Source organism: Xyrauchen texanus, chromosome 21 (assembly GCF_025860055.1).
Source record: "Xyrauchen texanus isolate HMW12.3.18 chromosome 21, RBS_HiC_50CHRs, whole genome shotgun sequence".
NCBI classification, from domain to species: Eukaryota; Metazoa; Chordata; class Actinopteri; order Cypriniformes; family Catostomidae; genus Xyrauchen; species Xyrauchen texanus.
Window position 1 is genome coordinate 27,332,389 of NC_068296.1, and position 1,153,433 is coordinate 28,485,821.

The following is a 1,153,433-nucleotide window of genomic DNA, read 5'->3' on the forward strand; positions in this document are numbered from 1 at the left end:
TGAGAGAAAGAACCTGACCCTGGAAGACTTTGCCCCCAGAAGTGAACCTCAGGAACTTTCCATGTTGTGGCAGAACTTCTAAATGAAGCATAGAAGTGCGTCATAAGATCGATGGTGACCAGCCAAACGAGTTGTAGGGCTTGAGACACGACTGTCTTAACAGGCGTCATCTTGGACTTGAACACCCACGGGTAGTTCAAGCTTTAAGATCTAAGCCAGACGCTACCCCTCACCCTCCATGGGAAACGGGAAGTATTTAGTGTAATAGCCTAACTCTCTCTCTGGAAGGGGAACACACACCATGGCCCCTTTAACCAGGAGATTGATTTTTCTTTTTACATAAAAAAGAAATCCGGTTCACAGTAGTGAGAACATACTGTTGAAGCACGGAAAAAACGGCGAGTGAATTAAATCCTGACGCCCTTATAAGACCCACAGAATATAATTCATCCGGCAGAAGTTTCCACGCTGCCGGGATCTATGAGGTGGGTATTATATTTTAACACTTCCTGTTGAGGGTTAGTCGGGTGTTTCAGGTCCTGAATAACATACAGGAACAGCGAAAACACCCAATTTTGACGGAAGCCTCTGCAACCCGAAACACCAAGAGGTTGCGGGAATGGAGGGGCTTCGAGGGCGGCAGACTGTCACCAATCCCTGGGAGGAGCAGCATAGCGTGCAGAGCAGCATAGTGTGCAGAGCAGCACCAGCCTGACCTGCTGCTTAATAAGCCCTTCCCACTAAAGTGGAGGTTGTCCTACAAGGCTTTGAGGGGAAAGAGGGCTTCTAAGTGACGATGCCGAGCCCGGCAGAGATAGCCCGCAAGCATCTCTTCGAAGCATCACTGAATACTGCCGTGCCTCAGCACCCACGATAGTCGAATATAATGACGCCGAGGGTATGTGAACACGGGAAGAAAATATATATATATATATATATATATATATATATATATATATATTTTTTTAGGGGTTCTCCATGAGCGAAAAAGCTCTTCATGGAGGTTATCAAAAAGGGAAGGAACCCATGAGGCGTTCCCTTTCTTAGACTGGAAGATAAAATCTATCCCCTAATTTGGAGCGTTTGGGGGGTCTCTTTTTCGCGTGGCCATATCGTAACAACATCGAGCAATTCCTCCGTAGATTTTTTATCGCAGACGGAAAGCTCGGAGGTGGGAAGAAAATCGCGATCCACCTCATGATCTGAAGAAGCGTCGAGATCATGTGAAGGAACAGCTGGGTTTGGGGAGAGAGTGAGAGAAAGGGATCAACCCGTCTCTTGCTCCTCAACCAAATCCATTCGAGAGTGCTGACTCCCGGAAGCAAGCGAGGCGAGCCCGACGCACTCTGCCTGTTAAAGCAAATCACAGTGCTCGCACCCACCCTGCTGCAACGCGGGAGCAGCGTGCTCTTACCCCCAAACAAACAGCAAAAACTGATGTGTGTCGTCTTCAGCTATGAGCGAGAAGAGGGAACACGCACCGCTTGCTTTCAGTCATTCTCTCTTTTTAGAAATATATATATATATAATATTTTCCAAACAGAAGAGAAAAGAACAACGCTCACTGCACACTGTCTGATTATATCTCCTAACAGAGGAAAGAAAGTTTTGACAGCGTGTGTGAAACACACAGAAACAGAATCGCTCTGAAAAAAGAGTTTTTGACGACACCTGGTGACGTGTCCATTTATAGCCTGGCCGCAGGTGCATCTAATAATTACATCAGCCGAGGCTATAAATTCTGGTCAATGTTCATTGACGTGTTTCACACATTATTTCAGCTTGGCTCACAGCAAGAGCTGTTCCCCGTAGCGCTTAGCAGCGCAACATCGTAGTGAAGCCTTTTGTAAAGGGAACAGGTAAGCAAGTATCTATATCTACAGTAAAACAAGTCCTATATGAACATTGCCTGAAAGGCTGTTCACCAAGGAAGACACCATTGCTCCAAAACCACCATAAAAACCCAGACTACAGTTTAAAAGTGCACACGGGGACAAAGATCTTACTTTTTGGAGAAATGTCCTCTGGTCTGATGAAACAAAATTTGAACTGTTTGGCCATAATGACCCTCGTTATGTTTGGAGGAAAAAGGGTTAGGCTTACAAGGAATGTGATGAAAGAAATAAAAAATAAAATCTGAAATAAATAATTCTCTCTATTATTCTGACATTTCACATTCTTAAATTAAAGTATTGCTCCTAACTGACATAAGACATGGAATGTTTTCTATGATTAAATGTCAGGAATTGTGAAAAACTGAGCTTAAATGTATTTGGCTAAGGTCTATGTAACTCTCTGACTTCAAATGTGTGTGTGTGTGTGTATATATATATATATATATATATATATATATATATATATATGTATATATATATATATATTTGTGCTATCCTTTGTGTTTTTGATTTAGGCTTAAAAAAAATCCTGCATCCGAAAGGAATTTCATTACTGTACTGAAATAAAGAACATGAGATTTTTTTTTCGACAGCCCAGGCAAATTTATCCTTTAGGAATTTGTTGTTAATTTTATCGAATAGCAACTTCATGTTCTTACACCTAAAAACAGAAGACAATTGTTTAAAAAAAAAACACTGTTAAAGAGAGTTTGGATATGAAATGTGTTAATTAATCTTTTGTTTTGCACAAATATATCAACTAGTGTGTTTGAGTATGTCTTCACCAGGCCACACTGATGTGTTGATCCAGGTAGTGGAGGTGCTCAGGAAGATCTGTTTGTTCTCTTCTTTGTCCGAAGCCTGAACCTCCATCCTAAGCAGCAGTTCTTCACATCTTTACACCACTTTCTTCTTCCTCTCCACCAAACTGAACAACAGAAACACACGCTTCAACATGTGTACTAAACCATGTTCACATTTCTGCATGAGGATTCCAAGGGCTGGAGGCACAAATAAATGGTCCTTTGTAGGGAGATATACTGACCTGAGCAGCTTGTTGTCTGAGCTCCCTTTGGCTTCTTTCTTGACCTGCTTCAGCTCTTTCTTAACCTGGGCCAGCTGCTCCTTCCTACAAGCAATCTAAAGGAGCAAAAGAAGATAGAAATACCTTGAATATCTCCACAACCAACCCAATAAATTATTTAGACTTTTATCTCCATACCTTTGTCTGCAGATTAGCCATGGATTTTTTTTAAGGTCTTTGGCGGTGCCTGCTGATGGTTACATAGAATTGCAACTGAATGGTTTGCCATGTTGTAATAGAGCAACTTTTACACCACATTATCAAGTACTGTAGAAAGAATGACACATAAAAACATGCACAGAGAAGAGATGGAGGTAGAGAAAAAGTGAGTAGTGAAGAGAGAATCTATGGTAATATATAAGTGTGAACTTGAAAACTAACAACTATTATGCCTCCTGCATCTCAGAGGTCACAAAACTTAAAACCCTATACATAAGCTAAATAAAATTAAAACACTTCTATTTTTGTACTCAAACAGTTACAGTGTCAGTAGTAGTACTTCTTTCTTAACCACTAGGCTACCATCTCCTCTGTATGACTGACCTGATATACAGAACAGTAGCTTGTTACTGTCCTAAATGCTATTAATCAAGATCATTACAATTAAGAAATGATATGTTTACTTCTAGAATTACTATGAATGTCATGCAAAAAGTGGTACTTTATTGTGCAGGACTGTTTTATGGATGAAATATGACGTCTCGGCCATATTTCCCCCCAAATAAAAACATTTAAAATATACAGTATATATAAGTGAAAATGATTTGTATTACTGGAAAATAAGAATCCTCCTATCCAGTCATATTATTATTATTTTTATTATTATTATTATTATTATTATTATTATTATTATTATTATTATTATTTTAATTAAAATCAGTATCACAGACAGCATAACAAATACTACCATAATGTTTAAATATTTTACAATATAATATTATATGCCATATTACATTGTAATAAAAATTGGGGGATCGTTGCCACAATGCAACAACAAAAACATTTTTTTTTTTTAAATATAATTATCTTTAATTATCTTTTACTTATGCAGAATACTTAATTTCTAAAAAAATATAAAAATAAATCTTATTTCTTTTTATTTTGGTGTGAAATATGATCTGGACATGTTTTTGACAGGCTTTGTAAGATTCACCTATATCATTTATAATACAATTAAATGAATAATTATCTTAAAATTGGGGGTGGGATAGCCTACTATGATTGTCACAATTTGGTTCAATGTACAATATGAAGTTTATGATTCTATATAATAGCGATTTGATTTAACAACACAATGATAAAGTATAACAGAAAATTGTTTGTTTTATGCCTGTGAATGTACACGTCATCTGCTGCTGTTTATGAATGATGCCAGTGAATTTACGAGGCATCTGCCGCTGTTTATGAATGATGCCAGTGAATGTTCACGGCATCTGCCACTGTATATAAATGATGGCAGTGAATTTACGAGGCATCTGCCACAGTTTATGAATGATGCCAGTGAATTTACACGTCATCTGCCGCAGTTTATGAATGATGCCAATGAATTTATGAGGCATCTGCTGCTGTTTATGAATTATGCCTGTGAATTTACACATCATCTGCTGCTGTATACGAATGATGTCAGTGAATTTATGAGGCATCTGCTGCTGTTTATGAATGATGCCAGTGAATTTACACGTCATCTGCCACTGTTTATGAATGATGCCAGTGAATTTATGAGGTATCTGCCGCTGTATATGAATGATGTCAGTGAATTTATGAGGTATCTGCTGCTGTATATGAATGATGTCAGTGAATTTATGAGGTATCTGCTGCTGTATACGAATGATGTCAGTGAATTTATGAGGTATCTGCTGCTGTATACGAATGATGTCAGTGAATTTATGAGGTATCTGCCGCTGTATATGAATGATGGCATTGAATTTACACATCATCTGCTGCTGTTTACGAATGATGACAGTGAATTTATGAGTTATCTGCCGCTGTATATGAATGATGGCAGTGAATTCTGCTGCTGTTTACGAATGATGTCAGTGAATTTATGAGGTATCTGCCGCTGTATATGAATGATGGCAGTGAATTCTGCTGCTGTTTACGAATGATGTCAGTGAATTTATGAGGCATCTGCTGCTGTTTATGAATTATGCCTGTGAATTTACACATCATCTGCCACTGTTTATGAATGATGCCAGTGAATTTATGAGGCATCTGCTGCTGTATATGAATGATGCCAGTGAATTTATGAGGCATCTGCCGCTGTTTATGAATGATGCCAGTGAATTTACACGTCATCTGCCACTGTATATGAATGATGGCAGTGAATTTATGAGGCATCTGCTGCTGTATATGAATGATGCCAGTGAATTTATGAGGTATCTGCCGCTGTTTATGAATGATGCCAGTGAATTTATGAGGTATCTGCCGCTGTATATGAATGATGCCAGTGAATTTACACATCATCTGCCACTGTATATGAATGATGGCAGAGAATTTATGAGGCATCTGCTGCTGTATATGAATGATGCCAGTGAATTTATGAGGTATCTGCCGCTGTTTATGAATGATGCCAGTGAATTTATGAGGTATCTGCCGCTGTTTATGAATGATGCCAGTGAATTTACACATCATCTGCCGCTGTATATGAATGATGCCACTGAATTTATGAGGTATCTGCTGCTGTTTATGAATGATGCCAGTGAATTTACACATCATCTGCCGCTGTTTATGAATGATGCCAGTGAATTTACACGTCATCTGCCACTGTTTATGAATGATGCCAGTGAATTTATGAGGCATCTGCTGCTGTATATGAATGATGCCAGTGAATTTATGAGGTATCTGCCGCTGTTTATGAATGATTGCAGTGAATTTACACATCATCTGCCGCTGTATACGAATGATGCCAGTCAATTTACGAGGCATCTGCTGTGGTATATGAATGATGGCAGTGAATTTACATATCATCTGCCGCTGTATACGAAATTATGTCAGTGAATTTATGAGGTATCTGCCACTGTATATGAATGATGGCAGTGAATTTACATATCATCTGCCGCTGTATACAAATGATGTCAGTACATTTATGAGGTATCTGCCACTGTATATGAATGATGGCAGTGAATTTACACATCATCTGCCGCTGTATATGAATGATGGCAGTGAATTTACACATCATCTGCCGCTGTATACGAATGATGTCAGTGAATTTATGAGGTATCTGCCGCTGTATATGAATGATGACAGTGAATTTATGAGTTATCTGCCGCTGTATATGAATGATGGCAGTGAATTTACACATCATCTGCCGCTGTATACGAATGATGCCAGTGAATTTACGAGACATCTGCTGCGGTATATGAATGATGCCACTGAATTTATGAGGTATCTGCCGCTGTATATGAATGATGGCAGTGAATTTACACATCATCTGACGCTGTATACAAATTATGTCAGTGAATTTACGAGACATCTGCTGCGGTATATGAATGATGCCACTGAATTTATGAGGTATCTGCCGCTGTTTATGAATGATGCCACTGAATTTATGAGGTATCTGCCGCTGTATATGAATGATGACAGTGAATTTATGAGTTATCTGCCGCTGTATATGAATGATGGCAGTGAATTTACACATCATCTGCCGCTGTATACTGAATGATGCCAGTGAATTTACTGAGACATCTGCTGCGGTATATGAATGATGCCACTGAATTTATGAGGTATCTGCCGCTGTTTATGAATGATGCCACTGAATTTATGAGGTATCTGCCGCTGTATATGAATGATGGCAGTGAATTTACACATCATCTGCCGCTGTATATGAATGATGGCAGTGAATTTACACATCATCTGCCGCTGTATACTGAATGATGTCAGTGAATTTATGAGGTATCTGCCGCTGTATATGAATGATGACAGTGAATTTATGAGTTATCTGCCGCTGTATATGAATGATGGCAGTGAATTTACACATCATCTGCCGCTGTATACTGAATGATGCTAGTGAATTTACTGAGACATCTGCTGCGGTATATGAATGATGCCACTGAATTTATGAGGTATCTGCCGCTGTTTATGAATGATGCCACTGAATTTATGAGGTATCTGCCGCTGTATATGAATGATGCCAGTGAATGTTCACGGCATCTGCCACTGTATATAAATGATGGCAGTGAATTTACGAGGCATCTGCCACAGTTTATGAATGATGCCAATGAATTTATGAGGCATCTGCTGCTGTATATGAATGATGCCAGTGAATTTATGAGACATCTGCTGCTGTATATGAATGATGTCAGTGAATTTATGAGGCATCTGCTGCTGTATATGAATGATGCCAGTGAATTTATGAGGCATCTGCTGCTGTATATGAATGATGCCAGTGAATTTATGAGGTATCTGCCACTGTATACGAATGATGCCAGTGAATTTATGAGGTATCTGCCGCTGTATATAAATGATGGCAGTGAATTTACACATCATCTGCCGCTGTATACGAATGATGTCAGTGAATTTATGAGACATCTGCTGCTGTATATGAATGATGCCAGTGAATTTATGAGGTATCTGTCACTGTTTATGAATGATGCCAGTGAATTTATGAGGCATCTGCTGCTGTATATGAATGATGGCAGTGAATTTATGAGGTATCTGCCGCTGTTTATGAATGATGGCAGTGAATTTACACATCATCTGCCGCTGTATACGAATGATGCCAGTGAATTTACGAGGCATCTGCTGCGGTATATGAATGATGGCAGTGAAGTTACACATCATCTGCCGCTGTATACTGAATGATGTCAGTGAATTTATGAGGTATCTGCCACTGTATATGAATGATGGCAGTGAATTTACACATCATCTGCCGCTGTATACTGAATGATGCCAGTGAATTTATGAGGCATCTGCTGCTGTATATGAATGATGCCAGTGAATTTATGAGGCATCTGCTGCTGTATATGAATGATGGCAGTGAATTTACACATCATCTGCCGCTGTTTATGAATGATGGCAGTGAATTTACGAGTCATCTGCTGCTGTATATGAATGATGCCAGTGAATTTATGAGGTATCTACCGCTGTTTATGAATGATGGCAGTGAATTTACACAACATCTGCCGCTGTATACGAATGATGCCAGTGAATTTACGAGGCATCTGCTGCGGTATATGAATGATGGCAGTGAATTTACACATCATCTGCCGCTGTATACAAATGATGTCAGTGAATTTATGAGGTATCTGCCACTGTATATGAATGATGGCAGTGAATTTACACATCATCTGCCGCTGTATATGAATGATGGCAGTGAATTTACACATCATCTGCCGCTGTATACAAATGATGTCAGTGAATTTATGAGGTATCTGCCACTGTATATGAATGATGGCAGTGAATTTACACATCATCTGCCGCTGTATATGAATGATGCCACTGAATTTATGAGGTATCTGCCGCTGTTTATGAATGATGCCAGTGAATTTACACATCATCTGCCGCTGTTTATGAATGATGCCAGTGAATTTATGAGGCATCTGCTGCTGTATATGAATGATGCCAGTGAATTTATGAGGTATCTGCCGCTGTTTATGAATGATGCCAGTGAATTTATGAGGTATCTGCCGCTGTTTATGAATGATGCCAGTGAATTTACACATCATCTGCCGCTGTATATGAATGATGCCACTGAATTTATGAGGTATCTGCTGCTGTTTATGAATGATGCCAGTGAATTTACACATCATCTGCCGCTGTTTATGAATGATGCCAGTGAATTTACACGTCATCTGCCACTGTTTATGAATGATGCCAGTGAATTTATGAGGCATCTGCTGCTGTATATGAATGATGCCAGTGAATTTATGAGGTATCTGCTGCTGTTTATGAATGATTGCAGTGAATTTACACATCATCTGCCGCTGTATACGAATGATGACAGTCAATTTACGAGGCATCTGCTGTGGTATATGAATGATGGCAGTGAATTTACATATCATCTGCCGCTGTATACGAAATTATGTCAGTGAATTTATGAGGTATCTGCCACTGTATATGAATGATGGCAGTGAATTTACATATCATCTGCCGCTGTATACAAATGATGTCAGTACATTTATGAGGTATCTGCCACTGTATATGAATGATGGCAGTGAATTTACACATCATCTGCCGCTGTATATGAATGATGGCAGTGAATTTACACATCATCTGCCGCTGTATACGAATGATGTCAGTGAATTTATGAGGTATCTGCCGCTGTATATGAATGATGACAGTGAATTTATGAGTTATCTGCCGCTGTATATGAATGATGGCAGTGAATTTACACATCATCTGCCGCTGTATACGAATGATGCCAGTGAATTTACGAGACATCTGCTGCGGTATATGAATGATGCCACTGAATTTATGAGGTATCTGCCGCTGTATATGAATGATGACAGTGAATTTACACATCATCTGACGCTGTATACAAATTATGTCAGTGAATTTACGAGACATCTGCTGCGGTATATGAATGATGCCACTGAATTTATGAGGTATCTGCCGCTGTTTATGAATGATGCCACTGAATTTATGAGGTATCTGCCGCTGTATATGAATGATGACAGTGAATTTATGAGTTATCTGCCGCTGTATATGAATGATGGCAGTGAATTTACACATCATCTGCCGCTGTATACTGAATGATGCCAGTGAATTTACTGAGACATCTGCTGCGGTATATGAATGATGCCACTGAATTTATGAGGTATCTGCCGCTGTTTATGAATGATGCCACTGAATTTATGAGGTATCTGCCGCTGTATATGAATGATGGCAGTGAATTTACACATCATCTGCCGCTGTATATGAATGATGGCAGTGAATTTACACATCATCTGCCGCTGTATACGAATGATGTCAGTGAATTTATGAGGTATCTGCCGCTGTATATGAATGATGACAGTGAATTTATGAGTTATCTGCCGCTGTATATGAATGATGGCAGTGAATTTACACATCATCTGCCGCTGTATACGAATGATGCTAGTGAATTTACGAGACATCTGCTGCGGTATATGAATGATGCCACTGAATTTATGAGGTATCTGCCGCTGTTTATGAATGATGCCACTGAATTTATGAGGTATCTGCCGCTGTATATGAATGATGCCAGTGAATGTTCACGGCATCTGCCACTGTATATAAATGATGGCAGTGAATTTACGAGGCATCTGCCACAGTTTATGAATGATGCCAATGAATTTATGAGGCATCTGCTGCTGTATATGAATGATGCCAGTGAATTTATGAGACATCTGCTGCTGTATATGAATGATGTCAGTGAATTTATGAGGCATCTGCTGCTGTATATGAATGATGCCAGTGAATTTATGAGGCATCTGCTGCTGTATATGAATGATGCCAGTGAATTTATGAGGTATCTGCCACTGTATACTGAATGATGCCAGTGAATTTATGAGGTATCTGCCGCTGTATATAAATGATGGCAGTGAATTTACACATCATCTGCCGCTGTATACTGAATGATGTCAGTGAATTTATGAGACATCTGCTGCTGTATATGAATGATGCCAGTGAATTTATGAGGTATCTGTCACTGTTTATGAATGATGCCAGTGAATTTATGAGGCATCTGCTGCTGTATATGAATGATGGCAGTGAATTTATGAGGTATCTGCCGCTGTTTATGAATGATGGCAGTGAATTTACACATCATCTGCCGCTGTATACGAATGATGCCAGTGAATTTACGAGGCATCTGCTGCGGTATATGAATGATGGCAGTGAAGTTACACATCATCTGCCGCTGTATACTGAATGATGTCAGTGAATTTATGAGGTATCTGCCACTGTATATGAATGATGGCAGTGAATTTACACATCATCTGCCGCTGTATACGAATGATGCCAGTGAATTTACGAGGCATCTGCTGCGGTATATGAATGATGCCAGTGAATTTACGAGGCATCTGCTGCGGTATATGAATGATGGCAGTGAATTTACACATCATCTGCCGCTGTTTATGAATGATGGCAGTGAATTTACACATCATCTGCTGCTGTATATGAATGATGCCAGCGAATTTATGAGGTATCTACCGCTGTTTATGAATGATGGCAGTGAATTTACACAACATCTGCCGCTGTATACGAATGATGCCAGTGAATTTACGAGGCATCTGCTGCGGTATATGAATGATGGCAGTGAATTTACACATCATCTGCCGCTGTATACAAATGATGTCAGTGAATTTATGAGGTATCTGCCACTGTATATGAATGATGGCAGTGAATTTACACATCATCTGCCGCTGTATATGAATGATGGCAGTGAATTTACACATCATCTGCCGCTGTATACTGAATGATGTCAGTGAATTTATGAGGCATCTGCTGCTGTATGTGAATGATGCCAGTGAATTTATGAGGTATCTGCCGCTGTTTATGAATGATGTCAGTGAATTTACACATCATCTGCCACTGTTTATGAATAATGGCAGTGAATTTATGAGGCATCTGCTGCTGTATATGAATGATGCCAGTGAATTTATGAGGTATCTGTCGCTGTTTATGAATGATGCCAGTGAATTTACACATCATCTGCCGCTGTATACTGAATGATGCCAGTGAATTTATGAGGTATCTGCTGCGGTATATGAATGATGGCAGTGAATTTACACATCATCTGCCGCTGTATACGAATGATGTCAGTGAATTTATGAGGTATCTGCCACGGTATATGAATGATGGCAGTGAATTTACACATCATCTGCCGCTGTATATGAATGATGGCAGTGAATTTACACATCATCTGCCGCTGTATACGAATGATGTCAGTGAATTTATGAGGTATCTGCCGCTGTTTATGAATGATGCCAGTGAATTTACACATCATCTGCCGCTGTTTATGAATGATGCCAGTGAATTTACACGTCATCTGCCACTGTTTATGAATGATGCCAGTGAATTTATGAGGCATCTGCTGCTGTATATGAATGATGCCAGTGAATTTATGAGGTATCTGCCGCTGTTTATGAATGATTGCAGTGAATTTACACATCATCTGCCGCTGTATACGAATGATGCCAGTGAATTTATGAGGCATCTGCTGCGGTATATGAATGATGGCAGTGAATTTACATATCATCTGCCGCTGTATACTAAATGATGTCAGTGAATTTATGAGGTATCTGCCACTGTATATGAATGATGGCAGTGAATTTACATATCATCTGCCGCTGTATACAAATGATGTCAGTGACATTTATGAGGTATCTGCCACTGTATATGAATGATGGCAGTGAATTTACACATCATCTGCCGCTGTATATGAATGATGGCAGTGAATTTACACATCATCTGCCGCTGTATACGAATGATGTCAGTGAATTTATGAGGTATCTGCCGCTGTATATGAATGATGACAGTGAATTTATGAGTTATCTGCCGCTGTATATGAATGATGGCAGTGAATTTACACATCATCTGCCGCTGTATACTGAATGATGCCAGTGAATTTATGAGACATCTGCTGCTGTATATGAATGATGCCAGTGAATTTATGAGGTATCTGCCGCTGTATATGAATGATGGCAGTGAATTTACACATCATCTGACGCTGTATACAAATTATGTCAGTGAATTTACTGAGACATCTGCTGCGGTATATGAATGATGCCACTGAATTTATGAGGTATCTGCCGCTGTTTATGAATGATGCCACTGAATTTATGAGGTATCTGCCGCTGTATATGAATGATGACAGTGAATTTATGAGTTATCTGCCGCTGTATATGAATGATGGCAGTGAATTTACACATCATCTGCCGCTGTATACTGAATGATGCCAGTGAATTTACGAGACATCTGCTGCGGTATATGAATGATGCCACTGAATTTATGAGGTATCTGCCGCTGTTTATGAATGATGCCACTGAATTTATGAGGTATCTGCCGCTGTATATGAATGATGGCAGTGAATTTACACATCATCTGCCGCTGTATATGAATGATGGCAGTGAATTTACACATCATCTGCCGCTGTATACGAATGATGTCAGTGAATTTATGAGGTATCTGCCGCTGTATATGAATGATGACAGTGAATTTATGAGTTATCTGCCGCTGTATATGAATGATGGCAGTGAATTTACACATCATCTGCCGCTGTATACTGAATGATGCCAGTGAATTTACGAGACATCTGCTGCGGTATATGAATGATGCCACTGAATTTATGAGGTATCTGCCGCTGTTTATGAATGATGCCACTGAATTTATGAGGTATCTGCCGCTGTATATGAATGATGCCAGTGAATGTTCACGGCATCTGCCACTGTATATAAATGATGGCAGTGAATTTACGAGGCATCTGCCACAGTTTATGAATGATGCCAATGAATTTATGAGGCATCTGCTGCTGTATATGAATGATGCCAGTGAATTTATGAGACATCTGCTGCTGTATATGAATGATGTCAGTGAATTTATGAGGCATCTGCTGCTGTATATGAATGATGCCAGTGAATTTATGAGGCATCTGCTGCTGTATATGAATGATGCCAGTGAATTTATGAGGTATCTGCCACTGTATACGAATGATGCCAGTGAATTTATGAGGTATCTGCCGCTGTATATAAATGATGGCAGTGAATTTACACATCATCTGCCGCTGTATACTGAATGATGTCAGTGAATTTATGAGACATCTGCTGCTGTATATGAATGATGCCAGTGAATTTATGAGGTATCTGTCACTGTTTATGAATGATGCCAGTGAATTTATGAGGCATCTGCTGCTGTATATGAATGATGGCAGTGAATTTATGAGGTATCTGCCGCTGTTTATGAATGATGGCAGTGAATTTACACATCATCTGCCGCTGTATACTGAATGATGCCAGTGAATTTACGAGGCATCTGCTGCTGTATATGAATGATGGCAGTGAAGTTACACATCATCTGCCGCTGTATACGAATGATGTCAGTGAATTTATGAGGTATCTGCCACTGTATATGAATGATGGCAGTGAATTTACACATCATCTGCCGCTGTATACGAATGATGCCAGTGAATTTACGAGGCATCTGCTGCGGTATATGAATGATGCCAGTGAATTTACGAGGCATCTGCTGCGGTATATGAATGATGGCAGTGAATTTACACATCATCTGCCGCTGTTTATGAATGATGGCAGTGAATTTACACATCATCTGCTGCTGTATATGAATGATGCCAGCGAATTTATGAGGTATCTACCGCTGTTTATGAATGATGGCAGTGAATTTACACAACATCTGCCGCTGTATATGAATGATGCCAGTGAATTTATGAGGCATCTGCTGCGGTATATGAATGATGGCAGTGAATTTACACATCATCTGCCGCTGTATACAAATGATGTCAGTGAATTTATGAGGTATCTGCCACTGTATATGAATGATGGCAGTGAATTTACACATCATCTGCCGCTGTATATGAATGATGGCAGTGAATTTACACATCATCTGCCGCTGTATACGAATGATGTCAGTGAATTTATGAGGCATCTGCTGCTGTATGTGAATGATGCCAGTGAATTTATGAGGTATCTGCCGCTGTTTATGAATGATGTCAGTGAATTTACACATAATCTGCCACTGTTTATGAATAATGGCAGTGAATTTATGAGGCATCTGCTGCTGTATATGAATGATGCCAGTGAATTTATGAGGTATCTGTCGCTGTTTATGAATGATGCCAGTGAATTTACACATCATCTGCCGCTGTATACGAATGATGCCAGTGAATTTATGAGGTATCTGCTGCGGTATATGAATGATGGCAGTGAATTTACACATCATCTGCCGCTGTATACTGAATGATGTCAGTGAATTTATGAGGTATCTGCCACTGTATATGAATGATGGCAGTGAATTTACACATCATCTGCCGCTGTATATGAATGATGGCAGTGAATTTACACATCATCTGCCGCTGTATACTGAATGATGTCAGTGAATTTATGAGGTATCTGCCGCTGTTTATGAATGATGCCAGTGAATTTACACATCATCTGCCACTGTTTATGAATAATGGCAGTGAATTTATGAGACATCTGCTGCTGTATATGAATGATGCCAGTGAATTTATGAGGTATCTGTCACTGTTTATGAATGATGCCAGTGAATTTATGAGGCATCTGCTGCTGTATATGAATGATGCCAGTGAATTTATGAGGTATCTGCCGCTCTTTATGAATGATGGCAGTGAATTTACACGTCATCTGCCGCTGTATACGAATGATGCCAGTGAATTTACGAGGCATCTGCTGCTGTATATGAATGATGGCAGTGAATTTACACATCATCTGCCACTGTATACAAAAGATGTCAGTGAATTTATGAGGTATCTGCCACTGTATATGAATGATGGCAGTGAATTTACACATCATCTGCCGCTGTATATGAATGATGGCAGTGAATTTACACATCATCTGCCGCTGTATACCGAATGATGTCAGTGAATTTATGAGGTATCTGCTGCTGTATATGAATGATGACAGTGAATTTATGAGTTATCTGCCGCTGTATATGAATGATGGCAGTGAATTTACACATCATCTGCAGCTGTATACTGAATGATGTCAGTGAATTTATGAGGCATCTGCTGCTGAATATGAATGATGCCAGCTGAATTTATGAGGTATCTACCGCTGTTTATGAATGATGGCAGTGAATTTACACATCATCTGCCGCTGTATACTGAATGATGCCAGTGAATTTACGAGGCATCTGCTGCGTATATGAATGATGGCAGTGAATTTACACATCATCTGCCGCTGTATACTGAATGATGTCAGTGAATTTATGAGGTATCTGCCACTGTATATGAATGATGGCAGTGAATTTACACATCATCTGCCGCTGTATATGAATGATGGCAGTGAATTTACACATCATCTGCCGCTGTATACGAATGATGTCAGTGAATTTATGAGGCATCTGCTGCTGTATGTGAATAATGCCAGTGAATTTATGAGGTATCTGCCGCTGTTTATGAATGATGCCAGTGAATTTACACATCATCTGCCACTGTTTATGAATAATGGCAGTGAATTTATTAGGCATCTGCTGCTGTATATGAATGATGCCAGTGAATTTATGAGGTATCTGTCGCTGTTTATGAATGATGCCAGTGAATTTATGAGGCATCTGCTGCTGTATATGAATGATGGCAGTGAATTTATGAGGTATCTGCCGCTGTTTATGAATGATGGCAGTGAATTTACACATCATCTGCCGCTGTATACGAATGATGCCAGTGAATTTCCGAGGCATCTGCTGCGGTATATGAATGATGGCAGTGAAGTTACACATCATCTGCCGCTGTATACGAATGATGTCAGTGAATTTATGAGGTATCTGCCACTGTATATGAATGATGGCAGTGAATTTACACATCATCTGCCGCTGTATAGGAATGATGCCAGTGAATTTACGAGGCATCTGCTGCGGTATATGAATGATGCCAGTGAATTTACGAGGCATCTGCTGCGGTATATGAATGATGGCAGTGAATTTACACATCATCTGCCGCTGTTTATGAATGATGGCAGTGAATTTACACATCATCTGTCGCTGTTTATGAATGCTGCCAGTGAATTGATGAGGCATCTGCTGCTGTATATGAATGATGGCAGTGAATTTATGAGGTATCTGCCGCTGTATATGAATGATGGCAGTGAATTTACACATCATCTGCCGCTGTATACGAATGATGTCAGTGAATTTATGAGGCATCTGCTGCTGTATATGAATGATGCCAGTGAATTTATGAGGTATCTGCCGCTGTATATGAATGATGGCAGTGAATTTACACATCATCTGCCGCTGTATACTGAATGATGTCAGTGAATTTATGAGGCATCTGCTGCGGTATATGAATGATGCCACTGAATTTATGAGGTATCTGCCGCTGTTTATGAATGATGCCACTGAATTTATGAGGTATCTGCCGCTGTATATGAATGATGACAGTGAATTTATGAGTTATCTGCCGCTGTATATGAATGATGGCAGTGAATTTACACATCATCTGCCGCTGTATACTGAATGATGCCAGTGAATTTACTGAGACATCTGCTGCGGTATATGAATGATGCCACTGAATTTATGAGGTATCTGCCGCTGTTTATGAATGATGCCACTGAATTTATGAGGTATCTGCCGCTGTATATGAATGATGGCAGTGAATTTACACATCATCTGCCGCTGTATATGAATGATGGCAGTGAATTTACACATCATCTGCCGCTGTATACGAATGATGTCAGTGAATTTATGAGGTATCTGCCGCTGTATATGAATGATGACAGTGAATTTATGAGTTATCTGCCGCTGTATATGAATGATGGCAGTGAATTTACACATCATCTGCCGCTGTATACTGAATGATGCCAGTGAATTTACTGAGACATCTGCTGCGGTATATGAATGATGCCACTGAATTTATGAGGTATCTGCCGCTGTTTATGAATGATGCCACTGAATTTATGAGGTATCTGCCGCTGTATATGAATGATGCCAGTGAATGTTCACGGCATCTGCCACTGTATATAAATGATGGCAGTGAATTTACGAGGCATCTGCCACAGTTTATGAATGATGCCAATGAATTTATGAGGCATCTGCTGCTGTTTATGAATTATGCCTGTGAATTTACACATCATCTGCTGCTGTATACGAATGATGTCAGTGAATTTATGAGACATCTGCTGCTGTATATGAATGATGCCAGTGAATTTATGAGGTATCTGTCACTGTTTATGAATGATGCCAGTGAATTTATGAGGCATCTGCTGCTGTATATGAATGATGCCAGTGAATTTATGAGGTATCTGTCACTGTTTATGAATGATGTCAGTGAATTTATGAGGCATCTGCTGCTGTATATGAATGATGCCAGTGAATTTATGAGGCATCTGCTGCTGTATATGAATGATGCCAGTGAATTTATGAGGTATCTGCCACTGTATACTGAATGATGCCAGTGAATTTATGAGGTATCTGCCGCTGTATATAAATGATGGCAGTGAATTTACACATCATCTGCCGCTGTATACTGAATGATGTCAGTGAATTTATGAGACATCTGCTGCTGTATATGAATGATGCCAGTGAATTTATGAGGTATCTGTCACTGTTTATGAATGATGCCAGTGAATTTATGAGGCATCTCCTGCTGTATATGAATGATGCCAGTGAATTTATGAGGTATCTGCCGCTCTTTATGAATGATGGCAGTGAATTTACACGTCATCTGCCGCTGTATACGAATGATGCCAGTGAATTTACGAGGCATCTGCTGCGGTATATGAATGATGGCAGTGAATTTACACATCATCTGCCACTGTATACAAAAGATGTCAGTGAATTTTTGAGGTATCTGCCACTGTATATGAATGATGGCAGTGAATTTACACATCATCTGCCGCTGTATATGAATGATGGCAGTGAATTTACACATCATCTGCCGCTGTATACGAATGATGTCAGTGAATTTATGAGGCATCTGCTGCTGTATGTGAATGATGCCAGTGAATTTATGAGGTATCTGCCGCTGTTTATGAATGATGTCAGTGAATTTACACATAATCTGCCACTGTTTATGAATAATGGCAGTGAATTTATGAGGCATCTGCTGCTGTATATGAATGATGCCAGTGAATTTATGAGGTATCTGTCGCTGTTTATGAATGATGCCAGTGAATTTACACATCATCTGCCGCTGTATACGAATGATGCCAGTGAATTTATGAGGTATCTGCTGCGGTATATGAATGATGGCAGTGAATTTACACATCATCTGCCGCTGTATACGAATGATGTCAGTGAATTTATGAGGTATCTGCCACGGTATATGAATGATGGCAGTGAATTTACACATCATCTGCCGCTGTATATGAATGATGGCAGTGAATTTACACATCATCTGCCGCTGTATACGAATGATGTCAGTGAATTTATGAGGTATCTGCCGCTGTTTATGAATGATGCCAGTGAATTTACACATCATCTGCCACTGTTTATGAATAATGGCAGTGAATTTATGAGACATCTGCTGCTGTATATGAATGATGCCAGTGAATTTATGAGGTATCTGTCACTGTTTATGAATGATGCCAGTGAATTTATGAGGCATCTGATGCTGTATATGAATGATGCCAGTGAATTTATGAGGTATCTGCCGCTCTTTATGAATGATGGCAGTGAATTTACACGTCATCTGCCGCTGTATACGAATGATGCCAGTGAATTTACGAGGCATCTGCTGCGGTATATGAATGATGGCAGTGAATTTACACATCATCTGCCACTGTATACAAAAGATGTCAGTGAATTTATGAGGTATCTGCCACTGTATATGAATGATGGCAGTGAATTTACACATCATCTGCCGCTGTATATGAATGATGGCAGTGAATTTACACATCATCTGCCGCTGTATACGAATGATGTCAGTGAATTTATGAGGTATCTGCTGCTGTATATGAATGATGACAGTGAATTTATGAGTTATCTGCCGCTGTATATGAATGATGGCAGTGAATTTACACATCATCTGCAGCTGTATACGAATGATGTCAGTGAATTTATGAGGCATCTGCTGCTGAATATGAATGATGCCAGCGAATTTATGAGGTATCTACCGCTGTTTATGAATGATGGCAGTGAATTTACACATCATCTGCCGCTGTATACGAATGATGCCAGTGAATTTACGAGGCATCTGCTGCGGTATATGAATGATGGCAGTGAATTTACACATCATCTGCCGCTGTATACGAATGATGTCAGTGAATTTATGAGGTATCTGCCACTGTATATGAATGATGGCAGTGAATTTACACATCATCTGCCGCTGTATATGAATGATGGCAGTGAATTTACACATCATCTGCCGCTGTATACGAATGATGTCAGTGAATTTATGAGGCATCTGCTGCTGTATGTGAATAATGCCAGTGAATTTATGAGGTATCTGCCGCTGTTTATGAATGATGCCAGTGAATTTACACATCATCTGCCACTGTTTATGAATAATGGCAGTGAATTTATTAGGCATCTGCTGCTGTATATGAATGATGCCAGTGAATTTATGAGGTATCTGTCGCTGTTTATGAATGATGCCAGTGAATTTATGAGGCATCTGCTGCTGTATATGAATGATGGCAGTGAATTTATGAGGTATCTGCCGCTGTTTATGAATGATGGCAGTGAATTTACACATCATCTGCCGCTGTATACGAATGATGCCAGTGAATTTACGAGGCATCTGCTGCGGTATATGAATGATGGCAGTGAAGTTACACATCATCTGCCGCTGTATACGAATGATGTCAGTGAATTTATGAGGTATCTGCCACTGTATATGAATGATGGCAGTGAATTTACACATCATCTGCCGCTGTATATGAATGATGCCAGTGAATTTACGAGGCATCTGCTGCGGTATATGAATGATGCCAGTGAATTTACGAGGCATCTGCTGCGGTATATGAATGATGGCAGTGAATTTACACATCATCTGCCGCTGTTTATGAATGATGGCAGTGAATTTACACATCATCTGTCAGCTGTTTATGAATGCTGCCAGTGAATTGATGAGGCATCTGCTGCTGTATATGAATGATGGCAGTGAATTTATGAGGTATCTGCCGCTGTATATGAATGATGGCAGTGAATTTACACATCATCTGCCGCTGTATACGAATGATGTCAGTGAATTTATGAGGCATCTGCTGCTGTATATGAATGATGCCAGTGAATTTATGAGGTATCTGCCGCTGTATATGAATGATGGCAGTGAATTTACACATCATCTGCCGCTGTATACGAATGATGTCAGTGAATTTATGAGGCATCTGCTGCGGTATATGAATGATGCCACTGAATTTATGAGGTATCTGCCGCTGTTTATGAATGATGCCACTGAATTTATGAGGTATCTGCCGCTGTATATGAATGATGACAGTGAATTTATGAGTTATCTGCCGCTGTATATGAATGATGGCAGTGAATTTACACATCATCTGCCGCTGTATACGAATGATGCCAGTGAATTTACGAGACATCTGCTGCGGTATATGAATGATGCCACTGAATTTATGAGGTATCTGCCGCTGTTTATGAATGATGCCACTGAATTTATGAGGTATCTGCCGCTGTATATGAATGATGGCAGTGAATTTACACATCATCTGCCGCTGTATATGAATGATGGCAGTGAATTTACACATCATCTGCCGCTGTATACGAATGATGTCAGTGAATTTATGAGGTATCTGCCGCTGTATATGAATGATGACAGTGAATTTATGAGTTATCTGCCGCTGTATATGAATGATGGCAGTGAATTTACACATCATCTGCCGCTGTATACTGAATGATGCCAGTGAATTTACTGAGACATCTGCTGCGGTATATGAATGATGCCACTGAATTTATGAGGTATCTGCCGCTGTTTATGAATGATGCCACTGAATTTATGAGGTATCTGCCGCTGTATATGAATGATGCCAGTGAATGTTCACGGCATCTGCCACTGTATATAAATGATGGCAGTGAATTTACGAGGCATCTGCCACAGTTTATGAATGATGCCAATGAATTTATGAGGCATCTGCTGCTGTTTATGAATTATGCCTGTGAATTTACACATCATCTGCTGCTGTATCACGAATGATGTCAGTGAATTTATGAGACATCTGCTGCTGTATATGAATGATGCCAGTGAATTTATGAGGTATCTGTCACTGTTTATGAATGATGCCAGTGAATTTATGAGGCATCTGCTGCTGTATATGAATGATGCCAGTGAATTTATGAGGTATCTGTCACTGTTTATGAATGATGTCAGTGAATTTATGAGGCATCTGCTGCTGTATATGAATGATGCCAGTGAATTTATGAGGCATCTGCTGCTGTATATGAATGATGCCAGTGAATTTATGAGGTATCTGCCACTGTATACTGAATGATGCCAGTGAATTTATGAGGTATCTGCCGCTGTATATAAATGATGGCAGTGAATTTACACATCATCTGCCGCTGTATACTGAATGATGTCAGTGAATTTATGAGACATCTGCTGCTGTATATGAATGATGCCAGTGAATTTATGAGGTATCTGTCACTGTTTATGAATGATGCCAGTGAATTTATGAGGCATCTCCTGCTGTATATGAATGATGCCAGTGAATTTATGAGGTATCTGCCGCTCTTTATGAATGATGGCAGTGAATTTACACGTCATCTGCCGCTGTATACGAATGATGCCAGTGAATTTACGAGGCATCTGCTGCGGTATATGAATGATGGCAGTGAATTTACACATCATCTGCCACTGTATACAAAAGATGTCAGTGAATTTATGAGGTATCTGCCACTGTATATGAATGATGGCAGTGAATTTACACATCATCTGCCGCTGTATATGAATGGTGGCAGTGAATTTACACATCATCTGCCGCTGTATACGAATGATGTCAGTGAATTTATGAGGTATCTGCTGCTGTATATGAATGATGACAGTGAATTTATGAGTTATCTGCCGCTGTATATGAATGATGGCAGTGAATTTACACATCATCTGCCGCTGTATACGAATGATGGCAGTGAATTTACGAGGCATCTGCTGCTGTATATGAATGATGCCAGCGAATTTATGAGGTATCTACCGCTGTTTATGAATGATGGCAGTGAATTTACACATCATCTGCCGCTGTATACTGAATGATGCCAGTGAATTTACGAGGCATCTGCTGCGGTATATGAATGATGGCAGTGAATTTACACATCATCTGCCGCTGTATACAAATGATGTCAGTGAATTTATGAGGTATCTGCCACTGTATATGAATGATGGCAGTGAATTTACACATCATCTGCCGCTGTATATGAATGATGGCAGTGAATTTACACATCATCTGCCGCTGTATACGAATGATGTCAGTGAATTTATGAGGCATCTGCTGCTGTATGTGAATGATGCCAGTGAATTAATGAGGTATCTGCCGCTGTTTATGAATGATGCCAGTGAATTTACACATCATCTGCCACTGTTTATGAATAATGGCAGTGAATTTATGAGGCATCTGCTGCTGTATATGAATGATGCCACTGAATTTATGAGGTATCTGTCGCTGTTTATGAATGATGCCAGTGAATTTACACATCATCTGCCGCTGTATACTGAATGATGCCAGTGAATTTACGAGGCATCTGCTGCTGTATATGAATGATGGCAGTGAATTTACACATCATCTGCCGCTGTATACGAATGATGTCAGTGAATTTATGAGGTATCTGCCACTGTATATGAATGATGGCAGTGAATTTACACATCATCTGCCGCTGTATACGAATGATGTCAGTGAATTTATGAGGCATCTGCTGCTGTATGTGAATGATGCCAGTGAATTTATGAGGTATCTGCCGCTGTTTATGAATGATGCCAGTGAATTTACACATCATCTGCCACTGTTTATGAATAATGGCAGTGAATTTATGAGACATCTGCTGCTGTATATGAATGATGCCAGTGAATTTATGAGGTATCTGTCACTGTTTATGAATGATGCCAGTGAATTTATGAGGCATCTGCTGCTGTATATGAATGATGCCAGTGAATTTATGAGGTATCTGCCGCTCTTTATGAATGATGGCAGTGAATTTACACGTCATCTGCCGCTGTATACTGAATGATGTCAGTGAATTTATGAGGTATCTGCCACTGTATATGAATGATGGCAGTGAATTTACACATCATCTGCCACTGTATACAAAAGATGTCAGTGAATTTATGAGGTATCTGCCACTGTATATGAATGATGGCAGTGAATTTACACATCATCTGCCGCTCTTTATGAATGATGGCAGTGAATTTACACGTCATCTGCCGCTGTATACGAATGATGCCAGTGAATTTACTGAGGCATCTGCTGCGGTATATGAATGATGGCAGTGAATTTACACATCATCTGCCACTGTATACAAAAGATGTCAGTGAATTTATGAGGTATCTGCCACTGTATATGAATGATGGCAGTGAATTTACACATCATCTGCCGCTGTATATGAATGATGGCAGTGAATTTACACATCATCTGCCGCTGTATACTGAATGATGTCAGTGAATTTATGAGGCATCTGCTGCTGTATATGAATGATGCCAGTGAATTTATGAGGTATCTGCCGCTGTATATGAATGATGGCAGTGAATTTACACATCATCTGACGCTGTATACAAATTATGTCAGTGAATTTACGAGACATCTGCTGCGGTATATGAATGATGCCACTGAATTTATGAGGTATCTGCCGCTGTTTATGAATGATGCCACTGAATTTATGAGGTATCTGCAGCTGTATATGAATGATGACAGTGAATTTATGAGTTATCTGCCGCTGTATATGAATGATGGCAGTGAATTTACACATCATCTGCCGCTGTATACGAATGATGCCAGTGAATTTACGAGACATCTGCTGCGGTATATGAATGATGCCACTGAATTTATGAGGTATCTGCCGCTGTTTATGAATGATGCCACTGAATTTATGAGGTATCTGCCGCTGTATATGAATGATGGCAGTGAATTTACACATCATCTGCCGCTGTATATGAATGATGGCAGTGAATTTACACATCATCTGCCGCTGTATCACGAATGATGTCAGTGAATTTATGAGGTATCTGCCGCTGTATATGAATGATGACAGTGAATTTATGAGTTATCTGCCGCTGTATATGAATGATGGCAGTGAATTTACACATCATCTGCCGCTGTATACGAATGATGCCAGTGAATTTACGAGACATCTGCTGCGGTATATGAATGATGCCACTGAATTTATGAGGTATCTGCCGCTGTTTATGAATGATGCCACTGAATTTATGAGGTATCTGCCGCTGTATATGAATGATGCCAGTGAATGTTCACGGCATCTGCCACTGTATATAAATGATGGCAGTGAATTTACGAGGCATCTGCCACAGTTTATGAATGATGCCAATGAATTTATGAGGCATCTGCTGCTGTTTATGAATTATGCCTGTGAATTTACACATCATCTGCTGCTGTATACGAATGATGTCAGTGAATTTATGAGACATCTGCTGCTGTATATGAATGATGCCAGTGAATTTATGAGGTATCTGTCACTGTTTATGAATGATGTCAGTGAATTTATGAGGCATCTGCTGCTGTATATGAATGATGCCAGTGAATTTATGAGGCATCTGCTGCTGTATATGAATGATGCCAGTGAATTTATGAGGTATCTGCCACTGTATACGAATGATGCCAGTGAATTTATGAGGTATCTGCCGCTGTATATAAATGATGGCAGTGAATTTACACATCATCTGCCGCTGTATACGAATGATGTCAGTGAATTTATGAGACATCTGCTGCTGTATATGAATGATGCCAGTGAATTTATGAGGTATCTGTCACTGTTTATGAATGATGCCAGTGAATTTATGAGGCATCTCCTGCTGTATATGAATGATGCCAGTGAATTTATGAGGTATCTGCCGCTCTTTATGAATGATGGCAGTGAATTTACACGTCATCTGCCGCTGTATACGAATGATGCCAGTGAATTTACGAGGCATCTGCTGCGGTATATGAATGATGGCAGTGAATTTACACATCATCTGCCACTGTATACAAAAGATGTCAGTGAATTTTTGAGGTATCTGCCACTGTATATGAATGATGGCAGTGAATTTACACATCATCTGCCGCTGTATATGAATGGTGGCAGTGAATTTACACATCATCTGCCGCTGTATACGAATGATGTCAGTGAATTTATGAGGTATCTGCTGCTGTATATGAATGATGACAGTGAATTTATGAGTTATCTGCCGCTGTATATGAATGATGGCAGTGAATTTACACATCATCTGCCGCTGTATACGAATGATGGCAGTGAATTTACGAGGCATCTGCTGCTGTATATGAATGATGCCAGCGAATTTATGAGGTATCTACCGCTGTTTATGAATGATGGCAGTGAATTTACACATCATCTGCCGCTGTATACGAATGATGCCAGTGAATTTACGAGGCATCTGCTGCGGTATATGAATGATGGCAGTGAATTTACACATCATCTGCCGCTGTATACAAATGATGTCAGTGAATTTATGAGGTATCTGCCACTGTATATGAATGATGGCAGTGAATTTACACATCATCTGCCGCTGTATATGAATGATGGCAGTGAATTTACACATCATCTGCCGCTGTATACTGAATGATGTCAGTGAATTTATGAGGCATCTGCTGCTGTATGTGAATGATGCCAGTGAATTAATGAGGTATCTGCCGCTGTTTATGAATGATGCCAGTGAATTTACACATCATCTGCCACTGTTTATGAATAATGGCAGTGAATTTATGAGGCATCTGCTGCTGTATATGAATGATGCCACTGAATTTATGAGGTATCTGTACGCTGTTTATGAATGATGCCAGTGAATTTACACATCATCTGCCGCTGTATCACGAATGATGCCAGTGAATTTATGAGGCATCTGCTGCGGTATATGAATGATGGCAGTGAATTTACACATCATCTGCCGCTGTATACGAATGATGTCAGTGAATTTATGAGGTATCTGCCACTGTATATGAATGATGGCAGTGAATTTACACATCATCTGCCGCTGTATACGAATGATGTCAGTGAATTTATGAGGCATCTGCTGCTGTATGTGAATGATGCCAGTGAATTTATGAGGTATCTGCCGCTGTTTATGAATGATGCCAGTGAATTTACACATCATCTGCCACTGTTTATGAATAATGGCAGTGAATTTATGAGACATCTGCTGCTGTATATGAATGATGCCAGTGAATTTATGAGGTATCTGTCACTGTTTATGAATGATGCCAGTGAATTTATGAGGCATCTGCTGCTGTATATGAATGATGCCAGTGAATTTATGAGGTATCTGCCGCTCTTTATGAATGATGGCAGTGAATTTACACGTCATCTGCCGCTGTATACGAATGATGTCAGTGAATTTATGAGGTATCTGCCACTGTATATGAATGATGGCAGTGAATTTACACATCATCTGCCACTGTATACAAAAGATGTCAGTGAATTTATGAGGTATCTGCCACTGTATATGAATGATGGCAGTGAATTTACACATCATCTGCCGCTCTTTATGAATGATGGCAGTGAATTTACACGTCATCTGCCGCTGTATACGAATGATGCCAGTGAATTTACGAGGCATCTGCTGCGGTATATGAATGATGGCAGTGAATTTACACATCATCTGCCACTGTATACAAAAGATGTCAGTGAATTTATGAGGTATCTGCCACTGTATATGAATGATGGCAGTGAATTTACACATCATCTGCCGCTGTATATGAATGATGGCAGTGAATTTACACATCATCTGCCGCTGTATACGAATGATGTCAGTGAATTTATGAGGCATCTGCTGCTGTATATGAATGATGCCAGTGAATTTATGAGGTATCTGCCGCTGTATATGAATGATGGCAGTGAATTTACACATCATCTGACGCTGTATACAAATTATGTCAGTGAATTTACGAGACATCTGCTGCGGTATATGAATGATGCCACTGAATTTATGAGGTATCTGCCGCTGTTTATGAATGATGCCACTGAATTTATGAGGTATCTGCCGCTGTATATGAATGATGACAGTGAATTTATGAGTTATCTGCCGCTGTATATGAATGATGGCAGTGAATTTACACATCATCTGCCGCTGTATACGAATGATGCCAGTGAATTTACGAGACATCTGCTGCGGTATATGAATGATGCCACTGAATTTATGAGGTATCTGCCGCTGTTTATGAATGATGCCACTGAATTTATGAGGTATCTGCCGCTGTATATGAATGATGGCAGTGAATTTACACATCATCTGCCGCTGTATATGAATGATGGCAGTGAATTTACACATCATCTGCCGCTGTATACGAATGATGTCAGTGAATTTATGAGGTATCTGCCGCTGTATATGAATGATGACAGTGAATTTATGAGTTATCTGCCGCTGTATATGAATGATGGCAGTGAATTTACACATCATCTGCCGCTGTATACGAATGATGCCAGTGAATTTACTGAGACATCTGCTGCGGTATATGAATGATGCCACTGAATTTATGAGGTATCTGCCGCTGTTTATGAATGATGCCACTGAATTTATGAGGTATCTGCCGCTGTATATGAATGATGCCAGTGAATGTTCACGGCATCTGCCACTGTATATAAATGATGGCAGTGAATTTACGAGGCATCTGCCACAGTTTATGAATGATGCCAATGAATTTATGAGGCATCTGCTGCTGTTTATGAATTATGCCTGTGAATTTACACATCATCTGCTGCTGTATACGAATGATGTCAGTGAATTTATGAGACATCTGCTGCTGTATATGAATGATGCCAGTGAATTTATGAGGTATCTGTCACTGTTTATGAATGATGCCAGTGAATTTATGAGGCATCTGCTGCTGTATATGAATGATGCCAGTGAATTTATGAGGTATCTGTCACTGTTTATGAATGATGTCAGTGAATTTATGAGGTATCTGCCACTGTATATGAATGATGGCAGTGAATTTACACATCATCTGCCGCTGTATACGAATGATGTCAGTGAATTTATGAGGCATCTGCTGCTGTATGTGAATGATGCCAGTGAATTTATGAGGTATCTGCCGCTGTTTATGAATGATGCCAGTGAATTTACACATCATCTGCCACTGTTTATGAATAATGGCAGTGAATTTATGAGGCATCTGCTGCTGTATATGAATGATGCCAGTGAATTTATGAGGTATCTGTCGCTGTTTATGAATGATGCCAGTGAATTTATGAGGCATCTGCTGCTGTATATGAATGATGGCAGTGAATTTATGAGGTATCTGCCGCTGTTTTTGAATGATGGCAGTGAATTTACACATCATCTGCCGCTGTATACGAATGATGCCAGTGAATTTACGAGGCATCTGCTGCGGTATATGAATGATGGCAGTGAAGTTACACATCATCTGCCGCTGTATACGAATGATGTCAGTGAATTTATGAGGTATCTGCCACTGTATATGAATGATGGCAGTGAATTTACACATCATCTGCCGCTGTATATGAATGATGGCAGTGAATTAACACATCATCTGCCGCTGTATACGAATGATGTCAGTGAATTTATGAGGTATCTGCTGCTGTATATGAATGATGACAGTGAATTTATGAGTTATCTGCCGCTGTATATGAATGATGGCAGTGAATTTACACATCATCTGCCGCTGTATACGAATGATGGCAGTGAATTTACGAGGCATCTGCTGCTGTATATGAATGATGCCAGCGAATTTATGAGGTATCTACCGCTGTTTATGAATGATGGCAGTGAATTTACACATCATCTGCCGCTGTATACGAATGATGCCAGTGAATTTACGAGGCATCTGCTGCGGTATATGAATGATGGCAGTGAATTTACACATCATCTGCCGCTGTATACAAATGATGTCAGTGAATTTATGAGGTATCTGCCACTGTATATGAATGATGGCAGTGAATTTACACATCATCTGCCGCTGTATATGAATGATGGCAGTGAATTTACACATCATCTGCCGCTGTATACGAATGATGTCAGTGAATTTATGAGGCATCTGCTGCTGTATGTGAATGATGCCAGTGAATTAATGAGGTATCTGCCGCTGTTTATGAATGATGCCAGTGAATTTACACATCATCTGCCACTGTTTATGAATAATGGCAGTGAATTTATGAGGCATCTGCTGCTGTATATGAATGATGCCAGTGAATTTATGAGGTATCTGTCGCTGTTTATGAATGATGCCAGTGAATTTACACATCATCTGCCGCTGTATACGAATGATGCCAGTGAATTTACGAGGCATCTGCTGCGGTATATGAATGATGGCAGTGAATTTACACATCATCTGCCGCTGTATACGAATGATGTCAGTGAATTTATGAGGTATCTGCCACTGTATATGAATGATGGCAGTGAATTTACACATCATCTGCCGCTGTATACGAATGATGTCAGTGAATTTATGAGGCATCTGCTGCTGTATGTGAATGATGCCAGTGAATTTATGAGGTATCTGCCGCTGTTTATGAATGATGCCAGTGAATTTACACATCATCTGCCACTGTTTATGAATAATGGCAGTGAATTTATGAGACATCTGCTGCTGTATATGAATGATGCCAGTGAATTTATGAGGTATCTGTCACTGTTTATGAATGATGCCAGTGAATTTATGAGGCATCTGCTGCTGTATATGAATGATGCCAGTGAATTTATGAGGTATCTGCCGCTGTTTATGAATGATGGCAGTGAATTTACACGTCATCTGCCGCTGTATACTGAATGATGTCAGTGAATTTATGAGGTATCTGCCACTGTATATGAATGATGGCAGTGAATTTACACATCATCTGCCGCTGTATACAAATGATGTCAGTGAATTTATGAGCATCTGCTGTATACGAATGATGCAGTGAATTACACATCTCTGCTATATGAATGATGGCAGTGAATTTATGAGGCATCTGCTGCTGTATATGAATGATGCCAGTGAATTTATGAGGCATCTGCTGCTGTATATGAATGATGGCAGTGAATTTACAGTCATCTGCCGCTGTATATGAATGATGCCAGTGAATTTATGAGGCATCTGCTGCTGTATATGAATGATGCCAGTGAATTTACAGGTCATCTGCCACTGTATACGAATGATGCCAGTGAATTTATGAGGTATCTGCCGCTGTATATGAATGATGCCAGTGAATTTATGAGGTCATCTGCCGCTGTATATGAATGATGGCAGTGAATTTACACATCATCTGCCGCTGTATATGAATGATGTCAGTGAATTTATGAGGCATCTGCTGCTGTATATGAATGATGCCAGTGAATTTATGAGGTATCTGCCGCTGTATATGAATGATGCCAGTGAATTTATACAGTCATCTGCCGCTGTATACTGAATGATGCCAGTGAATTTATGAGGCATCTGCTGCTGTATATGAATGATGCCAGTGAATTTATGCAGGTCATCTGCCGCTGTATATGAATGATGCCAGTGAATTTATGAGGTATCTGCCACTGTATATGAATGATGGCAGTGAATTTACACATCATCTGCCGCTGTATATGAATGATGGCAGTGAATTTACACATCATCTGCCGCTGTATACGAATGATGTCAGTGAATTTATGAGGTATCTGCTGCTGTATATGAATGATGACAGTGAATTTATGAGTTATCTGCCGCTGTATATGAATGATGGCAGTGAATTTACACATCATCTGCCGCTGTATACGAATGATGCCAGTGAATTTACGAGACATCTGCTGCGGTATATGAATGATGCCACTGAATTTATGAGGTATCTGCCGCTGTTTATGAATGATGCCAGTGAATTTATGAGGTATCTGCCGCTGTATATGAATGATGCCAGTGAATTTACACGGCATCTGCCACTGTATATGAATGATGGCAGTGAATTTACGAGGCATCTGCCACAGTTTATGAATGATGCCAATGAATTTATGAGGCATCTGCTGCTGTTTATGAATTATGCCTGTGAATTTACACATCATCTGCTGCTGTATACTGAATGATGTCAGTGAATTTATGAGACATCTGCTGCTGTATATGAATGATGCCAGTGAATTTATGAGGTATCTGCCGCTGTTTATGAATGATGCCAGTGAATTTATGAGGCATCTGCTGCTGTATATGAATGATGCCAGTGAATTTATGAGGTATCTGCCGCTGTATACTGAATGATGCCAGTGAATTTATGAGGTATCTGCTGCTGTATATGAATGATGGCAGTGAATTTACACATCATCTGCCGCTGTATACAAATGATGTCAGTGAATTTATGAGGTATCTGCCACTGTATATGAATGATGGCAGTGAATTTACACATCATCTGCCGCTGTATATGAATGATGTCAGTGAATTTATGAGGTATCTGCCACTGTTTATGAATGATGGCAGTGAATTTACACATCATCTGCCGCTGTATACAAATGATGTCAGTGAATTTATGAGGTATCTGCCACTGTTTATGAATGATGGCAGTGAATTTACACATCATCTGCCGCTGTATACAAATGATGTCAGTGAATTTATGAGGTATCTGCCACTGTATATGAATGATGGCAGTGAATTTACACATCATCTGCCGCTGTATATGAATGATGGCAGTGAATTTACACATCATCTGCCGCTGTATACGAATGATGTCAGTGAATTTATGAGGCATCTGCTGCTGTATGTGAATGATGCCAGTGAATTTATGAGGTATCTGCCGCTGTTTATGAATGATGCCAGTGAATTTACACATCATCTGCCACTGTTTATGAATAATGGCAGTGAATTTATGAGGCATCTGCTGCTGTATATGAATGATGCCAGTGAATTTATGAGGTATCTGTCGCTGTTTATGAATGATGCCAGTGAATTTACACATCATCTGCCGCTGTATACGAATGATGCCAGTGAATTTACGAGGCATCTGCTGCGGTATATGAATGATGGCAGTGAATTTACACATCATCTGCCGCTGTATACGAATGATGTCAGTGAATTTATGAGGTATCTGCCACTGTATATGAATGATGGCAGTGAATTTACACATCATCTGCCGCTGTATATGAATGATGGCAGTGAATTTACACATCATCTGCCGCTGTATACGAATGATGTCAGTGAATTTATGAGGCATCTGCTGCTGTATGTGAATGATGCCAGTGAATTTATGAGGTATCTGCCGCTGTTTATGAATGATGCCAGTGAATTTACACATCATCTGCCACTGTTTATGAATAATGGCAGTGAATTTATGAGGCATCTGCTGCTGTATATGAATGATGCCAGTGAATTTATGAGGTATCTGTCGCTGTTTATGAATGATGCCAGTGAATTTATGAGGCATCTGCTGCTGTATATGAATGATGGCAGTGAATTTATGAGGTATCTGCCGCTGTTTTTGAATGATGGCAGTGAATTTACACATCATCTGCCGCTGTATACGAATGATGCCAGTGAATTTACGAGGCATCTGCTGCGGTATATGAATGATGGCAGTGAAGTTACACATCATCTGCTGCTGTATACGAATGATGTCAGTGAATTTATGAGGTATCTGCCACTGTATATGAATGATGGCAGTGAATTTACACATCATCTGCCGCTGTATACGAATGATGCCAGTGAATTTATGAGGCATCTGCTGCGGTATATGAATGATGCCAGTGAATTTACGAGGTATCTGCCGCTGTTTATGAATGATGCCAGTGAATTTACACATCATCTGCCACTGTTTATGAATAATGGCAGTGAATTTATGAGACATCTGCTGCTGTATATGAATGATGCCAGTGAATTTATGAGGTATCTGTCACTGTTTATGAATGATGCCAGTGAATTTATGAGGCATCTGCTGCTGTATATGAATGATGCCAGTGAATTTATGAGGTATCTGCCGCTCTTTATGAATGATGGCAGTGAATTTACACGTCATCTGCCGCTGTATACGAATGATGCCAGTGAATTTACGAGGCATCTGCTGCGGTATATGAATGATGGCAGTGAATTTACACATCATCTGCCACTGTATACAAAAGATGTCAGTGAATTTATGAGGTATCTGCCACTGTATATGAATGATGGCAGTGAATTTACACATCATCTGCCGCTGTATACGAATGATGCCAGTGAATTTACGAGGCATCTGCTGCGGTATATGAATGATGGCAGTGAATTTACACATCATCTGCCGCTGTATACAAATGATGTCAGTGAATTTATGAGGTATCTGCCACTGTATATGAATGATGGCAGTGAATTTACACATCATCTGCCGCTGTATATGAATGATGTCAGTGAATTTATGAGGTATCTGCCACTGTTTATGAATGATGGCAGTGAATTTACACATCATCTGCCTCTGTATACAAATGATGTCAGTGAATTTATGAGGTATCTGCCACTGTTTATGAATGATGGCAGTGAATTTACACATCATCTGCCGCTGTATACAAATGATGTCAGTGAATTTATGAGGTATCTGCCACTGTATATGAATGATGGCAGTGAATTTACACATCATCTGCCGCTGTATATGAATGATGGCAGTGAATTTACACATCATCTGCCGCTGTATACGAATGATGTCAGTGAATTTATGAGGCATCTGCTGCTGTATGTGAATGATGCCAGTGAATTTATGAGGTATCTGCCGCTGTTTATGAATGATGCCAGTGAATTTACACATCATCTGCCACTGTTTATGAATAATGGCAGTGAATTTATGAGGCATCTGCTGCTGTATATGAATGATGCCAGTGAATTTATGAGGTATCTGTCAGCTGTTTATGAATGATGCCAGTGAATTTATGAGGCATCTGCTGCTGATGCAGTGAATTTATGAGGTATCTGCACTGTATATGAATGATGGCAGTGAATTTACACATCATCTGCCGCTGTATAGAATGATGCGTGATTATGAGGTATCTGCCACTGTTATGAATGATGGCAGTGAATTTACATCATCTGCTCTGTATACAAATGATGTCAGTGAATTTATGAGGTATCTGCCACTGTTTATGAATGATGGCAGTGAATTTACACATCATCTGCCGCTGTATACAAATGATGTCAGTGAATTTATGAGGTATCTGCCACTGTATATGAATGATGGCAGTGAATTTACACATCATCTGCCGCTGTATATGAATGATGGCAGTGAATTTACACATCATCTGCCGCTGTATACCGAATGATGTCAGTGAATTTATGAGGCATCTGCTGCTGTATGTGAATGATGCCAGTGAATTTATGAGGTATCTGCCGCTGTTTATGAATGATGCCAGTGAATTTACACATCATCTGCCACTGTTTATGAATAATGGCAGTGAATTTATGAGGCATCTGCTGCTGTATATGAATGATGCCAGTGAATTTATGAGGTATCTGTCGCTGTTTATGAATGATGCCAGTGAATTTATGAGGCATCTGCTGCTGTATATGAATGATGGCAGTGAAATTATGAGGTATCTGCCGCTGTTTATGAATGATGGCAGTGAATTTACACATCATCTGCCGCTGTATACGAATGATGCCAGTGAATTTACGAGGCATCTGCTGCGGTATATGAATGATGGCAGTGAAGTTACACATCATCTGCCGCTGTATACTGAATGATGTCAGTGAATTTATGAGGTATCTGCCACTGTATATGAATGATGGCAGTGAATTTACACATCATCTGCCGCTGTATACGAATGATGCCAGTGAATTTACGAGGCATCTGCTGCGGTATATGAATGATGCCAGTGAATTTACGAGGCATCTGCTGCGGTATATGAATGATGGCAGTGAATTTACACATCATCTGCCGCTGTTTATGAATGATGGCAGTGAATTTACACATCATCTGTCGCTGTTTATGAATGATGCCAGTGAATTGATGAGGCATCTGCTGCTGTATATGAATGATGACAGTGAATTTATGAGTTATCTGCCGCTGTATATGAATGATGGCAGTGAATTTACACATCATCTGCCGCTGTATACGAATGATGTCAGTGAATTTATGAGGCATCTGCTGCTGTATATGAATGATGCCAGTGAATTTATGAGGTATATGCCGCTGTATATGAATGATGGCAGTGAATTTACACATCATCTGACGCTGTATACAAATTATGTCAGTGAATTTATGAGGTATCTGCCGCTGTATATGAATGATGCCAGTGAATTTATGAGGTATCTGCCGCTGTATATGAATGATGGCAGTGAATTTACCCATCATCTGCCGCTGTATATGAATGTTGGCAGTGAATTTACACATCATCTGCCGCTGAATATGAATGATGGCAGTGAATTTACACATCATCTGCCACTGTATACGAATGATGTCAGTGAATTTATGAGGTATCTGCCACTGTATATGAATGATGGCAGTGAATTAACACATCATCTGCCACTGTATACGAATGATGCCAGTGAATTTATGAGGTATCTGCCGCTGTATACGAATGATGTCAGTGAATTTATGAGGTATCTGCTGCTGTATACGAATGATGTCAGTGAATTTATGAGGTATCTGCTGCTGTATACGAATGATGTCAGTGAATTTATGAGGTATCTGCCGCTGTATATGAATGATGGCAGTGAATTTACACATCATCTGCTGCAGTTTACGAATGATGTCAGTGAATTTATGAGGCATCTGCTGCTGTTTATGAATTATGCCTGTGAATTTATGAGGTATCTGCCGCTGTATATGAATGATGGCAGTGAATTTACCCATCATCTGCCGCTGTATATGAATGTTGGCAGTGAATTTACACATCATCTGCCGCTGAATATGAATGATGGCAGTGAATTTACACATCATCTGCCACTGTATACGAATGATGTCAGTGAATTTATGAGGTATCTGCCACTGTATATGAATGATGGCAGTGAATTAACACATCATCTGCCACTGTATACGAATGATGCCAGTGAATTTATGAGGTATCTGCCGCTGTATACGAATGATGTCAGTGAATTTATGAGGTATCTGCTGCTGTATACGAATGACGTCAGTGAATTTATGAGGTATCTGCTGCTGTATACGAATGATGTCAGTGAATTTATGAGGTATCTGCCGCTGTATATGAATGATGGCAGTGAATTTACACATCATCTGCTGCTGTTTATGAATGATGTCAGTGAATTTATGAGGCATCTGCTGCTGTTTATGAATTATGCCTGTGAATTTACACATCATCTGCTGCTGTATACAAATGATGCCAGTGAATTTATGAGGCATCTGCTGCTGTTTATGAATTATGCCTGTGAATTTACACATCATCTGCTGCTGTATACGAATGATGTCAGTGAATTTATGAGGCATCTGCTGCTGTATATGAATTATGCCTGTGAATTTACACATCATCTGCTGCTGCATACGAATGATGTCAGTGAATTTATGAGGCATCTGCCGCTGTTTATGAATGATGCCAGTGAATTTACACGTCATCTGCCACTGTTTATGAATGATGCCAGTGAATTTATGAGGCATCTGCTGCTGTGTATGAATGATGCCAGTGAATTTATGAGGTATCTGCCACTGTATATGAATGATGCCAGTGAATTTACACATCATCTGCCACTGTATATGAATGATGGCAGTGAATTTATGAGGCATCTGCTGCTGTATATGAATGATGCCAGTGAATTTATGAGGTATGTGCCGCTGTTTATGAATGATGCCAGTGAATTTATGAGGTATCTGCCGCTGTTTATGAATGATGCCAGTGAATTTACACATCATCTGCCGCTGTATATGAATGATGCCACTGAATTTATGAGGTATCTGCCACTGTATATGAATGATGGCAGTGAATTTACACATCATCTGCCGCTGTATATGAATGATGGCAGTGAATTTACACATCATCTGCCGCTGTATACGAATGATGTCAGTGAATTTATGAGGTATCTGCTGCTGTATATGAATGATGACAGTGAATTTATGAGTTATCTGCCGCTGTATATGAATGATGGCAGTGAATTTACACATCATCTGCCGCTGTTTATGAATGATGCCAGTGAATTTACACGTCATCTGCCACTGTTTATGAATGATGCCAGTGAATTTATGAGGCATCTGCTGCTGTATATGAATGATGCCAGTGAATTTATGAGGTATCTGCCGCTGTTTATGAATGATTGCAGTGAATTTACACATCATCTGCCGCTGTATACGAATGATGCCAGTGAATTTACGAGGCATCTGCTGCGGTATATGAATGATGGCAGTGAATTTACATATCATCTGCCGCTGTATACGAAATTATGTCAGTGAATTTATGAGGTATCTGCCACTGTATATGAATGATGGCAGTGAATTTACACATCATCTGCCGCTGTATATGAATGATGGCAGTGAATTTACACATCATCTGCCGCTGTATACGAATGATGTCAGTGAATTTATGAGGTATCTGCTGCTGTATATGAATGATGACAGTGAATTTATGAGTTATCTGCCGCTGTATATGAATGATGGCAGTGAATTTACACATCATCTGCCGCTGTATACGAATGATGCCAGTGAATTTACGAGACATCTGCTGCGGTATATGAATGATGCCACTGAATTTATGAGGTATCTGCCGCTGTTTATGAATGATGCCAGTGAATGTTCACGGCATCTGCCACTGTATATAAATGATGGCAGTGAATTTACGAGGCATCTGCCACAGTTTATGAATGATGCCAGTGAATTTACACGTCATCTGCCGCAGTTTATGAATGATGCCAATGAATTTATGAGGCATCTGCTGCTGTTTATGAATTATGCCTGTGAATTTACACATCATCTGCTGCTGTATACGAATGATGTCAGTGAATTTATGAGGCATCTGCTGCTGTATATGAATGATGCCACTGAATTTATGAGGTATATGCCACTGTTTATGAATGATGCCAGTGAATTTATGAGGCATCTGCTGCTGTATATGAATGATGGCAGTGAATTTACACATCATCTGCCGCTGAATACGAATGATGTCAGTGAATTTATGAGGTATCTGCCGCTGTATATGAATGATGGCATTGAATTTACACATCATCTGCTGCTGTATACGAATGATGTCAGTGAATTTATGAGGCATCTGCTGCTGTTTATGAATTATGCCTGTGAATTTACACATCATCTGCCACTGTTTATGAATGATGCCAGTGAATTTATGAGGCATCTGCTGCTGTATATGAATGATGCCACTGAATTTATGAGGTATCTGCCGCTGTTTATGAATGATGCCAGTGAATTTACACATCATCTGCCACTGTTTATGAATGATGCCAGTGAATTTATGAGGCATCTGCTGCTGTATATGAATGACGCCAGTGAATTTATGAGGTATCTGCCGCTGTATATGAATGATGCCAGTGAATTTATGAGGTATCTGCTGCTGTATATGAATGATGCCAGTGAATTTATGAGGCATCTGCTGCTGTATATGAATGATGCCAGTGAATTTATGAGGTATCTGCCACTGTATACGAATGATGCCAGTGAATTTATGAGGTATCTGCCGCTGTATATAAATGATGGCAGTGAATTTACACATCATCTGCCGCTGTATACGAATGATGTCAGTGAATTTATGAGACATCTGCTGCTGTATATGAATGATGCCAGTGAATTTATGAGGTATCTGTCGCTGTTTATGAATGATGGCAGTGAATTTACACATCATCTGCCGCTGTATACGAATGATGTCAGTGAATTTATGAGGCATCTGCTGCTGTTTATGAATTATGCCTGTGATTTTACACATCATCTGCCACTGTTTATGAATGATGCCAGTGAATTTATGAGGCATCTGCTGCTGTATATGAATGATGCCACTGAATTTATGAGGTATCTGCCGCTGTTTATGAATGATGCCAGTGAATTTACACATCATCTGCCACTGTATACGAATGATGTCAGTGAATTTATGAGGCATCTGCTGCTGTATATGAATGATGCCAGTGAATTTATGAGGCATCTGCTGCTGTATATGAATGATGCCAGTGAATTTATGAGGTATCTGCCACTGTATACGAATGATGCCAGTGAATTTATGAGGTATCTGCCGCTGTATATAAATGATGGCAGTGAATTTACACATCATCTGCCGCTGTATACAAATGATGTCAGTACATTTATGAGGTATCTGCCACTGTATATGAATGATGGCAGTGAATTTACACATCATCTGCCGCTGTATATGAATGATGGCAGTGAATTTACACATCATCTGCCGCTGTATACGAATGATGTCAGTGAATTTATGAGGTATCTGCTGCTGTATATGAATGATGACAGTGAATTTATGAGTTATCTGCCGCTGTATATGAATGATGGCAGTGAATTTACACATCATCTGCCGCTGTATACGAATGATGCCAGTGAATTTACGAGACATCTGCTGCGGTATATGAATGATGCCACTGAATTTATGAGGTATCTGCCGCTGTTTATGAATGATGCCAGTGAATGTTCACGGCATCTGCCACTGTATATAAATGATGGCAGTGAATTTACGAGGCATCCGCCACAGTTTATGAATGATGCCAGTGAATTTACACGTCATCTGCCGCAGTTTATGAATGATGCCAATGAATTTATGAGGCATCTGCTGCTGTTTATGAATTATGCCTGTGAATTTACACATCATCTGCTGCTGTATACGAATGATGTCAGTGAATTTATGAGGTATCTGCCACTGTTTATGAATGATGCCAGTGAATTTATGAGGCATCTGCTGCTGTATATGAATGACGCCAGTGAATTTATGAGGTATCTGCCGCTGTATACGAATGATATCAGTGAATTTATGAGGTATCTGCTGCTGTATATGAATGATGGCAGTGAATTTACACATCATGTGCCGCTGTATACAAATGATGTCAGTGAATTTATGAGGTATCTGCTGCTGTATACGAATGATGTCAGTGAATTTATGAGGTATCTGCCGCTGTATATGAATGATGGCATTGAATTTACACATCATCTGCTGCTGTATACGAATGATGTCAGTGAATTTATGAGGCATCTGCTGCTGTTTATGAATTATGCCTGTGAATTTACACATCATCTGCCACTGTTTATGAATGATGCCAGTGAATTTATGAGGCATCTGCTGCTGTATATGAATGACGCCAGTGAATTTATGAGGTATCTGCCGCTGTATATGAATGATGCCAGTGAATTTATGAGGCATCTGCTGCTGTATATGAATGATGCCAGTGAATTTATGAGGCATCTGCTGCTGTATATGAATGATGCCAGTGAATTTATGAGGTATCTGCCACTGTATACGAATGATGCCAGTGAATTTATGAGGTATCTGCCGCTGTATATAAATGATGGCAGTGAATTTACACATCATCTGCCGCTGTATACGAATGATGTCAGTGAATTTATGAGACATCTGCTGCTGTATATGAATGACGCCAGTGAATTTATGAGGTATCTGTCGCTGTTTATGAATGATGGCAGTGAATTTACACATCATCTGCCACTGTATACAAATGATGTCAGTGAATTTATGAGGTATCTGCTGCTGTATACGAATGATGTCAGTGAATTTATGAGGTATCTACCGCTGTTTATGAATGATGCCAGTGAATTTATGAGGCATCTGCTGCTGTATATGAATGACGCCAGTGAATTTATGAGGTATCTGCCGCTGTATATGAATGATGCCAGTGAATTTATGAGGCATCTGCTGCTGTATATGAATGATGCCAGTGAATTTATGAGGCATCTGCTGCTGTATATGAATGATGCCAGTGAATTTATGAGGTATCTGCCACTGTATACGAATGATGCCAGTGAATTTATGAGGTATCTGCCGCTGTATATAAATGATGGCAGTGAATTTACACATCATCTGCCGCTGTATACGAATGATGTCAGTGAATTTATGAGGCATCTGCTGCTGTATATGAATGATGCCAGTGAATTTATGAGGTATCTGCCGCTGTATATGAATGATGCCAGTGAATTTATGAGGCATCTGCTGCTGTATATGAATGATGCCAGTGAATTTATGAGGCATCTGCTGCTGTATATGAATGATGCCAGTGAATTTATGAGGTATCTGCCACTGTATACGAATGATGCCAGTGAATTTATGAGGTATCTGCCGCTGTATATAAATGATGGCAGTGAATTTACACATCATCTGCCGCTGTATACAAATGATGTCAGTACATTTATGAGGTATCTGCCACTGTATATGAATGATGGCAGTGAATTTACACATCATCTGCCGCTGTATATGAATGATGGCAGTGAATTTACACATCATCTGCCGCTGTATACGAATGATGTCAGTGAATTTATGAGGTATCTGCTGCTGTATATGAATGATGACAGTGAATTTATGAGTTATCTGCCGCTGTATATGAATGATGGCAGTGAATTTACACATCATCTGCCGCTGTATACTGAATGATGCCAGTGAATTCTACGAGACATCTGCTGCGGTATATGAATGATGCCACTGAATTTATGAGGTATCTGCCGCTGTTTATGAATGATGCCAGTGAATGTTCACGGCATCTGCCACTGTATATAAATGATGGCAGTGAATTTACGAGGCATCTGCCACAGTTTATGAATGATGCCAGTGAATTTACACGTCATCTGCCGCAGTTTATGAATGATGCCAATGAATTTATGAGGCATCTGCTGCTGTTTATGAATTATGCCTGTGAATTTACACATCATCTGCTGCTGTATACGAATGATGTCAGTGAATTTATGAGGCATCTGCTGCTGTATATGAATGATGCCACTGAATTTATGAGGTATATGCCGCTGTTTATGAATGATGCCAGTGAATTTATGAGGCATCTGCTGCTGTATATGAATGACGCCAGTGAATTTATGAGGTATCTGCCGCTGTATACGAATGATATCAGTGAATTTATGAGGTATCTGCTGCTGTATATGAATGATGGCAGTGAATTTACACATCATGTGCCACTGTATACAAATGATGTCAGTGAATTTATGAGACATCTGCTGCATATGAATGGCCAGTGAATTTATGAGGTATCTGCCGCTGTATATGAATGATGGCAGTGAATTTACACATCATCTGCTGCTGTATACAAATGATGTCAGTGAATTTATGAGGCATCTGCTGCTGTTTACTGAATGATGCCAGTGAATTTACGAGGTCATCTGCCGCTGTTTATGAATGATGCCAGTGAATTTATGAGGCATCTGCTGCTGTATATGAATGACGCCAGTGAATTTATGAGGTATCTGCCGCTGTATATGAATGATGCCAGTGAATTTATGAGGCATCTGCTGCTGTATATGAATGATGCCAGTGAATTTATGAGGCATCTGCTGCTGTATATGAATGATGCCAGTGAATTTATGAGGTATCTGCCACTGTATACGAATGATGCCAGTGAATTTATGAGGTATCTGCCGCTGTATATAAATGATGGCAGTGAATTTACACATCATCTGCCGCTGTATACGAATGATGTCAGTGAATTTATGAGGCATCTGCTGCTGTATATGAATGACGCCAGTGAATTTATGAGGTATCTGCCGCTGTATATGAATGATGCCAGTGAATTTATGAGGCATCTGCTGCTGTATATGAATGATGCCAGTGAATTTATGAGGCATCTGCTGCTGTATATGAATGATGCCAGTGAATTTATGAGGTATCTGCCACTGTATACGAATGATGCCAGTGAATTTATGAGGTATCTGCCGCGGTATATAAATGATGGCAGTGAATTTACACATCATCTGCCGCTGTATAGGAATGATGTCAGTGAATTTATGAGACATCTGCTGCTGTATATGAATGACGCCAGTGAATTTATGAGGTATCTGTCGCTGTTTATGAATGATGGCAGTGAATTTACACATCATCTGCCGCTGTATACAAATGATGTCAGTGAATTTATGAGGTATCTGCTGCTGTATACGAATGATGTCAGTGAATTTATGAGGTATCTGCCGCTGTATATGAATGATGGCATTGAATTTACACATCATCTGCTGCTGTATACGAATGATGTCAGTGAATTTATGAGGCATCTGCTGCTGTTTATGAATTATGCCTGTGAATTTACACATCATCTGCCACTGTTTATGAATGATGCCAGTGAATTTATGAGGCATCTGCTGCTGTATATGAATGATGCCACTGAATTTATGAGGTATCTGCCGCTGTTTATGAATGATGCCAGTGAATTTAAACATCATCTGCCACTGTTTATGAATGATGCCAGTGAATTTATGAGGCATCTGCTGCTGTATATGAATGAAGCCAGTGAATTTATGAGGTATCTGCCGCTGTATATGAATGATGCCACTGAATTTACACATCATCTGCCACTGTATACGAATGATGTCAGTGAATTTATGAGGCATCTGCTGCTGTATATGAATGATGCCAGTGAATTTATGAGGCATCTGCTGCTGTATATGAATGATGCCAGTGAATTTATGAGGTATCTGCCACTGTATACGAATGATGCCAGTGAATTTATGAGGTATCTGCCGCTGTATATAAATGATGGCAGTGAATTTACACATCATCTGCCGCTGTATACGAATGATGTCAGTGAATTTATGAGACATCTGCTGCTGTATATGAATGATGCCAGTGAATTTATGAGGTATCTGTCGCTGTTTATGAATGATGCCAGTGAATTTATGAGGCATCTGCTGCTGTATATGAATGATGCCAGTGAATTTATGAGGTATCTGCCGCTCTTTATGAATGATGGCAGTGAATTTACACATCATCTGCCGCTGTATACGAATGATGCCAGTGAATTTACGAGGCATCTGCTGCGGTATATGAATGATGGCAGTGAATTTACACATCATCTGCCGCTGTATACAAATGATGTCAGTGAATTTATGAGGCATCTGCTGCTGTATATGAATGATGCCAGTGAATTTATGAGGCATCTGCTGCTGTATATAAATGATGCCAGTGAATTTATGCGGTATCTGCCACTGTATACGAATGATGCCAGTGAATTTATGAGGTATCTGCCGCTGTATATAAATGATGGCAGTGAATTTACACATCATCTGCCGCTGTATACGAATGATGTCAGTGAATTTATGAGACATCTGCTGCTGTATATGAATGACGCCAGTGAATTTATGAGGTATCTGTCGCTGTTTATGAATGATGGCAGTGAATTTACACATCATCTGCCGCTGTATACAAATGATGTCAGTGAATTTATGAGGTATCTGCTGCTGTATACGAATGATGTCAGTGAATTTATGAGGTATCTACCGCTGTTTATGAATGATGCCAGTGAATTTATGAGGCATCTGCTGCTGTATATGAATGACGCCAGTGAATTTATGAGGTATCTGCCGCTGTATATGAATGATGCCAGTGAATTTATGAGGCATCTGCTGCTGTATATGAATGATGCCAGTGAATTTATTAGGCATCTGCTGCTGTATATGAATGATGCCAGTGAATTTATGAGGTATCTGCCACTGTATACGAATGATGCCAGTGAATTTATGAGGTATCTGCCGCTGTATATAAATGATGGCAGTGAATTTACACATCATCTGCCGCTGTATACGAATGATGTCAGTGAATTTATGAGGCATCTGCTGCTGTATATGAATGACGCCAGTGAATTTACACATCATCTGCCGCTGTATATGAATGATGCCAGTGAATTTATGAGGCATCTGCTGCTGTATATGAATGATGCCAGTGAATTTATGAGGCATCTGCTGCTGTATATGAATGATGCCAGTGAATTTATGAGGTATCTGCCACTGTATACAAATGATGCCAGTGAATTTATGAGGTATCTGCCGCGGTATATAAATGATGGCAGTGAATTTACACATCATCTGCCGCTGTATAGGAATGATGTCAGTGAATTTATGAGACATCTGCTGCTGTATACGAATGATGTCAGTGAATTTATGAGGTATCTGCCGCTGTATATGAATGATGGCATTGAATTTACACATCATCTGCTGCTGTATACGAATGATGTCAGTGAATTTATGAGGCATCTGCTGCTGTTTATGAATTATGCCTGTGAATTTACACATCATCTGCCACTGTTTATGAATGATGCCAGTGAATTTATGAGGCATCTGCTGCTGTATATGAATGATGCCACTGAATTTATGAGGTATCTGCCGCTGTTTATGAATGATGCCAGTGAATTTACACATCATCTGCCACTGTTTATGAATGATGCCAGTGAATTTATGAGGCATCTGCTGCTGTATATGAATGAAGCCAGTGAATTTATGAGGTATCTGCCGCTGTATATGAATGATGCCACTGAATTTACACATCATCTGCCACTGTATACTGAATGATGTCAGTGAATTTATGAGGCATCTGCTGCTGTATATGAATGATGCCAGTGAATTTATGAGGCATCTGCTGCTGTATATGAATGATGCCAGTGAATTTATGAGGAATCTGCCACTGTATACGAATGATGCCAGTGAATTTATGAGGTATCTGCCGCTGTATATAAATGATGGCAGTGAATTTACACATCATCTGCCGCTGTATACGAATGATGTCAGTGAATTTATGAGACATCTGCTGCTGTATATGAATGATGCCAGTGAATTTATGAGGTATCTGCTGCTGTATATGAATGATGCCAGTGAATTTATGAGGTATCTGCCGCTCTTTATGAATGATGGCAGTGAATTTACACATCATCTGCCGCTGTATACGAATGATGCCAGTGAATTTACGAGGCATCTGCTGCGGTATATGAATGATGGCAGTGAATTTACACATCATCTGCCGCTGTATACAAATGATGTCAGTGAATTTATGAGGTATCTGCCACTGTATATGAATGATGGCAGTGAATTTACACATCATCTGCCGCTGTATATGAATGATGGCAGTGAATTTACACATCATCTGCCGCTGTATACGAATGATGTCAGTGAATTTATGAGGTATCTGCTGCTGTATATGAATGATGACAGTGAATTTATGAGTTATCTGCCGCTGTATATGAATGATGGCAGTGAATTTACACATCATCTGCCGCTGTATACGAATGATGTCAGTGAATTTATGAGGCATCTGCTGCTGTATATGATTGATGCCAGCGAATTTATGAGGTATCTACCGCTGTTTATGAATGATGGCAGTGAATTTACACATCATCTGCCGCTGTAAACGAATGATGTCAGTGAATTTATGAGGTATCTGCCACTGTATATGAATGATGGCAGTGAATTTACACATCATCTGCCGCTGTATATGAATGATGGCAGTGAATTTACACATCATCTGCCGCTGCATACGAATGATGTCAGTGAATTTATGAGGCATCTGCTGCTGTATGTGAATGATGCCAGTGAATTTATGAGGTATCTGCCGCTGTTTATGAATGATGCCAGTGAATTTACACATCATCTGCCACTGTTTATGAATAATGGCAGTGAATTTATGAGGCATCTGCTGCTGTATATGAATGATGCCAGTGAATTTATGAGGTATCTGTCGCTGTTTATGAATGATGCCAGTGAATTTATGAGGCATCTGCTGCTGTATATGAATGATGGCAGTGAATTTATGAGGTATCTGCCACTGTTTATGAATGATGGCAGTGAATTTACACATCATCTGCCGCTGTATACGAATGATGCCAGTGAATTTATGAGGCATCTGCTGCTGTATATGAATGATGGCAGTGAATTTATGAGGTATCTGCCGCTGTTTATGAATGATGGCAGTGAATTTACACATCATCTGCCGCTGTATACGAATGATGCCAGTGAATTTATGAGGCATCTGCTGCTGTATATGAATGATGCCAGTGAATTTATGAGGCATCTGCTGCTGTATATGAATGATGGCAGTGAATTTATGAGGTATCTGCCGCTGTTTATGAATGATGGCAGTGAATTTACACGTCATATGCCGCTGTATACGAATGATGCCAGTGAATTTACGAGGCATCTGCTGCGGTATATGAATGATGGCAGTGAAGTTACACATCATCTGCTGCTGTATACGAATGATGTCAGTGAATTTATGAGGTATCTGCCACTGTATATGAATGATGGCAGTGAATTTACGAGGCATCTGCTGCGGTATATGAATGATGCCAGTGAATTTATGAGGCATCTGCTGCGGTATATGAATGATGGCAGTGAATTTACACATCATCTGCCGCTGTTTATGAATGATGGCAGTGAATTTACACATCATCTGCCACTGTATACGAATGATGCCAGTGAATTTATGAGGTATCTGTCGCTGTTTATGAATGATGCCAGTGAATTGATGAGGCATCTGCTGCTGTATATGAATGATGCCAGTGAATTTACGAGGCATCTGCTGCGGTATATGAATGATGCCAGTGAATTTACGAGGCATCTGCTGCGGTATATGAATGATGGCAGTGAATTTACACATCATCTGCCGCTGTTTATGAATGATGGCAGTGAATTTACACATCATCTGCCACTGTATACGAATGATGCCAGTGAATTTATGAGGTATCTGCTGCTGTATATGAATGATGCCAGTGAATTTATGAGGTATCTGCCGCTGTATATGTATGATGGCAGTGAATTTACACATCATCTGCCGCTGTATACGAATGATGTCAGTGAATTTATGAGGCATCTGCTGCTGTATATGAATGATGCCAGTGAATTTATGAGGTATCTGCCGCTGTATATGAATGATGGCAGTGAATTTTCACATCATCTGCCGCTGTATACGAATTATGTCAGTGAATTTATGAGGTATCTGCCGCTGTATATGAATGATGCCAGTGAATTTATGAGGTATCTGCCGCTGTATATGAATGATGGCAGTGAATTTACCCATCATGTGCCGCTGTATATGAATGTTGGCAGTGAATTTACACATAATCTGCCACTGTATACGAATGATGCCAGTGAATTTATGAGGTATCTGCAGCTGTATACGAATGATGCCAGTGAATTTATGAGGTATCTGCCGCTGTATACGAATGATGCCAGTGAATTTATGAGGTATCTGCCGCTGTATATAAATGATGGCAGTGAATTTACACATCATCTGCCGCTGTATACGAATGATGTCAGTGAATTTATGAGACATCTGCTGCTGTATATGAATGATGCCAGTGAATTTATGAGGTATCTGCCGCTGTTTATGAATGATGCCAGTGAATTTATGAGGCATCTGCTGCTGTATATGAATGATGCCAGTGAATTTATGAGGTATCTGCCGCTGTTTATGAATGATGCCAGTGAATTTATGAGGCATCTGCTGCTGTATATGAATGATGCCAGTGAATTTATGAGGCATCTGCTGCTGTATATGAATGATGCCAGTGAATTTATGAGGTATCTGCCACTGTATACGAATGATGCCAGTGAATTTATGAGGTATCTGTCGCTGTTTATGAATGATGGCAGTGAATTTACACATCATCTGCCGCTGTATACAAATGATGTCAGTGAATTTATGAGGTATCTGTTGCTGTATACGAATGATGTCAGTGAATTTATGAGGTATCTGCCGCTGTATATGAATGATGGCATTGAATTTACACATCATCTGCTGCTGTATACGAATGATGTCAGTGAATTTATGAGGCATCTGCTGCTGTTTATGAATTATGCCTGTGAATTTACACATCATCTGCCACTGTTTATGAATGATGCCAGTGAATTTATGAGGCATCTGCTGCTGTATATGAATGATGCCACTGAATTTATGAGGTATCTGCCGCTGTTTATGAATGATGCCAGTGAATTTACACATCATCTGCCACTGTTTATGAATGATGCCAGTGAATTTATGAGGCATCTGCTGCTGTATATGAATGAAGCCAGTGAATTTATGAGGTATCTGCCGCTGTATATGAATGATGCCACTGAATTTACACATCATCTGCCACTGTATACTGAATGATGTCAGTGAATTTATGAGGCATCTGCTGCTGTATATGAATGATGCCAGTGAATTTATGAGGCATCTGCTGCTGTATATGAATGATGCCAGTGAATTTATGAGGAATCTGCCACTGTATACTGAATGATGCCAGTGAATTTATGAGGTATCTGCCGCTGTATATAAATGATGGCAGTGAATTTACACATCATCTGCCGCTGTATACTGAATGATGTCAGTGAATTTATGAGACATCTGCTGCTGTATATGAATGATGCCAGTGAATTTATGAGGTATCTGCTGCTGTATATGAATGATGCCAGTGAATTTATGAGGTATCTGCCGCTCTTTATGAATGATGGCAGTGAATTTACACATCATCTGCCGCTGTATACGAATGATGCCAGTGAATTTATGAGGCATCTGCTGCTGTATATGAATGATGGCAGTGAATTTACACATCATCTGCCGCTGTATACAAATGATGTCAGTGAATTTATGAGGTATCTGCCACTGTATATGAATGATGGCAGTGAATTTACACATCATCTGCCGCTGTATATGAATGATGGCAGTGAATTTACACATCATCTGCCGCTGTATACTGAATGATGTCAGTGAATTTATGAGGCATCTGCTGCTGTATGTGAATGATGCCAGTGAATTTATGAGGTATCTGCCGCTGTTTATGAATGATGCCAGTGAATTTACACATCATCTGCCACTGTTTATGAATAATGGCAGTGAATTTATGAGGCATCTGCTGCTGTATATGAATGATGCCAGTGAATTTATGAGGTATCTGCGCTGTTTATGAATGATGCCAGTGAATTTATGAGGCATCTGCTGCTGTATATGAATGATGGCAGTGAATTTATGAGGTATCTGCCACTGTTTATGAATGATGGCAGTGAATTTACACATCATCTGCCGCTGTATACGAATGATGCCAGTGAATTTATGAGGCATCTGCTGCTGTATATGAATGATGGCAGTGAATTTATGAGGCATCTGCTGCTGTATATGAATGATGCCAGTGAATTTATGAGGCATCTGCTGCTGTATATGAATGATGGCAGTGAATTTATGAGGTATCTGCCGCTGTTTATGAATGATGGCAGTGAATTTACACGTCATATGCCGCTGTATACGAATGATGCCAGTGAATTTACGAGGCATCTGCTGCGGTATATGAATGATGGCAGTGAAGTTACACATCATCTGCTGCTGTATACGAATGATGTCAGTGAATTTATGAGGTATCTGCCACTGTATATGAATGATGGCAGTGAATTTACGAGGAATCTGCTGCGGTATATGAATGATGCCAGTGAATTTATGAGGTATCTGCCACTGTATATGAATGATGGCAGTGAATTTACACATCATCTGCCGCTGTATATGAATGATGGCAGTGAATTTACACATCATCTGCCGCTGTATACGAATGATGTCAGTGAATTTATGAGGTATCTGCTGCTGTATATGAATGATGACAGTGAATTTATGAGGTATCTACCGCTGTTTATGAATGATGGCAGTGAATTTACACATCATCTGCCGCTGTAAACGAATGATGTCAGTGAATTTATGAGGTATCTGCCACTGTATATGAATGATGGCAGTGAATTTACACATCATCTGCCGCTGTATATGAATGATGGCAGTGAATTTACACATCATCTGCCGCTGCATACGAATGATGTCAGTGAATTTATGAGGCATCTGCTGCTGTATGTGAATGATGCCAGTGAATTTATGAGGTATCTGCCGCTGTTTATGAATGATGCCAGTGAATTTACACATCATCTGCCACTGTTTATGAATAATGGCAGTGAATTTATGAGGCATCTGTTGCTGTATATGAATGATGCCAGTGAATTTATGAGGTATCTCTCGCTGTTTATGAATGATGCCAGTGAATTTATGAGGCATCTGCTGCTGTATATGAATGATGGCAGTGAATTTATGAGGTATCTGCCACTGTTTATGAATGATGGCAGTGAATTTACACATCATCTGCCGCTGTATACGAATGATGCCAGTGAATTTATGAGGCATCTGCTGCTGTATATGAATGATGGCAGTGAATTTATGAGGCATCTGCTGCTGTATATGAATGATGCCAGTGAATTTATGAGGCATCTGCTGCTGTATATGAATGATGGCAGTGAATTTATGAGGTATCTGCCGCTGTTTATGAATGATGGCAGTGAATTTACCGCATATGCGCTGTATACAATGATGCCAGTGAATTTACGAGGCATCTGCTGCGTATATGAATGATGGCAGTGAAGTTACACATCATCTGCTGCTGTATACGAATGATGTCAGTGAATTTATGAGGTATCTGCCACTGTATATGAATGATGCGCAGTGAATTCTATGAGGCATCTGCTGCGGTATATGAATGATGGCAGTGAATTTACACATCATCTGCCGCTGTTTATGAATGATGGCAGTGAATTTACACATCATCTGCCACTGTATACGAATGATGCCAGTGAATTTATGAGGTATCTGTCGCTGTTTATGAATGATGCCAGTGAATTGATGAGGCATCTGCTGCTGTATATGAATGATGCCAGTGAATTTACGAGGCATCTGCTGCGGTATATGAATGATGCCAGTGAATTTACGAGGCATCTGCTGCGGTATATGAATGATGGCAGTGAATTTACACATCATCTGCCGCTGTTTATGAATGATGGCAGTGAATTTACACATCATCTGCCACTGTATACGAATGATGCCAGTGAATTTATGAGGTATCTGTCGCTGTTTATGAATGATGCCAGTGAATTGATGAGGCATCTGCTGCTGTATATGAATGATGCCAGTGAATTTATGAGGTATCTGCCGCTGTATATGTATGATGGCAGTGAATTTACACATCATCTGCCGCTGTATACGAATGATGTCAGTGAATTTATGAGGCATCTGCTGCTGTATATGAATGATGCCAGTGAATTTATGAGGTATCTGCCGCTGTATATGAATGATGGCAGTGAATTTACACATCATCTGCCGCTGTATACGAATTATGTCAGTGAATTTATGAGGTATCTGCCGCTGTATATGAATGATGCCAGTGAATTTGTGAGGTATCTGCCGCTGTATATGAATGATGGCAGTGAATTTACCCATCATGTGCCGCTGTATATGAATGTTGGCAGTGAATTTACACATAATCTGCCACTGTATACGAATGATGCCAGTGAATTTATGAGGTATCTGCCGCTGTATACGAATGATGCCAGTGAATTTATGAGGTATCTGCCGCTGTATACGAATGATGCCAGTGAATTTATGAGGTATCTGCCGCTGTATATAAATGATGGCAGTGAATTTACACATCATCTGCCGCTGTATACGAATGATGTCAGTGAATTTATGAGACATCTGCTGCTGTATATGAATGATGCCAGTGAATTTATGAGGTATCTGCCGCTGTTTATGAATGATGCCAGTGAATTTATGAGGCATCTGCTGCTGTATATGAATGATGCCAGTGAATTTATGAGGTATCTGCCGCTGTTTATGAATGATGCCAGTGAATTTATGAGGTATCTGCCGCTGTTTATGAATGATGGCAGTGAATTTACACATCATCTGCCGCTGTATACGAATGATGCCAGTGAATTTACGAGGCATCTGCTGCGGTATATGAATGATGGCAGTGAATTTACACATCATCTGCCGCTGTATACAAATGATGTCAGTGAATTTATGAGGTATCTGCCACTGTATATGAATGATGACAGTGAATTTACACATCATCTGCCGCTGTATATGAATGATGGCAGTGAATTTACACATCATCTGCCGCTGTATATGAATGATGACAGTGAATTTACACATCATCTGCCGCTGTATATGAATGATGGCAGTGAATTTACATATCATCTGCCGCTGTATACGAATGATGTCAGTGAATTTATGAGGCATCTGCTGCTGTATATGAATGATGGCAGTGAATTTACACATCATCTGTCGCTGTATACGAATGATGCCAGTGAATTTACGAGGCATCTGCTGCGGTATATGAATGATGGCAGTGAATTTACACATCATCTGCCGCTGTATACGAATGATGTCAGTGAATTTATGAGGTATCTGCCACTGTATATGAATGATGGCAGTGAATTTACACATCATCTGCCGCTGTATATGAATGATGGCAGTGAATTTACACATCATCTGCCGCTGTATACGAATGATGGCAGTGAATTTATGAGGCATCTGCTGCTGTATGTGAATGATGCCAGTGAATTTATGAGGTATCTGCCGCTGTTTATGAATGATGCCAGTGAATTTACACATCATCTGCCACTGTTTATGAATAATGGCAGTGAATTTATGAGGCATCTGCTGCTGTATATGAATGATGCCAGTGAATTTATGAGGTATCTGTCGCTGTTTATGAATGATGCCAATGAATTTATGAGGCATCTGCTGCTGTATATGAATGATGGCAGTGAATTTATGAGGTATCTGTCGCTGTATATGAATGATGTCAGTGAATTTACACATCATCTGCCGCTGTATACTGAATGATGCCAGTGAATTTATGAGGCATCTGCTGCTGTATATGAATGATGGCAGTGAATTTATGAGGTATCTGCTGCTGTATATGAATGATGGCAGTGAATTTATGAGGTATCTGCTGCTGTATATGAATGATGCCAGTTAATTTCTGAGGCATCTGCTGCTGTATATGAATGATGGCAGTGAATTTATGAGGTATCTGCCGCTGTTTATGAATGATGGCAGTGAATTTACACATCATCTGCCACTGTTTATGAATGATGGCAGTGAATTTATGAGGTATCTGCTGCTGTATATGAATGATGCCAGTGAATTTACACATCATCTGCCGCTGTATATGAATGATGCCAGTGAATTTACACATCATCTGCCGCTGTATATGAATGATGCCAGTGAATTTACACATCATCTGCCGCTGTATATGAATGATGCCAGTGAATTTACACATCATCTGCCGCTGTATACTGAATGATGCCAGTGAATTTGAGGCATCTGCTGCTGTATATGAATGATGGCAGTGAATTTATGAGGTATCTGCTGCTGTATATGAATGATGGCAGTGAATTTATGAGGTATCTGCTGCTGTATATGAATGATGGCAGTGAATTTACACATCATCTGCCGCTGTATACAAATGATGCCAGTGAATTTATGAGGCATCTGCTGCTGTATATGAATGATGCCAGTGAATTTATGAGGCATCTGCTGCTGTATATGAATGATGGCAGTGAATTTATGAGGTATCTGCCGCTGTTTATGAATGATGGCAGTGAATTTACACATCATCTGCCGCTGTATACGAATGATGCCAGTGAATTTACGAGGCATCTGCTGCGGTATATGAATGATGGCAGTGAAGTTACACATCATCTGCCGCTGTATACGAATGATGTCAGTGAATTTATGAGGTATCTGCCACTGTATATGAATGATGGCAGTGAATTTACACATCATCTGCCGCTGTATACGAATGATGCCAGTGAATTTACGAGGCATCTGCTGCGGTATATGAATGATGCCAGTGAATTTACGAGGCATCTGCTGCGGTATATGAATGATGGCAGTGAATTTACACATCATCTGCCGCTGTTTATGAATGATGGCAGTGAATTTACACATCATCTGCCACTGTATACGAATGATGCCAGTGAATTTATGAGGTATCTGTCGCTGTTTATGAATGATGCCAGTGAATTGATGAGGCATCTGCTGCTGTATATGAATGATGCCAGTGAATTTACACATCATCTGCCGCTGTATACGAATGATGTCAGTGAATTTATGAGGCACTGCTGCTGTATATGAATTATGTCAGTAAATTTATGAGGTATCTGCCGCTGTATATGAATGATGCCAGTGAATTTATGAGGCACTGCTGCTGTATATGAATTATGTCAGTGAATTTATGAGGTATCTGCCGCTGTATATGAATGATGCCAGTGAATTTATGAGGTATCTGCCGCTGTATATGAATGATGGCAGTGAATTTACCCATCATGTGCCGCTGTATATGAATGTTGGCAGTGAATTTACACATAATCTGCCACTGTATACGAATGATGCCAGTGAATTTATGAGGTATCTGCCGCTGTATACGAATGATGCCAGTGAATTTATGAGGTATCTGCCGCTGTATACGAATGATGCCAGTGAATTTATGAGGTATCTGCGTAGCAATGATGCCAGTGAATTATGAGGCATCTGCGCTGTATATGAATGATGCCAGTGAATTATAGCATCTGCGCTGTATATAAATGATGGCAGTGAATTTACATCATCTGCCGCTGTATACTGAATGATGTCAGTGAATTTATGAGACATCTGCTGCTGTATATGAATGATGCCAGTGAATTTATGAGGTATCTGCCGCTGTTTATGAATGATGCCAGTGAATTTATGAGGCATCTGCTGCTGTATATGAATGATGCCAGTGAATTTATGAGGTATCTGCCGCTGTTTATGAATGATGCCAGTGAATTTATGAGGTATCTGCCGCTGTTTATGAATGATGGCAGTGAATTTACACATCATCTGCCGCTGTATACTGAATGATGCCAGTGAATTCTACGAGGCATCTGCTGCGATATATGAATGATGGCAGTGAATTTACACATCATCTGCCGCTGTATACAAATGATGTCAGTGAATTTATGAGGTATCTGCCACTGTATATGAATGATGACAGTGAATTTACACATCATCTGCCGCTGTATATGAATGATGGCAGTGAATTTACACATCATCTGCCGCTGTATATGAATGATGACAGTGAATTTACACATCATCTGCCGCTGTATATGAATGATGGCAGTGAATTTACATATCATCTGCCGCTGTATACTGAATGATGTCAGTGAATTTATGAGGCATCTGCTGCTGTATATGAATGATGGCAGTGAATTTACACATCATCTGTCGCTGTATACTGAATGATGCCAGTGAATTTACGAGGCATCTGCTGCGGTATATGAATGATGGCAGTGAATTTACACATCATCTGCCGCTGTATACTGAATGATGTCAGTGAATTTATGAGGTATCTGCCACTGTATATGAATGATGGCAGTGAATTTACACATCATCTGCCGCTGTATATTAATGATGGCAGTGAATTTACACATCATCTGCCGCTGTATACGAATGATGGCAGTGAATTTATGAGGCATCTGCTGCTGTATGTGAATGATGCCAGTGAATTTATGAGGTATCTGCCGCTGTTTATGAATGATGCCAGTGAATTTACACATCATCTGCCACTGTTTATGAATAATGGCAGTGAATTTATGAGGCATCTGCTGCTGTATATGAATGATGCCAGTGAATTTATGAGGTATCTGTCGCTGTTTATGAATGATGCCAATGAATTTATGAGGCATCTGCTGCTGTATATGAATGATGGCAGTGAATTTATGAGGTATCTGTCGCTGTATATGAATGATGTCAGTGAATTTACACATCATCTGCCGCTGTATACTGAATGATGCCAGTGAATTTATGAGGCATCTGCTGCTGTATATGAATGATGGCAGTGAATTTATGAGGTATCTGCTGCTGTATATGAATGATGGCAGTGAATTTATGAGGTATCTGCTGCTGTATATGAATGATGCCAGTTAATTTCTGAGGCATCTGCTGCTGTATATGAATGATGGCAGTGAATTTATGAGGTATCTGCCGCTGTTTATGAATGATGGCAGTGAATTTACACATCATCTGCCACTGTTTATGAATGATGGCAGTGAATTTATGAGGTATCTGCTGCTGTATATGAATGATGCCAGTGAATTTACACATCATCTGCCGCTGTATATGAATGATGCCAGTGAATTTACACATCATCTGCCGCTGTATATGAATGATGCCAGTGAATTTACACATCATCTGCCGCTGTATATGAATGATGCCAGTGAATTTACACATCATCTGCCGCTGTATACCGAATGATGCCAGTGAATTTGAGGCATCTGCTGCTGTATATGAATGATGGCAGTGAATTTATGAGGTATCTGCTGCTGTATATGAATGATGGCAGTGAATTTATGAGGTATCTGCTGCTGTATATGAATGATGGCAGTGAATTTACACATCATCTGCCGCTGTATACAAATGATGCCAGTGAATTTATGAGGCATCTGCTGCTGTATATGAATGATGCCAGTGAATTTATGAGGCATCTGCTGCTGTATATGAATGATGGCAGTGAATTTATGAGGTATCTGCCGCTGTTTATGAATGATGGCAGTGAATTTACACATCATCTGCCGCTGTATACGAATGATGCCAGTGAATTTACGAGGCATCTGCTGCGGTATATGAATGATGGCAGTGAAGTTACACATCATCTGCCGCTGTATACGAATGATGTCAGTGAATTTATGAGGTATCTGCCACTGTATATGAATGATGGCAGTGAATTTACACATCATCTGCCGCTGTATACGAATGATGCCAGTGAATTTACGAGGCATCTGCTGTGGTATATGAATGATGCCAGTGAATTTACGAGGCATCTGCTGCGGTATATGAATGATGGCAGTGAATTTACACATCATCTGCCGCTGTTTATGAATGATGGCAGTGAATTTACACATCATCTGCCACTGTATACGAATGATGCCAGTGAATTTATGAGGTATCTGTCGCTGTTTATGAATGATGCCAGTGAATTGATGAGGCATCTGCTGCTGTATATGAATGATGCCAGTGAATTTACACATCATCTGCCGCTGTATACGAATGATGTCAGTGAATTTATGAGGCACTGCTGCTGTATATGAATTATGTCAGTAAATTTATGAGGTATCTGCCGCTGTATATGAATGATGCCAGTGAATTTATGAGGTATCTGCCGCTGTATATGAATGATGGCAGTGAATTTACCCATCATCTGCCGCTGTATATGAATGTTGGCAGTGAATTTACACATCATCTGCCACTGTATACGAATGATGCCAGTGAATTTACACATCATCTGCCGCTGTATACGAATGATGCCAGTGAATTTATGAGGTATCTGCCGCTGTATATGAATGATGCCAGTGAATTTATGAGGTATCTGCCGCTGTATATGAATTATGCCAGTGAATTTATGAGGTATCTGCCGCTGTATATGAATGATGGCAGTGAATTTACACATCATCTGTCGCTGTATATGAATGTTGGCAGTGAATTTACACATCATCTGCCGCTGTATATGAATGATGGCAGTGAATTTACACATCATCTGCCACTGTATACGAATGATGTCAGTGAATTTATGAGGTATCTGCTGCTGTATATGAATGATGCCAGTGAATTTATGAGGTATCTGCCGCTGTATATGAATGATGGCAGTGAATTTACACATCATCTGCCTCTGTATACGAATGTTGTCAGTGAATTTATGAGGCATCAGCTGCTGTATATGAATGATGCCAGTGAATTTATGAGGTATCTGCCACTGTTTATGAATGATGCCAGTGAATTTATGAGGTATCTGCCGCTGTATATGAATGATGCCAGTGAATTTACACATCATCTGCCGCTGTATACGAAATGATGTCAGTGAATTTACGAGGTATCTGCCGCTGTATATGAATGATGCCAGTGAATTTACACATCATCTGCTGCTGTATATGAATGATGTCAGTGAATTTATGAGGCATCTGCTGCTGTATATGAATGATGCCAGTGAATTTATGAGGTATCTGCCGCTGTATATGAAGGATGCCAGTGAATTTACACATCATCTGCCGCTGTATATGAATGATGGCAGTGAATTTACACATCATCTGCCGCTGTATACGAATGATGTCAGTGAATTTATGAGGCATCTGCTGCTGTATATGAATGATGCCAGTGAATTTATGAGGTATCTGCCGCTGTATATGAACGATGGCAGTGAATTTACACATCATCTGCCGCTGTATACGAATGATGCCAGTGAATTTATGAGGCATCTGCTGCTGTATATGAATGATGGCAGTGAATTTACACATCATCTGCCGCTGTATACGAATGATGCCAGTGAATTTATGAGGTATCTGCCGCTGTATACGAATGACGGCAGTGAATTTATGAGGCATCTGCTGCTGTATATGAATGATGCCAGTGAATTTACACATCATCTGCCGCTGTATTCGAATGATGTCAGTGAATTTTTGAGGCATCTGCTGCTGTATATGAATGATGGCAGTGAATTTACACATCATCTGCCGCTGTATACGAATGATGCCAGTGAATTTATGAGGTATCTGCCGCTGTATATGAATGATGCCAGTGAATTTATGAGGTATCTGCCGCTGTATATGAATGATGCCAGTGAATTTATGAGGTATCTGCCGCTGTATATGAATGATGGCAGTGAATTTACACATCATCTGTCGCTGTATATGAATGTTGGCAGTGAATTTACACCTCATCTGCCGCTGTATATGAATGATGGCAGTGAATTTACACATCATCTGCCACTGTATACGAATGATGTCAGTGAATTTATGAGGTATTGTCATGTTCATTGGTGTCTTTTGTCTTCGTGCTCTTATTTTGAAGTTCAGTTTAGTCCTTGTTTCCTGTTTCCTGTTTGGTTTCTGTCATGTTCATTGGTTTCATTTGTTGTTGTGCTCTTATGTTGAAGTTTAGTTTAGCCCCTGTTTCCTGGTTCCTGTTTCCTGTTTGGTTTTTTGTAGTCCTTTGTAGTTTGTTATTATGATTGGTGTTCCCTTGATTATTTCTTCCAGGTGTCCCTCATTCCCTTGTTAATTTGCCTTTGGTTTCTGTTAATCACCTTGTTATCTTGTTTGAGTTCTGTTCTTTCATTGGCCCCTTTTCCCATGTTTGTGTATTTAAACCCTGGTTTTTTGTTCAGTCCTTGTCGATCGTTGTTTGATGTTAACCCGGTGTATCTTTCCCTCCCGAGTTCTCTGTTCGTGTCTACCTTGGTCAGCTTACTCAGTTTATGTTTCTTTTCCCCATCGTGGGTTGTTACTTTGTGTTTTTCCTTTGTTGTTCATTTAATAAAGTTCAACTGCGTTTGGATCCGCATCTCCTTGTCTGCTTCGTTACTCAAGCATAACAGGTATCTGCTGCTGTATATGAATGATGGCAGTGAATTTACACATCAGCTGCCTCTGTATACGAATGTTGTCAGTGAATTTATGAGGTATCTGCCACTGTTTATGAATGATGCCAGTGAATTTGAGGCATCTGCTGCTGTATATGAATGATGCCAGTGAATTTACGAGGCATCTGGCGCTGTTTATGAATGATGGCAGTGAATTTACACATCATCTGCCGCTGTATATGAATGATGCCAGTGAATTTACACATCATCTAACGCTGTATTCGAATGATGTCAGTGAATTTTTGAGGCATCTGCTGCTGTATATGAATGATGGCAGTGAATTTACACATCATCTGCCGCTGTATATGAATGATGCCAGTGAATTTATGAGGCATCTGCCACTGTATATGAATGATGCCAGTGAATTTGAGGCATCTGCTGCTGTATATGAATGATGGCAGTGAATTTACACATCATCTGTCGCTGTATATGAATGTTGGCAGTGAATTTACACATCATCTGCCGCTGTATATGAATGATGGCAGTGAATTTACACATCATCTGCCGCTGTATATGAATGATGGCAGTGAATTTACACATCATCTGCCGCTGTATACGAATGATGTCAGTGAATTTATGAGGTATCTGCTGCTGTATATGAATGATGCCAGTGAATTTATGAGGTATCTGCTGCTGTATATGAATGATGCCAGTGAATTTATGAGGTATCTGCCGCTGTATACGAATGATGTCAGTGAATTTATGAGGTATCTGCTGCTGTATATGAATGATGCCAGTGAATTTATGAGGTATCTGCCACTGTTTATGAATGATGTCAGTGAATTTACGAGTCATCTGCCGCTGTTTAAGAATGATGCCAGTGAATTTTGCTGGCATCTACTCTTGGTCTATTTAAAGGGTTGTTCATTTCTGGCCACTGTCCTTTTAATTAACAGAAACATCTTTGCTCATAATAAGGGACTATCCTACTGATTTAATGAATGGTTAGCATTTTTTCCAATAAGAGCAGGTGGTAATACAGAAAGGACGTTTGTTTAGCTATATTTTGTTACTCAATAGCCTGTTAAGACTTTGTTTGCTTTGAAGCAGATTTTGGATCAATTGGATCATTTAATTTCAATGCAGTATTCCCAGTGATGAGAGAATAATGTCTGTGAAATTAAGAACACACTGTAAGGGACTATCAAGCAATTATGATAAATATATTAGGCCTAAAAGTACTATTTTGATTGTATCATACCTATAATACAATATGATCATGTAAAAAAGGTATTTTTCTATTGGCATACTTAGTATTTGTGACGGGGCAGAGGGCGGGGCCAGGTCGTGATTCTACACACCCGGTCCCTAATCAGGCTATTGAAGCCTCCGAGAGGGATAAAGGCCGACTTCGGACAGTGGTGCGACAGCTGTCCGTCCTATGTGTGTGTTTGTGTCTTTTGGTTTATTTCTTCATTAAACTATTATTTATATTGTCAAGCCGGTTCTCGCCGCCTCCTTTCCATTGTTCCCTTTACAGTATTATTTAATAAGAAGTTTTTATTGCTATTATTTACAGGATGAGGTTCCTACATGCAGGTACAAAATATTACTATGTTCTTCATTCGAGGAGAGCTACTTTTTTTTTTTACAAGAATATTTGTCCTAAAATTTGATTTGCTGTTCATAGGTTACATTATGATTCAAATCCATTCAAAATTCACCAGAATGCAGGAAGTATCTCTGATACTCACATTTTCTTGGGAAAAAGTAAAAAAGTAAAAATATACAGCTATAAAAGCGAAGTCCATTGTACTTGTGTTTCTGGACATCAGTTAATATTCTGCCCTTGGTTTGAGCCTTATTGTGATGACTGTCAGCCACTGACAAAGCACAATGCTGCCACTGACCTGGCTCTGTTTGGGGCAGCTGCCAATAAATTGTGCATTCTATGAATAGGCTGATACCATTTTTTTTTTTTTTTAAATATGCAGTGTTGTATTACTGTCTTTGAAATGCTATTACTCCTCAGTGTTTAAAACAATATCATATTAGGGGATCTACATTAATGCTATGCCATTTACTTTTTCAATATTGACATTATTATTATTATTTTTATTTTCAGACCCTGATCAGCACAACACCAGCAGGTCCAGGGCCACAACATGCAACACCCTCTACAGGTACGTTAGAGAAAGAGTGCAAAATGACAAGGTGTCAGAGGCTTTAGGCCTAGCTGTTATGTGTATTTCAGTTAGGATAAAACAGGAAAAGAACACACATCAGTTCTGTATGATTTTATTGCTTTGGCTTCCAGTTATTCTGAGTATATAGCATATTTTAAGATCTTAATATCTGTCTTTAAGTCATGTTCTTTCCCCCAGGATTAACAATTTGTTTCTTGTAGAACCCTTGGATCCACAGACTTGATGATCACAGTGACAACACATCAGACCAATGTGAACCCACCTTCTGCATTTTTGTGCAGACTCTTTAATACAGTCTACTTTTGCATAAACCGTAATAAACATTATTCACACTGTATAAAGAAATTTCAGTAAAATGTTTCCAAAATCTTCTTTTAATGTTTTTATACTTTCACTGTCCACTTTCTATTTATTATTTTCTTATATTTTACTGTAAATTACTATAAATTTCAATGAGCACTGGATACGTGTTACTTTGTATTTCAATCAGCACCGATTGGCTCACATTTTCTCATGTCAATGTGTCTGCTGTTGTAAATAAAATATTCTGAATTTCTGAAGTGTTTCTATCCTTCTATCTGTTTCCATCCTAACCTATGAACAGCAAATACAATTTTAGGACAAATATTCTTGGAAAATAATATTATTAGGCCTAATATTTTTTCATCATAATTGCTTGATAGTCCCTTATAGTGTGTTCTTAAAATTTCACAGACGTAATCCTCTCATCACTGGGAATACTGCATTGAAATTGACTGATCCAATTGAATAAAACCTGCTTCAAAGCAAACAAAGTCTAAATAGGCTGTTGAGTAACAAAATATAGCTAAACAAACATCCTTTCTGTATTACCACCTGCTCATTTTGATAAAAATGTTAACCAGTCATTAAATCATTAGGATAGTCCCTTATTGTGAGCAAAGATGTTTCTGTTATGGACATGAATTAGTTAAAAGGACAGTGGCCAGAGGTGAACGACCCTTTAAATAGTCCAAGAGAAGATGCCAGCGAAATTCACTGGCATCATTCATCGATTCAATCATCACACTATTAACGCACAGTCCAGCACACATATTCAAACCTACAGCAAGCTCATTAGAGTAAACACACAATTCAGTCACTGATAATGTGTAACACTACACCTACACTGCAAGCAAAGTGACAAACTCGAATACATCCACTGCATCCTATCCAGACATGACACAAAGTGACAATCAGAACATGTTGCTAAAAATATGAAAGAACTGCAGACTCAAACAGTTGCATGAAAAATAAAGTGGGCTACGCAAGTAGTCATGTTGCTCGCACAGTGTAGACAGTTTTGTTGTTTATACACTCACTCACAGTGAAGAAGACACGTTGTCATGCTAACGATATCCATATGTTTTTGTGGACTCGCAGTTGTCAAAATGTACTAATAACATTTAGAATTTTATGACAGCAATCCATATTGGCATCATATTCCAAAGACATTTTAACAAATGTCTCAACACATATCCATATACTAACAGCATGACTGAACAGCTGGACGTTGTACTAGTTGTCATGATATTAAATTATTGAACTTTGATATAGAACTGTAGGAAAGGGGGAGAGACAAAGAGAGAGAGAGGGAAAGGCAGAAAACAGGACGCTCACAGAGTTCTTTTAGCTGTTGCTGCATGGTTATGGAGGCGTTGTATGTACTAAAAATCTTTGCAGTCAGTCCTGGCATGAAAGAAGGGGTTTATTGAACAATTGAGTCTGTGAAGACAATAACAAGACTTTAAATTAAGAATTTCCACACAAACACAAATAAATAATCATATTTTATTCTCTAGCTACACTGCTGGTCACTAGATGGCGATATTGCCTTTATTGTCATGAAATAAATAGACCAAACATACACAAGAAGTTTTATTTTTTTTCAACACATCAAACATTTGTTCCAACTGGATTTGTGAGTGCAGGAGTATGGGCTGTTTGTTCCAGACAAAGAAAATATATCCATTAAATCTGCCTCTAACGCTAGGTCTACAAGAGAAGATGCGTGTCTTAATGAAGCTTGCAGACAAGCTATGAAAACAAGAGGTACATGCAGACCACATCAGACTCCTTCAAAAACTTCAAAACTGTAAATTCCTTCTAAACATTTTGCTAAAGTAGATAATAAACAAGTAAAATATATAAAAATAAATGCCTTTTATTCCCTTAGACACAGTGAGCTTCAGTGACCCAGGAAAAGCTATAAAAGTATGGTTACACACATCTGCATACTAATTGATGCTAAATTTGATATCTTTTAAAATACGAAATGTTAATGTCGCTAGTTGTATACTTGCAGGTCATCTGCTGCTAATGTTCATCGTACATGCTGCCACCTGATGACTCACACAAGCACTTGAAGCATGTGGACCATGTTGTTCTGGATTCACGTGGTAACATGGTGACATTTGGGCTAGGACACCCAGTGACTCATAGGAACTCAATACAGAGTTTATGTATGTGTGTTTCTAATCTTGCTATACACTGATGTGCCAAAATATATGACCACTCATATGATGAAGTGAATAACGTTGATCATCTTCTAACAAGGCCACATGTTAAGGTCTGGGTAGATTAGATGGTAATCAGTTCTCATAGTCAACATGTTGAATGCTGGAGAAATGAGTAGGAGTAAAGACCTGAGCGACTTTGACAAGGGACAGATTGTTATGGCTAGATGACTGGGTCAGAGCATCTCTGAAATGGCAAAGCTTGTGCGGTGCTCCCAGTCGGCAGTGGCGAATACCTACCGACAGTGATCCGAGGAGATACAAACCACAAACCACCGGCAACAGGGTCTTGGGCGCCCAAGGCTCATCGATGTTTGAGGGCAATGAAGGCTATCCCGTCTGGTCCAAACTGACAGAAGGTCTACTTTGGCACAAGTCACAGAATGATGGTTATGGGAAGAATGCGTCACAACACACAGTGCATTGCAACCTGCTGCTTATGGGGCTGCGTAGCCGCAGACCGTTCATAGTGCCCATGATTTCCCCTGTCCACCGTCGAAAGAGCCTACGATGGGCATGTGAGCATCGGAACTGGACCTTGTAGCAGTAGAAGAAGGTCGTCTGGTCCGATGAGTCCCGTCATGTGGACGTACGTGCATGCCGTTTACCTGGGGAAGTGATGGCACCAGGATGCACTTTGGGAAGATGACAAGCCAGTGGAGGGAGTTTGATGCTCTGGGCAATGTTCTGCTGGTAAACCATGGGTCCGGCCATTCATGTGAATGTCAATTTGCCACTTGCCACCTACCTAAACAATGTTGCAGACCAATTACACCCCTTCATGGCAGCGGTATTCCCTCAAGGTAGTGACCTCTTTCAGCAAGATAATGCACCCTGCCACACTGCATACATTTCAGGAATAGTTTGAGGAACATGATAAAGAGTTCAAGGTGTTGTGCTGGCCTCCAAATTCCCCAGATCTTAATTCGATTGATCATCTGTAGGATGTGCCAACAAGTCCGATCCATGGCAGTTCCACCTCGCAACAAACTGGACTTTAAGGATCTGCTGCTAATGTCTTGGTGCCAGATACACATTCAGGGGTCTTGTAGAGTCCAAGTCTCGGTGGGTCGGCACTGTTTTAAATACAAAAACAGCTTCTGGTAGGCTGAGGGTTTGGCCAAGTTCAAGACATTTTATTTTTCCAAACCGCATATGCACCCTCGCATCACCACAGTGGCTTGTAATATGATTTACAGCACTTTGTGGAATTGGCCAGTATTAGTTTCTGCCACATACTTCCTCTTTCACCCCTTCACTTGGTCTTTCACCATGTCAATCGAAAGAGCCCACAGCAGCGATTAACATTCCCCCTCCAAAACAGCCCACCATTATCAACCTGACCCCAGAGAGGGGACACATCTCTCTTGGTCACTGTCTCTCTCACACATATGTAACAGGGTTCATTTGTAGGGTAAAGGAGGAAACGGGAAGTGTGACTTTCAGTTTTTAATAACAACTCAAAATAGCTTCCAGCATTTAACACCTCCTTATATTGGTTCCTCCTTATATTGCTCTACCCATTGCTCACTGCGATCAGAAACAGGTGTTAGACATATAGCGCTTAGATGTGTGCACCTTACCGCTTTCTCTCCAGACAAACGCTCCACCACGCCCCCACCTCCACAACATACAAACAGTTTTCTTTCTCTCTCTCCTTCATTGAACTTTCCATGAGTCAGAATCCTTCTACTGCTAAAATTAAGGTTGAAAATGTAAAAAGAGTCTTTTAGAACAACTACCATCTTTTAGAACAAGCTTTTATGATGCAAGTCTCTTGAGAACCGTATTGCTCAGAATGAAAAATCTATGTCTGTCTGCCTCAGTCTCAGAACATTACACTCACATTTAGTCGATCAAAGAGGTTGTCTGCTCCTTGTTTGTTGTCCATGAAAAGCTTGAGGTTTTTGAAAAACTAAAAGAGAGAAAACACATGTTAGCTTGTTTATCATATTCATAGAATGGAGGTTGAGAGAAAGAGGAAGAAACAGATTCTCAATTAAATTTGACATTTCAGAGAAGTCCTTTTTTCCTTCACTCCTACTTAATAAACCAGCTAAGATATGCATGGAACTAATTAATGGTAGCAGATGTGATGCTTTTAAATTAGTCTCATTTGAATAACAATTTATCCTTGAGCTAAATGCCTGCACAAGAAAGTAAACAGCGCTCGCCAAGCAATGACAGACTTTATATTTTTTTGAGTATTTTCCCTAGTTTACCAGGGTCATGTGAAAGGAATGATTGACTCGTATGGTGACCTTTCTGTCTAATAATTACATAATGTTTAGTTCTCTCAACCTCGACCATCTGTCAACACTTAACATGATCACATATTCAACATTCACACTATTATGTCCAGAGAGTTGCCTGATATTACTCTCAAACACACAATACATAAGGAGAGGATTTGATTACCTTATTTTAGGTGGGTTATTTATAACAGTGACTTCCAATCAGGGGCACTTAAGTATGTTACTTGAAACGATTTGGTTGTGCTATGTTAAACCTGTAAAACAAAATTACGACTACAAAAATGTTGACAGATTAACTAATGATTCATTTCATGATGTTTTCAGTTTCTCCAAAACAAAATAATAATTATAATTATTTTGGATGTCACTGAACATATGTGCTACATGGGGAGTTTGATAAGGCTAAATTATATCAAAGTTTTTAAGGTAAGACAGTCCACTTTGCAGCTGTTTTGGGAACGCTCCCGTTCAGCTACTTACTATGGATACAAGTGGGATAAAAGTACAGAATTTGGAACACAGAAATCTCAAATATGGTTGGTAAAGATTACGACCAAAGTACGTATTTCAAATTAGTAATAAAATCTGACAACAATGGTATTATAAACTGTGCTTTTTAAGCTCAGATCAGATCATGCTAAAAATGCTATTTTTCCGGCTGTTCCAACCAATGCACAGGTGTGTTCTAGAGTTGACTGACAGCGATGTCTGTATCTAAAATGTTATTGGCTCTTTTACCTGTTTAGGAGCCAAATGTAATGATTGTTCAAACCACTAGATGGCAGTGTGCACCAGTGGTGTGGGTGTGGTCACCTGTTAATTTAACATGGTATTTAAACATCCCGTGGGTTGTATCAGGGCACAGGTGGCGGGAAAATATGGTTCTTACCATAGAGCAACATGCGTTACACTCTGTAAGATATAAATTTCATTAAATAGACAACAAAGCAGTTGAAATGGATATCGATGTGTGGACATTGTTTATTCCATACTATGCGTAACATCGACAATACTTATTTTTCTGCATCCACTACATTGGGGGTTCCAATTTCTCCCATTCATTTTACATAAATATTTAAAATATTTTTTAATATACAGTTGGTCCATCTTGGGCTAAACAGTCTTTGATAATTTCCAATAGAATATGCATTTAAAGGAACTTATTTCTGGTTTGGTGTTGATGAAGGGGTACTTGCACCTTACTGATAAGGCTGTGAAGATTGGGAAAATGAATCCCAGTGTAGTGTATTGATGGCAACCAAATCACATTTGATTGGATGGCTTGGGATAATGTGACCTGAAGCTCCTAAGGCTTTAATTGTTATGCATTATGCCTGTAATGATGAGAGAGTGAGGGTTGGATTTCACGATACCAGCAATTATATCTGACATTTCCACGAAGGCTGTCTGTCACCAAATAAACTTGCTAAATATTCAGAAACTAATTAATTTTCACTTGATTAACTTTTTAATTTTTTAATTTCTAATTTCCATTGTGAAATCTATGCAAGCAAACAAGATCTACTGGATGTAAGCAGCATTCATTTCACACACACCCTCTAGTCTAGCGTGACCGACTTTATGAGTCTTTATGAGTCTTGCTAAACTAACAATAACCCACATGTTATAGATTAATCTTACTCATAAATAAAGAATCTATTGTCACTTAAGATTATATGTTAATGAGGTAACTGATCAACATGCTCAATTCAGGGCAGTGTCTTCTTGTTAATATCACCTTATATATGTGGTAATGAAAGGCAGAAACTGATTCTAGATCAGCATTTTACCTTTGCTTGATACATATTCCACATCACATAAACAAAATCTGCATGTGTGTGTGTCATTCCATCATGCTTTGGACTATGTATGTGTGTTATTTTTTTATTTTTTTTACTCAATTCAGCTTGGACTGCTTGATTGCTTGGATAATACGATCCAAGCGTTGCAAAGGAACTGTAATTGAAGGATGGGGCAGTTAAAAACACTTGAACCCAATCAAAAACTTAAGTAACCAGTTTCATTCGTTAATATTTCAAATGTCATGACTTTTGATTGTTTATATTGCTGCTGTGCTTGACTTAACATTTTAATATATTTGGATGCAATGTGTTGGATGTGCGTTATAAACCCTGAAATGTAGTTTTATAATGTTGTGGAGATTGTTCATTCTCTTCTGATTGAGTTTAAAAAAATAAAATATGTCTGTATTCAAAGGACTGCACAACATTAACCAATCATGACAGTGGGTGTTAACGTTGAAGTTTAAAAGAGACACTGAGGCCAAAAACAAGCGTTTCAGACTGAGGGCAAGAGACAGGTTGGAACTAAATTCTAAACAAAAAATAAATAAATAATAAAAAACTTTACTTATATTATCAGTGGATCTCAGGGAAGATAATACAATTGTATATATATAAAAAAGCATATCATGACCCTTTAAGGCTTTGGTTCTGAGTAAATGAAATGCCTCAGAGCCACATTAGACTGCCGTTTGTCATGACACTCAGTCAGTATGAGACATTTTTTCTGTCTTCTTTGAACACACATCGCAACACTAACACAATGCGATATTTCAATGTCTTTGCAGCACTGATAAATGTAAGACACAAATGAAGGTGCAGTATGTACTCAGAAACCCTTGTTGTTAATGACACCTGTGGCCATTAAGTGAACTGCAGCTACCTGTTACTCGTGCTCATGCGCACACTCCATAGGGACGCATGCATCGACCAAAACAATGGCGTAATGTACAAAGAGGCTGAACCTGATTCACTGACATCATGCTAACCAATGAGGTAGCATAATTAAAATGCTCTATTGTTTTATAATAATAGTTTGTATATATTTTCTGTATAACCAAGTTACGTTACACTAATGAATGGAGCATTTTGCATGATCTAGCATTGTCTAGCATTCATTTAATGTGTTATTGTAGTTTATCTTGCAGAATAATTACAGATTAACAGTGACATTAACCTAACTTTTTGAAATTATTTGAAAGTTATGAAGCAAGGTAGCTTGCAATTTGTCAGAGTGGCAGGAAAGATCAAGTTAGCTAAAATGACTCCTTATGTTATTAATCCTTATGGCACCATATTTCACATGCTTCACAGTAATGTAAGCTTACCTGTCCAATAAGAATGCCAATTCAGGGTCGGTTTTGATCCCCAAAACCGAACGAAGGTCCCTCCAGGAATCAAATGCCCTGCCGATGTTCACTCTAGTTTTTGCTCGACCACAATCATGTTTCCGCTTAGAGTCGGTGTTGTGCTTGGTGCCGGCCGTTTGCTGGATTCCATCTCTAAGATAATGTTACCTGTTGCAGACATTTGTCATTGTAGAATAGCGGAAGAGTAGCACTGAGGCAAGGCTCTCGGGAGCACGCATAAACGTCACATCCTATGGATTTTCCCGGCAAAAGCAACCCGCTCCCTTCACATGAAAATCGGTCTACGGGCTTTAATAGGCAACCTAGGAAGTCTGCGAAGGGCTGATTTTTTAAGTAGCATTACAAGCTGTTAACATATTGGTAAAAAAAAGCTGAATATTACATGAAAGATGTTTCAAATTGCACCTTTAACAATCACAACTAAATAAGCAAATACATGCACAAAAGATGATCAATTATCATATGTGCATATATTACAAATGACAATGTAATTGTATTTAATGTTAAGTCTGCACCATCAAACAAACATGACATAATAACATTGACGTAATGGAGTTCATATAGGACAGGACTATCCATTTGTTAGAGCAATGGCTCAAGAGGGACTGTTTGAAACTTGTTAACTTGCTGCAGACATGACACTTAAAGACAGCTAAACTCACAATCTCTCCTTTTAACTGGTCTACAACCCAGGGTGTATGCCGTATCACCCTCTTCCTTTTCATTATCAGCCCTCAGAGCCAGCTGTAACACACACACACACACACACACACACACACACACACACACACACACACACACACACACACACACACACACACACACAAACAAAGCCACTGCATCTCCAGAACATCTTACAGAAAATGCTTAGCTTTCAGCTATTTGTGAATGTATCTGGATGTGCCAGTGGACTTGGACGTTGTCCCAGATACCAGAGTGTGATGAGCCGCAACTTGAACCTCAAAAGTTTTCTGAAAAGATTTTCTTTTTTTGGAAAGAGCAAAAAGTATATGTGTTTTTAGAAACCAAGAAATATATGCTACCTGACTAAATGATCATTTTCTTCATGATTAAACCAAATTATAATTAAAAATCATAATCCGTTTATCTGAACGTCCTTCATACACTTCCATTCTGCATTCTTTTCTAATTAAATACAACATATTTCATTACATAATATATTATCAGCATAGAAACTGAGAAAAGAGTGAACATTTTACATAGAGTAAGAATTTCTTAGTATTTAGTATACCCTTATTTTGCTTTAGTGGCCGCATACACTTGAGCTGGCATGGAGTCTACAAGCTTCTGCTAAACCTGATGATCCATGTTATACCAGTACGATTTGATAATATCCAAATAGTACATTTTTTGCTTCAGTGGAAGCAAGGAAATCTGGCCTTTTGTAAAGGAATTAACATGGTCAATGTCACGTTACATATATATATTACATTTTTTACTTATTTTATGTCATATCAGTTCTGTTTAAAATAGTTAAAAATTCCCTTTTCCCCAATAATAATAATAATAATAATAATAAAATCTCAAATGTTCAATGTAGTCTAAGACTTTTGGATCCAAATGTATATAAATAGCTTTTAATCAGAAATAAATATGATATAATATGCTTAACAACATACAGTACGTAGCACATTTCTGCAGCTCCTTTACAATTCATTCAGAAAAAAGCAACATGCTGTCCTCTGCGATTTCCTCTTTCTGCAGTATTCATTCTCAACAGGAAGCTTAATTGACATGAATTGATTGGTGGTAAACTCTAGTTGTCATTTTGGTTGAAAGCCCACTAATTCACTGACAGTAAACAAATTATGTCTGTTCAGCGTGAGGCCTGACCTTGTCAATAAAGTAAAGGGCTATATCTCTCTGGCGTGTGCCAATCTGTTTGGACTTGAGGTCCTCCTGCAGTACTGGATCGGATGGCATCTACGCAGGTCTTCAGTCTGTGCCACCTCATGCTGTTCTCAATCCTTCTCACCTTGCGTGGTGCAAACAAAACAACAAACTTACTACATTTACATGGACACCAGAAAGCATCTTATTGCAAGAAAATTCCGTTCCCGTTTACATGCACTGTAAAAGCGTGCGCTTTAAGGCCTTTGCACACCAAACGCGAATGTTCAGTGCGATTTCTCGCCGCGATCAGCATTTTGAATGAAAACAATAGATTCCTAATGAGCCATTCGCACCTGGAGCCAACATTCATAGCAAACTTTTTTTTTACGCCATTTAACGGAGACTGGCCAAGAGCATGAAAGAGAGTTGCTAAAGTCTTTAGTTTCATTCAGAACATTGTTGTTTCTGGCGTAATACTGAATTAAAATTTTTGTAGAATCGTACTACATTTTTGGAGTCATCTATGTACCGTGTCTTAGATCATGATACGTTGTTTTTGCCGTGAATCGCTTTAGTGCACTTGTAAGTGCGCTAGACCGAGAGTGATTTTTCTCTCTTTCTGAGTATTTTTGGCATTTAGAAGAGTCTGACAATTGAAAATGATCAAGTGTTGCTTTCAAGAAGTATTTTTCTTGTTTTTGTGGATCGACCCTATTCAAGTGGGCCACATGCGTGCTGTGACTGAGCCACACCATTTTGTTCCAGAAAGAGTTTTCCCATGCCGCGCTGAAGCTTCTCTGGTGTTTTTTTGTGTTTATTACCCTGTCAACCAGATGACATCTCCTCATTGTCCTGTCTCAGATGTTTTGATTCATTGTTACAAGTCATAAGTCGTCGCAAGTCGACACATCAAAGTCATCGTTGATACAATCTGGTTGAAAATGTTCTTTACATACACCTATATGAACATTTTACTGAGTTAGATTGAACTGAACTGAGTAATTATTTGAATTCTGAACTTGAACTGTGATTTTGAACTATCTGATGTGAATCTAAGTCAAATGGAAACTGAATTGTAAAGTTGAAGTTAAGAGATGAAGTTAAGAGTCATCAGAGTTATTTTAAGTGAATAATTTGAATTGTACTTACAGACTCTTTGATTTGATTAAGAGATTTGTTTAATTACATCAAGTGAATTTAGTGAGTTAATTTACATGTCCAGGCATTGAAATTCATTTTGAAGAATGTATATCTGAGGGGTATTATATAAAGTGTTTGAAGTTGTTAAGTCTTGTAGATTTATAAAGATTGTAAGACAAATTCAGAGAAACTGTTATTTGTTTTATTATTTTATTTCATTATTTCATTTAATTGAAACTTCTTGAATTTTGAATTTCCAGTTTCCTAAAAAAGAGAAAATAGATTATTAATTGTTAAAAGTAATACAGTTGATAATTATTTATGGAACTTACCTTGGAGTAGGGGTGTCTCACTTACACTATTAGGTTTAGGGGGGTGGGAACATGAGCTTGAGTTATTACTTTGCATCACTTTTTATTCTTCAGGAATGCACCATGTTGACACTTAAATGCCTGAAGCCCACACTTCTTATTCCTGCAGTATATTATACAATAGGTAAGCTAAAACATATACACACTTACTTAAAACACCGGGGGTGGGGACTAAGATCCTGTCACTTCTAGATCTTCCAGGGTAACATTGTAATATTCCCCTACTAGGCGGGACCTAAGAGCCCATTACACACAGAAGTTGTTTTGACAACCAACATTAAACTGTGAAGGAACTTGAGAAAGAAACCGTGAACCAGCTGTGAGGATGTGTTTTTGTTTGCATCAAATGCCTTAAAAACGTAAAAAATTTATATATATATATATATATATATATATATATATATATATATATATATATATATATATATATATATATATATATATATATATATCATATGGGTTCTCTTAACATGTAAATGATATTGCTGCTTCACTGCCTTTAAAAATGATCTTCTCTCGTGGATTGTCTTCATAATTTATTCCATATTGCTGCATTGTTTGGCCTTTGTATTAAAAATTACATGAGTTTTCTTATAACTCTCAAATAATATATATTGTGGCATATTTGCCTTTGTATTACTTTTTAATAAACAACTTTGGGGATCTTGAGTGTTTTTCTTCGCCAAATCTTAATAATATTAATATTATTGCTGTAACTTGCAGTGTACTTTCTGTGCATTTGAATACCAAAAACAAAATCGTTATTGCTGTATTTTTAATAGTCATTAATAGCCTCATCTGTCGGGGGTGTATTAAATAATGGGTCAAACTGAAGATAGGTTTTGTTGTGTTAGATCACCTGCTTGCTCACTGGGGATCTAAATACAAATATAATTAATTAACCACACAAATATGACTCTCAGATATTACAGACATTTCAGATATTACAGCCTTTTCTGTTAAATTATATTTTTCTGTAAAGCTGCTTTGAAATTATGTGTGTTGCGAATGGCACTATACAAATAAAAATGACTTGACGTATTGCTTGCACTCTGGAGCGTTTACATTTCATCACTTTTAATTAGTAACATGCAGGGTTTTGAGAAAATATTACACAAGTAGTTGTACATGGCAATAAGATATAGTCAAACATTTGTTTTAAATATGCAACATCAAATATCATCTATTATTAAGTAAGAGAGACAGGTGGCCGTGAAGTGATGAGGATGTGAAGATGGATTGAAAACAAAGAGGTCTGGAATACCTGGGGTGAGCTGTCCATTAGCATCTCAGTTGTAGTTGCTAGGCTGGCAAATGTCGCATCAGAATTACGGGACCGGCATAATGCCATCTTTGCTCATGGAAACTCAGTTCCGGAAACATTTGTAATGTGACTAATTGCTCTGGAGCCCCAGGACAATGACGTCCTGATACTGTATGCCGATAGAGTTGATTGGCTAATGGCACTAGAACTGACCCACACTTAATGTTCATAAAATTAAACAAAAAACCTTAGCTAGCGACTATCCTGAACTATGAGGTCAAAGTCAGTAGGGATACAAAATAAAGTCCTTTTTATGCTTTTAAGACTCCTCAAAAACAATCAGGCATTAGTAAAACGCCTACTATAATGTAATTAAATATTTATGTGCATTTATATGTTGCTTGCAAAAAACATGGCCGTCAATGGAGAAAGATGCGTTTTGGTAGCATTTTGATAACCAGTCAAACCCTGACCCTTTGTTTGGAAACGAGTCAGAAATATAGAGACTCATTTTTTGTCTATAAAACACATTATGTAACAAAATGGACAAACTGCTTCTGCTCACTCAAACAAAAAAGGACATTTCTAACTCCGCTCCTCTGTGTTTCATGGAAACCTGGCTGAATGAAGCCATCTCGGACAGTGCGTTTTATCTGATAGGCTTCCAGCTATTCAAAGCTGATCGCACTGCAGAATCATCTTGGAAAATGAGAGGTGATGAAACATGCTTTTACATCAACAAATGTTGGTGTACAGATGTTACAGCATTGAAGAAAATGTGCTGTCCTAATTTAGAAGCACTCTTCATCAACCGTAAGCCTTTCTACTCAACGTGGGATTTTTCTTCATTCATTCTGGTGACAAGCATGCAACAGCTGGCTGATCACATCACAGACATGGAGCAACAACACCCGGACTGACTTATTATTATTCGGGGAGATATTAATAAAGCTAACCTATCCAGTGAACTCCCTAAATACAAACAACACATCACATGCCAGAATAGAGACAGAAATATACTGTGCTACTGCTACACCACTGTAAAGGATGCACATCGCTCTGTCCCACATGCAGCTTTAGGACTTTCTGATCACTGTCTGGTTCAACCTCTCCCATCCTACAAGCAGAAACTAAAATCAGCTAAACCTGTTGTAAGGACTGTAAATAGATGAACTAATGAAGCAGAGCTGGAATTACAAGCCTGTTTTGACTGCACTGATTGGAATGTTTTTGACAGACTTGGATGAGCTCACAGATACTGTGACATCATATATCAGTTTCTGTGAGGATATGTGCATATTTCCATAGGACATGACCTGATTATGGCAACGAGCAAAAGAGGCCAATACAGCCAAAATCAGAGGACACTAAAGATACTCCAAACAACCCTAGTGGATGGAAACCTCACCTGTAATGATTCCTGCGTTCCCCACAGTACAGGAAAGGAGGAGGACCAAAATAGAGAGAAAAGGAAAGTAAGTATTGGATGGAGAGGTCATAGCACTGAAGACTGTCGAACACACTTCTCCTTTGTCGGCTTTTGATTTATTCTTACACTTCTGCGGTGCTAAATGTCAAACTAACACTGATTCATTCTAATCTCTCCTCCTGGGGCTGGTAAAGAGAATCAGCACTGTGGGACCTCAAATAAGCAATTTCATCTGACCTGCCCCCCTCCATCTCCCTATTCTGTCACAAATGTACACACACTCGACCATGAATGGCACCCCTGGGCCATTAGCCAGGAAGCAGAGCCCAGCGCAGAGGGGAGAATGAGAGTACAAGAGAGGAACTGAGAGAAAGGACAAAAAAAACGGCACATGAGCATAAATTCTCCAGTCAGACCGCAAACCTCACAGGCCCACAAATCAATTACATCAAACACGAGCGCAGCACGATCTGTGAGTCTGTACTGCTGAACAAATCAAATTTACTAATGACAATCACAAAGAACTGTCATTCTGCAGCAACTCTGTCACAAATGTGTAATTGCTTTGCCAGTAGCTATACCATGAAAATATCTAGATTTTTACATTTTCAGAAGAAAATGTGAGTGCTGCTTGTACATGCAAAACTTGCTGCTATTACGCTAGAGTATTACGGGTGGTTGCCAGTAGGGACCCGTCAATCGATCTGCAACCGATTGCGATCTGTGATCAGCCTAGATTCAGGGCCTATCTTTTTAAATTGCAGAATGTATTAAATCACACAAACACTGCAACTCTAATAAATGAGCGTCTGCTCAGCTCTTGAAGCATGTCATTGAAGCCACTGAACAGTGAATTATTTGCATTTCAAGCATTCAAAGTTTACAGTTTCAGACATGCTGTAATTCAGATGAAAATGCTGGTTTGTTTTAAATAATGTGTATGAATTACATCTGTATAAATATTATGGTCCCCATTTTCAGGAGTCTTTATGGTAGTAATCCTCACTCACTGTGCAATTAGAGACTGAGAGGACATTTTACAGATGTAAAAATGAATTAAACAACAAATAAAGATGCAAACAACAAATAAAGATGCAAATACATAATGAGGATACATAATATAAACATGAGTTACAGCAACCAGACCATATGCATGCTTTCAATGTTACAAACGTGTGCTTTACAGGTGCTCTCAATCTCTCATCAGTCACTAATCCCAACACTACTTTGTAAGAACCCTGATGTAGATCAGAAATTTATGTTTGTCACAGTACGACTATACAATAACAGTTTAACCTTCAATAATGGCACTGCGTCTTCACGCAATTGCTTAAAGGAATAGTTCACACAAAAATTTTAATTCTCAAATAATTTACTCACCTTCATGCCATCCCAGATGTGTATGACTTAATTTCTTCTGCAGAACACAAACGGCAGCTAATATATAATTATCTCAGCTATGTAGGTCCATACAATGCAAGTGAATGGTGACCAAAACTTTGAAGTTCCAAAAAGAACATAAAGGCAGCATAAAATTAATTCATACAAATCCATGTTTTCAGAAGCGATCTAATTGGTTTTGGGTGAGAACACACCAAAATGTAACTCTTCTTCACTGTATATTTTGCTATTGCAGTCTCTAGGTACGATCATGATTTCAAGCTCAATTACACTTCCTAGTGCTTGATGAATGCACAGAGCGCTAGGAAGAGTTATCAAGTTTAAAATCATGATCACCAAGTAGACTGCTGATGTCAAGGTTTATAGTAAGAAAGGAGTAACATTTTGTTCTGTTTTCACAAAAAACAATTAGATCGCATCCAGGGTTGCTGCATAGTTTTTAAAATCAAATTTAAGACTTTTTGAGACCTTTTTCTAGATCTGGACAAATAAAATTTATACGTATCCCCATACCAAAAGCAAAAAATAAAACAAATCTCAAAATAAATCATGTATCACAAAATCTTACTCACTCATGCATTCAACATGGCCTTAACATTGTTTATCAGTAAAACGGTAGGATATATGCAAGTTTAAAATACTCAAGACATGTTTTACACTCACACACACACACGCACGCATGCACGCACGCACGCATGCACGCACACACACACACACACACACACACACACACACATGTTTGGTTTCCATGTTTTATGGGGACTTTCCATAGACATAATGGTTTTTATACTGTACAAACTTTATATTCTATCCCCTAAACCTAACCCTACCCTTAAACCTAACCCTCACAGAAAACTTTCTGCATTTTTACATTTTCAAAAAACATAATTTAGTATGATTTATAAGCTGTTTTCCTCATGGGGACCGACAAAATGTCCCCACAAGGTCAAAAATTTCGGGTTTTACTATCCTTATGGGGACATTTGGTCCCCACAAAGTGATAAATACACGCTCACACATACACACACACACACACACACACACTGTATTTATATACACTGGCAGCCAAAAGTTTGGAATAATGTACAGATTTTGCTGTTTCTGAAGGAAATTGATACTTTACTGACGTAAAAAACAGCACCATTATTATAATTTTTTTTTAGGATGAAATCTAGAAGGCCAGATGTACAACTAAACAAGATTATAAGTACATCAGAGTCTCTAGTTCGAGAAATAGATGCCTCACGTGTCCTCAGGTGACAGCTTCATTGAATTCTACCCACTCAACACCAGTTTCATGTACAACAGTAAAGAGAAGACTTAAGGTGCGTACACACTGCCAGCGACATCGCGCGTGACAGCGACTCCATACCATTCATTTTCAATGAGAGCACAGCGACTTCCGGCGACATGAGCTGTCGTGATCGTTGGCGACTAGATGTGGGCGTGTCCAGCGACGCAACTTACGGAAGCGACAGCCAATAGGAGAGAAGACGGGAGAGCTCACGTGATCCTTCTCTCTCTCTCTCTCTCTCTCAGCTCCTGCAGTAACGGAAAGATGGATGAAAGGCTAATTCTTGCTGTTAGAAATTTTCCAGTGCTCTATGATATGTCTCTTCCCACGTACAAGGACATTTTTAAGAAAAATACTGCGTGGAAAGGTGTATATGAGATCGCGGGGATTTTATGGACCCAGACAGGCCGGCATTTGCATTTTCGCCGCAGATAAACAGCCGCTATGGCAAACAGCGCGCCTTGTTTCTATTTCATCTTTGATATAAAGCATTTTATGTACTGATTCCATTTATATTTAGTCTTTTCCCTCCAAAATGTTTGTTTTTAGTGGCAAGAAAAGAGATTCGCTGTCAACAGCAATGGAATGACATCCGTGAATGTCATTTATAAACGTTACTATGCAACCAGTAGTGGGAACACCCACTAGCGACTTCACCGCCAGCCACTGGCGACCTGGAGCGACAAAGTCGCTGGCAGTGTGTACACACCTTTAGGGGTGCAGGCCTTATGGGAAGAATTGCAAAGAAAAGTGAAAAAAGCCACTTTTGAAACAGAAAAACAGACATTGGACAACAGATAATTGGAAAAGAGTGTTATGGATCTTAACCCCATTGAACTTTTGTGGGATCAGCTAGACTGTAAGGTGCATGAGAAGTGCCCGACAAGACACATCTATGGCAAGTGCTACAGGAAGTGTGGGGTGAAATGTCACCTGAGTATCTGGACAAATTGACTGCTAGAATACAAAGGATCTGCAAAGCTGTCATTGCTGCACGTGGAGGATTTTTTATGAGAAATCTTTGAAGTAGTTTAAATTCTTTCATATTATAATAGTACGTTTTCACTTTATTAATGTCCTGACTATTAATTGTGATCAGTTGAATGCCACTTTGGTGAATAAAAGTACCAATTCCTTTCCATAAGAGCAAAATCTGTACATTATTCCAAACTTTATGCTTCACTTCTTCCAGCTGCTCATTCAATCAGATAAGGGACATAAAATGTGCAGTCCTACAAAAATCTACAACATATTACAGTATAAACAGTTAAAAGTAAACATTGTCATATTTCATCAACACTACATCATCAACAGTTGATCTTTAGTAATAGTTTGTCATAAATACCCGATATAGCTTAATGATTGTGAACTGCTCTGCAAAAGCTGAAAGCTCTTGTTCTTGGAGAAAATACAACAGTGCTCTGAAGGATGGAACGTATGCATTTATTTAAGTAAATCATATTCTTTTGAAGTTTGATAATCACAATAAGTCATATCTCAATTCCTGTCTTTCCACCCCCAAATGTAAGACCTATTTGAATAAAAATTATGACTTTTGTTTTATCATTTAAGATATTTAAGACTTTTTATGACCTTAAATTTTGGAAAACTGAACCCTGGCTTCAGAAGACGTGGATTAAACCACTGCAGTCACGTGGATTACCTTTACGTAGCCTTTGTGCTTTATGGAGCTTCAAAGTTTTGGTCACCATTCACTTGCGTTTTATGGACCTGCAGAGCTGAAATATTCTTCTAAAACTCTTTGTGTTCTGCTAAAGAAAGTAAGTCATATACATCTGGGATGGAATGAGGGTGAGTAAATTAGATAATTTTAATATTTGGGTGAACTATTCCTTTAATAATTAGTGATTGTGCTACAACAAAACACTAAAGACAGTTGTCAAATCATAGATACTAATGATTTATCATTGGGGCAGGTTTTGAGCTTGTAGTGGATATATCGGTGTTATTTGTATAATATCTCTGCAGTGGGAAGCTCTCTTGGTGTTTACTGGTTGCCAGTATGTCACAATGATCTTTGATATTGACAACAGAACTATTCATAACTATTCATCATTTTCAATTCAAATAAATGTCAGCATTTCACAATTAATGTACAATTTGTATAACATATACAAAAGTGTGGTAAATGGCACTTTCAAAATGGATCGATATCTGCAGATCACAGTGTTAAAATGTCTGTGATCGGTTTCGTCATAACATTTAATCAGTGCACAACTAGCTCCCATACATTTGCTATGCAGTTGTTAAGGTGTTCTGGGTGGCTATCAGGGCATTGCCACGTGGTTGCTAGGGTGTTACATACTGGCTTAAGTCAAAAGCCCACCCCAAGTCTCTATGAAATACCGGTGAAACATCAGTATTGGCCATAAAAGCATTAACCAGCAGATTGTTTAAAAACAGAAAATGTTCAGGCTCAGTTACTTCCTGTCAAAAGGGGTGAAAAAATGCATCAGACAATACAACTCGTGCCATGTAAAAGAAAATGTATCTTGGGATTTCTTTGAATTTCGTTACAGTCAGGACTGAACCAAATTCATTTGACTGGCTACATTTGTTAGGGGAATGAAGATTATTCTCTCTTTTCTCCACTAAATAGCCTACAAAAGATTTGTGGGTTCCGCACATACAGTAAATGTGTGGGATCTTCTGCGTCTGTGGTTGCGCAATGTTGACAATGTGAGTGGCCAGAAGCCCAGAACCCTTTCACAGATCAACAGATGCACACAGAAATCCATGGGCAACCGATCCACACACTCAATTTAAGAATCCACCCACCAGACGTATACACAAGTATACGTTTTTCATTGCTCACAATACAATCCACAAGTACATAAGTGTGTAATTTAATGCACAAATAAATTCTGAGTCATTTGTATTGGTATTCTTCTTTGAGTGTTTGTTCTGCATTCTTGACACATACAAGCACAATGATGGTGGCATGGTTTAGCATGGCTGACAGAAAATGCCCATTCATTAAAATAAAATATCCAGTAGATTTGGCCATTAAAATGTAAAAAAAAAAAAAAAGAAAAAGAAACATACATTTTCAGAATGTTCAGTTTAGACCAAGAATTTTCATTTCTCAAGTATAATAATGTTATAGAATACAGAGATTTCTATAATCTGAAAGTGTTATATATATATATATATATATATATATATATATATATATATATATATATATATATGTATGTATGAACAGAAAGTTTGAAGAATACATAATTTATTTTGAAAGAAATATTCAATTGTAACATTGTAAATGCCCTTTTGTCATTTTTCAATTATTTTTAATCAATTTAATGCATCCTCGGTGAACAAATTACTGTGGCCAGAACTGCAGCCAACCATATACTGAAATGCATGGAATTCATTATCTATTGAAACCTTAGTGGCATTTAGAAGATTAGTCTCTTTATTAAGGTACTAAATGGTTCAAATGGTTAAGAAAGGTCAAAATGCACATATATAAAAACAGAAAGTAAACAATACGATGACAAACACATCTGTCAAAAAAAAAAAATCCTTTTAATAGCGCTGGTGTCTCTTCATTTGGATTTCTCTCTCTCTTGCTCATCTCATGATTGATAGTTGGGCATGGGGTGGAGACTGTGCTCAGTGAAGCGAGAAAGGGCTTCCGTGTTATAATAAAACTGTTAAATTGGATTTGTTCATATGCGAGAAGCACGTTGTCTGGATTAGCATATCAATGCCTTTACACAAATCGTATTTTCAAGAGCATTGAGCACTAAACAGCACAAAATTAATTCTGCATTATACGCCCTGAGGCATGTTGGGATGCTGTAAGCAGAGACCTCTCTTCATAACTATTTCATACTTATAACCTGACACTCATCTTTCCAAGAGCAGACACAAATATGTGACCCATAACTGCTAAACCATAGCTATGGTCTAATCATTAGTGTCGAGTTATCTGGGATTTTTATTCCAACTTCTGCACCTAATGTGAAAAACAGCTTCAATCAACCACAAGGGACACAGGGAACAAATCCAAACGCTTTCAATTTCTTTTTCCCAATATTTATTGAAGATTTTAGGTTTGATTTTAGGGTTGAGACTATGTTTGATTCCTTTGTCAACATAATCAGACTTTTGTTCATTTGATTGACATGTTGTTTTTTTGTCAGTCAGTCAGGAAGACAAATAGTTCATTTGGGTTTGATAGGTTTGACAATTAGGTTGATAATCTTAAAGAAAGCAAAAATTGACAATAATTTATAATGATGTTTACTTTTGTTTAAATGTAAACACCAAGAACAATTTGACTAAATAAAGAGACATATTTTATACACACTTTTTCATCATTCAGTCAGTTTCTATATCTGGTCTTATTTGTTTCTTTCACTTAAACACCTCATTAACATTGCACATCAAACTGCTTACATAAACAAACAATCCATTTTCTTCTTATCTAAAACATGTATCATTTTTGCATGATTTAAATAATTGCAATATATGTATTATATCCCTCTCAAATTATTCACTAGTTTAAAGTAACATTAAATCATCAGTCCAAACAGAAAATTAATTTGCATACCATCAGCGTCCTTGGGAATGACCGTAAGTTGATGCACATCCCTTTTCACTCCATGCTCCACTTTTTAGTGTTCAAACTTTGTTTGAGCTGGCTTCTTACACAGATTAACTGTGCTTTGAGATGAACTGTGATGTTAATCCACTGATCTGGTCACACTTTCTCATTCACTGCACTCTCTTTGTGTGTGTGTGTGTTTGCCTCATGAACTTGACACGCAATTAACCACCTGCTCCCTTTTCTCTCCACTCTTCGTTTTTTTCCGGTACTCTCGGCTTTTTCCGTCAGTCAGCTCCATCCGCTTTAATAACCTTGCACATTATTTCCATAAAGACTTCTTTGTAGTTACCAGCATTTTAAACAAAGACATTCGAGTCCATGCTTTAACTTCACACCTCTCACTCAAGCTCAATGTTACTGAACCATAGGAGGTCACACTTCTTTTCATCTTTGCAACTATTATCATTTCTGTTCTTCTACAGGAATAAAGATGACTAGATGCCTGACATTTCTATGAAGAACTGTGGCTGGGATTCTATTTAGTTTCTTGGTAGTTTTACTGCTTTTGCTTGTGACTCCTGCTTGGCTAGGTTTGACGACTGGAATTGGATAGCTTGTAAAGATTCTGACATTTCTATCTCTGACAGTTCCTCTATGATCAGCATTGACTTTGATTACTCTAGCCAATTTATACTGACCTTTCAAAGCATTCTGGTCAGCCAACCAGACCACATCCCCTACAGCAACATTGTACTGCTTTGTATGCCATTTGCTTCTCACAAATAAATTGGGGCCTGCCAACTGACACCACTTCCAAAAGGTATTTACCTTTCCTTGGATGACTCTCAATCTTTTGTAGGGGTACCCTTTGAACTCAAAGTCACCTGGGTCTCCTTTTGATTCTGATCTACCCAATAAAGGGAGTTGGGAGTAATATAATCTACACAATCCTCTGTGTTTTTGCATCTATAGGCCAATCATTCACCAAGTTAGCAGCCATGTAGAAGAAGGTTTGGAATTCCCCCAACATAAAAACACTGTCGCCTCGCATGTTTTACTATACGGACAGCGGATTCTACAACTACATTCCTGTGAGGAGAGTCTGCAGGGTGAATTTTCCAAATCCACTCTTTGCCATGTCTAGCAGCTTCATCTTCTAGTTCAAATTTTTCCAATCCATCCAGAAATGTATAGTGCTCCCCTAAAGCAGGTTTTGCTCCTATGAAGTTTAAGCCCAGATCAGACCACAACATTCTCGGGTGTCTCCTAAAGGCTGTGAATCTCTGATAGGCTAGCAGAAAACCTTCTGCTGACTGGTTGCTTACTACATCAGTGCGTATAACTCTTGATGACATACAACAGTGGACAATTACCCATACTTTGAGTCTAACTCTTTTTCTCACTTTGTCTTTCAATTTTTTAGGGTAAAAAAGGTCCACTGTCGTAAACTCAAATGGTGCTGCTGGTCTTGCCTGCTCAGGTGGAAGGTCACCCATAATTTGCTGGCACTGTTTTGCTCTTGCCTTCCTACAGATTATGGAGTTGTCTACAATTTTGTAGCTAGTCCCTGACCTTTTATTACCCAAACTTTCTTTCTCATTCTTAGAAGGGTTAGTGCTACTTCCTCATGATTTACATTGTGGGCTTCTTGGGTCAGCATTGTAGACACTCATGCATTATATGGTAATACTGGACCTGCGGTTTTCTCTTCATTAAAGATCTGAATTCTGCCAACACAAACTAAAAGCCCAGAATCTTCATCTCTGTACACAGCCAGCCTACAAAGTGTTGTGTGAGGAAAGTTCATGTCTGCCTGTGCTGCAAGGAAGAGTCCTCTCAGAGCATTTTCTTGCTCTTTTACTGTCAACACAGTAAAAGCTTGTTTGGCTCCAATTCTTAAGATTGCCTCCAACTTTGCCTTCTTTGAGCTTTTGCCCTTCATCTCCAGCCACCTTCTTGAAGCACACCACACCCAGCCAATGACTCTTACTAGTCTGGTCAAGCTGCTAAACTTCTCCACATCCACCAATTTCTTGCTTAATAGGTCAGCAGGAATTCTCACTTGTGAAGTCTTTCCCACCTTTGCCCCTCTCACATTCCTATGGGTACCAGTGTCAAGAACAATGCTAGTTCCCTCAGAGTCCATTTTCTTGGGACTTTTAATCACAGTGTTCCTTATATGTTTCTTTGCCTGAGCTCTCTTTAGCACTGCTGAGATGGCCTTCCTCTGGAGCTTGATGACCTTTTCTCTAGCATCAGAAGCCACGTCAATAGCTTATTTCGTTTGTCACTCCTCTAATTGTGGCCTTTTTGCCATGCAGAATCTTTATTAAGATTTTCAGGAATGGCTCCTCTTGTGATGATGGTCCAAACTTCTGGATCTCCCTGATTCTGTTTGCAAAAAAGGTTTGATATCCATATTCATCATGCTGGATGGTCCCCAACACTGTCTGAATATTTACTGAGTGGAACCATTGGTAAACCTTAATCCGTCCATGCCTCACAAAATACTTTCTGAGTCGAACTGTGAAGACTACGCCACAGATTTCTGCCTTCACTGCTTCTCTTTTTTGGACTAATTGTGTCAATTTGGCTTTAGACTCTACTAATCTGATGTCAATCCCTTAGTCTGTGTTCCACCTAAGGTATATGTAGGGTATGCAGGTCAGGTTTGGGGAAATGTATAATTAATTTCAATGATCGTAATCAATGATTAATCAGACGATTTGACCCGGATACCCAAACACATTGTAAAAACGCCCCAAACAGGGCTTATAGTAGTCTGCTTCAAATATATATAGATAATTAAACACCACGAATTATAATTAATTAGGAATATACATTATATGCAGACAGGCTATATTAATTTAATTAGACCCTCAATGGAATTGACCGTGAGGCTACACGCAACCAGTCAGTTAGGTCCAGCTGAGCGGCTTTGCTAAATATTCCTGATCAATTCCCTTGAAGGTCCATTCTTAGTTATAAGCATACTCATCAAAGCACGTTAACTTACTTTGATAATATCAGCTCGTAGTTTAAAATCGCACATTAAAGAGGCTTTGTTTTATGATCAACACACAGACAATCAAGCATATAATTGGGTTTAATACAAGGAACTAGAATATATCACTACACTTGACAAACAGACACTTAACATGTAACATAAAATAAACATAAAATAAACATAAAATAAACATAAAATAAACAGAGTAGAAGCAATAAGGAAAATAAAGAGATTAAGGATAGCAACTTATTACAACAATTAACCCTTTGAAGCCAGCAAGGAAATTACACACTCTAACGCGTTTGAATTTCAGGTGAAATAATACTTGCATAAAGGAACTCTGTGTGTCGCTGAGCAAGTCTGCATGTATGTCGGGTCCTCGTGAGCGTCCTTTGAGGCGGAGGATTTCGGTTCGGTGTTTCCAGAGCGTGGAGTTGAAACTCACTTGTTGAGAGAGAGTTGAAGGGTTGTTCCGAGAAGTTGCAATGTTCAGCAGAAGAGAAGAGAAAAATGTAAGATGGCTTGAAGAGATCCGGGAGAAGTCCAAGGGAGGTCCAGAAGTGAAGTAAGAGGAGAGGAGTTGAAAAGGAAGAGAGAGGAAGAAGATAAGAGCTAAGAGGAAGAACTAAGCTGTAAGGAGATGAGGGAAGTAAGAGAGCGAAGGTCCGTTGTTGGTGCAATTTATGCCCTTAGAAAGCGTGTCCCACCTCTCACTGGCTCGACCAATGAGAAGGGTTTGGGTTCCAGGCGGAATTTGGTTTATTGCTCTTTTGTTCTCACATTTCTCATTGCATGTGCAAGAAAGAAAACTAGGAAATATACTTGTAATACTAATATGTTGTTGTTATCGACATATCATGTACACAGTCATTTCAATCTTCGAAATACCAAGTTATAGAGACCAAATATGCCACACATATGATTTCGGGTAACCATGGTATGCAAAGTCTGAAACATTAACCCATTAGAGTTTGCAAGAAACATAGACCAAACAACATTTAGGAAAATTATGAGATGGAACATAAGATACATGTCAATATTTTTATCACATGGATTATATATATATATATAGGATTAAAAGGGGTCATTTCTCCTTCTCAGTACGAATTTGGTGAGAATCAGCCCTGACTGAGCCTTCCTTTGGGGGTCGTAAAATTCTCCTTCCTTTGGGCAGGAGAATGATTCCTTTGTCCCGTCAGGCTCATTTGCATGTTTATGACTGTGTTTATGACGGTAAGAGATTTTGGGCTGAATGACTCAAAAGATGGTAAACATAGCCGAAATACCATTCTAAGGTGACCTTATATTTATTTTCGGCTAGGACAAATCGTAAGGTTTAATTTGATACCAAGAAAGATGTACTTGGTTCACTTAGACGTGGATATACACTGTTAGGCTATTAAATATAAGATCACCTTATTAACTATAACAGGTTTTACTACACTACTAAACTAATTTCAACTAGTTTTGATCTATCATCAGACAAATAAACACACAGGGATTAAAACATATTTCATTAGACATACATTTCTAAGTTTAAAACTGAAAAACACACACATCCTCTGTTGCCAACTTTTCACGTGCCCTTTTCTCACGTGGTGAAACACAGAGTATCACATGTGCGGGGGTTTTTAGAAAGCACCACGAGGATCCTCTGTCAATAGTTCATTGTCTCTTTGTCAATACATTTATTGTGCTCGTGGAGACTAGTTGGAACAGTAAGTTCTTGTTTTCATGAACCTGCTGAGTTAATGATTATACTTCATTGATTCCTCCAGACACTACATATAGCATAGCTTTTTTTTTCAATATTTCTTGGTCATTGTGGGACATAAGTATATCATCCAAATAGGTGTCTTCTTCTAGGGCTCTACGTTCCTCTTCCAAATGTGCAAACTTTGTCAGTCTTGCTGTCTCTCGCATTGCTAACTGTGCAATGCATCCAGCAGGATGGTCCCCAATGTTGACTCCACACCCTGAGTATCTCTCCAGAGGAATCTATGCAGGTGTACTTTGCGCTCCTCCAGACATACTGAATTATACATCTTCTTTATATCTCCCAAAACTGCAAACTCTCCTCTTCTGAATTGGTGCAGAACAGCACTTATAGGGTTCAGTACATCTGGTCCTTATAGTACAATATCATTCATGCTCAATCCCTTGAATTTCTGGCTGCTATTCCATACAAGACACACTGGAGTAGTAGCTAAGTGGGGGGTTAGGTGACACAAAATGACTCGCGTACCAAACTGGTCCATTCCAGTTACTAATTATTACCTTAGTGAGCTTCACTGGTGTTTTCCTCGCCACCATGTCATGAACTTCCCACTCTGCTTATGCTTTTTAGATGTCTTTCAGATCTCAGAAAGTAGTTTCCTCTCCACTTCTGTTGTAGGGAAGGGATGCCGGAACTTGAATCCACGGATATTTTGTAACCCAGTTCGGGAACTTACAGTGAGCATTTTTTTGACATACAGTAGGTAAGACCCTCTCCTATGATCACACGTTCTTTCTCCTCCACCAGGGTAATTTCATTCTCTTTTGGTTGGCAATTTCCACAACAACACCCTCTGCATTTTGGTTTACAGGCTGCCCCAATGCTGTCCTATCTACACCATTACAGGAACTCTCTGTTACTTGCAAGTGAACTCTTGGTCTCAGCAGATGTCTCTATGTGCAATCGAACCATCTAAGTATCTGATGTAGTTTCAGAAGTATTTCCTCGTACTTAACTGCAGCTGTTCTCATAGAACAGGCAAAATGTGTCTTGGACTCGTACGCCATCATCTCTACTCCCTCAAACAGATTTACCAATGGGATTTGCCACAAAACAATGTCTCCTACAATTCTCACTCTTTGTTGGGCTACTCTCCCTTCCCGTTGACAGATAAAAAGCTCAATCTGCTCAGGTCTCTTTAGTTCATCAAGTTCAACCTCTGGGAATAATTTCTTTAGCTGCTCTGGACACACACTTCTATACCATTTCCTGTAAGCCATAACAGAACAATTATTTAGCTCATTCTGTACCTTTGGGAGTCTTGCCTCTAACACTGAGGTGATACAAAAAGGTAACTGTCATCTTTTCTACCCCATGCTCGACTAGAGTGGTTTTTTTCACCCCTAAGCTTAAGCTGATCAACAGCCTCATGAGTGATGCAATTGGTGACTGATTCTAGGTCCACCAGAGTGCCAATCTTCTGCCCTGCATTAGTAGTGTCCATCATAATCACAGGAAGCTCTTACAGTCCACTTTCCTCCAAAAGCCCTATCTGGACTTTTCCAGAGCAGTGCACCATCCTAGTTTTGTTGGTAAATGCCTTCTTGCACATTTCATCTAGCTTTGCGGAAAGTTCAGCCAGGAATTCCTCTTGCTCATCTGTTAATCTGTTATTCTGTTTACTTTCTCTGACAGCTCTCTCTTCAATTCCAGCTTTAAATTCAATTCTTGGACAAAGAAAGTAATGATGGTCTGAGGAGACTCCCTTTCTGCACTCTTTGTTCCTGAAAAGACTCCTGGCTTTTTCAAAACAGCTCTCTTCTGAGCTAGCTTTAGCTCCTTAAACTTCCTACAGAAGAAAATTCCGTACTTGTGTTTCTCAACTCCACAGGAGCCCTTCTTTGTAGTTTTGGTTAATGTTTCTCTGCTTTCTCTGTGATTTTGAGCTGAAGAATATCTTCCTCTTTCTTTAGTAATTTTAACAATTCATCAAAGTGTGATGGCATTTGCAGGATAAACCATAAAGACAAGCCAGTCTCTCTTCATGAATTCAGGTAGTTTGCTTTCGATGGACTTAATTACAAGTGGGTCTTTATTGCACCGGTAATTCCAAGATCTGTAAGATCTGCCAATGCTTTTGCTACCATCTGGATTACATCTGTCACCTTTCTCGGCTGACTTAACTTCACAGCTTGCATCTTCTCCAGCTCTTCTATGATCTCCATGGCAATTGTAGCTTGATTACCATACTGGTTCTCCAGCACTCTAAACATGTCAACAGCAGTGTTAAATGTAGACAACCTAAGGTCCTTAATGATTTTCAGCTGTCTCTCTCTCTGCTCTCTAGATCCCCTCTCACAGTGGTTGGAATCCATCACTCCAAGTTTTAAAAGTCTTCTAATTTGCCTCTTTGATGAGCTTCACCAGGAAAATCAGTTGAACTTCATAACTTTCGCAGCTAACACAATCCACAAGCATGGTGGCTGTGTGATCACAGGCTTTTTCTGCTGTGAGGACTGCAGCGACAAGCTTCTGCCATATCTTGTCCAGAGGACAGTTTTAACAATCTCTCTGATTTCCTCAAATCTTATATCACAATCCATCACAGTTCTCTCAAACTCAGCCTCTTGCTGCTTTGTCTCAATATTGTCATTTCACTTTCCTGTTGTTTGGCTTCAATCTCTGTCAATAATCCAGCCTTTTAATCAGTGTTGGCTTAAATGAATTTCCTTGCATTAGAAGATAACTTTTTGAACTTTCTGACAGTATTAAGCTTTTCACCTCTCTACTAAGAAAGTTGGCTTGCTTGGTGAAGTTGCTTTTTGTGGAGGTCCTTTTTCTTGTAAGTTGGTCAGTTGCTTTGCCCAATGCCTGTTCTGCCATCTTGCTATGAATAATATTTTCTTGTCTCTTTGCATCAACAGCTTTATTCTTGGACTATACAAAGCCATTAATCTTCTTGTCCTTGCTGCCACGTGTTGGTTATCAACTATAGAGTTATTTGTTATTTTTACTGCCTCTAACTTGAAAAAGATCTTCAATCAACCACAGGAGCTACAGGGAACAAATCCAAATGCTTTCAATTTCTTTTTCCCAATATTTATTGAAGATTTTCAGGATTTTAGTTTCCAGGTTTCATTCCTTCGTCAACATAACATAATTAGACTTTTGTTCATTTGATTGACATAATGTTTGTTTGTCAGCCAGGTAGACAAATAGTTCATTTGGGTTTGATATGTTTGACAATTAGGTTAATCCAATGATCTGGTCATAATTTCTCATTCACTGCACTCTCTTTATATGTGTGTGTTTGCCTCATGAACTTGACTCGCAGTCAAGCACCTGCTCCCTTTTCTTTCCGCTCTTTGTTCTTTTCCACTTCTCTCTGCTTTTTCCATCACTCTCAGCCAACTTTTTCCATCAGTTGGCTTATTCCATATAGCATATAACTTTGTTTTTTAAGGATGGACAGATGAGTGAGGTGTTGGAGAGAAAAAGATACATGGGGTTCCCACAAGTTTTAACCAATTCACTTCTATGACTTTTCTAGAGTTCGGTTGACTGCTAATAGATTTTGCTAATAACCAATACCTAAGGTGGGGGGAAATAAACAGATTTCTGAAAGATCTATGCTCATGACTACAGGTAATAACATGTATACTAGGGTTGTCACATTACCAAAATTCAGTAGTCGATACCAATCCCAGTGAAACAATTCTCAATACCAATCGTTGTAGTCAAACTCTAGAATCCTCCAGAGCCATCCTCGGGATAAGACTATCAACTGTCAATGCTATTTTTTTTTGTCCGATAGTTCCAAAAGCTGTTAACTGTGGTGACTAATTGCCAAAACTGATAAATCACTTGACATTGTGACTCACCTATAAATCACAACTTATTCATTCCCTAATTAGATCTGTCAGAATTAAGACATTAACGCATGCGAATAATGAACGTTTAACATATACATTTTTCTTGATCAAGATTAACGCATTATATTGTTATACATTTTTTTGTTTTTCTTTCCTAAAATGGAAATAAATACATTTTGACAGGAAAAGACTCCTGGCTTTTTCAAAACAGCTCTCTTCTGAGCTAGCTTTATATATGGTCTCAAATTTCTGTATTTTCAAAACCTGTGATTACTTGTACAACTACAAAAAAATCATGCAATTAATCCCAATAAAAATCCCTAATATTTCCTGATTTTCTATGACTGTGGGGATCCTGGACCCAATAAACTGCTGCAAACTCATCAAAGGCGGTGAACAGAAGATCTGTCTCAAAGTCGGTGACATTTTTTTGTGTTTACTACAAGCAGAGCTGGTTAAAGATGGGCTGACAACTATAGGCGCTGTTTACCTTCCTCCTGTCCCTAAAGGAATATGGTCCTTTATGTTCTAGAAATTTCCATTTAATTCCATCCTCGTACGTCTCCTTTTCCCACCTGTAAAAGTGTCAGAAAGTCAAGCAAAGTAGAAGTCAAACTTCTGGGCTGTAAGGGACTTGCTTCCTAAAAGGCAGTAAGACATATACAGAGAGCTCACCATCTCCACCTTTGTTTCTCCTCTTCCTCTTTCTTTTTTTATCTTGCTATGGCTGCCTCAATCTCCTCCTTGGTTTTTTCTTCTTGCTGGAGACAGGATGCAATATGCTATGAGAGACATTTTAGTAATTTTACCATGGGTAAGAGGTGTTCTAAGGCATGACATGGCGGCAGAGGCAAAAGAAATATGATAAAATTCACCCATGTTTACTAAATGTAATATTTGTATTATATGTTTATATATGTTATATTTGTTCATTACCCTAAAGCCGATACACCAAATTCCATTAAATTCCATTGGTGTATTAACACTCTCTTGGATTTGCCTTTCTACAAGTCTTTTATTTAAAACATATAAAAGCATTTTGTATCTTTAAACCGGTTTTAAAGTGACAAATGGCATTTTTCAAATGGCACAGAATGTACACAGGAGACAGTGTCCTGAAATAAAATTTCTTGGAACAACAAGGCTTAACATCTGCCCTGAGAGAACCTCTGGGAGACTATGGACATCGTCTTTTCACAGTAAGCTGAAAACAAAACCTGTAATGGTTTCTCCTGGGAATGTCAAGATTTCAAACTCTGCATGAGAAAATTTTGCCAAAAACTGCTCTCTGCAGCACTAAAATTACTATCGAGGGAAGGAAGCAACAATTGTTCAACAAAATGACACTTTTCAGCACAGGCAATCACTTTCGTGACGGGTATTTTCATCCATCATTTTGGAGGGTAATTGCAAAGCAAAAGTTTATATTGACCTGAAGATGCCAGTTTAGATGAATAGTAAAATATAAATGAATGACAAAAAAAAAAAAAGGTTAATTCCAAAAATGTCTACTTACAGTGCTGTGAAAAAGTATTTGCCCCATCCTGCTTCTGTTTTTGTGTATACTGTATCTCATGCTAAATTGTTATTACAAATTAAAACAAAATCTGACATAAAACAAAGGAAATCTGAGTAAACACAAAATATGGTTTTTAAATTATAAAGATATTTATTGAAGCAAAAAAGTTATTCAATACCAACTGGGCCTGTGTGAAACATTATTTAACACCCTTAGTTACTAAGTCCCCAAATCTATGAAACCGCATTCATAATGGGGTTCAACTGGACTAGACACACCCAGGTTTGATTACTGCCTCCCATGTTCAATCAAATCAACACCTAAATATAACTTTTTCAGCAGCACAAAGTTTGCTAAAAGGTCTCACCCAGTAGCACACTATGACAAGGTTAAAATAAATTCCAGAAATTATGAGGGGAAAAAAAGGTGATTTGAAATACATCAGTCTGTTACAAAGATGTTTCAAAGGATTGGGGACTCCAAAGAACCACAGAAAGAGCCATTATCTCCAAATGAAGAAAACTTGGAACAGTAGTGAATCTTCACAGAAGTAAGTAAGTAAGTAAGTAAAGTAAAAGTTTATTTATATAGCACCTTTCACAGGTATAAGGCCACAAAGTGCTTCACAACTAAAACATTTATATCACAAAATACACACAATAAAAGCATATACAGTACATGATCATATCAACCCACAAGCAGCTAATTAAAAGCCTGAACAAATAAATGGGTCTTTAGTCTGCATTTGAAGGCATCAACAGAGTCAAGAGAGCGCATAGACGGTGGGATGTCATTCCACAACCTAGAGGCAACAGCCTGAAAAGATCGGTCACCTCTAGTACGGTAGCGAGTGCGTGGAACCATCAACAGGTTCTGATCCACAGACCTCAAAGCACGCACAGGAGTATAACGCTGAATCAAGTCACTAATATAGGGAGGTGCCTGACCATGCAAAGCTCTGAATACTAAAACCAAAATTTTAAAATGTATCCTATAAGACACTGGTAGCCAGTGAAGTTCTTTTAGGATAGGGGATATATGAGACCTCCTATTTGTACGTGTTAAAATTCTGGCTGCAGAATTTTGCAGTAATTGCAGTCGAGAGAGCTCCTTCTGGTTTAGGCATGAAAATAAACTATTGCAATAGTCTAAACGCGAAGACACAAAGGCATGAATGATAAGTTCCAAATCATTTTGTGAAACCATATTTCTAAGTTTCGATATTTTCCTTAATTGAAAGAAGCAGTTTCTCGTCAGCTGCTTGCAGTGATGCACTAATGACATGTCTTTGTCAAGGATAACTCCCAAATTTCTAAGTCTTGGCTTAGCAGACTGGCCTAGATCACCCAAGTATTGTTTAATCCCAGGGATTGCAACCTCCGGGGCAATGATCAGTGTTCCTGTTTTGTCTGCATTTATCTGCAGGGAGTTATCACTTAGCCATTTTTTTATTTCCACAAGACAAAGGAGCAAGGAGTTTAACTTACAGATATCTGACGGCTTAAAGCAGCAGTAAAGTTGGATATCATCAGCAAACAAGTGAAAAGAAACATCACTGAACCTTTGTATGATCTTTCCCAACGGGATCAAATACAACAAAAATAAAACAGGACCCAGTACGGAGCCTTGAGGCACTCCACAGAGCAAGGCCGCAGACTCAGACCTAATTTGGTTAGCTGTAACACTGAAACTACGCCCAGATAAATATGAAGTGAACCACTGCAGAACTGACCCTGACAGCCCTACTTGGTCCCTTAATCTTTTCAGCAAATCCTGGTGGTCGATGGTATCAAAGGCTGAGGACAGATCCAAGAGAACCAGAACAGTGTGTTTTCCAGAATCAGCAGACATCATAATGTCATTTGACACTTTCAGTAAAGCCGTTTCTGTAGAGTGTTGTTTACGAAAACCTGACTGAAATGGCTCATGGATGTTACTTTTGTCCAGGAAAAATGTCAACTGTTCGCAGACTACCTTCTCAATGATCTTGGATAAAAATCTGAGCTTAGAAATAGGCCTAAAACTATTAAAATCCGACGGATCCAAACCTGCCTTCTTTAGTAACGGTTTCACTATAGCATGCTTAAAAGCATCTGGAAAAACGCCAGTAGACAGCGAGAGGTTAACCATTTTAGTTAAACAAGGGCCAATTTCTTCAAACACTTTTTGGAATAATCTAAAAGGGATGACGTCCGTTGAACAGGAAGATGGCTTCATCCTGGTCACCAATTTGGAAATATCAGCAATCGTCACGGTCCTAAAAGTGGACCACTTGCTGGAGACTGGTTTAAAGACAGCAGCGGTACCCCACGAATGGGACGGGATTTTATCTTTAATCATTTTGATTTTATTTGTAAAAAATCCCAAAAAAGCATTGCTGTCAGCTTCACAAAAAACAGGGATAACTGGGGCAGCAGGGCAAACAAGTGTATTGATCGTGTCAAACAACACTTTAGGATTTTTTTTGTTTAATGTTACTAGATGACGGATATAGTCAGATCTGGCTTTTCCAACCGTCTCATTATAGGACAACACAAGATCCCTGAGATACAACCTGTGCACCTCAAGGCTAGTGGATTTCCACAGGCGTTCAGTCTTTCGACACAGTCTCTTAAGATTTAAAATCTCTTCATTAATCCAAGGCCACATTTTTTCCCGAGTAGACAAGTTTGATTTAACAGGGGCCACCTGATCCAGAATTTTTACACAGTGATTGTTTAAACAGTGAACGAAATCATCCACATCAAGGCAGTCCATAACTAAAGCAGGATCAAACAAATCAGAAAATGTATCTGCAGTATTTGCCGTGATAACGCGTCTCTGAGACCTAACTACTGAAGGGTTTGGGACAGAACTGAAGTGAAGATCAAACAGAACAATATTATGATCGCTCATATAGACATCACTTACAGATACGTTTAATATATCTAGGCCAAGTGTAAAAACTAAGTCTAAAATATGGCCTTTTTGGTGAGTAGGCCCAGATACATGCTCCTTAAAATTAAAAGTTTCAGTCAATGTTAAAAATTCCATTGCGGGGCAAGATGAGCTGTCATCAACATGCAGGTTAAAGTCCCCAAGGATTAAGACAGATTCCAGCTTAATTATAGAAGATAAGAAATCACTAAAATCCCTAAGAAAAACAGCAGCAGGGCCAGGTGGTCGATAAACCAAAATACAGTAGAAGGAGGATGAAAAACCCACCTTGACCATCTGCAATTCAAAAGAAGAGAATTTTTGGGGCAAGAAGTGGCCGTCCTTCCAAAATTCCTAATGATCACAGCAATGACTTATCCAGGAAGTCACAAAAAAGCCAAGGACAACAGTCAAGGAACTACAGACCTCTCTCGCATCAATAAAGTTCATGACTCCACTATCAGAAAGACACTGGCCAAATATAGCATCCATGGAAGAGTGGCGATGTGAAAACCATTGCTAACCCTGAAAAACATTAAGACTTGTCTGAATTTTGCTAAAGCACACCTTGATGATCCTCAAAGATTTTGGGAGAATGATCTGAGGACTGATGAGTCGAAAGTGGAACTGTTTGGAAGACAGGGGTCCCGTTACATCTGTCGTAAATCAAACACAGAATTCCACAAAAAGAACATCATACCTACGGTCAAGCATGGTGGTGGTAGTGTGATTATGTGGGTATATTTTGCTGCTTCAGGTCCAGGGCGACTTGCAGTAATTGAGGGAAACATGAATACTGCTCTCTACCAGAATATTCTAAAGGAGAACTTCATCAGTCCATGACTTGAAGCTCAAGCACAACTGGATTATGCAGCAAGACAATGAACCAAACCATAGGAGTAAGTCTACCTCTTAATGGCTCAAAAGAAGCTAAATTAAAGTTTTGGAGAGGCCTAGTCAAAGTCCTGACTTGAACCTGACTGAGATGCTGTGGCAGGACTATAAAAGGGCAGTTCATTCTCGAAAATCCTCCAATGTGGCTGAACTAAAGCAGTTCTGCAAAGAAGAGTGGGCCAAAATTACACCACAGCGCTGTGAATGTCTGATCTCCAGTTATCGGATGCCTTTGCTTGCAGTTGTTGCTGCAATAGGTGGCACAATCAGCTATTACTGTAAGTTTAAGGGGGCAGTTAGTTTTTCACATGGGAAATATAGGTGTTGAATAATTTATTACTCTTCAATAAAAGAAAATATATAACTGAAAACTGTATTTTTGGTTTACTTAGGTTGCCTTTGTTTAATGTTATATCTTGTTTGAAGATCTAAATCAATTTAGTCTGAAAAATACACAAAAATAGAAGAAATCAGGAATCTTGCTTAACATCACTGTATCATCCGTACTTCACATTAAAAGTTTATTTAAAGCTACCATAATTTTACAAAACAAAAAAAACCTGCTAAACATTAATATAAAATCAACCCTGAATGGTTCATAAATCACCCACAATGCAAAATGTATTGACGTGTGATCCATTGTGCTATTAAATAGCTTTCCTCAGTCATTGTTTTTAAAAGTATTTTGGTTATAAAATACCCAAATGACCAGCATTTTAGCTCTCTGTCACTCAAATGTTCCTCTCTATAACCAATATTCCACTAATGGCCCATCCTTTCCTTTCCTTCCTCCTTTTTTCTTTTCTGTTGCAGTTTCCCTGCCCCTCTTCTGCAAGTTTCTTCTTTTTCTGCCTTTCAGAGATGTAAGCAGACAACAAAGGTAAAGCGTCCATATTGCATTTTCTAGTAAAACTATATATACATAATTCTCAACAGGGGCAGGTAAAAATATAGATGTTCCGATGCATCACAATCTTTGTTTGAATGAACTCTATTCTTAGATCCCAAGATCCATCTTTTACTCTTAGTGCAACCCTTTACTACAATGACAGAAAATCGATCGCATTAGTAAACAAATTTCAGGCTATGCGACTAAAATGTATATGTCAACTGGCTGGTAAATGTTTAGATTTATAGAATTATGTAGTGTAGTGGTTGAGTATTCATCTACGAGATTCTTTTACTGCCTATTGAGAGTCAAAGTTGTTTTTTGTAATGTGTGTCCAAAGACGAGATACTCTACACATTTGTCATTGAATAATATCTCTTTTAATACCTTTTCTGTTCTTTACAGTGTGTTATTGACCAAAAACAACAAAAAAATAAACAATTAATTGTAATCACCCGGACAGATAAAACATACTGTAGCCAAGAGTCAGTACCGGTTTTTAACACCTGTTCAACAAATCAATGTAAATACCTAAATGGAACAATTTATGTTATTAAACAATAAACATAAAAACAAAAAACATGATATGCAATATATTACCATATTTATTAATTGAATACATGGATGTTCATTTTTAAAATCTAAAATGTGACCAAAATGATGAGAAACTACTACAATATTAGTCAAATTAATATTTTCATAATGTACCTAGTTAGAAGGTCCCTTGAATAATTAATAGCATTAGTTAGGAGATAATTTATTTAATATGCAAGGCAAAGGGACAACTGAAATATACCAACATTAATCGTTATCGAATCGGAATCAGAAATGAAAGCTTGTGAATCAGAAACAAAGTAAACTTTTTAACATGATAAATTTACTTGAAAATCAAAGTTGTGGTAGAAAATAAGATTTCAATTAAGTTATTAAATAATTTTTCTTACCCACTTTGCTCTTTCTTTCTTTCTTAAAACAATTAAAAAAAATAATAATAATTCCAATGGGGTAAGAAAAATAAGATTTTTTTTTTTTTTTTTTTTATAATATATGAGATCTAATAAATGTGGTTCAAATGAATATAATTATTTTTAAAGATGTTTATACTCATGGGCAAAAAAAAAAAAAAAAAAAAGAACAAAAATGGCCAAGCCCAAAATGGCACAACATTAAGCTTTTAATGGTCTCCACAACAAATTATTGGTCAGGAAATTAGCATGAATTAAATAAATGCACTCCTGGTACACTCCTGTGCCACCATTTGCTCATTATCTTTTGCTACAGTGAACTGTTTGGGGAAAAGCTGGAAACAGGGAAATTCACTTCATTTGTTTTCTTGTATGCAAAGGTAAAATCGTGATAATGATTAAAAAAAATAATTTAATCATTTCTGGGCATACAAAATTGTTCCAAAATTATCTTTTGAGATGTTTTTTTTTTCAAAAGTCATTAGTTGGTGATCTGCCATACCCAATGCAGCCCATCAAAGGCCTGATAACAAGATCATAAATGGAACCAGGAGTGATATGCAGAGTTGTGAGTCCCAAGGTAAAGGAGTGAGGGAAATTTGCTCCAAAAAAAGCTAAATATCATGCAGGGGTTGCTGTCAGAAATCGCATAGCTGGTCAGCGCCAGGCCAACTGTATTCTAAAGTTTACAAGACCCAAGAGGCATAGAAGATCCCTATTTCTATATCAGCTATTCATGTTTTGCCATTTTGGGCTTGGCCAACTTTTTATTTATTTTTTTCTACAGGGAAAAATAAAAATAAAAATGTTGATTAAGAAAATGCAGTGAAATACACACAAATTATGAGTTCAGGTTTTGAACTCTCTTTTACATCTCTAGTTGCATCTGATTCACATTGTATTGCAGAAATATTTTAACAAAACTACTATTCAAAGCACTTACAAAGGATCTTCTGAGTTAGAAGACAGACCAACAGTGATATCTGCCTTTTATTTCCTCTTTTTTCACTTCCCCCTCTGCTATAAAGTCTGGATCTTCCTCAGGCTCTTTCTTCACATTCAGCTGTGGCCTAAACGAGACAAAGAACAACAAAAAACATTTAAAAGCTGTGAGGTTTTTTAAACTTCAGCCAAGAAAATCTCAAAGGACAAACATTCATTGATCAATGACATTGGCTTAATTATGGGGATTACACAATATTGCTTAATGGCCACTGATGATAATTATATAATTACAGTAATTACACACAAGCATAATTGCGTAGAGATGCAAGCTTCAATTTCCATAAAGAATGATTCAGATAGGGTGGGAGGTGAGCGGACCGAATCAATTAGTTACAAGCATAAAAAACTTTTAAATTCAGATTCAGACTTTCTTGAACAGATTCCAGGTAAAAGTTCCACACTTGGACACCTTTAGCAGTCTTTAAGTCTGACCTCTGTTGTGTGAATCAACCTCCCTCCAGCAATCACCAGCAGGACTTGATTTACAAAGCGTCTGATTGTCATAGTTCCTGATTAGAGACGCACTGTCCTTCTTATGAGAAAGACACCGACCCGGAGTCACAGAGAGATTAAGTGGTGAAGTGTGTGTGTGTGTGTGTGTGTGTGTGTGTGTGTGTGTGTGTGTGTGTGGTGGTGGGGGTGTTTCAATTCTGTGTAGTGTCACTAGAGATAAATATATTACCTCGCAGACGTTAAGATGGCCCAACTTTTACAAAGACAATTAGGGGAGACTTCCATAATTTTACATTAAATGTTTGCATCCTTAGGTTTATGGCCAAAGTCTCAGTTTCCAGTCTACGTTCCAAAGAACCCAACACCCCCCATACATTTCCTGAAAGACAGCCGATGTAGAGAGAAAATCAGAATGGATATTGTCCAGAATTACACACACCCAAATCATCTAAATTAATTTTCATCAACTCCAAAGGCAAGAGAAAAAAAGGTGTAATTGCATTTGAATCATAAATGGATTCAAACACATTTCCAAAGGCAGCTGCTGGCTGCAGATGTCATTTCACTAAATTAGAGCTGCAATACTGCATGTGAAGTACTAGCTACTAAAAATAACATCACATGGGACGGAGCATTCTCAATGTACCTTCTGTCGCTGCTTTCTTCAGTGTTCATTCTCTCTTTTTTAGGTGTTTTAATCTGAATGTTAAGGAATCTTTTTTTTTTTGCAACAAGTTGAGTTGCAAGAAATTTTGTTCTGGTTCTGAAAAAAAAGATATACAGTGTGTATATCAAATTAGTTTATTGACTTCAAACTAAGTGTATGTAAACTTCTGACTTGAACTGTATACAGTTCAAGTCAGAAGTTTACATACACTATTTTTGAAGTCATTAAAACTAATTTTTTAACCACTCCACAGATTTAATATTAGCAAACTAAAGTTTTGGCAAGTCATTTAGGACATCATCTACTTTGTGCATTACACAAGTAATTTTTCCAATAGTTAACTGTGCCTTTAAGCAGCTTGGAAAATTCCAGAAAATTATGTCAAGCCTTTAGACAATTAGCCAATTAGCTTCTGATAGGAGGTGTACTGAATTGGAAGTGTACCTAAGGATGTATTTTAAGGCCTACCTTCAAACTTAGTGCCTCTATGATTGACATCCTGGGAAAAAACTAAAGAAATCAGCCAAGACCTCAGGGAAAATATTTTTGGATGCCCACAAGTCTGGCTCATCCTTGGGAGCAATTTCCAAATACCTGAAGGTACATCTGTACAAACAATAGTACCAAGTATAAACACCATGGGACAATGCAGCCATCATACTGCTCAGGAAGGAGATGCATTGTGTCTCGTAGAGACGAAAGTAGTTTGGTGCAAAAAGTGCAAATCAATCCCATTTGTTTTTCAAATGTAATAGTGCACTTTTTCTTTTTCTATTTGTGGCGAACAGGGTGGGGCTGAGCAGCGTCTGGGCAGTGCGAGGCCGGGAAGATAAGTCGCGAATGAGTTCCACCTGTGCGCCACACCGATCTCGCAAAATTGTATGGGTTATAAATATTAAATAATTGCATAAACATGTATGCGAATAAAAACCATCAAACCGTACAAAAATAAACTGGCTTTGGCAACAGTTAAAGTAAACCATTTCCACAATAAAATTGTAGACTTTGCAACTTTGGTAGGAATATTTTAAACTTTAGTAAGAACTCAAAGAACTAAATTAAAATATAAAAAATTAGGGCAAAGTAACCTGTTAAAGAGTATTACAAGCATTTTCTGACTTGACAGAGACACAAGCAAGTACTAGTAAAGTGCTGCACTAAAGTGAGTGGTTTCAAATAAAGCAGAGGCAGTACATGGACATAACAACTACAGTTAGCTGCATTATGCTTATGTAAAAGTGCAGAGGGGAAGAAGGGCTATTCAAATGTCTTAAACAGCGCAGGGAAAACCAGTCTAATCAATGGCTTACAACCTGCTATCAGGCAAAGCCATGTAGACCACATGAGGCCAAACCAGTGCCCGGTGCTGTCAAGGAGAATCATATTCCACTATAAATATATATACATGGCAGGGAGTACGTTGCATAAAAGATCAGGCTTACAAAATGGCAAACTACTATTACTATCGTTCGTAGGTAATGAGTGCTTCTGAGGCCTCTGACAACTGCCCATAATAGGGAAGATTCCACTGCAAAAATTAAAGGAATGGTTCACCTAAAAATGGAAATTCTCTCAGCATTTACTCCCCTCATGCCATCCCAGATGTGTATGACTTTCTTTTTCATTTGCTGAACACAAACAAAGATTTCTATAAAAATATCTCAGCAATTTGGTCCATACAATGCAAGTGATTGTGACTAGAACATATAAAGGCAGCATACATGTAATCCATATGACTCCAGTGGTTAAATTCATATCTGCAGAAGCAATATGTTAAGTGTGGGTGAGAAACAGATTATTTGTATAAATCTCCACTTCCACATTTTTCTTTTGTTTTTGGCGATTCATATTCCACATGCATATCGCCACCTACTGTGCACAGTATAATTTTTTTTATTAAAAAGCATATTAAAAGCATGATAGGTGTGGGTGAGAAACAGATCAATATTTAAGTATGTTTTTACTATATATTCTCCTCCCTGCCCAATAAGGGGTGATATAAACGAAGAATGCAAATCCCCATAAACAAAAGAAGAAGAATGTGAAAGTGAATGTGAATGTGGAGATCTATAGTAAAAAAGGACTAAACTATTGATCAGTTTCTCACCCACACCTATCATATTGCTTCTGAAGATATGGATTTACCACTGGAGTCATATGGATTACTTTCATGCTGCCTTTATGTGCTTTTTGGAGATTAAAAGTTCTAGCCACCATTCACTTGCATTGTGTTCACAAACAGAGCTGAGATATTCTTCTAAAAATCTTTGTGTTTGTGTTCAACAGAAGAAAGGCATAAACATCTGTGATGACTTGAGGGTGAGTAAAATATTTTTGGGCAAACTATTCATTTAAGGCCAAATTTGACTTCCTGATCAATTACTTTCTTACAATCAGTAGAGCCCTTAGGATTTAATGCCAAAGAGTGGCTGTAGGAACTGTAGTCAGATAGTATTTTAATACTGTGATAATGTTAAAAAGAAGGTTGGAATTGTCTGACAGAGTAAATGCGAGCATTTGTCAGTTGGCATATTGAATGCTGCTTTGAGATCTTCAACTGCATTTATTTCTGTCCTGTATTTTGCTTACTGGCTGTAAATAAATAATTGTTTAGATTAGAAAGTTTCAGTAGTATTGAAGTTAGACTAAAACTAAAGCAAAGTGAAACGGACATTTGCAAGATTTCATGATGCTTCAGAGCGGATCGCACTCTGGCTAAATGCTTTTAGGTTTTGCTTAGGTTAACAGTCTTTTCTTGTTATATCAGGGTTTCTGTAACCACAAAATTTTACATACCGATCAAAGAATCCATTGCCGACTAACTAAATACATTCAGGATATGCTCGGATTATGTATTAGTTCATTCGCGTTATATCTAGGTTTCTATAACCTATGAATGTCACATCCCGATAAAGGAATTTGACATTGCGATTAAGGACTTAATTGCTCACTGACTAAATGCTTTTAGGTTACGCTCTGTGTAACAGCCTATTCTTGTTATATCTTGGTCTGTTCACCATATGGAACAAGCTGAAAGCTCTGAAAGACATGACTGCATAAATATCCCTTATACCGAAGCTAACAGGGCCTCTTAAGTCAGACTTGAAGTGAGAATCCCAGTGGCACGACAGAAGTAAATTTATTTGTGGACTTTACACTGAAGAGGGACAAAGAGAAAACAAAATCATACATAAAAAGCATTCCTTTTGATACATTCAGTAAATGTATATGCCTCCCTTTTAATTTTTTGTAAAAATTTAAATAACTTTACAGATCTTTATTGTAAAGGGTTTAAACAATATTTTCCATGCTTGTTCAGTGAACCATAAACAATTAATGAACATACACCTGTGGAACAGCAATTAAGGTCACAGTTATAAGACGTTAGGACACTAAAAAGACCTTTCTACTGACTGAAAAACACCCAAAGAAAGATGCTCAGGGTCTCTGCTCATCTGCGTCAACGTGCCTTAGGCATGCTGCTTGGAGGCATGATAAATTGCAATGTCCATACTGTGAGAAGCCAAAGACAGCGCTACAGGGAGACAGGAAGGATAGCTGATCGTCCTTGCAGTGGCAGACCATGTGTAGGATCAGAGGGTGAGGGCTAGGGCCATTCCACCCAGAAATGTCCGGGAACTTGCAAATGCCTTGGTGGAAGAGTGGGGTAGCATCTCACAGCAAGAACTGGTAAATCTGGTGCATTCCATGGGGAGGAGATGCACTGCAGTTCTTAATGCAGCTGGTGGCCACACCATATACTGATTGTTACTTTTGATTTTGACCCCCACTTTTTCAGAGACACATTATTCCATTTCTGTTAGTCACATGTATATAAAAAAGAACTATTTAAATATTAAAACAAATATTAGTACTCAAGAGTTCTGAATTTATATTATGTTTTTCCAAACCTTATTTCCAAACACTCCCTTAACTGGAGTGCGTGACAGCCTGCCAGCCGGCTTCGTCATAACAGGCTGCTGTCAGCAACAGTTACAGGTATCTTTACATCTTTCATCAGATTAATTAATGGAAGTCCCCATAGCTTTACTGTACCCATATAATGCATTAGAAATCAAAGTCACGTAATGTATTCATAAAGAAGATGAAGTACAACTCTGTGAATAATGAATGCAAGCTCTCTCACACTCACTTCACACTCGGATAGATGTACAATTGTGTGTGTGTGTGTGGGGGGGGGGCTCCTCAATATGTCTCCATTTTTGCAGTAACATGAAAGGCGTTCCTTACTGCAAAGTGCATAATAATGCACAGCTGTTGTTTGTGTTGCCATTAAATTGTGCTTATTCTCAGTTGAATAACAAATATTTAGCTGACTTGTACACTTGTGCATAGAATTCATAGCGGCATTCAGATGTGATGCATGCATTGAATGCAATGTGTGCCAGCAAGAGCACAATTACAGGGTGGCAGTATGTCAAGATTGAGAGCTTCTCTTACCTATAGCATATTTGGACAAGTGTTAGGGGATGTGATTGGAGATGGAATGCAACATTTGTGAAGTATAACTCTCTGAGGGCCTAAATTTGACTTACAGCTACTCAAGTGCGTCATCTCTCAGCTCTATTTCCATAGATTAAACAGAGTAGGAGATTCCTGCCATCTCAGCAAGTTGATGCAAAAAAAAGCACTAAGATTGATTTAATGACATATTATTTGGTCTGGCCAGCCTTGAACAAATACAAATCAAATGAATACAAACAAATTGATTTTTGCAACTTTTATCACCCCCACTTGGTTCTTAATCATGCATATGCCATGCTTCTTGTTTTATTCAATGAAATTGAGCATTTGATGGAAAGGCTAAACTAATTATATTGATTAATAATAAAATAAAAGTGATATAAACTAAGCTGATGATTGCACGTGTATTTGCATTCACAGATTCACTCACTTACAGTCGATCAGCCTCCAAATGAACATACAGTCATATGATCCACAGTCTCCAATTTATTAGTTTTGGTGTCACGTATTATAAATTTAGTTTGTGTTGTATTTACAGTACCTATGCCTTGTTGATGAGAGATGTCAACAGAGAGTGACCAGACTGGTCTGAACAGACAAAGTCTACAGTAACTCAGATAACCGCTCTGTACAACTGAAGGTTCTCTAAATAATTGTTAAAAATTTAATGTGAACTCAAACCTCAATAATTTACAGTTGCTGTAACCGATTTCGACGCCACAAACGTGACCTCAAAATAAATGGCTGTCTCCAAACAGATTCCAAACACTCCCCTTGGTGCCCAAACATGTAGCCCCAACCCACCCACCTGTTGGTTGAGAGTGGCAAAGAGCCTATCTGAGATTCCTGATTGGCTAAGATTTGCGTTCTGTGGTCATATTTTTCTCTGGTCAGTTTTCTGTCCGGTGGTAGAGACAACAACAAATGCCTACACCAGCTTTAAATATGGAATTGTGAAAAGCATGGATCATGCAGGATGTAATAATGTTTGTTAAGTGGTATTATTTCCTTGGAAATCTTCACTGAATGTTTCTGTATGGCCATATCTATTGCACATAAATCTTGTTTCAATAATAAACAATTATAAACACTAAGCTGTGCCTTTATTTAATTAACCTTGAGGTACACAGATATGTATGCTTATTATAAAAGTTTTTAAACATTTGCTTGGGTTTAGTACTATAATTTACCTTGCTATATTAAGCTTAACGTATACATTTTATGTGAATGCTTAGTGTCTGTGTACATTCGAACACTCAGCATGTCAAGGCAAAAACGGCCCTGCTCAACACGCTCAGAGCGAGATTTGAACCGGTACCAGCCAGCATGGGTCAGTCACTTGTGCGCCTCTTGAGACCAGTGGAGTGCCAGGGGAGTGAGGTTTACACATACCGCACAGCTATTTTTTTTTTTTTTTTACGGCACAGCTATCACATACCAGCTGCCTCCCATTACACTCACTCCTAAATCTCACTCCCATCCGGGTCCCAGCACCACTGTCTGCTCGACACGCTCCGAGCAGGATTCGAACCGGAATCAGCTGACATGGGAGGCTTGTGTGCTAACGAGGAGGCTAAAGGCTACAGCCTCTAGCGTCAGTTGCTAGTGCACCTCTTGAAGTCAGGAGAGTGAGGTTTATACATATTGCATAGCTATCTATTATCTGGCTCCCATTACATGGGCCTTGAGTATACTTCAGTTGTCCGCCTTGTTGATCGGTCCGCACACAGTATACGTGACACAAATTTCGTCATCAGCACAGTCAGCACGTGGCCAAGATTTCCTTGACATGCGGACAGTCCTTGTATGAGTGCATCATCTGCGCATGTGCCTGCTGTTGACTGTACTAAAGAAGTATCACAAAACAGCTGTAGTGATGATGTGTCAAATTCATTTGTATTTGCACAAGGTCAAAAGAGTATACTTTGAAAGGCAACGCGGTCGACCGGGCGAGGTCTGATCAGGAAAGCAGAAACATTGTATATACATTTTTTCTTTCTTATAAAAGTATAATTTTGGGGGGTTTTTGCACGGACAACAAAAGTATACTTTGGCTTTTAGGAAATTCGGGCCGCACCCATTCAGTGCAAGAGCTCAACGCTGATAACTATACATTTACTACAGTGTCATACAGTGTGACAATACTTCATCTAAAATTCTTTAAAAATATTCTGCAATGTTTGTTTAATTATTATACATGCAGCTTTTATTACCTCATATCCATGTAGAGACTTCATGGAACATTTATATAATTTAATACTTTATAAAACTTAAAAAGAGAGAAAAAAGTTGCCACACTGCAGGACTAATTAAATGAATTGTAAAAAGCTCATAACAAATTATGAAATATTTGAGAAATGGTGACTAGTCAGAGCACTCATATAAATTTTACCTAAAATCTTGATTTCCAGGTTATTAGTCAACTTTGTAGGCCTACTATTTTATTTATTTTATATAAATTCTTTTTAACCTAATTGACATTTATGAGCTTCCAAAATCAAAATTTTCCTTATCATCAAGCACTACTGTATCCTGTGTTGTGCATTTGACAAATAAAACTTTGAAGGCGGGAACCTAAACAGAAGGAAAAATAACCGGTGCGCTGTTACTTTAAGAGACCCCGGAAGTGGATGTAAATTGCAATATTGTATACAAGGGTTATTTTGGTGCGCGTTTGTCCCGTGCGTAGTGACACCATTCCACTTATCTACACCCCTGCGAGCTTTACTAAAGTCTTATCAACTCCGGGCTGTCTGCAAAACGCTTCAGGGGCTCAGGGTATGTGAATTTAGAAACATTTCTCCATGCAACTCTATCGCAGGTTACAGTAGCATGGAAGAGATCCTCAAAAAGACAGTGGTCCCATTGCCCACCTATGAGATGAGAGACAAATCTCCACCACCACCTGAATCTAACAGTATGGAGTTTATACACTTTTACAAGAGTCTCGAAAAAGAGCAGAGGCTAAAGTTTTTGGAAAAGCTGGCGCACGATTTCGGGGTGGATCACAGAGGGGTTACAGATCTGGCTGGGAAACTTCTGCACACTCAGGTGCGAGATGTGGCCACCATCCTGCAGGTGGAGGACAGGTTACGGTACAGTTTGGCACCCCGGTACAGACAGCTGCTGACGCACATCAGCAAGGTTCATGGCGGGGTGAAGTTTCTGGTGGACCTTCGGGCAAATCTTATTGACTTTGCGTCCTCCAAAATTTGTGACAGCCCACACATGAGGGTAAATATGGATAATTTAATTGTTCGATGGTCTGGTGGTGTCAAGTGTAATGGTTGTGGCTTTTCTAAGACTGTCTGTCACTTTGGCTTTGACTGTGTGATAAGATCTTGTGACGTGTCCAGTGCCCTTTCCCCTACTTTATATTCTGGTCTCTGGTTTCACAGCGCTGGTAGTGTTTGGGGCCAGATGAACTTTGTCCCACATTGGTAAACATCACAGGTTCCATTTGTAACACAGTTTGTTATGCTTTGGTGTCAGACATTCTTTAAATAAATTTGAGCTGTCATGTCATTTGTATTTAAGTCATGGCATCATGGAAACATGTTTAATATGCACAGGTGATAAAGCCTGCAGTGCCTAACATTTAGTTTCTTTAACACCTCCAGGTTTTACTAGATTTAAATAAGTAACCCTTCAATCTAACAAATGATATACAACATATCAGCCACAACATAAACACCTACCTAATATTGTGTAGGTCCAGACGGGCTGCTTTAGTATTTCTGTAACTGCTGATCTCCTGGGATTTTCACGCACAACAGTCTCTAGAATTTACTCAGAATGGTACCAAAAACAAAAACATCCAGTGAGAGGCAGTTCTGTGGACGGAAATGCCTTGTTGATGAGAGAGAGGTCAACAGAGAATGGCCAGACTGGTCTGAACTGACAAAGTCTACAATAACTCAGATAACTGCTCTGTACAACTGTGGTGAGAAGAATATCAGCTCAGAATGTTATTCTGAGATGCGGGTTGATGCTGTTTTGGTGGCACGAGTGGGACCTACACAATATGTTGTGGCTGATCGTATATATTTAGTAATCAAGATGTCGAATTAAATTTAAATTTATATTATTAGATTTGTATCATACCTGTTTTTTTTTTGTTTGTTTTGAGATTTGCACATTAAGAAAATGTATGACCATTCATTAAAATGCAGCTCTGCAACATTAAATGGAGAGCATCAGTGTATAACAATTTTCAGGTCATACAAAGCCTGAACTAGAGGTTGACTGACTGTAATTAGCCTCTAACAATAACTAAGGTGGTGGAAAAGGCAGTTAAGTGTCCAAAATGAATGAAATCCCAGAAACAGGTTATTGTTAAACCAAAATCCCAATAATGACCAAAAAATAAATAAATAAATAAAATGAAAAAATGTTGCTTAATTTGGACTTTTAACTGTAAACAAGCTCAGAACACACAAAGGAGTCTTATTTTGAAATGATAAGACTACCAGCGTCACTGGATTTGCGACACGGGACAACCCACTGGTTTTAAAGTTAGCGATAGCAGTATCATTTGTTCACGCAACTTTCGAATTGTAAAAAGAAATGGCTGTGTACAAAACCACGCTGTGGTCAATAAACGAGGTGCAGCCATCCTCTCGTTAGTGACGAGCGAAACAAAACGTCTTTCAGGAAGTGTCTCACTATTGGCTGCACACGGCTACCACCGGACCTATCAACAATGTAGGGAAAAGTAAAAAAAAAAACGTAAAGGTGACTACAGAACCATTAAAGAAAAGTGGAAGTGGTCTGACCAAATGGATGCTATCTAGACCGGCGAGCAATGGGAGGGAGAGTGCCCTGGACTCCGCAACAGCTGGAGTCCATGATGGAGGATGGTACGTTAACTCTATACTCTGCTTGAAAACTTTTTGTTGACCAGCTACTGAAAAGCTTGCTTCTAAAACACTTGTGTAAAATCACCATGCAACAACTGCTTTATGCAGCACAATTAGCTAGTAGCTATCAGCTAGCGGTCATGTTATTGTTTATTGTTTTTTTTGTTTAAGATGATGTCACGGCAGTAGAGACGGCGCAACTATGTTGATCAGCCTATAATTCCACCCACGTTGAGGCGGCACTAAACCGCAGTGGAAAAGAAAGCTCAGAAAAGTAAAGTGAGTAGAGTCGAGTCGAACCGTAACGTGCAGTGGAAAAGTGTCATAAGTCCTTGTGGTGGCATGGTGACTCGCCTCAATCTGGGTGGCAGAGGACAATTCTCAGTTGCCTCCAAGTCTGAGACCATCAATCTGCGCATCTTATCACATGGCTTGTTTAGTGCGTTACCGCAGATACATAGCGCATGTGGAGGCTTCGCACTATTCTCTGCGGCATCCAAGCACAACTCGCCACATGCTCCACCAAGAGCGAACCACATTATAGCGATCACGAGGAGGTTAACCCAACGTGACTCTACCCTCCCTATTAACCGGGCCAATTTGGTTGCTTAGGAGACCTGGCTGGAGTCACTCAGCACGCCCTGGATTCGAACTTGCGACTCCAGTGGTGGTAGTCGGCATCTTTACTCACTGAGCTACCCAGGCACCTGAGGGACATCGTATTAAAAACACAAGATATGTAATAAATATTTATCTTCAGACATATTTTTTTAAAGCCATGATGTAAAAACAGCTAAACTCTTTAGCATTGAGCCCTGGCCATTTCAGAATTCAAACATTGTTTTTTGTTTTCAAGCCATTCATACTTTTTAATGCCCACTTTGGGGCATTGTTTTTGGGTCAACAATTTTCCATCCCAAGAACAAATCTTGGTCAGGCTGACACAATTTCTCCTTGAAGTTTTGCCTGTATATCTATTTATCCCATGATGGCAACAACCTTTTCACTTTCTCTTGCTGAAAATCATGCCCGGAACATGAAGCTTGTGCACTATACAGGAGGGATTTCTGCATGTTGTCATTTATTTGACACTGTTGGCTTTTCTCCAAACTGTGCTTCATTTGTGCCTCTAACTCTTTCAGAGAGGCTAAATCTGTGAAGTGCTGAAGAGATTCAGGGCAGTTTCTGCCTTTTTAGCCATATAGCTGTGTAGTTCTGCAAGTTCTGTAGCTACAGCACTTTTTGTATGCTAATTTTGGCATGACAGTCCAATCTTAGTACCTGGGTTGTGCCATGTTTTTTTCCATTTTGTAACAAATACTCCTAAGGAATTTTGAAGCCCTGCTGATCTTTTCATAGCCTTCTCCAGGTTTTTTTTTAACAGTGTATATAGTAAGGTTCCACAGGCAGCAGTTTGGTCTTCATAACAGCAGGACTAATTTGCTGTTTTTGATATGAGAACTCACAAAGAGACATTTTTGTGCCATCTATCAATTATCAGTTGGATGGATTAAAAATAAACACCAGTGTAACATGATTATAAAATACATGAAGTTAATACATATCTATTAGGTAATTTTAAAATTTTATCTCTAAACACATGAAGACACTGGAATGAAGGTCTGTCTTGAATAAAGTACTAGTGTCTTACATAATGCTTACTGCGCATACTGCCTATACTCTCCTTTAAAAATAGTATGTATGTGGAACAGAATGTTTGAAATGTCTAGCTCTAAATAATCCAATAATGATTCAGTAAAGAGATGGTGGTATGGATATTCCATGCTTAAAAAAAGGTGCATAAATTACTGCTGGAGTAATAAGTGTAGCATGGTATTATGCTGTTTTGAACATAAAATCCTATTTAAATATGCTTTCATTTGACTTGGTTGGACAGCAGAGTGAGAAAATAATCCATGAATCCTGAATAGTTTCGCAAAAGTAGCATAGATGTCAAGCTGATATGGCATTAAGCAATTAATTGGTCATGTGATCAATGTGTATTTCACATTGGCACAGATCCCTGGGGTGGCTTTTTATTATTTGCTTCCTCCATGATCGTATGGTATTATAGCACATCCAAAAGGAATGCTTCAGAAAGATCGCTTGGCACACCTCCAGTCCACTCTGCCCCATCAGTTAAGGTTAGGTGTCCTCTATATCATTGAGTTTGTGACAGTGGTTGAAATAGCAGCAGACTCTTTTTAAGGTTTTATCATAGTTCCCCTAGAAGCCACCTGTGTAGTAGTTAAAATGTTCAGATTGTGGTCAATTATATTATAATTTTAATTATTAATTTTAAAGAAAATACAAAATAAATATGAAAGTCTTTTCATAAGAAAATGTAATTTGGATTTGTTTCCCAATTCTGGATTTGGCCAGACAATATTAGAGCTGCACAATTAATCTAATACAGTATATAATTTAAATTACAATTACTACTGAAAGAACGAACTAATAGGATCCCGACAATACAATTATCAGGATCCTAAAGAAACGTCAGTTCAATTCTCTGGCAAGGGATATCTCTAGATATATAATAGATAAGCATACAAAAACAGAGGGCAAAGTCCGCATTGTATTGGACAGTAAGCCAACTCCTTGCAATGGTTTCCACAGAGCAATTTAGGATGAATGCACTGGCCAACCCCTGCAATATTAAAGTGATTAAAAGTTAGGTGCCTTGTCGGTAGGTCAAAATTACATTTCCTCAGTCCATTAGTTGTGATATTTACATAAGAGCTTTATACTGAAAAAAATGTCAGGTTCAAAACAAGTTAAAGCTACACTATGGAGCTTTGTTATTATTCAAAACTATCCAAACCATGTCCAAATACACTACTAAAAAACCTATACACAGCTGTCAGGACAGAATTCACAGGAACATTCATCTTTCACCCGTGCGTGTCACGTCATATCATACACCGAGAAAATAAGCTCCGGTTAGTGCAATGCGTGCATGTAATGATCTTGTAGAGATGAGATTAGAGATGATGGATCTACACGCAGGCTTTTTAATGAAGACGATGAAGGTTATGCGAAACAATGTGGAGTAATGCAAAGAACCAAAAAACATATCAACCACAATCACAGGAATATACTAGGCAACATAAGAACTGACCATGAGTGAGAGAAACTAGAGGGTATATACAAACTGATAATTGATGAGGGGACAGGGAACAGATGGCTGTGATGAGGGCAGTGCAACATGGGAAATGTAGTATGGGGCAAACTAATAACAGAAGACAATAACCATATCAAAATAAGAGTCTTTATAAACAGAAAGGTGACTAACTGTGACAGAACACAGAATCTTAGAATGCCAAAAGTCCAATTTCAGGTTCCATTGAAGCAAAGTCAATGACACATCCTTGACATTTTTGCTGCTTTTGTGCAATTAAGTTTTGCACTTTCTTACCGCAGAGCAAATTTTCTGCCCATTTAAGTTTCAGCATGGCAAAGTTTTTTCTGGACATTTCATGTAGGATTAATCATTTGTGATCTCTGTATTTTCCTTGATACTCGTTGTGAGTTAGATATATTCTCCTCACAGTGCGGCGCTTTTGAAAGTTATGGCCTGGGGTGCAGTGCCACATATCAAAGTTGGTTTCCACGTACGTGTGTTTGGCCTCTGAGTAAATTCAACCGTGTAAGCGAATTTAAAACTATGTTCAGCAAAGAATTATAAATGCTTTCGGCTGCCCGGAATGTTAAGATAAAACATTTAACAAATGCTTAGAAATAATTTCCCAGTCCAGAGAGGACTTGATGAGTTTAAATTTAAGTGGAACTGTGACTGCTGAGGTGGCCACGGGCTGTGGATTGCACTCTGGGTAAAGCTGAGATTGACAGAAAGGCAAAATGCTGTAGACTACATCTCCACCTCAGTCCCTGATGGCATGCTTTTCTTGAACAACAATCCTGTTCACAGGTTACACTACAATTCCAACTTTGTTTAGTTGATGTTGCCGCAATTGAGCTGTGGAAACTTTAGTCTTTTATAGCCAGACCCTTAAATAAATGGCATGTCCGTATTGCAGCTTTTTCTTGCCAAGAACTGCCAACTTAGACTGGGAGAGACAGTATGACTGGTATATAAAGTAACCAACTGCTCTTGTTTGTTTTTACACGCCATTAAGGGATGGGTTATCTGACAAATTATACAACAATAATAGACGGGTGTGGATTATTTTGTATTTTGTTTTAATAATGGTGCAGCAGTCTCCACAAACAATTGAACAAAAATACTGAAAAAAGTGGGAAATGATGGAGTATGATTTTATGCTCATCCAAATCAGGGTTAGGCATTTTGTAGTTGGGCAATCTTAACCCACAAAAAATGTGGTATTGATTACTCGTAAATAAAAATGTCAGTAAAAAAATTCAAATATGACACTCATGTGATTTTTATGCATTTATTATTCACACATTGGCACAAAATCACCACATTGTGTGCTCTTCTCTCGTCGAACACCTCGACAACACACATCCACAGCTGGACTCAATTGTAACTGCGAGATCTGGTGAGAGATCCAGAGGGAAAGTACACTGCTATTTGCGCTGTTCGAGTAGTGTTTTTAATACTCGAGTAGCTGGTGTAGTGTATTATATATATAATTTAGAGATGTGGACGGGATCAGTTAAAATGCCCACATTCTCACAACATATTATGTAGGGTATTACATATATAATTTAGAGATGTGAATGGGATCAGTTATGTAGGGTATTTTGCACGCATTCTACCACCATTATATGTAAGGATATTTGGTATGCTAACTTTAGAAGGGAATTTAGGGTGTTGAAATATTTGAGCTATGAACTAAATTAAACTGTCCTTATTGTACCTTATTAGGTAATGAAATGTATGACAGAATTAGTCGCGTTCGACAACCATTATAAATTAGATAAATGACAAATAACTAGATTATTTGTCTTAATAGATTCTCCACCATTGAAAATTGTAATGCGACGTCTAGTTGTATCAGCTCACAATTTCTACTGTAAGTAATTAGCTTTAATAAGTGAATTACGATTAATTCACTTATTTGAGTGATATTATTCTCATGGCTTAATGAAAATAATATCACATGTATTTAGGTACAGCTTTGAAGTGAAATCAGAAATAGGGATGAGATTATTTATCAAAATATACCACAGTCACGTCGTCTTTGAACACAGAACAACTTTATTACTATTCTAAACATAAATTTAATCTAACACATATATACATAAGACAGGTTGGTGAAAAGTGAATTGGTGGAGAATGTGAAATAAAATGACCAGTACAGTGAAAATGAACTTTATGGAGTCTGTTGACGAAACCTTAAGAACCGTTTATCCTTCTTTGAGTCTATCAAATTACCCAAATTATTTAATTAATACACCAGCACTTTGAGCACAATATTGGAGATGTACTTGCGTGTCTTTATGGTGTTTCCTTGCATTCTTTGTGTTGCTTGGTTCTTGGCCAAAAGCTCGTTCCATCGATGTTTTGATCTTCTGTATGATCGAATTTATTGTCTGTATGAATGAGGATTTTAGCTGTGAAGTGAGGCCTTCTCATGGGTTTGTGAACCGTAGAGAGTGATGAGCTTTCTCGGGACTTTGAGTCACGAGCTCCCTTGGACATCACATGGCATGGACCTGGTTCCGACGAGATCCGGAGGAGTCAGAGTGAAGTCTGAGCAGTCAGGAGAGCCCGGACGAGAGACGAAGACAGAAGAGCAGAGAAGGAAGAGAGCGTGTTCTTCCTGTTTGGAAATAATTGAACTGAAATTGTCCGCATCCCCAAAGGTGTCCTGCGCCAATCAGAAGTGACTTTTCAGAGTCACATGGTCAACTGGGCTGTCTTTTCCGACAGTTGAGTTATGGTCCTTTGTTTCAGAATCTTAATAAACCTCCCGCTCAAAACCAGTGCATATTCATTGTCATCAGCTTTCTCTGCATATGCCAGCGAACGCTTACATACTAAACATGACATTTTTTTCATGGATGTTATACATGTATGTAACAAAACATGAAAATCCCTGGTTACAAAATAATACTGTTTAATTAGTTGGTTATACAACATGGACGAAACATTACACACATTTTTAAAGCGGTATATCAGGCTATACTCATTAGTTTGTCAGTTATACAAGTTACCAGAGTTCCAAGCGATTTCAGAATTACCTAGCAAGACTAGGTCTTGTATAAATCGTGGATTTAAATGCATTTTGTACATTATAGAGGGCTATATCTGTAAAGTATTGTGACTGTGTAAAATGTTCTTGGATTAAGATGAAATGCCTTGGTATTTGAGTCGTGCAAATCTGATGGTCTTTTGGAAGCTTTTCAAAGAGAAGTCTGCTTTTACTCTGTGTGAAAGATCAGGAGGTCAGGCTGCGGAGGGGCCTTTCTGACTAATGAGGATGCCTGTGCCATTTGATTTATGACTGTGAAGAATTAAAAGATTTCAAAGGTTGAAAATCCTGGATTCAAGTCATATTGTTTCAATTCTTCTGCATGTATAACACTACACTGATGCAGAATGAGTACTCTATTACTCGTGCACATCCTTAATCCAAATGTAAGTAGTACAGGCTATTTTACTGACATAACTTGGAATACATTAGAGAATACACAATTCTGGTCTGGACTAGTCCTGGATATCTAGTTTACTTGCTACTATGTGCCTCGAACAAAACCCTGAATATCCTTGACCAATTTTATTTTATAATCTTGAAAATTTGGCCAATGGCTAATCCAGAGATTATTTCATCCTCAAATGTGGTCATTGTTTCCACCAAATATCTTTGTTTGCCAACAATTTTTTCCAGGCGGATTGCCGAATTCATCAAAAAACCCTGTCTGCCCTTACAACCAGAAGTAAAGTCAGTCAATCAGATCCCTGATAGCACACGTACATCACCCTGGCATCTATTAGATGTGTGTGTTTACAACTGGAAGATATATTTGTTACATTGTTTACTCATCTGCAATATGTCAATAGGCATGTCTCAGATGTCAATGAGACATTAATCAAATGTCCTTGGGACATTTATGGTTTAGAATGTTTGCAAATCTAATAATTTTAAGACATTTAGCAGATGTTCATTTGATTTTGAAGCTTTCTAGATGAAAAGTTCTAAAACAGACATATCGGAGATGTACGTGTGCTACCTGGGATCAGAGCTTGCCAGATCGAGAAAATACTTTCCAGTTTTGTGTTTAGTATACATTCTGAGGCACCCAATATGCCATCTGAGTGCATATATGCGATATATATGCATGTATTGCAGTATGTGCTGATGCAATACAATAAGGTTTTAATGCATCACCAATAGATGAAAAGCATGCACAGATGGCTGTTGTGGCGGTTTGATTGACAGGCAAACAATTATTTTAAGCACGTGCATCTCTAGGACAGGCTAGCATGGGCACAGGTAGAATTTTTATAAAGCAGCTTTGTGTGAGTACGCCAGCAACTATATACCCCTATTTGTATGCACGTTGTATTGCTCATCACCATTATGAAATAAATCTGACCCTCCAGGGAGGTTTCAGTACCATATCTCATATGGAGAGAAACAGCGCTTTGATGAAATGGAACTATGTTTACCACATAAATCTTTCACCATCCTCGTATGTATGCTAACACTGATCCTGTCGCTCTAATCAGAGCACCACCAGTGCAAATAAACAGATGCTATGATCTACAGAGGGATGCAAGACTTCTCTAAATGTGTTGTGTGCTCTATAGAAGAAATGGCAGAAGCTGCGAGTTGGTAAATTTGGTTCACAGGGTTTGTGAAAGTGCCTGTATTAATTCTCTCGATGGAAGTTACACACTTTGTAATTGGGCACCATTACGAGCACAGCTGTACTGAGAATGTTTCTCGAAATTGTTGTGTATTGCACATAAATTATAATAAATATGCCATGTTGTGCACTTTTATAGCATTTTATTTTTTACCCTGAAGTTTCTTACATCAAAAACAGTCATTTTCCAGCCTCAGTCTGACAATTAGCATTAAACAGTTTTTTTGTAAATTACATTTTTATTATTGGCTAACCTATTTGAATGCTCTCAATACTGTGGCTATTACCCACTTTTGCTGCTAAGTGTCCATAAATGGTGTTGTTGGCTAGGGAGGGAGATTTGCATTGTAAATGTAAGTGTGCACCTGAGTACAATGAAGTACATAGTATACAGAAGTCTGCTACAAACTGATGGGCTGGTTTTGGTCAGTTTTTCATGTATAACTTTGTTTGTGTCAGGTTCGGGTTTGTGATGAGAAAATGACATATTCCATTAAAATTAAAACATTAAATATTTATTTTTAGCACATTCATATTCATATTTCATTATCCCATGCTTCTTTGTTTGTTGGTGTATACGTGTCAGGATCTGAACAGCACTTTGAAGAGTCTTCTATCAGAATGGTTCTCAGTTGGATTGCTCCGGCTGGAGAGGATCACGTGGCAGTCACCATGCGAGGTCCTTCAGAAGATCAGCCAGTAAGAGCTCTCTCACACGAATACATAATTCATCATCCCAGTAGAGCAGTTTTTCACTGTCTGATCCCCTCAGGTATGAGGCAGTGCACCCTGTTCGGAACTGGACGGACATCAAACGCAGAGTCGGGCCTTACAGGAGATGCTACACTTTCATCCACGCCTCCATGCCTGGAGAACCACTGGTGGTGCTGCATGTTGCACTCATTGAGGACATAGCAAACAATATCCACGTAAATGCTGATTTAAGCTAAATTTGTATTATTCTTTAAAGGAAAGATAGTAGCCACAAAGGATGGGTTTAAAGCAATAATTACAGTTACAGTGATTTTAGCATGAGAAATTGGTATTTTTAGTGGATAACCTTCTTAAATGGATAGTTCACCCAAAAATGAATCTGAATGACTTTCTATCTTCCGTGGAACACAAAAGGAGATGTTAGGCAGATGGACAGATGGGACAGACTGTTGATACCTGAGGTGAAATTCAGGTGCACAAAGCATCAACATCATGCATAAAGTGCACAGAAACACAGCACTATACACACACTTAGTGCAATCAGATGAGATCAGGAGAGAGTGTGACAGATCAAAGAGTCCAGTAGTGTTACATACACAGTGTATGCATTATTGGGTCCATGAATAGAAGAAAGTGTCCTTGTGGAATGTCACAGCAGTTGCTAGGAGTAAAGAATAGGCATGCGCATGAGGAGGAGACCGTATTAATGATAGCAGGCAGGTTGAATCCCCAAAAGGCCCTTAAAACACCATGGTAAAGTGAGACTGGGAATATCCTACAAAACAGCACACTGTAACAAGAATGTTAAGAATTGTTCATTAAGGAGTCATATTCAGCGACTGCGCCACTGCCTTTAGTAAATACAGGGTGGATCTGTTCATTTACTGTGATTCTCTTATTTTCTCAGAGCATTGTGAGAGAGTTTGCCAGTTTGGATGCCAATGAAGATGTGAACAAGATCAATGCAGCCATCTTCTATTCCATATCGTCCACTCAGTCTGGACTACAGGGGGTGGATCTTGGCAATTACCTCATAAAGAGGGTCGTCTGTGAGCTGCAGGTGGGCACACCCAAAATTATGAAAATGTAACAATTATAGGTCTTTATGAAATATGATTTATTTTTTCTGTTTTATTTTCTCTGAATTTCAGGTTTTAAATGTTTAATTGCATTTTATTAAAAAAACTGTCTAATCAAATGATTTAATCTAGTGTCTATACTGATCCTCATGGCACAATCCAAAACCCCAAAAACTTTTTGAGAGTTTTTATTTGTATTTTGTATAATTATAATTATTTATTATAATTTTTTTGTCAAATACAGTGCCTGCACATCAGAGCATTACAGTATTATTGAAAGCAGTGATGAAAGTCTTGCTTAAGTTATAATTAAATATAATGTAGTTATTATTGATATATTATTATTATCATTAATATTATTACTACTACTACTACTACTACTACATTGAATATAAAATGTTACTATACAGAAGTAATATATTTTTTCAATTTCATGCATCTAGTTAAATGGAGCTTATATTTTGGCATTTTGGCAGAAAACCTTATGTCACACAGGGCACATGATGTTAATGATGCGGTTGGTGTATATGCAGTGGCTTGGCTTCTCATATTAACATACTTTTGAAAGCTCATGCAGACCATAAAGGCCATTTGTTTAATTAATTCTCAGCCTGTAAAGAGAACAATGGAAAGGAGGAGGTGAGAACTGGCTTGACAATATAAATAATAGTTTAATGAAGAAATAAACCAAAAGACACAAACAAACATGACGGTCAGCTGACTGTAAATGATCTCTCTCTCGTTGCACCACCTTCCACAGTCGGCCTTTATCCCTCTTGGAGGCTTTATTAGCCTGATAAGGGACCGGGTGTGTATAATCACATCCCAGCCCCGCCCTCCACCCTGTCACATTCTTCCCTCGTTCTCTCAGGCTGGGGAGCCCCTGGCATGACGTACACCCCCCCCCCTCTTTCTCTCTTTCGTCTGCTGGCAGGTCACCCCCCATCTTCCTGGATGAGGGAGGGGACAAGGGGAGGGAAACAGATTAAAAAATTTAGGGGGGGGTACTACTTGTAACAGTGTAGTACCCCCCCAAAAAAACACTGTCAAATTTAAAAGAGAGGGAAAAGGCCAACATGGAGTGGCAGTGAGAGACAGAGAGAGGAGAGAGAGATGAAATGGATTACATTCGCGCCTCCCCGGGCAGATCGGAGGCAGTCCTCAAGCACCTTGGAATGACCTGCTGCGTTCTTGGGGAACAGAAGGGGTCTCCCGCTCCAGGCAGTCGGCAGCGAGCCCCTCCAAATATAAATTGAAATGGCATACTGAGTTTAAAGTTACAAAGTACCTTGTTTACATTCTATAGACAATAGAAAAAATAATGCCTTTAATCTCTTTGCCACTGTGATGAGGACGAGGGCAGAGGCACCAGTTCGTGAAAGAGGGAAAGACACACGGCCACTGTGTGTGTGTCTGTGTTTACATTGATTTAAGTTGATTTATGTCATTCAAAGTTTAGTTGACTAATCAGCCGGTTCCTGCCTCCTCCTTGCCCATCCTTACCCGTTACATTGGTGCCGAAACCTGGGAAGGAGGAGGGATGCGCTTTTATGTAGTCCTCACCGTGGCCATCTGCCAGGGGACAGAGGAGTCACTGCCGGCCGCCGGGATTCAGAGGAACCACTGCCATCCACCAGGAAGGGGAGAAGCCATTCAGTCCACTAGGGGTCGGAGGACCTGCTGCCTTCATGTACATCTGCAATGTACATCAGAACATATTTCTGTCTCGAAAGGAGAAAAGAAGGGAAAAAAAGTGGGAAAACTAATAACATTTCTGCTGTCATCCACAATAACATAGAGAGGTAGTGACATATAGCATGTCACAGAGCTCTCACCTCTTCACTAGATGAAGGCAGAACTGAATTGGGGGGTGGTAGGGGACAAGAGGCTCTCAGGTTTATAGATTTAGATAAGTTTTACTTCTGCTAGAATGTTGGTGAAACAAAGTGCTGGCTAGCTGTTTGTATAATGGAGGTTAACCCTGGTAAAGAGCTCTCAGTTGAGGGCTCTCCAAATGCTGATTTACCCAGATGAGAGATTTAAGGCTTCATTGAGTGGAAGTGGGTATGAGGTGGGAATGGATAGCTGATGGATTTTATTCATGCAAATTGTGCAAGTTGATACTAAATTAATAGTAATGCTTATTTTATTAAACATCTATAAAAAATAACAATAACTGTAGTAACTATGGTTACAAAAGTACATTTTGGTGAAAAGTTTGAAGCATCTTGTAGTAAATCTGAAGAAATTCCTAATGACTCAGAAAGCCGAATCCTCCAGTGGGCCGTATAAAATGTACAAAATGTGTACACTTGATTCATTACACTAGAAACATTTACACTAGAAACTTTTGTTGAAATCTACTTATTCCAACGATTCATATCTGAGATTCAAATCAAAATCTGCAACTGCAGTCATTATAAATATATTTTTTTAAATCCTCCAGTCTTCATAAATTACTGTGATTGATCTATCTTGACCTGCATATAGAAAAGAAACCGAAAACATGGATATGTTTGAGTAATAAAGTTGGTCTATGCAGTCTTTAATACCTGTGAGAGCTGGTGATCATCCTAGTGCAGACAGAAAAGTGAAGGTGACTCGCAATGCCACGGGGGACAATCTGTGTGATGGATGGAATATAGAGGAGAGAAAGAGAGAGTTGGAGAAAGGTCACTCTGTGATTTAGAAGAAGAGGAGGGGGGTTTGGTTGTCTTTCAGCACAATTCTCTTGGGACTCCTTTGCACTCACTTTCTTTCTTCCATTCACTCTGTTCTCATTTTTACTTTTCATTTAAAGCTCTCCATAGCTTTAAACCTGCTGACCAATGTTTTACAGTAAATTGACTTGATGAATGAAAAGTGACCCTTGGACATGCTTATCTTCCTTCACTTCTGCCTGTCTGAAAGAGTAATGCATGGCAAAGAGAATGAATGAGAGAGAGAGGGAAGTGTGATGGACTTTAAATGTTGAAGACTTGAAATCTCTTGTCCACTGAGGCCAGCCTGACACATTTGGTTTGTTCAGTGCCTCCTCCTTGTTGAATGTGAAGAGAAGAGGGAGAAAATGAGCGTGTCCATGTCTTTGTTGGGGGAGAGAAAGAGGCACACTGGAGTTGTTGAACATGGATTTTAAATTGGTACAAATGTAGTGTGTGGGACATGGAATAAAGAGAGAAAAGAGAGAAAGTGTGTGTATGTGTAATTCTAAGGGTTATTTTATATAAATGTGGTTTATGTGGACATTTGTTGTGTCCCCATTATTGAAATTGCTTAAAAAAACATACTAAAAATACTAAAGTTTTTTTGTGAGGGTTAGGTTTAGGGATAGAGTTAGTGGACAGAATCTATAGTTCGTACAGTATCATTATGTTTATGGAGAGTCCTCATAAGGATAGCTGCACCAATGTGTGTCGTGCGTGCGCACACATATGATAAAGATATTTACATACAAAACCACAGCCCAGGCTTTCCAATTCAGCTGCAGCATTTCCTAAATGGGCCATTCTAATGTCCTGTTACTTTCAAGAAATATTCACATTTTTAGACTAATATTCTATTTTTGATGACTAAATTATAGCGCTGATGAATTGGACACAAATGAAATACCATTGAGGGGATAAGTTATGTTACATGTGAGTAAAGGCAAAAACTTTTACCAAGTTGTTGGTGATCGTTGGAACGCTCTCGGGAGGCTATTTCCAGTCATTACAGTGAGCTCCTATCTACTAGAATGGGGAAAGTCCGTAATTTCATAAATGGTTTCTTAAGATTAAGATCAAAGAATATATTTCAAATCATCAGTAAAATCTGACAACACTGTACTCATACATTATTTTTCCTTACCTCAGATATCGCTAAAAAAAAAACATTTTCCCAGCTTTTATAGCTATTCCGCATGCTCGTTCTCAAGTTGATTGTCAGGCGATGTCTGTATCTAAAGGCGGGACTTTCTTTCTACATCCATTGATCATTTAAATTTCTCCCATTCCTTTTAATAGAAGTGTCCTGTCTCTGGTAAATAGTCTGTAGTAAAGGTGACTAAATTCACTTGAGTTTTGACGTTTGAACACTCTTCACAATCTTCAAAGTCATGGAAATTGTTGTAATAAATATACATTTTTTTCTAAAGAATTTCTAAAGTTGTGATATGTTAGTGATGCTCTGATCAGGATTTTTACAGTGATACCAATTAATAATCTAATAAACAAACATATAGATTTTTTTTAAATGAAAGCTTTTTTTTTTTAATTAATAGTCCTTAAAAACAAGTAGGCTTACACAAAATAGTATCTATATTAGGATATATAGGCCTAAAGGGAATGGGGCTTGGTGTCAAACTTGATAACCCATAGGTGTAATTATACTTAATGTGACAGTTTTCTTTTTTTATTCATTGTCACTATTTCATTTATTAGTATTCATTATTTATATATTATTTACCAAGGCATTATATTATCTAAATTTTGTATATTCCATTTTGTTTCATTTTTTTATTTTTTATATAATAACGTTCCCTGTAGGATTGCCAACTTTCCATATTAGCCAGGACATACTGTATTTTGGCCGGAATTGAAGGAATGTTCTGGGTTCAATACAAGTTAAGCTGAATCGATAGCATTTCTGGCATTATGTTGAGGGATGCATCAGCACCACATGTCATGAGCACAGCCCGCTAGGCTGCACACATCTGGGTTACAGTGAGACACTTATAATGGAAGTGAATGAGGCCAATTTGTAAACATTTAAATGCTCACTATTTCAAAATTATAGCCAGAAGACATAAATAATATGTTAACATGCTTTTAGTGTGATAGCATCACTTAGTAACCTTTTCTGTGTAAAATGATGGCCAATTTCACAACTTTGTTAACATGACGATGTATTGTCAGCCAACCCCATAAATAACTATATAAATGTTGATTGAAACAACTTTACAGCTCAAATAACACATGAGTTTTAACTAAAGAATTAATTTGTGCTTTTAAAAATTATAAACTTAAACCCCTTGTACAAGTGCCCATTGAAACATGTTTATTTTGTTTATTATTTCTTGTGGTAATCAACATTATGCCACAAATGCTGTCAATTGAGCTTAACTTGTAATGAACCCAGAATATTCCTTTAAGATGTCCTGTATGAAACCCCTGTTGTCCAGTATTTAAGCTGTGGTATCCTACAACCATTTCACAGGACATTACAAGTGTTGAAATTATCGCATACTTTCCCTTTGCTGTGTGAAACACATTCACTCAAGCTTTTCATATTCACCCATATTTGTCACATTAAATCGTCCTGAACTGCTAATGTTTTTTGTCACACAACATTCGGTCAATGTTCCTCTCACACCCGTAAAGATATGATAGTGATGCTAAAGTCTTTGAAGAGGCTTTGTGTCTTTTGTGTTTTATGTGATTGGCCATTGATCACCGATTGTTTATAGGAAGTGAATTTTGGCCGATACCGATCCGTTGCCAACCTATCGGATAATCCCTTAAAATATATATATATATATATATATATATATATATATATATATAGGGTTAACTGTCTATGTTTACCTTTCTGTGCAGAGTGAGTTTCCCCATATGGCCCAGTTCTCCAGCCTGTCTCCTATCCCCGGCTTCTCCGTATGGCTTCAGGGAGCTCTGGCCCTGTACAAGAAGGAGGGCTGTGCCATAGAGCTCCTCTCTGAGGAGGAGTGGAGGGATGTGGAGGAAGTGACAGGAGCCACCCCCGGGACCCCAGCTCTGGACGCACTCCGAAGGCTCATCAGCACCAGTGAGTGGATTCGATCCAGTCGTCTGGTCTGCACTCTTGAGCCCATCCTCATGCGATTCTGTGCCTGGTACCTGTACGGAGAGAAGCGACGGGGCTATGCACTAAACCCTGTAGCCAACTTCCACCTTCAGAATGGCGCCACCATGTGGAGACTTAACTGGCAAGCGGACACCAGCCCAAGAGGTATTGCCAACTCCTGTGGCATTATGGTTAATTACAGGTACTTCCTGCAAGAGACAAGTGCTAACAGTGCTGCCTACCTGCAGAACAAAGTTGTCAAAGCTTCGGAGCAGGTGATAGGCCTGGTGTCGCAATTTCAAAAGAACAGCAAACTCTGAGAACTTTAGACTTGAAATCCACTGCTATCATTTTTGACAGCTCTGAAGTGAACGGAGACGACAAAGTGAATCCAGGTTAAAGTGGGCTAATGCAGGAGCACAGAATCAGCCTTATACAAATGCCTTGGGCTCTACGACTGAGACCAGTATATCAATACACTGTTATACACAAATGAACAGTTCTATTCTGCCTTTCTAAAAAATAGTACTTGCAAAGTTCAATGTTGATCTGATTTATTTTCATTATTCAGCTTGCCACTTTGGGAATTTCATACAGAGATTTTGTGGTAAAATGTAACCTGGACTTATTTTTGGTGATATTCACCCCCATAGAGTAGCAGCAGCACTTCAGCATGCCTCAGTTTGATTAGCTGGTTTTGATGTGGACTTGAATCACACTTTGAAAGACTGGAGGTAATGAAGCGAGGAGAATCTATCAGACCCTGTCATGTCTTTGCCTTCTCAGCGTGTGTATATAAGAGTGCATGTCTGAGAGTGAGTGAGTGAGTGGAAACTGCTGTAATAAATGTTTTGATTCCTTCATTAGTGTGATCTGATTCGCTGTAAAACAGTTATCTGTCAGTTCACACATGTCTGAGAAAATATGTCTGTGTGCATACATTTTTAGAATGTGCCAGCCAAAGATAATTTTATTTTATATTTATTGGGGTGACTTTTTGAATTAAAATTTGAATTAACTTCCAAAATGGATTCCATCTTTTTGTTTCTATTTTAACATCTCCAGGGTCCCTAGTCACAGAAAACCTAGAAATTTTAGGTAATTAAAAAATGTTTGTCTGCCAGGCCTGGAAAACTCATGGAAATTAGTAAAATCTCAAAAGTCACTCTACATTTCTTTAGTCACTGTAATTAGTTCTAGACTAGATATGCTCTGCTGTAAAATATTTTATTTGTTAAATATTGCTTGTGCGAGTATAACTTGCCAAAATGAAGTCTAATTTGTGAGCAAATTGAGTCGGTTCTTATCAGAACTGGTTTACAAATGTGTCTGAATGATTAGCAAATTGGTCTAAAATGTAATTATTTTTAAATTAGATATTAGATATATTACATCATATTATATTATTTTTGCAATGGTTTCAGCCTGATTTCATGAAAATTACATGACTGTGGTGACATTTTTGCAATTAATATAACTTGGTTTATTATACCCAGTGTTGGGAGTATCTGATTACAAAGTAATTAGCTACTGTAATCTGTAATGTTACTTTTTTACTTTACCTTTATTGGCAAAAAGTCAACTACAGGTATTACTTGTATTATCCACCTTTACGGTCCGGCTACAATAGACATCCAGAAATGCAGCGCAATTAATTACATAAACGATAGCATTATTGTGTACAGGTGTGTGTGCATGTGCTGAAAATTCAAATTTTGAGAGGCCTGGGTAGCTCAGTGGTAAAGACTCTGGCTACCACCCCTAGAGTTCGCTAGTTTGAATCCCAGGGCATGCTGAGTGACTCCAGCCAGGTCTCTTAAGCAACCAAATTGGCCCAGTTGCTAGGGAGGGTAGAGTCACATGGGGTAACCACCTCGTGATAGCTATAATGTGGTTTGTTCTGTGTGGGGCGCATGGTGAGTTGAGTGTGGATGGCGTGAAGCCTCCACACACGCTATGTCTCCGTGGCAGCGCGCTCAACAAGACACGTGATAAGATGTGTGGGTTGACGGTCTCAGACATGGAGGCAGCTGGGATTTGTCCTCTGCCACCTGGATTGAGGCGAATCACAATGCAACCACGAGGGCTTAAAAAGAACATTAGTAATTGGGCATTCCAAATTGGGAGAAAAAAAAAATTGAGAGTTTGTTCATTTCTATTAAGCATTGGTCTTTGTGAATGCTTCACGTGTTTTTATTTGGCATTATTACTGAGTATAAAAAGGAACTGTCTGTGAGATGTGACCATATTTTCAACTGTTTTCATGCTGTGATGCTAAATTGATAAATTCTACAGTGAACCTATAATTATTAGATGAAACATTTATGAAAGTCTCATTGCCTGTGTCCCGTAATACACGAGCATCCTGCTGTCTGGGCCTCCCCTGTATCTGCAGTAAGTATATCATCTTGGTACAACAAACTCTTCAGGTTCTGACAATACTCACTATATGCTTTAAAATAAAACATAATAATGTACAGTTCTCAAAAAATGTCCAACTTTATTGCTGTGAAGGCGCTTATAGTCTACACAGCTTTTCAGGTTAGTCTGCTCAGGTTCTTCGCATCGATGGACTCAACAAAATTACTGAAATGTAAATATAGGCTGTAAACCAAGGACATAACCACATATTCAGGATTGGGGGGACCATTTGTAATTATTTAATAATCAACCATGGAAAACCCCCATATCAGTAGACCACTTTTATGACTATTGGGTTGGACAGGTCCCCCTCAATGTCTATGGTGGTTACAGCCCTACTGAAAACAAATAAACAGATTAGAGTCTGTGAGTAAAACAGTATGTCTGTTGCATTCTATTAATTTCTTTATGTAAGAGACATATAGCAAACTTTGCACTAACTATCAGTTTCACAGAAGGATATAGCTGCAGGCATTGCTCCAAAAAGGGGCAGGAGCTCCAAACTGCCATTAAAGATACAGGGAGCCCCTTACCTAACACTTTCCCTAACCTTAACCGTGAGTGGCAGTGACGCCCCCTTTCGGAGTTGGCGAAACCTACTTTTGGGGTAACTTCTGATGGATTCCACTCCATTTGGAGGTCTCTGGCCTGCAGATTGGGGCTCACTAACTGATCTTTTACTATTCTAATTTTAACTTTTTAGAACAAGTGTGATGAAACATAATTTCGTGGGCTTGTGAGGAGTTGTGTTTGACAGCAATCTAGATTTTGTTAGAACAATAATGTTGATGGAACAGAATATTTAACATGGTTGCATAAAATACTCAATCATTAATTGGTCCCTTTAAATCACTACTACTGTCTCTTTGACTGATTTTGTGTGTAAGCATATGTATTTTTGTGTGTGAACGGCCAACATTAATTAGGTATATATTATGTATATAAATTACTTCGGATTATAAATCTTATATTCCGTAAAATACGGTAAGCATTTATGAACTGATAATCTGCCATTTCGCTCATGATTTATTAGAAAGTGAATAAAAGTCATTGTTGTTGATTTTTATGTATCTTATGTAGTGATCACAAATGACTGGAAAGGTCATGTAAATTAATTGGTCAAAAAGTAAGGGAGCCTTGCATCTGTACTGCTTACTAAAATTTTGGCCCAAGCGGTTTGATATATTTTGGGCAATGGAGAGTGTTCGCTATCATGCTGGGCCAGATCCTTGTAGGTTTGCCCAGATCTGTTTCATGGCATTTTTATTGGCAGAGTTTAAAAAGATTTAGCACTCTTCAGCAAGCACTTATTTCTCTATGACTCCCGCGCCTCTAGTGTCTGGTAACAGACTGCGATGCCTAAGTAGGCTTCCTATCCTTTTTTTTTTTTTTTCACTCTATTGTTGTGTGAAATTTCTCAGTGTAAGTTGACTGTGAAATTGCATTTTTACTCTCTGAGGAGCAACACATCTTCTACCCTCCTCACAGTGCCCGAGAAACTAATGAAGTGAGAAATAAAGTTAAAATAAATTGATTATAAATTTACGATATTCACTTAGAGCATGGTGTGGAAACAGAACAAAACACACAATGTTTAAAGGATGCCCTTGAGAAACTTCTACCATAGTGAGAAAGGAAGTGAGGAAAAACCCTGTGGTCACAGGCCCAAGGCTGGACCGCCATAAATTGCAACATCAAGGGTTTTACTATGAGGCAATGAGGTTACCATGGCAACTGCTGGGGCACTTGAACTATGGTTTAAACACAGTTCATTTGTCCTCTCCAGATTAGTTTTGCCCGAATCTGAGGCTTATTCAGTAGAAAATATCTCAGTCCGTTTTGTATTATTCATTGGTTTTAGGATATTTAAAATGAGGCTTAGTTCAGTAAAGTGTAAAAAGTCTTGATATTATTTGCCATTCAGAAAAGGACTATTATGTACAGGTAAAATGAATGCATTGTTGTTTGGCACAGAATGGTAGCACACAAGAATTCATTTAGAGATCATGGCCTAATAAATTTGTTTACTGTGCTGGTACCACTACTTGTTGAGAGAGATGCACTTTAAGTACTTATGAGTTGACTCTCAGAGATTAATAGCAGTTGCTCATCAAAGATACATTTGTATTGGATCTTTACAAACAAGTCTGAGACACATTCAGATCATGCAGCTGTGTGTCAAATACAAACTCACTGAGTTGATGAATAGCAGAATTGTATTCACATAAGCTGTTGAAAACAGGACCATCAGCAAAAGTCTCTATAAAAATACTCTATGAAATCACAGATTAATGTAGCAATATAGCGATTAATGTGCCATCAATAAGAATTATAGTAGAAGTTGTATTAGGAAGCCCACTTCACAGCCACAAATCTTTAAATTCAACAGATCATATGAACAAAGAAGTAGAATTGGTAAGACTTTATGACCCTAATCTCTAAGTTATTAACAAACTCATAATGTCAGCAAAACACAGCCTTTGCAACCTGTTTCACTTCCGTGATATGACAAATTTCAGAGTAAAACATGATTTTGAAAAAAATGTAGGGTGGGACCTGATGATTCCAGCCGAAAAGGAAAGTCTATTCAGAGGTGGCGCAACTTGCACAAAAAGACCAGGATGGTGTGCTATGAAAATAAATGGTTTTGATTTCTTATTGACTTTAAAGGAATAGTTCACCCAAAAATGAAAATTCTCTCATCATTTACTCACCCTCATGCCATCACAGATGTATGAATTTTTTCTTCCTGCAGAACACAAACAAATAATTTAGAAGAATATCTCAACTCTTTAGGTCCATACAATGCAAGTGAAGAGTGACCAGACCTTTCAAGCTCCAAAAATCACATAAACGTAGCATAAAGTATTCCATATGACTCTAGTGGTTTAATAAATTGGGTGAGAAACTTTGAAGTTCTTTTTTTAACTATAAATCTCCACTTTCACTTTCAGAATGTGAAAGTAAAGGTGGAGATTTACACTATAAAAATATTTAAATATTGATCAGTTTCTCACCCACACCTATCATATCACTGATGAAGGCATGTATTTAATCACTGGCTTCTAGAGGATTACTTTTATGCTGCCTTTATGTGATTTTTGGAGCTTCAAAATTCTGGTCACCATTCACTTGCATTGTAGGAATCTACAGAGATGTTCTTCTAAAAATCTTTGTGTTAAGCAGAAGAAAGTAAGTCATGCACATCTGGGATGGCATGAGGGTGAGAAAACAATGAGAGAATTTTCATTTTTGTGTGAACTATCCCTTCAACAGATCACAAGTTCATATACAATTAAATTGTCAATATACTGTATATGAAAATGGCAACACTTTACAATAAGGTTGTATTTGTTATCATTAGTAAACCTAATAGTTAAAAACGTACAATGACTAATACACTTTTACTAATTTATTAATATGTGTTAATATTCATTTTCATGTGACCTAACACATTATTTACATTAAAAGTTACATACATTAACATTAGTTAATGCATTATGAACTAACAATTAACAGTAGTATTTTGATAAATTAACCTATTCCAAGATTAATAAACACTATAAATTATTGTTTATTGTAAGTTCCTGATACTTAGCAGCAACTAATGTAAAAGAATAGAAACTTATTGTAAAATGTTGCCATGAAAATATATGAATCAAAGTTTCATGACATATTTAATCTATTCAGCATGTTCATTTACATTATTAATGGATTTTAAAGACACCTAATCATTAATCTTACCATTTTAAAAATGTCTTACTAAAACATTGCATCACTTAATCTACTGAATTAATACATTATTTGTATTACACTTTATATATAGCTAACCAATATTTGCATATGTTCAGGAGGAGTATGGGTAAGTTACAAATAGATTATAATAAACCACTACAATTACTAATTATTTCTCTAAAATTGTAATCAAATGAATTTATTAAGTACTTCAATGGAAAATGAATTACATACATCACAAAAGTATACTTTACTTTTAAGTTACATTCTAAAGCAATTTTCCACTTGACAAATAAAATAATGTCTCTTTCTTTCTTGTTCATAGTTACACATATCATACACTCAGCACCTCACATTTCTCCTTCACAATGACTCGTTACAGGGCCATTATTTATGTATTCTACATAAAAAATATATATTAGAAATCAGCATAATCCTATATGGTACTTTAAAGTAATTCAATTAATTGAAAGTCAGTAAATGTAATCTGATTACAAGAATTTAAAATGTAATGAATTACACTACTTTGTTTTTTTTTTTAAAAGTAATTACAGGAATTAATTACTTTGAAATTGGATTTCACCCAACACTTGTGCTCCCGCAGCTAAGTCTGGTTCCTTTTAACATCTTATATAGAGTTTTTTCCTTGCCACAGTCGCCTTTGGCTTGCTCTCTTGTGGCTTAAAGTCAAGGACATTACAGTATAATTTTCTGTAAAGCTACTTTGAAATGATGTGTATTCTTTAAAGCTCTATACAAATAAAAAATGACTTGACTTCAATTAAAGTTATTACAACCTCTTACCAGATCAATGACAAAAAATAAAAACACTTCAAAGAGCACCTTAGTGATCTACCTGAACCAAAAAAGCAATACTGGTTCAAAACGAGAGGCCCTTCCGACCTGAAAGAGCATCACACAGCGAAAAGGAAGATACAGCACAACATGTAAATCAGCACACCCCCAGCTGCTGGCCAACCACACATAACCATTTTAGGGCCCATTTTTTTAATCGCATTTCCAGGCCTGATGGATTAGAAGGCACTTTAAACCCTTTCTACTGGCTCTGATCTCACCATAACTGTTAACTCAAGCACATGCTGAACAATGTTCTATTGCCTTATCGCACATTTTCCAACAGCACATTAATCATATTACTCTCTGATTGCCATTCTTATAGGTTCCACACCCCGGAAATATGGGAATTCTCATTTTCACATATTGATGTGCTACCTGAGGTGTTTTTGGAAACCATTTTTAATTGAGATACAGTGGTTTATATTGTAAGCACTGGAAGCATGCTGGACACTCATAAAAATGCATGTAAAACAATGAATATGAGAATGGTTTGAAATGAGCAAATAAGCAGTATAACAGTTCACTGAATTCATACAATATTTCATTGAGGCTGAGGATTTCACCAAAAAGGTTACTTTGGAAGACAGTCTACTCTGAAAAAGAAGGGGGCAGAGAGAGGGGAAAAGTGATTTTACTTTCTTTTAAAAAAATGTACTATCTTTTGATAAGACAATGGAATTGCTCATGTGTATAAAGGAAACAAAAGGAGGGGTGGGAGCGGCTTTTCGTTCATTTAAACATCCAGAAAAATTCATGAAATTGTACAATGTGGCATGTGAAATTTTCAGTAACCACAGACTCCGTTTTAAAACTTTAATTTTAATACCTAAGGTCTGCACCTCAATGCAATATATTTGAAAGGTTATAAAAGGAAATTAACAAAGCCTTTTAACCCTTTCATAAGTTACATCACACAAATGTGAAGGTTATTATCTGGGCCCGCAGAGTAGCATCACACATATGTGTTTCTGGAACGGCCAGTTACGTTACAAGCTGCCAGATTGTAATCGGCTTTTGCACTGACACAGTGGGTCAAGCGTCTGTGATTTATATTAGTTCAAACAGTTACTCATATAGTCTTTTAAACCACACAATCATTTTATTTTATATACATACATCCAACTTGTCACCAAAGTACCACGATAAAAAGTATATAACTCTTTGTAACGACCCTTACGGGAAGGAGGACATGAAACGAGTCTTCAACCAAAGGTAAGGCTTTAATTGCCGTCTTTCTTATAACAATACACTACAACACAATACAATACAATATAATATAATACAAGTGCACTGAGTTGGCTTGTCGGGGCTCTCCCCCACTGGAGGCTCTGTGTCTGTTTTTATGCCGCTCTCCTCGTGCTCACTGGAATTAGAGACAGGTGTTAGGCATAATTTAGCTCAGGTGTAAGCCCTTACCGCTTTCCTCTCCGGACGGGCGCTTGACCACGCCCCCGCTGCCATATACCCCCACCGCCCGACTCAGGCCGGGGCGCCATCCGGCCTGTCTACCACTCCCCCCCCATTTCTGGAGAGAAAGTCGGCGACAGCCATCTGCACCCCCGGTCTGTGGACCACCTTGAACTTAAAGGGCTGGAGAGCCAGGTACCAACGGGTGATCCGGGCGTTAGTATCTTTCATGCGGTGGAGCCACTGGAGTGGGGTGTGATCCGAGCAGAGGGTGAAGGCCCGCCCCAGCAGGTAATACCGGAGGGTGAGGACCGCCCACTTGATGGCCAAATACTCCTTCTCCACGGTGCTGTATTTAGTCTCCCTCAAAGAGAGCTTCCGGCTAATGTACAGCACTGGGCGCTCTTCCCCCTCCACCACCTGCGAGAGTATGGCCCCCAGCCCTCTGTCTGAAGCGTCCGTCTGCAAAATAAAAGGGAGAGAGAAGTCAGGTGCATGAAGAAGCGCCCCCCCCACAAAGTGCGGCTTTAATCTGCATAAACGCCTGTTGGCACTGCTCCGACCATTGAACCGGATCTGGAGCCCCCTTTTTAGTGAGGTCAGTCAGCGGGCTGGTGACGTCCGAATAATTAGGCACAAACCTTCTATAATAGCCAGCCAGCCCCAGGAACTGCCTCACCCCCTTTTTGGTCTTAGGTCTAGGGCAAGTCGCAACCGCCGCGGTCTTATCAATTTGGGGACGCACCTGGCCATGACCCAAGTGGAACCCCACATACCGTACCTCCACACGCCCAATCGCAAGACTTCTTAGGGTTTGCTGTGAGCCTCGCCGCCGCAGCGATCTCAGGACGGCCCTCAGATGTTGCATGTGCCGCTGCCAGTCATTGCTATAAATGATAATATCATCTAAATAGGCAGCGGCGTAAGCGTGTGAGGTCTGAGGATCCGATCCATGAGTCGCTGAAACGTGGCTGGTGCCCCAAACAAACCGAAAGGAAGCGTCACAAATTGGTGTAATCCAAACGGCGTCGTGAAGGCTGTTTTCTCACGGGACATTGGTGTCAAGGGGATCTGCCAATAACCCTTTGTTAGATCCAAGGTCGAATAAAATCGAGCAGTACCTAACCGATCGAGCAGTTCATCAACACGGGGCATTGGGTACGCGTCAAATTTAGACACCGCGTTGACTTTTCTGTAATCCACACAGAATCGAACAGACCCATCACTCTTAGGAACAAGAACAACCGGGCTGGACCAATCACTGTGGGATTCCTCTATTACGCCCATATCAAGCATCGCATCTAATTCCTCCCGAACTATTTTCTTTTTATGTTCGGGTAAACGATAGGGGCGGCAACGCACCACCATGCCCGGCTCGGTCTCGATGTGGTGCTGTATGATGTTTGTACGGCCCGGTAGAGGGGAAAACACATCTGCAAATTCCTTTTGTAAATCGGAAACCTCTGTGAGTTGACGCGGTGAGAGGTGGTCTCCACAAGCAACCGGGGTATTGAGATTGCGGACTTTGTTTACCTCCGCCCTCTCCGGAACTACCGTGGCCAACGTCACAGAGGCCGCCTCTTCTCTCCACAATTTCAGGAGGTTGAGGTGATAAATTTGGCGTGCGCCCCCTCTATCGGTACGTTTAACTTCATAATCGAGATCCCCTACTCGTCATGTGACCTCAAAGGGTCCTTGCCACTTGGCGAGTAATTTAGAGCTCGATGTCGGGAGTAATACGAGTACCTTATCTCCCAGTGCAAATTCCCGTAGCCGAGCACCCCTGTCATACAGCCGGCGTTGGCGTTCTTGAGCCTGGAGCAAATTCTCCTGTGTTAGTCAGCCCCAGAGTGTGGAGTTTTGCTCTAAGATCGAGAACGAACTGAATTTCATTTTTGCTATTAGAAGGTCCCTCCTCCCAAGCTTCGCGGATGACGCCAAGGACTCCGCGTGGCGTCGCCCATACAGCAGCTCAAACGGGAGAACCCTGTGGAGGCTTGCGGGACCTCCCGTACTGCGTAACAACAGGGGTCTAACCACTTATCCCAATTTCTAGCGTCATCGTGTACGCAATTTACTGAATCATGTTCTTGAGCTGCTTTATTAAATCGTTCCACTAGGCCATCTGTCTGGGGATGGTAAATGCTAGTGCTGAATCGACTTAATGCCCAAGAGCTCGTAAAGTTCACGGAGTGTTCGTGACATGAAAGTCGTGCCTTGATCGGGTGAGGATTTCTTTCGGAATCCCCACCCGGAGATTATCTTGAAGAGTGCCCCTGCAACACTACGTGCGGAGATGTTGCTCAGAGGCACTGCTTCCGGATATCGCGTCGCGTAATCCACTAGGACTAACACGGCTGATGTCCGCGTGCTGACCGCTCTAATGGCCCAATGAGGTCCATACCAATTCTTTCGAAGGGGACCTCGATCAATGGTAGAGGGCGTAATGGCGCTTTTGGGGTGGCCGGTGGGTTTACCAGCTGACATTCACGGCATGCCGCGACACCACCTGCGGACGCCACCACCAATGCCCGCCAATAGAAACGGGCTATTAGATGGAGAAGTGTTTTTCGTTCCCCTAGGTGACCGGCCATAGGATTATAGTGAGCCGCCTGGAAAACCATTTCCGGCGGCTCCGTGGAATCAATAATTGTGTCACTTCCTCCTTTGTTTGAGCGCCCTGCGTCACTCTATATAGCCGATCTTTAATCATGGCAAAATACGGGTATGAAATGGCGATGCCCGGCTGGAGCTGTTGACCATCGATTACTCTCACTTGGTCAAGAGCATGTTTAAGGGTTTCGTCCCGCGACTGCTCTAGAGGGAAGTCCCCCCCCCAGGGAATTCCCTGAGAGGAGGGGTGGCCACCTCGCTCCTTCCCTCATCATTCAGAGCAGCCGAGGACGGCCCCGGCTCCGCCTCCCCTGCCAAAGTATCGCACACCGCACACCTCTTTATGCAGGACTCATCCGCGCATATACCCTCCAAAATGTCTCTAAAATTAGGCCAATCAGTACCCAAGATTAGCGGATGAGTGAGGCGGGAACTAACCGCTGCCTCCACACTATGGTTTCTTCCCCTGAATTGTATCGCCAAAGTCACCATGGGATACTTGTGAACATCCCCATGCACACACCTCACCCTCACCAGTTTAGTTAAACCCAAAGCCCCGGGCTGAACCAAGCGTTGGTGGATGGTGGTCTGATTGCAGCCGGTATCCAGCAAAGTTTGGTAAATACCCCCCCTGATCCTTACCGGAATCCGGTATGCTCCAGCCCGATCGGGGGCAGCCTGCGGGACGTCGGAGACCCGCACCACCGTCCCCACCTCCATCAGCGGACATTGATCCCGGGAAGTGGTCCGGGTCCCCGCACCTCCAACAGGCCGGCCCAGGCGTTACGCCCACACTTGTGCTGGCGGACACCCCCACCTGAGGAGGAGAGCGGCTGAAGGACGGGGAAGGAACATTCTCCCAAGGCCGGGAAGCTGGTCGCACATACACTCCACGCCTGCACAGGGCAGGAACGGGCCCTGGGTAGAGAACAGAGCGAGAGAACACAGGGGAGGGGGAGGAGGGGGATGCAGACACAGGGGAAGGGGAGAGAGAAGAAGAGGGCTCGTCCGCCCTCAGGATCACCGCCAAATGGTCCTCCGCCAGACGAACAGCCTCCTCCAGCGATGCCGGGCGGTGGCACTGGACCCACTCCGCCGTCTTCCGGGGCAGCCGTTGGACGAATTGCTCCAGTACCACCTGGTCGATCACTCCCTCGATGTCGCGGTCCCCCGCGAGCAGCCACCTCCGACAGGTGTCCCGGAGCCATTGCGCAAACGCAAACGGGCGATCAGACATTTCTATCTTCATGCCGCGGAAGAGCTGGCGATTCTCTTCCGGGCTCCGACCGACCTGTTGCCGAATGGCTTTCTTCAGATCTGGATAGGCCAGGAGGTTCGTCGCCGGCAGTTGTTGTGCCGCAAGTTGAGCTTCCCCGGACAGGAGGGGGATTAGGCAGGCTGCCCACTGTTCGAGCGGCCAGCCCCAGATTTCTGCCGTGCGCTCGAACAAATCGAGGAAGGCCTCAGGATCATCTGCTGCCCCCATCTTCTGTAATGTGGGCGGGGGCAGCGTAGCACGGGTGTCCGGGGTCGCGGTTGTGGCCGACGCGGTCTCCTGGCTGAGGAGGCTCCGGATGGCATGCCGGTCCTCTGCCTGAGCCCGCATGACTTCAAAAAAACGGCGATCTTGGTCCTGCCGGAGCTCAAGCAGGGATTGCTGGTGGCTTTGATGTAGCGTTGCGAGGGACTGGAGGACCTCCGCCAGCTGGGAGGACTCTATGGAGCGACCTTTCTCCATGCTTGGAATTTTATTTTATTTTTTTTAAATTCCCGGGTTTCGGCACCAGTGTAACGACCCTTACGGGAAGGAGGACATGAAACGAGTCTTCAACCAAAGGTAAGGCTTTAATTGCCGTCTTTCTTATAACAATACACTACAACACAATACAATACAATATAATATAATACAAGTGCACTGAGTTGGCTTGTCGGGGCTCTCCCCCACTGGAGGCTCTGTGTCTGTTTTTATGCCGCTCTCCTCGTGCTCACTGGAATTAGAGACAGGTGTTAGGCATAATTTAGCTCAGGTGTAAGCGCCCTTACCGCTTTCCTCTCCCGGACGGGCGCTTGACCACGCCCCCGCTGCCACACTCTTATACGCATAGTCAATACATCAAAGGTGATTTTCCTCCGATGTGTGCCGCCATTTGTTTACATTAGTAGCAGTTGTCATTCATCAAACAAACAGCTACTCAAATAATCTTTTCAAGCACATAATATGTTTATTTTATGTAACAATCAGCAAAATTGTCACCAAAGTACCACGATAACAGTACACAACTTGTATATGCTCAGCCATCATATATAAACACGATCTTCCCATATACACAGCCATGTCTGCTGATTAGGTGCAGATGTGGTTTTCAAGTCAAACAATCTTTTCAGGCATATAATATGTTTGTTTTCTGAAACAGAACAGTCAAACTATCCCAAAATCACTACGATAACAGTTTAAAACTTGTATACTCACAGTGAAAAAACTCTGATTGAGCGTGATTATCTCATGCACGCAGCAAAGTCTATTTACATTAGCGCTCGACACACACACACACACACACACACACACACAAAATGTCTGATAATTCATACAGTGCATAGGCAAACCAGACAGCTGATGTAATTTGTTCATTTATTTTTTACAGTTACAAAAAATTAAATAAATAAAACAAAAAATGTACAGCAGACATAACCCATTTGTTCACATATTTACTATATTATATAATTTTTTTTAATAAGAATTAAAAAATAAAAACACTCATCTACACCCTGCGCCCTCTCCCGGCTGTGCAGTGTCACGTGCAAAAATACCTCACTCCAGGAGGCACTGCAGAGGAATTTATACCCTACACATGAAAAGTATCTATTTATCCATTCATGATATTATACTGTATGCATTGTCCACAATGTATCTAGTTAGTTGACAAATAATTTGCCCATGAGATTTTTTTTTAATTTTTTTTAGGTCAAATATTACGTATCTCTATAAGGTTTAAGCTTGTATACTCTTCACTTAAATAGTTCTACAGTGTGACTGGTTGTCACTGATCCTTCTGGCAAGAATGAGTCCGCTCTACTGACCACCTATCGCCCTGGACTCAATCCCAAGTTGCGGCTGCATCTCTCATCCAGGGTTTCCGTTGTCCGGTAATTACCGGACATTGGCCGGTAAAAAAATTAAATGTCCGACAAAATTAAATCTCTTCGGTCAAATTGTCCGATTAAAATTGCCTAATAATCCCGTCCCCCTAACACAATCTGAATTTGAGAATAAGCCTAAAATGTATAAAGCAAAAATACACCGATCTCTTGCTATGTTATAAAGGAACAGGCTCTATCGTTTGAAAGTTATGAAACAACATTGCATGCTGCATTTCAAATAAAGCGCACGCTTAAAACGGCTGCAATATAGACCTAAACAACGAACGATTGAGTGAGACGTTTCAAATATGGCCAGGCCCAGGCAGACTAGCTTTAAAAGCTTTTTTCAGAGGCCAGACGATGGTGAATCAGGAACATCTCATTATAGATAGATCAGTGCTTCTAATCCGCGCGATTCGTGCAGTTTTTTTTCTCTATCATCAAAACTGAATAGCCTATGTTCATCAGTGCATGGTTACAGTCTATATCAAGCAGGGACACGTTTGTGTGCATTTTATTTTGTGATTTCACCGAATTAATAGAGAGTCTCCGCGAACGGCGATAGATTGAAACGCCGCCCTAGTTAAGATTGCGCAACTCACGCAGCGCGTCGTCCATGCAACTGATAGCAGCGGACACGAAGCGCCAGCTTGATTTCAAAAACAACAGATTTTAGCGCTAGATCTCTTATTTAATAACGGACTAAATGAATGATCTGCTAGTTAACTGGAGATGTTTTATTTATTTGTATTAGGTACATCCGTGCCTCAATGTTTCAAAAAGTGAATGTGTGTGAAACCACAGTAAAAAACAATTGGCGTTGATTGACGCCAATCGGACGCTCATGTTTTTTTTTCGCCTATTTGAAAGTTAAGCTAATAATAATATGTTGCATTCTGTACGGCCTGATTATGTCATTTTTTAAGTTACATAGACTGCCTCCAGTTTTCCTCAACTTGACTAATTAAGAGGCAATATATTTGACCGGCATATCATCAAAATGTCCGTAAAACGAAACCGTGACCGGCACCATTTTTTACTAGCGGAAACTCTGCTCTCATCATATGACAACACCATGGGGCTGGAGTGCTTCATTATACTCTCCATCAGAGTAGCCAACCTGATGAAGAGCTGCCTCAACGAATTGCCCACCTTTCAGTCCTCGAATTTCCCTTCACTGAGGTCCCCTCTCCACTCTCCAGAACCTAACAGTGAGCCCATTCAGCTTGATGCTTTTCGTCTCTCCACGGCAGAGCGCCAATACCGGCTGAACCAGGGTCTTTGCCTGTACTTTGGTGGTAAGGGACACGTAATCTCTGCATGTCCCATTGACTATGGTTAGTACTTCTCCTTTAGTAAACAGTGTATTGCTCACAACTCCTGGTATCTCTCTTTCAGTACCAGCACTACTCGACTCTGGCTCAGCTGGCTTTCTGACGGACATGCTCTGTCACCAACTCCAGATCCAAAAACGACCCTGTGAACACAAGCTTCAATTCCACTCCATTATTGGCAAGCCCTTAAGAAGAGGTATTATTCGTCACTGCGTGGGCCCTGTAAAACTCCAAGTGGGATGGCTGCATAACGAACATATCACCCTACTGGTTCTGGAGAATTCCACTGCAGACATCATATTAGGGTGTCCCTGGCTTATATAACATCCTCCAGTCATCTCCTAGGCTTCTGGCGACATCCTGAATTGGGGGCCTCAGTGTTTCCCTGCCTGTTTCCCTAACCGACTCACTCTCAGACCCTGCATGTCCATCAGAAATTCTTCCCCTCTAAATATCAACACTACCACCATCGAGAGCCCTGCCAGTTCTACCCCTCCAGAGATCCCATCCTGTAATTCACACTTCCATGATGTCTTCTGTTCTTTTACGTGCCTCTAAACTACCACCTCATCAACCATGGGACTGTGCGATAGACCTCATTCCAGGTGAGCCAGTGCCCCATGGCAAAGTCTACCCACTTTCCATTCCTGAACAGAAGGCTATGGAGGATTATATCAATTAGGCTGTCAGTCAAGGGTATATCCAACCATCTACTTCCCCTGCTGCTTTGAGTTTTCTCTTTGTGGCTAAGAAGAACTGAGGCCTATGCCCTTGTATCGATTACCGCTCCCTCAACAGGATTACGTTTAAGTTCCGGTATCCACTTCCCCTCGTCAAAGCTGCCTTGGAACTGTTGTGAGGAGCCACAGTTTTCACCAAGATGGACATTTGCAGTGCGTATATCGACATCATTCGAATATGGAGGGGAGACTAGTGGAAGACAGCCTTTGTGACTCCTACAGGCCACTACGATTACCGGGTAATTCCGTATGGCCTGGTAAATGACCCCTCCGTGTTCTAAGGCTTCCTGAATGAGGTGTTCAGTGAGTATCTCCAGCGATTCGGCCTCATTTGCATTGACAACATAGTGGTGTAGTCTCAGAACAAGTCCGACCATCTCCATCATGTAGCGCTCGTGTTGGAAAAGCTGAAGGAATACCACCTGTACCTCAAGGCTGAGAAGTGTTTTTTCCATCAGACATCCCTCCAGTTCCTTGGCTACATAATCAGCTCGGAAGGCATTTGGATGGAAGAGGGGAAGGTAACAGCAGTAAAATCCTAGCCCACTCCAACCACCATCAAGGAGCTCCAGCAATTCCTATGATTTGCCAACTTCTACCACTCTCTTCTCCGATCCAAACTCAAATCTCTCTCCTGGAACTCCGAAGCCTCACATGCCTTCCAACTCCTGAAGGACGCCTTCATCTCTGCTCCACTCCTTGTACACCCTGATCCGAATAAACCATTTATCGTTGAGGTAGATGCCTCCACCTGCGGTGTAGGAGCAGTCATGTCTCAGCAGCAAGGGAAACCACCTCTACTTCACCCATGTGCCTTCTTCTCCAGGAAACTTTCCTGGTGGAGCAGAACTATGACATTGGGAACTGAGAGCTTTTGGTAATTAAACTGGCCTTGGAGGGGTGGCGGCATTGGCTGGAGGGAGCTCAACATCCATTCCTGGTGCTGACAGACCATAAGAACCTTGAGTACCTCCGAGAGGCTTGTCGCTTAAACCCCTGCAAGGCAAGATTGGCCCTTCACTCGCTTTAACTTTACCATCTCCTATCCTACAGGTTACAAGAACTCCAAGGCAGATGCCCTTTCCCGCCTCTTTGCTCCAGAGGAAGGCTCTGAGGAACCGCATACCATTCTACCCCCACATGTCATAGTAAGTCCTATTCTATTGTCCCTGGACGATAGCATCCAGGAAGCCACCGCCACTGAATCAGCTCCATTGGGATTCCCTACCAACAAGACCTATGTACCCACCTCTCAACGTCATACACTCATTGACTCCGTACACTCCTCCTTGTGCACTGGCCACTCCGGGACCATTAGAACCCTCTCACTGATTGGACCATTCCTGGTGGCCCCACAGAGATCAAGATGTCAGAAGGTTCCTCCAAGGATGCCAGAAGAGACCGCAGAGTCCATCTTCAACCATGTGTTTCGGAACTTTGGGATCCCTTAAGACATAATTTCCGACTGTGGACCCCAATTCTGGAAAGCCTACTTCTCTCTCTTGGGGGTGTTCATCAGCCTCTCATCTGGTTAACACCAGCAGAGTAATGGGCAGACAGAGAGAAAGATTCAGGTGGTAAGCAGTTTCCTTTGAAGCTTCTGTCATCGCTGCCAGAACAGCTGGAGTCACTTCCTGTCCTGGGCCGAGTATGCACAAAACTCCCTTTGTCAACCCTCCACCAACCTCACACCCTTCCAATGCATACTCAGTTACCAACCTCCTGTCTTCCCATGGTCTGGCAAACTGTCAGACATCCCAGCAGTCGACTATTGGTTCAGAAAAAGCAAGAGGGTCTGGGACTTAGCTCACCACCACCTGCAATGGGAAGTGCGCTGCAAGAGATTCCATGGCCGAAGACCTCCACCTCCCATCTACCAGCCAGGGCAGAAGCTGTTGCTCTCCGTAAGGGACAGCAGGCTGCATCTCCCCTGCAAAAAGCTAAGTCCCCGTTACTCTGGTCCCTTCACAATAACCAGACAGATCATCCCAGTCACTTACCAGCTCCAACTCCATCCTCAGTATCGCATACATCACACCTTCCACGTTTCACTGTTAAAACCTTACCAACCATCTCTCACTCCTCACTCCTCAGAACCTGATCAAGTTGACGACCCCCCCATCACTTGTCTTGGAAGATGGACCGATCTACGCAGTCCTAGACATTCTGGACTCCCCATGCCGTCTTGAATACTTTATAGATCGGGAAGTTTATGGTCCTTAGGATAGATCTTGGATTCCTTGAGACGACATCCTGGAACCGTCCCTACTCTCCAACTTCCACGATGCACATCCTGAGTGTCCAGCTCCGTGTGGATGGGGTCGGCCATGGCGTCAGAAGCACATCCTGCTGGAGCAGTCCATGGAGGGGGGTAATGTCATGGATCCTTCTGACCCACCCACCACTTTCACTCAACCCTCTCACTCTCCTGAGTACTGATCATCCACACCTGCCTCAAATCATTGTGTCAATCAGCTCCTCTATTTAAACCTCACTCCTTCCATTCTGTGTCTGGTCTCAACTTCGTGTACAGACTCCCTTTCCTGTATCTCCAGCGTTTACGCCATTACGATTCCTCTCTAGCGACTCCTCTACTTCAAATGATTCCTCTCCAGCGACTCCAGTGTCCCTTCTCCTCAATGTGATCATCATTGTTATGTACCCTCCACCTTAAGGAAAGTCATCACCTCTGTCAGTATCAGTATTCATCACATAATCTATCTCCACTTCTGCCCAGTACTGTCATGTCATCTTTTACCTGCTGTCTCTGTTTGTGTTTGTGTCTTGTGTGTCAAACACCTACTTGGGTTCAAACATCATCCTCGAGACTGAGTATATGTTACACTGGTATTATAAAAAAAAAAAAAAAAAAAAAAAATAGAAATATTCCATCCATCCATCCATCCATCCATCGTCAACCGCTTATCCTGTGTACAGGGTCGCGGTAGAAATATTCCATGTAGTCTAATTAGAGAGGTCATACATGCATATAAAAGAAATTGCAATAATAAAAAAACAACAACATTTTAAAATAGTTTTAGAAGTACTTGCATGTCACATTGCACATGTTAAGTATACCAAATATATGCTATTTTTATGAAATGAATAGTTCATAAATGCATCTGAAAGTGAATAACATTATTTTTAGAAACTTTACTAAACTTTTAATATTTTTTCTCCATCTCTCAGGGCCGGATCATTAGGACTTGTAGTAGAAATAATCAGTGTGTAACAAGTGTAGTAAGTGTAATAATCCACTAAAAATGACTAATTATTTATCACTTATATGCTCAACAAATTCAAATTAATGTCTATATTTCTTTCTTGTTCATTGTTACACAAAAGTCATACACTCAGCAACTCATATTTCTCCTTCACAATGACTTATGGTGCCATAATTCATGTATTCGACATAAAAAATATTTTAGAAATCAGCATAACCCTATAATGCACTTAAAATTAATCAAATTAATTGAAAGTCAGTAACTGTAATCTGATTACAACAATTTAAAATGTAGTACATTACAATACTTTTTATTGCTAAAAGTAATTACAGTAACTAATTAATTTGTACTTGTATTTCACCCAACACTGGAAATAATTAACAATGTTTGCATTGTTTCTCTATATGAGCAAACTTCAACAAAAATGAAATACTGTAGCTTTCTTTTCAGAAGGCCTTTTAAAGATGGAGGTCCATATCAATATTATTAGGAGCAGAAGTTAGAAAATTGAGGGTGCTGGATGGAGATATCCCATACTCTGCTGTGTTTCCTGGGTGAAGAACTAATAAATTAATCGGTCTTAAAAGATACAATTAACAGTCTACCAGTCAACTGATCATAAAATTGCAGTTATTGAGAAAATAACCAGAGAGAAATGATTTCAGAAATTCCACCTTTAAAAGGTCTTTTGTGGTTTGCTGAAAAGGAATATGGCCAAAAGGAATCGGCCATATTGAAGGTGATTGTGAGTGATACAGTTTTTGGGGTAATTTGAAGCTAAATGTGGCTGGATTGTCCTCCATCAATAGCATCTGCCACCCCAGAGCGGGTCAGGTGTCATTTCTCTCTAAATCTCATCTGCATAGGCTAATGGAGGCAAATGGTTTGGTAATTTTTTCCATTCCTAAGGCTGATTAAGGTTATACTGTGTCAAAGCTCTTCGAAACTGTAAATGGACTGTAGGATTCCAGTTTCTGTGAATTGTTCTGGGTTTATGATGGTGACAAATTAAGGAAAAGTAATTTGTCACCATCATAAACCCAGATTTTTTTTTTAGATTTCATATTAGTGTTCTACATACTTCAAAAAATTAAATGTATTAATTGTGGATAAATGAATATCCAAGAGGATGAAAACTAGAAATTCTTTAAAGATCTAGTTTTAAATGTAAGGGCCAAGGTCTTAGAAATGTAATATTTTACTTACTGTTGATATCAAAATAATAATAAACAAATAAAAACAAAATCTTACATTTAATGACTCTAAAAAAGTGGTGGTAACCACTCTCATCTGCCTTTCCGCCCCTGTGTTGTTCCTGGATGTGGTCGATTTCTCTCCAAGAACGACGGCCACAGACGCTGCCTCATGTGCCTGGGTAGCGATCACACTGAGGCGCCGTTCGTGGATGGTTCATGTTCTCACTGCGAGAACATGACCATGGCAACGTTGCTGTCGCAGCTCTCCTTCCTGAAGGAGAATGCCACTTCAGCCGCTCCCCCTCTTTGCTCAGTCAGAGGCGGACGCGCAGATGGCCGGCATGCTTTCCCGTGCTGCCGTGAGCATGGGCTTGGACCGGAACTCCCCGTCCTCCCCACAGCCTTCGCGGCTTGAGGACTGGTACCCCGGCGCCACTCACAGCCCCACTCACAGTGCCTTATGAGCAGAGATCTCCACCCTGCTCCTCAAAGATGCGATAGAGCCCGTCCCTCCAGCCAAGATGAAGAAGGGTTTCTACAGCACTTCATCGTACCCAAGAAAAGAGGCTGGTTGCGACCAATCTTGGACCTGCGAGTTCTCAACTGGGCTTTGTACAGACTCCCGTTCAAAATGCTCACACAGATACAGATTCTCACCTGCGTTCGACAGCTTGATTGGTTTGCGGCGGGAGACCTGAAGGACGCGTACTTCCACGTCTCCATTCTGCCACGACACCGACTATTCTTACGGTTCGCGTTTGATGGCCAGGCGTATCAGTACAACAGACTCCTACAGCTTCAAACCCGGCACAGCGGTTCTTCTAAAACAATTCTAGAGGCTCCTGGGGCATATGGCATCCTCAGCCGCACCGCTCGGGTTGATGCATATGAGACCGCTACAGCACTGGCTATATACTCGAGTCCAGAGATGGGCATGGCGCCACGGCACACAACGTGTGCTGATCACCCCTTCCTGCCATCAGACTTTCAACCCTTGGACATACCTTTGCTTTCTGCGTACCGGAGTCCCCCTGCAGCAGGTGTCCAGACGTGTTGTGGTAACTACAGATGCCTCTAGACAGGGTTGGGGCGTCGTGTGCAACGGGCGCGCTGCCTCTGTCCTGGGAAAGGACCCCGGAAACGTTGGCACATCAATTGCCTAGAGTTGATGACTGTAAATCTTGCCCTATGGAAGTTTCTCCCACTAATCCGAGGCAAGCACGTCTTGATCCGTTCAGACAGCACCGCGACGGTAGCGTACATAAATCACCAGGGTGTTGTGCGCTCTTGTCATATGTCACAACTCGCCTGCCATCTCCTCCCTTGGAGCCAGCCGGACTCAAGTCGCTCCTCTCCACTCTCATCCCTGGCAACCACAACACAATGGCGGACATGCTGTTGCGACAGGTTTGGCCAAGCGGAGAGTGGAGGCTCCACCCCCAGACCTCTGGAACCTCCACGTCTGGCCCCTAGACAGAGGTGGAAGATCTAGTGTATCTACCACCTGCTGTCGTAGACATGATCAACCAAGCCAGAGCTCCCTCCACCAGGCACCTCTACGCCCTAAAGTGGCGCTTGTTTGCAAATTGGTGTTATTCCCGAGCCGAAGACACGCAGAGATGCACTGTTTGGTCAGTGCTTCTATTCCTGCAGGAGAGGCTGGAGGAGAGGCTGTCCCCCTCCTCCTTGAAGGTGTATGTAGCTGTTATCGCAGCCCACCATGATGCAGTAGATGACAAGTCCCTTGGTAAGCACGACTTGATTATCAGGTTCCTGAATGGTGCCCAGAAACTGAATCCTCACCGGCCTAGAATGTTCCCCTCTTGGGATCTCTTAGTGGTCCTCTCGGGTCTTCAGAGACCCCACTTTGAGCCGCTTGATTCAGTCGAGCTCAAGGCCCTCTCCCTGAAGACGGCCCTCCTGATTGCGTTAGCCTCCATCAAGAGGGTTGGAGACCTGCAAGCGTTCTCTGTCAGCGACACCTGCCTGGAGTTCGGTCTGGCGCTTTCTCACGTTATCCTGAGACCCCGACCAGGCTACGTGCCCAAGGTTCCTACGACCCCTTTCAGGGACCAAGTCATGAACCTGCAAGTGCTGCCTCGGGAGGAGGCAAACCCAGCCCTTTCATTGCTGTGTCCGGTGCATGCTTTGCATACCTATTTGGACCGCACGCAGAGTTTTAGATGTTCTGAGCAGCTCTTTGTCTGCTTTGGTGGACGGCGGAATGGGAACAACGTCTCCAAACAGAGGTTAGCCCACTGGGTTGTTGATGGTATTGCCTTAGCCTATCACACCATGCTCTGTATTGTGGTCGGGCTCCACGGGCATAGTTCCCTCTTCAGGCTAACTCCCCTTGATGTATTTTCCACGGTACGGTCTCCCTTGTCGGCGGACCCGCATTTCCCATGGGCAGCCCAGCTGCCCCGGCCGCCATGCTTGTAGAGTCCCCCCTCATTAGGCTGGACCTACCTGCGTGCCATATCCCACGTCCGGCTTTAACAACCCTCGTGGTGTATTTGCCACGCAGTACCTCCCACTAAAACTGGGCAGGGCGTGGCCTCCGCAGGGTCTTTCCCTCCTGAAAGAATAGGATATTTGCAGACCAGACTTCGAGTCTTCTCTCAGCCCTAGCCTCGGGACATCCTCCTGCTCCCGACATGCTATCTCCTGCTCCCCCCGGGGAAAGACTGCCTTCCCCGACTTAAGATGTCCTATGTGAGAGACATAGTGAGAGAGAAGGCCATGGCTGCTGGGCTTGCTCCCATGCTAGGCAAGTAACACCTTTTTCCCCCCTCAGGGGTGCGGGAAACCTAAGGTTTGTATGCAAAAAAAAAAAAGAAGGAGTTGGGGTCGTTGGGGAGGGCTATGTGCAGTGGGAACAGACGCCTCTAGCACGCAATAGCCTGCTGTGCATCTGTTTCGACAGTCACGTTACCCGGTCAGTGCGTGGTGCTTTTCTATGGATCCCTTGTGTCACTTCATTCGACACAACGTTGAGTGAGTGACAGAAGGGGAACGTCATGGTTACTGTCGTAACCTCCATTCCCCGAGGGAGGGAACGAGACATTGTGTCCCTCCTGCCACAGCACTAGACCTAGCAGTGTAAATCACCCAGTGCAAAATCCTTACTGGCATTCAATGCCCCGCTTCCCTTTATACCCGTATGTCCGGGGCGGGGCATGCAAATTCTGTCTGCCATCTTAACATTGGACTTTTCTCAAGAGGTACGTTCAGAGGTACGATTCGGCGTCCAAGTGTCACTTCATTCGACACAACGTCTCGTTACCTCCCTCGGTGAATGGAGGTTACGACAGTAACCATGACGATATACTGTATATCGTTTTCAAACATGTTTCAACATATTTTTACAATTATGAATTTATTTTATTTTAAATTTGAAAACCTGAACTAACCTTGTCATTACAAATGTCATAAAGTTTTTTCTTTCAGCTGTGTTCTGCTAGATCAGGGGTCAGCGATTGCAAGGCTTGAAGTCAATGACACTGTTTTGATTTCCTTTCTCAAGAATTTTACAACCTACTTCTGGTGAACAAGGTTTGAAATGAATACCGAGTATTTTAATTATGTACCAGCCACTGTGGAAGGCATCCTGTAAGACTTCTCTGAGAGAGATAACAAGAAATTAGACACAAAGACACGCGTTTGACGATACATGATTATATTTTTGAAGAACAAACTAAAGAAAAGCCACTGATGCGCGTCTGATTTGATGTGTGCGCAGTGAGCTCTGAGTGCAATGAAAGCGCTTCTCCAACACACAAACATTCATAGAGTTCTGGGACTCGTTTCCCAATAACTATTGATCTTAGCTTTTAAGAGCATTTTCTACGAGCGATTTTACGAACGTTCGTAATTTTTTATGTGCAACCAGGGTGTGATATAGCACCCGCAAAATGCGACGAGACGCAATCTAGTTTGTGAGCTCCTCTCCAAATGGATTTCATGCACGAGTAATTTTGCTCATCTACCTGCAAAAGATGGGCGAACTATAAGATGTCTCGGAGTGACACATGACAAGAAATGCTGATGTGTTTGAAGAAACACACTTTATTATAATTTTAAGAACAGGCAAAAGAAAAGCCGTCAGTGCTCGTGTCTGATTAACTGTTCAGAGGCGTGCAACAGAGCCCTGTGAAACAAGCGCATGTAAAGAGTTATCACTCCTTTTTCTCAGTTTCATTCAACCGAAAACTGTTTGCAAAAATAATGTCATCTATGAGAATGCTGCAAATGATCTCCGATCATCTCGTGAGGTACTGTGAGTTTAGTTTGCTCTTACATATTGTGAACGCAACTCTGCAGGTTCAGTAATACAGGTGAAACTCGAAAAATTAGAATATCGTGCAAAAGTTCATTAATTTCAGTAATTCAACTTAAAAGGTGAAACTAATATATTATATAGACTCATTACAAGCAAAGTAAGATATTTCAAGCCTTTATTTGATATAATTTTGATGATTATGGCTTACAGCTTATGAAAACCCCAAATTCAGAATCTCAGAAAATTAGAATATTACATGAAATCAATAAAAAAAGGATTTTAAATACAGAAATGTCAGCCCTCTGAAAAGTATAATCATGCATATGTACTCAGTACTTGGTTTGGGCCCCTTTTGCATTAATTACTGCCTCAATGCGGCGTGGCATGGATGCTATCAGCCTGTGGCACTGCTGAGGTGTTATGGAAGACCAAGATGCTTCAATAGCGGCCTTCAGCTCTTCTGCATTGTTTGGTCTCATGTCTCTCATCTTTCTCTTGGCAATGCCCCATAGATTCTCTATGGGGTTCAGGTCAGGCGAGTTTGCTGGCCAATCAAGCACAGTAATACCATGGTCATTGAACCAGGTTTTGGTACTTTTGGCAGTGTGGGCAGGTGCCAAGTCCTGCTGGAAAATGAAGTCAGCATCTCCATAAAGCTTGTCTGCTGAAGGAAGCATGAAGTGCTCTAAAATGTCCCGGTAGACGGCTGCGTTGACTCTGGACTTAATAAAGCACAGTGGACCAACACCAGCCGATGACATGGCTCCCCAAACCAACACAGACTGTGGAAACTTCACACTGGACTTCAAGCATCTTGGATTGTGTGCCTCTCCATTCTTCCTCCAGACTCTGGGACCTTGGTTTCCAAATGAGATGCAAAATTTGCTCTCATCAGAAAAGAGGACTTTGGACCACTAAGCAACAGACCAGTTCTTTTTTCTTTAGCCCAGGTAAGACGTTTGACATTTGAAGCCCATGTCCAGGACCCGTCTGTGTGTGGTGGCTCTTGATGCAGTAACTCCAGCCTCAGTCCACTCCTTGTGAAGCTCCCCCACACATTTGAATGGCCTTTTCCTGACACTCCTCTCCAGGCTACGGTCATCCCTGCTGCTTGTGCACCTTTTTCTTCCACACTTTTCCCTTCCACTTAACTTTCTATTAATGTGCTTTGATACAGCACTTTGAGAACATCCAACTTCTTTTGCAATTACCTTTTGAGGCTTTCCCTCCTTGTGGAGGGTGTCAATGATGGTTTTCTGCACAACTGTCAGGTCAGCAGTCTTCCCCATGATTGTGAATTCAACTGAACCAGACTGAGAGACCATTTAAAGGCTCAGGAACCCTTTGCAGGTTTTTAGCTGATTAGAGTGTGACACTTTGAGCCTACAATACTGAACCTTTTCACAATATTCTAATTTTCTGAGATTCTGAATTTGGGGTTTTCATAAGCTGTAAGCCATAATCATCAAAATTATATCAAATAAAGGCTTGAAATATCTTACTTTGCTTGTAATGAGTCTATATAATATATTAGTTTCACCTTTTAAGTTGAATTACTGAAATTAATGAACTTTTGCACGATATTCTAATTTTTCGAGTTTCACCTGTATATACAGGTATCTTTGTATTAAATAAACAAAGACGAAAGTGATTAAATCATAAGGTAATACAAGACACGTTCATCTTGAACCAAAAATGTAGTTCTATTTATTTTTCTTTAGGTAGCCTAAATATGACCAAAACGGAATAAAAACCACATTTGATAAGAACATACATTTGGCACCATTTTTTGGGAACACAAGACTTTTGTAGGCTTATTTATTATGATGATTATTAGAATTATCTTTACGTTTATAATTGTCTTTATTTCATAAGTTGTATGCTAGTAATTTCACCTGTTTCCGAATACTGATACTTACGTGATGGCAAATGGAGCCATTGGAGATGCAAATGTTTGGATTTGGGGAGGTGGTTATATCTAAGATTTTTTTATCACTTCGTTATTTAGAAATGTTTTTTGTTCAAGTTTTTCGTGTTTCAATAAATTAATTTAATTTTTAAAGCAAAATCAATAAAGCAAAAATATTCACTGATGTTTGGGATTGACCAAGGTCATTGAGGTCATATTTTAAATGTGATTATCATTAAAATGTTTTTTACATATCGCCCAGCCCAAAAGGGAAGTAAAATATTTCATGAAGTAAAATTAAGTAATTGTATGACCTGCACAAACACGTGTACTCAATTCCATATTGCAACATGTTACCTATTAACATTTACATATTTGTTTATTTTTGAGTAGTCTATGGGCAATATAAATATTTTATTTTATTGAAAAACTTTAGTAAATAGTAAATTATTCGTTTGTGGTATGGCTCTTTCGAAAAAATACATCAACCAAAAATTTTTAAATGGTCTCCTTAGTGAAAAAAGGTTCCCGACCCTGTGCTAGATAATGCAATCCTGAATGCAGAGATATAACATCTAAAGTTGTTACCCATCCTACCAACCACCAGAGGGAGCCCTCTCCCAGTACTGATCTTCACCCATTTCTTCCCTGCTCATTTCCTGTTTACCACATGTGTGTATATAGCCATGCAGTTCCATTGTTCATTGCGAAGTATTGCTAGTTTACTCTGACTGATTGAGCGTTTTCCATTGCTTCTTGATTAATGTAATGACCATTGCCTGTTTTTCTGGATATACTGCTTTTTGTATTACCCTGTGTTTTGTTTGCCTGGTTGGACTGTCTATTTGGTTTATTGGATTTATCTGCCAGCTTTACGACTACGTCTCTCTGCCAGCTGTTTTGGATTGTTTGTTTGTGTCTCTTTTAATAAACTTCCTGTATATGGATCCTAACACCATCACCATGGCCAGTTTGTTACAGAATACTTTGCCATGGATCCAGCTGAAGACTCAAAGCTCCATGCTGCAATTTGCACACTAGTGCAAGGTTTTAAAGGGTTATCAAGACCTACGAGCCACCAATTAATATTTACATTTACATTTATGCATTTGGCAGACGCTTTTATCCAAAGCAACTTACAGAGCCCTTATTACAGGGACAATCCCCCTGGAGCAACCTGGAGTTAAGTGCCTTGCTCAAGGACACAATGGTGGTGGCTGTGGGGCTTGAACCAGCGTCCTTCTGATTACCAGATTACCAGTTATGTGCTTAGACCACTACACCACCAGTCCAAAGTTATTTGACTCACTACATTCACTCACTGCCAGCTCCCCATGCTCAACCGATAAGCTTTGCTCTTCCTGACAAGTTTGAGGATTCTGCTGAGAAATGCCGAGGTGTTTTACAACAGTATAAAATATATTTCTCTAACCAACCTGATTAATTTTATCAAGATGCCAAGAAATGTGCCTTTTATGATGTCTTTGCTTACTGGTAAAGCACTTGATTGGGCCGCTGCTTTTTGGGACAAAGATCCTCAAATCCAGACCTCGTTTGACTTTTTCGTTCAACAGATCCACGAAGTCTTCGAGTATCCAGTGGATGGTCAAAATATCCCTGTTCAGCTGCTTCATTTACACCAAGGCCATCTATCTGCAGCAGACTAAGCAATTCTGTTCAGGACACTAGCTGCTCAAAGTGGGTGGAATGATGTCGCTCTAAAAACTGTTTTCCACGAGGGACTTCACCAAGATCTCAAGGCGGAACTGACATGCAAGGGTGAGGGTTCTACTCTGTCAGAATTCATTACCATGGCTATCAATAGGGATAACCTGCTTCGTAATGCTCCACAGCCCCAGTTTCACTTCGCTTCTAAGTCTATAGTCTCAGTACAGGCGCAGGCATCCACTGAAGCATCCGAATCTATGTAGGTTGTTTATGCCAGTGTTTCTATGGAGGAACGACAATGTCAACGTAACGAAAATTTTTGCTATTACTGTGGTGAACCAGGTCATCTCAATGGCCAGGATTCTGTCATGAACATTGTCTCCATGTTGCTGTTTCATGCCTTGTCTTACCACCAGCATTGAAAGCCCTGAATTCCAAATAGTAATCATGATTCCAGAGGAGTATGCAGAATTCAATGAAGTTTTTAGTAAAGTCAAAGCTACTCAACTTCTTCCTCACTGTCCATGGGACTGCACCATTGAGCTTCTGTCTAATAAAGCTCCACTGAGAAGCAAGGCTTATCATGTGTCACACCCCGAGAACCTAGCTATGGAAACTTGCATTGAGGAAGCCCTTGCCTCCGGTTACATCCGTCCCTCCACCTCTCCAGCTGCTACAGGTTTTTTTCTTTGTGGAGAAAAAGGATTGAGGTCTACGTCAATGTATCGACTATCGAGGCCTGAACTGTCACCTTGAAATACCGTTACCCACTGCCACTTATTCCCTCAGCCCTTGAACAACTCTGTGAGGCTAAGATTTATACTAAGCTCGATCTCAAAAGGGCTTATAGTCTTTCAGAATTAGCTTTATTGCCAAGTATGCTCTGTATAAAGTGGAGATGTATCATAATTACACATTTTTAATTGATCATGTTTAAATGCTACATAATGTAAAGAAAAGTTTGTTTTTTAATGTACAAAACATATAGTGCTTTGGGAAATTTTTTTCCCTATGATCTGTCGCTGAAAATGACAGCACATACTGTAGGACATGCTTACACACATGCAAGGAATTTGTCACGGTGACAGAACCTTCATGTGCAAGAGAATGCAAGTCTATACATACATACAAACATATACATTTAAACATATATACATATAGTGACATAAAAAAATTATATAAGAGATAAAGTTATGTGCAAGTGATGTAATGTATTGAAGAAGAGGTAGAATATGTACAGGTGAAACTCGAAAAATTAGAATATCGTGCAAAAGTTCATTAATTTCAGTAATTCAACTTAAAAGGTGAAACTAATATATTATATAGACTCATTACAAGCAAAGTAAGATATTTCAAGCCTATGATATAATTTTGATGATTATGGCTTACAGCTTATGTAAACCCCAAATTCAGAATCTCAGAAAATTAGAATATTGTGAAAAGGTTCAGTATTGTAGGCTCAAAGTGTCACACTCTAATCAGCTAAAAACCTGCAAAGGGTTCCTGAGCCTTTAAATGGTCTCTCAGTCTGGTTCAGTTGAATTCACAATCATGGGGAAGACTGCTGACCTGACAGTTGTGCAGAAAACCATCATTGACACCCTCCACAAGGAGGGAAAGCCTCAAAAGGTAATTGCAAAAGAAGTTGGATGTTCTCAAAGTGCTGTATCAAAGCACATTAATAGAAAGTTAAGTGGAAGGGAAAAGTGTGGAAGAAAAAGGTGCACAAGCAGCAGGGATGACCGTAGCCTGGAGAGGAGTGTCAGGAAAAGGCCATTCAAATGTGTGGGGGAGCTTCACATGGAGTGGACTGAGGCTGGAGTTACTGCATCAAGAGCCACCACACACAGACGGGTCCTGAACATGGGCTTCAAATGTCAAACGTCTTACCTGGGCTAAAGAAAAAAAGAACTGGTCTGTTGCTTAGTGGTCCAAAGTCCTCTTTTCTGATGAGAGCAAATTTTGCATCTCATTTGGAAACCAAGGTCCCAGAGTCTGGAGGAAGAATGGAGAGGCACACAATCCAAGATGCTTGAAGTCCAGTGTGAAGTTTCCACAGTCTGTGTTGGTTTGGGGAGCCATGTCATCGGCTGGTGTTGGTCCACTGTGCTTTATTAAGTCCAGAGTCAACGCAGCCGTCTACCGGGACATTTTAGAGCACTTCATGCTTCCTTCAGCAGACAAGCTTTATGGAGATGCTGACTTCATTTTCCAGCAGGACTTGGCACCTGCCCACACTGCCAAAAGTACCAAAACCTGGTTCAATGACCATGGTATTACTGTGCTTGATTGGCCAGCAAACTCGCCTGACCTGAACCCCATAGAGAATCTATGGGGCATTGCCAAGAGAAAGATGAGAGACATGAGACCAAACAATGCAGAAGAGCTGAAGGCCGCTATTGAAGCATCTTGGTCTTCCATAACACCTCAGCAGTGCCACAGGCTGATAGCATCCATGCCACGCCGCATTGAGGCAGTAATTAATGCAAAAGGGGCCCAAACCAAGTACTGAGTACATATGCATGATTATACTTTTCAGAGGGCTGACATTTCTGTATTTAAAATCCTTTTTTTATTGATTTCATGTAATATTCTAATTTTCTGAGATTCTGAATTTGGGGTTTTCATAAGCTGTAAGCCATAATCATCAAAATTATATCAAATAAAGGCTTGAAATATCTTACTTTGCTTGTAATGAGTCTATATAATATATTAGTTTCACCTTTTAAGTTGAATTACTGAAATTAATGAACTTTTGCACGATATTCTAATTTTTCGAGTTTCACCTGTACATATGCACCCTCAATTGCAGACCAGGGCAAACTACTGACCACGGGTCGATTAATCATAAACATTTTTATTAGATCTTACATTTTATCTGGTTTTTGGACATATCGTGCATCCACAAGCTTTTAATATGCTCAGGGTTACCAGATAATATTTGCAACACCCCAATCAGAGATTTATTCCAGCAGAAATTGGAAATTGCAAAAACTAACAAACAACAATTTAGCACTCAATAGTGCATGGAGCGGACACATGAGTAAAACCAAGTGAGAGAGGAATATATTAATTCTCTGTGTTATTTGTAAAATGCTGAAGTCCCTCACACATGTATGTGAATGTTACTCTGGCAGTAATTATTTATCAGTGTCATGTAGCCTGTTTTATTAATTGATGTGCTGAATGAGGTGCCAAACATTGACAATAACCATGCCATGACCCACGAGCATGTACACAGGTTGATAATGTTCTGAGAATAAAACAAGTAAATGGGTCAAATATTGTATTTTACTTTTAAACCAGACTTCTGGTATAGGGTATTAAATTGAATACAAATTTATCATTGCATTGAAGTATGGTAAAATAATCAATTCATAATTGTATTCAGCCTTTATTCAGTTTTACTCACACATGATAGAAAATATAACAGCAAAACTTCAAGCAATCACAGAATGGTCCCATCAGTATACACTTCAGAAAAGTGTGCATCATTCATTGAGTGCATGTCTGGGCTTAAAAGATAAAACTATGCAGAACTTTTTATCTTTAATGTTCTACTTAATAGCTGATGTGGCCGCAGTACCAAAATAATTACACACCCCTGCTCAATTTAATATGTAAGCCCAATACTGTAAATTGGCTGGCAGATTTTTTTTGAATACCAGCAAACACAAAAAAATCCATGCATTTTGTGAATGCACAAAATGCTGCATCAAAACTTATAAATGTATAAATGCAAGGCCCTTGAACCTATCTGCTCCAAGGGCTGACCCTGCACTCTGACACTTTTTTTTTTTTTTAAGTATGTAATGTAGTCCCATATTGACTGCATCATCCACAGACCTGTTTGCTCTATAAGCAAACTGAAGGAGATCCAGATAGGGTTCAGTGATATCCTTCAGGTGGGCCAACATCAGGCTCTCAAATGACTTCATGACCATAGACGATAGAGCAACAGGTCTGTTGTCATAAAGTCCTTTGATCTTGGGTTTATTTGGGATGGGATGATTGTGGACCATTTGAAGCAGCAGGGAACTACACATTGCTCCAGTAATCTGTTGAAGGCCTGTGTAAAGGTGGGGCCCAGCTGGTTAGCACAGGATTTCAGACAAGTGGATGAAACACCATCCTGGGCCCTGTGCTATTCTTGTCTTCTGTTTCTGGAAGACCCGGCACACGTCATCTTCACAGATCTTAAGTGCATGTTGAGTAGCAGGAGATTGGAGGAGGGTGGTGGCAGGAGGTGTAAATATTTGTGTGCTGTGAAGGCTGGAGCGGGAGTGGGTTGTGTGACTGGGCTTTTCAAATCTACAGTAAAATACAGTCAGGTCATTAGCCAGTTGTTGATTCCCTACAGTGTTGGGGGATGGTGTCTTGTAGTTGGTAAATTGTTTCAGGCCTCTCCACACTGATTGATGCAGGGACATTAGCTGGAAACTGTTTTTTTTTTCAGCTTTTCAGAATAGTTGCTTTTAGCCACTCTAATCTCCATTTTCAGTCTGTATTTGGCCTGATTGTACAAGATTTTATCCCCACTTCTGTAAGCATCCTCTCTGGCCTGACAAAGCTGCCTGAATTTTGCTGTAAACCATGGTTTGTCATTGTTGTATGTTAAATAAGCCCTAAATAAGTAAATAAGTAGGAATGCACATGTCTTACAGCAACTGATATATGATGTAACATTATCTGTGAGCTCGTCCAGGTCTGTGGCTGCAGCTTCAAAAACACTCCAAGCAGTGCAGTCAAAGCAGGCTTGTAGTTCCAGCTCTGCTTCAATGGTCTATCTTTATACAGTCTTATAGGTTTAGCTGATTTTAGTTTCTGCCTGTAGGTCTGAAGAAGATGAACCAGACAGTGATCAGAGAGTCATAAAGCTGCATGTGGGACAGAGTGATATACATCCTTTATTGTTGTGTAGCAATGAATGTTGCGCAGCAACTTCTGCAGCAAGTAGAAAGGCTTACAGTTTATGAAGAGCACCTCTAAATTAGGACAGCACATCTTAAATGTTGTTACATCTGTACACCAACATTTGTTGATGTTAAAACATGTTCCACCACCTCTTGTATTCCCTGTTATCTCTGCGGCCTGATCCTCTCTGAACAGCTGGAAGCCCGGCAGATGTAATGTGCTATCCAGAATAGTTTCACACATCCAGGTTTCCATTAAGCACCATGCAACAGCATTTGCAAGTCCTTATTTTTGTGGGTGGGGAAAAGTAATTAGTCAATTTTGTTAGGAAGAGAGTGGAGATTCGCTAGATGGATGCTTGGCTGTGCGGTTCGAAAGCTGTGCTGATGGAGCTTGACCAGTGTGCTGGCTTGCTTCCCATGTTTGCATCTTTTAGCATGCTTGTACAGTACCGCTGCTCCTCCATCTAAAATGTCCAACAGAACGCTTGAATAATCAAAAACCGGTAAAAGATTGTCTGGCATGTGCTGCCGAATATTCAGCAGCTCGTCTGTAGTAAAACTGATTGGAAATAAATGACTAAACACAGGACAAGCCAACAAAAACAGCAAAAGAACTGGAGAGCTCCAAACCGAGGTGGCCATCAGCAGTAACATCTTAGATTAAAAAAAAAATTATAATAAAAACTTTGTACAACTAAGCAATGGTACATCTCTCTGGGTTTTTTTCCCCCTCTTTTTTTCATTCACTTTCAGTTCAGCTTCACTTACAAAATAGTGGGGTCCAAAAAGTCTGAGACCACATTTATTTTTTATTTATTTTCATTTAAACCTGAAGCGCACAAGATGCTCTTTGGAACATTGTCAAAGCCTGCTGGATAAAATGGATCATAAGGTTATGCACAAACTACTGTGTCTTTGCCAGCTTGGGTGCATGCTGTCATTAAATTAAAAGAGAAATATACAATAGGTATTCAACCAGAATAGGCTTTCTACGGCAAAAAACACTGTGTGAATTAGTCATTTGCAGCTCTAAACCTCTAAGGGCCATAGCAAAGCTCTTTTTCCCAACATCATGACCTCTCAGCTCATGGCGGTAATGCATGTTAATCTTATTTTGCCAACCACCATAATAGAGAAGAAGAAGAAGAAACAGAAGAAGATCAAAAACAAGTTCACCACCACAACAATTATTTGCTAGCTGGATGTTACAATGGAGTCGCATCATAAGCACTTTCCTCTATCATTCAGCATTCAAGAGGACATGCACGCATTGGAGGCTTATTTGTTTGTATTTTATTTATTCACATTTCATTAAAGACAATTATCATTTATAAGTATGTTTATACATATATACAGACGTTATGAGCGAGCATCTTTAGGCACCATATTCAAACAATTGTTACTTCCAAAAACTGTGCTTTTTTCATGTGCATATAGGCTAGCCCATATTCAGTTATCCCATTATCAAATGTGAATTAATTTATTTAAATGTGGATCATTGTGCCATGTGTTATATTCTCCTGGTAATAAAACCAAAAGAAACATTTTACAGAATTATTCTTCATGGAGGCAGAATAAATATCAATTGAAATATTGTCAAATATTTTAATAAGATTAGTAATTTTCCATTATTTGAATAAGGCAGGAAGTATTGTGACCATATTATTTGTTTAATATTTGTCTGAATACATGTGTTGAGTTTTACGCTACATGTAACAACCAGAAACGCTACGCAGTTCAAAACTGTAGGTTACATGCTTTGTTATTTGTTATCTGTCTAGTATTTTATTAGTATTTCATATTTGCTATTCACCAATGCTGAATCAAATACTAAGAAATTCTGAAATTTATGAATATCTTTCTATTCAACTTTTGCTCAAATTGTGATGACAATATACAGTAGTTTGTAAAAAAAAAAAACAGAATTCAAATAGAAAAGTAAAACATATATGCTTTTTACTGGTGGTCTCAGAATTTTGGACCCCATTGTATTTATTTTTCATTTTAATATAAAATGTGCCCGTGTTTGTTATCAGCCTGATCAATTTAATCCCTTCCTAAGTAGTAACTGTCATATTTGTATGAGTACATAAATAGTGTAAGAGTACATATTTGACTAGAGGACATGCCTGATGTTTTCGCTCAGTAATTTGGCATTATAAACTGATGGATGCATAATGTTGCACTGTAATGATACAATCTGCAGCCTTGCAGAGGACAGAGGCTGTGCTCACTGATTGCCAAGTGTAAATATTGCACTGTGCATCATGGAGTGTAGAACGGAATGGGCGTGTGGCTCTTTGACAGTCAAAATTAATGCTGGGGCTTAACATGCACGATTGAAATTGACAAAAGAAAGAGAACAAGTGAAAGAAAAGGGGATTATGATGGCAGAAGAGAGAGAGAGTGCATCTGTGTATGTGTGATCATTAAATTACACAGTCGAGATGGCATTAGTAAAGTGCTTGGGGATTCATTAGACAATATGTCACTCTTCTGCTGTAGAATGGAGGCTAGGGAAGGGTGGGGTGAAAAGAGAGAGCTTGGCTTTGTGATTGAAAGAGAGTGATATGGTCCGAGAAGAGAGCAAGAAAAAAATAAAGAGGGTGAATTGTTTTGACAGATGGGTTTGGATCAGCTGCTTGCCACACTGGGTTTGGTGTCACATATCTCTCTTAATTACAGGCTCTCTCAGAGCCGCCCTGTTTGTTTTTCTGCCTAATGAGTTAGATGGGGATTAAGCACTTTGCTCAGGGCCAATTAGCTCACCCATTCCCCAACGCCCACTGCTCTCCACCCAGCAAGATAGAGCAAACCTATCTAAACAGACCAAATGTATTGCTCGATAGTGAGAAAAAAGCATTAGAATGAGCACTTGTCTTAACATTGATTCTACAAAAACAAGATGCAGTACAACATTTCTTCAGAACAGGGCAAGACAAGCAAGTGTTCGAGCCTTCTGAGAGACAGCCAGGAAAGTTGTGATGCTGAGGGGTGATAAGATTTATAAAAACTAACATGACGCATCAATGGTGTGTTCTAATAGAACACCACCTGTGAAAAAGGACAATTAAATAAAAAAATTAAAACTATGTGTGAACTGTAAGACAGTCAGAATACCTGATTCCATAATGTAATACGTTGGCTGGATTACACAATGCATCTTTTAGTATCATACTTTTAAGTATCATGCTTGGTATTAAAATCATTTAGAGTCATCCAACCTTAAATGAGCTGTTCTTAAAATAATCTGTAGGGTTCAATAAGAAATTAAAGGTGAGGTGAAATTTCTTCTACCATTAGTCAAAAAATAGATAATCTGACCCAAATGCACACCATTGGTTGGGCTAACATTTTAATGTCAGTCTGGTCAGATGCTAAAACAAACAGAGCAATGTTTTATTAGTGCCACAGGCAATTGTTTTTGTTTAGTCCACTAATTTGTTAAAACAAAAGCAAAATTTGAAGTCTACATAGCAAGGCCTTCCAGAGAGGTTCAGAGCAGAAAACTGAAGCTTGTTTTTTTTTAAGTCTTCCATTAAAAATGGGTGTTATTTTAGCTGTAAAGTTGTAAAAATTGTAGTTTTAGAGGTGGCACTACTTTTCTGTGGCGAATGAAATTTCTTTCCTTCCCATCGTAATTCCTGTTGGTGAATGTGGTGCGCAGGGTGGACCCGAGCGGCGTCTGGGCAGAGCGAGGTTAGGAGGATTAATGGCAAATAACTTTCACCAGCATTCAACACCGGTCTCGCTTTCCAGCGAGGGGTGGCGGTAGTACTTAAGGAGAAGAGATAGTGGCAGACTGAAGAGAGAGATGGGCTCGCAGGCCACAGATACGCCATCAAGTGGTCCTCGGCCTGCTGTCCTGCTTCCGTCCGCGACGCCAGATGATGGCACAGGATATTATGATTATCACATGTTTATCTGTACATGATCATGATAGGAGTTGAAAGATTGGATATAAAAGAAAAGGTTAGCGATTCTATTACACTTATGTTATGTTAACACTAAGGCTGTCAATTTAACATGTTCATTTAGGGAGATTAATTTTATAAATTTTTCTAAAAACGTAAACATAACATACTATGAGATAGTGTTCTATGCACATAGCAGTTATTGAGGTAGCAGACAGTTATAAAGTGAAAGTAATTAAAGTGCAACTCAGGACATAGTGTGTGTGTGTGTGTGTGTGTGTGTGTGTGTGTGTGTGTGTGTGTGTGTGTGTGTGTGTGTGTGTCAAACCAGTCTCTGAGTACTGAGGAGTCTGATGGCTTGGGGGAAGAAGCTGTTACACAGTCTGGCCGTGAGGGCCCGAATGCTTCGGTACCTCTTGCCAGATGGCAGGAGGGTAAAGAGTTTGTGTGAGGAGTGTGTGGGGTCATCCACAATGCTGGCTGCTTTGCGGACACAGTGTTTTTTGTAAATGTCTTTGATGGAGGGAAGAGAGACCCCGATGATCATCTCAGCTGTCCGCACTATCCTCTGCAGGGATTTGCGGTCTGAAACGGTGCAAGTCCCAAACCAGGCAGTGATGCAGCTGCTCAGGATGCTCTCAATAGTCCCTCTATATGATGTAGTGAGGATGGGGGGTGGGAGATGTGCTTTCCTCAGCCTTTGAAGAAAGTAGAGACGCTGTTGGGCTTTCTTGGTGATAGAGCTGGTGTTGAGGGACCAGGTGAGGTTCTCCGCCAGGTGAACACCAAGGAATTTGGTGCTCTTGACGATCTCTACAGAGGAGCCGTCGATGTTCAGTGGAGAATGTTCACCTTGTGCTCTCCTAAAGTCAACAACCATCTCTTTTGTTTTGTCGACATTCAGGGACAGGTTGTTGGCTCCACACCAGTCCGTTAGCAGGTGCACCTCCTCTCTGTATGCTGACTCGTCGTTCTTGCTGATGAGACCCACCACGGTCGTGTCATCTGCGATCTTGACGATGTGGTTCGAGCTGTGCATTGCTGCACAGTCGTGAGTCAGCAGAGTGAACAGCAGTGGACTGAGCACACAGCCCTGGGGGTCCCAGTGCTCAGTGTGGTGGTGGTGGAGATGCTGTTCCCGATCCGGACTGAGGTCTCCCAGTCAGGAAGTCCAGGATCCAGTTGCAGAGGGAGGTGTCCAGGCCCAGCAGGTTCAGCTTTCCAATCAGGTGCTGAGGAATTATTGTGTTGAATGCTGAGCTGAAATCTATGAACAGCATTCGAACGTATGAGTCCTTTTTGTCTATTTCTATTTCTGCCTTATCGCCTGCTCTGAAGGCGGAGTCTCGGGTCCTCAGCAGCGTGCGCACCTCCGCAGTCATCTTCTGGTTGGAGCATGTGGTGATGGTCTTCAAAGTGACATCATCAATGCACTTGCTGATGTAGCTGGTCACTGATGCTGTGTATTCCTCCAAGTTGGTAGAATCGCCATATGTTGCAGACTCCCTGAACATGTGCCAGTCAGTACACTCAAAACAGTCCTGAAGAGCAGAGATGGCTCCTGCTGGCTAGGTTTTCCCCTGCTTCTGAAGCGGTTTTGTGGGTCTGATGAGCGGTCTGTATGCTGGAATTAACATAACAGAGATGTGGTCTGAGTAGCCGAGGTGGGGGTGGGGCTCCGCCCGGTACGCGCCTGGGATGTTTGTGTAAACAAGATCAAGCGCGTTCGCTCCTCTAGTTGCAAAGTCCACATACTGATGGAATTTAGGGAGCACTGTCTTGAGATTCGCATGGTTGAAATCTCCGGCGACAATAAACAGTCCGTCGGGGTGAACGTTGTGCAGTTCGCTCATAGCTCCATGCAGTTCACAGAGCGCTTCCTTAGCGTTAGCGCTGGGAGGAATGTAAACTCCGGTTATGCAAATGTAGCACACGTGTCAATAATATTAACCATAGGCCAGTAGGTTCGACTATGGAGGTGTAATAAAGACAACACTGTTAAATAATAAAGTAAATCTTTATATTTAAATGAATGATTGGAGTAATCGTTGATATTCAAAAGGGAAAAAAAATTAAATAACAAATTGTCAGTTCTTTTTGTTCAATATCAAACCACAGTTATAGGGATTCACTTCAATTCACAATAAGTGAACAATTTTACCTGACGCTGCTGTTTGTTCAATCAGTTGGGTGCACCCTCTAGGCTATAAAGATTCCTAGAATACAACACCTTCAATATAAAATACAACCCCATAAACATTGATAAATGTTCACAATTGTATTTTTGGACAGTTCACTAAATCACATTCAAAACATAAAGAAAAGAACAAAATGCAAAAACTGTTCAGAAGAAACAATTCACATAGTCAGTTCAAAAGAATCGTTTGAACTGTTCAGTTCAAAAGGCTGAGTTTGAAAAGTTCACTTCAAACTCGTTTGGAAGAATTTGATTCAAAAGATTTGATTCACAGATTCAGTTCAAAGTTCCTCAGAATCGTAAAAAAAAATGATTCTGCAGTTCCAAAGAATATCTGTTTGCGCAGGAAACAAAATACTAGGAGCAGTCTTTACAAAATAAAGCTCAGTCCCATTTAGAAAAAAAACTAGCAGGCAGGCAATCAGAACTTTCCTACCCAATTCCACAGGTGTTGGTTCAAACTTAAATCAGGCATCAATCAACGTTCATCTCGCTGGGAAGGCTCGCCATCTTAGATCATAACGCTGAAATGAACGCTGTTCCAGCGTAGGACAAAAACCTGACCTTCATGTGCAACAGGCAGCATTTAGTTTACAGCACATTAAATTCACAGCTTTTAGTTTAACACACAGTAAATAGTAACTCTTGTTATCCTGTTCAGCATATATATCCAGCTACATATCCATCGAAATTCAACAGCTTAGATAACATTATAATAATAATTCCTTGCATTTATATAGCACTTTTCTAGGCACTCAAAGCACTTTACATAGTATAGGGGGAATCTCCTCAACCACCACCAGTGTGCAGCATCCACCTGGATGATGCGACAGCAGCCATAGTGCTGCCAGAACGCCCACCACACACCAGCTATTGGTGGAGAGGAGAGAGTATAGTTATGTAGCCAATTCAGGGATGGAGATTAATACAATGCCATGGTAGATAGGGGGGCCAATGGGGATATTTGGCCAGGACACCAGGGTTACACCCTACTCTTTACAAGAAGTGTCCTGGGATTTTTAATGACCACAGAGAGTCAGGACTTCAGTTTAACATCTCATCCGAAGGATGGTGCCTTTTTTTTTACAGTATAGTGTCCCTGTCACTATACTGGGGCATTAGGACCCACACAGACCATAGGGTGAGCACCCCCTGCTGGCCTCCCTAATACCACTTCCAGCAGCAACCTTGGTTTTCCCCAGGAGGTCTCCCATCCAGGTACTGGCCAGGCTCAACCCTACTTAGCTTTAGTGGGCAACCGGGAAAGAGATGCAGGGTGATATGGCTGCTGGTTATGCAACTTAAACATCATAAAATCACTGGTTCAATATGATCAAAAACTAAATATGAACATCGCAAACTCATATACACATTTAAACCATTACATCACTGTTTGCTCGTTAAACATCGGATCTTATCAGTATTTCATACTGACAAAGAAATACGTTTTCACACTCTCAATTTAACACATCAGTACACAATTAATCACATTTATGAAAGTTTACACATTCCAAAATATGTACTCACCAAATCCAAAGAAAATAGATCATATAAATGTCTCTTATCCAATCCTCTCTGACGATCTTAACTTTTACACAAAGTTATGCTGCTGCTCGTCTCAGTCACGCAGAGAAACTAAAATGGCTTTCCCCATACAGCAACTAACGTGGTGGGGCGGGACTTCAACATATACCTCTCGTAATTGGACAAATCAATAAAATGTCAATCATCACACTGACATGCATTTCTTTTTGATTTTATATTTTTTCCTACACTCTTCACCCATTTCTGAATAGGTTATTATTTTAACAACTAATTAATTCCTTTTTATAATTAATTCTTCAAATTATACAGGGTTACACAAACAGTGGTGAATTCCCGTGGTAAATAAAAAGGTCTGCATCTAACAGTCACAAGCTCCAACAGCGATGAACAGTAACTAGAGACTAGCATCAACACATTCCGTGTTGATGTAAACACACAAGCCACCACCGCATGTCCTACCCCAGAGAGCTGAATTTCTGTCGGTACGAAACAAGGCGAGACCGTCTAGCTGAATGGTGGCGTCCGGAACTCTGTCGCTGAGTCACGTCTCTGTAAAAACAAAGACGCAGCAGTCTCTAAACTCTAGCTGCGTAGCCTGCTGGAGTCGGATGTAGTCCAGTTTAATGTCTAGGGAGCAAACATTTGAGAGCAGGATAGACGGGAGAGCCGGCCGGCTAGGGTTTGTTTTTAGCCTAGCATACGCGTAGCACCTCCTGCAGATCATCATGCAGCTTGGTTTTTGCATGAGTCTTATATTTCAGTAGTGTCTGGCGATGGAAGACACGAACACCGGTTGCTCCGATGTCCACGTGCCACAAAAGTCTGGCTTTTTTAACAAAAATAGCACCATTTTGGATCTGGAGTGGCCGCTGCGTGCTACTGCGCCGCCATATTGGACCAAATTTCTTTTGGTATTGTGTAAATGCTTTACTTTCTGCTGCCACAATATAACTATAGTGTGTACTGTATATGATGTAAATTATTTCAATCATCGGAAGTATAATATTGTGTTTTATATTATATGTATAAATATTTTAGCAATTGCTACATAAAATGTTCAAAATTATTTTTATTTGGGGCCTTTATCAGTAAATAGTGATATATGCAATTAATTGTGATAAATTAATTGGCACATCATGTAATTAATCTGATAAAAACTTTTAATCGAATGATAACCCTAGTGAACACATTTAATGCTTTGAGGCTATATATTTGAAACTGTGTAAAAATCCCAATGTAAATCTGTAATTTTTTCAACAATGGTTGCCTATATTTTCCTCAGCTATTTAAAATGCATTTCAAAGGAGCTTCTTGCTCCTGTGCACCACCAGATCAAAAAAGTTATCTTATTAATCAGAACAAATTTGTCATTGCAGTTAGAATATCTGTGAGCTTCATCATCATCAGCGAAAAATCAACACAAAGGAATGTTACAAAAATGCTTCACTCTGAACATTTATTCACATAATTGCTGCAGGCCTCTGGGAATGAATGCATAAAATCTGTCTATGTTCAAACTGTGTGCAAAAGAGAGAACAAAAAGCTCAGAAACAATTAAAACTACACATCTCACTGCTTTGAAATATAAATTAATAAGTGGGTAAAAGGATTAATCAATTTATCAATATATGCCTTTTGGAGAAGTGGCTTGTCGAGCATATGCTTGTGCTTGTTAATGTTGGCTGCATGAAGTGTTTAGTTTAGCATTCTCTGTGTGTCTCTCTTCACGCTGTTTTGCCTTCAGTGCTACTGTGCCGGCTCTGGCCTCCTTGCTTGTCTAATTGGATCTGGTGATTCCCGGGTTTTGTCACACAAAGGGCTGATCTGCACAATTTACAGGCCAGAGTGTCAGAGCACAGCACCCAGTGTCACAGCTAAATTTCATCAGAGCCGAGTGAAAGCTAACAGAGCTTCAGGAGTATCCGTCTCTCTATTTTCGCCATTCAACCCTGACTATCTGCATTTAAAGGAATAGTTCAACCAAAAGTTTAACTTGTGTCATTATTTTCCTCATGTGTTGTTCCAAACCTGTACTGTATGCTGTTATTTTTCTATGGAAGACAAAATACATTTTAAATATTTTTTAAGATTTAATCACTTTTCCATACAATGACATTTCAAAGTGAAAATGTCTATTAAGCTTCAGAAAAGTTAGGATTAGTGGGTTTATTTGTGTTCCAAGAAAAAAAAAAAACAGCACTGGAACAACATTGGGGTGGATTATTAATTATATAATATGTGTTTTTGGGAAGCATCACGATTACTACTGCCTAAACTTTAGTTAGGGATTTAAAAAAACAAACTATGTATTAAATTTTGTCACTTAACTCATCCTGCATCATTTGTTCTATGGACATTAATTACACTTTACTTGTGCAGCTTGTTGAGTAGTGGTGTGCTAATACTTTTCTAAGTTATCAAACTTACAATTTTAGAAAGGCAGATGATAAAACTGTTTATAGTAAAATATACTATAAACTTTACAATACATTGAAGGAGTGACTATACAGGGACCAGAATTTCACAGATACTCAGAAAATATCTTCAGAAATAGCAATTCTTCGTCATATAGAGAATGAAATCTCACACACAAGAAACACACAGACATTAATGACTAGCAGCTACACTCACTGAACACTTTAACACATGTACACAAACTTATTCATGCAATTATCTAATCAGCCAATCTTGTGGCAGCACTGCAATGCAAAAAAACAGGTACAGGTCAGGAGCTTCAGTTAATGTTCACATTAAAAATCAGAATGAAGAAAAATTTGATCTCAGTGATTTTGACAGTGGCATGTTTGTTGACGGGCTGGTTTGAGTATTTCTGTAGCTGCTGATCTGCTGGGATTTTCATGCACAACAGTCACAACAGAGTTTACTCAGAATGGTGCCAAAAACAAAAAACATCTAGTGAGCGGAAGTTCTGTGGATGGAAATGCATTGTAGTAGTAGTAGTAGTAGTAGTCCTTTATTGTCACATAGTAAACCAGTGAAATTGGCCATCGACCTGTCCATACAAACATACATATGACAAGGGGGTATACAGGACAGGAAGACAGGGAATTAGAAAGAAATACAGCATGACATGAGGAGAGGAGAGGAGAAAAAAGGCAGCCCCCAGACTATGCTCCTTAAGAAGTACAGTGTGGGAACAGGAAAAAAACACCTCAGCAACATTAGCACATAATCAGTACACTCTACAACATGAACAAGACTTGCAACAGGGGAGGGATTGGGGGTGGAGGTGGCCCAGCACAGGCAAGCAGCCATCCGGACCTGCAGCCATGTTCGGCGCTGGTCACAGACCCGCCTGTCAGACTGGGGGTACAAAGCGGCGAAGGCGAGGGATAGGGTTTCGGGCGGATGATTGCATATCTGTATATATGTGTAAGAGTTCATGTGTGTGTAGGCCTGGAGAGTCGCTATGCCAGCATCTAATCTAGGTGCCTCAGTCCGCAGGGTTGTCATAGCGATACACAGCAAGTTGCCATGGAGACAACCTTGATCAGGTCCCAGACATAGACAGCAATCACCAGGTGTCTGGGGAGTCGGGGAAGGAACGCGAGAGTGGCTCACTGCAGTGCTCTTCCGGGGGAGTTGTTGTTCCAACAGCGGCCTTGGCCAAGGCCAGTGCTGGTTGAGGGCGGCCGAAACAGACAAGATTGGGATTGTTTGGTCTTAAGGAGAGTAGCTGCATTCTAATTTACACGGCTATTCTACTGGTCCATTTTGGTCTCTGAAACGATCCATTTGCCTTTGCAAAGCTGTGAGCTTCTCCATGATGTTATCCGTATTTTGGTTCATAGACCCAGTCTGAGTGCAGACAGCTCTGCCCACTGTTTCAATCATGACAGGCAGCCTTGTGGGGCTTTGGACAGCTGTCACCATCTTCTTAACTCCTCGATAAACCAGGGAAATGCCTAATCCAATCAGCAGAAGACCTGTTATCATGGTACCGAATAGGTAGATATCTTCAACGTCCTCCACGGAAAGAGCCGCCAGACACACGACCCGCCACCACTCCCACGCGTCCATCGTGTAGCCAGCTGCGAACGTTCCATCAGGGCAGACAGGTTCCCCCGAGCCCAAGCTTCTCATCGAGAAGATGGTGTCAATTGCGTTGAGAGACCAGTTGATCAAATCCATGATGTCTTAGTTCGAAGAGCTGTGCTGAGAGAGTCTCTCAAGTACAAGACAGTAGACTAGATATGACGAGAGGAGCAAAGCAGGGAAGATAAGTGTAGGGAGAGGGTGAGAAAATGCGACCGCCTTCGTTGAGAGCCAAGAGAGATGTGATGAGAGAGGTCAACGAAGATTGGCCAGACTGGTTCAAGATGACAGAAAGGCTACGGTTTCTCAGATAACCACTCTGTACAATTGTAGTGAGCAGAATAGTATCTCAGAATGCACAACACATCAAAGCTTGAGGCTGATGGGCTACAACAGCATGAGACCACATCGGGCACTATATTAGGACCATAGTGTTCAGTGAGTGTAGGTACAGTATGTGTTTCCATGATTTATAGATTCTCTTTGTAATTATTCTGACTGAGGGTATTATTCTGTTATGAAGTAAACACAAACACAATTCACCATTAATAAATAAAGATGTTGAATTTTTTAAATCCTGCACAGGGACAGCCAGAAAGGTATTCTTTTGTTCTTCTTCAAACATCCACTACTCAAAATACAGGGGTCAATATCAATATATCTTGAAATGACTTAATGGTCATGTTTGATATAGAGGTCTGTTTAATAATGATTGTTTGACATGTTAAACTTCTATAAACCAATTCACTGTTTACACTATGAAAAAATTGTATGAGAGGGCTTTTGTACAAGGAGCACATTCTCTATAATTACTATAGGTCTATAATTACAGCCAGTTAACTAGATTTATAGAAAGACATTGACTCATTGACATTTATTAAAGATGATGTGTCTGTGATTATTTTGATGTTAAAATACTTTCTCCTTTTCAGGCATAGTAAGTAAGCCATCTAGAAGCTAATATCCCCCAAAAAGTATAAACAATGTGACTTTGTGGCCTTTTCAAAAAATTGCTCAGTTTATGTGAGCATTCTGAACAGTCTGACATGGCAACTGTCATTGACTAAACCAATAGCAAGATGAGGAGAGTGTTCTGGATGCCTGTTTGAAATATTAATTTAATTACTTAGAATTTTTATTTAGCAACAAGGGTGGTGTCAAACTAAATTATGTATTGTGTTTGATAGGTGGAAATAAAAGTAAAATATATTTTATACATTTTTGTAATAAAATGTCAGACTCCTTTTTCTTGCTGAAGTACAGTACATTTATTTTTTTATGTACCGTTAAAACACAAATACTTTTTTCCAAATTCTTTGTATAATTTGACCAAGTTACAGTTTTATCGGAAATGATGCACAATATTTTCACTTATACTTTGGTCTACTTGATAACCAAGTACAGTAACTTGTGATAAAACTTTTTTAGACTCAAAATTGTGGGTTATGGTAAATTGTATGTGTGTATATATATATATATGATCCTGTGGACAGAATGCTTGAGCTGACACCTGCTCATGTCAACAAACAGGGAGGAGGAATATGCAAGCATATTCTGTGGGCACATTTCTCCCCCCCTCTAAGATTACAAATCCTCTGGAATTCTATTAACGGCAGTTTCACGCTCTCCTTCCTTTAACTTTGATGTTGTGCTGACCTGCTGGATAAATTAAAGGCATTTAAAGATGTCTAATGTGCTTGTCTGGGTCCTCCTCCATCTGCCTGGAGAAAAGGGGGCACTCTGTCTGCAGCTCTTTTTAAATTACATTTCAGTTCCACACACACAGTGGCCAGAATTAGAGGAATTAATTAATTGTGAGTGCTCAAGGTGAGTTTGGCTGAGTAACACCCCAAAAGATCTCAATAATTAACCACAGCGAGATGAGAGATAGAGACTGACATTCCATCAGACTGAAATTTTAAGTGAGCGAAAGGCTGTCTCAATTTGCATACTATATACTATACACTAAAATGATGTACCTTACCAAGGAAGTTTTGATGGTTAAGCTAGTTAAGCAGTCTGGTGGGTACACCAGTTCGGGTTGGCTAATACTGTAACTGTGGTCTACGAGAAACTATGGTGTCTTCCACTAGGGAGCGTGTAACCTGAAAAGCCAAAACCTTCCTTTATGAGGCATTCAAATTTCTTTTCGTTTTTTTTTTTATTTTACTGGGGAAATCTGTACATGAAAAAAGTATGCTTGTTTACATTTAAAATTCCAATTCAAATGGACATCCACCCTTGTGATCTCTAGAAAATTATTAAATAAAATACTTGTTTACCAAATGCCATTCTTCAGAAATGTATTTCCATGGGACATCAGCATGTCTCGGGTTACTTAACTGTAACCCCTGTTCCCTGATAAAAGTGGAATGAGATGCTGAGCTGATTTAGCACTTTGGGAACAAATTTAGGTGTGACCAGCTGTGAATATGTGTGCAACACGTCAATGAAATTCACCAGAATGTATAGCCTCTGCTGGTGACATCATTGGATGCACCTGTAGCAGGGCTATAAATAGATGCGTCACAGGTGCATCGTCAGGTATTTTGTCTGAAGAGCAGTCCTGGGGAATCCCAGTGCGGCAATGAAGCGCAGCATCTCGCTCCACTTTTATCAGGGAACAGGGTTTACAGTTAAGTAACCCGAGACGTTCCCTGTCAAAAAGCTACACTTTGATGCTGCGCTGATTTAGCGCTTTGGGAACGAGAATACCCACGCCGCCGCACTGTGGATATCCGGACCCCTTACGGTTGTGTAGTTGTGCTCACAAGAGCGCGAGAGATCTCAGACATGAGCTTGTGATGTTGACTCAAGGACATAAGAGCCCGGAGTGGCATGAACATCCAAACTATAAAATCTTATGAATGTGTGCGGAGAGGACCAGCCTGCCGCATCACAAACATGCTGCAGAGGAACACCTCTAGCCAAGGCTTTAGAGGAGGTGACCCTTCTGGTAGCATGAGAGTCAGAAGTTTATCAGATGCTGACTCTAGAGGTTTGAAGGAGGTCTCAACCAGACCCTCAAAGACTATTGTTAAGTCCCTTGAAGGGATCCTGGTCCTAGCAGGAGGTCTCAGTAGCATGGCTCCAGGAACGAACCGAGCGAGAACGGCACCCTGTCAATCAAGGCGTGGCAAGAAGATAGAGCGGTCACTTAAACCCTGAGAGTGGCAAAATCATGTGCCTGCTGACAATTTTTCCTGCAGAAAGTCCAGAACTGAAGCAATCTGGCAGTTAACTGGATCTGCATTATGTGCACTGCACCATCTTTCAAAGACACCCCATTTATTGGAATACCTTCTTCCTGTAGAGGGAGCCCTAGCACTTAGAATGGCCTCTATGACTTCAGGTGAAAACCCAATGTCGCTCAGTTGGTACCCTTCAGGGGCCAAACATGAAGTTTCCACAGCTCGGGCCGGGGATTAAATATTGTCCCCTGCACCTGGGTCAGAAGGTCCCTCCTGTCCGGAATCGCCCAAGGCGAGCTGTCGAGGAGAGACATTATCTCCGAGATCCATACCCTGTTCGGCCAACGCTATCAGTAAGAGGCAGGATCCTTGCTGTCGAACTCTGACCAAGCATTCTGGGCCATGTATGTGCCATCGCATCCAGGGGGGCTGGGTTACTCAGAGAGAAGTAGAAGGGACATTGTGCTGTCTGTTGGGAGTCGAAGAGGTCCACTTCCGCCCTGTAAAATCTCACCCAGATTTGTTCCACTACCTAGGGGTGGAGTTTCCACTCCCTTGTCTGTATTTTCTACAAATATGAACAAGAAGGCTCGTCATGGAGGTCATCAAAGAAAGGAAGGGACTGATATAACATTCCCTTCCTTTTTTTTGGCCACCAGACAGAAATCTGTCTTCCTTTTTGGAGAGTTAAGGGGGGGGGGGTCTCTTCTTTGTGTGACCAGTCTAACTGTTGCCTGGCCACAGCCCGAGTAACCACCTCGAGTAAATCCTCAGCCGCTTTATTATTGTGCATGGAATGTTCAGAGGTTCAGCGTCCCCCTCGTGAACCGAAGAGGCGCCGAAGTGCGCTTCAGGCTTACGAGAAGGATCAGCTGGATCTGGGGAGAGAACGAGCGATAGGGATGGACCCGTCTCTCGCTCCTCAGCCAGATCTATGAGAGAGCCCCACAATGAAAGAGTGGGCGCTGGCTCTTGGAAGTAAGCGAGAAGAGTGGAAAGCATTTTGACTGTAAACAGATTGCAATGCTCGCACCCTCCCACCCCAATGCAAGAGCAGCTTTCTCTTCCCCCAAACACACAAAACAAAACGTGTGTGTCCGTTTCAGCCATAAAGTGTAAACTTGGGAACACAGACCACTTGCTTTGTTTATCAGTCATGCTTTTTGTTTTTCATTCTTCTTTTTGTTTCAAAGAAAAGAGAAATAGAAAGGTTTCTGCGCTCTGCCTGACAATTATAACTCCTAAAAGAGGAAAGCAGAAAGTTCTGACAGTCAAGAAGCACAACACACACAGAATGATCTGAAGACAAAATATCTGGCGATGCACCTGTGCATCCAATGATGTCACCAGCAGAGGCTATAAATTCTGGTCAATTTAATTGACGTGTTGCACACATATTCACAGCTGGTCACACCTAAAGTTGTTCCTAAAGCGCAGCATCAAAGTGTAGCTTTTTGACAGGGAACGCAACATATGTTGTTTTTCAGCAGAGCAGACATATGTTTTTGACCATCTTGCACAATTATTTTTAAGAATCTAGTGGCATGATTGATGTATTATTACGATGTCATGACAAGTTAAAAATAGTTCAACTTTAAAAAATAGTTCAAAATATCTCAAAATGGTTCCAGAAACCCATGTGTCCTGTTTCATCTTGCTGCGCTCCATCTTGCTGTTTTTTTGCACGGCCCTCTAAAGAGCATGAAATATTAGAGTAGAAGTGGGTGTGGAACATTTTCAGGCTTAGCAGTTAAAATAGAGTGCACCGGATGCCGATATGACGAGGTAGTGTAAAACACTAGGAAAAGCAGAGAGTAGTAAGCATTCTGTAAAGCAACTTTTGACTACCTCTCCCTCTGGTCGCCTGCTGCAGAAATTGAGGTGGAGTTTCCATGTGAAAAATGAGAGTGAAAAAAGGCAGTGACCTGCATCCTGACCCTTTGGCTAAAACCTCTCTCTTCTATTGCCATATATAACCATAGAAGCACGGATTCAGTGACTTTACATCCACACCTATTCAGTTCATCCAGTGGTAAAAAGGGACAGCGATGTCATGTGAAAAGTAATGAGGAAGAAACAGGTGAGAAATCTCTTCATTGGACTCACGAACGAGTTTGCTCTAAGAGCCAGCTCTTGTAGGTGAACGTTGGGCACCAGCTCGCAAATAAGAAGAGCCGAATCTATTTATAAAAATATTAAAACATTAAGATAAGAATAATCAACAGATTTAAATGAATAGAATTAACTAATTCAAAGAACGAAATTTCTTTTTTAATAATGTAGGCTTAAATGCTCAACCGCACACACATTCTTTCTGACCGTCTGCTCAGACTAACAGCCTCAACTGTTGTTCCTGTCAATCAGATACGCAGTGTCAACCAACAAACCAAAGATGCATGAGGGAGGGCGGAGCAAACTTATTATGTTGTTCAGATTGTATTCATTTGAATTGTTACATTTACAAGTATATTGTGGTTAAGCTAGAGTATGATTTCATTTAATTATTTAATTATTGTTTAACACCAATTATAGTCAAACTATTGCAAACTGTTTGACTTGAAAAAATGGAAAACATCTTTTTATAAAGAGCCGTTTGGGAGCCAAAATAACTGGCTCTTTTTGGTGAGCTGAGCCGAAGGAGCCAGCTCACTGAAAAGAGCCGGGATGCCCATCACTACAGTACAGGTCCACAGCTCTTAGTTTTTCAGCTAGTGTACCAGTAATGTAACTCTGTAATGTTGTGTTGCAGGCAGAGACTAAGAGACTTCCATAATGATTTATGAGTCTACAAAACCATGTGCTTTTAGCCTGGAGCAAATATTTTGTTGTGTTTTTTTTATTACACTTCATGAGATAATTTAATTTTCTGCTAAGTGAAATATTAAGATAAAATACACTTTATTGTCCCAAAAGGGAAATTTGTCTTGGACTCATGTTGTGTACACATACACATTGACTTGACATTTAAATCCAATCATAAATAAGACACAATAAATAAATTAACATTAATACAACCTAAACCATCTCACAATATAAATAACTATAATAAATTCAAATGCATCCTAAAAAAAAAAAACTTACCCATCCATATCAGGTAAGTGTGTGTGTATTACATTCACTTGTTATTTAACATTTTAATTCAAGTAGGCATAAACGATTTCTTAAAATAGTTATTACCTACTCACTGGTAACCTGTACTGCCTACCAGGGCAACAACTCATACTCTGATTATAATGTGTGTGATGGATCAGATAATATCTTATGTGCTTCCCTAAGAACAGACTGCTAATATAATAAATCAATGGAGTGGTATATCCTTTTCCCTATAATCTTTATAGCCATTTTTACTAGCAATTTGTAAGTGCATAGACGGAAATACAGGGTCATAAACACAAAAGTGTGCAAAGATGTTAGCTTAATATATTCTCAGTCATCTTGCTCAATCAAGGACATGAAAACCAGAGCGAGAAACTCTCTGATCATCACAAGTTAAAAAGTTATGGACCTCTTTTAACCAAATTTATGAAAGTCTCCTATAATGCATGGGGATATGTGTGTGTTAAACAAACGTTCAAACATTTTAATGACTTCCATATATGATGATCCATTTGCAAGGGACCCCATTCCTAAAATGGAAAGGCACAATACATTTTCTTATACAGTAAAAAGACCCATTTACTTTATAATGTGGGAGAAAAATACTAATCACGATATTCAAGGTTTAACCAAATGTTCAATATTGCATGACAACAAATACAAATGTGTAAAAAAAGTAAAAATTCAATATGTACTTGTATTTGCACTAAAGGCAAAACAAACAATTAGAGGAAAATATGGGAAAATATTACATTTGTATTATGTTAATTGCATATATCTTGCCCCCAGAGCCATGTTTAGATGTACAAATCTGAAATAAAAATTTTACATGAAAAAATATAAAAAAAATACATTTATTTTTATAGTGCTTTTTATAATAAAAATAATTAGCCAGCAGCAACAATGGAAAGGAAAATTATAATCAATATCTTTATTTTTGTTTTTGGTGTGTTATCAAAGAAATATAAATAAAATCTAAATGAGTTGGGTTCTGCAATGTGTGGCCCCTGTGCTAACAGCATTAAACGTATTTAATTAGTCTATTAAGGTTACGTGTTGCAGTTGGCGGACCCCAGTTTGAAAACCCCTGTGATAAACCATTTTGTTTCGGGCAAAACATATTTTTGGCCAGTTCTACTGGTGTCTAGTTTTTTAAATAAAGGCAATTCAACGTTGTTGACATTCCTAGATGGAGGGACAGCGTCTACCATTCTCCTAGCCTCGGGGTAACTGATCTTCTTTGTGCATCTGATTCTCTGTTTTTCCTTCTCCTTAATCCATGAAGGACATTCGTTTGATGCAGCCGAATGGTCTCCTGTACTATTACATCATTTGGGTGGTTTTTGACAGCTCTCCATGTTGTGTTCTACTTCACCACACTTGCAACAGATGTCCATATGTTTGACATTTACAAAATCGCACTGGGTTGGGGACGAATAAATCCACTGTGACACTCAAATATCTGATTTGGATTCTTTCTGGGGGAAGGGGCTTATTAAAAGTGACGATGTATGTACCAGTTTTGATAAATCAATCCTCTCTTTTGATTATTATCCTTTTCACATTTACTACTCCTTGGTATTTGAGGTCACAGGTTATTTTATCTTCATCTACATCATCCAATTCTTTAGTGCGGATCAGTCCTTTGCTGTAGTTTAATGTTGGATGAGGTTATGTCTGTATATGAACTCCAGCGAGTAGTGTGGCTCGTAGTAAATTCTCTGTATTTGCCTTTTTACTACAGTCCACTAGAATTTGTCCAGATCATAATTTTTTCACTTCTTTCACTGTTCCTGCTATTCCTGTAATACCCTTATTATAGCAAATGGAGAAATTTTTGTGATTGGCATATCTGGTGATACTGCTTCGATGATTATAAACCTTGTCCACTCTTCACTATTTGGCATGAATAAACACTTATTCTCTGAGATGCAATCTGTTTCCAAATCTAGGTTACTGTTTATTGTTTCATCATCCTTATTCCCCACCCACCTTTGAGCCCCAAAAAAACCAGGGATGCACAGTGCCATGGAATTCCAGCAGATTATAAGGATCAGCATCAGGGCTATAAGAATGATATACTCGAGAAGGTAAAGCAGATTATAACCCTCTCTATCCACTCGATTGAAACTTAGCCTTCACTTACTGGGAATTCTGGAAAGTTAGCAGTTGTTAAGCTATCACAGAACCCTTAGAGCATGTCTTGACCAGCCGACTGATTGTGGTGAGACATTCCAACCTCCCGTCCAGGTGAAGTATGAGCCAAAGTACAGTGTTGAAACAGTGGCAGCCAAAGCAAACCATATTTCTCAGGCACCAGGATATTTTCCTCCATCGGCACGGGTCGCAACTTACGTCAAACAAGTTGTCCCATTTATCACTCATTGAAAACAGTAATGGCATACTGATGATCTATTTTACTCTGGATCCTTGCAGAGAGATGAAGGATGGTATTAGCACATGTAGATGGAAAAGGCGTGTGCAAAAGTTATAATTGAGAAAATTGTAACCCTCGTAAGGGGGGCTCAATGGTTATACTCTCTTGCCCAAGGAGAAGACCCTAGCACTACAGAGGGAAGGAGCATGCCACTGTACCTTTCACATGCTACCACCAAGAAGATGGGTCTTGTGCCGTAACCGGCGCATCTCACTGCAACACAGAATGGCTGTTAGTAAAATTGCCCTTAGGTGTAACTCCTTACCGCTCTCATCTCCCAGCCTTGCTCTCCATTCACAAATTGCCGCTCGACCACGCCCCCATCTCCACAATCATGCTGCCTGATCTTGTCAAGGATAAGTAATACCTCCAACCCAAAATGCTCATTTGATGGAACATTAACAGAACTAATTACGTTCTATTAATCCACCCAGGGGCACCTATTTACCTTCCTGTGACACCAATCAGAACCTATTTGTGTCTTTTCAGCAAGACTTCTGTCCTTACATATCTATGGCCACACTTGGGGACAGACAATTTCATTGCAGGATTTAAATTATATTAAATCCAAAAGCAACCATCTTAAAATCCACGATCCCGGATCCGGGATTTAAAATTACGTCAGTAATAATGTACTTCCAATTTTAAATGTATGCGGAGGAGTTATGAGCTCATATCTGGTACCATTTGAAAGCTTAGAATGTCTACTTTCTTGAGATATGCATCACTTTGGCATTTGTTTTACACTAAGTAACTTATTTACAATAAATTACATAGTTCCACCCATCAAAAGTCGTGTCATAATTATGTGCGTTTTTGAATACGCATATTTCTCATATCGCTCAAATATGACGCACATGTACAAACCATGTATCAAATGAAAGCTCTCATTGCCAGTAAGAAGTTCCAATAAGTCTTTTTATTGAGGTATAATCACATATCTAATACACTTTGAATGAATCATGAAGTATACAATCAACATTTGTAAACATACAAGTGAAATTATTGAATATTTGCCGTGCTACTCGCACTAGACAGCACAGTTAGCCACGAATGCTACATAATCTTTTACCTTAGGTTATTCTCTGCAAAATGAGCCGTTTTTCAGTGTTTTCTGTGGTTGTGTGCCCAAGTAATCCCTCGAGTGCAGAAACACCACAAAGTAATGTTATATGATATTCAACAATCCAGGAAAATATGTAAACATCCGATCCGGATAAAGCATATATTGCCGTAAAGCTTAGACCCTCCGCTTTCCGGCAATGTCTCTCAAGATCAAATAGACCAATCAGGGGCTGTGATATTGCATCCAGACTGTGAAGTGATCACTAGGTAGGTTAGGTCGCTAAAACACACAGACGCGTCTCACCAGACACCAGAGCGCATATTTACCACTTTCAACAGTGTTTTATGTAATGACAAAGGGTTTTCTGTAAAATTACACTGGGATTTTGCATTTATAGCACTGTATATGGGTATGGGGAGACTTTAGATTTGGGTAGGCGGAAAGTACACCAAAAAAGGTAATATTCCTCCCTTCAAATAAATTGAAATAGATATTAAATAAAACATGATACAGACAAAATTCCTTTTTCAGGTATTTGCTGACATCTAGTGGAAACAGCCAAAACTGTCTGCTTGCTGCTAGGGTTTACAGGGCTTGAGTTATACACTTTCAAAAATGAATTTATATAAAAAAATCAAAAAGCGCCTCTTTTTTTAGGAGGGTTATTACTGTTCAGACAACATATATTTAATTTTTTTAAATTTTTAGCAGTGTTTTATGCAACTTCAAAGGGTTTCCTGTAAAATGACACCAAAACTGTGTATTTAGGCCAAAGTATGTGGGAATGGGAAGCTTTTTAATTTGGGTAGGCCAAATCCAGGCGGAAATCCCCAAAAATGGCAAGGATCTTAAGAGGATAGTTGACGTCAACCTTGGTAGGGGTCTGACAGAACTTTTGGTCTGTTTTTAAACAGTCTGGACATTGTCTCAAGATGCCAATATACCTCAAGTGAAATTGAAGAAAGAAAAGGTGTGATGTCATTTCAAACAATATCTGGCCAAATATATAAAAAAAATTTTCCCCAGTTTGTTGTTGTGGTTTAAAACAGCATGCTAACACAAACTTATGTTAAACACCTTCTCGCTCTCATTGTTAACATAATCGCTGGTTGCCCTGAACCTATAGACATTATTCACAGTATCACCATCTTTGATTTTTGATGGGAATGAAAATGAAGCTTACTGTCTCTTCAATGACATGAATGACGATGACATAAAGCTATTAAAAAGCTCATTGATCATATGCAATTTTACACAAGTCATGTTGTTTGGGCTTTTTTGTCTACTGAAAGTTATTGAAAATACTTTTTTTAAATGTTTCATCACATTAAATTGCATATTTTTTATAAAAACACATGGTGGCTTAAAAATTCATATTTGATATATGAAAGTGTATAATTTATGTTGTAGGACAAAATATCCATGTATCAAATTTATGATTAAAAGGAAGATACTTATGAAACTTCTATAATTCGCATTTTTTTTATTTTTATTTGAACTTTTAAAATAGAAACATCTCACTTTATTTGCTGAGTACAATAGTACAATTGTACACTTACAGCTGTTTACAACTACTTAAATGGATCGGTACCTGTTCAGTACCTGCCTTGTTCACTTTTGGGAAATTGCATAATTGGACAACAATTATATTAATAATATATATTATTAATATATATATTAATAAACAGTTAAGTGTAGCACACAGATTGCATCATATAAAGTTCAGTTTTTGACACATTTGAACACGGTGTTGTGCCAAAATGTTACTCCCTGCCAGATTCTGACTCCCTGCTACCCGATTGGCCTTTATCCCTAAAGCCCACCCATAATGCTAACAGTCATTTTTGCTTCCGCTAAAGCCAATCCCTACACCTACCTCTAAACAGGGTTGGGGAGTAACGGAATACATGTAACAGGATTACGTATTTAAAATACAAAATATAAGTAACTGTATTCCAGTACAGTTACAATTTTAATAATTGGAAATTAGAATACAGTTACATTCAAAAACTAGTTTGATTGCTGAAGAGATTACTTTGCATTTATTGTTATTTGTTAGTCCTGTCAGTTGGAAAACATTTATCCATATAAATGATGTGATCCAAAGTGCATTTGAACAGCGGTGAAACACTTTCTTATGATGTGTTACATTCATACGAGCAGACAGAGAAGGAAGTTTGAAGTTTGGAGCAGAAGAAATAGAAATAAACCTTGTGTAAATCGTCAGCTATCTACAAAGCCTTAAAACAAGATCAATTTGATTTATCTTGTTTTAGAAACAACACTGCATAAGATATTTAGGTTTTTCAGAGGATGTATTTTCAACACGTGTATTTTGTCTTACTGTACTGACAGAGTTTTTATTGTCAAAACAAGTGAAAAAATCTACCAGTGCTGAGGAAGTAATCCAAAGTATTTAGAATATGTTACGGACCTTGAGTAATCTAATGGAATACGTTACAAATTACATTTTACAGCATGTATTCTGTAATCTGTAGTGGAATAAATTTTGAAAGTAACCCTCCCAACCCTGCCCCTAAACATAAGGATATAGGGAGTCAAAATTCGGCATGACACTGGTCAAGTGTAAAGCACTGGAACCACTCAGGACCCCTCTCCCCACTCTACCCGTCGCTCCTGATCTGTTGCCCTGTGAAAAAGAGATGCAACGCAGCAGCCAAAGGCGGCTGTCTAGCGTAGGTTTAAATCAACAATACAACAAATTACACAAACACATTGTGCCATTCATCATATACAGTATAAATCATATGGGAGTCCTTGTACAAAGGGTGAATAGACAGCACAGGACATGTCCTCCGTGTATAATCACATAAAGCTCTCTGCTAAACTAACTATGTTGCACATGTTCTTTTGCTGGTCCCCCTTTTGTGTATGCATGGTGCCACATTGATTACTGCACATTTCAAAGACAAATGGCACCTGCTTGCAGCATGATCGCTGAGAGCCCTTTACAAAGGAGCTGATTAACTGGCAGAGCCAAGCAGACACCATTGCTTATGCTTAGCCATGTTTTCATTTACTCCTATTTTGGCAATGACGCTCTCAAACAGTCCTTCTCTCACATGCCTTGCACACTCTCACAAACAAAACAAAATAAAAATCACACCCTTGAAAAATTATTGCTTAGGAGCATTCTTTATGGCATAACCCACTTCCCACGTAACTGTTTAGCCTACAGTGAGCATGTGATGATGAGTTTTTACATGCAAGCTCAGTAAGATCACACCTGCATGGATTTGCGTGTGCATGGCTTCTTGCAAAGAGCATGGCGTTGGTGTATTTCACACTAGAAACCCTCTTTGGTCTCGTTTCCAGGGGTCCCACAGGAACCACTGGCACTCAAACACCCCCAGCACACTCAGAAAAGATGAGCTGCTCACCGGGGGACCAGTTTTTCCTCTGTTTGCTTCATGCTCCCTTTGATATAAGATGCGTGTTTTGCATTCCACTCAACTTCATGTGTAACCACAGGGGTCAAAATGATTTTTCATTGCCCGATTCAGTTATCGCCCACTTGGGGAAAGCTCTTAAAGTGAACATAGCAAATAAAACATGAATGTTGTGATGCTTATTGATGTTGAAATGAGAACATGTTACAGTATCTCTAAACCAAAAACACACATGAATAAATGCAGAGTAAAACATTTATAAAGATGTTCCCTAACATGTTCATTGTGTAACATGTGTTCTGTGATTAATCTAGTGCTCAATATAGTAACATCTGCAATAATTAGGCCAAGATGGAATCTGCAGATTTTTCACATTTTCTGAAGTGGTTTTGAGGGAAAGTCAGCAGAATGCATTGGAATGGATTTAAGCATGATAAAATATGTTCAAAGGAGCTGAGAGTACTAAACATTTATTAAGAGCTGAACGCATTATTGAAATAGATTTGAAATTAAACAAGCATGCAGGGGATGAAAGATTTGTAGATTATTCTATATATTCGGTATGGACCTGGGGCTTAAAGGAATATTCTGGGTTCAATACAAATTAATCTCAATCGACAGCATTTTTACAGCATAGGTGTTATGAATCTAACATTGGCCTTCTAGTAATTCTAGTTCAATTGTTTCCTGAATTGATTACAAATTTTATATCTAATATTTAAAATATAAATGTACACTGGTGGCCAAAAGTTTGGAATAATATACATATATTTCTGTCTCGGAAGGAAATTGGTACTTTAATTCACCAAAGTGGCATTCAATTGAGCACAAAGTCTAGTCAGGACATTACTGATGTAAAAAATGGCACCATTACTTTTTTATTTATTTATTTAATCAAATCTAGACAGGCCCATTTCCAACAGCCATCACGTCAACACCTTATCCTTGAGTAATCATGCTAAATTGCTAATTTAGTAGAAAATACTAGAAAATCACTTGCCATTATATCATACTCAGTTGAAAGACATTTGGTTTGTTAAATTAAGCTTTACATTGTCTTTGTGTTTGTTTTTGAGTTGCCACATTATGCACTAGACTGTAATGTCTTAAGGTCAATAATAGGTCAAAAATGGCAAAAACGAAACAGCTTTCTCTAGAAACTCATCAGTCAATCATTGTTTTTAGGAATGAAGATAGAATTCTATAGAATTCTTGAAATTGCCAAAAAATTGTATTCCATACAAATGTGTACACTACAGTCTTCAAAGACAAAGGACAACTGGCTCTAACAAGGACAGAAAATGATTTGTAAGGTCAGATGTACAACTAAACAAGAGGATAAGTACATCAGAGTCTCTAGTTTGAGAAATTGGAAAAAAGTGTTATGGATCTTAACCCCATTGAGCTTTTGTGTATCAGCTAGACTGTAAGGTGCATGAAAAGTGCCCGACAAGACACATCCATGGCAAGTTCTACAGGAAGTGTGGGGTGAAATCTCACCTGAGTATCTGGACAAACTGACAGCTAAAACGCCAATGATCTGCATTGCTGCACATGGAGGACTTTTTCATGAGAACTCTTTGAAGTAAGTTCTGAGCATTTTTTTAATAATAGTAAGTGTTATTACTTTCCTGACTATACATTGTGATCAGTTGAATGCCACTTTGGTAAATAAAAGTACCAATTTTCTTTCCATAAGAGCAAAATCTGTACATTATTCCAAACATTTGGCCACCATTGTATATATAATCACTTAGAACTTTATAAGAAACACTATGGCTATCATAGGAGTTCAGCAGCTATAGAAATACTCAAACAAGTCTGTCTGGCACCAACAAACATGCAACGGTCAAAATCAATGAGATCACATTTGACATTTGATGTGAAAATGAACTGAAGCTGCTGACCTGTAACTTTTGTAAGATTTTATGCATTGCACTGCTGCCATACGATTGGCTGATTAGATAATTGCATGAATAGGTAAGTGTACAGGTGTTTCTAATAAAGTGCTTAGTAATCTGAAAATATATCTACTTGATATGGGTAATGACTGTTGCGCATCAAATGCGTTTGAGGCTAAAAAGTTTTACTCTAAACTTTTTAAACATGTAAAGGATTACAATTATCCCTGCATTCCCTCATTTGTTTTATATTCCTTTCAAAATCCTAGAGCAGACCATTATTTTTGTTATTTTATAGATAAACTATCATTTGTTTGAGACAGAAATCTGTCAAAATAGGCTAACCAAGCAATCTCCTGATAAACAGTGTATCAGTTATTCATGTCCCTGAATTATTCTCTGCCTCCATCTTGCTAAAAACGAATAAGGACAATTTATGTCAGTGTCAAGTACATATGCATGCAGTTGGAAGCATAATTTATCATAGAATTAGAGCATTTACTGATGATTTAGTGTCATTTCCTATAGGAATAAGATGAATTTGCCATAGGATTAAACAAATCCACTTTGAAATAAGACCACACTGGTGCAGGAAAAGGAAGTGGCATTTTCAATAATATTTACTCACTTAATATGGCAATAGATAATTCACAGATGGAATTTATTCATGAGTGGTGAGTGGTTACAGAATATTTCTGAAATTTGAGGCCAAGTATCTTCAGAATGGTGCTGTAACCCCAGCATTAAACCCATCACTTAGCCTCTGAAGGCTGCCTATTTTTCAGTTGAGTCCATTAAACCAGGCGTAATTTACTCAGCATGTTCTCGGACTAAAGGACAGATGGTGAAGGGAGGTCGGTGTGTTCTCTTGGAGAGGAAGTGATCTTAAGAGTCCCATTATGTCCAGGAGCTCTGCTCACTGTCTCAAAGCCTAGAATGTCTGCCTTATTAGCCACAGTAGCAAAGTCAGTTAAAACAGTGAAGTCAGCCCCTCTGTTCCTCTCTTTTATAGCAGTTATGAACTCTCTGAGTGTCTTTCTCTCTCATTTCTGTCCCAGATGATAATAGAGTGAAAAAAGTTGGGTTCTTTGAGAACCAAGCTGTTATTATTGTCAGGGTTGTGCACCATTGAGACCTGAATTGTGAAAACATGAATTCAAATTTGAGAACTAGAATTTTAATTGAGGTAACAAACATATTAAATTTATATAGCGTACACATCAGTGTCTTGTTTTTATAAGACATTTCATTTTTCACAAAGAATTACCCATAAACATGTTATTATACAGTATTGAGTATTTCCAGGAATGTGTAGAATATTAATAATCAATGAAATGGATCCTATAGACATTTGTGGTTAATTTATATATATTTAATAATGTAAATGTAAGAAAAACTACTACTCTATAGATGTCCAGTTTGAAGGCATTAAATCACTACTCTGTAAACCCTAATCTTGTCTTTATGAAAAAAAAAAAAATCAAGTTTACTTGAAATGTAATGTTTTGCACACATAACTTCAATTCAAGTTCCTTGAAAATATTTTTTCTTAAAAATCTGTATACATAGATTTTAAGCGTTAATAACTCAAACTACTGAGTACAAAATGGAGGCTATAGGGAATACCCACAATGTCTTGCACATTTAATTATATAATTATGCTTCCTTGGTAAGAGGGAATATATGGGTGCATTTAAATAGTTGCTATTATGAATTCATAGAGGTTTTAACTTTTTTGTTGTATTATTTATGTAGTTTTGTTGCAAGTAGTTGTTTTGTGTGATGTCACCATAGGGTGATCTGTGTCAACCTTTGGTTAAGTTTGGACCTTGTTAACGCATCTCAGTTCTGTTGTGCAGGTAAGTGAGGAACCAAAACCGATATAACAAAAATAGAGTCTTTAATGACAGTTCAATGCAGCAATAATGAAGAACACAAATCTTCTCCTTGAGAGGTAAATGGCAAACACAAACTACCCGCAGAGAGGGCGAAAAATAACGGAAACAACTTCTGTTAACTTTCAGTGAGAGTCCTTAGGCAGCAGTCGGGGGTAGCAGTGAAGCGGCGACAGGCTGCATGTTCTCCGAGGGTAGGCAAGGGTCGAGGCGAGACTGTAGTAACCAGACCACTCGCTGGGTAGGACGAACTGGACAGAATACAAATATCGAGACGGTTAGCAGTGAACAGGTAGTGTGGTAAGGCGGATGCCAACAGGACAGGACTGGACAGTGACAAACGAGACAGTGGTTTGCTTCTTGCATGTGAAACTCTAGTGAGACTCAGACAACGAAAGCAGCAAGAGCAGGGAGAGAAGTAGAAACCTAATCAGCGGGGAACAGGAACAGGTGGGAAGAGAATTTAATGAGGAATTAAGGGGAGATGAGGAACAGCTGGAGGAGGAGAGGAAGGAGAGGATAAGTAACCTATAAAGGCCAGCAGAGGGTGACAGAGTAAAGGGAAAGAACAGAAACAAGACATACCATGACGAGACAAGACATGACAGTAACCCCCCCCCCCCAACGAGCACCCCCTGGCGCTCCTGAGGAGGAAGCCTGGCTGCTCTGGAGGAAATCATCGATTAGCGAACGGTCCAGCACGTCCCGAGAGGGAACCCAACTTCTCTCCTCGGGTCCGTATCCCTCCCAATCCACCAGAAACTGATGACCACGACCCCAAGAGCGCATGTCCAGAATCTTGCGTACCCTGTAGATGGGCGCGCCTTCAACACGAATGGGGAGGGAAGGGGGACGAGTGGGAGCGCAAAAAGCGGGCTTGACACAAGAGACGTGGAAGACGGGGTGGACACGGCGAAGGTAGCGGGGGAGAAGAAGTCGCACCGCAACGGGACTAATGACCTGAGAAATACGGAACTGGCCGATGAAGCGCGGGGTAAACTTGCGAGAGGCAGACTTAAGGGGGAGGTTGAGGGTGGAGAGCCATATCCTCTGGCCGCGACAATATTTAGGGCTCTTAGTTCTACACTTGTTAGCAGCTCTCACAGTCTGGTCCCTATAACGGAAAGGGCTGACCGGACACCCCTCCAGGTGCGCTCAAAACGTTGGACAAAAGCCTGCGCGGAGGGGACGCAGGAATCGGCGAGCTGAGACGTGAACAGCGGAGGTTGGTACCGAGGCTACACTGAAAAGGAGACAGACCGGTGGCAGACGAAGGAAGCGAGTTATGGGCGTATTCTGCCCAGGGAAGGTGTTCGGACCAGGACGCGGAGTTACGGAAAGACAGGCTGCGCAAGATGCGACCAACAGTCTGATTGGCCCGTTCGGCTTGACCGTTAGACTTGACCGTTAGGCTGAGGGTGAAAGCCGGACGAGAGACTGACGGAAGCCCCAATCAAACGACAAAACTCCCTCCAAAATTGAGACGTGAACTGCGGACCTCTGTCTGAAATGATGTCGGACGGAAGGCCATGAATTCTGAAAACGTTTTCGATGATAATTTGTGCCATCTCCTTAGCAGAGGGGAGCTTAGCGAGGGGAATAAAATGGGCCGCCTTAGAGAATCGATCGATAACCGTGAGAATAACTGTCTTGCCTGCCGATGAAGGAAGTCCGGTGATAAAGTCTAGGGTGATGTGTGACCACGGTCGAGAGGGAATAGGAAGAGGTCTGAGAAGTCCGGCAGGAGGGGAGTTCCCAGACTTAGTCTGCGCAAGCCGCCACGAAACGACGCATTTCACGTTCCCGAATGAGCCACCAAAAACGCTGGCGAATGGAAGCGAGCATACCCCGAACGCCGGGGTGGCCAGCCAACTTGGCCGAGTGAGCCCACTGAAGGACGGCCAGGCAAGTGGGGGCGGGGACGAAAAGAAGGTGTTTAGGACAGGAGCGCGGCGAAGGAGTGTGAGCGAGCGCTCGTCTAACCTGCCTCTCAATTCCCCAGACAGTCAAGCCGATGACACGTCCCTCAGGGAGTATCCCCTCGGGGTTCGCGGAGACTTCTGAGGAATTAAAGAGACGCGATAAGGCATCAGGCTTGGTGTTCTTGGAGCCTGGACGGTAGGAAATAACAAAATCAAATCGAGCGAAAAATAGAGCCCAACGAGCCTGACGCGAGTTAAGTCGTTTAGCAGAACGAATGTACTCAAGATTCCTATGGTCCGTCCAAACGACAAAAGGAACGATCGCCCCCTCCAACCACTGTCGCCATTCGCCTAGAGCTAGGTGGATGGCGAGCAGCTCGTGGTTACCCACATCATAGTTATGTTCAGACGGCGACAGGCGATGAGAGAAGTACGCGCAAGGGTGGACCTTGTTGTCAGAGAGAGAGCGCTGGGAAAGGATGGCTCCCACGCCCACCTCTGACGCGTCAACCTCGACAATGAACTGTCTAGATAAATCAGGAGTAACAAGGATGGGCGTGGACGTAAAGCGATTCTTGAGAAGATCAAAAGCTCCCTGGGCGGAAACGGACCATTTAAAGCACGTCTTGACAGACGTAAGGGCGGTCAGGGGAGAAGCCACCTGACTGAAATTACGGATGAAGCGTCGATAAAAATTAGCGAAGCCGAGAAAGCGCTGCAGCTCGACGCGTGACTTAGGTACGGGCCAATCTATAACGGCTTGGACCTTAGCGGAATCCATCCTAATACCCTCTGCAGAAATGACAGAGCCGAGAAAAACTACGGAGGAGGCATGGAAAGTGCATTTCTCAGCCTTCACGTAAAGATGGTTCTCTAATAGGCGTTGAAGGACGCAACGAACATGCTGGACATGAATATGGAGTGACGGCGAGAAAATCAGGATATCGTCGAGGTAAATGAAAACAAAGATGTTCAGCATGTCTCTCAGGACATCATTTATCAGTGCCTGAAAGACCGCTGGGGCGTTAACGAGACCGAAAGGAAGAACCTGATATTCAAAGTGCCCTAACGGAGTGTTAAATGCCGTCTTCCACTCGTCCCCCTCCCTAATGCGAACGAGATGGTAAGCGTTACGCAGGTCCAACTTAGTAAAAAACTTGGCTCCCTGCAAGATCTCAAAAGCTGATGACATAAGAGGGAGCAGGTAACGATTCTTAACTGTTATGTCATTCAGCCCTCGATAATCTATGCAGGGGCGCAAGGACCCGTCCTTCTTTTGAACAAAAAAAAACCCTGCCCCGGCGGGAGAGGAGGGGACAATAGTACCGGCATCGAGAGCAACAGATAAATAATCTTCGAGAGCCTGACGTTCGGGAGCCGACAGCGAGTAAAGTCTTCCCCGGGGGGGAGTAGTTCCCGGAAGAAGCTCGATATTGCAATCATACGAACGATGCGGAGGGAGAGAAGTGGCCCGGGACCGACAGAACACCGTCCGCAGATCGTGATACTCCTCCGGCACCCCCGTCAAATCACCAGGCTCCTCCTGTGAGAAAGAGACAGAGGAAATGGGGGGAATGGCAGACATTAAACATTTCACATGACAAGAGACGTTCCAAGAAAGGATAGTATTCTTAGACCAATTAATAGAGGGATTATGTCGAACTAGCCAGGGATGGCATAAAACAATAGGAGCGAAAGGTGACTGAAAAATAAAAAAAGGAAATGGTCTCGCTATGATTACCAGAGACAGTGAGGGTTAAAGGTAACGTCTCACGCTGAACCCTGAATCCCCCCCTAAAGAGGGATACCATGTTCCCGAGCCCAGGTCTCATCCATGAAACAGCCCTCCGCCCCAGTGTCAATCAAAGCACTGCAAGTGGCCGAAGAACCGGTCCAGCGTAGATGGACAGGAAAGGTAGTGCAAGACCTTGAAGGAGAGGCCAGATTTGTCGCGCTCACCAGTAGCTCTCCCCTTACTGGCGAGCTCTGAGTTTTACCAGACAGGAGGTAACAAAGTGCGTGGCAGAACCGCAATAGAGACAGAGACGGTTGATGATTCTTCGCTCCTTCTCCTTAGCCGAAATGCGGATGCCCCCCAGCTGCATGGGCTACGAAACCAAGGTGGCGGAGGAAGATGGTAGTGCTGCGGAGAGGGGAGCAACGGAGAAAGCGGACTCTCCTCCACGAGCTCGGCGTTGAAGGTCGAACTGTCTCTCGATGCGAATGGCGAGTTCAATCGCGGAATCCACACGGGAAGGCACCTCTCGGGAGAGAATCTCATCCTTTACCTCCGCGCAGAGACCCTCCAGAAAGCGGCGAGTAATGCCGGCTCGTTCCAGTCGCAGGAGGCAGCAAGAGTCTGAAACTCAATGGAGTAGTCAGTGACGGATCACTTACCCTGACGTAAAGAAGACAGGACCCGGGAAGCCTCTTTGCCAAAAACAGAATGGTCAAAAACCTGTATCATTTCCTCCTTAAAGTCCTGATATTGGTTAATACAATCAGCCTCTGACTCCCAGATGGTCGTTCCCCACTCTCGAGCCCATCCAGAAAGGAGAGATAATACGTAGGCGATACGAGCTCTGCTCTGGGAGTAAGTGGTGGGCTGGAGAGAAAAAACCACATCACACTGGATGAGAAATGCGCGGCATTCTGTGGGCTCACCAGCATAGCACGGCGGGTTATTGATCCTGGGTTCAGGAGGCATGGGAGTCCTGGAGGCGGCCGATGAATCAAGGCAGAAGGTGTATCTGTCCTGTGAGATCAGCGACTTGAGCAGCTAGGGTCTCGATGGCATGTCGTGCAGCAGATAACTCCACTTCGTGTCTGCCTAACATCGCGCCCTGGATCTCGACAGCAGACTGAAAAGGATCCGGAGTCGCTGGGTCCATCCTGGTCTGAGTCTACTGTTGTGCAGGTAAGTGAGGACCCAAAAGCGATATAACAAAAATAGAGTCTTTAATGACAGTTCAACGCAGCAATAATGAAGAACACAAATCTTCTCCTTGAGAGGTAAATGGCAAACACAAACTACCCGCAGACAGGGTGAAAAATAACGGAAACTTCTTCTGTTAACTTTCAGTGAGAGTCCTTAGGCAGCAGTCGGGGGTAGCAGTGAAGCGGCGACAGGCTGCATGTTCTCCGAGGGTAGGCAAGGGTTGAGGCGAGACTGTAGTAACCAGACCACTCGCTGCGTAGGACGAACTGGACAGAATACAAATATCGAGACGGTTAGCAGTGAACAGGTAGTGTGGTAAGGCGGATGCCAACAGGACAGGACTGGACAGTGACAAACGAGACAGTGGTTTGCTTCTTGCGTGTGAAACTCTAGTGAGACTCAGACAACGAAAGTAGCAAGAGCAGGGAGAGAAGTAGAGACCTAATCAGCGGGGAACGGGAACAGGTGGGAAGAGAATTTAACGAGGAATTAAGGGGAGATGAGGAACAGCTGGAGAAGGAGAGGAAGGAGAGGAAAAGTAACCTATAAAGGCCAGCAGAGGGCGACAGAGTAAAGGGAAAGAACAGAAACAAGACATACCATGACAAGACGAGACAAGACATGACAAGTTCACCTTGTGCAAGTGCAACTGAAAGGGCCCAGTTGCAAGAAACCCCTTAAGTTAAGAAAATGCTTAGTTATATCTGTAAGTCTATTGGCACCAATGGTTTTCTTAGCTTAAGGGGTTTCTTGCAACCGTTTTTAGGTGTCTATGCATTTCTGTGGAGAAATAAGGTCAAGTTATTATTTTCTATTTTTTTAGGCAGTGCTAATATATTAACAAAATGTGAGTCCATTCTATTAAAATTAATAGGTTAATACAACAAAATGTAAATAGCAAATCTGAGTTCAGTTTACTTGCATCTAGTTACCTTAACTTATATAGTGAAGTTAAATGTAACAGGGTAAACAAGGAGGAGGCGAGAACCAGCTTGACAATATAAATAATCATATCTTAAATCAAAATACATATAACACACACATACAGGACAGCTGCCTGTTGCTCTCTCTCGCTCTCCTGAACTGCCGCCTCTGGCCAACTTTATCCCTCTTGTGGGCTTCATTAGCCTGATTAGTGAGACCCTCCTCCTTGCCCCACTCCTCCCTCCTTTGCTTCAGTACACCCCCCCCCCCTTTCCGGCAGGTCTTCCCCACCTTCTCAACCAGGGAGGGAGACAAGGGGATGGGAAAAACAACAAAAAAAGAGAAGGAAAGGCCAACACGGAGAGAGAGAAAAAAAAACGTACTCACCGGTTTTCTGATATGCCGTAGCCTGGTCCTCGGTCACTCCTCCACCCTCTTGTGGATGACAGGCACTCCACCCCAGGTGGATCGTAGGCAGTCCTCCAGTCCCTGGTGGACGGAACACCCCACCGGGTTTGGTGGATGGTAGGGGTCCCCTCTGCCCTTGGCAGCGGTTCTCCCACTCCAGGCGGTCGGCACTGAGCCCCTCCATGCTCTTATCTTTGACCCCGCTGTGTTTTAGTGGCCGGTAGGGGTCTCCTCCGCCCCTGGCAGCGGCCGGCTCCTCAGTCCCCTGGCGGATGGCCGCGGCTGCTCCTTTGGGGTGGATGGTAGTGGCGAAGACTCTACTACAGCACATTCCTCCTTCATCCTGGGTTTCGGCACCAATGTAATGGGGTAAAAGGGAAAGTTAGAGGCGAGAACCGGCTTGACAACATACATATTCATTTAACGATTAACTTACAAGAAAAGACATATAACACACACACACACACACACACACACACACATACAGAGCAGCTGCCTGTAGCTCTCTCTCTTCTGAACTGCCACTTCCAGCCACCTTTATTCCTCTCGTGGGTTTGATTAGCCTGATTAGGGGCCGGGCGTGCATCATCACGGCCCAGCGCGCCCTCCTCCTTGCCACATTCATTCTATATAAACACAGAAGTAAGTGTACTTTATTGTACTTTATTACGTTTCAGAGACACCATTAATCAATTCATTTGAGGGAACGAGTTTACTCAATCAAATGAGTAGTCAACTAATTAGGGTTTTGAGTGAACAAAATGATCTTAGAAAAGGTTTCCTCAACAGACACAGATACACAGTCATCAACATTATTCAGCAGTAGTGCTGTACTGTCACCCACCCATTTGCCCTGTAAGAACCACTTGAGCAAAATGTTCAGATAACCTTTCTCTAATCTGTGAGAATCCATCAGCTGTGTCCTTGGCTGAGAACTCTGCAGAGGCTATGCAGAGAGATGGTGGGAGGATACGGAGCTCCAGAGAGACAGGGCCTTTAGACAGAGCGCTGCCGCAGGGACTGGTGTAATCTCACGCTCCCTACAACCCCGAACACTGGATCATTATCTCACCCAACTGAAAGCCAATGTCCAGCCATGCCAGCTTTGGGGGAATATGACACTAGAGCAGAACTGATCCCTTCTTCAATAAACAGCTACATGTCTCTTAAAGCAACAGCTGTTCTGTGAGGATGTTTGCGTGACTGTGTGACATTGGCAGAGAAGTGGATGGTGAGATGGACACTTGGCATCTTGATGTCTGAACTGTTCTGTTTGACAATGCCCTTGAATTTATTTGTACATGCAGCTGACAGCTCAAAAAAGTCTATTGAACATGGAAAAACACTGTTTGGTAATTATTCTGCTTTTGTTATTATCCATGGGGGTATGTCGCTTTATGATGAACCGCTTTTGCTGTTTTCCTCATTTGTAAGACGTATTGTATGAAAGCCAGTCTGCTAAATGAATAAATGTAAATGGGTCAATGTGCACATAGAGAGATACAGATAATGTCACACTCATTTGGCACTTCTACATAGTAAACCTAATCTCTATATGTTTTTGTATGCACTTTTATGTCCCAAGGGTTGATTCTTTTTAAAACTAATTGATTTAAGTTTATTTTCTATGGTTATATGAGGGTCATAATAAAACGGACTTGCAAACTTTGCACAAAAAAAAAAAAAATATGATTCCTTAAATATTTATTTTAAGCTGCTTTTCAAATGTCTCTCATGCAAATCTTTTATTGTTTTACCCTTGTCCCAGGCCCAGCCTTTCAATATTAAATTAGGAAATACCATTATAAAATATGAACTATTACACGTTTAAAGCTACAATAATCAAAACAAATAGTAAAACATGCATAAATCATTACAATATTTCCCACATTATTTGCTGATCTTGTTTGACTGTACTTTTGTCAAGTAGGACACGTTTTGAATCAAAATATTTTGTTGGTCCAATAACAACACTAAATGGATAGTTCACCAAAATAAATGATCATTTACTCACCCTTATGCCATGACAGATGTTTATTACTTTCTTTCTTCTGTTGAACACAATAGTAGGTCCTCCCAATGCAAGTGAATGGGTACCTACATGTTTAACCCTCCTATTATCTTTGGGGTCAATTTGACACCATTCAATGTTTAACGTATGTAAAAACATGTTTTTTTTTTGTTTGTTTTTTGCTTCAGATTTAATGACTTTTCCTAATTTAATGGGGACAACTCTGTAAACATCAAATTAACCTGCTGATATTTTTTCAATGTCCTGTACACATTTTGTAGTGTCGGTGTTCCTTGGGGTCAATTTGACCCCAGGCTCTTTTAGCTGTATAAAACCACTAGTAGTTCACATGACATGGGACATAATTCTCATGAGAACTTTGATGTTTCCCGTGCCATGGGGGAGGGGAAAACATAATTTTTGCGAGAACTTTGATATTTCCCATGCCATGGGGGAGGGGAAAACATAATTTTTGCGAGAACTTTGATATTTCCCGTGTCGTGGGGGAGGGGAAAACATAATTTTTGCGAGAAATTTGATATTTCCCATGCCGTGGGGGAGGGGAAAACATAATTCTCATGGTTTACCAAACAAAGGGGAGGAGCAAACATTATAAAAGCATGAACAGAAGCCTTCTAAACCATTTCTCTTTGTGCTCTGTGTGCTCTCTATGTTCTCCATCTCTCTCATTTGAAAATGACATCTAAGCAAAGATTTTCTGTCTATGAGATTTTGTCACAGTTTTTTGACAGTGAAAGTGACATAGAGGAGAATGTGTCTGAGACCGATGATAATATTGAGGAGGACCCTGATTATGAGGCATACTCCTCAGATGAGAATGATACTCCTAATGTTGACCCTCCTGTTGTCTCTCAACCACCCACAAACCCATTACCTTCCAAAAATGGAACGTTATCATGGTCCCGCTCACCACCTGAACGACAGGGTAGACTTAGTGCTGCTAATGTCATCAAAATGGTTCCAGGGCCCACTAGATATGCTGTCAGCCATGTCCAAGATATAAAATCAGCATTTGATCTTTTCATCACACCATCAATTGAAAAGGATGTACTTGAAATGACAAACTTAGAGGGTAGGCGTGTGTATGGGGAAGGTTGGAAAGACTTTGATGTGACTGACTTGCAAGCCTACATTGGGTTGCTCATTTTGGCAGGAGTCTACAAGTCAAAAGGAGAAGCAACAGCAAGCCTTTGGAATGCTGACACTGGAAGGGCAATATTTCCAGCCACCATGTCTCTAAAGACATTTCATGTTTTCTCCTGTGTCATACGCTTTGATGACAAAGAAACAAGACAGGCAGACGAGTGCTTGACAAACTCGCAGCAATACGGGTTGTATGGGACAAGTGGGTCCAGCGATTACCCTTTCTTTACAATCCAGGCCCCCACATCACGGTGGATGAATGTCTGGTTCCATTTCGTGGGCGCTGTCCTTTCAGACAATACATACCAAGCAAACCAGCCAAATATGGCATAAAAATATGGGCCTCATGTGATGCACAGTCCAGCTATGCCTGGAATATGCAGGTGTACACGGGTAAATCCCCTAGAGAAGCACCTGAAAAAAATCAAGGCATGAGGGTGGTACTAGACATGGCTGAGGGACTGAATGGTCATAACATTACATGCGATAATTTTTTCACATCGTACGCCCTGGGTGAAGAACTGCTAAAAAGGAAGGTTACAATGTTGGGGACAGTGAGAAAAAATAAGCCAGAACTTCCCTCTGAGCTTCTTGCGATGAAGAACAGGAAGGTAACATCTTCAATGCTTGCCTTCACTGAAAAGGCCACTGTCGTCTCCTATTGCCCCAAGAAAGGGAAAAATGTCCTGCTAATGAGCACTATGCACAAAGATGCTGTTCTGAGCACTAGAGAAGACCGAAAACCACAAATGGTGCTGGATTACAATGAGACAAAGGGAGGGGTTGATAATTTGGACAAGGTTACAGCCACCTACAGCTGCCGACGCATGACCGCCCGTTGGCCACTTGTCATTTTCTTCAACATCATTGATGTGAGCGCCTACAATGCCTTTGTGTTATGGAGTGAAATAAACAAGGACTGGAACAGCGGAAACTGAGTCGAAGGAGAAATTTCTTGGAGCAGCTGGGTTACGAGCTAGTGAAACCTCACATCAAGAGAAGACGGTGCCTTCCAAGAGCATCAACAGCTGCTGCAACTGTTGTGAAGGACATCCAAATGGAGACGCACACTCCATTGGTTCAAACTGCAAGCAGGAAACGTGGCAGGTGCCAGGTCTGTTCCAACAGAAATGACACCAAGACCAGCAACACTTGTGTGAAATGCAAAAAATACATCTGCAAGGAGCACACACACACTTCCTGCACATCATGTGCAAAGTAGTGCAGACAAAAGGCTGGAATGTACCTTATGGAGATCTGTAGGAAAAAAAACAATATGCTGTTCATATTCTGTCTATGCTGTTTGTATTCTAACTCATAGTTTTTGCATGAAGCACTTACAGTCTCATAAAACAATTCCTGACAAAATGCTCAAATTTACTTTTTAGAGGTGGTTTTGTAAATCCATCTTTTTCTTTCTTTCTCTCTTTCTCTCTCTTTCTCTCTTTCTTTCTCTGTTATGTGTTCCTTACTGTTGTTCTGATGGCAATGATGTTCTGTTTTAGAAATAAAATCCTTCTGAATGTTTGAAATTGTGTTTGTTTTCTTGGGGTCAAATTGACCCCACACATTATGTATGTTGCAATCCTTGATAACAAAAAGGACTGTTATGTGTTCCTTACTGATGTTTTGATTGTAATGATGTTCTGTTTAAAAATAAAATCCTTCTAAATGTTTGAAATTGTGTTTGTTTTTCCCGGGGTCAAAGTGACCCCAAACATAACTCGTGTTACTATCCTTGATAAAATAAATAGTTTTTCTTTCCAAATGTTATAGATTACAAAAATCTATACTTATTAAGAAATATTATAAAACAAATAAAACACCAAAAATATATATACTTATCTAATTTTAGGTCAATCAGTAAGATTTTATGGTGATTTGTAAATTTGTCCATATACGTGCAATTGGTATTCTGGATGTATAAGCGGTGGGGGAGGGGGGTGGTGGGTGGATGTCAATTTAAAAGGTTACTTAAGAAGTCAACAAAGACATAAATTACTTGAGACACAAACCTTTGTAAAAAAAAAAATCATATTCTGGAGGTTTAAATTACTGGGGTCAAATTGATCAGATTTTTAAAAATTTTTATCAGATTTGAGGGTAACAGGAGGGTTAAGCTCCAAAAGAACATAAAGGCAGCATAAAAGTAATCCATAAGTCTCCAGAGGTTAAATCCATATTTCTGAAATTATATGATAGGTGTGTGTGAGAAGCAGATCAATATTTAAGTCCTTTTTTACAATACATCTCCACTTTCTCATTCTTCTTCTTTTGTTTTTGGTGATTTGCATCCTTTGTGCACATCTTATAGGCAGGGAGGAGTAATTATAGTAAAAAATTACTTTAATATTTATCTGTTTCTCACCCACATATTGCTTCTGAAGACATTGTTTGAACCACTGGGTAATATGGATTTCTTTAATGGTGTGTTTATATGCTTTTTGGAACTTCTAGCCATCATTCACTTGCATTGTATGGACCTACATAGCTGAGATATTCTTCTAAAAATCTTTGTTCAGCAGAAGAAAGAAAGTCATAAATATCTGGGATGGCATGAGGGTGAGTAAATGATAATAAACCCTAACCATTAACTGCCCCTGTAATCAGAAGGAAATGATAGGTCGAGAAACATGCTATCCAAGCCCAAACCCCAGGTTTAAGCCTAAGTCTAACCTTAAACCTAAAACCTTAACTTAACATAATTTTATAGGAATGTTGTTCCAGGACCAACATGGATGATGATGAGAGTTCCTGTATCTCAACTGGTTGAGCATGGTGCAAGCAATGCCAAGATCATTGGTTTGATTTCCAGGGAACACAAGATCAAATGCACTGATACAATATACCATAAGTGCCCTGTAAGCTGCTTTGAATTAAAGCCTCTTCCAAATTAATAAATGTACATCATTCAAAAACACATATCTCTTTGAAAATCAGTCACCTTGCACTTTCATTGCCAATAAAACGGCAATTATAAAATACTTCTGTATTAAAGACTACATTAATACCATAGCATCATATAGTATAATGCTTTTTAGGTTGCCCCGGTGTTTATGGGCAATGTGTACAAGAGAATTAATGTGATTAGTATTATTCAGCAGTCAAGGAGAAATAACTATCAAATATGAAGCCAGCCCTTGGGATCACACAGTGTAACAAGGTAAATAAACAACTGTACTTCAGTGAAAATGTCAAGGTGTTTGTGTGTGTTTATGTAAGAAAGGGAGAGGATGTGTTTTGCGAGAAATACTGCAATGATGAGGATGTATCAGAGTCAAGTAAATGTGTCTGGAGGGCACCTCTTTCTCTGTGTTATAAAGAGAGCTCTATTTAAACTTAATTAACTGCGGATTAGCCAGAGCTTTCAGTGGCTTACATCCAGAGTAGAAAAGAGAGCAATTAGGCATTGGCCGAGAGACTTGAGCTGCAACCTGCACCGTCTCCAAGATGCAATGAGCTTGCGGATCGCACACAATTCATATCACCATGCAGTGAACAAAAGCCAGCCTGTAATAACAGCGTGAGAATCAGCACCGCAATTTCACAGAGGATAATTTCCTCAAAGGAAGTTGATTTGTTTACCTTTGCCCATTGAAGCGAAATAAACAAAAGGTAAATGCATGCTAAGCTAAAGAAAAGCTACGTCACCGATGTGAACGTTTTTGTGTACCTTTTGTTTTTTCATGGGCCATTACACACAATAAAATGTTCATAGTAATTGCTTTCTGAGACTTCATTTTATCTTTTCACTGCAATCTCTATCTGTCTGTTTACGATCTTTAAACAAACAGTTGCGGGTAATCTAATTACACAATTAGACTTATTATCTGATGCATCTTACTAATAGGCCTTAATAAAATGTTCTTATCTTATTTAATGTTTGACTCATTAGTATTAATGGGTATCAAAATTGAACAAAGATTGTCATGCACACACATAAACACACACACATGTAGAGGAGGGTGAACGGGGGCCGTTGTCGTACACATGGCACATGGTGTCCCTGGGGTGTATGTGACTGATGTGAAGTGACATCTAGTTAACTCCAGGTTGGCCTCAATCAGCGACTCCCTAAGTCTCCCCAAAGGAGGTCTATAATTCCTGGAGAGAGATATCTGTTAGCTTTCCCATTCATCTCAATGACAGTTGCTCAGCTGGCTCAAACAACCCCCCCAGAAGTCAGTAACCTATTTGCTGCCATTTTGCTCATGTGTACTTTTAGAGCCAATCACTTAAGCCATAAATGCCATGTGATTAATCATCGTGGAGCCGTAGGAAAATGACATAACAATGCTAATTGGCTGATGGCACCACAAAAACAATACAAAGCCACTAGGTGTGTTCAACTTCATGCACGCTGCACAGATCGATCAGTGCCGAACTTGAAGCAGTGCACTTCGGTTCGAAATTTTGGCCAACTTTAGATGGCACCACCACTGCGCAACCCATGCCATCAAATTACCGCAAGAGCAATTTGAGAGCAGCTGGCTGGCTCAGCCGGTGCAGTTGCTCCAATGCAGCTGCACAAGCTCTGATGATGACACAGCTTATTCTTGATAGACCAGACTCACAGATGACAACGATGTTGTGTTTTTCATGGGCTGAGTTTATAATGGCATACTACACTTACTAATCGTACTACCTCAGCTATATCATTCTATGGCAGAAATAAGTGTAGTATAGTAGTATGCCATTTCAAGGAGTTTAATCTGACACTTATTCTGCAAAATTCTCACAAATCCATGTTTTTATATGTTTATATTGTATTGTGTTATATTATGTTTCTCATAGTCAATATCATGTTTATTCATAAAAAAACTATTCAAAATTATTAAAAATACTGACTCCTTTATTGGTGTAATTTATAAATACATTTACATAGACATTAAAATGTTATAATTCTTTTTTTTTTTTACTGCTTTTTATACCATGGTCTGTGCGAATCCTTGATTCTGATTGGCTGGAATACGTGCGGTTCAAACCGCTGAATGCACAGGTAGTTCCAATCAGTTTTAATCACCGTTCGATATAAATGCGCTGTTTGTAACTCTAGCAACATAACATTTCAAAGCAAGCAGAGTGTGCTATAGCAATAGAATAAAAAGTAAATAATACATTTTCTCTGGAGTGCCAACCCCTCTACGTTCTGCAGATATTATTATTTCTGGATTGTGCATTTAAATTCTCAGTTTTGACCAAGTGTGTGGTCGCACTCATTTTTCGCTATGTCTGAATAGGCAGAGTTGTAGATCTAATGACCCTTAGATAAAATTGACTTTTATTTTTTGTTCTTCCAGTCAAAATTTGTGCTGCAAAAAATGTATGACTGCTGTAACTAATCAAATCTTGTAAGTGACCATGGTATAAGCGGGATAATCCACAGCTAGGTGTGCATTACGGAGGCTCTCAACTCCGTTTCGTGCTTGGAGGTTCTTTGCATCCACATCGTGCAATTAAAATCATTTAATGCATACCTAGCCATGGATTATCCCTTACTTAAATTTTCCAAACTACTGTGTCAATATTTGTTCAAAAATGTCTGGTTTTAATTACACAATTGTTTTTGACTCACCGTGGCATTCAACTTGAACTCTTTTACCACTTAGTCATTGAAAACATGATCATCACATAGAGGTGTATTCAAGTAATTATTTTGTGTGAATTACATTTTTTATAATTGTTTTATTAATTTTATAGATCCAGAAAAAAAAAGAGTCACAAGCACATTAGCTCAAAGAAACAGACTCCGGGAACTTTAAAGAAAATGCCTACGGTGAGGTACACCTTTATTGTGAGGATCAGTGTCAGAGAAACAAAGGGCAACGAAAAGAAAAAGCACCTACAGAGAATTAAAGAGTGTGAGAGAGGAGGGAGGAGGTATGTAGGAAAGACTTTAGCTACTTATTATGGTTAAAGGGAAGCTTATAGCAGCTGTTGGGAGATAGCAGCCATGCATGGTGTGAATAATTTAGCAGAGAGGATAATGAGATTGAATGTTTTCCTCTATGTTGTCTGTCTTTTTCGATGCCTGGGCTTTAAAGATAGCAAGAGCTCTCGCTGAAATGTGTGTTTATCAGCATGCTGACTGACAGCACTAACACAAGTCTTCTCAGAGCCAGGCAAACCTGACATGCAACAGAACACGTGCTCCAGCAGACACTCAAGGAGAGAAGCCCATCAAAGTTATTACAGCTTAAACGGTGAAGCAGTTAAAACACCAGAAGAGACCTCGAAATTAGTTTTTCTTTCTTGCATATCTACAGACTACACACAAAGGGGAAATACACTCCTCAACCTGTACAAAACCTTAAAAGACATTAAAAGTTAGGCATATGATAGAACATATCAATGAAGTCCTCAACTACTTAACAATCTGAAGTGTGAAATGAAATACATTTATAATTTGTTATAAACAGATATTTTTTATTTTATTTGTTATTTTATATGGTTCAGTGTTACCTAGCACTAGTACCAGGAGCAGACTTGCTTCTTTTTGGACTGACCACTCAGTGTCCATGCTTCGTCCATGCCTCAGGCACGTGAACATCTCGTTTCTTACTCTACTAATGCTATTGCTGGGCACAGTAAGGAGCACTTAAAGGACTAAAGGACACACACACACTTTGTCACCAAGCAGATTACAGAGTGTCAACACTTTATATGGTAAGGCAGGAGATAGAACAGACAGAGACAAAACAAAGTACCCAGAAGAGAAACTCTAATACAAAGTCTTAATAATTTTCCATAACAATTTTCAAATGAATCACATATTTGCAAACATAAATATTTATTGAGAAAGGCCCTCAAATAATGATAATTCAATATATAATTGTGACCGATCACGGAAAGTAGGGACACAAGTCGGTTTTGGGGCATTTTGAGTTATTCACAGATTCTGAAAGTGTAGTCTCCAAGCTTTCCAACGATTTGTAACACATGGAAATCTGACAATATTTGGAGAAGTTGTGGCCATTTGAAGGTAGGCACTCAAAAAAGCTAAAAGGGGAGAAAACGGCCTCAAAAGATTGTGCAGTTCTCACCTCTCTCTGCTGCTGGGAGTGACAATAGGGCTCATTTACATCTCATTTAGATAAGCCATACCCCTGTAAAGCTCCCCCTGTAAACATGGACTAAACATGAGATAACGTGTATGCGTGTTCTTAGAATGAACAAAAAAGCGACAAACTTTGATGTTTATGGAAACTCACCCCATAAGAAACAGAAAAGTATTCTTGCAGATCTCGTTGCCTCCAATGAAATAAGTCGTTCGGGCACACTTTCTCTTTGTCGGGGTCTTCTTTGTGGATGTAACCATCTCCGAAGTTTGCACTGTGCGCCTGTTTGCCTCTAAATGTCCAATAATTCGCATGACGCCAGTCCGATACATTCTTCCTCGCCTTCATCTTCGCTCAGTTGTAGATTAGGATATTATTCAGTCTTATCATGCCACTTTCATCGCCGCTCAGATCGTCTTCAGAATCAGTGAACGCTTGTTCATAAGCATCCGCTTGTCGAAGAAGTACTTCAAAACATTTTCGCTGTAACGCCACGGTTCAGCTCGCTCTGCGACATTCTTTGCGGCGCCCATCTTCATTGAATTTTGATATCAGATAGAGCCGGCTAGAGCGCTGCATAATAAGTAGCCACGCTGTTAGGGGCGGGGCAAAAGCGCCGGCGGCTATTCAGTACGGAAATACACACAGACAATGACACGCTCCTACTGCATGCTAGAATCTCCGAAAAACAAGTCGATTTCAACCTCAAAATGTACGCTTTTAAATATACCAATACTGTTATCTCAAACATGGAGAGGCTTCTTCATGATCTCAACTAACAGATTCTGCAAAAAGCGGAAATCACCAATTTTGGAAAAAAACACTTGTTTCTCATTTTGCTCACAAGTTGTGCTGCCGACTTGTGTCACTGGTTTCCGTGACGGGTCACAATTATTAAATAATTACTAAAATGCATAACATTATTAATGACGATTAAAGAATTGATAAGACAAAAAATGACAGTAGAAGGCAATATTTTGTTTATTTACATATTTTTTAACAAGCCTAATATTGGCTTACAGTCATCAGCACCAAATTTTGCAATTGAATTCATCAGACTATTCAAGACTTATGAAAGTACACATTCATCAGATGGACACTTTTGGAGTGTCTCCCTTTGGTTGTGTTGTGTCATAAACAAAGCATTTTAGGTCGCCGTGTCAGGTGTAGAGTATCCAGGTCAGGTTTGGGGAATGTACAATTAATTTTAAATGATCGTAATCAATGATTAATCATACGGTGTGAACCAGATAACAATACATACAAAAACGCCCCAAAAAGGGCTTATATAGTCCAAGAGTCTGCTTCAAATATATATAGATAATTAAACACAACAAATTATAATTAATTAGGAATATACATTATATGCAGACAGGCTATATTAATTTTAATAACACCTTAATGGAATTGACCCTTTGGGCTACCGCAATCAGTCAGTTCGTCCAGCAAACTGCTTTGCTAAATACTCCTGATCAATTCTCTTGAAGGTTTATTCTTAGTTATAAGCTGACTCATCAAAGCACGTTAACTTACTTTGATAATATCAGCTCGTAGCTTTAGATTGCACATTAAAGAGGCTTTGTTTTATGACCAACACACACAGACAACCAAGTGTATAATTGGGTTTAATACAAAGAACTAGGATATATCACAAACTTAACAAACATTTAACATATAATAAACATAAAATAAACAAAATAAACACAGTAAAAGCAATAAGGAAAATAGGTGGATTATTATAAGGATAGCCAACTTATTACAACAATTAACCCTTTAAGAGCCAGCAAATGGAATTACACACTTTAACGCGTTTGAATTTCAGATGAAATAATACTTGCAAAATGGACCTTAGTGTGGCTGAGCAAGACTGCGTGTATGTCGTGTCCTCGTGGCGTTCTTGAGATGGAGGATTTCGGTTCGGTGTTTCCAGAGCGTGGAGTTGAGACTCACTTGAAGAGAGAGCTGAAGGGTTGTTCCGAGAAGTTGCAATGTTCAGCAGAAGAGAAGAGAGAGGGGTGCCGGGGGGGGGGAGTCCAAGGGGAAGGGAGGAGAGATGAAGTAAGTTGGGAGTTGGGAGCAGCCAAGAAGAAGGAAGAGATAAGAGAGCGAAGGGCCAGTGTGGATGCAATTTATAACCTTAGAAAACGTGTCCCACCTCTCATTGGCTCGACCAATAAGAAGGGTGGAAGTTCCAGGCGGGAATTTGGTTTATTGCTCTTTGTTCTAAGGGTGCTCCTTGGTGTGCACCCTGGAGGGGTGGTAGCCAATGAAGAAATTAGGACATATTCTTGTAATACTAATATGTTGTTGTTATCGACATATCATGTACACAGTCATTTCGATCTTCAAAATACCAAGTTATAGAGACCAAATGTGCCACACATATTATTTCGGTTAACCATAGTATGCAAAGTCTGAAACATTAACCCATTAGAGTTTGCAAGAAAACATAGACCAAACAACATAAAGGGAAATCATGAGATGGAACATTAGATACATGTCAATACATTTATCACATGGATATATATATATATAGAATATATAGGATTAAAAGGGTTCATTTCTCCTTCTCAGTAAGAATTAAGTGAGAATCAGCAATCTCTGCACATTCCTTTGGAGGTCGTAAAAGTCTCCCTTATTTTGGGCATGAGATGCCCTTTGTCCCGTCAAGGCTCATTTGCATGACCGGGTCCGGCTTTGGCTTGAATAACTCAAAAGATGGTAAAACATAGCAGAATACAATTCTAAGGTAATCTTATATTTATATTCAGCTAGGACAAGTCGTAAGGTTTAATTTGATACCAAGAAACGTGTATTTGGTACACTTAAAAGTGGATATACACTCTTAGGCTATTAAATATACGGCCTCAGAGTTTTACTACACAACTAAACAAATTTCAACTAGTTTTGATCTATCATCAGAAATACACAACGTACAGGGATTACGCATATTTCCTTAAGAATAAACATTTCTAGGTTTTAACTGAAAGACACACACACACACATTTTTACGTTCAAAGTCTCACATGGCTTTTCTCACATGGTAAAGCATGCGGTGTGAGGCGAGTGACATGGGAAAGGGGCTTGTCAATAGCTGGAGTGTCTCTTTGTCAATAGCGCATTGTGCTGTGGAGACTAGTTGGCGTTATTTCAGTGATTAGGGGAGTTTTAACAGTGGGTTCTTTGTTATTCAGAATGATTAGTCCATTGATTCCTCCAGACGCTACAGTCCCCCTTTTCGTCAGGTGATGTCCAGTTGGAGACATCATCGGATGACAATCATCACAATGGCGGATGACAGGTGAATCATGAGGGTTTTGTAGCAGGTGGTTATTCGGACGGAGGGCTCAATTCGATGAGGTTCAAAGTGGTCTCTGGCGTGGTCCCCTCTTTCCGGGGGTTCCATCGGAAACACCCAGACATGGCTTTCGTGAGCTTGGCTGTGGATGTTTGCATCTCGTTGAGCCTCCTGTACAGGATGAAGGCCAGGCCTAGTGTCAGGAGGTGGCTGATTCCCATAGAGATACACAGCGCAGTGTCCGCTGCGGTCCAGGCTTGGACAACAGGTGAGGTGGTCAAGATGGGCAGTCGAGACAAGGCTTGGCTGTGTCGATAGGAGCAGTGTCAATTAACTGGGAGCCCCCTCTTTCGATCCACAGTTCCAGTTCTGGATCTAGGGTGAGGTTTTGATTCTGGGAAAAAGATGGGATTTCCAGTTCTGTTTCGTACTCTTCGCCTGGGAGATGGTAAAGTGCCAGGTCATCGAGGTGGAGGATGGCACCTTTCGGGACTTGAATCCACATGCTCTGGTTGGGCAAGGTGAGACGGGTGGCGGTGTCATGCTGGTCATAGGTGAGTGTAGCTGTGCGCATAGGAGTGTTAACGAGCCACCTGTCAGCCTACGATCTCGGCTTGTGTCTCGGTGACTTGAGTGCGAGGCTTGGCATCGGCGGGCAGCGGGTATCGCTGCCCAGGTGTTGCAGCCCACAGATTCCGTCAGTGTTGTCTCTGAGGAAGGGTTTACTGGGGCAGAGGTAGTGAATGTCTTTGGTCAACATGCACATGTGCAGATTTGGGACCAGGTACAGCCGTGGGTCGCTGTCGTGGTAGGCCACCACGTCTGGGGTGTGGATCTTGATGTGCGTGTTACTTTTCCAAAACCCGATATTGACGATGTCCTTGAGCCGGTAGATTTGGCTTGACTCTATGATGGGTAGGTTCAGGAGAAAACCCACTTCCCTCTGCTCGGGGTCAACGTAGAGTGGGATGGCGCTACCCAAAGAGTAGGCAAGGTGTAGTTGTAACAGGTCAGTTGTCGTGGTGATGGCGGAAGCCAGCACGATCTGTACAAGGCTTAAGGGTATCAGGTACGGTGGAATTCTACCCATGGCTAGGCTGTCAATGGAGGAGCTCACCTCCCGCAGCATGTCTGTCATCAGGGCTGTGACCAGCTGCGTTTGAGCAAAGTCGTTCTGGAAGACAGTAAACAGCTGTTTCATGGAGTTCACTGTCTGGTTCAGTAGAACGCTGTGAGTGTTGAGGATTACCACCGTTCCTCTCAAGGTCTTGCCGATGGTCTGCAGGGATGCACTTTGTGTGGTGAGTTGCTCTTTTAGCTGTTGTTGGGCAAAAGCAAATGTTGCTTTCAGGTGCCGGTGTAGCTCGTCGAGGTACTGGTGAGTGGTGCAGGCTGTGACGAGGCTGGAGTCTCCTGGCTGATACAGCAGATGCAGTGGCAGTGTCATCTGCCGCCCAGTCATTAGTTCGAAGGGAGACACGCGAGTCGAGTCCTGCGGGGTGGCTCTGAGAGCCATTAGCACCAGCGGAGTTTTACATCCCAGTCCTTCTGATTGGCAGACACGTACTTTTTCAACATACTGACCACGGTTCGATTCGATCGTTCCACTTGGCCAGATGAGATTGGATGATGACTGACGTGTAGTTGAACTTGGACCCCCAGGAGTCTCCAGATCTGTTGCATAATCTCAGCCGTAAAGTGAGTGCCTCTGTCTGAGTTGACTCTCAGGGGCAGTCCGAACCTGGAGAAGATGTGGTTCATCAGGAGGTATGCCGTGGTCTGGGCAGTGTCGTTGGGTGCTGGAAGACACTCTACCCACTTTGTGAACTGGCACACGACTGTGAGGGAGTATTTGTTGCCCCTCGTCGACCTGGGCAGAGGTCCTACCCAGTCGATTTGGAGGTCTGACCATGGGAATGTGACTCTCCTGCGTTGCAGTGGAGCTATGTGGTTTGGGTTTGCCGGTTGAAACTGGCAGCAAACCAGGCATTCTCTGACATATTCTGCCACATGTTCCTGCATGCGGGGCCAGTATACTACTTGCTTCAGTGTCTCATAAGTGGCTCTGGCACCGTGGTGTCCGGCACATGGTGCGTCGTGGGCATAACTTAGCATGACCCCCCTTAGGCACTGTGGCACCACAAGCCTTGGCGCTGTGATGTCATCAGGTGCATACCTCAAAATGTTGTTTATCACATGCAGCATGTGCTTTACGTCGTGCAGTCATCTGAGACACAGGTTGTCAGTGAGGTCAGACGGCGGTAGAGGGTGGTTGGTGGGGTCAGAGAGGTGGTTCAGGAAAGTCTGTATGGATGTGTCAGAGGCTTGCATGTCCGCTATGTCGTTGTTTGACATCTGCAGAGCCAGCGTTAGAGGCTGTGAGGGTGGCACTGTTGCAGGACAAGTTCTTTTGCTACGGGTTATAAATGCAACGTTCAATGTGGGTGGGAGGGTTGGAGGTGACCATAGAGTACCGTGCAGTGTGCCAGTCTTGGCAAGGGCATCGGTTTGGTCATTCAAGTCTTTGTCAAGGCCTGGTTGCCTTGAGTGTCCTTTCACCTTCTTCCAGTAGACAATCATGTTGTGATTTCTTGTGATGTCATCACATTCTTGGAACAGGTGTTGGTGTTTGATAGGCTTGCCGTTCGAAGTTTTAAAGCCATTTTGTTTCCAGTTTGGAAGGTGGCATATGAAACTGAGTCTGGCATAGTTGGAGTCTGTGCAGATCAGGAGTTCTCTGATGTTATGGGTCGATCGCGATTTGCAGAGTTATGAGAATGGCTGCAACCTCTGCATACTGTGATGACTGCGGGCCCAGCTTGAAGTGTTGTGGTGGGCACGGCAGGTCATTTACCCATAATACACCTGCTCCTGCTTGACGAATGCCCTCTTGGTTGTAGGAACATCCATCGGCGTAGGCTGTGGGCATACCTTGGCACGCATTTTCTTCAAAGTACCTGTGACAGGTTAGTTGTTGTTGTTGGGGTTCTTCCACATCCACCGTTGCAGCTGGTGTGTTATCAGAGCAGTTCTGGCAGGCAGCCAGGCCGTTGCCTAGCGTCGACTTGTGATTCTGCGCATATCGTGCCTCAACATTGCACCCCTGGAGGGCTATTAACCACGTAGCTATGCGTGAATTTGGTGACCACGCCATCTCGGATACGCTGGCTGTTGAGGAACATGACAGGCTGGTGGCAAGTCTCTATGATAACTTTCTGGGCTCCAATGTAGTTGGAGAATCTCTGGATGGCCCATACAGTGCAGAGCAGAGCTTTTTCACAGTCTGAGAATTTACTTTCGGGTGGAAGAAGTGTCTTGCTGGCATATGCGATTACTCTTTTGTCTTGGTCATGCCGTTGGTACAGGCCAGCACTGAGACAGTGGCTGGAGAATCTAGCTTCTAAGTAGAACTGTTTTTGTGGGTCCAGGTAGGCCAGGCACGGAGCGGTGCATAGGTGTCGTTTCAGCTCGTCCATGGCATGTTCTTGGACCTCTGTCCATACAAATGGGCAGTTTTTTTTTCAGAAGGGCAGTTAGAGGTTTTGCAATGTCTGAGTAGCTCTCGATGAACTGCCGTGAGTAATTGCACACCCCTAGAAAACTTCGCAGCTCTGAGATGTTGGTGGGTGGCTTGATGTTTTGAACGGCTTGAATACGGCTGGACTGTGGTTCGATGCCCTGTGATCCTATGAGTAGGCCCACATAGTTGACCTTGGTTTGGCACCACAGTCCTTTGTGGAGGGCGATCTTGGCGCCGGCAGTTGACAATTGGTTCAAAACATAGTCTATTTCTTTCATGTGGTCAGCTACTGTTGTGCTTTTCATGAGAATATCGTCTACGTAGATAAGATTGCCTCTTGTTCTGGCATCTGGGCATGCTTTGTTCAGGAAAATGTTGAACTCAGCAGGTGAGTTGCCATAGCCGAACGTGCACCTGTTGAAAGTGAACTGTCTGTTGTTGAACGTGAAAGCTAGCTTGTGCTGATCTTCTGGATGCACTGGTATGGTCCAAAATCCAGAGGCCACATCGAGTGTAGAGAAGATGGTGGCTCCTCTGATTCAGGTATTTCCTGCTCCAGCTGAGTAATGGGCCATCGTGACAGCTGTCGCCTACGATCTCGGCTTGTGTCTCGGTGACTTGAGTGCGAGGCTTGGCATCGGCGGGGCAGCGGGTATTGCTGCCCAGGTGTTGCAGCCCGCAGATTCCGTCAGTGTTGTCTCTGAGGAAGGGTTTACTGGGGCAGAGGTAGTGAATGTCTTTGGTCAACGTGCACATGTGCCGTGGGTCACTGTCGTGGTAGGCCACCACGTCTGGGGTGTGGATCTTGATGTGCGTGTTAGTTTTCCAAAACCCGATATTGACGATGTCCTTGAATGAATGAAAAACTTTATTAATCCCGATAGGGAAACTAGTTTGCCACCAACCATACAGCCATCAAACAAACACAATACACAACTAACAAATAGACAATTCTGGATTAACAGACTAATAATAATAGGCCCTGATTAGGAAACACAATGTGAATAGAATTCAATTTCACAGTTCAAATTAACGATGTTCATTAAAAAATCTAACCGCTGAAGGAACAAAATATCTTCTCATGCGCTCACTAGAGCACCGGGGCATTATCAGTCGCTCACTGAAAGAGCTTCTGAGTCCTTTAAACAGATTGTGAAGTGGATGGCCTTCAAAGAACAGGACAAGTTTTAGTTTTGAACTTGTTCTCTTCTCCACAGTAACCTCCAATACATCTGGGTTAAGACCAATTACTGAACCAGCTCTCTTAATCAGCTTATTTATCCTATTCTTATCTTCAACAGATATACTACCCCCCCAACAAAGTACAGCATAAAAAAGAACACTAGCTAAAATCCCTTGATAAAAAACATTTAAGAGCTTTGTGCTGATATCGAATGATCTAAGTTTTCTCAAAAGAACAGTCTCGTCTGAGCCTTCTTTATTAGAACATTAGTGTTCTCTTTCCAATTTAATTTTTCATCCAGATGAACACCTAAAAATTTATATGACTGAACAATTTCGATCACCTGACCATTAATTGTAACTGGGAGGACCTTTTCTTTTTTCTTTCTAAAATCAATCACAAGTTCTTTAGTCTTCCCTGTGTTCAGTTTCAAAAAATTAGACTCACACCAACTGCAAAAAGACTGGTTCTCCCTTCTATAAACAAGATCATCCCCCTGATTTAGTAGACCCACTAATGCAGTATCATCAGAAAATTTTTGGGCCCAACCAGATAGCTGACTATACCTATAGTGAGCAGTATATAATGAAAACAAAAAGGGAGATAAAACTGTACCCTGAGGTGCACCGGTATTGGTTAAAATGGTATCAGAATGTTTGTTACCAATCCTAACAAACTGTGGTCGTGCTAAAAGGTACTCTAAAATCCAAGCAATGGTTGTATTATGCAATTTAAAATCAATTAATTTATTAGCTAAAATATGTGGCTGTATAGTATTAAAAGCACTCGAAAAATCAAAAAACAAGATCATAACGGAACTGGCAGTAGTTTCAAGGTGACTATAAATATTGTGAACCATAAATAGTAGTGCATCATCTACCCCTACACCCTTCCTATAAGCAAACTGCAAAGGATCCTGAAAAGCAGACACGTGCCTAGTCAGATGTTCCAAGACTACCCTCTCAAAACACTTCATGATCTCTGAAGTCAAAGCTATAGGCCTCAATTCAGAAAGATTATTAGACACCTTAGCTTTTTTGGGGATAGGGACAAGACATGATGTTTTCCACATAGCCGGGATTTTGGCAGTGGACAGGGACAAAGAAAACAATAAATGAAGGACGTAGCACAGCTGGTCAGCACACACTTTTAGGGTACGTGGAAGAACACCATCAGGGCCTGCTGCCTTATTTGATTTAATACGCCTTAACTGCTGACGAACCTCTTCAGTATTAAGAATAATGGCTGGACTACAGTCCTCAGAGCTGCTCTGCCTAAGATTAGAGAGAACACTCTCATGAAGTGAAGAGAAATCTAATTCATCGAACCTCGCAAAAAAGGTATTGGCATCGTTGGCCTGTAAACCCAGGTTACATAGACTGAGCTTACTGGTCCCATATCCAGTGATAGACTTCATACCATTCCATAACCCTCTTGTGTTGCTAGAGGACATGTTTCCTTCAACCTTTTCCTTATACTTTAATTTCCCTTGTCTGATAATGACCTTCAATTCTCTTTGAGCATTTTTAATTCTTTCTTTATAGCCACTGTAAAAAGCAGCTTTCTTCTTATTTATAGCAGCCTTAACTTCTCTGGTGACCCATGGTTTGTTATTTGGGAATATTTTAATTAATTTACAAGGGATTAGATGAGCCGGTAGATTTGGCTTGACTCTATGATGGGTAGGTTCAGGAGAAAACCCACTTCCCTCTGCTCGGGGTCGACGTAGAGTGGGATGGCGCTACCCAAAGAGTAGGCAAGGTGTAGTTGTAACGGGTCAGTTGTCGTGGTGATGGCGGAAGCCAGCACGGTCTGTACAAGGCTTAAGGGTATCAGGTATGGTGGAATTCTACCCATGGCAAGGCTGTCAATGGAGGAGCTGTGTAAAACTGTGAAACTGAGTTTCACATGTGCACGTTGACCAAAGACATTCACTACCTCTGCCCCAGTAAACCCTTCCTCAGAGACAACACTGACGGAATCTGCGGGCTGCAACACCTGGAAAACTCATGTGAAACTGAGTCTGGCATAGTTGGAGTCTGTGCAGATCAGGAGTTTTCTGATGTTATGGGTCGATGCGATTTGCAGAGTTATGAGAATGGCTGCAACCTCCGCATACTGTGATGACTGCGGACCCATCTTGAAGTGTTGTGGTGGGCACGGCAGGTCATTTACCCATAATACACCTGCTCCTGCTTGACGAATGCCCTCTTGGTTGTAGGAACATCCATCGACGTAGGCTGTGGGCATACCTTGGCACGCATTTTCTTCAAAGTACCTGTGACAGGTTAGTTGTTGTTGTTGGGGTTCTTCCACATCCACCGTTGCAGCTGGTGTGTTATCAGAGCAGTTCTGGCAGGCAGCCAGGCCGTTGCCTAGCGTCGACTTGTGATTCTGCGCATATCGTGCCTCAACATTGTGCCCCTGGAGGGCTATTAACCACGTAGCGTGAATTGGTGACCACGCCATCTCGGATACGCTGGCTGTTGAGGAACATGACAGGCTGGTGGCAAGGCTCTATGATAACTTTCTGGGCTCCAATGTATTTGGAGAATCTCTGGATGGCCCATACAGTGCAGAGCAGAGCTTTTTCACAGTCTGAGAATTTACTTTCAGGTGGAAGATGTGTCTTGCTGGCATATGCGATTACTCTTTTGTCTTGGTCATGCCGTTGGTACAGGCCAGCACTGAGACAGTGGCTGGAGAATCCAGCTTCTAAGTAGAACTCTTTTTGTGGGTCCGGGTAGGCCAGGCACGGAGCGGTGCATAGGTGTCGTTTCAGCTCGTCCATGGCATGTTCTTGGACCTCTGTCCATACAAATGGGCAGTTTTTTTTCAGAAGGGCAGTTAGAGGTTTTGCAATGTCTGAGTAGCTCTCGATGAACTGCCGCGAGTAATTGCACACCCCTTCGCAGCTCTGAGATGTTGGTGGGTGGCTTGATGTTTTGAACGGCTTGAATACGGCTGGACTGTGGTTCGATGCCCTGTGATCCTATGAGTAGGCCTACATAGTTGACCTTGGTTTGGCACCACAGTCCTTTGTGGAGGGCGATCTTGGCGCCGGCAGTTGACAATTGGTTCAAAACATAGTCTATTTCTTTCATGTGGTCAGCTACTGTTGTGCTTTTCATGAGAATATCGTCTACGTAGATAAGATTGCCTCTTGTTCTGGCATCTGGGCATGCTTTGTTCAGGAAAATGTTGAACTCAGCAGGTGAGTTGGCATAGCCGAACGTGCACCTGTTGAAAGTGAATTGTCTGTTGCTGAACGTGAAAGCTAGCTTGTGCTGATCTTCTGGATGCACTGGTATGGTCCAGAATCCAGAGGCCACATCGAGTGTAGAGAAGATGGTGGCTCCTCTGATTCTGGGTATTTCCTGCTCCAGCTGAGTCATGGGCCATCGTGACAGTGGCACCTGTTGATTCAGTTTCCTGTAGTCAATGGTGGGTCGCCACTTGCCGTTTGGTTTGAGGACGGGCCAGATGGGGGCAGAATAGGTGCTGTTGCATGGACGGATGACACCTTTTTCAAGCATGGATTCGATGATCTCTTGCACCAGTTTGTGTGACGCAATGGGGATCTTGTACTGCCTGACAAAAGTGGGAGGAGCATTTGGGTGCGTTGGGATGCGCACGGTGTGGAGCTTGGTGAGACCACAATCTAAAGAGTCTTTGGCAAATGATGCTTTGAACTTGTAAAGGACTCGTCTGAGTTCTTGTCGATCTGCATCATTATTAATTGCGTCAGCGTCTTTTAGAATTTGCTGAACTTGAGACTCAAACCCTGGATACGGCTCCTCTGTCGGTGTGTCGTCTGTCGTGTTGGCAGGCAGAGGTGCGGCAGTGTCCTCAATCTCGCAGGAAGGCTGTTTGGAGACTGTGTATACTGCAAGGTGTTGGTCCTTTGTCAGTTCTGTTCTGCATACCTGGTCTTTGTCCACTGGCATGACTGAAGTTATGGAGATGATCTTGAAGGGGGTTGTGAGTACTGTGTTGTCTTGTGTGCCCTTCGGGTATCATTGAAGCTGGGATGGGCCCAATGATTGGCAATGTTAGTTCAAAGTCATGAAAATCGTGGCTCACTAGCCATCCTGCCCGGTAGGCTTTTGGAATTGTGATGTCCATTGCCATGCAGTTGTTGAAGAGGATGTAAACAGCACGGGATGACACTTCAGTGAGGGGCGTGGCTTCCAGCGTGAGTCCAAGTTCAACGCATTCGGGTGAAGGTTGAAAGAAACCCAGCGTGTGGTTTAGGGTTTGACCACAGCGCATGTTGAGCCAAACAGCGACCCCTTTGGTGTAGGCTGGTACTACAGTTTCCTGTTTGTTGACCAAGGTGCAGACCTCTGGAATGGTCTGGCCTAACCGGAGGTTCGCAGTGTTGGTTGGAATCACAGGAGGCTGTAAAGTCAGTGGGGCCCACACGACCTCATTAATAATGTCTACATGAGCGTTGAGGTGAATCAGAATGTCTGCTCCTATGTAGACATCATGGGGCAGTTCTGGAAGGACCAGGAAGTAGTGGGTCAGACATCGGTAGTTCCACTTCAAGTTCAAAGCGCAGATCCTTTTGGCAGTCACCATTGTTGATGGGCATGAGTTCAAAGGAAAGTGGGTGCGCTTGCTGGCAGATGGAAGGTTCGGTGTGTCTTCAATGAGAGCATTGTATAGTGAGAGGCTGATGGCTGAGTTGTCTGCCCATAGTGCAAGTATGATGTCAGTGGCAGTTACACCATTCACGTGCAGGTCAGCTGTGACCTTGGGGCAGAAGGAATCAAAGTCTTGGGTGAGCTGAAATGTGCAGAGTAGCAAACTTGAATCTCGCTCTGGTGCTGATGCTGTGTCCCTGTGGCTGGCTGTGAGAGTTCCCGTGACCTCTGTGACCTGACAGTCTGGTTCAGGTGTTCGGGGTGGCTGAAGGGGGAGAGGTTCTCGCACTTGAGCCCAAATCTTCAGCTGTCTGAAGTCCAGCAGGGGCTCGAAGCGGTCTAGCAGATCTTTGCCGATGAGGAGGGGATATGTGTCCATTGGTGAGATGTACACAGGGTGTACCAGGCTCATGGGACCAATCGTTAGGTGAATGGGAGCTACCTGTTCAAGCCGGATGTCATTTTGGCTGTATGACTGGACATTTAGCACGCAATTCTGAGATTTTAGAGTTCAATTTTGTCTCTTAGCTTCAAATTTGAGTCTTTCAAAAAGTTCAGCTGATATCAAAGTGAGGTCTGCTCCAGTGTCTACCAGGGCTTCGAGTCTCACCTCATGTTCCACAGTGATGGCGAGATAGAGTTTTCGTGCTACCCCCTTTTCGATCAGATTCCCCAGGAGTTTTGGTGTTGGGGCTTGTGTGGTGATCGATAAGCAGTTAGGGTCGGTCTCGGGTGACTCGGTGCAGAGACACACAACCAAAACAGCACTTTCTGGTATCTTAGGGGCTTGGTCACTGGTGTGACGTATTGGGTTGTCCGCTGCAGGATGTGTGGTTGTCAACTGCAGTGAGTGGGTGTCGCTGTCACTTGGTGATGTGATAGCTGGTTCGGTAGTCTGTGTCTGAAGAGCGGTGCTCTGGGTGCTTGGTTCAGTAGGAGGGCAGTCAGGAAGGGTGTTGGTTTCAGGCCTTACACTTAGTCATGAGGAGTCTGACCTGTCCTCTTTGTCTTCCTTGTGAGGTTTCTTATGGAGAAGCTCTTTCAGGATTTTCAAGAGCTCTGCGGTCTCTGACGTGGCCTCACTGTTTTTCTTTGAGGGAGGTTCAGACTTGGACTTGGCTGGGGCATGCCGGAAGGGTTTCCGATGCGGGCTGTCTGGGCTGGATGTTCTAGTCGATGGGGTTCGGCTCTTTCTGGGCCGTCGGCTGGCTTCCCATGTGGCTCCACCCTTTTGGTTGTGGGGGGGCCGTGGGCTGCCGTAGGATCTTTCAAAGCGCCCGCTCTGGTGCTTAGGACGAGCACCATCATGGCTGCGCTGCCCTCTGCCGGCTTGCAACGGTCTTGACTCGTTGTTAAAAGTTCTGTTTCTGTTACTGTGGTGCTGTTGGGTGCCCTCTAGTGCCAGCTCTGAGCGCTGATCAGTGACAGACAGAATTTTTACAGTCTTTTCAGAAGCAATTTTCTGCTTGATGAAAGCTTTATGGGCCAAGTCTCGCAGTTGTTGGGTAGTCATGGTGTGAGGACAGGCCAGGACCCCTAAGTGATGGCTCACTGTGGGATGCAGATTTCGGAGAACCAAGGTTCTGAAGTTGACATCTTCCATGCCCGGTTCATTTCGTGCTCCGAAGTAGGCTCGTCGGATTCGGCCGTAGTAGGCCTGTGGCGTTTCCCGCCGAGCCTGCTTGAGGTTCATGGCGGCGATGAGTCCTTGATCAGTTTCTGGATCAGAGAATTCTCTGATGAAAGCCTGCTGTAGCTGTAGGTAGTCTGATTTGACAGTCTCTGGTTGCCGATCCAGGAAGCTGCGCACGTCGCAACTAGACGTAATTCTTAGCAGGTACACTCTGTCCTGCATGGTCACGTTGGGAACAGTGTGCAAGTGAAAGTCTATGTCTTGCAGGTGGGCGTGCACGTCGTGGCCTCCTGCAGGATTTGGGGTGAAAGTAGGGATGTTTCTGGCCAGCTTGTCAAGTTCTTTGGGAGCCATGCCGTGGTTAGTGACCAGGTTTTTGTGGGCGGGCTCCCACCCTTTTGTTACTGACGGGGGTTCTTGGAGGCTGGCTGGTGACATGTTGAACAGTGAGCTTTCACCCCCCTTTTCAGTTCTGAGCTCTTGGCTGAAAAGCTTGGGCCCACTGGTCAGGGGAAACTCTGTGGTGTGCGTTTCCCTTTTCTGTTCACTTTGCAGTCTATAAGAATGTTTCAGTTCTCTGTAAACAGTGTCAAGTTCATATTTGAGATGGTCTCTGTGCTGAATAAGTTCATGGATTTCAGCTCGGGCCGTGTTCAGGTGCTTTTCACAGGCTCTGACTTTAGCATCTCTGTCCTTTAGTTCAATCTCTGCTCTTGCAAGGAGAGACTCGCCTTGTCACAGCTTTTCGTCGAGTTCTTCTCTGGCTTTTCTCTCTGACCGTTCTCTTTGGTCTGTATCTAGGAGAAGTTTTTCCAGGGCATTTCGAAGTCTCTCTACTTCCTTTTTCTGTTCTGGGTCCGTTTCATCCTCTTCCTTTCGCTGTTCCTCGGTCTCGAGGCGTAGCTGATCTAGTTGACTCTGAGTTTTGGCTTGGTTCCTACGGGCCTCCTCAGCTTGGAGTTTTAGTGCTGCGGCCTCCTGCTCCAGGTCGAGGTTGCTTTTCTCATTTATCCGTGCCTGGGCGACGAGATTGTGGGCAAGACTTCCGATGATCTTGGTCCATTCTTTGTGGCTGTAGCTCTGTGTTGGATCGTGGGCCATCAGGCTGTCCAATTCGGCGTCCAGTTGCTCTCGACCTAGGGGCTGTAGGTCCCTGTCGTCCTTGGGTAGGACGGTGTCCGTCATTGCGCTCAGCCAGGTCTCGAGGTGATCCCAGTGGGCTGTGGGACTGGACGAACGGGACATACTGGCTTACTGTAGGCGAGAGAAAAGAACAGCACACACAAAGAGGCCAATGCAAGTACGCGTAGGGTTAGCGAGCTACAATGAGGTGGCTATTATAAGCCGTAATTTTGACTAACTGGGGTAGACAGTTAGGTGGGCCGAATTTTGCGGGTCAGTGCAGGTCTAAATAAAGAATTTGACAAGGCGGCAGCCCACAAGGGTCATCTGATGATGCGGGCTGCCTGTTTGTCTCTTTATTCAGTTTTCCTTGATGGCTCTTGTAGGCTCTGTCTTAATGTGAACTGGAAGTACACACTATGACAGAACAGAACAGCAGAATAAAGTAGAACACAATTAATGTTAGGAATAGATAGGCAGGAGGAAAAGGGCCTAAGTCTACCACCACTGCTAGGGTTTATGATAGGACCAACAGGGTGGGGCGCTATCGAGGTATAAACCCTAGGGAGATGGTGTGGCTTAGGGGAGAGAAAGACAAGAAATGGGCCAAACGCTTAAATGACCGGGGGAATGTCTACTATTATGTGGCCTATACTGGTGGATGGATTTTACCTTCTTTTAGTTTGCCTGGGGTGAATCGATGTCACTCTGCTGGGGACCAGCGCGTGGTCAATCTTTCCAACGGTCCCAAACACTTGACCGCAGTGTCCCCGGGCCCTCTGCCACTATCACGGTGCGCCCTCTCAAACAACTTGACTTTAAACACAACCGGCAACACCAAGGTGTCAACTGTCAGACGGCACAATAACATTTGGATTTTCCCTAGAACCCTCGTAAGAGTGGCCCCTCTTGAGGCCCTGGTTTAGGTCATTATTCCAAACTTGCCGTGTGTGTCGACTGACGGGGTTGACTTTCCTTTGGAGTGCCAAATTGCTGATGTTGTTGCGTGCCGCACCAATGAAAAGAGACAGAAGAGTCCGAGATTCAAATACGGCCAGCGTCGGTAACGCCGGTTGGATAAACCAGCTTGCTGGGAACCAACCAGAGATGACTGTCGAATCACCACAGCACACTAGGGAATTCTACATGCAAAGACAGAACAGGATTTAGCAAGTGAAAGTCTTGAAGTGAATTAAGGCTTTCTTGTTTAAACCAAATTGTTTAATTATGTGTGTAGAAATAACAGGCGAAAGCTTTACCAAATGATGATAAGTAAAGAAGTTTGATAATGATGTTAATTATCAAAACAATCTAACCACAAGAAAAGACAGAAGTAAACAAGGCGGGATGAACAGACAAACTTAATTTAAATTAAATTTAAACTTGTTAAACTCAATTTAAGTAAGTGTGAAAGGAGATGTCAAGTAACATCTAAGATAGTAAGGATACAGTCGTAATAAAGTATCAAAGAGGGAAAAAATAAAATAAAAATAATATTAATAATAATTAATAATAATTAATAACATTAATTAATAATAATTGAAATGAGAAACTTAATTCAAATTTACATTCGAAATTCGTTTGTTTCAAACCAAATTTGAATAAGTGTAAGAAAAGTTAGAGATCAGAATTATATCCGATGATAATCACGATTGCTGTAAGATATCAGTGATAGCATCTGAAACAAACCCAACTGGAAATTAACCACTTCAAAACAGAACGCAAGGAGGAAGGAAGTGCTAAACCGACTTAGCAGGGGAGGCCCCAAAGGCGTGCTCCCCCCCAAGTGGGATATCAGCAGCTGTACTGAGACACTTAATTAAATTTTAAGTTCAGAAATGATTTTTTTTTTCAACCAAAATTCAACCAAGTGTATTCAGTCAGAGGCAGGAAACTTTGGCTAAAACCAAATACTTGTAGTAACAAATTCAACGAATGAAAATGTTTATAACAGTAAACAAAACAAAAACCATAGCCAACAGAGGGAATGAAAGTAGCTGTTCAGATAATTCAGCAAAGGAAAATAAATGGAGACCTATTTCGAGAATGTCCACACGATGGCGTACTTGTGCTTAGCATAAAATGACGTCATGGGGTGGGAGTAATTTATGAAAGAAAATTAAATAAATATATATGACCTGTCTGCTAATGTCCACACGATGGCGTACTTAGCGCAGCGCAAGATGACGTCATGGGGTGGGAGTAACTTGAGAACTAATCAAGCACTTACAGGCTGCCCTCTAGTGTTTGTCAGCGGTATTACACCCTATATTTCAGTGTGATTTCAAATCCGAGAGAGAGTTCTCACGCTTGGATTTTCTGCAAAATCACAATTATTGAATTGAAACCTCGGCGGGTCTGTTTTTTCTCTTTTTTTTTTGGTGCTATGCTTCACATAAATGGAGTGGCAGATTTTTTTCCTGCACTACGAGTTAATGTGGACAACAGGAATTGTACGTCTGTTATTCGGCTCCCATACACATCAGGAATATAGCACTTATTCAAAATGTATTAGGTTTTCGATTGATTAGCTACGTCAATGTAAACCAGGAGTTAATTTTATAACGATTATAATCTCAGGCCTTACTAAGATGAGAAAAGGAGCATCGCTAACCCAATCTTTTTTTATCGCCCTGAAAGAAGAACGTCGTTCTGACAGGGGATTTTGTAATATTAAAATATAGTGTGTCTTTACAGAAGCAATTTTAATATTATGAACTGCAGTTTACTTTATCACTCAACAGTGGCAACAAATGTTTAGACATTATTTAGCAACTTGTTAATCGTGCTGAACTGGGACGGGCTCTTTTTTTTTGCCTTTCAGTTCGGCGCGCTCGCGTACAATATTAACAACAAAAATACACAAAATTGACAATGCATTAGCTCACAAAACAAAGCTTAAAATGTGCCCGCATTCTCCACCATTACTGTACAGTATCCAGGTCAGGTTTGGGCCAGGTCAATCCAATGTACAATTAATTTTAAATGATCGTAATCAATGATTAATCATACGGTGTGAACCAGATAACAATACATACAAAAACGCCCCAAAAAGGGCTTATATAGTCCAAGAGTCTGCTTCAAATATATATAGATAATTAAACACAACAAATTATAATTAATTAGGAATATACATTATATGCAGACAGGCTATATTAATTTTAATAACACCTTAATGGAATTGACCCGTGGGCTACCGCAATCAGTCAGTTCGTCCAGCGAACTGCTTTGCTAAATACTCCTGATCAATTCTCTTGAAGGTTTATTCTTAGTTATAAGCTGACTCATCAAAGCACGTTAACTTACTTTGATAATATCAGCTCGTAGCTTTAGATCGCACATTAAAGAGGCTTTGTTTTATGACCAACACACACAGACAACCAAGCGTATAATTGGGTTTAATACAAAGAACTAGGATATATCACAAACTTAACAAACATTTAACATATAATAAACATAAAATAAACAAAATAAACACAGTAAAAGCAATAAGGAAAATAGGTGGATTATTATAAGGATAGCCAACTTATTACAACAATTAACCCTTTAAGAGCCAGCAAATGGAATTACACACGTTTGGATTTCAGATGAAATAATACTTGCAAAATGGACCTTAGTGTGGCTGAGCAAGACTGCGTGTATGTCGTGTCCTCGTGGCGTTCTTGAGATGGAGGATTTCGGTTTGGTGTTTCCAGAGCGTGGAGTTGAGACTCACTTGAAGAGAGAGCTGAAGGGTTGTTCCGAGAAGTTGCAATGTTCAGCAGAAGAGAAGAGAGAGGGGTGCCGGGGAGTCCAAGGGAAGGGAGGAGAGATGAAGTAAGTTGTTAGTTGGGAGCAGCCAAGAAGAAGGAAGAGATAAGAGAGCGAAGGGCCAGTGTGGATGCAATTTATAACCTTAGAAAGCGTGTCCCACCTCTCATTGGCTTCGACCAATAAGAAGAGTGGAAGTTCCAGGCGAGAATTTGGTTTATTGCTCTTTGTTCTAAGGGTGCTCCTTGGTGTGCACCCTGGAGGGTGGTAGCCAATGAAGAAACTAGGACATATTCTTGTAATATTAATATGTTGTTGTTATCGACATATCATGTACACAGTCATTTCGATCTTCAAAATACCAAGTTATAGAGACCAAATGTGCCACACATATGATTTCGGTTAACCATAGTATGCAAAGTCTGAAACATTAACCCATTAGAGTTTGCAAGAAAACATAGACCAAACAACATAAAGGGAAATCATGAGATGGAATATTAGATACATGTCAATACATTTATCACATGGATATATATATAGAATATATAGCATTAAAAGGGTTCATTTCTCCTTCTCAGTAAGAATTAAGTGAGAATCAGCAATCTCTGCACATTCCTTTGGAGGTCGTAAAAGTCTCCCTTATGTTGGGCATGAGATGGTCCCTTTGTCCCGTCAAGGCTCATTTGCATGACCGGGTCCGGCTTTGGCTTGAATAAATCAAAAGATGGTAAAACATAGCAGAAAACAATTCTAAGGTAATCTTATATTTATATTCAGCTAGGACAAGTCGTAAGGTTTAATATGATACCAAGAAACGTGTATTTGGTACACTTAAAAGTGGATATACACTCTTAGGCTATTAAATATATGGCCTCAGAGTTTTACTACACAACTAAACAAATTTCAACTAGTTTTGATCTATCATCAGAAATACACAACGTACAGGGATTATGCATATTTCCTTAAGAATAAACATTTCTAGGTTTTAACTGAAAGACACACACACACACACACACATTTTTACGTTCAAAGTCTCACATGGCTTTTCTCACATGGTAAAGCACGTGTGTGAGGCTGAGTCACATGGGAAAGGGGCTTGTCAATAGCTGGAGTGTCTCTTTGTCAATAGCGCATTGTGCTGTGGAGACTAGTTGGCGCTATTTCAGTGATTAGGGGAGTTTTAACAGTGGGTTCTTTGTTATTCAGAATGATTAGTCCATTGATTCCTCCAGACGCTACACAGGTAAATATAGTTTGAAATTTAGAAAAACACTTCTCGAGATCCCTGCATTGGGAAATGAATTTAGGTAACTTGGAGGTTACCTTCTAAACACAACCAAGCCTGAGTGTGGATGGTTGTCTGTACAGCTGCTTGTTGGTTGTGTCTACAAGGTAACTCCCCAGAAGACTAAGTTTCAAGAGAGTTTCATTTGCAGTTACTAAGGTTAATTTTAGGGTTAGATTTAGAATCAGAATCAGCTTTATTGCCAAGTATACTTTCACATGCAAGGAATTTGTCTTGGTGACAGGAGCTTCCAGTCCACAACAATACAAAAACAATACAAAAACAGCAGCAAGACAGATAATTAAAAACAAATATATATATATATATATATATATATATATATATATATATATATATATATATATATATATATATATATATTAAAGAAAAATTATTATACATATACGTACATACACTCAGACACACCTACATATATACCCACATACACACACGTAGTGCAAATATAAGTATATTATGAACAGTGCAATGTATTTAATGGCAGAAGTGGATATTTTGGATAATATAAATATACTTAAACTGTGTATTGCACATAATTATTGCTCAATGGGGCAATTTTAACTGTTCATGAGATGGATCGCCTGAGGGAAAAAAAAACAATAATCCTCTCAGCAGTCCGAACTGTCCTTTGTAGGCTTCTGATGTCCGATTTCGTAGCTGTACCAAACCAGACAGTTATTGAAGTGCAGAGGACAGACTCAATGACTGCTGAGTAGAATGGTTTCAGCAGCACCTGTGGCAGGTTGAACTTCCTAAGCTGGCGAAGGAAGTACAATCTCTGCTGGGCCTTTTTCACAATGGTGTCAATGTGTGTCTCCCACTTCAGGTCCTGTGAGATGGTAGTGCCCAGGATCCTGAATGACTCCACTGCTGCCACAGTGCTTTTTAGAATGGTGAGGGGGGACAATGTTGGGTTGTTCCTCCTAAAGTCCACAATCATCTCCACCGTTTTGAGCGTGTTCAGCTCCAGATTGTTATGTTTTCACCAGTGAGCCAGCCGTTCAACCTCTTTTCTGTATAGAGGCTCATCATCATCTCAGATGAGGCAGATGACAACGGTGTCCTCTGCAAACTCAGGAGCTTGACAGAAAGATCCTTGGTGGTGGGTTGGGGGGCACCAGTGCTGATTGTACAGGTGCTGGAAGTCTCACAAGCTGCTGCCTGTCCGTCAGAAAGCTGGTAATCCACTGACAGATAGACATGGGAACAAGGAGTTGATTTAACTTGAAGTCCACAAAAAGGATCCTTGCGTATGTCCCCGGTCTGTCCAGATGTTGCAGGACATGATGCAATCCCATGTTGACTGCATCATCCACAGACCTGTTTGCTCGATAAGCAAATTGAAGGGGATCTATTTAGTGGTAGGGTTAAGGGTAGGGGTAGATGTAGGGTTTCTGTAGGACTCACCTGTAGGAAAAAAACAGTGTGCGAACATTCACTGCGGCTCTTGCAAGACTTTAGGTAACAGTGGGGTTACCTTCTAGACACAACCCTGTGCTTTGCATATACAGTGCTTACTGCCCCCTGATGAAAACAGGTGGTACTTCAAGCTTGAATTTTTCCGATTGTAGGAATATTCATTACGGTCCAGGGACATGATTAATTGCATTCATATTTTAAACAGTAACACTGAATTAATGTAATAAATCGACATCCCTATAGATTATATTATTATAAAACCTGCTAACGGACCAGTCTGAACAGTCTGATTGATAAGCTAAGACCAGCAAACTAAATTTGACTGGTTTAAGAGTTTTTCTTTCAGCACAGATGTGTATGCTTCTATGTGTTCTAATAGGATGGCATAAGCACTGAAATGTGAAAAGTATGGATTTGCATTAAAGCTGCTCTTATGGCAGTTATCTTCTTATGTGACAGGGTTGAGCTACAGATCAGGGATCCCCAGTGTTGTCACAGTTTAATTCTAATCAGGTATCCAAGAAACACACATACACTCTCTTTTATTGCTTGTCTTGGTGTGTGTCTTGGTCTCATGATGGATTGCGTGTCCTGCTAGAATTCTGATGCTTTGCAGGCCAGTGCAGTGTGGGGAGGGCAAGTGGGCATGTATCTGTTGATCGATCTGTACTTCACGCTAACCTCTGTCACAGTCATTGAAATACTTGCCTAAACATACAATAGTACAGCTATACTAGAATACAAACACACACACACACACACACACACACACACACACACACACACACACACACACACACACACACACACAGCATTTGACCATATAAATATGCAGTGGAACATTTTATTACTCACAGGTTGCCCTTTCATTTCTCAGGAGACATAATGGAGTTTTCAGTTACATTTAATTATACTGCAAAAACATATCTGTATATTTGTGATGTTTTCTTGTAAAATATTTAAACATCCTTAAAGCAAGACACATTTACTTGAGAAGCAAAATTACATAAGTCTTGTTTTCAGAGAGATTTCACTAATTACGTGATATTCAGGCTTACAACAACAAAAATCTAATTGCCAATAAGTTGAGAAAGATAAACTTGCTTTATATTTAATCTCCTGAGACCTGTGCATGGCTGCTGTGTGCATTTCTATTTTTGATTTTTACTAGCACTTAAAAAACAAGAAAAGAACCAATACCAATATCTATAGAAAGTCTATATAGATTTTTTTAAATCTATAGATTTTTTTTTTCATCAAATTGTTTATTATGTTTCCAGGAGTGTTGGTTATTAATGTTTTTGAGACATTACAGACATTACATCACAAATTAGCATAATTAATTATTATTCACTGTAATGGCCATCATCATCCAGTCAACCATGTTAAAATAAAACTATACATTATAAATTCTGAATCTATGTACTGATTACCATTGTCCCATATCTAACAAACATGTTGAGTGGTGCAAACATCTGCGGCCTGAAACTGAACTTTTGGTTGGAATTTTATGAGTGAATGCACTTAGCTGCTTAGAAAGCTAAAGTATGTCCCCTTGCTACCTATTTAGTGAATGACTTAACCACCAGTGTGCTGTCTGTCAGCACTGGTCTCAGAACAGTTCAAAATGCACCATATTTTCATCTTAACTCTATATAAAGACTCTGAAAGAAAATTTGTTTCAGTGTTTAGATGAACCCATTGTTAATGTTAAAAGTTATTCAAAATGAGTAACATGACTTTTCAAGTTTTCTGGGAATAATGTTCCAAAATCCATGTATGTGGATATCAGGTTTATCAGCGCGCTGACACACGAAACATTAATTAATGTTTTAAAGAAGCATATCAAATGAAACAAGAGAAGATACTTTTTACACCCAAATTGGTTTCATTTAAAAAAAAAAATAACAGAGGGGACTGGTTAGCTCAGCAAGTTCTGATGCTGCCTACCACCCCTGGAGTCGCAAGTTCAAATCCAGGGCGCAGCTGAGTGACTCCAGCCAGGTCTCTTAAGCAACCAAATTGGCCTGGTTGCTAAGGAGGGTAGAGTCACATGGGGTAACCTCCTATAATGTGTGGTTCTCACTCTCGGTGGGGCGTGTGGTTAGTTGTGTTTGGTGAGTTGTGCATGGATGCCGTGGAGAATACGTCTCTGGGGTAACGAGTTCAACGAGCCAAGTGATAAGATGTGGTGGTATGGAGGACGAATCTCAGTTGCCTCTGCATCATCGGATTGAGGCGAATCACTAAGCCACCACTAGGGCTTAGTGCGCACTGGGAATTGGGCATTCCAAATTGGGGAGAAATGGGAGAAAATAATAATTAAAAAAAAAAAGTTAAAGAGGGATTACCAGAGGCATTTTTGTTGGCTCTGCGCCCGTAGAAGCGCTTCATGGAACTCAATGTCATGTTGTTGTGTCACATGAGTTTAACACTTAAATGTCAGTCTCGAGTCTTGTGAGATGTATTCAGTCGATTTAAAGGGGTCATGAACTGAGAAATAAAAATGTCCTTGATCTTTTGACATATAAGAAGTCATAGTACTATAAAAACATTCAGAACACAAAACTTATTTGTTAAACCAATATTTTGAAACCAATATTCCAAGACTCAGTTTGACACAGGCTTTCAGACAGACTTAAATTAAAAGCTGATGCAGCACCTACTATATTGGACCTGACAGTAATGTCGCAACAGACAAATGTGAGTATCCATGTTAATTCTATTGCTTCTAATGTTACAGACTGTTAAATATGTACTGAGTATGTAATTGTTTTAACTAAAATGTCCAAGCTTGATTTTAGAACTATTCATGAGAAACTATTAGCTGAATTTATGTTGTTTTGTTTTCTTTTGATTTGATCCTAGTGATTTCAGTTGAACATGTGTATTAGTTTTAATGCATGCTTCGCGTATCTTGTCGCATCCAGCTTTCAATAATAATTGCCCATAGCATTAGCATGTTGTCAATATTTTACTTGAATATTGCATTCAAAGTGCATCACTTCAGCAATCCTTTTAACAACCTACAGAGAAGATATAGGTCAAACTTTAATTTGTCAATTAAGATTTATTTCTGGGATACGTGTAAGTAAACCGAGACATTCTGCACTGTGTACCTATCACAGGTATCTCTAAGAAGCATATATTTTCTAGTTCTGTGGGCATGATGGCACAATCACCACAGATGCAACTATAGAGTATTGATAGCAATCTATTTAGACAATTCTTTCCTTTTTAATGAAAACATGACTCATTGTAATGAACAACATATGCGTTTTTCACTACACTGAATATATGCTGAACGATTAATATATGAACAATGACAGTGCGACAAACATAGGTAAGTTTTATCCTGTATAAGTTTACAAGTATATCCTTACATACATTTGCTAAATTATATAAATGTGCTAGCACCAAGTATTTAAAATTTTGTTGGCACTATCATGCGTTACAAAGCATTTGTCAAACACGGAAATGTTTCAACGTTGGAAAATGCCCCAACTATGTAACAATATAAAAACCGCTATGTCGCATCTTTATTTAAATGAGAATAAAAAGTAATAACTCTTACACAAATAGACAAGGAATAGATATAAATTAGAGTGATTACTTACCATGCTGTCACAGACTGCAGGATCCGTGGTGTTTGTGGAGGGGGGTTCATTTTCTTTAGATTCAGGATAAGACTATGGCTAAAACATGTATGGCTGAATTCCTTCGGTTGACATTTTTTAGGTCAAGGTCAATTTATTTATATAGAACATTTAAGAACAACTAGTGTATACCAAAGTGCTGTACATAATGCAAATTAAACAATAACAGGATCAAAAGATTAATAAGAAAAATAACTCAAAGGCAAGAAATTACCCACAAAATCTACAATAAACATTCACGTAAAATCCAAGGAATACAGATTAATCTTCTGGCATGATGAGGTATACTGTTCCATAATCTAGGGCCAGCAACAGAAAAAGCACGATCCCCTTTAAACTTTAGGCAAGAGCGAGGTATTTGAAGGAGAAATTTCTCAGAGGATCTGAGGGTTCTAGGGGATTGTTGATAGCTCAGAAGTTCTGACAGATAAGAAAGGGCCACACCATTTTAAGCTTTAAAAACAAATAACAAGATCTTAAAATGGATCCTATATTGCACTGATAACCAGTGGAGAGAAGCTAAAACTGGTGAAAGGTTTTCCCTCTTCATGGCACGAGTAAGCACCCTAGCAGCAGCATTTTGAACCAACTGCAGGCGATACAGAGATGAGTGATTTAGACCCATATACAGTGCATTGGAATAGTCAAGTCTAGATGAGATGAAGGCATGGATAACTATCGCCAGATCCTTAAACGAGAGCAGAGGTTTTAATTTGGCTATTTTCCTTATTTGAAAAAAGCTACTCCTCACCACAGCATTTATCTGTTTTCTAAAATGTAGCTCCGAGTCAAAAATGACACCTAGGTTTTTTGCAAAAGGATGAAAATTTGAAGAAAGAGTATCTAGGTTCCTAGTGATATCAGAGACAGCACCAGGGAGACCAAAAACAACAACCTCAGTTTTTCTCTCATTTAATTGGAGAAAGTTTTTTTGCAGTCCAGCAGTTAATGTCCTTTAAGCATTTTAGAAGCACAGAGCATGAGTAATCAGAACTAAGAGGAATATATAGCTGAGTATCGTCAGAGTAGCAATGATATGAAATATTATATTTCCTCATGATAGAACCCAAAGGGAGCATATAAAGAGAAAATAAAATAGGTCCCAATAAGGACCCTAGGGGTACCCCAAAAGTGAGCAATGCAGAGGAAGAGGAAGAACCCTCCACTCTTAACCCTCACAGTCCTATCTGAGTGGTATGATCTAAACCAATCTAAAACAGTGGACTACTGAATCGAATTTAGCTTTGAGATCTAGTAACATTAGAACTGCAGATCTACCGGAATCCAGAGGGATCAATAAATAATTTGACACCTTGAGAAGTGTAGACTCAGTGCTATGTGGTGACCTGATTGAAAATTTGTCTAGAATAGTGTTACTTGTGACAAATAGGGAAAGTTGATTAATGAAAATTCTTTCCATGATTTTTTATAAAAAAGGCAGTTTAGATATGGGTCTAAAATGTTTAAGATCGGTCGTATTTAAATTAGGCTTCTTGAGAAGTGGTCTGATTCCAGGGTGGTGCCCCGGCGATATTAACCCTTATTAATATTCTGTTGATTTTGATAATTGACAATTATCTTTGATTATTGTTGAATTTTAAGGATTAATAAGCTAGTGTTAATTCTAATACATTTTCCATTAATGTTAATAATTGAAGATTATCTTTGACAATAATTAATATTCTATTGAATTTGATAATTGACGGTTGTCTTTGATGATTGTTGATTTAAAGGATTATAAAGCTAACATTGATTCTAATCAATGTTCTATTGATTTTTATAATTGATAATTATCTATGATAATTATTAATTATTGCTAATAACCAAACCCGCTCCTAAACAGAGCCCTACAGAAAATGTGTCAAGTTTTAAGGATGATTATATATTTTTATTGGAAGACAAGACAAAAAAAACTGAGAAAAAAAAAAAAAAATTATATATATATAATTATTATTATTTTTTTTTATATACAATATATTCTATATATATTGTTACGATCCCTCATTATCTGCCCGTGTTTTCTGTTTCACTCATCACTGATCACGTTCCATGTCACGTTTTCCTTGTTGTCCGCCCTTGTTTCACTGTCCTTGTATGAACTACACTTCCCGTCTTTCCCGGCCCTCATCACCGCTGTCACAGTGTTATTGTCCGCACCTGTTCGTTATTTTGTTATCACCGTGTCTGTCTATTTAAACCCCGCGGTTTTCCCTTTCCCCTGTCGATCGTTATCATTTCATGTTCGCTGGTCTCGTTCCCTGATGTTCATTCTAGTTCTGCTGATTCACCTGATGTTTGTTGATGTTTGCCCTGGATGTTTATTCGTGTTCGTTCAAGGTTTTCTTGCCCTTTGTGGATGTTCCCTACCCGTATTCTCCTGAGTGTTATTCCGTGCTTTAGTTTAATTTTCCCATCGTGGACTTTTCTTTTGTTCCTGTGTTTGTTTATTTATCACGGCTTGTTAATAAAAAAACGCATTTGGATCCGAACCTCCCGTCTGCCTTCTCCTGCTTCCCACACCCATAACATATATATATATATATATATATATATATATATATATATATATATATATATGTAGTATGTTAATGTTGTCTTCACATGGTTCTCTTAAAATTCCTTAGAAAAAATGTAAAAGACATATGAGAAAGAAATGTTAAATATCTCATTTGTTTTTTTTTTCCCCAATGAGAGTATAAACCACATAAATGAAGATGTTGCCTTTACTAGCTAACTTTTAGATTTTTACAGCATTTTACAGGCCTAAGAGAAGCTTATATTTTGATGTCGGAGTGCGCTAGTGTGACGATTAATTAGAAATCTCGTTTATTCAGAGGTGGATGGACTATTCCATGTCAATCCATTTAAAAAAGATTGTGCCATTCCAAGAATCCAAGTGTGTTTTGTGGTTGAGATGTTGTGTTCCTTGAAGCACAAAGTCACCACATGATCCATACCCAGTTCAATTTACCAGCGTGTGTGCAAAAGTTGAACACGCATATGACACCGCTGGTAAATGCTGCGGTTGTCTGTGAAGGAGAGTGCCGCACATCTGACGTCTTTGATAGAATCACACATTTCCATTACTTTACAGGCAGGAGCGTGTAATGTCCTAGGAAGCAAGGCATAGCGCTGCAGTTATCAACCACTTTCCCAGCAATCACTCAACATTAAGAGAGACGTCACGCTGCAATTACGCCAAAATTACACCGGTAACAGGCTCCAAGACTGCGTGCTCATAACAAATAATCTACACTTTTATTCTCCTATCTTTTCTTATTTATTTTCTTCTGAGAACTGATATCTTCTAACACAGGAAAAGCTAATGGTTTTGGCAAGGCGAGTAAAAGCCAATCACAGCACTGAAATGAACCATACATATAGCACAATCAAAAAATATAAATTTATAAGAATCAAATAAAATAAAAAAGAAGATTAAAACAAATTTGTAACACTGGAGGAAGCCAGCCCGAACAATAGTCAAGGTCAGGATTTGACAAAGGATACAGTTTTAGAATCATGGCATTTATTTTTTCCTTCACACTTTTCTTATAAACAGAGACTAAAGTCAAGCTGAAGCAAACCTACCTTAAAGGGATAGTTCACCCAAAAATTGTATTATGTCATCATTTACTCACCATTGTTTCAAAACCCCTATGACTTTCACTTTTCTGTAGAACACAAAAGGAGATATTAGGCAGAATGACTACAGCTACAGTCACTATTCACTTGTATGGCAAAAAAGATGCAATGAAAGTGAATAGTGACAAAGGACATCATTCTGCCTAATATATCCATGCTACGTGATCAAAGACTACCAATTTTGCCCTATGAAATAAATCTATTAGGATTCCCTTATATTTGTCTTGGCCTGCTAAATGCTTTAAAAACTGTTCATTTGCCAAATGAAAGAAACTGAAAATGTCACCAAAAGGCCAAATACATTTTACCTCAACCATCTTCCTGAGATCTGTGGGGGCCTACTTTACTGAACATAATTTGTCCACCAAGTTTGGTGGCATTGAAGGATTTGACACATTTTTGCCTGCAGTGATCAAGTTTTGACAATGGTGGTCAAAGAGAGGGTGAAAAAACAAAGACGTTTCAAATAGAATCAACACTTCCTGCTAACTTGGCAGAATTTAACTAAATACACAAAATTGCATAAGCTAAAGCATCTGCCTGCACATGGCATGTGTTTGTAAAAATTAAGAAGAATTCAAAGAGAACTGGGATCATTACGGCAAAAATATGGCTGTTTATATTACGAAACCCCTAATGAGCCCCATTAAGTAACATAACTCTGTAAATTTGATCTGAAATGTTTGTGAGTTTGATATATTTCATACACAAAAGCAACTGCAAAGGCCCAAGGCATCCTGCTATCCCATTTCTAATTCTCAACCCATGACAAATCCCCCCAAAGCATATCAAGGTTTATTCTAACAGAGTGTCACTGCATGGGGGCAAAATACTGATATCACATATTGTCTATGCATGTCCCTGCATGGGTTTCAAACAAATCTATCACTGCCAGCAATTAAATATTGCAACAGAATTTTGAGAGTCTCTAAGCAAGAATGCCTGAGAGCTTCTGCTAAAGGATCTTGGAAACATCTATCAAAGAGCAATTTTGATAGGCATTTAAGCAGTTGAGTATACTTTTGAAATCCCATGATGGTCCTTTCCCAAGAACAGACAACAATACATCACAGGGCTTCTCTAGTTTATTTAAGAGTTCACAAGTTCTTCTTTCAAAAACTCCTATAGGTTTTGCTGGTTTGGGGGTTTGGAAAGACACTTTCTCTGAATAGAGCAGTCCCAAAATCCCACCTCAGTAAAACATTCTAACTTTTACCAGCATGAAACTAGAAGAAATATATCTATATTCTCTATCCATTTATACCTCTATATCTCATTGGATTTGTTTCTACCAGTTCAGGACGAAATACCTGAATCCCTCTGCAGCTTCACTGTTCTGTGAAACAAATTCCTCCATTCTGTGCTTGAATGTCAATGCCTATAGGCCAAACACAATCAAATCAACGTTGTCCTGTTGTTAAACCACTAACCTTTAAAAATGTGTAGTCTTACAAATAAATAGTATGAAGTATACATAAGCACATTTGATCAGGTCAGCAATGGTGACTTTCTATTTGAATTAAAATGTGTTGATGTCAGTGATTGTGTGTTGACATTTTTGAATAATGTAAAACTCACAGCCACAGTGCATTGGATGGTTGACAGGGAGTTACTATGCTGCCCAAGTCAAAAGAGCCCACCCAAAAGTCTGCATGATATTATGGTCCCTAGATATGGCTTGGGTTCCTTCTCCAATGTAAGCCTAAGGGACATTTTCACACATTTATCTTCCACTAGGTAAAAATCTTAAGTCTGAATGCACACCTCTAAAAAAGTAATTGCACACCTCTCAACAACAAACCGGGCATTTTGATGCAGAACAAGTGATGTGCTGAAATGTATTACTTAAAGTGATAGTTCACCCAAAAATGAAAATTCTTTCATAATTTTCTTACTGTGACAAAGGTTCTTAACTCTCTCCAAAGGAGGAGGTGGGAGCAGGATAACAATCCAATGTAAGTCTCTTTATTTTCACAAAAACATGTTGCAAAACACACACACATAGCTTTGTGCATCTCTCTCACTCCCTCCTTCATACGATGAAGCCACTGGAGTTGGGTGTGGTCTGAACAGAGAGTGAAAGTACATTCCAACATATAGTAACGGAGGGTAAGGACCACCCACTTGATGGCCTGTCCAATGTGTAGGGTATTACATATATAATGCATTCTACCACCATTATATGTAAGGATATTTGGTATGATAAATTTAGAAGGGAATTTATGGTCTTGAACTATGTGAGCTATGAACTAAATTAAAATGTCCTTATTAGGTAATGAAATATATAGTGGAATTAGTCATGTTCGAAAACCATTATAAATTAGATAAATGATTCTCCACCATTGAAAATTGTAATGCGACGTCAAGTTGTATCAGCTCACAATTTCTACTGTAAGGAATTAACTTTAATAAGTGAATTATGATTAATTAATTGAAAATAATATAACATGTATTTAGGTACAGCTTTGAAGCTAAATCTTATAGAAACAGGGATGAGATTTTTTATCAAAATATACCATAGTCAAGTCGTTTTTGAACACAGACAAACTTTATTACTATTCTAAACATAAATCTAATCTAACAATATATACGTAAGACAGGTTGGTGAAAAGTGACAGAATGTAAAATAACTGATCAGTACAGTGAAAATGAACTTTACAGAGTCTGTTGACAATACCTTAAGAACCATTTATTCTTCTTTGAGTCTACATCGATTTGCTATCGGATTACCCAAATTATTTAATTAATACACCAGCACTTTGAGCGCAATATTGAAGATGTACTTGCTTATTTTTGTGGTGTTTACTTGCATTCTTTGTGTAGCTTGATTCTTTGTTGAAAGATCGTTCCGTTGATGTTCTGATCTCTGTATGATCGAAGTTTATTGTCTGTATGAATTATTATTTTGAAGCGAGTCCATAGAGACATCGTTTTCTCAGGACGTCGTGGATCTCACATGGGGAAGAGTTAGCGTGTAGTCTGAGCAGTCAGCGGAGCAGAAGATGAAGCAGAAGATAAGAGACTGGAAAAGAGAAGAATGTGTTCTTCCTGTTTAGACTATTTTAACTGAAATTAGACGCATTCCCCAAAGGTGTACTGTGCCAATCAGAAGTGAATTTTCTGAGTCAAATGGTCAACTGGGCTGTCTTTTCCGACAGTTGAGTTATGGTCCTTTGTTTCAGACTCTAAAAAAATCTCCTGCTCAAAACCAGTGCATATTTAATCATGAACTTTTATATCTTGAGAATGCTACAAAAGACATGATATTCATTGTCATCAGCTTTCTCTGCATACGACAGCAAATGCTTATGTAGGGCTCACAGGTTTTGGAGCAGGTGTGTTTATTAGCAATAATTAATAATTATCATAGATGACCATCAATTATTAATTAATAGAACACTGATTAGAATCAATGTTACATGGGTACCAATTTATGTAGGCTCACAGGTTGGTTAGATCAGTTTTGCTATAAGATATAAATTAATAATGAATGTTTATTAATTATTAATTAATAATTAAATTAAATAATAGAATTTAGTTCGTTAAATTCTATCCTCGGGGCACCACTCTTTGACAAGAGAAAAATGATAGTAAGTGACTGATCAAGTCTCATAAAATTCTACCCTGCAGATTGAGCATTTTGATTGAGAATCAAAATAATCAAAAGGGGAAGAAGTTAGTCAAAATGTTGTCATATGAACCCAACAGAAATCTGGTTACAGTTGGCTTCTAACAACAACAATTTAACAACACTGAAGTAATGCAGGAGTTCTTGACGTGGCAGAGGCTGGCTTCAACACAATATTTAAACAAACAAACCAGGAATACTTATTATAATATAACAAGATTTATTATAATCAAACAGTAATGAACACTGCCTATACTAAATGAATATAACACAAAAACATAAGATGGAAATCCTAACTAAATGGTGGAGCTATATGCTAGTGTATGTGTGTGTGTGTCTCGAGTCGGTAACCAAGACACAAAATGGCGGACTGAACTCCTCGTGAGGAACTAGTAAAATTGGAAGGCTAGGCCGGAAAGGGCGGAGCCAACGATTATGTGAAGGTAAAGCAAGATGGCTGGATAAGATCCAGCACAACAGAGCTAATACCACGTGTGGGTGGTAATGAGCAGACACACAAAGGAACTGAACAAAACAGGTGGGAGAATTTGAAAAACACCAGCCTGATTCACACATAAACTGCGGTGCTGCTCGCTCCGTGAATTTCCGTGTGTGGGTGTGAGAGAGGGAGAGGGAGAGAGCGAACAAACAGGGGTTCATGCAATTTAACAGAGGAGACACGCTGGTAACAGCGCGATTGAATAGTTGATTCAGATCACTCAATAAATTAACATTTCCCCAAAAATGACGATCTCATAACTCCAAACAGCAATCAGCGATCGTAGTTAAATGTACAGTTGTAAACAAAACATTAAACATTCAGCGATCGTAGTTAACATACAAATGAAAACAAAACATCAAACATTCAGCAATCAAATATATATGATTTAGGTTTATAAGAAAAGTCACAGTTTCTAAATTAAATCTGCCCAGATATCAAGCCTTACTTGTGAAATCCTGTGTGATTTCAGCAGGGTTGTCTGTTGGATTCCTGTTGCATTGAGCGGTCAGGAGGAAACAATCTGGATTAGGTCCTTGGTCTCAAAGCTTGTCAGCGAAAAGACGCGTCTCTGCGTTGTTTCTCGGGTCCAGTGATCACGAGAAATGCGAGAGGTAGTCAACGTTGAGGGAAAACGATTGAGAAGGGAAGCTGGTCGCCTTTTCCGTTTTCTATATCAATTCACTGTTGTTTCACAGTGAAGATGAAATGAACCGGTTGTACACTACACGACTGGAACAAAGCAAGGTTAATCTTACTCTACCGTGGCCAAATGGTGAGGTTTAGAAAAACGTGGTCTTTCTTTGTCCAGAAGGAGGGAAATTCCTTGGTGTAGATATGTCTCTTTAGAGCACAGCGAAGCTGTAGGTGTAACGGTCAGGCTGGATGCAGAGAGAGAGATCTCAAATGAGCGCGCTAGTTTTGTTAAGACGATGACGTCATCGGTCATAGGCCGCTTTTGACCGATGACGTCTGAGATTGAGTCCATGGGCGGGTCCTCCGTCCGGCTGCGATGCATTCTGGGAAATCGAGTTCAATGTCTCACCTTTGATCATAGAACAAAGGGCCATGCTGTCTCTGCTGCCATTTTCAGTGGGGCAAGGCCCTATATTTACATAATAAACATGACATTTTTTCATGGCTGTTATACATGTAGGTAACAAAACGTGAAAATCCCTGGTTACAAAATCATATTGGTTTTACACATCATTGCATTTGATCAAGTTAAGCCTTATAGTTACCCTTCTTAGTAGAATGAGATGAGTCATACAAAATTAAAGATTATATTTATCAATTATAGGTGATTGCACATCACTACACACATTTTAAAGAGGTGCATCAGTCTATAATCATTAATTTGTCAGTTACAAACGTTACCACAGTTCAAAGCGATTTTTAGCATTAAGGCTAGATTAAGATGAAATGTCTTAGAGTTGTGCAAATCTGATGGTCCTTGTAACCTTACACAGAACAGCTTGGTTTAAGAGCCTATGATTGGATCATTATTGCAGTGATTAATATGTTTCAGCTGACAACCATTCTTATAACCCTAACTGATGCTGTGTGTAGCTCCTTATTTCTTAAACAACCATGTTGGAAGATATATCCCATGGTTGAGGAAAAGATGTTACTGTGTTTTAGAAGGGCCAAATTTTGGCCTGCATCAAGCAAAGAGATCAACTAAGATTACTCCTTAAAACTCTTATATTTCTGGTTAAGAACTGTCCAACGCATTATTAAAACCTGGAAGGAAAGTGGTGAATGTCTTGTTAACTGATGTAACCTCTGCTCCCTGATGGAGGGAACGAGACGTTGTGTCGATGTAGTGACACTAGGGGTTAACTCTTGATAGCCCCAATAAACTTTGCTTTATTTAGGCGAATGAAAATTGGCGAGTGGAATTTGCAAGCCGCTCTCCACTCCGGACATATGGGTATAAAAGGAGATGTGTGCACCACTCATTCAGAAGGTATGGGGTGTAGACCAACCTGCTGTTCTGCATATATCTGTTAGAGAGGTGCCCCTCACCAGTGCCCAGGAGGACTCAACACCTCTAGTGGAGTGCGCACGGATACCCAAGGGGCACGGCAGGTCTCGTGATTGGTAACCAAAGAAATGGCATCCACAATCCAAAGGGCCAGCCTCTGTGTGGAGACAGCTTTTCCCTTCTGCTGCCCTCCAAAAGAGACAAAGAACTGCTCCGAACTTCTAAACAACTTCAGGGCATGAACTGGATACAGCAATGTCAAGGCTGGGTCTACCTCGTCTGTAGGGAATGCTTGCAGATTCACCAGCTGATCCCGAAAGGGAGTGGTGGGAACTTTGAGCACATAACCGGGTCAGGGTCTCAAGATCACATAAGAGTGTGCCGGCCCGAACTCCAGGCATTCGCTGGTGACAGAGAATTCATCAGGTTCAAATGCTTGAGGCCTGCTGAGCTCGTTACAAATTCCGGTAGAGTGAACACTGGCATGTTAGACTGCTGCTGTTCTCCAGGTTTTAAAATGTTTTTTTCAGTGGAGAGCCCCCTGTTTGTTTGTAAGTCCATGCAATCATCTTTCTTCTGGTTTGGTTTTATTCTACTCATCTGTCTGTCAGACGGAGTATACAACTATTGCATGACACTTGTAATTGCGCTCCGCCCCCGGTATGTCCATCAAGGGTCATGATGACATTCCTGAAGATTATTGGCCGATTACCCTGACAACCACCACATACCGGCCATCTGGTCTTCACGCAATTTCCCTCTGACTGGTGCAAGTGATGTGAAGTGGGGAGTCAATTTTGATAATCTCAGTTTGCTGAAATGCACATCATTTATTTCACCACAAAACACAGATGTCGCAACTATTAAGATTACCTTCATTAATGCATGTTCAATATCAAACAAGTCTTTTATTCTGAATGACATTTGTATATCATGATCATTGGACTTTTTTTTTATTAATCACTGACACCTGGCTGAATCCTGGCGAACAAATGGCCCTGGGAAACCTAACTCTGCCTATGGACATGTATTCCAGTTATGAGGTCCAAATATTAAAGATTGACATCTTGGGTCCTGCTTTCTGTGCACTGGTGTACAGACCTTCCAGATTTAATAAGGACTTCATCGAACAATTTTTGGAATTTTTCTCTGGACTGGTGCCTCGTGGTGATGGACAGCATACATGAATATTAAAATCCTCAAGAATCAGGAGTCTATCAACACCTCTGGTAAATTAATTTATCTCCCTCACTGTGTCTTTACATTTTGTCACTGGTCACTGGTCCTACTCACAATGTGGGTTAAACATTAGATCTTGTGTTGTCTTATGGTCTTTCTGTATCCAACTGAGAGGTCTTAGCTATTGGCATTTCTGACCATAATTCAATAATGTTTGAGTCTGTGTCTACCTGTCCTCTCCCTACTTTTTCTCAGCCCTTACATCACTCCCGGTCAATTCACTCAGAGCTGAGCTGACATAGAAGAAAAATAATCGAAAATTACAAAGAATGTTCTTTCTTTTAGATAGGATGAAAACCAGTGGAGGGCAAACCTGGATGCCAACCATACATTTTAGATGTTTGAGGAGAATATTTTGGTCGATAGTGTAGAATGCGGCACTGTAAAATGACAGGTGAACCTGAATCCATGGAGAGAAAAATATAATTAATGACATTCAACAATGCAGATTCAGTGCTGTGCAAGGGTCTGAAACCAGACTGAAATGTACTGTATCTAAAATGTTAAATGTATTTAGATAGGAGTAGAGCTGGAAATAAACAACTCTCTCCAAAATCTTGGAAATATAAGGCAGTTGGAGATTGGTCTGTAATTGTTATGTATTTCCGGATCCAAAAAAGTTTTTTTTTAACAAAGGATGTAGAATTGCACGTCCACTTGCTAGTGAGCTGTTAATTATAGATATCACACTGGAACTAATAGTCATGAAAATTTCTTTAAGAAGGCACGGAGAAAGAACTATTGCAACTCATTGTACATTGTTCTGCCCCAAACTGAGTTATCCTGTCTACAGCTAGTTCAAATCATGGCAGCTAGGCTTGTAAAAGGGTCAAGAAAGAGGGATCACATTTCCCCATTTTTAGCATCTCTACACTGGCTTCCAGTGAATTTCAGGAATTTAAAAATTCGGATTTATGTCTACAAAGCACTATCTGGTCTTGCGCCCCAGTATATCAGTGAACTTCTACACCCTTTCTTCCCCACCAGAGCGCTCAGGTTTTGTGATAAACTTTTATTAACCTGTTGATATGCAATTTCACTGCACTCAGGAGTGACGTCACTCTGCTTACATTTACAATATAATTTACTGTCTATAAATGTAATTAATGTTAACAAATTGTACATCTTTTCAAAGGTCTAAGGGTTCAACATTGATATCTGATCTCTTTTTCATGATAGCAATGCTCCAGAAACAGCAATTTACTTATATTGCCTAACCAGCGCACCTCACACCACGCCTGCCCGCCGAGGGCATCCCACTGCGGCTAAACAACAGGCAGCTCTGCTTCAACCCGGGCCCAGCTTTCAGCCCCAGCGTCGAGCACCTCGCAGATGGCGTGCCCCCCCCCCCGTCTCCAGGACCCCTTCCAAGACCAGGAAAGCTACTAAGCGCTCCTGAGATGGGCGACCCAGGCAGACATATGTTCACTCTCAGGACTTCTGTCAGAGAGTACCTGAGTGGTCAGTGAGTGTTGTCCTGGGAGGAAAAGAGATCTGATACGCCTGGCCGTCAAACGCGAACCGTAGAAAGGGTCGGTGTCGAGGCAAGATGGAGACGTGGAAGTACGCATCCTTCAGGTCTACCGCTGCAAAGCAATCTAGCTGTCGAACGCAGGTTAGAATCTGTCTCTGTGTAAGTATTTTGAACGGGCTTTTGTGTAAGGCCCGGTTGAGAACGAAGCGTTGGCAAACAGCTGGCCCCGGGGGCTCCGCAATTACGCATTTCCCCCAGTGAGCCTTCTTGCACTGGTGCTGTGCAAGATCAGAGAGGACAAGGAACAGGTCAACTTGGTGGCTCCTTATTGGCCCACCCAGACCTGATTCCCGGATCTAACGCTCCTCGAAACAGCACCTCCCTGGAAAATCCCCCTGAGGAAGGACCTTCTTTCTCAGGGACGGTACACCCTCTGGCACCAGCACCCAGACCTCTTGAACCTCCATGTCTGGCCCCTGAACAAGACGCAGAAGATCTGAGTGATCTACCACCTGCAGTCGTAGACACGATCAACCAAGCCAGAGCTCCCTCCACCAGGCAACTTTATGCAATGAAGTCACGTTTGTTCACAAATTGGTGTTCTTCCCTAGCCGAAGACCCACAGAGCAGTTTGGTCAGTGTTTTCATTCCTGCAGTAGAGGCTGGAGGGGAGGCTGTCCCCTTCACATTGAAGGAGTCTGTAGCCGCTATCACGGCCCACCAAGACGCAATGGACAACAAGTCCTTGGGTAAGCACGACTTGATTATCAGGTTCCTTAGAAGACTGAAAGAGACTGAACCCTCCCCGGCCAAGCCTGTTCCCCTCCTGGGATCTCTCAGTGGTCCCCTCAGGCCTTCAGAAACCCCCCTTCAAGCCATTTGACTCAGTTGAGCTCAAGGCCCTCTCCCTGAAGACAGCCCTCCTGATAGCGCTAGCCTCCATCAAGAGGGTTGGGGAACAGCAAGTGTTCTCTGTCAGCGACACCTGCCTGGATTTCGGTCTGGCACATACATTATCCTGAGGCCACGACCGGGCTACATGCCCAAGGTTCATACGACCCCCTTCAGGGATCAGGTCGTGAACCTGCAACCTGCTTTGTCTGCTTTGGTGGATGGCGGAAAGGGAACGCCATCACCAAACAGAGGTTAGCTCACTGGATAGTTGATGCAATCTTGCTAGCTTAGCAGACCCAGGCCATGCCTGCCCCCTTGCAGGTTTGAGCACACTTGACGAGAAGTGTGGAATCCTCGTGGGCACTCGCCAATGGCACCTCCCTAGCAGACATTTGCAGAGCAGCGGGCTGGGCAACACCCAATACATTTGTGAGATTTTACAATCTCAGGGTTGAGTCTGTCTCGTCCCGTGTTTTGTCAGGTCCGAGCCAGTAGAACTCGGTAATGCGGAAACAACTGACCGGGTGTTCCGCTAGCACCCAGCACCCTTCACTAAGTTGATCACACTTAATGTGCTTTCTCTCCCAGGTTAGCCACTAAGCGTTGCTTCCTCGATGTTCTTCCTCCCTAGCTTTCTGGCCTGTGAATTCAGTGGAGCAATTTGCGACCAGACCCACTATGAGCCACAATTGTTCTGTACTGGGTTAGGGCACCATAGGCTTAATTCCCTCTTCAGGCAACTCCCTGTGATGTTTTCCCCTGTCAGCGGACCTTGTCCTTGGTCGCCGTGCTTGTAGAGCTCCTCCCTCATTAGGCAGGACCTACCACTGCACTGCTACCACGTAAGGTTTCTCAACCCTCATGGTGTATTTGCCATATGTCACCTCCCCCTAGTCTGGGCAGGATGTGGCCTCAACAGGGTCTTTTCCCCCTGAAAGAATAGGATCGGGAAAGACCGCCTTCCCTGACGCATTTCAGAGCGCTAAGATAGAGTGTGAAGCGGCTGGGGCTAAGCAAGTGACATAGAGAGAGAAAAGGCCATGGCTACTGGGCTTGCTCCCATGTTAGTCATGTAGCACCTGTTCCCCCCTCAGGGGTACTGGGAACCTAAGGTCTGTACACGACATGACGATTTCTGGGTTGTCTTGGCACTTTTATTATAGTTTTTTTAGATTATAAAAACATGTTCAGCACAAAATATTACCATTACTATAAACTTGAGCTTCTCTAACTTTAAGAAAATAACAACATATATTAATTCTGAAACTTGGGAAATAAAGCCCAAATCCCAAAGGGTCCAGTAAATACAACCATTTAAGTTCAGGTATGTAATTTTCATGGTTTGTGCTGAAAAAATGGGGTGTGTATAAACAGGTTAAGGGTTCCTCTTTGTCACTATAGATCTAGACGATGCCTTTTCTGTGAAAGGTCCAAATCTCTGGAACAGTCTCCCTTTCCATGTGAGGTCAGCTTCATCATTAGACATTTTTAAATCTTCTTTAAAAACATATTTTAATTCTGTTACTTTTGAATAGATCATTGAATAGTTTGAAATGGATAAATGCATGATGTTGTATTTGAAATGTTTTTATTTATTTTATTATGTTTTATATTTAACTTTAAATCAATCTGTTTTATATCACTCTGTCATTTTGTTTGTATGATCTTTGAGGCACTTTGTGTCAACTTCTGTTGTTTTTAAATGTTCTCTCTATAAATAAATAAAGGTTGACTCAACTTGTGAAAGAGAGGTTTAGGGAGCATGAAGAATAATTTTCACACATGAATTGGCCACCACAAAGTCCTGACCTTAACCGCATTTAAAGTATTTAAGATGTGCTGGAGAAGACTTTACTGAGTGGTTCAACTCTCCCGTCATCAATACAAGATCTTGGCCAAAAATTAATGCATCTCTGGATGGAAATAAATGTTGTGATGTTAAATAAGATTGTGGAAACAATGCCACGACGAATACGTGTCATAATCAAAGCTAAAGGCTGTCCATTTAAATATTAGAGTATTCAAATTTGTTGGCCAGGCAGTGTATTTCACTTTTAATTAACTTTATAAATCAGTTTTCCAAAAAAAATTTTTCCACTTAAATTAAAAATGTCTATTTTCCTCCACATTCACTGTCACACACCCTTCAGCTGTCACAGAAACAATAACAGTCCTACAAATGAATTCATATTTTAAATGTACATATTACTTTAGTGCAAGTAATGAACTTAAAAGTAATTAACTGTAAGTAACTGTAATCTGTTTAAAATGCAATACATTACATTACTTATTTGATCTAAAATATATTAGATTATACTAACTAATTACTTTGTAATCAGATACACACAACACCGATCACAATTTAATTTCATTGCATGGAAAAAAGATGTAATGCAAGAAAATATTGACAGAGGCTAAGACCTATTTTGTCCAATAAAAGTTTGTGTTCCACAGAAAAAATAAAGACATTTATTTGTGAACTTTCCCTTAAAACAACAATACAAGAAAATGTGTTTATATGCACTAAATATAAAACAGACATGTTTATGTTTTTTCTGTAACTAAAGGTTTGATTTATAACCTTTATGTTTTTAAATGAAATGTTTGACAATTGAATAAATAAATAAAAAAGGTTTTGCATGCAATTTAATAGATTCTTTTTTTATATACCATGCATACAGAGGACAAGCTACTGCCACTAAAACTAATCGGTTACCTTACGTAACCTCGGTTCTCTCTAGAAGAGGGAACGAGTATTGCGTAAGCTAGCTTACGCTACGGGAAAGATTCATTGAAAACCAGGGTTCCAGCCTACGAACTTACGCTTATATGCACTCTAGCCACGCCCATTTTGGCGGGCTTTGATACAGTGACGGCGCGGGCGCCTGTCATTGGACGCAAGTTCACTCAAGTTCGTCTATAGGCTGCAGCAGTTGCCGCAGAGCAACCTATGAGCTCGCTAGCTAGCCCGCTCAAGGTATGCAGTTGCTGCACTGCGTTGACAATGGATACAAAATTAAGGATAATTTTTTGGCTTCAATATCTCAGAAAAGATGAATCTTTCCCATAGCGTAAGCTAGCTTACGCAATACAAGAGAACCTCTCGTAAGAGAACTGTAGTTTTCCCACATGTGGTGCAAAATGAACTGTCTCTTACTGTGCAAAAAGAATGCAACAAAACTAAAAAGATGCTGGGTGATCATTCAGAAAACAGCGGAGGAAGAGATTTGATTACCCTGATTTGATTAGAAACTCACAAGGGAGCAAGAAGAGAAGGCCTAATTAAAACTCATCTTGATTTAAAGTGCAAGGGAAAATGTCATTTGTTAGAGGCCATGGTGCAGTCGCTAGACACATAATCTAGGCATGGCAGGAAAACTTAGAAGGCTCCATAACCAACTGCCTAATGTAAATTGAAAAATGATAACAATTAGTCTGCGATGTCCACTTGGGTCAGGCCCAGACACAAACATTATAAGGTCTTTACAAACATCTCTCTCTCTCTCTCTCTCTCTCTCTCTCTCTCTGATCACCTCCTCTAAAATAAGAGACCACTGATAAACGTAAACAAATGAAAACATTCTGAGGAGGAACTGCTGCTGTTCGCCAGGAATCCAGTGCCATCGCCCGGCATCACGGAGGATCGCTGGACAGCTGGCTGTGGACCAAATGGCGGCGTGGTCGGGAACTGCAGTTTATCTGTCTCTGTCTCCCTCTCTGTCTCTCCCACTATCTTTCTCATCGTACCCAGGAGGTGGGGAAGACCAGCTGGCGATGGAATTGCCAAAGGGGCAACTCCTCCCCTCCAGGAAGGGGGTAGTAAGTCAGACCGGTGGTTTCCCCGTCCTTAATCAGGCAGTGGTGGTATGTGAGGAGGAGGAGGAGGAGGAGGTGATGCCTGGCCAAGAGTAAGAGAGAGAGAGAGAGAGAGAGAGAGAGAGACGCATGCAGCAGTGTTCTGTGTGTACACGTTTGTTAATCCAGTTTCTGGACCAATATTAAAGAGAAAGGCCACAGTATTCTGTTGAATTAGACCCATTTTCCCTGGCAACATGAACATTTCCGTTTTAAGCCCACGGTATGGCTGGCTAGCTAAATGACAGCACGTCGCTGGAATGCTGCGATTTTAAATCCCCATTAAATATGATGAGGCAACTATTTTTCTGGCCATTAGTTGAAAACAATCTATATATCAACAAGAGCTTGCACACTGAGCTCCATTAAAGACAACAATAGCAGAAAGAAATGTATATAACAACCTCTTGTTGTCCTTTGCTCGGAAGCATTCTACTCGCTTTAAGCACAGGAGCTCTCCAGACAATTTTGTGGAACATATTGATGTGCTTTAAGCGAACACCTGCAATTTGTGAGCCACATTAAGAGAGCACAATAAGAATACAATACAATGCAAATATAAGATGGACCATAATAGATGGAGAACTGGAATGAGACAAGTAACTTGAGTAAATGAAAACTCACACAGACTACACTAGAGTTAACAACACTTTTGGGTACACCTATATTGAGAAACCCACCTTCTTTATCAATAGATTATCCATGCATGGCACATAATCACAAGCAATGCAAATGTACTATGATATATTTATTAGTTTGCTAGTTTAGAGATTGATGCTGCCTTAAAAACACTGTAATGAAGATTATTTTAAAAGGCACAAGTGGTCAAGAAATTCTAAGAAAAACAATTCTTAGGAAAAAATTTAATAAAACATATAGAGATGGACCCATGTGGCACAGAAACAATTTCCTTTCTGTGCAAATATATATTATCAACTCTAAGTTTGTCTGGTTTCTCTGGTGTTAACAATAAATTACATTCATTACACAGATTTTACAGCACATTCATTACATTATAATGATGATTATGATAACTATTCTTCCACATTATCTAATTCTCAAATATAAAAACATTGTCTTAAATAAAGGAGATCTGTAATATCTGAAAAGAGCTTTCCGTTCCTGCCACTGCTATGAGCTGTGATGTCAAACGCAGCAGAGATGGAAAAGTCAACTTCTTGCTTTCAGGATATGTTCACACAGACCGTTTAGGTTTTTGTAGTCTGAACGGTACAAAAACAGATTTTTACAAACCTGATCCAAACCACATTCGTAGATGGTTAGAAATCTGATTAAAATCAGATTTTTGCTTAATGAGTCTCAGTCTGAATGGTCAGATTGGATTTCATGTGTTCATTCATTCAATTCATGAATTTCATTCTGTCATTCGTTATTTTGTTACGTTTTGACATGTACTGCATTAAAAACGGCATAAACGATACCTTCACAGGACATTTTGCAGGAAAAACAATGATAATGCCATGCTGTAGGATTGTTACAAGATCATTTTCAATAAAAATAACTTAAAAACAGAATGACAGTTATACCTTTCAGCCCTCCGATAGTGGAAGGTGAAGTATGATAATCTCTTCTGATTGGAATGCACATATTACAGGGCAGCAAAGCAGTGCAAACCTCTTTTAAAATATTTCAGACATTGGCTTTACACACCCAAAGAGATGTGCTAAGGTGTGGTAACACACCGGCTGTGAGCTTCCACAGAGCGATGAATTTGAATGTCTCACTCGAATACGGGACGCTTGAGCTTTGTGAGCACTTTAATACAGGATGGGGGTCCTTTTCAAAAGTCTCACTGTCTGACCCTTTTATGCTTCAAGGCCATTAATTCAGGACAGGGGTCCTCATCAAAAGTCTCTCTGTCTGACCCTTTTATGCTTCAAAGCCTTTAATAAAGGATGTTTCTCTGCCTGCTAAAATAATAAGCATAACCCATATGGGATAAAATCCAGAACATCTGGCGAAAACAGGACAGTGTAAACCCTAGCAGCAATCAACATTGCATATGCCACCTCTCCCATTTTTAAGCAATTTTCTGTAAAGAATGTGTTAATATTTGGATGCCCTCATGAAATCATCCATCGATAAACACTCAAGCATTGTGAACATATGCAAGTTTGCATCTTTGCTATGACAACTAATGTAGATGTGCTAGCAAAAGCGACTACAGTCTGAACAACAAAACATTTTATCTGCCACATCAGAGACGGGGACTCGAGTTAGAGACTCGGGCTTGAGTTGCACTAAAGTCACATTTGAACCTTTTCACACGTACGTTCCATTTTTTCTGACCGTCACTCCCTGCAGCATTACTCAAATTTACATTTGCAAACAGTCATCAGGGTCAACTTTACATATACACTGATTTACTCAACATTTGTATTTGAACATTTGCAGATCAATTATCAACTTAGTATAGCTGTACTCTATGTTGATATGGGATTTTATTACTTTAAATCCCTTTAGTACTGAAATAACATCAGTTGATCCCTTTTCACTCAGTTTACTTTTTCTTGACAACCATATAGCCATCTTTGTTTGCCCAAATAAATAGTTTAATAAAACATGACTCTCCATTCTACTTCTGCTATACTTGGGCCCATAAATAAACCTTGCAGGTGTAAAAACGTCCCCCAGGGTTTGACACCATTCTTCAAATTTATAAAATAATGGTTGTAATCTAGCACAATTAAAAAATAAGTGAAAGACAGTTTCTTGTACTCCACAAAAAGGACAACCCTCGGGGACCTGTGGATCAAGGTGTGCTCTGTATCTGTTTGTGGCTATTATGCAATGCACAATCCTCCATTGCTGGTCTCCAGTTCTTTTTTCAATAGGAGGTTTGTACAAGGTCCTCCAGCAGCCTTTAGGGGAAGCACTTGACCCAAAGATGTCCTGCCATTTAGACTCTCTCACACTCTGAAGCTGAAGAAGATGTGACACCTTTACACGCATTACATAAATAGCTTTCTTTCCAGCATTTCTAAAAAAATCCCAGCTGAAGTGTCTTTAAAGAAAGCAAACCATTCCATTTCTTGCCAATTTCTAATATCAGAAATTCAGATCTGGGAAGACAGAAGCCTCTTCCTCTGCAATAGGTGTCTCTAAAGACAGTATACTGTCTTTAGAGACACTGGTGGTAAAAACTAATACATTTGAGTCAACAGTCTCTGCCAACCAAAACTGATCTTATGTCCAGTTTTGAGGCAAATTCTCAGCAGAAATCCATCCTTCCTCAGAAACAAAATGTCCAATTTTGGTAATATTTGCTTTTCTGAGGGATACTGAATTAAAAAGATCTAAATCCAGTGCAGAATTAAAAAACAGTGGTTCTTCTCTCAGCCATAGTCCCTTCACACCATTTTTCTCATGAGAGAAACTGAAAAATGTCCATGATTTTAACATTGATCTATAGAAACATGTCAGTCCTGACAGATCTAGTTTTTCGGAAACCATAAGAAACAAGTGGTGGTCAAATTCCATGTTGTCCGCTCTCTTCAGGATGGCACAGGCTATCCCAGCCCAGCTTACATTCTCCCCATATAGGAGTCTCTGAGCCGCATGGAGTCTAAAAGCTCTGACTCTGGATCTGATGTTGACTAGTCCCTGTCCTCCTTCCTGTATTGGCAGATAGAGCACTGGTGCCTTCAACCAGTGTTGACCAGACCAGAAGAAGTCCACCAGGTGCTGTTGAAATCTTCTTACTAGGTCCTCTGGAGGCTCTAGATCCATCATTTTGGGCCACAGAAATGATGCAACCAGATTGTTACAAAACAGGATTCTCCCCCTGTAGGACAGCTGGGGTAGCAGCCATTTCCAGTGAGACAACCGAGCACACACTTTTTCCACTAGACCCTCACATTTTTTTTTTATATATATTCATCTGTCCCTAAAAATGCCCCTAGATATTTAAAACCTGCTCTCCCCCACTGCAAACCACCAGATAGTGAAGTCTTGACCACACCAAAGAGCATCACATTTTGCCAATTAACTTTAGCTGAAGATGCTTTCCCATAACATTCCAAAGCCTTTTTTAAACATTGAACATCACTATGATTTCTAATTAAAACTGTGACATCGTCTGCATATGCAGAGATCTTTATGAGGCACTTAAAAATCCAATGTATTGAGCTGTAAATCTGTTAGCTGTCTGCTTGTTCTAAAAAAGGACAATCTTGTCTAATGCCTCTGTTGACTGCTACAGGAATACTGAGGCCACCAGCTATTTCAATCATACATGTGGCCCCAGCATACAACAGTTTTATTTTGGAAATAAAATTGTCCCCAAAACCAAAAGCCTTTAAGGTTTCAAAAAGAAAAGTATGATCAACTCTGTCAAAAGCCTTTTCCTGGTCTAATGACAGAAAACCTATACTGGTATTGTTATAAGAAGCAAAATCATAAATGTCTCGTACCAAATGTAAATTATTAGGAATCTATTTTTTTTTTTTAATATGACTGATTTTTATGTATAATGTTATGCAATACACCATTTACCCTATTTTCCAGATATTTAGAACACATTTTGTAATCAGAGCCTAAAATTGCTACAGGTCTCCAGTTCTTCAAGAGAGTTAGGTAACCTTTTTTTGGGAGTAGCGTTGAAACTGCCAGCTGACAACTCAAAGGAAGAATTCCTTCACTGATGCATTTTTGGAGTCCCTCAAAATAATCATGTCCAATAACATTCCAAAAACTCTTTTAGAATTCAGCCGATAATCCATCCAATCCTGGTGTACGTCCTGAGGAGAGTCCCATAACAACAGCAGTAAACTCTTCAAAGGTGAGTTCAGTCTTTAAAGATTGCTTGTGTTCTACTGTTAACTCTGGAAGTTCTTGTAGCAGTTGATTGCTTCACTGTTCATCTGAGTTGACAGCAGCATGTAAACTAGAATAGAAATCCACAGCAAGTTTGCGCATCACTACTGGGTCTGAAGTGTTATCTCCATTGTTATCTTTTAAAATGAGCATCTGTTTTTCTTGTCCTGCTTTTCGCTCCAAATTAAAGAAATAAGAAGGTCCATCCATGTCTCTTATTGTTAAAAAACAACTTCTTACAAGAGCTCCTTTAACTTTTTCTTTTAAAAATGAGCTCAGCTTATTTTTTCTTCAGTCCACAGTTCTTGTAGATTCCCAGCAACAATTTCATTCATGTTCTTTTCAATATCCAAGATCTCTTTTTCCAACCACTGGTTTTTCCAAACGACTTTTTCAAGACTAAAGAGGAATGAGATGTATATTGTTGACAGAAACCTCTTATGTGCACTTTACCAACTTCCCACCACTGAATAATACTTTCTTAAAGACACTTTTTCCAGGTTTCCCAAAAAAGTTTAAAATTCTCACAAAAATGTTTGTCTTCCAAAAGTTTAAAATTAAAATGCCAGTAATAACTCTTTAGCCAGTAATAACTTTCTTTCAGTCAAAGCCACACTCAATAGTGATAAGTTTATGATCAGAAAGAGTTGTTAGAATGATTAACAATCTTATTTCTTAAATTGTGTGATATATAAAACCTGTCCAAATGTGCTCCAGAAATGCTGCCATTGCTAACTTTCATCCATGTATATTGCCGAGCCGATAAATTATGCTCTCTCCAAACATCTGAGAAATTAAGATTTTTTTATTATATTAGCTAACCAAATATCTGACTGTGCATTAGGTTCTTCTCCATTCCTATCTTGTAAAGAGTCTCGAGTGCAGTTCCAATCTCCTCCTAATACAGTAACATCACCATACTGCTGTTGTTTTAAAATGTGCTCTAGTTTGGTAAAAAGCTGTAATCTGTCTGCTCCTATATTAGGGGCATAAATGTTCACAAACAGAAAAATAAGATTCCGAATTTCTGCCAGGTACCAAATAAAATATTTGTTTTAAGAACAGGGGAAAAAAGCACAGCTACTCCAGCACTTAAGTTAGTCGCATGACAAAGAATGCCCTTTCCTTCCCACCACAAGCCCTAATCAATCTCATTGTTTTGATTGTTATGGGTTTCTTGCAAAAAAACAACACCCAGATCTTTCAATCTTATAATTTCTGATAATAAAACAAATTTTCTCCCATCCCTCATTTAATTTACATTAATTGATCCCACCTGCAAGATCTCCATAAGAAATGGGAAAAGGAAGAAAAAAACAGAAAGAAAAGAAAAGTTGTAAGCCATTAAGATTATTTAGTTTTTCCCCTCACTTTCCCTGTCTTTTTACCTTGTCTGAGAACTGTGATATGCTTTTTAAGACAAAAACAGCTTCGGATTTGAGAGCTCTTCATAGCTACTTACATTCCTAACCCATATCACAGAAGAAATAATCTTCTCAGGGAAGTAATTACCTATTTCAACACCAACTTTTCCTTTAGTTTTATCAAGAAATGTATTAATTTCATCAACAGTATACAGATCTTTATCAGTTCCTCTTTAGCCATCTGACCACTGATCATCATCTCTTAATCCATCATCAGTAAACTGGGATAAACTATCCATCTCATCATCTATATTTTCCTCTAAGACTTCAGCCTGCGCCACATCATTAACTTCACACACATTTTCAACACCACTCTGTGTCTCACTCTTATCAACATCGTCTTTTAAATTCCCAGGTTTATCAGATACAGAACTGCATCCAACTTGCTCCACACTCCATTGCTTAGTTAGAGACAAATGTGAATTCAGTGTTATTATCATATAGCATTGCTTTGTTAGAGACATATGTCAATTCAGTGTTATTATCATATAGCATTGCTTTGGTAGAGACATATGTCAATTCAGTGTTATTATCATATAGCATTGCTTTGTTAGAGACATATGTCAATTCAGTGTTGTTATCATATAGCATTGCTTTGTTAGAGACATATGTCAATTCAGTGTTATTATCATATAGCATTGCTTTGTTAGAGACATATGTCAATTCAGTGTTATCATCATATAGCATTGCTTTGTTAGAGACATATGTCAATTCAGTGTTATTATCATATTGCATTGCTTTGTTAGAGACATATGTCAATTCAGTGTTATTATCATATAGCATTGCTTTGTTAGAGACATATGTCAATTCAGTGTTATCATCATATAGCATTGCTTTGTTAGAGACATATGTCAATTCAGTGTTATCATCATATAGCATTGCTTTGTTAGAGACATATGTCAATTCAGTGTTATCATCATATAGCATTGCTTTGTTAGAGACATATGTCAATTCAGTGTTATCATCATATAGCATTGCTTTGTTAGAGACATATGTCAATTCAGTGTTATCATCATATAGCATTGCTTTGTTAGAGACATATGTCAATTCAGTGTTATCATCATATAGCATTGCTTTGTTAGAGACATATGTCAATTCAGTGTTATCATCATATAGCATTGCTTTGTTAGAGACATATGTCAATTCAGTGTTATCATCATATAGCATTGCTTTGTTAGAGACATATGTCAATTCAGTGTTATCATCATATAGCATTGCTTTGTTAGAGACATATGTCAATTCAGTGTTATCATCATATAGCATTGCTTTGTTAGAGACATATGTCAATTCAGTGTTATCATCATATAGCATTGCTTTGTTAGAGACATATGTCAATTCAGTGTTATCATCATATAGCATTGCTTTGTTAGAGACATATGTCAATTCAGTGTTATCATCATATAGCATTGCTTTGTTAGAGACATATGTCAATTCAGTGTTATCATCATATAGCATTGCTTTGTTAGAGACATATGTCAATTCAGTGTTATCATCATATAGCATTGCTTTGTTAGAGACATATGTCAATTCAGTGTTATCATCATATAGCATTGCTTTGTTAGAGACATATTTCAATTCAGTGTTATCATCATATAGCATTGCTTTGTTAGAGACATATGTCAATTCAGTGTTATTATCATATAGCATTGCTTTGTTAGAGACATATGTCAATTCAATGTTCTTAAAGATAATGGTAAATAATATTCATAAACTATTTCAGTAAATTAAATAAGACAGTTTTTAATTGAAATGTATAAATAACAGTAAAAAAATATGATGGTAAGTAAATAATATGAATAAATAATAACATCGCCTTCTCTTTTGTCTCAATAAGGCTTCAGGATGTGGTAATCCACAAAAACATGGGCTAACACAAAAGGGAGTGCTGCCTTACTACTTTACTACCTTATTACTTTACTACATTTTGCAGGTGATCATGGCCATTCTCATCCTATTTACACTCACAGTACCACAGACCCTGTAATATTTCTGTGAGAATGTGGAACTGGTATACCAGTATCCTTTCTCACATAAGGCAGCAGTAAGGTCATTTCAACAGACATAGAGATCCCAAGCCCCTCATAATGGTTAATGTCTGTTGTGGATCCAATGTTTTGCTAATACTCATGTCATGCAATACTCACCTGCAAAATGTCACACACACAAAAATATAATGTGAAATCTGTTTCTTTTTGCAGATATAAACTGATGAAATGCCAGCCTACCCTTCCACATCATCAATGATTCATCCATGGAGAGATATTTTTATGGAACAAAAACACGCTGAAAGGAGACTTATTCACTTGTAAGTTGTAAATGTCTGAGTCTGCATGATGTGAAGTACTATGTTACTTGGCACTGCTTTATCAAGAGGCATAATTAATGACTGTGACAGGGTGGAGGGCGGGGCCGGGTCATGCTTATACACACCAGGTCCCTTATCAGGAGTTTAAAGGGAACAATGGAAAGGAGGCGAGAACCGACTTGACAATATAAATAAATAAAATAATAGTTTAATGAAAAACTTAAACAAAAGACACAAACACACAAATGATGGTCAGCTTCCGTAAACAATCGCTCTCTCCTTGCACCACCATCTGCAGTCGGTCTTTATCCCTCTCGGAGGCTTTATTAGCCTGTTAAGGGACCGGGTGTGTATAATCATGATCCGGTCCACCCTCCGCCCTGTCACAATGACATTGAATAATGATGAAATGTTAAAAGTTTTATTACAGTTATGGTTAAACAAAAAAAAAAAAACACATTTTATAGACCATAGTAATTTCAAATAAGAACTTCTTACAAATTTCATAATGAAAAACAATATCCATACAATAATATTTACAAAGCAGTATGAAATAACATTAAATATTAACTATAAAGAACATTTAAACAACCTCTTATAGAATCAGTAATGTTTGAGTGTGTGGTACTCCTCAAAGCATAAAGTAACACACAAGGGAGTGTTGCACGGCACACACATGTATTTAGTAAGGCACCTGTCACGATTCCTTGTTGTCTGCCCTGTGTTTTCTGTTTCACCCTTCACTGATCACATTCCATGTAATGTTTTCCTTGTTGTCCGCCCCGAGTCTCACTGTCCTTGTAGAAAACTACAATTCCCACAATTCCCGGCCTCCCTCACTGCCTGCACTCATCATTGTTCTCACCTGTGTCTCGTTTAGTCTTTATTGTGTCCTTGTGTATTTAAACCCTGTTTGTTCCTCAATTCCCTTGTCGGTCGTTGTTTGTGAATATCGTTGCATGTTATGTTGCTTGCTCATGCCTTTGTTCTCTCGCTGTTCCCCTGGTTCGTTCGAGGTTTACCCTGCCCTTCGTTTATGTTCACTGTCTGTTCTACCCGCTGTGTGTTCTTTTGGTGTTTGAGTTAACTTTTTCCCATCGTGGACTTTTCCTTTGTTCCTGTGTTTGTATTTTTATTATTTGTTTGTTAATAAAACCGCGTTTGGATCCGCACCCCCCGTCTGCCTTCTCCTGCTTCCCACACACTTCGTAACAGCACCTCTCCTATGTCTTCTGTGTGCTGGAGAGACAGACCTTGCAGTGCCGTCTGGTCCTGCTGCCCTGGGAAGTGATTTGAGGAACTTCAGAGGGGAAATGCCTGGCTGTTAGATGCAGGGGATTGTCTGAGGCAGGACGACCCCCACTGCACTGATACCGCGGTGAACTGTGCTCCTCAAGCAGCACTCTCATCAGGTTGATCCTGAATTGCAGGTAATCAGTGGTGTGTCCTAATGATAGTAAGTACAGTTGAAGTCAAAAGTTTACATACACTTAGGTTGAATAATTTTTTAACCACTCCACAGATTTAATATTAGTAATCTATAGTGTTGGCAAGTCTTTTAGTACATCTACTTTTTGCATAACACAAGTAATTTTTCCAACAATTGTTTACAGACAGATTGTTTCACTTTTAATTAACTATATCACAATTCCAGTGGGTCAGAAGTTAACATATACTTAGTTAACTGTGCCTTTAAGCAGCTTGGAAAATTCCAGAAAATTATGTCAATCCTTTAGACAATTAGCTTCTGATAGGATGTGTATTGAATTGGAGGTGTATATGTGGATGTATTTTAAGGGCTACCTTCAAACTCAGAGCCTCTTTGCTTGACATCATGAGAAAATCTAAAGAAATCATCCAAGAATCAGCCTCAGAAAAAAAGACTGTGGACTTCCACAAGTCTGGTTCATCCTTGTGAGAAATTTCAAAATGTCTGATGGTACCACATTCATCAAACAATAGTACGCAAGTATAAACACCATGGGACCATGCAGCCATCAAACTGCTCAGGAAGGAGACACATTCTGTCTCCTAGAGACGAACGTAGTTTGGTGCAAAACATGCAAATCAACCCCAGAACAACAGCAAAGGATCTTGTGAAGATGCCGGAGGAAACAGGTAGACAGTATCTATATCCACAGTAAAAGGAGTCCTATGTTCACATAACCTGAAAGGCTGCTCAGCCTACTGCCAGATTACAGTTTGCAAGTGCACATGGGGATAAAGATTTTTACATTTTGGAGAAATGTCCTCTGGTCTAATAAAACAAATATTTAACTGTTTGGCCATAATGACCATTGTTATGTTTGGAGGAAAAAGTGTGAGGCTTGCAAGTCGAAGAACACCATCCCAACCATAAAGCATGGCGGTGGCAGCATCATGTTGTGTGGATGCCTTGCTGCAGGAGGGACTGGTGTACTTCACAAAATAGATGGCATCATGAGGAAGGAAAATTATGTGGCTATATTGAAGCAACATCTCAAGACAAATGGGTGTTCCAAATGGACAACGACCCCAAGTATACCTCCAAAAGTTGTGGCAAAATGGCTTAAGGACAACAAAGTCAAGGTATTGGAGTGGCCATCACAAAGCCCTGACCTCAATCCGATAGAACATTTTAGAGTAGAACAGAAAACTGTGTGCATGCAAGGAGGCTTACAAATCTGACTCAGTTACATAATTCCAGGAATTAATTGTGAGAAGCTCGTAGAAGGCTACACAACATTTTTGACTCAAGTTAAACAATTAAAGGCAATGCTACCAAATACTAACAAATTGTATGTAAACAAAAGACCCACTGGGAATGTGATGAAAGTAATAAAAGCTGAAATAAATTATTCTCTCTACTATTATTCTGATATTTCACATTCTTAAAATAGAGCAGTGATCCTAACTGACCTAATTCAGGGCATTGTTTCTACAATTAAATGTCAGGAATTGTGAAAAACTGAGTTTAAATGTATTTGGCTAAGGTGTATGTAAACTTCTGACTTAAACTGTACATTCACAACACATTAGTTTGCATTGAATGAGATAAAAAGTGCTGGAAATATTTTTACCTTGATGTACATATTTCTCACCTGCAAGTTGGAGGTGGATAATGTGGCTTTTGAGAATCACAGTGTTGAATAGGTAAAAGAAAATATTCTTTATAACATTTTTTAGTCTACTGCACACTCAACAAAGCTTTTCATCATGTCAGCTTTGTCAACATCTCCCATCTTTTTGTTGTACTCTCCCATGAGATGTGGTCCATCTTCTCTGTGGCAGACATTGTGGAATTGTGGACAGTGGTAAGCATTTAGACATCCCTCTTGTAAAGGCTGGCATCCCTTTTCTGTTGGCATGCACAGTCCCACAGGCGCCTGTGCCAAGAGACAAGAGGTGCTAGAACAGGGTGTGACTGCTGTAACATTTAACGAGGAAGAGGGCGAGGAGGAGGGTGCTGAGTTGCCTAATCAGCCAGAGGGAGATAAGGGAAGAGCCAGGTATGCCACAGGGAGAGAGAGAGATGCACACAAAGCGAAGTGTGTGTGCATCAGTGTTTTATGTTGTGTTGTATTGAAGTTCGTTGAATGTGGATTTGGTCCCGCATCTTCCTCACCCAGATGAACAGATATCTGTTGCATACCAGTTGTCCACATAAAGAACATGCCCCTTCCCTAAGGAAGGGGCAATAAGAACATGACGACGGACCCAGAAATCCCAAGCCCCTCATAGTGGTGGATGTCAGTGGTGGATCCTGTGTAGACGATCATGTCCTGCATGTAACCAGTGAGTACTTCACACAAAAAAACAACTTGACATCAAATCTATGCCTCTTTGCTGGTATGAACTGTCAGAATGCCAGCCCACCCTTCGACTTCATTAGTGACTCATTCACACAGAGATCCTTTAATGGCACAAATATGTTACGAAATGAGGAAGTGACTACTGTAAATATTTTTCTTATTTGATGCAAGGGATCGCAGGCACAGCACTGCTGCTAAAGTGCAGGTAACGGAGGAGGAGGAGGAAGAGGTCTTGGGAGAACAAGGACCCAAAGAAATATTAGTTGGAACCCACTTTTCCAACTTTTCTTTCACTCTAGGTGGTGTTCTCTCCGGCTGATCTGAAGCATAGTTGTTTGTTTCCTGCACAATCTTCTCCTCAGTCACAAACACTGGACCTCTGTGGGGGATGCAGGTGGGGTCTGAACTCCTGACTCCTGCAGGATAAAAAAAAAAAACCTGATGTCCAGGAGGGGTAAAATTAATTACTCCAGCAGGAAGAGCTTACCTCCTCTACCTCATTTGGTGTTGTGTGTAAAGGCGTAGGAGCAGTGGCTGATACATCTTCATACTCAGCGTCAAGGGCTTGAAGGTTGGGGGGCATCTCCTCATCTGTGTCACTTCTCTCATTGTCAAAATCTCCCTCCTCATCAGTATTTAAAAAAATTATCCGATCTCCTCATCTTTAAATTGTTTCTTTTTAAAATAGACATCTTTTTCTGTGAGAATTGTATATACAAAACTGTAAATAAATCAAATGAACTCAAGTTGTGTGTGTAAAATAGATGACTAGTTCTGATACGAGTCTCAGGTAAAAGTGACATGCCGTGAAGTCACTTGTTACAGACTGTTTTTTGCAGTGCAGACTTCAGAGTCCAGAGCCTGTCTGATAATATTTATTTATACACAGATTCACAATTAAAAATAATTAACAACATAATGTTTCATGTGAATAAAACATTGTGTTTGAAATGTGATTGGTTTTCTTACTGTTGTCATAGACACAAGAGAGTAGATATGTGCTGGAAACTTGTATTCTAATACTACTGTGTTTATTTGAATACAATAAACATATCCTGTGGTTGAAAAGACTGTTCAAGCAGCTGTTTTAGACATAAATGACAAGCGCTTCACCAGTGCCTCTCTCTATAGCAACGGCAGTTATATAACAATGCAAAAGCAGATTTGATGATGTTATGCCACTGTTATGCACCGTGTGTGGATATGAACAGTAAACTTGTATTCTTCTGTTTGTTTGAATGCATGTAACATAAAATAAACAGATCCTGTTGTAGAAAAGACTGTTTGAGCAGTGGTTTTATACATATAAATGACAATAGCTAAGCCAGTCACTCTCTGTGACAGTGGCAGCTTCGCAGTGCGAAAACACATTTGAATTTTAAATGTTGCAGGTCGATGACGTCAGACAAAACATTTCTAATCCCACAGGTGTGATCGTACGCCCCAGGGACCACTCTGGAATGATCACACCATGTCAAAGGGATAACAGACTTTAGACTCAACTCCAGAGTCGACATAAAATGACTTTAGACTTGACTTGACTCAACAAACAGGATTTGTGAATGTTTCAAAAACAATATAAAATATCTCAAACAAACAATGTGTGTTTTATTTGTATGGTTTAATTACATCTGCTTCACATTTCCCCATGTGTCATGATCGATCAGACCCTTATCATAGAATTCGATGATGTATTTTCACGTAAACCCTGACATGTGATCCCATTAAACATGATGGCACCAGCTGAGCCATTTTTGCTCACATTTGGTTGTGCCCACAGAAGCTGAAACTTCAGGAAGAACACATTTTCAAAGGTTAATCACATTAATTAACACACATAGCTAGCTAATAATGTACTGTTGTGAACATTGGTTAGTGCTGCATAGCTCATTAGGATCGCAGACACCAACCAGAGGTTTAAACCTAAATCTTTTATTAATGTTTTCGTAGCATATACTGTATGCTGCCTCTCTCCTCCCCTATCTTTCTCTCTCTGTGTGTGTGTGTGTGTGTGTGTGTGTGTGTGTGTGTGTGTGTGTGTGTGTGTGTGTGTGTGTGTGAGAGAGAGAGTGTCATGTCTAGATTTGATTTTGGTCATGTTTTGTTTTCTGGTCTTTTATTTTGAAAAGTTTTGTTCCCGTTTTCTAGTCATGTGATGTCCTGTTTTTTTTTTTTTTTTATTTCGAATTTATGCAAAAGAACATCTGACAAGAAAATAAAATCAAGCAAACAAATCAAAATGATTCCAATAACACAATAAAACAAATTAATTACAATGGTTACAGTCAAAGACTTTTTTTTTTTTTTTTCTTTTCTTACTCTTGTCAATGTCCATTACATATTCGAAAAGGAGTGGGAAGAAGAAAAAAAACTTATTTAATCCCACCCCTATCCATAATTCAAAAGCTTACCATGAGTCGACCCATGTTCCATGTATTCATAAATCTACTTTATTATACCCCAAAGCAAAGAAAAATAATTCAAGAAAAAAAAAAAAGAGAGAAAAAAAAAATAATAATATTAATAAAATTACCAATTACTTAAACAAGGAAAATAATAATTAAATAAATAATATAGAAGAATAACTTAGAAATATCAGTAGCTCAGAAAAAGAAATGACATAATAATAATAACACAAAAAAAAACGGAAAATAATTACTAGCCCCAAAACACTCATTGATTATTCACCCCATTCTTCATCCCTGTATCTCTTGAAGACAATATCTTTATACCTATTTTTAAACTGATTTATGTTTGGACATTGTTTTAGTTCATCATTGAGACTATTCCATAGCTTTACTCCAGAGCTTGAGATACAAAAACCTTTTCTAGTTGTCCGAATTCTGTTAACTTTGAAGTTATGTGTCCCCCTTAAATTATAACCTCCCTCTCTTACCCTGAATAATATTTGAATATTTCTTGGCAATATATTATTTTTAGCTTTAAACATTATTTGGGCTGATTGATACTTCACAAGATCTGTGAATTTTAATAATTTTGACTGTATGAATAATGCATGAGTGTGTTCCCTATACTCAGCATTGTGAATAATTCTTATTGCTCTTTTTGGAGAACAGAAAGTGAATGTAATGAACTTTTGTAGTTGTGTCCCCAAATCTCAACACAGTAAATCAAATATGGTAAAACCAGTGAACAATACAACATGTGGAGTGATCTCCGATCCAGGACCTGCTTTGCCTTATTTATTACTGCAATTGATCTTGATAGTTTAGATTGTACATGATTAATGTGTGATTTCCAACTGATTATGTCATCTATAATTACCCCAAGAAACTTATTTTCATGAACTCTATCAATTATAACCCCGTCTATTTGTATGTTCACCTGAATATTCATATTACAATTCCCAAATAACATTATTTTAGTTTTATTTAAATTTAATGATAATTTATTACTATCAAACCATATTTTTAATTTATTCATTTCTTTAGTGACATCCTTCACCAGTTGCTGTAAGTTTTCACCTGAACAAAATATATTGGTATCGTCTGCAAATAAAACCATCTTCAACAACTTAGATACAGAACATATGTCATTAATATACAAAATAAATAATTTTGGTCCCAACACTGACCCCTGGGGATACCACAAGCAATGTCCAAACATACTGACCTGGAGCTTCCCAACTTCACAAACTGCTGTCTCTTACTTAGATAACTCCTCACCCAGTCTAATACTATCCCCTGATACCATACCTTTCCAGTTTTTTATTAGTATGTCATGGTCGATTGTATCAAAAGCTTTTTAAGGTCAACAAATACCCCCATTACATAATTTTTATGATCCAGGGCACTTGTGATTTCCTCTATTGATTCTATTATTGCCATTGATGTAGATCTATTTAGTCTGAATCCATACTGACCGTCAGTGAGTAACTGATGTATATCCAAGAATGTATCTAATCTATTGTTAAAGACTTTTTCAAGAATTTTGGAAAATTGTGGAAGTAAGGAGACAGGTCTGTAGTTTGTGAAGTGGTATTTGCTCCCATTTTTATACAGAGGTATGACTTTGGCTGTTTTCATTTTGATTTGAAATGAACCTGTTTGAAATGATAAGTTACAAATATATGTCAATGGTTTTGAGATCTCCTCAATGACATTTCTCACTATAGTCATGTCAATGTCATTGTAATCAGTAGACTTTTTGTTCTTACAATTGCTCACAATTTCCAATATTTCTTTCTCATCCACTGGCCTGAGAAACATTGAGCTTTGATTTCTCTCTATTAATTTATTACAATGACCTTCCGATGACCCAGGATCAGGGATTTTTATGGCTAGATCAGGTCCCACATTTACAAAGAACTGATTGAAACTGTTGGCCACATTCTCCATATCATAATTTTCCTTATCCTTGTCAATAAAGTACTTAGGATAACCTATCTGTCTAGGACTATTTCTTATAATACTATTCAATGTATCCCATATTCCTTTAATATTGTTTATATTATTATTTATTTTGTTCTTATAATACTCCTTCTTGCAAGCCCTTATAATTTGAGTTAACTTATTTTTATATTTTTTATACTTGTTTTCTGTCTCTATGGTTCCCCGTCTTATGAATTCTCTATACAGTGTATTTTTCTTTTTACATGCGTTCTGTATTCCCTTAGTGATCCATGGGCAATTAGTATACCTTAATTTTCTGCTATATTCTTTTATTGGACAATTGTTGTCATATGCATTCTTAAAAAGTTCTAAGAATATGTCATATGCATTGTTAATATCTTTTTCCTGATATATTATATCCCAGTTCTGTGCCAGCAGATCTTTTTTCAGATTGTTAATAGATTCCTCTGACCTCACCCTTCTAAATTCTGTTTGCATATTGGGCTTTTTAATCCTATATTCGCAATCATATACAGTAAAAACTGGTAGATGGTCACTAATATCAATAATTAATAAACCATTCACTGTGTTGTTCTCGATATTATTAGTAAAAATATTGTCAATTAGGGTGGCACAATAAGATGTAATTCTACTTGGTCTGGTTATTATCGGAAATAGACTCATACTATGCATTGTATTAATAAATTCATCAGTAATTTTATGTTTATTAGGATTCAACAGGTCAATATTGAAATCCCCACATATAAAAAATGTTTTTATAGCTTATTTTTGTAAACATACACTCCATCCAGTCCTTAAATTGTTCTATATTTGAACCCGGTGATCTATATACACAACTCATGATGACATTTTTTGATTTTTCCATATATAATTCTATTGTAATACATTCTAATAAATTATCAACCACAGCTGTCATATTTTCCAGCACCTTAAAGTTCAGAGTCTTATCCACATATATTGCTACTCCTCCTCCAACCTTATTTTGTCTATTGTTATATGTAAATTCATAACCATCCATCTCAAAGTCCATCCGTTTTTCCGAGTTAATCCATGTTTCAGATATAGCTATAATTTTAAATGGTTGTGAAAATCTATGTAAATAATCCTTAATGTTATTAAAGTTGGCATACAGGCTTCTGCTATTGAAGTGGATAATTGATAATTTGCCATTTGATTTAATCATTTTGTTGTACTGATCATCAGTGTAGTAGCTGCAGTTATTGTTGATGGTGTAGAAGAAATTATTGTCAGGATCTAAATCTTTTTCCAAATCTTGTAAGTTGTAGTCAATGTATTCAAATGTTTTCAGCTCCTGCTGGTCTTGATCATTGTTCACCACAGTTCTTAGGTTATCATCTTCAGATGTAAAAGAATATGTTCTTTCAGCTTGTGTCATATAATTGTGTGTAGCTGTTTGTTACCTTACGTCCAGATCTTGTTCATCACTGATACTTATCCAGTTCCTCCATGCTCCTGATGACAAGTACTTTGGCTTCCTCGGGTATTCCATTTAGTTTAATGAATATTTTGCAGTTTGTAGTCCAAGTATTTTGAATTTTCCTCTGTTTCTTTAAGTAGCGTGCTTTTCTGGCTATGTCGGCGTTGTATTTTGTGAGGTTCTCATTGATGAAGACATCTGAGCCTTTAAGTTTTCTACCCTGTTTTAACAATGCGATCTTATCTTTTCGGTTAACAAACCTCATAATGACCGCTGATTTATCACTTGCGATTTTCCTTGTTAGAGGGTGGCAAGCCTCAATGGAGTTACAGTCAAACTGAATCCCTTTGGCCTTTAAGAAGGCAGCCACCTGTTGTTCCGTGGAATTAGCTTCCATCTCACCGGGTTCTCCCCCGTTGTCAGCGGTCACCGCCCGAGCGTATGACCGGGGTTTTAAGTGGAGCCCGGTGACAATCACATCATTCATTCTGGAATACTGTTCCAAGTACGCCACTCTGCTCTCAAGGTATGTGATTCTCTTTTCTTTCTCGGCATTCTGAGTCCGCAAAGCCTTCACCTCCTCGACCAGATCCAGGATACTTTTCTGCTGCAGCCTAACGGCAGAAATTTCCTCTGTTAGGAAGTCGAGCGCTTTTTTGATCTCATCGAATTCATCAGTCTGCTGGTTTTTCTTTGGTCCCATCGTGAACATCAACTGAAGGTTGCTTTTGCTTTTTACTCATTGATGGCATATGCTTCTGAGATGCAAGTTTACTCTCAAGGACTGATGTTTAAAGAATTTTATTCCCAGAAACACCGTAAGAGCTTGTGCCCTTCATCATCAGTTTTCCCTCCATGTTGTGTCTTGTTATTGGTTCTTTCATGTAATGGGTTTATGCTTATTGTCTTGTTTAGAATTATGTTTGTTCATTGGCTTATGTTTTCCCATGTCTATGTATTTAAGCCCTCATGTTTGCTATTGTCCTTTGTCGAGTATTGTTTAGTGTAACTTTATCATGCTATATCAAGTGAAATTAAGTCAATTCCATGTTCATGTATCATATTATGTCAAGTCAAGTACAGTCAGGTACAGTCAAGATATGTTTATGTTTTGGTTTTGTTCCATTTCACGTTGGATTTTACAACTGTAAATAAACTGCACCTGGGTTTCTACACTTCGTCATCATCGTCTGCTTCTGTGTTATTGCCTGCCAGCTACGTTACAGAGAGAGAGAGATTTGTCCTGGATTGTAGCATCTTGCAATCAAAATGCATATTTTTGTAGATTTAAAACAGTTGGCAAGTTTTGTCAAAATTATTCCTAATGATATGGCTAGGCAATATCAATATTAATTAAAAAACTATATAATTTTTGATATCAATGATTAAAATTCTGAGTAATTATATAAATTTATCCTATGTTCCACATCTAGTGTAGGCAATCGAAACAGGTACGTGGTGCTAAAAACGCAAGCAGTTTGGCAAAGTAATACACACATCTGATTTACAGAAATCTGCCTGTAAGGAAGTATTAACAGGAAGCCCTGCTGTCATGGAAACCAATCAGGCTCAGTAGCCACTAGCCATTAGCTAGCTGGCTAATTAAATATTGTTGTGTACCGAACAACAATGAACACATCAACAACTCTGATATATCACAATTACAGTTTATTTATGTACTATTAGTTAAATGTTTTTTCATGATCCATAGCTCATGAAATTTCCACAGATTGGCACCAAAACAAATAGTACATTTAGCTGTAATTATGTCATACATTCAACAGGAATACATATTTTATTCACTGTAGCTCCAAACCCATACCCCAACCTTCAGTGCAGTAAAAGTGTAATTTCTGAGCAAAAATGCAACCTAAGGATAATGCTCACCATAGTTAATGTGAACGTGATTATTTCTTGTATGGTATATTAATAATTTAGTATGTAACTATATGAAGTGATTATAGTGTGTTTTATGCATATCATTTGAAATAGTTATGCTTTTGCAAGTGTGAAAGTAAATATAATGGTAAATATAATATAAATATACTTTGCAGCAAGAAAAAACATTATGTTTATGGTATTGTGACCATGAGTTAAAATGGAACATACTGTTTTTGAACATACTGACAAATGTCTCTATGTTAAAAAGAGCATGCCTCTTATTATCTGATCATATGACAAACTTGGATTAATATAGAATTTATTCAAATGCATTCTAAAAGATATTTTGCTGATATCACATGAAAATCTGCTGAGGAGAAAATCACATGTAACATATTAATAAACAAAGGAACTATACATAAGTGCATCCTACTGTCATAAAGTAAGGGGGACAGAAAAAAGGAACTTCTTTTTTCTGTCCCCCTACCCCAACTCAGCAGGGTGGTACGAATAAAAAGTTTTGGAATCAGAAATTTGTGTCTCCAGAAACAGCACTTTGATTGCTGTTTTGAAGAAATCTACCACAACACGTGTTTCCCATGGGGCCAGAACCTGTGTCTCAGGAGAGCTAGATGGAAATGTGTATACTCTTGAATTGATGCAAAAAATGTCTGATTGGGAATGCCGTTTGTCAGTAATCTGGCTGTGTGGTTAATTTTAGGGAACATGAACTTATGGAAGCAACATTTCAGTGTGATCATGTTGACTGTTGACAGTTGCAAGATAAATTATGCCAACAATTTCTTAAAAGATAAAAAGATTGGTAACTGGAATTATGCAATTTAAAAAAGAAAAAAAATCAATCCATGTCCTCTGAGGTCTAGATTGCAGATCATCAAGAATGCATGGTTTACTTTGCCCACCTTACTGCACTTTCCACATGTAAATAAAAAACAATAATCTCCACTCTGCTTTTTGGCTGGAAGATCATGTTTACAAAAGGGTGATTGGGGTGGCATATTAGAACATGAAGCAGCATTCCATGTGCACTTTGCTTAACCGAGCATTACATTAACAGACCTCTGGTTGGCTGGTGCTTCACCACACAGAACGCTCACCAGCTGCCACTGTGAAAAGGCCATTTTAAATGATTCCTCAACAGCATTATCAATCAAGCATAAAAGCGTGGTCACTTGTTAGATACCATGGAATGACAATTATATATTCACCCCTAAAGATCACAAATAAGAGCCTTGATTTCATGCAAATTAAGTCAATATCATTAATAAGTATCTAATGCTAATATTATGCAACCAAACTCTGCAGCATGGATTTAGGACCAAAAAAGAGGCAGAAATAGTTACAAATATAGCAACAATTAAGAGCACATTGTTTTTAAAGCTAAAACACTTTAAGCTAGAAAACTATTTGAATTCAAGGGGTCATTAGTTGCAATGAGTGAATTTGCTTTGCCATTGCGGTTGTGAATTATATGTATTCTCAGTTCAATATGAACAAAACTTCATTTTGTCGTTTATATTGATTTTTAGCTAATAACCTTAAAAAGGTCAACAACACTTAGCCTGAGGTCTTCTTTTAAATTCCAAATCTCCTGTTCATTGTCCATTTGGTCATCATGACCAAGTAATGGTGTGTACATGCTCCTTTAATACTACAGACAATTAAAGCCTGAGGTCTTCTTTTAAATTCCAAATCTTCTGTTCATTGTCCATATGGTCATCATGACCAAGTAATGGTGTGTACATGCTCCTTTAATACTACAGACAATTGGAAAGGTTACCCATCCTGTTTAACTTTATTATTCTCTGGTCTTTTTGTCTCTTGGAGATGAAACAGTTATGAAATTGGTTTAGAGATGCTACTAGATTACAACTTTGGCAGTCAAGTACTGATTACTATTGTCCCATGTCTGCCAACATGTTGAGTGGTTCATACATCATCAGTTGCCTGAAACTGATCTTTTGATAGGATGTTTGAATTGAATGCACTTGGATTCATAGGAAAGACATAGGATGCTCCCTTTCTCCCTGTTTAGTAAATTACTTAACCTCCAGTGTGCTGTCTGAACTGGTCTCAGAACATTTTGAAATGCACCTACCTCAAAATGAAACCTCTGACAGCAAGTTTTTTTTTCTCAATGTGAAAACTGTGCTGTCTGTCTGAACTGGTCTCAGAACAGTTCGAAATGCACCTAACTCCATAGAAAGTCTCTGACAGCAATTTTTTTTATTCTCAATGTCAAAATGCACAGTAAATTTAGAATTTCTAATGAAAACCTAGTGTTTTGTCCACTATAGTGTACGTTATGTTTAGCAGCATGAGGTTTTGCAATAAACCGAAAAACGGCATATCAGAAGAAACTAGAGACTAATCTTTTGACTCAAACAGGATTTAATGTAAAAACGTAATTATTTTTCTTACCAGATGTAGATTTGTTTATGTTTCTCCAAAAGATAAAGTACACTGTGAACGTCACCATGTTGTTTTGTCACATGACTCCAAAAACGTAACCCTTTACTGACGGCCCAGACTCTACTGAACTGATATTAGTCGGTTTTAATTAAATAAATTGTACATTGAAAATAGGAAAGCCAAAATACAAGATGCAGGGTCTCACCAGGATATATATATATATATATATATATATATATATATATATATATATATATATATATATATATATATATATATACACTACCGGTCAAAGTTTTGAAACACTCATTCTATTTTAGAATAATAATAACGACATAAAAACTATGGAATAATATAAATGGAACTATGGGAATTATGTTGTGACTATTCAAAATCCAAAATAAATAAAATTGTGTTATATTTTAGCATCTTCAAAGTGGCCAACCTTTGCCTAGAGTTTGCAGACATGTACTTTTGACATTTTCTCAACCAAATTCTTGAGGTATCACCCTGGGAAGCTTTTAAACAGTATTGAAGGAGTTCCCATCTACGTTGGGCAATTATTGGCTGCTTTTTATTATTTGGTCCAAGTCATCAATTTCAAAAACTGTTTATTTTATTAAATTTGACTTTTGTAATGAAATAAATTAATATGTTGGCACAATTATATTTATGTCTATTAAACTCATTTCAAACATTTAAGCATATGCCTTCAGATCAAAAGATTTTTAAGATTGTGAGAAACATTTCAGTCAAGCGTTTCAAAACTATTGACTGGTAGTGTATATATTTAAGCAATATCACACGAGCAAGAGTGTTATATGGCCCTACATCAGCACTGCTGTGATTCTGAAGATCAGCTTTCTCAGTGGAAAAATAGTGTCCAAGCGGGGGTTTTTCTCCCTATTTCGCGGTAGCCGGTACGCAAGTGTCAATCACTATAGAAACCGCAATGTCCTCCGCCATTTTAAACAGCAGCCATTGTGTAATTAATCAGTCTGTTGTGTCTCTAAGCTGTGATGAGCCATAATGCTGAAGTTGTTAATTTAAAGCAGTTTAAAGCTATTTCCTAGCTTTTGTAGTAGAAATACAAGTGATCACGATGAGCTGTTTTATGTAAACGGCTGACAAGGATTCACTTCACATCACCTAACTGGCTAATATTACACACAAAAATTATATTTTGCCACCACCTGCTGGCTAACATATGTTATGTAAAAAAACAAAAAGACAAACAGAAGCTCTGAACACATATGCACTGCTCTTACACTTTAGTTTAGAACGGCACGAAGGGAGTGATACACACACAGTTAAGTGTCAGAGTGCTGATGGTGTCAGACCATCAGTGCTCATGGAACGTCTCTCGACCAATCAGATTTGAGGACCAGAACTAACTGTTTTATATATATATATATATATATATATATATATATATATATATATATATATATATATATATATATGAGAATGATAATTTTTGTATACATTATATTAAGGTTCCCTTTACAAAAAGCTTCACTACGATGTTGCGCTGCTAAGCGCTACGGGGAACAGCTTTAGCTGTGAGCCGAGCTGAATAATGTGTGGAACACGTCAATGAACATTGACCGGAATTTATAGCCTCGGCTGATGTAATCATTAGATGCACCTGAGGCCAGGCTATAAATGGATACGTCACCAGATGTCGTCAGAAACTCTTTTTTCAGAGCGATTCTGTTTCTGTATGTTTCACAAACCCTGTCAAAACTTTCTTTCCTCTGTTAGAAGTTAGAATCAGTTAGGCAGTGTGCAGTGAACGTTGTTCTCTTCTGTTTAGAAAAAGAGAGAATGACTGAAAGCCGCAAACGGTGCGTGTTCCCCTCTTCCGCTCTATAGCTGAAGATGACACACATCAGTTTTTGCTCTGTTTGTTTGGGGGTAAGAGCACGCTGCTCTTGCGTTGCAGCAGGGCGGGTGCGAGCACTGCGATTTGCTTTAACAGGCAGAGTGCGTCGTGCTCGCCTCGCTTGCTTCCGGGAGTCAGCACTCACGAAAAACAAAAATAAAAAATCGTTCGTGGGGCTCTTGCATGGATGTGGCTGAGGAGCAAGAGACGGGTTGATCCCTTTCTCTCACTCTCTCCCCAAACCCAGCTGGTCCTTCACACATGATCTCGACGCTTCTTCGGGTCATGAGGTGGATCGCGATTCTCTTCCCGCCTCCGAGCTTTCCGTCCGCGATAAAAAAATCTACGGAGGAAATTGCTCGATGTTGTTACTCGTGCGGTTACCAGATTGGACTGGCCACGTGAAAAAGAGACCCCCAAATGCTCCGAACGCTCCAAATTAGGGGATATATTTTATCTTCCAGTCTAAGAAAGGGAACGCCTCATGGGTCCCTTCCCTTCTTTGATAACCTCCATGAAGAGCTTTTTCGCTCATGGAGAACCCCAAAAAAAAAAAAATATTATATATATTTCCTTCCCGTGTTCGCATACCCTCGACGTCATTATATTCGACTATCGTGGGTGCTGAGGCACGGCGGTATTCGGTGATGCCGCCAGTCGAAGAGACGCTTGCGGGCTATCTCTCGCCGGGCTCGGCATCGTCACTTAAGAAGCCCTCTCTCCCCTCAAAGCCTTGTAGGACAACCTCCACTTTAGTGGGAAGGGCTTATCAAGCAGCAGGTCAGGCTGGTGCTGCTCTGCACACTATGCTGTTTTACAGGCGTACCAGGCTGACCCCCTGGACGACCTGAGTGTGGGTTCTGCGCTTGACGAGCAAGCCGCAGACCTGCCTCGGTCCTGACTGAAGGTAGGCTCAAAAACAAAGCGTGGCGAGTCGTGCTCCTCCTCCCAGGGATTGGGGACAGTCTCGCCACCCTCGCCAGCCCCAAAGCAAGACCCAAGAGAAAACCCTGACGGTCTTGCACCTAGATTAGGGGGTAGCTCCCCTCGGGACGGGGCGCGTGTTTCACTTCACCCCTCCCGGTACCCCCTCGAAGCCCCCCATTCCCGCCACCTCTTGGTGTTTCGGGTTGCAGAGGCTTCCATCAAAATTGGGTGTTTTCGCTGTTCCTGCATCTTATTCAGGACGCGAAACACCTGACAACCCCTCAACAGGAAGTGTTAAAATATAATACCCATCTCAGAGATCCTGGCAGCGTGGAAACTCCTGCCGTATATATTCTTTTCTGTGGGTCTTATAAGGGCGTCAGGATTTAATTCACTCGCCGCTTTTCCGTGTTTCAACGGCGTGTTCTCTCTACCGTAAACCGGATTTCTTTCTTTTTTGTAAAAACAAAAACTCAATCTCCTGATTAAAGGGGCCATGGTATGTGTTCCCCTTCCAGAGAGAGAGTTAGGTTATTACACTAAATACTTCCCGTTACCCATGGAGGGTGAGGGGTGGCGTCTGGCTTAGATCTTAAAGCTTGAACTACCCGTGGGTGTTCAAGTCCAAGATGATGCCTGTCAAGACAGTCGTGTCTCAAGCCCTACAACTCATTTGGCTGGTCACCATCGATCTTATGACGCACTTCTATACTTCATTTAGAAGTTCTGCCACAACATGGAAAGTTCCTGAGGTTCACTTCCGGGGGCGAAGTCTTCCAGGGTCAGGTTCTTTCACTCAGCCTAGCACTTTTTACCCGCACATTCACAATGCATGATGTAGCGCTGGCTCCTTGCGACTCCAGGGCATCTGCATTCTGAATTATGTAGACGACTGGCTGATCCTAGCGCAGTTCCAGGAACTGGCAGTTCAGCACAGGGGCATCGTCTTAGCTCATCTGTTTCTCTGGGGTTGAGGCTCAACGCCAAGAAAAGCGTCCTCTCTCCCACTCAGAACACTGTCTATCGGGGCATCGTATGGAGTTCAATCTCAATGCGGGCACAACTGTCTCCCGCTAGGATTGAGTCCATTTAGATCACCCTGAGCAAAGTCAGGCTAGGTCAAGGTTGCACTGTTATCAGTATCAATGATTTCCAGGTCTCAGGGCGAATGCGTCCACAGTGATCCCTCTGGACCTTCTGCTCATGAGACTGTTTTTGTTGTGGCCAAAAACCAGGGGATTCTTCCAAGGGCCAAAACCCCTAGGCTATATAGGGTTACTTGCCTCAGGCTTCGTTCCCTTTCTGTGTGGTTCAGACCCCGGTTTTCTGCCTTGGGTCCCACTCTAGGTGCGTCTTGTTGTCGCTGGCTGCTAACGACAGACACCTCCCTGACCGCCTTAAGTGGTCGTCCAGCTTAAGGGGATAGGAGGGTCGTCAGCTCGGTTGTCCCAGTCACTGTCTCGGGTTGATGGCTGTATTTCTGGCCCTGAAATACCTCCTCCTGAGGCTGCCTTGTCTTGGTGCGGGTGGACAATGCAGCGGTAGCCTCTTACATAAATCATCAAGGAGACCCACGTTCTTGTCAGTTGTATTTCTGACACGTTGGGTTCTCCTTAGGGCCCAGGGCAAGCTCCTGTCACTCAGGTCAGTTATATCCCTGGATGCCCGTATATGGGAGCAGATTTACGGTCCAGACAGAAAATACCAACGGGGGAGTTAAGAACTCCACCCTAAGGTAGTAGTTGCCCAGAGTTCGCCAGCAAGGGTTTTTGCCTCTTACTGATAGCATTGCGCTGGCCGAACAGGGCTTGGTTCTCGGAGCTAATGTCTTCCCTTGACAGCTCGCCTTTGGCGATGCCGAACAGGAAGGATCTTCTGTCTCAGGCACAGGGCAATATTTCATCCCTGCCCCAAATTGTGGAATCTTTCATGTTTGGCCCCTAAGGGTATCAACTGAGGAACACAGGGCTCTCTCCTGAGGTTATCGAGACCTTTTTAAATGCCGGGCTTTTTCCACTTGGAACAAGTTTGGGTGAGATCTTAGGGCAGAAGAGGACCTCTTCGCCTCTATGAATAGCGCAATGTCTCCTCTACTTCTCCCTGAAATCACCCAGCCCCCCTTAGGTCTGGACGTTAAGACACATACATGACCCAGAATGCGTCTGTATGCGTTTCTTTCCCCGGTTTCTCTGCTCCCGGGAGTCTTGGCAATGTTCACCAGCAAGGGTCTTGCCTCCTATTAATGGCGCTGCGCTGGCTGAACAGGATATGGTTCTCGGAGTTAATATCTCTCCTCGACGGCTCACCTTGGGCGATTCCGAACAGGTAGGACCTTCTTTCTCAGGCTCAGGGGACATATTCATCCCCGGCCCGAATTGTGAAACCTTTCATGCTTGGCCCCTGTAGGGTACCAACTGAGGTTCACAGGGCTTTCTCCTGAAGTTATCAAGACCATTGCAAGTGCTAGGGCTCCCTCACTTGGAACTGATCTGGGTAGATTTTACAGGGCAGAAGAGGACCTCTTCGCCTCTGTTGATAGCGCAATGTCTCCTCTACTTCTCCCCAAGTCACCCAGTCCCCCCCCTCGGGGGTGCTGATCGTGGTGGCGCATACATGGCACAAATGCGCCTGCATGCGTTTCCTTCTAATAAGTTCAATTACAGAACCAGCTAACTGCCAGTTTGCTTCAGTTCTGGATTTTCGGTGGAAAGAACTGTCAGCGGGCACTTGCCTCGCCACTGCCAGGTTCTATGTGGCTTCCACTTCGGTTTGCCACGCCTTGGTGGGCGGGGTGCCCTCTAAGAGGCATCCTTGCTAGGACCTCTTCATAGGGTAAGACCCCCCCTTTTTAAAACCTCTAGAGTCAGCGTTTGGTAGACTTCTGACTCTCAAGATGGTTTTTCTTATGGCAATTACGTCTCTGAGGAGACTTGGGTACCTACAGGCTCTGTCTGTCTTGCCGGCCTGTTTTGAGTTGCCCCAGGTAGGACCAAAAGCATTCTTTGCACCCTCACCCTGACTACCTGCCCAAGGTGCCTTTCGCGACCCTTGGCCGGTTATTCTCTAAGCCTTCTGCTCCCTGCCATTTGTAACGCCGGAGCAGCTAAGACTTCTCAGACTTTGTCCAGTCTGTACCCGTCAGACTATGTCACTTTGGGTGAGGGACATTACTGCCCGGGCCTACGAGGCGCGTGATCAAGCTTCGCCAGTAGGTTTTAGGGCGCACTCTACCAGAGGGCTCTCCTCCTCTAAAGCCTTGGCTAGAGGTCCCCCTCTGCAGTAAGTTTGTGGTGCGGCAGGTTGGTCCTCTCCGCTCACATTCATCAGTTTTTATGACAAGTTTGTGTTGCGATAGGGTTCTCTTCGCACACATTCATCGAACTTTATGGGTTAGATGCTTTGCTACTCCAGGCTCTTATGCCCTTGAGTCGACATCTCAGCTCATGCCTGAACAAGTTTGTGATGTGGCAGGCTGGTCCTCTCCGCTCACATTCATCAGTTTTTATGACAGGTTTGTGTTGCGATAGGGTTCTCTTCGCACACATTCATCGAACTTTATGGGTTAGATGCTTTGCTACTCCGGGCTCTTATGCCCTTGAGTCGACATCTGAAGCTCATGTCTGAGACCTCTCACGTTTTTGTGAGTACACTGCACAACCGTAGGGGTCCAGACAGCCCCAAGTGCAGCAGCGTGGGTATTGCGTTCCCCGTAGCGCTTAGCAGCGCAACATCGTAGTGAAGCTTTTTGTAAAGGGAACGTCTCGGGTTATATGTGTAACCCTTGTTCCCTGAAAAAAGCGGAACGAGATGTTGCGCTGCTTTGCCGCACTGGGACGTCCCAGGACTGCTCTGCAAAAAGAAGTATCTGACAACACCTGGTGACGTATCCATTTATAGCCTGGCCTCAGGTGCATCTAATGATTACATCAGCCGAGGCTATAAATTCCGGTCAGTGTTCATTGACGTGTTCCACACATTATTCAGCTCGGCTCACAGCTAAAGCTGTTCCCCGTAGCGCTTAGCAGCGCAACATCTCGTTCCGCTTTTTTCAGGGAACAAGGGTTACACATGTAACCCGAGACGTTATATTATATACATTAAGTATCAATAATTACAAATGTGTGTTCACTAATTATCGTACATGTGAGGACAATTGTGAAATTAGGAGAGACTGGATTAGTCTCAATGAGACTAATTGGCTAGTTAGAATTCTCTGTTAATAAAATAACAATTAAAAGTTAACAATGTATTTTATGTACAACAGTCTTATCATTGTTTGAAACACCAAACAAAATGTAAAAAGACAGTGCTAATAACAGGTCATCCAGCAAACAACATTTGGTGGTTGACCTTTAAAATGAAATATTCAAACAAGAAATACAGCTTTGGTAACGTCATTAACATTTGAAGTCTGTAAGAACTAAGATTTCACCTGCTCTTCTCTTACACGCACAGTATAAGTGTTTACAGTTGTAATTGTGATGAATTATGGATGCTACACCAGATGGAATAAGTCATGTCTCATTCCTGGTGGAACATCCAGATCTAAATTATGCAAGGTAGATGCACAATATGAAGTAGGACATATTCTTAGATTATCTTACTTTGTTGGTCCTGAAGCAACATTCCTATCAAATAATCATAGGCTCTAACCATACAAGTGACCTCTTAAATCAGAGGGAAATGATACATTGATAAGAATGTTGATCAAGCACATAAATGGTCTATATTTTCTTTCACTCTCTCTCTCTCTCTCTCTCTCTCTCTCTCTCTCTCTCTCTCTCTCTCTCTCTCTCTCTCTCTCTCTCTCTCTCTCTCTCTCTCTCTCTCACTCAATATCTGCAGTGGGTGACAGTATTTCCTTTTTTATAAATGAGATGATTCAATAAATTATTATTACTTTGAAACAAATAGCAGATTACCTTGACATGTGACTGAGCCCTGATCACCTCCCCCCTACCACCCCCGATATCACCGTGTAAACTTTAATCCTGAGCTGATGAGTATTGATGAGCTGATAGTTTAAGATTAGTTTATGAAGTTTGTGTTAAGTTTGTGTTAAGTGTGTGTGTGCTGATATCTTTGTGTGTGTGTGTGTGTGTGTGTGTGTGTGTGTTTAGACTACCCAACCTGATACCCCCATTAAAAGGGTGGTATTGATTACGGAGTAGGGCATCCTTGGCAAGGCGATGATTGTGTGTGTGAATGCTTGTGTCAGATTGAAAACTCAGTATAGATCACATACTTTTATACTGTCTTTCATGCATGAGAGTCAGTAAATGCATGAATATTGCCTTTCTGTATATGTAAAGCTTGTGTATTTGTGTGTGTGTGTGTGTGTGTGTGACTCTTTTGGATTGCTGGTAATTGCAGTGGAGATGTGACAGCCACACTACTGTTGGCTCAATGATTGGCTGCTGTCTTCTCCTCGAGTGAGTCGATAATGAGATAATTCATGAGTCAACATTGCTACACACTACCATTCCCCCACTCTGCAAAACACTATGAAACAAAGGTGAAAGAAACACATATTCCTCCTCCTCTGCCCGCAGTGTTATTAATAATAACACAATCTAAGAAGGAAACTAAATTAAATAAAAAAAAAAAAAATTTAACCTGAAACTAAGACCACGTTTTTGTTTGAAAACACATCTTTTTCTCTATGTTTTGGCCTCCATCCAACAGGGAAGACAGAGATATCTGAAAACGATGAGGCATTTGTTATCATGTGACACATTGTGATCCATTCAACCCAAAGAAAACAAGATGGCAGCCTACATTGTAGCTGCGTTATTGTGCCTGTTATTCACTTTGAGAGCATTGTTGAAAATAAATGTTACTTTGTATAAATGTTAAATGTTTTTGGAAAATGCTTGAAAATGGCAGTGTGGATGGAGAGCATTTCAAACACGAAAACGCTGTTTTCAAATGTATCCAGATGAATGTGGATGTAGCCTAAACTAAAATATATTTGTATAACTCCCAAACTAAAATAAAATGAATTAAAAAAATTTATAAACCTTTTCAACCCACCTTAATTAAAATATGCTACTAGATAGAGATAACACTAGAGGGCACTGAGAAATTTAACTTTAAACATGTTTAAATTATATCAGTTAAAAGTGTGTAATTTCTGGCTACCATAGCACTTCTGGATGGAATTTCAAAAATTATAATTGTTGCAATCAGCCTTCCGAATACTCAACCAATCTTCCATTGATTAAAGAAACAGACAGACCTGCCCCAAACTCAAGCCATTGGTTGAGTCACTGTGTCAGACAAAACAAACATCATTTTTATAGTGCCACAGAGACACAACCTGCATCCAAAATCCTATACTGTCAGAGCTAGTCCTGTATTTCATGAAGGACACACTTCTCGGCCAGTAAAACTGTAAGTTATTTAGGTATGCCAATAGTATGAATCAATTCCGAGCAGACAGTACTTCATCCAGGGATGTGGTTATTGACTCTTGACCTGAATAAATGAGGTAATAACAACAACCATGTAAATAATCTACTCTGGTGTTGTTAAACATGCACCATTTAAGTGCCAGGAACAATGTTTTTGGGGTATATATAGCACTTACAGATACACTTACAGAAAAGAGCTGTCCGACTTGCGGTTCTTCTCAGTTTTTTTCTTGAAATCCATATTTTTGAATGTGATGCCTCCTGTACATAGGCAGTGTTTAGAGATTTCGAAAAAATTAAAAGACGAATGTCTTGCTCATAGTGATGTCTGCATATTAAGGTAGAAGATGGAAGAAAGTATTTTAACTATGGATGCAATGATCCGATACATGGATCGTATCGGCTCCCATGCTGACGTTTTTAAATGGATTATGTATTGGTCCGACGAGTCTGATCCAAATCCGATACTGTCTATTAGTCATGTGCGTTTCTGTCAAGCTAAAAAATTACATAAAAGAACCATAAAAACACAGTTAAAGTAATTCATATGACTCTTGCATTTTATTCAAAGCCACTTGAAGACGTGCGATAGCTCTGTGAATCACAAAAGGCTGTGTTTAATAAGTAAATATATAAAATGCATGCGCAGCTCCAGCGAGTCATTGAATGTTGCTGCTCTATATACACACAAACTAGTGGCAATTTTTTGACTTCACACGGTGCGCAATATTTGAGTGCTACTCACGAACAACATCTCAGATGTAAATGCTTAATAGTTCGGTTCACTTATAATATGCATTTAGAACGGCACCGGATCTACAGTTGAGCAGAATTTGAATAAGAAGCGAATTAAACTACTGTGAACTTGCCTGAAAACAGACACACTTACAGGACTTCCTGAAGAGTTCAGAATGTCAAAATAAAAGCATGAGGGTTAAAAAGTTAAAAGTGCACGTTTGAGATATATTACTATATATATATATATATATTACTATTATAATATATTATTATTATTATCATTTGTGAATGACAAGTGGACTGATGTCTTACAACTAAATTGAAAAAAAAGAGATCTGAATCCTTTGAAGTTCAGATGCAAGTTGAAAAGATTTTGCAAAAAAAAAAAATAAAAATGCTTCTTTTCTACTGATGATTTATACTGGAATTACTGTTCATTTTGCTGCTACATTATCCAGTAAACTAGTTAACATTGAAGTTTTTCTTAATAAGCTATACATTTATATTGAAATTGTTATGATCCCTGGTTGTCTGCCCCGTGTTTTCCGTGTCGCCGTGACCATGATTCCCGTCCTTCATCACTGTGTCATTGTTCGCACCTGATTGTCGTTTGTTATCATCATGTGTCTGTGTACTTAAACTCCGCTGTTCCTCCATTCCCTTGTCATTCGTTGTTTTGAGGTCCTGACTGTTTTGATGTTCTGACTGTTTTGCCCATGTCCTAATGTCTTGCCGAGTTCATCCTGCCGTGTTTTCCCAGTTCGTGTGCCCTTGAATGATTTTGTGTTTATTTTCTGTTTTCCCATCGTGGTTGTTTCCTTTGTTCCTGTCTGTTTATTCTCCCCTTTGTTCAATAAACCCGCTTGTAGATCCTCACTCCCCGTCTGCCTCCGCCGTCTTGTCATTACAGAAATAATGTGTGGTTAGAGGTTTGCGTTTCTTTACATATTAAAGAGTACACCCAATTAGTTCCACACGTTAATGTAAAGATATTCTAAACTGATTATGCAAAAAACAACATTGGTATTGGATCGTGATCGATATTGGCCGATACTGAGATTTCAGATATCGGAATCTGATCTGAAGAGAAAAAGTATCGATGCATCCCTAATTTTAACACCAAAAAAGTTGCACACTTCAGCTGGAAAATGGCAGCCCTAAAATATTAAAACAAACAAAAAATCTAACTCCTAAAAGAAATAAAATACTAAATTCAAGATGCAAACCCATAAGAAGCCTACTCCCCCCTCACCTTCAGCAGTACACAGGTAAAATGCCACTGGATGTCTGTTCTCATTTCAGCTTTCGCATGGAGTGGTCATGTCAATGCTGCATTTGTTTTTATGGCTGTGAATCAAACCCAGTGCTGATTTTTTACACCTTCAGTGGTGAAAATGGAATCCCTGCAGGCTATTACAATATGCTAGCAAGAGCTCTGCTGCTTTCCATTTCATATTTCCACTTTTCAAAATATTCTACAGACTATACAAGGATGGCGTATTTGAATAATGGTGGTGTTTCCAAGGAAGATTGACAAGAAAACAGGGTCATTTTGGAGCCATATTGCAGTGTTATTGTATGATAGAAAATGCCTGAAAATTTCTGAAATAACTGTACATTTAATAAATAAACAAAGATAATGCAATTTGGGATTCAAAAGTATTTATTAAATTATTGAAGCATTAAAATTGAGTTCATCAAAGTATGTAGAATTTAGGTACATGTTATTTATCATACATGTTGCCTGCCATGAGGAGAGAGAGTAAATCAGGAGAGTAAATCATAGACTGTATGCTTTCTTTTGAGTATCTTACAAAATAATATATACATTTTGTGGCATACTTCGATGCTCCGTGCTGGGAAAAAAAAACAAATAAATTCATAAATAACTGCTTGCTTGTCCAACATAAAATTGGTGTAGTTTTAAAGCTTAAAATCTTTACTATACATTTAGGCAAAATAACCGTGAACCAGTGCATTTTAAGTGTTCCGCTTTCAAAACTTATGAAATATTAATTTCTGTACACCATACTGTCAACATATGGTCAAAACATCATACAGATCAGAAAGGTCTCGAGTAAAATACGACAAGTATTTTTTCACTCACATGCCAGATATAAACTGAGTCAAAGCCCAAAGAAAAAAGCTCAGAGTTTATAAGTTGTAAAAGATGTGTTTTTTGTTGCATTTTCATTTGTTCATGTGGTTACATACAATGCATAGATCAAATAATCTCTGAGAAAATGTGAATCTACCTCAAATAATTTCATGTCATGTTGGGGGCGGTCTCTGGTAACACAGCAAACCAATCACAGCTCTTGTAATGACGCGATGCGCAGTAACATTTTTGAGAGGTGCATATCAGGTAACTGCTGAAGCTATGCGTGGCCTAAGCCGTAGGTTAGACGCAAAAACAAAAATCAGCTTTTACACATTAAGCTGTGGTGCTCCTGTGGGTGATGCAGGTATGAGTATGGTCTGCAACATGACCCTAGCCTGTTTCTGTCTCCTGAATAATTAGTAGTACTTGCTTATATTGTACCTACTATATTAAAGGAGGGACCGAGTTTTATCAAGATGGGTTCTGGGGGAGACTTGGGGGTGGGTTCTTATAACTTGGTCCTGCAATCCACCTTGCAACACCCTAGCATCCACATAGCAATGCACTAAACCACTCAGTCAAATGTTCAAAAATAACATTGAATGTGTTAAAATGTATGAAATTTAGGGATGTCATAAAATATATAGATATATAGATTATTGATCGGCACGTTATTTTATCTATATATTTTTGCGACATTGATACATTAAAATTAGCCGAGTGCTTTCCAATTCACTCAATTGCCTCTGTTTAACAGTCTGGTATATTAGCATTGGGGGCTATAACATTTACTGAAGACGGTTGTGGTATCACACACACACACACACACACACACACACACACACACACACACACACACACACACACACACACACACACACACACACACACACAGGACAAGTTAATGCAATGCAGCAGATGGCAGTCCAAAGTTACAAAGGTTTTTGTACTTCTTCAAGAACGAACAAAGAGATGTCGATGAGTTTGCAGGTTAGTATATGAAAGTGGTGTAACTGCGCAAACTAAATGTTTCAATGTTCACTATGCAATTTCTCTGTATATAGCATTAAATAGGTCTTTAATTCAAAATGTCAAACCACAAATCAGCATCTTCCAGTAATGACTAGAGTAAATAATCTGTATGTCCTTTGATAATAATTTGGGTCTAATGTAATGGAAAAATATGCAAGTTGCGCTCCGTGACATTGCAGAATTCTGATGCTGAGAGTTGGCGGTGTGTTTGAACCTTTGTAGAATGTAGTTGTTTCTAATTTTAAAATGCGTCATGTTATCCACCAGACACGTCCAGTGTGTGACCCCTTTAATTGACTCTGCTGCTTACTCTTTACCAAAGTTGTGTTCAGAAAAATATTTGAAAAGTCGAGCAGCCTAATTTATATCTGAAAAAAATCCATATTATATATATATATATATATATATATCAATAATCATTGGGAAAGTCTTCCAATTATCGATATGTTAAAAAGGCATCGATCCCAAGTCTAATGATCTTACACCAATTATGCTAAATAAACTGGTCTTTTTCCTTTATTGAAGTATGGTCGTAAAGGGCTTATGCAAAAACCGTTTGGCATACGAAGATTTTTGCCCATTACCCTGATTTCACGTTGCATGTAAGCACCTTTACCAGTGTTCTTACTGGCTTATCAATGTACAGTATTGTGTGCATACCTGTTTACTTTTTCACGTCAAAAGCAGACAATAACCTGAAGATTTCAAATCTTCAAATTTTCTAATTTCAAAATGCATTTTCAGATTTTTTTAAATAAGTAGATTTTTGGTAGTTATCAGAGTAATGGAGTGCATGTAAACATGATCAATGAAAGAAAAAGAGGCCATGGAACCTTCTAAACCTGGAGATAGAGGTGTCATACATAAGTGCTTCAGTCAGAGGCAGCCTCATATACTGAGCTCAACTCGGAGCAAAAACAATCCTGAGGGCAAAAAACAGGATGAATAGACAACTGCACTTAGAAAGAAGGTGATGTCTACACAACAAACACGGGTCAAGACTGCTAGACCTTAGTGCTCCCCTGCACAAACTCTAGAAATAACCGTCACACGTGTATTGACAGACACACACACACATGCAGTACACACAAGGGTTTCAGTGTGTTGATATATTGCACTCTTATTTCCAGCAGGCAGACTTGAGGCTCACTCTGTTTTCTGTTTTATCCAATCAAGAGCTCTGAGGGACAATTAGGTCTCTGACAGCTCACTTTCTCTTCTGCAGTGAGGTGGAATATGCCCACAGGGCTCTTACCTGCCACATTCATCACACACACACATCTACCTACAAGTACACACCATTCTGAGCACAAAAAACAGAGACTGTATAAGGAAGAAGAGATGGACCACTCCAAAAAAAATTAATGGGAGATATTGTAATGCTTAATATGGCAGCAGTAGGAATGGAAGTCCCAGTTTCAGTTAAAAGAGCCAATCACCATTTTAATAGAGGTATTGTGTGTTTACACTAGAATGTTTGTATGGTAGTATGCTTGATTTTATGTCATTGTTAGTAACAAGTTTAGCTGAAATGGCTGAACCTTTTAATTAGAAGGGCTGTCCACATACATTTGTCCATGCAATGTACATTAATGGAATATAATCTTGACAAGCTTTGGAAGTAATGTCAAAATAGTTGCCCTGGGGAGTTTCCAAGATTGATGCAAAGTAAGCAGAGCTGATTTGCCTTCAAATTTTGGCTGCTAGGCACACATTAACACTACATACTACTACATACACCCTACCAGCGGCATAGCTAGACACTGGCTTATAGGGCTGAAGCCCCGGTTCTTTTGTTAATAGCCCAAATGTTTTTGTTTTCTTTTTTTGTGATAAGAGAAAAAAAGAAGAAGAAAAAAGTAACACTTAATGTTAATTACATCAGGGTACAAAAGCAACGAGGTAGGCTTCAATTCTGGTTTCAAACACTCTCTTACTGTTTATCAAGTGTTGAAACTTTGTTTTGTTTAAAACAACCTTGAATCATGTTTAATTGCCTAACAGTAATAAAACCCAACGCAGGTGTTTCGAGATTCATTTATAAAAATGTAAGTTATTTTTAACTTTACTCTGTGATCTCATGATGTTGTTTTATTGCCCCATATAATAAAAAAATTAAAAAATTCAATTGTGATAGTAAAGTCATAGTATTTTGCGAATAATTTAAATTCATGAGAATGAAGTTGTAATAGTTTGAGAATAAAGTCGCAGCATTATGATATTACATTTCGTATGAGTACAAAGTAAAAATTATTAGAATAAAGTTGTAGCATTTTGAGATTATAGTCATCATATTTTGAGAATAAAGTGGACGCATGGCTCTCACTTCCCAACCAGTCAAGCTGGCTGGCAAGGACCATCCGAATCGGCTACGCGATTCAGTTCGCCAGGCCCCCGCCCTTAACTCGGTGCATGGCGAAGACGCCAACACCCTGCGTGCGGAGATCACGACCCTTTTACTCAAAGATGTGATAGATCCTGTCCCTCCAGCCGAGATGAAGAAGGGTTTCTACAGCCCTTACTTCATCGTAACCAAGAAAGATCGGTACGACCAATCTTGGACTTGCGAAATTTCAACCGGGCCTTGCACAAACTCCCGTTCAAAATGCTCACGCTAAGACACATTCTAACTTGCGTCCGGCATCAATATTGGTTTGCAGCGATAGACCTGAAGGACGTGTACTTCCACGTCTCTATCTTGCCTCGACAAAGACCCTTACTATGGTTCGACGGCCAGGCATATCAGTACAAGGTCCTCCACTTCGGCGTGTCCCTGTCCCCTCGCATCTTCACGAAGGTCGCAGAGGCAGCCCTTGCCCCGCTAAGGGAAGTGGGCATCGACATACTCAATTACCTCGACACACTAACCTACAGTTTGGCTGCAGAAGGCTATATTGTGTATGGGGGAGGGAGGTAGTCACTCACATTACCCTTAGTGACACATTGAAAGGTTGTGAAAGCAGTACACAGTCTGGAAAGTCTCACTAAAGTGAACAGAGATTGAGAGGGTTTTTCTGTCATTACGCTCTCTGCTGTTTCAAAGGTAGAGCACTCTTTAGAAGTCATCTAAATTAGAGGAGACAAATCCTTCAAGTCACCTGCCACAAAAGCTGCTTCTATACTGCAAATAAATGGAGTAAGTTTGGAATACTGTAAATTGAGATCATGAGGACCTACCATAGACCCTCAGCCTGTGGCTTCATGTGGCATTTTTTTAAAACACATTTGAATGATGAATACAAAGGGAAGTTGATACAGCTCAAATTTCTGTTTTAAACATGATTCTAAAATCCTTATAGGATATAAGCATTTTAATTGTCCATAATGCAGACTTCCCACACTTTATACATTTTAATACATTTTCAAGACTTTTCTGATTATTTTTCCAATTGTTTGTGATCACTGTACTAATGAAATATATTTTTTACTATTTAAGAGAAACTGAATATAGAACAATTTCTAGTCTATTAAATATTTTAGAGCCCAGCACTGATTTAAAAAAAAAAAATTAAGAAGAAATTTCACAACTTTTTAAGATGTTTTTTATTTCCTTTGGAGTTTTCCAGGCTTGGAAATGACAATAGTTAAATTTCCTAATATTTACAGGTTTTAGTTTAAGTCACAGCCAAGTAAAACCTTAAATTGTTACTTGGTATTGGTGGTCAGTGACAACATTTAATTGGACAAACATTTGTATACCCCCATGTGAACAAAATAATTTGTTAATATTTTTGGTCATTCAAAATGTTTGTATCTGATAAAAATGTATTCACTAACAAATAGATCAGTGGTACTCAATTTATTTAGCTTTTTATTATATTAAATTATACAAATTATACATTGGGCATCAAGTATTGAATCAACACAATACTAAAATAATTCATTATACAATGCCCATAAAATCAAACATCAAATTTTATAAAAAATATGGAAAACATTTTCTCTTTGCTTTATAGTGGATACGTGCTATCCTAAATTTACATGACTATGTTTATTTTCATTATATTATTTACAGTTTGCATTGTTTTCCCCTGCTGAGTACCACTGATAGATGGCCTCAAAGCTAATGCAATTGACCAAAATCCACAAAACTCAGTTTTTATTTCATGGGGTCTTTAAATTTCTGCTCAGACAATGAGGCTAGAAGCTAATCTTAGAAATCTTAATGACAGCCCCAGTAGCTGCACTTAAACTTCACCATTTCATATCATTCCTGTGCTCACTCATCAAATCAAAGCTATGTTCCAATTACATTTCATTACCAAAATCAGAATGGCCAAGCATGATCGTTTATTGATTTCAACCCATTCCACTGGGTCTCGCACATTTGTTCTTTCACAAAGAGTTATTTTTTTAGACAAGCTAGTGACTTTATTTAACCAACTTCTGCCAGGACGGTGGCTCTAGTATTTGTTTAGGGTGATTAAGAACTGATGTGGTCCAAACACACAGTATGAAATCACAATAAGTTTGTGATACATTCAGCAGGGCTGATTACAAAGCTGGTCCTCCATTATTCTTTTATACAGCAGTAACAATACAATTTAAATAAAGCAAAATCAAGTCTTTTTGCTTTTCAGACTTCAAATTGGGTAATTCACTTAAAAGCTTAGCTGCAAAAGTTTTATAAACAAATGTCCTGTTCTTTTGTAACCATTACTCAAAGGGTTATTTCACCCTAAATTGAAACTTCTGTCATTATTTACACTCCCTATTATAATTCATATACATCTCTCTATGTGTTACACAAAAGGAAATATTTACTGAGGCTAACAGTCTGCCTAACATGAGTGTTAGGTGGCGTAGTGGCTAAAGCACATGGCTGTTAATCAGAAGGTCACAGGTTCTAACCTCACGGCCACCACCATTGTGTCCTTGAGCAAGGCACTTAACTCCAGGTTGCTCCGGGGGGATTGTCCCTGTAATAATTGCACTGTAAGTCGCTTTGGATAAAAGCATCTGCCAAATGCATAAATGTAAATGTAACTTCTCCTTTTGTGTTCCATGGAAGAAGTAAGTCATGCTTGTTTGGAAAGTCATGAGGCTGGGTAAATAATGAAATGACAAATTACACTTTTGTATGAAATATACTTTTATAGGATTTATGGGTTAATTTCAGGATTATGTATAATGTCATGAGCCAGTTTGGAAGAATTTACACAGGTATTTCTTGGGAATTGTTTATTGGTGGTTCATGAGCTTATTATTTCAGTTAATCAAATCAGCTGATTTATTTAATTATCATGTATGATATTTTTATCCTGAAATTAGTGCAAATGCTAGTTAAATGTTAAGATTCATTAAATCACAATTAAATAATAAAAACATCAAAGTTCATTAAATCATAATTAACATGCAAGTGTAACTTGACCTTCAAACCATGACACTTCCATTTTAAGCAGTTACAGTGGACAAGTCAGGAAAGTAATTATTTTAAACCCCTGTGACATTTTTATGGTGAGCCTAAAAAAATATGTGACAAAGCGGATATCTGAATATATGCTGCATTTTTCTGTACTGTACATATGCAGTCACATACATAAAGCTATACTATATTTGTATACATTGGGGTTCTGCATTTTTCTAAATTAATAGAGTACAGTTTGTATCATTACAATTTATATTATCATCATACAATTTTAAGTGAAAAGTTTAATTGAAAAAATATGGATGCATTTCTAATTTTCTTAGAACCTAAATATCAATGCTAACCCGCATGCTTTTAGAATGTTCCAAAGAGCATCTTGTGTGCCTTAATGGAAGCAAGGAAATCTGACCTTTTGTACAAAGAAGTTAACATGCTCAATTTCACAAATTTGCCTTTTTGATTAGTGACTGAGAAATAGTAAGAATCTTAAAAATCTCTTCTTCTTTCTTTTTTTGTTAACCCCACATTTTGTGTATAGTCTAGGGCTGGCATTTAGAGGACAATGGTCTTTAACTGTGTAAGGTCACTTGGTCTTTCTGTACCCCTGAAATGCCAATGATCTTGTTGTGCATTGTGTAGTGCATTTACTATGAAAGCCTTATCCCCATTAGAATCCATTTGGACCCCTATACAGCTGCAAGAGTGTAATCATATTTCATGATGTTTCTCCATAAAGGAATTAAGCTACTCCTAAGAGTGCTTTTGACTGCATACTGGCCTTAAAAAATGACCAAAGTTAAAGTTGTGGGAAGTAACAGCTTTATTAAATTAGTGCAAAAGACAGACATAACTCATTCACCATGTCATCTTTTTCTTTGCATTTTCAGACCTTATGGGGTCATTCACACAAACCAACAAACACATTCTGCTTTTGCTATGTTTTCACCTGTATTTATCCTTTTTTGTCTCTTTTTTGTGTTCTTACAAGCGCAAAAAGTAAAAAGAATTAAAATAAAATAAAGATACACTAAATCAATAGCCTTCCTTTGCTTTTTGACCGATTTAAGGGGAAGGGGAAAAAACAAAAAAACAAATCATTTAGGGCGTACCATCAAAAACAAGGATCCCAAGACTGATTCGGTTCTGTCTTTGAATCTGTTTCAAGATTCAAGTGAACTGCACACAAAATCTGGAGCTTATAAATGAAAAAATGGAAAAACCATCAACAGCATTAGAAATAGTCCCTAAAATTTGCAAAAACATACAGTTCTATGAGGGGTCAATAAAGAATATGCGGTCAAAGTAAATAAGTTAATTAATATATTTGTACATTGGTAAAAAATAAAATATATTTAGTGTACACCCCCCATACCCCCCACCCCCCACCCCACACCATTTCACACATTGCTATAAAGATATATCGTGTTCCACACCATAACAACTATGCAATCGGACCAAAAACTAATAGAGACTCAAGAGACATTTTTTAGAATTTAAAGGCTTCTGGATACTACCCTTTCCTAAGAAAACACAACCACTGCAGACTAAACAGGCCTCCTGTCCTTCCCTTACATTAGTAAACAAGATCAAATACAGTTGTCTTGAACCAGAGGAAACTTAAGTACATCAAAATGTCCAATCGCTTTGTCCCCATCCAATATATCCATATCCAGTGAGAGAGAGCATCGAGGTGGTGGCATCCATGACATAATCCAGAAGAATGAGAGGACAGGAAGTGCAGTGCAAGTGAGGAGAGGACAGAGGGGCAGAGTTCCCGGTGAAAAGGTTGGGGGAGTGGTGGAGACAGAGAGAGGGCCAAAAGAGGAGAGCAAAATTTAGAAACAGAGGAGAACAGGGTGCAATGTGTATTGAGGGGAGAGCTCTTCTCTCTCTTCAGACTTGTTCACATGTGGAGAAGAGAAGGTTTTCTTCAGTGTTGCAAAAGGACTACAGAAAGAATTTACAAGCCTGAGAAAGAGAAATAGAGAAAAGAAGAATGAGAAAACAAATGGACTATTCCAGCATTTGAATATCATACGACAGCCTCATAGAACATCTGTAGTCATAAACTAGAATTAATAAACACATTAAGCAAGCATTTTTAGGGCAAAATGAAATATTTGAACAGCCAAAAACCGGGACGTTCCCGGGAAATCATGGGCGGGTGCAACTTGACAATTGCGCTCTTTACAGCAGACGTAGGCATAAGAACACATCATGTGAGAGTTTGAAAGCAGAACCTACAGTCATTATTCCACAGCATTAGAAGAGCATTCTCAATTGTTTCAGTGTTCCTCATATTCTGTTGCTTTATACAGAGGTGAATACATTTAGACCATAAGGTTTGTAAACAACTAGGGTAATTTGCATCATATCTGTGCATTTGGAACCACATTTAGTCTTATTTAAGTTTAGACATTTGCTAAAGTTCTTCATAAATGCATGCCTCGCTGGTCTGACACAGAATCTATGAGTGCATGCGCTGAATGTCTGTATCTGTACAGCTGCACTCTTATTGCAAATAATGGAAAAACTTGTTTTAATCCAGGTAACGTGTAACGAGAGGCTCTTAATCAGAGTTAAAAGAATTTATTTTGCTAAATAAATTATCAAATTAAAAGTTACAACAAATTTAAATACCCAAGAAAGTATATATTTGGAAAAAAAGCTACTTAAGTGCAGTAACGAAGTACACCACTGTTTAAAGCAATGGTGCAGCACAGCTCTGGTGTTAATGGTGTAATGTTTAATGAGAGTACTTAAAGGGATTGTTCATCCCAAAAAATACAAATACTGACTGTGGCAACATTTTTGATAAATTATCTTATGATGATCCTTATCCGTATCACGGTTCTGAGGTATAATGTACACTGTGTGGAGCAAACAGCAAGTTCAATTTTCTCCCAAACAGATAAGGTTTTTAAGGTAATCCTCTATCGAGTTTTAAATAAACAAAACCTACCTACCTCCCTAAACTATCATTTTTACCTAAACCTTACCAAAAGTGTCATAAAAAGCAAATGAGACATGAAAAATGCAATTGCTGAAGCAACAACGTAATTTTAAGGTGCTTCTATGACTCTTCCATCTCACATGATGACTCGTGTGACATGCAGGCAAGTGAAATGCCCTATCAGTTCCGAACAAACTGGTAAATGTAGTTGGTTATGATATCCAAATGTAAAAATGTCATACAAGTCATGCACTATGGTAAAGTGCAAAAAAAGTGATTGTTGCTGTAGCGTCTCTAGCCACATAAAAATTAGTTTGAAAAATGTAGGTATTGTAACGTGATTCTATGAGACCAGGCTGTCTAAGCCCGTATGACTTTATTTCTTCCATGGAACACAAAAGGTAATTTAAAGCAGTAGTTCATTTTTACAGTAGCAGAAGGATTTTTACAGTCCTTAAAGATTGTTACTTGTCAGACTGTATATATGATGTGAACACATTGAGATCGCCATGGCACACTGTGCAACATCATGTAAGACTGTACGATACACATCGGTGGTCCCAATCATCCCGATCAGTGAACGTGATCGTTAATATAATAGAACTATCTTCTTCTTTCGGCAGCTCCCGTTAGGGGTCGCCACAGCGGACCATCCTTGATCTACATATTTGACTTGGCACAAGTTTTGCACCGGATGCCCTTCCTGACGCAACCCCCAGTGGATTGGGGACTCTCTAATATAATAGAAGAATATAAATCGTTAATAATTAATAGAAGCGAAACGGCGAGATTTGCCCGGAGGAGCATTTTTTCATTCTTTCTGAAAGTCAGAGCATCAGCATTTCCGTTGCTCCAATACCACTCCATCACCTGCCAACTAGGCTTTTAATAAAACATCCTGATCATAAATACACAAAATTACAGATGTTGAGAATGAACGTTAGTGGGGGAGGTAGCCTACATTAATAATTAGCTACCACAAGCAAAGATTAATTGTGGAAAAAAGATGAGGGCATTGCCAGGCCTTAACGATGGACGGCCGGCGCTGAATCAGCCCAATCAGATGGGTAAGGGATAAAGAGGAGCCAGAGATGCCTTATGTTGTGTTTTGTTCATTTGTTTATTAAAAGTTTACATTGACTGCTCAGTCGGTTCCCACCTCCTCCTTGCATCAGTTCTAAAGCCCCATAAAGCCTTAGAGAATCTTGTTCATGCATTCATCACCATTAGGGTGTACTACTGCAATGGACTCCTCACCAGCCATCCCAAAAAGACCATTAGACACCTGCAGCTCATTCAGAAAGCCCCTGCCAGGATTCTCACCCAAACCAAAAAATCAGAGCATATTACTCCAGTCCTAAGGTCTTTACACTGGCTCCCAAATACATTTAGAATTGATTTTAAAGTACTATTACTCGTTTATAAATCGGTCAATAGCCTAGGACCTAAATACATTTAAGATATGCTTGTTGAATATGAACCTACAGACCTCTCAGATCATTAGGATCAAGTCAGTAAGACATACAGAGGGTTTACACAAAACAAGGTGAGACAGCATTTAGATATTATGCCACCCGCAGCTGGAACCAGCTTCCAGAGGGTGGGGCAGGGCAGATGTGGCTCAGGTGGTAGAGCAGGTTGTCCACTAATCGCAGGGTTGGCGGTTTGATTCCCGGCCCACATGACTCCACATAACAAAGTGTCCTTGGGCAAGACACTGAACACCAAGTTGCTCCCAATGGCAGTCTAGCGCCTTGCATGGCAGCTCTGTCATCATTGGTGTGTGAGTGTGCATGTGAATGGGTGAATGAGATGCAGTGTAAAGCGCTTTGAATACCGCCAATGTCAAAAAGGTGCTATATAAGTGCAGACCAATTTACCAGAAGAGGTTAGATGTGCTCCAACAGATGCCACATTCAAATCCAGACTGAAAACTCATCTGTTTAACTGTCCATTTACTGACTGAACATTGTGCTTCACTTACTGATTGCACTGAATCATTTTATTTCTGTATTCTTTTTCTTTTTTATTCATTTGAATCATTTTTACTTATTTTTAAATTCATGTTATTACTTTTTAATCTCATTTCTTGTTCTTAATGGGTTTTTAAAATGAATTGTATCTTATATTTCCTTTATCATTTATATTTAAAGCACTTTGAATTGCCATTGTGTATGAAATGTGCTAAATAAATAAACTTGCCTTGCCTTCAAATCAAATCATACCAAATCACTTTATTGTCACACTACTATGTACACAAGTGCAACAGTAGGTGAAAGTCTTGTGTGCAGTTCCGAGCAACATAGCAGTCATGACAGTGACGAGACATATACCAATTTACAATAAACAACATATTTACAGAACACAATTTACATATCAAACGTACATCTACTTACACAACACAATACTAATATTCCTTTCCATATGGAATGATATTAAGCTTAGTAAATGATTACAGAATTTTCTTTTTTGGGGGAGCTTTTACTTTAAAAACAAGAGTGAATGCCCTAATTTATTATCTTCTAAAATAATTATCTTTAAAGCCCCAGTCCCAATACCCACACTTGCGGTCTTGTTAATTCAGTGTGCATGCAAGCGGCACAGATTAATAGTTGAAGACTGTCCCAAGTCTGAAACATGCCAAAGCTCAGTGCACTTAACCCACACTGAATCCACACTGGCCCAAAAACCGCTTTGGAGCAGTCTTTCAGGCTAAGCGTATCCTAGAGTTCATCACATTCAGCAGCCGACACCCAGCCTACACGAGTGATCAAGTCAAGTCAAGTGGTTTTTATTGTCGTTTCAACCATATGCAGTTAGTACAGTAAACAGCAAAACGAGACAACGTTCCTCCAGGACCATGGTGCTACATAAAAACAACAAAGGACCAACACAGGACCACATGAGACTACACAACGAAATAAAATACCTATATAAAATACCTATATATACCTATATATAGTGCACGTGCAAACATGTGCAAAAAGTACGGGACAGTACAACAAATTTCTGACAATGAACAGGACAATAGACACAGTGCAGCGCCGACCAGTACTCAGTAGTGCAAAAAGATGACAGTTTCTAAAAATGTAAACATAACATATGAGATAGTGTTCTATGCACATAGCAGTTATTGGGGTAGCAGACAGTTATAAAGTGACAAAATTAAAGTGCACCTCAGGACACGTGTGTGTGTGTCAAACCAGTCTCTGAGTATTGAGGAGTCTGATGGCTTGGGGGAAGAAGCTGTTACACAGTCTGGCCGTGAGGGCCCGAATGCTTCGGTACCTCTTGCCAGACGGCAGGAGGGTAAAGAGTTTGTATGAGGGGTGTGTGGGGTCGTCCACAATGCTGGTTGCTTTGCGGATACAGTGTTTTTTGTAAATGTCTTTGATGGAGGGAAGAGAGACCCCAATGATCTTCTCAGCTGTCCTCACTATCCTCTGCAGGGCTTTGCGGTCCGAAACGGTGCAAGTCCCAAACCAGGCAGTGATGCAGCTGCTCAGGATGCTCTCAATAGTCCCTCTATATAATGTAGTGAGGATGGGGGTTGGGAGATGTGCTTTCCTCAGCCTTCGAAGAAAGTAGAGACGCTGCTGGGCTTTCTTGGTGATAGAGCTGGTGTTGAGGGACCAGGTGAGGTTCTCCGCCAGGTGAACACCAAGGAATTTGGTGCTCTTGGCGATCTCCACAGAGGAGCCGTCGATGTTCAGCGGAGTGTGTTCACCTTGTGCTCTCCTAAAGTCAACAACCATCTCTTTTGTTTTGTCGAAATTCAGGGACAGGTTGTTGGCTCTACACCAGTTCGTCAGCCGCTGCACCTCCTCTCTGTATGCTGACTCGTCGTTCTTGCTGATGAGACCCACCACGGTCGTGTCATCGGCGAACTTGATGATGTGGTTCGAGCTGTGCATTGCTGCACAGTCGTGAGTCAGCAGAGTGAACAGCAGTGGACTGAGCACACAGCCCTGGGGGGCCCCAGTGCTCAGTGTGGTGTTGGTGGAGATGCTGTTCCCGATCCGGACTGACTGAGGTCTCCCAGTCAGGAAGTCCAGGATCCAGTTGCAGATGGAGGTGTCCAGGCCCAGCAGGTTCAGCTTTCCAATCAGGTGCTGGGGAATGATGGTGTTGAATGCTGAGCTGAAATCTATGAACAGCATTCGAACCTATGAGTCCTTATTGTCTAGGTGGGTGAGGGCCAGATGGAGGGTTGTGGCGATGGCATCGATCCGTTGAGCGGTTTGAGCGATACGCAAACTGCAGTGGGTCTAGTGAGGGGGGCAGCTGGGTCTTAATGTGCCTCATGACGAGCCTCTCGAAGCACTTCATGATGATGGGTGTAAGTGCGACGGGACGGTAGTCGTTGAGGCAGTACACTGAAGACTTCTTTGGCATGGGGATGATGGTGGTGGCCTTGAAGCACGTTGGAACGACGGCGCTGCTCAGAGAGATGTTGAAGATGTCGGTAAGAACATCTGCTAGCTGGTCTGCACATCCTCTGAGCACTCTGCCAGGAATGTTGTCTGGTCCAGCAGCCTTCCGTGTGTTGACTCTACGTAGAGTTTTCCTCACATCTGCCGTGGTAAGACAGAGCACCTGGTCATTGGGAGGAGGGGTGGTCTTCCTCGCCATCACGTCGTTCTGCACTTCAAACCGAGCGTAGAAGTCGTTCAGTGCATCTGGAAGGGAGGCATCTTTGTCACAGGCAACTGATGTTGTCCTGTAGTTGGTGATGGCCTGGATGCCCTGCCACATGCGCCGCGTGTCACCGCTGTCCTGGAAGTAACTGTGGATTCTCTGGGCGTGTGCGCGCTTTGCCTCTCTGATTGCCCGTGACAGTTTGGCCCTAGCTGTTCTTAGGGCTGCCTTATCGCCTGCTCTGAAGGCGGAGTCTCGGACCTCAGCAGCGTCGCACCTCCGCAGTCATCCTTGGCTTCTGGTTGGGCGTGTGGTGATGGTCTTGGAGAAAGTGACATCATCAATGCACTTGCTGATGTAGCTGGTCACTGATGCTGTGTATTCCTCCAAGTTGGTAGAATCGCCATATGCTGCAGCCTCCCTGAACATGTGCCAGTCAGTACACTCAATACAGTCCTGAAGAGCAGAGATGGCTCCACATAGTTGCAAAGAATATGTTTCAGGCCTTAAAATTAGTTAACAAAAAGGTGACGTTTTATCTGCTAGAAGCAATGTGGATGGCATTTAGAAACAAGTAGATTTGAGAGTAAAAAAAAAAGAGGTGAAATGCTGTGGAAATTTCTCTTCCCCTCGAGACATGCCACATCAGAACCCAGAGTGGATTAGAGAGCAAAAGCGCCCATCTTGGCATAAAAGGGGATTTAAACTTCAGTAGGAAGGCTGATGGATCTGTGGATTAATTATATTTCTTCCTTTTGGGTATCTTTTATCAGATTAAATAGAGGTTTAGGGATCTATTGACAAATACATCATTTAGGAACATGCAACACTCTTGTCTCATATGTCATTTTCAAGCAAAACCATTAATTACAACTATGATTGGCGATTTGATTGGTACTGTATGCTCACAGTTTGTCATATTACTGTAATAATAATAAATAAATAAAATCACTAATAATTAAGGTTAAGGATTTTTTGTGTGTGTGTTGCGCAACTATCAGTGTTGGGTAAATTAGTTCTGAAATGTAATTTGGTACTTATTACAAATTACATGACTAAAATTGTAATCAGTAACACTCTTTTAGATTTCACTTTTACGTAATCTAATCTGATAATTTTTGATTACTTTTAGATTGCTTGTTGTTATGTTCACATGTCAGGTTTTGATGAAAATCTAATCATTAATAAATGTATTGTAAAACTAAACATTATTAAATATGAAATCAAATAGCAACTTGCTACTTGTCAGAGTAAAACAAAGGAGCTAAGAGCAACAAGTGAAGCCTTTCCTCATTCAAAAGTTGAATCAGAACTCCCTATCCAGCAAATGTCCTTATTTGATAATCATTACACTTACTAAAATGCAGATATTATGCTGGGAGTATTCCCAAATCTGCAGTTTGCAGCCAAACCTACAGGGGGCTGTATGGTCATCCTGGCATCATTTGGACATCTCTGTGTAACTTTGAACTGTTAAACATCAGTATCTAAGATACTTCTCTATGCCCTGGTCTTATCTGTAATTGCTATATCAAAAGCCATTTTTGTCAATGTAAGAGATAATTTAGTTTCAGCTTTTAGAATCCTGCCTTTTCTCGTGTTGAAAATTCTGCTTTCACTTACTGGCCTCCTTCTTGTGTAGCTGATTAACATTGCCAATTTAATCAGATGCCACGTTATCTGTGGACAAACAAAATCAATGTTCTCAAAGGGCAAATCAGCACAGAAGGTCAAGTTGGCAAACTGTGATCAGTAATGGCACCATTGGCTCCTGTGGGATTGAAAACGTGTGTCGAGAGTTTGTGCCAAACGTGATACCTGCCATGGTGATGTTTGAGAGAGAGAGAGAGAGAGAGAGAGAGAGAGAGGCACGGGCAGGTAGGCAGCAGGATTTTTAAATGGGGTCTAAAGAGAAATGAACTTGTGTAGCTTAACAGAGGAACCGTTTGTGTTTTCCAAGAGGCTCCCATACATTATTTAAGGGGCCACAAAAGGAGTCCTTTATCATACTGAATGGAGAAGGAACAGAGTATGGATTTTTCTGTCTCAGGAGCAGAAAGTTAGAGACATGAAAGCTAAAAATATACATCTTCCAACCAGGGCTGGACTGGGAAGAGAAATCAGCCCAGGATTTTACATGGTAAATAAAAGTTGTTGACCGAGGATGGGGTGGGGGGTGCGCGGTACGCGGTACGTGCTGTCCTTTTCTGCATATCACGGCGCTGTTTTGTGGTCCGTTCTGCATAAGTTGCTTCAAACCCATTTAACTTTCTTTCCTCCGTGGAAAACAAAAGAAGATTATGCAGAAGGACAGCCTCAGTCACCATTCACTTTTATTGTATGAAAAATAAAGATGCCCGGAAAGTGAATGGTGACTGAAACTAACATACCTTCTCACATCTCCTTTTGTGTTCAATGGAAAATAGAAAGTCATGTGGGTTTGGAACAAAATACTGGTGAGTAAATGCTGAAATTATTTTCATTTTGGGGTGAACTATCCCTTTATAGTCACTGTGTTTTAAAGGTACTGGTCTTATATTTCTGTTCTCACACAGTCTCTCTCAGCAGGGGTCAGGGTTCATCAATGTGATAAGGAGACTGAAGTCAGACACTGTCTACATTCCACTCGATCAGTGCACAACATCCTTGGCTCCTTGGCTGTGTCTTCCTGTGCAACAGTAAATTAGGGATGGCACCGATCCGATACTGACGTTTTGAGACGGATCGGATATTGGTCCAACGAGCCCGATAAAGAGAGAAAATAAAGTAACAGCCATGAGATAAATGTAAGTGCAGGGTAGTTCTACCGGGAAGACTAGCAGCTGTACATCATCGTACCATTAGCTAGGTAACGCCTAGCCCAGTGGTCGGGAACCTGTGGCTCTTTGTTAAAAAATCAAGTGACTCGCAGGGCGTCTCACCGTTCACCAACACATGAACGTTTACAACTTTCTAGAAATAATTTTCCAGCAGAAAGTGGTGCGATTACAAAGCTTGAAGTTAATGACAGTTTTGATTTCCTTGCTTCCAAATTTGTATATATTTGTATCATACAGCTGCTCCTAGTGAACAGGGTTTGAAATGAACACCCACCAAATGCAGATCTTTCATGCATAATATTTTCCTGATGTACCAGCCACTGTGGAATGCGACCTGTAAGACTTCTCTGAGTGATAAATTACAAGAAATTAGACACAAAGATGCGCGTTTGCCAAAAGTTATTATATTTTGAAGAACAGATGAAAGAAAAGCTTCCAATACGTGTCTAATTTGATGTGTGTATGTGCAGTGAGCTCTGCTGTTCATGAGCGCTATGAAAGCACTTCTCCAAAACACACACATACATAGAGTTCTGGGCCTCATTTCCCAATAACTATTGATATTAGCTGTTAAGAGCATTTTCTACAAGTTACTTTCTGAATGTTCGTTATTATATAGTCAAAAAGACACGCGCTTGAAGGAACACACTTTATTATATTTTTGAGAACAGACAAAAGATAAGCCGTCAATGCTCGTGTCTGATTCACTGTCTGTTCAGAGACATGCAACGGGACCCTGTCTCGTGGAGCAAGCACATGTAAAAAGTTATCACTCCTTTTTGTCTGTTTCATTCAACTGAAAACTGTTTGGAAGAATAATGTAATCTATGAGAGTACATCAAATGATCTCCGAACATCTCGTGACGTGCTGTGATGGAGCAATTCACCCTTTCACCTTTTTTTTTTAAGGAGCATAAACTGTATTAACAATTGCATTACAAACACATTGGATAAGAACACACATTTGGCAGCATTTTTTGGGAACAAAAGGGAACTTATTAGGCTTATTTATTATGATGATTATTATAAGTATATTTACATTTATAATTGTCTTTAGTTCTTAATTTGGACTTGTTGCCGCATACTGATATTTGAGTGATGGCAAATGGGTTCGTTGGAGACTGTACATTTTTGTATTTGTGGAGGTGGTTCTATATAAGATTCTTTAACCACTTTAATCAATTATTAAAATGTTTTTTTCTTTCGTTTAAAATGCAATTTGAATTTAGAAATGTCTTTTGTTTAAGTTTTTCGTGTTTTGATAAATTTATGTGATTTTCAAAGCAAAATCAAGTAAAAAAAAAAAAAAAAAGTAATTTTTTGGAGACCCACACAAACGCGTGTACTCAATTCCATTTAGCAACATGTTACCTATTAATATTTGTATATTTGTTTGTTTTTGAGTAGTCTATGGTCAATATAAACATTTTATTTTATTGAAAAACTTATTATTCATTTGTGGTATGGCTCTTTTGAAAAAATGCTTCAACCAAATTTTTTTTTATTGGCTCCTTAGTGAAAAAAGGTTCCTGACCCCTGGCCTAGCCAATCACATGTAAGCTATTGCTTTATAAGTCTGCTCACAATATCACATTGCTATTTCAGTGTGCTAACACGGCAACCTCCACCACCACCAGTTGAGTCCCGTTCTGCACAGGGGTAGGCTCCTCACCCCTGCCTCCTATCTCTGGCAGGATATGATGGTTCAGAGTACAAATTCTTCGGTCCGCCAGACTGGGCTTATGCCAAAGAGAGACATTTCATTTCTATTTTATATTCATCAAATAAATGTCATCTTAAATTTCACTCAAGTCTGCGAGTCATCCTGAGATAATTTATCAACCATGGAGGCTGATGACACAAGCATGTGCTAGAGTTGCCTCAGAGATGCAGGTTTTTCAGAAACACCCAAACTAGCATTACATAATACATGCCGATGTCTGCCAGGGCAATGGAAAATAATCCCATCATTCCAGCCTATTAGCATTCTCAGATTCAGCATTCACAGACAACACAATGACTGTTAGCAGAGCTGATGCTAAAAAAAACAGGACAAAGAGAAAGAGCGGAAGAGAGAAATGCATGACATTACAGCATGCCCACTCATTTTTTTGGCATGTAAAACTATACTGTAGTTGTATCAAAGGTTTATACCTGCAAAAATGTGTGAATTTTGCAAACACCAGAAAATTTAAACATGTACATATTTAAATAAACAAAGTATAAAATATAAAGCAAATATATTTACTATAATATTGTATTGTAAGGATTTTAAGTCAAAATGATGTGTACTGGAATGTTCCACTGAGACTTTTTCTCAAAACCATACAAAAATGCATAGCTAATTTACAAAGATTTAAAGGGGAAAATTTGTTTCCAACATCTTCAAGTAACCCATTGAAGATGAAGCTTAAGCTTCCCAGACCACGCCTTGATGGGTAGATGAATGATAACATATACCGAAAGATAACAAAAACAAGAAAGGGGGAGCAAGAGAGAGTGGAGAAGATCTGCCAGCATGTTTAAAGCATGCCTCTCATTGGCTCCACTGTGCCATGAAATACATATGGACCCATATCTATCCAAACTTGGGTGTGAAAACCAGCAATAGAAAGACTCCACATCCACATACAACCAAGCAGAACATCCCTTTCTTAACAGAGGGAGGGAACTGAAAATCTCAGGTTTATTTTTCCTTTTTTCCATTTTAGAATGGCTGTAAAAGAGCTCCATTATGTTCCACCCTAACTAAAGGAGTGAATTATTAATGTTATTGCTGGGAGTAAGAGTTGCCAAGGGACCGTGTGCAGAGTTGGACAGGAGATTTATTGTGGGACAAACATATAACACACAACGACACACAAACACACACAACAACACACACACTGAGCTAAAAACCTGCCATAAAGTGACCTTTAATCTTTGCATATTAATTTAAATGCTTCTATGTCTCTCTAGCGGTTATAATGGTGGCCCTATCTGTGCTCTGTGATAGCTATGGATAAACGTCTAGGTTACTGTTGTATCCTCCGATCCCTGATGGAGGGAACGAGACGTTGTGTCGAAGAAGCGACACTAGGTGTCTCTCGAGAGCCTCGCGCATCTCTGAACTTGAGAAAATGCCAATGAGAAATTTGCGGACAGAATTTGCATGTCCCTCCCCCGGACATACGGGTATAAAGGGAGGGAAATATGCATCTGTCCATTCAGATTTTTCCTTCGGAGCAGAGCGGTTGTGTGATTAGCAAGCTGGATTCAAAAATATTGACAAATTCCTAAAGCAGGAATTTACATTGTATGCTGTATGATATAAATATGATATGTAATATGATATAAAAATAATATGAATGTTTAGATTATATTTTAACTAGTGTTTATGCTGCCTCATTATCATCAACAAAGCTTGTGCTTGCAAATATGTGTTCAGGTTAAATGAGTAAAACGCACTTTAAATATGCCCATATTAGAAAATCAGCATATTATAATGATTCCTGAAGGATCATGTGACACTGAAGACTGCAGTATTGATGCTGAAAATTCAGCTTTGATCACAAATTGCATTTTACAATATTCAAATAGAAAACAGTTGTTTTAAATTGTAAAATGAGTTCACACAATGTTTTTACTGTATTTTGGATCAAACAAATGCAGTCTTGGTGAGCAGAAGAGACTTCTTTTAAAGGTAGTGTAGGTCTAAAATTAAGTCAAGTCTTTATGTAAAGAAAATTAATAGTCAGATTACTTCTTTCAACTTAAAACTTGATTTTGATCATTAAGTCTCCTCAAATTCATTACCTTTGTCACATTCCTCATTGATGGGCCCAGAGGAGGGGTCTTTGTGTCCTCAGGTGTGAATCACATAAATATTCATGATAGTTCACTCCTCTTCGCATATTACCTTTCAACACTAAAATTGTCTTACAAAAGTTAAATTACTATATTGTTTTGTATGAATGAGTGATCAGGATGGTTTTCACATCATTTTGTAGCAAACACTCTAGGCTACAATAGCCAGTCCTCAAAATCTTGTGGACAAATGTTTAGTATGTGTTATATGGCCTTATTTCAATGACTTACATTCTTAGTTTTTTCAAAAACCATGCATAAATGTTATTTTCTCAAAAATACAAACATGTACACACATGTTGCTCAGATATTATTGTAGCCCAGTTTGTGCTGAATACAGTGTTATCAGATGGAGTGGTGGTGACGTAGTGGACTAAAGCACATAACTGGTAATCAGAAGGTTGCTGGTTCGATCCCCACAGCCACCACCATTGTGTCCTTGAGCAAGACGCTTAATCCAGGTTGCTCGGAGGATTGTCCCTGTAATAAGTGCACTGTAAGTCGCTTTGGATAAAAGCGTCTGCCAAATGCATAAATGTAAATGTAAAACTTCTCCAGGGCCCAAAACACCCTCAGACCCCAGAGGGTTAAGTCTCCTCACATTCATTCTCTTTCTGTCACATTCTTCATTGATAGGCCCATGGGAGGGGTCTTTGTCTCCTCAGGCGTGAATTACAATCAATATTCATGATAATTCACGCCTGCTCGCATATGACCTTTCTAACAATAAAAGTGTCTTACAAAGTTAAATTACTATATTGCTTTGTATGAATGAGTGATCAGGATGGTTTTTACATCATTGTGTAGCAAAAACTCTAGGCTACAAGATCCAGTTCTCAAAAGTCTTGTGGACAAATGTTTAGTATGTATTATATGGCCTTACAAATATATATTATTCAAAAACTATGCATAAACTTTATTTTCTCAGAAATACAAACATGTACACACATGTTGCTCACATATTATTGTAGCCCAGTTTGTGCTGAATACAGTGTTATCAGACTTTAGCCATTAATATGTTTTTAAGCAACTGAAAAAAGAACAAATGTCAAGGCATGTCAAAACTTCTCCAGGGCCCAAAACACCCTCAGAGCCCAGAGGGTTAAAGACTGTAAAATACACCAAAACTACTATGCAGTTGAAAATGAGTGAAGTACTATTTAAGTTAACAGAAAATGGCACAATATTTACCTTTGGCAGTAACCATTAGAAGCCTAATTCTGAGTCTTAATAACATTATGGAAATATATTTAGATTTTTAAGAAAGTCCCATACCACACAGCAGCTTTTTTGGCCTTTGAGCCACAAAAATGATGCACATAAACAAACTGAATAAGAATGACTCTGCAAGCAGCTTTTATACTGGACTCTACAACTACATACATATCTAAATAAGTTTAAAGTACTTAAAATGCCAAGAGAAGCCCTGAAAAATAATGTAAACTCAGATGTGCCGGTGCAGCATGGAATGGACGAGGTTCCAAGTTCAAGGATTAAGAGAGTTAATGGCTTTTGTTGAAAACCCTGCAGAGTTCTGGCTTTCCATATATTTTTGCTGTCGAGCAGAATCATGGCACTGGAACACTTGCAATATTTATTTGTACTTTATTAGAATCCATGAATTATGCAGCATCTATCAAATTTTAAAACTCAGCATTAAGGCAAATGACACGGAACTTTACTGCCATTCTGATAAGAAAATGATTAGCTTTAGGGATGTGAACCCGAGAAAAGTTTATAGCTCTGTCTCTCTTTTATGGAGGCTTCATAGATATCTAAATTATGTCTCATTAAAGTATGTTTCAATTAATTTGTCTCAGATGTTTCTTTTTTAATAAAATAAAATAAAAATGGAAACAAATGATGATTTTTTTTAAATACAGTAAGAGTCTAGAGCCAAAACTTTAATGTGCATAGCATAGCTCAGATAATTTAACCTATAAAATTTTGATGAGAAAAGTTCAAGTTTATTTTGAAATCTCTGATTTTTGATTATAGAAGTTGGCATACTGTTGATCTCTTAAGAAATTCCTAAAGGATATGAATGTGAATTTACTAGGGTCTTTTTCTTAAGACAAATATTAGAAGCAGAAGATTCAAACTTCCCATTTGGCCTCTATTTAAAATCTAGGAGAACAAATTGTGATATTAAGGAGATGCTGTATTAACAATTGTAATGTTTCTATGCTACAGGGATACTTACAGAGGATGGAGAGCAGAACCAGGCCAAGCAGCAGCGAGAGGTTTGTTTGGACCGAGCCAGCACTGCTGCAGTCCATTCTGTTCTTCTTACAGGTGCACACCTGAACTTTCAGCTCTGTGTTGTTGGAAATGGGAGGGATGCCAGAGTCGGTCAGAACCAGAGGCAGGTTGTAGTTGGCCCTTTTAAGACTGTGCAGCAACATGATCTGGGAGTGAGTGTCTGTGGAGAACACCAGAGAAGGTTAATATAAATCTGACAAAAGAAAATGTGTAAACACTAAAGTCAAGTCAATACAGAAAGTATAGGTACAAATGTGTATACAAAATACTGGGTACTGTGACTTGGTATCTACAGCACCAATTATGGCAAAACCAATTATATTTTATCTTAGTTGTGGGCTTGCAGTCACAACTGAATGTGATGGGAAAGAAAGACTGGGCACTGCAAAACAATAAAAAAAGAACATACTGTAAAAAGACAACACATCTAGCTAACTATTGCAATGTGTTGTATGCACCCATGAATAAAATTACTCTTATTAGTTTTCTTATAATTTAGTAAAAAGATTCAAAAATCTGTTTCAAACTCACAGATTATTGGTTTGAATCAGTCGTATGACTTACTCACTCACTGAATAAATCAATCACATTGTTTTTGACTTATTCACAGATCCACACGTTATTATGCTCTAAATTATCGGAGAACTGTTACTGTATTATACACCTAATATGGTTTTGATCCTCCACGTGCCACCAAAACAGCACCGATCCACTGAAGCATGGACCCTACAAGACCCATGAAAGTGTCCTGTGGTATCTGGCACCAAAACATTAGCAACAGATCCTTCAAGTCCTGTAAGTTGCAAGGTGGAGCCACAGTGGATCAGACTAGTTGGTCCAGCACATCCCACAGTTGCTCAATCGGATTGAGCTCTGGTGAATGTGGAGGCCAGGGCAATACCTTGAACTCTTCACCACATTCCTCAAACCATTCCCAAACAATGTGTGGCAGGGTGCATTATCCTGCTGAAGAGGCCACTGCCATCAGGGAATACCATTACCATGAAGGGGTGTAACTGGTCTGCAACAATGTTTAGATAGGTGGCATGTGTCATGTGTACTGTAACGCTCTCATTGCAGGCCTTCCTGCATGTGCTATTAGACCTCTCCAAATGATCCAGAATGCAGCAGCACGTCTGGTCTTTAATGAACCTAAGAGAGCACATGTTACAACACTCTTTGTCTCTCTCCACTGGCTGCCGGTTCATGCACGTTTTAAATTCAAGGCCCTGATGCTGGCATATAAAACAGTCACTGGGTCTGCTCCAGCATACCTAAAAACATTTATGCAGAGCTACGTTCCCACCAGAAGCCTGCGGTCGGCTAAGGAACGTCGCCTTGTCGTACCAAAACAAAGAGGCACCAAAACACTTTCCTGGACTTTCAGTTTCATCATACCACGGTGGTGGAATGACCTTCCCAACTCAATCCGGGAAGCTAACTCACTCTCTATCTTCAAAAAACGGCTAAAAACACATCTTTTCCAAAAGCGCTTAACCGGTCAATAAAAAAAAATAATAAATAAATAAATAAATAAATATTTACATTTCTTGTTGCACTTAAATCTGTTTTGTATACTATTATGATGATAGTGAAACTTTGTAATATGGCTCTTTGTGTACCACTGTCTCCCTAAGATGATTCGCTGATGTTCTTCCTCTTTTGTAAGTCACTTTGGATAAAAGCGTCTGCCAAATGAATAAATGTAAATGTAAATGTAAATGTGTCCAAATTGCCGTCCACATGAATGGGCCAGCACAACATTGCCCAGAGCATCACACTCCTAAATCGGCTTGTTGTCTTCCCATAGTGCATCCTTGTGCAATCACTTTCCCAGTTATGTGATGTAAAAGCAAACAGGACTCATCGGACCAGGCAACCTTCTTCCACTGCTCCAAGGTCCAGTTCTGACACTTTTGTGCCAATTTTAGGCACTTTTGACAGTGGACAGGGGTCATTATGAGCTCTCTGACCAGTCTGCGGTAAAGCAGCCCCCATACACAGCAGGGTGCGATGCACTGTGTGTTGTGACACATTCCTCCTGTAACCATAATTACAATTTTCTGTGACTTGTACCAAAGTAGACCTTCTTTCAGTTTGGACCAGATGGGATAGCCTTTGTTGCCCTCACGCATTGATGAGCCTTGGGCATCCCTCCTCGGGCCACTATCAGTAGGTACTCATCACTGCTGACCAGGAGCACCCCACAAGCCTTGCCTTTTCAGAGATGCTCTGACCCAGTCATCTGGCCATAACAATTTGGCCCTTGTCAAAGTCACTCAGGTCTTTATTCCCACCCATTTCTCCTGCATTCAACACATTGACTATGAGATTTGATTGTTCGCTTACCATCTAATCTACCCAGACCTTGACATGTGGCCTTGTTAGGAGATGATCAATGTTATTCGCTTCACCTCTGAGTGGTCATCGCTTGCTAGACTTAAATCAGTGTAACTGTTCATGTGACAATATTTAAAGATACATTCAGAACAATTTAAGTTGTTACCAAAAAATAGTATTGTTTTCGTTTAGTATATTTGTAAGGTATATAGTTACAGTAGGATGGTAAGGACCAATTTATTCTGCAAGTACTACAAAAAACAGGAATGGAATCATTACAAGAAATGTGAAGCAGAATCAGAACCAGAACCAAAATTGTTAACTTCCTTAAGAGTCCCATCCCAATTATAAAAGAGGTGACAGTGCTGTCTATTTAGCTTTGTGCATTGTATTCATTTCTACTTTTTGGAGAACACTTCATTCTATCTCTCTCACAACTACTCACATCACTGAATTTAGAACAGTATTCTCCCACATTACTTCCCACCGCTCAAAGCTAACATCTGTGCTCGGGTTTACTCTCTCACACTCATGGGTTTACTCTCTCACACTCATGTAAACAGCAGCCACCCAACCTTGACTCACCTAACCAGTCCTCTCTCTTGTTTTTTCTCTCTCTCTGTTTCAGAGCATCGGTTGCTGATTCTCTTCTCAAAAAGCTGACAGAAGTCAGGAAATTCACACGGGTTCTTCATTTGTGTGCCTGCCAATGTAACCCCAAAATACACAGAGCTGTTTCTTAATGATATACTGTACACTCAATGTCTGTGACATTAAAGCAATTCACTTGCTCTCAGTATCATTCCAATTTATATGGCCCACCTGACCATGCTGAAAAGTCCAGCTTAGGCCAGAATTTCAAAGTTGGTCCAGGTTGGTTTATGCGGTTTAGTGCTGTGTAGTCTGACAAACCAGGCAGAAGGAAATTAAGAAGAATTAACAATTACATTTCTGCACAAAATGACTTGAATCCAGGAGCTATGCTGATGTTTTCTTTCCAAGTTATTAAAACGAAGACATAGAGGCCAGCAGTCACACTGAAATTCCTCAGGTCAGTAAATGTAAAGACTATGCCAAAGACGGTGCCTTGAAGTCTGAAGAAACCCTGTGCAAATTAGATAAAATGCACAGCTCACTAACCTTAACCGTATTGAGAACAAAGAGACCAAGATGCACCAAGACCCCTCCTTGTCCATGTTGTAAACCAGAAAAACCTCATGATAATGGTCGTCACATGACTGATACAGCCATCTCAGCAAGGAGACCCTCAACCCAGAGGTCATGGTCAGTATAATCCTCACATGATCATCCTCATTGTTCAAGACAGAGGGATTGAACAGGCTCTTGTTGTATATGAAATGTTGAACTCTTTTTACCATGACACAAAACTAATGCTCTGCTCAAACTTCAAATGTACAAACAAACAAACATTTCTTGTTTTTGTTTTTCAATGCATATGCATATATTATGAACTATAACTCCACTGTCCAAAACGACTCCATTGTCTCATCACTCTACACTTATGAACACACTTAACCTAATTTGAATATGATAAGATGCATCACGTGATGCCTGACTATGATTAGAATCATAGAATGCATTATTCTGATCTTGTGTATACATGATGCTCAATTATAAAATGTATAATAATGTATATTCAAATGATAATGTGTAGTGAAGTAACCATAAATAGAAACTATGTCATGTTTCATAAGTAAATGATTGTTCATTTATGTAGAGAATATTGGTGTTAAGAGATGTCATGTCTCTAACACCGATTTCATCATATAAAATGCATGATTAAAACATACTTTTTTGAGAAGAAATTTTAAGAGAACTTTACACAAAGGATCATTAATCACCTTCAGAAGGAGGGACACATGGTATCTGAAAGACACTTCTGATTGGCTCAAGACACCTTCAGAGTGCAGCCTACCTCAACTCAACAAAACCTCCCTGCCTAGGACAAACCTCGCTTTTGCTTGTTCTTCTTCGCGCTCTTGCCTTTTCCTCTCTTCCCTTCGGTGCACATCTTTCCCAGGCTCCGCAAAATGTAGAGTTCAGGAAAACTCAGGAAGTTCTCTTCTCTGCACTATGACACATACGTGACGGAGATTCGCAAGTCTCTCTTGCGGGAGGCCGCGCTTCAAAGCCCACCTCATAATTCCAGCAACAAAATACCCGGAGTCCATGATCTTAACAGAGGTCCAAAACATCGATAGAACAACCAGAACTCTCTACCTACCCAGCCAAAGAGCCAAAGCAATGCAAGGAAATGTAACTAAATGCAAGTACATCTCCAGACTTTTGGTAGAAAGTGCTGGTCTTTTATTTAAATACTTCAGGTAACCCAATTGCAAATCAAGGTATACTAAATGAAGTATCGATAGTCCAGGACATGGTCTATACACTCCATAAAGTTAAATTTTCTCTCTACAGATAATTTCTATTTACCTTCTGTGAAACAGCTCACTCACCAACCTGTTTATGTTTGTCTATGACTTGTTAGTTTTATGTTGTAAATTTGAAATAAAGACTTGTTTGTATACAAAGAAAACTTGCCTTTGGTATATTTTGATAAATAATCTTGTCACTTGATTTTAAAAGATCTGTGCTCCGAAGCTCGAACAATATCTAAACATATTTGTGATATTTTAAATAAGCCATGAGAATAGTATTACTCTAAAGAGTTAACAGATGTGTCATATCAACTGAGCATGGAGGATTGATCAGATGTATACCTTAATTTTTTCAATAAGTGAATTAATCATAATTCACTTTTAAATGAATTCCTTACATATAAATTGTGAGCGAATACAATGAGCCAGTTGAATAAAAATTTTAATGGTGGCAAGATTTCTAATCTGATAATTTAAAATTTATTATAATTTATTATTTGAATTCATTATAATGGTGGTCGAACGTGACCAAGATTCCTAAAATAATTCCATTATACAACTTCCTGTATATTATTGGTGAAGGTACACAGGCTATTTAATCCATACCGTGTACATTTATACTACCAAATTTCCTTACATATTAATGGTGGATAAATACAAGCATGTTTAAATCTGCCCATTAAATTTAGTATTATATTATTCAAACGTCTTACAGCTGGTTTGGTGCTAGACTAGCTGGTGGATCGCCAATGTTATATACCAGCAAAACTAGTACAAATCACATTAAAGTAATAGTTCACCTAAAAATGTCATTTAAATCTGCAGTGTCAGGATTGTTTAGTAGACAAGTGAGAACCAATGATGTCTTGAAGGTGAAAGGGTTTCAGAAATAGGTCCTTTCTGCACCTATTTCAAATCTGATAAACACAATAATTTGCGTTTGCCATTGTTCCTACTGATCTTAAAACTGCTGGCTTTACACCAGTCCTTAAAAATCTCAAAATAGAATCATCTGCTCTCCTCAAATATCATCCTATTTCCAGCATGCCTTTTATATCTAAACTCCTGGAAAACATTGTAGCTTCCAGTTACAATCATCTAGCAGCCAATAAGCTCCATGACCCTTTTCAATCTGTTTTCATCTGTTCCACAATACTGAAACTGCTCTCTTGAGGGTTGTCAATGATCTTCTCCTCTCTGCTGACTCTGGGTACCTCAGTATTCTGATCCTGCTTGATTTGAGCTTTGCTGTTGACTCTATATGCACACTCCTTTCCCGACTCTCAGATACTGGTTTTACTGGCACTGCTCTCCTGGTTTTCTTCGTACCTTACTAACAAAAAATATTTTATCTCAATTAATAAACACAACTTCCCTACTAATCTCTCAGGGTATCCCCAAGGGTTCTGTTCTGGGTCCTCTATTGTTCATAATTTACATTCTCCCACATAGTCAAATCTTCCGTTGTCATGGTCTCAGTCATCACTGCTACGCTGAAGACACACAGATTTATACATCTACCCGATTTGATGAAATGCATGCAATCAGCTCATTAACAGCCTGTATAAATTATGTAAAAATGTGGTTAAAGACTTACAAAAAATATTGACATTTGTATCAATATTGACGGAAATCTGACCAAACCCTCCAAAACCATTAATAATCTGGGCATCATCTCTCACTTTTGAAGCCCAGATCAGAACGATCACAAAAACTGCATTCTTCCATCTACGTCACATTACACAACTTTTACCCATTCTTAGTGAGAAGGATGCCAAATCACTAGTTTATGCTTTCATAACATCACATCTTGATTACTGTAACTGCTTCTTCACTGGCCTACCAGCTAAAACCATTGCCCGATTACAAGATATACAAAACTCTGAAGCTAGAGTTCTCAAAAACATTAAGCGGTCAGCACACATTGTTTAGTCTTCACTGGTTGCCTGTCTCTTGTCGTATTAAGTTCAAAATTCTTCTCTTAACCTACAAAGCTCTCCATGACCCGACAACTCATTATTTATGTGATCTGCTGCATCCACACACCTGCACGTTGTCTTTGTTCTTCTGATTCCAAACTGCTGTCTATCCCCAGATTTCTTCTGTTAACTTTTGGTGGAAGATCCTTCAGTGTAATTGCACCTAAACTATGGAACTCACTGCCTCAGAGCCTCTGCAACATCTAATCCATTTCTGTCTTCAAGTCTCAACTTAAAACTCATCTTTTCTCAGAGTACTGTATATCCAGTGCTGATTGCAATTGTTTTTTTTTCCTAACTGTGATTGTAACTTCAGTTCAAATTAATCTTGATTGTAAAGTGACCTTTACAAAAAAAGTTAAGGCACTATATAAATAAAACATATTATTATTATTGTCTGATGTAATTGACAGCAAACCTGGTACGTGAGGTTTGATGAGCTAGATTTGAATGTTTGGAAGCATAAGTGAGATTTAAGAGCAATGGTGGAGGGAACAGTTTCAGTGAAAAAAGTTGGTATCACACAGCTTCAGAAGAGTTGTAATATAGCACATAAGTCATAGAGAGTATTTTTATGGTACTATGCAATTTTGTTCTTTTTAGAGCCTGACAACCAATGGTCACTGTCTGCTTTAGTTGCGTGGAAAAGAATAGCCTGGTCATTCTGCTAAACCTCTCTTTTTGTGTTTCATTGAAGAAAATTCTTTGGGCTGTACATTTCCTCAGAGAGATGACAGCTCTCTAGACATTTCTTCCTAAGTATAAACTAATTGCTTACTTTTCTATACAGGTCTTAAAAAATAGTGGCCATAGTGGCCACGTGTTTAACATGGCAGGGTGCATGTTTCTGTGCCATCAGAAAAATTTACTTACCATTGATCCTGGAGATCTTCCATGTCTTCTCCAGGCCTGGCTGTTTGCCAAGCTCGAACTTGAAAGGATCTGTATTAGGAGGAATGTCCTTGTCTCGTCCACCGATCACCACTACGCTCATGTCTTTAGCGTCCTCACACATGCGCACCACTGAGGGGAAGATGAAGGGGGCGTTGTCGTTCTCATCCTCCAAAGTGATTACCAGTGTACCTGTACCTGTGGCGGGTGGACTGCCTGGTGGGACAGAAGATACTGCTGTTTGTAAAGTATTTCACATTGGTAATATCAATGAAAATGAGAGGAAATATGACAAGATGATTATTAATATCAGAGTGAGTATTTGCACCTACCACACAGCACGGCTATTTGCACTCAAATAGACTGGTGGAAACACAGAAATGTAAATGTAGTATGTAAAGATGTGTGGAAGACTCAGGTTCAATTCCCCCTTTTGTCCCAATAATAAATAAACATTTATATAAAGGTTGATTGCCTCACAGTGATTTGGTCACTTTACATTCAGGGAATTGAGAGAAAGGTTTTATCTGGGTAAAATTAACCATGGTTTTACAATAGTAAAATTGCCATAGTTTTAATGCAATAACCATGGTGTAACTACAGTAATATGGTGTTAATATAGTTGCCATGTTTAATTGGTTAAGTGGTTACTATGATTTTAATACAAAATAGCATGGTGATACTACAGTGCCTGGCCAAAAAAAGTTGCCACTTGTATTTAAATAAGCAGATACTTAAAAGCCTATGATTGGATCATTATTGCAGTGATTAATATGTTTCAGCTAGCAACAATTATTTTAACCCTAACTGATGCAGTGTGTAGCTTCTCATTTCTTAAACAACCATGTTGGTAGATGTATCCCGTCATGGAAAAGATGTTACTGCATTTCAAAAGGGGCAAATTATTGGCCTGCATCGAGCAAACAACTAAGCAGATTTCTAAAATCATTGGAATTGTGTTAAGAACTGTCCAAATCATTATTAAAACCTGGAAGGATAGTGGTGAACCATCAGCTTCATGGAAGAAATGTGGTTGGAAATAAATCTTGAATGATCATGATCAGATATCACTAAAACACTCACATCATAAAAAAATCGACAGTAGAACTCACAGCTATGTTTAATAGTGAAAGTAAGAGCATTTTTCACATGCACAATGCAACGAGAACTTACATTCTATCAGGAAGACTCGCAGACTTTAATTAAATTTAAGATGACATTTATTTGATAAATATAAAACAGAAAAGTAATATCTCTTTGGCGTAGGCCCTGTCTGGCGGTCCGAAGAAGTTGTACTCGGAACAGTCATATCCTGCCGGAGATAGGAGGCAGGGGTGAGGAGCCTACCCCCCGTGCAGGATGGGACTCAACTGGTGGTGGTGGGGTGGTGGAGGTTGCCATGTTAGCACATTGGAACAGCAATGTGATAGATTGTGAGCAGACTTATAAAGCAATGGCTTACATGTGATTGGCTAGGAATTACCCAGCTAATGGTGTGATGATGTACAGCTGCTGGTCTTCCCGCTAGAACTACGCTGCACTTACATGAATTGGGACTAAACAGTTGTGTGACCACAAGAAAGACACTTGTTAGTGAGGCTAATTGGGGAAAAAAAAATACAATTTGATAGGGAGCATAAAAATTGGACCGTGGAGAAATGTAAAAAGGTAATGTGGTCTGATGAGTCCACTGTACAAGCCTCTGGAGGTAGTGTTATGATCTGGGGTTGCTTCAGTTGGTGTATGTTTACTGTAGTAAAACCCTGTTAAATTTTAGAGGTATAGTTGGTTTAGGGTGTCTGTGGGACTCTAAATAAACATTATAAACAAACTGAAGTGATGCTCCTATACTGTATGTTATTATGTAATTAGGAGTGCAAATATAATCTAACACTATTTTAACCAAAAATATGTTTTTTGTAGCTATTTAGACTTTAATTTGTCTTTTACAGTTTTTCTCAATTGCTAAGACACTATAATCAATTCCATGAGCCAAATACCCTAAATCATACTGTCATTTTCCAAAAAAATACTAATTTCTAAAAATTATAAACACTATTCCTATCTTTCATACAAGTTGATCTGTTAAAACTTTTTCTTTTTCAAATCTCTTACACAAATTCAGCATTTTACACCATGTGAGCATGTAGATGTAAAAGCCCTGACAATGTCATCACAACATTATCACTCAATTCTCACCACGTGAACAAGATTAAACAAAATTGTTCACAGGTGGAGTTTGAAGAGGAAAAGCTCTCCGAGATTATTTGTTTCAGCAAGAACAGTCAAGCTACATTGCAATTTTGGACAATGTCAGTTTCCATCGCACTGCTGTAGTGCGTCAGTGGTTCACTGCCAAGCCCAGATTTTCAAATCTATTTCCTGTTCCATAGAGGAGTTCTTCTTGGCATGGCGGTGGAAAGTATATGCTAGAAGTTCTTACCAGCGAGAAAACCTATTACTGTAGAGCATGAGCAATAGAGCATGTTTTTAATGACATTGCTTTAGACTCTTTTCAGGGGTGGAAAAGGCATACCAGCGGTTGCTTTCCCCATTGCCTGGCCCGGGTAACATTGTATTTGATGTTGATGAGGGTCTTTGGTCTGACCCTGCCCAACGGCAAGATGCTCAGAAACAATAAATGTGAATTTCTTTACAATATATCAACTGAATATCTGTTTCTGTACAAAAACAAAAATATAAGCTAAAATAAATACAATCAAATCCTCCATCATAAAAAAGGGAAATGTACTGTACCTTTACTGTACAATCTGTAATCAGGAATATTGAAGTTTACAACATTTATGTTTTGCTCAAAATGTATTATAATAATCATTTAATTTACTGAAAATATTGTTATTGTACTGATTTTAAAATATCTGTACATGTAATGAATGTTCAGTGTATCTGTGAATTTGATGGTTTTGTGAGCCTTTTGAAGGGAATGTTTTAATTAGTTTAAAGATAAAAAAAAAAAATATTTTTTCATTTTGGTTTAAAAGTTTGAGGTTTCAACAGTTAAGTTTGTAGTTTTGTGGTTATAGTTTGAGAAGTGTGTTATAGGTTTCAGGACATGTGTCTTAGCAATTGATAAAAACTGTAAAATACACATTAAAACTACTGTCAGGACAAGACTTGGGATGTTTCATGATAATTTTTGTACATTTGACATTTACCAATTAACAGTGACAACAGTGAATTGCTTTATGTTAAACAGGTAGTCCCAAAACTCACAGCACTGGTTGAGTCAGAGGTTGATGTGTTGGACCACTCAAACAGAGTACTGTTTTGAAAGTGCAACAGAGCTTCAATGTTTGTACTTCATGAAATCAACATAAGAATGCAACTTGCAGTTTTTCTGCACATTAAACTTGAAAGGACTGACGGCTTGGTGACATCAGTAAAAAGTCATTACAGATGCAGAGCAAGATAATATATTGATGAAAAATTACGAAGACAAACATTTTACCACAGTTGCAATAATGTGTGTGGTTGTAAGAATGTGCATGATTTCTTGTTGACTTTAAAGTCCTGTGTTTCCTGTCAGCTGTGGTTAATTGATGCTTTCTGGGTTTTTAGGTTAACTCAATGACTCAGGGGAACTGTGCTTAACTGGACATTCTGCTATAATTGTGATACTGTTAAGAAATGCAGGTTAAAGAGTTCTAGAAAGCAGCATCAAAGGTCAAAAAGCTCGGGCAAGATGCATCAGGGACACAGAAAACGAGACACTGGTAAACTTTTAAATAAAAGACATTGTAACTGTATTGTAAAATGTAAATCCCCAAAATGTTGATAAAGACATTGCCTACAATGTCAGTTTACTAAGGAACACACATGCACATTAGCTGTGCCAGACTGATATATATTTCTTTTTTTGGGCCATAATCTGAGCTAAAGAATCAAAACATTTTATACCATTGTTTAAAAATTGTATTGCATTCCCTCTCAGTAATATAAAAAAGTGTATATTAACTATATTATTTATAGATGGGGTTTATTGGTATTTATGTTGGTGTCAACCTTAGCGTAATGATTACCTTGTCTTGTTTCACCGTTGCCCTTTGTTTATCATTATTTGTCACTTTTGTAATTCCTTAGTTTTCACTTTTGTCCCTTGTGTAGCTCCATAGTCTCCCTGTTAGCGTTCGTGTTCTCCGTTCATTGTTTTCACCTGCCCTCTTTAATTTGCCATTGGTTTCTGTTCATCACCTTGTTACCTTGTTTGAGTTCTGTTTGTTCATTGGCCCCTTTTTCCCTTGTTCATGTATTTAAACTCTGTCTGTTTGTTCAGTCTCTGTCGGTCGTTGTTTGTTTATGGATGTAATTGTTAGCCCCCTGTTTCCAGCCCGAGTTCCCTGTGTCTACTCTCTCGTTCTTGGTTCTTGTTCCCCTTGTTGATGTCCCCGTGTCCTCCCAAGGTTCTGTCTCTGTTTTCCCATTGTGGACCTTTCTTTTGTTCCCGTGTTTTGTTATTTTATTGTTTCAAAAAAGCAGCGTTTGGATCCTACCTTCTGTCTGCCTTCTCCTGATTACCCACATCGTGACAGTTAGTAGCAACTGAATGCTACACCACAGATATAGTAAAATGAAGATAAAAAAAAGAGAGTAAATAATACTAGTAACAGTAAATAGCAGAATAGGAGATACAGAGCTGAAGCAATGGGATGCCATCTGCGAATCTGTAAATTCAACAATAAGCACAGCTGTTGAATGGAGATCATCTGTTGCCTTTTTCAGAGTGTCTATTTACACTAGGTGCAAATAGCCCATCTTGTTGGCAGAGGCTATTTACACTAACTCTGCCCACCACTGCTCAGACCAAACTCAAGACAGATTTATTTAGGATCGACTGCTGGCATATATACAATTTTCATGATGGGGCAGGGACATTAAACTGGTTAATGGGTTAAACATTTAGTGGATTAAGAGATTGGATAACTATGTGACTATTTGCGCTCCAATAGTCTGGTGGAAAAACAGGATTTTACAAAAACTGTGCCCTCATGTGCAGCTGTAGTGGCTCTGGGTGTTACGACAGTATGTGCAGGGTCGGGAGGGTTACTTTTGAAATGTATTCCACGACAGATTACAGAATACATGCTGTAAAATGTAATTTGTAATGTATTCCATTAGATTATACAAGGTCAGTAACGTATTCTAAATACTTTGGATTACTTCAGCACTGGTAGATTTTTTCACATGTTTTGACAATAAAAACTCTGCCAGAACAGTAAGACAAAATACACATGTTAAAAATACATTCTCTGAAAAACCTAAATATCGTATGCAGTTTTGTTTCTAAAGCAAGGTCAATCAAACTGATCATGTTTTAAAGATTTTCTTTTTTTTTTTTTACAGGAAAACAATAAAAAAATTATTATCAAGAATATTATTCTTGCCCTAATATCAAATGTCTTAAAAGAAAAAAGAAATTATATTCCAATGAGAATTTTCTAGCTAAAAAAAATAATCGTGCTTGGTAACGTGCACATGTAAAATGGCTAGAAATAGCATTTTAGATTAGCGTAAAGCTGACAATTTACACAAGGGTTATTTCTATTTCTTCTGCTTCAAATATTCTTCTCTGTATGCTCGTATGAATCTTATGATCGTATGATCATAAGAAAGTGTTTCACCGCTGTTCAAATGTAATTTGGATCTCATTATTTATATGTATAAATGTTTTCCATCTGAAAGGACTAAATATTAAATAAAAAACAAATGAGAAAAAAATGCAAAGTAATCTCTTCAGTAATCAAAATACTCTTTGAAAGTAACTGTATTCTAATTACCAATAATTTTAATTGTAACTGTAGCAGAATACAGTTAATTATATTTTGTATTTTAAATACATATTCCTGTTACATGTATTCCATTACTCTCCAAACCTGGGTATGTGTATGTGTTGTCACGCTGGAGATCCGGGTTTGAATCCCAACCCTTGACATACTCTTAATATTTCGTATAATTCTACTTATAGTAATAAATAAATTAAATTCCTCACAGTAATTTGGTCACAGTGAAGAGAGTTGAGAGAAGGATTTGATCCAAATAAAATTAACCATAGTTTTACTGTAATTTTGTTTTGTTTACTGTGAGTAATATTGTAGAAACCATATGTTTTGGTGGAAACTATATAATTATGATGTACTAACCATGGTGTTACTACAGTAATATGTTGTTAATAGTAGTTAAGAGTAACTATGTTTAATTTTCTGGTTACAATGATTTTACTAGAAAAATACCATGATGATAATACGGTTACTGTAGTAAAACCATGGTTAATTTTTGTAAGGTAGGGTTAGGGGTTGGTGTAGATTGTCTGTGGGACTCAGGGGTGTAAGAGTATCTGTCAGTATTTGCACTTAGCGCAAAGATGATGCTTTTTTTTGTTTTTACACCTTGTGTAAATAGCATCTATTGCTATTTGCATTTAGTGCAAATAGCCTATGCCTTTCTTTTTTTGAGCAAAATTAAAGTTGATGTCAGTAATTTAATACATTTTAAAATGGTTTCTCATATCCCAGCTTAATATGCAGTGACAACCAAAAAAAAAAAACAAAGTGTAAGCACTGTGGCTCTATGGTGCTTCAAAAACATTGTCTGTTTGAGTATACCAACCAGCCTCACATATAGCAACTTTGGGGCAGAACTCTTTGCCAAATTTATTGTTACTCCCTCAGCAGTTGTATTTGAAACCCCATTACAGCTTGAATAGTTTGTTTTAAGCTAGTGTAATATAACAAATAATATTGTTGCAAATATACACATAAACAACTTAAATTATAACAAATGTTTGCAAGATTTACGGTGCTAAATATGGCAGAAACGTGTCATCACAGTCTATGAAAAGGGTCTGGTTGGAGGTTCGGAAATTACACAACTCAGCTTTTAATGTCTTTCAAAGGATTAATATTTCACACATTTTCCCTTTGCCCTCATAAAACACCCTCATTTAACATGAAAAACATTCAACAGACAAAAATAAATATACAAAACATTATGTGATGTCTGACTTGGAGCAACAAGAATTAATTTGATTTGAAAGAAAAGATGCTTCATTTTGTATCAGATTGCCATTTATGGAGTATTGCAGATATATTTTTTCAAGGCTTATTATATATACTGTTTCAAGGAGATTAGTAGTTATTGCAAGAGTGTATAATTATAAACAGTCCCGGAGGTCACTCATAATTAACATCCGATGACAGGATCAGTAATTACAGAATTAATTTGTTCTCATGTTGCCAGGAATGCTCAGGCCTCAAAGGGAGAAAGAAAAGGCATGGTGTCAACACAAGGGTGCAACTAATGTCTTGCAAGAAAAAAAAATACAAAATCAGGCTCGTTCCAACAGCGTGAATACAGTACCCCTGCAGAAAAGCATTTGGAGGTAAAAACAATTTAACCTTCAACATGTTGATTGATTTTGGTTTGATATTTTGTTTCCAATGGAATGAAGTAAAAAAAAAATTAAGTGTCTAAAAATTTGGTATTTGTCAAAACCTTAGTATAACAGTTTCATAGCAAATACTCCATTGTGGGATAACAGCTATCTAATGTATAAACAACGAACTGCTAAACAATTTAGATGTGGCTTGTGTGTGCATTTGTTACAACACAGGTGAGCAAACCTATGAATAGATGATGTCACTGGTCAAAGTTAAGTACTACATCGTTAAATATAGCTGGCTGCTGATCATGGTACATCAGGTGCTGAGAAGTTAACGGATGTAGATCTTCATTTCTACTCATGAGGTCAAGAACAAATCATGACCAACAGCTATTGACTGTGCTATGACCCAAAGAAACAGCTAAATACACAACATAAGTATTCAGTACACATGCATATTTAATGTACCAGACTTCTGCATGCACAGCGAAGTTTTTACATAAACACAAAACAGTACAGTAAATATTAAGAAAACTATACATTAACTATACAATATTGTGTCTCTCACATTTTTATTCAAGTAACAACCCCCCCCCCCAAAAAAGAAGAAGCAAATGCTTCCAACCTTTCAGAAATAAGCAATATGCCAGAAACTGTATTTCATTAAGATTAGCAAAGAAAATATTGCTAGCTCTCCACATGCTGTCCTCCCAATAATTTCTCTGAAATGCTAATTTTCCTGCTTAAGACTACAGACAGTTTCTAGCATTGCACAAGGGAAACAAGGAAATGAATTATTGTGCATATTGAGTCATCCTCCATTGTATCATCATCATGATCACGTTGGTCTCCTAACTCCTATGAGCTATGGGCTATAGTAGCATGTGCCTGCGTACGAAAATGGAGTGAGGATGGGAGTATAATAATGAAACGCACTTGTCTCTTGCCTTGCACTAGTCTATAACCCTGAACTACAGGCCGTTACCCCATTCCCTGCACTCTGAGTGCACTTACTTCCATTTTTCTGAACTTTTGTTTCCTGTTTACCTTACCACGACATATATCCAGCAGTGTTGGGGAAGCTAATTCAAAACTATAGCTTTTAATGCTACAAGCTACACATTATTAACAGCAATAGTTCAAATACAGTCAAGCAACCCTATGAAAAAAGTTACAAACAAAAACGTATTAACTACATTGGAGCTACTAAAGTGAGTAATATCATTAAAAATACAACTATCCAATGATATAATTTATAATAAATTTCAATATATTGATTATGGATCAGCACATTATTTTATCTATTTATTTTTGAGGAATCAATATATTCAAATTAGAAGTCTAATGTGCGTGCTTTCCAATTCACTCAGTAGACCTCTTTTTTTAAATGTCATAATAGCATTGAGAGACCACAAGAGGGTGACATAACATTTACTGAAGCTGGTCGATGTGACATTTAGTGGCCGATCCTGATATCCAGAGAGCAGGGTGGCCGATAGGCCGACACAATGCTGATGTATCACTGTCAAAATGTTAAATGAATGAGGAAACTCTTTAATCTCATCAACAAAAAGACATTTGCATAAGGTGCTACAGTGAAGCTTCTAAAAGGCAATGGCAAACACACAAATAGCTTAAGGTGTCTCCTCCAGTCACACACAGTCTTTGCGGATGCTGTTTCTCTCTTGAGCAATCTATGGCCGGGGCACCTTTTATTTCTCCTGTCTCTCACTTTGAACATAGAAACAGCAATTTCTAGTAATTAATCTCAGGTAAAAACCCTTAGCGCTTCCTCTCTCCTCCTCATACCCCCATTGCCCGATTTAGCCCAGGGAACTGTAGGCATGCCCACCCCCCTTTCTGGAGAGTAAGTCCATGACAGCAAATGCACTGCACCTTTTATCAATCTCTGCGGTTTTATCAATATGGGGCTGCATATGATCATGACCCAAGTGGAACCCCAGATACTGTACCTCCACCCACCCAATTGCGCAATTATTCAGGTTTGCTGTGAATCCTGCTTCTTGCAGTGACCTCAGAATGGCCCCCAGATGCTACTTGTGCTGCTGCCAATCATCACTATACATAATGATATCATCCAAAAAGTCAATGCGGTCTGAGGACCCTGCCCATATGACGCAGAGGTGTAGCCAGGCCCCCAAACAAACCAAACAGAAGGGTTACAAATTTGTGTAAGCAATTCATGGGACATCGGCGTTAAGGGGTCTGCAAATGTCCCTTTTTTTAAATTCAATGTCGAACAAAAGTGAGCTGTGCCCAACCGATTGAGCAGTTCAACAAAAAGAGGCATTGGATAAGCATCAAATTTCGACACCGCATTAACTTTTCTATAATCCACACAGAACCGGACTGAGCCATCACTCTTAGGTACCAGAATCACCGGGCTGGCCCACTCACTGTGGGATTCTTCTATTACCCCCATATTGAGCATGGCCTTTAATTCTTCCTGTATTACCTGTTTCTTGTGTTCAACTACTTACCACTACACCCGGGGTTGTCTCGATGTGGTTTTTTATGAGATTAGTGCGGCCGTGGAGAGGCAAGAACACAAAGAAATGATTTTGCAACCTGGCAACCTCTGTGCATTGTGATGAGGAGAGGTGATCTATACAAGAGAGTGATTGGCTTTCAGATTCACCTCCAGTCTAAGCTCCTTCTCCTTATCCTGAACTACCATTGCCAAGGATATGGGTACTGCCTCTCTCCATGGTTTTAGTAGGTTGAAATGGTAAATCTGACGTGCCCCACCCTCGCCGTGTGACCTCAAAGGGCCCTTGCCCCTTTGTGAGTAATTTTGAACTCAATGTGGGCAGTAACATAAGTACTTTATCTCCCTGTGCAAATACCCATAGCTGAGCTTGCCTGTTAAACAGCCGGGACTGACATTCTTGTGTCTGTAGCAAATTCTCCTGTGTTTGATGCCCCAGTGTGTGGAGTTTTGCTCTCAAGAACGGATTGAATATCATTTTTGCTCTGTAAAGGTCCCTCCTCCCAATTTTCTTTAATGACGTCTAACACGACATGGGGCTCACACCCATACAGCAATTAAAATGGGGAAAATCTTATGGAGGCTTGTGGGATCTCCCGTACAGCAAAAAGGGATTTGAGCATCTTCATGCACAAATTAAGAATCATATTCTTTAAAGTCTAATTATATAGCTCAACCAAACCATCTGTTTATGGGTGGTACACACTTCTGAATCTGAATCAATTTAAAATTAAATAATTCATACAGCTTGCGTAGTGTACGTGACATAAAATAGTGCCCTGATCAGTGAGGATTTCTTTTGGAATCCCCATTCGGGATATCATTTTGAAGAGTGCCTCTGCAACACTACGTGCTGAGATGTTGCGCAGTGGCACTGCTACTGAACATCACGTTGCATAATCCACCAGGACTAACGCAAAGCGTTGCCTACGTGTGGTCCATTCTAATGGCCCGACATGGACCATGGCAATTCATTCAAAAGGAACCTCGATCAACGGAATGGGGTGCAATGGCACATTTGGTGCGGCTGGCGGATTCACCAACTGACATTCAAGGCATGCCGCCCACCACCAATGAACATCCCAGCGAATGTCCGTCCAATAGAAATGGGCCATGAGACAGTGTTTTCCCCCGTCCCAAGTGACTTGCTATCGGATTATGATGAGCCGCCTGGAATAACATTTTCCGACGGCTTTAGTATCAACAACTGTGTTGTATTTTAATTTGTCCAAGAGTCCTGTTTCACTATATACAACCAAACTTTTATAATTGAAAAATATGAATATGTGATTGTGATGCCCGGCTGAAGACGTTGACCACCAATCACTATCACTTAAACACAGGCTTAAGGGTTTTGTCTCACGACTTCTCTAGAGGGAAATCCCTACCAGAAATTCCATAAAGGTGGGTTACCTCCCCTTCCCCAGCTTCAGCCTGACGTGGAGCATCCGCAGACGGCCCAGGCCACGCCTCCCCAGCCAGCTCTTCTCACATCCCACATGGATTCACTTTCTCGTAGGACACATCCACACACAACCCCTTCAATAGTGATCGAAATGCTGGCAAATTAGTTCCCAAAATTAGAGGATGTGTCAGGTGAGGACTAACCACCACATTAATATTTTTATATTTTCTCAATAATATATGCTTTTGTTCCTGGAACATTACTGTGACATCACTACAGGCTAACTATGAATATACCCATGCACAGACCTCACCCTCACCCGATTATTTGCCTACAATGCTCCGTAATGAAACAAAGCATTGATGAATGCAAGTTTGATTACAACCTGAATCCACTAAGAATTGGTATGTAACCCCCTTAATACTCACAGGTATTTGGTACGTCCCTGCTCAGTCAGAGATGGTCTGCGGTATGTCAGGGATCTTGATCATGGCCCCCACCTGATCACAGACATGACGCAGCTCCACGCAACTCTAGCAGACCGGCCCAAACCTCCTGTCCACACTTGTGGCAGTGGACTCCTTCATCTGAGAGAGGGGAGAGATGGGGTTTGTGGAGCAGGGAACCCCCATGTCTTGGGAGCTGGTCTTGGAGGAATGTTCCCCCATTTTTGGGGAAATTGAACTGGACAGAAGGAGGGAGGGGGGAGATAGAACAGGGGAGGAGACATTAGTGGGAGAAAGGGTGTGGGGCATGCCGGCCCCCAGATATGCTGCCAGATGGTCTTTTGCTATTCGGCAACCGGGAGACAAACTGCTCCAGTACCACCAGGTTGATGACGTCATTGCATCGGTGTCCTCCTTAGACAGCACACACCACTGATAGGCATCACAGAGCTGCTGGGCAAAGACAAAAGGGCGGCTGACATCACTCAGCGTCAAGGAACAGAAGCACTGGCTGTGTTCTTCTGGGCTGCAGACGACCTATTGCAAGATGGACTTTTTCAGCACCGAGTAGTCCAGGAGGTTGGAGACCAGAACCACGATCACACCATGGTTTAGGCTTCTCCGTTCAGCAGCAGTAGGATATGCACCAGCCACTTCAGAGCTTCGGTGGTGTGCTCAAAGAGCTAAAGGTATGACTCCAGATCATCTAGAGGACCCATCTTAGTGAGCATCACGTGGGGATGTGCTGCTGCTGGGGATGCGGCTGCCACCTCCTCCTGGGGTACTTAGCTCCGCTGCACTCCTCCTCCTGGGCCCGAAGGAGCACCTCAAAATGCTATTGCTGCTCTCTCCGAAGATCCTGAAGGGCCTGATGGATTCTGGAAAAGGGCCGGAAGACTTCCTCCAGCAATGACTCCTCCATGACAGAGTATCCTTCTTCCTTGATTCCTGGGTTTTGGCACCAGTGTCACAAGGTTCAATAAATTAGGAAGTGTGAGACGGCGTTTCCAACTCAGGTATGTCAATCATCAACAAAACCATGTTCGCATAAGGCACAATGGTGAAGCTTCAAAACGGCAATGGCTAACACACAAATAGCTTCAGGTGTCTCCCCCAGTCACACACACACACATACACACATACACACTCTTTGCGGCATCTGTTTCTCTCTCGAGCACTCTATGGAATGGCACATTTTATCTTCCCCCGCTCTCACTGCGAGCATAGAAACAAAAATTACCAGCAGCTCTTCCCAGGTGAAAACCCTTACCACTTCCTTTTTCCCCAGATGAACGCTCGACCACCCCCTCACCTCCACAATCACACAGTTTAATATAGTAAATAACATAATTATAAAATTGCTAAAACAGAGACAACTGAGACTTGTCCTCCGCCACCCGGATTGAGGTGAGTAACTGCGCCACCACGTGGACCTACTAAGTAGTGGGAATTGGGCATTCCAAAGTGGGGAGAAATGGGAAGAATATGTTACTGCACTTAAAGAATATATTGTAACACTGTGACAGGAAAATGTATGTAGTATAGAGGAAGCTACAGTCAATCTACATCAAAATTATGTACTCACAGTGTGCTACTGCTTCAGATGTGTATTAACAACACAATTTTGTTATTCACGTAAAATAACAGTATTTAATAGCATTGCTTTAATTGGAAATTAAAATGTAAAAGTCTACATAATATAATTAATACCTCTAAAAAACAAAGCTTATTGATTTTTACATAATAAATGAACTTCAAAACACAAATGCAAAACACTCTTCAGGCTAAATCTCAGGCTAAATCTCAAACCTTCCAATAAGCCATACTCTCAAGATCTCTCTTCTTGTGTAATGGGACTCAGAGAAGACATATATGCACAATGCAATGCAAATTCACACACACACACACACACACACACACACACACACACACACACACACACACACACACACACACACACACACACACACACACACACACACACACACACACACACACACACACACACACACACTCTGGCTGCCGTACATGGTTAGAAAGCATTAAAGTTGTTTGTCTTCACTGAGACACTAAAAGAGATATTCCCTAGCCTGATGGTCTTTATCATCTTCATCATCATCATAATTATCCACTGTAGCGCTAAAAACTCACTCATCCTCTAACTCACATTGAAAACCTATTAAACATGTTTAGATGCACCATAAAGTGTGCTGGAAATCAGCGGGAGTGTTTCACATTGCAGTTTATCATCTAATAAAACTCATCTTAGAAACTGGCGATCCCTATTCAGGGTAAATGCAGAGTTTTTTAAATAAAATTTAATACTTTTTAAGACCTTTTTCAAGACCTGAACAAATAAAATTAAAACCATATCCTCATACCAAAACAAACCCACACAATCTAAAAATAAATCATGTATCACAGACTCTTTCTTAAACAGGCAGGGACACACATTCAACATGGCCTAAACATTGTTTATCAGTAAAACAGGGTAGAATATATGCAAGTTTAAAAGACTAAATATGTGTTTTTCCCACATTGTATTTATCCCTTTAAAATAGATTTTTTTTGTATTATAAAAGTAAATCTACCAAAAGTTTTTAAAATTGGTAGCATATATTAAATGTTCTACCAAAAGTTTTTAAAATTGGTAGCATATATTAAATGTTCTTAGTCTTTCCTTCCTATGATGGGGCGGGCCAGGCAGAGGACACAAGGTGTAACATTCGCTTACAGGAATTATGTTAATTATGGGGAGTGATACAGCTGCACCTGTGAGAGCACAGGGAGAGAGCACAGAGAGAAAGGAGAGAGAAGGATGTGTAAGATGGAGGATGTGAGGAGAGAGCTGCTTTCCATTTATATATTTTTTATTTTTTTTTATTTTGTATAACTGAGTTGGTTGTTATACACTTCCCCTCTTGCCTTCATGTATTTCATTAAATAAAGGATGAAATGCTAACTCTTGTTTGTCTCGTGTGTCTCCTTCTCAAGTGGATTATATCTATTTTTCCTCTTTGAGACAACTATATCATCTAACTTCTGTTACAAAGGGTCCAAGGGGGGGTTTGATTCACAATGTGGAGCTTTAACGTTTAAAAGCTGAAATACTCTGGGGACTCTTATTTTGAAATGTGTGCGATTCACTGTTTTCCGCTGCTCATTCAAACAAATAAGGGAAACATAATGTGCAAACCTACAATAATCTATAAAGTATTACAATATAAATAATTAAAAGTAAACATTGTCATAATTCATCAACACTATATTGACATCAACAGATGATCATTAGTGATCGCTTGTAATACATTTCTGATATGGCTTAATAATTGTGAACTGCTCTGCAATAGCTGAAAAAACTCACAAGCCTTCACATGCTTGGAGAAAATACAGCAGTGCCGCATTTTAACTCTGAAGGATGCAGCGCTTGCATTTATTTAATTAAACAGTATTCTTTTGAAGTTTGATAATCACATTAGGTCATATCATGATTCCTGTCTTTTCCCTCACAAATGTAAGATCTTTTTAAATAAAAAGACTTTTGTTGTATCATTTAAAATATTTAAGACTTTTATGACCTTAAATTTACAGACTGCAAAAGTATATGCCGCGTTAGTTTAACATGCAGGACTGATGTAAAAGTTATTTATGAGACATAGATTAAAAGGTCATATTGTTTGCATAAATATGTCTATTACATATGCAGAAAGAACTGGGGTGTCTTGTTTCCTTTCCATAATGAGAATTGTTTACTTCTCCTTTCATATCATAAAATGATATATAAGGTCTCTTCTTGTCTGACTTTTTTAAATGTTTTTCTTTATTTTATTTTATTTGATCCCCTTTTCTCCCAATTTGGAGTGCCCAATTCCCACTACTTAATAGGTCCTCGTGGTGGCGTGGTTACCTCAATCCGGGTGGCGGAGGACTAGTCTCAGTTGCCTCCGCTTCTGAGACAGTCAATCTGCGAATCTTATCACATGGCTCGCTGTGCATGACACCGCAGAGACTCAAAGCATAGGGAGGCTCATGTTACTCTCTGTGATCTATGTGCAAATTACCATGCACCCCATTGAGAGCGAGAACCCCTAATCGAGACCACAAGGAGGTTACCCTATGTGACTCTACCCTCCCTAGCAACTGAGCCAATTTGGTTGCTTAGGAGATGGAGTCACTCAGCACCCTTGATTCTAACTTGCAACTCCAGGGGTGGTAGTCAGCTTCAATACACGCTGAGCTACCCAGGCCCCCTCTTGTATGACTTTGTTAAAATACAATCTCAACTTCCTCCTAAAGCATCAATAAACATTGGTGATATGGAAGGGAAAGACATTTAGTTCATGAATAGGTTGACAATCAGATGCAAAGCTCTCCACTGTCTTTCTATTTGCCTTCTGCACTAAAAATACATTTTCACACTAATGGCTGTGATAACTGTTTCAAATGCTTGGCTAGCAAAAAATGAATTTAGTGTGTTGTAAATGTTAGTTGACAAATACTTTTGGGAAGTTTACATGTCCTGCAGTGACATCTAAAACTAAATGAAACAGCATTATTTTTTAACTCTAAAATGCACACAGGTCAAGCACCAGTGAGATGAACAAAGAACGTACATTCATAAGAAGTTGGTAGTGTAAATTGACTGTATGCATTGAATTAGAAGAATAAATGGATTTACATTATATTGGGCGTACTTGTTAAATATGACCAACAACACTTATCACTTTGGCCGCTCGCTGTAGTGTTCTGCATTTCAGTTAGAACAGACTGATTTTTAGCAAAAGAAAAGTCCAATTTCACTGTGAGATCAGTCTGTCCTCAAACCCTCAGAAAGCAACTCGAAAATGGAGTGCAAGTGGAAGAATACAAAATTAGATGTATTTCATGGTGCATGGAAGGATAGTGTCTGTAGCTACAGACAGGCACTAAAAGTTGCCAGGCAGCATATTTGAGCAAACTCATAACCACAACAATCATAGGTGTTTCTTCAGTACTGTGGCTAAATTGGTTAGGAATAAAGCATTGACTGAACCAGATATTCCATCACTGCACAATAGTAATGACCTCAGAAAACAGTGTCTCATAATTTTGCTCACAAGCAAATTCAATCCTTTGCTGTCATAGGTCACGAAGAGCTAACAAAACTTATTGAAACATCAAAAGTTAGATGTTAGATCCAATACAAACTAAGCTCTTAAAAGAGGTATTCCCTGTGATCTCAGAACCTCTACTTCATATTATTAACCCTTCGCTATCCTTAGGACATGTCCCAAGAAACTTTAAAATGGCAGTTATCAAATTGCTTATTAAGAAGCCACAGCTTGATCCTAGAGAATTGGCTAATTTCAGACCGATCTCAAATCTACCATGTATGTCGAAAATACTAGAAATGTAGTGTCCTCCCAACTATGTTCATTTCTACAAAGAAGTTTTAGGCTCCATCGCAGTACAGAGATTATCATAGTTACAAATGACTTACTCTTATCATCTGATCATATCTGCATTTCTCTTCTAGTGCTTTTAGATCTTAATGCTGCCTTCAACATGACAGATCACGACATTCTCTTGAATAGGATTTAGAATTATGTTGGCATTAGCAGACTTGCATTAGCATGGATTAGGTCCTATTTATCGGACCACTACCACTTTATATGTGTAAACGAGGAATTGTCAACTCAAACAAAAGTTAAGTATGGAGTGCCACAGGGATCAGTTTTAGGACCTCTGCTTTTCTCCTTATACATGCTTCCCCTGGGAGATATTATCAGGAATCATGGAATAGGTTTCCACTTATGCTGACGATACCCAACTTTATATTTCTTCTAAATCCAACGAAAATTCACAATTCTCCATATTAGCAGGGTATCAGTGAAATCAAAGATTGGATGTCCTGAAATTTCCTTCTACTCAATTATGACAAAAAAGAGGTACTAATGATTGGACAAAAAAACTCTTTAATTTAATCTAATTTGACTCTCGATGGATGTACTGTTATGTTGTCTTCTACAGCAAAGAATTATTTGTTATATTTGATACCAATCACTCCTTTGAAAATAAAATTTCCAATGTTTGTAGAACAGCATTCTTCAACCTGAGAAATGTTGCTAAATGAAAACACATGAGCTCTGTTGCCGGTGCCAAAAAGCATCACAAATCATAATGATCACTTGTTATTAATTCCAAGTCTCCCTAACACTGTTCGGGATGCAGACACACTCAGTTTAAGTCTAAACTAAAGGCTCATCTATTTAGCAAGGCATACACCTGATTTATCATTCAACTCACAATTAGGCTTCTTTATATAGGTCTACCAGAACCAGAAACATCCATCATGATCTATAACTCTGCATAAAATTGAATGGCATCTTTGTTAATATAATTTTTTTTCCCCATGTCCATGTCAACATTGGGATTAAGCCAGATCCAGCTACATTCCTGCTTTGTGTCGGATTCCACTGCTACATGATGCTGAAAGATGACGACAAACCAAAGCCAGTGCCAGCCAGAGATCAATTCAGTCTTTTGACTTCAGAGGATGTACTGATGCCAACTCCAACTGTATGACATGGGATACTTCATATGCCACTGCCTGAACCTTGGATTTAGGATGGACCCTACCAAACCTCCCCGAAATTACCTGCAGGCTGAACTGCGATGCAGTTCATTAATCTCTGCCTGCATCACCTTTGTCTACTGATGGACTACACTCTAAATTAATTGCCAACAAAAGACTTCATCGGCCAACTAACTAAGGACAATGCATCAATGTGAACTTCTGCAGTTAATCCAGGATGGACTTCAAAGACATTAGTCATTAATCTTAAAAGATATATATATATATATATATATATATATATATATATATATATATATATATATATATATATATATATATATTTTTTTTTTTTAACAATGGACCTGAACACTTACTTATTTAACCAATTTAAAACCATGACTTGCACTGCACATAAATAACAAATATTGGCATTACATTCATGTTGTTTAGCCTGAGGGGAACTGGCCCCCACAGTGAGCCTGGCTTCTCCTATGGTTCTTTTTCTCCATTAACCAACATCTTATGGAGTTTTATGTTCCTTGCCACAATCACCTTCAGCTTGCTCACATGGGTTCTAAATTCATAATTGAATTTCTATACACAATTTACAAACATATTTAATCAAACTACTCAATTATCACTCTAAGACTTTATAGATATTATGGTTACATTGTTTGGTAATGCATGATTTCCTGTAAAGCTGCCTTGAACAATTTGTGTTGTGAAAAGCGCTACACAAATAAAAATTACTTAAATGACTGGACCCCTGAGACAAACTCTTGGTTTAGTGCATTTCTTTATTTTGCTACTGACCCATAGTGTTCTGTTCACCTGCTGCTTTCCTGCGAGACAGACCAATTGACTACAACAGCTCAGGCTAATACCAATGGCTTCACTCTATCTTCCTCCTATCCTGTCTCTTTTGCCCTCTCTCCATATCAGTCTGGAATTTATCTATGTCAAAATATAGTTGTACATAATAAATATAAAACACACAGATCAGTGTTTGAAAGCATTACAGAGGCATAGTGTTTGCACTTTTCTGGGAAAATGGTTTACATACACTCACTGAAGTAACAGTTTGGTCCTAATGAGGTGCCCGATGTGGTCTTCGGCAGTTGTAGCACATCCACCTCAATGCTTGATGTGTTGTGCTTTCTGAGATGCTATTCTGCTCACTAGAGTGTTTATCTGAGTTACCATAGCCTTTCTATCAGCTTGAACCAGTCTGGCTGGGACTTCCTGTTTCTGACGGCACAGCACGCACGCACGCTGCACAAGAGTTTGTTTGTGGCCTGCTTAGCACTGCTTATTCTCATACGTTCAACGTTATAGTCATCATTCGTAGTTATATCCTTTGTCATTTTACCGCGTCGTTCATAGTTATATCCTTTGTCATTTTACCATGTTTCAGATTCTTCCGCATTTTCTCCCGTTTCATCTGCGTGTATTTTACCGGTTGCTGCTGACACCTACAGTGGGTACGGAAAGTATTCAGACCCCCTTAAATTTTTCACTCTTTGTTATAAATTTTTCACTCTTTGTTATATCTTAGCCATTTGCTAAAATCATTTAAGTTCATTTTTTTCCTCATTATTGTACACACAGCACCCCATATTTACAGAAAAACACAGAATTGTTGACATTTTTGCACATTTATTAAAAAAGAAAAACTGAAATATCACATGGTCCTAAGTATTCAGACCCTTTGTTCAGTATTTAGTAGAAGCACCCTTTTGATCTAATACAGCCATGAGTCTTTTTGGGAAAGATGCAACAAGTTTTTCACATCTGGATTTGGGTATCCTCTGCCGTTCCTCCTTGCAGATCCTCTCCAGTTCTGTCAGGTTGGATGGTAAACGTTGGTGGACAGCCATTTTCAGGTCTCTCCAGAGATGCTCAATTGGGTTTAAGTCAGGGCTCTGGCTGGGCCATTCAAGAACAGTCACGGAATTGTTGTGAAGCCACTCCTTCGTTATTTTAGCGGTGTGCTTAGGGTCATTGTCTTGTTGGAAAGTGAACCTTCGGCCCAGTCTGAGGTCCAGAGCACTCTGGAGAAGGTTTTCGTCCAGGATATCCCTATACTTGGCCGCATTCATCTTTCCCTCAATTGCAACCAGTCGTCCTGTCCGTGCAGCTGAAAAACCCCCCCACAGCATGATGCTGCCACCACCATGCTTCACTGTTGAGACTGTATTGGACAGGTGATGAGCAGTGCCTGGTTTTCTCTACACATACCGCTTAGAATTAAGGCCAAAAAGTTCTATCTTGGTCTCATCAGACCAGAGAATCTTATTTATCACCATCTTGGAGTCCTTCAGGTGTTTTTTAGCAAACTCCATGCGGGCTTTCATGTGTCTTGCACTGAGGAGAGGCTTCCGTCGGGCCACTCTGCCATAAAGCCCCGGCTGGTGGATGGCTGCAGTGATGGTTGACTTACTACAACTTTCTCTCATCTCCCGACTGCATCTCTGGAGCTCAGCCACAGTGATCTTTGGGTTCTTCTTTACCTCTCTCACCAAGGCTCTTCTCCCCCGATAGCTCAGTTTGGCCGGACGGCCAGCTCTAGGAAGGGTTCTGGTCGTCCCAAACGTCTTCCATTTAAGGATTATGGAGACCACTGTGCTCTTATGAACCTTAAGGGCAGCAGAAATTTTTTTGTAGTTTGCAGTTCCTTTGACCTCATGATTCTCATTTGCTCTGATATGCACTGTGAGCTGTAAGGTCTTATATAGACAGGTTTTCCTAATCAAGTCCAATCAGTATAATCAAACACAGCTGGACTTAATTGAAGGTGTAGAAGCATCTCAAGGATGATCAGAAGAAATGGACAGCACCTGAGTTAAATATATGAGTGTCACAGCAAAGGGTCTGAATACTTAGGACCATGTGATATTTCAGTTTTTTAATAAATGTGCAAAAATGTCAACAATTCTGTGTTTTTCTGTAAATATGGGGTGCTGTGTGTACAATAATGAGGAAAAAAAATGAACTTAAATGATTTTAGCAAATGGCTGCAATATAACAAAGAGTGAAAAATTTAAGGGGGTCTGAATACTTTCCGTACCCACTGTAGCTAGAGTCTGTGTTTGTAGCCTTTAATCCTTAAACATCTGCCATTTTTAAGCACGCATCGGGTCTTCCTGTATTATTCTCTTATCGGGATCCAACTGCGCGCATATTCCACCTGTATCCGCATTCTATTTTTATCGCGGTTAAACTGCGTGCATTTTTTTCAGCGCGCACCTGTTTTTTCTCCTCTGCGGTACACAGATTATTGCATCGATCTCAAAGCACCGCTTATCAAGAACAACCACCACCAACAACAAACAATTTTGTGAGGGATTCAAATCAATCTCAAAACCCTCACCGCTCAGGAACAACGAACAATTTGCGGTAAGTCATGGCATCGGCTCATGTTATTTGTTCATGCATTGCATGTCACATGTTTAAAATAGCCTCCTCCGTCAGCAGTGAGGGATTCACTTGTGATAAATGTAAGGAATTAGTCAGGCTGACGGAGAAGGTTAATGAGTTAGAGACTCGCATCCGAACGCTAGTAGAGGTCAGTGAGAAAGAGAAGCAGTTAGATACTGTTTCGGATGCGGGCAGTACAGAGAGCAACACACACACTTTGGTTCCGGTTATAGAGCCCCTGCAGCAGGGCATTTGGGTGAAGTCTCGGCGGCATACTCGTTCAGCAAAGAGACACCACTCTCCCGCTCCTGTTAGGGTTTCCAATAAATTCTCCCCACTCAGTGATACACCCACTGAGAATCATATTGAAAGAGCCCTTGTTATCGGTGATTCTATTGTAAGGAACGTGGAAATAGAGACTCCAGCCACTATTGTTAATTGCATTTCGGGGGACAGAGCGTCTGACATCAAATCAAATTTACAAGTGCTGGCTAATGCTAAATGTAGATTTTCTAAAATTGTTATCCATGTCGGCACTAACGATGTCCGGCTTCGTCAGTCGGAGATCAATAAAGATAATGGTAAAGAGGTGTGCAAATTTGCAAAAACGATGTCAGACACTGTAATATGCTCTGGTCCCCTCCCTGCTCGTCGTGGTGACGATGTTTATAGTAGATTAGTGTCACTGAATGGCTGGATATCTGAGTGGTGTCTGCAGAATAAAATAGGATTTATAGACAATTGGAAAAGTTTTTGGGGTAGACCTGACCTGCTAAAGAGAGACGGACTCCATCCCTCCAGGGAAGGTGCCGCTCTCCTCTCTAGTAATTTGGCTCATAGAATTAATAATGATATTAATTGACTAAATGGGGCCCAGGTCAGGAAGCAGACAAACTGGTTAATCCGAACATCTGCTAGCTGCCTTGAGACGTCACACAGGTCACATAAACTACAACACAGAGACTGTATCACTTAGATATCTCATAGAGACTGTGTCTGTTCCACGAACTACGAAACACAATACCCTCACTAAATCATTTAGAAAAAATTTGATTAAGGTCAAACTTGAACAAAACAAACAAATTAAATATGTACATCATATAAAAATAGGGCTACTAAACATTAGATCTCTTTCTACCAAAGCACTAATTGTCAATGAAATGATTACAGATCATAGATTGGATGCGCTCTGTTTGACTGAAACCTGGCTTAAACCGGATGAATATATTAGTTTAAATGAATCTACTCCCCCAGGTTATTGTTATAAACATGAGCCTCGTCTGAAGGGTCGAGGAGGAGGTGTTGCTACAATTTACAGTGAAGTTTTTGGTGTTTCTCAGAGGACAGGATATACAGTGGGTACGGAAAGTATTCAGACCCCCTTAAATTTTTCACTCTTTGTTATATTACAGCCATTTGCTAAAATCATTTAAGTTCATTTTTTTTCCTCATTATTGTACACACAGCACCCCATATTTACAGAAAAACACAGAATTGTTGACATTTTTGCACATTTATTAAAAAAGAAAAACTGAAATATCACATGGTCCTAAGTATTCAGACCCTTTGCTGTGACACTAATATATTTAACTCAGGTGCTGTCCATTTCTTCTGATCATCCTTGAGATGCTTCTACACCTTCAATTGAGTCCAGCTGTGTTTGATTATACTGATTGGACTTGATTAGGAAAACCTGTCTATATAAGACCTTACAGCTCACAGTGCATGTCAGAGCAAATGAGAATCATGAGGTCAAAGGAACTGCCTGAAGAGCTCAGAGACAGAATTGTGGCAAGGCACAGATCTGGCCAAGGTTACAAAAAAATTTCTGCTGCCCTTAAGGTTCATAAGAGCACAGTGGTCTCCATAATCCTTAAATGGAAGACGTTTGGGACGACCAGAACCCTTCCTAGAGCTGGCCGTCCGGCCAAACTGAGCTATCGGGGGAGAAGAGCCTTGGTGAGAGAGGTAAAGAAGAACCCAAAGATCACTGTGGCTGAGCTCCAGAGATGCAGTCGGGAGATGAGAGAACGTTGTAGTAAGTCAACCATCACTGCAGCCATCCACCAGCCGGGGCTTTATGGCAGAGTGGCCCGACGGAAGCCTCTCCTCAGTGCAAGACACATGAAAGCCCGCATGGAGTTTGCTAAAAAACACCTGAAGGACTCCAAGATGGTGATAAATAAGATTCTCTGGTCTGATGAGACCAAGATAGAACTTTTTGGCCTTAATTCTAAGCGGTATGTGTAGAGAAAACCAGGCACTGCTCATCACCTGTCCAATACAGTCTCAACAGTGAAGCATGGTGGTGGCAGCATCATGCTGTGGGGGGGTTTTTCAGCTGCAGGGACAGGACGACTGGTTGCAATTGAGGGAAAGATGAATGCGGCCAAGTACAGGGATATCCTGGATGAAAACCTTCTCCAGAGTGCTCTGGACCTCAGACTGGGCCGAAGGTTCACTTTCCAACAAGACAATGACCCTAAGCACACCGCTAAAATAACGAAGGAGTGGCTTCACAACAATTCCGTGACTGTTCTTGAATGGCCCAGCCAGATCCCTGACTTAAACCCAATTGAGCATCTCTGGAGAGACCTGAAAATGGCTGTCCACCAACGTTTACCATCCAACCTGACAGAACTGGAGAGGATCTGCAAGGAGGAACGGCAGAGGATACCCAAATCCAGATGTGAAAAACTTGTTGCAGCTTTCTCATGGCTGTATTAGATCAAAAGGGTGCTTCTACTAAATACTGAACAAAGGGTCTGAATACTTAGGACCATGTGATATTTCAGTTTTTCTTTTTTAATAAATGTGCAAAAATGTCAACAATTCTGTGTTTTTCTGTAAATATGGGGTGCTGTGTGTACAATAATGAGGAAAAAAATGAACTTAAATGATTTTAGCAAATGGCTGCAATATAACAAAGAGTGAAAAATTTAAGGGGGTCTGAATACTTTCCGTACCCACTGTAAATGTAAGTCTTTTGAACTAATAATGCTTAAGGTGACACCGTCAAATACAAATATAAATAAAAATTCTCTGTCATCCTTTACCCTTGCTACAGTGTATAGATCACCCGGGCCTTATTCAGATTTCCTTAGTGAATTTTTTATCAGATCTTGTAGTTACTGTAGATAGAGCCTTAATTGTTGGTGACTTCAACATTCACATAGATAATGAAAATGGTACATTGGGATTAGCATTTATCGATATTCTCAACTCTCTTGGAGTCAGACAAAATGTAACAGGACCAACTCATTGCCATAATCATATGCTAGATTTCATTCTTTCATATGGAGTTGATGTTGATAATATAGAAATTCTGCAGCAGAGCGATGACATCTCGGATCATTACCTCGTCTCTTGCATGCTGCAATCAGCTAATGTTACTCAATCTACAGCACGCTATCTTTCAGGTAGAACTATTCTTTTGACCACTAAAGATAGCTTCACTAATACTCTTCCAGATCTATCTCATATACTCAATAAACCCCAAAGCCCAGAAGAACTTGATGAAATAACAAAAAATTTAAATGCAGTCTTCTCTAGCACCCTTGATGTTGTCGCCCCACTTTGATTAAAGAAAATTAAAGAAATAAGCCCTGCACCATGGTACAATGATCACACTCATGCTCTCAAGAGAGCAGCTCGGAAAATGGAGCGCATGTGGAAATATACAAAATTAGAAGTATTTCAGGGTGCATGGAAGGATAGTGTCTGTAGCTACAAACACGCACTCAAAGCTGCCAGGTCAGCATATTTTAGTAAACTCATAGAAAATAACCACAACAATCCTAGATGTTTATTCAGTACTGTGGCTAAATTGGTTAGGAATAAAGCCTCAACCGAACCAAATATTACGTCACAGCTCAAGAGTAATGACTTCAAGAATTTCTTCACAGATAAAATTGAAACAATCAGAAATAAAATTGGAATTATGCAATCATCTGTCATAGCACCTCAGAAAACAGTGTCGAATAATTTCCCTCATGTGCAACTTCAATCCTTCGCTATCATAGGTCATGAACAGGTAACAAAACTTATCGAAACATCAAAAGCCACACCTTGTTTGTTAGATCCTATACCAACTAAGCTCTTAAAAGAGGTATCTCCTGTAATATCAGAACCTCTTCTTAATATCATTAACTCCTCGCTATGCTTAGGACATGTCCCAAGAAACTTTAAAATGGCAATTATCAAACCGCTAATTAAGAAGCCAGAACTTAATCCTGGAGAACTTGCTAATTATAGACCGATTTCAAATCTCCCGTTTATGTCAAAAATACTAGAAAAGGTAGAATCCTCCCAAATATGTTCATTTCTACAGAGAAATAGTATATATGAAGAATATCAATCAGGATTTAGGCCTCATCACAGTACAGAGACTGCACTTAGAGTTACAAATGACTTGCTCTTATCATCTGATCGTGGCTGCATTTCTCTTCTAGTGCTTTTAGATCTTAGTGCTGCATTCGACACGATAGATCACGACATTCTCTTGAATAGGCTAGAGAATTATGTTGGAATTTGTGGAGTGGCATTAGCATGGTTTAGGTCATATTTAGCAGACCGCTACCACTTTGTCTATGTAAATGAGGAATTGTCAAACCAAACAAAAGTAAAATATGGAGTGCCACAGGGATCAGTTTTAGGGCCTCTGCTTTTCTCCATGTATATGCTTCCCCTGGGAGATATTATCAGGAATCGTGGAATAAGTTTCCACTGCTATGCTGACGATACACAACTTTATATTTCTTCAAAACCTGATGAGATTTCACAATTCTCAAAATTAGCAGAGTGTATTAATGAAATAAAAGATTGGATGGCCAGAAATTTCCATGTACTCAATTCTGACAAAACAGAGGTTCTAATTATTGGACCAAAAAACTCAAAAAATAAGCCACTAAAAAATAATTTGACTCTAGATGGATGTACTGTTACATCATCTTCAACAGCGAAGAACTTAGGTGTTATATTTGATACCAACCTGTCCTTTGAAAATCAAATTACAAATGTTTGTAGAACAGCATTCTTCCACCTAAGAAATATTGCTAAATTAAGGCATATGCTTTCGGCTGCTGATGCCGAAAAACGAATTAATGCGTTCATGACCTCAAGACTAGATTATTGTAATGCATTACTGGGAGGATGTCCAGCAAGATCAATAAATAAACTTCAATTGGTTCAAAATGCAGCAGCCAGAGTGCTGACGAGAACCAAGAAATATGATCATATTAGCCCCATTTTATCATCGTTACATTGGCTACCTGTTAAATTCCGTATTGATTTAAAAATTCTGTTAACTACTTACAAAGCTTTGAATGGTCTAGCTCCGCAGTACTTAAGTGATCTTCTACCACGCTATATTCCAACACGTTCATTAAGATCGCAAAATTCTGGCCTATTAATAGTTCCTAGAATATCAAAATCCACTAAAGGAGGAAGATCGTTTTCATATTTGGCTCCTAAACTATGGAATAGTCTCCCAAACACTGTTCGAGATGCAGACACACTCTCTCAGTTTAAGTCTAGACTAAAGACTCATCTATTTAGCCAGGCATACACCTAATTTATCCTCCAACCCACAATTAGGCTGCTTTAGTTGGGTCTGCCAGAACCAGAAACCAGAAACATTGAGCATGATCTCTAACTCTGCAATAAATTAAATGGCATCTACGCTTACATCTTTTTATTTGTTTCCCTGTCTCAACCTCGGGACTCCTATCCTGAGGTCACCAGAACCGGCTGGATCCAGCACCATTCCTGCTTCATGTTGGACTCCACTGCTACATGTCACAGAATGATGATGACTAAATGCAGCCGGTGCCAGCCAAACATCACTTCAATCTATAATGACGGACTTCAGAGGATGAAATGATGCCAACTCCAACCTGCATCACCTCGGTCTATTTATGGACTACGATCTTGAAATGAAATGCTTAGACTAACTATTGCCAACAAAAGCCTTCATCAGCCAATTAACAAGGACAATTGCATCTATGAGAACTTCTGCAATTAATCAAGATGGATTTCAAAGACTTTGGTCATTAATCTTACAGTTCAAACATAATTGATGTTTAATCACTGACCCTTAACACTTAGTTTAATAATTTTACACCATGATTTTACCTATACATAATTAATATTTACATTACATTCATAATGTTAGCCAGAGGGGAACTGGCCCCCACAGTGAGTCTGGTTTCTCCCAAGGTTATTTTTCTCCATTAATCTACATCTTATGGAGTTTTGTGTTCCTTGCCACAGTCGCCTACAGCTTGCTCACTGGGGTTGTTAATACAATTATCATTTAATTATTTTTAAACACTATTAAAAATCGTATTTTATCTAAATTACACAATGATGATTAATCGACTTTATAGACATTACAGTTTTATCGTCTGTTAATGCTGATATTCTGTAAAGCTGCTTTGAAACGATGTGTGTTGTGAAAGGCGCTATACAAATAAAATTGACTTGACTTGACTTGGCTAATCTCGGTTAACCTCTCTCATCAACAAGGCATTTCCATATGCAGAACTGCCACTTACTGGATTTAATTATTTATTTTTTTGCACCATTCTGAGCAAAATCTTGAGACTGTTGTGTGTGAAAATTCCAGGAGATCAGCAGTTATAGAAATACTCAAACCAGTCCGTCTGTCCCCAGCAATCATGCCATGGTTGAAATCAATGAGATCACATTTTTTTGCTGGTTGATGTGAACATTATCTGAAGTTCCTGACTTGTATCTGCTTGATTTTATATATTGCACTGCTGCCACATGATTGGCTGATTATATAATCGCATGAATAAGTGTACAGGTGTTCCTAATAAAGTGTTTAGTGAGTGTATAGCCCATCTTCATCAAGTTTATGGGTAGTGGCAAATTATACATCAAAGGTAAAAACAAAAAACAGTGATTATTACAAATGGTAAATTATTGGAGATAGAGATGGGTTGTAAAGCCAATAATTCTCTGAAAACTCTTTGGAGAAAAGCAAGTAACAGTAGATTGAGATCATGGATGCCAATGGGGATGTAATCATGAGGGGGTCTCTGAGCGAGTGCATCAGAAGGGAAAGCACAGGGGGGGCATGGAGCTTGTGGTTGCTCACTGCAGTGCTAACACAGAGAGACAAACTCTGAGAGGACATTTAAGGGACTTAGCAGATGGCTCTTTTCTCACACAGATTTGGTGTGCTGAAATTTGTAAGTTCCAGGATTCTACAGCGCAAAGACCTCTTTGAAATGGCATGTACCTGGGCCCTCTAACAGCACATTAACAACTAATGGATCTATACAAAATAATACACAAATGTGACCATTACATTAATAATAAATGATAAATTACTAAATAATGCTTCTAAATGTTCTGTTAGGTTATGAGATATGACACCGGTCATGATGTAAATGAAAAGTATATTATGACTGTTAACACAATAGAATTAATAATCTCACAATGGAAGTACAATTCAAAAAGCTTTATGAATTATGTTTAGTTTTAGTGAGAAAAGTCTATTGAAATACAACACAAGGAACGAATCAGACATTGATGAATTTAATGTGTAGCCTGATCTCATGAAAATTAAGTGACTGTAGTAACATTTTTGCAAAATGAAGTAAATATGGTCGTTTACCAATCGCAGTAGTTCAGGGGCGAAACGTACACTGTGTGGCATAAAAGCAAGTTTTTTTTTCTTCTCCCAAACAGATGAAGTGGTAAATGCTTTCAACAACACCTACTTCCCTATCCTAAACTTTAAACCTAGACCTTGTAAGAAAAAGCAAATGTGACATTAAAGCATGCAATTGCTGAAGCAACTGCATCATTTTGTGGTGCATCTATAATACTTTCAGCTCACATGTTGACTCGTACCCCAGTCCTTTGCATCACAAGTGCACCGCTCTATCAGATGAGATACCATGCAATTTGGCTACATCTAAACAAGCTTAAAAATATAGTTGGCTATGTAATGCAAACGTTAAAATGTATCGCCTTACAAGTCATGCACTATAGTAAAAGTGTTTCGAAGTGATAAGATAGCATTGTGTGCTAAAAAATAAGAAAAAGAATGACTGATAAACAAAGCAAGAGGTGTGTGTTCCCATGTTTATGCTCTATGGCTGAAACGGACACACACACCAGTTTTGTTTTGTGTGTTTGGGGGAAGAGCATGCTGCTCTTGCGTTGGGGCGGGGCTGGTGCGAGCATTGCGATCTGTTTACAGTCAAAATTGTTTGCACTCGTCTCGCATAATTCCAAGAGCCAGTGCCCACACTTTCATTGTGGGGATCTCGCATAGATCTGGCTGAGGAGCAAGAGATGGGGCTGTCCCTATCGCTCACTCTCTCCCCAGATCCAGCTGATCCTTCTCGTAAGCCTGAAGCACGCTTCGGCGCCTCTTCGGTTCACGAGGGGGACGCTGAACCTCTGAACATTCCATGCACAATAATAAAATGGCTGAGGAATTACTCAAGTTGGTTACTCGGGCTGTGGCCAGACTACAGTTAGACTGGCCACGCGAACAAGAGACCCACAAACGCTCCAAACTAGAAGACAGATTATTCAGTGATGCTGTCGGTAGAAGAGACACTTGCGGGATATCTCTTGTCTGGCTCGGCATCATCACTAAAGAGACCCACTCTCCCGACAAAGCCAGGCAGGACAACCTCCACGCTTGTGGGGAAGGCTTATCAGACAGCAGGTCAGGCTGGTGCTGCCCAGAACAACTATGGCAGTGTTATAGGTGTACCAGGCTGATCTGTTGAAGGACCTGAGTGCGGGCACCACGGTCGACGAAGAGGCTTTTTCTGAGAAAATCTCTTGGTCAAAGGGGCCATAGAACATGTTCCCCTTCCAGAGAAAGAGTCAGGTTACTACAGCAGATACTTTCTGGTTCCCAAGAAGGGTGGGGGGTTGTGTCCGATCTTAGATCTTCGAGGCTCGCCCTGTTGTTCAAATTCAAGATGCTAACTATCAAGATGGTAGTGTCCCAAATCCATGCATCGTGCCCCAAATCCATGACCGATCTCATGGACGCATACTTTCTTATAGAAATTCTGCCACAACACAGGAAGTTCCTGAGGTTCGTTTCCGGGGGCGAAGCCTTCCAATATCGGGTTCTTCCATTCGGCCTAACCCTATAACCCCGCACGTTCATGAAATGCATGGATGCAGCACTGGCTCCTTTGCGACTCCGAAGCATCCGCGTTCTGAATTACATAGACGATTGGCTGATACTAGAACAGTCCCAAGAACTGGCAGTTCAGCACAGGGATATCATCATAGCTCATCTGTTTTCTCTGGGTCTGAGGACATCAAAAAGAGCATTCTCTCTCCCACTCAGGAATACCTATCAGGGTGTTGCATGGAATTTGATCACGATGCGGACACAATTGTCTTGTCAGTGCAATTGTCAGGAATCGTGTCCAATCAGAACACCCTGAGCAAAGTCAGGGTAGGCCAAGGATGCACTGTTTGTCAGTATCAATGAATACTAGGTCTCATGGCATCTGCGTCCCCGGTGATCCCTTTGGGCCTTCTGCACATGAGACCATTTCAGTTGTGGCTCAAAGCCAGGGGATTTTATCCAAGGGCCAGTCACATAAGACTAATAAGGGTTTCGCGCTGCACACTTCGTACCCTTTCTATGTGGTTCAGACCCTGGTTCCTTACTTTGGCAAGACGCACCTAAGTTGGCTGGGGAGCGGTCTTAAGTGGTCGTCCAGCTCAGGGGAATGGGAGGGTCATCAGCTCAATTGGCACATCAACTGCCTTGAGTTGATGGCTGTATTTCTGGCCCTGAAATACTTCCTCCAGCATTTGAGAGGCTGACATGTCCTGGTGCGGGTGGACAACACAGCAGCAGTCTCTTACATAAATCATCAACAAGGTCTACGTTCACGCCAGCTGAACACTCTGGCACGTCAGATTCTCCTTTGGGACCAGGGCAAGCTCCTGTCAGGCAGGGCAGTTTATAACCCTGGATGCCTGAATGTGGGAGCAGATTTACTGCCAAGACAGAAAATTCCAACGGGGGAGTGGAAACTCCACCCTGATGTAGTGGAACAAATCTAGGTGAGATTTTACAGGGCAGAAGTGGACCTCTTTGCCTCTCAACAGACAGCGCAATGTCCCCTCTACTTCTCTCTAAGTCACCCAGCCCCCCGGGTCTGGACGCAATGGCACATACATGGCCCAGAATGCGCCTGTATGCGTTTCCCCCAGTTTTTCTGCTCCCGGGAGTCTTGGCCAGAGTTCGCCAGCAAGGGTCCTGACTCTTACTGATAGCATAGTGCTGGCCGAACACGGTATGGTTCTCGGAGATAATGTCTCTCTGCGACGGCTCGCCTTGGGCAATTCCAGACAGGAGGGACATTCTGTCTCAGGTGCAGGGGACAATATTTAATCCCCGGCCCGAGCTGTGGAACCTTCATGTTTGGCCCCTGAAGGGTACCAACTGAGGGACACTGGGCTTTCACCTGAAGTTGTCGAGACCATTCTAAGTGCTAGGGCTCCCTCTACTAGAAGTTATGCCAATAAATGGGGTGTCTTTGAAAGATGGTGCAGTGCAAATACTTCAGATCCAGTTAACTGGCAGATTGCTTCAGTTCTGGACTTTCTGCAGAAAAAATTTTTCAGCAGGCACATGCCCCGCCACTCTCAGGGATTACATGGCCACTCTATCGGCTTGCCACGCCTTGATTGATGGAGTGCTGTTGGGGAGACATCCTCTGCTCGCTTGCTTAATTTGTGGAGCCATGTGACTGAGACCTCCTGCTAGGACCAGGATCCCTTCATGGAATTTAGCTTTAGTCCTTGAGGGTCTGGATGAGACCCCCTTCGAACCTCGAGTCAGCGTCAGATAAACTTCTGACTATCAAGATGTTTTTTTCTTATGGCAATTACTTCTATAAAAAGAATTGGGGATCCACAGGCTCTGTCAATTTTTCTGCCAGCCTGCTTAAATTTTGCCCCAGGAATGGCTAAAGCAATTTTGCACCCTCAGCCTGACTACCTGGCTAAGGTTCCTTTCTCGACTGTACATCCAGTCACTCTCGAAGCCTTCTGCTCCTCGATGTTTACAATTCCGGATCAGGAAAGACTTCACGGACTTTGTCCAGTCCATGCCCTTCAGACTTATGTCCACCGCACTAGCCAGTGGCATAAGTCAGGGCAACTATTAATTTGCCATGTGGGCCGCAACAGGGGGGCGGCCGCCACCAAGAAGACTATGTCACATTGGGTGAGGGACGCTATTGCCCTGGCCTACAAGGTGCGTGGTCAAGCTTCGCCAGTAGGTATCAGGGCTCACTCTACCAGAGGGGTCGCCTCCTCTAAATCCTTGGCTAGAGGTGTCCCTCTGCAGCATGTTTGTGATGCGGCAGGCTGGTCCTCTCTGCACACATACATAAGATTTTATAGTTTGGATGTTTATGCCACTCCGGGCTCTTATGTCCTTGAGTCAACATCACAAGCTCATGTCTGAGATCTCTCGCGCTCTTGTGAGCACAACTACACAACCGTAAGGGGTCCGAACAGCCACAGTGCGGCGGCGGGGGTATTCTCGTTCCCAAAGAGCTAAATCAGAGCAGCATCAAAGTGTAGCTTTTTGACAGGGAACGTCTCGGGTTTCTTAACTGTAACCACTGTTCCCTGATAAAAGCGGAACAAGATTCTGCACTTCATTGCCGCACTGGGATACCCCAGGACTGCTCTTCAGACAAAATACCTGACTATGCACCTGTGACACATTTATTTATAGCCCTGCTACAAGTGCATCTAATGATGTCACCAGCAGAGGCTATGAATTCTGGTCAATTTCATTGAAGTGTTGCACACATATTCAAAGCTGGTCCGCTTTTTCTCGTTCTGCTTTTATCAGGGAACAGGGGTTACAGTTAAGTAACCCGGACGATTTGTATGAAAAGGAAAAAAGTAATTGTTGTAGTGCCACTAGTGTTCATTTCACTGCCCTGATATGTACAATGAGCCATGTTAAAATCATTAATGTAGGTAGAGTAATGTGTTTCTATGAGACCAGATTGGAAATTTGACACAGCTTCCTTCCAGAAACCTTTGACATCTCAATCACTACTAAAGGAACTTGATGCTCAATGGACTTAACAAGCAATAAAATTGATCTGCAATTAAAGACAGACCTACTAGCTTCACAGAAATCTACGCTGGAACCTGACAATGAGGAGCTGATTAAACCTGCAGGTCCTTCTAGAACAAAGCCCTCTGATTGGCCTCATGGGTTTACTTTAATGAGAGAGTTGCAAGAGAAGAACGTTATCTATCTTTCTCTGTAACTGCTTTGACAATACCAAGACCATCCTTTCATCAGTCCATAAAATTTAATCGGGGCCTAACATAATTCTTTACGTCAAAGTCCACTTTACTATAAATGATTAAGCTCAATTTCCTTCTTGTGAGCTGTACAAATGGATGTAACATGAGTTGCACAATTAGATTCTTACAGTAGCTATTCAAACTTCAAAGTCCAGGGACAAAAAAGGAGCTCTGGTGTCCTCAGAAATCAATCAGAATCAAGTTAAACCAAGAAAGGTTGGAGAATAGGGTATTTTTGCAGAATTATTTTTATTAGCTTGGTTAAGCAACAAACCAAAGCATTAATTCTCCACGAGCCCTAGACAAAGTGCAACAGCAACATCTTCACCTTTTCAATGTCTCTCTCCATGGTGAAAGCACCCCTTGTTACCCTTCTTTCTCAAAGAGCGTGCCTTAATGGTCTCAAACACAGAAGTCGACCCTGATGTACTTTTTATTTTCGGTATATCAATGGGTCTTAAGAGACAGGGTAGGTGGAAAGATTGGCTTGTTTTGGTTGTTGATATTGAACAGAGTAAGGTTAACAAGAGATATCTTCCAAGAGTGGAAAACCAAAGCTGTGGATTGATAAGAAACATGATGTCCTTGGTTTTCTTAGTAGATCTCATTACTACACCATTGTCCTGGCTGGAACAATGGTTATAGCTCTAGTTGAATTTTTAATTACATTTTTATTTCTATGTCATTTTCAATTTTTCACTCCAATTTAGTTTAGTTTTCATTTTGTTTGTTAGTTCTTTGTCAGTTTTAGTTTAGTTTTTTTTGGTAGTTTTAGTTTGTCAGTACATGTAGTTTTTATTTTAGTTTTAGTATTTATATGAATGGATATTGGAGAATGGGGAAAACAGGCATTTGTGTAATGTAAGTCATATTGCTGGACTCCCCAAAGTCCAATTTGTAAATAATATTATTGCGGGTGGCCTCCAAGTAGGATTTTCCCCACATGCTTAGAAATGGCCCTGCTGAAAGTACACTTATGCAATCAACTCAATGTTCTTCAACAGAAATGTTAACTGCGCTGGGTAGGGGAGGAGACTATTGTCATATGGTAGTTATATTATGTTACGTACAGTAGTCAAAGAAAGAAAAGTGCAGTTCATTTCATTATATACAGCTGGGGTGCTCACAATTCTATGGAATGATATCTACTTTTTCATGTTATTACAGCAAGATCTACCATGCACAATATATACATTGTCTCAATACCAACATATCTGTAGTTGTAAGTCAAATTTGACAGGTCTTGATACCAGCTTATCACAAAAAAATAATAACACTAACTATTTTGTTATGTAAGAATTGTACTCAAATAATTATTCAAGACTACTAAACAGTCAGTAATAAAAAACAATACAGCAATGAATAGAAATGCATTAAAAGTAATAGAACAAAAAACACAAAATTAAGAAAACAGTTTTGTTAAGTATTCAAAGTGTTTTTTAAGTATTCAAGTAAACATTCAGAATGAAATGCTAAATAAAACTACTTCTGGTCTTCACTGTATAATGTCCTGTATGATACATCAAAAATAAAAGCTAAAAGAGTTATTCAGTCAAGAACAGGTAGTGGTTTTCTTGTTATGGTTGTTTGACATTAACAACACACAGATAGCAGCAGGTCTATTAGTTTACATAAACACGAGTCTAATGCTTTGATACAAACCAGCTTTTCCCCCCACTGTTTATGTTCCCTTTAGACATCAATCTCTGTGTTTAAATGAATATCTAACCAAGAATTTTGAAATGTATTTCAGGCATTAGCATTACGAGCCTTCTCAGAGCACACACGCAAAAGGCCACCTGTCAGTGAAAGCATGCAGCTATTATTAGATCACTAGAGAATTATAAAATGACACACTCTAGGTTATTTTTAACATTAATATAAGAATAAGAATTTGTAATCAGGCCTTGGCTATATCGCAAATATATCAGATAATTTTTCTTTCATTATTGACATTCTACTTTGGCTTCTTTTCTCTTTTACTTGGCCCTTTAAAAATCCACTTGTCCCAAACAAGTGTTAATGTCGAGCCCTGCTGAACTTCAGACCAAACTCTTTACGAGTTCCAAATTAAATGTTAAACAAAACACAGATTGACAGGGTAAGGCAGAACGAGTGACAATAATTTAATCTACCTGCTTTGCCTCTCTGGTAGTGATTCTTGCTCTGTTGCTGATGCAGTGAGGGTTTTAGGCCATCTATTATCACCAGACAGATCCTATACCTGCTCAAACTATAATTCACATGTGTTTATTATATGTTTATAAGGGACACATTGAGTATGTGATTTTTGTGTGTGTGGTTTCAGTTGGTTCACAATCTTATCATTAATTTAGAATAGATTTCTGTGGTCTAGTGGCATCTTCATGGTATTGGCAGTTTTAAAGGTTTAAAAACATACTGCAACAAAAACAAAACCTTATATCTTAATAGAGATTCATTTTTATTTTAGTTGAGTTTTTCCAATCATTTTTTCTTTTAGTTTTATTTCAGTTTATGGATAAGTTTTTTTTTTTTTTTACATTTAGTTTACGATAATAACCTTGCTCCTCCTACCCACTACTCCCTCACTCCTACTTTAATGTGCAGAGTAAGAGTCTTTCTACTGCAAAGAAACATTTATCTGGTGATAGTATCTCCCTCACTTGGAGTTCTCCTCCAGAAGAAAAGTATCCAAATGGGAGAGAGCCAATTATGGACAGGGTAGGTTATGGCTCCCAAATGTTGTGCTATCTGAACCAATTGGGAAAGACATATCTTTAAGCAAATCGCTCTGAATAACATATATAAAGAGAAAGACATGGGCACTGAATACAAACACAATACAATTATTAATCAATTGAATTGCTGTGCAGTCATAAGATCAACCTGATCTCATGAAAATTATGTGACTGTAGCAACATTTCTGCCAAATTATATTACATGGTTCATTACACATATTGCAGCTGTTCTGAGATTAAATGTCTACTGTATGGTGCTAAAGGAGAGTTAAATGTTCTCCCAAGTAGATGAGGTTTTCAAGGGTAATGCTAAATTGTGTACCTACCTCCCTCCCTACCTTAAACCTAACCAATATTTTTATAAAAAGCACAAGATGAAAAACAGGTGAGTTTTTAATGCTTTATTCAGTTTAAAATAAACTAAATCAACCTCCTTACCCTAAACTTTAAACCTAAACCTAGCCAATAGTGTCATAAAAGCAAATGTGAGAAATACAAATGTGATGTGTTAAGCAACAACAGAACCTAATTTTGTGGTGTTTCTATGACACTTTCACCACATGTGTTGACTCGCATGCACTTCAGGACTGAACTGAAAGTGCAATGCTCTTTAAGTTGAGTTATTGTACAATTTGATCACACTAGGATAAGCTTGTTAATGTAGTTGGCTGTGTAATGCAAATGTTAAACTGTATCACTTTACAAGCCATGCACTTTAGTAAAAGTTAGAAATGTGCGAGGAACCAAGGGAAAAGTAAGTGTTTATAAACACTTTATATAATCTGCTGTTTTATTAGTGATTTGTTTGAAAGTGACTAAAAGTTAATGTTGTTCTATAACAAATGCAGTTGATCCATATGCAATGTGGATTTTCAAAGGTTTCCATGCTGCTAGTGCTCCAAACAAACCTCATGCTTATATAATAATAATTTGTTTTGTGCAGTAATGTTCCTGATAATACATTGGTTGCCCTAAATTACATGTGCACCTCACTAGGATGTGAGGGTTGAGTATTAAAATTAAATGCAAAGATGGGCAGCACTCAACAATGTGGGTGCCTGTATCAAAGCATGAAAGCACAGCATGCGATGACAAGGTGCTGTTTTGTAGAGTGTTGAAGAGCTACCTGATGGGATACATCTTTCTATGTGACATTAATGATGCTACTGTATGTCTGGAGGCATGAAAATGTGCCGAAGAAAGGAGACTTTTTCAAGGCACATTCTGTAAAATAATTCATGTGAAGAAGAAAACAATAACAGAATAAGCATTAAGTTGAAATTGAAACAGTGGCCTCAAGAATATTTGGGATGAGTCAGATCACAATTAAAAACGTGTGATTTTCATTATATTAAAAACAAATTATCGAACAAGGGCTTTAAAATTTGTAGAACTATCCGTTATTGACAATCATTAATGTAAATGAATGAAAATAGATTCATCGTTAAAACCTGCTTGACCTAAAGAAAATGGATATCATTTTAAAACTTTGAAGTTGGACCTTACTATGCATATAGGCAATTTGAATCTTGATATAGTCGTGGCTATATGTATATATATATATAGTTTTTTTTATTTTGAAACCTAACAAAAATATTGTATTTTAATATTATAAAAATATTCTGTGGCTCAGGTGGCAGAGCGTGTCGGCTACCAATCGCAGGGTTGGTGGTTCGAATCCTGGCCCACACGGCTCCACATGCCGAAGTGTCCTTGGGCAAGACACTGAACCCTGAGTTGCTCCCAATGGCAGGCTAGCGCCTTGCATGGCCGCCATTGGTGTGTGAAAGTGAGTGTGGATGGGTGATTGGGACACAGTGTAAAGCGCTTTGGTAACCTCTAAGGTTAATAAAAAAGCGCTATATATGTGCAGACCATTTATAGCAAAAATATTCTTAGATTTTTTAATGTGACTTAAGTGTCCAAAGACATTTAGGGAACACTGTACATAAAGTATTTTACAAGAATAATACAAATTGTATATGTAGCTAACCAACCTTCCATAGGGAACAAAGTATAAATGTAGTGGGCGGAGCAAAGACACAATTGCATACACACCGACAAACACACTCCCTGAAGAGTGATGGAATGGGAGAACATCTGCTGGCACAGCAGGGAATGAAGGAATAAGACGAATCTGCCTACATCTCACACTGAAACAACTGATTAGACTCTCTAAACAATGAACCCTTGGCCAACCAGGACTTTTCCTAAAGGGCCAGCCATGAAACGGGGCCAAATGGGCTGTGATAAGCTGAAATGGGCCACCTCGTTATGCAGAATGGGCCACAAAACAGCGCCGGGATGTGCCAAATGGGGTAGCAATATGCAGAAAAGGACAGCGACACCCCCTCAACAGCTTTTGGGCCAGATTTCCCTCCATTTATGAGTGCAGTGCTGTTTCCAGCTGGTGTTGTGAGGACTTGAATTTTTAACCCCAGGCCGACAGACAAGACTGTTTTTTTGAGAGCTCACCAGGCTCACAAAAGCATTGAACTTCAACAGATCCCAATGAGTCTGCAGATTCAAACACTAAGAGCCACAAAATGGATCCATTGATTTCGACTGCACGTTAAAGGTCTGTGCAGGAAATGTAAGTGCAGCGTAGTTTTAGCAGGAAGACTCAAAGCTGTACATCGTCGCCCCATTAGCTAGGTTACTCCCAGCCAATCATGCATCAGCCATTGCTTTATAAGCCTGCTCGCAATTTATCATATTGCTGTTTCAGTGTGCCAACACAGCAACATCATTCTATAGCTCACTATGTCTGACATAGAGTCAGATTCGCTCCCCAACAAGCAAACATCCAGCCTTGGACATGTATTAGTCACCGCTCCTTACCTTTTATCCAGGATCAGTAGTTCCTCAACGCAACACCTGTCTACAATTTCCGGATTGTCAGTGGGATTGCGTAATGATAATGTAATGTAATTATATGTAATGTAATGATAATAAACATCTCCATCAACTCCGATCGCTAGGCTACAGGTGAAACAGTTCACACAACATCTTGGGAAGCCCACCATCATTTCCCAACGATGCTGCAGCTTAATTTCAGCTTTCTGCCGTACATCAAACCTACGTGGCATAAACTATCAGTAAACCCTGATCTTCATCCATATCTCAGTCACGTAGGAGACCTCCCTCAGTTAAGTCACCGTATCTTCCGCCATCGGAATGCACAACCCAGTGTGGAAGGAACACGCTCCTTGCTAAGTCCATCAAAATAATCGCCACAAGGTAGCAGCTGAATCCCATCAGAAAGTTTTCAATCATATCCATCAAATCCAATCAGAGGATGGTTAATGGGTCTAGGCTTTCTGTTGCCTATGTTGTCTGTTCATCATAACCTTCATCTGTATCAATATCAAATCAAGAGCCAATCTTTCATTTCAATAGTGCATTTGGCTCTCATAGTTATGGCAGGCAATCACATGCTCACATCGTGATTGTCATGAGGGTAATTCCGGTAATAATCACAATGCATATACATTCACCGTATTGCATGCCCGACTGTAACCCTGTTGGGGAATTAAGATCTATTATTAATAAATGTCATGATGCACAGTGCTCATTGTACAGGGTCTCATCTCTACATTTAGATAAGGAATCCCCACTGTTGTTGCGCACATCTGACACTTAGGGGTAGTCTCCGCCATTACATTCCATATTTCATAAGATTTCATTACCAGAATAAAGCATTTTGCTGCCTTATATGATCAAGTCATATACGGGTGTGATTCATATTTCATGGTATATTTACCTTTTATTACTCATTTAGGACATGCAGTGCAGAAATTTGTATTATGTCTCTCCGTAAATAATTTATTCTTTTATCACTGTTTGGACCATGTTTCAATCAATGGGGATTTCAAGCATTGGGGCTTTGACAATGTTCCAAATTTCAAAGCTCATCACAAGTTAACAACTACGTCAGCCTAACTACATTACATTTTAATTTAAGTATCGATGCATTTCAGTTTTTGCTCCGTTCACTTTTAATGCGCTCGTGGCTGTTACAATTAGTAGCAGATAAGTATGTTTTTTATTAATATTGTATAAACCTGTGCTGGATTCGTTTTCACAGCCTTCGAAATTTCAAAGGCTCATTTTCTTTTTCAATACTGTTAATTTTCTGTTCCTGCTGGTAAGTCATAAGCTACCTCTTAATGCTTTCTACATTATTTCTACAACCATGTTTGCCTAAACGCATTTATTGATTTTTAAAGTTACCAATGTTTTTGATTCTCACTCCATTCACTGTAAATATAGTTGCGGTCAGGACAGCTTACATTTAGCAGCAGGCAAGTAAGATTTGTTACAGGATCATTGGTAAATGTCTTTTAGAAATAGAGTACAGTAGTATGGCAGTATGCCATTCCAAACTCAGCCTTGTTTTTACACATCTTCTCTATGGACCCCCTGGTGTGTCATCACACCAGGCCAATAATATTATATTTATTAAACTTTGACACCTGTAAGTGCATATTCCTTGCCCATTGCTCTCAGAGAATTTTTTTTTTTTTTCAAACTTAAATGATAACCACAGCACTTTTGTTTTACTAATAAAAACTTCTTACAAACTGTCTGCTGGAATACCACCTGCTCTCACCTACAAATCAGAAAAGTAGCTCTGTAAACATTTGCATATGAATACATTTCCATGCATACAAAGAGGGTAATCATAGGCATTTCTTCTAACATGTGTTCAGGTCTGTAAACACACTGTTGGCCATACAACGGAATAGTAGTACAAGGCTTACATGCACACACACAGCAATACTCGCAGACTAAGCTACACTGACTCTACACCTAGTCTTAACTGCACTTTCCTCTATCTTTTCACTATCTTCTCATTTTCCTTCTCCCTTCCATCAATCTTGTTCAATCAACTCTCTCATCCTCCCTGTGGTCAGCGGTCAGAGAGAGAAAGAGACAGTATGACAGGCAGCACTCATCTGAGTCCTCGAAATAAAGACATGGGACTCCAGTGCAGACCAATAGCCTGTTAGTGACCAGTGTGACATTCATGTCATGCAATCATTGGACAGATTGACATGAAATAGAAGTCTGTGATAGACTAGATCTGCTCAGGGGACCAAAGAAATATGGGCTGCAGAAATCTTAGCTCTGTCTTGTTGAAAAGACCAGCATTGCTTGTCACCAGCATATGTTGTATTATGGATTCTGATTCCCAGTACAGAATGTTTGAGTGCTGGTGTACCTACCAGGCTTCTTAACTAGTTTAACTCGCAAGCCTTACTTGGTCAAACAATTTTTACCAGCTGGCCTCCCTGCTAAACCAGCTGAGCACCACCATGGCTAGGCTGGGAGACCAGCAAGACAAGCTTAAAACAGCTAAAACCAGCTGAGACCAGCAAATTAGCTTAGACAGTTTTGGCCGGTTTTATTTTCAGTAGGGAAACCAGTACAAAACAGCTTGAACCAGAATAGAAATTCATGCTGGTCTAAGCTGGTCTTTTCAGCAAGGTGAACACACCAACAAACCCACAGGCACGCACACAAAAGTAGAATGCCAACATCATGTTCAGTGAAATTATTCAATCCGCTATCATGTAACATAACCAGATGACGTGACAAATTCTGTAGGGAAGATAAATATTATATTGAGAAATATAGGTTAACAGAATGCCTAAAAATACAACATTTACCATCTAACTCAATTAAAATAATTTGAAAAAGCTAAAAGAGAAAGTAAATGCAATAAGTGACCTTACAGCAAACTTTATTTTGGGTATTTGACATTTATTGAAATAAGCCTCTGGTCTGCATCTGAAATATCAATGCAAATAATAACTGCAAATAATAATGAAATATGACATATGGCTGTGGTCACCCTGACCTTTTCAAAACGTCAGCAAACTATGATTAATAACATATGAGTATAAAACTCAAGAGTAATCAATCTCAAGTTAAACTCACATTTGCATACATACTCAGACTGATGTCTAGGCAATGCTGTTCTGTATATGTTATTTGCACTGCACTCTAGGGTTCATCTACATTCGTCTGAACTCCCCACTTCAGACGAAGCCACATGCATTTCTCTGGCATCACAATCTTGCTTCACAGAAAGCAATTTAGCCTAAACTCAACAACTCTCAAACTCCCAAATTCCCAATGTGTGTGAGAGAGAGTGAGAGAGAGAATTGATAGGGAGGCCTGCTTGGAGTCAACAGTGCTGGCTCTACTGTACATACACTAAAATTAGCACATCTCATCCAGCCTTGTTGAGCAAGGCTACGTTCTGATTAGAATACTAGTGTACTGCTTAGTGAAAACAGTCAATACAGTTTTTATTTACAAAATATCAACAAACAAGTAAATAATATTTAATAATTTACATTTCAGACAAAAAATGGCCAGTTAGTGTGTACATTTCTTTAATGCCAGCAAAAATAGTTCTAAAAGAAGCCAAAGCATTAAGCAAAACTCTGCTCTCTGCACTGCTCTCAGACCATTTTTGTAGCGGTGTTCCATTCATGATAAGTGTTTTAGAACAAACAGTTCTTGTTCACTTCCATTTTTTCAGTCGTGAACAACTCGCTTGTTTAACAAATAGTCAAAAACTCAATTACTCACTCATAAAATAAAAGACACTCATTTGTCACTCTGGAGTAATCTCCAGAAATGGTCACTGAACAAAATCAAAACAAAACAAACCAGTTTAAATCTTCACCACTATTTGGAATGGCACAAACACAGAGAAGAATATACAAACAGTAAAACGTCTCAGTTTTATCAGCATGCTTGGAATGCCTCTCTTTCAATCAGATTCAAGGACTGGAACTAATTGTTGTATAATGACCACTTTCTTCAAGTATGTGAAACAGTATAAAATATGCAAAAATAGGTCCATTTACACCTGGGCTATGAAATTATACAGATTTCCCGATTTGATTCAGATTCTGGTTCAAAAGCTCTCGATGATTAGATTCTGATTCAGTTTGTTTAGACTGATTCATTTGGGTACATTTCAGTTATAATGTCCATTTTGATTACATATTAAATACACTCTCTTTCAGTTAATGATCTCAATTATATAGGGGATCTTCTAACTTGGTAAGTTATAAAAATTATAAAACAATATTTGATAAACATTTCATCTTACTGGTAAATGATGATGGAAATGCACAATGTTTCAAACAGTAACTACATTGAGCACGTTTACATGAACAATATATCACCAATTATACTTAAGTAGACAACATGTAGGACAAACACGTTTAAAGTCATAAACAGTTTAAACAAAAACCAATTAAAAAGCTGTATGTATGGCACTTTTAGTCTGTGATTTGATTGGTTGTCTTGTTTCTGTTAATAGATCTGTCACTTCTCAGATGCCAAACCAAACTTTTTCCCAGAGAGAGAGAGAGAGAGAGAGAGAGAGAGAGAGAAATAGTGTGAGAGAGAGAGAGCTCTCAAAAACATGCCTCCTTCCTCTAATACCTCTGAGTGTCCCAGTCAGAAGATATAACATTGAAAAGTGACTCATTCAAAGGTTAATTAAATGTTGTTTATGCCAAGTGAGAGAAATTACTACACTACCCAGAGAGCACTAATGCAAAGACTGCATTCTCTGACTTGCAGATGCGTGTAATTTCCTGTGGCGAGAGAATAATCCGGGCCACGCCACCTTAGCCATTTTAGAGAAAGGGCTCACAGTGATATTGGCATCATTTCTACGGCAATTGAGGAGACAAAAGAATAATCGCTTTGTATTCAGAATGTCTATCTACACCATTTAGAAAATGTTCAGGGACAATTATGTGCACAGGCAGCTAGTCACTCCAGTGATAGTTCCTCTTTTAGACACATCATAACTATTTCCACAGTGAAATCGCTTCTTAGTGATGTATGTAATATCATGGCACTTTACCTGGTGTCTAGAAAACATTTCAATGTGCTGAGCTCTTGATTTCGGTACCACTTTTTCAAAATATAAAGCAACATTAAATCTTAATGCTTTGTAAGGGTTGTATATCACCCCAAAAGACAATAAATAACATTTAGCTAGAGAATGAAGCCTATTCTTAGGACAATGCTATTTCTTTATTTGTTTCATTCTTTTCATCAAACCTTCTTCTCCAGTTCTCATTACTGTTATGCATTGGAATGTTTTTCTTTTGAGTTTGTTTGTAATTCTCAATGATTATTCTCATTAGATACACATTATTGTAACATAGTAATGAAATCATTATATCACACAATAGGTGCTTTTCCATCATCGGCACAATATTTCTTGTTGCAGAACTGTCCCTTTCCATACCAATCCAAGCTTGTTGGCATGGTTATATTATTATTATTTAAAAAAAAATTCAATTGTGATGCTGAAAAATCAGGATTAGAAGGGACTAAATGGGCACATGACCAATTGTAAGTCGCCACGTCACTAAAAGTGACCCACCAGCATTGTTCTCTATCCTGAGTTTTATAATAAATTCAACAAGATTTAAAATCAGTACAACATATTGTACCACGATGTACAAATTCATTATTGTAATATATTATTAAAATACTACTGAGAATGTTTGGGGGGGTCATGAAAATAATGTAGAATATCTTGATGGATTATTTTTCTCTTAAAGCGGACATGTCATCAGGAATCAAATGTCCTTTATTTTAATATATAAATACATACTGCTATAAAAACATAACTGTACATTTCAGAACTCAAAACTGAATCCCCAATGCAATAAAAGCATTTGTCAAGCAACAACATCACTGCCTAATTTAAATCATCAAACACTTTTTGGTTTGCACACAGTTTGTTTCAAACTCGAAAGAGCAGGACAAATATGCCTAGTGTGGCCTTCTAACTATTCCTGAACACCAAAGGGGACACATGTGGGATATTTTGAATTATTTTTGTATATAAACATGCACTACACAGACATCTTTGACCACTGTCATGTATCTTGCATACTTTTACAAAATGCAGTCTCAAGTTACAACTCTGAAAAGGAGACCCCATTCCGTTTCATTCAGCTGCACTGTGTCTTCAAGTTTTGAGCACAAACACATCCTGGATGCGTTCTTGCACTCATTTAAACATGCACTAGATTTATATCTTTGAACTGTTTGATGCATTTCTGCAATGTGTACCTTAGTGCAGGATGATACTGTATATGTGTGCATCATGTGGATGTGTCTTCAGCGTATTTCAGTGTGGACATTTTGTTTTTGTGTGTGCTGTCAGTCCATTAAAATACTTAAATTGCAATTAATCGCATATTTTTTTGTAGTTAACCACGATTAATCACAGATTTTTAAAAGTGCTTAAATTTGACACTATATATACTTCTTTTCTTGTCAAAATGAATTGATTTCCATTTTAGGAAAGAAAACAAAACAATATGTAGCAATATATTGCTTTATTAACATTTTACAAACAAAGTGTGGTGATGGGGACGTGGTCGTGTCTCTGTCTGTAGGAGATGGGGAGTGGTGTGGCTCGTCAAGCTGGTTGACACAGTCTAAGTGGGAGTTTGACTAATTGAAAGACGTAGTCCCCGCATATGTTGCATATTCATTGCTGTAGCATCTTGACCAATCAGACACACAATTATTCATTATTTAATGAATAAGCCAACAGATATCTCATGTAACAAGCAAAGGTCCAAGTAGGCCCAAGCTGACTCTGTTATGTCTGCTTCCCCACTGATCATTATCAAGCCATTACACTGTCTTTGCTGCCACTGGACCAGCAGAGAGTGGACCCCCAGTGACATTCCAAGCAGGGGAAGTTAGCTGCTGCATGCAAGAGCAATCTTTCCCCCATAAGAAATGGACTCAAAGCCAAGAACGACAGACTTTTCTTCATTAAATTATAGACAAACCGTCTATAATTTCACATGTGTAGCCCCAGCACATTGTGTATACATTGTGTATCCTACCAAATGAATCCTTGTGTGACATCCTGCACAATTGTTTATATATAATTCTGACAGTATGCATTGTATGCTTGCTATATTAATCAGAGCATAAAGGGGCTTAAACTAACCCCAATCATGCAAATGAGTCAGCTTCCAAACAAAGTAACATTTCCCACTCGGAAATTGCACCTGTCTCATTGGTCAAGCCAGAGTCGAGAAGGGGTAACTCCAGCAGAAGTTAAAAGACACTTCCTGCCTGACTCTCTCTTCCCTCAGCTGCTGGTCTCTTTGTAACAAAGCTGCTTTTAAATGAAGAGCTCGATGGTTCTCGCAGATGGTCAAAATGACTCTTTTCATAACTGCATTTCCCCTATTCTGTTCCGGTTTCATTTTATTTTCCCTTTTCCCTTTCCCATGTATGAGTATTTCATGTGTATGTTTTTCTTTAGATTAGTTATGTGTTCATATTTTAGTTAAATAATCTTTTGTGTACATTCTTGCGAGTTGATTCTGGTCTGCTTCTATATCTATGTAAATTAATGATTTGATCTTAGCTCCATGCTAAGGAAGAGTTATTTTTGTATGGCCACGAAAAATATCCTTTCTGAGAATTGATAGACGATCAATACTGAGTGTTCGCTGGTTGAACAGATAAATTGATTGTAATATTAATTCAGCTACATCAAGTTGATTCTATTAACCGATCCAAATGTTCATAATTAATTCTAACGAGTTATGATGAATTATTCAAGTTTCCCTTTTAAAGATATTTTTGACTGTGGTATATTTTGATAAATAATCTCATCCCTGTTTCTAAAAGATTTTGCTTCAAAGCTATACCTATATGTGTAATATTATTGTCAATAAGCCATCAGAATAATATTACTCCAATAAGAGAATTAATCATAATTATCTTATTATAGCTAATTCCCTACAGTAGAAATTGTGAGCTGATGCAAGAAGACGTTGTATTACGATTTTAATGGTGGAGAATTTATTCAGACACATAATCGAATTATTCGTCATTTATCTAAATTATAACGGTTGTTAAACACGACTGATTCCATTATAAATTTCCTTACAATGTAATGTAGAAATAAGACAGTTTCATTTAATTCTTAGCTCACACATACACATACAATCACCTAAAGGATTATTAGGAACACTGTACTAATACTGTGTTTGACCCCCTTTCGCCTTCAGAACTGCCTTAATTCTACGTGGCATTGATTCAACAAGGTGCTGAAAGCATTCTTTAGAAATGTTGGCCCATATTGATAGGATAGCATCTTGCAGTTGATGGAGATTTGTGGGATGCACATCCAGGGCACGAAACTCCTGTTCCACCACATCCCAAAGATGCTCTATTGGGTTGAGATCTGGTGACTGTGGGGGCCATTTTAATACAGTGAACTCATTGTCATGTTCAAGAAACCAATTTGAAATGATTCGAGCTTTGTGACATGGTGCATTATCCTGCTGGAAGTAGCCATCAGAGGATGGGTACATGGTGGCCATAAAGGGATGGACATGGTCAGAAACAATGCTCAGGTAGGCCGTGGCATTTAAACGATGCCCAATTGGCACTAAGGGGCCTAAAGTGTGCCAAGAAAATATCCCCCACACCATTACACCACCACCACCAGCCTGCACAGTGGTAACAAGGCATGATGGATCCATGTTCTCATTCTGTTTATGCCAAATTCTGACTCTACCATCTGAATGTCTCAACAGAAATCGAGACTCATCAGACCAGGCAACATTTTTCCAGTCTCCAACTGTCCAATTTTGGTGAGCTCTTGCAAATTGTAGCCTCTTTTTCCTATTTGTAGTGGAGATGAGTGGTACCCGGTAAATCTTCTGCTGTTGTAGCCCATCCGCCTCAAGGTTGTGCGTGTTGTGGCTTCACAAATGCTTTGCTGCATACCTCGGTTGTGACGAGTGGTTATTTCAGGCAAAGTTGCTCTTCTATCAGCTTGAATCAGTCGGCCCATTCTCCTCTGACCTCTAGCATCAACAAGGCATTTTCGCCCACAGGACTGCCGCATACTGGATGTTTTTCCCTTTTCACACCATTCCTTGTAAACCCTAGAAATGGATGTGCGTGAAAATCCCAGTAACTGAGCAGATTGTGAAATACTCAGACCGGCCCGTCTGGCACCAACAACCATGCCACGCTCAAAATTGCTTAAATCACCTTTCTTTCCCATTCTGACATTCAGTTTGGAGTTCAGGAGATTGTCTTGACCAGGACCACACCCCTAAATGCATTGAAGCAACTGCCATGTGATTGGTTGATTAGATAACTGCATTAATGAGAAATTGAACAGGTGTTCCTAATAATCCTTTAGGTGAGTGTATGTTTCCCTTGCAAACAATAGTAACTTACATGACACTTTAACCCATACAGTGTACATTTATCATACCATATTCGCTACATATATTAGTGTGAGGATCTTGGCACTTTAACTTATTACTGTTTTTTTGTGCATTGTGGAACGTGTTGACATTCATATGCATTGATGAAACTGTTTTCATTAATGTTGACCCAGATAACAAATCGCTGGTGTTGGTTGCTATGGCGACGAAAGTTCACGGGAAGTCCTGAAGAGACTGTTCCGTCGCAACCTGCCGACGCCATATTGTAAACACAGTACAGCTAAGCTAATAGCATAACATAACACTAACCAGTTAGTGAACTTTCATTGAAACTCCTTAATACGCTACATTACAATGGGCATTAAATCCCTTAAACTCTCATTCTCCACAATATTAATCTGCCAGTAGGCTGTGGTAGCTTTGTTACAGAAATAGTGAAGCTCTGTTCATGATTCGTATTAGAGTATCAATGCCAGCGTCTCATCACTTTGAACTCAATATGAAATGTGCTTGCAAGAAAACACACTTACAAAGGCTTAAAAATACCATCTGGGCTTGTTTTGTACATCAAATAGTGTTAAGAGCTCCTTTACTCCATTTTATCACTGATAGGGAAGTACATAGATAATTTTATTTACCGAGATAACAACCTCCATTGCATCTAGTATAGTATGCAAGAAACCTCATCTATCGCACGAGTGAGCGCAACGGTCAAGTGTGTGTTACAACAGTACCACCAATAGAATGTCTATGGGACCGCCATGTTATACTTACATTTTTTAATTAATCGCATGCGTTTGAGAGCTCTATTTTTTTCTGTTTATTTTAGCATGGCTTGCTTGTGAACCAGTCATACAATTACATCTTTGCAAAGGAACTGTAATTGAAGGATGGTGCAGTTAAAACACTATTGGACCTGAACTCAAAGCCATATGTAAACAGTTTCATTCGTGAATATTTCAAATGTCATGACTATTTGATAGTTTTTAGTGCTACTGTGCTTAAGTAATCAGTTTATTATATTCATATACAATGTAATGGATTTGCATTGTGTAAACCTTGAAATTACAATTTATAATATTGTGGAGCTTGTTCATTATCTTACGATTGAGTTTCAAATATGGCTGTATTCAGGGGAAGGTAATGCAAAACATTTCTTACCGTTGTCTGTGGCAATGAAGAGAGCAGTGTACTGGTTGTTGTGAACGTGGGGTGACTCGCGGTCCAGTATGGCCCTGGTGGTGACGTTGCCTTTGAATGGGTTCACGATCAGCCAGTCTGCCGGGTCTCTCAACACAGCAAACCTAAAGAAACATAAAATACACATTTGCAACTCTTAGAATAGGGCCCCTCTTAAGAGTAAGGATTCTGGATGATAGAGACCTTATTCATGGTAGACACAGTTTCAGATGAAAAACACCATGTTTTGAAAACAATTTCAATAATTTCATATATAGGACAATCATTTCCACAAATTTACAGCTGAAAAACTGCTCTGAGAAACTTTGACAGGAACAATTAAAATGTAGCATATACTCTGACTATGGTCTGTTGATGCTAATTTGACACTGTTGTAGTTATACATTTGTAGGTTAGCAAGAAAATATTAATTTAGCAGATTATTTTATCCAAAGTGACCTAAAGTACAGTTATTACAGGGCCAATCCCCTGGATCAACCTGAGTTTAAGCAATTGATCAAGGGCACAATGATGACAGCTCATGGATAACCCTTTGTGGCACTCAAACCTTCAAACTTTCAGTTATCAGATGAGTTTTTTAAACAGTAAGCCACATCACCCCAAGCATTAGCACTACAGTGTGGTGATGGGTTATCGGGAAGGTAAGTTGAAAGTGAAATAAGGCAAGAAGATCGTCTGGAACATGTAGATTCAGTGTACTGCCGTGGCCAAAAGTATTGGCAGTGACATACATTTTGTGTTTCGCAAATTTTTCTGTTTCAGTTGTTGTGGTGTTGATTCACATTGTTTCTAGATTATTTTGCAGAGTGATCAGATGCATTTTAAATAATTGCTAAAAGCTTCATTGGCTAAACATTTTTTACTTTATCACAAAAACCCAAATTTCACAGTTTTTTGGTCCTGGCACAAAATGACCAGCCAACATCATTTCACTAATCAGTTCTAGTCAGGTTAATCACTCTATCATTCTGATTGGATTATAAGAGCAAACTGATTGCTATAAAAGGAGGGAAGTGGTGGTGGTGGCATAGTGGTCTAAAGCATATAAGTGTTAATCAGAATGTTGCTGGTTTGATCCCCATGGCCACCACCATTGTGTCCTTGAGCAAGACAAAAAAAATTCTTTTTTTTGTGAAAAAAATAATCTACAAATACTGAAGCAGCAAACTTTGCAAAACACAAAATTTATGTCACCGCCAATACTTTTGGCCATGGCTGTAGGAGTGTGCTCGAGATAAATGACGCAGCACCACCTTCAAGAGTAATGAGCCATTTTGTAATTGTGTAAGCAGTTGATGATATCTCACACATGACCTCCAGAACACCTAAGAATGGGTATGATTGTGTGTATGTTCTGATTGGATAAGACAAGCAGCCTCAGTTTCATCAGGAATTGTGTCACCGGCTTCTGATTTACAGGCTCAATAAGAGACACCAAATGAAATGCCAAGCACTACAGCTGAACTGCTTCAGAAAACCCACAGAGACACTTTCAAAACAGGAAAGGGGGAGTTTTATTTTTCCAAAAATGTCTTACTCAAATACACCTTTCCTAAAAGAACACAAACATTTACACAACCAACAAATATGTGGTTCTATCCTTAAGGGTTAAAAGACTTGGAGTTGCTCACGTAAGCAAAAAACCAAATGGAGAACAAAGTCACATTCCTGAATTTAGGAGCCACTGCATTCAGCACATGATCCCTCTTGTGTTGCCATACAACATGTTTTAGTAAGTTTTAAATAAAATTAAATATAAAAATTTGCTTAATTTTAAGTATTGCATCAATGGTTTCACATTTTTTGACTAAATGCACATCACATGTCAGAATACAAACACACAAGATGGAGCTGTTAAATAGAAACATCTTTGTTGCAGTTCATTTCCATAAAGTCAGCTTTTTTTCAGCTTTGTTGCATAGTCGGTTAATGTCACTGTTGCCTATTATTGCCAGTTCTCATTGAAAATAAATGATTTCAGGTTGCATTGCACTGCAAATCCTTATATGTTTGAATGGCCCTTGAGCTTTTCTCCTAACAAGTTGCGACCACAACAAGTGACGAGCAACATATGATTTTGCAGTAATGTGTGGTGGCCAAAATCCCAATTGAAAAATTATATTGCAGCTGTGACGCTTTCACAGGCGATTATCCTTGATTTTTTTTTTCTTCCGACAGCAAAAAGCACATTTCACACACCCATTCTAGCTTATCAACCTTCAATCACAACACATTCCAGGGAAATGTTCTCCAATTCATGAGGACATGCTCATCTATCAGAAACAAGCTAGCATGAGATTACCATCACGCTGTTCTGGGTACAAATACCCCACATCCGACTCTTGTTGCAGAAGCTAACAGTTTGTAAATCTGCTGTAAAATCAGCTGGCATTTGTTAGAGGAATCTTTTCATGCCTGGAGTGTGTCACAAAGGCTATAAATGCAGTTGATAGTGCTAGAATTTCTTTTATGTTGATGGAAGAGGGAACAGCTTTGTGTGGGGGAGTGCAATTACAAGGCATACATGGAGTCATAAAAGTACAAGGAGTACAAAAAGTACAAAAGTCAGTAGAGTCTCAAAAAGAAATAATAAAAAATCTTCACAAACCTGCTCTCAAGTAAACACAGGCCATAGTTACATATATATGCATATACAGTAGGTAAAGCATCCACATTTTCAATGTCTTCAACTATATTTAAACTTTCAAGTTATCTATTGACACAAACAAATAAACATTAACACAAAAACGTCTCGGGTTACATGTGTAACCCTTGTTCCCTGAAAAAAGCGGAACGAGATGTTGCGCTGCTAAGCGCTACGGGGAACAGCTCTAGCTGTGAGCCGAGCTGAATAATGTGTGGAACACGTCAATGAACATTGACCGGAATTTATAGCCTCGGCTGATGTAATCATTAGATGCACCTGAGGCCAGGCTATAAATGGATACGTCACCAGGTGTCATCAGAAACTTCTTTTTGAAGAGCAGTCCTGGGACGTCCCAGTGCGGCAAAGCAGTGCAACATCTCGTTCCACTTTTTTCAGGGAACAAGTGTTACACATGTAACCCGAGACGTTCCCTTTACAAAAAGCTTCACTATGATGTTGCGCTGCTAAGCGCTACGGGGAACGCAATACCCACGCCGCCGCACTTGGGGCTGTCCGGACACCTACGGTTGTGCAGTGTACTCAAAAAAACACGAGAGGACTCAAGGGCATAAGAGCCCGGAGTAGCATAAACATCTAAACCATTCAATTTTGATGAATGTGTGCGGAGAGGACCAGCCTGCCGCATCACAAACTTGTTCAGGTATGAGCTGAGGTGTCGACTCAAGGGCATAAGAGCCCGGAGTGCAGAACATCCAAACAAAAAAGTCCAATGAATGTGTGCGGAGAGGACAACCTGCCGCATCACAAACTTGTTTAGGCATGGGCTGAGATGTCGACTCAAGGACATAAGAGTCCGGAGTAGCAAAGCATCTAGCCCATAAAGTTCGATGAATGTGTGCGAAGAGAACCCTATCACACCACAAACTTGTCATAAAAACTGATGAATGTGAGCGGAGAGGACCAGCGTGCCGCATCACAAACTTGTTCAGGCATGAGCTGAGATGTCGACTCAAGGGCATAAGAGCCCGGAGTGCAGAACATCCAAACTATAAAAATCTAATGAATGGGTGCATAGAGGACAACCTGCCGCATCACAAACTTGCTGCAGAGGGAGACCTCTAGCCAAGGTTTTAGAGGAGGAGAGCCCTCTGCTAGAGTGCGCCCTGAAACCTACTGGCGAAGCTTGACCGCGTGCCTCGTAGGCCCGGGCAATAATGAGGATGCCTCTTTGAGGGCACCCCGCCCACCAAGCCGTGGCAAACCGCAGTGGCCACATAGAACCTGGCAGTGGCGAGGCAAGTGCCCGCTGACAGTTCTTTCTACAGAAAATCCAGAACTGAAGCAAACTGGCAGTTAGCTGGTTCTGTAATAAGAACGTTAGTAGAAGGAAACGCATGCAGGCACATTTGCGTTACTACGTTCAGCCCCTCCCGAGGGGGAGGGGGGGGACTGGGTGACTCCGGGAGAAGTAGAGGAGACATTGCGCTATCAACAGAGGCAAAGAGGTCCTCTTCTGCCCTGTAAAATCTACTCAGATCAGTTCCAAGTGGAGGGAGCCCTAGCACTAGAAATGGTCTTGATAACCCCAAGAGAAAACCCCGTGAACCCCATTTGGTACACTTAGGGGCCAGAATGAAAGGTTTCACAATTCGGGCCAAGGATGAGAAGGTCCTCCCTGTTTGGAATCGCCCAAGGCGAGCCGTCGAGGAGAGGAATTAGCTCCGAGAAACATATCCTGTTCGGCCAGCACAGCGCCATTAATACGTGGCAAGACCCTTGCTGGTGAACATCGCCAAGACTCCCGGGAGCAGAGAAACTGGGGAAAGAAATGCATACAGACGCATTCTGGGTCATGTATGTGTCTTAACGTCCAGACCCAAGGGGGCTGGGTGATTTCAGGGAGAAGTAGAGGAGACATTGCGCTATCCATAGAGGCGAAGAGGTCCTCTTCTGCCCTAAGATCTCACCCAAACTTGTTCCAAGTGGAAAAAGCCTGGCATTTAAAAAGGTCTCGATAACCTCAGGAGAAAGCCCTGTGTCCCTCAGTTGGTACCCTTAGGGGCCAAACATGAAAGATTCCACAATTTGGGGCAGTGATGAAATATTACCCTGTGCCTGAGATAGAAGATCCTTCCTGTTCGGGATCGAAGGCGAGTTGTCGAGGGAAGAGATTAGCTCCGAGAACCAAGCCCTGTTCGGCCAGCGCGGTGCTATCAGTAAGAGGCAAAAACCCTTGCTGGCGAACTCTGGGCAACTACTACCTTAGGGTGTAGTTCTTAACTCCCCCGTTGGTATTTCCTGTCTGGACCGTAAATCTGCTCCCATATACGGGCATCCAGGGATATAACTGACCTGAGTGACAGGAGCTTACCCTGGGCCCTAAGGAGAATCCGACGTGTCAGAAATACAGCTGCCAAGAACGTGGGTCTCCTTGAAGATTTATGTAAGAGGCTACCGCTGTATTGTCCACCCGCACCAAGACATGGCAGCCTCAGGAGGAGGTATTTCAGGGCCAGAAATACAGCCATCAACCCGAGACAGTGACTGTGACAACCGAGCTGACGACCCTCCTATCCCCTTAAGCTGGACGACCACTTAAGGCCGCTACCCCGCCCGTCAGGGAGGCGTCTGTCATTAGCAGTCTGCAACAACAAGACGCACCTAGAGTGGGACCCAAGGCAGAAAACTGGGGTCTGAACCACATAGAAAGGGAACGAAGCCTGAGGCGCGTAACCCTATTTAGCCCAGGGCTTTTGGCCACAACAAAAACGGTCTCATGAGCAGAAGGTCCAGAGGGATCACCGTGGACGCGTTCGCCCTGAGACCTGGAAATCGTTGATACTGATAACAGTGCAACCTTGACCTAGCCTGACTTTGCTCAGGGTGATCTGAATGGACTCAATCCTAGCGGGAGACAGTTGTGCCCGCATTGTGATTGAACTCCATACGATGCCCCGATAGACAGTGTTCTGAGTGGGAGAGAGGACGCTTTTCTTGGCGTTGAGCCTCAACCCCAGAGAAACAGATGAGCTAAGACGATGTCCCTGTGCTGAACTGCCAGTTCCTGGAACTGCGCTAGGATCAGCCAGTCGCTCTACGTAATTCAGAATGCAGATGCCCCGAGTCGCAAGGAGCCAGCTACATCATGCATTGTGAATGTGCGGGTAAAAAGGGCTAGGCTGAGTGAAAGAACCTGACCCTGGAAGACTTCGCCCCCGGAAGTGAACCTCAGGAACTTTCCATGTTGTGGCAGAACTTCTAAATGAAGTATAGAAGTGCGTCATAAGATTGATGGTGACCAGCCAAACGAGTTGTAGGGCTTGAGACACGACCGTCTTGACAGGCATCATCTTGGACTTGAACACCCACAGGTATTTCAAGCTTTAAGATCTAAGCCAGACGCCACCCCTCACCCTCCATGGGAAACGTGAAGTATTTAGTGTAATAACCTAACTCTCTCTCTGGAAGGGGAACACATACCATGGCCCCTTTAACCAGGAGATTGAGTTTTGTTTTTTTGTTTTTTAAAAAAAGAAATCCAGTTTACGGTAGTGAGAACACGCCATTGAAACACGGAAAAGCGGCGAGAAAATTAAATCCTGACGCCCTTATAAGACCCACAGAAAAGAATATATCCGGCAGAAGTTTCCACGCTGCCAGGATCTCTGAGATGGGTATTATATTTTAACACTTCCTGTTGAGGGGTTGTCGGGTGTTTCGCGTCCTGAATAAAATGCAGGAACAGCGAAAACACCCAATTTTGATGGAAGCCTCTGCAACCCGAAACACCAAGAGGTGGCGGGAATGGAGGGGCTTCGAGGGGGTACCGGGAGGGGTGAAGTGAAGCACGCCCGTCCCGAGGGAGCTACCCCTAATCTAGGCGCAAGACCGTCAGGGTTTTCTCTTACTAGAATTTATAGTCCTGAGGTCTTGCTTCGGGGGCTGGCGAGGGCGGCGAGACTGTCCCCAATCCCTGGGAGGAGGAGCACGACTCGCCACGCTTTGCTTTTGAGCCTCCCTTCAGTCAGGGCCGAGGTGGGTCTGAGGCTTGCTCGTCAAGCGCAGAACCCACACTCAGGTCGTCCAGGAGGTCAGCCTGGTACGCCTGAAAAACAGCATAGTGTGCAGAGCAGCACCAGCCTGACCTGCTGCTTGATAAGCCCTTCCCACTAAAGTGGAGGTTGTCCTTCAAGGCTGTGAGGGGAGAGAGGGCTTCTTAAGTGACGATGCCGAGCCTGGCGAGAGATAGCCCGCAAGCGTCATCACTGAATACCCCCGTGCCTCAGCACCCACGATAGTCAAATATAATGACGTCGAGGGTATGTGAACATGGGAAGAAAATATATATATATATATTTTCTATATATATTTTTTTATTTATTTATTTTTTTAGGGGTTCTCCAAGAGCGAAAAAGCTCTTCATGGAGGTTATCAAAGAAAGGGAAGGGACCCATGAGGCGTTCCCTTTCTTAGACTGGAAGATAAAATCTATCCCCTAATTTGGAGCGTTTGGGGGTCTCTTTTTCGCGTGGCCAGTCCAATCTGGCAACCACACGAGTAACAACACCGAGAAATTCCTCCGTAGATTTTTTATCGCGGATGGAATGCTCGGAGGCGGGAAGAGAATCGCGACCCACCTCATGATCCGAAGAAGCATCGTAACACGCTTCGAGATCATGTGAAGGACCAGCTGGGTTTGGGGAGAGAGTGAGAGAAAGGGGTCAACCCGTCTCTTGCTCCTCAGCCAAATCCATGCACGAGCCCCAAGAACGATCTTTTCGTGAGTGCTGACTCCCGGAAGCAAGCGAGGCAAGCACGACGCACTCTGCCTGTTAAAGCAAATCGCAGTGCTCGCACCCGCCCTGCTGCAACGCGAGAGCAGCGTGCTCTTACCCCCAAACAAACAGCAAAAAATGATGTGCCGTCTTCAGCTATAGAGCGAGAAGAGGGGAACACAGTCATTTCAGTCATTCTCTCTTTTTTTTTTTTTAGAAACATATATATATAATATTTTCTAAACAGAAGAGAAAAATAGAACAATGTTCACTGCACACTGCCTAACTGATTCTATCTCCTAACAGAGGAACGAAAGTTTTGACAGGGTGTGTGAAACACACAGAAACAGAATCGCTCTGAAAAAAGAGTTTCTGATGACACCTGGTGACGTATCCATTTATAGCCTGGCCTCAGGTGCATCTAATGATTACATCAGCCGAGGCTATAAATTCCGGTCAATGTTCATTGACGTGTTCCACACATTATTCAGCTCGGCTCACAGCTAGAGCTGTTCCCCGTAGCGCTTAGCAGCGCAACATCGTAGAGAAGCTTTTTGTAAAGGGAACACAACATTTTCTAAATTGGAACATACCATAGGCTTCCAAATATTTTAAACAGGCCAAAGCTAATTATATTTAGACTAACCCTAAGCCACACCCAGGGTTGGGGAGTCAATTAATACATATTTATAATGAATACCGAATTTAAAATACAAAATATTAGTAATTGTATTCCATTACAGTTCCAATTTAAATCGTTGGTAATCAGAATACAGTTACATTAAAAAGGTATTTTGATTACTGAAGAGATTACTTTGCATTTTAATGTAATTTGTTTTATTTAATATTTAGTCTATTCAGTTGGAAAACATTTATCCATATAAACAATGCAATCCAAAAAGTGTTTGCGGTGACACTGCGGTGAAACACTTTCTTAAGATGTTTTACATTCATACAAGCAGACAGAGAAGTAAGTTTAAATAAAATTTGGAGCAGCAGAAATAGAATTGGAAGCACAGCGGTAATTCTGTCAGGAAGACTTGGTAGAATTACACCATTCATTCAATTAAGGCATCTCATCCAATCATAATTCAGCATCTGCTTTATAAATTCAGCAGGCATCATTCATTATTTGTCATGCGCACTGGTTTTGCTCACTCGCATGTGAGCGGAAACAAATAATCTTCATTCATGCTGCTTTGCTTTCCAACAAACAATCGCTCCATATTTTTATTATATATAGCTGGTTTACTTACCTAGACATTCACATTCATCTATGCAGTTGGTCTCAACAGCAAGACATGCAAGTCCAATGGTTCTTTCTTCTCTTGGGGGGCCAGTTTGTCAAAAACTGTTGTTGGGGTTTAGGTTTTGCTATCAGTGATCTCAATTCCTTCTTCATCATTTATTCATATCAGTATGGCTTTTCAAGCGGCAAGGTTTAATTTTCAAGCGTACATTTCAAGTGTTTTTCCAGTGTGGTGGCGTGTCATGAGGGGGAGCTTTGTTGAGGTTTTCATTTCTCATATCAATATTGTTTGCATGCCTGATTATACTCCTGCATTGGGGAATCAATTTCAATATATCAATTATGCATAGTAATTCAGTGTAAAAAGCAATGATATCCCATCCGCAGAGTTAGAAGATTAGCAAGCAAGGAAATCCAAATTCCAATGGTATTGTTCCAAATATACCGCCCTTTCCGCAAGGGTTCAAAATGGTTAGTTTGTATTTTTGGATACTTAATATTCAGTCGATCGATACTTCACATATCATGGATGATGCATAAATTGGTGGTTTTGACACAGTCTTCAAATGTCATGATCTTGCCATTTTTATCTTGTTTTATTCTTGTTGTGGCAGGATCGTGGCAGTAAATTTAAGTATCAAAGCATTTCAACATGAGCCATTCCCTTTTAATGCACATGGTCAGGGACGTTACATTTTAGTAGCAGGTAAGTAGGTCTGTCAATCACTGGATAAAACATGTGCCGAGTCAAGCTCATTAATATAATCTTGTTACTGTTAAAGGAGACCTGTTATGGCCATTTTTACAAGATGTAATAAGTCCCAGGTGTCTCCTGAATGCGTATGTGAAGTTTCAGCTCAAAATACCCCACGGATCATTTATTATACCATGTTATAAATGCCTCTTTTTGGATGGAATCAAAAACACGCTGATTTTGTGTGTGTCTCTTTAAATGCAAATGAGCTGCTGCACACCGCCCCTTTTCTGGAAGAGGGCTGTGCCTTTTCAGCTCCCGCTTCAGACACTACAGCAACAACAAATCAGAACCAATATGATTGACAGCGGAAATACCGGAGTTCAGCCATATATGTATATCCAGTCTTCGTGAATGAGACAATGGTAACTTTAGCGCATTAGCCATGGAATCAGCTATCAAGCACATTTGGAAAGGAGATTTGCAAATATTCACAAAATATAAGTGCGATACTTTCATCTTCAGGACGTGAAGCTGGAACATGAACAGTTGGTCTGATCCATGCTTGAGAATCACATTTTTAAAGATCCCGATTTATATTGATACACATTCACAAAGCAGTCTGGTGTAAAATGATTTGCACAAACATACACACATTTTTGTATGTTTTGGGGCACATTTCCTTCAAAAACAAAACTGTCCACTGCGTCTTCAGCAGCTCTGATGCCAGGAGTACATGAAGACTCTTATGTTCACTTTTACATCCAACAACAAAACTCTTATTAAGCTGAGACATTATTCTTCTCACCGTATTTGCTCCAGCTCAAGAAGATGGAAAAAAAAAAAAAAAAAAAACACAGCTTTCCCCATTGCACGGCTTTTTCTATTTCAAAGAATGAACACAAGACCTGGCTCGTACCCATCTCTTTTGGGGGTAGTATTCTACATTTTCTCTCTTTTGGGGGTAGCCTCCTTACCCCTGCCTCCTATCTCTGGCAGGATATGACAGATATTCCCAGCCAATCACATGTAAGCCATTGCTTTATAAGTCTGTTCACAATCTATCAGATTGCTGTTTCAGTGTGCTAACGCGGCAACCTCCACCACCCAACCACCACCAGTTGAGTCCCGTCCTGCACGGGGGTAGGCTCCTCGCCCCTGCCTCCTATTTCCAGCAGGATATGACGGTTCCGAGTACTTCAACTTCGGACCCCCAGACAGGGCCTACACCAAAGAGAGACATTACTTTTCTGTTTTATATTCATCAAATAAATGTCATCTTCAATTTCACTCAAGTCTGTGAGTCTTCCTGATTGCAATTTTTGTTTCTCTTGTCTAGTCAGTTTGTCAGTGTAAGTTCCTTGTATCCCTGTTTGCTCCCATTCAGTTATTATATGTTCTGTTTTTGTTATGAGTTTTCTCCATTTGTGAGTGTTGGTTTCTCTTTCTTTTTTTTTTTTGTCCCAACTTCCCCTCCACGACTTGGAGCCACGCAGTTTTCTCTATCGTGAGAGTTTGTTTTTTTGTTTTGTTAAATATTTATTTATCTCATTCCTGCATATCGGTACTCACATAACCAGTTCCTGACATAAACATTCTTAAGTTTCAAACATTGCATTCTCTCCTTTGTCTTCTTGATCTGCATATTATTATGTCATATTTTCTGGACATTTATTTCCCCCCTTGTTCCATGGGTAACCCTTTTTGTCTAGGGTACTTATTATTATTAAATTTTTTTAATTAGGCCTAAATTCCTTTTTGGGGTAAGTTCCTCTCTCCTGCTGTAATCGTCTTCTAGCAGGATCTGATGGTTTGAGCAAAAATTCTGAACGCTGAATTGTAGGACGGGGCTTATGCCAAAAGAACATTCTATCACATATCATGATTTATTTAATTTATTCAGAGTCGTTCTGGTAGAAGTAAATCTTGTGTAAATTGTCATGTGAACATTCAGCTTTATGCTAAGCCAAAATGCTATTTCTAATCATTTACATTATTTTTAAACAAGAAAATCCATGTTAGATAAACTTTTCTCTAGTTAAAACTTTGATATTAGGACAAAAATCTTATACATGGTGAGAATTTTTGTATTGTTTTTCTGTAAACAAAATATAGAGCTGTCAGAATTAACTAATTAACACATGCAATTAAAAAAGTTTAAAACTGAAATTTTTATCAATTGCGATTAATGTATTTACAATAATATGGCATAAATACTTGTGTGAAACTTTATAATGTGTCCGCTCAGAGTAATTGCACTGACGCACCCTTCAAAAATGGACACGGCGCCAGAGCCCTTCTACCAATATGAGCCTTCAAGCCTAGCATAAAATAGCATAATGCTGCGGTCCCAATGACATTCTATGGGCGGTACTGTCACAATACTCTCCTACGATAGAGCCGTGGAGGTTGTCTCAATAAATAAATGAATCTCTGACAGCACTTCCCTGTCAGTGATCAAATGGAGAACGGAGCACTTAGCTCTATTTTATGTACAAAACAAGCCCTTGCAAGACACATTTTAATTCCCACAGAAGCAAGTCAAGTATTTAAGTCTTCACCATAATGCAGAATGAGACATTTTTGTTTCTGGAGGCTCTTTTCATGGTGAGATCAAAGCTTGACACTGGCATTGACGCTCTGCCAAGAATCATGAACGTAGCTTCACGATTGTTGTAAAAAAGAGGCTAGTTACAGTCTACAGATTAATATTGTGGAGGATGACAGTTTAAGAGATTTAATGCCCATTGCAATGAATATACAACCTATGGGATAAATAGTTATTTTAATTAGTCAACTTCCCGCATAGTCTTTGGGAAACATTTAATGTTACTTGAATTGTTGATATTTTAGTGGATGGCTTTGTTTATAAAATGTTAATGAAGCATTATATTGATACAAATTGTTTTGTCATTTTGACAAAAAAAGTGTGTGTGTGTATATATATATATATATTAGTGTCCAATTTCAGTACTTTCAAAATCTGGATTAATCACGACTACAAAACAAATTATGCGATAAACACAGCTGACAGTACTACTGAAAATCCTTACAACAAGATCAATTTGCTTTCTTGTTTTAGAAGCAACAGTACATAAGATATTTAGGCTTTTTTCAGAGAATGTATTTTTATCTTGTATTTAATATTAAAAATTTATATTTTATCCAACTGTACTGGCAGATTTTTTATTGTAAAAAATATATTTTTTTTTAGTATTTAGATTACATTACTGACATTGAGTAATCTAACAGAATACGTTATAAATGACATTTTACAGCATGCATTATGTAATCTTTAGTGGAATACATTTTATAAGTAACCCTCCCAACCCTGTCCACACCCTACCCCACACTCCAGTCCAACCTCTAAAATACTTTTTTTAGAATTATTTTAAAAATAATTGCTTTATGAATCACGTTTCCATAAGAGGACACCCAGAAATTTCCCCAAAGGGAGGTTTTGTCATATTTGTGTATACCTCCCCACACACACAAGTCAAAATCATTGACTTTTTTTAAACAGTAAAAGTTCAAAACAGCTCTTCATTTCACTTTGACAGCCCCCTCTACAAGATTTAGATACACTGGAAATTCGTTCTGACACCAAAATAGATATTTAATTTTCTGAATCTGTTTATCAGTCTTTCTTCATTGCACTTAATCAGAGACACTGAAAGTTGACTAAGCTCAGAAGTCATCTTCAGAAATGGGTGTGGTCTAGACACTATATCAAACATATTGTACGAAAACGCTGTATAACAATGCTTTTTATCCTAATCTACACTCACACAGTGCTTCACTCTATTAGCTTTTCTCAATGTCATTAGGGCATCATTAAAAACACATTATGCAAATTAATATATTATCTATAATGATACATTCTAATTACCATAAGTTGTGAAAGACGTTTCACCCGTAATCAAAGCTTCCTTCATGTAGGCGTGCATTGTCATTCTCACACTGTGACACACAGCGAGAGTCAGAATAACACAAGTCCTTCTAGCTAACTTGTAGGAAATACCAAAAAGAATATTTACCTCATTCACCATTCACTTTTATTGTATGAAAAAATAAAATGCAATTAAAAGTGATTGGTGACTGAGGCTAACATTCTATCTAACATGTTTTTGTGTTTCATCAAAGCAAGCAAGCTATACAATTTTGGAACAACACGAAGAGTAAATGACAACATGTATCATAATTTACATATAAACTATCCCCCCAAAAATTAGACCTACACTAGTCTTAAATCCACACACTGTATTTAGCTAATCTGGTTCCTAATGACATTTTAAAATTCCAATGTGGCCTGTAAGGAAGGTATGTTGTGTGTATGTGTGTGTGTGGTCACTGGTCAGCTTTGAAGATAGCACCGTCATTAATACTGTTGCTGTGCACCATGGCTCTTCTGGTATGTGCACTGTGATATTATTTTTCTTACTGTAGCAGGTCTTGTGTCTCTGATAGCAAAGGTTTAAGACTCATGTTAGCTAGAAACCACATATGGTGATGACCAGTAGCGGTTCTTGCTTGTTTGGCACCCTGGGCAAAACCAGTATCAACACGCCCCCAAAGTTGTTGGGGGGGAGGGGGGGCTGCCACTGCCTTGTGCCGGCCCCCGCAAGATGCCGCCCTGGGTGGTTGCCCATGTTGCCCATGCCTAAATCCGCCACTGGTGACTTGCATACTAGCTACATGTGTATTGTAATTTTCATGTGTACTGTATGAGTGTTTAACATCTGTGCAGATGCTGCAAGGAAACACAGTTCATTAAGATTTCCATGCATAACACTGTGCTGTGCCTGACATCTGGACTGAACCACAAACACTTAAAAGCACAAGCCACCTCTAATTCAGCTTCCTGCCACAAACATGCACACACCGTACACAAACACTCACACCTAAAATATATACACACTAGAGTAGGGCTGGGTGATTATAGCAAAAAAAATTATATTTCTATATTTTTCCATCATCTGAAAATATTCTATATCTCCAATGTATTTGCTCTGAAATGGCACAAGTGTTTGTTTGTTTTTTAATTAGCAGAACAATCATTTTATCCAAAGAGCCATTGTAGACAAGCAGACTATTTAAAAATAATGAAGGCATATTTTTCACAAAATTAACACAAAGGAAAAATAAATTTTACAGTTTACAATGTTCCAAATCTGGTGAAATGCTGTCATCTTCTCCTTTTCTTTTATATTGTGCTGCTTTTATAGATTTGCATACTTATACTAATGTTTGGTACTGCGCGAATGCTTGATCATGCAGTACTTTTCTTTCTCATTTCACGTGAACTGCTCTAAAAGTACTAAAAACACAAGCCCATGATCCCTGTGCATGGACAGATCAGTGCATCACCTGTGTTTATTCTGAAGTGCACACACACCATGATTATCTGTCTTTAAGTGCAGCCTTTTGTGGTTTAAGAATCACATACAGTATGACCAAATCACCATTTTTATGTTATTTTGATTAATTGTGCAGCCCTGAAGTATCCGGAAAAGAGCCTACTCATGCACTTTTATGAAACTTAATGGCCAATTAAAAAGCACATTATAATCGTCATAATATTCCCAATATTGCTTCATTTTATATAGTCAGAAAAATAATCGTGATTATCTTGTAAATATTCTAGCCCTACACTACAGATACACATGTCTTCTACCGATACTCATGCTGTTCTAAAAGCTGAAGCATGTAAGTTCTATTGTACACATACAAATAATAACATAAAACAATCAAACAGAACTTATGCACAACTATACACAAGCAAACTTTACCATGGTTGGAACATTGAAGAAAAACAGCTTAAAATTATCCAAAAACTATATGGGTTCACACCCACCACCACACATTTTTCTAACCTCACACTTCTTCCCCCCTTTTAGAAAGGTGATAAAGGCATCTCCTTGAAATGCATTCTCAAACTTTTTGTACTCTTTACATCCTTAATCTCCTTTCATGGTGTGTCAGGCCTGGGGTGCAGTGCATATTTATGCTCCCATGCCACTGTGAGGGCACTGAAGCCAGTGAGAATAGGGGAGAGCTCATTCCAGCATCCATGTACATACATTCTGATTCTTTAATTCTGAGACTGTGCCAGTGGCATGGCTCTGTGTGAGCAGAAATTAATGCTGTCTCACACGTTGTACTCTACATTGAGCTTTTCCACACAATTGTGTATTACGAAAAGGTGGACATAAAGGTGAAGTTTACAATATCTGTTCCTAGCGGCACCAAGCCGAATTGCAAAAATAATTATTCTTATTTTTTGTCCTGTCCTCTGTCTGCAATTTTTTTTAGGACAAACAGGTTATCCCATCTAAAGCTCATCCCAATGTTTGAGATATGTCTACTAGGTCTTCTGCGTCCCATCCAGGAGCCAGACGTGGAGGTTCCATAGGTCTGGCCGTGGGGGCCGGAGCTTGCCCTGCCCCTGAGTGAGAAGGTCCTGTCTCATGTGAATGTGCCAGGGAGGGGCTACTGCCAAGAGCATCAGATCTGAGAACCAATCCGGTTGGGCAAGTACAGCACTCTCATCAGGACTTGCTGCCCATCCTCCCTGACTTTGCACAATGTCTGTGCAATGAGGCTCACTGGGGGAAACATGTACTTGTGCAGCCCCTAAGGCCAGCTGTGCACAAAGGTATCTGTGATGAGGGGAGCCTCGGACAGGGAGTACCAAAGAGGGCGATGAGAGGACCCTCGGGAGGCAAAGAGGTCCACCTGTGCCTCCCCAAATCTCTCCCAAGTCAGCTGGACTGTGTGGGGGTGGAGTCTCCACTCTCCACAGAGCGTTACCTGTCACGAGAGCATATCCGCTGCATGAACGAGGACGGCCGGGAGGTGAGTGGCTTGCAGAGACTTCAACGTCTGCTGACAACAAAGGAGGACATAGGAGTTGCGACATGCGATTTGAGCATACACTGCCCTGACGGTTCATATATGCCATGGTTGCTGTGTTGTCCATCTGGACCAACATGCGCTTGCCCTGAATCAACAGTAGAAGCCTCCGCAGGGCCAGTGATACTGCTAGCAACTCCAGTTCTATTGCAGGCAGGGCCCTGTCCAGAGCCCAATACTGCCTGCATGTTGTACATGGCACCCCAGCCCGAATTCGAGACATCCATCGTGACCTCGATGCGATTCGAGACCTGCTCTAATGGAACCCCTACCGGTAGAAATGCCAGATCTGACCAAGGGCTGAAAGTATGGCGGTACTGTGGCATGATATTCACGTGCTGAATGCCTTAGCGCCATGCCCACCTCGGGGCTCGAGTCTATAGCCAGTTCTGGAGTGGCCTCATACGCATCAACCCGAGGGGGAGTAACGCCACCAAGGATGCTCCAGGAGCCCCTGAAATTGTTTCAATGGCACCACTTTCCTTCGCCTGAAGGTTCTCAGACAGTCCAGCACCAACTGCCCACACTCGTTCGTAAGGCGTGCCATTATAGTGATTGAGTCCAAATCCATACAGTGAAAAGAGATGCTCTACACCAGACCTGAAACCCCAGTAGGTCAAGGTGCTGAAGCATGAGGTCCCTGTGCACACACAATAGAACAAAAGCCTGTGAAAGTCTTTGTTCAAGGCACGCTGATCCAGAATTGGGCGCAATCCACCCCCTCTCTTTGGAACGATAAAATAAGGGCTGTAAAAGCACTTGTGTGTCTCGGATAAAGGGATGGGCTCTATCGCTCCCTTCGCCAGAAAAGTGGCAATCTCCGCCCGAAGGACTGAGGTATCCTCGTCTCGCACCATGGTGGAGAGGATGCCACTGAACCTGGGCATCCGTCTGATGAACTGGATCACGCAGCCGAGACTAATCGTCCTGATGAGCCAACATGATGGGCTTTAAAGCACTAACCAGGCTCCCAGCCTCTGCACTGATGGCACCAGGGACACGATTGATTTGATCATACCCGGGGTGGGTTGTTCATGGTAAATCAGAGAACACCCCACTGGGAAGATCGTCCGGGGGAGGCGTGCCTGCAACGGTGGCTGGGGTGGGTGAGCTGGGAGGGGTGAGCGGCCCAAAAAACCGCCGCACTTACCTGTTTGCCAGAATAAGGAAATGCGAGACCCACGTGCTACACTTTACTAACCACTGTGCTACACTTTACTTTTACTTTCTATTGTCCTGTATTTTATTTAAATGTATTTATTAAATATTTTCTTTCCTTATTTTTCCTTTAAATACTTGTAATTAAACAGTTATTGTTTTACTTTTTCTTTCCCAATGCATTTTTGTTCTTAAATTATTGTTATAATGCATTTATTTATCTTCATTATAAATCTTTATTTACTTATTTAATTTTATGTTCTTAAATTATTATAAACATGCCTTTTTAGTCATTTTAGTTTTTAGTGCATCACTTTGCATTAAAATTGTGAAAAAAGCCTTGATTTATCTTGTATCAAGGTCTGGATTGAGAGGGTGGAAGAGAGAGAAAATGCAAAATCTAGCTTTCCCCGTTCTCTCCCTCTGGGTCAGTACCGTTCTTGATCTTAGTTCCTCTCTCTGTGGGTTTCATTCACACTGGCTTAACTCAACTCAACTCCCATGTGCACATCCACTGACCCTCAGATCAGTGCACAGAGATGCACAGGATGATGAAACGCAGCTGTGGTGTAAAATCCTGCCGATTCCTCCACTCTCCCTTTGCGCACATGTCTGGGACAAATTGCCACTGTCACCCCTGTAGATATTTCGGTTTCCTATTGGCAGAAAGAGCTGTACAAAGGAAATAAATGTGACAGGGAGGCAATATAAACAGGGGAGACGGCCTATCAATCAGTCTTTGTCAGACTCAGAGGGAATCAGACCCCTTCTGTGGGCACAGTATGTCCTGTCAGCATGTCCATTAAGTCCTATTTAAAGGACAGACTTTCGCTCGCCGTCCATTCATCTCACTCTGTTCCTAAACCCTCTGACAGCCTTAACACATACATGCACACACATGTTGGTGCGGCTATCCTTATGAGGAATCTCCATTGACATAATAAAGTTGTATACTGTACGAACTATACTGTAGATTATATCCCCTAACCCTAAACCTAACCCTCACAAAAATATTTCTGCATTTTTAGCTTTAAAAAAAAAAAAAAGAACTAATGTTTTTAATGTTTTTTTAAGGTCATTTGTATTTTGGGGACACTAGAAATGTCCTCATAAACCACATTTATAGTGTAATAACCTTGTAATTACAAACACACACACACATTCTTACTCATGAGAGCTAGACCTCCTTGAAGAATGTATATTTTGAGTCAGGGGATAACACTGCTTCTGGCAAGGTTAAAGAAAAAGTAGACCTTAAAAATTACAATTCTGTCATTATTTACTTATCCTCATGTTTTTTCAAAGCCATTTGACTCTGAACAGTGACCAAGGAGTGTTATAAGATTATCAGTGAATAAAGACTTTGGAATTTCGGCCTGTTTCTCACATAAAGCTAATGAATGACATCAGAAGATGTGGGATATAGTAAAATAATGTTATAGAACATTTTTATGGTGCTTTTTTGTCCTTTATGGAGCTGTAACGAACACAAGTTGAGACAGTCACAATGTCGGGGTAAACTGCTTTATTAAACAAAGCAGGCAACAGTACAAAAGGGCAAACCCAGTGAAGAGTAGTAAAGGGGAGCGTGAGGTCGAAGCCGGGGAATCAGAGTATATCAAACGAGACGAGACAAGCGAGAGGAAAAGACAGGGGATTCTAGGGGAACACTAGAGCTGGCAAAGTGAAGGGGTAAACTAAACAACCAACAAGAGTGAAGCAAAAGGGCAGCGTATAAATAGGGGAAAACGAACAGTGCAGGTGAGACTAATAATCTAGTGATAGAACGAGTGCGGGTGAAACTAATACTCTGATGATTGTGAGCGAGCGCGAGAGCCAGAGGGGGCGGGTGCAGGTGAAACTAATAACAGAGAACGTGCACGCTAACAAGGGGACTGTGGAGTGAAATACGGGACGAAATGGGCAAAGAAGAGGTAAGGGCAAAACGGGACAAGGTGAATGTTACAGGAGCTTGACAATTTTTGCAATATTTATGTGCAATACACAGTTTAATTTAAATTTAAATTTATATTATCCAACATATCCACTTCTGCCATTACTTACATTGCTCTGTACATAATATACAGGTTTTTGTTCTTTATATAACAGATTGTATTAGATTTGCACTACGTGTGTGTATGTGGGTATGTATGAAGGTGAGTGTATGTACGTATATGTATAATTATTTATTTTGTGTTCTTTTTTGTTTTTAATTACCTATGTCTTGCTGCTGTTTTTGGTATTGTTTGTATTGTTGTTGACTGGAAGCTCCTGTCACCAAGACAAATTCCTTGTATGTGTAAGCATACTTGGCAATAAAGCTGATTCTGATTCTGACAGCCCCTTCAAAAACTATACAATATGTTTTGGTTGTATGGAAAAGAGTAGCTTGGAGACTTTGCAAAAAATGTCCTTTAGTTTTCCACAGAAGAAATTCATACAGGGGTGTTTTCCCGTACAACTATGTACAGTAACTCACTGCTTACCTACCATTGTATAATGTATCGTTGGAGAAATGAACTAGCAAGTCATGGCTGTTTCCCGAAACCGTAGTAATTATGTCTCACATCCATCATTTAAATCATGTTGTTTCAACAATATAGAGCTTCTGCTGAGATCAAATTATAATAGCTAATTTACACGCACTCCAGAAAATTTTTAAATAGACATGAAAGACAAGACCTTTGCGCCATGCAAATTTAACAGAAACATTGCACTGCAATAGTGGAGTTTCCCTTTAAATCAGACTTCAGGGTTCCCCTGACACACGTGAGCACATACGCACATGCACACTCTTTAAAAACAAAATAATTCATTCTTCTCCATTTAAACTTGCTCACAACTCATTTTACCTATGTCTATGGCAATTAAGATTAATGCAATCAAAATGGTGACTCTTCCTTAATTCTTATATTTATTTATTTCCATTCCAATAAAGCTGTCAGAATATCTAGGGCGGCTGTGGCTCAGTTGGTAGAGTGGGTCAGCCATTAATCGCAGGGTTGGTGGTTCGAATCCCAGCCCACATGACTCCACATGCTGAAGTGCCCTTGGGCAAGACACTGAACCCCAAGTTGTTCCCACCTTGCATGGCAGCTCTGCCACCATTGGTGTGTGAATGGGTGAATGAGTCACTGTGTAAAGTGCTTTGAATACTGTTAAGGTTAAAAAGGTGCTATATAAGTTGCTGAAAAGTCTGGTAAAAATTGATTCAAGGTTTTACAATGGGAACATAATAATAAATAATTTCCTTAAAATATGGAAATTGATTAAATAATTTCTAGATCTTCCACACATACATTTGAACAGCCCGATTTGTAACAACCATGCCTCTATCCATGGCTTACAAGATGAGGTTTTCTTTCAATGGCGGCTCCCCCAGTCAACAACTTTGGGGGAGTTCTAATTTAACCCCAACAAGGTCAACATCTTTAGGGTCGTGTTGAAGCGGGTTTCATACAGGGTGCCAAAAATGCTAGAACTGCCACTGGCCTGAAGATATAAGATTTATTTTTCTTAAGTGACTTTTTCCATGTTTTCTAAAGTCATAAAAGTTGTGTTACATACATAGCTGTGTGTGAGGAATTAACCAAAACTGCAAAACTGTTTCCTTTGAGACACAAAACGTTCTTCCTACAGGGGGCGCTTGATGGCAGTAGACCACAGCAGTATCTACACAATAATTTCTTAAACTCTTCATCCATCCAGTTATAACCGACTGGGATTAGTCCATCCTGACCAGCGCTGAGAAAATGAACAAGTGATAGCACCCTCAATGTGCTGCTTTAGCAGCGGTCTGGACCTCTGGAGAGAGATGGCTAGGCACTGAACAGTGATTTACAGACGATTAATGATATTCAAAACTTTTCTGAATAATTACTGAATAGTAATAAAGGAAAACTGATAATTATAATGATTATTACCTGTGGATGGAAACCCGCCACAGCAGTATCTATACAATACTTTATCATCCAGTGCTAATAAATGACTTTGAATTGTCCATCCTGACCAGCGTTGAGAAAATAAACCGTTTTAATAATATTAAAACTTTCTGAATAAACACTGAATTAAAGATTCAGTGTGCTGCACTGTATCATCAACTTGCATGATATGATCAGACATAGGGCAATTAAAAAATTGCAGTCATGTGTTGTTCAGTTCTAGCTTAACATTTTATTTTTGAATATGAAACATTTACTGAGGTCAAGACCTCTGTGACCTCATAGCTGGTTTTGGCCAAGGTTGAGAGGTATTTTACTGTGTAATATATTTTTATGAGTTGGGCCTTGTATAGCAGGAGACAATTTAGCCAGACATGCCTTGAAGGACCTCTTTGAACAAAGCTGCTTCCAACTAAGGCTTGTGAAAGCATAGATGTGCAAAGTTTATTCAGCCACCGAGGATTGTGGAGCATGTGTTCGGATGAATATCCAATCGATTACTGTAAGCTTATGCAAAGAGTCTGAGAATCAGTCTCATTACGACTTTGCATGAGGTATAGACTGTACAGTCCTGCATGCGGACACACACACACACATCCATTCTCCATCTTATTCACCCCAACCCTCACCCCTTTACTCTGTGAGAGAGTTCACCAGTGGAGAACTGCAGAACTGAGCTAACAAGAACCACAAACTCGGATTAATTTCCATAAATTATTATGCCTCAGCAATGCAATAAATACAATTTAATTTATTATCATAAAAAGGCACAAAAAGCAGCTCTTTGCATCAGTTGAAAATCATAACCCTGTAATTAACTCAGAGAAAAGCAATTTATCCACACTTCAGAAAGGCCTTGCCACTCTCACTCTTTCCTGTTGGCACCTTTCGGATAGTTTTAATTATTTAACTACAATGGCTGCCTCTCGAAACTGTTTCCTAGCCTGGTACCATGTTTCTTATTAATGTCAGGAGGAAATAGCGATACAGCTTTGGTACAGCTGCTGTCTGTTTCCATAGGACAAGCCTATTTTTTTAGAGTCTCAAATGAGCCCAAATTGCTTCCTGTGTTGCACTGCACATTTAGAGGCGTAATGAATGTCCTAAACAAAATAAAGGAGTGGGCTAGGTAAGTTATCTTTGCATAATAAAGGCTAGACGTTTTATGTAATATCCTATTTGAATACATTTCTGCTAATATAACATCACTATTGCAAAACAGTTGTCATATATTGAGACTTGAGTCTCATGTAACATCCAAACTGATACATTTTGTTTGAAAATGGATTGATTTTCCTAACTTGAGTTGAGTTTTCCACACTAAAACTAAGACTTTGGAAAACACTCAAGTACTGCATATTTTTGAAAATAATGATGTTAGGAAACTGAGCTTTCAAACAAAACGCATTAGTGTGGATGTGGCCTTAGACATTTGTAATGATATACACTCACAGAGCACTTTATTAGGAACACTGGTCCACCTACTTATCATGTGATTATTTAATCAGCCAATTGTGTGGTAGCATGCAATGCATAAAATAATCCAGATGTGGGTGAGGAGCTTCAGATAATGTTCACATTATTCATCAATGGGGAAATTTGTTTTGACCATGGCATAAATGTTGGTGCCAGACGGGCTGGTTTGAGTATTTTTGTAACTGCTGATCTCCTGGGATTTTCACACACAGCAGTCTCTATAGTCTACTCAGAGTGGTGCTCATCCAGTGAGTGGCAGTTAAGTGGACAGAAATGCCTTTTTAATGAGAGAGATCAATAAAGATTGGCCAGACCGGTTCAAGCTGACAGAAAGGCTACGGTAACTCAGATAACCACTCTGTACAATTGTAGTGAGCAGAATAGCATCTCAGAATGCACAACACACTAAGGCGATGGGCTACCATAGCAGAAGAACACATTAGACACTTTATTATGACTGTAGTGTTCCTAATAAAGTGCTCAGTTATTATATTACATCAGGAATAAAAAACCCATGAAATGCTTCGAGTATGGTTTTCTTTATTAGGTCAACAAATTTGCTTTTGAAACAGAAAGTGAGGCCAGCACATATTAAAGGGCTCATCTCTTTTAAAATAAATAGCCAGCTGTTAAACTGGGCCAGAAAAGTGTGGAACTGCATTCTGGCACCTTCGATTTAAAAAAAAAAAAAAAAAGAAGATCCCATTTATTTGATTCCATTTCTTGTACAGTCCTGTTTTATTTTTTTATCCACTTCACACATTCTGTCTCCATTTAACATGTGTACTTGCTCCAAAAAATTAGTTGCAGAATCAGCACTCGATTTTAGGGTTCCCATACCTCCAAAATTCTAACTTAACCCCTGTGCATAGCCAATATCCTTTAGTTTACTCAATGATTTGCTGCTTTTCTATTTGTAGTAAGAAGCAGGTGGTGTTAGGGAAAATGTATATTTTTAATAATAATTGGATGGTATATGCATGCAATAAAATGTAGACAAAAGCAATCGCGAAGCTCTCAGTGTCCCTGTCGAGTAAACAGGTTAAGAGACTGGCATGTAGTTGTAGCTGTGTAGTTGACACTGCAGAACTAATTAAGAAAACCAACCATACCCAGATTCTCCACAGAGAAACTGTTATCTGTGTAAGAACAGGTGTGTAGAGGCCAGGCGTTTCCATGTTCATCACAATTAATACAATTTTACGAGCACGGTTATCCTCTCTGTCACTGCAGAGAGAGAAAGACCTGAAGTGAACCAGCTCAAACTCTTCCCTCCTTCGTGGTCACCTAATTCAAATGTAGAAAGGATTACTCTGAATGCCACCTGCTTGTTTTGCTCAACCATGTAGAGTTTTTATTTTTTAGTTACATGAACTGAGGGATAGAATAAGGGGTTGCTGTGGTTATGGGAGAGAGTTTGATCTGATGGCTGCAATGTTGTCATTAATTAGAACAGACAGCCATACTATTGCATTGTTAAATCCATTAACATGCATGTACAATTACAGGCGATTCATCAAATCTTAGAAATTATAGCATATTTAAATCTAAATCAGCATGAGTTAATTTAACATTGGTGATTAATTAAAGGCCCTCCTGTACATACACAAAGAGAGTATGTATAAACATACTCAAGACCACAAACCTGCACACAATGCACAAACCAACGATTCCCACACAATGCAGCAAAAGCCAAAGTCAACTGCAAACAAAAAAATTAGCATTTACAATAGTAGGAGGCAGTGATGTCTTTCAGTGCAATAAAACGCATAATAAACATGCCATATGCAAGCAAGGAGAGAACAAATTAACTCTGTTTTAAAACCTGGTGAGCTTTATCACCGTCTACAAATCAGATTTTTTTTTTGTCAGATACGTTACTTTTCTTGACATATACAGTATGCGCACACAGTGGGTGCTTGGGTCTAAGGAGGTTAAGACCAGGAACATGTATTAAGAAAGTAAATAGGCATAATTTTGATTTCATATTGACTTTGAGGGGCAATAAGTTTTGGCTTGCTGTGTGCATAGTTCAAAAGTCCACCACTAAGGCCCATTGGCTTAAAGAACTCCTCCTGAATTTTTGTTACACTCCACAAGTATGATATATTCAACTCACATCAATGCCTAGTTCAACAATACAAATCATTTACAGAGTAGGCTCTCTCTGTCAACCATGCCAGTCCAAACTCATGAAGGGTGCCCCATGTTCAGTGAACTTTGGGTGTGGGTGGGTGCATTTTGATCCATTCTGTTAAAAGCAAAGTCAAAAGTCAGCCACATTCTAACAAACTAAAAACAAACTTTTTAATTACACTGAGATCTAACATCTAGCACAACTCTGCAAATTTCATATTCCTGGTAGCTCTAGAATGTGTAAATATGAAGTTTCCTCAGGAATTAACTATGTGGTCTCTTGTAATGAAGTGAAATATTCCCCACACAAGCAAGCTCCAGCCCTTCTCTCGTCTTCTCTTAGAACTTTAAACTGCTGCGTAGCCATGGGGAGGAACAAACTCAGAATTATGCATACAGGACTTGTCTGAAACTTTTTTGGAGCAAGATCAATTCAAAGACAGCTTTGAAATAGAGTTGGACTCGGATTTATTTCCTGATCCATGGGAAAAATGCTACATTTTCGATGTGAGTAGAACTCCACAGGGAAGCAACCGGTTCAGCAGGCCTTGCTCTCTCTGTCTGGACAATATGACCACATTGAGGAACACTTAAAAGTGCATGATGTGAGATGATTCTGAAGATCTCAAACTTATGTGAAGTTCAGTGGAGTTGTTTTAATGACATCCCCAAGGCTTCTAATTAGAAGACTCCATATTTACTTTGAGATACTGTGCTCATTAAATATATTTTTTGACTTGTTCAAGGCTACTGCTATCTTCTGACATTTGAATTCATAACTTATGTAAAAATGTATTGATTGACTGTAATTCCTGCAAGATCCAATTCAATCAGGAACATTAACAAAAGCTTTGCTATTGCAAACTAATTTAATAATAATAATAATAATAAAAAGATAATCTATTAAAAAAAAAATTCCCAGCATATCCAAAACTGCTCCTCAGACATCTCCTCAGAATCACCTCTGATGACTTGTGACAGTGAGCAAGTGTGCACCCAAGAAGCCTTACCATAATTCTGATAGTGTCTATGTTTGTGATTTCCCTCAGGCTAGCTGTGACTCATGGCTCACCTTATCCAGACAAGCTTGACAGAGCTCAATAAAGGGTTGGAGCAAAAAAAAAAAAACTTTTAGCAAACACATCAGAGAGCCCCAAATCTTAACCTCGCCTACCATGAACACAGATTTACTTTTCAGAGGAGCGCTCTAGGGGAACGTCTGATGAGAGCTTCAAAACAAGGCAGAGTTTAACAGGATCAACAATACAAATATCAACATGTACTTATTATGTAATGATTGACTCTCATCAGGGAACAAGTGGGATAGTCCAGACTGACTACTTTGGATGGATGTGATATAAAACACTCACAAAATGATAACATATCCATAAGCATGATTTCTGCCAACATTTGAGTCCTAGCCTAAACCCTACCCATAACATTTCTCAGACCAAAACAATATTATTTCACCTACCAACTTCTGTGCAAATGTAGTATCTTTCTAGCTGAAGATAAAAACAGACATGACATCAAAGGAATAGCGCAGTTGGTGCTTTTCTGGAATTTGTCACATTGGATGGAAATACATTCAGAACTGACACGCCATATTTACAACAAAGCAGTGTTTAAAAGGATCAACAATTCTTAGGTTTGACAGTATTAACTAAAAGAATGGAGTTAAATGCATATGGATTGCTGTTACCTCCTTAACAATTAGACAGTTCTTCAGGTCAGAAATATTTCCTGTATTCACCAAAAAGATTGAATCAATACATACAAAACTAACTAAATAATTCCAATTAATCCTTCTGCACGATTCTCCTTTTAACTTTCATCAATAGAGAGATAAAACTGTCTGCATGTGAAAAGTGCTGTTGTGCATTTTGGTTCATGTAAAAGCTTTTTATGATATATCCAGAGAACAATATGTCTGTATGGAAAAATCAATGCCAATTCTCTCAGTTCAAAAGAACTTGTAGCATTTTTAAAAAGAATAGTGTACATTAAACAGAACATAATCAGACATCAAACACGATCTAAGAATTTATGCTATTTTTCTTTTTGAAACAGAACCATTTCTGTGTTTTCCTGAATCTAAAAAATACTGAATCTAAAAATACTATGGATATTGAAACTAATACTATGGAGTTCTACATTTCAACTCTTTTAAACAGCCAATTGCATATTTCAGATGATTAATAATAGATATATAGAAATTATTTTCAGTGGTGCAGATATACAGATACTGTCCACAGACCTTAAGATATTGTTAATCTAAAATGTTACTTTTTTATTGTTAAAGCTCATTTAAAAAAATATCTATTATAAATAAAAATTGAGGGCTACTTGTATTATTTACCTTTAAAGTGTGATTGTGAAGATATTGAAGCTTAATACGATTGCATGACAGCCATTAATGCTGTCAACATGTTCCTGTTCAGGCATCTGACCACTGTGTCACATTTATTGAGATGCAGGATGACTCCATTTAGACTCTTACATGTCAAATGCTTCTACACACACACACACACACACACACACTGGTGCAACTATCATTATTGGGATTCTCCATAGACATAATTATTTTTATTCTGTACAAACTATAGATTCTATCCCCCAACACTACCCCTAAACCTTACCCTCACAAAATATTTTCTGAATTTTTACATTTTCAATAAAACATTATTTAGTATGTTTAAGCGATTTCAATTAAGGGGACACTGGAAATGTCCTCATAAACCATATTTATAGCATAATACCCTTGTAATTACCAGTTAGTAACCTAAAAAAAGTCCTCGTAAAACACTTAAACCTGCCCACGCACATAATATAAATAAATATATATATATATATATATATATATGCCATAATATATACACCATAAAAGAAACCCAGACTCATGTTGTCTTCTGTTTTCCATCTCCTCTCAAGCCTTCTTTCTGCCCATGCCCTTAATTTTTCTGCAGTACATTATTTTCTTTCTCAGTCCTGCCACTTTTAGCCTCAGGTGAAAGCTATGGTAGTTCAAAGAGCCTTTTACTGGCAAAAGGAGATTAAAAGACGAGAGGCAGGTCATGAGAGGACAGATATAGAAGAGACGAAGAATTAAGAGATGGGAGGATGAGAAAGAGAAAGAGAGAAAGCTAGCTCATATGGCTTTTGTCAAGGTGGGCTGTTTCCATCTATGGGAACAGATCAGGATTAAGGGAGTAAATGATCACCGCAGCATACTGAGTTTCATATTGAGAAGATTCACATGCTCAGTAGACACTCAGGAGCCACTTTAAACTCTTCTGATCTACACAAGCATAACACAGCTTACACTGAGATCACACAACAAATGCAAATGTGTACACATCACACACAGCAAATACTCCATTGGTGCAGCATGGTGCCAATGCCAAATATCAGAATCAGCTTTATTGCCAAGTATGCTTACACATACAAGGAATTTGACTAGGTGACATAAGCTTCCAGTGCACAAACAGTACAGCAACAAGACAGAGATGATAATACAAAAATAGAATAAAAATAAAAATGTAATAGAAAATACAGTATATATAGAAATGCACAACAGGACAATATCTATCTATCTATCTATCTATCTATCTATCTATCTATCTATCTATCTACAATATGCAAATACTTATCTGTTATATACAGAAGCAAGGAGGTGTAATGGGAGAAGAGATATGTTATGTTGGATAAATATAAATATACTAATCTGTGTGTAGATCATTATTACTCAATGGGGCAGTTTTAACTGTTCATGAGATAGACAGCCTGAGGGAAAAAAAACTGTTCCTGTGCCTGACAGTTCAGGTGCTCAGTGCTCTGTAGTGCCTACCAGAAGGCAACAGCTCAAAAAGATAGTGGGCTGGGTGAGTGGGGTCCAGATTTTTACAGCCCTTTTCCTCACTCTGGAAGTGTACAGTTCCTGAAGGGAGGTCAGGGGGCAACCAATAATCCTCTCAGCAGTCCGAACTGTCCTTTGTAGTCTTCAATTTCGTAGCTGCACCAAACCAGACTGTTACTGAAGTGCAGAGGACAGGGTCTCAGTGACTGCGGAGTAGAACTGTATCAGCAGCGCCTGTGGCAGGTTGAACTTCCTCATCTGGTGAATGAAGTACAACCTCTGCCTGGCCTTTTTCATGATGGAGTCAATGTGGGTCTCCCACTTAAGGTCCTGTGAGATGGTAGTGCCCAGGAACCCGAATGATTCCACTGCTGCCACAGTGCTGTTTAGAATGGTGAGGGGGTCAATGTTTGGGTGTTCCTCCTAAACTCCACAATCATCTCCACCGTTTTGAGCGTGTTCAGCTCCAGGTTGTTTTGACTACACCAGTGAGCCAGCCATAAAACCTCCCTTCTGTATACAGACTCATCGTAATCTTGGGTGAGGCCGATGACAGTAGTGTCATCTGGAAACTTCAGGAGATTGACAGAGTAGTGGGGAGGGCACACATCATTGCGGGGGCACCAGTGCTGATTGTACATGTGCTGGAAGTTAATTTCCCCTGTCTCCCTAGCTGCTACCTGTCCATCAGAAAGCTGGTGATCCACTGATAGATAGATGTGGGAATAGAGAGTTGGTGTAATTTAGTCTGTAGAATAGCTGGGATGATGGTGTTGAAAGCCGAACTGAAGTCCACAAAAGGATTTGTGCATATGTCCCTGGTCTGCCCAGATGTTGCAGGAAATGATGCACAGATCCTTTTGTGGACTTCAGTTCGGCTTTCAACACCATCATCCCAGCTATTCTACAGACTAAATTACACCAACTCTCTATTCCCACATCTATCTATCAGTAGATCACCAGCTTTCTGATGGACAGGTAGCAGCTAGGGAGACAGGGGAAATTAACTTCCAGCATATGTCCCTGGTCTGCCCAGATGTTGCAGGAAATGATGCAGTCCTATTTGCTCAATAAGCAAATTGAAGTGGATCTAGAAAGGGTCCAGTGATTTCCTTCAGGTGGGCCAACACCAGTCTTACCATTATTTCATTACCACAGATGTCAGAGCTAAGTGTCTGTAGTCATTAAGTCCTATGATTTGGGGTTTCCTTGGGACAGGAATGATGAAATTACTCTTTACAGTCTTTACTACAGGTATAGCTGATTTTAGTTTCTGCCTATAGATTGGAAGAAGATGAACCAGACAGTGATCAAAAAGTCCCAAAGCTGCTCTAGGGACTGAGCGATATGCATCCTTTATTGTTGTGTAACAATAATCCAGTATATTTCTGTCTCTGGTTGGGCATGTGTTGTTAGTATTTGGGTAGTTCACATGCAAGGTTTGCTTTGTTAAAATCCCCAAGAATAATAATAACGGAGTCTGGGTATTGTTGTTCCATGTCTGTGATTTGATCAGCCAGCTGTTGCAGCGCTGTGTTCACGCACAGGTGTGGGGGAATATAAACACTCACAAGAATAAATGAGGAAAACTCCCGCAGCAATTAGAAAGGCTTACAGTTCATATAGAGCACTTCCAAATTGGGACAGCACATCTTCTTTAACGTTGTTACATCTGTACAACAAATTTCATTGATGTAAAAGCATGTTCCACCGCCAATCATTTTCTCCATTAACTCTGCGATGTGATCCACTCTGAACAGCAGAAAGCCAGGCAGATGTAACGCGCTGTCCGGAATGGCTTCACTCAGCCATGTTTCTGTGAAGCACAAGGCAGCAGAGGTTGAAAAGTCCTTGTTTGTATGGGTGAAGAGAGTAGTTCATAGAGTAGTTTGTCCATTTTGTTAGGAAGAGAGCAGAGATTTGCTAGATGAATACTCGGCAGCGCTGTTCGAAAGCTGCACTGATGAATCTTGACCAGTGTGCCAGTTCACTTCCCTCACCTGCGTCTCTTAAACAACACAGCTGCATCTCTGACTAAAATGTCCAGCAAAGTTTTCGAATAGTTAAAAACTGAGAAAAGTTTGTATGGTATGTGCTGCCGAATGTTCAGCAGCTTGTTCCTGGCAAAACTTATTGGAAAAATATTACTAAACACAGGACAAACAAATGAAAACAACGAAAGAAATGGAGAGTTCCACACCGAGGCAGGCATCTGTGGCGCCATCTTGATTGGTCTTTGGAAATCTGGAACCATTCCTCATGTTTCCAGCAAAAACAAAATTGGCTTTGTACCAGACCCCTAAATTTGCCTGTCTTGAACCAGAAACCAGTGACATTTGTACACACCATAAACAAGGAACATACCCCATTTCTACCAACATGTTACTGGTAGCCAATTTGGAATAATAAATTCCTTGCATTTCCACCAAATTAAAAGTCAGTCCTGCGGCAAAGAAATTGGCTTCACACCAGGCCCTTACACTTGCTCAACCAGGAAGCAGTAATGATGGAGGCTACAGGGCAGGATAATTGCATTGCATAAAGTTTTTAGAACAGCAACTCAAGTCTGACAAAACAAAACTAGATGATAAAGTTTGTAGACGAACTTTGATGTTGGCTTAAATAAAGACAGAAAGTTAAAAAAAAGTTTAAAACCTTTGTGTTTGACTGACAGACAGATAGACAGACAGATAGCATGTTTCATTATTTAGCTAGGTGTTGTTAGCATGTAGCTAGGCATTACTAACATGTTTCTAGCATATAGATGAGCATTGCTTGCATGTTGCTAGGTGTTGATAGCATGTTTAAGTATGAAACTAGGTGTAACTAGCATGTTTTAGCATGTACAGTAACTGCTCATTGATAGCATGTTGCTAGGATTGTTATCATGTTGCTAGGTATTTTTATCATGTGACTAGATGTTCCTAGCATGTTTTAGCATGTAGCTAGACATTACTAACATGTTTCTAGCAAATAGATAAGGGTTGCTCGCTTGTTGCTAGGTGTTTCTAGCATGTTTCTAAGATTGTTATCATGTTGCTAGGTATTGTAAGCATATTTTATCATGTAACTAGGTGTTGCTAGCATGCTTTACCATGTAGCTATGTGTTGCTAGCACGTTTAAGCAAGAAGCTAGATTAATATATTTGTTAGGTGATAAGAAGAAGTGTTCAAATGAAATCTCTGATGTACAGCAATAGGCTTTGACCCCAAAGATTTCTCAGAGAACACAGCGAATGGCTGAAGAAAAGAGAAATATGGTAAGATAAGAATATCCACATGTAGAGATGTCTGCGACATGGCCCATACTGTTGCATTCATCTCAGACTTTGATTGTTTATGCTGTCATTGCAAACTACCTAGACTTTGATGAGAATGTAACCAAGAAGACAAGTGATTCACACAACCTCAGCCTTCTAAAGTTTGAAATTTGTTTCAAACAATGCTTTGATGAAATTTGCAAGACCATAGGGTGTTTCATATGTAATTTTATAATTCTGGATATACTGGCGTGTACTACCCAACAGTCTACTGGACATTATGCCCAAGTTTGGAGGAGGGTCATAATGGCTAAGGAGGGCATTTGGGACAGTACCGTTTTTTTTTTAATCGTGACATCATCACAAACCTTATAATCTGAGATTGGAGGTAGTCAGGATCAGTGGCGTTGAGCATGGCTACAAAGCTGCCCACGGGAATGTTCTCTCTCCTGATGACAACCAGAGGATCTGGGAAGAACACCGGTCCTTCGTTCACATCCATAACCGTGATGTAAACTGTTGCCGTAGAGCTGGGGCCGTACACAACGTCAGGAACCAGAGGGTCTTCGTTTTCTACTTTTATCAGTAGAGTGTGAAACATTGCACTTTCATGGTCCAGAGGCTGAGAAAGGCAACAGACAAGTTTAATAATGTAGCCATAATTAAGTACCAAGCAAGTAACTATACCAAACAAATGAGTGAAAAAGATATCACGTACCTTTACCACAAATAGCATGCCCTCATTGTTGTCCACGTTGGTCTGGATTTCAAAATTCTGGTTGGGATCTCCGTTGATGATGGAGTATATGGCTCTCCAAGCTCCTGTGGCTGGATCATCTCTGTCGTCCACCGTCAGGTTCACGACCACCCCAGTGGAGCCCTCGTTTACTGAAGCCTGGAACTGGAACACAGATCAGATTTTGTTACTTGCTCTGTAAAGCTACATTATATACTTGTACTATTATACTTACACATACATGTTATCACATGTTTACTGAAACAATACTTGAATTTTCAGATTGTAGTCAACTTCATTACCTCAAAATCCAATAATTCTCCCTAAAAATGCCCAGACTTTAGGTGCTGTTCACACCAAATTTGTTTTTGCATTTGTCTGAGATTATTTTCAATATTTTTTCTAACATAAGCTAGAAGGACTTTTTTTTCCATTGTGCTGCATCTCACTGTTTTTCTAACAATACAAATGGCATACAAGCACAGCTCCTATCTACTTGAATGGTAAAACAGAAATCTCAAAAATGGCTGTTTAAGATTACGATCAAAGAACATATTTCAAATCGGCAGTCTGAATTGGTCTGAACAGCCTATAAGATTTGAAATGATGACATAGTTAACAATAAGAACGAATGAGCCATAATAAGCTGCAGGTTGTGCAGATAATAGAAAAATAAAATGTTTTGACTAATAATCTACCGTTGTCACTCTTTTGTTTACAAATATTATCACAGCCAGTAGGACAGACAGCTATTGTTTTCAGCTAATTGTGCACCACCTTCAGTAATGAAACACTGATCAACCTACGGCTGTATCAATTCAATCCCTTCTCAGTCCCTCCTTCCTTGTTTGGTACACACAGAATCTGTGTCTTACTTCCACCTCCCTCTCACCCTTCTTTCTGTCCCTCTGCCAAAGATAAGTCTTAAGCTAAGCCTGTGTGAAACAGCTCTTGTTCTGTTTTTGTCACTGGAGGAAAGCCCATCATTCAGAGCACCGCAAATCTCTATAGTCCATGCTCAATCCAGCCCAATGCCACAGGGCTGGGGAGATGAAAAGTATTCTGAGCAGGGCCAGATGAGCCCTGGTCCCCATCAGCTCTGCTATCATTTCTGTTTAGTGCCTTGTGAAGTGAGTGCCCCCTCTATGCATCTAAGGGATGCGCTCCCTTTATAAGAGCTGTCCTGCTTGGAAAGTTTGGGCAATTTGGGAAGAATGCAAAGGTCATATGCAGAGGCGTTTCCAGCATTGAAGGACATCCGGGGCTTAGCCCAGACAATTTTATTTTCACACTAGCAACCACTTCTCTGTAGTCAAAAGCTGGTGATAGGGTATTCTTTGAGTTTTGCTCTGGCTGGGCCTGTTTCTACAGTTCCTAAATCTTCCACTCTAGTACTATCCTCGACTAACTCATTCTCTCTCCTCCCTGAATCATCTGTGATGCAAAAGAACAGATACAGCACATAACGCATTGCAAATCAGCTTCAAACAACTAATTCATCAAGTGCTACATATGTCAAATTGTAGACCAATACCATTGAAGAAAATGTATTGGGCAGAGCAGATCAGTGGGATTGCCCTAAGATCTATCATGATTCTTGAATTTTCATGTACATTACAATAAAGTCATCACAAACGAGTTATATTATAGTGAGTAAAGTGAGGTAAAAAAAATATTGAATATAAATAATTTATATATTTTGACATAAATAGTCAAAATTATGTATAAGATCCTAAGTTAAAGCAATACATGAATAACTTTAGTCTAATTTCATTGACACACCATGGCATCGAACTGTATATAATTCTCATCATCTCTATGAGAATAATTAATCTGTCAAAATCCTTTCATTAGGATCATTGGGATAAACAATGTTTCACTTTTAACTTTAAAGTAAAGTGACTGATTAATTGTTACCAGTTTCCATGCCTGATTCTGGCACAGCTGCTGCTGCTGCTCCTCAGTCTGTTGCTCATCTTTGCTACACTCTACAAAACCATTTAATCAAATCAAGGTGTATATTTACTACAAACTAATATCACAAAACAAGTCACACATACATTTTATGCTAATGCTTATTGGTTATCCTTAGCGAAAACAACACCTGATAAACAAGAAATGTACACTCCAAACAGGACTCGAACCGTGGTCTCCGGTGTGAGAGGCGAATGCGCTAACAAGGAGCTACCAAGTAGCTTCAACCTATACTAGGAGGCTACAACATGTAATGGCAGTCGGTAGTGGACCTCTTGAGGTTTAGCCTACTGTGGGTGAAAGCCAGCTAGATGATGATCTTCAGACTTTAAGGACAAAAACAAATGTGAATTCTTACCCACTGACTTCTTTCGGAAAAATCCCCAAAGCCTCATTTGCTTAATTTTTGTTGTCTTTCCTGCTAACTGCTGTTATCTCGCCACTAAGTAACGTTAGTTGATGTCATGACTGTGCATGCTCCTCCCCTACCTGCTGCATATTCAACAGAGAGGAAGAAACGGAGTCGCCCATAGGCTACCGACAGCAAAGGAACTTATTCTATAGGCTAGATTATGCCTAGGCTATGTCTATTTTTACAGGCTGTATACAGTATGTGCAAAGCCAAATCTCAATGAAATAAGGCAACTTATGATTTCGGGGGTTTATATAGCCTTTTGTCCGGTTTCATATTTGTCAGTCAACTTTTCAAAATACATTCGGGGCTACACTCAAAACATTCGGGGCTGAAGCCCCGGCAAAATCGGCTGTCGCCGCCTCTAGTCATATGCCACCTGAAGAGGGCACTGCTGATCTTGGCGGGCAGATTGCAGAAGTTTGGGGCAGAAGTTTGCAGAGTACCGCAAAGCAGTTTAAATGCCACTGGAACTAAAGTACTGTCACTATTACAATAAGCATTAAGTAAGAGGCATGGCTTAGAGTTAGAAGCCACAGTTCTGAATCTTCCAAGATTAACAGAGATGGAAATATTTAAAGTCAAAGATGCACACCTACAAGACAAATATTCCTGTATTGCACCAAATACATAATCAGCCTGTTTTCTTGGCATTTAATTGTTGTCTGTTTTATTAATGAATAATTATGAAGTAAAATAAAAAAAAATATATATATATATATATATATTATATATATATATGGAAGCATGAGGACTGCAGATGTGGCCAGGGCAATAAATTGTAATGTCCATACTGTGAGATGCCTAAGACGGCGCTACAGGGAGACAGGAAGGGTAGCTGATCGTCTTCGTAGTGACAGAACATATGTAACACCTGCACAGGATTGGTACATCCGAATATCACACACTGCGGGACAGGTTCAGGAAGGCATCAACAACTGTCTGAGTTACACCAGGAATGCACAGTCCCTCCATCAGTTCTCAGGCTATCCGCAATAGGCTGAGAGAGGCTGGACTGAGGGCTTGTAGATCTGTTGTAAGGCAGGCCCTTACCAGACATCACCGGCAACAACGTTGCCTATGGGCACAAACCACATTCGCTGGACCAGACAGGACTTGCAAAAAGTGGTCGACGAGTCATGGTTTTGTCTCACCAGGGGTGATGGTCAGACTCGTGTTTATGACAGCAATCTTATCTACAAGCTTGGCGCGTTACACCGATGCCTGTACTCTGGAGCGGGATCGATTTGGAGGTGGAGGGTCTGTCATGGTCTGGGGCGGTGTGTCACAGCATCATCGGACTGAGCTTGTTTTCATTGCAGGCAATCTCAATGCTGTGCATTATAGGGAAAAACATCCTCCTCCCTCATGTGGTACCCTTTCTGCAGGCTCATCCTGACATGACCCTCAAGCATGACAATGCCACCAGCAATACTGCTCGTTCTGTGCGTGATATCTTGCAAGACAGGAATGTCAGTGTTCTGCCATGGCCAGTAAAGAGCCCGGATCTCAATCCCATTGAGCACGTCTGGGACTTGTTGGATCGGAGGGTGAAGGCTAGGGCCACTCCCCCCAAAAATGTCTTGGAACTTGCAAATGCCTTGGTGGAAGAGTAGGGTAATCTCTCACAGCAAGAACTGGTAAATCTGGTGCAGTCCATGAGGAGGAGATGCACTGCAGTACTTAATGCAGCTGGTGGCCACACCAGATACTGACTGTTACTTTTGATTTTAACCCCCACTTTGTTCAGGGACACATTATTCTGTGGAGCGGAGGGGGTCGGGGCCGGTCGGAATATCGCGCGCCTGGTCCCCAATCAGCCTGATGAGGCGCGCGAGGGATAAAGGCGGCCGATGACGATGGTTCAAGAGAGAGAGAGAGAATTACGGACATGTCCGTCATGTGTGTTTGTTTATGTGTTTTTGAGTTTAAGTTTCTCATTAAAATATAATTTATGTTGACCATCCGGTTCTCGCCTCCTCCTTGCCCATCCTTCAACTGTGTTACATTGGTGCTGAAACCCGGGAAGGAGGAGGGATGCCCGTCGCAGAGTCCTCGACACTGCCGCCCACCCAGGGGCGCCGCTGCCATCTGCCGGGTGACGGAGTAGCCCGACCGCCCGGATGCGGGGTACGGCCGCCGTCCGCGGGGCAAGTGGGGACTGGATACCCGACCGCCTGGAGCAAGGGAGCCGCTGCCGGGGCGGAGGAGTGCCCTGCCGTCCCCAGAGACGCGGAGGGGTCGAGGGAAGACAGCCGCCCGCGAGGGAGGAGGGAAGAAACTCTCCGACCGTCCGGAGCGGTAGAGCCGCTGCCAGGGGCGGAGGAGTGTCCCCATTTGCCGCCAGAAAAGCGAGGCGCTGCTTCTACCCCCTGGGGTCGACGGTTTCACTCCGGTTCGCCTGGGGTGGAGCGGCTGTCGTCCGCCTGATTGTGGAGGAGTGTTCGAGGACCACGCTGACGGTACATCAGAGAACCGGTGAGTGAGCTTTTTCTCTCTCTCTCTCTCTCCCTGTCGCACCGTGTTGGCCTTTTCCCTCACCTATTTTGTTTTGTTGTTGTTGTCTTCCCTCCTGTCTCCTCCCAGGGCGAGGAAGGCGGGATGACCACGCTGGACGTAAGATACACCCTGCCCCAGGGATAGGGGGTGTACGTCATGCCGGTGGCACCCGGCCTGAGATAACGCCGGGAGGAGTGTGGAGCGGAGGGGGCGGGCCGGTCGGAATATCGCGCCGGTCCCCAATCAGCCTGATGAGGCGCTGAGGGATAAAGGCGCCGGTGACGATGGTTCGAGAGAGAGAGAGAATTACGGACATGTCCGTCATGTGTGTTTGTTTATGTGTTTTTGAGTTTAAGTTTCTCATTAAAATATAATTTATGTTGACAAGCCGGTTCTCGCCTCCTCCTTGCCCATCCTTCAACTGTGTTACATATTCCATTTCTGTTAGTCACATGTCTGTAAAACTTGTTCAGTTTATGTCTTAGTTGTTTAATCTTTTTATGTTCATACAAATATTTACACTGTTTAGTTTGCTGAAAATAAAAGCAGTTGAAAGTGAGAGGAAGTTTCTTTTTTTGCTGAGTTTATATACACTACCAGTCAAACGTTTTGAAATACTTGACTGAAATGTTTCTCACAATCTTAAAAATCTTTTGATCTGAAGGTGTATGCTTAAATGTTTGAAATTTGTTTTGTAGACAAAAATATAATTATGCCAACATATTAATTTATTTAATTATAAAACAAAAATTTTATTTAAAAAAAAGATTTCGAAATTGATGAATTGGACCAAATAATAAAGGAAAGCAGCCAATAAGTGACCAACATGGATGGGAACTCCTTTAATACTGTTTAAAAAGCATCCCAGGGTAATACCTCAAGAATTTGTTTGAGAAAATGTCAAGAGTACATGTTTGCAAATTCTAGGCAAAGGGTGATTACTCTGAAGATGCAAAATATAACACAGTTTTTAATTATTTGGGATTTTGTTTAGTCACTACATAATTCCCATAGTTCCATTTATGTTATTCCATTGTTTTGATGACTTTCTCAGCAAATATTTGTATATGCGATTAATCGAGATTAATTAATGGGGACACCATATATTTTTTTATCGATTGACAGCCCTAATATATATATATATATATATATATAGGAATAGTTTAACTCCTAATGAAATGCTGAAGAAAGGAAATTGGGAAATGGTATGAGGCAAATTCGAACTTGTCATCTCAACTCAACATAAAAACTCAATGCACAGGGCCATTTTTCCAACAACATGTAGTGTTGGGATCTTTTCACAGCTAATGGTTCTTGTGGAATAACTGTTTCAGTTCACTTTGTTTTTTGAAATCACAAGTATCATCGCTCACATATTCTCATTTGCGGTTTCTGTCTGTGTGGCTGTTTGAGGGTTGAAGCTTTTTTTATTTGCATTAACGTTCTCTGACCAATAGCCACCTTAAATCTTGCACTCAGGGATGCAAGGTATAAGGGGCATACCTTTTCGCTGGGACCTGCCAGCCATTGTCACACTAGGACCATGCACTAGAAGGATGCATTTCACCATTGCGCACCATCGCTGTGTTTAAATCAGTGTCCCCCATACATACATACGCATCCTCCCGCAAATGTTGATGGGGGAGAATAGGCTGGCGAATGACGCAACTGGGGCCCCGAGATTAAAAGCACATGTTTTAATACGGCCCTGGTTGCACTGTGTTGTAGACACAAAGAGTAGTAATGGCAAGCATAGACGCCCAGCCTCCAGTAATTTTATTGTACCTGAAAATATAAATTTTTCATTTCTCAAAGCCCGTCTTCCAATAAGAATAAACTCTTGGATAGAGCCCGGAGATTGAGAAAAATACCTAGATGAAAGAAAAACAGTGTGTCTACAATGATGCCCTGCAGGTATATCACTGTCAAAATCACAGTGCTGGGAGAACTGGCTCGCAATCAACCAAGATCCACTTTAACGTATGGAATACACAATTAAACAGGACTTGTCACAAATGTTTACTAAGGGACTCAAATACACCCATATTCACACATACAGGCATCTTCACATCGTGACCAGTCACATTTCATTTAATCATCTGGGGCAGTGAAGCGGTCAGATGGACGTATTCAATCTTTGTTAGCTGCTGATACACGGGCTCAGACATGCCACTGATAAGACCCCAAACCCTCTGAGTTCACAAAGAAACCAGTGGTGTGAGAAACTGAGGGAAGTTATCAGCCCTGCAGCTAGACCTCAAATCTGAGAGAATAGCATGAGTTTGTGTGTATGTTTGAGGTAGATGTCACCTCCAAGGACCTGTTTAGACCTGGTTGTGCTAGATGTGTAAAAAGGATCTAAAATGTTTTGTGACTGGATCACTTAATTCAGAGGTGGTCAAAAAAGCATATGACCACATTGCATTTATCTGTAAACGAAAATCTGTCCTGATGAGTCCTGGCAACACGATCACATGGGAAATAGACATGTTGTTTCCTAAAATTAATGTACCCTGAAATAAAAGAAACAAGACTCCTGAGTTACTGACAATTGCCATCCCCCATCAGACATGTTTGCATCATTTTCCATTAACTGTGGTCATCTTTCCCTTTTGAGCTCTGAAATACAGGTTCTGGTCCCGTGAGAACAAAGGAATAATTGCTTTAACATCAATAAAGGTGATTTGGAGGTTGTATTTTCACTCTAAAATTATATTTTTTACTTGACTGATGGTTAGGTTTAGGGTTAGGGGGTAGGGGGTAGGTTTCCTGCTTAAAGTATTACATTATTTACAAACTAAAAACACAGCTCACTTGTGGCACAGCTCTGTGGCCATTTCACCTGGAATCTGATGCAATATCTACTACAGCACAGCAGCGAAGCACTGCCTACTCAGCTGTCAAACAACTACTGTGCTAAAACTTACGTGTGATGTGTTACTGTCAAATTGTTACGGTCCAATTGAACATTTTGAAACAGCACATTATTTGCACAAGATTTCAAAGATCTTCTTCAATATGTCTGATATCAACACAAAATGTCACAGATCATGTGAAGTATGTATTTCCAAAGTTCAGTTAATACAAGTACACCACTAAAATAGCTGAGCATTCTGCTCGAAATGTCATGTTTGTGCAATAATTAAATTAAAGTATAATATTGACTGTGTAAAGATTTTAGTGTGCTTTTTATGTTTTAAAATATTTTAGCAATATATTAACACACTGACAGAGTAAGGGTCCAGCGCAGTCATGAAATAAGAGACCCTCCCCTTGAAATCCAAACATAAAGTGGCCACAAGAGATGTACAGTATTTAAGATGCATGTTACAACCAGTGTTGGGAAAATGACTCAAATAAAGTAATTCATCAGTGATTACTGATTACTATGGATTACTTTATCAAAATAATTTTAAGTTACTTTATAAAACTTTTTTATTTTCATACATTTCCATAGAAAGTTTTTCGTTTTATTGCTCAACGAATTAAAAATAATGTATAGATTTTCTTGTTCTTTGTGTCGCATTATGGGGCATACCCCCTTCAGTTGTAACAAATGCATACAGATGTAGATATGACTATTATTCAAGCTTTAAATTCTGCATAAATAATACTATTTTAGAAATGTGTAACCTAAGTAATAATGTACTTAAAAGTAATTAACTTAATTGAAAGTCAGTAAGTACTATTTAAAATGTAATGTGTTACACTACATAGATCTACCATTAATTAGATTACAGTAACTATTTATTTTGTAATCAGATTACACCCAACACTGGTTACCACTAGGTGTAAATGCCAATGTGTTTCGCCTACCCACTTGTGATCAGATCACCTGAGACGGATCTAATATCAGGTGTAAACAGGACACTATTCAAAGATGCCCAGCAACACAACACAAGACCACATGGTAAGAAACAACAAGGCAGGAGAGAGAGTATGGTCAGAACAAGAAAACTCAACTCCTCCCAAGCAACCTTTGTGTCCAGTCCAGAAACTGAGAATGACTGGAATTATTTTGCATGCCGTTCATTATCAGTAATGTAGCCCATTGCAAAGACACCATTGGAGATTCATTCTGAGCTGTGCTACTGCTTTACTAACAAATAGCTCAGGAAATTCACACCTGATACTGTAACTCGTGCTCACGTCTTGACATCTGTTCACGGAATCAAATCAACATTCATGACCTATAGAGAAAACTCTACCTTAACCTTTTCAAATTGCATGTCTCAAACCAGGTATGTGAGAAAACTCTGCATGCTGTTTTTGCAGCTTAATGAGATTCTGGAAAATAACACTTTGCTTTCCACCTGCAATCAATCTGAGAACACATTTGAGGTAAAAGGCACTCAAGAAGCCTTCAGAGAGTTGAGTTAAGTGAAGGGCCTCTCCAGATGTGACCGTGTAAGGTGCCTTTTTTCCAACAGGAAACCTCAAATCACACACATTAACTTATCAGCCTGTCAGACAGAGTGAGAGATGGCCCTTCATCAGGCGCTGGATGTCTGTATGTTATTCAGACAGACCTTGCGATAACACTTTATAATAACTTTTAATGATAAACAGGTTCTGCATACTATTTCACATTTTCTGCACTGATTATGGGGGGGATATTTGTGAAATTCATCAGAATGTATTTAAATATATTTAAATACATTAAAATCAAATGTATTATGGTAAAACGTAATAATAATGTTCCATAGTAAATAAATAGCTATGTAGGAACTAATGCAGTCAAATGAAGTGTACAGCATTTAATCCATTCACTAATACTAACTAATATTGAAGATAAATTAATTAGTTCTTAGTTTATGGCAAATTGATGACTGGGGTTGTTCACTATTAGATAATCAATAATTACTAAATATTTTATACGTACTGAAGAATGACCAACTAACTACTGATACTGAAGTTGGTAACATTCACAAAAGGAACAACTCGAAATTTTGTTATGTTGATAGCGTTCTACAAGCCAACTGGCAAAGACAAATCAATGCCTAATGAGACATGCCCTCATGAAAGAAACAAAAAATGGTCATACAGACCAAGTCAGCACTTGGATTTGATGCTGCTGGAGTGGGACCTACTGTAGCCTAATAGCCCAATGAAATCACAACACAAATGCTATAAACTCCTCAGAACTGTACAATGATTTGATTTGATTATTCTTTAATCTAAGGTAGTTGATATGCCTCTTTATGATCCAAATCATCAAAAATCTAATAGTGCCACAGCAACAGAATGCCACCTAGCAAAACGAGTTGAGACTTTGCCAGTTACATGTGGATATAAAGTGAAATAACTGTACAATACAAATTTTATTCAAAAGCAAATGCATGAACATGCACAAGAACTTCTTTAGCGTGTCTTATAGCAACATGTATTTCATAGACATACATGTGTGTATAACATCATCAGGGAGATGCTTGAGTCTTCAGGTCCAGCACATTACATAATTATTAGGGTTTGTTAGGGTTATAGTTAGAAGCATGGTTGGGGGATAATTTTTAACAAATATTACAAACAATATTATTGTTTATTATAAAACATATTATAATACAATATTTATTATAAACAAACTTTCAGACACAACCACAGAAAATATGTGGAGAATTATTAATACCGCAGACATCCTTTATTTATGGCATCTTGCACTAGCCAGGGGTGTTCAATCCTGCTTATGGAGATCTCCTTCAGAGTTTAGATCCAACTAATCAAATACACCCAAAGCAGTTAATCAGAGTCTTTGTGCTCACTTGACAATTACAGACAGGTGTGTGTAGACAGTAATAGAACTAAACACACACACACACACACACACACACACACACACACAAAGCCAAACCAACAAATTAAGCGCAGCATCCAAATTCTCATACTTCTTTGATGCAATTGAAGTATGTACTTAACCATTAGCAGAAAATAACTTATGAGTATGTAAAAAATACAGTACACCTGTATTAAGACACAACATCAAATTTCACCACATATGTTGCATACTGTTTGTTTTTACATCTAGGGCCCTATTTTAAGAGTGCAAGCATTACGCGCAAGGCAATGTCTTAAGTCATAAGCATCATAAGTCAATGGGCATGGCCATGAAGTTTTGGTATTTTCGTCCAAGCATGTGCTAAGTCCAGGCTCAAGTGGGTTTGGTGAAATCAGGCACGCAACATGCAAAAGGCTGGACCGAGTGCAATTTAATTTTTTATTTAGTTACTCCAGCATCTGCATCCTATTATATAGTCCATTCCCTCAAACACCATGATTTAAACAATGACAGTACATTCAAAAGAAGTTGGTGGTGTAAATGGACTGTATGCAAAGAATTAAAATAATAGAAATATAGACTTGTTTTTTTAAAATATTTTATATGTTTTTTCATACATTATCTGTGTCTTTGATGAATGCCAGGCAGATTTCTATGACAGTGACACACGCTCCTTTTATATAAATGTAAAATGTGATTCTCATCAGAATTTGGATGTATGCTCCTTTAAATTGCAGAGAATGCAAGTATTATTAATCATTTTCATCCACTGACACACAAATCATGGCTAGTATTAGCAGTGATTGTATCGCCACACACTTCACTTCTACCGGTCGATTTAGATTTTTTAAAAATACATTAATTTATTTAAACACTAACAAATTAAACCAAATATATTTCTAAATTTAAATTACACTTCAAATTAAAAATAAATATAATCAAAATAACGAAGTGGTCAAAAACATCATTCAAAAAATCCAAACATATTACTCTGTCCACCAGCCCCCTTTGCAGTGACTTAAATTAAAAATATAAATTATATCATAAATAAAATGTTAAATATAAATAATGATAATAATTGTAAAATACACCATGACATTTAGATTAAACACAATCTCCAAAATTATTGTTTTCTCAAAACAGCCACGACAGTGATTATCAGGGACTTAATTTAATGTTCCACTATATTTTAAGAGTTTGGACATGAAATGTATTATCACTTGCTGGTGGAATCTTTGAATTGCAAATGCAGGAACTGAACAGTTAAGACATGGTATTAAAACATCTTAGCACAACAACCAAATTCTTTGCGCAATTTCATTTACATACAATACACCCGCATTTTGAGCACCTACACCCACAGTGGCGCAGACACTCCCACCCAAGCCCATTTGCACTTTGCACTGGCACGGAAATTGGATAACACGTTGTTCACGGACATAGCATGTTGCACTTTGCACACTCACAAAAATAGCCCGTAAGATTAGATATTTCAGCTAGCTTTGTATTCCATTGAAAAAGTCATAAACTTCTCTTCTGTAGCACAAGGGTTTATTGATAATGTTATAACATACACTCACTGACCACTTTATTAGGTACACCTGTTCACCAACATATTCATGTGATTATCTAATCAGCCAATTGTGTGCGGCAGTTTTGCAGATGGAAACACCTTGCTGATGAGAGAGATCAACAGAGAATGACCAAACTGGTTCAAGATGACAGAAAGGCTACAGTAACTCTACAATTGTAGTGAGCAGAATAGCATTGCAGAATGCACAACACGTCGAACGTTTAGGTGAATGGATTCCATTTCTGTCAACCATGAACAGAAAGCTGAGGCTTTAGTGGGCACAGGCTGACAGAAAATTGACATCTAGATTGACTAGTTGAAAAAATATCCTAGTCTGATTAATCTCGATTTCTGCTTAGGTACAAAGATGGGTTCGATGTGTTATGCTATACTGCTCACTACAATTGCACTAAGTGGTTATCTGAGTTACCAAAGCATTTCTGTCACCTTAAATGTGTCTGGCAATTCTCCACTGACCTCTCATAAATAAGGCATTTCCATTCACAGAACTGCTGCTCACTGGATGTTTTTTTTTTAGCACCATTCCTAGTAAACTCTAGAGAATGTTGTGAGTGAAAATCCCAGGAGATCAGCAGTTTATCTGCTGTTATGCTATGCATTCAATACAAACAGGCCGCACTTTCCATACAAGATACATAATAGGTCATGCTAGCTACTGTACAACACTCATGTCTAAACAACATAGTAAAAAAACTGATATTTAGAAAGTATGTCTTCACGTCATATTTACAGTATATTAAAGAATCGATAACTTGAAAATGCATGATTTGTTTTTCCATCAACATGGAAGCAATGTGAATAATGAAGAATAACCACTGTCTTACCTAAAGTCGAAAACTTGAACCTGCATCATATATGTCTGTAAAGCAGTTCGATGGAAAGGAGGAGGCGAGAACCGGCTTGGCAATATAAATAATAGTTTTAATGATAAACTTAAAGACAGAAACACACACACGACGGACATGTCCATAAACGATCTCTCTCCTCGCACCACCGCCGTAATCGGCCTTTATCCCTCTCAGAGGCTTGATTAGCCTGATAAGGAACCGGGTGTGTAATCATGGGGAGGGGTGTACCTTTTGCCCTGTCTGCTGGCAGCTAATCCCCGTCTATCTGGATGAGGGAGGGTACAAGAGTAGGTAAACAGAAATAATAAAAATGGGGGGTACTTCCTGTAACAGTGTAGTAACACTGTAAAATTTAAACGAGAGGGAAAAGGCCAACGAGGAGCGGCAGTGAGAGAGACAGAAAAACAAAACCTACTCGCCGGTTCTCTGATACACCGTCGCATGGACCTCGATCACTCCTCCACCCTCTCAGTCGGATGACAGCCGCTCCTTCCCAGGCAGACCGGAGTCAGTTCATGCTTGTTTTGAGTTGATCCACGATGCATACAGACACCACTGGTCGATCGCAAACAACTTCAAAGGCGCATGTTGATACAACTTAAATGGAATCATATATAATGCTAACCAAAATGTCATAAAATGGTTTGTTTCATGAATCAAATTACTTGTTTATTATAAAACCAAAATGTAGAATATTTTTAGAAACTAAGGCAACTTTGCTCGGAGCCACTGATCCAGAGTCAGCTTTTCTCATCCCATTCTCCCAGTTATGGGGAGCTGTAACACGGAGCAGTTCGGCTGCATAAGTTGGAGCCAGTGGATGGCCAATGGAGGACTAGTCTTATAATCCCTCTGCCTAAACACGTTTAATATATATTTTTTTATGCAGTGTGTATTAACACACAAATCAATTGCATTTCACTCAACCGAATGTTGACCTCACATTATGCTAAACACGCAATTTTCTCAGCTTGTATAGCTAATGTGTATGCGCTTTAGCGAGTTGATTGACAGGCAATGTCTGTATCTAAAAGGTGTTTGGCTCTTTTACTTCCTTTCTACATCCATTGACTTTTCGGTGCTAGAGCTTCTTGGTTGGGAGTTCCAATTTTTCCCATTCATTTAAATAGAAGTGAGTCATCTCTGCTAAATAGTCTCTGGCCTCATACTCTATACCACTACAATACACTCCTTGAGCAGTGGCGAATTCTCAGGGCCGGAAAAACCTTCTCAGCTGGCCTAACATGCCAAATAAATACATATTTTTCATCCTTTCATTCTCAATCACCTTTTTGCATATGTATTTTTAATCGTTTTCCACTTTTAATTAATCTACAAACAAATAGAGGAAAACTAAAAGTTTATCCAGTCAGAATTTATAATATCAATAAATGAGTTTGTTTCCACATTACATGATATTAAAGATTGTTTAACAAATGCCTGCAGAAACAGGTGAATAAAACATTATAATCTCTTTTGATAATTGTACACCTGAAGCAAAAATGTTAGTGTTGCAGCATTGTTTATCAGTTGGTTTGCTAGGAGACATTTCTAATGTGAGTAAAACCACTGCTAATCTAATGAGCATTGTAATTTAGAATATCGGGGAATAGAATGAATTTATGGTCGGCGATATCAAGTAGGAATATCCCACAACTTGAATGGAACGCAGCATAACAGTGTACCCTGATGAAATTAAATGTAAATTATAATATTAATATTATTAGATAGATTTTTCCAGGTATTATTGACCTCCTTGGTAGATTCATATGCAAAATTATGATTTTTGATGTTCATTTCACAAAACAGTCATGCTGCAGTTCAAATTAGGCTTGCTTGACCATTAAGTTTCATTTCAAGTTCTGGCTTTCGTGCGTGGACGTGTTTTCAAAATGTCAGTTGGTATTATTAGTTGACTGCCAAGTAATTTAACGTATGTCTTATTCATAGTGAAACTGTGTTTTCTTAATGGCATTAATCACATTGAAGTCCTAGACTTAAAATGCATAGTGAGTGTTCGTAAGTTGCCACAAACGCAAACATGTATGAAACTCACTTTATTATTAAAAACATCTGAAAGAGTTTTACGTCTCTTTAGGTCATTAATTTCTGCCTGGAATTCATGGGACAGATGGGGCTCATATAACATATCTAAGTTGCCATTTTTAGTCTTAAATTAGAAAATGTATAGTAGACAAAACCTAAAGAGATTAGAATGTCATGAACAAATGAGTAATCGCAATCTGTATAATAATAATGATTACAAATACGGTATGCCTAGAATAATCACAATTTTAATTAGAACAGCTTGTCAGCATACCTACCTGGGTGATGTATTTGACAGAGACTCATTGTGTATTTTAGCACAGCTGGAATGCTGTATTGACCAATCAGGATAGTTTCATCTAGGACTGGAACTATCTGTTTTATAAAAGCTATGCCAGCTCCCATTGAGAATGACAAATGAGAATGTGTTTAACTATTTTCATTGTGTTGCATGATTGAAACGAAAATTACATATAGATGGTAACAGAACTGGCATAAATGTAGCTTGTGATGAGTAAAATCATTATAAATGCATAACCATTCCAAAAAAGTGAACAAGTTGGCAAAGCAGTCTAGTGCATTGTAAGGAGAATATGTTGTTTTGTAAACAATTTAAACCAGAGAAATGCAAATTAAGAGATTCCAAAGAAAAGATTTGCAAATATGAATTATGCTAAACAACTGTAATGTGGTCTGGTGTTTTCATTATACAAATGAAAAGACTGCTCAGTCCTGTCATACCCACAGACGACAAACATTAATTCATATTAATGCACCATAAAAATGCTGAAATTATATTATTTGCAGACTTGATAAAGGATTACATGATGTTTTCTCTCTATTGATGCTTTTGCCATGTTAGCATATTCTCAGAAAATGTGTTTTTTACTCTAATGTATTAGCTACCCAATTCATTTCTTCTGCTGGAAAAATGACAAACAATAAATGTTCTTTGTTACTTGTATTAAATATATGTCTAAAACACATATGGGTAAGATTTATATAAACTTTACCAAAATGATATAAAGATTACCAGATAAGTTATTATTATTAATATAATAATATTTTGGCTCCAAAAAGTATTTCGACACTCAAGTCACACTTAAAATATGTCCATGCAATATTAGACTTCATATATATGGGGTAAATAAAAATTTCCCTGGTTAAGTTGCAAAAATGGCTCAGTAAAGTGTAGAAAAGTTATTTTTAACAAATGGCTTTTAATTGCAGATGCCACTTGATATTTGTACCTAATGTAATGAAATTCATATTTGTAAGAATTCTATTAATTTGAATTTACATGAACTAATTATCTATTAAGCATTATAAAATGTGGTAATGTTTGTTAATGCTATTACAGAAGGTTATTATAAAGTTGTCCATACAACTTAATTTTGCAAAAACTTTCCTTGCTGTGTTAGGAAAATGCATACTATCATGGCATCTGGAGACCATCAGCCACTTAAGATGATTATTCTGCATCTGTATGTGTTATCCAGACCCAATGAAGACATTAGCTTCTCTCTAAAGTGTGTTTTGAAGGGTTCCTCTGTACCCAGAGTCCTCATAGACACTCACTATCCAGTAAATGTTCAGAAAGTTGCTTTGAAAAATCAGTGTTTGAATGCATTGTCATTATATATTATTATTACATTATTATATATTATATTAGCTTTCTTTGGTACAAAATTTCTCAAGAGGAATTATTTTTATCTGACTGCACAATAGCAATGTTTGTTGACAAGAGCAAAGAAATAATTTACATTGGTTATTGTACTATATATGTACATAAAATTAAAATAGTTCCATCTTAAAATTAAAATATTGGAGGTAGTGAAGGATCACTTTAGAGACAGGCTTTAAAGAAAATTACAGTTCAGAAAAAGACCCTTCTTAGGGCTTCAGTCTATTTTGATACACATTTAAATTCTGAATACCATGTCATTTAGTTAGTCCAGTTCTGTTTTTATCAGTTAAGGAACATTTCCAAGGTAAGACATAACTAGAGTTTCAAGTTCATGTGTTTATTTAATCTCGCCTTGATTATTGTAATGCCCTGTTTTCAGTTTTAAATCAATGCACTTTAGCATATCTACAATCAGTACAAAATGCTGCAGCTAGACTTTTGACATGAACTAGGTCTTCAAATGATATTTCTCCAATTTTAGCTTCTTTGCATTGGTTACCAATTCATTTTAAGATTTTATTAATTACATATAAAGCATTGCATGGGTTGGCGCCAGAATATTTAGCAGAACTTTCAAGACCTTACCAAGCAATCAGACCTCTTAGATCTTGTCGTGAAATGTTGGCTATTCCAAGATGGATACAAAATTAAAGGTGATTGAGCTTTTGTAGGGAAGTCCCCACAATTATGGAACAGCCTGCCCTTGGATATTAGATCTGTTTTTAAGTCTTGTTTAAAAACTCATTTGTAGAGACTTGCTTTTATTACTATGTGAATGAGTTGTGTTATAGTGGGTGTGTTTTTGATTTTATGTTTTGTGAAGTATGTTGTGCTTGATCACTAAAAGGTGTTGTATTAAAATAAAATATTATTACAGTACACATATGTTTCAGAATATAATTTTCAGAAAATTGCTTAACCGGAAAGTCCGGTGAGCCTCAATATTCGGTGCAGGAACTTTGACACAGCAGTATAAGAGTGGAGATTTGAGCCAGAAATAGAATGAAATCCAGAAAGCTCATCGGATTCCATGAACTATCATTAATTGCTGTTGTAGAAATTGAGCATGTATCATTCCTGAAATGGGGTGCAGGGGCAGCAGGGAAGAGGACATCATTTCACATGTTATTGATAATATGGAGGCAATTCACTTCAATTGACTTTGCTACTGTGTAGCTCACTAACCACCCAATGTTTTTAATAACACCAAGAATGGCATCTAGAAATTTTTTTTAACCTAAAAAATAACAGAAAGGTTGTTGAGGCCAATAATGAGGAATAAGTCTTGCAGAACTAATAGGCCACTAATAGGAATTCAAAGTAAATGGAAATTATTAAATCCACACAAATGCTGAGTGCCTTGTGTGATATGCCTCTGCTATCACACAAGGGACAACATATTAAAGCTAAAATAGTAGTGAGGAATGATAAGGAACTTCTTGATTGCCCTTCTTTAATTTCCTCTAGGTCAAGATTGTCTCTCATCCATACTAGAAAAGTGTTTTCTTTTAATAAAATCAGAACATTAAGAATATAATCTCCATTATCGCATGCATTGGAAACTGAGACTTTCAAAAATGTTCTCCATAGATGCATACTTTAGGAAACTGAAAACAGGAATTTAAAACTTAAGTGAATTAGTGCAGGAGTGGACTTTTAAGGTTTCATTAATGTCATTGTATGGCGTTATGGAGACCATTTTTCGAAAGTCTCAGTTTTTAATATCATTCCAGTTGGGATAGGAGCCATAAACGTAGCAAAATTAGGGCATTGTCACACCAAAACATATTTGTGTGGACAAGGCCTAAGGTATTTTAGAAGGCAGTATAATTAGGCTGCATAAGGCCATGTTTGTCAGGGCAGCATCTAAAATGCCTTAAAATGCAGCCTACTTAAGCAGCTCACTAGGATAGCTTTAGAACAGAGCACCACTGAGTCACACCGAGTACTGGAAAACTCTTCTCATTTCAAAATACTCCTAGTATTTCTTTGTGAATGCAAAGTCAATTGGGCATTGCACTAATATGTTAAGCACATCAATCCAATCAGAGTTACCTTCAAAATATGTGTGCCCGGCTTTTGTTTTTATATTGTTTCCGGAGTTGTATCCATCATTGTTGATGCCATTAGCATTTTGACAGAGGCAGAGCCATGCTTTTACTGCAGGGAAGAGAGGTAGCTCAGATAAGCTGTCAGTCTCCATGAGTGACAGGCGTGATAAGCTGGATCACTGCCTGTTCCTGCACTTGGAAAGGGTTCATCGCAAATATATGCCAATTATCACAAAGTGTCAGGAGGTGGGTGGGCATGTACATACCACCTGCGGCAACAACCAGAGCCTCTGGCCTTGCCCTTCACTGCTCCCAGATGCCAAACCAGGAGTCAGAGGGAACCGGGGAGACAGAGATAATGGAGGGAGGTTGGATAGGTCTGCTATTATCCTAATAATACCCTCGCTGCGGGACACTGTTGCATGACCCAATACATTGACCATAGCCTAGAATTATCTCTGGGCAGACAATGATTCTCTTGTCACGCACTGTAGATATGTATTTTCAATCTTCAGTGATGGGCAGGATGATAAATAGACTAAATTGAGGTCAAAGCATAAGCGAAGTCCCTACAGCATGTTGCCTAGAGCTGACCAGGCAGTTTGGTGCTGAGTTCCGCTATGAAAGGTGGCATTCTGAACATTGCGTGATCTCTTCATTAATTTGAGTATATAATTATATAAATGGGAAAGTTTACATTTAAATGTTTTTTTTTTTATTTTTTTTATGGGAAATTAGCAATTTACAACAAAGAACCAAGATGCCATTGAAGCAAATAAAAATATAGCTTAATTGTGAAGGCATGTTCGATTTTAAGAATTATATTACTTTATAAAATTGAGAATATATAATCAATCCAAAAATGAAAAAGTGGATTCGAAATGTGCCTTTTATTTCCATTTATTTATTCTTCATTAAAATGGGATTCAAGTTAATTATTGTGAACTTTTTCCAAATTACCCACAAATCCAACAATTTTCCCCAAGTGTGAACTATTTTGATTAATGACCTAGAGAATGAACTGTGGCTAAAATCACATATTTGTTATATATGTCTGAAGGATATCGTGCATTATTGTTTTTGTTGTTTGAGATTATGACATTGTTGGAATGACTTATTATAAAGTTAAATATCTGCTAATTAATAAAAATAAAATGGAGGTGTGTTTTTTTTACTTTTGTCATGGACTTACATTAAATTAATATTTCAGGTTCAATACATGTTAAACTCAATCAACAGCATTTGCAGCAATATATTAATTACCACAATTACCACCAGTGAGTGAGGCACTTACTATTAAAATTAAATGGGGCTAATTCATAAACACTAAAATACTCACTGTTTCAAAGGTATAGCCAGAAGACGTAAACGATACATGTGGTAAAATTATTTTAGTGCAATAAAATCGCTTACTAACCTTTTCTGTGTAAAGTTAAAGCCAATTTTACAACTCGATTGCCATGACAATGTAATGTCAACAAAGCCTAAAACCCCAGAAATACTGTAAAAATGACAATTTACACAACTTAACTCAAATAATACATGAGTTTTAACAGAAGAATAAATGTAAATGCTTTTATAAAATTATAAGCTGCACATTTCTGCTTTTAAACCCTCCAAAAATTGGACTTTCTTTGAAAGGACAGATGAGTCAAAATAAATTTTGGGGGTAATAAATATTATGCCGCAAATGCTGTCGATTGAGAGTAACTTGTATTGAACCCGGAATATGCCTTTAAACAATTTTTCTTAAAAGGATCTTATTTTGGAGCTGTTGCAGCATGTCTCACACTAGTTCACACACAAGGAGAGTGTCAGAGACAGGCATGTTGGATTTTTAAAGGGATTGTTCACCCCAAAATGAACATTTTGTCATCATTTACTCACCCTCATGACATTCCTAATTGTATCACATAATACGTTTCGCAGAATGTTTTCCATTTGATTGATCTGTTCATCACACAAAGCATTCATATGGCTTCACAAGTGTTGGAATATAACACAAGTCACATGGATCACTTTTATGGTGCTTCTGAGTCATTTTTGGAGCTTGAAAGCACCTGTCCCCATTTACTTTAATTGTATAGAAAAGAGAAGCCAGGGCATCCTGCTGGTGTACTATAACTTTACACTTCAGAATGATTTTTTAATTTATTTTTTAATGTTCTCGTAGTATATATGGAGCTGTGCGTTGTAGCTCTTTTAGAGGAAGAGGAAGATGATGGTATGCCCTGCTGATCCACATGTATACATCTCTGACTCCTGTATGGGGGCTGAAAATAGAGCCAGACACTCTAAAAGCAACTGTGAGTAGACAGCAGGCCTACAGATTAATTTCACAGCATAGTCAGGAGAGATGCTGTTTTCAAAGTGCACAGAGATAAAGTGCTACATTTGGCTCAGACGCTGTCAGGTTGGTAAGTGGAAATAATTTATCACAGAGAGTGCTTGTGCTTGTTAAAAATGAACCGATCATAAACACACTCCTCGTTAAGGAGCAAGGGGGAGTAACGAATGAATACAAATGCAATACAGCATTTGATACTGTCTCTCCCACACACACACACACACACACACACACACACACACACACACACACACACACACAGGTGACCATAGGTTATAATGTTCTGGATACATCTCTTCCATTGAAAATGTGATACAGATACTACCACACTGTAAACTCTAATAAGTTAGCAGAACTCAAAATATTTGAGGCAATCAGTTAAATAAATGTTTTAAGTTAAAACTCCCAAGTGTATGTTAACAGTACCTACAGATTTTAACATTGTACTACATATGCATGTTATTTACACTTAACTTGCAAGAGTGAGTAAACTAACTATTCAGTTTTGATTGTACTTTATGTAGCGGCGGGAAGTATGCCACCGCCTTGTGGGGGAAATATACGGGTCTTAACTAAGGAAGACTGAGTGAGCAACAGGATCTTAGTCCCCCCACCCAATACTTTTAATCTTTGTACAACGGTTAGTTGTATGTTGCACCTATAGTGTTGCACTTTTAAATGCTTAAGATGAGGTGCGGCTGGCTCCAGGATTTACTCAGTACACGGCAGCCACCTGAAATGTGCGTGTGCAGAAAACTCAGAAAGTATGTGTAGTAGACTGCAAAAACCCACCCTCACCGGATCTAACAATATAGGTAAGACGCCCCCACTCCTTAGTATAAGTGACTTGAGACAATTTACGATTAATTAACAAAAACATTTATTTATACTAATTAAATTAAAAGTAGGCTATCTTTTGTTTTCTCAAGAAAAGTGAATCAATTTAAATTCCAATTACAGCAATAATGAAATAAAAATGTATAAATGAATAAAATATGAAAATTAACAACTCCGTGTCAGTTTCAGATGTTCTCAAACAAAGTAACAAATGGTGTACTTTACAACACTGAAAAGGTTTCACATAAACATTTACCTCCCACTTTTGAATAAGTTCACTTCAAAAGTTTAATTAAATTCACATTAAAAAAAAACAAAAAGATCACTTTAACTTCAGTTCAAAAATGAGTTCACCGTCGAATCCAGGACAAAACAATGGAAAAAATGTGTTTCAGTCCATTCACGAATTCACGATTCAAAATGTTCATCAATGCACACAAAAATGGAGCGTATGAATCCTTTTAGCTGGGCGATTCACACTAATCACAGTTCAACAAATGGATGTTGACTCAACTCAAGTTCTGTTATTACTCACAGAGAGATGATTTGCTTACCAGCAATCGGTAGAAAATGGGAAAATAATGTACATCACCCCTCTTTGGTTGTGGATGAGGTGCTGAACGATGACCAATGGATGGCAGGGTAATATCTCTCGACTCAATAACCCTCAGTGATTGTTTCTCGTGATCCTGACGACAGCAGCTTGATCCAACGAGGCCCACAATCCCAGCTGAGTGGCGGGTTGAGAAGACGAACAATGACACAACCCTACTTCGCACGATAAGCGACAGCATCCATTGCGGTTTTAAGTTCGTTTGAACAAATAAAACAAAGACTGTATGTAAAACACAAAACTAAGACGACAGTATTTTTAACTCCACTGACGGCAACTGATTGCACGTTATCAAGCCTATCACTCCGCCGTACACACGGACACGGGAGAAAACTCTTTCACCTTCACTCGTCAAACACTCATTAACTCAAACGGAGACTCAGGGGCAACATAACGTGACTAGTGTATTTCACGGGTCTAACGTAACGTGTTAACGTTTTAACATCGTAAATTCCCCGAAAACTACCACACTCTTCTTTAGCGCGTCAAGCACTTCTTCACAGTCTCACCGTTCTCTTTTGCACACCTATAATGGCGCCGCCCAAGGCAAAGAATAAAATCAAAATAAAAGTCTTCACCGGATAGAATTTTTAGATCCCCTACATTTAAATTAAAGTATTTGGTTGAATTTAAAATTAACAAGTAATATCAACTCTATTTCTAAAAAATATTTCAAGGTAAGAAAACTTGTCTCGTACAAGCTAGAACTACCTAGTACAGTGCATGTTAGCATACTGAATGTTAATCCTATGTATTGATTAGCATAGCACTATACAACAATGAACATTCTTATATTTTTCTTAGGTCCACAACCTAAGCTCAAGCTCCACTAATCACCATAATGGTAAGCCCAAAAACTTAAACATCACAGAAACTCTTCTAAATAGCACAACAAAACATAAACCAATAACAAGTCTTCCCATCTACATTCACCTTGCACAAAGACACATTATATAACACTTAATTTGAACATTTACTCTCCCTGTCAAGTGCCAAGCTGAGCATGTTGGGAAATAGAAATCCATGCCCAGTTTCATTTAAATTTAAGTTCATGTAAGTTCATTAAACTCAAATCAATAAAAATAATTATTGTTGGGTGTCAGTTTTGTGAACTCAAAAGAAAGAGAAAGTTCTAAATACTCATCAAGGTTAATTGCATTATAATCTTGAACATTAGGTTTTACAGTAAAGTAGTCTTTTTTTTTATAATGTATTACTATTTCCAAGATTTAAGAATAATAGTGGAGTCATCAATACTGTGAAATAAAAAAAAAGGATTGAGAATAATGTGATGACCAAAAAATGTCTAGAAATTCATACCAACTTCTGTCTAACTTCAGTTTGATCTTTAATCAAAATGTCTTTAATATCAAGAGAAGCACATTTTGGTGGTCTATAGTATTACAGATATCCCTGAGTGTGTCCAACCTTTGCCTTCTACTTCTGTGTTTTGCAGGACAGTCCTTAAGACTGTCACTCCCTGAAGCAAAACAGCAGTTTCTGTCAAATACACTTCAAATATCCCACAAAAGTGTATATATAAACCAGTCGGAATGCCCACGCCCCGGCACAGCAGTTCTTCTTGGTATTGGGCTGAGTAAAGGTGGACAAGATATCACTGGGAACCTGACAACAGCTCAAGATATTTCCTCTAAACAACATGCATCTCAAAATAAGTGGCTCAGCATCACCCTGCCATGGTGGTTTTTTCAGCACTGCCCAGCAAAGTGCAAGTGTGACATTTTCTGACAAATTCATCACAGGTTCGGTCAAATGGATATTCAGCTTATGTTTGCACATAGCGTAAGTACAGTTTTCTTGCCCACTGGGTTTTATATCCCTGAATGGCAGCGGTAACTTCTAGTTGTGATTGCTTTGCAAAAGACCAATGTCTATTATAGTATATTACCTGTTGCATTATGGTACACACTACAAGACTAAAGATGGTTGCCCTGCACACATTTAAAGGGAATGTTCACCCCAAATAAAAATAGCTAATTATGTCATAATTTACTCATTCGCATGTTGTTCCAAACCCGTATGACTTTCTTCCTTGGAACATAAATCAAATGTTAGGCAGCCCTCCATCTCTGGGGCAGACCTGAGTGTTATAACACAATCAGTTTAAACTGCTAACAGGAGGTCACAGAGCATAAATGAGTGAGAGGGCCCAGTCCATCACCTTGTGTGTGTGTGTGTGTGTGTGTGTGTGTGTGTGTGTATTTGTGAATAACAGCTGTCACCGCAGCACACTTCAGATTAGAGTGATTGATGTATGGGTCGGGGATTTACCGTCGCAAGGTCAGTGTATGCGAGTGAAAAGCCAGGGCCAAACTGAGGAGGGAGGCATTCATTGTGTCTATTTGTGATTTGATTGATTGACAGTTGATTGGTAAAGGACTTTTAAATCAAGAAGTTAAAGTGTTTCATCCTTCATGGCAGACAACTGCAGGTGTTAAGCTGGTTCAAACTACTATGAATAATTTAAAACAGTATTCCCCTTACAAGATTTAACTATGACTGGGGTGAAATGTTTAATTATAAATGATGTATGAGGTGTGCATAACCAATTGAATTGTTTGCGTGTGTATAATGGATCATATGAGTTAAGGTCAAGGTCAAGAAAACATGTCAAGAACATTTCCAGGTAATTTTCCCCTTTCTTCAGGACCATTATAATTTTTTCTATAATTACATTATTTTTTTGAAGATAAGTAGGCACATATCTCATTTCAACTCATTCAAAAAAGATATGAGATTTTGTGATGAGGAGGAAGGCAAGGCCGGGCTGTGAGTGCACATGGCTGGTTCCCAATCGGGCTAATCAAGAGATGAGAGGGATAAAGCCGAGCCGGAAGAGGCAGTTCGGGAGAGAGAGAGCCACACACAGCTGCTGCATCCAGCTCAGCTTTATCCCTCTCCTTGGCTGATTAGCCCGCTTGGGGGCCAGGTGTGCGCACTTACGGCCCGGCCCCGCCCTCCTCCTCATCACAGATACGTAAAAAAAAACATTTAAAAATTAAAAATATTATATATATATATTATATATATTATATATATATATATTTACACTGGCAACCAAAAGTTTGGAATAATGTACAGATTTTGCTGTTTCGGAAGGAAATTGATACTTTAATTCACCTAAAGTGGCATTCAACTGATCACAAAGTATAGTCAGGACATTACTGATGTAAAAAAACAGCACCATCACTATTCGAAAAAAATTTGAATAGATTTTTTGATCAAATCTAGACAGGCCCCATTTTCAGCAGCCATCACTCCAACACCTTTTCCTTGAGTAATCATGCTAAATTGCGTATTTAGTACTAGAAAATCACTTGCCATTATATCAAACACAGTTGAAAGCCATTTGATTCAATAAATGAAGCTTAACATTGTCTTTGTGGTTAAAATAATTGTAAAAAATAAACAGTTTTCTCTAGAAACTCATGAGTCAATCATTGTTTTGAGGAATGAAGGCTATACAATGCTTGAAATTGCCAAACAAACTGAAGATTTCATACAAAGGTGTACACTACAGTCTTCAAAGACAAAGGACAACTGGCTCTAACAAGGACACAAAGAGATGTGGAAAGCCCAGACACAACTAAAAAAAGACGATAATACATTGGAGTCTATAGTTTGAGAAATAGATGCCACACATTTCCTCAGCTGACAGCTTCATTGAATTCTACCCGCTCAACACCAGTTTCATGTACAACAGTAAAGAGAAGACTCAGGGGTGCAGGCCTTATTGGAAGAATTGCAAAGAAAAAGCCACTTTTGAAGCAGAAAAAAAAAGCTAAGGTTAGAGTTGGCAAAGAAACACAGACATTGGACAACAGATAATTGGAAAAGAGTGTTATGGATCATAAACACATTGAACATTTGTGGGATCATCTAGACTGTAAGGTGCGTGAGAAGTGCCCGACAAGACAGCCACCTCTATGGCAAGTGCTATAGGAAGGGTGGGGTGCAATGTCACCCGAGTATCTGGACAAACTGACAGCTAGAATGCCAAGGATCTGAAAAGCTGTCTTTGCTGCATGTGGAACTCTTTGAAGTAATTTAAGAAGATCTAAAAAATGTTTGCTAATTTTAATAGTACATTTTCATATTATTAATGTCATGACTATACATTGCGATCAGTTGAATGCACTTTCACAAATAAAAGTACCAATTAAATTTTATCATAAGAGAAAAATCTGTACCTTATTCCAAACTTTTGGCCGCCAGTGTATATATTTTTTAAATAGTGACTTTTTTATACATCACGGTGATATACGTTGTACCGTCATAAAATTAAAGGGGTCATGAAATGGAGAATCAAATATTATTTGATATTTAGACATATAAGAGGTAACTGTACTATAAAAACATACTTTAATTTTCAGAACTCAAAACTTCCTCCCCAGTCTCAGAACTAAAAACTTCCTTTCCAGTCTAAAAAGAGCATTTATAGTTACAACCTTGCTGAAACATCTCGTTTTGAAATCTGTGTGTTTATGATGCCACAACACATTGTTAATTTGAATGTACACGACCCAAAACATGTGCCATCGTCATGAGTGTAGACTACTGTTGAGGAGAGAATGGCTCAGTTTAATTTGTTTTGCTGCCTCTAGATCGTTTTTAGCTCAGGTGTCACAAAGATTCAATGTTCTGGACAAGTTCAAGCTGCAAAGAGGTGACTGTTACATAGTTTAACATTATTCCAGATTGTTCTGTACCAAGCAAAGTTTCAGTGCTTGATAAACTTTAAGGCAATTTTTCCCCCCTTCTGCTCTAGTATAATGAGAGATTGCCATGCCTTGTGTACACTGTTACAAATGTTGCCTACGATTCTAACATAAAATACAGCCTATTGCAACAGTACTTGCTAGAGAATGAGTGATTAATACAGTGAGTGATTTCGGGTTTGACCTCAAAATGACTGCTGATTATCAAAATCAATATATAAACAGATAAAGAATATTTGTTTGAGTTGAATAATTGTATTATGTGTGAAGAAAACAGTGAAATTAAATATATTACGGTGTAGTAATATTCTAATATTCATGCGGTGCAGCATGAATACTATTTTTCTAATGCAATGACTTTAGATAATCAGAACATTGCGCATTAACTTTCAAGTTTTAAAGGAGAAGCAGCCTAAATCTGAATGTTTCTGACAGAGGGTCAGAATGAGGATGGAAAATGTGACCTAGAGATGTTTCACATATACACTGGCCAAACTACTCATATGGTTACAACATCATATTTCTACCCCCTTTGTTTCTCACATCAATTAATGACATCAAGATCACATCAGAATGATGATTATAATTATGACTATTATGAGGAAAAAAGAAAGAGGAAAGGTAGCCCTAAAAAAGCAGTTCTTCCTACCAATGAGTGGGTAAACTCAGGTGCGTGGTCATTCCTGTCTGTGATGGTGATGGTAGCTGTTGCAGTTCCTGTCAGTCCCACTTCACTTCCTGCCATGTCCTTGGCCACAATCTCCAGCTCATACTGCGTGGTCGGGAGAGTCTACGGACACAGAAAAACACTGTTAGAAGAGTCGTGCTAAAACATGCACAAGTTACTTGATATAGAACTTTTAGATAGAGGGAGGGTAGTTGTCATACATGTTAACCATGCTTAAGTGGCTTAATCTAAGAACAAGCAATTGTTCAACGACTCTTTAGGGCTTGTTAGTACTGTAAATATGCAATGATAACCACCACCTACTTTTAATGAGTGCCTAAGTTGCAAATTAACTGATAAAATCAAGCAATTAAGATTTAATCAGCCAATCATTTTAATGAAGTCATGGCATTAAAGGGATAGTTCACCCCAAACAATTTTTTATAATGTAATAATTTACTTTCCCTTTTGCTAATCCAAAACAATGACTTTCATTCTTCAGTGGAACATACAAGGCGACGAAACACAGAATGTTAGCCTCAGTCACCATTCCCTTTCAATGCATATTTTCATTGTGTTCCATGGAAGTAAAAAGTAATATGAGTTAGTAACAATGTGAGTGTGATTAAATAACAAAAAGGTTTTAATTTTGGGTGGACTATCCCTTTCACACAAAATAACCAGAAATAACATAATTTTCTAAAATCTAGCATTTCACCAATGACATTTAAAATGCTGAACTCAATCAGTTCACACAATCAGCTCATTATTACACATGATTGACTAGTAATCTATGATACCAACATATCATTTTGCTTATTATCATTTAATCATCCATAAGTGATTTTTACACAAGGGACGATGTTGAAACAATAATAAAGGCTTCATGCAAGATCAGTGCCATTCCCTGACAGGTGCTAGTCATAAATTTCAAGTTTGGCACTTTTCAAAGGTAATATTAAAAGAAAAACATTGAAAATGTAAACTACGCCCACATCATCTTTTCTACAAGGCCAAGTCCTTAGTCGGAATGTCAAGTGCCAAAAATATTGAGGGAAGGGAAAGACATTTTCCTAAACAATTAATGAATAAAAGTGCTTGCATAAAAGACAGAAATGAAAACACCCAGAAGATATCAGCATTTTTATTCAAAAGATGCTACGCCTAAATCATTTTACATAGCTTATATAATTTTCTTTAGCCATCTAAAAGACACAAATAAATTCTTGCAACCAAGTTATAAAAGAAGCCAAAGTTATTTTACAGATATTTCAGGAGAAATATCCTGCAATCACTGCATGAATAATACATTGCAGCATAACACAGAGAAATGGGCACATAAGCTTCATGTTTTATTCTGGTCTCCAACACACATGAAGTTATCTAAATCTATCAAAACAAATCTTTAAGTGGTTAAAACCAGTTCATCTCTGTCCGACATGTCCTACTCATCAAGAGGAAAATCAGACTATTCCAGACTAAAAGCCTAATATTCATAACAACAAGCATTTGTTAAAATAAGTTGACCCCACTGGAAAACCATGATGGCACATTGCACTGGTACTGTGAGGTGCCATTAATGCTAACATTTATTTCCTTTATTGAAATCCCACTCAGTGCAGTGTTAAGTACCACATGCTTAATAAAACTCATCCATCTGTTTCACATAATGCCCAGGAGGCCCCTGCTGCAGTCATTTACCCATGGTGCAATGCTTTGCAATAAATTACACTTGCTATCTCAAGCTTCAAACATTGCCTCAGAAGACTGTGATTCTGACAAAGTTGCAATTAATAAACTGAGGAATTACAAAATATTGTGACACTTCAGACTATGAATATACTTAAAACATGGGCACTTTGGGAGTAGAGTATCATTAAAGTGAAACCAAAGAGAAATGTAATAAAAGTAGTTCCTTTTTTATGTTTGATTAAATCACTGCATGTAAAGATGCCAAATGATCCATTACAAGTGTGAAACTCCTCCCATAGCTTTTTAATTATAATTCAAATAAGAAAATAACTGTGAAATATAAACCATCTGGCCAGGGAAGACCAATGATATCATGTAAATCCACAAACAAAGATGATGTGATTAATATAAACAATGCGATAGGGCAGTTTTAAATCATTCCGAATACAAAGTGGAAACAAAAAAATGGACAGAAACCGTTAAAAATGATGTCAGTGGATGTAGAGAAATTTACGGTCAAGCATAGTTTAATGATGTGTTCCATTCAAGGTCATATGTGGCATATTCCTACTTGACATCTCTGACTTTGGAACACTAAAGCTATTCTGTTGGCCGATACTCAGAAGTATGGAAAACATTTATATTTATCGCGATCTCAGTTCTATCTGATGTGTCTCGCCTCTCCACTTGCGATCAGATCTTAATACCTTAATGCTTTTTAATGTGGTTATTGATTTTCAAATGATTTCCCAAATTGGAAGTACTACTTCAAATGACATACTATTTCACTTTTATTGGAAGTTGGAATGGAACACAGCTTAATACCATCCAAAATCCATTATCAGATTTATGTTATTATGTATTATTTTTCTTTAATTTGTAACATACTCTGTTCTCTAGAAATCCTCCCATGCTGAACTTTGAACAGAGAACATCATCAAATGGTACAACAGCATAACAATGCAACCAAGTCAATACAGCACTTCCGACTGAGAACAGCTTAGATTGGTTTGGGAAGGCTGTCATTGACAAATGACTCAGAACTTATTTACTGCTGATAAACAGATGGTACTTCACAGTACTGTGACTTAAAAAAAAGAAGGCAAACCCATCTGGATAAAAGAAAGGTGGGTGCAGATTAAATCTCAGTGCCGTCAAAAGCTTGCACGAAACTCTTGAGTAGCATGAAAACATCTTAATGAGTCGAGCATCTTTCTCGTTCACCCACTGAGATCTATCATACCGATGCACCTGTGGCCTTCCCATGTGCCTTTGAAGGTCATAAAACTACAAAACCTGCTAAAACATAATATGGAACATTGAAAATGTTTCGGGTACGTCAGTAAATGCGATGCAAGACTAGAGGATGTCTTTAAATACAAATTCTGTCATAATTTACCCTCAAGTTGTTTCAAACCAGTATGACTTTCTTTAGTCTGTGGAACACAAACAGATGGTAGTCAGAATGACAGCCTCAGTCACCCTTCGCTTTTATTGTATGGAAAAAATCAAGATGAAATGAAAGTGAATGGTGACTAAGACTGTCAGTCCCAAACATTTTACCTAACATTCCCCTTTCTTTTTTTTTTTTTTTTTCGACAGGAAAAACAGAAAACACAGGTTTTTATTTTTTAATTACCTATTTATTTACACTATTGCATTATGATCTTGTTATCACATCCCAGGTATGTCAATAATTTCAAGACACTGGATCCAGGACACATGTCGTTTGACCGGTGACAGATTAATACAATTCTGTGTGGCCGTACAATAACTCATTTAAAATCAGACTCAGTGCAATCAAGAATAGTACTGCACAATAGATCAAGGCTTTTCCTATAAGTCGAGTGTCTAAATAATTAAGTAATACAGACTATACGAGTTGGAAATATATGCACGGTGGTGAGACGGAACTGGCTTTGACCTGCTGAATGAGATATCACCTCTTCCCCTTCAATAGGTGTGATGTCATAATTGTGCTTCTGTAGTCACTTTTTGTTCTCTCAAGCGCTTTGATATCCAGCATCTGCCTTTCCAAGCCCCTCAGCCTATTCACCAGTCTCCCTTTCATTGCTCAAGAACATAATGATCCATAAAAAAGCCATTTAAGAACCAGCTGAAATGGTGAATAAAACTATGATGGGCTGTGTTATGTAGGGGATCTCTCTATCATGCCATTAATTTCTACCAGCCACGTCATCTTATTTCTCACAATCTCTCTTTCATTTTCACTGATTGTCTTTGCAATTGCCTCCACTCAGTGTGCCGTTTTGTATAGTTCAGCTTTAACTAAGTTGTAGATATGCTAATGTATCCTGTACCTTTAATTTAATACTTCTGCACAGTGCAGCGCAAATCTGGATGGGTTTATCGCTTTGAGTATCTGTTCGATCGCTGGGATGTTAGAAGCGTGTTATTCTCATTTTCTTTCATTTTCTCTTATTATGTGTTATCCTTGCCATCCACACCTTGAATAAAGCTGCCATTTTTCTCTCTAACATTTATACTTCTCTCACTTTATCCCATAGATTTGTGTCATGTCCATGCTTTTTTTTAAATTTTGTTTACGTATAAAGCTCCAAGTACAGCACATATGATGGTATGAAATCATAATAATTCAACTCATCAAGTTTTATTAACATATTGATCTTTCATTTGAGGCACATTTTTAAGACATTTGCAAGAAATTTCTAGATCCCATTTACCAGTAATGTTAAAAAATAACTTGTATCTATTCGTTTTACATCAATTTATAATTGGCATGATATAAATGTAAATGTCACCTTCCCCAGAATATTTTCGACTATAATGGAGAAATTAACTTGAATGAATTGTGCATGCTAATAATGCCATTTATTTACACACGTTGTTTGCATTGCTCAATCTATAATAACACTTTTACAATTTACATTGAAAAGAGGTGTGGCTAAATACAATTAAAATGACTATATTTGACTTATTAAATGACATTCACTGATGACTTAAATAAGATAGAATAAGGAATAAGGAATAGTTTTAGAATTAAAAGAACGAACATTTTTTAATTTTCTTAAAAAAAAACAAAGGAGGCAAAAATCGAGGTTACAGTGAGACACTGACTATAAAAGTAAATGGGAACCATTTTTGGAGGGAGCAAATTTGAAGCTTCCAATAACTTTACAGCTTAAATAATACAAAAGTTTTGACAGAAAAGTCGTTTTAAGGTTTTTAAAGTTGTAAAATTAGATATAACTTTCCACAGAAAAGGTTAGTACAAAATTGTATCACACTTAAATCAGGCTAACGTGCATATTGTTTACATCTTGTGGCTATACTTTTGAAACAGTGAGGATTTTAATGTTAATATCAAGAGATACTAAAAGTAATTTTGCCTCTCAAGTAAATGTGTCATGTTTTAAAGTGGTTTACGAGGAATTTTTTTAGGTTATAAACTGGTAATTACAAGAGTATTATGCAATAAATGTGGTTTATGAGGACATTTCTAGTGCCTTTGTTTGCTGTTGTTCAAATGCTTAACATCACAGCTGGTGTAGTTTAAGGGTCATGAGACTCTTTTGAGTAACTTCACTGATTTTGGCTCCATTTCCAATGCACAACCGACTGACAACCAGCCAACACATCCACTGCCATATTTTGTGCAAAACAGGCTAATTTTACTTCTATCAGCACCCAGCCTTCATTACGTTTAGACAACTGTTAGTGAGTGCCATGCACGGAGCGTTCACTAGGGATTTCCAGGGGAGTCAATTTGTGATGCGTTCCTGGATGTGCGATGTTCAGGCTGTCTAGCATTGTGACTTCCCTCTGAGCTCAGCGGAGCACAGAGCCAGAGGCAATGTGCCATGATCCAGCAAGCTGCTCTGCTAGTCTGCTATTTATGTTTGTCTCACTTGGCATGAGCTGTTACACCAGAGAAAACATTGTGCTGAGAAGAATGTGAAAATTATGTGTAAATTGATAATCATCAGGTATCGTCAGGAAGACAGCTGATGTAATCTCTGACACTCAGGGATAAATTCACTAAACAGCTGTGCCACTTTGCATGCAGTATTTCAGTGCAAAAACTCACTAACCAACTTTTTAAAGGAATATTCCGGGTTTAATACAAGTTAAGCTCAATCGACAGCATTTGTGGCATAATGTTGATCACCACAAATTTATTTTGATCCTCTTTATCTTTAAAAAAAAGCAAAAATCTGGGTTAAAGTGAGGCACTTACAATGGAAGTGAATGGGGCCAATCCATTAAAGTAACTTTTTTGTTTGTGTCATCTTGGACTTACACCTAGCAGAGCATCATTCAAAATCAATAGTTTTTCAATTTCAGATGTCATTGCAGAAATGTAGTATTCACTTTTTTGTCTTGATCATTTTAGAATAATAGTAATGTCATTAAAACAATGGAATAGAATAAATGGAACTATGGGAATTATGTTGTGGCTAAAAAAATCTAAAACAAATCAAACTGTGTTATATTTTGTATCTTCAGAGTAGTCACCCTTTGCCTAGAAATTGCAGACATGTACTTGTGACATTTTCTAAACCAGCTTCTTGAGGTATCACCCTGGGATGCCTTTTAAAAAGTATTGAAGCAGTTCCCATCCACGTTAGGCACATAATGGCTGCTTTTCTTTATTATTTGGTCCAAATCATCCATTAAAAAAAAGAAATTAAATTTATTTTTATTAAATTTTACTTTTGTAATGAAATAAATTAAGATGGGGGCACAATTATATTTTTGCCTACAAAAATAAATTCAAACATTTAAGCATACACCTTCAGATCAAATGATTTTTAAGATCATGAGAAACATTTCAGTCAAGTGTTTCAAATCTGAATTTGAAAATTAATTTGAAAATTAATATTAATTTATTTAATAGTAAAACATTTTAGTGAGGAAAAAAATACTGAGTGCAAATGTAATCTTTGTTTACATAAATCTAAAACATTTTAGTGAGGTTTATGCTAAAACAAGAGAGAAAAGGTCTAAAACTCTCATTTTTAATAGATTTCTCTGAAAACAAGACAGAATATCTTATATAATTTAGCTTTTCCAGTATAAGTATATATGTCTTGTTTCAAAGATGTTCAAATATTTTTATATAATGCAGTTCACATTGTTTTATTTTTATATGTTTACTGTAAACAAGACAAAAATACAAAGAAAATTGTTTATTGTGTGATAAATAAACTGTAAATTCATACATAATTTTTAAATACAATGAAAGTGAATGGTGCCTAAGGCTAAAATTCTGCCTAGCATCTCCTGTTGTGTTCCATTGGAAAAATAATGTCATCCAGGTCCTCCTCGAAAAGTGGTTTAGAAACTTGAAAACCTGGTTTAAAAACCTGTAGAGACTGTAGAGAATTTCTTCTAAAATTGTGCTTTTGTGATTGCTATTTCTCAGTGTGGTTCCTGTCTGCTATCCTTGAATGTACACTCCTAAATGGCCTCCAGCCATTCCACTGTTCCTTCTATTAAGTATTTTTCTCAGAAGACCATGCGTGCAGCTGCAGAGAGTTTTAAAAGTTTGTGTAAAATCTCCCTGCATTGCGTCCTCCAACACGTCTCTCATCCTTCTACTCACTGATTTCTTACAATGAACAAACAGCTGTCTTATTTGATGGATTTCTTGGTGCTTGGTAGCTTGATTCATTGGATGTCTACTAAAAAGCCAGCTGTATTTTATAAATGAATCATGAGATGGAGACTAATTGCCATTAAAAAATTAACACTAATGCATGAACAATCTGAATGACTGAAGTCACTGACACTGCAATATGCAAAATGTCCAGTTATGATTAACAATCATCCGAGAGTTCCATGTCAGTTTGGAAAGCTTTTCAGATTTCATCGCACACGGTCTCGAGAAGGATTTGGCTCACTCCTAAAACTATCTCACTTTAGCAAATATGCACCAAGATATCGTTTCCCACTAATGACATAACCCAATTTATTATAGTCTGAGGCTGTGCTTAAACATTAATAGAAAAGTCATTGAGCACTTTGGAATATGGAAACACTTGTCACTCCAGCAAAGGTATCTCAGAGAAACCTGATATACAGAATGGCATTACATGTAAATTACATACAGTATATACCATGTATGTTCACGAATGACTTTGACTGAGATAAAATGTCATATTCTAAAAAAATACTACCAAAAAACGACCATTTTCATGTATGCAACATACTTCCTACATTTACACATAAATGGCACATACATAAAAATTAATTCCTGCATTTAACATGTATGGGTACTTTTATTGCATTACGTTTTACACATGTAGCATACTTTAAGAATTGGAAATATATGCCCTATAATTGTATGTATGTACATTAAATGGCCATATAACACATATATAACTAATTTTAGGACACAAAACATTTTTCATCTAAGAGTAATTCATGAAGCATTTTTATGCTTAAAGTAGCGCCAAAACACACAACAACTTCCTAAGAGTCACTCGCAAATGATCCGAAGCATGCCTGCTGCCGTCAATCCATATTAAAAACAATGTATTAGAATATTATTATGACACTGACCATTTAAAAAGGCATCGCCTGAATCACAATTGAGTCTGTATTTTTATAATCATGTATTTGAATGTAATGAAAAATATTATATTGTTGACATTGACCTTTAAAACAGTATTGTCGTAATAGCGCCATTTTTGTTAACTCTCCCACAAACTGAAACAACCAAATTACACCAGAGATAAAGGTTGACAACTCTGTGCTCCCTGGACACATCAAAATAAAACTGTGTAGCTGTGGATGCACAGGAAAAAAATTGTCTTCGCTTACAAATAGCAGTTCACTGTCTACCAATCTAAAAGTATATTTCAATCTAAAATGCAATTTAAAAGTGTGTACTAATAAAATGTGACATCATTCATAGCAACGAGGTCTGGCATCAACTCTTGATGAGGTCTGGCAAAACTTGCTCTTAGCAGTTTTGTGAATAGGTTTTAAGCAAAGACTCCTAGCTAGGAACTCTTTGAAGAACTCCTAGTGGTAAGTAAACATGGGCCCAGGATCAAAGCCTTTCCCTAAACAAAGCCCTCCAAAAAAAGGTTACTGGTGATTTACAGGTTCCAAAGCTAGGTCCACTCAAATAGTGAGCTCTGCAATGAAAGAGCCCCAAAGGAGTCTCATTTATTTTTGTTCACCTTTCTGTTGTTATTTAGTCTCGATTTGGAATGTTTCTGTGTGCATTTGTGACAAAGAGATTGATTTCTGGCGCTTCCCTGCCTCTGACATTTCAAAAAGAATTTCTGCCCCGTGGCTCTCTTGAGTCAACATCCTGACATCGGGAAGGACACAGAGGGAATGATGTCAACTAAGGAGGCTGGTTGTAATCACCTAATATCCCAGATACCGCAGTTACTCTGAACTAGCACAGGTTTTTTCATAAAAGGTATGGTGTATAATATGAACCCCAGACTTTGACACAGGGTGTATATTGCGATTTCTAATTTTACCACATGATAAAAACACTGTGGACTAATATACTTATACATACTATACAGTATATTTACAGTTGAAGAAGTTTACATACACCTTAGCCAAATACATTTAAACTCAGTTTTTTCACAATTCCAGACATTTAATCGTAGAAAACATTGCTTGACATAGGTCACTTAGGATCACTTCTTTATTTTAAGAATGTGAAATGTCAGAATAATAGTAGAGATAATTATTTATTTCAGATTTTTTTATTTTCTTTATTCCCAATGGGTAAAATCTTTACATATACTTTGTTTGTATTTGGTAGCATTGCCTTTAAATTGTTTAACTTGGGTGAAGACATTTTGGATAGCAATCCACAAGCTTCTAACAATAAGTTCCTGGAATTTTGGCCCATTCCTCCAGACAGAACTGGTGTAACGGAGTCGGGTTTGTAGGCTTCCTTGCTCGCACATGCTCTTTCAGTTCTGCCCACACATTTTCTTTTGGATTGAGGTCATGGCTTTGTGATAGCCACTCCAATACCTTTACTTTGTTGTCCTTAAGCCATTTTGCCACAACTTTGGGGATATGCTTGTGGTCATTGTCCATTTGGAAAACCCATTTGTGACCAAGCTTTAACTTCATAGCTGATGTCTTGAAATGTTGCTTCAATATATACACAATTTTCCATCCTCATGATGCCATCTATTTTGTGAAGTGCACCAGTCCCTGCTGCAGCAAAGCATCCCCACAATATGATGCTACAACCCCCATGCTTCATGGTTGGGATGCTGTTCTTCAGCTTGCAAACCTCGCCCTTTTTCCTCCAAACATGACAATGGTCATAATCGCCAAAAAGTTACATTTTTGTCTCATCAGACCAGAGGAAATTTCTCCCAAAAATAAGAACTTTGTCAACACGTGCACTTGCAAACTGTAGTCTGGCTCTTTTATGGCGGTTTTGGAGCATTGTTTTTTTTTTCCCTTGCTGAACAGCCTTTCAGGTTATGTTGATATAGGACTTGTTTTACTGTGAAGATGCTGGAGGAAATAGATAGACATGGTTCTTTACTGTTCTGGGATTTATTTGCACGTTTCGCACAAAACTTAGTTAATCTTTAAGAGACAGAATGCTCCTTCCTGAGCAGTATAATGGCTACGTGGTCCCATGGTGTTTATACTTGCATACTATTTTTTGTGCAGATGAACGTGGTACCTTAAGGGGTATGGAAATTGCTCCCAAGAATGAATCAGATTTGTGGATGTCCACAATATATTTTCTGAGGTATTGGCTGATTTCTTTAGATTTTCTCATGATGTCAAGCACAGGGGCACTGAGTTTGAAAGCAGGCCTTAAAATACATCCACAGGTACACCTCTAAATGACTGCAATTAGCCTATCAGACGTTAAATGGCTAATTAGCGAAAGGCTTGACATCATTTTCTGTAATTTTCAAATCTGCTTAAAAGGAATAGTTAACAAATTTCACTTCAACGCCAATTCAATGATTGATGTTTTTTTAATGGAAAAACAACTGTAATAAACAGATGTTTATGGTTCATTTTACATGAGTGCATAATTATTTTATCACATATACATAGACCATAGCTTTACAGCGCAAAATAATCTCTGAAATCTGATGACTGGATTTTTCTAATTTGTAGTTTTAATTCCCAAACAAGTTGGCCTACACCAAAATTTCTTACCGGAAACTGCCCTATGCGAATCCTTGACTCCCCTGTGAATATGACTTTGATGAAGTTTTCAGGACACCTTGCACTACGAGAAAGCACAAATCTTCTATGCCCCTTTACTTTGGATGTATTTACAGAGACTGATCAGTCAAATTACTGAGCTGATGATAGCAAGAAAGATGTGGCATCTCCTGATGCATGAGGGGCTTATTGGGGTCAAGGTTGGGGTTTCAGGGCTTGAAGAAACAGAGCAGAAAAAGCATGGCTAATCCAGACTAATCACTGTCAATTACCATCCAGTAATGGGGAGGAAGTAGTCCCCATTACCCCTGGCCTGCCGAAGAGGACATGATGAGGAAGAGGAAGGGGGAAGGGACAAGGAGGAGAAGGGGGTGATGTTTTATCATGGCCATCAAAAACCATCTGGGAAGTGGCAGCAGCACTTATGTTAAAGAGCACAGGTGTTGCTGTTTAACCGTTAATTAGATTAGTGCAGATCAAAGACAGACTGTCACCAGCAGGGAGCAGTTACATTGCAGGGAAGGGTGAAGGAGGTCTCTAAGGAACAATGCGGGCAGGAAATCTTTTTTTTTTTTTTTCACTGATTGAGACAGATTAATTTGCTTACCAAAGCTGGTTTCTCTGGTTTCCACCAAGACTAAGATCATCAAGGGGGAAAGTGGAAGCCAGAATGCTTTGTGTTCTGTTAAGGCAAATTAGATGTTCTTGGTTGACACCATACATGCTCTTCGCTTAACGTGATGTTCTAAAGTAGGCCTTGTCTCTAGATAAACATTATTTGTCCTGAAACAACATTCCCTGCAAACAATCAAATTTTAGTGTTAGAGCAAGGGTTGTTTGTACAGCCAGATTTTTCACTAACAAAATATACCTTGGATTACATTGCAGCTTAGACCCCATTAACGCCTGGTAATAAAGCCCCAGTGAAATAAAAATGTTGCTGCTTTTAGACCATATCTATTAGCTTTAAGGACATCTAAATGCTAGAGTACTCAAAAATAGATTTTTTTTCTTTACAGATATTCATTTAATCTCATGTATATTTTTTTCTGATTTCAGGAGTAGGTTAGGATTAGAGGACCCACTTTATATTAAGTGTCCTTAGCTACTATGTATTTAACCATTTGATGCAATATACTCATGTACACACATGTTGTTGCATTGCAATTACATTTAAAGTACTTGCATTTACTTATATTTGTAATTATACTGTTAAATTTACCCCTAACCCTACACTTTACTCCTAAACCGAACTGTACTCAACCTCAGTAGCAGCAAATGTGGGGATTTTGCAGAACAACATGTAGTTATACAGTAAATGCATAGTCTTGTATGTATTTAATGTTAGTACATAGCAGTTAAGGCCACCTAATATAAAGTGTGACAGGGTTAGAAATAGGGTTTGGCCTATGATTATTTGATAGCAATGTTGAAAAGGATGTTGATATACAGTACTTGATGAAATCACAGTAAGCCTTCTCCTGCCTACTTTACTGGTAGGATAGCTATTTATGAACACTGTGTAGACTATATGCAAATCAGATCATGGGTTTTACCTTTGATTCACAGCAAGTATCAGGCACACTGACAAAATCTATGAGGAACATGATGGACATGCCCTTATCTTTGAAACCACTGGCACATTCTTATTTCTTTGTGTATGAAAAGGAACCAGGATTTCTCAATATGCCACTATACGCTACTGATAATGTGTGACATATCCCCTCTGTGACAAAAGTAGTTACAGCCATAGGAATACAAAGACAGTCTCAACTACTCAGTATCCACAGGAAGTGCAGTGTCTTCCTGAGCTAAAAGAGAGTCCACCAAGTCTGAAAGATCACCCTCAGTGAGATTGCAAGATGCACATACATAGGAGCATGACTGGCAAAGCACTGGCACTACAAAATCACTCACACACACACAAGTAAATAGACAAGTCAAAGCTCCGGGCAACTCAGTGGCACAATTGAAGCTACAGTATGATCTAATGTGAAGAGCAATGCTCCAGTGCTGTTTTTTTGTTTTTGTTTCTGTTACTATGTTTTCTTATTTTTATTTTTTCCTCTTTATTTTCCCAGGCTCTTTAGATGATTTCCAAGGCAAAGTGTCAGCAGGTTGTGGCTTCAATCTCTGTGGATGACAATGTATGTGTGCATGTCCGTTTGTTTTGAGAGACAGCTTAGTGTAGATTTATCCATCATGCCATGCAGACAGGGTGTTTTCAAGGTGTTTTTATTTTTTAAAGGGATAGTTCACCCAAAAACAAAATGCTGAACACAAATGAATTATGATTTATTTTTGTAATAATAATAATTATATATATATATATATATATATATATATATATATATATATATATATATATATATATATATATATATATTTTTTTTAAGAATATCTCAGCTCAGTAGGTCCTTTCAATGCAAGTGAGAGATGGCTAGACCTTTGAAGCTCCAAAAATCATATAAACACAACATAAAAAGTAATCCATACAACTACAGTGGCTTAATATATGTCTTTTGAAGTGATGCAATAACTTTGGATGGGAAACAGATCAATATTTCAATCCTTTTTTTCTATAAATCTCTATTTTCAATTTCACATTCCAAATGAATGAATGTGAAAGTAGAGATTTATAGTAAAAAAAATACTTAAAAGACTTAAATAGTCATGTCAATTCATGTCACTTCTGAAGACATCAATTTAACCACTTTTTGCTGCCTTTTAGTAGATTTTTGGAGCTTGAAATGTCTGGTCACCATTCACTTGCATTGTATGGACCTGCAGAGCTGAAATATTCTTCTAAAAATGTACGCTTGTCTTCAGCAGAAGAAAGAAAGTCATACACTTCTGGGATGGCATGAGGGTGAGTATTTTGTTTATTATGATGAAATAATTAAAATTTTGGGGTGAACTATCCATTTAAGGACATCCATATGTGAAGAAATGTATCATATAAACAATAGAAACTGTGCATATGAGAGTGCTGGACTTCATATGCATAAAAGGTGTGCATAATTTCACTTCATTACATTTTGCGTGAAGTTTCATTACAGCTGTGCTTTCCCTAAGGACTGGACTAGGGACAGGAAATGCTGGTAGACATAACCATAACTTGTGCAAAACTAATAATTAGGCTCATAATTATAAATGTGCAGATCAGGCTTTAAAACTCTTAAATAATGTTGCTTAAATAATCCAAGTAATGACGTTAATTAAACAGTTTAAATCCCTGTAGGTGGCTCGGAAGGAGAGTACCATCTTTCTCGGAGATCAGTGGGAAAATGCTTAAGGAGTTTTTAGCAAAAAAAGAGCAAAGCGTCCACAGATAAAAGAGTCAGAGAGAATTCTCCTCTTCTCTGACAGCCCTCCAGCAGTAGATAGGAGCTACTGAGTGTGAAGCCAAGACCCCACACGGAGGCCTAGCCCTCTAGAGATGAGCACACATGCTGGAAGTGTTCAATCAGCCTAGTAAACAAATGCTCAGAGAAAGAGAGACACGTGTGAGAGAGACAGGTGGAGCGACAGTAGTGCAGAGAGCAGGTTGGATAGAGCTTTAGAGGATGAGAGATTTAGCCCATCATCTGGGATACATCCATCTTCTTCAGAATTTACATATGGTGTGTATAGAAGAGGCTTTCTTTCCAACAGTGTCAATGGTGTCCAACACCTATTATGGTGTCCAACAGCTATTATATTTAAAAAAGTTTTTATTTCCTTTTGTATTTATTTTTTTATTACTCATTAAAAGTTTTAGTCAGTTTACCTTAACATAAGCCATTACGGTTGACAGCAATCCAATTTGTTTTCATATATTTATTATAAGGGTTTTTCTAAGGACCCATCAATGTACACCAGACGTCACGTCATACACATACTATTTATAGGTCCCTGTGTCAAGTTAATCATAGTTTGAACCTTAGAAAGACACATCTTGAGATCCCTGTGTTCTTTATAGAATATAATATAGATTTTCTCCACTTTTCTCTTCAATTTGGAATGCCCAATTCCCAATTCAATCTAAATCCTCATGGTGGCATAGCGACTTGGATGAATCTCAGTTGCCTCTATGTCTGAGTGCAATCCGCACATCTTATCAAGTTTTCCCCGCAGTTGCCATATTTGTGACCATCAGTGGGAGGAAACAATGGTGGTGAATGGAAAAACACCCATAAAACGATATCAAGAAAAACATTTTAAAAACATTTTAAAAAAATTTTTTAAACCATGCCGCATCCCAGGAAAGGTCTGAAGTCAGGACAAATATTACCATATTTGAGTTTCATGGACATTTAAATTTATTTTTAATTCACAATATACCTCCGTATGCCGGCGAGTCTTATGTGTAACTGGCAAGTACACAGGCCTACCGGAACATCAACAGCTCTCATTCAGAATTATTATTATTTTCTACTTTGATTTGGTCAAAATATTACAAAACATCTGTGATGATCCTGTCTGTATGAATGCAAGAGCTGACTTATACTCATGATAATACACAGAAAGTAATGAGGCATATTAGTGAATAAGACTAATATGTTTACATTGTAGTCTGTAGTCTCTAAATAAATTATTATTTTCATAATATTATGATGTGTTTTTCTGACTAACATTAGTATATACACATGAACTATATACACTATGTATTCACAATATATTACTTTTTTTATAAAGAGAAAAATAAAATTAGCTGGCTTTTGCCGCATTCCAAAGCTTAGCACATGAAGAAATATGGAATTTTGTTCACAAACATGGCGGCACGGTCATACAGTGACGTCACATGAAACAGGTCAATATGTTGAGGTCTTCATACTTATATAGTCATGGACACTGGGGGGCCTTGGAGTAAATAAAGGTTGATGACCATTATTTTAGTGCTTATTTATAGTTTAAGTTGCAGAAACGTCCAAGTTCTTTTATTTTTTATTGTAGTTAACAAAATTATTTCATTATAGTTTTCATATCTAAATGGTTATACATTTGAAAACAAGCTGGGAAAGGTAAAGGCAGATAAAGGGGTTAGTAATTGACTCATCATATTACATCACCCTATTAATACTGCGGTTAAAAAACATATTTTAAGGGAATAAAACCTGTATACACAAATAATTATGCAAAGATGCACATTATAATGCAAAAGACACACCTGAATAATGTGTAATTTGTACAGGTGAGCAAGGAGCGTGCCTGAGTGAGGAGAATAAATCTCTGATTAATGGTAAAACATTTTAAACAGTTTCCGCCAACAGTGTAGTTCCCTCGGGGGAGGTAAAGTGTTAAAATGACATGCCTTGTCTAAAAACTACTCAAGAAAGTGTCAACAGCACGGGCGTAATTGCTACAAAATGTCACCACGGCTGATTACGAGCGATTTGTACCTCAGCGAAAAAGAAACCAAATTAGAATAAATAAATAAATAAATAAAACATGCTCCCCTTCGTGAGAGAATATTTAATGAAGCACTACATGCTAATACCACATGCACAATTCTGCTAGTAAACACATGCAGATTTCCATCAAGGGCTCGCACAATAAACAATTAAAAAATAATTATAATAAGAATAATTTTAAAGAATATGGTTCACCCTTGATTGTCATTTGGGTAAATATCAAATACAGTATTAACAAAATGTTAATAAAACAATAATAAACACATTGAGAGGTACCTGAAGGGGTGGGAACTGAAACAGGGGTAAGGGAATATGTTAGCCGAACTCGCTCTGTCTAATAACTCTAATGTGTCAGCCTTATGCTAATATTAGTGGTGGAGTTGATTCAGCTCAGCTGGGTGTGAGTTGAGTGTGATATGAGGGACAAAGCCTCCCTCTGTGAATCTAATGAAAAAGTCAACAACGCTGCATTGAACCGCCTCTGGACATTGCCCAGGTTCTGTGGTGTTGCGAGTTGCTTTTGCACACACATTATCACTTGCTACACACATGACAACCTAGCGTGTTTATAGACAGACCGGAAGACACACAATATAAACAGATTCTAATAAAGAGAACACTGCAGCCACAGTCATAAATGCCACATTTGATGTAAGAAACATAAATAACTGTCACATCTCAGCTCTTGGCAAACTATCATTTCTGTAATTTAACCTGAAACCGTCAGGTAAATTCATTTTCAACACATCTAAGATTCATTTTCAACACGTCATTTTCATTTGACACGTCTAAGATCTAAGCTTTTTCTGAGACGTACAATAATAAGAAAAAGGAAGTCATCTGATATCTTGCAGGCTCAAACCAGTGATCTAAACTCGCAAGCACAAAACGTTTTTCAACATTTCACAACATTGCAATCTGGTTGCAGTTAGATAACATCACCATATACTGTTTTAAAAACATTTTAGAACAGCTAAAGTTAAAAAATACTGTAACCAAAATACAAAGTTTTGGAAATGTGCTTTAAGTAATTTCCTGTTATAGATTTTCTTTAAGTAACCTCAATGTAATTTTAACAATGAAAACAAAACTAGACCAATCTGCAACACTAAAATAAAACCAGGTCACATTTCAAAATTTGTGAAAAAAAATCTTACACAAGCATTCGACCACAACTACCAAACTTTTGGCTAAGTATGTTAAATATGGGAATGTGTGTTCAAGATAAGGAACTCTTTCTGGATGAGAGCTTAAGAACACACCACATGAACATCGAATGATAAATCCGCTTTTTTCATCTTTAAATGCCATCAAATAAAATTGAATAATAGCCCACCAATTAAACTACATATAGAGCCAGAAAATAAATTAGACATTTTCCATTTTAGCTATTGTACTAGCACCCCCTCTCAACCACTCCACAGATTTCATATCAGCAAACTATAGTTTTGGCAAGTCGTTTAGGACATCTACTTTGTGCATGACATGAGTAATTTTTCAAAACATTTTGTTTACAGACAAATCGTTTCTCTTTTAATGGACTATATCACAGTTCCAGTGGGTCAGAAGTTTACATGCACTAAGTTAACTGTGCCTTTAAGCAGCTTTGAAAATTCCAGAAAATTATGTCAAGCTTTTAGACAATTATTCTGATAGAAGGTGTACCTGTGGATGTATTTTAAGGCCTACCTTCAAACTCAGTGCCTCTTTGCTTGACATCATGGGGAAATCAAAAGAAATCAGCTAAAACCTTAGAAAATAAATTGTGGACCTCCACAAGCCTGGTTCATCCTTGGAAGCAATTTCCATACACCTGTAGGAACCACAATCATCACGTTCAAGCAGCCATCATACCGCTCTGGAATTAGAAATCTCTCTCTGTGTCCCACTGCAGTCTCCAGTTGGCCTTTATCCCTCTCTGGGGCTTGATTAGCCTGATTAGGGGACAGGTGTGTGGAATCACGACCCGGCCCTGCCCTCTGCCCTGCCACACCTTATTAAAAGCTAATTCCATGATAAATTACTCTACATAATGACGTAGCGGACATGAGGATGATTTAATTTAATTCCAAACATACATACTGTTCCCTGCATTAATGGTGGAGGTATGCAGGCACATTAATCTGTACCATGTTCTACAATGTACTGACTTATAATAAATCCCTCTGTGGCCCAATGTCTTCTAATCTTTTTAGTGTCGTCAAAGGATTATTGCACTTAAAGTGAAAGTGAAACTTATGAAGAATTTTGCAATTTGTGCTGTATTTTAAATTCTAATATAATACCTTTCATTAACTTTTTTTACTTTTGCAGCAACCATTTATATTACATTGTAAACATCCTTTACAGGAAAATAAGCAAGTAAATTCGAGGTCAGAAGTCAATAAAATGCACATTTATGAGGGTGTGCTGAGAGATCAACCATTGTGCTCACTTGCAAAATGTAAGCATATCTAAAGCATTAATCTTCCTCTCTTAGTAAGGGCACTAGGATAGTGAACTCTACAGCAGAACCGCCCTATGTCAACTATATGGAATATGTCAACTTAATTTTAATTTGGAAATGTAAATGCTTCTTTTTCAGCTAAGCTGCATGCTTCATTAGCTATTTAAAGTTTAAGGGAATGTTCACCTAAAAATGAAAATTCTCTCATAATTTGATCCCTCTGGTGTTGTTGTTCCAAATTACTTTTTTCTTCCATGGAACACAAAAGTAGATATAACATCAGTCTCAGGCACAAATCACTTTCATTGCATCTTTTCTATACAATGAAAGTAAATGGTGACTGAGGCTGACATACTGCCTAATATATTTTGTAAATACGTGGCTATATTTGAATGGCTGTCAGTGGAATAACATGTGTTTGTGCCAGCAAAATGGTGTAGTTACAGCATCTACCATCAGGGGCTCTCTGCCTAAGATAAACAGCTAAACACTGACCCACTGGTTTTAAGAAAGTAAACAGTGTGAATGTTGATTTTATGTTGATTTTAACTTCCAATAAGTCACGTATGCACTCTCATACTCATAGGAAAATTAATCATTTGCAACAATCTGAGATCAGACTAACACTTTAAATTATATCACAGAGCTGGAATTGAAAATGAGACACAGATCCTCTATCAACATCCAAGCACTATGAAGAGATATATTGCTAGTTTTTGACAGATCTGGCTCCTACGTAAAGATAAAGAGGAAGAAAGAAATTTCAATCCCCAAGAAGCCATCTGCTAATGTTTGCCTTACTCTTGCCCTTTGAACTGTCAAACTCAAGAGGGGCACTTTTTGTGCTATGAATATTTTGGACAGCCCTATAATGTGCCTTAGATCCTTGCAGTGACACTAATGGGTGGAAGCTTTGCTCCCTCTATTTGAATGAGTGGGGTGCTGGAACCGTTGTGCAAAATCAGCCAATTTCGGTCCCAGATTTTTGACAATTATGCTCTGACAGGTCTGTGGTTATCTGTGGACTTAAACAGCACGGATTTTTGAGAGACTTGAATTTTGGTTAATTGTGAGCAAGGGGATTTATTTGACTTTAAATGCAGTAAATATTAATGCTCAACATAAATTGCGAACTTTCCATCATGACACAAGAGGCCCTGTTAATGTACAAAAATAGGTGTGCCTACAATCAATTAAACAATTTAAAAGTCTTTTTTTTCTGCTATTACTGTACATTTGTAAAGGAATAAATGGCGAAGGCTGCAATTGTGCAAGAGTTCAGAATGTTTTGAAGGAAAAATGTGTTGTTGATGAATGCCCTTGTGCCTTATTCAGCGGGATGAGAATAGAGAGGCGGAGGTTAATAATATCCAATAAGCTAACGACAATGATTTCCACATTAGCTAACTGACACTGTCGAGTTTCTTTCTTCTGCTCAAAGTCGTTTCACTATCCCTCCGCTCTGCCCTTTCAAAATCTCCTTTGGACTGGCTGATAAAGTCTGTCTGCCCAAGCTGACAGACTTTTGCCTGAGTGTTTTGGGAATTTAGAATTTTGAAAAGGTCTCCATGGTATTTTTGAAAGTGTCATACAATCAGTCATTCATAAGCACTCATGGTTCAAGAGTCTCGCTTTCCATCTGGACCCACTTAACTCCTCTATTTTTGGGTCGGGCCACATGAAAGTGAAACAATGAAATGCATTTGTTCTGATTTGTGAATATGATCAATGACATTGAAAACAGAATCAATAATTTAGCAACTTGAAACAAAATCCATACTGAAGCCCCGAACTTTAAGAAAACGTAACCAAGCAAACTTTCCTGGAACACTGCTATTCACAGCAATTAAATGTATTTTACTGTAGCTGTAATGTAGAATGCATACATATAAATTAAAGTCTGTGACCCCTATATACAAACAGGTGTAGCCATGTGGAGATGAGGGCATGGGCAAGTGCCCGTCTGGGTAGAGAGAAAGCGGTAAGTATATCCACCCGAGATGAATTGATACTTATTACTGTTTCCATGTTTGCAGTGAGAGACGGGGGAGATAAAAGCTGCCCAGTCCTCAGAGAGGGCAGAGAGAGATGCACACAGCCGCATTGCATATGTGTGTGTTTGTTTATGTTTGTTTAATGTTGAGTTTTATCATTCAACTTTTTGTTTACTGTTCAGTCGTTTCCCGCCTCCTCCTTGGCATCCTTTACTTGTTACAGTCCCAGGTCGTACAGTTCTACTGTAACAAGTAAAGGATGGGCAAGGAGGAGACGGGGACCGATGGAACAGTCAACAAAGTTTAATGATCAAACAAACAAACAAATAAACAAACAAACAAACAAAATCAGACACATATGCAATGCGGACGTGTGCGTCTCTCTCTCTCTCTCTCTCTCTCTGCCCCTCTGAGGACTGGGCAGCTTTTATCTCCTCCGTCTCTCGAACTGCAAACATATTAGACAGTAATTAGTAGAAATGGTCTCAGGTGGATATACTTACTGATTTCTCTCTCCCCAGATGGGCGCTCGCCCACGCCCTCCCCTCCACATGCCTTTATTTCGTTCACAAAGGTTAATTTTTACATAAATTGATGTCTTAAATGTTACAATATGCAAAAATCCTGTGCACCCATACACATTCAAACACTGTGGGGCTGATTTAAAGAAAATATATGAAGAAATATTAGCACAGTGGCATATTGTTCCATATATTTGCATGAATTTAATTAGCATGGCTGATAAAATAAGCGTTATTTATTAGAGCAAAAACATATTTTTTCTTAAAAATAAGGACTATTATTATTTTCAAGGTTGTCGGTAATTTTGGGGTACATAACATGCGTGAAAACTTTTGGAAGTTTGCACACACATCAGAGTTGTTGGTCATTAGGGCTTGTCAAAGGGGAATATTCGGGGGGCTCTGTAGCACATCCCTTCTGAGCTACAGTCACCAATCTTTGTACACATAGATGTCATCAAGCTGGAAAATGTGCTGACAGTCATAAGCTCTGCCCAAAAGGAAGTTGGTCATTTTTGATCGTTTGAAAAATGCATGCTCTGGAATTTGATATACTTTCATGTTACAGGTGCCAAATGTGGGCGACTTCATGTCAAGATGCTAAATTGAGAAAGCATTTTTGATATATCGAATGATGTTGCCATGGCAATGCGATAAAATAAGAAAGATATCCTTATGGATTTACAGAACTGAGATGTTCAGTGATTGATTTATTAAACAGGAAAGGAGGGCTGATTTTCACTTCAAGCAAAAATGAATACATGGGCATGTAGAGGGGGCTCTGTAGTGCCACCTAGAATATGGGCATGTTTGGGGGGCTCTGAGGAACATCCCTTTTGAGCTACAGTCACTAAACTTTGTACATATATACTGTAGATCTCATCAAGCTGGACAACTTTTGCGCTGACAGTCATAATTTCTGCCTAACAGGAAGGCGGCCATTTTTAATTGTTTGAAAAATGCATGCTCTGGAAATTGAAAAAACTCCTCCTACACCATGCCCAGACATTGTCGATTGCAAACAGATTTTTGACAGTGTTGCCATGGTGACATGATAAAGTAATGTTAAAAAATGGGACAAAGGAAGTATCTCATATCTTCTGCATGCATCGTGTGATTTACATCAAAATTGAGCCAAACGTTTGGCCTTGCGGGCTAATTAAATTGTTGTTTCTATTGTAGGTCATGATCGTAGCGCCACCAACTGGTGGAAGGAAGTGTGGCACTTTTAACAGACTTTGATATATCTTTCTTATGACTGTCACCACATTTAGACAACATTATGCCAAGACATCGAAGATGCTAAATTGCGAACATATTTTTAAATATCAAATGGTGTTGCCATGGCAATGCAATAAATTAATGGCAAAAATTGGAAAAGAGGAAGTGTCTTATATCTTCTGTGTGCATTGTATGATTTAGATCAAAATTGAGTTGTTGAAATGTTTTTTTTCTTGGGGGCTAATCACATGGATGTGGCTATTGTGGGTCACAGTCATAGTACCACCAACTGGCAGAAGGAAGTGTGGCACTAACAACAGACTTTGAAATAGTCCTCTTATATTTACCCAATCGCTTAAAAATTGTTTAGACACTGCTGATGGAAAATTTGAAGGGATGCTTGATAGTGTTGTCATGGTAACTGATTCAATTACATGAAGTTGAAGTCAAACTGGAATAGTGGCATATATATATTACACTTGTATGATTAGGGTCAAAGTTTACATTAATATTGAGATGTTGCTGTGTCCATCATGCATTGTTTTCCAAAAGCCAATGGGTAGAACTTGTCCCATGGTGCTTGGAACCGTCATCGCTTGCAGCAATATTTACATGTATTGTTATTTTATAATATTCATTTTACATTATTTTTAAAAACATAACTTTTAATAATATTACATATTTACATTTATTAAATATATTTTTTATTTAATAATCAAATGATTAAATGTTACTTTTAAATACCTTTAAGAACTTAACTTTAATTTACTTTTAAGTAATTAGTTAATTTACACACTACCATTTATATATTTATTCTGTGGGCCATGAAATATTGTGCAATATAATTTACAAACCTCAATGTCTGTTCCAAAGTACTTACACACAAAATACCACACACAGAGAAACCGTTAATGTTTGCTGACATGACATGCCATCTCTGATACATTTTTATGTGATATGTGAGCTTGCAGCGTGTTAATCCAGCACAGTGGGTCTACTGTTTGAAAAACTCTCCAAACTCTGGCAGAGAGACAAAATAGCCCAAAGCTCCTGATGGCTCTGCCTGCAGCTGTCACCACTGTCATCAACAGGGGAAATGTACTAAGAAGCTGTAAATCGCTGTTTTAGTACCAGAACAAGGTAACTCATTACACCTATACAAGTCTGCATTCCACTAGAGCAGAGGTTCTCAATTGTTTTTTTGGTTCATGCCCCCCTTTCAAACAAGAAAAAATTTGAATGTAAATAAGTCTCTGCAGTCTCTATATAAGTATTTTAAAAAATCCTCATCCAGTTATAGTAAATGACTGTGATTTGCCCATCCTGGCCAGTGCAAAAAAAAGTAACAAGTATCACGTGACAGTGCCGTCTATGCGCTGTTTCTGCAGTCAGGACCTCTGTACAATCAATTAATCTTGATTAATTACTGTATAATGACAAACTTGAATTAATATTGAAATAAAAATGTATCTTTCTGCCATCATTTACTCACCCTCATCGTTTAAAACCAGTATGACTTTTTTCATCCCTGAAACACAAGATTGAGGGATGATAGGATCCTGATTGTGGCTGTCCAAATGGTAAATGGTAAATGATCTGCACTTATATAGCACTTTTTTTAAACTTAGAGGTTACCAAAGCGCTTTACACTGTGTCCCAATCACCCATTCACACAGTCATACACCAATGGTAGCTAGCCTGCCATTGGGAGCCACTTGGGGTTCAGTGTCTTTCCCAAGGCCTGAGCCACAGCAGCCCAAAGATCCAAAAGCACACACAAAGCATCTTAAAGTAGTACATAACACTCGTGCATTAGACCTAAATTCTTCTAAAGCCATATGTTAGTGCTGTGAGAGGAACAGACCAAATTTAAGAGTAAATTAAAATCAGCAACATTCTCCTGTGTTCATCACAAAATGTACGAATTTCCCTGCATTAGATAACAAAACATGAAACTAGAGGGCATCTCCAACCATACTGTATATCACTGCATACATCACTGAACAAAATACTATTTTTAATCACTTTTTTTAACTTTTACCCAACTTGTTTATTGAAAGTATGAATTAATGTGTTTTAAAAGAGTAATAGTATGTGTAGTACATCACACTAAACATGGACATGTTCTGCAAAATTTGACAACCAGAAAGTGTCCAAACCCTAATTTTCGTATTTTTTAACAGTTTTGTTGTTTTGTCATTTAAAAAAAAAAAAAAAGCCACCACATCAGAAACACTGTTTTAAAACTGTACCACTTTTTTAAAAATGGTGCAGAAAAATCACAAAGCACAACCTGAACAAAATCCCAATCGGCTGAGTTCGGTATGAGATAAGCATTCCTTTGGGAACCTATTACTTGTGTAAAAGCGTGCCTAGTGACCCATTCATGATGATCAGATCTGCCCGAAACCTATAACCACCTCCTTGTGAGTCAAACTGTCACATTGATAAATGGAAAAAAAGAATGATCCCTCTTTCTCTCTTGCTGCAGCTCACTCTCTTTCTCTCTGTAGACACTGGGTGATCTCTGACCCGAAACTCTGTCAAAGAGAGAAGAAACTCATCACTCACTTCATTACCCCTCCGTCCTCCTGTCCGCGCAGAGATCCAGCTCTGTTCTTATCTCAACCCACACAGCCATCTGGTACTGCATGAATCTGAATGCCTGCATCCCACCCAGGGGAACAGGGCATGGGCAGAGTGATGAGGGATTCTTTGGGTGGGATTAACAGTAAGAGAAGTCAAGCCAATAGCCATGTCCAGGAATTAAGTCTGACCTCACAGCATAATAGCCTATTTCTAAAGTTTGATGAAAGTGCAGACCATCTTAGATAGAGTTTCCTGAGCCGGATTGCCCTGCAGAAGAAGGATTGTTATGGACTCCGAAGAATGCCCTAAAGAAGCAAGGGAGCACAACTAGAATCAATGCTATTCCACCGGGACCATCAAGCCAGACTTTACTTTTCTCCTTGTGTGCTCACACAATATGGCCAATTTCAGGCCTTACTGTTTTATCCGCCTCTGTTCAGGCGTGGCCTGGCTTTACTGCTCCAATAAAAGGCCAATATTCTTTTATTGGCCAGACAGATATATTTAGATCACCCACTTACCATTTCCTTTTAGAACTTAAGGGTGTGTGGTAATTGGAGACATTTGGAACCTTCTTGAGATCTAGCGAGGCCAGCTCAGGGTTACTGACCAGAAGGTTGGGGGTTCAAGCCCCAGCACCACCAAGATGCCACTGTTGGGCCCTTGAGCAAGGCCCTTAACCCTATCTGCTCCAGGGGCACTGTATCATGGCTGACCCTGCACTCTGACCCCAGCTTAGCTGGGATATGTGAAAACTAATAAATTTCACTGTATATATGCAAAAAACTGTGTGTATAATGTGTGACCAAAATAAAGGATTCTATTCTATTCTATTCAGTACATTTGTTTGGGACGCCTCCATGCATGCCTGCTTGTGAGAAAGTGAAGAAACTATTTTTCACCTTAATGACTCAAGGAAGGGAAAGATGTTAGTTCAGCGCTGATGGCTAAGCTAAACATGAGTGCTATAGGGTAATTTAAATCTACTTCTGCACCAATAACTCTTCAGGGAACAAACTACACAGCAGGCAAATCTACAACAATTATTTATATTTTCTTTTTTCCTAGTTTTTTTTCAGAAGGTGGTACTGACATCGTGGTCATTCATGGTGTGCTAAACTCATGTGTACTTAGTTCAATGAGGTGAATCAAAGACCATATGCAGAACATTAGGAAGGACATTCTCTCTTATTACTTTTATTTCCAGGGAATGTCCGTAAAGATATTTTCATAGCAATTCATAATTTAAAGTAGTTTAACTATAATCAAGGTACTCTAGGTAGCTAACTACATTGAAGCTATTTATGCAGCCGGTCAAAGCGTTATTGCTCCAAAAAAGTTAGACAAAGGTGTCTCACATAAGAGACACAGCTGTCTTGTGAAGTTGTTTTAAAGATTGAAGTTCTTTTTAACTTGACATAGCATCTAAAAAAGCAGCACTTCTGTGCAATATGCTCAAAAAACAAAGACGTAGCACAACGGTCAAAAAAGTATGTCCAGCATATTTACACACACAAATAAAATAACTGAAAAACATGACATAATTTCTTTGCTATCAGAGCTGTATTTATCTGGCACAAAACCAGCAATGATCACAATTAGTGTGACAGCATTGCATAGCATTTAAACAGATAAATGTGCACACAACACTAAAAAACAAAGAAACACAAAAAGAAAACAAACAAACTAGAAAACACCATAAATTATACGTTTCATACAGTGATTAACAGCAGCATTTAAATTAATAATCTTCTACAAACAAAAAAAATGTAATTAGTATACAGGGTTCCCTATCAAAAGCTACACTATGATGCTGCGCTGATTTAGCGCGTTGGGAACATCTTTAGGTGTGACCAGCTGTGCAAATGAGTGCAACACGTAGAAATGATAGCTTTGGCTAGAAGTGTTCCTCTGCAGCATGTTTGTAATGCGGCAGGCTGGTCCTCTCCGCACACATTCATTAGATTTTACAGTTTGGATGTTCATGCCACTCTTACGTCCTTTAGTCAACATTTCAAGCTCATGTCTGAGACCTCTCACACTCTTGTGAGCACAACTAAACAACCGTAAGGGATCCAGACATCCGCAGTGCGGCGGCGTGGGTATTCTCGTTCCCAAAGCGCTAAATCAGCGCATCAAAGTGTAGCTTTTCATAGGGAACGTCTCGGGTTACTTAACTGTAAACCCTGTTCCCTGAAAAAGCGTAACGAGATGCTAGGCTTCATTGCCGGACTGAGGATTCCCCAGGACTGCTTTTCAGACAAAATACCTGATGATGCACCTGTGGCGCATCTACTTATAGGCCCTTGTACCGGCACATCCTGATGATGTCACCGGCAGAGGCTATAAATTCTAGTCAATTTAATTGACGTGTTGCACACATATTAACAGCTGCTCACTCCTAAAAGATGTTCCCAAAGTGCTATATCAGCGCAGCATGTCATTCTGCTTTTTCAGGGAAAAGGGATTACAGTTAAGTAACCCGAGACGATATCTGTGCATGGACAACATTTTTTGGATTGACTATTTTTTTTAAACAGCTCATTTACTGTACATGAGTACTATATTAATACCTGTACAACACTACCTATGAGAGAAACAACAATCTAGGAAAGCTTGTTTGACTTCCAGTTTGCTCAGCGGTAAATGTGCACACAATACAATGAGACAAAAACAGTGTTTTTTCATGCTACACTGCTATTTGTTGGCAAAAGTAGCTCATTACTATTAAAGTTACTTTAAAAGCAGCTTAGCTTCTTTAAGTGGCTTTTTTGACAGAGTGCATTCTTGTGCTAAAAGGAAGGCCGAGACTATTTGCACCAGCTGCGGGCAGTGTGATTCATGCCATTAAGAAAACACAGTTTCACAATGAATAAGACGCTATGCTATCATACATTTCTTGGCACACAAATAATAATACCAACAGACATTTTAAAAACACGTCCACGCACGAAAGCCTGAACTTGAAATGACACTTAATGCTCAAGAAAGCCTAATTTTAACTGCAGCATGACTGTTTTGTGAAATGAAAATCAAAAATTATCATTTTTCATGTGACTCTACCAAGGAGGTCAATAATACCAGGAAAAACCGATCTAATAATATTTGCGATTTAAATGTTACATTTTGTTTCATCAGGGTAGCCGATTATGCTCCGATCCATTCAAGCTGTATGTGGGATATTCCTACTTGATATCTCCGACCATAAATGCATGTGAGTGGTGGTGGCATAGTGGGCTAAAACACATAACTGTTAATGAGAAGGTCGCTGGTTTGATCCCCACAGCCACCTCCTTGAGCAAGGCACTTAACTCCAGGTTGCTCCAGGGGGATTGTCCCTGTAATAACTGCACTGTGCAATATAAGTCGCTTTGGATAAAATGCATCTGCCAAATGCGTAAATGTAATGTTCTATTCCTTGATATTCAGAAGATAATGTTTAAAGGAAACAAAACTACAGGGCTCCTGTTAGCTTATCAGGGGTTTGACTCTCATTAGAGATGTGTCCTAGCAACCCAACTGATAAGCAATGCTAGCATTTGTGCTTCAGGTGTACGATTATCAAAAGAGATTATAATGTTTTATACACCTGTTTGTTAAACAAGCTTTAATATCATGTAATGTGGAAACAAACTCATTTATCCTTTTCATTTATCCTTTTCCTTTTACAACAGGACGTTGTAAAATCTGACTTTCCGAATTGAATGGAATGCAGCACTACTTGTCAAAACTTGATCTGACTTGATCTGACACTGAATGCTCAATCAGCCTAATTTATACTTAGAAAACTACTTACCAATTTACTTGAAGTGAAAATCAATCCTCCTTTCCTGTTTAATAAATTAAGCAATCACACAGTCATGCAGAACATGACATGTTTTTAAATCCATAAGGATCTCTATATCAATGGCGATAGTGGCAGTGATTACATTCTCGCTCTCTTCGCTTTCAAATTATGTCACTTAAAGCATGATTGCGTCACTCAAGGCCAGCTAGAAGGCCTCGACCGGGACATATCCTAAAGATCACACCCACCAAGAACAAATAATTAAATCTGATTGGCTGATGAATCTGATAATCTGACTTTAGTTGCTCATTCATTTGCAGTGTTAAGGGATTCTGTGGAAATTCTGAAAGCATGAAGGGTGGAGCTCAGACTAACACGCTGCTTCAGGCATGTGATTAGTTATATATTTGTCACACTTTGATGTAAGCATCAAGGAAAAAATTCTAACTCGATAAACTTTTCTTTTTTCCTCTATTTGTTTGTAGATTAATTAAGATCAGAAAGTGATTAAAAATACAAAGGCAAAAAAGGAGATTAAGAATGAAAGAAAATAATATTTTATTTATTTGGCATGTTAGAGAAGGCTTTGCTGGTCCTGAGAATTCGCCACTGATTTGCACTAAGTGTAAATTGCTGCAAAAATCATCTTGCACACACTGCTGCCAATTTAGTGACTTTGTGGTTAGATTTAGTGACTTTTTGATTTAGCGAGTAAAAGACCCATTTAGCAACTAGCGTCAATATTAGCGACTTTTTTAGTCTGCTTTTGTGACATTCTTCCACATTTGGATAAAAATACAAACCTTATCTCTATCATGAATGATATCACATGATTTCTTCACGGTGTTCCAGCGCCCTCCATCATTTCAAGTAATATTATTGACCTGCATGGCATCAGAAGCTAGACTTATGTGCAAACGGATGTTCAGTAAATTGAATGACTGACGAGATGACATGTTGTTGGTTTTTGTTGTGACAGTCTCAACCTCAATTCACGTGAATGGTTTCCATTTAGATAAGAAAAGTCAGCCTACAGTGATAGAAGAGCATTGAGAAATCATCTATCAGGGTGAGAGAGAATGGATATGAGCTCCTGATCTATAATTATATAAGCGATATAGAGATAAGTGATATGAACAGATGAGGTGTCATTGTCAAAAATCATTGTGACACAGTAACACTGGCACAAGTAATAAACACTGATGGTTCAGCATCACACAGCAGATATGTTCAAAAATAAGATACATTACATATCATCTCCAAAACAGCTCCATGTGAGGCATTATTAGGCACATAAAAACAGTTGCCTCTTAGTATTGTTCATGTTTATGATTTAATGTTTTAATGATTAATTAATCTTAAGTTTGTTGACATTCATATATATATATATATATATATATATATATATATATATATATATATATATATATATATATATACACACACAAATAAAAACAACTATTTATATATAAATAATAATTTATACATTAAACAAACAAACTTTAAGGAATTGCCGTAGCTCTTTACACCAATTATTTTACATATGTAAATTTGACATCTTACGTAATAAATAATGTAATCATGAGATTTAGCTACATTTAGCAAAATTTAAGCGAGCCTTTGGCGACTTCTCATGAGAAATAGTTGGCAATACTGCTTGCACAAATAGTGTTAGATGCTATTTGCACTCCGGTGCAAAAAGTGCAGATACTATTTGTACCCCTAATAAAATACTAACATACAGTGGCTTCACCGCAGCGTGTTTATTTAGAGTACCACAGACACCCTACATCAACCCATACCCCTGACCCTAACCCTAACCTTCCATTATGAAAATTAACCACATTTCACTACAGTAACCATAATATCACCATAGTATTTTGTAGTAAAATAATAGTAACAACAAAATTAAACATGGTTACTATATTAACACCAGTAATGTAAGAAAATCAATGTTAATTGCCTTTAAACTGCGGAAAAACAGCTGGATGCAACGGAATGGTCAAAGATGTCTGTCTAGTGCATGTTTTCATAGAACAAGTGCAGACAGACACAAAAATGCAAACGCTATTGAAAAATTTAGCTAAGTTTGCATTATTGCTACTTTCAGATGGTCATTCCACAATAAAGCACAATTTGATGCATTACTCCACAAATTTTGACAGAACATCTTTGGTTTTCCATCTCTATCTGATGTTTCACACCTTTACTGACTGAATGCATCAGCATAGCTCAATTATTAACAGAGAAGGATTGACGGCTTGACCTTTTTTTTTCTACACACAATTCCCATGGGGCACAATTTATCACGTGGAATCCACAGCAAGAGAAAAAAAATGATTGAAACGCCTAACTTTCATTGGGATGCAATCTTCATCTTTAGCACTTGGAGATCAAATTAATTAGTGGAATCTCATTTCCGCATTAATGCAAGTAGACAGAGGTGTGATGAAGGAGAAAGGGGGTTAGGGGGAGGGGTGCCATTTTTAATCACTGGAGATGGACTCCAACTGGTTTATGCACTTCAGGATATAGCCTCAACTGAACTTTTGGCATACTTTCAAGTAGCTCTCTGGTTAAAACACTAATGACTAAATATTGTGCTCTGTTACAGTATATTGAGCTGGGGTACTAAAGCTGGTGGACGGTCCGACTACTGACATTTCTCAATCTTGTTCCCCATCATTCCTCCATGACTTCCTGTCCTCTTTACAGATACAATCAATAAAAGTGTTCCACCCAAGTGTCTTGGGCGTCATCCTAATATAAGGACATATGACTTTTGAATGGCATGTGCTGTGAAAATCTGATTCATAATGAAACTCAGAAACAGTACAGAAATAATTTTGATTGATCTTCATTGATTCAAAACTTTGGAAATCATTAATTCAGCCTTTGGCAAAACAAATATAAAAAGACAGAATTGTGTAGAATAAACAAAAACAGAAAGCATATTTAAAGTAATCATGGGGCAAACCCCGAGCTACTCCCTCATGTCTATTTCCTACCCAACTAAACTCCATCTGCACATAATTCTGACTGAATAAATGACAGTTAATATCTTTTATGTGGTGGAGCACAACAAATCATGCAATAATGCTATGATTTCAATTGAAGCCCGCAACTCTCCTGCGTTCACTGTAACATTTGCATTTAAATGACACAGCATAATAACTCACGAACCATCTTCAGGAGTAAATATTTTGCTGTCTGTTTTGCCTAACCATCCTGCCAAACACAGTGATTTATTAATTGAGACCTAGAAAGAATCTTCATATGGCGACTGACATTCAATTATGCGGGAGAGATCAGATTAGAGTGATGTCAGAAAAGTGTGCCTGAAAAGACTATTTTGTGGGCGAGCGCAGAGGGGAGGCTCGATCTATAATTTGAATGACCATTCGGGTCTTGGTTGAATGTGGCTGCTGTTGAAGAGATCACTATGCTAAAACTTCATGGTAATTGGAATATCCATTGTGTGTCTCTGTATGTGCGTACACACAGGGAATGCGTTTGTATGCACATCTGAAAGGAGTGTTATTTTCATTTGAAGAAGCTTGTAAAATGGCTCTTTAAATTGCAAATGTTGTGTGTGATCATTGCACTAAATATTATTACAAAACCAACAAGCTTTAAAAGTCACACACTGGTCATAAACCCTTGCATATATCAAAACTCTGCAATGAAGGAATAGATTATATGACATTAAGATGTTTGTATAAGCTTAAAACTATATTCATGTAATTGCTGTTTAATGTGCCATTAAGAAGCCTTAATGTCTTGTTCCTGCACATACTGTAAACTCTCACACAAACAAAACACATGTTGTGTTGTTATCTGTTCCACAACCCCACAGGCTGGTCCAGCTAATGCGCATGCAGATTCACTAGTAAATTGACAGGCAATGTTTCAGCCAGCATATTAAGCGTAATGATTAATCAGTGACCTCTCACATCTTATACTGTCTCTGATAAAACATCACAATATATCAGTTTTCAATCGTAATAAAGTAAGCATAAAGAATCCCTATACTAATAGTATTAAAACCCAGATATCAATATAACATCGTATGACCAGGTCCCTGCTGATTCTCACTCCTAGTAGGCAGTAGGTAGAAAGGCAGCTCACTAGGTTTTAGAACAGAATACTTATCTGACCACAGACTGGTCATCAAAAGCTGGACTGCAATGATTAGACATGCACCATAAGAGGACTGCCAGAGACCTGTCATGGGGTATCGATTTTAAGCCGTCTGTTTTGCTACCATGTCATTTGGACTTATGAAACAAAGGATGGGCTTCTCTGCCTGTCAATCGGCTGTCAGACTGTGGCAGGTGCTGTGGTAGAACACACTATAGAAGACTGACCACAGAAGTTACTTTGAGGAGGTCTTCCAGCAACTGCCCTCCAAAGCAAGCCTTCAATCTGTCAGCCTGTCTAAACAGATTTAAAACCAAATTTCAAACACAATCAGATATGAAAAAACAATTTCACAACTTTTACAATCTGCGTGAAATGCATTGATTTGACAAATGGGCATAATTTATTCAACATCCTATCACACATTATTTTGTTATTTGCTTTGAATACTCCTTTAGAACAGAATCAAACCTGGATATATTCCATACATTTGGGAGCGTACACACAACTAAAGAAAACACTGATGACCATGAGTGATAAAATCCACACACATACATCTACACAGAGCCCAGTTAATGAGGATAAGGCTGCGTTCCAATATGAGTGGACCTCGCCTACACAAAACATGTGCAGGATCACTGCCATGGGCTTCTAAACCAATCAGATCAGAGGAAATGATCAATCTGTTGATCACAGTTGCATGTGATCATCCTTCTTTTATTTTTTTAAGGCATTCTGCTGTCTGCTGCACACAAACAGATGATGGTTTGAGAATCTAGGCCTATATTTGAGGTTCCCAAAAAATTATATTACATTAAAGAAAGAAACTGCTTAAGATAATGTAATGTAATTTAACCGATGTTAGATATGTTCCTATATTTGACATCAGGGCTTTACATGAATAATCATGTGTGATTTGGAACATCAGGTACTGTACTAGAAGTTTGGATAACTTAGCTAGAGGCATAATTAGTCATGCATGCTGATCTGTGTGACCGCAGAATGAGCAGGTGGACTTGACCTGTCAAGAGATACAGTATGTGTGTGCGTGTTTTTGTGTGCTGATGTTTTTGCTAGTTGTCAAAAAGCCATTGGACGAACTAAGCAAACTGACATCATTGTATAATTCTCATATTTCTTTCAAGGCAGAATGTTAGTCTCAGTCATTGAAGTGGCCCCAACTTGGACAGAGATTTCCACTGGTAATTAAAAAAATTGTGGTGGCTTTCATGTGTGCTCATCTCTTCTGTCATCACTTGAAGGCATCATCAATCTGCCATTCTGACTCCCGATTTCCTGTTCTCCCTCCCCCTCTCTCTCTCACTTTGCTGATTGATATTAATGAGGCTGCACAAAGTCTGAAACTGGAGTCTCATCTCTACTTTATTGTAGATTACAGTTGTGCATAGACTGTCACTATAACATCTTACTGACACCAAATTCCCTCTGTTTGATTCCCACGAGTCTGTACTTTTCAGTTCAGTTGGGATCTTATATGCGTGACATATGGCAGATGTTTTACACAGTGAGCTGCAGAGGATTTCAGGTGTGTTAATAAGAAGACAGGTGTGTGATTTGATTGCAACTAGGTTTCATTACAGTGCATGTTTGTGATTTTGCAGTTTTACACCACCATATGGAATTCAAAGAATCCTCGGGCTCTGGAGACATTAAAAGACACTTGCGTGCTCAAGCTGACGCCCCTGAGCAACAGGCCGGAAGCCCGGGAGTCAATTTGGTCTGAGAAATTGGGACATTTTGGTGAGAAATGTTGAGCATGTCGGCAATGCTGATGAAGGTCGTTGCTGACATGGAGGATCTTGGTGTAATACATTGATCGATCACTGCCATGTAGATGAAATTCACTGAGCTGGTTACAAGAGTATAGGATGTTGAGAAACATTAATTATCTAGAGTCATCGGAGAGGGAATTATCTGCTAATTCACTGGTGACCAAGGTGGATGTGGAGCACGTTTGGGAGAAGTTGGAAGATATGGAGAACCGTAGCCGTTGGAATAACTTCCATTTTGTTGGAATTCCTGAGGGAGCAGAGGGTCAGGATATGGTGAAATTCCTGGATGGGCTCTTTCCGAATCTGCTCGACATAACAGCAGTAAGCTGGAAATCGAGCGAGCTCACAGGGTTCCAAATCGGCAATCCGCTGAGGGTGATAGGCCCATAGATCATCCAATAAAAATCTTGTGTGACGCGAGGCCAGGAGTAAATGAAGGCTTTCTTGTAAGAACCACAGCATTTTCTTGTTCCCAGACTTTGCAAATTTGACAAGATAGAAACGTTATTGATCAAGGAATGCAAGAAACTCTTACATAAATGGAAGGTCACTTTTGCACTGAGGTTCCCAGCCAAATTTAGAATAGATGCAAAGGATGACCGTAAAATATTTACATGTCCCCAGCAAGTGACTTCATAAAGTCAGTGGACTAAGTTATTTTGTGATACTCATGTTGTAGCCGAATGGACCGACTCACTGGACATCCACTTGACTGTCTGAGGAAACTGAAGGCCTTTCTTGTTCCTTTTTGTGCTTATGCCTTTTTGTGCTTAATATGCCAATAGGATGGAGTTTGTTTTGTGAAGTTTATTGGAGTGATTAGGTCATTTGTTGCACTCATGTAGCAACCGAAAGGGCCGGCTCACTGAACATTTGTTAGACATGGAGGAAACTTACTTTTATTTATTTTTTGCTGGTTTCGCATAGTGGCTGGAGTTTGCTTTGTGGAGAAACACACCTTTGCGACAGTTATGTGGATTAATCTACACGTTCTTTGTGTTTATTCCACACATTGCCTGGAGTTTGTTTTATAGTTTATCTTTTGTTGTGTAATTCTGTCTCACAAAATTTTTATAGAAACACCGGACTTCAGCAATCCGATGGCAAAGTTGTTGCAGGGGCTCTTGTAGGCATTCATGGACAGTTTGAGTATAGAGGGATGGACTCCAGTTGGAGCTGTCGTATGCAGGGTTAATGCGCATGTTTTTCTTTTTTCTGTTTGTTTGGTTTGGAGGGAAGTTTGGGATTTGATTGTTGCACTAATGTTGGAATGTAGACTTTATAATTTTGTTTTTAACACAAAATCATTTTTTTCTAAAATGTCAAAATGTGAAATGTTAATATGAGTAGACTGTCTCTCTCCACGAGGAATGTGACCCCATAAAAAGAAGGAAGGTTATTTCTCTTCTTAAGCATAAGAAATATGATAGTGTTTCTTTAAGAAATGTGGGAAGACATGGGGTGGACATGTTATCTTTAGTGCTGGCTCAAGTAAGAGTAGGGGAGTCATTAGACTGATGAGTAAGCATCTACAATTCAAATATCTCAAACAGATTAAAGATAAATTAGGAAGAGCCATTACTGTTTTAGCAGAGATTCGGGGGCAAAATCTTATTTTGGCTAATATTTACACACCTAACGTTGATGATCAGGGCTTTTTTATAGATCTTGAAGGGATGTTGCAAGCCGCTGGCACTCCTCATGATATAATATTGGGAGGAGACTTCAATCTTTTGATGGACTCAGTCCTTGATCAAAGTGAAGCAAAAGTGTGTAAGCCCCCTAGAGCAACATTGACGCTTCACATGATGTGTAAAAATCTTGGTCTTACAGGTATTTGGAGACTTTTGAACACATCTGGTAGTGGGGGGACAATAGGGGACAATATTTTTTTTCACTAGTCCATAAGATTTATTCTAAAATAGAATTTTTTAATATATATTAATCCCTAATTTCATCTGTTGTTGACTGCTCAATTGGATACATTTTAGTCTCAGATCACTCCCTGGTGTGTTTAGAGGTGTTGCCACATAAGGATAAAAGGAAAATCATATAGTTGGCACTTTAATGTATCCCTTTTGCAAAATCCTGAATTCCAATGAATGTTTAAGGCTGAAATAAATGTTTATATAGAGACCAACTGGTCCGCAGTGTCCTCTGTGAGCGTGGCTTGGGAGGCACTTAAGGCGGTTCTTTGGAGCCAGATCATACACCAAAAACTCCAAAGCACAAGAACTCGTGGAGTTGGAAGGGAATATTAAAAGTGCCAAGGCAGAGCTAAAGAGCGGTGGTGGTGTAGTGGTCTAAGCACATAACTGGTAATCTGGTAATCAGAATGACGCTGGTTCGAGCCCCACAGCCACCACCATTGTGTCCTTGAGCAAGGCACTTAACTCCAGGTTGCTCCGGGGGGATTGTCCCTGTAATAAGGGCTCTGTAATTTGCTTTGGATAAAAGCGTCTGCCAAATGCATAAATGTTTAAAATGTTTAAAGAGCCAAATGTTGTCTGATGGCCTCAGATAATTGACCCAATTGAAATACAGACATAACACTATTTTGTTATGTAAGGTGGAGTTTTGGGTATTCAGGCCAAGGCAGTCAAACTTTGACTGGGTGGACAAGGCAGGAAAACTTCTGGCTAGATATCTAAAACAGAGAGAGTCTTTTTCTACCATTCCCTCAGTGAAATCTGCTGGTGGTGAAATATTTACCTCAGCCATTGATAATAATAATGCTTTTAAAAAATTCTATATTGATCTCTATAGTTCCACATCTTAATCTACTGATGAGGATATTGAAAACTTTGTGGAACCATTAGAACTTCCTAAACTGACAGATGAGCAAAATAATGATCTTGATTCTGAGATAACCTTGGAGGAGCTTGGTAAGGTAATTAAGGCCTTGCCTAAAGTCAAGGCTCTGGGGCCAGATGGCTTTGCCACTGAGTATTTCAGATCTTATGCTACATAATTGACTCCACTTTTGCTAGAAGTTTATATGGAATCATTAAAGAATGGAAAGCTTCCACCAGCCATGTCGCAAGCCCGGATCAGACTGATTCTTATAAAGGACAAAGATCCAAGCGAGTGTAAGAGTTAATGTCCAATTTCCCTGAACCAGCTAGATGTTAAAATATTGTCGAAAATTTTGGCTAACCGATTCAGTAAAGTTATGGCATCTCTTATACATATAAGAGCATACCGTTGTTATTCTGATAACATGGATGATTTTTGAGGGGTAATGGCAGAAGGTGTTGCGAATAAGCTTTTGCTTTACACAGATGACATTTTATTATTCGTCTCCAACCCTAATAGATCTACGCCTTGCCTCCACAGAATTATTAATTACTTTTTTAAGTTCCCGGGATACAGTGTTAATTGGTCTAAATCTGAAGCTTTGACTCTGACAGCATACTGCCCGGTAACGGCTTTTCAGCGGGGCGTCTTTCAGTGGTCCAAAAAGGGGAATAAGTATCTGGGTATTTTATTCCCAGCAAATTTGTGTGATTTAGTTGGAGTTCATTTTGACCCTTTAATAAAAATGCTTTTTAGTGATGTGGGCAGGTGGGCTTCATCATATTTATCAATGGTTAGGAAGGTTAATGTTATTAAAATTTATTGTATTCCAAAAATCAACTACCTGCTACAGTATCTCCCTATAGATGCCACCCTCTCTTATTTCAAGCAATTTGATAACAAAGAGAATTCCTTAGTTTGGAATGGTAAACGTCCCAGATTACATTTCTGTAAGCTGCATAGGCTGATTGACAAAGGTGGGCTAGGCCTATGTTGGGTCTTATGTATTCAGATACAAGACAATGGCAGGCCTAACACAGTCGTAAAGCCTGACAGAGGCCTACAAACACACAGTCATAAATCTTACTGATAAAAACCATGCCAAACTCAAACAAAGGGAGTACAAAACAGACTACAAATTCCATGAAGCCTTGCACACTTTACACCTATGTGTGAAATTACAAAGGATCGAACTCTCAACTCCTATTGGATGAGGCGCTCAACAGAACGCCCCTCAACCATGATGTCATCAGGAGTAGAAATACCTTTCTGTTGGTCAGACTGGATTGTGAGGGGGGTTATTACACTCGGTGACCTATATGAGAGTGGAGTGTGGCGATCCATTGAAAATTGGTTCAACATTTTGGGATTCCTAGATCTCAGTTTTTTAGGTATTTACAGCTGCATCACCTGCTCTGTACTATATTTGGGAGTGGCATACACCCCCCTAAAGCGGCAGACATGCTTGGAGGGGTGATTACTGCTTTTGGAAAAGGTCATGAGGCATCAGTGTATTACTCCCTGCTAATTCAGAGTCTGGGGGATGGAGTTTTTGCTTTTAGCAGAGGTGGGGGACTCGAGTTATATGACTTGATTCGAGTCTGACTTGAGAACCAGCAACTCGAGACTTGACTTGAACTGCATGACTCGACAATGACTTGAATGTTTTTTATTGTTATTTTCAATAACTTATAAACAGTAATGAAATGTGTTTAAAAAAATATTGTGACATCAATTAATTAATATGCAAAAATGTAAGCCCACCAGCACCACTTATCTGCATCTGCACAGTTAATGCTGCAATCCCAACATGCCAAAACGACAGATGATTGTCGAGTTCCAAAAATAATCCCCTTTGGATATAAAGATTTCAAATTGGATTGAGTGAATAACAAAAATTTTGCCAGATGCACAATATGCAATGCAAAAATGTCCGATACAACCACCACAACCTCGAATTTCATCGGACATTTATAAAACCACAAGGAAAGGTAAGTAAATCATTTCATTTTCCAGAAAGATTACTCTGTAAAATTACCTTTCAAATGTTTGAGGGTTGTCAGTAAATTAAAATGATTCACGACTAACCTCATGTCTTGTAGAGCTACAAGTTTGAAATTACCCAACAATTACCCTCTAAACGTGTGTGCCTTTTCTAAACCTTCTCAACAGTCAACAATATACCATAACATTTGTTGGCAATATAAAAACATAACAGGCAGATTTGCAGTCACAACACTTAATTTAAAATGTGACAAGTAGTATAAAATATTCAGAATGACTTGTGACGAAATCCAAGTGCTCTCATAATGAGAAAAGCCACTGAAATGTGCTGTATTTCCAATAGCGTATGCTCTTTAGAGGTGAGTGGAACAGCAGTGGGTTTTACTCAGCTCGCTGAAACACAACCGCTCGGCTCCAAAGAAAGAATATGTCTGAACAGACGTACGCTTTCCTCCTTTTGTACCCATATGTCTGGGGTAGGGGCATGCAAATTCTGTTAGCCAATTCTCATTGGCCTTTTCTCAAAGTTAAGAGGTAACCGAGGCTCTCAAGAGAGACCCCTAGTTTCACTACATTGTGAGTGAGTGACAGAAGGGGAACCTAAAATAGGAATGTGTTTCAGTCAAAGTAGTTTAGAGATGATTTAGAATGTTACAAATGGCTATTTCTACTTAAATAAATGTTGTATATTTAACATTTTTGTTTGTCTAATAATCCTCTTGCAGCAATGCAGGTCTTTGGCATTTAGAAGCAGCTAGTTAAGGACCTGTGAGGAGTCCGTTTATCAAATTAGAGACTTTAATTTACTTGTCTTTATGTTGTGCATCTGGGCCGTCCACTTCCCTCTATATCCTGGTTACAGATTATTTTTTCAAAACAGTAATGCATGAAATAGCCTCATCTCTCTAAAACAATAGACTTCAGAAGAAAATACAATTTCTGGAGAAATATGTTTCTTTATGCCTATTTTTAAAACCAGAATTTACTTGCAAGTGTAAAGCAACTTGTAAGAAACCAATACCTCAGCAAATGGGGAAAAAAAACCACTGTATTGTGATTTCTGCATGGTAGCACAACCATTTTCAATAGTTCTAATAATAAGAAAATTTTATTAACTACCAAATTAGTTCTTTAGAATGCTTTTTTTAAGGAATAGGTGACAGTATATGTTTGCAGCACAGGTAAAGAAAAAAATTAATAAATACCACAATAACAACAATTAATTTTGCAATTTATGATTTTGGCAATAATTTTTATCAATTTAATGCATCCTGAAAGGAAGCATCTCAGGTTACTTGACTGTAACCCTTGTTCTCTGAAAAAGCAGAACAAGATGCTGCGCTTGATTCTTTGGGAACGTTTTAAGGAGTGACTGGCTGTGGATATGTGTGCAACACGTCAAATAAATTGACTAGAACCTTTATAGCCTCTGTTGGTGACAACATCAGAATGTGTCAGTAGCAGGGGCTATAAATAGATTTGCCACAGGAGCATTGTATATTTGTCTGAAGAGCAGTCCTGGGACATCCTCAGTGCGGCAATGAAGAGCAGCATCTCATTCCACTTTTTGAGCGAACAAGGGCTACAGTCAAGTAACCTGAGACGTTCCCTGTCAAAAGCTACACTTAATATTGCACTTGATTCAGCGCTTTTGGGTTACTCCGAGAGAAGTAGAGGGGACATTGTGTTGTCTGTTGGGAGACGTAGAGGTTTTGTAAAATCTTAGCCAGATTATTTTCACTACCTCGGGGTGGAGTTTCCATTCTCCCGTCTGTATTTTATGTCTGAACAGTAAATCCGCTCCCACATTCATGCATCTAGGGATATATACTGCTTTGAGTGACAGGAGTGTGCATCGCATTGTGATCGAATTCCTTACAATCCCTAAATATGTAATTCTCTGGGCAGGAGAGAGAACACTTCTCAACTTTGTAAATGAAAATATGAGATTGAGCGTGACTAACCAATCGCGATGTTGAATTTGTGACACGATTGTCTTGACAGTTAGCATCTTGAACTTGAGCACCTGGACTGAGCAGCGTCGAAGGCACAAAGATATGGTAAGTATAAGGTTCCCCCTATGAACGAGTTAACTCATCATGGAGTTCTTCAAATAAGGGGAGAGACTGATTTTGTGTTCCCATCCCCTGGCCACCAGACAGAAATCTGTCTTATAGTTTTGATCGTTTGGGGGTCTCGTTCACGTGGCCAGTCTAGCTGTAATCTGTGTGGTGGTGGTGTAGTGGAGTGGTGGTGGTGTAGTGGTCTAAGCACATAACGGGTAATCTGGTAATCAGAAGGATGCTGGTTCGAGCCCCACAGCCACCACCATTGTGTCCTTGAGCAAGACAATTAACTCCAGGTTGCTCCAGGGGGATTGTCCCTGTAATAAGTGCTCTGTAAGTCGCTTTGGATAAAAGCGTCTGCCAAATGCATAAATGTAAATGTAAATGTAAATGTAATCTGGCCACTGCACGAGTAACCACCTCGAGTAATTCCTCAACTGCTTTGTCATCATGTGAGGAATGTTCAGAGGTAGGCAACTCAAAGTCTGCAGACCCAAGAGATTCATCTTCCCCTCGTGAACCGAAGAGGTACCAGAGCGCGTTTCGAGAACACGCGAGGGACCAGCTGGATCTGGAGAGAGAGCGAGTGATAGGGACGGACCTGTCTCTAGCTTCTCAGCCAGATTCATACGTGAGCCCCACGATGGAATTGTGGGTGCTGGCTCTTGGAAGTAAGCGAAACGAGCTCGCAGCATCTTCGCTGTGAACAGCTCACAATGCTCACACTCGCCTCACTCCAACGCAAGAGCAGCGTGCTCTTCCCCCAAACAAAGCAAAATTGGTGTGTGTCCGATTCAGCCATAGGAGGTAAGAATGGAAACACACACCATTTGCTTTGTTGATCACTCATTATATATATTTTTATTTTATTTTTTGTCTTTTTTTTTTTTGTCTTTTCCACACTTGAATGACAGAAAAAGAGACGATTTCTGCACACTGCCTGTCAATTCTAACTTGTATCAGAACAAAAATAGAGAGCTTGAGAAGCACAATCACATTACAGTGTGGTCTGAAGACAAAAGACCTGACGATGCACCTGTGGCAAATCTCTTTATAGCCCCTGGTACTGCATTCTGATGATGCCACCAACAGAGGCTTTAAAGTCAATTTTATTGATGTGTTGCACACATATTCACAGCTGGTCACTCCTAAAGATGTTCCCAAAGCACTGAATCAAGAGCAACATTAAAGGTTTTGACAGGGAACATCAGTTTCTTTCAAAAACAAAAATGTCTTTGTGTTCTAAAAAATTTAAGCTGTAACATACATACCCCCCTTCTTCTGGTCATGTATTATCACCTCACATTTGACATAAACGACAACAATTAGACATCTCTCGTACATGTTACATTCGATTATAATGTCCAATCAACTCTCGAACACATAAAAACATTCATTTAATGTCAGCTCCGCACTGTTCCAGCTGAGGGGTTTTCTACTGGCCTTGTTGGACACAGCCGGTGTTTGTGGATAAGTGTGTATAACCTCAATTAAACCACACTCTAAGTGTCTGACAACAGCTAATATTCCTCATTCAGCAGCGGGCCGAATTGATGTTCCTGCATTCGTCACCCTGCAGCAAAAGCAATCATGCTGTTGACTTGCTTTGGTTAGGGTCTGGGAGAAGCACAGCCTCCAGTTTATTAGCATGCACTGCTAACACCCTCTGTTCTCAAGACACGTAGTGTCTTTGCTGCATTCCTCCTACTGCCTGTCTCCTAACAACATTAAAAGCCCTCCTTTAATATGCCGAAGACTTTACTTCTAACGGTGTCTTGAGGATAGTTAAACAATAAAACACACGGTAGTTATTGTGTGTCCCAACAGATTTGCCCCCACACCATTTTAGCTGTTGAATTGTTGGCTGATTATGCGGCTTAGTTAGAAAGGAAAACCTTCTCCATTATGTATGCCCTTCTGTTTGAGGTTCATCACACAAAGCTTTAAGAAAAGAGCAAGCTGTGCTGTGAGATCTGGCGGTCTTTTATATGGTCATGTTTTTTTTTATTATTTTTTTTTATATCTAGTGGGTATTTTGCTAATGTAACTGTTTACTTTTTTATTCAGCAATATGGTAGGTGAGGCCGTGCTACAAAGCCATTCTTTCGGTAGAAGATATACTATAGTCCCGGACATGTACAGTACATAATATTATTATTATTCTACGGGTGTGACACACACAGTAGCTAGGTGAACAGGTGTTCCCCTTCTGTCGCTCTCTCCATGTTGTGTCAGAGAAGCGACACTAAGGGTCTCTCTTGAGCGCTGATATCCACCTCTGATCTATGAAAAAAGGCCAATGAGAGTTGGCAGCCGGTATTTGCATGTCCCGCCCCCGGACATACGGGTATTTAAGCGGCGCAAATACGGGAGTTCATTCAGAAAATTTCTTCGGAGCCGATGGTCGTGTCTGCAGTTGCTGCGTGTTACACACCGAGTTCCTGACATTCCTCTGCTGCATGCTGTTGGATTCTACGGCGCACAACAGCGGCTTTCTCCTGTTTCCACGGCTGTGCATTCCTGCCCCTGGGCGCATCGACTCTCACAAGTTTTTTTCATAAAAGAGTGATTTTATTTAAAAGAGTAATTTCCTCTAAAAGAGCAAAACACAGCGCCGCTGAATGTCCTTTTAAGGACGCGTCTTTATAAAGATGCCTTTCCGCCCCTGTGTTGTTCCTGGATGCGGTAGATTGCTCTCCGCTTCAGACGGCCACAGGTGTTGTCTCGTGTGTCTGGGTAGCGATCACACTGAGGCTGCGTTTGTGGATGGTTCATGTTCTCACTGCGAGAACATGACAATGACAACGTTGCGGTCGCGGATTGCTTACAACCGTAAGCAAGCCACTCCAGCCGCCCCCTGCGTTGCTCCTTCTTCCCACGGGATTGAGGACGATGCGGTTGGCGATGGAGGCGATTTGGGGATGGGAGCGGGTGCAGCTCCGCCGGGCACGCCCCCTCGGACCACCCGCACCCCGGCACGCTCGTTGACTCCTGTCCATCTCCGAGGTGATGGCGACTCGCCTTACAGCCAGTCCGCCTACCCTCCTGACACTGAAGCCAACGAGCTCGCCGCGGCATCGGAGGGTGTGGTATCTGACGCTGAGGACTCCCCTGGGCTGCCGCTTTGGGCCTGCACGCCCAGGCTGAGGCCAACGCGCAGATGACCGACATGCTTTCCCGGGCAGCCGCTAGCATGGGCTTGGATTGGAACCCTCCATCCTCCCCACAGCCATCACTGCTGGACGACTGGTTCCTGGGGTCTGGACGCCGCTCACAGCCTCGTCCCACCCCAGTCCCGTTCTTCCTGGAAGTGCATGATGAGCTGACGTCTTCGTGGAGAGCACCCCTCTCCACTCGTCACACCGCCACCTGCTCATCCGCCCTCGCCACCCACGACGCCACCTATTTCCTTTGTCTCTGGTTCTCACGGCACTCTGCTTTCAGGCCTTAACAGTCCTGGCATCCCCGCCTTCAGCCCCACGACTGTTCCCCGGCCGGCCGGTTCAGACGAGTCCAGAGGACGCCAACATCAGACCTCCTCCTCAGTCACAAACCTGCCCCCTGCCGGGTGCGCGGAGCAAGGTAAGTGCTTTGAGTCTATTCTCAGCACCGCAGCCTCGGGCCGCTTAACTGCCTCCCGACGCCGCATTACCTGTTCCGCACCGCTGCGAAGCCCCGCCAGGTACGTCCAAAATACTCGTCCCCTTGGTGCCCCTAGCACGGAGCTTAGAGGCGTGGCTTTCACTGCCCAGCCCGTCACACTGGCTGCACCAGACCATTCGACTCGGTTACGCAATTCAGTTTGCCAGGCCTCCACCCCCCTTTGTGGGCGTTAATTTTTCCGCAGTACACGGCGAACATGCCCAGTCCCTGCGCGAAGAAATCGCCTCCATTCTAATCAAGGACGCGATAGAGCCTGTCCCTCCAACCGAAACGAAGAAGGGTTTCTACAGCCCTTACTTCATTGTACCCATGAAAGACGGCGGCTTACGACCAATCTTGGACCTGCGAGTTTTCAATCGGACCCTGTCCAAACTCCCGTTCAAAATGCTCACCCAGAAACAAATTCTATCTGGCGTCCGGCATCTAGATTGGTTCGCAGCGGTAGACCTGAAGGACGCATACTTCCACGTCTCGATTTGCCCTCGACATTGACCCTTTCTACGGTTCGCGTTCGACGGCCAGGCGTAGCAGTACAAAGTCCTCCCTTTCGGCCTGTCTCTGTCCCCTCGCGTCTTCACGAAAGTCGCAGAGGCAGCTCTTGCCCCGCTCCGAGAAGCCGGCATATGCATACTCAATTACCTCGACGACTGGCTCATCCTGGCCCCCTCGTGAGTGTTACTATGCACGCACAGAGACCAGGTGCTCCGGCACCTCAGCCGTTTGGGGCTTCAGGTCGACTGGGAAAAGAGCAAGCTCACCCCAGTCCAGAGCATCTCTTTTCTCGGTTTAGAGTTAGACTCAGTCTCAATGACAGCACGTCTCTCCAACGACCGTGCTCAGTCAGTGCTGAAATGCCTCGCTTCCCTCAATCCAGGTACCGTGGTCCCTCTAAAATGATTCAAACAGCTCCAGGGGCATATGGCATCCTCCGCGGCGGCCGCGCCACTGGGGTTAACGCATATGAGACCACTTCAGCACTGGCTCCAGACTCGAGTCCCGAGACGAGCATGGCGCCGCGGCACGCACAATGTGAAAGTTACCATCGCCTGCCGCCAAACCTTCAAACCCTGGACAGACCTCTGCTTTCTACGGGCAGGGGTACCCTTGCAGCAGGTGTCCCGACACGTTCTGGTCACAATCGACGCCTCCAAATTGGGTTGGGGTGCCGTGTGCAATGGGCACGCAGCCACAGGCTGTTGGAACCGGGCCCCGCTGCGTTGGCACATCAACTGCCTAGAGCTGCTGGCTGTTTTCTTTGCCCTGAGGAAGTTTCTCCCGTTAATTCGAAACAAACACGTCCTAGTCAGGACAGACAGCACCACGGTCGTAGCCTACATAAATCGCCAAGGCGAAGTACGCTCCCTCCACATGTCACAGCTCACCCGTCATCTCCTCCTTTGGAGTCAGCAGCGACTCAAGTCACTGCGCGCCACTCACATCCCCGACAACCTCAATGTGATAGCGGACGCGCTGTCAAGACAAAGCTTGCCCGGTGGAGAGTGGAGGCTCCAGCCCCAGTCGGTCCAGCTGATCTGGGACCGGTTCTGCAAGGCCCAGGTAGACCTGTTTGCCTCCCAAGAAACCTCCCACTGCCCGCTCTGGTATGCCCGGACAGAGGCTCCCCTCGGGGCAGATGCGTTGGCTCACAGCTGGCCCGCGGGGCTGCGCAAGTACGCATTTCCCCCAGTGAGCCTTCTTGCACAGGTGCTATGCAAGGTCAGGGAGGACGAAGAGCAAGTCATTCTGGTGGCCCCCTACTGGCCCACCCAGACTTGGTTCTCGGACCTCACGCTCCTTGCGACAGCCCCTCCCTGGCGAATTCCCAAGGAAGGACCTTCTTTCTCAGGGACGGGGCACGCTCTGGCACCCGTACCCAGACCTCTGGAACCTCCACGTCTGCCCCCTGGACGGGATGCGGAAGATCTAGCCAGCCTACCACCGACCGTCATAGATACTATCAACCAAGCCAGAGCCCCCTCGACCAGGCATCTTTATGCCCTAAAGTGGCGTCTGTTCGCGAACTGGTGTTCTTCCCGAGCCGAAGACCCACAGAAGTGCGCGGTTAGGTCAGTGCTTGTGTTTCTACAGGAGAGGCTGGAGAGGCTCACCATGACACGATAGACGGCAAGTCTCTTGGTAAGCACGACTTAATTGTCAGGTTCCTCAAAGGTGCCCGGAGGCTAACTCACTCCCGGGCTAACCTATTTCCCTCCTGGGATCTCTCGGTCATCCTCACGGGCCTCCAGAAACCCCCCTTCGAGACGCTAGATTCAGCTGGACTCAGGGCCCTCTCTCTCAAGACTGCCCTGCTGATCACGCTCGCCTCCATCAAGAGGGTCGGGGACCTGCAAGCGTTCTCTGTTAGCGACACTTGCCTGGAGTTCGGTCCGGCAGACACATACGTGATCCTAAGACCGCGACCGGGCTATGTGCCCAAGGTTCCTACCACACCCTTCAGAGATCAGGTAGTGAACCTGCAAGCACTGCCCCGGGAGGAGGCAGACCCAACCCTTTCGTTGCTGTGTCCAGTACGTGCTTTGCGTATCTATCTGGACCACACGCAGAGCACTAGATGCTCTGAGCAGCTCTTTGTCTGCTTCGGGGGACAGCGGAAAGGGAACGCTATCTCCAAACAGAGGCTTTCCCACTGGGTTGTCGACGCCATTTCATTGGCTTATCACACCCAGGCCGTGCCCCCCCCTTGCGGGTCCGAACTCACTCCACTAGGGGTGTTGCATCCACATGGGCACTGGCCAGGGGCACCTCCCTAGCAGACATCTGCAGAGCAGCAGGGTGGGCAACACCTAACACTTTCTCAAGGTTTTACAACCTCCGTGTTGAGTCAGTATCGTCCCGTGTTTTCTCAGGTCCGAGCCCGTAGAACTCGGTAACACGCTGACGTTCTGGCCGGGTGAATCGCTTGCGCCTAGTGCCCTTTCCCTCAGCCGAGGTAAAATAGTGCACCTCCGTTCCCAGGAGACCCCATCTTCGGGTCGCTGGTTGACTCCTCCCTAGCCCTTTTGGGTCCGCAGTTCAGCGGAGGAACTCACCGACCCAAGCCACTACGGGTACCCCAAGGCTACCCTGTACTGGAAAAGGTGCTCCACAGGTAAGGCCTCCTGCTCGGACTCCCCCTGTGTGTAATTATGCGGTACTGTCCCCTCACGAGCGGACCCCCGTGTCTCCCTTAGGCAGTTACAGCTGCCTCGGTCGCCGTGCTGTATGCTTCCCCCCTCTACGAGGCTGGATCTACCACCGCACCAACTTTTCCACATAGGTCCTAACAGACCATGTGATGCATTTGCCACTCTTTGCCTCCCCTGCCGGGTAGGTGTGGCCTCCGCAGGGTCTTCTCACCATGAAAGAAGGGCTAAGACCCCCTTCCCTCAATGTGTGTAAGGGCCTCGGCCGTAGTTGCTCTATGCGAGAAACATAGAGAGAAAAGAGGCCCAGCCAGGCTGGTCCGTTCCCAGGTTGGTGGCCATCACCTTGTTCCTCCCTCCAGGGTAACAAAAAGGATTCTGATGGCTTGAATGGGGCATTGGGGAAGGGTACGTGCAGTCTGATACAGTTGGTCGTCCTGCACGTAAGAATACCTGCTCGCTCCTGTATCAGCAGTTCACGTACACGGCTCAGCGCATGGCACTTTTATAAGTGGACCCCTAGTGTCGCTTCTCTGACACAATGTGGAGAGAGTGAGAGAAGGGGAACGTCTAGGTCACGTGTGTAACCTCCGTTCCCCGATGGAGGGAACGAGACGTTGTGTCTTCCCCGCCACGTCGCTGAGCCGAGCCACTGTTGTGGCCGGACCATTTCCGGCTCTTCAGAAAAATCCTGAATGAACACCCATATTTGCGCCGCTTAAATACCCGTATGTCCGGGGGCGGGACATGCAAATACCGGCTGCCAACTCTCATTGGCCTTTTTTCATAGATCAGAGGTGGATATCGGCGCTCAAGAGAGACCACTAGTGTCGCTTCTCTGACACAATGTAACGGAGGTTACATACGTAACCTAGACGTTTTTCGCCACAGCTGTAGCTTTTCAACAAAATTTGGGTGTGACCATTTTCAAACTTCAGTGTGCACCGCTTTCAGTATAAGCCACTTCTACTTATATCAGCAGTAAAAAATACTATAGTAAATTATGCATCTTTATATTGTAAGCTGGCAATGTATGTCACCAGATCATCATTTATAACCAATAATCCTCTCAGCAGTCCGAACTGTCCTCTGTAGTCTTCTGATGTCCGATTACGTAGCTGCACCAAACCAGACATTTGCACAGTACTCTAGTTACAATTACATACATTGCAATCTTCTTTTGACTTTTCACTGAACATAATTTTTTTTCCACCATCTGGTTCCTCACACCATTGTGCACACATATGGGCTATCCACTTCTATCAATCCGCATCAGTTCAGTGTTGTACTCCCGCAGTAAATTTCGTAACCGTACACCATCCATTTCCATACATTTCTGCATTTATACATGTACTAGCTTCTTGTTAAATCCTGCATGATAAATTGCTTGTGATTTTCCTCAATTGTAAGTCATTCTGGATGAAATTATCTGCTAAATTATAAAATAGAAATTAAGGACTATCTGTTTTATAATATGTTATGTATGAATGTAGAGTGTTACACAAAGTATAATTTGAGGCCATCCATCAAAAAGAAAGAGGTGTTAAAAGCAAGCACAAACTGTACCTCTCTATCGAGCAGGTTGGGTGAGATCACAGTGACAATGTCGCCCCTCTCTGGGTCAATGTAGAACATATTGGGTGAAGGTTTATCAGGTGACTGTCTCATGATGATGTAGCGCAGCACAGCATTGTCAGTGTTAGGATCATCCGCATCGTATGCCGTCATTGTCATCACAGTTGTGCCTGCCAAAAACAATAAGAAAATCACAGTGTTATAATGGGGACAAAAGGGTTTAATGCAAATTATATCCTCAAAATAATGGTTTACCCAAAAATTACAATTCTGTCATCATTTGCTCACCCTGATGTTGTTCCAAACCTGAATGACTTCTTCTGTGGAACACCAAAGGAGAGGTCTGAGCTGCTCTTTTGCATACAATGAAATTGGATGGAACCAATGGTTTTCAACCTCCAAAAAGGCCCCATAAAAATATTAAAAACAAACAAACAAACAGTCCATATGACTTACGATAGTTTTGCTAAATAAAACTCTATATTCACTGAAAATTGCTTGACAGCCATGGCCACCATTCACTTTCACTGTATGGAGAATTTTTTTTTTTTTTAATTCTACAATAAAAATCTTTTGTGTTCCATGGAAGAAAGGCATAACAGAATTGTATTTTTTGGGTGAACTATTTTATAACAATTGTATCTGTATACTGAGACCACTCCTTATATCTCCTTTTTCATTCAACCATACAGACAAATTAAACTGTAATCAATCGAATGGAGCAAGCTGAGCAAGAGAATAGTGTATTCTGAACAGAGTTTCAGGATAGACAGAAAATATAGCACTCCAAAACCATACTAACTCCACTCACAGTCAATCTGTATATTGCACTGCATCCCAAATCGGACATTGGTACTTCTTTCATTAACCTGCTGTGGCAGGGCAGAGGGCGGGGCCGGGTCTTGATCATACACACCCGGTCCCGTATTAGGCTAATCAAGCCTCTGAGGTTTAAAGGTCGACTGCAGGGGATCATGCGGGAGAGAGTGATCGTTAGCGGACATGTCCGTCGTGTGTGTTTGTGTCTTTTAAGTTTATCATTAAACTATTATTTATATTGAAAAGCCGGTTCTCACCTCCTCCTTTCCATTGATCCCTTTACACTGGTGCCGAAGCCCGAAGAAGGAGGAGGGATACGGCGTAGTAGAGTTCTCGCCACTACCGTCCACCCCAAAGGAGCAGCCGCGGCCATCTGCCGGGGGACGAGGAGCCCAGCCGCCTGAAAGAGGACGATGGCCGCCGACCGCGAGGGGAGAAGGGGCTCCTAACTGTCCGCTGCCAGGGGCGCAGGAGTTCCCTACCGGCCGCTGAAACAGGGCAGGGTTTAAGACCGCCGACCGCGAGTGGGGAGGGGCTCACTGGCGACCACTGCCAGGGGCGAGAGAGACCCCTTCTGTTCACCGAGAACGCGGCGGGGCATTCCGTCCGCCAGGGGCTGGAGGACTGCCTCTCATCCGCCCAGAGAGGCTCGGCTGTCATCCGATAGAGGGTGGAGGAGTGGCCGAGGAACAAGCTGCGGCTTATTTGGAGAACTGGCGAGTTTTTTTTTTTTTCATCTCTCTCTCCTCTCTCTCTCTCTCTCTCTCTCTCTCACTGTCGCTCTGTGTTGGCCTTTTCCCTCTTTTAAATTTTACAGTTATTTGGGGGGTACTACGCTGTTACAAGAAGTACCCCCCATTTTAATTATTTCCGTTTCCCTCCCCTTGTCCCCTCCCTCGTCCAGGTAGATGGGTATGACCTGTCGGCAGACAGCGCAGAAGGCGCGCCCTCCCGGGGAAAGAGGGGGGAGATGTATGTCAGGCCGGGGGCTGCCCAGCCTGAGACAACAAGGGAGGAATGTGGCAGGGCGGAGGGCGGGGCCGGGTCGTTATCATACACACCCAGTCCCGTATTAGGCTAATAAAGCCTCTGAGGTATAAAGGTCGACTGCAGGGGATCGTGCGGGAGAGAGAGAGCGTTAGCGGACATGTCCGTCATGTGTGTGTTTGTGTCTTCTTTTAAGTTTATCATTAAACTATTATTTATATTGAAAACCAGTTCTTGCCTCCTCCTTTCCATTGATCCCTTTACACCTGCCTAGAAGAGTTAAGGTTGTTCACTCCAAACATGTCCTGGCACTAAAAAAATCTAGACACAGAACTATGAACAGAGCAGAATGTAGGTGTCTCGAGGTACGTTTTTAACAGTTGAAGTTCTTTTTAACTTGACATGACTTCTAAAAAACATGGCCTCTTGCATGAGACAATGGGATAAATATAATAAATACAATGTATAATTTTATTTTGACATGGTTGGCAGTGATTGGATGATGCTGGCTATTACCTTGAATCAGAATGAATTATGCTAATTTCTGATGTAATGTCTGTAATGACTCAAACACATGAATAACAAACACTCCTGATAACATAATACATTTTTTTTATTATTTATTTTATATAATATTTATTATTTAACCATATAGCCAAACGGAACTGTAATAGATCGAGCTACAGAATAGGGCTTCAGAACTCAAAACTCTTAAATCCACTACTAAGAGGCTGTGTTGCGATTTCCCAGCGCGGTCAAGCTTTATATTGCACTGCATCTAAAAGAAGGATGCTGTACTTGACAGATGAACTGCAATGCTAGTCAATCCTTAACATATCGGCTCACCTCCTCTTTTAGACATGCCCTACGAAATGAACAGCAGCTCGACAATATCCAGAGAGGCTGATGTGCCGAATGCCGTCAAATATATATACAGTATTAGCATCATATGTCCAGTGTGCCCTGTGCGATTTTGCTGCAAGAGACAAGTTTTGGGAATCATAAAATATATATTTTATCATAGCACAAAAACTTCAGGCTTTGATCACCAAACGGCCGATTAACAGCCTTTGAGATTAATATTGAGAGTCCATGGTCATACTAATAGGTTTTCTTTTGAAAACCCATTGGTTATGTTACATTTACGTCCAGGCTTGGGCAGAATACTTAAAGAAACTACTCCGGGCTGACTACTAAATAATCTCTCTAATTAAATGCATTCAGTAATGTATTCTGATACATCGCACAAAAATAACATATTCAGAATACAAGAATACTTTAAGAATGCTGTAAATAATTATAAAGGCAAGGCACATTTGGAAGAATTATATTTGATATGTTATTATTATCTTATCTGAACCACCACATCACCACTATTAACATCTAAGTGAGTCTAAACAGCCAACTAGCTATTTGTCAGCAAATTTCATGAATATAGCAGTACCTTGATTTCTTTCAGTTAGATGTGGAGTTGGATGCTGATGTTTTTCTTTATTTTAAAATGCCTTTACCTCTAAGGCTGTAAAGCCCATGACTGTTACAATATAGCTACAAAGCAGGGTTGTTTGTTTATGTTAAGAATGTAATTTTTCTTGTTTTTAATTTAATTTATTTATTTTCTATAAAAATATATATATTTTTCGGTGGCGTGGCAACCAATAATCCTCTCAGCAGTCCGAACTGTCCTCTGTAGTCTGTCTTCTGTAGTCTGATGTCCGATTTCGTAGCTGCACCAAACCAGACAGTTATTGAAGTGCAGAGGACAGACTCAATGACTGCTGTGTAGAACTATTCAGCTCCAGGTTGCTTTGACCTGGCCATTTGAAGGGCAATCTTCTGCTTTAAGGGACAGTTCACCCAAAAATAATGATTCTGTCCACATTTTCTCATGCATATGCTGTTGCACTTGATTTTTGTTTGAAATACCCCTTTAAATGAAAGCTGCAAATCACAAAGACTTTGTAAACAAGGTCTACATTGTTTATTTATAACTCACTTAATCTCCACAATCTCACAGAATTACAAATAAATTCTACACAAACATTCCTCTTCAAAAATCAAGCTTTAAACCTGACAAATATTTCCAAAAGGATGGCTTAATGAACTAATCACCACAAGACCTCTAGATTCGAAGATGTCAAACAATCTGGTTCCCATAGTTCTGTTAACCTGTTCTCTTTGAAATCCTCTGCATGATATGAAAAAGCCTTTAAGTATTTAGCACTCATCAATGTGAACCATTACAAAAGTCATCAGCTCCCATAAGCACACACATAAATCAACAAGTGGATCTAATTGGCTAATTGGAAGGGCCAGAAAGTGAATGCAAATCACGGCTATGCAATTATGAGGCAATTATGTCAAAGCTGAGCCCAATTCTGGAGCTATTGTCTTCATTTATGAAGTCCATACTATCCCAGCGCCAAGGCGGAATCAATGTTAACTACATTGTAAGGTATAATGGGAGGACCTGAAATGGCCAGACATGAATCTGTGGGTCTCCATTACTGTATTATCAACTCTGTTCATTTAATTGGGGCTATGGGATCAGCCAGAGTGAGGACTTTTTCTTTCTGTCTCTTTATTTCTTATAAAACAAGAGGCAGGACATTGAAATGAATAATGTCTCATTAAACGGCTGACTTGAGCAGCTAATTTCATTTCTGGCTGTGGTCTATGTGTAACTCTCCATTAACTAACTTTGCAAACACTAAATGCTGAGCTGGAATTAACCACAATGAAAACTGAAGGTAAAGACAAAATACAGTATGCCACTTGCACTCCAGTAAGTTGGAAAATATGCACAGGGGGGGCAAGGGGCCAAATCCTGAATGTGTGGTTACATCCTTGAAAGTGATGTAACTAAATGACAATAAAAAGGTATACGTATATGTTTAAAAAAACACACCATAACTATTCTCATTGAATCTGTTCATTTCTGAGTCAACATTGTCAGAAATGGTTTGGTTGCCTGAATTACTTGTTTGGCATCTGATCAATTAAAAAATTGACCTAGTCTCCAAATACAACATGAAGGTTCATTGCAGTATAATGTTGTTGTGCAATTTTTGATTTATATATTTATATATATTTTTTGCTTTCTTATTCCTACAAATTACTTTCTTTAAGTCTTGCATGCACTTTTCCCGTCAACTTAGTTTCTTTCTGACGTGGCAGATAAGTGTGTTGGTTGGAATATTGAGGCTTTGTAGAGGGCACCTCTGCCAACAGCTGAACCACAGTGGGTGCCAATCACGGCGCCTCACTCCAGAACTGTAGGCAGTGGTGTACCATCCAAAACCATGGGCCTCTCCATAGGGTGCATTCCACTTCAACTTGGCCCTTAATGCTCAAAATCAAGTGCTGGCTAAAAAGCTGGGCTCTTCAGCTATTGAGGAGTACATATTTTACATAATAACAATTCAAAGTGTGTCACAGCATTAAAAGGGCATATTTATTTTCTGATAATTACCATTAAGGCCAAAATTCCAGTAATCTGACCAGTTTCCCTAATTTCACTGACACATACTTGCTTTCTCAATGGTAATGTTCAAAGAGTCAGTGTTTGGGATTCACAATGTCATGGTTACTGTTGTAACCACCGTTCCCTGAGGGAGACGTTGTGTCGAATGAAGTGACACAAGCCTTGCGTAACTCTGAACTTGAGAAAAGGCCAATGTGAAATTTGCAGACAGAATTTGCATGTTCCGCCCCGGACATACGGGTATAAAGGGAAGCGGGCGTGTGTCTGACACTCAGGTTTTTGCACTGAGGAGCCGAGAATAAGGCACAGCCGTTTACAGTGGTATATCTAGTGCTGTGGCAGGAGGAACACAATGGCTCGTTCCCTCTCTCAGGGAACAGAGGTTACAACAGTAACCATGACGTTCCCCTTCTGTCACTCACTCAACGTTGTGTCAAATGAAGTGACACAAGGGGTCCCATTAAAAAACGGCATGCTTTAGTTTGTGTTACGTGAACTGCTGAGACAGGTGCAAGCAGACTGCTGCGTGCTAGAGGCAACTGTGTTGGCTGCACATAAACCTCCCCAACGCCCCCAAAAGAGATGTCATATGCAGACCTTAGGTTCCCGGCACCCCAAAGGGGGAATCAGGTTTTACACGACTAGCATGGGAGCAAGCCCGGCAGTCGTGGCCTTTTCTCTCTCTATGTCACTTGCATAGTGTGTGAAGCGTCTGGGGCTATCTTTGAATTGCGTTGGAAAAGATGGTCTTTCCCGGTCCTATTCTTTCAGGGGGAAAAGACCCTGCGGAGGCCACATCCTGCCCAGGCTAGGGGGAGGTAACATGTGGCAAATACACCACGAGGGTTGTGAAGCTATACGTGGGAGCTGCGTGGTGGTAGGTCCTGCCTAATGAGGGGGGAGCTCTACAAGCACGGTGAGTGACAGAATTGGAACTGTATTTACTAACAGGTGTGATTCTTGAATTGTCCTGTACCACTTACAGGAGGAACTTTTTGTATGAACAAATAACAAAATCAATCCCCCTCTTCAATTCTCACAAATGCTGTGAATAAGACAGTAGCTATAAGTACAGTAAATATCAAAGATATACTTTCAGAACAACAGAAGTCTTCGCACAATAGAAAAAAATTATTTAACAAACAAGTCACTCCCCCTGAGAAGCTTCAAATACTTTTATTTTAAAGAGAGTAGCTCTAAAATAACTGTAATTTCAACATTTAAATTTCACAGAGGGCATTTCCACACTAATATATTTCTGGTTGAAAATGCATTCTTTTTGATAAGTTTGCACCTCTCAACCATGATGGAACAATGTTTTCTAACACCAAAAACTGAGCATTTCGAAACACTCTCCAGAATTGCATGCTTAGGGAAAGATTTTCTTATGAAACAACTTTTATGAACTGGAAAGTATTAGTGTGGATGTGGGCAAAAGTTTAGCCAAACCCATTTGTCAGCCAATCTGTTTCTTTTTTTTCACAGGCACTCAAAATCTCTCTGTCCTCTTTAAAATATGTATCACTGTACATGGTAAGTTGAGAAAGAAAGTACTGGCTACAGTGTGCTAACACAAGGTCTGTGTCACACATGGCACATCCTTTATTATAGACATCCAGGGAAATCAATATAAATTCAGGATCTCATTCACACCAGGGAAGCCAGTGCACTGTGTGATGGGCTTTATAATGGGAAAGAAAGGGGGGAGAGATTGAGACAGGATGAAATAATGATGGAAAAGGTGTGTGCGAGCGAGTGATAGGACGAGATACCAGGATGAGAGCGAGAGAGGGAGGGAGGGGGAGAAGTCCGTTGGGAAGGCAGACAATGAAACTACAGGACAAGGGATTAAAGCACTATCATTGGACTTTGACAATGTATAAAATGTACCAATAATAAGGTTAATCGTTTATCTAGCGAAAGGTGTTGTCTGTTGAGGGATGACATGTCATGTCTGACTCCAGACTATCTGGACAAAGAGGCATCACATGGACTGGTTTGACTTTTTGGAACATAGATTGGTGATTGCCGGAGGTATAAAGTTGTGGTCACAATAGACCCATGTCCAAATATGCAAACATTTCCCTCTTATTAACAAAATCAGAGTAAATAATTGTTCTGGTTATTGTTGCTATGTCATACATTCAGGTCACGAGACAATGCCCCTTATTCCCATATGAATTGTGTCTGGGAATGTATTTTACTACTGCTACTCTCTACTACTCACCAGCATACCTAAAAAACATAATTTATTAACGGTCTGTTATTAATTATCTTCGTCAAATTCAACACATACACAAACAAAATGCAATTTCAGACTCAGCTTGGATTTTCAAGATGTGCAATTACTTGAAACACCAAAACAATTATCGGCAACAGGATATGATTTCACATTCTAGATTTCTAAGTTTAAATAAGTAATAAATTAAGGCCTAACTTACAGTAATATACATTACCCCAGTCATTATATGGATACATACCAAATAAATAAATACATGGACATAAAATACTGAAATTGTTATTTGCTTACCAGTAGAAACCATAGAGGGATATAAGAGACAGGACAGCTGGAAAACATAGATTGCCTGGATAAATATGCAGTTAAACATGGACATATGGACAACGATAATATTTTAGAATCAAGTATTCCCTATAGCTGTGTATTAACAATTAAAAATACTTTTCTATACATGTCTGTGACAGGGCAGAGGGGCAGGTTCCTAAGCGCCCCTGAGATGGACGACCCAGGGAGCGAGACGTCTGCCGGAACCCTGGAGCTGGTATCCAGACCACTCCGTCTCCCGCTGGAGGGCCGTGAGATAAATGTTGTGTTCCCTTTTGTTTTGTGTTCCCTGCACCTCGAACAGGCTGCGGTACCCACATTTTCAAAGAGCTGTTTCCTCACTCCATTATCACGGCAACCGGACACAGAGCACCTGCAGCCTGGACGCCCCACCTTCACGTGCCCAGCCGCACTACACACAACCACGGCCAGGTTGTGATGAGCTATGAGGAAGGTCAAAAATCCTCCTCCCCCTTCGTCTACCCCGAGACGTCAGGTATATATATTGGCCTTTTCTCAAACACTGGAAGTGTTTGTTGCTCCCCAAAGCAACTCATAGTGTCACTACACCAACACAATGTCTCGTTCCATCAATCAGGGAATGAAGGTTACAACGGTTGTTCTGCTAAATATTCACAAGGTTCACATTTGGTGCTAGAGAGGTTGAAGTACATGTAGGTTTAGAAGTAGGGTTAGGGATCACACTACCACCACCATGCTTGACCATAGGTATGATGTTCTTTTTGTGAAATTCTGAGTATGATTTATGCCAGATGTAATGGGACTCCTGTTTTACAAACAGTTCCACTTTTGACTCATCAGTCCAAAGAACATTCACCCAAAAGATCTAATGATCATCAAGGTGTGCTTTAGCAAAATTCAGACGAGCCTTAAAGTTCTTATGGGGTAGCAGTGGTGTTCACCTTGTCACTCTTCCTTGGATTGCATTTTTGGCAAGTGTCTTTCTGATAGTGGAGTCATGAACAGTGACATTTATTGATGTGAGAGAGGCCTGCAGTTCCTTAGATGTTGTCCTTGGCTTTTTTGTAACTTCCTGGATGAGTTGTCGCTGTGCTCTTGGAGAAATTTCAGATGGTCGGATACTTCTGGGAAGGTTTACTACTGTGTCAGGTTTTCTCCATTTGGAGATAATGGCTCTCACTGTGTTTCTTTGGAGTCCCAGAGCCTTTGAAATAGCATTGTAACCATCCCCAGAATTATGTATTTAACTCACCTTTTTCCACATCATTTCTTGAATTTATTTTGACCTTGGCATAGTGTGCTACTGGGTGAGACCTTTTTGCCAATTTCATGCTTCTGAAAAAGTTATATTCATGTGTTGACTTGATTGAATAGGGCAGGCAGTAATCAGGCCTGGGTGTGTCTAATCCAGCTGAACCCCATTATGAATGCAGTTTCATAGAGTTGAGGATTTACTATAAGGGGGCAAATACTTTTTCACACAAGCCCAGTTGTTGTTAGATAACTTTTTTGCTTCAATAAATAACACTATCTATCTATCTATCTATCTATCTATCTATCTATCTATCTATCTATCTATCTATCTATCTATCTATCTATCTATCTATCTATGACTTTCAGATTAGGCTTTTTCAAGCCAAACACTTTTCTAGTTAGAGTTTGAGTTTACCTCCGCAGGATATGACCCTCCAGGAACAAAAAAATAAAGAGTAGCCTTGCTGTATGAATTCACAGGTAGGAGTGAATAGAAGTAAATTGAACCCAAATTGTACTGTATGAATGCACCTTACTTAAAAAGTCCAACAATCTATGTGGCTTGGCTTTTTATAGTCTACCCTTACTTTGTAGCTAGCAACACACGAGAGTAAATAGCACAATTCCCTTTCTATTTGGGAGGCAACTTAAAACATCTAGCAATTTTGGAGAAAAATAACTGGACTACTACTGTATGTGGAATAGAACTCTGTGGTGAAATTTGCTGCCTCCTTGGCCTAAAAGACACAGCTTGGCTATTTTCCATTGGTTAAATGCTCTCAACTGAAATTCAATAGTCTGTCTAAGCGAAGACTCCAGGCATAGTCCACCCATTCACAATTCCTGTTGCTCACAACAAATATAGTTATTATAGACACCCCTGCACCGAAGGCATTCTGCAATTTACTCATTCCCTCAAAACTTAGTAACACAAGCACCAACAGAGCTGTATAAAGAAGAAATACTTGAAACACCCTTTTCCGTATTCAGGTGTTGATACTCACATTGTGTATGGTGTTAAATTAAAGAATATTGAATCTGAGGAAAGCAAAAAGAATAATGGGAGGTTTCCGTGAAATGATGATTCACAAAGAGTCCACCTAGAAGGGTTATTTTGTGGGCTTGCACATTTGCCTCCCATTCCCTAGTCTTCAGCTAACACTTACTTCTCATAGCCAAGGAAATGGAACAAATGAAAAAGTTTCCCTCTAAAAAAATGTAATAACTCTGCTATTCATTTATTGTAATTTTGTTTTAACCACCATTTGACAATTTACAAAGAAATCAGTATTCTGGAATGACTAACCAAAAATGTAAAACAAATCTCTCTCTCTCTGTCTCTCTCTCTCTCCCAATAACCTTGGGAGAAACCAGATTCACTGTGGGGGCCAGTTCCCCTCTGGCTAACATCATGAATATAATTACTTATGTATAGTGCAAGTCATGGTTTAAAATTATTAAACTAAGTAAGTGTTAAGGGACAGTGTTTATACAAAGATTTTGTATGAAATATAAGATTAATGTCTAATTAATCTAGTTCAGACTGGATTAATGTTAATTGACTGATGAAGGCTTTTGTTAACAAATTGCAAGTCTATGAATTCCATTTTAAGAGTGTAGTCCATAATTAGACAAAGGTGATGCAGGCAGAGGTCAATGAGGTGCATCGCAGTTCAACCAGCAGGTAATTTCGGTGAGGTCTATCCTAAGTCCAAGTTTCAGGCAGTGGTATAAATTATCCCAAGTCTTATGGTTGGAGTTGGCATCATTTCATCCCCTGAAGTACATCGTAATACATATTTATATATACTTATATTTACATAACGGATGAAAGTCAGGCAGTCTGTACAAAGCTAATAATGGATTGCTGCCACTTTTATTGTCATTGTTTTGTCTGTAAATTAAGCAATTCTTACAGCAGGTGCTTGTCAAGCCAAAATCGCAATCACTTCTACCATATTTTTTGTGAGATTGTAGTGCCATTTGCATGACAGTTACAGCTGATAGGAATGTATCACAGTTTTACCTAGCAAAAGCACATTTATTTGTTATTGATGAAGTTCAAATTGATCAAGATAGAAAAAACACTACTTTTATGAAGATCTTTTGGCATTTAAAATCATTATCCTCTTTTGTTGTATGACAAAGTTCTTATTTTGTGATTCCTGCAAAAAAATAAATAAATAGTGGATTTGAACCACCATAAATGATTAGTAAATGATGACAAATGTTTTCAATTTTAGCTAAACTATTCCATGAAAATCAAAGAAGCAATCCATTTTCAGCAAAATATCTTAATTACAATCCATTATCTGTCTCAAAACACAGAGCAACTTTTTCTCTAAATAACTGTCATCTCATATACTCCAGATATCTGTATTGTCCTAATCTTGCATATTTTACCAAGCTTCATTATAGCACTGAGCTTTCGCAATGTAACAGAAAATAGCATGATGTGTCACAGGCAAGTAAACACAGAAATGCAATCATATGGCCAGTCCTGATATGAGGCCTGCAGATGAAACTGCTACAACATAAAGCCACACATCATTCTTTCATCTTGTCCTTGTCTCCAGCTCCTAAATTACTGATATGTAAGAAGAGACCAAGAGGTAGCACTTATTAACACTGTCTGTGTCTATGTGAGTGCGAGACAGAGTGAGAGGGAGGATGAGAAAACAAAGGATAGAGAAGGAGACATGATACGTGTGTCTGGAAAAGAAAGACTAAAGGCAAACATAAAATGTCTTTACAATGTATGTGGCAGAGAAGCCACATCAGCAGTCCAGAAAAGTCCATATATGTTCAATAACCTCAGAAATATGTTGAACAGGGTTGGTAGGGTTACTTTTGAAATGTATTCCTCTACAGATTACAGAATACAGTATTTACATGCATTCTATTAGTATGCAGTGTACATTTAAGACGCTGACCATCTAATTTGCATATGGGTGTGCTGAGTGATTGGAGAGTTACTCAGTCTGTGTGAAGTGGAGGGAGATGAAAGATCTGCACTCCCTGACCTTTATTATACTTTTATGTTTTGTGACTCTAATGGTTTGTTAATTTTCTCATGTATGAGAAGAACGTGCAGCCTGTGTATATGCCATTAAATGTGTGGAATACAGACTTTTGCTGTTTGGCTCCATGATTGGACTAAACCATTTATCTCCGGGGAAAAGTATTACAGTGCCTGGTAACTTGTGCATGTAAAATGGCTCGAAATAGCATTTTAGCTTAGCGTATTTCTATTTCTTCTGCTCCAAACTTACTTCAAACTTACGTCTGCTCGTATGAATCATCATATAAATACTCGTAACACATCTTAAGAAAGTGTTTCACCGCTGTTCAAAATACACATCATTTATGTGTATAAATGTTTTCCATATGAAAGGACTAAATATTAAATGAAACAAATGGCAATAAAATGCAAAGTAATATCTTCAGTAATCAAAATACTTTTTGAATGTAACTGTATTCTAATTACCAATTATTTAAATTGTAACTGTAGTGGAATACAGTAACTTATATTTTGTATTTTAAATACGTATTCCTATTACATGTATTCTGTTACTCCCAACACTGGCAGTTGGCCAATTAAATTATCCACCCTCCAATGCTCTTATCACCTAAACATGCTGCTCTTTCATTCTACCAGGTAGTTTCTAATATGAGCCACACGTACTCACAAATACATGGATATTTGTTTCAAAATGTGTCCATAGACTTATTTTAAATTAAAATATTAGGTCATATAACTCTTCACCTTTTTATTTATTTATTTTATTTTTTTAAATTGTCCTATGGAATAACAAACAATTTTTTAAAAGTACAAATATTCCATGTAGTCTCTTAATTAATATGAGGTAATAAAAGCTGCCTGCATATTGCATGCTAATTATATTATTAATAGACAAATGTTTAAAATAGTTTTAGATGGAATATATCATGCACATCTATGGGACATGTACATTTTCCAAATGTATTTAATATCAAGCACCCACACACAAATGCTGCAAGCAAAGTCACAACAATAATCAGAGCAAATGAGGCAGAGCTAGTTTTCTCTCTGACTTCAACATGATGTTTTATTTTCTCTTCAATAGATACTTTTGTTCTTTCTCTGTCTGATGAGCCACACAAGAGGCATTTATTGTTCTTCATTCACCTTGACTGCTCGAGAAAAGGATAGCAGTCACAGGAACAATGACAGCGGCTAATTAGATTGCATAACGACACCCCAACATTTCCTATTAGCATCAAATTGTGTATTAATTTACTATTAAGTGCTTTTCCATTGTACCCCATACACAACATGCTCTGGTAATGCAAACAAGGGCAACATGGTGGACATGACTGTGCAAATGCAATGGAAATGGATTGGAATGAATATCATCAAATTAAATTGTGTTCAATTAAACAACAAATTTGTTTTGTGTATGTGCATCAGTGTGTGAATATCTGAGGGGGAATGTTAAGTGTATGTTTGCAGCCATGTTCGAATAGTAATAAATAAAAAAACCGAATGAATACCTCTTTGGGGGCTTGCTGAATTAGCTTACTGTTTCACAGTGAATCCGTAAAGCTGCAGGTATCCATTTGGATCCTGCCGGTGCACAGCATATGTACGGCTTAATTGCAGCAGTTGAAACATAATGGGAAACTTTCTATGGGTGTGCATGGATGAGGGAATAGCACTTCTTAGCAGGGGATATAAATGTTTAAGGAGGTATCACGCTTGACTGTGACAGAATTTTGCTAATCTTTGTCTTGTTGCAATGCAAATTTAAGTGTTGGTCTGATTTAATAAGAACTACAAATTAATTACATTCTTATTCCAATAAAGTATCTCCAAAATTTATAATTAAGGCACACTTAAAAGTGTCTGAATTGCATTAGATAGCAAAATCTCAAACCAATTGACATTTATTTTAAAGAAAGTTAGCACAAGAACAACTTTCAAACATAACATTTCACAACAACAGCAACAATGGCTATGAAAAGTGTATTTAGTTCAGAGAACTACTTTGTGTTTGATGCTTTGTATTTAATGCAATTACTATTTTTTTTTTTTTTTTCCATACATCCATAAAAGTGGCCAAATACCTTTTGGGGCCAATATAAGTATTTCACTTCTGTTTATATATATATATATATATATATATATATATATATATATATATATATATATATATATATACTACAATATAAACTAAAGAAAAATGTCCATCCTTACACACAATCCTGCCCCCCCCCCCTGCTTATTTATTTCTACTGTACCACAGCTTCCATCTAGTGTTACCTGTTTGCGACTACTACACACTTTGCAGTTAAACCCAGTCCCAGAGAGCAGCCTTGCAACACCTTCGTGACAAATGCTCACACAATCATCCCACAGGTAACACTTAACACTGACAGCATGCATGCAAACACACCCACACGTTAAGAATGCATCAGATATTGGAGGCTTCAGTAAATGGTCTCTGCACATAGCTGCAGCTGGAGCACACAAATACGCAACTTTTTAACTAGGGATGCATCACGATGGCTGACTAGTTGTCTGACAATGGACTAGTTGATTAGTCAGGTCACCTAGTTTATCTAAATTATTTAGTATTTTTTAATTATTTTAATTATTATTTTCAGTTTTTATCTATTTTTGCGGTGGTGGCAATTTGTAGACAGTGTGCTGTGTTTGAACTGTTCAGATAATTTGCACAGTAAAGCCCTCAGAAAAGTTGCTACTTTAAATTTGTTGTTAAAGTACTGATGCTACTGCCTACATTCACACAGATGACTTTGGTTTTGTCTTTTGAGCTTTCTGCAACGAGTGTTGAATTTATCCACCTAAAAATAAAAATGTAAAGTTAAAAAAATCTATAGACACCTGCATTCTGGTCCTATCCATTGTGCTTGATTTAGCAGTTTTTAAAGGCAATGATGCATCTTATCAGGGTCAAGTGAACCCAAAAGCATCATAAACATTGATAGGGCCACTAGTCATCTAAATGCTCACCAATATGCTGATTGATACCTGCCAAAAATCAGCTTAATCATCAAAATACGGCAACAAAAGAAAACCGTGTTTAAATGAGAGTTCTCTTTCTTCTGCTTTTGACATCAAAATGTAAACTGGCATGTACAAACACTTGCACGTAATTGATAAGCTGGTAAGAATGATGGTGAAGTTATTTATATGCAGATCAAAATCAGGGTAATGGGCAAAAATCTACCTGTGTTGATTGTTTTTGCCTAAATTGTTTACGGCCTTACCCGGACAAAAATAAAAGTTTTGCACATCCCTATTTTTAACATTACAGAAATGCTGTCCATTACCCACTCTATTGTAAACTTAAAAACAAAAGTTTCCCCCACAGCCTCAAATTAACTCTAAAAACGCAAAGGGAAAATGTATAATAATCTGTCAAAATCAACCATGTTGAAAATCCAAAGACAGAGTCATTGAGGGATAAAGCAAGCTTTGATGAAATCACAAAATCTCACTTTGACAGCCAAGCACCATGTCATAGATTCACGAGACCACAGTCATTTACATCTCAGAAGCTTTTAGACTTTTTAGAACCTCGGTATAGAGTGGTGGAGAAGTACTAGGCATATCAACACTGCACGTTCAAACAGAAGACACAATTTGCCTACACTAGAATCATGTACGACAAGACAGAACAAAGTTAGTGAATTCACAGATCTCGCTGTTTTACACTCCAAAACTGTTTACAGGAACCTTGACAGCTCAGGGTCAGAACCTTGCCACCTTGGATATTTCCTGTTTGTTGTGTCTTAAGCAATGACCTGTCTCGCCTGTGACCACTACTGGAAATTACTTGTGTGGCTTGCTAAACACAGCTGCAATTCAAGTCCCAGGGTTCTCGGACCCTGGAGATGTGCTGTCTACAAGAAACTGGTGATCTGGCCTGGGTGAGGTTTAATGGGATATCTCAGAACACATTGGATTGCTGAGAGGACTGGCTAGAAATCTTTTTACCTGGTGTTTCTGGACCTTCATTTGACCCTACAGAAAAGTAAGTAGTGTAGTCTTATCTTCACACTGCCCATGGACTGCCCCCAGTATATTTGCTGTAACTCAGTCTGATGCATTTTGCAGACATAAATGGCATGGCACACAAGAACTAGTTAAAAGTTGTCTGTTCCAATCTTATTGGCTAGCTTTATGCAACTACGGATGCATATGCTTTGTTTATGTTATGTTATGTTTACAGGGTAATACAATGTAATGTGATATAATGACTTTTTGAGGAAGAACTTCAGTAGTCACTGGATTTGCCAAAGTCTTTGAGTTTTGTTTGAGGAACATAGAAGCAAGTAAACTAGACAACCATGAGCAGAACTACATATTACGATAATATGTGTTGTTTTTGTGAAATAATCTGTACTTTTTTTGTTTTTGTGGACAGATCGGAATTGTAAATGCACATATTTATTTTTTTTATTTTTTTATTTTCTTCTGTTTTCTTTCAGTCCATTAGCAGGTCGACACGACTGAAAATGTATTTGAATGTGTTTTCAAATTTGTTTATTATTTTAGTATCAACTGTTTCAGATAAATATAAAAATAACTGTGATTGGTTGTTTTTTATGTCGGTCAGATGAACTCTTTCTGTCTAATTGGGCACACATTCACACATACAGAATAATCAACCTGATATGTCTAAAGTCACTTATTTACATAACTAATATGAAACTCTGAAGCATAAATCGACTATTGGCAAATTACAAAAATAAATTAATCTCACTGCTTATTCAGCGGCGCATGTAACAGTACTCAACTGTTGTCAGTCAACACATACATAGATACGGACTGGAGCAAGTTTTTATTGTCATAGTTCAGTCACATTGCTTTCCAAAACATGAACAAGCACAGTTTAGGTTATGATATTTGATTGCGTCTTGTTCGGTCAAATGTTTTTTTAGGACTGGAATTTTTAATGCATTAATTTCTCAGATTAATAGTTGACTATTTAACGGGTAAAAATAAATAAATAAATAAATAAACAAATTACATTTAAATCAGTTTTTTGTCAGTTTCTGAAACTTCACAAAAGTTTTTTTCCCACTTCCTGTGGTTAAAATGTAAAAAATTCCAATAAATGATGACTAACCAATATCTTGCAAGTTCTTTGAAAAAAGGAAAACGTAAATATAATTCTGATTATATTTCAGTGTTTGTTTTAATCCACCATGATTAATTGTGATTAATCACAGAAACTGTGCAATTAACTAGTTACAAATTGTTTAATCAATTCACAGCCTTAGTATTTATGCAAAATGCTTAGCTGTGGTGCAGAGTGCAGTCGAATCTACATACGTAAAAATATATTATCACAGCAATCTTATTAAACAACAGAGACATCGATGATGAAAAGCAAACCTTAAAAAAAAATGCACAGAAAAGTGCCTTTGTTCTCCATGCTTCAAATGTATAAGGCATCTGTTCAGCATCTGTAGTGCTTGTTAAAAGTGCTAACGTGAAGCGCCACTGATCCCAGACTTCTGTCTCTCCAGAACAAAAATGTGCTTTTTCCAATCAGTGGGAATTTTCAAACTGGGATGCCTTTTCAACCAATTTTTGAAAAAAATCAAAAATTCCTACCTTCATTGGATAGTTGAGAAACACCCATCCTGGTTTGGAAACGCTCATTAATCACTACATTGAGATTCCCTACTTTCATTGGATAGCTGAAAAACAGCCATCACGGTTTGAAAATATATTTTTTATATATCTGTCTCCTGTGTGAACTTGCTCAAAGTAGCATAAGGGGTGGAGTGTTCTGGTCGCGAAGCTGGCCTAACAAAACAATTGTAGTTAATGGTGAATGTGGCAACTATTGTAGAGAATATGTGAACATCCCAGGAGATCAGCCGTATCAGAAATACTCAAACCAGCCAGTCTGGCACCAACAAACATGCCACGGTTGAAATTACTGAGATTAATTTTTTTCCCCCATTCTGATGGTTGATATGAACATTAACTGAAGCTCCTGACCTGTATCTGCTTGATTTAAGGCATTGCACTGCTGCCACACGATTGTCTGATTAGATGATCAAATGAAAAAGGTAGATAGAAAAAGTAGTTGAAAAACTGTGAATTATGTTAGTGTTCCTTTTGGGACGATGCTATACTTTGATAATTCATACAGTACATGGTGTGTGCATAATATAAATAGTAAGTGCATAGTCTATAGTGCGTCATTTGGAACACAGCTAATAGATTGAGAAAGTTTTCTTTTACTGTTAATTAAATCTGTTCACGTTATTTGATATTTAGAATGGTAAACAACATTTTGCAAAACTAAGTACCCTTAGCTGCTCTAAAACAACCCAATTAATCTACTAAGAAATGTGGAAGAATTTTGCTTTAGTCCCACAATGTCAAATTAATCATTCTAGTCTATATATAGAAGACAGATTAAATAACAAACCTCTGCTTGTACTCTTTCAGCCGCGGATTAAAGCCTGTCAGCGTAGTGATTTCAATCAGTTAATAAAAAATACAAAAAATCACTTTGCATTTCTATAAGTGCTCTTTAATCCTTCAAAAATCTTGTGGGTCTTTGTCTTCAAGGTGATTATTATCAGTCTAGTAGAGGACAAACTATGAAAACAGATTTTAACAGTGATAGTCTTCTTTTGCTTACATGCACCACACATCATCATGCCCAGTCCATCAACACTAACAAGTCTACAGCATCTTCAAAATGATTTTACAACCTTACATACACATTGCTGGCATGTCACCATTAGACACATTAAAATTCAATGGAGGAAGAACATGCTCTCCATACATGTGATAGTCAATGAATACACAAGCAACCAGCCAAGCCATGATTTGGCTTTGGGAATTGAAGATCTAATGAAACAAGCTGCTTTGAAGTGGCGTGTCTAACGTTTTTCTGTTAACGGTACTCTTGTTGAGGAAGACTCATATTGGGATTTGATATGCTTCCATCACCAAAGCCCTGTGATGAGAAACACTTTACCTGATAACACACTGAGCATGGATGTTTTACACTGGCTATCTCCCAACAACAACATACAACAGGCAGAGTTAAAAGTGGCTGCAAATTGGCCTCAGACGTGGGGTGTGGGATAGGGATGGATCAGACAAACCGACTAGGCAAAGAAAATTGTATCTTCCACTTACATTTACATTTACACATTTGGCAGACGATTTTATCCAAAACAACTTACAAAAGAGGAATGATACATCATAAGCGATTCATCTTAAGGAGACAGTGGTATGAAAAGTGCTGCATTACAAAGTTTCACTAGGATCAGAATAGTAGTATCCAAGACAGATTATAGAGGAACAAGAATATATATAATGATTTAATTTGTATTTATTTTTTTATAAGTGAATGGTTAAGTGCTCATGGAAAAGATGTGTTTTTAGCCATATTATTACTAAAGCCACATATTAAGTGAATATGAGAAGCTTGCAAAAAAAAGAAACAAAAATAAAAATATTCTAAAGAAATCTATCTATCTATCTATCTATCTATCTATCTATCTATCTATCTATCTATCTATCTATCTATCTATCTATCTATCTATCTATCTATCTATCTATCTATCCATCCATCCATCCATCCATCCATCCATCCATCCATCTCTATCTACATCATCTATCTGTTTATCTATCTATGCCACTTCAGTCTGAGTGAAAGCAAAGACGGGATGTGTGTCATATGTGTGTGCGACTGTTCTGTGTCTTCGTTTGGCTCCAACTATACAAAGAAAAGTGGCTGATGGTGCAAAACTGATGGGCCTTTCAGCACAACATCTGTTAGCGAGCTCAACATCATTAAGCCGGCTCACACAGATCTGACATCTCTGCAGTATTTGCCTGCATTGATGGGTGGCAGCTAGCTAAAAGGATGGCTGAAAACAACATATGGAGCTTTGAATTTGACATTTTAATTCTCAAAAAAAAAATAAACATTACGGAAAAAAAACACTCAAAAATAAAGCAAGGGATAGAAACAGATTTAGGTGAATGAATTTTTTCAGGTCATAGTTAAAAAACATGTTGGCATTTAAAAGTTTCAATAAGATGCCCCTTTATTTAATGAACAGGGGCCGCATGCTATGTTTTCCACAATAAGAGAAATACACAATGCATTCCTTGCTGAGCTTGAATCAGTAGAAGTGGCTCCTTTAAACAGACACATCTATTAATTATCAGGACTGGTCCATCTATTTCACAAGACAGCAAATGAAACCGAAAACATATTAGCTCATGTTTGTTAAAACAGATTCAAAATAATAGGAGCAATCAATAGAACAGAGATATGAGGAAAGAGATGAAAACAGAGAGAATGAAGGAAACAGGAAATGAGAAATGGGGGAAAAAGAAAGCAGATAGGGAGGAAAAGGAGAGAAAAGAGAAAGTAAAGCATAAAAAGATGCTAATCAGTTTAAAAGTGAAGTGTCACTTTAATGCAATGTTTACTATTTTCTCCTATTCCAGTTTAACATGCAGAGTCAACTATAAGTAAGTCACTCGTAGGTTGTTTTCCACAAAAAATGGAAACAAGTTATGCAAAGAAAAAAAAATAATGAGACAGGGAGACTTGATTATGGTACTTACACATGCAAAGGAAGGAAAAATTAGTTCTGCTTATCTCAGACACATCACATAAATGTAGACCAGGCCTTAGGTCAGTAATTGAGAAACTAATGTGGTTCCTCAGAGATCCAAGCTGCATCCGACGGCCAGTGTTTCTCATATCTCACAACAAGTGCCGTCCAACTTGCATTTAAGATTGTGTTCCACCTGCAAGCCAGAAATTACAGGAGGCATTTCTATTATGAGAAAGATTGAGCCGGTATGCGAAAAACCTCATTAACATGAAAGCATGGGAAGACGTGAAATGCAAGTTAAATATTTAAGAACGAATAAGAAAGTTGGAGACAACCAAAAACTCCACTGTCAAACAATATAGGGTAAACTGAGGTTATTCTCACTGTGTTTACATTGTCTTAAATTTACATTGCATTAAAAAAAAAATTCTGTAAATAAGTAAAATAACTGTCATAATGTCCCAGCAACCAAAGTAGTTGCATAGCCAGAAACGAGGCTCTGCTTGTGCCAAGGGACATTTTGCGTGCAAGAACTGTTGACAACCATTCATTTCTTTTTAGCTCTTAATTCTTTTTAAGCTAAATGTATAATGACTTAACAATTAATGCTGTGCACCTTTATCCATGGATTAGGTAGGCCAGTTAATGTATCCAATTATTAGGCTTAAAATATAGTGATGAAATCTAAAAATCATGATTAAATTAGATTATTTTGGAATTACTTATAATTATTTTACAGAATATGCTGAACAAACAAATGTAAATGTAAACTGGCTGAAAATAAATAATGTTAGACAAGAAATAAATGCTAATGCAAAGTGTGGAACAAAACCAGTAAGAAGATCTTTACTAAACATTCTTTGCATGAAAGGAGTAGAGGGAGCAGGTTGCAAATATAAACAGAAAAGTATTCCTAATGTTACATTGCTTATTAAGCCAATATGAATAAAGGATAACATGTCTGACTTGATGCAAACAAAAACAAATATAGACGTTAAGTAGACTGCTGATTATGCTCAATAAACACTAACATCTAATGGGAACATTTGGCTACTGAAACAATAATTGAAATATAAATGAAATTTAGACAAATAAGTCTCACCTTTAACTCAAGCTATGTCAAAGTGTTCAAATATTCCAAAAAATATGTAATACTGTGAAGAAAAGAAAACAAATCACTATTTTGCTCAAATGGACACATGCCGTTATGAATAAAGACAAAAAAAGCCAAACCCGGAAGAATTTTTTTTGCAAAAGCACGCTTTCCTTAGACTTACGCACTCCGTGTCTTTTGCGAGAGTGCACATGTAATCTGAGTCGGCCTCTGTAACACATTAGTTGCATTCATGCATACAGCCTTTAATAACAAATTACCCACAATTTCCAGTTTAGAGGTCATGTGTGAACAGGACCCTTTTAAAAATACTGGTACATTTTGCTCTGGCAATTTTCCTAAATTATAAGTTGCATCATTACCTATAAATGTCCTTATTGATTGCATGTGTGAACAGCACATTTGGTACATTTACCAGTAAAGGCAACCCAATGATTTTCCTCTAATTTACCTGGTTGCATGTGTGAATGGGACTACTGAGTATTATTACAGACGTTTTGACAAATATTAATACTGCTACTTTCCATGCAATAAAAACATAGAAAGGTAAAGAAATAATAAAAAAGAGACAAAAAAGCACCAGCCATATAATATAGATTTGTGAAATGAACAGTCTGAAATAAATTGTTATTTACTGATAATATTGTGATGCATTTTGATGTGCCAAGTGTCATTATGATCATGCATGAATGAGATTTGAGAACTACGGAGGGGAATATTATCAGCAAATAATGACATAAATTTCAGTATGTTTGTATATCTAGTGTATGGGCTCAGAAGTCTTAGAAAATAGTACACGAGTCGCATGGACCACTTTTAGCCTGCTTTTGTAATGATGTTAGTCCATTTTGAACTTGACAGACCCTGGTCACTACATATACACTATACTTTCGTTGTATCGAAAAGATCACCCACTACATTCTGCCGAATAATGACAGAATCTTAATTTTTGGGTGAACTTTTCCTTTAAAACACTGTTCTTGTACGATTAGAGAATTTTCCCTAAGAAGGGCTGGGGAGTTAAAGACAGTTATTGCACCTGCAGCTTAGCTCTAAATCTTATTCCTTCCCTCTTCCAATGTTTTACGATATAGACTGTTTCCTCTGATGGCAATGCAAATACTGAATATAAATGAAATGTTTCCCTAGTGTGCTTCTGATCAGTCTTGTTCCTATGGAGAGCAATATACTGTGGTTTACATATTTTCGCACCCACAGACAAGGACGCGCCAGTACACTAAGCGTAATGAGGAATGCCTAATGATTTCAACATGGACTGGGCAATTGGCATAAATGAAACAGAAGTATAAAAAAACAGTTCGCTCTCTCTCTCTGCATTTCTCTCCATCCCTGTAGAGCAATTGTCTTTTTTGTGGCTCTCAGAGGAGAAATGACCAAGTTTTACATGACGGTCCCTTAATGCTTTCGTTTACAACCTACGGCAAGTCGTGGAGTGCACACAACACCAGCTGGGAGACAGAAAGGGTGGAAGACTTTATCAGAAACAGGCTGAAAGAAACCAAGCACTCATCTCTAATGAATGTCCACATGATGTCTCCAATTTCAGACAGCTAAAATATTCACTCTCTATCATACACACACAGTTATCAATACAGTGCTTCTCCATCCATATTTTTTATGAGAATGAAAATGACTCTTTGAGGAATATCCTTATAGTCTCTTCAGTGTCATGCACTGTATAAAGCTGTTTAAAGGGATAGTTCTCCCAAAAAAGAAAAATCTCTCATCACAACTCACGCATCTGGGATTGCATGAGGGTATTACTTTCTTCTGTAGAACACCAACAAATATTTTTAGAAGAATATTTCAGCTCTGTAGGTCCATACAAATCAATTTTATGGTAAGAAAGGATTGAAACAAAGTTTTTCTCACCTAAAGTTATTGAATCGCTTCAGAAGACATATATAAAACCAATGTTATATGGATTAGTTTTATGCTGCATTTATTTGTTTTTTGGAGCTTCAAAGGTCTGGCCACCATTAACTTGCACCATTCACTAATTTTTGAGTGAACTATCCCTTAAAATCAGGAGTTCTAGAGTTTATGTCTACTGATTTTTTTTTTAATGTTTCGTCAGCTGAACGATTAACACCAATTTAAACAACAGTACAACCCATTGAAGAGACAGTCACATCCTCGTTTTAATTTCTGTCAAAAATTGTATATGAGATTTTTCTAAATAAGTATTTTTTGTCATTGTTGTCTAACACAATCTTAAAAATAAAAGGTTTGGTAAGCACCAAAAACAGGTTTACAGCCTAATGTCATAATAGACCATCTCATGTAGTTGTGTTGCTTTTAGTCTAGCTATTCTCTGTTGAACTTTCTCATCAACAAGGCATTTTCTGTCCACAGAACGTCTCAGTTTACGACTGTAACCCTAGTTCCCTGAGAAGGGAACGAGACGATGCGTCGATGACGCTTTGGGAACGCCTTTGCGTGAACGCCCCTGAAGCACGTATGTCAACTAGTCCAATGGAATGAATGAACGCCACGGGCGGGTGACGTCATGACCAGGAAAGGATATAAGCACATCCGGTGCGTTACTCGCGTTAGCTTTTAGAGCCGAAGCAAAGTCGATCGCAGGGATGCAGGAAGTATGGCAGGGCGACGCATCGTCTCGTTCCCTTCTCAGGGAACAAGGGTTACAGTCGTAACCTGAGACGTTCCCTTACGAGGGAACTCGCGATGCGTCGATGACCCAATACGCCATAATTACAAAATGCCAGATGATAAAAACTGTCGGCAAATCAGTAAAAAGCACCTGGGATCCTGGGGCAGCTTCCAGGTCCAGGCTATAAAACCTCATAAAAGTTAGCGGCGAGGACCAACCTGCCGCATCAGAAACCTCCTGAAGGGAAACTCCTGATACGAGGGCTTTAGAGGCCGCCATACTTCGAGTAGAGTGAGCTCTGACCACCGAAGGGCACGGCTGGCCAGAGGACTCATATGCAAGAGAAATAGCCTCAGCTATCCACTTACTGATTAGATCTTCTCCACGGGGCAGCCCTGTGGACATAAGTGTCCAGTGCTCGCACTGGACACAAGAGATTAAATTTTTCCTGGTCCGAAGATGTAAATGGAGGAGGACAGAATGCCTGCAGTACAATAACCACAGGCCTCAGCCTCAAGGTGCCACGAAGGAAACGAATAATCAGGGGGTCTCAACCCAAAGATGTCCTACCCACAGGGGCGTGGAAAGCCGCAATGGCCGCCACGTAAACCTTTAAGGTAGAAGGACATGAACCTGATGTAAAACGATACTGGAGAAACTCAAATACTGTGTTGACTGAACAGTTAACTGGATCTCACTGATGCTGGTGACACCAAGACGTGAAAACTTTCCACTTAGTTGTATATAATTTCCTCGTGGCTGGAGCTCTGGAGCTAAGAATGGTCTCACCGACCTCAGTCGAGAGACCACTCTCTAAAAGTTGGGCCCCCTCAGAGGCCAAACCCATAGGTTCCAAATCTCCGGTCGGGGGTGAAATATTGTGCCCCCTGCCTGAGACAGAAGGTCTCTCCTGACGGGTACCTCGAAAAGAGAGCCGTCGAGGAGATGAATTAGGTCCGCAAACCAAATTCGACTCGGCCAGTGTGGAGCTACTAATAATAAACTTACTCCGTCCTGGCGGACTCTCTCCAGAACTCCTGGAAGCAGAGCAACAGGGGGAAATGCGTACAGACGTAGCCTCAGCCACGTCTGTACCATAGCGTCCAACCCCAAGGGGGCTGGTTGTGTGAGGGAGAACCAAAGTGGACAGTGCGTCGTAAGCTGAGACACAAACAGATCCACTTGTGCTTGGCCGTAAAATTCCCAAATGAGCTCCACCGCCTCGGGGTGGAGTCTCCATTCCCCTGGCCTCAGCACCTGCCTCGACAGGGTGTCTGCTCCTATATTCTGGTACCCTGGGATATACACTGCCCTCAGGGAGAGTATTTTACCCAGGGACCACAAGAGGATCTGGTGCGCCAGTTTGCAGAGTGGACGCGAGCGCAGACCCCCCTGTCGATTTAAATAAGAGACCACCGATGTGTTGTCTGTACGGACAAGCACATGATGGCCCCTCAGATCTGGGAGGAAATGTCTCAACGCATTGAAGACGGCCATCATCTCCAGGCAATTTATGTGCCAAGAGAGATGATGGTTCCTCCACAGACCCTGAGCTGAGCGGCCTTCCATTACCGCTCCCCAGCCGGTGAGAGAAGCATTTGTCGAGATAGCAACTCGATGGCAAAGAGCTCCCAGCACCGGACCCTGGGACAGGAACCAATGTTTCCTCCATATAATCAAGGCGCGGCTGCACCGCCGCGTGATCTTGATCATACGAAGTGGGTTCCCCCTCAGGGAGAACCCTCTGGTCCTGAGCCACCACTGCAAAGGTCTCATGTACAGCAGGCCAAAGGGGATCACATTGGACGCTGCTGCCGTGAGGCCTAACAGTCTCTCGAACTGTTTCACAGTGCGTGACTGGCCTAGCTTCAACTCCTTTATGGCTGTGATGATAGCAGCTACACGAACAGGCGATAGTGTGGCCCGCATCGTGACTGAATCCCATACCACACCAAGGAAAGTGGTTCTCTGTAATGGAGAAAGCACACTCTTCTTGGCATTGAGTCTCAACCCCAATTTCTTCATATGAGCGAGAACGACATCTCGATGCCGAACCGCTGACTGCTCTGATTCCGCCAGAATCAGCCAGTCGTCGATGTAGTTCAGAATGCGTATGCCCTGCAGCCTGAGCGGGGCCAGAGCTTCATCTACGTACTTCGTGAACGTGCGGGGTGACAGAGCTAGACCGTACTAAGGGTACCAGTCTCTAGAGACTGGCCTCTGGTGTTAAAGGAACAGCCACTCCGGCGACCTGAAGCATATTGGCAGGAAACAACCGAACTGACTGTTTTTGAACCCCCCTCAGAGGGCTCACGTCCGACGCAACGTCGAGTCGACATTGCGCCGAACTTTCGCTGGATACCACTGCGCCCCGAAGCACCAAGGGTGGCGGGGTTGGCAGACTGGTCCCATGAGGACCCCGAAGTGGAGCGGGCACGGTACACCGCTCCACCCTGTTAAAGGAACAGCCACTTCGGCGACCTGAAGCATATTGGCAGGAAACAACCGAACTGACTGTTTTTGGACCCTCCTCAGAGGGCTCACGTCCGACGCAACGTCGAGTCGACATTGCGCCGAACTGGATACCACTGTGCCCCGAAGCACCAATGGTGGCGGGGTTGGCAGACTGGTCTCATGAGGACCCCGAAGTGGAGCGGGCACCGTATTCTGAGGTGTACACCGCTCCCCCCTGTTAAAAGGAACAGCCACTTCGGCGACCTGAAGCACATTGGCAGGAAACAACCGAACTGACTGTTTTTGGACCCTCCTCAGAGGGCTCACGTCCGACGCAACGTCGAGTCGACATTGCGCCGAACTGGATACCACTGCGCCCCGAAGCACCAAGGGTGGCGGGGTTGGCAGACTGGTCCCATGAGGACCCCGAAGTGGAGCGGGCACCGTATTCTGAGGTGTACACCGCTCCACCTCAGTTGGGGCTGTCCTCGATGGTCTGACGTGCATAGCATCAGGACCTTTTTTTTTTTGAGCCGAAGCCTTCTTAGCCGTAAGTACAGTCCTCAGATCCGGCTTAGACTTAGCCGACTTCGGCTGAGAGTGTTGGCTCGGTCCCAAAGATTTCGGGGGAGCACGAGATGCAACACTTATTTTCTGTTGCACACGGTGCGAGGAGCTTGGCTGGGAATGCTCACGCCCAGCATCCCCAGGGGGATGGACTCGGCGAGGAAGGAATTTTTTAAAAGCCTCAGATTGTCTTTTATTTTCTATAAATCTTTCAACAACCGTATTCACCGAGTCACCGAAAAGACCAGGGGGAGACACAGGGGCATCTAAAAGAAAAGCCCGCTCTTTATCTTTAATCTCTGCAAGATTTAATCAAAGATGTCTCTCAGTAGCTACGAGGGCTGCCATAGACTGCCCAATAGCACGGGCGGTCTCCTTCGTAGCTCTGAGAGAAAGATCTGTAGCCCGACGAAGTTCTCGAATTTCGTCGGGACTAACTCCCTCACTCCTATCGATATCCCCCAGCAGATCTGCTTGATAGGTTTGGAGCACTGCCATCGTGTGCAGACAGGCTCCAGCTTGACCTGCTGCCGTATACGCCTTACCCACTAAATTGGATGTGGTTTTTAGTGGTTTATTCGGCAACACGGGATCCTTCAGGGACGATGCTGACCCAGGAGACAGATAGCTCGCGAGCGTCTGTTCAGCTGGGGGCATCGACCCATAACCAAAATCTTTCAGCCCCTTTATATTTGAATATGTATGAACATGGGGATTAAAAAGACGAAAATGGTTTATTCCATGATCTACATAGCTCACTATGTAGATCCGGAAAAATGGAAGGGCCCGGTTGAGATGAAACATTAGATGTGAGAAAACGCTCATCTAAATTGCTTTTAGGACGAGTATCTCTTTTCTGCTGGCCAGTCAACATTTAATTTATTAACAGCATGAGTTATCACCTCAATAAGCTCCTCATATGCTGGGGAGAGGGATGGCGAATCCTCTCCCCCTATTGTGTTAGTGTTTGTGTCACTCTCATAAACGCTCAGTAACTCCACCTCCTCAGAGCTAGAGCACCGAAGCATCGGGCTCTCTTCCCGGGTGGAAGAAGCCGCAGCGCGGGCTTCCGACACCGGCAAGAGAGCAATGGATCCCTCGGAGAGATCCATTTGCGAACCCCCAGTGAGCCTTCTCCGAGCTGCCTCGACAGCCGCGGGTCCAGAACCCTGAGGTTCGCGAGCCTGTCCATCATCCTCAAATGCGGACAGACGGGAGCGGAGCATGCGGAGCGGCAGACGCTCACAATGGTGACAGTCAGTCCCCTCGAAGGCTGACATCGCATGCTCCACTCCCAAACAAACTACACAAAGCTCATGTGTATCTCCACCCGTGATATAACGAGGGCAAGGAGAAGCACAGGCTTTAAATAGTTGTTTCGCCATAATATCAATATAAAGAGACACAGACAACAATAAATAAGACAGACAGTTTTGACACAGAGCGCTTTGCTGAGGCACAAAAGCTAACGCGAGTAACACACCAGATGTGCTTATATCCTTTCCTGGTCATGACGTCACCCGCCCGTGGCGTTCGTTCATTCCATTGGACTAGTTGACATACGTACTTCAGGGGCGTTCACGCAAAGGCGTTCCCAAAGCGTCATCGACGCATCGCGAGTTCCCTCGTAAGGGAATTGCTGCTCACTGTTTGTTTTTGGCCACTCTCATATACACCCTAGAGACTGTTACATGTGAAAATCCCAGGAGATCAGCAGTTACACAAATACTAAAACAGCCCATCAAGCCACGGTCAAAATCAATGAGATCACATTTTTCCCTATTCTGATGGTTGATATGAACATTAACTGAACCTTCTGACCCATATATGCATGATTTTATACATTACACTGCTGCCATATGATTGGCTGATTAGATAATTACATGAATAAGTAGATTTACAGATGTACCTAATAAAGTGGCGGGTAAGTGTATATGCTAGTGCACTCCTAAACGATAGCAAAACAAGGAATATGTGTTCCTTTAACTCAATTTATCGAGCAGTGTACCAGCAACACCAGCATTGCCAAGGGAAAACAATCCCAGGGGAAACACGTACAGATCAAATGTATACCTTCAATGCCTGATAAATTGGTTTTGAAAGAAAAAAGTCTGCCAAATGCATTTTAGTACAAATTGTCCTTTTGCACATTTAAAATTTGCAGTCTATCTATTGCATAAAAAAATGAAAAATAAATGTATCTTATGAGTAAGCATATTTTTGTCCAAAATATCCCCTCCTCATAAATTATAATTGTTATTATTATAATTATATTGCATATAATTATAATTATAGTGACTCGCCTCAATCCAGGTGGCGGAGTACGAATCTTGGTTGCCTCCGCGTCTGCATCAATCTGAGCATCTTATCGTGTGGCTTGTTGACCACGTTACAACAGAGACCTAGTGTATGTGGAGGCGTCACACTATTCTCCGCGGCATCCACGCACAACTCACCACACGCCCCACTAAGAGCGAGAACCACATAACCCAATGTGACTCTACCCACCCTAGCAACCGGGCCAATCGGTTGCTTTGGAAGCCTGACTGGAGTCACTTAGCACGCCCTGGATTCGAACTTGCAACTCCAGGTGTCATTTCATGGGTTCTTTGTCATTCTTCAAAGATCCAATAGCAAATTGTACTTAAATAAATATATAAAGATAAAAAAGACGTTTCTTTGTTGAACCTACAGTTAGGTGTTGCAAAAAAACATTGAAGAACCACACAAAACCTTTTTATTCTGTAGTTATTTAGAAAACCATCTTTGTATTGGTGCATCAAAGAAATCAGAAAGCAATACGCTTATCTGCTATACAGTATAATGTAACATCTCCAAAGAACCATACAGCCAACTACACATTCAATGGTTCTTGACATGAAAACAGGAGACTGAATTGACAATGCTTATTCCAGAAGCAAGGCGCTTTGTCTGAGATGAGGGGGCTGTTGTGTCCTTTCAGGGTAGATTTATTTAATTTTCAGATATGTACATGGATCAATGACACAAAAAGGCCTTGGATTTGAGTGCTCTTTATTATATGAAGAGCTCTTGAAGCTACAATGACTGTTACCAACCCCCACCCCCCATTTATGCCACAAATGTAAATAGCTATACACACAAGGAAAGTGAGAGCTTCCCATGTCTCATTGACTAGAGCTGCCATGGAAAAAAGTTATTTTGTGACAATGTCAAATTTACGTTTATTCATTTAGCAGACACTTTTATCCAAAGCGACTTACAAGTAAGGAGAATAATAGAAGCGATTCATCCAACAAAGGGTGAAACAATATAATAAGTGCTGTAATACAAGTCTCACATAGCTTAGAGCAGTATACATAGCGAGGAAAGTTTTTTCTTATAATACATTTTTTTTATTTATAGAACATGAAGGTGTGCATTAGTATGAAAGGGTTAGGTATTCGTACCGATAGGAAGGGCCTGATCTTCCTAATGTTGTACAAGGCAATTCTGCACGATCGGGCAGTCCTTGTGATGTGATTTCTGGAGGAACATACAGTTTACTGTAGCGTCTCCAAAGAGCCATACAGCCACTTACACAGTCATATTAGTTCTAGATTCCCTTAAGATTATAATTATTATTATGATTTAATTTCCTTGCAAATACAAGCACTTGAACAGTCTTTGATCAGGGACATTGTTTTGTTTGATCTAAAATGAATGTTCTTTTGAAGTGGAGTATGTTTAAAATCTATCCAGATTTAACACAGAACATCTTCAGAGGTTAATTAAGAATCTGGTAACACCTAAAATGAAAACTGCATTCAACATAAACAGCATGATCAAAGCTACTGCATCTTCTGTCAGAATTTTTTTAATTCAAGCAATATGCCTTTAATCTTTCAAAACACTATCCAAAAAAGAACAAAAGACCCATATCCTCCCATATAAATAGGACAGTTAACTAGTCACGTCTTTTCTTTTCTGTCCCCTCTTCTACAGGATGCAACAGTCTATCCCCTGTTGATGTAATCAGCAGAAACACTCAAATGCAAAAGGAAAATGGGCCAGTGCTTTGTATTCTTGCTAACACAGCATTTAGAGGATTGGTAAAAATGCTTTTTGTTGTGTCTGCACATCTGACAGGACTGAATGTCAGGATCAGAGGTTAAAGCACAAGAAACCCTGTGGATTGAACAGCTTACGATCACTGTTTCACCTTGAGAACCTGACGAGAAGCTCTGATCTCACACATTTGGGTTAAACACTCAGAAAAACGGTGACCAAACCTGTATGACTTCACTGAGTGGCAAGTGACAAGGGGCAGTCAATCTCCCAATATGACAAAAAAGTACCATAGGAGTGGTCCATTCCACTTGTGCTCTATATTCTATAAGTCTTCTGAACCCATATGATAGCACTGTGTGTGGAGCAGACCAAAAGTTCCGTTGTTATTAAGTGAAAATCTTGCTGTTCACCATAACTCTCAAATTTCAATTAAGCTTACAGATAAGCATACATTTTTTTGTATGACATAAAGGTGAATAAATTATGAAAGAATTTTCCTTCTTTAAAATAAGTCCTTTAACTGTGTACTTCTAACTGATTATAATATGTAAATGTGGCAAATAATAGTAATTATTACATAGCCTAAACAAACTAACAGACAAAAACATATCACAATCAAAATAATATTAGAAATGTAATCTTTGTTTGAAATGAGCTTTTCCTTGCTTTCAAATTGCCTATTCACAGATAGACAAGGTTGACAGCACAAATCTTCTTAAACAATTCTTAAAACTACTATCCTCACAGTCAAACAGAGGACTCTGAAAATAAAACTACTTTCCAGAGAGGAGAAAAGATTTTCCTCTTTAATTTCAAACATGAAGCGGGAGATACTTTGAATTCATTCCTCTATCCTCTCAAAACTCTCAAAAAAAAATAATTTTTGCAATGGAATGCTATATATATACTGTATGTCTCAGATGTGGGTGAGATTTATGAAAGTCTTGATCTCAAGTTGCTGACACTTGACTAGGTATTATTCCACCTATTTAATCAAATCCTGATAAAAATGGTTCAGGTTGAGAGTTCAAAAGCTCAGAAACTCAAAGAACCTTTGAGTCAAGCCAAGGAGGACACATCAACATACTTAGCTACTCTGTATAGTTACAGTTAAAAGTAAAACAAAATTGAAGAGTACAATGTCTGCCCCACCAAATGGAACTGCAAAAATAATAAGTGTTTCCAAACAGACTGAAGCCTACAGAAGCCCTAAAGTAAGTTGTGTTCTTGAGAAAACAAGACTCACTGGAATCTATGTTTGGAAACAGTTCATATTTTTGCAATTCCATTATTCCCACTAGTGACAAACAAATTGTACAGCTCACTTTTACAGCTGGATGCTCTAGCAGCACCAGACAGCATTTTCATACATAACAGTATATAGAATTTACTCAGAATGGTGCCATAAAAAAACTAAAAACATCCAGTGTGCCTTATTGATGAGAGAGGTCAACGGTGAATGGCCAGACTCGTTCGAGATGACAGAAAGGCTACGGTAACTCAGATAACCACTCTGTAATATTGTGGTGAGAAGAATACCATCTCAGAATGCACAACACATCGAACCTTGAGGCGGATACACTACAACAGCAGAAGATTATTAGGACCATAGTGATCCTAATAAAGTGCTCAATAAATGTATATCATTGAACATAATCTATAACTGGCCTACTGTCCATCAGCAATACATTTTGCTGTTGAGATTTTCCACTCTATTTGATGAAGACAAAGCTGTTTTCACATGACACATTCTAGCAGTTTAATAATTAATCACACTAAGTAAACATTTTAAATCAACAGCCTTAATTTTAACATAAAACAAACTTTTTTTCTCAATTACATCAGCTTTCACATGTACACAAAATACAACATAGTCATAAATTAGTATATCAGAGGAGGTAAACATTTTTTTTTAAGGTAAATGTTCAAGAGTAGATTACACAAGTGTTGCAAACACCCTTAGAATCATTAATGGAGCAATCAAAGAAATCAGTACATTAACTGGCATTCTTCTGTCCTCAGATACCCACTTAATTTAACCAAGAATTAAAAGTTCACCCAGTCATAGTCACTTGCCAGTCAACCCGATTCAAGTGCTGTTTGCCCTCCCGCTCTTACAAGACTCTTTGGAGTGTTGTCTGGAAAGCACTTTTGATGTTCAAAATTATGATGCGTGAAACTATAAAAGGCCTACCAAGTAATTAAGAGGCTTTTTCACTTGTGGAACTAAAATGCCACACTTGTGTCAACCCATGGGACTCAGTAAACCTGAATGCATCTTGACAAATGAAAGTAAGGGAAAGCAATTCAAAGTCATTTGATGAAAAACTTCAGGGAAATATAACCACGACAGAACTGCACTTTTTTCTAGCTGCTTTATTAGTTTTGTAGGGCTTTTTGAGAATATATTCCACCATCTGTCAAAGCATTAGGGAAGTTGAGATGAAAATAAGACAATGAACACATTTAATTTAAAACACGTTTAGGCTCGGCTTTCTTATGATATCTAAGTCTAAGGGATTGAGGCTGTCCAGGTGGGACTAAGAGGCCTATTGATTAAACAGTGTGGTGGTCTGATTGTGCACACTTTGTTCTCATTGTTCCCTTCTTTTCACAACAGTTCTGCACCTGCCATCTCATAAATGTCAAACCCACTCCATTCGTCTCTTCGCATTCTGCTATTGATTTATTTCCTTCATTTCTCGACTCAAAAAGATGCTGCCATGACCTTATTCCTTCTTCTATTAATGCTAAGCACGTATAGCTCCATAAAAACAATTTTACTTGGCAGGGATGTTGTGAGATTTTACCAGATGGCTTATGGACTTCCCTGGTTTAAACACAGGGTTTACAAGACCGACCTCCTCTATTAATGTTCCTGCATTTTGATTATACTTGAACACAGATAGGATTTACTTCCTCAAAGATTACATCTACTATATATGTTTTACTGCCGGGTATATGAAAGGTGATTTTGCAGATTTGATTACCTCACACTACACAGCAGAGAAGACGGTTGGCACAAAGGGCTGTCCGTGCAAAAAAAAACTATTTGAAAGCAGTTTTGTAATCAGTCCTCTGAAACAATTTTAGCAAGGCATATATCTACAGAGAGGATACCTCTGACTTAATACAACATGGTCCAGTTAGCCCCTGTTGGGAGATGGCATTCTTGGGGCAAACGCTTTCCTGATTGATGGCCAGTGTGTTTTGACTAAATAAATTTTTTTAAGCAATATTTTTATTAAAAATATGCCTTTGTATTAGATTTGTTTTGACAGGGCCTATGGCACAGTTGAGTTTCTCAACCAAAAAAAATTACAGAATTCAAAATGCGTATTTCCAGACAGCCATGTATCAGCCTAACAACGGCCATTGAGATAAATGTAAATTCTAATAGATAACTTTCTCCAGGTACTATACACCTCCTTGGGTTGTGCTACACTCCCAAAACACACCATGATTTGAGATCAATATCCAATCAAATTGTTCAGGCTCTAAAGCAAATGTGCACTGAGGCAGCTCGTCTCTCCACTAAGCATACATGCGGCTAAAGTGGGAAACAAATACAAAAAAAAGTGACAGCTTGTTTTGGATATTTACGTCCACCATTTTTGTGCAGAGAAGCCAGGCTGGTGTATTATAAATAAGCATGACTAGGAAGCAGCTGGTAGGTGACACTACACAAACACATAACACATAATACAAACTTTTTTTAGTGGTTATCTTCACATACTGTAACTCATAACACCATGATGAATAGTGAGTCAATGTTGGTAATACAGTAGATATGGGAGAGTGGATGCCCTGGAGGACAGATGTTGGGTGGCAGCTTGCTTGCAATGTGGATCACAGATTGTTAGATTACAAGTGTCAAAAGCTGTTCTGATGATCTAATTCCTGCACAGGTTCACTTCAGTCAGATATGCTTTGTAACTTGCATCTAAATTGACACTCAAATACAGTGCAACTATTCCCATTCTCTGACATCCATTGCTAAATGGGTGAATCTGTGTGAAGACTGTTAAGAACATCATAGTTCATCCCAAAGTTAAAACAGATAAATAATATATTTTCTTTAGGCCCATTAAATATGTATTTATTTATTTAGCATTTTTACATAAATTCTTTAACAATTAGGCATACAGTATTTCACTGATTAAATAATTGTTGGCATTATACAAAAGAGACTCATTATACAAAACAATTATATATTATGCAAATTGTAAATTATTTGAAGAGAACATAAAGTGTAATGGACTCAAGATGGCGCCGAGTATGGCTGCTGCGTTGCGAGCTCCGACACAACACTGCAGTTTATTGTTTGTTTTGTTTACAGTTTTTTTGTCTTGGATGTTGTCTGCCTTATTGTATATGACAGACAAACACTTCTGGACACTGGTTCTGCAATTACACACTGAAAACCGGACTTCAAATTCCTCAATGCCGAACCGCTGTTTACAAACACGCCAGCGGAGCCCTTTGTCTGGGCTGCCCGGCCACGGAAATGCAGAAGGGAAAGGGGAAAAAGAGCCGGCGTTCTCATCAAAGTAAGACGTCGCACAAATTGACCCCCGCTACCGAGTATAATACTGGCAAATGTTCAGTCTCTGGACAACAAGCTCTGCGAGCTGAGAGCGTGGATCTCTTTCCAACGAGAGACAAGGGACTGTTGCATTATCTGCCTTATGGAAACTTGGATGTCTGCGGAGATTCCAGACTCGGCCATCGAACCCGCAGTTTTCTCCGTGCACCGAGCGGACAGAGCGAAAGACCTCTCAGGTAAAAGCAGAGGTGGTGTATGTTTTAAGTCTTTTTAGTCTCCTGATCTGGAATTTCTAATGCTTCTGAGTCAACCATTATGGCTATATATGTCTCAGAAATTAAGTGGGGCTTGGGGCAAAAATGACACCAAAAATTAAGTAACATCTGATAGTTCTTAATATTCTATTATAGTCATATTTACACACATTATGACATAATATATGAGTTTATATTGATGTCATTCTAGTCGCAATCATCAGAATTTGTTCTAGTTAATTGATGAAATTTATAGATTTGACATAAATGGATGAGGTACATTTTATGGTTTAAAAGGTTAGAAAAAATGCCCATAAAATGGTAATAAAACACCATTATCAACTCAATTTGTTCTACATCATCAGATGTGACAGAATGCTGCCTTGGATGCTTGTCCAAACCATTACCCTTATGAGGCACATTTTAAACAAAATCCTGTTAAGTGTCAGACATACTGGGCAGAAAGGCAGCTTCCTTCTGATTCAGACACAATTAGGAAAGCAAAGAATACTTTAATGGGTGAGTCTTCCTACCTTGAACAAATAACGTCTATACCTCAGTTACCTGCAGCATTATGTGTCTTCCCTTACCTGCCATGATATGTCGATCAAAAATTCCATAAAAGGAAATATTAGAAGCACTTTTTATGAAGGCTATGTTCTCGGAACCTGTTGTTCACTTTTACTTTGGTTTAAAGCGTTTTAAAAGCCAGTGTTTCTATATCAATTATCTAATCTTGACATGAACCAGTGGAAAAGTGAACAGAAGATAACCAAGCCTGGAGCTCTGGGAGTCCCGAGGCTTTAAAATAGCATCGGCCATCAAAGACAAGGGACAACGAGACAGGGAGATGGGGCGAGATTGGTTTTCTTGTGTCTTGTGCACTCTGTCTGCTTTTATTCCTCACTGGCAGAAGTAGCAGAAAGACTGAGAGACACATAATCAAGTGCATTGGACTGGTGGATTGAGGGAAGAGCATAGAGCAGAAGCTCTTTAATAGATTAAAGGCACGCGTGTAGAGGAACCCCCTCAGGGAGCACACAGCCAACCCGCCACTCACATCTGAGGCAGTACGCTCCTGTCCTTTCACTGGGCCCTGAAACTTGAAGAATCTCTCTGCCATTTGCATTGCAACTCCCAAATCCATAAACAAGTAGAGGGGAGAGGGTGAATGAAAGAATGAAGAAAAAGAAAACTTGATTTGAATGGCACATAATGATGCAATTTAGCTTCGAAATGATGCAGGCTAGCACATCGAGTTCAAATACGATGATGTGATTTACACTGAATTCATGAAATGTATTCAAATGAAGGAGTGTTTGGATGGTATCGAAATCATAAACTGAAAGAGAAAGAGAGAAAACAAGTATAAACCAAGAATATTTGGGCTAGCTTTTCTCTTTAGGTGCTAAATATGGCAAAATAAGAAGAATAGTTCAGGCACTGCTTATCGGTGGCATAGCTTAATGGTAGCTAAATAAGTTTAATTGTTCAGTTATTGGTTTGTTTGTTGAAAGTAACCAAATAGTAACCTTCGTTTTACTTATAAACAAGCAATCCTCAAAATTAGACTGACTTAGTCATCTAGCTCAGAGGAGATTTTTAGCAATAGTTTATAATCAGTGTTGGGGAAGCTACTTTGAAATTGTAGCTTCCCAAGCTACAAGCTACACATCATTTAAATAAGTTAAAATCAAGCTAGCCATTTGCAAAAGCTGTTAGGCATACTTCAAGATACTAACAAAAAGTGGCTAGTCACATTGAAGCTATTTAAGGGGGTGCAACTTGCAACTAACTAATTAATGATGATAACATCAAGCAAAATTTATTTATACTAAATACAACAAATTCAACTAGAAACACCCTAATGTAGTACTGTAGCTTGAAAACATTCACAAACATCATGATTTAAGAGCACAAGCAAAACAATATTTATGAAAAAATATGTACTAGTAAACATTTGTAATGTAAATATACTGTATACTAATAAGTGTTTTGCTTCGCAAAAATGTTTAATGCAGAAGGACTTCTGTGCAAGGAATGGTTCAGTAAGGTCTCGATAGGTTTTAAGCATGCAAAATTACTTCGGATGCCACAACGGACAGGATATGATGTCATACTTGTTAAAATATACCATCAACTCACTTTTCTGCAAAAATAACATGCATTTTTTTAAAATGTATTCTTTTATTTATTTTATTTTTTCCTCCCTTTTCTCACTAATTTGGAATGCCCAATTCCCACTACTTAGTAGGTCCTCGTGGTGGCACGGTTACTCACCTGGGTGGCGGAGGAAAAGTCTCAGTTGCCTCCACTTCTGAGACAATCAATCTGCACATCTTATCATGTGGCTCATTGTGTATGACACCGCGGAGACTCCCAGCATGTGGAGGCTCATTCTACTCTCTGCGATTCACACACAACTTACCAAGCACCACATTGAGAGTGAGAACCACTAAACACAACCACGAGGAGGTTACCCCGTGTGACTCCACCCACCCTAGCAACCGGGCCAGTTTGGTTGCTTATTAGACCTGGCTGGAGTCACTCAGCACACCCTGGATTCAAACTTATGACTAGAGGGGTGGTAGCCAGCATCAATACTCGCTGAGCTACCCAGGCCCTCAAAAAATGTATTCTTTGTATTGAGCCAAAAGGTCAGTGTGTGAGCTTTCGATCATCTACTGTTCACATGCCTCTCGTCATCTGAATTTGCAGGTTAGATTTCACCAAACTTGAACTTTTGCCCACAACCGAATGCAAAATTTCCATGCATGAGCTTGCATTTCTCCTGCTTCTGGATGCGCTTAAATGGAAGTGAATGGAGAGCGAAGTGCAGTTTTAACCTGTTAATTTACATAAACCATACAAATTAACCAATTCACTAAAATGAATGCATATGAAACACTACATTCCAAAGTGAGAGAAACAATATAGGAGAGTGATCATTTCCTCAGTTAGCTCTGCAATACAATGTGACATAAAAAATAAATAAATGAAGTAAAGTTTTGTCACGCTACACTGCTGGAAAAGCTAAACTTCTTTGAAAACAGTTACTGTAACAGTTACTTTTAGTTAGTTTATAATTTGGCAATCAGCATGGGATCGAATGACCGATAATGAGGTACTGTGGGATTGAAAAGCCGCTCTACAGCAGGGAGTAGGGGTCATCCTGTGAGAGCTCTGTGAGGAAGACATTGGCGCTGGGAAATCCTAATAGTACAGACATCACGCCATTATGCTACAAATTACCTGCTGGCATTAGTGTCACCCTCGGCCCAATCATTTTCCAGACAAGATCAATCCAAGCTGGGGTCTGGCTGTCCCTCCTTGGGGGCCTGTCCAAGCAATTAGCTATTGATTTTTGTAGCCTTTTATTTTCTGAAGCCGACTCTCCGACGGCCCCTTGCCACTTTCTTAGACCTGCCACATCAGTCTGGAGGGCACTCGACTGAGATACTGAGCGGCCCTGTCAGAGGGTAAGGATACACAGGTGGAGCAGCAGGTAGTCACCAACCTCTGCCACAGAGGTGAATATCACTGATTAGAGAGTGTTGAAATGGGTCAATAGTGTTGACAGAACACCTGAGCTATGGCAGACCCCACATTTCGGTTTCATTCAGCTATTTTTTGTGACAAAAAAGTATTATCGTTCTGTTCTCGAGTACATCTAGTCTGACATTCTCCAGTGTTCATCTTTTCAAATTAGGTGATTAGAAGAGAAAAATAAACATTTCTATTCTGAGAATCAGGTTGAGGGATTTTATTTATTTTTTATATTTTATTTTTATGGAATCTACAGTATTTGTGGGATTATGTTGATAACCACAGAACATATTTTGAGACTGTCCTTCAAAAAAAGTACAAGGTACAAAAAAAGCTGTCACTGAGGTGGCACCCCCATTTTTTGCACCTCTATTTAAAGTTGTTCACTTGTTTTAGATTCACATCTGCAACCTACAGACATACTGCGTACCATTACATCCTCTGGGAACAAAAATATACATGCAGTTAGCAATTCTGTCACACTATTCTCATGGTAATACGTACATTGTTTAAAGGGATAGTTCACCCAAATATAAAAAATTCTCTCATCATTTACTTACCATTATGCCACCCCAGATTGCGTTATTTCTTCTGCAAAACACAAAGATTTTTAGAAGAATATCTAAGCTCTGTTGGTCCTTACAATGCAAGTGAATGGTGACCAAAACTTTGAAGCTCCAAAAATCACATAAATGCAACACAAAAGTAATCTATAAGACTCCAGTGGCTAAATCAATGGCTGAGTTTGAAATTGCATAAGAGTGGTATGGGTAGTATACCATTTTAAACTCTTCAATAAGCAAATAACATATATTCAAAAGCAATATAAGTGTGGGTGAAAAACGGATCAATATTTAAGTCCTTTTTTACTATGAATTCCCACTTTTACTTTCACATTCTTTCAAATTTTGAAAGTGAAAGTGGAGATTTATATTAAAAAGGACTTAAACACTGATCTGTTTCTCACCCACATCTATAATATCACTTCTGAATATATGGATTGAACCACTGGAGTCATATGAATTACTATTGTGTGGCCTTTATGTGATTTTGGAACTTCTTTGGAAAGGTCTGGTCACCCTTCACATGCATTGTATGGACCTTCAGAGCTGAGATATTACTCAAAAAATCTTTGTTTGTGTTCTGCAGAAGAAAGAAAGTTATGGACATCTGGGATTGCATGAAGATGAATAAATGATTTTCATTTTTGTTTTAAGTCAAGTCTTGTTTTAAGTCTTTAAATCTGACATTCAAACCAGTTTGTATTTAAACGTTTACTTTAACATGTCATTGTAAGTGCCCATATAATTGCAGAGAAAAAACTGAGGGAGAAAGTTAAATTATTGTCTGTGGTAATCAACATTTTCAAATGCTGTTTTGAAGATTAACTTGCTTTGAAGCTGGAGCATTCCTGTAAACTGGTGAAAATCTCCACATGTGTGGTGTGTTGTAAAGTCATGCTTTTTTCATCATCGCTTTCTCACTAAAGTAAAACCTTTTTTATCCATGAGTAACTTTCAAACTGTGATTCATGCTTTTGTGGCATCTAGTGGAAGTTATTGCAACTCGCTTTACTACGGTGTCTCTCAGTCTTCCCTCTCCCGTTTAAAGCTGGTGCAGAACACAGCTGCCAGATATCTCAAGGGGCCTCGCAAGTACGAGCCAGTTACACCTATTTTAATCACTATGCACTTTCTTCCTGTTACGTACAGTTATGTAAGTTTACAAAGCTATAAATAATTTTGCCCCTCAGTATCTGACTGATTTGATCCACCCTTATATTCCCTCTAGAACTCTGAGATCTTGCAATCTTGGTTTACTCTCTGTGCCTAGATCTAGACTTAGAAAACGAGGTGATCGAGCCTTTGTGATCGCCGGTACGAAACCTTGGAATGGTCTACCTCTCCATATCAGATTAGCCCCTTCAATTTCAGTCTTCAAGTCTGCTCTAAAGACATTCACTCTGGCCTTCAATATTTCTTGATCATTGTGAAATTCTTTCTTTTATCACAGTATTTGTTATTTACTTTGTTGTCTGTTTATCTCCTGTAGTTATTATTTTTCTTTTTGTACAGCATTTCGTTCAACTTAGTTTTTTTTTCTTAAATGTGTTTTATAAACGAATATTGAATTGAATTGAATGAAGAACATAGAAAGCCTTTTACAAAGTTCACAAATAGAAAAAACAAAGCAAAGACAAGAGGGAAAGGCAACTGAGGGATGAAGATATTTTCCCCTACAAAAATAGCTTGTGGAAACAGAAAGAATGAGATGGGGGGGGAGGAAGAGAGTGAATAAAGGCCTGCCATAACTGGAGCTGTTTGCTCAGTTATCAACACACACAGAAATGTCAAGAGTGCTGCGGTGTTTCCCCCTAAAGGCAACTGTCCACCCAATCCAGAACAAACTAAACATATCAAAGGACACACACAAAAGAGTGAAGGTGAGAGGGAAGCTAAGGAAATAGAAAGAAAGAGAGACAGAGAAGGATAAACACCTTGCAAACTAAGAAATATTTCTCCTAAAAAATGAAATTTTGTCATAATGTAATCACCCTTCATGTCGTTCAAAAGTTTTTGAAGATTGTTCACTCTGCTTGTTTCATTTCAACAAAAGCATACAGTGACCAAGCACTGTCAAGGTCCTAAAAGGACAAAAAAAAAGTGCCATATTTCAGGTCTTCTGAAGACATACAATAGGTTTGTACTGATCAAACAAACAAAGTTGACATTACTTTATTTGTTTGTTTGTTTATTTTTTGCTGGAAATCTTAAATGTAATTTGTGCAAAACAAATATTCAAACTTGCCGGTTAAAGACACATTGCAAGTTTGAGTTCCTCACACAAAGTTATTATACACTGTTAAAAAAGGTTGTTATTGTATGAGGAAAATAATGTAAAATACTTCAGTAAAAAAGTGGTAGTAACAATACCATTAACAGTAATATATACAGTAATATATACAGTATATATATATATATATATATATATATATTGAAAATTTTAAATTTTTAAGAGGTACAAATTATGTTTTACCTTATAGTTAAATGAGAAAATGTATATTATTTTTAACAAGAAAATATACAGGTATGTTTACTGTAAATAATTTTTCACTACAGTAAAAGCAATTATTGGGTGTGCCCAGAGGTCCCTGCGTAACCCATCATATTTGAATGTATTTTACAGTGTTAGAATGTGTTTCTTCTTATTTTTGATATCCATTATGCACATCAGGGTGCACCCCCTTTTTTGTTGTTTAGTGCTGGTTATTTATATTATTGCATTATTTTAAAGCCATATGCGAAACGTAAAACTTTTAACGTTCTCCAGAAGAGAGAAAGTCATACAGTTTCAAATGTCATGACAGTAATGATGACCTAATTATTTTTGGGGTGAACTATTCCTTTACGCAATGAGCATAGCTTTATAACACTGCCAACAAAAAAATGTGTGCAACTTGTTGAAAAGGCAGTCAGTGCAGACAGCTTCACTAATCAGATACCACGCTGAGCCCACTAATTTCTAGCCTCTGCCAGCAGCCATGCTGATTAAAGCAAGCAGGGGGTAGACACAGAAAATCTCTGACCCAAGACCTGGGCAGGGGGGCATGACGGTGGGTTCCAGTCATGATTAATGTAGGCTTCTTTAAAACGCTCTCAATTCGCATTTGTTTCATTTCCGCTCTGGACTCACACTGGCATACTCTTGTGCTTAATGAAATCTTTAAAAAGTGGCGCTTAAAAAGCAACACAAATTCACTCTCCCCTTGCCCAACACTCAGGAAAGTTTAATGCAGCGGAGAAGGCCTGCTGTGCGCATATGCAACCGTACATGCACAAGCTTAAAGAGGAGAGAGGAAGTCACACAGGACACCCCGGCCCCTGCTGCGTGCACCTGCACCAACAATGCCTGCTTACATGCTCTTTCGGTAGCACAGCAACAATGGCAATATGAAGAGAATCTGCACCTCTCAACAATTGACCAAGACATGATGTAATGAAAATGAAATCAAGTTAATTGATTAATATTACAGATAATAGAACAATTAACCTATTGATACGCACCCCCTTTTTGAGCACAAACCATGAAAATTACATAGCTGAACTAAAATGGTTGTATGTACTGGACCCTTTGGAGTATTGGCACAGTTTTATCTTTTGAAAGAAGACACTTTGGGCTTTATTTCCCAAGTTTCAGAATTAATATATGTTGTAATTTTAAAGCAGAAGTTTATAGTAATGAAAATATTTTATAATCTAAAAACAATAATAAAAGTACCAAGACAACCCAGAAACACAATGTTTTAGAACATTAATACTGCTCAGATTACATAGTTTGTTGAAGAACGATGACGAAGGGTAATTCTTTTAGGCGAGATCTCATGTAAACAATATATAATATATCAATATTTCTCAGATGTATCACTTTTATGAACAAAAAGTGCTATTGGATGTTTTTCAATGAACGCTTGTCATGGACAATTGACCCAAGTGTGGCGAACTGGATTCATCTGGCGATCACGTTTTCATAACAAAGGTATAAAGTCCCATTTTGATATTGCATGTTTTCATTTGTACTCCTGGCACAAATAACTAAATTGCTGTTTCTGAAGGATTGCTATCGTGAAACAGAGATCGGATATCAATGTTGTACCCTTAGACCTTTGAAAAGATGTATAATTGTTTAACATTAATTACATTTAAAGATGGTAAATTATATATTAAATGTAAGCAGAGTGACGTCACTACCGCGTGCGGTCGATTGCGTATCAACAGGTTAAATGCACTTTTTTATTGACGAATGGTGTGAGGCTTTTATAATGATCAAATGTAAAACTTAAAATGTATTCAGATGAGAAATATTATAACAGAGTGGCAATAAACATTAAAATAGATCTACTCTCCATAATGAATCTATCTTAAACATTAAGGTATTTTAAAAGGTGATATACATGCCAAAATAATTGTTGCAAAGGCTTGAAAAGGGAATATGATGTGCCATAAAGTCAATTAAGACGATTTGAAAGAGCTACTCAATCCTGATGTCATTTAAGTGTTTTTTTTGTTTGTTTGTTTTTGGTATATATAACGAGAACACTTTACAGTAAGGTTCTATTTGTTTACAGTAGTTAACAACATAAGATAAAATGAAATGAACTAACAATTAACAGTTGAAGCCACTTCAACCATCCCCCGTGCCAGACCTTTTTACCTATAGGTACGAGGCCAGCCCGGTTGATGCTGGAGGCAATTTGGGGGCTAGCTCATTCAAAAACTCGCTTGTTTGTTCCCGTCCATTTCTGGGATGAAACAAGCTGCTCGCCTCAGTGTCAGCCTACTGTCTCTTTTGGAGCTCACGAGATGGATGAGATTTAGATTGTTCCCGTCCATTTCTGGGATGAAACAAACTGCTCGCCTCAGTGTCAGCCTACTGTCTCTTTTGGAGCTCACGAGATGGATGAGATTTAGATTATTGCATCGGAAAGCACCTTGGTGGTGTCGTGGCTAGCACTTTCCAACCTGTTGCATTGGGTGGCCAGGACCATCCGACTCGGGTACACGATTCAGTTCGCCAGGTGCCCGCCCTGGATCAGAAGCGTCCGCTTTACTTCGGTGAACGGCAAGAACGCCGTTGTTCTGCATGGGTAGAACGCGTTCCTTCTACGGAAGGACACGACAGAGCCTGTCCCTTCAGCCAAGATGAAGGAAGGGTTCTATAGCCCTTACTTCATCATACCAAAGAAAGGTGGTGCGGCTAATCTTGGACCTGCGAGTTCTGAAACGGGTCTTACACAGAATACCTCAGCTCGTCCACTCTCACTATCCTTGACGGCAGGGCGGTCGAGGGTTATGCCGTGATTTCTTACATTTACATTTATGCATTTGGCAGAAGCTTTCATCCAAAGCAACTTACAGAGCCCTTATTACAGGGACAATCCCCCTGGAGCAACCTGGAGTTAAGTGCCTTGCTCAAGGACACAATGGTGGTGGCTGCGGGGATTGTAGGGATTGACCGCTACACCACCACCACCACCATTCCTCAGGTGCAAAAAGGCGCTTCTCGGGAATCTTCCCACTGCCCACTCTGGTATTCCCTGACGGGAGGACCCCCCCTTGGGGTAGACGTGCTGACACACATCTGGCCTCGGGGGCTGTGCAAATATGCATTCCCTCCCAGAGACCCTATTTGCACAGACCCTGTGCAAGTTCAGGGAGGACGAGGAGCAGGTGATCCTAGTAGCACCCTACTGGCCCACCCAGACATGGTTCTCGGCCCTCACACTTTTCATGACCTACAGAGATGGCAGGATCCTACTACAAAAAAATTACAAATAAACCAAACCAAGATGGCAGGATCCTGATAGTCGACTGATCAGCAGGTCAGTCTTTGCATCACATTAATGACTCACAACATATGGAATTGTTCACCCAAAATTGAACTTTCTGTCATAATGTCCTTACATTTGTGTCATTCTAAACCTGAAAGACTGAACACAAGAAGGTTAATGAAAACCTTGCTCCATCTTTTTAATGCAATGTCAGTTGATTGTGACTCATTTTAAAGTGTAAAAAAATACACATGCACCTCATGCATCATATTCCCTGTCTTCTGAAGACATACGATTTTGGTTTTGGAGAAAAACAAACCAATATCTTATTCCTATGATTCCAGAAACCTTGGAATACGATGCACAAGTCCCCCTTAAATGTGGTATAAGACAGAAAGTAATTTAGGTTTGGAACGATAAGTGGGTGAGTAATTTATGACAAAATGTTCATTTTTCTATTCTGATAACAGAGAGTGTCTGAAAGGAGAGAATGCCTGCACAGCTGAAATGATGTACATTTGAAACTGAATGTGATCAACAACTAGTCGCCACAGACCAATACATTGACTAGTGGCTGAACAACCAAAGAAAAAAATCTTTCAAAAGAGGAAATACTATTTTTGTGACAGTCCGAAGAAAAAAGAAAACAAATTTGTTATCACTCCCTGAGCAGCTATATTACAAACCCCATCAAAGTAGTGGTGAATATTTTTATTAATGCCAAGGTAATATAACATTCAGAATAATGTCATAAACTTACACCAAATAATAATACAATTGAAAAGATACAAAAGTTTACTAGATTTAAGCTGTTAAATAAGGCAAAGAGGCATAATGATTTTCTGTCAAAAAGAGTACATGCAGAGCCACACGTGCTGTACAGTAAGTTTTTATACTGAGCACTTTTTGACTAAGGCCCACCGTATACCCGTATGTCCAGAGGTGTCTCGGGCTCTCAAGAGTGACCTCTAGTGTCACTACATCGACACAATGTCTTGTTCCCTCCATCAGGGAACAGAGGTTATGAACATAACCAGGACGTTCTTGTGTTTTTGGAGTTTCCATAGTGAAAGGTCTCCAAAAAAGAAAAACAAAAATCCTTCATAGAGTAACTAAAAGAAAAAAGGCAAAATGGAATGGTAGAACAGCAGAAGAATTTTTGGGGAAATGATGGAATGATGGAGAAATGGAAGTGTAGTGTGAAGCCTCTGAGGACACAGTTGTGTCTGAATGAATTTCTCATTTCTTCAGGGCAAGGGAATGAAAAGCGAAGACAGTGTCATGCAGTTTGTTAATGGTCCAGTTCTTTTTTGATTTATCAGACACATCATGAAAACAATGTAGCATTCTCTGATGGCAAGATAAATGTGGGCTGCGACTCATGAGGGATGCTCACGATTAGGATGTCAAAGTTATCTCTGTAGTATTTTGTGTGAAGATACACATTCTGAAATAATGGGTTTGCTCATTAGGGAGAAGTTGAAGTGTACTGAATTAAAAAAGAAAATTGAATAAATTAAACCAGTATTTTTGCCATATAGAGAACAAACCCTTTGGCCCTTTGCTATTTTTTTTTTTTCATGGTAGGCAGGGCAATAGGACAATGTAATCAGATATCAATGATGTCTGACAAATATTCTGATGCCAATTCCCACCATCGGGCCAATAGCCCCAATTCCAGCAAATACGTTGCTCTGGTGCCATTCCGCCCATTTCACAAGCAAGAGGGTAAATTAAGCTGAGGTATGAGACTATGAGATTAGCTAGCACTTGAAATAAACATGGAATTATACTGTGTCCGCAGTTTTTATATTTTTTCCCGAACCTGTACCATTGTGCGCTGGATACACAACTTGACAAGTTCTGTGAAAATATACATGTTTATATACTACATTTTGGGGACCAAATGTCCCCACAAGGAAAGTAAAATCTGAGATCACCTACCTTGTGGGGCCTAGCCAGCAGTCCCCACAAGGGAAATGGCTTATTAAACATACTAACTTATGTTTCTTTTTATGTTAAAATGCAAAAAGGTTTCTGTGAGGGTTAGGACTAGGGGATAGAAATTATAATTAGATCTGTATAAAATCCATAAAATGCATGGAAGTCTATGGAGAGTCCCCACAATGATTTAAAAACAATTGTGTGTGTGTGTGTGTGTGTGTGTGTGTGCGTGCGTGCGTGCGTGCGTGTGTGTGTGTGATTTCATCAACATTAACAAATACGAGACAAAAAAGACACATCATGATGATAATTGAATAATTTTTTTAAAGCATACTGCTGACGAAAATATGACAATAAAAGATATATTACTGCAAGATATTAACAGTCCAAGACATTAACAAAAGAATAAGCATCTAGCAAAATATCGGTTTTATAAAAGATATTAGATATGGATTCATCTGATTTAATAATTCAGAATGCTGAGGATTTCCCTGCTTGAGCTGTGAGAGTTGAACGTGCCGAACACCAGCAAAATTAACCGCTTTACAACAGGTTAATTACCTCACTCAAACGTATCCTATTAATACATGATATTGATCACTATCCACAACATATATGTAATAATACAACTTGCATCTCTGCACAGACAACAAAGCAAATGAACAGGTGAACTTGAACTAAATTACACACTAGTCATAATATGCCTAACTCATGAACATGCTGTTTCTGTAAAAACACACACAATGCAATATCCTACTAATATGGCTAAACATGGAAAATTAATAAAAGTCTCTAAAGCATGAAGAATTCAGAATACAGTAAACTAACTTCATTATATAATGGCATGGACAGTTGTGCAGTATTTTGTACATAGCTTATCTAATTTGGTACATTTAGACAATAAAAGAAAATATTTATGCATTTTTCCTAAAATTTGATTCAAGTTTGGTCATACAGTCTGATAAATGTTTTTTTTTTTTTCATTTTTCACATTATCATCAACTAAAATATAGTTTCATTGGCTAAATATGTCATTTTAGTCAGAGTAAAACTGACTAAAATGAATACAAATGGAAAGAAATACTGACAAATTTTGACAAGGACATTTTGTAAAAAGACTAAAACTATGTGTCACAGTTGGTTCTGACTGTGCCTCCCCTCACTGTCTGTCTGTCTCATCTGTGTGTCATGTCTGCTTGTTTCCCCGGTGTTTCTCTTCCTCTTGTTTGCAGGTGCCACATGCAGTATGCTAGCCATGTTGCAAAGACATTGCTAATTACTCCCTTCAGCTCATCAGTCGTGTCACATGTCACTCGTTATGTTTTCCCCTATATAAGCTCTCCTCCTGTTTGAGGCCTTTGTCAATGATAAGATCTATATTGGATTATGGTTGCATAGTGTATGTTCTGCAAATAAATCTAATCTAATCTAATTTAATTCAATTGGATAGAATTCAGTCTCAAGCCCTAAGAATTTGTTGTGGAGCATATTTGACTTCTCCAGTCTCAGCTCTTCAAGTAGAGATGGGTGAAATGCCTCTGCATATAAGAAGACAACAATTAATGGCGTTTTATTGGGTAAATCAAAGAGGTCAGAGTGGGAGTCACCCTACAAAAAAGTACTGATGCCTAGTTGGGAATATGAGAAGAAAGAGCGCAAAAGTTTTGGATGGAGTGTGGGGAAATTAGTAAAAGGTATGAGACTGGAAGAATTCAGATGTGCTCCAATAATTCCTTTATCTCCAATGCCACTGTGGGTTATGCCCCAACTAGAAGTTGATTTTAAATTATTAGAAAGAAGGCAAGAGGAAGGTCCTATTGATGCTGAAGTATATGATGTAAGGAAGTATGTGGGGTCAAGATATGGGGATTATATGCACATTTATACAGATGCTTCGAAAGACACAAAAACAGGTCATGTGGGAGCTGCATTCAGAATTTAAGTTAAGTGTATAACAATAACAGGATATCAGATTACCTATCAGTGTTTACTGGAGAGATGTTTTCAATAATTATAAGATAAGATAAGTTCCCCTTCTGTCGCTCTCTCCACGTTGTGTCAGAGAAGCGACACTAGGGGTCTCTCTTGAGCGCCGATATCCACCTCTGGACTATGAAAAAAGGCCAATGAGAGTTGGCAACCAGTATTTGCATGTCCCGCCCCCGGACATACGGGTATTTAAGCGGCGCAAATACGGGAGTTCATTCAGAAAATTTCTTCGGAGCCGATGGTCGTGCATGAACTCTGCTGCGAGTTACACACCAAGTTCCTGGTTAATCCTCTGACGCTCTGCATGCTGTTGGATTTGACGGCGCATAACAGCGGCTTTCTTCTTCGTGCACGGCTGTGCATTCTTGCCCCTGGGCGCTTCGACAGCGCAGACAACTCGAAAGAGTTATTCTAAAAGAGTAATTTCGCTCTAAAGAGAAAAACACAGCGGCGTTGAACGTCCTTCTCAGGACGCGTCTTTTTAAAGACGATATTTCCGCCCCTGTGTAGTTTCTGGATGTGGTTGATGTCTCCCCACCTCTGACAGTCATAAAAACTGCCTTGCATTCCTGGGTTGCGATCACACGCAGGCAGCGTTTTTATGAATGGTCTATGTTTTCAGTGCGAGAACATAGCCATGACAGCATTGCGGTCGTAGGCTTTCTCTTGTAATGAGAGAAAGCCGCCCCCGCGCCTCGCCTCCTTCCCACGGGATTGAGGCAGGCGCCGTGGCGATGAAAACGATCTGGGGACAATGACGGGCTCCGTTTCGCCGGGTGAACCCCTCGAAACCCCCGCCTCCCGGCACGCTTGCTTGTTTCTGTCCGAGCTCGGGATGAGCATTCTCTCCAATGGGTTATGTTTTCAGTGTGAGAACATAGCCGCGGCAGCGTTGCGATCTCTGCTTTCTCTTGTAGTGAGAGAGAGCCATCTCAGCCGCCCCCCGCGCCTCGCCTCCTTCCTATGGGATTGAGGCAGGCGCCGCGGGCGATGGAGAACTATCTGGGGAGAATAACAGGACGCTTTCGCCGGGTAAATCCCCCCGAAAACCTCCCGCCTCCCCGGCACGCTTGCCTGCTTCCCTCGAGCTTGGGATTAGTGCGGTCCGCTTAACGGCCTACCGTCCGGTCCCTCGAGCTCCCCAGCATTGGATGATGACATCACCGCTGCATCGGAGAGCGTAACAGCGGCGTCAGATGCGGATAACTCGCCTGGGCCACCACCTTCGGGTCTCCGCCCAGTCTGAGCCTGACGCAAGAAGGTCCGCTATGCCTCCCCGGGCTTAATTGGTTCCGCGGGCATGTGCGCCACTCACAGCCGCGCCCCCCCCCTGGATTCCTTCCCGGACGTGCATGACGAGCTGAGCAAGCCCAGCTTCCTCGCTCCTCCGCTCTCGCTACCCTCGGTGGTAGAACGGTCCCAGACCGCTCCCCCCTGCACGCCATGGCCCCCTCCTGCAAGTCCACCTGGCCAGGGCACTTCAAAATCTGCACTTGGGTAGTCCTGTTCTTGACGTGCTGCAGGAACTGCACTCAAACAGGCGATGGCCACTCCGTGGTCCAGAAACGCAACGATGGACAGGCAGTACGGGAGGCAGACAAAGCACGCTTTCTCAAACGCCCCCATCTCCCAGCTCCGTCCATTCGGTGACACCACTTGACGACTTCGCCCAGCAGTCCTCAGTGGTGAAGAAACAGACGAAGGCTATTTTCAAGCAAAAAAAAGCATCCTGCCCTGCCACAAACCTGCCGCCAGGGGCCATGCCCTGTCTGCTCGCCGAGGGCGTCCTCCTGCGGCTTTCAAGAAAGAAAGAAAGTGGTGCTCCGCCTCAACTAACAAGTGAGTGGGCCCAGCTCTCAGCCCCAGCGTTGAGCCCCCCGCAGAAGTTGGACGCCCATCGTCTCACGGACCCCCTTGAGGACCCAGAAGGCTCCCAGGCACTCCTGAGATGACAGACCCAGAGACCGAGACGTTAGCTCCGGAGCTGGTAAGACCACTCCGTTCCCCGGTGGAGGGCCGGGAGGAGAATTTTTTGTTAAATTCGTTACACTCTATAGAGCTATTTCCTTGTTGCCTCTGGGGTCACCTGGCCCACAAATGCCGTTCTCACAGCACTCTGCTTTCAGGCCTCAACAGTCCCGGCTCCATGTGCCTCAGGTGTCCCCGCCTTCAGCCTCACGATTGTTCCCCGGCCGGCCGCTTCAGACGAGTCCAGAGGACGCCAGCATCAGACCTCCTCCTCAGTCACGAACCCGCCCCCTTCCGGGTGCGCGGAGTAAGGTAAGTGCTTTGAGTTTATTCTCAGCACCGGAGCCTCGGGACGCCACGTTGCCTCCCGATGCCACGTTACCTGTTCCGCACCGCTGCGAAGCCCCGCCGGGTACATCCAAAAAACTTGTCCCCTTGGTGCCCCTAGCACGGAGCTTAGAGTGGCTTTCACTGCCCAACCCGTCACGCTGGCTGCACCGGACCATTCGACTCGGTTACGCAATTCAGTTTGCCAGGTCTCCGCCCCCCTTCGTGGGCATACATTTTTCCGCAGTACACGGCCAACATGCCCATTCCCTGCGTGAAGAAATTGCCTCCCTTCTATTAAAGGACGCGATAGAGACTGTCCCTCCAACCGAAACGAAGAAGGGTGTCTACAGCCCTTACTTTGTTGTACCCAAAAAAGGCGGCAGCTTACGACCGATCTTGGACCTGCGAGTTTTCAATCGGACCTTGTCCAAACTCCCGTTCAAAATGCTCACCCAGAAACAAATTCTATCTGGCATCTGGCATCTAGATTGGTTCGCAGCGGTAGACCTGAAGGATGCATACTTCCACGTCTCAATTTGCCCTCGACATCGACACTTCCTACGGTTCGCGTTCGACGGCCAGGCATATCAGTACAAAGTCCTCCCCTTCGGCCTGTCTCTGTCCCCTCGCGTCTTCACGAAAGTCGCAGAGGCAGCTCTTGCCCCGCTCCGAGTAGCCGGCATACGCATACTCAATTACCTCGAAGACTGGCTCATACTGGCTCACTCTCGAGAGTTACTATGCGCAAACAGAGACCAGGTGCTCAGGCACCTCAGCCGTTTGGGGCTTCAGGTCAACCGGGAAAAGAGCAAGCTCTCCCCGGTCCGGAGCATCTCTTTTCTCGGTCTGGAGTTAGACTCAGTCTCAATAACAGCACGTCTCTCCAACGACCGTGCTCAGTCAGTGCTGAAATGCCTCGCTTCCTTCAAGCCAGGCGACCATGACACACCTGGACACTTGCTGTAGGGGAACTCCTGCCAATAGAAGAGAAAGGTCTGTCCAAGGGCAGAATAAGTGGCGGCAGAGCGGCGTGATAGCTACGCAATTTGTGCCACGGCGCATTCCCATCTCGGGAATCCAGTCTGAAGCCAGTGCTGAAGCGGTCTCATATGCATCAACCCAAGCGGCATGACTGCCGGTGAATGACTCCAGACAGTTCAGCACCGATTTTGCGTGCTCGCTTGTGAGGCGCGTTATCATTGAGACCGAGTTTAACTCCATGCTGAGAAAAGAGATGCTCTAAACCGATGCTCACGTCTTTATATAGACGTTTAACATCAATGTGTGTGCTCTATTAGAGAAAATATACTCTTTAGAAGGAATATACACTCTTTTAGTACTGTCAAAGCACCCAGGGGCGAAATCTGCACCCGTCGTGCAGAAGGAGAGAAAGCCGCTGGAAAAGCGCCATATACCCAACAGCATATGCTTTTTAAGAGATGAATGGAACAGCAGTAGTATTCAGCTTGCTGATAGTACAACCGCTCTGCTCCGAAGAAAAAATCTGAATGGAATTGCATTCCAGCTCCTTTTATACCCGGATATCCAGGGGAGTGGCATGCAAATTCCACTCGGCAATTCTCATTGGCCTTTTCTCAAAGAATGAGAAAAGGCCAATGAAAGAGGAGTTCGGGGCTATAAAGAGCGACCCCCTAGTGTCACTACATCAACACAATGATGAGTGAGTGAGTGACGGAAGGGGAACCTAAAATTATTCTTGAATTACTAAAAGTTTAAAAAAGTTTTTAAAAAGGCTCAGAGGACTAGAATTCCCAAACGTTATACATTATTATTGAGCTGTCCAAATTCAACTTATATTGAAGAATCTAAAGTGAAATGGAGGAAGATGGAAATGTATCCAATGGGGGAACCTATTAGTATATCTCTGTTCCTACCCAAACAAAGCAAAACATTTAAAACAATAGATTATATTTGTATTAATAGTACTTTTTGAATTTGATTAAAAAAAGAAAAAAAATAGTACAATTAAGAAAGATATAGTTAATTTACAAGAAATTGCTAAAGATCCGGATTTCATGACAAATAGATTAGATAATACATTTAAGTTTTGGACAGATAGAGGTCTGACAATATATCACCAACTGTTCACTGATAAAGGAATGAATACCTTTTCAAATCTAGCAAAATTATGAGCTTCAAAATTCTCTCTCATTTTTTTAATTTATTATTTACATGTAAGAAGATATTTTTTAACAGAGATATTTATTATCTGCTGAATATCTACATTTAGATTCTCAAATAAATAATTTATCACAAGGGGTCAATTTTGTGGATTTCTCAGATTTTATTTGTAAGTGCACTTTAAGAGACACAGGGGAGTGACTTGATTGCATCAGAGATCTAATTTTACTCACAGCTGATTGGTTCAGCATCTGTTAGCGATCTGTAATCCAGAACAAAACTTGCTACGGAGCAGGTTAGCCATGTACCATAAGTTACTATGGAGATGAACACCGCTATAAACTGACCAACTTTCATGGTACCTAAAACCTGGGGTTGAGGCAAACAAATCTAAAACTTAGCTGGCTAGCCAGCGAAACCGGCTTCATGGTACAGGCCTCTGTACTGAAGATTCTTCATTCTCCGTTGACCTGTTAAGGTAAGCTGGTTGATATAAAAAATGTGTATCTTGGTGCTGAAACGACACCTCAAGCCACAGTTGGCCTTGCAACTATTGACAGATGATGATCGACAATGTCTGGAAATTACAAAACCATGGAGCTGTGAAGGTGCCAACTATATTAAAAAGTAGCACAGGGTATGAAAGTAGCACCAGCCATGTCAGATAATTTTGCTCATCTTCCTGCCACTGTGGTAGGCTAACTGCAAGACATCTCATGACACATGACCATAGATGCTGTTAGACACAAAGACACGTGCTTTAAGAAACACACTTAATTATTTTTTGAAGAACAAATCAAAGAAAAGCCATTGATGCTGCGTCTCTGATTTTAGATCTTAATTTGAATGAGTAATTTACCACCTGTTGTAGATGGATACTTCTGTGACAACACATGGAAGGGTAGACATGTCGTTTGGTTACGTATGTAACCTCCGTTCCCCGAGGGAGGGAACGACACGTTGTGTCGGAGAAGCGACACTAGGGGTCTCTCTTGAGCGCCGATATCCACCTCTGATCTATGAAAAAAGGCCAATGAGAGTTGGCAGCCAGTATTTGCATGTCCCGCCCGGACATACTGGTATTTAAGTGGCGCAAATACGGGAGTTCATTCAGGATTTTTCTGAGGAGCCGGAAATGGTCCGGCCACAACAGTGGCTCGGTTCAGCGACATGGCGGAGGAAAGACACAACGTGTCGTTCCCTCCCTCGGGGAACGGAGGTTACATACGTAACCAAACGTTCCCCTTCTGTCGCTCTCTCCACATTGTGTCAGAGAAGCGACACTAGGGGACCCATTCCAATCTTGCCATGTGCTGAACCGTGTACGTGAACTGCCGATACAGAGGCGGGCAGGGATTCATCCAGTGCCACGCATCATCTGTACCCGGCTGCACGTACCCTTCCCCAATGCCCCATAGGAACATCGGGATCCTTCTAGTTACCCTGAGAGGGGAACAAGGCGATGTTTGCCAACATGGGAACGGGCCAGCCTGGCTGGGCCTCTTTTCTCTCTATGTTTCTCGCATAGAGCAATCACGGCCGGGGCCCTTACACGCATATAGGGAAGGGGGTCTATCCCAGACCCTGCGGAGACCACACCTGCCCTTTTTCTTGGGGAGGAAAAGTGGTAGACACGTCACACGGCCGTCTTAGGGCTCGTGTGGAAAGTATGGTGCGGTGGTAGATCCAGCCTCGAAAGGGGGGAGTTGCTACAGCACGGCGACCGGGGCAGCTGTAACTGCCTAAGGGAGACACGGGGGTCCGCTCGTAAGGGGACAGAACCGTGGAAATACACACAGGGGGAGTCCGAGCAGGAGGCCTTACATGTGGAGCACCTATACCAGTACAGAGTAGCCAACAGGGTACCCGCAGTGGCTTGGGTTGGTGAGTTCCTCCGCTGAACCGCGGACCCGGAGGGCTGGGGAGGAATCGACCAGGGTCCCGACTCGGAGTGGGGCGCCCTGGGAAAAAAGGCGCACTACTTAACCTTGACGTCAGGAAAAGGGCGCTGGGCGCAAGCGATCCACCCGGCCGGTCGGTCTACGTGTTACCGAGTTCTACAGGCTCGGACCTGACAAAACACGAGACGCAACCGACTCAACGCAGAGGTTGAAAAACCTCGCGTAGGTGTTGGGTGTTGCCCAACCCGCGGCTCTACAGATGTCTGCTAGGGAGGTGCCCTTGGCCAGTGCCCATGAGGACGCAACACCCCTTGTTGAGTGAGCTCGGACCCACAAGGGTAGGGGCACGGCCTGGGTGTGATAAGCCAGTGTGATGGCGTCAACAACCCAGTGGGCGAGCCTCTGTTTGGAGACGGCATTCCCTTTCTGCCGTCCCCCCAAAGCAGACAAAGAGCTGCTCAGAACGTCTGGTGCTCTGTGTGCGGTCCAGGTAAATGCGCAGGGCGCGCACTGGACATAGCAACGAAAGGGCTGGGTCTGCCTCCTCCCGAGGCAGCGCTTGCAGGTTCACTACCTGATCTCGGAATGGTGTGGTAGGAACTTTGGGCACATAGCCCGGTCGCGGTCTTAGGATCAGACGGACTTAGGTCTGTCCAGGGTCGGAGTGTTTTGAGGCAGGCGGGGGTGATCCTTACCCGATGCGTGCCGTGGTGCCATGCTTGTCTCGGGACTCGAGTCTGGAGCCAGTGCTGGAGTTGTCTCATATGCATCAACCCCAGCGGCGCGACCGCCGCGGAGGACGCCATATGCCCCAGGAGCCTCTGGAAAAGTTTTAGAGGGACCACTGTGCCTGGCTTGAAGGAAGCGAGGCAATCCAGCACAGACTGAGCACGCTCGCTCATGAGACGTGCTGTCATTGAGACTGAGTCTAACTCCAACCCGAGAAAAGAGATGCTCTGAACCGGAGTGAGCTTGCTCTTTTCCCAGTTGACCTGAAGCCCCAAGCGGCTGAGGTGCCGGAGCACCTGGTCTCTGTGTGTGCATAGTAACTCTCGAGAGTGTGCTAGGATAAGCCAGTCATCGAGGTAGTTGAGAATGCGGATGCCGGCTACTCGTAGCGGGGCAAGAGCCGCCTCTGCGACCTTCGTGAAGACGCGAGGGGGTAGAGACAGGCCGAAGGGGAGAACTTTGTACTGAAACGCCTGGCCGTCGAACGCGAACCGTAAGAAGGGTCGGTGTCGTGGCAGAATTGAGACGTGGAAGTACGCGTCCTTCAGGTCTACCGCTGCGAACCAATCTAGATGCTGAACGCCAGCCAGAATATTTCTCTGCGTGAGCATTTTAAATGGGAGTTTTAACAAGGCCCGATTGAAAACTCGCAGGTCCAGGATTGGTCGTAAGCCGCCGCCTTTCTTGGGTACAATGAAGTAAGGGCTGTAGAAACCCTTCCTCATTTCGGTTGGAGGGACGGGCCCTACCGCGCCCTTGGCTAAGAGGGTCGCGATTTCCGTGCGCAGGGAACTGGCATGCTTGCCGTGTACTGCGGAAAAGCGGACGCCCCTGAAGGGGGGCGGGAGCCGGGCAAACTGAATTGCGTAACCGAGTCGAATGGTCCGGTGCAGCCAGCGTGATGTGTTGGGAAGCGCAAGCCACGCCTCCCAGCTCTGCACTAGGGGCACCAAAGGGACGAGTATTTTGGACGTACCCGGCGGGGCCTCGCAGCGGGGCGGAACAGGTAATGCAGCGTCGGGCGGCTTCATCGTGGCCTGAGGCTGAGGTGCTGAGAATAGACTCAAAGCACTTACCTTGGGGGCGGGTTCGTGACTGAGGAGGAGGTCTGATGCTGGCGTCCTCTGGACTCATCTGAACCGGCCGGCCGGGGGACAGTCGTGGGCAGGCGGAAGGCGGGATCACCGCGTCCGGTGTACCGGGACTGTCGTAATCTGAAAGCAGATTGCTGTGAGAACGGCATTTGCGGGCCAGGTGACCCAGAGGCAAAGGAAATAGCGCTTATTGAGAATGTGGGTACCACAGCCCCCATAAGGGGGTGTGGCAAATGAAAAAACAAAGGATTCTCCTCCTGGCCCTCCACCGGGGGACGGAGCGGTCTTACCACCTCCGGAGCTAACGTCTTCGGCTCTGGGTCGGCTGTCTCAGGAACTCTTGGGAGCATTCCGTGTCCTAGAGGGGGTTCGTGAGACAGGGGGCGTGCACCGCCTGCGGGGTGCTCGACGCTGGGGCTGAGAGCTGGGCCCGGGTTGAGGCGGAGCAGGAGCTGGTTTTTTCGCAGGGGGACGCCCTCGGCGGGCAGACGGGGCAGGGCCCGTAGCGGCAGGTCTGCGGCGGGGCATGATGCTTGAGAGATGGCCTCCGTCTGCTTCTTCACCGCGGAGAACTGTTGGGCGAAGTCCTCGATGGTGTCGCCGAAAAGGCCAATCTGAGAGACAGGTGCATCCAGGAGGCGGTTCTTGTCGGCCTCACGCATCTCGACCAGACTGAGCCAAAGATGGCGTTCCTGGACCACTAGGGTGGCCATCACCTGTCCGAGTGCCTGCGCTGTGGCCTTCGTCACTCTCAGGGCGAGGTTGGTCGCTGAGCGAAGGTCCTGCAGCACATCAGGATCAGGTCCACCCCCGTGCATGTTTCTGAGTGCTTTGGCCTGGTGGACTTGCAGGAGGGCCATCGCATGCAGGGCGGAGGCAGCGCGTCCAGCCGCACTGTAGGCCTTCGCGTTAAGCAAGGATGTTGTCCTACAGGGCTTGGAAGGGAGTACAGGGCGGCCACGCCAGGAGGTAGGGCTACCGGGGCATAGATGGTACGCAACTGCCCTATCGACCTGGGGAATCGCCCCGTATCCGTGGTGCTCTCCGCCGTCGAGGGTTGCGAGAGTGGAGCGGGTGGCACCTAGACGGGCGGAGAGCGGGGCTGTGGGGAGGATGGAGGGTTCCAACCCCACGCTTACGGCGGCCCGGGAAAGCATGTCAGACATCTGAGCGTCAGCCTCAGCCTGGGCCTGCTGGCCCGAAGGCGGCAGTCCAGGGGAGTCCTCAGCATCAGACATCACACTCTCCGATGCAGTGGCAAGCTCATCTGCTTCGGGCTCGGGAGGATAGACAGCCGGGCCGTGAGGCGAGCCGCTATCGCCGCGAGCGTTTACGGGGACCAGCGAGCGTGTCAGGGAACGGGAGGTTCGCGGGGGGCTACCCGGCGAAACCGCACCCGCTGCCGCCCCCAAATCGCCCCAAGCGCCAACCGCATCGTCCTCAATCCCGTGGGTGCAGCTGGGGTGGCTTGCTTTCTGTTGAAAGCAAGCCGCGACCGCAACGTGGTCATGGTCATGTTCTCGCAGTGAGAACATGACCATGCACTTATTGATGTAAAGGAGAAAGCCGCTGTTGTGCGCCGTCAAGATCCAACAGCATGCAGATCGTCAGAGGAAACAGGAACGTTTTAATGTGGTGTGTAACTCGCAGCAAACTGCAGACAGACCATCGGTTCCGAAGAAATTTTCTGAATAAACTCCCGTATTTGCGCCGCTTAAATACCCGTATGTCCGGGGGCGGGACATGCAAATACTGGCTGCCAACTCTCATTGGCCTTTTTTCATAGATCAGAGGTGGATATCGGCGCTCAAGAGAGACCCCTAGTGTCGCTTCTCCGACACAACGTGGAGAGAGCGTCAGAAGGGAAAACGTGGTTATATTTTTGCCATGTGACTGAAGCTTGGTTTTCATGGCAGTGTGGCACAAGCAAACACAGAACTGCTTGCAACTGATCCACTCTACTCTATCATACTGTATCTTTGGAACATGCAGGAGGCTTCCCTTGATATTGGAGCGCAGACTACAAAACTGATGCATCCTATTTGAATGCTGGATAATTTACTAGTTGGAAGCACTGTTACAGTAAGTCAAACCTCTCAAATGGTAGGCAGTTCCAACATGACAAAGAGCACTTAAGAGGAAAAAGAAGTTTGTTGGCTTGACAAAGATTTAACTGAAAGTTTAAAATACATTTGAAAGTGGATGGAAGGATGGATGGATGGATAAATTGAGGATGTGTTCCATCAATTCAAACCAACATCATCTCTCTAACCACTACTTCTATCAACAACCTTTAGACCCTTAGCCATCTCTTATCTTGACTTTCTTCCTCCAGTAATCAGTTCCCCAGACACGCTCATTCTACAGCAAAACATGAGCACTGTTAGAGGAAAGCTATAGGTCAGGGAAGCATACCTGTGGGAGAGCCCTCCAGGACTTCCCCAGAGTACCGTGGCTCTTTGAAGACCGGTCTGTTATCATTCTGGTCAATAACAGACACATCCAGGTCCACTGGTCCCTCTACCAGCTTACCACTTAGGTCAGTGGTAGATACCTGGAGCTGTTAGAAAGAAAGAGAGAGAGACAGAGAGAGAGAGATAGTATATGGTTAACACAAACACAACAAAGAAAATATAGATTACATTAATAAGGTATTTCTACAGTTCCCTTCAGATGCCAGGCATGTGAAATTTGACTAATTCATCTCACGACATGAATCAAACATTTACATCTTAAACAAGCCCCATGGAAAAAATGTTAGATACATTTTACATGAAAAAACGTCAACAAAAGACATGCACATTTTTATGTTAGACAATGATAATAAACACAGCAAAACTGAAGATAAGGTTCACAGATGTTTTAAATAACTGGTTTTCATATGTTTTTTCCTTCAGGACTCAATAACAGGCAGCCCAATACCAACATTTTTTATCATATTAAACAAAAATCTTCTTAAAATCAAATATTGAAATATATAGATTTCTGTTTTTCTTAAGACAATCATTTACCAGTGAAACGACATGGTGGTTGGCACAAACCATGTGTATCTTTGTTGCAAGAGCACCTGCATTTAATGTATCTTGTTTTGTTTTTTTGTATTTTTAACTGGCATAGATTTGTTGACAGTTTTCAAGGATAAAGACATGTCCCACAGCCTTTCCATGTTGGCATCTGCCTAATTTGGCAAGCTTCTACCAAGTTTTAGATAAATTTGCGACAAAATAGAGCTTGAATGCATGCAAGTACAGTATGCCTTTTTCATTTTACATATTTTCAATTATCTCCCCAGCTAAGTCAATTTTCTCCTAATGTTTATTTTTTCACTCCACTTACATCCTATGGAGCTTTTTCTTAGCATTTGGCAGACAAAGATATTAAGGCATGAATTTCAAAGAAGCTGTTAAGATGTTTTAAGATATTACAGACATTACAGTATGCTATCCTTTTAATCAGCTTTGAAACTAGTATTATAAAAAGCATTATACAAATAAAAATTACTTGACTTTGATGTCAGCAACAAAATATATGAGACATGTTTTCTTCTCTCTTTCTTAAAACCGGTATGCATATTAATTTGCTATCCTAAATAAAAATGATTATAAGGTTGGTTTCATTGTATTATTTGAAAGTAGCATTATTTTGTCTGCAACCCTATCAGAACAGACCTGCAACCCAGTTCATTTCACACTGCTTTCTCTCTCTCTCTCTTTCTCTCAAACCAAACACTCACTGGAATATGAAGTAGAGATGGATAGGTATATACATAACTACTGTAATTACTTTTGAAATACCGTAATGACCATTGTGGCGAGCAGAGCGGTGTCTGGGCAGAGCGAGGTCTGGAAGATAAATGGTGAGTGAGTTCCAACTGTGTGCCACACTGGTCTCGTGTTCCAGTAAGAGGTGGTGGGAGTATTTAAGGAGAGGAGACGGCGGCAGACGACAGAGAAAGATGCACAAAGCTATGTATGTGTTAAATGTTTGGCTGAAAAACCTATTGTGTTGGAGTGTATTTATGTAGATGCCGAAAGGATAACGTAGTGTGAAGCAGTGTGTTATTGTGTGTGACTCAAAATTGCAACAATACATGTCTACGTGTTTTGTCAAGCTGGTCCCAGCTTCCTCCTTTCCCAAATTGTTACACTGGAGCTGAAACCCGGGAAGGAGGAAGGCGGGACTATTTAAGGAGAGGAGACAGCGGCAAACGAGAGAGAGAGATGCATACAGCTATGCATGTGTTAAATGTCCGGCTGAAAATCCTTTTATGTTGTAGTGTATTTATGTAGATGCTGAAAAGCATAACGTAGTGTGAAGCAGCGTTATTGTGTGCGACTGAAAAGTGCAACAATAAAAGTCTAAGGGGGCTGTCAAGCCGGTCACAGCTTCCTCCTTTCCCAAATTGTTCCAGCCATTATTTAATTTAGAAATAGACAGCAGTCTCTTACGTCTTTAGGCATGCCTCATGGGTAGTGGCTACCTATGCTGCTTCTTGTCAGCAATTATTGAGAGACCTGAGTGTAGATGAGTGTCTTTTTGTGATTGCAGCTGATCTGCAGTATGAAAGCATGTCTGCTCCAATGGTGTTGTAGAGAAGAAATACAGTAGGAGAACAGATTACTAGTTCTTATAAACACACACACTCTTCTTGCTTGTCTTGCTGCAGGATATGGGGTGGGGCAAGGCATTGTAGTGATAATCACACGGTCAACCAAATATGTGTGTGCTAGTGTCAGATGGCCCCTTCCTGATTTTGAGGCAACAGTTAGGGAATTTCACCATAACAACATAAGAACGATCCAAGAGGATGGTTAAATTCACAAAAAAATAAACATAAATGTAACTTAGAGGGAGTTTGCCATCTGACTTATCTGAAGGATTTGTGAGATTTTTGATAACTTGAAGAGCCTTTGGTCATTAACACAAGAAAAACACAATTATAATACAATTTATTTTATTAACACAAGATAAGCAAGAGTAAATACTACAACTACTGAATGCTACTAATGAATAAATATGCAGTACTAATGAATATTAACCAATAACTAGATAAGAGAATACTGGATCAATACATGGAACAATAAATGGAATAAACACAGAATGGATAAATTCAATGCTGAGTTGAATAAAATATAATTATATGGTAGACAAAATTCTTGGGGGAAAGAAAACTTGGGGTCTATGGTAAATAATAGTGGTCTCCCACTGAAGATAAGTCTCCCTAAACTTTTACCCATGCTTTATTTCTTTTTCAAACCTCTTTCAAAATGGTCTAGGTGTTATTCTGAACTTATAGAGACCAAACAAATGGTTCTGAAATGGTTAAGCTATCACCCATACATTCATTTATTTGTTAACAGGTCAATTCCTATGAATGTACAATCAACTGCAATTAACATAAACAACTCTGTAAGTGAACATGGAGTGTATGTGTTGCAGTTTGTGTCCATTTCAAGGATTTCAAGCATATGCAGTGATGAAATTGTCCTTTTTTGAGGCTTTTCTTTAGGCCCAAACATAGTTCACGCAAATACGTGAATGCAAACACACCTTGCTAGACAAGCTCTATTCCACGTGTCGTTACGTAGTTAAATGTGTCATTGTTCAATTCATAACCCAACGCAGGTACGCATTGTATTCTCTGCATTGCCGTAAAGGGTGCTAGAGTGGACTTTCTGTTTTCAGTCAACAACTGTCATGGCGGAGCAGTAATTTGTGGAAAGTCTTAATTATACAATCATATTTGACTCTTCATCCCCTCTTTATTCGAATAAAACAGCGATAGAAAATGCTTGGCAAGAAATTGCAGCTTCCCTAAATTCTGATGAAAACACTGTAAAGAGAAACTGGAAACAACTATGGGACCGATTTGTCAGATCCAGGAAGAAATGGGAAGGCGTCCGCAGTGGAGATGCCTATGGATATCCAGTCATTTTGGACATGCTGGAGTCAAATTTTCGTGATTCGGTAATGTTTTTGAAATGTGACTGATCATAAGAACGTTTTATTATTGTTATTAAAAGCAAACTTAAATGAATACCCTTAGCATACCTGTCAAAATTATCTGATTATACTGTATGTAAACAGAAGCAAAGTTAAACCATGTGCAGGTCAAAATTTAGCAGATGCTTTTATTGAAAGAGATGTAGTAACATAAACCCATTGGAGCAACCTGAGGTTAAGTAAAGGTACCACACACGCACATGCACGCGCACACACACAAGCAATCTCTCACAAAAACACAAACACACACACACACACACACACACATTATTTGCATTACTACAGGGTTCAAAACAATAAGTGTTATAAAGAATACATATCTAATGATGAAAGATGTGTATTTTAGGTAAAGTTAAAAAGTATTCACTGTACCTTTATTACTAATCCATCTCAAATCTGTCATGTTTGCCTTTGTGGCTCTTGCAGTTTGAGACAGATCAGGAAAATAGAGAAGTCCGACACCATCCAGTACCCCTGCCCACATCTTCCCTCCCTATGTGCCTCAACCACAGACTACTCTACAGCCAGAGACCCAACAACAGTCTGTTAAGTTTTACTTAACTTTTTGAAGGTCTGGTGTTCCCAGCATGCACTGGGCTTGAATAGTTAATGTGCTTGCATTGTTTCCCTGTTTGCAAGTTTATTAACATTGTTTTTGTTGTTACATTTGGTAACTCAATGCCACAGCGGACGTGCTGTCACAGCAGGCGACACTCAGCAGAGTGTCGTAAACAGAAGCAAAGTTAAACCATGTGCAGGTCAAAATTCTCCAGAGTGGAGACTCCACCCCCAGGTGGTCCAGCTGATTTGGAGTCAATTCGGCAAAGCACAGATAGACCTGTTTGCTTCCCGGGAATCCTCCACTACCCGCTCTGGGAGGAGGCAGACCCAGACCTTATCGTTCCTGTGTCCGGTGCGTGCTTTGCGCATCTACTTGAATCACACGCAGAGCTTTAGACACTCTGAGCAGCTCTTTGTCTGTTTTGGTGGACGGCAGAAAGGGAACGCTGTCTCCAAACAGAGGATTGCCCAGAGGACCATGGATGCCATCGCATTAGCCTACCACACTCTACAAGGAGTGTGACATCCTCGTGGGCACTGGCCATTGGCACCTCTCTAGCAGACATCTGCAGAGCAGCGGGCTGGACAACACCCAATACCTTCGTGAGATTTTACAATCTCCGGGTTGAGCCGGTTTTTTCCCATGTTCTTTCAGGTACAAACAGGTAGAGTTTGGTAATACGGAACAGCTGGCCAGGTGTATCGCTTGCGTATAACTTTTTTTCCTTCTTCTGTGACGAAAATGTGCACTTTTACCCCCAGTCGATTTCAAAAATTCAAGGACCCTGGATGTCCTTCCTCCCTAGCCCTGTGGCTCACGAATTTGGCCAAGGAGTTTGCAGCCAGACCCACTACGGGTACTAATATAGTACTGGGATAGGTGCTCCACAGGTGCCCATTACTCTGGTAACCCCCTGTGATGTATTTTCTGCGGTACAGTCTCCCTGTCGGCAGACCCATGTCTGCCTAGGGCAGAGCTCTCACTGCCACTGGTTGCTGTGTTTGTAGAGCTCCTCCCCTTTGAGGCAGGATCTACCACCGCACCATGTGCGGCTGGTGAGCCACATTTTGACATCCCCTTTTGGGCAGGATTTTCTCCCTGAAAGTATTGGAAAGGAAAAGAACACCTTCGCCGATGCGTATAAGTTGCGTATAAGATGGCCCCAGCCGAATCTAATACTGAAAAAACATAGTGCTGGCACGGACCTCAACCCCATTGAAAGTCTTTGGTATGTGCTGGAGAAGACTTTACGGAGTGTTTCGACTCTCCGTCATCAATAAGAAATGTATGCAACTCTGGATGGAAATAAATGGTTGTAGAAACAATGTCATGACGAATACTGCCATAATCAAAGCTAAAGGCTGTCCAACTAAATATTTTAAAGCATGCAACTTTTTGGCCAGGCAGTGTAGTTTTTACTAGAAAAACTATGTGCAAAAACTTTTTTTTTGTTGTATTTTATGTAGTTTAGCTAAAGTTACTGTAAGCTATTTTTTATGGAAAGGTATGAAAAATATTTTCCTATTCCCTGAAAGATATTAATGTAATAAGTGTCGGTCTCTCTGACAGCACTATACTCACAGCACAATATATACTATACTAAACAAAAATATGTCAGTGATAAATGACGCATTCTGCCTGTTTATTGTTTTGTGCGTTCTCATAGTATTGTAGCTGCAGCGAATTATTGAGCCATAACGCATTACAATGCATTTTTGCTTTGTTTTCATAACAGTTGTTGGGTGAGGATGCTATTTTACAACCATTATTTGTAACAACTGTTTCTGCCATCAATTATGCTCATTTTGATATTTTTGAGTTCAGGGTTTTGGAAAAGGGAGTGTGGCTAATGAAACATTTCAATACCTTAGCCTGATGGTGGAAAAGTTCTTTTTGATTCACTTACATGAATCAATTCTATGTCTCCACAGTAACACGCTCAACAAGCCACGTGATAAGATGCACAGATTGACAGTCTCAGACGCGGAGGCAACTGAGATTCATCCTCTGCCACCCGGATTGAAGCAAATCACTAAACCGCCACGAGGACTTAGAGGACATTTGGGAATTGGGCATTCCAAATTGGGGAGAATAAGGGGAGAAAATAAAAAAATACAAATAATTGAAGATTAATTTTAATATCTGATACATAGCTAATGATAGAACTGTACATATTTTATGCATCTATATGCAGATTGTAATAAAAGCCAACTATATTTGTGATCTCTGGGATAGAAGGTCCTTTTTTATTTCAATAAATTTCAATATATTTGTATTTATTTTTTAATCAAAAGTGTTTTTGGCCTGTTTGGGCTCCAATAACATCAACATAGGATTATCATATTGCAATTGCATTTTACAAAAACTTATTGCATATCGCATATCTCCTCCATATCATGCAGCCCTTGCTTGTTTGGACTGATATTCAAGCTTTGTTTCTTCACAGCTTATTCTCACTATCCCATTTTCTCAGCTCATGTTGGCCATGTTAGTAATCTTCATCCAGAAGCAAAGAGTCGAACCACAGAACCCAAGGTGACAAAAAAATAATTCATATGGAGAAAGAGAGAGAAAAAGAGAGATATGATTCTGTACGCAGTCTAAAAAACAGATAAAACTGTGAGAGTCCTGTGAGGAAATTGAAAGTAAATATCAAAAAGAACAACAGTGAGGGGACACATTTGGCGACGTGGCGGGAAGGGATTTACAGTACATGAAGTAAAAGAGAGAATGAAGATTTATCTGCTTCCCACAGAGTGAAGTTTCACAAGGGCCCACCCGAGAGTGCGGTGATGGCTGATGTGCTAGCATCTGCCTCGCCTCTTTGCCTCAGTCTCTGAGCCCCACTGCCTCAGAGCTGGGCCTCCCCAAAGCCCACATCACTTATTCATTCCTCCCTATCTTCTTGCGGCATTGTAACAGTGAGCGTTCCGTGCACACCCGGGAGCTGCACATCCAAAAGCAAAAAGGCAAAACGCACAGCACGTCATGTCTCTCTACCTCAAGTAAACACAAATGTGCACACTTGTACACTGAAAACAGTTCCCCAGGCCAGATACGTTACTTCTTACTTGACACTCCTGAGCAATTGGCCCACAAAACACTTAAACCTGATGTAAATCACTCTCATCAAAGAGCTTAGAACTTCTACTGCTGGGCAACTTTGACACTCTCCTGTCACATAGCTATTTTTTTATTTGGGTACCTACGAACCATGACAAAACAGTACTTTGAGGGTTCTGGGGGAGAAAAAAAAAGAAAACGGAGCTTTTAAGAATGTGTGCCATTGAAGTAAAAATGAAAAAATAAAGAATGTTCTGTCATTATTTACCTATCCTCATATCATTCCAAACCCATTTGACTTTCTTTCTTTCGTGGAACACAAGAGGTGAGCTTTTGAAGAATATTCTGGCCACTCTTTTCCATATAATTAAAAGTGAATGAGGTCTGGGGCTGTCAAACTAGAAATTAATAAATAAATAAAATATCATAAAATCATAAAAGTGGTCTGTATGACTATATTTCAAATCTTCTGATATCATAAAATAACTTTATCTGAGGAACAGGCTGAATATGAAGTCAATATTCAATTATAACCTTCCCACTCATTGAGTCATCAGGGGGACAATATTAGGCAGGTGGTTTTAATGTTGTGGCATGATGCCGACTAAGCAGCGCCAACCCGCATCTCAGAATAGCATTCTGAGATGATATTCTTCTCACCACAATTGTACAGAGCAGTTATCTGAGTTAGACTTTGTCAGTTCGAACCAGTCAGATTTGTTTTGTTTTTGGCAGCATTCGGAGTAAATTATAGAGACTGTTGTGCGTGAAAATCCCAGGAGATCAGCAGTTACAGAAATACTCAAACCAGCCCATCTGGCACCAACAATCATCCATGCGATTATCAAACTCTTGACTATGCAACTTCCCTGGCTCTGAACTAGGACATTTAGAGCTCAAATTAGCGAACTATCCCTCCCAGCAATGTTAATGGATGATGAGTCTCCCCTCCTTTCTCACCCTGGTGGAAATGACCAATGATAGCACTTGCCATTTTGCATTATCCTAAGAGCCCATCAGGAATGATCCATTACGCAGATTGGCCAGAACGGGGGAGTTCCTCCCTCTGCCAGCACATTACCCGAGTGCTGCACACTGCGACCGCTGCCAGTAATGAATTACATCACTCTCTCTTGCTCCCACTGTCTCTCGCAGAGGCATGGGTCAGTCTCTTTTTTTCACCCCGACCAGAACGGTCATGAGTCTGTTCAACAGATCTGATGCTCTTAATGATACAGACTTCCCACATCACAATTTATAGCACTAATGGTTTGATTCATCATCACAGTCTGCTACTCTCCACTCTGGTATTCAAAGAGAGAGAAGGGTAGAATTTATAAGCATCCATTTTCACCCTGTCTTCATCAGATAGAGCGCTGACTCCATGGAATGTGTGGTAGAAGGTGGCATATAACCAAACTCATTGTGTCTTTGACACATGTCAGATACCATAGAAGTTCTACACTAATCAAAATGCATTGATTTTACATGTGGTCTTTAAATGGTTCGTAAAATACCTTTTTGCATCTTCTTTTCCTTGAGGTCCACTTGAAAATGATGGTAATGTCAGTGAAGGTTTTTTGCACCACAAACAGTCACTATTACGTTTTATATGACCATTTTCCACATATGTATTTCCACTTTTATATAAATGCACATTTCACATATGAAATGTGTAACTACACTTACTCACAGGTTTGCTGTTGGATCCAATTTATTTTATTATTATTATTTAAAATGTTTTTGCTCTATCCATCAATAACAGCCTTTTTACAAAACATGCATTATATTGTGATAGCTTCACAAAACAATCCATGCTGACATTTGCCACAGACACTGTTGAATGGATATGTAATTAAATGAAAATCCTGTCATTATTTAAACACCCTCATATCATTCCAAACCGTTTGACTTTCTTTCTTCGAGTAGAACACAAAAGGAGATATTAGGCAGAATGTTCAGTCTCAGTAACCACACTTTCATTGTATGGAAAAAAGATGCAATGAAAGTTAATGACTGTCAATAAGATTCGCCTTACATCACATATGGGTTAGGAGAAACACAAGGTAAATTGACATTTGTAGGTGAACTATCCCCTTTAAGGTCTGACTGAAATGATCAAGGAAAAAAAAAATTACTTTCATTTACTCTTTTTCTAAAGATATTATTATCATTCTGAAATAATAATAATAATAATAATAATAATAAATGTTATCCTTCTTGTGGTGTATAGAAATAATAGGTTTTGTTGGTATGGGAAGGAAGTTTTGAGTTCTGAAAGTCAAAGGCTGTTCTGATAGTACATAAATACTTTTATTTAAAGAAAAGTCTATTTTTCATGATATGACCTCTGCCCTCCTATAGCGTTCAGAATCTGCATACATCTTTCCTATTCGTGGGTCAATTTTGACCTGGTGGAATTCAAGCTTATAAATAATTAATGATTTATACCATCATACCATTAATGATGTTTTTTACATAATACATTTTCAGCACTATAATAATATGTTAATATTAATACATTCTGAGCTAACATGAAGCAACATTGAAAAAGAGTATAATTATAAATGAACATTAACCAAGATTAATAAATGCTGTAAAAACATTGTTCATTATAAGATTAAGATATCTAATGCATTAACTAACATTAACATAGAAAATTATTTTATAAATTTTTTTAATTATGTATGCATTTTCTATATATAAAAATCTAATGCAATACAAACTACTTGCAAATTAAGTGAAAGTACAGCGCACATATTACAGCAGATATCAAATATCATTACAACCAGTCAGACCCCCTGATGTGCCTAATTTTCAGGAGATGTATGTACACAGGCATCCATTGTATCAAGTATGCAATCATCCATAAGGAGTTGGAGGTGCCTGTTATTATAGTTAACGAAAACTCTAATTAAAACTAATAAGAAAACATTTTAATTGACTAAAATAAATAAAGATATGAATATTAGATAAAAAGAAAAAAAAAATCTTGAAATAAAACAAAACTGAAATAAAATAAAAAACATACATTCATTTTCATTTAATTTTTCCATCCAGAATAATGTGAATATCAAGAGCAAAAAATAACTGTGGTTTTGAACCATCAGATAACACCACAACAATAGGTGGAGGTTTTCTGAGCCAGGCCTACACTGAGTCTGCAAAATGTTCGAGCTGAGTTTCAAGGTAAATTGATGTAATGGTGGTTGGCAGAAAGCAAACGAGGGCTGTGTAATACTAGGCATTCCTTGACTGTGAAAAAGACAGTAGAAACAAGGTAACGATGTGAAGCATTAAAGTTAACAAAAGATGTTAATGTGTCTTGAAAGGTCACACGCCTGGGCCAATAGTTTGAATTAGTATAAATAGGTGTGCATGGTGTGGTGCGAAAGTGCGAGTGTGAGGCGATCATCTGTTTTGAGACTGCTTGCGGGTCCTTGAATAACGTATAACGTGTGAGTAAGGGCAGCTGGTAGAGTGTGTGGTGCCACCCTAGGGTAAATTGGTGCCCTTAGCAGACAATATGCATTTAGGGAGCGACGGTACTCTGTCAATCCACAGACTGTCCCTGTGGCATTAGATTATATTAGATTTTTTCACCTGCCTCACAAGCATTCATTTAACGTTTAACTAATTTAACACATTTTCTCTGCAAGCGGAAGGCTGTCATCTGGAGCGCACAACAGAACAACCACATCTTTGGAAGATAGGGTCTTCTTGAAGGTTAACAAAAAGTTGTTAAGCAATTGAAAATATTTCAAACACATGCATACAGCAACAGTACACTTCAAATATAATGAATATCACATTTATAATTTGTATGTACATGCACGTTTACATACACATTATGAAATAGATAAACTTGTGAGCATCACCATATCTGTTCTTTCATGTTTGTGTACATTTTTGAGGACTTGCAAAGAGTTGTCAATTAAAAACAAACAGAAGGCTTCTGACATGCACTCCCTCTTCCTGTTCTTCACATTGTTGCTCACACTTTTAATACATAATTTGCATACATAGACCTTCAGTGTTGTACTTTAAATGTCCATCACATTTTCTGTTCATGTTACCAAATACTTTAATGATACTGGATTTCAGTTTTATATAACTGTAACACATTTCAAAAGTTCAAGTAGACATTTAGGACCATTATTGGTATTTGTTTTTCTCCCTGTTTATTTTAAATTACCATGTTATTTAATGTTAATTTTGTTCCTTTGTTGGCAGTGTTTGGAAATACGTTTATCTCAGTAGTGATGTGAGCATGTTGCATTGCTTCTGTGTACAATAAATAATATCTTGGTTAAATCTGTATATTTATTTGAACACTTATTACACTATCTCTGTTAGTAAGTTTGTCTGTTTGTAAGTTTAAAAGTACAACCAGAAGTGTGCCATAAATCTAATATTCATCCATTTTCACTCAGTCATCTGAAGTAATTCCTAAAAAGGTAAATCCTTTAAAATAAAATGACTAAAACTTAAATAAAAATAAACAATAACTAAATATAATTTGATAAACAATATAAATAAAATGAAATTCAACTTAAAATTGAAGCAAATAAAAAAAATAAAGATCAAAAACAATACAATAATAATACTGCTGTGGCGCAAGGCAAATCTTACGTAAGCCAACTTCAAAAGCAACACCCTTTGCATATGCAGAAGCCTCTCAAATGTCACAGTGCCTTAAATGCACCAATGATATCCCAATCTCTTTCCCCAAAGAGACGTAGTCCTTAACTGGCACTCTTTGACGTTCTTACTGCTGTTGTTTTCCTCTCTCTCTATCTAGCATGTTCTTTTATGACTCACATCTGAGGGGTGTTTACATCCCTGTTAAGTGCACTTAAATCCTGCTGGCGTTCACACAGTGCAGCCCCTGTGAACACAGAAACACGAGAGACAGACAAGTGTTCTCTTGTGCTCGCTCACCGCAGTCAAAATGTCCAGATTCTAATGACAATAGGGTAGTGGTTCACAACAGGTGGGTCAAAACCCAAAAATTAGGGGAAAACAATGCTTCATGCAAATAAAAAAATAACAAATAACTAACCATATATCCAAGCACAGGCAAAATAAATAGGCTTATCAACATGTAAAAGGGTGTAGAAAACCTTTCCCATATTTTTTTGTTGTTGACATTAAAGGCTGTGCTAACTAAAGGCCAAAATCCATAAATAGAGGCGCTTCTAGCTACGCAAGCTTGATTTTTGTGCATTGTTATTTCCAAAATGTGTAAGACAACAAACGTTGTCTCAACGTTGCAACAAGAGATGCTATGGTGGACATTAGTGTGAACTGTCCATGTAATGGCGGAGCATCAGTTTGAACGGAATATGGCTAAACAACTAAGTTAGTCAACATACTTATTGCAACTTACTTGAATAAAAGCATATAATCCAGCTATAAGGCACAGACTTTTGAACATAACTTTATCGCCCCCTTGAGTACCAAGGTTGTTTAGTACCACAGCAACGCAAGAATGCACATTTAGCATGTTCAACTAGACGTGTTTAACATTTTTAATCATGTGGTAGCATCTAAATGAAGTAAAAAAAAATATTATCACCATTAATGCAGCACCGGTGGAGAGAGTCAGCAGCTTCAAGTTCCTCGGTGTCCACATCACTGAGGAACTCACATCTGCCATGCCTGTATATATGCATATTATCTTTTTTTATTTTATGGTAGGCTATGTGTATTCTATATTGTGTGTAATTATGTGTACATTTGATATGTAAATTGTGTTGGGCAAATATGTTGTTTATCGTAAATTGGTATATGTCTCATCACTGTCATGACTGCTATGTTGCTCGGAACTGCACGCATGACAATAAAGTGATTTTATTTTATTTAATATGACTGAATAAACCTGGTAACATTAGGACACGCCAATAAAAGTAATTTTAAAGTCGGCATGAAATGGAAGTTGCAACTGAGTTTACTTCCATATTTCTGAGTGAAACAGCTTATCAAATTAGAAAAAAAAATGTAGGGAGGGGATTTGAGTTTATCCATTGGTTGTTGATTAGATTGTGAAAATATATGCGCTGCATAGCGGAACGGAGGCAGATCTGAATGCACGTTTGCAGTGGACACACACACCCCTACCACCATACTGCTCAAGTCACAGCTGGTTATAGGTGAAACTGAGCAGCGATCTCAACAGATTCATGATCAAACTGACAACATAAATGCACAAGCACATCGCGGTCTTTGCTTACGAACTGTCTGTAGCCAGTCTGTCGGAAGAGGTCCACTTCTGCCCTGTAAAATGTCACCCTGATTTGTTCCACTACCTCGGGGTGGAGTTTCCACTCCCCTGTCGGTATTTTCTGTCTGGACAGTAAATCCGCTCCAACATTCAGGCATCCAGGGATATAAACTACTCTGATTGACAGGAGCTTGCCCTAGGCCGAAAGGAGAATCTGCCATGCCTGTCTGTTGAGCTGGCGTGAACGTAGACCTCCTTGATGATTTATGTAAGAGACTACTGCTGTGTTGTTCACCCACACCAGGACATGGCAGCCTCTCAAATACTGGAGGAAATATTTCAGAGCCAGAAATACCACCATCAACTTGAGGCAGTTGATGTGCCAATCTAGCTGATGACCCTCACATTCCCCTTGAGCTGGACGACCACTTAAGACAGCACCCCAACCCTTCAGGGAGGCGTCTGTCGTTAGCAATTTGTGATGGCAGGACGCACCTAGAGTGGGACCCAAAGTGAGGAACAGGGTCTGAACCACATAGAAAGGGTACAAAGCGCACGGTGCGTAACCCTTATCTGCCTTGGGTGACTGGCCCTAGGATGAAATCCCCTGGCTTTGAGCCACAACTGAAACGGTCTCATGTGCACAAGGCCCAAAGGGATCACCGATGACTCCATGAGACCTAGTATTCATTGATACTGATGAACAGTGCAACCATGGCCTAGCCTGACATTGCTCAGGGTGTTCTAAATGGACACGATTCGAGCAGGAAACAATTTTGCCCGCATCATGATCGAACTCCATACAACACCCAGATAGGTAATTTCCTGAGTGGGAGAGAGAACCCTCTTTTTGACGTTGAGTCTCAGACCCAGAGAAACCCGATGAGCTAAGACGATATCCCTGTGCTGAACTGCCAGTTCTTGTGACTGTGCCATTACCAGCCAGTCGTCTATGTCATTCCGAATGTGGATGCCCCAGAGTTGCAAAGGAGCCAGTGCTGCATCCATGCATGTTGTGAATGTGTGGGGTGATAGGGCTAGGCCGAATGGAAGAACCCAATATTGGAAAGCTTCGCCCCCGAAAGCGAACCTCAGGAACTTCCTGTGTTGTGGCAGAATTTCTATATGAAAATATGCGTCCATGAGATCGATCCTGACCAACCAATTTTGAAGTTGGATTTGAGACATGACGTCTTGACAGTTAACATCTTGAACTTGAACGCCCTGATTTAGCGATTCAAGCCTCAAAGTTCTAAAATCGGATGCAATCCCCCACCCTCCTTGGAAGTATCTGCTGTAGTAACCTGACTCTCTCTCTGGAAGGGAACTGCTTCAGAAAAACTGTTTCAGTTTCACGGTAGTGGAGACCACACCATTGCAAAAACAAATTTAATTCTGATAAAATAGAACACTGACAGGTTCTCTGAGATGGGTATACATTTTTAGACTCTTCCTTTTGAGGGTATATCAAGTATTCCGCTTCTTGGACTAAGGCAGGAAACAATGGAACGCCCAACATTTTGCTGGACAACTCTAACTCCCAAAACACCAGAGGCGGGAATGGAGAGGTTTCGTTGGGGTATTGGGAAGGTACAGATGAATGCTTCACACGCCCCGATCCAAGGGGGGCTACCCCCACAAGGTTGGGCGCAAGACCGTCAGGGTTTTTTCTTCTTAGAAATGACTGCCCTGAGGTCTTGCTTTCGGGAATTACCCGAAGGCTTCCTTGTGACTCTTTGCCTCCTGGAACCTGGTGATAACTACATTCATAGTGTCACCAAATAAGCCAGAAGGTGAAACCGGGGCATCGAGAAGGAAAACTTTGTCCTTTTCGCTGATGCCTGACTGGTTGAGTCATAAGTGTCTCTCCGTACTGACTAAAGCAGACAGACTGGCCAATAGCGTGAGCCATCTGCTTGGTTGTGCGGAGAGACAGATCCATGGCTCGACGAAGCTAAGAGGAAGCCTCTTCGTCGAACTTGGTGCCCGAACTCAGGTCCTTCAACAGATCAGCCTGGTACGCCTGTAACACTGCCATAGTGTGCAGGGCAGCACCAGCCTGACCTGCTGCCTGATAAGCCTTCCCCACAAGTGTGGAGGTGGCCCTGCACGGCTTTGTGGGGACAGTGGGTCTCTTTAGTGATTATGCCGAGCCAGGCGAAAGATAATCCGCAAGTGTCTTGTCTATCGGCGGCATCACTGAATACCCCCGTGCCTCGGCACCCATGATAGTCGAATATGTTGACGTCGAGGGCATGAAGACACGGGAAGTATACAATTTCCTCCATGAATGAAAGAGCTTGTCATGGAGGTATTAAAGAAAGAAAGTTCTATTGGGAAGACACGCAGGCTTGAGTGAGGTTTAAGATGCCATTTATTTGATAAATGTAAAACAAGGTAATGTCTCTCTCTTTGGCGTAGGCCCCGTTCGGCGGTCCGAGGGAGTTGTGCCCGGAACCGTCATATCCTGCTGGAGATAGGAGGCAGGGGCAAGGAGCCTACCCCCGTGCGGGACAGGGCTCAGCTGGTGGTGGTGGGGTGGCGGAGGTTGCCTGTGTTTTAGCGCACTGAAACAGCAATGTGATAGATTGTGAGCTGACTTATAAAGCAATGGCTTCCAATGCGATTGTCTTGGAATTACCCCGCTAATGAAGTGATGATGTACAGCTGCTAGTCTTCCCGCTAGAACTACGCTGCACTACGTTGCACTTCCATGGACTGATATAGTGTTCCCTTTTTTTTTGTCCACCAGACAGAAATGTGTCTTCTAGTTTGGAGCGTTTGGGGGTCTCTTGTTCGTGTGGCCAGTCTAACTGTAGTTTGGCCACAGTCCGAGAAACCACCTCGAGTAAATCCTCAGCCGCTTTATTATTGTGCGTGGAATGTTCAGAGGTTCAGCTTCCCCCTCGTGAACAGAAGAGGCGCCGAAGGGTACTTCAGGCTTACGAGAAGGATCAGCTGGAGCTGGGGAGAGGGCGAACGATAGGGACAGACCCGTCTTTCGACCTCAGCCAGATCTATGCGAGAGCCCCATGATGGGCACTGGATCTTGGAAGTAAGCGAGATGAGTTCGAAACCTTTTGACAGTAAACGGATTGCTAAAATGCTCGCACCTGCCCCGCCCCAACACAAGAGCAGCATGCTCTTCCCCCAAACACACAAAACAAAACTGATGTGCATTCGTTTCAGCCATAGAGCATAAACATGGGTACACACACCGCTTGCCTTGTTTATCAGTCATTCTTTTTCATTTTTTTTTTTAAGAAAAGAGAAAGGTTTCCGCACACTGCCTAACAATTCTAACTCCTAACAGAAGTAGAAAGTTCTGACAGTCAAGAAGCACAACACACACATAATGATCTGAAGACAAAAGATCTGACGATGCACCTGTGGCGTATCTATTTATAGCCCTGCTACAGGTGCATCCAATGATGTCACCAGCAGAGGCTATAAATTCTGGTCAATTTCATTGACGTGTTGCACACATATTCACAGCTGGTCACACCTAAAGTTGTTCCCAAAGCGCTAAATTAGCGCAGCATCAAAGTGTAGCTTTTTGACAGGGAACAAATCAATCTTGGAGGTAACAACAACATGCTACTAGAGATAAATTTAAACCAAAATAATATACACTTTAAACATGATAGAAGCTAGCCAAATTAGGCAGATGTATGACACGCACTCATCCTTGAAAAAGATGAACAAAACTATGCAACAAAAAAGAAAATGCGACTAAGACTACACTACGATAAGTTTAATGGGTTTGGTATTGTATTGTATTTGGTTTGGTATGGTATCACCACCTAAATCAAAAGTCTGTCTGTTTTGCTTTGACCACATCTGTCCACATGTCTTTTATGTGCAATAACTGACTTTCTTGTGATCTTTCTCTCGATCTTCAGTCCTTTCCTGATTGCTGCAAAAATGGATCACAGTTGTCTTCCCTCAGCAAGCATGATACATTTCTTCCTAATTTGTTTGTTTTGCTTTGGTTTATTAATTAGTGCAAGTCCTTGAGAGAGTGAGAGAGAGAGAGAGAGAGAGAGAGAGAGAGAGAGAGAGATGACAAATTCTGGCTATACTTTGGCACTGCCAAATCTACAGCCGCAGAGCAGGTTTCTATTATTTAAAACAAATAATTATTCAAGAAACCTCATTCACAAATATCTTATTCATGTCTTATCCACTTAACATAAAAAGCTATTCTTCAAATGGCCAGACACATGCATTGTAAGATGAAATATGCATTGTAAGATGAAATATAAAAAATATAATGCAGCTTTGGCTAAAAAGGGCACTAAATAAGTTGGCCTTTAATAATGTAAGTCAAGCACCTTATTAATTATTCATCATTCAACAGTTAGTTCTGGTCTAATCTGATTGGACAGTGGCATCCCAAGTGTGCAGATATTTAAGGATTCAAGTAGTGAGTAACTTGTTACTTTCACAAATGACATAATGGATGTTATCTCCCTTATATTCCATTATATAATACACGTTTAACATGTATTACAGAATTATTTTCATCATTATTAATAATGGATATTCTGTCATCATTCACCATCATGTTGTTCCATACCTGTATGAATTTCTTTCTTCCATGCAACACAATAAGTAGCTTTTAGACAGAATATATGCCTGAGTCACTATTTACTTTCAGTGAATGTGTTTTTTGTCTCTCCATATTTTGAAAGTGAATGGTGACTGAGACTGTCAGTCCCTAACAATCTATCTAACATCTTTTGTGTTCCACAGAATACAGAAGGTCACAAGGTTTGAAACAACATGAGGGTAGGGAAATTATGACAGAATATTAAATTATGGATTATGGATCACTTTTAAGGAATAGTTCACCCAAAAATGAAAATTATCTAATCATTTACTCACCCTCAGGTCATCCCAGATGGGTATGACGTCCTTTCTTCTGCAGAACACAAATTATCATTTTTAGAAGAAATGTAAGAGCAGCTTAGATCTAGCGGGAAGACTACCAGCTGTACCTCATCGTACCATTAGCTAGATAACTCCTAGCCAATCACATGTAAGCCATTGCTTCATAAGTCTGCTCACAATCTATCACATTGCTGTTTCAGTGTGCTAACACGACAACATCATTCTATAGCACTGTCTGACGTCGAGTCCAATTAGTTCTCTGACTAGCTAACATCCAGCATGGACATGTACTTATTCACAGCTCCTTACCTTTTGCAAATTTCAGATTCTCAGTGGGATCGCGCCCTCTTGGAATCATAATAGACATATTTCAACCTATCCAGGCCACAGGAGAACCAGTGCACAGAACATCTCTGGAAGCCTGCCTTCCCTTTCCAACGACGTCCTTCACATCATCATAACTTCAGTCCGCATCAAACCCATTGGGAGTAAACAACCGGCTAACCTGGATCTTCATCCATATCTCAATCACTTCGGAGATCTCCCTCAATCGAGCCACCGCATCCTCAGTCGGAATGCAGGAGGAGTGTGCTCCTCCCCACATCTGTCAAAATTTCTTATCATATCCATCAAATGCATTCAGAATTAGTCATGGGTCTAGGCCTTCTGTTGCCATACTGTCTGTTCATCATAACACATCTGCATCAATAACAAAAGCCAGTATTTCTTGTCAACAGCGTATTCGCTCTCATAGTAACTGCTGGCAATCATGCATTCACAGTGTGATCACATGAGGGTGACTCGGTCAAGCTTCACTCACATGTCATTCACCGTGTTGCCTGCCCGAGTGTTCCCCATCGGGAAATTAAGATCATTATTCAGGCATGTCATCCTGTACAGTGCTTATTGTAAAGGGTCCCATCACTCCATTCATTAAGATATCCCTGTTTTGTTGGTTGTTCTTCGCTCTAAATCAAGTAGCGGGTGCTTTCCAATACAAGATTTCATCTCTATGCCCTACTCACGAGGAAAGACAGAGCTCATGATGTGGGCACTTTGAGGGAGCATGGCATCTTAGTTTAACATAGCCTTCACTAAAGTCTTGTGAAAGGGTCCTCAGTGAAATAATTCACTTATATTTAGAGCGGTGTTCCCTACCCGAGCTCCTCCAAGGGCACATTAATACTGCTTCGTAAAATGCAGTGTTTTCTAACTATATACATACTTCCACTTACACATCGGAAGCACCACTGTTGTGGTGCACCTCTGACACCTAGCGTTAGGCTCCGCACTGCATTTCTCTATTCATTAGATTGTCTCATTACCAGCATAATGCATATTGCCTATATGATCAGGTCATACAGGGGGTAATTCCTGTGTCAGGGCATAATTACATTTTATTACTCATTCAGGCATCATTAAAGTGCAGAAATGTGTATGGTATGTTTTCATAAATCATTCACTCTTATCTTTGTTCAGACAATATTTCTATCTATGGGATCTTCAAGCATTGAGGCTTTTTCAATGTTCCAATTTTCAAAGCTCATGTCAGCCTACCTACATTCATGTTAATTTAAGTTTCAACGCATTTCAGTATGATGCTGTTCTCTTTTAATGCACGTGGTCGGGGAAGTTACATTTAGTAGCAGGTAAGTAGGTTTGGCAATCATTGGATAAAACCTGTGCCGAGTAAAGCTCATTAATATCATCTTGCTACTGTTAAATTCTGTTCCTGCTGGTAAGTCATAACTCCCTCCTAATGATTTTGTTATTTCTTCAACTATGTTGCCAAATGCCTTATTGATTTTAAAGTTATCAATGTTTTCGTTTTGCTCCACTCAATGTATGCATATATAAAAAAACAACAACAAAAAAACACTTTTTGTATTCAGGGCAGCTCTCATCAGCAGCAGTCAGTAGGATTCATTCCACTTGACATCACAGGTGTTCATCATAGGTGTTCTGACAGCAGATACCAAAATTCTGCTCACTGGAGCTGTATGTCATGGACCATGCATGGTCTGCTGGTTTTACGTGCTAAAAAATAAAACCCACGGGACACATCTCTTGAATTTATAGTCATCACGCTCGATTCTCTAAACATGCAAGCTACCCTGCCTAAAGATAAACTCGACAGGATCAAGTCTATTTGCACGTCGTTCTCTGGTCAGTTTGGGTCGTATAATGCGATCTCCTGTCCCTATTAGGCCCAATTTTGCCATGTGCATCATTCCTCAAGGCCGCTCCTTTGTTTCCCGCCTTCTCACACTAGCCCATTCCATAGGCAACCTCTCCTACATATCAATCAATGACGGCTGCCACCTGGACCTCCTCTTCTGGTCACAGCTACAGTATTAAATCACTGGAATGGCATTTCCTTTTTCTGGATGACATGTGGACACGCAGCTCCCTCCGTATGATTCGGGGGATATTTTCTAGGATCATGGTTCATAGGGAGACGGCCAGACACATTTTTCAGCATAGCTTCCTACGCTCCCTCAGCAGCTCTCTTTGAAATGTATCCCATCGTCATGGCCAGCGTTATATGGGGTTCCCTTTGAACACACAACCATGTCGTGTTTTTGCGACAATTCAGCAGTCGTCACTATAATCAATAAAGGCTGGTCCTCCTCTAGCCATCATGACCCTATTGAGACATCTGACATGGCGTAGCAACTTCATTATCTCAGCCAGACAGATTCCAGGGTTTTTCAATGTAATCTCTGACTCGTTTCGCTACCAGGAGTTCCACAGACAATGCCCCTCTGCCAGTAAAAAAATAAACATTCCTTGCCACCCCTCTCAGACCTCCTGCAGGATTAAGCCCCTCCTTACTACCCCATTTAAATTCCGCCCCAACCCAGTCCACATTTCCTACTACTTCCTACCCACTATTCCTCCACCTGCCAATCACATAGTACTCCTCTATTTTCCATTCTGATCTCCCAGTGTGCATGTTAATTTCCATTTCCTCCCCTATTCATCACTTCATCCCTAGCCCCCATGTCATGCCACTGGTTCAGAAACCACCTCACTGCTCCCTAAAACATTATTGTTTCCCCCCTCATTTCTTCTCGGGGTAGTACTTTTGCATCGGAGCAGCTGCTATTGCCGCTCTTCGAGGTATACCTGAGTCCACTGTCAAGATGCCACTGGTCTTCCTCATCCAACCTGAAATATAGTAGACCTAACCCAAATCATCAAACAAGCTTAACACTCCATCAGCCATAAGTTTTCATACATATATGGTGGTGGTTGGTGGCTCTCTCCCAGCACATCCTCCCATACACAATGATTAAATTCAAGCACGTCCATCGTTTCACAAGTATAATACATAACTATGTCTATCCTCCTTGCCAGGGCTTCCATAATCTTAAGCATGGTTTCCTTTGTACAGGTATTGCACAAGCCACCTCTCCCTTGCAGGAAAGCTCACGCTATCATGGGATATCTTTCAACAAGGTATTGCACGACAACATAGCCATTATCATATGGCTTTATGGATGCAGTTCACCTTTGCAAAGATAACCATTAAAAAATTCCTTCGTCGGAGGGTTTTCATAATCAAACGCTGATAGGGACTGCACGCAACGTCGCCATTATCGTATGGCTTTACCCATGTTGTTCACCTTTCGGCAAAGATAACCATCAAACAACTCTTCCCTCGTCTGAGGGTATTCTTAATCAAACGTTGTTTTCTTTCAACGAAGTGACTGCACACAACGTCACCATCATCGTATAGCTTTACGCCATGCCACGTTGGTCACCCTTCGGCAAGATATCTCAAACAACTCTTCCCTCATCAGAGGGTTTTCATAATCAAATGTTGTTTATCTTTCAACAATGATACTGCACAACAACGCTGGCCTAATGTAGGGCCTCATACCACGTTGTTCATCTTAAGCAAAGATTTTGCATAACCAGGGGCTCCTCGACAGAGGGCCCAAAATCGCACTCGAGGACAAGGACTAAATCAAACTCACGGAGAAAAGGATAAGAAAAACAAAATGCACAGCTTTTCATATTGCAAAGTTATTGCACAACCATGCCAGAGATATTGTGCATTTCATGTCAAATCTAGGTGTTCACATCTCTTTTCTTTCCCCTCTTCTCCAGAATGAACGCCTAACACAAGACCTGGTTTGTACCTGACTGGATCTTCTCTTATGAGGGTAGTATTATACTTTCTCTCTTTTAGGGTAGGCTTCTCATCCCTGCCTCCTATATCCGGCAGGATATGACCGTTCCGAGTACAACTTCTTTGGACCACCAGACGGGGCTTACGCCAAAGAGAGACATTACATTTCTGTTTTATATTCATCAAATAAATGTCATCTTAAATTTCAATCAAGTCTGTGAGTTTTCGTGATAGAAATGTAAGTGCAGCGTAGTTCTAGTGGGAAGACTACCAGCTATACATCATCGTACCATTAGCAAAGTAACTCCTAGCTAATCACATGTATGTAATCCATTGCTTTATAACTCTGTGCACAATATCACATTGCGGTTTCAGTGTGTTAACACGGCAACCTCCACCACCCTACCATCACCAGTTGAGTCCTGTTCAAGTTAACTAACGTAATGACATATCAACAATAAAAATGATGTAAAAAAAACTTCTAAATTCTCCAAGCCCATTGTATGCTGGAAAGACAAGCTTCAAAAAGTTAAATGTACTTATTTTATTTACCAGTGAAATTAACTCAAATTAGCAAATAAATAAGGGTTTCTTCTTTAGGATTGATAGATGATGATGCATTGTAATGAAAACAAACAATCATTAATAACATTTACTTATAAGCTATAACATTTATTTGTACATGCTTGAATTGAAAACACATGTAAAATGAACTAAAGAGTTTCAAGTTCACACTTACTTATTCAGTGTAGAAAGTACTTAATCTTTTCTGCTAGATTAACTTCACCACAAGTTTAGTTTTTTTTTATTTTTATGAACTGTTGTATAAAAGCAACAGGTCTATCATACAAGCAGCTGTTGTACTAAATATATGCACATCTCAGACACTCTTTATATGGCCAAAAACAAAACAAAAAAACATATTCATTATAAAATGTAATACTTAAAGTACAACACCACAACTTTGGCAAAAAAGGGCACTTGGCTTTTAATTATGCAATTCAACCACTTTATAAATAATTCATTATAGTATAACATCACTCAATGGCAAGAGATCAGTTGAGAGCAGATTTGTGTGGGGCACGTATGGCTGTAGAACTTATAATGTTGTGAAGGTTGTTATTTGTTTTGATGGATGGAAATGATCGTCAGCTGTCAAACACACCCAGGGGAAGCCATTACACTCCTATTGGGGTATTAAATCTACCTGACACTGACTGACTCTCATGACACAGCGATGCAATTCAGAAATCTGCTCACACATACAGTTAAAACAAACACTTAAAAATACTGCATTTGTCTCACTAAACCTCCATAGTTGTTAACAAAATCAGCAATATTCTGTGTATTGGCTCGACAAAGAAAATTACATGAATAACAAGTTGCCATGTAAACAGCCATTTTCAATTACCTTAACATGAATAATCACATATTTAGATTTAACATTATTAATCTTAAGCTATGAAGTTCTCCAAGTCTTATTATTTTAGTAAGAAATGCTTTGCTCTGACTCTATATCGCTATTTTTTACTCTATTCTGTGACATATGGCAATTAAATCACTTTGGAATGCAAGCTTTACTGTGATAGAAAACTTAACAAAAAATAAATAAAAAATAAAGCTTAAAAAAACTTAAAGTGCTACTTTTTGGCAGAAATTTCATAACTTGTTATTTAAAATCCCATACGATAATAACAAAGTGATAAAAATACTGGGGTTAATATTGGAAGCAATGTTGAGTACAATGTCTGCTACCTTACAAAAATAATTACCCATTTTCCAGAACACCATCCATCTATCTATCCATTGCCCCCAAACTCATGGCATTGGTTGAGACAATGTTGCTACAATGGACTGGTTGCGATGCTCAAATAAACACAGAACCACAGTATTACACTTTTTGAGTGAATCAACCAACGAATGGCTTACTTAAAGTATCAGAATATTAGGTTGGAAAAAGGCAATTTCACATACTCCCTTGCACATTACATTACACATGACCATGCAGACCACTAATATTAAAGGGGACATATTCAATTAAACATTTAGTCATTCTATAGCATGAAAACTGAAATCTCTACCTTAAGACTCATGGCAAGATGAAAAATTCAGTTTCAAAAATTAGAAACATGAAAAACCCTGAACCATCATACTTCTGCCATCTCTTCTTGCCAACTATTTTTCAAGCTATTTTTATCCATTCCATTTTTTCACTCTGCTGATATCATAATGTTTTCATTATACCAGCAAAGTTTTTGCTTCCATATTATTTTAACTTTAATAAAGCTATAACACATTAAATATAACAGCATTTAAGCTGTAATATCAGGGTGTTTCCTTTAAAGAGCTCTGACTCCACTTATTCCACAACGAGTGTGCTTCTGTATTTACTTATTTGGTAGTTTTGTATAATTCCCTTGTACTTTGTAATGTATATCACCTGAAGCTGTTTGGAAAGTTTAGAGTGCATCTGGACTGTGAGCTGTGTATCTTCCTCTCATCAATTAGACGCGAGCTGCAGTCCTGCTCTAGTGCTTCATCATTAGAGTTTAATGTGATCCCATGTTACGTTAACCGTCATGGGGTCGACGGATGTGCTGGTGCGTCCTGCTGGATTTTTTCAACATAAAATTCTCTGTCATTTTGGGGCATACAGATAAGTGCAAGACATCATTAGAGACTTTTATTTGTGTACACTAACAATAACAACAAAATCTTGTGCTTTTGTAAAATAAAGAAAATAAAAAGGGTGAGCTGGAAGCAGTCTCTGGGTTCGCAAGCATATATCTGAAACACGTCACAAAAATGAACTGAAACTCTGCGAATACTTATCACACAAACATGAAACATATGTCTAAAGAAAGCTTAATATGTCTACTTTTAAATAAAACAATTCAAATTAAAAAAAAATATTCTCCTGCAATGTAATCTCTATGAAACAAAGTGATGTACAGTTTTCCTGGCTCAGCTAAATTATCTCTAATGTGATCACACCCACGGGCAGAGGGTGCTATTGATACTATAATGTGCTGAGGCGATCAATGCAAATGGTAAACGCCCCCGAATTTGTCTTAAAAACAAAAGTCCGTTAATTTTTCTGCGGGTTTGAAAGACAGCACGATACACAAGTGAGAAAACTCCTGGATAGTGATGAAGAGTTACAATTTTCCTCAGAAGAAGAGCGGGACTCCGATGAACATTTGTATTTTGAAGAGAGACTTGATCCAGCCGAGGTTACAATTTCGGACGAGTAAATAATTTAGTTTTAATTAGTTGACATGATATTTTATATAAACATGTACATATTTTACTAGTGCCAGCCACGACTCAAAAGTATTGAAATTTGAAATATTTCATAATAAGCAAGTTTTAGTTACATGTAAATGTTGTTTCGGCTAAAGCAGGTATTTAAATTGTATGCTATATGATATAAATATGATATGTAATATGCTATAAAATAATATGAATGATTAGATTATATTTTATCTAGTGTTTATGCTGCCTCATTATCATCAACAAAGCTTGTGCTTGCAAATATGTGTTCAGGTGTAAATGAGTAAAATGCACTTTAAATATGCCCATATTAGAAAAATATATGATAATGATTCCTGAAGGATCATGTGACACTGAAGACTGCAGTAATGATGCAAAAAATTCAGCTTTGATCACAAATTGCATTTTAAAATATAATCAAATAGAAAAGTGTAGGTCTAAAATTAAGTAAAGTATTTATGTAAAGAAAGTCAGATTACTTTTAACTTAAAACTTGATTTTAATCATTAAGTTCCTCACATTTATTCTCTTTCGGTCACATTCCTCATTGATAGGCCCAGGGGAGGGATCTTTTGTCTCCTCAGGTGTGAATTACAATCAATATTCATGATAGTTCACACCTATGACCTTTCTACCACTAAAAGTGTCTTAAACAAAGTTCAATTACTATATTGTTTTGTATGAATGAGTGATCAGGGTGGTTTTCACATCATTTTGTAGCAAAAACTCTAGACTACAAGATCCAGTTCTCAAAAGGCGTGTGGAAAAATGTTTAGTATGTGTTATATGGCCTTATTTCAATTACTTAAAAAAATTTCAAAAACCATGCATAAGCATTATTTTCTCAAAAATACAAACATGTACACACGTTGCTCAGATATTATTGTAGCCCAGTTTGTGCTGAATACAGTGTTATCAGACTTTAGCCATTAATGTGTGGCTAAGCAACTGAAAAAAATCACAAATGTCAAGGCATGTCAAAACTTCTCCGGGGCCCAAAACACTCTCAGACCCCAGAGGGTTAAATGAGATCTAAAGACTATTCGACAATTTTTATTGTCGATGTAGTTGATAACATCGACTAATCGTTTCAGCCCTAGTGTTGTCAAATAATTGTTTTGAGTATTATTATTCAACTGGAGTCTGTAGATTGATTGTTTGATTGTTTGAACTCCTGTTTGAACTCAAAAGTATTTTTAGAATGCAGACCTTTTTGCATTTGTATATCGATACATAGGTCTTAGCACCTAATTAGCTGGGAAAGCGCGGCGAGTGCTTTGATTGGAGTTAAGAATATCAGGACATTTTCTCAGGGTTCCAGAATATGACTTGAACAAAATGTGCCTTTTCATATATATGTCAAAATTAATATCAGATGTTATTTTTAAAACTTCACGCTCAGTCTTGAGGATCTATAGGTCTAAAGGTGTCTGCTCTGTTTTATGTTTTTTATGGTCAACATAAACAGCGAAATGGCTACCATGTTGGTTTCACCTAATGACTTTGATTGTGTGGACAAAAGTGTTTTCAAATATGAATTATGTTTTAGAACACTTATTATATATATTTTTTTTTTAAAATAAAAGTAACATATTATTCTGCACTAGTCACGCCAACATGTCTTTTTTCAGGAACGTTTACTTTTAATAAGTCTGAAATTATTTATTTTTTTACTGTCTATGGACTCCACATCACATTTTTTACTTTAAGCCCCAGAAGAAATATCAATATGACTTTAAACTCAGAAATTGGAAATAAGCTCATCAAAGACAATGGTTTGTGTGAATTGCATTTTTTAAAGTTCTGGACAAAAAGGAGCATCACTTCATTAACTCTTAGGACATATGGCCATAATATGCACCTGTTACTCTCTGTTATTTCATTTATGATGAAATCTGTGAAAAGAATCTACGTTATAATCATTAAATATTGATCTATATATAGATCGCTCACCCACTGTCACAGACATGCATTTTTCTACTCCATTAACTGAACTAGTAAAGGAAGATTTGGCTGTTTCTCTGAAGGATGCTTAAACAGTGGTGTAAAAAGTTGTTCCCCTTATGTCACTCACTCGACGTTGTGTCGATGTAGTGACACAAGGGGTTGCTCTTGAGAGCCCTGAAACACCTCAATCTTTGAGAAAAGGCCAATGAGAATTGGCGAACAGAATTTGCATGCCCCCCCGGACATATGGGTATAAAAGGAGGGAAGCGTGCATCTGTTCAGACAGATTTTTTCTTTGGAGCCGAGTGGTTATATTTCAGCGAGCTGAGTAAAACCCACTGCTGTTCCACTCACCTCTAAAGAGCATACGCTGTTGTAAATACGGCGCATTTCAGCGGTGTTTCTCATATCCCAGGCAACCTAAACACCACAGCGGACACACTGTCACGACAGGTAACACTCAGCGGAGAGTGGAGACTCCACCCTCAGGTGGTCCAGCCGATAGAACACAGGTAGATCTTTTTGCCTCCCAAGATTCCACCCACTGCCCGCTTTGGTAATCTCTGACGGAAGCCCACCTCGGCACAGATACGCTGACACACAGCTGGAACCAGGGGGCTGTGCAAGTATGCATTTCCCCCAGTGAGCCTACTTGCACAAGTCCCACAGAGGTGCACAGTCAGGTCAGTGCTCTCTTTCCTCCTTTCCAGTAATGTTAAGACACAGTTGATGTAAAATTGGGAAGGGATTCTTGATATCTTGAAAGTGTTGTCATGGAAATGGAGTGTATTCTGGTGTATTAGACAAACTCAGACATATGTTTAGTAACACTTAATAAGACTATATTCACAATACAGGATAACTCATGCATTATTGCTTTAATAAAACAACTTTACTAGTCCAGCAAAAACATAATTCCCAAAGGAAAACCATGAGATGGCAATATCTGCAAAAAACTGTTACCCATACTGTGTCCCTTTGGACTTTCACACTTTGACACAATGACCGAGTTTCTTAAATACTTCTACAGTTGGACTCAACAGATGGAGTTGGCAGTCAAAAAATATAAAAAGACAGATTTTTTTGTGATGTAGAAAAGACACCTCCTCTTAAATCTCAGCACTCTTAAAGGCACCTCTGCTTAAAAGGGCACCTTTACATATGTGAAGGGCACCTTGAGATTTGTGAATGAAAGGGGAATTTGTTTGCACTCCTGTAGCCCCTGTTCTGTTCACGTCAGTCATTTAAATCATCATTGAGTGGTTAAAAAAGTATCTTTTACTGATCTAGTGTGAATTGTTCTAATAGAATGAGGCATAAAGTCATTGATAACACATTTTAATGTCACATTCGTTGAGGTTTTACTGAGCGTCCTCATATTTAAATGTAATTCTAAACGCCTCCCACAGCAGTGTGGTGGGTGTCTGAATGTTTGCAAACAGTATACTATTGTTCGGCTGTTTCAAACTTGTTCCCTTTACAAAAGGCTTCACTACGATGTTGCGCTGCTAAGCGCTACGGGGAACAGCTCTTGCTGTGAGCCAAGCTGAAATAATGTGTGAAACACGTCAATGAACATTGACCGGAATTTATAGCCTCGGCTGATGTAATTATTAGATGCACCTGCGGCCAGGCTATAAATGGACACGTCACCAGGTGTCGTCAGAAACTCTTTTTTCAGAGCGATTCTGTTTCTGTGTGTTTCACACACGCTGTCAAAATTTTCTTTCCTCTGTTAGGAGATATAATCAGACAGTGTGCAGTGAACGTTGTTCTTTTTCTCTTCTGTTTGGAAAATATTATATATATATATATTTCTAAAAAAAGAGAGAATGACTGAAAGCAAACGGTGCGTGTTCCCCTCTTCTCGCTCTATAGCTGAAGACGACACACATCAGTTTTTGCTGTTTGTTTGGGGGTAAGAGCACGCTGCTCTCGCGTTGCAGCAGGGTGGGTGCGAGCACTGCGATTTGCTTTAACAGGCAGAGTGCGTCGTGCTCGCCTCGCTTGCTTCCGGGAGTCAGCACTCTCGAATGGATTTGGTTGAGGAGCAAGAGACGGGTTGATCCCTTTCTCTCACTCTCTCCCCAAACCCAGCTGTTCCTTCACATGATCTCGACGCTTCTTCGGATCATGAGGTGGATCGCGATTTTCTTCCCGCCTCCGAGCTTTCCGTCTGCGATAAAAAACTCTACGGAGGAATTGCTCGATGTTGTTACTCGTGCGGTTGCCAGATTGGTCATGGCCACGTGAAAAGAGACCCCCCCAAACGCTCCAAATTAGGGGATAGATTTTATCTTCCAGTCTAAGAAAGGGAACGCCTCATGGGTTCCTTCCCTTCTTTGATAACCTCCATGAAGAGCTTTTTCGCTCATGGAGAACCCCCAAAAAAAAAAAAAAAATATATATATTTTCTTCCCATGTTCACATACCCTCGACGTCATTATATTCGACTATCGTGGGTGCTGAGGCACGGCAGTATTCAGTGATGCTTCGAAGAGACGCTTGCGGGCTATCTCTCGCCGGGCTCGGCATCGTCACTTAAGAAGCCCTCTTTCCCTCAAAGCCTTGTAGGACAACCTCCACTTTAGTGGGAAGGGCTTATTAAGCAGCAGGTCAGGCTGGTGCTGCTCTGCACACTATGCTGCTCTGCACGCTATGCTGCTCCTCCCAGGGATTGGTGACAGTCTCGCCGCCCTCGAAGCCCCTCCATTCCCGCAACCTCTTGGTGTTTCGGGTTGCAGAGGCTTCCGTCAAAATTGGGTGTTTTCGCTGTTCCTGTATGTTATTCAGGACGCGAAACACCCGACAACCCCTCAACAGGAAGTGTTAAAATATAATACCCACCTCATAGATCCCGGCAGCGTGGAAACTTCTGCCGGATGAATTCTTTTCTGTGGGTCTTATAAGGGCGTCAGGATTTAATTCACTCGCCGTTTTTTCCGTGCTTCAACAGTATGTTCTCACTACTGTGAACCGGATTTCTTTTTTATGTAAAAAGAAAAATCAATCTCCTGGTTAAAGGGGCCACGGTGTGTGTTCCCCTTCCAGAGAGAGAGTTAGGCTATTACACTAAATACTTCCCTTTTCCCATGGAGGGTGAGGGGTAGCGTCTGGCTTAGATCTTAAAGCTTGAACTACCCGTGGGTGTTCAAGTCCAAGATGATGCCTGTTAAGACGGTCGTGTCTCAAGCCCTACAACTCGTTTGGCTGGTCACCATCGATCTTATGACGCACTTCTATGCTTCATTTAGAAGTTCTGCCACAACATGGAAAGTTCCTGAGGTTCACTTCCGGGGCAAAGTCTTCCAGGGTCAGGTTCTTTCTCTCAGCCTAGCCCTTTTTACCCGCACATTCACAATGCATGATGTAGCTGGCTCCTTGCGACTCCGGGGCATCTGCATTCTGAATTATGTAGACGACTGGCTGATCCTAGCGCAGTTCCAGGAACTGGCAGTTCAGCACAGGGACATCGTCTCAGCTCATCTGTTTCTCTGGGGTTGAGGCTCAACGCCAAGAAGAGCGTACTCTCTCCCACTCAGAACACTGTCTATCGGCGCATCGTATGGAGTTCAATCTCAATCGCGGGCACAACTGTCTCCCGCTAGTATTGAGTCCATTTAGATCACCATGAGCAAAGTCAGGCTAGGGCAAGGTTGCACTGTTATCAGTATCAATGATTTCCAGGTCTCAGGGCGAAGGCGTCCACAGTGATCCCTCTGGACCTTCTGCTCATGAGACCGTTTTTGTTGTGGCCAAAAGCCAGGGATTTCATCCAAGGGCCAAAACCCCTAGGCTAAATAGGGTTACGCGCCTCAGGCTTCGTTCCCTTTCTATGTGGTTCAGACCCCGGTTTTCTGCCTTGGGTCCCACTCTAGGTGCGTCTTGTTGTCGCAGGCTGCTAACGACAGACGCCTCCCTGATGGGCGGGGTAGCGGCCTTAAGTGGTCGTCCAGCTTAAGGGGATAGGAGGGTCATCAGCTCGGTTGTCACAGTCACTGTCTCGGGTTGATGGCTGTATTTCTGGCCCTGAAATACCTCCTCCTGAGGCTGCCATGTCTTGGTGCGGGTGGACAATGCAGCGGTAGCCTCTTACATAAATCATCAAGGAGACCCATGTTCTTGTCAGCTGTATTTCTGACACGTTGGGTTCTCCTTAGGGCCCAGGGCAAGCTCCTGTCACTCAGGCAGTTATATCCCTGGATGCCCGTATATGGGAGCAGATTTACGGTCCAGACAGAAAATACCAACGGGGGAGTTAAGAACTCCACCCTAAGGTAGTAGTTGCCCAGAGTTCACCAGCAAGGGTTTTTGCCTCTTACTGATAGCACCGCGCTGGCCGAACAGGGCTTGGTTCTCGGAGCTAATCTCTTCCCTCGACGGCTCGCCTTTGGTGGTGCCGAACAGGAAGGATCTTCTGTCTCAGGCACAGGGCAATATTTCATCCCTGCCCCAAATTGTGGAATCTTTCATGTTTGGCCCCTAAGGGTACCAACTGAGGGACACAGGGCTCTCTCCTGAGGTTATCGAGACCTTTTTAAATGCCGGGCTTTTTCCACTTGGAACAAGTTTGGGTGAGATCTTAGGGCAGAAGAGGACCTCTTCGCCTCTATGAATAGCGCAATGTCTCCTCGACTTCTCCCTGAAATCACCCAGCCCCCTTGGGTCTGGACGTTAAAACACATACATGACCCAGAATGCGTCTGTATGCGTTTCTTTCCCCGGTTTCTCTGCTCCCGGGAGTCTTGGCAATGTTCACCAGCAAGGGTCTTGCCTCCTATTAATGGCGCTGCGCTGGCTGAACAGGAAATGGTTCTCGGAGTTAATATCTCTCCTCGACGGTTCGCCTTTGGCAATTCCGATCAGGTAGGACCTTCTTTCTCAGGCTCAGGGGGCATATTCATCCCCGGCCCGAATTGTGAAACCTTTCATGCTTGGCCCCTGTAGGGTACCAACTGAGGTTCACAGGGCTTTCTCCTGAAGTTATCGAGACCATTGCAAGTGCTAGGGCTCCCTCCCTTGGAACTGATCTGGGTAGATTTTACAGGGCAGAAGAGGACCTCTTCGCCTCTGTTGATAGCGCAATGTCTCCTCTACTTCTCCCCGAGTCACCCAGTCCCCCCCCTCGGGGGTGCTGTTCGTGGTGGCGCATACATGGCACAAATGTGCCTGCATGCGTTTCCTTCTAATAAGTTCAAATTACAGAACCTGCTAACTGCCAGTTTGCTTCAGTTCTGGATTTTCTGTGGAAAGAACTGTCAGCGGGCACTTGCCTCGCCACTGCCAGGTTCTATGTGGCCTCCACTTCGGCTTGCCACGCCTTGGTGGGCGGGGTGCCCTCTAAGAGGCATCCTTGCTAGGACCTCTTCATAGGGTAAGACCCCCCTTTTTTAAAACCTCTAGAGTCAGCGTTTGGTAGACTTCTGACTCTCAAGATGGTTTTTCAGATGGCAATTACGTCTCTAAGGAGACTTGGGTACCTACAGGCTCTGTCTCTTTTGCCGGCCTGTTTTGAGTTGCCCCAGGTAGGACCAAGAGCATTCTTTGCACCCTCACCCTGACTACCTGCCCAAGGTGCCTTTCTCGACCCTTGGCCAGTCATTCTCTAAGCCTTCTGCTCCCTGCCGTTTGTAATGCCGGAGCAGCTAAGACTACTCAGACTTTGTCCAGTCTGTGCCCTTCAGAATTATGTCCACCGCATTTGCTAGTGGCGTAAAGTCAGGGCAGCAGTTCTTCACTTTGAAGCCGCGACCGGGTTGTCACTTTGGGTGAGGGACCTACTGCCCGGGCCTACGAGGCGCGTGGTCAAGCTTCGCCAGTAGGTTTTAGGGCGCACTCTTCCAGAGGGCTCTCCTCCTCTAAAGCCTTGGCTAGAGGTCTCCCTCTGCAGCAAGTTTGTGGTGCGGCAGGTTGGTCCTCTCAGCGCACATTCATTAAACTTTATAGTTTGGATGTTCTTGCCACTCTTGGCTCTTACGCCCTTGAGTTGACACCGAACAAGTTTGTGGTGCGGCAGGTTGGCACTCTCCGCACACACTAATCACATTTTATGGTTTAGATGCTTTGCTACTCTGGGCTCTTATGCCCTTGAGTCGACATCTCAGCTCATGCCTGAACAAGTTTGTGATGCGGCAGGCTGGTCCTCTCCGCTCACATTCATCAGTTTTTATGACAAGTTTGTGTTGCGATAGGGTTCTCTTCGCACACATTCATCGAACTTTGTGGGTTAGATGCTTTGCTACTCTGGGCTCTTATGCCCTTGAGTCGACATCTCGGCTCATGCCTGAACAAGTTTGTGATGCGGCAGACTGGTCCTCTCCGCACACATTCATCAAAAAATTAATGGTTTAGATGTTTATGCTACTCCGGGCTCTTATGCCCTTGAGTCGACATCTCAAGCTCATGTCTGAGACCTCTCGCGTTTTTGTGAGTACACTGCACAACCATAGGGGTCCGGACAGCCCCAAGTGCGGTGGCGTGGGTATTGCGTTCCCGTAGTGCTTAGCAGCGCAACATCGTAGTGAAGCCTTTTGTAAAGGGAACGTCTCGGGTTACATGTGTAACCCTTGTTCCCTGAAAAAGGCGGAACGAGATGTTGCGCTGCTTTGCCGCACTGGGACGTCCCAGGACTGCTCTTCAAAAAGGAGTATCTGACGACACCTGGTGACGTGTCCATTTATAGCCTGGCCGCAGGTGCATCTAATAATTACATCAGCCGAGGCTATAAATTCCGGTCAATGTTCATTGACGTGTTTCACACATTATTTCAGCTTGGCTCACAGCAAGAGCTGTTCCCCGTAGCGCTTAGCAGCGCAACATCTCGTTCCGCCTTCTTCAGGGAACAAGGGTTACACATGTAACCCGAGACGTTTTTACCCCTGAAAGAAGAACGGAGAAGAACTTCTCGGGACGTACTGTATATCGGGGCCTTTAGACATTCAGCCCTTCACTCTGAAATAGTCTACCTCTCAGGGCTCTCAGATGCCTCTTTAAATATTTAAAGTCCAATGCAGACACACAGCAGATGTGGACAGGAATTGTAGATTATAGATTTTTCCACAGGAGTTCTCTGAAAAGAGGTCCACTTTACTTGAAAATTCTATATAAAAATAGATGAATAAATAAATAAAACTTACAATGTCTGCTGAGTAAGAAAAACAACTGACTTACAATATCATTTCATTCAGCTTTCAATATAACTTTTTCTCTCTGCAGGAGGCCAGAAGTCTGACTTCATTAGCATGCTGTATCTGTTCTCCAAAGAATCTTTATTTGTCTTTGCCAAACCATCAAATACTGAGATCCAGTGTGTGTCATACAGTTCAAGCCTCTTTAGTCAGTCAGTCTCTCTGTCTGTCTGTCTGTCTGTCTGTCCAACTGGCACCTCCATACATCCATACATACATCCGACAAATCAGAGTGAGTGGGATTGAACATATCCTCACTTAATACAAATTACTTGTCTATATAAGGATCTTTAGAATGCCAAATTATCATGATTTAACACGTATTGATTATATCCCTAAAGTGTAATTGAAATGGCTAATTAATGTTCATAAATATGAATGAAATACACAATTACTGAGCCTAAGCAAAAACATTAGCTTTTCCACATGGACAAAGACTTTGAAATTATTCACACACATAAGTAACGTTTGAGGTTATACTAAGAAATAAGAGTAAAGAAAAGGAGGGATATCAGAAGTGGATCTGAAACTTTCTTTGTGTTTAAAATATGGGTTAAAAGATGTGTTGGATGTGTGCAAAAGAAAAAAGAAAGGAGGGGAAAGAGAGGTGATGTCAGAAAAGGGAAAAAAGAGCAATTATAGTAGGGGAGATCCTTTAGAGCACCAGCTTGATAAAAACAATTGCCAGCTGAAATGCATTGAAAAAAGTCACCAGAGCTTTGGGAGGTGTTTCATGCTTGAGGAATGGCCCTCACTTCTCTAAAGGCATTATTCATTAACATTTGTGTGGTGACTGCCATGCCCGGGAAAGCCTCAAAGACCATTCGTAGATCTTACTCTGCAAGTCCCTCGACATGAGAGCAGCAGTTCCCTCTTCTAATAACACGACTCATTTAGAGACCCCGAGGACAAGCAAGATGGAAGAGCAGCATTTTTTGTCACCTTTTTTAAAGAGGGGCATGGCAAATCAATTCATTCTAGAAGTGTGCATTAATACATCTTCATTTAGGGAATCACTCCCTCAAGTATGGAAGCACAGTATGTAAAAGATGCAAACACAGCAGAAACAGATCGAGATCTTGAGAGCTCTTTATAAGAATCTTCCATAAATATCCTAAGAAGCACAAATAGTAGCAAATAGTACATGGTACATCAGCCTAAGCGGGATGCCCACAGTTCATTCACTGACCATCTGAGGCGCATTGCACATAAAATGGCAAGAGCTGGATGAAAATGAGCATTTAAAATCTGACTGGCTCACTTTTACTAAGGTGTGTTTAAAAGGTATTGGGCTGATACAATGAGCATTTATTAGATATAAATAATCATTAGATTTGCCAAAGTGATCCATGTAAGGGGCATCAGATCTTTGAAAGTTATTATAGAGTTTGATTTAAGTAAGATACATTTCCAAGAGCACAACTACTATATTTTCCAATTTATTTTCTTATGACTATGAAATAACCTGTTTTTATTACTTTTAAATAGACAAAAATTCGGATTACAAGTCTACACATGTTCTGTTAATTTCTTCTGTTATCAGAAAGACCCACATGTTACTTTAAGGTGCTTTTTCTCCTTGATCTTAACCCTTAAACATGAATTGTGTTGGTGTAGCATTACTTTATTTGACTTGGATAAAACCATTTAAATGTTACCACATGAAGCACATTTTTGGTTATGTGACAAAACATATTTTACAGTGCTGTACAGCAAGGGCTTCTATACAGACTGGCAACATAGATTTAGAATTTAAATGATGGATACTAGTAGTCCTTTTGAAGATGATCTCCAACCCTTTAGTATTTTCTTAGTTGGACTCACTGGTTCTTACAACCATTGCTCTGTGGCACTATGCTGGGAACACCAGCTTCAAAAAGATAAGTAAAATGTATTTATTTCATTTACCTGAGAAATTTACTCAAATTAGCCAATAGATATGACAAAGGTTTCTACGTTTGACTGATAGACGATGAAGCATTGTAAAGATAACTAACAATAATAAATATGATTTACTTTAAAGCTAGATCATTCATTTGTACGTGTTTGAATTGAGTATAAATGCAGAATTTACTTAATATGTTTTACTAAAGTTGATGCTAAAAACAAACTTTTTCAATGTAGAAAGTACTTACAAATTTCAGTGTAGGTTTCTATAGGCTTTTGAAAAATGGGAATTAAGTTCACACAAGCTACAGTTTGAACTAAAAAAACTACTCTTCCCCTCATCAGTAAGGAGCCTCTTGAAATAAGCATTCAAGACAAAAGATTATTTCTAAAACATGAACATTGTAATACATAATATTTATATGTGTCTTCTGATACATACTGCATTTTACTTGTAAGGCAGAGTAAAATGTGTTAGCTTTAGAACAGCAAAAAAGAGAGAGTTAAAAAAACTAAAAAACAGTTTTCCTGTGTGAAAGGCAGCGTGGCTTGCTCACCAATGCCCAGTAAATTACTGTCCAGTCAAGCACAAAAGAGAAGCAGGATTCTGAGGTGAACATTACCTGTCTGTGGACATATCCCCAAAGCCAGTCATAAATGAAGTGGACAATTGTCTGGTTCTTCTTCTCGCACGAGCGCACTCCATCTGAGGAATGCAAGCAATCTTTGTGGCGTAATCAAACTTTTTCACTGCTGAGCCCTCCACCTGCCACTAGGATTAATCGGAAATCCCCTGGAAAGTTCCACCCTTTTTTCGTAAGCCAAGCAAATTGGTTGCAGAGAAACGCCCACATTGCCATCAATGTGAAACAGACAGGATAACACATTTTAATAGGGCAGGCATGTGTACTTCTTTGCTTAAATGCTATTCCCCCTCTAATTTGCGTTTCTTCTTAAGGAAATAATACTTTGGCAGTTTATAATTAAACCACCTCTGTTTTCATCTTAATACACGTCTGTAGTCACCTGATAAATTGTTTTGAAAGCAGCGCATTATAGATTTATAAAAAGAAATTATGTGTGGTGTTTGAGCATGCTGTCAGACCAGATGTGCCCCCATGAGACCCTCTTCACCGGGTTTAAGTATTTTTATATATTGACACTTGAGTCCAGAGGAACGCTTGAGACATGAGCCTCTACCAGTGAAGAGCCATCTTAAAATCTAACATCAATAAAAGAGCTGCCAAAAGACACTCATCCCTCCAGTCATCTCTGTTCCTCTCCATGCCTCTTTTCTTCCTCACCACTCATTACTTCCCTAAGAACTAATTAAGTGACATGATGATCCACTAATTTCGAGAGAGGGTCCATCATTATTTAACAAAAGAGATCATGAAGGTTTAGACAAAGATCTGAGAACCCAAATGGATAATGGATTTGAGAAACCTTAGGAGAATTACAGAGAACATGTCTCTTTCATCTTTTTAACTGTATAGATTATTTCATTTCTAAGAAATTGAGAGTATTTGAATTCATTTAGAGTTTTAATTGTATTATTGAGGTAATTGGTGGCTTTAAAAGCTTATTGACAGCATTAGACTAATAATGAACACAAAACACACATAGTCTAGAAGCCAAAGCCAAACAAATCACAATTCTGTTATGTTCTAAATCACAGCTTGGTAAAAAAAGAAAGCTTTTGTATGCATTGTTAATTTCTACTTCAACTGCCAGGACACAGGTCTGCTTTAACAAATTGGTATAAAGTAAGTCCATTGGACTTGTAAGTTAAAGGTGTAAAGTTGAATTCCAAAATCAATTGAACAAATAATGTATTCAAACAGGTTTACTGAATGTACTTTAACATGTATTGTGAAGCATCCTTGGGGTTTGCATGGCATTATATAAATAAAAAGAAATATCATTATTAAAAAATATCTATGCAGCTGACCACTATTTCTCCCTTATCTTCAGTCAAATTCATTAGGTGTTACACACACAGCTACAGCACATCAACTGTGTTTATATCCTCGGTCTGAACTTCGGTTTACAAACCTGCGTTCGCACAGCATTTCAGTCCACATTGATTTTGTCCTCACAAGTTCTGTGGTTAATATGCCAATTTAAAGTGTGAGCTTACAGGGATCCATCATCAGGCACACAAATAGATAGAGTTGGTGTACTTGAATTCAGACTCGAGTCTGAGTCTCAAGTCCAATTTAAATGGGGTTTTTTCCGAGTCCATGGCATTTGATTTATGATGCAATGAACAAAATAAATAAATACAAATAATGAAACAGAAATAAATGGACACTCTGTCTGCTAGCAGTTGTTGCAACCCTGATGTCGTAGACATAGCCAGAGTTTGTTTCACTGTGTTGAGCTCACACACCTGCAGAGCTGCACACTCAGTCAAACAATACGCTTGAATGTCACCACTGAGACTGCTGTATAACATTGATTACCGAGGTGGCTGGCACAAGAAACACATAAAGACAGGTATGTAGTCAGTGTACTAGAAAATAAAAGGCAGTTTTGCATGGCATGGGACCTGACAACTGGTAAAATTGCATGCAGTGTTTTTGCAGCCAAGACGGTGCTCGCATTGTGGATTCATCATAAGAACTCATATCATGGTTTACTAAAACAAATAAAAATAAAAATTCATAAAAATATTATTAATACTGCACTAGTAGTCTCTTGTGGTCCTCGCAGTGTTATCAACGTTTTATTTTAAATTTTCAAATATTCAGAGAAAAACTTTTTATTGGTAAAGCAGACTGCAACTCAGATAAATAAACAGCACCTATTTATTTTTTTATTTATTTTAAATGTATTGATGAGCTACTTAAACTATGTTCTTTTACTGTTTTTTTCCACATTAAAATGCACAATGAAATATGAAGTTATTTTGGGCAGCAAAATGTTTTGTTTATAATTTAATTATAGATTGGGTGACCAGATGTCCTGGTTTATTACACAGGACAGTCCGGTTTTTGGTAGGGTCACAGATTTCTTTCTTCTTAAATTAAATCACCTCACTGTCCCTCTCAGTATTGTCTCTTGTATCGTTTGCAGAGAAGAAAATCAATTTTGTTGCGTCACACGTTGATTTGAGGACACATTCATTCTAGCCTTCACCAAATCAGCTGAGATGTATCTGTTACCATGGCAATGACATCATGCACTCTATGTTGTCCTGTCAGTCAGTGCAAATGCATGACTGCTTGACTGAATTTTCAAAAACGAGCTGAAAGAAGCCGATCCATGTATTCGCACAACTCATAAAAAGTTAATTTTCCCTTGAGCATGGAGGTGTCACATTCAGTTAACACAGCTAATCTGCATTTTTTACATAGTACATGCACTTAAAAGAATATTCCAGGTTCAATAAAAGTTAAGTTCAATCGACAGCATTTGTGGCATAACGTATATTATTACAAAAATAAATTTTGACACGGGTTGCAGTGAGGCACTTAAAATGGAAGTGAATGGGGCCAGTTTGTGAACATTAAAATACAAACTTTTTCAAAAGTATAAACACAAGACAAAGGATATGTGTGTAGACATGATTTTAGTGTGATAAATTCACTTACTAAACTTTTCTGTATAAAGTTATAGCCAATTTTACAAATTATTTGCCATGACAACGTAATATCATTAAACCCTAAAATGACTGTAAAACTTGTGATTTAAACAACTTTCCAACTCAAAAAATACATCAGTTTTAACAGAAGAATTAATGCAAGGGCATCTATAAAATTATAAGCTTCACATTTCTTTGTTTAAACCTTCCAAAAATGGGCCACATTCACTTTCATTTTCCCCATTCACTTCCATTGTAACACAGATTTTTGCTTTTTTTTAAAAGAAAAGGAGACGAGTCAAATAAAATTTTTGTGATCATCAACATTATGCCACACACGCTGTTGATTGAGCTTAACTTGTATTGAACTGGAACATTCCTTTAAATGTTGAGATGTGGATTGTATTTAGAATTTTAGGTTCCAATTTTGTTAATTTTGTGTTAAAATGTGTACCTGACATGACAAATCTACTCATAATTACACATGCAATATTAAATTAATTGGATAGAATAGGCTAAATTTTAATTTGTTAAATTAAAAAAGTAAAATGTGGTTAAATAGTGAAAAACAAAATATAAGATTAAAATATACATATTCACAAACTATATATTGCAGAAGTTTACATATCCATTTTGTTTTAGGCCTATAAGTTGTCACACCCCTTTCAGAATGTGTGCAAATATCCAGCGCATCCAGAAAGTATTCAAAGCGCTTCACTTTTTCCACATTTTGTTATGTTACAGCCTTATTACAAAATTGATTAAATTCATTATTTTCCTCAAAATTCTACAAACAATACCCCCATAATGACAATGTGAAAGAAGTTTATTTGATATTTTGCAAATGTATTACAAATAAAAATGACATGTACATAAGTATTCACAGCCTTTGCCATGACACTCAAAATTGAGCTCAGATGCATCCCGTTTCCACTGATCATACTTGAGATGTTTCTACAACTTAATTGGAGTCCACCTGTGATAAATTCAGTTGATTGGACATGATTTGGAAAGGCACACACCTGTCTATATAAGGACCCACAGTTAACAGGGCATGTCAGAGCACAACCCAAGCAATGAAGTCTAAGAGAGAGTTTGTCTTTTGGTTTAAGTTATTCATTAAAATATTATTTATAATGTCAAGCCAGTTCACGCCTCCTCCTTTCCATTGACTGCTTTACACTGGTGCCGAAATCCGGGAAGGATTCCTCATCCCTGGTAGATGGCCGCTGCTGCTCCGATGGGGTGGACGGTAGTGGCGAGAACTCTACTACGGCGTATCCCAGATGGCCTAATGACAAGCATCATGTCTGGAGGAAACCATGCACCGCTCATCACCTAGCCAATACCATCCCTACAGTGAAGCATGGTTGTGGCAGCATCATGCTGTGGGGATGTTTTTCAGCTGCAGGAACTGGAAGACTAGTCTGGATCGAGGGAAAGATGAATGCAGCAATATACAGAGACATCCTTGATGAAAACCTGCTCCAGATCGCTCTGGACCTCAGACTAGGGTGAAAGTGAATCTTCCAACAGGACAACGACACTAAGCACAAAGCCAAGATAACAAAGGAGTGGCTACGGGACAACTCTTTGAATGTCCATCCAGAGCCCAGACTTGAACCCGATTGAACATCGCTGGAGAGATCTGAAAATGGCTGTGCACCCCATCCATCCTGATAGAGCTTGAGAGGTCATACAAAGAAGAATGGGAGAAACTGCCCAAAAATAGGTGGTGTTCCAAACATGTAGCATCAAACACAAAAAGACTTGAGGCCATAATTGGTGCCAAAGGTGCTTCAACAAAGTATTGAGCAAAGGCTTTGTATACTTATGTACATGTGATTTTTTTTAATTAATTTTATTCATTTGCAAAGATTTCAAACAAACTTCTTTCACGTTGTCATAATGGGGTATTGTTTGTAGAATTTTGAGGAAAATAATAAATGTAATCCATTATGGAATAAGGCTGTAACATAACAAAATGTGGAAAAAGTGAAGTGCTGTGAATACTTTCCGGATACACTGTAAGAGATAATAATTGGAATTATCAAAATTTTTTGAAATAGTTGTGTATGTGTATATCAATTTTCCTAAGTGTCAAAAGGACAATTGGATGTCTAAAACATTTTGCCACTGTTGGGAAGAATACAAATGTCCAGAAGATGTTGCAAAAACAAAGAATGTACAGTATTTTTCTTAACAAAAGTGGGCAGCTTTACAGCTCAGGACAAATCAGGGACTCATGAGTAATTATTACACAAACAGTCATTAATCATAGAGAAAGCAAAATGCTATAGTAAAGGGTTTGCTCTCGTGCCAGGGGCTCTAAAGCTTGCGTGTAGTCTTATGAATGTGCACAAGAGATCAACGGTTGGTTAAGATTTGTACTTAATAATACATGAGATTTCGGTTTGTTTCTCACCAAACCTTATTGTATTGCTTCAAAACAAGACATGAGTCACTTACAATAATTTGTCAGACTTTTGAATTATACCTTTGCACCCTTTTGAAGCTTGAAGATGTGGTCACCTTAAACTGCCACTGTGTGACATCACTAAGTTAACAATGACAGAATTATCATTTTTGGGTGAACTAAACCTTTTAGAACCAAAGGAATGTAAACATTAGAACAGGAACATTTGTTTGAATTCAATTTCTATTTTTGTCTATAATTTTGTCAGCTTCTTCAAGGTAGTACTTAAAAAAAAAATATAGATATTTTTTTATTTTTTTTTCTCCAATTTTTCTCCCCAATTTGGAATGCCTAATTCCCAATGTGCTCTAAGTCCTCATGGTGGCATTGTGACGCTCCTCAATCTGGGTGGCGGAGGACAAATCTCAGTTGCCTGAGAATGTCAATCCGTGCATCTTATCATATGGCTTGCTGAGCGTGTTACCGCGGAGGCATAGCGTGTGTGGAGGCTTCACGCTATTCTCCATGGCATCTACGCACAACTTACCACGTGCCCCACCGAGAGCGAACCACATTATAGCAACCACGAGGAGGTTACCCCATGTGACTCTACCCTCCCTAGCAACCGGGCCAATTTAGTTGCTTAGGAGACCTGGCTGGAGTCACTCAGCACACACTTGATTTGAACTTGTGACTCCTGGGGACCTCTTATTTTTATTTTAAGGATAACACATGGACGCACCAGGGTTTTAGGTGCACAAGCAGAGAGTAGAACTGCCCCACGTTTTCCGAGAATTAACAAATATGTCCGTGTTAAATGGCCATAATATTAGCTGTGGTCTTTTCCAGTGTTTTTGGATGTAGCATTTGCAGTCAAGTTGTGAGATGAAGCTTCTCAGCGAGTGCTAATTACATTTACATTTATGCTTTTGGCAGACGCTTTTATCCAAAGTGACTTACAGTGCATTTACTACAAGGACAATCCCCTTGGAGCAACCTGGAGTTAAGTGCCTTGCTCAAGGACATAATGGTGGTGGCCGTGGCGATCGAACCAGCGACCTTCTGATTAACAGTTATGTGCTTTAGCCCACTACGCCACCACCACTCCAATTACTAATTACTACTGTGTTGACTCATAATTTTCACAAATCAGTTGGCAGATAGAGATGAAAAAGAAATGTCAGTATATATTATTTATTTAGATAAAACTAAACTAAATTGAAAGGACAAATTGAATTTGTTTTTTTTTATATATTTGAAACAATAATAACTCTGAATGTAATGACTAACGCAGCTTTCACTTTCTACAGTCTATGTTTGAGTGGATGGAATAGCAACAAATACAACAAATGTGTTGAAGGACAGTTTTGTCTTCATACACCTGAAGCATATGCTTTCATTCTGAAACCACTTTGAAATTTGTTCAGCAGGAAACTAATCATAAAATGTAGAGGTGTTTTTGTTACATTTATATTGTCAATTGTGTTTTCTTAGTTGTGAAATTTAAAATGAACTTAAAATATTGATTTTGAGTTTACGGTTAATTTGAATACAGATTCATGATCAGATGCATTTGACTCGGACTCGGCCTGTTATGGACTTGGTCTTGAGTCCGACTCAGCCCCTTTTGGACTCGGACTCAACTCAGACTCAATTGTTTGAAGACTCTACAGACTCTAAAGACTTTACATGGACTCGAGGTGGACTCGAACCCAACACTACAGATAGAGCCTTCACCCATTGGCCAAACCTGCAGAGGCTTCCAATGCTGCTCCCAGTTAAGTACTAATGAACCAAATTCACAAAGTTCACCTTATAATTAGTGCAGTCAGTCATTTAAAATGTTTAATCGTCATTAATAGCATAATTTTTTTTTGTAGTTAAACACGATTAATTGCGAATTTTGAAATTTGAAACTATACATACTTATTGTCCCCAAAGGTTGCATATTCAGTGTAATGCACGTTAAATCTCTTAAACTTGCTTCCTCCACAACATTAATCTGCTGGTAGATTGTGGCTATCTGATTTGTTACAGCAATCGTGAAGCTGTGTTCATGATTTGCGGCAGTGTGTCAGTGTCAATGCCAGCGCCAAGCTTTGAACTAACCACGAAAAGCGCTTCCTGTCTCATTCTGCATTTTGGTGATTGTTAAGACTTGACTTGAATCTGTGGTAATTAAAAAGCACCTTACAAGTCACATCTGGGCTTGGTTTGTAAATCATACAGCGCTAATAGCTCCTTTCTCCAGTATTTTATCACTGACAGGGAAGTGCTGTTAGAGATTTTTTTAATTTATTGTGATAACAACTTCCGTGGCTCTACCATAGGAGAGTATTACAACAGTACCGCTCATAGAATGTCAATGGGATTGCTGCATTATGCTATTTTATGCCAAGCTTGTAGGCTCATCTTGGTAGAAGGGCTTTGGCACTATCTGTTTGTGAAGTGTGAATCAGTAATGTCTCAGGGCGGACACATTACAAAGGTTCCATCCTTCACACAAGTGTTTATGCTGTATAAAAGGTAATGCGTTAATTGCGTTAATTACACTTTTTAAATTAATCTCATGTGTTAATGTGTTAATTCTGACAGCTCTACTTCTAATCCATCACTTTGAATAAAACCTCACTTATAGGACATTATGCAAAAAAAGACATATTTGCTGCATGTTCGATTTACTTGAACTAAAATGAACTAAAGCAACACAATTCTAGAACATTTTGTCACAACTTGATTTCACTGCATTCAGTCCATTTACATGTGTAAAATGGAAGTTAACTTCATCCATTTGAGTTGGGACTACATTCATATTTTTTTTGTGGTGTTAAAATAGCATTGGTGAAACTGGTTATGGGATTTCCATTTCATGCTTTGCATGGGATTAAATATGGAGTAAATTTTTAATCACGTGTTTTTGTGCAAAATTAATACAAATGAAGAAACTTGTTAGTCTTTATTGTTTTATCTTGAGATTTAGAAGAGTTTCTGTTCTGTTGGATTTTTTTTGGGTTACAGTAATGGTAAAGAGTCTAGTTTGAGCTAATGATGAGGACAGGTAGATGTTGCACATGAAATTGATTGCTGGCTTTATTGAGCAATTGCTGTGCTAAATATAGCATAGTTACTTATCTACACTCATGCTCACTACTGCTTCCAACCAGCATTTACTGTAAATAGCATGCTAACATTTGCTGTCTCTAGAAAACATAATTTTATTATGTTTTCTCAATTCAACTAGGTTATTTCTACACAAAGTGTTTGTGTTGCAATTGCACAGTACAGTTTCAAACACATGGAACCACTGCCCAAGATTGAATCAAGTTCAGCCAATGAGCTAATTTCTTTGAGTGTACATGCCATCTAACATTCAACGATCGTTAGTTCTGATTGGCTGGTTGTACCAGACCATGCCTATGCAGGGGTTAAATTGGGGTGGAAATACTGGGGGTTGTATTATTGGCAAAAATATTGGCAGTTAATTCTATTTCCTGCAGGCAAGCTCCAGTTGTCAGAACCTGGTCCACTATATTCACCTAGAGCGGCACTTTTTTAACAGGGCGAGTTGCACACAAGCCTTGCTCAATATACAGGCTTATTTGTAGAAGCTGGAATCAAGAAGATCTTAACCTAGAGTTGCATTTCCTATAGGAAATACCAAACTATCTCTTTAAGTTTACAAAAGAATTATTGCAGAATGTTAGAGTAATATCAATACAATGCTGCCTTGCAAGCACTGTAATAAAAACATCCAGTTAGCCTTCATTTAGCACGAGCCTACATTAATAATTTCATATAATTATTTGTTGATATACACATTGAATGCCTCTGACCTTTAGATGATAAACTAGGATGCAGTGAAATCTGGAAACCTGACCACTTTCCTCCAGCATTTTTTAGCCCTCTTCAGACTAATGGAGATTTTAATCTCCCATTAAATGTTTAATGTTTCATCTCAGCAGCTGTGATTGGTGCTGTACGGATGGGGCTGATTAGACAGCAGTACCATTGGGTGCCATTAAACATGACTACTGGCTTGGTTTTAAGTATCAGGGTACAAGCTGGAAATAGAGCCGCCGCCGGTCTTACAGGCATGGAAACTGTGAAGGTCATTAACGCAGAAGGATGAGGACGACCGTCTCTGATGGAAAAACCTCAGCGGGGGAATATGAAGGCAAACAGGACAAAAAGTGCCCTTCCCTAAATGATTAGAATTGAGAAACAGTCTCAGTACATGCCACTATAGGGATCATAACTGTTAACATGGACATAATGGCTGTAATTAGTGTTAGGCCACACATAATGAGAACTCTAATTGATGTTACAATGGGATATTACCTTAGCCCAAGTCCAGCTGACCTATTATTGATTTTTTGCACTCGAAATTATTATTTATTTATTTATTTATAATTTTTTTGGTGAGATGTGACAGTCTCTGCTCCACTCTCAGAACCAGCCCATCTGAAAGTGACTATGTTATTCTATAACCTGCCCACAAATAAACATAGCACATCATCTCCTTTGTTTATGTCTTAGGGGCAATTTAGAACCAACTACATTCTTGCACTAGAGTTTTTTCCAGAGTTTTAAAAGCTATTTTTAAACCTGACACAAAAATGTAGCATTCCTGCATGAGATACTGAAGAGAAAAAAAAAAAGCATTGAGACATGGCGTAACGGTCACAGACATCAGAGGCTATTTAGCAGAGATGGGCCACTTCAATTAAAATGAATGGGATGGAATGGTCAACGGATGTAGAAAGGAAGTCCCACCTTACAGGTAAAAGAGCCAATAACCTTTTAGATCAGACATTGCCTGTCAATCAATCTGAGAATGATCATGCTTATTAGCTATATAAGATTTTTTTATATTTATAATTTTTATACACTAAAATTGTGTTTTTAGTGTAATCTGAGATAAAGTACAATTTGTCATATCAGTGTTGTCAGATTTTACTGCTGACTTGAAATATGTACTTTTAATGTAATCTTGATCAGCCGTTTTTGAGATTTCGGTTTCCCCCCATTCAAGTCGATAGGAGCTTCACTTGTATGACGCTTGTTTACATAGAAAAATAGCTGCCCGAGAGCATTTCAAAGATGGCCGCCAGTGGACTAACTTGCTAAAAAGACTTTTACATATGAAATCTATTGAAAAACTGTGCAGACGGTCACAAATATGCATTCTGTGTGAATGGCTGGTTTTTGGTGAAGTATTTAATAAGGATATCTTCATACTGTAAGGATACACAGACTTACAGATAACAGCAATCAAAAAGCAATACAAACCACCTCACACAACACGAATGCTTAGGCTATTTAAAATACACGTTTTAAAGCTGCTGTATGCAATTTCTGCAGCCCGACTTCACTAAACGGAACTACAGAATTTAGATTGTTTATCAAGAGATATCACCAACATTCCATTTGCCATTTTAACAAAGGTAGTCCGGCCCAAACTCAAGCCATTGGGTGAGCCGGAAGTTAACACGATAACCGTGCCAACAAACAGAGTAAAATGTTTGATAGCACCACAAAGACATAGTGTTTATGCTTTACCTTACTTTATGAATTACTTTACTTTCTGTCACAGGTGCTTTTTGAGCTTCAATGAACATTACGTGCCTTGTATTAATATTTGCGGCGAAAGTAAAATGTTTGCAGCACATCCAAAAATTCTAATAGTTCCTGAATATTCCTAATACTGTTCACAAGAACTAAATTCAGTCTGTTGGCATAGCAATGAGTCAAAGTCTTTTTCTAAGTAAACAAGCAGCATACAAGTTCATCTCCTATCTACATGAATGGCTGGAAACCAAAATCTCCAAAATGGTTGGTCAACATTACAATCAAAGAAAATATTTCAAATCAGCAGTAAAATCTGACAACACTGGCTTTTTTTACATGTACACCAATACTCTGATTATTGGAATAATTAGATTAAGACATTTACATGATTTGGGTCAACCACTTCAATCCCGTTTACTTTCCATTACTCTGATTATTTGCTGAGAAATGTGATGTTTTAATGCTTTTTTAGAAATTAATATTTTTTGTAAACCACTGCAAATATGTCTCTTTAAATACAGCTTGGCAAAAGGAAAATTAATTTTGAACGATTTTTGAAAGAACTACTTCATAAGTGTTATTTTCTATTACACTGGTTGCTGTGTCTGTTTTGATTCACTAAAAATAATTGGTTCATAAATGTCTTTTGTGTGATATGCGATTTATATGCGATGGACGGTGTTGTGTTTAATGAGCACAAACTAATTTCAAAGATGTGTTTTCTTCCCATTATTTTGCAGCATATGATATTTTTATCTCCCCAACATTCAATTCACACTGCAAACGGACATTCACAACTTGGGAATATGTTTTATTTTGCCATGTGGCTGTAGATGGGGAGCACCACTGCTGGAAAACGGTGCATGGACTGCTGTTTTACATTAAGCGAATAGTAAGTGCAGCTTCTTCTTTTTCTGATGTTTTCGAACCTCTGCTTGAGTGGAACATGATCCGCACTGCTGCAGGCGCACTTTGGTCAGAGTGGAAGAAATGCGATCAAAGCATTTATAAGCCAGTATGAAGTGATTAAAACAACAGTACTCCACATATCTTAACGTGATTATCATTACTCTGATTGTAAGCAAAATCGCAATATTCTGTTTTCATGAGCTATAGTTTAATTGCAGAATTGCCTTAATTGCATTATAAATCGCATTATGAGGGTGCATGTAAACGTGGCCACTGATATCATAAATTGTGCTACTTAACCTCAGATTACACAAAAAAAAAATGTTGATTGACAGGCGATGTCTGTATCTAAAAGGTGATTGGCTCTTTTAACTGGAAGGCGGGACTTCCTTTTTACATTCATTAAACGTTGGCCATTCAAATCTCTCCCATTCATCAAAGGGATCATTTACTCACCCTCATGCAATCCCAGATGTGTATGGCTTTCTTCTACTGAATACAAATTAAGTTTTTATTTTAAGAAGAATATTTCATCTCTGTAGTTTCATACAATGCAAAATAATAAGTGCCAACAGTTTTGATGCTCCAAAAAGCACATAAAGGCAAAATAAAATTCAAGGTCATAGCAGCCAGCAGGGACATATACCCCGACAATCAAAAAGGTGATTCGGTACCCCAAACTTTTCCAAGCTAAACACATGCCGAGTCCAAATGGTGGATTTGTATTCAGAATTCTTTGAGTTTTATTAAATTGGGCAGACTGAGCAACCATCCAGCAAATCACAGGTGAGTTTCATGTGCGGAAACAACCCTTAAATAATAGCCCGTCAGTCAGACAGCATAATCAATGGGGCTCCATTCATTTCTACAAAGTTACTTTCAACAATGCTCATTTAGCCATGTTTTTTTTTTTTTTATCAGCATAGATGTTGATCTTAATTATTAATCTAGAGATGAGGAACACACAAATGAGAGTTATTGGAATATCATTCTTAATTGACAGCATTACATGAAATGAACTGCAATAAAAAAATGAAGGACAATCCTTCTTTTAAGCATACATTGTAAGTGGAGTTTGTATCAGGGCATGAGTCTTGATTAAGTTAAGCTTTTTACATTATGTTTATGAAGTAATAGTTTGATCTGTTCTTTTTGCCAATTTAAGCAGATTACTAGACCTGTGTTAAATATGTAAGGCTATTTTTAATATCAGCTCCTGTTTTTTTAGCTCTATGACGGTGTGCAGTCAACAAAGTGTAGGGAAAAATATAGATCTGCTGTGTTTTTAGAACACATGCATTTTACTGATGTCAATAGTTATGAAGACATGCTTTTATCAATCCAATCTCATGAAAATTAATTCATATTTTAAGAGTTGTCTATTTCGTATGATTTCGTACAACTTTGTTCGTATAAATTCATACGATTTCATCACGTGCAAATGCCTGGATGACTTTTGCTGAAGTAAGCCAGAGTTTTGCGCACGAGGCGTTAAGGACATGCTTATTAATATTATGCCCTTAGCCAAACCACTTATTTAAACCTAACCGATCAGTAGAGTGTGTAAACATATAGGAATCTGTTGTATGTGACACATATTAGATGGAAATGATGATCAGCATCATCATTGGCTGTGGTGAAAGTGGTATAAATTCAGTGCAGTCGTATGATATCATGCAAATTAGCCAAATTTAGAAATGTCGTGAAAAAATGTGATTTCAACGTCATTAAAAAAATATTATTTAATTTACCAAAAACTTGGTAAAGCACTGACTGGGCTACAGGGATTCCCCTTTTGGTCAAATGTAAAGGTGCAACCCCCCACCCCCACCCAAACAACTAATGATGGCAGATTTCCCTTCACACTCTGTCCATGTCCTTTCATACCTGCTAAGGTCTGTGCATGTCAATGTGGTAAAGAACTATACAACTCACAAGCCTGAAACAGGATAAAATCAGAAACGTTGCCGTTATGATAAAAACAGAGCTTATCGGTGACTTCTCGCAACCATAAATCATCACTAATGACAGACCATTTCTGGCAATGTCATGTTCAAATTTAAGTATGTTATATAAATAATTAGTTCCAGATAAAAGTTCCAGATTGGGAATTGGAAATTGTGATAGATGTAGAAGGCAAAAAGTTCAAATACACAAAGTGGCACACATAAAGACTGCAAGCTGGCACAGATGATTAGTTGATTGTTTCCAGCAAACAGATCTCTTGTGTTTAACATCTAATATCTCTTAAGTTCTTTAAAACACTTTAGCTTTGAGAGCACACAGTATTCTGCTCTCTATACAATTAAAATCATATAAATATCAGCAATTCATCCATGGACAGATGGCACACACACACACACACACACAAATTTGCACGCACACAGATGCTGAAGTTCCCATGCCATGGAACGCAGTATGCCAGCAACCCAAGGATCACAGAGAGTGTCAGGTCGATGGCAGACAAACAGCTGCTGGTCAAGGTGGTTCCATTACAACCCCATGGTGGACCAGGGCATGTCTTTGTGCCAGCAGCAAGCAAGTGCGCCCCTCCGGTAAACGTGAAAGCTGCATAGCAATGCCCTTGCAACCACCAAGACCACCCTAGAAATCACATAGCAACACACTACAAACCACTCAGAACTACTTCGTAAATACATAGCAACATGCTATAAACAGTCAGAACAACTTAGCAACTGCATAGCAATGTCTTGGCAACCACCCTTTATACTCTAGCAACCACATATCAAAATACTAAAATACACTTAGAACACCTTCACAACCACATAACAGGATTCCAGGAAGCCACTGTGAATACCCTAGCATTATGGTGCTGAATTTTGTACTGGCAAGAACCACATCTCTATAGATAAAAATCCCCAAAAATAAACAAACCAAAAAAGATATAAAAAATAATATTTAAAATTGTGCATGTTACTATTATCATTAAAATAGTATACAGTAAGTTAGTAAATGGTACAGCATATAGTTTAGAATATTAGAGTAAATACAAAGACTTAGTATAAAATTAGTATACATAATGCTACTTTTCAATATATAAGTTATTAAACTATATACAGTATATATATACACACATACAAACAATATGTTATTATTATACATTGTTATATATATATATATATTACACTTGACAAAATACAAATAGTGCATATTAGTATTAACATGGGGTGCAAATAGGATGTACTTCTATTTACATTGAGTAAAATTAATAGTATATACCTTCCTCTACACTTATTGTAAATAGCTTGTTCTCACAGAAAAAAGAGGGAAACATCATACAGACACAATATTGGAACTTCTCCTGTCATGGAACCCAGCATGGGTTCAGGTGGCAAGCAAACAGCTGGTGGAAAATGTGGTTCCATTACAACTCTACTGTGGACCAGGGAATTTCTTTGTGCCAGCAGTAAGTAAACATGCTCCCTCCAGTAAGTGCATTCTGGAACAGAGAGAACCTAGCCCCATCCCATGATATCTTAGTGCCAACCAGCTGTGGATGAGGAGAGAGTATGTCTCCCCTGAGACAAGCCACCAAAAGACCCCTCAAAATGTCACCACATGACTCTTCTGCAGGCAGCGGAGCGGCACTGTCATTTGGCTACAGTAACACAGGAAAAACACCATCCGTATGTCTTCATGTTTCCTTTTCTAATTTCTCTCCATGCATAGGTGTTTCTGTACGCTAAGATTTCATCACATGGCTGACAGATATGAGAAAAATGTCCATCAAAGGCAAAGGGTATCATTTCTGGACCACTAGTGCCACCATGGAATTGCAAAAAAGAATTACTGTTTTCAAAAAGGTTTCCTGAACAATGCCCCCTCTGCAATTGGCCAGTCAGCCCGCTGCAAACAAACAGAGCAATGTTTTGATAGCACCACAAAGCCAGAGTATTTATACTTTTATGGAAGCCAACCTATGAATGGCTTACTTACACTCACTGAACTGAGCACTTTACTAGGAACAATATGGTCCTAATAAAGTGCCTGACATTCTCTTCTGCTGTTGCAGCCCATCCGCTTCAAGGTTTGTTGTGTTGTGCTTTCTGAGATGCTATTCTGCTCACTACAATAGTACAGAGTGGTTATCTGAGTTACCATAGCCTTGTTGTCAGCTCGAACCAGTCTGGTTATTCTCCGTTTACCTCTCCCATCAACAAGGCATTTCTGTCTGCAGAACTGCCACACTCTGGATGTTTTTAGTTTTTGGCACCATTCTGAGTAAACTCTAGAAACTATTGTGTGTGAAAATATCAGAAGATCAGCAGTTATAGAAACATTCAAACTTCACTGTCTGACACCAACAATCATGAAAAGCTCGAAATCACTGAGATCACTTTTTTCCCCATTCTGATGGTTGGTGTTAACTGAAGCTCCTGACCTGTATCTGCATGATTTTATGCATTGCCCTCTGACTCACAATTGGTTTAATAGATAATTGCATGAATTATTAGGTGTAGAAGTGTTCCTAATAAAGTGCTAATTGAGTGTATAGTGTCTGCATATTAGCTAGTATAGAACAATAAACTGATTTATAATAAATAGAGACAGCTTACATCAGGCTTTGTAAAATATCAAGCATGAAGGAACTGTGAAGCAATACCACATTCTGAGGTAATTAACAAGGCATGACATGGAGTCCTGATTCCAGACCAGTCCAATAATAGAGCCTTTATTGTGGCCTTGTGTTTTGCAGTGCTCTGGCCATGAACGCCACCGAGAAGAACGTAATTAAGGAGTCACATTGTGATTTTGCAGAGAGAAAAAGCTTCTAAGTTGTCAATTGCATGGTTGGTTAGCTGGTCTTGGAAAACGCTATGCTTCCTAAATACAAAAGAATGAAGATTTTTGTGTGTCCATGTGTGCGCTTGCATATATGTGTGAATGAGAGTCAGTGGGATTCTCTGTATATTCATGTGGCGTCTGAGAGTGTTTGAGTTGTGAAAGTGTGTGTCTCTTGGTATGTGTGTGTGTGTGTGTGTGTGTGTGTGTGTGTGTGTGTGTGTGTGTGTGTGTGTGTGTGTGTGTGTGTGTGTGTGTGAGAGCTCATTCCCCGCTGCTGTGCAAGTTGGACTGGTGGGTTGTTCATTTAAACAGTGTGAATTAAACAGTTTCAGTCGATTGCTGTAATGTGAGAATAAATAACCGTACATTGGGTGCAACAGTGCAACTGGTCTCTATTTGTCAGCCCCCCTCTGCTTTGTCTGTGTGAGTCCACATCTTGCATCTGTATCTGTGTTCTTCTCTGTGAAAATCTTTTCTATCCATCCATCTATTCATTCATCAATCTAGAACTATTTATTTTATATCCAACCATCAGTCCATCCATCCATCTATATTTTCACTTACATTTTCCTCAGAAAATGGAAAACAAAAACACTACTTTTACACAACTGTTCCATACATACATGTGGGCCAATAGGGAGGAATAAACAGTAAAGTGTAAAAACTGGCAAAAACTAGCTTCTAGGAACTGCTGTGAGTTAGGGATTGATTCATGTCATGCTGGTGACTAAGATACACAGCAGAGAAGCTGCACTGCCTGCAAAAACAGTCCCTGGCCCAAATCCCACCACCCTACCTCCCATATGTGCTGAACTGGGCCGCACTGCCTGCTGTATGCCTGTGATTGCTCTTAGTGTAAGATTGGCTGGAATTAGCTGTGGTGTAATTATTCCTGATGTGCTGCAGAGGGATCAGCCTGAAAATGCGTTTATTCCCACCAGTGTGGCACAGAATTAGGTGAAGTGTGGCATCGTGGAGGTGTTACTGCATATGAGAGAGTGTGTGTGAGTGGTGGCTGTGATGAAAGCAGAGAACAAGCCCATCTGTGTGATTAGAGAGATGGTCGCAGAGAACAACATTCCATTAGAGTATAGTGCTCTAAGGCTCTTGGCCATAGAAGGGGAACTAGTGGATTATTATAATACTGACATGCCTGGTGTTCGGCTGTGTCTCATTTCTGAAACCTCTTTCAGTAAGCTAGCAGAGAAAGAGAAAGCCGTAGAAAGGACATCACAGAGAAAATTTAAGGAACTTGATTTATTTATTTTTTTTAAAGAAAATGTGAGTGGTGCTTGCTTGTACAAAAGTTGTTGCCACAATGCTAGGGTGTTTTGGGTGATTGCTATGCAATTTCTAAGGTGTTCTGTTTGCTTGTTAGCAAGTTGCTGAGCCGTAACTGGAGTTTTGTGGGTGATTGCTTGGTCTCTATGGACCTTTTCTCTCACTCTGATCCCTAGATATCCTTTTAATCCTAAATCTTTGGGATATTTTAAACCATTTTATGATAGGCCAGGCAAAAATCCAGCCTGGTTTCATGAAAATTACATGACCGTGGTAACATTTTTGCAAAACACAATTATGTGCCTTTTTACACATTTAGGTTTTAATGAGTAAAATGTCCCCCTCTAACCCAAAACTTTAACCTAAGCCTAACCAATAGTGATCTAACATGAAATGGGAGGTAGACACAAAACGCATCCTTACCCTTAACCAACACCTAAACCTAATCAATAGTTTCCAAAAACAAAATAAGAAAAGAAAAGAACATTTTCAGAAACAACCACATCATCTTTTGTCTCTTCTATGATACTCTCATCTCACGTGTCATCTTGCATGCTTGACTTGTCTCAAACCGCAGTCTTCCAATTCTGAAATCCAACACTCTTTCAGCTGAGCTACTGTGGAAGCTAAGTACACTAGATTAAGTGTGTAAATGTACAGGGTGGCCCAAAAACACAATGAGGCCATGTGGCGAAAGAGAAGCACCGAAGTTTGCTGCCATTGAAAACGTAGCTAAATGATTTAATTATTTATTTGTAGAAAGTTGTTGCTCACGATGACAAAACAGAGACATAATTTTATTGTTTATATTTCGTTAAAACAGTTAGAATTTTAGAAATTCATCAAGCAAACAATTGTCAAATCATAGCATCAGCTCTTGCAGGCGTTCACTGACAAGGGCATATGCAAATGGTGACGCCTTCTCCAGTAAGCGGTGCAGCTGAATGGCAAACATTTTGAAAAGATTTTTGAATAAACTGTTTTGTGTTTTGTGTGTAATTGCATAATTGTGGACCGTTGACTTTATCTTATGAAAGTTTTGAATGGTTTCTGCATGAAAGTAATGTGCCTCTTTTTACACCCCATGTGTATTACCAGATGGTGCCACTTTATTTTGTGCAATTGAAGCAAATAAAGTTCACATATGTGTCCGGGACAAACAATCGTAAAAGTATGGCAAATATCATGCAAACACCTAAACAATTGTATACAAGCATTATATTTTATCTTTTATCAAATGACGCATTCGACTTAAAGACTTTTAATGTCATAACATAGCAGTGTGTGAGTAATAGTGTGAAAAATGTATAATCGGCTGTTGTAGTCATGATTTTTTGATTAGAGAATAGACCGCACAGTTGTTGTAGTGCCTCTAGTGTTCTTTTTAACAGGAAACTGTTGTAAAACAGAGAATGTGGCACATATAAGTATGTAAATATGTTGTTTAATTAATGTTCATTCTATGAGACTAGGTTGCAATGTCACTTTGTAAAATGCTCAGGTTTCATTTAGTGTGAGAATGCGTGGCATCGCTTTGTTTGGCGTTGTCTTGTTCATCTTGTTTGTCGGTTGGCATGAGCGTATATTGCCTTATTGTCTTGGCAATGTGCACTCATGCCATTCGAGTGTTTTGTTGTCTTGTGAGTGTACGTGGCTTTGTTTGTTTCTGTATTGCCCTGTGCCTCTCTGTCTTACTTCATACCCTGCCTCCTTGTTTGCTTATTATTAGTTAATTTGCCTTCCCTGTCCCCTGTTAACTCGTTTGATTTTTCTCCTTATTTTAGCCTCCACTTGTGTGCTTTCAAGTGCCAGTTTGTCTTGTGTATTCAGTTTGTTTTGTGTTTCTAGTCAGACTTGTCAGTTGGTCCAGTTCCCTGTCTCATTTTGGTCCTGTTTAATCCCTACCCAGTCTGGTTGGGTCTGTTCCCCCTTACCCTCTGCCCCAGCCTGGATTTTACTTTTCCCCTACGGGGTAGTTTATGTTTATTGTTTTTCCCTTGTGAGAGTTTGTTTGTTTTTGTATAAAATAAATTCATTTTTTACTCTGCTCCTGAGCCTATTATTCTCTGCATCACTGCCGATTCATGATATTGTAGTGCTCGTTTAATCATTTTTTTCTGCTGCCACTCTCTGATTGGTAGATCGTTCTCTTTAGGATCCCATGGTAAAACACAAGTTTTAAAAAATAAAGTTGAACTAACATGGACTGATGGCTTCAACAGAATATATAACATTGATTAACAACCATTGAGCTCACGGTACGTCTGTCTTTAAAGGTTTATACTGTAAGTTTTCATTAAAAATCAATTCCTCAGTGGTAAAATGCGATGGGATTTTTACATCCAGAACCAGACTGTTGTGCTTTATGAGCTTTGAATTCATCTATATGCTAGTCTACTTCTAAACGTTTACCAAAAATATTAATGACTTACTGCAACCAACTAGCAAGTAGCAAATCATGGTTCAATGCTGTGATATACCTAAAACTCACTGGCTTTTTAAAAAATTAAAAACCTTCAACATGTCCCATCCAATCTTTCTGTTTAAAAAATAAATGCATCAACACAGAACAAAAAAAAAACTGTGCTTATTAAGCTTTTTTATGAGGTATTTATATTTTTTAATGCTTAAATGCGTTATCCTATCGTATGAGCAACAGTAGTAATGATAAAGGTACAAATTGATGTTCTTAAATCTCAGGAAGACAGAGGCAACAGATGTAAATAAATATGCAGTTAGCATCATTCCTTCATCAAGATAGGAGCGTGAGAGCATTAGTGCTGTAAAATGTCAGGCGTTGATGTGCACTCTCTTGCCAGTTGCTTTTGAGATTGCGGGCAGTGTGGATGTGAGAGAAATAGAGATCAAAAAATGTAAATGTCAAGTGCTCTGCCAAGTAAGGGCTTTGATCTCAACTGGGGTAAGTCTACCTTTGCTTACCCTTGTCTCCAGAGCAGACACAAGCTTTACCGCAATCACCTGGTCCAAACGCACACATACACACATGCTTGCCCGGCCAAGTTTGAGGTGCCCTAAGCAAAAACTGTGGTCCACAAAAGAAGCAATATTATGTAGATTGATCTGTTATTCCCCCCCAAAATTTGTATTTTATTATTATTATTAAAAAAGAAAGCCAAAGGCGACAGGCTGACATTGATTGCTTAAAACCCTCCTAAGCACATTTTACATTCTTCATGCTTATACCCCCTAATGGGTAGGGAGAAGACTATCTAGCAAAAAGTGATTTAAATATTGATCCGTTTCTCACTCAACATATCACTTCTGAAAATATGTATTTAACCACTGTTGTTTTATGGATTACTTTTATGCTGCATTTATGTGGTTTTTGGCACCCATTCACTTGAATTATATGTACCTAGAGAGCTAAGACATTCTTCTAAAAATCTTAATTTGTGTTCAGCGGAAGAAAGAAAGTCATACATATCTGGGGTGGCATGAGGGTGAGTGCATGAAGAGAGAATTTTCATTTTTGGGTGAACTATCCCTACTAAGCACTATGAACTAAAACAAACTAACAATGAATAAGTGAATTTTCATAAATAAACAATAACCAAGATTAATAAATGCCGTAAACAACTAAATGAATAATATGAATAATGTTCATTATTGTTCATGATACTTAAATAATTTACAAATGTAAAAAAACAAAATGCAACCTTAATGTAAAGTGTACCCAAGTTATTTCTTGTTGATTAAATATTTTAGAGTTGAGCATAACTAGAAAAACTTCTGACTTAACTTATCCATTACTTTTTAAAGGAATGGTTCACCCTAACCTTATCATTGGATCCAAACCCATTTGACTTTCTTTCTTCTATGGAACACAAAAGCAGATATTACAAAGAATGTTATCCTCAGTTACCATTCACTTTCACTATAAGGAAAAAAGATGCAATGGAATTGAATGGCGACTGAAACTAACACTCTGCCTAACATTCTACTTTTGACTTCCACGGAAAAGAAAAAGTCATAAGGGTTTGGAAGAATGTGTGTAAGTAAAATATAATAAATTTTGAGTAAACTATCCCTTTAAGAGCTGATAATATTCCATGCATTTTCAATACCTGGAAATCACCATTTTAAAATTCCCTAATATCTTCAGGTATTTCTTGACCGTGGGGTCCATGTTGCTAAACCAAATCAAGTAAAAGATGTGAAGGACCTGTCATGTTCGAACACACAAACTTGCAACACACATTAGCTGAGTGCTGTCTGACAGGCCATCTGACAGCTGCATCATTGATCATACACGTGGAGTGTACAATAACTGCCTCTAACTATAGTCCTACATCCTGTAAGGCAGTTGGCTTCTCTTCGCCAAGGCTGCCAAGGAGACACGAGTCATTTAAGCCATTAATCGTCATGATGCATGAAGTGAAGCAAAACATATTTTCTTTTCGATTAGGGCTGTAGAGTTAGTTGTGTGACTATCTAATATGACTTAAATAAACCGTGAAAAAGTGAAATTTACATTAAGTACATTGTACTTAATTGTACATTAGCTTTCAAAAGTGGCCAGTGTTGAAAAACATTATTTTAAAATGGCACTCACATGATAGTACGCAATGGCCTCTCGGTCCAATGCTCGACTAACCGCCACCTCTCCCGTCAGTCGGTTAATGCTGAACACGCCCTTTGGATCTTGATCCGCTCCCCTTCCTGTCAGACGGAAGATGTGGTCTTCCTTCATGTCAGATGATATCACCTACACCACAGAATGACAACACAGACAAAAAAATATGAATTAAAAAATTTGACTATTGTAAAAAGCAAACAAAAAGCCAAAAAAAAAAAAAAAAATTTGAACACAAAGACTTTAATAAAACACAATTTATTAGGTTTCAAAACTGAGCACATGCACTATGGTATACAATTTTGAATAAATGTGTGCAATACAAAACTATGTATATTAAGGAAAATATGTATTTATTTATGATGTAGTATTTATAACACGGATCTATGGAATGTTTAATTTTAACTGATCAATCACACCCTGGAGTCAAATATTTTTGTATAATGAACAATAGTTTTACTAAACTGTCTAATTGACCTTTGACCTAGGCAACCAATTGTTCTACAAAGCTATGCTAGTTTCATGTCTTTCATTTAATTCCATGGTCTCTCAAATAATAATAAATAAACTAAATCTATATTTAAATTCCTCTTATGTATGCATTTCCTATATAACTGTGTAACAAGATGATTAATGTATATTTTCTTTATTTCTTCCTTTCTATTATGTCATTAATGAAGGCAGTAGTATGCAGACATTAAGTGTGCATTTTAAAAATTATGTCAGATGTACTCACATGCGACTGGATAAATACAGCAAAGTCCAGTGTGTTCCATCAGTGTAGCAAGTTAGAAGCAAAGAAAAGAATTAAGGAACATTAATGAAACACACACACACACACACTCACAGGCACAAAATATAATGGTTATGTGTGAACATAACATGCATACAGTAAATGCTAAATATATTTTGCTCTGCTTGATCTCCCATTTAAAATAATGTGATTTATTATTGGAGTGATGTCCTTGTAGCCACTACTGAATACACTGCAATAATTCATAAACCATTATATAAAACCACTCTCCAAATTACTATGTTTACGCAGTGTTTTAATGTACTAACTGAAGTTTGTAAATGAGATCAATTGGTGCATATTAAAACATCTTTTCTTCCAACTAGTATGACCAGTGCTACCACCTGTGGTTCATTTTGCTTTTGTGTAAACTATTTTTGTAAAAATTTAATTTCTGCAACTTTCTTTGCTAATGAAAGATTCTTTATTATCTTATTAATTTAAATATAAATGAACAACAACAACTTTAATTAGCCCCCTTTTGTGATAAAGCCTCTCAAAAGTTATTTTTATTAACAGCTACAAACCCAAATGCATGTACTGTATCACAGAGGCTGCCCAACCTGAACTCTCCCATATCTTGTAATTAGGCTTAAAATGAAATATCCCATTTAGAAAATGAATCCAACCAAAGTAATTGTCCACAGGAAAAGCTCCTGTTAGCATTATTTGTCTTTCCCACATAGATCCATTCTGCCAGATCATACCCTAATACTGTTTTTTCCTCCTTTATAATTACAGGCTCTGTTAACCCTGGGAACATTATTATTCTGTGAAATACATTGAGCAGTTTCCCCAAGACTGAAGGCGGCCTTCAAATCCAAGATTATTTACTGTGGCTGGCAAACAATTGTGAAATTGCAGAATGTTATTGTACAACAAGTACAGACCTGTTTAGAGTACAGGTGGGCTGTTAACACAAGCATATATGTGCAACACACAAACATGTAGGGAAAGATGGGATATGATGCCCCGTTTACGAACAATGTGCATTTAATTTTTAACTTTTAACATATTTAGATATGCTTACCATGTACAGGATGATGACGCATCATCCAATATATATGTAAGTTCTACAGTATGTATACATTACATATTATATCATACTTAATAACTGATTTATAATGTGTATATATATATATATATATATATATATATATATATATATATATATATATATATATATATATATATATATATATATATATAATGTATATATATATACAGTGAGGAAAATAAGTATTTGAACACCCTGCTATTTTGCAAGTTCTCCCACTTAGAAATCATGGAGGGGTCTGAAATTGTCATCGTAGGTGCATGTCCACTGTGAGAGACATAATCTAAAAAAAAATCCAGAAATCACAATGTATGATTTTTTAACTATTTATTTGTATGATACAGCTGCAAATAAGTATTTGAACACCTGAGAAAATCAATGTTAATATTTGGTACAGTAGCCTTTGTTTGCAATTACAGAGGTCAAAGCGTTTCCTGTAGTTTTTCACCAGGTTTGCACACACTGCAGGAGGGATTTTGGCCCACTCCTCCACACAGATCTTCTTTAGATCAGTCAGGTTTCTGGGCTGTCGCTGAGAAACACAGAGTTTGAGCTCCCTCCAAAGATTCTCTATTGGGTTTAGGTCTGGAGACTGGCTAGGCCATGCCAGAACCTTGATATGCTTCTTACAGAGCCACTCCTTGGTTATCCTGGCTGTGTGCTTCAGGTCATTGTCATGTTGGAAGACCCAGCCTCGACCCATCTTCAATGCTCTAACTGAGGGAAGGAGGTTGTTCCCCAAAATCTCGCAATACATGGCCCCGGTCATCCTCTCCTTAATACAGTGCAGTCAGCCCTGTCCCATGTGCAGAAAAACACCCCCAAAGCATGATGCTACCACCCCCATGCTTCACAGTAGGGATGGTGTTCTTGGGATGGTACTCATCATTCTTCTTCCTCCAAACACGGTTAGTGGAATTATGACCAAAAAGTTCTATTTTGGTCTCATTTGACTCACATGACTTTCTCCCATGACTCCTCTGGATCATCCAAATGGTCATTGGCAAACTTAAGGCAGGCCTTGACATGTGCTGGTTTAAGCAGGGGAACCTTCCGTGCCATGCATGATTTCAAACCATGGCGTCTTAGTGTATTACCAACAGTAACCTTGGAAGCGGTGGTCCCAGCTCTTTTCAGGTCATTGACCAGCTCCTCCCGTGTAGTTCTGGGCTGATTTCTCACCTTTCTTAGGATCATTGAGACCACACGAGGTGAGATCTTGCATGGAGCCCCAGTCCGAGGGAGATTGACAGTCATGTTTAGCTTCTTCCATTTTCTAATGATTGCTCCAACAGTGGACCTTTTTTCACCAAGCTGCTTGGCAATTTCCCGTAGCCCTTTCCAGCCTTGTGGAGGTGTACAATTTTGTCTCTAGTGTCTTTGGACAGCTCTTTGGTCTTGGCCATGTTAGTAGTTGGATTCTTACTGATTGTATGGGGTGGACAGGTGTCTTTATGCAGCTAACGACCTCAAAAAGGTGCATCTAATTTAGGATAATAAATGGAGTGGAGGTGGACATTTTAAAGGCAGACTAACAGGTCTTTGAGGGTCAGAATTCTAGCTGATAGACAGGTGTTCAAATACTTATTTGCAGCTGTATCATACAAATAAATAGTTAAAAAATCATACATTGTGATTTTTGGAGTTTTCTTTTTAGATTATGTCTCTCACAGTGGACATGCACCTACGATGACAATTTCAGACCCCTCCATGATTTCCAAGTGGGAGAACTTGCAAAATAGCAGGGTGTTCAAATACTTATTTTCCTCACTGTATATATACATATACAATTTATTTATTTATTATTATTATTATTATTTTTTTTTTTTTGACAAGTGTAAAGGTTATGTTAGATCCTTGGGGAAAGATGCCCCTCTTAGAATTAGGGAAATAGAACCCAGTGGCATATTATTTCTGGTGTTATTATTTTTTATTTAATAATTATTATAATCAATGGGGTTATTGTTAAATAATTCAATGCATTAGGTGTATCATATTTGCTATTTATTATAACCTTAAGACTAATTGAGTGGAATTCAATCTATGTGATTTGGTATTTTACATTACATTTAAAAAATAATGTATTAAGAATGATATCAGATGTATTTTATGCATACAGTAAAATTTTAATGACACCTCTAACAAATTTACCCTCTGGGGCTTCTCGGCTAATGTTGGGGGCCCCTTTTTTATTATTTACAATTCATCACCACACAAATCTAAATGCATTAATGTGTCCACAAATCTCCCATTAACACATAGATTTTAAAAGGGTAATATCCAACATAACAGATCATTATTTTCCAATGTAAAAATGTTTTTTATCACTTAACCTCAAAAAATTTCTGATGGAAAAAATCTCACAGATGTTGATATTCAAAAGAAATGTCAAGATTAAGTGGTTCGATTATGATCTAACATGGATTTTCTTGATTAAAAAAAAACCGTGGTTGTGCCTGGTAACAGTTGCATGTAAAATGACTAGAAATAGCATTTTAGCATAGCATAAAGCATTTACGCACATTTTATTTATATTTTTGCTGTTCCAAACGTACTTACATTTACATTTATGCATTTGTCAGATGCTTTTATCCAAAGCGAGTTACAGAGGCCTTATTATAGGGACAATCCCCCTGGAGCAACCTGGAGTTAAGTGCCTTGCTCAAGGACACAATTGTGTTGGCTGTGGGGATCGAACCGACACCCTCCTGCTTACTAGTTCAGTGCTTTAGCCCACTACGCCACCAACACTCCCGCTCCCACTACAACTACTTCAAATGTAATTCTCTAAATTCTATAAATTGTAACTGTAGTTTAATACAGTTATTAAAATTTTTATTTTAAATGCGTAATAAAATTACATGTATTCCGTTACTCACCAAACCTGGAAACGAACTCGGGATCGGTCCAAGGAATCGAACCAAATGTGAAAGCACCCTTAGTTCCATTTTTGGTCATGAAAATGTAAGGTAAAAAGTAAAGGTTGAAGGGTCTTAAACTGGGGGCTTGAGACATTAGCATAAGAGTACTTTCAAAATAAAGAATATTATGGAATAATATTCAAACCCTAAACCTAAATTTTAATATTGTGCTATTTTCTTTAAATTTTAGGGTGGACAGTGGGACAGTTTCTGATCATTCGTCATTGTTGTTGTTTTTAAAATATGATCTCAATGGCTACAGCAATGTCATCCTATATTAGTTTAGGATGAACTTGATGTATCCTTTCAACTTGAAACAGAACCAAAACACACACACATCCACTCACACAGATTGTTTTCCACATATACTGTATGGCCAATTATGTATGCAATGTAACCTCCTTCAACTGCCTTCATTGTTCAACAAATTTATAATAATAAATAAATATTGTAATGTAAGCCAATTGTCTGTAAATACAGAACAGCCTGAGATAATTGCCTGTTGTTACAGGTTCTTCCCATAAACACTGCATGCAGGAAGTCCAACAAACAATTTCTTATAGTGCAGTCACACCTGTGAGATCGTCATGATGGAATCCCACAACTGGTCAGCTCTAATGAATGCCACTGGCCAGTGATGGAGAATGAGGCAAAAGATAAGAGTTTAAACTATAGTATCCCTTGTTCACAGCAGCAGTTTCACATTGCGAGACTCCATCAACACGTACTCAATGCTCTGTTTGTCCCTGTCCTTTCTCTATGTCAAGTCTGATTTTCAGTTTCCTCCCACACTTTTCCTTTCATACCTGCGAAGAACTCCTGAATGGTTTCAGGTACGTCTTGTGAGTGGTTGCCATGGAGCTTGTTTTTCTCCAGCTACACATCACAAACAGCTACACTATCGATCCGATAGAACAATAAAACACAACTTTTCTCTTATTGTTCAAGATGCTTCATCACAGGTGTGATCATCTCCTGCAGTGGTCATGAGAAATGGAAGAGGCAATATAAACAAAGAGGCGAACAGAAGAATCCTGGCTCCTGGGAAGGTGCTGTTGCACAAGATGAGATGGATGGTGGGGGATGGGTGGTAAAAGGTGAAATGTATGGTGTAGGGCAGGCCTATTCAACTGGCAGCCTGCAGATCAAATCCAGCCTGTTTGACATTTTCAGTGGCCCACGTGAGGTTGTCTGTTGTCTTCTGCAGTGTCTGTTTTTCAAATGTTTTTCTATTTAATCTTGCGCTAGATGGACACCGTTCTATGTCTCTACGTTTTTTCAGTGTCTTGTGCAGGAGCACCCCATTTTTAGAAGCTTTCAGAGTTTGCACTGCAAATAATCATTATCCGTCATTTTGATGGAATGGGAAGATTAAAGAACTAAAATCATGGACGACTGATAAGTATGAGTTCGGAGGAACAGAAAAGTTATGTTCATTAATTTGGTCAAGAAAACATTTGATTTGCCAAAAGTTTAAAGCATTGCATCTATAACAAACTTTAATTTTTCTGTTCAAAATATATATATGTGCTATATATGTATATATATGTGCTCTATGCTAGGATCTCAAGATGGGTTTTTCAAAGTTTCAAACTAAGTTTAACTTAACACAGTGTCCTTAAAACACTGTGCTTAGGACTATGGGTGAGACGGGATGTAACCAAAGTGAGTAAATCCAAAAGCATACATAAACCAACAATTAATAAGAAAGCAGAGGCAAGCAGGACAAAAATAGCACCCACAAATTTTGCTCAACTACACGCCACAGTGCAACCTCACGGAATGACATACAACAACAACTGTCATTAGAAGTGGTGTAAAGTAATGAAGTACAAATACTTAATTACTGTACTTAAGTAGCTTTTTTCCAATGTATACTTTCTTGAGTATTTAAATTTGTTGCAACTTTTACTTCGCTAATTTTTTTAGCCAAACAAATAATTTTAGTTTGATACAGACCATCCATCTCATTACTCGATACCTGGATTAAAAAAATGTGTTTCATTATTTGCGAAAAGAGAGCAAAGAGCAGTTTAAATATCGAGCAGTGTGTTTGATTGACAGCAGCCAGCATGAGCACAAACACTCATGCAGTCTGTATCAGACCAGCGAGTAACACTGAACAAAATACTTCCAAACACACAGATAAGATGTAATTTAATCTAGCTGTGTACAAACATGGTGGTCTGAATGTATTCTTCACTGTACATAAGCCACTGAATACGTGGAACAATGAATGACTCTCCTCTGATGCTGTTGATGATTACAGTAGGTGTTTATACCACATGATTTTGCTTTATTCATGAATGATGTTGAATGGAAAATTGGGTGCCACATCGAATATTTTGGTACCCGCTCCCTGTTTGTCAGATGCTTTCAAACTCACACATGTGTGCTTATGTCTGCGTGTGCTGTAAAAAGTGCTCATGGCAAGTTGCCACCCATCCATGTTTTCCCGGGATCATCTTGGTTTTTGGAAGTCTGTCCTGGACAGACTTCCTTTTTCATTCGCAAAATTTCCCGAAATTTTAACAGATTTTCTTGAAACTTGCACCCATGTCAGCACTTGTTTATGTGAACACTTTTCAAGAAGACTGATCAAATGTGCTCTACTATAAGGATCTTTCATATGAATCTTTAGAAAGTCTGATTCATTTCAGTGAATCGGTTCGTTTGGATGATTCTTGTACACAAAACTTTCCTAAACTGCCCTCTCCTCATTATTCATTTTAGTGAATCGGTTTGTTCAGAGGATTCATGTGCATGAACCGCCAGAATACGCTATGTATTATTTCACGTCTTCTATTTGTTGCTGAATATTTAGTTAAATGCTGCTGTTTTTGATTAATTTATTTACATGAATGTGTTTACATTTATTTACACACTGGTGTATCTGTTCAAATGCTATTTAATACTGATAAATATATTTCACAATAAAGATAATACTTCAGTGTAGTTAGGCCCTTCTTTAATACCTTGTATTGTAGTAACTATGTTTAAAATGGTAGCTTCAACTCAAAAGTGCTCAGGAACAGAATAAGTAAATATGTTGAATTTTATTATTGATATTATTTTTTAAATGAATTATATTATGTTCTTGTTCATTTACAGGAACTATAGCTTATTTTATTAATAAAAGATTTGTGCTTATCCTCATGCGTCTCAGCTTTACTTATTGTATACTGAACTATTGATTTTTTTAGGGATGGTACAAGAAGACAATTTCAGCAAAAAAAGAAAATAAAAGAAAATGTAAGGAAAAATAGATGTCTGCTTGTATTAACGTTACTCATCTTAAGAAAGTGTACCACCGCTGTTAAAATGCTCTTTGGATCGCATCATTTAAATGGATATATAACTTACTAGACTAAATATTAAATAGAACAAATTAAAATAAAATGCAAAGTAATATATTCAGTAATCAGAATACAGTTACATTAAAAAATTATTTTGATTACCGAAGAGATTACTTTGCATTTTATTGTACGTAGCGAGTATAGCACATGCTAATTAGCATCTCAGGTCCCTAGAAAGGCTTTGTTTTGAAAAAATAAATACAATTAAACAGAAGTAAAACAAGCATTTGAAAACGAGACTCAATAACATGACTTTAAAAATAACAACATGAACGTGTCACACTTCATAAGGTGAAAGGATTTGAATTTGTAGTACTTTTTGATACTTAAGTATTTTTAAAACCAGGTTGTGTCGAGCATGGCGGGGCCAAGTGGCGACTCTGCAGAGTGAGACTGGGAAGACAAGTGGTGAACAAGTTCCACCTGTGTTCCACACTGGTTTCGCATTCCAGTGAGGGGCGGTGGGAGCATTTAAGGAGAGGAGACAGGGGCAGATGGAGAGAGAGAGACGTATGAAGCTGTGTATGTGTGTACAAAGTGACTGCGGGAAAGCAGTGCTTTGTTATTGTCTTTTATGGTTTAAAATAGCTTCCTCCTTGCCCAACTTGTAAACTCATTACACAGGTACTTTTTAATTATACTTAAGTAGTATTTTAATGGATGATTTTAATTTTACTTAAGTAGTTAATGAGTGTGGTATCTGTACATTTACTTATGAAGACATTATATATTTTACAGTTTCATTTTCTGTTAATGCATGATTTTCTATAAAGCTACTTTGAAACAATGGTTTGTGAAAGGGGCTATACAAATAAAAATGACGATTTGACTATGGAAGTTGAGAAATTTTTCCACCACTGGTCATTAGAAACAAAGACGCACACTTGAAGAAACACACTGATGATATTTTGAAGAACAGACGAAAAAAACCAACATTAATACTCGTGTCTTATTGCTGTGTATCCAGAGGGTCATTGGCTCAACGCAGCGCGAGCACTTCTCACAAAACACGCATATGATGAGTTCTAACTATTTCTTCTATGTCAGACATTACCAAAGTGGCTGGTAAAAAGCAAAAGTAGGTGGTCAAATTGCATTCCCTTATTATGTTTAATGATATAAATATAAATCAAAACTTCTTTCAAATTGAAAGACACTTTTTGTTTAGTCTAAATGCTTTTGCCACAATATGATGAAAATGTATTTTCATATATTTGAATTATCTACATTATAATATTTATTAGGACTATATCTTATATGTATTATCTAAATATCCTTTATTTTGGGGCCTTTGTCAGTAAATATTGGTCTGCGATTAATTGTGATTAATTGGCACATCATTAATTCATACATTAATTCATACATACACTACTTTCGACTAAAAGTAATTAGATTAAAGTAACAGATAACTTGACAATTAATTAGCATACATCAGCATTTCATGCAATGCCAGTAATTTTCAGCAGATGAGTGTGCTTTCAAACTTTCTGAGGAACACATGGAACTGTTGGAAAGTGACTGGACAAGTTTAGAATGATCAGGACTACCAGAGGGGTGCAGGGAGGGTGCCTCGCTGTTTGTGGTGCATGCACAGGCAGCTTATTTGAAAATACAAACAAACCTGTATACAAACACACATACAAAAACCTTCACACAACCTCCCTTGGATTTTTTCATAGTTATTAGAAGATGTCTGTGAACAGGCCTCAAGGAGATGCTCACCTACTTCTATCAGCTCTCATTAGGAGCACAGAGGACATGAAAGAGCAGCTGTTTCTTGCCACTGTCTGCATATGACAAGGAGGAGGGACCCCCAACTACAACTTCTCTGACAATAGAGCACACAAGGGGAGTAGAGGAAACGTCTTCCCTTTCCACTGTAATTGCTCTCTGATGTATATGCCTTGCAGTAGTGTGTAATCTCCCTTCATTTACAGATGTTGGCTTTGAATGGAAACTGATGTCAAAGGGACCATGTCTCAGACATAGAGTCCTTAACTTTCCCCTAGAAAACAATCCAACTTTTTTTGGTGATTTCTAAGGGAAGCAACATTAGTATGATTATTCATACTTAGGGTTAGAGATTAAGTATTTAACTTTGGTCTCTAACTTTTCAGCACAGTTTGTGCTACATACATGAATTATACCTCAAATCATTCAGCATGTCGAGTGCTATTACTTTTCTAAGCTTTTAAGACTTTTTGCCTGGTGGACAATAAAATAGGTTAAAAGGGCCCTAATTCTTAGATTGAAGGAAGGACCCAAGCCATATCTGGGGGCCAGAAAATCCAAGTTTACTCTCATGCAATCGGTGCTTTAAATCGACAACCGTATTTAATAACAGCTATGACTATACAGTATATCAATAAATTAACTCAAAAATTCTGTACATTTAAGGTCATATTAATTATAGAATGAAGTTCTATAACAAACTGTATGAAGAGAAATGCATTGAACACTCCAAACAAGAATGACACCATTCTGCTGCTGTATGAATTTAGCCATAGAAATATCGCAATGAGCTTTTTTGATCTGGGTACTGTTGGGTCAGACATGTGCAGATCAATACTATTACTCCAGACTGCACACGTCTCGATCCATACTAATTGATTGTTGTATGTCTTATATTTTTATTCTGTATTGTTTAATTGTTGCTTATGGTGTGCTTTGAGCTTGGGAAAACTTATTATTATTATTATTTTAAGTACATGGCAAGTAAGGGGCTGTTTACAAGTGTTTTGCATGCTTCTGTGCACTGTTCAGGCACTGTTCATCAGAGCACATACAGGCACTTAAATAAAAATAAAAAATTCCATTAGTTCAGAATACTATTTTGCAAGCAATGATTGTATGATTATTTTTGGTTTAACTTTAATGTTAGTGCTTTTATCATTTACACATTATGTATTGTGTATTACAAAATGTTTACTGTGCACATCCCAATCAACCTCCTAGCAACATCCAAAAACTCCCTAGAAACAACCCAGAACACACTAGGATCGTGGTGGCGATGTTTGCACTGGCAAATACCATTAAAAATAAAGTTTCAAAATAAAGTCTTGTCTTTGTTTGCTTAGGATTACAGAAGCTAATATTGTGGATATTAACGAGAAAAGCGTACACACACAAAGCTCTTATGTCCTCCATTAAAAAGTTTTTTTTTAATGGGAGAAAAAAAGGGGAGAAAGACAAGGAAGTTAGTCGACAGAGTAGAAACCAGAGAGAAAGATGTTGTCACACTCCCTAGAGTACACAAACAAACTTCACAAAAATATCCACAAAGAACACTTAACAAACTCTAGAGCACTGGAACTCTTACTGTCTCTCTCTCGCGCTCTTTCTCTTCCCAAGAAACGCATTTGTTAATGCAAGGTCAGAGAAGAACGAATGACAATCAGTAACCAGCAGTATCTGTGACTATGCTGCACAAACATACAGACAGTACACACACACACACACATCCCATGTTACACATGTGTGACAATGTGGCACATTTTGTCTGTTTGACTAGTAGTGAAGAGTTTCATCAAAATCTAGAGCTTCAGAAATCAGTTTTCGTTGTGGGGACATGACTGAGAAAGGTGATTGCACTGAAGGTTGCACACTGGGCCGTTTCTAGGAATAGGCAATCTAGGCGTCCACCTAAGGTGGCTTCCCCCTCACATCATACCCGTTAACAATTGTGATCTTGCCTAGGGCACCAAAATTGTCAGAAACGGCCCTGGTTGCACAGTTTCAAAATCAGTTTTTAAGAACTAAAAGGACATAGTTGTTGCCAGAAGCGATAGGCCAAATTTTCAATCGTAATGAATTTAGAGATGCTGGTTCAGATTCTAATTCCACTAAACCATTCTGGTTTCTTAATGGTTCTGTTAACGATGCGATTAACGATTTTAGTGGTTTTGAGGCACATAGTAAGGACATCATTTGGAAAATAATTCTTACTGCATTCACTAACCTCAGAAGCCTGTTCTTAAATTATTAGATAATTTCAAAACAGAACCGTAATAACAAATTCTAAATAAATTGCATATTTGCAATTATTGCCAAAAAAGAAAAGAAAAACATAAACCTATACTTTGCATTTAGTTGTTCTGAGAAGCACACACACCACAACGGCGTTTCCATGTCAGTGATAAAATGATGGAGATTGGACCACTTTGCACTATTATTTGATGTACAAAACAAGCCTAGATGGGACTTGTGATAGAAATCAAGTATTTTCATTATAATTACCACAGAAGTATGTCAAGTCAAAACCATAACTCCGCTTTTTTGCCATGGAGTTCAAAGTGGTGCTGGAAGCTGGCGTTGACGCTCTGATGCAAATCATGAACGCAGCTTCATGATTGCTGTTACAAATCGCATAGTCACAGTCTACCGCCATATTAATATTGTGGAGGATGAGAGTTTAAGAGATTTAATGCCCACTGCAATGAATACACAACCTATGGGGACTAAAGACATATTTACACAGCAAAGGTGGAACAGAAGCTCCATCTGAAGTGGCAATTAGGTTTATTTTCACTGAGCAGGAATAAATGCATTTTAAACAGCAGATACAAATATGCATAAATAATATTATGAGATGAATATTTTAAATGCATATTTAAAAAATGCATACAGAAATATATGAAATGAATGAAAATATGAATGAATACTAAACAAATGGATCCTTTTCACAGACCTGGAATGACTTTTTTATATTTCCGATTTTAAAAATATTTAGTTTATAACATTGTACTTTGTATTATAGTACCTTGGAATATGTTTAAAAAAAATTGTTACCATAGCTGCAATGGGGCTTATAACACAGCTGCTGAGGGAGTGACAGAAAATTTGGCCTGTTTCTCTCTATAGATTTGTATCTTCTTTTGCAAAAATGTGAAAGCATAATCGTTGATTTTTTATTTTGCTGTTGTAGCAAACGGGTAAGCAAAAATTACATTTGCTGTTGTCACCCATTCACCGCCATTCATATTTAACCAAATATGACGACTTCCGCTTCACAGCACACGGACGTGTGAAAAGGGTCCATGGGGGGACTAATTCTTTCAAAAAGTCAACCTCCCAATTAGACTTTGGGAAATGTTTAATATTACTTGAATATGTGATATTTTATTGCATTTCTATCTTTATATTCTGTAAGGCTTTGTAAACAAATATATTTTAACAAGAACATAAGTATATATGGTGTCAAATTTCAGCATTTTAAAAATCTGCAATTAATTGCAATTAACAAAAAAGAAAAGAAAAGTGATTAATCGAGATGAAAATGTTTAATCAACTGACAGCCCTATTGAAAATGCATTGATTTTGCTACGTTTACCCCTTTCATTTACACTGGAACAATACTTTCGAAAACTCTCTCTATAACCCCATACTTTGGAAAATGATGAAACGTAGGTTTCAAACTTCAACGAATTAGTGTGGATGTGGCCTTAGCGTGGTCACAGCTTAAAACACATCCTGATCACCATAACAACAGCTCTGATACTTCCATCTGCATCTATGGAAGATTGAAGGTCTTTCAGAACTTAATGTCATGACAACCAGTAGAATTCAGTACTTTAGTTCTTGATTCCCAACCCTAATTGTGATGTCAGGAATTCGAGAGTGAGAATGTTCAGTTTCAGGTGCTAATAAATATACAACACAAAATTGAGTTTGTCCAAAACACAACAACAAATACCTCAAGACAGGAGTACTGCACAATGAAAGCTAGTCCAGACACAATTACTAGCAGGTCCAAGAGGAAACCTTGGGACTTTTACCCATTTGTGAGATTGCATTGCTACAGGTGAACTCTCTAAAGTAATAAATCCCCCATAATCCCACTGCAGACTGATGTCAAAGCCAGATAAGGAATCAGGGCAAATCTGTTCTTTATTACTTTTCCATTTCAAAACCCCGTAACCAAAAGTGGATCTCAAGTCAACACCATCCAATGAATTCATCATTATAGAAATGGCTGGAATAAAACCACTTTCCCTATTTTCTAATTTAACGTGTTAAACACAGAGCAGGGACAGGTGGCACAGTTCCTTTCCTTAAATCAAGTGTCATCAATTAGCCTGAAATGAAATCCCGGGAAAAGATTTGTGGAGCTAATCATCACATTTGTTCCAAAAATAAATATTTCCAGCAGTGGCACTCTAATAATGATACCATTAAAAATAAGAAAAACAACAAAGAATTGTTTAACTTAAATGTTAAGTTGTGTAGCATCTGGACCAATCAGACGCACATTTATTCATTATTTAATGAATAAGCCAACAGATGTCTCAAGAGAGTAGCAAGCAGAGCTTGAGGCTCCATTTATGTCAAATCCCCCACTGATCGTCATCAGCAAAGGAATGCAGAAAGCGTGATTCACTCCTTTCCCCCATAGGAAATGGACACAAAGCCCAGAACAACAGACCTTTCTTCATTAAATTATAGACAAACTGTCAATAATTTCACATGTATATCCCCAGGATATTGTGTAAATGATCATTACTGTCTTGTAAGTGTTTTTTGTACTGTATACTGTTTTATGCATGACTTATGACAGGACTACCAGCTAATGCAAAATGATTTAGTATCGTGTTTCCTACCAAATGAATCTTTGTGTGACATCCTGCACAATGGTATATGTATAATTCTGAAAGTATGCATTGTATGCTTGCTATATTAATCAGCGCATAAAGGGGCTTAAACTACCACCAATCATGCAAATGAGTCAGCTTCCAAACAAAGATACATTTCCTGCTCGGAAAAAGTCAATGTCAAGGTCTTAGGATGACATGGGTGTCTGCCGGAACAAACTCCAGGCAAGAGTCACTGACAGAAAACGCTTGCAGGTCCCTAACCCTCTTAATGGAAGCGAGCGCGATCAGGAGGGCCGTCTTCAAGGAGATGGCTTTGCACATATTCCAGTACAGAGTAGTTTTAGTACCTGTAGTGGGTCTGGTCGGGGAATTCCTTCGCTGAATTTGCGGACCAGAGGGCTAGGGAGGAACAACATCCAAGGAACGCAAATCTAGTGAACTCTCCTAGGGGAAAAGATTGCACGTGATCACCTCAGTGGAGGGGAAGGGTGCTATGTGCAAGTGGAACACCTGGTAAGATGATCCGCATTCCCAAGTTCTACATGCTCGGACATGAGAAAACACGGGACGAGACCGACTCAACCTTGAGATTGTAAAATCTCATAAAAGTATTGGGTGTTTCCCAGCCCACCGATCTGCAGATGTCTGCTAGGGTGTTGCCGTTGGCCAGTGTCCACGAGTATTCCACACTTCTCGTTGAGTGTGCTCGAACCCACAAGGGGTGGGCACGGCCTGGTTGTGATAAGCCAAAGCGATGGCGTCAACAACCCAGTGGGAAAGCCTCTGTTTGGAGATAGCTTTCCCTTTCTACTGTCCACCAGAGCAGACAAAGAGCTGCTCAGAACATCTAAAGCTCTGTGTGCAGTCCACATAGGTATGCAAAGCACACACCGGACACAGCAATGAAAAGACTGGGTCTGCCTCCTCACAGGGAAGCAATTACAGGTTCAATACCTGGTCCCTGAAGGGGGTCATAGGAACCTTGTCACATAGTCTGGTCAAGGTCTTAGGATGACATGGGTGTCTGCCGGACCAAACTCCAGACAAGAGTCGCTGACAGAAAACACTTGCAGGTCCCCAACCCTCTTAATGGAAGCGAGCGCTCTTCAAGGAGATGGCTTTGAGCTTGACTGATTCTAGCATCTCGAAGAGGGGTCTCTGAAGGCCTGAAAGGACAATAGAGAGATCCCATGAGGGGAACAAGCATGGCCTGGGAGTGTTCAGCCTCCGGGCACCTCTAAGGAACCTGATAATCAGATTGTGCTTCCCTAGGGACTTACCGTCCACTTTGTTGTGGTGAGCCAATATGGCAGCTATATAAACCACCCTCCCCTCCAGCCTCTCTTTCAGAATCAAGACCACTGACCCGACTGCGCATCTCTGTGGGTCTTCAGATCGGGAAGAACACCAATTTGTGAACAAGCGCCACTGTAGGGCATAAAGTTACCTGGTAGAGGAAAATCTGGCTTGGCTGTTCGTGTCTACGACAGCAGGTGGTAGACCACTTAGAGATTCCTCAGAGGAATTTGCCAGGGAGGTGCTGTCACGAGGAGGTCTCTTGGGAAGCGAAGAGGTCTATCTGTGCTTTGCCAAACCGCTCCCAAATCAGCTGGACCGCCAGGGGGTGGAGCCTCCAGTTTTGAGGTTGCCTGGGATGTGAGTGGCGCGCAACAACCTGAGTCACTGCTGGCTCCAAAGGAGGAGATGTTGGGCGAGTTGTTATGTATAACGAGAGCGCACGTAACCTTGTCAATTTATGTACGTTATCGTAGCGGTGGTGTCTGAGTGAATCAAGAAATTCTTGCCCCGTATTAGCAGGAGAAACCTCCACAGGGCAAGAATTACAGCCAGCAACTCTAGGCAGTTGATGTGCAAACCCAGCCTGGGCCCCGTCCAGGAGCCGGCAGCTGTGTGCCTGTTGCACATGGCACCCCAAACCTGTTTGGAGGCGTCTGTGGTGACCAGAATGCATCTGGACACCTGCTGTAGGGGGACTCCTGTCCACAGAAAGCAGAGGTTTGTCCAGGGATTGAAACTCTGGCGGCAGGCGGGGATGATAAACACTCAGTACGTGCCGCGACGCCATACCCATCTCGGGACTGGAGTCTGAAGCCAGTGCTGAAGCGTTCTCATATGCAACAACCCCAGTGGTGCGACCGCCGCGGAGGATTCCATATTCCCCAGGAGCCTCTATAATTGTTTTAGCAGAACCGCTGTGCCTGGATTGAATGAGGTGACGCTGACTGGGCACACTCGTTGGTGAGGCATGCTGTTATTGAGACTGAGTCTAACTACATGCCGAGAAAAGAGATGCTCTGAACCGGGGAAAGCTTTCTCTTTTCCCAGATGGGTCTGGATTTCCCAGACCTGAAGCCCTAGATGGCTAGACACTTCACCTTCGCCATGCACTGAGGTAAAGCGGATGCCACCGAAAGGGGGCCGGGGCCTGGCGAACTGAATCGCATAGCCGATTCAGATGGTCCTGGCCAGCCAGCGCGACGGGTTGGGAAGTGAGAGCCACGCATCCAAGCTCCATGCAAGGGGTACTAACAGGGCGATCGTATTTGACATACCTGGCAAGGCTTCGCATCGGGGCGGAGCAGGTAGTGTGGGGTCGGGAGGCAAGCGCAGTTCCTGCAACACGTCGTGGTCAGGACTACCCAAGTGCAGATCATATGGCATGCAGGGCGGAAACGGCCTGTCCAGTGGCGCTGTAGGCTTTGGCGGTAAGTGACGACATCATCCTACATTCCTTGGAAGGGAGCACGGGGCGATCTGTCCACCTGGCGGAACTCCGAGCCAGATGAGCGAGGAGGTCGGTTGCGGGCAGTCAAAGGTGCCCTCCACATCCTCGTCAGCTCATCATACACCTCCGGGAAGAAAGGAACTGGGGGGCATGGCTGTGAGTGTGCCCGGACCTGAGGAACCAATCGTCTAGCCGTGAAGGCTGTGGGAAGGACGGAGGGTTCCAGTCCAACCCCGGGCAAGCGTGATGGCCATCTGGGCTTCAGCATCAGACTGGCCGTGCCAACCCGAAGGTGGAACGCTCTCCGATGCAGTGGCGAACTCATCCATCCAGGGGGCTAGAGGGAGTAAACAGACTGGCCGTGAGGCGAGCCGCTCTCATCTCGAGCACGGAAGGAAGTCAGCAAGCGTGCCGGGTGTGGGTGGTTCGTGGGAATCTACTCGGCAAAACCGAGCCCGCTGTCATCCCTAAATCGCCTCCATCGCCAGCCAGGTCATCCTCAATCCATGGTTAGGTTCTCGCAGTGAGAACAAGAACCATCCACATATGCTGCCTCAGTGCGATCCCAGACACACGAGGCAGCGTCTGTGACCGTCAGGAGCAGAGAGAAATCGACCGCATCCAGGAACTACACAGGGGCGGACTTTAAGACTTTATCTTAATAAAGACGCATCCTGAAAAGGACGTTCAAAGCCAGTTATGTAATGCTCTTTTAGAGAAAATAAACTCTTTTAAGAAAATACTCTCTTTTAGCAGCGCTGTTGAAGCACCCAGGGGCAAAGCTGCACTGCCGTGAAGGAGAAAGCCACTGATATGAGCCGTAGATCCAACAGCATAAGCTCTGCAGAGGTGAGTAGAACAGTAAGTGATCTCAGCTCGCTGATAGCAGAACCGATTGGCACCGAAGAAGAAATCTGAATGAACAGAGGCATGATTCCCTCCCTTTATACCCGTATGTCTGGGGGAGGGACATGCAAATTCTGTCGGTCAAATTCTCATTGCCTTTTCTCAAGTTCAAAGGTAACCAAGGCCTTCAAGAAAGTCCCCTAGTGTTGCTTCACTCGGCACAACTTCGAAGTGAGTGACAGACGGGGAACCATAATATCATGAAAAAAATTTAGAGAAATTGTAGCCACTGTAACTCTTTTATTAATAAAATACTTGCAGTTTAGAGCACACAGACAAAACATTGTAAAGAATTTTGTCAGATGTCTGTGAATGACAGCATGTCACACAGTTCTGGGAGCACTATGTGTGTGGATTCCTCCTTCCTTATGTCTTTGCTGTACACATCTATATTTTCAAAAGTGTCAATAAACCTGCTCTTCGGCACAGTTCAAGTTTGTGTTTGAATTATTTGCTCTGCAAACTCTATGCAGGAATTGGAGAGTCTAAATACCGTCATTTCAGGATGAATAGAATACAATTTCAGATGTAATAAATGATTCGCCGGTTAGCCCAGTTATGGACAGCAGTTTTTTTTGTGATATCCCAAAATGTGCAAAAAATACTGTAAAACAGTTAAAGGATGGGCAAGGAGGAGGCAAGAACCGGCTTGTCAACATAAATGATAATTTATGTTTTAATTTAGCATAAACAAACACACACATGACGGACATGCCTGTAATTCTCTCTCTCTCGAACCATCGTCACCGGCCGCCTTTATCCCTCGCACGCCTCATCAAGCCGATTGGGGACCGGGCGCGCGATATTCCGACCGGCCCCGCCCCCCTCCGCTCCACAAATACATGGATGGAAACCCAGCTATTGATGCCAAACTGCACTGGTTTTCACTTGTCCTTTATAAATGTAGCTCACCAAGTTAGAATATGTGGAAATGAAAATGAGAGCTACTGTGAAAGTACAGCTCTGCTAAATTTGTGTGTGAAAATACATACGTGTGAAAATACACACAGTTCGTTTTTGAGACCCACTGCGAGAAAATTATTACTGACAGCATGATACGCCTTCTTTGGACAATAAAACAATAAAATATTTCTAACTAGAATGATGCAAATTTTAAGAGAAACAGAAAGGCTTTTTTTTTTGTTTGCTGCATTTCCCAGAGAGCTTCCATCATCCAAGTCGGCAATTCTCATTGTGATCCAGCCTTTCCCGGTAAAGAAAAAAAAAATATTAAAAATGAATGGGTGCCTCATGGTAGGTAAACAGTGCAAGGAAACAAGATTTATCCATGTGGAAAATCCATTTTGCCTGATGTCCTATATAAAAAAGCACTATCAAATTAAATAGGTCACAGTAGCCTGTCTCCTAGTGTGGTCTCACTTTAGTGAAACTAGTGTAAGAGTGGTACAGTACATAAAAAGAGGCTGGTGGGAGGTCAGCCTCATAAGACTCTTAGTAGATATCACTTGCTGAAGTATGGTAATCTATGTGTAATATCCAGTCAGTGGGGTAAATTGCAGTATAATTCACCCTTTGCACTAGAATACACAGATAAATAAATGGCACACACTGTGGTTTATTCACTTTACCATAGTAAAATAGCATTTATTTTGCTATGGAAAAACTAAAACCCATGCAGAGTCAGCTACAAAGAAAAAAATGTAAATAGAAAATGAGGCACCAAAGAGATTTGATTGAACCTCTCAATGCCTGCTTTATACACACATCTCCAAAACAAATGCTTTCTAAATTAATTTTATATTTTATTTAATCTCTGTCCTTGAATGGCAAAAAACTATAGTTTTGGCAAGTCTTTTAGGATATCTACTTTGTGAATGACAAGTAATGTCTCCAACAATTGTTTGCAGACAGATAGTTTCACTTTTAATAGACTATATCACAATTCCAGTGGGTCAGAAGTTTACATGCACTAAGTTAACTGTGCCTTTAAGCAGCTTGGAAAATTCCAGAAAATTATGTCAAGCCTTTAGGCAATTAACCAATTAGCTTCTAAATCGTAGGTGTATCTGTGGATGTATTTTAAGGCCTACCTTCAAACTCAGTGACTCTTTGCTTGATATCAAGGGAATTATGTTTGGAGGAAAAAAGGTGAGGCTTGCAAGCTGAAGAATACTATCCCAACCGTGAAGCATGGGGGTGGCAGCATCATGTTGTGGGGGTGCTTTGCTGCATGAGGGACTGGTGCACATCACAAAATAGACAGATAGACAAAATGGCTTAAGCACAACAAAGTCAAGGTTTTGGAGTGGCCATCAAAGCCCAGACCTCAATCTGATAGAAAATTTGAGGGTAGAACTGAAAAAGCACGTGCGAGCAAGAAGTGGGCAACAATTCCAGCAACATATTGTGAGAAGCTTGTGGAAGGCTACCCAAAATGTTTGACCCAATTTTAAAAATGTTAAAGGCAATTTAAAGGCAATGCTGCCAAATAATAACAAATCCGATGTAAACGTCTGACCCACTGGGAATGTGATGAAAGAAATAAAAGCTGAAATAAATAATTCTCTCCATTATTATTTTGACATTTCACATTCTTACAATAAAGTATTGATCCAAACTGTCCTAAGCCAGGGAAGATTTTCTACAATCAAATGTCAGGAATTGTGAAAAACTAAGTTTAAATATATTTGGCTAAGGTGTATGTAAACTTCTGACTTCAACTGTAAGTAGTATTTAATCTCTAAGGCGTGTTTCCCAAAAGTATCAAAGACAATGGGACATTTAATAAATTCTATTAATCTACTGTATTTTGATTATCAGAAAGCCATTGTAAAATATAAAAAAAGTGTTGAAAAAATTGCTATGAAATCATTTCAGGCATATTGATAGGTTTAAATTTACAAGACACATAATACAGTAAAACGTTATATTAATGTGACCATGCAGCATAAAACTTAAATAAATATGCCTAAATAAATAATTAAATTATTGTTAACAAAGGAGATTAGAGTGAGAGTGTGCAATGAAGATTCCCTAACTCTCTTCCTCCTCCTCTACTTCCTCCAATATCAGGATCAAAGCGGCTCACCTATAGTCTTTTGACAAGGCAATAACAAATGACATGCTGCATAATGGCAGTAAAGCAGTAAGTACACAGTGCCTTGAACTCTAACCAGATGATCTATTCATATTTAGATAGGTATATGAGTAGTTCCATACTGATGCCCATCATCTTAATACTATTCTGAGTGCATTTGTTCAGTTTCCAGCCAAAGTAACAAAACTTTATGCTATGTGAGAGTCCCTTATGATTCACATCATGTGTATTAAAGTTACAAGTATTTATTGTGTTACTTTCATTAAACTCTATAATTGTGCATCAATACATCTGAAACGCCTTACTAACAATTATTTCTTTAATTAAATTCTGTAATAGTTAATACGTTTCGGTGCCTTGACAGGGTTACAAACAAATTTCATGTTTGTCATTATTTCCACGTTATTTTCATAAAAAAACAAACATGTGAAAATTCCAAATTTTGACCAAAGTTTCAGCACCGTTGGAATGGACAGCTCTCGTAATGAAGAACTTAAGTTGTACTTCATAATGAGCAATCTATGTGTTATTTTGGGAATCAGGCATTACTCCATCATAAAATAGTGAGTGATGTTAATTAAGATGATCATAAAAGCTTAAGTTGCAATGCTATCGGGAAAACCAGCCATTAGCAAAATTCCTGAAATTGATTACAGCACCTTTAAAAATAAAATACATTTTACAAAAGATGAATGGAGATGAATATTTTATGTTAATATATTTTCGATTCCTTAAAAGGCATCTGAGAGGAGACTTTTCAAACATCTTTATCAAGTAAATTGACCCTATTCAATGGTATGATTTTGGCTTCCACTGCCTGCAGGGGAATAAAAAGGAACCGCTTGGTTTAAAAAAAAAAAAGGTCACTTTTTACTTTATTAAAGTGTAGAAGCATCCTCTAATTACTGTCCCTGAAGAATAGTAAAAACCCTCAGTAACACTGAAATGTAAATAAGACAAAATAATTCTCAAGAACATTTTGATTAATGTAGATAAAGGGCAGCAAGGATCTGTATTCTCAGCTTTTGAAATTTAATTTAGCTTCATTTCAGCACTAATTTATCTGCTAATCCATCCAATTTTATACACCAGAGGATGAATGGGTTATCCAAAACATCAGGTAGCACTGTCACACTGACAGCATCCACACTGTGCCACTATAGCTGACCAAGACAATGTTGGCAAGGTTTTCTGTACATTAGTACTGTTGCACACTGTGTGCAGTTAATGTCACACATATTACAAAAGGAAGGTCTTACCTTTCCAATAGACCTGGGGAAAGGGGCTCGCTGGTTCTCTGGGACAAACATGGGGGGCACCAACAAGGATCTTTTAGACCTGTATGGCATCATGTCTGATAGACCCAGGATCTCCTACAACATAGCACAGACAGGACAAGAAAGGAAAAGGAGACTGTAAGACTGGGGTTTTCAACTGGTTTTGCTTTCCCCAGATTTTTCATTGGACATCGAGTGGTGATCCAACACCAATATAATAAACATAATACCATAAAAACAGCCCAAGAATATACACGTTAACTTGAGAGAGAGAGAGAGAGAGAGAGAGAGAGAGAGAGAGAGAGAGAGAGAGAGAGAGAGAGATTACACAGAAAAGCAGATAAAAATTTAAAGAGTATGCAGTCTGCAAATGTATTTGATTTTCTGTGGACACACGTTTGCATGTGGCTACAGAAGTTTATTAGCATCTCAATTCAATAATGTGGCTAATCAGCCTCTCTCATTTTACCCGCACTGATCTATTCTTTCTTCTATTCTCTTTCTCCTTTGTCAACACTGGTGCAATTAGAGCCCCTTAGGGCAAGTAAATGGTGGCACAAATTATATTTGTCACTCAGCATTGACAGCAGGGTGAAACCGATTATATTAGCATGGTGGCAGCAACCCATCCGAGATCCACATGGCCCTGGGCAGCCATAAGGCATGAACACATGGCCCTAGAATGCCTTTTGGTGACCTGTTGAAAAACACTTTATGCAACATGTAGCAGGGTAGATATTTCATATTTCACAAGCACAGCAAAATGTTGGTATAACAAAAATAAAGTATTTGTGCTGATTGCAGTCAAAGACCCTTTAAAAGTGAACTCAATCATTTATACTCAGTAATAGAATATTTTTTTATTTTTATATATATATATGCTCACATTGATGTATACTCACATGAGATTAAGACTCAAGTCTTGGAGGAACAGCTTATATATATATATGTGGCAGGGCGGAGGGTGGGGCCGGGTCGTGATCCTACACACCCGGTCCCGTATTAGCCTAATACCCACAATATACATATGTTGCAGGATGCACATTTATGAGTGCCGCTAAGTTTAGGTCATATGACAAGCCAAAAAGAACTAAATTGATAAAAAAAAATATTTTGTAACTGGATGCGAATTGCACTGTTTTACAGTGACATCAGTAACTGAGAACATCCGTTTTGTGTTATACTACATTTGTCCCTGAGTGTTATCGCAACATAAACATTAATGTTACAGAGAGCACCTTTAAGGCGAGTCAGGTCCGTATGATCAGATTTTTTCAGTCATACAAGTACAGCTTCTATCAACATGAATTAAAAATGTTAAAGTCCCAAAAATGTTGGTCAAGATAACATTCAAATAACATACAGTATTTCAAATCAGCAATACAATCAAACAACAATAGTATCATTAATTGTGCTGGGTTTTTTTTTTCAAGACTTCAATTTTCAAGCTGGTCTACCTATTGGTAAATTAAGTTCTTGAGTAAACATTGGATCTTTTAATAGTAAAGTGAAACCATAGCCACCACCACATTATGATTTCTCTCAGTAATATGTATACCCATGACTGCGTAATTTCTTTATAATGCCTCTATTGCAGTATAGTATAAAAAGGAGTGGGCAATGCATAAATAAAACAAAAACTACATTAGCAAATCACATTAGAACCTAACTGACCCATATTGATCTGCCCGCTGAGAGGATTCCATTTGTGAAATGTATACTTCATACTGGCATCTCTGGGGATAGCATTCATTATTAATGTGAGGAATATTTGTCTTGATCACTTTTGAGTCTAACATTCAAAATTGATGGGTGAAGTTTGCATGCTTAGGACATTATAAAGGTGAAGTGTGTAACCACTGATTTGCAAAATATATATATATATATCCCCAGTCTGCCATTGGTTGGAAAACAAGATAGTGCAACCCCAAACTCGAACCATTGGTTGTGCCAATGTAGCTTTAGGCTTGGTTGGGATGCTCATACAAACAGAGCAATGTTTTGATAGTGATGAAAAGACACAGTGTTTGCACTTTTATGTGGAATCAATCTACAAATAGCTGAGTTACTTGGTCTCTGCATATTAAGCAGGTATAAGAGAAAGTATCTGCACCTTTAAAAGGTTACACACATCATCTTTAAAATCTTTAAAATCCTTGAAGATCAGTATTAATAGTATTTAATTTTTTTCAATCTGTTCTTGACAATAATTATTATTAGCTCCTGTTGTGTTAGTCATTAGCACACATGGAGTGCTGTTTCCCTCCAAGAAATTCCTTAATTGGAAGAATTATTATCGCCATCTTGCTGTCATGAGTAATGTTAACTTCACGAAGATGAGTTAAACTCTTGTACTAATAATAATAATATGGTTTATTGTAAACAAAGTCATTCTAGTTTTTACAATGTTTCACATTGTACAGAGCAGTTATCTGATTTATCGTAGACGTAGGCTGTTCTCTGTTGACCTCTCTCATCAAAAAGGCATTTCCGTCCACAGAACTGCCACTCACTGGACGTTTGTTTTTGTTTATGGCATCTTTCTGAGTAAATTCTAGATATTGTTGTGGAAAATTCCAAACCATCTGGCACCAGCATGCCGCGGTCGAAATCAATAAGATCACATTTTTTCCCAACGTTTTCTGATGGTTGATGTGAACATTAACTGAAGCTCCTGACCCCTATCTGAATTATATATGCAGTGCTGCCAAATGATTGACTGATTAGATAATTGCATGGATGATTGTTGGTGCCAAACAGGCTGGTTTGAGTATTTCTGTATATACTGATCTTCTGGGATTATCACACACAACAGTCTCTAGAACTCACTCTTAATGGTGCCAAAAGTAAAAAAAACATCCAGTGAGAGGCAGTTCTGAGGACGAAAACACCATGTTGATGAGAGAGGTCAACAGAGAATTACCAGACTGGTTCAAACTGGTAAAGTCTACAGTAAATCAGATAACCACTCTGTACAACTGTGGTGAGAAGAATATCATCTCAGAATGCTATTCTGAGATGCAGGTTGGTGCTGTTTTGGTGGCATGAGGGGGACCTATACAATATTAGGCAGGTTGTTTCAATATTCTGGCTAATCAGTGTGTATAGGACATTACTGATGCAAAAAAACAGCACCATCCCTATTTGAAAAAGTAATTTATTTATCAAATCTAGACAGCCCACATTTCCAACACATTATCCTTGAGTAATCATGCTAAATTGCTAATTTGGTACTATAAAATTACTTGCCATTATATCAAACACAGTTTAAATCTATCTGGTACATTAAATTAAGTTTAACATTGTCTTTGTGTTTGTTTTGATTTTCCACAGTATTCTATAGACGGGCATGTCTTAAGGTCAATATTAGGTAAAAAATGGCAAAACACATTTCACATTGCACAATTTAGAATCACAGACAGGTCCAGATATTTAACATTCTAGATATCTCTTGACATTGGCGACACATCAGCACTTCTCTCAAATAGCATCTTTAATAGTTAATATATTGCGATCATTGCTCATGGAGCAGCTCGAGTTGCCTTCAATTTCATTCTTTTGTCGGCAATCTCCACAAAACTGTCGGCGAGCAAATTTCTGGCTTAAAATCGTGTAGTGTAAACTCTGCATAATTTATCAGGACAGCTTCCTATCAGTCCCTAGGTGAGGTTCACCTTTACTGTTAGTACATTTCCACATCCACTGGAAAGTTTACAATATATTTCCCCAACTTAAGAGGACATTATGTTATTCTCATCCTCTACATAAGAATCATGAGCAGGATTGGGAGAGTTACTTTTAAAATGTACGCCACTACAGATTACAGAATACATGGTGTAAAATGTAATTTGTAATGTATTCCGTTGGATTACTCAAGGTCAGTAACATATTCTAAATACTTTGGATTACTTCTTCAGCACTGGTTGATTTTTTTCACTTGTTTTGACTAAAACCAGAACAGTAAGACAAAATACACGTTAAAAATACATTCTCTGAAAAACCTAAATATCTTATGCAGTGTTGTTTCTAAAAACAAGATAAATCAAATTGATATTGTTTTATGGATTTTTAGATTTTTGTACAGAAAAAACAATACATAAATTATTATCAAGAATATGATTTTTTCCCCTAATATCTAAGGTCTTACTAGAAAAATAAATTATGATCCAACGTGAATTTTCTTGATAAAAAATATGATCGTGTCTGATAACATGTGTACCGTAATTTCCGGACTATAAGCCGCAACGTTTTTCCCACGCCTTGAACCTCGCGGCTTATACAATGACGCGGCTAATATATGGATTTTTCCCGCTTTCAAATTTTATAAAAAAAAAAAAAAAAACATTCTGTGACGTGCTCAGTTTTTTGGCGGCGTGAAGCTTTCATTAGACCAATGAAATTGCAGAACGGGTTAAGGTCAAAACAACTTTTTTGTTTACTGTTTAGATTAAATCGAGCGCGCTCAAACTTCCCATCATTCTGATTACGGTAGTAATTTTGTCACCCTCACCATGGCAAAGACATGGAGAAACGCATATGATGCTGCTTTCAAGTTGAAGGCGATTGATCTGGCTGTTGGAAAAGGAAATAGAGCTGCTGCACGGGAGCTTGGTCTTAATGAGTCGATGATAAGACGCTGGAAACAGCAGCGTGAGGAATTGACTCAGTGCAAAAAGACAACTAAATCTGAGGCTATACTCCGACAACGAAGGAGATGACTTCAGTGGTTTCAGTGCACAGGAAAAGAGGAAGATAGTGACCAATGACTTGGTAGGCTACTGTTTACTGCAAATGTTTTATTACAAGCCGTATGTGGCAGCGGGGGCGTGGTTAAGCGCCCGTCCGGGAGAGAAAAGCTGTAAGGGCGCTTACACCTGCGCTAAATTATGTCTAACACCGGTGTCTAATTTCAAGTGCCCTGCTTCACGTGTCCTTCTTGGGAAAACTGTCACACGGGCACCAGTGTGACAGTTTTCAGCAGAGCACTTGACGTTCCAGGTAAGGCTTTTAATGGCCACAGCAATGTTTACAATCAATTTTATAAAGTTTCTCAATTCTTCTATGCGCCAACACTAGACTGACGTGTGTCACTTTCTCAGCTCTGCGGCTGCTGCCTTTTATGCCGCTCTCCCCATGCTTACTGAAATTAGACACCGGTGTTAGACGTAATTTAGCTCAGGTGTAAGCGCCCTTACCGCTTTCTCTCCCGGACGGGCGCTTGACCACGCCCCGCTGCCACACCGTGTTTCGTTAAAGCCTGAGTAAAGTTCATTTGTTTCAATGTACCGGTAGGCACCTGCGGCTTATAGACAGGTGCGGCTTATTTATGTTCAAAATAATATTTTATTTAAAAATCAGTGGGTGCGGCTTATATTCAGGTGCGCTCAATAGTCCGGAAATTACGGTATGTAAAATGGCTAGAAATAGCATTTTATCTAAGCGTAAAGCTTACAATTTAGTTCTATTTTTTCTGCTCCAAAATTACTTCTATGTCTGCTCATCAAGAAAGTGTTTCACCGCTGTTCAAACGTTCTTTGGATCGTATCATTTATACGTATGTATAAATGTTTTCCATCTGAAAGGACTAAATATTAAATGAAACAAATGACAATAAAATGCAAAGTAATATCTTCAGTAATCAAAATAGCAATTATTTAAATTGTAACTGTAGTGGAATACAGTTACTTATATTTTGAATTCTAAATAAATAATCCTGTTACATGTATTCCATTACTCCCCAACCTTGATCATAAGTGATAGTGTGACAGGTATTACAGTGAAGGAAACAGCTGCATCACGCATCAACTCAGAACAGTAAGCGATGAAGAGAATGAGAGAGAGTGATGTAACTTAAAAAACCCTCTATGTTCGAAAAAAAATAAAGGTCTGTGTTGAGGTTATTGATGAACTCCTTCACTACTCTTCCTCTGCCGCATTCTCAAGGACAGAGAGGCACATAGAGATGCTCTGACATCACAGAACAAGGCCTTTGTCTAGTTACGCCTCCACTCTGCCAGTGATGAACATGGCTGGCTTGAGTGCGCTGACACCCTGAAAAGAAGATAGTCATGAATCTTTAATGTTTCCTGTTCATAAATTACAGAAGTACAATCATCCCTGCTTTGGCTTTCTCTGCTCCGTGAGAGAGTTTGAGCTCTCATTAATAACTGATACAGGCAGCTTAAAGATTAGAGGCATATGGATCCCAGCCATGGAGAACATTATGATTGCACTGCACTGAGGATTACAGGTTTTGGAATTCGTGTGACCATTTAGCAAATACATACTGTGCTTTAGGCAGTTTAGGCAGAAAAGTGTGTATCCTTGTCCTAAATTAAAAAAAAATACAAAAAAAAATATACTAGTTGGTGGCTTGTCTAAACGACTATTTTAGTCAATGGTTTAGGGCTTGCCTGACTCTGATTAGATGAGTATCTTTTGGGGGAATTTACTTAAGAAGCGTTCTTGCAGGTTGTTTGGTTTACTTCATTAAAATTAACTTAAGCAACACAATTCTGGAACATTTTGTCACAACCTGATTTCAGTTCCCCCCCACTTTTCGTGCTTTTTTTGTCATATAAAATGTAAAAATGCGTATAATAAAAATTGTCTTCTGCCTGTTTCCATTCAAATGGCCTTTTATTGATAAAAATTGTGTGTGTGATGATGTCATGCCTAAAAAAAAAAACCTTTGTCGCATAAGTTTTGGTTTATCGCAAAAGAAATCTGCTCTTAAGCCGTTTCCATACAGAAATGTGTGTATATCACTAATTGTGTACCTTTCGCCTCCCAGATGTCCCTAGTGTCTTTTCCTCCGAAGTTTGGTAAAATGGGGAGAATATTGAGACAATTCATTGAAATTAGCCAGTTTACTGTAATTTTTATTTCACAAATAAATGCATTTAGAAGATGAGGAATTGAAATCAAAATTCCAGTTGCCCTTCTGATAAGACTGTATTATTGGTCCTGATGTTGCACTTATCGCATGTTGCCACCGGTTCCGACCCAAAAGCGAATCTTCATGGCCTGTTCAAGCTGGCAACCTGAACCAAGTAGTGGGGGAAACTATTGGTCTTATTATAAGGACAGTCCATTGATATGTATATGCTGTGAGCACAGCTATTAAAGACAAATTGATGCAGTGTAATATCAGGGTTTACATATACAATACATTCCTGATATTCAATAGGCTATTTTGAACAATACTCAAATCTAAAGCATTGCCATCACAACTGCATTATGTCCCTCATATTTGTCCAACAACTTTTATTGACCAACTGAACTTGATTGTCATGTAAAATTTATATTAGCATCATAATGCAATTTATATTTTCTGAAAAACCTCAGTAAATGCGATCCGAGGTAAAGAGGGTAAGATTTAAAATATTTAAATGTTTCAAAATATTCAAAAGCTCGTTTTCTAAAAGTGAATTCAGCACTGGACAAATATATGATAGTTTATAGTCTTGAAAATAGTGTTGAACATTAAGCCATTCCGCCTTTTTTTGTCTACAGAAAAGGGTAAGGCTAATTTAAGTTTGTGTATAGAAAAGGTAAGTATATAGGCCTAACAATGTTATTTTTTCGTTTAGTAATACATTTTTTTAATTTAATGCTTTATTTGTTTGTTAATTTATTTAAATTACTACAGGGAATTTTGCCAGCAATTTTTCTAAAGTAAGCTAAATGAAATTAAATTAATCACAAACAGTGGCCGTTCATTTGTTCTCCGTGCACTTGTCGATGTGCATGATAGAGATATTTGTGTTGACAATCCTGGAAGTGTCATGTTTGCAGCATCAGATTTATATGCCGTTAAAATCAATCCATAATCACGTACAATAAATTGGCTTTCAAGGATGTATACCTTGTCATCATGATTAACACAGGTTAACGATTGGGGTAAATTATTTCTGTCATGTGACACTACATTTTTGCGTTAATGCCAATTTTCTCGCCAAAAAGTGTTTCCAAACCATTTTTTTGCGACATTTGAAGTATCAACTTAGAGTTTATGCACTGGAGATAAACGGAAAAATATTATGTCGACACATGTGTTTTATCCTATTAAATTTGTAAAAATGAAGTTTACCTAATCCATTTGAGTTTGTACACCATGAATACTTTTTGTAGCATCGATTAAACTAGGCAGGGGATTTCAGTTTCCCAGCATGCTTTGCATTGGACTGGATGGGGTGAACAAATGTTGACATTATGTGTTATTTTATTAGTTTTAGGGGTTACCATTTTGGTGAAGAATGGCATTTGTGCTTGGGTTGAGAATGGACTTTAGGGATGTACCGTAGGGATGGCCGATACCGCTTATTTTCTTTTTGATCTGATACCAATATTTCAAGTCCAATATCGTCGATACCGATACTTCAGTTAAATAAATTTGTTTGCGATTACTTCGGAGAAAATGGATAATTTAAAATAATAATTTTAGTCATTAATCAAGTCATTAATATTATTATTATTTTTTGCCTAAACAGAAAATGTTTAGACTTCTGTTTCTTACAAAAATTAACCATTTCACTACAGTAATACAGTATAGTTTAACCATGATATTTAGGTACCACACAATTAACCATGGTCACTACTACAATATTACTGTATTAAATCAATGGGATCAATGCTATAGTAACTTCATGTTAAAAATTTATTTAAATTAATAGGTGTCATTATTGTTCCTTTTATTATGCTACTATAATTGTTAATGCTTGATTATTATTCTAACTAATTCATAATACGCAATATACTGTTAAGCATTAATATGAGTGTAGTAATGTTCACGATAACTTGTATTACCATATATAGCCTACATAAAAATGTATGTTTTTTTATTTATTTGTGTAATATTATGTGTTTTTCTGTGTAGAGTGAAATTGTTTTCCTACTTAGAAATATAAATGATTTGATATCACAAGAAAAAGGCACCACGGACAGCAGTAAAGGGCAAAAAAAGAAAAAAAAAAGACCATCAAAAATAACATGCAGTATTTTCACAAAGTTTAATTGCATAAGTTACATTTAAATGTATATACATATATTTACGTTTAGCAGGGAAATAAATATACAGTGCAAATTATAGTTTCTCCAGGGATGCTTGTGTATCAGACGCTGAAAATGTCCCGCCCCTTACTAAAATGGAAAATATGATTGGTTAATATCCAATCATGTCTGAAATTAACGTTCTGATTGGTGGATCAGCTCAGTCTGACTGTCTGTCTTGCCAGTGCTCCCCAGTGCATCTCCATGCGCGTTTAGAGAATCTCTGTAAAAAAAAAATATTAATAATAATAAAACACAATTCACTCAACGGTGCTGCAGCATTGCGTTATTAGATTGAAAAGGTTCCGGGTCAAATGCTCGTTGTTCTGGCGGCCACATGTATCATCAGTTATTTCATGTGGGCATACGCAAAATCCTAAAACTGATAGGAGGACATACGACCTATAGACTACACACCAGAAGCTGTTTCTCTGATTTTGTATCATTACCTCTACAAAGCGCTGATCTCTCTTGTTTGAACGAGTCTTGTCTGCTTGTGTTTTTCAGCATTTATGAAGTTAAGATGAGTAGAAGAAACAGTTCCCATCCTGCACAAGTATTTGCCAATATAGCCTAATCATTTTATTTCACTTTGAAGCTTATGATTATTGTTCGTGGTAACCAAATAATAATAATAATACCCCTAGTTAATTTATTTTTTTTAATTATTTAGAATCTATATTTTTGTGTGAGGATCAATATTTTTGTTACAACATCAGCATTGGAATTATCGATACTTTTAGGATTGATCCGCCCACACCTAATGCACCGATTTTTCTCTTCAGATCTGATAGCGGAAATCTCAGTTTCGGCCAATACCGATCCCGATCTGATACCAGTGTTGTTTTTTTGCATAATCGGTTTAGAATATCTTTACATTATTATGTGTAACTAATTGGGAGTACTCTTTAATATGTAAATAAAACATAAACTTCTAACTACACATTATATCAATATAAATGTATTGCTCATTAAGAAAAAGTTTATTATTAACTAGTATACTGGACAATAAAGCAGCAAAAATATTATTATCATTTGTAAACAAAAAATAATATATTATAACAGTAATATATTTCAATCGTGCACCTTTAACTTTTAAATCCTCAAGCTTTTATTTTGATATTCGGAAGTCCTGTAAGTGTGTCTGTTTGTAGGCAAGTTCGCAGGCCTAAGCAGAATATTATTAAGTTTAAGCAACATATAAAACCACAAAATTAACCATAGATATTATTATATGTTACTATTACTAAAACCAAGTTACAATATGGATACTACAGTAATACTGTCGCAAATCCATGGTTAACTGTATCAAAACCTTGTACTGCCAAAAAAAAAAACTTGGTTTCTACAGTTGTGGTTACTAGTCATGGTTAATACAGTATTACTACAGGTAGTTTTCATAAGGCTATCATTTATTAACGAGGATTAAAGATCATTATAAACATTTTAACACCTGAATTAAAATAAGCTTGTAAAAATGGTCACACAAGCCCATTATAATACATGTCACATCTAGGTTTGTCATTACTTGTGTACACAAAGACTGTGTGATTAACTCCAGATGCTGTTTTTCTGTCATTAGCCCAGGAAAGCACTGCTCTCTCTTTGAACAAGCACTATGACTAAAAGGGTGAGCGCTGGCTGACTGCTGGTGTATTTTAGCATTTCTGTGCATCAAGATGAGCAGAAGGAAAAATTGTTCTGATGCCATGCAACTATTCGCTAATATTATTTTTTTTTTTCACTTAAGTACACATTAATATTCATTTTATCTAAATAATAAGATCACTAGTTTAAAAAAAACAACTTCCGAATCGATATTTTTATGTGAGGATCAATATTCTTGATCCCACATCAGTATCGGAAGTATCGATACTTTAGTATCGGTCCGCTAATCCATAAAGGACATTCAATTTGAAGTGATAACTTATTCAAGTGCTGCTTAGCTCCATAAGCAGTTGCAAATTGACAGTAAAACAGCTCACCTGGCATATATTAATGATTTATAAAATATATTATGTTGGACCAACACAAAATATTTATTTAAGTACACTAGTAAATAGTAATCCAAATAGTTGTGTAAAGCATGCACCGGACACAGCAATGCTAAGGCTGGGTCTGCCTCCTCCTGGGGCAGCGCTTATAGGTTCACAACTTGATCCCTGAATGGGGTCGTGGGAACCTTGGGCACATAGCTCGTTTGGGGTCTCAGGATCACGTGAGAGTAGCCCAGACTGAACTCCAGGCATGATTCGCTGATAGAGAAAGCTTGCAGGTCCCCTACCCTCTTAATGGAGGTGAGCGCTGTCAGGAGGACAGTCTTCAGGGAGAGTGCCTTAGACTCTGCTGACTCATAAGGGCTCAAAGGGAGCCCCTCATAGGACTTGCAGGACTACAGAGAGGAGCCATGAGGGAACGAGGCACGATTTGGAGGAATTCAACTTCCTGGCACCCCTCAGGAACCTGATGATCAGGTCATGCTTCCCTAAGGAATTACCGGCCACTGTGTTGTGGTGTGCAGCTATAGCAGCTACATACACCTTCAAGGTGGAGGGGGACAAACGTCCCTACAACCTCTCCTGCAGAAAGGAAAGCACTGAGCTGACTGTGCATCTCTTGGTTTATTCACGTCGGGAAGAACACCAATTATCAAACAGATGCCACTTCAAAGCATACAGGTGCCTCGTAGTGATGGTGTCTACCACGGCAGGTGGTTGGCCACTGAGGTCTTCCACGTGCCATCCAGGGGCCAGACATCTGGTCACGTGTGCCAGATGGGGCCCCGTCCCTGAGAAAGAAGGTCCTTCCTCATTGGAATTTACCAGAGAGAGGCTGACGCGAGGAGTGTGAGGTCCGAGAGCCAAGTCTGGTTGGGCCAGACCTGACCTTATACAGGGTCTGTGCAAGCAGGCTCACTGGGGGAATGCATACTTGTGGAGTCCAGGCGGCCAGCTGTGTGCCAGCACGTCTATACCAAGGGGTGCCTCTGTCAGGGCGTACCAGAGTGGGAAATGGGAGGGTTCTGGGGAGGCGAACAGGTCTACCTGTGCCTGCCCGTATTTACTCCAGATCAGCTGGACAATCTGAGGGTGGAGTCTCCACTCTCCCATGTGGGTGACCTGTCGCTACAGCGTGTCCGCTGTGGTGTTGAGGTTGCCCGGGTTTTGAGTGGCATGCAGTGACTTGAGGTGCTGCTGACTCCAGAGGAGGAGACGGTGCGCTCAAGAGCTCATCACCTTCGCGGGCACCAAACAAGAGGTTGAACTCGCCCTGGGACGAGCTGGCGGACTCAATCCGTGGGGATTTACCCAGCGGAGGTGGTCCCATTGTGGTCCCCGAATCACCCCCAGTGCTTGCTGCGCTGGACTCATACCCGTAGGTAGGAGGAACGAGGCAGGGAGCAATGACTTTCTGACGAAAGCGAGCCATGTCTGCAACGTTGCCATGGTCATATCCTCGCAGTGAGGGCATGATGCATCCACGAAAGATGTCTTAGCGTGGGCGGTGACCAGGCACGAAAGACAGCGATCTTTAAAAAGATGTCCGATGCGTGCCGCTCTTTTAGAATATACTCTTTTAGAATATAATCTAGTTGATCTACCGAAGCGCCCAGAGGCGATCTCTGCAGTGCACCCATGCAGAGAGGGGAGAATTCCGCTGTAATGCGGCATAAGGACCCAGCAGAGGTGAGAATGGAAGCCGTGGGAAATTTAGCTCGCTGAACCATCGAACGCTCGGCTCCGAAGTGAAAATCTGAATGAGCAGACGTCCCCTCCTTTATACTGTATGTCCGGGGGAGTAGCATGCATATTCCACTCGCCAATTCCCATTGGCCTTTTATCAAAGATCAGAGGTGTCAAGGGCTCTCAAGAGCAACCCCTAGTGTAACTACATTGACACAACATCAAGTGAGTGACAGATAGGGAACTGAAAACGGATTAGTGTGCATTTGGCCTAAAAAAAATATTTTCAACTTGACATGCCATCTTGAGAATGTGCAGGACATGACACAATGGCCAAAAATGTCCATCTGAATATGTATGGCCGTTGTGGTGGTGCTTTAAAGGGATATAATTTGAAGACACAACTTTTCCGTCAAGGTTTTACTGTGTAAACTGTCTAACAGATAAAGCACAGCATGGTAATTAAAGGAAATATGAAAATTACAAAATTATATAAGAAAAAATCTGTATAAACTAGTCAGCCTTGTTAATTGTCAAACAACCAGTAGTCAACCATTGTAATCTGGGGTAACGCATCTTGACCAAGAGCACAATGGCAATAGCTTATGGCTTGCTTCTTGTAGGGATCAAACCTGCAACCTTTCTGGTTATCAGTACTGAGTCTTGACCAACACACCACCTCTAATGAAAATATTGGTCAAACTGCAAGATAGCAACTTCAAAATGAATGCTGTTTGTCACAATCTTTCCTTATGTGTCCCTGTTACAATTTGGTAATCCAATGTTGTTATCAGACTAGATTGTAGTGAAAAAAGCTGAGCTAGTTTTTTTTTGTCATGAAAACTTAGCATTAATTAAGACTCGAGTAGGCAGAGGCACCGTGTCCTTGTCGATTCTGCCATCCTGCTGCTGACTGCTATATTGAGATGTATCATTACTCATTTCTAAATTCTCATTGATCCAGACAGAAAGACAAGTCAGAGTGCCAGACAGTCAGGTTTTGCATTGCTGATTCTCTGCCAGTAGTGTTTCAATGCAAAAGTCTCTGATCTTTTATAACACTGTACTGTCTTTGAAACTAGCAAGAGACAGCAAAACTGAGCTGAAAAAATAACCTTGTTGGTTACAAGCATACATTATGTTTTTTTTGTGTTTTTTTTTGGAAGATCAGGTCCTAAGCACTAGAGACCGACATGCTAGCTTGCAGGTCACATAATCAGCTTACCAGCAAAAATCTTTATCAGAAAGACCATGCTGGTAGGCCACCTTAACTTGCTATAACTTATACTTGCTTGGATAGTATGTAACTTCATAAAGGTCTATGTTGGTCTTTTCAGCAGTTGTCTATATACAGTACGTAAGAGCATTTTGTTCTGTCTACTGTATAGTATCGCAATCCACTGACAGAAATAATTACTAGCAATTAGCATCACTGCACAACTAGCAAAGTTACAACCCTGCTGGAAGAACAAAAATTATTTTAGCTGGTTAGCTGGTCTTTGTGTGGTCTAGCTGGTCTCCAAGTCTGACCAGTTGACAAGTGTCCAAAACCCCTCTGAAACCAGCAAACAGACCAGCTAGACCAGGCTGAGATTCAGTGCTCAGGACTTGCATTAGTATTATCATAAACAAACAAAACTCACTACATAAACACAATTAGCAATTTACTGTACAGAGTTGCATTCAAAGTATCTCTCGCTATGACACAACAATGCTACATTACTATAAAAGGTGAAGGTTAAAGACTCAGGAAAGGCCAATAAACAATATTGGCAAGACACAAGGCATACTTGTAACCTTGTGACCAGATCATACCGACATACTTCTCTTTAGAAACAGCAAATAAGTGAAAAATTACTGTGATCATCCACTTTTTCCTGTAGGATGAAAGAATTAAATGTCAAAACCTTACAAATTCACAGCATTTATTATTATTATTATTATTTATTACATTTGAGGGTTTCAAAAGAAAAGGCCTTCACATTCCACAAAACAAAAAGCCAAAGAGAAAAATCAATCATGAAATTAATTCATATATCGATCCTCTATTAAACACTGAATTACAGCTTGAATTCTCATTTTTCTTGTAATGCCTTCTATTCACCCTTGCCATTCTTTTATGGCAACTAGAATTACATCACTCTGGGGAAGATGAAAGCCTTTTCCATTTACACTCACGCTTATCAATAATCAAAATCCACTAAAATGTGTATTAAATCAAATATTGCACCAATAAGCAACATTTCCCTTTGGTATTCGGTAGGTGATGCTGAGTTTTCCGCCAGAAACTACCTGAGCAAGTTGGGGTAAGATTTATATTAAAGACTACTTGATTTCAAGATGTATGATCCATAATGACCCTGCTTCCTCTCAGCTATTCCTCTTCACACGCTGCTGTTCTCCCTGAGCTCTCTCATATCACTTCACTCAGGCTATATATCTCATCTGAGTGTATATTTCACAATTTATCCAAAAATGGCAGAAAGAAAATGCTTTTCTTTCACTATAACATGAATCGAACTATAAGGAGTACAGTAAAAAATAGCAGCACCAAACGGAATTGCAAAAAATAATGACTGTATTCAAATCTTATTCAAAGATTCTTAACACTGTGTGACCCCGCATACACATGTGTGGAAGTTGTTCTTTGGCTTTGCTATATGCAACGCATAATTTAATTAATTTTAAACCAACTGAACTCAGTTCAAAAGACTCCGTGCTGTCAGTGAAGGGTTAAACATGTGACAAAACAACATGGCGCAGACCACGGTGGAGTTTGTCTTTAAGGGAAACACCAAAAAAACTACATCTGATAAATAAACCAAATAAAAATTTTACATTGAAACCTGTTTTAATCAAAAGATTAGTGTCTCTAGTTTCATCTGATATGCATTTTTTAAATTTGAACGAATATTCATGGAACGCCATGCTGCTAAATCCAAATGTACACTAATGTGCACTTGCAGTAATCAGTTGCAATTTTTTTCCTTAGAAATCCTATGTTTACACTGAGAATCAGGTGCATTTCTTCACAAATCAAAAAGGGAAATGAAAAAGCACACAGCAGTAATGCATGGGTCTCAGGAGTTTAAAGCGTAGTTGGCTGTGGATAGGAGAAAGCATTTTAACTATGAAAAAATTACACTTATCACCTTCAAAACAGATGAGATGCTGAATTAATGAGGAAATTGTAACTCTTTATTTTCTTTTATTCTTTCTTTCATCCTAAGTACCTGATAAAGCTCGTCAAAACACAGTGGTTTTGGGAATGCCGGCATGTTCCTACTTCCTTTATCAGGGGTGATTAACTGATTAGAAAGGCAGTGATGCTTACAATGAAATACAGAGGATAGAGAAGTTTCAAAAGAAGAATGAAAGAAAATTTGAAATCCATATGAATGACACTGGATCAGTGAAGCAAAACAATCTCCTATGATCTAATCCTGATATTTTCTTTGAGAGATATCAAATCTAAAAATTTAACAGTTTGTCTCCACTGTGTTCAAGGACTCTTATTTTGAAGTTTTCCCCAGCATCACGTTTCCCAGACTCCACTGTCCTAATCACTTCATCTGTTCATTGTCATCCCCAACTGTGATCCATTTCCTCATTAGTTTCCAAGTGTATATAAACCCTCTAGTTTTGTTTAGTATTTGTCAGTCCTTGAATGTTATGTTTGTGAATGCATTTGTTTCCACTCCAGCATTTGTTTCCAGTCCTGAGAATGTTCTACTCCAGTGTTTATAATTAATAGATTCTAAGGTTCTACACCTGTGTCTCCTCTCTTCAATTCCTTGGGAACCAAATGTTACAAAAAGTTAATTTCTGACAATGGTTTCCTCTGAATGTAATATATGCTATTTAACAAAATCACACACAAAACATAACAACAAAAAAGGAACCACTTACCCTGAGTGTCTGAGGAGATCTGGGTGGCGCTCCTATAATGGTCACATGTGCCATGTCATCAACATGCTTGTTGACACCATGAATAAACATGACATCTCCACTGTCAATCACGTCTCGTCTTGGAACCAGATTGAGGTTCTCGTCTATTAAGAAGTCTGGGTTTGACACTTCAAGCTCCACATTCTTGTTTCCTGCACAGTCATCGAGCACCACTGCAAAGAAACATGGATATCCACATGTTAGCTAACATGGAAGAGAAATTTTGAGCTTGAAGTACTGATATTGATTTGGGAATTGTGAGGTTGACTGAATTTATTCACAAGACATCCAGTGAATTCATCTGCTGATGGCGTTTTTTATTTGCACAGGCTGTATGTTGTTTTAGCACCACATTCAGTACAGAAATGATCATTATTAAGATAAGTATAAAAGGAATAAAATCCACAATGATCTTGGCATGTGAACTGACTCTTTAAAATGTAGAAAGTGTACTCAAATACACCACATGCCTGGATACATTCCGTTAACACTCTTTTTCATAATTTGTTCATCATTTGATGAGTCACTGCTGCCATCCATGATCATTAGAAAATGTACACAAATGTCTCTTAAATAAAATTCTGTTTATTGCATGCTTAGTGCAATCTTAATTATGGCAGGCAAATAGAGCTAACTTTTGTCAAAACAGTGCATTCTATTATTAGTCTTATGTGAATAGAAAGGAGGTGTGTTTGGTTAAACTGCATTGTTCGTTAATAAGATACAGGGGTTTGTGCTGAAATACCATATGTTAGAGTGCTGCAACAGCTTAGTAGTGAACTCGCCCTTCAGTTTAAAACAATTTGAAACAAAGAGCTCTTTCAGGGTGATATATCTCTCATGGTAGATGAAAAATGAAATTGAAAAAAAAAACGTGGAGTGTCCCTGAAAAGGTGACTGTGCCTGACAAAGCTAGATAGTGCTCATTCATCCATAAGTGAAAAGCGGAGAAAAAATAAAATATGACTTATTCATCAGTGATATTAACATGAAACAGAGAAGCTTAACCCTCCATAATATCGACCTCCATTCCATCTTCACCCATCAGGTCTGACGGAGAAAGATACCGCCACACTGGCCTAGCTTATCCCCTCTGATCATGTCTGTCTCTGTCTTATCTCAATGCCCCATACCCCTCTTTTGCTCTTTTCGTCCTCTGTGACATTTCCTCCTCCGATTTCCCTTCCCCATTCATCTTTCTCCCATCCATAACTCTTTTTTTCCTTCCTGTTTCTCTTTGCCACCATCTTCGACGTTTCGAAGTTATATTCTAGTAACACAAGGTGACCTGGGGAGTAGATTTTGCAGCGTACTAACATGATTGTGCACACATACACATTTTTTTTTTCCTACCCTTACCTCTAAAAAGAAACCTTTCTGCAAGTCTAGATTTTCATAAACTTTTATTAATGTGTTTATTAAGAGGTTATCATTGTGAGGACCAGCCAACAGTGATTTATGCTTTTAACAGTCCTTGTGGGGACATTATTTTATTTACAAATACCTTTTCCAGTTGAGGGTATCTCTGGATTTACCAAAATGGAGATTTTATCAGATTTAGCTAATAACTACAGACAAGCAGGGCCGTAGCAAAGTAATCTGGCCCCCCTGACTCTAAATTGCTCTGAGACACTTTCCTATTAAAACATACTGTTTAGAATTTGTTATGGGGCCCCCTGGACCTTTGGGCCCTAGAATAGTTACCACCTTTCATCCCACTTGCTATGGCCCTGCAGACAAGTAAGTATACACACATACAAGTGTAAGATTTTTCACAGATTCAGTTTTTAGTTTGAACCTTGAATGTCTTTTTTTTCAAATGCAAAATTAAATAACACCCATAAAATGAAAGTAAAAATGATAACTGACTACTATCGACTAAATTGAAATGGTTTCAATGAAGACTTCATTTGAGTGAGTTGGAACAGTGCCATAACAATCTTTTGCGTTCATTAAGAAATCGCTTTTCTGTTAAAGACAACTAATGTGGTAATGGCAGCTTCAAAAACAGAGGATTTTTTGCATGGCACATCAGTAATGAATGACTCTCTAACCAATTAGCTTAATGGCTTAGCACAATTAATATTATACTGTAGCATAAGGTACACTAAAAATGTCTCCTTTGTGGTCCGTGCTGGCTGTTTGGATCAAACAAATACATTATATATTGCTCAAGCAAGTAGGTGTAGGTTTCTCACTCAAAAATTTCTCACCATACAGGACAGTGCATCCATGAGGAAGGTCTCTGGTGATAGTAACAGTGTTAACATGGTATGACTACATTTTCTGAGCTTCTCACATATCTATTTAGCTAATTGAATCATTAGAAACAGTAATGGGACATCCTATCAATAACCTCCACACTCATAGGTGATGAAACTGCCTGTAATCGAATCAACTGTATATTTCATTGCCTGGGGAAGCAACTGTTTCCATCGGATTGTTGAGCTGTGCAGAGAAGGATATCTTCAATTCACTTTCTAATGATGTAGCTGAGGGAAATTTTGGGAAGTTGACATCCGTTGAGCATTGTGACAAATAGATTTTTAAAAGTACAAATATTCCATGTAGTCTCTCAGTTTATTTAATCATAAAATCTGTATGTATACTAATTATAAAATAATTAGCCAAATGCTATTTAGAAAATAGCATTTTAAATAGATTTAGATGAAATTTAGCAAGTCACACTATAACATTTTGGTAATTATATTATAATTATTATGCATCCATATTAATTGAGACTACATGTAATTTTTGTTGTTTTAAAAATGTATTTGTTACACCACATAACCATGTAAAAAGAGTAAAGGCACAAATATGATTAAAAAAAAAAAAATACGAGCAATGGTACAGTTTAATGGAAATAGAAATCTTAATGAAAGCATTAATTTGCATTTTTACCCAAAATTTTGATATTGATGAAGCTATGCTTCAAACTACAGTTTTTGACTTGTAAGTGCTTTGGCCACCCACAGAGATAAGAATTAGGACATGCCTGGCTTCAAGTTTCAAGAAGCCACCCAATATGTGAATTGAAAACAGATAGCAACACACACTGATCTTTCAATACACTATAGGTAATATTTTTGCAGGTTTATGTGGGGAAGGCTATTTCCAGGACCAAGGCATGGCAGGAAATGATGCATTATATTTTCTGTACTATATGCTCAAAAATAGGTCTATACTGTATCTGTAATAAGAGAGTTGCATACAGGTAGGTTAAAGACCACTGAAGGTCACATGACTCACATAAATATTTCCCAATCAATGGAACTCTTGGAGCGGCACATTAGGCTACAGGGTTACCCACAGCACTGTATTGTACGTAAAGGGTTAGTTCACTCAAAAATGAACATAATACAAACAAAGATTTTGAAGAATATGGCAGCTCTATAGGTCCATACAATGTAAGTAAATGGTGACCAGAACTCCAAAAGCTCAAAAAAGGAGATAAATTCAGCATAAAATAATCATTAAGACAGTGGTTTAATCAATGTCTTCTGAAGCGATCCAGTTGGTTTTGGGTGAGAACGGACATTTTCAATTTACTTCTTGACAGCAATCTCCTTGGTGATCATTATTTCAAGCTTGATTACACTTCATATAGCGCCATCTAGTGCTCTGTGCATGCATCAAGAACAAGGAAGCGTAATCGAGCTATGTTGTTCATAACAGTTGTCTGTTGAGGGCGCTATTTTTCTGCTGTTGTTTTAAACAACCATTTCTAAGATGTTGGTCTCAATAAAGCTAATTTGTTATCTTTGGATTGTGGAGTTATGGAAAGAGGGGGCGTGGCTAATTCAATGGCTCAGTCTTGTGGAAGTAGAATGGCAGAAATCACTTAAGGCACCATTAAGATACACATTCAAAACATAGTTTTTTTTTTTTATATATATATATATATACATATATAAATGTTTAAATATTATAGTTATTTAACATTGATATGTTAATTCGTTTTTTATGACCAAATATGGGGCAGATTTCTTTTGGAAACTGTCGTAGAGATCAAAGCGTTGTGTGGTGACACATTATAATAATGGTCTGTCATTAATGGGTAACTATGCAGGAATTAATGCAGGACAAATGAGTAGTACTACATGAATACTTTAGTTACTACTATTAACTAATATGGAATCATGATTAACCAATCAGTAAGTAATGGTGACCTGATTACTGAGGTAGTTCAGTGTTAGGTAATCAATAATTATTGAATTTGATTTGCATCATTGAGAGCTATAACTAACTATGGCTAATTTAATATAATTACTAATTAATTACTAATCAAAACATTTACATATGTCTAAAATGTGAAAGATTATGTTTTTATTGGGAACATGACATAAAATGCACCGTTAGAAAAACATGTTCCTCACGTGTATTCTTTGCGGGAATTAATTTATGAACCTAACAGCTGGTTAAATCATGGCAACCGTTTCTGCTAGAGTATCATATTTCTAGGGATGTCTCTTCTGTTCAGTACAAATTATTAACTTCAGCTGGTTTGATATTCCTGGAGGTCTTTTTTTTAAATATTTTTGGTAACCAATAACTAATGAATCAAGTGTTACCACATAAACATGAAGGAATTACTGATTATTTTAAAATTAGGGTCATGGTAATTCATTCTTAATTAATAATAAACACTTGAATATACACAATTTTGTATTTATTTAAATCTAAAAAAATGTTTTTTTACAATTACATTTTCAGTCAAAGATACAATGGTGGTGGCCGAGGGGATTTAACCAGCGACCTTCTGATTAACAGTTATGTGCTTTAGCCCACTACACCACCACCACTCCATATACTGTTGGTTAATCTTACAAGAAGTGTTTAATTTTATGTGAAGTGCATTTTTTATATATATTTTTGTTCTTTCTTTTTCTAAGTAATGGATCTAATTAAAAAAAGAAAGAAAAAAGAATAGTGTCACATCCATCAAGCCTCTAATCCTATCAGGGTTCGCCATATTCTATGCTCATGCTGAAACTGAAAGAAGAGCGGGTGTGAGGGCTCAGCGCTCCTGTCGCTCCGCCTGCACATTGTAAACTTCAACATACATTCTGACTGAAAATTGGCAAATGAGGAAAAATGTCAATAACATTTTATAAAAACTGTACGTATTTACCGAGTGGACTGTTTAGGGTGGAAGAACACAGGTGGAATTGGCCTCATAGCTGACACATAATTGTATTGTTTTAGTTTATCTTAAGAGATACTAATTTTAAAACATGTTATAATTGTGAGCACCAGCAATTAAAATCATTGCCCTGCTAAAGGTTTGTAGCTTATGCAATTATGTTCAATTATTTCAATTATTTATAATTTAATGCCATATTTTTTTTTTGGAATGCCTGAGAATGTTTGTTAACTATCTGTTTGATAAAGTGAATAAAATGTAGGATCAAACACTTGAGTATTCATTACTAACTGACAAGTAACACCTTAGTTTAATGGTTTGTCGTGTTTTTACTTTATAATAATGTTCCAGATAACCTTTAACTCCCAAGGAAGGAAACAGTAAGATCTAATTAATTAATAATGCGTTACCATGACCCTCACTTGAGAATAATGGTCCAGATAATTAGAAATTCCTTCATATTTATGTGGCAACACTTGACTCATTACTTATGGGTTACCAGAATTATTATTAAAAAAAGAAGACCTTCAGCAATATCAAACATGCAGAAGTTAATAATTTGTTATTAACAGAAAAGATATCCCAAGGAATACAGGGGTTGGGCACATGCATCCCTATATTTCTGTAAGGTAAGCTGACTATGATCATGGCCGTAACCACCATAGACATTGAGCGGGACATGTTCAAACCCCCTGATATGGGTTTTTTCCATCGTTAATTATTACATTATTACATTTGGTCCCCATCAATCCTGAATATGTGGTTACATCCTTGAATATGATACTCTAGCAGACACTGTAGCCATGATTTAGCCAGCTGTGACATTCACAAATTAATTTCCACAAAGAATGACACATGAGGCGCATATTTCTCTGAAGGTGCATTTCATGAAAATGTTCCCAATAAACACATAATCATTCACATTTTAGACATGTAAATGTTTTGATTAGTAATTAATTAGTAGTTATTTTAAAATAACCATAATTAGTTAATAGCTCTCAATGAGGCAAATCAAATTCAATAATTTACACTGAACTACCTCAGTAATCAGGTCACCATTACTTACTGATTGTTTAATCATGTTTCTATTTTAGTTAATAGTAGTAACTAATGTCTTCATGTAGTACTACTCATTTGTCCTGCATTAATTCCTGCATAGTTACCCATTAATGACAGACCATTATTATAAAGTGTTACCCGTTGTGCTGTACTGTAGGGCAGACATGAGTCATGTGAAAGGGCCATGGTGTGGTCATACACACACATAAACAGCACTCATCTCTTCTACGGTTACAGCAGTCTGTATGTGACTAAAAGACATACAGGTAGGAACATCTGGGGAACAGAAAAATCATTCTAGATTATTTGTTCTCATTCCATCTCTATCTGTTTCTTATGATCATGTAACAGTAGTAGCCCTCTCTCTCCAGCTACTGAGAGCACACTGTAGAGTCTGAGTCAATCACACAAACTCACACATGCTCTGAATGTGATGTGTGCTTGAGTTAAGACACAGGGAGAGTTAGACTGAGGGTCTTAATGAGCTCCTGTGTTCATGTCTCTCCAGGCCGCAGGGACAGTGGCAGTGCAGGACAGTGTGTTCCACTCTTGTGTGCTGAGTTCTGCTTTTGCACCTTGGCTGTAATGAATTCAGCTTGTCTTCAAAACTAACTAGCGACCACTGTTGCTGTTAGTATACACAGCAGCGCTTCAGAGCTCAGTGGAACACATGTGAATCTGAAACCTTGTTTTTCTTAAATATGAAAGCTAAATGTTCGTTTCATGTTTTTGTGTTTCAGTTGTCCATTTTTTGTTTATTGTGTTTGTGAAAGCACGTTTTATTTTTTTTAATGGGGATACTAAAATAGAATGACAATATATGGAAAACTAATATTTAAATTATACTGTATATATATGTCAGGAACCTGCCTGCCCTGTCTGGTCATATTTATTGCTTATTAGTGGCAAGATCCTGACAATATGTTTTTTACTGATATAAAGTCATAATTATACATACAGTATAAGAAACATATATTTCAAAATACTACATCAATAAAACATTTCAAATATGTACCTTATATGACCTATTTTGATGCATATTTTGACAAAAGATAGATACAGTACTTAAATTATTGAATAAGTATTACGTAAATAGAAAAGTATGCATAATGGTGTTAATTTTGTACTTATTACAGTAATTACAATTTCACTAGAATCATCATGAAAAATCATCTTTGAGAATAATGAGAATGACAAAACAGATAAAAATGTCTGAATACATTTCATTAGTAAGAGGAAATGTGGGGGAAATGTGCTTAATTTTCTAAAATTATGCACAAAAAAAAGGAAATAATTTAAATAAGGATGCACCAACATAACATTTTTTGGCTGATACTTATTGTTTTTTCTCCCCAATTTGGCATGCTCTAGGTCATCATTGTGGCATAGTGACTCCGGGAGGTGGAGGACAAATCTCAATTGCCTAGGCGTCTGAGACAGTCAATCCACACATCTTATCACGTAGCTTGTTGAGCATGTTACTACAGAGACATAGCTCGTGTGGAGGCTCATGCTATTCTCCGCGACATCCATGCACAACTCACCATGTGCCCCACCGAGAACAAGATACCACATTATGGTGACCACCAGGAAATTAACCCAACCCAACGAGACGCCATAACAACTGGGACAATTGGTTGCTTAGGAATCCTGACTGGAGTCACTCAGCATGCCCTGGATTTGAACTTGCGACACCAGGTGTGGTGGTCAGTGTCTTTACTTGCTGAGCAATCCAGGCCCCCCCGGCCGATACCGATTTTAACAAAAATAAAAATTAAGCAGATACCAATATTTTGCCACTTTATTTTGCCATCAGATTGCTGTTCCCTTTACAAAAAGCTTCACTATGATGCTGCGCTGAAGAACGCTTTGGGAACATGTCTCAGTTGTGACCAGCTGTGAATATGTATGCAACACATCAATGAACATTGACTGGAATTTATAGCCCCTGCCAATGTAATCATTGGACGAACCTGGCGCAGTGGCTATAAATAGATGTGTCACCGGTGCGCGCATTGCGATCTGCTTTTGGGCAAAATGCTTCGCGCTCGCCTCGCTTACTTCCGGGAGTCTCTCTTTCATCGTGGGGCTCTCGCATATATCTGGCGGAAGAGCGAGAGACAGTTGATCCTTCTCGTAAGCCTGAAGTGCGCCTCGAGGGGAGGGCGCTGAACCTCTGTACATTCCACGCATAATAATAAAGCGGCTGAGAAATTACTCGAGGTGGTTACTCGGGCTGTGGCGAGACTACATCTAGACTGGCCACGCGAACAAGAGACCCCCCCCCCCAAACGCTCAAAAATATAAGACACATTTTTGTCTGGTGGCTAAAAAATTATAATAATAATAAAAATAAAAAATAAATAAAAAAAGGGAACGCTATATTATTCTTTGATGACCTCCTTGACGAGCTTTCTTGTTCATGGAGGAATCTTTTTACTTCCTGTGTCTTCGTGCCCTTGATGTCAGTATATTCGACTATCATGGGTGCTGAGACACGGGGGTATTCAATGATGCCGCCGGTCGAAGAGACGCTTGCGGGCTATCTCGCCGGGTTCGGCATCGTCATTTAAAAAGCCCTCCCTCCCCACAAAGCCTTGCAGGATGACCTCCACTTTAGTGGGGAGGGCTTATCAAGCAGCAGGTCAGGCTGGTGCTGCTCTGCACACAATGGCTGTAAGACAACCTGAGTGTGGGTGCTGCGCTCGGCAAGCAAGCTTTTTCTGAGCTTCGCCGAGCCACAGATCTTTCTCTCCACGTGACCAAGCAAACAGCCCGTGCTATTGGCCGGTCTATGTCTGCCTTGGTCAGCGCGGAGAGGCACCTTTGGCTCAACCTTTCGGGCATCAAGGACAAGGATAAAGTTTTCCTCCTTAAAGCCCAGGTTTCGCCTACTGGCCTATTCGGAGACGCCATGAGCACGGTTATCTCCAGGTTCCAAGAGGCGAAAAGCCATGAGGAGGCCTTCGGGCAGTTCCTCCCTCGCAGCACTCAAGGGGCGGGTCCGTCGGCCACCCAGACCCGCCTCGGTCCTGTTAGTAGGGAGGCTCAAAAGCAAAGCGTGGCGAGTCATGCTCCTCCTCCCAGGGATTGGGGACAGTCTCGTCGCCCTCAGCAGCCCCAAAGCAAGACCTCAGGACCCTAATTTCTAAAAGAAGAAAACCCTGACAGTCTTGCGCCTAGTCTTGTGGGGGTAGCTCCCCTCAGGACAGGGCGCGTGCTCCACTTCGCCCCTCCCGGTACCCCCGCGAAGCCTCTCCATTCCTGCCGCCTTTGGTGTTTCGGGTGGTAGTGGCTCTCATCAAAAAGTTGGGTGTTTCACTGCTCCCTGCAGGACGCAGAACACTCGACACCCCCTCAACAGGAACTGTTAAAAGATTTATACCCATCTCAGAGAACCTGGCAGCGTAGAAATTTCTGCCAGAGAACAGTAGAAAAGGGCTATAGAATTTAATTCACTTGCAGCCTTCCGTGTTTCAACGGCATAGTTCCCACTACTGTAAACCGGATCAGTTATGTCTGCTGTGGGGAAAACTGCAAAATCTCCTGGTTAAAGGGGCATAGAACGTGTTCCCCTTCCAGAGAGAGAGTCAGGTTATTACACTGAATACTTCCTGGTTCCCATGGAGGGTGAGGGGTTGCGTCTGGCCTTAGATCTTAAAGCTTGAACTGCCCAGTCTGGGTGTTTAAGTCCAAGATGCTACCTATCAAGACGATCGTGTCACAAGCCCAACATCATGTTGGGCTGGTCACCATCGATCTCATGATGCACTTCTTCTCTTAGAAGTTCTGCCACAACACAGGAAGTTCTGAATGACACTGGCTGATCTAGCGCAGTTCCAGGAACTGGCAGTTCAGCACTGGGATATCGTCTTAGCTCATCTATTTTCTCTGGGGTTGAGGCTCATCGCCAAGGAAAGCGTCCTCTCTCCCACTCAGAACACTGTCTTTTGGGGGACTGTATGGAGTTTGATCACAATGCAGGCACAACTGTCTCCCGCTAGAATCGAGTCCATTAAGAAATCCCGGAGCGAAGTCAGGCTAGGTCAAGGTTGTACTAGGTCTCAGGGAGTCTGCATCCATGATGATCCCTCTGGACCTTTTGCTCATGAGACCGTTTTTGTTGTGGCTCAAAGCCAGGGGGTTTCTTCCAAGGGCCAAATCCCCTAGGCTAATAAGGGTTACGTGCCGCGGGCTTCGTTCCCTTTCTATGTGGTTCAGACCCCGGTTTCTTACCTTGGGTCCCACTCTAGGTGCGTCTCGTTGTCGCAGGCTGCTAATGACAGACGCCTCCCTGATGGGCTGGGTAGCGGCATTAAGTGGTTGTCCAGCTTAAAGGGAATAGGAGGGTCGTCAGCTCTGTTGTCACAGTAACTGTGATTCGAGTTGATGGCTGTATTTCTGGCCCTGAAATACTTCCTCCTGAGGCTACCATGTCTTGGTGCAGGTGGGCAATACAGCGGTAGTCTCTTACATAAACCATCAGGGAGATCCTCATGTCAGCTGAATTTCTGGCACGTTGGATTCTCCTTGGGGCCCAGTGCAGCTCCTGTCACTCAGGGCGGTTTATATCCCTGGATGCCCGTATATGCGGGCAGATTTACTGTCCAGACAGAAAATACCGACCGGGGAGTGGAAACTCCACCCTGAGGTAGTAGGTGAGATTTTTCCTGGGCAGAAGAGGACTTCTTCGCCTCTATGAACAGCGCAATGTCTCCTCTGCTTCTCCCCGAGTCACCCAGCCCCCTTGGGTCTGGACAAAAAGGCACATACATTACCCAGAATGCGTCTGTATGCATTTCTTTCCCCAGGTTTTCTGCTCCCGGGAGTCTTGGCCAAGGTTCGCCAGCAAGGGTCTTGCCTCCTACTGATAGCGCCGTGCTGGCCGAACAGGGTATGGTTCGCGGAGCTAAATTCTCTCCTCGATGGCTCACCCCGGGCGATTCCGAACAGGAAGGACCTTCTTTCTCAGGCACAGGGGACTGTATTTCATCCCCGGCCCAAATTGTGGAACCTTCTCATGCTTGGCCCCTGTTGGGTACCAACTGAGGTACACAGGGCTTTCTCCTGAGGCTATCGAGACCATTTTAAGTGCTAGGGCTCCCTCCACTTGGAACAAATCTGGGTAGATTTTACAGGGCAGAAGAGGACCTCTTCGCCTCTATGAACAGCGCAATGTCTCCTCTACTTTTCTCCGAGTCACCCAGTCCCCCCCTCTGGGGTTGAACATGGTGGCGAATACATGGCCCAGAATGCGCCTGTATGCGTTTCCCTTTATTAAAAGTTCATATTGCAGAACCAGTTAACTGCCAGATCGCTTCAGTTCTGGAATTTCTGCAGGAAGAACCATCAGCAGGCTTATGCCCCGCCACTCTCAGGGTCTATGTGGCTGCCACTTCGGCTTGCCACACCTTGATGGACGGAGTGCCCTTCAGAGGCACCCTCTACTCGCTCGCTTCATTCGTGGAGCCATGCGACTGTGGCCTCCTGCTAGGACCATGACCTCTTCACAGGACTTGGCAATAGTCCTTGAGGGTCTGGTTGAGACCTCCTTTGAACCTCTAGAGTCAGCATCTGACAGACTTCTTACTCTCAAGATGGTTTTTCTTATGGCGATTATCTCTAGAGAGAATTGGGGACCTACAGGCTCTGTATGTTTTGCCAGCCTGTTTAGAGTTTGCCCCAGAAATGACCAAAGCAATTTTGCACCCTCATCCTGACTACCTGCCTAAGGTGCCTTTTGTGACCCTACATCAGGTCACTCTCTATGCCTTCTGCTCCCCTCCGTTTGCAACGCCGGAGCAGCAAAGGCTTTCCAGACTGTGCCCAGTCTGTGCCCTTCAGACGTATGTCCACCGCACTAGCCAGTGGCGTAAGTCAGGGGAACAACTCCTTGCCATGGGTGCCGCAAGAGTGGCCACCCCCAAGCAGACTATGTGGCCTTGGGTGAGGGATGCTTCTGCCCTGACCTTCGTGGCGTGCTGTCAAGCTTCGCCAGTAGGTGTCAGGGCTCACTCTACCAGAGGGCTCGCCTCCTCTAAAGCCTTGGCTAGAGGTCTCCCTCTGCAGCAAGTTTATGAAGCGGCAGGTTGGTCCTCTCCGCACACATTCATTAGATTTTTATAGTTTGGATGTTCTTGCCACTCTGGGGTCTTATGTCCTTGAGTCGACATCTCAAGCTCATGTCTGAAGACTCTCACGCTCTTGTGAGCACACTACACAACCGTAGGGGGTCCGGACAGCCACAGTTCGGTGGTGTGGGTATTCTCGTTCCCAAAGTGCTCTTCAGCGCAGCATCATAGTGAAGCTTTTTGTAAAGGGAACGTCTCGGGTTACGTATGTAACCCTTGTTCCCTGAAAAAAGCGGAAAAAGTTGCTGCGTTTTTCTGCCCCACTGGGATGCCCCCGGACTGCTCTTCAGACGAAATACCTGATGATGCACCGGTGACACATCTATTTATAGCCACTGATTATATCGGCAGAGGCTATAAATTCACAGCTGGTCACAACTGAGACGTGTTCCCAAAGCGCTCTTTAGTGTAGCATCTCATTCTGCTTTTTTCAGGGAACAAGATACATAACCCGAGACGTTTTACTTCAGTAAACAATATAAAATAACATTTTGTTTTATTTTTATTTTGTACATCTAAAAATGTTTTGCACATCTGTTTATGTAGTTCAAAACAACAGAACTCACAGTTTACATGTAGGCACTGTTTATCATAGAACATTTCAAATTCATACAATACATATGTTGGGCAATTCCATGGAAATGTCAACCACATCTTGGAAAAATATTAATTTTAAAACAAAGGAACAAATTCCCTCTAAATGTGTATTATAGTGGTATAATGGACAACAGATAAGTGCTGAATGCAGACTGGCTTTATTTTAAAACACAGCCTTTTAAGGCTACGTTTTTGCACACAGCCGAATTGTGATTTCAATCTTAATTAAATCAATCATGCAGCATTAATATATATCATACCGATGTCTCAGAAGTCAAAGTCTGCTCGTTTCAAAGCATTTTGGATGGTTTCCCTCATCATGTAGCCTATAAGTATGTGTTTAATCTGTTTTTCATATCAGCATTTTCATGCTTATAACAATATGCCAATGATATGGATTTGGTCAATAATTTGCCAAACTTAATATCAGCAGCCGATAAATCGGTGCATCCCTAATCCTAAAAAAAAAAGCGTCATTGATTCATATATATTTATTTTAATGTGGAATGTGACTAGTTCTTAATTTCCATTTTTCAACAATTACTCCTTTTGTCTCTATCTCAGTCTCTCTCAGTCCCATCTCTATCGTCTACATTTTCTTCTCTCCTGTGGCTCTGAACATCTTTCATTGGCCTCTGTCATATTGTTGTGTGTGATTTCTAGTGTAACAGTAGCAATCTTAGGTGAGACAGTTAAAAAAGGACTCTGGGAAAACAGACTGATGCTCACTGGCACAAGGTTAAAATGCATGTGTATGTGTGCTTTTTATTGAAACAGAGAAAAATAAAACAGATATGTCATGAGTGATCGCCCCCCTTCCATCCTCAACTGTTTTCCTTTCACTACGTCTTTGTTTGTTCAGTGCATGGTAACTGTTTAGTGAAGTGTGTTTGCTAAAATCAGTACTAAAATCCATAGAAGTTCACTTTCAGAGTGCTTAACCTCTTCCAGTCCACAGTTATTCCTTTCATCTTCCTCAGCACAAAAGCTTTCAGGGCCATTTTTAACACAAATACATGCACAAACACACATACACATAGACCACACTGTTGAACACTCACAGTGTAATTGAGGACGGTCAGAAAAACAACCATTTGTGTTTAACAAATAGCAAAGTTGAAGGATTATTCTTTGCAGCAACCAAATCGAGGAAAGACATGGTAAATCTATGAATGTCCCTTTCCATTACAATGTTTTATATTGCTTTCAATAAAAAAAGGGATGCTCTATATAGTGTCCCAGTAGCTAGGCAAACTGTGAGTGTTTGATGGCATTGGCTATGGGCCGCTTTGATGTTGACTGTCAATAGCAGACCCCTATTATCTTTAAAGAAGAGTTTTTGAGCTGAAACGGCATCATGCTTTGAGGATTAGCTTGCAAGAATGGTAGAATGAAACTCATCAGGATTCAAATGTGCACACTCAAGCTCAATTATACACTAACAAGCATGTTATCAGTGACATGCATATTACATAACAAAAAAAGCCAGATCTGATAATTAAGAGGAACATGGGTAGAATAATGCCATGTCGATTAGCAGGAAACCTCCTACCTTACAGCTTCATTTGCCTCATAATGCAAAGTGCATGGTGATATTTTAGGATGACCAATGAAGATCAGTGCTGACAAAAACTCTCAGCTAATTCACAAAATATGTAAGTGACACCGCATTTCCCCAAAAAATAATGTAATTAGTGCGAGTAGTATGTTTATCATACCAATCATTCTTCTTCTCCAGCCAGCCATTGAAGTGATCCATGACTAGTCGACACTGACCAAACATATCGACTAGTGGCAAAACAAATCCCCTAGTTATAACCCCTAATAAAAAGACATCAATCCTTGGGTAAAGGCTGTTCTTACACTGTCTGCAGAGATTACACCAATTGTCGGCAAATCCACTACATTTCCTTCTGATGTATCAAAGCACCAAAATCTTGTATCAGTCTTTGCCCTTTGTGAGTTATGGACAGATCAGCTGACTACAAAATGTCAAATGTAATTGAAATTTGGGCTTCAAAACACATTCTCGGCTCACCTCCACCTACTCACCTCCTTGTTGGCATTGCTCTCAAGGGCTCTCTTAACAGCGGTCTTAACTTGCAGAACTGACCATCCATAACAGCTCACATGCACATGATAAGTTAGATCACAGCATCTAAGGAGTACGATTAAATACTACTCCTCAGTTTGGAGCAGAAAGACAACCCCATTGGAATTCATTTAGATTAACACTCAGGCTTCTCACAAGAAACCATTGACATTCACAGCTGCTCGGAGCAGGGGAAGTTCAGTGAAACTGATCTCTCTAGGCTGGTGGGTAATCACTGAGATAGAGCCAACCGGATTCAGCTCTGCTTGATGGCTGAGCAACCTTGGCCTTAGCCAAGCACTTTGTTCACTGCTGTTCCTCATCTCTATTTGAGGAAATTCAGCCAACTCAGCTGTGTGACCCTTGGATGGTCATCCTTAATTAACAGGTATAACTAATTAGGTTTCTTCATCTACGTCAGCAGTAAAGGCCTGTTCACACCAAACAAATTTTTTTTACGGTGCGATTGTTTGTTCTGAACGAGCTTTTAAATGGGAAAAATGGATTCCATTGGCACTGTTCAAACCGGGTCCAACAAATCGTACACCGATAATATGAGGGGTTTTTTTACAGAGAGTGGTCGGATTTATATTCTCATTGGACTGCGATGAAAACTGACTGACCAATGAGATCATTTGTGTTAATATAATTAATAAAATCACTGCAGCTGCTCAATCCAGAGCGATGGTGGCACTAATCAAATGGCAAACACCGGCTGTCACGATTGCAGGTGAAGGCAGACACGGGACAAGGATCTACTCGCAGCAGAAACTTTATTGAATAACAAAAAAACACGAACAAAGAAAACATCCACGATGGGAAAAGGTAAAACAAAACACGGAGGGCATACAAAGGGTTAACAGAACACGGAAGGCATACAGAGGGTTCAACGGGAGGTAAATACAGACAGCGAGCACGGATAACAGGCATCCACATACATCAAAGACCGACAGTGGAAAGGAGAAACAAACAGGGTTAAATACAGACGCGGCGGCAGCCGATTTTGCCGGGGCTTCAGCCCCGAATGTTTCGAGTGTAGCCCCGAATGAATTTTGAAAAGTTGACTGACAAATATGAAACCAGACAATAGCCTATGTAAACCCCTGAAATCATAAGTTGCCTTATTTCATTGTGTTTTGGCTTTGCACATACTGCATACAGCCTGTAAAAATAGACATAGGCATAATCTAGCCTATAGAATAAGTTTCTTTGCTGTCTGTAGCCTATGGGCGACTCCGTTTCTTCCTCTCTGTTGAATATGCAGCAGGTGGGGAGGAGCTGACATCAGCTTACGTTACTTAGTGGCGAGTTAACAGCAGTTAGCAGGAAAGACAGCAAAAATGAAGCAAATGAGGCTTCTAAAATTTCCGAAAGAAGTCAGTGGGTAAGAATTCACATTTGTTTTTGTCCTTAAAGTTTAAAGATTATCATCTGGCTGGCTTTCACTCACAGTAGGCTAAACCTCAAAACAACTACTACTGAGTAGCCTCTAGCCTTGTGGTTAGCACATTCGCCTCTCACGTCGGAAATGGTGGTTTGAGTCCCGTTCGGAGCATAATTCTCTTGTTTATCAGGTATTGTTTTCTCTAAGGATAACCAATAAGCATTAGCATAAAATGTATGTGTGACTTGTTTTGTGATATTAGTTTGTAGTAAATATACACTTTGAGGGTAGCAAAGATGTGCCAGAATCAGGCATGGAAACTGGTAACAATTAATCAGTCACTTTACTTTAGAGAAAGTTAAAAGTGAAACATTGTTTATCCCAATGATCCTAATGAAAGGATTTTGACAGATGAACATGGAGAATTATATACAGTTCGATGCCATGGTGTGTCAATGAACTTAGACTAAAGTCATTCATACTATTTATGTCAAAAAATATAAATTATTTATATTAAAAAAAAGTTTTACCTCACTTTACTCACTATAATATAACTCTTTTGTGATGACTTTATGTTAATGTACATGACAATTCAAGAATCATGATAGATATTAGGGCAATCCCACTGATCTGCTCTTCTTCAATGGTATTGGTCTACAATTTGAAATATGTAGCACTTTATGAATTAGTTGTTTGAAGCTGATTTGCAGTAAGTTATGTGCTGTATCTGTTCTTTTGCATCACAGATGATTCAGGGAGGAGAGAGGATGAGTTAGTCGAGGATAGTACTAGAATGGAAGATTTGGGAACTGTAGAAACAGGCCCAGCCAGAGCAAAACTCAAAGAATACCCTCTCACCAGCTTTGGACTACAGGGAAGTGGTTGCTAGTGTGAAAATAAAATGGTCTGGGCCAAGCCCCGGATGTCCTTCAATGATGGAAACGCCTCTGGTTAAATACACAAACACAATGAAGACTAAACGAGACACAGGTGAGAACAATGAAGAGTGCAGCAGTGAGAGAGGCCAGGAATTGTGGGAATTGTAGTTTTACACACGGACAGTGAGACTAAGGGCGGACAACAGGGAAAACGTGACATGGAACGGGATCGGTGATGGGTGAAACAGAGAACATAGGGCAGACAACACAGGAACGTGACACCGGCATTGGACGTGCTTCTGATAAACACCCCTGAAAATTCAATACTTAAACATTTATAGTTGTAATTCATTAACCCTTTGTACTGCAAGCATAAACCCAGTCAATTTTGAAAGTCTGCTTAATAAACATTGTACATTAAGACAAAATACCATATGTATTTCACTGTGCCTGTCATATTCTCAAAGCATTAAAAATAGCAGCGAGGTTTGGCAACTTGTTTGCACTAAGCTCGTAGCAAAATATCCCTTTTTAAAAAAAACGAATTGCAGAACTACACTGTAAATTCTGTTGCAAGGATAATATAACAAAGTATTGCAATTATTTTAATAAATAAAAGACCATGAGCCAGTGTTTTTTTTATATTGTTTTTAATATTATGCAATGTAGGTTGAACTGCGATGCACCTCACTGATCTCTGCCTTTATCACCTTGGTCTAATGATGGTTTACACTCTTAAAATGGAATACATAGTCAATCAATAAATTGCCAACAAAGGCCTTCATCAGCAAACTAACAAAGGACAATGCAGCTATATTAACTTCTGCAGTTAATCCAGGATGAACTTCAAAGACATTAGTCAATAATCTTACAGTTCTTACAAAATCTTTGTTTAAAAGATTACCCTAACCCTAACACTTACTTAGTTTAATAATTTTAAACCATGACTTGCACTGCACATAGAGTTGAAGTCAGAAGTTGACATAAGCCTACACTTAGATTGAAGTCATTAAAACTAATTTTTTTAACCACTCCACAGATTTAATATTACCAAACTATAGTTTTGGCTAGTCCTTTAGGACATCTACTTTGTGGATGACATTTTTTCTACAATTGTTTACAGACAGATTGTTTCATCTTACTTGACTATATCACAGTTCCAGTGGGTCAGAAGTTTACATAGTGCACTAAGTTAACTGTGCCTGTATGCAGCTTGGAAAATTCCCAAAGATTATGTCAAGCCTTTAGACAATTAGCTTCTGATATGAGGTGTATTGAATTGGAGGTGTATATGTGGATGTATTTTAAGGCCTACCTTCAAACTCAGTGCCTCTTTGCTTGACATCATGTGGAAATGAAAAGAAATCAGCCAAGACCTCAGAAAGTAAAATTGTGTATCTCCACAAGTCTGGTTCATCCTTGGGAGTAATTTCCAAATGCCCCAAGGTACCACATTCATCTGTACAACCAATAGTACACAAGTATAAACACCATGAGACCACGCAGCCATCATACCACTCAGGAAGGAGATGCATTCTGTCTCCTAGAAATTAACATAGTTTGGTGCGAAAAGTGCAAATCAATCCCAGAACAACAGCAATGGACCTTGTGAAGATACTGGAGGAAACAGGTAGACAAGTATCTATAGACAAGTGATTTGGACTGGTGCCCTTCACAAAATAGGTGGCATTATGAGGAAGGAAAATTATATGGATATATTGAAGCAACATCTCAAGACATCAGCCATGAAGAAAGCTCAGTCGCAAATGGGTCTTACAATTGGACAATGACCCCAAGTACTCCCCCAAAGCTATGGCAAAATTACTTAAGGATAAGTCAAGGTATTGGAGTGGCTATCAAATCCCTGACCTCAATCTGAGAGAAAATGTGTGGGCAGAACTAAAAAAAGCATGTGCAAGCAAGGTGGCCTAAAAACCTGACTCAGTTACACCAGTTGTGGAGGAATGGGCCAAAAGTCTAGCAACTTATTGTGAGAAGCTTGTGGAATGCTACCCAAAATATTTAACCCATGTTAAACTATTTAAATTCAATGCTACCAAATACTAACAAAGTGTATGTAAACTTCTTACCCATTGGGAATGTGATTAAAAAAATAAAAGCTGAAATAAATAATGTTCTGTACTATTATTCTGACATTTCACATTCTTAAAATAAAGACAGGGAATTTTTTCTACGATTATATGTTAGGAATTGTGGAAAACTGAGTTTAAATGTATTTATGTTAAAGGTATATGCAAAATTCTGACTTTGACTGTAAATAAGTAGTATTGGCATTATATTCATGCTGTTAGCCAAAGTGTTAGCCAAAGTGACACTAGGTTTCTCCCAAGGTTATATTTCTCCATTAAACAACATCTTATGGAGTTTTGTGTTCCATGCCACTGTCAACTTCAGCTTACTCACTGGGTTTCAAAATACAATTATTATTTAATTACTTATTTTTATACACACTTCATTATCATATTTAATCAAAATACACAATGATGACTCAGATATTGCAGAACAATTTTCTGTTAATGCATGATTTTCTGTAAAGCTGCTTTGAAAAGATGTGCATTGTGAAAGGTGCTTTACAAATACAAATGACTTGACTTGATAACATAAACTATTCCATGTGTATTAATATCACTGAACCTTGTGTTTTACTATCCAGGCATTAATCCAGACATTAAAAAAAGAGAATTCGGGAGTCTGTTTGGAATACATCAACACCATGAAAAGAACATAATGGAACAATTATGACCAAATAAGTTCAATAAATGCTTTAACAGCATTAAATCTATGTATCTCTTGCATTGAAAGCTGAACCTCCTTGGCAGGAGACTGGTATAAATACTTGCAGAACACCAACAATATTGCGTACTGTACATGGTGTGAAATAGTTTTCCATAAAAAAATGTATGGACTTGGTGTGAATAGACCTTTTGTTGGAAGTTTGTCTCACAAAATCGTCATGGATTTGGTATGAACAGGCCGTTGGGGCAGTGAAAAGACCTGTAATAAAATATTGTATAACTAACAGAACTGTCCAATTTCCCAAAAAGCCCAAATCCTTAATGGGGTCGAACGTGGTGATCCAATAAATTATGGCACTTAACATCACTAAGATTTTAAACAATCATATTATAAATATAAAAAATCCCTAGACGTACTTATACACTTAAGCCACACTTAAAAATTTATGAATGACAGTGCAACAAAATACCATGTGGTAGCAGACTTCAAAGAAAGTTAGCGCAAGCACACTTTTCAAGCAACGCGTGATGTGACAAACTACACCTGTTAGATGCCGTTTACAGAGGATGTGTTCTTGCATTCATCTGCACTATTTTTTCATAATTTTCCTGTGTAAACATTCACCATTGTGAAGCGTCTCACTGTATTCATTTTCTTGTACTATAAGCAATACGTTTGTAAGATCCCATGTCAAGTTTTAAAAAAGGTCTCATTCTCTGCTAGGACACCCGTTTAAACATTGACATCATACATCCATTAATATAAACTTGGCATCAGTTGGTTAAAACTAACTGCAAAAATGGCAATTTTAAAAATAGTTGTTTTCAAATAAAAATATTTTATATGTTGTATCTATCGACATTCTTTAAGTGTGGCGTAGGTGTCCAAATACTTGTTGGGGTCACTGTACATTAAATCAGACCTCATTCTATACTTTTAAATAATATTTGCATACTTATTGTACATACAGAGCAAAAAATACATAAAAATTACACAGATTAAAGTAAATCTTCTCTGTCCCTTTAGAGAATATGAACCCTGCCAGAATCTTCCTAAACAAGCAAGAAGTTTTAAAATCCATTAACCAGAACTTTAGCACTTCCTGCTATTAAGCGTAAGAATTTGAATGATCTGGGTAAATGTATGTGTAGGCCTGTGTACATAATGTAGAGACGGGCCTATAGTCATCATGAAATTTTATTTGGAACATTTCTTACTGAACTTTACATACAGCACTGAAGTACCCCCTGGTGAGTCCTTGGATTGCTAAACGCACAGCTACTAATGTGCACTGCCGCATTAATACATTTATAGAATACATTTATTTGCATGCATGCAAAACAAATTACACACACGCACAATTCCTTAGCACCCAAGCAGCCTTATAACCACACACCTAGGCTACCCACACAGTATCTGTTTACATGTGGATTAAAGATATGCCTCTGTGTTCTGATCACAAGCCATCTGCTGAGACATGTTGCTGTTTACACCTGGTAACAACAACCAACTTAAATACATCTTCTCTAACCACTTGTGATAGGATTTCAACCTTTTAGGTTCTGTGATTTGAGATTTTGAGATTTTGTGAAATCCAGTGCACCGCTTCTCCCAAATATACTTAAATGTACATTTTCAAGCTAAATTCTGAGTTATTTTAGTGGAGTACTTCTAGTAACTGAACGTATCTGTCAGAGTTCACCAGTAAGGATTATGCTGCCTTCAGGTGCACCTGGGAAACACTTACGTCCGAGTTGGGAAATTGTTATTGCGAAATGTCATGCATTCAAGTCGGAAATAAAACATCGAAGTCAAACTAAAACAAAAACACAATGAAGGAAGGCAATGTCTAGTTTTCCTTTGATTTTCTGCGCTTGGTCATTCAGATCCTCTGAACATGTAATTATGATATTTCCATCTCCACTTGAAGGCCGATATAGCAATAACACTACACATGCAATGTGGTCACTACCTCCGTTAATTGTTTGACTGATTAAAACTAATTAAATAAATCCATTATTAATAATAAATCCATCTGTACAGGTTACATTTTCAGCCGACTCGCCTAAAAAATATTTAATTGCAGATGGCTCATTAGCCTGATGGGCACTATTCATATATTATTCCAATATTTCTAATGTGAAACTTAAATTGTGCTGTTTAGACAGATAAAGTAAACATTTCATTACAATTTGGTGTATTGCATATTTCTGCTCATAATTTCAATGACTAGAGTCAGAATTGCATGTAAGCATGGTTTTTATTAAAGGTTTTTCAGAAATTTTAGATGTAGAGTTGCAGAGTACTTGTGATATTATGTTATAAGCAGGAACACTTGAGAGCCTAACATTAGCACCCACACACACCTGGGCACCCACAAATACACACGATCCTCATGCAGCGTGCATTCAACTAATGTGAATGGACAATGATAGCCAAGAGAAGTCAGCTAATTAATCTGTATTCATCTGAGAAAAATAACTGCATTTCTCTAAGATTATAATCATAATGTAGTGCTTTTGAAAAAGCTGCTCTCAAACATGATACTCTCAAGTAGCACTGCGTAGGCAGTGAGTTTAATTGTTTTGTTTTACCAATAAGAGGCTCTTCTTTTATTCTAATACAAAGAGAATACATGTTTGGATCTTAGGAATTTGCAACCCAGTTTACTTATACTGTATAATCTGACATGGTATTTCAAAATGAAACAGGACATTAAAATATGAATATAATTGTTGATGAAAAGTGGGCATTCCATTACAGAATAAAGCCAGCTTAAGTAATGCTTTACAATAAGGTTCCATTAGTTAACATTAGTTAATTCATTAGGTATCGTGAACTAACAATGAACAATATATTTTTTTACAGCATATTTTTATTTTTGTTAATGTTAGTTAATAACAATTATATTGTTTATTTTTAGTTCATGTTAGATTATAGTGCATTAACTAATGTTAAAGGCAGGGCCACCACTGGCAAAATTGATGCCCTACACAGAGATCCAGGTGGATGGGGGGGGGGGGGGGGTGCACTGGTTAAATGTATCACAATACGGTGGAGGAAATTGCCGGAGACCGGAGATTGAATGTGGAAGGAATATGTGAGGCTAGTTTTAGAGACAGTAGATGCAGAGGACCCACCCCTTTCAATTCCGTCTCCGCCCTCAGTCTATTCCACGGCTCGCCCTCCACGGCTCGATCTTCAGAGCCCTCCATGGCTCCACCTTCCACGGCTCCACCTCCAGAGTCTATTCCTACATAAGCTCCGCCTGCTCCTCCAGAGACTCCTCCTCCAGGGGCTCATCCCTGCTCTTCCAGAGACTCCTCCTCCAGCGGCTCCGCCCGCTCCCCCAGAGACTCCAGTGGTTCTGCTCTCTGACCCAGTCCCTGTCCTGTGGCTGCCTCCCTGGCCTCCTGACACTTTCTCAACCCTACGGCCACCTTCCGGGCCTCCTTATCCTGTCTCGGTCCTGCAGCCGCCTCTTAGACCTCCTGACCCTGTCTCAGCCCTGTGGCTGACAACCAAGCCTCTTGATCCAGTGCCTACTCTGAGGTGGTTTTCTGGGTCTCCTGGTCATCCGCCTGATCTGCTCTTGTCTTCTGGGTCTCTTGGCCATCCACCTGACCAGCTCTGCTCTCCTAGCTGTCCGCCTGACCTGCTCTGGTCTCCCTGGTCTCGTGGATGTCCACGCAATCTGCTCTGGTCTCCCTAGTCTCGTTGCTGTCCACCTGATCTGCTCTGGTCTCCTGGGCCTCCTGGCCATCTGCTTGATCTGCTCCAGTCTTCCTGGTCTTTGGGTCCATCTGGGCCCTGCCTCCCTGTCTTTGCCCTGTTCCTCTCATCACCTTGCCTCTGGTGCCACCTTGAACTTTGAACCTTTTCCTTTTTTTTTTTTTTTCACACCCCATGGACAATTTTTTGTTTTTGGGAGTGTCTAGAATCCGATCCTTAGAGGGGGGCTATGTAAGGATTCACTGTTGTCTGCCCTGTGTTTCTCCCCTGTCATCTGTTCCCCATGGACTACACTTCCCATAATTCCCTGCCCTCATCACTGCCAGCTGTCTCCTATTGTCCTCACCTTTGTTTAATTGTCCTTGTGTATTTAAAGCCCTGTTTGTTTGCTCACTGGTTGTCAGTTGTTGAATGTATACATGTCTTGTTCTAAGCTCTGTTCTTGGTTCCCTGTGTTTTTGGTTTTTCTTTATATTCTGAGTTGCCTGGTCCATCTTTTGTTTTCATTAAAAGCTGCATTTAGATCCTCATTCCTCGCCTGCCTCTTTACAATGGCTATGAATTAGTTCCTGGTCTTGAACGCAAAGCAGTTCCATATCATTTCGCCACATGATTTCAGTTATTTCAAAGAGCCGTACAGGCTACCAAAGCAAAATAACTATATAAAACATTGACATATAAAGACATTGGCTAATGAATTTGGATAAAATGTCAAACAATATCTATAATATCATCATTTTATTTAAATTTCAGTTGAAAGGTGCCCTTGCTTTTTTTTCTAGTAAGACCTTAGATATTAGGGTAAAAATCATATTCTTGATAATAATATTTGTATTGTTTTCCTGTAAAAATATCTAAAAATCCTTAAAACAAGATCAGTTTTATTAATTTTGTTTTAGAAACAACACTGCATAAAATATTTAGTTTTTTTTTAGAGAATGTATTTTTAACATGTGCATGAATTCTGTAATCTGTCGTGGAATACATTTCAAACGTAACCCTCCCAAAATGCATATGCACGCACACACATAGAAACTCGAGTCATGACCAACGTACCCCTGCAACTTGATCAATACAACATTTACTATATAATCTGAAACTATTTTTAATATTTAACATCTCATACTCCCTCTCTCTCATCCACACTCTAACACACACGTACACACACACATCACACATACTCACGAGCCGGACACAGAGCCGCCTTCATGTTAACGGACCCAAGCAACTAAATAAAACAGTTGTGTAGCAAAGGGACAGCTATAAGTATGGTGACACTGAGAAGTATACTTAAACTTACATCTTGATGATTTTTAGCTTTGTTTCTGCTAATGAGAGCCGCAAAAACAGGTAATCCAACAGAATACTGTATCACTCTGTTTTATTTATTTCTCTCTCTTTTGGTCATGCATGCACACAAACACACACACAAGCCACACGCTACCTTGCTATTTTAGTAAGGGTTCGAGTAAAGCAGTGCAAGCCTCCGTTGCTAGTTTTAAAGTGGCATTTCGAAGTAAAAATGGAGGCTTGGGCTGAATCAAAACAAGACGCTGAGTCTATAGAAAGTAGTTCCACTAACAAGAGTGTTTTACAGTATTTTTAGTATTTACAGTAATCAAGTATTTTTCAGCCTTTCTGTGTTGGTTTGCAGGCACATTTCATAGTGAGTTCAAAGCAGAGCGCAACGCAGGCATTGACACTATGACAAAAATCATGAATGCAGCTTCATGATTGCTGTATCAAAGCGGATAGCCACAGTCCACTGACAAATTAATATTGTGGATGATGAGAGTTTAAAAGATTTAATGCTCATTACAATGAATATGCAACTTATGGGGTGACTAGTTATTTCAATTAGTCCCACTTAAATTGGTGCTCGATTAGTGCATTTAAGCTGTGGAAGGCTTTATTTGGAAAATATTAATTAAGCATTATATTGCAACATATTGTTTTGTTTTCTTTCCTAAGAAATAAATAAATGATGCACTAAATATGTTGTAAGTTTAACATGCTCTCTCTTTCCAAAACCCTGAATGCATTGATTTTATGTTGACTTTAAAGTCATGTCATTGGAAATTTATATGGACAAGTACTGCTCCTGTAAGTGAGTAGAAGGCAACAGGGTGTAAAAGAGGTCAAATATTTGTGATCTGCTTCCACATTTTAAGTCACTTTGACAAAGAAACACATATTGATTTTTAACTATACAATTAGTATGCCTCTACTCCAAACAATTGTTAAGATATACTGTAAAAATGTAAATGTTGCCTGATTTACTTTAAGCATAAAACTCAAAGTGTGTCTTTGGAACACATTTCTGTGTTTTTGGGACTCAAAATAAAGGAGCTGGTCACATTTGGGCATCTGGAGGTGTAAAATGCTCAATATTGCGCAAACTGTAAACAAAAATAAAAAGCAAGCAGTAATTTCCATTGAAGTTTCATTTTCTAACATTCAAAAAATTGCCCTTTTGGAATCTTTTCAATAGACAGAATGAAATATATGATTTTCTTTCAGGTGATATTATAATCACATTACAAAATATAACTTTAAACTAATTCATATCAGCTGACAGGAGACTAATTGCCCAATTGCTAACACAATTTCTCGTTAAATGTGTGCTTTGCAGATAAATAGCTAGTTGTGAAAACTACTGTCACAAATACTCGAATTTAGAATGTCAAAGAACACTTCAGAACAAAGAATGGGTATTTGACAACATATAAGTGCATTTTCTCTCTGCAATGTATGGCATCAATAGGCAAGAAAATCATGCGGTGAATCATAACACAATGTATCTTACCACGGAAGGCTTTTAAAAATGATCCACTCGATCAATGAAAATAGGGTTACATTTTGTTATTGTTATATGTACCACAGCAGAAAGCGATCAGCGACGCAATAACCCCAAATCAGATATTATAAACCGTCATAGGGAGCAGAAATGAGATGGCGTATCAAGCATACTGTACAAACCAATTTCAGCTCAATACCCTAAGGGTGCTCCAGGACTGCAGTTCAACCCCTTTTTCTAGGCCAATCCAACAAATCACATCAGTGGATTGACCGTAAGAATAACTTGTTTTTGAGGCCAAAAATTCACACTTGCAGTGAGTAGCCTCAGAGTTCAGTTACATTCAGCATTAGCTGCAGTGTGGCAAGACTCACTATGTGCTTGTCTTGTTCTGCAGTATATTACTGCAGATGGAAAAAGAGTGAGTGTGCGTAGATATATTATATGGTAATGATTTTGGAATAATGATCACATGCTCTTATATTTTTTCCTGTTCTGCGCTTGCTTGTTATCTCTCAGAGTAAGCAGGCCAGAGCAACAGGTTTCAACCACCAGACACCCACGCATGCACAAACACAAAAGCACGCGCACACACAAAATATGGATGATCCAAATAATTCTACTTGGCTAATCTTAAATAGTCTTTCCGTGCTGTCTTGTTCTTTTAGCCTCATTTTATGTAGAGATTATCTTTTCTGTTTTTATATGACAATATATACTGTAAATACACTCACCTAAAGGATTATTAGGAACACCATACTAATACTGTGTTTGACCCCCTTTCGCCTTCAGAACTGCCTTAATTCTACGTGGCATTGATTCAACAAGGTGCTGAAAGCATTCTTTAGAAATGTTGGCCCATATTGATAGGATAGCATCTTGCAGTTGATGGAGATTTGTGGGATGCACATCCAGGGCACGAAGCTCCGTTCCACCACATCCCAAAGATGCTCTATTGGGTTGAGATCTGGTGACTGTGGGGGCCATTTTAGTACAGTGAACTCATTGTCATGTTCAAGAAACCAATTTGAAATGATTCGAGCTTTGTGACATGGTGCATTATCCTGCTGGAAGTAGCCATCAGAGGATGGGTACATGGTGGCCATAAAGGGATGGACATGGTCAGAAACAATGCTCAGGTAGGCCGTGGCATTTAAACGATGCCCAATTGGCACTAAGGGGCCTAAAGTGTGCCAAGAAAACATCCCCCACACCATTACACCACCACCACCAGCCTGCACAGTGGTAACAAGGCATGATGGATCCATGTTCTCATTCTGTTTACGCCAAATTCTGACTCTACCATCTGAATGTCTCAACAGAAATCGAGACTCATCAGACCAGGCAACATTTTTCCAGTCTTCAACTGTCCAATTTTGGTGAGCTCTTGCAAATTGTAGCCTCTTTTTCCTATTTGTAGTGGAGATGAGTGGTACCCGGTGGGGTCTTCTGCTGTTGTAGCCCATCCGCCTCAAGGATGTGCGTGTTGTGGCTTCACAAATGCTTTGCTGCATACCTCGGTTGTAACGAGTGGTTATTTCAGTCAAAGTTGCTCTTCTATTAGCTTGAATCAGTCGGCCCATTCTCCTCTGACCTCTAGCATCAACAAGGCATTTTCAGCCCACAGGACTGCCGCGATACTGGATGTTTTTCCCTTTTCACACCATTCTTTGTAAACCCTAGAAATGGTTGTGCATGAAAATCCCAGTAACTGAGCAGATTATGAAATACTCAGACCGGCCCGTCTGGCACCAACAACCATGCCACGCTCAAAATTGCTTAACTCACCTTTCTTTCCCATTCTGACATTCAGTTTGGAGTTCAGGAGATTGTCTTGACCAGGACCACACCCCTAAATGCATTGAAGCAACTGCCATGTGATTGGTTGATTAGATAATTGCATTAATGAGAAATTGAACAGGTGTTCCTAATAATCCTTTAGGTGAGTGTAGATTAAGCTGTGTATTGTACATAATTATTGCTGAAAGGGGCAGTTTTAACTGTTCATGAGATGGATAGGCTGAGGTGCTAAGAGCTCTGTAGCAACTGCCAGAAGGCAACAGTTCAAAAAGGTAGTGGGCTGGGTGAGTGGGGTACAGATTTTCCAGCCCTTTTCCTCACTCTGGAAGTGTACAGTTATTGAAGGGAGGGCAGGGGGCAACCAATAATCCTCTCAGAAGTCTGAAATGTCCTTTGTATTCTTCTGATATCCGATTTCATATCTGCACCAAACCTGTGGCAGGTTGAACTTCCTCAACTGGCAAAGGATATACAACCTCTGCTGGGCCTTTTTCACAATGGAGTCAATGTGGGTCTCCCACTTCAGGTCCTGTGAGATGGTAGTGCCCAGGAACCTTAATGACTCCACTGCTGCCACAGTGCTGTTTAGAATTGTGAGGGGGTCAATGTTAGGGCGTTCCTCCTAAAGTCCACAATCATCTACATTGCTTTGAGCGTAGGATTTCCCTACTAAGGCTTGATTTCTGGGCAGATTTAGTTTAGAAACTGTGACTTTTCTTGTACAACTAAATCTTATATTTGATGTTGAATGTTTGATGTTTTGAGTATAATCTTGTATGTTTAACTCTGATCGCTGTTTTGCTGTTTTGATTTGTGAGATCGTCAATTTTGGGTGAAATGTTGTTTATTGAGTGATCTGAACTAGCGATTCAGTCACTCTGTTACCAGAGTTTATCCTCCATAACAGGAGCCAGCCTTTAGCCTCCTTGTTAGCGCACCCTCCTCCCATGCCGGAGACGTCAGTTCGAGTCCCATTTGGAGCGGGCCGACCAGGACCTGTTACAATGGTGCCCTGACCCAGATGGGAGTGAGGTTTAGGGGGGTGAGTGTAACGCGAGCCAGCTGGTAGATAGCTGTGCAGTGTGTAAATCTCCTGACCTCAAGAGGTGCACTAGTGACTGACGTTAGAGGCTGTAGCCTTTAGCCTCCTTGTTAGCGCACCCGCCTCCCACGCCGGAGACGTCGGTTCGAGTCCCTTTCGGAGCGAGGCAACCAGGACCGGTTACACATGCACCCCTGTTTCTTCGCTCTCTCTCGCATACAAACTGAAATTCATGGAGTGAGTAGCACCGCAGTTTATGTCCGACTCGGGCTGGTGTTTTCAAATTCTCCCACCTGTTTCGTCAGTTACCTTGTGTGCCTGCTCATTTCCACCCCCACGTGGTATTAGTTCTGTCACCTGGATCTGATCTAGCCATCTTTCTTTCCCTCCACGTTCAAATAATCGCTGGCTCCACCCTTTATGATCTAATCCTTCATTTTGAAAATAGTTTCCATTTTGAATTCAGTTCACCATTTTGAACCTAGTTCTCAATGTTGAAACCGATCCTCATTTTGAAACTATCTCCCCAAGTGAGTTTAATCCGCCAATTTGTTTCCTTTGTTACCAAATCTAGACACACACCCACATACATCCATCCATACACTAGCATATAGCTCTACTATTTAGTTAGGACTTCCATGTTATGTTTTTGTGTCATATTCATATAGTATTGGTGGTGTTCATTGCTGTTTGATTATAATAAATCTTGTTATATTATAATAAGAAGTACTCCTAGTTGTTTGTTTGAATATTGTGTTGAAACCCAGCCTCTGCCAAGTCAAGAACTCCCCTATTACTTCAGTATTGTTATTTTGTTGTTGTTAGAAGCCAAATGTAACCAGATTACTGTTGGATTCGTACGGCAATAATTTGACTTGTTTCTTCCCTTTTTGATTATTTTGATTATTAATGAAGATACTCAACCTTCAGGGTAGATTTTTATGAGACTCGATCAGTCACTTACTATCATTTTTCTCTTGTCAAAGAGTGGTGCCCCGAGGATAGAATTTAATGAATTATATTATTTAATTTAATTAGTAATTAATAATTAATAATAATTTCTGATAGTAAAATGTATCTAAACAACCAGTAGCACCCTACAACTCAAACTCTGTGAATACTTATCACACAAATATGAAATGTGTCTAAAGAAAGCTTAAAATGCTTAAAATGTCTACTTTTAAATAAAACAATTCACATTTAAAACAACTATTCTCCTGCAATGTAATTTGTATGAAACAAAGTGATGTCCAATTTCTCCTGGCTCAGCTAATTTATCACTAATGTGATCACACCCACGGGCAGAGGGTGCTATTGATATTGTAATGTGCTGAGGCGATCAATGCAAATGGTAAACGCCCCCCGACTTTGTCTTAAAAACAAAAGTCCGTTCATTTTTCTGCGGGTTTGGAAGATGCCATGATACACAGGTTAGGAAGAGTCCACATTTTCCTCAGAAGAAGAGCGGGAGTCCGATGAACGTTTGCATTTTGTAGAGTGACTTGATTTTCTAGCCGAGGATAACATTTCAGATGAGTAAGTAATTTAGTTTTACTTACATTAGTTGGCATGCTATTTTATATAAACATGTACATATTTTACTAGTGGGACTGTTTTCAGATTTGCCAGCAAGGATTCAGAGTATTAAAATTTGAAATATGACTCCTAATAAGCAAGTTTTAGTTACATTTAAATGCTGTTTCGGCTAAAGCAGGTATTTCAGTTGTATGCTGTATGATATAAATATGATATGTAATATGATATAAAAATAATATGAATGTTTAGATTATATTTTAACTAGTATTTATGCTGCCTCATTATCATCAACAAAGCTTATGCTTGCAAATATCTGTTTAAATTAGTAAAATGCACTTTAAATAGGATTATGTGACACTGAAGACTGCAGTAATGATGCTGAAAATTCAGCTTTGATCACAAATTGCATTTTAAAATAAATTCAAATAGAAACTGTTCTTTTATATTGTAAAAAGAGTTCACAATATCACAATTTTTACTGTATTTTGGATCAAATAAATGCAATCTTGGTGAGCAGAAGAGACTTCTTTTAAATGGTTCTGTAGGTCTAAAATTAAGTAAAGTATTTATGTAAAGAAAATGTATAGTCAGATTACTTCTTTTAAACTTAAAACTTTTGATCATTAAGTCTCCTCACATTCATTCTCTTTGTCACATTCCTCATTGATAGGTCCAGGGAATTACATCAATTCTTGGGAATTACATCAATATTCATGATAAACCACACCTCCTCACATATGACCTTTCTAACACTAAAAGTGTCTTACAAAAGTTAAATTACTATATTGTTTTGTATGAATGAGTTTGGTTTTCACATCATTTTGTAGCAAAAACTCTAGGCTACAAGATCCAGAAGAAAGTACAAATGTCAAGGCATGTAAAAACTTCCCCAGGACCCAAAAAACCATCAGACCCCAGAGGGTTAAAGCTGGTGTGGTGCGAAGCGAAACAAACACAAATCTCCCAAGATGCAGGTAGATACTGAGGAATCCTCCTCCACAGTACTGGGTACCAACTGGTGTGGGCGACCGCAAGCAGGCAGGTAACCGCACCTCTATAGAAAGGCAACCAACAGATACATGAGCATGCTCCAACTACACAAGAGAGAAACATTAGATATAACAGTGAACAATAAACTGGCAAAGAACAATGGGAAACAAGGAATAAGTAGGGAGTGCAATCAAATTGGAGCAGGTGGAAGCAGGCAAGTAATTAATCACCGTGATCAGCGTCTCCCCGGGATCGATCAGCGTTCCCATGGAAATACTGATCACACATGCCAGCTCCACTTGTGAGACATGAGTGAGTGAAAAACAAACCACAGTGTGAGCCGGCACACATGCTGGAACTGTTACACCAGTAGCTTGTTTATATATGTCACAGATATGATGAAAGCAATCCAAACTCACTCTATTTTTATTTCCATCATTTTTCTCATGCCGCTCTGTGATTTAATTTGTGAATTGGGAAACATAATGTTCTGGCATCACAGAACAACGGCTAGAAAAGAACCTTGGGCCTATTAAATTTTAATAAGGTTCCCCAGGCAACTTTCCCTCGCCATAATTGCTTTGTGTATTTCCCCTACGGGGACCCTTCTTCTTGTTTGTTATCGACAAAAAGCCATCAAAATCACAGCCAATGAGCTCAGTCTCTCTCTTTCTCAGCTATTTTCTCACTCACATTCACTCAGCAATAAATTAAGCATTAATTAAGCTTTAAGTTGCATAAAAAACAATGTATATATTGATTATGTATCACCATTCTTCTTAATTTTCTCATCCCAGGAAAGAATAAAACATAACACAGGGGTTCCAAAAAGTACAAAGATACTTAAGACACATTTAAAACCAGGTGGCCTATATTTGAGAGAAAGATAGCATGAGCACACTCTTTAAACAAACATTTTACAAAAAAAATATAAATGAAAAATAGTTATTTTTATAGGTTTTAAATTACAAAACAGCAGATATACTGTTCAATATTAAGCTTAAAGTATTTGGATATTTCCTAATTGTCTAACTTAGTGGCAAACATAGTTAATTTGAAGAACAACACCTGTGATTCATCTGCTAGGATACCTTTGTGAACTTTAAAGGAAATTATCCAGTAAAATGACCTTGGGACCAGTTGATTAAAACTATCTGCAAAAAATGGCTTGAGACTGACTAAACTGGATATGGACAGGGTGTAAGAAGCATTAGTACTGGAGAAGTTCTAGCATCATTTGAATAAACATACCACCTTAAAAAAAATGTGTTATCCAAAGCAATGGAATTTAAGTTTTTAAGTGTGGTGTACATATCCAAAAATTATAGCTCAAAATGTATTCCTATTTTGGTCTTACATCCTATGTTTTTGACAAATAAATCTTATTACAATATTATTACATTGTCATTAACACTAATTTGTATCTAGAACAACACTGCTTGATTTCACAATACACAGCAACTGTGGATAGAACTTAAGTACAGCACAATAGCAACAGTTTCTAATAGTGTAAAAGTTAGTCAATAAGTTTAGATATTTCATTTTCAATGAGAACTGCATCACTCTAGGGTGGTAGGCGGATATCAAGGTATTAATCATATGGCAGATGTCACACCATCCTACATCATAATGTCATATTCATGTCTTAGTCACACAGATGGCAGGTCAGTAGTGAACCTATTATATCACCAAGGTTTTTCCATTAATTATTTATTAAGGCCTCTCATTTTCAAAAATGAATCAGAATATAATGCAAGAACAGCAAGGCATGTGATTTCCTATGACAAAACCAATGGTGGTATATGATGTCTTATGACACAGAATGGTGCTGAATCTAATGGAGCACTGGAAGTGAAATTTTGCAGTCATAAAAATTACGCTCTCTTATCACTTTTCCTGCCGAGAAACTGCATGCCCTTATGTAAAAGTGAGAGGTGAAGATATTAGTCTGCAACAACATATTTTTACGTGGAAGGTGAGAACAAGGCAGGGATGGCTGTCCTAACAGACCATGGATCAGCCATTCCTTTCTGTGAAAGAAAACGTAGCATGTTGGACTGGTTGATTTATTCCTGTTCACTAAAAAAGAACTGCACATTGACTATTTAGTTCCTGCTTTAGTTCCAAAGTTTATGCATGTTTATGCATGTACAAATAATAAATACCTGTATATTACATATTATTGTGGTGCACTGCGGGAGAATGATCTTAAAACTAATGTACCTTCTGCCATTATTTGTGTACAATGTGCATCAAAACAATGAAAACTAGCTAGTACCAGCAAAATCAACAGTTTGTGAGTCTGTCTGTTGACTGTTGTATATTCTACTGAGCAGCTATGAGTTGAGAGACTACAGGAAATAGAAAATGCCAAACAAACACATCGCCAGGTCAACACAATGGCAAGCATATGCCCCACTGGAACAACAGAACTTTATTCTGATACACATGCCGTTATGGAAAATAAATAAAATAGTAGAGGAATACATGTTATATTTATAACATTTAATTATTAAAATAATTTCAAAGGATGTTGAATCTACACAACATTTCATCATGTTATAATTATAGGCTGCTTAAAATATGACCTCAGTAATTTATGGTTTGCTATCTCTTGAGTTAATTACATCATGAAAATATATGTAATAAACAAAACTGACAAAATAAGCTCTAACTGTTTTTTGGGGGTTATGAATAAAGATAATTAGAAAATGTAAATAAATATTTGCCATCTGAAAAAAAAATCTGCCTTAATTTAAAACTATAAACAACCCGAATATCCATCAAAAACAACATAATGAGACAGAAAAGATCTATTCAGTACATGCAAACTGGTCACTATCAATCTTTTTTTTTATTTTACTTTGAATTCATTCACCAGAGGGCAGGACCCTTTGAAATTTCTCATACCAAGGTTGCATTACTTGTCAAAACTGCCACGGCATTCTGAAACTTGTATATATATTTATATTTTTGTATGTTTCTATTAAGTCTCTTAAGCCAAGGTTTGGGTAAAACATTTGTGTTTGATCAAATTAATCGCTCAAGGAATCCAAAGAGGATTGGCATCTTAATTTAACTCAACAAACTTCAAAACAGGTTTATTTAAAGCATAGCTTAATGCCAGAGCTACTTTTCCCTCTAAGGGTCTTCTAAAATCATAGGTCCAAAAAACAAACACACTTTAAACAGATTACAGCAGTCAGTCTCTCGTAATGGCGCACAGAATAGTGCTTACATCGCTATCACATCAGAACTCCAGGTGAATGACTGTCTGCAACTTTCTTTGACTCTAACAGGAATTGTGAGGAAGAATTGTTTTCTTTTAATTGAGAGACTGTTCTTTTGTCCAGAATAGTTTTTTTTTAAAATGAGAGACTGTTCTTTTGTCCAGAATCCCTTTTGTTAGAACTCTAGACAGGCTGACCCAGGTGTGGTGAACGTACAGTGCAGCACTTCTACAATTAGTTTCAATATTTGTAAAACTAGACAGTCATGTTAGCAACTTCATGGGCATTGTACTTGATATTACTGAAAAATGAAAACCATGTCATCATTTCCATGGAGCACAAAAAGAAGAGGCAGAATATCTAAGCTGCTCTTACACAATAAAAATGTAATGTGGATGAAAGCTGTTGAAGAAACTTACTTTTTTCTTTCTGTCTCTCTGTCTGTCTGTCTGTCTGTCTGTCCCTTTCAAGGCAAGCCAGTCCAATCAGCAGCCATCTTGGTAATGCTCCCGGGCTGCTATTTTTAAATATATACAAGTGGCATACCTTGTCCCATTCCTACTGTAACTGAATGGGGACAGACTGAAATCTCTAAAATGGTTGGTCAAGATTATGATCACATTCTTCAAATTAGCAGTAAAATATGACAACAACACTATCATAATGTGAGCTGCTTTAGCCAAATGAATCCTGTGTGTTCTTGAGTTAACTGACATGTGATGTCCTTATTTAAAAGGTGATTGGCTCTTTTACCTGAAAGACAGGACTTCATTTTCTGCATTCTGCATTCTACTTGGAGATGCATTTCTGCATTTCCAATAAATATAAATCCATTGCATGCTTCAATGAACTATCCAAACATTCAGCACTGGTAAAACATCTACTATATCGTATTATAATTTCACAGTTTGTAACCATGGATTCAAAATTCTTAAAGTTAAATGAACCATATAATCGCATCATCCCTAATTCAATGAATACTCTTAAATATTTATACACAGTATCATATCAAACATTCATAAAAAGCATTAGGATAATGGTTCATAAAAATTTTTTCACTCTTTAAGAAAATTACACTTCTTACCTGCTAATCTGAAATGCTTATCTGCTTTCCTCAACATGAAACACAACTGATAATTTCTATGGATGCCTTTAACATCTTCGCTGACTCCACATACGACCTATGTGATGTATTTTATGTTTTCTAAATTCTTACAAAAGTTTTGTGTGGGACAAAAGTAATTTCAAGGATTCATACCTGTAAATGAAAATCTGCTTCAGCATTATCTATAAAAGCATTTTTAAAAATCCTCATCCAGTAATAAAAAATTACTCTGAGTTCATGCATCCTTGCCAGCACCGAGAGATATAATAACGTGCCAATCAATAATCAGTATATCAATATTTTATGACATCACTAGTACCAGCAAGGGCTAATTATCAAATCCTGAGCCCTTGGTCCATACAACCATATATTTTAATGTATACATTTTTTTTTACATTTTAAACATTTTTCTTTTTTTTCTTTTTTTCTTGCCCAGTGACCCGTGCGGTCAATTGGCCATTGCTGTGGTTTATTGTATGGACTCAAAAGTCCTCTTTCCATGAGCACATTCCCTGCTGGGAGTGAACCGCAGAGGCAGCAGGTGACTCTTCAGCACACTGCTCAATGGCCTGTCTTTTGCTCACCGGTGAATCGATCTGCACACAGGAAGCCAAAGACACCAGGGATCAGACTTCAGCATTGTCGCTGCCACTCTACTGCCCGGGGTCCACGGAACCGGGCCAGACATCTGCCTAACCATCAGGAGCAGTAAACAGCAGCATACACACCACACAAGCTCAAACAACACACACACACACTGTCTGCTTGCCTCTTGAACTGTGCTCTGCATTGAGCTCCTGCAATCTTCAAGTAATTTTTTTATCAATCATTTGCCCAAGATGTAAAGAAGAACAATTTATCACAATAGATAAAAAAGGTAATCACTTACAGACCGACTGAATTCTCAACATTTATGAACTTCACATACTCTGATGTAGTTATTGTTCCTGTCTTGATACTTAGCTCTGGTTATGGCAGTTCTAAGAAGCAAGTTATTAAGGCTGTCTATATAAATGCTCAATTCAGCAATAATCTGCAACTATGGTGCAATTTAGGTAGCTAAAAATCTCCAGTCGGAATTGAACAGAAATAATAAGGAGATGATAAAAATCTATTATTTGCAAAGAATCTTTTGATGCTTTTCTTACAAAGATGAAAGAGGACATAGAAAGTTTTTTTTCTAAAACCACCCGTCTGTAAACCCGGTCTCTTGCGGTTTCTTTTGTTCTGTTTGACTTTTGTTTAGTATTTTTGACTGACCTCACCTTGCTCAGATATAAACAAAACCATGCGTGCACACACACACACACACACACACACACACACGTTGTGTTTCCATGTTTTATGGGGACTTTCCATAGACATAATGGTTTTTATACTGTAAAAACTTTATATTATATCCCCCAAACCTAACCCTACCCCTAAACCTAACCCTCACAGAAAACTTTCTGCATTTTTACATTTTCAAAAAACATAATTTAGTATGATTTATAAGCTGTTTTCCTCATGGGGACCGACAAAATGTCCCCACAAGGTCAAAAATTTCGGGTTTTACTATCCTTATGGGGACATTTGGTCCCCACAAAGTGATAAATACACGCTCACACACACACACACGCACACACACAAATCCTTGTACAGTTTCAGCAGGTACAATTTGGCTAATGCTAAAAAGGCTTTGTTTAGACAAGTAGCAAAAATATTATTCATTCTTTCATTGATTGATTGATTCATTCATTCATTCATTCAACTCAAATCGGTTTTGGTATTTGTAGTTTGGAAAAACACAAAAACTACAAGCAATAAGATTTGTACAAAGCCAATCCAAACCATATCAATATGTGCTTTCAAAACTTATTAAAATCAGATTTTGTTAATGTATTTAGTTACACAGATATCCATGAAAGTTTACATAACTAAGGCCTCATGTGGTCTGGTGCCATTAATTCATCACTGTGTCTAGATGTCATTATGGACATAAGCAGATGCAAAATGTTCAATCTTTTGTCTCTCTTTCCACAATGACAGTGGTCTTATGTCGCTTGTGCTGACATTTACAGTAAGTCATTACTATAGCAACAGGTGTAAGAATACAAGTTATTGATTGGCTGCATCTGAAAACGTAGGCAGCTGACTTGCTTCCTAATCAGTCAATGGCTTAATCGACAGTTTTTTTTTAAGGAGACCAATTATGCCCATTTTTATCAGATAAGTCTCAGGTAATATAAGCCTCAGGTGTCCCCAGAATGTGTCTGTGAAGTTTCAGCTCAAAATACCCCACAGATAATTTAATATACCACGCTGTAATTTTCTCTTTTTGGGTGGAATCAAAAACATGCTGTTTTCGTCAAGTACATTTTTTTTGTATAGCGCCTTTCACAACACACATCGTTTCAAAGCAGCTTTACAGAAGATCAGGCATTAACATACAATAAAACTGTAATTCTATAAAGTCGGCGAATCATCATTGTGTAATTAGATAAAATACGATTCTTAATCATGTTTAAAAATAATTAAATAATAATTGTATTAATAACCCCATTGAGCAAGCTGTAGGCGACTGTGGCAAGGAACACAAAACTCCATAAGATGTAGATTAATGGAGAAAAATAACCTTGGGAGAAACCAGACTCACTGTGAGAGCCAGTTCCCCTCTGTTTTCGTGTGTCTCTTTAAATGCAATTGAGCTGCTGCTCCCCACCCCGACATAGCTCTGATCTCCGTGAATACAATCAGAGAAAATGGTAACTTTAGCTGCATTAGCCATGGAATCAGCTAACAAGCACATTCGGAAAGGCGATTTGCAAACATTCACAAAATATAAAGTGAGATACTTGCATCTTCAGAATATAAAGCTGGAACACGAACACTTTGTACTGATCCATGCTTGAGAATCACATTTTCAGAAAATCCTGCTTTATATTGACTCTCATTCAAAAAGCAGTCTGGTGTAAAATGATTAGCACAAACATACACAAATGTATTTATGTTTTGGGGCACATTTCCAAAACTTGTCCACTGCGTCTTCATGAAGACTCTTATGTTCACTTTTACAGTCAACAACAGAAGACTTATGATGTTTACGAAGCTGAGACATTATTCTTCTCATTGTATCTGCTCCAGCGTAGAAAAAATGACGGACTGTGTGTAGATGTCACTTTAGAGCAGAAACAAAAACCGTTCATTTTGACACACTGTTTTTTTTTTTATTATTAATAGAAATAAAAGAAAGATGAGTGGGTTGACTTTTAACATTGTAAGGTGGTTGTGCACACACACACTACCGACACACATTTATGTGCAAACACCATGTAAAAGTGAATTTTGTATAATAGGCACCCTTTAATGAATAGAACTCTTAAGGAAACTGATCTCAAAACAATTTGAAAAGCACCTCATTTTCATCGTGTATTATACAGCCTCAGAAGGCAGCATTTTGACTCAGCAAATGACTGCACAGCCTGAACAAACAAATTAGATTCTCTCACTTGCAAAATGAGATTACAGATCAGTCCTAAAGATCAGCTTTGAAAAACAAATTGGCTATATTTGCAGTGTGAACTAAGGCAATGAGAAAATCCTTTCATTCAAGAGGTTTCTTTTATTAAATTACATATAAACTTCTCACCCTGCGGTCTGCATATGCTTTAATGATCACAGAGTAAAGCTGTTGTTTACAGTTAAATAGAAATAATATGCACACTAAGCTAAATTACATGCACTTCAGCTACATCAGCATACCAACAATGCAAATGTGTTGATACAAAAAATCACCTTCAACAATTACAATTGTAACAGACTAATACAACTAGAATGGATTTAGCTCTAAAAACAGATTCTTCCAGTTGAACAACACTCATTTAAATTTATGGCAAATAAGGCTTGAATTCCGAGTGCTCATTAAAATGTACAAGTTTGGCGCTGACCTTTCATGCAGCAGAGATTTAGCAGATTCTACTCTAATGCTTAGGCATTCTGAGTTAATTTGAATAGACGACTGTCGAACATGGGAGAGCATTAATTCAGACAGTTTTTATCAGCGCGAAACATGCTACACTCCTTAAATGCGCCTTCAAAGCTGCAATTAAAAAGATCATGTTACTAATTGATTAACACACGCCTTGCTGAAATAGGCAGCTTTGAATTAAACATGTTTGGTTATTTTCCTCTTCAGTGTTGTGATTGATGTTTATTAGTCCAGGCAGATGCACCGCGATTTGCATCCAAAATGGAAATGCATCCGCTAAGTAGGTTAGCGAGTGGAGTGGGGCCATTTTGCACAGTACTTTTTGCCTCAGTGTAGGACAGATCAAATGGCAGTCACTGTGCCCAGAGCAGACAGCAAGCAGATCTCCATACAGTTCTCCACCTTAGGCCACCTTCTTCTCAGTGGTGGCCTAGAACTCAATCCTGTTACCTCACTCCTTGGATATAGGCTGCCTTTACCCATTGCTAGCGTCCTGGAAATTTTGGGTCAATGCTCAGAATTCAAAGGAAACCAGTATTGGAAAGTCAAGGCATCCCTGAAGGATCTACATCCATGCAACTAAGAAGTTCTACCAAGGGAGCTTACACAGGCAAAGTCTAATGGAGTATTCATCTCATGAATTTTAATAACCCCAAGCTACCTAAAATGTAAAGAACATTCACACACACACGCACGTATGCACGCACACACACACACACACACACACACACAATTGTGCTCTCTTTAACTTCTTCATGCTCATTACATCAGCATTACGTTAACCCTTTCAAATCATTAGACCATTCCTTTAAGCAGTGGTTCTCAACTGGTTTTGTTTCAGGACACAGATTTAATCTGATATCAAGTCGTGACCCAATACACAGAGGTGTATAGTAACGAAGTATAAATACTTTGTTATTGTTTTTATCTACAGTTTTCTACCTTATTGAGTATAAATATTTCTCTGGACTTTTACTTTCACTTTACTACATTTTGAAGCAGGGGCATCGGACTGGGGGGGTAAAGGGTACCGAGTACCCAGGGCCCGAGGCAGGGGGGCCCTTAGAAGTCAGTTTTCTATACATACATATTTGGTACGGGGGCCCAGCAAGATGGTTTGTACCCAGGGCCCAAAATTTGGTGCTACGCCCCTATTTTGAAGAGAAAATTGATACTTTTACTCGGATTAATTTCTCCAGACCCTTTCGTTAATTTTACGACTGAACACAGCAAAAAAAATTAACAGCCGTATGTGCAAAAATGCATGCAGATCGGCGATAGTGATGTGTGATCTCTAAAAGAATCAAAAGAGTTGCATCTCTAAAATTTTATTCCTTTGGACCAAACAAAAAGATTCAAAAAGTGGTCTGAATGATTCGTTTAGCTAATCACAAATCTGAATCAAAATCACAAGCGAAGCGCACGCCAGATTACGTGTTCCGTCATCTGTCTCCTCTGGAGAAGACAAGAAACTGCTCATGTAATACAATAATTTTTTTACTAATTAATTTAGTAATTTAAAATAGTTTAGGCTTAAACATTATGAAAGCTATTAAATAATGAAGTAATGTGCGATCAGTCTTCGCCTTTCCAGGAGACCTGTTCATCTAAAAGTCAATCACATGCGTTTACATTTTTAAATTTTACATTTTACAGTTTACAGTTTACATTTAAACAAGATAAGATGTACATGAATAATTACCAGCGCTCATGAAAATATCCAACAATATTTATTTTGATATTTGCTCATGAATATGTCCATAAATATTTATTTGTATATTTTATGAAGATGTAAATGGTCTTTGCCTAAGCAAAACTAGTTTCTTGTGGTTGCTAAAGTGTTATATTTGCTTTGTTGCACATTTATGCTAGAGTATGTGCTTACTTAGTTTTCTGGATGGTTGCTTGGTCCTGCTATGCAGTTGTCAAGGTGATCTCTGCTGTGTGTTTGTACAGTATGTGGTTGTCAGGTTGTTACTATGCTGCTGCAAAGTTATTTTCTGTGTTTTTTGCACATTGTTATGCAGTTTACAGGGTGCTCTAAGTGGTTGTCAGGTTTTTGCTATGCTGTTGTAAATTAGTTTTAACTGTGTTTCAGCACATTGCTATACAGTTGCCAGGGTGTTCTGGGTGGTTGCTTATTGGCCCAAATGAAAAGAGCCCACCCCCACAAGTCTCTGTTCTGGTCACTAATATGACTCAACTCTATCAACAATGTTCCAATTTTTATGGACTTTAAGGTGTTCATTTACACTCATCCCATAACTATGATCTTTCTGATTTGTCATGAATGCGCCATTAAAGGGATAGTTCATTTAATTTTCTTACCCTTATTTGATCCAAGATGTGTATGACTTTCATTTTGTTTCTGCAGAACACAAACTAAAAAAGATTTTCAGAAGAATATCGCTGTTATGTAGGTTAGTTCAATGTAAGTGAATGGTAGCCAGAACTTTGAAGCATAAGCGTAATCCATAAGACTCCAGTGGTTTCAACCAATGTCTTCTGAACAGATCCAATTGGTTTTGGGTGAGTTTAGACCAAGATATAACTTCTTTTTCAACTATAAACCTTGACATTAGCAGTCTCCTTGGTGATCAGGATTTCAAGCTCGATTACACCTCCTATAGCACCATCTAGGGCTCTGTGCATGCGTCAAGCACTAGAAAGTGAAATCAAGCTTGAAAACATGATCGTGCCTAGAGATTGCATTGGCAAGACATTCAGTGAAAATTAGTTAAAATGTGGTTTGTTCTCACCTAAAACCAACTGAATTGCTTCAGAGGACATTTATTTAACCACTGTATTAGTATGGATAGCTTTATGCTCCCTTAATGTGCTTTTTATAGCTTAAAATGTCTGGCCACCCTTCACTTGCATTGAATTGACCTATAGAGCTGAAATAATCTTCTAAAAATCTTTGAATGTGTTCTGCTGATGAAAGAAAGTCAAACACATTTGGGGTGGCATGAGGGTGAGTAAATGATTAGCACCACCAATCAAATAAGTTGCCATGGATTTAATTAACTGTTTCATAATTAATGCAATTTACATGTATTCTGATACTTCAAAGTTGTTTAATAATTTAATATCAGTTACTTTAATACTTTTAATTAAGTTGTTTTCTTGTGAGCTATTTTAATTTTACTTGAGTCAGTTTCCATGAAGGTAACTTTACTTTTACTCAAGTATGAAAAATGGATACTTTATACAACACTGACAACACACTACAGAACCAAAATTAATTATCATACAGAAGCATACCCAAACAATATGTAAAACTATCAATATGGCATAGGTCGAATAGGAAAATTCAGACAAAATTTGACTAAAAGATATAAACAACAGCAGAAGTGTGATTTACTAGCTTAACGTGCTGGGCTTAATATTAGTTATCAAAGGTATAGTTCACCCAGTAATGAAAATTCTGTTATGTTGTTCACAGAACACAAAAGGAGAATGTTATGGATGATAACGTTTGGTTACGTATGTAACCTCCGTTCCCCGAGGGAGGGAACGACACGTTGTGTCGGAGAAGTGACACTAGGGGTCTCTCTTGAGCGCCGATATCCACCTCTGATCTATGAAAAAAGGCCAATGAGAGTTGGCAGCCAGTATTTGCATGTCCCGCCCCCGGACATACAGGTATTTAAGCGGCGCAAATACGGGAGTTCATTCAGGATTTTTCTGAGGAGCCGGAAATGGTCCGGCCACAACAGTGGCTCGGTTCAGCGACATGGCGGAGGAAAGACACAACGTGTCGTTCCCTCCCTCGGGGAACGGAGGTTACATACGTAACCAAACGTTCCCCTTCTGTCACTCTCTCCACGTTGTGTCGGAGAAGCGACACTAGGGGACCCATTCCAATCTTGCCATGTGCTGAACCATGTACGTGGACTGCTGATACAGAGGCGGGCAGGGATTCATCCAGTGCCGTGCATCATCTGTACCTGGCTGCACGTACCCTTCCCCAATGCCCCATACGAACATTGGGATCCTTCTAGTTACCCTGAGAGGGGAACAAGGCGATGTTTGCCAACATGGGAACGGGCCAGCCTGGCTGGGCCTCTTTTCTCTCTATGTTTCTCGCATAGAGCAATCACGGCCGGGGCCCTTACACGCATATAGGGAAGGGGGTCTTACCCAGACCCTGCGGAGACCACACCTGCCCTTTTTCTTGGGGAGGAAAAGTGGTAGACACGTCACACGGCCGTCTTAGGACTCGTGTGGAAAGTATGGTGCGGTGGTAGATCCAGCCTCGAAAGGGGGGAGTTGCTACAGCACGGTGACCGGGGCAGCTGTAACTGCCTAAGGGAGACACGGGGGTCCGCTCGTAAGGGGACAGAACCGTGGAATTACACACAGGGGGAGTCCGAGCAGGAGGCCTTACCTGTGGAGCACCTATACCAGTACAGGGTAGCCATCAGGGTACCCGCAGTGGCTTGGGTCGGCGAGTTCCTCCGCTGAACCGCGGACCCGGAGGGCTGGGGAGGAATTGACCAGGGTCCCGACTCGGAGTGGGGCGCCCTGGGAAAAAAGGCGCACTACTTAACCTTGATGTCAGGAAAAGCGCGCAGGGTGCAAGCGAACCACCTGGCCGGTCAATCTACGTGTTACCGAGTTCTACGGGCTCGGACCTGAGAAAACACGAGACGCAACCAACTCAACGCGGAGGTCTGGTCTCCCAGGGCAGCGCTTGCAGGTTCACTACCTGATCTCGGAATGGTGTGGTAGGAACCTTGGGCACATAGCCCGGTCGCGGTCTTAGGATCACAGACGTATCCGCCGAACCGAACTCCAGGCAAGTGTCGCTGACAGAGAACGCTTGCAGGTCCCCGACCCTCTTGATAGTGGCGAGCGTGATCAGCAGGGCCGTCTTAAGAGAGAGGGCCCTGAGTCCAATTGATTCAAGCGGCTCGAAGGGGGGTCTCTGGAGTCCTGCCAAGACTACCGAGAGATCCCAGGAGGGAACTAGGCCTGGCCGGGAGGGATTCAACCTCCGGGCGCCTCTCAGGAGCCTGAGGATCAGGTCGTGCTTACCCAAAGACTTGCCGTCTACAGGATCGTGGTGGGCGGCAATGGCGGCAACATACACCTTGAGGGTGGACGGGGACAGCCTCCTGTCCAGCCTCTCCTGTAGGAACAGGAGCACTGACTTGATCGCGCATCTCTGCGGGTCTTCGGTTCGGGAAGAACACCAATCTGCGAACGAGCGCCACTTTAGGGCGTAAAGGTGCCTGGTAGAGGGGGCTCTGGCTTGGTTGATTGTATTCACAATGGTCGCCGGTAAGCCGGCTAGCTCTTCCGCATCCCATCCAGGGACCAGATGTGGAGGTTCCAGAGGTCTGGTCGCGGGTGCCAGAGCGTGCCCCGTCCCTGAGAGAGGAGGTCCTTTCTCAGGGGAATTTGCCAGGGAGGAGCTGTCACGAGAAGTCTGAGTTCCGAGAACCAAGTCCGAGTGGGCCAGTAGGGGGCCACTAACGTGACTTGCTCCTCGTCCTCCCTGACCTTGCATAGCACCGGTGCAAGAAGGCTCACTGGGGGAAATGTGTACTTGTGCAGCCCCGAGGGCCAGCTGTGTGCCAGCGTGTCTGTCCCGAGGGGAGCCTCTGTTAGGGCGTACCAGAGCGGGCAGTGGGAGGTTTCCTGGGAGGCAAAAAGGTCTACCTGGGCCTTGCCAAACCGTTCCCAAATCAGCTGGACCGACTGGGGGTGAAGCCTCCACTCCCCGCCGGGCAGGCGTTGTCGTGATAGCGCATCCGCTACGACGTTGAGCTTGCCGGGGATGTGAGTGGCACGCAGCGACTTGAGTCGCTGCTGGCTCCATTGGAGGAAACGGCGGGCGAGTTGTGACATGTGGCGGGAGCGTACGCCGCCTTGGCGATTTATGTACGCCACCACGGTGGTGCTGTCCGATCTCATGAGGACGTGTTTGTCCCGAACTAACAGGAGAAACTTCCTGAGAGCAAGAAGGACGGTCAGCAACTCCAGGCAGTTGATGTGCCAACGCAGCGGGGTCCCTTTCCAATGGCCCGCTGCTGCGTGCCCGCTGCACACGGCACCCCACCTGGACCGGGAGGCGTCGGTTGTGACCAAAACGCATCGGGACACCTGCTGCAGGGGCACTCCTGCCCGTAAAAAGCAGAGGTCTGTCCAGGGTCGGAGTGTTTTGAGGCAGGCGGGGGTGATCCTTACCCGATGCGTGCCGTGGTGCCATGCTTGTCTCGGGACTCGAGTCTGGAGCCAGTGCTGGAGTGGTCTCATATGCATCAACCCCAGCGGCGCGACCGCCGCGGAGGACGCCATATGCCCCAGGAGCCTCTGGAAAAGTTTTAGAGGGACCACTGTGCCTGGCTTGAAGGAAGCGAGGCAGTCCAGCACCGACTGAGCACACTCGCTCGTGAGACGTGCTGTCATTGAGACTGAGTCTAACTCCAACCCGAGAAAAGAGATGCTCTGAACCGGAGTGAGCTTGCTCTTTTCCCAGTTGACCTGAAGCCCCAAGCGGCTGAGGTGCCGGAGCACCTGGTCTCTGTGTGTGCATAGTAACTCTCGAGAGTGTAGGATGAGCCAGTCGTCGAGGTAGTTGAAAATGCGGATGCCGGCTACTCGTAGCGGGGCAAGGGCCGCCTCTGCGACCTTCGTGAAGACGTGAGGGGACAGAGACAGGCCGAAGGGGAGGACTTTGTACTGAAACGCCTGGCCGTCGAACGCGGTGTACCGGGACTGTCGTAATCTGAAAGCAGATTGCCGTGAGAACGGCATTTGCGGGCCAGGTGACCCAGAGGCAAAGGAAATAGCTCTTTTATTGAGAATGTGGGTACCACAGCCCCCGTCAGGGGGTGTGGCAAATGAAAAAACAAAGGATTCTCCTCCCGGCCCTCCACCGGGGGATGGAGCGGTCTTACCACCTCCGGAGCTAACGTCTTCGGCTCTGGGTCGACTGTCTCAGGAACGCTTGGGAGCCGTCCGGGTCCTAGAGGGGGTTTGTGAGACAGGGGGCGTACGCCGCCTGCGGGGTGCTCGACGCTGGGGCTGAGAGCTGGGCCTGGGTTGGGGCGGAGCAGGAGCTGGTTTCTTCACCGCAGGGGGGTGCCCTCGGCGAGCAGACGGGGCAGGGCCCGTAGCGGCAGGTGTGCGGCGGGGCATGATGTGAGAGATGGCCTCCGTCTGCTTCTTCACCGCTGAGAACTGTTGGGCGAAGTCCTCGACGGTGTCGCCGAAAAGGCCAATCTGGGAGACAGGTGCGTCTAGGAAGCGGTTCTTGTCGGCCTCACGCATCTCGACCAGATTGAGCCAGAGATGGCGTTCCTGGACCACTAGGGTGGCCATCGCCTGTCCGAGTGCCTGCGCTGTGGCCTTCGTCGCTCTCAGGGTGAGGTCGGTCGCTGAGCGCAGTTCCTGCAGCACGTCAGGATCAGGTCCACTGCTGGCCCGAAGGCGGCAGTCCAGGGGAGTCCTCGGCATCAGACATCACACTCTCCGATGCAGCGGCGAGCTCATCTGCTTCGGGCTCGGGAGGATAGACTGCCGGGACGTGAGGCGAGCCGCTATCGCCGCGAGCTTAGACGGGGACCAGCGAGCGTGTCGGGGAACGGGAGGTTCGCAGGGGGCTACCAGGCGAAACTGCACCCGCTGCTGCCCCCAAATCGCCCCCAGCGCCAACCACATCGTCCTCAATCCCGTGGGAAGAAGGAGCAATGTGGGGTGCAGCTGGGGTGGCTTGCTCTCTGTTGAAAGCAAGCCGCGACCGCATCATGGTCATGTTCTCGCAGTGAGAACATGAGCCATCCACAAACGCCGCCTCAGTGTGATCGCGGCCCAAACACACGAGACAGCGCCTGTGGCCGTCTGAAGCGGAGAGCACTCTACCGCATCCAGGAACAACACAGGTGCGGAAGGGCATCTTGAAAAAGACGCGTCCTGAAAAGGACGTTCAACGCCGCTGTGTTTTGCTCTTTTAGAGAAATTCACTCTTTTAAGGGAAATAACTCTTTTAATACACAGTATGTGTGTGTGTGTCTGCGCTGTCGAAGCGCTCAGGGGCAACAATGCACGGCGTGCAAAGTAGGAGAAAGCCGCTGTTGTGCGCCGTCAAATCCAACAGCATGCAGATCGTCAGAGGAAACAGGAACGTAATAGTGGTGTGTAACTCGCAGCAAACTGCAGACAGACCATCGGCTCCGAAGAAATTTTCTGAATGAACTCCCGTATTTGCGCCGCTTAAATACACGTATGTCCGGGGTTGGGACATGCAAATACTGGCTGCCAACTCTCATTGGCCTTTTTTCATAGCTCAGAGGTGGATATCGGCGCTCAAGTGAGACCCCTAGTGTCGCTTCTCCGACACAACGTGGAGAGAGCGACAGAAGGGGAACCTCAGTCACCATTCACTTTTATTTCATTTATATATTTTTTTACACAGATTTTGGAACGTGGAGGTAAATGATTGCAGGGTAAACTTTGACAGCGATGAATAGGAGTGAATGGGAGACCACAGCAAATATTATTTTCACTTACCCATTTGCTTCAAGAGCAGAAGAAAAAAAAAACACTATTACATTTGAATTGCTTTCCAGAAGAAGTGAGACAGTAAGACAGTAAAATGAGAGAAGATTTACTGTAACCCCCACGCAGCTGTGGTAATTAAATTTTTAAAACTAATTCCAGGGTAACATAAAACAAAACAAAATGTTATAAATTTACACCCAATACATAAAAAAAAAAAAAAATATAAAAAAGTTTGCTAGCTTTACGCTGCTAAATAAGGCGGACACGCGTCATCACAGTCAGTGAAAAAGGTCTTTTGCAACTTTATTCATAATGAACGTCAGTGGTGACTGAGGCTGTCAGTTCCTAACATATTTTGTGTTCCATGGAAGAACGAAAGTCATACAGATTTGTAATGATATATGGGTAATTGACAAAATTGTCATTTATTGGTTGAAATGACCCTTTAATTATAATTAACATAATATACTAAATATAATCAAATATAATTTATTCAATAATAATATTAAATATATGAACGTATTAAATATAACATAATTAAAATAATTCTCATTAATATTAAATTTTTAATTTAATTTTTATATTTATAATTTGCTTCCAAATACTGTAGAGTTTGATTGGAAGCACAGCCTTTAACGTCAACAACAAAAGAAATGCTTCACATTAATTTTGCTACCCTTATTATGCTAAATATTATGGTTAATTGTGATTTATTATTTACATTTGAATTGTTTTTCCCTGCTGTCTGCAACCCAGCTGAACAGATTTGCGACCCCTGCTTGTTGAGAAGTAGTCCCCTCATTTTTATATGATGTTCTTCCCCTTCACCTTTGTACATCTCCCTGTGCCCTATATTTCGGTCCAAGGTCAAGACAGTTTGCATTGGAGGTCACTTTGTCAAGTGAGAGCCAAGAGGGCTGAAGTCCTGTCTCCCTTTCTCAGACACAGACACTCAAACGTACACACATACCTGTTTGTACACACTTGCACAAGTGTTTGCTTTACCTCACCGACCCCTCTCTTTACTGAAGGTAAACACTCTCCCTAGCACTGTAACGCTCCACTGTAATTACCGTCATTTGTCAAGCACGTTCCTGATTTATAGTCAATTAAAAATACCCCAAAAAGTGTCAGTGGGCCCTGTTGTATGTGGGCTGTGTCCCAATGTACAAAAAACATCCTAATGATGACAGCACTTCGCTCCCAAGAAGGTTTCAACTTTCCTGACAGCTTGTGCAGTCCTAATCCATGACCACTGTGGGTTGTATCGAGTACACTGGCAAAAGCAGAATTATTGCCATAGCATGAGGAAGACAGTCATAAAAATAAAGAGAAAGAAATTATCCAAGGTGAGAAATTATATTATTTGTTTTTGTTATTTTAATATTTATTTGTGAACAAAAAGAAATGTGGCATAAACACCCAAATGAGATGACTGGATTTTTTTTCAATTTGTCTAGTAAACTTTATAATTCCCAGATACACTGGCCACCACCAAATTTCTTAGCGTAAACTCTGGCGAAATAGCTTCACAGGAACAATATAGCATATTTTATGTTTATACATACATTGTGATGCTTCAAAATACACACTCTGATTCACTTACAAAATTGTACAATGGTGTTTCCTCTATTAAGCCTTTAGGACATGTTAATATCATAGTATTCTAGAAGCACCTTAGAGTATGATGTAAATTTTACTATTTTTCAACTTAGAAAAAAGATATAATGTTTACTATAATGGTTGCAATGGTAGCTACACCCCTGATTCAGTACTATTGTGTATTTCAAAGTGCAAAGTGTATTTCACCATCAATGCACCACGGTACGATCATAGTCTCATAATCTTTGTAAGGGTTATCAGTAGAAATACGCATGCTATCTATTCAAGTTTATTGCACTACACAAAGGTAATATTTTGAGTCTAGTAGACTGATGTACCTTAAGTCAACAAGTTCAAGCCTTAAAAATAGAGAAAACCACACACAGATGCAATGAGGCAGATCTAATTCTGAGTACTTATTCTAGTCTAAGTCTAGTTCATAATGACTAGCTCAGAGTAAATAAAACATTTGTTTTGTTAGACAAATAAAAGCCTCACTGTATTTTATACCATCGGTTTAAAGGTTTCTTCAGTAAAGGTTCTTGTAAGCTGTCATCATTCCTTACCACTGCAATCACATACAATAAATAGAAGTTATTTGGTCCATTGAGTGAACTGTCATTTTACAGCCTATAAAAACCAGCCTTGCTATAAAGTCTGTGCTTGTGAGTGTGTGCCTTTACAACAGATGGAAACATTTATTCCCTTTTGTTTTTGAGACTAAACCTCAAAGAATAGCTGAAAGGTATTATTCCATTCATTTAAAACTGAAGGAAGAAATGCAGAAGGTTGAGTGCACTTAAGATGGTACAATGATAAATTCAAGCAAAACAGTAGAGGAAGTCAGAAATCCATTCAGGAAGAGGTACTCTTGGCTCAACAGAGTCAATAATAAACATCCACACTGCCAGACCTGAACAGTAACTGTATTGTATATAGTGAAAGTTGAGGAAGAGTCCAAACACTATTGATATGATGGCCAATAAAACACATTTACTTAGAGTTTTCCTGACATAAGGACAACCATGTATCACAAACTGAACACTGCAGTGACAGTCTGTTTTAGGGCAGAGAAATTAGACTGGTGCAGAGATCCTGGCTGCTTTAGTATGATGTAATGGTAAGTAATAAGGACAGATGAGAGTAAATGTTTGAACTGCCAACGGGGAGATACTAGTTCTGGTGCGACAAGTCCCAAACTGAAGCAATGAGCACGTTTTCATTAAGAAGAACCGAAACGGCACTCCGGTAGATTTGAGCAATGTTATCAGGCAAACAATGTCAGCAGATACTAATTCGAGCCTATATTATGAAATATTTTCACTAACTCAATTAATTTTGGACTGAGGTCCAAACTATACACTAGTTAAGCATTTACTTGACAAACTTTCAAAGAGGTGAAGTTTGCAAACAAAATAATCTAGGTAAACTGATTTAATATGAACTAAGAAAAGGATAAATTGTCCATTGTTCAGGCCTTGATTCAATAGGCACATGTGTCACCTTCTACTTTGATATGTAATCTCTCTGATCTGTTAGGAGATTTGCTAATTTCCCAGTGGCGGAGGAGTTTAGTGCAGAGTTTGTATTTCCGGCGTGACCAGCTGCGGAATAATAAGTGTGTGAAATTGGAGCTGGTGTTGAATTAACAAACAGGGGCTCTGGGAGAAGATAATATCAATCTCATTGGCTTTCACAAAATTGTATTTCATTTTTTCTTCTTCATTATAATGTGGGATGGGATGGAGATAGCTATGCGTTGAGTATCTGGAGAAATGAGAGCACTCTACTTTATTTCATTAGAATTCTAGTAATACAAAAAAGGTATCCTATTCTAGAGAACGCTGAATTTTTGTCAACACCCGACTCTTATTGTTGAGGTTAACAGTTTCTGCAAATAACTTATTTCTAATTTAGTTTGCAGAATTTGATTGGATTGATTTAAAGCAATCATGTTTTAATTTAGATTCATCCCTAGGCGGACTCAACTTACATGGCGATTTTCAAATTAAATATATTGAATCATCTATTTGGTGTGCTTGAGAGATTGACAGGTCCAGAAATACTTTCATCTAATTACAGTGCTCGCAAGGTGCTCAAACACTTTGGTTAGTATTTGTTCTAAACCCTTAAAACGAAATATTACAGTACTGCAATTTATAGCTTAACATATAGGCACCTTTCAAACTTCTTTTTGTAGATAGTTTCAGTCTTAGATAATGCTATTTTTTTCATACCTTTTAAGAAATGTATTTAATTGACTTTCATTATTTTATTTTGATTGCATTTAAAATGCAGCAAGCAGTGATGGTGTTGTTATAATTTACATTCTAAGTTATCTTTGCTCAATTCTTTCTCAAAGGGATAGTTCTACCAAAAATGAAAATTCTCTTATTATTTACTCAACCTCATGCCATCCCCGAAGTGATTTTCTTTCTTCAGTAAAACACAGATTTATGGAAGAATATCTAAGCTCTGTTGGTTCTTGCAATGCAAGTGAATGGTGATCAAACCTTTGTAGCGACAAAAATCACATAAAGGAAACATAAAAGTAATCCGCATGACTCCAGTGTTTCAATCCACATCTTCAGAAGCATCATAATAGGTGTGGGTGAGAAAAAGAGCAATATTGAAGATTGACTTTAACTTCAGATGTGAAAGTGAAAATAAACAGGCACCACATGTGACTTTCAGATGTAAAAGTGAAATGGAAAGTAGAGTTTTAGAGAAAAAATGTCTTACATTATTTCTGTTACCTTTATGTGTTTTTTGGAGCTACAAAAGTCTGATCACCATGCGCTTGCATTGTAAGGATTAACAGAGCTGAGATATTCTTCAAAAAAATTTTTGTTTGTGTTCTGCTGAAGAAAGAAAGTCATACACATCTGGGATTGCATGAGGGTGAGTAAATGATGAGAGAATTTTTGGGTGAACTATCCCTTTAAGACATCAGTAGACTGCAATAAGGGGCATATTGGGCACAAAAGATTCTTTATCTCTTTATCCATCAACATTGCATATTTCTGTCAATCTCTGTCTCTCTCTCCTTTTCACCACCTACCTATATTTGGTTTAAAGAATTTCTAAGCAACATATTACCTAAAACTTTAAAACTACTCTTTTGCAGCATTGCAAGCAGTGGTATTTCCTTCAGGGAATGCAAATCTAGTCTTCGTATGTCCTCTGAGTGAAGCATTATGTAGAAGTGGCACAAATCCTTCCTTATCATATATTCACCAATATATTTTAAGATTTATTTTATTCTCTGTAATTATCACCTCTCAATATTATCACCTGTTCATAGATGTGAGAAGTTGAATGCTTGCATGCATACCTATGTCTTTGCACCCATTTGTTGAACAATACAGTCACAAGGCAACACAAAATGCATCTTAAAGCAAATGGAAATGCTGCTTTGTAAGCATTTTGTAAGTATGTGTGTTTGCAGTCTTTGTGCAAGTTAAATTAATTAATTTTGTTGACCCAGGAATCTCAGGTGGTTCGTGCTGACCACTTTAAGACTGACTCCATCTGCATAATTACTGAGCAGGGATGGCCAAACAGGAGGAAATAAGAGCAACACATTTACATAAATCTGCATATGTCACCTGCACAGATGACTGCCTCTGACACCAACGAATGAGTCACCAGCCACACACCTGCAAACACAATATCGCCCGTGTACACACTGGAAACACATTCAGCAAGCAGACAACAAGAGTATGCTCATAATAACCTTATTACTGTTATGTAATGAAGTTAAAACAAAACTTGTTTTTGTGTACGATTATGCTTCATTTTAATGGCATAGTGGAAGTGTCCTGCTATATGAGTTTGAATGATGCCATTCTGCCAATGTTCCCAGCAAATTGCAGCAATTTTATGCTAAAAACAAGCGACACAATTCTATTCCGTAATCCTTTATCACTGACATTTGTTTTCCAAGATGATGTTTATTAAGATGATGTGTCATTTTTATTTTATTTTTTCAGATAAAATACTTTTTAGCCCAGAATAATATCCAAAGACGTTGGCAGACTTTCCCTAAGGGTGTAAACACTGTGGCTCTGTGACAATTTCAAAACATTGCTCTGCTTTTTTGAGCAGTCCTACATTACAACATTGACTATAAAGATGTGATTTGGGAGCTGGACTATTTGTTAGGCTGAACAATGATAGATGGGGGTACAATTTGGGAAACTTTTTTTTTGTATGTACAGGTGAAACTCGAAAAATTAGAATATCGTGCAAAAGTTCATTAATTTCAGTAATTCAACTTAAAAGGTGAAACTAATATATTATATAGACTCATTACAAGCAAAGTAAGATATTTCAAGCCTTTATTTGATATAATTTTGATGATTATGGCTTACAGCTTATGAAAACCCCAAATTCAGAATCTCAGAAAATTAGAATATTGTGAAAAGGTTCAGTATTGTAGGCTCAAAGTGTCACACTCTAATCAGCTAATTAATCCAAAACATGTGCAAAGGGTTCCTGAGCCTTTAAATGGTCTCAGTCTGGTTCAGTTGAATTCACAATCATGGGGAAGACTGCTGACCTGACAGTTGTGCAGAAAACCATCATTGACACCCTCCACAAGGAGGGAAAGCCTCAAAAGGTAATTGCAAAAGAAGTTGGATGTTCTCAAAGTGCTGTATCAAAGCACATTAATAGAAAGTTAAGTGGAAGGGAAAAGTGTGGAAGAAAAAGGTGCACAAGCAGCAGGGATGACCGTAGCCTGGAGAGGATTGTCAGGAAAAGGCCATTCAAATGTGTGGGGAGCTTCACAAGGAACGGACTGCGGCTGGAGTTACTGCATCAAGAGCCACCACACACAGACGGGTCCTGGACATGGGCTTCAAATGTCAAACGTCTTACCTGGGCTAAAGAAAAAAGAACTGGTCTGTTGCTCAGTGGTCCAAAGTCCTCTTTTCTGATGAGAGCAAATTTTGCATCTCATTTGGAAACCAAGGTCCCAGAGTCTGGAGGAAGAATGGAGAGGCACACAATCCAAGATGCTTGAAGTCCAGTGTGAAGTTTCCACAGTCTGTGTTGGTTTGGGGAGCCATGTCATCGGCTGGTGTTGGTCCACTGTGCTTTATTAAGTCCAGAGTCAACGCAGCCATCTACCGGGACATTTTAGAGCACTTCATGCTTCCTTCAGCAGACAAGCTTTATGGAGACGCTGACTTCATTTTCCAGCAGGACTGGGCACCTGCCCACACTGCCAAAAGTACCAAAACCTGGTTCAATGACCATGGTATTACTGTGCTTGATTGGCCAGCAAACTCGCCTGACCTGAACCCCATAGAGAATCTATGGGGCATTGCTAAGAGAAAGATGAGAGACATGAGACCAAACAATGCAGAAGAGCTGAAGGCCGCTATTGAAGCATCTTGGTCTTCCATAACACCTCAGCAGTGCCACAGGCTGATAGCATCCATGCCACGCCGCATTGAGGCAGTAATTAATGCAAAAGGGGCCCAAACCAAGTACTGAGTACATATGCATGATTATACTTTTCAGAGGGCCGACATTTCTGTATTTAAAATCCTTTTTTTTATTGATTTCATGTAATATTCTAATTTTCTGAGATTCTGAATTTGGGGTTTTCATAAGCTGTAAGCCATAATCATCAAAATTATATCAAATAAAGGCTTGAAATATCTTACTTTGCTTGTAATGAGTCTATATAATATATTAGTTTCACCTTTTAAGTTGAATTACTGAAATTAATGAACTTTTGCACGATATTCTAATTTTTCGAGTTTCACCTGTAGATTCTTTAAAGAAAGAGCTTGACGAGCACAGTGTTCTGTCCTGTGATGACATATTTCTGTGTCAAAGATATGGCTCATCCCTTTTTTTATTGAATTTAGTTACAATATATCTATGAATCAGAGTCAATTGCTGTTGGTTTGAGGGACATTCTCATTCTAAAGACCATTTGATTGGACAAAAACCTGTGTAGTGCCAGATGAGTCATAAATATCATTGGTCAATTTTCCCAGAAGAGAAAGACTACATTTTAAATACATAAATCAGCAAGTCAACTTTTAGGAGTACACTAGCTTAGTGGTTCTTAAATGGTATGCCGCTGCACCCAGGTGTACCGGGGAAGGTGGGCTGGTGTGTCGTTGGATTTGTCCTTACAACTGAAATAATCTTTTTCAGCTATTCCATGAAATTTGTAGTACAAATGTTTAATATTTTAAAATATTTTGTCATAGATATAATTTTTAAAAACGAAATTAAGTTAAGTAAATGAAGTAGGGCTAGTCTTACAACTTAAATAGCCTAAAATGAAAATGTTGTAACTTACTCCCTCTGGCTCTCTCCTTGCTCCCATGTCAAAGCGATATTACTAACCAAGTGCTTTTCAAATAAACAGTGAGCAAGTTAACTAGGCTCAGCTAACAAGTCCAGCACCATGGATAGGTACCTAGTCCTAACTGTAGCAAAAAGAAGCATCACGAAACATACTCTTAAATTTCACTCGAGTGTAAGTGCCCCCCCTCCCTTCCCAAAAATAGTCAACAGTCAAAAATACCATGAGAGCTACATCGCCTTGGGCTTTAAGTGGACGTGTGATGCCACTTCTCAACTACCCGAATGTCTCATTTGTAGAGAGAAGCTGGCAAACAATTCAATGGTATCCAGTAAGTTGAAATGCCACCTAACTACAAAGCACCCTTCATTTTTAAAGAAAGACACTGAGGACTTCAAACGATTGATGGGAAATTAGACATAACCAAAGAATGATGGAGTGTGTGTGTGTGTGTGTGTGTGTGTGTGTGTGTGTGTGTGTGTGTGTGTGTGTGTGTGTGTGTGTGAGCGTGTATTTATCACTTTGTGGGGACCAAATGTCCCATAAGGATAGTAAAACCCAAAATTTTTGACCTTGTGGGGACATTTTGTCGGTCCCCATGAGGAAAACAGCTTATAAATCATACTAAATTATGTTTTTTGAAAATGTAAAAATGCAGAATGTTTTCTGTGAGGGTTAGGTTTAGGGGTAGGGTTAGGTTTAGGGGATAGAATATAAAGTTTGTACAGTATAAAAACCATTATGTCTATGGAAAGTTCCCATAAAACATGGAAACACAACGTGTGTGTGTGTGTGTGTGTGTGTGTGTGTGTGTGTGTGTGTGTGTGTGTGAGCGTGTATTTATCACTTTGTGGGTACCAAATGTCCCTATAAGGATAGTAAAACCCGAATTTTTTGACCTTGTGGGGACATTTTGTAGGTCCCCATGAGGAAAACAGCTTATAAATCATACTAAATTATATTTTTTGAAAATGTAAAAATGCAGAAAGTTTTCTGTGAGGGTTAGGTTTAGGGGTAGGGTTAGGTTTAGGGGATAGAATATAAAGTTTGTACAGTATAAAAACCATTATGTCTATGGAAAGTCCCCATAAAACATGGAAACACAACATGTGTGTGTGTGTGTGTGTGTGTGTGTGTGTGTGTGTGTGTGTGTGTGTGTGTGTGTGTGTGTGTGTGAAGTTGCCTTGTTGGTCTTAGGTTAATGCACTTTATGGAACTTAATGAAACATTCAGTATTATTGGAAAAGCATCAATATATCATATAAAAGCACTTCAGTTAATATTTATGAAATAAATTGTGAGAAGCATCATTGTATATGCATCATTGTATTTTGGAAATTTCATATTTACAAAGGTGTGCCTTGGGAAAAAAGTTTGAGAACCGCTGCACTAGCAAATACAGCTCTAGAAAAAATTAAGAGACCACTGCAAAACGTTTTTTAACGGATTTACTATTTATAGGAATGTGTTTGAGTAAATTTGACATGTATGTTTTATTCTATAAAATACTGACAACATTTCTCCCAAATTCCAAATAAAAATATTGTAATTTAGAGCATTAACTTGCAGAAAATGACAATTGGTCAAAATAACAAAAAAGATGCAGCGTTTTCAGACCTCGAATAATGCACAGAAAACAAGTTCATATTAATTTTTAAACAGCACAATACTGATGTTTTAACTTAGGAAGAGTTCAGAAATCAATATTTGGTGGAATAACCCTGATTTATAATCACAGCTTTCATGTGTTTTAGCATGCCCTCTACCAGTCTTTCACTTTGCTGTTGAAAATGTAAGCAGCTTGTGGCCATCCATCTTCCTCTTGATCACATTCCAGAGGTTTTCAATGGGGTTCAGGTCTGGAGATTGGGATGGCCATAACTGTGCATGTCAATGTCATTACATTGTAGAATAAAACAAAAATTTACATTTTACTCAAACACATACCTATAAATATTAAATCCAGAGAAACTGATCATGTTGCAGTGGTCTCTTTATTTTTTCCAGAGCTGTAGATGAGTATAACCTCATGCGACCCGCGTACACATGCGCGGACATTGTATATTGGCTTCGCAATCCGCAATGAATCATTTCATTTAAATTAAAATCGAATTATATCAGTTCAGGAGAATATGCGCTGTCATTAAAAGGATAAACTTTTGACGGATGAGTCATGTGACAAAACAACATGGCGTCAATCACAGCAGAGTTTGTCTTTAGGAGAAACGCCAACAAAACTACATCTGGTTAGAAACCTAATTAAGTTTATCTGTTTGAGTCAAAAAATGTGTGTCTCTAGTTTCATCTGATATGCCATTTTAAAGATTTATCTGAAACGCCATGGTGCTTAACACAATGTACACTACAGTGTAAAATAGCAAAAGGTTTTCATTAGAAATCCTATTTTTACTGTCCATTTTCACATTGAGAAAAATTTTATATAGAGTTAGGGTGAAAATACAGTTCATTTTAAAGTGTTCTAAGACCAGTGCATACATACAGCACACTGAAGGTTAAGTCATTCACTATACAGGGAGCAATTAGGGAGCATCCTACAATAGTTTTCCTATGAAGCCAAGTGCATTCAATCCAAAATTCATATCAACAGTTCCATTTCAGACTGCAGATGATGTTTGAACCACTCAATATGTTTGGCAGACATGGAACAATTGTAATCCATACACTGATTAAAAATTTACAATTATTAATTTTATTTTAACATGGTTGGCAGTGATTGGACGATGCTGGACATTACTTGTATCAGAATTAATTATAATTAATAATAATTATATAGCACTTTGCTAGGCACTCAATGTGCTTTATATAGTATAGGGGGAATCTCCTCAACCACCACCAGTGTGCAGCATCCACCTGGATGATGCGACAGAAGCTACAGTGCACCAGAACACCCACCACACACTAGCTATTGGTGGAGAGGAGAGTAGAGTGATGTAGCCAATTCAGGGATAGAGATTATTAGGGGGCCATGATAGATAAAAGCCAATGGGGGAATTTGGCCAGATTATATACCTACACTATACAAGAAGTGCCCTGGAATTTTTAATGACAACAGAAAGTCAGGACATCTAATGTCTCAACCAAAAGATGGTGCTTTTATACAGTGAAGTGTCCCCATCACTATAATGGGAAAGTAGGACCCACACAGACTGTAGGGTATGAGGTCTCCCATTCAGGTACTGGCCAGGCTCAACCCTGCTTTGCTTTATTGGGCAACCATGCAAGAGCTGCAGAATGATATGTCTGAAGCAAATACATTTAAGTCTTTATCAAATTATGCTAATTTCAGATTGATAAAATGCTTCAGCACTGACTGTCACTTGACAGCGCAAAGAGAGAATTTTTTTTTAATGTAAAATCAAATCAAATCATTTTTATTTGTATAGTTTCTTATTAGTGCTTCTCCTAACATTGTTCCAAAGCAGCTTTACAGAAAATCTCCTGGAAACATAATTAATAAATAATTTTCTTTTTTTTTAAATGACTTTCTGTAGCTTGGCATTATTTAAAAATTCAAAACGTAGTACTGCTGTCCACATATGTGGACAATTTTTGTTGTTTTTGCATGTTTATTATGTGCGTACAGTAATAGTGTTGAGTGGTGTTTTTTGTCAGTGTAATCGTGGTCTGTTGCTTAAATAAATAAAAATTCAAAGGGAACAATCTTTTGTAAAGACTACCTTAACTCAATCTGTTCTAATTACATGGATCAATAGCTACACCTAAACACAAAAAGTTTGAACACAGTGGTCAATTTTGCTCCAAGCCGGTGATTGTGTGCAAACTCAACAGTCATGCCCAGTCACACATATAAACACCTCAACAAATGTGAAAAAAATATATATGCTTAAAATGCAAGCTGCAGCATTTGCAGTCCAGTCTTGGCAAAAGACGGTGCCTATTCTTCCTCTTTTAGCTGTGCAACCTGTTGACACGACTGTCAATTTGGGAAGAGGAGATGGAGGAGAAAGGCACTTTGGCAGAGACGTTAGATTCCCGCTGGGGCCGGAAGCTGTGCCAGCAAGATATTACTGACGATCCCAGTGGAGTTGAAGAAAAGCTTGAAGGCATTACTGTGAATCTCAGTGGAGCCATGGCCCACTGAATTGTGACAATCATGATGAACAGTTTTTTTTTCTTTTCTTTTAAACGAGCATTGACGAACGTGGCAGGACTCAAAGAGAGCACACAGAGTCTGATTAACAAATCAAATGATTTCCCTGCCATTCCGTACACTTAAATCTTTCATGTTGAGTTAATTGAAGTTAAAGGCAGTCCAATGAAGGATTTGACAGCCTTAAATAACCTTAAACCCGATGCACAGTTTTGGGAATCCTAAAGGATTTCTGTCACCGCAGGGCAAAATCTGCAATCTTACAACGTTCAGTGTGACATGTTCACCGACGGCCGATTAATAGCCTTTGCAATGATCTTCAGCCTCAGACGAAGTTCTGGCAGTGTCAGAAATTTTGCATCACAGCCGCATAGTGTGACTGCTATTAGGATGGCCAGATGAGATAGTCTGCTCCTCTCTTGCAGCCCAATTCACAGCTCTGCGGCTCTACCGTAACAACATTTGTGCCTGGTTATCACTCTTCTCAAGCTCTTTCAGTGTTTTTTCTTCTTTTCATTTTATAGAAAAATATTTAATAAATAAATAAGATGAGGGGGCCTGGGTAGCTCAGCAAGTAAAGACGCTGACTACCACATCTGAAGTCGCAAGTTTCAATACAGGGCGTGCTGAGTGACTCCATTTAGGCTTCCTAAGCAACCAATTGTCCCAGTTGCTAGGGTGGGTAGTGTCACGTTGGGTTAACCTACTTGTGGTCACTATAATGGGGTTCTCACTCTCGGTGGGGTGCGTGGTGAGTTGTGCATGGATGCCGTGGAGAATAGTGTGAAGCATGCACACTAGGTCTCCGCGGTAATGCACTCAACAAGCCATGTTATAAGAGGCAACTGATATTTGTCCTGCGCCACCCGGATTGAGGCGAGTCACTACGCCATCACGAAGACTTAGAGCGCATTCGGAATTGGGCATTCTGATTTGTGGAGAAAAAATAAATACGCTGAAAACACTTGGAGAAAAGTGTAACACTTCTGCAATATGAAAGCATTATTCCCGAATTAAATAAATACAGAGATTACAAAATGAAAATAAAGAAATTATTGCATCGGACCACAGCGCGATACAGAAGCAGAACACGTGTCTGTATACGTTCTTGTATACTCTACCAGGGTCTGCAACTAACTAGAGCGAAGCATAACAAACTTGAAATATGTTTGAACAAGTAAACTCTCTAAATAGAGATGGAATGTGTCAAATGGATCAAACAAAAACCACATGGGAGACTAGAAGTAACTGAATGGATTGACAAACAAGCATTTGTTTTTCTTTATAGAATCGAAGCAGCCAGAACGTCATTCCAGCCCAATGTAACCACTGTTTATGGGACGTTTTCATCCAGATCAGCAGATACAATTGGATACAATTATAGAAATCTATGTCATGTTTGTGTAGTATCCATAGGAAATTTGCAAGCGTGATAGATTATCAGCATATAAAGAACTTTGTCATTTTTCGGGCCACAAGTCTTTATTTCCACAATGAATCTTTGCTTGTGGTATCTAATTATTACTGTAGGCTATCTCCCCCAATCGCATTAATTCTCAACATCTGTAGTTTTTTGTATTTGTGATCAGGCTGTCTTATCAGAACCGCTATCCGCACACTAAGCAGTCTGCGTAGGGCACCAACTCCCTAGGGGGGCGCCATGTTACCCTAGGGGGGTACCAGAAACTCCTCCGGCTGTCCTTACTCACACGTTACACGTTATTCAAGGACCAGGTAGCAGTCGGGGACCATAGACTATCGCCTCGCAACTTTCGTACTGCACCAACCAAATCACATTCCACCAACAACCACACCAACAAATCTCGCCGTTTCGATTAAATTCTACTCCCGTGAGTCACGTTCACTAATCGGGATGATTGGGACCACAGTCGGCTACAATGTGTATCGTACAGTCTGACATAATGTCGCACAATGTGCCATGGGGATATCAATGTGTAACGGGAGCCAGCTGGTAGATAGCTGTGCAGTGTGTAAACCTTACTCTCCTGACCTCAAGAGGTGCACTAGTGACTCACGCTAGAGGCTGTAGCCTTTAGCCTCCTTGTTAGCGCACCTGCCGGTTAGAGTCCCGTTTGGAGTGGGGCGAGCAGGGCCGGTTACAAATGCATTCATATCGTACAGTCTGACAAGCAACAATCTTAAAGGACTGTAAAAATCCTATTGTGTGTAGCAGGCTTTTATCAATGTTACGTAAAATGTATATTGGTAAATGATAATTACTGAGTAATACTGTAATTACCATCATACTCTCAAAATGCTTCTCATTACTTTTTCATAATAATCTGTGTTGGGAATAACTAAAAGTAGTGACGCTACTAACTTAACTGCATTTTTCTAGTGTGGCAAAATATTGTATTTGAGTCTGATCTAATGAAAATTTAGTGACTGTGGCGATATGTCTTCCACACATTGTGGCAGTTTAAAGATGAAATTTTCACAGTGTGGTGCTTAAAAAAAGAGTTAAACTGTCTCCAAAAATGTTAGGTTTTTAAAATGAATGCTCAATCAAATTTTAAATCAGTTAAACCAACCTCCCTACCCTAAACCTCCCTACCCTAAAGTTAAGTCCAAATCTAATCAATCTATAGTGTCATAAAAAGGAATTCTAAGATGAATAACAGATTAGGTTTTTCAGGTTAAATCTCTATCAAGTTTTAAATCAACAAACAAGACCTCCTTAAACCTTAAACCTATCCGATAGTGCCATAAAATACACTGATGATAAATGATGATGATAAACGCAATTGCTTTGTGTGGTGTTTCAGTGACACTTTTAGCTCATCATACCTTGAGCTACCGTGCAATTTGATTGCATCTGAACAAGCTGGTTATGTAATGCAATCGTTATGCATGTAATACAAAAATCTGGCCTTACAAGTTTTGCACTATAATAAAGTGTTTTTATGTCATAAGATAGCATTGTGTGAGAACATATCAAAATGTTTGTGTTTATGTGCCATTTTTCTCATGTTTTATTTGAAAGGTATTGTTGTTTTAGAGCATCTAGTATTAATTTCACCAGTAAACTGCCATGATATGTAACGAGCCACGTAGTTTTATAATAGTTTTGCAGAAATGTAGATATAGTAACATGTTTATATGAGACCATGTTGCCAGTAGCGTTGTTAAATACCATGCAAACCACACAACTGCATGGGGCCCAGGACTTCAGGTGGTCCCTGATTGGACACCAAAACACTCAAGGGGTGATGCGCAAATCACAAATCACTTTTATGTAATTTCTGTGCAAATAAACAATTATCAAGATATGCTTTGCCTATTGTCAATAGCCTAAAAAATATCGAGATGGGGTGGGTAAAAATATAGATTTTCCGATGCATCACGTTCTTCATTTGAACAATCTCGATTCTTAAATCCCAAGATCAATATTTGACTCTATGCGTTTGAACAATCTCGATTCTTAAATCCCAAGATCAATATTTGACTCTCACTCCACTACAATGAGAGGAAATCACTTGTATTTGAAACCAAATTTCGTGCTATGTGACTAAAAATTTATATATTTGGTGACTGGCTGGTAAATGTTTAAATTAGGGATGTACCGATACCATGCTCATGTACTTGTACTCATACTCGTAATCGTAAAAATGCCCAGATACCAAATACCAATACCATCTGATGTACGAATGTCATTACGTAAACAATCATCACACAGATTAAAAACATGTTATGTCCTAGTGAGATTATTTAAAAGCAATTGCTGCGATTTAATGAGATAAATAGATTGTTGGCACGTGCAGTGCTTTAAATGTGAGTTATTGTGAATGTGTGCAGCCGGTGATGTGCTGACATAGACACAAAATGCTCATACCTTTAGAAATCCGTGGCTCATGCAAGGAAAACACTACTATGCATGCTCTGTTTGTAGCAGATGACCGCAGGCAGTGTGCTAATTAATTTTTAGCATGAGTAATATACAGACTATATATTTATTTACTTATGTAGTAGCCTTTTGCAGTTTAATAATTACTGTGATTCACGTAGCAACTGGCTTTTCCGGACTGGGAATCTGCCGTTATTACGTCAGAGCTCCTTGGTATAACAACACGGACACACTTCAAAATAAAAACACAATTTAAATGAAAAAAGTATGACAGAAATATATCACTTTACAGTTATGTAATATTCACTGTTATACTAATAATACTAATAATAAGTCAATAGTAAATGTGTTATATTTATGTAATATCTAACATCTGTGATGCTCTGTCATGCAGCACTTTAGTTGACAAAATTAAGTCCAATGTTGTATTTATGATAGTGCTGTGAGGTTCTTTGTAAAATCTAATACTTTCATGTTAATAATAATTTCAGGTTGAAAATTAATTGTTATACGTTTATTTAATTAAAATGTAATGTATTTATACACAACTGTGATGATAAAATTTAAATAAACTGCTGATATTGAGTTGATATACTGCTGATATACAGGTATTGTACTCAATATCAGCGAGTATTAAAAAAAAGGATTGGTACTTGTACTCATTCTCAAAAAATAAATGTTATCGGAACATCCCTAGTTTAAATTTCACTCACCAGTGAATTAATTGTGTTGTATAGTGGAAGAGTATTCATCAGCAAGATCCTTTCACTGCGTGTTGAGAGTAAAATTTGTTCCGTTTAATGGGTGTCCAAAGACGAGATCCACACAACATATTTGTCACTGAATAATGTCTCTTTTAATACCCTATCTGTTATCTACAATCATTTAATTTTAATCAGGCATAGAACAAATGAGATAAAGCCATTTGAGTATCTCTCATTAACGCGCGCTAATTTAAAGGCGTGAACTAGGAGGCGTGAACTATCTTGAATATGGATGTATTTCAAACCTGAGAGACAAAGACCCTCCCCTGGGCCTATCAATGAGGGATAGAGAATGAATGTGAGGAGACTTAATGATCCAAATCAAGTTTTAAGTTGAAAGAAGTAATCTGACTATATATTTTCTTTACATAAAAACTTTACTTAATTTTAGACCTACACTACCATTTAAAAGAAGTCTCTTCTGCTCACCAAGACTGGATTCATTTGATCCAAAATACAGAAACAACATTGATATTCTGAACTCTTTTTACAATTTAAAAGAACAGTTTTCTATTTAAATATATTGTAAAATGCAATTTGTGATCAAAGCTGAATTTTCAGCATCATTACTGCAGTCTTCAGTGTCACATGATCCTTCAGGAATCATTATAATATATTTTTCTAATATGGGTGTATTTAAAGTGCATTTTACTCATTTAACCTGAACAAATATTTGCAAGCACAAGCTTTGTTGATGATAATGAGGCAGCATAAACACTAGATAAAATATAATCTAAACATTCATATTATTTTTATATCAAATTACATATCATATTTATATCATACAGAATACAATTTACATTTATGCATTTCCAATTGCATATCCAAAGCAACTTACAGTGCACTTATTACAGGGACAATCCCCCTGGAGCAACCTGGAGTTAAGGGCCTTGCTCAAGGACACAATGGTGTTGGCTGTGGGGATTGAACCAGCGAACTTCTGATTACCAGTTTACCAGTTATGTGCATTAGATCACTACACCACCACCGTTCCATATAATTTAATGAAAACTAATTGACTTACTCTGACGGAGTCCCGCTCTTCTTCCGAGGAAAATGTTAAATCTTCCATAATATCCTGGAGCTTTCTCGCCTGTGTATCGTTGCAAACGCGCAGCAAAATGAATAAAATGTGTTTACAACCTCACAGTTGGGGGGGCGTGTACATTTGCATTGATTGTCTCAGCACATTAGCGTATGAATGGCGTGCTCTGCTGGTGGGTGGGATCACATTACAGATAATGAGATGGACCGGTAAAAACTGTACATCGCTTTGTTTCAAACAGATTGCATTGCAGGATAACATTTGTTTTAAATTGGAATAGTTTTATTTAAAAGTAGACATTTTAAGCTTTATTTAGACATATGTTTCATGTTTGTGTGATAAGTATTTGCGGAGTTTCAGTTCATTTTTTTGACTTGTTTCTGAAATATGCTTGTGAACACAGAGACTGCTGAAAGCTCACCCTTTTTATTTTCTTTATTTTACAAAAGCACAAGATTTTGTTGTTATTGTGAGTGTACACAAATAAAAGTAGATCCTTTATAGTCTCTTAAAATGTCTTACACTTATCTGTATACCCAAAAAAGTATTTTAAGTTGTTTCTGCTGTAATGACGAAAATATCCTGCAATACGTGCCGGCGCGTCCGTCGACCCCAGAGGGTTAACCTCACCTCTCTGGATTTGCCCTCTGTGTTTTGAATTCTTCCATTAAAACTGTTTCTGCATTTGAATCCTTCTCGTCCTGTTTCCGTCACAGAAGTGCGGAAACTTTGTAATGTGTCCGGCCAAAGTCATTACACAGACACACACTTCACACAAACAGACACAGCGCCAGAGCCCTTCTACTATGATGACCCTACAAGCTTAGCATAAAATAGCCTAACACGGTGGTCACATTTACATTCTTTAGGTGGTAGTGTTGTAATAATCTTCTATGATAGAGCCGCAGAGGGTTGTTTTCACGAAGACAAAAACAGTACTTCCCTGTCAGTGATGAAATGATGGATAAAGGAGCTCTTAGCACTGTATGATGTACAAAGCAAGCCCAGATGGGACTTGTGAGGTGCATATTAATTACCACAGAAGTAAATCAAGTTTAAACTATTATCAAAACGCAGAATGAGACGTTTTTGTCTGGAAGCACTTTTCATGGTGAGTTCAAAGCTTGGCGCTGCCATTGACGCTCTGATGCGAATAATGAACGAAGCTTCACGATTGATGTAACAAAGCAGATAGCCACAGTCTACTGTGTCTATTAAGTGATTTAATGCGCATTGCAATGAATATGCAAAATATGGGGAAACTAGTTCTTTCAATTTGTCAAATTCACACTTAGACTTTGGGAAACATTTAATAACTAGAATTGGTGATATTTTTGTGCATTTCATGTGAAAGGCTTAGTTTGGAAAATGTTAATAAAGCATTATATTGTTACTTATTGTTGGAAATAAATGCATTTTGACAAGAAAATAAGTATATACTGTATATTGTGTCAAGTTTCAGCACTTTCAAAATCTGTGATTAATTGCGATAAAAACATATTGACTGACAGCACTAATTTATTGATTAAATACATTGATTTGTTCATTTTTAAATAGCTAAAATGTGACCAAAATGATGAAAAACTATTAACTATTAAAACTAACCCCATTTAATATATAATTAGTAAAATGTATATTTTTTATATTGTAACTAGTTAGAAGATTTCCTGCATAATTCACAGAGGGAGATAATTTCTTTAATATGTAAGCAAAAGGGACAACTGAAATATACCCATATGAATCAATACAGAATTTAATCGAAATTAGAAGTGAATCAAATAGACAGCTTGTGAATCGTAATTGAATCAGAAAATCTGTATCGATATATTTTTTGAGCCATATTGCACCGTACTGGGTGCCCACAGTTAGACAGTTGCTTGGGACCTCTGAAATTGTAACCCCACCCCTACACATTGCTATATACACTTAATATTGTGTCATATTGTATTGTATGTGCTGCTTAACAGCCAAGAGATCTTAATCAAACAAACTCGCCTAAAAAGTCCACTCTCTCTCACACATGTAGCATTGGGAGGTCTGACTCATTTTAGTGTTTTAATTTATAGTGTTTCTCTTCCTGGACAACAGACAAAATATTGATGGACTCATGTTGGACTACACAAAATTGTCTCCAATAAAGTGCTCCCCAGTATAAGAATGTCGCTCCCCAATATCCCAGAAGCAAATCATGGCTCATGGCTCTGACATAGACATATTGGATTTCATTTATTTATTTATTAAAGCAACAGGCTATTTAATATATCCCACAAAACAGTGTTTTCAATAGGAACTTTGCCAACAATAAAGAAAACTGCACTTATGTAGCCATTTCAAGGAGTTTTTAAAGCTGAAGTGTGCAATTGCGCTACTACCTGTATAACCATACGGAACTGCAAAAATAATAAATGTTTTCAAACAAATTCCAAAAAAGTCCCCCCATCTCCATTAGTGGTACAAACATATAGTCCCACCTCAAACTCACCCAATGGTTGAGCCAATGTTGTAGTGTTATGATAACGAATCAGTTCATTCAGCAAATTAACCAGTACAAAAACAAATCACTGACTCATTTGAGGGCCATGTGGGCGCCTACGCAGGATATATTCTTTTTTAAAGCGATACTCAAAATATTATTATAATATTAATTACAATAACTTTATAAAATATTATAGTTTTTTCAGTTTTTAAATAAAAAAGTAGCAAAATAATAAAATAATATAAAAAATGTCTGCAACTAAAGGTTCAATCATATCAGCTCTACAGATTTTCCACATCCGTGTAGTACACACCCTTAACACATGTATTTTTTCCTGCTTGAGTGAAGCCACTGTCGGCTTGGCTCTCACTGCAGCACTGACCTCTGCAGCATGTCTGGTCCCCTGTCTGATTTGTATTCACAAACAGTAAAGGAACTCTATATATCTCTGTGGTGAACACCATATAGTGGATTACATTTATTACTCTGATTATATTCATTTCTCATGCTTGGCTTGAGGGGTGGGCATGTTTCATTCCCATCAGGCAACATATTGTTTATCATTTATCTGAAGAACTGATAAATATGTTGTTGCTCTCCAAACACTTGTGTTGCCAGTTTTGTGCAAGGCAGTGTAAGAGCATCCTGTTGGACGTGCATGCTTGATGTGTAATTTGACTGTAATTTAATTAATCACTCTGATTCTTGGGGTCTCCGGAGAGTTTTATTGTGTGAATGCAAAGACCTATGAGGAAAAGATTGCTGTCTTGCAGTCCCTTTTTGTGGCTTTCAGTTCATGTATATGTGTACTCCTAACAGTTAAGAAAATGTACTTTTAGCAGAATTTAATCATTTATAGTGTTTCTCCTCCAGACAAAATATCGATGGACTCATGTTGGACTATACAAAATTGTCTCCAATAATTGTCTCCAATGGCTCATGGCTGTGACATAGACATATTGGATTTTATTTTATTTTTTAAGCGACAGGCTAGTCAATATATTCCAAACAACAGTGTTTTCATTAGAAAATAAACCAACAATAAAGAAAACTGCACTTATGTAGCCATTTCAAGGAGTTTTCAAAGCTGAAGTGTGCAATTGCGCTACTAGCATCACCATACGGAACTACAAAAATAATAACCGTTTAAAACAAATTCCAAAAATGTCCCCCCATCTCGTTTAGTTGTACAAACATATAGTCCCACATAAACTCACCCCACTGGTTAAGCCAATGTTGCAGTGTTATGAAAGCACCACAGCGCTACAGTACTTACACTTTTAAGTGAAATCAACTTTACAAATGGCTAGTTTGTCTGCATATTAAAACCATAAAGCTTAAAGGTGCACTCAGTATTTTTTCATTCGTCATCTTGGAGCTAGAATGCAGCATCATTCAAACACAATAGTTTACAGTAGCAGATGCCATTGAACACATTCACAATTCACGGTCAGCTATGATTCATTTAATCAATGAGTGAAAGTTTCCAATAACAGGGTGGTTCCTGAGATTAAGCAAGTAGTATTTGGCTGGTCAGTAGCCCATACTTAGTAGTAAATCTTGGGGGACCTTAAGAGACACCTGAAGCTTTTCAGATAAACCAAATGTTTGGGAGTTTGGCCATGACAACTTCCTCTCCTTGGTCTATATAAATACACTTGCCAATTTGATTTAAATAACCAGATTCTTAAGAGCCTATGATTGGATCATTATTGCAGTGATTAATATGTTTCTCATTACTTAAACAACCATGTCGGAAGACATATCCCATGATCATGGAAAATATGTGTTTCAGAAGGGGCAAATTATTGTCCTGTATCAAGCAAAGAAAACAATTAAGAGGATTGCTAAAATTGCTGGAATTGTGTTAAGAACTGTCCAATGCATTATTAAAACATGGCAGTATAGGTGGTGAACCATCAGCTTTGCGGAAGAAATGTGGTCTGAAAAAAATCTTGAATGATCGAGATCGGAGATCACTAAAACGCTTGAAGTCACATCTTAAAAAAAATCAACAGTAGAACTCACAGCTATGTTTAATAGTTAAAGTAAGAGCAGTTCCACATGAACAATGCGACGAGAATTTACAGGATTGGGACTAAACATCTTTGGCCACAAGAAAGCCACTTGTTAGTGAGGCTATTCGAAAAAAAAAACCTTGCAATTTGCTAAGGGCATAAAGATTTGACTGTGGAGCAATGGAAAGAGGTCATGTGGTCTGATAAATCCAGATATACCCTATTCATAAGCGATGGGCATGTCAAGGTAAGAAGGGAAGTGCATGAAGTGATGCATCCGTCATGTATAGTGCCCACTGTACAAGCCTCTGGAGACAGTGTTATGATCTGGGGTTGCTTCAATTGGTCAGGTCTAGGCTCAGCAATGTTATACGGCAACAAAATGAAGTCAGCTGAATACATGAATGTACTGAATGACCAAGTTATCCCATAAATTGATTTTTTATTCCCTGGCGGTACAGGCATAATTCAGGACAAAAATGCCAAGATTCATCATGCTGAAATTGTGAAAGAGTGGTTCAGGGAGCATGAGGAATAATTTTTACACATGAATTAGCTCCTACAGAGTCCTGACCTTAACCCCATTGAAAGTCTTTGTTATGTGCTGGAGAAGACTTTCCCATCATCAATACAAGATCTCGGCCAAAAATTAATGCATCTCTAGATGGAAATAAATGTGTTGTAACGTTGCATAAGGTTGTGGAAGCAATGCCACAAAGAATGCCCTAATCAAAGCTAAAGGTGGTCCAACTAAATATTAGAGTATGCAACTTTTTTTACTATGCAGTGTATATGACATCACAATTCAAAACATTAAATACAATATGAATGATTTTATGTTTTTATGAACCAAACACTATTACATTTTAAAAAGTGAAATTTTAAAATCTTTTTATAGGTTATAGTAAAATATTTCAAAGTGCATTGCATATAGGTCTTTCAGCAAAGGTTTGATCATGTCGATGATGTAGAGGCTTCAGAAAATCATGTAACATATATGATGTGCACAGCCTTATAGGGTTCAGCTGGGATACAAATAATTTTTTTTTTAACATCTAAAACATTATACACATCAGCTTTAAAATTTATTTTCCTTTGCCTTTATTTTTTGCTTTTTTTTGTCCTGTTTGATGAGGTAAGAGTACAGGTTGCCTATTCTAAAGTGTTCTCAAGATATCTGTCTTAACTGCCCTGGAGAGAGTATGATACACAAAGAAAGTGTCAAGATGCCATCATCTTTGCACTACATGTCTGCCAGAATCTCAATGTTAGTCTTAATACAGAAAGTTCTCACCACAGCTTCAGTTCTCAAGCTAAAAAGAGAGGAATCACATCAACTTTTTAAATTTCCACACAATCAAACATAATTAATTGAGGACCAGAGCATTTTGATGTTTTGTTTGGACACTGCAGCTTTTATTTGTCTTTTTATTATATAAATGAGAAAGTATTGATAAATGCTAAAAAGAATAATGAACAATCAACATTCATCAAAGCCCTGGAGAACTGTTCCCTCTTCAGCTGGCATGCAGATGTGTCTCATACAGATGTACTACCAGAAATGAGAGCGAGATGGTATGACAAGATCCACAAGCAAACTCTACTAATAAACCTTCCCAATCAATTCTGTTGACATCATTAACATACCTTGCAGCAAAGGAACATCTTTGAGGAACCCTCCATTGTACTCCACTCTGTATTCTTTCTCTTGAAATCCTGGTATACAGTCAATTTTGTCTTCCTCTTCTTGTGCTCTAATGCACACAGCCTGGAAAACAGAATGAAAAATTTCTATTCAATTACTGAAAATACCACACATACAATCTTGTGCCACAATACTTGTGACTAATGTGACTAATGCAAACAGTTTTCCTTTTTTTTAGTTTTCTTTTTATGTATGCTTTTTTATGTATAGTTATTTTTCATAGAACGACAATTCATAGCGACCAAGTCTGTCAGGCTCTAAAAAGGACAACAAAAACAAAAAAACAAAACAAATCATAAAAGTAGTCCATACAACTCATAAACTATATTCCAAGTCTTCTGCAGCCATATGTTATATAGATTTGCAAGCCGAACAAAGCAAAATTAATTTAGTTGTTATTCACTAAAATTATTTCCACATTACGCCACCACCACTCATTTATTATATGAGTGGTGGTGGCGTAGTGGACTAAACCTTATAACTGTTAAGCAGAATGTCACTGGTTCGATCCCCACGGCCACCACCATTGTGTCCTTAAGCAAGGCACTTAACTCCAGGTTGCTTCGGGGGAATTGTCCCTGTAATAAGTGTACTGTAAGTCGCTTTGGAAAAATTGTTAATTTGTACAAAATTGTATAAGCTATACACCCACCAATGAGAGACGCTTCCCTCATGTCCTTTTAGTTCCCCGTGTGGCGTTTGTTCAGTGTTAATCTAAAATTGTGTTTTGTAACTTTAACCCTAACCAAAATCCCATCCTTAAACCTGACCACATAGTGTAACACCTTACCCTTCCCAGTGTGTTAACATAACCATGATATTACTGTAAAAAGCCGTGTGTAATACGGAAGAAAGTGACACTTCTGGGTTCCTAATGCGTATTTGTGAAGCGTATGTGATTGGTTGATGTATAAGTCTTACATTTTCGAACGAATGAAGTCGTATGAATTGGTACGAATTTACCACCTCACAGTATTGTGACGAATTCTCATGAGAGTATGTTGGGTATATTTTAAGTCCTTTTTGGAGCACACATATCAGGATTGGAACATGAGAGTAATTACATAATAACATTTCATTTTGGGGACAACTTTTCTTTTAAGATGAAAATACTTGCTTTTTTAGAATGACACAATTCTTGACATTGTTCATACTCATCATTAATTCACAGAACTTTAATTTTTCTATATAAAGCATTCATATAGTCTGCAACACCATGTACTTAAATAAATTACATAATCTACAAAACGATTTGGCATTGGATGTATTGTATTTATTCTAATTATTTATACATGTGTATTTCTTTACTTTCAAAGAATATAAAATGTTTTTTTATACATACACATATATAGATATTTTTTAAGTAGTCTTGTTCCAGTCATTGTCATAAGAGTACTTTACGATGGCCAAATGCAATTGGGAACAAAGGGCCAAAGTTAAAGTATTTCAATTCTAATGGAAAAACAAATCCATAATCTGCCGTCCATACAAAGACAAAATGCTGCTTTTATAGCGAGGGAGACAACAGTGATTCTGCTGAGGGCTTTTCTAGTAAATTATGTCAAATTCTGGTTGCCTTCTACTTAAAAAGCAAAGCTTGTCTTTATTAAGAATAAAAAAAAAAATCAACTTGCTTTGGAAATTGCATTGCTGTGGCTTTTAAGTCAATGGAAAATGGAGAGATGTTTTTTTAGATTGCTGTTTTACTTTAGTAAGGCCAGCCAGCCAGGCAGCACCAACCTTTCAGTTCATCTTACTGTCATTCCCTCTTTTACGCCTAGCAACATTATTACTCTTTCACAACAATTTTTGCTCTCCATCAATCACTCTTTCAGCTGGAGAGAAGTGGCGATTCTTTCTGACAATCACATACCCCACATGCAACCATCTTTGTATATACAGTCGTGTTCCTCCTCTCAGTCCTACATAGTACAAACTCCAGACCAGTGGTTCTCAACCAGTGGATCACAATTCAAAAATGGGTCATAAGTCTATTCAGACAGCATGAAAAAGAAAATTCGAAATTCAAATAATAAAATGCATCTAAACATGACATTACACATTTTTAGGATATTTTTTAAAGTAGAAGAGACAACCCATAAATGTTGTTGTTGACGCCAAAGGCTGTGTGCCCAATCAAACTCTACATTATATTGGTGCAAATTCTTCTATCACTTGGTGGAAAGTAGCCAAATTAGACAGATGCCAACATGGACAGGTTAAAAACCAGAAAAAACTATACTAAGGTGAAATAAAATATGACTCAGGTAGCAAGGGTAAACATGGTTTGTGCCACCCAGAATGTGTTTTGTGCTATGGATTATTGGCTGCCAAGAGCATGAATCCGCCAGAGACTTAGAAATCAAACATTCAATAATCCACATCCAGTGCAGTTCCTGGTGATCTTAATAAATGTAATGTTTGATCCTGAAGAGATTTTTGTTTACTTCAATGCAATAAATAATTTTGGTACTGTGTTGGGTTGCCAATTTATGTCCTAAAGCAAAACCAGTTGAGAACTACTGCTTTAGATGTACAGACAGAATTTCAGAAATGAAATTCAACAGCTGCTTTCTAGCGTCCATTCAACACATATTCAATACATTTTAAACACAGAGCATAAATCATCAGTCTCACTATCTGAAATGTAAACATTTCATACAGTATTAGATTACCCATTCATGAATAATACAATTGCTGGCTTACTTTTCTCTCTTTGTGATTTAATAAAACCCCTATTCCCTTTGTAATCATTATTTATGACTGGATATGCACTACTTGAAAAATAAAAGAAACTAGTTGGAGTGGATACCATTAGCCAAGAGGCTAGTGCACTTGCAGCATGATATCATGAAAATTGGAGTTTTAAAGTAAACAAAAAACAACCCTCCCTACCCTCAACCTTAACCTAAACCAACCCAATAGTGTTGTAAAAGTTAATATAGATATATAGCTACAGAAACCATGTCATTTTGTGGTGCTTTTATGGCAGTGATTCCCAAACTGGGTTCCCCCAGAACTGAAAAAAGGTGCCACAAAATCTCTGATCAGAGTAATATTTTTATAAATAATCATAATTATACCTTAGATCTGGGGTCGGGAACCTATGGCTCACGAGCCACAAGTGGCTCTTTGTTAAAAATCAAGTGGCTCACCATTCACAAACACATGATTGTTTAAAACTTTCTAGAGATAATTTTCCAGCAGAAAGTGTGGGTGTAATTGCACCCACTGGTGAACCTCCTGGTGAACAAGGTTTGAAATGAACACCCGTCAAATGCGTATTTTCATGCAGAGTATTTTCCTGATATACCAGCCACTGTGAAAGGGGAACTGTAAGACTTCTCTGAGTGATATATTACAAGAAATTAGACACAAAGACGTGCGTTTGACGAAACATGATTATATTTTGAAGAACAGACGAAAGAAAAGGGACAGATTTGATACATGTGCAAGGAACTCTGCTGTTCATGAGTGCAATGAAAGCACTTCTACAAGACATGCACATGCATATTGTACTGGGCATTATTTGCCAATAACTATTGATCTTAGCTTTTAATATCATTTTCTACAAGTGATTTTACAAATGTTTGTTATTTTTTATGTGTGCCCAAGGTGTGAAATAGCACCTGCCATCTGCAAAATGTGACAAGGCTCATTCCAGTTTCCGAACTCCTCGTTCAAATGCAGGTATTTCACGTGCGAGTAATTTTGCTCATCTACCCACAACAGGTGGGTGTCTCGGAGTGACACATGACAATAAATGCTATTAATCACAAAGACATGCGCTTGAAGAAACACACTTTATTATATTTGTATGAACAGACAAATGAAAAGACATCAATGCTTGTGTCTGGTTAGCTGTTTGTTCAGAGGTGTGCAGCGGGACCCTGTCTCGTGGAGCAAGCACATGTAAAGAGTTATCACTCTTTTTTCTCTTTTTCATTTGTCTGAAAACTGTTTGGAAGAATAATATAGTCTATAAGAATGATGCAAATGATCTCCGAACATCTCGTGAGGTACTTTGAGTTTGGTTTGCTCTTACACATTGCGAACGCAACTCTGAAGGTTCAGTAATATATACAGGTATCTTTGTATTAATGAAACAAACACGAAAGTGATTATTTTATACATTTAAATTTTAAATCATAAAATTAAAAGACACGTTCACCTTGAACCTATAATTGAGTTCTATTTTCTTTTCTTTAGGCAGCATTAACTGTATTACCAAAACTCAATAGAAACATATTCGATAAGTACACACATTTGGCAAAAAATTTTGGGAACACAAGGGATTTTATTAGGCTTATTTATTATGATGATTATTATACATATCTTTACATTCATAATTGTCTTTATATCTTAATTTGTAGGCTATAAGTAATTTTTCACCTGTTGTGATACTTGCGTGATGACGAATGGAGCCGTTGAAGATGGTAAATGTTTGGATTTGGGGAGGTGGTTATATAAAATATTTTTTAATCACTTCGTTATTTTAATTGCTTTTTTCGTTTCAATTAAAGTACAATTTTAATTTAGAAATGTCTTTTGTTTAAGTTTTTTTGTGTTTCAATAGCAAAATCGATAAAGCAAAAATATTCACTGACATTGGGGGTTGACCATAAAACCGGATATCACGATATTTGAAATGTGATTATCATTAAAATATTTTTTAGACATCGCCCAGCCCAAAACAGAAGTTATATTTTTCATGAAAAATTGTAAAATGAATTTTATGGAGACCCACACAAATGCATGTACTCAATTCCATAGTGCCATGTTACCTATTCATTTTTGCATATTTGTTTGTTTTTGAGTAGTCTATGGGTAATAAAAAAAACATTTTATTTTATTGAAAAACGTTGTTTTTGAAAATAGTAAATTATTCGTTTGTGGTATGGCTCTTTTGAAAAAAAAAATGCATCAACCAAAAATTAAAAAATGGTCTCCTTAGTGAAAAAATGTTCCCGAACCCTGCCTTAGAGTATAATGCATTATAACATAAACAACATCCCATTTTATGTGCAGGAGTTAAATCACATGCTTGTAGTACCACCTGTATACTTCAGAGGGCAGTAAGTGAAATTTCAGCTGTGTGAGCAACACACAGTTTATACAGTGAAGAAAACAACACAGATATGCGTTACTAAGGGTTCAAATGCGAACTAAGGGATCTCAATATGTGTTTAAAGATTGAGTATTAAAGGGGTCATATAATGCCATTTTTGTACAAGTTAATATGAATCTTTAGGGTTTAAATTAAAACTTTGTAATATACTTTTATTAAAAATTCTCATTAGTATTTTAAGAAAACACTAATTTTACCTGCTCAAAAACAGCTCTGCTTTCAGCACGCCGTTTCAGTGCATATGACTTTAAATGATAATGAGCTTTGGTCACCCCGCCCCTCCGTATACAGTTTTTAATAACACAATAACCATAACGCGTTGTTCATTATAAACGTGGGATTATGAATTATATTGAGAACGTCGTAACGTTATGGAAAACATGCCGTAATGTACCCTGAGTGTAAACATTAGCCACATTCATTGTGAAGCGTGCAAGCGATTTGCAAAGATTAATATAAAGGTTAATAAAACGTTACACTTACTTCTTCTGGAGGTGCAGAGGGAATATAAATAGTTGGTACCGAATCTTTTTGCAGCAGCAGCTTCTTAGCAAAACCAGCTTTATACTGACCCTCGTTTATAAAGCAGTCTGGTGAAAAGTGATTCGCGCAAACATGAACGCATTGACGTTGCTCGTGGGGAATATTCCCATCGTAAACAAAACTCAGCCACTGCGTCTTCAGCGGTTCAGATTTAGGAACATCAAAATGACTGCTGTGTTCGTTATTACACCGAAGAACAGAACACCACAATCGCTTAGGCGCCATTCTGCTCCAGTGTATCAACAATGATGACGGACTATGATTGACAGCTCGCTCACGAGCGAGAGCGGGTCTGTGTTGAAACACTGCTGTCAATCAACAATCCTGGGAGGGGCGTCCGACCGTGTGACGTCATACGGTCGAACGGCTCGATTTGAGGCAGGGGAAAATATATGAGGAGATTAAAACAAAAACACTGGATGGATTTTTATCATAATAGGATGGTTGTGTACAGGCACAGCCAACACACATTTCAGTACAATCAACTTGAAAAAGTGCATGTACCATTATATGACCCCTTTAAACTATATTTACTTGACACAGTGACCTAAACATTTGAATTGTATGACGCAACACACCCGAGACGTGACACAAGCATGTCTGACGCAGGTCGTATGGTAGGGTGACCACCTGTCCCGCAGAAGAAAAAGTGTCTTTGTTCGTATAACAGAGAATTGGAGAAAATATATACATGGTTAAAACCAGTTACAGGTGACCCTAAAAAAGGAGAGTGCAGGGTATGCCACCGAAGTTTCAAGAACAGCTCTGCTGAATCATTTCAGTGCCCTAAACATGACAGCTCTGATATCTTTGGCTTTGAGCATTCCTGTCACCAACGCATTCGTGGAGAGGGAGTTTTCAATGATGACCGCTGCGTGGACAGAGACAAGGAGCTACAGTCATAATGAATGAGAAAGCCCTACTCGAAGCAGCCAGATCAGACAAAAATTTGTATTCAATATGCACTAAACCTGGTAAGAATGCATTTAATCTTTCTAGTCTTTAATAATGGAATTGATGTGCTTATTTGGAAATGTGCTTTTTAACGATTAGATTATTATTTTCACTTCATTATATTTACATTGAGTAGGTCTGAGCTGTTAAAATTAGTTTGTATTAGAGTGATGTTCACAGCGGCGTCATTAACATTTAACATCACTGCAAAAATTAATCTAATATAAAATCAATATTTATTCACCTAGTACAATAATAGTAAGTTATCTCTCCCTCGGGTCTCATAAAATCAGGTCTGCTGACAAGCAACAGAGCAATAGCCAGGTGGTCACATTATCGTGTGGTCTTTACCTCACAAATATTTAATTACCAACAAGGTCAAGGAGGTGTCCTTTAAACGGTTAAACCGTTTTTACCCAGTGAATCTTTATTTATGAAACATGCTCCCTGAAATAGATCCACTTTGCTCCTTCTGTAATGCTGTAGATAAATCTGCCACTCATCTTTTTTGGGAATGTACCCACGCAGTAGTATTTTGGAGATTTTTTATATATATATTATTTAAATACTCTTTACCTACAACAACTCCAAAGCATTGAAAACCATTGCACTATGTAATGAATATAATGTCTTGGAATTATTGTAAAATACATCTGTAGTATTGTGTACTATGTGTACCCCTGGCTTGTTTATAAAAAATAAATATATCTGACACAGGTGTAGATTGACAGCTCTTAAACAAGCCCTCATAATAACTCTCCAACTGATTGACAAATTCCCTTGTGAAATGGATTGCTGTGAACTGTTTGCCAATGATTGACTTATGTTCAATAATATGGTAGTAAACAATACATTGTATTCTAAAGCCACTTTTATATTGTTTTATCAATGATTGACTCTTCTGCTATAAGAATAATTATATTATATATTTAATATTTAAAGATAACTATGTATATTAATTTCATCATTATATATTGAATTATTGTTATATGAGGCGCTTTCTCAGCAAATATTTGTATATGCGATTAATCGCGATTAATTAATCGGGACACCATGTCATTAATTTATTAAAATTTTTAATATATAATATTTAAAATAGGTAAGCTTTAAATAAAGTGAAAAACCCATGATATATTTTTAAATGGTAATAATACATTACAAGTTATGCTGGAAGTATTTCACTACTGATTACAGATTACATGGTGTAAAATTTAATTTGTAACATATTCCATTAGATTATACAAGGTCAGTAACATATTCTAAATACTTTGGATTACTTCTTCAGCACTGGTAGATTTTTTTCACTTGTTTTGACAATAAAAACTCTGTCAGTACAGTAAGACAAAATACACATGTTAAAAATACATTCTCTGAAAAACCTGAATATCTTATGCAGTGTTGTTCCCTTTACAAAAAGCTTCACTACGATGTTGCGCTACTAAGCGCTACGGGGAACAGCTTTAGCTGTGAGCCGAGCAGATTAATGTGTGGAACACGTCAATGAACATTGACCGGAATTTATAGCCTCGGCTGATGTAATCATTAGATGCACCTGAGGCCAGGCTATAAATGGATACGTCACCAGGTGTCGTCAGAAACTCTTTTTTCAGAGCGATTCTGTTTCTGTGTGTTTCACACACCCTGTCAAAACTTTCTTTCCTCTGTTAGGAGATAGAATCAGTTAGGCAGTGTGCAGTGAACGTTGTTCTATTTTTCTCTTCTGTTTAGAAAATATTATATATATATATTTAAAAAAAAAAAAGAGAAAATGACTGAAAGCCGCAAACGGTGCGTGTTCCCCTCTTCTCGCTCTATAGCTGAAGACGGCACACATCAGTTGTTTGTTTGGGGGTAAGAGCACGCTGCTCTCGTGTTGCAGCAGGGCGGGTGCGAGTACTGCGATTTGCTTTAACAGGCAGAGTGTGTCGTGCTCGCCTCGCTTGCTTCCGGGAGTCAGCACTCATGAAAAGACCGTTCGTGGGGCTCGTGCATGGATTTGGCTGAGGAGCAAGAGACGGGTTGACTACGGTGGCCCAGTAGTGCACAACACAACGAAATTCAAAAAGCAAACATACGTTCACAACACAACAGAAACAAGCCACAACACAACGCAAAAAAGCCGCAACACAACAGAAACAAGCCACAACACAACGCAAAAAAGCCGCAACACAACAGAAACAAGCAAAAAAATAATAATAATAAAAAAAATATATATAAAAAATATATATATATATTTTCTTCCCGTGTTCACATACCCTCGACGTCATTATATTCGACTATCGTGGGTGCTGAGGCACGGGGGTATTCAGTGATGCCGCCGGTCGAAGAGACGCTTGCGGGCTATCTCTCGCCGGGCTCGGAATCGTCACTTAAGAAGCCCTCTCTCCCCTCAAAGCCTTGTAGGACAACCTCCACTTTAGTGGGAAGGGCTTATCAAGTGGCAGGTCAGGCTGGTGCTGCTCTGCACACTATGCTGTTTTTCAGGCATACCAGGCTGACCTCCTGGGCGACCTGAGTGTGGGTTCTGCGCTGACGAGCAAGCCTCAGACCCACCTCGGTCCTGACTGAAAGGAGGCTCAAAAGCAAAGCGTGGCGAGTCGTGCTCCTCCTCCCAGGGATTGGGGACAGTCTCGCGCCCTCGCTCAGCCCCGAAGCAAGACCTCAGGACTATAAATTCTAGTAAGAGAAAACCCTGACGGTCTTGCGCCTAGATTAGTGGGTAGCTCCCTCGGGACGGGCGCGTGCTTCACTTCACCCCTCCGGTACCCCCTCGAAGCCCCTCCATTCCCGCCACCTCTTGGTGTTTCGGGTTGCAGAGGCTTCTGTCAAAATTGGGTGTTTTCGCTGTTCCTGCATTTTATTCAGGATGCGAAACACCCGACAACCCCTCAACAGGAAGTGTTAAAATATAATACCCATCTCAGAGATCCTGGCAGCGTGGAAACTTCTGCCGGATATATTCTTTTCTGTGGGTCTTATAAGGGCGTCAGGATTTAATTCTCTCGCTGCTTTTCCGTGTTTCAATGGCGTGTTCTCACTACTGTAAACCGGTATTCTTTTTTTGTAAAAACAAAAAAAAACTCAATCTCCTGGTTAAAGGGGCCATGGTATGTGTTCCCCTTCCAGAGAGAGAGTTAGGTTATTTCACTAAATACTTCCCGTTTCCCATGGAGGGTGAGGAGTGGCGTCTGGCTTAGATCTTAAGCTTGAACTACCCGTGGGTGTTCAAGTCCAAGATGATGCCTGTCAAGACGGTCGTGTCTCAAGCCCTACAACTCGTTTGGCTGGTCACCATCGATCTTATGACGCACTTCTATACTTCATTTAGAAGTTCTGCCACAACATGGAAAGTTCCTGAGGTTCACTTCCGAGGGCAAAGTCTTCCAGGGTCAGGTTCTTTCACTCAGCCTAGCCCTTTTTACCCGCACATTCACAATGCATGATGTAGCGCTGGCTCCTTGTGACTCCGGGGCATCTGCATTCTGAATTACGTAGACGCCTGGCTGATCCTAGCGCAGTTCCAGGAACTGGCAGTTCAGCACAGGGACATCGTCTTAGCTCATCTGTTTCTCTGGGGTTGAGGCTCAACGCCAAGAAAAGCGTCCTCTCTCCCACTCAGAACACTGTCTATCGGGGCATCATATAGAGTTCAATCACAATGCGGGCACAACTGTCTCCCGCTAGGATTGAGTCCATTCAGATCACCCTGAGCAAAGTCAGGCTAGGTCAAGGTTGCACTGTTATCAGTATCAACGATTTCCAGGTATCAGGGCGAACGCGTCCACGGTGATCCCTCTGGACCTTCTGCTCATGAGACCGTTTTTGTTGTGGCCAAAAGCCAGGGGATTTCTTCCAAGGGCCAAAACCCCTGGGCTAAATAGGGTTATGCGCCTCAGGCTTCGTTCCATTTCTATGTGGTTCAGACCCCAGTTTTCTGCCTTGGGTCCCACTCTAGGTGCGTCTTGTTGTCGCAGACTGCTAATGACAGGTGCCTCCCTGACGGGCGGGGTAGCGGCCTTAAGTGGTCGTCCAGCTTAAGGGGATAGGAGGGTCGTCAGACTGTCTCGGGATGATGGCTGTATTTCTGGCCCTGAAATACCTCCTCCTGGGGCTGCCATGTCTTGGTGCGGGTTGACAATACAATGGTAGCCTCTTACATAAATCTTCAAGGAGACCCACGTTCTTGTCAGCTGTATTTCTGACACGTCAGATTCTCCTTAGGGCCCAGGGTAAGCTCCTGTCACTCAGGTCAGTTATATTCCTGGATGCCCGTATACGGGAGCAGATTTACGGTCCAGACAGGAAATACCAACGGGGGAGTTAAGAACTCCACCCTAAGGTAGTAGTTGCCCAGAGTTCGCCAGCAAGGGTTTTTGCCTCTTACTGATAGCACCGGCTGGCCGAACAGGGCTTGGTTCTCGGAGCTAATCTCTTCCCTCGACGACTCGCCTTGTGCGATTCCGAACAGGAAGGATCTTCTATCTCAGGCACAGGGCAATATTTCATCCCTGCCCCGAATTGTGGAATCTTTCATGTTTGGCCCCTAAGGGTACCAACTGAGGGACACAGGGCTTTCTCCTGAGGTTATCGAGACCTTTTATAAATGCCAGGCCTTTTCCACTTGGAACAAGTTTGGGTGAGATCTTAGGGCAGAAGAGGACCTCTTCGCCTCTATGGATAGCGCAATGTCTCCTCTACTTCTCCCTGAAATCACCCAGCCCCCTTGGGTCTGGACGTTAAGACACATACGTGACCCAGAATGCGTCTGTATGCATTTCTTTCCCCAGTTTCTCTGCTCCCGGGAGTCTTGGCTGTGTTCACCAGCAAGGGTCTTGCCTCGTATTGATGGCGCTGCGCTGGCCGAACAGGATATGTTTCTCGGAGCTAATTCCTCTCCTCGACGGCTCGCCTTGGGCGATTCCGAACAGGGAGGACCTTCTCATCCTTGGCCTGAATTGTGAAACCTTTCATTCTGGCCCCTAAGTGTACCAAATGAGGTTCACGGGGTTTTCTCTTTGGGTTATCGAGACCATTTCTAGTGCTAGGGCTCCCTCCACTTGGAACTAATCTGGGTAGATTTTACAGGGCAGAAGAGGACCTCTTCGCCTCTGTTGATAGCGCAATGTCTCCTCTACTTCACCCCGAGTCGCCCAGTCCCCCCCTCCCCCTCGGGAGGGGCTGAACGTAGTAACGCAAATGCGCCTGCATGCGTTTCCTTCTACTAAAGTTCTTATTACAGAACCAGCTAACTGCCAGTTTGCTTCAGTTCTGGATTTTCTGTAGAAAGAACTGTCAGCGGGCACTTGCCTTGCCACTGCCAGGTTCTATGTGGCCACTGCGGTTTGCCACGGCTTGGTGGGCGGGGTGCCCTCAAAGAGGCATCCTCATTATTGCCCGGGCCTACGAGGCGCGCGGTCAAGCTTCGCCAGTAGGTTTCAGGGTGCACTCTACCAGAGGGCTCTACCCCTCTAAAACCTTGGCTAGAGGTCTCCCTCTGCAGCAAGTTTGTGATGCGGCAGGTTGTCCTCTACGCACACATCTCGTTCCTCTTTTTTCAGGGAACAAGGGTTACACATGTAACCCGAGACGTTTCTAAAACAAGTGAAATCTAATTTATCTTGTTTTAAGGATTTTTTGATATTTTTACAAGAAAAAAATACTACAATTATTATCAAGAATAGGTTTTTTACCCTAATATCAAAGGTCTTAAGTAAGAAATTATGATCCAACTTGATTAGTTTGATTAAAAAAATATGATCGTGCCTGATAACTTGGCATGTAAAATGGCTAAAAATAGCATTTTAGCTAAGTTTAAAGCTGAAAATTTACACAAGGTTTATTTTTATTTCTTCTGCTGCAAACTTACTTCAAACTTACTTCTCTGTCTGCTCAAATGAATGTAACACATCATAAGAAAGTATTTCACCGCTGTTCAAATGCACTTTGGATCAAATGATTTATATGTATAAATATTTTCCATCTGAAAGGACTAAATATTAAATTAAGCAAATGATAATAAAATGCAAATCTCTTACGTAATCAAAATACTTTATAAATGCAGCTGTATTCTAATTACCAGTTATTTTAATTGTAACTGTACTGGAAAACAGTTACTTATACTTTGTATTTAAATACGTAATCCTGTTACATGTATTCCGTTACTCTCCAACCCTGATTATAATTCATTATACTCTACAGTATAACTATGAATAGGAGACGTCTTCTAATGTATTATAACTGTAGTTATAATTATTTATAAGTTATAAATTATTATAAGGTGTATTATGAGACATTACAAATTCAGTATAATGCATTTATAATGTCTTTAAAATTTATTATAAATATGCAACGTGATCTCATGAGAATTCGCATTCACAGAAACATACAATATTTACATATTTTCAGCATCTAAACATCATAATTTTATGTATTAATGCCTATCCAGCTTTTTCCTGAACACGGAAGTGTTCCACGGTTCGCCTGTTTTTAATTTCTGGTCTCTTTTTTCACACATTAGCATTTATTCTTTGCAGTTGAAGTGTTTCATTTGTAGAATTTGGTGGCATTTTCAGAATGGAAGGCTAAATGTTTAGGCATGTAAATTAGCTTTCAAATCATGGAAAAGCTATGAAAATTAATTGTTTGAAAAGAGTGGGAATCCTGTACTGTACATTAATCTGCTTGTTACATGGTTTTATATAGTTGAAAAGTGGTTGTGTTTAGAGATTGCGGTAGGGTTAAAATATATAAAAAACTGATACACTCTACAAATATTAACTGACAGACAAAAGTTTGGAATAATGTACAGATTTGCTGTTTCGAAAGGAAATTGGTACTTTACCAAAGTGGCATTCAACTGATCACAAAGTATAGTCAGTACATTACTGATGTAAAAAACACCATCACCATCATTATTTGAAAAAACTAATTTTTGATCAAGTCTAGACAGGCCCCATTTCCAGCAGCAATCAACCAAACACCTTATCCTCAAGTAAATTGCTAATTTGGTACTAGAATCTCTTGCCATTATATCAGAAAAGCTATTTGGTTTGTTAAGCGAAGCTTAACGTTTTCCTTGTGGTTTTGAGTTGCCACAGTATGCAATAGACTGGCATGTATTAAGGTCAACATTAGGTAAAAAAATGGCAAAATAGAAACAGCTTTCTCTAGAAACTCATCAGTCAATCATTGTTTTGAGGAATGAAGGCTATACGCCTGCTGCTCTCTCCGACAACTTCTCCTTCTCCCACACCCCTCGACATACTGGTAGGGGTGGGGGAACAGGTTTGCTCATTCATAATAACTGGACTTTTTCACCACAGGCTTCACTATGTAACAATACATCTTTTGAATTCCATGCCATTACTACAATGCAACCCACAAAATTACATGTTGTTGTCATCTATCGCCCCCCAGGTCAGCTGACAAGCTTTCTTGAGGAATTGGATGTCCTGCTGTCCTCCTTGCCAGAGGATGGCAGGCCACTTGTGGTTCTTGGTGATTTCAACATACACCAAGACAAACCCCAGGCCATTGAACTGAATACTCTTCTGGCCTCATTTGACTTGGAAAGACTACACACCACAGCAACTCACAGGTCGGGCAACCAGCTGGACCTCATTTTTACACGTAACTGTACCACCTCTAATATTCTTGTTACACCTTTACATGTCTCTGATCACTACTTTGTTCAATTCAACATGATTCTCCCATCCATTGTAAAACCGACCCCACCTTTGGTTTCCTTTCGCCGTAACCTCCGTTCCCTCTCACCCTCTCGCCTTTCCACTGATGTCTCTGCCTCTCTTCCCACAATAAATGTATTTTCCATGCTTGATGTAAACACTGCCACAGACACACTTAGCTCTACTTTAACAACCTGTCTAGACAACATCTGTCCTCTCTCCTCTAGACCAGCACGGACTACACCACCCAGCCCCTGGCTGTCTGACGTCCTTCGTGAACATCGGACTGATCTCAGGGCAGCTGAGAGGAGATGGAGGAAATCTAAAGATCCAGCTGATCTAGGTAAATATCAGCTTCTGCTTGCAACTTTTTCAATTAACGTTAAAACTGCAAAAACTTCATATTACCAGACCAAGATCAACAGCACCACAGACACTCATAGCTTGTTTAGAACATTTAACACACTTCTCTGCCCTCCCCCTCCACCACCTGACACATCACTGACAGCAGACATATTCGCCACATTTTTTACTGATAAGGTGACAGCCATCAGCAATACATTCACAGCACCACACCCTGTCAAACACCTGGCTCCTGTATGCAACCCTTCTTTCCCTATGTTCTCTCCTTTAACTGACACTGAGGTCTCTAAACTCCTCCTCTCCAACCACCCCACAACCTCTTCCCTTGACCCCATTCCATCACACCTTCTCCAGGCCATCTCTCCGTCCATCCTACCGGCACTTACACACATAATTAACACATCCCTTCTCGCAGGCACTTTTCCCACTACATTTAAGCAGGCTCGAGTAACCCCACTGCTGAAAAAACCTGCACTTAACCCCACACAGATAGAACACTACAGACCAGTCTCTCTCATCCCATTCATGGCAAAAACACTTGAAAGGGCAGTTTTCAATCAGATCTCCGCCTATCTCTCACAGAACAAGCTGCTGGATGACAATCAGTCAGGCTTCAAAAGAGGACACTCCACTGAGACTGCCCTGCTGTCTGTCATCGAGTCGCTGAGACAGGCGAAAGCTGAATCCAGATCATCCGTTCTGATTCTGCTGGACCTTTCTGCAGCCTTTGACACAGTCAACCATCAGATCCTACTCTCCACCCTCTCTAAACTGGGTATCACTGGAACTGTGCTTGACAGGTTCAACTCTTATCTCTCAGAAAGGTCCTTTGAGGTAGCATGGAGAGGGAAAGTATCCAAGCCACACCAGTTACTTACTGGGGTACCTCAGGGATCAGTGCTTGGGCCACTTCTCTTCTCCAAATACACAACATCACTGGGACCCATCATTCAGTCACATGGTTTCTCTTACCACTGCTACGCTGATGACACGCAACTCTACTTGTCTTTCCAGCCCAACGACACCACAGTGACTGCTCGAATTGCTGCCTGTCTGGCAGACATCTCAGCCTGGATGAAGGAACACCACCTTCAACTCAACCCTGCCAAGACCGAACTCCTTGTCTTTCCAGCCAACCCGGCTGTTGAACACAACATCCCCGTGCAGCTGGGTCCAACTACAGTTGCGCCTTCCAAAACGGTCAGAAATCTAGGGGTAACCATTGATGATGGGCTAAATTTCACAGACCACATTTCAAAAACTGCAAGATCATGTAGATTTACACTCTACAATATCAGGAAGATAAGACCCTTCCTCTCTGTACATGCCACACAACTGCTCGTTCAGTCCCTTGTCATAACTAGACTGGACTACTGTAACGCTCTCATTGCAGGCCTTCCTGCATGTGCTATTAGACCCCTGCAAATGATCCAGAATGCAGCAGCACGTCTGGTCTTTAATGAGCCTAAGAGAGCACATGTTACACCACTCTTTGTCTCTCTCCACTGGCTGCCGGTTCATGCACGTATTCAATTCAAGGCCCTGATGCTGGCATATAAAACAGTCACTGGGTCTGCTCCAGCATACCTAAAAACATTTATGCAGAGCTACGTTCCCACCAGAAGCCTGCGGTCGGCTAAGGAACGTCGCCTTGTCGTACCAAAACAAAGAGGCACCAAAACACTTTCCCGGACTTTCAGTTTCATCATACCATGGTGGTGGAATGACCTTCCCAACTCAATCCGGGAAGATAACTCACTCTCTATCTTCAAAAAACGGCTGAAAACACATCTTTTCCAAAAGCACTTAACCGGTCACTAAAAAAAAAAAATATTTACATTTCTTGTTGCACTTAAATCTGTTTGGTGTACTATTCTGATGATAGTGAAACTTTGTAATATGGCACTTTGTGTACCACTGTCTCCCTAAGATGATTCGCTGATGTTCTTCCTCTTTTGTAAGTCGCTTTGGATAAAAGCGTCTGCCAAATGAATAAATGTAAATGTATCTATACAATGCTTGAAATTGCCAAAAAAAACTGAAGATTTCATACAAAGGTGTACACTACAGTCTTCAAAGACAAAGGACAACTGTCTCGTACATGGACAGAAAGAGATGTGGAAGGCCGGATGTAACTAAACAAGAGGATAAGTACATCAGAGTCTCTAGTGTGAGAAATAAACTCCTCACATGTCCTCAGCTGACAGCTTCATTGAATTCTTCCAGCTCAACACCAGTTGCATGTACAACAGTAAAGACTCGGTGTGCAGGCCTTATGGGAAGAATTTCAAAGAAAAAGCCACTTTTGAAACAGAAAAACAAAATAAAAAGGTTAGAGTGGGCAAAGAAACACAGACATTTGGACAGCAGATAATTGGAAAAGAGTGTTATGGATCTTAACCCTATTGAGCTTTTGTGGGATCAGCTAGACTTTAAGGTGCATGAGACTATAATCTATGGTAAGTGCTACAGGAGTATCTGGACAAACTGACAGCTTGAGTGCCAAGGATCTGCAAAGCTGTCATTGCTGAACGTGGAGGATTTTTTTGATGAGAAGTTCTGAATTTTCTATGTTTTTTTTTTTTCAATTTTTGACATTTTTAATATCCTGACTATACATTGTGATCAGCTGATTGCAACTTTAGTGCATAAAAGTACACATTTCTTTCCATAAGAGCTAAATCTGTACATTATTTTACACATTTGCCCGCCAGTGTATTTATAATCGATTTGTGTATTCAAAATTTTTTTTTTTTTTTTTTACATAATGTACATTTTAGTGTCTATCCAACATACAAATAGCTACATACAGAATATTCATGAGATCAGTCTGAAATCTGGGCTTCATAGAAAATGTTACCAAAATATTTTCTGAAAATTACCACAAATGGTGTGGCTTTAAATGCATAAACATTTTAATATGTTTCTTAGTCAAAATGCCCCTCTTGATGCAATATAAATGTAAATAAAGCAGTCAGTGTATTATGTGATGCAGACAGGACAAAAACCTTATAACTCAAAATATCGGATCTCTGTGATGTGTAAATGCAGCCATACTAATAGACTTGCTGCTGCTGTCATAAGCCAGTCGTTAATATTAATCAAATAACAATATTTACAAGAATAAAAGAAAAACACTCAATATGGCTGGATAACTTTAGCAGCATTTAGCCCAATACATTTCAATGACAGGTCTACTTTTCAGTCAAACTCTGACTTTACCGATGTAATGAAGACTCAGGTTGGTTGGGATCCATCAGCGATTTATTAAGGTAGGCAATGTCAAGTACAGGCGAAGGTAATTGGCAGGCAAACAGGAATGTACAGGCAGGCAGAATCGTAGTCAAACAGGCAAGGAATCAGGCCAGGCAGTAATTATCAATGGTAGAGGGACAGGCGTAAACTCAGTAAATGCAGGCGGCAGACAGACGTAGACGGTATAATCAGACAAGGGTCAAAACACAGAGAATCAGGAATAACAGTGATAAACGCTCAGAAATGCAGCCGGAGCAAAACAAGACTTCGCAATGAATGAACATGCAAACACTGTTTAAGTAGTGTGAAGTTAATGACAGTCAGCTGGAGCGTAATCACGCCAGGTATGTGGGTTTATGGGAATTGTAGTCTAATGGTCAGTACTCGGGTGAAACCGATCTCCGGTGGCCGGTTGAGGAGGCGCCTTCACCGGCATTCGTAACAACCGAAATGGTATTAATGTAAATCTAATAATCACACTGCAAAGAATATGCAAGTAATTTAATTAGTTCTATTTTTCATTAGACTACTTTCACAATTTCAATTACTAGTCACAATTTTTTCATGTGTAATTGCTGCGCTACTGAAAAACTAAAGTACTCTTTACTCTGTTCTCTATTTTATAATTACTAGATCTTAAATAATTTCTTTAAAAACTTTAGAAACAATATTTAGGAGAAATACTTGAAGGCTACAATATTTGAATTGAATTTGTTAATATTACATCAATATAATACTTTTTTGTTTACTTATTTATTTTTCAGTGAGTGGCATGCTTTTTGTGTGTGTGTGTGGGGGGTGACTATAAAGGGGTGCCATGGTTAAAAAAAAAAATTATATATAGGAACCACTTTCTATGGCACTTTCTCCTCATATGTCAACTCCCTTGCATCACAAGTGCAACACTCCATCTGTTGAGCTACAGTAATGAACTACAAACAGTAAAATGTTTTAACTTACAAGTCTTGCAGTAGTAAATCTAACTATCAAAAGTGTACAATGATGCCATGGAAAAGTAAAAAAAAATTTTTTTTGCCAAAATGTAGGTACGGTAACGTGATAATACCGTATGAGACCAGGTGACATCGACCTGTGGTGATCTTGCTGGAAATGTGAGTTGCAATTCAGCTTGCGTAATTTACCAATTACATAATCCCCACATTTCTACTATAACATTACTATAAAAACAAGAAGCAAATACATTTAAAATGCACATATTTCTATCCATACTTTCAATGTTCTTGTAGCTTGCTACTACCAGCGCCAAGGTCATAGGTTCAATTCCCAGGGAACCCACATACTGATAAAACATACGTTGTGTGCACGATTAGTAGCTTTGAATAAAAGCATCTGCCAAATGCATGTAGGTTCTGAAAAATCAATAAAACAAATATTTTCCCAAACTGCTGCCTTGTACGGTTGCACTCCATCTCACCGGGGTCTTTTTATTTGTTATTGAATCCAATGTTCAAGACAATTAAAAGATCAGTACGAAATGTCAAAGTGTTGGTTTGATTTGCTATGCGGTGAGCTGAGTGGGAGAGCAGAGGGTGGGAAGGGCCATAGTAAGGAGCCAGCTGGGACACAGGATGCACATTAACAGGGTAGCACTCAAACAGCTGGTGCACGTCACTGTCTATTCAGATGAGCATATGTGAGATTATATGATATAGCTCTTCCTCTGTCATTGCTTCGAAATCTCTTCAAAGAGGAACTCATGCCAGGGAGATTCAGAGTTCAAGCATGTTATTACAGCTATTCAGAGTTCCAAGAAAAACTACAGCTGAAAAAAGCTGTTTGCAATCGCACAGTCAGCAATGCTGTAGAGAGCTCGTTTGGTGTGTCCCCAAGGAGACAGCACAGAAGGTAAAAATGGGGATTATCTCTGCACAATGTATTTGAGGGGCAAATAAATGCTTATTTTCACTTATTTTTCAGATTTAATGAGCCATAACTGACAAAAGTGCTGTGTTTACTGAAACGGAAAAAATACTTTAATTCTTGTGGTTAATTTGGTGCTAATAATACTGCCCTCAGTAATGCTCAGATTCCACTTTGTCATCTTTTGTTAAATTCACAAAGGTCCACTCTGCTTAATCCCCGATTTAATGGCAAATACATCTGGGGGTTTAGGGTGCTGCTTCCGAACAAAATATCCACTCTTAATGGTAGTTTCCATTCTTTCCACTATTTCTGAAGACCTTCAGGAGTTCATTTACTGCAGTACAGAAGCGAGTTTAATTACTCGTGAACTCAAAATCTTTTCTTAGCCACATGCAAAGCAAATATTCTTGGATCTGCTTCAGCAGGACAGAGATAACATTGCATATGAGGTAGCATGACAGAAACCTCTCCAATCAACTTGGAGAAGCATCATTTGAACATCCACCCAGACAACAAAAAAAAACATCAGAGAAGATATTATCACTGGGCTTCTGTGACAATGTTTGCCATCTCTCAGAAAAAGACAAGACAAGACAATGATGATGAAGCAAAAAAGTGATGAACAGATTAAAGAATGGTGGATGTTAATTATTGATTATTTTAATGACAAATTACAGTATTTCATTATTATAACAATATGAATGGAAAGCTGATTTGAAAAATTCTGAGGAATTTCTGAATTTCGTAGAATTTAGAATGTCCCCCATTTGTTTAATTGACAGCTGCAATTGAGCTGGCACTCCACATGCAAAACCTGATGATCTACTGATGTTATCCCCTCATGATTTGAGAATGTTTCAAAGAGCATCTTGTGCATTTCAATAGACACATTGAAATCTGGCCTTTTTTACATAGAAGTTAAAGAGAAAGTTCATCCCAAAATGTAATACTCACCCTCATGCCATCCCAAATGTGTATGACTTTCTTCTGTAGAACTCAAACAAAGATTTTTAGAAGAATATCTCAGCTCTGTAGGTCCTCAAATTGCAAGTTTTGGAACTAACATTCTGAAGCTCCAAATTGCACATAATTCACAAGACTCAGGTGTTAATTCCATGTCTTCAGAAGCGATATGATAAGTTTGGGTGAGAAACAGATCAATATTTAAGTCCTTTTTACTATAAATTCTCCTCCCTTCCCAGTAGGGGGCAATATACAAGAAGAATGTTAATTGCCAAAACAAAAGAACAAGAATGTGAAAGTGAAAGTGGAGTTTGATTGTAAAAAGGACTTCCCCAACGGCCCATAAAATCGGCAGAAACTTTTTAGGTTCCCAGCACCCCGAAGGGGGGAACAAAGCAACAAACCAAGCATGGGAGCAGGCCGCGCCAGCCGTGCCTTTTCTGTCTCTATGTTTCTCTCATAGAGTTAAAGCACTGGGGCCACTATCACACATATCGGGGAAGGTATTCTTTTCCAACTCCTACTCTTTCAGGGGGAAAATACCCCTCCGAGACCACCACCTGCTCAGGCTGGTGGGAGGTAAAGAGTGGCAAAATACGTCACATGGGTTTTCATGCCAAATGTGGGAATGGTGCAGTGGTAGATCCTACCTGCTGCGAGGGAGGAGTTGCTACAAACACGGTGACCAGAGGGCAGCGTGGACTGCCCAAGGGAGACACAGGTCTGCCCGTAGGGGGACCATACCACGGAAAATACACAGGGGGATTAATCCACACAAAGGCCTATCCTGTGGAGCACCTACTCCAGTACAGAGTAATTTTAGTACCCGAAGTGGGTCTGGTCAGGGAATTCCTCAGCTGAATTTGCAGATCAGAGGGCTAGGGAGGAAGAACAACCAGGGAGCACAAATCTAGCGGACTCTCCTGGGGGAAAGAGCACACGTAATCACCTCAGTGGAGGAGAAAGTCATTATGTGCAAGCAGCACACCCGGTCAGACATTACGCATTCCAAAGTTCTACGGGCTCAGACCTGAGAGAACATGGGATGAGACTGACTCAACCCTGAGATTGTAATATCTCAAAAAGGTATTGGGTGTTGCCCAGCCCGCTGCTCTGCATATGTCTGCTAGGGAGGTGCCCTTGGCCAGTGCCCACGAGGATGCCACGCTTCTTGTTGAGTGTGCTCGAACCCGCAATGGGGTGGGAACGGCCTGGGTGTGAAAGGCCAATGTGATGGCATCAACAACCCAGTGGGAAAGCCTCTGTTTGGAGACAGCGTTCCCTATTCCAATTAATTAATTAATTGGTAATTGTCCACCAAATCAGACAAAGAGCTGCTCAGAACATCTAATGTTCTGTGTGCGGGTCCACATAGGTCTCGACAGAACTGGCCGGCAGGGGGTCAGCAGTTGTGGGTTCGGAGGTGAGAGGTCCATGTCTGGGGTACCGGGACTGCTGGACTATGGCAACATCCAGGGAGCGCGAATCTAGCGGACTCTCCTGGGGGAAAGAGCACATGTGATCACCTCAGTGGAGGGGAAAGGCACTATGTGCAAGCAGAACACCCCGTCAGACGTTATGCATTCCCAAGTTGCCGTGTTCCCAATGGGTTGCCGTGAGAATGGCATTTGCGGGCCAGGTGACCAAGGGAAAGATGAAATTGCTCTATTATTGAGAATGTGGGTACTGCGGCAAAGAAAATAATTTCAACTGAGGATTCTCCTCCCAGCCCTCCACCAGTGGATGGAGTCGTCTGATTACCACCTCAGGAGCAAATGTCTCGTTCCCTGGGTCGTCCGTCTCAGGAAAGCTTGGTAGCCTTCCGGGTTCTTGAGGACGCTTCCTGCGGGGCGCTCAACACTGGGGCTGAGAGCTGGGCCCAGGTTGAGGCGGAGCTACCTGACGTTTCAAAGCCGCAGAGGGATGCCCTCGGTGAGCAGATGGAGCACGGCCCGCGCTGGTGCTGCGGCGGGGCATGATGTTGGAAATGGCCTTCATCTGTTTCTTCACTGGACCTGGACCACGAGGGTGGCCATTGCCTGCCCGAGTGTCCGTGCTGTGACCTTCATGGCCCTGAGGGCGAGGTCGGTCTCAGAGTGTAGTTCCTGCAACACGTCGGGGTTAGGACTACCCAAGTGCAGAACTTTGTGTGCCTTGGCCTGGTGAACTTGAAGGAGGTCCATGGCATGCAGGGTAGAGGCGGCCTGTCCAGCAGTGCTGTAGGCTGTGGCAGTCAGTGACGACATCATCCTACAGGCCTTGGAAGGGAGCACCGGGCTATCCCGCCAGGTGGCGGCGTTCTCGGGACACAGGTGGATCACAACTGCTCTGTCCACCTGGGTGACCTTCGAGAACCTGTTGGCCACCCCGCCGTCGAGTGTAGAGAGAGCGGATGAGCGAGGAGGTCGGCTGCGGGCTAAGAAAGGTGCCCTACATGACCTCGTCAGCTTATCATGCACCTCCGGGAAGAAAGGAACTGTGAGCGTGGTTGTGAGCGGCACCCGGACCCGAGGAACCAATCGTCAAGCCGTAAAGGCTGTGAGGAGGATGGAGGGTTCCAGTACAACCCCACGTTGATGTCGGCCCGTGCAAGAATGTCAGCCATCTGGGCATCAGCCTCACATTAGGGTGAGTAAAAAATTAGATAATTACATTTTTGGGTGAACTATTCCTGTTACATGGTCATTGTCACAGATTTGCTAGTGATCTAAAATAGTGAAGAGAATTAAATATATCTTCTTAATTTTACACCATAACTTTTCAGTGTTTAAATTTTTCAAAATCCTAAAACATTCCAGGTTTAAATGAAAAAATAAAAATAAAATGTCAATGTGGTCTCAGACTTTAGACTACACAGTACTTACTATATGTTGTGTCCTTCAAATTGCCTGACTGACGCACGCATCTACAGCGTGTCAGAAAAAAAAGGGTATAAAATAAGGATGGAACTTGTACAATCTTTAAAGGGACACTGTGTGTGTTTGTGTGTAATGTGTGTGAGTGAGTGTCCAATTTGGTGTTAGAGAGCAGAAACATTCAATGGGAGGACAGAGAAATGAGGTAAGAGAAGAAATGAGAGGGTATGTATGTGCGCCCATGTCCACAGAAAAATGTACCCTTGTTTGATGTGACAAAATAAAGCCAAGTGCAAGAGTATTGTATCGGCCTGCCTTCCTCTCAGCTGTGTGGCTGCTTACAGGTGTCCAAAGCAAAGAAACTACATATTGGCTGTCTTCCTCCCTCAACAAATGCTTGTTTTTCTACAAGAGAAGATGACACTGGTGGCCTCTGATCAACAGGGTTGTGGTGAGAAAATTACAATGTTTCCTTCTGGTCCGGAGATCAACATTTAAATATGCTTTTACAAGTCTTCTTTTCGCTTTTGTTTTAGAAGTTTTTACTGCCTGTGAACAGCACAAGGGAAAAATTAAAGAAGTAGTTCACCCAAAAATAAGAATTATATCATCATTTACTCACCCTTGTGCTTCTCAGATCTGTATGACCTTCTCTCTTTCGTGGAACACAAAAGAAGATGTTAGGCAGAATGACAACCTCAGTCACCATTCACTTTCATTGTAGTGAAGAAACGAGATAATGAAAGTGAATGGCTAAAATTCTTCCTAACATCTGCTTTTATGTACCATGAAAGAAAGAAAGTCATACAGGTTTGGGACAAAGCTTTATTGTTTACAGCCATGAGACACCAAAATATTGCAGTAGTTATTACTATGCCAAACATTTAATCATAAAATTTGCTAGTGACTCCCATAATCCGTACACACACAGAATGATAATTTAGGGAATTCACTCCCACATTTAAATGTGACTGTCACTGCCAAAACATTGCAGTATGTATGTGGCAATAAAGAAAAGGCATGGAAAAGAGTGGTTGGAGGACAGAGATTAAATTTAATAACTTCTAAACTAAGTACGATGTATAACACTCAGCTTATGGATTCAACCAGCTCTTCCTGAGAGAGTCTGGCTTTTAGTTTTCCTTCAATGAGGGGAAACAGAGTTCAAACCCATCTTCTGTCTCTGATCATAAACTGCACTATAAAGCCCTGAGTGATGGCAAACATCTAAATGTGGGCCTTACTTTGCGACCACATCCAAATTAAGCCTGAGCAACACAGTTAGATGATTTTCTGACAAACCTCTCTGGCTCAATTGTTTTAGCACTTCTCCAAGGCTGACACCAATTTATACATGTAATTTGTGCTCGTTAGAAATTACGTTTCACTTAATAGCTGGATTGTGGATCCGTCAATAAGTCTGAGGCTGTAAGCTTAGCCATGATGCCTGGATTAATTCTCCATATAGAAAGACTGGAGCCAACAAATTTCCTTGTAACTATAGCACTGCAAAGAGAGAGCTATTAGGTGCACCATGTTGTATAATCTACTCATTAGACCTCTTAACCTCAAAAACAGGAGGACGATAAAATCAAGAGATGAGAATGTAGTCATAATACAGACTGTGAGAAATGAGAATCATTTTCTTTTAGATACTGTGGAAAACCACAGCTACTTTAATGTCCTCTCCTAAAAGCATTTAACAGCCTGCCTAAACTGTACAACCTAGTTTGCAATGGGTCATTAGCGAATTCAGTCGTACACCATCTGTAGTTAAATGGGAGTCTGGTTTTCCATTGAAAGGTTTTAAGGTTAGTATAACTGTCAAGGAATAAAAGAGGCAGTACTAACTTCACAATCATTAAAAACAGACTGCAAATGGCTAGATGTAAATACTTTCTTTCAAAGGTTGAGTAGCAAATGCATTCTACAGAATTGATGGCAACCATTCTCACCAATTCATCTGATCTCTCTTTTAAATAAAGATTGCTTATATTAGAAGCTTATATTGGGTGAATCAAAACCAATGATCATGTAGCCTATACAGAGAGCTTCAGTTTGATATTGCACAAGCTTATGTTCTTTGCTAAAAGATGAAGCGAACAGCTATAAGTGCATTCCCCCATTTTCCAGAATCCAAGTTAAGCATTCTTCTGTCATTGACTACAAAATTAAAGCTAATTGATATCAGTGTTATCACACAGCCATGATAATGGCAAAATAGGCTATTCTTTCTTTATAAATTATCTCCATTAATGCTGCTCACATCTTTAATTGAATTAATATTGGTATCTGCAGTATGCCAGGAAACTCTAACAAACTAACACAGACTTAAAATGTCTTGCAAAATAGCACAAACCAAGACTCATTTCAACCACAGTGGTTTTTAATTAGTGAAATCAATTAAATAAAAATTGTAGTTTAGTTGCTTTTAGTCTATGTCTATTAACATTTTCAACATTAACAACACTTCAACATTTTCAGAGCAGTGTGAACTGCAAGCACGATGGGAAATTACTTGCTGACGACACGGCTTAATGTTCATTGGCTTAAACAACCATGATGTTTTGTTATCTTTAAAAAAAATTCAAATAGTTTCTCTAATATAATTTTTGTATGTGTATAAATTATATGTGAAAATTCACAACATTCTAACATTCAATTTCTGTATGGGATCTATGTTTGGTATCATATTTCTGAAATATCTCAAATATGTGTCTTTTTACAACAAAACATTTACGGAAAGACACGTCTCATGGGGGAATTAAATAACAGGTACATTGAGTGTTTTGTTGATCATATTTATTTTCATATAAAAGCAACAGAATTTAAATTGCATCCACTTAATTAACAACAAAGCACTTGAGAATCACGCGATATCTGATAGCGGCTAATCGACTATGAGAATTGAGAACTGTTTGATGCAGGGGTGTCTAAGATGGGTAAAAGTTCAAGGCTCGACAGCAGTCCAGAATCTTTTTTGCCTTGGTGTTCCTTATACCCTCCAACGTCTCAAGATACTGATAAAATGTCCAAACTGTGGTATCTTCTTTGACCATCTAAATTTGATGGATATAGTATTTACTAAATATTATAAATAGGTTAAGGACATAGCAGATTTTCTTTTCCAAAGGTTTATCATAAAAAATTCAACATTCTTAACTTCCAAAATAATCTCAATCCCAGTGATCTCATGCACCAACCTACTCTCGTCTACTTTCAAGATGAGGCATTTGACATCTCAAATAACCCCAACCTTAGGTTCCACTGATGAAAATGGCTCAACTATTTGATGCAAAACATCGACAATAGGGGAAGGACTGATCCTCTATTTTTATATTATCATGTAATCAAAAATGTCTAATTTCACAAAAATATTGATACTAATTTATTTTTATGCTATCAAAATCGGTGTCTCCCCTATTCTGTGGACTCTTCCAATTATTTTGAGAACACCCACACCTTTATCTGTGATTCACAGCCAGAGCTCTCATTCAGCACAGATCAGACACACTGTGGTATTACCAGATGCACACTGGCTATTTACCTAGATCAATCCTAGAGCTTTAGTAATGGTTTGACTGACAGGTCATGTAGGCAATAGTGTGAGGTTTCCATAGTTACATGGGCTGCCCTTCTCAGTTTCTTTTGAGCAATCCAGAGGAATTATCGTGTATAATTTATGGCACAAAAAATATTAAATGTTTGTTGAATATTAAAATAGTTGCTTACATTGTAATAGGGCTGGGCGATATGGACCAAAATTCATATCTCTGTATTTTTAGGCTGAATGGCGATGCACTATATATATCTCTGTATTTTCTACAAAGAGAGCTAAATGTTCAGTTGTAAGTCAAAGCCACATGTGAGATGGAAAATGAAGCTTGCTTCACGCTTTGTTTCGGGGCTGGAGATGTTTCAGGTTGCTGCAGCACAAAGTTTAACACAACCTTAGTACTGTAGTTTATGGCGCTGTTGTAAATGGAAGAGATCTGAATTGCTTTCACTTTTTAATGCAACCTGTTATGGCATTCTCTACAGATGACATGCAGGGCTCGACATTGAGCATTATGACCTGCTTGTCCTTTGGAAAAAGAGCCCCCATCTTCTAGATCTAATTTAAAACAACATACATTTACTTTAGCGGCTATACTGCAGGAGAAAAAAAAAATGTAATCTGAGAATTTAACATTACAAATACAAATATTTGAAAATATATATTTTTAAAAGATGCATTCACCTGAGAAGAAGCATATACGATGTTTAGACTATTAGATAATAGGTCTTGAATATAAGTATATTTTGTCTTTACTGAACTCACAGAAGTATAACCAAGTGAAAAAATACACTTATATTTAAAATAAATTATCTTAAAGCAAGTCTAAATACCTTAAATGTTGCTTTTAAAGTAAATGTATCATGTTTTAAGGATTTTTAGACTATTTTAAATGGAAAACAAGACAAAAACTCTTGATAACAATATGATTTTGTGCAGTGAATTTCTTTACTGAACTAAACTTTTATTTTATTTTGTTTAATTTTTTTCCTTTAATTCAGTGAATGTCATTTAGAGGAGAAAAAGAAAAGAAAAGTCCTTAGAAGAACAATAGGGCATCTATACTTTCAGTGCTTGGGGCCTAATAATAATCCTTAGAAGAACAACAGGGTATCCGCACTTTCAGTGCTTGGGTTCTAAATATGTCTGAGATGTGAACTAAAGGTTATTGGCTATTTAAAAAAGCAACAAGCCTTTCCAAAAATGTATCCTGTCCCAACTTCCTGTATCAATAGGAAATGCTTCATACTTCATGATAGTCATGATGCAATAACAGGGAGATATTGTCTCTCAAAGAGCTCTGGTGATGGCCTCCAGGCAGGTGCTGTGACAGGCCTGATGTGTGATTAAGGTTGAGACTTAATTGATGAAAGCCAGTGCAGCCAGAGCCACTAGGCAGAGGCTGGTGTAAATGTCAGCTCTAGAAAAAAAAAAAAGAAAATCAATATGGCCGTATGAGTTCAGAGACAACCTGATTGGGAAAGGCTGCAGCACCTGAAGTGTGTTAAGTATTTATATATAAGAGGAAAATATATACAGACCAAGTGTAGGGACAACAACATATTTTCGAAATTGACTAGTTGGTAGGTTAAGAAAGCCATGCATAATAAGGCTAGTTAGCATCCTAGATAGCATACTTCGATCATACACGTTTCTTACGGTAGGGGTAATTCTCACAGGACTTTCTTAATTTCTTGATACGTCATCTTAAATATGCAACACTCATGGTGAAAAGTGCTGAAAACAAAAACAACACATTAAAATGGCCAAAGAAGTCCAGTTGCACGTGTACATAGACCAACAGTCATAAACAGCGCAGACAGAATCCAAGAGCAAACAGATATTCAACAAATGAAAGATATTCAACAAATGAATAGGCTAAATATTCATTATAGTCCTCACAAAAAAAAAAAAAATGGAGACCTACAAATAATGCAAAGCAGGTGATTTGAAGTACGATTTGAAATAAAATGTTGTCAATTTGTTGTAAAAGAGGAGATTTGATGGCTGTAGCAGTGGTGATTTAATGCAAATAAATTCATAGATGCAACTTTTTAAAGTCTTTAGCATACTGGCAGGCTGTTATTCATTTGTGGCTAACCTGCAAGGGTTTGTCAGAAGTTTGCCACAGGGGTTTACCAAAACACAATTTTTATGCAAGGGTTAAATCACAGCCGCTAAAAATCAGTACAGCTAGCATCTAGATAAACTAGCCTGCTTTCTAATCGACTAGTAAACAAGTTGAACATTCTGCCATCACTAATAAATTGTTGTAATATGGTACACATGTGTCAATGAAATTCACTTCGGAGTCTTCTTCCTCTTGATATCACTCTTTCATCTCTGGCCAAAACAACACCCTCCTCTTCACAGCCAATGTAAAGACCAGGATGTCCCATGGATGGCCCCCAACAGGGCCAAAAAACCTTTCTCCACCTTTCCCTTCACCAACAGCCCGGTCCTGGTCATTTGTTTATTGGTAAATGTCAGTGCACACAGAGGGCATAGCAGGAGTGACCCAGGCATAGTCACAGCAAGAGGCTAAAGCAAAATCAATCAGTCTGCGGTCCAAACAGCTGCATCTGGCTTGCCAGAGGGAACAGCAGCCTGCATTACCATCTGGAAGCTGGACATGCCACACCAGCTGGGCCAAAAAATAAGACTTGGTGCACAAAAAAAAAAAAAAAAACTTGTGATTGGGCACAGCAAACTGGCAGTTTTGGATGGAGTGTGCATTGTTGCTGTGATTTAGGAGGCAGGTCTGACAGGGTTACTGTAGGTTCCTCCAGATGCGTAAACCTAATGCACCATGATCCTAGCCTAAAGTTCAAATGTGTCTTCTGGTATTCCTTTTAAGTTTAAGAAATAAAATCTATAGTATTATTTCTTCTAAACAATATAGAGAAAAAAGTCAAAAACAAATAGGTACAACTTCATCTCTTGCTATTGGATCACAGTCTTGGGTCTCCTGAGCTTCAAAACTATTGGAAAATTGACAAACATAAAGGGTCTAACATAATGACAGATAAAGCAAACCATTGCAGCATGAATAAAGGGCACGTCAGGACAGAGCAGAAGAAAAGAGCCTGGTGTTTACCTTAGGACATTACTATTCAGGTGGGCAAAAGAGCTGGCACTCAGCCACTCTATTTAAAGGGCAGAGAGCAGACTTTGGATGACCAAGCAGATCACTGAGGCCATGAGCAGTCTAGGTAATGAAATAAAAATGGACTGCCAAGAGCCAAACTAGTCTTCATTTCTGATAGCTATGGAACACTAAGGCACAATTTACACCTGGTATGAACATTCATTTTGGGTGATTCGATCATGAGTGGATAGAGGTAAATACAGGTGTAAACAGGGTCAAAACCGCTTTGTGATTGGATCACAGATGCTTGACTAAAACAACAAGCATTCCACTCAAAACATCACGTTTGTTGTGGGATTAAAAAAGTAAATGTAATAGCAAATATAACTGGTAGCAACAGTGTAATAACTTTGCGTGCACATTTTCAACATGTTGTAACATACTGGCTGGCATTGTCATGTATGTATTCACTTACCATAGACTCAAACAGTATAGACAATGTAAGTGGCAATCTATCTCAGCTACCCACTTGTGATCAGACAATTTGATCACACAGGAAACTGGCATGCAGTTTCCCAAAGTTCCTGTACCCTATAATCAACCACATACTTCCAAATTACTGACAAGTGCATTCTCCCATCAGAAATGTTTGCATCAATTCAACTGTGATCATCTTTACTTCTAGTTTTACTGGAGGGTGCATTTACCTCTGATCAGAGACCTGACAATGTGCACAGTATGAACTGCTCAAAATACTGAAAATATAATACAGTTATTATACTAAAATGGTTTTGTAAAAATATTATTTCTACATGCCTGAAAGATATTGTTCCATGACATTTAAGTAAGATATTTAAGCACTGGCTCAACACAGTAGTTGTTATTTTACACCTGGTGTATTCGGGCCCTCTGTATACCAGCTATTTCATCTATATGACATCTGTGAAGGCAACAATATGCTCACAAACATTTGTGCCAACTCGCATTATGGCAGAATGACTGTATTACTGGTTAAAATGGTGGCATACAGCTCAGGAATACACAACTACAAAAGTGTCCAAAAGTTAAGTTTCGCAAGCAGCCATGCCAATAACTCACACAGTCCCCTGGTGCCGAGACCTACCTCGGTGGTGGTGTCTGAATGAGAGATACAACGTTTGGCATGTGTGATTGCGTTCTTTTCTGGTTATCTGCTCTAGTCTTGCCGTCAAATCCAACCACAGTCGTGCCATCAATCATTATAAAGGGCAAAGTTCCCAATAAGCCCTCCAAGCCATGAAACAACCCACCTTCTTTCTTTCATGAAGATTCAATAGTGGACTGAGTAGCGAATAGGCATTTTGAGTGAGCGGCATAAACTATTGGGCAATATTCATGGGGGAGCTGAAAAGATATCGAACAGGACTTCCATTTATTCTACTTTCCTCTACAACCCCAATTCATTGCTACTGACATGATATTTGCTTCATCCCCATTCCTGGGAGGCTACTGGAGAGTTCTACCACTGCTACTGTATTGAGCAATTTACAGGAATTTATAAATGTGAGAGGGGTCAAAGGACTAGATTTTGTAAACAGAACTTACTTGTCTTCTTATATCTGGACTTCAAACCCTTCCCAGCTCTGGTTGTACACTTTGCAAATTTCTGCATTTTCATCATATGAATCTCTACATTTTGCTTTCCTTTTGTGTTATAAACCCTTTTGATTAATAAGATGAGGCCAAAATTCATGCTAATCAACAACTCCTGCCCATCCCCAAGGGTTTATTCCCTGTTGTAAGCTTAAATACCCCCCCAGCGACGGTCCTGCATCAGCGGCAATAAGATGCTTAAGCCACGCTCAAAGGAAAACAACCGGCTGTTAAAAAAAAAAAAAAAAAGGATTGTGCGCTATGCAAATGAATGTGACTTTTCAGATAATTTGATACATTGATCTGGTCACTGTGATTTTCTCAGGTTTTCACTTTGTCTCCAATTTTCTTCCACATATCCTACTGTTAAATCCCCCACTGTTGGCATGATTAATGATGTGTTTTTCCCTTAGATTCAAACTCTTTAATACCATTTTATAACCACGTTAAAAGGCCACTGAAAGAGTTGTGAAAGGTTCCCTGTGTTTTTCTGTTTTTATCATCTCCAGAGGGGAAAGCAGAAAAATCAATTTTGTCTGAATCAATATTTACTCCTGATGCTGTCCTCTCCCAAAATAATCGACAGCTGGTCTTTTGTTCAACCCCCGAAGAAAGTAAAAAGGAACTTAAAGGTTACCACACTGGAGTAGTTTTAAAAGCCTTGAAAAAAAAAGATTCAGCTGTGGAAAAACTAAGGGTAATGATTATAATTTACCTCTCGCAACACTTCTGGAGCATTGCTGTTCAGCTCTATAACTATTTTAACATAAAAGGCATCAGAACATTTGCATAGGGCAAGACATTATCTTGAAAGCATGACATTCTTTTATTCGCAATCCAAAAAAATATGTTTTTCACCACTTGAAATATACATTCACTATAGAAATTTCTGAAAATACATAATTTTCCTGGAAAACACCATTTTAAAATTCCCAGATATTAGAAGGGCTTTGATGAACATAGTAACCTTGACACTAACACGTTTGTTGCATGTACGAGCAAAACTGAGCACGTTTATCTTAAAATTAAGCCACCCTGTGGACAAGTCAATACAGTACCTCTCATTTTAAAGTTGTTTTAATAACAACATTAGAGCCTTTCCTTTAGCAGAACTAAAATATTGGTCTGAAATGTTAAAAGAGGAAGATGCTGCCATGTGTGTGTGGGAATGAAAAAAAAAAAACCTGTGCAGAAGATAATTTTACAATATTGTCACTTTCACTTGTCAGAGTACAAGAGAACTGACAACAGAAGAATGTAATGCGGAGGAGAGAGACAGATACATGGAGGTTCTGAGAAAACAGCTTTGAGAAGTGAGAAAAACAGAGGGGAGTGATTCTTATCTATATGGGGTTATATTTAAACATTACAAAGAAAGAGGTGATATTGACAACATGATACAATGTCGGCCAGGAATAGGTTAGTGAGATCATACTGGCAGCTTCAAATTGTAGGCCGTTTCGAAAGTGTTGGGGCTCCAGTCTTGTCCATTGTGTGTTCTGCCTTATATCACATAGGGCTTGATTACCTCTCTGTCATGAGCGTGTTACAATTCTGTCTCAGAATTTGACAAATATCTAAATATGCTGCTTTTTGCCTGAGAGTATTATGCTGTGGGAACACAAAGCAATGTTGGAATCAACTGTCTCTCAATATGCCAGCCTTGCTATTGTAGCAGTTGACGAAAACGTTCAGAGAAATGTCTAGCATCGTTTGTAGGCAGATTCCATATTTGTGTTATCTGAGCAATTAATTTCATAGATGTTTAAGAGTGTCAAAATACTTTTTAGTATGGGGCAAGAAGATATAGGGAGAGCAGAAGAAGCAAAAAAGTTAACCGAATGATTTGGAACACTGAAGATGGATTGGTCAGTGTATAAGTGTAATCTCGTCCCTGCTCTTACTGGAAATACTGTGATGAAATAGCATGTCCTGTCGCAGAAGACGGAAGACAGCCTTCAACATTGCAAGGAAAACAAACACCATCGCAACCACAGCTGCAGCCTGTCCAAAAGCAGTAAAACATGTGCGATGTTTCTTGACGCTACATTAATTTGGCCAGCACTGACTTTGCTTTAGATTGGTTATTGCATGTCGGCAGGAGTGACTGCCAGTCTCAGAGGAACTCTTGAACTGTCTTGCCTGTGCAAAGGTTTGTGAACGCATAGGGATTAATGATGCATGTGTATCAGATGCTGGTCTCTGAGTGTATGGCATTGAAATGATTGATTTATCTGGTTATTTATTCAGTCAAGCTGCTGAGACATTGCAGGTCTGTGTGATGGTGCGAGCAAGAACAGCATTTTTTCTCTATGCTCTCTCTGCCATGTATTCCAACATCTCTCCAGCACAGTCCAGGGCCCAATTGCAAGAAACCCCTTAAGTGTGGCAAAAAGATGCAATGAAAGTGAGTAAAATTTTGCCTAACATCTCCTTTTTTGTTCCAAGAAGAAAGACTTATTATGAATTACATTTTAATGAAATCCCTTTAAAGGTTTTCTTGCAACCAGAGCCAGAACTGTACCATGCAGCCTAACCTCAAGTGAATTGGCTCATAACACTCCAAAAACCACTTTGTCGAGCATGGTGTAAAAATCCCCAGAGATATGCTGAAAGTTTTACTTTGTAATGCTTCTAATCTTTTACTGGATGCCACACACCATAGGTACCCACATTTGTATTGCAGCAGCTTAGACTCTTTCATTATGAGGTATGCTTACATTTTTGGAGACCTTTTCAAACTCAACTCAAAGAGCATTTTCGAAAAGCTCAGTTTTCGCTGGACGTTTTGAACTAGATGTTTGAAGCTAACGTGCAAAACCTCTTCTAGAGAAAACACTCATTTGTGCCATTGAACTTTTGACTCCCAATCTTACTCTCTCATACCTACGTTACTGAGATATAGCCCTTCACTGTGTGACAACTAGCCCTAATCTCCCCTATACAAAACAGGGCAATGCAGGATAAACAATGAGAATTATAATTTTTAATTAAGCCATGTGTCTTTATGGCCATGGAGGGTTTCGAAATGATTCAGCACAATGCTATCTATAGCCTAGCAACTACAGACTAATAAATGTGGAATAACTGCAGTACAATTATGGCAACAAAATGGGTCATTAGTTGATTATTGCAGTTAATGTCTTGTTATTCAGGTTTTGTTTTTTTTTAGTTAATTTAGTGCATTATTCAATGCAAATCAGATATATTCTCCAACACCAGAAGGATCTGAGCAAACTCAACAGAGGTGAATCGATATGTGGTCTGGATCAGTGGCTAAAAGTTTAGGCCACGTAATTAGAAGGTTGCTGGTTTGAAACCCATAAAGAGTGAACTATGAACCATCACCATGCTTGTGCAAGGCTCATAACACACTTCATAAAGTCTGTACAGACAGATGCAGCAGGGAAACCATTTAAGACAAAGTGGTAAAAATGCTCAGTGACCTGTGATAAGATTGTCACAAGTAAAGGCACACACTTGCGCACACATAAATACAAAAACATGTGACTCAAGGGTAAAGATCAACGATTACTGCGGTGATAAACAAGCTTTTTCTTGGTTCTGAATCAATATCAATCAGATACAAAGTGTTCACTTCTCAGCATCATTAATCAAAGTCATATATTTTCTCACATTCTCTTTCCATTAATTCAGAAGCCTGGCACAAAGTAAAACAAGCTGTGATACAAGATCAGTAAGATCCATATTGTGTTTGTCCCACAAGAGCAACAATTAAAGTGAGGGATACAAATAACTATATTTAAAAAAAAATTTATACATTTCATAACAATGGGAGACTCCATGTGTTACCACTTTAGGACAACCATTCCTTTCCATGCACACTCCCAGAATGCTAAACGAAAAAAGAAACATTGAAAAGAAAGCCTGCTTTTCAGTGTCTCCCACCTCATTCACCAGCACAAACCGCACATACTGAACACAGATTGTGCAAATAGCAGCAGTTTGATTAGTAACATTAACAAATATGGTAACGTTACATAAAGGTTTCTCTGAAAGTGTAATAAATGTCACAAAACTTAATTCATTTATTTCTATATACATTATATTTATGTCGGAATGTCCATGAGCTAATGATCTGTTAATGAAAGTTGTAGTGTTTTTAAGCTATTTTAAATTATTCCACCAAGTTAGACAGGAAGAGTCCGATATGTAGAGCATGCAACCACACTTTGTTTTGTTTTTACATGCTGTTTAGGGGGAGGTTTATCTGGAGTAGATTATGCCACAATAATAGATCTGTACTAATTAAAATTCACACAGAAAACACAGAAGCATAGCGAAAAATTGTGGATAGACTTTGTGATCGGCATTCCTCTCTCTAAAAGTAATAGGAAGGCAGCTGATAATTTCACAGAGAAAAAAAGGGGAAATTACAAAATAATAAAATGTTTAAAACTCAAGATTTGATGGCAAAATATAGTTTTTTTTTGCAATTTTTTTGCAAAGTATGCAATTTTTTGCTCATTGTCCCATACCTTGTAAACAGAGTGCATCTGACCATCAGTAAATGGATTGTGGATGGTGGTATGCTGTCTGAGGCTAAGACTTCCAAGCAATCAACCAGCATATACCGAAATAAGTGAATAAAAGGCAACATGAACACACAGGAAGGCGACATATTGTTTCTGAGAGTTCCCCAGTACCATAGGATTAAACACATTATCCCAACTCACTGACAAGCGTCATCTCCTATCAGACATTTTGCATCAGCTCAAGTGTGTTTACCTTCCCCGCAGTGTGAGAGACCTGAGTTTGGATCCTGTGTTGAAACCAGAAAGTAAACGTGTTTGCGAAATCAGTGACGACCGTGATTCGGAGGATACATTTTTCCCTCTAACATTCTTTTTTTTAATCCACTAGGTTTACTGGGGGGGGGGGGGTTAGTTTATTAAATATGTATTCCTCTTCATTTTATGACAGCCAGTACATCTGAAAACATTTTGCTTTATAACCTGCTGTTGGCGCCACTCCGTGGACATTTCATCCAGAAATTGGAACTCACATTTGCCCATACATCCAAGAACACTTACTGCTTTGGCCACTGGGGGCAGTGTTTTGAATTTCGGTAAGCATAGAATGATTTTAACTAAAGAAAATTCCACCTGCTGTTTCCGATTTCACTGTGCATCTGTTTTTTTTTGTTTATTGTTTTTTTTATGGTAAAGCTTCTAATGAAAATTATTATGAATTTCCTTTACAAAAAAGCTGGAATTCTGACCAACTTGCTGCAAACTTGCTATATACTGTATTCCACTCTTTATTGTTAAATGCATATGACCTTGCGATGCGCCACAAATGTTTTCCAGAAGCTTGCAGCTCTTCACCGGTAGTGGTGAACCTGCAGCAAACCTTTGGCAACAATGAAGAGTTTGCCAGCATGAAATTTGTAGCAAATTTGCTGCAATTTTGCCAGAATTCTCAATTTTTGTATCAGCATTTGGGGCATAATGTTTATTACCATAAAAATAGTTTCAACTTTTCACACGTTTATTTAAACAAAAGCAAAAATTACCCTCCACCCTGCCACATACAGTAAGGCACTTACCATAGAATTGAATGAGGCCAGTCAATGAATGTTAAAATATTTTTTTTTTTCAAAAGTATTGCCACAAAACGTAAACATATTGCATGTTAACATGATTTTAGTGTGGTAAAAAGTTCTATCCAACATCCAATTTGTTGCCAAGGCGACGTAATGCTGATAAACTCTGAAAGTAATTTTATCACACTAAAACAGGGATTTCATCACATTAAATCATGTTGTTCATATGTTCACATATTGTGGCTGAACTTGTATTGAACCTGGTATATTCCTTAAAGATACAGAATGGTTGTGAATGAAAACTGAATGCATTCACACAAATCCTGAGATTAGCACAGGTATGTGGGCTGACATTCTCCCAAACCCCCATTCCAGGAATTATGGAATCACATGAACATGACTGCACATTAAGCAGGAGTTTTTGAGGTGTACATATTTCTGTGCTTATAAACTTCCTGTGTGTGGGGGGAGTGGGCGCAGTTGGACGGCTGTCAACCATTATTCTAAAGTGACGTTTAGTTGCCTGTCCCTAATTCCATTTCTAGCCCGGTGTCATTCCAAGACAGAATGTAACCAATTCCCAGGAGCAAATTGAAGAGCCATCAATTGTGTGAGGGCTTCATTGTCGCCTCTGGCGCACGCAGAGAGGCAGGAGGGGTGAGCGGGCTGAGCGAGAGGAGATGGCGGAGCAGTAGGTCAGACACTATTCTATACCCTCACAATAAATCTGATTTAATATCCACTGTCCCACCAACCCCAATGGTGAGACTGTGTCAGGGGGAATCTGGCATAAATAATAAGTGAAGGAAGCAGAATGGATATTAGTGGCATTGTTGTACTAAATCAGAATAATAAAACCATGCATGCACAAACAGGGTTTAATAGAGACACCCGGCACAGGCCTGCACTCTCCAGAGACAAGGCCAGCGGAGGCGCTGGGACACAGCTGCGGAAGACAATCTTAATCAAACCAAAATGAACAGCAGCTTCTGCATTTAACAATAGGGCTTGTAACAACAGACCCTGCATCTGGGTGTAGAGTCAAGTGTTAAGCACCATCTTTGTAGAACACAATGGAATCTGAACTGGGGTCTTTGAATGTCAGAATGTTTAAATCCCATCACAAAGGTTGATTCTAACATTCTGGGGAATGTTCAAACTACTCTTGGCTGCTACCGTATTTTCATGGCTGCTCTGGGTATGTTAGAAGGGGTAACTGGCCCCTTCTGGTTTGACTTTATCTAAAGTCAGTAAAAATCCAAAGAGGGCTAACTTTTACTCTTTTTCACAATGAGATGAGTTCCCTGCTGACAAGACCAAGGCAGGGTTGCACCACCTATGCATAAGGTCTCACAAGTTTTGACGTACATTTTGTACATTCTATTTACTGTAATTTGTAACTAAATCAGAGCTTAATTTAGTTGTAGCACCATTTCTTAACGGAAGATTTAGCTAGCAGATCGAAAGCATAAAATTACACTTACCTTTACTGATTCAATAAGTAGCCTTTACATTTGTAAATGGAAGTGTTGAAAAGCTATGCATTTCAGTTTAATTTGTTACGGTTGTTGTTCAAACGTTTTCTTTTTTTTCCGCATAAATGCCAGGGGTAATGATTTATAGTTTCAATTAAATATGATTAAAAAAAAATTACATATTATAAAAAGTATATATAAGTATGCAAATAACAATATTCAGGATCTAAAATTAATCAGGGGCATTAAATAATTCTATAGTAAAACAGAGTAAAAAATGTATATTTAGTCATTTTAATATCGTATATACTGTATTTTGTGTGTGTATAAACTTTGTATGCCAGTCACACTGGATGATGCTCAATGGAAAGTGCACTGTTTAGATCAATTTCATGTTGAAGAGCTGCTAAATTTCTTTCTTTTTTTTTTTTTTTTTTTTACAACATTTTAAAAAGTCTTTATTTACTCACCATTATGGTGTTCCAAACCAATATTATTTTCATAGAAATCAAATGGAAATGTTAAGCAAAATAACAGTCTCAGTCACCATTCACTTTCAATGAATCAGAAAAAGTAATTCTCCCTAACATCTCCATTTGTGTTCCACAAAGGAAAGAAAGTCATGCATGTTTGGAACAACATGAGGGTTAGTAAATGATGATAGGATTTTCATTTTTGGTTGAACTATCCCTTTCAGAGGCCTAGCCTTTGATACCAACATACCAGCATTAAGAACACAAAGTCTTTTCAACAGGGTTGATCCAATTGATCATATTTCAGAAAGAAAATCAATAGAGCAATCAATATCAAGTCAAAGCTCTGGTAGAATAGGCAAGACAAAGGTTAGTTTACATGTTCAATAAAAGTGCATTTATATATAATCTACTTCTCTCTTTACATGTAAATGCGGAGTTAAGATTGGCCTTTTCGCTCTATAACAGCGGAGTGATTGACCAGGCCACCTGTGGAGTTCATGTAATTACTGTGCTTCACAGCATGCCTCTCCAATCAAAGCGAGAGCTGCAGATATACTTCCCAGCATGCTTATTCGGCAAAGCAGATTTTCAGCAGCAGAAGTCCGTAGTAGCTCATCTCCATTAGCACAGGTGCGTATGGAATTTGGCTTGTTAGATAACACCCTCCCTTCTGCCTAAGCTATTTGTCTTCGTAGCTGGAGGAAGTCAAGTGCACTCAGCTTTGCAGTCTTCTGTGTGATGTTGTGCTCAAATACTGGGTGAGCAGCATGGCTTCCTGCTGTGGCATCTGCACATATACGCACACACATGTTCTTTATGCATTCACATGCACTGATGTATGTGCACATATGCAAACACAAGCAAAATTATCTATTGGGCTGAAATGGCTGAAACTGACTGAAAGATACTGATTATAATCTATAGTAAACATCTACTAGCATTCATCTAATGCATAAGTGTCTAGTTTAATATCGGTGCCAGTCAAGAAATAATTACATTTTTACAAAGATATTCAAAAGTTTTGTGTGAGGAACAAACCAAAATGTTGTCGTTCACTGAAAATATTAAGAGTTTTTGGAATTTCTGCAAATACATTTTTTTTTAAATGAGAAAAATGTATCTTCATTTTTTTTTAAACAATGCAAAACCCACATTCTGCTAACCTTAGTTGTGCTACAGTCGTCATATCTAACTTCTCTTGCACTCAATTTTCATAAAGGCACAGCAAAAATATAATAGAAATAGCACATTTCTAGCCAATCTCACCAAACAGCAATCAACTGCATTTGCTGTCAAACCCACAAGCCCTGATCACCACTGGTCTGGAATTAAGAAATATAGGCCTTCACGTTTCAGAAGCTAAAAAGTAAGAGAGAAGGACCCAAGAGTGTAAAGACTTTATTTACTTCTGCTGTGATTATCTTATTTTCTGTGTGTTTTTTAGCTTGCTGAGAGGACAGGCCCCTTGGGAGATTAATGAATTTGGCAAGAATGTCTGGCAGAGGTCACCCAGCCCTGGCATGCTGTGCATGAGGGCACTACATTTGTCAAATCCAAATGCAAATACAGAAATAAAGAGATAACCATAGAGATCTTGAGTAAGTCCAGTGATAAGATCACACTGGCTTTTTTTTTGGTCAGAGCGGCCTGCTGGTCAAGTTTTGGGCCTCTCAAATTTATGTCCTGCATCCAAATATGTGTACTTCCCTACAACACAGTTAACAAAAACCAGTATGTCAAATGACCAGGATGTCGGAACACAAAATGAGACAAAATGTTAGCCTCAGTCACCATTCACTTTCATTGTATGGGAAAAAGATGCAATGAAAGTGAATGGGTCCCCTGGCTAATATTTAACCTAACATCTCCTTTTTTTGTCCAATGGAGGAAAGAAAATGCCTTTAAACGGATTTGTTATTATTCAGACAGCTAGCTAAAACATGTCAACACTTACTTTATCTAACTCAGCAAGATTCAGTACAAGCTGTTGGTTCATCATAACAATATAACTGACAGTAGAAGTAGACAGTTTATGCTAATGTCCCTTGCGGCATAGCTGAGAATGATACTTGTGTTGGATTACGAATTGCGTTCTGATACATTTTCTTCAGGGATGTCCCGATTCCATTTTTTTGAGAACAAGTACTAGTACAGATACTTTTATTTGTAGTACTCGCAAATCCAGAGTCCGATACCTGTTTTTTATTTGTATTTTTTTTCTGAACTCTTTTAAATTAAATTATAACAATTAATTTTCAACATTATATAATTTTTTTTTTTTTTTATCAAATTAAGTGATTTTATAAAGAACCTCACAGCACAATCCTAAATACAACATTGGAGTTCAATTTTGTCAAATAAAGTGCTGCAAAACAGAGCATCACCGATGTAAGATATTGCTTGAATATAACACAATTACTATTGATTTATTATTATTATTATTAGTAGTAGTAGTAGTATAATAGTGAATATTACATAACTGTAAAGTAGTGATATATTTCTGTCATACTTTTTTCATTTAAATTGAGCTTTTATTTTGGCAGAGCTTTTATTTTGAAGTGTTTCTGTGTTGTTCTGACCATGGTGCTTTGACGTTAAGCTGGCTTCCCAATCCAGAAAAGCCAGTTGCTACGTGACTCAAAAGTTAGAGCTGTTGGAAAAAATCCATCGCATCACGATTCATACTTAAACGATTTTGAATCGTTTCTCAAAAGAATCAGAAACGATTCTGAGTTTAGTTTTAATCATGGTAGAGCAATGGTGTACGCCAAAGTCAGATGTGGAAACAAAGATGCGAGTTAAGTGCGTACGCTAAAATCAAGTGCAAAAACACGACTGTTTGCAGACCTGCTGTATCAAGCACATGACCATTTGTGCCCGAATGACACTACGATCCAGAAATTCTTTCACAAACCCACGCACATAGCAACTGGAAAGTTTATTCGTGATAAGAAGCCAACAAACAACATGAAAGACGAGCTTGCACCCATAATTGCACTGATTTTCACACAACGGGGGAAACACAGAAGACAATAATGACGAGGCAGTGGTTCGGGAGGTGTTCGGGAGAGGCTTTTGTTATTTCTGGTCACTTGTTTGTCTGAACAGTGTGCACACCTGATGATAAAGGTTTTATCTTCTACTCACAGAGCAACAGATAGAACAGTGCATACGGGATGCTTGATAAATTTGAATCGTAATCGAATCATGAGGCCAGTGAAGATTCACACCTCTACTCAAAGTGATTACAAACCCGCAAAAAAATATATTTAATTACTGTATATATATATATATATATATATATATATATATATATATATATATATATATTATATTAAGTCTGTATATTACTCATGCTAAAACGTGAATTAGCATACTGCCTGCTGTCATCTGCTACAAACAGAGCATGCTATGCTCACAGTAGTGTTTTCCATGTATGAGCAAAGGATCTCTTAAAGGTATGAGCAGTTTGTGTCTTTTTGTGTCTTTAAATGCTCCACACATTCACAAGCACTGACATTTAAAATGCAGCACATGCAAACTATATATTTATCACATTAAATCACAGCTTTTGCTGTTAAATAATCTCGTAAGGACATGACATGATTTTAATTTGTGCGCTGAATGTTTATATCATGACATTCATATGTAAAATTGTCTCAGTTTTTATAAGTACCAGTACATGAGCGCGGTATCAGACCCAATTTCAAGACATCCCGAACACTCTCCCTAATAATATCGAATTGCAAAGGCTGAACTCACTGTGAAATCGGCAACAGTATGTTGAAAAGTTCTTCTGCTGATATCGGTCTATACTTTCTGAAATTTGAACCACTGTCCCCAGTGGCTGAGGCTGGAAGAGCTGTTGCATGCACACATGTGAGCTGAAGTTTCTGGGTGAAATGTCCACAGGGTGGTGCCAAAAGCAAATAGTAAAGCCAGTTGTTTTTAGCTGTAAATGATGTAATACAGACAACAGGAATGCATATTTTATTAACTATACTGTATGCCCTAACCCCAACCCTAAACCTATCTGTCAGTGGAATAAATATTTAATATAAGAGGGAAAATACAACAACCCTGTTGCACTTATCATTCATTATGTGAACACAATTACTTCCTGGTTTCCATGGGACCAGATCCCGTGTCTCTGAGGCCGAGTAATGCATCAGAGAAAGTTCCAAAGTAGAGCTACAGAAAAAGGTAAAGACATATGAATTGATGCAAAGATGTCTAATGGGAGATAACTCGGCAGAATAGGGTCAATGTCAAGATACAGGAACTTTCAGTAGCAACATTTTGAGTTTCCATGTGATCATGTTGGGTAAATTGAGCCAACATTGCTAGAAGTGTTTGGTTTCACATAATTATAGTTTTTTTTTCAGGCCTTAAGGGTGAGTGGAATCTCAAAATCTTTTCCAATTAATGCTATTCTCGGTCTTAGGTTTGTATAGCACTCTCAAAACTTGTATTTGATGTAAACAAGCTAGCTTTCGATGAAATGCAAACGGTGAACTTGCAAGACTGGAATACCCATGTTTCTGGGCAACCTCAAGAGAGTCCTTCCTTATCTGGAGGGCGAGTGAAAATTTCATGAAACACAGAGTCCTCAGGATCACAAATTTCGTTTCTTTTTTTTGGAACGAGGGGAGCGTAATCTTTAATTTAAGGGCTCCCAGCATGGGCTAAAACGGAAATGTAATTAGAGGAGTGCAGCCTGCTGAATGAGGACAGTAATTAGAACTAGTACATAGTACAAGAGAATGCGGCTGATTGCAACACAGATTTCCACCTGGTCTGCTGATGGTAAACTTCACACTTCTCTGTGTCTGCTCATTGGATAAGCCCAGAAAACATGTCAATACTGTTGCCCTTCTACTCTGTCTCCCTCGTCTACTCTTAATTATAGCCATTCAAACAAGGCTTTGATTAGCTGGGTCTGAGCTCTGTAAAGCTGCAGACATTACTTGACATCAATTTTGCGCAAAACAAGACCTGAGCTGAGGCACTGGAGTGTCCAAGGAACCAGGTCACTTTACCACACTAGGATTACTGACTGGTGAGGTCACCTCCTACAGGACTGGAAGAAGTGGGGTTGGAACAGATGTGCTCTACAGAATAATAATGATTGAATATCTCACACGTTGTATTGATGTTAAGCTCAGTATATGACTGAATGAAATGCAGTGAGTCCCATGTAGGAATATTATGATATTCTTCCCCCTCTGCAGTCACTAGCTTCCCCTCAGTCTTGTTCAGATTATAACGCCAGGAAGGAATGAGTGAATCCACCAATCAATGCCCTTTTACATGTTCACTATTTCCTCACAGCGGAAGCACAAACGTGGCCCAAAGGGATTTCAAGAATCTATTTCTCCTACCATTCTCGCTGTTCCGAAAACCTCTGTCACTACCTCAGGGGGTTTTTGGAGGAGGTGATGGTGGGAAATGGTGTAGCATTTACAAAATATCGATTCCTCTTGAAAATGTAGCCTGTCCTCTTCATGTAACCTTGAGAACCCCCTCTGTGTAATAGGCTTTGATGCTTAATGCTGCAACTTCAGTAAGCACTTTTCACTCAAATCAGTGTTGGGGGAGTAGTTAAGTAGAGACACTACTTACTTAACTGCATTTTTCATTAGGATGAAAGCAGATCAGCTGTTTTAAAATCTGTGTAGCTTTTCCAGTAATGAGTTACATTTTCCAGCAAGTAGTGCTGTAGCAGCACAAAACTCTATATTTGTCACATTGTATTGTGAATGCAGCAACAGAGTTGAGGGAGTAATCAAACATGCCCACCTAAAGAGTCCTCTCTCTTTTGTTTAGCACATGTTAATGAACCAGTTTAAATAAATGATTTCCTAATATTTAGCGATGGGAATTCAGATTCAATTTGGTGAGCCAGTTCTTTTGGACAGTTTATGCAAATGAACTAGTTCACATGAATGATACACTGATTCACTTGTGTTGTACACAGCCTTAAAGAGATAGTTAACCTAAAAATGAAAATGATCTTATAATTTACATGCCATCAGAGATGTGGATCACTTTCTTTCATCAGCTGAACAAAAATATTTTTAGAAGAATATCTCAGCTCTGTAGGTCCAAACAATGCAAATGAATGGTGTGAATGCAAGTGATGGCATGAAGGTGCGTCAATGATTATATGACTATTATCATTTTCATTTTTGGGTGAACTATCCCTTTAAAGGGACTTTGCCTTCTTTTTTTAAGCGAAGTATTTTGTGTTTTGCTGCTCTTTATCACTATATTTCAATTCAGTTATTTGAAATAGGGTGTTTTATATTTTATTAGTGCTTATTATGTATAAAATTGTTTTTAATTTATGTGGTCACCCTATTTATTGAACCCTTATCAAAATTAGCCACTTAAATTAACCGTTTAAATAATTTAGTAATTTTGTATATAACTTTAGTAACCATGTTTTTTTGTGGAAACCATGGCTTTGATATAATTAATAATACTGTGATATCCATACAGCAATTATGGAAAAATATGTATATATTTTAGATATATAACTATCAGGCTATATTACTGAATTCTGCAATATATTCTGCCTGCATAATGCAATAATATCATCTGGTTGTTATTTATCTGAAATAATTTTTTTATTTAAATAGCTTCAATGTAGTTAGCTACTTTTTGTTAGTAACTTTTTGTGTAGCTAACATCTACTAAGACTACTAAAAAGATCCATCATCACAATAAGCAAGCAATTTGAAATAAAACATAATATTAATAATGCAGAAACATTTTAAAAAAAATAAATAAATACATAATAATCTAACACTGTAATTATGTAATTATTTATTTTAAATGAATATAAGTAAATGTAAAAACGTTTTTCAAAATGTTTGAATATTTGGTTCCCTCTCGAGAGGTCTCTCCTATTGCGTAAGTAGCTTACGCTATGGGAAAACTCAGTTTCTCGAGAAATATTGAAGTCTTTATGTAAAACGCATTGCAGCTGCACAGCAAACAGCAATGAGCGAGGCAGCTCGGTCATTGGCTGTGCTGCGGCAACTTGCTCGAACCAATGACGGGGTGACTCTGAACGCGCAACCAATGAGCGCGCTTCGCGCTTGCGCACTCAGAGCCCGCCAAGATGGGCGTGGCTAAGGCTATATATTAGACACCCGTCATGAGAGTTCTTTAGATTTAATCTCCTTCAGCAAAAACCTTCTCTTCGCTGGATCCTCCGGATTATTGGAGTCTTTTCGCCCGCCGTCGACAAGCCTACAGCAGGACTGCTATGAGGACGCCGGCGCCTTCAGCCGCCTTCAAAGCCTTCTGCTACGCCATCCGGCGCGCATCACCTTGATATCCTTTTACTAAGCTACTTTGCAAGTGTTTGCCTCTGCGACGCTTTTTTGTCATTTAGTAAAAGAGCAAATTCGAGGCGTTGTTTCAAATGCCTTCGACCTGCGCCTCGTGCAGAGGCCCTCTTCCTGATGGGGACCGTCACATTTTCTGCGCTCGCTGCCTGGGACCTGACCACGCAGAAGCTGCTCTCACTCGAGGCGGATGCCCCGAATGTGACTCCCTGGGCCTCACTGAGCTGCGCGCTCGCTTTGCCGCCTTCGCCGCGAACGAGCCTGCTACCACCGTGCTGCCATCCCCTCTGTTCGAGCCGCGCAAGAAAAAGCACCGCTCACGGAGGCCGCCAGAGTGAGCGCCAGTTCTCCCTGCCGCCAGTTCAATTCACGCAGGCAGACCAGCACCCCTCCGGAGCGGTGGGTCTCGTCTCGTTTGGCGTGTCAGGGGACGACGGTGAAAAGGATGACAGCCTTTCCATTGACGCTGCATCCGACGACTGGCCGGGCTCGGCCTTCGACCCCGCGCCGTCGACATTAGCGGACACGAGCAGGGGCACCAACATGGACTCAGAGATCGTCCGCATCCTGTCCAAAGCCGTGGAAGACCTCAGGCTCGACTGGTCTTCTCCGGAAGAACCTGCCCGCAGCCGGCTGGACGAGTGGTTCCTGCAAGGCATTACCCAGTCCCCTTACAGGCGGCTGGAAATGTCTGTACAGCAGTTAATGGGCCAGTCACAGAACTCGCTCACCTGCAATCAAACGCCGTTTTAACGGCAACACACAGAAATCACAAAAATAGTCATTTTCTGCCTGTGTCACTAAGGGGTCACGTGTCCACACTAAAGTGCGCATTCCCACATATCAATACTGTCCAAACAGTGCCGAATACTTCCCCAGCTCAAGCTGGGGGCCCCATAAATGTGGATCATGTGCCTATTGTCATGTATGCACCACTACACACAAGCACTGTTCCCACAGTTATAAACACTTCCCCAGTAAAAGAGGGAAATAGTATAAAGGTAGCGCTCGTGCCTGCTGTCATGCATGCACCCCTACACACAAACACTGTATGCATGCCCAAAAACCCCCTGCCGCGAGCGGGAGGCTTTATGAAAACGGCGCGCATGCCTACTACGGTATATGCACCCCCACCCATAAGCGCTGCCCATACAGTTTCAAACAGTTCTCTGGCTCATGCTGCGAGCATCACAGATGCGACGCGCGAGCCAAGAAACTCCCCGCTAAGAAAGGGAAGCTTTATGAAAGTGCAGCGCGTGCCTATTACAATGTATGCACCCCCACTCGTAAACACTATCTATAAAGTTTCAAACATTTCTCCAGCTCATGCTGCGAGCATTACGGAAATAGCGCGCATGCCTGTAATATCACACGCACCCCTGCACTCGGCACTCATCAAAGCTGCTCAGCGCGCTCCCGCGCCTCTGAGAGCTGTAAGCTCAGTGTTAGCACAAGGCAATTCGCCGGCAGGGCCCATACGTCACTGCGACACGCCCCCACCAGCATTCAGCCCATATCTGTGCGAGCAAAAGCCTGGGAAAAAAAAAAATAAAATAAAAAAATCCCTGACATGCCGAAATGGGTTTTGAAATTAATAAAACACGGTTACTCGCTTCAATTCGCTCGCAGACCACCCTGCTTTTCAGCGGTGGTCGAGACGAAAGTGAGGAAAGATGTTTCACATTTTCTACGCACCGAGGTGCTCAAACTGATAGAGAAGGGCGCTATAGAAACTGTTCCTGCCTCTATGAGCGAGGCGGGTTTTTACAGCCGCTACTTTCTCGTCCGGAAAAAGGACGGTGGCCTCCGCCCCATCCTAGATCTCAGACATCTGAACAAAGCTTTAATGATTTGCTCGTTCAGAATGTTAACGACCAAACATATCCTCGCGCAAGTTCGCCCCGGGGAATGGTTTCTATCAGTGGATTTGAAAGACGCTTACTTTCACATTCCAATAGCGCCTCATCACAGGCCATTTCTGAGATTCGCTTTCGAGGGACAGTCATACCAGTACACAGTACTACCATTCGGCCTATCACTGGCCCCCGTACATTCACGAAATGTATGGACGCAGCACTTTCCCCTGAGACAGCGGGAGTGCGAATACTGAATTACCTCGACGATTGGCTAATCCTAGCACAATCAGAGAGTCAGTTAACGACGCACAGATCTTGGATTATCAGCCATCTAGAATGCCTGGGTCTGAGAATCAATTTTGCAAAGAGCGTGCTATCCCCAGCCAGAATATCTCTTTTCTGGGAATAGTTCTAGACTCAGTGCAGATGACGGTGCCTCTCATCAGAGCGCGCTTGCTATTCGGCGCCTTGCAACATCATTCAGAGCGGTAGCGCTCCGTCAAACGATTTCAAAGGATGCTCGGTCTCATGGCCTCGGCATCAGCTGTACTCCAGCTAGGATTGTTGCACATGCGTCCTCTCCAAGGCTGGCTCAAGAGCCGTGTCCCCACTCACGCGTGGCGCTCGGGCCACTTATTAATCAGAGCGAATCACGGCTGTATAAAAGCCCTGACGCCCTGGAAGGCTGTCGACTGGTATCAAACCGGCGTGAGTCTGGGCGTGAACACACAGAGAAAAATGATCACGACAGATGCCTCCAAAATAGGATGGGGGGCCCTTTACGAGGGCAGGCCTGTCTCCGTTTTTTTGTCAAACCCGGAAAAGCGCCTACATATAAACTGTCTGGAAATGAAAGCGGTCGCCTTGGTTCTCAGAGCCCTGCTTCCGTACCTGAAAAACGAACACGTCCTGGTCTGAACGGACAACATGACGGTAGTATCGTATATAAATCGCCAGGGTGGACTCAGGTCGAGCTCCCTGCACTCTATGGCCAGGGAGCTCATCTTATGGTCACAGCATAACCTGCGCTCGCTGAGAGCAGTGCATGTGCCAGGCGTCCTGAACCAGGGAGCGGACATGCTGTCCAGAGACAAAGTTCTCCCAGGAGAATGGTCTCTCCACCCCCTGACGGTTCAGTGGTTATGGCAAACCTTTGGCGAGGCAGAGGTCGACCTCTTCGCCTCCAGGGAAAATGCGCACTGCCCTCTTTTCTTCTCAAAGAGCACGGACGCGCTCGCCCAAGTCTGGCCGTGCCGCCCCTTGTATGCTTTTCCCCCTATCGCGATGCTACCTCAGGTCATCAGTCGGATCAGGGAGGTGAAATGTGCAGTGCTCCTGGTAGCCCCACTCTGGAAGAACCAGACGTGGTTTCCAGAACTAATGCAGATGATGCAATCTGCCCCATGGCCGATTCCGTTGAGGCTGGACCTCCTCAGGCAGGCCAACGGGATGATTCTTCATCCCTGCCCCGATCTGTGGGCCCTTCATGCATGGCCCCTCAAGGGGTTCCAGAGAACCTCCCCAGCGGAGTGTTGAGAACCATCACTGAGGCGCGAGCACCCTCTACGAGGCGCTTATATGCCCAAAAGTGGAAAGTGTTCAGTGACTGGTGTGATACCAAGAGCTTGAACCCCAAATCATGCGAGATACCAAGTGTACTCGCCTTTTTGCAAGAGCTGCTGGAGGCGGGCCGCACACCCTCCATGCTCAAAGTCTATGTGGCTGCCATAGCAGCGTCACACAATCCTGATAAAGAACGCTCATTAGGGAAAAACTACCTAATCATTCGTTTCCTAAGAGGCGCTAGGAGGATGAACCCTCCTCGCCCCCCCTCGGTACCGATCTGGGACCTGGCCACGGTCCTGGACGCACTCAAGAGTGCCCCGTTCGAACCTCTCCGAACCATGCACCTTAAACAGCTCTCGCTCAAAACTGCGCTCTTGCTGGCACTCACCTCAGTCAAGAGAGTGGGCGACCTGCACGCGCTGTCATCAAGCGCTGCTTGCTTGGAATTTGGACCTAACGACTGCAGAGTTGTCCTTAGGCCAAAGCACGGGTATATTCCTAAAGTGCTTTCCACACCCTTCAGAGTACAGGTGATATCTCTGACAGCGCTATCGTCTCCAGCAGACAAAAGGGACGCTAATTTACTCTGCCCGGTCAGGGCGCTCAGAGTATACTTGGAACGTTCTGCCTCGTTCAGACAGACGGAACAATTATTTGTATGCTTTGGCGGCCGCACTAAAGGTCTCGCAGTTTCAAAGCAAAGAATATTGCGCTGGATAGTAGATGCTATAGCGCTGGCTTATGAAGCCAAGGGCCTTCAATGCCCCTTAGGCGTCAGAGCTCACTCTACGAGGAGCATGGCCTCCTCGTGGGCATGGTCGAGTGGGATACCCATTGAGGATATTTGTGCGGCGGCAGGCTGGGCCTCGCCTTCGACATTTATCAGGTTTTATAACCTGCAGGTCCCCTCATTGCATTCCAACATTCTATCAGCCTGACTGTAGTATGGACTGGAATACGTATATGCTGAGCATTATCTCCTCCCTTATAAGGTCCGTCTCTGACTGACTAAGAGGGTTTTTTATGCATATCAGTAAATAGAAAAATCAGTACATAAGATATGTGCTTGTGTTTTTACAATGAGCGCCCCACCATGGGCCACCTTGGGGCAAAGGCGATCTGTATTATCCCATTATATAGCTCGCCTTTGGCCGGCTCGTTGAATAATCACTTTGCTTTAAGGCTCAGGCATCTGCCTCTGGCTTTATAGAGCGAAGTCAGCATGCACGGCGTTTTGCATGGTGTTCCCATAGCGTAAGCTACTTACGCAATAGGAGAGACCTCTCGAGAGGGAACGACTCGGTTACTAACGTAACCTCGGTTCCCTGAGAGGAGGGAACGAGTATTGCGTAAGCTGCCATGCTTATGCTTGGTCAGTCGCTTCAGTCGATTGAACACAAAGAACTCTCATGACGGGGCGCCTAATATATAGCCTTAGCCACGCCCATCTTGGCGGGTTCTGAGCGCTGGCGCTGGCGCTCATTGGTTGCGCGTTCAGAGTCGCCCCGTCATTGGTTCGAGCAAGTTGCCGCAGCACAGCCAATGACCGAGCTGCCTCGCTCATTGCTGTCTGCTGTGCAGCTGCAATGCGTTTTACATAAAGACTTCAATATTTCTCGAGAAACAGAGTTTTCCCATAGCGTAAGCTACTTACGCAATACTCGTTCCCTCCTCTCAGGGAACCGAGGTTACGTTAGTAACCGAGTCGTTATGGTTTGCTTTTGTACAGTTTGATGAAAGTTTTTTTTGTTTTGTCATTTTCCAGATATTCTTTAATTTATCAACTTAAAATTCATACCATCGTAGTCATAGTAAAATTGACTGAAATAAGACATGACAAAATATTGACTAAATGAAAAGGACATTTTTGCTTTTTGTCAAAAGATAAAAACTTTAACAAAAAGAAACTTTGTCAAAATTAGCTCTGACTCCAAAAGAATACCACACTGCTAGTGTTACAGAGATTCCAATCTCATCTCATGAATTTATGTTTTCTGAATTTGTTTGAAGTAACCCAAATAACCCAGTAAGGATAAAGGGTTTGCAACATTTCTGTTGATTTACAGCCCTTTAGGACTCAACAACAGACAGTTTGCTCCTGTTTATTTATCTGCTGTTGCACAGGGAGACTGACACATCAGGCGCTGTAGGTGCTGTCATACATACTAAACTATGAGGTTACAATGCAGTGAAATACTTCATCACGTTCACACACACTCTGAGGCACAGCAGCAGTGGGCCGAGTAGTCGTGTGTGTGTGTGTGTGTGTGTGTGTGTGTGTGTGTGTGTGTGTGTGTGTGTGTGTGTAAGGAGGTATATTCACCTCAAGTGTGTCTTGTGGTTGTGTACAATTGGATTGCAATGTAAATTCTCTTACTCACGATGAACTGTGTGCAAATTTGCTTGGAGTGAAGGTGAATATGTTGCCAAACTGTCTAAAAAAAAGATCAGCTTAGAGCAATATACATTTTTGGTTTATGCTGGTTAGTGCTGGTTTGATGCTGGTGGACCAGCATAGTTATGCTAAAATTATTTAAATAAGCCTGGTAGGGACACCAGCACACTTTTAAAAGATGAACAATGAGTAATGACTTTTTGGTCTTCTCTCTCTCTATTCTAATAGCCTTATCTTAATCCCTGCTTGTGCAAAGCAGTGTGAGATTGTATTTCCTCTAGTTACTGCTCTCAGGAGAAGAGATCCCTACTGTAAAGGTCATAGTGATGAACCTCGCTGGGTACAGATCTAGTCCGAGAGCCAGGGATGCATACAAGACCTTATCTCTACTTAGAATACAACATGATGGATGATATGAGATGTTTTTAAACATCTACCTACACCACCAAGTAACATGGAAGTCTTAATGGTCTGACCCTGAAAGACATATAGTGCGAGTACTTGATCCTAGTAGGCCTTCTATCTTTATTTTATTTTTTTACTTTTTTCTTTATCTTTATTTTATTTATTTATTTTTGGCTCACTTATGCCAATTTACCTACCATTCACAATTTCAAAACATCCATAGTCTATGGCACTACCAGAGTTTTTCTTGGGTCCAAAAATGGTCTTCAATGGTGGCTGAGGTACCAAGCTCACCCATAGGTTACATAATTGGAATTAATTACTAATTAACATAATTGCTCAACTGCTTTGTTTGCCCTTGTGTATTTAAGCCCTTGTTTCCCCAAGTATCTTTGTCAGTCTTTATATGTGTTGTCATGTTCTGTGCCTGGTTCCCTGTGTTTTGTTTCCTTTTATTCTGAGTTACCGTGTTTATCTGTTTTATTAAAAGCTGCGTTTATATCCTCATTCCTCGTCACAAATGCATTTCATGGTTACATAAGAAATCTGTAACTTTTTTTATTTTACAACTGTTTTACATCATAATGCTATGGGAAATTAACATAATTTAAGACCTTATTTTTATAGGACTAGTTATAATATTCTGACAGTACCTACATGAGCATGAGTGGGCCACTTTGCTGGAACTGTGCATCCAGTATTGCATTCTGTGTCCTTTCGAAATATTGTTTTCCTTTCATTATGCTCATATATATATCTGTATATGCATATATATATATATATATATATATATATATATATATATATATATATATATATATATATATATATATATATATCTGAAGCTAAACAGGGCCAGTTTGTTAGAACAGGAGGAAAACTTTGTCTAAAATTTGTCCAAAATTCATGGAGGTTCTGATTTGAAACCCCTTCATTCAATAATTTGTACTTGCCCTTATGAATGTTTAGCATGTTATAGTTCTTCCAATGTTTTATTGCCGTTGGTAGCCTAATAATAGGGCCATAACCCCAATGGATGGCTTCTCATCATAACTTTAGTGAGGTCAATGTAGCTTATCTTTCTAAAAAAATATATATAGTATTTGTTATGGAAATAACTAATGGCCAAAACTTCAGAATAAACATGATACATTTAAGTAAGGGTGATAATGTGTATTTTAAAAAGCCTTATAATTGATGTTGATGCATGCTGTTGTCTCCTCTTTACCTTATCAGTGCTTTTAATGTTGTTATAATGTCAGGGCTTGTCTAGCAGCTTGAGAGGTTTTACTTCTTCCCCAGCTATTTAAATTAGATGACTATCTGTTGAATTATATTCATATTAAGTGCATTCATTTTGTGGCCTCTGTGCGCTGAGATATCGAATACGTGTTGAGTCGCGCCCTCTGCGCTACCCCAGAGCTCTGGTTATCCTGTCTCTGGGGCATGCTGATGTGTGTTGCAATGGTGAATTTGCTTTGGCGGCACAGAAATTCAAGTCTTGTGCTGATGGAAAATCTAAATGGAAGATTTGTTGCAATGTTTTATTTTATATTGAATTAAATTTTCTTGTTATTTGGCATGATATTTACTTGGGTAGAGTGAGACCATGAGACAGAGCCTGAAAGCGTGTGTCTCAAGGCAGATGCAAGAGATCTGGCAACCCTGATATGACCGAGCCATGATCAAAAAGAGAAACAAGAGTGGAAGAAGGGGAAAGCCTTTCCTTTCTCTCATCTTTATCATCTACGGAGCCCAGAGGTGAGTGTACACCCTGATTTAGGAGAATAGAGATTTGAGATGAATTAGCATATTAGCATGAATGTACTGCAAAGGATCCCTCTGTCAAGTTTGCAGATGACTCCACGGTATTCTGCCTCATCCGCGATGGTGACGAGCCTGCATACAGATGGGAGGTTGAACAGCTGGCTGTCTGGTGCGGTCACAACAACCTTGAGCTGAACATGCTCAAAACAGTGGAGATGATGTTGGACTTCAGGAGAAATCTCCCCACACTAGCAGAGTGAGCACACATGGCATTAAAGCTTATTCTGATTCTGATTCTGATGAATGTTTATATTGAGGCTTGTCATTCTAGAGCACGTGGTTTGGCACATAATGTACCTAGATGTTTTGTGTGAGTGAAAGAGCTTGAAAGCTTAGTTTACCTAAAACACAAACCGTCTGGTCTTGGGCTGGGTTCAGGTCAGTTTTTCCAAGTATAACTTCTAGATTGCCGCATTTTTTTGACAGTGTCAAGTTAAAAAGACTTTCCGTTTTTAAAACGCATCTCTGTTTCATTTGGAGTGCTGCATCTAGGTTTTTTAGCGCAGGTGTCATACATATTCGAAGTTCGGAAGAAGTTCAGGCTGTTAAGAGGACATCATGTGACTGTTTAACATGATTTCAAATTATTCTTCACCCAGCAAAGTTTCAGCACTTAATAAATTGGTAGCCACTATTTTTTTCCCTTTTGTTCTGGAGTGCTGTTAAAAGTGTATGTTTTCTGTTACTATACTGTTAGGAATGTTACCTACAATGCTTACATAAAATAAACCCTATTGAAACAAATGTACTTGCTTGGAGAAGAAATTATAAAGAGTGAGCAATTTTCGGATTTGGCCTTAAATTTTGACAGTGCCAGTCAGGTCAGGGTTACACAGTCTCAGGTACGGGCCATGTTCAGGCTTTAATCTGAGGCCTATGTAGACCTCTAACCAATATGACTCTAATGAGGGACACAAAACAAGATTTTTAGCATAATGTTCAAGGTGCTTTCTACTAAATAATGAAAGCAGATGGTGACAAGGAGCTGTCCGATCTCCAAAAATGACAAAAAGAACCATAAAAGCATCATAAATGTAGTTCATATGACTCATGTATCAGCATTCAGTTTCATTGCATGGAAAAGAGCAGCTTGTACATTCTGCTGTAAATAACTACTTTTGTGTTCCACTGAAGAAAGATGGCCATTACAAAAAATCTAGTGTTCTGGCAAACTATTCGCAAACTTGCTATATGCTGTACTTTTGCCACTCATTATTTTCACATACAAATGAGCTGGTGATTTGCTGTAAATGTTTGAGTTTGCAGCTCTTCACTTGTAGTGGCAAAACTGCTGCAAACCTATGGCAGCAATGGACAATTTGCTACAAATTTGCTGCAAATCTCATCTGTGTGTGAAAATGATCAGCAGCAATGAGCTCTCAATTTTTGTAATGGTGGTGGTGGTTGTAAGGTATGAGGGTGAGTAAATGATTACAGAATTGTCATTTTTGGGTGAACTATCCCTTTAATTTTCCATCATAACAAAATACAATAATGAGAATGTGATTGTAAACATAATATAGAGTAAAAGGATAAATGTATGTACACTGTGATGAGAACAGGACAGCTTGTACATTGATGCGTTGCTGGCTATTTGGCTGTAGAAGGTGAGTGCAGGAAAGCAAAACGCCATCTGATTAAAGCATCAAAGAAAAATATATCTGAATAAAAGTAGAAAGGGGTTTCAATAATAAATCATCTTGACAGCTTGTTCAGACAGAGAAGAAAGCAAGAAGCCACACATTTTAATCTGTTTGGATTGTTCAGGTTTTTATAAATTCTTTACACATTTTTCCCTCATTACAGTTTTACTCCACTGATGGTTAGGTTTAGGTTGGAGGGGTTCATTAAATAAAATATGCATTCTTCTACACTCTATTACAGCCTGTACAGCTGAAAACAACTTGCTTCACAACCAGCTTTTGGTGCTCCACTGTGGACATTTACCTGGTAAATGGAGCTCACGCGTGCCCATACACCCAACAACACTTACTGTTTTGGACACTAAGGGCAGTGTTTCAAATTTCGGTAAGCACAGGCCAATATTAGCAAAAGGAAAGTTAAATTGTTTCTAATTTCCCTGTGAGATCAGTCTGTGTACAATATATATTGCCCTTAAAGGGTAAGTTCATACAAAATGAAAATTCGGTCATCATTCAGTCACACTCACACTCGCAGAATGTTACCTTCAGTCCCCATTCACATTCATAGCATCTCATCTTTTCTCTTTTTTTTTTTTCATATAATTAAAGTGAATGGTGACTGAGGCTAACATTCTGCATTAAACCTCTTTTTGTGTTCCATAGAATAAATAAGTCATATGGGTTTGGAACAACACAAGGGTGACTTAATGATGACAGAATCTTTATTTCTGTGTTAACTGCCCCTTTAACACCATCGTCAGCAACACTTCTAAGACTAACCAGACCAGCCCTACACAGCAACACAGATGCAACCTATAGCATGAGTTTGGGTGGGACTAACTGTTTGTTTGACCAATGGGAAACAGATGGTGTTATTGGGGAAATCGTTTGAAGTTATAATTTGTGCTATTCTGATTAGTTACACTAGTAGCAACTTCATCTTTAATTTTACAATAAAGATTTAGTCAAACAAAATGGTTTAATAATAAAAAGATGCTCCATGTGATGTCTCCCACAGTATCCCTTGTAATGATGCAAGATTTCTTTGATTTCTTTAGACTTAAAGGAATAGTTCATCCAAAAATGAAATTATATGATCATTTGCTCGCTCTCATGCTATCCCAGATCTGTATGACTTTCTTTCTTCTGCAGAACACAAACAAAGATTTTAGGATAATTTTTCAGCTCTCTAGGTCCATACAAAGCAAGATAATGGGTGCCAAAATGTTGACGCTCCAAAAAGGCCTCATAAAAGTAATCCATATGACTCCAGTGGTTAAATCTATATCTTAAGAAGCAATATGATAGGTGTGGATGAGAAACAGATCAATATTTAAGTATTTCGTCTCCCTGCCGAATAGAAGAATGTGAAAGTGAAAGTGGAGATTGAATGTGCAGGGAGGAGAATTTATGGTAAAAATGTACTTACACTGGCAGCTAAAAGTTTGGAATAATGAACAGAATTTGCTCTTATGGAAAGAAATTGGTACTTTTATTCACCAAAGTGGCATTAATATGTTCACAATGTATAGACAGGACAGTAATAACATAAAAAAATTACTATTACAATTTGAGAAAAGTTCAGAACTTCATAAACTAATTCAAAGAGTTCTCATCCAAAATCCTCCACGTGCAGCAATGACATCCTTGCAGATCCTTGGCATTCTAGCTGTAAGTTTGTGTAGATACTGAGGTGACATTTCAACCCACCCATCCTGTAGCACTTGCATAGATGTGTCTTGTCGGACACTTCACATGCACCTTACAGTCTAGCTGATGCACAAAAGCTTAATGGGGTTAAGATCCATAACACTCTTTTCCAATTATCTGTTGTCCAATGTCTGTTTCTTTGGCTACTCTAACCTTTTCTTTTTGTATTTTTGTTTCAAAAGTGGCTTTTTCTTTGAAATTCTTCCCAGAAGGCCTGCACCCCTGAGTCTTCTCTTTACTGTTGTTCATGAAACTGGTGTTGAGCAGGTAGAATTCAATGAAGCTGTCAGCTGAGGACATGTGAGGAATCTATTTCTCACACTAGAGACTCTGATGTACTTATCCTCTTGTTTAGTTGTATATCTGGCCTTCCACATCTCTTTCTGTCCTTTTCATAGCCAGTTGTCCTTTGTCTTTGAAGACTGTAGTGTACACACTCAAAAAAATATTTTAGCATATTTTTAAGATGTATCCATTTCAATTTAATAACAAATTTCCATCTGATTTAATTGCCTAATCTTTAACCAAATAAAATGTATAAATCTTAAAAAATGTATGTTTTATTAATTACATTTTCTTCAAGACTATTCAATACAATTAGATGGAATTTTTTTATTAAATTGAAATGGATACATCTTAAAAATAGGCTAAAACATATTTTGTATGAAATCTTCAGTTTTTTGGCAATTTCAAGCATTGTATAGCCTTCATTCCTCAAAACAATGATTGACTGATGAGTTTCTAGAGAAAGCTGTTTCTTTTTTGCCATTGTTGACCTATTATTGACCTTAAGACATGCCAGTCTATTGCATACTGTTGCAACTCAAAAACAAACAAAAAGACAATGCTAAAATTCATTTAACAAACCAAACAGCTTTTCTGATATAATGGGAAGTGATTTTCTAACACCACAGGATCAATTTAGCATGATTACTCAAGGATAAGGTGTTGGAGTGATGGCTGCTGGAAATGGGGCCTTTCTAGACTTGATAAAAAATGACATTTTTCAAATAGTGATGGTGCTGTTTTTTACATCAGTAATGTCCTGACTATACTTTGTGATCAGTTGAATGCCACTTTCGTGAATTAAAGTACCAGTTTCTATTCATAAGAGCAAAATCTGTCCATTCTTCCAAACTTTTGGCTGGCAATATAAATATTGATCTGTTTTTCATTCACATCTATAATAACGCTTCTGAAGACATTGATTAAACTACTGGTGTCTTATCGATTACTTTTATACTGACGTATGTGATTTCTGGAGTATAACAATTTTAGCACCCATTCACTTGCTTTGTATTGACGTACAGAGCTGAGAAATTCTTTTAAAAATATTTGTTTGTGTTTGGCAGATGTAAAAGTCATACACATCTGGGATGGCATAGGGGTGAGTAAATGTGAGTAAAACCCTATTTCATAGTGAGAGCTTGTGTTTGCATTTCAATATGTGTGTATGACTGACACACCCTTCACCAAAAGCATCTTTATCAAAGTGTGGGGCATGCCAATCTCATTCACTTTCGCACATTCAAAACAATTGTGACAATACGTGCATATTGTTTTTTCTTTTGCCTTTTTATCTTTAAGCCTTTTTCTCATTTGAAATTTCATTGTATTTTAAAATAAAACTTTTTTTGCAACATGAAATAAAAAAATGCAGTTAATCTTTTTGATAGATTTTTGATCAGATTATGGGATTGGGGGCATGAAAGTTTTTCTTGTTTCAAAGGGGGCTGTGACTAAAAAAAAGCGAGCCACTGCAGTATATAGCTTTAATTAGTATGTTTACAAGTTGTCACTGCATTTTAGATATAATTAAGTTAAGTATGCATACATATAAATAAATCTAATAATTAATAAATCTATTAATTACGAGTGAATATTACATTGCCCAAGATAGACTACTCTTACTTCAAAGATGATCTTTCATTCTCACTCATCTTTGTATGTTTTGATATTAGCAGGCCTGCATATCTTAGATCTATGCATTCCCTGCATGTGTTTCATTAATCAGTGGCAGCCGGTGCTGTCATTGGCAGGTATGTGAGCTATGACCAGAAGAAGTGTTCTGATAGCACCCTTTGATGGTGCATTAGTGCCAGAAGAGAGATGCAGTGTCTGAGATCCCTTGGCTGTTCCATTGTTTTCCATTAGACAGAGATATAGTGGTTAGAGACGGTTCATGAGAGCACTTATGACGGTGATAAATATGTGCACGCACTAAAGCAAGGCCGCAGACTGTCAGCTCAGGGACACAACACCGGCAGGCCTTTAATCAGACATACTTGAAACCCCTCAATCCATCTGACACACATGCTCAAACTCTCCAAAATAGCATGTCGGAGCAGTACATGCACACATTGAGCCTTGGTACTCTTGCAGGCAGCATGAGTTTGAGTTTGACTTGCATCATATCCAAATGGCATTGCCTCTTTTTCTCATCCCCATAATTTTCTGCCAACCATGCCTCTGTATTATAGACCAAAAGTCCAGTTTATCACTTGAAGTAATGAGCAGCAAGCTATAATCTGAGAAAATTTAATTTTATAATTAATGTTTTTGCCTAGACAAAATTGCCTATTAATAATGAATGGATGCTACGTGTGATATAGTTAAGCTGAAGTATATAACTTTTACTCTGTTAAAATACTTTCTCCACTCCCAGCTTAATATGCAGAGACAAATATTAGTAAGTCAGCCATAGATTAATTGTCTCGAAAACTGTAAGCACTGTGTTTCTATCGGGAAGACATGCAGGCTTGAGTGAAGTTTGAGATGCTATTTATTTGATAGATGTAAAACGGGAGGTAATGTCTCTCTCTTTGGCGTAGGCCCCGTCCGGTAGTCCGAGGGAGTTGTACCCGGAACCGTCATGTCCTGCCGGAGATAGGAGGCAGGTGCGAGGAGGCTACTCCCCTGCGGGACAGGGCTCAACTGGTGGTGGTGGGGAGGTGGAGGTTGCAGTGTTAGCACACCGAAACAGCAATGTGATAGATTGTGAGCGGACTTATAAAGCAATGGCTTATGTGGGATTGCTAGGAGTTACCCACTAATGATGTGATGATGTACACCTGCTGGTCTTCCCGCTAGAACTACGCTCCACTTCCATTTCTGTTGCGCTATGAAAATTCCTCTGTTTGTTTTAATCGACCTGATTAGACACACCCAAACAGTGTTACCCAACCAAGGGCTTGAGTTGGGGAGTGGGACTATCAACAGCTGAGCGAATTCAGAAAGCGGTTTAAAAAAAAAAAAAAGGGTATTTTTGCAATTCCGTTTGGTGGCGCTAGTGGCCACATTCATAGTACCCCCAACTACCATGAGTGACTACATTACATTGCTCTTCTAATCCTACAATTTTGTATTATCTTGCTTTTCATCAACCTTCCACTTCAAAAACACAAACCTGTGAGATCAAAAAAAAGAAAGAAAGGCATAGCCAATCATCTTCTGTCCTTATAACCTTTACAAAAATGTTCCTGTTTACTCTTACTGCTAACATAAGGCATCCAAAGGCACATCTCTCAGAATGGACCTAATGTTACAACGGTTCAGAATATGTGTGACACAGCCTTGTACATTATACACACCCCTTTTCTACGAGAAAAGTGAGGAAAATATTCAGATTGATGTCAAAATATAAAACATGCATTGCTTCCCCTTTCCTTGCACGTAATTTCATCTCATGTATATTGCAGAGTTTGTAAGAGAGAGAGAGAGAGAGAGAGAAAGAGAAAGAGCGAGAGAGAGTGCAGGGAGAGTGCTGATGATTTAAATCATCTCCCAAAAGATCCTTTACAATACTTGTCGTGATGTGATGTGATAGATGACAAAAAATGAACAAGTGTTTAATTTCAAGTGTGAACACAAGGATAGCAATTGAGTGTGAGACAGACAGAGAAAGTCTATTGTAAAATAATTATAAACTGCAATGAATCACAATGATGAAACTGCAAACATTCTTCAATTGACAAACGATGACAAATTTATGAGTGTTGACTCAAAACTATCTTTTTTTCTTGTCAAAACCATTCTGTGCAAATGTAGAGTGCACACAATAGTACATAATATACTGAGAATATTATCTGTTCTTAATGTGCAAACATTCAAAAACAATATAGGGAGAGTTCAAGTTCATTATTTCAAAAATGCTAACATGTTCACTTCAAAATACTGCATTAAAAATGTAACACCAAAACTCTTTTTCTGTTCGACCAATTTGTAAATTGTCCATACAGATCCTCCAAACATCTAGACTGCAAGAGTTTTTGTCAAATGATAAACACCCTGGAACCATGCTGAACTAAACAATTTATTTTCGACACTGTTCTATGCTCCTTCCATGCCTCTCCGATCAAGTAAAACAGACAGTTTAACACAAAAGTGCAGCGAAAATGAATGAGAAACATACAAGTAAAAGATTGCAATATTTCTGTTTTGAATCAAAATGCACTAAACATAAGAATCGGCATACAATTGCAACCCAAATGTTGATATATTCTTATCATTTCTGCCATTCACTGGGTCTCCGCTGACTCCTAGTGAATTGGGGCACTTTTTGTCTGACATGAATGCCACAATTGTGGCCCAATTTATAAAAATTCACAAATTCTGCACAATGTAATATGTGACAAACAACTGAGACAAAGAGAGGAGTACAAATGAAATAACCCAGCTGTCATGTTTTGTGAGGTTTTTGCCGTCATGTTCAAACCAGAGCGCTGTGGGTTGTCAAACCACAGATTAGCATAGACAGAGGTGAATCAACTTCTTTAATTGACTAAAGGTAATACAATCCTCCAAACATACACACACACACAGACAATGTACAGGATCCACAGATGCTGCGGGAAGCTATGGTGAGATAAAAATTTCTGGTGGCTTATGTACTTCTGCCTTTTTTTTTTTCACCATTACCCATCTCTGAGTCTCTATAGCTTTAAAATGGACCCATTTATTGGAACGGCACTTACATGGAAGATTTTGCTGTCTGTTCTCTGGTGGAGCTTTTTGTCAAATGATAGTGCTCCATTGTCAGCCATGCTATGGAAACCTGCAATTCGCTTAATGTCTTCCAACGATCGGCCAGGAAATTCTTAAGGTAACAATAGGAAGAAATTTAAAAAAAAAATTCCCCCATACTGTACCCGTTCTTTTGATCTGTCAATAACCTTGATTTGGACAGGGAATTTCACCTGCCACTTCATAACTTGCTGAAAACATGAATAGGTTTTTGTGCTGTTCCTCGAAGGGGAGTTTGAGAGTTCATCTCTATGAATTTTTATATATCTGTATAGCACCTATTTAATATTTTATGCTTAAAAATACACTCACTTATCACTTTATTAGGGACACCTGTACACCTTCATATTCATGCGATTATTTAATCAGCCAATCCTGTGACAACAGTGCAAGGCATAAAAATCATAGACTACAGATACAGGTAAGGAGCTTCAGTTAATTCACAACAGTTCATCAGAACAACCATCAGAATGGGGAAAATATGTGATCTCAGTGATTTTGACCGTGGCATGATTGGTGGTTTGAGTACCTGGTATTTTCACACACAACAGTCTCTAGAGTTAACTTAGAATGGTACCAGATACAAAAGACATCCAGTGAGCAGCAGTTCTGCAGATGGAAACACTTTGCTGATGAGAGAGGTCAACGGAGAATGGCCAGACTTGTTCAAGCTGACTGAAAGGCTACGGTAACTCAGATAACCACTCTGTACAATTGTAGTGAGCAGAATAGCATCTCAGAATGCACAACACATCAAACCTTGAGGTAGATGGGCAACAACAGTAGGGCATAGGGCACTTTATTAGGACCATAGTCATCCTATTAAAGTTTTCAGTCAGCAGGCTTGGGGAGTAATACATTACTTGTAAGGGTGTTAAGTAATCAGGATACAAAAATGAGGTAACTGTAATCCGTTACAGTTCCATAAAAACCCCATAGTAATCAGATTACAGTTACATTTTCAATTGGGATTACAGTCGGGATTATAAAATTGTATTTCTGACAAAAGAAATAGTGAATTTTCCTGACATAAAGTGATACAGACATCTGTTTGTTTAGAGTGAGAGCTGGTTTAGATGCACGTTCTCTTCGGGTTCTCTCTCATGACTCATTTGAGTCAGGAGCGCCTCCTACTGTTGCATGCACAAATAACACCTGTCTCACATCAGCACTCTGCTCTTAAGGCAAACAGCTGCTTTATCGTGATGGCCACAGAAGAACCTGCATTAGTTGGAAACATAGAAATTATTCGCTCTTTAAAAGAGACTTTAAATTTTATTGGAATTTATGCCTTCCTGCTGTGAAGATGCTCTCATTATCCAAGGACCTGAGAATTTGATGGTAATAAGTGCCACAAAGAAATCGCATTAGCTAGGCTAGATAAAATAAGTTCATATTAAAATGAGTTCAAATGAGTTAGCCTTAGTGCTCAAAGAAATCCGTGGCCCTCATCATTTGGTGGGAGCAGGAATAGCTGACAATACTGACGTGAGTTGCGCATCATTGCTGGTACGACATAGAAATCCCCTGGTTAGGACGTCCAGTATGTTGTTTCGTTCCATACTAAAGCTGAAAAAATTACCCCTGCCCCAGGTGAATGGTATTTAAACCTTCATCATTTAAGAAAAAAATAAAGGTTTTGATAATAAATACCCCTGGAAAACCTGCTATGACTTTTGCATTCATTATTAACCCATAAATACCAAATTAATTGAAAATGTGTTTTAAGTTCTTAGGAAAGAAAGTTAAATTAAGAATTTATCTGATTTTGATCAATTATTGTTGAGATCAGTTCAAATATCTGGGTGAGGGAGACATTCTGGCAAATGTAACATGTTCAAAACTTTTAGTAATTACGAATAAGTAATTGAAAAGACACACTAAAAGTTTAGATAAAGTTTTGATCTACTCTTTAAAATTAGATTTAGTTTTCTTTTTGGAATCAAAACTTTATTTTCCCCTTTAAAATCCTCCTTAAACAGAAACATAAACATAGATATCAGCCATAAACTGTTAGCACGTGATATTTGACTTTGGATCATGAGCAAGCCGAGGAAAGACTCTCTCCAGCATCTAATTATTACAATAATAATGATGATGATAACGTGTGATCTACCTATTGAATACAGTCTGAATTTAATGAATATTGCAAATTACAATTGCCTATACACACTAACTGCAATTGTTATGATGCAGACGAGGGCAGACAAGGAGTGGGATCTAAATGCGGGTTTTATTGAGAACAGAGTGAAAACAAACAAACAGGAAATAAAGAAACATCCACGATGGGAAAACTGAAACTAAAACAAGAAAACCTCGAAGGAACACAGACTGGGGAGACACGGCAGGATGAACACAGCTGGAAGGGTAATGGCATAAACATGAACAGCGAAACATTAAACACGAGAAAGACATCCATAACATTCATCAACGTACAACGATCGACAAGGGAATGGAGAACAAACAGGGTATATATATACACAGACACAGGATGATCACAATGAGTGAATGCTGGCAGTGGTGAGGGCAGGGAACTATGGGAAATGTAATGCATGACAGTGACATGTGAAACGCGGGGCAGACAACAGGGAATCGTAACAGCAATACATGATAGAATATTACATTTATTGTTAAGTAATCAGTAACGGATTACATTCAAAATAACCCTCTCAACCCTATCAGTCAGTGTGTGTATATATATATACACTGTAACTTCCAATATTAAAATGAAATACTTTATCTCTTATGCAAATGATTTATCATGAGACTAAATAAAATTCATACACAATAACATACAAGTCCAAACATTCAAGCTAATCTGACCTTTAAAACCCATTTCAAACATTCTAATAAATCCTCTGCCTGATGCTTTCCACCGTAAAAACAAGATTCAAAAAATCACTACATCAGAAAATGATGCAAATGTATCAGAGGTGGGGGACTCGAGTCACATGACTTGACTCGAGTCTGACTCGAGTCACAATTTTCAGGACTTGTGACTTGCTTGATTAAAGTACGAAAATGACTTGACTTGACTTTGACTTGAGAACGAGTTACTTGAGACTTGACTTGACTTGAAGTGGAAGACTCGACAATGACTTGAACTTATAATAAACAAACAGCAATACAATTAATTAAAAAATATATATATTGTGACGTCAGCATCACTATTGGCATCTGTGCTGCTCAATTCAAACCGCGCCAAACATGGCAGACAGTAGTCGAGCTCCACAAATGGCCTCGTTTGGCTATACAGACTTTGAACTGGACCGTGCCTATAAAAAAGATTTGCCAGTTGCAAAATATGCAAGGCACGAATATCCGACACGACAACCACAACGTCAAATTTCGTTCGACATATCAAGAAGAACCACAAGGAAAGGTAAGAAAGTAATCTCTTTATAGTCAGTTTCACTAAGATCTACGTTATAACGATTACTAATGTAATGAATTAATCTTTTCTGTTTGTCATAATTTGGCCTTGATGGCATATTATGTTTTTTTCTTATTAGAAATGTGGCCATGGCATTATCATTATACTGTTACGTCTCGTAAATAGATGTAACTTATTGGGGAATTTGACTATAACAGTGGCGTAGCCTGAGTTTTTTAATGTTGATTGGCATCTTAAAATGAGCGGGCAGCTCAATATTACATGTAGGTTATAATGTATGTATTAAATGTGCGCATTTTCAAGTTTGTGGACTGCGTGTGGAAACTATAAAGCATTGCACATAACGTCACTGCATGACAGACAGGCTAACATGGAGGCGCCGATGTGATCACTAGCACGCACCTAAACATTTCTAAGGGGCTGTTTAACTAGGGTTGCCAACCGTTCCGTATAATACTTATAATATATAGTATAATATAAAGTCTTGTTCCGTATTGAACTGATACGGAACGCACTTTGTTCCATATTTTTGAGTATCAATTCAGTGCAATGAATTGACAGACACATAGCTTCTATTCTAATATATATGTCAGACAGACTATGAATGAACGAAGACCTGCTTTAATGCAAAATTCGGGACTTAGCGCCCCTTGGCGGGCTCTGACCAGCGCTCATGCCATTGGCTGTGCAGTTGCCGCAGCACAGCCTATGAGCGAGCCAGACGGCATAGATATATGCAGCATAGATATATACACGGCTGTGCAGCTGCAAATGCGTTTTACATATAGGCTTCAGTAAATCGAGGAAAAGGAGTTTCGAAGACATTTGTTGGCTATGATAAGAAAAACTACTAAATTAAAAATATATATATTTTTTGCACTTGAAAGAACATTCTAGAAGTCTAATTCTATTGAATAAGTTCGCACAAGGCTACAGAAAACTGTTGTGGTTGGCAACCCTATGTTTAACGTTACACCTGGCCACTTCATGCGTTTTCTCAGATCGGATAGCTGATTCTGATTTATCAAAACGATTCCATTTACACTTGGTCACATAAAGGACCCGCACCAGCCAACTACATGACAGCTTCTTTCCCCAAGCAGTCAGACTGTTGAACACTTGATCTATCACGATCAATAATTAGCACTGCACTTTATTCATCTATAATTTCATACTGGACTGTCAACATATTCTCCTCAATATACTACTTCATATATATATATATATATATATATATATATATATATATATATATATATATATATATATTTTCACATACTCCCACTTATTGTATATTGTGTATTGTATATTGTGTGTATTGTTTACTGTACATTGTATATAATTATCGTGTTGTGTAAGTATGTGTACATTTGATATGTAAATTGTGTTCTGTAAATATGTTGTTTATTGTAAATTGATATATGTCTTGTCACTGTCATGACTGCTATGTTGCTCGGAACTGCACACAAGAATTTCACCTACTGTTGCACTTGTGTACATGGTAGTGTGACAATAAAGTGATTTGATTTGATTTGATTGATAAATGTGGTTTTGCAAATTGATTTTCCTTAAATTACATTATTTTTAAAAATGTAAAGAATGTTTGTGCATACGAAAATACATTTGTTTTAATGTTTACAGGTAATGTTAATGTCTGAACGTTTTGTGTAAACAACACAATTTTATTTTATTTTCAGATATTAATGTAGCACAGATATGCATATGATTAATATGTAGCAAATGTATAATAAATAAGATACATAATATATGTATACAAGTTCATCTTTTCTGTGCAAAAATAAATATGTATCGAAAAAATTTACCTCTATTTATTTTAGTAGTGTGACTTGACTTTACTTGAAACTTATCAGGACTTGACTTGACTTGCTTAGGGTGAACCCTTGACTTGACTTGACTTGCTTGATTTATCTGAACTGCGACTTGAGACTTGACTCGAGACTTGATGGTTAAGACTTGAGACTTGCTTGGACTTGACCATGTGTGACTTGTCCCCACCTCTGAAATTTATTGTACAAATCCTTTTCAACTCAATTGCATGCTGCTCTGACAAGGCAGTAGCTGACAAAGACTTTCAGGAACTGCATAACTTGCTAAAATCAAAAGCAACATCTTAAATATTACGACAGAGGTGACATGCTACTAACAAAGTGACATCCGTTTTAAGCAGTGTCCTAAATAAACTTGAAAGTCAATATTCTTGTTAAAATAAATAACTATATAATTGTTTATTGAAAAGGTGTCACCTCTACAGTATACTTTTACAGACATAAAAAGTGATCATTCTCTAAATGGTTCACTGACATAATGGAGTCTCCTTGTCTGGAGATTTGAGCTGTGTGAGCTAATTTCTATTCACATCTCAATTAAGACCTAAGGTTCTCAATGACGCAGAGTAACTGAGGATTCTGCTGTTGGGTTGCGTGGTGTACCAGTAAAACAATTTTTAACAATACTGCTTTTAAGCCTGGCACAGCAGTTCAGGCAGTGCAACATGAATTGTGAAAGCATTTATAAGTGTAAAAAGGATTTATGCTAGATTTGCACAATGGAAATATAATGCATTGATTATGGAATTTAATAATTGATTATTATATTAATACCCAGTAGATTACACAGGTGTCTCAGATTTAATTCAGAAAGACATGCCTTGTGATAATTTGTAATGAATTCTATGACCTGCTTGATTTAGCTGCTTGTACATGACAAATTTAATGTATTAAAATGATAAGTTCAGCAAATGATGTGCACATCTATCATATGTCTTATTTATATTGATATATCAATCTACTATCAATACTAAAGTACAGTAGCAGGGGCTAGTATACTAAATGCAAAATTTTGGTACTAAGCCAGAAATGTTTTTGCTGTAGGGGCATCAATAATGAAAACGGTTTTGTATGGCTTGAATATGCTGACTACATTTCATAAAAGCTAAGAGGATGTCGCCCATAGGTTAGTGCTCTCCTAGCTTCTAACAGCATTTGAATCATATGCATCATATGCAATGGCACGGGTTGAGTGGACTGATATTTGGCTTGTTGCAAAAGCAGAAGCAGCTGGCAATAGTGAAGAAATGTTTGACGTCATGAGCCATGCCCAAAAGGTAATGCTTGAAATCTCAGAGAATCTGTGTAGACCTACATAGAATTTAAAAGTTTTGCTGGAGGGCAAAATGTATCCATCCAATTCAGACCTCAAAGAAAGATTCATAGCTCTTAAACTTAATGATGTAACGTGCCGTGGAGAAAGTGCAATGATCTTATCAGTTGTCTTAAAATTGAGGCACTTGCTCCATCTTCTAATTCACCTCCAGACAAGAAGGCTTACAGTTTATAGAAGGAGTGGGGAGCCTCAGGTCCGTATAAGGCCTGCAAGACCATTTTATCCAGCCCACGAGGCCATTTGAGAAATCATTTGAAAAGCAAAAAATGGCCTTGATTCATTTAACCTGAAAAACAATTCCTTTCAAATAATGTTTACAAATATTTTAATGATAACACAAAATATTTTATAATAGACAGACCTTTTAGTGTTTTTGGTGTGTGAGCATGTAACTGAATGCGTACATTAATTTCAACCCACAATCAGAAATTGCAAGCAAATAATTTCGTAAACACTCTTGTGTTTGGCCCTTAATGGAAAAAAGGTTCCCCACCCTTGGTTTATAGTATTGTTGGAGAAAACTATCTTTAATAATTTCCTTCAATCTCAAAAGGAGTTCCTCAATTGACACATGATCCCCAGAAAATGGCTTTGAATTCTACCATCTTTCCTATTGGGCAATCCATTTACATTTAAACTTATGTATTTGGCAGACACTTTCATCCAAAGTGACTAACAATGCATTCAATTAATACATCATATCAGTTTGTGTGTTCTCTGGGAATCAAACCCATGATCTTGATGTTGCTTAGCTTGTGCCATGCTCTACCCATTGAGCTACAGAAACCCAGAAAATCAACTGTAAAACTAGTCTAGATGGGGATCGACAGGTTTGGAGAGTAATGGAATACATGTAATGGGATTTCATATTTAAAATACAAAATATAAGTAACTGTATTACAATACAGTTGCAATTTAAATCATTGGAAATTAGAATACAGTTACATTCAAAAAGTATTTTGATTAATGAAGAGATTACTTTGCATTTTATTGTCATTGTTTCATTTAATATTTAGTCCTGTCAGATGGAAAATATTTATACATATAAATTATGTGATTCAAAGTGCATTTGAACAGCGGTGAAACACTTTCTTATGATGTGTTACATTCATACGAGCAGACAGAGAAGGAAGTTTGAAGTTTGGAGCAGAAGAAATAGAAATAAACCTTTTGTATATTGTCAGCTTTAAACTAATCTAAAATGCTATTTTTACCCATTTTACATGCACAAGTTACCAGACACAGTCATACTTTTTTATCAAGGAAATTCACCTTGGATCATAATTTTTTTTCTTTCTAGTAAGACCTTTGATATTAGGGCAAAAATCATATTCTTGATAATAATTTTTGTATTGTTTTCCTGTAAAAATATCTAAAAATCCTTAAAACAAGATCAATTTGATTCATCTTGTTTTAGAAACAACACTACATAAGATATTTTGGTTTTTCAGATAATGTATTTTAACATGTATTTCATCTTAATGTCTTAATGAGAGCTTGTGGATCGGAATCAAATCAAATCTAGAAATCTGTTTCGATACCCTACCAAAGTTACTTTCAAGGCAAGTCAGTCCACTCGGCAGCCATCTTGGGTATGCACCTCGGCAGCAATTATAATCAGCAGTATAATCAACCAACTGGACCTAATTTTTCACCTCAAATATTCTTGTTACAATTTTACATGTCTCTGATCACTAGTTTGTTCAATTCAACATGATACTCCCATCTATAGTAAAACCGAATCCACTGTTGGTTTCCTTTCGCTGTAACCTCCTTTCCCTCTCACCCTCTTGCCTTTCCACTGATGTCTCTACCTCTCTTCCCACAATAAATTTATTTTCCACGCTTGAAGTAAACACTGCCACAGACACACTTAACTCCACTTTAACAATCTCTCTAGACAACATCTGTCCTCTCTCTTCTAGACAAGCTCGTACTACACCACCCAGCCCCTGGCTGTCTGACGTTCTTTGGGAACATCGGACTGATCTCAGAGCAGCTGAGAGGAGATGGCATAAATCTAGAGATCCAGCAGATCTAGGCAAATATCAACTTCTGCTTTCCTCTCTGAACATGCCACACAACTGCTTGTTCAGTCACTTGTCATAACTAGACTGGACTACTGTAACTCTCTCATTGCAGGCCTTCCTGCATGTGCAATTAGACCTCTGCAAATGATCCAGAATGCAGCAGCACGTCTGGTCTTTAATGAACCAAAGAGAGCGCATTTTACAACACTCTTTGTCTCTCTCCACTGGCTGCCGGTTGATGCACACATTAAATTCAAGGCTCTGATGTTGGCATACAAAACAGTCACTGGGTCTGCTCCAGCATACCTAAAATCATTTATGCAGATCTACACTCCTGCCAGAAGCCTGCGGTCGGCTAAGGAACGTCGCTTTGTTGTACCAAAACAAAGAGGCACCAAAACTCCCAACTCCATCCGTGACTCACTCTCACTCTCTGTCTTCAAAAAACGGCTAAAAACACATCTTTTCCAAGAGCACTTAACCAGTCACTAAAAAAATATCAAATAAAAAATAAATGTGTTGCACTTAAATCTGTTTTGAATGCTATTCTGATGCTAGTAAAACTTTGTAGTATGGCACTTTTCATACAAATGTCTCCTTAAGATGATTTGCTTATGTATTCCTCTTTTGTAAGTCACTTTGGATAAAAGCGTCTGCCAAATGAATAAATGTAAATAATCTGTGGTAACATGAATTTTGCATCTTTAGCTCAGATCATACTATTAAAAACTATATTTTTCAGGCTGGTCCTAATGTGCTAATGTACATGTGTTCTCTAGTTAACTGACAGGTTATGTATCTGAAAGGTGATTGGCTCATTTACCTGTAAGTCAGGACTTTCTTTTCTATACTTGCCATATTGGGTGTTCCAATTTCTCCCATTCATTTTAATACAAGTATTCTGTCTCAGGATAAACAGTCTCTGGACCTACTTACTAGCCAAACCTTGACCCCAAAACTTCTCATCAAATAAGTTTGGTCAGCTCTCCCAACTCTGATGGGCAGTATGGCCCGTGGGAAGTGGCTTGGTAATATCCAACACTTGCACGATGTCGGTTCTCTCATGTAGCAGCAACATTGGGCGAATCAGACATGCAGACTCAAATGCGCAGGTCCTGGCACTAACGCCAACACCATCAGTGGTGGCAGATGGGCCTCCCTGCCTCACCTCCAAGGCCTTAATGAAGCTGCAGCTGCTCGAATACAAGCCGAATCTTCCTCCATATGCAACACCGTGCATCTGGCTTTCTATACTGTTCAAGGAGATGGCTCCTGTCAATTCATTTCCTTTGACACATTTGTGAATGCTCCTAAAATGTGGCTGATGTACATAGCGAATGAAAGAATGGAAGTCATACATGTTTGGAACAACATGATGGTGAGTAAATAATTACATAATTTCCATGTTATGGCTTTCTGTGTGGATAGCTTTTCATTAGTCAGACAAACTGTACCACAGAAAAGTTGAAGTTGTTTCTAAAGTAACTGTAATATAAGGGTTGGTGATTCTTATGCAACGGAGAGAATGGAGACACATTTAATACAGAACTTTGTACAGTAAATGCACTTAGCCATTTATGAGCAGGTGTTGAAGGGCCCATGACAGCAACATCATACATGGGTCAATTGATGTTTGTTTACCAACACGCTTCATCAGGAATAATGCTGCTTTACAAAAGAGCTTCTCACCTACTCAGCAATTCAGCTTGTTAACTTAATGAGTATGCTCTCCCAGCTTTACCATTAAAGAAATAATCCCAAACAACAAAATGCAGTGTAATGATTTCAAAAAGCTCTTGCGTGCTTCCTCCAAAATGTCAAATCTAATGACAATGTTTTGACCCTTTATTACAAAGTCAAGTTTTCACCATGCAGCCCTTACCTGTTCAAGCAAAGAAACCAAACATCTTGCAGTATATATAATAAAGGGGCTTCACACTCAATGATCAATGCAATGTATTTGCAATATACACTCACCTAAAGGATTATTAGGAACACCATACTAATACTGTGTTTGACCCCCTTTCGCCTTCAGAACTGCCTTAATTCTACGTGGCATTGATTCAACAAGGTGCTGAAAGCATTCTTTAGAAATGTTGGCCCATATTGATAGGATAGCATCTTGCAGTTGATGGAGATTTGAGGGATGCACATCCAGGGCACGAAGCTCCCGTTCCACCACATCCCAAAGATGCTCTATTGGGTTGAGATCTGGTGACTGTGGGGGCCATTTTAGTACAGTGAACTCATTGTCATGTTCAAGAAACCAATTTGAAATGATTCGAGCTTTGTGACATGGTGCATTATCCTGCTGGAAGTAGCCATCAGAGGATGGGTACATGGTGGCCATAAAGGGATGGACATGGTCAGAAACAATGCTCAGGTAGGCCGTGGCATTTAAACGATGCCCAATTGGCACTAAGAGGCCTAAAGTGTGCCAAGAAAACATCCCCCACACCATTACACCACCACCACCAGCCTGCACAGTGGTAACAAGGCATGATGGATCCATGTTCTCATTCTGTTTACGCCAAATTCTGACTCTACCATCTGAATGTCTCAACAGAAATCGAGACTCATCAGACCAGGCAACATTTTTCCAGTCTTCAACTGTCCAATTTTGGTGAGCTCTTGCAAATTGTAGCCTCTTTTCCCTATTTTTAGTGGAGATGAGTGGTACCCGGTGGGGTCTTCTGCTGTTGTAGCCCATCCGCCTCAAGGTTGTGCATGTTGTGGCTTCACAAATGCTTTGCTGCATACCTCGGTTGTAAGGAGTGGTTATTTCAGGCAAAGTTGCTCTTCTATCAGCTTGAATCAGTCGGCCCATTCTCCTCTGACCTCTAGCATCAACAAGGCATTTTCGCCCACAGGACTGTCACATACTGGATGTTTTTCCCTTTTCACACCATTCTTTGTAAACCCTAGAAATGGTTGTGCATGAAAATCCCAGTAACTGAGCAGATTGTGAAATGCTCAGACCGGCCCGTCTGGCACCAACAACCATGCCACGCTCAAAATTGCTTAAATCACCTTTCATTCCCATTCTGACATTCAGTTTGGAGTTCAGGAGATTGTCTTGACCAGGACCACACCCCTAAATGCATTGAAGCAACTGCCATGTGATTGGTTGATTAGATAATTGCATTAATGAGAAATTGAACAGGTGTTCCTAATAATCTTTTAGGTGAGTGTATGTTATGATACATGCAAGGTATTGTTTATCAGATCAGTTTGCTCTCCTGCCTTTTATTCCTTCTGATCTCCACCGCAGATTTGATTTAACCAGAAGTGATATTTACATATTTTAATAGAATGTGCCTGGCCCTTTATCAAGGCACGAAGAAAGGGTGCTGACAGATGTATCAGTTTGATGGTTTGTATTAATGAAAATATTTTAAAACCAATTCACTGATTCAAGCCTCTGTGCAAAACTCCATACACAACATTTTAGGTCTTTTTATAGCAAAGTACAAAGTTAAAGTTCGCTGTGCGTGTTTTTAACTCAGCTACACTGGTGGCCAAAAGTTTGGAATAATGTACAGATTTTGCTGTTTTGGAAGGAAATTGGTATCACATCCCAGTTGTGTATGACTTTCTTTCATCTGCCAAACACAAACAAATATTTTTAAAAGAATTTCTCAGCTCTGTACGTCAATACAAAGCAAGTGAATGGGTGCTAAAATTTTGATGCTCCAGAAATCACATACGTCAGTATAAAAGTAATCTATAAGACACCAGTAGTTTAATCAATGTCTTCAGAAGCATTATTATAGATGTGAGTGAAAAACAGATCAATATATATGCTGCCAGCCAAAAATTTGGAATAATGTACAGATTTTGCTCTTGTGGAAAGAAATTGGTACTTTAATTCACCAAAGTGGCATTCAACTGATCACAAAGTATAGTCAGGACATTACTGATGTTAAAAACAGCACCATCACTATTTGAAAAATGTCATTTTTTATCAAGTCTAGACAGGCCCCATTTCCAGCAGCCATCACTCCAACACCTTATCCTTGAGTAATCATCCTGAATTTATCCTTTGGTTCTAGAAAATCACTTGCAATTATATTAAACACAGCTGAAAGCTATTTGGTTTGTTAAATTAATTTTAACATTGTCTTTGTGTTTGTTTTTGAGTTGCAACAGTATGCAATAGACTGGCATGTCTTAAGGTCAATAATAGGTCAACAATGGCAAAAAAGAAACAGCTTTCTCTAGAAACTCATCAGTCAATCATTGTTTTAACGGAATGAAGGCTAAACAATGCTTTAAATTGCCAAGAAATTGAAGATTTCCAACAAGTAACTACACTACAGTCTTCAAAAACAAAGGATAACTGTCTCTAACAAGGACAGAAAGAGATGTGGAAGGCCAGATGTACAACTAAACAAGAGGATAATTACATCAGAGTCTCTAGTGTGAGAAATGCCTCACATGTCCTCAGCTGACAGCTTCATTGAATTCTACTCGCTCAACACCAGTTTCATGAACAACAGTAAAGAGAAGACTCAGGAGTGCAGGCCTTATGGGAAGAACTGCAAATAAAAAGCAACTTTTGAAACAGAAAAACAAAAACAAAAGGTTAGAGTAGCCAAAGAAACACAGACACTGGACAACAGATAATTGGAAAAGAGTGTTATGGATCTTAACCCCATTAAGATTTTGTGTATCCGCCAAAAGAGCTCTTATTGGCCAAATATATACACGAACAATGTTGATGAGAACAATGTACACATTAACAGTAGCAGACACACGCAGCCAACTCTCTCTGCTGTGTCTCACCACTTACTGATGTGTCTGTCTGTCTTTTTAGATCTCCCTCTGCCATCACTATTACAAGAGGCAGGTGTTAGAGATAATGACAGCCGGGGTGACGAGCCTTACCGCTCTTCCACTCCAGCAGACAGATTCATGACCACGCCCCCATCCCCACAAATGTATACAGTATATATTTAAGATTTATATTATTGTTTGTACATGTTAGTTCATAATGCATTAACTAATGGTAACATATACAACGTTTAACACAAAAAAGTTAGAATGTCAAAACGATAAATGATTGTTCATTGTTAGTTAATATTAAATAGTGTAGTTAATTTATGTAAACTAATACAACCTTATTGTACAGTTACCAATGTATCTGTTCAAGTTTAATACTGTCACCCTAATTGAGACCCAAAAATATGGCTCTGGTTTAATTATACATATTGCCCCCTTACGTAGCTTCAGTGTACTTGGCTACTTTTTATTTGCAGTTTGTAGTTTATCTAACTACTTTTTCAAAAGAGTAACTAGACTGTAGTAACTACTTTTAATTATGAGTAGTTGGAAGCATGATACAGTTTCAAAGTACCTTGCCCAGCACTGCAACCTGCATATAGTGTTTAGCTGGAAAATACGTCATAAGGAATTAAGCAGAAAAGAGAAAGAGGCACGTATGCTTATTTAATAAGGCCGCTGTCTGCCAAGTGGCCCTGGAGAATGGCTTGGCTGCTGAGATAAGATCCCAGGAAGGGTGGGTGGACAGGACGGTTGTGGAAAAGAGGAAAGGGCGCCAGAATTGTAGTGTAGGAGGAGGACTAGCTGTGTTCTACAACAGTCTGGCAGACCGAAGGGAGAGGGGAATGATTCCAAAGACCCAGACGGATTGAGCTTTTCAATTAACCTTAATTGAATTGCTCTCCACCGCTGAATGCTTTGTTTACCGAAAGGGAGCCAGGAAACTGCCGATGAATCCCACCTGCAGCAGGACGGGTGAGAGATGTAGGGAAAAAGGGAACACAACAAGGTGTGTGGGAAAGCATAGTGGGAGATCTGGGTGGGCAAACTCATTAAAAATTTTGGAAGATGGTGGAAATGGGCTCAGACACTGTGACAAGGACTTCTAAACTTCCGTTGGTGTCTGCAAAGGAGCCAGCAGCTGGTATCTCCTCTTCCAGGCGAACTCTTAATCATACACATGGCTGCGTCCTTTAAATATGTCTTTTGATTTTGCAAAGATGCTTAAACATCAGTACTTCATTAAGAGTGTCCATCAAAGTTGTCCCAAATGGATAAGTACATCTAAAAAGAGAATATCAGCTGGCAACAGAATCTAAGAAGCAACACTTTCCAGTTCTTTTTTTTTCCTTTGCTGTTCTGCTGAAGATAATTTTTTAGATATTTGGTGTCTGAACAAGGATCAAACATATTATTTGTATATATCTAAAACCTGCCTGTAATTGTTTACTGTGTGTCCAAGGCGAAACTCTGAAGATAATGTCATAACATAATTAAACATAACTGTAATTGTAATTGTGAGGCATCTAGTAATTGTAAATATATATACAGTATGTCTATATACAAATATTTATTTACAATTACTGACATTTTACACATACCAAAATAGCTAGATCATCTGCTGATCATCAAAAAAACCAAAAAACTTTGAACATCTAAAAGTCAAGTGTCTCTGTAGTGCAAAGGCAAAATGCTATTACCACACCTTTTGTCAACATTGAGTTATGACCAAAATTGGGCTTCTTAGACTATGATCTGTCCTGTGAGAGACAGTTTTGACTCAACTATGCACATATTCAGAGAAAACTGTTTAAAAATTACAATAACAACAAAATCAACGTTAAAACAACATCTTTGAGGACATTTTTTTCAGTTTATTGTTGTTGTAGTTATTCCATTTTGCTTTTATTGGGCAGGTCTCAGCAAAAACTTCAACAGAAAATATCTTAATCTGAGTCATTAATGAGTCTGTTTTAGCATGTGGAGGTTATTAAACTGCTTCAGGGACTGTGCCAAAGAATACAGAGCATGGGCAAGGGGGTAATATGGGGCATTGTGTCGACAAGTTGAGAAATGGGACTGCTCGCAGATTAGGTTTCTAAACAGATGGCATGGATAACTTCTTCACAGCTGACTATATTATAGATCACAGCGGCTTGCACCCAAAATCTTAGCATGTCACTACTGCGATGGCGCCATGCCAACAACAGTGGGCAACAGAATGAAATGAACGGCCTGTCAGAGCAGCAGAGTCCGATCTAACCCAAAATCCACATTCACTCAGATCCCAAGCAGTACACTGTCACTGATATGACAAGTCACTGATATGACAGTGCAGCCATTCATGAAGTTCTAATGAATGTTCAACAGGTTGTAATCCATTACACTTTAGGTCCTCTAACCATATATATATGTATTTTCTTTTTTTTATACAAAAATTTTAATACCCCTCATAAAATATCCCTTCTACTTAACAGATACGGATCACTGCAATAAGTTTGCTGAGAAATCCTAGACACTGTAAACAGAAATATTAAGAGTCCGGTCCAGTTTTAGCCGATCAGAAAACTAGCCATTCACGAACGCTTTGTCTGTAAATTTCAGGTTTGCTAAAATTGTGTTGGAAAACATGTCTTTGAAGAACACGGTTTTGGAGAGAGTCTATGTGGTTAAATGGATGAGTGGTGATCTAATTTAAGGGTGGATTACACTACATGATACCTGAACATATTCTAAAAATACAAGGTATTATACACTAACTGAATTTGTAAATGGCTATAGATTAAAACACACTACTCTCTGACTGTCAAGTCGATCTGATACAGTCACAAACTCACATGAAAACACACTTCCTCCTGTTTTATGATCCGCACGACAGATGTACACAAACATTTACGGGAGCAGCACTGCTGATATTGTTGCTGCTACTGTGTTCAGACCAAGGCCAAGCACATTTGGGTGCAGTCTTGGGTCAAAAGAAGCGTTCATTATGGCCTCTAGAAACTGCAATGCTAGGTGTGTGCTGTTAAAAGTTAAATTCCACTTGAGTGTAGCCTGTTCACCATCTCCATTTCTTCAGCTTCTTGATCCACGGGCACCATTCCCATTGGCTGCTCACCATATGACTTCAGATTTGAGTCTTTGAGCATCATGTACTATGACATTTCCTCTGTAGTCATGAATAGTCAGCTCAAAAACATTGTCTACGAGCCTTTAGTCTGATGGAAGTTAGTAAAAAATGTTACAGGACATTACAGCACAAAACCTTCCAACAACTACATGGAGTAACCACAAATGCAGTGATTTTTCAAATTGGTGAAGTCAGGTATGTCCACTGGTTAGCTCTGATAATTTTTAAACAGTCCAGCTCTTCTGGGAATTTAGAACACATTTTGTAGCTGTGGTTTTTATCTTTTTGAAGGGAGTTGTAGAACTCTTTAGAGAAGACACTCTGTGAGTGCTCAGTACCCTTGATTCAAGGTCCCTCACCTGGGTCTGGCTTCACCAAACAGAAAGCTGTTTAAATAGATTGACGGTTTGGAAAAGAGAGAGCAAAATGAATTGTAAATTATAAATAGGCCTCAATCCATTTTAAAGTGCATACCATAACCTTTGCAATACAACAGTCTACCAACATGTAGAATATCCCTGCATGTTCTTAGGTGCTTGCAGGACAAGTTGTTGAAACAGACAGCCGTGTTGGGACACCAAACTGCAGAGGTAAACAAATTCACAAACACACACACACACACCTGTCAGGCTTTGTCACAGATATGGCATGCTGTCTCCACCCATTTTGTGAACTCATTAACCTTTTCTTCGGTTCTACAGCTAATTAAAAAAAAGTTCTTACACAGCAGTCAAACACAGATGGGAGGACTCCGAAATTAAAAAAAACTTGAAAAAGTAGAGACAGGGGAGAGATGTCATATTCATTATTAGATTCTCCATTGGTATCTGCCAACTATGTAAACTAATTTCCTCCCTTTGAAGGGTAGCTGTCTGGCACAGAGTCAAGCATTTGGAAAAAATAGCTTTTTTTTGGTTTCCAATGTCCCAAATAAAGAGAATTAAACCAACGTTAATTTAGTCAGAATTAAACTGATTTGCCTTGATGAAAAATTGTCATTTTGGAGAACTGGGAGGGGCGGCAAGTGTCACAAAATTTGTTAGATAATTTACAGAAATCATTATGTATTTACGTAATATGCTACTCTAAGTGAAGAATTCATCGTTTTTTCACAGATGAACAAACAGTTGATGAGGCCTATCAATAAAAATTTTAATACAAAATAAATAAATATATAAAAACAATGAGGCTGCTTCAACATCAAAGTGCGTGACGGGAGGGAAATATTTTTATTTGTGTCTAACCTGTGCAAAGTGGCTGCTTTTGAAGTGCAGCCTGAACCAGACATGTGTGGATGCAAACAAGCGAGAAAGATGTTCACTGTCTGAGATATAATTTGAAATGCCATGCTTTCTGTGGAAAGTGTAGCAAACAGAAGACCACCCCACAGAGTTACCTGCCAAGGCTTAGAACGTACACTGAAGACTCATTAATTTCTCTCAGATGTAAGAGCTCACAATGCTGCTAGACTGTCTGAAAATATCACCCACTGCTTTTAGTCTGATAACAAATGTGCTGTTGAGCCGTTATCTTTAGTGTCCTATAAGGGTTTCAAATTGCAAGCATGACAGCCGCATGATAACACCATGTCATATACAACTTTGTTGAGTTAGATAGTTAGATTACTAGTTAGTTTCTTCTCAAAACATGACTGATGATCATACGATTTTCAGCTTTAGAATGGCTGTATGGAAAAGTACACTTTGACTCTCTAGAATAACTTGACTACATACTTAAATAACTTGGATATAAAATGTCCAAAGTAGAGCTGACCAGACTGGATAGAGTCATATTATGCTTCAGTTTCAACCAGATAACCTTTTGCTCTATCAGAGAGCATAAGCACCTGGACACCACACCTCGAGATTCTATACATAAAGAAATATTACGGGTTCAATACAAGTTCAATCAACAACACCTGTGGCATAATATTGATTACCAAAAAAAAATATTTTGACTCATCCCTCCTGATTATTATATATATTTTTCATTATATATTCAAGGCATTCTAAGGTACTAAAACAAATACCATGGTTTTAATATAGTACATTTCAAAAACATGGCATTACCATGGACCATGACTAAAAAACATTGTAATACCATATTACTTTTGTCAGAAAGTTAACAGAATATGCTATTAATTGAAGGAAATAATGTAAAAATAAAATAGGATGTGTAATAAAAGAAAATGCTTTAATACTGAAAATGCAAAGAAAAAAGTATATATAAGCTTTACTCTAAAAAAAAAAAAAAAAAAAAACATCAGTGCCCTTTTTGTTACCCTTTCACCCCAGCCCCTGCTGAGGTCTGTGCACACCAATGAAAATCACTTGCATTCATTTTTCTGTTAAAACTTGTGTATTATTTGAGCTATGATGTTGTTTAAATCATTGTTTTTACGGTCGTTTTAGGGTTTACTGCGCTACATCGCCATGGCAACAAAGTTGTAAAATTTTATATACACTTTACACAGAGAAGGTTAGTAAGTGATTTTACCACACTAAAATCATATTAACGCGCATATTGTTTACGTCATTGGAAACATTTTTGGATTGGTCCCATTCACTTCCATTGTATGTGTCTCACTGTACCTAGATTTTTGCTTTTTTTATCAGGACAAGTTATCAGTGGTACCAACATTATGCCACAAATGCTGTCGATTGAGCCACATGACACATAACATTGGATGTTAAGTACATACAGTACATTTCACATAAAACACCACATCTTCCACCTACACATGATTCTTTCCATTTTTACTTTAATACAGTGCCTATTTTTCTCTTTATTGGCTGTATTTATCATTGGGCAAAAGTGATTCTACAAAGAGATTTATTTTTAATAATCGGCTGCACTCTCAGTTGAATCTAATGCATGGGCATCCTTATGTTCTCCCTCTGTCTTGCAGTAACTGTCTGAAATTGTGATATTTGTCTGCATAGATTGCACATGTCTACACTCAAATGGGGAGGGAAAGCGCGCCTTCAGCAAATTATGCATATCAGCAGGCAAATTGCTCATTGGTTAACAAAGCACTGATTAAGAGGCAATGCAATATCCAGTTAAGACAATCAACTGGTTTATGGAATAAGTAATATAGGCCATTTCAAGACAACCACACTAATGTGGACTGGAGAAGCTGGAGGGTAACAAAAACTGAATCAACATGCCCTTCAGCAGTGCGGCTATCAAAAAAGCATGTTTGCCCTCTCCTTGGGTAAATCCTTATTCAGTAGGCTATAATCTAAAGGCATTTCTGCATCTTCTGCGGTTTATTATGTGATGATGTTTTATGCAGGCATGCTGGGATTAATCTGAGACTATAAGCGCCGCAGTGAGAGAGTGAAGGAAAATATCAGAAAAAGTAATTGATAAAACAACAGGGTGGAGGCTGGTAAACAACATAGACTTTATTACAATAATCCATCAGATGACTTTTACAAACACAGCATCTCTCAGACCAAACAGACCTTGGAAAATGGGGAGAGAGACCACATGCAGGTTTTCAGGCTTCCGATCTAGGACACCTCCACTTCACCACTAAAGAAATTAAAGTAACTAGAGTCTCTCTCCCCTTTTGGAAAAACCATCTGAATGAATTCAGTATGAATGTATATGCCGGTCCATGCTGGTGTGCTGGTGTAGCTAGTGAATAACACAACATACACTAGTTAACCTATATGGGTATGGACTCAGGTGAGATTCAGATGTCTCTAAAATTTCGAATGAGAAATGAAAAAATTAGTAAATAACATAACGTATTAAAATTGAACTAGACAATAATTGTGGATAGTATAGCTAAAATAATCTGGATTTTGAAGTAGGGTAAATTAGTTAAATCTGGGAATTTGTTTTCCTTTTTTGACTTTTACACTGTGACCCCAAAACTTCAGACCAACAAACTGGACTTTATCACATTGCAACCAAGCTAGAATATGGAACTTTTTAAAGACTGGCTTATAGATCATCTAGATGTTATCTAATGCCCTTAATCAATATATTTAATGAGAATGAGAAATAAACATATTCACCCTACTTAATGAGAAATGGTCATTTGGAAATCTCAGACTTTTGACTGCAGCGATACTGACTTGATGTTCTCTTCATGTCTGTTTAACAATACTTGTTTTCCTTTATGCTTTTGTGTTCTAAATGTTATGATGTACTACTGTATGTATTGTTCTGGTGTTAAGTATATGCTACTGTTTTGGCCTCACCGTTACAACAAAATAGACAGTAAAGTAGAGACTATTTAGCAGAGACTGGCCACTTTTATTAAAATGAATGGGAGAAACTGGAACGCCCAACGGATGTAGAAAGAAGTCTCACCTTATAGGTAAAAGAGCCAGTCACCTTTTAGATACAGAAATCGCCTGTCAATCAACTATACACGCCAGGAAAACTGTGTTTTTTAGTGTAATCTGAGGTAAAAAAGCAGAGTGGACTGACTTGGTAGAAAGACTTTGATGGTCGTGACTACAATGGATCCCTCTTTCATCAATCTTGCGAGATTCTACAATTCTACAGATTATACATGGCATTTTGAAGTCGCACAGCAATGATGAGCACTAGTAAAAGATTATTTTAAACTGTCTGTCTTGGTAAATAATCATTATTGATGATCAATTCAAGCTCTAAAATACTTATTTCACATAATACATTTGATATCTTTATCTCTATGTGTGCTATTGTCGGTCATGTGATATTGTAAGTAAGTGGAGAAGTACATCAATCAGCGCCAGTAGGAGTCTGATTGGGTGGTCTAGTGGTAACTTATTCGCCCTGTGCATAAAAGGCTTAGGGTTCTAATTCGCCCATATGGAACTTTATATTTTAATTAAAAAAGTTTGCATCCGCATCTCAGTCGATGTATATCTTGAGTGAAGACACATTTGAGAGCACGAGCTGCGAAATTTGCAGCAAAGAGGAGCTCGCCACCCATTCTCGATTCCTTAAGTACATCACTGTGGCACATAAAATGCTATCTTCTTAATACTGTATAGTAATGCTTATGTTGTTTATGAGCGTGCTGTTGTTATTTTGCTACCATCTTGAACTAATCTTTAACTTTATATGTAGTTCTATTGATAAACATAGTTAACTGATGAACGTAGTTACACATACTTAGACTATACATAACAGACTGCGCATATGTGAAAGTTTTATCACGGATCCCTTCTAGACACAACTGACTTTTTAAACTTTTTCTCAATAATCTGAGATGTAAGAGACTTAAAGGTGCACTGAAAATTGAACTTCTAAAGACATGAATTGTAATTTTGCAATATATTTTGGAAATCATGACCACTCATATTAAAATGAAGACTGCAGTCTTATCAATAACCTTATAAATGCTGTTTTATGCTACATGGTGAGGGTCCACATATGGGTGCTGCAGTGTTAGAATCACATGACCTGCTGAATACTACTTGCTTAATCTCAGTCACCGTCCTGTTATTTGACACTTTCATTCATTAAATAAATGAATCATGGCTGACTGTCTAGGAGAGATCGTGATCTTAAAAGTGAACTGCAAAAATAAATCCAAAAATAAACACAGTTACTCACAAGTAATGAATTTTCTGTCCGCATTAATTTTCGGAACAGGCACAGGAAGTACAATGAACTGAGCTAATCACCAATAAGAGTTCTACAAGAGCTTATTAACAGAGCTTCTTTTTTCATATTCATACTGAGACTTCATGGTGCGATGTGAGTCTCCATCATCATCACCACGGATACCAGCCACACCCCACAGAAAATCTTCTGCTTTGAGCAATGGGAACAGCCTCATCAATGAGTAAAACAACAAGCTCAGTCAATCCTGGTAAATCAGGCAAAAAATGCTCATGGAACTCTTGTTAAAAATGCAATGCATGCTGAGTGGAAAACCGATGATGAAGGAATCAAAACTGCAAAGTCATGCAAATCCAAAGTCCCAGGCCCAGTATTTCTGTATAAGTATTTATTTCCCAGTATATCCCAGTAAATCTGTGTGCTGAAAGTTTTATAGTCTGGTTTATTATAAGGTTCAGTGACTTCCATGCATGGCAGGTGTCACGATTCCCCGCTGTCCTCACTGTGTTCTCTGTTTCTCTTGTCACGTCTCCATGTGGTCCGTCCCGTGTTTTCTGTTTCACCCTCGCCAGTCACGTTCCATGTCGCCCTTCCTTGTTATCCGTCCCGTGTTTTCTGTTTCACCTAACACGCTCCCTGTCATTTCTTCCTTGTTGTCCGCCTGTGTTTCACTGTCTCTGTTAAAAACTACACTTCCCTTCTTCCTCACTCCTCATCACCTCTGTCACAGCGTTATTGTCCGCACCTGTCGCTTGTTTTGTTATCACTGTGTCTGTCTACTTAAACCCCGTCGTTTCCTCTCTCCGTGGTCAATCGTTACCGTTTCATGTTTGTTCCCGAGTGTATGCTGCTGTCTTGATGTTCGCTCTGCTCCCCGTCTTGACAGGTTTATCCGTTCCGTGTTCCTTTGATGTCTCCCTGTTTTAGTTTTGTTTTACCCACCGTGGTTGTTTTATTTGCTCATGTCTGTTTACCCTCACCATTGTGTTCATGAATAAAAACCGCATTTGGATCCGCACCTCTTGTCTTCCCATTCTTCAACTGTGACAGAACGATCGACCACAATGGATCCAGTGGCTTTCTTCGTGGGACTGACACACATGGAGCTAAACATCCGTGAGTTCTCCCACTTTTTCTCCTGCATGGCCGGCTACACCGGTTGGGATGACAACCTCCTGAAGACCGTATACAGGATTGGCGTACCGAAACACAGATGTTGCGATCTGCCGGAAATCGGAGATTACACCTGGCAGGAGTACGTGGAGCTCATCGTGGAGACGTTTGCATCAGAGGTCCCGGTCTGCAAGCCAGAGCCCACGCCTGTCACGGTGAGCGAACCTGTGCCCACGTCAGCCACGATCTACGAGCCAGAGCCCACACCTGCCTTGGTCAGTGAGCCTGCACGGCCCACTTCGTCTGCCCGGAGGAGGAACAGAAGACGGGCTTCCGCCTTCCGGCCAACGTCAGCCACGGTCAGCGAGCCTGTGCCCACGTCAGCCACGATCAGCGAGCCGGCACCTACGCATATCACTGTGAGCGAGCCTGTCACATCTGAAGTCAGTGAGCCAGCGCCTGTAGCCTCGACCGTCCCTGAGCCAGCGCCTGTAGCCTCGACTGTCTCTGAGCCAGCGCCTGTAGCCTCGACCATCCCTGAGCCAGCGCCTGTAGCCTCGACCGTCCCTGAGCCAGCGCCTGTAGCCTCGACCGTCCTTGAGCCAGCGCCTGTAGCCTCGACCGTCCCAGGGCCAACGCCAGTAGCCTCGATCGTCCCAGGGCCAGCGCCGGTAGCCATGACCGTCCAAGAGCTAGCGTCAGCAGCCATGACCGTCCAAGAGCCAGCGCCAGCAGCCATGGCCGTCCAAGAGCCAGCGCCAGCAGCCATGACCGTCCAAGAGCCAGCACCAGTGGCCATGACCGTCCCAGGGCCAACGCCAGTGGCTAGGACCGTCCAGCAGCCAGCGCCCCTCGAACCTTCTAGGGCTCTGCTTCCCGAGCCTTTCAGGACTCCTCCTCTCGAGCTTTCCAGAGCTCCTCCTCTCGAGCTTTCCAGAGCTCCTCCTCTCGAGCTTTCCAGAGCTCCGCCCCTCGAGCTTTCCAGGGCTCCGCCTCTCGAGTTTTCCAGAGCTCCGCCTCTCGAGCTTTCCAGAGCTCCGCCTCTTGAGATTCCCGAGCCTTCCAGGGCTCCGCCTCTCGAGCCTCTCGGGCCATCCAGGGCTCCACCCCTCAAGTCACTCGGGCCTTCCAGGGTTCCGCCCCTCAAGTCACTCGAGCCTTCCAGGGCTCCACCTCTCGAGTCTCTCGAGCCTTCTAGAGCTCCGCCCCTGAGCCTCCTACAGCTCCGCCTCTAGAAGGCTCTGGAGTCTCTGCAACCAGAGACTCCAGAGCCTTCTAGAGCTCCGCCTCCCGGGCCCCCTACGGCTCTACTCCCAGAGCGTTCTGAGCCCCCTACGGTTCCGCCTCCCGAGCCTCCTACGGCTCCCTGTCTGGAGGTCGCCTCCCAGGCCTCCTGGACCTGTCCCTGTCCGATGGCCACCTCCCAGGCCCCCTAGACCAGTCCCTGTCTTGTGGCTGCCTCCCAGGCCTCCTCGAACTGTCCCGGTCCTGTGGCCACCTCCCGGGTCCCCTGAACCGGCCCTTGCCCAGTGGCCAGCTCCCAGGCCCTCGAAACCTGTCCCTACCCGGGGGACGTTCCCCAGGCCACCCGACCCGGTTCCCTGCACACACCCCCAGAGACTGCTTACCTGCCCTCTCGGCCTCCCTGGTCTGCCCGTCTGCCCTTTGTGCCCCTGTGGACTGCCTATTTGCCCCCGTGGTCTGTCCCCATGTCCCTTGAACTTCCTTGGACTGTCTCCATGTCCCTTGTGCCCCCTTTGGTCTGTCTGTTTTTCCCCTTGTCTAGCCCCTCTCGCCTTGAACATTTGTTTATCCCTGCTCTCTCTGTGGTCGATCGTTACCGTTTCATGTTTGTTCCTGAGTGTATGCTGCTGTCTTGATGTTCGCTCTGCTCCCCGTCTTGCCAGGTTTATCTGTTCCGTGTTCCTTTGATGTCTCCCTGTTTTAGTTTCGTTTTACCCACCGTGGTTGTTTTATTTGCTCATGTCCGTTTACCCTCACCATTGTGTTCATTAATTAAAACCGCATTTGGATCCGCACCTCTTGTCTTCCCATTCTTCAACTGTGACAGCAGGGATGTGCAAAATTACATATTTTTAAAACCGATGAGCTGGTAGGTTGCCTGAACAACTATTCAAATATTTGGATTTGAGGAAGCACTGTATAATTAGGCTGGTCTAGGGTTCAATTGCAGGGGGGCATTAACGCACTGGCTTATACGGGCTGAAGCTCAGGGGTCTGAAAATCCCATGGGGCCCAGCTTTCGGCCATGGTGCCCATATTCCCAATCCATGTTCGTGGGAGGAGCACATTTAAATGCTTTCAGTGGGAGACGCAGTTGTTGTAGGCGTCTGTATGGTGTTTGTTCAATGCACAGCATCTGGAAGGGGGCCTCTGCGGACCAGCGAGCCCAAGGGCCCAGAGGTACCTTAAAACACACCTGTTCTACAGACCCAGATTGGACACATTTCTTAGGGGGCATTTACATAAAACCTGTTCTTGCGTTGAAAAATAGCTAGACTGAGCGTGACAAAATGGAACCAAATACAGGCATCGCAAGATGTGTTTTTCAAAAGTCAGTCAAAAAAGATTGTAAAAAAAGCAGACTGGGTGCAAAAAAAAACTAAAAAACTGCAAGCCATGAAGCAATGGACAAAGACGTCCTGAGCATCTATGTTTATAGTGATGGTGCTTCAAAAGGGATGAATTTCAAGACTTTCAATTTTTCAGAAAGATTTTTACTGCAACTGCAACGTAGTCTCATTGAATCATGTTACAAACTGTTTCTCAGACAATGCTATCTTATGACATCAATGTTTTTTACTAGAGTGCAAGATGTAAAGCAATACATTTTAACATTTGCATTACATGAATAACTACATTTACAAGTTTGTTTGAGTGCATTCTAATTCTGTGTTGACTCAACTGATAGAGCTTTTCACTTCCAATACAAAAGACTGGGCAATAAGTCCTGACAAGCATGCAAGTCGACACGTGTCATAGAAGCACCACGGAATGACATTGTTGATTCAGTAATTGTGTTTTGATGTCACATTTGCTTTTTATGACTGAATCGTTTAGGTTTAGATTTAAGGTTTAGGGTATGGAGGTAGGTTTTGTTGATTTAAAACTCAAAAGGGCATAAAACTTCATCTTTCTGGGAGAAAATGAAACTCACTGTAAAGAAGTCAATGGAAAGGAGGAGGCGAGAACTGGCTTTACGATATAAATAATATTTTAATGAGAAACTTAAAAGACAACAAACACACATATGACGGACATGTCCGTAAACTATCTCTCTCTCCCTTACAATCCTCCACAGTCTGCCTTTATCCCTCTCGGAGGCTTGATTAGCCTGATAAGGGACCGGGTGTGTATGATCACGACCCGGCCCTGCCCTCCGCCCTGCCACACTCACTTTTAGCACCACTCAGTAAACATTTAACCTTGAAACTGCCAAGATACGTGCAAAGAGTCACATTCTAGCATTTTGTAACCCCAGTCAAGTAATTTTCAAGAGATTAGACTGGCAAACTGGCAAACAGCACACTATCAGTAAGATAATTATAGAACAAAAATAACAAAACTAAAATATTTTTTTTTTTTAAATAAATGTCAACCTCACTAATCAGACCAATTTTTTAACCATCATGACTCATTCTTAATACATGGCTAATTACTGTGGCTTGCCGTCAAAGAAAAAAAAAATGTATTTGCAGGAAATATATATGGATCTTTAAAAATGGTAAACACAGAGGGCTCTAAATGCCACAGCAAAAGCTTACGTAAAACACTGTTCCTGTTTGAAACATATAGTGGATTGTGTACAGCTGTACACAAAGTGTGAGTGTGTTTCACACGTGTACTGTATGCAGCTAAGCTGATAACTGTCTGTTTGTGATTACTCATCAGCGCGTGAGGATGCGTGGAGAGTGTGTGATGCCCCAACAAAGAGACTCTCTCCATTCATCGAGGACACGTGCTGGTCCTTCAAGAACTGTTCTGCTCTCAGCCTGGCCTGTCTATTGTGCTGAAATAGCTGTACATGAATGACACATTTAATAATTCACTTCATAAAAGAGAACCCATCAATAGCATCTCTGATATTTCAAAGAGCAGCAACATGCTTAATCACACACATATACAGTTTGTTGATCCATGCTTTTGTCTGTAGCAAATGAAAAAAGGCTTGTGGGGCCGTGGCTGAGTAGGAGAATTAAAACTCATTTGTATGTGTAGTGCACGTATTACTGTAGTGTACTTATGTTCTCCCTCTGACAGTGAGGGTGCACCACTTCCCTTCCTCACCATCCACTTCTCCTAGAGAGGCTAGTCTTGGCAGAACAGCCCGGGTCGTTAATCACAGCGAGGCAGCCCTTTAATAAGTCCTTGATGGGGTTTCAGCTCAAACGACACTCTTTATCAAAGCTTTACACTGGCACCATGTCCTGTCTCATGACTGATGCCAGGTGTGACCACCCATGCCCTTCACATGGGCTGGTGGAACCCTACCTGACGGTGTCCATGTTTTGGAATTCTGGGTGGAAAAAAAACAGATGAGAACTCGGGCAAGGCAGGACAAAGCGGCATGATGGATCCTCAAACGCTTTCATTTTTCTTTTTTTGACTCGTAAAATCCTTTTTCGATTCCACAAATGCAAAACACATGCTTTATGAATGAGCCAGCTTGAGTGATCTGTTAACCTTGTGTGGATTGCTATAAACAGGGAAAGAGCAGCCTATACATCTAAAACATTAAGACCTATCACTATCCGTCATCTTAACTGTGCTTGAATAGAACGGATGTGCACTAGGACATTTTGATTGCTCGAGATCTCAACAGACACCAAATCTTCAAAAACTATTTTCAAATTAACTATGGAGAAGTTCCATTAAATACCATGGTACTATACAGGCGTGATGTTGTTGTCATCTAAAATTATTAAATGTACATTAATTTTTAGGTGTCCGTTTTCTAGAGCATTTACGGTAATTCTCAGTATCGCTGAATTGCTGTATAGTAATAGAGGATAGGAAACATCAAATGGATGTTTATGATGAGTGAAACGTAAAGACATGATTATAAATTTGATTATAGGCTACTTTATGCAACATGTTCTGTAAACTTGTTCTGTACACACAAAATGTTTTCTTTATTTTTTTCCTTTGCCAAAATTAGGAGAAGGATATAGCTACAGGCAGAGCTCCAAAAAGGGGCAGGAGCTCCAAATCACCAGCATAGATATTGGGAGCAGCTTACTTGACCCTTTCCCAAACCCTAACCTTGAGTGAAAGTGACGCCCCCCCTTTCGGAGTAGGCAGAATCCCCTTTTGGAGTAACCCTGCTCCCTTCTGGAGTAACCCAACCCTCTTTTGGAGATTCCGCCCCCATTTGGAGATCTCCGGCCTGCAGTATACAGTACCTACTTGAAAATTAGGTTGTACACCATATTTTTTTAGAATCTGCCACAAGGTGGCACAGTAATAAGTTAATTTATGTTTTTGCTAATAACTCTGGAACCATAAAGGCTAGAATAAATTTGAACCTCTGAATTTTCTGTGCTCCTAAATCATATGTCCATGTGGATTTCAATTTATGCATAAACATTTTTCTACTAAGATAAAAAATCTGAACTTCTCCTAGGCCATTTGTCTGATCCACACAAAATGTGGCTGAAACAAACAGTGTGTTGAAAGTTGTTACCTATCCTCAAAATCACCACGTACAAAGACCATATAAAGTTGATGCACCAACTATAACCGATCAGACCAAAATGTATCACCCAAAAATCACTATAACAAACACAAACCTAAAACTAAATAAAAAGAAAAAAAATTTGGTAAATATTTTTACAATCATTGCTGTCATTTTTGAGTACTTTATATATTTTGTCCTCATGCCCATTCCTGTTAAAAACACAAATTTTGACTCTCCATAAATAATCTTTTAGCTGTGACTGATTGTAGTTGGAAAAACTTCAGACTGATGCTCTCTGAATAGAGGCCATTAGGATGATGTCCTTATCATTTTCTCTTCTTATTCCTGAACCTCAGTAGCAGAAGCTTTTAAAAAGCAGATATTTAAACCATTTCTCCACTTAAACGTGATCAAAGGCCAGTAATTAAACATTGAAAAGAACCTTCACTTAACAACAAGAAGAGCCAATTAAATTACAGCTGAAACGTCTACTTAGAGGAGCTTATGGTGGAGAGAGGCATCACGGGGTGAAGTGGTGGCACATTTGACGTTGTCAGGCTGAAAGACCCATTAAACAGACATGGCCAAGAGGCAATAATAACAATAGGGCAACAACCTTCTTTGAGGAATCAATCTTTGGCACACATGCACAGCTTTAAATGGGGGTATTCTTGTCAGAAAACTGAGAAGAATTAAGCCTTAATTTCCTTAAAAGTTAATTATTAGAAAGCGTGTTGACGAGTTGCTGCAGGCTCAGAAGCTAGCTGACACGTACAGTAGCAGAGATGTACATTTGAAGACAGTTGTGTGTCTACTTTAAGCTTGAAACAACTGGAGACAGAGACAGTGTACTGGGAGAGAAGAACATTTTAATGAGAATGGTTGATCACATAAAAGAATTGGATAAAAGTTGTGGTAAGTGTCATAGTTTCCTTAGCCTCATGTTGTTCCAAATGCATTTTTTTTTCTTACAAGGAACATTAAAGTAAAAGTTTAGCAGAGCTGCTATTTTTCATAAAAATTAAAGTGAATGAGGATCAAATACTTAAAAAGGTTAAAAAAACACACCATTAAAGGACATACCCCACATAAAAGTAGGCTTTTATTTATAGCTTTAGTATTGCATAATATTCCAAGTCTCCTGAGACCAGATGTTAGCTTTTAACAGACTGAAATGTAAGTTGTTATTGATTGAAAATCTTTTACAGCAGCCACCATTTGTTTTATTGTATGAAAAAGAGCAGCTTAGACATTTGTGTCCACAGAAGTATAGTAATACAGGTTTCAAAATACATTAGGGTAAAGAAATGATGACAGATTTATTTATTTTTAATTTTTTTTGGGATGAACTATCATTTTAAAGCAGCAATCTAACCCGTAGGCTTGAGAATTGCTTTTATTTTCTTGGTCTTTTTCTCTTGGTCTTTCTCTGCATGTTGAGAAAAACAGGGATTCAAACAACCGTACCACTGTTTGAGATCTGAGGCAAACCAATTTTAAGACAATATCCATAGGAGACAGAATACCTGAAGCATTTAAACAAGTCTAAAATATATCAGTTTTTCAAGGCATGAGATCAATGTGGAAAATACAACGGCTTTGTTTGATGGCTTGTGGCCATCCATCTTCTTCTTGATTACATTAAAGTGGTTTTCAGTGGGATTCAGGTCTGGAGATTGGACTGGTCATGACAGGGTCTTGATCCAGTGGTCCTCCATCCACACCTTGATTGACCTGGTCGTGTGGCATGGAGCATTGTCCTGCTGGAAAAAAAAAAAACAATCCTCAGAGTGAAGGAAGCAAGTTTTCTTCCAGGATAATCTTGTATGAGGCTTGATCCATGCGTCCTTCACAAGGACAAATTTGCCAGATTCCAGCTTTGCTGAAGCACCCCTCAGATCATCACAGAACCTCCACCTGTTCGTTTAATGGTTAGACGGAGACCTAGAGAGGACTTCAATCCACAGTGTCTCACACTCACTGTTAAATGTGGTGGAGGATGATCTTCTCGTAATCATGAATCTTCTCGTTGAATGCAGGAGAAATGGGCAGGAGTAAAGACCTGAGCAACTTTGACAAGGGCCAAATTATTATGCCTGTGGTACAAGTCACAGAAAATGTTAATGATGGTTACGGGAGGAATGTTTCACAACACACAGTGCAACGCACCCTGATAAATATGGGGCTGCATAGCCACAGACCAGTCAGAGTGTCCATAATGACCCCTGTCCACCATTGAAAGTGCCTACAATGGGCATACGAGCATAGGAACTGGACCTTGGAACAGTGAAAGAAGGTTGTCTTGTCCGACGTGTCCTGTTTTCTTTTACATTACTTGGATGGCTATGTACATGTTTGCTGTTTACCTGGGGAAGTGATGGCACCAGGATGCACTGTGGGAAGATGACAAGCCGATGGAGGGAGTGTGATGCTCTGGGAAATGTTCTGCTGGGTCCGGCCATTCATGTGGACATCAATTTGACACGTGCAACCTACCTAAACATCATTGTAGACCAAGTACACCCCTTCATGGCAATGGTATTCCCTGATGGCAGTGGCATCTTTCAGCAGGATAATGCGACCTGCCACACTGCACACATTGTTCGGGAATGGTTTGAGGAGCATGATCTCTACTTTCTTCGAAGGCTGAGGAAAGCACATCTCCCACCCCCCATCCTCACTACATTCTATAGAGGGACTATTGAGAGCATCCTGAGCAGCTGCAACACTGCCTGGTTTGGGACTTGCACCGTTTCGGACCGCAAAGCCCTGCAGAGGATAGTGAGGACAGCTGAGAAGATCATTGGGGTCTCTCTTCCCTCCATCAAAGACATTTACAAAAAACACTGTATCCGTAAAGCAACCAGCATTGTGGACGACCCCACACACCCCTCACACAAACTCTTTACCCTCCTGCCGTCTGGCAAGAGGTACCGAAGCATTTGGGCCCTCACGGCCAGACTGTGTAACAGCTTCTTCCCCCAAGCCATCAGACTCCTCAATACTCAGAGACTGGTTTGACACACACACACACACACACGTGTCCTGAGTTGCACTTTAATTACTGTCACTTTATAACTGTCTGCTACCTCAATAACTGCTATGTGCATAGAACACTATCTCATAGTATGTTATGTTTACATTTTTAGAAACTGTCATCTTTTTGCACTACTGAGTACTGGTCGGCGCTGCACTGTGTCTATTGTCCTGTTCATTGTCAGTAATTTGTTGTACTGTCCCGTACTTTGCACATGTTTGCACGTGCACTTTATATAGGTATATATAGGTATTTTATATAGGTATTTTATTTCGTTGTGTTGTCTCATGTGGTCCTGTGTTGGTCCTTTGTTGTTTTTATGTAGCACCATGGTCCTGGAGGAACGTTGTCTCGTTTTGCTGTGTACTGTACTAACTGTATATGGTTGAAACGACAATAAAAACCACTTGACTTGACTTGATGTAGAGTTCAAGGTGTTGCTCTGGCTTCAAAATTCCCCAGATCTCAATCCGATTGAGCATCTGTGGGATGTGAGGGACCGAATAGCTTTACTGTATATATATATATAAATCTGATAAAGGTGGCTGTACTTCGTACTCTACTCTCAACAGACGTTATTGTGGATATCATATGCAAGGGTGAGTCAGACAATATTAAGAAAAGCCGTTGCAGGCTTGGCACAGAATATTTTGCACTGCCTTTAATCTGTGGCATTTCATTTGTACGTATTTATGAATGTGTAATATATTTAAATGTGTTCAATCTGGGCTATATGACTCTATTATAATTACTATTACAGTTTCATGTTCTGATTATTATAAAACTCTATAAAACTTTAAATACAGGTAAATAAGGTCTGTGAGTGGGGAGGGTGGCAGGCATTGGGGGCTCAGGCATTGGACCCCCCTCTAGAACTGCCCCTAGCATAACCTGTTATTTCTTTATAATTCTAGAATTTACATTTCTAAGATTTGATGACCCACTGTTGAAATGCAGTTTCACTGTGATTGATGTCTTTTCTTTTACCTTTAGGGACGAACTCCTCCTCAGAGCCACATCACAGCCCAAAATCTTTCTCATCATTGATCACAGTTTTCCACCAAAAAACAGATGTCAATGGAAATAAATGTTGCCTGTACACTTACTGATGCACATTCATTACTCCAGAAAAAAAGTACTTATAAAATATTTTGTAAGCCTGCTGATCATTAACCCTTAAAAGGGCAAGAGCATAACAATAACTCATAAATGAATTTATGAAAACAATTAAATTTATTGCTATTTTCTAAGTTTTTTAAACATTTAAGTTTACTCACTGCTCCTAACTTCAGCCTCTCAAATGCTGTATCGTTCGGGATATAAAAATCCTTTATAGGGTTTTAAAGGCATCATAAGACTTGTTATAGTTCTGGGAATACTCCTGTGACCAGATAAGATTTGATACTGAAGTGGGTATTATGGAATTATTTGAATTCCATTGTTTTTTTATTGCAGGTCTTCAGTTTTCTGTGAACCCCAGTTAAAGAATGAGAATTTACAGATGTTGGCCTATAGTCAACCTAGACAGACATCTATTCGAGTCTTCCCTACACCACACAAGACTTTTTATATTGGTGGCTGTCTACTTTCAAGTTCTCTTCAAAATTAGACATATGCAAGGATATTTCACACAAAAATGAACATTGTCTCATCATTTTCTCACCCTCATTCCATCCCAGATGTGTGACTTTCTTTCTTTTGTAAAACACAAACAATGCAAGTGAATGGTGGCCAGAACTTTTGAAGCTCCAAAAATCAAATAAATGCAGCATAAAAGTACTCCATTTGAATCCAGTATTTTACTGTATTTACTAGTATTTATCAATGTCTTCTGAAGTGATCCAGTCGGTTTTGGTTGAGAACAGACCAAATTGCAACTCTTTTTTACTGTACATCTTGCCATTGCAGTCTTTAGGCACGATAATGATTTCTAGCTCAATTACACTTCATAGTGCTTGACACGTGCACAGAATGCTAGAACTTGAAATCATGATCACCAAGCAGGCTGCTGATGTGATGATTTACAATGAAAAAGGAGTTCAATTTTGGTCTGTTCTCACCCAAAACTGATTGGAGTGCTTCAGAAAACATGGATAAACCCACTCTAGTCTTATGGATTTATGCAGCTTTTATGTGATTTTTGGAGCTTCAAAATTTTGGTCACTATTCACTTGAATTGTATGGACCTACAGAGCTTCTAAAAATCTTCCTTTGTGTTCTGCAGATAAAGGAAATTCATAGACATCTGGAATGGCATGAGGGCAAGTAAATGATGACAGAATTGTTTGGGTGAACTATTCCTTTAAGAAAATCTTTAGATATAACTGTAAGCATATTGTCACTAAGGGTTTGCTTAAATTTAAGGGAGAGTTCACTCAGAAAATTCTCTCATTATTTACTCACCCTCATGATATCCCAGGTGTGTATTACTTTCTTTCTTCAGCAGAATGCATTTGAAGAAAAATAGAAAAACATCTTAGCTCAGTAGATCCTTAAAACACAAGTTGATAGTGATTTGACATTTAAAGCTCCAAAAACCGGAAGCGATATTTTATAGTTAAAAAGTATTTAAATATTGAACTTTTTCACACCAACAGTAATCGTTTCACTTTAGAAGATTATTTAAAAGCTGGAGGAATTTGGATGAACAAAGAAAGTCATATACATCTGGGATGGTATGAGTGTAAGTCAATTTTCATTTTTGGGTTAACAAACACTTCATTTTTGCTCCCTCGCAATAAATTAACCATGGTTTTACTTTAGTAAAATTGTAGCAAACATGACTTTAGTAACCATGGTAAATCTTGTAGTAATGGTTTTCAAATACCATGGTTAAACAATGGTTTCTGTTGTAGCATTCATTTTCATAATGGTTCTTTTTTTTTCAGCAGTAACAATAGTTTGATTAACCATTAAAACCAGAGGAACGACAAAATTGTAATTGTATTACCATACTTTTCATTGTCCTGTGTTATTACAATAGTGTAATTATATAGGTATGTTATTTAATGCACTTTATATAGGTATGTTATTTAGTCTGTGTAGTCTCATGTGGTTCTGTGTTTGTCCTTTGTTGTTTTTATGTAGCACCATGGTCCTGGAGGAACGTTGTCTCGTTTCACTGTGTACTGTACTAACTGTATATGGTTGAATGTCAATAAAAACCACTGACTTGACTGGTTTCACTACAAGTATCATGTTACAATATGGTTACTATTAAAACCATGGTCATTTTTTTGGTTGTGGTTTAACTACAAATACCATTGTTCAACTTTGGTCACTGTAATTAAAACCAGGTTATTTTTGTTTGTTTTTGCTAGGAAATGCAAAACTATTGCAAGGGAATGCTAAATATTTTGTGGATTCCTCCCTCTCTGTCCTCTTAGGGGGCTCCATATGTTCCAAACCTGTATGTTATTCTTTTGTGAAACACAGAAGAAGATATCGCAATATTGAATTTCAGTCAAACACTCACTTTTATAGAAAAGAAAGATGCAATGAAAGAAAATAGTGACTGGAAATGCCTGTCCCTAATGTTCTGCCTTATCTCCTTTGGTGTTTCACAGAATAAAAATGTCTAAGGTTCAGAACAACATGAGGGTGTGTGTATTATACACAGTATTAGACAGTATTCTAATTTTATGGATGAGCTAACTCTTAAAATCTGCCAAATTGACACTACATTCAAATTAGCCTGTAATTTGTTATCATACATCCATTTGTGAATGCAACAGTGTAAAGGCATTTTTTCTATAATTTACTTTTAAGTCTTAAGGTTTATAAACTGTAAAAAAAAAAAAATGGAATCGAAAGAATTCTGTATTTGTAAATGTATATTTTGTATAAATAAAACAATGAGTAACTGAATGTGTGGTGTGTTTAATAAAGAGTATACATTTATAGGCTGATGTTAATTTTTAAATAATTGAGATTTTAAAAACAAAAGTAGAAAATATGTTGATTGTATAACTTCGTTTCACCCAAATCAATCTCATTCAACTTGAGGTAAACAAACCAATTAGATCGATTACACATTGAAACTGTATTCATTCTATGACGTTGTTTCACCCAACTGAAATCAACCTCGTTTTAACGTCAGGTAAGCAAACTAGTTAGATGTTATGTTTTCAATGGTGTAAACCAGGGATGTCACTAGAGATTCATGGGTAGGGGGGCTAAGCCTCTTTTAGGGGGGTCTGGGTATACTCCCCCAGAATTTTTTTAAAGCCCAAAACATATTTTCATCATGTATTTTTAGAGTAACAATGGATGAAAATCTATCAAAGTAAGGTTATTTTTGTTCAAGGTTGGTTAAAAGTATACCTATCTCATAGTTTGTGTTAGACACTGATCTAATATGGCTTCTATCCAAATAAAGAAATTAAAGTCCACTCTGTCCCCATCCATCCAACACCAACAAAATGTAGCCAAAAAAATATTTGGATTTTATTGAGAGAGAGAGAGAGAGAGAGAGAGAGAGAGAGAGAGAGAGAGAGAGAGAGAGAGAGAGCAACGTGAAGACAGAAATGAAGGTAATGTTATACCATTAGAAAGAAATTTTTATTTAAGTTTCACCCTTTTGTTAAGTGTTGCTCAAAATTAACCCAGTAACAGTTTCATCCACAATGGGGCAAAACTAAATTCAACTAATGAGCTAAATAAAATAAAAGCGATATGCAATCAAAGAAAGTGTGCCATGAACAGCAAAACGGATTGACCATGTAGAATCTGTCTGTATGTGTAAACTACTGCAAACGTGTAAATGATTTGTGTTTGTGGCATAAATATTTTCCAGAAATAATCCAATATACACTGCTCTGTCTTCCCTTTGTTGCGCTCACACTTTTGGCAAGTTTTGAGGGGGAAGGCGGATCTACCTGCTTCTAGTAACCAATCAAATGAGGTTTCCATGAATCAGGTTCTCTGACCTGATTTGGCCAGTGTTGTTTTTTTGCATAGTCAGTTTAGAATATCTTTACATTATTGTGTGGAATTAATTTGGTGTAATCTTTAATATTTAAAGAAACACAAACCTCTAACCACACATTATTTCAATATAAATGTATAGCTTATTAAGAAAAAATGTAATGTTAACTAGTTTACTGGATAATGTAGCAGCAAAATTAACAGTAATTCCAGTCTCCAATAGAAAAAAAGCATTTCTTTTTTTTTCAACTTGTATCTGGATTTTTTGGAACCCATTCAACTTATATATTATTATAATTTGTAAACAAATAATAATATATTATAATAGTAATATATATATATATATATATATATATATATATATATATATATATATAGTAATATATCTCAATCGTGCACCTTTAACTTTTAAACCCTCATGCTTTTATTTTGACATTCTGAACTCTCCAGGAAGTCCTGTAAGTGTGTCTGTTTTCAGGCAAGTTCACAGTAGTTTAATTCGTTTCTTATTCAAATTCTGCTCAAATGTAGATCAGGGGTTCGTTCTAAATGCATATTATAAGTGAACAAACTATTGAGCATCTATATCTGAGATGTTGTTCATGCTCAAATATTGCACACCGCGTGAAGGTTAAAAATAGCCGCAAGTCTGTGTAACAGAGCAGCGCCATTCCCTGATGCGCTGGAGCTGCGCATGCATTTTATATATTTACTTATTAAACACAGCCTTTTGTGATTCACAGAGCTATCGCACGTCTTCAAGTGGCTTTGAATAAAATGCACGAGTCATATTAACTACTATAATTGTGTTTTTATGGTTCTTTTATGTCATTTTTGGAGCTTGACGGTAACGAACATGACTAACAAACAATTTCCGTATATTTGGATCAGGCTCGTCGGCCGATACATGATCCATCTAAAAGTTTCAGTATCGGAGCCGATACTGATCCAGATATCGGTGCATCCCTACTATGGTTAACTCACCATATTCACCAACAGCTAGGTACAGCATCCCATGTTTTTTTCTTTGTTAATTTATCCTTATAAAAAGTTGAGGGCAATAGAGCACTTTAATACAAGTGTCTTTCAATGCAAGACTGAGGTAAGTTCTAAATTTACAATGAATCTACAAGTGCTGTTGCATGCATTTGTTTACATTTGGCAACACTCAACTGTATATGGGTATTGCTGTTAACTCTTAAGACCTGCTCTCAATGTAATAGTATATAAAAGGGCAGTTTTATTGTATTTGTTTATTTGTCGTTTTTAAATGATAAAACCTTATGTCTATATATATATATATATATATATATATATATATATATATATATAATTAAAATTATTTTATTTTGTTTTTGTGTGATTTTATTTTATTGTTATTATTTGGTTTTCCTGTGAGCTGTAATTAAAATAAAAACACACTAAACTAAAAATATATGTAGTCTAGTGTGTTTTAGGGGGGCTAAACGCCCTAAAATAGGCCTAGTGACGTCCCTGTTGTGACCGACGTAGATTCAACGTAACTTCGATGAAAAAAAGAAGTAGAATCAACTTCGGAGGACAACGGCGTTTCAATGCAGTGAGAGACATCGTTGATTCTATGTCGATTTGCTATCTGGGTAATCATGATTAAAATCTTTAGCAAATTAATCGTTGTCATCATTTTCACCTAACCACACCTGATTCTCAACAGCCCTAACCACACCTGATTCTCAACAGCCCTAACCACACCTGATTCTCAACAGCCCTAACCACACCTGATTCTCAACAGCACACAAATGAGAACCAGACTAGTCAAGCATTTCAAAGGCTGGTGGTCTTCTCCACCTGCGCTCCCATTATCCACATGCTGGAATCATAATGCCAAGAGCTGTGACATGTGAAACAGCTGCCATTATGTCTGTGCAAACATTAAGGAACATTTCCGGCACATTTCCAACAGGAACACATCCTGGCTGGCACAAATGGTAAAACAGGGAATCATCATGTTCTTATCTGTAGCAGACGAAGAGTGTCCAATAAAAAAAAAGTATGTCCCTTTCTGACAGCCAGAGAGATGCTAAAAGTGGTGGTGATTATACCACCAAGTCAGAAATTCTCAGTATGTAGTGCTGTTAAATAGCAGGCCAGTGATAGGGTATTTCTGCACTATTAAACAGATAGAATACACAAATTGTTTGTATATAATGTTGTTGCATATGGGAAAGATTTAAAAAGAAGCTAGAAAATAGAGTGATGAAATCATTCTGATGGAAATGTTATTCGGTAACTGAAAATGTGTGCAACAACCATTGTGCTAGCTTCAGTTTCCCTTTCAAATAATCTAAACTCATTATTTTCACATGTAAATGAGCTTTTGATAGTTGATGTTTGCCAGAAGTTTGCAGCTCTTCGGCAGTAGTGGTGAACCTCCGGTAAACCTTTGGCAACAATGAACAGTTTGCGGCAAGTTTTTTGCAAAGCTCATTTACATGTGAAAATTACCAGTGGCTAATTTGCATCAAGTTTCGGCATATTGTCCATGAACTCTCAATTTTCTTAAGGGTTGTTGAAGGGATAGTTCACCCAAAAATGTTAATGCTGTCCATTCATTCACTCTCATGTTGTTATGACTTTCATCTGTGGGCCACAAATGAGTTGTTAGGCAGAATGTTAGAAACTGTCAGCTTCAGTCGCCATTAACTTTCATTGTAAAGAAAAAAAAAGAGCAACATCAACATACTTAAAAATGTCTCCTATATTTTCCACAGAAGAAAGTCACAAAGGTTTGGAATGTCATGAGAGTAAATTATACCATTTTCATTTTTGGGTGAAATAACCCTTAAACATGATTTCTTTGCCTCACAACAGAAATGTCCAGTCGTCTGTGTAATATGTTCAACAAATTGGGTTTTAAGAAGACTTCTCTTTCTTTATGATTCAAAACAGTACTGTGAATTTCTGACATCAGCTTTACTGAAATTACTGCCCTCAGGCATCACAGGAAAACATCACTGTGAATGTGAAAGGTTTTCTTGTATAGAAGCTGACAAAAATGTCAATTAATGTGAATGACTTCCTGGATTCTGAATAAGAGCATCCATTATATAAATGGTACACAAGCATCTATGTTCTGGCTACGTCTTGGTTATTGTGGTTAATTTTTCCACCCAAAACCAAACATCACACTTGCATTGCACAAATAGATAATAAATACATGCAGTCATTTAGCCTCTACATTTTGTTCTCCATCTTTTTTATTATTCTAGTTTTATAGCATATACTATCTAAAATGTTTGCCTGGTGTGTCCCAAGCATTTTCCTAAAGACTTATACCAACACATATTTCCAGTTTTACAAGCCCCTATAAAGGTGATTTAACAGCAGTAATCAAAGTGTCACTCAGTATGCAGCCTGTGTGCCCTGGGCAGGGGGGAGATAAAGACCACAGAGGGAGAGCTGGGGGATTTAATCACATTCTCCATAGTTCCAATCCTTCAACCCACAGTACCCAAACTCCATCCCATCACTATCCCCATGCCTTTAACAGACCATCCTCTCAATTACACAGCCTGCTGCTGCTCATTGTTGGTGCATATCACACCGGGAGCAGGGTAGACCACACCTAGGACCGGTTGCATAAATATAGCTATTAACTTAAGACTGCCTCTAACAATTAGTCTGGCTAACTAAAGATGCTGGAGAAAGCCCATTGAATAAAAAAAGCTCACATCTCTCTTTAGCAGGAATGTAAATTAACACATTTCAAATAATCATGTTACTGTAATTAACTACTTTTTCCCAAGAATTGTACTTTTTTCAGTACTTGAGTATATTTTAAGTGCTGTAACTGTACTTTTATTGTGATATATTCCCACCGTCTGTGTTCGCTACTTCTCTGTCCTGATTTTATTTTTATCTATCAACATGATTGGCTAGGGAGAGTCTCGTTACTCCCGTCAAATCAAATCACACATAAAAAACTTGAATGGCAGATGTAGATCTGGTGCCATTTGTTATGGATATGGAGAATGCCTCAAGCACAGTTTACAGCTGAACATCACATGAAAGGGATTTTCGCAGTAAAAAAGGTAAATTGTTTGATCGTGTCATGTGAGTTTATCTTGCTCAAGCCAAATATCAGCATTAATCCTGCCGCTAATTTGAAGAAACATATCGAGGTAAATTTCATATTTCAGCTTACTAGATTCTGTGTATATAACATAGCCTGTAATTTAACTATATGTCACTATTATTGGGCTGCTGTGAGAGACTAATGCAATGTTATAAATAGGGCTAGGCAATAAAATGATCTAGATGTTTATCGGAAAAAAGAGAGATGTCCTCGATCAAACTTTTGAGTAGTTTACTATATTTAGCCTATGTTTTACATCTAGAACAGGGGTGTTCATTACATCAATCACAATAGCAAGAGCACCACTGGTTGGTTAATCTAGATGAAATATAAAAGACTGACTTTTTATTTCCTGACGTCTGTAGCTGCTGCTGTTTGATTGACAGGCGGTTAATGTTTGTGCACTAATGTGGTCCGCGCCTAAATGATCAAATACACATTATAAAGTTAATTTTGAAATGAGAATGACAATGAGAACATATTTCTGGGCTTAAAGGATACAAGAATTAAATCAATGTTGAACACTGTATCTCAAAAGGAGGACAACCCCCCCCCCCCCCCCATGCTGATATATGTGATTTGTGGAGCTTTGATATTTTAGCAGCGATTCACTTTCATTGTATGGACCAAAATAGCTGAGATAGTCTTCTAAAAATCTTAATTTGTGTTCTGCAGAAGAAAGAAAGTCATATACATCTGGGATGGCATAAGGGTGAGTAAATGATGAGAATTTTCATTTTTGGGTGAATTATTCCTTTTTAAGCATGATGTAGCCCTTGTACAAAACAACTTTTCCCATGACTGCTCTACCACCTCTATTGTGCAGGACATGTTGTCCCAAGTGATCCTGCTTATTTAGCTTTTCTTTTTTTTTTTTTGCATTCCTTGCATTGTTTGAACATGTACATGTTTGAACATGTATAACAATAACGCTCTGTCAGCTTTAAGGGAAATTTAGACCCTACACTTAAACTGATTTTAAAGTAATTGTTTCATACATTACGATTTACAATGGTGATCGGTGTATTGAAAATAACTTTTAATCTTTTCATTTCTGTTATCATGTCTCCCTTTTATTTTTTGGAATCAGATTCATGTAGTTTATCGTAGATAAGTGATGTATTTTAAAAGTTGGCATACAGTGTTCATTATAATGGGGCATAGGTTTTGCAACTCGGTACTCAATACTCACTACTCATGAGTACTTTTAAATGAGCTACTCTTTTACTCTCACTAGAGTAGTTTTTAGGACAGCTACTTTTACTCTACTCACAATACATTTTTTGGGAAGTAACAGTACTTCTACTTGAGTATGATTTTTCAGTACTCTTTCCACCCCTGCTCTTTAGTATGACAGTCTAATTTGCATTGTGTTGTGGGAAAAGAAAGACACTACTCGGAGCTCAGCAAGTCCTCAGACCTCGTAAGATAGTCGTTTCTATGGCAACACTTATAAGTAGGGTTGTCAATTTAATGCATTAATTCAGTGCGATTAATTATATAAAATTATGCGTTAAACGTCGTAAAAACGTCTGTCTGATCCAGATGTACATTGACGTGTCCTTGGAAAAGCGCTTATAATAAGTCTACATCAGACAGATTAATGAATTCAATTGCAAAATGAATTGCAGTAATGATTGTCTTATGTTCAATACTATGGAAATAAACAATATTGGATTCTAAAGCCCTTTTTATTGACTTTTTGGTAACACTTTACAATAAGGTTCCATTTTTTAACATTAGTTAATGCATTAGATATCATGAACAAACAATTAACATACAGCTGATCCAGAGAACATACAGCTGATCCAGAGAACATACAGCTGATCCAGCTTAGAGAGAGTTTGAAATGTAAACTGGTAGTCAACGAAATTACTCTCAAAATTTGTTTGTTGAAGAAGGGATTTTATATATTGAAAAAAGACTTATGATGATAATCAAATTAATTACACATACTGTCCACGAAAATACAACAAGAACATAAAATACTGTAAGATATTATCAATGTACTAAACTGTTTATTCTTCCTTTCTTTCTTTCTTTCAGATTTGATTGAGATAATCCATTCACAGTGTGTTGGGGATTTCCTCTGGTTAATTACCTCACTCAAAAGCATCCTATGTACTTTATGAGATTAAAGGAATATTCTGGGTTCAATAGAAGCTCAATCAAGTGGATTTGTGGCATAACATTGTTACCACAAAAAGTAATTTCGACCTGTTGTTGGTAACATCAAAATGTTTATCACAATTGATTAATTAACCTCTATGTGTTCTTGCAAAATGCTGCAAACTAACTTGTAAGACTAGTCTAAAACAGTCTTACAGTCTTAAAATTTATACAACCAGCCCCTTTTCCCAGCATTTCAGACCAATGCCACTGGCAACTGTTTACCCTAGGGAAATTTGTAGTATGCAAATGAATATGTAATGGCAAATATAAAACAAGGTATCACACTCAGCGTTATTTTAATCTCAATTTGTGCAACTTCTTTTCATGCGCCTATAAGGACTAATAAATTGAAAATGGGTTGTTCTTGTTTGGGTTGTAAAGTGTGCAACATATGGCTGACTTTCAAAGCTAATAGCTTGAAATCAGTGCGATCTGAAATGAGGATCAGGTTGTCAAAGCCCCTCGGGGCTGCCAGTGCTCACCAAGTCATAGCATGATCTATGACCCCATTCTTCACTTTCATGCATTTAAATGTGGGGCTGATCCATGAAAACGGGCGTTCATTTAAACCTGTGGTTAAAGCTAAACTCGCTCTCACTCTGCAAAGTGTTCCGCATGTGAATATGCGAGGACAAAAGTGCAAAATCCATCACGCACACACTGACACACATTATTCATCACCTCTGTAGTGCCCCATATCTCCCGGTTTAGTGCTGTATAATAAGGAAGGTGTGATGAGCTGTCGCTTGACGTGGAAAGCTAATCCATGCAAAAATAATTGTTTTACATGGGTAATTGAGCTCCAGCAGAAGCATTACTAGAACAAAAAATGCCCAAGAGTTTTCGTGTGAATATTCTATAACCTTGGATTTACCGATGAGGCTGTTTTTCAGCCACACCTGAGCATCTTAGAGTCCTGTAAATATTAATGGAAGGGAGGTGGTAACTTTCCCACAGGCATTTGAGTTTCACTAACCCGAGAGAGAACATACAGCTGAGCCAGCTTAAAGAGAGATTGAAATAAAAGCTGAATGAACTCTGCGGTGTTAATCTCGTCAACGAAATTACTGACAATATTTGTTTGTTGACTGAGGGTTTTTTTTATTTTGAAAAAAATATGCATTATGATGATAATCAAATTATTTTAATTAGAACATACTGTTGATGAAAATATAACAATAAAATAAAATACTGTAAGATATTAACAATGCACTAACACTGTTTATTCTTTCTTTCTTTCATTTAGATTTGATTGAGATAATCCATTCACAGTGCCTTGGGGATTTCCTCTGGTTAATTACCTCACTCAAAAGCATCCTATGTACTTTTAGTGTAGGGAATTGTGTTATTTTAGGAACGGTGCATATAGATTTTTGCAACTGGTGTTTTTTTACTTGCTAGGACCCCACTGAATACAAAACAACCTGTTTCCAATTTTTTTCTTCATTTTTAGTGCCAAAATTCAAGATGGCAGACAATAAATGCAGAAAAATCACAGAAAATAAAATATATGGTCTTTTCACTTCTGTAAAGGCTTTAAAATGTAAACTTTTTGATGAATGTATTCCTAATAAGGCAGACAAGTGAGACAGACTATTTTCAAAATATTTATTGGATCATTTGCCAAAAAATTGGAAAAAATGAAAAATCTGCATTTTGTTTCATTATTGAAGAGTTCAACAAAACAGTCAGTCATTGTCACTCAAGTGTTTATCCTCATCACTCTCACTGTCACTGTCACTGTCTGACTTTTCAATATTGGTGCATGTCTCCTCAGAGCCCTCACACCTGCAAAGTTGCGTGCATGGTAAGTTGTTGCTCTTGCAAGAACACCTTCTACTGCATTGGCTGGCAAGACAAGAGCACTTCACAAGCTCCACAACAGCCTCTGGTAATGGTGGAAGTTTTGACAGGACAGGAGCCCATTGCCCATCATCAATTTGCCTCCATCCCAGTGCGTCAAGAATCTTTGGAGCAGGCACTGTATCTTGTGCCCAAACATTTGCTTGCCAGTGTGCTCTCAGAATGTGCTCTGTAACTGCTCCTGAAGTGGGACATAGTTTTTCCACTCCCTGGTTGGGTTTTAGATTTTTAAATATGTTCCACCGAAGGGCTTTAGCTGTTTCATAACCAGACACATGAATTTCTCACATCCAGCTAACACGTCTGGAGATGGATGAGGACCTACACCAAGCCTACAAAGTGCATTAATGACATCATTATCTGTCTCCATGAATGACTTGAAACAAGAAACCTTTCCTTTCCCACGGATATGGCCTGTGGTATCGCAACCTGTGAGTGCATGGAACCCTGGTAATGCTGCTGCACGCTCTGGGCCAAGAGCCACGTAAATAGGTTGGAGTTGTATCTTTCGTCGACGATCTCCAGTGCCCATGATAATGAGACTGTCTTTGTTGAGGTCTGGTACCCTGCGTAGGGCAAGCACCAAGACATCTGTGTCACATGTGTAGATATGTGGGGTTTTGCCAAAATGACTTACTGCTACTGCATACATGATCAGTATAGTGTCCGCTTCTTCTTGTGAGCTCCTCATGCTCACCATGTTAACTTTTGAGGCCATAACACCTTTGTGTGTGTGAACTGTGATTGGCAGTTTACATAGTTCAACAGCTTTATGAGCAAGGTAGAGAACGAGGTTGGCTTTGGTTTCCTTAGATCCCAGAAAAGCTTTAAAGTCTTTGATTGGTGTAGAATCTTGTATTTTGTATCCCTTATCCTGTGCTTTTCCCGCTGTACGCACCTGTCTTGTTCTGTCTTTCATGGACTTTGTTATGGTATAGTTGTCAAATAATAAGTATATGTCATTGTAGCCTTGTGCCTTACTTTCAACACTTTGAATGAAGCATTCTGCCAAATCTTGGCAACAGTTTATGTCACTTTTCCTGACAACCATCTCCTGCACAACAGCCATGCCATCTATTAAGATGCTATCCAATGTCTGTGTTGATTGCACAGAGCTACTCTCTGTAGATTGTTCAGAGGATGTTGTTTCTGAAACCAGTCCCTCCAGTTCATGGATGAGGGCAGACTTAGCTGTAGTGGGCGGCAAAGAACCATCAGGCACCATTAGGCTTGCGTTATAATCAGCAAATTCATATGTTCCCACAATGTCCTGCAAGTCCAGTTCTCTTGAGGACTTTGCAATGAGGAGCAAGCGAACAAACAGGGAGTTGGTTGCTTTCATCTGAACAACCTCAGAAGACGACTTAAGCTTGATAGTTTTGCATCCATCTTTCCATGTCAAATACTTCAGCTTTGACATTTTGTCCCACATATTCTTTTCTCCTCTGACCCTTTCATTAACATAAGTTTCAAGTGCTTTTGCACCTCGTAACTCTGTGTCCAAAATATCATGCTGCACTGCTGTTGGCATTATTTGCTTGGTGACAAAGTTAACCAATTTCATTTCAGATGCATCATCATTCTCTGGTGGGCTGAAAGGGTTTGTGATGCTCAACACATGTTTCACATTTTTTACTGCTTTTTCCTGAAGTGTATTTCTGTATAAAGAATGTTGATGATGTTTGTTTCTTGTGGGACCGGTTATATTAAGCATTCAGCTCTGTCTCACCAGCCAGTCTAGCCAGCACCGGGGAACTCAGGCAGTACTTCAACAGGCCCTGATTGTCAGTGGTTAAGCCCGAAATGGCACCCTCTCCTTTGTGAATCTTGTTCACATGCTCTTGAGCATGATCAGGTCCAATGGATGTGAAGGGAATAGGGTTCGTACTAACAACAAAGTCACCACTCTTGAGATCTTGCCAAATTGAAGGCTGTCTTCTTTCCAGGTGATACATATGTGCAATGTACTCAGGACTATTCTGGGCATAATCATGCCTGTTTTAGGCAAAAAAGTAAATGCACATCCTTTCCAGTGAAGCCAGGTGCAAGAGCCAGTTCTGACTGCGAATACTTCGTATGAAGTGGAGTAGGTTGCTGATCTGTCTCATGTACATACGAGCCCACTGGTACATTGGATTCTTTTCATTGTTGCGATCAAATTGTTCCAACATTTCCATCAAGTTCAGATCAGATACCATTTCAACCAGTTTACAATGAACTTGAGGAACATCTTCACCACTTTGAACAGTTTTTCTGACTTCCTCTAGCACAGGTGACAATTTACGACGCAACACTGGGTGATGTTCATAGAAGGCCTCAATCCATAAGTCAAATAGAACTTGTAGAATGACTTGGTGAGCTTCCAATGCTCTATTGTAGTGTTTACCATTCAGTATTTGGCTTACTGTAACACTACTGTACAGACCAGATTGAACCCAGGCTTCATCCAGACCACTGCCCTCAAGGGTTGCACCAAGACACCGTAAAGCACAGAGTACTACATGGAAAGGACCTGGATGTGGTATGATGTTAGCTTGGAACTGCAGATCCAGAAAACTCAGTTTTCGAACTCTTTTATACAAGTCCATGTCTAACCACACAAGTGCTGGCTCATTTTTCTGGTGGTCCCCTGCCATCAGTTTGTTAAGATTACAGAACTGAGTTAATGCTGTAGTGAGAGTTGTCCATTCATGGGCTGGTGAATTTATGATTGGCAGGGTGTGGACTTTGTCAAGTGACTGAGTGTTGGACGTTGATGTACACACAATTGAGTTATATGCTGACCATACAGGTACAGGCTGACAGTTCACCTCACTCTGTAGAAAATCATCAAGTGACTCAGCCAAGTCCAAATTAAAAAGATTGCCTTTGTTGCGATGGTCATGACGTACCAACAGCCAAGCTAGGTCATCTACAGCAGGTTTTCTGAGTTCTTCCTCATTCATTCCCAGTTTGAAGTTTGGATATTGTGGGCTGGTGTGAGGCTTAGGAGCACCAGTTATCTTGCTTGGTATCAGTGGGATGACCGTTTTGGGGACATCCTTCAATGAACGTATTGGTCTGCACTGTGAAGGGTTTGCCCACTCTGTGAATACCACTTCAGTGTCATCCATTCTAGGCTCTCGTTGATAGACAGCCATGGCTGTTGCATGGAATGAATTCTTTCCATCATATGTATCAACATTAGGTGTGTTGTTTTGCATTTCACATGTATTTGTTTGAGCACTGACGTTGACAAGTTAACCCCTTAGGTATCGAAATCTGGTACCGAACAAGAAGTCATTTTTCGATACTCGATAGTATCGAGGCAATTCGGTCGGTACCTAAAAAGTATCGAACTCGGTACCCAGCCCTATTAATTTCTAACATTGGGTGTAGAGGGGGGAAATGTGAACTTACATTTCATAGCACATTTGACATGTGCTGTTCTTCTCCAGGCTGGAAAAAAAATTTCCCTCTCCCTGCAAAAGCTCAAAAGTTTCATTTTGTTTATCGTTTCCTAGTAACAAGGGCTGGCTATCTTTCCCATCTTTCTCATTGGCTTCATGTAATCCATTCTCCCCAATAATTTTTCATGTCATGTGATTGTTAACAGAATTATTGTGGTGAGCGCAGAACATTATTTTAATTAAAATTATTATTAGGTTATATGAAGGAAACTTTTAATCAGTCAATGTGATTTTCCGGGTATGCCAATAAATAGCATAATGGTGGTTATACACCCATCATTGGTTGATAATCATGATAATTAATGTTACCCATGGTCATATTTATTACCTAAGTCATTCAATTAATTAGAAAATGTATGTATATAATGATATACCTAACATATATCCATTTGAAATGTTTAAAAAGGCGATTATTTGCAATTTTGGGTGATATATCCGCCATCTTGGATTTTGGGCCTGTGCAGCCCTGCACTATTTATGAGATTAAAGGAATATTCTGGTTTCAATACAAGTTAAGCTCAATTGACAGTATTTGTGACATAATGTTGTTACCACAAAAAGTATTTTCGTCCCGTCTCTCCAAAAATCAAAGTTACAGTGGGGCACTTACAATTGAAGTGAATGGGAAATTTGGGGAGGCTTTAAAGGAAGAAATGTGAAGCTTATAATTTTATAAAACACTTACATTAATCCATCTGTTAAAACTTGTGCATTATTTGATGTTAAAACTGATTCAATCATAGTTATTACAGTCATTTTAGGGTTCACGGCATTACGCTATCATGGTAACGAAGTTGTAAAACTGGAAATGACTTTACACAGAAAAGTCTAGTAAGCATTGTATCACACTAAAATCATGTTAGCATGCAAATTGTTTTCTTCGGCTATACTTTTGAAACAGTGAGTATTTTAAAGTTTACTGATTGGCACCATTGTAAGAGCCTCACTGTAACCCAGATTATTGCTTTTTTTAAAGAAAAGGAGAGACATGTTAAAATACATTTGTGTGGTAAATCAACATTATGCCACACATGCGGTCAATTGAAATTAACTTTAAATTTAACCCAGAATATTCCTTTAAGCAGCTATACAAAACATACACTTCCTATTACAACTTACATCTGCACAGACAATGAAGCAAACATGAACAAAATACATGATTAAATGTACGTTTAAATACATTAAATGCATCGTGAATACGCTGTTTCTGTAAAAACACGCTATACAATGCAATATCCTAAACTGTTTAGAACATGAAGTACTCTCTAAACCTTGAAGATATTACACAGTAACTTCTAAAAAATAACTAATACTGCACTTCAGTATATTATATTTATTACATGCTATTGAGGAGCTCAGGTTTTCCAGACAGATTTCTCATCTTGAATAATTAAATGTTTATACTGTACATTTTTTTAAATGTTTGAATATTTGGTTAAATATTGGTGTGTTAAAGTTTGAAAGTTTGATGTCATTTTGCACATTATTTTGAACTAAAATTTGTTGTTTGAGTGACTAAAATCATGTGCCATTTTAGTCAGATAAAATTTTGTCAGTAAAATAAAACAATTATTAAAGGTGCAGTATATAAGATTCAGAAACCCTTGTTATTAATGACACCTGTGGCTGTTAAGTGAACTGCAGCCAGCTACCTATTGCTCATGCTCACGCACACACTCCATAGGGATGTGAGCGTTGACCAAAACACTGACAATGTACAAAGAGGCTGAATGTTATTCACCGACATCATGCTGACAGATGAGTTAGCACAATTAAAATTACACAGTTATGATTGATTTACTACAAACTTTGAGACTGTATATTATATTTGACTCTCCAGTGTTGCAACAGGGCTAAAACAATGTGTGGATATAGTTCTGGCAATGCGTGAATGTAGTTTGAAGTAATCCTTTGCATGATATATTGACTGCATTTATACGATAGCCTATGTCAGCGTTAGCTAGCTAGCCAGCTTTATCAATAGCTGTTAGCTAAATTTGGTTGATGATGATAGTAGCAGTTTATAAAATAGAATGGACATTATAAATATGTTGACACAATTCAGTATGGATGTGATTCCATCACAACTGTCATTTTGATATATTGATGTGCTATTGTTTTATAACAATAGATTGTATATATTTTCTGTATAACCAAGTTACGTTACACTAATGAATGGAGCTTTTTGCATTATCTTGAACATTGTCTAGCATTCATTTAATGTGTTATTGTAGTTTACCTTGCAGAATAATTACAGATTAACATTGACATTTACCTGACTTTTAGTATAAAGAGAATTGTTGAAATTATTTGAAAGTTACGAAGCAAGGTAGCTTACATTACCAGGCAAGATCAAGTTGGCTAAAATTACACAGATCAATCCTTACGGCACTATATTTCACATGTTTCACAGTTATGTAAGCTTACCTGTCCAATAAGAATAACACCAATTCAGGGTTGGTTTTGATCCCCCAAAACCAGGAATCAAAGGACTTGTCGATGCTCACTGTAATTTTTGCTCGACCACGATCACATTTCTGCTTAGCCAGACAGGATTAAGTAGATAAATGTTTTTATGTTGATACATTTTTTTGGCTTACAAAGTGTGTAGAAGTGTGTAGAAGTGTTGTGCTGGGAGCAGGACGTTTGCTGGATTCCATCTCTAAGAAAATGTTACCTAGTGTTGCAGTTTGTTGTCGCTGTTGAATAGCGGAAGAGAAGCACTGAGGCAAGGCTCTCGGGAGCGTGCATAAACGTCTTCCTTTGGATGGCAAAAGTGACCCGCTCCCTTCGCATGAAAATCAGTTTAAGGAACGACTCAATTTAAATGACATTTTTGCCCAAAAATATGACTCTAATAGACTAATAATATTCTAAAAAGGTAACGTGCCTCTGCAGCCTGCCCAAATTTGAGTCTTGAGAAGGTTCAGGGCTTTCAATTTAAGAAGTCTTCGTGTTATGCCTCTATAGGCTTACTATCTGTAGTGCTCAACCGACCGTAGCAGTAGCAGTTCTGCAGCTTGTGACCTTCATTTATTGCCTTTGTTTCTCTAAAATACTGCTCCAGTCTGAGCCAGTGTAAACAGTTCTGGATGAAGCAGCAGCCCATTTGTAAGAGCTCTGAACTGAATTAACTGGTGACATCTTCGAGACTGCACCGCACTTTCGTGAATGAATGAAGAACAACGGAGGCCTGTGATGGAAAACAGACAGGGGATGACATCCTTGGGCCCGCAGGGACTCCAAAACCGACAGTAGTGGGCTCCCAACCCACACAAATACAGGCGCAGAGCCATCTATAGAAGCTCTATCGGAGCACATACTGACTGCACTCTGCTGATAAACAGGCGCAAACAAACCCAGTGTCTGCCGAGACCCAGATACCTCTCCAGGCAGTCAGGCTACAGAGGAGTGCGCAAACGCATGTGGTCCTCCCTTTTATGTGCATGTCTCCATCTCCCTGCCAAGCTGTCTCTTCAGCGTAGACACCCACACAATGGAGAAAGGGGAGGTATAAAAAGAAAATGACATTCAGGATGGCACTGGCTCTGCGAGAAAATGTCATTGGGGCCTCCAGGTGCTTTCAGTGCACAAGGTTCGTGGTTAACCCTGACAATGGCATGTCACATTCATGTGAGTGGATCTGTATGTAGCTGCCCACCAAAGGCTTTCAAAGCCTGACCTCTACTGCGAATGAGGTGGGAGCCAAAGGTCAGACATTGAGGGTGCCAGCGAAATGCACTGAGCAAAGAAATCCGTCAAAAGCGTTGACCTTCATCATGTCAGAGGACAACTCAGCTAGCCAAGCTGTGCCACAAAGCAGACTGAGGCTTGATAAATTAATTTTTTTTATCATTATCTTATTTATATCTAATTATTAAAGGCAAAATTATTTATTTTTGCATGTGAACATTGGTTCAAGCCAGTGCATAGCCACTGTGAGAGCGTAGAATAGTTCATAGTTCAGTTTTCCAGTCTATGTTGCACCAGAAATAAAGGAATAGTTTACCCAAAAAAATGACGTTTCTGTCATCCATTACTCGCCCTCATGCTGTTCCAGACCCGCATGACTTTCTTTCTTATGTGGAAAACAAAAGGAGATCCAATGGACATCAATATTTACTTATTAATTCACATAAATAAGGGGTTGTTTTTTGTTTTCCTTCAGAAAACTTAGAATATGATGCAAGAGTCACATTGACTAACCCTATGATACTTTTAAATCCTTTTAAAAAAAATTTAAACTGAGGCACTATCCACTACCATTGTATTGAAAAAGTATACAGTTGTACAAGTATGCTGTATACAAGTGTACTGCTTAATAAGCATCTACCCTAAAGATTATTGATCATCATCACTTGATCTTTAGACATACAACATCTGATACTATCAGGGATTGATTCAGAATTGTAGGCGGTAATATCAAAATTAATTTAGGAGTGTTGCTTGTACAGACAATGAGATTGACTCCTGATGGAGGATGAAATACTGTATGTAAGAAAAGTTGAGGTTCCACTGGCATCATTTAAACATGGGGAAATTATATCTAAAACAAACTAATTAAAGGAACAGTTCACCCAAAAATGAAAGCTCTGTCATTATTTACTCACCTTAATATTACTCCAAACCTCAGAATCTTCCATGGAACCCAAAAAGTGAAGTCAGAGGATTTATTATTATTAATATTATTATTATTATTGACATAATGTTAATAAATAGTGACTAAGGTCTCGAAAAATGGCAAAAAATAAATAAAATACAGTAAATCCACCGTAAAAGTAATCAATATGATTCATACTCTATTTTGCAAGTCTTCTGAAGCGATTTGATCGCTTTGTGTGATAATCAGAATACAATTTAAATTGCTATACACTCTCAAATCAAATCAAATATAGCACTACAATCAAATATCGCTGATTTGAGAGTGAAAACGTGGAATATATTGTATGAATCTCATTGATTACATTTACTGTGGTTTTGTGGTTTATTATTTGTCCTTTTTCAAGCTTAACAGACAAGGGTCACTATTCACTCGCATTATGTCAAATTAACCCTGTGAAGACTGTCAAATTCACCTTTTGTTCACAAAAGAAAGTAAGTTGTGCGGATTTCGGGCAACATTAGGGTAAGCAAATAATGACAGAATTTGTTTTTTTGGGTAAAGTATACCTTTAAATGCTTTCAATATTTTCAGTGTGACAACAGATGAACATCTACATTTTGTGACTGTTGCACAACTTGTTTTGGGTGTTAAATAGTGTAAGCCTTATTTTTAAATGCCATACTCTTGATTAGTTGATATAGGACCATCAATGAAAATGTGAACACAGTTTTATCATTGTGCATTTAAATGCAGCAGTTAGACAGATATCTATGGGCTGCATTTCTGGATTAAATGTGCACATTAGTTTGCAGAGGCTGAAGCTCTTATTACCATGAAAAGTTTAGAGGTTCATCTCATCCTACTGAAGGTAATGTTGAAAGACAGTACACACAAGCATTACAAGCATTATAAGTCCTGCAACATGAGCTCACAGAGAATAGCTGACCTTGCAGTATCTTAATGCTAAAGATAGGTGGGGGATTGCACAGGGTCATCTTAATGGCTTTAGTACCCTACCTGATTTACATACTTCATTCTAATAATGGGAAGTAGCTGTGTCATTGTTCAAATCTCACATGCCTGGCCTCTTGCAGAGATAAACTTGCCCTGGAGTGGGAAGCCCCCTGCCTTCTTAAACAGGCTAAATTAAATTAGGACTTTCTTCTGGACCTCAAGTGTGAAATTGAGCGGAGATGTACCCTGAGGTTGAGGAAGCCAAGGTATAGGATTTAAAGCACATTAAAGATGACTGTTGTATCATGTACTACTTGCCTACTGAATTTTAAAAACAGGATAAGTAAGAGAGAGATAAGGGACAGCTGGCATACATACATAATGTGAATTAAAGGTCTCACTCTCCAGAAAAAAAGCGCATACTATTTGCAGCAAGAATAAAAAACTTTTTTTGTAAAAGATTAATTCAGTGAGCAAGATATTTTACTCCCATTCATCTATTTGACATAATCACAACTGTTGTTGTTGCTGTTGTTGTTTTTTAATGGACAGTTCCATTCTCATATTCTGATTGGTCACAATATTGGTTATTTTGTCTTGAAGGGATAATTTGCCTAAAAATAATTTCCTCACTTTTACTTTCACGAATCCAGTGCTAGCGCTAAAATCAAAAAAAGACGTTGGCTGTGTTTGGAATGCCATATTACCATACTAATCTTACTACATAGAAATGAAAGAAGTAATAAGAGTAATATGGATAGTATGCCATTCCAAAGTCAGCCGATCTCTGCTGCGCATATCATGTTGTGTTCAAAGTGCCGTTTGACAGTGGCGTTGATACCCTGATGCAAATCATGAATGCGGTGTCATGGCTGCTTTGGTGAAGTGATAGCCACTGTCTGCCAGATGATTTATATTGTGGAGGATGACAGTTTCAGAGATTTAATATGCATTGCAATAAATACTCAACCTACGTGGGGACAAGTTCTTTGAATTAGTTAACCTACCACTTATACTGTGGAAAGCTTTGTTTGGAAAATGTAACTAAAGCATTATATTGCTAAATATTGTTTTAAAAATGCATTTTGACAGGAAAAGAAATATATATAAAGTAAAATTTCAGCACTCTCAAAATCTACAATTAATTATGATTACTATGAAAAAGTATGCAAATAATTGCAATTAAAAATGTAATCCACTGACAGCATAATAAATAACTGGACTTAACTGAAAAATGTGTTTCATGAAAATTTGTTTCCTTAATATTTTTATAATTTAGTAACTGTATATATTGTGACTCCACAGTGAATCATGCCTAAAAACACCCTTTAGCCAGCCAATTGTCAAAGTACTTAGACTGCAGTCCTGAGAGAACGTCTGAAGCGTGTTGCTCTGTTTAGTCATGGAGATTCTGGCACATTATCTGGAGTTTGCCAACATGGTTCCATGTTTTGCAGACAAGCAGAAGCAGAAATATCTTTAAATCTCTTCTGCAAATGGCTCTGGCCACCAACATTGATGTCTGGGTCGGAAAATTCTGTGCGAGACACTGAGCAAATGCATACACAAGCTTCCACATTCAGTCAATTGGAAAACCTGTCACCCCTGTTATCTACTTTCAGCTGGAAATGGCATTAGATATAAAGAAAACTTTGCTCAAGATGGAAAGAATAAAATACCTCCAGCATCCATTTCAACAATGTTGTCTCCAGCATGGAGGCCACCTTCATCTTCCCAAGAAGCTTTGCATTGTTCGATTGCTCACACAGAGCAGAAAAGCATTTCTTGTCAAATCCTTCTTTCACAACCTTCTTATTTTTCAACATCAACTTCTTACCCTCACTTTCTTTTATAGTTGTGAGTATTCACGTGCCTCGTGGCAATAACTCAGACCATCTATCACGCCAACCCACACCGCCAAACCCCTCTGTAATCCAGCAATGGTTAATTACATCATTCACAAGTCTACTATTCACCCCCATCAGTCTTGAAATCAATTTAAAAAAGAGTTGTATAGGAAGGGTTTGGCAGCTCTTTGCCATTCTTTTATCCTCAGCTGCTGTGACTGGATGGCTTAGAGGTATGCCAAGACAAAGATAAATATGCAGCCAAAAAGCAAATACCTCTAAATCATAGTCGGGACTGTAGCCACTGCTGTGCAGGGCAGCAATGAGAGTAATGAAACCAGGCAGGACACAGATGATGCCCAGCTCTATTAGGACTTTAACATTGTAAATGCAGGAGATATTGATACAATATACTGCCATGCAAATGCAAAAAGAAAACGAGTTATGAACAATTCATTTATCTCTCACAGTTGACTATACTGTTGTCTAGTCTACTTGGAGACATACATAGTAAAATAGTGCCTCAAAGTCCTCACCATGCTTTAACGGAGCACGACACATACAAGATTCCATTCCTCTAATTGGAAGCCTTTGCTCTCAGGCGATGCAGAAAAAGCTTTACTTCACCATAGTAACAAATTGTACTGAGTGAATCCTTGTCCATGAGAATGATGCTTGAACTGGACATGTGGGTACTGCGATGTAATGTTTACACAGGTCATATAAAAAGAGGGAGTGGGAGGACAGAGAGAATGGAGAATAACAAAAAAACACTGAAAATGAAGAGCGAGACACAAGTGTTAAGGACATTCACTGGAGTGGGCGTTTTTGGCAGTACAGTATATATTTTTAAACAAATGCAAGGGGAACCAAGACTTAAGTGGGAAGTGAAATAAATATTTTTTTTTTTATTTTTTTTTATTTTTTATGAAAAAATATTTTTTATTGTGTTTTATTTTTATAGGTGCATAAATAGGTATTTTTTATAGGTTATTTTTTGGTGCACTCAGTTAATAAGGCATCTTTTTTCTGTAATCCATCTCTCTTTATTTTTTCCTCTTTTGGAAAGTAATGGAAACTTAATAATGGATTTTTTTATCTTTTCGTTTAGGAGCAAATGGGAATGCAAAAACAAAATCCATCACTTTAAAAGTTTACCCAACCATAGTTTATTTACATGTTTGAAACCCGGAAATCTGAAAGGGGCCCATTGTCAAGAAGCGAAAGTAACTGTCAACCCACAAATGCAAATAGATACCTAACTCAAAAATCATTAAGTATAAAATCCTCATATAGATGTACAGTAATACTGAAATGACTGACAGAAACATGCTCTGTGTGTGACAATCTGTTTTTTGTTTTTTTTTTGCAGCGAGCATCTTTGATATTTTATTTTTTGTATCAACTGCTTCTTTCAAAAGAAAATGAGACTATGCGGCACTACTCTAATGTTGCATCATTTCATCTAATTTAAAATGTTTGCATATGGTCCCAACATATTCAGTTCAGTACTACAATAACAGATGCTACAGTGCGGCTGTATATCTTTCTATAGTGGAGTTCTGCTTGTATGAAAGGATATAAAAAAGCTCAAGGGACAATCTTCAATCATTATTCATCTGCCAAATATGTACACATCACCTTGGTTACTGCCTGCAGTCTCATTTTCATAAAATCTTTTTATCCACATAGATATATGTTTTTATTGATCCTCAGGGGCGCCTGCAGCTGTACGGCCATGCGCACTGTGCGTACAATGAGCGCTCCGACTGCCCTGAGAAATATTTACTCTCAGAAAATGTCACCACTTATGAAATGTGTCTCGTATTTCTGTTGGCCGTTTAAAAGAACTAGCAATGCCCAATTTGGGAATGAATAATTCATTTGAGTTGGTTCTTTTCAGTGAATTGGCCAAACAGGCTTGCCAAAAGGTCTGAATCGACTCGTGATTCAGTATAATTCGTTCGGACCGCTCTCTCAGTGAATCATTTGGAGCGGGTTCTCACATAGTAAAACAGTTTCTGGATATCTATGAATACAGAGAACAAACAGCGCTGGACACACTGTAAATGTAACAACAATCAACTGAAACAAAAGGCTGTCTTTTTGAGAGGTAACTGAGAAAATTGAGCTAGTGCTGTTTCATGTAAAAACTTATTTAGGTGAGTTTTGCTTTTTAGGTGCCAAATTGCATCTGTATGAACGGTTACTGGAAGAAATGCTTTAGCCAATAATTACATGAATGCTACTCAACCTCAAGAAAACAAAACAAATGCGTATCTCAAAGTCACCAGGATTGAACACTTTGGTGTTGTTTTTTGCACACACAAAAAAAATCTTGTGGGGGAGCATGCCCCTGGACCCCCCTAGATATAAGGTTTATTAGATATATATTTCTGTGCGTACCCTCAGATTAAATCCTGCAGATGCCCTGTTTCTTCTGATATATTTTTGCCCCATCTAACTCAACCATAAGCCTATGTCCTTGAAAATTCACCTTCAAATTTACTAAGAGATTTTTTCCCCCTCATTTTCGACAACTGCCCTTTTCATATCCTGTCCACTCCTCCACAGCTGACATTCTCTTCTAGTAATCAAAGAGTTGCCAGACTACAGGCTTTGCTACAAGGTGACACACATTACAGTAAAGTGTCCATGAAGAGGCTAATAGCTGTTGGTTTAGATTCTTCTCTCTGCCTAATGCTGGACTCAGGGGACCGGAGCTCAAACTTGGCTGCATAGAGGAGTTAAAAACCCAGACACTCTCCAGACTGTCTTAAACACCAATCAGCAATCCCCTTGTATTGTCCTTTCACACTGACCTATCTCTGTAACACGCTATTTCCCTTTTTTCCTCAACAAGTACACACAGAAGCCTCACCATATCTGACCTTTTCTTTGGGATAGGTGGGCAACTGTCTCCCTCAAAACTTCCATTGCTCTTTTGCCCTTCCTGCCTCCAGTATCCTCATCCAAACCTCTTAAACCACGCCTGCATGCTTACAAACACCAAAATCTTTCTCCTGGATACATTTTTTCTAGTGAAGTTGTAACGGGAGCCAGCTGGTATGTGTTGTGCAGTGTGTAAAACCTCAATCCCCTGGCCTCAAGAGGTGCAATAGCGACTGATGCTAGATTCTGTAGCCTTTAGCCTCCTTGTTAGTGTGCCTGCCTCCCATGCCAGAGATCCTGGTTCGAGTCCCTTTCGGAGAAGGTCGAGCAGGACCGATTACAACATCAGTCAATTAGCATTTTTAATCATGATTAATCACATATTATTTTTGGTAATTGCAAAAATAATAAAAGTGCACTATATATACTTTGACATTATATATACTTCTTTTCCTGTCAAAATGCATATATTTCCATCTTAGGAAAGAATATAATCAAAATGTTACAATATAATGCTTTGTTAACATTTTACAAACAAAGCCTTTCACAAAATAAAGATAGAAATGCACTAAAATAGCACCAATTCAAGTAATATTTAACATTTCCCAAAGTCTAATTGGAAGGCTGACTAATTGAAAGAACTAGCCTCCTACAGGTTGCATTTTCATTGCACTAAGCATTAAATCTCTTATACTCTTATCCTCCACAATATTAATCTGCCAGCAGACTGTGGTTATCTGCTTTCATACATCATGAATCATGAAGCTGCATATTTCTGCATGAAGCAAATCGCAGGCGGTTTTGCTGGCGGCACAAGGGGTGCTATTATACCCAAAATCCTGCTGCTTTCATGTACATGGCTCTTTGCAGCAGGCGATGTGAGAGATCAATTTTTCTCAATGTCCATTCTTTTGGTGTTCTTACATTCTTGTGGACTTGTTTAACACCATCACCCACTTAAAAATTAAATAGTTAAAAGGTTGTTTAATCTACATATCACAGCACATCTCAAAACTCTCAAAACTAGATACGTTTTACGTCCTCAAGTCTTCCTAGTTCGCTCTTTCAAGGTAGTTAAGACTGATTTTCACAAGCACGAGAACACATTTTTAGCATTGAAAAACACTTTTTTCTGAGCATCTGCGGCAGTGTCGTCTGACTTAGCCAATACTCTAAATACTTTATTCAAAGCCAATCATACAAATTTTACTGAGCTCATGGCAGAATGCTGAAAACATGGTTTGCTGTTGGTGTGTGTGTGTAGGTGACTTCGCGCAATGTAGTTCTTGTTGATTATGTGGTTTTACCAATTTCCGCGTCCAGTGTGTAATGGCTATGCTGTATTAAAGGTAAATGCATTAATCAAGATTAAGAAAAATTAATGCGTTAAACTTTAATTAATCACCTGCATTAACATGTTATTTTGACAGCTCTAATTTTTCCAGACACAGCCATTTGAAAAAATGCCACATGGAACTGAACTGGTAGGAATTTCTTGAAAATATCGGCCTTCCCCCTTGACTGATATACAAACATATCGACATTCTCTGATGTTTACAGTATAGTACAACTACAGTAATTGCCCCTAGACTATCAGTTTCTTCAAGCTGAATTCAATTTAAAATTGAGTGATTTCTATAAATTCAAACATCAAAACTCCAATTACATTGTAGACACTTTTCCCATCTCACCATAACCCAACCAGTGCACGTCTGTTTCTCCCTCAGCCCAGACTACTACATCTTCAAAGCATGATGGGCTGTCTAACAGCTCAGACTATGTTGAAATTCTGACTCTTTATGCAGCTACATACCAAAACTCAAACACAAGTGCGATTTGTTATTCCCTGTGGCAGGGCTGACTATTAGCCCTGTGCTCCTGTTGTTGCGATAAAAACCAGAGCAGAAAACAATACCATTGAGTGCAACATCATACAGCAGCTAATTTTATTCTTTTAATCTGACTCACAAAACTGTCTGAAAAAGACAAGAGAGTACGAGTTGCCATCTCAATCAGTGCATTTATATTCCATTATTTTTTAGTGAAAACATCATTGGATTAGCCGTGATAAGTGGCTCAATGTATGTGATTTTATCCAAAGTACTAAATTTGCATTCTACTAATAATGCATGAGGTAAATCCACTACTTATGTTAATGTGTCAACTCTGTGAGTGGTAAAAGCATTAAAAATCAAGCCTAATAATTACATTTCATGTTCATATCAGTGGAGTATTCTACTCAGAGGCGGCGGCAGCCGATTTTCCCGGGGCTTCAGCCCCGAACGTTTCGAGTGTAGCCCCGAATGTATTTTGAAAAGCTGACTGACAAATATGAAACCGGACAATAGCCTATGTAAACCCCCGAAATCATAAGTTGCCTTATTTCATTGTGTTTTGGCTTTGCACATACTGCATACAGCCTGTAAAAATAGACATAGGCATAATCTAGCCTATAGAATAAGTTTATTTGCTGTCGGTAGCCTATGGGCGACTCCGTTTCTTCCTCTCTGTTGAATATGCAACAGGTAGGGGAGGAGCTTGCACAGTCGTTGACATCAACTAACGTTACTTAGTGGCGAGTTAACAGCAGTTAGCAGGAAAGACAGCAAAAATTAAGCAAATGAGGCTTTGGGGATTTTTCCGAAAGAAGTCAGTGGGTAAGAATTCACATTTGTTTTTGTCCTTAAAGTCTGAAGGTCATCATCTGGCTGGCTTTCACCTACAGTAGGCAAAACCTCAAGAGGTCCACTACCGACTGTCATTACATGTTGTAGCCTCTAGCCTCCTTGTTAGCGCATCTGCATCTCACGCCGGAGACATCGGTTCGAGTCCCGTTCAGAGTATACTATTCTTGTTTATCAGGTGTTGTTTTCACTAAGGATAGCCAATTAGCATTAGCATAAAATGTATGTGTGACTTGTTTTGTGATATTAGTTTGTAGTAAATATACACTTTGATTTGATTAAATGGTTTTGTAGAGGGTAGCAAAGATGAGCAACAGACTGAGGAGCAGCAGCAGCAGCTGTGCCAGAATCAGGCATGGAAAATGGTAACAATTAATCAGTCACTTTACTTTAAAGTTAAAAGTGAAACATTGTTTATCCCAATGATCCTAATGAAAGGATTTTGACAGATTAATTATTCTCATAGAGATGATGAGAATTATATACAGTTCGATGCCATGGTGTGTCAATGAACTTAGAATAAAGTCATTAATGTATTGCTTTAACTTAGGATCTTATACTTCATTTTGAGGGAGAAACCTCCACAGGGCAAGGATTACAGCCAGCAATTCTAGGCAGTTGATGTGCCAACCCAGCTGAGGCCCAGTCCAGGTGCCAGAGGCTGTGTGCCTGTTGCACACAGCGCCCCAACCCTGTATGTGCTGACCAGAATGCATAGGGACACCTGCTGTAGGGGAACTCCTGTCCGCAGAAAACAGAGGTCTGTCCATGGGTTGAAAGTTTGGTGGAAGGCAGGGGTGATGAACACATGGTATGTTGCACGGCACCATGCCCATCTCGGGACTCGAGTCTGAAGCCAGTGCTGAAGCGACTTATATTCATCAACCCAGTGGCATGATCGCCGCGATGCCCCTTGAGCCTCTGGAAATGTTTTAGAAGAACTGCTGTACCTGGCTTGAATAAGGTGAGGCATTTCAGCACCGACTGCGCATGCTGTCATTGATACTGAGTCTAACTCCATGCTGAGAAAAGAGATGCTCTGAACCGGGGCGAGCTTTCTCTATACCCAGTTGACCTGAAGCTCTAGACGGCTGAGGTGCCTGAGCACCTGGTCCCTGTGGGCGCACAGTAACTCTCGAGAGTGGGCTAGGATGAGCCAGTCGTCGAGGTAATTGAGTATGCGGACGCCCACTTCCCTTAGCGGGGCAAGGGCTGCCTCTGCGACCTTCGTGAAGACGCAAGAGGACAGGGACATGCCGAAGGGGAGGACCTTGTACTGGTACACCTGGCCTTCGAACGTGAACCATAGCAAGGGTCGGTGTCAAGGCAAGATAGAGACGTGGAAGTATGCGTCCTTCAGGTCTACCGCTGCGAACCAATCTTGATGCCGGACACAAGTTAGAATGTGTTTTTGCATGAGCATTTTGAACGGGAGTTTGTGCAAGGCCCGGTTGAAAACATGCAAGTCCAAGAAAGGTCGTAACCCGCCTCCTTTCTTGAGTACGATGAAGTAAGGGCTGTAGAAACCCTTCTTCATCTCGGCTGGAGGAACAGCTTCTATCACGTCTTTGAGTACGAGGGTCGTGATCTCCGCACGTAGGGTGTTCGGGAGACGGGGCGTGCACTTCCTCGACGCTGGAGCTGAGAGCTGGGCCAAGGTTGAGGCTGAGCTGCCTGGCGTTTGGGAGCCGCAGTGGGACACCCTCGGCGAGCAGACGGAGCATGGCCAGCGCAGGATCGGCGGCGTGGAATGATGTTGCGAAGTCGTCAACAGTGGGAGGGACATGCTATATTCTGTCTGCCAAATTCTCATTGGGCTTTTCTCTAGTTCTAGTTCAAGAGAGAGTTTGTTTTTTTTTAGATAAAGATGGATTGAAGTGAATAGAAAGGTAAGAGAGGGTAGACTTCGCCCCATTATACACTGCAACAAAATACGTTTATGATTTGTTTTGGCTTGTTTTCCAATAAAAAATATCTAAAACTCATATAAAACAATGTACATTTTCTTTAGCAGCTATAATGCAGAAGAAAAATTGTTATCTGAGAATGTTGACTATAATATTAAAAATACAAATATTTAAAAATATCTAAAAATCATTCACCTCAGAAGCAGCATATAAGATATTTAGACTTTCTTTTAGAGAATAGATCTTGAATATAAGTATATTTTGTGTTTATTGCACTTGCAGAAGTATAACCAAGTAAAAAAATTGAAAATACACTTACATTTAAGATACCTCCTCTTAAAGCAAGTCTAAATATCTTATATGTTGCTTTTCAAGTAAATTTATCTTGTTTTAAGGATTTTTTATTTGACAATTTTAAATGGAAAACAAGACAAAAACACTTGCTAACAATAGGCTTATTATACAGTGAATTTCTTCACTGAATTAAACTTAATAAAAATAATGTTACCCCTTTCAGCGAGTACACAAGCTGAATAATTGGTTAAAAGGTAATGATTCATCTTTGCAATAATCACTGAATAGTTGAATAATCATTCTAATAATCATTAGATTAATCGATTATCAAAATAATCGTTAGTTGCAGCCCTAATTTAAAGGGCCATTTAAAAAAAAATAAAAACTATTCTGTTAACATTTATTTACCCTCTTGTTGTACCAAATCTTCCTAAAACTTTCTACAAAATGTTATGTTTGGTAGAATTTTAGCCTCAGTCACCTTCACGTCCATTGCATACACAACATTCTGACTAAACAAGGGTGAGTAAATTATGACAGAACTTTCATTTTTGGGTGAACGATCCCTTTAAGATGAATGAATATCTAAAGCTAAAAGTAATGTCGTTGATCATATATGGCATATACTCACTGAGCACTGTATTAGGAACACTATGGTCATAATAAAGTGTCTGACATGGTCTTCTGCTGTTGTAGCCCATCCTCCTCAAGGTTCGACATGTTGTGCATTCTGAGATGCTATTCTGCTCACTAAAATTGTTAATCGCAAAACTGTTTTGAGTGTGTTTATCAAAGTTATTGTAGCTTTTCTGTCACCTCAAACCAGTCTGGCCATTCGCGGCATGCTCTGCATAATGCGGCAGCCAGTTTCAGCTTATCGCCACTTGTTCGTCCCATTTTCTCAGCCGACCCACCGGGAAAAGTCTCGGTTCTGCCAATGGCCAGTCCGCTGCCGTTGACCTCTCTCATCAACAAGGCATTTCCATATGCAGAACTGCCGCTAAATGGATGTTTTCTGTGTTTGGCAGCATTCTGAGTAAACTCTACAGACTGTTGTGCGTGAAAATCCCAGGAGATCAGCAGGTCCAAAAATCCTCAAACCAGCTCATCTGCCACAAACAATCATGTCTAAAGTCAAAATCACTGAGATCACTTTTTCCCCCCATTCTGATGGTTTATGTAAACATTAACTGACGCTCCTGACCCGTATCTGCTTGATTTTATGCATTGCACTCCTGCCACACCATTGGCTGATTAGATAATCACATTAATAAGTAGGTTTTACTGGAGTTCCTAATAAAGTGCTCAGTGAGTGTATATTGAAAAGGTCTGATGGCTGAACGTCCTATTTTTTAACTAGATGTTTTGTGATTTGCAGTCCACAGCATTATAACTCACAGACAGTGCATTCTCTGAAAATGACAGCATCCTTTTGACTTAATCTGTGTCTTGTTGGCCAACCATAAAAGCACAAAACCACTCATTTGCCTGAGGAACGAGTGCGTTATTGACAATGCAACTCTTGCTTTAGAAACAGATGCAACGGGTGAATTTTCTCTGAAACAGCATCAGATTTCCTCACAAATTGTGCATGGTCAAAACACTTTAAACATCTAATCAATATTGTAAGTGATGTGTCAAATATGGAAAATTAATTTATAAAGGTGAATACAAATAATCAATGTGGAGGTCCTATTACAAGACCATAATGGTGAGAGAGATTTATTTCTCGCTCAGGATATGGATGCCTTCCCAGAAACTCCTGTACTAGTACTTTATGCAAATCTTGAAGCTGTCTTGAGTAAGCAGGGTGCGGGAATGATCTAATCTCTGAGCTAGCTCATAATACTTGATGAAGTAGATAGCAAGGTAAATTACTTCTGGGGAAGAGATTCGAATTGATGCAAGATGGCCAGAATGAAAATCAGCCTAATAAGTGTCAAGTGAAAGCTTTTTTCGGGCTGCACACCCATTATTCATTCATTTAAACACTTCCTGTATGACAAAGTCAAAGTGCTCTAGCCGAACTGAGTCTGGTTGGGGTAAAGCGGGGAATTTGTGTACAGGTATAGAGTTGCACATGGATTTATTTCAATGCTGTCACTTGCCTCCAGGCAGCATGGATAATTGACCTTTCTACCAATTCATAAGAGAATGGAAATTGAGAGGGAGGGGGGTCACATTATTACTTGTCCCCTCAAGCTCTTACTTTAACTTTTAAACACAGTTAGAGTAAATCCAGAATACCCCCTTAATCAACCATTCCCATCGTCTGCTGAATAAATATTCAATGGCTTGAGCTGATTGTCTTCCGCCCTGCATAGGAAAGTTGGTAGGTAAATCTACAGCTGAGATGTGTGCCTGTCAGGTCCCATTGCAGAGCCACAATTCACCTTCCCCAATCACCTGCGGGTAGACGTACACCAGAAATAATCTCTGTATCTCCCTCTATTTTAATCTCCTTCTGTATATGTTTTCTTTATAAAAATGATCATGGTATTACTGTTTGTTTTTTTTTTTTTTCGAGATGTACCATGGAAGTACAATGTACAATAACGGAGCACTTTATTAGGAACACTATAGTCCTAATAAAGTGCCCGACATGCTCTTCTGCTGTTGTAGCGCATCTGCCTCAAGGTTTGATGTGTTGTGCATTCTGAGATGCTATTCTGCTCACTACAATAGTACAGAGTGGTTATCTGAGTTGCCACAGCCTTTCAGTTAGCTCAAACCAGTCTGGCCATTCTCCGTTGACCTCTCTCATCCACAAGGCATTTCTGTCCACAGAACTGCCACTCATTTTTTGGCACCATTCTGAGTAAACTCTACAGACTGTTGTGCATGAAAATTCCAAACAATCAGCAGTGACAGAAATTCTCAAACCAGCCCGTTTGGCAACAACAAACATGCCATGTTTGAAATCACTAATATAAAAATGTTTCCCCATTATAATGATTGATGTGAACATTAATTGAAACTCCTGACCCATATCTGAATGATTTTATGCATTGCACTTCTGTACACATTTAGCTGATTAGATAATCGCATGAATAAGTAGGTATACAGGTGTCCCTTAAAAGGTGCTCAGTTAGTGTAAATACCATGGTATATGAATACTGTAATCATCAGTACCATAGTAAATACCAAAGTACTATGGTATTACCATCAAACACCATCATTGTACCATGGCATCTCCAAATAACTTTTTTGTAAAGATTACCTCGAGACGGTTGTTAGAGGGTTACAGTTTTGCTCTTTGCACCTGTTCTACATGTTCAGGAGCCCAATGAAAAAACAGGAAAGGAAATATAGAAAGAAAAAATAACATGAGAAACAAGATTACATTTGAGAAAAACTGAAATTGCTGGAAAGAGAAGTGGAGTGAGGATGCTGCGACAAGGTTTCTTGCATCTGCGCAGTGGAATCTAGAGCCATTTAATGAAAACACACAGGAATGTAACCCATTGGTTACACGTAAACATACCAGAGTAAACAGATCATTAAGAAAATAAAGCAGCTTTCTTCATTCTGTCAGGTGCAGAAGCGAGGGATTAATGGCCTTGGAACAGGCGCAGACTCAGAGATTGCGTTCACACTAGCCTAAAAATAACTGCCATGGACATGTCACCATGGACGTGTTTAATGGCCATTTTTTTCTGCTGCATTAAGCCACATGGCCTCAAGTGGCTCCAAATTGTCTCCTCTGTAATAAGAGTCTATGGATGCCATTTCCAGCAACTTGGTCTAGTCCAAGTTCAATACAACTGGGCACGATGCTTACTAAAATAAGCATTTAACACATGCATTTAATAAGCCTAATTAAAGAATGATCCCCACATTCATCTAAGCATTATACAGTGATACTTAAAGGCAAAGCGTTTTTCCAATATTAAAATACATTCTCTATCCCAAGTTAAAAATTCTGCCACTGGAGTCACCAAACAAAATGTATTAAATTATGACTGTTTTCAAACAGACTCAGAAAACGTCCCCATCTTCCATTAGCTGTACACACAGGCAGTCCTGTCACAAACTCATACCATTAGTCAAGCCAATGGAGGAGGTAGATAGTGTTACAAGCTACAAGTGGCTTACTTACAGTTGACTGCATATTGACAAAAAGCTGGAATGTGAGAAATATAATTAAACTTTAAAGTGCAAAAACAACTATATGTGAGCCATTAGTGTGTTGATTTCCATGAAAAGGGTAAACACTGTGCATCAGATGTGCTATCAAATCATTGCTCTAATTGTTTGAGGTATCGCCTTTTGGCTTGCCCAATGGCGAGAGTTTGGGGCAGAACTACCTGTTTAGTCAGCCAATGGAAGATGGAGTTGTAGATGCAGCAGAAGAGTTTGTGAAACCTGTTTAGAAACCATTACTATTTTTGCAATTCCATTTGGAGCAGCAAGTGGGGTCGAAATCACACTCTTCATATTGTACAGTGAAACTACACCAATAATAAATAATAAAAAAAAAATAACAACCATGAAATAGGATATGACCCTTATTATAAGTGCTCTCCATCTATGCATCTGAGTGCACCTGCAGTTGCCAAGCTTAATCCCAACTCATTAGGAGATCCTATAAATAAGCCAACTGATAAGCCAGTTGATGTAACTGTTATGCACATTTGCCTACATTTACAAACACAAATAAATCTTCTACCAGCTAAACTTTCGAGAGATGAGGGTCTACAAGTGGAGGTCACTAAAACATGACGTACTACGATGATTGGAAATGCCACTGGCACAAACTCGGTTTTTAAAAAGACATATGATGACAGTTGTTTCTTTTTTTGTTATAATAGCTTGGTAACTTGAGGACATGATCATCACATGACTATCAACCACTCCCTGCAGCCAACACGTCACACAAGAGACAGTCATTGGCTGGCAGAACAGCTGTGCAGCACCTAGATACTTTATTTGGTAAAAGTCTAAATATTCGCTGAGCAGAATTAGAGAGTGTTATTATTCTTCCCTCCCTTTTTCATGCTGAATAGATATCCGTCTGGCATGATGGTTCGGAGGGGAAGGTCTGCCTCTAATTCAGATATCTATAGATTGGTACTGTACTGAAAGCCACAGGAAATCAAAAAACATGGTTTAATTGGAAGAGATTAATGGCAAATCACGTTGTTCATGAAGCCCGTAGCCGATGCGCATGCTCTACCGATCACATAAGGACAATCAGAAATTGAGCATTTCGGTTTACAACAGTGAACCAGGCAGAATTTAATTGCCAGTAATGCAAGAATTCACACATCTGTCCACGCAAGACTAAATGAGTAACCAAGTTCATTGTTTGAAGATGTGCAACGAAGGTTAACAGTCACTCTGTCTGACAATCAGCCCGTATTTGCCTTGTTAAGTAAACAGGGCCATTTGGCATTTCAATGAGGTGTTGAAGTCACAGAGAATGAGGATGATATTTTCCTCTGCTTTTCTGTCCGTCTCATATTCTGTTAGCACTGTGACGCACCAAATTATCTCCCATTGATTCAATCGAAGTGCAGAAGAATAAACAGTCTGAAATTCTTGTGCAAATTGACAGTTCTGTATTTTGTGGGTATGTGTACATATCGAAAAAAGTTTACAGAGGTCATGACATGTGCCATCCATTTCGGCAGAGTGAGATGGAGAGATGCTGCTAACCGTCTAGCTTGCGTGTCGCTTGGACAGTGTGATAGCTGGCAAACAGAGAGGTGAGGATTAGCCCGTCCATGTGGGTCCAAAGGAGCGTAAAATTGTGTCCAGCAAAGCGTGCAGAGTGAGCAGAGTATATGACAGCCTAGACAAGAAATTCTAATGAAAACCAAATCATATGCAATGCATATTTGTTGGAATCCCACCTCTTCACATTCCAAACTTTGCAGATGGGATTTCTCAATCCAGATAATGACATCCCGAAGAGAAAAAAAACTGCTTAAACAGGTTTGCTGAGATGGTTTGCTGGTCTTAGCTGGATTCCGATCCTGGTCAGAATGGTAGTTTGCTAGTTTTAGAGGGGTTTTGGCAACACGTAATTGGGTCAGGCTAGAAGATGAGCTGGCCGACTAGCTAAACCAGCTGAGCACCACATTGACCAAGCTAGTTTAATCTGAATGTTTTTGTCTTGTTTTTCATGTAAAAATATCTGTGCAATTTTAAAACAAGATAACTTGAGAAGCAAAAATGTGTCTTGTTTTCAGATAAATCTAACTAAATGTAGTAAATTTCATGTTTAAAACAGGAAAAATATATATATTTGCCAATGGGGTAAGATCAGGTTCTTGAATAATGTATAACTTGCGAGGAAGGGCAGCCAATAGAGTTTCTGGTGCCCCCTAGGGAGTTGGTGCCCTACACAGACAGCATAATATGTGTATAGGGAGTGGCGGTACTATTTAACTTTTCAAATAAACTGTACATGTTTACCTGCCAAACAAAAGGTTAAATATAGCACAATACCACTTTCAGTTTTATTTAAATGAAAACACTTGCTTTGCCCATCAGGTGTGTATGAAGTTCAGACAATCTTAATTTGCAATTCGGTAGTGATGTCTGACTCAAGTGAGTCTTCAACACAAAGAATTATTTGTTCTTTCCACTTGTTTTTCTTATTACATATGCAGAAAGTCAGTTTTGAGGTCTATATTAAGTCCATACTTCAATACTTTCAATAAAGTACATCCATCCTACTTCATTTTGAGGTCTAATGAAGTCTTCACAGGGCTGTCAACCCTTTCAAAAGTTCTGGTTATAAAGCCTTCACAGAAACTAATCTGTGCCTCTAGGGACTTTCTGTGACTCTACATGAGACAGAGAAAGAGAGAGAGATAGATACACAGTAAGAAAAGAGAGAGAAAGAGACTGCACCATGCTGTGTGTATATTTGTGTGACAGGTTAAGAGGATGAGGGCCAATTCTCATGACACCCAACTCCAGAAATGCACATTCAAACAGAGTTGGGAATTGTGTCTGTACATTCCAAAACAACGATACACAACAACAGCATACATTCCCCAAAAATAGCTTTGCAAAGCTGCTTAAACACTAATACACAGTGAGATTTTTGATACGCTAATCAACGAATTGCTTGCCACATCAGCATCATGCCAGTTTTTTAGCTGAGCAGAAAAGGTTGCTCCAGATAGAGGATTTGTCGTCTTTTCTTAGGACTCAACACACTACTTCAAAGGAGGTTGGGTCTTTATGAGAGAGGAGCTTAGATCTTGAATATACTGTAGGGTGTTTTATACTCACAATTCATGTCCCTCAGACATTCCTTTTTTAATTCACTGCTAAATACATGTGCAGGCCTGCATAGACATCGAGTTCATTCTCAATGCATGGCTATATCTTAAATGTGTGTTTTTTTTTTTTTTTTAAAGTGTGAAGTGTAAAGTGTAGGTAAGCTGAAAGCTAGCCTTTTTTTTTTATTATTATAATTTTAAAACATTTAAGATATGCAGGCTTTTTCCACTGAATACAGTTGACTCGAGTTGACAATGAATGAATAAAACTAAATAGGTGACTTCTTTTCCTCTGATATGTTGTTGTATAACAGCATGTTGCAAATCCAACATTCTTCCAGAATATTTTGTAAACCTATTCTTGCTACGGTGCCGACATTCAACTGTTAATGTTTGTTAAACTGCATTGTGCTACTGCATTGTGCATTCAGAATTGCTGGCAATATATCGCCATCTAGATGGTGGGATTGAGTACTGTGGATTTTGAGATTGGGGAGAGGGCAGATTGCAGAGCAGAGATTGATTTGCACTCTCTCAGATGTGGCACTTAGCTGAGACGATATGCTGTGGATCATGGCAAATTAAAGAACACAGAAGGAGCCGGCAGAGAGAGAGGGAGAGAGCTGTGGAACTTGATGTCCCTTCACGTCTCTGCCATGTACCTGAGTCTTGTCTGAGACATGGCTCTACAGAAGGGAGAGAGCTGTTTGTGAGATGTAGGGAAGAGATCAATGCAAAAGCATAAAAGAGTCAGGTAAGGCTTTGATTCAAAGGATAATTTGATCATCTGTGGTTAATGCAAAAATCAGCAATGCGCCAGTTAGACGTAAATCAAAGCACTCAATGTATCCATCCAATTCTATTATGTGGAAAAGATGCAATCTATCATTCTAGTTACGGTCGATGCCAGACTTTTGTGTAGTGGTCCACCCACTGATATGATCAGTTCAATGGTTGATGCAAATCCCGAGAACAGCCGATATACATTAATACAATTTAATGATAACAAATTAAATGCACCAAAAATAATGCAATTGGACCATGAAGCAAATTTGACATCATGTTTCTTCAAAATTCAATGAAAACTATTTGAAAACAGAAATGCTTATAATACTTTGACTAAGCTGTTTTTGGAGCTACCACTTCTCTTAACTGGATAAGTAAGCATGGTTACCTACTAAAGCTGAAAATTGCAAACTGACCAAATATCATATCCATCGGCTACGCTAATATGTTCTTCAATCTTATGCGAGACATCTCCCAACGTTCACCTAGAGCCAACTCGTTCGCGAACAACCCATCACTAATCAGCAGCAGCGTCTCTACATTAGGGTCAAGTGGGGCTAAGCCCTGCCAGAGGTTGTGCAAATTGCAAGGCATCATCTTAACTTTATTTTAAGAAATAATATATTTCTGTAACTTAAATGTGTTTTGTGTCCATTATAAAAGAAAAAAGTTAATATTATTTTAATACAATTATATTATTATTATGGTATGTTGCATAAAAGCCATTTAATCATTCTCATTTGCTGTGAGTGGGGCTAGCCCTTCATCCTCATTGTTAATCAATGGAGATCTGGAGAACGTCAAGCTCATGTGCAACAAGCATTCAATGATGGCCTGAGGGGCTAGTTTGCATTTTCCCCATAGCCAATCAAAAGCTTCGATCATATTTATATCAGCCATTGAAATGAGCTTCGGAAACTACCGCTCTTGACTGCAGACCTGCGTAGAGAACTTCATTGGTAAATTTGAAAAGTTAATTGTTTTATAATGTGCTGCTGGTTGGATTAGTGCACCATTCATCATTTTAATCAATTGTATGCCATTGCGTTGAGGTGTTGTGTTTATGCATTGGTTTGTATTATATTGGAATGACTGGTAAATATTGGGAGTCTGTTATGCTGTTCATTCGAGTTAGTGACACCCTTTGATGATTTGCCTATTTGTGACGTGAGCTTTTTGACGTGAATGTACACGACTTAGTGGTGTTTTGTGCTGAGATTAAATTATTAGGGATGTTTGTGTGGCATCATGTTCAGAAGTACACAGAACTTCATAGTTCCTGATGTGAAATTAAAGTGTAACATGAAAGCACATCAGTGAAGCTCAGTTAACACAGTTACTCCACTAAAATATGGACAATTCTGCTCTAAATGCTATGTTTGTGCTTATATTAAATGCATACAAAAATGATGCGCTGCTTTTTGTGTTTTCTTTTTGTCATTATGCATTGAGCGCTTAATTATCATACATTAAAACACTGAAGAATGATTGATGTATGCAGTCATAAAATCAGATACCTTCTACTCAAAATCCAAACACAATAGAGATGCACAATACCAGGTGTAAATGATGACGGCACCAGTTAATATTCATCTTATACACATATTAATACCAGGGAAAAAACAGGGCACATGCACAGTGGGAATGTGAGGGACAAAGAGTGAACTCAAAACTGATGCACTAGGTTATAATGTTCTTCTTGCTTCCTTTTTATCTGTCAAAATGATGGATGTAATTTGGAATTATTCATCAACGTTTCAAAGATCAGTCAAATAATTGATTAAGTGATTGTTTGTGCCCCACAGTAAATAATGACCCTGAGATGCCACTGGTCATCTGTGGGTGTGACCTGAAGCTCCACCTACTACTTTGCTTATATTTTTCAGTCAGTATTCAACGGTGGAAAGACCATGTCATGCGTTTTTTTTATTTTTTTTTATTTTATTAGTCTACAAAAGTTAAAATCTACTCATATATTCACAAGTGCACATTCATTCATGTCATCTCATACACTCACACATCTGCCCAAAGTAAGATATGCCTCCATAACCATTCTTTTGTCTGTATTCTCTTTTATAAACCTGTCTTTGCAGTTGTATAAGTGTCATTATATATTACAATAACAGAGTGTAATCAGCGCATATTATGGCCGTGTATAACGGGTTAGCATATTAGTGTCATGAATTTAGAATCTACACAAGACAAATTAAAAATGTTCTACTGCATATACATATATATATATATATATATATATATATATATATATACACACTCACCTAAAGGATTATTAGGAACACCTGTTCAATTTCTCATTAATGCAATTATCTAATCAACCAATCACATGGCAGTTGCTTCAATGCATTTAGGGGTGTGGTCCTGGTCAAGACAATCTCCTGAACTCCAAACTGAATGTCAGAATGGGAAAGAAAGGTGATTTAAGCAATTTTGAGCGTGGCATGGTTGTTGGTGCCAGACGGGCCGGTCTGAGTATTTCACAATCTGCTCAGTTACTGGGATTTTCACGCACAACCATTTCTAGGGTTTACAAAGAATGGTGTGAAAAGGAAAAACATCCAGAATGCGGCAGTCCTGTGGGCGAAAATGCCTTGTTGATGCTAGAGGTCAGAGGAGAATGGGCCGACTGATTCAAGCTGATAGAAGAGCAACTTTGACTGAAATAACCACTCGTTACAACCGAGGTATGCAGCAAAGCATTTGTGAAGCCACAACACGCACAACCTTGAGGCGGATGGGCTACAACAGCAGAAGACCCCACCGGGTACCACTCATCTCCACTACAAATAGGAAAAAGAGGCTACAATTTGCAAGAGCTCACCAAAATTGGACAGTTGAAGACTGGAAAAATGTTGCCTGGTCTGATGAGTCTCGATTTCTGTTGAGACATTCAGATGGTAGAGTCAGAATTTGGCGTAAACAGAATGAGAACATGGATCAATCATGCCTTGTTACCACTGTGCAGGCTGGTGGTGGTGGTGAAATGGTGTGGGGGATGTTTTCTTGGCACACTTTAGGCCCCTTAGTGCCAATTGGGCATTGTTTAAATGTCACGGCCTACCTGAGCATTGTTTCTTACCATGTCCATCCCTTTATGGCCACCATGTACCCATCCTCTGATGGCTACTTCCAGCAGGATAATGCACCATATCACAAAGCTCGAATCATTTCAAATTGGTTTCTTGAACATGACAATGAGTTCACTGTACTAAAATGGCCCCCACAGTCACCAGATCTCAACCCAATAGAGCATCTTTGGGATGTGGTGGAACGGGAGCTTCGTGCCCTGGATGTGCATCCCACAAATCTCCAACAACTGCAAGATGCTATCCTATCAATATCTAAAGAATGCTTTCAGCACCTTGTTGAATCAATGCCACGCAGAATTAAGGCAGTTCTGAAGGTGAAAGGGGGTCAAACACAGTATTAGTATGGTGTTCCTAATAATCCTTTAGGTGAGTATATATATATATATATATTACTTTAAATCATAATTGAGTGGTTAAAACATCTTCATTCACTGACCTCATGTGAATTCTGCTCATAGAATGAGACACAATGTGTCATTGATAACACATTTTAATGCACTTTTAACACATTTTAATGCATATCCTTGCATGTGTCTGAAGTTTGTTATTGTAGCTCAACTGGTGCTAGCAATGCCAAAGTCTTGGGTTTGAGCCCCAGGGAATGCACATGCATAGATCAAATTCACAGTTTGAATGAACTCTTAAGTCGCTTTGGATAAAAAGGTCTGCCTAATGCTTAAAATTAATGTAATGGTCAACAGTCAGACTGACTGCTTGACCAAGTCATATCCAGCCATCTTATCACAAGAGATTCAGATCACTGCCTTCCATTTATCTCTTTACTTGCCATTAATCAAAACCAACAAAATGCATCTTTCTCATTCAAAAGAACACACACACTCCCTGAGCCTCTTGCTTGGAATGCAGAGTACCTCTTTATCACACTGTCAACACTTCTGCCATTAGTATTCTCTGCCCCTTTTTTAATATAAAAGGAATAGTGCAGCATAAGCATCCAGAGATAAATACATATCATGTTAACCATGACATTCTGTTGTTCTCACTGTGAAATCTGTGTACGTGTGCATGTCTTTGATACCAATCCCATATTGTATCTGAATCCACAGGTCACTGTGCACAGCACACAAATTCATATGTGAAAAAAAAAACCACACAGATATCATTCAATAAATTACTGCTTGCAACTACTGAGTAGGAAGTCCAGTGTCACAGATAGCACTGTCCGTGTTTACCGCATGAGTCATTGCAATTAAATTTGGATCGGCATGTGCAGGCTAAACCAACTGGGTTGTTTTCGATTGTAAAAGTAGAATCTAGCAGTAACTGCCTATGAATCAATATGTAAATAGCAATTATAACATTTGTAATACATTACATTTTAACATATGTTCACCCCTTCCACTTTTTAGGGAAAAAACAAAATATTTTAAAAGCCGAAGTGTGTAATTTTTTAAAAGGTAGAGTAAAACACTTTCTCTTATCACTGCTTACTATGAAGAGTAGTGTTGTCAAAAATACTAGTACCCCGGTACCAAGTCGGTACCAGAATTTCTGAAGGTACCGGGGTACCGAGTACCGGGTCTACCCGATTTCTTATCGTGAAGAAAAATGTCAATATGCACATTAGCACATTGCACATTAGTTTGGAAATTGTTTTTTATTAATTCTATTGTATGCTTGTTTATTTAGGATTTGTTTTTTAGTACTTGGTAAAAACTTAAATTAAAAGTTGCAAAAGTTGAAGCAAATATTATATAAGTGTTCAAAAATCTTATATAAGTGTTTTGTTATAATTAAAAAATAATATATTTATATTAAAGTGTTGCTCAATGGCATATTTTTGTTCTTAGTTCTGCTGCTAATGTTTTGTAGACTTTGTTATTAAAAGAGAGTTGTTTAGTAACCTGTTTACCGAAAATGGTATCGAGTACCGTGAAATTTCACTGGTATTGGTACCGACTACTGAAATGTTGGTACCGTGACAACACTAATGAAGAGCCAACTATATAAGTATTTTTTTTATAAACCTTTATGGACAAATGCTACATCACTGAATTAATATTCATGAGCCATGCTGATTGTTTCTATGCCCTTGGAAGAATTCTATAAAATTATTGTTTCAGTAGTAGAGATGGGAAAATACTGATCCAGGGACTTTTTGCATGCATTGCATGTGATGCAGAGTGTTTGAGAAGTTGATTAGAAGATCTAGGCTTTTGTGGCTCCTTGCAATTATCTTCCTGATGGAGGGATGATCTCTGCAAACAGATTGGAGATAGACAGGAAAGGCTGGAAAGAAGGGCATTAGGGAAAGGAAGAGAAGGATGGAACCATGTAAAATGAGAAGGCTGGTAATATCTCTTTCTACTAAACACCCAAAAAAATAAAGCAGGAACATAAAGATAAGTAAGGAGAAAGAAAAGAAAGAAACTTTCACTATGTCTCTATCACAACAAGACCACATAATGTACATTTGGGCAATGCAATGAGTTTTATGGGTCTATTGGGACAATAGGAAACATGAGTGCTGGGGTTATTCACAAGGTTGAAGTATGTCTGAGCTGGGTAAGTTCTCCTACTGACCCTCCAGTCCATTTACTGTAAGTCTAAATTGTCAACGCTTTTAAAGTCCAAGTAGTTTTTTGACCATTACAAACAAGATTATACAAAAGATGGAACAAATTCTTGACATCTCTCTCCCTGCTTTTTGAATTCCAAAAAGCTCAGCAAATTTCTCTGCTTTGATACCTCTTTACCATTAACAAAGTCTTTAGCATCTACCACACATTAGTACAAAGACACCAATTTGTGTCTCAAATTCAATCCTTCCATATCAAACAGCAGAATAAATCTCTCTCTACACCAAAGTGCTCCACTCTCTCATTGCAGGAACCAAACAAAATGGTAATGGTCACTGAACCCTGACCGCTGAGACTCTGAGAGGCAACATAACTAACAGGAGCGTTCTGTAATCACCCATTCTTCACAATCAGCTGTAGCACATGCATGCACAACATAGCTCCCAGGAAAGAGTCATGCAATTAAGGCAAAATCAAACCTAACCTGTGCAGAAAAGCAGTGACCTTGGCAGAGGATGGGTGGTGAGTACAAATGAGGGTTGGCGCAGGGAGAGATCCATTCAGATCCAAAGCAGCACTAATGACTGGGTGCTCTCATTATCTCCGTCATTACCAGACCTTAATTTACCATATTGTACTCAACAGCTAGTGTGTGAATTAATCAAGAAATTCTCACTCTGCTAAGACAAGCTTCCTCTTAATGCCGCACTTCACATATGACAATACGAGTCACAGATACAGCTCTGTAATGTTAAACTGAACCAAACCTCCCAAATTCTTTGAGTTTCAGTACAAGGTCACCTGAGGACATTGTGAGGACACAGAGTAACAATACAATAGACCCTAAAACATTTGATTGCATTTAAAGTGGATTAAAAGAGGATTAAAACTGAGACATTGGTCACATAAACTGAAAAGTCTTGGCAGTGACAACCACATTAAGATGCAGGAGTGTTCCTGTAGCTCAACCGATAGAACATGACATTAGGAAATCCAAGATTATAGGTTACATTCCAAGGAAACATACATACTGATAAAATGCATGGCTTGAATGCATAGTGTGTGCATCATCATTAAACAGCTCGGAGTCTTGATGGTGCTTCGCATTTGTGTGCCGTTACTCTGGAGAGGAAATTCGGAGCAAAAGTGTTGCTACCTTAAGTCGTCATTCACAGAGTAGGGATGCTATATATATGGCAGCTCTGTTGCTGGTTATAAGCATCCCAAAAACAGAGAGTGGATACAGCTGAAGCCAGCCCTTCTGTATGACTGCCTGTAGGCTTTTCAGCTAATTGGGGAAGTGTGATTGTGTTTGTGTATATGTGTTTGTTGTGCCCGGCTGGTGCAATGTGTGTGTCTGAGTTCTGTACTGCTTGTGCACCTGTTACCCTTGCAAGAAATAGAGATGACACTAGGCTACAGCAGCGCATCTCTCTTGTTAAAATTGATATAAAATGAGAATAAAATATGTGCAGTCATCAAAATGTACGCTATTAGTTAGGGCTGGCTGGTATGCCGGTATATACTGTGTGAGAGCAGAAATGTGCCAGCTGGTAGAGATTTAGCTATCCCGCTTATACCATGGTAGAACCACTCACTGAGCACTTTATTAGGAACACTATGGTCATAATAGTGTATTTATTATAACACATATGGTCTTCTGCTGTTGTAGCCCATCTGCCTCAAGGTTCGACATGTTGTGCATTCTGAGATACTATTCTGCTCACTACAATTGAAAAGAGTGGTTATCTGAGTAACCGTAGCCTTTCTGTCAGCTTGAAGCAGTCTGGCCAGTCTCAGTTGACCTATCTCATCAACAAGGCATTTCCATCCGCAGAACTGGATGTTTTTTTGTTTTTGCCGCTAATCTGAGTAAACTTTAGAGACTTTTGTGTGTAAAGATCAGCAGATACAGAAATACTCAAACCAGCCCGTCTGGCACCAACAAACATGCCACGGTCGAAATCACTGAGATCACATTTGTTCACCATTCTGATGGTTGATGTGAACATTAACTGAAGCTCCTGACTCGTATCTGAATGATTTTGTGCACTGCATTGCTGCCACACAATTGGCTGATTAAATAATCACATGAACAAAAAGGTGTACAGGTGTTTCTTAACAAAGTGCTTAGCGAGTTTATATTCACATTGCTATGAGTGGGCAGGACTGCTTCACACTATTTTAACATAAGAGAGACTAGAAATAAGGAGTAATGAGAAAATACAGAGTGTGATGTGTCCCTAACTTGTCAATAAGGGGGAGTTTAGCAACTTGGCACATCAAAATACTGTAGAATTCAACTGCCGTGCAATTACAGGTGTGCCTACACCAGGCATCAGTGCTGCAGAACAAGGTTGCCAAGCAGGAAAGTGATGCAGATAGCAATTCAAAAGTGTTAAGTTTGGCCTACAGTAGCTTCTACCAGATGTGTAGCAAATTTGTTTATCACAGTAAACTCCAGGCGAGAACTACTTCTCTCGACTTTAAATGGTTGCACTGACTTATCTGTTACTTGAGATATAGGGATGTATGTTCCTTCCCTAGGTATCCTCCACTTAGGGATCTTACAACAAGAGAGGCAAATTGTTTCCTTTCCATTTCTTTCTCTTTTTCCATTTTCTAATGCCTTGCAATGCTGTGCTGGAGGATACCGGGTAGATAGAGAAGTAAATAAAATAAAACACAAAAGCAATGAGAGGCGGGAGGGAGGGGGGAGATAAATGTCTGCACCTTACGGGTATGCTGAGCTTATTCTGAATCATCGCAGTGACAGCTTAACGTTTCATTTTAGAAACAGGGATTTATAGAGGGGGGAATTCACGGCCACTGATACACAAGAGAAACTTCGTCGCCCTACCTGCGCGACTATAAATAAGATCCTTTTCACTTGATCACACACTGAGCCAGAGAGGAAAATGGGGATTTTGCACCGTTGGCCAGGTAGAATGTGAGAGTGAGATTATCATATATAATTGAACGTATGAGGCTATAATCTATTTAGAACTACAAATCTGTTTATTAGGAGCCAAACAAAGACAATAGCTTGCTTACAAGGGATAAATTGTAATCTTGGCAAGCTCCCTGAGGATACAGAGCACAGTGATGATTCACAGTTATGAATGTAAAAGCCCAATGAGGCATCTGAGAAGTGTTGTTATGTGACTAATGCATAATAAGTGCGCAATCGAAGATCTCTCGAAGTTCTCAAAAGTAAAGTATATTTTTAACCTGCACACAATGCAATTGACTGAAGCTTTTAGTAAGATGAATAACAGTAGAGGTGCAGCGTGCTAAGTTCAAGTCATGAAGTAAAATCACAACAATCATACACTCTAAAGTGATAAATAATGCAATGATGTCTAGCAATTGGACCAAGCCAAACTCTTCCAAGTTTACAGTGTTTTTTTTACTGTAAATGTATCCTTTTCTACAGTGCCAGCGTCATCATGGGCTACAGAAGTCACATATAATATGAGGACCATACATTAACATTAAACTAGAATCACCACCACAACACCTGTTGTTCAATATCAAATAAAAGGGATTGGCCAATAGCTTAAAAAATAGCCATATCAACATTTCAAAATGCAGAGGGGGTGGTGTAATGTAGTATAACAGTGCGTCAAAAGAACAAGGTCATGTATTAATAGTCCTACAGTATCAACAGCCCCAGTTGACTGATTGAGACAGCTGTTGGCAATGCAAATGAGCTTCCAGGCCGAAATGGCATTGATTTAGGAAAGATAGTAATCCGAATGGACGCGAAAGTGAAAGCGTTTTTTAGAAAAGCGCAACTAACGAGATCTCTCCATTCAGTTCTATGGTTTTCTAATGGTTTATTTTGGTATATTTTAATCGCTTGTTTGGCGCGTTTATTTTATTCCAGCTGTTGGAAGTGAATGGAAGGCTCTCATTAATCGCTTGTTTATTGTTTGTTTATTAGTCGTCATTCTCGTATATTTTGTTTCACCGCTTTGAAGTGAACGATGAAGCGCTATGTTTAATCGTTAGTCGCTTATTTGATTACTTCATTGCTCTTTATGACATTTTAGCGACACCCTTAAGTCTTAAATAGTTTATTGGTCGTTTCAGCTGTCTTTAGTGAACGGAGAAGGGCTCTTTTTAATTGTTAATCGATTATTTATTTTGGCAACTCTCTTTATTATTGTCTTAAATAGTTTGTTTATTTGTCCGTTTCTTAATCGATTCAGCTTTCTTCACTGAATGGAGAAGAGCTCTGTGAGTCAGACCGCCGTGTGAATGTTTCCTGATGAAGGGAGCCAAAGGAGCGCTCAACTTCAGATCTGAGCGGAATATAAATGCGATCAGAAACAGAGTTTGCTCGTGATTAGCGCGGAGCCCCTTTTCCTATCTGAGCCCATTGCATTAGACTGGTTTAAATGAACGGTGTATAGTAAACGTCTAACGTAGTCACATAACCTATGTATTGTCCATGTGTTAGCGGTCTCGTTATTGTGATACATAAAGAAATAATACATAAAAACAATTACACGAGGGTTTTATTGCACTGATCACTATTCTCTTTCCCATGGCATTTATAAGTATTTCGCAGTGCAACTATTGCTGCTTGATGAGTTTTTAAAACGTGAAATACATTATTATTTTTACAATTTCCCGACAGTAAATAAATGCAAAATGAAACCGAGACCCTCCTCAATTAAATAAAACGCTCAAGCTATAGGGCTAGAGAGATGACAGGGAAATAAAAACTGTCGCGCCTACCTGGGAAACGAGGAATGCGATGAAAATGCGGGTTCCGAACTCCATGGTCTCAGATCACTGGGAATAACGTTCAAATCAAGGTGCTGGTCGGACCAGCTCTGTTCATAATTCCAGAGTCGCGAGAGTAAAGCCCCTCTGCCTCGAGCTGCCAACTTCCCAAATAGAACTGCAGCCTCATGAGCAGAGCATTGGATAGGGGCGGGGGGGTTGTCTTTGACGCTCGCCTGAACCTGATGCGTTTGTATTGATGCTCAAGTTATAGATTCAGCATCTATGCATTCCTGCCTTTCACTGATGCATTTTCAAACTTTATATTTGGGTTAAGAAGACAATAACAGTAAAGTGTTTTAAAGAGTGAGGTATACATAGTCACTTTAGTAAGTACTTCGTGTAAAAGGTTGTAGCTGAATAACTTGACATGCAGTAGCTCCAAAAGGCTTGCTGTATTTTAAGGTGTCTAATATTAGCAGAAAGGAAAATCTGTGTTTTTTAATATAATCATTTAGAAAAGAAGCCCCAAAATATAGAATTTTGACAGAGAGTTTAAAATCTTTCATTCAGAATTTGACCGTGCTCTAGACAGAATAATCTGCATGTGTTTGACTAATACTGTACACATTTTACACTAGCAAAGTAAGTTTAGACACACCTTCTCATTCTTTATTAGTAGTAATTTCCACATTTTAGAAATAGGCCAATGATAAAGGCATCAAAACTGTCAAATAACATGACCGGAAGTGTGGAAATTGTGCTAGTGACAAACTGGGATGCTTTTTAAACAGTATTGTATTCACAGTAAGTTCCAATGTACTCTATGTGGGGCACTTGTTGGGGTGCTTTTCCTTCACTATATATCTGTCTACAAAACTCATTTCAAACATTTAAGCATATGCCTTTTGGATCAAATGGATTTTGAGATTACAAGAAACATAAAAATCTGCAGAATGTGTCCAAACTTATAGTTCCCTGTCTGTCACTCACCTGAAGTTGTGTCGATGTAGTGACACAAGGAGTTCGCTCTTGAGAGCACCAATCACCTTTGATTTATTCAGAAAAGACCAAAGAAAATTGACGAGTGGAATTTGCATGCCGCTCTCCATCCCGGACATACAAGTATAAACTAGAGATGGTGCACCACTCATTCAGAATTGTTCTTCAGAGCCGAGCACACATGTGTGTTTATCCCATTACCTTTCTATTGCTGCTGGATTAATGTTGCGTATCAGCGGTCACCATCGCACGGTCGAGTGTTGTGGTTCCCTTGGGCGGTTCGGCAGCTGAGTCCACAGGTGTAAAAGAGTATATTCAAAAAGAGAATATTTTCTATAAAAGAGCTGTACAAAATATTTGTGTCTTTTTAAAGATGTCCTTTCGCCTTTGTTACTGCGTGTGGCCGTTATCTCTCCCTGCTGGAGGGCCAATACATAGGATTCTTCCCAACCTGGTCCGTCCTGTGTTGAAACGGCAAGTTTTTCCTGCCAGCTCAGTCCCCGCGGACCTTCCATCCCCCAGCACGCACGTCCTGCCCGGTTGAGTTCACGAGCTAGGCAGGCAGTACATCTCAGTGCAGATTTAATGTCTCATTTGGGGCTCGTGATGAGGATGAGTTGTCGGTCGCAGCATCAGAGGGTGGGCTCCTGCTTTCGGAAGCGGACGAATCTACTGAGCTCCCACTCTCGGGCGATACAGCTCAGGACGAATCGGACACTAAGTTGGCAGCCGTGCTTGCCCGGGCAGCTGTGAACATCGGGCATAAGAGGAACCCTCCTCCCTGCCCTGAGTGTTCACGATTGGTTTCTGGGCTCGGAGCACGATTCACGGAAGTACATGATGAGCTTGCAATGTCATGAAAGGTTCTTTTCTCTGCCTGTACATGCTTTTCGGGCTCATCCACACTGACTACCCTCAACGGCGGGATATGTCGAGCTTCCCCAGGTAGAGCATGCCGTGGCAGTGCACTTGTGCCTGCAGGGCACAGCCACCTGGAGGAACCGACTAAGGTTCCCTACCAAGGTGTGTAAGTTTTCTTTGTCGTTAGTGGTGAAGGCTTACAATGCCACGGTCAGTCTGCCTCCGCACTGCACGCCATGGCCATCCTGCAGGTTTACCAGGCCAAGGTGCTAAAAGATCTGCATGAGGGTAGGACCGACCCAGGGTTCAAGCAGGAAATGCACACTGCAACGACCTCGCTCTACGGGCGATGAAATTCACGGCGTGCGTTCTGGGTTGGACAATGTCCACTTTGGTGGTTCAAGAGCAACACCTGTGGCTCAACCTTATGGAGATGCATAACGCCGGCGATGCGCCCATCTCCCAAGGGGGGCTCTTTGGCGACATTGTCGAGGACTTCGCCCATCATTTCTCAAAGGTGAAGAAGCAGACGGTGGCAAGTGAAAACCCATTCTGCCGTGGCACGACTCGGCCGCCTACAGGCCTCTGAAGTACGGTACGCCATCTGCCTTTCGCCAAGGCCGTCCTCCTGCGTTGTCAGCCCCGGCTCCCCCACCATCAAAGACCACACATCAACCTCTGAGAAGAAGATCCTCCAGCAGGAAAGTGGCCGGTAGAACCCTGTACTGGCTTCGAAGCGGCCCTGAGACAGGTGAGCGTACGGACTCCACTTCCGCCCCTGGCCCAGCACAAGGTGCGTACGCTTTCACTCACAACATCACAAGGTGCCCTCAGCGCCTGGCTCACGATGGCCAGGTGCTGAGATGCTTTCCAGTCAACGAGCGGGACACTGGTATCTCGTGTTCCCTTTTTCTCAGTTGAAAGGAATAAGGCAATCAGGTAATTTCAGTGGTTCTCAGGGCAGCAGCCACCGGCCACACTTTCAGACTGGCGGAGCAGCACGCCTCCCCCGGACGACCTTCCTGGCGGGGTGTCTGCTCTGCCTTGCCACGAACCACCCACCCTGGGCATGATAAAACCAATCGTCCTCCTGGTGCCATTAGTGCAGAGGCTGGGAGTCTGGTTAGTGCTTTCCAGTCTCAATGGCTCATCAGGATGATCCGTCTTGGCTACACGATCCAGTTTGCAAGACCGAGTTTGCCGTGGTGCAAGATGAGAATGCCTCGGTCCTTCGGATGGAGGTCGCCATCCTTCTGGCCAAGAGAGCGATAGAGCCCGTCCCCTTAGCTGAGATGCACAAGGGCTTTTACAGCCCTTATTCTATCATGCCCAAGAGAACGGGGTAGGTTGCGCCCCATTCTGGATCTGCGCAACTTGAACAGAGCCTTACTCAGGATTCCGTTTAAGATGTTGATGCAGAAGTGCATCCTGGCATCAGTACGACATCAGGATTGGTTTGCGGCCATCGATCTGAAGGATGCATACTTTCGTGAATTGATCCTTCCTTGACACAGACCCTTTCTTTGGTTTGCCTTCAAGGGACGGGCGTACCAGTACATGGTCCTCCCTTTCGGTCTGTCCCTGTCTCCTCGCGTCTTTACCAAAGTTGCAGAGGCTCCCCTGGCCTCTCTAAGGGTGAAGGACATTCACATCATCAAACATCTCGATGACTTGCAGATCCTAGCTCACTCTTAAGATCTATTGTGTGCGCAAAGGGACCTCGTGCTTCAGCACCTCGACTGACTGGGGCTTAAGGTCAACTGGGAAAAGAGCAAGCTCTCCAAAGTGAGCCTGCATACTTGTGCTCAGTGCTCGATACGTGGTGATTCCCCCCTCGGTAATACCGTATGACGTATTGCCACCATTCGGTTTCCCCCTGGGTGAACCCTGTGTTTTTCCCCTCGAGCCTTCCCCTCGCTCTGCCTCAACCACTGTGGCTGTGTACCCTCTCTATAGATAGGGTACTCCCCAGTGGTTTCATTCCATATGTGATCTTCCCAGTCGGTAAATCCATGTGAGCTATTCTCCACGTGTTAAACTCCATAGGATGTGGTCTCAGTAGTACTCTCCCTCCTGGAGAAGGAAGAGCACTTTATCAGGGCTATTCTATTAGGTGCTCGGTGGGAAATTGCTTAATACATAAATCAGGAAAGGCCACAACCTGTAGAATCCTTGGGTAAGTACCACCACCCTTATTGGGACCAGGGAGGTGCATTCACTGGAAGGTCACGATGTGGTCGAGGTCATTTTCTTCACAACAAATACTGAACAAAAAATCCACTGAGATTCAAAACAGCAGTAAGCTATCCAGCAAAGTTTTAATTTGTTACAACCATGAGTCAATCTGACATCTGTGTTTCAGGCCTTTCCATTCAAAAACACAGTGCACGGAATAATTAACTTGACGGACAACAACACAACAGTGATGGCTGATCACCCATTCTCTTGCAGGTTTTGTGATATTAAGCAAAACTCTCTGTTTACCCTAGTAACCTAAAGTTGCACCAGAAACTTCTTTTAAAAGATATTTGAGGATTTTTTTCTTCTTTGTGAAAATGCATTTCAGTCACTTGTCACATCAAAACATTAAGTGTTAAAGGGTTTCTGATGGATTTCAGAGAAGTCTGACAGAATATCTGTTGAAGTCTGAGATGGTGTCTTAGACACTGTCCAAAATAGCCATAGGTGGACTGAGGATTTCTGCAGATTTCACCATGAATTACAGAAGCCACATCCATGCAGCTCTCTGAAATAGCTCTTTTGGCGTATTTGTTGTATATCTGCAAACATTTTTACATACTGTTGCTTTACTCTGGACCCTTCATTTGTTCCGTCTCCCTAATATGGTGCAGCTGGACATGAGCTATGAGGAACAGGGATGTTACAACTACAAAGTGTACAAAAATCCATCATAATGACCTCTCCCACCATGAGTATAAACAAATACACTTTGACCAATAATCATGGTAGTTGCAGTCAAATTGTTCAAAAAGAGGGACAGCAGGGGTAGAGAGATTTATATTTGGTGTGGGAAAACAACTTTGATATCAACATGTCTTAGACGCATGTCAAGAGAATTTGAGACTTCATGTTATGAAAGACAGCCATGCCTGATGCTCACAGACAAACACTAAGCTCCAGATCATTGAACTCGAAATCTATAACATCTAGAATGTCAAGACACCTGAGTTCAGACCTAATGTCAGCTTATTTAATTCTGGAATTGCACATAAAAACACATCTTAGACTCGAGGTGGTTCGTGGTTCTCAACTGGGTTTGCTGTAGGACCGAGATTTTACATTGGACATCAAGTGGTGACACAACAGAGTAAATTTAACAAATTTAATGTAGTCTGGGTTTTCCATAGTATTTGTTCCTTGTTTTTGATAATGAGGGCATGTCATGCAACCTGCCCATGTTGGCCTCTGCCTAATTTGGCTAGTTTTTACCAAGTGACAGTGAAATTTTCAAATCAAATCTCTTTATTGTTACTCAACCATGTACACAAGTGCAACACTGGGTGAAAGTCATGGGTGCAGTTCCAAGCAACATAGCAGTATGACAATTACCATAAACATCTGAATTTTACACAACAAAGAACCACAGAGTTTGATTTGATGTATGGTCTTAAAAAGTTGATGATCCCATTTATTTTTGCAGATGATGTTTTAACCACTCATCATATTTGGCAGACATGGGACAATGGTAATCAGTACTTAGTTTTAGAATTCATAATGTATAATTTTATTTTAACATGGTTGGCAGTGATTGGACGATGCTGGCCATTACATATATCAGAATGAATTATGTTAATTTCTGATTGGTAACATGCTTCAGTACTGGCTGTGAATTGTTTGTTTGACAGGTCAAAGAGAGAACTTTGAGATAATGTTGCCAAAGTATATTGATAACATAGAAAAATCAAGTCAAATAATTTTTATTTGTATATTTATTTTTTCATTTGTGCTTTTCCCAATACGCATTGTTCTAAAGCAGCTTTACATAAAATCAGCTGTATTATCCGTAATGTCTCAAAAACATGAATAACCAACACTCCTGGAAACATAAACAATTTCTATAGCTTGGTATTATTTAAAATTTCACAACTTAGTCCTGCTGTCCAAATAGAGTATGTGGACATAAAATTTAGGAAAACAATTTGCTCTAGATTTTTGCATGTTTATTAGGTGCAACTAGATACAAATCAAAAAATGGAAACGGAAAATGCACACAGAAGTCATGGTCTGTCTCAGGAGGGTATACCAAACTTTTCCCTTTTAGGCTCAAAGGTCAGATGTCCATTAGCATCCCACAGAGTTCTGTCTGTCATTTAAATTTTAACACAGATTTATCTTCGAAACTTTGAATGACTGTATGTGTTCTGCAATATTCCTAATTCAATGGCAAAAGATGAAGTGTGACCAAAAAGATAATGAAAAACTCTTTAATCCATTGAAATTATCCCCAACAATCGCCTACACCCACACACATATAGAAAGATTTGTGGATATATCTTTTTGGAGTAGATAAAAGGGAGGGATATGATGCGTACCGCCACCTCAGGTGCCATCATCTCTCAACCCCTCAGGGGCGCAGTCAGGCTCCCTCTCTCTCCCTTTCTTCTGTCTGGTTGTGAAAAATGAGGCAAGGAATTGTAGTGATGTTCTGAGGAATTGCTTTCTCAAGACAATGTTGCAGGATTGTTGCACTATATCTCTTTATCAAATGATCCGAGGGGAAATGGCATTATGGGTGCTGTGGATTTGTCTAAAACGCATTCTGTGTGTTAAAAATGTAAGGGGAAAAGCTTTCCAGTATCTTGGATATTCTCTGAATAAATAAAGAGGGAGCAAGTGAGGGACTTGCAATTTTAACTGAAAAATCAAGAAATATGTAGCAATGATAATGATTAAAATGTCAAGACAATAGCAAAACTGTTAGAGATAACATATCTCCTCTTAGGGAGTGTTATGTACAAATACCAAAGAAATACTCTGCTGATTCAATATTCCACACCTGAGCACACTTAAATTGGTCTAAGCGTGCACCGGCCGCTCCGGATCCAAACTGGTGCTATTTTTGTTAAATACCCCGACTTTTGCGGCACATGGACATAACGACAGATACTGCTCAAATATAGGATTCATGCAACAACCAAGCTGCATGATGACCTGCAGGAGGCGCTACGCGAACTCGGCTTGCTGCGGAGACCAGGCCTCCAGTCCTCGGCGTCGCCTAATGCCAGTGGCCGGGGGAGAGGATGTCGTAAGTGGTGTGCAAGGAAGCGGAAGCGCAGCAAGAGGGTGGGGGTCCATGCTAGGCTAAAAACAAACCCTAGTCAACCGGCTCTCCCATCTTTCCTGCTCTCAAATGTTTGCTCCCTGGACAATAAACTGGACTACATCCGACTCCAGCAGGCTGCGCAACGTGAGTTTAGAGGCTGCTGCGTCTTTGTTTTCACGGAGACGTGGCTCAACGACAGAGTTCTGGACGCCGCCATTCAGCTAGATGGGCTCGCCTCGTTTCGCGCCGACAGAAATGCAGCTCTGTGCCGTAAGACTTCGCAGTGGTGGCTTGTGTGTTTACATCAACACGGAATGGAGCAAGAACTCTATGCTAATCTCTAGATACTGCTCATCGCTGGTGGAGCTTGTCACTGTTAGATGCAGACCTTTTTATTTACCACGGGAATTCACCACTGTTATCATAACCGGAGTTTACATTCCCCACAGCGCTAACGCTAAGGAAACGCTCTGTTAACTGTATCGAGCTATGAGCAAACTGCAGAACACTCACCCTGGCGGACTGTTTATTGTCGCCAGAGATTTCAACCATGCAAATCTCAAGACACTGCTCCCTAAATTCCATCAGTATGTGGACTTTGCAACAAGAGTGGCGAACACGCTTGATCTTGTTTACACAAACGTCCCAGGCGAGTACCGGGCAGAGCCCCGCCCCCACCTCAGCTACTCAAACCACATCTCTGTTATGCTAATTCCAGCATACAGACTGCTCGTCAGATGCACAAAACCACTTCAGAAGCAGGTGAAAACCTGGCCAGCAGGAGCCATCTCTGCTCTTCAAGACTGTTTTGAGTGTACTGACTGGCAAATGTTCAGGGAGGCTGAAACATATGTCAACTCTACCAACTACGCACGCTGCTGAGGACCCGAGACTCCACCTTCAGAGCAGGCGACAAGGCAGCCCTAAGAACAGCGAGGGCCAAACTGTTCCGGGCCATCAGAGAGGCAAAGCGCGCACACGCCCAGAGAATCCACAGTCACTTCCAGGACAGCGGTGACACATGGTGCATGTGGCAGGGCATCCAGGCCATCACCAACAACAGGACAACATAAGTTGCCTGTGACAAAGATGCCTCCCTTCCAGATGCGCTGAACGACTTCTATGCTCGGTTTGAACTGCAGAACGACGTGGTGGCGAGGAAGACCACCTCTCCTCCCAACGACCAGGTGCTCTATCTTACCACAGCTGATGTGAGGAAAACTCTACGTAGTGTCAACCCACGGAAGGCTGCTGGACCAGACAACATTCCTGGCAGAGTGCTCAGAGGATGTGCAGACCAGCTTGGCAGATGTTCTTACCGACATCTTCAACATCTCTCTGAGCAGCGCCGTCGTTCCAACGTGCTTCAAGGCCACCACCATCGTCCCCATGCCAAAGAAGTCTTCAGTGTCCTGCCTCAATGACTACCGTCCCGTCGCACTCACACCCATCATCATGGAATGCTGATAGATAAAAAGGACTCATACGTTCGAATGCTGTTCATAGACTTCAGCTCAGCATTCAACACAATCATTCCCCATCACCTGATTGGAAAGCTGAACCTGCTGGGCCTGGACACCTCCCTCTGCAACTGGATCCTAGACTTCCTGACTGGGAGACCTCAGTCAGTCCGGTTTGGGAACAGCATCTCCACCACCACCACACTGAGCACTGGGGCCCCCCAGGGCTGTGTGCTCAGTCCACTGCTGTTCACTCTGCTCAGAGTCAGCATACAGAGAGGAGGTGCAGTGGCTAACTGACTGGTGTAGAGCCAACAACCTGTCTCTGAATTTCGACAAAACAAAAGAGATATTTGTTGACTTTAGGAGAGCACAGATTGACCACTCTACACTGAACATTGACGGCTCCTCTGTCGAGATCGTCAAGAGCACCAAATTCCTTGGTGTTCACCTGGTGGAGAACCTCACCTGGTCCCTCAGCACCAGCTCTATTACCAAGAATGCCCAGCAGCGTCTCTACTTTCTTCAAAGGATTCGAAAGCACATCTCCCACCCCCCAATCCTCACTACATTCTATAGAGGGACTATTGAGAGCATCCTTAGCAGCTGCATCACTGCCTGGTTTGGGACTCTTCCCTCCATCAAAGACATTTACAAAAAAACACTGCATCCGCAAAGCAACCAGCATTGTGGACGAACCCACACACCCCTCACACAAACTCTTCACCCTCCTGCTGTCTGGCAAGAGGTACCGAAGCATTCGGGCCCTCACGGCCAGACTGTGTAACAGCTTCTCCCCCAAGCCATCAGACTCCTCAATTCTCAGAGACTTGTTTGACACACACACACATTTCCTGAGTTGCACTTTAATTTTGTCACTTTATAACTGGCCGCTACCTCAATAACTGCTATGTGCATAGAACCCTATCTCATAGTATGTTATGTTTACATTTGGCATTTTTAGAAACTGTCATCTTTTGCACTACTGTGTACTGGTCGGCGCTGCACTGTCTCTTACTGTGTTTATTGTCCTGTTCATTGTTAGTCATTTACTGTACTGACCCGTACTTTTTGCTCACATTTGCACGTGCACGTTATATAGGTATGTTATTTAGTCGGTGTAGTGTCATGTGGTTCTGGGTTTGTCCTATGTTGTTTTATGAAGCACCATGGACCTGGAGGAACGTTGTCTCGTTTCGCTATGTACTGTCTGTATATGGTTGAAACGACAATAAAAACCACTTGACTTGACTTGACTATGTCTACTTTATATAAAATGTTCTTGATGGAAACATGCAAAAGGGTGCAACTTAAGCATTTCAAGTCTTTGTTTTTCTATCTTCGTAGCTAATAGATCAACAATTTAGTGTACTCAAAGGGCTGTTTCTATACCAAAAACTGTATTTGGAACAAACTCTGAGGAATTTACAGTATATATTGCACTGGTCATGTGATCCTTACTTAAACTCCTGGTATTAAATGCGAGTAAGAGCACCAAAAATATTCTTTATTAGGAACAATCCACTCCTTCATCTCTAAAGAGAAATGGGCTTGGAGGGGAAGTGTTTGGTAGCAGGGCCAAATTAAATAACAGTTAAGAAAAATGTCCAAGAAAGAGGTAGAGATGAATAATGTAATATTATAAAAGTAGAAAAACAAGACAGAGGAGTAAAGGAAGTGTTTACAATACCGTAAAGTGATGTCCATGAGAGAAAAAGAGGTCAGGGAGGTATAAATCTCTAAGAGAGCTGAACAAAATGGCATAATCTCAAGCTATAGTTCTGTGTGCTTATACTGTACGTATTGCCTTCTAAGAGCTGGAGTCCATGCATTATTAACACAAGCAGAATCCAAAAATGTGCACACTTTTCCTTGTATGTGTATATAAATATATTTGTGTATGTGTCTGAGAGAGAGATTACTTATGTGCAAATTAATACATGGTCAATTGTTTAATTACCATTGAACACTCATTCTGATTTAAAGTCGCTTTGGATAAAAGTGTCTATCAAATTCATAAATTTAAATGCCACCAACTGTGCTCAACTGCATCTCATCTTTCTTTACTGCACATAACTGCCAAACAAAATCCAAGGTCTGATTTCATAATGCAGATTAACATCCACTGACAATCAATTAACCGGTCTAGCTCTGCCTTCATATGAATTGATTACAACAGGTACATCAATTTGATTTACTTTCATAATGGCTTTCCATCCATTCTGCTCATTGTGTTGTGATTTGTAGTGAGTTGAGGTCATTGAGATATAGATAATAAAATCAATGTCCAGGTGGAGAAATACCACCAGTGTCCCGAGAGAGCTGAACCTTAACTAAACAACTAAATGAAAATGTCTATCTGCGTTTTTCCCAATTATTTACATAAACTGATTAATACCTTTGCTGGAACAATAACAAGGCCACATAGCAGACACAAGCAATGAAAGGAGGGAAAAAGGCAAAGCAAAATAACGAGAGTTGTATATGTAACTGCAGTTCTGTGAGTTCTGGATGACCACCAGAAGCAGTGCTTCACACTCTATATTATCTCTGTTCGCTCATACTCCGATATCCGACTCTAATATCAACAGTCACCTCGTGATCCAGGATGACACGGGGTCCTCCCCTATTTAACCCTGTGTCTTCCAGCAAACTGTCTCTACAGAATCTTCTCTCCCAGATTCTGAGTGACAGAGAACTTTGCAGTCTTATGTGGTCCACCAGTTACATAGGTAACTCTCATTCTGTTTCGTTCTTACTGACCACCAGAAGCAGTGCTTCACACTGGATTATTTATAACAGCAAGGAAACGAAGAAGCCATGCTTAGACCTAAGAGGAAGTCTCAATAGCACCACAGGCAGTCACATGAACCCTGTAATATCTGTCAAAAGTATCTGTTGATGGCCAATTAGCTGTCACAGAAATGTCACCTAGATGGACACCATTTAGTGTTGCTCAAGACTAGGAGATACCTCTAGTCGAGATTTTATACCAATTGGTAACTGATGGTTGTTGACCACGTAAGCTTGATCAGCTCCAGCACGTGCGACAACCTCTGCTTCAAAAGAGTCAGACATGCAAGGTGCATTAACTGACAATGTGTGGAGCTCACTTGCAAGCTTAGCTGAAGTAATAGCTAGGAGAATGCAGTCTTCAATGAAAGCCACTTCAGATTACACTGCTCCTTGGTCTCAAAAGTGTGCCGTGTAAGTGATCTTAAAACCAGATTCAGATCCCATGAGGGCACCCGAATGGTCAGAGGGGGCTGCAGTCATTGAGCACCTCCAAAAAAGCAAGGAAACAAAATGTGGGACACCAATGTTTGAATATCTACCTTTACGTGTTGTGCCGTAATTCCAGACACGTACAGTATACTCTTAGGTTAGAGGCCGCCCTATTGATTTTTAGCAGGGACTGTAGTAAACGTAATACAAGGCGTTCCCTACACCAATCAGAGAACAGCTTCCACCGATAAGTGTAGACACTCCTGGTGGAGGGTGCTCAACAGTTCAAGACTGTATTTTGTACATCTTACTCACAAGCCCACACAAGTCAAATGTAAAATATATTAACAATATCACTTTTATTATTAGTTTCTGTCTTCGCATTTTCAGTTTATATACCCCAGATATAGCCATCTGCTTGAATTCAAGAAACGCAAGGCATGGTCTCACATTCATGACTCGTAAGCCTGCTGAATTTATTAATACAAGTTTAAAATTATGCAATGCATCGAAGCTGCATTGAGCAAATTAAGCAAATAACACAAATATTGAGTTTTGTGTTTTATGTTTTTTTCTTTCTTTTTTTTTCAACATAATCTCCGCTTTCAAATTATGTCACATAATTGGGGTAAGGGAATGAAGTAGGTGTATTAACTTATGCATTGCTGAATAATGTTTTTACTCACCAACCATTCGTTGAGTAGGAATCATACTAACTCAACTCACAAAGACTATACAGCTATACAGAGCACAATACTCTTACAGAAGTATTGTACAGCTGAATGATCCGCTGTACTAGCAAACAGGCTACTAGCAGATGCTGTATGGTAGTTTAATGGAGCAAAAACACTCTCACTATCCACAAAAATACCTTTCCAGAAGAATGAGAACGAAGACCTAATATATGTAAACAACACTCATCAGCCAAGTCTTTGTTTCCTGTAGACAGCCTCTGAAATACAGACAGAGGAAACATAGCACGGTTACTCACTTGGCTCCCCCGTCTGCTGTATCAACCACAGGTGAGTTGTTTCAAATGAAATCAGCTTGCAATCCTCCACAGCCTTGGGAGGATGCATTATTGCACGACTTCAATATGAGGCTGTGAAGAACAGAATCCAAAGTTTTTTTTGTGAAAAGTCCTGAAAGCATCACCAAGTACAAGACACCACCCCCTCACTCTGTAGAGAATCAACAAATGGCTAATGACCTGAATGTGTTTTACTGCAGGTTTGAAAAGCCCAGTCTCACACCCCTATCCCGTTCTGATCTTCAATTCACACACACACCAACACCTCCTGGAACCCCCCTCCTCCCCTCTCCTGCTACTCAACCTGCACTTATGGTCTGTGAGGAGGATGTGTGCCAGGTATTTCAGAAAAAAAACTAGGAAAGCTTCAAGCCCAAATGGTGTTTCACCTGCCTTTCTTAAATTCTACGCAGACCAACTGGACCCCCCATCTTTAATAGATCACTGGAGCAGTATGAAGTCCCCTGCTGCTTTAAACGCTCCACCATCATTCCAGAACCCCCCAAAAAAAATAAAACAATCACATGATATAATAATGACAGACCTGTCGCCCTCATGTCTGTGGAAATGAAGACGATTGAGAGACTTGTTTTGGCCTACCTGAAGGACATCACTGGGCCCCTGCTAGATCCCCTTCAGTTTGCTTACTGAGCAAACAGGTCTGTGAATGATGCTGTCAACATGGGACTGCATTTAATCCTGCAACACCTCAATAGACCTGGGACTTAGACAAGGATCCTATTTGTTGACTTCAGTTCAGCTTTCAATACCATCATGCCTGATCTTCTCTCAGCCAAACTGACCCAGCTCTACATCCTCACCCCAATCTGTCGATGGATCAGTGCTTTCTGACAGATAAAAAGGAAACTCACATCCGAGACCCTCACTATTAGCACTGGTGTTCCTCAGAGATGTTCTCTCTGCACTGCTCTTCTCCCTGTAAATGAATGACTGCAATGCAAAGGACCCCTCTGTCAAGCTCCTGAAGTTTGCAGATGACACCACAGTCATCGGCCTCATTCGCGACGGTGACGAGTCTGCATACAGATGGGAGGTTGAATAGCTGTCTGTCTGGTGCGGTCACAATGGCCTTGAGCTGAACATGATCTAAACAGAGGAGATGTTAGTGGACTTAAAGAGAACACCCCCCTCCCCCTCATTCATGTTCCTGGGCACTATCATCTCTCAGGACCTGAAGTGGAATGCCCACATAGACTCCATTGTGAAGAAGGCTCTGCAGAGGTTGTAATTCCTTTGCCAGCTGAGGATGTTCAACCTGCCACAGGAGCTGCTGACACAGTTCTACTTGGCCATCATTGAGTCTGTCCTGTGTACATCTATAACTTTCTGGTTTGGTTCATCCACCAAATCAGACAGATGGAAACTGCTGAGAGGATTATTGGTTCCCCCTGCCCACCCTCCAAGGCCTGTACATCTCCAGAGTGAGGAAACGTGCAGGTAGAATTACTCTGAACCCCAAACACCCTGCCCATCCCTCTTTGAACTGTTGCCCTCTGGCTGTCATTACAGAGCACTGAGTGCTAGGACATCCAGACACAAGAACAGTTATTACCCTCAGGCCATTTTCCACATGAACAATTAAACAGCCTTCAGGACTCCTCTTAAGTGCAATAATGTAAATAAATATAGAATGTACAATGTAATTCACATATTTAATTCAATAACTGTACATACACCTACCTTGCACATACATTACTACTTGCCATTCTATGTTATAAGTCCTATTATTTGTATGTTTATTTATACTCTTACCTGGTTTTATATTCTGTGTCTCCCTGTAATGTTCTGTGAGCATTTGTTTCTCCTATCACCAAAAAAAAAAAATAAATCCTTGTGTACGTGAGAACACTTGGCAAAAAGCTCATTTTGATTCTGTTAATATCCAGTGTGAATCACTGCCTCTGGCGGTCAGTAAGAACGAAATAGAACTATGACAACAATGACAATAGACCTATTTGGATGGGATTAGATTAATATGGGGACGTGGGGTAGTGTAATAAATATTATGGCTTGTCAGTAAATGTAATCCTGTGTGAATCGGCCATACTTACTATATTTAGTCAATATTCATGTTTGTAGTACAATATATGGTTCTTCTACCTCTGACTATCCAAAGGATGCCCAACAAATTAATATATATCAGCTGGTCGGAATCCATAAGCTCATTTGCACAAGCTTCTGGCAGCATGTTTCTCTTGAGAATGCAGTTACACATATTGGACACTAGGTGAGGCAAAAGCTTCCTTCTAAGCAGGTACAGGATAGTGCATCCAGAGAAATTGACCTCTCTCTCTATCTCTCTGGCCAGGCAAGAAGCTTTTGTCCTCTGGAGTAAGCAGGTGATGTACTACCAGAAAGGTGGAGGTTGGCCAGGGAAAGCTCCCATGTGCCAGCACTGTAGCAGCAGATTGATGTTCCCTCCATCTGATGCTTTATTATAGCATTTACTCTCTTTCTTATGTATCTGCATTTTCTCCTAAGAAACAAGCATTTCTCTCTAAGTGGCTCTAACATTTTTAACACATGCATTATTTATTAATTTATTTTCAGGTATCCTCATGAAAGCAAAAGTTAAGGTGTTGTCAAACATGTTAGGTAAACATTTTGTTTTCAGGAAGTGGTATGAAAGTATTCAAAGGCTCCAGCAAAACCTATAGGAAAGACAAATCACAAAGGAGAACTTTAGTATCTCCTAGACTTTTGAAGTCTTGCTTCTCCGATTTTTCTCCTGAGAAAAAGTGATCTTGTTCTCTAGTGTCTCTAATTCTTTAATCTAATATTTTTCCAAGACCAAATTATTTGAGCTATGCTTTCCACTAGGCTTAGAATCAATGTCGTTTTCACGTATCGATAATCGGAAGATTTTCGATATATATATTTATTTTTATATATATAAATAAGGCTGCTTGTTGTGCAATAGTCTTTGCCTTTTCAAAAATATTTCTCTACACAACTTTGGTAATGTGTAAGCAGAAGGCTTAGTTAAAGTGGGTCATGCACTGGAAGCATCTTGCGGACGATATAGTGCGTGCGTGCGTTCTAAAATTGAAAACAATTATTTTCTTTGAAGGTACGCACACACTGTCAAAAGTTTGGAATAATTTACAGATTTTGCTCTTTTGGAAAGAAATTGTCATGGTTACTGTTGTAACCTCCGTTCCCCGATGGAAGGAATGATACGTTGTGTCGATTGTAGTGACACAAGGGGTCTCTTTTGAGAGACTCGCGTACCTCTGAACTTGAGAAAAGGCCAATGTCAAGTTGGCAGACAGAATTTGTATGCCCCGCCCCCGGACAAACGGTTATAAAGGGGAGCAGGGGAGCGAATGTCAGACTATGCAGTTAGTATATATGGATAGAGAATACGGTTACGGTGCATGTGGTAGGGATAGTGACCTGGCAAGGGGAACACAACCCCTCATTCCATCCATCGGTGAACGGAGGTTACAACAGTAACCATGACGTTCCCGTTCTGTCACTCACTCGACGTTGTGTCGATTGTAGTGACACAAGGGGTCCCACTTCAAAACGCCATGCACTAATCGTGTTAACGTGACTGTTGAGCCAGGTGCAAGCAGGATGCTGCGTGCTAGAAGAAGCTGGGTCAGCTGCATGTAACCCTCCCCAACGTCCCCACTAAAAGGTGTAATATACCGCTCTTAGTTTCCCAGTACCCATACGGGAACAGGCGATAAGACTTGTATGGGAGCCAGCCGCAGCCTTTTCTCTCTCTATGTTTCTCGTCATAGAGTTAAAAAGTGGCTGGGGCTATCTTAACGCTATAGATGCGTCGGGGAAGGCGTCCTTTCCCATTCCTATTCTTTCAGGGCTCTTGCAAGCGCAAGATGGCCGCATCTGGGGATCCGGGACTGCAAGGTTTTGGTGCCAGGGTGCCATGAGAATGGCGTGGAAATTGAGGGAATTGCACTTTTATTGATAATTTGGGAACTGCTGCCCAAAGGGTGTATGGCGAAAGGAAAAGGAGAACTGAGGATTCTCCTCCCGGCACTACACTTGGGGATGTAGTGGTCTTGCTACCATCTCCGGAGCAAACATCTGGCTTCCTGGGTGCGCTGTCTCAGGAGTGTTTAGGGGTCTTACGGGCCCTAGAAGAGGTCCTGGAAATGGGGGGCGTACGCCGCCTGCGGGGCGAGGTGGAGGTAGCCTGTCCAGTGGCGCTGTAGGCTTTCGCAGTCAGTTACGACATTGTCCTACAGGCCTTGGAGGGGAGTATCTGGCTGTCCCGCCAGTTGGCGGCGTTCTCGGGACACAGGTGGATAGCAACCGCCCTGTCCACCTGATGGACCTCCATGTACGCTGTCCAGGGTACTGAGAGCGGACCAGCGAGGAGGTCGGTTCCGGGCAGTAAAAGGTGCCCTCCACAAACTCGTCAGCTCGTCATGCACTTCGGGAAAGAGGCTGAGAGCGGCGCCCGGAGCCGAGGTACCTATCATCAAGCCGCGAGGGTTGTGGGAGGATGGAGGGTTAACCTAGAGTAGCACTCTAACCTTGTTTTTCTGTTTCAAAAGTGGCTTTTTCTTTGCAATTCATCCCATAAGGCCTGCACCCCCGAGTCTTCCCTTTAGCTGTCAGCTGAGGACATGTAAGGCTGCTATTTCTCAAATTACAGATTCTGATCTGCTTATCCTCTTGTTTAGTTGTACAGCTAGCCTACAACATCTCTTTCTGTCCTTGTTAGAGTCAGTTGTCCTTTGTCTTTGAAGACTGTAGTGTACACCTTTGTATGAAATCTTTTAACAATTTCAACCATTGTATAGCCTTCATTTATAAAAACACTGATTGACTGATGAGTTTCTAGAGAAATTGTTTCTTATTTGGCATTTTTGGCCTAATATTGACCTTAAGACATGCTATTGCATGTCTATTGCATTCTGTGACAACTCAAAAACAAACACAAAGACAATTTTAAGCTTAATTTAATAAACCAAATAGGTTTCATCTGTGATATAATGGCAAGTGATTTTCAAGTACCAAATTAGCAATTTAGCATGATTACCTGTAGCATGGTTTCTGTAGCTTTTCTGGGTAAAATTTTCTGTAAACAATATAAAAAGATTGAAATTATAGTTGCTTATCTCTCACTATGTATGCAGATCACAAGAACTGCCTAGTGCACCAAACATCTTTTACTCACTTATTACCTCACTCCCAAGGGTATTTCTTCACCACTGAAGTGTGAAAAATTAAGCCAAAGAAAATGTAAGTTTTGGTTGTGTTTGACTTTTTTTCCTATAAGCAATTTATGACATGTTTATTATATTTGCCTCTCACTCTCATTCTGTACAGACCAGAAAACCTGTCTAGTGCACCGAAGATCTTACACATATTGGTTCCTGACTTCCAAGAGGATTTATTCGCTAAGAAGAAACCAAAGCTTAATTTTCAGTTGCTAGAATTTGTTTTTCTATGAGATCTCTCTCTCTCTCTCTCTCTCTCTCTCTCTCTCTCTCTCTCTCTCTCTCGCTCTCACTCTCTCTCTCTTGTGCATGAGTTTAGTGTGTGGACTAGAAGAACTGCGTTGTGGACAGCAGATTTTTCACTCATCTCTTTCTAACTCTCAAGGGGCTGTCACCACTGAGAAAAACATCTTGGCTAGACCAAGGAAAATGTAAGAATTTGTCAATTTGCCATTTAATTATTTATTAAACCTGTAAAATGTTTTTGTAATATGCTTTGTTCTGCATACCACTCCAGTCACATTTATTTATTACAAATATAAAACCTTTTCATGCATAGTTGTTTTGTGGTTTTATCTACATGCATATGATTTGGGGATTTTATGGCTGAGAAGAGATTCTGTGCTGAAATTGCGTTAGATGAGGGGTGTGGCTGGTTAACGTCATGGTTACTGTTGTAACCTCCATTCCCTGATGGAAGGAACGAGACGTAGTGTCGATGTAGTGACACTAGGGGTTGCTCTTGAGAGCCCCGAACGCCTCCCATTCTTTGAGAGTAGACCAATGAGAATTGGCCAGTGGAATTTGCATGCCATTCCTGTAGACATACGGGTATAAAAGGAGCAGGAATGCAATTCCATTCAGGTTTTGTGCTGAGGAGCTGAGACAAGGTCTGGCTATTTCAGTGGCTAGTACAGTGTTGTGGCAAGAGGGACACAATGTCTCATTTCCTCCATCAGGGAACGGAGGTTACGACAGTAACCATGACGTTCCCTTTTGTCACTCACTTGACATTGTGTTGATGTAGTGATACTACATCGACACAATGTAGTATCGCTACATCGACACAATGTAGTGATACTAGGGTTCCCCATAGAAAAACACCACAACAGCTGAACCGTGTTACGTGAACTGCTGATAAGGGTGCATGCAGGCTGCTGCATGCGTAAAAGCAGGCGCATCAGATTGCATGTAACCTCCCCCAAGACCCCAAAAGACGTCATGTAGTTCCCCATATCCCTGTAGGGGGGAAGCGACGTAACTAGCATGGGAGAAGGCCGCACCAGCCATGAAAAGAGATGCTCTGAACCGGAGAGAGCTTTTCCCAGTTGACCAGAAGCCCTAGACGGCTGAGGTGCCTGAGCACCAAATAGTGCCGGTCGATCGTGACGGTCGATCCCGACAGGTGGCGGCCTTTAGCGGGCACAGGTAAATCGCAACAGCCTTATCCATCTGAGGGACCTCCATGTACCCGTGGACCGCTCCGCCGTCGAGGGTAGTGAGAGTGGACAAACCCGGAAATCTGTTTCGGGCATCGAAAGGTGCCCTCCATGACCTCATCAGTTTGTTATGCATCTCTGGGAAGAAAGGGACCGGGGGAGGGGGGGCATTGCCGTGAGCGGCGCCCTGAACTGAGGAACCAATCATCAGCCCGCGAGCACTCAGGGGAGGGTGGAGGGGGAAGGAAAGCCGCGACCGCAGCGTTGCCATGGTCATATTCTTGCAATGAGTATATGAATCATCCACAAATGCTGCCTCAGTGTGATCGCTGCCCAGACATGTGAGGCAGCTCCCATGGCCGTTGGAAGCAGAGAGATAACGACCGCATCCAGAAATAACACAAAGATGGAAAGGCATCTTTATAAAGACGTGTCTTTAAAAGACGTTCAACATCAATGTGTGTGTTCTAATAGAGAAAATATACTCTTTAGCAGGAATCTACACTCTTTTAGTGTTGTCGAAGCGCCCAGGGGCAAAATCTGCACTCGATCTGCAGAAGGAGAGAAAGCCGCTGGAAATGCTATGTATATCCAACAGCATACGCTTCTTAAGAGTTGAATGGAACAGCAGTAGTATTCAGCTCGCTGATATTACAACCGCTCGGATTTTGCCTGTATTCTGAATCTACCCATTTGGATTGACCTTTTGTGTTTTGCAACTGGATTACATGTGAGTTTTGCACTGTTTAAATTAGTTTACCCCATCTGCACTTAAATAAACCTCAGTTTGCATTTGGATCCATTCCTTCTGTGATTACTCCCAGCAATTATTACACATATTATTGCTATAGTCATTACTGGATTATATGTTGTGTAAAAGTATCTTTGATAGAGCCTACACAATGTATCTTCAGTTACAAGCAGGGTTGGGAGGGTTACTTTTGAAATCTATTCCTCTACAGATTATTGAATACATGCTGTAAAATATAATTTGTAATATATTTAATTACATTACTCAAGGTCAGTAATGTTGTCACGATTATGGATGAAGGCAGACACAGGACGAGGATCTATCTGCAGTGGCGGTTTACTGAAACAAAACAAAGGGTAATTCAAAAACACGAACAAAGGAAAACATCCACGATGGGAAAAAAGGTAAACAAAAACACGGAAGGCACACAAGGAGTTAACAGGAACACGGATGGTAGACAAGGAGATAACGGGCAAAAACTACGACGGAAAACATGGACATCAGGCATCTGCATACAACATCTAAAGACCGACAGGGGAATGGAGAAATAAACAGGGTTATATACACAAACACAATGAAGACTAAACGAGACACAGGTGAGAACAATGAAGAGTGCAGGCAGTGAGAGAGGCCAGGAATTGTGGGAATTGTAGTTTATCACACGGACCATGAGACTCAGGGCAGACAACAGGGAAAACATGACATGGAACGGGATCGGTGACAGGTGAAATGGAAAACACGGACCAGACAACACGAAAACATGACATAAACGTGATGGGTGAAACAGAGAACATAGGGCAGACAAGACAGGAACGTGACATAGCCCCCCTCAAAAGGGCCGGATTCCAGACGGTCCTAAAAAAGGAATAGAAAAAATGAGCAAAGGTTCAAGGAGAGGGGGCTAGACAAGGGGGAAAACAGACAGACCAAAGGGGCCACAAGGGACACAAAGACAGACCAAGGAGGCACAAGTGACACAGAGACAAACCAAGGAGGCGCAAGGAACAATTAGGCAGTCCATGGGGAAAAGGGGCAGTTAGGCAGTCCACGGGGGCACAAGGGGCAATTAGGCAGTCCTCGGGGGCACAAAGAGCAGACAGGCAGACCAGGGAGGCTGAGAGGGCAAGCAAGCAGTCTCTGAGGATGTGTGAAGGGAACCGGGTCAGGTGGCCTGGGGGGCGTCCACAGGGTAGGGACAGGCTTGGGAGGCCAGGGAGGTATCGACCGAGCAGGGACAAGTTTAGGTTGACTGGGAGGCGGCCACAATTTGGGGACTGGTTTGGGTGGCCTGGGAGGAGGAGTGGCCACTGGGGAAGCTGGCGGAGCCGCGTGAGGCGGAGCAGTCGAAGACTTGGGTGGCGACGCCGAAGGAGGCGTAGGCAGGGCCGCAGAAGACCCTGGAGGTTGAGCCGTGGGAGGCGATGGCGTAGAAGGCTCAGAAGGCGGAGCTGAGGGAACCACTGGAGGCAGAGTCGAGGGAGGCTCAGGAGGTGGAGCTGAAGGAGGCTCTGGAGGTGGAACCAAGGGAGGTTCAGGAGGCGGAGTCGAAGGATGTGAGGGCGTAGAGGGCTCTGAAGGCGGAGCCGAGGGAGGCTTCGGAGACGGAGCCGAGGAAGGTTCGGTAGGTGGAGCCGAGGAAGGTGGCACTGTAGGAGGCTTTAGGGGTGGAGACCTGGAAGGCTCTGGAGGCGGAGCCGAGGGAGGTGGCACCGTGGGAGGTTTCAGAGGCGAAGACCTGGTAGGCTCTGGAGTCTCTAGGAGCAGAGCCGTAGGAGGCTCTGGGGCCGGAGCCATAGGAGGCTCGGGAGGTGGAGCTCTATAAGGCTCTAGAGGCGGAGCCGAGGGAGGTGGCGCCGTGGGAGGTTTCGGAGGCGAAGACCCGGTAGGCTCTGGAGTCTGTGGGGGCAGAGCCGTAGGAGGCTCGGGAGGCGGAGCTGTAGGAGGCTCGGGAGGTGGAGCCGTAGGAGGCATGGGAGGCGGAGCCATGGGAGACTCGGGAGGCTCTGGAGGCAGAGCCGTAGGAGGCCCGGGAGGTTCTGGAGACGGAGCCCTGGAAGACTCCAGAGGCAGAGCCCTGAGTGGCTCGCGTGGTGGAGCTCTGAAAGGCTCGAGAGGCTCGAGAGGTGGAGCCCTGGAAGGCTCGAGAGGCTTGAGAGGCGGAGCACTGGAAGACTCGAGAGGCTTGAGGGGAGGAGCCCTGAGTGGCTCGAGGGGCTCGAGAGGCGGAGCGCTGAAAGGCTCGAGGGGCAGAGCCCTGGAGGGCTTGAGAGGCTCGAGGGGCAGAGCCCTGGAAGGCTCGAGAGGTGGAGCTCTGGAAGGCTCGAGAGGCTTGAGTGGCGGAGCCCTGGAAGGCTCGAGAGGCTTGAGTGGCGGAGCCCTGGAAGGCTCGGGAGGCTTGAGAGGCGGAGCCCTGGAAGGCTCGAGAGGCTTGAGAGGCAGAGCCCTGAGTGGCTCGAGAGGCGGAGCCCTGGAAGGCTCGAGAGGCGGAGCCCTGGGAGGCTCGGGAGGAGGAGCCCTGGAAGACTCGAGAGACTTGGGAGGCAGAGCCCTGGAAGACTCAAGAGGCTTGAGAGGCGCTGGCTCTTGGACGGTCCTGGCTGCTGGCGCTGGCTCTTGGACGGTCCTGGCTACTGGCGCTGGCCCTTGGACGGTCATGGCTACTGACGCTGGCCCTTGGACGGTCATGGCTCCTGGCGCTGGCCCTTGGACGGTCATGGCTACTGGCGTTGGCCCTGGGACGGTCATGGCTGCTGGCGCTGGCTCAGGGACGGTCATGGTTGCTGGCGCTGGCTCAGGGACAGTCGAGGCTACTGGCGCTGGCTCAGGGACTTTCCTTCTCCTCCTCCTCCAGGCGGAAGAAGTTGGCAGCGCTGGCTCATCGATCCGGGTAGGCAAGGGCTCAGGCTCGACAGCCGGAATCACGAGGGGTGGTTCCTCGGGTGGAGAAGAGTCGTGAGTACTCACGGACGGGAAAGTTCGCCCGGGCCAGTTCGAGAAAAACCGCTGCTAGATCCATTAGTGGTCAGTCTTTCAGTCACGATTATGGATGAAGGCAGACACAGGACGAGGATCTATCTGCAGCAGCGGTTTATTGAAACAAAACAAAGGGTAATACAAAAACATGAACAAAGGAAAACATCCACGATGGGAAAAAAAGGTAAACAAAAACACGGAAGGCACACAAGGAGTTAACAGGAACACGGATGGCAGACAAGGAGATAACAGGGGCGAAAACAACGACGGAAAACATGGACATCAGGCATCTACATACAACATCTAAAGACCGACAGGGGAATGGAGAAATAAACAGGGTTATATACACAAACACAATGAAGACTAAACGAGACACAGGTGAGAACAATGAAGAGTGTAGGCAGTGAGAGAGGCCAGGAATTGTGGGAATTGTAGTTTATCACACGGACCGTGAGACTCAGGGCGGACAACAGGGAAAACGTGACATGGAACGGGATCGGTGACGGGTGAAACAGAAAACACGGACCAGACAACACGGAAACATGACATAAACGTGATGGGTGAAACAGAGAACATAGGGCAGACAAGACAGGAACGTGACAAATGTATTCTAATTACGTTGGATTACTTGTTTTGACTATTAAAAACTCTGCGAGTACAGTAAAACAAAACACACATGTTAAAAATACATTATCTGAAAAACCTAAATATCTTATGCAGTGTTGTTTCTAAAACAAACCAAAAAGACATCATGATCCAATGTGAATTTTCTTGATAAATATTATCTTGTCTGTAACATGCATGTAAAATGGCTAGAAATAGCATTTTAGCTTGGTGTAAAGCTGATCATTTACACAAAGTTTATTTCTAATTATTGTGCTCCAAACTTACTTCAAACTTCTCTGTCTGCTTGTATGAATGTAACACATCATAAAGTGTTTCACCGCCATTCAAATGCACTTAGGATCGCATAATTTATGCATACATTTTTCCATCTGAAAGGATTAAATATTAAATTAAACGAATGACAATAAATGCCAAGTAATCTCTTCAGTAATAAAAATACTTTTTGAATGTAATTGTATTCTAATTACCAATTATTTAAATTGTAACTGTAGTGTACAGTTACTTATGTTTTGTATTTTAAATGCGTAATCCTGTTACATGCATTCCGTTACTCCCCAACCCTGGTTACAAGTATGTCGTTTTGTGGTTTTACAGCTTGAATAAAAGACCTATTCAAGACAACATGCAGAGAAATTGCATAAACGCCATTCTAATTGTACAGTTTGCACAGTTACACCAGATTCATACACTAAACTGCAAACTCAATGTCACTTAATTCTTGAAGTACATAAACCTTGTTAACTTTGGACTGCCATCATCTCGTAATGTGTGTTATATCTGTTCCTTGTCCATGCTGCTACCGGTTTCAGTAAATGTTATGTTGCCCCCCCTTGTGGTCTCTCAAATCCATTACATCAGACTACATTGAACGGAATGCAAGTGGCAGTGAATTGAAAGCACACAAATTTGGCTTCTAATTTAAATGTTGGCTGATGTTAATATAGCAACACCACAAATGTTTAATTGTATAGTATACTGTACTCTTACTGTATTACTATTAATACTACTTACTATTTTTATTTCTCCTAAGGAAATTTAGGAGAAACATCTGAGATGAAGATACTTAAATGAAACCGAAATAAGAACACCATTAAAATAATCTTAACAATGAAAAAGCAACCTATAAGCAATACATTTATCCTATAGGAAGCCATCCAGACACTCATAGGCCTATAAAAACCCCTTGGATCTTTTGTACATTCTGTCAGAGCTGCCTAGGAAGGAGGTAGATAGAGTAGAGTCACACGTGATCCTCATGATCACTATAATGTACGTGGTTCACTCTCGGTGGGGTGCATGGTGTGTTGTGCGTAGATGAAGTGTTGGATGGCGTGGGGCTCCACACATGCTATATCTCCTTGGAAACACATTCAACAAGCCACGTGATAAGATCCGTGGGTTGACGGTCTCAGATGCGGAGGCAGCTGAGATTCGTCCTCCGCCAGGTGAGTCACTACACCAACATGAGGACATAGAGCAAGATGGAAATTGGACAGTCCAAATTGGGAGAAAATAAAAAATAAATGTTTGTTTTGCTAAAAACAGCCATGCTTGCTAGTAGCAAATGATGATAGCATATGTATTAGGTCTATACCAGCTATACAGATTGAAGCTATTTCAAGCTGTCACACTGCATCTCACCATACATTTTTCAAAAGCTCTCTTGTACATAAACATGAGTCATTGTTTATAGAATAAAATTTCACATAATATCACAGGAAATCTTGCAAAAGGATTCTCACCAGGGGTGAAAGGAGAGAAAGCCGCTGGAAATACAGTGTATATTCAACAGCATACGCTTCTTAAGAGGTGAATGGAACAGCAGTAGTATTCAGCTCACTGATAGTACAACCGCTCGGCTCTGAAGAAAAAATCTGAATGGAATTGCATTCCAGCTCCTTTTATACCCGTATGTCCAGGGGAGTGGCATGCAAACTCCACTTGCCAATTCTCATTGGCCTTTTCTCAAAGAATGGGTGGTGTGCGGGACTCTCAAGAGCGACCCCTAGTGTCACTACATCGACACAATGTCGAGTGAGTGACAGAAGGGGAAAGGCTGGTGTTGATATGATATACATAAGGCTGAGATCCGGTACTGATATTATACATGTTCTGGCCCAGTGCAGGGCCGGTTATGGGCTACTGATCAGCTGAGATTTGGGCCAGTTATTGCCCATGCGGGACCCTTGTCTGAAAATCCGGATCTGGAATCCGGATCCTCTAGTGGATCATCTCCACTAGAGGGCCGTAATTCATTGCTGTATGGTGGGCAGAGGGAAAACTGATTATATGGGCCAGAGCTGGGCTAGACAAAAATTGCTATGTGGGGGTCATCAAGCTTGGACTCTGTTTTATATCTGTGTTGTATTTAGTTACATTTGTGATTCAAATACATTAAGTGATTCTCAATTCAATAAATAGTTGTCTTTGTGTGTGCCCCCTTGCAAACATGTAGTTTAGCTAGTAGCACCGTATATGAAATGATGCAAGCAATATCTTGGCCTCTGCATATTGTACATGACAAAAAACTTGTCATTTACATTTGATGGCATGTATTCTGTATATCCGATTGCTGATTACAATTGTAGTTGTTTTTTTTTTTGCTTACTTTTAGATTACATATATTCCAAGCTTTAGACTTTCAGCTTTGGCCTACCTGAGGTGAACTTCAGAAAAGGGTTAGTCTTACATGAGAGAATCTCAATCTCCACTAACTATATCCAAAACAATTCCAAATAATTCATGGGAAATTTCCGGTAGATGCAAAAGCTCAGCACAGGCTCTGTCTAGACATAATTTACAGGCACTGATTCATCAGTTGAAGCAAGTGGCCTCATGGCCACTGAGCTTCAGAACATGCCCTGATTACCATAAACTATTGTTATAGCAAAGAATAAATTAGTCTGATAACTATAAATCATTCTTATTAGTCATGATAAATGAATCTGCCCTGTGTCAATTAAATATCTACTCAACTGATTTGCCCTCTGGGCCTATAGTAAATACATCATCTTGTATTGTGGATATACTAATAAACAAATACACAAACATATTAGAGGCACATAAATGTGGCAAATGCAAACAGCCATAAACAAAATGGAAAAGTCATCTTTCCACTTTCGGCTTTTCAACAGGGGGGTCCTGTCTGCATAATTCTATCATAGGAAAAACAAGCACTGGGTTGCAATCAAGTCGAAGTTCATTTTCTCAACCAATACTACTGAAAGCAAATGTTCATTCACTGAAGTGAATTTCATTAAAGATGCACTGGCGGTGTTATCTATTTTTGCCTCCTTGCCAACAGCTTTTTTAAGGTAATGTGACATATTAAACATAGAGTTAAATCAAACACACTGTGGATACACAAGCACTCCCATGTCTTTTTATAAGGGCACTTACATACTAGACAAAGCCCTTACCAAGTGTTGGACAAAATAATTCCTAAGATCCTTTTTGAGCGTGTGGAAAGTACAACTGGACCCGCCTCTCTAAAATACTCATTGGACAACAGATGTCTAAGTCAGCGTGCATTGTTGCTGAAACACTGAAAGTGTGTTAAACACTGAATGTTAACATTTCTCAACTTTTAGGTTGCCTACAGTCTACACTGCAAAAAATCCTATTCACAATTTATATTTTTATCTTATTTTCCTGTAAAAATTTATAAACAGGCTTAAAGCTAGAAAAATTGCCAATGAGGTAAGAACAATAACCTTACTTTAAAAGGAAAATAGGTTAATCTTTCTTGCGCTGAATATTATTTTATTTATTTTTATTTATTTTCACATTTAAATTAAACTTTGGGTGGATTTCTCTAAAAATAATACAGCAAATTGGACTTGTTAAAGCACAACTGGATCGGCCTCCGATGCCTATGCTAGAGTATGTTTCAGCAAGACTTTTGGTCACATGACTGAACCTCACATTTGTGAAGAACACTTAGGTTTCTCCATTGAACTCAACTGATTTACATAAACTTAAGTGTGTAGACACCCAAACACACACACAAATAATCACACACATGCCAAGGTTGAGTTTTGCAAATCTGGTCGAAATGGAGGCCTGTTCATCCCTCAAGTGGAGGTTAAATTAGAGCAAGATATGGAGCACCCAATTAAACCCTTAAAAATTCACAGCCAGATGCCCTTGCTTTCTCAAAACAAGTGTATTCTCAAAAAAGAGGCAGATGAGAAATGTTTAACTGTTGCAAATGGTGAAGGACACAACAGAACTGTGCAGAACCACAGATACAGTATCTCAATGGTTGTTTATGACTCAACAAGAGAATATAATTGATCTGGATTTTACTGTCTGATTCCTGAAAGGACACAATGACCCCCAACACATACGCTTTATTTTATTATTATTATTCTAATTCATTCTTGATGCAGCATACCCATGGGTAACCTTCGCAATGTTCCACAATCAAGGTCTCAAATCCTGGATAACCTTCTGTATTATTATTGTCTGTTATTTGCCTATTTAAATTACCTGTTTCAAGAGCCACCCAATTGAGCTGCCACTCAAGAGACTAATTTTCTATATTTACTGATGAGTTCCCATCACACAAAACACCTCTTCATGAGTTACTGAGAACAGCACATTCAGCAAAGAGTACAGCATCTATTTGGAAATGCAAAAAGCCTAAACTAATGTTGAAAATAGCCACATCAATGCATCACTGCATATGGAGCCCATTTATACTACTAAAGAATGAAACCCTCCAGCGTGACACTAGATTTGAAAATTGAATGTACTGCAAAGAGACTCACTTTTGTTATCTCTTTAATCCCTTATGCATTAATGCACAAACTCTGTATTGATTCATTCGCCATAGCTCATATTCAAATATTTAGCAATTTGAAATCGAAAAACGATTTGGTGCAGATAAGAGCTTAGGTCTCCCACAACAGTCTGAACCGCTGTGCAGATGAGATCAACCAGCCCTATTAGTCAGTCAAACTGTGACTAATTCATTTCTGAGTCAGTACAGTCTTTCACTGAATGCATTTATAGCATCCCTTTTCTGATTCAGTTAAGACTGCATTCAAAGGCTGATTTAGAGAGAATAACAGGCTCAATGAACAATTTCAAATGTGTGAAAGTCTTCCAACAGAGAATTATCCATCTCTGAATCTACTTTAATCAGTTTATCCCTGTTAGCACTGATTAGCATGGGAGAGAGCAAAATAAGTTTAGGATATACTCACTGAATCAAGGCAACTTATTACATTTTTAAGAATTATAGACAAGAGAAAATGCTAATAAGGCATAGTGAGAATTATGCAGGGTTTGACGCCCCCCCCCCAACCAATGCTCTTAGTCCCCATCCAGAATAGTCAATTTTGTTTGACAACGCAGTGATTTTGCTGTTAATAACACTCATCCAAACTGGAATGACGTTTTCCCCAACCCAAAACCTACAATTTATAAAAAATTCTGTAATACCACATACTTTGAAAAACAATGATGTTAGAAAATGGAAACAAAAACATATTTCAGATTATGGTGTGGATGTGACATAAAGGATAGGATATGTTTCACTGCGTGCTGTTCTGTTTTTCACACTGTCGAGTGCTTAGCATTTCAAAATATACCCTTTGATCACAAGTCCATATGAGTTAAAAATTCATATTTTAACATGCCACTAAATGACACTTGTGAGTCACGAAGATTTGAAGAGAAAATCTTAGCAATAGTGCACTGCTTTCACTTGAGCAATACATGTTACTGTCTGTATTAGATGATTCATCTGGAAAATATCACAAATATATGACAATAAACTTTAGTTTTGCTTGTCTTTAACATAGATTATTTTGGGATAACTATCCTATGGGTGCCAAAGTTAATTTGGGTTGCGTTAGACAAACCTTGAAAAAAAAAAGTTGAAAAAAAGTTGAAAGTAACACCCACTGAAAGTAATTGTATGATTAACACACAGTATTTAGAGATGAATTAAGGTCTTTACATTTCACGCTCAAAGACAGTAACAGCAAACAGAGGGAAAGTTCACTTAGCAGCCCAAGTAGTCATTATGACAGTTTCTGCTGTTAGTGCAGGGTCAGCATCCAGCACCCAGAGTGTCTTGCTTGTCTAGTCATCCTAGATTTAAGGGGTCCATCCTGCAGCTCTCTTATTCAGCATCCTACAATAATCTCTGACATCTGCAGTCTCTGGTTAGTAAATCAGGGGGTCAAGGGTTTATGACCAGCACCAGGTCCAAGTTCTAGTTTATGATCAACTTCCAGCACTAATTTGAGTTATGGAGCTCAGCATCCAGCCCAGCTGTTCGCTGGATATTTCTCTGCTGTGAATATTTACTCTTCCACTTATACAGAAAGTAAACAGATGAGACTGTTTTTTTTTTTTTTTTTTTGTGCTATTTAACAGATACCGAGAGAAGAAAACAAAAATTTGTGAAACAGGGTGAGTCATAGTACACAAAAAAATATATAGAAAGAAATATTTTGTGTATTTGACAGGTATGGAATGACACAGCAAAGGTGTTTAAATACTTATGGTAAACAATTATTAAAATCACTGTGAGATTGAACCTGTGATTTATTGGGTGTGGATATGACATGTATGAAAAATCAGTATTATACCAGATGACAAAAAGGTTATGTTTGGAACTAGCGTACTGTTAACAGCAAACTGTGCAGTATCCACTGAATTGCCTACTGTGTATATGCCAAATATTTGCTATTTTGCTTCACATTCCAGGTTCAATACAAGACAAGCACAATTGACTTTGTGGCATAATGTTGATTATTAAAAAAAAAAAAATTTCATCCCAATTTTTCTTAAAATAAAAAGTAAAAATCTTGGTTACAGTGAGCCACTTACTATGGAAGTGAATGGGGCCAATCCTTCCAAAAATTAGCCCCATTCACTTCCATTGTAAGTGCCTAATAGTAACATACATTTTTGAAAAGGAAAAGGAAGGAAATTACTTGTCACAATTAACATTTTTAATAAATAATTAAAAAAAGAAAAGAAAAAAGAGAGAGTCAAGAAAGATTTTGCAGACTAAAAATAAAAAAAAGTGTTGGAGCTAATTTTGAACAGCTCAGATGAATTTATAAATAATTTAGCATTATTTTATTTTTTTTTTTTCATCTGTTTGAGTATTTCCATGGTTAGTATTTGTTTAATTATTAACTTTCATGCTATGACTTCATGTTATACTTAGAATGTTATTCATTACCTGTTAAAATCCTCTTAAACCATCCATACATGGTTTGCTGGTCTTATCAAGTTTATATTGATCTAGTTGGTCTCCAAGCATGGCTAACCTGGTGTTCAGCTGGTCTTCCAGGTTTACCAGCTAAAAGGGGCCTAAAAACCCACTAAAACCATCAAACCAAACCAGCCTAACCTGTGGAAACAAGCTTGGTTGGTCAGGAGTATTTAATTTAAACCAAACAAACATTACATACTGTAGTTCACTTGCTCAGAGAAATGCATTATCCTCAGAGCCATGTGTTTTTGTTTTGCCTATACAGTATTCAAGTGACCTTTACGCAAACATCAACTGTGAACGACTCCATAAAATACGGCCAATCAAAACTCATAAGAAAAGTATGACGCATTTGATTTATCAGCTGAAGCACTTCAAAAGAATCAATTCAGTAAATAAAATTCAAACAAATACACAAATGTGCAGCAATAGGTGGCATCTGTAAAATTTACTGTGGGTGAATTGAATGGCGTGAAATAACAAAGCAGGCTGGGGAAAAGGTTGAGTGGTGTTGATTGTTACGATATAGGTCAGCCAATAGAGGGCACCAGTGAGCTATCTTAGGAAGGGGGCGAGGCAAGGAGAAGAAGTGTGTAAAAACATAAAATGCACGAGGATGGCTATGTTAAGGGAGCTAAAATAAAAGCTAGTGTTTGACCCATCACGAGTCTCCTTTATGAACATGAAACATGGTGTCAGAAGTCAGAACCAACAAAGACTGCTCAAGCCGAACAAGCAAGTAAATAGTAGACATACTGACGGACAACGTATTTGTTAATTAAGTTACTCGTTCAGTCAAGTCAGATCAACAGCTAGCAGCCATGGCATACAGCATCCCGGTTCCAGAACCCATGGACATAAAAGGTGACGCATACAGCAACTGGACGTTTTTCCGTGCACAATGGGACAATTATGAGATTGCCACAGGCCTGGATAAAAAAGACAAAAATATTCGAGTTGCTACGCTATTGACAGTGATGGGTAAAGAGTGCCATCAACTTCAACGCCATCTACACATGCCGTCGGCAGACAGGGAGGATCCGACTAAGATACTAGATGCATTACAGTCACATTTCGAACCATGCAAGAACGTAATCTACGAAAGGTTTGTGTTTAATGACTGTAAACAAACTCAGTGTGAGACAGCAGAACAGTTCATTGCAAAGCTAAGGAAGTTAGCAGACACATGTGAATTTGGTGAATTAAGAGAAGAGCTGATCCGTCACCAGCTGGTCATAGGCACAAAGGATTCAAGTGTACAAGCACGGATGTTACGCGAACCAAAGCTCACACTGAACACGGCTATAGACATGTGTCGCGCGAGTGAACAGGCGCAACTGCAAATACAGAAAATAAGCGGAGCGGAGCGGGATGACGTCATCAACTTCACTTCCCGAGAAAACTATTCTGAACGCGGCAGGCAGGGGTACAAACAGACAAACGTATCCGAGGATCACAAAAAAAGGCAACATAACAACTCATGCCATTACTGTGGATCACTGCATGCAAAAGCCAAATGCCCCGCTTATGGTGTAACCTGTAAAACATGTGGCAAACTAAATCATTTTGCACGTGTTTGCAAACAAAGACAACACAAACCACAGCTGAACTTAGTAGAGGCAGACGTCCAGTCTGAAGAACAAGCAGATGCAATGTGGTACATTTCACATGTAAACTGTATGCAAGCCAACCAAAGTAAATGGTTTATAAATCTGAAGCTGACCCCACACAATGTAAAGTCATTCAATGACGATTCCCATTATACCCTGACGTGCCAGCTAGACACAGGCTCCACAGTCAATGTAATCGGTTTTCGTGACCTCCAACGCTTACTGCAAGACGGCAATCCAGCTTTAATGCCCAGCAAAGCCACACTAAAGCTGTATGATGGCACGCTAATCAAGCCTAAGGGTGAATGTGACCTCAAAACAGACCATGAAGGGCACAAATACATCCTCAGATTTCAAGTAATGGAGACATCACACATACCACTGCTTTCAGCTGAAACCTGCCAGAAACTCAATCTACTTCAAATAAACACCAACCATGTAATACACAATATTGACACGAAAGAGATGTCAGGTGCACCCAATACAACGGATGAAATCATCTCCAGGTATGATGATGTGTTTGATGGATTAGGATGCCTCCCAGGGGAACTACACCTTGAGATTGACCCCACAGTCCAGCCTGTACAGCAGTTACCAAGACGGATTCCTATTCCCATCAAGTCAAAAATTATCAAAGCCATTCAGGAAATGGAACAAAAGGGGGTCATCGCTAAAGTTACGGAACCGACTCCGTGGATAAGCAACATGGTGGTTATAGAAAAGAATGACAAGCTGCGCATATGCATCGATCCTACCCCATTGAACAAAGCTTTGCTCAGATCACACTTCCAGATTCCCACAATTGAAGAAATCCTTCCAGAAATAACCAATGCAAAAATATTCACAGTTCTCGATGCTAAGGATGGCTATTGGCAAATCAAGCTGGATGAAGCCAGCAGCTACCTCACCACATTTTGGACGCCTGAAGGAAGATACAGGTGGCTTCGGATGCCGTTCGGAATAAAACCGGCAGCTGAAGAGTACCAAAGGAGACAACATGAAGCATTGCAGGGTCTTAGAGGAGTCAGTGTGATTGCAGATGACATTCTTGTCTATGGGTGTGGCAACACTACAAAAGAGGCAATGGCAGATCATGACAAGAACATCTCAGCCCTACTACAGAGAGCAAGGGAAGTCAATTTGAAGCTGAACAGAAAGAAACTTCGGCTGAGGCTCCCTAGTGTGACGTACATGGGTCACCTCCTCACAAATGAAGGCTTACGCCCGGACCCGCAGAAAATAACTGCAATCCAGAACATGCAAACACCGACCGATGTGAAATCCCTCCAAAGGCTTTTGGGGTTTGTAAACTACTTGTCAAATTTCCTGCCACGTCTGTCAGACATATGTGAACCTCTCAGACGGCTGACAGACAAGGATGTTGACTGGACGTGGCTACAAAAGCATGATGCTGCTCTGGAGAAGATCAAAGATTTAGTCACTCACTACCCTGTACTGAAATACTATGACATCAAAGAGGAGGTCACACTGCAATGTGATGCCAGCGAGAAAGGCTTAGGGGCAGCCCTCCCACAGAATGGACAACCTGTAGCATTTGCGTCCAGGACACTGACCCCTACAGAACAACAATATGCTCAGATTGAGAAAGAATGCCTTGCCATTGTCTTTGCGTGTGATAAATTTGACCAGTATCTACATGGAAGAGAGCACATCACTGTACATAGTGATCATAGACCACTTGAAGCAATCTTCAAAAAACCCTTGCTGACAGCACCCAAGCGGTTACAGAGGATGCTATTGAGGCTACAGAGATATCAGATACACCTGCAGTACAAACCAGGCAAGGATTTGCACGTCGCCGACTTCCTCTCTAGAGCACCTCAGACGAGCATGACACACTCACAAATGCAGACACCAGCCTCCAGTATACGCTAATGGGTCTTACCTCACAGGACTTTGAACAAGTTAGCCATTCCAGTGGTATCAATATCTCCACAAAGACATTGGAAACCATCAAAACACACTCTGCCAAAGACACGCTATTCCAAAAACTACATGCCTGCATTAAAACCGGTTGGCCCAACCACAAATGTGCTGTCAACGGCTTATTGCGACCATTCTGGACTTTCAAAGAGGAACTAGCCAGTGACAGTGGCCTGATATTCAAAGGACAGAGGATTCTCATTCCTGAAGCTCTGCGGCCTGCCTTTTTAGAAAAAATCCACACTGGACACTCTGGAATTGAGGCTAGCCTGAGAAAGGCTCGTGAGGCAGTTTTCTGGCCTGGCATCACAGATGAAGTCAAAAACTTTGTCAGCAGTTGTGCCACATGCAACACTATCCATGTGAAATAGCAAAAAGAAACATTGATTCCACACAAAATACCTCACCTTCCATGGTCTAAAATAGGAATGGATCTATTTACTGCAAACGACTCCATGTTCCTAATTATGGTGGATTACTATTCTGACTACTGGGAGATAGACAGCATGCCAGATTACACATCATCCACAGTCATTGAGTGCTGCAAAAGACAGTTCAGCAGACATGGCATTCCCCTTGAGGTTTTCACAGACAACGGACCGCCTATCAGTGGCATGGACTTTCAAGAATTTGCAGAGGAATGGGACTTTAACCATGTCACATCATCACCATATCACAGCCAAAGCAATGGTAAAGCAGAGTCAGCTGTAAAAATAGCAAAAACACTGATAAAAAAAGTCCACCTTGGAAGGGGGAGACCTCTGGAGAGCAGTCCTGGCATGGAGAAACACCCCAACAGAAGGCCTTGATAGCTCTCCAACTCAAAGGCTCATGTCACGGAGAACACGCACTACACTGCCTACTGGAGAGGCCCTTCTGCATCCCAAAGTGGTGCAAGAAATTGTCACAAGAAAAACAGCCAAGCGAGCAGCAGTGAAGCAACGCTATGACACTACAGCACGCGTCATGCCAAGCATAATTCAAGGGCAGACAGTGCGGGTCCTTCTTCACCCCAATAACCCAGCCAGTACATGGGCGCTTGGCATCTGCATCGATCAGCTCAGTGACCGTTCCTACATACTGCTAGTGAAAGGCAAGAAATACCGTCGCAACAGAAAAGACATTCGTCCCGTGCCTGAACAGCTCAAAGTCACCGTACCAGCAGACCAACCCACCGTAAATGATGACTACTGGGGGACAGGAGAGTTTTCAGAGAGCAACGCACAGCAAATAACAAACAAAGAAGATACCGTACCACCCACAGTCCCAATTCTAAGACACACAAGAACCAGGTCCAACATAAAAATGCCTGCTAGATACTCTACGGACTATGTTATGTAAAAAAAAGAAAAAAAAAAAAAGAATTACTGAACTATTCATTAAGCTATTCACAGAATAACAGATAGTTTTGTTAAACCTGTTAATCTGTATAAGGGGTTTTCTGATTAAGTTGGGTTATGTTCTGTTGTCCAATTTCAAGAACTTTCCTTTGTTATGTGAAGGGAGATGTTACGATATAGGTCAGCCAATAGAGGGCACCAGTGAGCTATCTTAGGAAGGGGGCGAGGCAAGGAGAAGAAGTGTGTAAAAACATAAAATGCACGAGGATGGCTATGTTAAGGGAGCTAAAATAAAAGCTAGTGTTTGACCCATCACGAGTCTCCTTTATGAACATGAAACATTGATGTACAGTGTAAATCACCCAGGTGCCATGTCCCCTTTCACCTCTGCAGATGGGACAATGGCTTTTCATTTACAGGTAAGTCCAAATTAAATCAGAGGAGAATGGAGGTGCCTGGGGCCTTTGACACCATACACTCACTGAACAGAACAAAACAGGGCCAGAAGACACCTTTCCCACCACAAAGAGAGGGTATACACAGATGAGCCAAAACATTATGACTACTCACAGGTGAAGCGAATAACGATGATCATCTCCTAACAAGGCCACATGTCAAGGTCTGGGTAGATTGGATGGTAAGCAAACAATCAGTTCTCATATTCAACGTGTTGAATGCATGAGAAATGGACAGGAGTAAAGATCTGAGCGACTTTGACAAGGGACAAATTGTTCTGGCCAGACGACTCGGTCAGAGCATCTTTGAAACAGCAAGGCTTGTTGTGAGGTGCTCATGGTCAGCATTGGTCAGTACCTACCAACAGTGGTCAGAGGAGGGACAAACCACAATCCAGCGATTGGGTGTTGGGCACTCAAGACTCATCAATGCTGTTGGTCCTCATGTATTCATATACAAGACAAAGGCAGGCCTAACACAGTCGTAAAGCCTGACTGAGTCCCACAAACACAAAGTCATAAATCTTACTGATAAAAAAACGCGCCAAAAACAAACAAAGGGAGTACAAAACAGACTACAAATCCCAAGAATCCTTGCTCATTTTACTACTTTATGTAATTCCAAAGGATCGAACTCTCAACTCCTATTGAATGAGGCACTCAACGGAATGCCTTTCAAACATGATGTCATGATGATACCTCTGGGGTCCTTCTGAGCATTGTTTCCAGCTTCTTTGCGTGCCGTACGTAGACACAGCTCATCGCTGCTCTCAGATGAAGCCTCGTTGCACAAGGAAGTAACATACAATTTGAAACTGTGGCCATACAATCTCCATCTTGCCTTGAGAAGTTGAGATTACTCTGTGTTCCATCGAACACTAACGGATCCGAAGGAGACAGCCGAGTAATTCGCATCTTCATCCGTTTGCCTGCAGAAGCGAAGAAGATTTCTCTTCCATCTTCAATCATATCGAGATAGCTGATTTCTCTGCCAGCCAGCAGAGACTCAGCAGCCGTACTGCCTGCTGACAGAGTGAGGAAACAGCCTCCCGTCATCACCCGAGACTCAAGGAACCGAGTCGGAGTCAAACGATGGATGAACACACATTCTACCTGCGTCCTCCCACGGTTCAAGTAAGAAGTTACGTCTGGGCAGAGATAGAATATTATAGTGTGTTATTCTTGTGTATCAAGGTTATTGCTTGTACAGATTACGGACCACCGAGTCCGCTCATTGCTGTTAATAATACTTAAGAAATTACTGTAACATACTGTTATCACAAATGAGATTTGCTGTGTTGTAATCCAACCACGTTTGACTATTGCATATATTCTCTCCGCCCACATTTGCGGCCATACTCTCTGGCCGGAAAGCTCATGTGACGTACTCTCCACGAGAGTCATGTCTGCCATTTTGTGCGCATCACTCCACACACACAGACGCACGCGCACACACACACACACACACACACACACACACACACACACATACCTTCCTCATGTGTTATATGTTTATTTTTGGTTACTATATCTAATCATGTCACTATTTAGTTTGTAGTTGTAGTAGTCAAAGTTTATTGACTGCATTGTATTGAATATTCATTTATATTACTGCATCAATGAACTTTGTTAAATTTCAATGAGAAGTGTTTTGGTTTGGTTTGCATACACATGTGTCAAAGGCTGGCAAGGGAGGCCAGTGCTCGGATTCAAGCCTTCATGGTTCCCTTTTGAAAATGCTGTTCCCTTTTCTCCGGACATCAATTTTCCTAAGAGAGCAATCTAATATTGAGACTGTTATACTGTCTCACACCCCACACCCGCTCTACCCTTCACTACACACAAAAACCAACACCTCCTGCAACCCCCCTCCTCCCCCTCCTGCTACTCAACCTGCACTCAAGATCTGTAAAGATGATGTGTTCCACGTCTTTAGGAAGCAAAAGACAAGGAAGGCTTCAGGCCCAGATGGCATTTCACCAGCGTGCCTCTGATCCTGTGCTAACCAACTGGCCCCCATCTTCACATAGATCTTCAATAGATCACTGGAGCAGTGTGAAGTCCCATGCTGCTTCAAACGCTCAGTTATTATCCCTGTCCCTAAGAAACCAAAAATCACAGGACCTAATGACTACAGACCTGTCGCCCTGTCGTCTCTGGTCATTAATTGATTTGAGAGACTTGTGTTGGCCCACCTGAAGGACATCACTGGACCCATTCTAGTTCCCCTTCAATTTGCTTATCATGCAAACAGGTCTGTGAATGATGTAGTCAACATGGGATTGCATCATGTCCTGCAGCATCTGGACAGACCAGGGACATACTGTATGCAAGGATCCTTTTTGTAGACTCAGTTCGGCTTTCAACACCATCATCCCAGCTATTCTCCTGACTAAGTTAAACCAACTCCCTGTTCCCATGTCTATCAGTCAGTGTATTATCAGCTTTCTGACGGACTAAAGTCCACAATCATCTCCACCGTTTTGAGCGTGTTCATCTCCAAGTGTGAGTGGATAAAACGTCTAGGTTACGTATGTAACCTCCGTTCCCTGATGGAGGGAACGAGACGTTGTGTCAGAGAAGCGACACTAGGGGTCTCTCTTGAGCGCCGATATTCACCTCTGGACTATGAAAAAAGGCCAATGAGAGTTGGCAACCAGTATTTGCATGTCCCGCCCCCGGACATACGGGTATTTAAGCGGCGCAAATACGGGAGTTCATTCAGGATTTTTCTGAGGAGCCGGAAATGGTCCGGCCACAACAGTGGCTCGGCTCAGCAACGTGGCAGGGGAGACACAACGTCTCGTTCCCTCCATCGGGGAACGGAGGTTACATACGTAACCTAGACGTTCCCCTTCTGTCGCTCTCTCCACGTTGTGTCAGAGAAGCGACACTAGGGGTCCACTTATAAAAGCGCCACGTGCTGAGCCGTGTACGTGAACTGCTGATACAGGAGCGAGCAGGTATTCTTTTTCGTGCAGGACGACCAACTGTATCAGGCTGCACGTACCCTTCCCCAATGCCCCATTTAAGCCATCAGGATTCCTTATCGTTACCCCGGAAGGGGGAACAAGGTGCTGGCTGCCAACCTGGGAACGGGCCAAGCCTGGCCGGGCCTCTTTTCTCTCTATGTTTCTCGCATAGAGCAACTTAGGCCGGGGCCCTTACACGCATTGAGGGAAGGGGGTCTTAGCCCTTATTCAGGGCGGAGAAGACCCTGCGGAGGCCACGCCTACCCGAGAGGGGTGGCAAGTTTAAGTGGCAAAACCATCAGAGGCCTGACTTAGGGCCTATGTGGAAAAGTCAGTGCGGTGGTGGATCCAGCCTATAGAGGGGGGAACATACAGCACGGCAACCGAGGCAGCCGTGACTGCCTAAGGGAAGCACGGAGTCCGCTCGCCAGAGGGACAGAACCGTGGCATTACACACAGGGGAGTCCGAAGGAGGCCTTACCTGTGGAGCACCTACACCAGTGCAGGGTAGCTTGCGGTACCCGCAGTGGCTTGGGTCGGCGAGTTCCTCCGCTGAACTGCGACCCACGAGGGCTAGGGAGGAATCAACCAGTGTCCCAAACCTGAGATCTCCTGGGAATGAAGGCGCACTGTTTCCCCTGGTTAGGGGAAGGAGCTAGGTGCAAGCGATTCACCCGGTCAGATCGTGAGCATGCCACCGAGTTCTACGGGCTCGGTACCTGAGAGAACATGGGACGATACTGACCCAACTCGGAGATTGTAGAATCTCGCGAAAGTGTTAGGTGTTGCCCAGCCCGCTGCTCTACAAATGTCTGCTAGGGCAGTGTCCCTAGCCAGTGCCCATGAGGACGCAACACTCCTGGTGGAGTGGGCTCAGACCCGCAAAGGGGGGGCACGGCCTGGGTGTGATAAGCCAGGGAAATGGCGTTGACAACCCAGTGGGCGAGTCTCTGCTTGGAGACAGCATTCCCTTTCTGCTGTCCCCCAAAGCAGACGAAGAGCTGCTCAGAGTGTCTAGTGCTCTGTGTGCGGTCCAGGTAGATACGTAAGGCACGTACTGGACACAGCAGTGAAAGGGCTGGATCTGCCTCCTCCCGGGGCAGCGCTTGCAGGTTCACTACCTGATCCCTGAAGGGTGTGGTAGGAACCTTGGGCACATAGCCCGGTCGCGGTCTTAGGATCACTAAAGTGTCTGCCAGACCGAACTCCAGGCAAGCGTCGCTAACAGAGAACGCATGCAGGTCCCCGACCCTCTTGATGGAAGCGAGCACGATCAGCAGGGCAGACTTGAGAGAGAGGGCCCTGAGTCCAACTGAGTCAAGCGGCTCAAAGGGGGGTCTTTGGAGTCCCGTAAGGACGACCGAGAGATCCCAGGAGGGGAACAGGTTAGGCCGGGAGGGAGCTATCCTCCGGGCACCTTTTAGGAACCTGACGATTAAGTCGTGCTTACCAAGAGACTTTCCGTCTACCGTGTCATGGTGGGACGCGATAGCGGCGACATACACCTTGAGGGTGGAGGGGGACAGCCTCCTCTCCAGCCTCTCCTGAAGAAACACGAGCACTGACCTAACTGCGTACTTCTGCGGGTCTTCGGCTCGGGAAGAACACCAGTCCGCGAACAGACGCCACTTTAGGGCATAAAGATGCCTGGTAGAGGGGGCTCTGGCTTGGCTGATTGTATCTACGACAGTAGACGGTAGACCGGCTAGATCTTTTCATCCCGTCCAGGGGCCAGACGTGGAGGTTCCAGAGGTCTGGGTGCGGGTGACAGAGCATGCCCCGTCCCTGAGAAAGAAGGTCCTTCCTCAGGGGAATTCGCCAGGGAGGGGCTGTCATGAGGAGCGTGCGGTCCGAAAACCAAGACCGGGTAGGCCAATAGGGGGCTACCAGAATGACTTGCTCCTCTTCCTCCCTGACCTTGCATAGCACCTGTGCAAGAAGGCTCACTGGGGGAAATGCGTACTTGCGCAGCCCCACGGGCCAGCTGTGTGCCAGCGCATCTGCCCTGAGGGGAGCCTCTGTCCGGGCATACCAGAGCGGGCAGTGGGAGGTTTCTTGGGAGGCAAACAGGTCTACCTGAGCCTTGCCGAACCAGTCCCAAATCAGCTGGACCGACTGGGGGTGGAGCCTCCACTCCCCGCCAGGCAAGCTTTGTCTTGACAGCGCGTCCGCTATCACATTGAGGTTGCCGGGGATGTGAGTGGCGCTCAGTCGCTGCTGACTCCAAAGGAGGAGACGACGGGCGAGCTGTGACATGTGGGGGGAGCGTACTCTGCCTTGGCGGTTTATGTAGGCTACGACCGTGGTGCTGTCTGTCCTGACTAGGACGTGTTTGTTCCGAGTTAACGGGAGAAACTTCTGCAGGGCCAGACAAACAGCCAGCAGCTCTAGGCAGTTGATGTGCCAGTGCAGCGGGCCTCGGTTCCACCGGCCTGCGGCTGCGTGCCCGTAGCACACGGTGCCCCAACCCAATTTGGAAGCGTCGGTTGTGACCAGAACGCGTCGGGACACCTGCTGCAAGGGTACACCTGCCCTTAGAAAGCAGAGGTCTGTCCAGGGTTTGAAGGTTTAGTGGCAGGCAGAAGTAACTTTTACGTTGTGCGTGCCGCGGCGCCATGCTCGTCTCGGGACTCGAGTCCGGAGCCAGTGCTGAAGTGGTCTCATATGCATCAACCCCAGCGGCGCGGCTGCCGCGGAGGATGCCATATGCCCCAGGAGCTGTTGGAAACATTTTAGCGGGACCACGGCGCCTGGCTTGAAGGAAGCGAGGCATTTCAGCACTGACTGAGCACGCTCGTTGGAGAGACGTGCTGTCATTGAGAGTGAGTCTAACTCCAGACCGAGAAAAGAGATGCTCTGGACCGGGGAGAGCTTGCTCTTTTCCCGGTTGACCTGAAGCCCCAAACGGTTGAGGTGCCTGAGCACCTGGTCTCTGTGTGCGCATAGTAACTCTCGAGAGTGAGCCAGTATGAGCCAGTCGTCGAGGTAATTGAGTATGCGTATGCCGGCTACTCGGAGTGGGGCAAGAGCTGTCTCTGCGACTTTCGTGAAGACGCGAGGGGACAGAGACAGGCCAAAGGGGAGGACTTTGTACTGATACGCCTGGCCGTCGAACGCGAACCGTAGGAAGGGTTGATGTCGAGGGCAAATTGAGACGTGGAAGTACGCGTCCTTCAGGTCTACCGCTGCGAACCAATCTAGATGCCGGATGCCAGATAGAATTTGTTTCTGGGTGAGCATTTTGAACGGGAGTTTGGACAAGGTCCAATTGAAAACTCGCAGGTCCAAGATCGGTCGTAAGCCGCCGCCTTTCTTGGGTACAACAAAGTAAGGTCTGTAGACACCCTTCTTCGTTTCGGTTGGAGGGACAGGCTCTATCGCGTCCTTTAATAGAAGGGAGGCGATTTCTTCGCGCAGGGAATGGGCATGTTGGCCGTGTACTGCGGAAAAATGTATGCCCACGAAGGGGGGCGGAGACCTGGCAAACTGAATTGCGTAACCGAGTCGAATGGTCCGGTGCAGCCAGCGTGACGGGTTGGGCAGTGAAAGCCACGCCTCTAAGCTCCGTGCTAGGGGCACCAAGGGGACGAGTTTTTTGGACGTACCCGGCGGGGCTTCGCAGCGGTGCGGAACAGGTGACGCGGCGTCGGGAGGCAACGTGGCGTCCCGAGGCTCCAGAGCTGAGAATAAACTCAAAGCACTTACCTTGCTCCGCGCACCCGGAAGGGGGTGGGTTTATGACTGAGGAGGAGGTCTGATGCTGGCGTCCTCTGGACTCGTCTGAACCAGCCGGCCGGGGAACAGTCGTGAGGCTGAAGGCGGGGACACCGCGTCCATGGAGCCGGGACTGTTGAGGCCTGAAAGCAGAGTGCTGTGAGAACGGCATTTGCGGCCCAGGTGACCCCAGAGACAACAAGGAAATAGCTCTATAGAGTGTAACGAATTTAACAAAAAATTCTCCTCCCGGCCCTCCACCGGGGAACGGAGTGGTCTTACCAGCTCCGGAGCTAACGTCTCGGTCTCTGGGTCTGTCATCTCAGGAGCGCCTGGGAGCCTTCTGGGTCCTCAAGGGGGTCCGTGAGACGATGGGCGTCCAACTTCTGCGGGGGGCTCAACACTGGGGCTGAGAGCTGGGCCCACTCACTTGTTAGTTGAGGCAGAGCACCACTTTCTTTCTTTCTTGAAAGCCGCAAGAGGACGCCCTCGGCGAGCAGACAGGGCATGGCCCCTGGCGGCCGGTTTGCGGCAGGGCAGGATGCTTTTTTTGCTTGAAAATAGCCTTCGTCTGTTTCTTCACCACTGAGGACGGCTGGGCGAAGTCGTCAAGTGGTGTCGCCGAATGGACGGAGCTGGGAGACTTTGTCTGCCTCCCGTACTGCCTGTCCATCGTTGCGTTTCTGGACCATGGAGTGGCCATCGCCTGTTCGAGTGCAGTTCCTGCAGCATGTCAAGAACAGGACTACCCAAGTGCAGATTTTGAAGTGCCCTGGCCCGGTGGACTTGCAGGAGGGGGCCATGGCGTGCAGGGGGGAGCGGTCTGGGACCGTTCTACCACCGAGGGTAGCGAGAGTGGAGGAGCGAGGAAGCTGGTCTTGCTCAGCTCGTCATGCACGTCCGGGAAGGAATCCAGGGGGGGGGCGTGGCTGTGAGTGGCGCACATGCCCGCGGAACCAATTAAGCCCGGGGAATCATAGCGGACCTTCTTGCGTCAGGCTCAGACTGGGCAGAGACGCGAAGGTGGCGGCCCAGGCGAGTTATCCGCATCCAACGCCGCTGTTACGCTCTCCGATGCAGCGGTGATGTCATCATCCAATGCTGGGGAGCTCGAGGGACTGGACGGTAGGCCGTTAAGCGGACCGCACTAATCCCGAGCTCGAGGGAAGCAGGCAAGCGTGCCAGGGAGGCGGGAGGTTATTGTCCCCAGATCGTTCTCCATCGCCCGCGGCGCCTGCCTCAATCCCGTAGGAAGGAGGCGAGGCGCGGGGGGCGGCTGAGATGGCTCTCTCTCACTACAAGAGAAAGCAGAGATCGCAACGCTGCCGCGGCTATGTTCTCACACTGAAAACATAACCCATTGGAGAGAATGCTCATCCCGAGCTCGGACAGAAACAAGCAAGTGTGCCGGGAGGCGGGGGTTTCGAGGGGTTCACCCGGCTAAACGGAGCCCGTCATTGTCCCAGATCGTTTTCATCGCCATGGCGCCTGCCTCAATCCCGTGGGAAGGAGGCGAGGCACGGGGGGGCGGCTGAAGCGGCTTTCTCTCACTACAAGAGAAAGCCTACGACCGCAATGCTGTCATTGCTATGTTCTCGCACTGAAAACATAGACCATTCATAAAAACGCTGCCTGCGTGTGATCGCAACCCAGGAATGCAAGGCAGTTTTTATGACCGTCAGAGGTAGGGAGACATCAACCACATCCAGAAACTACACAGGGGCGGAAATATCGTCTTTAAAAAGACGCGTCCTGAGAAGGACGTTCAACGCCGCTGTGTTTTGCTCTTTAGAGCGAAATTACTCTTTTAGAATAACTCTTTCGAGTTGTCTGCGCTGTCGAAGCGCCCAGGGGCAAGAATGCACAGCCGTGCACGAAGGAGAAAGCCGCTGTTATGCGCCGTCAGATCCAACAGCATGCAGAGCGTCATGCTGAGCGTCAGAGGATTAACCAGGAACTTGGTGTGTAACTCGCAGCAGAGTTCATGCACGACCATCGGCTCCAAAGAAATTTTCTTAATGAACTCCCGTATTTGCGCCGCTTAAATACCCGTATGTCCGGGGGCGGGACATGCAAATACTGGTTGCCAACTCTCATTGGCCTTTTTTCATAGTCCAGAGGTGAATATCGGCGCTCAAGAGAGACCCCTAGTGTCGCTTCTCTGACACAACGTGGAGAGAGCGACAGAAGGGGAACTAGACTTATTATTTTAAATCGTTATATTACGGTTTCGATGGTGGAGAATTTTATAATGACAAATAATCTAGTTATTTGTCAATTATCTAATTTATAATGGTTGTCGAACGTGACTAATTCCATTATATATTTCATTACATAATAATGTACAATAAGGACAGTTTAATTTAGTTCATAGCTCACATATTTCAAGACCCTAAATTCCCTTACATATTTGGTGTGAGAATGTAGACACTAAATGTTCCCTTCTACACCTATCTCTAAATTATATATATGTAATATCCTACAATAATAATTGATATTCGATTGGATTTGATAATTGACTGTTATCTTTGATGATTGTTAATTTAAAGGATTATAAAGCTTATGATTCTAATCAGTGTTCTATTGATTTAAATAATTGATAATTATCTATGATAATTATCCATTATGGTTATTAACCAAACCCGCTCATAAATGTAGAGCCCTACAATGCTCTAAGGCATCAAAGGCTATCCTGTATGGTCTGAACAGACAGAAGGTCTATTTTGGCACAGAAAATGTTAATGATACTTATTGGAGGAATGTGTCACAACACACAGTACATCGCACCCTGCTTCATTTGGGGTTGCGTAGCCGCTAAAATAATATTAATTATACATTTAAAATATGAATTCATATATACTGTACATACGTTTCTGAGACAGCTGAAGGGTGTGCGACAGTGAGAGAAGAAATATAGACATTTTTAATTTGAGCTGAAAACCCAAAACATTATTAGTATTTCAGCTAGTTTTCAAAACAGATTTCCCGAACACTCCTTTGGTCACATTTATCATATTTGAAACCCTTGAAAAACAGCTGATATGCACAGTTTTTCTGACTAACCACTGGGTGGCCCAATGATAATTCTGATTGCCACTGGTTCCGTTTCCATTAGATACAATTTAAAACTACCGAAACAAGCGATCAAGAGTGTTGTTCAGTTGTTTAAGTTGGAGTAATAATGAGTTCTGGCTCAACTTGTGCAGTTGTTGGTTGACATAACAACTTAAATTAGATAATAATATCAACGAACTGTAGCTAACTTCAGGCCATCACATCATGTAATCTACCCATGCCTTAAACTTTGACAGTTGAGGCACTCTCATCATGACTGATTATCGGCACAGTGGAGCCACATTACATTTTTTTTAACAATTTTTACAAATGTAATATGATACATTTTCCACTAAAAACTGCTGACGCAAAAACACTGGAGACTGGGAAAACAGACTTCCATTTCATGCCTATCTATAAATAACTAAACTTGGCAATGTACCTACCAATACTCCTTAAGTTTTTCCTTGTCTTGACTTTTTCCTTGTCATCCTGCTCTGTACTGTATTTTTTGATTACTCCTCTCTCGTGTGAATAAATCAAAAGAGTCCTGCACACTAATAGCCGAACATTATAGCCTATATCTACTATCTCTACTGGCTGACACATATCTACTATCGTACGTATATAATGTCATACCTTCAAGCCCAAAAATATCAAGCAAATGCATAAACATTCATGACAGTGACAGCCAATCCATCTCTGTCTCACTCACTCAGTCACTCTAAGGGTAGATTTAATACTTCAGGTTGCTGGGGTTTGTGGCCCCTGTCAAACAGCCAACCCTCTCTCTTCCTGACGTGGAGGGCAGTATAATCTCACCTTTCAACCCTTTGTTATTGCCGCACATGTCAGGCTGGATGGTGAGCAATGGAGAGATGAAAAAGAGCTACATTCACAAGTGAAATGCAGTTCTAGGTCCTGTGAGCTCCATTCTGATTCAACCGCCATCCCCCAACCCCATTCTCCTCGCTCTGCATGCCACGTTAGATGCCTATCACTCCACATCAGCACATTAAAATCTATCCACAATTCATTTTACTTTTTATTACTGCCAGAAAAGAGGTGTTGCTGCCTGAATTTATGGTGTTTATTCAAATGTCAGAAAATGCAGGCTGAATTATGGCTGTCCATGAAAATATAAATTACTGCTAATCTCCCCCCTTCTCCTGTCATGTCTATTCAATGCTTCGATGTATGTGTCCTTTCAGAGCTCCGCTCAATGTGCTATGGGATTGCGAGCATCCAGGTCAGAAGCATTGTAAATGAGAAATAAACAATAAACAATTTCTAACCTCATGGTGGCACACAGACTATGGCTAAATTGGGAATTGTATACTACCATACTACTCTTACTATTTCTGCAGTATAGACACTCAAAGAACCATTTTGGGTTCCTCCTCTGCCACACCTGCGGAACCCTCTGGAGATTATCCAGAGTCCAGAACTCTTTCAGTTCTCTGAGAAACTTATTCTTAATTTCTGCAAGAACTCTAAAGAACTCAGTGGTTTTTAAGATGACTCAAATGACTGTCAATGGTTCCTTCAGTAACCCAACAATGAGAGAAAGGTTTAAATGGCTCTTAAAATATATCTTGAAGTTCCTTGAGGACAAATACAGTAAATAGGATATTTGAGGCTCTTTTAAATTGTGCCTGGAATATCTACAAAGGGTATTGCTGGTGTGGCAGCTGATAAACTGAAATGGTGCCTTGAGTATCTTTTGATCTCTATAAGTTTACAGTGCAGGTAAAGTGGGACAACTGGTAAAGTGGGACACATAAGTTTAATAATCCATCATTATAGGTATATTCCATGATTTAAAAGTAGCTTAGGAATGACATATGGCAGTTATAATCTATCAGAACTCTATATGCCCTATGCATATTTGGCACAGTATATATACACATTTTCTGAATGCACAGAATACCCCAGAAGCTCTATAACATTTGCCAAAATGTCCAGTATACCTTACAGAATAATATATCCCACAATGCTTTAACTAGTTTTCCAAGTCTGTCGCTCACTTCGAAGTTGTGTCAAATGAAGCGACACTAGGGGTCTTTCTTGAGAGCCTTGCGTACCTCTGAACTTGAAAAAAGGCCAATGAGAAATTGGCAGACAGAATTTGAATGTCCTTTTCAGGACGTGTCTTTATAAAAAATGTCCTTCAGACCCTGTGTAGTTCCTGGATGTGGTCGAATTCTCTCCGCTCCTGACGGTAACAGACGCTGCCTTGTGTGTCTGGGCAGCATTCACACTGAGGCAGCATTTGTGGATGGTTCGTGTTCTCATTGCGTGAACCTCACCATGGCACCGTTGTGGTCACGGCTACTACAGCCACTCCCGCGTCGCTCCTTCTTCCCATGGGATTGAGGACGACCGGGCTGGCAATGGAGACGATTTTGGTATGGCAGCAGGCTCGATTTCACCAGGTAGAACCATTGGTTTGCAGCGGTAGACCTGAAGGACGTGTACTTCCACGTCTTTATCTTGCCTCGACACCGACCCTTTCTACGGTTCGCATATGACGGCCAGGCATATCAGTTCAAGGTATTCCCCTTCGGCATGTCCCTGTCCCCTCGCGTCTTCACGAAGGTCGCAGAGGCAGCCCTTGCCCCGCTAAGGGAAGTGGGCATCCGCATACTCAATTACCTCGATGACTGGCTCATCCTAGCCCACTCTCGAGAGTCACTGTGCGCCCTGGCACTAGATCTTCAGGTCAACTGGAAAAGAGCAAGCTCGCCCCGGTTCAGGGAAGGCGTACAAGCTGTGAGTTTACTGCTTCCTTCACTCCTGCAATGTTTTCTTTCATGCTGAATGTATTATATAACTTTTTGAAAAATGATTACTTGATTAAAATAACATAATAACATATAGAGAGGCAAAACATACAGATACATTTTAAAATGTCCTTTTTATTTGATAAAATGTATTTACTCTTTATATTAACACACAGTATATATAAAAAAATGTCAAACAGATTGAAGATTTATTGTATTAATATATTATTTAATAAGAAGAACAAGTAAGACCCAAGTATTTATACGTGGGTATACTTAATTTCATATGTGAGGTTGTTTCTGAGACAGCTCCAGAGCTCCGACCCTCGGTGTATAAGTCAGCGTCTGAATTCACTTATTTCGTTCACTTACTGCTGAGATACTGTATAGTTCACAAACTGCCATTCACTATATAGGAAATAGTGAACCATTGCAGACACAGCCAGTTTCTCTTCGCCACGATTGCCTCGTGCCTGCACCTCACTGTGCAAGTGCAGAAATGCTGTCTGTTCATGCACCAGTTTTCGATCACATGAATGGCAGTGATTTACACTTAACTTGGATGTTTGCATGGATTTATACAATTCATCTGCCTGAAGTTGCTGCGATAATTTCCAGTACCCCTGTTAGGGTGTGGGGAAAATGTGTAAATTCAGCTCATGACATGCATGACAAAGTGCACTGATATATTGCTGCACAGATTAAAAAATATACACTTAAAAACTGATGTCATAAGAGTTACATACCCAGTTACATCATCACCCTGCAAATTACCATCTCAATACACAGAAAAGCCCACGTTAGGATTAGAGCCAAAACTTACCTCAGCGTGCTGCCTAAGTTGGATCTGTGATTTTAATCTTGAAATATCCGCTCGTTTAAAGAGATTTATGCTGCAGCTGTGATCGAGTGATAGTCTGCGGCTCAGCGCACGCAGCTGTGTGAACTTCCGCTCTCGTAAAATTCCCATTCAATAATCTCTCTATAAATTAAACATTAATTAAAATTCAATCCAGTAATGTAACGACAGGAATGGCACCCATTGTAAAGAAGTAAAAGTTAAAAAAAATTATTAGAAATTTACTTGAGTGAGAATAAAAAGTACCAACTTTTAAACCTACTCTGAAAGTACATTTTTTTTACAAAAAGTTAAATGTAGCACATTACTACCCACCTCTGTTCACATCCCTATCTCAAAGTGCAAAAATCATGTCTGCCTGAGGCTAAATCTGTACTAGAACATGAAAAAGAACAATGGCTATGTGAAAATTTCACAAAGACCATTTTCTGCAAATGCTAAACGGTCTAAAGTGAAACTTCAAGCATCCCACGGGTGCTATCTAAAAGTGGAATATTGTTAAATTGTTCATCAGCTATTTAGCAGTGCTTATGTATAGATCCATATGTTCTTAGGTAGCAATAAGTCATTCACTCTTTGAAAATCATAGGTTAGGTAATTTGCATGCAATTGTTCTTACCAGCCTGCTACTTTCTCAAGTTAAACTGCATTAGTATACAGCAAGGCCGGATTTACCACCGGGCCGATTGGGTCAGTGCTCGGGGGCCTCCGACCTGTAGGGGGCCTCCAAGACCCCACTAACTGTGTGACGTCTCTGTCTCCACGAGCATATTTCTGAAAATTTCTGGGAGGGGTGGGGGGGCCCAAGATTTTGTGCCCAGAGGCCTCTGCTTTCTAAATCCGTGCCTGGTATACAGTGTCACCAGCTTCATGTAAACTATTCATATGGAGCTAAAGCCTGGCAGTGGGGGGTTAATTTTGAATTCATACACAGTTTGACATCTTGTTCATGAAAGGTTGTAAATGTGTTCAGACAGCTGAGTAGAGTGTTTAATGGCTGTTAGTGATGGGTGGCGAAACCAGGCAGCTTACAGGATTTTGCACGTATATCTCACCGACTCACCACACATGAGAGTGTCAGTAAAGTTTGCTGTGAAAAGAGAATTTCTTTAAGGCTCTGAAAATTATTTAAAATTATGAACTATTCAAAGTACTTGGTAATATTGTAACAGTTAAACAGGAATAATTGACAAATAAATGTATGAAAATTATGTAAAATAAATAATAAAAAAAATAAGTCGTCCAAACAAAAATATAGAACATGTTTATCATGCTGTGCCGTTTTTCTTAGAGGCTGTTCACACCGAACACATTTTTCTTTACGTCTGCACTATTTTATAATTGATTTGCTATGCAAACATGCACCAAACAGAAATCTTTGGCTTTTACGATGCCTCTTGTGTGTTAGCAACTTGCACAGGAGCACTGCTTTTTATATAGGATATAGCCGCAGGCAGTGCTTCAGTGCTTCAGGGGTGAGAGCTCGCAGTTAAAGATATAGGGAGCCCCTTACCCCAATCCTTTCCTTAACCTTAACAGTGAGTGAAAGGAATCCCTCTTTTGGGGTAGCCCCGCACTCTTTTGGAGATTCTTCCTCATTTGGAAGTCTCCAGCCAGCAGCTATACCTTGGCTTTATGTAGATGCTGTCAAGTTAAAAAATATATATATTTATTTATTCCTGTATGTGAATTATTAAATTTTTTTTGTGCAAGAACATATTTGATTTGCATGGACTGTTATCCTTGACCCTCCACAATTAGAATTTGCACATCATATTCATATAAATATAATTTAAAATTAGAATGAAAAGTTGGTTTCAGTTCACCCTATGATTCAGAAATAAAGACAACATCATTGGCAGTTATTCTGACACTCCAAACTCATTACAGTGATTTTTCAGTGCAGGAAATGCTTAGCTATTCATGTTGTCTCAATTTACAGAGTTCTGCCCTTTCTAGTTTAATTAATTTAAATCTACGTGAAGTACAGGATTGAAGGGATCTAGTGTGTAATCACTGTTTTGAATGAACAGTTTTTCATGTTTTGAAGATATTTGTCATGGACCAAGAATCTACTGATGACTGAGATTTTAGAAATTGTTTCGATTTTATGATAATCACTTTAATCATTCTTAATAATTTATATCCAATAAAATAAAATGCACCATTAGTGTGTTAGGATAAAAGCGTCTGCCAAGCAAATAAAGAAGAAATTAATGTCAAGAACTTTTGGTGCATGTTTGATCCTATTTATGGTGTTTGCTGCAGTTAAGAAAAAACATGCGAGTGTTATATCGTCTGACGCCATTGCTCAGCATATGCATGGATGATCTGCTGAGCTACAGAAACCATTTAGCTTAACGTTACTTAAAAAAGTCACAGGTTAGGAATAGAATGACATGATATGAATCAAATACTTGCTTATGAACAAAATACTGTGCAGTATACACTGTGTACTGCCTATATTATTTTAAATGGGAAGTGAAACAGTAGGCATTATACTATATATACCTCATCGCATTGTATGCGAGAAGCGTCCAGTCATCATCATGGAAATAAATATGGTTATGTTTTTTAAACTTGATTTTGTGTTAAAAAAAAGCAGTCTAATCTGTCTGCTGTCTGTCTGTCTGTCTACTGTCTGCTGTGTAAATTCTCTCAACATGAGTATCTGAAAGTATCTTCAGGGTGTTTACAGGAATTCTTTCATTTCTAAATCAATTCAGGGTAAACATAAAGATAACAGACAACAAACTATTAATCTGCATGGCCATACATGAGTGTTATCAGCCTCATTCACAGACTTCAATGTCAAATAATTGATTTTGATTGGAAGTGGATAACATTTTTTCAAACAAAACCAGAAGAAAATTTTCAGTTTGAATACAAATACATTTGAAGGCCATATGCTTTATGGTTCAGAATAAACACCTTGGTAATGGCATACTACCATACTACTATTATTTCTGCCAAAGACACAGCAGTATGCAATTGCGAATGCAGCCCATGAAACACACATCATCATTGTCATTGGTGAGTCTGGCCAATTACGAATAATGTCATCATTCAGAGCTTGTGCAGTCACTCTGAAAAAACTGCATCGGCTGCACCATGCGGCTGCTCTCGTGGTACTTTGATAGCATACGTCATGGTGACATGGCGGAAAAACTTGCACTGCTTTAAGTCCAGCGGCGATAGTGCTGCATGAAGTCAAACACAACTCAAATTTTTTGTGTAACTTCTGCGTTATCTTTTCTTCAATGCAAAAAATACACATGAATAGGGTTAATGAATGCATTTATATAAACACCAATATGCTGATTACAACCTATCAGCTTATCAAAACCAGGCATGAAAACAAGTTTGTTATTAATTATCAGGTTATTCTCTGCTTTTGACATCAATTCACTTCGATAATGTCAAACCTCAATCTTAGAGAGTCCACAAATGCACTATTTTTAAGAATAAGTGACACATAGCTCTTCAGTTAGATTAACACCTATATCTAGTTTTGGATTTCAGAAATGTACATCTGCAAAGCTCTGCAATGTCACATCAGGGGTCCAAGCACCAAAGGGACCATAAATGACAGAGACACCAAACTTGGTAGGATGGCCCAAATTTCAGGTTATTCAGACAAACAGTCTAGTATCAGTTCAAAAAAGTTAAGAAAAAAAAAGAGAAAATATTGCCATTAATACATGTTTAAGAGTGGCTTATATATCCAAATACGGTATGAGGTAATGGTATATCAAAAGCATTTTATTAGATATAGTATGGGGAAAACAATTCCTGTAGCATCTAGATTTCAGTTTGAAATCTAAAGAGCACTGAATGTCATTCCTGATAAAACAGCTATTTGTAAATAACCTTCAGGTCAAAATGTGTTTGCAGTGTCTTGAGATTCTAAAAGTCTCTGGGTAATCAAATAAGACATTACTGAAAAATCTCTCATGGATGCATAGCCTATAGTTCTCACTCCTGTCTGAGAGAAACCAACCTGAACTATAACTGGAGCACAGAAATAGGAAGAACCCAAAACATCTGATAAGAGATCTAATAAGCCTCCCTGTCAGGTTATGATTCAACATCTCAGTGGATGCTTTAAAAAATCCCATATGCCTTAGGTTTGATGCCTTGAGGGCCTTAGCACAAGCAGGGCAATATTTTTTCAGCAGGACTATGAACACGTATTGTAAAATACAAAATCCAGAGTTGCCTCTGTGAGAGTTTCAAGTATGGAAGAGAAAACCACAGGCACATAAACAAATGAACATCATAAAAGATACAGATAAATGCACACATGTAGATTCAGACATGGAAAAAGTGAGAGAAGTTTCAGAGGTAAGGCACAATGGAGGGAATTACAGGGAGTCAAAGACGGAATAGACATAAATAGACAAAGAGCACTGCCTTACCTGCTGTCACATGTAGGAGGGAACTGAGTCTGTCAGCATGTTCCTTGCAACAAGTAACCAACAGCAGTATTCAGCACTGGTTCACAGTCTTTAAAAAGAGCAGCATGCTGCAGTCAAAAACATTGACAGTTAAAAATCCAATATCATTCTTCAAGTTCTCATAAAACTTTGTGGTGAGATCTACCTAAATTAACAGTTCAGCTTTCACATCTTATTCCAACATCCTGATTTACGTCACTGTAATTAATTTACTTGTGCCACATGGCCTGTTACTGGAGACTTCCTCTTGTTAAATTTGGCTCATGTGTTGTGGGAGGAAGGTGAAGGGGTGTTTGCCGATTTGATAATTGAGAGGAACTGAGAGGTGTGTTGTGTATCTTCTTTAGGGCCTGTCTGCCTGGAGCATGTAAAAAAAAAAGACTTTCAGTTATGATTTTTATTTTAGGAACACTGGCAGAATTTGGAATATTGGAGGAGGGAAAAATCGGTATGGGAGTGTTTTAACAGATTCTGTATCAAAGTCTGTAAATGATTTTTTGAGCCAAGTGTCTCAAACATTTATATAATAGTCCCATATTATCTGCTACATATTAAAGTAATACAGAAACCTATTACTTAGCGATAAGTAATAGGTTTCTGTATTACTTTAATATGTAGCAGATAATATGGGAAAATTGTTTTCCATGTTTTCTATTAGCATCACTGCTAATAGAAAACATGGAGCCTTATGTGTGCCTTAATTTATTTTAATAATCAAATGTACTTGTTACATTTTAATTTAAAATAGTAAACAAATCACTCTCACAATGACAAATATATGTATACTGTACATTAATGGCCACCTCCACCAGTATTGGCAATATTTATTTTAGTTTATGTACTGTTCAGCAATACTACTTTTCTACATTTGTACAGCTTTATTAAAGGTATAGTTCACCCAAAGATTCACTCATCATTTACTCATCCTCATGCCATCCCAGAAGGAAAATGCACATAAAGGCAGCATAAAAGTAATCCACATAACTCCAGTGGTTAAATCTATATCTTCAGAAGTGATATGATAGATGTTGGTGAAAAACAGATCAATATTTAAATCCTTTTTACTAACAATCTCCACTTTCACTTTAACATTGTACTTCTTATATTTTTGGTGATTTGATTTTTTGTGCATATCACCACCTACTGGGCAAGGAGGAGAATTGATGGTAAAAATGCTCAACCTTCATTTTTGGCTCTGGTAGTTCAAAATAGGCATGATGTTTGAATCAGTGCCCTAAACTTCTGTCATGAAACTGCTTGCCTAGAATCTTCTGTGACCACCCTGCACAAGACGAATAGTTCAAGCAGAAAATGTAAGGTATGAATAAAAATGTTTGCAACAGGTAGTGCACTTTTTTTAAGCACTCTTTGGCTTAAAAATGACTGCTTTGTAACATAGTGTACATGATTGGTGGCACCCTTGCCTATACTGAACACTGTCCCATTTTATGCAATCTTTGAGTGCGCAGTAAAAGTTCATTTGGAAAGCTCACCATCTAGGGTGTTTCTCATTTCCTAAATTGTGCATCCTCGTTTCCTCACTCTTCCGTCCTCGACCCCGTTACCTGGAAAACTATCAAAGTCCACCATCATGAAGGATGAATCAAATCTCTAAATGCACTGTTAGGAGGTGAGGACAGAGGATGGAGGAAGCTTACAGAGGACGCTTGAGCGAGGAAACACAGGTGCATCCTATACGGAAGATATCTGACACAATAGTTTTAATTGATGTATCACCTTTGCAGTTTATATAAATCATAATTGACACAAACTTCAACAGTGCATCTTGAATTATTTTGAATTATTATGAATATATTAATAAATAAAGTTTCAATAACATAACGGCAAGCACGCCGATGTAATGCAGCTGCGCAAAAAAGCACTCGGAAGTGAAGTGTGAGTGAGTAGGACATTTCATTTAACAAATCCGTCTTGCTTTGATTCCTCCATTCTGGTTACCTTTCCTTGGATCCTTTAATAATCTCCTAAGAGGGTGGAGAAAGGAAGCAAGGTAAGGATGCAAGGAAAGGAAACAAGGATGTACAACTTTAGATATGAGAAGCACCCCTAGTCAGCTATGACATTTTAAAGGTGCTCTCAGTAACCTTTGTCTTTGTGTCATCTTGAACTTACACTGACACCTAGCGGCTTGGATGCAGCATTATATAAAATCAATAGTTTTAAGTTTCAGATACTATTGTAGAAAATTAGTATTCACAGTCAGCCATGATTACTTCAATCAATGACTGAAAGTCTCAAATAACAGGATGGTGACTGAGATTAAGCGAGTAGTATTCGGCTGATCGTGTGATTCTAACATGGCAACCCGCATGTGTGGACCCTCACCATGTAGATTAAAACATTACTGATTACTGATTACTGATTACTGATATAACTGTCTTCATTTTAATGTCAGTGGTCATGATTTCCTACATATATTGCAATATTACAAGTCATGTATTTAGGAGTTAAACTTTTTTAATGAGGAAAAATTTACTGAGTGCACCTTTAAGTTACTTTATTTTTTTTAAACATGTACAGGTGAAAAGCTTCACAGATTTGTTCTGCAATTTTGATTCATTAATATAATCGCTGAAATTCTTGAACTCAAAATAGTAGTTAATATCTTACAACTTCAACTGTCACCTCATATGGGTAGTGGCCATGTAAAATTGGGATTTCTCCCTGGTAACTATTATCTAACTGGTGAAATTGATTGTGTTACAGCTTATCCTGTGCTCAGACTGATTTCACAATGAAATTCAGAAACAATAGGTTGACTTTTCTTCAGCTAAAATCGATCTGTGCCTACTGAAATGCAAAACACTGCCCCCAGTGGCCAAAGCAGTGAGTGTTTTTGTGTAACATTTTCTGGGTGAAATGTCCACGGAGGTGATAACAAAGCAAGTTGTGAAGTGGGTTAATACAGTGAAGAGGAATACATATTTTATTACTGAACCTCCCAAACCCAAACCGTCAATGGAGTAAAAATTTTAAGTAAGGAAAAATGTAACCTCTGAATGGTGATCTTCACTGATCATGAGAACACAATTAGTTGGTTAGACGTGGGATCAGAACCCCGGTCTACCAAGCTGCTGATGCAATGCACTTCCGGTCGCACAACAAGGGAAGGTAAACATGGTTGAACCGATTAAAAAATGTCTGAAAAGAGATGGTGCTTGTCTGTGAGTAGGCATAATGTGGCTAATCCTAGGGTACTGTAACTCTTGGAAACAACATGCTGACTTCCTGTTTGATTATGTTGCCCAGATCTCCTACAAGGAAAGAGTTAGCTTTTATCTTTATAATAAGCATAAAAACAATATAATTCCTGTTTTAACATGAATTTTGTGTAGTGCTTGGTGTCAGAAAGCTGAGGGAGATAATTTGGAAAGATTTAATTTGTTCTGCAATTTTCTGAAAGCAGACTGCAGGAAATTACAGTTTAAATTATTATTTAAAATAGAAGAAGCAACATTTCACCATAATCTAATATACAGATAATCACCTGGGGAGATCAGAGAAAGGCTTTTTTATCTTTTGAGACAAAACAAATACATAATTAGTTCATAATAAAAAAGTGTGTGTTGTCAAAATTACGAAATAGCAGGAATGGAAATATGGAAATTATATAGTGACCAAAATTATATTGAACAAATCAAAACACTCATATTTAATCTTCTTGACAACAGCTTTGGCATTCTCCCAGCCTACTTCAAGAGGTGTCACCTGGAATGGATTTAAACAGTATTGTTGGCTGGTTTTTCTTCACTCTCTGCTCCAACTCATCTATTTAACATTTTTATTTGTCTACAAACGAATTACAAACATATAAGCACAAGCATTTAGATCTAAAGATCTTTAAAGGTGCACTCCTAAACTCCATGTATATATGTAGGACATCATGACCATTCACATTAAAATGAAGACTCCAGTCATATCAGTAACCTTATAAAAGCTGTTTTATTCTACAGGGTCCGCACATAGTGTTTGCCATATTAGAATTACATGACCAGCCGAATACTACTCGCTTAATTTCAGTAACCTTCCGGTTATTTTTTTTCTTCTCCCCTTTTTCTCTCCAATTTGGAATGCCCAATTCCCAATGCGCTCTAAGTCCTCGTGGTGGCGTAGTGACCGCAATCCGGGTGGTGGAGGACAAATGTCAGTTGCCTCCGCATCTGAGACCGTCAACCCGCGAATCTTATCAGGTGGCTTGTTGAGCGTTTTACTGTTGAGACATAGCGCATGTGAAGGCCTCACGCTATTCTCCGCTGCATCCACTCACAACTCACCATGCGCACCACAAGAGTGAGAACCACATTATAGCGACCACGATGAGGTTACCCCATGTGGCTCTACCCTCCCTAGCAACAGAGCCAATTTGATTGCTTAGGAGACCTGGCTGGATTCAAACTCGCGACTCAAGGGGTGGTAGTCAGCGTCTTTACTCGCTGAACTACCCAGGCCCCCAACCTTCCAGTTATTTGACACTTTCACTCATTGATTAAAGTAATCATGGCTGACTGTGAATACTACATTTCTACAATAGCATATGCAACTGAAAACTATTGATTTTAAATTATGCAGTATCCAAGCCACTAGGTGTCAGTGTAAGTCCAAGGACAAATGTTATGGAGTACACCTTTAAGTCATATGAGAAAAATAAACTTAGTCAAGTGTTTCCAAACACAGTGTAATCTACGGAAGAGGATTAGGGCCAAGCAATAATAAAAAAAAAATAAAGCCATCTCGAGATTAAAGTCATTATAATGCGAGATTAAACTCGTTAAATTTCGAGAAAAAAGTCGAAATACAATCTTGAGAATAAACTCATTAAATATCGAGATTAAAGTCATTATAATGCGAGATTAAACTTAATCGAGTTTTTTCTCGAAACACAACGACTTTATTCTCGATATTTAATGAGTTTATTCTCAAGATTGTATTTCGACTTTTTTCTCGAAATTTAACGAGTTTAATCTCGCATTATAATGACTTTATTCTCGATATTTAATGAGTTTATTCTCAAGATTGTATTTCGACTTTTTTCTCGAAATTTAACGAGTTTAATCTCGATATTTAATGAGTTTATTCTCAAGATTGTATTTCGACTTTTTTCTCGAAATTTAACGAGTTTAATCTCGATATTTAATGAGTTTATTCTCAAGATTGTATTTCGACTTTTTTCTCGAAATTTAACGAGTTTAATCTCGCATTATAATGACTTTATTCTTGAGATGGTTTTATTTTTTTATTATTGCTTGGCCCTAATCCTCTTCCGTAGAAATCATATTAAAATAGCACAATATATTTAAATAATTTTGGTTTAGTCTTCTAAAGATTTCTCCTTGGACAGTGCTGTTATTAAGGCCACAAATGTTACAGTCAAAGGAGGTTCTATTCTTCCTTCTGCATCCATATTGATTTTTATCAGATATGGGGATGTGCATTATTATAAACATGATGCAGATTAATAAAAATTGTGGCTTTCTGAACATCTGTTCCTGGCATACACAGTCAGAGTGGTTATGGATGAGAGAGCACCTCTCCTCTTCAGCAGAGTAAGACAAAAGATAACTGAGAAAAAAAGAAAAGAAAAAAAACTGTAAATGATTCTGATAGTGGCATAATGGTCCATTAAGGTTTAGAATTGCACTGCGTTAGAAGAAACTCCACAACCGCTCAGCATTAGGGAGTCAATTCATTAGGAGCTCAGATAGAAAAATGCTTGCCATTAACAGCAATCTAATGATTCTCAATTAATAAAACACCAACCCTTTGTGCTATGGAAGACGAGATAATGGCAATTTATCCTCTGGGTAATACAGAGGTTACCTTTGCCCCACAATGCATTGTTCGCAAAGGCACAGTGAAAGATCTTTCGATTATGACATCACAGTGTGACAATTTGATGCATGGCAGTGTTGCACCTCTGGTTGGATAATTCTGCAATGCCTCTACTTGCAAATTGCCTTAAAGACAAAGTTACCATTTTGAACTACACACTCGCCATGTTTCACATGTTCCTGGTTGCTATGCAAACAGCAAGATGTGCTACTATTTAACACTTTTTATACTAATACTCACTATGACCAATCAGGGGTGAAAATTTCATCAAAATGTTGGGGGGGACAATAAACATAACAATTCTCAAGAGCAATTTTTGACGGGGACACCAGTAATACAGGCAAAATTGTACTTGCAAGGATACGTGTACACCGAGGAAAGCCTTACTACTATTATTAGTGTAACATGGAGCTAAAACAGGCAATATGGTGTCTAAAATGTACATCACTTAATATCAACTTCTTGTTTATTAAACTTGTATAAAATCAAAATCACATTTGTTATCATGCTGATATCTGGAGAAAAACTGCACTCTTCGTGCGATATTAGATTAGCTATATTAAATTATATAAACCGACTAAATCACAGTGAAAGAGGTCAAATCGAAATGCGCACCCAGACTAGTCTAATCTGCAAGACTAACGTTACATCACGTAGTGTATGCGTACACTCTATGGGTGTGTGTGTGTGAGTGGGGATATACTACTGTATTAAACAAGCTAGGTAAACGCATAGACTGTATTAAACAAGGGTAACGTTAAACATTATAATTGCTAACATAGCAGACTGCATCAGTGACAAAAGTACATTGGTACACAAGTACACAATCATATATTTGTATTTTGACATGATTTATTAATGACTCCGCATCATCTATATTAAAGAGAAAACAATCACTTCATCCGATGTTTAAAGTGAATAAAATAACATTTGACTTACTGGAGTTCCACAACTACTCAAAAACTTTGTTCTTCTCTCCCGCCACCGGAATGTGTGTGTGTTGGTGGTGAGGTAAAAGGGGCGGAGGCAGTGGACCAAAGCACTGTGAGGCAAGGGAGGGAGGACTCAAAATGTTTAAAAAGTTTTTTTGTTGTTTGCATTTGTATTATTTTATTCCTTAAACAATTATTTTAAGAATATATCATTATATTATTTACAATACACATATTTTAATGATATTTTAGGGGGGACAACCCTCAGATAGGGGGGGTCCCCCTACGATTTCCGCCTATGTGTCCAATATATTACTGCAATAAATTAAATTACTGGTATTTGCAAAGGCTCACAGAAGGCATAATAGGTTTTGAAAAACCCTCTTCCTAAGTATAATACTTTTTGCCAACTCGTTCTGATCCAGTTGTTCTATGGTCATGAATAATACCTAAAATAATGCAGCTTTATGGTCTTCGCCTGGAGGGCACCAAAAAACTCCATTGACTTACACTGAAGAAGGGACTATCTGGGGTATAGGTATGGCCAGAATATCACACTTTTGACTTGGGCCAGCAAGCAACCATCCGGAACACCCTAGCAACTGCATAACAATGCATTGACAACCACACAGAATAGCATATCACTGTGAAGGCATGAACAAGCACAACTCACATTTTCTTTAGAATATGTGAAAATATAGTTAATCTTTTGATGTGGCAAATATATTTATGAAATGGCAGTTTCAGCCTCAAAGTAGAACTCTTACCTAAAGTAGAACCTTTAAAATGTTTTTTTTTTTTTTTACTTTTAATAGGTCCAAGTCATCGGCTCGTACCTCTCCCTGATGCCAAGGTTATTTTTACAAGATAACATTAATGGGGAAAATGAATCTATTGTTGCTCATCCCCCTTGTTTGTTTTATAATAGAATTGAGTGTTCACATATCAGCTTTGTCTATGAGTCTATGAAATTGCTTATAACAGGTATATTATGATGAATGGGCAGCAGGAATTATATAAATGACTTCTCTGAATGTATCATGAAGTAGCAACAGTGTAATCCCGCAATGTCGATCAATTACTATTGACTGATCTTGCAGGCGGTTAACAAAGATGAGGGTTTGGGAAAAGAATAGGAAAAAGCATAGAAAAGAATAAATTAACCCAAATGTCAATCTCATTCACCAGCCAGTGCTGAGATTGGGCTATAAATCATAACGGTTTTGGGATTTGATGGTGCCAGCAAATGTCACAGTATTTGGATCTGAGAAACGTAGTTTGCTGAATATAATGCAGTACTTTGATCCCTAGAGTATGTGTCTATTTTTTGCAATAAAATAAATAATAATTGTACATTTGCATAGTAAAACATACACTTCGAATAAGTGTGTTGACTGAAATTAATCACATCATTACTGTATATTCCACATTATCTTGGAAAACACTAAATCTCTGCATTACAGATCACTAAAACTTCTAATCTTTTTCCGAGTGTATAAGCTTAGAAAGTGCAAACTTCAAAGAACCTAAGAGGATGACTAATTGTGTGCTTATTACCATCTCCAAAAAATGCAGAATATGGGCTGAGTAATATGCCCCATTTCATTGCAAAAATGTTAAGATTTTGGTACCTCTTTTGACAGGTCCATTTAAAGTTAACATGAAATCGCGTTTGCATTCCATTTCACTTCCGTAACATGACACATTTCAGAATGAAATAGGATATTCAATGAGAATCAAATGTAGGGCAAACATTTATTTTATCCATTTGTAATTAAATGTATTGTGAAATGTTTATGAAAGGAGGGGAGGGTTTGAAAAATAATAGGGCTTCATGATGTCAAGATGTAAAATCTTGACACGTTTTACAGAGAGGTACACTGTGCAAAAGTGATGAAAACTGGGCTTTGTCAGATAGAAAGGGGGTCTAGACAGTGTGTGGGCAGACATACTGGTATAGAGGACACTGGCAGCTATATGGGCACTGTGGGTGGGTGCGGACCACAATAATGATGATCTAATCATGTGTGTGAATGTGTGTGCACAGCTCTAATCAAAAACAAACCCACTCATGGCTTCCACAATTCACTCCCTTACTAAATGTGCAGAATACCAAGAGCTCTATTCAGAAATGTTGCTGAAAATATAATGAGCAAGCCAAAGGCTGAAATCAATAACAAATGTCCAGGCTGAAAAACACAAATTTAAAATACTTCCTTGACAGGTTTATCAGCAAAGACAATTCTCATTAAAGTGGATTTTCTCCCTGGCAATCAGCAAATTTCTGCTATGTATGCATTCATCTCATTTTGCACAGGCTTAAGGGATAGTTCAGCTAAAATGAAAATTCTGTCACCATTTACTCCACCTCATGTTCTTAAAAACAAGGCTGCTCCCTGTGACTTTCTTTCTTCCATGGAACACAAAAGGCACGATGTGTGCAAAATGTTAGTCTCAGTAACCATATAAATATAAAAAGATGTATAAGATGTAAAGAGAAAGTGAATGGTGACTGAGGATAAGATTGATCCTTTTGCAAAAAGGAAAGAAACTAATATGCATTTAGAACAATATATGGGTGAGTAAATGACAGAATTTTCCTTTTTTGGGTGAACAGTCAGTTTAGGAATAAGAGAACTGGTAAGGTTTCTGAATGACACTCATTTTACATTTATTTCCTTATAGATGCAAGAGTGACAACAACATGAACCTGCAAAACCACAAATCACAGTCCTTCAGGTAAGGAGCACACAAATAGTTATAATTTATAAACCTGCCTCTGTGTTTCTAAAATCAGGTATACATTGGCTTTAGTATTAATTACTGTACTTCACGATGTTTCTCTGTCCACGTTCAATGCTGTCCTTGTCTCTACATTTCAAATCCAGGTTTTCAATGACAATGTTTGCATTGACACAAGATGTACTGCTATATTAAAGTGCTGTTTATCTATACCATTATAATACCACAAACTGAGACTGATGAAAGATGGCTTTGATTTTGTGCATATCACCTGATCCAATTGAGCACCTCAAGTCAATGTTATAATATAACACAAATATCAGCATATGAATGATGATAAGCTTCTTATGAATACTTCCCTGTGGTGTCCCATTTTCTACAATTAAATTCCTTGAGTAATTCTGCCCAATTTTAACTTGAATAGACCTATCAAATAAAAAATCTTTAATCTAGCTAATCATTTTTCATTTAACTCCCGCTTTTCGTAGTTTAATTATCAATCCCTCTTTCCACATCATATCGTACGCTTTCTCAATATCAAAAAATAATGCCACTACGCTTTCCCTTTTAATCTGTTCTCTCCTTACTTCATATTCTAAACACACTGTAGGATCCATTGTACTTCTTCATCTCTAAATCCACTTAATAATGTAAGATATATCATTTAGTTTGCATATGATATGTTAACCTTTGATTGAGCATTTTCTCCATCACTTTACACATATTGGATGTTAAAGCAATTGGTCTGAAATAATTTGGACTGCTACCTTCCTTCCTTGCTTTACGGACTGATACCACTACAGCTTCCTTCCACCAACTAGGCAATTTCCCCAATTCCCACACCTTATTATATAACTCAAGAATAATTTTTGTGGATGATTCACTTAGATTAATCATCATTATATAACAAACTTGATCTTTACCTGGCGCTGATAGTCTGGTATCTTTAAAGCATTATTTCATTCTCCTATTGAAAAGGGTATGTTCAATGTATCATTAGCATTTTCATTCTCTAAAATTAGTTCTCTATTTGTTAATGTAAGGGTAGGTCCTCGCCTACCTGAACTTCTTCAGTGATATTATGTGATATTGCTTGCATTCTCTTATATTTGACCAGGTCAAAGTTATGAGTTCTTTTTAGTACTTTAAATGCTTTGTTTCACTCTTTAACTGCTGTCTGTAACGTCACGCCAGCAGAGGGAGCCCTCTTCCGAGTACTGACTGTGTGCCACTCCCTCTGCTTCTCTGGTTACTTCCTGTTTGTGAGATATTTAAGCATGGCCTGGCCAACAGGCCATTGCAAAGTATTGCCAGTCTACCTGCCTTGCTAAGCGGTCACTTGTCACTTGTCACTTGTCACTTGTCACTTGTCACTTGTCACTTGTCACTTGTCACTTGTCACTTGTCATTGTCATTGTCACTGTCACTGTCATTGTCATTGTCTTGTTTATCAGCTTTGTTCTGTGTTTGCCTCTTGGATTATCCCTTTTGCTCTGTTGTTTGGATTGGACTGCCTCATTGTGTCTTACCTCTGCCTGCCTTAAAGTTTATGCTATCTGCCTGCCGATCTTGATTTGTTTGCTGTGTATTTTAATAAACGACTGCATATGGATTCAGCCTTGGCTTCCACCTCATTACATAATACTTCGCCACCGATGACTCCAGCAGAAGTTTCTAATCTACAGGCAGCATTTGCTTACCAAAGTGACATCCTCAAGGGATACCAAGAACAGCTGAGCAAACTACAGGCTACTAACGAATACCTCACGCAGTATCTCCATTCGTTACCACCTCCTATGCCTAAGAAGGTAAGCTTTGCTTTACACAATAAATTTGATGGTTCGGCAGAGCAATGCAAGGGGTTTCTCCAGCAAGTAGAGATCTTTTTTAAACACCAAAAGGATGATTTTGAATCTGATGAAAAGAAATGTTCTTTTCTAATGTCTCTGTTAACTGGTAAAGCAATGGATTGGGCTGCAGCGGTCTGGGAAACGGACAGTTTGATTCAAGGATCATATGCATACTTCATTCAACAAATCAGAGCTGTGTTTGAATATCCAGCAGGAGGCATGGATGTTTCAACACAACTTGTGCAATTGAGTCAAGGCCGCCGATCAGCTGCTGATTACGCCATAGAATTCAGAACGATCGCTGCTCAGAGTGGTTGGAATGATGTTGCACTCAAGGCCATGTTTCAACGAAGTTTGAATGTTGAGTTACAGGCAGAACTGGCATGCAAGGGAGAAAACCAGTCATTCTCAGAGTATGTGACGCTCGCCATCAAGATTGATAACCTCATGCACAATAGCCCTGCAAGAACCAAGTCACCATCACAGAGAATCACTCCGACAAATCAAACTTCCCAAATATCCAATCCATTCCTGACTACTGCTCAATCCAGCCCTGAACCCATGCAGTTAGGAGTTGCCAAACTCTCTATGGAGGAGAGATCACGACGGCTGATACACAATTTGTGTTTTTACTGTGGAGAAGCAGACCATGTTAATGCCATGTGTCCACTAAAAGCCAGGAAGACTACCAAAATGACTAGCCGGGTGAGTGTTGACAATCTTCCTCTTCTTTCCACTAAATTCCCCACTATCAGTGTCAAGATTACTACTGAAAGTGACTCTATCGATTCTACAGCATTGATTGACTCCGGATCTGCGTTGAATTTAATCCATCAAGGCGTCATCAAGAAATTCAACATCCCCACACAACCTTGTGACCCACCACTCAAAGTTAACGCTGTTGACAACAAACCCATTGGAGATGGCATCAACCAACAAACTCTACCCGTACAACTCCAAGTAGGACAATTTCATATGGAAACCATCTCATTCTATGTGACTGATTCCCCACACCATGAAATCATCCTAGGATACCCGTGGCTATCAGTTCATGACCCAGTCATCTCTTGGCGTCATGGTGAGGTTACGCAATGGTCACAGTTCTGCAATACACACTGTCTAAGCACCATAGTTACCAAGCCATGTTTAACCACAAGTATTGAAAGTCCTGATTCTAAAGCAGTCACCACTCCATCATGTTACCAAGAATATCAAGAAGTCTTCAGCAAGACTAAAGCGACCCTCCTTCCACCTCATCATTCCTGGGATTGTGCCATTGACCTCCTGCCTAATGCGATGCCTCCCAAAAGTAAGGTATATCCCTTATCACACCCAGAAACTCAGGCCATGGAGGAATACATTGAAGAAGCTCTCAGTTCTGGTTTCATTCATCCATCTACTTCTCCAGTGGCTGCAGGCTTCTTCTTTGTGGAAAAGAAGGGTGGGGGACTTCGGCCTTGCATTGACTACAGAGGTTTGAACAATGTCACTGTTAAATTCAGTTATCCATTACCATTAGTACCTTCTGCCCTAGAACAACTCCGAGAGGCAACAATTTACACCAAGTTAGACCTCAGGAGTGCCTACAACCTCATCAGAATCCGAGAAGGGGATGAGTGGAAAACAGCATTTCTGACCACTAGGGGGCACTATGAATACCAGGTCATGCCATACGGATTGGCCAATTCACCGGCAGTCTTTCAGTCTTTCATCAATGAGATCTTCAGAGACATCCTGAACAAGTACGTTGTTGCATACATTGATGATATTCTCATTTACTCCAAGTCTGAAAGTGAACATAAGGATCACGTCAAGACTGTGCTACTCAGACTACTAGAGAATCAACTTTATGTAAAAGCTGAGAAGTGTGAATTCCATGTCAAGCGAACCTCATTCCTGGGATATAACATCAGTCATCAAGGTGTAGAAATGGACAATTCGAAGATTACAGCAGTCACTGAATGGCCCCAACCAACCACAGTCAAGGGACTTCAGCGCTTAGGATTTTCCAAATTCTATCGACGCTTTATCCGTAATTATAGCACTACAGCTGCTCCACTGACGTCTCTGCTGAAAGGTAAACCTTCAAAGTTAAAATGGACTGAAAATGCCACACAAGCCTTCGCTAAACTCAAGGACAGTTTCACGACAGCACCCATCCTCAAACATCCAGATCCCAATCTGCCGTTTGTAGTAGAAGTTAACGCTTCAGACAATGGAATTGGTGCAGTGCTCTCTCAATGCCATGGACAGCCAGGCAAGCTCTATCCTTGTGCATATTTTTCTAAACTCACTGACGCAGAACGCAACTATGATGTCGGCAACAAGGAACTTCTATCTATGAAAGCCGCAATAGAAGAATGGAGACACTGGCTGGAGGGTTCCACTCACCCATTCCAGGTTATAACGGACCATATGAATCTTGAGTACGTCGAGAGTGCCAAGAGACTAAATCCTCGACAAGCACGCTGGTCACTTTTGTTCACAAGATTCCAATTCACTGTAACTTGCAGACCAGGAAGCAAAAATAGCAAGGCTGATGCCCTATCCAGGCGACATGATCATCCCCAAAAATAATCCAGGCCAGAATTAATTCTGCCACCATCAGTTATTATTGCACCTGTTACATGGGACTTGATGGAGGAGATTCAAAGAGAACAACAGAATGAACCAACACCACAAGGTTGTCCCTCCAACAAGCACTATGTTCCTGTAAATCTTCGTACAAGAGTCATGCAATGGGTCCATACATCACTCTGTTCCAGTCATCCAGGTATCTCAAGAACTCTTTGTCTCACACAAAATTCATTCTGGTGGCCATCAATGATTAAGGATGTGGCTAACTATGTCAAGTCGTGCTCGATCTGCGCTCAGTCCAAAACACCTAAACAGTTACCCTCTGGTTTGTTAAAACCTTTGCCCATTCCCCAACGACCTTGGTCACACCTTTCAGTTGACTTTGTCACCGATCTACCTCCATCAACTGAATTCACAACAGTCGTAGATATCATTGACCGCTTCTCAAAATCCTGCCGTCTAATACCTATGAAGGGCCTCCCCACTGCCATGGAAACTGCTCAAGCACTGTTTCAACATGTTTTCAGAGTTTATGGCATACCCGAAGACATTGTTTCAGATAGAGGAACACAATTCACCTCACAAGCATGGAGGGCCTTCTGCAGACAGCTGGACATCAATGTCAGCTTAACCTCAGGATATCATCCTCAGTCCAACGGTCAAGTGGAAAGATTGAATCAAGAGATTGGCAGGTATCTACGGTCGTACTGTGGTCATGAACAGCATCGCTGGACAGAGTTTCTACCATGGGCAGAGTACGCGCAGAACTCATTAAGGCACTCATCCACTGGTATCACCCCATTTCAATGCGTGCTTGGATACCAACCCCCTATGTTCCCGTGGTCAGGAGAACCATCTATGGTACCTGCAGTCGATGACTGGATTCATCGTAGCGAGAGGGTGTGGAACACTGCTCATGTACATCTGCAAAGGGCTGTCAGGAACCAGGAAATCCAGGCCAATAGACGACGTCTTCCACATCCTCCCTACCAACCTGGACAAAGGGTCTGGCTCTCCACACGGGACCTCAAGTTGCGGCTACCAAGCAAGAAACTAAGCCCAAGGTATGTAGGCCCATTTAAAATAATAAGACAGATAAATGAGGTCACATATCAGTTAGAGCTTCCAGTTAATTATCATGTCTCTCCCTCCCATGTATCCCTCCTCAAACCGGTCCACCCGGGTGCTGACCCCAACCTTGAGAACCAGGAGCCACCCCCACCGCTGGACATAGATGGATCCCCTGCTTATGCGGTAAAGGAATTGTTGGACTCAAGAAGGAGAGGGGGTCAACTCCAATATTTGGTGGACTGGGAGGGGTACGGACCTGAAGAGAGATCTTGGGTAGCCGCCCATGACATCTTGGATCCATCACTTATCAAAGACTTTCATCGAGCCAGACCCGATCGTCCAGCACCACGACCACGGGACGTCCTCGTCGAGCACCAGGAGTCGCTCCTAGGGAGGGGGATTCTGTAACGTCACGCCATCAGAGGGAGCCCTCTCCCGAGTACTGACTGTGTGCCACTCCCTCTGCTTCTCTGGTTACTTCCTGTTTGTGAGATATTTAAGCATGGCCTGGCCAACAGGCTATTGCAAAGTATTGCCAGTCTACCTGCCTTGCTAAGCGTTCACTTGTCATTGTCTTGTTTATCACGTGTATGACCTTTGCCAGCTTTGTTCTGTGTTTGCCTCTTGGATTATCCCCTTTGCTCTGTTGTTTGGATTGGACTGCCTCATTGTGTCTTACCTCTGCCTGCCTTAAAGTTTATGCTATCTGCCTGCCGATCTTGATTTGTTTGCTGTGTATTTTAATAAACGACTACATATGGATTCAGCCTTGGCTTCCACCTCATTACACTGTCCCACATTCTTTTGTCCACTATGGAACAATCTTCTTTTTACAATTTCCTAAATGCCTTGGAATTGACTGAATTGCAGCCTCTATTATAGCCCCACTAATTAACTGGTTTAAATCTTCTATATGATGATTAATATCTATTTTCCATTACTTATTTCCCTGAATTTCACCCAATCTGCTTTACTAAACGGCTACCCCCCTGATCCGTTTGCTTCATTTATTTCGGCTCTTGAGCCTATTTCTATTAGAATTGAATAATGCTCACTCCCCATCTAATTTTCTTTAGTTTCTTCCCACCAACATAACACTGCTATAGATTCAGATACAATTGTGATGTCAACTGCTGTTTCTTACCCATTTACATTTATTGTTATTCCATTCCATTGTTAACGCATACTAGATTTTTCCTATCCATGAATTCCTCTATAACTATCCAATATTTCCATTGACAGTTTCTTGCATGGATTATAATAATTTGCTATTTTAATATTATCTTCTTTTGTTCAAATGTCTATTATGATAAATGTAATCTGTTTTCCTTTAGCCACTACCCTCTACTTCAATTCCTGTTTGATAAATGTTACACATCCTCCTCCATTACCACTGTCTCTGTCTCTCCTAATACTATCATATCCTGCTATTACAAAGTCTAATTTTGGTTTCAGCCAAGTTTCTTGTGTAGAATGTTGGATCAGAGTGATGTTTTTCTCTTAAGCCAAAAGGAAGACAACAGGAGGCTGAGGATGAAGGGCTTAAAAGAGTAGCTTTTATTAGAGCTCAAGCAAGCATCAAACTGGTATACAAAAAAAAATGAAGAATAAAAAGAAGAGAGCTGAAAAATAACAGCTGTACTTATACATCCCTAACTAGGTCATGACCGTGGTCACACAAACTGCTTGGATGCGCACACACACAAGTCATGAGACATGTCTGCTTGGACACACACACGCACATAGAACATACTGTCCTGTGAAGGTTGTCACACTCCCCCTATCTAGCAAAAACTGGTTTTCCACATTCCACATATCTGCAAGCACACACACACATACAGAAATGGTCAAGAAGTCGGTACAAGAAACATATATCATCAATATATTGATTATTGATCCATCAAAATTATATCTAGTTTTGTTCCTAAGTCATTAATAAATCCATAAAAATCCTGTCTGTTAGATAATAAACTTTTTGTATTCCATTGAAGAATAAACATTAACCCTGTTCATTCTGGCTGTATGATTTCTCTTCTGATTAAAATCTTTTATTGATTTATTTCCACAAAATGTCTTTAACTGACAAGAATTTCTCAGCACCTTTCACAATTACTTTAATTTTCTCTGTTTTATGTCTCACTTGATCTGTACAATTAATGGCATATGCCATGAACAAAATGGTATTCACCAGACTCACTGATATCTTCTTTGGATTCATTTGTTCCCCTCCTAACTCCAAGATTCTTTCATCTTTTCTTGTTCCTCCCATTGTTTTCTGTCCTTGAATTCTTTTCACTGCCTCTGCATAGCTTATGTTGTTCAGTGTTTTGACTTGCTGGATGTCCACCGCTCTTTTCCTTACTTCACATCCCCTATGTTACACTGTGATCCCCACCACAATTACAACATTTTGCCTTCACAATTTCTCCATATTCCTCATATCTATGCTCTCCCCCACACTTTGCACATCTTTGTTTTCCTTTGCAGACAGTAGCTATATGTCTATACCTCTGGTATTTATAACACATACTCTAAGTGTTGGTGGAACATATGCTATAAATAGCTAGCTCATATATCCCATTTTGACATTTTCTGGAAGTTTATCATCTTAAAACTCAAGTAAAATTGAGAGCCTTCTCATTCTTTCACCATTTATTGTTTGATTTAATCTCCTTATATTCTTTAATTCTCCTCCTTGAATGTTATTTTCGATGTTGTCCAAATCCTCTTCAATTGGAATGCCCCATATCACTCCTTGTGTTCCCCTCCTTCCACATATACATTTTTTGTCCACTACAGTCTTTTTGCATATATTTCCAATAAGCAACACTTTATTTCTCTGTTCCTCTGTTTAACATTTTACTATTATATTCCCATCGTGAAGTATCTTTGCCATTTCTATCCCACCCAGCTTCTTTTTTAATTCCTTGGAAGTGTAATTGGACTTGGGCCTATATGTTCATCTTCGTGCGTACCTCTAAAAATAATAATAAAATGTTTTAGTATTTTGTTTCAGCTTTTTATTTCTAATTTATGATTTATTCACAATTTTAATATAGATTTGTCCTTTTTGCACTCTCGTTATTCTGCAACATGGGATGTGAACAGGTGTTTACCATTTTCTAATGCACTCGTTTGGCTGAGGCAATCAGAGTGCATGGACCACAAATTTTCCACGCTTTAAAAAAGAGAGCTGCAAAAACTGGGGCAAATGACAAAGGCAAGATATTATTCTGTTAGCTCTAAAAGTAAGACTTTAGATGCTTGATTTCATGAAGGCAACTCTATATAGTTGCTGCTTTTTAGTGTAATATTGGATTCAACACACAGTTTTGAACATGGCATAGATAATGTAACCAGTCAGTTTGACAAAGGACAAAGGACTTCCAGGCACTTCTAGACAGTCTTGAAAAGTTAAGATTTAGGCAAGCATCGTTACACATTCCAAAATATATATTTTAGTATTTTTATGTTTGAAGTGGTTTGTAAAATAATGTTTTAATTGGATTGCAAAATTTCTAAATGTTAGGCTACTATTGTGGAGAAAGGCTGTTGTAGTTGCTGTTCTGGTAGGGTCTAAATCAATCTAAATTATGATATTTATTTTTATTGCATTGACAAAACAAGTAGTCTAATGAAGGATATACATCCATTGTATGTGTGAGCTAGACTTTATTGCAGGAGTTAGCAGAGATCAGACCAACTTGACTAATGGGGCCTACACAAGAGACAGCTCAGTGACTGTGGACATAGGCTTTATACCTTTTTAATTTTGCACGAATCTAAATCACAGAACATTCCATTAGACTTCCTACACAAAGACAATACATATGCGATTAAAATAACATTTGGATACTTTATTGTGAGAAACAGACATAAAGAACAAGAGCATAATACATTTAAGGACGGCTTTGGGGCTACAAGACACAGCATTTGTTCTAGAAGCTATTATCACTTCTCTACTGGAGTCTTTGAAAGAGGCGGCCCTCTGAGGGAAAACCAAAATAGACGACTCATCTGTGCGAACAGTATGTATGTACGTATGTATGTATGTGTATATGTGTTTTAGGGTTAACTACAGGAATACTGATATTAATCAAAATAAGGCAGGCATTTGTTGCTTAGTGCATAAGCTTGCGCTCTAAGAGATGTCAGTTTTCTCAATGCTAGAAAATTATTAAAGGGAACATTGGTGGTGATGGTGACTAAGTGATACTTGAATGTTCTGTCTGACCAAAGGTGGTACTTGGAGTTTGAGAACCACTGCACTAAATTATGGGGGCCTGAACAATATTAACTTTTAAAATAGATTTCTCACAGTGAATTATTGAGCCAAAGTCAGGCTGTGCTTACTGAAATGTGAAGCACTGCCCCCAGTGGCCGAAGCGGGATGTATTGTTGAACTTAGGGGCATATGTGAGTTCCAGTGTCATGAAATGAAAAACATGAAATGCCCACAAAGTGGCACCAAAAGCGAGTTCTAGAGCGAGTTTCAGCTGAAAAATATGTGATAGAGTGAAGAAGAATACATATTTTTATTAACTCTACCCCAAAACCACAACCCTAAACCTAATTGTCAATGGAGTAAAAATTTCAGTTGTCACTTATTTTGCGAATGCAATTATTTCCTTGTTTTGAACGAGATGAGAATGTGACATTTAGCTATTGGAGGCAGATTGCTGCCATCTGGTGAACAAAATATAAATGACATGAAAATCATGTCATGACAATAATAGCCAGTAGATGGCTGCTGTGTTCTATGCAGCCACCTACTGTGCAGTCCAATTGCTTGTTGTACATTTTATATTGTATCACAAGTAATGCATTTGGATATATATATTTAGACACTATCAAACAATTATTTGGCAAAGTTTAGTATTTTAAAATGTATTTGAAGTGTCAGTTTTTGCAGTTAACAGAAATCAACTACAAAATTGTAAAAAAATCAATTACAGTATAAAACTATATTTACAGTATTTAAACATTTTTAAATTTCAAACTGTCTGGAGTAAAACATTTCTCAGCAAACATTTCAGTCAGTCAGGTGAACAACAATTTTGAACAACTAGAAATACATTATAAAAAAACTGTAAACAATAAAAAACACAGTAAAGAATGAAGCAATGTCTTTATGCAGTGGCTGTGTTTTGTTGTGTGTTATGTTGTGTGTTCTGCCTCCTGGCTGTTTATTTATTACCATTTATTTCTGTGTGTGTGTGTGTGTGTGTGTGTGTGTGTGTGTGTGTGTGTGTGTGTGTGTGTGTGTGTGTGAGCGTGTATTTATCACTTTGTGGGGACCAAATGTCCCTATAAGGATAGTAAAACCTGAAATTTTTGACCTTGTGGGGACATTTTGTCGGTCCCCATGAGGAAAACAGCTTATAAATTATACTAAATTATCTTTTTTGAAAATGTAAAAATGCAGAAAGTTTTCTGTGAGGGTTAGGTTTAGGGGTAGGGTTAGGTTTAGGGGATAGAATATAAAGTTTGTACAGTATAAAAACCATTATGTCTATGGAAAGTCCCCATAAAACATGGAAACACAACAAGAGTGTGTGTGTGTGTGTGTGTGTGTGTGTTGTGTGTGTGTGTGTGTGTTTGTGTGTGTGTGTGTGTGTGCATGTGCGTGCATGTGCACATGTTCTGCATTGTAGGTTTGTTATTGTGTAACTCTGTGTTAAAGTCTCACAATTTTTGTGTGTGTAAGTGTGTATTTTTTGCACTTTGGATGTTTTATAGTCTCACGCATTAATTTGTGTGTGTGTTTTTTTCTAAATTGTGGCTGATTAATTGATTGTATTTGACGGATTATAAAAAATTGCTCTGTAATTTTGTTCATTTTCACTTTCACTTTCCCGTTCATTTTCAATAGTTGGTCAATTTTGACTGCAAAGACAAAAGGTGTCGCTTTTTTTATGACCACTTCGACTTATCAAATCATGCCCAGTGATTTTTTTTTTGTTGGTAAGTTCAGATGGCAAGTTGAGAAAAAGACCATCGGAGGGTTTAAAAGTTTATAAAAATTTTTTTACATGATATGACCCCAATCGCTTGAGCTGCTTGTGTTTGCCACAATATGTGGAAAACTTTCTTTACAATCAACTCTTAGTGCCTCAAGTGTACATCTGACAAAACGACTTTATACCTCACACACAGAACTGTGAACAATATGTGTTGTTTTAATGGTGCAATTAACCTGGTTGCACTGTGTAACAACTTTTCTAATGATTCTGTGTGAACCTCCAGGAGTAAGAATGATAAGGCGTGCTTATCTTTAAGAGTGTGGAGCACTGGATAAATAAAGAAACCTCAAGCCATGTTCAATAAGTAGATCATTTAAGCCCCAGGATAATCATGGGCAGAACAAACAAACACAGTGGTTCCCCTCGGCAAGTGAGATGAGAACCCCCATGAACCTCTGTAAGTTCTGCTCCACGAAAGGCAATTACATCCCATGCAGTCATTAAACAGATAACAGGAAATGCCTGCAGACAGTGTGACATAAACAAGCATGTGCCAACACTCAACAAAAGCTTTGAATTGGATAGATTCTAGGGTTAGAAGTCACAAAGACAAAAACACACGCACAAAAGGAAAATAAAGTTTTTTTTGCTGGGCTAAAGGCAGTGTTATTGTCATTAAATGAAAACTAAAATGACAAAAATCACAGAAAATGAAAGGCAGTGCCAAGAGAGTACTATGACTAATGAGAATTAGGAGGTAAAATGTTTGTAACTGTCATTAAAATAATTTATTTTAGTTTATTTTGACTTTGGAGTAAAATAGGACCAGGACCAGATTCACCTGACTAGACTAGATGACCCTAAGAAATGTAAGAGCATTGAACTAAAATGTAAATGCTAAATTTAACTGAAAGGTCAAATTGAAAATAAAATTTTAATGTACTTCCTAACACTAAAAGCTAAGGTTAATAAAGTTTAGGAGTATCAATAGCGAATTGAAGGAAATATAAGCTCTCCTCTCTACATAAGTGCCAATGTATAGTTAATATAAACCATTCAGAGTGCAAGCTGCCTTATTCCACCCACACTCACTGCACTAATGAGACCTCAAGGGAAAATTAGCCTTCTCAGACCCCAATTGTAACTTGTCGATAATCCTCAAAAAGTATCTTTGGAATGTTATTTGAGTGTGTAGAGTCTGAGCTAACAAGACTAAAGACAAGCCATTTCATTATTATTGTCATCTTGCTCTAATCTGATGCCGAAGTTCAAATCCACTTCCTTTTTCACACCATGCAAATGTTTTATGTACAGAGATGTTTCACAACAACAACATACATGCAACTAGATTTTTACATTTTCAGACATTTTTTGTCTGAAGTGGGTTTTAAGTGGGTTTTAGCGCATTGCTCTGCCATTCCTACGGTGTGCTGGGTGGTTGCTAGGGCATTGCTAGGTGTGTGCTCACTGTTCCAAGTGAAAAAGCTCACATCCAAGTCTCTGAGACTTTTTGGATCATTAAATATGGCTCAGATCACTCATTCAATACAAGTCTACTATAAGCAGTAGTACAAGTGAAACTTGCCTTAGCAAGTACAACTAAATAGGCACATACACTTCCATGCAAACAAGAAAATAACACATTAAAGTCAGTTGGAGGCCTGCGGTGGTGGTAGTTAGACATCTGGGCTGCTAATGCAAAGGTTACTGGTCTCAACCCTAGGAGGAAAAAACTGCTCTATTACTAATGTGCTTAAGGCACTTAACTAAATTGCTCTGTTGGGATTGTCTACTGAAGACCATGTAACTAAGTTTAATATTTCAAGGTTTCTTGCAGTGATCTGTATGTCTCTTGGCTCCACAAAGAAAGCTTTAAGCGAAGTGATGATGGCATCATTACAGAGTTATACAACTTTCTAAATGCAAATGTAAAAAATTTAGGTATTTTTGCCATCAACACTTCAAATACAACATCCACAATGGTTGTAAAAATGCAAAAATAACAAATTCTTGTCCAGGTCATTCATTTTTCCACCCCAAGATCAAAAGAGAGAGAGAGAGAAATGTTTTTTAAAGGACTGACTGTATTCTTGACCTTGATAACTGACTGACATTCCAAAGCACTGATCTCTTGCCATTTTGTAATGCACAACAAAATAGCGCACAAATATTGAGGCAAAAGAAACCTGATAGTTCATCTCTTGTTAGGCTATTAACTAAAATACTTCTTCACTCCTTTTCTCTAAATTAAATAGTCAGAATGGACTATTGGATTAATTTATACAAAGAAGAAAAAATTGTTGAATATTTTTTGATTATGGTATATTTAAGCCTGTTAGATTTAAAGATGCCAACTGCTGTGCTCGTTTTTGTTAATTGTTTATCAGCTGGTCTACTACAGAGAAAATTTTAATATAATGATAGAAAAATATGATTATATGTATTTTTAATCAATGCCATGTTGTTTGGTCTAACACAGTGCAATTTGGGTCATTAAAATATCCCAGAGAAAATACTGTAATAATGTAGGAGCACTTCTGCTCCCTTTTGTTGATAAAAAAATGGGGCTTGCATAAACATTTCTTACAACATGCACTCTGGGAGAAAGCTTTTCATTTGAGTTGAGTAAGAATTGCCCTTTTTGTTGGATTCGCCAGAGAAGAATGCATTTTGCACATTTCACAGGAAAATATCCAAGGCAAGGTCAGTAAAAAATATTTTACTTTTCCTTAAAAGCCACTGTCCCAGGTGCTGAAAAAGCTGCCACTGTCCAGACTGCTTAAAAATTCAACCTATAAATAAAAAGTAGTGCTTTTGGATGACTCACTTTCAACTTGGAGACAAGCTAAAATGGCATTTACTATAAGTAAACGCTACAGGAAGTGGGCATCCACATACTCAACTCCCTCGACGACTGGCTCATTCTAGCTCACTCTCGAGAATCACTATGCGCCCACAGGGGCCAGGTGCTCAGGCACCTCAGCCGTCTAGGGCTTCAGGTAAACTGGGAAAAGAGCCGGTTCAGTTAGACTCACGAACGAGAGCGCGCAGTCGGTGCTCAGGTACCTCTCTCGCTTCGAGCCCGGCACAGCGGCTCCTCTAAAACAGTTCCAGATGCTACTTGGGCATATGGCATCCTTGGCCGCGGTTGCCATCTCCTCCTTTGGAATCAGCAGCGACTCAGGTCGCTGCACGCCACTCATGCAGCCGATACAGTTGCTTCTAGCACGCAGTAGATCCTTGCACCTGTGTCAGCAGTTCACCTAACATGGTCTAGTGCATGGCGTTTTTAAATGGGACCCCTTGTGTCACTTCATTCGACACAACATCGAGTGAGTGACAGAAGGGGAACGTCATGGTTACTGTTGTAACCTCCGTTCCCTGATGGAGGGAACGAGACGTTGTGTCCCCCTTGCCACGACACTAGACCTACCACTGTAAATGGCTGTACATTATTCTCGGCTCCTCAGTGTAAAAACGTGACTGACAGACACACACTCGCTTCCCTTTATGCTCGTATGTCCGGGGGCAGGACATGCAAATTCTGTCTGCCAATTTCTCATTGGCCTTTTCTCAAGTTCAGAGGTACACGAGGCTCTCAAGAAAGACCCCTTGTGTCACTACATTTGACACAATGTCTCGTTCCCTCCATCAGGGAACAGAGGTTACAACAGTAACCATGATGTAGATGTGCATTGAAAGAAAGAAAGAAAGAAAGAAAGAAAGAAAGAAAGAAAGAAAGAAAGAAAGAAAGAAATAAGCTGTATTTTCTATTCACTGGATGGATGGATAGATGGATGGAAAGTGAGAGAAAGAAAGCAAGAAAGAAGAGGCTGTATTCTCTTTTCAAAATATTCATACCTGTTTCTATATACTGTATGTATGCATATTCACACACACCGACAGAATGTTTTTTTGGAGGCTTGGAATACAGATGCATTGAGGAGGAGAAGAGAGGAATCCAGGAGCTCACACTGCCAGAAGATAACATTTGATAGCATGTTCCTCTGTTGTCTCAGAGTTTGTGGTGGTTGACGAGCTGTTGAACCAAGCTTAAAGCATAACACATCAACATAAACTCCTTGTAGCTACAATCTCCCCAAAAAAATGTTATCCGATAAAAACAATAATTTGACTATTTATTACAGTCCAGAAGCTGCCATACAAATCTTGCCGGATCTGACTTTGAAAAGAAACCGGCCAGTGTGAAAAACTGAAGGAGCACTGCCACACATGGCAATGACAATCTAATTGGCTTGCAGGTGTGTGAATGCATCTCTTTTTGAGCCACAGTGAGTGAGGCAGGAAAGGGGAGCTCTCCATTTTTCCCCATCACTTGCCAGAAACATCTGAGAGTGTTTAATCACAGGGCCATTTGGAACACCATATGAATACATTGACTTCTTCCCTCCTATCAATCTTTCCACTCTGTCCCTTACTGGGAGCGTTGCCAGACACTCCATACAGCCACATACCCCACATAAATAAAAAAAATAAAAAATTATCGTTTTAAAAATCCTGCAGTTTACAAGGACGAGACTCAACAAGCTTAATGAACAGACCCCAGCAGATTTTGCTAATGTCATTTCTCTATGGAGAAATATTGGTTGGATCCAGTGTCAGCGAGCCCAGTACATTTTCAAGAATAGTTTTCTGTACCAGCTGGAGTCTTTTCATATCCGGTAACCAGCTTTTGCCACTTTTGTCTCCATTAGGATTGTCCTTTCTGCCAGGTCATTGTCACTTGCTTTAAAGTGCAGACAGGGTGCAGGCAATTATCTTCCACAGACACCTATTAATGATCATCAGGGCTGTTGAACCTGTATGTCATTCCCACATTTCTGATATTAGGGAGGTTTTGACTAGTTTACTCAATCACATCATCCTTTTGCTAATTAATGTCTGTTTCTTCTTCTGCAATATGCTCCAAAACACATTTTTGAAAAGCTAATATGAAGGTAGAATTTTTATTGACGTTTCTTGTTCAAGCTTTTTTTTAAGTTGCTTAAACGGATTGTTACTCAAATATGAACACTCCATTTATTAATTCACTTGCATGTCCCACTGTCTGACTTTCTGTCTCTAAACAGTCTGTGTACTGTCCACAGAGAATTTGTAGTGAGTAAATGGTGACACATTTTATTTATGATTTTTTTGGGTGAACTATCCCTATAACTCTTCTGTTTTGGGAGATGATTCCAAACAACTGTTTTGTTCGGGTCAAAAAAGACCCGGTTATAGAATAGTAGATATACCGAACCTCCTTTTAGGTTCTAAGCATGAATATTGCCATTCTGTATAAGCTTGTTTTTCATGCTAAAAGACAAACTTTTTAAAATGAAATTTTATCTGGAAAGAGTGCCACCTATAAATTGAAGGTGGTACAATCCATTCAATTAAGATGACGCTCGTGCCATTCTGCCGGTTGCTGCTATCACACGTCAAATCACGAAGTGTTTCTTAACTTAATATGTCTACATTCACTGTTCTCCTAGAGGAGAAGTATCAGTAGTGATCATTACATTTCTGTATTTCATTAACAGCACAAAGAAAATTGCTGCTCTAATTAAGGTACAAATTCCTATATGTTACATGTTTCACTTTATTAGATTATTTCTGGCATCATTCTGGATTCATTACAGTTTAGATATCTGTATTTTATGTGTTATTAAAGCTATTAACTATTTTATTAGTATAGAATTATGAAGCCTTCTATACAATGGGGCTATAACAAGGTTAAAATGGGAAAGGAGGAGGCAAGCTCTGTTGAACTGCCGTATCCCACTGCACTTATCCCTCTCCTCGGCTTATTAGCCCAATTGTGGGCTGGGTTTGCATAGTCCCAGCTAGACCAGTTCTCCTGCATTTTGGTATGCAGTGCAGAGACACGTGTCACCTACCTAAACATCATTGTAGACCAGGTACACCCTTCATGTGAATGGTATTCCCTGATTGCAGTAGCCTCTTTCAGCAGGATAATGCATCCCACCACACTGCATATTTTGTTCAGGAATGGTTTAAGGAACATAATGAAGAGTTCAAGGTCTTTCTCTGGCCTCCAAATTCCCCAGATTTCGAAAAGATTGAGCATCTGTGGGATGTGCTGGGTCAACAAGTCCAATCCATGGCAGCTCCACCTCACAACTTACAGGACTTGAAAGATCTGCTGCTAATGTCTTGGTGCCAGATCTTGCAGAGTCCATGCCTCAGTTGGTCATCGCTGTTTTGGAGGTACACGTAGGACCAACAGCATATTAGGCAGGTGGTCATAATGTTTTGGTTCATATATATATATATATATATATTTATATTGTAGAAAATCTCTTTGTTCTGGCAATGGAGGAGTCAGGAGACAACAAAGCAGGTTCAAAGTTTGTTCTTTAATTAACAGTATCATTTTACACACACAACAGTAAACGTCGTTTGGCTGTCAAGCGATTAAAAAATGTAATCGAATTAATTACATGGTGCCCCGATTAATGAATCGCGATTAATCGTATATACAAATATTTGCTGAGAAAGCCCCTCATATAACAATAATTCAATATATAATGATGAAATAATTATACAGTTATCTTTAAATATTAAAATATTATATATATATATAAAATAAAAAAATATTCAGATCATTAAAATGCATTACATTCTTGGAGTTGGAGATTTATTATGAGGGCCAGGGGTATACCTAGTATACAATACTACAGATATATTTTACAATAATGCCAAGACATTATATTCATCCTGTAGTGCAATGGTTTTCAATGCTTTGGAGTTGTTGGAGATACAAAGAGTATTTAAATAATATTTTAAGTCTTTACAAAAAAGTGCAAATAGGGGCTTTATAGACATAAATTTACACTTATGTATGAAAAAAAAATTGGCAAGAAAAATAATCAGATTAATCAGAAAATATTAACTTAAGTTATCAAAACTGTGAAAACCAAATAAAACATCTGTATAAAGCAAAGAAAAACTAATAAAAATAGAGGTACGTACAAACAAACAAAATTTTCTCCAAAATACTACAGCGTGGACACATTCCCAAAAAAGGTGAGGGGCAGATTAATCTATAGCTTTACAGAAGGAGCAAAGTGGATCTATTTCAGGGAGCATGTTTCATAAATAAAGACTGACTGGGTAAAAACGTTGTAATAGTTTAAAGGACACATCCTTAACCTTGTTGGTAATTAAATATTTGTGTGGTAAACACCATACGACCTGCGTCAGACATGCTTGTGTCGCGTCTCGGGTGTGTTGCATCATAAAAGTCAAATGTTTAGGTCACTTTGTCAAGTTTAATATAGTTTAATACTCAATCTTTAAACACATCTTGAGATCCCTTGGTTTACATTTGCGCTCCTTCAAGTGTTTTGAACGCAAGAACGTAACGCACGTTTGTGTTGTGTGTCCGCTGAAGGGTTGTTAATGTTTTGTTCACTGTAATAAACTGTGTGTTGCTCACACCGCTGAAATTTCACTTACTGCCCTCTGGAGTAAACAGGTGGTACTACAAGCTTGCATTTCTCAGGAATTTCTCAGGAAAGCATTGCGATTAAATGCTTTCATTTTTTGTAAAATTAATCGCACGTTATTAACGCGTTAAATCGACAGCCCTAATATACACTCACCTTAAGGATTATTAGGAATACCATACTAATACTGTGTTTGACCCCCTTTCGCCTTCAGAACTGCCTTAATTCTATGTGACATTGATTCAACAAGGTGCTGAAAGCATTCTTTAGAAATGTTGGCCCATATTGATAGGATAGCAACTTGCAGTTGATGGAGATTTGTGGGATGCACATCCAGGGCACGAAGCTCCCGTTCCACCACATCCCAAAGATGCTCTATTGGGTTGAGATCTGGTGACTGTGGGGGCCGTTTTAGTACAGTGAACTCATTGTCATGTTCAAGAAACCAATTTGAAATGATTCGAGCTTTGTGACATGGTGCATTATCCTGCTGGAAGTAGCCATCAGAGGATGGGTACATGGTGGCCATAAAGGGATGGACATGGTCAGAAACAATGCTCAGGTAGGCCGTGGCATTTAAACGATGCCCAATTGGCACTAAGGGGCCTAAAGTGTGCCAAGAAAACATCCCCCACACCATTACACCACCACCAGCAGCCTGCACAGTGGTAACAAGGCATGATGGATCCATGTTCTCATTCTGTTTACGCCAAATTCTGACTCTACCATCTGAATGTCTCAACAGAAATCGAGACTCATCAGACCAGGCAACATTTTTCCAGTCTTCAACTGTCCAATTTTGGTGAGCTCTTGCAAATTGTAGCCTCTTTTTCCTATTTGTAGTGGAGATGAGTGGTACCCGGTGGGGTCTTCTGCTGTTGTAGCCCATCCGCCTCAAGGTTGTGCGTGTTGTGGCTTCACAAATGCTTTGCTGCATACCTCGGTTGTAACGAGTGGTTATTTCAGGCAAAGTTGCTTTTCTATCAGCTTGAATCAGTCGGCCCATTCTCCTCTGACCTCTAGCATCAACAAGGCATTTTCGTCCACAGGACTGTCGCATACTGGATGTTTTTCCCTTTTCACACCATTCTTTGTAAACCCTAGAAATGATTGTGCGTGAAAATCCCAGTAACTGAGCAGATTGTGAAATACTCAGACCGGCCCGTCTGGCACCAACAACCATGCCAAAATTGTTTAAATCACCTTTCTTTCCCATTCTGACATTCAGTTTGGAGTTCAGGAGATTGTCTTGACCAGGACCACACCCCTAAATGCATTGAAGCAACTGCCATGTGATTGGTTGATTAGATAATTGCATTAATGAGAAATTGAACAGGTGTTCCTAATAATCCATTAGGTGAGTGTATATACATGTATATATACAATATATAATAATTTTTTAATTATTTCAAATGCGATTAATCGTGATTAATTAATCGGGACATTGTGTAATTCATTTGATAAAAATTTTGAATCGATTGACAGCCCTAGTGATTCCGCTTGCAACCTATCAACATATGTAAGTTGCGATGGCGAGAGATGGTCTCCGCAAGGGACCGGGGTGAATGAACTTGATTTGGGAGATACCGCTGGCCCGAGCTCCGCCCTCTCTGGAACTACCGTAACCAAGGCTACAGGTTCCGCCTCCCTCCATGTTTTGAGGAGGTTAAGTTGGTAGGTTTGACATGTCCCTATCCTGTCCATTTGCTTAACCTATATAATCGAGATCTCAGACTCGTCGTGTGACCTCAAAGGGTCCTTGCCACTTGACAAGTAATTTGGAGCTCGAGGTGGGCAGCAATACAAGCCCTTTATCGCCCTGTGACAATTCCCATAGTTGAGTGCTCCTGTTGTACAGTCGGCGTTGACGTTCCTGAGCTTGGAGCAAATTCTTCTGTGTTACCTGCCCCAAAGTTTGGAGTTTGGCTCCAATGTCAAGAACGTATTGAATTCGATTTTTACAATTCAAAGGTCCTTCCTCCCAAGCTTCCTGAATAACGCCAAGCATGCCGCGCAGCCGGCGCCCATACAGTATCTCAAATGGGGAAAACCCGGTAGAGGCTCTCTCGTCCTGCATCAGGGGTTCAAGCCACTTATCCCAGTTTTTAGCATCATCGTGTTTGAACATACAAATCATGTTTTTTAAGGTCTTATTAAATCGTTCAACCAACCCGTCGGTTTGCAGGTGATAAACACTGGTGCAAATCGACTAAATGCCTAATAATTCATATAGTTTACGAAGTGTATGTGACATGAATGTTGTGCCTTGATCAGTGAGGATTTCCTTTGAAATTTCTAAGTTCAACATCTTTATTGAAGCGCATCTACAACAATGGAAACACAGCAGTGCTCCCACAGGAGCTTCTTTACTATGCTCAAATACTCAACTTCACTGCCATAGCAGTGCCTTAACTCTGCTCCTGCCGGAGGCCCATTTTACTCTACTACTCTACTGTTGCAGCAGTATTTTACAATGATTCTGCAGAAGCCCTTAGACTTCGCTTTACGCCAGCTGCAATGAGCATTACAGATACGGTTTCCATCCCCTCCTGTTCATGTATAGAACCCATATTTTCCTGTCTCTTCCACCCAGAGGGGACCCTTACTTACTCCACAGACTGGTTGCTTCTGAGCAATATTTCCATGTTAAAGCCCACTTTTATCTGCAAAAAAGTCCTTTGTCAAAATCTTCCACCCAGAGCAGTGCCTTGTGTGATGCTGCCTCCGCAAGCTGGCTGCTTCGGTGCAGTTTACCAAGATTTAGCTCTTCCATTAGCCTTTGATTTGGCATTTATTTCACACATTTTGGGGAGGTTAAACATTGTGCCAAAACCAGGGTTGGGAGGGTTACTTTTTATATGTATTCCAGTACAGATTACAGAATACATGCTGTAAAATGTCATTTGTAACGTATTCCGTTAGATTACTCAAAGCCAGTAACGTATTCTAAATACTTTGGATTACTTCTTCAGCACTGGTAGATTTTAAAATACACATGTTAAAAATACATTCTCTGAAAAACCTAAATATCTTATGCAGTGTTGTTTCTAAAACAAGTGACATCAAATTTATCTTGTTTTAAGGATTTTTCGATATTTTTATAAATAAACAAAACAAAAATTATTATCAATAATATGTTTTTTTTTACCCTAATATCAAAGGTCTTACTAGAAAAAAAAGAAATGATGATCTAATGTGAATTTTCTTGATAAAAATATGATCGTGCTAGGTAACATATGCATGTAAAATGGCTAGAAATAGCATATTAGCGTAGCGTAAAGCTGACAATTTACACAAGGTTTATTTCTATTTCTTCTGCTCCAAACTTACTTCAAACTTACTTCTTCGTCTGCTCCTATGAATGTTGCACATCACACATTCATGATGATCACATAATGTATGTTTTCCATCTGAATGGACTAAATATTAAATTAAACAAATGACAATAAAATGTGAAGTAATATCTTCAGTAATCAATTTTCTTTTTAATGTAACAACATTCTAATTACCAATTATTTATATTGTAACTGTAGTGGAATACAAAAATGTTTTGTATTTTAAATACGTATTCCTGTTACATGTGTTCAGTTAGTCCCCAACCCTGGCTAAAACTTTCCTACTACAGCATTATTTGTCATGTTCACATACATGTCTAAGGAGATAATATTCTATAAATATTTATCTAAAAGCACGTATGATCTTTCCATGAGCTTTCTGTCCTTTCTTGTAAGCATATTTATGGGGGGTCAGTTTAGTGCTCGAGTGGAGCCTCTTCCTCATGCACCTCCTTTGTGGACAGCAAGCCACATACGTTTACCCTTTACTACACAAAGATTATCTGGGCAGGTGAACTCCAGAAATTGAGTTCTTAAACTGAAGTTCGGGAGGAGCTTGCTCATCTAATCAGCCAATCAAACTGCAGGCTGCACAGTATAAGCCGCCACTTACCTTACTCTAGTGACAGTCTTTCTGACATCCCTCCACCTCCCCATCACAAATTTTTGCCCTATAAATTCCTCCATATATTAAGTAGTCCTTTAGGGGTCAATTTAGTGCTCGAGCTGAGCCTCTTCCTCGAGCACCTCCTTTGTGGACAGCAAGCCACATACGTTTACGCTTTACCACTTCAAGATTTCATGGGCAGGCAAACTCCTGAATCTGCTTTTTGGTGCTTCGAAGGCCTGATCATCAATTAGTTGCATTGTATGGACCTACAGAACTGAGATATTGTTTGTGTAAATAAACAATAAATCTTTGTTTGTGTTCAGCAGAAGAAAGAAAGTCATACACATCTTAGATGTCATGAGGGTGAGTAGATGATGAGAGAATTTTCCTTTTTGGGTGAACTATCCCTTTAACCAGTGAGTGCATCAATGCCTCATGTGGCTTTTTTTCTGGGTCTGAGTATAACACAACAGGCTGGGTGAGACCAACAGGTAGCCTGTTTGAAATGCAAGCGAATAAATCTGGTTTTGAATTTACCTCATAGTACTGTCTAAATGCCCTCTGTTTGCCTATCTTAGTTAGTTGCTCCACAAGGAAATTCGGGAGCCATTTGCGACTGCTGACGGCAAGCAGGATATTATTGTGGAGCACATGAAAATATCCATTCTATTTGTGCATATTGCACTGGCACATCTCCAATTCTTTCCCCCACAGTGTGCAAAGTGTACTTTTATTTTCCAAACAGGCATGTAGTTTGACCTTGTATTGCTCTGTTATAGTATTTTTGGCCTTTGGTTGCAGATTTCTGGCTGTTCGCTGCAGTAATTTGGCAAGGTTATTTATTGTGCTCTGGCTGCCTACTTTTGTACAAAGACTAAACTTGGAGGTTGAGCAGCAGATTGGTAATCATAAAGCTTTCCCATTTAAGAGGCAAAATGGAGGGCAACCAATCACTTCATGCCCAGTCCCTATTTGTAAATTCACACTGTGAGGTAAGTGGTCTTTCCATTCACTTTTCATCTCTTCTAGTAATGTTTGCAACATATAAAAGTGCGTTTAATTCAATGCCTAGAAAGGTGGAATCCAGAGGTGCATGTGATTGTGGATGATGGAGTGGTATGCATGTTTGATATTCCTGGCAGCTGTTGAAACCTTTGGAATAAAGATCCAAAGCTTTGTATCATGTCCTTGGTCATTTCGAGGTAGAATGTTTACAGCCAGTAGAATCTTTCTGGAGCAAGATCATTTGATCCCTGAATACCCTCTTCTGCCACCAAGAGATCAATATATCCACTGTAACCTTTTTGAGAACTCTTTTAACTAAGCTTGATTCAATATGAAATCTTATGGTAGGCCTATATTTTACATAAGATCTTCAATATAGCTATCAAATGACCAAACTGCACAGTTGCCCAATGGCTGCAGTGACATGGTCACTTTGCTTCCCTTAGTTATGAAACCCAGGTTCTCTTTATATCACTCTTTTACACATAAACTACACTTTGATTCAACACCAGAATCCACAAGGATTAATCAAACAAACAAACATAAAACTAAAGGATGTAAATTGCAAGGATGACTCAAACCAAAGTCTAAAAATGTTTATTTACATTACCCTATTTGGGGTTCAATCAGCGTATAAGCTGATTTGAAACAATGTGCATTAAATCAGTGAGTTTCTTAAAGAGACAGTTAACCTAAAAATGAAAATTATCATTATTTACTTATCCTCAAATTGTCTTTATTTTTCTATGGAAGCCAAAAGGAGACATGGGACTAAACCTCCCATTACACCACAAAACAGCACAAAGCATGATGTAGAATGATAGCCTCAGTAGGTGGCCTGTTTAAGGCTATCCATTTAATGTCTTCAAAGCCATAAAATGTTGTAAAGAAACCATACATTTCCATTCCACTTCCTCTTTATAATAATACTTGTTGATTTATTTATTTATTTATTTTGGTTAGACAAAGTCAGACAGATATTTCACAAAGATGCAGCTAAGGTTATTCAATAAACTTCTCTCAACAATGATTGTGCTACCATGATTACTGTTAACATTTGTAATAGGTGTGCCTTCATACTGCTCACGTCATGTGTATGTAACCTGTCTTCCATAAATATAATTACAAATAAAAAGGATCCGATTCCAGTTCAACAGAATACCAAGTAGTAAGCATGTTTTTTTGCCTCCGTATGAGTTAATACAATTTACCGGTTATCATATTCAGAAATGGCAGCGCCAACAGAGAGCAGCAGGTAACCGAGTTAATACAATTTACCGGTTATCATATTCAGAAATGGCAGCGCCAACAGAGAGCAGCAGGTAACCGATGGAACAGATTGTGTTTCGACGGAGATGAAAAGAGCTACGAACTTTGGGAGACAACATTTTTAGGCCACCTGCGTTTGCTAGGGCTGAAGGACACGATTTTATCAGAGACCCCCACACATGATGGTGAGGAAGATGCTGCCGATAAAAACGAGGAAGCATATGCTGAGCAGATTCAATATCTGGATGACAAAGGTTTATCTCTTGTAATGAGAGATGCAGCAGACAATGGTAGGAAAGCTCTACAGATTTTGAGGGGCTATTATGCTGGTAAAGGAAAATTTTATTTCCGAAAATAATTAGCCTGTACACAGAGTTAACGTCGCAAGTTGAGGAGTTTTGAAAGTACGGAATCTTTTCACACCAGCGCAAGTGATTATAACGTGATGAGAACGAGTGCCTCAGCCCCAGAATGGAGGAGGAAAGAACGACTCAAAGACTCGGACATTACGTGCTATAACTGTGGACAAAAGGGGCATAAAGCCTGTGTGTTAGATCAGATAACGGCACAGAATTTATGGCAAAAGAGATTCAGTCATTACTAAGCAAGAATTGTATTAGGCATGAGACGTCAGCACTCAGCACAATGACTGCTGCAGTAATTTGCAACAGGTGCTACTATGGTAGAATACGGCAAACCCCATACTGACAGGGAGAAAATCTGATCTTTCTAAAACGAGGGTATTTGGTTCAGTATGTTATGCATACAAACATGACAAAAATAAATTTGATGCACAATGTGTAAAAGGAATCTTTGTAGGGTATGATAAAAACAGCCCTGCATACCTTGTATATTATCCAGACACAGGGAAAGTTCTCAAGCACAGGCTTGTGAGATTTGTCACAAAGTGTGTTACCGAACACCAGACACAGACTGACATTTCAATGTCAGATGATGTTTTTCATGGGGAAAAATATGTGTCCTCCCAGTCAAAAGAGAATGTGACTGATCGGACCCAAGAAAAGGCTCATAAACCTCAAACTGAGACTAGGAATCAGGGTAGTGCCCAGACAGAGGGAGGTGATCATAGTACACGTTAACCTAAGAGAAATAGGAGAGCTCGCCAGTATTTTACTGATTATGTTTCTGATGTTGAATGCGATGACTGGATCCTAACCAGTGTTGACTACTGTTACAGAGTGTGTGACGTACCACAAACATTCAAGGAAGCTGTGAGTTCAAGTGAGTCACAGAGGAAATGGACTCCCTTAAGGAAAATTACATATTTACCCTAACTATGCTACCAGAGGGTATGTGGTGGGGGGGGTAGATGGGTCTATGCTGTCAAAAATAATGCAGATGAGACTGAGACATACAAGGCCAGATATGTAGCAAAAGGCTATAGCCAAGTGATGGATGTAGATTACAAGAGACTTTCTTCCCAACAGCAAATATCACTTCAGAACGAGCCTTGATGCAAATGGCGGCACAATATGATCTTGATCTCCACCAGATGGATGTAAAAACTGCCTATTTACATGCTCCAATTGACTCTGATATTTACATGGAACAGCCAGATGGATTTGAAGTGAAGTCAGACATAGGTGGAAAAACTAGTCTGTAAAATGAACAAGTCACTGTATGGTTTAAAACAGTCAGGTAGAAACTGAAACAAGATGTCACATGACTACCTCATTGAGAATGATTTTGTTAAGAATTCAGCTGATCACTGTGTGTACAGTAAATAAACTGAAAAAGAAAGAGTGATTGTAATAATCTGTGTTGATGATCTGATCATTGCTGCCTGTAACAATTATCTGCTGAATTATATGAAAAAAGATGCTGATGGCAAGATTCAAAATGAAAGTAAAAATGAATCAGAAAAGGTACATTTCAAAGGTAGATTCAATATCTAGAGAGATTCAATATGTCAAACTGTAAACCCAGGTCAACACCATTTGAGCAAAAGCTAGATTACAACAGTGATGGTGATCCTGTTGCTCCTAAAAGGTACCGTGTGGCTGTAGGTAATCTGATGACACGTACTAAACCTGATCCAAGTTGTGTTGTCAGCAAACAATCTCAATACTTGTCTGAACCAAATGAACAACACTGGGCTACAGTTAAACATGTGATGAAGTACTTAAAACCTACAATAGATCATGAACTATGTTACAGGAAAAGTGATTGAAAACTTAAACTTGTAGCATATAGTGATGCTTATTGGGCATCAGATCTATACGACAGGCGGAGTATGACAGGACACTGTTTTAGTCTCAAAATGGTGCTCTAATTTTCTGGAAGTCAAAGAAACAGTCCACAGTTGCTTTGTCTATATGTGAAGCAGAGTATATGGTACTGTAACTATGTTACAGGAAAAGTGATGGAAAACTTAAACTTGTAGCATATAGTGATGCTTATTGGGCATCAGATCTAAACGACAGGCGGAGTATGACAGGATACTGTTTTAGTCTCAAAATGGTGCTCTAATTTCCTGGAAGTCAAAGAAACAGTCCACAGTTGCTTTGTCTATATGTGAAGCAGAGTATATGGTACTGGCTGCAACCACACAGGAAAGCAAGTATCTAGTACAGTTGTTGAACGACATGGAAAATGGCTGTATATATGTGCCAGTACAAATCTTTGAGGATAACCAAGGTGCCATTGGTCTATCAAAGAACCCAGTGTGTTGTCAAAGATGTAAACCTGTTGATATAAGATATTATTTCATTCAATCAGCACTTAATGATGGCAAAGTGACAATTGAGTATTTTCCCACTGAAGAAATGGTGGCTGATGTCATGATTAACCAGTGACAAAGTTTAAATTAGAAAAATTCCAGAGTTTCATGTTTGGTATGTAAATCCAACACAAGAGAAATGCAAAACTGTATTCATGTGTTATGTTGTTATAATGGTATACACTATTGTACAGTATGAGAGCAAGTGGGGGTGGTAAGATTTGTAATAGGTGTGCCTGCATAATGGTCACGTCATGTGTATGTGACCTGTCTTCCATAAATGGAAATACAAATAAAAAGGTTCTGGTTCAACAGAATACAGAGCAGTAAGCATGTTTTTTGCCTCCGTATGAGTTAATAAAATTTACCAGTTGTCATATTTGGAAATGGCTGCGCCAACAATTACTTCCAGGTTTCAATGCGCAAACCCAGCGCAGCTGACGCAACACACTTCCGGTCGGGCCGTAAGGGAAGGTAAACAGAGCAAAAATGTCTGAAAAGAAATGGCACTTATCTGTGAGTCACCATAACATGCTGCTTAAAAAATTAAAACATAAATAGTGTTAACCTGACAGCAGTGCTGACTGATTTTGAATATCAGACAAAACTCTGATCCAAACATGGATCTAACATCAAGATCTGGGTGATCACCATGCTGATAGTGGAGACAGAATTAGATGAAAGGGTGAAAAGAAAGAGAGAATTTATAACAACATACACGTTTAAAAAAAATCAAGGATATACAAGATTCAGCAAGAAATTAAGATATAAGGTATTGCAACAAAGAAAAAACAAGAGAAGAGGAAACAATATATAGGCACAACGGAGACAAGGATGGCAACAGAGGGGAGATATGAAGTGTGTCTGGCAGAAGGCGCAGCAGGAGGTCTTCACAGGTGCAGTTATCCAGGAGATTTTAATGGGTGAGGCAGTCAGCATCTCTAAATTCCCACTGAGTTCCTACAGTTTCAGTAGCTCGGCAGCCATCAGATGGGTTGTGCTAATGCCGGGCCACAGATACAAAGCTCCATCGTAACTAATTTGTTGCATTGGCAGTAATGTATGTGATGTAAAGGGAAAACGGACAGAGGGAATTCATTTGATAGATTTGTCTTGCCCCTGCTGTATCATGCTAAGTGAAGTCGGAAGACTGGCAGATTCCATCCAAACACCCTCCATATCTCACCCAAAAACAAGCCAAGTCCTGGGAATGCTCCTGTCAATACCACAACATACAAATGAACATCCAAATTTGCATGCCAATTTGGATGCAGCTCTGCTAGTGGATATCCACTTCACTTTCTGCTATGTACCTCAAACAAACTTTGAATATATTTAAAAGATTTGATGTCACTAACCTGGCGAACTTGGGCAAATTCTGTGACCATGTCGCCTTCAAAAGTGCTCATTCGATCAACACAGAACCTTGTGAACACAACTCGGCTTCCAGACAGACTGAAAAACTTTGTGTTCGTCTACTCACAGAAAATCCATCGAACCAGCCAATCAGATTCTTGGTGAGTTGATTGAGAAAGCCTTTTCCAGTTTTGTGTGGTATGTGCATTAGACAGTTAAAAATGGACGGTGGTCCGTGGGTGTGCCGTCTTAGAAGACTAGCTGAGCACAAACTTGGCCAGGCTGGAAGACCAGCAAACCTGTTTAGGCTAGGATTTGTTTTCTTTCTCCAGCATGGTCATTTCACTGTTTAATATATTTTGAAAAGAAGCTTTAATTAGCAACATTTTAGACACCCAAAAAACAAACATTTAAGTACACATTTTGCAGTATTATGGTTGGGCTTCTGTACACTTGAAAAGCACCAGCTTCCACTGAATACATCTGACTCCCCAAGTGCTGCCGGACCTGAGAGATGCATTCAACACACATATTCACTCATGAAAACAAAAGGAAATAACCACAGCATCAGCTTCAAACAACAATAGCCTGCATGTCTGACATGTGTCACCCCACAGGACGTGGTGTACAAAGTTTAAAACATTTTAATTAGTCCTCTCATTAATGCAGATCATTTGTTAGAATGCAGCACATAAACAGAGCTTAGCAATTACTGCTTTCAGGTAATTTCACAGAATTTAATTGATTTGGCCTTTGTTAAAAACATAATTGGCAAAATTTTACATCAAGGCGTCCACTGTTAATGCCACTGTACTTTTATTAATGTCAGTAGTTAGCTGAAAATGAATTAGCATTTGTCATAGTTTCTGTTTCACTATACAAAATCAATACAAGAAAACTGTAGTCAGTGAAATTAGCTCAGACAGTTAGTGCTTCTAATATCGTCAAAAGGGAAAAATGACTCTTACAAAACCTACAGTAGGTTCACTATTAGCAGTACAGTGAACAACACTATCAACCCTATCAACAATAGTATGCATAGGCTACGTCTTTTTTTAAGTATTTATTAATTTAATTGTTATTAATAAATTTAATATTTTTTACTTCACGTTATTTCATTCTGCATTAACTAATGCTAACAAATACAACTTCTAATTTTACAAATGTATTAGTATAGCTTGAAATTAAGTTTAACAAAGATTAATAAATGCTGAAAAAGTAGCCTTAATTTTTAATGTTTACTAATGTAGTTAACTAATGTTAACAAATGCAAACTTATTGTTAAGTGTTACCAAAATATTTTTTGTTTAATGAGTGCTATAAGGTGTATTTGACCATTGTGCTTGAAAACCTTTATGATACAAGAATGAAGCCTGATGAATGGGTTTATTTTGCAATAATGACCAGCTCACTGCATGTTATCCCTTAAATATAAAAGCAGGTGATCCTTATAGTTATTTTCCATTGTGACAGGGCGGAGGGCGGAGCCGGGTCGTGATTATACACACCCGGTCCCTTATCAGGCTAATTAAGCCTCTGGAAGCGGAGGAACGGCCGCCAACGGCGAGGGGAGAAGTGGCTCCTAACCGACCACCTGGAGCGGTCAGGGCTGCTGCCAGGGACGGAGGAGTCCCCTACCGGCCGTTGAAACGCAGCGGGGTCTGAGACCGCCGACCGCGAGTGGGGGCTCGCTGCCGACTGCCTGGAGCGGGAGAACCACTGCCAGGGGCGTAGGAGACCCCTTCTATTCCCCGAGAACTCGGCGGGGCGTTCAGTCCACCAGGGGCTGGAGGACTGCCTACGATCCACCCGGAGAGGCGTGGCTGTCGTCCATTAGAGGGTGGAGGAGTGGCCGAGGAACGAGCTACGGCGTATCGGAGAACTGGCGAGAAAGTTTTCATCTCTCTCTCCTCTCTCTCTCACTGTCAATCCGCGTTGGCCTTTTCCCTCTAGTTTAAATTCCACAGTGTCTTCCAGTAACAGTGTAGTACCCCCCATTTTTTATATTTCTGTTTCCCTCCCCTTGTCCCCTCTCTCATCCAGGTAGACGGGGATGACCTGCTGGCAGACGGGGCGTGCCGCCCTCCCCCAGGGAAAGGGGGGGGGGGGGTTGTACGTCGTGGCACAGGCTCCCCTGCCTGAGAGTATGAGGGAGGAATGTGACAGGGCGTAGGGCAGGGCCGGGTCGTGATAATACACACCCGGTCCCTTATCAGGCTAATTAAGCCTCCGAGAGGGATAAAGGCCGATTGCAGACGGTGGTGCGACGAGAGAAAGATTGTTTACAGGTATGTCAATCATGTGTTTGTGTTTGTCTTTTGTTTAAGTTAATCATTCAAATATTGTTTATTTGTTTATATGTCTCCTTAAATGTGCAAACCCCACACACAGGTTGAATGATAAGAATGGTATATAGTGAAATCCAGACAAAATGAGGTAAAAGCATAAAACTAAGCTAAAGGTGCTTTCAATAAAAATGTCTGTTTAAGAGGCAGTGTCACTCCACAGGATCCACCTGTCTTTGATAAAGATATCCTATGACTTTTGAAGCTTCCTTTAACCACAAATTAATTGCTGTACTAGCAGGCTAGCTGTTACTAGGTGATTTTATGGCATGGTGTGGGCCATCATTCAAGAGAAATCTTTATGAAAAGGAGAAAGCCGTGTAGCCTCTGAACTTTAGAATGTATTGAGGCACCATTTCACCACAACATTAACAAAATAAAGTCTTCAACTGAAAAATTATAAAAGGTTAATAAGAGAGCATGAAGAAGAAAACGTGTAGCTGAATGAAACGGTATGACAAGAGAGAGACCAGCTGCCTCACCCATTTCACAGGAAACCTTATAATAATATCTTCTGACCAACCCACACAGCATAAAGAAAAAATACAAGAATGTTGATGATGTTATCAGTGATGATGGTGATGATGATGATGATGATGTTATTAGTGATGATATTAGATAGATAGATAGATAGATAGATAGATAGATAGATAGATAGATAGATAGATAGATAGATAGATAGATAGATAGATAGATAGATAGATAGATAGATAGATAGATAGATAGATAGATAGATAGATAGACAGATAATTACAGAATTTTTTTGGGTTAATTATACCTTTAGCTTCAGCTTTCTGGCTTCTGTGAAGTACTCTACATACTTGTTTTTTATTTCTTCCCTCTATTTCATCCTGTTTGCCACTGATTGATTGTTTTACAAAAGCAATTGGATGTGAAAGCAATGTGGAGTTCCACAGGAAATGTTTTCATTTTGTAAATATAGAAACTCACACTAATGGAAAGTGGGATACTTTCAATGTCAATATTTTTTTCCCAGATTGTAGATGTATTCTAGTATGCATTCTTTTAGTTCAGAAGCTGATTTATCGTTGTCAAAGTTTCAAATTGTTTGTGGCAATTTGCACGCAGGCTGTTGCATGAGTCAGGCAGGTAGGTTAAGGCAGCTACAGCTCGGGGAGAACATAGTTTAAACAGCCCAGCAGCCTAGATTTAGATGCTAACAAAGAAATACAAGGAGAAAAAAAAAACTCCCTCATAAGTAACAATTCTGAACAAAACCAAATAAAAAGTGGTTTTGAAGGTTTGAAGCATCAATGGGGAGAAAAAAGAGCAATAAGCTCAAGCAACGACAAACACTCAACCGTGCAAAGCTGCAATCTCATAATAAGTTTTCCGGTTCAGATGCAATAAAAGTCATAAAACAGCAGCTGATCTGAGTATGGTGTCATTTTTATATCACCAGATCTTGAATTTGAAAAAGCCTCAGAATTCATGATCTTGAAAAAAGATTTGATGTTATCAAACTATTTTGCTATTAATTTGAAATATTTGAAAACATTTTATGTGAATTCACCTTAAACAAAATTCAGGTTGTGAAATTCAGGTTTTAATTATTCAAGTGGAAACAGCGCAAAAGTAATTTTAAATGTATATATCGTCACAGTCTGATGAAAAACACATATCTCCTAAAAAACTATTTTTCAAGAGCATGGAAAAACTCTTTTTCTCATAAACAATTATTGGTCATTTCGATGCACATTTCAAACAGTAGGTAGAGGTCATTCGGTGCGTTCTGTCTATGGTAAAAAGTCAAAATTGCCAAGAGTGGAGATTTGTGTTTTTCATCAGACAGTGTATATACATATCATGTATATCAGTATATAGCCTATAGCAAAACATCTTATTTTTGATCCTTGGCATTTCACATTGAATGAATCGCCTGAAAAGGCAAGTAAAATTATTCACGTGCACGCTTACATAACCAGATAACACGATCCCCAGATACCCAGCATGGTCATACCATGATGTCACATGAAATAGGTCAATATGCTCATACATTACTGTGAATTATTACATTTTTGGGGTATATGTACAAATTGAGTGTCTTACAAAGTAAATTAATATAATAATACTTGATTAATAATAGCTACAGGAAATGACAAAAAATAATTAGGCCTCTGTATTATTATTTTTGTGTGTGTGTAATTGTTAATACTTAAAATATGAGGAACAAAAGACTGACATTAAAGGTTAAGTGACACGTAATGATTACTTTTCTATTTTGATCTTTCATGCATGCATTACATGCAAGACAAAATAAACTATAACTGAATACTGCTGTCTGATTTTATCAAGGGGTACTATGCAAATGCACAGATTACAGAACACTTCTGTAAACCATATAGATGGAGCCCATATTTATTTAATCATGAAGGAAACGTGGTCTGCTTGAAAATAAACATAATAAATAAGACACTGACAAATCATCAGTAGTCTACAACTGTAATACATATGAGGTTAAACTATTCAGAATTTTGTTAAAAAATATTAAAAAGTGAGATGACATGCTAAGTCAAGCAATCCAGACTGGTAATGTAAAAAATTAGGTACAGAATGTGTGTTGCACATTCAAAGTTCACTATATTTATATTCAGCACTAATGTGCAAGAGAATGTGAAATATAATTTTATCAAACAGCAAACATGCAACACCATAGGTCTGTATTATTGCACTTATTTACACTAACAACTAGAGGTAGCTATCTACCCAATTCATAATTATTAAACACGCTCTGTATATATTATACAGAGTGTGTTTAATCATTATGTATAATCATAATAGATATACTGGCATCCAAAAGTTTGGAATAATGTACAGATTTAGCTGTTTTGAAAGGGATTTTGTGCTTTAATTCACCAAAGTGGCATTCAACTGATCACAAAGTATAGTTTACATTACTGATGTAAAAAACAGCACCATCACTATTTGAAAAAATTTTTTTTATCAAATCTAGACAGGCCCCATATCCAGCAGCCATCACACAAAAACCTTTTAGCATCTGGACCAATCAGACACACATTTTTTCATTATTTAACGAATAAGCCAACAGATGTCTCAAGACTTTAGCAAGCAGAGGCCCACGCAGGCTCCATTTATGTCTGATCCCCCAATGATCGTTATCAGCAAAGGAATGCAGAAAGCGTGATTCACTCCTTTCCCCCATAAGAAATGGACAAAAAGCCAAGAACAACAGACCTTTCTTCACTAAATTATAGACAAACTGTCTATAAGTTCACATGTATATCCCCAGGACATTGTGTATAGGTCTTGTAAAGTGTTTTTTTGTTATTTTTGTGTGGCCACGAAAAATATCCTTTCTTAGAATTGATAGAGGATCAATACTGAGTGTTCGCTGGATGAACAGATAAATTGATTGTAATATTAATTCAGCTACATCAAGTTGATTCTATTAACTGATAAAAAATTTCATTATAACGAGTCATGATTAATTATTCATGTTTCCCTTTTAAATATATTTTTGACTCTGGTATATTTTGATAAATAATCTCATCCCTGTTTCTAAAAGATTTCGTTTCAAAGCTATACCTATATGTGTAATATCACCGTCAATAAGCCATGAGAATAATATTACTCTAATAAGAGAATTAATCATAATTCTCTTATTAAAGCTAATTCCCTACAGTAGAAATTGTGAGCTGATGCAACGAGATGTTGTATTATGATTTTATTGGTGGAGAATTTATACAGACAAATAATCTAGTTATTTGTCATTTATCTAAATTATAACGGTTGTCAAACGTGACTGATTCATTATAAATTTCCTCACATAGTAATGTAGAAATAAGACCATTTAATTTAATTCCTAGCTCACACATACTGTTTCCCTTACAAACATTGGTATCATACCAAATTCGCTACATATATTGGTGTGAAAATCTGGGCACTTTAACTTATTACTGTTTATTTGTGCATTGTGGAACGCGTTGACTTTCATATGCATTGATGAAACTGTTTTCCTTAGTGTTGACCCAGATCACAAATCACTGGTGTTGGTTGCTATGGTGACGAAAGTTCACGGGAAGTCCTGAAGAGACTCTTCCAGGGAAATCTACCGCGCGTGCGCAACCTGCCGACGCCATATTGTAAACACAGTACAGCTAAGCTAATAGCATAACATAACACCACCAAACTAACCAGTTAGCGAACTTTCATTGAAACCCCTAAACACGCTACAACCATATCCTTGATTAATCATGCTAAATTGCTAATTTGGTACTAGAAAATCACTTCCCATTATATCAATGACAGTTTAATGCTATTTGGTTCATTAAATGAAGTTTAACATTGTCGTTGTTTTTGTTTTTGAATTGTCACAGTATGCAATAGACTGGAATGTTTTATGGTCAATATTCGGTCAAAAATGGCAAAAAAGAAACAGCTTTCTCTAGAAACTCATCAGTCAATCATTGTTTTGAGGAACAAAGTCATGCTTGAAATTGCCAAAAAAACCTGAATATTTCATACAAATGTGTACACAACAGTCTTCTAAGACAAAGGAAGAAAAAAAGACACTTTTGAAACAAAAATACAAAAAGAAAAGGTTAGAGTGGGCAAAGACGCATAGACACAGACAAAAGAGTGTTATGGATCTTAACACCATTGAGCATTTGTGTATCAGCTAGACTGTAAGGTGTGTGAGAAGTGCCCGACAAGACACACCTATGCAAGTGCTACAGGATGGTTGGGGTGAAATGTCACCTCAGTATCTACACAAAACTGACATTTAGAATTCCAAGGATCTGCAAAGCTGTCATTGCTGCACTTGGAGGATTTTTTGATGACAAATCTGAAGTAGTTTAAGAAGTTCTGGAAAACAAATGTCAAATTATAAGAGTACTTTTTCATGTTATTAATGTCCTGACTATACATTGTGATCAGTTGAATGCCACTTTGGTGAATAAAAGTACCAATTTCTATCCATAAGAGCAAAATCTGTACATTATTCCAAACGTTTGGCCACCAGTGTGTGTGTGTGTGTATATATATATATATATAAAATAGTTTAAAATGTATATAACAATATATACATATATATATATATACAGGGTTGGGGAGTAGCGAAATACGTGTAACGGGTTTACATATTTAAAATACAAAATATAAGTAACTGTTCCCCTTCTGTCGCTCTCTCCACGTTGTGTCTCTCTTGAGCGCCGATATTCACCTCTGAACTATGAAAAAAGGCCAATGAGAGTTGGCACCCAGTATTTGCATGTCCCGCCCCCGGACATACGGGTATTTAAGCGGCGCAAATACGGGAGTTCATTCAGAAAATTTCTTCGGAGCCGATGGTCGTGCATGCAGTCTGCTGCGAGTTACACACCAAGTTCCTGTTTAATCCTCTGACGCTCTGCATGCTGTTGGATCTGACGGCGCATAACAGCGGCTTTCTCATTCGTGCACGGCTGTGCATTCTTGCCCCTGGGTGCTTTGACAGCGCAGACAACTCCAATGAGTTATTCTAAAAGAGTGAATTTCGTCTAAAAGAGCAAAACACAGCGGCATTGAACGTCCTTTTCAGGACGCGTCTTTTTAAAGACGATTTTCCGCCTCTGTGTAGTTTCTGGATGCGTTGATTCTCCCCACCTCTGACGGCCATAAAAACTGCCTTGCATTCCTGGGTTGCGATCACACGTAGGCAGCGTTTTTATGAATGGTCTATGTTTTCAGTACGAGAACATAGCCATGACAGCATTGCGGTCGTAGGCTTTTTATGTAGTGAGAAAAAGCCGCTTCAGCCACCCCCCCGCTCCTCGCCTCCTTCCTACGGGATTGAGGCAGGCGCCACGGGCGATGAAAATGTTCTGGGGACAGTGACGGGCTCCGCTTCACCGGGTGAACCCCCTCGAAACCCCCCACCTCCCCGGCACGCTTGCTTGTTTCCGTTCAAGCTCGGGATGAGCATTCTCTCCAATGGGTTATGTTTTCAGTGTGAGAACATAACCACGGCAGCGTTGCGATCTCTGCTTTCTCTTGTAGTGAGAGAGAGCCATTTCAGCCGCCCCCCGCGCCTCGCCTCCTTCCTACGGGATTGAGGCAGGCGCCGCGGGCGATGGAGAACGATCTGGGGAGAATAACGGGATGCTTTCGCCGGGTAAACCCCTCGAAAACCTCCCGCCTCCCCGGCACGCTTGCCTGCTTCCCCCGAGCTCGGGATTAGTGCGGTCTGCTTAACAGCCTACCGTCCGGTCCCTCGAGCTCCCCAGCATTGGATGATGACATCACCGCTGCATTGGAGAGCGTAACAGCGGCGTCGGATGCGGATAACTCGCCTGGGCCGCCACCTTCGGGTCTCCGCCCAGTCTGAGCCTGACGCAAGAAGGTCCGCTATGCTTCCCCGGGCTTAATTGGTTCCGCGGGCATGTGCGCCGCTCACAGCCGCGCCCCCCCCCGGATTCCTTCCCGGACGTGCATGACGAGCTGAGCAAGCCCAGCTTCCTCGCTCCTCCGCTCTCGCTACGCTCGGTGGTAGAACGGTCCCAGACCGCTCCCCCTGCACACCATGGCCCCCTCCTGCAAGTCCACCGGGCCAGGGTACTTCAAAATCTGCACTTGGGTGGTCCTGTTCTTGACGTGCTGCAGGAACTGCACTCAAACAGGCGATGGCCACTCCGTGGTCCAGAAACGCAACGATGGACAGGCAGTATGGGAGGCAGACAAAGCACGCTTTCTCAAACGCCCCCGTCTCCCAGCTCCGTCCATTCGGCGACACCACTTGACGACTTCACCCAGCAGTCCTCAGTGGTGAAGAAACAGACGAAGGCTATTTTCAAGCAAAAAAAAGCATCCTGCCCTGCCGCAAACCTGCCACCAGGGGCCATGCCCTGTCTGCTCGCCGAGGGCGTCCTCCTGCGGCTTTCAAGAAAGAAACAAAGTGGTGCTCTGCCTCAACTAACAAGTGAGTGGGCCCAGCTCTCAGCCCCAGCGTTGAGCTCCCCGCAGAAGTTGGACGCCCATCGTCTCACAGACCCCCTTGAGGACCCAGAAGGCTCCCAGGCGCTCCTGAGATGACAGACCCAGAGACCGAGACGTTAGCTCCGGAGCTGGTAAGACCACTCCATTCCCCGGTGGAGGGCTGGGAGGAGAATTTTTTGTTAAATTCTTTACACTCTATAGAGCTATTTCCTTGTTGTCTCTGGGGTCACCTGGCCCGCAAATGCCATTCTCACGGCACTCTGCTTTCAGGCCTCAACAGTCCCGGCTCCATGGACCCGGTGTCCCCGCCTTCAGCCCCACGACTGTTCCCCGGCCGGCCGGTTCAGACGAGTCCAGAGGACGCCAGCATCAGACCTCCTCCTCAGTCACGAACCCGCCCCCTGCCGGATGCGCGGAGCAAGGTAAGTGCTTTGAGTTTATTCTCAGCACCAGAGTCTCGGGACACCACGTTGCCTCCCGACGCCTCGTTACCTGTTCCGCACCGCTGCGAAGCCCTGCCGGGTACGTCCAAAAAACTCGTCCCCTTGGTGCCCCTAGCACGGCGTTTAGAGGCGTGGCTTTCACTGCCCAACCCGTCACGCTGGCTGCACCGGACCATTCGACTCGGTTACGCAATTCAGTTTGCCAGGTCTCCGCCCCCCTTCGTGGGCGTACATTTTTCCACAGTACACGGCCAACATGCCCATTCCCTGCGCGAAGAAATCGCCTCCCTTCTATTAAAGGACGCGATAGAGCCTGTCCCTCCAACCGAAATGAAGAAGGGTTTCTACAGCCCTTACTTCGTTGTACCCAAGAAAGGCGGCGGCTTACGACCGATCTTGGACCTGCGAGTTTTCAATCGGACCTTGTCCAAACTCCCGTTCAAAATGCTCACCCAGAAACAAATTCTATCTGGCGTCCGGCATCTAGATTGGTTCGCAGCGGTAGACCTGAAGGACGCGTACTTCCATGTCTCAATTCGCCCTCGACATCGACCCTTCCTACGGTTCGCGTTCGACAGCCAGGCGTATCAGTACAAAGTCCTCCCCTTCAGCCTGTCTCTGTCCCCTCGCGTCTTCTTGAAAGTCGCAGAGGCAGCTCTTGCCCCGCTCCGAGAAGCCGGCATACGCATACTCAATTACCTCAATTACCCACTCCCGAGAGATACTATGCGCACACAGAGACCAGGTGCTCAGCCACCTCAGCCGTTTGAGGCTTCAGGTCAACTGGGAAAAGAGCAAGCTCTCCCCGGTCCAGAGCATCTCTTTTCTCGGTCTGGAGTTAGACTCAGTCTCAATGACAGCATGTCTCTCCAACGAGCGTGCTCAGTCAGTGCTGAAATGCCTCGCTTCCTTCAAGCCAGGCGCCGTGGAAACGTTTCCAACAGCTCCTGGGGCATATGGCATCCTCCGCGGCGGCCGCGCCGCTAGGGTTGATGCATATGAGACCACTTCAGCACTGGCTCCGGACTCGAGTCCCGAGACGAGCATGGCGCCGCGGCACAAACAACGTAAAAGTTACCTCTGCCTGCTGCCAAACCTTCAAACCCTGGACAGACCTCTGCTTTCTAAGGGCAGGAGTACCCTTGCAGCAGGTGTCCCGACGCGTTCTGGTCACAACCGACGCCTCCAAATTGGGTTGGGGCGCCGTGTGCAACGGGCACGCAGCCGCAGGCCGGTGGAACCGAGGCCCGCTGCGCTGGCACATCAACTGCCTAGAGCTGCTGGCTGTTTTTCTGGCCCTGCAGAAGTTTCTCCCGTTAATTCGGAACAAACACGTCCTAGTCAGGACAGACTGCACCACGGTCATAGCCTACATAAACCACCAAGGAGGAGTACGCTCCCTCCACATGTCACAGCTCACCCGTCGTCTCCTCCTTTGGAGTCAGCAGCGACTCAAGTCACTGCGCGCCACTCACATCCCCGGCAACCTCAATGTGATAGCGGACGCGCTGTCAAGACAAGGCTTGCCTGGCGGAGAGTGCAGGCTCCACCCCCAGTCGGTCCAGCTGATTTGGGACCGGTTCGGCAAGGCTCAGGTAGACCTGTTTGCCTCCCAAGAAACCTACCACTGCCCGCTCTGGTACGCCCGGACAGAGGCTCCCCTCGGGGCAGACGCGTTGGCACACAGCTGGCCTATGGGGCTGCGCAAGTATGCATTTCCCCCAGTGAGCCTTCTTGCACAGGTGCTATGCAAGGTCAGGGAGGACGAGGAGCAAGTAATTTTGGTAGCCCCTTACTGGCCCACCCGGATTTGGTTTTCGGACCTCACGCTCCTCACGACAGCCCCTCCCTGGGGAATTCCCCTGAGGAAGGACCTTCTTTCTCAGGGACGGGGCACGCTCTGGCACCCGCACCCAGACCTCTGGAACCTCCACGTCTGGCCCTTGGACAGGATGCGGAAGATCTAGCCGGCCTACCATCGACCGTCATAGATACAATCAATCAAGCCAGAGCCCACTCTACCAGGCATCTTTACGCTCTAAAGTGGCATCTGTTCGCGGACTGGTGTTCTTCCCGAGCCGAAGACCCGCAGAAGTGCACAGTTAGGTCAGTGCTCGTGTTTCTTCAGGAGAGGCTGGAGAGGAGGCTGTCCCCCTCCACCCTCAAGGTGTATGTCGCTGCTATCGCGGCCCACCATGACACGGTAGACGGCAAGTCTCTTGGTAAGCACGACTTAATTGTCAGGTTCCTAAAAGGTGCCCGGAGGATAACTCCCTCCCGGCCTAACCTGTTCCCCTCCTGGGATCTCTCGGTCGTCCTTACGGGACTCCAGAGACCCCCCTTCGAGCCGCTTGACTCAGTTGGACTCAGGGCCCTCTCTCTCAAGACCGCCCCGCTGATCGCGCTCGCTTCCATCAAGAGGGTCGGGGACCTGAATGCGTTCTCTGTTAGCGATGCTTGCCTGGAGTTCGGTCTGGCAGACACTTTCGTGATCCTAAGACCGCGACCGGGCTACGTGCCCAAGGTTCCTACCACACCCTTCAGGGATCAGGTGGTGAACCTGCATGCACTAGCCCATGTTACGTGAACTGCTGACACAGGTGCGAGCAAGCTGCTGCGTGCTAGACGCAACTGTATCGGCCGCATGTAACCCTCCCCAACGCCCCAGAAAAGGTGACATATACAGACCTTAGGTTCCCAGCACCCCTGAGGAGGGAACAGATGCACTGTCCACTGCATTGTGGTGGGCAGCAATAGTGGCTACATGCACCTTCAAGGCGGAGGGGGACAGCCTCCTCTCTTGCAGGAATGAGAGCACTGACGGAACTGCGCATCTCTACAGGTCTTCAGATTGGGAAGAACACCAATTCGTGAACAAGCGTCACTTCAGGGCTAAAGTTGCCTGGTGGTGGGAGCTCTAGCTTGGTTGATCGTGTCTAGAACTGCAAGTGGTAGGTCACTCAGATCTTCCACGTCCCATCCAGGGGCCAGACGTGAAGGTTCCACGTGCTGTTGCGAGGAGTGTGAGATCCGAGAACCAAGTCCGGGTTGTTAGGGGTATAACAGTTATGACCCAGACCAGATATGGAGAAAGAACACCAGGAGTCAAGAAGTTCAATTAAAGAATCCAAAATTTACTGAAGAATAGTTTGCAGTGAAATTGGTAGAGCCAGAGGCAAAGTCTCACGAGGAGATCGAAAGCCAAATCATACCTTTCACAAAATTTTACATCAATTATACCATTTGCAAGGAGTACATTCTATTATTTCACTCCTGATTGGTTACAAGAACATAGTCACAACATATAGATTGCTATGCCCTATCAACATTAATCAGCGCAATTGTCGTCCTGGGGCCCGAGATTTACGTCTGAAGTGACCTCGCAGATGATCGCGGGCGTCTTCGAGTCGGCCTGGTGTGCCTCCCTGGGTGCAAAACCTAGGTAGAAGGCCAAAGCACACACAAAACACTGACAAACAACAGTTTTTCTCTGGGCACAGGAGAGCCAGAGCACACATTATCAGGTCATTTAAGCCAAAACAAGAGAGATAAAATTTTCACTCCTCAGGCAGAGGAGAGGGGTAGAAATAACATACCTTTCTTCCCTAAAGAAATAATAAGAGAAAATCACACTTCTACTATTCAGGTAGTATTGCATAGGACTTTAAACCATATACTTAATCATAGAAAAGTAACGATCAAACACAGAGCATATGTTTAACATTCTCCCTGCCCCCTCTCATCACAGCTAAGCTTATCCCCAAAGGACCTTCAGACTACGGGCAGGACAGAGAGAGAGACTCTGGAATGTTCCTTAAAAGACACTAGTTAACATTCCAACACACATATGATTCAAGAAAATAGAATTGATTATGTGATCATGCATATAGTTAATTCATCACTTTATTAAAGAAGTTAAGCAACAGAATATAGATAGATATTGATATAAAAGGATATATATATGTATTGATATATCTGAAGAGCCAAGGGATTTTGACCCTCACCCTTCAGTGTAGGCCAGTAAGGAGCCACTAAGGTGACTTGTTCCTCGTCCTCCCTGATCTTGTACAGCACCAGTGCAAGAAGGCCCACTGGGGGGTATGCGTACTTGCGCAGCCCCCGGGGCCAGCTGTGTGCCAACGCATCTGTCCCGATAGGGGCTTCTGTAAGCGAGTGTTGTCCTGGGAGGCAAAGAGATCTACCTGTGCCAAGTCTGATGGCAGGAGGGGGTGATTAACACACGATATATGCTGCAGCACCATGCCCATCTCAGGACTCGAGTCTGAAGCCAGTGCTGAAGCGCTCTCATATGCCTCAACATGCATCAACAATGAGGATTCCATATGCCCCAGGAGCCTCTGGAATTGTTTTAGAGGAACCGACATGCCGGGCTCGAAGAGAGCGAGTCACCTGATTACTGACTGCATATGCTCGCTCGTGAGGCATGCTGTCATTGAGACTGAGTCTAACTCCATGCCGAGAAAAGAGACGCTCTGAACCGAGCCTTCAGGTCTAACACCGCAAACCAATCTTGCTGTCGAACACAGGTTAGATTCTGTCTCTGCACGAGCATTTTGAACGTAACGGGCGAGCCGCCCTCACCTCAAGCCCGAACGGAAGCAAACGAGCGTGCTGGGTGGGCGGGTGGTTCATGGGGATTTACCCGGTGAAACCGAGACTCCTGTATGCCCCAAATCGCCTTCAGCGCCAGCCGCGCCTCCTTCCTATGGGATTGGGGCTGGCACGGGGGGGGGGGGTTGAAGTGGCTTTCTCTCGTGAGGAGAGAACAGCAATGTTGCCATGGCTATGTTCTCGCACTGAGAACATGAACCATTCATAAAACTCTGCCTGCACGTGATCGCAGCCCAGGAACGCGAGGAAGCTCTTATGACCGTCAGAAGTGGAGAGAAATCGACCACATCCAGAAACTACACAGAGGCGGAAAGACATCTTTACAAAGACACGTCCTGAAAAGGACGTTCAACGCCTGCTGTCTATTGCTATTTTGTGAGTGAAAATAAACTCTTTTAGAGAAATACAATTATTTTAGGAAGGATAACACTCTTTTAGACAGAAGCACTGTCGAAGCGCCCAGGGCCGTGGTCTGCACAGCGTGCAGAGCGAGAGAACGTCACTGGAAATGCACCGTAGATCCAACAGCAGTGCTCTGCCAACAGAGGTGAGTGGAACAGTAGTGGGACTCAGCTTGCTGTTGCACAACCGCTCGGCTACGAAGAAAAAAATCTTACTGACAGACACACGCCCGCTTCCCTTTATACCCGTATGTCCGGGGGCGGGACATGCAAATTCTGTCGGCCAATTTATCATTGGCATTTTCTCAAGTTCAGAGGTACGCAAGGCTCCCAAGGAAGACCCCTTGAGTCACTTCATTCGACACAACGTCAAACATGTTTTAAAAAAATATATATGTAAGTAAATATTGATTTTTTTTATCACTGTATTTGGGCATATAAATTAAGTTTATTATATTATAAATTAAATATGATTTCTCCTTGTGTTCATTTTATTGGAGAAAAAAACCTGTGGAAAACATGCATTCATTATCTTTATCTAGATATTTATTTCATTAAATATTTTGAATGTACTTGGCTACAATGGCTGGTAAAAATTATATTAAAGTTATGATATAAAATAATTTTTATGTAATTTTCCCTGATTGTACGTACAAAGGGGGCCCCGGCTGGATGGTAGCTTGAGGCCTCGGAATTCACAACTCCTTCCCCGTAAGTAAGTGCACACCTCTTCTCAGCAAACTGCATGATTTGAGTTATCTTTCATGTCCTTAGAATGCACCACTAATAAGTTATGGATTTAATATGTAGACGTATAAAAGTGTTAAGAGCACAAGAGTGTATTGACCTTTTCTTTTTCTATCTCTATAAAATGGCAGCAAGTACAGGCAAGCAAGCAATCGTTGTCCACGTTAAATTACCAAGATTCACTGATACCAACATGTGATTTTGATTTAAGCTCACTATATTCTAACACTTCTAAAAGCTTTATAGAGAGCAATCAGGAAATGCACTTCATCCTATCAGCAGGCTGGGTTAAGTGTGAACCCAGTAACAGCTCTTGAGAAATTACTTTATTTTGCTTCTTTGAAACATGGGTAATTTTGCAACAGTAACAGCATATATGTGAGGAAAGGGTGTGATTCTAATAAATCATACAGTATGTAATATATATATATATATATATATATATATATATATATATATATATATATATATTAGGGCTGTCAATCGATTACCTTTTTTAATTGAATTAATTACAATCGGGTGTCCCGATTAATTAATCATGATTAATCACATTTAATTGCATATACAAATATTTGCTGAGAAAGCCCCTCAAATAACAGTTATTAAATATATAATGATGAAATAATTATGCATAGTTATCTTTAAATATAAAAAATATATATATATATATATATATATATATATATATATATATATATATATATATATATATATATATATATAATATATATATACCCCTAAGTAAAAATGTCCAAATTGGGCCCAAAGTGTCAATAGTTTTTGTGGCTACCATTATTGTCCAGCACTGCTTTAACCCTCTTGGGCATGGAGTTCACCAGAGCTTCACATGTTGCCACTGGAGTCCTCTTCCACTCCTCCATGACGACATCACGGAGCTGGTGGACGTTAGAGACCTTGTGCTCCTCCACCTTCTGTTTTAGGATGCCCCACAGATGCTTGGTTTAGGTCTGGTGACATGCTGGGCCAGTCCATCACCTTCACCCGCAGCTTCTTTAGCAAGGCAGTGGTCGTATTGGAGGTGTGTTTGGGGTCGTTATTATGCTGAAATACTGCCCTGCGGCCCAGTCTCCGAAGGTAGGGTATCATGCTCCGCTTCAGTATGTCACAGTACATGTTGGCATTCATGGTTCCCTCAATGAACTGTAGCTCCCCAGTGCCAGCAGCACTCATGCAGCCCCAGACCATGACACTCCCACCACCATGCTTGACTGTAGGCCAGGCACACTTGTCTTTGTACTCCTCACCTGGTCCACACACAGTTGACACCATCTGAACCAAATAAGTTTATCTTGGTCCATCAGACCACAGGACATGGTTCCATTAATCCATGTCCTTAGTCTGCTTGTTTTCAGCAAACTGTTTGTGGGCTTTCTTGTGTATCATCTTTAGAAGAGGCTTTCTTCTGGGACGACAGCCATGCAGACCAATTTGATGCAGTAAGCGGCGTATGGTCTGAGCACTGACAGGCTGACCCCCCACCCCTTCAACCTCTGCAGCAATGCTAGCAGCACTCATATGTCTATTTCACAAAGACAACCTCTGGATATGACGCTGAGCACGTGCACTCAACTTCTTTGGTCGACCATGGCGAGGCCTGTTCTGAGTGGAACCTGTCCTGTTAAACCGCTGTATGGTCTTGGCCATCCAGCTCAGTGTCAGGTTCTTTTCAATCTTCTTATAGCCATCTTTATGTACAGCAACAATTCTTTTTTTCAGATCCTCAGAGAGTTCTTTGCCATGAGGTGCCATGTTGAACTTCCAGTGACCAGTATGAGGGAGTGTGAGAGCGATGACAACAAATTTAACACACCTGCTCCCCATTCACACCTGAGACCTTGTAACACTAATGAGTCACATGACACCGGGGAGGGACATTTTCACTTAGGGGTGTACTCATTTTTGTTGCCAGCAGTTTAGACATTAATGGCTGTGTGTTGAGTTATTATGAGGGGACAGCAAATGTACACTGTTATACAAGCTGTACACTCACTACTTTACATTGTAGCAAAGTGTAATTTCTTCAGTGTTGTCACATGAAAAGATATAATCAAATATTTACAAAAATGTGAGGGGTGTACTCACGTTGTGAGATACTGTATATAAAAATATTCAGATAATTAAAATGCATTACATTCTTGTGGCAGAAGAGTTTATCATTGATAAGACAATACAAAAAGCAGCTTTAGAATACAATGTATTGTTTACTAACATATTATTGAACATAAGCCAATCATTGACATACAGCAATCCATTTCACAAGGGAATTTGTCAATCAGTTGGAGATTTATTATGAGGGCTTGTTTAAGGGCCCGGCAATGTACACCTGCATCAGACATGCTTGTGTATGTTCTCGGGTGCGTTGCATCATAAACATAAAATTTTTAGGTCACTGTGTCAAGTGAAACATAGTTTAATACTTAGATCCCATAGTTCGAATTTACGCTCCAAGTGTTTTTTTGAACGCAAGAACGTAACGCATGTTTGAGTAAACAGGTGGTACTACAAGCTTGCATTTCTCAGGAATCTTCCTTTTTACGGTCCGGGGGCATTGCAATTAATTGCGTAAATTTTTTTTAACACGTTATTTTTAATCAGATTAATCGCACTGAAATAACACGTTAAATCGACAACCCTAAAAAAATATATATATATATATATATTAGTATTATTCTTCCTGTTCTTCTTAAAACTAGAACTGCAAGAGATTTCTGCATAAATTGGTTAAATATGATCTGTTCTTCAACTAAATCAACAATAATAGACAACAATAGAGTTACACAGTCTGCTTCTGTGGCGTGCACAGAACGTGGGCAGCAGGGGCGCAAGCCCCTTCCTCTTTCGATCACAAATCTAAAGGTGCCCTTTTGGTCGTCCAGAAAAAGGTATGACATTTTAATAATTACATTACAAATTTAAAACAAAATTAAAATCTTGTTATAATCTCACGATAACATGAATATTATTATAATATTTGTTTGGAAATCATGGGCATTAATGAATATTAAGCAAAGGTGCCTTTAAGATCATGCACTACAGCACATCGGGGGGCAGATCCAATTGCTAGTGATCCTCCCTATGCCCTATACTCACTGCAAAGTTCAGAGCCCTTGAAATGGGTACTCTGAAGGAAACAAGGCATTACTCTTTGAATGTACCCTTCATTAACAGTCTTGTGGAAGGGCCCTTCGTGAAAAGATACATTTTCTCACTTTCATTGTGAACGAACTTTCAAGTGGTGTCCCCTCCCGCAGGGAGCAAAAATGTAGGAATTCGGTCTGGAACATCCAAGTGCTGTTACCTCAGACGAGTAAGAGGTCAGATAAAACGTCCACTCCACCTGCTGGAAGTTCATCAAAAGAATTATACTCTATTGCTACCGCATTTCCTACATTGCACACCTGCAAGGTAGACAGATTTATTAATTATAATGTGAGCATTACTCATCGCTTTCAGTGATAGACATTCAATTTGTCTTATATAGAATACTGTCATAATCTGAAGGAGATGTCTGATTCAGCCAAAGACACTAATAAGTTATTAGGCTTTGTCTCATTTGGAAGGATGTGTCCTCCGTAGGTCGCATTTGTCGGCCACATACGTCATCGAGGCTGTCTCGTTTCATCTTTTTTATTTTATTTTTTTATTGGGAATTCAAAAAAAGGTTTACAATTTTATAAATGTAAGTGCATATGCATAAAAGACATTTACAATTGATAAAAAATAAGAAAAACAAAGACAAAAGGTTCAAGGTTCTGCAATATTATTGCTGTAAGGTCCTATATTTTTATAAATATTGATGACAGAATACAGTAAAGTAACATTATATGAATATTAAAAGAAATGAATATAGAGAAAGTAATATAAGAAGTGCCAATTATGAAAATGTTTACGTTTACTGTGACTAACTCTGACATAGCCATTTGTTTACCAATGAGAACCTCAGAGGCAGGTCCAGCTTTTAGAACTGTCTCTTTGTGAATAGTGCGTCATTATTGTGTATTTTGTACCCCAAGGGCAGTGCACTATATGGACTGGTCAACCACAGGAAGTTTCAGTTCTCATGAACCAGAGTCTCTAGACATGTTTCTTAAACGTGATCCCTCCAGACTGCACATAACTTCTTCTCTGTCCATTCCAGACGCAGATGGGGCCACAGTCATTAAGGCTAATTGTGTCTTTGTATGATGGTGTCTCAGTGAGGAGCCTTAATAGCCAGTCTTATTTTTGTCTGCCATTTGTCTGCAAGATAGCACACAGACACATTGGAGCCAAAGAGAGAAGGAATACAAGAGCATGTGAAGTTACAGTATGCAAGCTCTCTCTCTAATGTTTCTAACTCAGACTGCAGAACACTCTTAATGCAACAGTTTCCTGGAACAGACGGAGCTTTACTGTCTCAAAACAACAATTGCCACTTTCTTTTTATTAAACTGTTAGATAGTGGGGAGGTCACTTGACCCAGAGCGAGATGGCTGCTTGAGTTCTCGGCTCCGCTCTAATTTGTATTAATTTAGCATTTTTCCTCAGAATCTTTCATTCTATTCCATTCTACAGAACTTCAATTATGTCTGACCCCACTCCAGACAAATAATTTCCGATTTTCGGTTCAACACGTTCGCAGGAAGCGAAGAAAAAAAAAGGAAGGCCACTCACTCCTCGCCGTCAGCAGAAGCTATTGCAACAGATGCCTAACCGGACATGACGCTGGTACTTTCGGAAATAAAAGCCTACGGTTCTCATCTCGATGGGATAACTAATTGGCTGGAGGGAATAGCTGGATCCGTCTCTTCTCTACAAAATTAGTTCACGGCCATTACTGAGAGGATCAAGGGCATTGAGACCCATCTAACGGAGGCTGAAGGGAGGAATTCATATGCAGATGATTACCCACGAGGGTGCGGAGCTTCGGTTTTACTCAGACTTATCAATCAGTGTCCTGCAGAAACGTTGCGAGTTCAGCTCAGTGGTCAAGATTATGGGCTCTCGTGGCTTATATGGCAGATTCGCCTACCCCGCCGGGCTCAGGTGCTTACACCTGGGGAAGATTGGCTTGTTTGATGATCCGAACTCGGCTAAAGCTTTTCTGGACACTCTGGACAGATAACTGATCTTTATATGTAATTTACTCCTTATCTCTCTGAGGATTACCTTTTTTTTTGAGCCCACCAGACTGGTAAGTGTAGCTTTTTTTGTGTTTTTTTTTTTTTTTACATTTATATTTAGACTATTACTGTACATTGTTGCTTTTAATATTAATTTATTACAATATTACTTAGTTTTTCCTTTTTGGAAGGGGATTTAGACGCTGTAGAGTCATACGCTTGTCCAACTTTCCCTTTTTTTTACTCAATGGGTTCAGCTCATTTTAAAGATATTTAATTCTATGGATTATATAGGAGCAATTCTTGAGGGGGCTATTTTCTCAGTGGCATTACTATGATGACAGGTTTATTTATGTTTATTTTTTTTGTTATTTGTGCCCTATCATTTGGGGATGGGCTCTGGGGGAGGGGGGATTTCTCCGGGGTTTTTCAGTTTTCAATTTGTGGTACTGTTCTGTTCCAATTTGGTGTCTTCTATGTGCAATATTTACTTTTTTCAGCTCATAAGCTTCTTAACATTTAGTTTTTGGTTCTTTTTGCATGCATGGTATTATCAAGCTAGTAACTTGGAATGTGAAGGGTATCGGCCATGTTATAAAGAGGAAGAAAACTTTGACATTTCTTTAAAAAGAACGCATATCCATAGCTCTGTTGCTGGAAACCCACTTGTTGGACTCTGAACATTGTAAACTCAAAAGAGACTGTGTAGGTCAGATATATTACTCCTTTTTACGTCGAATAGTTGGGGTGTTGCAACTTAATTTGACAAGAACATCCCATTCAGTCTGGATTATTCAGAGTCTGACTCTGAAGGGAGATTTGTATTCATCTCGGGCCATATTTTTGGAGCGCATCTCACTTTTGGAAATGTATATGCCTCATATACTGACTGTGCCAGTTTTATATCTCGGACATTTTTGCAGTTTAACTGGTTTTGTGGAAACCTGGGGTTTTTGGGCGATGATTTAAATTGTATAATTGATAATAACTTGGATAAATCCACCTGCATACATTGACAGGCCACATATCCTCCCATACTTTATGGAATGTTTATAAAGGCTTAGACCTAGTAGATATTTGGAGGGAGCTGCACCTAAAAGACAGAAATTATACATTCTATTCTCACTTAATTCTTATTCCAGATTGGATTATTTCTTTGCACCATCTGAATGTATTCACCAAGATAGATCTTGCTGCATTGACCCTATTGTTTTGTCCTGACCTTAATGCCTATGACGATGACACTTTCCTGGTGATGTTAATGTAAAAAGAATGGCGCTATTCTGAGTGGTGTCTTACACAGTCCTCTGCAGGTCTTCATGCTCTCACACAGCATTGTTGGGCAATTCTAATTTCTTTATTGTTTATAAAAAGATTGTTCATGAATCTTTAATTTTACACTTTCAGCTTACTAATGTTGGTAACTTATTGATAAATAAAGTACATTTTCATAGGTTAATAATATTGGTAATAATTGGTTCATGGTTAACTCATGAACAAACAACATAAGTGTCCATTTTGCATTAAGGTACCCTTTCTGAGCTTTCAAGGTATACATATTCATCTTACAGCTTAATAAGCTATGATTCAATTTAGTTTATAAATAGCCAATACAATTAAAGATCATGAACAATATTTTTTAAACAATAAATAAAGAATTGTCAAACAGTGCTGTGTGTGAGCATGACGACCTGAAGAGGACTGTGTAAGACACCACTCAAAATAGCGCCATTCTTTTTACATTTACATTACCAGGAAAGTGTTATTGTCATATGCATTACAATAAATATAGACACAACACCTTTTAATCTTTCTGGATCATTACATAAATGTTGAATTATGACATTTCATGATTTTTTATTAAAATAAGTATGAACAAGTACCTTTATTAAGCATTTATAACATGCAAGATAAAATTGGCTCACTATTTGGCAAGTATTGCATGAAAGTTGCCCTTTTTGTTCATGTTGTTATAACTGCACATAAATGATTTATAATGCATTTGTAGATTTTAATAATTAACGAACCCCTTTATAAACCCTTTACAAAGGGAATGTTAATGTAAGTGTTACCAACACGTTTGAGTTCAAAAAGTACTCAACAGAGAAGTCATGAGACACAATAGCCATGAACAGGAATTGCTGTCATTTTCAGCACCATAGTGCAGGGTGCGAAACGGCTGTATTACACTCCTCTGAAATCATGATAAAGCATATCCTATTCTCCAGCTTGTCTATGGAATGGAAACATAACTTGCACTCAGGCATTATGAATATAAAAAGGATCCTCTTGTGTATCTGTCAGGCATTTGAATACAAACCCCAGTCTTCCTCTTCCATAAGTCTCTCACTCTCTCTCTCTCTCTCTCTCTCTCTCTCTCTCTCTTTCTTTGGCCAGCTCAGAGCCATATAGAGAGAGAGTTGCGACAACTCCATTGACTCCAATGGAACGTTTTTTTTACAGCAATGGCGGCTCGTGGAGCCTCTCAATAGTTCCCGGAAGTAGCAGCAAACACATGCAGCGCCGTAGAGATGAAGCAGGACAAACCGTTTGCGACGCACTTTTAAAAGGTGAGACATTTAAAGAATAATATTATCTTATTCTGTATATTATCAGTACATCTAAATAAAAATAACTTGTAAATTAAAACCTTATAGTTGAGTATTACTCATTAAATTAGGAGATAAGGGATGTTATCGGATAACTAACAGATTAGGCAAGGATTGGATCTGGATAAAGTTAGTAATGAACACCCTATTAATTGTAAAATCTTTGCAAATACCTCACACATTTTTTTGTTGTTGTAATTTTTATTTATATTTAGAATGCTCCTGCTGACTTGAGCCAACCATTTTTTTCTCCTCTCATTGTCAGTGGGGAAGCCATACATTCGCACACCTTTTTCTGAGCGATTGGAGCATCCCCATGCAGCACAGCAAACCATGCTGAAGACTATGCAACGACAACATGAAAGAAAGGACACATACAAAATGCTTGGCATGCTATTTAATTTATTAGAAATGTATTCATGAATTGCTGTAAATAGTTATTGCATTTATTTGAATAAAAATACAAAAAAAAGTAATATCGTAATATGTTATTACAATTTAAAATAACTTTTCCATTTTAATGTATTTTAAAATGTAATTTACTCCTGTGATGCCAAGCTGAATTTTCAGCCTCAATACTTTTGAACGGCAGTTTATATACGAGTATGCTTAAGTTATTTTAAAGCTGAATATATTGTGTATATGAATAAGTATTGTAAGAATTATACATTAGATATATAATATTTATAATACATAAATAATTATATTACTATATATAGAATTGTAAGAATTGTAAACAATAAGCTTCATTTCACTAAATTTTACATTTACGTAACTGCTGCTAATAGTTAATAGTTCATTGACCCATTGTGCGGTGCGAGCTGGAAATCACCTGTCACCAGCCTGTCTCTGTACTATCTGAAAAGTCATAAATATGACATTAGTTACCATGAGATTAGTGAAAACAATGAACATGAGGTAACATAAAAAGGCAACAGAAACCCTAGCCTGAAATAAGTTGAGGCAAATAACGGTAAGCGAACACTAATCCTCAAATATTAGCTGATTTGATCTTTAAAAAACAACATCGCTGTAACAACATACTCATGCTATATACATATGTCGGTGTGTTACATAAATATATAAAATAAATGCATTTATTGACTACTAATTACCAGAAATCGCAGTTCTGTCACTCTACTCTAATGGCACTTTTCCATTACCAGTACCAGCTCGCCTCGGCTTGCCTCGACTCGGCTCGCTTTACGCTCCGTTTTCCATTGCAGACAGTACCGCCACAAATAATACCCGGTCGTCATAGCGACACCGCAGGAAACTGCCGTGACGTAATCTTATACGCGACACACATCCGCTACCCACACACACAGGACAATGGAGGAAATCGTGTGTATGCTGTTTTTGATCCTCGGGATGTGGCTGTTTCTCACAGCAAGAAGACAAACGTTGTTTCATGAGAGGCTGAGGGCAGCAAAACGAAACACTGCTGAAAAAAACAGGAGAGTTTGGGAATTACTACAGAGTTCAGACTACGAGACAAATCCGGTTGTTCAAAGCCGACGCAAGAGGTTAAGTTATGCTAACATAGCTAACCTTTGCATATGTGTAAATACTATACTATATGCAAAGTATTTAATCAACTTTGAATACTGCACTGGATGGCTGACAGTAGAACAGCAGATCTACAACAAGAAAATATGTCGAGCACGGGTAGTGTTTGAAAACGCTTTTGGTAGACTGAAGGGAAGGTGGCGCTGCCTCATGAAAAGAAATGACTGTGATGTTACAATTGTGAAATCTATGATTCTTACTTGCTGTGCTTTGCATAACCTTTGTGAGAGTCACGGAGAGGACTATGACAATGACTGGGAGCAGAGCCTGTGGTGGCAGTGGCACAGGGTGTTGAGGAGGAGGGCAGAGATGTACGAGAGGGTCTGATGCGTTATTTTAATTGCTAAATAAATACATTATCATTAAATATGTTGTCTCTGCTGTTTTTCATTAAAGGTTATCACAGTATACAATCTGAAAATACTTGTTCAAACCCTTGTAAAAAAGCAAACCATCAAAAAAAGACACTGTTTGTAATAAGTTTCAAAAAGGTTTTATTTAAACACGCATACAAATAGAAAAAAATATAATATTAATATAAATTCACACATCCAACTATATACATATGTTACATGTAGTGCAAACATTTAATTAAAATAAACAAAGGGGTTTCAGTCCAGGGGCGGTGGAACAGCATCCCGCCGGTTCAGTGCCTGGACAAGCTGGCTCAGGGTTCCCAGAAAGGCCTGGTTGAAGGACGACATTGCAGCAATCTCCTCTCTCCTTAAAGCCGCTCGAGTTCTCTGGCATGTGCTGCATCATCGAGTGCCATCTGTAAATGGCGCTCCCGCTGTGCCATAATAATAGTTTTGTAGGCTATATCTGTGCAAACTATTTAAAAATGGCGGAGTTATTCTGGATACTCCGTCTGGCGCGTGCAATGATGACGCAGTGAATAGTGACGATTCTCTCTGACCAATCAGCAGTCGGCATTGTTTTTACGTCACATTTTAGTATCGCCTCAGCCCGCTCAGAACCTCGCCGGAGGTGGTATGAAAAAAAGTACCCGAAAGCAGGTACAGGTACAACTTTTACACAGTGGAAAACCAAACAAAGTCGAGTCGAGTTGAGCCGAGGCGAACTGGTACTGTGTAGTGGAAAAGCGCCATAACAGTTTGGAATGATCGCAAAAGCACTTCCTGGAACTATCTGAAGTCTACGTGAATCACGTGACGATCAAGCATTTAGAACTTCCGTTGTCGCAACTCTCCTCTATATGGCTCTGGGCCAGCTGCAATCTTTGAGGTGACATCAGAGGCAACAGAATGTTTCAGTTGGAATCAGAAGAAGAATATTATATTATATTATATTATATTATATTATACTATATTATATTATACCCAGTGTTAGGGAGTAATGGAATACATAGAACGGGATTACGTATTTAAAATACAAAATGTAAGTAACTGTATTCCACTACAGTTACAATTTAAATAATTGTTAATTAGAACATAGTTACATTCAAAAAGTATTTTGATTACTGAAGAGATTACTTTGTATTTTATTGTCATTTTTTTCATTAAATATTTAATCCTTTCAGATGGAAAACATTTATACATATAAATGATGTGATCCAAAGTACATTTAAACCGCGTTGAAATACTTTCTTATGATGTGTTATATTCATACAAGCAGACAGAGAAGTAAGTTTGAAGTAAGTTTGGAGCAGAAGAAATAGAAATAAACCTTGTGTAAATCGTCAGTGTAACCCGCACACACAAACACAAGACGAGACAGTCACAATGTCGGAGAAAACTGCTTTATTCCAACAAAGCAGGCAACAGTACAAAAACAGGGCAAATCCAGTGAAGAATGGTCAGGGTGAGCGTTAAATCGAAGCCGGGGAATCAAGATAGGGTAAAGGGGCAAATCCAGGAGAGAGTGGTCAACGAGAGCATAGGGGGTCAAAGCCGGGGTAATCAGAATCAGCGAGACGGGACTAGAGGGAGCAAAAGACAGGGGAACAAGGGGAGCTCGAAAGCCGGGGAATCAACAGGAAAATGACGAGACTAGTGGGAGCAAAAGACAGGGGAACAAGGGGAGCTGGCAAGCTAAGAGGTGAACGAGAGGAGGTCAAAACTAGACGAGACTAGCGGGGGGCAAAGACACGGGAAACTAAATACAATAACCAACAACCGTGAGACGAAAGGGTAGTGATATATATAGGGGCAAGTGCAGGTGTAAACCATGACAGGTGATGAGACGAGTGCAGGTGAAACTAATGTGCAGGAGTGCAGATGACGCGAGTGCAGGTGGTCATAATGTTCTGGGGGATTGGAAACGCGTGAGAAACTCGAGGAAGGGAGATTGCCTACGAGCATGTGAGCGAGTAGGAGCAAAGTGGGCTTGAGGGCTCGAGCGAGCAAAAAGAGCGTGCGAGCTCGAGGGGGCGGAACGAGCGTGGGAGCTCGAGGGGGCGGAACGAGCGTGGAAGCTCGAGGGGGCGGAGCGAGGGAGCGGGGTTCGTGACAGTCAGCTTTAAAATAAGCTAAAATGCTAATTCTAGCCATTTTTACATGCATGTTACCAGACACAGTCATACTTTTTATCAAGAAAATTCACGTTAGATCATAATTTTTTTTTCTAGTAAGACCTTTGATATTAGGGCAAAAATCATATTCTTGATAATAATTTTTGTATTGTTTTCCTGTAAAAATATCTACAAATCTGTAAAACAAGATCAATTTGATTGATCTTGTTTTAGAAACAACACTGCATAAGATATTTAGGTTTTTCAGAGAAAGTAGTTTTAATGTGTATTTTGTCTTACTATACTGGCAGAGTTTTTATAGTCAAAACAGGGTGTGAAACAAGTGATAAAATCTGCAAGTGCTGATGAAGTAATCCAAAGTATTAAAAATACATTAATGACCTTGAGTAATCTCACGAAATACATTAGAAATGACATTTTACAGCATGTAATCTGTAATCTGTAGTGGAATACATTTCAAAAGTAACCCTACCAACCGTGATTATAGCTTTATTTGCACATTTTCATACTATTATCCTACTCAGGGCCAGATTGGGGCAAAATTTCAGGTCGAGTGACCCACACTCACCTCACTTATTACCCACTGCAAATTTTGAAATTACAACCTACTGTAATGTATTTTTTTTTAAACAAAATTTACATTAGTTTTAATAATAATAATGATTGGATAGTGATTTGTTCCTTTTGTGTGTATTTCTATTGCTTCCTACTTTAAAATGAATCCAAGCTCCCTTACATCTGACAAATCACATTAGTTAATTATGACCTTATTTTAACTGATTAGCATAGAAAGCATAAATTAGTAAACTGTATATAAAATATATACAGAAATAAAAAGAATATGGCAATGATTTTTAAATATATCCAGAAAAATTATTTTAATATTTCAGTATATATAACTGGGCAACTGGCTGAAATCCATAAATGTATGTTTTTCTTGTGCGCAGCATCAAATCTTAATACATCATATGTATAGTTCAGTGAAGACTTCAAATCAGGCATAAGACGGACCTGACCATGGGGCATTCTACCTGGTCTTCCGATGGCCAATCCGGGCCTGATCCTACTGCAGTGTGCACAAAATGACATTCCCTTTCTAGTGTGATGAATGAAGCAGAAGCGATATCAACCACGATTATTATCTCCATGACACATTTTTCAGCCAGACCACCAAGTGTTAAGACATTTTTATATCCCAGATTAACTTTTTTTTTTTTACCAAGATGCAAACGCCACTCACTGAAGAAAACATACAACATGATGAGTTCATGTGACAATGTAGCACAGTACTGAAAATGTATTGTTGCAAAATGCATTCTATTTCACATAAAAACAAATGTTTTCAATAATAGGCAGTATACGGTGTATACTTTGCAGTATTTTATAAGCAGTACTTTTCCAATCCGTACATAACCGGAGAGAGTCCAGAAGAGAGGCGGGGTTGTGGAGGGGTTGAGCTAGAGGTACCCTGACCTTCGCTCTTCCCTCTGTTCTCACAAAGAAGAAAAGCCTCTATATTAACAGTGAGAAGGCCTAGCACATTTACACACAACCAATAATAGTAAGTGAACATGACATAGGACACTAAGCGTGATAATGGGCATTTAGCAGCCTTCATAGTACTCACAAAATGAGGAGAGCATATAAAAGAGTCAAGTGCAGTAAACCGAAAGAGAAATATTGGCAGGGACAGAGAGATTTTAAAAGCAAAGTTCTGTTGAAGTGAACAATTCAGGAACATCCAAGTGGAACTGAATATTTCAGACATTTCAAAAGGTGGGCATGGAAGTTCAAGATGGCGCCGAGCATGGCTGCTGCGTTGCGAGCTCCGACCAAACATTGCAGTTTTTGGTTTGTTTGTTCTACAATTCTTATGTTTTTTGTCTTGGATGTTGTTTGCCTTATCATCTACGATAGACATACACTTTTAGACATTGGTTCTGCAATAACACAAAGAAAACGGGACTTTAAATCCCTCAATGCCAGAATTTAGAATTTAGAAACTTGTATGTCTGCGGAGTTTCCAGACCCGCTGGTTTCTCCATGCATCGAGCGGACAGAGCAAAAGACCTCTCAGGTAAAAGCAGAGGTGGTGTATATTTTCTGATCAACAAATCCTGGTGTGATCAGAGGAACGTACATTCTATTAAGTCTTTCTGCTGTCCTGATATGGAATTTCTCATGCTTCTGTGTCGGCCATTCTGGCTACTGAGGGAATTTACAGCGGTCATTATCACAGCTTTGTTCATCCCGCCACAAGCCAACACAGACCGGCACTCTTGGAATTGTATGGGAGTATAAGTGAGCAGGAGACTGTTTTGATCACGCATGTTCCGGTCCACATTATTGTAAGTGATCAGACCTACCACCATCATATCATCAGCAAACTTAATTATGGCATTGGAGCTATGTGTTGCCACACAGTTGTGTGTGTACAGGGAATACAGACGTGGTCTGAGAACACAGTGTTGAGGGTCAGTGATAATGAGATGTCGCTGCCCATTCTAACCACCTGACGTCTGCCTGACAGGAAATCCAGGATCCAGCTGCACAGCTAGCTGTTTATGCCCTTATATACCAGGCTGTATGTGAAAAAAGCTCGCCGGATCATCAGAGACTCCATCCACCTGAGCCATGAGCCATGGGCACTTGTGTATATGGTTGTGTGACAATGAAAGGGTTTAGGGATATATTCTTTTGTGATTTGCAGAAGAAAAAAGACATTTGGGTTTGGGACAACATGACTAAATAATGACAGAATTTTCTTTTTTGGGTGAAAGGGTATTTCTTTAAGTTCTGATCAGCAACTCTCTCACATATCAAAAGAGAAATCCAAGATTGCAGGGTGAAACAAGGCATTGATGATGTTTCCAGTAAGCTGAGCCGAACTCCATTGCCCTCTGATTGCAGTACTAAATGTAAAACTTCAAGGAAATTTGTGAAAGATAGATTATCCTGTTATACATAGCAGATTCTGCCATAATAATTCAAGATGCATTAAATGAGTCAAGGGCCTGTGAAAAATTCAAAAACTCAGGTTCAAAATATCCTGATAACAGAGCTGATGTGACAGGGTTTGGAGATGCCGCATTGATTATGTAATTTAATTTAACTAATATCTGAAGAAAAAAAAAAAAAAAAAAAAACAGGTTGGTGATGGTGTTGATTTGGTGAGAAGGGATATTAAAGGAAAGGTTCAAAAGAATATAATCAACTGCAGCCAACTGAAGTGTCAGAAGAAGGAAAAAACAGGCTTAAGTGTAACAGGAAACAAATAGATAGATCTTGCTTTTGTGTGCAGTGGCTTTCTCTTTTATCAACCATTCAAACATGAATGACCTAACAACCTTAAAGGACTAGACTAATGGATTGGATTAAGCGATTTAATATCTTACCTCTCTCTCTCGCTCTCTTATTTTACATTAGAAAATATTTTCAATAAGACTGCTTTTGCAGTTGTAATTAAAACACTTTCACATATTTAGTCTGTGTTAAAACAGGCTAAATCTGTATAAATGAAAAACAATAACCTTTAAAGAGGATACAGCTTCCTTACAATTGCCTCCAACTACCACATTGTCTAGATAACAATTCCATATATCTATATGTATATATATATAAATCAACATCAGGACTGTAAAACATGCTGTGAGCTAGAGAAAAACTCTAGGTGCTAATTAGCAGCTTTTCACCACTTGATTGAATCATGAAAAGAACTACATGCCATCAATTCAAACCAGACAGAGACAAAAGATGTGCAAACAACTGTAATTATCACTCTCACTGATAAGGGTGCTTTTTTGTTCTATAGTCACATGGATAGACATATGGCCTGAACTTAAATCTTTAGTGTATAATTGCACCACTACAGTAGTGGCACCATATAGAATTAAAAAATGCTGTAGTGATGTGTCATTCGTGAACGAATCTTTAAAATGAACAAATCATTCTCATTCATCTCCATACACAGATTCATATTTTTCAAAGCATCAAAGCCAATGGACTTTCATGCCTGTAAAGTCTGACTATAGCACAAGTCAATAGCATTCAAGTGTACACTGGGAAGGAGTATGTCATTGGTTTGACCTGCTGAATGAATACGGCCCTCCACTGAACTTGTCGGTCATTTCAGTCTGAACTAGATGAGAGGTGGTTTGTGAACGAACTGAAAATACAAATAAACTTGTTCGTGAATGACTTGTGAATGAAGATTTGCTCAACGATTGAATGAGATCATGTCATTTGTTCAGTTCAGCATGTGAGTCAATTGCTTTAAACAAGGAGAGACATGGATGAAATTCACTTAAGACAAGTTTATAGGTATACACAAAACATAATTCATAATCTTCAATTTATGAATAAGTAAAAATGACTGAAGACGTACAGTAAAAATTACATGAATTACAGATGAAATGTGCTTTGCTGCACAGTGTAAGATATTTAGGCTTTTCTTAAACTTTTCTTTGTCTTAGTAATAATTAAGTCCAGCATTTGACAAAATATATGGAAAATAATACCTGCCATTTGTGGTGAAAATGGTTATGGTGTTTAAACTCTATTTTAAAGTGTGTTCTTACATTTGTATACATGCTAATTCCATTTGTTTTCCTTTGTCTTGCTTGTAAAGACTGACTTCAGCGTGAGCCAGTAGCATTAGAGAGTGGGCTGTGAAGGAGCACATCACTGGTTGGACCCACTGAATGAATATACCCCTTAACTGAACTATTCTGTCTTTTCGTTTGTGTTGTGAACAAACTGAATGTACTGGAAACTTGTTTGCTACCGACATTAGCGAATCAGTCATCATGAAGGATGATCTGCTGAGGAGGAGCTGCATGACGTTCGTTCATATCATCAATCTCGTTCAACAAGAAAAGGGGCCGGATGAATTATGGATAAAAGTGAGTGATGACCACACATTACAATGGCATATGGATGTTATTGAAACTCATAATTATTTTTAGGCTAGGATTATTGTCCTTTTTTTTTTTTGTAAAGCTTGATAAAAAGTTGTACTCAGCAGTTCACAGAATGATAGATATGCTTTGTTGTCATTTGTGGGGAAAGCCTACGATGCTTCAACACTCTGCAGTGCTGAAGTCTCTTAGTAGAATTTAAATAATGGATTATTAGACGTGTTGACTGCTTTCGGTTCAATGCAATTACTTAAAAGACAGTCATTTAGAGCAACTGAGGCGCAAAGGCGTAACTTGAAGATCTGGTCAATGAATGAGTCAATGAACGAATCTGAACAAATATTTTGGTGAACAGCATCAAAAGAATCAAATCACTAAAATTAATCATAATCACCACCACTTTTTAATGCTGATTGTTTCCAACCAGGGTTCACAAACACTTCGACACATATTTTGCTGCTCTTCTTATGGTCTGCCATTTTGCGAACATAAAGGAAGTCTCTGCCCAAACTTTTTCCATTAGCTGAACCAGTTAACATTAGGCTGCTCAAAAATACAGAGCAATGTTTTAAAGGCACCACAAACCCTGTGTTTACTCTCTTATCTCTTGCCAGGCTTAGCACTTAGACCATGCCCTCTCACCAAAACCACACCTTCCTAAGACAGCAAATGTGCTAAATAAGTCACATGCAAAGAGCTGTTTGGCTAGTTTTAAGTAGGTTTGTCATAGAGTCAGGTGTGATTTCACAGGACATTTAGGACAATTGTAGGAATACCTGTCAGGCAGTAGGGACATTTATTGGACTGTATTACAATGAATGCTTATACAGTATTTTCCACAATTAAAAGTAGAACAGAAAAAAAAGTTATGTAAACAGCTTCATCCTAATGAGATGGAAATATTTGGTTTTATTCAAGCATGCTATGGCATCCATTGACAGTTAGCAATTTGGAAAAACAGAAGTTATACTGGTTAATCTGTTATTACATTTGGGGCTAAGCAGGCATGGTTCCAGGCCTTTTATGCTTTAAAGGCAATGTTAATATATGCAGAATACCAGAGCAGGCAATCCAGCCTTCCATTAGGAAAGTGTCTGATGATGCATAATGGAGTATTTTGCATGGCGGTGCGAAAGAGGTAAGACAGAGGTGAGAAAATTGCTGCGTTTTCCTATCAAGCATCAGTTGCTGCCAGTGCCCTTCCAAACCCAATCCCAGCTGAACAGTCTTTTGTTTTGAATGTCTAATAAGTCACAAGATCTAAGATAAAGACACCCTTTATCTGTCACTTTTGCCATCCTTTTGGATATTTCTCAGCCGTTTAATGTGTAGCCTGTGTGTGACTCTCTGAAAGCTGGTTCGAAAATTCAAGAGACATATAAGAAAAAACTCAATTTTGACATTTTTAATCCTCCATGTTCATAGTTCATAGATTTGTAACTTAAATATTAAAGTCATAATGTCTCAGCCAAACACCTTTATGGTCTTCATGCTCATCCACAGCAATCTATACCTGTAACTTTGATTTCACTCACTTATCAATGGTATAACTATATTCTTTATTTCCCTTCATTTTATTGGTAATTTATGAATAAGTATCAATATCTGTACCTTGTAATACAAGTCTTAATGTAAGGTGAATTTACAACCTTAAGAAAGGTAACATAATGCAAGCTGTATAACCATGGCCTATTTATTGAGTTACCCGTGAACCATAAACTGTATTAATTACTTACTAACATTAGTGTTAAAGTGTTAAAGTGTAAAACAGACAACTGTGAACCATTTAATAATGATTTACTGACATTAATATGCTATGAAACTGTACCTTAATATAAAGTGGACAACTGTGAACCATTTATTAATTGCTTAGCAACATTAATAAGCTATGAAAGTGTAACTTAATGTAAAGTAGAAAACTGTGAACCATTTAATAATGACTTATCTACATTAATATGCTATGAAAGTGTACCTTAAAGTAAAATGAATAACTAAGAGAATCTCAATGATTGTACATTACTGTAAAAGTCTTTTTTTTTTTTTTTTGGCAGAAAACTGTTGGTAAGACACCACTTGGAGTATTACCAGTCATTTTAACATCAAAGTTACTAAAGAAAGTGACACAAATATAACACATTTTAATCTCAATATAGTAGTCTATTTTTTGCTGCATCATGACATAAATTATGAATTATGACATTTAATAATTTTAATTAAAATAGATATTAATAATTACCTTTATTAAGCATGAATAACATGTTCATTTAAATTGGCTCAGTATTTGGTAACTGTCACATGAAAGTCAACCTTTTTATGCATCTTGATATAACTCCATATAAATAATTTAGAATGCATTTGTAGAAGTGTAATTAGTCAATAATGAACCCCCTTATAAACCCTTTACAAAGTTGAATTTAAAATGTTACACAATTGGGGTACTGTGACACTTGATGTTATTGTGTTTTATAAATAAAAACATTTGACTAGAAGGATCACACCACTGATGGTGTAGTAGAGTTTGTTAGCAGCATAGCTCTGCAGTAAATCTGTTATGTTTTTAACCTACCCATTGGGCTTCAGTTGAGACAGGCGCTCTACAGGCAGAACGTTCCTGTCCCTCTGTTCATATTTCATTCTCACGCACATCGCCAGTCAGCTCTTAACTGCTTCTGTAATTACACCCTCTTCAAGTGTTCAGCAGCTTTCTAATTGGAGGATGTGTTAAGATGCATGACATTAAGTGAATTTTTTTCAGAACGAGTAATTGAGGACAAGAATGTTCTGTAATTTGGCATCCCCAACCCTCTGCACTAAAATGTTCTCTCACTAATGCGAATCCACCTCAGATATACTGTATTTAGTCAGTCTTATCTTTCCAAAAGACTGCCAATGAGAATGACTGGCATGGATTGAAACTTCTATAGCTGAGGCCTTGATGTTAAAGATAAAGCATCACCAAACGGAACTGCAAAAAACTAAATCTGTTTTCAAACAGGTTTCCTTGGAATCCCTGTATTTTATTGGTCAGACAAAAAGATTGTCCCACCCAAAACTCACACCATTAATTGAGCCATTGTTGCTGTTTCGGGCTAGTCAGGCTAGTGCTGCAGAGCCACAGTTTTTACATTTTTGGGGGAAACTAACCTACTTAAAATAAGCCATTGTTTCATCTTACCAGAGAATACACCTCCAAAAGACCACAGATTTTGAAGGGGTGTTCTCTGATCAGATAAAACTAAAATATAGAGTCTAGCACAATGTATAGAGAAAAAAGGGTGAGGCTTTTAATGACATCCCAACTGTTTTGGGGGGTTTTTTCGCTTGAAAATGGACTGGTACCCTTTAGAAAATCAGATGGTATCATAAGGAAAGAGGTTTATAAAGGAAGACACAAGGTAGAAAGTTCAAACTTCTTCATATGTGGGACTTCCAGCAGTAAAAACCTCCAAAGTTGTAACAAAATAGCTTAAAGACAACAAAGTGAAAGTATTGGAGTGGCAATCAAAAAGCCATGACCTGAATTTCATTCATGGACTGAAAAAAGGATGCCCACAAACCTGACAGAGTTACACCAGTTCTATCTGGAGGATTGGGCAATAATTCCAGCAACTTATTGTGAGTTTATTAAAGGTTCAGCTAATTAAAGACAGTGTCAACAAATTAACAAAATACTGTATATGCATGTACATTTTCTGACCTTATAAAAATCTGATATAGTAAATAATAGCTGAAATAAATCAGTATCTTAGCTATTATTTTGAAATGACCTCTTATGGAAATAAAGCAGATACCCTAATTGAATTAACAAAGAAAATGTATGGTAACATGTGGAGTGTGACGAGGCAGGTAAGGAATGAGGATCTACACGCAGCTTTATTAAACTGAAAAATAAACAAGCTAACTCAGAATAACAGGAAAAGCAAAACACAGGGAACCTAGCACAGAGCATAGACAAAACGTGCAAAAATTGACAAAGGAAACCAGGAAAACAAGGAACACCTGGGGAAACAATCAGGGAATGAGAAACAATCAGGGAGAATCAATCAAGGAATAAAACTACAAGGACTACAAAACTAACTCAGGAAACTAAACAAGAATTCCAACATAAAAGCACAAAAACAAAAGACAACAGGGAATATGACATGAAGTTGGTAAAAGTTTTGTTTAAAAATGTCTGGCCTCAACTGTATGAGAAATCCATTATATTATAATTATTGTGACCAGGATTGTGCAAATTGTGAATAGTGGTTCACTTCAGTGAGTTACATAGTAATTTGCGAGTTCACATGAACTGTATCCCAGGTGGACTAATGTGCAGTTCACTGGTGCACACCAAGTTTGGAAAACTGCTTTCACACCAACCAAATTAACTAAACTTTTGATGTCAAATGGACTTGTGTCTGCACTAAAAGCTCTAGTGCTTACGTGCCCTTAGAAGATCATACACAGTTCTGAATTCCTCTGTGAAATAATTCAAGAAAGTGCCTCACACCATTGATTTAAATTATTTGTTGCCATTTTTACAGATCACTGAGACAGAAATATCCATTTATTTTCCAAGTTTTAATTATACTTTCTTGAAAAACAGAGTTCCTGTTTGCTGCACAAGACCTCTGGCATTAATTGTGTTCATGTGACATGACAGTTGCGAGATTTGTCAGTTAGAAAATTTCACATTCAAATCAGTTGCTGCTGAATCTTGTCACAGTAGAAACTTTTCATTTAAATAAAGAAGGTTAAATACTACCTTTGGTGATGTCATGCCGTCTTTGTTGCTGTCATAAAACATTGTACATTGTTCTCTTTCCTGTAAATTAATAGTAATGAGTTCACATCAGTTACAATAACTATTTGTCACCATTCATTAAAAATCTATTTTCAGAGATACCAATGAGAATGGCCTGAAAAGTTGGGTGCTTGATATTATAAACAGCTTTATTAAAGAACAACCCTTTACACCAACTGTTTTGAGAGTAGGATATCTAAGGTAGCATTGCATTTCTCCAAGATTATTGTAAGATCTATGCATCATATCATATTGTAGTTGGACTCGGGAGCATAATCAGGAACATCTGCTGTTGTTATATTCTTTATATATTTGTTTCATGAAGTACAAGCAAAAACATGACAAAAATACAAATCTGTTTATAAATTATAAACTCTGGGCTTTTTGTCAATTTACAATCTGAGTGACACAATATTTGTTGTATTCTACTCAAGAACTTTCTGATCTGTATGATGTTTTGACCATATGTTAGACAGTATGATGTACAGTAATATGAACATAAACATGCTTGGCTCAGTACATGACAATCTTTAATTTGTTTGATATGAGCAAAATTACTGTCCTGATTTTAAAACATTTTGGTCATGAAGTTTGCCACTGTGACAATTGTGACATCATAAAATGTCAGTTTATGGTGACTACATCTTCAAGCTTTAAAAGGACACAAAAGTATAATTCAGAAGTCTAATAATTATTCCACGAGACTCATGATTGTTATGAAAGCATATGTATATTAATATATGTAAATCTAATGTATTGTTAAGTGAAAATGTTCATTGACCGCTGATCTTCTGTGCGCATTTATGATAGGGCACGAGAATAACAGTTCACGCAGCGCCCTCGTGACAGTGGGGCGTACAAGCGAAAACTCGTTTTGTTTATCTAAATACAGGTCCTCCACAGTGATAGCGACAACAGAACACAACACATCTGCACACAAAACAGAAAACAGAACTTACTAAACCTGTCTGAAGAGTTTGTAGTCGAAGAATTTATGCATTTCTATGCCCAGCCTTATTATTATGAAAGTGTTTGGACCTGTGCCAGCTCACAGCAGATGGAGTTACCTACACGATGCCGAAAATAGAAAACAAGTGATCAATAGAATGTACCATCGCTCATCACTGCTGGTTAGGACAAAAACTCTTATTAACAAAGAAAAGATCCCTTTTATCATGTATCATTTGCCATCAGTTTAGGACATGGTGTGACTGTGGCTGCCTGTAGCCTCCGCTATGTTTCCGTTTGAATTCTGAGTACTCCGTTCAAAAAATCAGGTTGGGTGCAGAAATGCATTAATTCATATATTTTAGGAAGTTCTGTTCTCTGTTTTGTGTGCAGCTGTTCTTTTGTTGCTATCACTGTGGCGGATCTTTATTGCAAGAATATACTACAATCCTATGATGCATTGCTTTTGTATATGATGACTGGTCAAGCTCTCAAGGTCTTCACAACAAATGGCCAATAACTGAAACAGAGATGAACACTACATGGTTGAGAGCATATGAAATGTAAATTCAACGCTGTCAAGCACAGTGGTTGCTCTTCTGTGGCTTTAAGATACACACCCAATTATTAGCAATTTAACGTAACATTTCTTTTAGCTTCCATAAGTGGACATTTGACATTTTGTTGCAAAAACATTTTAAGTTATTTTAAGAAAATATACAGTTTGAGTAGTAGTTTGAGCTGCTTTCGCACATATTGTTCCAAACCTATAGGCAATAACTTTCTTCTGAACACATGAGGAGTAGTTTAGAACAATGTTCATTTAGCTCTTTTTGCATACAATGACAGTAAATAGGGATTAGGGCTGCCAAGCTCCAAAAAGGACAAAAATGTACCATAGAAGTAATTTATTCCATTTAGAGAAGACTGGAGTAAGATTGCAGCTGATAAAATCAAAGTTAAAGATTAAAATGATGTAGTGTAGTAGTGTCTATTTGCCCTTCATGCTAATAGCCCTGAAGCAAAGGCACCATAAAGCCATGAGGGTGATTTAACTGAGCTACATAGAAAAGAAGAGGCACTGGAGTTGCTTTTCCATTACATTTCATCACCTCAAAGAGAGGTACTGAAAAATATGATTCGCTAGAATGAAAGACATATTTCAGAAAGTCACCAGGGTTTTGTCATTGAATTATAGTTTTCATGCTCTTTGTATGTCCCCAGAACCAGTAAGACGTTTCAGCCTTCTCTTCCTTTTTCAGTCTAAATCTATCAGCTCATCTTCAGTTGTGCATTTCTATCCATCCTTTGAAAACACCCCCTGATCTTACACTAGATCCATTCTCCTTTAATAACCTGATAATATTTCACTATTGCCATGCAGCTCTGTCCCTCTCTGGTTTAAAATGGAAGAGAAGAGTCATCTTTTATGTTAGCAGAATTTTGTCTAAGTCACCATTCACTTTCCTTGCACCTTTTTTCCACACACTCTAAGTGAATGGTGACTGAGACTAACATTCTGCCGAACATTTTCTTTTGTGTTCCACTGAAAAAAGAAATACATATGGGTTTGAAACAACATGAGGATGAGTAAATGATTACAGAATTTTCTTAAACTGAAAATAATCTTTTTAAGCTAATAATTGTGTTACATATTGTCTATATTTGACATTTTCCTACATCTTGTACAACACTGTGTCACTTTTTTATGATACTTTAATCTGATACTGTGCCTTCTTGACAATATAATTAGCATTGTGCTTCAAAGGCACATGGCTTGACTGTTCTGACACCAGTTTAGTATTACAGAGGGCACATAACAGTAATTCTGATTCCGATTGTGATTCTAAAAGAAGCAGAGATTGTTGCATCACTTGCTGCCTTGATGTGCCTTCTTATCAACTGCTGCAGGGATAAACGGGGAGGATTTAGTCTTACAAACTGATTTCAGAGTTATTCTGCCCTGACAGCACCCAGCTATAAACAGATATCCAAACACGACTCATGACACCAGCTAAATGATGCAGATAGATATTAAGTGACGGCACATAAAAGAAGCAGTTAACGAACTGGACCTAAAATGAGAGAGTTTGCTATGTTAAGGAAACCTGGTGTTATTGAGCTTGACAGTTGTGACAACTGGAATCACATCAGAAATGAATGAGCAATTTTAGTATGAGTTCAGATTTAAGCACAGATTACTTGTTGCCAATTTGCGATAAATTAGTAGTTATTAAGTAATTAAATTTTTCATACGGTCTATGTACTGGAAAGGCTTGGGCATCTTAATAAGACAGATACTTAAAAATTCCGAACTGCAGCATACAGAAATATTCACATGTCTGTCAGTAGTACAGTAGTCTGTTTACTATTTAAAAAGGGAAGTAGAGGTACAAAAGGGAGGATTCACTAACCATCTTGTTTAAGCAAGCGGAATAAGCGTTGAAATTGCACAGCATCTTCAGTATTTAAATTAAGTCACTGCATAAACATGCCCTCTTTCTATGTTGATTAGGATCATTATAGATTGGACTGGCCTCATATTCTTGCATTGTAAGTGCCTTACTGTAAGCATGATTTTTACTTTTCTTTTTAATACATTTCAAATGTTTTTGTCAATATTAAATATAGCACCTTTAAGTACTTGAGGATAATTTACTGTAATTTAATACCTCAAACCCTCTCATTCACTTGCTCTCAAATGTTCTCATGTATGAATACACTTCTACTTAAAAAAGCAGGGCCTTATTCATGAAATGATTTACATTATTATGTAAATTAAGAATAGATTTACAAACAAATTACATGCAAATTTGTTCTGCTCATGTTTCATGAATAGGGCCCATTCTGTGTATATTTTAAAACAGACAACCCAAAAGGTTTCCAAAAGTGTGAAAAAGTGAATGACCGGCTTCTATAGGTGAGCCCTTGAGATTTAAAGGATAATTCAGTTCTCAACCTCCAGTTTTTTTTTAATCTCCCCCTCTCACCTTTGATTTTAATGAACTTTACACTCCTAATTTGTTGCCACTTTAACAGATCATTGAGACACAGAAGTTTGCATTTTTTTCCAGATTTTATTTATAACCTACAATTAGATGTGCATGGGTTGGTGCAGAGAACACAAACTCAATACAAAAGCACTAAAAGTTCTAAAAGAGGTAATCCTTGTTCATTACATTAATTGTTCATTAATTAAATTGTGACTCATATAATCATATGGATTTTTATCTATTTTTAGAAGAGAATTAAATTCACTAACAATACAATACAAAAACAGATTCAGAGTAACACCTCACCAATTTTACGGTAACCTATAGCGATAGTGCTAAATTGTGTAATTTCTGCACAACTAGTGGCAACAAACAGAATTGCAAAAATATAATATAAATTCGGTCCTATCATTCAGTCCAAACATTTGATGTTATTTTACTTTCTCTGCATGTGTCAATCACATTCTCCCCCGCTCTCTCCATCTCCCTCGCTCTATTTTCAGTTTGATTTGTTTGATATCCATGTGTGTGCTGAGTGGGAGTTTGTCTAGATATAAACTCCATGGAGACGGGTTGTTTTAAACTCTGCCAGGAGAATGCCAGCAGAAGACAAGGTGAGATGAAACAACCTCTTCTTTTCTCTTTCTTTGCTCTCTTCCTTCTGTTGCCATGTGAGGAGGGAATGCATGACCTCGCTGTAATTGCATCCAGCACTTCAGAGGAGTACTAAACAGCCGTATATATATATATATATATATATATATATATATACCTCTCTCATTCTTTCTTTGTGTCCCTCCAAAAAATTGATAACTGAAGCCTGTAGTGACCTCTGCATTGCCTTCCACTCTATGCAAAATGATGACATGAACAACATTGAGATGATGATAATATACATTCTTCCTTTTGTTCTACTTGTAGAGTATGGTGCTGGCAGTGCCATGGGTTTGAAAAATATTTATAATATGTGAAAAGCCAAACTGGCACTGGTTGTACATTCCAGTTTGAGTTGTAGAATAAGCTAATTTACACATGGAGGCAAAGGTGTAGTTGGCTAAACAGCACTCTCTCAATTACACTGGATGAGACCACAGTGATATTTACAGCTCCCAATATTGCCCACATCTAATCTGAGACAGAGAGAGAGGGGGAGAGAGAGATTTGTAGGTAAGGTAAATGGGGGAGCAGGTCAGGCAGACACCTCTGCTACGAAATGCTTTTTCAAAAACACGGAGGGTTAGATAACCTGGCCTCTCCAATCTGAGAACAGGCCATTTGAGTAAGAAGCACACCATCTACAATCTGCAAAAACACTGCAATCTAATCACCACACCTCTCTCTCTCTCACACACACACACACACACACACACACACACACTCACACACTTGCTCGTTCAGTGAATCCAAAAGCTTGCCTTTAATTTAACGACCCCACCACAGCCCTTCCCATTCAAAAACGTCCTATTATTTCTGAGCCCGCTAAACACATATCAAGACACTACAGAATATCTGAAGTACTGACATATGATGTTTATTTGTTTTTTCCACAATCTTTCCCTTACACACACATGCATACACACACACGTACAAACCAATTTTTCCCCTTACAAAAACTGACTTTACTGTCTGGAACTTTTCTGTCTTTATCCTTGTTCGACCCCGCGGCATCATGCAAGGACTTGCTATTTTGCTATTTCGCTATACTCAATGCATGATTAAAATTAACTTTAACCCATTGCATACTGTTCAGGGCACTCTAAGCAGTCATTTAATGACATGACCAAACACCATGGCGTCGATGGGGAAAACCCCCATCAAAAGTGCCTCTGTTAAGAAACTTCTTAAAGTTTTTACACCGAAACCTGTTTGGTTGTCAAGAGTAGCATCTCTAGTTTCATTTGATATGCTGCTTTAAATATTTTGTTAATTGTTCTCGCTTTGGCATGCTGATAAACATTAAGTACCCGGAAGAAAGACGTTCTCTGAAAGACATTACAAAAACATGATCATTGAATAACTTTTCACAGTAACAAATCTGTGGGTCATTTCGCTTCATTTCAATCTAAATTTTGTTATATTTTGTTAGTTAACACTGTACAATAAGGTGCTATTCATTAATATTAATAAATGCATTACTCTGCATTTTTACGTTGAGAATAAATCCATTCATCCAAAAGCTGAACATTTTTGCTTTATATGGAGTTAGGGTAAAAATAAGGTACATTTCAAACTTTTCTGAGACCTGTGCAGGCAGACAGCACACTGGAGGTTAAGTCATTAACTAAATAGGGAGCAAGGGTGCATCCAATAGCTTTCCTGTGCAGCTTAGTGCATTCAATCCTAAAATCCAATCAAAAGTTCAGTTTCAAGCTGCAGATGATGTTTGGACCACTCAACATGTTTGGCAGACATGGGACAATGATAATCTGTATATAGATTCAGAATTTTATCAATCAAACTTTTATTTTAACATGGTTGGCAGTGATTTGATGATGCTGGCCAATACTTTTAATCAGAATTATGTGTTCATCGTTCTACAAAATCAGCTGTAATGTCTATAATGTCTCAAAAACATGAATAACCAACCCTCCTGGAGACATAATAAACTATTTGATGAAAATGACTTTTTATAGCTTAGCATTTCTTAAAATTTCACAACAGTCCCACTGTTCAGATATGAGGACATACATTTTTAGGAAAACTATTTGCTCTAGAAAATAAGTTGGTAAAAAATAAGAGTCATTTTTTGTGCTTGTTTATTAGGTGCTACTAGTTACAAATCAAAAAATGAAATGGAAAATGCAAACAGAAGTCATGCAGGGTTCTCAGGAGGTTATGGATACTGTTCCAAGCTGGAAACGTGTGTTTTAGATCTCATGAATTATTTTAATGACTCCCCTCAAAATATGTTTTCTTCATCTCCCCTCTTCTCTGTCTCTGTTCTCCTGCTGAGCCATCATATTAATATAAAAGCAATAGTTGTCTGCAGTGCAACAGATCTCAGAGGTTGAGAAGGAAATAGATCAATTGCATATGTGTACAAGCAGAACACTATGGAGAGACAGACAGTAATTATGTTCAAAGAGAGTAGTCGAATAAAACAAAGAGGATTCAATCAAAAGCTAGTTGCGGCTTTAGATATAACAAACAACACTGCCCCCTGAGTGTGTAGATTGATCCACTAAAACATAGGGGCCATTATCACCAGCCCTTACCACTGAGCTGGGGCCAGTGAGCTAAAGAATATGGACTGCTTCTGAATTCCCGTACTTTCACACAGAGTTTGACGAAGGACATGTGCTAAACCAATCTCCCAGCTTACCAGCTTGGTCAGACTGGGAGACCAACTTAAACCAGCTAAGACCAGCCAGCCATCTCAGCATAGTTTAAGATGGGGTTTTTTCAGCAGGTAGGTTGGTATTTTTTCTGAACCATATGTTTTTGACCTTACATAAAATACTAACATAAAACATAAAAACAATGTACAGTGTTTGGGTACAATTTAACCACAAGAAACAATTATCTTAAAATCTGTTTCTCTTAAACTTGAAAATAGCTGCCTGGCTCACAGTTCTTCACGATTTCATACAAAAATTATTCAAATCTGACACCACTTCAACTCCCGTGGCCTTAAGGCTCAATTACTAAAACTTTGTTATCAGCACAGTCTACGCTGATCTGCCCAGATTTTCTCGGCACGCAGACCGTCCATGTCTGTGCGCATCATCAGCGCATGCACCAGCCATTGACTGTACTAAATGATTATCTCAAAGCAGTCATAGTGTGCATGTGTCGAATGCATTTGTATTTGCTTACAGTCAAAAGAGTATACTTTGAAAGACATCTCAGTTGATCAGGCACGAATAAATGCCGTCTGAGAAGTAGAACAATTACAGTATAATCCGATGCTATGTCACAGCAGTCACAAGGTTAATAGGGAATATAATCCAGACTGTTATGGGAAAAACCGTAAAAATGACAAACGAGAGTTTTTCAAACACTTAATCACAGATTAATAAAATGCCCACACTATAACCGCAATTGATCTGGGACAGTGTTATAGCCGTCCTGTCTTTTCAACTTGGAATCCGATTTAGATGGATGCCTTAGTAGGAAAACATTAATGCCAATGGGATCGACTGTGTGTGTTGAGTGACTCTTGACTCTTTATTATGGCCATTGTTTGATCTTTGCTGTAAAATGTCCATACATCTATAACAATAGTTCTATGTTTACCACTGCTTTCAGTTCTCCTTTGATGAAATGACTGTAAATTACACTGTAATGGACTGTGCTGCATTATAGACTATCCACACTTAATTTCCTACGAACAAAGAACATAAACAACATCAGGCAGAACATAAAGACATCAGAAAGAATTACCACTGAACATAATTTAACTACAACTCCAAAAGTTGGGAAAGTATGAAAAAGCTAATAAAAACAAAAAGGAGTTATTTGTAAATGATATTCACCCTTTGCTCTGTTGAAAGCACCACAAATACACATAATATGATGTTTAACCTTGAGAATTGTATTGTTTTTTGAAAATGTACAGTGTGGTGATGGGGGCATGGTCGAGTGTCTGTCTGCAGGAGAGAGGGAGTGGAGTGGCTTGTCAAACTGGTTGACATGATTTCTAACAGCTGTTTCTCATTACAGTGATAGCAGAGAGACACCTTAAAACAGCGGAGCACACCAGAGAAGGGAGAGAGAGAATGAGTGTGCAGTGATGCCAAAATGCTGACATTGTGTGTACAGAAGCTGTTGAGTGTTTGTAAAAGGTTTGTTTATTTTCTGAGAGTGAATTATTGAACTGAGTAAAAGAACCTGAAATGGGTGCATCTGCTGCACATTCCGAGGAATAAAACGTTACCTAAAGCGTGTCACTGCTCCCCGTCTCCACCTTCCCGTACCCGAACTCCCCTGTTAATTATCGGGCCGGCCGACAATCCTGAAGCATATCTCAATCTCTTCGAGAAGACAGTCGAGGTGAGGGGATGGCCGCCTGACCAGTGGGCGGCCCTACTGTTACCACTACTCTCTGGGAAAGCACAGCTTGTAGCCTAGCAGCTCCCCGTAGCCAACCTCCTTGTGTATGCAGACTTGAAGAAAACTATTCTATGTGGTGGTGTTGTAGTGGGCTAAAGCACATAATTGTTAATCCACTGGGTTTTCCCCATTCGAGCTGCTGAATGGGCGCTGGCTGCATGGCATACTCAAAGTAAAAACGAAATTCAGTACATTCTTGATCTTAGAGCAAAAAACGTTTTGGAATTGGATCCAAGCTCAGGAACATCAAAGCCGGCTGTATGACAGGGGCACTCGTCTATGAGGATTCGCACCGGGAGATAAAGTGCTTGTGTTACTGCCCACATCGGGCTCTAAATGACTTGACAAGTGGCAGACCAACTCTCTAAACTACCAAGTCTGATACACATATAATAAAAAACATGTTCTTAAATTTATATTCCCACAGTACCCAATGCCCCGGATTGATGAATTTCTTGAACGGTTTGGCACGGCAAAATTTTATTTGACACTGGATTTAACGAAGGGTTATTGGCAGATCCCCTTAACTCCACACTCCTGAGAAAAAAACATATTTTTCCACATCGTTCGGTTTACACCAATTTGTGACCCTTCCATTCATTCCAGCATCTCATTGACAAAATTCTCAGACCACATATAGCATATGCCGCCGCTTATCTAGCTATCATCATTTACAGTAATAATTGGTGGCGGCACATGCAACATATAAGAGCAGTCCTGAGATCGCTGCGGCAGGCGGGGCTCACGGCCAACCCGAAGAATTGCACAATTGGATGGGTGGAAGTTCGGTATCTGGGCCATGGGCAGGTGCGTCCCCAAATTAACAAAACTGCAGCAATTGCAGCCTGCCCAGTGCCCAAGACCAAAAAGGAGGTGAGACAGTTTCTGGGGCTGTCTGGATACTACCGCAGGTTTGTGCCTAGTTTCTCTGATCTCACTCGAATGGGGGCTCCCAATCTGGTCCAGTGGATGGAGACGTGCCAACAGGCTTTTCTGAAAGTGAAATCTGCACTTTGTGGGGGCTCTTACATGCTCCAAACTTCTCTCTCCCTTTTATTTTGCAGATGGAAGCATCTGACAAAGGGGTGAGGGAAACTAAGTACAGCACCATAGAAAAGGAGTGTTTGGCGCTCAAGTGTGCGGTCCTCACCCTACGCTTCTCCCTGCTGGGGTGGGCCTTCACCCTCTGTTCAGATCATACCCCACTTCAGTGGCTCTACCGCATGAAGGATACCAATGCGAGGTTCATCCATTGGTACCTGGCACTTCAGCCATTCAAATTTTATGTGATCCACAGACCAGGGGCACAGATGGCTGTGGGAGATGGCAGGCCGAATATTGCCCTGGCCTAAGTTGGGCAGTGGGGGTATGTGGTGATGGGGGCGTGGTCATGTGTCTGTCTGCTGGAGAGAGGGAGTGGTGTGGCTCATCAAACTGGTTGACATGATTCCTAACAGATGTTCCTCGTTACAGATAGTGGAGAGACACCTTAACCCTTATGTTCTGTTTGGGTCCTCTATGACCCCAGACCCTCTTCAAATAATAAAAAAAACATATGCATCATTATTTTTATCCTGATATTTCATAAATTTTCCTAATTACACAAGATCTTTTCAGAAATTAGTTTTTTACTTAATGATAATGTTTCTGATGTCCGCTATGACATGACTACAAACATGTGATGTTTGGGGTCATATTGACCCCAGTAATAAATTTTATTGAGAGCAAAGGATTTTCACATGCTTTGAATCTGTTTGGTACCTAAGGTGCAATTTCTCAATACAAAACACTCTCTCTCTCTCTCTCTCGCTCTCTCTCTCGCTCTCTCACTTCCGGTGTGATTGTTGAGCGTGACAAGAGCGGTGCGTTTGGAGCTTGTGAGTGAATCTATACTTTTTTCTACTTTTTCTTTTTCTCTCTTGCTTGATTTATTCTTAGCAAGTGTTGGTATTTTTGTTTGGTTGGGCCGCGTGCTACCGTCCCTTCTTTTGCGGACAGCATGATGGCCCCAGGTGTGCAAGGTTTGCGTAATCTCACGCGGCGCCATGGAGTGAAAGTGGCGTCCGCGGTGAGCATTGAGGATTGTTGTTTAGCTGTAGGAGAGGTTGTGGGGCATGACCATATCAGGTCAGCCTCCAGAATGAACAGTGACACTGTCATTTTTCTTAGCTCTGTGGAAAAAGCAAATGAGGTAGTTGAGACTGGAATAGTCATTACTAATTTGTTTTCTCCCGTCCTTCCACTTTCCATGCCATCCAGAAAAGTTTTGCTGTCTAATGTCCCACCCTTCATAAGTGATGAAACTTTAGCGGGAGTTTTATCCCGTTATGGTAAATTAGTGTCCCCCATCAAAAAGATTCCAATTGGTTGTACATTTCCTCTGTTAAAACATGTAGTTTCCTTCAGGAGGTTTGTCTACATGATCTTAAAAGACGAGGAGCTAGATCTGTCACTGCGTTTCAAAATTGATGATTTTGACTATGTTATTTATGCTACAACGGACAAGATGAAATGTTTCAATTGTGGGGAGGTTGGTCATTTAATTCGTGCATGTCCTGGTAGAAATAAGGACAATAGCTCTGCGGCTGATGACATTACTGATGATATCAGCGAGCCAGTTGAGGCTGGACCGTCAAACGCGGCTCCGCCTGCGGCAGAGACAGGTGCAGCGGAGGACGGAGATGTTGGTTTTCCACTCGTTGATGAAAATAATACGATTCAGGTAACTGACCCCAATAAAGTTGTTGTGGAAAATGGACCAGGTGATGCTGAGTTTCTAAATATTCTTACTCGCAAACCCGTCACTAAGACAAACACGCAAACTAGTGATTTAGCAGTTACCGTAGTGTAGCCCAATCTGTTTTGTGATGGCACTGAAATGGAGACGGAGCAGAGTCATTTCAAAGTTCCATCTAAAAGGAAGAAATAAAGCATTGTTTCAGCTGTTAGAGCTAAGAAGGCTGATCTGATTCCCAAAAGCTGAGCCATTGCCTCCTCATTCTTGAAATCGACTCCTGAAATTTCCAGAAGTCGGCCCAAAGTAGTTATTTTGCTGTCGATGAGTGTCTTGTTGAGTCCTGGGAACAGACCACTGGCAGACACATCCAGTCGTGCACCACGAACTAAAGGCTCTTCCAATAGCCAATGAAGAGACTGTGAAACCTCCACTTTTTCAAAAACAAAAAGACTCCAAACCTTAAAAATGTTCTTATAAAACACTGGTAGACCAGAGGTGTCCAATTTAGTAGGGTCCATTAGAAAAGAGTTTTGTCCAGTCCCAGACTTTCAAGATTATTTAGAATCACATACGCGACTGCACACCATTTAAATAAGTGATGGAATATTGTGATGATCTCTGCACTCCAAACCCTTAAGACTCTTTTCCTTGTTTGATGCTTTCACCTGACCTAGAGGATTTTTCTGGTAGTTTTCTAAAAACTGTTCAATCCTCGCTCATAGACTCTTTTTCAAGTACTGGTAAAGTCTTGTACAAGTATTGTGTAATTAACTTCAACAAAAAAATGTTAAATAAGAAAATCGATACTCCATGGCGTGATTTTTTTAAGTTGGATGATGACAGAAAACCTGAGTGGAGAGCACTTTATAAACCACCGTTAACTAATATTAGCTTTTATTTCAGTTTTAAATCCTGAGGTTGGTGCTGTATGTCCTTTTTGCACTGAGAGAGAAACCATCTTTCATGCTTTTGTAAATTGTGCCAGATTAGCGCCTCTATTTTTGTCTTTAGGAAATATCTTTCAGAGTTGTAATGAAATTTTTTCCATGGTTTTATTCATCTTGGGTTTTAAATATGTGTTGAAAAGAAAATTTGTATGCCAGTTGCTCAATTTTGTTTTAGGCCAAGCAAAATTGGCTATTTATTTAAGTAGGAAAAAGAAAGTTGAACAAGATCTGGAGCAAAATATAGTTACTCTGTTTTTAAATATGTTGCAAGCAAGAATATTGATTGATTTTAATTACTACAAACATATGGATGATCTTGTCACTTTTGAAAGTATTTGGTGTTACAATGAGGCTTTGTGCTCGGTATTTGAAGGTAATTTGGTTTTCACACGTGTGTGATTGTTTTTGTGCTTAATTGTTATTTATTTATTTCTATTTATTTATTTTATTTATTTATTTATTTATTTATTTATTATTTTTTTGTATATTGTAACTTAAATGTACTGTGGAAAAAGTTGTTTTGAAATAAAAGTTTGTTAAAATTCAATTCAAATTCTCTCTCTCTCTCTCTCTCTCTCTCTCTCTCTCTCTCTCTCTCTCTCACACACACACACACACACACACACACACATACACTCTCTCTCTATCTCTCTCTCTCACTCACACACACACACACACACACACTGATGAGCACGTTGCACAGAGATACATCTTTGAGCACCAGATGCATGACCCAAAAAACAGAAATGGTGTTAGATACAATAACACATAAGGAGGGTTAGACAACCTGGACAAAGTGGTTGCCCCATAAAGCTGTCAACAAAAGACTGCTCGTTGGCCCCAGGTAATATGCCATCAACAATGAGTGGTGTAACCAGAGAATATTCTTAGAGCAGCTAGGATATGCCTTGGTGAGGCCTTACATTGACAGAAGAGAGCGCCTTCCTAGGTCACTTTTTGCTGCATCCACTGTCATGGAGATTCAAAGTCGGCCTGAAGCAATCACTTCTTCAGCAGCTGCTGGAAAACCTGGACAATGCCAGGTCTGCTCCAGAACAAATTATTAAAAGACTAACAAAAGATGCCTGAAATGGTTCCTCTTCCATCTGAAGTTAGTCTTTTATGGTTTTCTCCATATCAGTATCAGGAATTTTGTGGTATGACAGGGTTTTATGAATAAAGTGTTTGGCCATCCTTTTTGTGTATTATATGGTATATATGTATATAGAGGGAATAAAATAAAAACTCTTTGAATATCAGCAGTTCAAGACATATTGGTATAGGCAAAATATATTACATCAGTAATCTAGCTTTGGAAATTTCTGTTTGAAAAACGTTCTGAGTTTGTCTTAGGTAACAATAATATAAAACAGAGTGGTGGTGGCATAGTGGGCTAAAGCATATAACTGTTAATCAGAAGGTCATTGGTTCGATCCCCACGGCCACCACCATAGTGTCCTTGAGCAAGGCACTTAACTTCAGGTTGCTCCGGGGGGGATTGTCCATGTAATAAGTGCACTGTAAGTCGCTTTGGATAAAAGCGTCCTCCAAATGCATAAATGTATGTAAATGTAAATATGTGCCTGTTATTTTTCACTGGCACTAGGGAACAGAGGCTGCATCTGGCTGCCTTGTTGCCTGTAGTATACTGTAAATTTGCACATAGTTAATTTGCCTGGTTAGTGAGTGGGTAGTAAAAAAAGCACTTTTACATTTACTTAATTTAATAATTTTTTTAAACAATATCTGATGTTACTGTTTTGGAAAACCTTTTTTTCTGTGATTTTTTTTTTTTTGTTGTTTTTTTTGTTTTTTCAAACAAAAGCGATATTTATATTTGTTCAATAACATATATAGAATAGTGACCCCAAACAATGAGAAAGTGAAGCAAATCTCAATAGAACATAAGGGTTAAAACAGAGGAACATGCTAGAGAAGGGATAGAGAGAATGAGTGTGCAGCCTTGCCAAACTGAAAAGAGTGCATCTGCTGCACATTCCGAGGAATAAAACATTACCTAAACCGTGTCAATGCTCTGAGTCTCCTCCTTCCCATACCCGAACTTGGAGATTTGTTACATACAGTAATTTCAAATCAAATTTAAGACTAATAACAATTTGACGAGTTGAAATAACAAAGCGCTGTGAAACAGGAACTGTTAAACAGGTGAGGCCATTGTGTCAGTAAATAAGGGACCTCCAAAAACAGCCTAGTCCTTCAAGTGCAAGGATCGTTCAAGACTTGTCAATTTGCCAATAGATGCTTGAGCACATTGAGAGCAATGTTCCACATAGACAAATTGAAAGGATTTTGGGCATTTCACCCTCTACAGTGGACAGAGTTAAAAGATACAAGTAATCTAGTCAAATCTGCATAAAGGGCAAGATGAAAACTACTTCTACACTACATTTGCGTGATCTCCGATCCCTCATACATCACTGTCTTAAAAACATCAATCATCTGTAATGGATATCATGAATATGGGCTTGCGATTACTTTAGTAAACCTTTGTTAGTCAACACCATTCGCCACTGCATCCACAGATGCAAGTTAAGACATAAATATGCAAAGCAGAAGCCCTACATCAACACTGTCCAGAAGTGCTGCCAACATCTCTGGGCTCAGTCTCATCTTAGATGGAAAGTAGAACAGTGGTACTGTGTTTTTTTCTGTGAGTCCACATTTAATTTTTTATTTTTTTTTAAACACAGTCGTCATGTTATCCAGGCCAAAAAGGAAAGGGACCATCCAAGCTGTTATTAGCATCAGGTCCAAAAGCCAGTGTCTGTATGGGCCAGGGGTTTGTCAGTGCCCATGGCATGGGTAACTCACACATCTGTGAGGACACCATGAATGCAGGCAGATATGTACACATTTTGGAGCAATATATACTGCCATTCAGCGGCGTCTTTTCCAGGGACACCTGGAAAAGCACACCATCTGGCAACAAAGACCCCGTATAATTGTGCAGCTAAAGACCTACATGATGGATGAATGGGGGAAATTTCCACTTTCTAACTTAACAAATGTGTGTCTTCAGTGCACAAATGCTTAATAGGTGTTATTAGAAGAAATGGTGATGTTTCACAGGGGTAAACACTTGACTGTCCCAACTTTTTTGGAGCATTTTGCAATCACCTGATTGGAAATTATTGTACATTTAAAAAAAAAATTTTTAATTCACAGGGTAAAATATCATATAGTGTATAGTTGTAGAGCTTTCTATATAGCAAAGGGTGATTATATTTTACAAATCACTAATTTTTGTTTTTATTAGCATTTTTCATACTGTCCCAACTTTTATGGAATTGTGTATGTACTTACTATTCATGGAAATGGAAAATAATTCATCATCATACGGTCCAACTGTTTTCATACCTAAATATATACCATATTTAGAAAGACTGTTTTACCAAGCAGTGCTCTTTTGCTGTGCAGATAGAATGAGTTTGTGAACCATCAAGGACGAATTGGCCAGTGTTGGGGAAAAAGGCAGTTGATCGATCAACAGCATTTAAGACCACTATGAACAAACAGGAATGACATCTCAATACCTCTAAAATGAAAAAAGCAGCTTTATGGCACCTACCATTAATTTCACAGACAAATAGTATCTCACTGAAAAGAATCTGTTCTGAGCCAGTGCAAAATTGATTTAAAAGCTCTGCTTAGAAACAAACATTCCTAATTCATTTTGTTTAAAGAAATAGTTAATCTAAAAATGTAAATTCTGCCATTATTTACTCACCCTTGTGTGCAAACGTGTATGCTGTTATACGTTCCTTAGATATAAAAAAAATCTTCATGCAGTTGTTCCCCTTCTGTAACTCACTCGACGTTGTGTCAATGCAGTGACACTAGGGATCACCCTTGGGAGCCCCAAACACCTCTTTGAGAAAAGGCCAATGGGAATTGGCGAGTGGAATTTGCATGCCACTCCCCCAGACATACGGGTATAAAAGGAGCTGGTATGCAACCACTCATTCAGATTTTTTCTTCGGTGCCGAGTGGTTGTGTTTCAGCGAGCTGAATTCCTCCGCCAATCCATTCACCTCTACAAAAGCTGTTGGATTTACGGCGCAAAACAGCGGCTTCTCCCCCTCCTGCACCGTCTGAGTGCAGAGAACACCCCTGGGCTCTTCAGCAGCCTAAAAGAGTATATTCTTCCTCTAAAAGAGTATATTTCCCTTCTAAAAGGGAAGATGCCTTTCTGTTTGTGTATACTTCCTGGTTGCGATCGCTACCTCTCCGCTTCCCACGGCCACTATTGCTGCCTCACGTGTTGGGCGCTGTCCATGCGGGGACAGCGTTCTTGGGCGGGTCATGTTCTCACTGCGAGAGCATGATTATGGCAACGTTGCAGTCGAGGCTTTCCCCGGAAAGCCACCCCAGCCTCTCCCTGCTGCGGTCCTACTACCTAGCAAGTTCTGCGATGGGACCGCCAGCTCGTTTCAGGGCAAGTTCGCAATCTCATTCGCGGCTCATGAAGCGGATGAGCATTTGATTGCAGCATCGGAGAGCAGGCTGGTTCAGTCTGACGGCATGTGCAGCTGATGGCCATGCTTACCCTGGCGGCTGCAAGCATCAGACTGGAGTGGATCCCTCTGCCCCATCCTGAACCCTCGCAGCTTGATGATTGGTTCCAGGGCCCAGAGCACCGCTCATGGCCGCGCCCTGCCCCAATACCTTTCTTCCTGGAGGTGAATGATGAGCAGGGCACCTTTTACTGCTGGACTCGGTCTCTGAGCTTCTCCACTCTCACTACCTGCAATGGTGAATTGCCAAGTACTGCCAGGGGGTACTTGGAAATTCCCCATGTGGATAAGGCAGTTGCGGTGCAACTGTGCCCACAGAGTGCCGCCACCTGCCAGAACTGTCCGAGACTCCTGTCCAAGGCCTGTAGGTTTACATTGTCATTGGCGACTAAGGCCTACAGTGCCGCTGGACAGGCCGGCTCCACCCTGCATGCTACGGCTTTCCTGCAAGTGCACAAAGCTGAGGCGCTTAGAGAACTGCATGAGGGTAGTTCTGACCTGAGATCGATGCTGGAGCTGCACTCGGTGGCCAATCTCACTCTCCAGGTGATGAAGGTCACGGCGCAGTCTCTCGGGCAGGCAATGTCCACCCTGGTTGTCCAGGAGAGCCACTTTTGGCTCAGTCTGGTCGAGTCAAGGGAGGCTGACAAGGTGCAATTCCTTGATGCCCCCTTCTGCCAGGTTGTCCTATTTGGCGACACCATAGATGATTTCGCCCAGCAATTCTCAATGGTCAAAAAGCAGACGGAGGCCATCCAACACATCCTGCCCCGGTGCGGCTCAAGATCCCGCACCCCATCTGCTCATTGCCATGGTCGTCCCCCTGCGGCAACAACACCGGCTCCACCACAGCCCACCCCAGCAGGCCGGCCCCGGAGTGGAGCCAACCGCAGGAAGCAGATGCCACCCGAATCACGGACGGTCGCCAAGAACCGAAGGAAGACCCACTGCACAGGAGATGGTAAGAGCACCACTCCTTCCCCTGGTGGAGGGCCGGGTAGAGGATCCTTGTTTTCCTTTTCTTATAATTTTGCTGCACGCTCCAAGGGCTACGGTACACATATTTAAGGAAATAGTGGTTTCGTCACTTCCTGGGTCACACAGTCAGTTCCACGGCAATCATTATCACGACCACCGGGCACCATTCCTTTATGGCAGGTACGGCACCTCAGAGATGGCCTCCCGGCCCTGTGCGTCCAGCTGTGGCACAATTCCACCCTAGACAGGATGGTCACAACAGGTTGCCAGTACTTTTCTCCTCCTCCCTTGTCCCAGACTGCTCCTACAGTGGGAATAAGGACCCAAGTAAGTGCTTCGATGTCCCTGGACTCAGCACAGCCATGATTGGCACCTCAGGCTCCGCCCTATCATGAGGCCCCACCCGCCGGTATGTCCAACACGATTGTCCCCTTGGTCCCCCTTGTTCGGAGCTTGGGGCCATGGCTAAATCTCCCCAACCCATCGCGGTGGCTGATCAGGACTGTCTGACTCGGCTGCGCAATTCAGTTCACCAGGAGCCCGCCCAGGATCAACGGTGTCCGCTTCACTTCGGTGAAAGGCGAGAACACCGCTGCCTTGCACGTGGAGATCACGTCCCTTCTACAGAAGGATGCGATAGAGCCTGTCCCACCAGCCAAGATGAAGAAGAGGTTTTACAGCCCGTACTTCATCGTACCCAAAAAAGGTGGTGGGTTGCAGCAAATCTTAGACCTGCGAGTTCTGAATAGGGCCTTGCACAGACTCCCGTTCAGGATGCTGATGCAAAAATGCATTTTGGCAAACGTCCGGCATCGAGATTGGTTCGCGGTGGTAGACATGAAGGACGCGTACTTCCACGTCTCGGTTCTACCTCGACACAAAGCCTTCCTGTTGTTGGCTTTCGAGGGCCAGGCATACCAGCCCTTCGGTCAGAAGCAGGTCGCAGAGGCAGCCCTTGCCTCGTTAAGGGAAATGGGCATCTGCCCACTCGCGGGAATTGTTGTGTGCCACAGGGACATGGTGTTTAGGCACCTCAGCCAGCTGGGGCTTCAGGTCAACTGGGGAAAGAGCAAGCTCCCCAGTTCAGAGTGTCTCTTTTCTCGGCATGGGGTCTCAATGATGGAGTGCCTCACGAGCGAGCGCACGCAGTCGGTGCTGAACTGTCTGAGGGCGTTCAAATGGAAAATTATTTCAGAGGTTCTTGAGGCATATGGCATCCTCAGCGGCTGTCACGCCACTCGGGTTGATGCACATGAGACCGCACTCGAGTCCCAAGATGGACATGGTGCCATCTGTTCAGCCCATGGACCGACCTAGCGTTTCTACGGGTAGTGGTTTCCCTAGAGCAGGTCTCCAGGTGTATCATGGTTACGACAGATGCCTCAAAGCGTGGCTGGGGAACCGTGTGCAACAGGCACGCAGCCGCTGGTCCTTGGACTGGCCCGCAACTGTGTTGGCACATCAATTGCGGACCTCACGCTCCTTACGACAGCCTAAGTGGCCTACCATCTCAGGCCAGGGCTCCCTCTATGAGGTGCCTGTGTGCCTTGAAGTGGCATCTGTTCGCTAAGTGGTGTTCTTCCTGATGCAAAGGCCCCCAGAGATGCGCAGTCGGATCAGTACTTTCCTTCCTGCAGGAGAGGCTGGAGGGGCGGCTGTCCCCCTCTACCTTGAAGGTGTATGTAGCCGCTATAGCGGCACATCACGATGCAGTAGATGGTAAGTATTTAGGGAAGTGGCACAACGTCAAGTGAGTGACAGAAAGGGAACGTCTCGGTTACTGTTGTTACCTCCGTTCCCTGATGGAGGGAACGAGACATTGTGTCCCTCCTACCACAACACTGAACTACCCACTGAAATGGCCGGGACCTGCTCTCGGCTCCTCAGCACAAATCCTGAATGAGTGGTAGCATACCAGCTCCTTTTACACCCGTATGTCCGTGGGAGTGGCAATTCCCATTGGCCTTTTCTCAAAGAACAGAGGGGTTTGGGGCTCCCAATGGTGACCCCTAGTGTCACTACATCGACACAACCTCTTGTTCCCTCCATCAGGGAATGGAGGATACAACAGTAACCAAGACGTTTTCCATACAACGACCACATCCATAGTGACCACATCCATCAAGCTCCAACAAAGACCAAAAAGCACCATAAATTTTAAACCTTTCCCTCCTCTGCAACTCTTAAATATCATTCTCCATTCTGCATATCCAAACAGGCGCATCGTGTTCAAATACGACACTATTTAAAACAACCTGAACATGGAGAGGAATGAGATTTCAGAGCTTCCAGGAAGGGTTTAGATTATAAGTGAATGATTATTCACTTAAATTGTTATCTGTACCTTACACAAAGCTATTGTACTGCATGCATTAAAAAGACTTGGAAATGTAGACCACAAGTTGTCTGGACAACCTCTTGTACATGGCGCTTTATGGTGTTTTGTCCTTTTGAACTATCGTTGTTTGGAAAAGAGCAGTGTAAATATTTTCAAACCTTAAACCTACACCTACCGATAGTGTTATAAAAAGCAAATGTGTGATAAATAAAACGATGAGGCTTTTGAAGTAATGAGGCTTTTAACATCTTTAGCCTCGTGCCACACTGCCTACACATGCATGGATGATTTTGGCTTTGCTATATGCAATGCATAATACAATTTATTTTAAACCTACTGATCTCAGTTCAGGAGACTCTTGACTGTCATAAAGGGTTAAACTTTCAACATATGTAATCATGTGACAAAACAACATGGTGCCGAACACGGCTGAATTTGTCTTTGGGAGAATCACCAACAAAACTGCATTTTACATTGAAACCTGTTTGAGTCAAAAGATAGGGGTCTCTAGTTTCATCCTGTGTGCCAGTTTTTGTTATTTGAGCGATTTATCATGAAACGCCATGCTGTTAAACACAATGTAAAAAAAATGTGTACTTAAGCGCCTTTCTTCCTTGGAAATCATTGTAGGGTTTCTTGGTTCAGGTTTGGGGAATGTACAATTAATATTAATGATTGTAATCAATGATTAATCATACGGTTTGAACTAGTTTTGGGTTGCCCCAAAACAGGGGTTATATAGCCCAAAAGTCTGCTTCAGATATATATAGATAATTAAACACAACGAATTATAATTAATTAGGAATATACATCATATGCAGACAGGCTGTATTCATTTTCAGAACACCTTAATGGAATTAACCCGTACCGCAACCAACCAGTTCGTCCAGCAAACCACTTTGCTCTATACTCTTGATCAATTCTCCAGAAGGTTTATTCTTAGTATAAGCCTACTTAATCAAAGCACGTTAACTTACTTTGATAATATCAGCTCGTAGCTTTAGATCGCACATTAAATAGGCTTTGCTTTATGACCAACAAACACAGACAATCAAGCGTATAATTGGGTTTAATCCAATTATACGCTAATATATCACAAACTTAACAAACGTAGAACACATTTAACAACAAATATTTAACATAGAACAAACAAAGTAAAACAGTAAGGAAAATAAAGAGATTACAGGGATAGCAAACTTGTTACAACAGTTAAACATTAAGAGCCAGCAAGGGAATTACACACTTTAACGCATTTGAATTTAGATGGAATAATACTTGCAAAATGGACCTTTGTGTCGCTGAACAAGACTGCATGTGTGCGTGAATGTCCTCGTTGCGTCCGTGAGCTGGAGGATTTCTGTTGGTGCTTCCGGAGCATGGATCGCTCGTGGGAAGTTCAAAGCATCTTACTAGTAACAGTTGAAACTGAGAGAGAGTCCTTTCACCCGGAGGATATCGGACTGCTCCAAAAACGTAGAGTGTTGAGCTTTGTCCGAAGACAAGGAAAAGACTGAGATAAACGCCAAATAAAACAAAAGACATGTCTGACGAGAGTTTGAAGAGAAGTTGAAGAAAACTTGAAGAGGTTCAGAAGAGAAAGCAAGAGAGAAGTGTAAGAGAGAGATGTAAGGACAAGAGAGCAAGAGGACAAGAGAGGACAAAAAGAGAGCGATTCAACACCAGATCCTGACTTTTAAGGTAGGGAGGTCACACCTCCTTTGGGAGGAATGACCCAATGAGGCTCCTCAGCTTTGGCGCGAGATGGTTCCCTTTGTCTTGTCAAGGCTCGTTATTTGCCTAATTTACAACAGGGTCCGGATGTGGTTTGAATCACTCAAAAGATGGTAAAACATAGCAGAATACATTTTAATGTAACCTTATATACAGTGAGGAAAATAAGTATTTGAACACCCTGCTATTTTGCAAGTTCTCCCACTTAGAAATCATGGAGGGGTCTGAAATTGTCATCGTAGGTGCATGTCCACTGTGAGAGACATAATCTAAAAAAAAAAATCCAGAAATCACAATGTATGATTTTTTAACTATTTATTTGTATGATTCGGCTGCAAATAAGTATTTGAACACCTGAGAAAATCAATGATAATATTTGGTACAGTAGCCTTTGTTTGCAATTACAGAGGTCAAACGTTTCCTGTAGTTTTTCACCAGGTTTGCACACACTGCAGGAGGGATTTTGGCCCACTCCTCCACACAGATCTTCTCTAGATCAGTCAGGTTTCTGGGCTGTCGCTGAGAAACACGGAGTTTGAGCTCCCTCCAAAGATTCTCTATTGGGTTTAGGTCTGGAGACTGGCTAGGCCACGCCAGAACCTTGATATGCTTCTTACAGAGCCACTCCTTGGTTATCCTGGCTGTGTGCTTCGGGTCATTGTCATGTTGGAAGACCCAGCCTCGACCCATCTTCAATGCTCTAACTGAGGGAAGGAGGTTGTTCCCCAAAATCTCGCAATACATGGCCCCGGTCATCCTCTCCTTAATACAGTGCAGTCGCCCTGTCCCATGTGCAGAAAAACACCCCCAAAGCATGATGCTACCACCCCCATGCTTCACAGTAGGGATGGTGTTCTTGGAATGGTACTCATCATTCTTCTTCCTCCAAACACGGTTAGTGGAATTATGACCAAAAAGTTCTATTTTGGTCTCATCTGACCACATGACTTTCTCCCATGACTCCTCTGGATCATCCAAATGGTCATTGGCAAACTTAAGACGGGATCTTGACATGTGCTGGTTTAAGCAGGGGAACCTTCCGTGCCATGCATGATTTCAAACCATGACGTCTTAGTGTATTACCAACAGTAACCTTGGAAACGGTGGTCCCAGCTCTTTTCAGGTCATTGACCAGCTCCTCCCGTGTAGTTCTGGGATGATTTCTCACCTTTCTTAGGATCATTGAGACCCCACGAGGTGAGATCTTGCATGGAGCCCCAGTCCGAGGGAGATTGACAGTCATGTTTAGCTTCTTCCATTTTCTAATGATTGCTCCAACAGTGGACCTTTTTTCACCAAGCTGCTTGGCAATTTCCCGTAGCACTTTCCAGCCTTGTGGAGGTGTACAATTTTGTCTCTAGTGTCTTTGGACAGCTCTTTGGTCTTGGCCATGTTAGTAGTTGGATTCTTACTGATTGTATGGGGTGGACAGGTGTCTTTATGCAGCTAACGACCTCAAACAGGTGCATCTAATTTAGGATAATAAATGGAGTGGAGGTGGACATTTTAAAGGCAGACTAACAGGTCTTTGAGGGTCAGAATTCTAGCTGATAGACAGGTGTTCAAATACTTATTTGCAGCTGTATCATACAAATAAATAGTTAAAAAATCATATATTGTGATTCCTGGATTTTTTTTTTTAGATTATGTCTCTCACAGTGGACATGCACCTACGATGACAATTTCAGACCCCTCCATGATTTCCAAGTGGGAGAACTTGCAAAATAGCAGGGTGTTCAAATACTTATTTTCCTCACTGTATATTAAGCTAGGGTGAGTCGTAAGGTTTAATTTGATACCAAGAAACTTGTATTTGGTACACTTAAAAGTGAATATATACTCTTAGACTCTTTATATAAGCCCTCAGAGTTTAACTACACAACTAAACAATCTTAACTAGTTTGATATAACAGCAGAAATACCCAAGTATACGGGAATAAAACATATTTCCTTAAAAATAAGCCATTTCTGGGTTTTAAATGGTAGGAACGTGTGTGTCTTTCAACCTCTCAACATTCCTTTCTCATCTAAGGAGGGGGGTGTGGGGAGAGTAACAGTGTGTGGAGGTTTTAGGACCCTTCACAAGAATGTGTGCATTGCATTCAGAATTAATGAGTTCATGATTTTCCGTGATCATATATTAACAGTGCATTATAACTGTCAGTGAGTTCATCTAAAAGCAGAAAAATTTTGCTTTCAGAGGCTTTATATGTTGTTAGGATAAAAATAATGTGTACTTTGAGATGTTCTGAGACCTGTGCAGACAAACAGCACACTGGATGTTAAGTCATTCACTTAATTTGGAGCACAGCTGGCTGGCTATGCAGCTTTTTTTTTTTTGTTTTTTTTTATTATTCAACAATGATCATAAACATATACAATCATGCCTGAGGCAATTCATATACATTTAAATACAATTTGTTGAGGATAAAATACACAAAAAAGCCTCAGGCTTATTTCCATTGTGGTCCTCTACATGCATAAAATGAACAAACATTTCCAGTGGGAATAAAATCAAAAACAAGCAACTCACACCTTACAAATTCTTATGTGATCCTAACTGGAAAGCCATTTTTTAACTTTTCTTCTAAAGGGCCATGCCTCTTGTAATTGTTTTAAATGATCTGGCAATTCATTCCAAGCAACTGCACTCGAGTACAAAAACGAATTCTTCCCAGCTACACCTTTAAACCGGTACAAATATATATTATTTATCCTTGCCCTTGTAGAAATACAATGAACTTCTCTCACAAAAACATAGTAGTCATACAAGTATTTAGGAACAGTTCTCTGAATTATTTTGTACACCATCATAATTTTAATAAAAATTACTCTTTTATCCACTTTTAAAATACCCAATTCCCTGAAATGGTTATTATTTAGTTGCATACGAGGATGTAACCCTAGAAGGATTCTACACAACCTGTTCTGAGCAGTCTGTAATTTCTTTTTAACATGTTTTTTAGAGCCACTATACCAAAAGGTTACTGCATAGTCGAAATGTGGTTGCACTAATGCACCAGCTAACATTATCATTGTTTGTTTATCTAAATAAGCAGCCTGTCTTGCTAAAAATTTTATTCGCTTATTTATTTTCGATAAAGCTACAGCTGCCATGCTATCCCCAGTCATTTTGTTATCAAGAATACATCCCAAAAATTTCACTTCTTGTTTAAAAGTAAAATACTCATCTCCCACCCTTATTTCTGAATTTGGACATTTCTTCAATTTTGCTAATTGCATTCCCTCCTAGAATCTGACCATAAGTTCAGTTTCAGGCTGCAGATGATGTTTTGACCATTCAACATGTCTGGAAGATATGGGGCAATGGTAATCAGTACATTAATTCAGAATTTATAATATAAAATTGCATTTTAACATGGTTGGCAGTGATAGGATGATGCTGGCCATTACTTTGAATCAGAATTAAGTATGCTAATTTCTGATATATTTTCTGTAATGTCTCAAAAACATGAATAACCAGCACTCCTGGAAACATAATCAACAAATAAATTAAAAAGACAATCTGGCTTTCTATGGCTTGGTATTATTTGAAATTTCACAACTTAGTCCAGCTGTCCACATATGATACCATATGTTTTTAGGAAAACTATTTGCTATCAAATATTTTTTGCATGTTTATTAGGTGCTACCAGTTATGAAAATGCACACAGCAGTCAGTCTCGGATCTCAGGAGGCTAGTGTAGAGGAAACTGATAAGTACAACGAGCCATGTAAAAATTATTTTACAAAGATGAAAGGTTTAGAGATGTGTTTTATAATTTATTTATTTTTTTTATGTTGATTTAAGTAATATGGATTATATAATACAATAATTATGCTAATTATGTTCAGGCAGATTTTAATTACAATTATAGTTATTACATTTAATTGCATTTGTTTGAGTTTTTCCTTTTTCTTGTTATTTTCTCTACATGGTATGCCCCTTAAATACAGTAAGTATGTAGACAGTTTGGCTACAGCTTTTCCTTTTCCTGCAATTCAATCCTATCTGCGCTTCTCATTTCTTAAAGTCATTAATTAAATGTACTCAAGTGCATGTTATCAGGAATCTAAACTAATTGCAGTTGATCAATTGTACCCTGATTAGGCCCAAGGCGTTTTATCATGCTGGCTATTTCCTATAGCTCTAATAGATGTGGGCTGTCGATTGGCACCTGACACTGCAGGTCATGCACCATAGCCTTCGTTGCTACATCTCTTCATCCTCTAGTTCTCATCACCAGCAGGCATATATATTAACCTGACAGCACAGGAACTGCCGAGCACAACTTCCGTGACCTCTGGGCTAATTATAAACCCCATTATGTGCTCCTGTCAAATTAGGAGAAGGGCTGTCATTTGCCAAGCAATGTGTAGAAATAGTGGATACAGGGCCTCATAGGACACACAAGACCAAATGAAATGTGAGTCAGCTCTGGTGCCAGGTATGTTCCACATGTGTTGTGGCATCAGGGAATATCATGCTCCAAGTAGGTGACAGGACAACATACAAAGTTTGGAAGAGAAGTGAGCTTTTTATTAACCTTCTGATTCATGGTGTCCACTAGAGTTTAAGACCAATAGCAGAATTGCAAAGCAATGAAATACTATCTGTTTATTTATTTAAAAAAAACTACACAGTCAAGATTTTAATAATTAGTGTCTTGCTGAAAACACTTTAAAAGAAGGAAAACATAAAATATATCATATGCATCAATATTAATGTGTCTGTGACGGTTGAAAGACATTTGGACCATTCAGCCAACATTGGTGATTAGTTTTGACCCTCTCTCATAATTCTATAATACTTATGTTTTTATATGTAATTGTGCTTTTAAATTTTTTATTTTTTTTTAATGACTTGTGAAAGTAGTGTAGCAACAAGTACCTCTAGAATATCTAGATCAAATATTTAATTCCAAGAGATACATGTAAAACATATTTGTCCAATACAAATAGATCGTAGTAACACTTTTATTCATGTATCATTCATGTATTTGTTGTAGTTTGCTTTCTATAACTAATATTCATCTGTCCACTATAGTGGACACCATCGATTTACAGTAAGGGTATATTAGTTCATGTCAAAGATGAGAGCGAGAAAGAGACCCAAGAGCAGAGGATCAGTTCAAAGCATTTATATACAGTTCAAAATAATAAGCGTCAGCAACGTAATGAGAAATCCTCTGATGAGCACTCCCGCAGGCGATCGTGCGCGCCATGACAGTGAGGAGCAGAGCCGCAAGGAAACCACTGCTGAAGCGCAGCTGACACACTGCAAACTGGAAGGCAACCACACTCCTGACACGCGGGCAGAGATGAGGAATCCTCTGTGGAAGATTTGTGAGCACAGAGAACACATGCACAGCAAACTGGAAGACAACCACACACCCGACATGTGGCCAGAGACGGGCAACCAAGCAGATACACAAGACAGGACCAACTAGCCAGAGAGAGTGAGGTAAGTTTCTTCACAAAAAACAAACTTCAACACTAAACACATTCAACAATCCAGCAAAGAACATGACACACAAGGGGATTAAAATAAGCAGGAACTAACAAGGGACAGGTGCCACTAGCCAGCTGAAAGTTGGCATGATCAGTGTTCCAAAGGAAACAATCAGGGTTCCCACGGAAACACTGATTCCTCATGCCAGTGGCACCTGAAACACACAAGGGAGAAATGTGAACACATTAAGACCAAAACAAACAGAACATGGAGCATGAGTGTCCGGATCCCAATACTGACAGCAACCATAGAGGAAGTCAGGATCTAGACACCATGCTCCGGACATGAAACAAGACCGACCAAATAGTGCACAGCGGTAACTCACAACTGGACATTTGCGTTCACACAAAGAATGTACATGAAACACAAGACATGGGATGAGAATGTCACGGTCCCGTCAGACAAAACCCCAACCGACAGTGACAGGGCCATGACATTACAGAAGATTGCACGGCGGTAACACACACACGGACCCATGCGCTCAACACAAAGACAGGACACGAATCACAAGACAGAAAATGGGGTGATGATGTCACTGTCCCATAAGACAAAAACCCAAACTGACAAAGTGACAGGACCGTGACAGTTCAGTTGCCATTTCAATAAGAATTTCCATTCAGCTATACTGTGATTATTTCTAAGACTTTAATCATGAAAATGATTAAAAAATAATAATTATAATAATGAACCTTAAAGGATTAGTTCACCCAAAAATAAACATTATCTCATCTTTTACTCACCCTCATGCCATCCCAGATGTGTATGACTTTCTTTCATCTGCAGATTACAAATTAAGATTTTTAGAAGAATATTTTGTCTCTGTAGGTCCATACAATGCAAGTGAATGGTGCTCAGGCCATTGAAGCTCCAAAAAGAAGATAAAGTCATAATACATAAACATAATCCATCAGACTCCAGTGGAATCAGTGTCTTCTGAAGTGAGAACAGACCAGGGGTGTAAAGTAAATAATTACAAATACTCATGTTACTGTAATTAACTACTTTTTCCCAAGAATGTAACTTTTTTTAAGTAGTTTAAAAGTAGTATACATTTACTTTTACTTGAGTATATTTTAAGTGCTATAACTGTGCTTTTACTGCTCTATTTTCCCACCATCTGTGTTCGTTATTTCCCTGTCCTGATCTTATTTTTATCTATCAACATGATTGGCTAGGGAGAGTCTTGTGACTCCCGTCAAATCAAATCAAACTTAAAAAACTTGAATGGCAGATGTAGATCTGGCGCCAACTGTTATGGATTTGGAGAATGCCTCAAGCACAGTTTACAGCTGAACATCTCGGCCACACCTGGAAGGGCTTTTCGCAGTAAAAAAGGTAAATTGCTTGATCGTGTCATGTGAGTTTATCTTGCTCAAGCCAGATATCAGCATTAATCCTGCTGCTAATTTGAAGAAACATATTGAGGTCAATTTCATATTTTGCTTGCTTGATTCTGTGTGTCTATAATGTAGCCTATAATTTAACTATCACTGAGATTATGGGGCTGCTGTGAGAGATTAATGCAATGTTATCAATAGGGCTAGGCAATAAAATGATCTAGATGTTTATCGTAAAAAAGAGAGATGTCCTCGATAACATTTTTGAGTAGTTTTCTAGAACAGGGGTGTTCATTACATCAATCATGATAGCAAGAGCACCACTGGTTGGTGGATCCAGATGAAATATAAAAGATTTATGACATCTGACACCTGACATCTGTAGCTGTGTGTTGTTTGATTGACAGGCGGTTAATGTTTGAGCACTAATGCAGTTTCACACCTAAATTATCAAATACACTTTATAATTCCGCCAATGCCCGTCTTGATGAGGATTTAATGTAAACGCAGTCGTTTATGACAAAAAGCATATTTGCATCAAAATGTTGGACTTGAAGTGTACATGTTACCGAATTGAGCACAGTCTAGTAGGCTATGTCAGATTTAATATCAAGATATCCAAATATATTTATTTGTGATTTATTAATTCATGCATTAGAGGATTAATTATCCTGTTAAACAGAAAAAAATATATTTTTTATAATAATGATTAGCTAGTAACAAAAAATATATATTAATTTTTGGCTATGAAACAAAACATCATTGCATTCATGATACATAGTTGTCCACAGTAATTAAAAAACCTTTTGTATAAATCTGATAAATGAGATAGACTGAGAAGGAAACTACAATGAACTACAGAGCCACACAAAGTGACAGGTTATAAAACTCAGCCTGATTCAAAAACAGATGGATCTTGTTTTTTGAAGCAATAAAGGCCATTCAGAAAAATAACATTCAATTACACTTGCTTTGTAACCATAAAGGACTTTGACAATTCAAGATAAATAGTAAAGGCAGCTGCTGGCTATAACCCAAGCTCTGAATGTGGAGGTCAGGTTTTGCTGAAAAGCCTATACACTCATCAGTTACTTTGTCCTTAAAGAACTGTGCAGCCTCTGGGGCACACAAGGCTTCAAGTTAATTTTCTTACACCCATATTGAATCCCAGGCATCAGTGTAACTGACCACACTCACAGCACCATTATGCAATTAAGGACATTATTTAATTCTCTATTTATTATACTCGGGATGGTATGCACACAGGCTAATGGCCTTGCTTCAGTACCGTCCATTAGGGGCATGGCACAAAACAACACGGCAAGGTTAATATCTCTCATGCAGCTCCAAGATGAGTTTTGATTGAGGTAGATGCGACAGAGGCCTATGCTAACTGCCTGCCCATTATAATGCTGGTATCGCTATTACTGTTTTTTTGTGCTGTACAAGCACATGAGGGTAACAGATCTGCAGGCAATAAGAACTGCTTTTGTTTGTGATAAAAAAAATGGAATGTATTTCGAGCATTTAAAATAAGCACACAAAAAATTCCCTACTACCCAACAGATGTCGTGTAGACAAGGTGCCTTGAAATTGAACAATTGGTGTGACAACCATAAAACCATAAAACTTGGAGGTGGCTCTTTGCCAGTGGCCTAAGTTTAAGTGCACTTACTGTTTGGAAGAACAATCGAAGATGGGAGAAGTGTTTGTGAAATCTGTTTGGAATTACTTTTGCATTTACAAAACAGAAGCAATTTCTGCTCCACCAGAGGCCCACAATTTCAAATTACTTCACTAAAGATTTGTCGTTTTCAAATTGTATTGCTGCTAGTACCGCAAAAATACACAAAAACAGGTTTAACTTGGATTTTATTCAATAAATGTTTGTGTCATATGTAAAAAGATATGTGTTATGGTGTATACAACTTATTATCACAAGTGCACACAAACTCTTGATTTTTCCTATTCACTCTTTTTAAAAGATCTAAAAAAAAAAAGCTGTCTTGTAAACACTGTTGGCAGTAATTTACCCAAAACCTCCTATGTTTAACATTGGCACATACTGTACACTGAATCATGGCCCAAGTAAGCATATCAGTTCCTCAGCTGTGGTGTGAGAAGTTAAGTATGGCTAAGCTGCAGTTCCTCTTAAATGAGATATTCTTACCATACTCACTGATCCGGAATGAACCAGCTGCATCTGTGTGCAACAATGCAAGAGATTTAACTGCATATTCAATAAGAATGGCCTAGGATTAGTAAGTCTGCAGCACAGCTAAAGTGAACAACAATATAGACAACAATTTCAGTTGTTTAAACAACCAATGCTTGGCACACAAGCTTTTCATTCCCCCCAGGAATTTTAAATAAGCTGTTAGGGGTCATTTAGAATAACAGAGCAAACTGTGGGCAATGGTCTGGTTCATCTGTACATCATTTTCCCTGAGACGCCATCTTTAAGGAACACAAGTAATGCATCTCAATGCATCTTTTCTATTACGAGATATAAATACATATACATTTTAACCCAAACCAACAAACACAGCAGATGAGTTGGATTAAATGGGTAATGGAAAGCTCTTTATTTATAATTGTATTATCTTCCCTGAGGTCCACTGACAATGTTAGTAACATTATAATATTATAATATAATATCAATTTATTAATACATGATCATTTTCCACCCTGTTTTTGGCCCTTTGTCTGAAATGCTCGGTTTTGGCCTAAGCACCTCCTTAAAACTTCAACGTAAATGCCCACTGTTATGATTAGCCAACGTCATACAGCCCCTCAAATAAACCCATATTTGAAACTCAGTCGGAAGAGTATGAACAAGCTCCACAATATTATAAAACAAAATTTCAGGGTTTACACAACACACATCCAACACATTGCATTCAAATATATTAAACTGTTCATCAAGCACAGCAGCACCATAAACTATCAAAGAGTCATGACATTTGAAATATTCATGAATTAAACGGTTTACTTACATTTGTGATCAGGTCCAACCGTTTGTTTTTAACTTCCCCATCCTTCAATAACAATTCCTTTGCAAAGCTTGAATCGTATTATGACTGGTTCACAAGCAATCCACTCTGATATGAGCCACAAAACATACAATCTATGCTGATATGAGACAAAAAAAATTAAAAAATACTCATACATAGTCCAAACCACATTGAATAGATGCACACACATACAGAATATAACATCACTGTAAATACATCAAAATGGTAACAGACGTCCATCTAGTGCATGTTTACATACACCAACAATTAAAAAATAATGCAGATGAGCGAAAGAACACGTCTATGTCTCGCCATCTAAAATAGCAGAGTGCTCTCTGTGCAAAACTCAGTGCTCAGCAAAAACCTCAGCAATTAGCTGTGAATTTAACAATGCTCTTTAGCACATGCAACAGCATTCAGCCGTCATCAGTTGTCCATAACGGAGCATGCGTGTAAGCTTTTCTGGCGATAGTTTAGTTACACTGCTTTGCTAAAGATAGATCACACCATTTAGATGAGTATTTGATAGCATATTTTTCAATCAAATGTATTTATATAAAATTGTTTGGGTGTGTGGAGTGCAGTCAAATCTACAGATGTAAAATCATAACAGTTGTGACAGAACTGTTGTCAACACGTATGCACATTATGCAACAAAAGCAATCGCTTATGAAAACTGAACGTTCAAAGAAAATGTGCTGAAAAGTTTGCTTTTATTCACTATTCTTGAAGTGTCAAACGATTGTGTCTCATCTATTCATCTAGGGTTTGTAGCGCTTGAAAAAAAATTATAACGTGAAAATGAACCCGCAAATATCCTGATAATATTTGGTTCTATACAGCTTTGAGACTGTATCTCAATCATGAATAGCATCAACTCAGTTTGTTCTTTTGCCAATTATTATCTGCTCAAAAATCTGACTCCTGCAATGAACATTGTGTGCAAATTCACAATATTTTCAGGACTAATTTTTCCTCACTGAATGATACTTATGTAAACATGACATCTTTATATTACCATTGTTTTCATATGTGGGTTGATAATGTGAGAGGGCTTTAGCAGGTCTAAATGTTTTAGTAATTTGTAAACAATAACCCTAAAATGTTAAAATGATTATTATGGGGTTTTTTATTTTTTTGTTTTTCAAAGTAAAGTTGATGTATTTGTTAAGAGTATAAATCATGTTTGTTCTTCAGCCAGATCTTATGAAGGAATTTACAGTGGCGATTTCTCAGGGCCAGCAAAGCCGTCTCTGCTGGTGTGACATTAACACTAATATTAGTGTAACTAATAAATAAATATTTGACTCATTGACCTATGTAATTAATGTAATTAATGTAATTCCTAATTAATCTACAAATAAATAACAAAAAAAATAGAAAATGTATCCAATCAGAATTAATTCCTCGATGCTTACAAGCGAAGTGTGACAGCTGTTTCACAAATCGCTTGCCCAAAGCCATGCTCCTTAGCCAAAGCAGCGAGTGAGTCTGAGCTGCACCCCGTATTCTGTATGTGTGTGCATCTATTCAATGTGGTTTGGACTACGTAGTTTGTCAGATTCATCAGCCAATCAGATTGATTTATTTGTTCTTGTGGGTGTGGCCTTTAGGATATGTACCGGTCGAGGCCTTCTAGCTAGCCTTGAGTGACGCAATCACTCTTTTAGTGATGTACATAAGTGCTTTTTCCATTGTTATGTTAACATCAGGAGTTTTCTAAGAGTAAATTAGGCTGCTTGAGCATTCAGTGTTGGATCCAGTTTTGAAAAGTAACCATGTGCCCTGACGAAACAAAATTTATTGCAAGCAACATTTAAATCGCAAATATTATTAGAGAGCTTTTTCTTGGTATTAGACCTCCTTGGTTTTGGCTTTCATGCGTGGACGTGTTTTTAAAATGTAATTTTGTATTATTAGTTATCTCCCACCTAATGTATGATGGGCATACGGTGTATTATTCATTGTGAAACTGTGTTTTCTTAAAGGCATGAATCGCACTGAAGGCCTAAACTTAACTGGACGGGCCACAGCTGGGAATTTATAGCCTGACATTAAAAAAATTATAATTCAATATGCAACAGATAGTTCCAGTCCTCAAATCTGATTGGACGAGAGACGTTCCATGAGCACTGATGGTCTGACACCATCAGCACTCTGACGTTTCACTGTGTGTGTATCACTCCACTTGTGTTCATGCCATTCTAAACTTTTTGTTTAAACTTTTGTCATAAAAGTGTACATATGATGTTGTCATAAGTTTAAGACATGTAGAATGTAAATAAAGGGAACAATTTTCACAAAACTTTTTTTAAGTTACTTATTTTTAAGTTACTTATTCTAAGTAGGTATTTGTTCAATTATAGCAGATTTTAAGTAGTTGCAAATTGCAATTTTCAGTTCAGTAAAGACATTTACTTAAAATAATTAGAATAAACGAACTCAATGCAAATTGTTGCCTCTGTTTTTCTTCAAGTTCTTCAATCACCTAATTTTTAAAGTGCAATTGTCACGATCCCTTGTCACCTGCCCCGTGTTTCGTGTTACTATCCCTTGTGGTCTGCACCGTGTTTCATGTTTTGATCCCTTGTTGTCTGCCCCGGGTTTTCCGTTTCACCCGTCACCGATCACGTTCCATGTCACGTTTTCCCTGTTGTCCGCCCCGAGTCTCACTGTCCTTGTGTAAACTACACTTCCCGTCTTTCCCGGCCCTTCTCTGCGTTATTGTCCGCACCTGTCTGCTGTTTTGTCATTACCGTGTCTCTTTATTTAAACCCCGCTGCTTCTCCTTCCCTTTGTCGTTCGTTGATGTTGCATGTTCGTCCTTACTTTACTAAAGCTCTCATGTGTTCTCCGTTCTTGTTCCCTGCAGTTCGCTGGTCCGCTCCAGGATAACCCTGGTTCGTTAGGGATAACCCTGCTGTCTGTGTTTGCCTGTTGTCTGTTCGTTCGAGGTTATCCCCGCCCTTCGTGGATGTTCGCTCCCTGTTCACCCTTGTATGTCACCTCATGTTTTAGTTTCTTTTTCCCATCGTGGACCCTTTCTTTTGTTCCTGAGTTTGTTTACCTTGCGTAGTCCCAAATAAAACTGCATGTGGATCCTAAACACCCATCTGCCTTCTCCTACTTTACTCAAATCATAACAGCAATATTAGATTCTTAAAGGTATATTTCCCCCAAAATGAAAATGATTTCATGTTCCTTCCCTCTTGTTGGCCTCAGTCGCCATTCATTTTCATTTTACGGACAATTATAGTGACCATGGCTAGCATTTTGCCTAACATTTCCTTTTGTATGCAGTGAAGGAAAATAAGTCATTGGTTTGGAACAACATGAGTAAATTACAAAATATAATTTTTGGGGGGGTGAAATATCCCTTCATGTGTGGTGCAGTGGTGGTGTGTCAGAAGATGACAGAGGCATTTCACAGAAGAAATGGTGACAAAACATCATTGACTGTCTAGAGATAATTGCAACCTTAGGTGTAGCTGTCAGATGAAATGTCTTCTCTTTCCAGTGCAGAGTGGGAGTGGAAATTTGATTTGTGTAGCTTCATTTTGTGTGTATTTCCTTAGTTTGGGGATATTTCTATTTAGTTCCAAATCACTGCTTTTGTTTATGAAGCAAAGCATGTTTGCTTCAACACAATTAGATTGTTTCAGCATAATTAGGTTAGTTTCTCTCCAGTGTCAACCTTAAAACTTTTATGCAGAGCTCTATAAATAAATATCCATCCATCCATCCATCGTCAACCGCTTATCCTGTGTACAGGGTCGCGGGGGGCTGGAGCCTATCCCAGCTAACATTGGGCGAAAGGCGGGGGACACCCTGGACAGGTCGCCAGTTATAAATAAATATATGAAAATAAATATGTAACTAGTCAGAGAAGTGAGATAAAAATCTAATTTTGTAATTCAAATGTATTTTTTATTTTAAGACATTAAGGGGCTGTACTGTAAATTAAAATTTGGATGCATCTGTTTTTTTTTTTTTATCTTATATGCATCTTAGCTAGAATGACTAAATGAAATGGAATAAATGTGATTGGAATGTGACTAAATGGAATAAAATGGCATGAGAACTACAAACTCAACTTGGACTGGAAATAAGAATAGGGTTCAAATGGAATGGAATTATATTGGGTTAAGGGAAACAAACAGAAATTTGAACATGATATTTAAAAGGATTTGGAGTTAAATAGCATATGTTAATATATAGTTCCAATTAAAACAGAAATAAATTCATTTTATGGGGAAGGAATTAGGAACTGGTGTCAAATTGGTTGAATTGGTAGTGTTAAAAAGTTAAAAATGTAATTACCATTACACATCATAACCATCACACACAATACCAAAATCCACCTGAAGGCTGATCAAGGCAATGATAAGATCTTAATTCTAGGATCTGTGATAAATGTTTCAACATAGAAGAAAAAAAATGAAGTTTCATTTTTCAAGATTTCGAGTACAGTAGTCAAACTTGCCCATAGAATCACCCATTTATTAACAGAACATTTGAGTTTTGGAACCATATAAGCCACTTTTTCTCTTAAACCGTGTATTGTTTTCCATAGGTCAATAAATGCATCTCACCAAATAACAACATGAAGGAAACCTATTTGTTGTGTCTCTGTGATTGCGTATGTGCACACCCTCAAAGCCGATCATTCACATCATGGTAAATCCCTTGGTTCATTTACAACTCTGCTTATGAGGCAGTGATGAAGAAAGAAATAATTTATCCCAATACATAGTACCTCATGAGACATATACAATGAGATGACTTAAGCGTAATGTTCCACAATGTATTCATGATTAATAGTTGAGGACCATGTTATGTTGGAAGATATAATGACCTGACCACATGTCTGGTTCAAACCAATCAATACCACTTTCCAAGACATAAATCACTTCTCATCACAGAGCAATTGTCTCTCATTCTGTGTACAGTATGTGGTTCAGCAGAACTATAAGAGGGGTTTATTATTTTTTTTGTGTCTTTGTATAATTCTGATTATCAAACCTAACACCTAAATCACTACAATAATCACTGAATGCAAACATGTATGACTTACATAGACTGATTAAGCCAAATGAAATATGTGTGAAAAAACTTTTCATTGGTGTCCATGTTCCAGATAACACATATTAATATACTTAATTACAATAGCAACACCAATAACAATGCGCAATCACAGGCTGCATTACAACATAATTACACATTAAGTATATGCTGTTTATAACAGTTGTATCTGTTTCATCTCTGGGTAATGTGAAGGGACAATGTACCATTGAGTATTGTCAACATGCAGCAATTGCAAATTAATCCATGTTAACGGCTAACTTGGTAACCTGTTATTCAGTTAAAATAGCACCAAATCCAAGTGGCATTTGATTGATTGTACAGTATAACACACAATTTTGCAAAGGTATATTTTAAGGGAGCATAATTATGCTTTATGCCTTTTGGAAATGTCAGGAGCAAGCCTGTGATGCCTTAAAATACTCTCTTGGTAGGCAGCTCATTAGGTTTTGGAACGGAACCAGAATGTGCCTTAGCTTTAGGTATGAAAGGAAGGAAGGGTTGAAACTTGACAGTAATTTCTGACATCTGAGGAGTCTTAAGTTGGGTTTATTGAGTTCCGGCATTTTGCAGCTCATTTTAGAGTCTGATTGGACCACTTCGCTAGATAATGGATGTTGACTGCAGAAAGATACAAGGCAGAACATCAGAGGAGATGTCTCAGAGGAACAGGGATGGGATGGGTTTAAGGAGACAGGAAGTTGCATGGTGACAGGACAAGGTTGGTGGGCAATGTCAGGGTTCAGTGAATGAGTTGGAAATCATGGATATTTTAGTTAAAGGGATAGTTAAAGGGATAGTTAACCAAAAAAGGAAAATTTTATCACATTTATGTTGTTTCACACCTGTATGACTTTATTTCTTCAGTGAAATACTAAAGGAGGGTTTAAGCAGAATGTTAGCCTCAGTCACATTGAATGACACTGACATAGTTGGCCAGTTGGCTTATAACTACGTGAAGTTGGGTAAATGATGACAAAATGTAAATTTTTGAGTGAACTAAAGTTTAAACACCATCTGTATTATAATTTCAATAAAAACCACTTGACTTGAATTTCAGAAAATGTCATAAAGGTGAAGTGTATAATTTCTGCACCATAAGCGTCACCCAACAGAATTAAAAAATTATGTTCTCAAACATGTTTCATTGGTCGACAACAGATAGTCCCACCCCAAACTCATATCATTGGTTGAACCATTGTTGCTATGTCATGCTGGTTGAGTGGGTGAAACAAACACAGCTATGTTTTGATAACAAAAATAGCCAAAGTGTTTTGTTGCTGAGATAGGAGAAAGTATTTTCATATAACAAATATGACCTTTGAAAAGTAATTCTGATCTACAATACCATACAATGTAGCCTCATACAATGAAGATGTCCTTCAAGGACATTTCTACCCTGATAATGTCTGGTCTCAGGTACTCAGGTACAGCCATATGTGTAAGAAATAAAGCAAATGAAGGTTACGTAAATGCTGCGTTTATTGAAAACTGAACTCTCAGCATTTTTAAGAGCAGACATCTTTAGTCATCCTTTCACTCTCTCCAAGTGTGTGAATAGACTCAAATTGAACTGTACTTAGCAATTTTACTCAGAAGAATTTGTGCAAATGATTTGGACACAATTGGCTTTTGAAAGAAATCAATAAAAGCAGAGGAGTTTTTCTACTATTCATTATGTCCGTTCATGTACTAAAGGCATCTGTGAAAACATATTGCTCCATTCCATACCACATTCAAAACAAATACAGAGGGCCCAATGGGAGAAAGAGCCAGGGCACATCACATATATCATGATTACATATGCAAATTAAACGTTTCATGCATGGACAGTGTAATGGGTAATTTAGTGCCTGACTTCCCCCATTCCTATTGACATAAGTGATGCATAGACAGACAAGAATTGTATTCATTTCTCATACAAACATCATGTTTTTTTTTATCAACACGGTGATAATGCATTACCAAGGACATTGTGGAAACTTCAGTTTTGTCCTTTGTTTGATTAAAAGCCAAAGATTATGGATAATCCAGAAGAGGAGGAAAACATTAACACATCGTGTAAGACCTGTTGGATAAACCCATATGCACTCAGATGTGATTGTAGATTCACACCCAAACACCCATATACACACACATAAATCACTTGACCGTGTCTTACCTGAACTTATTGTAATTACCTTAACTCTCTCCAGAGGAGAGCACGAGGTCTGAAGTCATTGTTTCGTACACATAGTTACATGTGTGTTTGGGTGGACAGAGTGTTTAAAATTGAGTTTTGTGACTTTTAGTCCATGTGTTTTTGCTTTGAGGTCATCTATATCCTAGTCCCAGAAAATATATACAATCTATTGTTATAAAACAATAGCACATCAATATATCAAAATGACAGTTGTGATGGAATCACATCAATACTGAACTGTGTCAACATATTTGTAATGTACAGTCAATTTTATAAACCGCTGCTGTCATCATCAACCAAATTTAGCTAACAGCAATTGATAAAGCTGGCTAGCTAGCTAACGCCGACATAAGCTATCGTATAAATGCAGTCAATGTATCATGCAAATAAAAGTGATTACTTCAAACTACATTCACGCATCGCCAGAAATGGAAGTGCATCACTTCATTAGCGGGGTAATTCCTAGCCAATCGCATTGGAAGCCATTGCTTTACAAGTCTGCTCACAATCTATCACATTGCTGTTTCAGTGCGCTAAAACACAGGTAACCTCTGCCACCCCACCACCACCAGCTGAGCCCTGTCCCGCACAGGGGTAAGCTCCTCACCCCTGCCTCCTATCTCTGGCAGGATATGACGGTTCCGGGCACAACTCCTCGGACCGCCGGACGGGGCCTACGCCAAAGAGAGAGACATTACCTTGTTTTACATTTATCAAATAAATGGCATCTTAAACCTCACTCAAGCCTGCGTGTCTTCCCGATAGAACTATATCCACACTTTGTTTTAGCCCTGTTCCAGCACTGGAGAGTCAAATATAATATACAGTCTTAAAGTTTGTTAAAACAATCATAACTGTGTAATTTTAATTATGTTAAAATCGGCATGATATAAGTAACAGGTAGCTGGCTGCAGTTCACTTAACAGCCACAGGTGTCATTAATAACAAGGGTTTCTGAATCTTACAACCTGCACCTTTAAAGATGGAGTGTGTTCGTTTTTCTATAGACAATAATAAGTAGCCTTCCCAAAATCGTAGGCTGATTCCCAAAAACTATAAACACTGTAGATATGTGTTTGTTTGAGCATCCAAACAAGCCCAAATTAGCAACTCTGGCTTCACTAATGACATGAGTTCAGGGCAGGACTACCTCTTTCTCCGACCAAAAGAAAATGGGAGTTGTGTTCACAAAACCTATTTAAACAAAAATATTATTTTTGTGATTCCAATTGGTGACGTTAGTGGTGCCAAAATTACACTTTAACACATTACACATTACCCTCACTTGGCAGGTAACCATCTAGACGTAGGTAATTTAGCTTTAAAATCCATTCAGGCTGTATTTATCAGCAGCAAATGTGTTTATGTCTATGTCAGCATGTATGAGTGAGAATGAGAAAGAATGAGCATGATATTGAGACAGAAAGATACAATAAATGAATTATCGCATTATCTTCTTCATCTCAGTTGGAAGGTGTATACTCTTTGGTCATTTCCTGTGTGATCCCTAGCTTACACATGCTCATAAAATATACTTAAATCCTTTCAAATTGGATATATTAGCCAATTTGCACACACAAATACGTGTATTACCTTACGTGTATTTGTGTGTGAGTGTATCTGTGTGTATCTAGTAAAAGCCTGACCTGAATAAGATGTAAAGAGTGAGAGCAAAGTAGAGAAAAGGAGAGAGTGAGAGAGAGAGTGAATACAGAGCAGAATAGAATGTGACAGGCTCTATTCACTACCTTAAGCAGTAAAATAATGAAATGATAACCGAGTGTGATGCTCCTCTTTTACCTAATGATTATCTGATCTAAATCTGATATATGCTGTAAGTGCACTGAAGTGAAGGAATTGGGGAAGCAATGTTGGGGAGGATGTATGTTACAGTACATTTTAAAGGGATAGTTAACCCAAACATTTAAGTTCATAATTTACTCACCCTCATGCCATCTAAGAGGTGTATGACTTTCTTTCTTCTGCAGAACTGGAATAATTTTTTTATCTCATCTCTGCAGGTTTATACAATGCAAGTGAATGGTAATCGGACATTTGAAAGCTCCAAAGGAGATAAAGTCAGCTTAAACATTGTCCATCAGACTCCAGTGTTTTGATCAATGTCTTCTGACGTGATCTGACGTGATCTGACTTTCCTAGTCCGCCGGTAGTCCACAATCAGTTCCTTGTTCTTCTGGGTGTTGAGTGTGAGATTGTTGTTGGCACACCACACTACCAGGTGCTGTACCTCTTCCCTGTAGGCCGTCTCCTCATCGCCGCTGATCAGACCTACCATTGTGGTGTCATCTGCAAACTTGATTATGGAGTTGGAGACATACTCAGGTATGCAGTCGAGGGTGAAGAGGGAGTAGAGGATTGGACTCAGCACACAGCCATGTGGTGCACCAGTGTTCAAAGTGAGGGTGGAGGATTTGTGGTTGCTTATCCTAACAGACTGTGGTCTGTTAGTGAGGAAGTCCAGGGTCCAGTTGCAGAGGGAGGGGCTAATGCCAAGATCGGTGAGCTTGGAGATCAGCTTGGATGGGATCACAGTATTGAAGGCAGAACTGAAATCAATGAATGGCATCCTGACATACATGTTATTTTTGTCCAAGTGAGTCAGGGCAGGGTGAAGAGCTGAGGCGATTGCATCCTCAATTGACCTGTTGTGTTTGTAGGCGAACTGATATGGGTCCAGTGTTGGGGGCAGACATGTTTTCAGGTGGGAGAGGACCAGCCTCTCAAAACACTTCGCTATGATGGGAGTAAGAGCAACGGGGCGGAAGTCGTTGAGGGCCACTGCAGCAGCATGCTTTGGTACTGTTACAATGGTGGCTGTTTTGAAGCAGGTGGGGACAATGGCTTGGGCCAAGAAGGTTGAAAATGTTGGTGAAGACGTCAGCCAGCTGTTCTGTACAGGCTCTGAGCAATTGGCCCGGGATGCCATCAGGGCCAGCAGCTTTTTGTGCCTTCACTCTGCTCAGGGTGGAGCACACGTCACTGGAGGAAAATGTGAGTGGCAGATAATCAGGTGGGAGCTCAGCTTTTATGGGTTGATCTGTGTTTCCACGATCAAAGCGAGCATAAAAGGTGTTCAGTTTGTCTGGGAGGGTGGCATTACTGGTTGGGGGGGTGCTGTTCGCTGGTTTTTAGTTTGTGAGGTCATGGATGCCTGTCCACATACGTCGGGGGTCATTGTTTGTAAAATTGTCCTCAATCCGCAGTTTGTAGTTGTATTTTGCTGCTTTAATTCCCCTCTTCAGACTGGCCCTGGATAAAGTGTAGGCTTCCCGGTCACCAGATCTGAAAGTCATTGTCATGCTGGAGGGCCGTTTTTAGGATGAGCCTGCAGGAAGGGTACCGCATGAGGGAGGAGGATGTCTTCCCTGTAATGCACAATAATGAGACTGCCTGCAATGAAAAAAAGCTCAGTCCGATGATGCTGTGATACACCACCCCAGGCCATGACGGACCCTCTACCTACAAATCAGTCCCGCTCCAGAGTACAGGCCTCGGTGTAATGCTCATTCCTTTGACTTATCAGTGAAGATCACTTTTTGCCAGTCCTGTCTGGTCCAGCAAAGGTGGGTTTGTGCCAATAGGCTACGTTGTTGCCGGAGATGTCTGGTAAGGGCCTGCTTTACAACAGGCCTACAAGCCCTCAGTCCACCCTCTCTCAGCTTATTGCCGACAATCTGAGCACTGATGGAGGGATTGTACATTTCTGGTATAACTCGGGCAGTTGTTGTTGCTTTCCTGAACCTGTCCTGCAGGTGTGATATTCGGATGTACCGATCCTGTGCAGGTGTTGGCTAGAGGTGGTCTGCTACTGTGAGGACAATCAGCTGTCCTTCCTGTCTCCCTGTAGAGCTGTCTTAGGTATCTCACAGTACAGACATTACAAATTTTTGCTCTGGCCTCATCTGCAGTCCTCATGCCTCCATGCAGCATGCCTAAGGCACATTCATACAGATGAGCAGTGACCCTGGGCATCTTTCATTTGGTGTTTTTCAGAGTCAGTAGAAAGGCCTCTTTAGTATCCTAAGTTTTTATAAATGTAACCTTAATTGTCTGTAAGCTGTTAGTGTCTTAATGACCGTTCCACAGGTGCATGTTCATTAATTGTTATTGGTTCATTGAAGAAGCATGGAAAACATTGTTCAAGCCCTTTAAAATAAAGATCTGTAATGTTACTTGGATTTTTACAAAATTATCTTTATGTCTGAGACCGAACGCATAATAATAAAACAAAATCTTGGGTAGGCCTACCCCAGCTTTTTCAATCAGCCTATGTAGTTTACAGAAATGTAATCTGTGATTTTTACCATTTCAAATGAAGGACTTCGCTATGCTATCAAATTGCTTGAAATAAGAGAGGGGGACATCTAAAAGGAGAGACTGTAGCAGTTAGATTAATTTTGAAATACAATACATTTTTATAACATTAACCTTCCCAATCATCGATAAATGTAATGAAGCCCACCTGTCCACATCGCTCGAAAATGTACTCTAACTAAATCAGACACATTTTCTGGGAATATAATGCCCAAATACTTATTGCCCTGATTGGGCCACTGAAAGGCGCCTGTCTGAAAAGACATTACATTGACAAAGCTTCCAATTTAGAACAATTAACTCTGTATTTCTAGAATTTAGAAAAGGAATTAATAATTCTGTGGAGACATGGCATAGATCTAGAAGGGTTGGAGATGAATAATAAAATATAATCTGGGTAAATTAAAAGCTTATGCAGCACACCTCCCGTCATCACCCCTGGAAAATCATCCTCCTTTGTTATTGCGGCTGCTAATGGTTCAAATGCAAGACAGACAAATAATGGGGAAAGAGGGCAACCTGCCGGGTGTCCCTATCCACAGTAAAGTAATCTGAAATGAATCCATTTGTTTTTACAGCCGTTACCAGGTGTCTATAAAGATAATAACTAAATCCATCCAATAACTGTATTCTCAAACATGTACATTTCCAAAATCTGAAAAATATAATTCCATTCTACCATTACTAAATGCCTTTTCGGCATCAAGTGAAATGGCATATGAATGAATATTCTTGCTTTAGTAATTTTGCATTGAAAATTAAATTCATTTAAAAATCGAAAACCTTCAACCAAAGACATTTCTAAAGTCAAATTGCACTACAAATTAAATAAAAAAGCAATTAAAATAATGAAGGGGTAAAAAAAACATACAAAATATACACTTTTCAATTTACCGCAAGTATCCATCTAAGACAACGGTGGGAAATTACTAATACATATTCAGATCTAAAAACAATTCTAAATGTAAACATAATAAATGTTTCTCATCTCATAATAAATACACTTCTCATCTTATTTTTGCACTTCTCAGTCTCATTATAACATCAAATAAAAGGCTGTGTTTTGCACTCTCTCTCGCGCACCAGTCAGTTCCTCACCTGTTGCTGTAAACTCACACACTCGCAGATATGCACTGGAGTATTCTGTCTGTTATTTGGTTGAAGACGACGACAAATCTTTGAGGTAAGTAACGTTAACTCAGCCCTCTACATTGCGAATAAATCACTCACATATGCAAATAAATTACTCACTGTGCGACCAAAAAATGTCTGTTATTAGCCACTGGCAACAAGTAAAGTGAGGCATAATAAAATGATGCCACGCTTTCGATAATGAAATTAACATTTCACCCGCCAGTGATAGAGTTGTGTAGTTTCGAACACCGAGTCCCTTTTACTGAATACAAACAGCTGAAGCTGGATTCAGCCTCATCTTTCCCTGCATGCTGTCTGATGAGTGCAGGAAAATGCACTTGTGTCATTCAGTTGTGGAGATGAATTACTTCTCAAGCATTCTGATGTGCACGGTGTCATTAGACAACTATTCTTTATTTAAGGCTATTCTTTACGTTAGGCTATTGTATTGATATTGGAAGTTCCAATCATAATGTCTCCACAGGTATAAAATGTAATGGTGTTGTCCCTTGTACCGAGTAAAACCAGTAACACCGTACACTGTGGCAACTCTAGTTCAAATTCAAATTTAAGGAAAATTTGGTGATGACTATAAATATGAAATGCAATTATTCTATTAAGTATATTAGATATTAAATATTAGATAACCACTCAAAAAAAAATTATGTATATTCAACAATTTCTTCTCACAGAAAATACACAAGAATGAAATCAGAACAAGGGAAATTTATTGAACATGGATCCCCCCCCCCTTCTTTTTTTGTATCTTGTATGTTCTGTGCACTGTATTCTAGTTCAGCAATCAATTCAACCCTTCAATTAAAAAAAATTTAAAATAAAGAAACAACCTGCTGAGAATTTTGAGTTTTTCGTTGGCACGCATTGTTGGAGTTCATGTTTGTTCTGAAATTATTTGTGCTCACGAAATCCAGGTGAAGGATGGATTTTGAAGCAACAAACAGCAAAGTTCACAAACCCTGACGAGAAAGGGAGAAGAACCACAGATTTTACTGTTTCTGATGATGTCCATCCAAAGAATCACACAGGACGATCATCCAACAGGGCTCGAAGAAACTCACGTTGACTTTCTCACTCGCTCCAAGTGAGACGATCATACTCTTAAATGTCCAACAATCAATCTGTGATAAAATTGAATCTAGGGTTATGTCTTTATTTAAATGTATGTGCTTATATTAAACCAGGCCCAGCTTCTAACAGCTATGTTAGGGTGGGTTGGGGAATATTCATAGGTGGGCACATAGACTACTTATTTAATGTAATTAATTGGCGTAATATGGCATAATTGTCAAGATCATAAGACCCAATATAACTATATTTTACAATTTTATCCAAATTAAAAATATATTGAAATTAAAATAAGATAAACATTGTATATAATCATATTTGTTTACCAATTTTCTGTTATAGCAAAATTTCATGAATTATGTCTAACATATTTTGTGTTCCACATAATACAATGCCTCACACTGTTTCGGAACATCATGAGGGTAGAGAAGTGATGACCAAATATTAAATTATGGCTGAGCTATCACTTTAAAGAGATAGTTTACTCTCATAATTTACTCGCCCTCATGCCATCCCAGATGTGTATGACTTCCTTTCTTCTGCAAAGTTCTGATGCTCCAAAAAGCACATAAAGGCAGTATAAAAGTAATCCATAAGACTCCAGTGGGTAAATCCATATCTTCAGAAGTGATATGATAGGTGTGGGTGAGAAACAGATCAATATTTGTCATTTTTTGCTAGACAGCAGGGGGTGATATGCAGAGAAGAATGTGAATCACCAAAAACACAAGAATGTGAAAGTGATCTATTTCTTTGTTTCTCATCCAGACCTATCACATCACTTCTGAAGATACTGATTTAACGACTAGAGTCTTATTTATTATTTTTATGCTTACTTGTGTTTGTTTGTTTAGCTTTAAAATGTTGCCACCCATTCACTTGCATTGTATGGACCTACAGAGCTGAGAAATTCTTCTAAAAATCTTTATTTAAGTTCAGCAGAAGAAAGAAAGTCATACACTTCTGGGCTTGCATGAGGGTGAGTAAATAATGAGAATTATAATTTTTAGGTGAACTATCCCTTTAAGGGTTCTTGTCAGATCTGGATGACTTTATCAATAGGAAGAGAGGCTTGGAAACATTCTAGTAATTATCACAGTGAAAACGTGAAAATGTCACACAAGGGCATTAAATAGAATTCTGAAATATAATGCCTTATTTCGCTATATCATAGCTTTTAAAGTCCTGTGTGGATTCTTATTTCAGTGTAGTTACAGTGTTCAGTTTCGTAAGTATTTAGATTGTTAGTTTTGTACAGCAGTACCGCCGCTCTCTAAATGTAGATTACACAACCTACGTAGGGCACCAAACCTGATCGTGGAACACTCACGGTCTCTGAAACTGCCCCCTATCCACTATATAGTGTGCTATTTCGAGTTTTCGCTATTTTGTAGGAGTGTCTGAATTCTGAGTGAGCCACTTGTTTCCTACTTTTGTTCACTCATTCTTACCCACAATGCACTCTAAATTCAAGAGTACATTTCAAGTACACTTGATGACGGTTAATTTCCCACAATCCACCACGGGGAAGATGTATGAGCTAGGAGTTTACTGCTTCCTTCACTCCTGCAATGTTTTTATTTATTTCATGCTGAATGTAGTAAATTACTTTTTGACAAATCATTACTTGATTAAAATAACATAATAGCATATAGAAAGACAAAACATACAGATACATTTTAAAATGTCCTCTTTATTTGATCAAATGTGTATACTCTTTATATTAACACACAGTATATATTAAAAATGACAAACAGAATGAAGATTTATTGTATTAATATATTATTTAATAAGAATAACAAATAAGGCCCAACATATGTGACGTTTCGCACCAGCCCTACTCCCGTCAAAATTAATTCATTTCGTTCACTTACTGCTGAGATATAGTGCACTAACTGCCATTTACTATATAGGAAATAGTGAATAAGTGAATGATTGCAGACACAGCCACTCTCGTCACGACGATTGCCTTGTGCACATCACACACGCGCCCCCCGCACACTGCGCTGTGTACTCGCAGAAATGCTGTCTGTTCGCTCTCCAGTTGTCGATCACGGCAGCGATTTACACTCAATTTGGATGTTTATGTGGATTTATACAGCTGCGATAGTTTCCAGTACCCCAGCGAGGGCGCGGAGTAAATACTGCTTATGACATGCGGGACAATGCGCACTGATATACAGTGGGTACGGAAAGTATTCAGACCCCCTTAAATTTTTCACTCTTTGTTATATTGCAGCCATTTGCTAAAATCATTTAAGTTCATTTGTTTTACTCATTATTGAACACACAGCACCCCATAATGACAGAAAAACAGAATTGTTGACATTTTTGCACATTTATTAAAAAAGAAAAACTGAAATATCACATGGTCCTAAGTATTCAGACCCTTTGTTCAGTATTTAGTAGAAGCACCCTTTTGATCTAATACAGCCATGAGTCTTTTTGGGAAAAATGCAACAAGTTTTTCACATCTGGATTTGGGTATCCTCTGCCATTCCTCCTTGCAGATCCTCTCCAGTTCTGTCAGGTTGGATGGTAAACATTGGTGGACAGCCATTTTCAGGTCTCTCCAGAGATGCTCAATTGGGTTTAAGTCAGGGCTCTGGCTGGGCCATTCAAGAACAGTCACGGAGTTGTTGTGAAGCCACTCCTTCGTTATTTTAGCGGTGTGCTTAGGGTCATTGTCTTGTTGGAATGTGAACCTTCGGCCCAGTCTGAGGTCCAGAGCACTCTGGAGAAGGTTTTCGTCCAGGATATCCCTGTACTTGGCCGCATTCATCTTTCCCTCAATTGCAACCAGTCGTCCTGTCCCTGCAGCTGAAAACCCCCCCCACAGCATGATGCTGCCACCACCATGCTTCACTGTTGAGACTGTATTGGACAGGTGATGAGCAGTGCCTGGTTTTCTCCACATATACCGCTTAGAATTAAGGCCAAAAAGTTCTATCTTGGTCTCATCAGACCAGAGAATCTTATTTATCACCATCTTGGAGTCCTTCAGGTGTTTTTTAGCAAACTCCATGCGGGCTTTCATGTGTCTTGCACTGAGGAGAGGCTTCCGTCGGGCCACTCTGCCATAAAGCCCCGGCTGGTGGATGGCTGCAGTGATGGTTGACTTACTACAACTTTCTCTCATCTCCCGACTGCATCTCTGGAGCGCAGCCACAGTGATCTTTGGGTTCTTCTTTACCTCTCTCACCAAGGCTCTTCTCCCCCGATAGCTCAGTTTGGCCGGACGGCCAGCTCTAGGAAGGGTTCTGGTCATCCCAAACGTCTTCCATTTAAGGATTATGGAGGCTACTGTGCTCTTATGAACCTTAAGGGCAGCAGAAATTTTTTTGTAACCATGGCCAGATCTGTGCCTTGCCACAATTCTGTCTCTGAGCTCTTCAGGCAGTTCCTTTGACCTCATGATTCTCATTTGCTCTGACATGCACTGTGAGCTGTAAGGTCTTATATAGACAGGTGTGTGGCTTTCCTAATCAAGTCCAATCAGTATAATCAAACACAGCTGGACTCAACTGAAGGTGTAGAACCATCTCAAGGATGATGAGAAGAAATGGACAGCACCTGAGTTAAATATATGAGTGTCACAGCAAAGGGTCTGAATACTTAGGACCATGTGATATTTCAGTTTTTCTTTTTTAATAAATGTGCAAAAATGTCACCAATTCTGTGTTTTTCTGTCAATATGGGGTGCTGTGTGTACAATAATGAGGAAAAAAAATGAACTTAAATGATTTCAGCAAATGGCTGCAATATAACAAAGAGTGAAAAATGTAAGGGGGTCTGAATACTTTCCGTACCCACTGTATTGCTGCACTGATTTAAAAATGTACACTTAAAAACTGATGTCATAAGAGCCCAGTTACAGAATCACCCTGAAAATGACCATCTCATAACACAGAAAAGCCTGTGTTAGAATTAGAGCCAAAACTTACCTCAGTGTGCTGCCTGAAGTTGGAGCTGTGACTTTAATCTTGAAATATCAGCTTGTCTTGGTGTTAAATTAAGGCATTGCATTACAAAACTATTATTTTTTTCACTGTGTGGAGCAAAGAAAGTGTTTCACTTTGAAGAGTTTGATGCTGCTGCGCCGATGACTTGATTGACAGTCTCATCACTCAAGTGGGCGCGTCTCATCACGCGCAGCTGTGAACTTCCGCTCTCGTAAAAGTCTCATTCAATAATCTCTCAATAAATTAAACATAAATTCAAATTAAACCCAGTAATGTAACGACAGTAACTCCACACTGTCACAGAACGCTCTACAACACCTCCTTCTGGCGTCATCCGATCCCTTTCCCCTGAGTATTAACACTTCATCCCCCATCTCTCCCCTCTGCACTCATCACCATCCAGCCCTGCTGAATTCCCTTGTTATCTTCAGCATTATCACCTGTTGCTCCCTATCCTCTCTTTATATGGACTGCTTGCTCTTTTGTTCTCTGTGAAGTATTGATTTGCCTATTCGTCTGTATCACACGTAACTCTGTTATCCCTGGACCTTCGATCTCTGACCTGGACTGTTTAATGAACTCTCGCAACTTCGCTGCCTGCCCTGACCTTGGCCTGTGTTTCACTCTGAATATTGGACCACCCCTCTACTAATTGCAGCCTGAGTATTCTACTTATGCCTGCCTGAGTTCTCTTCGATTGCCAGCTTGAGCTTATGTCAAGCTTTCCTTGTTCTGTTACCTGTGTTAAATAAACCTCTGCAAATGGATCTAACTGCCTCAGCCTCTCTATCACAGAATACTTCACCAACACAAGATCCAGCAGACTTTCACCGCCTCACCATGAGGTTTCCTCTCAAGCATCTGAGCTGGCCACACATCGTCAGCAGTTGGTCAAACTAACCTCTCTCACCGAGGAGCTGGTTGAGGTCCGTTCAGGCATTATCCCCGCAGATCGTGGCCGCTAATCAGGCTCCGGCTTCCGCTGCACCTGCGCCTTCTCAGCCAGTCGTGAGTACCGCATCCAACAATCCCAGATTGTCACTTCCCGAAAAGTAGAATGGATCACCCACCATTTGTAAAGGGTTTCTCATGCAATGTGAAATTTATTTCAACCAGTCCCGGGAGCACGTCACTGATGAGAGCCGTATCTCCTTTATATGCTCGCTTCTCACTGGAAAGGCGCTGGAATGGGCAAAGGCAATGTGGTCAGGAGGCCAGCTGTCGTCTTTCATTATGATGTTTTTGTTACCCACTTCAGAGAAGTATTTGAACACCCCGCTGGAGGAAAGGAGCCTGGAGACCTACTGCTCGCTGTACGTCAGGGAAGTTCCAACGCAGCAGATCACACTCTCTCCTTCCGAACGCTTGCGGCTCAGACTAACTGGGGGAAGGAACCACTGAAGCTTCTGTATCGCAAGGGATTAAATGCGGACCTTCAGGGAGAGTTGGCGTGTCGTGACGAGGGAAAGACCCTCAATCAAATCTTGGATCTCGCCATTCGTCTCGACAATCTGATCCGTGCTCGACGCACACCATTCAGAGCCAGTTCGAATACCGAGTCCTATACCAGTTCGGAGCCCGAGCCTATGCAGATCGGTTACACTCACATCTCCACCGCTGAGCGTGAGAGAAGACGACGAAACCATCTGTGTATGTACTGCGGACAAACCGGTCATCTGAGGGCTTCCTGTCCCGTAAGACGTGCACCTCAAGATTCCGCTGTGGTGAGTTTTTGTTTACCCTCTCTTAATTCATTCATCGTAGAGATTTCATTAAGTGTCAATGAGAGAGTTATTAAACTGAGGGCTTTAATCGACTCGGGTGCTGCTGGAAATTTCATTGACTTAGCCTTTGCCAACACTCATCATCTCGCTCTTCTTCCTTGTGGACCCCGTGTGACAGTGGCAGCGTTAGATGGGCGCCCCCTGGGGACTGGAGAGTTTCAGTTCACCACACAATCTCTCACTCTCTGCATTGGTTTGCAGCACACAGAATCAATTCAGTTTTTTACTATCAACTCGCCTCTTCATCCTGTGATCTTGGGATTTCCCTGGCTGGAGAAACATAACCCACACATTTCCTGGGTAGAGAGGAGGATTATTCAGTGGTCACCCTTTTGTCAGAGAAGTTGCATGTCCGCTGTCCAGGGTTCTGAAACTAACTGCAGGTCCGCTGTTCAGAGTCCGGAGACGGGCTCTCTCTCCCCCAAGGATTTATGTCTCCAGGAGTTACCCGTAGCTTACCATTATTTAGCCCTGGCATTCAGCGAGAGGGAGGCTTCTCATTTACCACCACATCGGGTGGGTGACTGCGCCATCGAACTCCTGCCAGGGTCCGTACCACCGCGCAGGAGAGTTTATCCTCTATCTCAACCTGAAACTGAGGCCATGAATTCCTACATCAAGGAGCAGCTTGCTAAAGGTTTCATTACCACCTCTACGTCTCCAGCATCTGCCGGTTTCTTTTTTGTCAAAAAGAGGGATGGGGGTCTCCGGCCATACATTGACTTTCGGGGTCTCAATTAATTAACGGTCAAATACCGCTATCCGGTGCCACTAGTTCCAGCTGCCCTGGAGATGCTCCGCACTGCCTGCTATTTCACCAAACTAGACCTACGAAATGCATATAATTTAATTCGTATTCGGAGGGGTGACGAGTGGAAGACGGCCATTATGAATATCGGGTGATGCCGTTCAGACTTTCTAACAGTCCTTCCGTTTTTCAGGCCTTTGTCAATGAGATTTTCCGGGACCTGCTCAATTGGAGTGTTATTGTATACATTGATGACATCCTGATTTTCTCCGAAACCCTCGACGCACACATCAGGGATGTACGTATCGTCCTTCAGCGTTTAATTGAGAACCAGTTATATGCCAAAATTCAGAAATGAGAATTTCATCGGACACGAATCGCTTTTCTGGGGTACGTCATCAGTGCTGAGGGAGTGCTTATGGATGACAGCAAAGTCCAAGCGGTTGTTAACTGGCCTCAACCCACATCAGTGAAGGAGCTGCAACGCTTTCTGGGCTTTGCCAATTTTTACCACAGATTCATTCGGAATTTCAGTATGATTGTGGCTCTGCTCACATCCCTGCTTCTGGGGGGAGGAAGAGGTTTCCGTTGGTCCGCGGAGTGCAGTTCGGCGTTTGAATGGTTGAAAGCAAAATTTACCACAGCCCCCATCCTCCGTCATCCAGATCCCGAGAAGGAGTTAATTGTAGAGGTGGATGCCTCTAACACCGGTGTGGGTGTATCCTTGTGCTTTCCACTCACGTAAGCTCAATGCAGCTGAACGCAACTATGATGTGGGCGATCGGGAACTCTTGGCTATGAAGGCAGCCTTTGAGGAATGGAGACACTGGTTAGAGGGTGCGCGTCAGCCCTTCACAGTTCTCACTGACCACAGAAATCTGGAATACATCAGATCTGCCAAACGTCTGAATGCTCGCCAGGCTCGTTGGTCCCTCTTCTTTTCCAGATTTGATTTTAAAATCACCTACCGGCCGGGCTCGAAGAACGGAAAGGCAGACGCCCTATCTCGTCAATTCGACAGCCTCTGTGAGCCTTCTAAACCAGAATCCATCCTGCCCTCCACTCTCATTGTTGCACCCGTACAGTGGGACATAATCTCTGAAATCACTGCGTCTCAGCAAGGACATCCAATTCCACTTGAATGCCCCACGGATCGTCGGTATGTCCCCCTCGAACTCTGTAACCGAGTACTCCAATGGGTTCATTGCACCCCTTGCGCTGGACATCCGGGTATCGCAGCCACCACTCAGTTGGTCTCTAATTGCTTTTGGTGGTCTTCACTTCGATCTGATGTTGTAAAGTTTGTTCACGTGTAACAATGTCAAGTCCTCTCACCTGAAACCTGCCAGCCTCTTACAGCCTCTGCCAGTACCACAACGTCCCTGGTCCCACATCGCCATAGATTTTGTCACGGATCTGCCGCGGTCTCAGGGGTTTACTACTATCCTCTCGGTAGTCGATCGCTTCTCGAAGTCCTGCCGTTTCATCCCCTTGGCTGGACTCCCCACAGCTCTTCAGACCGCAGAGGCGCTCCTCAATCAAGTATTTCGTCTCTTTGGTCTTCCCAAGGACATCATCACTGATCGGGGTCCGCAGTTTACTTCTCATGTGTGGAGGGAACTTTGCTCCAATCTCAATATTAATGTCAGCCTCACCTCTGGATACCATCCTCAGGCCAACGGGCAGGTTGAACGGATTAACCAAGACCTCACTCGCTTCCTGCGGACTTATTGCCACCAAAATCAGCAGGACTGGAGCCGCTTTCTGGTCTGGGCAGAGTATGCCCAGAACTCCCTGCTCAAACCGGCCACAGGATTGACTCCCTTTCAATGTGGCTTAGGGTTTCAGCCTCCCTTATTCCCGTGGACAGGAGACCCATCTGACCTCCCAGCAGTGGACACTTGGCTCCGTCGTAGTGAGGCTACCTGGGATGCTGCTCATGTCCACTTGCAGCGTGCCATCCGCCACTATCAGCATTATGCGGATCGGAGAAGGTGTGGCGGCCCTCAGTATCCCGCACTGCTCACCAACTTCCACCGTAACCATCCTGATCGACCTGCTCCCAGAACCCGAGGAAGACCTCGTCGACATCCAGGACCTCACTTCAGGAGCCGCTCGCGGGGGGGGGGGCTCTGTCACAGAACGCTCTACAACACCTCCTTCTAGCGTCATCCAATCCCTTTCCCCTGAGTATTAACACTTCATCTCCCATCTCTCCCCTCTGCACTCATCACCATCCAGCCCTGCTGAATTCCCTTGGTATCTTCAGCATTATCACCTGTTTCTCCCTATCCTCTCTTTATATGGACTGCTTGCTCTTTTGGTCTCTGTGAAGTATTGATTTGCCTATCTGTCTGTATTACACGTAACTCTGTTATCCCTGGACCTTCGATCTCTGACCTGGACTGTTTAATGAACTCTCGCACCTTCGCTGCCTGCCCTGACCATGGCCTGTGTTTCACTCTGAATATTGGATTGCCCCTCTACTAATTCCAGCCTGAGTATTCTACTTATGCCTGCCTGAGTTCTCTTCGATTGCCAGCTTGAGCTTATGTCAAGCTTTCCTTGTTCTGTTATCTGTGTTAAATAAACCTCTGCAAATGGATCTAACTGCCTCAGCCTCTCTATCACACACACATTGTAAAGAAATAAAAGTGAGAGTAAAAAGTACCCACTTTAAAGCCTACTCTAAAAGTTAAATTTTCCCCAAAATGTTACTCAAGTAAATGTAACGAGTTTCTACCCACCTCTGGTGAGCTTACACTATAACCCAGCAAGATTCACCCATAACCAGGCCTGTGAAAGAAAACATGCATGCACACACTAGCAAACGCACACACATGCACATCCACACACAAACAATAAATACAAGTGCAACACTCCTTGAGTACACTATCAAAACAGCATGCAGTGAAAGAGTAGGGAGAATCCACCATCAAAGTGCCAACACCAACAATCCAACCGATGCCCCAATGAGGCTTATGAAAAAAAGGATAAGGAAAAGCAGTTGGTTACCAAGGAAAATGTACACAAACAAATCACACCAATAATTAAAGAAGTCCACGTATTGACTTTAGGCAAAATCACAGTGTGAGGCAACACATTGCCTCACCAACCAACAAAAAGAAATACACAGAATAAAGAAAAACTAAACAAATATAGAAATATAACATTACTAAAAAGGCAAAGAAAAAAACAACAATGGCACGATTGCAAAACCTAAAAGAAAACAAACACATTAAAACTGCATGGTCATGAACACCATCAACTAACTACCACTGGCCAAATAAAATTACATTTAAAAGATAAATAAAACCATACCAAGCATTCTATGATCGGTAGCACAGGCCACCGACAAATATGCCATTTTGAACAGTCACTAAAGTGCATCCACCAGCCCGACAGCCAATGGGAAAATGTAGCAACCCTAAAACAAAATCACTGAAGCATTAGGTAAGCAAGGTCAAAACATCAACAACTGGAAATACCTCGACCTACCTTGCACAGGATGCCCAGTGTTTACACGTCGAGGGGGGAGAGGGTCTATAAAGAACAGAAAACCATTTTAAGACAACAGCAACTTCACTGTTCAGCTTTAAAAGAGGAATGAAAAGGGAATGTAAGTCACCGTGTTACCTTATTACAAGTGAAACCCGAACACCAGGAAGCAAACGGGGAGTGACGCTTGTGGCAGTATTGATTCAACCACTCCTAATATGCCTTATAAAGTGTCTGGTTCGCCTCAAAACATTCCCTCATTCACTGTATCACGACTCATGTTCTACGATGATAATTATTTTCAGTGCATGTGAGTCACACATGGTAAGAAACCATAAAGAGAACAATGAGTACATCTCAACGTCGCAGGCAAATGTCTTCTCTGAGGCTCTGGATAAATGCATGTCTGACCACTCCCAGCTGCTCTTTGAATATTTTGAACATTCTCACCCACTTCTGACAGATGCTGATTGTTGAGGTGTCAAAGATAAATCGACATCCTTCGCTTTGTGACAGCAGCCTTGTTATCAAACCCCACCCAATCTCCAGGCTTTTGACTCAGCTGAAATTTGTACCACATCACAGAAAAATCCCTCCATTTAATGCTATTTTCAGTGATCCAACATCCTCTCCCACACTCAAACACATACATTCGGCTGTGAACACAAACATTCATTCTCTTTTATATGGCCATATAGATCCCTTCTCCTTCATCCATAAATTCTGCCCTCGACATGGCAGAACATCATACTAGGTATGGCAATGATGTTTGAGTAGTCACCCAGCAACCAAGGGTGACTAGCTAGCTAGTCAACGGTGTTCAAAATTTTACTTGAATTAATGGTTTTCATTTAACTTGATAGAATGGTTTTCGTTTAACTTGATTTAGTTCTCCAATATTTGTGTATTTTTTTACTTTTTGTTTATATCTTGTAAGAGGAAGTCCATTTCGTCAGGTTTCTAGAACTAGGTATAATGCCATTTATAAATGTCAGTCCTATTTTCTCATTCTCCTGCAGGGGTGGAAAGAGTACTGAAAAATAATACTCAAGTAAAAGTACTGTTACTTCATAAAAAATTTTTTGAGAAAAGTAAAAGTACCTGTCCTAAAAACTACTCAAGTAAGAGTAAAAGAGTAGCTCATTTAAAAGCACTCATGAGTAGTGAGTATTGAGTACCGAGTTGCAAAAGCTATGCCCCTATATAATAAAAACTCTATGCTGAATTTAAAAATGTAGCACACATACGGTAATTTACAATCCCTTTCAAGGCTGTTTGCCAGAAAGAATTACAAATATAGGTATTTTATAGGTGTTTGTGACTGACTTTTAAAATACATCATTTATCTATGATACTGTAAACACTACATAAATCTGATGTAAAAATAAATCAATAAAAGTGTGACATGATACCTGAAAATAAAAGATGAAAAAGTTATTTTCAATACCATAATGTATGAAACAATTACATTAAAATCAGTTTACATGCAGGGTGTAAATTTCCCTTAATGCCGACTGAGAGAGTTATTGTTGCGCATAAAACATGCTCAAAACAATGCAAGGAATGCAAAATATATTTTTTTAAAACATACTAAAAAAGAAGATTCACTTGGCACAATAGAGGAGGTAGAGCAGTTGTCTGATAGTTCACACAAAAAATGTTATTCTCTCATTATTTAGTCACCCTTATGCCATCCCAGATGTGGATGACTTTCAGAACACAAATGAAGATTTTTAAAAGAATATTTCAGCTCTTTTGGTCCAAACAATGCAAGTGAATGGGTCCCAAAACTTTGAAGCTCCAAAAATCACATAAATCAGCAAATAAACGTAGCCTAATCCACGTGACTCCAGTGGTTAAATCCATGACTTCAGAAGTGATATGATCGGTTTGCTGGAAACAGATCAATATTTGCTGTAAGTCAATGTTTGCTAGAAATTCTCCTCCCTGCTCAGTCAATGTCCACTTAAACTTTCACCTTCTTCTTCTTTTTTTTTTTTTTTGGTGATTCACATTCTTCATGCATATCGCCACCTACTGGGCAGGGAGAAACATTTCTAGCAAAAATTGATTAAATATTGATCTGTTTCTCAACCACACCTATCATATCACTTCTGAAGACATGGATAAAACCACAGGAGTCACATGGATAAGGCTACTTTTATGCTGCCTTTATGTGCTTTTTGGAGCGTTAAAATTTTGGCATTCATTCACTTGTATGGTATGGACCTACAGAGCTGAGATATTCTTCTGAAAATCTTAATTTGTGTTCTGAAGAAGAAAGTCATACAAATCTGGGATGGCATGAGAGTGAGTAAATGATGAGTGAACTATTTCTTTAACTACCACATGGGGGGACACACTGTCCTCCTTTTGAGATAAAATGTTCAACATTCTTGTATCTTTTAAGCCCAAAAATATTTGTGTTCTCATTCTAATGCATGATGCACTATTTTCTGAAGTTTGTGACTGGTGGAACGTTCTGCCTGAAGTATTGCTCTGCAAAAGTTGATACTTTTCTATCTTTATAAAGTCTAAGCATAATTACAAATTATTTTATCATCTCTACTTTCCTGGTAATTTATTATACAAATTAACACAATCTCTACATCAGGGGTTGGTATTATAAAAAAACAATATTATTCAAAATATTATTATTACATTTATTATATTACATGAATACTTTTAAAGCTACTTGGCTTATTATAAAGTTATTCGGCCAAAAGCAGAGAGTGGTTTTCTTGTTTCCTTGTTAATGTTGTTTGATAAATAGCCTTTATATTACATAGCCTACTAGACATTACTACCTACTGAAGTGTTACATGTACACTTCAAGTCCAACATTTGATATGCACAACATACATTCACTTTAGACCAAACCAATTGCGTTTAAATTAATGCCTCATCAAGATGGGCATTGGCGGAATTATAAAGTGTATTTGACCGTTTAGGCGTGCATTAGCGCACAAACATTAGCCGCCTGTCAATCAAACAGCATGCAGTGACAGACATCAGGAAATAAAAAGTCAATCTTTTATATTTTATCTAGATCAACCAACCAGTGGTGCTCTTGCTATCATGACCGATGTAATTAACACCCCTGTTCTAATACAACATGTAAAAGAACAAGCTAGATTTTTATACACCATCAAGCTTTTATTTCTATACATTAATTTCACACAACAAGAAATGTTCAAGCAACTATAACATGTACTCCTTTATAAGGTTTTCAGGATCCTCATTTTGGTAGACAAACAGGGCTTTGATGATGCATTCCCTCTTAACATCAATGCAGTCACACTGAGGATAAGAACAAGACTTTCAACCTGCACTTATAACTAAAGAACAAAACTAAAACTTTTGAAAGAAATAGTTCACCCCAAAATGAAAATTCTCTCATAATTTACTAACCCTTATGCCATCCCAGGTGTGTAAGACTTTATTTCAATTAATATATAAGAAGAAGATTTCAGCTCTTTAGGTCCATACAATGCAGGTGAATAGGTGAAAGTTTTGAAGCTCCAAAAAGCAAATATAGCCATCATAAAATTAATCCATATGTCTCCAGTGGATTAATTAATGTCTTCTGAAGCTGGGCATTAGTAATGTGTGCATTTATCACACCAGAGAAATTGGCCCAAGATGTTCCCAGATTCTTTGTCTCTGAACTCCCAAAGATCTTCAAAATTCAAGAATTTTGACAGTAGGGGTACAGTTGTTATACTCTCAAAATCAGCACATGCCTAAAACATAAAACAGAGATAGAGAACAAGTTACAATTTTAAATACATTTAAAAACCCAATTGCTGCTCCTGTGAATGGTGTTATACATTGTATTTTGACAATATAGGGCAATGCAAGACAAAAAAGAGAATTAAAAACAACAATAAGCATTTATTGTACTTATAAAAGAAGGTAATCTGGTCAAGCAAAAAATAAGGAGTCATAGAAATCCATTTAAATAATGTCAATTATTCTTAAGTAAAATGGACTACAATAATACTTGCAGTGCCCCCATTAAAACATACAAATAATTAAACTCATAATAATAAAATTCCAATTTAATTACTTAACATCAAATGTATCTCTTCAAATGGAAACACTTGATGACTGCTGTCGACTGTGTCTCAACTGTTTACTTCCTGCTGCCAGTTGCCCTTTTTGAATGAGCTACTTGATTGAAACATGTCTTTCAAAATGAAATAAATGTGGTAAGCCAAAGAGTCACCTATTCAAGTCAGTTTAATATGATGTAATCGTGTTTGAACAAGAAACCTGAAACAAGGTTTTAAATAAAAATTCATTGTTTAAATAAAGTGAACAGCCTCCATAAATAATTTGAGTGTAGATAAAACTTTGCTACATGCAAAATAAAAAAAAAAGTTATTTTTGTGGTTTCTCACATTTAATACAGTATTATCATCAACAGTTACGCCACAATGTGTCACAACAACTTTTTGTTTCATTTTCACCATTCAAATTTCACATTAGAAAGTACCAGTGAATTGCTAAAATCCTGAATGGCTTGAAATAGATTAGCATTTATATGAAAGTCTGGCAGGGCTTGAAGAGGAAGAAACTTATTTGGAATTACAGCTGCACCCGAAAATAGCATCTCTGCAAAAAAAGAAATTAAATAAAGTGATGTCCGATTACTATGTACACTGGCAGGAAAAATACATTTAAGAGAGATGGAAAAAAAGAGCAATAGGTGGCACATTTTGTTGTGAACTAAAAGGACAGAAAACAGAAGAGATTGAGGCCAAGAAAAGAGCAAAAGTTTGCTTGCTTCCTTCTATTATTTACAGGAACAGAGTCATCAGCTGTGTCTTAAAATAAGGCCAGTCAGTCTATGACTTCATAGGCAACGTTTTGTGTATGAAGGCAGCTCGCAAGGAAACATTTTTCTGACAGCTTTCCAAAGGCACATGTCTCATAAAGTCATGACTAATGATCTAAAACAAATTTGAGTGAGCTGTAGAGACACAAACAAATATTTTACAACTATAATGCTTATTTCTTGATAAAAATGGAAGTTGTTCAAATGAAAAACTGTACATTTCTAAATGTATTTACTGCTTTTAACGGTCCATAAGATGCCATTTTTGGTGGTGAAAGATATATCTCTGCTGCTTTCAGAAACTGAACAGATGAACATTTATGCATTTGGCAGATGCTTTTATCCAAAGTGATTTACAGTGCACTTATTACAGGGACAATTCCCCTGGAGCAACCTGGATTTAGTAAGTGCCTTGCTCAAGGACACAATGGTGGTGGCTGTGGGGATCGAACCAGCGACCTTCTGATTAACAGTTATGTGCTTTAGCCCACTACCCCACCGAACAGGGCCTATAATGAAGACATCATAGGCCCTGTTCGGACCTTGATTTACCATCCATCTTGGGTAATCAGATCACAAGTGGTCAGCACTAAATACAGGTGCGAAAGGGTGCAAAACATTGTTATAAGATCACTCAAACCACAGGTCAGGGACGCATATGGCCACTTTCCAGTTCTAGTGTGATCAGCAAATGAATCCTGATGCTTATTCGACAACACAAACAGAAATTGCATCATCTGTGGTGGACTTTTAGGGAGGCTGTAAATAAAAGGGTGTTCTTTAACAATGAACATGAATGCTACTGAAAATAAATCAAATATATACACACTTGCTTAAATGTCATGTTCGTGTGTCCGTCTTCCTGTTTTCTCAACAATAAGAGTGACACAGTTTTTGTACGAAGCAGACAACATCAGAGGGGGAGGGTCTCTTGATCAGAACAGAAGTGGTCAATTAAAGGAATATTCTGGGTTCAACACAAATTAAGCTCAAATCAACAGCATTTGTGGCATAATATTGATTACCACAAAAATTTATTTTGACTTGTCTCTTTTCTTAAAAAAAACAAAAGCACACATATGGGTTACAGTAAAGCACTTACAATGTAAGTGCATGGGACCAATTTTTTATGTTTATATACTCACCTTTTGCTAAAGTATAGCCACAAGACGCAAACAATATGAGTGTTAACATGGTTTTAGTGTGATAAAATCACCTACTAACCTTTTCTGTGTAAAGTTCTAGCCAATCATTCTTTTGCCACAAATGCTGTCAATTGATCTTAATATGTATTGAACCCAGAATATTCCTTTAAGACACACTGGAGACACATGGTGATGCCAGGTGCAAACTTCAATCTGTCACAGCTGTGCACATGTGATCGGATCACCTGAGACGGATGTTACACTGTAAACCCTAATGTTATAATTGCTGAAAAAAATAAAGTTGTCTTAAACATAAATTGAAAAGTTTTGGGATCATAACTTAAATATCTATGCTCTAAATAATTTTTCTTAAAAATCTATAGAATTAACATTTTAAGTGTTAACAACTCAAGCAAAATTGAGGCTATGGGGAACACCCATAATTATTTAATTATGTTTTCTTAGTCAAAGGGAAATTCTAGAGGCATTTATAAAGTTGCTATAAAGAATTTATAGAGCTTTTAGCTCTTTTGCAGTATTTTGTTGTTTGGAAATAGTTGTTTCATGTGATTTTCCCTTTCAAGTGATCTGTGTCCCCTTTCGTCCAGTTGGACCGTTAACTCTTAGTAAGCTTTTTGCATCAGTTATAATCTTCATTATTGTATGATCTAAATTTGAGTAAATTCAATTAAAATTATTAAGTATAACAGCAATATTTAAGCAGCAAATCTGAGTTTAGTCTACTTGCATCTACCTTAAATAGTTAAGTTAATTCTGTATGAACACCTAGTTAAGTGAACTTAATTACACAAGTAAGAAGAAATTACATAATTCAATTGAGTAAACAAGTATATTCAATCAATTGAGTAAAGTTAATTTATTATTCTTTTCAATTCAGGTCTGAACACAGCCTTAGTAGGTGTTTTGCAAATATTCGATTCGGATACACCTTGATGCCTACCTACCTCCAAATGCAGCATTTGTAGGCAGCATTTTTCAGCTTTTGGATGCATCCATCCTCTTCCCTTCATTAAACCAGCTGATGAAAGACATTCATGGGTAGTTCTTTCTGGGTGTCATTGTGTGCTGGTGCAGTAAACATGTTTCTCTGTTTAGTAACGAAAGTATTTGATCGCATATTAAAAGAGGTGTTTAGTGTACCATGGCAAATTGTTTTTGGTATGAGCCAGTGGAAAATGCCAAAAGGGATGGAGATTTCCTTTTAGATGCTTTCTGAAAAACATGAATCTTTAAAAAGACTTTCAGATCCACCTAGAATCCAACACAACAACATTATTGCTGAGTTTAGGGTAGCAGGTCTGCACAGGAACACTTGGAACGAATGTTAGCAATGAATTATTTATTACATTTGTGTAAATACTTTACAAAGAGAGGGAGAGAGATGTAAAAAAATATTAGTATTTCTGTAAAGGAAAAAATATTTCCATGCAATGTATCCATTTTCAAACAAGGTGTATTTTTGTCCTTTTGGAGCTTGACAGATGTGGTCACAATGTAATGTTGCTATATGGAAAAAGAGCTGCATGAAAAGCAAAGGTCTAAGTAGGACCAAACTGACTCCATTATGTCTGCTTCCCCATAGATCATTATCAAGCCTTTACACTGTCTTTGCTGCCACTGGACCAGCAAAGAGTGGACCCCCGTGACATTCCAAGCAGGTTTTTGTACTGTATGCTGTTTTATGCATGCCTTATGACAGGACTACCAGCTAATGTAAAATTATTTAGTATCATGTTTCCATCCTTGTGTGACATCCTGCACAATGGTGTGTATATATATATATATATATATATATATATATATATATATATATAATTCTGACAGCATGGATTGTATAAAGGGGCTTAAACTAACCCCAGCATCAGCTTCCAAACAAAGGAACATTTCCCACTTGGAAATTCGAGAGGAGGGACCTCCATTAGGAGTTAAAAGACATGTCCCGCTTCTTACATTCTCTCTTTCCCCTGACCCTGGTCATGTTGAGGCCTGCTGGCCTGCCTCCGCATCTCAAATGGTAAATGGTCTGCACTTATGTGGCACCTTTTTAAGCCTTAACAGTATTCAAAGCACTTTACACTGCATCTCATCACCCATTCACACACACAGAGCTGCTATGTAAGGTGCTAGCCTGCCATTGGGAGCAACTTGGGGTTCAGTGTCTTGCCCCAGGACACTTCGTCATGTGGAGTCATGTGGGTCAGGATTCGAACCACCAACCCTGCGATTTGTGGCTGACCCACTCTACCAACTGAGCCACAGCCACTGGTGTAGTGGTCTAAGCACATAACTGGTAATCTGGTAATCAGAAGGACACTGCTTCAAACCGCACAGCCACCACCATTGGGCCCTTGAGCAAGGCATTTAACTCCAGGTTGCTCCAGGGGGGTTGTCACTGTAATAAGGGCTCTGTAAGTCACTTTGGATAAAAGCGTCTGCCAAATGCATAAATGTAAATGGAACCATCAAGCCTTTCTCCTGCGACTGCATCCGGGCTCTCTCAACAGCCAATGCAATTGCAAGTATCATACCAGTAACTTGGTAACAAAGGTGCTCTTAAGAAACTAATGGTTCCCTCAGATGGATAAGATGACTTTTTTCATAACTGCATTTCCCTATTCTGTTCCAGTTTCATTTTATTTTCACTTTTCCCTTTCCCATGTATGAGTTTTTTGTGTATATGTTTTTGTTTAGATTAGTTGGGTGTTCGTATTTTAGTTAAATAAACTTTTGTGTACATTCTTGTGAGTTGATTCTGGTCTGCTTGTAAATCAACGTAAATTTAATGATTTGATCTCCGCTCCATGCTAAGGAAGAGTTATTTTTGTGTGGCCAAGAAAAATATCCTCTCTGAGAATTGATAGACGATCAATACTGAGTGTTCAATGGAAGAACAGATAAATTGATTGTAATATTAATTCAGCTACATCAAGTTGATTCTATTAACCAATCCAAATGTTTATAATTAATTATGAGTTATGATTAATTATTCATGTTTCCCTTTTACAGATATTTTTACTTTTGTATATTTTGATAAATAATCTCATTCCTGTTTCTAAAAGATTTTGCTTCAAAGCTATACCTATATGTGTAATATTACCGTCAATAAGCCATGAGAATAATATTACTCCAAAAAGAGAATTAATGATTATTCTCTTATTAAAGCTAATTCCCTTCAGTAGAAATTGTGAGCTGTTACATTGTAATACAATTTTTGTATTACGTTGTAATACAATTTTATTGGTGGAGAATTTTATTCAGACAAATAATCCAGTTATTTGACATTTATCTAAATCATAACGGTTGTCAAACGTGACTGATTCCATTATAAATTTAATTATGTAGTAATGTAGAAATAAGACCATTTAATTTAATTCCTAGCTCACACATACTGTTTCCTTACAAATAATGGTAATGTACATGACACTTTAACCTGTGCAGTGAACATTTATCATACGAAATTCACTACATATATTAGTGTGAGAATCTGAGCACTTTAACTGATTACTGTTTGTTTGTGCATTGTGGAACATGCTGAAGTTCATATGTATTGATGAAACCGGTTTCATTATTGTTGACCCAGATAACAAATCACTGGTGTTGGTTGCTATGGTGACGAAAGTTCACGGGAAGTCCTGAAGAGACCCTTGCTATGGTGACGAAAGTTCACAGGAAGTCCTGAAGAGACCCTTCCGGGGCAATTTACCATGCATGTGCAACCTGCCGATGCTATATTGTAAACAAATTACAGCTAAGCTCATAGCATAACACAACACTGCTAAACTAACCAGTTAGCAAACTTTCATTGAAACCCCTAAATACGCTACAATTCAAATTACTTTTTAGTGTTCCATGGAGAAAGAAAAAACAGCATATGGATTAGGAATGTCAGAATTATAATGTAAGTAATTGCAGAATTTTTATTTTTGGGTGAGCTATCCCTTTAGCTGTGTGAGATCTATCTTTCTCCTGAGTTGCATTACATTATGAGTGGATTGATAAAGCTGCTTTGTTTAAAGCTGTGTATCATTGCTTTGATCTAAGAAACATTAAAATATTATTCATAGTAATTGATCATGCTCTGAGAAGAGTGCATATATAATCGCTTTATCTTTCTTGATATTCGAATTGAGCGAATTCTCTAGTAAAGCCCTAATGAGAGGAGGAACAGAAATTTGTCTTCCATGTGATCTATAGCATCAACGCTCCGAGTGTTCATCTGATAAATACAGAGCACTCACCCATCACGATTTATTGAACATTCATAACTTCTTGGCTGCACCCAGAAGCTTACCAGGTCACTGAGGTGCATTGTCACTCTGGACCTTTTCAAGTTCCCCTTTTATTAACCCTATCTGATCCACAGTGTTTAGAACCTAATCTGTCTAACTGGTGCAGATGGAGGGGGTGGAAAATGCCATCAGCAGCCTAAATGAGCTTTAATTACAGCTGATATCCAGAAATAGCCAATATGTCAATCTCAACACTTGCCTCTGTCAGGTGAAGGCATGAAGGGGAAGGGGGCAAAAAGGCTGGATTTAAATAGTGATCCATTAATTATGTCTGTCCACCAGAGTACCGCTGAGAGTAGAGAAGCGAAAGATAGGAAACGATTAATCTAGTGCCACAATGCCTTTTAAACTGTTTTGCTGCAGAATTTGGATTGTGGAGCGCTGCTGCCCTCTGTATGTCATGATAAACAGTCAACAATATTTTGACAATATCAGTGTTCCTGAATCAAAAATTAACATTCCTTTCAAATAAACACAGTACTGTCCCTGACCCTAACCATAACCTAAACCTAAAAGGAGATGTTAGGCAGAATGTTATGGACCACCGTTTACATTTATTGCATCTTTTTCCCATACAATGAAAGTGAATTGTAACTGAGAATATTACTCTAACTTTTCTGTGTCACATAAGAAGTCATATGGGTTTGGAACAACATACGGGTGAGTAAATCATAACAGAATTTTTGATTTTGGTTGAACTATCCCCATTAATCTAAACCTCATCCAGCAAACTTATCAATATTTCTCTCACTACTTCTGTCGGACTTTCTATCTCTCTATCTTTCCACGCTCTGCATTGATAGCGCAGTCACATTCAGAACACAAATGTACACCCAGACTGCACACAAATCCACAGAGAGCAGGCCAAGCACATCTGCAGAATTTGAATTATACACATGATCGTACAACTTTGTGATACTTGTATTTCTCTAGCTACAACAGTATGAGAGCTGTTTTGATAAGTGTAGAATAATGCCATCACATTCCTTGAGTGTGCATAAATGAATAGATAAGTGATTAAGTAAGTTTATGCACATATTCGATCAAAATGTTAAGCAGTGAATGAACAAAAAGCATATATTTTGCATGTACTTATGAGACACAAAACCCCCAAGGTGTTTTTTAAAAGTGCTGTAGTATTATTCCCCTCATAGTTGCATACGCATTGGCCCAGAGCAAGTGCAGTACGGGAAGCTAATGAAACTTGCCATCTGAAAACATTAAAAATCATCTAACCTGAACCTTGCTGTAACAGGGACTGTATGCTTGTAAATTAATCAGCCCCATAATGTAAATCAATATAAGTTCAGTTCTCAGTTCTTCCTGTGATGTAAATGTGGTCTGAACCACAAAAAGCACAGTGTAGGATGCATAGGCTTTGAGCTATATAACCACTTTGGACACTGATGCACAAGGAAAAGGATGTCTGTGGGATGTACATGATTGAATCAGCATGTCATTTTCATTGCTAATAATGCACTGGATTGCTAATGAATTGCTCTGCATGAGGTCTGCGCAGTCACCAGCGGTTCTATCATAATATAATGTCAGCATGAAATCTTGATGGTTTAAAGGAGGGGTTGGGGGTAGTAAAAAAAACAATTTCTTCTAAAGATTGAAACTTGGGAAACATTTTCTCATGAAGTACACCTTGAATTTTAACTAGATATGATCATGTGTGATAGAATGCTGCTCTATATTCCATTATTCTCCTGTGTAAGGTGCAGATTTCAGTAAGAAGAATATTGAGATAGTTTGCTGTAGTCGTGACTGCTTCTCTGGAGACGATGCTGATTGGTGAACACAAGAGGGGGAAAACGAGTAAAACAACTACAATTATAGGTCATTGACCTTGCAAAGGCAACTAATTGAAAGTGAACCAAAACTCACTGCGGTCTATACAAACCCAACAATTAAATCAACTGCTTATTAAAAGGATGAATATAGAGATAAACCATTGGCAGAGACCTTAAACACTTTCCTGGGTAAACACATTGAAGGATGAGTTGGTAACTGTAGAAAATTATGAGAAACAACACAATTTAATATCTGCAGCGTTCTGGTGCTTTCTGTAATTGCTTCGAACTTTTGAGAGCATGACTTCGCCATAACTCATGCGTAATACGCCACCTAGAGGAAACTTGTAGAAGACACTGAACTTAAATCCATGTAACTCTGGAATACTTAATAAAGACTTAAATAAGACTCTAAAGTATAATTTGCTTAACCTTATCTTTGTCTTTCACTGTCAGAATTATTTCCAGTCTTTCTCACTCTTTCCAACTTTTTGATAACTCCTGGCATCAATACTGAGTCTGTCATCGTTTACTGATATCTCAGGTAAGTAAGGGTAGTACCATTCTTCCTCATCAGAAATTAAATCCTGAAAAATCTTTTCCACAGCAGTTTTTCCTGATTTATTTCTTGTTGGGTAAGCTTGCGCAAAGCACATTAAATTATCTACAAATAACAGTATGTATTCATACATAATTTTCCTTTTTCTAAATGTTGGTAATCAATGGGCACCAATTCAAAAGTTGAACTTGTGGTGATTGAACCCATTGGTGCTCTCTCATGATTGTTTAGATTTTTCTGTTTGATACAGTTACACTTCTTTGTTACGTAATCATTTATTTCCTGCTGCATGAAGGACCACTAATATCTGTCTCATGCTAATTGGGTTACTTTGTCAACACCACGTTACCTACATTGTCAGGCAGGTTTTACAGGACCAATGTTTTCAGCTTTTCAGGAAGGATTAGCTGCTTCCGAATACCTGAGTGTCAATACAAGATTCCATCCTCCAACATGAACTTGTCCTGCTCATGAACAAGACACCTGGTTTCTCTGGTCCTGTTTATTTTGTCTTTATTGTTTGGAATCCAATGGCTGTCCTTGAGCTTTACCACCTCTCTGATATTTGGATAATTGTTGAAATGCTCTGATATCCACCTGAGACATACAATCTCCCCTTTCTGCATCTCTCTTTCCACATCACTTGCTGAGCACAGTGTCAATGAAGCTACACATGGCACATCCTTTTCAACCATGGATTTGTTGAAAAGGCTAGCAAAGGCTACCTGTATAGAGTATCTGCATCGGCATTAATTTTGCCAGGTCTACACTTAATATCAAAGTTGACAACACGCGATGGCCCACAGCGTTTAGTCTGGTCTAGTCTAGTCTGTAAATGTAGGAGCATAGGAGCGTAACTGCGCTCTGCTAGAGACAAGGTTTTGGAGCCATATCCAATGACTCGAAATGTACCTCCTTGCCCTGGGAGGCTCGGGAGGTGGAGCCCTGGGAGGCGGAGGATTGGGAGGCAGAGCCCTGGGAGGCAGAGGCTTGGGAGGCAGAGCCCTGGGAGGCAGAGCCCTGGGAGGCTCGGGAGGCGGAGCCCTGGAAGGCGGAGCCCTGGGAGGCTGGGGAGGCGGAGCCCTGAGGGACTCGGGAGGTGGAGCCCCGGGAGGCGGAGGCTTGGGAGGCGGAGCCCTTGGAGGCTCGGGAAGCGGAGCCCTGGGAGGCTCGGGAAGCGGAGCCCTGGGAGACTCGGGAAGCGGAGCCCTGGGAGACTCAGGAAGTGCTGAGCCCTGGGAGACGGTCGAGGCTAAGTGCTGGCTCTGGGACAGTCGAGGCTGCAGGCCCTGGCTCTGGCTCGCTGACCCTGGGAGGCGAAGCTTGGGAGGCAGAGCCCTGGGAGGCTTGGGAGGCGGAACCTTGGAAGGCGGAGACCTGGGAGGCTCGGGAGGCGGAGCCCTGGAAGGTGGAGCCCTGGGAGGCTCGGGAGGCGGAGGCTTGGGGGCGGAGCCCTGGGAAGCTCGGGAGGCGGAGCCCTGGAAGGCGGAGCCCTGGGAGGTGGAGGCTTGGGAGGCAGAGCCCTTGGAGGCTCGGGAAGCGGAGCCCTGGGAGGCCTGGGAGACGGAGCCCTGGGAGACTCGGGAGGCGCTGGCTCTGGGACGGTCGAGGCTACAGGCGCTGGCTCTGGGACGGACGAGACTTCCAGCTCGTTGGCCGTGGCAGGCATGGGCGCTGGCTCGTTGGCCGTGACAGGCGTGGGCATTCCCTCAGGAGCAAACCTCTCCAAAATCATATCCACGTATGCCATCCAAGTGTACTCACCAGTCTCCGGCAACTCCTCCCATCCTTGGGCAAGGAGGCCGATCTGGTAGATGGACTTGAGGTGTCGGTCCGCATATCCAGTGCATCTGGCAATGGTGCAAAACATACGTGAGTATTCAATTAAAGGGAGGTTCGCCCGGCTCAACTGGAGGAAGATTGCTGCTAGATCCATTTGAGGTTAGTTATTCTGTGAAGAAGGCAGGCAGAGAATGTGGATCTAAATGCAGCTTTTATTAATAAAAACAGGAAAACTAAGGACAAAGAAAAGCAATGGAAACCTAGCACAGAACATAATAACATATGCAAGAACTAACAAAGGATACAGGGAAACTAAGGGCTTAAATGCACAAAGGAAATAAGGAACACCTGGGAAAACAAATCATAAAATGAAACTACAAAGGACTACAAAAACCAAACAGGAACTAAACTAAACTTCAACATAAAAGCACAAAAACAAAAGACAACAGTGAACATGTCAGTCAGTCAGCCAAATCAGACACGTAAGGCTTGATATCTGCTCTGATAGTGTATGAAGAAATATGCCCTGCACAATCTTTTGTCATAGTTAATCTCTGACCCACCATGCTGTGATGTAAATTGTAAATTAAAAACTTTTTGTTTTAACCACATTAATCTAGAAGCAAACTGCAGAGGAGTTCATTTTGATTGCGGTTTGGCATTGCTAAGTTCCTGAAACAACTCAGTACTTTTCCCTCATTTGTGACTTCAGGAATCATTTCAGTTCTGCTACAGTGAAATTGTCTTTGTTTGTCAACGTGTCTTTGAAAGTACCTGGTTTGATCATTCTTAACACTGTACATATTATTTCAAACTCAGAGAATTTTTTTTTTCAAACCCTCATACAGTTTTTTGCATACACTGCTGTCACTCGTTTAGGAGCGCTTTTGGTTATTAGCAATAATAAATTATTATATATATATATATAAATAATGAATTATTAAAATTAATAGAACATTGATTAGAATCAACATCTAGCTTATTAATCCTTCAAATCAACAATCATCAAAGACAATTATTAAAATCAATAGAACATTTATTAGAATCAACATTAGCTTATTAATCCTTGAAATCAACAATCATCAAAATAACTATCAATGATCTAAATCAATAGAATATTAATTATTATCAAAGACAACTATTAATTATTAAAATCATTAGAACATTGATTAGAATCAACATTTGTTTAATAATCTTTCAAATCAACAATCAAAGATGACTATCAATGATCAAAATCAAAAGAATATTAATAAGGATTCATATAGCCGGGGCACCACCCTGGAATCAGGGACTAAAAACCGGACAGTATAGCCTCAATATAGGATTGTTCTCTTAGGAAAGTCGACATCCATAGAACATCGACATTCAAAAGGAAAACAATGAAGGCTTGAATCCGAGCCCTGCCACCCCTTGACACAGGTGCATGCAAAACACTTCTCTTTAAAGTATAACAAAGTTTATTGATGCAGTACTATCAATTAATAATCAATACAATGCAGTCGATAACTTCTGACTTCCAACTACAAGTTAAACAGTAACATGATTAGATATGCTAACAAATAAGCCTATAATACATGAGAGGAAGGTATGTGTGTGTGGGTGTAAGGAGAGAAGGAGGGCACAAAATGGCAGATGTGGCTCTCATGGAGAGTATGTCACGCAAGGTTTCCGGCAAGAGAATGTGGCCATGGATGTGGACAGAGAGACTGGTTAATGGCTTAAACTTAGGGACAAAGCTGGGCTCTATTGCCAAGTTATCTGCTCGCCCAATATGTATGCGGGTATGTCATTTGTGTGTGGTTAGTACGAGAGAGAGAGAGAACAGAGTGACGGCACTGAAGCCGGTTTTAGTGATCGTGGGAGAGAAGGCAACCGTCAGATTTATCACTCAGAAATGTGGTGAACGGCTCGTAAACAGTCCACCACGGTCGTTGGTTCTTTAATGGATAAATTCATTGTGCCGGTCTCACCCACGATGGCAGAAATGCACAAACAGTCCAACGTGGTTGGACAACAACACAGAAAATCTCAATCGTGGTAACCGTAAGTTACATTAATGAGTCTTGAGTATTATTAGCAGCAATGAGCAGAATTGGCTGTCCGAAAACTGTACAAGCAATAGCCTTAATACACAAAAATAACACACTATAATAACCCATATCTATCCAGATGTAAACCTCTTACTAGAGTCACGTGAACTGTGGAAGGCTTGGAAGGTGGAGCCATGGGAGGCTTGATGAATGATGAAAGATATCTCCAGGACCACCGAGGCTGGGGTGAAAAAGGTCTCCATTGAAGCGGGCTCGGAGACAACTGGAACCATAGTAGAACTCCCAAACCCCCCCAACCCTCTAGGGCTGGAGCTGGCACGAAAGCTGGTTCTAGGATGGATGAGGCTTGCAACGCTGGCTCTGGGATGGATGAGGCTTCAGGAACTGGCTTGTTGACCGTGGAAGGCCTAGAGGAAGGAGCCATGGAAGGCCTGGAGGAAGGAGCAATGGAAGGTCTGGAGGAAGGAGCCATTGAAGGCCTGGAGGAAGGAGCAATGGAAGGCCTGGAGGAAGGAGCCGTGGAAGGCCTGGAGGAAGGAGCCATGGAAGGCTTGGAGGAAGGAGCCGTGGACACTGGTATGCTACATGTTTTAAGGGGACTTCATCGAGGGGTAATGGCTCGCCAGCTTTGCTTGCACAAAGTTGTCAGTTATTGTGGTTGTCACAGCAAGTTGATACTTTACTTTTTGTTGAAACTTTACTGAATAGTCTAGAAGAGGAAGATCTTGCCTGAACAGCTCCATAAACACATCCACCAGCTCCATGCTCTTGGTCGGTTCTTCTGCTAGCTTCAAATGAGGGTCGTCTTCTGTCATCAATGAACCAGGACAGAGAGAATTTAGTGTACCCAAATGCAGTGTTTAATTAAGCAGCGAATATACCAATACAAATAACACAAGGCTTGAAGAACAAAAGGACTACTTAGCTTCAATGCTACTATGGACAAGACTAGACCAGGAATAACTGAACATGAAAGTAAATACAAAACAGCTGAACACAATGGAGATGGAGGACAGATAAGGATGATAGCCGGGCATCTTGGGAAATGTAGTGCAGAAAGTTATTTACATTTACATTTATTCATTTGGCAGATGCTTTCATCCAAAGCAACTTACAGGAAAACATAAGCAAATCTTTTTAAGGAGACAGTGGTACGAAAAGTGCCATACTACAAAGTATTCAAAACAAAACTTTAATCTCTTTTTTTATTTCAACATTAGAGTCTCTTGAAGAAGACAGGAAACACAGAACAGTTCGTAACAATTAAGAACTCATTTGTGATTTAAAATATAAAATTTCCAATGCATCGCGGTCTTCAGTTGAATAATCTCGATATCCACGAAATTCTGCACTATACAACTTAAGATATCTTTGATTAGCAACTTGCTGGTAAATGCTCAGGTTTCACTTTGAAAAATTATAGTGGCAAAGAAGCACCGAGAACCTTTTACTGCATGTTAAGAGTAAATGTTTGGTTTGACTTGTTCTGTGTAATGTGTATCCTAAAATGAAATGTATGCAATCCATTCATGTACTTTACAGTAAAAAACAATAAAAACAATAAGCATTTAATTCAAATTACTCATATATGGTAAATTCGAATCCACACTAGTTAATGTGCGCTCAACTGAAGCACTTCTATGACGCCCTCTGAACTGCCATATTCTAAAAGAGTCAGTACTGTTTTAGGACATGTTCTATAGATTAATGTAAATACTTATAAATAATAAAATTAAGCATGTTAACAATAAACATGTAACAAAATATACACTGATGAGTCAAAACATTATGACCACTCGCAGGTGAATCAAATAACGTTGATCATCTAACAAGACCACATGTCAAGGTCTGGGTAGATTAGATGGAAAGCGAACAATCAGTTCTCGTATTCAATGTGTTAAATGCAGGAGAAAAGAGCAGGAGTAAAGACCTGAGCAACTTTGTTAAAGGCCTTAATCTTTTGGTGAGACGACTGGGTGAAATCTCTGAAACGGCAAGGCTTGTGGGGTGCTCCCATTCAGCAGTGGTAAGTTCCTACCGGCAGTGGTCCGAGGAGGGATAAACCACAAACCGGCGACAGGGTGATGGGAACCCAAGGCTCATCGATGCGTGAGGGCAACAAAGGCTATCCCATCTGGTCCGAACCAACAGAAGACTACTGTGTCACAAGTCACAGACATTTTTAATGAATATTTCACAACACACAGTGCATCGCACCCTGCTGCATATGGGGCTTTGTAGCCACAGACTGGTCAGAGTGCCCATAAAGACCCCTATCCACTGTCAAAAGCACCTACAATTGGCATGCAAGTGTCGGAACTGGACCTTGGAGCAGTGGAAGATGGTCACCTGGTCTGATGAGTCATGTTTTCTTTTACATAATGTGGACAGCCATGTACGTGTACTTCGTTCACCTGGGGAAATGACGGCACCGGGATGCAAGGTGGGACGACAGCGAGCTAGTGGATGGAGTGTGATGCTCTGGGCAATGTTCTGCTTGGAAATCCTGGGTCCAGCAATTCGTGTGTATGTCAATTTGACACGTGTCATCTACCTAAACATTGTTGCAGACCAGGTACACTCCTTCATGGCAAAGGTATTACCTGATGGCAGTGCCCTCTTTTAGCAGGATACTGCACCATGCCACACTGCACACATTTCTCGGGAATGGTTTGAGGAACATGATATAGAGTTCAAGGTGTTGCCCTGGCCTCCAAATTCCCCAGATCTCAATCCGAGCATCTGTGGGATGTCCTGGACCAACAAGTCCGATCCACGGCGGCTCCACCTAGCAATTTACAGGACTTGAAGGATCTGCTAAAAATATCTTGGTGCCAGATACCACAACACACCTTCAGGGGTGTTGTAGAGTTCATGCCTTGGTAGGTCGGCGCCATTTTGGCGGCACACAAAGGGCCAATGTCATATTAGGCAGGTTGCCATAATGTTTTGGCTCATCAGTGTATACATGCAAAATAAGTTAAAATGTCAAACTAATGATAAAATAAAATGTGTAATGTTAATATTCTCGCAATGTACCCAGTTATATGGCGTCCTGTATAAATAACAGCTGGGGTTAGAGGTTAACATAAAAAGATGCTCATTATGAGTCTGAACTATCCATTTTATAATGCAATGAATTTTATACAATTGTGGCAGGGCGGAGGGCAGGGCCGGGTAGTGATCCTACACACCCGGTCCCGTATTAGGCTAATCAAGCCTCCCGAGAGGGATAAAGGTCAACTGCAGAGGATCGTGCAGGAGAGAGAGATGGTTTACGGACATGTCCGTCATGTGTGTGTGTCTTGTGTTTAAGTTTTATATTAAACTATTATTTATATTATCAAGCCGGTTCTCGCTTCCTCCTTTCCATTGATCCCTTTACACTGGTGCCGAAAACCCAGGAAGGAGGAGGGATACGCCGTAGTAGAGTTCTCGCCACTACCATCCACCCAAACGGAGCAGCCGCGGCCATCTGCCGGGGGACGAAGAGCCCAGCCGCCTGAAAGAGGACGATGGCAGCCGACCGTGAGGGGAGAAGGGGCTCCTAACCGACCGCCTGGAGTGGTCAGGGCCGCTGCCAGGGTCGGAGGAGTTCCCTACCAGCCGCTGAAACGCGGCGGGGTTTGAGACCGCCGACCGCGAGCGGGGAGGGGCTCGCTGCCGACCGCCTGGAGCGGGAGAACCGCTGCCAGGGGCAGGGGAGACCCCTTCTGTTCCCCGAGAACGCGGCGGGGCGTTCCATCCGCCAGGGGCTGGAGGTCTGCCTCTGATCTGCCCAGAGAGGCTCGTCTGTCGTCCGATAGAGGGTGGAGGATTGGTCGAGGAACAAGCTATGGCGTATCGGAGAACTGGCGAGTAAGAGGTTTTTTTTTTCATCTCTCTCTCTCTCTCTCTCTCTCTCTCACTGCCGCTCTGCACTGGCCTTTTCCCTCTCTTTTAAATTTTACAGCATTTTTGGGAGGGGTACTACACTGTTACAGGAAGTACGCCCCCAGTTTAATTATTTCTGTTTCCCTCCCCTTGTCCCCTCCCTCGTCCAGGTAGACGGGGATGACCTGCCAGCAGATGGGGCTTAGGGCACGCCCTCCCCGAGGGAAAGTGGGGGGTGTACGTCATGCTGGGGGCTCCCCAGCCTGAGAGAACGAGGGAGGAATGTGGCAAGGTGGAGGGTCGGGGCCGGGTAGTGATCCTACACACCCGGTCCCGTATAAGGCTAATCAAGCCTCCCGAGAGGGATAAAGGTCGACTGCGGGAATCGTGCGGGAGAGAGAGATCGTTTACGGACATGTCCGTCGTGTGTGTGTCTTCTGTTTAAGTTCTATATTAAACTATTATTTATATTATCAAGACGGTTCTCGCTTCCTCCTTTCCATTGATCCCTTTACAGCAATGTATTGTCCAATGTAAGAAATAAAGCTGCTTTCATAACTGCTCAGTTGTTTGTGATTCACTGTAATTCCCATACAGTAGGTGCACAGACTGTCTAAAAGTCTTTAAAGTTTCCACTAGTCATTATTGCGGAAAGACATAAAAGAGAAATCCAACCACCCACTGTCTCCCCTGACCATCCAATCACAATAAACATCCCTCTTTTGTCAAGCAATTTCTTTTGGGATGTTTAAAACTTCCCTGTCTGATTAAAGAACAAAAGGAAATGGTGAATTATTTTTAGATGTGGAATGGGCTCCCACAAAGATGAGTTTAATCAATTGTAATTAATTCTGCTGGTTGTGGCCAGTGGAGCTTGACGAGTCAAAGAAGGGGTTGAGGATATTGAACTCCATTGAAAACCCATTAATGCCTAATAAGAGAGGGGAAGTGGAAAAAATATGGCGAGATATAAAAGGATATGAATGTACAAATTTAAATTTGCTTTTTCTCTTTTGACAGATCTGGAACTTGAAGGTTCCCCTTTACTCATGCATTCATCATGAGTGATTGTTAGAGATGACAAAGAGACCTTGATATACTACTGCTTACAGTGTACTTAGTTGGGCCTCCATCTTTAGGTTGCTCCCATTCTGTCAGTCTGTCCACTGCTTTGGAAACTCTGGACAGCCCAGGCACAGCTAATTATCAAACATTTATTCTTAGTCTTTCAGGCTGAACAAAGGGAAATTGGTCCATACAGAACACACACTACCTACAAAGGCATGCTGACCTTGCCTTCACTTTGCTTTCCATTAATTCATTTTGTTTCAAAACAGGAGGGATACAGGCTGACAATAGCACTTGAAAAATAATTAGGCACTTTCACAGATGCCCAGGTCCATATGAAGTGCCTCAAATAACTTTTATGTGTGCTTACTGCAGCATGTTTTAAACAGTACAATAAAATGGAATGACTGATAAAGAAAGGTGTAAGGTGCTGGATATCAACTTAAGTAATAAAACAAAATACCCTATAACTGCAGAATTCACTCAAACACATCACATATCTATCTTCCAAGATAGGCAAATCAACATTTTAATGCCAATCAAACAGCCAGCATCTGAAGTGCACCCAACTTCTGCAGTTTGAGATCAGTAGCATTGTAGACATTATAGGTGTGACTCAAAAATATAGCTAGCTAAGCCACCACCTACTCTTCAGAACAATTCAATGAAGTAATATTAAAATTACACTTTACAGAAATTAGCTAGTAACACTACAAGCTACACCACAAAAGTAGCTAAATTGCTACATTTAAGCTAGTAATATATATATATATATATATATATATGAAATATAAAAAATAGTTAGCTGTATAAAAAACATCTCCAAACAGTTGTATCTTACACTGTGAATTTCACAGTACCGACATTTGCTTTCAAAAAGTAAAGTACTATGGCGTTACCATGGTACAGTGATGGTGTTGGATACCATGGTATTCTGATGGACAAACGTACTGAATTATTATTACCATTTGCATGTATTTTCATGTTTCTTCAAAGAATACCATAGAAAATACCTTGTTAAATGTCAAGCCATGGTAATATACTTTGGTGCATGATTTTGTGTTTTGACACACTTTTGTCTAGAATTTTGACTACCTATAGTAAAGTTGTTCGCAAGCTGCATGTGCAGGAGTTGAGTATATATATATATACACTGTCACTGGCACACAGTATGATGCAGGTTCTGTTTCATTGCTTTTGGGTAAATATGTAAGAGATCATCAATGGCTAGGTGTACGTTAAACTATTTTAATGCACGACGTGGTGGCAAAGAACAAAAAGGATAGTTGCCTCTGCAAAGTGCATTCATATGGTTTAATGCACACCTAGCTGTGGAATATCCCACTTATACTATGGTCACTTGCCAACATTGATTAGTTACAGCTGTCATGGATTTTTACAAAACAAGTTCACCCAAAAATGAAAATTCAGTCATTGTTTACTCACCCCCGTGTCGGTATAACCACATAGGACTTTCTTTCTCTTTCTTAACACAAATGGAGATGATAAGGTTTGGTGCGAAACAAACCAAAAATCGAATGTATTATTTAGTAACATTTTCACTGACCTTTATTCTCCTGTGCGTGTTCATGAGTCTGCATACAAGCTTTAGAGCTCTTTGCACAAGAGCAACAGTAGTTGCTGCAATGGCAGTGATGACGATCTTCCGCTATTTGCTTTCAAATTACGTACATCAATTAAAGTGTGATTGCATCACTCAAGGCCTCGGCCGGGACATATCCTAAAGATCACACCCACCAAGAACAAATAAATCAATCTGACTGGCTGATGAATCTGACAGTCTGACTTTAGTTGCTCATTAATTTGCACTGTTGAGGGATTCTGAAGACATTCTGAAGCCCTGAGAAGGTGGAGCGCAGACTCACATGCTGCTTTGGGCATTTGATTAGTGAAATAGTTGTCACACTTTGCTTGTAAGCATCAAGGAATACATTCTGACTGGATAAACTTTTCTTTTTAATCTATTTCTTTGTATATTAATTAAGAGTGGAAAGTGATTACAAAAAAGTGAAAGTGGAAAGTGATACATTGCCAAAAAGGTGATTGAGAATGTAAGGATGAAATATGTTTATTTATTTGGCATGTTAAGCCAGCAGAGAATGCTTTGCTGGCCCTGAGAATTTGCCACTGGCCCCAGTCCCATTTGATGTTCCAATAGTGTCTGGCAAACTGAAGACGCTTGAGTTTGTTGTTAGATGAGAGCAGAGGCTTTTTTCTTGAAACCTTCTCAAACAACTTGTTGTGATGTAGGTGACGTCTGATTGTAGTTTTAGAGATTTCTGATCCCAAGGCCCAAGTAATTCCAACAAATTTTCCGGCTGTGGTCCATGGAGAATTTTTGGCCACTCAAACCGTCCTCCTCACTCTGCATGGAGACAAAATAGACACATGTCCTCATCCAGGCCGATTCTTAACATCTCCAGTTGATTGGAAGTTCTTGATTATTGCTCTGATGGTGGAAATGGATATTTTAAATTGTTTAAATATTTTCTTATAGCCACTTCCCATTTTGTGATGCTCAGCAACATTCTGCCACAAATCAGAACTTTATTCTTTAGTCTAACCCACTGTGATTGATGATTAAGGGAATTTGGCTTGTTGCCTTTTATTTAAATCCCTGTGAAACAGGAAGTCATGGCTGAACAATTTCATATTCCTAGTCACCCAGGTGTACTAAAAAATACAAAATATGAATGGGAATATAATTCAGATATATTTTACACATAATAATTTGTAGGAGTGCCAATAATTGTAACAAACATGTTTTGGAGAAACAATTCAATAAACTTTCAATTACTTTACTTGAATTAAAGGTTACATTTTTGTGAATAATTTGAATGAAAGATCAAAAGCATAAACAATAAATACATATTATTCACAGCCTTCTTTGCTCATTTGCCAATATTTTTGGCCACAACTGTATATGACTTTTTTTTGTATCAGTGAAAACCTTATATGTATAAACATATATTTCAAATATGTGTATTGCATATATTGGCATATATCAGACTGCTGCAAGACAATGGAAAGGATTTCTGGGAAAATTATTTGGAAGTGTGTCTTTGAAATGCCGTAAACCCATTATATGAAATAATGAATAGAATTAATTTGTTGAACTTGAATACATGGTTAAGGCATAAAGAGACAGAATAATAAAAACGGAAAGACAAGGTACTTGGGAAAGAGGTTCTGAGTGTAGAATCTGGCATCAAAGACATAAGATGGATAACCAAAATTGCACGCACACACACACACGTGTGTTAGTGCGGCTATCCTATGAGGACCCTCCATAGACAATGATTTTACACTGTATGAACTATAGATTCTATCCCCTAACCCTCACAAAAAACTTTCTGCATTTTAAAAATGTCCACAAAAAAACATTTAGTATGTTTTTAAGTGATTTCAATTATGGGTACATTAGAAATGTCCTCATAAAACACATTTATAGCATAATTCCCTTGAACTTACCAGTTTGTAACCTAAAGAAATGTCCATGTAAACCACCCAAACATGCCCACACACACACACATACATTTAATTCTTATTTGACACCACTATATAACAGCAGGTATTTAAACACAAACTTTAAAACTGATATTGTTTTTGTATTTATGTCATTTTTTTTGTATTTAAGAACTTTCATAATCAGATGGTCAGAGCTGATAACCAATCTAAAATGTATGTTCTATGAGTGCCATCTGGTGGTGGGAGTGTCTCTAGCTCCAGTGCCAGCTGAAATGCCATGCCAAGATTTGGAAGGTCTGGGCCAATTTAATACATTGTAAAAGGTTTTATAGTTGGTAATGAGTATATCCTACAGACTCTAATTAAAACCTCCTCTTTATATTTATTTGAAATACACATGAATCACTGGAATTGATGGGAATAGCTTTGGCCTCTCTTAAATAATTGGCACAGCTGATGAGTGCCACAAATGGGTGTTAAATCACCATATAGCTCTCTCTTAATGAAAGATTAATTAAATCCCAGCTTGTCTCACTCATTCACATGTCTGAGGTCAGCAGTCCTCATATATCAAACCTGTTCTCAGTTTCTTTCTTGCACTGTCAGTACGTCAACTTAATTTCAATTTTTATTTTTTATACATATATGGACAGATTTGCCCACCGTACAATCCATTCTGACAAACCTTCATATGCCATCCTGACAGGAACTCATGATTGACAAATAATTTAATGAATATACAGCACAGGGATTTACTTAAATGTTTAATATTTCTTTAAAATGCATTATACCTGTGTGTAACACAGGCTCGGCCTTATCCCTCTCTTCGGCTGATTATCCTGATTGGCGCCGGCCTGCTCTTCCTTGCCACACTGTGCTAGAGGAATGAATCATGGACATTTTCTTAAAGGGAAATCCTGTGTGTGTATAGTTATAGATCTACAGTATGTTTCACTTCATACCTAAATCACCTAAATTGTATATTATTTATTTATTTATTTATTACTGTTAAAGTATTTGTTTTACACAGAAATATTCTATATTGCCATGTCAATTGCTTAATAAACTCACTAAAAACCTATAATGTTTTTATATTGAATGTTGCTTGTCTTTATTCTTCATAATGGCTCCTTGGAATTTGGAGCAATTTGTCTTGTAAAAAGCACTTTAAAATAAAATATAATTGACTTGTATTGAATTTAATTGAATCAAAAACACAGCAAATAAGAACAAATGAAGGTGCTGGTACACTTTCTATTTTTGTAGTGGCCAATAGAAAAAAAATATTTTAATATAATATAATATAACATAATATTAACTTTATATGCAATTAATGCATAATATAATGAACAATATAACAATATATTCGATTTACCCAAATGGCTTTATTTTGAAAATACGTCTTTTATTATGGAAAATTAAAACGCTTTTCCGGGTGACGTCATGCAGCGTCACTCAAGTTGCCGAATTGTTTTTGTTTCCGCGACTGCGGACTGTCTGCAGTCAGTGTACGACGTGACACACTGGGCTGAAACAGATAGTGATTATATGACCAGCTGAAGTTACAACTAGCATCAATAACAAGTTTAATTTGTTAATTGCTGCAACTACAGCAGAGTAAGTGTAGATGCTTTAAAGTGGTATTAATGTTCAAATAAGACCATTCTGAACTGTCTTGCATGTTGTTGTTTCCACAGTTGTCTGGATTTTTCCGACAGCATGTCAAATCCTAAAACAGCTGAAGCTGATGCTGGATCAGTGGTGTCGGACCCTCAGCACTCCCAAAAGCTGCTAAGGGCCCTTCAGTCTTTTAGGCAAGATGATTGTTTTCAAGATGCAGTGCTTTTTTTGGAAGGTGAAGAGATCCCTGTACAGAAGAACATTCTTGCTGCTGCTAGTCCATACATAAGGTATGATATAGTAACCTATGACATTTGAAAATCTCCAACATGTAATGGGTCTTGGACATGTTTTTGAAACAGCTATGAGCCGGAGAGATCAAATGTAGAACTGGTATGATTGCTCAGACATGTAACAGACCCTTGAGCAATGTGTCATGTAGGTGTGCCGAACAGCCCCACCTTGCCTGTTTCTGTTAGTCAGTACTTTTAAAAAGTCTGACCTAGTTTTAAACCTAAAACCTGACTAAACTTTAACAATAAAAAAATTATTTTAGTTTCTGTTCTTTGTTTCATCTTCGTTGCTTTTGAAGCCTAAAAGAATAGAAATATCATAACCCAAATGTACGTACAGCAGTCAGTGTCATTCTGGGACAGAGAGGATTGGATGCACTTGAAGGATGGATGCATGACGAAATGCCCTGATGTTTTTGTTCTGTATTATAAACACAGGCTTTGCTCACCTAGAGAGCATTACTTCATTCAGGAGAAAACAATTTTGGTTTCTTCAATTGTATAGATTAGGCTTAAGGGTTTCCACGGTTGTTCCTTATTGTGACAGGAACGATCATAAATGCAATAAGAGTCTAAAATGAATGAAATTCAAGATGCAGGTTATTTTGCAACCGAAATCCCAATAATAACCAGAAAAAAACAAGGCTTTATCCATAACGCAAGACTTATTTATATCCAAGACCAAAATTCACCTGGACTGTTATTTAAAACAAAACAAAACAAAAAAATCTGTGTTTCCAGTTCGCACAACCACATACGGGGTATAAAACATTCACTCATAGAATCCTTTAAAATGTATTGCAATAGAAAAAAAGTAACCACTGTCATATAGGCTATTAAATACTGTAGCAGTAATTCATCAACTATAGATCGTTTATTAATAGATCATCAGCAATTGGGTAATAAAAACAGACATTTTCCCTTTTCTTTAGGGACACCATCAGTCAAAATCAACATGAACATTAATTCAATAAAATTATCTTTTTACATTAATTATATAAAATTGTCTTAGTATGATGATAATGATTATACATACCTTTTTTAATTTTTTAAAAATAGATACTAAAACTATTGGCAACTATCGGCTTTGATTTTTGCCGATAACCGATAGTTCCAAAAAGCAACAAATTAAGCTCTAAAATATAGTATTTAATCAAATAGAATTTGCTCTTTGTATGTAATCTTTATAAATTAATTTATGAAAATACTTATCCAGTGATCACAAACAACAGGAAAAGTAAGGGAAACTCATTGGTCAAAAGGGTGTGTGAACCCTTTAATATATTTAAAAATCTCTTTCTTGTAGATCAAAGATTTAGACTCATTGTACAACCTGTTTCTAGGACCAAATTAAATTACAGCCCACCAAAGGAGGATGGATCTGTATACAAAATTGAGTTACAAGGGATCTCTGTGCCCACCATGAGACAGATCTTGGACTACATTTTCAGTGGAGAGGTGATAATATTAATTTACTTTTACATGTATTTATGACTGTGCGTCAAACTATGTGCATGGTTCACACGGTCTTGGAATTTTTATTGAAATTTACAAGCCTGAAGGTATCTGGAATTTGTTAATAAAATATTAAAAAGTAACCGAAAAGTCATAGACATTTCTGTAGTGAAGTATGCTCAGCTAAAGAATTATTTATCATCAAGAAATAGCTCTTTGTGAGTGTAACATCTATAAAATGTTATTATGAGTCATTGTTAATCACAAATAACTGGAAAAATCATGGAAATTCATTGGTCAAAAGGTGTGTGGATCCTGTATATAGTTTCCATTGTCATTTCGACAATCTCAGTTGGATGACTGTAAAGAGGGCCAAACAAAAGTCAGCTTTTTGGTGGTCTGATTTCCAGATTACCCTTAGTGAAGACACCATCCAGGATGTGGTCCAGGCTGCTGATCTTCTGCTCCTCACCGACCTCAAATCTCTGTGCTGTCAATTCCTGGAGAGCTGCATCACTGCAGAGAACTGCATCGGTATCCGGGTCTTCTCCTTGCATTACTGCCTACACCATGTCTACCATGTGGCCACAGAGTACCTGCAGACACATTTTCGAGATGTGGCCAGCACGGTGGAGTTCTTGGAGCAGCCGCCCGATCGCCTGTGTGAGCTACTGTCTATGGAGAAGCTCAACGTGGGGAATGAAAGGCACGTGCTGGAGGCAGTGGTCCGCTGGCTCGGACATGACATTGAAGCTCGGCGAGTGAGTGGGATGGGGGTTCTGGAAATGTCCCTAAAATTCTATATGAACCATTTAGAGATTCACTAATTTGTATGTAATCAGTGCATATACTGTATAGTATGTACAGTTGAAGTCAGAAATTTACATACACTTCGGTTGTAGTCATTAAAACAAATTTAAGCACTCCACAGATTTAATATTAGTAAACTATAGTTTTGGCAAGTCGTTTAAGATATCTACTTTGTGCATGACAATACATTTTTTCCAATAATTGTTTACAGACAGGTTGTTTCACTTTTAATTGACTATATCACAATTCTAGTGGGTTAGAAGTTTACATACACTAAGTTAACTGTGCCTTTAAGGAGCTTGGAAAATTCCAGAAAATGATGTCAAGCCTTTTGGTAATTAGCTTCTGATAATATTCTGATGTATTTTAAGGCCTACCTTAAAACTCAGTGCCTCTTTGCTTGACATCTTGGGAAAATCAAAAGATATCAGCCAAGACCTCAGAAAAAAAATTGTGGACCTCCACATGTCTGGTTCATCCTTGGGAGCAATTTTCAAATGCATGAAGGTACCATGTTTTGTACAAACAACAATACACAATTATAAAGTGATGGTGGTGTAGTGGGCTACAGCACATAACTGTTAATCAGAAGGTCGCCAGTTCGATCCAAACGGCCACCACCATTGTGTCCTTGAGCAAGGCACTTAACTCCAATTTGCTCCGGGGGAATTGTCCCTGTAATAAGTGCACTGTAAATCACTTTGGATAAAAGCGTCTGCCAAATCAATCCCAGAACAACAGCAAGGGACCTTGTGAAGATGCTGGAGGAAACCGGTTGACAAGTATGTATATCCACAGTAAAACAAGTCCTATATCGACATAGCCTGAAAGGCTGTTCATCAAGGAAGAAGCCACTGCTCCAAAACCGCCAGACTACAGTTAGCGAGTGCACATGGAGACAAAGATTTTACTTTTTGGAGAAATGTCCTCTGGTCTAATGAAACAAAAATTTAACTCTTTGGCCATAATGACCATCGTTATGTCTGGAGGAAAAAAGTGTGAGCCAAAGAACACCATCCCAACTGTGAAGCATGGGGGTGGCAGCATCATGTTGTGGGGGTGCTTTATTGCAGGATGGACTGGTGCAATTCACAAAATAGATAGAATCATGAGGAAGGAAAATGATGTGGCTATATTGAAGCAAAATCTCAAGACATCAGCCAGGAAGTTAAAGCTCGGTCACAAATGGGTTTTCCAAATGGACAATGACCCCAAGCATACCTCCAAAGTTGTGGCAAAATGGCTTAAGGACAAAAAAAGTCAAGGTACTGGAGTGGCCATCACAAAGCCCTGACCTCAATCCAATAGAAAATGTGTGGGTAGAACTGAAAAAGCATGTGCGAGCAAGGAGGCCTACAAACCTGACTCAGGACAGGACATCGGTTCTGTCTGGAGGAATGGGCCAAATTTCCAGCAACTTATTGTGAGAAACTTGTGGAAATCTACCCAAAAAGTTTGACCCAAGCCTACAAACAATTTAAAGGCAATGCTACCAAATACTAACTAATTGTATGTAAACTTCTGACACACTGGGAATGTGATGAATGAAATAAAAGCTGAAATAAATCATTCTCTCTACTATTATTAAAATAAAGTAGTGATCCTAACTGACCTAAGACAGGGAATGTTTTCTCGATTAAATGTCAGGACTTGTGAAAAACTGAGTTTAAATGTATTTGGCTAAAGTGCATGTAAACACCTGACTTCAACTCTGTTTGTATGTATGTGTGTATATATATATATATATATATATATATATTATATATATATATTATATATTAGGGCTGTCAATCTATTACAATTTTTAATCGAATTAATTACATGGTGTCCCGATTAATCACATATATAAATATTTGCTGAGAAAGCCCCTCGTATAACAATAAATCTATATAATGATTATACATATTTATATCAATATATCATTATACATAGTTATCTTTTAAATATTAAAAAATTATATATATATAAAACATATTCAGATAATTAAAATGCATTACATTCGTGTAGCAGAAGAGTTATTCATTGATAAGGCAATACAAAAAGTGGCTTTGAAAAATGCAAAAAAATGCATTGAAGTGAGAATTAATATGAAAATTGTCAATGATCAAAGATTTAGAAACAGCAAATCCCCACATAGTGTTAGTGAATGTTTTTTTTTTTTTTTTCACCTCTAGGGGCTGCTGTTCTAACCATAGAATCTTCCCGTATGGGCCACAGAGGAATACAAAAAAATTAGAAAACATTTGCATAAATATTCACTGATTATCCGATATTTCCAAAAAGCAACTTAATAAATTAACCAGTAAAACTGATATATACCAGTCTACCTCTAGCTGCAATATTGCCTTAATTAGGCAGATGCTGATAATTTATAAAACTACTACCAGCCGATACAGATACGGGCAAAATGCCATACATCCCTAGTCTAGATTCCTTACCAGATTTTGCAGAACTTATTGTGCATGCATGTATTTTTTTTTTTGTACCAGTAGTGCATTAGGTTTTTATTTAATTTGTGTCTCATTTTGTTACGTCAATTTATGCCAAACAAACTTCCAAATCCCATAGTCTCTAAAGCAGGCATTTACATGCAACCTATTTAGAACATATGATGGTGCAAACATCCCTAGATTTTAGCAACTTTTTCAAACCATCTGAGAGTTGCTTATCTGTGCTTTCTCTCTAGGTCCAAATGAAGGAAGTGATGTCTGCCGTGTGGATTAAAGGTCTGGACAAGAGCTACCTCCAGGACCAGATGCTGAGAGATTCCTTGATGAGGGAAGTGATAGGGAAGTGCTGCATGGAGTCTCTGGGAGGAGCAGAGCAGCAGGGGGAGGAACTGCTCGCTGCATTTAAACCCCGTGGCTACTCCGAGTGTATCGTAATAGCGGGGGGTGAGGAAAGGATGTGAGTAGTAACATGTGTAATATAATAAAACTGGATTAGGAGAGATCTGGTTGATTTTACTGTGTTCCTTTGTGTATTAAGCGAAACTTCAAGGTGAATGTTTATAATTTTTTTTTGTCCTGTTTTCGGTTTGTGATCCAGCTCTCGGAAGCCCACGGCAGCAGCACGCTGCTTGTGTCCTCTTTATGACCGCAGCAGGCAGCTGTGGATCGAATTGCAGTCCATGAACGAGAAGCGTGTTGGACACGGGGTAGTGTCAGCAGGTGTGTTAAAATGCTTATTTTTAAGCTTCAGTTAAGACAATAATTAAGACATGTTTGGTTGTCATGTAAATTATTAAAGGGATGTTTCACCCCAAAATGAATATTCTCTCATCATTTACTCACCCTCATGCCGTCCCAGATGTGGATGACTTTCTTTCTTCTGCTGAACACAAATTAAGATTTTAAGAAGAATATCTCTGCTCTGTAGGTCCCTACAATGCATGTGAATGGTGACCAGAAATTTGGACATTTTCACTTAGGGGTGTACTCACTTTTGTTGCCAGCGGTTTAGACATTAATGGCTGTGTGTTGAGTTATTTTGAGGGGACAGCACATTTACACTATTATACAAGCTGTACACTCACTGCTTTACATTGTGGCAAAGTGACATTTGTTTTAGTATTTTTCACATGAAAAGATATAATCAATTATAAAAAAAAAATGTGAGGGGTGTACTCACTTTTGTGAGATACTTTACATTCTTTGTGCATATCGCCACCTACTGGGCAGGGAGGAGAATTTATAGTAAAATATTACTTAAATATTTATCTGTTTCTCACCCACACCTATCGCTTCTGAAGACATGTATTTAACCACTGGTGTCTTATGGATTACTTTTAAGCAGGCATGCATCATCCATTCTGAAGTGCTTGCATCCATATGTATTACTGGTATAATGGTGGCTTGTCTCTCCGATTAGAGGGATGCCTGTTTGCAATAGGAGGAATGGATGAGAACAAAACTGTGTTGAGCAGTGGAGAGAAATATGACCCTGAGACCAATACCTGGACGCCAATCCCAGCAATGATGCAGGTATTCCTGCCAAACATGCACAGAACATCCAAAAAATCTATTCAGATGTAGAAAGCATAAAACAAAAGCTAATGCCAGTACCAAAAGTATCCACATTGGGGCAGTGTGGGCAAGCTTTTTATTGCAGAACATTTACATATTCATTTAGCACATTGTTTAAAGCAACTTTACAGTGCTTTCAATGTATACTTTATCATCATGCTTTCCATGCTAAAAAAAACATCTTAAACAAGACAAAGGTGGTTTGCTGTCCTAATCTGGTCTTCTAGCTTCATCAGGCTGATCTGGTTTGCTGGTTTTAGAGGGGTTGTGGGCACTTTTCAACTGAAGATGGGCTTGACAAGCTGGGAGACCATCTTAGACTAGTTAAAACCAGCTTAGGCTACCAGCTGATGTGCAGGCACTTAATAAACAACACACATATTTAAATTGTTTAGAAAGAAACATGTATTTTACTTGGATTTGATGTAGTTCCAGATACCAGCAGGTGTCAGAATTGTGCTACTGTACTTTCTTGTTTCTGTTAAGGCCCGACAACACTTTGGAGTTGCAGAGCTGGATGGTCTGATTTATGTTCTGGGTGGAGAAAACAAGGACACTGAGGTTCTGCTCACGATGGAGGTGTTTGACCCCCATTGCAGTGTCTGGAGAACCCATCCAAAAATGACCACCGTGCGCAAGGTGAGATTTAGCTGCTTTTGCTGTAAAAATCTGCACCCTTACACTGCAATACTCTCCTACTATTAATTGTGTGGATGTGTGTCTCTTCATTTTCCAGTTTGGTTGTTGTGCCACCATGAAAAAGAGACTCTACGTGATAGGCGGTGGATCGTACGGGAAGGTGTATGACTCTGTGGAGTTCTATGACCCCAAAACTCAGCAGTGGACTACAGTCTGTCCTCTTAAGGAGCGGAGGTAATGTTATACATTTACATTTATTTGGTGTATCACTATTGCTATTCCTCACACTTGGTGTTAGGGATGTGAACAAAACGTTTTAACCTTTGGCCCATATGCTGTTACTCTTGTAAGTGGTCAGATTTTCGATATTTCACCTCGTGGACGAAAATCCCATAGACTGGAGGAGGTACCTGAGGTATATCTAGAGGCCAGAATATGATAGAGACTTTGGGGTGGGATCTTTTGAATTTGGACTGTAAGCACAAAAAAACCAGTCATATCACTGTTTTTGGCAACCACCCACAATATTGCATTTTATTCAGGAAATGTAAAATTCTAGTTCATTTAGCAGACACTTTTATGCAGCTTGACTTATAAAAGATGAATTACACGAGCATAAGCACAGTAATATGTTCACATGTTAAAAATAGACAAGAATTTGCTTTATGATCAATGACGTGATTTATTTTCTGTGTGCCATACACAAAAGCAGTTTTGTGTAAAGGTCTATATTTTTTTTTTAAAAAGGCAAAAGTATTTCAAGTTTCAAATCTGTCAAATCTTCAAAAAAGAGTTTCGTTGTGGAGCATAATTTTTACTTAAGACAGTGATTCAATTTGATTATGTTTAGGTAACCAGATATTTAGTGTAGAGATGTTAAAGAGGTTACATTATTTTTAAAGGAATAGTTCACCCAAAAATGAACATTCTCTCATCATTTAGTCACCCTCATGCCATCCAAGATGTGTATGACTTTTCTTCTTCTGAGCACAAACAACGATTTTTAGAAGAATATTATAGGTCTGTAGGTCCATACAATGCAGGTGAATGATAGCCAGAAATTTGAAGGTCCAAAAAGCACATAGAGGCAGCATAAAAGTAATCCATATGACTCAAGTGATTAAATCCATATCTTCAGAAGCAATATGATAAATGTGTGTGAGATCAATATTTAAGTCCTTTTTTATTATACATTCTTCTCCCTACGCAGTAGGTGGCGACATGCACAATGAATGTGAATCACCAAAAACAAAAAAATAAGAATGTGAATGTGGAGATTTATTATAAAATTTACTTAAATTTACTTAATTTTTATTTATTATAAGAATTACTTAAATATTGATCTTTTTTTGCTTTAGACGTGGCTTTAACCACTGGAGTCTTCTGGGTTATTTTATGATGACTTTTATATGCTTTTTAGACCTTTAAAGTTCTGGCCACCATTCACCTACAGAGCTGAGATCTTCTAAAAATCTTCATTTGCATTCTGCAGAAGATAAAAGTCATACACATGTAGGATAACGTAAGGGTGAGTAAATTATGAGAGAAGTTTCTTTTTTGGGTGTACTATCCCTTTAATGGGAAAACGGCAAACTCAGTCATTCAGAGCAACTTGGGCTCCATTCATTTCAAATTGCAAATATTTTGAATGCTCAGAGTGGTATGCACTTTGTAAATGTGAATTTAGGCAATGTTTTTTTTCCCCCACCCAGAATAATGTTATAATTTTAAGGGGAAGGCAGCATGTCTTCATAAGGGTCTAATGACTGTGAATGCTTAGACACACCCTGTGATGTGTGATGCCTTGCAGATGTGTCTTTAGAACAATTGTAGACAAGGAACTTATCAGTCTAAACTCATGGAAACTGGAACTAACTGGAAACACTTGATCTTTTTCCCCATCTGCATAAAAATAAATAGTCATTTTTCTGACTTGTTTGGGATGTTGAGTAATAATGTCCATGTGTGTACTTAAAGGTGCAGTCAGTGATTTAAAAAAAATAAAATAAAATAAAAAAATTATGGATAATTGCTAAACTTTCAAAACATACATGCATAATAATAGTAGAATAGCTTTAATATAATAAATATGTTTAAACTGATACACACTCACATGAGATGAAGACGCTTAGAGAAAAAGTGTTAGTCTACATGTGGCGCTGGGTGCTTAATATTACTGGCTTTATCACAATGATCACTTGTAATTTAACTCTTTCACTTGCGGAATCAATTAATCGTGGCTGACTGCAAATAGTTTAATTTCTGTCCACAGGTTTGGAGCGGTAGCATGTGGCATTGGACCAGAGCTCTATGTGTTTGGTGGTGTTAGGAACAGAGACGCTGACAATCCAGAGTCCAGCCAGATGACCATCGCCAAGTCTGAGTTCTTCCACGATGAACTGAAAAGGTGTTCTTCAAAACACTGGACTCATGACAGACTGGACTCATGTTCATGCAGATGTTAATATCTCATTCTTTCTTTCATTTCCTCCAGATGGATGCTCTTGGATGACCAAAAACTCTGTATACATGCCACATCATCCTTTGTGTATGGAGCTGTTCCCATTGGTCCCAGTATATATGTAGTTGGAGAACTTGACACAGGTAAGCTTATAAGCATTCTTTCTTTGAAATCCTCCATCATGGAGTTTTATTTTTATTTATATTTCTTATTTAATAAACAACATTTTCCTGGAAGACCAAAAAAGTACCTTAAAGCTCTGTTATTGGACCCTTTTGGGAACGTTTGGTTTTGATTCACAGAACGGTCCAATAACAGAGCTATAAGGTACTTTTTTGGTCTTCCAGGAAAATGTTGTTTATTAAATAAGAAATATAAATAAAAATAGAAGGTAAGTATTAAATGATTCTTGTTTGCTCTTCACATCTGTTCATTATAATGCATTAAAAATCCCATATACTAAAGTTAAATGAATGCTCTGGGTTCAAAACAAGCTTAGTTCATGCAGCTTTTTTATTTTTTTAGAACAGAAAATATTTTGTCCTGAAGTTAGGGTTGTGTGGTATACTGGTACTGTGGTACTGAAAGTCAGGGCCATTTCTGAGCATATGGGGGCCCTAAGCAAATTCCTGCTTTGAGTCCCCCATCGTATCAAAGCCCACCCAAGAAATGCACGACAATACATTCTTCACCAAATTTGAATATGTTAACTTAAAATTGGAATATATATACAAATTAATAATAAATGACTATAAATAACAATATATAACTACATCCCAAAAACTTTAATAAAATGTTTTTATATGTCTTTTAAAAATGACCTTGGATTGCGGAGTCCCCGTGGTCGCTTATAGCTAGAAATGGCCCTGCAAAATGTTTACCACTTGGATATCATTAAGCAAATTTCGGTACCTGACCCGGACAACAGTGTGCTGCTATTCAACCCCATTCTGGCAGTATAAACAATATTTAAATTTTTTCCATTTAATAAATAATATTTAACCAAATATTTATTTTGCTACATGAAATGCCGCCAGTGTTGCCAACTTTGTCGCTAGATTTCCGTGCAGATATCTGTCGCTAGATATCGCTCTGTCCCATGTGCAGCTTTGGGACTCTCTGATCACTGTCTGGTACATCTTCTCCCGACCTACAGGCAGAAATTAAAATCAACAAAGCCAGTTTTAAGGACTGTAAGGAGATGGACTTATGAAGCAGAGCTGGAACTACAAGCCTGCTTTGACTGCACTGATTGGAGTGTTTTTGAAGCTGCAGCTACAGACCTGGACGAGCTCACAGATACTGTTACATCAGGGGTGCCCAATACGTCGATTGCGATCTACCAGTCGATCGGAAAGGCAATGCTGGTAGATCACACAAAATTTAAATGTACTTTCGTTAAATTTTTATAAAAATAAATATAATGTCTTTCCTTCTTTTAGTTTCTGTTTGACTTGCAATTGACGAGTAAATATTGACCAGGCGAGGTTTTGTTTATTCAGTTGCCATAACAACTAGGTTTGCGCTTACGCGCCTTCCAAGGACTTCTGAGAACAGAGCGCAAAATTGCGATGCTACTGCCCGGATTAGGCAAAACTGAATGGAATCAGACAATTTCGCGCTCTGTTCTCAGAAGTCCTTGGAAGGCGTGTATGCGCAAACCTAGTTGTCATGGCAACTGAATAAACAAAACCTGGTCAAAATGGTCCTATGGTCAATGTTTACTCGTCATCAGAATAAGATAAATGCCCTTGCTATTGTAATCTATTGTGCTGTAGGTGTTTTGGGTTTAGTTTTAAAACTGAATGATATCAACATTGAACATTTTTTGTTTTTATTTTTTTTTGTATTAATTAGAAGATGAATTCCATGTAGGGATACATGCAGTAGTCCCAACAAGCATTTTCTTATTTTAAATTAAACTGTGTTTTTTTAGTTGGAAGATCTTATTGAGTTTGGTCATTTAAAAGTAGATCATCACACAAAAAAGTGTGGGCACCCCTGTGTTACATCATACATCAGTTTCTGTGAAGGTATGTCCATCCCTACTAGGACATTTTTATCATTCAACAATGATAAACCATGGTTCACAGGAAAACTCAGACAGCTTCGTCATGCCAAACAGGATGCTTACAGGGGTGGGGATAGAGTCTTGTATAATCAGGCCAGGAGCACACTGAATAGGGAAATCAGAGTGGCTAAAAGAAGCTACTCTGAGAAGCTGAAAAACAAGTTTTCAGCTAACGACCCTGCATCAGTGTGGAGTGGCCTGAAACAACTTACTAATTACAGGACTCCTACCCCCAACCCTGTGGTGGACCAACGACTGGCTGACGACCTGAATGTGTTCTATTGCAGATTCGAAAGGCCCAATTTCACACCCCACACGCACTCAGACTTTCATTTCACACAAACATTAACACCTCCTGCAACCCCCCTCCTCCCCCTCCTGCTACACAAACTGCACTCAATATCTGTGAAGACGTTGTGTGCCGTGTCTTTCGGAAGCAAAGGTCAAGGAAGGCTCCAGGCCCAGATGGCATCTCAACAGCGTGCCTTCGTTCCTGTGCTAACCAACTGGCCCCCATCTTCACTCAGATCTTCAATAGATCACTGGAGCAGTGTGAAGTCCCATGCTGCTTCAAACGCTCAGTTATTATCCCTGTCGGCTGGCTGTCTGGTGCATTCAAAACACACTACCATCTCACAGGACCTGAAGTGGGAGATACACATCGACTCCATTGTGAAAAAGGCCCAGCAGAGGTTGTACTTCCTTCGCCAGCTGAGGAAGCTCAACCTGCCACAGGTGCTGCTGAAACCGTTCTACTCAGCAGTCATTGAGTCTGTCCTCTGCACTTCAATAACTGTCTGGTTTGGTGCAGCTATGAAATCAGACATCAGAAGATTACAAAGCACAGTTCAGACTGCTGAGAGGATTAATGGTTGCCCCCTCCCTCCCCTTCAAGAACTAAACACTTCCAGAGTGAGGAAAAAGGCTGTCAAATTCACTTTGGACCCCACTCACCCTGCCCACTATCTTTTTGAACTGTTGCCTTCTGGCCGGCGCTTCAGAGCTCTGAACACTAGAACCGTCAGACACAGGAACAGTTTTTTCCCTCAGGCTATCCATCTAATGAACAATTAAATTGCCCCATTGAGCAATAATTATTTGCAATACACAGTTTAAGTCTATTTATATTATCCAACATATCCACTTCTGCCATTACTTACATTGCACTGTACATAATATACTGTATTTTTGTTCTTTATATAACAAATTGTAATAGATTTGCACTACGTGTGTATATGGGTATTTATGAAGGTGAGTGTATGTACGTATATGTATAATAATTTTTTTTTTTAATTACCTATGTCTTGCTGCTGTTTTTGGTATTGTTGTACACTGGAAGCTCCTGTCACCAAGACAAATTCCTTGTATGCGTAAGCATACTTGGCAATAAAGCTGATTCTGATTTACCGACTTTGTAACAAACCTTAGCTACTTCCGTAGAAGAAAGTCACCAATACTGCCCCGCGAGCACGTGATCTTGCTTTCTCTGCGTCTACTCTGTTCAGTGAGATTGATAGAGAGAGAGGTGAGAAGGCGGAGCAGCTCAATCAGTTGACCGCATGTCAGCTGACATAGACGTGAATGAGCTGCGCATGTGCAAACCGCGTTGTCAAGGACCAATCATGAATCAGTATTGTTTGCTCTCCTTTAGTTTTATATTTAAAGAGTTTAATTTGACCGTTTATTTTTATTCTTTTCATGCACTTAATCACAGGAGATTTTTAGGCAGTTGTTCATTCCTGTTTCTGAACACTCTGAATTCAGACACTTACTTAGACAACTCTGTACTTGATAAAGACATGTAACAAACTTACATTTGTATATAGGGAATTAATAGGGTGTTACAGTATGTATGGTAAGCACAGAGAAGCAAACACATTTATATGGTGGATACTATGTAAAATGCAAATGAGACGCGGTGACGTCACAAATGTGTTAATTAGCATATGATGTCATTTAGCGACTTTTCGAGCAGGCTTTTGCTACTTTCCATTTAAACTAGTTGGCAACACATATTGCTGCACAGGGACTAATGGGAACCCTGTTGAATTAATCTGACTTGTTTTTAGAGTGGGTTCATTCAAATTAATTAACTGAAGAAAAAAAAAACATCTTTCCAACAGTTTTTGAGAGAGATTATTTAGTCAAGGAAAGTATCTTTGCTTATTGCCTCAACTTGGTGGGTTATAAGGCTGCATGTGCAATGTGATGGAAAAAAAAATAATTATTTGCTAAAGGTTACAACAGGTTAGTGGCAAAGTATTTTGAAAACCACTGATATACGCTCTAATGTAAAATGTAGTTAAGTTTTTAGTATCACAAATGTTAGTTTCTTACTCTCCAAAGCTGCCAAGTGAACATACTTACTACATTATATATATTTCATGATTTTTTTTTTTTTTTTGTCTTAAGGCACTAGTTTTGACTATGTTCGAGAGTTCCGCAGAAGCACAGGCACCTGGCACCCTACCAGACCACTCATGCCTTCTGATCTGAGTAAAACGAGCTGTGCCGCCCTACGCATCGCCAACTGTAAACTGTTCCGCCTGCAGCTTCAACAAGGCCAGTTCCGGATCCGGGTTCAGTCCACATAAACAGAATTTACATCCTTACCACTGAGTTCTACGTTATGTCACTCCTCCACCATCTGCAGGTCTGGAGGAGGATGCCAGGGGTTGTGGAATTGAAGTGGCTACAGCTGAGGTTTGGTTTTAATAGGAAAATGGGTTGAATGAACTGGGCTTTTTTTATGTTTGATGTCTTTTGTAAGGGAATGAATTGGATGTTCCCTTTCTATTTTGAGTGATTATGACAAAGAGTGGGATGGGGGGAAATCGATTCACAAACTGTTCTGAATCGCTCCACCAAAAGTCATAATCTGAATTTTCATTTACTTGTTAATAATTGCGTTCATTGAAAAACATGAACAGGAGAGACTATTACAGATAAAGATAGGTGCCATCCAATGCACTGCATTGGAAAAACAACATGATGTGAAGGGCGCATCAGCAGCCACAAAAAGGTATGCTTATTCGTGCAAACAAACAAACTCATGAGCCTTCAGCCAAAGACTAAACATGCTTCATATCTTGTAAAACAACCAGCTAATTCTCTTTTTCATAATCTTTGAATATGTTTTTCACAGCAATCAATGTCACAAGGTACAGTGAATGGCGTGTTTTAAAGTTGATCATTTTCTTGCACAACTATTGAAAAAAGATGCACGTTGATGAAGAACTAGAAAATGTAAGATTGCTCTGATGCGTTTTTTTTTTTCCATTGGTGCAGAGCCACCTATGATACTAGTTTATGATACCCATTTATTCTATTTTTATTTGTGGGTCAAGGGTAGATATATTTGAGTCTGGCTTTTGCAGAATATTTACACAGAATCTGGCAACAAGCGACATTCACTCGCACAAGGTTTGCACCCATATGCTGTTGCTGAAAAACTGAGATTCTTTGAGGATGATTTTGGAATCAGATTATGACTCCCTGAATCATGAGATGCCTAAACATTCCCACCCTTATTTTTGACTCCTGTTCACAGGAAACTGCTCTCAGTTTTAATGGTTTATTTGAACAGTTTATAATAGGTTTTACCTGTCTGCTGCTTGTCTTAATCTAACACTTACAAATTAGAAAGGGAGGTTAATGTTGCCTTTTATATACAGTTATAGTTGGGTATTAAATGTGGGTGCAGTAAGTAAGGGAACAAATCAAACACATATCAAGGCTAGTGGTACATCATTTGTTGCTAAAGTGTCTGTCTACTGAACATTCAAGGTAGTGAAGGAGTGTTAGATTACTGAAATGGTTTAAGATGTCTTAATATTAGTACTGTTAGTGATTTATTTCCATTTATGATATCAATCTCACATTTTTAATTTGCATAAATATATTTTCTTTCAAAATGCAGTGCATTAATTTCTAAGGCATTCAGTTAATTGGTGGCCTCATTAACTGGTAATTACATATAATTGCATTACATTTGTGAGTCCCATCTATATTTAATTAGGTTATAAAAATAGTTTTTTGTATTGAAAAAAGAAACCTATGGTCCTGTTCTTATGCAGTCCATTTGTTAGAAAGCGAACCGAATTAAGCAGTTTTAATGTCAGATAGCTTAAATACATTAACTGTGTTATATAAATGCTATAAATAATTTTTTTTTATTAATCTTAAAAGTTAACATGCTAACACTCGATAATAAGGTTCCATTCATTAATATTAGTTAATGCCAGTGGCGAATTCTCAGGGCCAGTAAAGCGCTCTCTGCTGGCTCTCTGGCTGGTATTTTTAATCGCGTCACTCTTAATTAATCTACAAACAAATGAAATGAAAAGTTTATCCAGTCAGAATTTATTCCTTGATGCTAACAAGCGAAGCCAAGCTCGTTAGCCAAAGCAACATGTGAGTCTGAGCTCCGCCCCCTCAGGCATTTAGAATTTCCACAGAATCCCTCAACAGTGCAAATGAATGAGCAACTAAAGTCAGATATGTTTTGTTCTTGGTGGGTGCGATCTTTAGGATATGTCACGGTCGAGGCCTTCTAGCTGGCCTTGAGTGATGGACTCATGCTTTAAGTGATGTAATTTGAAAGTGAAGAGCGCAAGATTGTCATAACTGCCGCTATTGCCATTGAGAAAGAGATCCTTATGGATTTAAAAACATTATTATAGATATTCTGCATGACTGTGTGATTTGCTTAATTTATTAAATGGGAAAGGAGAACAGAGTTACTTCAAGTGCTTTTTGCATTGATATAGCAATATCAGGAGTTTTCTACTTGAGCATTCAGTGTCAGACAGGACTGGACTGGTAATCTGGCACACCGGGCATTTTCCCAGTGGGCCGACGCACTTTGGGGCCGATCAGGTGCGGACTGGCCGTTGGGAGAACCGAGCGGGCTGGTGGGTCGGCCGTGGAAAGGGCCGAATGGCTAAAATGAGCCGCCCCGTTATGCAAAACATCACCACGATATGCAGAAAAGGACAGCGAAGTCCTTTTTCCCAACTTTAGGGCAAGTTGCGTTGTAAAATCCTGGGCTGATTTCTCTTCCTAGTCCAGCCCTGGTGTCATATCAAGTTTTGAAAAGTAGTGCTTCATTCCATTCAACTCGGAAAGTCGGATTTTACAACTTCCTGCTAGGAAAAGTGCAATGGAATGCATCTTGAAGACAGAATTACAACTTAGGCTTGTGCACAAATTCTCACCTCAGATTTCGCAGAGATGCAGGTGCATGATGCCACACAAACATGTCAACACTCAGGGAGAAATACAAAGTAAGTGATAAACATTCACTTTATTAAGTAATATCGATAAATGAGTGTTTCCACATTACAAGATATTAAAGCCTGCAGAAACAGGTGTATAAAACATTATAATCTCTTTTGATAATCGTACACCTGAAGCACAAATGCTAGTGCTGCAGAACTGTTTATCAGTTGGATTGCTAGGAGACATATCTAATGAGAGTCAAACCCCTGCTAAGCTAACAGGAGCATTGCAGTTTAAGTTCCGAATATCAGGGAATGCAATGCATTTATGGTCTGAGATATAAAGTAGAAAAATCCCTCATCCCACTTGAATGGAACACAGCATAACCGTATACCCTGATGAAATAAAATTTATTTCAAGCAACATTTAAATTACAAATATTATTAGATATATTTTTCCAGGTATTATAGACCTCTTTGGTAGATTCATATGAAAAATTATGATTTTTGAATGTCTGTACGTTCGTTTAAAAAAAACAGTCATGCTGCAGTTAAAATTTGGCTTGCTTGAACATTAAGTGTCATTTCAAATTCTGGCTTTTTTTAAAATGTCAATTGGTATTACTAGTTAGCTGTGACATAATGTATGATGCCCAAAGGCATACAGTGTCTTATTCATTGTGACACTGTGTTTTATTAATGGCATGAATCACACTGAAGGCCTAGACTTGAAATGCACGGCCCGCCACTGGTTAATTGTATCATGAACAAACAATCAACAGTATATTATTACAGAATTTATTAATCTTTGTTAATGTTGGTTAATCAAAAAAAAAATTGTTCATGTTAGTTCATAGTGCATTAACTACTGTTAACATATACAACTTTTGATTTAAAATATGTATTACTATATATGAGAATATCACACCTGCCCCTATTAAGAGTTTACATTTTAGAGTACGTACACTGAGCTAATGGCAGATGTGTTATATTGTCAAAAGTAGCAACTAAAGGGTGGTGGAAATTTGCATATTTTATGTGCCTGGCTGACTATATTATAGTCTGCCCATTTTATCTGATGAAATGTAGCTGTTGGTTTCGTATCCAGGGACTCTGAAAGCCACAACATGTCAGAAATGGATGCAAGTTGCAGTTCTCACCCTTATGTGGCGAGATGTATTTTGTGAAGGACCCCTGAACTGGCTTTCCTGTCACTGTGGATGTTTTTTGGCATCTGGTGACCCCATTTGTTCTTTGCATGATTTAGCTGCTGCTGTCTGTTCTATTTGAAGGGACAAACATTGCATATTCACCACCATGGAAATGCACACCAATAGCAGAAATATAGAATAGAAAACACTGGGCACTCTCGTTTGTCAAAAATTATTCCAAAGCAAGGATTTCCTGAAGAAGAGGAATGTAGACGCACAACATAATAGGGCCAACTATTATCTTTGGCATCCACACCAAGTGCACTGGTCACTAGATAGAAGGTATGCATCAACAATGTTTAAGTGGAACAGTCTTTTCTGTATCATAACAAAAAAGGCAGTTGTTATTGACATCTAATGTCAAGTTGATCCAAAGTACTGTCCGATTGCAGAATACAAGAACTATGTGTTCGTGCCCAAGACTTCATACACAATACTTGCTCAAGGAAATGATCAAGACAGTCACTTTATTATAAACATTGTCATGGCTCGATTTGCACAGAACACTAAAACATTTAATGTCTGCCAGAACAGTGTGATTTAATCAGATGTAACAATGTTTATGTAATGCAAAGTGCTGTTCTGGTGTTTTACTCTGTTTGTAATTATTTCATGTTTGTGGATGTTTTGGTGAGCAAGTATGGCTATTAAATTAGAGGCCAATGTAGAAATATCTGTCTGGCTCTCAATAAAATATTATGCAGAAGTTCTTGTTTCTTTTCCATGGTTATAAAAAAATAGCATGAAATCTTTAGATGTGAATTAAGACTATTTACACAACACAATCTAACATTTGTATTTTAACTCAAGTTCACCCAAAAATGACATTTCTGTAATCCTTTACTCACCATCTCAGATGTGATTACTTTCTTCTACAGATCACAAATTAAGAAATTTAGATTTTTAGAAGAATATCTCAGCTCTGTAGGTCCATACAATGCAGGTGAATGGTGACCAAAATGTAGAAGCTCCAGTGGTTTAATTTGTCCTTTGAAGCAATCCAGGCAGTTTTGGATCGCTATGTATATTAATGATAAGATTACTAAAACCTTGACATCAGCAATCACCTTTGTGATTTTGGTCTGTTCTCAGCCAAAACCAATTGGATCTCTTCAGAAAAATGTGGACTAAACCACTGGAGTATTATGGATTACTTTTATGCTGCCTTTTGTGCTTTTTGGAACTTCAAAATTTTGGTCACCGTTCACTTGCTTTATATGGACCTACGGTGCTAAAATATTCTTCTAAATATCTTTATTTGTGTTCGGTAGAATAAAGTAAGTCATAGACATCTGGGATGGTATGAGGGTGAGTGCATAATGAGAGAATACAAATTTGTGGGGGAATTTTTCCTTAAAAGATTTGCTGTTATAAACTGTTAAATCTCTCAAAGTTTCAAGAACACATCCACTCCAAAATAATGGAGTGGTGGTGTAGTGGGCTAAAGCACATATCTGTTAATCAGAAGGTCGCTGGTTCGAGCCCCACAGCCACCACCATTGTTTCCTTGAGCAAGACACTTAACTCCAGGTTGCTCGGGGGGAATCGTCCCTGTAATAAGTGCACTGTAAGTCGCTTTGGATAAAAGCATCTGCCAAATGTAAATAATGTTAAATATTGACCCCGCCCAAAATTTCCACAAAAAAAACATTTGAACTTGATTTAAATTAAGTATTTATTCATTCTTCTGTCTCTCTGTCTGTCATTGTATTACAGTAATGGGAATGAGAACGTTTTGGTGAAATGTGCTTAATTTGCATGGGAAAAAAAATCATAATGGTTCTAAAATAGACTTGATTTTCTTAATGCAAAATATTGTGCATTATTTTTCCTTTGATTTTGGGGTAAAATTAGACCATTTTTAAAATTAGAAATTTTTCATGTCATTGACCAATACAATGATAAATGGCATAAATGCAAATATTTTGCATTCACACTAGCTTTGAGAATGCCAGTTCACTTTGAAATCTTTCCCCTTTTTTAACTTTTTACTTGTAAATATTATTGATTCCCTTCTGTTACTGGAAGTAAAAGTTAGCAAGAGCAAAATTCCTTCAGGCAGAATGACAATGTAGTGAGTGCAGTACACTGTAAAAAGTATTATGTGATAAAAAATAAAAAAGTAACAATATTTCACATAATATTTTTAAGAACTTTTCAATCCTTGTTTTTTAAAAATAAAATCATGTGAAGTCACCCAAACTATTTAGTATTTAATCCTTGTTTGTTTTTTATAACATTTCTTTAAGTCATTGGAAATCATCCAACTTAGTTATTAAGCCTTATTTTTTATTACATCACATTAATTAAATCTAACATGCTTTATTCTTCTAATGATATTAAGCTAATTTAGTCATTTTATGAGCTTAAAAATTATAAGTGCCATTTTACCACCTTAATTTTTACATGAAGCATTTATTGCTTTATCCATTTATATTGTAAATATTCCCACTAAAAGCATTTATATATATATATATATATATATATATATATATATATATATATATATATCAATAACTTGTACAAAACACATAATAATATATAAAACCCAAACACACACACACAACCTTACGGTTAAGTGCTGAATTTATTCTCTCAAACAGTAAGCGGTGTACATTACACTAAAACTGTTTGATAAAAAAGAAAAGGAAAATCAATACATAGTTTAAAATACACAAATAAAAGCACCATTTAATGAAAAATAAATAAAATCAAGGAAAAGTTTACAAAGTTCAATTTACTGTCATATTTGTAGTCAAAGCCTAATGACAAGCCTCCTCTAAAAGGAATAGTTCGGCCAAAAATGAAAAAAATCTCTCACATTGACTCACCCTCATGAAATCAGATGTGTATGACTGATATTTTTCTGCAAAATACAAAAAAAGATTTAAGGAAATCTTAGCTTTGTAGGCCCTCACAATGTAAGTGATAGATGACCAAAACTTTGAGGATTCTAAAAGCACAACGATAGCCTAAAATAATTCCATATAACTCTAGTAGTTTAATTCATGTCTTAAGTAATCCAAACAGTCTGGGGTGAGAAAATACCAAAATATGACTCATTTTTATACGAATCACGACATCAGCAGTCTCCTTGGCGATAATGAGCAAGGAGGTTTTTTTTCGTCTGTTCTTACCCAAAACCAATTAGATAGCTTCAGAAGTTTTTTTGTTTTTGTTTTGTTTTGTATGAATCCTGACGATGAGAGTGTGTTGAATATACCATACATGACACTTGGCTAACTGGACTGGACTATACCCACACTTGCTGTTAAACTTATAACATTCTCCAAGAACATGTCCGAGTTGTTTTTGTGGGGGAAAAAAAAAAAATACTATTCTGGAAAAAAACTTGGAAAACAACTTATCTTGCAAAACTAATGACAAATATTCATGCTATAAGCTTGTATTAATGTTGAACTTTAAGAACAAATCCCTCTATTCAGTACATTCTAGACCAAAACATGGTCCAGAAAAACTCTATAAAATAAGTTTGTTTTTAAGTGCTTGCACTTTGTTGGATAACTTGCATACATCCAGTTCTAATAAGATCTTCTGAAAGGCCTCAAATGTATACCTCAGTTGTTTGGGATAGCAGAGTTTTAGGGCATATGTGAGTCCCAGAGGAATCGCACCGGCTTGATGCTGAAGTCCTCCTGTTCATCCCTTGTGCTGACAGTAATTTTCATTATGTGCTGCAGGAGATCTTGCTGAACATTTGTATTAGAGCACTATAGAACACAAACACACAAGCGTTTGATACTTCTCATGTTGCAAGTATTTCTAGCATGTCAGCATTTTAAAAAGTGCTGTTCATATTTTATTATGTTAAAATACCTGTATCTCATTTTAATATTCTGAGACAACTATTAGTAAACCATATGTTGTCTGATTTCTCTGAAAAGTATAAACATTGTGACTCTTCGAATACATTCATAAAATCTATTCTGACTGGCTGTCTGCAATGCACCTCTTATGAGGGGGTGCACAAAATTAATCAGATAAAGTTTTGTTAAAAGTTACCAGTCTGTAACAATGAACACTAGTCAAAACTGTTACTAGTGTATTGTACCTACCACATACTTGTGTGTTTCACAGAGAGAAACTCATCCTGGTTCATGAGGTTTTTTTTTTTTTTTAAATGGACAAAATTGCAGTTTTTTTTTTTTTTTTTTTAAACATCATAAAGGTTCATAATAATTTCAGGTACTTACATCATACTTTTGGAAAAGATCTTTCTCCTCTCCCAAGGTAATTTACCAAGCAAGAGACTGTCTGGTCTGGTCAGTGCATCCTGGGTCCTGAAAATACATTTATTTATATGTATTTCTTTTTTTATTATTATTATTATTTACATTTATTTGGATTTTTAATTTAGGTGCCTTTTCTCTTCCATAAAGCTTAATCGGATGCCTTTTCATTTTATAGTTTTTAACAACCACTTTACACCAGGGGTTTTCAATCCTGCTCCTGGCAACCCACAGGCAGCTTTTTATATTTTGTAAGCCCCCTTATCTGACACACCCCTCGCTATTGGTGTGTATAGAGAGTCTAAACAGCACTGTTTCTTTACAATTAATATTATTATTAAAATATTAGGATCACGTGAGCTCTACCATCTTCTCTCGTATTGGCTGTCGCTCCCGAAAGTCGCTCTTCATTTGCATAAATTAAAACATTTCTCAACTTTGTCGCGTCGCTGGACACGCCCACATCCGGTTGCCGTCGCTCGTGTTGCCGGAAGTCGACGGCTCTCGTTGAAAATGAACGAGATTAGGTCGTTTTGTCGCTGTGTGTCGCTGGCAGTGTGAACGTAATAATAATATTAATTGTAAAGAAACCGTGCTGTTTAGACTCCATACACACCACTAGCGACTTAACCGCCGCCACTGGCGACATGCCGCGACAAAGTAGTTGGCAGTGTGTACGCAGCTTGGGGTGACATTAAAAATGAGTCGTGTGTCCCAAAGAACATGTTTGAAAAACACTGGTTTAATGTTTACAGAATACTTTTAACATTTTTTTTCCTCAGGGCATTTTATAGAAGACTAGACTCTGTGATCTAAATCTGCGTGGGAACGCAAACCCATAAAAGTTTTGGGGAATATACTGGGCTGACAGACAGCAGCAGAAGTGGGAGGGAGTATTGAGGGGGAAGATCAGCACCACTGATTATGAGACTGCAGGAATTAATGTTTCTCTCATTATTTGTTGCAAGTTGCTTATGATAAAAAAGCACAGCAAATTAAGTTCTGTAATTCTATCAGGACGGGACATGGCCCGTTAAATGGGGATTGCCCCGGTTTTATCGGGACGTCTGGTCACCCTATAGCGTCAATAAAATTGATTAGCGTCAATCTCAATGTACAAAAACTGAGTTAAAGCAATTAACATGGCATAAACTTTCTCCGTTTATGTGCCGTCTCCGCGCGAATGGGTGAAGAAAGGTATTATAAACGATCATCGCCCTTTTTTCATCAGACTATCGTCCACATTTTCTCCACAGAACACCGCACATTTAGGTGTCTCTTATTTTACACACAGGGGATTCAACTAGCTCATCAGGACAGGCTCCGACATAAAGTGAGAATATAAAATAAGCGAGCCATCCAAAATATGCGATGTTAGTGGTGCTCCAGAACTGGATTGAACACACATTGTCAACCTTTAATGAGACAATTAAGAAATAAAAGGAAAATTATTCAGGCTTACCTTTTAGCGTGTACACATGTCGACCAGTCTGCCAAAAAGTCGTCAAATCAGCAGTTATTCACTGTCAAATGAATTGGTGTCTAAATTAAACCACAAAATTGCACAAATTTCCCCAAAATAAAGTAGTTGTCTTCTTTCTTAAAAGTCGTAGTTAAATGTAGGCTACCCAATATTTTTTATACAATGCAGTTATAATTTGAAATATAAAATATCTGTAATTTTTATACATTTCATATAATAATTTTTTTATCAAATTGACTTGACACAACATCTTGTAAAACTGAAACACCTGAGGAATTTAGTAATTTGTGAATTATTGCATAACTCTGGTATGTTACCAAAGGTTGGATTTTTTTAGTGGCGTAAATGATGTCTCATCATGTGTTGTGTTTGATGTGTACGGAAATGTTGTGTTGTGTGTTTGTATGAATGAACAGTGCGGGACAGGCGCATGATTAACAGGATTACTGAAGATAAACAGGATGGAGCAAATTCTCTCAAACAGGGCAGCTCACATGATGGCACTTAATTTAACCACAGGTCTTGTGACACTGATGGGTAGCTAGTGTTGTTTGGACAGACACTGGGTTTCTCCTGGTTTAGACTAGGTGTGTGGGGGCTAAACAAGTCCTTTTTGACCCAAGGTCCTGTCCACAAAAAAAATCCTGAAAATAATATAAAATAGGGCAGACCATATACGTATGTTGAAAAAATAAATCCTATCAGGATCTCTAAAAGTCCTGCAATTATACATGGATTGAAATGGTTTTTGTTTTTTCATTCAGTGCAGTGTTTTAAATGAAAGATTTGATTATAAGATTGTAGCTTAGGTTGTAAAGCATAGCGCCAGCAATGCTAAGAATTCAATTCCCAGGGAAAGTCACTTTGAAAATATGGAAATACTGTATGTTTGGATGCAGTGCTGTTCAAAAATCTGAGTACATGTTGAAAATTTGGGATTCAAAATCTATTTGAAACATGGACATAAAGTTTCACAATTTAAAATGTTTAAAACAAACAAATGACTGAAAATGAATAAGAAATAAATAAGATCGGTCACATATTTCCATCAGCAAATTAGTGACATTGACCATGTTCAGTCCTTTATACTGTACAAAAGGTCAGATTTACTTTCTTTTATTGAAGCACACAAGATGTTCTGTTGAACATTCTCAAATCATGCTGGGAAACATGAATCAACAGGTTTTGCATAATCTTGTGGAATCCATGCCAGCTCGAGTGCATGTTGTCATTAAAGCAAAAGGGAGACATACAAAATACTTATAAAATCTGAATTTTGTCTTAATTTTATGATGCTATAATGCAATGCAAAAAAAATATTTAAAAAATGCTACATATTCTAACATCAAACTTTTCCAAATGAATACTTTTGGATCTCACGGTATATTTGGAATATCTGCCAAACACATAAATGAAAAAGCTGATTTTGTAATGTAAACCATCTCTGCAAGTCAGTGTCATAAAAATCATCATGACAGAATGAATGTATAAGAATGAATATAACCTCTGACTTACAGCTGACTGCCTTTTTATAGACTGCCCAAGATGTATGGTAGAAAAAAATAACTTGCAGTCTGGAGGGTTTTCCTGTCAAGGCTCATCATCAAAAAACCAACCAACCAACCACAGACATTTGTTTCACAGTTTGTAACAACATGTGACTCTATATTTACAGCTTGTGAATGGGTGTTGCATATTTGGTCAAACACATGATAAAGAGCTTTTTGTATTTTGTTATTATTGGTCAGAGCAATAGAACAGCAACCGTTTGCAAAAAGACCACAGCAAGAAATACTTCTTGTTTCATTTAGTCTCCATGAATTTAATTGCATTAAACACCAAAATATCAAACCATGTTGCATCTGCACACAAATGATAAAATACCTTTTCTCAGAACTCACTTCACTTTTATGAGCAGTTTTTTGCTAATAATTTAACTATCTAGTCCCAAGGTGACTTACGCATAGCTGCATAAAGTCTGTTCCTCTCAAGTTCACGCAGGTGCCCTAGCAGAGTAACCACAGGTGAAGGTCACATTGTAAAGAAAGTGTCCAAATGCATAAAAAACTGAAGTCAATACCCTTAATTTCATTTGAGAATTTATGTTAAAAACAATTTAATTTCATTCATTCAAATTAAGTCTTAAGTTTCATTCAGCCTACATCATTTAGTTGAATTAGGTCAAATCAATGTACTATAGTAGTTTAACTCAACTTTATTAGATTCATCAGACAAAATGTACTCATGTTTAATTTAATTAATTTTATTATGTTGGTACAACTACTTTTATTTGATTATTATTAGTACAGTATATGCCAGGTGAACAAGTATACTGTCAATTTAATAGCAGAGAGCTAAGCGGCACTCAAATCAAACAACACTTGAAAGTGAAAGTCCATCCTCAAATTAAGCACATGCACCATTCTTCACCACAATGTTAACCTTCAGACACTCTTTTTAAATGCCAATAGAACAGAACATTAAACATTTACTTATCTCCGACGATTCTCATCTTGCTGAAAAATGCATAAAATAACACTTAATTTCAACATTTATTCACCCCATCCAGTCCAATGCTGGGAAATGGAAATCCCCTGCCCAGTTTCACCAATACTACAAAAAGTATTAATTTTGTCCAAACTCAAATGGATAAAATTTGACATTTGGATTGAATTAGTTAATTTTACAGTTTAATTTAATTAAGTAAACTGAACAACCTGCATAAATCCTTTTTTTGTGTGTGTAATTTTGAACAATATATCTAGTATTTTATCATTTGAAACCTAACAAACTTTTGTGTGTGTGTGTGTGTGTGTGTGTGTGTGTGTGTGTGTGTGTGTGTGTGTGTGTGTGTGTGTGTGAAATGGATTGCTTTAAAAATTAATTTATGCTTTATGTCTTTAAAACAAATGCCATTTGGTTTTATATTTTGTTAATTTTATGTAATGCAATGACATTCTATGTCCAAATACTATTTGGGCCAAAGTCAAAAACAAGAGACTTCCTCTTTTCTGTTTAGTGTACCGCAGTCAGTCATGTGACCACGTTTAAAGTCATGGTGAATTGCATCATGACTGCATATGATCTGGTAGGCCTGATTCATTTCCTTGTTGATGGAAAATGCATCACTTGAGTGGGAAATCAAGTGATGCAGATTTCTTTTCTTTCTCACCATTTCGGTTGCTTACACAGCACTTTTACCACAGTACTCCCAGCAGGCATATTATACCTTTATACCAGCAACTGTACTTGGAAGAATGTTGTCAGCAATGGCAGGCCAGCGTGCTTGAATGTTTAGATCATCCTTCAGGGATTAATCAGGCTAGTATCAGTCCTTGAGGAGATGATCTCATTGTCTCTACTGACTCCAGAATGTTCACACTTTAAAATGTGGTCCCGTCCTCTCCAACTATGTCATTAAGAAAGGAGGCCATTTAAAAAGTCATTTGTTATATTTTTGAGACAGTGGCATGGTACACCAAGGAATATCTTTTAGTGCAGTGTTTCCCAACCTTCTTGTCTTATGTTCCCCCAAAACCCCTCATCAGTATGGCCCAAGTACTGTCATCGACCTCAAATCAGAAATGTGTTCCTATTTGACTTATATTATACTAGATATAATTTAGCATTTTGATTAATATTATTAGTCACTTTTAAAAAAGAATCAACACTGTGGGTAAAAAACTGATTCGCAGAGTACATGTTTTGCCAAAAACAAATGTAAAAACATTGTAGAAAAGTTATATTTTCTTAAAAAGTTTGAGGTAATAAAATCATGAGATAACTAAAATCATGAGATTAATCATTAATCAACTACTTATTTTAATCCACTGAAAGCCCATATAAAGTAAACATTTTTCAAAATAAAATCCTAATCTGTCCAAGAGCCTCCTGGAACATGTTTAAAGATCTTTTACTCACCCGTATGTTGTTCCAACCTCATATGAATTTCCTTTAGCAGTAGAACACAAAAGGAGATATTTGGCAAAAGGTCAGTCCCCATTCACTTTTATTGTATATATATAATAAATATGCAATGAAAGGAAATGGTGACTAAGGCCTAACATCGGCTTAGCGTCTCCATTGTGTTCCATGAACGAAAGGAAGTAATTTGGGTTTCAATCAACATGAGGGTAAGTAAATGACAGGATTTTAATTTTTTGGGAGAACAATCCTTTTTTAAGTACCCTTTGGGTTACATGTACCCTAGTTAAGAATTACAGTTCTAGGACACTAAACCCATATAGCAGAAGAGTCAGATAAGCCACGGGTCAAATTTATTTTGCATTATAATCACAAGTGTATGCATTGCAATCTACGACAGAATGAGAGAGAAGATAAGAATCTCACTTCCCTTTAACTTACTGACATTTCATAAGTCATTTTACATATCTGAACATTGGTGTATTTGAATTAAAGGTTTTATGCTTTGAATTTGTACAGTAGGTGAATGAACAAACATGGTTTTTATTGGTTTTGGTCATCTCCTCTGCACTGTCACAGCTCTTGCTGAAAAATACATTGTCACTAATGCGCAAATAAAGATTACAAACACAGTAACAAAGTTGTTCTAGGCATGGGAGTGTTGTTTGGAGGGTGGGTGGCCCTGCTTACTGCGTCCTCCCAAGTATTCTTGTGCAGTTAATGAGAAATGTGAGTGAACAGTCAAGAGAAATATCCTAGTTGTATAAATACCTAACACAAATGACCAAATGTGGGCCTATTTATTTTCAGACTTTGCAGTTTAAGGCAAACAAAAGTCGAAAAGAGTCCTGTTAACTAAAATGCAATGAGAGGAATTTCAAACTTCTTAATTTTATGAGTATATTCCTTCCGTTCTATTGGTACACAATGGTAAAACTAAAATGAAGCACATATACAAACATACTTTGCTGCATATAGGCCTATTAAAGGGCAGTATCTCAGCATCTATGTTTTGAGTAAAATATCCAGTTGCATAAATGTTTGTTTCTCTAGTGGTAGTTATACAGTATATGTTATGGTTGTATACAGTATGTGTATGTTATATACTGTATACAGCTATTTTAAAGTGGTCATGAAATGCTTTATTTTTTATAGTTGTATTATCTTCCCTGAGGTCCATTGATAATGTTACATTTATTTATACAATTTATTTATAAAACAGTCATTATTTAGTCATATATAATCAGTTTTCACCCTGTCTTTGGCCCTCTGTCTGAAACACTCGGTTTTGGCCTAAGCGCCTCCCTAAAAGTTCAACGTAAACACCCACTGTTATGATTGGCTTACATTGTGAAGCCCCTCAAATTCAGCAACTCAGTCGTAAGAGAATGAGCAAGCTCCACAGCATTGTAAAATTTTATTTCAGAGGTTACACATAATGTACATCCAACACATTGCATTCAAATATTTGAAAATGTTCATCTCAAACACAACTGTTAACCACACCAGACGCGAGAGTTGAATCAAATACAATAGAACCCATTATAATCAATGATGCTGTCTACCATGGAAGCATCCGTTGTGGTGACAGTAAACGCATGTCCCATTCCATTTTGCACTGCATGGCTGGTGCTACTATTGCCATCAACACAAATAAATGGTTTAGAGAATTTGTGTTGACAGGCTCAGTGTATAACAACCTCAAACCGTTGCGTCACGTCAACGGATGCGCCCGGTGAAAACAGGATGTCAGCTCCATAAACTATCAAACAGTCATGACGTTTGAAATATTCATAAATTGAACTTTTTACTTAGTGTTTTTCATCGGGTCCATGTGTTTTCAACTGTCCCATCCTTAAATAACAATTCCATTGCAAAGCTTGAATTATTTTATTACTGTTCACAAGCAATCCATGCTGAAATACGCTGAAGACACATCCACATGACATACAAAGTCCAAAGCACACACATCCATTTTCCAGTATCATTCTGTACTGAAATGCATCTAAACGGTCAAAGACATCCATCCAGAGCATGTTTTCATACACCAACAATTAAAAATAGCGCAGATGGGCGAATGAACAGTTTGTTGAAAATCTATTCTTCAGGGTTGTAACTTGAAACTGCGTCTTTTAAAAGCGGTGACCCCTTTAAATTAACCCACTTATTGTGAATTCTATCTAATAAACTAGACTAAAATTTTAATAATAATATATGTTTAATAGCTGTTGGGTAAACAAGTAACCACAATGAAACCACTTTGGGATTTATTAAGACCAGGGTTATGGTCAGGGAAGATTTTGGTAGATTTATGGTAGATTTTAATCCAAAAATTGAACAGTGTTCTCAAGGTATGGGCATTTTTCTTATAAAGGCCAGGTTGGGGGAATTATTCACTTGTTTATGATGTAATTTTAAACAATTAATTCATTACAATTATGTTTACCACAAATGGTTTGATATATTTCTTTGTTACCTTTCCAATTTTTACTCAGTTGTGAATTGCTGTGCGTTTCAAAATTGCTTTACTATCTAAAATTAGCAGAAAACCTAAGTAGCCCATAATGCATTTTAAATACAAGTAGACTTACCCCGCTGTTGGGGCATTTGTCACGAAAGGTCAATGTGTGTTAAATGGCAATATGGGCAATAAGGTGACATGTGCATTAGCTTGTTTTGTATTAAAGACTTAAAGTTGTGTCTATAGAGTAAAAATGTGACAATACTAGACCCAGTCTACCCTGATCTCCTTCGGTCACGATTTTGTTTTTGTTTTTTTACATATAGGTGACATTCAAATGTTGTCAAATCAGCCTTTATCCAATTGAACTGCGTATAATTTACGAAAGCTTGTGTCCCACTGGACAGATTACTCATCTTCAGCAACAAAGAAGCCCTACAGCACCAATGTGGACAGAAGACCGTATGACATAAATCCTGCGCCCTCTTTCTTTTCTCCATTTTGCGCGAGAGAGGGGAAGTGCGCGCTCCCTATCAAACAGAGACATTGGCGAGAAAAAACGCACGGCGCGCATCCGCTCGCCTCCCCATTGACGTCACTCCGGTATCACATGAACGAGCCGGGACCAATCCACACACGGTCCTATCGAAGCACTCGGTTCCTCCACCGAGATAGGGAGGACAAAACGATAGAAAAAGGGGAACCATGACTCCCAGCATCTGAAGAACAAATAAAATACGGAGAACAAAACACCCCGTGGACCCTGCATGTGGTTATTGTTTGACATTTTCGCGAGGAAGACTGGAATAATATGCTGCGGACAGAGACGAAATGGATATGCAATGGGCCGAACGTATTAAATAAAGGAAAGACATAAGGAAACGTTGGACTACATAGAACCCTTCCTTGTTTGGACTGGCTTGTTTAATGGCTTCATTTCTCGCCGTCACCAAGCCTAGCCTTTTCTGTTCCACCACTGTTATTAAACGCACTGAGGTCGAATCACGGTGGATCGCTTGAGCCTATATATGCCAAACACTGGGACGACCATTAGGGGCTGTTCAAACCGAACGCGTTTTTGCGCTAAACGACAAATAGATCGGAGCGCAGTTGTCTCGAGACGCGTTTTTGGTAGTTAACGTTCTTTTTTTTTACCTGACGCGACGTCCCTGGGAAACAATATAAGAAGTTAAAAAAGAACAGCGCAGACGGACGCTTAAACGTGTTTGGTGTGAACGGCCCCTTATTCGGCATCGAAATCAGAAGACATCCATCTGAACTTATCCAACGCCCTCGACTTTCCCTTAGCTTCAACATGGATTTTAACGGCAGCGGCGGGGGAAACGAATTGCACAACAATCAATTTTATCCGTCCGAAGAGAGTAAGCCGCTACTCGGAGAAATGTCCGCGCCGCCGCCTTTGGAGGGGAATAATAATCACAAAGCGGGGCCCTGCAGTAAGAGGACCCTTCTGCACAGCAGCAGCAGCGGGATGAGATACAAACTGCTCCAGGAGGGAGACATCCAGGTGTGCGTGGTCAAGCATCCGCGGACCTTCCTCAGTAAGATCCTCACCTCGAAATTCTTACGGAGGTGGGAGCCGCACCACCTCACCTTGACGGACAGCAGTCTGGTGTCTGCCACGGTAAGATACCCTCAGTTTGACGTATAAGCTGTAAATGCATCCATGTTAAAATGAGAGGTGGAAATGCAGGTTGAGTCTTTGGCGGATGTGTTTCGAAATAGGCCTTGAAACACTTTTTGACGTCATTACAACGACTGAAAAGTTTCCCCCGTTACATTCTCCTTGTTTTCCGGGTTTGTGTATTATGATTTGTCAATTCATGGTAACATTATTGCAGATCCTTCTCTTTTTAGCATTCTCCATTACATCTTCACACAAAGTTTATCCATTCAGCATTTAACTAATGAATTACATTTCTCTCTCTCATGCATCCAATGTACTCTTATTGTGAACAGCCAAATACTGTCATATTAGCATTAGTGCCAAGATCCAAATCCAAAAATCACTGTCCAGAAAACTGGAGCATCTGGAAACACCTGGGCTTGTTTTTCTGAGCTCAAAAATGTTCACTGGCCTCAATTGGAGGACATTTTCTTTGTTCATGTATCTGTGTTAAAGGATTTGGGCCTACTACTTTCTGAATGCAATAATGTAGGGTTGATGTTTATCAGAATTATTAAAACATATGTTGTAATTTGGCAGATTATGCACTGAAATAAGACATACAGCTCAATGTGTCAGCATTGAATTGTTGTCAGTGAAGATTTTTGGAGCAGCTATAAATGTATTTATACAAGTGCAATTAATGCTGTTTAGTTCTAGTTTTCCTGTTGTCACATTTGCAAGTGTCTCGGACATGTTTGAGTTGTTAAGTTATTCACAAACATTAGGAAGATTGTGTTATTGCTGCTTAAGAGGCCTGCCAATGGGAAAGTAATGGGTTCATCAACCTGGGAGATTTCTTTGAATCCACTTGATGGCTGTTATTTTTAAAAAGCAAAAACAAGTTGTGCAGGCAGTCACTTAATATTATCCATCATTAGGCTTGATGTGGAGGAGTCAGTCCTATTCCACAGTGTCTGTGTCAAAAGAGTAGACTAAATCATATCTCAAATGTGCCTCTGTTGTCTTGCTAGCATGCTATGTTGTTTTCTCTTAGTTCAGTGTATGTCATCCTTACAGTCTGCCCATGGAGCTATTATTGCCATCAAATGGCTGATTAGATTAAAGGTTTAACTTTTACAGCCATATTTCATCGTTCTGATATGATCGAATTAGCCGTTAACTTCTTCCTGAAACAAATGTTTCAAAATGAATTAGATTGCTTGTTTAACAATAGTCTGACTGTCAGATGAAGCCCAATCGCTGATACTGGGAGGCCCTTGGGATTTCTAAAGCTAGTTGAGAATAGCCCAAGCCAGACATATATTTACATGTTCTGCTATATGTTGTTATTTTACAAAGGTGTAAGTAATTTGATAGCATTTACAGAAAATATTGAGATAAAAAAGTCGAAAAGGTATTCATTTTTTATGTTGTCTGTTCTGTCATTCAGTAGTGTTTTCCTTGTAGTTGTAAGGTCTCTAATAGATGTGTAGCTAGTGACCCGTGTTCAGTTGACCATAGCTAATGGAGGTAGTTGTCTGTGGCTAATGTTCTCTTTTGCCATATATTGCCCTGTTTGTGATTCTACTGAGCGTTATACCATTGTGCTTAAGAAGGAGGTCAGGAACTCAACAGAAAGGTTTTAATGTAGATATTAAAGTTGAAGTGTGTAATAATTTTTTACATTAAGTCATTTTCTCCTATCCCTGCTTAAAGGAATAGTTCAGCCAAAAATGAAAGTTCCCTCATCATTTACTCACTCTCATGCCATCCCAGGTGTTTTCGTACACATCTGGTATGGCATGAGGGTGAGTAAATTATGAGGGAACTTAAATTTTTGGCTGAACTATTCCTTTAATATTTGGAGTTGGGATGAATGATATAATGGCAGCCGATATATTATTGGCTGATAACCGGAAAAATCGGAATATTATTATTGCACCGATAATGGAATCACCGGCGATATTGTCGCAGATAATTTGCTACGGTATATTTGCTTGTGGCTAAGAATCTCTGACTGCCTACAGCTTTGTTCCTTCAAGCAGGGACTCGGGCAGTCTCGAACGACAGTGCCAATACACAACGTGTCTGTGTGAGTGAGAGCCAAGTTCGTCATGGCGCTCTGGTAGGATTATTTCAACATCTCTGCAACTTGTTACATTGTTTTTGGGCTGGTTTTAGTCATCTGCTGTAAGTAACGACAAGTCATTTCTGATATTCTGTTTGTTTCATTAGGCAATAAACTAAACCGTGACAAAAACATGTTTATTACTTTAGACAAACATTTTCACTCATTACTTCATGAAACAAACAGAATGTGGGAAATAGCGCATTGTTACTTACAGAACAGCATTGTGATTAAAACAAGTCTAAACACAACCTTAAATAGTACATTTATCTCAAAATAATTCTCACAGAGTGACTTGAGATGGCTAAAAACACTAATTTCTGAGTGAAATAAATGTACATGTTGTATTTTACGAGTTGAGACTTTTCTAAAGTTATGACTCATGACTATTCGATCTGTATGATCTTACCTATTCCCATTATGTATATTGTGATCACATTAAGTTATACAGTGGAACAGTTACAGATGAGCGCTGTCTGTGAATAAGACATGCATAAGCACACATACATAACACACATAAACCTCTACTGCACTCTCAGTCTGGCTCCTGTCATAAGTATTGCACCATGCATACAGAGATTAGGGTTTGTATTGTGTGTTTTGCTGTTTAATGTTCATTACATGTAGTTTATCACCTCATTTTGGTTTAATGCATTACAGCTATTATAAGTTCATTATTCTCTTTCTCTGTTAGTGAGTCATCAAGATTACTGTAAATACTAATATAGGCACTATACAATTTATGCAAGTTTATGCAGGGGGGGGCACTTCAATAGGCAGTCCACATGGTGTTAAACTTGCACTGATGCCACAGTATACTACCCCAGACACAAGCTATATAATAACAATGAAATACCACATTGTGTTTATTAATTATAGTTGTATATAGGATAGTAATATTCCCAGATAGCTGAGGTATTCGGCAGAACTCGGTGGTAAAGTGGCTCAGACTATGAGCCCAGGCCAGGGGCTGTTCAAACAGATGGAACACAACAGACTGGGACAGAAGGATCTCGAGACACCCATTTCCAAGTTGAATGTCATTCTTGACGAAGCGTTTAAAAAACTCTTAATTGCTTAATCTGAGAAATGCTTATAAAGCGCAAGACGCAATGGCCAAGTACCTCCACTTACATTAAGGGTCTGTTCACACAGAACGCATCGCTTTTCCAACCATCCCATTTGTTTTTCTTTATAAGCGTGCCCTAGATGAACGTCTTGTTTCGCTTTGTTTTTGTTTATTCAGTGTCTTTTACAGGAGCGCTGTTTTATAGATGCTGTCTCAGTAAAAAGAACTTTAAAAGCATATTGAGACACTTGATTTCTGTGATACTGTATTTGTTGCGCTTTTTCTAGCCTTTTTCGTGCAAGAATGCGATAGGTCTGAAGTAATCGGTATCGGCCCAGAAATTCAATATCAGTGCATCTTTAATTCAGAAACTACTATAAATAAGCCATTCGTTGAATTCACTGAAGTGTAAACACTTATATGTGGAACTACCAAAGCATTGCTCTGTTTAAGCATCTTGACCAGCCTTACACAGTAACATTGGCTTAACCAATAGAGCGCTATAGTGCCAGCCCACTTTTTCAGCCATCTGTGTTCCAGAAAGTATTTTTCCCATTCATTTCTTCCACAGACTTTTCAAAAAATCCTCCTTTAAAGAGTTGGAATGCATGAACCGAATCAACCAGCTCCAATGCAAAAAGTACTTAAAAAATCAGACAAAAAGACAGTGGTACAAGTCTGTGTACTTACTGTCTTTCATGAGGGAATGAACAACAATCTCAAAAAGCATTGTAAATTACATAATCTTAAATAAAACTATGGAAATATATGAAAGTATTGATTTTAGGTTGTTGATTACAAGTTTAAAAACAATATAGTTTGTTTATTGTGAAATATTCTGAGATACACAAATATATAAATAGTTTGAGAGTGCATTGGAGTGGGCGGTCGCTTTCTGTATTATTTTGTGTATCTTTCACTGCTGCAGCTGTACCACAGGTAGTGTAGTTGTTCACCAGGAATAGTTCACCCAAAAACCTTGCGCTTATGTGGAACACAAAAGGAGATGTTAATCAGAATGTTAGGGACTGACAGCCTCTGTCACCATTCACATTCATTGCTTCTTTTCTCCATACAATGAAAGTGAAAGACATACACTATTGGAACAACATGAGATTGAAGTTATTGTAAATTACCTGGGGTTTCGTGATGCCTCTAAAACTGTGCTAGGGTGTCATTTAGGTTGAAATTACCTTATCTCTGATGTTCTCAAAATACAGGACCTCATTCGCTTCGGAGATGGAACACATGACGCCAACCAGATGATAAAAATGCATTCTTTTTCTCAAGATGTTGGCTTTTTTCCACTTTTTGTCTTAAGAATTAGGGACAGACAAAACATTTGGCATTTTGATAACTAATTTCGAAAAGTGTAGTCAGCTTTGTGGTAAATGATCTCACAAGAAGAGATGAAAGATGTGACTCACCCCTTGTCTCTAAGCTCTCTGAGCCTAAATAATTTTTGCGTAACAGCAACCCATTATAAATACTTCCTGCCACTCTTTCATTTAAAAAGACATTAAAAACCCTGCCTCTCAAGGCACATTTATGTCTGTGCCCTCAAGCACTCACCATTTTGTTTCTGTTGCAGGGTATTGTTGCTGTACAAGTCAGATCCTGTTAATTAGATAAAGTACCAGATGAGACAACAGTCCATGTAGACTGTAACCCTTTTTTATAGACATTATGTAGAAAGGTGAGAGCTGCACAACTCTCTTTTGCTATTTTATGATACCAGAGATCGATACTAAACACCTGGGTACATTGTGTTTTGAGAGATAACAATCCATAGAAAAGGCTCTTCACGTGGTTCTCTTAGTTTAGCTTGAGGATATCTGTTTATAAATGTAGCTCTGTACAGTACGGTACACTTCTGCTAGAGTCATGGCATTTTGAGGAACACTGATGAAAAATTAGATTTCAATCGCATTTGAAACCACCTTCCGATGTGGTTTGAATCAGAATCTGAAAAATCAGATTTCATGTGTTTTTTTGATGTCCAGACTATCAAAAACTCATCTGGATACAATCTAGATATGCAAAAAAATCAGATTTGAATTTTTTTTTATCCGAAAAAGTATTTTAGGATGTGTCTCAGCTGTTGGCCGCACACGGCTACCACCGTACCTACCAACTGTGTAGGGAAAAGTAAAAAAAAAAAATTAAAAGTGACTAGAACCATCAAGGAAAAGTGGAAGTGGAAGTGGTTCAACCAAATGGATGCTATCTAAACTGGTGAGCAATGGGAGGGAGAGTGCCCTGGACTCAGCCACGATGGAGGATGGTACATTTTGTTATGTTAACTCTATACTCTGCTTGAAAGCTTCAGTTTATTTAGTTGACCAGCTACTGGGAAGCTTGCTTCTAAAACAACCAGGCCAATTTAACTGTTACACTTGTTTAAATTCACCATGCAACAACTGCTTCATACAGCACAATGAGCTAGTAGCTAACAGTTAGCGTTATTTTATTGGTCAGTTTGTGTCATGTTTAAGATGATGTCACCGCAGTAGAGGCAGTGCAACTATGACGATCGTCCTATAATCCCACCCACGTTGAGGGGCACTAAACTGCAGTGCAAATGCAAGCTCAGAAAAGTAAAACGAGTAGAGTTGAGGCGAGGCGAGTCGAACTGTAAGGTGCAGTGGAAAAGTGCCTAAAGATTTATACCTATAAAACTAGGGATGGGCGATATCTTATCGTTTGCGATATATCGTTGAAAATTCTCCTCACGATAAAAATGTGTCTCCTCACGATAATAACGATAAGTCTAGTTGATGACGTAGTTTTGTGCGCTGCGCGATTCACTGTTCACGCGCGGACATTCTCTGTGCGGAGTGAAAACAAGCATGGCGGAAGGCGGACGTGAGGCTGAGGAGGAGCTTGTTGTTAAGCGAGGAGCTACCTCCACGTGGGCCACTTGCAGATGGTGAAAGCAATCCCCTTACGTGGTGAAAGGTACATGAGGTGAATTTCCCTAACATCAGTCGTTTGGTGAAAAAGTACTTGTGCATCCCCGCCACTAGTACACCCTCAGAGAGTGAGGTGTTCAGCGCTGCTAGAAATGTAGTGACATGCCAAAGGTCTCTTCTGAAACCAGCTACAGTGAATATGTTGGTCTTCTTGACCAAAAATCTTAAGGTGTGAGCCCTGTTCTCTTTTTGAAAGCTACTGAATCTCACTAGTATGTGTGTTATGCAACTTGCACTACCAGACATGTTCATGTCAGCCTCATTTCTATATTTTGCAAGAGTATATCAGTGTTTACAGTTTAATTACACTTTTATTTAAATTTAATTTATTGATTTGTTTTTTAATTTATCATCTTGTTTTGCACTATTTTGTAAACTATCTGAAGACGTAGTTGGGATCATTACTTTTTGATACAGTGTTTGCACTATTTTTACAATTTGTTCCATGGGACAAGAGTGTTGATAATTTAACTACCTAATTGGTGTTAGCATGTTCCACTTACGTATTACGTTTACATTCTACACTCATGTCTACATTATGTCTACACTCTGAACTTCTTTACTTTATCAGGATTTATTTGCAGTTGTACTCTGTTGTAATTTTTAAACACAACTGAAGACATGGTTGGTGATTGTTACTTTTGCTGTTTGCTTTGCACTATTTTTCCACCATGAGAGTATAAATAAATAAAGAATCTGTGTTTACATTTTAAACTTGTAATTGATTTGAATTATTATTATTGTGTAAATGTTGTTGTGTGATATTTTTTTTTTCCAGCACAGTCACTGGAACACAACTTAAACATAACATAATCTGATATTTTACAGAAGAAAATAATTTATCGTCATTTGTATCGTTATCGCAATAAATCCCTGAAATTATCGTGATAAATTTATTAGGCCATATCGCCCATTATTATATAAAACTCTAAATGCAAAAAAATATAAATAATTACTGCAACATGTTTATATTTAAATAATTAAAATAAATTATGACTAACCAATTTCTTGCAAGTTCTTTGAGACAAAATATAAAGTAAATATATTTACGATCAGGGTTTGGGAGTAAAGGAATGCATGTAACAGGATTACGTATTTAAAATACTAAATATTAGTAACTGTATTCCACTACAGATAGTTTAAATTGTTGGTAATCAGAATACATTTACATTAAAAAGGTGTTTTGATTACTGAAGCGATTACCTTACATTATATTGTTATTTGTTCCATTTAATATTTAGTCTATTCAGTTGGAAAACATTTATTCATATAAATGATGCAACCCAAAGAGTGTCTTAACAGCGGTACAGCAGATACACTTTCTTAAGATGTGTTACATTGATACAAGTAGACAGAGAAGTAAATTTGAAGTTTAAAACAGCAGAAATTGAAATAAACCTTGCGGAAATTGTCATGTGTACATTTAGCTTTATGCTAAGCTAAAATGCTATTTCTTGCCATTTTACATACACCTGTTACCGGGCAGAATCATATTCTTTTATCAAGAAAATCCATGTTAGATCATACAATTTGTCTCTTGATGAAAATGTTCTATAATGTCTGTAGCTCAGAAAATCATAAAATTTTCAAACATTGGCAGCAGGGTTTCAGATGAACTGTTTTGCATATACTATGTGGTTTGTGTCTCAAAATTGTAGAGTTCTTTCATTATTGTAGCAGCTTGAAAATATGAAAGGAAATCATTTTTGTATTTCATAGAGATGGCTTTAAAATAACATGTTAAACGTTATCACATAATGCAGCCATGGTGATAAAAGATCCTGATTCTGAAATGTTTTTTGTTAGAGATCCAGCCTCAATGTATAGGGCTTTGTCTGTGGTTGTTCACATGATCATCTTTGGGTCAGTTAGGGGGCAACTTGGAATGGGATTCTCATCAAATTTACTATGTTAATAAATAGGTTATGTGAGTTCTTGATAAAATTTACTTAAAAGAATAGTTCACAGGAAAGTAAAAATTATGTTATTATTTACTTATCTACATGTTGTTCTAAACCTGAATTAATTTCTGTTCTATGTGGGACATAAAAGAAGACAGGCAGAATGTTAGTCTCAGTAACCATTCACTGTCATTGCATATTTCCAAACTATAAAATTGAATGGTGGCTGTGGCTTTGATTCTGCCTAACATCTCCATTTTGTGTTTCACAGAAGAAAAAAACACAATTGCCAAAATTATAAACATGCTATGTCATACTGCACATTGCAAAATGTATTTTAAAACAGAGATTTCACTGTATCTTGCCTACATTGGTGAAGATTACAACACCCTCTGAGTAAACTGACTTGGGGGTGGCTATAATTCATGAAGGCATACAATTAAATGGCAGATATATCATATGATATCAGTTGTGCCAATTATGTGTTCGCTTTTTATCTGCAAGGCTGTTGAGGTTTAGAAACAGAATTGACATTGCCACATCCGTAATGTAGACACCCGCCACCGAAGTTCCTACGCATAAAGCATCTAAGATCATCAAGTTGTGGTTAGTCTGACGCATGAATGGAGGACAGGAGCCTGAAATTCAGCCTATTCAGCCCACCAAGGGAAAAATGTTTACGTCCCTAGATAGTCGTATTTTTGAATTACAACAATACACAGAACAGCCACATCATCTGAAGTTTGTTGGTTAAACATCTATGAACCAGCTCTATTTTAAGCTGAAGTGTGCATTTTTTTTCCATGTTAAAATACATTGTCCTATCCCATCTTATTATGCACAACTGTAAGACAATTATAAGAAAGCTATTTTCAGGTTGATTTCCTAGAAAAATTGGCCTCTGTGGCAGTATAAAAACTGTATTAGCATCCAGACCAGCCCAACTCAGCAACATTTGCTCAACCAATGGAATCTGCTTGTTGACCAATGGAAAACACTCCTCGACTCTAGAGGTGCAGAAATTACACACGTTTGCACTGTACTTTGAAAACTGGTTTTAAAATGGGCTAGATATTTCAATTTATGTAACTATTTTTTTATTTTGGCTATATTGTAAGTTACTTCCAAGGCATTTCTTTGGATTAGATCTCACAAGGGATTTGTTTGTGTTTTGATCTTGCAAGTCCACGTGTCACATCTGTAGACCACATATCTGGACACGTATCTGTTTGTGTTGCATGGCTTTGTGCCTTAATGCTTCATGTAGCTACGTGGATATTTAAAATGGATATACAGTTGAAGTCAGAAGTCCTGACATTTAATCATAGAAAACATTCCCTGTCTTAGGTCAGTTAGGATCACTACTATGTTTTAAGAATGTGAAATGTCAGAAGAATAGTAGAGAGAATTATTTATTTCAGCTTTTATTTATTTCATCACATTCCCAGTGTGACAGAAGTTTACATACAATTTGTTAGTATTTGGTAGCATAAATAACATGGGTCAAACATTTTGGGTAGCCTTCCATAAGCTTCTTACAATAAGATGCTTGAATTTTGGTCCATTCCTCCAGATAGAACTGGTGTAACTGAGTCAGGTTTGTACTCCTCCTTGCTCGCACACTCTTTTTCAGTTCTGCCCACAAATTTTATTTTGGATTGAGGCCAGGGCTTTGTGATGGCCACTGCGATACCTTGACTTTGTTGTCCTTAATCCATTTTATCACAACTTTGGAGGTATGCTTGGGGTCATTGTACATTTGGAAGACCCATTTGCAACCGAGTTTTAACTTCCAGGCTGATGTCTTGAGATGTTGCTCCAATCTATACTCATCATTTTCCTTCCTCATGATGCCATATATTTTGTGAAGTGCATCAGTCTCTCCTGCAGCAAAGCACCCCCACAACATGATGCTGTCACCCCCATGCTTCATGGTTGGATGGTGTTCCTCGGCTTACAAGCCACACCCTTATTCCTCTAAACATAATGATGTCATTATAGCCATTTTGTTTCATCAGACCAGAGGACATTTATCTGTCCCAAGATCTTTGTCCCAATTTGCACTTGCAAACTGTAGTCTGGCTGTTTTATGGCAGTTTTGGAGCAGTGGCTTCTTCCTGACTGAGCAGCCTTTCAGGTTATGTTGATATAGGACTCGGGAGTGGTGGTGACGTAGTGGGCTAAGCGCATAACTTGTAATCAGAAGGTCGCTGGTTCGATCCCCACAGCCACCACCATTGTGTCCTTGAGCAAGGCACTTAACTCCAGGTTGCTCCGGGGGGGTGGTCCCTGTAAAAATGGCTCTGTAAGTCGCTTTGGATAAAAGCGTCTGCCAAATGCATAAATGTAAATGTAAATGTTTTACTGTGGATATAGATACTTGTCTACCTGTTTCCTCCAGCATCTTCACAAGGTCATTTGCTGTTGTTCTGGGTTTTATTTGCATTTTTCGCTCAAAACGAATGGGGCTTTTCCACTGCACTTTTAAAACTGGACTCGACTCTGCTTGCTTTTTGGGGGTTTTCCACTGTGGATAGTTCCTGTTACTTTTTTAACACCACCTCGGTCGAGGTTCCAAGTGAGCCGAGCTGATACTAAATGTGACGGCAAAACCCTGCAGATCACTGATTGGTCAGAGAGAATCGTCACTACCAGCATCACCGGATTTACGACACGTGACATCAACCCTCTAGTTTTAAAGTTAGCTACAGCGATAGCAGTATCATTTGTTCACGCAACTTTGGAATTGTAGAACGGCTAGCAATGGGAGGGAGAGTGACCTGGACTCAGCCACGGCTGGAGTCCATGATGGAGGATGGTATGTTTTGTTATGTTTACTCTATACTCTGCTTGAAAGCTTCACTTTATTTAGTTGACCAGCTACTAGAAAGCATGCTTCTAAAACAACCAGGCCAATTTAACTGTTACACTTGTGTAAAATCACCATGCAACAACTGCTTTATGCAGCACAATGAGCTAGTAGCTAACAGCTAGCTGTGGTGTTTATTGTTTTGTGTCACGTTTAAGATGATGTCATGGCAGTAGAGTTGGCGCAACTATGACAATCAGCCTATAATCCCACCCACGTTGAGGCGGCACTAAACCGCTGTGGAATAGCAAGCTCAGAAAAGTAAAGCGAGTAGGGTCGAACCGTAACGTTCAGGGGAAAAGTGCCATAAGTTCATCTCTAGGAGACAGAATGAGGTATGATGGCTGTGTGGGCCCATGGTGTATATACTTTCATACTATTGTTTGTACAGATGAACGTGGTACCTTCAGGAATTTGGAAATTGCTCCCAAGGATCAACCAAACTTGTGGAGGTCCACAGTTTTTTTCTAATTTCTTTTGATTTTCCCATGATGTCAAGCAAAGAGGTGCTGAGTTTGAAGGTAGTCCTTAAAATGCATACTTAGGTACACCTCCAATTGACTTGAATTCTGACCTATCAAAAGCTAATTGCCTAAAGGCTTGACATAATTTTCTGGAATTTTCCAAGCTGCGCAGTAAAATTCCGACCCACTGGAATAGTTATATAGTAAATTAAAAGTGAAACAATCTGTCTGTAAACAATTGTTGGAAATATGACTTGTGTCATGCACAAAGCAGATATCCTAAACGACTTGCCAAAACTATAGTTTGCTAATATGAAATCTGTAGAGTGGTTAAAAAATTAGTTTTAATGACTTCAACCTAAACTTCTGACTTCAACTGTATGAAGCTAATAAAAGCCAGCTGTCTTTTGGAATCTGGAATTTAGTATTGTTTAGGGTCCATAGACATGCAATCCTACCCGTTTGTACAGTAACACTGTTTGTAGAAGTTCCTCTGTTGTTTTTGGTGTTTTTATATAAACAGTATCTTGTAGATTAAAGGTCAACTCTAACTTCAGTGAACTCATTCATAATTTTGTAAAGACAGCTTAATTGGTGGGAGACTTGCCCTGGGTTCCTCTTTCTGGCTTGTCATGGTTTGCTGTTAATATATCATTGGTGAAGAGTTTAGCTGGAAGAAGCCATTTTGACTTTGGGAGAGAGTGCGTTGTTCAAATTATGCAGTCAGTTAGTGAACTGTCTACACACATTTGCATTTGCTTGTATGCAAAAGCATGTGAAATGGCAAGATTTATGAGAACTGCACTTTTCATAAGTCCATAAATTTATGTGGTCTTTATTCCATTTCCAAGACTCCGTAATCGTCCAGTATTTGAGATCATCAGATCTAACTAATTAGCTGAAGTGATTCTCGTGAAACCTGTTAAGAAATATATCCTTGTTCTATTGAACCCCAAATCAATAAAACATTTTGAATACTAAAACATCAGAAATGTCTTGAATTTCTCTCTGCAGTGGAACAAAAAATGAGGTGTTAAGAAGAACACTGTAACTGCATATTTTTTCAGTCCATGAAAGTGAATGGTGACTGAAACTAACATTGTCCCAACACATTGTCTTCCGCTGAAAAAATAAAGTCATAAAGGTTTCCAACACCATGTAGGTAAGTGATGACATTTACATTTTTGTGTGAGCCATCACTTTAGTGTACAGCAATACTCACCAGATACATTTAAAATGGCTGTTTAATGTTTACAAAATGTATTGAAAATGTTTACAAAGCATGAAAGAGAATATCGCTGCATAATCAGTTATTTACATTTAAAACGGATATTATAATGTATAAAAATAGATATTTTCATATTCTATTTCAAATTAATATTATACTATTTAAACAATTTTATTATTATTTATGTAAATAATTTCATACTTATTATAATTGACCGACTCACATGGCATAGAAAATGCCTGTATACATCAGATGAGATATATACTCTAGAGAGATGAAGATAAGAGATGTAACAGGTGTTCAAGCCTTTCTATTCACCCTTCACATGCACATGAGTTGATCTATTAGCTTTACAAAAAGCATTTTTTGTTATTTCTGCCTGTCTTGTCAAAAATGCTGTAATATCAGGGAGTGCCACGATGTGAAAGGCGGTAAAACTAGATTGCTCTATCCTCACACACTTGCAAGTTGCAGTGGATAGCTTTGTTATAAACAGGAAAAATATTTTTTTGCATCGCTCTCTTCGAGACACAGTACAACACCATTTGCATGTCGGATGAATTATCATTTATGAAGGTTTATACACGACCGTTCAAAAGTTTATGGACACTTACTCATTCTTTATTGATTTTTTTTTTCATCACAACTATGGCATTATTATGTTGTGATAAAAAAAATAAATCAAAACTGTGTTATATTTTAGCATCTTCAAAGTAGTCAGCCTTTGCCTAGATTTTGCAGAAATGTACTCTTGACATTTTCTAAAACAACTTCTTGAGGTATCACCCTGGGATGCTTTTTAAACTGCATTGAAGGAGTTCCCATCTATATGCTGGGCACTTAGTGGCTGCTTTTCTTAATTATTTGGTCCAAGTCATCAATTTCAAAAAGTTTTGTTAAATATAATTTTAGTTTTGTAATTCAATAAATTCATATTTTGACACAATTATATTTTTGTCTACAAAACTAATTTCAAACATTTAAGCATACACCTTCAGATCAAGAGAAACATTTCAGGCAAGTGACCCCAAACTTTTGAACGGTTGTGTACATCTGTAGCATCTTAGCAGGTTAGATAAATATGCAGCAACATTGCACTTCCTAGCAGCGCACGCTCATGCTAAACTGTGTGTTTAGCTGCTGAGAGAGAGAGAGAGAGATTTTGAAGAGCTGATTGTCTTGCGCAGATTTGGGAATTACAGTTTGAAACAAATTATTGATTTTTGACTTGTTTATCTGTATGGATTTATTTTTCTCAATTCTCTGCTACAATGTTAAACATGCAAGAATGATTAAAATTGTGCATAATACAGGGCTCCAGACTACAAAATTACTTAGGAGTCATTGGCTCCTAAACTGAAACATTAAGGAGCCAACTGGCTAAAAATATAAAAGATAAAATATTTTTTATTTAGTACTGCCATTCAGAATCTACACTACAGATATTTACATATAGTATAGGATGCATATAGTACTGTGTTGCCTTCTTGAACATCAATGAGTGTTTGCAAAAAAAAGTTCCTCAATTGTCCTAAGTTTCAAAAGCTTGATCATTCATATATATATATATATATATATATATATATATAGATATATATATATACGGTACACACATACACATACACATATTACATTTTTTTGTATATTACATTTTTACTTTTTTCTTTACAATGGCCCAGACACAGAGACTACAAGAGTGCAAATTAAAAGAAATTCCAGATGCAGTTTATTGTGCTACTCCAATCAATAATAACCAGAAGAAGAAAAAATAAAGTGGTACACAATATGGGACTTTTAATTATAAAGAAGCCCAAAATACACTTGGGACTATTATTTTGAAATGTCTGCATTCCCAGATGTGAATCTGATTCAAACTGCTAACCTGAGCTTCTGAGTTCAAACCCTTGGGTGATTCATGAAAAAGACCCTGTTCAAAAGAGTAATTTGTTCACGACTCTTTTATAGATATGGGTTTTTCAATGGTGGATATCGATAAGTAGAGAGAGGGGTGGCACATATATATATATATATATATATTTGTATGAATTCATTCGTACAAAATATACATTCGATTTTATAATTACACTCGATTTTATTTTATAACTACACAAGTACTACTGACATTCAATCCAAACAGACACAATTTATTCAAAATATCAAAATCTTTATTTAAAACATTGCAAATCTGTGGAAACTTTGCATTTAAAACTATGAGGACCCAAGTCCCGAACAAAAGACTGTGATTATAGTTTATAAAGCTATAAATATGGATATTTTTGTTACAAAAACACATCACTTCAGAAGGCCTATATTAATCCCCTGGAGCCATATGGATTACTTCTATAATGGATGAATGTGCTTTTTTGGGCTTCACAATCTAAGGTACCATTCACTCCCATTATAAAGCTTTGAAGAGCCAGGATATGTTTTAATATAACTTAATATAACTTGGCTGAAAGAAGAAAGTCATATATAGGGTGAGTAAATTATGGGAAAATTATCATTTTGGGGTGAACTAACCCTTTAACTGTTATTTTATATTAAATGTTAATTTTACCAATGTTTAAAACACTGTTGAATCATATACATCAAGTTACTGTACTGATAAAACAATATTATCTAACACATAACAATTACATAACCACAGTGAAGAACTGTACAAGGCGAATTAAGTTGTATGCACAGACCGTACAATGTGTAAATCTTTATTCAGAATAAACATTTTTACATTTGCAATACATATGTTGAGATGTCTTGTCCATTAGCTGATCTGATATTATTTACTGTAATGAATATGAACAGAACTCACTCTTATTTTTAATAAGGACATTTTCCCAAGTAAATAACTTAAAAATTAAGTTAATAGAATGTTTAGGCATAGCAATATGGTGGCGAAATCCAAGTTCCTCCACTCAAATTCTGTTAGCTGGCGAAGGAAGGATGACTGAAAGAAGGATGATGTTGTTGATGATTTTCATCTTCCTCTTCACCATTTCTCCTGTTTTACAACTCACTCCGGTTTTTGTGGTGCATTTTGTTCCGTCCTCTGGATTTATCCTCACAAAGAATCTTTAGGCAACAAAAAATGAATAGGGAAAAAATATAAAATAATGGAAAACACATTTCATACATAATCAATATTAGGATACATATATTAAATGTCTATTATTGTATTAATTATATTTTGTGAAAAATGACTCGGATGCTAAACAATCTTTTTGAGTAAATATTGTTGTGAAATGACAGTCACATTATATGCACTCTACTCTAATCACCGAACCATGGTCACATGGTCCGTCCGCATTGTGATATGACCGTGTGTGCCATGGTTTGGTGATCAAGACTGTATAGGTGCTATATTCCAGAAGATACACATTTATAGTTACAGTAACAAAGTAGTGAAAAAGTATATTTTTATGATTCAGTTAAAATAACAACTAAACATGTGTGATAAACGTAACAGTAAAATGTAGATAAACAAAGAGAGGTATTTACCGTTGTATGAGTTCCAATGTCGCACATCAGGTTCCTGGTATTCTATGTTGAAAACATAGAAGCATCCAGAGAATACAGATAAAGCATCTACAAAACCCAGGTGCTCCTCCAAAACGTAGGTCACCTTTCCATCAATGCTCACCATCTACTTTGTTGCAGAAAGAAATGTGTTCCCTGAAAAACAACAAGTAAAAATTACACACTTTTAAAAGGCATACCCCAAATGGAAAACATTAACCTTTCTCAAAATAATAAGCAAGTCTTCTTTTACCTAGCATTATCAGTCTCGGTGTGGCTGGCTGGCTCATGTCTTTCTCAATGGATGGCTTTGTTGCAGTTGTCTTTAAAACAAACAAACAAACAAACAAAAAGCCTGTGATTATAACATGTTCAAAATACAGCCTAAAAATGACTAAAAATATGTTTCATGTAATTTAAAAGATTATTTGCCTACTTACATCTGCCAAAATGAAGATGGAGTCCTCTTTTTCAAAGAAGTGCTTCATCAAAAGAAGCACAGCTGCTATACCGGTCCGGCTCTGTGGCATGGCTCTTGTGTCTCTCTCAATGTCCCGTAGAAGACCCTGAATGTCTCTGTTCTGATTCTGTCTTTGGAAGAAATATATGATCCTCTTCCCCTTGGTTTGAAGAGCCTCTCCTACTCTATCACAGATATCAATACCTGTGAGAGTTTTGAAATGTGCACAGAGTCCTCTTTTTGTAAAGAGGAAAGGCCATTGTTCTTCAATCGAATTCATATTCATATCGAATTATTACATAAAAAATATAACTTTTAATTCGGTTAAGCCTTTTGTTAAATACAACACTAGCGCAGTTCAAGCTGTTTTTTTTTTTTTTCTGTAAAGAGAATTTCCAGTATAATACTGGGTGATATAATAACTGTAAAAATTACAGAACCGTCTAACAGTGTAGATATACACTTAATTTAAATAAACATTGTCTTAAACATTATTTACTTGAAACTCACTAAGAATATATATATATATATATATATATTTTAATTGTGAATTATCCTTTGACAAGACTGTCATTATGAGAGCTAGTTAACATCTTTTTTTATCGGACAAGTGAGAATAGTTATCGGCAGATACGATTTTATCTGCCTGGCCGATATATCTGTATTATATCAGTCATCGGCCACCAAGTCCTCTGTTTATCTGATTCAGCATTGGCCATTCAACAGTCAACCACTATTTGAAAAGTTGTAGTCAGTATTTCTTGAGCATATACTTGGAGTTCCTCACGGTTTGTTAGGTGCAACTCTGGCGGATGCTCTCCGAGGTCAGTTTGTCTGTTATAGAGAAGCCACCTGAACACACTGATGTTTTTCTCCAGATTGTTTTCCATCTTGATCTCCCTGGCAAAAAAAAAACCAACATATTTCTCTATTTCATCTCTTTGTTTCCATGGCAACATAGCAATGGTGAGAGGAAAGCTATTCAACTCCTCCTTAAGGAAGGATTGCACCATGAAAAACAGCCTGAAAGAGACAGAGGAAGAAAAAAATTTACTTCTTGGAACGGTGAAGTGGAAAGGAGGACAGATAGGGAGCGAGAGAGAGAGAGAAGGACATAGAGTGACAGAAAGATAAGCTGATAAAGCATAAGGCTCAGCACAAGTTCGTATATCACATCGTCAAACAGGATATCGTAGTTATGACAACCTTTGAAGACATTCTTTATGTAAACCCTTGTGGTGACATATTTACCCTGTCATTATTTACTCACCCTCATGCTTCAAACCAGCATGACTTTCTTCCGTGGAATACAAAAGGAAATGTTAGCCTCTGTCACCATTCACTTTCATTGTATTTGATAGAGCAGCATTGACAGTCTTCAAATTTTCTCTGTTTTGGGTAAACTATCCCTTTAAGAGAAACAAGTGTAGACCTCAGCCATTTATCTGGGATCCTGCCATCTTGGGCCCCTTGTTTTGCTGCACGTGTGGCACGTGCTCCATTGTACACAAAGCCTGCAAGCGAATGCAAATAGCACACGTTATTAATTACTTTTAAAATGAGATATCATTAAAAAGATACTTATCGCACAGTCTCTTTAAAATGAAGTCATTTTAAAGAGAAGCCATGCATCTCAAATCTACAGTGGATGGGGGAAGGGATGTGTGGAGAACAGCCAGTTGGTCTATCACCTAAGAGTGGGGGATGTAAATATAAGACAGGCCTGGTTTATTCTGTCACAGAAAGAAGGGAGATATTGTGTGTTTGTTTGAGAGAGCAAGAGGTGCAGAGAGAATGAGTTAAAGAAAGGAACTGCTTGTTTGCTCTGCTGAACTGGGTGGCTTGACACAAATACAGGAACTGTGGTTTGGTTTGAGTCTAGAGGGAGAGCAGCAAAAATAAAGCAATAGCCTGTTTGTGCAAATGCGGACGGAGGGAGGGCAGCTCTAATAATGGAAGAGCCTGTTGCCGGGCTGCAGGGGAGGGAGGGTGGCTAATAAAGTAGCAGCCGCAGTGAACAGCCTGTTGACATTTGAGGTCATGTGACCACCAGCACCACAGTCAGGAGTGGAACTCAGAAATGAGCCACAACAGGCTGTGTGACAAATAATGAAAATGAAGAAGCTCCCATAGTCATTTGAAGATCAGTGAGAAGTAAAGGTGAACCTTGTCCTTAAATACTCTGTAAATGGCCCATATGATGAACCGGGTGTATGAAGAGTGTATTTGTAATCCATAGAGGAACTTCTCTATTCCCCTTGATTTAGATCTGAGAACATATTTGTTTTTAGTTCACCAACAATGAAAATTCTGTCATCACTGATTCAAGTATTAATGATTTTCTTCTGTAGAACACAAAAGGAGAAATTGTAAAGAATGCTCACACTTCTCTTTCCCATACATGGAAAGCACACAGTTACCAGCGAACAGTAAAAAAAAAAAAAAAAGAAACACAATATGCGGCAAATAGGCTATACAACTTGCTGTATTCCAAGTCATCTGAAGCCATATATATCAATGAAACCAAACAACATATCATCTTGTGAGTTATTTAACCAAGCGTGACACCAAGTGCAGAAAAGTAAAATATGTGGAAAAGCAAATGGACTTTGAGAGCTACGGCGGAGGGCAAGATTATCAGTGAATAACAACTTAAATTTTGGTTTGTTTCTCACACCAAACTATTGAATGGCTTCAGAAGACTTGGAATATAACACATAAATTGTATGAACTAAATTTTTTTTGTGCTTTTATGGTGCTTCTTGTAAGTGAAAGACCAGTGTTAGTCAAAACTTCTCCTTTATGGTTCCACAGAAGAAGGAATATCATACAGGTTTTAAATGACCAAAGAGTGAGTAAATGATGACAGATTTTTTTATAAAATTTCTGTGTGAACTTAATATAAAAAGATGCAAGATAAAATTTCTAGAAATCCGTTTCACAGCATTTTCAGTGATGCTTTGGTATGTTTATTGCAAATGTGAACATGCCTCTTCCTGTCTCTGTAGCCCACTGGATACATGGAGGCCCCTCTGTCTTACAGCACTATAGAAGACCTGCAGCTGTTTTCCTGGGACAATGCCCCTAAATACTGTGTCCAGTTAAGCTTTCCTGGAGGGACAGTCCTCCTGCAGGTATCACCAGCCCCCTCACAGTTTCTCTATGCTCACGCTGCAGTTATCTTCTCGGTCTGACTCATTTTGCGAATGTTTGTGTGCACTCACAGGCTGCTAACAGCTATCTGCGGGACCAGTGGTTTCACTCTATACAGTGGAAGGTAAGGTCACACATATTTAGGAAGTCTACACTTGTAAAAAGCATTATTCTAATGGCATTTTCATGCTTTTAAAAAGAGTGTAATTTTATAGTACTGTTCATACATATATGTGGACACTTAATCAGGGTTCACAAAAGGTCCTTGAAGTATTTAAAATGCTTGAATTTAGCTTTTAGAAATGGAAGTATTTATATGATTAAACATGCTTAAAAGTGCTTGAAATGAACACAGAACACATCTTTTGCATAATGTGTGTCCATCAAAGATGAAATACACAAATCCTCTTTCATTTACTAATGTCTTTTAATATCCTTTCTGATTCTTAGAGTCATACAAGTCATACAAAAATTATAAACTATTAAAAAAAAAAAATGTACACTTTCACATTCCTTTATACAGTATATAGTGCATTACTTTTCAATTAATGTTACATTAAAATTAATTGCTAATGGTCTGTTTACACCATATCGGATTACTGAAATTACGAGTTTCCGACTAGTAAATACCGTTCACGTCGCTTGTTATACAAATACAATTGATGCTAGATCTTTCCTCATTACCAACTTGACTTTTCTTATCCATTTTTCAATTACTTTAAACCAAAGCAATGGAAAGGAAGTCAGTTACCTTGAAGTACACACAGGAGTAGGTCATCACTTTAACAATGTTTCATTAAATTCAACAACCATTCAGTGTCCAAAATAACTTTTATTTGAATAGTGAACTGTGAATCTATTATTTTCACATTTAAAAGCTAACAAACTACTGTAGTTTTTGTGAAATATTCTGCTTGAAAAGTGTGCTTGTGCTTATCTTTCTTTAAAATACCAATTGGGTTGATATTTTATTGACATTCATACATTAATGTCTCTTAATTGTCCAAATACTTAGGAAAAGACATTTAATAAAAAATTATAGACTTTACAATAAAATCGGGAACCCAATCACCACAGCTTATTTCTGTGCAAATTCACTGTGATGTTTCACATCTTAATGTAGGTCAACAGCTGTTATCAAATATGTGACCTCTGCTGCATTATATCAGAAAAATGTGTGCCTGTTTCATAACTGTTGGTTGCATTGGTAAAAGGCAGGTGTGTAATCTAGGTTATGCATCTGCCATTGACTCTTATGCAGAAAAAGACCTACAAGTACCGCAAGGTTCTGAATAACCCAAGCCGCTGGGACGTGGTACTAAAGGAGATCAGAGCTCTGGTGGATATGGCCCTGACATCACCTCTGCAGGACGAGTCCATTCATCAGGCCCCACTACATATCATCTCCACCCTGCTTGCTGAGGTACAGCACACAGACACTATTACCTAGCTATTTAAATGGGAACATACCATAGACATTTAAGTACACTTCTATTCTGCCCAACAAAGCCAAAATGCAGTTTTAACAACACAGAAACTGAGATAAATGGCCAAATCCCACTTTGTTTTCTCTGAATCTGAGCATAGTTGAGCCAAACCCGTCTGTCACAGGGCAGATCATAGTCTAAGAATTTAGACTCAGTTTTGACAAAATGTGTGGTTGCAGCAAAATTTTGGCAGTATTGTTCTCAAGTAAATCTATCACTATTACTATTTCTCATTCTTATGGATGAAAAAAATTTGAACGGACCCTAACCCTGCATACAGACATGAATTATACCTCAAATTGTGTGACTTGTTGAGGAAAGGTGTGCTATTATGTTTCTAAGCATTCTGTCTTAAGATTTTCATCTGCTGGACAATACCATGGACAAATAAATGTATTTCAAGGAAGGTTCTGAGTCATATCTTGTGGCCAGAATATCATAGATACTTTATCACCTAGGATCATCCTGGTAACCACCCAGAATACACTAGCAACCACATAGTAACTCATAGGCAACCACCCACAACACCCTAGCATCATGGCGGTGACTTTTGCACAGGCAAGCACCACTCACATTTTCTTTAGACAATGTAAAAATCTAGTTGATATACTACACACTAACCCAAACCATAACTCTTTAAGAATTTGTTTTTAAAAGATTAAAACAATTTTTTTATGAACCCCTTTTCCCTTTAAACATCCCCAAAAGGAGGCTTTGTTGTCAAATGTAACATCTTTTGACATTTTTCAGCAAATAGTGCAGTGTAAAGTTAAAACCCCAGCACTCAAGCGGTGTCAGGCATTCTTCTTGGGTTATGAGTCTCATGCATTAATTGAGGTGCATGTTATGTCACTTTTAAAAGGCAGTGTGCAGTTTTCTAAGTTATCTGTGGTTGCCTGTGTGGCTGTTGTTTAAAGAGGATGTGTTACCTCAAGTTTTAAATGACAACAGTACGCAGTTCCTACGGAATTAACACTTCCCTTTCTTCATAGTTCTTGCAGAGAGCGGATGCATAAGATATAGTGCGTGAAGATTAGAGGTTGATCGATACGGATAACTAAGGTTGTGGAAAAGATCAATAAATTATTAATCGGCCTATAGTTTATAGAATGTTAAAAATAAATGTTTTGTCTTTCTGTACTATGATGGGCACAGACACAGAGGCAAAAATTAAATAAAATCATAGATACAACTTATTGTTCAACCAAAATTCCAATAATAACCAGAAAAAAAAGAATTTTGTAAATAATGCTGACATTTTAACTATAAACAAGCCTAAAACACAAAAGGGACACAATGATATGATAGAGACTTTGATCAGTTACATATCCATTTAAACAGATTAGGTTTAATGAGGAACAAGGTTTATTATTATGTGCTAAATGAGCATGTTTCCATATACTAACATTTTTTGTTGTTGTTGCATGCCCTAGCTTCAATTTAGGACACTTGATATTCTGATAAAAATAACAAAAATACAAATGAAAGCATAAAAATATGGTTGAATATTGCCAATACGAGATGTCAGTGATAGTTTATATTTCACCTCTGGCGCTGTTTGTATTGTTGTACACTGGAAGCTCCTGTCACCAAGACAAATTCCTTGTATGTGTAAGCATACTTGGCAATAAAGCTGATTCTGATTCTAAAAGAACAGTAGAATCCACTAATGATGGCCACAGAGAAATAATAAAATCTATCAGCAACTGTCAGCTGGGGTTGACATGATACCAAAATTACAGTACCGTAGTCGTTACCACTACCAGTAAAATGTAACGATTCTCGATACCAATTTCAATACCACAAATATGCTATTGAACATGCTCCTTTAGCCAATTTAACAAAGTTAAATGTGTCCATGTAAATAATAAATAAAAAAATTACTTGTTTGCTTAAACTGTTTCTCAGTTAAGTAAATATTGCTGTAAGATTTTTATTTAAATAAGACACCATGAAATGAGTTTTTTTTTGTTTTTTGTTTTTTTAGAAAAAATTCCCCAAAATTCTGTTTTCCATCCTATATTTTAAAAGTTTAATTCAATTTAATCATCAAACTGGTGTCTAATTTAATTCATTAGAAAATAGAATGACTATTATTCAGCATACCATTTGCATTTATTTTTATCAAATGAAGTGCTTTAGTAAAGATCCTCACAGCATAATCTAAAACACAGCATAGGTCTTACTTTTTGTCAAATAAAATGTTGCACAACAGATCATCACATTATAAATGAAAACATTGGTAAAAACTTCAATTCAATATGTACAGTATTCTTGCATGAGAGATATTGCTTAAATATAATAATTATTATTACAGGAAAGTAACGGTAGTAATATTTTTCTGTCATGATTTCTTCCATTTATACGCATCAAGCTTTTATTTTGATGTTTAGATTTTTCAGTTTTTTGTGTTTTTTGACGGCAGTTTCACACCTCCGGATAAGACATTGGTCTTATGGGCCAGTGTGATTTTTAAAGTGCAAAATGCTGAGATTAAACTATATAAAAATTTAGTCTGCAGTCGTGTGTCACTCAGATGCAGGGACCGAATTGAGTCTGTGCTCTGTACTACCGGTATTGCAGAAACACTGGTATTGTTACATCTTTTTTTATTTTAGTATCGACTTGATACCAAAGTACCCGTACTTTATACATCCCTAATATTGGCATAGATTTTTGCATACAACCAATAGTAAAAAAAAATAATCGGCACTGATTCATCTTTAAAAACAATATATTGGTTTACCTCTAATTATGATTATTATTTGTCTTTCAGTCCCACTTAAACTAAGCATTTCACCTCACAGAAGGTTTCAAAAGTTCTAAAAACAGATCTCTTACAGTCCTTTGAACAAGGATTGTATGCTGCAGTGTTTCCTAAGAAGTACATTAACATTTTAAAAGCTGGACTTGTTGGTTGTTGAGTCACTTTGTTGTGGCACTGCTGCCCAATGAGCTCTTAACGATTAATTTGTGTCATTTCCTTCCCAGAACACCAACCTCAGTGCTCAGGATCATGAGAACATCATTGTGGTGAGTGGGTCTGCTTTTTTTCTTCTTTTCTTTTTCAGTGGCTTTTAGAAAGATGAAGACGCATGTTCTTTACACAGTGTGTATGAAACCCCATTGCTAACAAAGGCAGAGTTACGTAATGTGTCTTAAGGCTCAGTGAAATACACTTTAGAATAAAATTGACTTGAAAATGTAGATTTAATACCATAGAAACAGGATATGTATGCACAGCTGTGTTGGAGTAGCTTCTGAAGGTTATGCGCTTCCTTAAAGTGCAGATGAAAAGAAACAAAACTCTACATGTCTGTGGGGAAGGTGAATAATGGTTATAATCTATCCTTAGGCCATTGCACCCCTGCTGGAGAATAACCACCCTCCTCCTGACCTATGTGAATTCTTCTGCAAGGTAAATGGGGCTACAAATCTGACTGTTCTTCAGAAGTATAGGTCCATTAAGGCAAGCATCACTATTACTGGTTAAAGGATACATATGAAACTCTGGCATGCACGTTGTTTATTTATGCTACTGAAATGAAGTATACTTTAAATTTTGCAGCTTGTTGAGGAAAAATTTTATGTTACTCTTCTAAGCGATCAAACTTAGTTTACAGCTGTTGGATGCAAAACAGCCAAAAAAAATCCCCAAAATGTGTATTGAAGATCTAAGCAATACTTAGAAACCCCAATACCATAAAGATTTGGAGTGTGTTGTTTTGACTTAGGCCAGTAATCAACCACCTAGCAATCACCCAGAATACCCTAGCAACGTCTTGACAGCCACATAGCAATGCACTAAAAACCACTCTGAACACTTTATCAACCATATAATAAAGTCCTGGCAACCACCCACAACACCCTAGCATCGTGTCGGCAAGTTTTGCATGGACAAGAACCACTTACATTTTTGTCAGTACATGTAAAAATCTAGCTCAGCATTGAAAAACTTTTAGCAAATAAATTTCATATTTCTTTAAGGGGATTAGCAGTAATGATTTATGTGATTAATATATGTATTCATCTATATGGGTTTTTACTGTTCCTCTACATAGCACTGTAGGGAGCGTCCTCGTTCGATGGTGGTGATTGAAGTGTTCACTCCAGTGGTTCAGAGGATCCTCAAACATAATATGGTAAGTGTGTGTGTGCTACACTAGAGGTGCTCTCAAGTTCACACATCACAGCTCCATTGTTTATAGACTGTTCCTATGTTTTCCTCTGGTTGCAGGACTTTGGGAAATGCCCCAGACTACGTCTCTTTACTCAGGAGTATATTTTGGCTCTGAATGAACTCAATGCTGGGATGGAAGTGGTCAAGAAGTTTATTCACAGGTGAGTGACGTTTTCCCTTCTACAAACACACAGCCCACACTTACCAGAGAAAGTGCTCTTCCCCTTTACAAGTAAAACTCTGTAATAGTTTTTGACCAATATGGCCAAAAACAGATAATGATGTGAAATAAGACTTCCAGTGGAGGTCTGAGACCACATTGAAAATCTGACATTCAAAATAAAATTTTAACCTGGATATAAACACATTTTGGATTTAGAGATATTAAAACAAATACATATGATGCAATATGAATGAGAAATAGTTAAGATTCTGAACTATTTCTGGGTCACTAATCAAAAGTAAGCAAACTGTGACATTGACCGTGTTTGTACAAATGGTTAGATGTCCTTGCTTCCATTAAAGCACCATAAGACGCTCTTTGGAACATTCTCAAATCATGCTGGATAACATGCTGGATATCATGTATCATTAAGTTTTGCACCAACTTATGGAGTCTATGCCAGCTATACCTATGTCTATTCATGCTTTCATTGCACAAAAGGAAACATACCAAATACAGAGAAATTTCTCTGAAGTTGATGATTAAATAAACTGTAATGAAATCAGTTGCGTTTATTTCGAACATTGCTAGTGGTCTTCAAACTTCAAACCCCACGATATATAAAATTGCTGAAGTCTTATTTACATATTTACTCAAATTTCAAGAATGGAAAAAATTTAAAAACAAAAAATTATTATTAATAGTATGGCTTGTGTGTGCGCGTGCGTGTTTATTACAAGGGGCACAGTTATCAGGCGAATCCAATTATTGCTAAATGGCCAAATTGCCCCAATTTATTGGTCTCTCAATACTCTATAAAAAGAATCCAGACGTTCATAAATACACAAACTGTAAAATCCTTTTATCTGTCTAACTGTGTCAGTTTAATGGTCTCTTTAGTACCATGCCCTGCATACGTACTTCCTGTTACAGCTTTGTTGTTTTTTTCCATCATTCTAAGTGTGTTTGGGCATAGGAGTTCTGCTAACCTGACCTTTTCATACATGTAATGATTACAGCATGCACGGTCCCACTGGACAATGCCCTCATCCTCGGGTACTCCCCAATCTCGTTGCGGTGTGCCTGGCTGCCATCTACTCTTGCTACGAAGAGTTCATCAACAGGTGTGTCTGATTCACTGATTAGTCTATATTCTTCTCTCCATGAAACGTGATGTACCCTTGAGGCCTGAGCTGAAAACATTTCTCTGAATCGAATTTACCTACGTGCTGATCCTTAAATAACCTTAAAATATTCAAGCCCACTTTTCCTACCTTTTCATGTGTTTTTGTTGTGTGTGTGTGTGTGTGTGTGTGTGTGTGTGTGTGTGTGTGTGTGTGTGTGTGTGTGTGTGTGTGTGTGTGTGTGTGTGTGTGTGTGTGTTAAACATGGCACTGATGTGACATTTTTGGTCTCAGCTGTCGTGTTTGTGTCATTACTCTGAGCTTCTGGGCCATGGTGAGCCCACCTGAGAGGTATAAGGAACTATTTTCAAAATGTTTCCATGATCCTCACTAACTAATGAGAGCAAGGTTTTTCAGAGCTCTCTCTCCCCAGACTTGCTTTTTCTTGCTCTGTTCACTCACTCTCCAATGGCTATTTGAAACATTTCCGTAGCTACAGTTAATGAACATATGAAAGAAATTATCTCTCAGTTTATGCTTAATTAGCTTAATTATAAAGGGACCTTCTAGGCAACACCTCTAGGTCCAATTCGAAAATATAAATTTTACAAATTATATTTATCATTAGTTTTTCATCAAATTGGTCAAAATTGAGCTTTTAAAATGTTTCCAAATTAACTTTATTCCATCAATTAATATACTGAAATTGCATATGTTATGTTGCAAATATATTTATGGTACATGTATTTACATTGATATTTAGAACATGTGCTAAATCAGTACTGTCTCTGTAAGACTACTGGCATTGCCAGTGAGTGCATGTAACCAGATGATGTGCATGGTTTCTGAAGCAGATCCATGTGTGATTTAGAATTTAATGTTTCTTGTTTTTTTTTTTTTTTTTAATTCAACAACTAACTGTAAAGAACAGAAAGGGTATTAAAAGAGACATTATTTAATTACATATGGATCCTTGAATCTTGACTTTTTACACATAGAACGAGTTAAACTAAACTTTTACTCTCAACACTCAATACTTCTCAAATGGTGAGTGAAATCTGAACATTTACCAGCCAGTGGTTAATCATAGACATTTTAGTCATATAGTGCAATATTTGATTGCATATGTGAGTGATTTACTTGCATTATAGAGGGCTGCCACATAAAGTGAAAAATTGATCTTGGGATTTAAGAATCGATATCAAGATCATTCAAATAGATATTTGTACCCAGCCCTACTTTTAACTCTTTCTTTCTCTCGCTCTCTGTCAGTCGGGACAACTCTCCCAGTCTGAAGGAGATCCGGAACGGTTGTCAACAGCAGAGTGAGAGGAAGCCCCCCATGCCCTTGCGTCTGCTGCGGCCCGAGCCGCCTATGCCACCCCTGACCACCACCCTGTCCCCTCCCCCAGCCCTTCCACTCTCATCACCACCTTCCATCGTGAACTCCAGTGAGATCCTGGTGGAACTGGAGCGGAACAACAACTCCGCTAACACACTTCGCAAGGCCCCTGCAGAGGGTGACAGTGAGCCCAACCTGATCGACTGTCTACTGGTCAGCCCTGCGCTCAATGCCCTGTCCATTCAGCTGCCTGCCCACGCCGACAGAGTGCTGGGCTGTTTCGCGCTTATCCTCAAGATGCTGTAAGTGTGGCATTACTGGATCTTTCTCTGTGGTAACTATAATCTGGCATGTTGTGGTTTGTGTCCTGTTTAAGCTTCATGCATGTAAAGGCAAGTTAGCATTGTCTCTGATCGTCAAGAAAACTACTTTGAAACTTTTGAAAGGTTCTCAAAATGTAACATACTTGCAACAATCAAGTTATCCTTTTGAAAAGGTAGTAGCAGAAAGTAGCATTAATCTATATTAAATGGATAGATCTCCCAAAAATGAAAATGATCTCATCATTTACTCGCCCTCAAGCCATCCACAGATGTGTATTACTTTGAGTTCCCTCCATGACGTTTCTGCAGAACACAAACGAAGATTTCTAGAAGAATATTTCAGCTCTGTAGGTCCATACAATGCAACCGAATGTTGGCCATACATTTGAAAGTTCAAAAAGAACATAATGTCAACTTAAAAGTAATCCATACTACTCAGTGGTTTAATACATATCTTCATAATCGATTTTTTTATTTATTTTTTTTTAAGTAAAAAGGACTTAAATATTTATCTGTTTCTCACCCACAACTATCATATCACTTCTAAAGACATCGATTTAACCACTGGATTCATATGGATTACTTTTATGCTACCTATATTTGGTTTGTGAACCTTCAAAGTTCTGGTCACCATTCACTTGCATTGTAGAGCTGAGAAATTCTTGTTCAGCTGAAGAAAAAGTCATACACATCTGGGATGGCATGAGGGTGAGTAAATGATGAGAGAATTTTCATTTTTGGGTGAACTATCCCTTTAAAGCTATTTAAAGGGATTAAATCTTTTAGTTAGTTATCAGATAATGTAATTTTCAATAAGAATTTTCTCTCAAGGATCTCAATTGTGGTGACCACATCAAACTTGATTTCTGCTCTAACAGTGTATTATTAATTTAGTTTTAATGTTTTCAACAAAATATTTATTTGCTACAGAAAGAAGTAAAATTATGTTCAGTGTCTGTTGGAAAAACTGTTGAGTGATCATGCAAATAAATTGACGAAAGGAATATTTTTTATTTTTTTAACCAATTCCTTGAAATGAATGGTGTGAACAAACTGATTCATTAAATTGGCTGAATTGAAAACACTAATTAAAATGTTTCAGTTAGTAGCACCACTATTTAATTTAGTTACTACCCAACACTACTGATAAGACAAGTGTTCAAATGATTGTTTTTGGAGGGGGGGAGCAAACTCAACCGTGTGCAAACTTTGGAGGGAACTCAAGCCTGCCTGCATATTTATAACAGCCACTTTGTTACTTCATTAACCCGGTTCCATTCTAGCCTTTACCACCTCCACCTGATCCTATTGTTAGCCATCCGGTTGCAAATCACAACTAGGCCTGGCAGGTTTCAGCTTTCACATTAAGCAGCAGCCATTGCCCAAACATACAAAATGACTATTTCCCCCTGTTCTCACTCTTCCTTCTTCAACTATAGCTCTAATTTCTTGGCCTTCTTCTCTTTTCAGATCAGACTATGATGACTGGAGACCAGCACTGGCCAGTCTGCTTCAACCCATTCCCTTTCCAAAAGAGTAAGAGCATCCACATCCTTCTCATCATGATTTACCTTTCTTTTACAACAATGGCTTTCTTTGGAATCTGTTGCTGTGCGTCATCCTCTGCTGATCTATTAAAATTTCAACTGTTTATAGTAAACAATAGACCTTAAGCACTGGTCACATTATTCTGCTGAAAGTTAATCACTGGCACAACACTGATAAGAGCAAGAGAGTTAATTTATATATATATATATATATATATATATATATATATATATATATATATATATATATATATATAATTCATCTCTAAACTATATACTATAAACTCTATAATACTATAAATATGCTATAAAATACTATAAAAGACCTTTGCAGAATAAGAAGTCAACATCTTGGAACATGACTCATGCGTATCATAAATCAAGATTTTCAACTCTGCATGCGTAGTCCTGAACATTTCACATACAAAACACGATGACGTGACACTTACAATCACATTACACTTATCATAACATGACATTACTTAAAGAGAACAAACATGACAACGAGGCCATTATTTGTTGATTTATTCATGCAGAGGTGCGTGCTGGGACACAGAGTCCAGCATTTAGCACTGTGGAAATTCCTTTTTTTTTTTTTATTTAGTTTATGTCGCACAGTGATTTAGCAATAAAACATTTTAAATGACTTCTGGTTTTTAGTGTCCACATCACTTGCCATTGTACCATTGTTATTGTGGCTTTTTGGCCTACTTCATTTTCTTTCTCTCTCTCATTCTCTGTGGTTCCCTTTCATAACATGGAGAAAGCCTCGTATCAGGGGCTGTGTGTACGTGAGGTGGGTTGGTCTCTGGAGGGGTGGTGTGCAGGGAAAGTACTGACGTGGTCGAGCCACATCAGGGCTCTGTAGTGGGATTGTGGGTATTGGCAGAGGTGTCTCGGGTCCTTTGTGGCTCCTGTAATTGGTCCTGCAGGACAGGCCGCATCATTACAGATCTCCTACAGAGCCCTGCGGTTGTCACAGGTGGGGTGCTCACCTGCGCTCGTACGCCATGCCGAGCTTTCAGTCTTCATTAGAAAAAGTTAACAACAGCCAGACGCATCCCAGAGCACTCCTAATAAAAACATGCAAAACACTTTATGAAGTCCGCACAGACAGACACACACACACACACACACACACACACACACACACACACACACACACACACACACACGACACTTGTAATGACTGAAATTGTAACATCATGTGTGTCAGTGCAATAACGCTTACATTACAGTACAGGCTCAGAAAGCAACTTGTGTAATATATGCATGATATATATTGTGTAAATCATATGCCAGATTCAAACATGTTTCTCTGTGTCTTCTCTCTTCTTCAGGGCCCTTGCACATGCCAAATTCACAAAGTAAGTGACATCAGTAATGCCCCTACTATATACAGGATGTACAGAACATTAAAAAGAGAAACTTAAAATGGCTTTATATTAAACATTAGTGACCTACTATCTGATTTTCCCAAGTTAGAGTAAGTGTTAAAGGAATATTTTGGATTTAATACAAGTTAAGCCCTATTGACAGCATTTGTGGCATAATGTCCATACCACATTTGACTCATCCGTCAGTTTTTTAGATAAAGCAAAAATAGCAGATAAAATAAAGCACTTGCAATAGAAGTAGACAAGATCAGGCAAACCATTAAATACACACTCTTTCGAAATTCCTTGTTGAAGAAAGAGGTCAACGGAGAATGGCCAGACTGGTTCGAGCTGACAAAAAGTCTATGGTAACTCAGATAACCACTCTGTACAATTGTAGTGAGCAGAATAACATCTCAGAATGCACAACACATCAAACCTTGAGGCAGATGGGCTGCAACAGCAGAAAACTACATCTGGCACTTTATTAGGACCATTATGTTCCTAATAAAGTGCTCAGTGAGTGTATATGAAATCTTTCAACTCATGTCATGACCATGTAAAGCCAGCAAACCCTTAACTTTTGCATTATATGCATAAGAATACCAGAATTGGACTATGTAGTTGGAGAAAATTACACTGGTAACACATGACCAGAAAATCATCTGCCTGCAATAGTGTTGGCACCACTAAAAGGGTGATTTAGACAATTTTAAATAAAATAATGAATTATTTCAATGGAAGAATTGTTGTAATCACTACGGTACAACATAAGTACGACTGCACAGTTCTGCTTTTAAACACTCTGGTCAACATGCCCCATAGACTTCCATTATAAGTGGATTAATTTGAATGTGATTTATGCTTGTTTTTTGACTGGGGAATGAACAAATATTGTCTGTGGTACTCGGCAGCAGCTTATTAGTTGATAGCGCCTAACTTGTTTTAAACCCAGAACATTTTTTAAGTTCATAGTGTTAGTTTAAGCTGACATGTTTCATGTTATCTAACAGACTTGTTGTGTTTTATTTATTTTAACAGAGAGCTGAAATATGTTATTCAGGGGTTTGCAGAGGACCCAAGACAAGAGGTGAGACATACAAACTGTAGTTTGTAGAAAGGGTGTTGTTTGATTGACATATAAAATAGAATGCTTGCTTAACTTTGCGACAGAAGACTTGGTAAACAATGGTTTGTTAAGCTTGTTTCAGCATTTGTGAATGTGTGTATATATATATATATATATATATATATATATATATGTATGTATGTGTGTCTCTCACAGGTCCACTCCTGTTTGCTCAGCGTGCGCTCTGGAAAAGACGGGTGGTTTCAACTCTACAGTCCAGGAGGCGTAGCTTGCGATGATGACGGAGAGCTGTTTGCTAGCATGGTATGAAAGTGTTTGTATGAAATACGAGATGTCTTCCTTAACTCTCCTGCCACTATATTTACTTTTATGGTATGATGTCTTCGTTCCTCACAGGTCCACATCCTCATGGGCTCCTGCTACAAGACAAAGAAATTTCTTCTGTCCCTGGCTGAAAATAAACTGGGGCCCTGCATGCTCTTGGCCCTGCGGGGGAACCAGACCATGGTGGAGGTACAAATGACTAACTATTGCTCAAAAAATATATTTTAGGAATCTTAGGTGCACTCTAACTCAAGGCGTTTCTAAAGAATAGGCAGCAAAAGTATGCTGCTTTCAAATATGCAAGTTTATGGTAGGCTCAGCCTTCAGGGGCATGTCCAAAGTGTAAATTCACTGACTGTCTGATGCATATTGTGCACAAAAATGGCAAGAGGTGGCTGAATATCTGCAGTTATAAATCTGATTGACTTGCTTTATGCAACGTCTACAAACTTGGATGCCCTCGTATTACTGTAAGTGAAAATTGTGTTTACAAAGAATTGGGTTGAAACAATGAGCACTTTTGATGAAGAACTTTAATCATTGGATTTACCAGGTTTGTAGCATCAAATCTTTTGCACATTGTTTTCAGTTATGTCTGTGAAAATAATCTTTATGTATTAATTTTGGACAGACAGTAATTCTGATTACAAAGTTAACACACATTTGTGGGGATTCTTATGTGTTATTTGTACACTGCTAAGCAATTATTTAGTTTTTCCATGCTGGTATCAACTATTTTGGATAAGCCCACCCCTAGACAGCACATAAAAACAAACGCTTCACACTTTGATCAGGCAATCTTTTCTTGTCTAAGTGGGCAGTTCTTGCCCAGCATTTTGTGATATGGTCATTAGTTTAGCATCATGCTAACATCAGACATACAGAATCAACAGCGATGGTGCGATCAAGTTCTCCTGGGAAGTTCGCGCTTACGAGGTCGGAAATCGTAAATACGATGTGATGTGTGTTCAAATAATTTTAGTCAGAACGAACAGACCTGTTTTGAAATTTCAAATTTCTTTCTCTTTTTTTCACTTACTACTGTAGCAAAGGCAGGAAGCTTTTTTTAGCACCAAATTCAACAAAATAGAGCAAAGCCAGGCATGAGGTGTGTAATTAATGCTTTATTTATCTATTTTATAATCCTTGTATGGCCAAATATAATGATAGGGAATGAAGTTTGGTTGCAAATGCTTGTTGCTGCATTAACCAACTAAATGGATCTCATTTTCTGGCCAGTTTTATCATTATTCTTCTTTAATAATATAAAATGCATGTTAACTAAACTGGACAGTCAAAATCCTCAAGTAAAACTGAATTATTATCAATAACTATTTGCTTCCGACATGATTCTTAAATCAACACACCCCCAACTCAGATAGTCGGGGCTCGAAGAAAATGGACATGTTTGTTCAACGATCATTCCAACATGAATTCAATGGACCATTAGTGTTAGTCTTGTCGTGTCTCTTGAACTTAACGACAGGAGTGCTATGGACCTTATCAACAATAGCGCTAGCTTTCATTTTTGATGGGAATGAAAACAAGACTGTGAGGATTAGACTTACTGTCTCTTCAATGGGTTATACTGTTGTTTAAAACATTTTTGGATCTTTCCACTAACAAAACATTGAAAACAAAAACGTCTTTCCAATGAAATTCAGAAGACAGGCTCATTTTCATTCACAGCAAAAATCAAATATGGTGCTGCTGTGAATGTATACACAGTTGAATTCAGAAGTTTACATACACTTAGGTTGAAGTCATTAAAACAAATTTTTTAACCACTCCACGGATATAATATTAGCAAACTATAGTTATGGCAATTTGTTTAGGACATCTACTTTGTGCATGGCACAAGTAATTTTTCCAACAATTTTTATAGACAGATTGTTTCAATTTTAACTGACTATATCACAATTCCAGTGGTCAGAAGTTTGTATACACTAATTAACTGTGCCTTTTTAGCAGCAATTGTGTCTAACCTTTAGGCAATTAGCCAATTAGCTTCTGATAGGAGGTCTACTGAATTGGAGGTGTACCTTTGGATGTATTTTAACCCTTGTGCATCAATTAAAAAAAGTTACACATAGGTTCATTATGGACAAAAATGGCCATGTCCAAAAACTGTCATAAAAATATTATAGATTTACATTTTTTTCCACTTTCACTGACATAATTTTTTTAACCAGCATCAGTTCTAATCATAATGACCAAACATTCATTCATTTTTTAGAATTTTAACCCTTTAAACGCTGGTTTGTTTACATAATGCCACTGTTGTTTTTTTAGGAAAAAATGAAAAATTGTAATTATTTTCAATTTAATAGATGCTAAGCAGAAATTTTTTTCTTTGATTATTAGAGCCTCAGATATGTCAATGATTAACAACAACATTCATTTTGATGCTTTCATATTTTTTATGCAGTATCAGATTTAAAAAAAAGCTACCGCTTAGGTACATAATGGACAAAAATGGCCATGTCAAAAAGTGTCATAAAAATATTATAGAATAATATTTTTTCTACTTTCACTGACGTATATTTTAACCAGAATCAGTTCTAATCATAGTTACCAAACATTCATTTATTTTCAGAATTTTAACACTTTAAACGCGGTTTGTTTACATAATGCCACTGTTGTTTTTTATAAAAAATATAATAATTATAATTATTTTCAATTTAATAAATGCTAAACTGAATTTTTTTTATTTTTATTATTAGAGCCTCAGACACATACAAACCACACTCTGAAATCCATACCAACACACTCACACAATTATATATTCATAATGTATCTAATTGGCTCTATAATATGCATAAGCCAAAAACAGCAGAAAACAACAACAAAAGCTGATGATATGCCAAACCTGAAAAAATGGCACGATCTGGTAAAAAATATTTAAAATGTTAATTTTGAAGCCTTGCCAACATAATGAAAGCATGTTAAACAAGATTGCATAATTTTATAGTTAAATGGCACTGGGATTAAAAATCGCAGTTTTAATTGGTTTCAATGTGCCATTTTTGTCCAAAACGACGCTAAGAGGGAGTATTTTGTGTAACTAGTGCAAAAAATATTTTTTTAAAGAAAATAGGGTGAAATATTAAAATTCCAATAAAAATTCACACCTGTGGAAAATTTTATGCAGTTAGCATTAACACAGACAAAGTTATCAAAAAAACAAAACTGAAAAAGCCAAAAATGTCCACAAGGATGAACAAGGGTTAAGGCCTACCTTCAAACTCAGTGCCACTTTGCTTGACATCATGGGAAAATCAAAAGAAATCAGCCAAGACTTCAGGAAAAAAAAATTGTGGACCACCACAAGTCTGGTTCATCCTTGGGAGCAATTTCGAAAAGCTTGAAGGTACCATGTTCATCTGTACAAACAATAGTACTCAAGTATAAACACCATGGGACCATACTGCCATAATACCTCTCAGGAAGGACATGCATTCTGTCTCCAAGTGATGAACATAGTTTGGTGCAAAAACTGCAAACCAATCCCAGAACAACAGCAAAGGACCTTGTTAAGATGCTGGAGGAAATTGGTAGACAATAATCTATATCCACAATAAAATGAGTCCTATATTGACATAACTTGTGGTGGCTCAGTGTTTGAGGCTCAGGGTTACTGACCAGAAGGTCGGGGTTCAAGCCCCAGCACCACCAAGATGCCACTGTTGGGCCCTTGAGCAAGGCACTTAACTCCAAGTTGCTCCGGGGGGGATTGTCCCTATAATAAGTGCACCATAAGTCACTTTGGATAAAAGCGTCTGCCAAATGCATAAATGTAAATGTAAATAACTTGAAAGGTTGCTCAGCAAGGAAGAAGCCTGATGGCAGCATGAGGAAGGAAAATTATGTGGATATACTGATCTCAAATCATCAGCCAGGAAGTTCAAACTCAGTCGCAAATGGGTCTTCCAAATGGACAAAGACCCAGAGTTGTGGCAAAATGGCTTGAGGGCAATAAAGACAAGGTATTTGAGTGGCCATCACAAATTGAGGATTGACCTCAATCCAATTGAAAATGTGTGGGCAGAACTGAAAAAGCATGTGCGAGCAAGGAGGCCTACAAACCTGACTCAGTTACAGCAGTTCTGTCTGTACAAACAGTACAAACAATTTAAAGGTAATGCTACCAAATACTAACAAAGTGTATGTAAACTTCTGTCACACTGGGAATGTGATGAAAGAAATGAAATCTGAAATGAATCATTATCTCTACTATTTTTATGACATTTAACATTCTTAAAATAAAGAAGTGATCCTAACTAACCTAAGACCGGGAATATTTTCTATGATTAAATGTCAGGAATTGTGAATTTGATTTTTTTATGTATTTGTCAAAGGTGTATGTAAACTTCTGACTTCAACTGTATGTGCATATGAGAGTAACTGTTAATGTGTTGTTTTCCATGATTATTGTTTCAAAGCTGTAAATTATGAGGCTCTTTTTCCTTTAGGATGCTGCCTTTGAAGGTTATTACCTATGTAGACCGAATACAGCTCACTAGGTTTATGAACCGAGATTATCTGTGCAGAGTGTGTGTTCCTAATGCATAGAAACTCTGTACTCTAGCAGTCATCCCTGTGTTTGTTCTAAGCAGATCCTGTGCTTGATGCTGGAATACAACATCATAGAGAACAAGGACACTCAGCTACAGATCATCTCCACTCTGGAGAGCACCCAGGTTGGCTTGCGCATGTACGAACAACTGTGTGACAGACAGAGGGAGCTTAAAGAACTGGTGAGTGCACGAACCAATTTCGCGAATCAGCACCCGAGATGTTTTTATTGCCATGCACAGACTTCGATAATATGACTGCCAGTCATTGCTGTGTCATGAGAGTGCAAGCTCTGCCTGTTAGTTTAACGCAGTGCTCCAATTGTCACAGAAACACACAAGTGACCCATTTACAGCCATCCTACGTATACACTGCTGAATGCACTCAAGCGCCACCTGGTGTTTGAACTAAAAACTGCAGAGCAACTAAAAGCTCTGTCTTTTTTTTTCCTCTCTCTAGCAAAGAAAAGGAGGACCCACTCGACTCACTCTACCCTCAAAATCTACAGTGAGTGTGTTTGTGCAAAGAATTACTATCTAGCTATGTAAAAATAACCTGGACATTATCCTGCTTATTATGAAGCTATTGCCTATAATAAATAAATGGACATTCATTTTATTTTGTTAGAAGAGACCACAGAGTGATATGAGAGACATGAAACTAGCACAGTTATGTTGTAAATCAGTTGCAATTATAGTAGGCAACATTAAATTGTACAGTTTAGTGGTCATTATTGAAAAATATCTGACTGTAGAGTGCAAGGACTGACCAATAAGAATGATATATTCCAGCAGGCCATGTAATAAACTACCATGCATCGTGTATTGTGGATTGGAATGTACCACAAGACTTTCCTTCAACACGTGTATTTGTTTTTCTCCAGGATGCTGACTTGGCTCGTTTGCTAATCTCTGGTTCCTTCGGCAACCTGGAGAACCTCAGCTTGGCGTTCACCAATGTCACCAGTGCCTGCGCTGAACAGCTCATCAAGCTGCCATCCCTCAAACAGCTCAACCTGTGGTCCACCCAGGTCTCAACTTTCTCTCTTTCTTTGTGCCTATTCCACAAAAATAAAAATCTCAACTATTTTGTTAGTGTGTGCCTGAACAAGTAGCTATAAGAGTTTTAAAGTAGTCAACCCCATCCCAATACAATATTGGAATATGTTATCTTACAAACAATGCATTTGTGAATTTAGGCACCTCTACATTTATTTAATGTTCTTGCTAAATATAGGCATTTCTAGATATCTTGTTCTTAAAGGGATAGTTCACCCAGAAATGAAAATTCTCTCATCATTTACTCACCCTCATGTCATTCCAAATGTTTATGACTTTCTTTTGCTGAAGATTTTTAGAGGAATGTAGGTCCCCACAATTAGATTAGATTCAACTTTATTGTCATTGTGCATAGTACAAGTACAAAGACAACAAAATGCAGTTTGCATCCAACCAGAAGTGCAAAAAATCAGAAAGGTGCAATGTGATATTCAAGTGTAGACAGGTGGTGCAAAGGCAGGACAAGAGATATATTGCAGTGTTATAAGAGCACAATAAATATGGCTATGTAATATGAACAGTGTATGACCAACATATGTGCAATGTAGTAGCAGTGACATTAAAACTGTAGTAAGAATAATATAGATATATGCACAATGCAACAGAATGGTGACCAGAAATTTTTAACTCCAAAAGCACATAAAGGCAGCATTAAAGTTAGTCCATAAGGCTTCAGTGGCTTAACCCTTTAAGCTCTAAAGGTGTTTTTAAAGATTTCCTGTTTCAGTGGCATACCCAAAATTAAAGACTTATGACTCGACTAATAAAAACGAGGGTCAAACTTTTAAAAAGTTTGAATGATTATGTTACATATGTGATATGATATATGATACATATGATATGATCATATGATATATGATACATATGATATGATATATGATACATATAATATGATATATGATACATGTGATATGATATATGATACATATGATATGATGATATATGATACATATATGATACTCTCAGCCAAGGAAATTACAAAAAAAAAAAAAAATTACAGATTTTTTTTTCTAAATATTTCTGATTTGATTTTTATTATATATCTCAGGGTATAAATAAGGTAGCTCCGAAAAAGCTTTTGTTTTGTTGCCAGTCATGTCACCTGCACACGAGTATACATGCAAAGCAATCAAAAGTTATAGCATTACAAAAATGATGTATCCTAGTGGACAAAAAAGTTGCCAGACAAAATAAAATCTAATAATTGTACATAAGAACTAATTACACATGCAAATACAGCAATTACTGAACGATTGTTTTGGCAAATCATTTAGGACTGATTTCTCATCTACTGCGTGATGAGAGAAATTTTCCAGCAATTATTTACAGACAGATTGTTTCACTTTTAATTGACTATATTACAGTTTTAGTGGGTCAGAAGTTTACATACATCAAGTTAACTGTGCCTTTAAGCAGCTTGGAAAATTCCAGAAAATTGTCAAGCCTTTAGACAATTAGCCAGTTAGCTTCTGATAGGAGGTGTACTGAATTGGAGGTGTATATGTGGATGTATTTTAAGGCCTACCTTCAAACTCACTGCCTCTTTGCTTGACATCATAGGAAAATCTAAAGAAATCAGCCAAGACCTCAGAAAATAGACCTTCTCTAGTCTGATTAATCCTTGGAAGCAATTTCCAAACACCTGAAGGTACAGTTTATCTGTACAACTAGTATGCATATATAAATACCATGGCACCACGGAGTCATCGTACCACTCAGGAAGGCGACGTATTCTGCCTGAACGTAGTTCGATGCGAAAATCGCAAATCAATCCTAGAACAACAGCAAAGGATCTTGTGAAGATGCTGGAGGAAACAGGTGGACAGTATCTATATCCACAGTAAAACAAGTAATATATCAACATAACCTGAAAGGCTGCTCAGCAAGGAAGAAACAACTGCTCCAAAACCGCTATAAAAAGAGCCAGACTACAGTTTGCAAGTGCACATGGGAACATAAATCTTTGGTCTTTGATTTTTCTGGTCTGATGAAATAAGAACTCTTTGGCCATAATGACCGTTGTTATGTTTGAAGGAAAAAGGGTGAGGATTGCAAGTTGAAGAACTCCATCCCAACCATGAAGCATGGGGGTGGCAGCATCATGTTGTGGGGGAGCTTTGCTGCAGGAGAGACTGATGCACTTCAAAAAATATATGGCATCATGAGGAAAGAAAATTATGTTTATAAATTAAAGCAACATCTCAAGACATCTTCCAGGAAGTTAAAGCTCTGTTGCAAATGGGTCTTCCAAATGGACAATGACCCCCAGCATACCTCCAAAGTTGTGGCAAAATGCCCAATGTGAACAAAGTCAAATCAAATCAAATCCCTTTGTCACTCAACCATATACACAAGTGCAACAGTGAGTGAAAGTCTTTGGTGCAGTTCTAAGTAACATACCAGTATGACAATTACAATAAACATCTGATTTACACATAACACAGTTTACACAACATATGAAGACCGAATACAAAAAAATTATAATGTACAATATACACAAATTAAGAAGACTGTATACATTAAAGTATAATGTATATTCTACCCCCCACCACCAGTTCTGTCTGGAGGAATGAGACAAAATTCCAGCAATTTATTGTGAGATGTTTGTGGAAGACTACCCAAACGTTTGACCCAAGTTAAACAATTTAAAGGCAATGCTACCAAAAAAACTAAGTTTATGTAAACGTCTGAACCACTGTGAATGTGATGAAAGAAATAAAAGCTGAAATAATTCTCTCTACTATTATTCTGACATACTACACATTATTCTCCACGCCATCCAAGCACAACTCACCACGCACCCCTCCTAGCAACAGGGCCAAGTAGTGATCCTAACTGACCTAAGATAGGGGATGTTTTCCACAATTAAATGTCAGGAATTAAATATGTTTGGCTAAGGTGTATGTAAACTTCTGACTTTAACTGTATGCTGTCTCCCCAAAGCATGTAGACATGAGTAACGAGATCTCATTCAGTTCCATTCTGTGTCATTTGAGCCATCATCGAGCCTGTGCTATGTCATATGTAATTACAGTGAACCTCTCTGCCCAAATTTGGATGACTTCTACCTTTGGTTTCAGCAATCTAAATCCTTATACAATTGGTTTTGTGTTCCATGATGCTGGAAAATGTAATACATTATTTCCGATGATGTCATTTGATCCAGGAAAGCTTACGTTTTTAGCCAGATAGCACATTATGCGCTGTGTGCACATGTGCTTCGTGTGGATTATCTAATGATATATGCATCCAATTAAGTTGTGTGTGGCTCGTTTTAAAGATAATCACCTCCTCTTAAGTAATGTTATGTAATATTTTATGATCTTTTACATTTTTGTGAACTTATAAGCGCACCTGTTTACATGTAACATGTATGTCAAAGACATATACTTAGTTTTTCCAATGACAAATGACACATGGCTATTTGATCAGTTTGATATTTTTAGCGATTATAATAATTTTTATAAATGATCAATACAGAACTTTTCTGATTTGTCTGCAAATTTCAAAGCAATTGTTCTGTTTTTTTTTTGTTTTTTTTTTACATGCATTATAAAGTACAGCATCTAAGCTTTCAAATGATACCTGGTCGAGACTGTAGTTAGTAATATTTTGATAAATAGATTTTTCCCATGGGCCCATCCAAGCTTTAAAGGGTTAATATATGTGTGTTCCGAAGCAATATGTTAAGTGTGGGTGAGAAACAGATCAATATTCTTGGGTGAAAAATTGCCTTTAAATTATGCACCTGTTCACTTATTAGATGTTCTTGCTCAATTTCTCTTTAATTTTATTTATTAATTTTTTTCACTTTGCTTCTGTTGTCCCTTTCTCAGTTTGGAGATGCTGGACTGCGCTTGCTGTCAGAGCACCTGGCCTGTCTACAGGTTCTGAATTTGTGTGAGACTCCAGTCACAGATGCAGGCCTGCTCTCCCTCAGCTGTAAGAGCACAATGAACATTTGTCTTACTCAAATCTGAGTTATGCAGCTCAGATTTCCCTCCCACCCAATATTCATATTAGTGGTTGCTCAATATGTCTACACTTCACCCTTTCAACCAGTCTTTCAATTTCAAACTTAAATTTGAAATATGCTGAGTGTAGAAAAGGAAGTCCCGCCTCACAGGTAAAATAGCCAATCACCTTTTAGATACATACATCGCATTTCAGTTAACTCAATAACATACATGTGCATTATCTGAAGCAGCCGAAAAATATCTTTTGTTTTTTAACGATCTGAGCTAAAGAAGCACAATTGATGTTATCATTATTGTCAGATTTTACTGCTGATTTAAAATGTTAATTGATCGAAATCTTGACCAGCCATTTTTTGAGTTTTCTGTCTTAACCCATTCAGGAGCTGTACATTTATGCCACTTGTTTACCCAGAAAATAGCTGCCAGGAAGATTTCCCAACATAGCCACCGAAAAAGCAGTGCCCACTAACATTTCTAGTTAGTTCAAGATTGCATTTCATTTAGTAAATTAAGGAGTTAAGGAGTCATTAACATATGTGAATTTAAATTTCACAGAGCAGTCAATGCATGCCCTAGGTATTGCACTGTATGTAGGACAACTTATTTAAATGACTTTTTCAATTTTTTTTTTTTTTTTTTTTGCAGCTATGAAAAGCCTGTGTAGCCTGAATATGAACAGCACTAAACTCACCGCGGACACCTATGAGGACCTGAAGGTAAGAGGCCCTCAGTGTGTGTTTAATGATTGAAACATAGCTCTTTTCTTTCTCAGTCTTTGTGTAGTTTTTACTGAACAAAATTTAAGGGCAACCAAATTGAGGTTTTATTGTTTGTGAATAACGTGAATTAGGACATGTTCCTGGAACAATATTCATAATGTCTTCTAATATCCTAATGACATCTAAACATCTTTTTCATCCCACCCACAGGCCAAACTACCCAACCTGAAGGAAGTGGACGTTCGCTACACAGAGGCATGGTGAACTATTCTGCATCATCAATTCTCGCTGAGATTTCTAAATGCAGGAAATCGCAGACACATCATCAGAACACAACATAATCACAAACATGGAGAAACGAGGACTGTATTTATAGGAACATCATTCAAACACAAGGACCTCCTGATATATCATAAATGTGTCTCATCCAAATATAAAGACGCTCTTTGTAGTGGCATCAAAATGCAAGAATATGTCTTGTGTGACATCATCAGCAGAGGAACCTTGTTTCTATTGACATCATAAAGGGGACTTTTTCACTTTCATCTGTTTGTTTGTTCTTGCCTTTTATCTCAGACCCCTCGAAGGAACTATGTCCCCTGTTAGTTCCTGTGTGTCAGACGTATCTGTCTTTCCTAACATCAGTGTCCCTTAAAACTATGGATTTAATCCCTTTGTCCTTTAATCCCAGAAGTCAATGTTGATTTGTCCTTCTTGAACTACACGGAGCCATTTCCCCCGTGGTACCAGCGTCTGGTGAAGGTCTGAATATTCAGAGCCACATTCCAGTACAGTTTTGATATCACCTCTTGTGTGGAAAGCCAAAATTTCCACACTTTTTTTTTCTTGTCCTTGTTACATTTGTGATTGGTCCTTTCTGTTCAGTCATTTTTCTTCCTCTGAGAAATTTCTGGTGTAAATGTGTCTAACAATGCTCACTTCTTGACACATTCATCTCTATCTCTCGGTCTCTCTGAAAATCATTTTTTATCAACTTGAAAAAGCATATTTTTCCATACACTGCTTTCATATGTGTTTGTAAAGAAAAAAAGATGTATCCCTTTTGGCATTTTTTTAAGCAGACATTTCAGGGGCTTTACTCTACAGCAAAACGGAAAAACTAACATTTGTTTGTCATTTTAGTTTTTCCTCCTTTTTTTTTCTTTTTCTTTTTTTGCAGCCACATTGTACAGTGTAATTGTGATTTTACACCCATATTTAAGAGCACGTTTGTCCAGGAAGTAGTCTGGGACTACTTTGTATTTATGAGCCCCATTTATTCAGTTGCTCTGGTCTTCTTTTTTTCTTTTCTTTTTTTTTTTTTTATCAAGTACTTTTGTCAAGCAAACTGAACCAAAATGGTGCCTAAAAACATTTTCTGTAAAGATTGCATCACCTAGCAACTCTGAGGTAAGTCAGCATAGTTGTACATAGATATACATTATTGACTGTAAAACCGATTAATAGGCTTTATTATTCCCTGTAAACATGTTATGTTTGCCTCTAGCTGTGATAGGAGTCCACCACGAGTGTCCTGCCATAATGGTTAAGATAATGTTGCTCATATTTATATAAAATGAACTATCGAGCCATGATTTCTGCTATGTTCATTATGGCTTGTTATGCAGTTTAACCTTTTTTATATGTAGTTTTTTTCACTCATGTTAATGTCTCTCCGAAAACATATTGTTTATCATCATTGTAATAAGTTACAATCAATGTCTTGACTAGTAGAGAACTATTTCAAAAGAGGCAGATCTTGCAAGTAATTACTTGTTGAAGAAATATCTCATATCTCGTAGTGAGAAATAAAACTGTCAATTTAAGTTACAATTGTAACTTAAATTGAGAAGTTTTCTTTAGAAATTCTTATTTTGATCCATGTTTACAAAGGAGTGTCTGTCTCAATTCACACTTAAAACGAGCGATAAATAGACTGTGTTCCGAGTTGCTGCCCCGTCCATGTGGCCGGTCTTGAACTTAGCAGTTTTTGATAGGTCGAGCTTGTGTGTGCTTTAAATTTTACACAGAAATAGACACCGTCCAGGGGAGTTCAGTTCTTGGCGCCATAAATGGCTTTGGCACCAACTTGCATTCTGCCACCTTTGGGTTGAACCTTGCGTGGTTACATACTGTATAATGTACATACAAGTGTATATACTTTCCCTCCACTCTCTGTCTGATATTTCTGTTTCTCTTTCTCTCATGTTTTTGGGAGGCTTTTGTTGCCTTCGTTTTTTTTAAATGAGTGCATATTTTGGTTTACTTCCTCCCACAGGCCAAGTGCACTGTCATTGTCTTCAGTGGTTATTTCTGTTTTATTTTTTTTGGACATTTTGATAAGTGTAATCCATTTTTTTTTGTCTTTTATTTTATTTGCATGTTGCATCTGCAGATGTTGCATTTTGTAATTTTATCACGGAGATTAAAATATAAAGGATAAAATCACTAGTTCTGAAACCAGCCCTACACTTCCCCCCTTCAACCACTTACCATGTGGATCAGTACACATTTCTAAAAGTGAGAGGTGCGTGCCTGTGCACAATGCAGCAAACTGATGGATTATAGTGGACTTGTGATATTGATGAAGCAAGGTACAGTTCTTCATTTGTGAGTGGACTAAAAAAACTGCCATTTTGTACATTGGTGGAAACATAAAAGTCACACTTGTTTATTGGTCTTCAGTCTCAGCATATGACAGCAGACCAATTTTCTCTGCATTGGAAGGAATTGAGGAGGCTGGGTTACCCCCAACCCTCATTTTGCTAAAAAATATAATTAAAAAAAATACCACTTTTTTCTCTTGATCCAAAAACAATTAAGAGTGGAAATCTAGTTTCTACTCAAGTAACTTTGGAAACCGTTTCCTCCACACTTTTCACATTTATTTGTTATATCCTGTGGAGTTAACTGTGCTATTTTTGTTTCCAGTGTCTAACTACCAATATATTTTAATGTCTTGTTATTTTTAGTTTTTCCCCCCTTTTTTTAAAAAGTACTTAACGCAATGTTGAATTGAGACCGAGTCTTAATATGATGTGGGTGGGGTTCCTACCGCCCCTGTGGTACAGTTGTGTACATACAAATAAGAACTACATTTCCCATGACGCCTGGAGTTTCTTCTGTGTTTATCTGCTTCTATCTACAGCTGGGTTGCTGCTGCTGCTGCTGCTGCTGCTCTATGGCTGTTGTAATGAGAACACAACCTTCAACAGGAAAATAAGCCTAATATGTGAACCAGTTTCAATCAAAATAAACTGTCTGAATATGTTTCAAATAGAAAGCTTGGAAAGGTTTTTTTTATTGATATTTTATCTGAACATTCACCCTTGTGATGTTATTTTAAGGAAGTGAGAACTACTGTTCTTTATCAAATAATAATGGCAGTCCCATTTAAAACAAGTAACGGCATGTAGCACTAATGGTATTTTGACCATCTCTTTTACATGAATCCAAACATGTGAGTACATTGACAAATACACACAAAACAGTATATATGCAAGTTTAAATATCACAGCTAATTTAAACTGTATGTTTTCATCCTGGTAACTTATCTGTAGGAGCTACCTGGCCAAATATATCCTTCACAGCAAAGAAATCAACCATATGCTTCTTTACAACACATGGGCTTTGTCAAGCCTTCTAATTTCTCTTGGGACAGATTTGCTGATTACTTCAATCCTTTAGAGATAACAAATGGACCCATGTTACATCAATTTTCAGGACACTTTTTATTGCTCAATGAAATGACAAAGACAGTCAAGACCTTTGTAGTCCAGAGGCTACATCACATTAAAAGTGAGGTGAATGATTGCCATTCAAATGTTGTTATTAGTCCATATTTATTTGCTTGAAGGACATCTAGATGTTAGTGTACTTATTAATGTTGACAAAATAGATTTTCAGAAGATGTAAGCATTTAAATCTGCAACCTCTCTCTTTCGGCTAAAAAGATTTAGGCACATCCATGATGTCAACTAGAGGATGAGAAACCTTGTTCAATCAAATGCTGTAGAGAACGAGAAGACACCCTCCCCCTACAACTCTTCAGCACTGGCAGAGTGTTAACTAGTGCTGATCATGCCTTCAGAGAGCACTTTGAAGGGAGCACAATCTATACTGTGAAATTCCAATAAGTACTGTCCGTTATCACCTTTCAGCCTACAGATGCTCTCACAGTGGAGGGTAATTGTCTTTGAAGTGAATAGGGCACACAACAGGTATGATCCCTTCTGAATGAGACCTGCCATCATGGGAGCTAGACCAGAGGATTTAAAAATCCCTGGAATTTATTCATAATCTTTGTGTAGCCGGAGGTTTCTTGGAATGTACTGCTTGAATACGCTTTCATCATTCTTTATGCTCAGGAGCACTTTGAAAACATACATGCAGTATACAGTATACTACCTTTTACTCACTTGTTTTTCATTCATCTATTTTGGACTTGCACAATGGCTCTATTCTCTTCATAAGCTATGACAGTTAGTTTGTTGGCTGGTTATGAATTAATGTTGTCAGCTAAATCATCATTCGGTTCTCAATTTTTTGTAAAAGCTGTCCAGTATTATCGCTTCTCAAGTTCCCTGGTGAGCATCTCTGTCATGAGCAACATGGTGGAAAGGGGTTTGTGTGTATGGTTAAAAACTAAAGGGTATTGGCTATTTCAAAAAATGGGATGAGTCGTTTGGCATGTCCCTCCTCCACTTCCTGTTTTTGTTGTGCTCAACAGCAGGGTTGGCTGGAAAGAGGAGGAGCTTGGTCCTCGCTAGGTTGAGTTGGAGGTGGTATTCCTTCATCCAGGCAGAGGCAGGTTATGCCAGCTTCATTTTCGAATGCCCAAAGTATATAAACAGTATAATCATCATCTGAAGTCTAAATTAAACATAATGATCTGATTGGCTGCCAACTGGCGCGTTCTACTACTCATTTGAATAACGTAGTGCATTTCTCAACTTTTTGATGCTCTTGACAGCCCTCAATGCTTTCTCTGCACTGCTGTCAATCCCACAATGCCCTTTGCTACTGAGACGCTTGACTCCCACTGGAATTAATTGAAAATGGCTGATCAGCTCCATTCAACACGCGCCAATGGACATGTACCTTCATCGTAAAAAACAACCTCGCATGTCGGTGTGCATGTTCGCTTCAGGTGTTAATGGCTTCATGGGAATCCATTATTTCTATTCAAAATGTTAAATGCTCTGAGAAATTTCAGTTGATGTGCAAAGGCCTTAATACTGTGGGAATTTTATATTTCTCGTTTTACTTTCATTCCTGTGGTGGTGTTTAATCATCCACTTTCACTGCATGGAAATCAGCGGCTTGAACATTTTTCAAAATATTTCCTTTTGTCTTCAACAAATGAAATTAAATACAGGTTTGGAATTAGGGTAAATAAAAAATAAATTTTCCATTTTGGGTGAACTATACCTTTACTGCTAATAACTAATATTGGCACGGTTAATGATAAAGAGTTTGGACAGTCTAAAAGAGACATGTCAGTGTATGTGCTCCTCACCTTTACCTTCAATACTCACCAAAAGAGACGCAAGCTCCAGGTTTTCACTAAACCCGTTCTTCAGAGTGACAGACCGATGGACTAATAGAAATAGTAAAGGGTCATAAATTGGATGAAATGATCACCTTTTTTCAGAGATTTTCTTGGCTGTAGGTTTTTCAGTCTACAACTAGTTCAAAATGTGGGGGCTTTACAGTACAACACTTCTAACATCTAAAAAAAAATTTTGCTAAAATATTTTGGATGGACTTACCTGAGCGAATAAAAGGAAAAGTTGCCTGGGTGAGACAATTACCATCAGAGAACATGTAATTCTCATAAACTACAAAGTGCAGGAAAGAGAGGTCTGGCTCATCCACCTCAAAATATTTTGGTGGATTTGTTGGGCCCAGCCAAGCAGGATTTAGTCCATTGCTCTCTATGAGGATATCATCATCATTTGACACTGCTGTTATCCAAGTCACTTAAAGAAAAAAGGTCACTTAAACGTGGAGCACACAAGAATTTTTTTTTTTAAGAACTGTTTTGCAGCTCTTGCCATACAAGAACAGTTAATAAAAGAATAGTGACCACATCTGTAAAAATACGTTTTGCTTCTTTTGGAGCTCAAAATCCCCTGTTTACTGAATATCAATTAAACGAACAGAATAACATTCTTTTTGTGTACTTAAAACTCTCAAATATCTTAACCCCTCTCCCTTACTGAAGAAAGTAGTCTTGAAATTATAGTTGTCTGCTTGACCTATACTGCTTCTGTATGAACCTGCACAAATGGACTGACAATGTAATTCAGATTGGGAAGCTGCTATTACCTGCAAGAAACAGAACATTGCCTTTTTCTACAATTGTACCTTGCAAATATAAAGAGAAGAAAAACGGATTCTATTCTTGTATCTTGATTGCGCATTTCACAGTCATCGTTCTAGAAAAATAATAGACCGAATTAACAAGGAATGAAGTGTAAAACGAAAAGTGGATTATTTACTCTGATTCTGATGTTTTGTTTTGATGTCTGGCATCCATTCTGGTTTAATTACATAACCTGTACCTCTGTCCAAACTGAAGAGAGCACTGTTTAGCTGAATGGACTTATCTGGAGGGAGAGAGAGAGAGAGAGAGATCACTGAGGTACCCCTTAAGGTTTAATTTGAGACTAGTTCTAAAGTAAAAAAAATAAAGCAATATTCTGGGTTAAATACAACTAAGCTCTATCAACAGCATCTGTGGCATTCTGTCTAGCAGGCTACCACAAAAAATATATATCTTGAAAATGTTTTGACTATTACACACTTAAAATGCAAGTTTATGGGGGAACGGATCCCATTTTGCACCACAGACGTCCTTAGACTTTATTCACTGTAGCAGCATCTTTGACGGGAATGAAAACCCGGCTGCGAGGGATAGGCTTAGTGTCACTTTAATGAAATGTACTGAATAAAGCTATCAAAAAGCTCAGAGATCATATGTGGAGTTTTTTGTTTTGTTTACTGAGATCCCTTGGGATGATATTTTTCAAGGTTTCGTCAGTGGAACGATCCAAAACCCTTTCAACAACTGCACAGCCCATTGAAGAGACTGTACCCCTATCCCTCACAGCCTCATTCATTCCAGTCAAAAATCAAAGATGGCACTGCTGTGAATAAGGTCTATTGCAAGTAGTTCTCTTTTGAAAGAACTTCTATGTTGCATAATGACGCAATGGGGACATGTCAGTGGTCACGTGGTCTGAAGTCCTATACAATCATGCCAATTCATTGGAGCTTAAGCGATGCCAATAAGGAGCTATGTCATGGGTTCCTTATAGGTGCTCGATTCGGCGCCATTTCCTCAGATTTTCTTTACCTCAGTGCAGGAATATTGTCTCAGCCCTTGTTGTTTTCTGGTGACTCACGTCAAAGAGAGGATTAACTTTCATCCCTTTTTGAGAGTTAATGCATTCAGAGCAAAATTCCTATGCAGCTTAAGAAAACCTGCATTGTAAAGGACTGACGAGAACAAGGAAGAATTTCATCAAGGCTCGCATTGTCTTGCCACGAGGTGCTATCCGGAGCCATTTGTGAAAAGAAAAAATTAGAGTACGGACAGACACCGGACTCTTCCTCGTGTTTGTCAAGTGTTTGTCAAGCGAAAGTGCCACTCTCGCCCATCAGACATGCTCTTGATGGCTGGCATTTGGCCCAGCTCAGCGGCCATTTTCTGGTGAATCTGCATGCGAAGCCACGTGCTTTGTGAGATGCCACCAATAAGAAACCATGTATAAGAACGGTAAGAAAACAAAATGGGTCCCATTGCCCCTATTGTCTGTTGTCTTTTTAGTTCTAAGAAAGCTTGCATGAATGTGGCAATTGGAGGCACGATCTCTGCCTCTCTCTCTCTCTCTCTTCCCTGTTCGGAGTGCTATCGCGTGGCGTATGAGATCCCGCATGGACTGGTGAACCTCGGCCGCAGAATAAGGAGGCTGGAAGAAGAGAAAATTCCCCAACTGAGTGATGGCGAACTAATGCGCAGAGTGCTTCATTGGTGCCATTATTCTCTTGGGATTCTATCAGGAGATGCAAGGTATTTGAACTCATTTTGTTTTGCCCGTTTCAATGGATTACCTGGGCGGTCTTGCGAAAGAAGAGACGCTCACTGCTATTTCTGCTCAAAATTTTGATGACTGCAGAACGTCGCTCTATTTAGACAGCTGTTGGATCTACACACGATGGTTTTCCAGTTCAACCAAGCACATAGGATTAAAGAGTGTCTTTTACACAATCTCCCACAGCGGCTCATGATGGGGAACAAGTCATTCAAGGCAGTGCTTTTACTTGCGAGGGTGACTATGTGCCTCCTCATACTAATTGAGGTTAGTAAACACTTCCCCCTGAATGTTCGCTTCTCACATGTGCGCTTGGAGTTAGGATATGCGGCGTTCAGACGACCACAGTCTTCCGGGCAGCAAAAGCCCACTAATGTGTTAATTGATGAAGATCGAAATTGTGTCTCATTCTCCCCCATTGAATCATGTTGGTTAATCATGTTTAACTAAAATCTCACCTCTGCCCCCCTTGACCAAGTGTCTTGTGGCATGCTTAAATCTCTCCAGTGTACAAAAGCACTTTGTCTCAAGTACTACACGTTATTCCCCCATGGTATATGCTAGGAGATGTTTAGTGTCCAACCCATTCTCAATAACCAATTTAGCTCCATTTCCCCCTGTAAATTACGCTGGCGAATGAGCATTGAATGTATTCACCTTGAGTTTTGCCTCTGCCTCCATGACCAAGGTCTCGCGGCATGAATAATAAAACTCAATGTACAACAAGCATAAGTTTACACAAAGCACACTGTTATAAACAATAATAAATGCTGAGGCCGTCATGGCTGACCAGCTTGTTTCCAATTCCCCCCATGTTTTCACACTCTTCCTGCTCTAAACGCCAGGGTAGACATTGTCTCAATGAGCGTCCCTCCTGTGAGTACATTTCAGGGCGACTGCCATATATGCCTAAATACAATAAAGGCAAAAATATTATTAAACCCCATTCAATCAGCCACAGTAGCATAGGCACAGAAGCTCCCCTCCACTGTACCACTGATTGCAGGGCACCCGCCAAAAGTAAGCCTTAAAGGGACTTCAACCACTGAGGCATGTACTTCCTCCTTTCAAAGTGATGCGTGGATGTTGCCAAATTCTATTACCATGGAGACGGACCTGCTTTCTGATGTCGGGCATTCCATTGGGACACGTATGTCGACACAAAGTGATAACGACAGACACCTCCTCCATGGGTTGGGTCGCTGTGTATGAAGGCCATCCAGGTTACGGAATATGGAGGGGCCAGCGGCTAGACTGGCACATAAACTACCTGGAGATGTTGCCGGTGCTGTTGGCATTAAGATTTTTCCTTCCGGACAATCAAAACAGTCATGTCCTCGTTCGTTCGGACGACAAGATGGTGCTGTCTTATATCGATCAGATGCTTCTGTCTCTACGAACCGTACATGTTCCATGCCATTTGAATTTGGGGGTGTATCTCCAGTCCAGACAAGGTTTGATACCCAGAAAATAGACATTACATCCTCAGTTTGTGGAACAGATCTGGAGGAGGTTCGTCAGAGCAGAAGTGAACCTGTTTGCCTCGAGAGACACATCACACTGTCATCTGTGGTTCTCACTCTCAAGAGCATCGATGCGCATCAGAGGCCAACAGCGCATCTTTACACGTTTCCAATGATCAGCCTGCTGCACACAGTTCTGCAGAGGGTTTGGGAGGGTCGAGTTCAGCTCCTATTAGTGGTGCCATATTGGCCATCTCACATATGGTTTTCGACTATGGTCTCTCTCCTAGACGGGATGCCGTGGGAGATTCCAGTCACAAGGACATGTTGTCTCGGGTACCGGACAGCATTTGGCACCCCCGGATGGCTTATGAATGATGGTTTATCCCCCACTATGGTTAATATCATTCTGAATGCTAGAGCCCCAGCAAGGAAAAGGCTATATATATTTAAGGGGTGTATTTTCACCTCCTGGTGTTCAGCACGAAATTAAGGTTCAGTTCACTGCCCTACTGGTTCAGTGCTGGAATATTTACAGGAGCATTTTGGGGCAAGGTAACAAGACAGGGTGTAGCTGGCCATACTCACTATTGTCTGCATAATGGCACCAAAGTGGGCACCTATAAGGAGCCTGTGACATAGCTCCTTATGGGCATCACTTGAGGACCATCAGCCAATGAATGGTGTGATTGTACGGGACTTCATACCATGTGACCACTGATGTGTTCCCATTGCCTCATTACGCAACGTCTCTTTCTGTCTCAGGGAATCAAGGTTACGTACCTAACCGAGGCGATTTCTGTCATCCCCTTTTGTTTATTATTATAGATAACTGTGGTCTAATTTGTTGTCCATAATATAAGTGAATCTACAAATATAGTTCGGTGTAATACAGTTGCAGTTTAGTGTATTACAACTACAGTTCAGTGCAAGTTATACTGAACAAAGTATCATTATATTTCAGTAAAATACAAACAACAGATACTTTTGGTATTGTAATATTTTAGCACCTACTCTGCACAATGAGCAGAAAAAAATCATTGTGTGTAAAGAAACTTAGCCAACTATTACACCAGACCCTGAGAGAACATCAACAGACTAAACATAAACATTATGGAGTACAGAATTTTATTAAAACGAAAACACAGAGACAGTTGAAACCCCCTCACAGTATTGTACAGGTGCTGGTCATATAATTAGAATATCATCAAAAAGTTGATTTATTTCAGTAATTCCATTCAAAAAGTGAATATTGGATATTATATTCATTCATTACACACAGACTGATATATTTCAAATGTTTATTTCATTTAATTATGATGATTAAAACTGACAACAATCCCAAATCCGAAATTTGTCTGACATATCAACAGCTATTTAGATTTTGGACTCCATTTTCTTTATTCTCTATATTGGAAAGTAAGGGAGGTATTCACAGACACTTCTCAAATATCGGTCATCAGAAATACATAGAATTAGATAGATACATGGTATATTGTAATAAAGCACAATAACATTAAGATCAAATGTGTGTTTGGGTGGAATCTGTTGTTAAAGAGAGATAAACAACCGTGAACTCAACTCAAGAACTCAAGTAGCCTCATTCTTTCCTCATTCATCAGGGCTACCACAAGGGGTCTTTGATGTTTGGTTTTGTGTGCTGAGGAGAGCAATCAAATGAAAAAAGAGTATGAGGTCTTATTTTGCTAAGTAAAGAAAGTTTTTTCATAAGGGCACAGAGTATTATTAATCTTTATGCTGAGAATTAAAGAGTGTAAATAACAGCTTTTATCTTTGGTGTGTATTTACACAGGTAATAAATGTTACAGATCTTACCAACATTACACTTAGAGATGTCCAACACACATTTACATTGGTCACTTAAAGGATTGACTCTTAACCTAAAAGAGTCAAATCAATTAAAGGGTTAATTCAGCCAAAAATAAAAACCATGAAATCATTTCCTTACCCCCATGTTGTTTCAAACCCGTATGACTTCCGTTGAACACAATAGTTATTAGGCAGAAGGTTATGCACTGCCAGCCTCATTTAATATTCACTTTCATTGTATGAAAAAGGAGCATAATACATTTTTTTTTTTACTTTTTCCTCTTGTATTTCATGAAAGAAAATCAAATGGCTTTGGACCTACATAAGGGTGTGTAAATGATGACAGAGTTTTTATGTTTGTGTGAACTAACCCTTTAATAAACCTGAAAGAATATATATGAATCAAGTCTATTATAGACATCTCGGAAATTGTGTGTGTGTGTGTGTGTGTGTGTGTGTGTGTGAGCGTGTATTTATCACTTGCTGGGGATGAAATGTCCCCATAAGGATAGTAAAATCCAAAATATTTGAGCTTGTGGTGACATTTTGTAAGTCCCCATGAGGAAAACAGCTTATAAATTATAGTAAAATATGTTCTTTTGAAAATGTAAAAAAGCAGAAAGTTTTCTGTGAAGGTTAGGTTTAGGGGATAGAATATATAGTTTGTACAGTATAAAAATAATTATGTCTATGGAAACACAACACGTGTGTGTTTGTGTGTGTGTGTGTGTGTGTGTGTGTGTGTGTGTGTGTGTGTGTGTGTGTGTGTGTGTGTGTGTGCGTGTGTAAAACAAGCGCTAATGTAAACAGATGTGTCTGCATGATAATCAGTATGTGTTCACAGTGAGTACAGCTTTTATCGTGGTGCTTTTGGGATAGTGTGTCTGTCTGTTTCTGTAAACAAATGTATTATATGCCTGAATAAATTGTTTGAGTTGCTGTATGTGTGAATGAAAATGGCATCTGCACCTATTTAGCAGAAGTGGCTGCATGCATGGGAAGATTGTGTTAGATATTTAAGCGGGCTGCATAATCTTAATTTTTTCTTTCATATTAACTGAATTTAAGATGTTACAGATCTGCAAACCTTTCAAGTTGGCATGCAAATGGTGTTGTACTGAGTCTTTGTAAGCGAGCAATGCTTTCGCTCCTGTTTATAATCAATAAAGTTGTCAGTGTTGCAAACACTACATTGTCAATTTGTCAATTTTATTTATATTGCACCATTAAACCCAACCAGGGTTGACCAATGTGCTGCCCAATAAAAAAAGAGAACAGTTAGACAATACAGAATCATTACTAAAATACAGTGCAATAAAACTTCCTCATCGTTTATGTGCAAAATCAAAGAGATTTAAAAACAGATAGTGATGGTGCAGATCTAATACAGAGGGGCAGAGCATTACACAATCTGGGTGCAGCTACCGAAAAGGTGCGGTCACCCCTATATTTCAGCTTTATTTATTTGTTTGTCACATTTCAAACCATCATCAAAAACCACACCCAGATTTTTAACCCAAGGCTTCACATAAAATTATAAAACACAGAGATTTATTTTGGGAGTACTAAAAGAATCCGATGGAGCAAACACTAATATTTCAGTTTTACTCTCATTAAAATTAAAATAATTTAAAGACAACCAAGCCTTCACATCAGACAAACATGTCATAAGTGCTTCCAAGCCATCAGAACACTTTTTTTTAAGGGCAGATAGATTTGAATATCATCTGTATAGCAATGGAATGATAGCCCATGCTTCCTAAAGATAGAAGCCAATGGAAGCATATATAATGAAAAAAGAATGGGAGCTAAGATAGAACCCTGGGGCACATCAAAGTCCCCAGCGTCGCCAGGTAGTAAAATATCATTTAAAACCTTCAAAAGTGCAGTCTCTGTCGAGTGGTGTTCTGTCAAGAAAACTCTGCAGTTGTTGTAAAACTATTTTCTCAAAGATCTTTGTAATAAAAGATCTCTTATGCAAGGGATAAACTGTAGCATGTTTTAACACATCAGGTACAGCACTGGTTTCAAAACATCGATTTATCATAGTCAAAAAGTAGGGACCCACTGCATCAAAAACTTGTTTCTTGGAAAATGGATATCCCCAATCTTATATTATTGATCGTATTAACAAAAAAATTAAGAAAATCATCACACAGTTTTTGACACAAACAGTTAGATTAACAACAGCATTGAAAAGAGTTTTGGGT

At 39.6% G+C, this 1,153,433-nt stretch overlaps 4 protein-coding genes, 1 long non-coding RNA gene and 3 pseudogenes across 5 annotated transcripts; 4 read left to right on the top strand and 4 right to left on the bottom strand.

Annotated features, from left to right (window-relative positions):
• Positions 1-446: 446 nt before the first annotated feature.
• On the bottom strand, positions 447-72,774 carry LOC127661484 (DNA topoisomerase 1-like; annotated as a pseudogene).
• Positions 72,775-93,219: 20,445 nt separating this feature from the next.
• Positions 93,220-101,002, bottom strand: LOC127661392 (uncharacterized). Its single transcript, XR_007972756.1, has 3 exons — positions 100,882-101,002; positions 93,431-93,516; positions 93,220-93,330 (listed from the first exon to the last, which is right to left on the bottom strand). It is a non-coding gene; the product is annotated as an uncharacterized LOC127661392 (long non-coding RNA).
• A 6,872-nt stretch (positions 101,003-107,874) lies between these two features.
• Positions 107,875-127,937, top strand: LOC127661485 (malonyl-CoA decarboxylase, mitochondrial-like). Its single transcript, XM_052152221.1, has 6 exons — positions 107,875-107,878; positions 109,115-109,782; positions 119,794-119,906; positions 119,980-120,136; positions 120,829-120,981; positions 126,574-127,937. Exons 1-6 carry the CDS (start codon positions 107,875-107,877, stop codon positions 127,117-127,119), a joined length of 1,641 nt encoding a protein of 546 aa, XP_052008181.1. The 3' UTR covers positions 127,120-127,937.
• Positions 127,938-197,847: 69,910 nt separating this feature from the next.
• Positions 197,848-199,537, top strand: LOC127661486 (piggyBac transposable element-derived protein 4-like; annotated as a pseudogene).
• Positions 199,538-219,002: 19,465 nt separating this feature from the next.
• LOC127661487 (uncharacterized) lies at positions 219,003-251,874 on the bottom strand (annotated as a pseudogene).
• A 38,004-nt stretch (positions 251,875-289,878) lies between these two features.
• Positions 289,879-852,460, bottom strand: LOC127661937 (cadherin-13-like). Its single transcript, XM_052152905.1, has 14 exons — positions 852,314-852,460; positions 706,991-707,111; positions 634,321-634,532; positions 617,660-617,773; positions 594,953-595,105; positions 535,053-535,197; positions 474,351-474,529; positions 424,351-424,491; positions 396,264-396,446; positions 395,914-396,167; positions 363,442-363,584; positions 313,179-313,412; positions 305,529-305,747; positions 289,879-291,037 (listed from the first exon to the last, which is right to left on the bottom strand). The coding sequence occupies exons 1-14, from the start codon at positions 852,356-852,358 to the stop codon at positions 291,030-291,032; spliced, it is 2,151 nt and encodes a 716-aa protein (XP_052008865.1). The 5' UTR covers positions 852,359-852,460; the 3' UTR covers positions 289,879-291,029.
• Positions 852,461-1,064,726: 212,266 nt separating this feature from the next.
• gan (gigaxonin) lies at positions 1,064,727-1,083,982 on the top strand. The gene is made up of 12 exons (XM_052152867.1): positions 1,064,727-1,064,854; positions 1,064,935-1,065,147; positions 1,066,494-1,066,608; positions 1,067,016-1,067,366; positions 1,070,102-1,070,322; positions 1,070,464-1,070,585; positions 1,071,286-1,071,398; positions 1,071,927-1,072,079; positions 1,072,177-1,072,313; positions 1,074,352-1,074,486; positions 1,074,574-1,074,683; positions 1,079,024-1,083,982. The coding sequence occupies exons 2-12, from the start codon at positions 1,064,957-1,064,959 to the stop codon at positions 1,079,203-1,079,205; spliced, it is 1,830 nt and encodes a 609-aa protein (XP_052008827.1). The 5' UTR covers positions 1,064,727-1,064,854; positions 1,064,935-1,064,956; the 3' UTR covers positions 1,079,206-1,083,982.
• An 11,692-nt stretch (positions 1,083,983-1,095,674) lies between these two features.
• On the top strand, positions 1,095,675-1,143,345 carry LOC127661693 (C-Maf-inducing protein-like). The gene is made up of 21 exons (XM_052152520.1): positions 1,095,675-1,096,804; positions 1,116,402-1,116,527; positions 1,116,620-1,116,670; positions 1,117,808-1,117,969; positions 1,121,025-1,121,066; positions 1,121,389-1,121,451; positions 1,122,095-1,122,175; positions 1,122,271-1,122,374; positions 1,123,396-1,123,500; positions 1,124,773-1,125,144; positions 1,126,636-1,126,701; positions 1,128,053-1,128,079; positions 1,129,130-1,129,178; positions 1,129,374-1,129,481; positions 1,129,575-1,129,691; positions 1,134,119-1,134,259; positions 1,134,537-1,134,584; positions 1,134,961-1,135,107; positions 1,138,972-1,139,077; positions 1,139,758-1,139,828; positions 1,140,042-1,143,345. Exons 1-21 carry the CDS (start codon positions 1,096,475-1,096,477, stop codon positions 1,140,093-1,140,095), a joined length of 2,370 nt encoding a protein of 789 aa, XP_052008480.1. The 5' UTR covers positions 1,095,675-1,096,474; the 3' UTR covers positions 1,140,096-1,143,345.
• The last annotated feature ends 10,088 nt before the right edge of the window (positions 1,143,346-1,153,433 follow it).

What these genes read in the sequence shown, in the direction of transcription:
- LOC127661485 (XM_052152221.1), top strand. An exon ending in ACATAGCAAACAATATCCAC is followed by an intron (nt 120,137 to 120,828) that starts GTAAATGCTGAT and finishes TTATTTTCTCAG; the next exon opens with AGCATTGTGAGAGAGTTTGC. An exon ending in GGGTCGTCTGTGAGCTGCAG is followed by an intron (nt 120,982 to 126,573) that starts GTGGGCACACCC and finishes CTTTCTGTGCAG; the next exon opens with AGTGAGTTTCCCCATATGGC.
- LOC127661937 (XM_052152905.1), bottom strand. Translation starts at nt 852,358, where the DNA reads ATGGAGTTCGGAACCCGCATTTTCATCGCATTCCTCGTTTCCCAG. An exon ending in CCAACCTGCTCGATAGAGAG is followed by an intron (nt 424,492 to 474,350) that starts GTACAGTTTGTG and finishes CTGTGTCCGTAG; the next exon opens with ACTCTCCCGACCACGCAGTA. An exon ending in GCATGCTATTTGTGGTAAAG is followed by an intron (nt 396,168 to 396,263) that starts GTACGTGATATC and finishes TGCCTTTCTCAG; the next exon opens with CCTCTGGACCATGAAAGTGC.
- gan (XM_052152867.1), top strand. Translation starts at nt 1,064,957, where the DNA reads ATGTCAAATCCTAAAACAGCTGAAGCTGATGCTGGATCAGTGGTGTCG. An exon ending in ACTACATTTTCAGTGGAGAG is followed by an intron (nt 1,066,609 to 1,067,015) that starts GTGATAATATTA and finishes TCTGATTTCCAG; the next exon opens with ATTACCCTTAGTGAAGACAC. An exon ending in TGTCCTCTTAAGGAGCGGAG is followed by an intron (nt 1,072,314 to 1,074,351) that starts GTAATGTTATAC and finishes TTCTGTCCACAG; the next exon opens with GTTTGGAGCGGTAGCATGTG.
- LOC127661693 (XM_052152520.1), top strand. Translation starts at nt 1,096,475, where the DNA reads ATGGATTTTAACGGCAGCGGCGGGGGAAACGAATTGCACAACAATCAA. An exon ending in TATGTGAATTCTTCTGCAAG is followed by an intron (nt 1,121,452 to 1,122,094) that starts GTAAATGGGGCT and finishes TCCTCTACATAG; the next exon opens with CACTGTAGGGAGCGTCCTCG. An exon ending in GCACATGCCAAATTCACAAA is followed by an intron (nt 1,128,080 to 1,129,129) that starts GTAAGTGACATC and finishes TTATTTTAACAG; the next exon opens with AGAGCTGAAATATGTTATTC.